This window comes from Megalops cyprinoides, chromosome 3 (genome assembly GCF_013368585.1).
Source record: "Megalops cyprinoides isolate fMegCyp1 chromosome 3, fMegCyp1.pri, whole genome shotgun sequence".
NCBI classification, from domain to species: Eukaryota; Metazoa; Chordata; class Actinopteri; order Elopiformes; family Megalopidae; genus Megalops; species Megalops cyprinoides.
The window spans coordinates 965,660-2,119,092 of record NC_050585.1 but is presented as its reverse complement, the minus strand read 5'-3'; the positions used below and the strand labels follow the sequence as shown (position 1 = coordinate 2,119,092).

At 41.2% G+C, this 1,153,433-nt stretch overlaps 26 protein-coding genes and 1 pseudogene across 43 annotated transcripts in view; 15 read left to right on the top strand and 12 right to left on the bottom strand.

Annotated features, from left to right (window-relative positions):
• Positions 1-2,696, top strand: part of nrgna (neurogranin (protein kinase C substrate, RC3) a) — a 20,864-nt gene extending 18,168 nt beyond the window's left edge. The window contains exon 3 of the mRNA XM_036525648.1: positions 1,926-2,696. Coding sequence (XP_036381541.1) covers positions 1,926-1,946 — 21 coding nt within the window. The 3' untranslated portion in view covers positions 1,947-2,696. The remainder of the gene's footprint in view (positions 1-1,925) is intronic.
• A 16,892-nt stretch (positions 2,697-19,588) lies between these two features.
• On the top strand, positions 19,589-33,202 carry hepacamb (hepatic and glial cell adhesion molecule b). The gene is made up of 7 exons (XM_036525270.1): positions 19,589-19,738; positions 25,217-25,558; positions 25,960-26,241; positions 28,439-28,532; positions 31,475-31,542; positions 31,999-32,069; positions 32,230-33,202. Exons 1-7 carry the CDS (start codon positions 19,651-19,653, stop codon positions 32,569-32,571), a joined length of 1,287 nt encoding a protein of 428 aa, XP_036381163.1. The 5' UTR covers positions 19,589-19,650; the 3' UTR covers positions 32,572-33,202.
• Positions 33,203-35,108: 1,906 nt separating this feature from the next.
• ccdc15 (coiled-coil domain containing 15) lies at positions 35,109-50,425 on the top strand. The gene is made up of 11 exons (XM_036524718.1): positions 35,109-35,310; positions 35,341-35,589; positions 36,037-36,186; positions 36,684-36,887; positions 37,393-37,509; positions 37,631-37,774; positions 38,043-38,162; positions 47,956-48,059; positions 48,410-48,604; positions 49,263-49,411; positions 49,839-50,425. Exons 2-11 carry the CDS (start codon positions 35,374-35,376, stop codon positions 49,955-49,957), a joined length of 1,518 nt encoding a protein of 505 aa, XP_036380611.1. The 5' UTR covers positions 35,109-35,310; positions 35,341-35,373; the 3' UTR covers positions 49,958-50,425.
• An 876-nt stretch (positions 50,426-51,301) lies between these two features.
• slc37a2 (solute carrier family 37 member 2) lies at positions 51,302-68,867 on the top strand. Its single transcript, XM_036525435.1, has 18 exons — positions 51,302-51,986; positions 53,338-53,419; positions 53,653-53,743; positions 54,175-54,253; positions 54,816-54,951; positions 55,772-55,848; positions 56,313-56,479; positions 56,830-56,867; positions 57,023-57,160; positions 57,933-58,023; positions 58,564-58,626; positions 58,740-58,825; positions 59,597-59,645; positions 61,025-61,098; positions 61,491-61,569; positions 62,613-62,710; positions 63,045-63,109; positions 68,350-68,867. The coding sequence occupies exons 1-18, from the start codon at positions 51,928-51,930 to the stop codon at positions 68,363-68,365; spliced, it is 1,488 nt and encodes a 495-aa protein (XP_036381328.1). The 5' UTR covers positions 51,302-51,927; the 3' UTR covers positions 68,366-68,867.
• Positions 68,868-74,409: 5,542 nt separating this feature from the next.
• LOC118774607 (high affinity cGMP-specific 3',5'-cyclic phosphodiesterase 9A) lies at positions 74,410-89,994 on the top strand. Its single transcript, XM_036523976.1, has 17 exons — positions 74,410-74,459; positions 75,705-75,928; positions 80,172-80,242; positions 81,529-81,606; positions 81,938-81,981; positions 82,167-82,221; positions 84,263-84,333; positions 84,460-84,547; positions 86,065-86,146; positions 86,258-86,332; positions 86,631-86,717; positions 86,952-87,056; positions 87,153-87,235; positions 88,156-88,312; positions 88,784-88,897; positions 89,293-89,397; positions 89,500-89,994. Exons 2-17 carry the CDS (start codon positions 75,860-75,862, stop codon positions 89,689-89,691), a joined length of 1,476 nt encoding a protein of 491 aa, XP_036379869.1. The 5' UTR covers positions 74,410-74,459; positions 75,705-75,859; the 3' UTR covers positions 89,692-89,994.
• A 4,597-nt stretch (positions 89,995-94,591) lies between these two features.
• On the bottom strand, positions 94,592-99,899 carry LOC118774069 (annotated as a pseudogene).
• Positions 99,900-136,947: 37,048 nt separating this feature from the next.
• On the top strand, positions 136,948-169,051 carry oafb (OAF homolog b (Drosophila)). The gene is made up of 4 exons (XM_036525549.1): positions 136,948-137,717; positions 166,498-166,632; positions 166,898-167,078; positions 168,569-169,051. Exons 1-4 carry the CDS (start codon positions 137,487-137,489, stop codon positions 168,841-168,843), a joined length of 822 nt encoding a protein of 273 aa, XP_036381442.1. The 5' UTR covers positions 136,948-137,486; the 3' UTR covers positions 168,844-169,051.
• A 9,563-nt stretch (positions 169,052-178,614) lies between these two features.
• On the top strand, positions 178,615-193,135 carry pou2f3 (POU class 2 homeobox 3). Of its 2 annotated transcripts, none has more exons than XM_036524844.1 (13): positions 178,615-178,791; positions 180,573-180,629; positions 184,057-184,091; positions 185,286-185,375; positions 185,727-185,832; positions 186,085-186,173; positions 186,319-186,498; positions 188,292-188,433; positions 190,888-191,021; positions 191,307-191,471; positions 191,933-191,975; positions 192,192-192,300; positions 192,650-193,135. In XM_036524844.1, exons 1-13 carry the CDS (start codon positions 178,764-178,766, stop codon positions 192,690-192,692), a joined length of 1,221 nt encoding a protein of 406 aa, XP_036380737.1. In that variant the 5' UTR covers positions 178,615-178,763; the 3' UTR covers positions 192,693-193,135. The 2 variants fall into 2 exon arrangements, with proteins under 2 accessions (XP_036380737.1, XP_036380738.1); XM_036524845.1 differs by lacking the exon at positions 178,615-178,791 and adding an exon at positions 180,045-180,175.
• Positions 193,136-194,045: 910 nt separating this feature from the next.
• On the top strand, positions 194,046-207,328 carry tlcd5b (TLC domain containing 5b). Its single transcript, XM_036525756.1, has 3 exons — positions 194,046-194,205; positions 204,573-204,775; positions 206,788-207,328. Exons 2-3 carry the CDS (start codon positions 204,580-204,582, stop codon positions 207,318-207,320), a joined length of 729 nt encoding a protein of 242 aa, XP_036381649.1. The 5' UTR covers positions 194,046-194,205; positions 204,573-204,579; the 3' UTR covers positions 207,321-207,328.
• A 9,212-nt stretch (positions 207,329-216,540) lies between these two features.
• Positions 216,541-305,746, top strand: arhgef12b (Rho guanine nucleotide exchange factor (GEF) 12b). The gene is made up of 40 exons (XM_036523423.1): positions 216,541-216,859; positions 268,475-268,495; positions 270,198-270,292; positions 273,801-273,899; positions 275,194-275,243; positions 275,586-275,643; positions 276,583-276,773; positions 277,353-277,430; positions 278,389-278,508; positions 278,804-278,947; positions 279,059-279,193; positions 279,306-279,395; positions 279,555-279,665; positions 280,215-280,313; positions 281,081-281,123; positions 281,666-281,771; positions 282,286-282,423; positions 283,428-283,460; positions 286,085-286,199; positions 286,921-287,026; positions 287,820-288,035; positions 288,629-288,779; positions 289,219-289,254; positions 289,620-289,777; positions 289,940-290,086; positions 290,409-290,494; positions 292,061-292,186; positions 292,894-293,008; positions 293,838-293,938; positions 294,140-294,217; positions 296,526-296,601; positions 297,555-297,722; positions 299,408-299,495; positions 299,588-299,665; positions 299,784-299,872; positions 300,054-300,311; positions 300,767-301,006; positions 301,329-301,558; positions 301,910-301,979; positions 303,624-305,746. The coding sequence occupies exons 1-40, from the start codon at positions 216,828-216,830 to the stop codon at positions 303,632-303,634; spliced, it is 4,386 nt and encodes a 1,461-aa protein (XP_036379316.1). The 5' UTR covers positions 216,541-216,827; the 3' UTR covers positions 303,635-305,746.
• A 12,515-nt stretch (positions 305,747-318,261) lies between these two features.
• On the top strand, positions 318,262-691,861 carry LOC118774310 (glutamate receptor ionotropic, kainate 4-like). 2 transcript variants are annotated; one of them, XM_036523569.1, is made up of 21 exons: positions 318,262-319,031; positions 413,516-413,656; positions 500,845-500,978; positions 564,107-564,271; positions 572,452-572,549; positions 608,131-608,296; positions 616,917-617,095; positions 625,510-625,563; positions 642,373-642,534; positions 647,126-647,278; positions 647,697-647,801; positions 662,543-662,650; positions 668,706-668,909; positions 681,774-681,887; positions 685,328-685,437; positions 685,666-685,839; positions 686,122-686,287; positions 687,377-687,602; positions 688,417-688,545; positions 688,881-688,999; positions 690,912-691,861. In XM_036523569.1, exons 3-21 carry the CDS (start codon positions 500,897-500,899, stop codon positions 691,299-691,301), a joined length of 2,904 nt encoding a protein of 967 aa, XP_036379462.1. In that variant the 5' UTR covers positions 318,262-319,031; positions 413,516-413,656; positions 500,845-500,896; the 3' UTR covers positions 691,302-691,861. The 2 variants fall into 2 exon arrangements, with proteins under 2 accessions (XP_036379462.1, XP_036379463.1); XM_036523570.1 differs by lacking the exons at positions 318,262-319,031; positions 413,516-413,656 and adding an exon at positions 493,828-493,890.
• A 5,065-nt stretch (positions 691,862-696,926) lies between these two features.
• cenatac (centrosomal AT-AC splicing factor) lies at positions 696,927-701,644 on the bottom strand. Of its 2 annotated transcripts, XM_036524726.1 has the most exons (11): positions 701,117-701,644; positions 700,504-700,670; positions 700,156-700,254; positions 699,682-699,748; positions 699,474-699,536; positions 699,188-699,252; positions 698,611-698,725; positions 698,411-698,441; positions 698,201-698,299; positions 697,721-697,853; positions 696,927-697,241 (listed from the first exon to the last, which is right to left on the bottom strand). In XM_036524726.1, the coding sequence occupies exons 1-11, from the start codon at positions 701,231-701,233 to the stop codon at positions 697,142-697,144; spliced, it is 1,056 nt and encodes a 351-aa protein (XP_036380619.1). In that variant the 5' UTR covers positions 701,234-701,644; the 3' UTR covers positions 696,927-697,141. The 2 variants fall into 2 exon arrangements, with proteins under 2 accessions (XP_036380619.1, XP_036380618.1); XM_036524725.1 differs by having other exon boundaries at positions 698,201-698,441.
• A 2,162-nt stretch (positions 701,645-703,806) lies between these two features.
• On the bottom strand, positions 703,807-707,853 carry foxr1 (forkhead box R1). The gene is made up of 6 exons (XM_036523009.1): positions 707,613-707,853; positions 707,421-707,495; positions 706,909-707,162; positions 706,555-706,823; positions 705,867-706,099; positions 703,807-703,847 (listed from the first exon to the last, which is right to left on the bottom strand). The coding sequence occupies exons 1-6, from the start codon at positions 707,731-707,733 to the stop codon at positions 703,819-703,821; spliced, it is 981 nt and encodes a 326-aa protein (XP_036378902.1). The 5' UTR covers positions 707,734-707,853; the 3' UTR covers positions 703,807-703,818.
• A 587-nt stretch (positions 707,854-708,440) lies between these two features.
• Positions 708,441-713,532, bottom strand: zgc:194948 (uncharacterized protein LOC796981 homolog). The gene is made up of 6 exons (XM_036525553.1): positions 713,417-713,532; positions 712,144-712,249; positions 711,624-711,767; positions 710,545-710,686; positions 710,112-710,170; positions 708,441-709,391 (listed from the first exon to the last, which is right to left on the bottom strand). The coding sequence occupies exons 2-6, from the start codon at positions 712,205-712,207 to the stop codon at positions 709,249-709,251; spliced, it is 552 nt and encodes a 183-aa protein (XP_036381446.1). The 5' UTR covers positions 712,208-712,249; positions 713,417-713,532; the 3' UTR covers positions 708,441-709,248.
• Positions 713,533-716,063: 2,531 nt separating this feature from the next.
• LOC118775343 (E3 ubiquitin-protein ligase CBL-like) lies at positions 716,064-761,628 on the top strand. Of its 2 annotated transcripts, XM_036525221.1 has the most exons (16): positions 716,064-716,919; positions 728,788-729,035; positions 748,287-748,433; positions 749,091-749,247; positions 752,113-752,234; positions 752,857-752,994; positions 753,808-753,895; positions 754,142-754,273; positions 755,128-755,352; positions 755,753-755,884; positions 756,140-756,493; positions 756,757-756,851; positions 757,207-757,362; positions 757,557-757,663; positions 757,985-758,185; positions 760,041-761,628. In XM_036525221.1, the coding sequence occupies exons 1-16, from the start codon at positions 716,773-716,775 to the stop codon at positions 760,316-760,318; spliced, it is 2,727 nt and encodes a 908-aa protein (XP_036381114.1). In that variant the 5' UTR covers positions 716,064-716,772; the 3' UTR covers positions 760,319-761,628. The 2 variants fall into 2 exon arrangements, with proteins under 2 accessions (XP_036381114.1, XP_036381115.1); XM_036525222.1 differs by lacking the exons at positions 716,064-716,919; positions 728,788-729,035 and adding an exon at positions 730,396-730,419.
• Positions 761,629-769,880: 8,252 nt separating this feature from the next.
• On the bottom strand, positions 769,881-827,532 carry mcama (melanoma cell adhesion molecule a). Of its 3 annotated transcripts, none has more exons than XM_036525700.1 (16): positions 827,412-827,532; positions 783,126-783,250; positions 781,987-782,221; positions 781,171-781,241; positions 780,970-781,057; positions 780,547-780,726; positions 777,765-777,892; positions 776,613-776,757; positions 776,250-776,365; positions 775,864-776,005; positions 775,654-775,784; positions 775,153-775,294; positions 774,595-774,630; positions 771,379-771,505; positions 771,077-771,191; positions 769,881-770,295 (listed from the first exon to the last, which is right to left on the bottom strand). In XM_036525700.1, exons 1-16 carry the CDS (start codon positions 827,473-827,475, stop codon positions 770,293-770,295), a joined length of 1,848 nt encoding a protein of 615 aa, XP_036381593.1. In that variant the 5' UTR covers positions 827,476-827,532; the 3' UTR covers positions 769,881-770,292. The 3 variants fall into 3 exon arrangements, with proteins under 3 accessions (XP_036381593.1, XP_036381592.1, XP_036381594.1); XM_036525699.1 differs by having other exon boundaries at positions 769,881-770,290; XM_036525701.1 differs by lacking the exons at positions 769,881-770,295; positions 771,077-771,191; positions 771,379-771,505 and adding an exon at positions 772,711-772,948.
• A 17,127-nt stretch (positions 827,533-844,659) lies between these two features.
• Positions 844,660-846,003, top strand: LOC118773968 (E3 ubiquitin-protein ligase RNF26-like). The gene has a single exon (XM_036523020.1). It carries the CDS (start codon positions 844,660-844,662, stop codon positions 846,001-846,003), a length of 1,344 nt encoding a protein of 447 aa, XP_036378913.1.
• Positions 846,004-859,526: 13,523 nt separating this feature from the next.
• LOC118775254 (complement C1q tumor necrosis factor-related protein 5-like) lies at positions 859,527-863,969 on the bottom strand. The gene is made up of 3 exons (XM_036525076.1): positions 863,602-863,969; positions 860,741-860,974; positions 859,527-860,211 (listed from the first exon to the last, which is right to left on the bottom strand). The coding sequence occupies exons 1-3, from the start codon at positions 863,660-863,662 to the stop codon at positions 859,688-859,690; spliced, it is 819 nt and encodes a 272-aa protein (XP_036380969.1). The 5' UTR covers positions 863,663-863,969; the 3' UTR covers positions 859,527-859,687.
• Positions 863,970-869,580: 5,611 nt separating this feature from the next.
• kmt2a (lysine (K)-specific methyltransferase 2A) lies at positions 869,581-912,427 on the bottom strand. Its single transcript, XM_036525802.1, has 35 exons — positions 912,182-912,427; positions 895,948-896,020; positions 892,236-895,666; positions 891,433-891,610; positions 890,851-891,085; positions 890,167-890,231; positions 889,569-890,069; positions 888,815-888,888; positions 888,155-888,394; positions 887,565-887,711; positions 887,342-887,437; positions 887,131-887,251; positions 886,883-886,996; positions 886,558-886,742; positions 885,480-885,653; positions 884,950-885,060; positions 884,766-884,839; positions 883,410-883,612; positions 882,920-883,026; positions 882,556-882,693; positions 882,306-882,464; positions 881,829-881,946; positions 880,466-880,544; positions 880,017-880,177; positions 879,534-879,701; positions 874,393-878,728; positions 873,974-874,042; positions 873,776-873,843; positions 873,398-873,529; positions 873,041-873,115; positions 872,775-872,949; positions 872,529-872,636; positions 872,147-872,230; positions 871,854-871,983; positions 869,581-871,350 (listed from the first exon to the last, which is right to left on the bottom strand). Exons 1-35 carry the CDS (start codon positions 912,425-912,427, stop codon positions 871,075-871,077), a joined length of 12,651 nt encoding a protein of 4,216 aa, XP_036381695.1. The 3' UTR covers positions 869,581-871,074.
• A 6,882-nt stretch (positions 912,428-919,309) lies between these two features.
• On the bottom strand, positions 919,310-920,592 carry atp5l (ATP synthase, H+ transporting, mitochondrial F0 complex, subunit g). Its single transcript, XM_036525469.1, has 3 exons — positions 920,466-920,592; positions 919,704-919,864; positions 919,310-919,510 (listed from the first exon to the last, which is right to left on the bottom strand). Exons 1-3 carry the CDS (start codon positions 920,515-920,517, stop codon positions 919,412-919,414), a joined length of 312 nt encoding a protein of 103 aa, XP_036381362.1. The 5' UTR covers positions 920,518-920,592; the 3' UTR covers positions 919,310-919,411.
• A 1,749-nt stretch (positions 920,593-922,341) lies between these two features.
• On the bottom strand, positions 922,342-941,418 carry pdzd3b (PDZ domain containing 3b). The gene is given in 14 exon segments (XM_036523183.1): positions 922,342-922,347; positions 924,448-924,672; positions 924,928-925,131; positions 925,920-926,116; positions 927,342-927,546; positions 928,629-928,765; positions 929,620-929,824; positions 930,490-930,701; positions 931,470-931,534; positions 932,262-932,289; positions 939,523-939,945; positions 939,948-940,445; positions 940,952-941,112; positions 941,114-941,418. Coding segments are annotated over 14 exon segments (2,871 nt in total).
• A 6,602-nt stretch (positions 941,419-948,020) lies between these two features.
• LOC118775528 (ATP-binding cassette sub-family G member 4-like) lies at positions 948,021-990,359 on the bottom strand. Of its 3 annotated transcripts, none has more exons than XM_036525486.1 (15): positions 990,290-990,359; positions 981,381-981,615; positions 972,795-972,912; positions 972,378-972,510; positions 972,111-972,161; positions 971,790-971,935; positions 971,266-971,389; positions 957,284-957,398; positions 956,533-956,678; positions 955,803-955,901; positions 954,371-954,539; positions 953,730-953,830; positions 951,633-951,791; positions 950,039-950,157; positions 948,021-948,938 (listed from the first exon to the last, which is right to left on the bottom strand). In XM_036525486.1, the coding sequence occupies exons 2-15, from the start codon at positions 981,604-981,606 to the stop codon at positions 948,713-948,715; spliced, it is 1,932 nt and encodes a 643-aa protein (XP_036381379.1). In that variant the 5' UTR covers positions 981,607-981,615; positions 990,290-990,359; the 3' UTR covers positions 948,021-948,712. The 3 variants fall into 3 exon arrangements, 2 of the variants coding, with proteins under 2 accessions (XP_036381379.1, XP_036381378.1); XM_036525485.1 differs by lacking the exon at positions 990,290-990,359 and adding an exon at positions 989,512-990,223; XR_005004842.1 differs by lacking the exon at positions 990,290-990,359 and adding an exon at positions 989,512-990,223 and having other exon boundaries at positions 948,863-948,938; positions 951,633-951,765.
• A 19,732-nt stretch (positions 990,360-1,010,091) lies between these two features.
• On the bottom strand, positions 1,010,092-1,020,768 carry LOC118775739 (histone H4 transcription factor). Of its 5 annotated transcripts, none has more exons than XM_036525796.1 (10): positions 1,020,724-1,020,768; positions 1,019,997-1,020,177; positions 1,019,382-1,019,611; positions 1,019,040-1,019,151; positions 1,018,312-1,018,464; positions 1,018,123-1,018,200; positions 1,017,411-1,017,531; positions 1,016,850-1,016,988; positions 1,011,858-1,011,982; positions 1,010,092-1,011,345 (listed from the first exon to the last, which is right to left on the bottom strand). In XM_036525796.1, exons 2-10 carry the CDS (start codon positions 1,020,157-1,020,159, stop codon positions 1,010,907-1,010,909), a joined length of 1,560 nt encoding a protein of 519 aa, XP_036381689.1. In that variant the 5' UTR covers positions 1,020,160-1,020,177; positions 1,020,724-1,020,768; the 3' UTR covers positions 1,010,092-1,010,906. The 5 variants fall into 5 exon arrangements, with proteins under 5 accessions (XP_036381689.1, XP_036381693.1, XP_036381694.1 ...); XM_036525800.1 differs by having other exon boundaries at positions 1,019,382-1,019,608; XM_036525801.1 differs by having other exon boundaries at positions 1,019,382-1,019,563.
• Positions 1,020,769-1,024,395: 3,627 nt separating this feature from the next.
• Positions 1,024,396-1,031,565, bottom strand: dpagt1 (dolichyl-phosphate (UDP-N-acetylglucosamine) N-acetylglucosaminephosphotransferase 1 (GlcNAc-1-P transferase)). 2 transcript variants are annotated; one of them, XM_036525591.1, is made up of 9 exons: positions 1,030,409-1,031,565; positions 1,030,036-1,030,156; positions 1,029,102-1,029,315; positions 1,027,869-1,028,015; positions 1,027,535-1,027,619; positions 1,027,129-1,027,317; positions 1,026,935-1,027,022; positions 1,025,829-1,025,984; positions 1,024,396-1,025,686 (listed from the first exon to the last, which is right to left on the bottom strand). In XM_036525591.1, exons 1-9 carry the CDS (start codon positions 1,030,561-1,030,563, stop codon positions 1,025,621-1,025,623), a joined length of 1,221 nt encoding a protein of 406 aa, XP_036381484.1. In that variant the 5' UTR covers positions 1,030,564-1,031,565; the 3' UTR covers positions 1,024,396-1,025,620. The 2 variants fall into 2 exon arrangements, with proteins under 2 accessions (XP_036381484.1, XP_036381485.1); XM_036525592.1 differs by having other exon boundaries at positions 1,027,869-1,027,979.
• A 10,679-nt stretch (positions 1,031,566-1,042,244) lies between these two features.
• Positions 1,042,245-1,091,001, top strand: c2cd2l (c2cd2 like). 4 transcript variants are annotated; one of them, XM_036524672.1, is made up of 15 exons: positions 1,042,245-1,042,587; positions 1,043,553-1,043,954; positions 1,068,869-1,068,964; positions 1,075,746-1,075,865; positions 1,076,386-1,076,496; positions 1,076,740-1,076,862; positions 1,077,120-1,077,222; positions 1,077,307-1,077,439; positions 1,077,528-1,077,592; positions 1,077,698-1,077,819; positions 1,085,908-1,086,079; positions 1,086,179-1,086,277; positions 1,087,294-1,087,427; positions 1,087,802-1,088,048; positions 1,090,443-1,091,001. In XM_036524672.1, exons 2-15 carry the CDS (start codon positions 1,043,592-1,043,594, stop codon positions 1,090,667-1,090,669), a joined length of 2,115 nt encoding a protein of 704 aa, XP_036380565.1. In that variant the 5' UTR covers positions 1,042,245-1,042,587; positions 1,043,553-1,043,591; the 3' UTR covers positions 1,090,670-1,091,001. The 4 variants fall into 4 exon arrangements, with proteins under 4 accessions (XP_036380565.1, XP_036380566.1, XP_036380564.1 ...); XM_036524673.1 differs by having other exon boundaries at positions 1,076,737-1,076,862; positions 1,087,297-1,087,427; XM_036524671.1 differs by having other exon boundaries at positions 1,076,737-1,076,862.
• Positions 1,091,002-1,112,559: 21,558 nt separating this feature from the next.
• Positions 1,112,560-1,126,792, top strand: arcn1a (archain 1a). The gene is made up of 10 exons (XM_036525421.1): positions 1,112,560-1,112,755; positions 1,116,247-1,116,510; positions 1,117,109-1,117,288; positions 1,119,500-1,119,705; positions 1,120,306-1,120,470; positions 1,122,297-1,122,462; positions 1,122,646-1,122,793; positions 1,124,244-1,124,352; positions 1,124,494-1,124,698; positions 1,124,904-1,126,792. Exons 1-10 carry the CDS (start codon positions 1,112,753-1,112,755, stop codon positions 1,124,991-1,124,993), a joined length of 1,536 nt encoding a protein of 511 aa, XP_036381314.1. The 5' UTR covers positions 1,112,560-1,112,752; the 3' UTR covers positions 1,124,994-1,126,792.
• Positions 1,126,793-1,127,711: 919 nt separating this feature from the next.
• Positions 1,127,712-1,152,014, top strand: LOC118774328 (dynactin subunit 4). Of its 2 annotated transcripts, XM_036523622.1 has the most exons (14): positions 1,127,712-1,127,985; positions 1,136,226-1,136,296; positions 1,136,492-1,136,670; positions 1,136,863-1,136,906; positions 1,138,266-1,138,373; positions 1,140,908-1,140,928; positions 1,141,285-1,141,358; positions 1,147,492-1,147,604; positions 1,148,366-1,148,475; positions 1,148,810-1,148,883; positions 1,149,028-1,149,082; positions 1,150,703-1,150,810; positions 1,151,060-1,151,157; positions 1,151,472-1,152,014. In XM_036523622.1, the coding sequence occupies exons 1-14, from the start codon at positions 1,127,851-1,127,853 to the stop codon at positions 1,151,683-1,151,685; spliced, it is 1,404 nt and encodes a 467-aa protein (XP_036379515.1). In that variant the 5' UTR covers positions 1,127,712-1,127,850; the 3' UTR covers positions 1,151,686-1,152,014. The 2 variants fall into 2 exon arrangements, with proteins under 2 accessions (XP_036379515.1, XP_036379516.1); XM_036523623.1 differs by lacking the exon at positions 1,140,908-1,140,928.
• Positions 1,152,015-1,153,433: the final 1,419 nt, after the last annotated feature.

The following is a 1,153,433-nucleotide window of genomic DNA, read 5'->3' as shown; positions in this document are numbered from 1 at the left end:
TAATAGCACAGTGTTGCTGGGTTGAGGCTTTCTTTATGACGAATGCAATTCCCATTGACCTGGAGTGCCACACAAATAGGTAGACCCATGGCCATACTCAACAGGTACTGGAAAGAGTGTTTTCCTCAAGGAGTCATTAACTCAGCCGCAGCCCTTAGCGTGCCTTTAATGGTTTCCTAGCAGTGCCTGCTCTAATTACCTGTTGCTAGGCAATAATACAGATGGTATCCAGTAAGTGTCATGAGAGCACAATGTGAAACATCTCAGCTGTATAATTTATGTTGACTAAATACTTGTGGAAGTCCAATGCTTTTACTCCACTATACAGTACAGAAGTTATTGTAATTTATTCAGCTCTTTATGAAAGCACAGAGATGTATGGAAATTATTTTTTCAACTGAATGCATTTTAGCTGTATTCCTGCTTAATACTACAGAATACTCTAACAAATCACTCTTCTGACTGGGCTGGGTCTAATCAGGGAGAAGGTGTGCTACCCTTTCCCAATTAATGCCATGCATCTTCTACACAGGAGTGTTATTTTTACCTCGTAGCGCCTCTGCTAGACCTCTCTGACACGGCACTGTATGACAGGGTATCCCTGTGTGGTTCCCCCCCCAACTATATACATGCACATATATAAAGAGAGAGAATCACATTCAAGTGATATGAACTGATAGGGCAATGAGTAATGTACACATTGAATTTAAGTCATCTTCATTTTCCACTCTTGCTGTAGGATGAGAAATTGTGTGTTACATGTATTTTTATGGGAGTTTTTGTAGTAAAGATACTGTCACTTCATGATTAAGTACATTATATTGATTATGAATATGATATAATACAATATAAATATTTTGTTTCTGTGGATTAAAATGTTGTTTTGTAACACACACACACATACATGCGCGCACACGTGTGCACACACATGCACACACACGCTCACACGCTCACACGCACACACACACCTCATTCTCTGTGACTGGATGTCATTACTTAGCATCACAGCATGCCTAACTAACTGTGGATTGGTGCAGGAAACCATCTGGTGTGGTGTGGACAGCATTTTTACAGCCAGGTTCTGCTTTGCCACTGCATTGAGAGTGTGCTCCCTCAAGAGCAGCCTCTGTAACCCATGCCATTTTAATAAAACAGAAGAGAGTGCATTCTGTATTAATAAAACAAGAGACACAGGCCACTTTACCATGCATGATGGAATTAATCTGCTTCTCTGGCTTTGACGACAAGTGGGCTGAAATACTTTTGTTTTTACTAATGGGTTTTTCTGTGCTTGTGTTGGAAAGGGTTGCTCAATGCATGGCAGAGCAGTAGTTCACATCAACCTCAAAGAAGATCCACTCCTTTTTGTTTCAAATATAAATGTGCACATGTGTTTCATAGGCCCAGATTCAACCAAACAACAAAAAGCTTTGCTTTAAACTCTGAGAATAATGTTGCACAAGACTAAAAAAGAGCAAATTTTACACTCCTTTGCATTACAGTCTGATTTTTTTCTAGGCCAGAACTGATTGCTGATTTATTCCTCAATGAGGGAGGATGCAAGGACTCCAGATGAGCACTGAGATGTTCCTCACAAAACAAAAAGTGAAATGCACTATACCTCCACAGATATCCTTTCATTTTCTCTCTTGGGTCAGTGAGGTCAGGCGGTGGTCAGGACAGTGATGGGAGAGTTTTGTGGAACCCAAAATGGGTGGAGAAAACATGCATTATCCCTGACCCAATTTAAACCAATCATGGTGTTTTGCTGTGGACAGCACAGTCTTTTTGGCTTATTCAAATGTGATTGACAGCATGAAACCTCACCCTTCCATCACTAGTTATGGTGCTGACCTCACTGGTGAGACCAGTCGTGGGTTTGGTCTAAGAAAAACAAGTATGCCATGTGACTTTGTGTGTTGCAGAAGCAGCAGGAACGGAAGTAGCTGAATGAGACAAGGACGCCTTGGTGCCTGAACAGGGAGGTCCCGGGGCCCAGGGGAGAACAGTGTGCCCACTGCAATAACACCATCCTCTTTTACCCTTGGGAGGACATTTTCAGTGTAAAAACATATATAACCTACAAACTAACTGTAGAGCAAGGTTTGGGGTGTGTCTTCTGATCAGTGAGCTCTATCAGACACTTTTCTGTTTCTTGTTGTTTTCAATCAAGGTGGATGTCAGTGACCCAAGCTAGTGTTTTTCACAGCATGCATTTAAAAAACACTTCTTTTGGTGCACTCTGGTGGAAAAATAACCATGTGTAAATGTGAGCAGGTAGATTGTTTCATAAGAGATTGTTTCATACAGAATCAGTTGCAAAGGTATCCATTTCTGTTCACATTACCTGGTTACATTTAGTCTTACATTCTATAAATAGCAGGAGAATTCTGTATTTAAATGACATGACAGATCAATGGCTTTTCTAAGTTATAGTGTGATTTATTGCCTGTTTAATAAAGCTGAATGAAATGCAGTAAATATGACCCTGCTGTTTTGTGTACATCTACAGTATATCACTTGTCATGCCTCCATATAAATTCAAGAATTTGGAAGCTGTCAGTTAGACCTCACATTCTCACAGGAGGCAAACCTAGAGTCAAACTGAACGGGTCCACCATTGGAGAGTGCAGTGTTATGAATTGACAATGGGTGTGGAATGTTTTTTATGTATTATTGTTTCATAAGAAGGACCTTCTGGATTTTCCTGAAGTGATCATGTAGAATTTGCCACTTGTTTCCAACTTTAACACATTCACATTCATTGATTAGTTGTGATTAAATGTTGTAATTTGACTACAGAGACATGTCTACTTAAACCATGTTTTTATGTTTTGACTACAGTAAGTAAGTGCAGTTTTAAACATTAATAAAAAAGGAAAGTCAACTACGTGATTGTAGTCCTTGAATATTGCTATCAATCTTCTATTTGAAATTCTAGGAAAAAGCTATCCACCCAAATAATTACCTCTATGTGTAGCGCTGCCAGCTCCAACATGATATTAGATTATCATGACCTCATATGTATTGTTCATATATTGTGTTTCTGTACAGATACTGCATTACTAACTGTAAACATGGAAAGCAGTGCCTCTTCACTTGGACATCTCAGAGCTCAAAAGGAAAGATGATATTATGCTTTAGTGTACATTTGTGTTGAAACTCTTATGTGGTCAGCGTAACAGTTAAATAGCACAATAAAAGTCTGGTAAAACAGATCAATCTACATACACACACACGCACATCTGTCATAATCATCCATCCATCCATCTACCATTATACACATGCATGCACATACACCACACACACACACACACACACACACACACACACACACACAAAAAGTAAGAGAGAAATAGAGAGAATGAGTACTCATCCACTTCAAGCATATATGCCTGGTAAGCTTGTGTACTGAACCCCAGGAGAGACTTGTGTTTGGCCAATTGTCTTGATAACGCATACCTTGATATCTCATGCACTGGTGACCAATATTGTTAGGGAACTGGTTTGCACCATAGAGTCATTACCATAGAGGTTTACCTACATGGATGTCTCTCACGCGTTATTACACCTGGCCTGGTAGTGAGAAAATAAATGTTAAGGATGTAAGGAGTAATTGAAAATTTTTAAACTAAAAATATTCTACGTAAAAATTTGATGTTCAAACGATATAATGCAAGTAGTTCCTATTATGGCTGTGCAATTCAAATTGCCCTGAATTGGCCCTCCCACTCACCAGACCTGTGAATAAAATGTCCATCTCCTGGCTAAATTATGATTTTTCAAACCCACGTTCAGTGGAATCACTCCATATCCAGTCAAAAACAAGCAACTATGAAGGTCTGCATGTATAAGCTTTTGATATAAGAGATTGTGAAGATTGTGCACTCAGTTTTTTTAATGTGTGCGTTGACCAAATCTATTTACTTAATCAGCAGACGTCAATCATACTCAACAAAGCACATTCGAAAAACCCATTCTCTGCCACTGCTAGACTGCAGAAACAGCTCTCAGGACTGGTTCATTTACACTGTGATCTGCGTAAACTAGCCTGCTACCACTCATGTTTTAATTATAAATCACAATGGATGGGAGAAAGTGGAGCATGTGATAACCACCATTACTAGCCCTTTCTTCTGTTTGTGAGGCATTGACTGGTAAAACATGTGCACCATTTTACTGCAGACGTCAAATGACCTAAGCCTCCTTAGGGAAAAGAGCCGGCTCTGCCCCTTACGGTAGAGGGCATCTGTGTTCAAGGACCAGTCCAGCTTATTGTCCAGATGCACACCTAGGTATTTGTAGGTCTGCACCACCTCAATGTCTCCCCTGCAAATGTTGACTCGCTGAAGAGGAGGCTTAGACCTGCGAAAATCCACCACCATCTCCTTGGTCTTGGAGGTGTTCAGTAGGAGGCAGTTCTTGTCGCTCCAGTCGCTGAAGGCCTTCATCAGGCCCCTGTACTCCCCTTCCTGCTCATTCCTGATACATGTCACAATAGCAGTATCATCAGAGTACTTCTGGACGTGGCTTGACTCAGAGTTGTACTTAAAGTCCCCTGTGTACAATGAGAATGGGAAGGGTGCCAAAACAGTCCCCTGTGGAGCCCCAGTGCTGCTCACTGTCGTCCCAGAGACACAGTTCCCCAGCCTGACAAACTGTGGTCTGCCTGTCAGGTAGTCTGTGATCCAGGAAACATAGGAGGGATGCACCACATCCCTTCGAGCTTGTCTCTAAGTATGGGGGGTTGGATGTTTTAAAATGCTAACTGTGGAGCGCCGTCATCACTCGCTGTCAAACACAAATGTCCTGTTTAGGAATAGCCTTCATTATAGCTACATTTTGTATTAGCATTATTACCGGACATTTTGACCGGCAAGTTTTTAATTTATCAGTTTTTTATAAATTTTACCAGGCAAAACCGGTAATTACCGGGTAGGGTGTGATTGTGATTGATGCCTTCATTCGACTGGTGTGGACAACCCAGAATTAGACAGTGTCCGTGATTTTTTCCTTAATAATAATTGTGACCGGTGGTGAGGCTGGGAATAACACTTATATTTCCCCACTGAGGTGTTCAACTGAATGAACGGACACTGAAGCTGGCGTACAAAATAGGTACACCGTTTATTTTGGTACAAAGATAAAATTGCAATTCATAAAACGATATTCCAGGTTGAAGTTATGTTTAATCTAGCCAGGTATGCATCATATGTCTGAGAGCAAATCCTACAACTGCTTAAACTTAGCCTCTTAGATCAAACACTACTGAATTTAGTAGGGGTTGCAGAGTGACAGAGACTTGAATTTACAACCAAAACCAAACCACTAAACCAAAGAAGACTAAAACTACATAAATGAGACTTGGGGCTGGCAGTACTAAATACAGTCACTAGGGGAGGGGGAGGTGTAGGCCTGAATTACATTGAGGTGCACCCTAAGAGTACGTGCACGGTAAACACCATAAGAATGTCACACTCTCTGGGACACAGCAAAACTGATGATCAACACTCACAATTCACAATTGGACTCAAGTGGTGTCAAAATGATTCACAAAATACATTCAATACACTAACCAGATATCCAATTATAAGTTTAAGGAAAGGGGGAGCACCCCAAAGAATAAGGTTACAGCCACCCAAGGAAAAAGCCTAGAGTAAAAGAGAGGTGGCCAGGCCAACTAAATCACATCAGGGTGCCTCCCCTTCTCCCAAATAAAAAATCCAGACGTTTTCCAGACTTTTTCATAACTGATCATTATTTTTTTAAGACCTCGACTTTATGCAGTTTTGTGCCTGTGTGCATACTTTTTTGTTGAGATTGTAGCTTTTGTGTTTAGTAGAAAAGTTAATTATAATAAAAGCATGAATGAATGAATGCAGAATTCACTGTAAATCATGTTTTACTAGCAAAAATGTTTTTAAAATGTATGAAAAATGAAAATCAAAAAAGTGCATCAATTTTACACGAACATGTTTCACCAAGAGCACAGTCAGAACAATAAAAGTATGAATGAATGAATGAATGGCTGGATGGATGAATGACCACAATATGGTTGCACTGCTGAATCAGATTTAGCTATTTTCACTCAATTGCAGAAACTAGGCACACCTAAACTAATTAATTTTATTGTAATACAATAGTGCTGGAATAAAGTATCATGTTTGGTATGATTTCACTTTTGTTGAAACAATCTGGGACAGAGAGTGATTATTATGGTGGCTAGTCTGTGCCACAGACTGTGGTACTGTTAAATTGTGTTGAATTCAAAATAAAAATATTTCTTATCAAACCAGTCCTCACAAATTGAAATTGGGTGGCAAAAAGAGAGGCTTGTGTCACTCAGCAAGATTGCTGAATGTGTGAGTTTAACAGTATTACTAATGAACTAGCAACTGAAATGTGTGTTACCATAAAGCTAACTGCCGCTAACATCCCAGTCAGTCAGCATGTTCAGCTAGTCTGACATAGTGTTACACCAGAGAGCCATAAACGAGCTCTGTTTACACTTATCTTTGATGACAGTCTACAGTGTAGTAATGTGAATTATTTTTTAAGTAAATGAACTGTATCGTACCTGGACTGTGGAGCAGTTCTTGATTGAAAAAAGCTAGACACCGGCGGTGATCTCAATGCATTGGCAGCCAGACTTGAGTGCTTCTTGCTTTGGAGATGGCTCACCAATGCTGCCTCTCCCATGCTGACAACGTCGATGTTGTGTTGGACTTAGGGTCCGGTGCAATCCAATTTTTAAACTTCGGGTGTTGGAGCCATAAGTTCGAAAACACGCAACGACCCATTTCTGCTGGCAGCACTCGGCTAGCTACGTGTGTCAACTTAGTAACAGCAGGCTGCGGTCCAGACCAACATTGCGAGTTTCATTATTAAAGGAAAGGCTTGCTCGGTGTGAAACACTAACTGCAGGCAAGCGGCATAAGAACAGATGGATTAAAGTTTACTAATTCATATAGCTACGTGGAAGCTAACGTTACCATGCATAGACGTGTCTATGTACAAACTGCTCTAATTACACATCATCGTCATGGGCGTGCAGCCATGGCCTTATTGCATATTTATATGACATGACACTGATAAAGTTAATCTGATTCAAGTTATTTTTTTTCTGCTATTGTTAATTTGCTAAACAGGCCAAGTCCTAGCAGTTGATAATCAGCTTGCTGTAACGTTAGCCATATGATGTAGTTAACGTTACAACTGCAATCTTCACGGTACATTATACAGGTTGTAGTCATTCTATCAGATTGTCATGAGAAACAACAAAAAACATATACCAAATTCTACCTGGACGTCCTCTCACGGAGTGCGTTGTCTGCTTCACAGACAACTTCCTAGTTTCGAACGCCCGTTCAACGAATAACGTGACTGGCCTACTCAAGTTGACAAGGTAACACGAGCTTTGATTGGATATCACTCCAGCACATTTATGTGACCAGCTAGCGAAATCATATCAACTTTTTATTTGCTTTTCTTCATATATTACATATTTTAAAAAGTTCTTGTGCATTTGTGCAGACTCTCAAATTCTACTATGAGCTAAATTTTTTTCCAGACTTTTTCAAGACTTTCACACAAAATTCCAGACTTTTCAAGGTCTGGAAAACAGCGATTCAAAATTCCATACTTTTTAAGACTTTCAAACCTGCGCAAGCACCCTGTGACATACACACTCAAATAATGCAAAACAGAAAATAAAATATAGCAAAAACTCAACAAAAAAGACAGTCCAGTCACACAAAAACACACCCTATGGAGTCAGGGCCTATCAATACAAAATGAAGGGAAAAAGGCTCGCAGCAGTCTAGAGAAGAGCTCAAGTTGTGTCAGGAGTTCTGACAGTTAATTGGCTGGGCTGGATTCCCTGAAGGTAAGTTGGTGAGGCGCGGGGAGCATGCATCCCCCCCAAAAGCGGAGTCGGGAGTCAGGCGCGGGCCAGAGTGGGGACACCTGGAGTGGTTAATAGCATGTGTGGGAGAAGACCCGAGTGGTCCAAGTGGTGTGCTGTGTGGGGGTTGCCCATACCTGCAGGTCGTCTCCGGGCTGGGTGGAGGAGAGCAGGTTGGGGAGGGGAGCGAACCAGGCCAGGGGGGAAACAGTGAGAGTCTTGGCATCCCTGTTCGTGTGCATTGTTTTTAAATTGTTTAAGACTCGCTTCTCTTGATTTACTCTCCTGGTGCCCTTTGTGGTGGGTAGATCCCAAAAGGGTAAAGAACCGGTTGGGGTTCAGGGGTGAGCCAACACCACTCCTGACAGTTGTCCCTACACTATTGGTACTAAGTGGGGAAAAACAGTGGCTACGTGTCCCACAATGACCCAGCGCTGTAGTAATGCAATGATAGATTTAATTAGGGCTTACCTAGTACCTCACTCAACTCATTGGGTAGCCAAGTAATTTGTTCAATCCACATCCCATACCTTGTGTAGAAATACAGCCAGACACTACCAGTGGCTACTGTCGCTCGAAGAACACATATTAATAGCCCACGCTAAAAATCAATTCAAAAAACAGAATCAAAAACACAAAAATACAATTAAAACAAGCGAGTAATGGGCTGTGCAAATACCTATCCATTTGTGTTTTGTGGCATACCAGGCGGGTGGACGTACAGTACAGAAAATATGCTTCTGGAGCACAACTCTAGGACAAATGATTCAAAAGTTATAAGCAAGAATGTAGTCTGAAATTTGGCCTGTTGGTGGCGCTACAGGGAATGATGGACTGAGCCCAACTTTGGTGGCTGGATGTGGGTGGAGGTGGAATCTGGCACCCTCATAGAGCACAGTCCAAGGTACCCAGGCACCAAATTTGGAAACCTCCACATCAGCCATTTTGTGTTTCATCCATCTTTCATTTTGTCAAAAACACATTTAACCACCCCCTCCTAGAGTTATGGCACAATGAGGTTTCGTGTATTACCTCTTTGGACCATTGTCTTTAACAGTTGTTAAAGGATAGTTGCCAGGTTGAACAACGTGGCCGCAGTGTACCCAAAAATTCGCCCGTGAAGTCGCCATAAAGGAATAGTGGCCATATCTCTGCAATGCTTTTGTTCATTGGCATAAAAGTTGATACACATGCTTACAATGGCAATAAAACAAATAATGCACAGAATAATTGACACCAATGCGTAAATAGAGTAAATGATTATGCTCACGAAACAGCGCAGATTGTCTGTAGTTTGTGCGCTATTGCAAAAGGTGCCAATTATTTTGTGAATTATTTGTTTTATTGTTGATCAAGGAAGATAAAGGGGAACAGGCTGAAAGTAATGATAGATTTAAAGGAAATGTTTCAGCCTCCCTTGTTTCCAGCTCACCAGCTGCCACTGATATTCAACTAATATTGTATCTTCTATGCTATTTTTCCCATGATTTTGGAATTTTTCAATTACCCAAAAATTGCACGCCTCCAGTAGAGTTGGCACTTCTTATTGCAATGTCCCAAGAAGCCACACTGCATTTTATGTGGCACTGCTTATATTTAAGCTTGACATATATGTAGTGGGAGGCAGTGCGGTGGTGCAAATGGGTGGCAGTACTGCCTAACATTATGGAGGTTTCAAGTTCAGGGTGCGGCTGCGTTCAGTTTGTACCTTGTCCCTGTGTTCATGTGGCTTTCCTCTGGGTATTCTGCTTTTCTACCACAGTCCAAACACATTCAGGTAATATCAATTGAACATGCTATATTGCCTATAGGCGAGAGTGGAAGAGTGGGTGTCAATGTGTCTGTTGACCCTATGATGGACTGCTGTCTTTTTCAGGGGTTGTTCTGATTAGTTGTCTACCTGGTGACCCTGAGGTGCTTGGCCCCTTCATTACTGCTTGCAGCTATATTTATTATTGTAGTTGTTGCTATGTTGTTGTAGTTATTATTGTCTGTAGTTGTTGCTGTCCAAGTACCTTTATTTTCTTTCTGACTATTCAGGCATAGCTGTTAGTGGCCTCATTAATGATTGGTATAATGTCTGAAATTCCCATTTCAATTTTGTACTTGGAAGCTTCTCTTTTTATGGAATATAACTTCTTCTTACTATGATTCAGATTTTGATGAAATTTGGCACATTGATAGAGCACAGTCCAAAGTATCCAGGCATCAAATTTGGGGATGGATTGACTCCAAATTTGGTGCCTGGATACCTTGGACTGTGCTCTATGAGGGTGCCAGATTCCACCAACATCCACCTAGGGCTTCTATGGCCTTCCATAGAAAACCATTGAAAAAATGATTATACCAAAATGGCCGAAAAACAAAACGGCCGACACACAGGTTTCATGCTTTCCCAGCTAGGATCCTTTACTGTGATGATGCACAAGAAATTTGGTTGAAACATCTGCTTTGGTTCCTGCTTTGGTTGATTTTTTTTCTGTTTTTCTGCTATAGCACCCCCATATGGACAAATTTCATGAAACTTGGTAATAAAGTATACCAAGTTTGGCGTGACTCCAACCAAGCATTGCTGACATATGGCTCACTTCCTGTTTTGGTGTCTTCGTCATGAAAATTCATTGGACGACAGCGGCCACATCGTTTGCCCTAGCAAAATTCTTTGAATATGTTTTGGTCAGAACCCTCTGTAGATGATACTTCCCAAAGTTGGTGGTGATAGGATCAACGGCCTCTGACTAGGTCGCAAAAGTAGGTTTTTTGAAAAATTCTAAATGGTGGAAAATCCAATATGGTGGACTTTAACACCAATGGGTGCATTTGAATCGCCATGACCCAAGGATTCAGGGGAAAAAAAGATCACAACCATAGGACCTCAGGGCAATTGGTTCAAAAGTTATAAGCAAAAATGTACATTGAAGTTTGGCCTGTTGGTGGCGCTACAGAGTTGGATGGATTGACCCCAAATTTGAGGCCTGGATACTTTGGACTGTCCTCTATCAATGTGCCAAATTTCATAAAAATCCACCAAGGGGTTCTATGAGCTGCCATAGACTCTCAGAGGAGAAAATATAATAGTAGTGAAAAATTCTAACAATTACAATAGATGCCTAGCACCTTCAGTGCTTGGCCCCTAATAAGAGTAGAAAAAACAAAGGAATTACCAAGTAGATATTGAAAAACCTCTCATGGGAAATGTTATTGCATACAATCCAGAAATCTGTTGTATTCCATTGTACACAATTAATCACTAATTTATTATCTATTTATTGTTTATTTTACTAGTAAGGCAATGTATGTATTGTGCAGCCTAATATGATGGATTACAGGCTTTTTAAAATATATTCCATTGCTCTGAACAGTGGAAAGAAAGGATGTAACAGGACTACTGGAGTTCCTTCATATCATACAACACAGAAATCCACAGAGCTGACTTTCTCACTAAATTTAGTGAACAAGGACTCTCAAACCTTCACACAGATGGTAAGGGGTTGTTGGAATCTAGTTGTAAAACACCTTTGTGCTCAAAGCAAATTACTCTTGAAAGCCAACAGCAGTTGTTCATATACGCCATGGATTCTGAAGATGAGAGTCTGGCTGAAGTCAAGCACTACCTTAAGTCCATATAATGGCTCCTGTTTAGAGACATGTAATCACAGACTATTAATATTTCTTTAACTCCAGTTTACCTACTTCAAAATGGCAGTTATTTTGTTAATGCTTCCAAATTGTGTGAAAGTGAACAAAAGCCCCTGAGAAATCCTGAGAAACTGACAAAATTCCCAGGGGACTACACTTACACTTATCGTGGGGCCACCTGGGAAAGTAGTCCTGTGTGAATATGGTTTTAAGTGCCCTAAAAATAGTTTAAATGAAGAGCTGCGTTGAGATTACACACATTCCCGAGGAATCTTATGGACCTGCTGGGAAGGAAGGACCTGGGGGAAAAATTCTGTTTCTAAAAATTTGTTTCCTCTTCCTGCTTAATTAGTTCATCAGCTGAACATGCAGTGTCAGCTGTTATTATTATAGACAGCATTATGAATTGTGTTACACAAAAGAAAAAATGTCTCGCAGCTTTGTTTTATGAAGTTGGACTCCGCCTCTGTGTGAAAAATGAGCAGGATTTCAGCTGTTTTTTGGAGAACTTCCGCCCACAGCCCGCCCACGCAGAACTCCCACATGAGCTCAAGCCCTGCATGGAGCAGCTGATGAATCAGGTGGGGGTGGAGGGGGGGTTTTGGACTCCGGCTGCTAAAGTCCAAGTCAGGAGATGACGAATGTTCTGTGGTTTCCAATGGCAACACACACTGCTGGTACTGCTCCCCTACTCTGCTGTCCTTATTGTTTTGAATGCTTGAATCAGTATAATTACCGTTTATACTCTGTGAATATGGCTCATATTTATCAACATTGCATTTAATTCTGAAGATATTGCTGTGTCTTAAACACGGTGGGTGTGTTTGTGAGTATACATTTGCAGCTGATCTACAGTCATTAGCTGAAATTTGGCATGCCCTTATTTTCTAAATTGGAACAAAAGGAATGTAGGTGGAAGTAGGGCTTACAACCAAAAATGTTTCGGGTTTCATTCCTGGGTGGGGTACTTCATTTGAATAAGTAAATATTAAACTCTGTAAGTTGCCTTTATTAGTGTCTGTCAAATGATTAAAGTGGCGCATGGCACATGACACACAAAACCAGTACGCACAAACAGAACAGTGGATATAGAAAGTCTACACACCCTTATGAAATTGCAGGTTTTTGAAATGTAAAGACAGAAATAACAATGTAAATGTCAGACTTTTTCCATCTATAATGTGATCTTCCAACAAACAAAAATCCAGAGAAAAAAACAAATAGTTAATTATTAGGAACATTTTATATAAAAAAACTACAACATCCTGATCTGCACACCCTTTCATAATGGGGGATCTAGCTGTGTTCAAAGTTAACCAATCACATTCAAAATCATGCCTGTAGGTAAATAGCATACACCTGCCATCAATGAAAGTGATTCTGTTTGAACCCAGATTAGCTGTTGCTGTAGGATTTACTTGAATGTTTGGGGTTGCATCCTGCTGGGAGAGCCATGGTCCGCAAAGAGTTGTGAGAGAAAGAAAAGAAACTGTGAGAGCTAATTATTGAAAAGTACTAATCAGGAGAGGGATATAAAATAATATCAAAGGCACTGGATGTACTATGGAGCACTGTCAAAACCATCAGCAATAAGTGGAGAAAATGTGGCACCACAGAGACATTGCAAAGATCAGGATGACCCCCAACGTTGATGAGAGGATGAGGAGAAAACTTATCAGGGAGGCTACCAAGAGGCCAACAGCAACACTGAAGGAGCTACAGGAATTTCTGGCAGGTACCAGTCTGGGCTATGGGGTAGGGTGGCAAGACACTCTTTCTTACAAAAGGGAGCTTCCAAGCCTGTCTAAATTATGCCAAAAGATTCATTCAGTCAGTCCAAACCATGTGGGAAAATGTGCTATGGTCTGACAAGACAAAGGTTGAATTTTTCGGCCTAAATTGTAAAAGATATGTTTGGAGCCAATAAAGCTCATCACCCAAGGAACACTATACCAACTTTGAAGCATGGTGGTGGTAGCATCATGCTTTGGGGCTGCTTCTCTTCAGCTGGGTCAGGGGTTCTTGTCAAGATAGATGGGATAATGAATAGCTCCAAATATCAAGATATTTTGGCACAAAACCTGCTGGCCTCTGTCAGAAAGCTGAAAATGAAGAGGAATTTCACATTCCAACATGACAATGACCCAAAGCACAAATCCAAGTTAACCAAGGCATGGCTTCAGAAAAGGAAAATCATAGTCTTGGAATGGCCCAGTCAGAGCCCAGACCTCAAGCCCATCGAAACCTGTGGAATGACCTAAAGAGAGCTGTACACAGGAGATCCCCTCGCAATTTGAAGGAAGCTGAACTTTTTTGCAAAGAAGAGTGGGAAAAAATTCCAAAGTCTAGATGTGCAAAGACTTTTTCCATCACATTACCGATGGAAAAAGTCTGATATTTACTTTATTTATTGTTATTTCTGTCTTTACATTTCAAAAACCTGCAATTTCAGAAGGGTTTGTAGACTTTTTATATCCACTGTATACAAGCAGGTTGTGTAATGTTATGTCCAATGTTATGGCATGAAGTTGCAAGGAAGGCCAGAATGTAGCCAAATATTGGTGAAATTTGATTCCCCTAAGGCTTTGCACAAACTTTGCACAAACATTCACAGCAATGTCTCAGGAGTTATTTGCTGGATTAGCCTTTCTTGTATAAATGAATAGCCTTCAGGTGGCCTTTGCACGATAGACGGAACTCTCCACCAAAATGAAATCTTCCTGAGAAACTGTTCTCCAGGACAGCAATTAGAGATTGCCATGCACACAGATGAACAGCAGAGGGTACTCTTACAGCAAAACAACAACAGCATGCAAAAGCAGAAACATATAACAAGCTTGTACCTGTGTAACCGGCTCAATTTTTACTCTGCGATGTATTTTAAAGACGGAGACCCACGACGACGTAGCTGCATTCGTATTTATTGTCAGTCATCTGCATAAGAGTGCATGTAACAGAAAAGAAGATGATCCACGACATGGAATGAACGTTTCCACCTCGTTCATCAGAGCGTACAGTAAAAAGGGGGGCCCCGTACAGCGCAACGAGGGGGCAGCGCAGGTGGCTAACACATACACCCACGTGGACCAGATACATAATAATGATACGTATAGCCTAGTGGTTAAACAAAACTATGTGATCGCCATATCTTTACACTTTCCAAAATAAAATATACAGAAACACAATGTTTGTAAAAGTAAAGAAAATCAATGCATACCTGCATAAGAGTGCATGTAACAGAAAAGAAGATGATCCACGACGTGGAATGAATGTTTCCACCTGTCAATAAACCATCGCAGCAATCACTCTCAATAGCCCCGACGACACAACCATCAAACACTCGATTCGGTAATATATTTTTTTTATAATGGAACATCCATGTTACCAAACTCATGTTTGACTTTGACAAGCCAGGAAAACTTAAGCAAGCTAGCTGATCGACAGCCTGCAGCTTGCAGTTAGGTTGTCAATCATTTAGCTTGTCATGTCGGTATACGATCGAATGTATTAAAAATAATAAGTAAAAAGCGAAATTTGCACTCAATACACAGATAATAAAACCATACAGAACCTATGTGAGACAGGGGATTATACATGTTGATTGTGGATGGATATTATTAACTTTTATAAAGAAGTTGTACATGGAGCACATGTCACACTGACCTTGATCTTCAGAGCATACAGTAAAAGGGGAGAAATATGGATGCCACACCCCCTTTTTAAGTGACCTTCCATGAATCACTAAAATCCCAAAATGCCTCAACACAGGAAGAACACCGAAACAATTCAACAAAATAAAAGCAGATAGGCGACCACAAAGAAATGAATAACTAAAAAAATAGCTAATCCCAGCAACATGGATATGAAATACTAGTGAAATAATAATGTCAATATTAATCCTGCTACACTTGCACTGACGTTTTTACATAATGTCTTCTTGATTCAGTGCAAAGTCACTTTGTCATTTACTTTGTCATTTACTCTGATAAATGTGTTTTGCAAATAAAGGGATTTTATTTCTATTTTGTTAATTAAATGATGATCATCATATTAACATCATGCCAAATTAGCAAACAAAACTGTGAAGTTGAATTCAGGTCTAATGCTTGCCTGGGAATCCTGTAGGAAACTGGATATCCAGAAACTGAATTCAGACCTAATGTGACAAGTGGACTGATGATACTGTACACATTCTAGAAATATACATTTTCAAAAAAATAAGGCCTAAATATTGGATCAAGTTAAATATTCATACAACTGTATAAATATTTTTATATTGCAGTACACTCACACATGAAGTACAGCTGTATAACCAGGATGGTACAAATGGGACAGAGATGAAGCAAAGTTATCTACATAACATGCACTGATCGTATAATAACTGATTCAAATTGCTTTGTAGTATTTCTTAGCTCACTGCATGCCTTCTTTATCTGATGAAACATTTCCCTACTCTCCCTTGACAAATGCAAGAGGAAAATAAATTATTTAATGTATCTATCAATGCACCCCCTCGGCAGATATAATAATATTTGACTACCCATTTTATACGTGTTGTGACAGTGCTGCTGGAAGCATCACACATAAAAGAAATGGATGGAGACAAGGCAAAGCTACTAGCAACAGCTGAAAATGACTCCTGCTCTTCAGCCATACTCCTGCGTTTAATGCACCTCTGACTAGACAGGTGGGGCTTGTTAGCCAATGGCTGGTCACAAGACTCAGATACATTTGATGATAGATACATTTAATAAATTTTAATACAACAGATATATTTAAGCAACCATAATAACAAAAAGGATTTTAGCTCTATGAAGCAGTCCATTTCATGGATAGGCACTGTTTAACACAGGTGAAGGATCCTCATTCACATGGGTAATAGCTATCATATAGATGTTTTACATTTCATATGCTTAAAATATGTCTGACAAATGGGATATTACAGATGTATGCACCCACACTGTAATATTCCTAAATTTATTAACAGCACAAACCCCATGGGCTGTTAATAAAATATTCACTTTTACTAGGGGAATTAAGTGACAGCTACAATTTATAATACTTCTATAGTTTATCAGAGTCAACACTGCTTCCTTCTTTAGACACAAAAAATATACCTTCATGTAACTTTCATTTTATGTATATGCATTTCATTAATGAAAAAACCATTATTAAGCAACTTATTCACTTGAAACCTTTTCTAAACAACACAAGGCGCTAGTTGTCAGTGAATTAGCTAGCTAATTGCAGTCACAGAGTCAAAGTACATGCACTGAAGCCATCTTAGCTAGCTTCAGGCCTCTGTCATATGCATATACTGTATATACACAGATAACAAGCAAGGTCTTCTTTGTTAACTGGCAGCAAACTGTAAAGCTAAAGGTTCTTTGAATACTGATACATTTTTTCAAGGCACCACATCAGGCTTCTCCTATCTGAATCAGTTCCCCCTAAATTTCATGGTAGAGTTAGGGTTAGGTAACCCCTTTAAAGACAGTAGAAAGAATGATGTAACTCACATGGGAGAGTGACAGGAACCAACTTTGATGTAACAGTAACAGAACAAAGCTGCAAAGAGAAGTATTATGTACAGCTATATTTTCAGTGATTCTTGCACCAATTCAATGGTTTCCAGGTAATTCAGGGAAACAAGGTAATGGGAGAATAACTTCGAGAGTTAAACACTGTTTGAATTCAAGCTGTTTTGACATACAGTGAGCACTACAAGATTTAAATGACAAAGTAGATGCTGATGAAAGGACACATGTGGTTATATTAAGTTATCCATACCCTACAAGAAAAATATCCAAGACACTCTAATGAAAAAATTTGAGTTGGATACTAAAACGGAAGGGAAGTGTTCTAAAAGAGGCAATAGCACTGTTTTAGCAAGGACAAAATTTAATTTCCACTCCACATTTAAATGCATCTGGGATGGCAATGTTTCCATGCTCTTTATGGATTGGATGTCATATTTTACAAAACATTGACCTGCATTACTTCTTCACAACGGCACTGTGAAAGACAGTGCCGTATTAGTTGCCCTATAGGCTGTAATTGTACAAATCTAATAGTACTGTATCCTCAAACAGACCTTGCTCTCAGCTGAGAACTGTCTCATTGTGGAACTGTACACATCCTGTCCCCGTACTGTCGCTATACTTGCTGTATGCACTTCTGTAAGTCGCTTTGGATAAAAGCGTCTGCTAAATAAATAAATGTAAATGTAAATGTAAAGACATCACTGTGTGAACGGGTTTTATGCATCTGCAGCTTGCAAACAGTGCCCTCTGCTGACTAAACAAACAAAGGCTGCCTTGTCTTGGATCAGCTGACTGCCAAACCTGCCTACTCCTAACTGGGCACTGGTGTTCATCACACGTGTAGAGAGTTAACCAATCTTACTTACTCTTTTCTGTGGGTTTGCTCTTTGTAGATATTTATTTATAATAGAAAGCTATCTGTTTATAACCACGCCCCCTCCCAGCCCCACCAAAAAATGTTATTTAATGATCATTTGTATGTCATGGACTCAATTCAATGTGCTATACAATAATGTCCTACTATTTTGCAATATATATTATGCCTGTGTTACAATATGAGTTGATCTGACATATGGAACTAAAGTCATTTGCAAGTTGTTGATCTTGTTTTTATTTTCAGATTAAAAACATACATTCTGTCTGTCACAGATCAAGCTTTAAAAAAGGTTGAAGTGAAGCATTTCTTACAGTCCCTTTGAGGGTGACAGATAATGGACTTTGCAAGGATATAAAAATGTAAATGAGAACTGCAAAGGGAAATGCCTTCCTTTCAGCTTCTCCGGATCCTCGCTCCCACCACCTCTTTATAAGCAAACCCCCCATCCCTCCCCCACTGAACTCTGTCTCCAGCCATTAATTCTGGGTCCAAATGTTAGACCAAATGGGAATGTCTTACTTTTGTCTAAGCAAGGGCATATATTTTCTCGGTAACAGTTCCCAGGGCTTTTCTCATCTTCTCTGTCCACACTTTAAAGTTTTTTTTTATAACTGGGCGGGGGCAGGGGAGCCCACTCACTCTGTTATGTGCGTTTCCCCTGTCTTTAATGCTCCAACCCCCACTGCTCGTACTCTGTTGCTTGGCTCAGAGACGCGAATGTTGTGTGCAGAGTAAGAACAAGTGGGTGCAGAGGCAAGGGGTCTGAGGGTATGAGAGCCCTCCATAGAATTTCAAGGGCCTCGATGGGCATTGTGCTGTGTAGCCATTTACATTTCATGAGTGTGCATGCACAAGCTTAACCAGAGAACAAAAATTTAAACTTTCATTAGAGGGGAGAACTGAGAATTCAACTCATTCCCTCCCCCCGCCACCTCCGATACACACACTACACACATGCACCCTCCCTCACCCCCACACAAGTCTCACTGAACTTCAAGTCCTATGCTAATTTAGAACCATTTTATTATAAATGCAGGAGCATGCTGCTTGTTTACATGTGTCATTGTCTAAGAACATGTGGACTCTGCAAGATTCTGAGATCTGCTCAGTTTGATATGTTCACAGCAACACACTGCAAGTGCTATTTTGTGATGTTTTTAGCTGTTCTGGATTCCATTACCCTTTTAAAAGCTGTTCTGAGCAGGTTCAGTATACCTGACCTGGTTAAAGGGTCTCAGGTATGTGTTGCGTCACCTGCCATTTCATTGCTATCTACCAATATTTTAATGGTTAGGCTCTGGTTCCTCCATGGCTCATTAATGACTACCTGATATGACATTAAAAATGTTCTTTGTAAATAAATAAAATGAACCAATCAAACTTTACACTCTGAACCCATAATATCTTTAATTGGAAAAAGCACTGAAGGCCTGAAACATGAAACTAGCAGCACATATATGTACACACGGACACACAAAAAGGCACAAATACAAACACACAAACATGCATGCGCGCGTGCGCACACACACACACACACACAGTGCTCCCTCACTGTGAAGCTATGAGCATAGGGACCAGCCTTGGCAGAGTCCAGTGCTCAGGAGCGGTGCTGTGCGTATCCAGGGACGTGCCCTGAGTGGGCAAATCATGCTAATTGTCTGGGAGAGAAACTCAGCGCTAGACCCAAGATGAAGGCAGAGAGGGAGGCTTCCTCGAAAGCGTCGCCCTTTCCTGCAGTTTTGCTCAACTTGTGTCTTCTCATTTTTTCCCAGTCAGGTAGGAAAAAAGCTGTCAAATTCTTCTTTTTCAACATTTTATCTAATTTCACATGGCAAACACAGAGAGCAAGCAGAATGGCATATACACTGTTGGGTAGGACAAAAAGGAGTGAGAGAGAGAGAGAGAGAGAGACAGCGAGAGAGTGTGTGTGTGTGTGTGTGTGTGTGAGACTTTTTTGTCTTTGTTTTTATTCATGTGGTCACAATTCAGGCTGAGAAACTTTAACTACATTACAGTGTGGGTTTTTCATTGCTGAAACTTTGTTTTGAAGGATATTTTCTCCACTGAATGCAACTGCTTCATATTTATGTTCTAGTAGTTCTATCTTCTATGTGCTGGGCAGTGCCTCATCCACTTAGATGAGTAGAAGTCTTGAGCAAACTCTTAAGTAAAAGTAATGACATCATAAATTTATATGAATGTGAGCATGGGAGAAAAAACAAATCAAGATATTGTAACAGTAACAAGCACCATATGATCCTGCTAACGCCTACAGAGAAAATATTTTCACCATTATAGTTTTTGACCACAGAAATCTCATTTGCAGCCATATAATTTATTTGCAAAATATGTGACTGCAAATTGCTAAGTCTACTGCAAATCTTGCAAAAGTATTTTTGTTCTTATTAAATTTCACATTTCTGCAGACGATTTGAAGAATATCTTCAAAAACACAAAAAGGAAAATACAGTGAGATTGTCCGACCAAATGTGTCACTTGTAGCATAGTCACTAATCTTTAAAAGTTTATGAAGTTACCTTGAAAATGAACTCATCAAATGAATCCAGCTAAATGTTCTTACTGTCGATATGAAACCTTCAAACCTTTAGTCAAATGAGGCTATGATTTTTGAGGAGTGTGGAAAATATATCCAGTTGTTTTGTTTTACCATAGAATGAAAAAAATTCATGGAATGAAAATTTTATTTAGTGACACATTGGTTGGAGAACCTGAAGTACCTATTCTGTAGGTTCACATGCTGAATAAATTGACCAGTTAAAATGCACTCTATGTACGCTGCCCCCTGGACCTAAGTTAACGCACATGTTGATATAACACAGTATGGAATCCAACATGGTGGGCACATGCTGTATGTGTAACAATGTAGGCTGATCAAAGCTAGCTAGCAATGTGAGTGCAACGAGGAAATTTCTACACAGGAGATAAAAGGTCAAGTCTGTTTTTTTTTTTTTTTTTTTTAAAGAATGAAACTATTGTTTCTCATTGTCATTATCGTTCTCATTGTCATTTCCTATAGAGGAAAGCTCAAGCCTAATATGGACTACTCGTAGGGACAAACTGTCCCAGTGCTATTTTGGAGCCATTTTGAATAAAGCTTATATGTGGTAAACTGCTAGTCCAAAAGTCAAAAAAATCCTACAACTGACAACCAAATATATATGGCATGACATAACAAGCACTGTAAAGGGATGGTTCAGCCTAACCTCTTAAAAGTTTGGGTTTACCACTCACGCACATGGATTGAATTCTCTTCTAAGTTTCCTGGAAAACGGCTGCCAACCTGCAATCTAAATTGCAGTAACACTCGAAAATCTCAATGTACTCCTGGGAATCCTGGGAAAAGCAGTGATCACGTGGACAATGCAAGAATATCATCCTGCTTTCAAAACTGTGTGCGCAAGAGTTGTTTTTTGGGTCAGAGGAGAAATGACCCCAGGAAGGCGGGGCAGGAACAGCAGCATTCAGCCTAACTTCCCGATTGCCGAGTTGGCCAGAATCATCCATTAATGCATGCAGAGTGATGACGTAATACTACTCCTAGAGGATCACATGGGTGGGCCTGGCCGAGAGGAGGTGGGGCGGGATTTGTGGGGTTTCGCTGTCTGATCCTCAGGTTGCGGGAGGGGGTGAAATGAGCTCGCTGTAGGTGGTAGCAGCATCTCTACTCTGAGTTGGAGGCATGGATGGCAGCTGCATCATTGTCATGTCACTGTGTCTGGAGCTGTCATCAGCAGAATCATTAGAGCCCCTGTGTTTCTGGCTCTCCAGTGACAAAGGCAACGCTTCTCTGAGTGGCTTTTTTCACAGGCTGCCAGAGAGGAAATCGCCCAAACAATCCCAGCCTTTGTGCACCCACCCTGGCAAAGCCCTCTGTCACAAGAAAAAAAAACATGTTACCATAGTGACTGAGCGATGCCTTGCATGCTCTCTAGGGTGACCATGGCCCTGGCAGAGGTGGGTGGATGCCAGCTGACCAATACTCTGCTTAGGACAACCAATGGCCTTCACTGTCAGCAGAAGGGGTAAAGGGAGCTTTCCTAAGAAACACACACACTTCCCCATCTAATTTCTTTAACTTTGCTAACGAAGAAGTACCTTTGATTGTTCATTCAGGAGCATCAGTGGCTATTGCTGTTGGACATTCATGTGACTGATATAATGCCTGCATTGTGGGATGTTTTCCAGACAGTATTGTCTCCTTTTGGATTGCTCATTGGTGTAAATGAGCTGGACTCTGTGCCCATGGGTGCAATGGGTAGCCATAAATAGGTAGATAAGTGGAGGACATAGTGACCACAAAAATCTACACTATTACTCCAGATATCACTTTTCTAATCAATTAGTACAATATTTAAATAGCTGCACTCAGGTCTCTGCTTTCTCTGTTTAAAGACTAAAATACTGTTAGTTACCAAGAAGTGATTTAAGTGCTTATTTTGCTAGATTTTTCAACAGGAAAATCTTATAAAGCAATCAATACATTAATGTAGTACATAAAAACCAGGTCAGGTTGTAAGCCAGGCCTACAAGAAGAAAAAAATACTACAGCAAAACCAGCACTTCAAAAAAATATGAAACAATATAAACATATACTGTAATGTGAGTAAATTACATACATTACATCAGTGTATCAAAAATCAATGTAAATTACTACAACCATTAAAGCCGAAAGATAAAATAACATACCATAAATATGCTGCCACTTCTGGGTAGTTAATATGAACACCCTTGTAATCCCTTTGAACAACCATGTAATGATCACTAGTAGTGAAAAGAGTGTTATTGATAGCCTCATACACAGATGAAGTTATCATAGCATAGTTAGCATAGCAAGTTAGAATTACTGAAAGAAGGCCACAGTAACTTTTTCCCAGGAAAACTAAGCCATGCTCACCTGGCCACCATTTCTGTGTGACGAACAAATATGATTCAAATCAATTCAGTCAGCCCATAATTGAACCTGCCAGTGAGATATTGTCCTTATATACCATTAATTTAAAAAGCATATAGGATTTACTTACAAAGTGTTGTTGAAAAGAAGCAAAAAACCTGTCGTATTATAAATATTATAATATTTTAAATATTGCCCTTTCCCACATGTGTAACTCCCCGAGTTACTTTCCACCAGTGTTGTTAACTTACTTTAACTGCTGTCTCTAGAAGTTGACACACTGCAACACAGCAACCCCACATAAAGATCACCTTAACATCTGCATGTTTTTTTTTCATTGGTAGTCTTGGGCATAGGCGATGGGGGGAGGGAAGTTGCGGGGGGGGGATTTCTGACTCATCTTAACATGGCAAAGGTTTGCACCATGTTTGTACAAAACACATCAGATGAGACTGAGAGGCGGTGATTTCAATTAATTATTCACTTACATGTATATTCACAATCGTACTGTGCATAGTGTTAGGGTAAAATGGTCTCCATGTCAGCTGTTATTGTTGTGTGGTGCTCAATTAGAAAGCCTTGAAGTAATTCCTTTCATATAATGCAAATATTTAATTACAAAATAGCTTAATTTCTTTAAAATAATTACAAACATTAGTTATTAGTTATTTTGTAACTTTTGGCAAAGGCAGTACATTGGTAACTATTTGTTGGGTTACCCACATTCACTGACATCTTTATAGATTTGATTATATTGCCTTAATATTCTTGAATGCAGAATTTATGTCCATAGCATGTAAAAGGAGGTGTGTAAAAAGTGTGGCTCACAGGCCAATTCTGGCAGTCCCAGATATTACATGGAACCCATCATGTGAAGTAACTCACACTGAAAGAAAAGAAGTAAGAAAGAAGTATAGTACTGTAATACCAACACTAAATATACTACTGAACATGTTTTCCTCACAGACTTTCACCTTGGGCATGTTTCAGTGCTTACTTTCCTTGTTGAACAGAATTATTTGTTAGTCAAGATTCATGTCCTTTCACCACTGGCCAGTGAAACTGGTGTGGTCTGAAGAGCAGATAGGTGTGGTGGTGGTAATAATCCATTAAAGCCTGATACCGGATGCCCAAAAAAACACATCATCCTCACAGGCTCCCCCCAAGGTTGTATGTCGTCACATACAATTGTTGGAGTGCAGTTGATATATTTCTGAGCAAAATAGTCAATACTGCAAAGAGTTTAAGAAGCATGTCGGAAAAATATTTACAGAGAAGGAACCCTTCCTACAGCAGATATGCTTTCAAAAGGAAAGCCCCTACCAAAATTAGAAGCATTTTCCTCAGGGAAACACTTCTGGACCCTGATCACTAGGAATAATAAGACAAAAAAACATTAAACATATTTTAGTGAACTGTACACAGTCACACCCTTTTCTCATCTCATACATAGCCGTGTGTTGCATTTGTGTTACATTGCATGTTTGTGTGTATGATCCTGTAAGAATGCAAAATAGCACCGAAACTCACAAATGATTCTGAAGATCAGACTGTGGGACTGGGAATGATGATGAAAGCATTATAAGAAATAGGAATATACTGGTCTGTTAATGTTTTATAAATGTTATGTCTTGTTTGGTGGAATAAAATTGGTTTACTGTACTCTTCCATTATCATCTTATTCCTTTACAGCAGAAGTCTTCATCATTTTGGAGAAAGAGGGTTAAGTTCCTGAAGTCACATGGGACAATGTACCACAAAGGAAACTTTGCCATTCATAAAACATAATTATGTCCAAAGCCATACATTTTTCCTACCTGTACCTTTCTGATAATGACTGATATGAATTCTTTGTTATCCCCATAGGGCAAATTTTCTCACACCACACAAACAGACAGTGCTAGCATATATAAATTACAGTAATATAATATGTGTCTGTGCTCCTTTTCTCTTAAGGGTGTGATTTTCACACTACAATCAGTGGTCCCTGTCACACACACCTGAGAGAATTTGTTTCTGTCAATCCATATTTCTATCTGTCTATCCGTGTTGAAGTGAAGTAGTAACTAAGGATTTACAGCTAAATCCAAAAGGGCAGTATCCTGTTACAGTTGTGATGTTGATTTGTGGTGGTGGGAATAATGAAGGTTCACAAACCGTAAAATGGGGGAAACACTACCTATTATTACCTACTATTAACTTACTGATTTGATCCAATCATAGTATTTTGCTGTCAATAGCTAACTTTTTAATTGGTTTGTGTGAGTCAGTGATTGACAACTCATTATGGGATTTCATGAAACTGATTTGCCCATGTGTTGCCTTGGTGGTCTCGTTCGCAGGTGGGGTTCAGGCGGTAAATATCACCAGCCAAGCCTCTCTGATCAGGGGTACCCTGGGAGGGGAGGCCCTGCTCTCGGTGCGCTACACCAGCACCAGCACCGACCAGCCTGTCATCAAGTGGCAGCTGAAGCGTGATAAGCCTGTCACGGTGGTCCAGTCCATCGGCACCGAGATCATTGGGAACCTGCGGCCCGAGTACCGCGACCGCATCCTGATCTTTGAGAATGGTACCCTGCTGCTCCACAACCTGAAGCTCTCTGACGAGGGTGCATATGAGGTGGAGATCTCCATCACCGATGACACCTTCACTGGGGAGGGAAGTGTTAACCTCACCGTGGACGGTACGCTATGGCTAATTCAGCAGCCGAGGATGGGTCTCCTGTACTGCCTTGCCCAAACAAAAACTCTATCCTACCTACCTGTTCATCTACTTATCCATCCATCTGTTTGTGTGACAGATGCCTTTATCCAAGGTGACATCAGGAGGACACAAACACAAGATACAAATGAAATATCCTAAAACTACACAGTACATGGGTGGATAGTAAGCCATATTGTGCATTTCAGAAAAATGTAAAACTGCGTTGCCAATGCAATTCATAGTCTCCATCCTTTTTTTCTACTTATCTATGTAATGTAAAAAGTACGTCTAGCATTATTACAACTCTTTCAAGGAAGACATGCCGCTCTAAAGATTGTAATGTGTATGTGTGTCTCAGCTTCTTCCTACCTGTTTCAACAGAACCAGTGTCGAGACCCTATGTCCACATGGTGGCCTCCACTGTGCTGGAGCTGAGCGAACACTTCACTCTCAACTGCTCCCATGAGAATGGGACCAAATCCATCTACAGCTGGCTGAAGGGGGGGAAGCCACTGACCAATGACTCACGCCTGCAGCTGTCACCTGATCAAAAGATTCTGACCATCACACGAGTGCTGATGTCTGATGATGATGTGTACAGCTGCACAGTGGAGAACCCAATCAGCAGCATGAGAAGCCCACCCATCAAACTCACCGTCTACAGTAGGTGGAGTCACTCTGGCCTTCCTCCATTTTCAGGAAAAAAACATCCAATCTGAGAGGAAAATTTCTGGTCTTAGTGTCTCTGATTGGTGTTTCCACACAAGTGCTCTGCTTCATGGTAGGTGAAGCATAAAGTAGATGGTCTATTCTTTATAGATTACATTACTGACATCCCCACCTCCAAAACCTGTTCAGCACATGATTGGTTGCATGGTTTCAATATAAGTCCTATTCCTTCCACCCATTGCTTAATACAAGGTGGTATTTGGTGGCATTTTCTAATTCAAACCCATTACTTTTTAGCTCAATATATGGTAAAGTGTTAGTGTGAAAGTGCCAAGAGTCCTATTGCTTTTACAATTTCTTTCCCTAACTCTTTTGAACTTAGAACACCAGGTGAATTAATTGCCCATATAAACAATTAAAAGCTGAGACAGTGGCATCATTTATAAGGACATTTTACTACACTCTCCACTAACTGTTTAATGTAAAAGTAATGGTGATTGAAACGTGCCATCCATGCGAATATTCAAGTGACCGAACACACATTCAAAGGGCCCCTATATGCTTTCTGAATTTGGATTTAGTCCAAAAAACATCAACAAACTTGATCAATAAGATCATTTTGTTATACAGTTTAGGTAATGAAAGCTTTTAAAACTGGCACTGGGACAGTAGCTGTAGATAAGACAAATTTAGTGAGATAACAGGGGGGGCCAGGGACTGCAGCCAAATGTATGACTGAGCAGGGCAGCCAAACCGAAGAAGAGAACAGCCACAAAACAACCTGGACAGTGAAAAGCAAATTTGAGTCTGATACATTTTTAAATTGCTTTACTTTGTGCACATAAAGAATGACCTCTTCTTGTGGACCCCTTTGTGAGGGCTGAGCTGACAGAGAGAGAGGGCAAAGCTAAGCACAGAGCCTTAGAGAGGAGTACAGTACGTAACCTTCCTCCTGCTCCTCTGCAAAACACACTCCATTGCCTCCACAATGGAGACAAAGTCTGCATTGTCCACAGGGCCCACAGTGGAACAGAGAGAGGCTTTCACTTGCTTTCAGACTACAGATCTGAGCTGCAATTAAAAAGCCTCAAATTCTTATCCTCTCTTATGACCATGACGATGATTAAAATAGTAGCAGCAATTATTATTGTTGTTATTTTCATCATTATTATTATTATCATTAGGGACAGGGAAAATATATTTTTTAAGCAGACTGTGATTTATTTTTTATGGTTTAAATCACTGTCATGTTGCATTTTTATTTTGTTTTAATTTGATACAGTCATATTCTGTTGTCTTACTTCAGGGTGATTACCGATAAATCAAATGTAGCTCATTGCAGATTCTCAGTGTTGCCCAGACCATTTGTATACTGCATTCACTGAGAGTCCTACTATAGCTGGCAGCTGGTCCATATTTGCCCAAAGAATAACAAATGTCTTCTGAGTCTTCAAAAAGCCAGCACCTAGCTGCTACACATAATTGAGTGAGGATACTCCCTGCAGTGTCTGAGATGTTTGTGAATAGCTGCAGATAAAAGACAAGGCGGAGAGCTCGGCCTTCCCTCAGCAAACAGTGGATGGGTAGATCACGAAGGGACCCTGTATGTCCTTATACACACACACCATTTCCCTCCACAGAAAGTGCCCCCATTCAGCCCTGTTTGATTTGGCAGTCACTGCAACGATTCGGGTTCGTTCACCAAGACCGCATTGTGTGACTTTTTTTTTAATATTGAGTTGTTTGTGTGGACTTGGTAACAGTCACCCAAAGTTTCGGGGTAATTTTAGGACTTGTCATGGAGAGCTATGTGTCCTTTGTGATACAGTGTAAAAGAGTTAGAGGGGATTCATCTTTGCATTTAACGTAAGAGGCTACAAGGCTGTTCTTTGAATAAAAATATACTACTTCACTTATTTTTCATTTGTCTTCTGGTTCTGAAGGGATCTTGTAATCCTTTTTAAGTGTCCTTGTAAAAGACAAATTAAGCTCAGAGAAAGACTATGATTGGAGACTAAAAGGCAGACTCCAGGTGAAGGCAACTTGCAGTGGTGCTTTATTAAGGTTTTGTGCACATCTGCACCAAAACTCTTCCTTGTATTTCATGATCATTAAGTGCCTTTGAAGAATGGTGTTTGTCCACTTTTCTGTGCATTGACAGTATGACTAACAACAACCTGTCTGTCCACAGGGCGGAGCTCTCTTTATATCATCCTCACCACTGGGGGCATCTTCCTCCTCATCACCTTGGTAACAGTCTGTGCCTGCTGGAAACCCTCCAAAAAGTGAGAGCTCCTTTTGTCTGGTCTCCCTTTCCATCTCAGTGAATTTTCTTTCAGAGGTGCAGGCTAGGAGCACAGCAGGCTGGCCACTGCTAGGTAAGGGAGGGTGAGGCTTCAACTGCAGAATAGGGGGAACAGCAGGTATCAGGAGCCACAAACACCAACATTGGCCCCCGCTACCCAACACAGGTTCTACCAATAGATCCGCCCGCCACAGACGACCAGGACACCAGGAGTACAAGTACTTTATTATATAAAAACAATTCATACAGGGACAGCTCACACTCCGCTGACTTCCCCTCCTACCACACGCCAAGGAGGAGTAGGTCTTCACACATACACGCACACTTATACAGAAAAAGAAAAAAAAAGGGCAGGGCACAACTCAGCCCGCACCTCAATGCCGGGCCTTGCTTGCACCCCAAAATACCCCCCCCCCCCCCAAAAAAAAGGGACAGAGTGCTGCTGTTGTTCCTGCTTTCTGACGCTGATGTTTGCTGCTTGTCCTCCTCACGCAGCTCCAGAGCAGGAACTCTGGCCGCGCTGGGGGAGGGGGGGGGGCGGACACAGCGGCACAAATCACCCTCTACTAGACTGGGCAAACTGGAAAAAAGGGCACACACGCACACGCACACACACTGGCAACACCGTCCCTTACTGCACAAGGGTACCGCCCCGATTCGCCTCCTGCCCAGCCTGGGGCACTGTTCCTCCACCGCTCTCCAGCTTCGCTTCCCCTCTCCTTCCCCAGCCGGCTTCCATTGCCTTGCCTGCCCCGGGCGTCACTCCAGGAAGCAGTCCGGGTCTGCAGTGCTCCGCCGTCACTCACTCCTCACTCTTACTGCAATTAAAAAAGAAATCCCCTCCCGGGATTTCCCACCCCCAAACTTAACCCAAAAAGAAACAAACCGAAACGAAACTCAATAACCAATATTCACAAAAGAAAAAGAAACCTGGCCGAAAAAGACAAACAAAAGCAAAAGTAACCAAAAAACAACAAAAAAATAACCACAAAAACTATTTCCCCAGTAAAACCGTGGGCAGAGCTTTCCCTTTCCAAGCTGTCCGTTCCCCCCGACTTTATTAGAGATGTATTTAATGAATTCATGACAATCATTGATAGTCACCTGTCGGTCTCACTCTGTTCTATCTGAAAGTCATAAAGATTACATTAGTCATTAAGATTACTTAGGCCCTCAGTTACTATGGGATTACAGAAACCACCATGAATTAAAGAAATGTTAGAAAATTAATCTGATCTGAATTTTGAAACATTCCTTCCCTTCCCCTCCCTCTACATATATCAATAAACATTAGGATATGATTGCTCTTGACTACCATACAAGTTTAAGAACATAATAAAAAATAGCAATTATTCAGAGCAATAAACAACAGCAACACGCTATCCTAAAATATGTCAACAAGGCAGGTAACACTATCTGTTCACACTAATCCTCAAATAGTACCGAATTTTACTTAAATATTGTAAATCAATGCATTTATTGACTACTAATTACCAAAAATCGCAGTTCTGTCTCTCTTTACGTATTCAAAATGCCCGCCAAGAACTTCCGGCTACTATCTGAAGTCTACGTGAATCGCGCTACGATCAAGCATTTTGGACTTCCGTTGACGCGACTCACATGGCTCTGGGTTCAGAACCAACGGTTTTCTAAACGGAACATTCCAGAATGCCTGGATGAGATGATGGTATCTGATTTGTCAGGACGTTCCCCCCGCATTGCTCTATTGGATATGTCGTTCGAAAACTTAACATTTTCGGAAAATATTGAAACATTTGATGAGTTCAAATATATCCTCACACCGAACAGGTTAATTCAGGAAATTCCCAGCTCCTGAAATGAATCCGAACTTGAGAAAAGACGGATAGTGTGCGAAGCCCATTGTAATTTCCCATAGGGAATTTACTTCCGACATAGTACTCTGTTGAGGAGCTCAACTATGGCAACTGTCAGTTTACCTCCTGATACAGGAAGAGGGCAAACCCAGAAAGGGTAAAGCTATTTAGTTCCATTTTGTGACTTGCTGCTTGGGGATTGACTTGGTGAATAACGTAATCAGTTATTCCTGTTTTCATTCTCTGTCAGATAAAGCACTAGTTACGAGCACAGACTAAGCGCTACAGCTAAAGAGTTTGAGACTGGGCTGTGCCGTCAGCCCACAACGGCTAGGAGTCCACAGCAGGGGAACACAATTGACTTTGTTTTTATCGGGGGTAGAGTGGGGTTGGCTAGCCAGGGGTCCTTCATCCAATTACTCAACAGCACCCTCTAGTGACTCTCCAGGCACCTGTGAGTGATTTATATGACATGGGTGGAAATACACGTCCTCAGTTTGGCATTTGCTCCACAACGGATGCACTCTTTGACTTGTAGTGTGAGAAATAACCATTGAGTGAGTTCCAGTGTATCAGAGGATTGTATTTGTTTTGCTTCAACACTCCTGCTGCAGAGGATGCTGAGGTGTTGAGTGTGTGCGTGTGCATGTGTTTTAGTTTGAGTATTCCAAAAACTAGGTTTGGAATATATTGAACATGGATTTTAGTATTTTTCCAGGCATGTTTAATACTGTCTCTGAGTCAAACATGATTAGTGGTGTGTTGAGTGCTTACAGTAATGTCTGGCTTCTAATTGGATCAGCATGGAGTTCTTACCCCCCATTACAGACCAAAAAGAACAGCCATAGAGGTGATTCCTTTGAAACTGTGTGAAGATGGTTTTCAGACTGAACAAGAATTAAATTCGAAAGAATAGCCATATTGAAATACTCAAGGTGTGTTCAAGAACAATCCGAATTATGTATCTTAACAAAGCATACCATTAGAAACTCTAGCACAGCTGAAGAAACAGGTTTACACTAATATTTGAATGCAAGAATCCTCCAAAAAACGGGAACTGTAATGGTTTGTCCCTTTGTTGTTTCAGGAAAAAAAGGCAGAGGGACAAACAGAGCACCTCAGAAAGTGCAAGTCAGAATGAGGCCAAGCATGAGGGTGAGTGGTGTACACCAACAGCTGCAACAGTTTAACCATCTCAAAGTTAACAGGTTCAAGTTCATGGAACAAAGACCCTATTTGCAGTGAAACTCTGAAATATTTGCCCCTACTAACATACAATCTCAACACGCATGTTGCTCCTATACAGAAATAAGCCTCTTTATAGATTTTAATAATTTTACATGCATTTGTTTTTACCTGTACAATATACTGTATGCGTTGTTTTTTATTTTTGAATACATTATACAATATATTAATAAAATTGCATATATAAATGGTGATAAATGCATTTGATTATACACTGCACATTTTGACACATGTTCCTTATATTTCAAATATTACATTTCAGCATGTATTGTCTTGTGGTAGTTTTTGATAAGACTCTTCATACCTCATTTTAAAGCCTACTGAAATATTCATAGAGATTGTGCTCTTATTCTTCTATAATTACAGTTGATGTTGTGCCAAAAATGAAGGGGCATGAACGGAGGAACCCAGTGGCCCTATACGTACTCAAGGAACAAGTGAGTTTGTTTTCTTTTTAACTGACATAATCATTGTTTTTGAGCTTCTGCACACATTAGCTAAGCTCTGTGTATGTTGTGATGTACAGTGGGGTTGAGACTGGAGACTGAATATTAATAGCGTGGATGCTGAAGCAGGTTGGTTTCTGTGTTGCTGCAGGACTCCCCCGAAAGGGAGAACGGGTCTCCAGGCAGCTCACGCAGCCCCTCGGAGCCAAGCAATCCCCCCAGCTATGCGAGCTCCCTGCCCCCATCCTCGCGATCCCCTGACCCCCCTGCGCGCTCTTCCCGTCGATATCCCAGAACCCCCGCCAGCTCCCCGCCTTCTCTCCATCACAAGACACATGGGCACCCTGCCGTCTCCCCCCCTCACCCCCGCAGTTCCGGTCGTATGGCCCGCCCAACAGCGGGTATACCTACAGTCCAACTACCAGAGGATCAACCTCCGTCCCCCTTAGAAAATGGTGCCCAGACGCAGACCCAGACCCAGACCCAAACCTAACCGTCTCCTGTCACCACCCTCCTCCTTGGCACTGCAGGGATACATTCTCCCTCATCTTGTTCATCAGTATGCATGTCAGTGCATAAGAAAATAGAATCACCACACTAGGCCGTTCAGACCATTTCAGCTTATCACCTTGCATGTAGTCTAAAATGAAACTATCACTGAGTCAAGTTTAATCCTGAAGGATTTCAGGTTCTCTGACTCCACTATGAATCCATGCAAAGTATTTCTCACATTAATAAATCTCTGTGTTTAAGAAATTCTTCATAGAGTCAGTGCAAAATGTATGTACTGTATGTATATATGTTTTTAAGTTCATCAGCTGCAGAACAGACTCAGATCTCAGTTCTGTAGCAGATGCTTTATGGTCTAAGAGTTAATTGGACCTGTGTCTACACCCTCTCTTTTACACCCACAACTCGGCATAATGGGAACAGTTAGGTCTTAGTGGATAATTTTCTCTTCTGACTGCTCCTGTGAATTTGGGCATGACCCAGAGAGTTACACATATGTTGACATAGAAAGGTGTTGTTTTTTTTTGCTGTATCTTGTATTAGGACGTATTAAAATTGGAAATAGAAGACACGTTTTACTTTATGTCACTCTCCATTGTATCTTTGTAAATAGATCTCAGCTACATCTTCTTTAAAAGTATTTCAGTACCTGTGGTATGAAAGTCTTTTCAAGTGCATGTTTCTGTTCTTGTAATTTTTTGTCATAAAACATGAAATATGCTGTTCAAACCTTCTCTGTTATGTAAGTTAATGCTATTTTGGCTAATGCACCTTTTCCAGGCTAACATATTGCAAAGTAATATTAATATATAGTATCAATGCACAAAAATTTGACAATTAGTGCAAAACTTTCAAATATTACCCATGCACTAGTCCATATTGCATGTCTGCATAACATTTGTATGGAATGTATGCTTATTTTATATTTCATATTTATTATATGTATACAACCCATTTTGGTCAATGTGTTTCACTTCAGTCAAGGAGTAATTTTCCTACTCACTTGGCTTGATGGTAGAGAATAAATACACAAAAAAAAATCCCAAATCAATATTATGCAAATAAGTGGATCAAGTATGCATTATTTTTGCATTACTATAATTTACACCATGAATGCTTTTACATTATGAGCCTTTATTGTCTGGACGATATGTAAAAATATACTGTATATGATCTGTACATAAATAGTATTTGTTATGGGATTTTTTGTGAGTTTATATTTTATTGTCATTGTTTTTGTCCTTTTTAATACAACTAATTTACTGTTCTGTATCTTGAGTGTGTTGATGGAAAAATGATGTAATTATCTCATTTTTTATTATTTTGATGTAAAGAGTTATTTAGAGAACAATTACAAAACATGTAAAGGTTCAAAGAAACTGAATAAAAAGGAGTAAAGTATTGTGATGACTTTAATGCTATGACTTTGATGGAAGTTGTAACACTTGATTTTGGTGCTTTCTTAACATAACAGTGTGGTTATTTACACTGAAGTAAGCCTGTTTCTATAGTAGGTCTAATGCCATCTTCAAACAAGAGAGGTGAGACAAGCTGCTATTTTGTGTGTCAGTCACACAAGTCAGTTCAGTTGCATGACTTGCCTTACAGTGTAAAGTAAACAGATAGTTGAATAAATTACAAACTTAACTCATACTTTACACACTATTTTGAAACAGTGTGCTTGCACTTCAAAACCAAAAAAAAAAAAAAATAAAAAAACCTGAATAATTATAAAGGGAAAAAGAAAACAAGTATTAATGCTTGAACACAACAATCCAGACTTGAAATTTTTCTGGCATAATATTGACCGTGCTTTATATAATAGTGTCCTTGTGTTAATATTGCATTCTTTAGTATTCTCTTTTCCCAGAGGAACAGAATGTCTGATTCATATTAGACAGTTGGGCCTTTGTTCAGTGGCTGCATTTCTTTTTAATGCAAGCTTTGTGAAAGAATCAAGGAATTAGATGGTCAGTGCATGCTTATGCATAGACAAAGCAGTGCACATTTGTATAATCTTCCTGCAGATAACAGACCACGTGTGCTGGTTAATACAGTATTATATTATTTTAACATTAGTCCTCGAAAATGTACACCCAATTTGGCATGTTCTGAGCTCTTTTTGAGCATATTAAAATCATTGTTAAGAGAGTGGAGTTAAGTTATGTTTGCTGTTCATGTTTCTCATGTTTACTAAGCACAAACTTGTGATATGAAACAAAATGTAAAATCGATACTGCCCACCTCTCTGCTTCGCTACCACTGAGATTACCCTGGCCGTACCAGGCTAGTACGTTTTTTTCCGGAAGTAATTATCTCAAGAAAAAGTTTCCCTGAGGAATGTATTTCCAATAACACCATAGGTCGAACAGTTGATTGGCATATTTTATAGCGATTGACAATATACATTTTCAAAGTATAACCAATCAAATTGTAGCAGGCGGGTCCAAGGCGGTTGCGAAGACGCTGGCGTCATTATCAACAAACGTTTGAATTGGCAGTTTGGAAAGACGACCTGTGTGCCTGAAAATGAGAAACGAGTAGTTGACATTTCGTTAATGTTAGCTACCACAAGGGTAAAAAGATGTGTATATTTTGACGGTGGTGTTTTGTCTTTTAAGCCGCCTGTGCTGATGCATTCTGAACATTTTGTTGCAGATTTGACTGCTAGCTGTAATCTCAAACAACAGCGTTATAGGCTAATTACGTCGTCAGGAAGCCAGCTAGCTACTTACAGTAGCTAGCATCCTAGTCTAGCTAGCTAGCCAACGTAGCGTTTACAAAAATGAATCGAAGACAGAGTACATCAAAGAGCACCACCAAAGATATGGCGCAAGTATCAAAGCTGAAGAACAACCCCGTCCCGATCCGACCAGCTAAACCCAAAACTCTGAGACTAATAACGTTAGCTGATCACCGAGTTTTAGCCGAGAGGAATCAGGCAGTGATGCCAGTGGGTGCGTGGGTGGAAAGCGGACAGGAGTGTCAGGAACATCCTGCTGTAAGTAGTCCGTAGCTTATTGTGTAGCTACTCACGCAGTGCACTTGCCTAGCAATTTCGTCTGATCATGTTCTTTCTGTGTCGTGTTCGTGTTATGATCTCTGTATTTAATCATACCAATCAGCCACCTTGCAGAGCGGACTTGTATTGCTAGTTAGCCACATTAAAGCATTAAATGATACAAAACTTAATAATAATACAATAACTTTTCTCGAGCCAGCTAGCTGTCCATGTACAGTAAATGAATATGATTTCGCGAAATGTTAAGATTTCACTTAATATAGGTGGTCACTGTTAGGTTTTACACCAATCGATAAATGTTTTCTTTAGAGGTTCATTTAAAAAGAGGGTTTCATTGAGTAGACGACAGTGTTTTGGTCAGTAGATGAAGTGTACAGTAATCCATACAGATACACAGTCCCTCAACTCCAGCGGTGTTTTATGCAGATCAGAGCGGTGCTGACGGAGGAACAGCAGGGGGCGCTGTACAAGGAGAAGGATGAAAATCTGCGCAGGTTTCAGGACGCGGTGCGGAGACGCGTGGCGCAGCATGCCCGTGATCGAAGAAGGCAGCAACTGCAGCAAACCAGCCAAGCGGTGAGAAAGACACAGCTGTTACAGCAGTCATTTCAGTCACAGCTGACTCTGGCAACAACACTGGTATTACACCAGCTCTATTCCTTATGAGGCAGGTTAGAGCATGGACCTCTGACCTGTTAGGCTTTGTATTAAAGTTCACCACAAGAAATCAGAATAGTATGTGGACTCTATTCTTTTTTAGTAGTAAGGTTGGACCTGACAGGTGTAGCCTTGAGCAAGGTTAGGAATGTGTCTGTTCAACTGACAGTTGTAAAGGATAAGGTTATTTTCTAATTTATTGAATAATAACCAGGTAGTAGGAACAACAGCAAATATAAATCTGTGTCACATTTTCTAACTTACATGCACATCAGTCAGGTGACAGCTAGTCCAGAATGTGTTCCCCTATCAAATTTCAGCAGCCCTTAGAATGTGCCGGGTAGGTGATGTACCGTGGGCAATGTGGGCAGATCTCTGTGAGGGGGAGGTTTGTGATGGTCCGTCTCTTCCTGCAGGTGGAGCTTGAGGGGAGGGTGCTGCAGCAGTCTGGAGGGACATCCCGGCACCACAGCCCCGGGCAGAGCGGGGCCCTCACCCGCCCACAGGGGGAGCTAGCAATCTGCAGTCCGGGGTTCCGTTGGGTGACCACCCAGGGTCTTGAGGCCAGCGATGGGGATGGCGAGAGCTTTGTTGAGACGGGACAGCAGCAGGAGCACCAGGTGGGGAGGCAAGGCTCTGCTCACTGAGACAAATCCTAACCTGTCTGGTGTTTGTGCAGGGACTGAGCTGGCAACCACAAGGTTGTGGGTTTGACTCCCACATGGGGTACTGCTGTTGAACCACAAATTTATTCTGAATTGTTTCAGTAAATATGGGGTTGTATAAATTGTATGATTTATCGAAATAGTTTTAGCAGGTTAAGCTTAAAACTTTCCTTTCATCTTGTGTTTCTCTGTTTTTAGGAGGAGAGATTATTTCTGTGTTTAGCACATATGAGTAAGGGCATGTACATCCGATGACTGTTTGTACATGTTATCCACCCCTACCACTGGATGTTTATTACAACATTTTAGGTTAAATGCCTTGCTCAAGAGTTCAATGGCAGGGCCCCACCTGGAAAGTGTAATTGTGTCATCCCAAACCTGGTTCTTTAACTGCTGCACAACATTGCCATCCTATGTGTGGCCACATTGCTGACTGTTACAAAGCGCCCTCGTTTTTCAGCTCAGCAAAGTGGCCAAACAGGTGCGGCGCAGACTGGCATCCTGTCAGACGATGCCTACCGGGGAGCTGGTATCCGAGCTGCCAGGGGGCATCTGGAAGGTCTCCCCAACAACAGACGTGAGTCTGGCCTTGTGTGAAATGTGCTTTTTCCCAGCATCAGGTTGTGTGTTCTGTGCCTGATAAAGTGGCATACAGTATGCCACGGGGTGACACTCCTCTTCCTCATGTCACTGCACAGAAGCCGGCGTCTTGCCTGCAGCCTTCAGCTGGGGAGGAAGAAGAGGAGGAGATCCCTTTGATTGGTCAGCACGACCGGCCGCTTGGCCTGCAGCATCCCGGGTCCTCGGAGAGTGGCAAGGCGGTGACTTTCCACAGTGGCCCGGTCAGTATGCCACCCGTGTCCACTGAGGACAGTGTGCCCAGCACTGTATTTGTCAGGTGATCTCACAGTCTAATTGGGAGGATTGTGTTTCTGAGATCTGGGAGCACATTACCTGTTTGTTAAGGAAGTTCAGGAGGATGGTCTTGTCATTCTTATCGTGCATTTGGCTCCAGCTAAACTACTATACTTACACTGTGCTCATGGCTCACATACTCCGCCTCCACAGCTCTGATTAACCACTGTGTTTGCTGGTGTGTGTGTGCTCTAGGTGTGTCACAGGCTGCACAGAGAGCCGTACCCCACAGGTCACAGTCCTGCATTCGGTACTGACTACAGAGCTTCCCAGGTACTGTGGCCTGGAGAGGATAAGGAGGAATTGAAGAGACAGGTACACACACACTCACACCTGGGTGTCACATTTCACCTGTTCTCAGTACACCTGTTGTGTAAGTCTGTATTTCTGGGTTCAAATACCCAAGAAAAATCTAGAGACACTCACCACGTATGTCTCTTCATATTGAAATTGTTGTTGCCATGCATTCACAGCATATACTGGATCATTTCAAATATGTCTCGCTCATTAGAGAAATTAATGCAATTATGCTATGTGTTCTGGTTACCAGGAAGTCATCAGTGCATGAGGTGTGGTTCAAACACAGTTAAACACAGTTACTGGAACACAATCATCAATGTTTAGGGATTTCCTTATTACATGTATATATCCAGATGAAAAAAAAAATCAATAAAAGACCTTATCAGTCCCACCACCAATTAAAGTAATAATGCTATAGTAAAAGGGTTCATTGCCAGTTGTTACAGAGGGCCTTTAGGTCTTCTTCAATGCATTTTTATGTCCTCAGAGATAATAATATGTAGGTTATGTTTTTCCTGCATAACACAGACCACACATGCAATAGATGCTTTTCACATTTAATTATACAGGTACTTCTCCCCTTCCCTTATTTTGGGGATTTTCTTTGTTTTGGTGAAAAAAATAATGTGAATCACTGCGCTGCAATGACACAATGAAAGAAAAACTAGTTTTGTGTGCATTTCCTGAGGAAAATTCAATGTGTGGCTGCCTGCTTGCATTATTGACCGTACAGTATGTGCGAAGGGATTAATATCACTAATATCACAAATATTTAGGCTCATAACTCAAAAACTGTTCATCACAGCGCTGAACTGAAGGCAGAATGAGAATCTGCACAATTTTTCCTACATTTTGTATACTATAATTTATGGCGGTAGAGCCAGAATTCAAGGAGATAGCGGCTGTGTAAAAAAACATAGTTCAAAGCCGGGCTTGAAATCCTCCTGCTGTTCGCTTCTATACTTTTGAATGAGGGTAAATTTACAGCAGTTTTTTTTTTTTTTTTTTAAATCTTTCAAATTACAAAAGTACAAGCACATCAGTGATGAACAAGCCGGTTAATTTGGCGTTGATTTGGTGTCTGTAGTGCGAACGGTGTAAGCACAGTTAGAGCTAGAAGAAGAACAAATAACTAGATTTGTGTGCATTTTCTGAAGAAAATGCGAAGTGTGCATTATTGACGGTACGCGCGTGTGTGTCTGTGTTCTCGTGTGTGTCTATGTCTGTTTTTTGTGCATGCATGTCTGTTCGTGCGTGTGTGTGTGTTCGTTCGTGTGTGGTTTTGAAAGAGGAATTGCTCTGTCTCATAATACTACTCCAGGAATACAAGAACATTTGGAATGTTGCCAAGCAACCAAAATGCATCAACCAACTGTCATTTGAGACCATTTTTACTGGGGGTCAAATTAGAGCATTTTTTTAAAATATTGTTAAAACTATAAATTTATAAAAGTACAAGCACACCAATGGTGCACGAACCGGTCGATTTGGCGTTGGTTTGGTGTCCGTAGAGCAAATTATTTAGATGCAGTTACAGCTAGAAGAAGAATAAATAATAAACTAATAATAATAATGGCAATAATAATAACTAGATTAGATCTCTGTCATTTTCTGAAGAAAATGCGAAGTGTGGTTGCCTGTGTGCATTATTCAGCCGATGCGCTATTCAAGTTGCCGTGTGCGGTCTCCCTCCCCTCTGTGTCTGACACAGCTGTGTTTACATGACTTAGAGCAAATATTGAACTGGGCGCCTATTTCGGTTCATAATTCAAAAACCGTTAATCACAGCTTGGTTAGAATGTGCACAAGTGTACATTTATGCGTGTAGGATCAGAATTGGCGGAGATACGGTTGTTTAACAAAAGTATTTTTCAAACGTGGAAGTGAAATACTCTCACTGTTCTCACCTTTAGTTTTGAACGGGGGTAAAATTAGCGATTTTTTTAAGCTGTCATGACTGAAGTGAAGACATGGTTAGAATGTGTACAAGCTCTATTTTGAGGTATAATTTGTGCGTGTAGAGGCAGAATTGATGGACGTACGGCTATATGTGGAAGCGAATTTTGAACCCTGATCTCTCTGCTCAGTCTTACAGCCAGCGTTGTTACCAGTTGAGCTAAAGGCGATTTGACACTAGTTCTATTGGAAACACCGGTATTTAATTAAGTCTCAGGGAATGGCGTAACCGTTGAAAGTGCACAGAGGAGCAAGTTCACAGAACGTCTCTCTGATTAGCTCTGTTGCAACAATTTAAATATCATGTTAATCTGGTTAGAGCAAGGGGATACCAAACATGGAACAAAGGCTCATAATTCAAAAACTTCAGCATTTCTCTGAACTGATGAGTGTGAGAATCTGCACAAGTGTAGCTCTGTTTTGATGTATTTTTATGCATGTAGAGGCAGTATTCACAGAGATACGGCAGTTGAGAAACTGGGCCTTTGGCCCACACTAAATTCCTCTCTTTGTGAATGGGGTAAAAAATGTATTTTTTAAAAAATTGAGGCACACCAATGGTGAACGAACTGGTCGTTTTGGCTTTGGTTTGGTGTTTGTAGAGACGCAGTTAGAGCCAGAATAATAATAATTATAAGGGAAACAAGAGCAGTAGTATGCTTGCCCTTTGGGCAACCACACTAATAATAACTAGATTTGTGTGTATTTCCTAAAGAAAATGCAATGTGTGGTTGCATGTTTGCATTATGTATGTGTGTGCATTACAGCTGCTCTTAACCCTCCTGTTATGTTCAAATTTACTAACATCCGTTATGTTTGGGGTCAATTTGACCCCAGCAATTCAAACCTCCAGAAAATGGTGGAAATTAAAATTGCTACCCAAATTTATGTGTCAGGTACTTTATGTTTCTTTGTTGACTACATAAATAGGCTTTAAATAACCCCCCACCCCCCACCCCCCACCCCTATACATGTAGAATACCTATTATGCAACTATGGAAAAACATGACAATCACCATAAAATCTCACTGATTAACCTAAAATTGAAGAGAAAGATCTTTTTGGTATGTTAAGGCCTTTATATTATTTCTAAGTACAGATTTTTTGTTATTACGAAATGCACTCAGACATTCATCCATAGTCATGTGGGGGCCTGGATTGTAAAGAAGAGGTAATCGCTGAACCCACTTGTCCCATACATCCCGTATTGCTGCGAGTTTGTCACGCTCTCGTCGGCCCTGCCTTGTTTCTCTGTCATCAAAGCGTATGACACGGGAGAAAGGATGAAATTTCTGTAGAGACATAGTTGCTGGAGATATTGCCCTTCCAGTGTCAGCATTCCAAAAGCTTGCTGTTGCTTCGCCTTTTGACTTGTAAGCTCCTGCCAAAATGAGCAACCCAATATAGGCTTGCAAGTGGGTCACATCCAAGTGTTTCCAACTGCCCCTATACACACGCCTCTCCTCCAAGTTTGTCATCTCCAGTATATCCTTTTCAATTGATTATCAAGAGCTCAAATGCTAGTTTTATGTCTTGGGCATGGCTGACAGCGTATCTGGTAGGGCCTGAAACCATCCTGATAACATCAGCAGCACTAAGTCTACCCTGTCATTCAAGTGGGGAAAGGGACCATAATAATTTTCCATTTTTTGAAGGTAACATGCCTTCTGGTGGTTGAGATACAGGAGGGTCAACACTTAGAGTCTCATTCTCATCAGAGGAGGATGCCTCATAATCAGGGTCCTCCTCAACGTTATCCTCTGTCTCATATACAGTCTCCTCTATGTCACTCTCACTGGCAAACAGCTGTGACAAAACCTCATTGGCAGAAAACTTTTGCTTAGAGTTCATTTTCAATAGAGAGAGAGAGCATAAAGAGAGAGCACACAGAGCACCAAGAGGAATGGTTTTGAAGGATGCTGTGCAAGCTTTTATATGCTTGCACCTCCTCTACTATCATGCGCAGACACATGTGTGGGAACCATAGTTCCCCTCCCTCACAGCACGGGATATATCAAAGTTCTCATGGAAATTATGTTTTCCCCTCCCCCATGTCATGTGAACTGTCCGTGGTTCTCGCACTACTACAGGCATTATTATGATAGGTTATGGCCCTAAAACAGAGGGAAGTCTTATATTATATTATAAAATTATATTATAAAATTGCATGTTGCAGTGTCCTCAATATCATCCAAAACAAGTAAAACAAATGTGTGTAAAATGTTGATATTTCTTATATGTTTTATACAGCTAAAACAGCCTGGGGTCAAATTGACCCCAAACAACACCAATGCGTACAACATGAGTACAGGGCATTAAAAACATATCATCATGTTAATTTTGTGTTTACCCAGTTGTCCCTATTAAATTAGGAAAAGTCATTAAATATGAAGCAAAAAAAATGATGTTGAGCATTTATTTAGAGACGTTAAACATTGAATGGGGTCAAATTGACCCCAAACATAACAGGAGGGTTAATATCACTATTGGAGTTGCTGTCTGATTACTGTTCTGAACAAGAACAGTAGTATGCTTGCCCTTTGGGCAACCACACTAATAACTAGATTTGTGTGTATTTCTTAAAGAAAATGCAATGTGTGGTTGCATGTTTGCATTATGTATGTGTGTGCATTACAGGTGCTCTTAATATCACTATTGGAGTTGCTGTCTGCCTTCTTATCTCTCTAACTCTGTATATAATCCCATTCCTCCTTTCTTTGTGTCTGACACTACTGCGCAGCATGAGAAAAAGCAGTGTGGTCACATGATATAGAGAGGTGGTCGCAAGCTTTGCCCAGAATCCTTAGATGGAAAGAGTCAATGGTCCTGTTTAGTATAGGTGGTTAGTATGTGGCAGATGCGTATTGTTGAGTGGAAAACCTGTTGTGGAAAACCACTAGAATATTATGTAGGACAATATGTCCTAGTGATTCCTTCAAACACACAATTAAACATTTGGCAGTTTATATAATACCTCCTCTGACAGTTGTAAGTTGATTTACTGGATCATATGTCTACATTATTCTACTCAATGAGCAGTTTCATATACTAACAAACATGCATAGTAAATTACTGCAAATTCTGGCAGATTGTGATTTTTATTTTAAGTCTTCTTTTTGGCTACATTCCAGCAAGCTCGTCTGACAAATTAGTCAACCTTTTATTATGGGGCAGGGATCTGGAAAATTATTTTTAATTTTAGAGCTGTTGCTAAGATATGCGCGTGCTTTGGCTGTATCTTTGATTCTTGTGGGAAAAATGGTGAGTAACTAGAAACAGAATTGAGTTCTTCTTTTTGTGTTTGCTTTGAGTACTTTTTTTTTGTCAGCTGCTGTTTCTGCTTTTTATTGAGCCTAGAATGTGGAACCCTTTTCCCTGAAACATGTCTTGCATAATGTAAGGTCATTTTTAGCTCGAATTTAGCTGGAAAATCGCAGACATTCTGCCTTAGAGATTCTAAGTGATAGCTTTTTGGAATTTAAACAGTTATTCCTGTTAGTCCCTTTGAATAATCAGTAAGGCTAATTTGTATGAGTATAGCTACAGGTAGTTTCTGGAACAAAAGGGTTGCTAAGTAACCTTGTTATCTGAAAGACAATCATTGGGCTGTATAACGAGGTGCAGTGTTGCCTTCTTAACTCATATTTTTTTCTGTCAGACATGCTAACTTGAATATGTGTACACATATATAGACTTACATCAACTCGCATTCTTCAAAGGACACTGCGCATACACACCTTCAATTGCTTTCAACGCATGTTTTCTCTTTCTTTCATCCTGAGAAAATGGTTGTCTAATTAATGTTGCATTCTGCATCACAGGATGAAAGGCACTGGGCTATACAACAAAGTTCAATACTCTGTCACCTCACAAGACAGAGGGCATCAGCACTCCTTTCACAAAGTGACTAACATGTCTGTGTGCAAAGGTTGCTCATTATAGGGACAAACAAGCATACATCTTCTCGGAAACCAAAGGAGATTCTAGTAAAACATACTCATGAAGCAGCCAGACACTGTAGCTTTGACTGAATGACCTGTTAATTCACAAAGAAGGAGAACCTGGAGGAGAATGCTCACAAGAGTGCCAAAAGCTATCACTTGGATTAAAGCACGTCCGATTAGATAAGCCACTTACCATAAAGCATCACATACACTCATACAGAGAGCCATAAAAGTTAGCCTTGTCAAGAGAATACTCCCTGAAGCAGGAAGACTGCTGACTGTTACAAAGGAAAGGCAGCAATTCCATGTCAACATGTCCATTTATCTTTATTTAAAAGCAAATAAGCACTGCAGTATCCTGAGGGCTGCTGGATCCAGTGGATTTGTTTTGCAACAGTTGCTTTGCAACTTGTACCTCATACAAAGTGTTGCACGCAATGGGCATAAGAAGCAAAAGAGGGAGATATGCATGCAGTGTGGCCCAATGCGTATAGAAAAAAGCTCCCTACACATATCTGTGTGGCAGTAACAGTGCACTTATACAAGCTGGTGGGTGTTCTTCAATAATGGGACACATCAACTTCCCCAAAGTAGTACTCCATGGCCTCTGATCCATCACAGTGAGGGATATTAGTGTTAATATTAGTATAGCAGATCATATAGGGCTGCACAATTATAGCAAAAATCATAATTGTAGATTATTTCCCTTATTGTTGTAATTGCAGTTATTAATTTCGATTAATAGAATTACATGAAATACCTATTTTGCGTAGGGGAACTACATGCTATATTCTCTATATACACAACCAAAACAAAACAGGCTGAGAACTTTAAAGTACTTTATTGCTGTTTGAAACATTACTAGATTATCAACACAAGGCCTAAATGGTCAACTTGGCAGCATCAAAAAACAACTGTTCAACACGTCACAAAATCACAAAGGCCAAGACAGAACAACATATGCAAACATAAAGTATACACTTGCCATAGCAATTATGCATTTAAAAATAGTACAACAGTTCTTTTAACATAATAACAATTGACTTTGCTGTTTAAAGGTTTTTTGACCAGGAACACAAGCCTATCAACACTCTCTGGCTTCAAGGAAGAATGCAAACAAGTTACAATGTTTCTTCCAGTGCTAGTGAAGTCCCTTTCAGAGGGGGAACTTGTGGCAGGTATGCACAAATACTTTTGTGCTAGCTTACAGAGGCTTGGGAATTGCCCTCTGTTCCATCCACCAGGTCAAGGGCAGGAAAGAGTAGATAGACTGAAGCTCAGAAGCCAGGTCTTGGTACAAAGAGAGGGCAGATGATGCTCTGTGGTCATCACCTGCCTCAAGAAGCTGCCCAAGGTTTTCTTGTTCTTCTTTGGTGCTGGTGCATTCTGACCTTGGTAATCTGCTTCCATGTTCACAGTCACAGATTTTTGAGCGGTCTTTTAAAGAAAAGTCACAATTTAAAGTCTATTTCAATACTATATGAAAATGTGTCGATTAATTAAAATTAAGGCCTAAGTAAGTACAAGTAATATTTAAAACCTTCCATCTGTAAATCTAGTTTTCTGTCCAACTTTATGTAATTACCATGACTGTAGATATCTTTGCCATCTCAGTGGTCACTCTGGTCTTGAGAGCCTCAACTCTGTCCTCATTGACATATCTTAACTTTAATCTGGGATCTACAATGGATGCCATGTCAGGCAACTCTTGTGTCTGTGGATCATCATACTTTCATTCAGGTAGCAGATCTTTCTCTTGAGCCATCTTGAGAGGTCTGTCTCTCCCTCTTTCTCTACTGAGATTGTACTGTTGAATAGGCAGAGGACAGGTTTCACAAATGATCCACTGACATAGTACACTCCTGAAAGAGCATCAGTGAATTCAACAAGAGGACAGAGGGAGTTGTTCACTGCCTCAAGGACCACTATATCCTGCCACATAGGGACAAGGTGTTTGACCTTTCTGTCCAAGGAGAGGACATAAGCAATGGCACTCTGCTGCTCCAGCACCCTGTTGATCATTGCTTGCTTTGATCCACACCTTGTGGGGCATTCTGTCTTTAGTTTGTTCTTAGGTATCTTAAGCTCTTTCTGGGCCTCTGAGAGCTCACTCCTTTGTCTCCAGCTATAGGAGAAGCACCCCACCACCTTCTTGCACATATTCAGAGCACGGTCAATCTGTCCATCTTTCAAAGCATTCTCTAAAAACATTAGAAAATGTCAATTTTGTGTCAGGCGCTTAAAATCAAAATAATGGAATAAATCTCAAATGACTTACGTATTATGCTACAAAAAAGTAAGTGCAAACTGATAGTGCTAATGTGTATGTAATAGCATTAAATGTCAATATACAGTAGAATGAAGAGATATTCGAAAAGTTTTTATTGTTTTTTGTAAATGTATTTGTTAATGAATTGTAATTACAATTGAGTATCTGTCTAGTATCACATTGCTGTCAAAACAAAAGCAATGTCTCTTTCCAAATACATTGTGTGCTCATACAGAAGGCTTGTAGTCCACACCTCATCAGACAACTACTCCATGATGTATGCCAATATTGTAAAGGAATAATCAAGCACAATGATTAGTTTCGTATAAATTACATAAAATTAGGGTACTCACCAATTGCTAGGTTCAGCCTGTGCCCAAAGCAGTGGAGCCTGGCCCATTTATAGCTATGGCATTCACCCCGTTGTCTGTGGTGATGCAAACTTGGTGGTCGTCCTACAAGCCCCAGGCGGCCAGTGCCTCTCTCAACCCTTGAGAAATCGCCTCTCTAGTATGATCTTGTGGAAACTACGATGTTTGCAAGCACTTGCTTTTCAGCGTGAATTCCTCAATATAATGAACTGTTATGCTCACATACGGTTTCATAGTCCTACTTGACCACAAATCAGTTGTAGTTACGTAGTGTGCTACTTTTTTCAGATCCATTTCCATTTCTGCTCAAGTTTTGAATACAGTGAAGGTAATGTGACTTGAGAAGAATGATTGCGTGAAGGAATGACATACCTTTTATCAAGGCTGCAGATCATCTTTTTTAAAACCTTCGCTGCAAACGGTGTTAATTGGCGCCATGTCTTTTTGCTATGTAGTATACGATAGCTTCTGTTATTTCTGTTTGCCTTTGAGAGCCTGCTGGATATGGAGATGCACTTAACATTGAGTTAGTGATGGTTGTCTGTGTAACAGGCCTCACGTAACTCCAACTTGGAGCTGCGTCCTTAGCGTTCATGCACTGCTCGTACAACACCCTGTGGTAGAATTTTAGATGGCTGAATAAATTTGTTGTGTTTGACATGGGTGCAGCCACTGTCTTTTTGCATTCTTTGCACAGTATGACTGCCTGTTCCACATCATCGCTAGCGAATCCAAAATAATTCCAAATTACCGTTGATGCTTTCTGTTTCGGTAAATCTTTCCTCTTGACCCTCAATTACACTTTCTTCCGTGCCCATTTTCACTGGCTACCGTGAACAGAAATGAAACTTATTACCCACACATGTGGATCACATTGCTAAAATTTTGCTCATTAGAACCGGTTGTTTTAGTAGTAGGCCTCTGATTTGCCAATGCATTGATGGGCACAACAGACACATCTGTGATCTGTGTTCTGTGTTAATAACACTTAGTAAATACAAAATGTGATCTTTGAAGTAACGGAAGTAGGCCTGCTAACATAAATGTAATGCTATAATCGCGACTTTTCACAATTAGTTGATTGTGACTAATTACGTAATCGTAATCTAGATTAATATTAGATTAATTGTGCAGATCATTTTTTATTGTTTCTTAATGGCATTACACAGAATTTGCAGGTTCACAAACAGTGCAGACTAATAGCTTTTTGTTTTTCTTTTGTTTATTTTAAACAAGTGTATACCAACTGCCTTTGATGTTTTTTCTAGCGGCAGTCTCAGTTCCTGATGTATCGGCGCCTCTTCATGGACATCGAGAGAGAGCAAGTCAAGGAACGTAGCCGTCACAGGAAACATCTGAGGAGAATCTCAAGGTGACTCCAACCTTAACTATGTAGTGGCACTCCTTGCTTTTTTACTGACATCGGTTTTACATTGCCTAATTCTCCACACAGCTGCGTATGCCTTCAAGGGAAGTGAGAGTAGAGTGCATGCATAGGACTAGTTGCCTTAGGATGAAAGAATGAAGCAAAAATATCTGAAAGGAGTCACTGAACTGTTACATGTGTGAACAGGTGCAAAGGCAACTAGAGGAAATACATGGTGACATTGGCAGAACGCTGCCATTGCTTCACTGATTTTACATATGATATGTTGTACTGGATGAAAAAGTTTGAATGTATTAATTTGTGTGACTGTTAGACACATATTGATTTTTTTCCAGGATTAAGGCTGACAAAGAGCAGCAGAGGCTGGAAGAGGAGAGAAGGATGGAGACATTACAAGAGCTGAACAAACAAAGCAAAGAGCTGGCTGAGAGGGAACGGCTGACCGTGGAGAGATTGAGGCAGAAGGAGATGGAGAAGGCACAAGAGCTAGAGAGGAGAGACAGAGCACAGAAAGACAAGGAGGCTAGAAGGTACCCCTGACAGAGTAAACATGGTTTCCAGCTTCCCTGAACCCTTAGTGTCTGTCACCTTGTCCAAGGGGAATGTAACATAGCAAGGTTTATTTAATCTTAATTTACACTTCAAACATGAAAGAAATAGCATGGAAATGTTTCTGTTATCATGTAAGGTCTCAGTTAATATGTGAATTTGATTTTATATCATGTAAATTATTTTATTATTATTTCCCTCCTACATTATTTTATTGTTGACAGTTTCTCCATATTTATTACTTACTATATTACAAGGAGGTGAAAAATCAATAAAAGACTGAGTTAATGAAATTTCAGAGACGTTTGAAAGTCTCTTTGTAAAAGGAGTACAGATAAGATGGTGTTTTCTACCTGACAAAAGTAAATGAGTTACAGTCGACCACTGATAAACACATGTGACTGTTGTTATGTCATGCATTCATCCAGATTGTGCACATAGCAGGTCTGCCTAAAGTGAATGAGATTAAAAAGGAATCCGCTGCATGCTACTCTGCAGAATATGGAGTATGCATTGAGTAGATATATAGTTATAGAGAGTTGACTGTAGGTAAATACACCTTGGCACCCTGCAGCTGAGATGTATAAAATAGGTGATAGTTGGGGGACTGAGGGAATAATACCAGCTGCCACGGCACAGGTTCATCGAGGCTCTGCGCATCAGGATGAAGGAGAGGATGGTGCTGGAGAAGGTGGAGCTTCCCCCTCTCTGTTGCTGTGGAGAGAGCTTCTGGGACTCACACCCAGATACCTGCGCTAACAACTGTGTCTTCTACAACAACCCCAAAGGTACTCAGGCAGCAGACCTCAACGGCAGACATCTGCAGGATTCTATCTTAACTGGCAAACACATCACTCGCACAACTTTTTCCGCCTATGGCTACAATGTGTTTTATAACGTTACATTGTGTTTTTTTTATCCTTTACATTTTCATGTATCCCATCTAAAATACCATGAATTGTAACACACCACCGTTAAAAATGTTCCCTGAAATCCTGATAATAACCTAGCACCAGAAGTAATTCACAGAACGTTGTGAGATCTCCTCAGCCACCTTTTACCAACCATGTGGGAAAAATAACTTTCCTGTTGGTCACAACAAAGGTGTTTGAGGCTATTTGGGCTCCTTTGCACCAGCAGTCGATTTTCGTAACCGTCAGTCTCCCAGCTGATTCCAGATCATCTGAATTGTTTATTTGTGTAATTCTGTTGCAGCCTACGCCCAGGCTCTACAGTCTGTGCTGTTCAACTGTGAGCTGAAGGATGGGAACCTCAGCCACCGGGCCTCTGCCAGGAGGATCGCATCCATGCATGCAGTCTCCCCAAGAAAGTAGACCCCTCTGAGAAACTGGAAACAAAGTCACAGCTTTTTTCTCCCCAATGATTCGCTATTCATACTGATAAGTTGGGAGTGCCAAAGATCACAAGGTGCTAGTAATTTTTTTGTATGAACTGTATATCCTATTTTGCTTAACTTTACAGATACTGCTGCATGTTTTTGTGACACAGTGATACTTTATACACAGTGATACTCTGCACCAGCAGCGTTGATTTGCCTTAATGAGATGTTGGGAAAGACATTAATGCTCAGGGCTGTAGGGAAACTGCTTGTATTCTCATCAGGTTTCGGTAAATTCCGCCTCTCTACATGCACTTCATACTGCTTTAACACTTTGTTTTTTTATGTTTTTAGTATTTTAACAAATGTCCAAACAATCTTCATGAGCTAATAATATGTGTACATCTTTTTGGCTTGTGTATGGAGGGTGAATCGATGCCATTTTACAACAAATGCCACAAAAGCCACATAACAATAAATGTTACAATAATTGCTCCATTTTTCCTCTGTGTGTTTTATTGACCCAAGTCATACTTATCGCTTAAATTAACTTGTGGAAACAATTTATTTAATTAGCCAAAGAGTGCAACAAATGGAAGTGTTCATTTAATCAAGAATTTTCAACTCTCATCAAAGCTTTTCAGGTGACTGTCTTGGAGTGATATGCTTTCGAAAGCAGTCTGTGAGACAGATGCTTGTGTTTTGAGTGTATAAACTTCAAGGAGGCAGTTAGACATGATCCAGTCTAGACCACATGTTGCTTCAGTCTTATGAGTCAACTTATGCTCAACTTAAGTAAAATATTTGCACTATTGTTAATTACAGCATGAGAATATAGTTGTCCTCCAATGGTGGCAGGGGGTAGGGGGGAAAAACCCTTAATAATTATCTGTGGGGCTTATGGCAGTTGCGGGGTTTATTATTCCTGTTGAATATTCAGTTTCCAGAGGAAACATTAAGTCATGTGCTTTTGTTACCACATGCCTGTTTCTGCATCTATAATTAGATTTGTTACTGAATACAGAAGTGTTCGTTTTGGATCTAGATACAGGTTACTCAGTCCATTGTGAGGGTGACTGGACGTATTGTCTTTTTCTTGCCCAACCAGTTGTCACCTCAGATGCATTATATCCGTGTTTTTTATCTTTTGTATTTTTCATGTAGCCCATTATTAATTCCTTAAGCTCAAAACATGCCTGCCATCCCGCGAGGCTTCACGCCTTGGCTATTGCGGGGAGAGGGGGTTCTGCAGCGCTGCCAGTGCTTTACAGTACTTAAAGAGTTAACCATTCTCTCGGTGTCCTGACGTCATGCGGGACAATCACATGCCTCCCGGCTGGGAGCAGCCGGATTTGGAAAACATAAGTTGTGCGGTCTGTAGGCGTTAGGGATGCATTTTATAAGGAAGAGAGAAAAGGTGACAATCATGTGACGTATTAAGAAGGCGAACATATTAATATGAACTGAATTGACAAAACCAAGCAAGAGGCTTCAGGGGTGAAACATGGGACCGATAAATCCATGGAAATTCGACGTGTATTGTACTTAAGAGCGTTTGTGTTTTGTGCAGGACGAAGCTAGCTACATTGCTAGCTAGGAAATGGCATGTGAATCTCCCTTTTTGGAACGTTACGTTTGTTACATATTTTTACTACTGAGTGTGACTGAAACAAAATTTTGGCGTACTGCCGTTAGCGTTTTACTTAGATTTTTTGCGAACGGATCGACAGTAGACCTTTGTTGCTTTTAGATCCCATTTGATTGTGTTTCCGCCGGCTGCTGTATTGATTTTGCTTTTATCGTTACATTTTTGAGAAGTCTACTGTCGAGTAGCTACGAGCAAAACAGGTTTTACCTTTTTCATCGGACTGAAGGGACGTGTTGGGAATCGATCGCTTCGCTTGACGGCGATGTTGAGGAGAAACGTTTCATTTTAAGACAAGTCAAGCGCGATACAAATCCGCGATGCGATCTTCGTTGGCTCCAGGCATTAAATTTGTGACCTCTTTTTCAAGAGACAGCTGGTAAGCAATCCTAGTTTTACAATAAAACGACGTGGTCATTGTTATGCTAACGATGTTTGGGTGTTGTTGGCATGAACGGTGGGGGCAATTTATTGTAATCGATCAAGGAACTTAAAATAAATAAATAAAATTACTCTCCAACAAAATTGAGCCTGTGCATTAGAAAATCCATTTGCAGTAGGTGGGATAAGCAGCTATCTAGGTGTGAGATTTTTAGGCCTATATATCGCTGTATAACATTTCAACAGGGCAGGCTAACTGTTATGATTTTTTTAAAATAATTATGAATAGAATATGCAAATTAAGCTCATATCGTGCATTATAGGGAAATTGTCCACAAGCTAGACCTGGGCTTGAAATAACGTTGATAGTCACTGTGCTGTTTTAATCGTTTTTGTCATGTAGAATGGGCGACTTTCTTAGATCTCGGTCTCTCTCTTTCTCTCTTTGACTCACGAGTCTCATAGGTAAACACCCACATCAGGAAACAGGTCACCATAATGCTGCTCTCTGTGCAGTTACCTTCCTGGAAACCTGCAGATATGCCCGCAGCCTCTCAATGTTAGCCTTGTGCTTATAACCTTTCATAGGTTAGAGTGCAGCAGACTCGGGATTGTACCCACACCATCTTTCTAAACTTAAGTTACCACACGCTTGATTTCTTTGTGAATTGCATACATTTAAGTCATGATTTAATAAAAGAATTTACAGGTGTTTTTTGTCCTCACTCGTACACTCCCTCGTTCATTTGCTTGACATTCCCATGTGATCTTTGAAAAATGTTTCTGTGACAACAATCTTGTCGACTGCATTTCCCTTCGGGGCGCATGGAAAGTGCAGTGTCTTAGTTGATGCTGTCATTGCACCTGAAACGCGTTACCATGAGCTCTTGCAGCGATATTTGCATTTCGTTATAATGTACTTTCTCTGTTATAGAGGTTTGTCAAATATTTTCCTCGCGGGCGTCTTTTATGGTTACGTAGCATATGCATACACATAACCGTTGATAATGTTTTACAGTTCTGCGGCTTTTGTCATTGTTCCAGAAAATTTCACATTTTACCGTAACAGAATATTCGAATGAATTATATCCTTCTAGGTTATGCAGCATTTGGAAGCATGAAATATACCGTGTTATTGCATTATACAATTATTCTGGATTGTACTAAATGCAATTTAGGGACCACACACCACAGTCACATGTCCATGCAGGGTATTTTGTATTTGCATGTTTTATCTTTTCTTTAAATGATTATATTTCTTGTTACAGTTATGGTGGTGATGATCACAACCATAAGTGTTTAATGCTTGTGTAATGCTTAAACTAAAAGAACTTTTCTCCTCTTTTCAGGTACAGAGGTTTCATCCTCATCCTCACCTTCCTCTTTTACACCAGTTATCACCTCTCACGCAAGCCTATCAGCATTGTCAAGGTAAATTAACATTTGAATTTGATGCCATTTCTTATTAATTACTGTTATTTTTCAGGGGAAGTTCTTGTCATGCCTGTCCATTTGTGTCATATTCCAAGAGCTGTGATTGCCCCTGCCAAAATAAAACCAAATGTTCCTCCCTTGGCTTTGTGACTATATACAGTACAGCATTCATTCATGTCAGGGGACTCCATTGTCTCCATGTGTCACTGTCTTTCTCGTCCCCCTTTCAGAGTGAGCTTCACCGAAACTGCTCCACTGTAATTCGGCCAGTCGACTTTAATGTGACCAACAATGACACCTGGTGTGACTGGGCCCCCTTTGGTGAGTCTGGTTCCCTTGGGTTTCAGTCACCCTGAGCTGTCTCATCCTCACAGCAAATTGATGAATAAATCATGAATAACCCACAGAACCTCAAAACCTCAAGCCCAGTTCACATTGCTATTAATTGTAAAGTAATTGGTGCATGCATTTTTTTCCTCTTCAGTGGATATTTGTAGCTAATTGTTCTTTGTTATGCAGTCCTGGTGTCTTAACCATAACTTTATCTTTCTGGTCATCAGTGGTAAAATGGGTCATCTTGCTATGAGTGGATTTGTCCAGCTGTAAACATTCCTGTGCACAGATGACCACAGATGTTAGGGCAGAATTGGATTACCTGAGACTTTTCGCACTGGAACATGATGCTAGTGCTGAGCCTTGCGTTATGTGACAAGTGTCATGGTGTTTGTCTGAAAGTTTTGTCTCCCTCTTAGACCAGGACAACTACCAGAAGCTCTTTGGGGCGTTGGATAACTCCTTCCTGGTGGCCTATGCCATTGGAATGTTTTTCAGGTGGGTAGTGGAGGCTTCTCTGTCTGCTGGTGCGATATCACTTGGACTGTGCCTGTACAGACTGACCGCTGAAAGACCATTGCTAGTAGTGTTAAGCAGGAAGGGACATTAATGTGACCAGCATCCCAAAGAGGGTTTTTTCTTTACAGTGGTTCAGCAGTCCTCTGCCTCTTCAGGGTCTTCTCTTCGCGTGGCTTTCATTTAATATCACTGCCTTGTTTTCCTGAGTGAAGGTGTTGTTGTTATGCTGTATGTAATTAAATGAAGACACTCCTGTAGTCGTTTGATCGTTGTACAACCATATAGTTGGTTTGTGGGAAAAGGTCTGAACTCTTGTAGAAATATGGTCACAAGGTGTTCTGAGGGCAGAATACCAAATCACTGCAGTGCAAAACACCCAGATTTTTGATGGGCAGGAAGTCTGCTTTGTTTAGTCAGAAATAAGCTTGCTTGCAAAGTGTCTTTGCTAAATCTGTATGGTTGTATTTATGTGTGCACGGTTGTGGTTGTGGTCATGTTTGTGTGGTTGCGGTTGTGTGTGCTTGCGTGTTTCACTTGACAGTGGGATATTTGGAGAGCGGCTGCCCCTGCGATACTACCTCACCTGTGGGATGCTCCTCAGTGGCTTCTTCACTGCCCTGTTTGGCCTGGGGTACTACTGGGACATCCACTCCATCTGGTACTATGTCTTCGTCCAGGTGAGCAGCCAGCAGTCAGACCTCACCTACATCGTCCTGGTGATCTAATTATGTGGTTAGCGGATTCTCTTATTCAGGGTTATTTACAGCTTATATTTCTTTACTTGAGGAATTCTGTGTCGGACATAGTCATGCCACATACTCACCCAGTTGCACCTGTAGTAATGGGGTGCATTCATTCCAGGGCTAAAATGTAAGGAATGTAGACACAGCCTTTAAACAGCTGCCCCTCTTCAGGTCTTTTTTATATAGCTGGACTGGCTACATTTAAACAGGTTAAGGACTTTGCTCAAAGGTGCATCAGGAGTGCCTCACTTGGAAACTGAACCTACAACTGTTTGTTGAAAAGTTCACTTCTTCCTTCACCATGCCACAATGCTGCTCATACCTGGATTTGCTCTGTAAACCACTGCACTCAGAAAGGCATGTACAAAGCTGCATGTTTGATGGTTTGGCAGTGGGTTCAGTTAGCCATCAGAGGTTGGAAACATACACAATCACATTGTTGCCATAATCTCTGAAGCTGTAGTTCAGTGCCATTAGTCCAGGTTGAACTGGTATAGGGTAAAAGCAGTGTAAAAATCCACAGAAAATTCAGTGCAGCGGGCAAAATTGCATGTCAGGAGATTTGAGAGGTGTCACATGATTGTGGGGAGTGGGGTGCTTTCACTAGAGGAGTGTCACATGACACAGTTGCATCACATGTCCATGCCAGGGTTTTGCAGGGAGGGAGACACTCTGCTCAGAGCCTCCCTAAGTCCTGCACAGGGGAATTGAGTTCTTCCTTGGAGTAACTGGTGTCCCCTGCTTCCCTCCACAGGCGATGAACGGGCTGGTCCAGACCACAGGCTGGCCGGCGGTGGTGGCGTGCGTTGGGAACTGGTTTGGGAAGGGGAAGTGAGTAGGGCTGACATGATCCAACCATCGCCCGTGCTCAGTGGGAACGAGTAGCGTTGACTGTGCATGGCCAGCACCTGCATTTTCCACAGGCCTCACAATTCCTCTTTAGACACAGGCTGTGATCCTTCCTGTCAGTAAGCGTCATCAGATCAGATAACAGTCATTTCATTTTCCATGAACAGAGTCTATGCATGCGTGGACATACACCTATAAACCAAACTGGAGAGAACAAGACAAGTGATTAAATGTTGCACAGGGTGATTGGTCATAACCTTCTTTACTAAAGAGGGTTAAAAGAAATCATTTTTGCTCCAAGTTATTTTTTGTGCTTTCTGTTCTGAATTTTCCTGTTTTTCAGGAAAGCAGTTTGTTTGCAGTATAGCAGTTGCTGTATGTATAGTAAATTGTGTCTTCCCCTAACTGTGGATTTCTCTCTCTGTCTCTCTGTGTCCCTGCATCAGACGAGGGTTCATCATGGGGGTGTGGAACTCACACACTTCTGTGGGGAACATCCTGGGCTCCCTGATTGCCGGGGTCTTTGTGTCCTCAGCGTGGGGTTTGTCCTTTATCGTTCCTGGGATCATCATCGCTGCCACAGGGGTTCTCTGCTTCTTCTTCCTGGTGGAAAGTTAGTGAAGCAAACAATACAGTCATACAGCCTTCTTCTGCACTCACAGTCACATAGCAGGCCTATCTCTTGCACAAATGGTCATACATCAGGGCCACCTTCTGTACTCACGGTCACATAGCAGGCCTATCTCTTGCACAAATGGTCATACATCAGGGCCGCCTTCTGTACTCACGGTCATGCATTGGGGCCGCCTTCTGCACTCACGGTCATATAGCGGGGCTGTCTCACATGGTCACACATCAGGGCCTTCTGTGGAACATACAGTTACACACATTCAGATGTTTTGCATAATTGGTAGGTGCGTGTGATCAATGAAATAAATGATGCATATTTTGAATTCATTGTAGAGCCTGAAGATGTGAACTGCAGCCTGCCTCAGCACCATGTAAGTATGCTCTGGAACACAAGAAGGTGATTCAGTCAAGGGGAAGAGTGTGTTCTGTATGCCAGCATGTTCTAGAATGGGTGGAAAGTGCTCTGTCCTTGAGCTGTAACTGTATGCTAATTGGCTGTTTGGTTGCATGGGTGTGTCCTTTCCAGGAGAGTGGTGAACAGGAGCCCCTCCTCCAGAACTCTACCAGCACAGAGGAAATCTTCAGCAGCCCTAGGGCAATGACCCAGCAAGCCTCTGGAGAACACACAGAGGCAATCAGCTTCTGCAGTGCTCTCCGAATTCCTGTGAGTTCATGTATCAAGTGCATTCTTTTATAATAGTTATGGGAAGGCTTAATGATTTATATGAATCAATCAAAATGTTCGCACTCCACACCAAGACATTATGATTGGTTCAGAGCAATTTGAGTCATGGATATCACGTGATAGCTCCACTCATTTTAGACTTAATGAAGGCTCACTAATTAGTTTATATCCATGTTGTTGGTAATTTGTGTTGTACTTTGTTGAAGAGTGTTCACTAAAACTGGATCAGGTGATTAACCATAGCACCCTTCACAGTGATATTACCACATAATGCTTTGCAGTGGAAACCACAGAAAACATTGCATTGAACTGCAGAAAACCTTATGAATCCCTTCACTCTTTGGGACTTACAGAGCACCAAGCCAGCCAGCTCCATCTCTCTCCACACAGTGCAGTAGACTCTCATGACATTGCAATATAATGGATACATTTATTTTAGATACTGTATGTTTTACATATGGTTTTTCTTTACCGAATTGTTTCATGCTGAAAAAATGTGGTTGTTTTCTGTGTCAGGAACCAATCTACTTTCAGCGTATGTCCAGTACAGTACAGCGTACGTCCATCAGTACAGTCCAGAATTAACAGAAATGTCCGTAATTAACAGGGTGTATCTGTTGTGAATGGCGAGGGTGTTCTGTGTGGTTATAAGGTGTCATCACAGTGATTATAGTCTAAGGTGCATGGAAGCCAGGGACTTTAACAGTTAATGTATTGTGAGTGTGCCTTTGTCATGGTGTTATACTTTCAGGGTGTGCTGGAGTTCTCCTTCTGTTTGCTGTTTGCCAAGCTGGTTAGCTACACGTTCCTGTACTGGCTTCCCCTTTACATAGCTAATGTCGGTAAGCATCTTTTGGCTGAAATGCTCTTAAAGGGCAGGTGGAGCTTTTCTCTGAAATATTATCATTTGTTTTCTCTCATCTTATCACCTGAGGTGCGTGTTCAACTGAAGTATATGAAAACTCCTGGCAAAGTCCTTTAGCTGATTACACATTGCAGAAATACAACAATTTCAGTAACGGGCTTCATTTTCTCATATAACCATCCTGGGTACCTTTTTAAAGGAAATGAATGCTTACACATTTACATCTGGGAACCAACAACAAGGCACTGCTTCCTAAACTAAAAGATCTGCTGTGTTAGTAAATCACGCTTAGTTAAGGCATAAGCTTACCACATGTCCATTGTCAAAAACATTTACAATTTGACTTTGTCAGCAGTTATTATTCTAAAGCAGTTTATTTTTCACAGTATTATGAACAGACTAAACAAATAGCCTCGGTCTGCTGTCTATCATCTGAATGCTGAGATGGTAGTTGTCCAATCACAGACACCTGTTTTTGTACCTGATTGAGTCCCACTTCTCATCTTTGGCTTTTCAGCCCATTTTGACTCCAAGGGAGCTGGGGACATGTCAACGCTGTTTGACGTTGGAGGCATCGTGGGTAAGCTGTGTAAATAGAGAGGATGTAGTTACATCAAATACATGACATGCCACAGACACGTCAATCCACCCCTGTTTAGGACAGCGTGCTGACCGATTGTGTTGTTCCTGTAGGGGGGATCTTGGCGGGACTAGTGTCAGACTACACTGGGGGTAGAGCCACCACCTGCTGTGTTATGCTGATTGTGGCTGCACCAATGGTGAGTTACCAGTGGGTTCGTTGGGAGCTGGTAGCCCAGGCCATTCCTGTAGTCATGTGGTAGACACACAACTGATTTAGGTTCAAATCCCAAGGGAATGCTGGATGCTGTACCCTTGAGACAACTTCTATACCTTCATCCATTAAGAAAGTAGCCCCCTGTGAAATTCTAGGGGTCTCACAATGTGTACATTACATTACATTACATGTGTACTGTATGTATACAGCTGAAGTCACCCCAGGGTAAGGACTCATGTTGAGGAAATCAATAATGCACCGTGTCAGTGAGAGCCAAGCTCTCGAGCTCAGAGCCTGCAAACATCTGCCGCTGCCGAAGCAGAGCCATTCCTTGTGCCAGGCATGGCCGGTGAGCGTTTCGAGACACGGTGCGAGCATCTTTCGCAGGGGGGTGACAATCCGCTTCCTGCACAGAGTGCCAGGTTAGCACTGGGGTTTGAACTGAGATGCACCTTTAGAGAACAACAGTCTGCCCAAATCACCGCATTGGCAGCCAGTGAAACTTCATATTTTGTTAGGGAAGCAGTAGTGACAATACAAATGTATATGAGCCATGGACACAAGACTGTACACAAGACCAGCTTCTATAGTACATTGCAAGGGAGAAGAGAGAAGGGGAACAGAGAGAGGGGAAATGATAGCTATCCCTTGAAGAAAAGGTAAAGTTGAGTCAATGTTGTAGCATGGGTCTGATAAACTTGTTTTATAAATGGCTGCTAACTTGAATCTCTTTTTTTGCTTGCTTGTTTCTAAGTTGTTCCTGTACAACCACATTGGACAGAATGGCTTGGGCACTACAGTTGGTAAGATTAGCATGTCTGTTGTGTTTTTTTTTTCTTGATTACGGGCAAGCAGTTTTGAGGGAAATAACAGTGCTAGAGAGCACTGTAATAACATTATCTCACAATGGTTGGCTTTTATCTGTGGTTTGCGAAATTATACAGGCCTGGTCACATGACTCTTTCTAACTCATTTGTGTGCCAAAGTCATCTTATTCTGCCTCACATCCAAGACAGATAGAAAAAGGTGAGCAATGATGATGTTCAAAGGTGATGGCTTTATTCTGGTTTTTGTTGTGCAGAACTCATAACTTTTAAAATTCAACAAAATGGCAGCGCACACGTACAGAATCTGATGACAGCCTAACCTTTGTCTGCCTGTTTTCAGAGCAGACAATGGCTGTTGTCAAAGCCATTGATGGGGTGCTGTATTTATAGGGTGCACATAAGTTTAGTGGCAACACAAAAAGAGCACCAACATTTTCATATGAAGACGTTGTGCATGCAATCTGAGTTTGTGACAACAAGACGAATGGCAGCCCAGAAGAACAAATAACCATTTAATCCAACAGCCATTTTGTTCACAGTCACCACCATTAGTGCCACTCAAAATTGCAAGGTTTTTTGACATGTGCTGGTTGACGATTCCTGCTTTGGTAAAGACAAGGAATAACAACTAGATTTGTGAAATTACAGTTGAATTATCCTTAATTTGCAATAAACCTTACTTGCCATCAGAAGCATTTGTTCCACTTTGTGGGTTTGGTTACTTATACATTGTCCAGCCACTATGCTAGCACTGCAACTGTTGAACTCTGTCAACTGCTGTTGTTGTTGGCAGTGAGACTAACCAGTGTATTTCTTCCTTGTTAGAAGAACATCCACTAGCATTACACACAAACCATAGGTTTATGGTGGATTATTATCAATACCATTTTCATTACATTTATGAGTGGTGTACTTCTTCAATACAGTCAGCTTCTTCATTCTGCCTTCAGTGGGTCAGTAACACGTTTAGGCAAAGCTTTTTTTTATTTAATTTTTTTTTTTTACAGTGGCCTGCTTTTTGGTTCGACCAAGTAGCATGACATGATGCTTATTAGTTCTGATATTCAGTTCCACTTTCAGTGCAATCAGAGCTACAGGCTCTATACTTTATACAAATCATAGTCATTTAAATCTTTTTCCCTCTTGGCTTTTTTACAGCCCGTATTTTAACACTTTGTTTTCCTACCACCCTGGATTTCACCAGGTTGACAGTGACCAAATACTGAGTGTTTACAGGAAATGTGGCAACCAAATGCAGTATGTTAGCAGGAAACACAGGTGAACCATCCCTCCACTCAGGATTCTGTTCCTCCATGCTTGTCTGTGGTGGTATAACCTGTTCTGTCATTGGTCAGGTATGCTGCTGCTGTGCGGTGCTTTGGTGAATGGCCCATATGCCCTGATCACTACTGCTGTCTCTGCTGACTTGGTAGGGATCTTTCTTCCACCCCATGGAAAGTTGTATAGATTGTAAAGCATTGTGACTACAGTGCACATATATATCCACATACAAATGAATGTTTGGGGAGATAACCTATGCTGCGTACATTGCCATGGGTACAGCAGCAGCAGGATTGGAATCGGTAGCCTTCTGGTTGCAAACAATGTACTGTAGGTAACTACTGCTCATGGCTCGTGTGTGCCCCACATTCTCCCTGTACACGAAAAATAGGGGATTCAAAAGTCAGTCGTGAGAGATAAGCCTGTGAAGCATTTGGCTTGAACTACGACCTTTTCAGCAGACTATGGACTCTTCTGTGACAAACCCAGTGTTTGTACTAGATTGTGAGCTGCTTTTTAAGAATGAATGTTACCCTGCAGGGAACTCACGAGAGCTTGAGAGGAAACTCCAGAGCACTGTCAACGGTAACTGCCATTATCGATGGGACTGGGTCAGTAGGTAAGTGGAGAGGGTCTAGTTTGGACTTTGAAGGGGGGTTTAAGTTATCCATTATGGAACATGTCCATCTGCAACAGTCACCAAAGTGGCCCCAAAAGGCACCAAAGGCTGCTCTTGTGCTCAGAATGAAACTCTGGGAAAGTGTTTGGTTGGACACCATAAGCACGCATGCCACACTAGTCTATGTTTTACTGCTTAGCTTGTCACTTAGTGGTTTATTTAGTATAATACTGATATATGTCTAGAATTATTCTGAGTTGGTGTTGCTGTTAATTATTCAAAATTTATCCTAATTTTGGTGCTGGGAAGTTCTGAGGAATTACATTCAGTAAATTAAGTAGTCGATGATCAAGAAACCAACCTTATTTAATAAGAATTATTTTCAGTGCTGATAACCAAAGGCATTTTGGGACTGTCTTATCTGAGCTAAAGATTCAAGGCCTAGTGTGTGTAATGGTGATAAGCCCCAGCTTTTTCCACAACCATAACACTAACTGAAGATGTCAGAAACGAGGTTGTTTGTGTGTTGTTCAAATGACAGATGCAACCTAAGGTGGTAGAGAGGGTGTAAATATGTTCTTTAATAGAAGTGAGTGTTGGTTAAAAGGTGTCTGTGTAATGAAAAAGGGGCAATAAAGAGGGAGTTGATATAGAAACTAAATTCTTTTTGTTTGAACTTGGGCATCAAGGACTTGCATGTATTCTTGCTTATTTGGAGCTTTGCTCTTTAAGCCTGTAGGCCGACTTCTTCCTGCTCATGTTACTTATGTAAGCTGCCCTTACTGCCTCCAAGGGCCTCTGATTAGATGAAGAAAGAAAGACAAATCCTGTTGCTGTCTTTTCCATGGATAGATTTCTAGTCATTTAAAACCCCAGGAACCACACAGACAAACCTCTTGTGAGTTTGTAGTCAGGACGTGCTGAGGACTTCCTGGCTCTTCTATTACAGAAGAGCTTAAAGATGTTTTTCCCCTTTAATTTTTTGGGAATGTGCAAATCATCGATTAATTCATCAGATGTGTCATTCTTTGAATGTCCACTAGGTGCTGCCCTTGGTCCTTTGCTGGCTGGTTTGATTTCCCCCACAGGGTGGAAAAACGTCTTCTACATGTTGATCACAGCAGATGTTCTTGCTTGCTTGGTAGGTTACTGACTATAACAGTCGATTGATGGGTTTATTATGGGTTATATAATTACCATTAATAGGTTATTATTATTGTTGCCATTGTTAAATTAAATCTTTTAAAAAATATAAAATATTGGCTCCTTCTTGATGGACAACTGTGTTGATTCTTAGCAGGTTTTGAGAAGCATATAAGACAGATTTGAACTGAAATCTCCTTCATGTCTTCCTCTTCCCTCGCCTTGGTCCATATGTTTCTTTTTCCATCCTTTCCTCTGTATGCTTCTGTCTGTGTATCTGTGATGTCCTATCCTATTTTGTCATTTCTCTTCTGTCCATCCTCCATCTCCAGCTGCTGTCCAGACTGGTGTTTAAGGAAGTCCGAGGCTGGTGTGGACACAGCACAAGGCAGAGAGGGTGAGCATCCTGCTGTAATGCACATAGCCACACACTGTCACCTACTGGGCAGTGAGTCTACACATAACATATTACATTTTCTGTGATGTATAAAGATGGTATTGAAATTTATGCTCGTCTCACTGCAACAACCTCTGTGGCCGCAGGGACCGCCAACACTATCATATCTCACTCTACAAGTCCCCCAGTGCTCCACAGTAAAGTGGGTGCTAATAGGTTTAGAGACACTGATGTCATCCCAGCAACTCCGGGTGTACTCACACTAGGCAATCCGTACCGTGCCCGAGCATGTTTGACCCCCAAAGTCTCGTTCGTTTGACTAGTGTGATCGCTCTGTGCTGTGCTCGGGCCCGCTTGAAGAGGTTAGCACGGACACGGTTCAGTTGTACTTGGGCACTGTACGCATCAGTGTGATTGCTAACCGCACCCGGGCACGGAACTCGAACATAACGTTAATGATGCGACTCTCCCATTTAACAAATATATCCGTTATAGCAACAGTTAGCTGGATATCTGTTAGTTACATGCCCAGTCATAATAAATCCTTTAAACCATCATTTGATTAGCTAGCTGACTTCCTAAACAAGCTGGCTGCCTCCAAAATGATCTTTGATTGGTTAGTTCTGTAGATCTATACCTAAAAATAACTCTGGATCCCACATTAGCTTGATTACTAGCAAGCAAAATAAATAACCATACTTTACGTGGCAATGTAGCTAAGGTAGCGTGTTAGCTAACTAGCTACGTTTGTCAAATCTATTGCTAGATAGCTAACGTTAGCTCCCCAGCCAGTTAGCATCGATTATGCAATGCAGCGATTTTCAGTTAATCGAGCTGCACGTATATGAAGATTTTTACGGAGGCAGCTGACGAGGGAGGAATTTTTACTCGCTGACTACAGTTCACATTCATCAATAAGATGAGAACCAGACCCGTTATTAACCCAAACATTCTCGAATGAATTGAAAAGTGTAGTATCCAAGCAGTAATAGAAGATGCTTGTTGTTGCAATGATGACAGTAGCGCAGACCAAGTAGTAGCCCTAACTGGTTAACATTAGCTAACATTATTGTGATTAGGCTACTGTAATCTGACACAAAATATTGGCCTGTCCCTTAGCATAATGACTGAAACGTCAGCTGCCTCCAAAAAAATCTTCTTATGCGTGCAGCACGATTAAAACTGAAAATCGCTGCGTTGCATAATCGATAAATCTATAAGGCATGTGAGAGGGCCGTGTGTCACCGCACCCAAAACGACGCCAAATAAGCCACGAAGTATAATCACGAACTCCATTGTGCTGTGTTAGAGTGCTTTTCTTCGACACAAAAAGTTTGCATCGTGATGACGTAACCGTGCTCGGGTCCAGAACGTTAAGCACAATGTGAGCGCAGGCCAGCGGGGGAGTGGGGATAATCTTTCTCGGGCATGGTCCAAGGCAACCGGGCCTAGTGTGAGTACACCCTCAAAGATGCTCAAGAGATCCTGTCAGACCTACTCTCTCATATAGCCGAGGAAAAAAGTTGTTTTTTTCCACTGCTGTGGGCACCTTGTCACAGTTGGCAGATGATATGACAGATTTCAGATGCAGGCCGTAGGTCTCAGCCTGCACTATACTAATATAGTGTCTGCTGCTATACAAACTATGCTTTTATGACCTTATTGAGAAGGTCCCTTTGAAGATTCAGTGAAGCTTTGGTAGGCTGTTTGTTTCACGTTAGTGTAGCTATCATGTATGTTGAAAGTCAGTTTCTGTGCATACCTTGTGATACCAAGTAGATTTTTTTAACCAGTATTCCATCTTGAAGACTAGTCAACTTCATCCCCTCAGCACTAACATTAGATTAATGTTTCATGTAGAAAGCAAAGAAATAGTTACATATAGGGGTGTGCAAAAATATTGTTTTTGTCAATTAATCATTTTTTAAAATACGTCCGATTCGATATCGATCTGTAAAATTTGTGGATTGATCTTTTAGGCTAATATGCATTTTTTCCGTTTTTCTAGGTTCATTTCCCAAATGGTTAAACATAGCCAGAGAATTAAATAGCCGGGCTCTGACATAGCCTAACTGTCGTATTAAAGGCAATTACTAGTCCCCCCATTAGATGTCGCTCTCTCGTTTAACTTTTAATGTTTAACGACTTGCGAACGCATAGAGGAATACCTGTTACATCAATTTTTTTTTTTACTGTGATGTGACCTCTCAGTGTTCACCATGGCTAACCCTATGGTCACACGGACGACACAGGAGAGAGACAAAGCGACCGGCTGCCATTCATCTTCAATGAGAGTTGAAGATGAGAGTTGTGATTTACAGCGACAAGAGACAAGTGGCCGTTACAAAGCCAACTAGGTGGGGCAAAAATAGACTAGACTTGAGGTCTGTTTTATGCAAATACTGAGTGATCCGACGCAGTGAAGGCAGCGTGACACATGTTGCTGAAACAAATGATCCAACATTTTGGTTCCAGTCAAACATGGAGGAGAAGCTTATCGTGGCAGTGTAGGGTTTCCCCATACTCTACCGTTTTTCTCTTGATACGTACAGATATACAAATTTTTAAAAATGATGCGTGGAGAAGGTTGTCCGAAGTCGTGGAGATGCCTGGTATACATATTCATATATATGTGCACTGCAGTCACAGCTTTTTAGCTTTAACTTTAATACAGTGCACAACCACTACCTAGCTACCTAACTAGCTAGCTAGCTAAACTGAACAGCAACACTTGCTCACAAATGCAGTGTAATTTAGCGCAATTCAAGAGTAACGTAGTTGTTCATGTTCATTTGCTAGGTAGCTAGCTAGCTAGTTGTTCACAGTTGCAAAGTTGCTACTGGCAGTCAGCTAAGTTTTGTCAGTCATTGTAGCTACCTTACAAACCAGCTTTCCTTGTGCTAACTAATGCAAACGCATTGCTGCTTCGTGTCATTAATAAGTAGGCAATGATACAGGTTGGTTTTGTTTTTAAGGAACTATACCCATGTGTTCCTCAAATAAAAAGATTTTGGTATACAGCCATGCGTCGCTTAACGTCCAAGATACGTTCTGTGAAATAGGACGTTATGTGATTTGGACGTTGTGCCAACACCATAATATATACTTAGCAAACCTATATGGAATAGGCACGAGATTGGATTCTGCTGCTTATGAGTCAAAGCATACACTGTTATACGGTAAACTTTTTAATTGTAAGTATGCAAAGTTCACATTAAAACACCAATAGAAAGTACAGTACAGGACATACATAAGACATTAGCATAGGCGTTTATTATGACTATCAAGACGTATTATATGGCAAACTATGTACTGTACCATTATATGCTTGGCAGCGCAATCGCTTTATTTCCATGAGACATGAGATAGACATGTTGCATGCGGGAAGCGTTGCCTTCACTACGTCCGGTTACGTCCGCTACGTCCTGTTCTGCGATTGCGATTTTTAAATTTTATTATAACCTTATGGGACTACGGACATATATGCGAACGGATGTTATCCAAATGGGCGTTAATTGGCGCATGACTGTACAAACCTTTGGCCTTTTCTTTAGTGATTTTCACAATTTGTTTCCAGTGACTCTGCATTTGTAAATTTGTGTTCCCTTTAGAGCTTTTTAAACATCTCTCCAAATATGGAAAGCTGCTATAGTATTTCATATCTCATTCCTATCGAATCGATATCAAATCGGAATCGAATTGAATCGGATTGGATCAAATCGTTAGCTTGTGAATCGGAATCGAATCAGATCGGGGCATCTCTGCCAATACCCAGCCTTAGTTACATGCCACACATGTGCTAGCTCAGGAGTGATATGGTTAAAATTGAACAGGATTAACAAAGGTGACAGATGTTTATTTTAGTTGAGAAATATCCGCATCAGATTGAATAAATCTTCACTGACTTGCTGTCACAGATTGTGTACATGAAACAACGCACTAAAATAGTAAAGTAATAGAGCAAGTAATGAATGAAGCTGATGTTCTCAGAGAGGACAGCACTCAGTGGGTTCCTCAATGTGTCTCTGCCACTGTTTCGCTTCCTCACTTGCACTTCTGCCTCATTGATGTGACAGTCTGGGTACCTTATACCCACTTTAATAAATTAATATTTATGGCAACCTGAATCTCTAATGTCATAGCCCCATAGGTTACTATTTTATGTTAATGTTTTAAGATGATTTTAAGAAGATTTTTGCCTATAATGTACAAATTGATATGTATTACTTCCAAATAGATAATGACAGCTGCAGTATCTTGACAAAAAAGGGAATGTAATTGCACTGGAACCTGTCCTCGGTCTCTACAGGCCTGAGGATGGTCAGCCTGTCAGCTCCTAAATTTTTCTTGTCCATCGCCCCTGTAACAGCAAATGAAGACTGGGACTGAGTCTTTATGTCTACATGCATTAGTATTACTTATAAAGAAAGAAGCTAGAGTGTGTGGGGAAATGCATGTTGTAAACATTTCCCTAAATAATGCATATTAATGTACAATTTTTGCAGCAACCTTCACCTTTTCAGTTTACCATAAAAATTAAAGAAAGAAGAAAAAGGAAAAGAAATAAGTAGCTCATATTGTTTGTTTAGAGAATTAAACGCAGTTTGTGATTTGAGTCACTGATGTGTCTCCTTTAAACAGTACTGATTGTAATCTGGACCCCTGTGCATTAAAGTGGAGGATCTAATCAAGGATGGAAACGCAGGTCCTTGCTATAAATAGAAATGCTAATTCATCTTTACCTGTTCAGACTGATTCAGACCTAATTACTTTTCATGACAGAATGTGCTGAAGTACCCAGGATATGGAGCTTGCCTAGGGTTTTTACAGAAAATCTGTTGTGCTTTTGGAAATCAGAAAAAATAGGTTATCATCACCCACTCTTGTAGATTGCTCCTTGAGTTGTGTACATTTCCATCAACCTCCTCTGGGACTACTCTGGGAGTTGTGTGCTGTTTCTTACATCCCATTTGTTTCCTTAACTATGTAACTGGAGAAGTTGCTAGAAATGTAAGCAAATGAGAATATGATTCCCAACTCAATGAATCTCTCATTGTTTCTGCATAAAACTAGCAGTTATTTTCGGGAAAAAGAGACTTGTGTGTGTGTGCGTCTTTGATTTTGTCATAGTTCTAGGCATCCGTTTTTTTTTATTCTGTACATCGGTCAAGGTCCACACACAGGAAATCAGTAGCATGTGTTAGGCACTGTTAAAGTCTGCTTCAACCTTCTCTTTTCAGGTTCAAAGAAATCTGATAACCAAAAGAGACCCAAGGAGACACCCCCACCCCATCGCATGTAAAATCAACATGATAATGCAGAAAAAAGGGACCAGCGGCTGGTGTTGGAGTGAATGGCCACAGAGAAAACAGCTGAATAATACCATAGAACCAGACTTTCATCCTTCAAGCCCACCATGAAACAAAACATCAATGATGCGGCACAGAGATAAAAGGAGCCAGAAAGGAGGAGCGTCTCTGATATAACAGGGCGCCTGTGGGCTGAGCGGGCAGGGTGTTGGTCCCCTCCAGATGACCTCAAAGCCCTGTTCATTAACATGCAGTGATTGTTATTATTTTCACAGGCTAATGCCTTTCTTTCTGATTTCCCACTTTGTACCTCTTTTATCATTAAAATTGCGCTCACTTAGTGCATTTCCTGGCATTAATGGTGGCCCCGTTGCTGTGGTTACCAGAACATATTATCCAGGTGGTCTCTTGTTTTGTTTTTCTGGTTGCTTTCGAGCAGGGTAGCTAGAGTTGGGATATTGGGTTGGTCAATTTTTTTTTTACATGTTTTATGTTTGGCAATAATGAGAGTGTTGGTGCCTCTGCACACAGCAACATGAGCATGACACCAAGCCATATCCTGAATGGGTGACACGAGTCATTTTTTTATTCAAAGAGTATTTACAAAATCTACTTTGATATACATAGCCATATTAGTTGAACCTGAGAGGCTACCATGACCCAGGTATCTCACCTGCAAGTGTCTTAATTGTGCCTTGGGGACATGCACATTCTATTTGTGTCTGTTGTACTTGTGCCACTGCTGACTAAAGCTTTGGGAAGTTGTTTTCCCTCCCCCAAGCAATTAATTAAAGTGCTCTGAGAGAGGGATACCAGGAACAGGGCAGGCACACTCTTGTTTCAGAAAGTAAGTGCAGCACGTGAAATGCACCATATGTAGTCTTGCCACATGAGGGGTGCAAAAGCTGCCACTCCTTATGCATGGAGAAGGGCCATCACTAAACAAAGACTACAATTTCACCATGTGACACGGTAGTCAGATTTTTACAAGTGGCATCTGCATCTACTCAGTAAAGAGCTGCAAAATAAGTCATGTAGATGTCTAAGCTGTAGAGGGATTGAGGGAATAAACTCTCTTTTACAAAAAAAAAAAAGTTCAAAAAGGATACTAATCAAGAAGAATGTTCACTCTCTTCAGGGTACGTTTTGACAATACAGCCAAAAAAGACTTATAAACTTGTAGTCGGCTACGTCAGTGTTTTTTTTTTGTGCCACGGCACATTTTTGACATTGAAAAAATCCCACAGCACACCGCCATCCCAAATGTTACAAAATGAAACATAGTGGGCTATCACAGTACGTAATATTATGAGGACTTATACTCACTCAGTGCGAAAGGGAGACCTTTGAATGGAATCTGTATATTATGTCCGTGCTTGTGAGCAGATTTTCGTTTCGGCCTCGCATTTGTGTATTCAGTTCATTCAGATATCCCCCATGTATGTGAGCCTTGCACACCATTCGTCACTTGCAAGCAGCTTTGTATCATCGCACTTCTCGTCAGTTAAAAAGGTTTTCAGTTCCTCCCGCAACTCATACACACGGGCCAGCACTTTTGCGCGAGACAACCATCATACCTCCGTAGGGAGCAATACGGCCTTATGCTCCGCTCCCATCTCTTCACATCAAGTTGCGAAAAGGCAGGTTTTCAGAGGTCTTGTTTTGACAAAGTTTACCATACACACGACACCATCCAACACATCAGCTAGGTCCGCTGGTAAAGTCTTGGCAACAAGTGCCTCACGGTGCAAAGAACAGTGTGTGACCACAACATCTGGGTTTGTCTCTCTCACTCTGCTAATGAAGCTCTTGGTGCACCCGACCTTGGCCTACACTCACGCAATTGTCCCACTGAAGTCCTCCTTGTTGGAGACGCCCTGATGTGACCCTAAAAATTTCCTCCCGTTGTTTTTTTTTTTTGCAATGCAATGCCTTGCAAAAAAGGACATTTTCTCTGATGGTGTCTCCATCCACAAAGCGCACATTGGCCAAGAGTTGAGCGTGCCCACTGATGTCCGTCGACTCATCAAGTTGCAATGCAAGTTTCCCACTGCAACGTACACTATATGGACAAAAGTATTCAGACACCTGACCGTTACACCAACAGGAACTGTAATGACATTGTATTCAAATACATATATTTTAATATGGAGTTGGTCTCCTTTTTGCAGCTATAACAGCTTCCACTCTTCTTGGAAGGCTTTCCACAAGATTTTGGAGTGTTTCTGTGGGAATTTGTGCCCATTCATTCTGTAGAGCATTTATGAGGTCAGGCACTGATGTTGGACGAGAAGTCCTGGCTTGCAATCTCCGTTCCAGTTCATCCCAAAGGTGCTCGATGGAGTTGAGGTCAGGGCTCTGTGCGGGCCAGTCAAGTTCTTCCACACCAAACTCATCAAACCATGTCTTTATAGTCCTTGCTTTGTGCACTGGGGCACAGTCATGTTGGAATAGAAAAGAGCCTTCCCCAAACTGTTGCCACAAAGTTGGAAGCATAGCATTTTTTTGCAAATGGAGACTGCATGGCTAGGTGCTTGATTTTATACACCTGTGGCAACGGGTCTGATTGAAACACCTGATTTCAATAATTAACAGGTGTGGCCAAATACTTTTGTTCATATAGTGTATCGTCTTCAAAACAACACTTTCGATGTCTGCAGACATTTCATCAATGTATCTGGCAATCGTGTTATCCGAGAGGGGAACTTTGGCAATGTCTTTAACGGCATCTGTTCACAATGGCTTTGCAGGCCGATAATATTAATGTCTCTGCCACAGTGTGTGGCTTTTTTGATTTGGCCACGAGTTCAGCTACTAGGTAGCTACCTTCGAGAGCTCTCTCAGACTTTGTGGTCTTCTGCATCAAAGTTGCCTGTTTCTCAGTGTGATCACACAAACGAACAAAATAGTCTGTGTTCTTGTTTTGGAGTGACGGGTGTTTTGTTTGCAGATGGCGTTAAAGCTTGCTAGGGACCATGGCACTGTTGGATAGCTTTTCCCCGCATACTAAGCACAACGGAGTCAGTGCAGCAGGATCCCCTGTGAAAGAAAATCTAAACGACAGATAAGTGTCACTGTATTGCCTTGAGCTCACCGTTTTTGCTTTCTTTTGACCTCCACTTGTAGTGGGCTCTTCATCTGGGTTAGGTCTGGAAGGACTTTGATCAGGATCAAGTCCAGGGTCTGTATTTTTCCTCTTCAAATATTTGTCCATCTTTGTTGTTAGCGTTGTCACTTGTTCTAATGGTCTAACTGCATCTCTAATTCTATTGTCTGAAATCAACAAGGTCATTACTAATCGCGCTACCGCCACCCACAGGCATGGAAGAGTTTAAGTAGACATTGACTTTGCCTACCACCAATAGAGCAACCATAGACGCTCAACGAGAGCTGTATGAAGTCAGTTCTTTGGCGCAATTTAAGATTAATTTTTCTGGACCAATTAAGTGGAATTGGATAATTTCCCATGGCACACCTGACGATCTCTCGCGGCACAATGGTTGAAAAACAAGGGACTAGTTCATCCTAAACTTCACTGAGCAGCAGTCAAAACAACCTTGTCACCATCTATCAGTCATGGTTAATCAGTCACTGTGAGATGTCAGACAAATTTAGTGATCATTGATCGTTGTTTTTGGGACATTAAGCCACGTCAAGCTTTTTCCTTATAATGGGCGTCAATGGAGAGGAAAACACTTAATGTGAGATAAGGACCATACTCCTACGGTTTTGATTGTATGTGTGGTTCCACACAGTGGAACCACAAATGAATTTGTGGTTCCACAGTTTCCATATTATGTAAAAAATAAAAAAGAATGGGTCTTTTGGTCCCTCTTAGGTAAGGAATAACATAAAATTGCAGGTGAATTATCCGTAATTATTCTTAACTACCATCCAAAGCTTTTGTTCTTATTTTGGCATGGATACAACAGATAGGTTCATTCATTTTCCTGCCATTATGGCAGCTAAACACTGCGACTTTGGCCTAGCCTTCAGAAGTAGGGCAAAATTTGAATTGGAATGTGTGCTTTGGAGGGAAAAACCCAGACTCATATTTTGGCCACTGTGGCAAGTCACGTCATCAACATTTTAAAAAGAAGAGTGCAGTTACTGTAACAGATGTCTCCTTTGTAGTGTGCTTGTGATCTTTGTGCATTTTATTTGTGCTGAGCTGAAAAAACTCTCGGTCACTCCATTCATATGTACTGTCCCTGAAGCCTGCAATGCCAAAAGCAATGGCATCTGGTTATGAACTCCTGGGGTGTGTCATTTTGTCTAAATGAAGGCAGTCACTTGTACGTTTTCTGGGACTATAATAGTTAAATTCCTGTGATTCAGAGAGAAAGACTATTTTGGTGTGTCTGCAGAGAAGAGCCCTCCATTCCAGACCCCAGGAACCTCATTCTCCATTTTGATGGGGTGGCATACACAGTATTGAAATAGCTTTCTTTGTCAAAGATTTATCTATGGGGTCCACATATTTTTCTGATCTCAACATTCAAGGGTTTCAGGAAACAGTAATATGTTGATGACAACATAGCCACCTGTAGGCACCTGTTGATTTGTGAAGGAAGTCCTGATCAGGGTTGGAGGAGGGCTGCACCCAAGAGGTGAGTTGGCAGGACAACTTGAAGAACCATGGCCAGTGTAAGCCTGATGGGTAAGGGCCTATCCCTTGCTGTGGACTGCCGTTCACAGTCAATTATGCCTGGGCTATCAGCTGACTAAACCACCCAACTGATCTTTTTTTCAAACTTGCTAAATATGTTATCTCTGAAAAAAGTCCCAATAGATATCGAATTGGCTTTCTTCAAAATCATTCATCTGAAGGTTGGTGAGGTTTTAACTGCTGTTGAGAGGAAAGGTTATTTTTGTTGAATGATATTTACCAGAATAATTAAAAAAAAATACTAACAAAAAATCCTCAGTGAAAATACCTATAAATAGCTTATTCAGTTATTGGTTACCTGTGCTTACTATACAAAACTAGCTCATAAGTTTAACAGGGGATTTGTTAATTCTTCGCACATGCTATGAAAATTAACCTTGTTTGTAATAATTTCACAGAAGTGACATTTGTTGAGTGGACAACTTTCCATTCAGGTAAATAGTTTCTTTTTGGTGAATGCACCAGTAAAGGACACTATCATTTCTGTCCAATAGGAAGCATGCAATGGTCATTTTCCTGAAGGCAAATAATTTATAGGACCTTCGAAGTGGAGAGAGGTAACCAAAAGTGCTGTTCCATGCACATCAGTGAGACACAGTCACAGGGCTGGGCTGACCAGACCATCTGTGGCTATTGTCTCTCAATAAGTCCTGAGTTGTAGGGCACAGGTTGGAGGGGGGCACTAAAGTGTCTGTCCTCATCAGGAGGTCAAGAGGACTGTGTTGACAGGAACCAAAATGACTGACAAAAACTGTTGGACACCTTTTTTCAAGTTGTCTTCAAAGTGGATAAATATTGCCAAATATGCTTCACCCATGTTGCTGTGGAGAAAAGGTACCATTATCCATACCCTATTTCCCAAGCACTCAAAAATCCACTTGTCAGATTTATGCAATGGTCAAATACAATGCAACTGTACCGACTGAGTGTAACATAATAAGTATGGGCCTTTGAAGGAAGGGGGAAACTTTTTTATGCTTATGTTGGTTCTATTTATTTGAATTTATAAAAAGGACTGAAGTAAAAGTTTGATTTATATGACACCTGAAGAAAACTTGGCTGAATAGCAAGTTTCCAAAATGACATACAGTTGCACAATCAGTTGTGAACAGCAAACTGCAAATGAGGCATGTTGCATGACAGGAAAGAATAAGCAGGAAAAGGACAGTTTTGCACTCACTGTCTTATGCAGAAAAGCAAAACATGGAGGGGAGAGGGGCACTGCCTACTTTACCATAGTAACAGTATCTTGGCAACAACAGAGCAGAGAGGAAATTATTTTAAGATGCCTGCTCAGACTCTATCAGTCTGCAACAGCTGCAGTTGAGTTTAGAAGCTCACACACAAGGTAGAAGGGGACATCACTGGCACAGTAAGTCTCATCTTTCTTACTCATTTATTCATATCCATCCAGCCGTCCATTCAGACCTCCATGTCATCTATGGTTTTTGAAAGTTTATTTTATCTGAAAAGAGAACAAATCTTTTTTCCATTAATACACATTATCATCACATGCAGCTGTTATTTTCATCATTAGAGAAACTCAAGAATTTGTGGAAAGATGCTCCAAATCACCCGTCAGATGCTTTGGTTCTATATTTAATCATCATCAAAAATCAGCACATGATACCAAACTTTGCTTGCATGGCTTATTTCTTGAATGCAACCATAGTAATCACAGTCTAATGTCATTTTTATGCTCAGGACTGTTGTGATATTATGTGGTATTACCTAATCATAGTATGCACATAACATGAGACAGTGGGATTAACACAAAACAAGGGGCATGAAATGCAAAGAAAAGGTTTGTGCAATGAGTATACAATATACATACAATAAATGGTAACACTACTATTCTTCAGATAAAAGATTGTCATTCCATCTGTCATGCATTTTGTAGTAATGTTTTCTACTCAAAAAAGTTGTTCTCCATGTGTATATACATTTACAAGTATAGTGGCAGGAATCTTTGCAAAGCTTCTTAAGAATTAACAGCCAATACAGGCAGATGTATTTGACATTTCTGGCCATGAGGAGAGTTTCTCATAATGTGCATTCATGTCTTCACATGGAATAGAAATGCAATTATTGCCACTCAATATAAGTGTTCCTTTAGCTTAGCGCTTGTGGCTGATAATTTAATAGACTGTTAGAGTGGTTTGCTGAATAGTCTCTTATCGTAAGCTGTCCACTTGACATGCTTATGAAATCGCTATTTTCATGCCCTGTTAATTGGATGTCTAGAATGCTTGGCAGCAATTAGTTCATATGAAATGTTTACAGCTAGAGAAACCCAATAACATTCAATGGTTTGCTCATTTAACGACACTGATAACTTACCAGAGGCATACAAGTAAAATTAGACATTAAAAGTAGAAGATTGACAGAAGAGATGACTTATTTGACAACATGCCAATATTTCTTGAAACATTTCTATGTGGGTGTATAGTACATGTGTGTGTTCCTCACAAGATTTCCAATGTCAAACATAAATTGTTATATAATGTATAATTATGATAAGGGATCACAGCCCTGATCAGTCAGCAGTAATGCTTATCTCTGCTTTCTCTCGGAGGGGTGCACTCCATCCCTGTCTTGTCTGACTCTGTTGGCACAGTCTTCTTTCAGGCAGCTGCGTTGGGCCCCAAAACTGCCCAAAGGAAGACAGAGAGAGAGTGGGAGAGAGAGGGGTCATAGGAGGAGGAGCTCAGACTGAAGCACACCTGACTGACAGCGATCTCATTCCTGAGCTGGTGAAGGAGAAGGCTCATCATGGGCTCCAGCTCCTCCTCCTATGCCCCAAAAACCATCTACTTGGATGTAGATGGAAAAGTCCAGAAGGTGAGTCACACAGAACCCTGCAACCATGCATGTAATCAAGCTTCAGTATATGTATGTGTGTGTGTGTGTGTGTGTGTGTGTGTGTGTGTGTGTGTGTGTGTGTGTGTATATATATATATATATATATATATATATACACATATATATATATATACAGTCCCTGACATATAGCCCCTGACAAAACTCTTGTCGCTTATCCAAGTTGTAGGAACAACAAATAATAACTTGACTTGTAGTTGATCAATTGGAATCAGAAATGGCTTATATGAAAGGCAAAGGCCTCTAGATGATGCTCATTATACCAAAATAAAGTCTTGTATCATTCATTGAGTTTTCTCATTTAATGAGGACAGAAAGGTCAGATTTTGCTTGGACAAAAGTCTTGTCGCATACAAAAATAATGTACGGTAGAAATTATAATTTATTTTGAATACACAAACATGCTACAATAACATCAGAACATAAAGTCATGATGCCTTGGGAAAAAGAATTAATATTGTGTATGACTCCCATGAGCTTGGAGGACTGCATCCATACGTCTCGGCAATGACTCAAATAACTTGAAGTCATCTGGAATAGCAAAGAAAGCAGTCCTGCAAGACTCCCAGAGTTCATCAAGATTCTTTGGTTTCATCTTCCAAGCCTCCTTACCCCAGACATGCTCAATAATGTTCATGTCTGGTGACTGGGCTGGCCAATCCTGGAGCGCCATCCTGCTGAAGAATTTGCCCTCTATTGTGGTTTGGAATGTAATGGGCAGCAAGAATTTCTTGATACTTCAGGCTGTTGATGTTGCCATCCACTCTGCAGATCTCTCGCACACCCCCATACTGGATGTAACCCCAAACCATGATTTTTCCTCCACCAAACTTGCCTGTTTTCTGGGTGAATCTTGGGTCCATGCGGGTTCCAACAGGTCGTCTGCAGTATTTGCGGCGATTGGGATGCAGTTCAATGGATGATTCATCAAAAAAATCAATTTTCTGCCACTTTTCCACTGTCCATCCTTTCTCCAAGCTGTGGGCCTTGCCAAATGCAACACGGTTTTTTAGTTGTCTTCTGTTTAATGCTGGTTTGTGAGCACTAATTTGGCCATGGAGACCACTGCGTGAGAGAATTCAACAAACTGTTCTTGTAGATACAGAGGTTTCTGGTGACCAGTTCTCATGTAGCTCTGCTGCAGTTGAAAAAGGGCTGGCCCTGGACTGTCGAAGCAACAAACGGTCCTCTCGAACAGTTGTCTTACAGGGTCTGCCTGACCTGGGCTTGTCATGAACTTCACCAGTTTCTTCAAATCTTTTTCTTATCCTCTCCACTTGACGTTTGGATACATTGAAGATGTCTGCCACCTCAGCAGCAGACTTGGTCTTCAGGCTCTTGATGATCAGCACTTTGGTCTGTGGTTGAATCTTTGGCATGTTGTGAGAGGTCAGGTTGAGCTTCACATGAAGGTCTGGTGTGCTGGGGTTCTTTTTATACACACCTGGGAATGTGTTCATTACAGTATTTGTCACAGGTGAAGCTCTAATCTGTGATTGGTTGAATCATTTAAATACGCGACAAGACTTTTGTCCAAGCAAAATCTGACCTTTCTGTCCTAATTAAATGAGAAAACTCAATGAATGATACAAGACTTTATTTTGGTATAATGAGCATCATCTAGAGGCCTTTGCCTTTCATATAAGCCATCTCTGATTCCAATTGATCAACTACAAGTCAAGTTATTATTTGTTGTTCCTACAACTTGGATAAGCGACAAGACTTTTGTCAGGGACTGTATGTGTGTGTGTGTGTGTGTGTGTGTGAGTAGTATATTCCAGTTATGAGAATCACATGTGAATAATTTGATTCCGTTAGCATTAGATTCTTCTCTCAGTTTTTAATGGATAAAATAAATGTTTAAATTGTTTTTCTTTGAGTGAAAATTGTGTGAAATTATTTCAAGTATTTCATATATATATATTAGACTGTACTTGGCTAACAGGGATGCTATCAATAATCAATGGAGGGAGATGAGGAGATTGTTCAGTGTACCTATGAGAGTAAGTGGGGACAGAGAAGACTGCCACTGACAACCACACTGAACATGATTGTAATCTTACTCTAATATGCACCTGATATGCCCAAGAGCAGGGATGTGGCAGAGTTCCTTTCTGTTCGTCCATCTTTCTGCTGCTTCTCATAGATCTGGCTGGCTATAGTGGAAGGTTTATTCTAGAACATTCTGGAACACTATAGAACACTTGAAAACTAGAGGGGTTGTGGTTTGTAATAAGAGGTTCTAGTGCTGTCTCACTTCCTATGCAAGCAATGAAAGCTCTGTTATAGATTATCTCACTTCAAGAATTCTCATAATAAGCCAGTATATCAGAACACATATAGCTTAACTTTCAATATGAAGCACCCAAATGCTGAATTTCTCTTCATAATTAAGGGAAATTATGTCATAACAGTATTATGGTAATAACTTATGGGAGCCAAAGTCACTCTAGAGTGTTTACTCATTAAATTATTCTTTCCTAATGTTTCTGTTCCTATTTCTTTCCATAGGCAGCTAATTAGCCATACACAATTGAATAAACTATATACAATTAAACAAAGGAAGTACAAACATTAATGCTTGTAATTGTTGGAGTTGTTTTTTGACACCCATGGCCAGACAGGGTTTGTTACTTTGCTAGCTCCAGTTCTCCTGTGTAGGGTATATTTATAACTGTAATGACTATTCAAATCCTCATTTACATTTGATTTATTTAGCTGGCCCAATGGCTCAATAGCTTCCACACAGTGAAGGAATCTTCAAAGCAGTGGCTGCTCGTTCTTTATACAAGCTTAGCCAAGAGTCAGAAATTATCCCATGTCGTGACAGCATAACTTCAACAACTTTCTTGAAAAAGGAACACTAATTTGAATCTTTTTGTTGGTAGGGCAGTGCACAGACATACAGTTCGTACAATCTGGTAAACGCTTTGCTCCAGAGCTCAGCAGCCAAGGTAGCTCATTATAATTTTCCAATTAATTGTGATGAGGTTCATTTGTGGTTTGTGAAATTGCCTTCATTTTGTTTAGTCATCCACTCTGGCTTTTACGAAAAAACATAAATGTTAAAATACAAAATTCAAATATGAAAGTGCAAGGGATATATTTTCTTATATCTCAAAATCAATTGCATGTATTAGAAAAAATATCAATTACCTCCTCTTTCAGAAATGGAATTTTAAAATTTCACATATATTTGACATACAGTATATTGCACAGTGAGAAATCTATCCTATAGCATTGGCATAACATATCATATGTGTAAGTGCCTATACTTTTGTGCCTATGTATACTTTAATCTGACAATATATCCCTTATACTCAAGACGTATGTCTTTTCACCAAGGCCCTCTTTGAAAAGCAGCCGACTGAATGTATGTGCATGACCTGCTTGATGGAGTTGTTCAGATGAAATGAGGGTAGGTCGTATGTCCAGGTGCTTGTGACAGAGGGTTTGCAGCGACAGCTGGAGTGAGCATGTTCATTCTCTGACACCTCTGCCTGTCAGAAGGTGCACCTTTGCACTGCAGAAACCTTTCGTTTCTGCTGCACCATCCGTGCGTGTAAGCATAATTTTTAAATGAATCACATATTAATATCAATATTGCAATATTAACATCATGCATGTGCTTTACTGCTTGTCACCAACCTGATTACATCAGGAGCTGACCAGCGTAAACCAGAGTACATAACCAATGTTTTTTTTTTTTTTAATTGTACTTGAATTGTTATATTTGAATTTTCCAGCCTCACATGCTGTTGTGCCCCTCACATGTTTGTCACATACATATTCGGTCGCTTCACAAAAGGTACATGGGTTGAGCCCAGATACCTGTGGGTAAACAACATGAATATGGATGTGATTGGTTCATTACCTCTGACTCAGCCATATCTCTCACTCATTTGTAAACATGGCGTGTTGTTACTTCACATGTTAGAGCGTGTCCGAGTTAATATTCTCCTTCCCATGATGCCACCACGAAAATGCTGTTGCTTACTTCTCTCTGTAATTTTTACTTACATGTTGCAGCTAACGTTCCAGCAACTTTGTTCTGTTATTAACACAAAATTGAGTTAAACTGACACTACCAAACTCATAATGTTGTGACAAAGTGACAAAAATATTTCACCATTTTTAGACAGCCATTGATTATGAGTCCCTGTGTCTGTTTGGGATGGGGAGATAAATGTTTCTCTGGTTTTAGGTGGTTTTCAGTCGACACTGCAGCCCATGTGATATCCGAGAACTGCTCTGCTCTTCCTCTAGCATCGCCAGGTCAGAGACATTTCACACACTGCTCTCACACACTCACTCACTCATTCATTCATTCACTTTGACACTCTTTCTCACTCACTCTCCTCACTCTTTCACTCTGGTCCCTGTGGTCACTCAATCACTGACTGACAATCAAAATAATGTTCGTTCTCACTGTGCGTTTGCGTACAGAGATATGCAGCGAGCTAAACATTCCTCCAAAAAGTAGCCGAGACAGGAGTTTGCTTCAGCTGTATTTAATGGAGTGACTTTTTGTGAAACTGTAAAACAGTATAAAGGTATAATCAATTTCTTGTAATAACAAAGTTTTTTCCTATCAAATAAAGTACCAAGTAAACCAGACATCCAAGTCTTCAACTAATGTAGTTTCCACTGAATGTAAATAATGCTACACACTCAGAAGTGGATGCTACCTAGTATTAATGCTCAACTTAGGCGCTACCAACAGAAATGCCCAAACATAAACAGACAGTATTGTAATTATTACAGCTGATAAGCACAACAACGCATGAAATACTGTAAATATTGTAAATAACGTAACGTAGTTTGGCTAGCTTTATGTAAACAGCAGCTTCACATAGCATTCTCAACCACAGCAAATGCGTAGCTAAAATGGGAAAACATCTTCCTCAAATAGCAACAACACATGACTAACAACAACTTAAGAAACACACCACTTACAGATTATGATCCTCAAAGGCACAAATGAAGTGGATGCAAGACGATGTAAAATTGCTGCATTCCCTAGGAAATCTTTAACAAAATGTCTGATTGAAACGCAAAAACTATACAAACTTAAACAATACGAATAACGCCAGCAGGGGGCTCCAAAAACAGCACTGCTGGAGGCAGGATAAATGTAATGAATGACACAGACTGGTTGATATTTTTAATAGGAAACATTTGCATCCAATTGGTGCAGTTCTTTAGTAATATCCTTGCACTCAGAGTTGTTTACAAAGCCAAATTGTTTGCAACACAAAAATTGTGTCTTGGCCTGTCCTTTTACAGTCTCTTTGGAATGGGCTGTTAGCTTGCTCTTTTCACATGACATTTGATTTAATTTTACTTGGCTCACAGCTGCAAAAGAATATCTAGTTCTATGTGAGCACTGTGGCCTCCTGATGCAGTCCCTGTGCTGTGTTCATATCTCTGGTATTGGTAATTCTGTGGTTTTATGTCTGTTCTGTGAGCTCCTCTTCCTCTCAGGAAAGCCAGGCGCAGAAGTAATGCTTACAGTACATGAGGGGCTTGGGATCTTAACATGTTTCTGTGCTTGTTTTCAGAAATACTGCCATAATGCTGGTGGACCCAGAGGGAGCCCTGGTCTCTATTGATCCCACCATGCCTGCCAACACTCCCAAGTAACTGACAGCTCTTTTCTCTTTCCTGTTCACATTGCATGGTTATAATCAGTATTGACTCTCATTGCTCTCATTCAGTCTAACCACAAAGGAGTATGTCCTTAACTCTTACTAACACTTACCTACATTTGTTACACAACATGCATTTGGTTGTTCCTGAAATTACACTCACATAATGCAACAGTGCAGTCCTGTGTTCTTTTTTAATACAGTAAAAAAGCAGATGATTATTATAGTGTAAGAAGGGAAATGTCTGATTTGTCTGCTGAGAGGGATTATATCTGTGTAGAGTACATTGATATTTTGGTCTGATTTTCTTTCTATATCACAGCTCCTTGTACAAGGTCATGCCTTTATCCACTGGTCAGCTGGGAGGTAATGTGCAAGACAGTCATCTCTGTCCTCTGTCACTGTTACACTCCTGTTTTACTGCAGGAAAACAGCACTAAGCACTAAGCCACACAAAGAATTTAGCTGAGTTGATTTGTGCATGTGCAAAACACATCCAATATACTAACATGGGACAGCACTGTCACTAGCATGTGTGTCTCTCTTTGCAGAGAAGGAAGACATGTTTCAGAATGTGCTGTCTCAGGTGGCGGAACAGTTTAGCAGGTAATGCATCCCCTGTGCACAGTACATAGTAGGGCACCTCTATTGCCTTGCACTTTATGATCTTTCTAAGAACATAATTGGCCAAAATGTGAAATTGTAAGGAATATTGAATGTAAGTCAAAATGTTTTGCACATATTTCAATTATTGCCACTATATTTTACAAATGTACAAAGATAAAAGCAACAACTGTTGACATGATGAATGTCATATTTTGACATTGGTTTGGATATGTCCGTATAGGGTTTCCAACTTCCTGAAATGGAAGGAACAGGGAGTATGAAATAAGGAACGGGGGGGGGGGTGTTGGACTGAGGAGCTCTGACTACTGTGGACCTATAACAAATATAACAGGTCTTACACCTGCATTACCCTTCAGTAGTAGACTTACTATATCTAAAGATAACATAAAAATGCCAACATACTTGGTTGTGAGAAGTCCTATACATAACGACATCAAGGAAACTGCAATGGCTTCAACCGTTTACCAGACATGTATCTACAGGCCCATGTGTCAAGCAAACACACAAACCTGCATTTGATCAGTTTTGTATTTCTGAGCAATTGGATTGTAAATCCAATTGGATTGCCAAAATATCTCCAAACTACTGAAGTTGAGTGACCTTTATTGTCGGCGATGTCTTCGTCCTTCGAGCTGGTCATGGGCACTGCTTTCTCTTTGATGTCACTCATTTCACTTATTTTGCTTATTCCTCTCCAACCACAAGCCTGTCAGCCACTGTGCCTGTAAACAGTACCACGTGCTGGCCTGAATTTATACCTCTCACCGTGCAACCTAACTTACGCAGTACATACCTCTCTTCCTGCGACATGATTGGCAGTTTGTGATTCATTTCTGTGCATACTATCTAAGCATGGAAAGTAATTATATCGAACATTTGTTATATTTCTATCGAGGAAAACTATATCATGATAATTATTGTTATCATTTTATCTCCTAGCCCTTTTTGAATAAAACAGACCTGGTATTATGAAAGAATTTCAATCACTATAGCTGTCAGGTGTATCGTAGCAACACTGACATTCTCTGTTTGGGTAGTGGAACATAACATGACAGACAGAAGGAAACCCTGCTGCTCTCCCTCAGCCTATATCTTACAAATCGTCCTGTCTTAATAGTCTAACCTGTAATATGCTATTTCTCTCCCATAGATTTGCACTGAATTGATTCTCTAAAATACGGAACAAAGCGCATCCCGTATCAGTTCAATACAGAACACGTCTTTTAGTTTCCAATTACGAGATGATTCCGTATTTATATACGGTTGGCAACCCTATCGTATCGTCTAATTCATTCAGAAAGCAGCACTGACTGTCAGATTCAGACTGACATGAGAGAGAAGGGGAAATCTGTCCCTTCTGTCCTTGTCTCAACATTTCACTGTAACAGTTGAGCAGGAGGAATCCAGACAGAGAGATCACACAAAAACACAGACAGGTTTAAAAGCATGGGCGTAATTTATGGTAGGGACGGTGGGGATATGTCCCTACCACTTTTCTGATTACCAAACAAAAATAGTTAGGCATATTAACGTTATACTAGTAGCGAGTATACTTAGCTAACATTATGTCCCCACCACTTTCCGAATCAAACCTACACCCTTGTTTAAAAGACAAAGAATCTTTACTAGTGACCAGAAACAACCTTAGGGCACAGAAAAGCATACAAGGCAGGGTAGCTCAAAACTGAACATTGAACAAAGAAACAGGCAGGGCTTATATAGAACACAAAACACATTACTAGACTAACTACATACAGGTGAAAAAGTTTTAATTATATTAGGCAAGGTACAGACAGGCAGAAGGGCCCTCTGATGGAAAATTGGGGAAGCAGCAGGCAACCGGACCCCAAAGGCAGTTACGAGGACGCCCGCTGGTTGTTGCGGGGAGAAGTCTCTGAAACCCTGACACTCACATATCGTCCTCCACTCATTGGCCCTCTGTCTGCAGAGATTCACATGAGCATGGCCATTGGTTGGGCCCCAGCAGTAAAGGAATGGGCGCGGTCTCTTTCTGTCACAGGGCTTTCCGAATCAACGAACTGAAGACTGAGGTGACCAACAGACTTGCCATGCTGGAGAAGAGAGTAGAGTGTGAGTGACAGCTCCCTTGCCTTTCGTACCATGGAACCTTTCACACTTTCCACGATGCGTGTGCGGTCAGTTGGCTATGGAGAAACTGCTGTTCTCACATAGGGCTGCTCTGATTGACTGTTTCAGTGGAGGGGCTCAAGGTGGTGGAGATAGAAAACTGCAAGAAGGACCTCAAGAAGCTGCGGGATGAAATGGCCTCCAGAGGAGGGGGAAGGTGAGACCGCTGAGCGGGAGTCATCATAGGGGGTCATCACTGCCACCCAGCCTATGCGTAAACCGCTCTGTTGAATATTTGATTGAATCGGTCTAATCCCCGCTCTTGTTGTGGAGGAAGAGGTGCAATAACTTAAGGAATTTTATTTGTAATCTGTAGGTTGCAGGTTGTTGCATGTGTAAAATGTAAGACAAGTCACCTCAATGAGGGCAGCTTCAAAACCATGCTCAAAAAAAAAAAAAAAAATCTAAGCCAGTGGTTCTCAACCAGTGTGGCAGTGTGCCGTGGAATTTTGAGGAACCCGATGCGTTTTTTTTACAGGTGTGTGTGTGTGCACTTATACTCTGTGAAAAGACTGATGTTTTATATTGTGCTATTAACCCTTTCGCACGTAACTTATTTTCATGTGGGTGTTACCTTACATGGTTCGCATTTGCGATATTTTTTAACGTTAAATCACTGTTTCCTCAAAGCTAAAATTAGCTAGAATTTTTCCAATCTAGTGTTCTAATCGCACCGGTTTTAGCATACGCGCTAAACAGCTAACCACACCGGTGTGACCGTACGTGTGAAAGGGTTAATGCAGTAATATTTTGTATTATTTTATTTATTTTATTTTAGTATGTTGCTGTTCTTGATGCCGCACTATGTCGGACAAGTTCTTGCTCCGATGCACTTCAATGCATTTTTAATAAATTATACTATTACGTGTCTGATTTAACTATCTGTTTGGTAATTAGGCCTATTTGACAGGCTGCTGTAGTGCAATATGGGTCAAATCTCGCTAATGACATTATAGCCTAACATAATGTGTGTGACATTCTTCATAATTGATAATCAACTTTAGGTTGGTGTGCCTTGATGTTCTGGATGACCTTTGATGTGCCTTAGCCCCAAAAAACCTCTAAGCTGTCTGTCTGAATTCACTGTGGCTGGAGTTGAGTTCTAGATCAGTTCTATGTTAGCAGAGTGAACTTGTTCAAACTAACTGTCTCCTTGTCAACTAGGACTAAATATTTAAAGTGACTGTTTAGTATTCCAATAATGTTTTACAATGAAACTGCTGACATTGCTGTTGCTGAACTTAAAGAGATCCAGGATGGCTGGGTGCTCATAAATATTTATTAGCTGTAACACTGTTACTTGCATGACTCTGACTCTAATGCTATAGGTATGCGTAGAATTGTTGTAACAGCCAATTATTCAGAGCCAAAAATCTGTCTGTTCATGAATATTTATAAGAACACCTATAACCAGAACTCTGTGTTGCAAGTGGAACACTATAGTAGTGAATGCAGAGGGTGTGGTCCCACTGTTCACCCTGATGTTCAGTGTATCAGTGCTTCACTCCAAACATGAGTGAAGAGTGACCAATCAGAGAAACAAAGAGCCTTCACTTCATTAGATGATGAAGTGAAGGCTGAGCAAAAGAGGACCTGAAATCCTGGAAGGCAGAAGCCAAAGCGTGAAAACTGTGTGGTTCTTCTTTGCCTCAGTGCCTCTTTTTATTTCATTAGGGTAAACTGCACCTGCAAATACAACTTCTCTGATGATGGGAAGAAACTCTCTCCAAGACGTGATGTTCCAAGCTACCCAAAGGTAAGAGGAGAGAAGTGAGATAATATTGAGATTAATTTCTTTGTTTTTTGGCTATGGTGCACTGAAGCAGTATATCAGAATCTCGGTTTTATTCCTTTCTGATGTCCACAGTACACACTGTCCCAGGAGACTATAGAAGCCCTGAAGAAGCCCACATTTGATGTATGGCACTGGGAACACAATGAAGTTAGTCTCGTTCAGACTGACACGTGACCGTGCTCCTATAAGCATGGCTTTCCTCTTTATTGTATTAATGTGATCAGATGACTCTTTGTTTAGTGTGCTCACATGCTGAGCTGACCATGGTCTTTATTGCTTATACTGCTTACATGCTCAGCTGACAGCAGGTTTATTGTACATGGTTTTGCTCCCGAGTTGACCTGTGGTCTTGTTTTTGTGTGGTCATGATCTCGAGTTAAACATAGCCTTACGTATATAGCTTGTGTTGTTGAGGTCACTGTAATGTTATTGCACATTGTTTCAGATGCTGAGCTGCCTGGAGTATATGTACCATGACTTGGGCTTGGTGAAGGAATTCAACATGAACCCCATTACACTAAAACGTTGGCTGGTAACATTTAAACTGCAACTTTTTATTATCAAGCAAACCTGAAATTGTGCAAAATTACAGAAATCATCAAAGACACTGATGAATAAATAATTTTTGTTAAACCTTGTCACATTTTTTAAACCTTTTCTAGCAGGAAAAATTACATTGTTACATCAAACACTGGACCGTGGACTGCCATCACTTTAATTCAGGTTTTGCATCTTACTGCGGTTGTATCTGCTTTTGCTGATGCAGCTCAGCATTCAGGAAAACTATCGCAACAACCCGTTCCACAACTTCCGCCACTGTTTCTGCGTCAGCCAGATGATGTACGGCATGATCCACCTGTGTAGCCTTCAGGTGAGGGGCAGGCAAGGTAATCTGCAAAAACGGGGGAGGGGGGAGCATAGCAGTTGTGGAATAGGCTGAAAACATGCAGGCTGTTTTCGTCCTCAGGAAAAACTCACCCTGACCGATATGGGCATTCTCATGACAGCCGCAGTGTGTCACGACCTGGACCACCCAGGGTACAACAACACGTGAGTCCCTCAGCTGCCTGTATCTGTTTCCAAGAGCCTCCTCACGTGTTTTGTGCTCTGTGATGTCGTAGTAAGGAAAATGTTGGTGTCTGATAATAGAATTTATACTTACAATATAAATTCCTAGAACTTCTACAGTTGACTGGCCATGCAGTCCGTTGCATTGTCTACCCAGTTGGATTCCCTTGGCTGTCTTTAAAAGAGAACTGAATTCTTCATTTGATCTTTGTTGTTAAATAAAGGACAATTAAATAAAAATCCCTAAATCACTGACCTGAACCATAAATAAATACCACTAATTAATATATTCTAGGGGGAATCCATTTGGGTGGCAAAGACCACAAACTTATTGTTGCTCCTTCAGGCATTATTATTAAATATTTATCTAAAGTAAGACTCTTTTCAGACACCCCTTTTTCAGGAAACTTGGGAAATCAATTAGCCTAAAAATAAAGTAAAAGTTCCAATGAAAAAAACTTAATCAAATGGCAAAAAATAAGAATGTTGTAATGACATCACAAAATAAAACATATTTCCATAGACAACAGACCCCTTTTGGCCTATATTGCAGATGGATTACATTTAAGGTCATTTTCTTGTAAGCAGGACTTTTACACATTGTTTTGTACTACATAGTATGAGCAATTATCGTAACAGGAATGACAGTGAGGTATACAAAAAGATGTGCATAAATTTAAATAATTTCCTTATGATTGTACTCCACTTTGCAAAGCCTAGGAGGAATTTCCAGTTGTTCACAATTTGGCCTCCCAACCTTGCAAAAAATAAAATAAAAAAAATTAACGGTGTTGCAGAATTTGCAGAAAAAAGTGCCTGTGTACAGTATATGTAACCCTACCATGGACATCCCCCAGTCACACATGAAGGCTGCTGCCCTCTTGTCCCTTTCTTCCCACCAGGTACCAAATCAATGCCCGCACTGAGCTGGCAGTACGCTATAATGATATCTCCCCTCTGGAGAACCACCACTGTGCCGTGGCCTTCCAGATCATCTCCCTGCCTGAGTGCAACATCTTTGCCAATGTCGAACCCGAGGCCTTCAAACAGATCCGGCAGGTACGCTTGGAGGCAAAGGGCTTCCCCACCTTTGCCCTCCTTAATGCCAATGTCCAACCAGTACAGCTGCACTCAGGTGACTGTGGGTTAAGTGTGGTGAGTGTGGTGTAGAAGGAATAGGGTTTGTAACTGAAAGGTTGCTGTTTGGATTCCCAGGTGGGCCACTGTTGTTGTTCAATTGAGCAAGATATTCAGTGGCTGTAAATCTGGCTGTACAAATGGGTAACATGAATGTTATAAGTTATGTAGGTTGCAGGGGTAAGAATATCCGCTAAGCAAATGTAATATAATAAAAATTTAGGAGGCTGGCAGATGCCACATTGCTGTGTTTCTTGTCCGTGATGATTGTTGATCTTACATGTAATCAGGGGAAAGGCAACCTTGTTTAGGTTTTTGTAAGCAAACTAATATTGGAAGAAGAGTGTGTATTTGATCTTTGTGAGAATGGCTGTGATATCTGTAATGTTGAAGGCCATCATTACTCTAATCCTGGCAACTGACATGGCGAGGCATGGAGAGATACTGGACTCCTTCAAACAGAAAGTGGACAACTTTGACTTCACAAATGAGGAGCATGTCAGATGTGTACGTATGCCACATGTAGTCATCCCCAATGTCATGTGATGTACTGCAGTAACCCTGGCTCTTCTTTGACTTGTGATAAACATTGTCTTGTTATTTAGTGTAATTCAATTTGCACACAAGAAAGCCATGTTTGTGACTGCCTGCAATGATAATTATATTACTCTCTCTCTCCTCTCACTCTCTCACTGTGTGTGTTGGTATCTGTATGCGCATGGTTACTTGGGTATGTTCTTGCATGTATGTATGTGTGTATGTGTGTGCACATGCATGCATGTGTGCCTTTGTAAATATGTATATGTATGTGGGTGCATGTGCATGTGTATGTAAATGCACGTTTACATGCATGCATGCGTGTGCATGTATGTGTGTGGATGTGCATGTGTGCATGGGTGCAGCTGAAGATGGTTTTGATCAAGTGCTGTGACATCTCTAACGAGGTGAGACCCACAGAGGTGGCTGAGCCATGGGTGGACTGCCTGTTGGAGGAGTACTTCATGCAGGTGAAAAAACTCAATATGTCTGCTGCAAAAATTAAAAACACATCAAAGTGGAGGATAGAATAACAAGGTATTCCTTCTCCTCTCTCACCCACTGTCTTGCAGAGTGACCGAGAGAAGTCTGAGGGGCTCCCCGTGGCTCCCTTCATGGACCGGGACAAAGTGACCAAGCCCACAGCTCAGATCGGCTTCATTAAATTTGTCCTCATCCCCATGTTTGAGACAGTCATGAAGGTGTGTGAGCATGTGATTGAGAGAGAAGGGAAGATGCAACCTCAGTTGAACACACGGCATTAAGTTGTCATTTCCCCTCATTCATTATAATTTTTTTTATTTTATTTATTTGCTTGGCAGACATCTTTACCCCTGGTAATGCGCATAGCTTACAATAGGGGTGGGACAAAATATCGATACGGGAATATATCGTATTACTTCCTCTTGCGATATGTTATCGATATACTGGCGCCAAATATTGATATTTTTATGAAAACATGAAACACTAAACGGATTCCCCCACCAATCTGACTTACCAGAGTCACTATTTCATGACTCCTCGTGGTGGCGCATATCAAATGAATGAGGATAAACTTGCAGTGAAGAAATGCGCACAACTTCTCTTTCTCAGTTCTCCCTGGAAATGAGACCTGTCCAACTCAATTTCGGTAAGTAACGCTGACTAAACGGTTCGGATGGCAGAGACTGTTGTTTTATAAGTAGCTAGCTTCAGTTGAGTAGTTGGCCAACTTAGCTAGGTAGCTCCTTCTGTCTAAATTGACTATTCTGTGTGATTAGGCATTTAAACAAGAGCTTATCTACCTAACATTATCCAAAAAAGAGAAAGTGGTTAAAGCATCACAGTCTCAGCTCGAATTTGTCGTTGGTTCCCCTTAGCAATTACTTAACTAACTGACCACCCTGAACGTAGCTCCAGACCTACACCGAGGTGGTATTAGCTAGCTAACTTGCGAATTTACATCTTTACATTGCATAATTCTTAAACTTGCAGACGTTCATTTTAATAACTCTTTATGGTTAATTTGATGGCCTACTTAGTTACATTATTATCGGACAGCTGACCGCCATAAAGACAACTGTAGGATTAGTTGGCTTAGATAGGGCTGGGTGATATGGCCTATAGTACCAAGGTGGGTATGTCATCACTGGTTCTTGGCTGGTGTCAGAAGTAAATTCCCTATGGGAAATTACAGTGGGCTTCGCACACTATCCATCTTTTCTCAAGTTCGGATTCATTTCAGGAGCTGGGAATTTCCCAAATTAACCTGTTCGGTGTGAGGATATATTTGAACTCATCAAATGTTTCGATATTTTCCGAAAATGTTAAGATTTAAGACTTGTAGTTCGAGTTGTAGTCAATTTTTCAAACGACATATCCAATAGAGCAATGTGGGGGGAACGTCCTGACAAATCAGATACCACCATCTCATCCGGGCATTCTGGCTGGGATGTTACGTTTAGAAAACCATTGGCTCTGAACCCAGCTAGGTTTGCTAGTGGACAACGAAGACAACAGTTGGTAGTTAGCTAGCTAACAGACAACCGTAATCGTTATAAAATGGTTCAGTGCTTTGTCCCGGACTGCAGCCACCGTACATATGTAAACGACTGCAAATTTTTCAGGTTTCCAAAATGCCCCATGGCATAGTTTTACATTATGGAAACCATGAAGGTTACCTCTGTAAGCACACCATCAGAGAGACGTCTATCAAATGTAGCTGACTGAATGTGCATTTTCACTCATGTCGAGTGCCCAAATCCACACGTGTATGAAAAATGATCTTTTTGCTTAAACATCAAGGTGTTTCTGACTGTGTATATATGTCTCAAAGGCTTCCGGCATTCTTCATCATTCAAAATCGTGGGCTAACAATCGGTCCACTTAGCAAGCTCGATGGGTGATGATATGGTAAACTGACTTTGCTAGCTAGCTGGCTGGTTAGCTATGTTACCTAACGTTACACTGGCCTACACTCACCGACACCCTGTGGGTCTTATCCCTCATGCTCGCCCTAACCAAACCGGTGATATGGCCCTCAGAACAACTAAATTCCTCCACATGTCCTGATTTATAATGATTTTTGCCCCTCTGAAAACTTCGGGTCTCATCCTTGAAGAAGAAGAGAATATGGCTAAGCGACACCATTGCTGCTAACGATGAGCTTGCTGATAGCGATGACTGCTAAGGACGAGCCTATAAGTTAGCTGCTACAGCGATAGCTGATAGCGATGATTAGCCACACTCTAGCTAGCAAGGCCGGAGAGCGGGAATGAAAATGCTCCATGGCTTCATGGGGCGTGTAGGTTTTAGCTTGTAGTTGTACTAGCATATTAGATAAAAAATTAAATGACGTAAAATTTAGCTCGAAACAATTACAATAAACAATATCGCAAAAAAGTCTCAAGTTGGGATCACAATATATAATCCGGAAATCGATGGTAAGCTATAAATCACTAGAAGTACTTAAAAAGTGCATTTTAAAAAAAGTCTATGATAAAATGAATGGGGAATTTTACTTCTGACACCAGTGTGACGTAGTCACCTCGGTACTCTATAAGTAATATTGCGATATTTTAGGCTATATTGTGATACATGACATATATCTCGACATTTTGAAATCTCCTCTAAAGCACTTCATAAATGCTCAATTTAACCTTTTGATGCATACAATCACACCAGTATGATGATTCTAGTAGTCCCTGCAACATGTCTGCATTAAAACATTCTTGTTTATATTCATTAGTGGTTTCTATTGGAACAGTTTTAAACTTGCAAAGGGGGAAGTCACAACCAAGTTAAATTTAACAAAACAGTGTATTATTCAAACCAGGCAATGGTTTTGCTTAGTGGTGTAATGGACCGGAGTTGACCCGTGATCTGTACGGATCCCCCCTCACGGTTCGGCACGCATGTGAACCGTAGGTTAATTGCAAAGTTCAAACATAATAGTGTGAAATACAGTTTTACTGCCGCTGTTACTTTTTAAAGTGATAATTCCCTAAATCTCGATGCAGAGTTGAAAGATGAAAAGTGAAAAGATACAAGCGCCATTTTTAAAACCAGCAACCTTACTTAGCAGAAGCGTTGCGAAGACGAAGTGTGAGCGAAATCGCTCACCCGTTCACTCACTTGCTAGTCACAGTCAGCTAGCTAGGTAAGTGACTAGCTAGTTGCAACTGACATTAACCTGCTAGCTAGATAATACCGCTACCTAGCTATCACTAGCTAACTTAATGAAAGAACTAGCATCCATCTTCATCTGTTCAAATCAGTTGAAACTAACGTTAGCTAGCTAGTTGGCAGTTAAGTCCAATGATCAAGTGTAAAATATATATATAATAGGGATGGCACCAATTCGCATCAGTGCACCAGCATAAAAGTTCACCATGCGATTGCCCCGATTAAAAAATTGTGCACCAGATAGTTTGGGATGAACTCGGTATGCATCGTTTCTAACAGCTTTGCATCGGTAAAATCCGATTTATTTATTTATAATTATTAGTAGAGGTCCTACGCCTTTATTATTTAGAAATCTGACCAATAATTATATATTTAGATTGATTCCTCCTCTCCAAACAGTTTCTCAAGCGCGCTCTCTCATCTCCACTCAGTGGCCAATTCTCGTCAAGTCCCTCGACCAAGTCTTACGCGAGTTGGAGGCGTATCCGGGTTAGTCACAGATTATCATAGAGGAGGAAGAGCTACACGTTCCACCAAATCAAATGTTTAGCGACACTTCGGATTTTTCAAGAGAGACGGACAATGAATGAGATTCTTACAGAGTTGCAATACTAGAGAAACAAATATGTGAAGTAAAAATGGCACTTTTTGGTTAATTTGTGATTTGCTGTCTGCTTAAGAAGCACCAAAGAAATAAAATCAAACTGTCTGTGCCATATTGAATTGCATAGCATCATATTCTTTTGTGTTGAATCATAGCATGATATTCTATTGTGTTGAATCAAATTGTGTCAAATCGCACTGCATCGCAATAGGGGTGAATCATATCGTATCGCATTGGTAGTTGCTTCATATGTACTGTATCTTTAATGTAGGCTATCGGACCATTGGCAATGCATCGAGATGTGTATCGCATCAGCCTCAGTGATGGAGATGCACATCCCTAATATATATGCACTATATAGTGAATAGGGAGCAATTTCGGACACAGCGAAGAACTGCAGAACAAGCGCTCATATTGCACTTTAATTTAACGATTGAGTATTGAATATTTTATTTCAAGATTTTATTTAAACATTGGATATCTTGAATGCTGTTTTCATTTAAGACCATGGGCAAAGGTTCCTTGCTTTAAGTGTTCTTTAAGTTCTTTAAGTAATAAAGGGAAAACAAAGTTACATTTGTCTCCTTTTTTTTTGCTGATCCGAAAAATGATCTGATACGTGACTCAAAACCATGAAACGATCCAAACCATAAGTTTTATGATCCGTTGCACCCCTAGTTTTGCTGCATATTTTGCAGATAACCGTTGTTTGTTCAACATCTTCCTTGCGATACCAGGGCTCCAGACTAACTTTTCCACTGGTAGCACTGATGCTACCAACTTTCTCAGTTGGTCGCACCCTTTTTTTTGGTACAGCATGGTATTAATCAATGATCTTGCATGCTGATGAATAGTTGTCTTAATTTGCATACACTAGTTTTGCATCGATGTAAAGATTGACAGTGACTTGAGACTTGGTATTTGCAAATTAAAGTTTCCCTCGTACCGCAACCACAGGTACTGTGTTAGCCATTGTGGTTGAAAGTAGTACTTTTTCTTCTTCACTGACTCAGTCGATCTCTCCCTGCCTGTGCCTGCACTCCTTCTGCAGCCTGCACTCTCATCATCAGTTGTGTCTGAGTCGGGAACTTTCGTTGGCTCTCCCACTCCACCAGCCTCCTCCTCTTTCTCCTCATTTTGTTTTTTAACCCTTTTGTGCATATGGTCACACCGGTGTGATTAGCTGTTTAGCGCATATGCTAAAACCGGTGCAATAAGAACACGAGATTGGAAAAATTCTAGCTAATTCTAGCTTTGAGGAAACACCGATTTAACATAAAAAAATATAGCAAATGCAGCGGTGAAAACTACGAGAAGCTTAATAATGCTAATGCTCGTAACATACATCCTGTGGATGCGCTGGGATGCATCCTCAGTGTTTCGGGTCTTTCAAAACATCATACACCCTCACCCAGGCGACCCAGCCAGGGGTGATCAGTCCCTGGCTTGCACCCCAGCAGCAGTTGACCATGGGGTCTCCCTCTTCAGCCAGAGCCATCTTGTGGCTCTCTCTGTGGCATCGGTAATAGCTTTGATGGCCCTCTTCTTTACCAGCCCCACTATGCCCAGTATTGAGAGGACTCTGCAAAGGGATTGGCCTGCGAAGCCCCGACTTCCCACCTCGATGGGCTCACAGTGGGTTTTCCAGCCCTGCTTCCTGTACTGCTCTGTCAACTCCTGGTACTTGGCACGTTTCCGCTCTTGGGCTTCCATGTGCTTCTCCCAGGGTACAGTAAGCTTTACCCTGATCACCTGTTTGGTGGAATCTGAAAAGATGACCATGTCTGGACGGAGGGTTGTTGAAGCAATGTGATCTGGAAACCGCAACTGCTTGCCAAGATCCACTCTTAGCTGCCAGTCAGCTGCTGAGGCGAGGAGGCTGGTTGGTGATCTGGGCTGTGAGGTGCTTTTCTCTCCAGCCTTAACAAAAGTGATGGTCTTCCTTGGGTGGTGGTGTTTGTTGGTGGTCAAGGCTGAAGCTACTGCCTCTGTGACTGCTCTCAGCGCTTGATCATGCCGCCAGCGGTAGCGGCCTTCTGCCAGGGCCTTTGGGCAACTACTCAGAATGTGCTCGAGAGGTCCTCTACCAGCACAGAGGGCACAGGAAGGTGATTCGCTTTTACCTCAGACGTGGAGTTTCATTGGACTTGGTAGGCCATCATATACAGCCTGGATCAGGAATCTGACTCGATAATAGTCTGTCTGCAGGATGTTATCCCAGGTGATCTTCCGCTGCTCTGCAGATTCCCACCTCATCCATGCTCCCTGCTGTTATAAACCCACCATCCTGCTTGCTCTTTCTTCTTCCATGCCGGCTCGAACTTCCTCCTGGACTAGAAGGCGCCTCTCTTTGTTCTTGACTTTGCGGATCTGCATCCTGGTGAGGGAACCCAGCCCTGCTTGGCCTCTAGCCGCATTCCCCACAAGCTCTCTCTGCCTCAGCCGAGAATCTGCAACCTTGAGCGCCTCGGATGCTCTCCACTTCCTGCTCGTCCTGATCTTGATTCCTGCGCCCGCCACTCTGGGGTCCCTCGAGTTTCTGTACATTGGTGCCTCCCTTATCCGAGACACCATAAACTCCTCTTTCAGACTACTGAAGGGGAGCTGCAGGATGTTACTGCTGCTGTACAGAGTCATGCTGCTGACGCTGCGGGGGAGACCTGGCCACCTGCAAAGGAAGCTGCTAATCCTCCTCTTCATGACATCGGGACCTCGTATATCAGCATCGGCCATAGGACCCTGGGCAAGATGGCATGCTGATAAACCCAGGCCTTGAACCCTCCTGGGTGGCTTGACTTATCAGTCTTAGCGAGCCACGCTTTGAGGTCTTTGATGGTCTTTTGGACAGAAGTGGAGTCCTTGAGGCTGGCGTCAAAGAACTTTCCCAAACTTTTCATCAGCTTCTCAGTGATAGATGGGATGGTGCCTTCAGAAAGTGAGAAGCGGAACGTGTCCACTACTCTCCCCTTGTTTAACACCACTGACCTAGACTTGCTGGGCTTGAAGGTCATCCTAGCCCATGAATGAGCTTCTCTAAGCCTTGGAGAATCCACTTGGTGCCTGGCACTGAAGATGTTGTGATGGTGAGATCATCCATGAAGGCCCAAATCGGAGGTTGTCTCATGCCCGAGTTAGTCTTCGGGCCTCTGCAGTCCACCTCAGCTGACTTAGCTATCATGTTCATGGCCAAGGCAAAAAGGGTAGCAGACATGGTGCAGCCTGTTATTATCCCCTTTTCTAACCGATGCCAGCTGGATGTTACTGACCCAAATGTGACTCTTAGCCTGAAATCATTGTAATAATCCAGGATAAGATTCTTGATGTTAATGGGCACATGGTGTCGTTGCAGGGCAATTCCAACCAAATTATGTGGCATTGACCTGTAGGCATTGGTCAGGTCCAACAACACAACAGTGAGATCTCCCCTTGATTCTCGGGCTTCTCTGTGTTCCAGACTGCCAGGTACTCTGGAAACCACTCCTTTTTTCACTGATGTGTCGACATAACCGTTTAGGAGGAGAAACCACATTAGCCGCCGAGACAAGATGCTAAAGAAGATCTTGCCTTCCACGCTAAGCAGTGAGATGCTACGGAACTGATCGATGTCCTATGAGTTCTCCTACTTAGGGATCCAAACTCCCTCGGCACACCTCCACTTTTCAGTGACTTTCCCTCTTCGCCAGATCACTCTTAAGATCTTTCAAAAGAGCCGGAGAATTCCTGGGCATCTCTTGTAGACGATGTATAGCACACCGCTGGGTCCTGGAGCTGAGGCTGATCTAGCTCCATTCACAACATAACATAACAAACCATATAACGTAACGTGTGCTACATAGCATAAAATAAGTTATGTGCGAAAGGGTTAAAATAATCAGCTATAGATCGCTTCATCTTTGGAACACGGTAACAACTAAATGGATTGTTTCACGCATCTCATTATCAGTGTGCGTGTACAGGCGGGGAGAGTGCAGGTAGGGAGAGACCGACTGAGCCAGTGAAGAAGGAAAATTACTTTCAACCACAATGGCTAACGCAGTACCCGTGCCAGAGGGGTACCAAAACAACCTAATGATCATCATGTACTCACACAAATGCGACCACGTGAAATTTTAACTCGCACGCTCTCAAAAAATGGTCGCAGTCTGGAGCTCTGTATACCCAAACCACTGCAAGACGACGGATCCAGTGCTGTTTCTTTTCGGAACCAATTTGTCCATCTCCATCATCTATTATCGTTTCCGAACTCAGCACGTATGAACTCGCTTTGGCATTTCATTTCTTTCGCTCTCTCCAGGCTCTTTCCCTGTTCCCTCCAGATACAAAAACACACGTCTCACCCATATACGTCACACACACTCGCCCAGGAGAGTGGTCTGGATGGGCGGGTGAGTGTGTGTGACATATGTATGTGAGATTTTTTCTTTTTGTGTCTGTGAGAGGGAGAGAGTAGTGATGGGAATAACGGCTCTTTGAAGGGAGCCGGATCTTATGGCTCTGTTCCGTTCCGAGAACCGTTCAAAAGAATGGCTTCATCTTTCTTTTTTCATTTCTACGGGGGTATATGATCGGGTAAGATTTGGATCAGAAATTACTTGTACATAACCGCCATGAAACAATGGGCGGGATCTCTCTCTCTCACTCTCTCAGCAGGGATCGAACCAGTAACCTTTTGGTTACAAGTCCTGCTCCTTAACTGCTATGCTACACTAAGTGGATTTAGGGCAGGCAGTGAAATTTTGGCGTAACTATAAAATGAAGGGCTCTCAACTACGACTTGCATCTCTTCGTTGATCCCAAAGAGCCGTTCAAAAGACTCAGATCGGCCGCGAACATCTCACTAGGAGAGAGCCATTGGAGAGAGTGAGAGAAGTGAAACGCTAAAGCGAGTCTCATGCCAGCGGCTTAAAAAAAATTATGTGACAATTTGTACTCAATGTTCGCGATATAGTCATTTACTACAGCCCACGTAGAACAAGCCGCAAATACATTGAGTATATTTAATATATCGCCCACCCCTAGTTAGCTAGTTGGCTAGCTATATGGGTTGATGACTAACGTTTCTTAGCTGGCAAAGTAGTGGAAAGAGGAAAAACAGATCTTCACTTACGGCTGTCAAGTCGGCCAACCAGTCCCTCTTCACACTTCTTTTTTCTACCAAAGTTGGTTTAAAAAAAAAATGAGCTAGCGTGCTAGCTAACGTTAACTCCCTCTTACAATGTAATCCAATGTCTTGGTACTGTTTCCCAGAATGAAGCTGAAAATGTATCCACACACACCGGTTGTTGTATATCGTGATTGTCACATTGAATTTTGCTGTAAACTTTTCACTATAGGCTATAAGGATGAGCAGCAATGCTTAGGGCTTTCCATGGTTTGTATCTTCGTTTACAGTTAGCCAACCTCCCAACTCCTCAAAACTAATTTGAACTGCGGCTTGGGCTTGGAAACGCCTCGTCACGTTCAAGATCCTTGCGAGCGTCTTGCAATGTATCGAGTATCGATATGTACTCAGGGAATTCAGGTTTACATTTTTGTCAGTGCTCCGCCTCCTTAGCTGTCGTGTTTTTGTTTTCCTTGCCCATGTGCTTTTGTTTTCCTTGTGTTTTAGTCCTGCCCCGCTCCCTGCTCGGTCTCCGCCCGCCTGATTGCCTGCACACCTGCTTCCCATCCCCTCCTCAGCCCTGCCCTATATCTTCCCTGCTTTTCCCTGTCCTGTTGTTAGTTCGTCACAGTGTGTTTCTCCTGTTTCGTCCCCGCCGTTTGCTTTTTGCTTCTGTCTGTGTGTTCCTCGTTTTCGACCCTGCTCGTACCCTGACCTCATTTTTGCCTGCCGCCTTGCCACGTTCGCCTGATTGCCTGCCTGTCCGGTTCCCGACCCTGCCTGCTCCGGTTTCTGATCCTCGTTCTGTCCACGGACTGCCTTCCGGTTTTCGACCCTGCCCATATCTGATTAGCGATCTGCCTGACGATTTCATTTAAGACGCGTGGAACCCGAAGCTCCCGTGGTCCGCGCCTGAGTCCCTGCCTGAGCCTTGACAATTTTTTTATGATTGCTTAAGCTCATTTTGTCAAAACACTACACACAATTTACATAACCACACACACAAGTAGCAAACCACCTCAGATCTTTTGCAAAATGAAACACTTCATTCAAAACTATATAATAATTTATAAAAACCCAATTTTGTCACCGTATGGCACACACATGGTTCATAAGATCTGATTCTGTTTGAACCAGTTACACACTGCTGTGCTCAATCTAAAACACTTTTAACATTTCTACTTTTCAAATGATATAGTCTGGGTTTGATTTTTTTCAGATATTGTTAGAGTAAAGTACATGAATATATTGACCAAACACAACACACAAGACCAGTACTGCACACTGATGAAAATATTTATTTCTCTCCACATTGTAAAATCAGTCAATACATCCATGCATTTCCAAAGCTTGCAGGTTGAAAATCAGAACAGAATATATTCTAAGTACTTAAACACAGCAAAAACATTTGTGGAGACAAAAAAAAGAAAGCATGAATTTAAAAAAAAACCCTCATCTCTTCACCTAGCTGGATCTGGCCATAGCACTTCATCCACATCACAGGCTATATCCTCTCTCGCAAGACAGCGAGGGAAGAATCTTCTTGAATGGCGAATCCATCCTTGCACAAACCCTGCATCAATTTGGTCGCAGGTCTCCTCCATGGTTTGAATAAGGGGTAACTTGACATAGGCTGGAGATCATAAACCTTCCACCGCCATGTTGAAAAAAACTCCTCAGTGGGGTTAAGGAAGGCAGAGTATGGTGGGAGGTATTGGAGTGAAAATTGTGAATGCTGATGAAACCAGTTTTGGACCAGAGCAGATCGGTGGAAAGGTACATTGTCCCCGATGACAAGGTAGCTCACCTGCTCTACATCCATTTGGTCTTCTACTATGACGATGTGTAGTCTGTCTAAAAATGTGAGTATGTGGGCCATGTTGTAAGGACCTAAGTTGGCATGGCGGTGGAGGACCCCATTCTTTGTGATTGCAGTGCACATTGCGATGTTACCACCATGTTGGCCAGAGACATTCAAAATAGCTCTGTGGCCAATGATGTTTCTCCCTCTTCTTCTTGCTTTTGTCAAGTTAAACCCAGCCTCATCTATGAAGATAAATTCATGTGGGATTGCATCAGCATCCATTTGCAAAATCTCTGAAAAAAAGACAACATTGTGTAGTTCAATATAGGCCTACTATAAATGTAAAAAGGTTCTGTGTGCTGTGCACAATACTGAAGTGTACATTACTTACCTCCACATATTCATGCCACAGCTCTTACTCTCTCAGAATTCCTTTCAAATGGCACTCGGTACAGTTGTTTCATCTGTATGTGATGTTTTTTAAGGATTCGCCCCAGTGTTGATAGAGAGACCTTATGGACATTATTGAAAACTGTGTGGTCATTGAGGATGTTTGAATTTCTCTGAGGCGTATCTCATTATTGGCCAAAACCATGTTTACGATAGCTCTCTCTTGTTCCTCTGAGAATATGGGGCCCCTTCCTCCTTGACGTTCCCGACCCTCAATCCTATGTAGACCAATCAAAATACATGTAAAATGTCACAGGACAGCGTACAAGGCATTATTTCAAACATGGAATGCAGTGAATGGGTACCAAAAAGTACTGATGTAGTGCATATAGTAGGCTACATTGTACAGATTTTACTGTAGACAGTAGAGAAAAGTTGTTTTTCACCTGTGCTCTTGTCGAAATGTCCGAATTACTGTTGCAACAGTATATCTGCTGAGGTTGGGCTGAATTCTCTGTCAACCCATGGTTTACAACATGGTCAACCAATGTTGCTCAAATCCCATCTGATAAATTTGGTCCTCGTCTTCTTTGTCCATGTCCTCCTCCAGGTCTACCTCTTCCTCTTCCTCTTCCTCTCCCTCTCGCTACCTTCCTCCTACGTGGGCTCCTCCTCTCATCCTCACTCTCCCTCTTCCTCTTACACTGCAACGTTGCCTTCCATTTTTGTTGAAGACAGGTAAACTCACCGGTTGCCTTTTTATAGTGCTTATGCCTGATTGGTGAGTTTACAATTAAGCACCTAAGTGTCTGTACACCTGACAGCCTTGTTTGATCAATTGGTTCATAGGTGTGGTATTTCGAAAGGCAGTGCCTTGAAATGGCAAAGAAGTGACATCATGTTAGATTTCTGTGTCTAATGTAGAGAAGTGTGTTTAGTGTTTTGCAAAAAGTGTGAGGCTGAGAATGTGCTTATAGTTGTGCAGATCTGGGCTGAGGTTTTGCTCCTTGAGTGTCAGGTTTCATTAACCGTGTGTTATTTTTAATTTTAGTGTGTAAGCAATTGTAAAAAACTGTAATACATTGATCTGTAGTACAATGGCTTTTCCCCCAGCTGGAATCAAACCTGCAGCCTTCTTGTTCCCCTGCTCCTTAATCACTATGTTGTGCTAATTGAGAGAGAAATATATAAAGCAGGATAGTACTTGTCGGTAAACATTCTGAGAGTGTCTTGCTTCTCTCAGCTCTTCCCTCAGATTGAAGAGATCATGGTGCAGCCTTTAAGGGACTCCCGTGACCACTACGAAGAGCTCAAACAGATTGATGACGCGATGACAGAGGTAATCCTTCCACTTCTCCTTATGTCTTACTGCCCACAGTGTGTGGCCCCACAGCGTGCTCTGTCACATCCAATGTGTATATGTGTGTGTGTGTGTGTGTGAGTGTGTGTGTGTGTGTGTAAGTGTGTGTGTGTGTCTGTGTGTGTGTGTGTGTGTGTGTATATGGGTGTGAGTGTGTGCATGTGTATATGTGTGTGTTTAAGCTACACAGCATAGCTAACAATCTTAGATATTCCTGGTTAGTTGTTTAGATATACAGTAGTGTCGACCCTTGAGGGTTCTATGCCACAGCTGCTGAGTTCTGAAAGCTCCGAGTGCTTTTCGAAAGACCTTGTAGCTTTAGGTCTCTCTGCCTGCTTGCCTGCCTGCTGCTCAGCTAAATGGATGCCCCAGGTTACTGTGAGCTAACATAAAGGTGTGTCTTTTGTTCTACGAGGCACAGAAGAAAAAAACTGAAAACATGTCATTAGGAGGGAAGAAGAAATAGCGAGCTCCGTGGAGCTGCGTAAGTAAGTGGATCCTTGGGTGTAGTGTCAGTTCTGAATGCCCTCTTTGTCCCCTACCTAACAGCATCAATACCCTGGTCACCAGGGAGGCCTAGGACCAATAGGTGCCGTCTTTTAAGTGGTGCCACTGTATTTTCATAATTTTGCAACGTGTGTGCTCCCCTCACAAAGACCATCACATGGCTTCTATATGTGTGTACCTGATGGTTCCTGTGATATCAGCCAGCAATCACGTGGAAGGTGTGTTAGCACTGTCAGTCTGTTCCCTGGTAATCATACAAGCACCATCTGGTTCAAATCATTTCTTGTGGTCCAGCCAATGTCACGATAGTATACTATAGATAGTATTATTACCTTATGGGCCTGTCAATACTCTTGACATACAGTATGTGTTGAGACCAGATGTTTTCTGGCAATTTGAAAGATGAAAATATCACAAGTTATCACATCTAGAAACTCAGCTGATTTTTTTTTTCTTGAAAGGGAAAAAATATGGAGATCTGGAAGACCCTAGCTGAAAACTTGGAGTGTCTGTCTGTATGTTTGTCTGTGTGTCTAATGGTCTGCTTGTCTGTCTGGAAGTCTGTCTGTCAGAATGCCAGCATGACTGTAAGGTCCAGATTCTCTCCTCTTCTCTGAGCTCTGTTGCTTTTGCTGCAGTGAGCCCTCTGTCCAGTGGAGAGAGGGTGCACACCTTAACACCAAATCAGACACTGCACCCATTGCTTATACTCACACTGGCCAAAGTGCACGATGTGTGGTTGAGCATACATTACAATGGGGCACAAGGAGAATCATTTGGATGTGTATGGTAAGCTCTTCTCATGTGCCACAAATAAGTATTTATGACTTTTAAAAGAATGACAAGCAATGGCTCAATTAAAAGCCATTACTGTGCATTAACCATCATATAGACAGTTTATGACCTTCCTTCCACTCACTTTTCAATATTCTGCTTTATTCCTTTGATTTTTTATTATTGCATGCTATTAACTCTGTAATCATTCTTGCTTTTCTTATATAGCTATGTGCTATAGAAGCACACGTTCAAGACTAAATCTGTCCCACCTGGATAACACCTAGTCCCCCCCCTCAGCAAAGCATTGATTACAACAGCATTGTGTTTCCTGCTCTGGTTGTTTCAGTCATGTTGTGCATCAGAGCAAGGCCTCCTCCTCTGGACCACATATGTTTTGCATTGTTTTTAGGGGTCCCATAAGGTGCACCAATTCCGGGGTGTGAAGAAGATGTCCAACTCATGTCCAGGCTGGAGTGAAAGACACCCCTCTCCCTAAGCGTAACACTTGAGTTCCTCTGCTTAACAGAGCTAAAACCTGAGGCTACCTGTGAAGACTCAGCCACCTTCCCAGGCCCACATTCTTCCTCACATTTCCCTGAGCATGACTGCAGGCGCAACAGAAAAGACTGGCCACAATCCACTGAGCTGTATCACTCTGGTCCGTCCAGTGATTTGGCTTCACCGGCACTATTTTCTGCATTTGTCTAACATCATGCCGCAGGCACCAACACTTACAAAGAAATGTTTTCCAACTTCTCGTTCACTTGTTTGGGTGTCATATTATATATTATATTCTTCAATACATGCATTACCCCCACAATTCTGAAAGTAGCAATAACTCATATATGTTGAATATATTCCTCACATTTTGGATTTGGAATTTTAACAGACATTTTCTATTCTTTTGGTTCTGCATGTATGTCAGTAGTTATCGTATACTGTTTACATATGTGAGTTGACAAGCTTCTCACTATAGCTCAATGCAAATGATAAACACAGGAACAGGTCATTTTTACAGGAAGTCAAAACATTTAACTGGCCTGAGGATTAAACTGGCCTGTTTTGTTTGTTTTGGACTAGACCATGAAACACTACTTTACAGTATCATTTAGTATCAAAATTTTGTGATGCCTTAAAGATTTGGCATACAAGTGCTTTTACTGCCTAAGGGCTGATGAACTAGAATCAATCAAAATTCATTGTCTTCACTAAAAAAACATGGCACTGGGACATGTTGGAACCACATCTTATTTTTCCACATGTAAATCATATGAATTTATTTTTACTTGTATTCATCTCATAGTTACAGTAAAGTTCATATTTAGATTATTCAATCAGTGCACACCATCCACATGCATAAAGATATATTTATGTCTTTTGATTAAAAAGCAGTCAACCTATATGTCATACTGTGAAAGCTGAGCCAGGCTTGTGTTGCCTTGATTGTTAAACAGCTGTTTTTAAGGTCATTGTTAGAATATCCCATTGTTATGTACTGAAAAGACATGCCTGTAGGTTTGTCTCAAAAGCCTATGTAATATGTTTTTCACTGTGTACTGGCCACCTCTGTCTCTCTTGTTCTCTGATGCCCTAGGTGTTGCCATCATTAAAAAGACAACTGTAGACTGTAGCACAGTCTTGGTGGGCTGTGTTGAAACATGCTGTGTGTTTGCACGTCCTGTACCATCTGGGGTTGTCGTTAACAACAGTCTCCACCTGCAGATTTAGGGTGGCGGTTTTACCCATGTGTAATGAAGGGGGTTTCTTCCAGACACATGTCTACTTCCATTGTTTTGTTTTGTTTTTTCATTGCCATTTTTATGGCGCCAAGCTGCACACACCTGCCAGTGGTGAATGTCTACCTGTAAGATGGGATTGTTTGCCCAAAGCCTGGGGTTATCTACCTGTACCTTCACTGCTGCTCCGCTCTGGAGATTCACACAGCTCTGAGGAGATTAGGCCTGCTATATAGCCCTCATAAATCTGGAGAAATTAAAGGCTTTAATGCTGTTTAATGTTTGCTGCAGGGCCTTTCAGAGATTTTAATAATAAATCGGCACGATCTTTGAGAGAGAGAGAGAAAGCAGGAGACAGACAACTGGTTACTCTGTAGAAATACTTTATTATCAAATATTTATTAAAATAAGATTTCACTCCATGAGAATTTACTGCTGGGCTTCCTTTATTTCCCCATTAAGCCAATTCATTAAAGAAACATAATCCATATATATATATATATGTATATATATATTTTTTTTTTTTCAGCCACTAATCACATTTTTTTCCTGCCACGTTTATAAATCCATAGGTCAATATCAATGAAAATGTTTGCACAGAGTTCAGAGACAAAACACTAGCCTTCACCAGAAGGCATGTCTGCTGACTGCATGTAAATGACCCACCACACCTACTCCTTTATCTGAGGTATATGTAGTCTTACCTGAGGGCATGTAATAATTAGCAAAGACACAAGTGTTGCCCCCCCCCCAAGTCATTCACAGATAATCTGTTTTTCACATCCCCCCAACTGCGCCCCACCCCCCGCCCCACACACACACACACACACACACACACACACACACACTTCCCAGTAGTACTTTTTGTACATTGATAGAGGAAGCTTTGGGCATGAAAGAAGCAACTTTCATTACGTGAAAGCATTTTCATGGGGTTTCCTTGTAATACAGTTACTGTACTACTGTTGAGAAAAATGTTTTCACCCTTTTTCGTTTTCATTTTCTTTCTGAAATGAAGGCCTCCATCATTTTTTAGTTGTTTTTTATTTCTATCCATATGCTACTCTTCCTAAGTGAAAACAAATACTACCCTAGACTGCTCACTTGATGGCAACATTTAATCAGACTCATCGAAATAACCTTTCATCCTCTCAGTGTGTTTTTCACTTGATCTGCAATACTTACAATTTAAAGGTGAATTTGGGTCTGGGAGAAAGGAACAGAAATTTGTTGTAAAATTGTAGAAAATCTGTGGTATCTGAGGAGGTTCTCAGTAAGAGTCCATCTTAGACAAGTTGCCATTTGTTGATGTCCACTCTCTTCTTTCCCACAAAACTTTTACTAACTTATTCAAGCCAGTGGTGAATCTCTCTTTATCTAACTGGAGAAAAACTGGGATGAAGATGAATTCTGACGTATTATTTGTTGATTTCATTTGAAGATTTGCAAGGATTTCACAGAACAGAGATGGCAAGCTCGTCAGTGTTTGTCCTTATGCACATACTCTGTGCACGGCAGCTGTTATTTCTAAGACAGCCACCCAAATGGAAGTGTTTGATGAGAGATTAAAAAGCAATCTGTCTCCTCCAAGGAACACTGCCTGTATCAAGTGCCAAAATCCATCCCCCTGCCAAATGGATTCATGAATCCTGAGACCACTGCCAAACGGGGTCTCTAACAAATCATTTAACGGAGCTTATCTGAACTTCCTCAATGACAAGGGTTGTGGGAATCTTAAAGTTACATAGCTTTAAGGTTAAGGATTTGAAAGTTACTTGTGCAAACCGAGCAAAGGGAGACTTTGGACAAGGTTACTTTGTCATAGTAGTTTCATGTATAGTGAACTGTAAACCAGTCACTTAATTTCAGAGTCATACCGTAGTCAGTCAACTTTGATTTTTAGTGAGAGCAGAAGCACATGTTAACTGGGGCAACAACTGGTGCAGAATTTCACATTGAAATCTGATCTGTTTTTGTTGCCTGAGAAATAGTCATGAGTTAGTCATGCCAGCCATGATTTAGTTGATTTCACACAAAATTGACCCATCTAGCAATTCTTGAAAGGACTAATTCTCATGTATGAAAATCTGGACCTGTGAAGTGTGAGTTTTTTTTCCATCAATTTTCTGTCTTTTCATGGCACTAAGAATGAAATCAATCCCTTTTCTTTCAAATAAAAATTATAAGTAAAGCAGGTTTCTGTTTGTGATGGATTATCTGAACGCCATTCTGAATGATTCTGAAGACCTTTAATGTAAAAATGGTTCTAAATTCTCCCTTATTTACTCTTTGCCATTATGTCTGTTTGTACCTTGTAGTATGGCACAAACTAGTTGTAGCGAAGGGCAAGAGCAGTCACCCTGCCCGGCCTCGAACCTAGGTCTACAGTGTATCAAACCTGGCAGTCAAAGCGCATACTCAGCCATAGTGACAGCACTCTGTCACAATGGTATTGAAAATAACTTTTGAAATCAACACCATACTGACCTAAACAATCAATTATGGATACCTGGCTTAGTTTTCATGACACATACACGTGAATTTACAGCACAAGCACAACATACTGAAACATTTACCTCTCAAATTGCATACTTAAACATAGAGGTACCATCTAATGAAAGCAAGGGTAGTTTTATGACAGTAAAAAAAATTAACCAGGGCTGTGAAGTGGATCAGTTGGCTTAGCCTTGTGACATAGGTTTAATTCCAACCATGTCAACAGCCAACAGTGACTAGGAGCCCACAGCAGCTAAACAAATTGACTTCATTCGGCCAGATGGGCAGGTCAGTCAGCGTTCCTTTGTCCCACTGCTCTCAGGCAGTGTGTGATTTGATGACATCAGTGGAACAGCGCCTATCCTCCAATTGGTGCCCACTCCACTGCAGCCCACTGTGTTGCTTGCAGTGTGGAAAACAACAGTTAACTCTGTGTGAGTCTATCGGACAATTGCATGTTTGATGATCACTTGGCAATTCCAAACAGGAAAAACTGACCACAGTGCTCTCAAGACATGTCTCCTCATGGTCATTCTTCAATGATACTCATTTTCATGGGTGTTTGCAGATGATGTCACAAAGACACATGCAAGCCTAATGTTTTCCAGTTTGAAGACATTAGGCTTGCATGTTCCATCACTGGATAACAGAGCCTGCTTGCCAGAAGACTGGTGCTAGGGGGAGGGGGGAGGGTCACGTGACACCAGCCCCCAGAAGATCACCAGCGATCACATAACTTACATTTCCAGTCAGTGTGGGACTGGAAAAGATTCACAGCTGTCTCTCCACCCCTTATAATATGCTGTAATGTGAGTGGAACAGGTAGGATTTATCATTAATCTTCAAACATAAACTTTGCTCCCTGAAGTAGACTGACAGCTGCTCCAAGACAACATCACCTCAAATGGCAGTCAGTGTGCAAAAAGGTGTAGATATACAATAAGAGAAGGCCCCTTATAACTTATGGAGATGAACCTATGATGATCTTAAAGTCACTGTTCTGCTACTTTTTATGTATGACATGTACATTTTTTTGCCTGTGAAGGGGTCTTCACATATTACAAACACAGGCTTTGTATTCATGGATGCAGACATTTACATTCAGACAGGCTGAACTATAAACAACATTAACTTAGTTTTTCCTGACAATTTACCTGCCTTTCATCTGTTTAGTCTGTCCATTTCTGGGCAGACTGTCAGACTGACGCTGTGAGGTTTTCCTCCTTTTTTCACACTTGGCATGAAACATCACTGATGGTTACAGACATTTCAGTTCACCCAAAGGTAACTCAGAAAGAAAAGGGTTGTTTTATGTGTGTCTCCTCGCAACAGCCATCTAGAAAAAAAATGAATATAATACAAATGTGAAAAATGGTCCCAGAGTAATCCAAACTCCCGAAAAACTGCTTGCAGTTCCTTATTAAAGTTCATCTGCAGAGGGTCTTTAAGCCATGTGTCAATGAAAAGGGTGTGCATGATAAGTTCTCTGGAATGCCAGATCTAAAGAGTCTTGTATCATGGAGCTGTATAGCAAATAAATATATCTGTATAAAAAAATGAAGTGCTTTAAAAGAATTTTCTTTTCTATTATTCACAATAATATATTATTGTTCTCGTCTGTTTTTAAGCAGAGGGAACATGCACATTGGTTCTATGTCATAAATATCTACCTTTCTGTGCATAGTATACAATGTACAGACTCATTAGTATAGTGTTTTTCTCAGAGGCCTGGCCACTCCCCCTCATACTCATTGGTTTACAAAAGATCAAAGAGTTTGTAGTGGTCCTTATGTGTTCATTCTGTCTTTCTTCATTTTCTCATTTGGCTATTGCTGCAAACCAGGCAATTTCTCTGTCAGTTTTTCACAATGAAGCAGACCTCAGCTTTCATTTGTTAAGAACAATCCCGTCTGAAAATTGATATATGTATGAATGTATAAATATGTTACCTTAATATGGTCAAATATGAAACCCAATATACATGTCAAAACATGCAAATATATTAATAAACACAACAGGAAGAAACACTGGCTTTATTTTTCCCACTGTGGATTGACATTAAAAAGGATATTAAAAAATATTGAGTCGAAATCACCTTGCCTTTAATCAGTGCTGTGATTCCCAGCAAGTGTTCATCTTTGTGATTCTTCTGTTTTCTTTCTTCTCCATTCAATTTTTATTTTAATTTAAAAAATCACATGCAGTCTTTGTCTTTATTATTTCAAGATGAAGAATATGAGAAATTTTAAAAGTTTTTTGATATGGGTAGGGTGCTGACAGCTATTTTGATGCTACTATGAAGAACTTAAATTTTCTTCTTCTATAATTTTATAAAAGCCTTGTATAAACCTATTAAGGTGTGTGGAACACCTCTGAACTTAGAAACCCTGAACCCTTGTCTCACAACATAGCCTTAGTATTTCTATGGACTATATGTAACCCAGGTTTCAAACTGAGCAATAAATAGTCAATCAATAGCAAATTAAATAACAATAAATAAATAAATAATTCACGGTAATAAATAATCTTTCTAAAAACACGTCAAAATGTTACACTGTTGGTTTTGTGGTGGAAAATTTTTGATAAAGTGTATACCCCATATGTAAATTATGAGTATTGCCACTTTCACCCCCCCCCCCCAGAGAAAAGCAGAGTTTGACGTGGTATGATTAGGCTTGTTACATGGTGGAAATAAGTTATTGCCAGCAAACATCATAAGCATCGCCAACAGATGTTAGTTTTTGATTTTAACCGCAGTTATTGACATATTAACTGAAGTTATTGATATATTACATTAGCTATTTATTTTACTCGGTCTGGAAGTGTATAAGGAAACCAGACAATCTAATATGTTAGCCTTAAATAATATGTAATCTATTATACTTTGTATAGTGGAAAATATTGTATGCATTAAGCACTACTACTGAAAAGTAATATGATGTGATTCTATGCCTAAGTAATTCTGGGGGGTTACCCTAGGTCATAAACATTGCATGTAGGCCATTGTAAGACACTGCTAGGGGGGTAATCTTGGGGGCTATTACAGGACAGTGGGTGACCTTGGAGAAGGAACACTGCCTTCAGCATTGGCCCTCCCAGGAAGTCACCCCAGAACCTTCGTGCACTATGTTGCTGTTCTATAGTCATGCCACCTTCTCCTATTGGTTCATGGTCTACACTTATTGTATCTTCTCTCCCTTCACTTCTCCTATTGGTTCGTAGTCTATGCTTATTGTATCTTCTCTCCCTTCATGTCTCCTATTGGTTTATGGTCTACGCTTATTGTATCTTTTTTTCTCTGGTGTCATAGTCATGCCACTTTCTCTTATTGTTTTACAGTCACGCTTATTGTATCTTCTTCCTCTGACTCATAGTCATGCCACCTTCGCTTATTGTATCTTCTCCTCCTGACATGCCCCTACAGCGTGTCAGCATGTTTTTGCCTCCTTTTAACATATGCATCCCATTTTAGTTTTGTATTTTCTTCTAGGAGTCATACAGCTAGAAAATAAGAGCTGATTGCCTGCTTTGGTCTAGCTGACATCTACTGGCAAATGCTTGCAAACTGTATGTGGATTTACTGCAGTTTGTCATAGCTGCCCATCATAGTAGTGCTGAGCCAACGGCCCCCTTCGCGGGGTTTAATTCTTCTTTGTCTTGTTCTCGCGGCCCATCTCCTTTGCCGTGTCCAGACAGGGCCTAGTTCTTACACGAACCCTTTGTTTTAAGGTCTTACTTTGTAGCTTATGGCACATAGATATCTGTGTGCCTTCTTACAGTCTGCAGCACCGCAGTCTGGCTAACTGAGTTACTTAACCTTTTTTATTATTCAAACGTGGGCCTGGAAATAATGGTAATATTCCAGGCATATATGCTTAAAAATAAAACGAACTCTGTATTATTTAATTATGTTTAAAAATCATATAGGTGTGGAGTGGAAATAATGGGAAATTTCAGAAGTGTTATGTTTAAAAATAATATACAATTAATGACTATGGAGTTTCTGGGACTTTCCAGGCGGGGTAAATGTAACAGCTTAAAAATTAAATAATGGTGTATTAAATGGAAAATGGGACGATCTTGAAGGAGGAGCCTGGGAGGAGTTGGAAATTGTGGTCTGGGATAGGAGGGGTGAGAAAAGGCATAAAGGATGGATGTAGGCTGAGGGGAGGGCAGAGTGATTGGGGAGTGTTTGTGAATGTATACACACCGCATATACACCTGTTGCTCCGCGGACCAACCCGGTTTACTGTATGTGATTGATCACCACATGCAATAAACCAAACAACCATGATTACATCAGACTCTGTGAGGACTTACAGTATTATTTTCCGGAAGGCATCAAAATGTGGAGGAAGACCCTCGGCCCAGACCAGGGGGATATCCACCACAGTTTCATGCGAGTTTTAAGTGAGGTTAAATAAGGGCTTGACAATCCCTTTTAATTGAACTTGACCTTTCGTTTAATGTGCCCCCTGGCCTCCCAGCGCAGTTAGTGTAGCTCAGAGAGGAGAGTGAGGCCAGCAACGGCAGAGAGAAGCAGCAGAGCCAGAATATTTTCGCATCTAGCTTGGTGAATTAATGGTTTCTTTAAACAAAACCAGGGTTGGTGATTGTTGAAAGCAGTGGAAAGACTGACCAAGGCGGTTTTGGCCAGGTTGCCCCTCCCCCCGAGAGAGTTTCCCAGGAGGTTGAACGAGGAGTTGGATTTTTCATTGGTGTATGTGTAGCCGTGGGAAACAGCACGCACGCACAGGGCACCAGATGGCGAGCCTCACCCAAGGAATTCTTACCTACAAGGACTGAAACGACATCCCAGTGACTGGATCACCTACATACGATTTGACTTAAATACTGCTTCGTCACTGTTGCGGTAGGGTCGTGGATTTTTCCTCAATCTCAGAGTTGAACTAATTGAAATGAAATATTGAACCGAACTGGAATTAAAAGGAATATCCTGTTTGAGTGTGATATTGCATTTAAGGAGTTAAATTGCCAGTGTTGTACTGTATTGATGTTTGAATAAAACGGTGAATCTTGAGTGTGTTTCTCCTGTAAAGGTTAAATGTAAAAGGTCAATTGACCTGGAAAAGGGGAATTTAAAGGTTACCTACTTGTTCACCTGAAACAAAAAAGAGTTAACTCGAAAGAAAATAGTTAAAATAAATATGTCTAACTTGTTGAATTAAGGTTAATAACCTAGGAAAATACAGACCGGTCTTAACTTAAACAATATCTAGTTGACAAAAATAATTTGAAACCTAAATCTAAAACAACCTATTCTGAATAGGAAAGGGATAAACAAAGAGGGTTAAGTGTGACTTACCTGCCTTCCACCTGCTGTGAATATTCTGTATGTGTACTGTGATTGCATGTTCTGTTGTCAGTAAACTGCCGTTTGTTCATTCAAAAGCTTTAGTCTCTGGTCTACTATTTTATTTAGTTCAACCTCTCCTTCAAACCTAGAACTGGTCCAGTGGCTTATAGCTGCCTGTAATACAGTGACATGAGAGCTACATATAGGAATTTCAAAGCTGAATATCTGAATAGTAAATGTCTTCTTCTCTGGGAGTGTGGGCAGGTCCTGTGAGTAAATCATATTTCCTCTGCTTGTAAACCTGACTAGGAAGTGAGTCTTTTAAGGTGCTTCAGGTACACCCCAGAACACACATTTAACCAGGCTGCTGTTAAGTCATGCATTTTGCATCCACTTCGTATCCCAAGTTTCTGTTTCCATGGAAGCCCTGTGCAAGCAGGAGTCTGCCCATGAAACACAACAGAAGAGAGAGTTAGTCTTGTCTACCCTCCACAACTCTCACACACACACACACACACACACACACACCTGTGTGTTATGCCCTCAACTTGGGCTTCAGGGACATTCTTTTGTAAGTGTAAAACAACAACCTCTTCAACATTTTCCCTTAACTTTTTTACAGTAATAAAACTGGTCGGCGTCTTGTGTGGTCTCTGTTTAGAAATCTGTGGCACACTTTTCAGACAGTTTCCCTCCAGCATTAAATGTATATTTCAAGTTGATTGTTGAAGCACTGAAAATGTTAATCATTGAAGGTAACTAAACCCTTCTGGCTTATTGTGTCAACCTAAGAAAATGAGTGCAAGAGTCTCACCAAGTCATTTTTATATAACTAACTAAAATAGAAGACACATCACCTAGTATCTTATCACTCCAAACCCAGAATGAAATCTGATACAGTGTAATGTTGCTATTAATAAGTGTTACATGGTGCTAGTATGATGCAATGTTGCTTCAAGTTCTTGCTCATATTATTTGGCACTATGTTAGTATTATGACACAAAATAAGGTTGAATCTTGCACATCAATAGTTTAAGGTATGTTGTTAACACAGTTCCTCTTATGTGCTTTTCTTAGCATGGATATTGTGTACAGTAGCCACTTCTCCACTGAGGGCCAAACCTATTGCTTTTAATCAAACTGTAAGTTCCTGTTGTTTCTCCACCTACTGGTCCTGGCCTAAAGGCAGGGTTAACCTGGTAATTCCATTCATGCCAGTTTGTAACATTACTGAAAAACAAAATTATCATTACAGAAAAACAAAATCATTTATTTTCATTTTTTGTTTACTAATGGTGGTAGTTAGGTAGTTAGCTGGTTAGCACTATTACAAAAAGCCAATACATGCTAGCTAGCTACATCATATTGTTTCAAATGAGGCAAGACATGAGGACTTCCATGTATTAATCAAGTGATCAATGCCCCGTACTGATTTTCTCTTTGTAATTCATACTGTAATATAAGGGGCCAGCTACAGCCTCTCCTTACATATGCCTTCACATATTCTTCAACACCCTTTCTCTCTGTAGTGTCAGATTCCAAGATAGCAGGCAGAAATATTTTTTCATGTTTTCCACACTTGCTACACAGCATAGAATAAATAACTGGTGATGAGATCAAAATGTGCAAGGAATTTTGTTAAGACAAAAGCTGTTGATAGTTGCATGTAATAGTTAAGCTGTGCGCAAATACGTTCCCATCTCACATGACAGTCTGCATCGTACCAAAGTTCTAGGAGTTCCTCATTGGGTCAGATGATTAAGGTGCTTGTTTCAAGAGCAGACTGAGCCCTGCTGCTTGGGTATGAACCTGACCATGTCATCTGCTAATGGTGAAGGAGCCCATAGCAGCAAATCAGCTTGGTTCTCTTCCACTGGGGATAGGGTTGGATAAGTCAGCCAGGGTTCCCTGGTTTCTCTGCTATGGTGCTCATAAGGTGCCTGCAAAGCCCCATGGTGACATCATTGGGGATGTGACCATGCTTCAGTTGGCCCCAACTCAGTGTGAAAAATAGTCACTGGCTTGCTTCTGAGCATATCTGAGGATTGCTCTTGCCTTGTTTGGTACTCCTGCATATAAGCATAAGTGTGTGCAAAGAGAAGAGTACAATGTAATGCAATTCGTTACTTCAGTTGAGTGAAAAAGTAGGAGAAAGCATGTAGAATATATTTAAAAATATCTGTACTTCCTGTGACCGGCAGAGTAGCCACCGTAGCTCCTTCCCTTCTTGGCCACGCCCCCCAAGTAGCACTCGGGTGGCTAACCACTAATTAGCCAAGGTCCCTTTTTGTGTATATATATGGCCGATTCGTCAGGTACGGCAGTTCGAGGCCCTTGGTTCACTGCTTTCTGGTGCGTAACGCTATCAGTGCTGAAAGGTATGTGCTCCCTGTTTGGTTTTCAATCACCATTAGATCATTGCTGTGCTCACGCGTGTGTCGAAAATTGAATTGTTTGGTAACAGGTATTCGTGGTTCTACAAACGCGTCCTGTGGTGTGTGTGTGTGTGTGTGTGTGTATATGTGTATGTGCTTCACTGAAGGTATTTGCGTTTTATTCAGTCTGTTGCACCCGTACCTTCATTAAAATCCATGTTGCAAACAAGTGATCATGTATTTTAAATATGCGTGTGTGTAACGGCAATGTTTTAATTTAGGTCTGTGCTGGAGACGCTGAGTAGGCACCAGTCTCGCTCACGTTAACTGGAAGGCACGTAGAGGTAAAATTTCAACTAGGGGCTGCCTCTTCCCGTGTGTGAAGCTCGCGGCAATTGGGGTTAATGTGTGTTGTGTACTCGGTACTGCTATGCGAATGCACAACCATGATGAATATTGTTTTGTTACCTCTTTAGGAAGATTTGCCACTGTTGCTTTGCCTCCTGTAATTTTAGTTTAGCTTTTGCCTTGCGAGGTTTTTAGGTAAGTGGCCTGAGTTGGTGTGTTTGGCCACTTGTGCGTGATTTTTATCGGCAGACGGATTTTAGGCGTACTGGCTCCCCCAGTGTTTTTATTTTATTGCGTTTTTTACTATTTGTGCTCAACATTATTATATCAACTTTGTATTTAGTCCTTAACCAACTGGTTGGGGCTCTAATTGTCTCCCCCCCCATATAGTTATCAGGGAGTGTAGCTGCTGGTCTGCAGGGTGGGTCGCTGGACCTGGGTCCCCTCCTTCATGCACTGCATGCAGTGTCGTAGTGGTAAAGTGCACTTCACTATTTGCTGTGCGTGTGTGTGTTAGCAGGCACCAGGAACAAGGGCACGCGTGGTGTCTGTCTCTCTCCTTCCCAGAAAAGGTAACCTCCTCGGCGATCAGCCTACTCATCCCCTCTCATTTTTCAACAGTTGTCTCTGGTGGCAGCCATTACCCTGTCCCCTGGCAGCATTGTTTGCCCTTATTACCTTCCCACCTGTTTTTAAGAGTTTGTAGCAATAAGGGCAGGTTTATATATTTTTTTTTTACTTAATTTGTTAAATAAACTTTTGTATTCAACTGAAATACTATGTCTCTGTCTTTTCTGCTAGCTTACCTGCATGTGAGAACCCTCTAGTCTCCGTACTATATTTTAGGAATATAAGTCGTAAGCATTTCTTGGGGTGAAAGTCCCCAGGTGGCGTAGTCGAGTGCCCTAGAACCAAGCCCTTTGACTGTTAGTACCACCTGGTCACATTTCACTTTACTCCAAGAGCACCTATGGTTCATAAGTGTATATATAAGATGTAAGTCTTAGTATTTATTCCAGAATACATATATCCAAGTGAGTTCAAGGCAGATGCACATTGGTAACTACAAACCAAAACTGTTATCTCAATTTGCGCAGAGTAAGACTTGCAGTGGCTTTTCCAGCACCACTAGCAGCACACAGAACATGTTCTGAGACAGAATATGTAACCTGTTTCCACAGTTCTGACTGCAAGTGCAACAGCTTGCTGGGGAATTGAGGAGGTCCTTTGTGTGCAGTGCTGTTTTTCACAGTGGTGCAAACCCACAGGCTGGCCCTTCCAGTGACCCCTTGGCTGAGCAGAGCATCCGGCCATGGCTTGGTGGAACTCTGACATGCTATTGGACACCTCAGAAACACACTATCACTCGTTTCAGTGAGAATGTGCAGTTCATTTCAACCACAGAGAGGTAAAGTAGTCTTTTAGACCATCTCTGAGTTAGATCTGTACAGTTTCACCTGCAAACATGTATTATTGGATGGCACTGGACATGATTAAATTGGTGTGATGTCTCAAATGTTTTTCCAGCCTGGTTCAGGAGGTAAACCATATATACTGGTTTTAGATTGAGCTTTTGACTGAATGCTAATCTGGGTCTTACATCTCTTGACTGCTTCTGAAAGACATGTGCAGGTTTAACAAAAAGTTACAATCAAAGGTTTCCTGAAAACCTATTTATGTATGTCACTTGTGGCCTTAAAAATGAGGGGCTTTTCACACCTGCTTTTTGACTTAGGTTAGGTTAGGGTGAAGGCCTCTCAAAGCCCTTGGCTAACCTTTGTTTCACACCTGCTTTTTCAGTGGTGGGACTGTGCTGGCCTTAGCCCAGGGCCAAAATGCCCCTGCTTAGAAGGGTTAGCGCTGTCTCTTTCAGAATTACCCCCAAGAAAAAAATCACCCAAGACATGGTTCAAAGTTCACAGAAATTAAAAGCACTCTCATCAGTGGGACTACTGATATATATATATATATATATATATATATTTTTTTTTTAAACTGATATGCCTGTAACTGGAGAGGAGTCTTGTCTTCCTCACTGACTAACCTGTTATGGCAACATGGGGAACATTTTCTTGGCACACATTAGGCACCTTAATACCAATTGAGCAACTCAGCCTACCTGAGTATTGTTGCTGACCATGGCCATCCCTTTATGACCATCTTCTAATGGCTACTTCCAGCAGGATAATGTGCCATGCCACAAAGACCACGTCATCTCAAACTGGTTCCAGGAGCATGACAATGAGTTCAGTGTACTCCAATGGCCTCCACAGTCACCAGATCTCAATCCAATAGAGCACCTTTGGGATGTGGTGGAACGGTACATTCGGGGACGCCCTTCTACTGCAGATTTGTTGCCTGCATATGAATGTGCAGCCGACAAATCTGCAGCAACTGCATGATGCTATCATGTCAGCACGGAGCAGAATCTCTAAGGAGAGCTGTACTTAATAAAGTGGTCACTGAGTGTACTTTACATGTATATGTAAAGTATGTATATACATATAGCTCATTGAAACCCTTGAATATATGACATTGTGATATGGAGCAGGACTTGAAACCCAAAGGTTACTGGGTGAATTTCAAGGTGGGGCAACACTGTTTTACTGTTGAGCAATGTACTTACCCTGAATTGCTTCAGTAACTATCCAACTGTATACATGAATAATCTACATATGAAGTAGTGGATGAGGCTGTCTGCTAGGAAAATAATTAATGTAATGGAAAATAAGCAATTTCTATGTACTTCACCTGATGGAGATTGATGATTGATTTTCAGGCATCAAAGTTTTTGCCATACATATCATATTACCATCATCTATTAAATGGCTAGCTAATTAAACCACCAGGGGAAGAGATGCTTACATTCTTTATCATGGTTAAGTAGACACATCTATTGTACCTTTATTTTAATCTCCATGTATTAATTGATTGACATGAATTCACCATCACTCTTCAGCCCTATCTTTCTGTCCCACAGTTTGCTAGCTAATCATTACAGAACAGTCAGGTAAAATGGCTAGTTAAATTACTATTACCTCAGTATACTGTGTAAGCAATTAATGAGACAGAAAGTGGTAATGCAATAACACAAATTAGTCATTTTGACCCTTCTGCACACCTTTAGTTGCTTAAAAAAGATCAGCCACTGAGATATGCTGGGTATCTCCTGGCTGTACGGTCTGTGATCAAGAAAAAATTAGTTAAATTTAGAATGGATCTTTTTGGTACTTACAACCACTTACAAGGTAAACATTCTGATGTTAATTGTTCACATGATAATGTGACAGATATGGACAGTTTTGTAGAACTGTATGTTGAAATGAGTGAGTGTTGAAATCACCCCACACCTATAAATTGAACTGTTTCAGGTTGTCTGCAGCCATTGCTAAGTGGCTTCTCAAGTGGGACTGCAGGTCATTCAACATAATGAGGGACTTGATTCTGAAATCCTGTTGGTATACAGGAAATAATTGATTTAATCTGTGTTTCATCTGTCCTGATCAGAGCTGGAGTCAAGTCCCAGACCAACACCTGAACCTCTACGACTCAGACCCAGACCAAGACAAAAAACCAAACGGACGCCTAAGGACTCAGACCAAGACTATGTTTATGTGGTTTTGAGAGGTCTTGAAGCTAGCTACATTTCAGTTGTATCTAGGCTGGCTAATATCTAAGACTGCAAGAGGTTAACAAGCCCAGCATCCAGGAAGTAAGACTGATCAATTTATTTTACAGCTAAAATACCTAGAAAGAAGAGATTGTACCCCCAAAATTTGCATAAGTCTTGCAAACTTTGCAAGTTGCCCTGCATTTGTTGTTTGCTGAGTCTTCAGACTTTGCAAATGCAAACACAATGGTCTGAAACTGAAGCTCTGAAACTGTATCTACTAACATTGGTATTACTGGTAATAATATTGGTATGTTACATCATCAGTAATAAAGCAAAGACCAGAGATAGTTATGTCATATGTCATGATATAATACTTTCATATCAACAAAATTTTGACTATTAGCCTTTTGTGGCATTAGCTATCTTGTTAACTTTGTAGGCAAAATAGTGTTGTACATTAGCCAGCTAGCTGTGAATTATCCATCATGCAGATATTCATGGATGATTCACAATTGTACTCAATTAAATTCTTGGTGTTGCTGGACAATAATTTATGCAATTACCTGCAGTAGAGGGACACATTGGTAAACTCTCATTTCAAGATCAAGACTTTGTGGTCCTGGTCCCAGTCATGACACAAAATCCATTTTTATATGACATGCAAGTGCTAAAGTAAATCTATTCACATAATGTTCTGTTCTAATCATTACCAAATTAATCAATATGAAATTAGTTGTGTAGTAGTATCTTAAAGTTTCTTAAAGTAATGCCTGGACATTTTTGTAGATCAGGGATGTCGTTTCAGATATTGTCCAATCATTTAGTAGTGCACCGGTCACCTAAATAACATTTAATAGATTCCACATCTGTTTTTGTTGATGTTTTGTTTTTTGTCTATTTGTTTTTCTGTCTAATCATAACATACTTTATTATTATGTGGGCACTAAAAGTATGTTGGATAAGCCCCTTCACATGTATCTTCTTTACTATCACAACATGTTTCCAACAATCCATAAGTGCATTGATTCATCAAAAGCATACACCATACATAGTATGCCCCCTTGTAGGACTAAGGTTGAGAAGCATTCTGGTTATTGGACTGTGAATGAAGGCAAAGGGTTCAAATACCAGTTGGAATACTTCTTCTGTGGAGGCCTAAAGCAAGTAGTTTAACATCAAATTTGCAAGCTGAAAACAGCTATGTAACTGTAATATCTAAAATTGTATGCAGTGCCAGGTGTCGTCTATAAATGAAAAAAGAGAAAGAGAGGCATTTACAGTGTTCAGCGACACATGATTTAAAAGAAAAGATAACTGTTGTATAGAAGAGGGATGGCTAATGATTGGAACTACGTTATCCGGTTGGCTTGCTGTACTGCACCAACAGTGGGATAATGATATGGATGGAAAGTTCAGTACATCAAAACGGTGTCTGATGACTCTCTTATCTCAACCTGTATCTGTTAGCTGTCTCTCAAGTTCTTTTATTTGATGGTAAATGGTAAAGATTACCTTTTCATTAATACTACCACCAACCTCTCTCTACACACTGAAACTTTTTTTGCGTGTCAGAATTGAGAAATTGTAATGATTAGAATTTACCTCATTACCAATGGTAGTTTTCGTTTTTGCATCAGCTTTTAACCAATTCACATGATTGGAAACGTTAACCTATGTGTCTTCAACATCTTATCACCAGCTTGCAACCCAAGCCTGAGCCAGTTTGGGCCTATAATAAATAAGTAAAGCACTCTGGTTTAGTTCCAGTGAGGCTCACCGTTTCTGGACGCCAAGTTTTGAAAGCACAGCTTTGTGAAACCTGGGCTAAAATTGCATTATGAATGAATGAAATATGCTGAAAGTATCCTCCAGTTTCCCAGAAAGGACTTTGTTTTGATGAACTTTTGAACTTGGAAGTGATTTTGATTTTATTTCATAATTAGCAGTAAAATTTCTTTTTCATAACATGCTCATATTTGTTCATTTTTGAAATGTTAGATGTGTATCAGAATTAGAGTGTATGGGTTTACAGAACAGACTAATAATTTTTTAGCTCATTTGGTTTGTATTTTAGCTGGTTGCATTGAAGTGCTTGACTCGGGTTTGGTGAACCTCGGGTTTCAGTTTCAGGCCCTCGCAGACCTTTAGTTTGTGGGAACTGGTGACAACATGAGTTGGAGACGATGGTTCAACACTGTTGTTTTTTGCCTTTTTACTGGATGGTTCTGTATGTATTCTTTCCCCAGCAAACATGATATGACCACATAGTCACACTTAAAAAGAGGAGTATCTTTTTAAAAAAGAAATTATCCTCTTGGAATGCAGTGATACTCAGTGGGAGGGTGAGAACAGTGGCCAGACAACCAGTCATGAGTCATGTACCTTTTAATAAACATTTACATACATTCTTATTTTTAAAACTGTTGAAGTAGAAAGCTATACTCTGCTATTCATGCAAACACAAAATAGTTGCTTATCTGTATATTCATGTTTGAACTCAAACCTCACATACTTCCCTATTTAAAAGAATTAGAAGAAGTAATTTATAAGTAAACATTCAGGCAAGAGGTAATGTATTAAATATCCCTCAACAGATTCACTCAGACCACACACTCAGGGTTATAATTATACTGTACATGCATATGGCTATAGAACCAAGTAATTGTAAATTAGTATGAGTAAATAACAAATGAAATGTATTTATGTATTATTGTAATTAAACTTCCAACACCTCGTCCAGGCTTTTGTACTGCCCCACCTGGACTTCTGCAAATTCGTGTTGGCTGTCCTCTCCTCTCTACAATTTGTTCAGAACACAGCTGTATTAGTGTTTAACATCTCTGAATATGCCCATATCCAGGGCATGTCCATGCCTCTCCTTGTCTGTCTCCACTGGTGACCAATTAATATTTAAATCCATGGCACTAGTCTGTTGGGCACTGAAAAGCATAGCTCCTACAGTGCCTCATGAACTCTCCAGGTGACAACTTCTGCTCTCTCATGAGCTCTCCAGTTGACAACTTCTGGTTGTCTAGTAATTCCTAATCGCAGACGGCCGTCCATCTCTAGCTCACCCCTTTTCCTTGCTGATGGTGGTATGAGCTACCTGCAACCATAACAACATCAGAGTTGCCCATTGTCTTCTAATATCAATTGAAAATGCACCTGTTTAATTTATGCTATGGTTCTCAGAACATGGACACATTCTGTATGTAATATTCAATTTTTCTGCTTGACACTTCATCATTGATATATTATTCTATATATGATATATTATTAATTTAAGCATCTTTCCACAAATATTTTTAAGTTGCTCTAGATAAATTTGCATTCCAAGTTTTCTGGCAAAAGTGGCTCAGAGCCAATTTTAATTGTCAATTTGTTTTCTATTGAAATGTTAGAACATAGCTCCGGGCAACTAGTTGTAAAAATTGAACTAAGGAGGTGGAAAGTTTGAATTATTCAGATGGTGAGTGTCTCCTTGGGTTCTGTTTTAGTGTTTTATCTACATTCACCTTGTGAACAGCTCCTGATGGGCCCACGGACAATGGGATGGTAATTTTTTTCTGATGAGAGATAAATACAATTTAGTGGCCTCCTGTCAATTTCCACTGCTAATCCCATGGATTTCTTCATGAGCAAAATCATTCTCTTCCTGTAATGAATGACAAAGAATTGCTTCACCACACCAGTGCTGGGAAGGTCACTGAGTCTGCTGCTCTCTTAAAATATGAAAAACATGCATATGTGAACTTGATAACATGCATATTTTCATATTTGATTTTTTAAAAACATTTATCAAAAATACATTCCTTACATTTTATAATTTAGATTTTAACATGAAACTTTAATTAGTAAGGGTACAAATTTTAATAGTTCAGAATATCCCAACTTTCATAAAATGTGCACTTTGCTAAATTTAAAAACAAATGAATTTTTATAACATCTCATTGCATTTCTGGGAAGATTGAAGCATAGGAATGTTTTATAGATTTGAAAAAAAATGTCTGTTGCCGTAGTATTCACACAATTAACACCAGGGGTTCCTCTCTTTCATGTGATGTTTTGGAAAGTTTTGATGTTATCCCAAGTTCAAGTCTCAAGTGTAAAGTAATCTTGTTTGACCTGATCCTCACCGACAATGGGCCTGGACGAACATCAGCCAAATCTCCGATTTCACTGCTCCCTCTCCATATCAACCTTTTTCCTCTCTCGCTTTTTCCTGCTATACATCTCACTCTTTTCCTCTCACATTCTTTGTCTCCCTCTCTGTGTCTCACTCTCTTACTCATGTGTCTCTCCTTCTCTCAGTATCCCACTGTCTCTTCTTTTTCTCTCCCCATGACAGTCACAGAGGTGCAGAAGTCACCACATGTCCAGTAAAACCTGAGAATGCATTTAGCCTCTGCCCACTGAGTTCTCAGACTCATCTCATGCCAGCACAATAATCACAGCAGCCATGCTTCATATGAAACTCCAACTAGCCTCTGCAGTGTTCCACACTCTCCTGCTATTAAACTCCATCAGATCGATGCAGTGGCAGTGTGCTTCACCTGTGTCAGTGCAAATGGCATAAAAGATGCCGTGATCATGCTGTTTATAGAGAGTGCATAATTATAGGCCACTGGTGAAGGTACTCATTATTGTCAGTTGAAGAAAAGATACTCAAAGAATCGTCACATCTGCGTTGCTGCAGGTGCAGTGGCAGGTTTTGATTTAAAGGGGGAAGATCCATGTGGATGACACAGTCTATGGTAAATGTAAAGGGAAAGGTTGTAATATCCCAGTAGCCCTGGTCACCCTGTAGTCCTGCTTATCCTTTAACCCTGGTCCCCCTGCAGTCCTGCTTACCCTGTAGCCCTGCTCATCCTGTGGTCCTGTTTATCCTACAGTCCTGTTCTCTCTACAGTCCTATTACTCCTGATTTCCCTTTCTCCCTATATCCTTGTTCTCCCTATAGCTCTACCCCTTCTAGAGCCCTGCTTCCCCCATATCTCAGCTCTCCCCATAGTCCTGCTCCTCTGTATCCTTGCTCCTCATGTCATCCCTTTTCTTGCTAGTCCTGCATACTCTGAAGACCTCAGCCACGTCATTAAATCTTTTTTTTTGAGTTCATTCAGCTTTGGGCATGCTGCTCCAAATGCATGCTATTTCCATGGGGTGCAAGTCTTTACTTCCCTGTCCAGCACAAATGAAAAATAATTCCAGGAGGAAAAGGTCTCACAGTTCAGAGAGCAGGGTAATATTCTTTTCAGTAACCTCCTTTACAAAGAAGTACAAAGACTACAATTATGAAACTGTATCAAATTATATTGATCAAAGAGAATCTCAGTTTTTTAATGTCTTCCAGGGTAGCTGTGCAGGAATGTTTGCGTAATTTGTTTAGATTTACCCTCCAGTGAGCCCTTTCAGACAAGGCTTTTAAGCTTTAATAGTAGCCCATCTCTTTTGACTTTTATCGGCTAAATGAAAGGGCAACACAGCATCTAATCTTCATGTTAACAGCAGGTGAGCACAGGTGATATGCCGGCAGAGGACTCCAATTTAGTCATGGGCAACAGATAGTTTATAATAGATTCTTGGCACAGCCTTAACCTGACAACTGAGTACCGTGGCAAATACTTTCCTATAGATAGAACACACAAAATTGATGGGTTCCAACCAAGCATGAGAAGAACATTTGTTCTTTCCATTGCTGTATTTCAGACCTCTAAGCTAGAAAATATGTGTAACTTCAGTGTTGATGGATGTAATTATTTAGCCAATCAGGAGATAAACTCCAGAGTCTGAATTTATACAAGATTTTCAACAGCTATAAGCATAAGTAGTATTACAAAAACAGCTGAAAATATGCTGACAAAGTTATATAGTCGATATAATAAGCAACTGTAATACAAGTTCTTTTACGAAATCAATTGTGTCACTGACAAGCTGTCTAGATCTATACTTTCTGTATCTTTCACTGATGCCTGATACAGAAGGCAAGTCCTCTGGGAATTTTTTTTAAGTCTCCCTCAGGATTCGTTTGAACAGGTTTGTTTATTTTTGTAGTACAAAATCTTTTTTTCTTTGACGCATTTTCCATAGAAGCTAATACGGGAGCTTACAGAACCTGTAGGTTCCCTCCGTGATGGGCCCAGCTGCGTTTTGTCACCACCACAACAAATGTCTCCCTCTCTCCCTGCTCTTCTTACTTTGAACTTCCAGCCCTACATGTGATGGACCAGGCCCATCTGGAAATTGTTAGCAGGGCCTGTGTGTAAACGACATGCAGCCGAGAGGCGGCCACTGCTCATGGTCCCAGTGGTAAATATATGGGCTGTCTTTGAAGGCCTGGCTATACACAATGCGTAGAGCACTTCAGTCTCTGACCACTGTGGGAAAGCTACAGGCAATACATATTCACATCTGGCAACCCTTAGTAATATACAGTCCACTACTGATAATTATGTATACTTGGGACTAGAGAGATATGATGCACTTAACCAGAGTATGTATATATCAGGAGTGGGACAGTGGGATTGAATCAGAGGCCAGTTTGCATACTATGCAAACAGAATATGCAGTTATTGTTTATGAAGTTATTGTTATAGGCAGTGGGTTGTAATTCAATAAATATCAAATATGAGGTTTGAACAAAATATTGTACAGATGTCAAAATATACAACATTATTAATAAATTTAAGGGTACTACCACAGTGGCAGCTCTGTCAGGAAGGGGACCTATCTTGTTATCACAGGCTGTGAAAGGGTTCAGGGTGCAATCATAAAACCAAAGGCAACAGTTGGAGATCTCCTAAAAAAATTTGGCATTTTGGTGTCAAAAACAATCTAAGTGCATAAGTGAATGTTGCACTCAAACGTTGACCATGTTGCAAGGAAGAGTCCATCTGAACAATGTGGGAAGCATGTCCCTTGGTCAGATGAAATGAAAATTGAGCCTAGTGGACATGCTTTATGTTTGGCATAAAACTTGAACCCTATGTTGAGAGGAACACCTGAAGCCCTTATTAAGATACAGGGAGTTATGAACTCCAACGTGTTCCAGGATATTTTGGCCAAAACCGGCTTCGCTCTGCCAATAGAGTTTTGGCTGAAAATTGACATTCCAGAATAACAATTATCCAAAGTCATCGTCCAAATCTACAACAAAATGGTTAACTAAGCACAAAATAAATGTTCTCAACTGATCCTCTCAACCAAATGTCAATCAATTCATGATTCACAAACAAAAAATACAGATCTGAGGGATCTAGAGCAATTCCAGCAGAAATGAACAGAAATCCCACTCAAAAATGCCAGAACCTCACTAACCACTACAGGAAGTGTCTTGTCAGTGTAATCCATGCAACAAGAGGATTTGACAGTTACAGGAATGAGAATAACTGTGAGAAGTAACAAAAACCCTTGTGTTTTCTGGTAGAAAAATCATTATTTGGGAACAAATACATAAGAGTAAAGTATAACATTATACATACATTTGTTATACATGTAATATGCTTTAAATATAAGCAGAAAAAAATCCAATATGTACATGGTATGCATACATTGCTGAATATATATCCCAAACAATTAACAGAACTGTGAACAGGCCTGTATCAAAAATAACCTACATCAGCAATATTTTGCATTTTATGCATTTTAAACAGCTGGATATTTACTGAAATAATTCAAATGACGTGCCCTTCTCAAGCATACAACTGTTGTGCTTAACCTGGGTTTCAAGCCTGCAGCCCTGCAGCAGTGATTATAAAACCCACTTGCCTTAAATGTCTTCAAAACCAGTGTTCACCTGCAACAATTTTTCAGGTTCAATTGTTGCATAGTGTTTCCATGTTCATATTGTGTAGCACACTACCTGATTGTCCAGTCAGCAGATTATCTGTGTGGATTTGAATGTATTTTTATTCTGGTGGAGTAAAAATAACCAAGTGACAGGACAGACACTGAACCATGCTGGGCAATTGCACACAAGGGAAGAAGTCAGCAGGGGTGGTGTAGAGTATAGCATTGACTATAATGTCAAGGAAATTTACTGTTAGCCCAGGACCCATTGGTGTGGAAGGCATGTTACTTCTATATTCCTGAAATGACTCTTGTGACAACTTGTGTATTTACTGCACATGTACCTCATGGATTCTGCATGAGAAACACAGAGGGGAAGATAAAAAAATAAACAGGAGCTGTTAGATGCTATGCAGCATTCTGACCATTCTTTAATACTGGCCTCAGACATCATGCCTACGGCATCACCACATTGCTCATCCTTCAGTATATAGGCACCATGGCTTGTTAATAACATTACCTGAAAGCTATATTGTATGTCAGCAAAGATATATTCACTTGTTTGATGTGGGGATGTAATTTTGTGTCCTTATTGTATTTGTTTTTCATGTTCTTACTTTGTCCAGCAGGAGGTGTTGCTTTGCTGTCACTGTGTATGCTATGGGTGTCATTGGCGTATGTATGTACAGGCAGTCAGATTGGGCTGATATAACAAAACACAAACACAATCTGACCAATGAATCCAAATCAGTGGTTATGAAATGGTCCTGTTCACCACAGCTTGGTCTCCCTGCTCTTCATGTCTTTTTAATTTGCATTTTCTTTTTCACCCAGAAACTTTACTGTGCGTAACTGAAGCTCCATATTCTCCAAACACAACATTATAACATAATTTAACATATAACATATATAACATAATTTTCTTTCCTGATGTCTAATGGATACCTTGATCTTAACAGTGACAGGAATGAATCATCAGTAATGCCCGACAACACAAAGAACCCACTAAATAACATCATGCTGCCCTTTCTTCACAAACTGTTTGTGTGGTTTCCTATTTGGTGAATTCCAACAGATGGTCTTCTTTGTGGACTTGCATTAATATTAAGGTTTTACTTACACATTAAATTCAGCCTTAATTTTTAGGTCAGGTCATGCAGTAACAGGTCTTAATAAACATTATTGAAGTAGTATAAAAATAATCACATTCAACGTACAAATGTAAAGGGTAATTCCTCTAGGAAGGAAAGTGGATTTAGTTATACTTCAGTCCAACAGCACTGTGGTTTGTCCTTAACTTTGAATAGCAAATTTAAGCAAGTGTTCCTTTTTGTAGTTATACCACACTTATTCTTGTCCATGTCAGTAATTGCTGAATTCATAATGCTATGTAAAACAGCATCAAAGGAACACTTGCTTAGATTTGCTATTCAAAGTTAAGGGCAAACCGCAATGCTGCTGAAGGAGATTTAATTCCAGCCTATGTCTGCTGATCCAAAAAGCAGACACACACACATACACTCGCACACATCCTCAATAAAAGCACTAGCAGGCCTAGGGATACACTGCTCTGCCACGTCAGCCAGAGCTCCCTGACAGCAAGCTGAGGATGGAGATCTCCGCCAGTCTTCACCCCACTCCACCCCCACCAGACAAGCCCATGCTCCTGGATGTCAGCTCAGCTGTGCTTTGTGGCCTGCAGCCATACCTCTCCCTCTGCTCCTCCATGCAAGGCTGCAGTCTGCAGCCACACCTCCCCCTCTGTGTCAGAGGGCAGGAGCTCTGTCCATCAGCCTGGAATCAGACGAAGGGATTTACCAACTACTGGAATTCGACCGAATCATAGATCCAACTGGACTGGTTATATAAATAAGACCAAGACTGCGCTACCGCCCCCATCCCTCCTCTCACAGCATCTGTCTGAAATAAAGATTAACCACTGACTTATACCACATTACAGGAGCCAAGTCCTTACTTGTGGGGTTAAGCAGACAACTCCTACCAAATTCACAGTTTTTTTTTATTCTAAGCATTGGTGAAATGTGAAAGCAAAGCATTTCAAGTTTTAATTACAGTCGTACAAAATTTGCTTTCTGCCTGTTCTTTTCATCTTGGAATCACAAAATTCTTGGCAACAGAGGGGTGGATCAGAGGTTGTGGGGGCTTCTTATTGTCAAGGGCAACAGTTCTATCACTTACTGAACACACAGATAAGCAGAGCTGAGCTGTAAATATCTTACCACCTTTTCCTATTTTAGCCAGTACTCCTTAGTAGACTTGGACAGAGAATGAGGAAAAGGCAGTTGAGCTGGATGGATGGGTGCTGCAGCACTGTTTACTGAGACCGCAGCTATGACTTCTTGTCTGTGAGCCATGTGACAGCCCTGTGTGTTCCTGTCATAAACACCTCCTCAGTACATGTCAGGGGATGAGATTTCTTTTTTCCACTGCATGCAGGCTGTGGGCGCTATGCCCATCTTCCCCTCCTCCGCTGACACGTGTCCCCTGCAGCCAAATGGTACATCTGCATGGACTCCAGAGAGTCTAGGAACAAGATATGGGGATGAGGCTCCCAGACACGCAGCGGTCATTAGCAGGTCACGGAAGAATCAGCAACCGAGCAAATCATTAACCAATACCAAAATCTGCTCCCTGAGGTCCCCGCAAACCAACTGCAATGAAAAGCACTCATCTCAAGATCCCAGATCCAAACTGCAGTGAAAAGGACTCATCTCCTGATCCCAAATCATTACATTGCATTTATCCTCGCTGTGATATATTATCAATTTATACAGCTGAGGATTTCATTGATGGTGAAATGTTTCACTTAAGGGTACAGTAGCAGAACTCCAGCCTGGGAGTTCAACTGCCATCCTCTGGTTACAAGCCCAGCTCCTCAACCACTACACCACACTAACTGCAGTGTCACATCCAGACTACTTCTGTCAATGATTTCCATATATGCCTCCTATCCACAAAATGCTAGTCTGTTCCAATGAGGATGTTTTTTCCCCTTGAGGTCCTGGCAAACCCTGAAACATGTGCTTGTCAACACAAGAAAATGTCTTTGTCCTGTCCCTGCTTTAAACACAGGCATGTGACACCAGGGTCTTTTCTCTTTGGCTTAAGTCAAACTCATGCCGAATGAACCTAATGAATCCACAACATTGTCTATGCATTCATAAAATTATCAAAGGTTCTGGCTCTTTTTGACAATGCAATGAAACAAATTTTATATAGTGAATCAAAATTTACAATAAAATTGCCACAGAACAATGTGCAGAGCACATAATTGAAAATATTATTGCAAAATTATGACAGGATTTCATAAAAATAATAGAAAATGAATAAATAGATATAATTTAAATACCTGCAGAGAACTTAATGATGCAAGAATAAGAGCAATACAGAGATAACAATTTATCCAAAATCACAGCTAACAAGCAAGCACCTGTACCTACACTAACAAGCAGTGATGGGACAGAGACACTTCATGAACTCCTATTATTCCTATTTATTACTCCATGAACACTATTTTTGCTGCAGAAAGCAGTCCTTTCACTCATTCAAATGAATAACAGATTGACAGTGCATATCCACCTATCATGGAGTTCATGAAGCCTGACTCTCCTATCTATACTTACAAGATAATGACATTTCAAGGGACTGTTGATATTGTTATGTCACAGCCCAAACTAAAGACAGAAATGAAGGGCTTAGCAAAATTACTCAGGAGCTGGGCAACTCATGGAGTTTCTACAAGTCCCAGTTATGTAAAGAAGTGACCTTCATCTAGGGAGGTAGAGAGGAGGAGTGGGGAGGGGCCGGGGGGGGGGGCGGGGGCGGGGGTGTGACTGTTTGTGGGCCCGTTGATGCTTGTCCTGCTCTGTTACTGTGTCATTTGGCTGTGTGCAGTGACTGTATGTGTTTACCTAAACTGACTTACACAGCTGTGCTCACAGCTCAGGCTCATGAGCAACATAACTTGTGTACCTCCACACAGACTGGCCTTTTGGAGCAGCTGAACAGGCCTAAGAATACTATTTAAAAACCCTGAAACTGCAATCAACAGAAACATTTACTTCTGTAATTCTTCTGATCTCTTGTCTCTTTTCATTTCACAGCCTCAAAAATGAGCCTATGTCCGCATTCTTTATTGTCTGATAAGATGATATGACTCACTAGCTATCATTACATTGTGCTTTGCCTCTTGATAAGAGACTCGGCCAAGCAAGCTGTAATTATGATAGCAAAAAAAGATAAATATACGTGTTTCAGGCCTGTGTGTTGAGCTGATATACCAAGTTTAAGCAGGTCATGGTCTTAAGGAAGCCCCCCTAACACACACCACTTGGGAGGCTGCTGTAAATCAAAGACACAAAGGGTGAGCATGGGGTTTGCGTTCCTCCCCATCCATGCCTCGGAGAGAGAGGCCCTCACCAAGGCACAAGGAGACCTGGCAACCTGCCCCACCCCCAACTGCCCCCAATCAAGGGGAAAACAAACTTTTCTCAACCAGAGAGAGCTTCATCCAGCTGCCTTCTCTGCACAAAGCTGTAAGTTTTTCTTGCCCTGGGAGTATGTCATTGCTTTAGTTATAGACAGTTAGTTATAATTACTTTGAAACAACTGTTATTTACTCATTACAACCTGTACAACTTATTTTTACAATGAATCTTGGAGGTAGGGGGGTGGGGTGGGGGGATAACACAACACTTTAGACATTATTGGGACATTATATAGGGAGTAAGCAAAATGTTTTCTATGATATTGCTCTAGTCCATTTGCTTATCTTTCTTGTTATGATGTGCATTGTTCCATTCATTGTTATGGTTTAATGATTTATTTTCATGCTCTTTGTGTTGAAAGGCAAATAGTCAAGCTGTGCTGAGTGACGCTCCATTTGGACAGAACAGCTCTTGAGTCTGCAGATCCACAGGTCCCCCTGGTAAATATTTGGATAAGGAATACCTCAATCAGACTGTGTGGTTACAAATCTTGCATCTGCAATTCACTCAGGAATTTTATTCTACCATAACTATTGCATATTTTGTTAGGTATAATAAATGTAGTATAATTCACAATCTAACAAGAGACACACCAGTATACAATGTGAATTCTATTCAAAAGACTCACTGTATAAAGAAGTTACAACTGATAAGAATAAAAGCACATACTGAAATCAAGGAGAGCCCTGTATTGGAATTACATGTATATAATGTCATTCTTCTGTGAGGTAGCTGTGTTTTCCTCATTTTCAGTGAACTTGAATCTCTCTTTCTTACATTATAGCAAGAAAATTTAACAATGTGTATATTAATTGTACCCAGAGTAATTGCCAAAGTCTTAACCTTTTCCTGACATTTTGAAGATCAGGCTTTTTTCATTAACAGTGCATTTTCACCACCAACACTGATCATGGTTCCAGGATGCTCATTTATTCTCACTCTTTTCTGTGAATTAGTCATGCCTTAATATATTTGGTCCAAGAACATAGTTCTGCAAAATAAAACACACACAGGCACGCACACATGCACACACACACACTTTGTGCCTTTTCAGGAAAGGCAACCGAAAATAAGCAAAGAGAAAAATGAATGAGAAGTTATGGATGAGAAGAAATATGCAGCTGTTATGACTAAAAAAGCAAATTTTTGCCTCTCCATGACTACAAGTGAAGTAAGGTACCATGGTGTGAATTTCCAGGTCTTGCATAAGGAATGAAAACAATCTGATTACCTCAACACAAAGCAGGGCCTTACCATCTACTGCTATGCCCTTGGTAATATTTGCAACATAAGATTCTCTTAACAAATTTCACTTCTGTTTTTCCAAGAACACATAACCATCACATCATAATGAACATATGATCATAATGATCTCGGAATTATACATGTAATTACCATTACCACACTTTTGTATGTATGGTCATTGTAAGAATGCCAAAATCCTAAATGGGTATGTTTACAGTGTGTGGAAAAAGACAGCCATATACTATAGCTTCTCTGCTCTCACTCCACCTGAACCTCCATTAACATAGCAGTCAGCTTGATTTTTACATACATCCAAGCATGCAATAAAACAAGTGTCACTGAGTGATCAGGACATACATTTTGTGTGACTAATCAGGACATAAATCACTGGGGGAGGTACTCCTTGAACCAACCCTCCAGCTGCTGAGCCAAAGCAGTTATTTCAGCATTCACAGCATTAACAAAAACATCTCTGCGACCAAACAAGCATTTGGGCATAAATTGGGCAGATAACCTCTGCAATAGGGCCCGCTTTGCAGAAGCCTTTGATATCTCCCGTTTATGTTCACTTTTTTTTCAGTTGCAGGTTTCGAGGCACAATATGCAACGCCGTTGTGTAGTTGGGCTAGCTGAACGTTCGTTAAATGCTGCGTGACACAACAAAGGCATGTTGTAAGGGGGCAGGGTGACGAACTGCAGCTTTAAGGGAACGGGAGAGGGGGTGGGATTGCTTTTCCACCGACCTGTTACTTCACAGAACAGCGAACGGCTGGAGCCTGTATTCAGGGCACAGCAGGTGACAGGCTCAAGAGACTTGGTCGCACCGATGTCTATTCAAAGTCAAAGACCCATAGGTTAACGTAACACATTTATGGTGCTGAGAAGTGACTGAAGGTGTTTCGTTGCTCCAGAAATGACAGTGCCCTCCTCCCTGGCGTGTCGATGTGCGTTGGTTTTCAGAAACTGCAGTTTTACTCTTGCATGTGTTCAGTATGGCAGCTTTCGTGATTTGGTTTGGTTAATCATAAACCTTCGCCGCCTGCTCAGTGAATAACCTCTGCATTGACCAGCTAAGCAACTATAAACAAGCTCGACACTGAAAACGCAAGAATGCAGTAAAGTAATTAAAGGAGAAGGAAAGAATGACGCGCACGCTTGCTAAGTCTGCAAAAACCAAGTGGGTAATACAAGCTCGTTCGACTTCAGGCCGCCTAGCAGAAACTAGACCTTTTCTGTTTAATGTTTTGCTTGTTTACCACGTAAGATATCGGTAATGATCACAAATGATTTTCCCGTTAGTTGGTGTATTCCAACCTACCCCCTTACTCTGTTTTAATTGCTGGGGCAGTTCAAGCCACTACACACAAATCATTTAAAGTCATTATCTGTATGGAGCAGATGGTAATTTTTGGTTGTCATTATTAGAATATAAACTTTTGGCAAACAACAATAGATTCAACAAACACACATGCGCATACTGCCACCTGGCTCTGTTGTATGAAAGCTAAACAGTTTATTCAATGATTTTTTTTGAGCTGTCAATACATAAATAATGCAAGTGAGAGATTGTGTGTGCCCTTAAGAACAGTAAGAAGTGGATATTTTTGTGATTTGGCCAGTGTTAGCGTGCCCATCACCTGGAGTTTATCCTCTGCTTGGCCCAGTCCACAGTCCCAGCTGGTGGTGTTTGCTCAGGTTCAAAGCCACTGTTTACTTTCCCCTTCAGAGGAGCAACTGGCCACTTGGCCCCAGAAGTGGGTATGGCCTCTCATTTGGGTTCAGAAACCTGCCAACACCCAGCATGCATTTCATCAGCTGAAGGAGATAAGAAATCAGATGTGCCCTGATTTATAAATGTCACTGTCTTCAAAGGTGATTTGACATCTGTGATAAGGATTTGATTGCTGCAAATAATCTTCAAGCTATCCCTTAAATGTGTGTGTGCGTGTGTGCATGTGTGCATGTATGTATGTATGTGAATGTTTGAAGCCATTGTCATAATAAAATAGAGTGATAAACATGGTCAATGGTGTTGCCCTAACAGACCTTTCATTTTAACCAGCAAAATGTACTCACAAAATTGCATTGACTCAATGTTGTTGTGTCATGCTTGATACCATCTTGATGATGTAACAATAATTGGGCCATGCAAGTCTTAGGTATGGCCACCAGCATATACCTCTGAATTTGTGCTATGAGCATCCTTTCAAATTCTGAATATGCTGTTCACAAAGTAACAAATCTTAATGCTGTAGAACAAGAAAAAAATCTATTATTACAGCAGTAGTTAATGGTTAGTGTTGTCAAATGTGAAGCAAGGGATCTTTTAAAGTGAAAGTTGTACAGTCACAATGCACAAACTGAAAAAAAAAACTAGACTCATGTTTCAATCACCATAAGTGAAGAGTTAGGAATGTCTCATGCATGATTTGGTGCTAGCAGTTTTTTTGTACCTCTGAGAATATGAGGCTTCATGAGCCATATTGTGTGGAGCCATGTTCATGTATCAATCACTGGCTCCTATGACCTAAATAACTATGAACCCAAAAAGCACTATAATAATACACAGTAGCTCTACTCATTTTGGGGTTAATGAATCTTGTCTCCCCTAGGTTTCATGGCCCATGGTAGGTTTCATCTGCCTAGTAGACCTGAATAGAAGTCAAGAAGGGCACAAGATGTGTTTTGATTTATACTCACACTGATCTTCAATACTATACTGGACAGAGGGCTCGTGCTTCAACATATAAGCAGCACCAATGTCACATTCAGATTTGCAACACATATCCTTAGTAGCTGGAAAATAATTGATTGTCATCTTCCCAGCACATTTTTATTTATTTATTTATTTATTTATTGTGGGGGCATGACTATTTACTATTTTCATAAAGGTAACAAGGATGTTGCAAAACATAACAAATAATCCCAATGTTCTGGAAATCGTGAGTCAGCACACTACAATGAAATGTAGAGACGTGCATTTTTTATGCCAGCTTGAAAAATGCCAGCTTGTGGTATCAACCCTACATCAGGTTAATAAATAGAGATCAAGTGGTGATCAAGAGCTTCTATTATATGTCATGTCCTTGCCAAGACACTAACACATTAGATCTCATCAACACTACCCATGGCTAAGTATGGTATCATTCATATGATGCTGACTGATTTAAAATTGTTCCTCTTCTCTCACAAATTGAAATTAAAGACCTGTGTATAAGAGAAGGTACACAGAGTTTAATTGACCACGGTATGCTTTTTACCAAATGCTGTGTCAGTGTGGGAGTTGATGTGATGGTTGTACTCCTTTTTCCTGAGAGATCAAAGATGTTTTGACAAAACTTTGCTCTGTGTGTCTATGTAAATAAATAAAAGGAAAAAACTGGTGTAGTGCCAATTTGTCTTTGTCTGCTCTTACCCCATGTACACCCCACCTTCTCACTGCCACTACAACCAGCCCCTGTGCATAGATTCCAGCCCCAGCCCATCCTATAAGGGTAGTTACACACAAAGAGCTGGCTGTTAAAGCTACTGTTTTCAATTGCTAAACTGATGCCTCACTTATACATAGAACTTTGTCACTCTATGTTAACAGAGTAACTATGCCCCACTAACACTCAGCCGAAGTGATACAGAACACTGTTGAAAATGAATTAATGTTTAATAGTACAAGCACAGATTCAGTCTTATTGCAGTGCCCTTTTCACCTAACTTTCTCACACTTGCCTGACAACAGACACAAAACAAGCCCACCTGAATTCAATGTTGAATCAATGTAACCTTGCTATTTGGGGATGCCCTACCTAATCAAGAATGTTACTACAGGAATCACATAAGTAAACAACGAATAATTATAAAGGAAACTGATTTTCCTTGAAATATTAGGAATAACAGGACAGTAGTTATAGAGAAAATGTCTGCAATCAACAAATTTCATTGTGCATTTATTTATGAAGGCCAAGTTATATTGTGTATTTATTTAAGTAAGTCAAGTTATCACTAATCTCACAGCAATATATTTAGTTATTTTCTAAGTTATTAACAACAAAAGAAACAACCCACCTTAGGATCAATAACGCAGTTAAATTGTCTATCGCATTTTTGCACTTAATACACTCATGATGTAGCCTATGCGTGTCAAAATCACGAATGCAGTATGCAATTGATTTGTACATCAGGTAGAAACACATTTGCTGATAAAAAGAACTAAGGCGGAAATGTTGAATAGAGGCGGTATTAATTTTCATCATTCCTAATATTAGAATATCAGTGTCAGCCTTGTGCAAAAGATCAAAGAGAACGACGGTGGAAGGGAGTGCTTTTTGGAAGGGGGAGTGATATTCCTTTAAGAGTTTTGCTCCCATTCGTAGCGCTGTCCCTGAAACTTGGGGAAGTCTGGCAAGTGGCGTTCACTGTTTGGATCCCGGAGGAAGTGACGGGACTAAATGAGAAAGTCAGCGGGGGTACTAAAACTACCTAAGGAGAAATACAGTAGCTTGCGAACTGGACTTAAAAAGGCAGCGTGAGTTAACGTTGGAAAGTCTTGCGGAGAAGAGAAGGAACTGCGATTTCGTTAGCTAAGACAATTCATCGCTTCCTCGTAAACAAGCGGCGACAGAGTGAAAGACTGAGGTTGCAGTCCTACACAATTACAAGACGCAACTTCAGCCGATGAGACTTATTCGAGTCTTTAACTTTTACAGCATGATGCCCTTTTAGCGTTGCCTTAAAATAATGGGAGCCTGGAAATCACCCGGATATTACATTATCACGGATTTATAGACGTAGCCTGAAAAACTTTGCCAAGCGAACCAAACCCCATGTAGTCTAGCTAGCTATCAGTAGTGTTCTGTAGAGTAGTTTTGGAAGCATTGGCCCTTTCAGACTCGAGTTTATTTCAGGTTTGCGTGCGTTTCTGAGTTTTTTTTCTGGAATGTTTGCGAGGTGGATTTTACCGGTTTCAGTTCGGAGTAATCGAGTTCTCGTGGCACTCATACTTTTAATATCGTTCAGCGTTTGCTCGGAGCTGAAGGTGCGAGTACGTTTATCTGATGGACAGATAGCTGAGGAAACCCTGGAAGCAGACAGCGAAAAAGATTCCATCACAGTGGAGTTTAAGCAAGGGGATGGCACGCTGATCACTTTCGTTGCTGATTTCAAGCGGGTGAGTTGTGTGATCTTGTGTTTGATATTCACGCGACGTGTTCGGACAGTGCATTACCGATGAGGTGTGCTCTGTGAAAGTACTAATGTGATCGTTGTATGCGTGGTAGCTAGTTAACTTCATCGCGCCTTTTGCATTTACTGGTTAGTTTGTAAGAAGTATCGTTTCGTGGTAGTGCTCTATTTGCTTACTTAGTAATTAATTGGCTACCTAGCTAGCTATACGTGTTTGCGGGTGCTGTTGAGTACTCCTGTGTTTTGATCCAAAATTAAATGACTGACAACGCCATTAATGTGAGGCTACAGCTGTGCAGCTCAGTTTCTTGCCATTCTGAAACATAACATTAAAGATCCGAAATGCCAACGTCGACCTAAATCTGACCAAGGAGCTTGCTTTTTAAACTCTTCTGTTCCAAACGTTCAACCGCACAAAATACCTTACATCATATGCATCAAAATTTCATTTAAATGTTGTATCACACTTATGTAGCCGTAAAGCAGGACTGTATCGTAACCTCCTGCTGCTAGGTAGTTACACCACTGTTACCTTCTCTTAGATCTGCGATATTTAAGCGACTTTTCTCTTTTTATGCAAACCCACACTCAAATGATGACAACTACCCACATGCACGTAGTGACTAATGTGCTACTGTACTCAGTGCGGATTGTACTTTGTGCTGGGGAGATGGTGGAACCTGTTGGCCCACAGGGCATTGCTCTGTTACTCACAATCTCTATTGATAATCTCATCGAGAGTGTTACTTAGACAAGGAATGTGCAGCTCCTGCCCAGAGGGTCAAATGGTTTCCTTCCTCGTCTATATGTGTACATAATTGCCTCTGGATTAAAACTGATTTTGACTGGAACAGTTTATCCCATGATATGGGCTTAGAACTACTGAATCCTCCATGACCAATGATCTGCATACTGATCTACAGACCACACTATTGTGCATTGAGTGTCGTTGTCGTGTCAGTTACACAAACAGGCTGGTCTGGAGTTTGTGTGCACGGAAGCACATGCATTTGTGTGTGTGTGTGTGTGTGTGAGAGTGACTAACTATGTGTATGGAGTGTATGGGGTGTGTCTGCTATAGTTGTTAAGTAGTAATGTGGTTTTTAACCTAGATGGCTTGTAGTGTAGGATCTTAATACTGACCTTTGTGGCATGCACCTTTGTGTACAAGTACTCTCCCCAAGCCAGGACGCCAATCTGTCAGAGGGCCTTTATCTCCAGTCCATGTATTTGATTGCTGAATACCAAATCAAGTGGCAGTTGGCAATATCTTTTAGGTCTTTGCGATGATTGGTTGGGGATTGCGCCCCCACCTCTCCAGCCTCTCTGGACACTGAGGCTGCTGAGATCGTCATGCTTTGGCACAATACAGGTCATGCTTTGGCAAATACAATACAGATTTCTGCAGTATGAAAACAGTGGGATGGGTACTGAGAAGAGAGTCTTGACCTGTTTGTGTGTTGCACACAATACCTGGGATCACCTTCATGACCCTGTGGGCTGGGCACTGGTGGACGGTGGCTGCTGCAGGCGCTGCCAGGTGTGGTTGTTACTGGCACGGTAGAGCCACATTTTGCAAGATGCTGCTGCCAGTCCATGCCTCACCTCCGTTTGCCTGTGCACTGCTGTAGGACGCCCGGGACACCAGCCACTTCCAGAGGTATGTGCGGTTCGGCTCAGTGGAAAGGCATGTGTCTGTGATTGCTGTATTCGGAGAAAAGCTGATGGCCAGATGTTGAGAGAATACTCTTCTGCAGCGTGAAATGGATAGCTCTTTGGTCAGCTCTAGACTTGAGCTCAGCACAACTCACCTTCCACACCAAAGGGCCATTTTTTTGGCTTTTATTTTAAAAAAAGCGTCCCCCCCCTAGAGTCACCACACAGTGTACTCCCTCCTGTTGGATCGCTCAGTTTGGGCTGATTTTCTGTCACATTCTCTTCACAATTTCAACCCTGCTAGGATGGAGGTCCATTTTGTTCCATGGACCGGCCCATGCATTCCCTATATGGCTTGACCTATATGGCTTTGGTAGGGGTATACAATGGAACAGTCACAGCTGTCCCAAATGAATGGTGTAACTTTGGTGTTTAGATGCCTTGTAATGCTGCAAGATGGTTGTTTAATTGCTCATGTATATATGGCCTTCCTGTAGTCATCGATTCCTGCTCTCCTACTGTTACTAAGGACTCTAACAATGTTAACATGTTAGGTAAAAGTAATCTGTTAGCAGGTGATCCAAAAAAAATCAGGAATGTCCATCTCATTCTATGTGTTACACAGAATCAAAGTAATGTCACTTGCTTAATATCATTAGCTAACATTATGCAGATTTCAGTCTTGGTAAATGAGCAGTACATATCACATGTTCTCATCCCCATTACGGCTGCCCCTGCCTAAAGATTTTCCTAGTCGACTAGTAGTCGTTAGTTCAAGCCATTAGTCGACTAGTTGTCACACGTTTATGACATTAATTTAATTATTTAAATAGCCTATATATTTTTGGGGGCATCAGAAAATGGTTTGAGTTCCAGGGCTGAGGAAGAATGTCATAAGTAACAGTGTTAACACTGTGTTATGTTACAGAGGAATACAAAACCGTAATAAAGAGCCTTTATATATAAATTTTACAAGCGCACGCACAAAGCGAGCCGCCTGTTAATGACACAATCTTAACAGCAAAAGCGGTAATGATTCTGAATATGTCTGAACAACCAGCAAGGAGACTGAACATTTTGTTAATTTATTTCAACACACAACACATAACATCACACAACTTATGAACTTGTAACACCAACACAATAACTTATAAAACAAATTATAAATAAAAAACAGAACATGAAGTTAAACATGAAGTAAGCGAGGTAATTTAGTTTCCCCAGTCCCCATGAACACTTGGATAAGCCTAATAGCGCATACGACAATTTTTTATTTAGCTGCATATAGCCTTAACTTAGCAATTTGGTAATGTTAATTAGGCCATTAATTATTTAGCATAATGGAATAACCCTTTCGCGCGTACGGTCACACCGATGTGATTAGCCATTTAGCGTGTATGCTAAAACCGGTGCGATTAGAACACTAGATTGGAAAAACTCTTGCTAATTTTAGCTTTGAGGAAACAGTGATTTAACGTTAAAAAATATAGCAAATGTGGCAGTGAAAACTATGAGAAGCTTAATGATGCTAATGAAAACATAACGAACCATGTAATCCAATAGTGCACTACATTGCATAAAAATAAGTTACGTGCGAAAGGGATAATAACGTTAGTCTACTTAGGGGAGAGCCGGGACGAAAGTAAAACTTTTCAGATAAATGTCATTTTAAAAGATAACGTTAAAGACAAAGTAATTTTCGTTGTGATCAACAACTCACGTGTGTGTTCTATCAATACTAGGTGCTATTTTGTACAAATGTGGAACGACTTCGGTATAATAAAATAATAATAGTTGTTATTGTAGAGGGACGAAAGAAACAACTGTTACAATCGTCCCGACAATGACTCCTGACAGTTAAACCTGACTTGCTTCTAAACTGAGAAATTCTGACATGGCAAACTTCAGGATGTGTTAAAGTACTAATTAATCTGTCAAATGATCATGACTATGACACATGAAACAATAGACACAACTTGTCATTCAAAAAAAAAAAAAAAAATACTGCTTGAGTGAATTTTCTTTCTGTGATCGAAAACAGCTTCTCAGGTATAACTCTGTATGATGTATCCACGCACATTTTTGGGGTTCTGGTAAGTGTTACATGCTGTATATGCTGACGCAGTCTGGCATATCAGACTAGTATGGGCTTGGAGAAAATTGCCGTGTTACTTTCGTCCCGGCTCTCCCCTACAGGTTTTGGATGACAAGTCATGTTTGATAAGTCAATGAATGATAAGCGAGTATTTGCATGCAGAGTTTGCATGTCACCATCTTGGGGTCGTCCTTTACATGCTCGAAATGATCCCACACTTTGGAGGATTTCCTGCCCGACATAACTTTTTGACGACAAGACGCAGCTCCCAAATGGAGTTTGAGGGGTTGTTTTTTCTGTGACTAACCGACCAATCAAGACTTGTTCGACGAAGACTCTTCTTATCGACTAACATTTGGTCGACTATTAGGGGGCAGCGCTAGAAAACATTCTAGAAAAGTGGTTCCCAGCAGAGAAGTTGTTCTGATTTTACAATGTCAGTAAACATTTAAGCCTGCCTAGGATGTTGCTGTCATCTAGCTATAAGCTTTAATACAGCAGTAAATACCCAGTGAAATATACTGTAGTTAGCCCCAGCTAACTCACTGAACATGTAGTATATACACTAAACAGGGTGAGCTAGATGGCTACTGATCATTGGTGTAGTTTAGCTAGCTTTATAGCAAGGGAATTGTCCAGCCAGACAGCAGACTTTTGATTGATTCTGCCAACACTTCGAAATTATAAAAGCTTTTTGAATCTTCAACCCATCCAGATCAATCATTGCAGCTCTAGTGACATGAGTGGGCATCGAGAGTTACAGTCCAGGAATATAGAGAGCGCTCTCAGAATATGTGTCACATTCAAAAAACAAGCACAGAAATACCACATTTTTGCACCTATCAACTAATATCTTTCAACAGTGGAGGTTTTTAGGAAGTTTTGAAGCATCCTGAGCCATCAGTGTCAAACTATTGTTGAATCAAGATGGGCCCTAGCTATCTTCATTAGATTTTGATAATAAGAAATAACCTGAATTAGGCTGCATTGGAGGTAGCTTGATGCAAAAATGCTGAAACTCCAATAATGACTCTGAAAAAATGTCAGAGGGTGGAATAAATTGCCCAGGAATGCTTGTGGGAGGCCCTCTGTGTTCAAATTGCCATAGAATGGCAGCTGCTTGTACTCATGCTTAGGAAATGCATTGTTTTGCAGGAACACACTTATCTTTTTTTTTAAACTTGGAGGAAAAGTTAGCATTATATTTTGCTTCCATTTTGCGTCCTCGACTGAAAATTGATTCATAATGTTCAGGGACTCAATAGGTAAGTGCATCTGTGACGTAGGGGTCTTCAGGTATCACTAAAATAACTGGTGGGTATGTGGCTGTAGAAAATATGCTTAATTAGAGGGGAGAAACAAGGAAATTCTGGCCAACCAACTCTCCTCTGTCCCTAGCAGAATATTGCCAATGCAGTGTCCGACATTAAGACAGCCAGCCCTCCAATTGCAGGTTAAAGCTGCAGTCACAAACCACTCTCCCTTTTACTGTAAAAAGTAAAAATGATCATGACTTACAATGTTGTTAAAAGAACCCTTGTAAAATGTAGTTCCTTTTTTTTTAACTGTAAATCAATGGCAGGACACCTAATTTTCCATTGTGAAATCTCCTGTTGGTCATCTCTGTACAATCTGTCCAATCATATGCTACATATGACAGCATGGTGCAGATTCCTGTACTCTGGGAGAATTCAGCTTGATTCAGCAAGTAACTAGCTAGTTCTGGTCTGCACGTAGTTATCCTGTACTGTGTCTGTCATATTGTATATTTTCATACTTGACCCTACTGTCAATATAAAAATATGGAGACACTAACTGGCAGTGACAAATCAGGCAGCAGACAAATCAAGACCATTTACTGAGCTGTATTTGTCATTAGATACAGGGGAGACCCTTCTCTGATATTGAGTGACTGTGTGGGTATCCATCTAGCTGCTGGAACAAAAAGTTCATTTTAGACCCCACCACCTTGAGCTGCCCATTACTGGTGGCAGATGGCACGGCTGGTTGCAGCTCCATGCTTATACAGATTATTCTGCACTTGAGATGAGTGTCTTGCAGCCTGAGCCACTTAGGAGCCCATTGAATCATTCTAGTTTGAAACTTAAACTTGCCTTAATACCTGCAGACAGTTTCAATGTTATTCTGTGTGTTTTAAATGAAATCAGATATGTTCAGAGGGACCCCATTCAAAATGAATGTTTGAAATTATCACTGTCAAAAGTCTTAGGCCTGAGTGTTGAAGGCTAAACTAGGGAGGTAATTGAAGTCTATTAATTAAAGGTACTTTAATGCAGAGTGTTGGAACCTCAGTCAATAACATTATTTACAAGGGGTTTATGAAAAGGTTTTTTTTTTATTTTTATAAATTATCTCCTCCTGTAACTTCATTCAGATTCTGTGAGTGCTTGCAGCTGTAGTGAAACATTTCAAGATGTCTCTCAGGCTGTATTATCTTGTTATAGTCCAGCTGCACAGCATTGAGGCATTGATGGTGCGTGGATTTCATTCAGTCACTCATCTCCTTTCCTGGGTGTGTTTTTCATCCACTCTGTCTGTGTCTCATTGATTTATGGGAAATCTGAATGACTACGAAGGATGCATGGCAGAAGAGAAGTTTCTGCATAGCCTGGCTATCTTGTAGAGGAAATGCTTATAAAGGAGTACCAAGTGAAGGGGATGAAAATCGTGAGCAAGAGATGCCATCTCTCACCAGTAACTGAGTTGTTGCATGCAATTGAATAGTCATGTCTGAGCCAATGAGGAGGCGGCATTGCATTATCTCTGCCAGTCTCTTTTTATACCTGCTGCTGTAATTCAGTGGAATTTTTTAACATTGCCGTTGCTATGTTTAATGTTCCCGAGGGTTTGTTTGTATGATTAAAAGGTGTATAGGGGTCTGTGGACTTGGCAGAGCCGGCCTCTTGTCCACAGCCCTCCGGGACAGATGGAGCCCCGGATATGATCAGCTTCTCTCTTTCAGAGCATCTTGTCTTCGTGGTTTGTCCTTTACCCTGTGCTCGCATGCTCAGCAGTGAATAGGGCCTCCGGTTTGCTAAGAGCTCATTTGCCATATGGCCTAAGCTATGACGTCTGTCATGAATACTACCTTAATGAAAAGGGTCCAGAGCATTCTGTCTCATGTAAAAGGGAAAAGGAGTGATGCCTCCACAGAGCTTTCGTTTATTCAAGACACAACGACTAATGGGCCACAAAAAGTATAACAAGGTTTACTTAACAAATGGCATGTTGGCTTCAGGCGCCTAAATGGTAGAGAGAGACAGGCACACGTATTCTCCATCCCCGTCAGCTCCTCTGGGATGTGTGCTCTAGGAAATGCTGGAATGTGCCATGTTGCAGGCAGATGGCCCTGAACCACACTTTCAGATTTCCAGCCCATTCTGGTAAACATTTGACGTGTACTTTACAAGAAATGCTATGTGGAGTCTGTAGAGCATTCGACTCAGAGTAGCATTTAGTGCTAACTTCTTTTTGTCATTGCTAAATGCTACTCCATAGGACAGAAGGAATACCAATAATGGGTCCTCTGCTGCTGGATAGTAATAGACCCTTGACAGCTTGGCCATGTCTGTCCTGTAGCCAGCAGAGCCAGTAAACTACTATAAGCAGAATATTCTGTCTGCCTTAAAAGAAATTTTGCAATCATGACAGTGTGTGGAAAATGGTTAGTATCGATTCCAAATATAGCATTCAGTTAAATGCCACATGACACATCTTATTGTTTGAGCAGATGGGTTGTTATATGTAACTGCTCACAGCTGCCACCTAATACTCATACTGAATTGATCCCACCAGTGTCCCAGTATTTTTGCGAGGATTGTCTTATTACAGTAGCAATTAATAGCAATAATTTTTATTTTCCCAGCAGACAGCCTTGTCTAGTGTGACTTGAATTAGGTTTTAAAAACTGCATGAATGCAGCTGGATATTTACTGAAGCAATATAGGTGAGGTGTCTCAAGAGTACAGCAGATGTGGGAATTGTACCTGTAGCCTTCTGGTTACAAGTCAGGTTACCTAGCCACAGTGCCACATTTCCACCATTATTGAGTGTTTGTTGTTGTGACCCTTCCCAGCACTTTGTGGGAGGAGCAGATGATTCTGGAAAAACTGGAAGTGTGTAATGTGCCTTGTCTCTGTCTGCCATTTCGTTTTGTCAGAAAAGAGGCATTTATCATGTCACACAATGGTATTGAGGGTAGCTTTGAAAGAGTGAACCTGAGAGCGCTTTTGTTGACAGTGTCTTTGAAACAGCATTGTCTCTCTGTGCTCCGTGAGGCTGCGGCTGATCGACAGCTCTCTTCTCCTTCCAGGGAGGTGGGCACTTCCATGTGTGCCCTAACATTGGAGCCTTGAACCCCACTGGGTTCATTTCATATACCTTCTGGAGCTAAAGAACATTCTGGTTCCCTTCTCTGGGAATCTCCCCATCGGGGTATGCATGACCAGTTTGGCAGTAGGCTGTCATTGTTCCATTCAAAGCAGTCACACATCTGATAATAACCTTGAGCTCATTTATTTCTGGCTGTCCAACAGCTGAAAGGAGGAAATGGTTAACATACTTTTTTGCTTTTTTATGGTGCTTTCACCAACTTGTTAGTATGCAGGATCCATCTACAGCTTTTAGTACAACTGCTTCTGATATTAAAAATGCCCCCTAGAACAGAACCTTGTTTGTACATTGCTAATAGAAGCAGTGACTATATTATTTATTATGAGACATCATTTTACTATGAGATGTGAATATTATTAATTGGTTAAATAATTTATGTAAAGGACATTAAACACCCATCAGACTGAAAATTTGTGATTTACTGCATGTATGCAGTACTCACACTGTTTTCTCTCTAGAGCCCAAGCCAACTGATGGAAGCAATTGTGCTCCTTTTGCACAGACTTGATGCTGTTTTGCAGTAGAGTGTGACGCGGGTGACACAGGGACACCTGAGCACAGGAATTTTGCCCTCTTACCTATGTGATATCATGATGAATCACATGAACGTGGTGTGACCCTGGCTGCATATTTCCACTCTTGGAAGATCTTTGGTGTTTTGCTAGCTTTTATGCCTGCTTTATGGAGGGGGAACAGATTCTGCTGTCAGGAAGCTATGACACATCATGGGAAAATGTTCAGCAGGGTGCTGCATGTGATGAAGCAATCGTATTTTTTGAGGGAGTGCTGTGTGATTCCCATCAGGTGATTTCACCACCACTCGATTTTCTGGAATATCGGTAAAACGTTCTGTACGCCCCCAGACTATGGAACACCTTCTCTGACTCCACTAGGCCTGCCCAGTGCTTTACTTTCTATTTCAAAGCAGTATACAGCTTGTCACTGTTTATAGAAAAAGAAAAAGCTTTTCACAATGTGCCTCGGAACCTTGGCAATCAAGGTACATTTGAACATTTAGTTACTCATTTGTTATAGGTGGGCATGTAGACACGCATGAAATAATCTTAGTAAGGAAATCATGCATGAGAGTTACCATTTTTAAAACATAAAATGCCCTTAAGCTCAACTGAACAGAGTCTTCTGAACTTCTGAACAGAGTCAGACTGGTTTTCCGGTTTAATGTAAGGTTATGGTTTTGTTCTTAATAGTGTTTATTGAGGTAAACTTGACTTGTATTATTATACGAATGCAACAGGAAATGTCAGAGTCCATTTTGCAGATGAATTTTAGCCATGCATGGGAAGTGATTTGACCTTGTGGAATGCATGAACAGTAATATTTCTGGTGGAATAACTGAAGATGTAGTGAAACTGTACATTTGTAAGAAGATGTTTCTTCTTCCACAGTTTGATGCCATCTTCAAAAAAGCACAATTTCATGAAAAGTTTATTTTTGTAATGTAATGCTTTATGTATTTTACTGCAAAATTTACACTTATCTCCAAACCGTAATTGAAAAGGACTGGAAAGCCAGGTCTGGGGTTAGGCCACCTTCAGTTTCTGTGTTTTGTATTGATCTCTCAACCTTTTTTCACATTTTTATGAGGAAATGCAAGCAAAGGATGTGCCCACACCCACATCTTACCACACCATTCACCCAGGGCTGAAGTCCATTTGGCTGCCCACATAGTCAGGTTCTGTTTTTTCATTAACTGCTTCCTCTGGCTGGGAGAGTGTATCTAGCTCTCCGCATGGATCCAGTTGCCTGATTTATATGCAAAAGAGGGCTGTGCCTTCACCTCTAAAATATGATATGTACTGTATATTCTGTTTGCCATTTTTGTACAGTATACCAAAATAATCAATTAAATATTAATCTGACTCTACACATACGGGCTATCGTGTGCAAACATGAAGTTTCAGATGACAAACTGTTATAGTTCACTGTGCTTTGTACACAACAGCTGACGCTGTGTCCCCATGGTCACTGACTGGCTGTTGTCTTTATTTAACACAAACAGGGGAAGATGGTGGGGGGTTTTAACGCAGCTTCTTCCACAAGCTGTGATTTTTTTCCATGTCTCTCTAGACAGGGAAGTACACATCAAACAACGTCCCCATTCCACACAACTCTAACGTCCCTAAAACTGCCTAGACAGTCAACACCTTACAAACCTCCATCATGTTGTGTTCTTCATGGAATCTAATATGTATGAAAATGGATATCCCTGCTCTGCCCTTTGGACAGTATATTGCAATTTTGTTTGCATGCTGTTTATTGATGTCTGCTAATTACAGATACAGTTAGTGTCTTCCTTAAGATTTTGACAATATGAGGTAAGAAACTTTTTATTTATATATTCAACACAAAAATATCACAGGATTTTAATTTACAACAATTTAGATATGATATTGATGTGAGAGCAGGGTGAGAAATACAGGGGGTCTCGGGGGGTCCGAGACCCCTTGATTGACACTTAAGACCACCAGGAAGCCTCAACAGCAAAATTTTGGGGCGTCTCTGGAAAAATCTTTTAAAAACTATTTGTCACTTGCAGTTGTCACTAAAAATGTCTTTTAACCCTTAAAGCCCGACAGACGCAGTCTGCGTCCAAATACACATCCGTTCTTCTCGGTTGAATTGCTCACTAAGTATTCATCGCTAACGATGCTAGTTGCTCGTCTATGCGGCGAAGTGTTGGCGAGAAAAATAATTTTGAACTTACATCAAATTTAATCATAGTTACAATCTGCACACAGCTCTGCATCCATCTCCACACCCTTTTCATTGCAATGATTCAAAAGTTGTGGTCAAAAGACTTGCGCAGGTTTTCATAAAATAAAGCACATCATATGGCAAACTGTATTATGAATAATCGTCATACATGGATCCATAAGTTTTGTATGTTTGTCTGACGTTACTGAAGTTACCAGATCGTCTATGAAACACAATCTACACACACAATCCACACTCTACATACGATTATTTATTTACTATTCACAACCTGAACCCCTGCCCCCCCCCCCCCCCCCCCGAAAAAACCTCCCGTATTTTGAAAACTACGCACCTACCTTCCCAACCTACCTTCGCACACTGTGTGAAAGTGTACATTTAAGGCTGCACATATTTAATGTTACATCACAGCACGAGTATAGGAATTTTCTGTACAACCTACATGAGGATTTTCCTTTTCCTGAACTGTTTAATTACTCAGTTCTATTTCATTGTGCCCTCATGTCAGATGCTTTCATGTGTTGTGCTAACTTAGCTAGCAAACGAAGGCAGTGAGTTGGCTAGTTAACTAGCACAGAGTGTTTATGTATGTGGTACCTGGCTTCTAGTTATCTACCTGGTTAAGTAGATAACTAGCTACAGTATTTTGAAGGATATCCATTATAGGAAATGTAAAACATAAGGTGAATGTACATTTCAGTGCCATTGTGGTGCACTTTAGGCAAAGGCGTCTATTTTAGAGCTCTGTCTCCCAGTTCCCATGTCCATGAAGATAAAATGTATGACCAGCTGGCTTTCTGCAAATATGTTCTATGCATCAAAGTCAAAATTCATCAGTGCCTAGTAAGCATGTCGTGATACCAGAAATTTAGTAGTTTATTAAAACATTTGAACATTACAAAAAACAACAGTGGCATGTAGCCTTCAAGTAATAAATAAAAAGAAACAACTATTAACATTACAAAAAAAGAACAGTGGCATGTAGCCTTAAAGTATTTAAAACATACAATACTGTGCCTAATTACAAACAATCAAATTTTTATGATGGTACAGCATTTCAATTGCAGTAATTGCAAGACATGAAAAAATATGGAAATAAATAGGCCTATATATAATAATAAAAAGTAACAACTATTAACATTACAAAAAAGAACAGTTGCATGGTATTTTCTTTGCCTCTGAAAAGCTTCTGATATGGTTGGATGTGTACGTGATTGCTGACTTTGCTCCTGCCTCTCCTGGTCGACAACCTCCTCTGGCTGATACTGTGAAAGGAAAATTATGAGATTTCAGTTATCAGGCATAGCTCAATGACTGTAAGAAAACGCAACAGGCTGCGTACACAACACGCACACACACACCTGCAAGTGCAAGCAATACTTTAAATTTACTGACATGGTGACAGACCATTAGTCCGGAAATATTTATTTAAAACGCTAACGTTATATTTTGATGACAGATGACACAGACTGAACGGTAGCCTACTATTACAAGCTATGGTTACATTACGTTGGCCTAAATACGGTAGCCTTTAGCCATTGCAAACGTTGTGTGGAACATGGTTGGCTACACAGCAATGCCAGCTGTCTCAAACAAAAATAATGGTAACGTGTATTTCAGGATAGCAAGGACAACACTTTGGATACATTGTTATTGTAACGTTAACATGAATTGAAACTCACTCACCTTGAATTCTTTGAATAAATCTGGATGTCTGTCTTTGAGGTGCTTCGCTAAGTTGGAAGTGTTTCCTCCTTTCGTCTGAAAACTTCGATGGCACCGTTTGCATACTGGTTTTGCGAATTTATTATTAATCCCTGATGATCCGCCTCGAACGCAAACTACTTCCATACACGACTCTTACGGTTTTTCTTTTCGAGGAGTCGAGGCAGAGCTGTCGCTGCAGCTGCACTTGTCGCCATCTTAACGGCAGACTAGAACACTTCAGAATTTAGTTTATTGCCAAGTAGGTTGCCCCAACAAGGAATTTTTTTGTATGATAGTGATGTATTTGTATGGAGCACTAAGTAGAACGAGTAATAAAAGCAACAAGTACTGAAAAACAAACAGGCGTACATGCTGCCCCCGTCAGGTCCAGAAGAATAACATCCCCGATACCTACGGTACTGTAGAAAAACAAGTACCATCACGTTTTCAGAATTTTGGCATCGACTTTTATACCGAAGTATCGGTTCTCGTGACATCCCTAGTGCCTAGTTAGGGAGCCAAGTTTTCACCTATTTCAAGTGCCACACATGCCTCATACTGTAGAGAATTTGTGGAGGGTACCAAGGACCAAATCATTCACAAGAGACGTGCTTGTAGATGTAAACAGTATGTAGTAAATTTTTTCACTGATGAGGTAACATGAAAAAGCAAGGGGGCTGTCTTAAACACTCAGTGCTTTCACCTTCTAATGTCTCATGACATCTCACATAATTGCTAATCCATTGGTGTTTTATAATGGCAAAGGTCTCCTACTTGCGATTTTGTGGCTTAATACCCAGTGCTTCACCATGAATTACGGAGATGCTGAGCAGAGAAGGTAGAAGGTAGAATCAATGTGTGCATAGTATATGCCTTATTTGCCAACAAAGTCACAAGGATTAAAGCCTAAAGAAAAGATCTCACACTAGTACACGCATTGCTTTTAAAAGTTTTTTTTATTTTTAATCGGGAATTTAGATAAAAATATACGGATGGCCAATAATAAAAAATTTGCAAATATCAGCCCCGATTATCTAACGACCAGATAATCGGTCAATCCCTACTACCTTGCTCTATCTATCCTTATTATCCCCTCTACACTACTTTAGCACTTAACTCAGTATCTTACTGATCTCTTGCAATACTTCTCGATAACTACTCTTAGCATAGTGATCTGGTCATCCCCTGGTTTAATTGGCTAAATAAACTCCTCCCCCTCCACCTCTACTGATTTGTGGAGAATGGTCTGGTGCAAAAAGACTTAAGAATATCAGTTGAGTGAGTGATCACATTGGTGGTGAGATGACTCACCTTAAATAAAACAATTGTCATTTAATAATTATTTGATTACTTAATTATTATTTGCCTACAGGGTTGGGAGGTTACTTTTAATATGTATTCCACTACAGATTACTTGCCCTAAAATGTCATTTGTAACGTATTCTCTTAGATTACTCAAAGTAAGTAACGTAATCTAAATACTTTGGATTACTTTCTGAACACTAGCTACGTTTATGTGCACACATTTTTTTTCATTCAGACTTTAATCATTCCAATTGATGATTCCAAACGTACTGTTTACGTGAAAGCAATCGTATAGTTTGTGCTCTTTCATAATGTCACAAGCGTACAATTAGGATAGATACTCTAACTAGCCAACTAATGTTAGTTCTACAGTGGACTGGTGGCTACACTGTACCTACTACTTTGGGTTGCTTTATAGGGAATTGAATAGAAACAGCAATCTCTGACTTTAATCTAAAAAGTAGCCGGCAAATTGAACACAAAAATCTAGCCTACAACCATAATCCAAATGTATGAGTACTTTGTGTGAGGTGGGAGGGAGACGTGACTTAGGCTCCCAGGGATGTTTTCCTCGGAGACAGAACTCTTCGGTGTCATAGGCGAGCTGAGCACAACATCAACACTGTGTTGGGCTGTGGTAGCCAGCAGCCGTTGTCCCATAATTTTCTCTATTATGCCAAAAAATGGAAAGTTGGTAGGGGCTGCACCACTTTTGTTTTGGTCAGATTTTGCCTTATAATACCCACTCTTCAGCCCCTTCCAGTGGTTCTTAATTTGGTCAATAGACCTGTTTACCCCCACTTCATTAAGCTTCTCCCAAATTTGCTTAAACAGCCTGTTGTTGCGGGATTTGTGCCCATCTAGTCACTCGACTATTCTTAATTCCTTGAGAATGTTTAACATAAGCATGGTCTCTGCTGTTGACCAATTTTTCGCACTGGCGGCCATGTTTTTTTTTTTAAACTCTGTCATGCATAGTAAAACGTCAATATGTCATTACTTGGTGTAATCAGGGGTTAAATTGGGCCGGGGCTGTCCAGGGTGGGGTTTCCCTTTTTTCTGTCAATGGGTTTCGTTAACCCTTTCACACGTAACTTATTTTTTATGCTGTGTAGCGCGCACGTTACGTTACATGGTTCATTATGTTTTCATTAGCGTTATTAAGCTTCTCATAGTTTTCAGTTAACATTAAAAAATATAGAAAATGATAAATCGCCATTTCCTCAAAGCTAAAATTAGCTAGAATTTCTCCAGTCTAGTTTTCTAATCACACCGGTTTTAGCAGACTCATTAAACAGCTAATCACACCAGTGTGACTGTACGCGCGAAAAGGTTAAAAGCTACCTGGCAGATCGTCGATCTCAGTCAATTTTCAGTCAGTCAGACAGCACAGATGGCAGAGTGATAGGTGGATGGCAAGGTAGGGAGGAAAATATGTCAGAAACTGACACTTTTAATAACAGAATGTAAATTGCTCTGTAATTCTGCTTAAACAATGTTTCGATTGTACTAAATGACAGTTTAACGTAAGATAGTTTGCATCAGGTTTCCTCCAATCTGGTAGCTAGCTAACTCTCACATTAAACTAGCTGGCAAGCTCTAGTTAGAGTTAAACTGACAGGCAAGCTTGCATGTATTGAAATCTCTCAGCATTGCCAGGACTATCGTGGTTTGAGCAAAATATCAGAGCAACTCAATTTACACCATGGCTAGGTAATACAGGCAAGTTTGACCATTTCCTAGCTATAACATTAATTAATAACTGGTCTTACTGATACTTTTACAGTAAGATGTTGTGCACAAAATTTTTAGAAAGTCATGGAATTTGATTGTGTTTTCTGTGATGGAGTTAACTGTAATATTATCTATCGAAACTATCGTTTCCACTTTGTGTATTGATGTGGAAGTTAAAATTCTTCTATCTAGCTTGGGATAATGTTTGTAGTTCCTTCTCCAATTTTCACTTTTCTATCTATAGATTGTGGTTAGCAAGATTGCGAGGAAATGGTGATTGAAATTTTATGGGACTTTGAAAAGTCATGGAAAGGTTTGGAAATTTGAAAAGGTGTTGGCAGTCTGTGTATATTATAATATTGTAAGATGTAAATTAATTCCAGTTTAATTTAACTATTAAAATGACTGTTCTATTCATATTACTTTGGATTATTATTCTCTCCTTTAGTGGTAACAACACCATTCCTGTATTTGATACAGATACACAGGAGAGCGCACTTACAGAAAGTTTTTATTGTCATCAGTAGTTTGCGCACTGCCAACAGTATCTAGAATGACTTTGATTAGTGTTTTAGTGTTCAGAGCAGAGGGTTGTCTCACTTTGTTATATTTTATTTATAGTTTGTCAAATGACATCAATCAAATTTTGTAGTCTATGCACACACACATGTGCAACCATGACAACTCTGAAACCACAGAGCCCCCCCACATAACAAATCCCAATTTAACCCCTGCACGTAATGAACATGCACAGATAGTTCCAAGTGCAGAAGGCAATCCGGTTGAGCGTCTACATGGCTAATATTTTCCTATCAAACGGATTATCAGAAATCTACCTCTACCTCTTAAAATCTGACTGAATTCTCGATCGGGTTGGGGTATTTCATTCCAATCAAGGTGTTTACCCAAGGCATTTTCATTCCGATTGAGCTTGAATCCGATTATTAACGGAATATTAGGCTCCATGTAAACACACCTACTGTGTTTTTAACTTTTAACATTTTTTTTTAAGAATGTTCATCTGACTAAGGTTATGAGTGGTCATATTCAAAAAGTTCACTTAGCATTGTTGTGGCTAACATTTTGGCACCCCCATGTTCCATGTTAAGTTTATGGGCATCTCATCACAGTTTCTTCAGAATTGTAAATGTTAATTCAAAAACTGTACATTGCACGAAAGCATGTTAGAAAAGGCATGTGCCACCCTAAATGCACTGTGAGTGAGAAAGGAGTTGCTTAACTATTTAATGCATTATATGTGTAGTGTAAAATTTTTGGAGTAATCGCAGTTTTGAACATGTGAAATTTCACTTGTTTTGTCACTGTATCTACTCGTTAGCTAGTTAGCTTTAATACTATACCTACTAGCCTACTAGCTATCTGAATAGCTAATCCAGTGCAGCAAAACTATGTAAGATGGCTAGCTAGCAATCAATATTAGCTTAAATAATGAAAGAGAACTTACTTCAAGATGCCTCTTCAGGTTAGAGGTTGACTCTTTTGAAGCAGATAGAAGTTTGGTTGCTGGCAAACACAGTTTGCATTGCACTGTTATGTTGCGACCTTATGTGCAATTTGAAAGTAAAATGGTCCCAGTATTTCCATGACATAAACGCGTTGTGCTGCTTTCTTGAAGTCAGGCAGGCTGCGTGCTTTTCTTTTTTTCCGTGAGGGGCATGTGGGAGATACATCCCAGAGTTGCCTATCATTGGATAGATTTTCCAACTGAACAAATATTAAATGAAAAAAAAAAGAAATTAAATGAAAAAAAATCCAATGTAATCCCTTCAGTAATCTAAATGTTTTTAAAAAGTAACTGTATGTGATTACCATCAATTTAAATGGTACCTGTAATGGAATACAGTTACTCGTATTTTGTATTTTAAATACATAACACCGTTACATGTATTCCGTTATTCCCCAGCCCTGTTTGCCTATATATTTATGAATGTGACTATTGTGTTTTCTTGAGTAGAATCCATAATTTGTTAACAAGATGACTTTGCTCTGCCATGCTAGTCAGGTCAAGTGTAACATGGTACAAAATGAAGCATGAACTTTAATCCAACATGTAGAATGTGGAGGGCATAGTATATTCTATTCCAGTGGGAGCTCATTGTAAGGAAATGCAAGAAAAGAGCTTGTTCACACCCACACGTTAGCACAGTGTTTCCCAAAGACTGGGTCGCGACCCACAGGTGGGTCACAGGAGATTTTATTTGGGTCGCCAAATAAATTTGCAGAATTTCTTCCATGGCCCACCCATCACACTTTTTCACGCTTATGATCACACTGGTGTGATTAGCCGTTAAGCGTGAATGTTAAAACTGGCGCAATTTGAAAACTAGATTGGAAAAATTCTAGCTAATTTTAGCTTTGAGGAAACAGTGATTTAACATTAAAAAATATAGCAAATGTGGCAGTGAAAACTATGAGAAGCTTAATAACGCTAATGAAAACATAACGAACCACGTAACATAACATGCGCGCTGCATAGCATAAAATAAGTTACATGCAAAAGGCTTAGCCAGGTAAATAGCATATAATGTGCCTAATGAGATTTGACGTGGAATAGACCTGATGTGGTTAACGAATTGATTGTCGACTATTCTAATTTATTGTTTGACTGAATAGCTGCACACTTGTTCTGTTAATAGGCATGAGCATTTGAAAAAAACTTTCACCAAGAAGCATGTTTTTAATAGTACTGAATGTTCGTATTGTTCTGATAATTGTACTTATAACATTGATTCTAGTATGAAAGAAAACATTGTTTCTTTTACTGATGAGAGGAAAAAAATGAGAGCCTGTTAACTCCGCCTAAAAACATTTATTTGGTCTTATTTATAAAGTATTAAAAATGTGTATATTAGTCTTCCCATTAGTTGTCGCTCTCTCATTTATCGTTTAGACAAATCGACCGGCTGCTATTCATTTCCAATGAGAGTTGGCGATTTAGAGCGACAAGAGACAAGTGGCTGTTGCAAAGCCAACTAAGTGGGGCTAAAATAGACTTGACTCAAGGTCTGTTTTATGCAAATACTGAGTGATGCGACATGGCGAAGCCAGCGTGACACACCTTGCTGAAACAAATGATCCAACATTTTGGTTCCAGTCAAACATGGAGGAGTATCTTATCGTGGCAGTGTCAGGTTTCCCCATACTCTACAATTTGTCTCTTGATACGTGCAGAGATATAAATTTTTTAAAAATGATGCGTGGAGAAGGGTGTACGAAATCGTGGAGACTGGTGTACATATTCATATATATGTGCACTGCAGTCACAGCTTTTAGCTTTAACTTTAATACAGTGCCCAACCACTACCTAGCTACCTAACTAGCTAGCTAGCTAAACTGAACAGCAACACTTGCTCACGAATGCAATGTAATTTAGTGCAACTCAAGAGAAACGTAGTTGTTCATGTTCGTTTGCTAGGTAGCTAGCTAGCTAGTTGTTCATATTAGGCTAGTAAGAAAACGTTCATTATTGTAAAGTTGCTACTGGCAGTCAGTTATGTTTTGTCAGTCATTGTAGCTACCTTATGAACCAGCTTTGCCTGAGCTAACTAATTGAAACACATTGCTGCTTCATGTCATTAATAAGTAGGCAATGATACAGGTTGGTTTCGTTTTTAAGGAACTATACCCATGTGTTCCTCAAATAAAAAGATTTTGGTATACAGCCATGCATCGCTTAACGTCCAAGATACGCTCTGTGAAACAGGACGTTATGTGATTTGGACGTTGTGCGAACACCTATATACTTAGCAAACCTATATGGAATAGGCACGAGATTGGATGCTGCTGCATATGGATCGAAGCATACACTGTTATGCAGTAAACTTTTTAATTGTAATTATGCAAAGTTCACATTAAAACTATAGAAACTACAGTGCAGTACATACGTAAGACATTAGCATAGGCGTTTATTATGACTATCAAGACACATGTATTATATGGTATACTATGTACTGTACCATTATATACCTGACAGCGCAATCGCTTTATTTCCATGAGACATGAGATACACGTGTTGTGTGCGGGAAGTGTTGCCTTCACTACGTCCGGTTACGTCCGCTACCTCCCCTTCTGTGATCGCGATTTTTAAACTTTGTTATAACCTTATGGGACTACAGACGTGCGAATGGATGTAGTCCGAATGGACGGTAGGCGGCGCATGATTGTACAAGCCTTTGGCCTTTTCTTTAGTGATTTTCACAATTTGTTTCCAGTGACTCTGCATTTGTAAATTTGTGTTTCCTTTAGAGCTTTTTAAACATCTCTGCAAATATGGAAGGCTGCTGTAGTATTTCATATCTCATTCCTATCGAGTCGAATCGAATCAGATTGAATCGAATCGTTAGCTTGTGAATCAGAATCAAATCGAATCGGGGGATCTGTGCCAATACCCAGCTGTAGAAACTACAGACATGCGAGTTGCAGATATATTTGCCATTGCTTCATTTAGGCAGAGTAAGTTAAACGCTATAGTTTAACCGCTCGTTAACGCTAGCGGTCTTCCACTGATTAACATGGCATTAGTTAGCTTTGTGGGTAGCCTAATTTAGCAGTGGACAGCATTATAAGCTGCTGTAAGCGATGTTGCTTGAGAATTTTTAGACTTGACAAGGGAGAAACGATAGGACATTTGTTTGTTTACTCACTAGACCTGCCACACTGTTTCATAAGTAAACCTGCAATCAAGTCTGTCAACAGCTTAGCCTACACCACTCAATTACCGTAACGTTAAATGTAATTTTGATGTTTGACTGATGGTTAGGGTTGCCACCTGTCCTGGTTTTGCCGGGATTGTCCTTTTTTTTTTTTTTTTTGAGCGACTGTCCCGGAAAATTAATAATCTTTCCCGGGACACGAATTGTCCCGGTTTTTTGCGAAAATGTACTTCTAGTTTATAATTTTATAGTTTCAAATAAAACCTCATTTGGTTTCCTTCTACTGCTATTCTGTTTTCTTCCTGGTTATGTTTATAGATCCAATCCTGTGCCCAAAAACAGGTAAAACACAGTGACGATTGGCCATGTCTATACTTTTATTTGATTGGTAGGGGAAATACGAAAGTTTACCTTCTTGCCTAGCAAGTGCCCGGGCTGTTGGTCTGCCGCGCATATTCACATCCACAACCCCACCCTGAGTTCAGTTGCTAGCTAGAGGTAACATTATTATTATTTTTTAACTTTCTATTTATTTTGTTGGTTTTGTGAAATGGGTGGAGAGACGGATGAGGAGGACAACAAAACAAAATCGGACGAGCCACCAGTGTAAAAGAAAAATTGATTTACAACGTACAACTCAGACTGGTCGAAAAGAGAACTTTTCTGAATGGGTAAGGCCCACCCAAGGAGACCCGTTCTCTGCCGTCTGTGTTTTGTGTCCAGCAAAAATTTCAGTTAAATGTGAAGGAAAATCAGCGCTGGAAATCATGCAGAGATTTGTTTGTTATGCAAATCATTACAAAGAAGTACCAGAATTTTGTATTAAGCAAACGCAAAAAATCTAGTCATTTTAACTTTTATGACAAACTGCCAAAAACGAGCCAACAAGATGCAGCAGCGAAACTTGGTGTTCCTCAGGCTACTTTGTGTAGTCCATTCAAACAATGATAAACGGTTCCGGCTGTTAATGACGGAGACAGAAAATACATGCGTACGGGGAAAGCACCTGGGGTTGAAGCCGCCGTCGTCAAATGAATGAATATTTTACGAAAGTTTGATTTCAAACTCTGCTACCAGTTCAGCATTGATAGCCTACAGTTTATTTTCAGTTCTGTTAAAAAGAAATGCACTGAAACCCCGACCAAGCCGTGGCTTAGCCTGTATTTGCACTACTGACATTACTAAATTTTGTAAGCATAGCTACTAATTTCTCACATCAATGTTACGAACGTCGAGGGGCCCTTTTGGATCATCTCCGAATCTGCAGCTGGGTACTGTTGTCTGAGTCAGACCGCAGATAATCAACACAACATTTAGGCTGCGCAAACTTGATGCAACACAACAGATAAACATCGGCCACTGCCATCGGTGAATGTCTTCTTATTTGCTGATAGGTCAGTGGCAGTCAACAAGGCGAATATCAGCTGATACCGATGTTTGGCCGATATATCGGTGCATCCCTAGAATTTGGGAATTTTAGTAAGGAATTTAGAGGTATTCATGCATGATGTTGTAATTAATGAAACAAGCCTTTCTGTGCAGTATTTTCAAATAAATTAGCCTCATGGTGGTGCATATGGATGAGCAGAAAAAGGCCAAAGCTTTGCATTGTTCTCACTTAGAATGTGGAGATATCCTCAGTAAATTGTCAGTCTTGCCAGGTCTTAGTGTTACAGTATATGGCTGCATTGTTCATTGTCAGTGTGAGTCCTTGCACACATCAGGCTGATGACTGAGAAAGGTGTTAAGTTTCCCAGAGAACCTTGCAGTAAATAACCTCCCATAAATGAGACCTTTTATGTTTATATGAATGGGCTCTTGAGTAATCTGCTGTGTTTTAGGCGTACTCACACTAGGCCTGGTTGCCTTGTACCGTGCCCGAGCACGATTCCCCCCTCCCCATTTCCCCGCTGGCCTACGCTCACATTGCGCTTAACGTTCCGAGCCTGAACGAGCACGCTTACGTCATCACGATGCAACTTTTTGTGTTGAAGAAAGGTGCTCTCGCACAGCATAATGGAGTTCATGATTGTACTTACTTTGTGGCTTATTTGGAGTGACACACGGCCCTCTCACATGCCTTATAGATTTATCGATTATGCAACGCAGCGGTTTTCATTTAATCGTGCTGCACGTATAAGAAGGTTTTTACGGAGGCAGCTGACGTTTCAGTCATTATGCTAAGGGACAGACCAATGTTTTGTGTCAGACTACAGTAGCCTAATCACAATAAGGTTAGCTACTACTTCTACTTGTGTGTGCGCTACTGTCATCATTGACAGTATGACTTCATGTGACAAACATAGCTAGTTAGCTAACAGGCTACCTATCTGAATGATTGTTGAAGACTAGCTACTTAAACAGGTTGGCTGCTTCCTTTGTGATATTCTTGACTACTCCTGACAACAGCAATGCTTACATTGCCACGTAAAGTATGGTTAGTTTTATTTCGCTTGCTAGTAATCAAGCTAATGTGGGGATCCACAGAGTTGTTTTTAGGTATAGATCTACAGAACTAACCAATCGAATTTTGGAGGTAGCCAGCTTGTTATATTTAAGGAAGTCATCTGGCTAATCAAATGATGGTTTAAAGGAATTATTATGACTGGGATAGATATCCAGATATCCACTTAACTGTTGCTATAACGGATATATTTGTTAAATGGGGCAGTCGCATCATTGACGTCTTGTTCGAGTTCCATGCTCAGGCACGGTTAGCGATCACACTGATGCATACCGTGCCCGAGTACAACTGAACCCGGTTCAACGTGAACTCTGGATTGAAATGACTTGCAGAGCTTCTTCAGAAAAGCTGCTCTTCTTGAAGTATAAGGCAGTCCATGCATTATTCACCCTATGGATCTTTGTTACATTCTTAGCATGACCTTTGATGTACACTGATGTACCATACATATGCATAATCCATTATAAGTGAGTGTGTAGTTCTTATAGTTCATCTGCTGCTTAGTTCTTTATACAGCATGAGTTACTTGCTGTTGAAGTATTTGTCTTTTGACTGTAGAATTTTTCCTCTTTCAACAGGCTACTGTCTTCACTGGGGTTTGAAGTAAAATGTCATTATTTCCACATAATTTCTGCATTACTATCGCAGTTGCGGTTGAATATGCTGCTCAGAGAACCCAAGATTAGAACCCGTATCCTCCTGGGCACCCTGAATGCTAACTGTGTGTTGCCTGTGTTACTGCAGTTCACTGGAAAGTAATGCATTCTCCTCCCCGGGAATATGTTGATGTGTGATGTCATGTATGAGAAACAAGCTGGGTGCTGCAGTCACCTGCTTACCCCTCCCCTTCCACACCTGGCCTTATGTGCACCCAGTCATTCATTTGCATATCAGCTAGAGCAAAGGCAACGTGCTTTTCTTGTTTAAAATCTCATTTGTAATGCTTAATAGGTTTAAATTCAGTGCCTTAAAATTCCAGAGAAGGTTGTTTGTGGTGTATTTTTTCCAAACGGTGAAGGTAAGCACTTTCATATGGTTGTGTTCAGAATGGGTGTCAGAAAGGTGGATCAAAATGTGCATATATCCTGCTGCCATGGGGTTGGAGCCAGGTGTCTGCAGCACGGCTGTGAGCAGGCCCGATGCCCGGTCCCCCGGGTGCACAGGAAGCGAGGCCAGCCAGCAGGATGTGTCGGACACACTTCTCACAGTGTTAATAGCCCTGGCTGCAGTACTCCTGCTTCCCAGCAGTTTGTCAGGCCTGCCAACAGATCTGGTGACAGTCGTGCTCTAAACTGAAATAATGCATGCACATCCAAGCAATCAGAAGCAGGGTGGGATGCACCCGCTCAATCAGCGAGCAGTAATTGTTTCAAACTACAAAAGGCAGACATTAGTTAGAAGCAATAAACCCCTGTAGACTAGGGCTAGTGCGTGTATACTGATCTCAGTTAGGGTCACAGTTGTTTCCAGATGGATGTAGTGCTGGTTGGATGAGGCTGGCTTCACACACAACTGATAAGTGAGGGCATGTCTGAAGTGTAAATGAGGGTTGCAGTTTATATGAGCCATCTGTTGCTTTGGCCATTTGTGAGGCTTCCCCTTACATTGACCTAGCCATTAGAGGAATGGAACAAGAAATCAATTGTCTTATTCTTCAGCCAGTAGAATAATTGCTGGTTGACGTGTCTTAAATTGTTTTGGGTGTATTTTCACATTCTGTTCAATATTTTATGTTGGTAATAATCCAGTGTGCACACTGCAGGAAAAGGAACTGTATTGTTTTCTCCAAGGGTTGAAAAATGCAGCCTGCCGTATCAAATTGTGACATATACGAGATAATGAAGCCACGGTCACATCCATCCATCTCTCCCTCCTTCCCTCCAAGATTAGATCTCTCTTCTCTGTCCCTCATCTCATTTCCTCTCCCTTTCTTATCTTTAATGTTGTTATTGATATTCATTGTCCAGTGCTCACAGCAGGATCGGTGAGATTGTGTCCAGATCAGCACTTCTTCCTCCAAAGGAGTACTTTTTTCTTTTCTTCTCTGTGCCTCAGATCCTTTTGAGTAAACCAGCTGAGAGCAGGCCTTTAAAAAATGCAGCATTAACATGGCGCGTCTATGTGTGTGTGTGTGTGTGTGTGTGTGTGTGTGTGTGTTTCTGTGTGTGTTTGTGTGTGTGTCTGTGTGTGTGTGTGTGTGTGTGTGTGTGTGTGTGTGTGTGACATGTAGGCGCTTCAGAGCGGAGAGAATTCGAGAACGAACTCTATCTGGAGTTGTCCAGTAAAAGCAAACAACACATGTTCTTGCTTGCATAATGTGTTTTTCCGAGCACAGGGTCTACTTATGTACAGATGGAGGAGGTACAAATGAATTGCTCACTGCGCCTAAATATAGCTGCTTCATGAATTTAGTTTTAAAAGAAAAGGACACTTCAAAGAGAAATTACAGTGGAAATCGCTTATAGTGATCACGTCTGTCCGGGTGAAATTGCTCACTATAAGTGGATGATCATTACAACCAAATTTTTCTTTTTCTTTATTTCTCATGCAGATTACCATCTAATTAACATTTGTAGATTTATTACATGATTATAAAGTAATGAACAGACAGCATCACTATTTACTGAATTTTATTGACTCTTTCAAAATACAGTACAGCTGTTTCAAATGCTTTCCAAATTACAGTACTGTACCAATGAAATTACTGAACTGTGTCTATAATTCAAATACACCATAATACTGTATGTAATATATAGCTTATTATAGTTCAAATTATAATTAGGCTATAGCCTAAAACATAAAAGTATTGTGTGGTTTACAAAATACAGTAACGTCAGTAGTACAAATACAGGCTAAGCCACAGCTTGGCCGGGGTTTCAGTGCATTTCTTTTTAGCAGAACTGAAAATAAACTGTAGGCTATCAATGCTGAACTGGTAGCAGAGTTTGAAATCAAACTTTCGTAAAATATTCATTCATTTGACGAGGGCGGCTTCAACCACAGGTGCTTTCCCCGTACGCATCATTAACAGCCGGAACCGTTTATCATTGTTTGAATGGACTACACAAAGTAGCCTGAGGAACACCAAGTTTCGCTGCTGCATCTTGTTGGCTCGTTTTTGGCAGTTTGTCATAAGCTTCGATGAGTCTATGTTTGTCATTGAGAGAAAATGACTTTCTTTTTCCCGTCATGATTTCTGTGCACGCAGCATTAGCCTCAGGTAGCTAGCCGGAAGTAGATGGGTTACAGCGAGGCAAAGTAGGCCTATCAAAATAAAGTGTAAAAAAAAAAAAAAAAGAATTACTGTAGTTTTAATTTTTTCCATATGTTGTCATGTATAAAAAGACCCAAAATTAACACTGTAAGCGGACTACTTGATTACTATAAGCAAATTATTTAAACGGTATTTGTATAGGAATGATTCTGTTCCAAGCTTTTTGATCCATATAAGCGGTTGATCACTATAACCATGATCACTATAAGTGGTTTCCACTGTATAACCCAAAGTGAAAGCACCAAATTAGCCTCACGAGATTAATCAAATGCCATGACACGAGGAGATAGGGAGCACTCTATAACATGAATAAAGTTTTACCTAGCTCCAGCTTTAATCTTGAATGTTTCAGTCCAGCCCAGTCAGGGTTTGAGGCCCAGCAGGCGATGTTCCCCCCGAATGAGAGGGGAAATCCCAAACCCAGCTCACAGAGTACAGGTAAGATGAGGTGTGTCTGTCATCGAAGAGCCAAAGCGCGCCTCTGTCTGTCAGCAGGAGGTGTTTACCGGGCCGGCTCATTGCCCATGAAGCGGTCAGGGTGGAGGAATCATGCAGGAGCTGTCAGATCCCCCCCCCCCACCCCCCACCCCCCACCCGCTCTGTTGGGGTACTGTGGTGACGTCTGTTTGACGTGCTGGGACTCGGTCAACTCCCTGCAAATTCTGTTGGATTTGCAGTCGGTGACTATCAAAACAAGGAAGACCGAGCTAGTATTTTGAAACATTTTTTCCTTTAATCACAATGCCTAATCTGTTTCTTGCTGGGGTCGAATTTTGCAAAAAAATATTTTTTAATTGGCTTTTCTAAGTTTTTGGTTCTGGAAGCATGGAAGCGCTAGTTATCTCAGCACTGTTAGGGGCTGACACATACTCAGATGTAGTCAGCTGTGTCCTGTATGTACTTTTTTAGATGCACTGTAAACTACTGTAGGTCTTTGTAAGTCACTCTGGATAAGAGTGTCTGCTAAATGACGAAATGTAGCGTAATGTAGCATTAGCAGAGTGGACTGTTGGAAATGACCGCAGCCCCTTGAGGCTTCTGCGGTTAAGACATATGGTTTTATGGTGTGTTGTGGTGCTGCATGGTGTGGCGTTGTGTGGTGTGGTGTGGTGTGTCTGCCTCCCTGTTGGTGAATGAGTCCTTGCCAGGCTTCCCTGTAATCAGCAGGAGTGTGCCTGGAGCAGTTGGCGAGGCTGCTAGGAATGCCCCTCCCCCCATCCCCCTGAACCATGTGTCTGCAGACTGGGAGGTCCTACCTTTACTGCCTCCCCCGGAGGGGGGAGAAATAACATCTGCCTTTCTTCCTGTCTCTCCTGTCACTCACTCCCCTCACTTCTCTCATGTCTGTGGCTTTTTATGTTTTAATTACTGTGAACTTTATAATGTTCCTCCCCTGCCCAACACATGCAGAAATACACACACATACAAACGCGCACACACACACTGCTGTTCCATGGCAATTGACACATGAGACTGTTGATTAAAGAGAGGAGAGGAGGATCTCTTTCTGTGTCTCCTTCTCTGATAGCTCATCGGAACTCAGTTCCCCAGAAACGTCTGGTGGGGTAAAAGATTCTACATCTGCCCGATTTTCTGACTCCATTACAGCTTTGCTTTTTCGGGGGGTTACGTGGAGGCCCTTGTGTTCTAAGTTGGGGGAGGAAGGAGGGGGAGGTCTGCAGACAGCAGGAAGTCTGTTTTTCTGCCCTGTCTGAAAGTGTCTCCTTCCAGAGAAAGGGAGACGCTAGAGGCCGCTCAGCCAGCTGTTTGTTTTAGAACTGTATGAGGAGCAGAAAAGGTGGAGGAAGGTGTGTGTGTGTGTTTATGGGTTTGGGCAGTGGGGGGTATATGGTTATGTGTATGTGTGTGCTTGTGTGTGTTACCGAAAAACGTATTTGTCATGAATTTACAACAAAGTGCCTTCATATTTATGGCAAATTTCCTTTTCCAGCCCTGTTCTAAAAGCAACTGTGGTTGTTCTGATAAAATGAAACCAAGCCAAAGTGTTTGGCTGTATGTGCACAGTATTTCAGACCTCTGCTTCAGTTTGAGCTTGCTGCAGCAAATCTTTTTTATCTGGGATTTTGTCTTTAAATAGGTCTGCTTATGGTCATTTAGTAGGGTACAGACATATTAATTTTACATTACAGTTATGCATGCTGAATAATGACAGCAAGGTTATTAATTACTACATTTTTCAGCGGACAGTTCATAGTAAAACCTGACTTCAGCTCTTCGGTATATAGATTGCTGTGTCCAAAATGAATGATTCACTGAATAAACTGAAGGGAGTTCTTTTTCTCCTCATAGCACTTGTGGGACTTTCTTTTACTCTAAAAATTGCTCAGTGCAAGATATTTGTCATGTGATCCTGCACCGCTACTCAGACATAGGGATGCGTGGTTATGATTCACTGGCATTTGGCCTGTTTACTGGCACAGCAGCCTCTGACAGCCTGACAAATCTGATTGTGTGGTACAGAGGCAGTGTGCTGTTCCACTTTGGGCCACAGGGGAGGGTGTGTTCACAGTTCAGTGTGGAGGCTTGCTCCAAAGTGCTGAGAGAATGCAGGACACCTTGTTTAGCCAGAGGGTGGAGGTCCTATGAGGAGAGTCTATTGTAACTCTTTCCCCCTCTTTCCCTTGTCATGATCCCTCCCCTCTTCTTCCCCCTCTTTCTCCCTGCTCTTTCCCCCTCTCTTTCTCTCCACAGGATGTGAAGATATTCCGCTCCCTGATCCTGGGGGAGCTGGAGAGGGGGCAGAGCCAATACCAGGCACTGTGCTTCATCACACGCCTCAGTCATAATGAGATCATCCCCAGCGAGTCCATGGCCCGGCTACGACAAGTAAGCCCTATCAGAGCAGCCCTTTTTTGGCGACTTCAGCACCTCCTGCCTCCGCCCACCATCACCCCTCCCCCGTACCTGCCTATCATTATGCAGCCCCTCCCCCTTAAGGCCCCACCCCTTCACGTTTTTGTGACCTCACAGTTCTACTCCTCCAGGGTACTGCCTCCTTACGTTAACGGCCCTGCACTCTCAGGGTCATTTGTATGCCAGTGCCATTTGGAATAGGTGAATCATTTTGTGACACACATTGTGAACCTTCCAGAAAAATCCACATGCAATCCGCTTGGCAGAGGAGAGGCGGGGAGTGGAGCAGCTGACCATGAACATGGCAGTGAACCTAAGCAAGGCGTGGCAGCTCAGCACCCACATCCACAATGTGTGCAGCGAGGCCCAGGAATCCATCTACGCCCGTGAGCAAGATGTCAAGCACTGGCTGGACAGAGGTGAGCATCAGCACCATGCTAATTTTACAAGCTCTTCCCTGCCTCTGACTGCTGAAGTTGGCAGCAAATGTTGATCTGGGATCACTTTTGCTGTTTACCTAATAATGGGTAAGGTTAGAATTGTGGTTCTACAATCTTACCCTACATCAGCACTAATGGGCAACTTTTGCCTCAACCGTCTTCCTTACAACAAGGGCTTCCATTTGGAGGGTTTAAGCAGTAATTCCCAAAAACCCCAATGACTTAACAGAAGCATCTTTTTCAACCAATAAAACATCAGTTTAGAGCAACCAGTTGTACAGCATTTCAAACATTTTCTACACATTAATGCCAAAATATGTAGGCGTTCATGTGTGTATTCTGAATACTGGTTTACTTTCTTTATATGTACACATGCATATAAATATACATTGTATGCTCAGGTATAGATGTAGTGTACTGTAAGGTTTGAGAGACCCCAGACAGAGTTTCTTCCTCTATCCTGCAGACACAGAGGTGCCAACATCCTAGGTACCAACACACTCACACACACACTCACACAGACACACGCTCACACACAAATGCTGCCATAGACCTGGCTAGGCCTCTGGTTGAGGGCTGAGGGTCAGACCTCCTGCGGATCAGCAGGAAGCAGGTAACAGAGGGGATTGTCAGAGTTAAGAATGCCAGACGCAAGAAGAACTCGGAGAAGGTATATAAAGTGCCTCAGTGTGTCCGCGAACCAAAAGAGGCTGTTTTTCTGTGACACTTTGCCGATCATTGTAAAACTTTATCGTTGCAACTGCTCGAACGCCAATAAAACCATACCGACTTCCAAACTACATCATCTGTGAAGGACTAAAGTGGACACAATGGGGCAGAAGGTGAAATCTGTGGTACGATATGGTGCATAGTATATGTTATATACACAGGGATGTGGTATATCCATTGTGTATAGTGCTTTCAAAAACCACTACTAGATTACGGTTTTGAAAAATGTCATAATTAGATGGAATATGCTGGTGTTTTCAGACATTTCTTTTATTTTAAACTTGAAAATGGACACATTGGAATTACTGTATTTTTTAAGCCAAATATAAATAATTTTAGTAATCAATTAACACCTACAGCAAGAGACACAAGTTAAAATTCATAAGCCCTAATAGTGCCCTGAGGTGTTCACAGGCAGCTATTTAGCTTAGTAAACCACAGTAAGGAGAGAAGGTAGGAGGTAGAGAAAAGCAGGTGTAGCATTCATGGAGTAAAGCAAACCCTGGTTAACACGTGCGCTTTTTTATCTAAGGCTGTTAAGGAGAGAGTTGCTGGGCTGAACTTAATGCTTCAGCCATCACCAGCCTCTGTGAAGAGAATACAGACTGCAGCGCTGCAGAGGAAGGCATAAACCCGCACTTCTGTGTGCCTGATAGCGAATTAGGACAGTGAGGGCAATGGGATGAGTCAGTAGACTGTACCATATGGGCCAGCCCCTAACCTGTGCTCCCCCCCCCCAGGTGTAGAGGGCTCCATGTTTGAGATCCTGCCCCCAACGGTGGACACACCAGAGCTGCAGGGCTGCCCCTCCATGCGGGACCTGTGGCAGCCATGTGCCTGCAGTTACAGCCTGCGTCTGGAGTGGTATCCCTGCCTGCTGAAATACTGCCGCAGCCGCGATGCAGCTGGCAGGAGCAGCCCATACAAATGCGGCATCAAGAGCTGCAGCAAGGGCTACCGCTTTGACTACTACGTGCCCCGCAGACAGCTATGCCTGTGGGACGAGGACACCTAGGGAACACCCTGATCCCCACCCACCTGTCTGCCACCCCCTAGCAGGCCAGCTCTTATTTATTTCCTAGTTTTAATGTTTCTGTCAGACAGAGCTGTGGTCACCTCCGGACTGTGCCTAGTGAGACGGGAGGTGAAGTACAGATGCAGCCATACTTTGCTCATGGGACTCTCATGACTCTCACTCTTATCCCCTAAAGCTGGGGGGGGGGGGGGGGGCCGGGATGGTTGCCAGAAAGATAGCTCAGAGCGACATCTGAGTCCGAGCCAGAGAGCCCACCCCTCCCCCGTCAGTCAAGTTCAGAAAAGGATCAAAGGCAAACTGTTTCCTGAGTTACAGTTGCTCTGTTCTCATGGGACTGGGTATCTCCCTCTGGTGTTAAGTTCCAGAAAAGCAGCAAAAGCAGCTTCCCTTTGGCTGATGCATACCACCTTGGTTTCCAATCGAGTGACATTCCTATTTTGATGTTGTTGTTGTTTCTGTTTTTTAAATACAGTAGCTCCCAAAGTTCCAGGAGAGCAAATTTCCAATTAGTTGGTTCTTTGTGAGTTGCAGCAACTCTTTCTCATTGGCTTATTTTTATTCAGTACCTCCAGAAGTTCCAGCAGAGCGGTGTTCTTACTGGCTGGTTTTTACCTCGTCGAGTTCCAGCAGAGAAGCTTCCCCGTACCCTTCTTTTTTGAACCTCGTGTAGTCAGTACCGAAATGTTGCTTCACTATTTTTGTAACCAGGCTGTCCTTTTTACATGGATCATCTTAACACGAGTCTATCAGAAACGGGTGAACTCAGTTCTTGCAAGACATTCCCCACATGAGTCGATGGGCAGAATCCAGCGCACACACGCATACACGCACTTGCGTGAGCAGACACACAAACACATATACACACACTGTGACGTGTCTGAAACTGTCTGTGCTGAACGCTCACCACACACTCGTGTAGAGCTACACTGGCAGAGTGGAGCATGTTACCTGTGCCCTGAGACAGAGGGAGACAACAGAATGGAATTGAAATTCATTTGCTCCTTCCTATCTCTGACGTTTCAGGTTGCACTTCACCTCCCTTGTGCCGCTCCAAGTTGCCTTAACTCTTCTCTAATCCAGGTCTTATTTATTTTTAACAGAATGATTGCAACGTCTGTAAAGAGTACTTTTTTACAATGGAATTTCAAATTGCATTGTTTTGTCTCGTCATTAATGTGATTTCTTAAAGTTCCTTTCTTAATGTATACATTTTCTAACTTTGTGTGTAGATTGTGACCTCATAGCTTACTAAGAGAGCTTCATTAAGCTCAATATTTTCAGTTCCCAAACTCTGGGACAGCTCACTGTGGGCTGCATGTGCAGTCAGTAGCCAGAGCTTGAAGTTCATGCTTTCTGTGCAGGTGGATGGGCCCTTTCCATGTCTCATTCTGCTCTCATTATACTGATGCAGAGACTCCAGTCACCTGCCTGCTTTCCACCTTGGTCAAGGTGAGACATATAAGGAGTTTAGCATATTGATGTGTGTGTGTGTTGTGTTTCTTAAATACTGACTGTATTAGTGCTGTATAAGCATGAGAACACAGATCAGTGTCAGTAGAGTCACAGCTATGGCCTCCTGTGTTAATTCGCCCATGGTATTATTAAATCACGGCATTAAAGATATAACCGATGGTTATTTCCATCAAATTCAGAACAAGTGCCTCTAGTATTGTGAGTGTAGACAGGAGATTGGCATTTTCTGATGCACATGAAGAAGACTTCACATATTAGTATCATTAAACTCAATGCATGGTCTTCTGTAAGAGGCAGATTGAGCACTGTAAGGGGTTCCTGTGCCACCTATCAGTCCGTCCATGTGAAGTGGAACTTATCTCTAGGTTGTACACAAGTTAATACACTTGTGTTTTGTAACCAATTTATGGGTTGACATGCTTCCTACAGCAGTTTTATTAATGGTTGATCCCCTCCCATACCCAGAATGGAGTGAGCAGACTGACCATGTGAAGGCAGATTGGCTATGGAGGCAAGGCAGAGGCATGGGGCAGAAGGCGGCAGAGGGGAGGCTGGTGGGAGCCTTGCTGTGTGTGGAGGACAAGGTCCCAGTCTTCCCTTGTTTATCACCAGGGCTAACGTGGCTGGAATGTGCCACAGCAGTCAGAACTAGTGAGGGAGACACTGCTGTACACTAATTGAGGTGCTCCTGTCACTGTGTGAATTGTGTCACTGAATATATGAGGATGTAAGCTGTAGAGATTGCCATGGAAAAGAGTGTAAAGCAAACAAAGTAAAAAAAATATATAAATTCAAATAATAATGATACTAATAATCAGAAGGGAGACTGGGCTGAGATGACCCTGTAGAGGAGGACATGCACTTCTCTGGCAGCTGATGTGGTTAGGTCCACAGCCTGCAGCCCCCTTCAGTTAGTGCATAGTGTCAATTGAAAGGTCATCCGTTTGTCTGTTTGTTTCATGGATTTAAGTGAAAAAAACAACAGCCTTATGGGTCCATCATGCTTTAGCTATGAACCGAGTCCCCTTTTTTACTCCAGTGAAAGTGCCTCTCTGTTCAGCTTCCCCTTCACTTAAGCCAGGCTGCAGGCAGGCATCTTCCATGGTGTACTCAGTCTCTGTCCTCTGAGCTCTTAGGGACACAGGTCCGTCTGTGGTTCCTCACACGGGAAGCCGTGCTGGAGCAGGGGAAGGGCTCAGCATCCTGTGGGTTTGAGAGTCATCTTTCTATTGGGGGCCAAGACAAACCTGGAACACAAGGTGAGGTTATGTCCCATCAGAGGAATTACTCCAGTGAAGCAGTTGCAGTCCAGGGTAGTAGGAATTCCAAGCACTTGAGAGAGGAATCTGTTCTCCATACATAACATTGTGAGCTCATGTAGGCCACAAATGGACATTGTTGATGTGAATCAGAATCTGGATTATCTGGATCTTAAAAGTGATTCCCAAAATGCTCACAGCCTACAGTGTGTGCACTGTTGGTCTGGCATCAGCCCTCATGTCACAGTAAATAGCATTCCTCCTTCTTCCTGTTGTGGTTCCACCAGCATTAGGTTTCCAAAGGCAAGCAATCAAGAAGATTAATTCAGCAGAAGAGCAATGAAATATATTAATTCTCCTTTGCAAAAGACTGTGTGGATTATATAGGCATTATTCAGTTCACCCATTGTTTGTTTACACTTACTTAATTTGCCTTCCAGGTGGTTCAACCAGTTGGCTGTATCGAAGTGGCTGTACCTTTTGATGATGTAACTTTTTCAGTTATGTGCCTATGTGTTGTAGATGGAGGGTATGTTTATGATGGAGGAAAATATGGAAAAGAATTGGGAGTTAAGAACTGAAAACATTTTTGTTTTTCATGAAGAGATATCATGTATGGTGTACAGTGTAATTCTTACATCCTAGTATATATATGTAATTGTTAATTGTATGTTGTGGAACATTCTAGAAAGAAACCTTTCTCAGGTAGGACCAGTCGTGCATACAAATAGTAACCAAGTACGGAAATAAAGTGATTATTTTAAAATATTAATTTTCACATTGTGATGTGAATAGTTTTATAATTTTACTCATGTTTTCCTAATCGGTCTTTCTGTCCCTTTTTGTGTATACAACGTATGCCTTAATTTTTCTTTCTTGTTTTTTTTTTTTTTGTTTTACGTAACTGTCAAACCAAAAAAGCAGTCTTCGGGGAAAACACACTAACCATTCTCTCTTAATGGGAAGTGCCTTATGCATCAAACCTGTTGAGTATGAATACGTAATGCAAATAAAGTTTCAAGCATATTTTTGTAAAAAATGCTGTGTAAAAAATATATGTGAAGAGTGATTTCAGAGATATGAAGTAATTTCTCAAATATATATAAATGTCTGTTTGTCCTGACCAGACAGAATAAAGGACTCTTTTTGCGCTGCATGTGTGGGCTTTTGTTTTCTCCCTGCAGGAACAAAAAGGCACACAGACATGGGAGCATAAGAGGAGTTTGGCAGGAAAAAGTCTCTTTGTCGTAGGCGCTTCACTGACAGGCCAGCAGAGCACTGGAGGGACAATTCTGTGTTCTGTGTGACAGTGCTCTGTGTCACCTACCACATTTTTCATACAGCTGACTCCCATCCTCCAGGGCACAGCTGCAATGAAAGCATTTATTTTGATTAGTTCTATATCCATCCTGGTAAGGTTAGAGATTTTTTGATAGGTAAGGTTTAGATTTACTGTTTGGAAAACCTGTCATGGAAGAATCTTGCTTTATATGAAACCACACATGACCAATCCAAACAGCACGCTGGTGTGATGGAGTGGAACTGGGCTTGCCACCAGTTGTTTGCTGGTTTGATTCCCAGCGGGGGCACTGTATTGTACCCTTGAGGAACTTACTTGTCCTGAATTTCCACACTAAAATATCCAGCTGTTTGAATGTGTAATATTTAAAAATAAAATCCATGTTGTCCTAGAAAAGGGTGTTTGCCAAGCAAATTGTCCCAGCAGATCCATTCATATGATAAGTAGACATTTACAGTGCCACACTTTATACTTTCCTGCTTGTGTGAGGGTAATTTAAGGAAATTTAGTTCCTGTAAAGACCGCTTCACTACCACCATTTCAGTTTCAGATTAGTGATGAGCATTTTGACTCTTTTTTTTTTCTGACCTGAATCATTTCAGTTGAGTGAGAAGATCCATTCACTGGGCAAGTGATTCATTCTTTAAGGCTATCCTTAAGTGTTAAAATTGAAAAATTCAATAATATTACAGATGTAAAAAAAAAAAAAAATGAAAAGGCAACCATTAACAACAACGGGGTGTCATTGAATGCCCTTCCTTCCTACCAAATATTTAGCCACAACAGTGAAGATCCTGAATGATTGGTAGTTATTAATGGAAGACCAATGCCTTCGTGAATTGATAAGCTGTTCTGAAATGAAATACTGAAATAGGCTAATAAAACACAGATCATACAGTAGATTTTTTCGCCCCTCCCCTTTGAAGTTGCAGAAAGTGCTCAAGTGACATCCCTGAAATATAAACACATAGGCCTACTTACAGGCTCATCATGTAAAAAAACATGATTTCAGCATTCACCAAAAATGGCTAAACTGTCCATACTCAATTTTGGAAACATCTAATATCATTATTTGGTACGTTAATCTATATCTAGACAGTAATGAATAAAAATATCATTGATCATTTCTAGCTATTTGGAACAATTTCGACATACGTTATTTCAGTGCAAGTTCCATCTCCACATATTTTAATTCACTGTTAATTCCATATTAACCTAAACTTAGCAACTAGCTTTGTAAGTAATTATCTTAAAATGACAGTGGAGACTTGTTTGTAATTGCATAGAGCAATTTTGTAGGTTCTGTATTTAAACTGCAACAAACTTAATGAGAGTCATTGAACGTGATGTATTGATAGACTGAACAAACTGGATTAAATGAATCAGTAGTGCCTCCATGAACTGAAGCAGATCCAAACAGTCACAAACTGAAAAAACTAAAGGAACGAGTGAAGTGCAGGCACTGAATGGGAATCATTGCTCTGTGTACTGATCCTGCCCCAGTGGAACTTTTCATCCGCTCACGGTCATTTTTGTTTTCTATTGGCTTATGTAGTTGTCACTCAAAGCAAATTGCAGTGGTTGCCTGACTTGCGAGTCAAATAAATGATCTTTTAGAATAGTGAACCAGTACGTACAGTACACTAAAAAGATTGGTTCTAAAAGATTCATTCATTTGCGAACTGCAAAATATTATTTCAGGAGTACCATGCATATGTTTGGAGAATATAGCCACTCATAATTTTCCATACCCTCACCATAATATATATGGTGCATAAGGCACCTACAACAGAGTTCAGACTCCACCTACAGTGCACATGGAAAACCCTTTGCGTTTGGTGTTATGTTACATTACATTACACTCATGTAGGAGACACTCTTATTCAGAGTGACTTACGTAGGTTAAAAATTTCTCCATTTATACAGCTGGGTATTTACTGAAACAATTCTGAGTTAGGTACCTTGCCCAAGGGTACAACAGCAGTCACTCAGTGGGGAATCAAACCAGCACCCTTTCAGCTATGAGCCCTGCTAATTACCACTTCACCATATTGCTGCCAGTAAAAGATTTGTGCCTGCAAGTATCAGTCCATGTCCCTATGGCACATCTAAAAATTAAACGTTTTACATGTTTATTTCAGCATAAACTATACACTGCATTCTACAATGTAATAAAGGACACATGAAAGTAGCCATGCCTAATATATATTTTAGTGTCAGTCAGATTGTACAAAATACAGTCCACATAGTTTTCTTCAAATTATTATAGATGAGCATTAAGTTTGTTTTTATTTTAGTTATATTGTTACCGAATATATCTTTATTGAACTGCCCTCCTCCTTTACACAAACTGAATTTGTGGATTGAAATCTTTGCAGTTAAAACCTACGGATACTGAACGCAATATTTTTCTCCTCATTGTGAAACGATACTGTATCATACGGGACGCTTGGCAACACTAAATGACACAAGGCTGTGGCATCTGACATGAGTGATTTTCTTTAATGTTAGCTAGCTACAATGCGATTGTGGGTAAAAGCTATGTACATAATTTGATTCTCTAAGCCTAAACACGATTAATGGCGATGACAAAATATATCTGGGTTGAAACAACAAAAACACGGTTACGTTTTAAATGGCAATGTATTACTAAATTATGTGATGTAACCAACTGGCTAATAGGCTATCCGCAATCAACGTAGCCAGCTAATTTAATTATAGCGACCTAGGGAGATTGGCTAGTCGTTTTTTTTGGGGGGGTGGGGGGGGGGGGGGGGGCGCCCCTGCTCCAGGCTGGTGTCCTTCCTTAGTTCGAGCATTATATTTAAATAAATTATTTATTTTCCTTTTTATGGCAACAGGAGTAATAGGCCATCATTCACCTTTCTAAATCGGAACAGCCAACAGTTTGAAATGAATCTGAAGTCTTGGTTTCCAAAATGTGAACATCTTCACGCTGCGCGAAGCATTCGTTTATTTTGTGTTGCTGCCCTCTAGTGTTTGCTTCAGTATAACATTGTTTTCATAATTGAAACAGGAGGGGGCAGCATTCAGATATTCTCTTAAAATTCACATTCTTGCGATTTAAAAGTCCGAGACTGTGCTATGACCATAAATGCTTCTGAACAAAATGTCCGACTCTCATTTTAAACTGATGTAAAAGAGCTGAAAATGTTGATGTAAACAATGTTAATAATGTCCACGATACACTGGTTTCATTTCCTTCCCCAGCACAGCTCTACAAACACTCAAATCTAACTTTGTTTTAAGTGCACCTTTGGACTGCCGTGTTTGAAGTTCACCGTGTCTGAAAATAATCATATTAGAACATTTGGAAGTGGCCGAAAATTAACTCCAGGATAAATGTTAGAAATACTCTAAAGCATGCACCACATTTTGACTGCCCCACAGCATCGATTTATAAATGCTTGGTGCTTCAGAACAAACACTTTTACGGGGTTTGTTTTAATAAAATTTACATGCATAAAATCAGAGTAGAGCAGTAACCACAGCTTCCGTTTTGAATGGAACAAACAGCTTTCTACAAAGTGATTTTATTCCTTCATTTTACAGGGACACTGAACCGCTTACCAGTGTATCAGAATTAGCTAACAAGTTCATTTTCCACTGTGGTCCCTGTTCAAGCAGACCAAAACAGACTTAAATTAGACAAATAGTATGTGTGTCATTAGGCAAATGCTTTCATGTCACACAAAACAACAAATATACACACAGTGCATAAATACAAGTAATATACAAGTCAGTTGTAGTAAAATGAATACTGTATACTGTTAAAAGCTATGATAATTTTCTCATGCCTTGATAAACTTTGCAACACCATCGTATATAGCAATATTTGATCCGCATTTTATTTTTACATACACAAATAAAATTAGTCCTTATTTCCTGTTTCTCATAAGTGGTTTTCAGCCACAGGGGTGTGGGATAGTTATAAATAAACAGATTGACATTAGTGATCTCAGTCTGAGGTGCAAGAAGGAGAATATTATGTACAAAGGAATGTGGCAGTTGGCAACCAGTACTTAATTGTGTGCTAGCCTACTTGTCATACATTAACACCAAATGAGGTCTCAGAGCTGAACATTTCAACTGGCTGTTAAATGAACAGATCCATACAGCATTTGTGTACAGGAACAGGATTTCATGAAACAGCTTCAAAGTAAGCCAACCGAGGATGTTCACTGCTGTATCTTCTGTTGTCTCAGGTTGATGCAACCTTCTCATTTGCATAGAAACGACTGTTTGAACAGAGGCCGCTGCCTGGTGGACTGCTTTGGTCTGTGCCGTGCCCTCGAGGCTTTTACATGGTGAGGTTTTTCTTTAGAATCCTGAACTTCAACAAAACAAGGATGTGAGGCAATCATTTATACATTGACTTTATTCCAGTAACGTGTTTACTTTTTGGAATTCAGTGGACAATCAGATACCATCACAAACAGCCGCAGTCATTAAAGCCCCTTTTAAAATACTTTCCCATTCAAGGCTGCTTGTGCTATTTCCAATAATTGGAAAAAAAAATTAAAAATAAAACAATAGAAACTATTGCCATCTTTGGCAACCAAGTTCTTAAAATGAAAATCCCAGCTAATTATGTTGAAAACAAAAAAGTGAAATAACTCATGATAGATCATGATTATTGGCTGACTTAGTATATGTGAATATCCAAGCCATACACAGCTGAATACTGAGGCAGGTTCAGGTAATTGAGAAATAAATGTGTTGCTAGTTTATATTTTGAAATACAGTGAACAAAATAAGGTAATTGTAATGGCCCATAAATATAACAGATATGCATGAAATGACATAAGGACCCCACCTACAAAGGGCAGTATCCTTCTTTTCAGTCCACTGAAGAAGGCAAGCAAGCTAAACAGAACAGAAACTTGCTGCCCATTCATCAAGGCTCCAGGAAGGATCTGACTGCAAAGAATCTGAAGCAGTCATCTTGTCCAAAGTGATATTCTCTACAAATGTGATGTCCCACCCCAATCACTAACCCTACTCCCAACCCCAGCTGAAATCCTAACTCTTTCCTGAAACACATTTGAAGAAGGATGACACATCCATGGGAATGATGGTTTGGGTGAGGTTGGCTTTCTGGACAGATTTGCCTTTTTCGGCTAGTGCCAAGTGTGTAGTACCTCCTACTAGGCAACGGAGAATATTCTCCTGTCCTCCTTTCTGTTCAGCTCTGTCAGTCACACTCTTCTCAATCTAAATATTGCCAAACTTCTTTTTGGCAGGAGGTTCGTTTTTGAGCACTCAGTGAATGAAAAAAAAAAAATCGAATCTAGCAACTTCTGTGGAAACGTGTCAATTAATTTCCCAGTTCTTGCGCAGAACTTCCGATGAAATTAAAAGTTTTGTCAGTCGTATTCATATATTTAATAGCCTAGTTGTTTCGAATTTCTGTATGGGTTTTTTAAAAATCCAAATATGGAGGGAAAGGTGAGGTATTTCCGGACTCAGAAGGTGTAATTATTCAATCTGGTCAATAAAGATCTGTGTCTGACATGGACCCTCCTGAAACGTATGCAAATACAGCCCCTGTGAGTGCTGTATTCGAGAGTCATTAACCTATTTTGTCACTCTATGTTGCTCACTATGCAAATTGGGCGGATTTGCATGGATCGTGGCAGACGCCCAGGTGCGCTACCCGATACACGACACTGATGTCAACAAAAAGCTGTACGCCAAGAGCACGTTACTGTCGTCAGCTTTCCCACATGATTCCACAGGATTTCGCTGAGTACGATTCACGCGTTGATGCATCATAGATTTGACACAGTCAAATTGATTTAAAATCTTTGGTACGTATGGTCTGAAGATTTAAGTAAACGGGCGCAATGGTAACTTTAGATTCTCCACATACAGGTAAGGAAATAATTAAATATAGTGCGTACCTTTTATTTTTGAATTATTGTAAAGTGTCTGAAATTCTCATTGCTTCTACATACGGTTTCAGCATTATCATTTAATAATTTTTGTTATTTTCACTTCTCCTATTGCATTTATTATTCATTTATTTTCATGTACATTTTTGTACATCAGTGGGTTTATTTATTTGACCGACGCCAAATTCAGTGCGAGTTACGGGATTAATGTTACATAATTTCATACAAATTCTTAAAATTTTTAATTTTGTAATTAATACGTTCATATATATTTACAATGTTGTATATACGAGTAATTTAACATGTTGTTTTTCATTTCGTCCTACCCGCTCTCCAGTGATTAGTTCTGATTACCAAGTTTTTATGGAAATTATATGTTGATAAGTAGATTCTTATTTCATGTTGTGATATATTTGTTTTCGTTTTCGGAGGGAAAGCGAACAGTGAACCTCATGGGACCAGTTATCTAGTCAGAACTTTCAGTATGCTCACACCTCCCCAGCTCCCAAAGTAAAAAAGCTGAAAACAACGTTATGACACTTGTTCCTTTATGACACAATGTTCCTTTACTCTTGCTGGTAAATTAATTATTGCACTTTGAAATTGACATCAGTAATACACTGCATACATCTAATTTCACTTATTTTTCCTGAAGTATGAAGGTATAGTGCGTGGGTACTTTGGTAGTACTCGCGAGTAAGACACTTACTCCGAGTTACTTCAGTCATATGTTTTTTAAATGGATAATGTTTTTTTTTTTTTTTTTTAATGCAAGCTATGTAAGTCACCATGGATGGGGGCATGGATATTACTTAATATTAATTATTATTCAAAACTTGCAACCAGATTCCACATATTTTCCTTATCCAGTATGACAAAAGTCTCAGTCAAGGGGTAATTTTTGTATTCGTAACTCTACCTAGAGGGCATGAGTTGTGCAGATGAGTTATTGAAGCTGCCTCCTTCAAATTGCAACATAAATATATTTGATGATAGGACAAACACTTCTTGGTATTATCTTACCATAAATATACACGCTACATATCTATGCATGCTCATGCACACGCACACAGCCACACAATCCAAGAGTTCTCTAACTAGCCATTGTTGATTTATGCAAAAAGATCAAGACTGGATTGGCTGTTCCAAGCAACTCATGCAAATAAACTTCCCAACACTCTGTGTGGCTTATGAAAACGGTGAATATTACGACATTAGCCACTTAGCTAAATTCTATGGTATCTGGGTGAGTTTGGGGAGAATTTAAATAAAGTAATCCATTCATCAGTAATTGAATGGAGTTTCAATGAATAAAGGGAAGATTCAAATGTGATCAGCCTAACAGCGGAGCAACTGTGATCAAGGTGACGTGTTTCATAAATATTACTTTTCCTGTGGAAAAGTGGAACGTCCATATGTTTATATATGTTGCATATACCTGTAGTGTCGTTATCATGGATGGTTTAAATATAAGGGTTTGAAACGTAAGTATTGCTGTTTTTAAAAGGTAAAATAGGTGCATTAAAGTCAACCAGACAGATAAGGTGTTGAGACAGAGAGCGAGAGCCTGCTTAGTACTGAATGGGGATACCCTGTAACTTATGAATATGATAAGAATGATTGCGTGTGGGAGAAAATTTGAAAGTGGAATGCATTAGAATAACCTCAAGATCATTTTACTGTTAGCGCTGTGAGACGGACTGCTGTGTTACTGCATAAGGTTGTGATCCGTATTAAAATCAGCTGTTTTTATTATTCTAGATATTAAGATGAGTGGCGAGCCGGTGGAGCCGACAGAACCACATGCCGATCAAACAGGTAAGAACATCTAAAGAGTGCTTCAGCGATGTGCATAGAATTGATTGACCTGTAGCGTCTTCTGTCTTGCTATTTAACAGCATGCTGTAGTGGTGTGTGACTCCGCATTCACCACTGTTTTCATTTAGATTTTACTTCTGAATTTCGGCCGTTCATACAATGTGGTATTTCCTGAAACTACGATTACTTAATCACATATTTTATCCCTCATTTATAATTATTTTTCAAATTCGTGAGTCTTTGTATTTATATCATATTATTCTCTGAGTTACCAGAAAACATGTTGATTCTATTCAACATTAATTGAAAATGTGTAAAGGTAAACTACATTCAGATTTACTCTAACAACTTACTTATGTCATTTTACAAATGCTTTAAAAGTGCTGAATAGCCATCTTCTTTGAGGCTTTAGTAAGAATTTCAAGGTATTGTCGTAACTACACCTTTGAATTATTTTTAAAATGAAATGCCTCTGCATTTACATGCAAATCTTTGATTGCTTACATTTACATTTAAATACGCTTTTATCCAAAGCGACTTACATAGGTTACAGTTCTTTACAATGTTATCCATTTATACAGCTGGATATTTACTGAGGCAACTGTGGGTTAAGTACCTTGCCCAAGGGTACAGCAGGGTGCTTGAACTGGGGCAGTAGGATTTATTTATTTATTTAATTTATTGAGCATGCATTCGTTTCCTTGATTCATTAGACTACATAGCTGTTTTGATTAGACAATAGTATGCCGACAAAAACATGCTAGGCCTACATTTTTTCTTTCGAAACCCCACTAAAACACTGCAACCAGAGCGTCCATTTGTGAATATATAGTTATAGCCAAGTTGTAAGGTCTATAGGCTAATGATATTATAAATAATAATACTGAATCATTCTTTTATCGTTCCCAGACAATATTTAAGTAGGGTATTTTATCGATACGTGCCATTATGTAACATTTGTGGTAAACTATGTTTTTTTTAAATAAATGGTTGTTTGGCACAAACGTTGGTGATAAATTGAGGCATTAAACGAGGTACATACTTAGAACTTTGGCATACCACTTTCCATATTTATGGTTGTATGTTATGAGTGAAACGTTTAAGTAGAAGTAACGTGAGGCAAAAGCAGTCATTGAGATGTAGATTGCTTTCGCTGTATCTTTTTACAATAGCTCAGATGCATACAACAGTAAGTCTGAAAAGTTGTATCCTAGCTAGTGATCCCCTTGTTTCTCGTTCATGATAAGCCTGTTAAAGACCTGCTGAATGGTTAGTCTTAAGAAGCAGAGGTTGGAGTTTAGTCGCCAGACTGGCAGTTGGGCCGTTTAACCGGACGTGTTTCAAGTTCTGCTCAATATGCATAGCCTCCAGTTACGACGAAACACGGAACGGTAGGCCAAATCCGGAACAAGCTATAACTGAAATGTGGAACTTGGAAGCGCACGATCATCTTGTATAACTACAAAAAACAAAATTTCACCCAGACGTTCGTAACTCAGCAATTTACGACTGATGGCTAGCAAAATTATTTAAATGATTAAATTATTATACTGGGTATTCGTTTTCTAAGCGTTAGTTGTAAACGTCATAATCACCTATCGATCAGGGTAGTGTTACCATTTGAGAGAAAAGGAAAGAATTACGCTTATTCTGAGATCTTGAAACAACTGTAAAAATATAGCCAGCAAAGTTACACGACATCTCTACAGGGAACAAAAAAGTATGCGCCAGAATTAAAATGTAGGGCCTCATTATCATTAAGTGATTATTTTGTATGCATTGGGTATTTGTTTTGGTAATGGTTGGTGGGAATTTTGATTGTGCCTACTGATTGATGAAACTGTGCAAAAGTTGTTTCTACAAAATAGAAAACATTTAGAAGGAAAGACTACTGCAGATCACTTCCATAATTTTACTGTTTACCTTTGCAAATTTTATAAATGGTGCTGATTTAATTTTTTATAAGGTTTAATTCCCTTAATTTGATCGTGGTTTATATTGTGTACTTGTTGATTTATATAATAGGCTTGTAGGACATGCTTAAAAAAAACAAAAAAAACATCTCATTGGCATCATTACAGTTCTCAGTTAGGGCTGCATCCTGTTACATCCTACATGCATTTACTTGCAAAGTTTTAAATCTCCTTTCAGTCCTCTCAGTGGCCAGACAGGTTGTTTGTATTCAAAAATATCTCAGGAGTCAAGCAGCCCTGATCTGGAGTTAGTGATACATTTAACAATGGTTTATTAAATCATGTGAGATACAAAGAATGACTGGAGAATGATGAGATGGAGTCTCACAGATTACAAGTGCGACTATAGTACCAACCCATGATTTAAGTCCAGATCAAAATTAATTGCAATGCCCCTTGTCCCTGAATTTGAGTGACTAATTCAAGTAAGGGTTTCACTTTTTTCATGGTTACGCATTGTCTGCTCATTTCAGTGGTTGTTGAAGGGATTATATCATGTAAATTCTGAAAAAGAAACAAAAGCAATACAAAAAGTAAGAGAAATTAAAGACAAAGTCACCACAGTTAGATTGAATTTGAGTATTAGTGGAAAGTTCCGAGTATGCTGACATCTTTAAATTCAATGCACCACTGATGTTCCTTTATCAGGCTTACAGTGGTATTTTGGGAAAGATGTTAAACTCAGACTCCAGTCCTTTGAGATCTGTGGGAGTTTGGCCCATTTGACAGACAGAGTGAGCATGAGGGAGATGTTACTCCCACACTCCCTCCCACGCCAAAACATTCTCTCATCTTAGGGCCCATGAGTGGATGAAACACCTGGAGGACTGTGAACATAACAACACAAGGGCCCCGCAGAGGTTGCTGTGGATACGGACCCTAGGCCTATTTGCATGGGCTCCTTATTTCCATACTGGAAGTTTGGCTTCTGAGGAGCAAATTTCCATACCACGGGACAGCAGGCACAGTTGCCTGCCACAGACTCCCAGAGCCTCCATTTGGCTTTCAAATGAAGAGGATCACCTGGCACACGAGACGTTTTTTAACTCCCTCAATATACTCAACTTTTCACTGCAAGCACTGTCTGTCATTGTTAGGGCAGGTGTATGTCTGTAATGGTCCAAATCCCCTTACAGTTTTTAGATCTCAAAATTACACGTCATTGCTAGTTTGAGTAATGTTTCTCAAACTCACTTCACTTGTAATAATGTAATATCGTCTTATATGATAATAACATTATAATGCTCATTGTCTGCTCATGTTACATATAACACAGTACAGCCTATTGTGTGTATGGGTACTTACTAAAAGTGATTGTCTTCATTAAGACTGATAGACTGATTTCCATTTCCAGTAATAAGAACAAAGGCATTGACTGTAATTTGAAGAAACACAATAGTGCATTTCTTTAGAGTTTTTATTAAATTTGACATAATTGTTTCTTCATTCCTCAGACCATGAACAAAATGGACTTGACTTCACAAGACAGGTAAGTGCCTGCAGCTGTTGCTCAATCCAAAGGATCAAGATTAAACACAAGGATGAGAAGAACATATTGTTAACACATCTAATCAGTTTTCCAAGAATTAAAACTGTTAGAATACTTGAATATATTGAAAATGTACTGTATTTATGAAAAGTTATAATCCTAATATAGACATAATATAGACATAGTCACAATATAGACATAAATACATATTTCTTATATTTGAAATTTGATATTTCCCATGCACCATGTATTATATTTTCATAAGGAGAGTGAATTCACCCCAGTGGGACTGTTCTGAGGTCAGGTACCCAACAGTACTGCAGGAACTACCCTCAAGGCAGAGGAGAGACATTTGCATATTGTTTTTGCCAGAGGGAAGGGAGAGAGGGAGGGAGGGGTGCCTTTGCCAAAGTTCCTGTCCAGTTTAACCGGTTCAGAAACACACAAATGCCAGGAACCAGTGACATCAGGAGCACAGTACAACAGCGAAAAGCGAAGTAATTATTTCCATGTGTTCTGATGTTCTAGAATTCATAACTGTTTGCCCTTACTTTCTGACATATGACCATCCCCATTTGAAAAAGAAATATATAGTAATATAGCTTAAAAATACACAAGAAAAATAGATCCAAATGTTTGAAAGGAGTCCTAAAAATACATTTTGTAAAAATATGTACATAAATAGATATATGTGAAATGTATTATGAAACACAGAGCGGCATATACAATATGTTTATAAAGAAAGGAACATGTAGTGTAACATATTTGACATTTAAGGTGTTTGTATTGACATGTATTTTAGTATATTTTTATTATGATTCACTCATGTGGCTGACACCGAGTCTGTCCTGGCAGGATAACATGGTGCACGTCATAAGAGATGCAAAAGCAAGACTTCCTATTAACACAGTGGGAAAGGCATGTACTTATCTTCTATAGTGCTAAAATGATAATAATGAAACCTTTCCTAATCTCATTGCATTGAAAATGGAAAAACGGTGGGAACAATACAAGAGTTGTAAGAATTACAGAAACTTACATTTCACATAGCACCCAGCACCAGTCAATAGTATAACATCTGATTTTGGTCCAGCAAACTGGTCAGGTGCTAGTTTTTGAATACATTCTTGTTCTGGTAACCAAAATGTAGACTTCGCAAAAAATGAAAATAACCCAGATTGTATTATATTTCAGATAAAGACAGAGGACAGTGACTCTCCGCATGCCGTCAAGACATGTCACCTAACACAAGGATCCCCCTTGTCTGGAGCACAGCTAACAGGGGTATGGTCTCACCTACCACCACCACTGACTCAGCAGCAACCCCTAGTGGTCTCTATTTTATTGACAGGCCACAGAGAAAGAGAAGGGTAGCCAGAATAAACCCATCAAAACTGCGGTTAAAAAGTTAATGTTTGCTTTAATCTGGTATAATGTAAAGTGTGTAATGGTGTTGGATGATTATTGTAGTATGTAAGATATATAATAGATAGATAAACCATGGATTATCTTTGGATTGTAAAATAGTGAATTATCCTATACAAACAGTAGAATAAGCCAATGTACTGCAGGAACCTAGTAATAAACTTAGGAAACATTTTTAATAAAACTGTGTATTTGGTCTCTGCTCTACAGGACCTACCCTCCCTGCACCCCCTCCAACAGCTTGTATTGGTCCCTGGATCTCACCTCTCCTCTTCCTCGCCCTTCCTCCTCTCACAAACGCAGACGGGACACCAAGGTGAGCCCTCACCTGCACCCACCTTGTCAATCAGAGAGATGGAAAGAATATTAACAGTAGCTTGCAGCAGAGAACATTTTTCCAGCATTTCTCTGCTGTCAGCAATATAGCAATCACATTTTATATCTATTAGTCATTTGGCTGGCTTGATAATCAAAGACAGCCTATTATTTTGCACGTCTGCTTAAGAGTTTCCATGTTTTGGTGGACATTTTGTAAAGTCATAATGCTGTCTGTTTATCTCTTGTACAGCACTGCTGCAGCAGAACCTATTGTCTTTGCCCACACAATCCCAGCCAGGCCTCCTACAACACCAGTCTGGATTAGCGCTCACTCCCCAGGTATAGGGCTTCCCCTGTGACCACATTAATTAAATTCATAAACTAACATAGCATATGTTTTTGCTTTCCAGTGTACAGTTCCATTTAACATTATTTTTACTTATGTTTGTCTCATTCTCTCTGCTTCTGTTTGAACCCATGACAGGCAATGAGTCGGGCAGGCCTAACAGGGGCCTCTTTGGATGGGCACCTGGAGATGTCCCACCTGCAACACCTGCCCAAGCACATTGCCCCCACACAGCAGGATGAGCCCAGTGACCTGGAGGAACTGGAGCAGTTTGCCAAGGCTTTCAAGCAGAGACGCATCAAACTGGGCTTCACTCAGGTGCTGGTTCAAAAGTCACAGCATTCTCTATTTATACAGCCATCTGTGCAGAGGGGAAAACCTAACCTTATGTGAAATTATCTCATATGTATAAATATTAAAGTTAAAAATATGATGTGTTTTTTTAAGTATATGTCAATCTACACTGTATCCATACCAGTTTTGAAAAATCACTCAAAAATAGCAAAACTACTATTGGCGTGTAAGTACATGTATTTTTGTGTGTAAAATTGTTTGCAAAATCACATATTGTAATATATATATATATGTGTAGGGGGATGTTAGTTATAGTTATATTACTACACGGGGTACCAGTTATGTAGGGGACATGCCTATACACACAAAGGCACCGGCCATTTGGCGAGAATAGTTAACATTCCTTAACGACCATAATAATTAATAAAATGAGCCACAACCAGAGCCGGTTGTGGATTCATAACGGGGCGTACTAGAAAGAGCTTTGCAGCACATCAGTGATCGAGGAGTCTTCCTCTTTCAGAGCTTGCTGATTTCAGAAAAATTAAGTGCATCTGTTTCGGGGGGAAAGGACACGCTCCCCTCCTCCCAGAGCAAGGAGGGGTCCCATTGCAGAGCTAGATGAGGTGTGATGCCATCAGCAACAGGGAGCCAAGGGAGACCCCCTGGGGAGCAAGGGAGACAAGGGACACTGCTTTTACCCCATGTATATAGAGCCACTTCAAACGCTATAGTCCACGTGGGCACACAGTTCGGTCACTGGTAGACAACTCGCGCCTTTAATTGCCGCGCGATCTGATTGGACGAGAGGAGCCCATGCAGATGCTACGTGACAAAGACCTGAGAATCTCCAGTGAACTGTGTGTGATCCCATTGGGCCTCACGTTTCAGGTGTCAGGTATCTCAGAGGTATTGCATGCATGACTGTGCCAGGATGTTTTTGTTTATCTTAAAACAAGAGCAGTGTCATGAAGCCCAACAATAAATGGTTTGGTGTTCTTTTATGGCCTGATAAGGGTGAGGGGTCATGCAGAACCCAATCCTCTTCTTAAGAGATGGCCAGGGCCATATACATTCTGAAGAAGCCAGGAGTAAGCATGGTAAATGACTTGATTTTGGTTGTAGGTATGTGTCCATATCCCCATATATGGTATATATTAAAAGAACAACTTTAAACTATATTTTTATTATACTATTATATTTGAGTGTTATATTTGATCATTTATTGACAAAGTCATTTTAGTTTAGTAATTGAAAGGGGCATGGAATATATGCAATATATGCATAGCAGATAAACCAATGGAATAGCCACTTTCGTAACTGGTTGTTGGTGAAGAACAACCAAAATATGATGCGTGGGGCTGAAATAAATTTAGCAAGAATAAATAATAATATTTATCAAATGATAACAAGAGCCTTTTTTCAATGAGTTCTGTAAGCATTACAAGAGGACTTGGAAAGAACAAGAGGTGGAAATTAGTTAAAGGTAAAGTTCATATTATTATTGTGTAACATTACAATATTGTTCCACTCAGAGTTGATGAATGCATGGAATATCTTACCAGGATTCATAGTGGAAGCAGAGACCCTTAGAGTGTTCAGCACCAGACCTGACACAGTCCTACTGTAGGTATAATCTAGACAAGGTGGAACGAGGAGCCTATTCCCCTACTCACGCTCGTGAGCGTAACTGTCTTCTCATCTTCATATGTACAATGTATCCATGACTATGTGTCGTTGTTCAATTATGTTGTATGTACCAAATTCCTCATGACTGGCAGTAAAGTTGTTCTTGTGTGTGTGTGATTGATTGAAAGGGGGACGTGGGTCTGGCCATGGGGAAGCTGTACGGCAACGATTTCAGCCAGACCACCATCTCACGCTTTGAGGCGCTCAACTTGAGCTTCAAGAACATGTGCAAACTCAAGCCCCTCCTGGAGAAGTGGCTGAGCGATGCAGGTAGATGTCATTAGCTGCCAAAAGCAGGGACACACACACCTGTGGAACAAATGGGTGGTATTGTGTTTCATTGTATATGTGACCCAAACTGTAAGGACATTTCTCCAAAACATTTCTCCAAATATGACACAATGGATTTTGGACGTTTAGGTTGTTTTATTGACACTTTCATATTCATTTATTGATACTCACATTCTGTACATTATTTCATTGATTGTGCAATACGTTTGGTCATGTATTTAACATAATAATTAATACTTTTGAAATACATGGTAAATATTTAGATGTAGATACATTTATATATTTGCTCCTTTTACATATACAGTATATGTATATTATTATATATACACATATGTTTTCTCCTTTTACATGGGTCTTGTAGACAGTCAATCTCTGATTACAAAAATGATTGCAATCACTTCAGATATCCTTTGAAAGCTTTTTCTGTGTTTGTTTCTTTCATGGCTATATAAACAGACCCCTCAGTCAATGATTTTATAGGACATTAGACATCACTACTGTCTCCACCAAATGGAGCATGTTGATGGTGTAAGGCACTGCACCACTTGTTGGAAGACATTGCCAGCCTGCAGCTGTAGGCTGTGAAGAAATTAATTCTGTGTCTGTGTGTATAGTAACACTGATTTTTTTTATTACTATTAGTTGAATCAATCAGTAGATTAATCAGATTTTTAAAGCTAATTGCATTAGTATATGTTACAGTATTTAATTTTTTGTTAAGCATTGACATTTACATTTACATTTATTTATTTAGCAGACGCTTTTATCCAAAGCGACTTACAAAAGTGCATACAGTAAGTATAGCGACAGTACGGGGACAGTATGTGTACAGTTCCACAATGAGAGTTCTCAGCTGAGAGCAAGGTCTGTTTGAGGACACAGTACTATCAGATTTGTTCAACTACAGGGTATAGGGCAACTAATACGATACACCTTCAACAACTTCAAACAGTGCAATGAGTGTCAGGGTAAAGGCGGCGACAAGAAACAATTTAAAAAGCACAGCAATTTACGACAGCACTGATTGAGGGGGGGGGCAGCAATTGTGTGCTGGGTTAGTCCAGGTAGAGTCTGAAGAGGTGCGTCTTCAGGCCCCGTCTGAAGGAATGGGGTGAAGGAGCTGTCCGTAGCACGACAGGGAGTTCATTCAACCACTGGGGAGCGATGTAGGTGAAACCCCGATGTCTGGCAGAACGAGCACCTCCTGCCTTGACCATGCAAGGAGCGAGGCGTCCAGTTGCTGCTGAACGCAGGGGTCGGGCTGGTGTGTAGGGCTGGATGAGTTCTTGGAGGTAGGCAGGGGCTGTCCTGTTGATTGCAGAGAAGGCGAGGGTCAGGGTCTTGAATCTGATCCTGGCAGCGACAGGAAGCCAGTGGAGGGATTTAAGCAGGGGAGTAACATGGGAGAATTTGGGGAGGTTGAAGATCAGTTGGGCAGCTGCATTCTGGATGAGCTGGAGAGGCTGGGTGGTACAGGCTGGGAGGCCTGCGTTGCAGTAGTCCAGTCGAGGGAGAACTGTGGCCTGGATAAGGAGCTGCGTCACATATGTTGTCAGGAACGGACGAATCCTCCTGATGTTGTGGAGGAGGAATCGGCAGGCCCGTGACGTGTGAGCAATGTACTCCTTGAAGTCCAGGTTGCTGTCGAGGATGACGCCCAAGCTCTTTGCTGACTGAGAGGATGGTATTGTGGTGCCATCGACGGTGATGGAGAGGTCATGCCGGGGGGAAGGGCCGGCTGGGATGAAGAGCAGTTCTGTTTTCCTGAGTTTCAGCTTTAGATGGTGGGATGACATCCATTTGGAGATGTCAGCCAGGCATGCAGAGATTCTTTCGTTGACCTGGGAGGTAGATGGAGGGAAAGAGAAAAAGAGTTGGATGTCGTCAGCATAGCAGTGATAGGAGAAGCCATTTGATAACTGAGCCAAGAGAGTTGATGTAAATTGAGAAGAGTAGGGGTCCCAGTACTGAACCCTGTGGAACTCCTGTAGTGAGGGGGGTGGGTGCAGAGGTGGAACCTTTCCAGTAGATCTGGGAGGATCTACCAGTCACATAGGACTTGAACCAGGAGAGGGCGGTTCCAGAGATGCCCATCTCAGACAGCTTTGATATTAGTGTCTGGTGGTTGACTGTGTCGAAAGCAGCGATGAGGTTGAGGAGGATGAGGACAGATGACAATTCGGAGGCTCCAGCAGTGTGGAGAGCCTCTGTCACAGTGCATATGTACATTGACATGTACATATGCACCATTGCCTAATTGCGTGTTGGGAACTTTCACAGTTCAAACTTCACCATCATGTAAAACTAGTTATACAGCTATGTGTAGTTTCTAAAGTATGTCTATATGTATAAAACCAAATATACAAAGGAACAACCGAGATGTATGCTATGGACCTAAAAATAAATGTATTGCAAAAATGCTTCCTCCACCAGAGAACTCCTCCTCAGACTCCATGGCCAGTGCTGCCCCCCTGCCCCCCATCTTGGAAGGATACGGCAGGAAGAGGAAGAAGAGGACAAGTATTGAAACCAACATCAAGCTTACTCTAGAGAAACGTTTTATGGACGTAAGTGAAACTTGACACTTTATCATCTGCGGACAATTCTCTATGGTTTCATCCAAGCAATATATCTCCTGTTTCCTGAACCAGAAGAGACTAATGACAAGCCTTCAGTTTTATGGGAAATAAACCCTAGCTTTGTGCACAGGGGTTTTTGATACTGAAAGCTACATAGATCCAAAGCTACATCCAGGGATAGGAGATGGTTATAGCTGTCTGGTACATTGCCTGTGGGTGTTTCTGTTTCAGCACACCTGGTACACTTGCTATGTGCTGTTTGTTTATTTTCAGAACCCCAAGCCCAACTCAGAGGAGATCACCCTGATCTCAGAGCAGCTGTCCATGGAAAAGGAGGTTGTCAGGGTATGGTTCTGTAACCGCCGCCAGAAGGAAAAGAGGATTTTCTGCCCCATGGCCACACCGCCTGTGAAACCATCCAATTACAGCTCCAGACTGGTGAGGTCACCTGTTTCAGCCACCTGTCAGCTCATACCCTCTTTTCCTCTTAACGCTTCCACATCACACATCCACATCTCATCATTACGGGGAATCTAGTGTTGTTGTCAGAAAACAGTTAATTACACCTCATGTGTATGCAGTTGAAGTTAGATAAAAGTATTGAAAGGGTCAATAATAATTTGAAAATAAATCAGAGGGAAAGTTTTTTTGCTGGCCTTACAAAGCACACACCCACATGAGTCAGTACCCCAAATCAGAGGCAGGCAGATGTATGAATGCTTGGCACATCCAAGCAAATGTTTTCCCTAGGTTGTACTTTTTCAAAGAACAAACCCTAGATGCCTTTTATCCCCCCTGGAATGCCTGACCACTGTTCAACCACCGTGAACTGAACTCATTTTGTTTCCCGTGAAGCATATGATGTGCATGTAGTGCCGTATGTGTGTTTCCTATTTCAGGTTCCCACTTCCAGGTCGTTCAGTCCTCTGGCCGTAAGCGGAGGTGAGCACAGCTGCTACCTCATGATAGCAGGAATACAGACAGAGAGAATATAGGCAGGGAGCAGATGTGGAAGTAATTTCACCAGGATTGTGTTGCTGACCTTTGAGTATTAAAGACACAGAGAGCAATGCCAAAAAAAAGGTAAACTAAAAACACAGTACAGTATGTACCAGATCACCATGCATAGACTATGACAAATTGACTGATGTTTTCCAGTGTCGTCCAGTTCCTCTCCCAGCAGTCCCAGTCGTGGGTCCTCACCCAATGCTCTCTCATCTGGCTCCAGTACGCTGACCTCACAGGCTCAGTCCCTCAACACCCCTGGGTATGTGAGGCCCCAGCACCCACTACCCTCCCCCAACCTCACATGTAAACACAAAACCACTGTTCCTTTTAATGCATAATTGCTTTGGCTCAAAGGACACTGAAATACCGAACTTCAAATTTCAGATGCTGCTGAAGTATCAGCTCTCAGCTAACCAGCAATCATAGGGGGGTTTCTGTCTGATGCAATCTCTGTATATTAGCTGAGTTTAAAAATGATTAATAATCAGTCCTGTGATCATAGAACCTAAGCTTGATCTTTAACTCATTGATTTAATGTCAAACTGTGAGTGCTAGTTCACTGTTGAAGGCAGGTGAAAACAAAGCTTTTGTATGGCTCTAATTTTCAGATCTTGGTATCGAACGTGGAACCACTCATCCTATCTCCACTGAAGGCTCCAAATCCTCCCTTAATGGTGGAAATGTGCTGGAAGAGGCTGGAAAGCTGATTATACTGCATGAAAAGTTCCCTACCATATACTTAAAAGAGAAGGAAAATGGATATAAATAAGTGTCATAGCAACTCAGAAACCTGTAAAAAATGTGGCAAAGCTGTTTCATAGCAATTTCTAGAAAGAAAGGCATTTATACCAACAGCTTTGCTGTAACTTTCACCACATAATGAATAAAAGGATATTAAAACCAAATATTATCATACAACATTGTAACTGGATTTTTTCAGGAGCAGCCAAAGGGGGGCATTTCCACAGGTGTCCTCTTCTGATGATATCATGATTACCAGAGGAGAGTATCTTCTGGCCCTTCTCAGACCTGCATGAATGTTTACAGTGACTTAATCAGGTATCACATGGGCTTTTGCATATAGGGAATTCAAACATATTAAAAACAGTTAGTTAAGGTTGTATATTGTTATCTTTTCAGGTTTTACTCAACAATATTATCAAATTCTGCAGTAAAGGCCATTGAATATTTGCATTTCTATACATATTTTTATTCCAAAATATTCTTGCCTTTTCAACAAGCAACTGTGCTTGTTGGGAATATGGTTTTAAAATGATTGTCTTTTGTGTTTTATATTTTTCTTTAATTGAAGTAAAATATTTTTGCAGTTTTGTATAGTGATTTGTTTTCAGAATGTGTCTAACAGATTAGACAATCAACTAGACCTATGTCTTTTAAAAGAGCATTGAAGAAGTATAATGTCCACATGCTAATATATGACAGGTAGTTCTGCTATGCAATTGAATGTTCAGTTTTGAATTAAACATTGAATAGACATTTGTTTAAAATATATTAAAAATGTAAATATTATTTACAAGTGTTTGCTGTTTTATTTCTCAATCAAAATTTGTTTTGTTTAGTTTTCTTTAGTAATATGTCGGCTGTGTTATGGCTAGGATGAAGGAATTGAACTGTGGGATTTTTTATTTCTTGTGTATTTCAAATTTGTTAAGTAAGGAAAGTAGATAGGAAAATAGATGTTTTAAGATAAAACTGGAGTTGTGGGTGTTTGCAGAGGGAAGAGGGGGAAGTGGCGACATAGCCCCCGGATTAAATTACTGTTTGAGCCCTTGAGTTACAAGGTGCAAGGTTACAAACTGGCATTACATTTCAAATGTCGTTTCGTAAATTTAAACATTGAAGAAATGCATTTAGACCTACAAGTGATGACTATCTTGCGGAAATGCAATGAGATTGCCAATCCAGCAGATGGCGGGTTTGCCTGACACAATGAGCAGCTCATATCCCAAAGGCGAAGAGCTGTCGGATTTCCTAGAGTGTTGTTGCTGGTAACGGATTGCCTTCAATAAGAGCAGTTAGCAGCGCTGCTTATAGCACGACGGTGTGGGGCACGCTGTTACACTGGAATATGCGCAATAACCGAAGAGAAACGTGGACAAAGCAGCCAATAACGGACGTGAAACTGCGCCCATGTGTAATTCAGGTAGCTAGCTAACCTAACGTTAGCTACTCTTTCGTTCATTGTGAAGTCTAACGTTGCCGGTATTGTGAACGTTGTTGCTAGTTTGGATTTTTTTTCCTGAGAGTTACTTCCATAAAAACTAAAATTACCCCTCGTTATAGTTTTTCTTCTAGCTAGCTAATCTGAGATCTTTTGCTGCCTGTATCGGGGGAAAGTGAATTGCTCTTTGTGAATTACTACAGCTGAGCGCACTTTTCCATTTATCGTGCTCTGACACCTTGTCCAATCGAGATTAGTTGTCTGTGTGTAGCGTACTAGCTAGCTGTCATCGTGAGATTAATTGACCCAGTTTGCTAGATAATAAAATGCGTAAGAATGTGGATTTATTTTTAAGTAACGGGTAGACGAATGGGGTTTCTATCTAGATTAGCTACTTGAAGCATTGTAGATTGTAGATACTTTTTGAATCCCATCTGGATAGTTACCCTAGCCTTGGGATGTGGATCAAACAGAACGATATAAAGGCAAAACAGCTCGGACGGACGGCGCTCTACCAGGATTAGCTAGTTAGCCTACTTCAATGCACACAACTCTACGCCCTACGAGAACACTCATGTACAACACGGGGCAAATTACAAACTTAAAAAGTAAATTCTGTTTAGGGACTCCGAGGAAAAACAAGAACACGTAACAAAGTAGACTATAGTCAGTATCTGGATGACATTAAATGAATTACCCCAATTAAATTAAATTAAATTAAATTAGAAATGGGCGAATATCATCTAGCTGGCAATCTTGCGAGTTAGCTACCAGCAGCTGTGATATTTAGCTCGAGAAGTACACACCAGAAGTAGAAATGGAAAAATGTTGCATTTGCTGCATATATTCCAGTGGCAGGAGACTTGCACGAAAGCTTAGGAAATTTGTTTTAAAATGAACAACACTAACTTTAGCCCTTCCCTCCTACACTGTGCTGGTCTTGGATTGAGCCAGTGGTGTCCCTGTTTATTGTTCCCTACAGGTAGCTAGTATGAAGTTTTGAAACTTGGCAGTGTTCAGTGTTAATAGGTATATTTATGACAGGTTACAGAATATATACCTTCATATACATGATGTCTGTAGTCTTGAAGACAGAACGCCAGTGAAATTTGAAATGTGTAAAATGAGTAACTAGAAGATTTAAAAGGCCCCTCAGTAGATATTTTATACTCGACTAGGAATCACTGACCAAGCAACTCCCACGTTCAACAGCTCAGTTCTGGAGCAGAAACGAATATGGGGTCTTTGAATTTAGCAACCAGAAATGACTGTTGAACAAATAACACTGTTTTTTTTTTTTTTCCAATTTACAGTGTACATTGTTTACAGAGTATACTGCTAACACCAATGCAGCACTAATTCAGGCAGTGCAGAGATTCATAGAACAGTCATTTTTCAACGGAAGGTGAAATTCCTGCTAAAATGTTCTGGACAGTACATACCCTGACCTAACACACACACAGAAATATATGGGGAAACTGTTTAGTTTTTGAGCATAAGATCTCGAACTATATATTAGTGCATTCTGGCTCTAAACAAGAGGTTTCATTGGGGTGTTAGGCCTAGGTATTCAAAAGAAGCTAGTTTTGCGCTGTCCATGAAAACATATTACCTAAAGCATGAATATAAAAGTTCACAGACAAAGTAAAATGCAAAATGCTATGATATACACTAGATGGACAAAAGTATTTGGCCACACCTGTTTTTCAGGGTTTGTGCTAGGCCCCTTATCTCCAGTGAAGGACAATCTTAATGCTTCAGCATACCAAGACATTTTGGTATTTTTGCTTCCAACTTTGTGGCAACAGTTTGGGGAAGGCCCTTTTCTATTCCAACATGACTGTGCCGCAGTGCACAAAGCAAGGACTATAAAGACATGGTTTGATGAGTTCGGTGTGGAAGAACTTGACTGGCCCGCACAGAGCCCTGACCTCAACCCCATCGAGCACCTTTGGGATGAACTGGAATGGAGATTGCGAGCCAGGCCTTCTCATCCAACATCAGTGCCTGACCTCATAAATGCTCTACAGAATGAATGGGCACAAATTCCCACAGAAACACCAAGTTCTTGTGGAAAGCCTTCCAAGAAGAGTGGAAGCTGTTACAGCTGTAAAAGGGGGACCAACTCCATATTAAAGTGTATGTATTTGAATACAATGTCATTACAGTTCCTGTTGGAGTAATGGTCAGGTGTCCGAATACTTTTGTTCATATAGTGTATGTTGTAGACCATCACCCAGTCCCTGCTGTCCACATTTGGTGTCTAGAGAAAAGAAGAATGTATACTGACCTGGCCCCATATTATGATTTTTGCTCTGATTTTGCTCTTGGTGATTTTGTTTCACATTTGCCATGGTTCTTGGTGAAAATGGGTGCTTGCATGATGAAGTCATTGAGTACTTCAGCATAACATAAAATTGTGTATCACATCCTGTAAATGGTGATGTTTGCTCTTGCATGTAGCATGGGAGCTAAGTGTGAAATTCACTATCAAAATGTTCTCCAGTTTAAAGGTTCATTTCAAATACAGTGAATACAGTGTCAGGTATTACCAGCAGTAGCCAGTGAAAATGAACCATTCAATAACCTAATGTGCCATCAACAAACAAGTGTTGTATTAAACATGCACGTTATGTATTGCCATTGTGCATTTTTCCTGTAGTTATACCTAATAAAGGTAACCAGCTAGTATTTTAAGTATGAGTAATGCAGAATTTATTGGAATATTTGAATTAGAAATATAACTAAATAAACCACCACATCTCCAATTTTCTCTGCAATTTTCAATCATAAAGCCCTAGTTGTATTTTTCCCTAAAACAAATAATTAAAAAGAGTGAATATCCAGTTTAAAAAATCATTTATTCTATAAAAGAGAAATACTTGTGAAGTAAAGGGTTCTTCCTCAAGTCACATGGTTCTCCGGAAATTACATCATTTTAACTGTGGGGAAACAATGATGCATTGATAGGTATATCTGCAAAGCCTTTTTTGTCTGTCTTCCTGGATAGCTAAAGTGAGCACTCTCATGTCAACTCTTGCTCCAAATTTAAGAAGAATTGATATTTATTTCAAATTGAATTGTTTTTATTTAGTGTATGAGCGTTCTTACTCAATATGATGTGCTTACATCCTCATCATCACGTGGAGATCAATAGCTGCTCACAGACTGTAAGCAGTTATTGTATTGGATGGAATCACAGAAAAAAGTGAGGGATACACATAGCTTCAGAACATGTACAGTGTTTTAGCCCAGATTCCTGTGGTTCTGCAGTAGCTTCCTCATAATGTGAGACATACTGTATGAACTGAATTAGAACTGCATTATGTGTACATGAATTAATAGAGTAATAATAATTGGAATGATAACACCACTAGGGGGCTGAACCCCTAAATGGAAACTAAAAAGTTGCAACTATTATTTGCATACTAGGTTACTCTTGTAGACAATCTCAGGGGGTCAATGACTGCACACAAGAGTGTCCACTGGACAAATACTACACTGAGATGATGGTGACCCATCTATATTTCATCCTCCTTCTTCCTGAGCAGCTCCCAAGGATGACAGGGCTATCTAAGAATCCAAAGTTGTTTGCCAACAGACAATGAAAGCCAAAGGACTTCATGTAAAATAAACAGTATATCATACAGGAAATGAACTATGGAGGCGTCAAAAATATTGCAAAACATCTCATAAAATAATGCAAGCAGTGCAGATCTTTTCACAGGTGAATGTTAGCACACAGAAGTAGGTTATTAAGGGTATGGATGTCATTTACCTTCATTAACCTGGCTTGTCTACCTTGGTGTAAATAACTTAACATAGTCCAGGATTACAGCTAATCGGTGTGTGTTAAACCTCTGCTCTGCCTCCCACTAGCTTCATGACTCTCCTGCTTGTCACACCCCCAAGGGTAAATGACAGGATTATCTTTTCTGCTTTTTGTAATTTCTGGTGTCATTAGCTTTGTTCTGGGCGATGCTGAGTGAGAAGTTGCCACGTGTCACATTTAAAAAAAAAAAACTTAAAAACAGCCACGTGCAGATTGAGAGGGCTCTGATTTTGGCCCTCAGGATTGATCAGTTTTTCTAATACCAGAGTCTGAGAAGGCCTGTCCCACAGGACTGGTCGAAATTCCAGATGTGCCAGGATAAGGTTAGTGCCTATTCTGCTTGAAGTATGTGTGTATGTGAAAGACTAGTTCAGTGTGTAGTGCCACATAACACTTGCATGGACCAGAGCCAGATTATATGAGGAGAAATGAGTATGTAATCTCATTAGAGGCAAAAGCTGCTGAAGATGTTGGGGGAGGAGGGAACGCTGTGGCATTATTGATTTGTGGCAGGCTGTATGTTTCTGTCATGGTAATGCAAACTGGTCTCCGTATCTGATGTGTCAAGTTTCTTATTTTAAGACAAACATTTTATTATGAGGCATGTTTTTAAAAAGGAGGGAGGAGGACAAGACCAGAGGACAAGGTAATACTATGACTATTAAAGAGGGATGGTCAAGTCGTGACAAAATGCTGTGTGAGAACAAAGGTAAAATGCTGTTTCAAGCTCTTGTGCACTGAGGATGAATGATTTTGGTGTGTGTGTTTAAGAGAATGTTCCATTTTAAAGTGTTATCATGAAAGATAGGATCTGCATTTTTATTTTCAACCTAACAACTGGCATCATAGCTGTGACATCATAGCTGATGATTTTAGTTTTGATTGGATTGATGACCACAAGAACAACTACAGGGTGACTAAATCCATATACCTCTGTTGAATAGCTCACTAGTGATCAATGAATGATTTAAAAGCACTATTTTTATTAGTGTGGTTGCCCACAGGGCAGGCACACTACTGTTCTTGTGTTCCTTATTACTAGTGTGGTTGCCCGAAGGGGAAGCACGTTGCTCTTGTGTCCAGTATCATTATTATTAGTAGTAGTAGTAGAAGTATAGCTCTAACTGTGCTTAAACCGTTCGCTTTACAGGCACCAAACCAATCCCAAATGGGCTGGTCCGTTCACCATTGATGTGCTTGAATTTTAAAAAATCATAGTTTTATGGTTGTAACCATATTTAAAAAAAACGGCTCTAATTTTACCCCATTTAAAAGAGAGGATCTTGGAGTGCGGGCCGAAGGCCCAGTTTCTAAACTGCCGTATCCCGGTGAATACTGCATCTACACTCATTAAAATACATAAAAATAGAGCTACAGTTGTGCAGACGTGCGGTGAATTTGCCCCTCTGTGTCAGGCTCCAGCGCGAAAGAAAGAGAGGTTACGTCCCTCCATGACACTCCATTAAATACCGTTGTTTCCAATAGCTTTAGTTGTTCTCAGCTCAGCTGTTAACGGTGCTAGCTGAAAGAGTTTAGTTGACCAGGGAGACAAGGGTTCGAAACTCATTTCCAAATACCGTTTTCTTTAATTATGTATTTTTTCAGTTATATGCCAAAATAGAGGCACACTGCTCTTTGTCAGGCTCCACCGCGAGAGAGAGAGCGCGTTTGCAACGCCCGATTTCACTTCCGCGTTAGATAAACTGGTATTTTAAAAGTGCCGTACTTCCGCGAATTCTGGCTCTGCATGTATTTTGTAGCAGAGCTGAAGCGAGTTGCTCGTGTGACCCCTGTGTAAAGCCAGTAGGATTGCAGCTAGCGGAGCGATTTGAGCAATTACATCGCTCCCTGAGACTTCGTGCCGTTTCCAACATCATAGTGGAGAATCGCCTTCACGTCAACTGGTAACTGGCCGTAAGAGTTTAGCTGAGCAGAGGGACAAGGGTTCAAAACTTGATTCTATATAGTTTAGTGCTGTGATGAACGCTTTTTGAATTATGAACCCAAATCGGCGCCCAGTTCAACCTTTGCTCTAAGTCATGTAAACACATTCAAAGGGAGCTCACAGCGTCACACACATACAGAGGGAAGGCCAACGGCAACTCGAATAGCGCGTCTGCTCAATAATGCACACGGACAACCACACTTTATTTTCTTCAGAAAATACAGAAATCTAGTTATTAGGGGCCAAGCACCTATTGTAATTGTTGGAATTTTTCACTATTATACTTTTTCCTCTGGGAGTCTATGGCAGCCCATAGAACCCTTTGGTGGATTTTTATGAAATTTGGCACATTGATAGAGGACAGTCCAAAGTATCCAGGCCTCAAATTTGGGGTCAATCCATCCATCTCTGTAGCGCCAGGCCAAACTTCAAGGTACATTTTTGCTTATAACTTTTGAACCGTTTGTCCTAGAGTTGTGATCTTTTTTCCCCTGAATCCTTGGGTCATGACGATTCGAATGCACACATTGGCGTTAAAGTCCGCCATATTGGATTTTCTGCCATTTTGAATTTTTCGAAAAACCTACTTTTGCGAACTAGTCCTAGGCCGTTGATCCTATCACCACCAAATTTGGTACGTATCATCTAGAGATGGGTGTGACCAAAAGTTATTCAAAGAATTTTGTTAAGGCAAATGATGTGGCTGCTGTCATCCAATGAATTTCCATGCCGAAGACACCAAAAGAGGAAGTGAGCCATATGTCAGGACTCCTTGGTTGGAGTCACGCCAAAATTGGTATATTTTATTGCCAGGGGGAATATTGGGTACCCACCACGTTTCATGAAATTTGGCCATATGGGGCCGCTATACCAGAAAAACAGAAAAAAATTCAAATGCCTATAGCTTTGGAACCAAAGCAGATGTCTCAACCAAAGTTCTTGTGCATCTTCACAGTGAAGGACCCTAGCTGGGAAAGCATGAAACCTGTGTGTCGGCCATTTTGTTTTTCAGCCATCTTGATATTATCATTTTTTCAATGGTTTTCGATGGCAGACCATAGAAGCCCTAGGTGGATGTTGGTGGAATCTGGCACCCTCATAGAGCACAGTCCAAGGTATCCAGGCACCAAATTTGGGCTCAATCCATCAATCCATGTAGCACCACCAACAGGCCAAATTTCAGAATACATTTTTGCTTATTACTTTTAAACCGTTTGTCCTAGACTTATTTGAATGAATCCCTGGGTCATGATGAATTGAATAGACTCATCCACTGTAATGGATTTTTGAAAAAAAAAAATTATATTTTCAATTTTTGAATAACCTACTTTTGCGAACTAGTCAGAGACCGTTGATCCTATCACCACCAAATTTGGTCCGTATTATCTACAGAGGGTTCTGACCAAAAGTTATTCAAAGAATTTTGCTAGGGCAAACGATACGGCCGCTGTCGTCCAATGAAGCTTTGTTGGAGTGATGCCATACTTGGAACATTGTGTTAGTATTAGGAATACTGGGTATGCATCAAGTTTCATGAAATTTGGCCACTTGGTGGAGCTATACCATTAAAAATCATTAAAATACCCATTACTCTGGCAGAAAAGCAGATATCTCAACTAAATTTCTTGTGCTTCATCAAAGTTAAGGATCCTATCTGGGAACTTAGGAAACCATCAGCCATTTTGTGTTTCATCCATCTTTGATTTTGTCAAAAACGCATTTAACCACCTCCTCCTAGAGTTATGGCACAATGAGGTTTTGTGTATTACCTCTTTGGACCATTGTTTAGTGAAATTGTTTGCACCAGGTTTAGTGAAATTTGGCCACTTTGGGGTGCTATTCTGAAAAACAGGTTTAAATACCCATGTGTCCATGTACTTAGTTTTTAATGACATTTTGTTCTAATGGACATCACAAGGCACAGACCACACAAAGAAAAGCAGATATTGCCACCAATTTTTTGTAGGTCATTACATCATTACATATCAGGTCCTAACTAGAAAATGAACACATAGTTCAGTGTCCAAATGGCATGGCTGCTAAGATACAATCAGTTTGTAGCACTTAAAATAGGCACATCTCCTGCACCTTTTGACCTATTGCCACAACTAATACACTAAATACTGTTGAAGAAACACTTGGACTTTCCATATTGGCCTGAATGTTAGACAGTGGTTTTTTTTCTACTTCAAAAATTACATCTAACAAGTGGGGTTGTCTTACATGGGAGGACTAGACTTTTTAATGTCATTATACATTAAGAACAGCAGATGGCACCATTGATCTGAGATTGTTGAGTGCTATTAGAAATCCCAGTAGACTAGTTTATTTTTACTTTATTTAAATGTCATCTAACAGATGTAGAAAATATATCAGAGTACCTTGTTTTATTCAGTGTATGTTATTAATGTTAGCTGAATATGTTGTTATGTTATGTTGATTTCAGATTGAGATTTCCTTTATTGTCTTTTTATCACGCACTTGCGTACAATCAAGAATGAAATGCGGTTTCTCCTGTATCAACAGTGTATATAAATTAGAAAGAAAATTAAAACAACATATATCCATAAACAATACACTCAGTTTTGTAAACATTTGGAGGGGAATAGCAGCATGACGCTATGGTGGCATGTCTTTATGGTATAGTTGGAGGGGAATAGCAGCATGTACTGTCAATAAATGATTTTTTTGTCTGTACAAAACATGCCAGGTGCAACATGAAATGGATTGCACTAGTGTAGAATAGTGTCTGTCTGGTCCTATGGGGGGATTAATGGTTCAGTGGGGGGGGTTGGATTTTTTTAAATACCCAAAAATTGCACTCCTCCAACAGCGTTGGCACTTCTCATTGCAATGTCCCAAGAAGGCACACTGCATTTTATGGCACTGCTTATGTTTAAGCTTGACATATATGTAGTGGGGGGCAGTGCGGTGGTGCAAATGTCTGGCAGTACTGCCTAAAATTATGGAGGTTTCAAGTTCGGAGTGCAACTGCGATCAGTTTGTACCTTGTCCCTGTGTTCATGTGGCTTTCCTCTGGGTATTCTGGTTTTCTGCCACAGTCCAAACACATTCAGGTAATGTCAATTGAACATGCTATATTGCCCATAGGCGAGAGAGTAAGAGTGGGTGTCACTTTGTCTGTTCAGCCTGTAATGGATTGGTATCTTGGTCAGGGGTTGTTCTCATTAGTTGTCAACCTGGTGGCCCCCTTCATTGCTGCTTGCAGCTATATTTATTTATTCTTCTTCTAGCTCTAACTGCGCCTCAGCCGTTCGCGCTACAAGCTCCAAACCAACGCCAAACGGACTGGTTCGTTCACCGTTGGTGTGCTTGTAGCTACTTCTATAAACGCTGTAATTTTACCCCCATTCAAAAGTATAGAACCGAACAGCGGGAGGATTTCACTTCCACATTTGAAAAATACTTTTTCAACGGTCTTATTTATGTGAATTCTGGCTCTGCAGGCGTAATTATACATTAAAGCAGATGTATAAGATTCTCACAATGTCTTCGGTTCAGCGCTAAACTTTTCGTGATCTCGTCAATACTTTTCGCTTGTGAGAATGCAAGTGGCGTCTAATTGGAAAATACCACGAGGAAATCTGGACGTTTCTAAACTCGCAATGATTTCAAGCGACAATGTAACATACTACAAATGTAATTATTAATGGTCGCATACTGGGTACTACACTGAAAAACAACATGCAGTATACACTATATACTTGTGTAGTACGCAGTACACAGTATGCAGTAGGTGGTTTCGAATACAGCCACTGCGATTTCTGCAGCGTACTTTTTGCGTCATGTCCTGCCTCCTGCACGCTCTACCCAGGCGCCGCCCCTCACCTAAACCGAACCGGAGTATTTCCTGTAGGTGAGAACGCGTCTGTCACGGACAATCTCCTGTTGTGTGCTACATGTATGAAAGGGCAATTCCGGCCAATTTCCGGACCTGATTCTCCGGACTTTGTCCGGAGTTCATATGTGAAAACGGCTTTAGTCACGTGTACACTTTCCTTTGTCTCAGGCAGGCAGCCTGCGTCAGACGGAGGGGGTGGGGGAGGGAGACGGAAACTACAAAGCAGACAAATTCGCGCATACGGTCAATAATGCAAGCAGGCAACCACACATTGCATTTTCATAAGGAAATGCACACAAATCTAGTTTATGTTGTTAAATTGTTGCGATCCATTCTTGGATAACAAGAAGTAAACATTCAGTTCTCTTTCATAACTTTCATTAAATTTTGTGACAACACAGAGTGTGAATAGATGATTCAGTATGTATCAGCATAATCAGCCACAATTACATAATCTTTTAGGCATCAACACAAAAGAAAGCCCATTCTGTAAAACAAGCAAAGTTATTTAAGCATACCTCTAGTTATATAAGCATGCCTCTTTTAGGTTTAGAAAATGCATTGTCCTGTAATGTAATGGTAGTTTTAGCAAATATACTATAGTAGGTTTTACATAATGTGCTGATTATGTTTCCAAAAGCTGTGAATGAAGTCTAGTGATGATTGTATGCTTTTTGTTTTTTTTTTTTTTTTTTTTTTGGTTTGCCCAGTGAAGAGATGACATTGTTGATTGTGGAGGTAACCAGCTGCCTGATTGGGTGGGTAGTGCTATATGCCTCTCTCTGTTACCTGAATAGTCACCGTGGCTACGAATGGAACTGTCGCCTTGTGACACTGTTTCACGGCATCCTCATCGTCTGTGTGACAGCATACATTGGCTTCATTGATGGACCCTGGCCTTTTACACATCCAGGTAAGATACTCAACCGCCTGTGTTATTACTTATCTCTAAAGGGGCAAATGCATGCAGCAACAAAACCTTATGATCTTCTTCTCAAGAACACAGGAAGTTTAATGATGACATCACACCATTCAATCCAACTAGGGCTTGTCATTCTGCCTATAGCCTAGACTGTATCTAGTACTGTGTCAGGCCTGGTCTTGAACGCTCAGGGTCTCTGCTTCTTCTATGAATTCTGGTAAGCCATTTCATGTATTCATAACTCTCGCTGAAAAATATACACAATATAGTAAAATGCCTAGACTTGGATGCAGTGCTCTAAATGTATTCTCACAAAGGCATTGGTTAATATTATTATAACCTTCTTTGATTTGAAATAGATACTTTTTGCTATATTTCCTAACATTCTCTTTTTTTCTGCTTTGGCAGAATATCTTTATCCAGATAGAGTTGGATCAACTATTAAACCCAAGTTTTTCATATTGCACAAGCTGTAATTTGGCAACTCCTGTTAAATGTGCCTTATACTGCTATTGTGCACATGTAGAATTTTATATCTGGTGATGTTCAATTTAATTTAAGTTCAATTTAAGTAGATGTTTTCCAACTTCCAAATTATACTTACATTTTGTAGAATTACAAAATGTGGTTTCCAAACTGTTAGCTTTTCAGCCAACTTTAGTGTCATTGGTGAATTTTACTGTTTTCCTTCCTGTTTTGGTTTATCCTTATCAAGGTTATTTATGGAAATATGGAGTAGCAGAGGTCCCAACACAGATGCCAGAGGGACTCCACTTCCCACAACTCCTTGCTCTGACCTTATCCCCCTTATCATTACTCTTTGTATTCTATGCTGAAGCAAGTTTTAATCCACATTGACATAAATCCATTAATTCCTATTCATTTTAATAATGAGTCACTGATGTGCTACTTTGAAAAACTTTTTGAAAATCCAAATTATATGCCTCATGTTACTCAATACATTTCTTGTCTCCCTGAGATGCTGAGTATCCCATATGATATCATTTTTGCAGGGTGTAATTTATATGTTTTTAAAAAATAATTTTGACCAATCCCTGAGGGTAGAATTCTACAACCAGATTCAGTTTAAACTTGCCTGTTAGTCACACACAAACTTACACAGATCTGCACAGTCACTTTACTTATATAACAGTCTACATCATATCCTGTGGAATCTGTGTTTATATTTATATTTAACTATATATTTATATTTATATTTATATTTATATTTTTATATTTATATTTCTAAACCTACCATGTGCCTTGATGCCCTTGCTGTAAATATTTGTAGCTTGTTTCTGTGAAAATTCTTGTTCTTGTCTCTCAGTGTCACTGTGTTATGTCGAACTGTTGTATTGTCACCGTGGGCCTGAGAGAAACATTATTTCAATCCTCCATATGTCCTGTGCAAATTGGAGAACTGACAATAAAGTTGACTTTGACTTTGACTGTAGTTTGCTGATAAGATCCTGTTTTCGTGTATCTGTACTTTACTGTCTTCTTTCTGGTTGTCTGGAATTTTATCTGTTTGCGACAATTGCAAAAAGATTTTTGTTAATGGTTTATAAACAGTCTTATCAAGTTCTTTCCAAGCGTATATCATTAGGGCATGCTTTGTCTTAATTTTTTGTCATTTTTCCAATACTTCACCTTCACTTATTTCAGTATTACTTAACACTTATTGGGTTTCAGACGTACCTGTGATAACAGTCCTTGTGTACATGTGTTGTACTCTACATATTTGCAATTTATTTGCTTAATTTTTGTAGTGGTATTTTTGCTTTTACACAACAGTGCTAATCTAAAATGAAATTTCCAGTGAAAGAGTAATGTAGCGCTGTGAATGATTTGTGAAAGTGATCATCATATGTGATAATGGGCATGTCGGGGAAAGTGATCATTATGTGTAATATATGTTGTACTGTATATGTCCAGGCCTCTAGCCGGCGTGGTAAGCTGATGTTTGGTGTGATCAGGGCTCTGACATTTCTTGTCATCCACAGGCACGGAAAATACCCCGCTGCAGGTCACAGCCCTGGCGCTCAGCCTGGGCTACTTCATGTTCGACATGGGCTGGTGCGTTTATTTCCGCACGGAGGGCTCCATCATGTTGGCGCACCACACCCTGAGCATCCTGGGGATCGTGCTGGCGCTGGCACTGGGCGAGTCGGGCATCGAGACGTGCGCTGTGCTCTTCGGCAGTGAGATCACCAACCCGCTGCTGCAAGCACGCTGGTTCCTGCGCAAGGTGGGCCGCTACCACAGCCTGGCGGGTGATGTCGTTGACCTGCTCTTCGTGCTGTTGTTTGCCAGTGTGCGCATCGGGGTGGGTGGCAGAATGCTGTACTGCGAGCTTACCTCCCCCCGGCCCTCACTGCTCATGAAGGGTGGCGGGGTTGCCATGTATGGCCTCTCCTGGGTCTTCATGGTGGACATAACCCGCTTTGCCTGCCGCAAGAGCGGCGCCAAGTTCCGCTGCTGGCAGGAGGCCCGCAAAGCCGTTGAGGTGAACGGGAAGTCTGAGAAGGCCAGCTGAAATGCTCACACAGGAACACAGCACTGTGGGATTGTATCTACACTCCTGGGCAAAAAAATGGGCCAAGCCTAAAATCGCAAGCTTTTAATGGTCTTAATAACAACTCATTGGTCAGGAAATTAGCAAGAATCATACAAATACACACACTCCTGAGACCTTCTGTGCCACCATTTGCTCGTTAACTTTTGCGGCAGTGAATTGTTTGGGAGAAAACTGGAAACAAGGAAATTCACTTATATAGTGTTCTTGTACACAAGGTAAAATAATGATAATGATTAAAATGTTTGATATAAAATTCAAACTAACACATGTCTGGATGTACAAAATTTTCTAAAAATATCTTCTGGGATGTTTTTATTCTGAGAAGATAAGTCATTATTTGGTGATCTGCCACACCTAACACAGCCCGTCAAAGGCCTGATAATGAGCTCATAAGTGGAGCCAGGAGTAATAGAGAGATCTACAATATGCAGTATTGTGAGTCCCAAGGAAAATCTGCTCCAAAAAAAGCGAAATATCATGCAGGGGTTGCTGTCAGAAATCGCATATCTGGTCTTCATCAGGCCAGCTGTAGTTATTCTGAAATTTACAAGACCCTAAAGGCAGAGAAAATCCCTATTTCTCTATCAGCTATTAAGAGAATAATAAATAAAGATAAATAAATAAAAATCTTTACTGTCCACCAAGGTGGAAATTTTCCTTTCGCTCACCAATACATATAAGACAGGTCAAAGGCATTTAAAACATACAACATAAAACACAGTCAATAATAAATACACTAAAACACAATCCATAAAAAACACTGTTAATTTCTGTGGCTAGCATGTCTTAAATTCCAGTTGTATTTAGAATATCTACTGCACATGGGACAAACGACTTTTTAAAGACAGCTTTAGTCGCCAGTAGGACTCTATAGCGCTTGCTAGAGTGCAAGAGCTCAAACTGATTAAAAAGAGGATGGGAGCTGTCTGCCACAATACAGTACTCTTGGCTTTATTCAATGTCCTCTCTCTGTACAGTTGGCTCAGTTGTTTTTGAGGTTTGCCAACTATCTTAGTGGCCATTGACACAATTTTGTTCAGTTTGTTCTTTGATCTGCAGGTCAGATGGTTGTACCATGCAGAAAGATGGAATGTTAAAACACTTTCAACAACAGATTTGTAAACAACTTCTAGAATCTGTGGACTGACCCTGAAGCTGCTGAGTTTCCTCAGAAGGTACAGCCGCTGAGAGCATTTTTTGTATATATACTCAGTGTTGCTGTAGAAGTTGAGTTGAGAGTCTAAAATTGTGCCGAGGTATTTAAAGCTACTAACAATTTCAACACTCTGGCCATTGAGTGAAACGGGTTGTATTTTCATATTACTGTTAGAGCATATAATAATTTCTTTGGTTTTGGTCACGTTAATTTGAAGCTGACTGGTGTTACACCAGCTTTGGAGGGCCTTGGTGTGGTCTAAGTAGACCCCCTCAGCTGAAGTATCTGTTTGTTGCAGGAGACCAACCAGAGCCATATCATCAGCATATTTAAACAGTTTAAAATGTGTTTCATTTACCTTGAATTTGTTTGTAAAAAGGCTAAAAAGAACAGGCGACAGAACACATCCCTGTGGGCAGCCTGTGCTCACAGTTACCTACTCTGATGTGTTCCCCCTGACACAGACCCTCTGTGGGTGGCAAGAGAGAAACTGTCTGAACCAGAGGATTAACTCTGTGTTGATGTTGAGGTCAGCAAGTCTCTTCAGGAGAATGTGTGTTTTCATTGAATTAAAAGCTGAACTAAAGTCTAAAAATAAAACCCTAGCATATCCCTTGGGGTGCACAAGATGTTTTGTGACTGTGTTAAGCAGAGTCAGTATTGCGTCATCTGTGCCTCTTTTGTTTTTATAGGCAAACTGGAGCGGGTCTTGCATAGTGGCTACTGTGGAGGTCAGATGCTTGGCCAGAACTCGCTCCATGGTTTTACACAGTATAGATGTTATTGCAATGGGCCTAAAGTCATTAGGCATGCTTGCACCAGATTGTTTTGGCACTGGCCTAATTTTTGAAAACGTCCATGACTTACGCACAGTATGTGTCTAAGAGGAGCTGAAACAGCCTTGTGAAGACTTCTTTTAGTTGGTAAGCACAGTCTTTCAGAAGCCGGGCCTTTAAACCATCTGGGCCTGTGGTCTTATTTGGCCGCAGTTTGAGAAGGTTTGCCAATACCTCATTTCCAGTGATCACAACTGATGTCATAGGGGGAAGATTCTTGCAGATCTCATTGCACTCTGTACTGTCATCTGTAGTGTCAAAGGTAGGTCAACGCTTTGAAACAGGTGATGTTGCCAGAAAGAAAGGATCTGGAAGGCCCAAAGCCACGTCATGCAGGGATGACCACATCCTGAAATTTACAGTTCTCAAAGACAGGGAAAAAACTGTCAGAAGAATTCAAGATCTCAGACAACAAGAATCTTTCGAGAACAAAAATTACCAGAAGGTTGTCTATTGCAGGTTTTGTGTCTAGAAGATGTGTTAAAAAGCCATTGCTATCTGAGAAAAGCATCAAAGACAGAATGAAGTTTTTGGCAGAATATGGAAAGTTTGATTCAGAGTGGTTCAGCAGAGTTGTGTGGAGTGATGAATCATGGATTGAGTTGTATGGTGATGCTCCAGAGAGGTGTCTTCAAAGACCTGGTGATAAATCAGTGTAATGGTGTGGGGAACCTTTTCAACTGCTGGTACTGGTGAGCCGCTTCACTGTGAAAAGTCAATTAATGCTTTGGAGTACAGGAGAAAGACTTGTTTGTTTTCTAAAGAGAAACAATCAGACATTATTTTTCAACAAGACAATGCTCCTCCCCACACTGCAAAGACCACCAAGAAATGGCTTGAGAACAAGTCCATCAGGCTCATGTTTTGGCCTGGCCAGAGTCCAGATTTGAACCCCATAGAGAATATTTGGTCTCACATTAAACACAAACTAGCCAGGAAATGTTTTTCAACTACTCATCAACTCTCTGAAGCCATCAACGCTGAGTGGAACAATATTGACTCTTCCTTCTGTAAAAAGCTGTCTGCAAGTTTACCTTCAAGGCTTCAACATTTAAAGAAATCACAGGGGAAAGCTATCCCATACTAAGTTACTTTATCTATTTGTTTAATTCTTGCTAATTTCCTGAAAAGTTATTTGTTATTAAGAGCATTAAAAGCTTAATTTTTTGCCATTTTGGGCTTGGCCCATTTTTTTTGCCCGGGAGTGTACTTGTCATTGTTGTGGCCCTTCATAAAGATTACAAAAGAGAATTATGCTTTTATTGTATGATCAAATACACAGATATTGAATTTATATCTCCCTTTGAAGCCTCACGTGAAAATCTCATGACTCCTAATACGGCAAGCGTGTTTTGAAATTAAATTAAAGCACACAGTTAAAAAAAAAAACTAGGATAGAGGGCATACCAGGTACATGTTTATAGGCATAACTATTTTATAATGATACATTTGTAGTCTCTATTTTATTATGTGATGTAACAGACTGTGGGTGTGTAGATGTGTGTGGATGTATGCTCATTTGTATGTGTGCTGTATTAATGCCCAGTCCAGTCTTGTGAGAAAACTAAGGATTCCTTGTCTGAGTTTAGAAATGATTTACAATTAATTTTACTGAGGGTATATTTTGTCATAAATAAACTGTGAGCATTGGTATACAGTAATAGTTATTGTATATTGAAATGTAAAATGTTTTGGCCATGTTTGTGTCATGTAGCTGAAAGTGCTGTTTCTAATACCTCCTGATTAATCATTTCCTCTTGTACCTCTTGTTTAATCATCACAGCTCCTGATAAACATTACAGAAAAAAATATTTTTATTGCAGCCAGATATCATATAGAGAATCAGAGTTTATTGAATTAACATAGTCTATTGTGAAGACCTCATGGTGTTCATGAAGCAGTGGGAACTACTGTGGAAAGATGGAAGAAGTTAGAAAAGTGTTGACATGAAATATTGCACATCTGAAGAAAATATGGCATAGGTCATACCTGCTATTTGTTCATAGATACAATTATTTCATAACTGTCCATAGTTATTATGAGATTTAAGTACATAAATTTACATGTGTGTATGTGTGCATGCACATGTGAAAAAAACAAGGCAGTGCTAATTCTTTATCAGTTTAGAATTAATTTGTAATTGATTTATGGATATAGGTTGTTTGAGCAAAAGTCAAAAACTGTGATACTTGTTAAACAGTAATGAGTAGTATAGGTAAAGCTGTGGTGTCAGAGAGAGAGAGAGAGAAAAAAATAATAGTAATATCAACCCTAATTTGTCAAAGCAATGGTATTCTGTTCAATTTCCCCAGTTTGAAAGAATTGAAATATTTTAAATGTATTAGATGTATCTGTAAGTCCATCTTACAGTTGCTTAACAATGGAGAATTAATGTTTTTCTGTATTGCTGAAAACACTAATAATCTCATTGCCAAATTTTAAAAAGCGTGACTTTGAGCTGTAGTGTTCTAGAGCTGTAGCAGAATCACATCAAGTATTGTTTGTTATAAAACAGGAGTCACTGAGCTCAAAATGTTAGTAAATGCAGTCTGCAACAGCTACAGTTGGCATAGTCCCGTACTAAAGTGATACCTCACCAGCACTTAAGTAAGGGTTCAGATTGATAGGCAAGCATCAATCTTGTAAGGAGAACCGTCTTCTTGTGTCCTTGGTATGTCCAGCTCTTCCCTTGGCTGCGCTGAAGGGAAGGTAAAACAAAATTTCAAGCTTCTGTGAAATATGTGAAATATCAACTACATGAAAATATCAACGCATGTAATACACACTGTGTGACTCTATTAATAAACCAGTGGTATTGGTGCTAAAAGGCATAAGGGGTCATTCCTTTAAAATGGAAACCTTATTTGCATGAATGAATTTAAGACTGTTGAATGTTGTTGTCAACTGGTGTACTTATACATGGAAAAGCATAAAATGGTCTACATAATTCTGTTAAAACAATAACAAACTTTTTTTTTTTAATTTTAATACATTTTAAAGGAAAATGGTTTATTTATCATGTATTTATTGGATAAATTAAAGAAAGAAAAACACTCATTAACTGGGAAGAGAAATCATGTGCATCACCTCTTCTTTTCCAGTACTGGTGTTCATGAGTTACACTTCATGTCTGCACAAAATTCCGTTCCAGTGCCATGCAAGAGAGTACAATATTCAGTCTGTCCAGTAGGGGGCACTACATTCCACTATTTGATGCGGCTCGATGACTCTTTCATACAATGATTTCTAATAAAGCCTGTTATTCTTAGTTGCTGTTTGTAGACGATGCCTCAGAACGGTATTGGGTCATATTATATTATATACATACAAAAATATAATATTAATAATACCTAAATTATATATATATATAATATATAGACATATTAGACATGTACATCTTCCAACTGGACAGTCTATCAGCTATATGGTATGAGACATTCAAATGTTATTTGGCTATGTCGCTGTTGTCTTCACTTTGTATAGTGAGAACCACTCCATGTGCCCAAACTCCATGATGGGATGTATATTAGCCATATTGGTCAGTCTTTCTCAAGTTTTGGGACTTTACTATAAATGAAAGTCATGTTTTGAATGAATATTTTAAATTGGCAGATCAGCCAATTTTGGTAGTCTCTTAATAAGAATAATGAGAATAAGAAATACTTTATTAATCCCGAAGGAAATTTGAGTGTCACAACTGCACCGTCGGGCACACATCAAAAACAGCAAAAGAATAAATTGAATAAAATAAATGGAGAGGTATAAAATACAACAAATAGAAAGATGTTTGTGCAATTATGCGTTGTGCAGTACTTCTGTAGTTGTCATATAATAAATGAATGAGAATAGTGACATAGAGTTATCATCCTTGTGCTATGATTATATGCATAGTATATAATGAATTATGAAACAAGAATAAACAAGAGTAAGGTTATTGCTATTATACAGTATGAAAGTGTAGTAGAAAAACAGTTATTGTACAATGTGCATAACAATGATAACTGTATAGTGCAAATCCTGACCAGATAGCTAGAGAACAGTTATTGTCCCATGTGCAAAGATTATGTGTGTATGGGAGGGGGGGGGGACAGCACATGGTATCAGGTGCCAGTCAATCCCATGTTGCAGCAGAGAGGGGAAGAGTTGTATAGTTTGATGGCTGCAGGCAGAAACGACCTTCTGTGCCTCTCAGTGGAACATTTGGGGGAGATCAGCCTACCACTGAAGGTGCTCTTCATCTTCACAAGCCCGTCATGGAGAGGATGGGAGGTGTTGTTTAGGATGCTCACCAGCTTGTTAAGCATCCTCCTCTCCGCCAGCGCCCCTAGTAAGTCCAGCTCAATTCCGCCACCTATGACAGAGCTGCCTTTCCTGACGAACTTGTTCAGTCTGTTTGCATCCCCAGCTTTCAGACCACACCCCCAGCACACCACCGCATAGAAGATGGCACTGGAAACCACAGACTGGTAGAACATCTGCAGCATCTTGTTGCAGACGTTGAAGGATCGTAGTCTCCGCAGGAAGTAAAAGTCTTTACTGGTATTCTAACACTGGTCCCTATTTGTTTAAGGATACTGTAAGAGGAACAGTGCAATCAGGAAATAGAGGACTGTGATAATGACATCGGATCACTTCCAAGAGTCCAAGACACTAGATTCCTGCACACTGGAACCTTTTAGTGTCGGCTGACAGTAGGCCTATCAACATTGCTGTGTTGTAGTGACAGCCGTACGGTCACCAAAGTAGCACCACAGCAGCAATGCTGAAGCAGAACTGAGACTGGCAAATTGGCCATATTAGTAGTATCCTAGAATTTATCCTGTTAGACACATCATTTTAATCGACCCGGTACAATTGCACCAAAATATGTTACTAAATGTTGAATAAATCCATATTGTGATTACCCTAAGGCATTTGTAGCTATGTTATCGCTTGAGTAGAGTGTATGCAGAATAAAGGAATCATCTGCTATCAACTTGCAGAGTGCACTGATTTACCTTCAAAGTTACAGTATCTGTTCATGTCACCAGCAAGAACATATGGGCAAAGATGGGACTCGTGTTTCCATTGCAGAAACAGATTTTATGATGCTATTTTATGAACTCAATGAATTGTTTTGATGAGAATTTCTGGACAGAATCTCAAATGTGTCTATAAAACAATTATTATTAATTAATTAGGATTTAAGTTGAATATAGGAAAGGTTGCTAGACCCTGACCTCAACACTGTGTTGCCGTGTCGTTCTGTGGTATAACTTTTAATGGTTTGGATTAGAAATGATGCGGGTTCTAATTTTCCGCTAAAGATATATCACACGAACGCGACATTTCTGGTGTCTTTAATCTGTTTTCTTTGCCGTAGATTGAATTATTTACATACGATCTCACGGTGCCATGCTGTTTTCACAGTATAGTACATTCCTGGAAGTGTAGCAGACTAGTTAAAAGTGAAACAAATAATGAATTTGGCTACGCGTAAAACGAATTATTCATTGTAATTACCGACTCAAAGGGTAACAGTTATGATGGCAGCATTTTACTGTGTAATTTGACATTGTTTGGCAATGTTATCTTTCGTCATATTAGGCCTATCAGTAGTGCTCGGAGTGTAATACTAGCAGCACAGTAGGCTAATAGTAGTAGATGTACTGGTAGTAGTGATGGCTGTTATTTTAATACAGACAAACCATTATTAATTCCGACGTACTGTGCTTTACCAGCAATAATTCAAGCAGCAGTTTCTTGCACATGAGTTCACCGCCTTCTTCTGCACACGGGATGGGATTATGTTTTTTCGGCGGAAGTATACACCCAGAAATGAGGCAGAGGTTGTGCGCAGCGGATTGATCGAAAGATATTGAAAATTTGCGGAAAGTCATGGAATATTTAGGAAAAATGAATAATTGTACGCCAAGGTACTTACAGTAAGTGTACGAAGTTATCTTATTCGGAATATGTACCGTTAATTGAAAATTATATATTTTATCCAGAGATCGACGGTATCTGCAGGGCCAACGAAATAACAAGTGAGGGAATTCCGCTGAGAAGCAGGACAGCAGAAAAGTAGTGGATTGTGAAAACATGGAGACGCGGAGAGGAGCGATCCGAGACCAGGCTTTAGGGATCTGAGCCTCTGCATTAATAACATCAGGGAAATCCTGAGATTGGCTATAACTGAACATGCATCGGGCTTCCTACGCCTTTCCTTTTGCTTTTTTTGTTCGCAAGGTTTTGGTGAACTGATTTGAGAGAAGTGGACTAAGCGAGCTAGCCAGTTAGCTAGCTGTAGTGGCTAAGATCAAAGAGCAGGAAAGTTTTGTGCCGGATAGCTCTTCAGATCGCTTAAATGAAAAGCATTTTAATGAAAAATAGTACTAACTACTCTCGGATATGTCGATATGAAACGAACCTGAACTAATAAACAAGAAAGGCGACCACGAGTTCCAGAAATCTCGGAGGGGGAGAGAAGAGAGGAAGGTTTTTTCTTTTTTGGGGAAAAAAGTCTTCCCTTTTTCCACCATTAGTATACAGTATCCGTAAAAGCAGGAGGCCTCTTCCGAGACTGTAAATCCCTCACGGAAAAACTAATGACACGCATATCCAGAGGAATACAGTATTGATTCTTAAATACGGGCTGGACGTTGGAGACGGATTATTTTTCTTTGTTATGAAAGCATCGGAAATTCTCAGCCATCCGGAATAGAGTTAGGCATGCAGAGTGGGAACATTTCTGACGGGAAACTGAAGAGAAGCATTCATTGCTTATATCCCAGACGACAGCTCCACAAAACATAGGCTACCGGGGAGAAGATCACACAAAATGTGACGATCACCTCTGTAACTGAAAGACGAAGAATTTTGTAAAGGGCCTAAAACGAAGAGTTTCGAAAACCAGAGAGAGTGCATGGTTATTTTTCGAGGAAACAAATTAACAATAGGTATAGCTAGCTGGCTTGTACTTCTCTGGTGGTATTGACAAAGACAGCAGCTGTTACAGCAGCAGGCAAAGCTGGTGGATCCGGATTTGCAATTTCTCCCGATAAACAGCATTTATAAATCCATTCCCTCATCAAACATTTCCTGATAACACTGAGAGATAAACGTTAGATTGTACCACAGCGAGCATCTTTGCCTTTAAGCAAGCATTCATTCAGTTATTTTTTTCATAATAAGGTTATTTATTTACGCCACACACTGTGATTTGTGATGTTTTTTCCCTTTGTTTTGTTCATTTTTGCAACAAGGGAAACGAATAGCTAACTGTACACTAAACCATACACACGCAAATCACAATCGGTGATTTGGAAAAAAAACAACAGTTGTCAACAGTGCTGTTCGTTTCTAAACGTACATCATCTTGGCGGATATTTAGAAGGAACTTGCTACCTTACAAAAGCACAGAGGGTTTTTTTTTTTTTTTGGTAAAATGCTAATTGGATAAAAAAACGAAGAAAAATTTGAAACGAAAGCCCAATGAGCGGCACACAGTCTACAATCACTGACAGGTACGTAATCATTTAACCATATCAATTAACATATTGACTTAACATTGTTTGCTTTTAACAATTCTTTCCCACAGGTCTTAAGATTTGTCGGTGTGATTACTTCTCCGGCGTTTTTTTGACATTTGAGTTAGCATGATCGTAGACTGGTACATGTCATGTGTGTACACGTTGGTTATCAGAATGTAACAGAATCGTCAAACACGGATGCGTTGACGTGCTTGTTGTTGGAAAGATACATTACCGGTTTGTACATTCTAATGATGTTGTTTTTTGTGAAAAGATGCTAGTGACATTGCGTGTCATGTGGGTATTCCGGCGATATGGGCGCACTGGCATGCCCATCCATTGCACCCCCTCGCACAGTAGGCAGTATTTACTGCAAATCATGCCCCTTGTCCGTGATGTAGGAGTGTAGTAACAATAACAATACGCTTATATACATTTGCTCCGAGCAAATTAAAGTGCAGAGGAAACACGGTTATTTTACTGGTGGGCGTTATTATTATCCTGGAAGTTCCGTCAGTGAAACGATTCGGTATTGCTCTGCATTTTAATGACGCGTTACACCTTTGGTTGCATCATGCAGGTCGTGAGATTATGTCACCTTTCCACCAGTTCACTCATCTGAGGGAAATTAGTGCAGTGTGTAGGTCCTGAATCAGTCTTTCATCTTGGTTTTTATTGTTTTGACATTAGTATGTGTTATTTTGTTATCCATTACACAGCCAACAGAGGAATTTTGATTTATTTGTGAGGAAGTTTAAGGACACCAAATGTCTTTAATAGCAGATTAATTTCTGCAATACTCTTTCTCTTTTGGTGTTTTTCCTTTAATTGTACTGGATGCTGTCCCAGTTGGTGTGTTTTGGACACAGCCTGTCCAAAAGTCAGTTACAAAGCCCAGGAAACAGCTGAAGTGTCCACCCAGAGGGTGGCATGTGACCCCAGTGGTTCATCAGTTTGAGAAGGGACATGAACAGGTGTAAAGGGATTTGGGGAAGGTTGCATGTGTGTGAGCAGTACACTGACCCAAATATCCATTTTAACTCTAGGTGCCACCTGTGATCTGCGAACACATTTATTGTAACCAGGGACTAATGTTTTGATCAGTTTGATGTTTGAATATTCTCTGGCTCCCAAAATCGAATAATGGCATAGGCTAACCTTTTTTCTCAGAAGCAGTTTGAGATTTGATGTGTAAATACTCTGTGATTTGCATTCATTTACACACTACTGCAGGAAAATTAATAACAAAAATCAATCATTGGCAATTTTATGCAGGCACCTTGGGCTCTCCTTCATGCCTAATGATGAGAAATAATCGGACATTTTTGGTTTTGATAATAGGCATCTAAATACTGATCTCGATCCAAGTAATTGATTAGTGAACCCACTGTTGATTTGGACACTGTAGTAGCAATGTTTGCCTTTCCCTGTTCTGTTTTTGGTGATACTACTCAGAAATCTTCACATGCTGATTTTAAGATGACCTCTCAAAGGGGACTCAGGCTTGTAAGAAACAAAGTTGCAGTCCAGCCCAGAAGACTCTGGTTTCCTAATCCTTGTTGTTAATGTCAACATGCAGAGGCTAATATCATGTCGTATTACCAGTATTAATATTAATGTGAACTGGTGTCACTGATATGCAGGGTTTGAAAATAATGCTCTTTCCACACCTTGCAGTGACAAAATGTAGAAGTGCCAGTTGTTGCAGAGCTTCAGCTTCAGAAAGCTTCAGTTTTCATCTGTATGTCCCCCATTACCTTGTTATCTCCAGTCGCTGGGTATATACAGGCAGATGTTTCCATCCATATGTAAGGTTCAAACCTCTTGGTCAGACAGAACAAGGTTGTTTCATTACCCAGAATGCATTTCACTGAAGGCTATTCCAGAACATTTGCAGACACAACAATTTTCTTAGACTACAGTGTACTTTAGTGGTACTTCCAGACCGGAGATAAATTTTGCCCCTCTCTTCTTCCCTGTTGAAAAAGCCTGGGGAATTTTGTTTGGAATGACATTCCTGACGACCAACAGGAGCTTTGGGGTCTTGTGTAGCCATGGGGGAGTAAGAATAATCAGCTGAGCAGAGTGAGAGAGCAGAGCTTGCTTCTGCTCTGCCCAGGGGGGACGTTGTCACCAAGCAGAGAACAGCCTTCAGATCTGAATGAGAATGAGTGATGTTGTTTGCACTCCTGGGAAGGGAAATTTGCATGTTGGCTCCTGGGCATTTTTTTCACTGGGGGTAATGAGTGAAGAATCGTGTGTGGCCACCATGACTTTGCATGACTTTGTAGCACATCAGCTGCAAGGAAAACACAGGGAAGCGACAGCTTCTGACTAGCGCTGGTGTGGTGACTGTGTGCATGTTCATGTGTCAAAAGTCAAATGATGAATGCCAGTGGATTCTCTGGTGGCTTCTGTGTCTGTGACTTTGTGCCTGTATGGTTGTGCATAATATCTATATTCGCTAATAGCTTGTCAGTCTTGTCATTTTGAGACATTTGCTTTAATGCCTTGTGTCTGAGACCTATAAAGAGCCCAGGAAAGCCAAACATTAACCTGTTATTTGTTACTGTAAAACCTCAGTAAAAAGACTAAATAATAACTTATGCATTTATTTCAATAATGAATTTTTGTAGGTTCATTACAGTTTATTACCTATCCATTTTGGCCTTGTTATTTTCTCCATATCAGACAGGGGTTGTGTTATAGCTCAGCCCAGCCTTATAGCTCAGGCCCCAGACTACATTTCCTACCATTTAGGCCAGATTGAGCAGCTTGTTTGCCAGTGCTTCCCTGGTTCTCCACATGTAATAAGCGTGAGGACGAGGCATAGTTGGGTTTGAGTCCTTGTTTTGGTATCCATGTCGTTTCATTTCTTTTATCCACTGGCCGTACTCAATTTTATCCTTGGTTGGATATTGCTGGCATGCCCTTGAGCAATCAACTTAACCTTAATTGCTCTCAGTAGAAATGCCAAGCTGTGTGAACAGGCTCCTGAGTTTTAACAATGCAGATGGAGTACTTGGTGGTTTTTAGGGCTTAGCCGCAACATGCTTTGTCCTTAGGCCTGCAATACGTTTACGAAAGCTCTGCCTTTTCCTGTGACATACAAATATTTTGGGTTTGTTGGTTGCTAAGCTGAATGTTATAAAAAAAACAGGGCAACGGTTCAGTTTGCAAGCTTGTTACTGAATGTTAAGAGCACCATGGGCTGCGGTCAGGCTATGCGGTCAGCTGGAGGTCTGTGTGGGCTAAAACATCACTCTGTTCTGACAGCAGAGGTGTGGGTATGGAAACAGAATTCCAATTCCAGTTTTTGCTTTGCTTTGGTCACTCATTAATGCTTGGCTCAAGTTTGGAGATGACTGAAGTGGTGCCTGCAGTGATGCCCCTGGAGCTTACGAGGTCAGTGAGGTTAGCATCATAAAGTGTCTATGAGGCAGTGCTCCAGGGGATGAGAGCCTGCAGGGCTAAAGGTGGATGGACTGCCGTTGTACTGTTGAGCATGGTACTCAGCCTGAAAGGCCTCAGTGAATAACCTCTTGTATAGCGAGATAAAATACAGGTTTCTGGAAATGGGTATGTCCTTAACATAACAAGTAGGCCTAATAATAATTACAAATAACTGGGTCATAAGGATAAAAGAATCCATTTTCCTTGGTATAACACAGTCGACATTTATTTAGCCCTAGAGGTAAATGTATGGATCTGGCCATGATAATGGGAGTCCAGCTTGTTGGAGCCATTCCATCATAGCAGAACTGTTGAGTAAACAGCTCCTCTCCGGTGGAACAGGCAGCAAATAACACCAGTGTAAAATGGAAGAAAAATCACTGCATCCCTTCTGCTCAACTCAGTCAGCTGCTCAAGATGAATGCCACAGCACTGAACTCCTGCACCATCAGCACTTATAATGCTGATAGCATAGCATTTGCTTTGTCTCAGACTGATGCACTCTGTATGCACTGTACTTTCCTGCCCCTAAAAGTTCTGATCTGACCCGTGAATGAGAGAGAACGGAAGCAGTTATTTAGAAAACAGATTGATTTTCATTTTTAATCTGCTGTTGCCTCCCAAGCCTGCTGGCTGGAGGCTGATCCAGGCCCATGGGCTGCAGCAGATGGTCCTACTGTCCTTGACCCACAGGGCCTGAGTGCTGGTGCCAATGGCTCCTGCCCCCCTGTGGTGCCACGTGGCAGACCCGGGGACGACCCACTGCGGCCCAGCTCTGCTCCTGGCAGGCAGGCTGGGAAGCACCGCAGCTCCTTGTCTCCCCCCTACACCAACAGCAAGGTCACCAAACGGACCAGCAGTTCTGTCCTTCCCCTGTTTGTAGGCTTGTTCAATCTCCATCTCAAAGCCAGTTGACTTTCAGGATTGGTATTGCTAGAGCAGTGCACCCTGGGATATGGAGTGGGACAGGTTGAGCCCAGGACAGTCCTGTCCCTCCAGGAGTGTTCCTCTCTAGCTGTGGGAAAGCAGCTTGTCAGTTGTAACAGATGCTGTTGCAGTGGATGGTACCAACTGCATTCCTTCCCCGGTAATGCAATGCTTATGGATGGCTGCTCACTTTTAGGGCGTACTCACACTAGGCCCGGTTGCCTTGTACTGTGCCTGAGCATGATTGCTCGCGCAGAGCCCTGACCTCAACGTACCATGCGTACTGTGCCCGAGTCCTACTGAACTGTGCCCGAGCCCACCTCTTCAAGCAGGCCCAGGCACTTTTCAGTGTACTGTGCCCGGGCACGGTACGGAGCGATCACACTAGTCAAACGAACTGGACTTTGGGGTCAAACGTGCTAGGGCACGGTACGGATTGCCTAGTGTGAGTACACCCTTAGTGTGCTAATTGTCCTTCAGAAAAACCCAGGGAACAAACACACACACAATATATAGGTACATAAAGACTATAAAGGACTATAAAGAGGACTATAAGGACTATAACGACATGGTTTGATGAGTTTGGTGTGGAAGAACTTGACTGGCCCGCACAGAGCCCTGACCTCAACTCCATCGAGCACCTTTGGGATGAACTTGAACGGAGATTGCAAGCCAGGACTTCTCGTCCAACATCAGTGCCTGACCTCATAAATGCTCTACAGAATGAATGGGCACAAATTCCCACAGAAACACTCCAAAATCTTGTGGAAAGCCTTCCAAGAAGAGTGGAAGCTGTTATAGCTGCAAAAGGGAGACCAACTCCATATTAAAGAATATGTATTTGAATACAATGTCATTACAGTTCCTGTTGGTGTAATGGTCAGGTGTCAGAATACTTTTGTCCATATAGTGTATGTGTGTAATACATATGACTGGAGAAATGAAATGATTTTACCTTTTTTCCTAAATCTGGCTGACCAGACCTTTTCCTCCCCTCTTGAAATATGGGTTGCACAGGTCTCATTAAAAGATCATGCTGTGATTGTCCTGTGATTGTGCTGCTGCTGCTTTTATGAGCAGTAAAGAGACAGTACTGTTTAACGTCAGTGCGGTGGTGCTTGGCATCACAGTGTGAGACAGCGAGGGAGTGAGTCAGTGTTTACTATCGTCTGTCAGGCCACGTGCCCCACCTGCACTCACCGTCATCACCTGGAATCCAAGGTGACTGGTGTCTGACTAGTGGAGACTGCTGCCATCAGCTCTCGCTGCCTTTTCTGTTTACTCACTAAAGGGAGCGTGCTTATCTTGTAACTTGGATCAGCAGACGTGTGATTGGCAAGTGATAGCCAGACAGGATAAACATGGAGCTTGAAGTGTGGTGTAGAGGTAACGAGCAGGGTTCATGACCGAAATGTTGTCATTTCCATTCCCAGGTGGGCCACTGCTGTTGTATATTTGGGCAAGGCAGTGAAACCAAGTCACCTTGGTAAATATCCAGCTGTGGAAATAGATAACATGAAAAAATGGTAAGCTGTGTAGACTAAGTTGCTCTGAATAAGAGCATTTGCTGAGCTGAAGTAATGTAATGCAAACATCTGATCACCCTGTTGATGCAACTCTGTAAGTAAAGGAAACAGCTCAGATTAAACTCTGGACTGATGTTTTCATCAAAGGGTGTGTGATGGACTCGTTTGGCACATTCTGACTGAAGAAAACTGCTGTCACCTCCATGGACAGCTGATGGATGTCCTGATGAAGCAAAGGAAAAGAATGTGTTGATGTTGTAGAGAATGCAGATACCAGTGTATGGTGTATCAGTGGATCACATCTCATTTCCACTCACATGTATCCAGGTGCACTCTAACATGGAGGTGCTGAGAGTCCTTTTACACTCAGAGCCACGTGTAGGTGAGGTGTGCTTTAAAGCAGGTTGTTCTAGATACAGCTGGCTACCTAGTGCTCAGCCTATGATTGTTCAGTCCGTAAGATAGTGACTCTTAGGGTGTACTCACACTAGGTGATCTGTACTGTGCCCAAGCACGTTTGACCGCCAAAGTCCAGTTCGTTTGACTAGTGTGATCGCTCCATACCGTGCCCGGGCTGCCTGGGCCCGCTTGAAGAGGTGGGCTCGGGCACAGTTCAGTAGGACTTGGGCACGGTATGCATCAGTGTGATCGCTGTGCCTGAGCACAAAACTCGAACATGATGTCAATGATGCAACTGTCCCATTTAACAAATATATCCGTTATAGCAACAGTTAGCTGGATGTCTGTTAGTTACACACCCAGTCATAATAAATCCTTTAAACCATCATTTGATTAGCTGGCTGACTTCCTTAAACAAGCTGGCTACCCCCAAAATGATCTTTGATTGGTTAGTTCTGTAGATCTATACCTAAAAATAACTGCGGATCCCCACATTAGTTGATTACTAGCAAGTGGAATAAAACTAACCATACTTATGTGGCGATGTAAGCATTGCTGTTGTCAGGGGCTTAGTCAGAGTATCACAAATGAAGCAGCCAACCTGTTTAAGTAGCTAGTCTTCAACAATTTTTCAGATAGGTAGCCTGTTAGCTAACTAGCTATGTTTGTCAAATTTATCGCTAGATAGCTAACGTTAGCTCCCCAGCCAGTTAGCATCGATTATGCAATGCAGCGATTTTCAGTTAATCATGCTGCACATATATGAAGATTTTACAGAGGCAGCTGACGTTGAGGGATGAATTTGGAGCTTTACTCGCTGACTACAATTCACGTTCATCAATAAGGGGAGAACCAGACCCGTTATTAACCCAAATACTCTCGAATGAATTGAAAAGTGTACTATCCAAGTATTAATAGAAGGTGTTTGTTGTTATAATGATGACAGTAGCGTACACACAAGTAGTAGCCCTAACTGGTTAACATGAACTAACATTATTGTGATTTCGCTACTGTAATCTGACACAGAATATTTGTCTGTCCCTTACCATAATAACTGAAACGTCAGCTGCCTCTGTAAAAATCTTCTTATACGTGCAGCACGATTAAATGAAAATTGCTGCGTTGCATAATTGATAAATCTATAAGGCATGTGAGAGGACCCTGTGTCACCGCACCCAAAATGACTCCAAATAAGCCACAAAGTAAGTACAATCATGAACTCCATTGTGCTGTGCGAGAGCGCTTTTCTTCAACACAAAAAGTCGCATCATGATGACGTAAGCATGCTCGGGCCCGGAACGTTAAGCACAATGTGAGCGCAGGCCAGCGGGGGAGGGGGGACAGCCGTGCTCGGGCACATGTGAGTGTGCGAGCTGTTAGTACGCCCTTAGACTTCTTCATCTCTCATGCAGCTCATGTACCGTACATTTCGTCTTCAGGGTGTGACCAGTGGAAAGCGTCTGGGATCTGTACTACTGTACACTCACTCTTACAGTCAGTGTTTTAACTGAGACAGCTTCAGCCCCACTCTTAGCCTTGAAAAGGATGCAGGTTATTAAGTATATCACAAAAATGCATAATACTTTCAAATACTGCAGACATTTTGTTTCAGACTCTCTCCTGCTTTATTTCAGGGCACATATGAATTACTGCCAGTTTCACCAGGTGTATGGTAAAATAAAGGGGGGCATTGAAATCCACACCAAAATTGTTTGGCTAGCTGGTGAAAAGCTGTACAAAAACAATAAAAACTTACTCTTTTGGATTTTTGAATAAATGGTTACAGTTCAGTATTTATTCAGTAATTGTGACTGCTCAGGTTGATGAAGTTAAAGTGCCAAAGTAGTGCTCACCTAACTATCATTTCTTTGATTACGTATTTTATGGGATGATCTGCTGTTAAAACAATACACTGATGGGAAACGGTCAAAACACTTTCTGTGTACTCTCTCAGGCTAGTATATGGCTTCAAACCAAATTAGAATTTTCTTAATTTATACAAGGGATTGTTGTGGCAGTTCTGGTCTCAAACATTGTAATTCAGTAGGGTAGGACTCCTAACTGTCCTGATTGAGCTGACTGAGACCCACTCCAGTCTGAGTGCTCTGAAACTTAAAGGATTGCATCCCTCCAAGCCCAGAGTTGAACCCCAACCTGCATCTGTGGATGTTTGCATATGGTTTGCTACCAGGGGCCTTTTTATAGGATACCAGGAAGTGCTATGTGAAATGCTTTTTGCCTTAGGTGAGACTAGGTGAAAAGTGATAGAGGTGGCAGGTGTGAGGGAGGGCCTTGTAAAAGTAGGCCTGGTGTGAGCCGGCACGGCAGGCCTGGGTAGTCTGGAGATAGATATAGGCATTCAGACAGGAGCTGTGGGTCCTACTGAAGGAGCGTGGGGAGATGAACAGATCACCTGTCTCTGTCTGCTGGAGGCCTTCAGGTTCAGATGTGCTGATAGCAGCGCTCTTTTCCTGCCATGCAGAAGGCTTTTCTGTGACCTGACACTATGTGCATTCGTGTGTTGTTTGAGTCAGTAGGTATGTAGGTATGTGCATGTATGATTAGTGCAGCATTTGCCTGTGTGCATGAGTGGGGGGGGGGGGGGGGGGGGGGGTTGTTATTCGGTTTAATTAAAGGTGTTCATTTTTAAGGATTCTGTTATTCTACAGTATTGTTGTTTGTACAGTCATGCGCCGCTTAACATCCATTCGGACAACGTCCGTTCGCATATATGTCCGTAGTCCCATAAGGTTATAATAAAGTTTGAAAACCCAATCGCAGAACGGGACATAGCAGATGTAACCGGACGTAGCGAAACCAACGCTTCCGGCACGCAGCACATGTATCTTATTTCTCATGGAAATAAAGCGATTTCACTGCCAGACACATAATGGTACAGTACATAGTTTAGGCCTACCATATACTGTATATAGTATGGTGTTCGCACAACGTCCAAATCACATAATGTCCTATTTCAGAACGTATCGTGGATGTTAAGCGACGCATTGGCTGTATTATTATTTGTTAATAAAAATCATTTTCCAAAAGCTTTGGTGTGTTTTATGCATGTTTGTAATCCCGAGGGGTTTGGTTGAACAATGTCCTATCTATGCACTTTTTGTGACATAACAGCTTGTGACAATTTTTCTTATCATGGATAAATTATAGACCTACATAAATTCTCAAAATAATAGGCTCCGATACAGCCTATACAGACAACAAAGCACGCCTGACAAAGTGCTGTGAAACAGAAGCGCAGAAACAGCATACTAGCTCCAACAAATTTAAGATTTGAGATTTATATTTATAAGATTTATATTTATATATACATTTATATTACATTTACATTTATTTGTTTAGCAGACGCTTTTATCCAAAGCGACTTACAAAAGTGCATACAGCAAGTATAGCGACAGTACGGGGACAGGATGTGTACAGTTCCACAATGAGGCAGTTCTCAGCTGAGAGCAAGGTCTGTTTGAGGACACAGTACTATCAGATTTGTACAATTCCAGCCTATAGGGCAACTAATACGATACACCTTCAAACAGCAAACTTCAACAACTTATATATAATAACAACTTATATATAATTTCTTTATTGTCATTTCTCAGTACTCGCATACACTGAAACAAAATTTGTCCTCTGCATTTAACCCATCCTATACACTCATTTCCGTCACTGCTTACAGAGCCGCAATATTTAAAAATGGTCTCACGTCTCTCCGGAAGCAGAAAGAAGCATGGCGTCACTGCAGCTAGTATCCTCCTAAGGTGACAAACTTAGCTAGGGGTTGGTCGAAACCATTAAGCCCTCTGTTCGAGTCCTAAAGTAGGAACTAGGCGATCACCGGCTACTTTTTATTTCCCATTGCCGTCTCTGCTGACGGAGCTGCGATATTTACAAATGGGCTCACGTCTCTCTGGAAGCAGAAAGAAGCATGGCATCGCTGCAGCTAGTATCCTCCCCGGGTGACAAACTTAGCTAGGGTTCGGTTGAAATCATTACACCCTCTGTTCGAGTCCCAAAGTAGGAACTATGCGATCGCCGGCTACTTTCCCATCACTGTGACGTTCACCTCTGTGAGTGAGAGGGATGTCAGGCGCCCAAGCTGAGACTGTATATATTTCCACATTTTAACAGTGCAATTAAAAAGTATAAATATAGTACAATAATGTGCTGACAAAATGTATTTTGCAGTTCGCCTTTATTGATAGCCTACGTTAAGCAAAAAAACCCAAAAACTAATATCCGAATCACAAAATTGAAAACTGAATACCTTATTATTCTATCCTGTATGGAGAGGTATACCATCTTGAGTATTTTTGGTAAGACTGGTACTTTTAAATCCACAAAAATGTAAAAAAATGTTTTAAATCCTGTAGAAATACATGTGCAATCTCTGAAATTCCATTTAGACTACTCTTACAAACAAGAGAGCTGACCATTTTGATATTTTGTTTGCAGTCAAGTGATTTCGATGATGTGCGAAATCCAGGTGTAGGGCAGGAAGTGGAAAGCAGAATGGACGAGATGGAGGAAAGTAGGGGTCGACCGATTATATGGTCATTAGATAATCAGGGCCGATATTTGCAAATTTTTGATTATCGGTCATCTGTATATTTTTATCTAAATTCCCAATTAATAAAAAAAAAAACTTTTAAAAGCAATGTGTGTACTGTCCCAACGCATCTCCTCTGTCAGAAAAACTGCTATTGGTATGGCTAACATTCCACAAAATTCCCTCATTGGCTGAGACAGACGTTATCTGGCCTTGAAAATCAAATGTTTTCTCAAACCTGCTGCTGGAAACAAGGATGGAAGGTAAGGGCGTAATCACACTAGGCCCGGTTGCCTTGTACCGTGCCCAAGCATGATTGTACCCCCCTCCCCACTCTCCCGCTGGCCTGCGCTCACATTGCGCTTTACGTTCCAGGCTCGAGCACGCTTACGTCATCACGATACAAACTTTTTGTGTTGAAGAACAGCGCTCTCGCACAGGACAGTGGAGTTCATGATTGTACTTTGTGGCTTATTTGGAGTCGTTTTGCGCGCGGTGACACACGGCCCTGGCCACATGCCTTATAGATTTATCGATTATGCCACGCAGCGATTTTCAGTTAATCGTGCTGCACGTATAAGAAGATTTTTACAGAGGCAGCTGACGTTTCAGTCATTATGGTAAGGGACAGACCAATATTTTGTTTCAGATTACAGTAGCCTAATCACAATAATGTTAGCTAATGTTAACCAGTTAGGGCTACTACTTGTGTGTATGCTACTGTCATCATTACAACAGCAAACATCTTCTATTACTACTTGGATAGTATACTTTTCAATTCATTTGAGAATATTTGGGTTAATAACGGGTCTGGTTCTCACCTTATTGGTGAACATGAATTGTAGTCAGCGAGTGAAACTCCGTAAAAAGCGGTCCCGGGCACGGTACGGAGCGATCACACTAGTCAGACGAACTGGACTTTGGGGGTCAAACGTGCTCGGGCACGGTATGGATTGTCTAGTGTGAGTACACCCTAAGTATCCAGTAAAAGGGTTGTTGTGCTCAGACCATGCCGTTAACCAAATTGCACTAGGCTAATTGGACCTTTTCGAAACAGTATAAGTAGTCTATGCTTAAGCTAAAAAATAAGCTTGGATTATAAAAGAAATAAGGACTTGTAATAAGGACTAATTGGTGCACTTATACTATCAGTTGCAACAGTTTGACACTGAACATTTAACAAATAGTAATGTATATTTATTCTTTCAGATGAAACATTCAAAGAAATTTACCTTAAAGCACAGCCCTTCTGAATTGCAGTAGTCATTTAATTCAGTTCAATTCATTTTTATTTATATAGCGCTTTTTACAACACAAATTGTCACAAAGCAGCTTTACATTGTTCCCAGGCCTGAGACCCCCTGAGAGCATGCCTAAGGCAACAGTGGCAAGGAAAAACTCCCTAACAGGAAGAAACATTTTGCAGAACCCGGCTCAGAGGGGGAGCCCATCTGCTTCTGGCCAGCACTGGGCAGACGAGTTAAAGACAAAACTTAAGTTATACAATGTACTTTAAGACATTTAAGATTGGTAGACAGTAGTAATTAACAGCAGAGTGATTATAAAAATGTCTCCTCGGATGTCCGGTTCTTGGAACGCAGTTGGGTTTGATGGGCAGGGCAGTGAGGAAGCCCGGCATTTTGGGAGCGAAGGGCTCTCTGCGGAAGGTATGGGTGACGAAGGTCCTTAAGAGGGAGGGGCAAGCCCATTTAAAGCCTTAAATGTGAGTAAGAGTTTTTTAAAATTGATCCGGTATTTAATAGGTAGCCAATGGAGAGAAGCTAGGACTGGGGTAATGTGCTCAAAGCGTTTAGTTTTAGTTAAAATTCGAGCAGCTGCATTTTGTACCAAATGAAGGGGTTATAGTGAGATGTTTGCACATTCTGACAAGAGGGCATTACAGTAGTCTAATCTGGATGTTACAAAGGTGTGGATTAATTTTTCAGCATTATTAATTGATACGATTTTCCTGATTTTGGCTATATTTCTCAAATGGAAGAAGGCAGTCCTAGAGGTGTTAGTTATGTGAGTTTCAAAAGAGAGCTCAGGATCAATAACAACACCAAGGTCTTTGATGGCTGCACTCGGGGCAAGGGAAACACCATCAAGGTCCAGTGTAAAATGAGTGAATTTGCTCCTGATTGAATTTTGGCCAATGACCAATATTTCGGTTTTGTCTGTGTTAAGGAGGAGAAAATTTCAGGCCATCCAGTTCTTTACATCTGTTAGGCAGGCCTCCATGTTTGATATATTCAGAGGGACATTGGGTTTGACTGATATGTATAACTGAGTATCATCCGCGTAACAGTGGAAACTAATGTCATGTTTACGGATGATATCGCCAAGAGGCAACGTATAACGAGAAGAGCAGAGGCCCAAGTACAGATCCTTGAGGTATACCATATCTTACTCTGGAACGAGCGGAGGATTCGTTGTTAATGGAGACAAACTGATATCGTTCTGATAGATAAGACCTAAACCAAGATAGAGCTTGTCCGCTTATGCCAACCAGGTTTTCGAGGCGGTCGAGAAAAATACGATGATCGATGGTATCAAAGGCTGCACTTCATTTAAGCAACCGTTCACGAAATTAAACTTTAGCTCGCTTGCGGTTGCACTGTATGTCGGAACGTCATGACAAAGCTAAAAATATCCGTTTGCCGCTTTGATGTTCCTTCATTTGGATTCATCATCATCATGGAAATCGAGTTATTAAAATAAAAATTTGCAGCACAGTTTGCACTTCAGAGTGTTTTTGCTAACTTTATCACAGTCCTTCCACACGGTACCCTACTTTTGTATGAGCTGTCCATTTTTCACATAAATGACTTATGAGCAAATGGGCTCCTAGAATCTCCCTGCACCTTCAGAAAAATTTGGACGCACAAGCTAATTTTAAGTTTTGATATTTCATACTTTATGATGAAAATGCAGCCTAAATGATCATATCAATTTGCTTTATTTCTTACGTAATGATTGCTATCGTTCGTCCGATAATTGAATGCTTTTGAAATAGTGATAGGCATCTGCTGTGTAGCCAAAATAAGATAACCATGGAGAAATTTACCCACAACGTCAATATTAGCTCCCTTTTAGAAGGCCCTGTCTCTCTCTCGTACACCATCTCATTCGAATGTGCACACCCTCGCACACGCTGCAGCTCAAATGTGACCCTCACAGATAATCTGTAATGCCAGATGTGGTCATTTTAGTTATCGCAATTTTCAGTTTATTTAGAGAAAGAATTTTCATTTGATCTTTTTGCTCTTTATTTAACTTTATGCCTGAAAACATATGAAGTAAAGAGGGTTTGTAATTAAGTCCATGTTGTCACAGCCTATTTCTTTTCACACCAGAAAAAAAAATTAAAAGCATGAGGACAATTAAAAGGCCTGAAATATCGGTTATTGTATTTTTTTGTCACAGATAATCATTATTATATCGGCCTTGAAAAAACCATATCGGTCGATCCCTAGAGGAAAGCCCGTACCGTGCTAGTTTAGACGATGTTACGAGAGAAAGGTGTAAACAGAATATCACAACATATGTTGGACGTGATCCTTATGTTATGAAGAGGAGCGATTTTTCAAATTCTATGCGTCTTTGTTGATCGTCTCTGGACATCCTCTCCTCTCGTAGACGTGATGCCTCTGACATGGGCTTACCTTCCTGATAACTGAGGTTAACTGTAGGAGCCCAGTCTACAGACTCAATGTCGTTTAAAGCACTAAGGCAGCCTAAAGAGAACAACAAAACCGTAATTGCTTGTAGCAATAAGGCTGCACCCTGCAAAACACTTTGTAGTTAGCGTTAGTTATCATTGCTATGTATTGTTGTTCAATTACAGGGGTACAAACTCCAACAAAGCAAAGCATCACTCCCTGAGACTTGGGCCCTGTGTCAGAAAGCGGGTTTAGTGAAAACTCAGAGTTAGTTGACTCAGAGTTGAAGGAAACTCTGGGTTTTCAGTTTCACAAAGCCAGTACAGCTTAACTCTGAGTTAGTTACTATGGTAACATACTCTGTGAAGCTAACCTGCTTGCTGGCAGGTTTTATTCAACTAACCCTGAGTTTCTCCTCCTCTGTCTGCTGAAGCCTGCAGACTGAAGGAGGTGTCAGACATGGCGTGTCCTTTTCTTGAAGAGCCAGTTGATATTGAAGCACAAATACTCTGCAGAAATCTCCGTCGGGAGAGGGTGATCAGACCCTGCTTGGATGGTTTATCATTCCCTGATGATTATCTGTTTGAGCGTTTCCGTTTTTCTGCATAATCGATCATTTATCTGAACAATATTCTCAGCCCTCATATCGTTCATGTGACACATCGTGGACATGCTCTCAGTTTGGAACAAAATCTTTGTGTTGCACTTCGTTTTTTTTTTTTGGCCAACAGGAGTTTTCTATATAACATCAGTGATGCTGAGCATATTTGCTGTTTAATATACTGTTTAATTAGGCTAAACAACATCACAATTGATTGTAATTAATTTATACCTTATCTGTTTGAACTATGTTTTTATATTTCATCTTCAGTTGCTGCCAAGTAGGTTTTGTGCCTGTTGGGTTGCACCTGCATAAATATTAAATGCGCATGCGCGCACACACATGCATATACACACACATAAAAATTTTGAATTAGTGGAACACTCGAGATAAAACTTTTCTTTTTTTTCAATTACTACTCCCTACTCACGTATTGACTCTGTCAGCAATTTTCTGCTGCTGCTATACTATATAATATACTATATATACTCATATTCTGCATACACATTCATTAATATTTCTAACTCCACTGGGGGGGATGTAGGAGGATCGAGCCCTTTTTTCTCCTGTTGCCATGATGGATCATGTTATCTGCGTTCCATTGATGAGGGCTTTTTATCTCCTCATGCACGTGCTTTATTCAGGGTTAACTTAACTCAGCGTTGATTGAACTACTTGTCATCACCTGTGCTGAAACCATAAACTCGGAGTTTGACAGCTCAGAGTTAGTCAACCCAGAGTTCAGGTTTAAATTTGGTTTAAGTTTGTTAAACCTGCTTTCTGAAACGGGCCCATGGTTAACTACCCAGTAAACAATTTACGTTGTTCCAGCGTTGGCCCACTGTCATTTTCCATTGTTCCACTGTCATTTTCCATTGTTTTTGCTCATTTTGTTTGACGTTGGCCCAACCATGATGGCCCAACGTCGCACTCCTTTGTTTTTATGACAGTGGCCCAGCCGTTTATCTGCACGGATGGCCTAACGTCGGCAGCCAACTATAATCCAAATTATATTCTGCATAGAGCAGTACTTGGTTCTAGAACGTTACGCTAACACCGGTGGTCCAAAGTCGCCAGCCAACTTTTTACTTTTTAGCCTGTACCATTTGGTTTCAATGTCATTTTTTTCTATAGCAAAGAGGTATTTGTTAGTAGACATGGTACTAGCATAAATACAACATTTTGGTCTTCTGAAGTTGATAGAAACAATCATGTGCCCTTTATATCCAACATGTGCAGAAATACGCTGTGCTACACAGAGAAGAAATTTCCATTCAGAATTTAAGGTTGGAGAAGTGTTCATCTGTATCACTTTTAACATTTTGTGTTCCTCATCTTCCTCCCTTCCTCCCTTCGTCTTTACACCCGTTACACACACACACAAGCATTATCCAACTCAACTACTCCCGACCGCAGACGAAGGTTCACAAGCCATTTTTGCTGGCCTTTTTTTGGTCAATTTCTTGTATTTTTCCCCCCTTATGAACAACTACTTTGGGTACTTGATAAAAGCTCCTCTTGCTTTCTTGGTTTGATCGATTTGAGCAACCGTAGACGATGCAAACCATAGGCATTTTGAGAGCTTGTGATAGTGCTTCCTATGTAGAAAATCACTTCCTGCCCTCCATCTGCAATCTGACGTGACGTCATATGCAAACAGGCTATGTGCTGAAAACAAACACTCAGTGTACATTTTTGGCTTTTTTTTTTTTTACCTTGAGCAGGGTAAGAGGCATGAGTTTAGTTTTTATGAACCTGTCCTTATTGCTAATTGGAGGCTCGGATCCCTGAAGGTGCACATCCATAGGTTCATAGTTTGTCCGTAGAAGGCCTTTTATTTTATTTTTTTAATCTTTTGGATAAAGGGATGAATGGCATTTTGCAGGCACAATATTGTCTTTATGCTTAACATTACACATGGAATTGAGCACTGGGCTTCCTTATCAGCACAAGCTGTTTTGCCTTGAGTTTTTTTTTATCTGGTAGATCATGCTTATTGCAGTGCCTCTGCTCTCCTCCAGGCCCATCTTAGGAAGCTTGAGGGGGAATGTACCCCCTGCTGTTCTGAGCATGTGTATTGGTGTGAGTGACGTGTGTTCTCTGTGTGTACTGAATTGAGTGAGGCACATCATAAAACCAGCTGAAAGCCGAAAGGGGCTCATCATGAGTGCATGCATGGGCAATACTGAAAGCCTGCTCTCCTGGACAGAGGGACACAGAGGCTCCAGCTTGCGTTAGGCTTATCTTGGAGCGGAGCAGCTTCCCTTGCCCTTTTCTCTGTATGATCCAGTGTCGTGTACAGGGACATGCCGACGTCTTGCCAAAGTGTTGATCCTCTCTCTTCCATGGCCATGGGTGTGAGGTGTTTGCAATGTGTTCATTTTCCGAAAGCACTTGAAAGTTGTGCTAAATATCTGCGGTTTAGGCTGAGAGCGTCGCGCAAGTCTTGGCAGCAATAACGCAGGCAATGCTGCAGCGTAGAGTCAGAGTGAGGGCACATGTAATGCACATTATTCACAGTTGAGCACGCAGGGTAGTTAATTCACAGTCGAGCACAGTTTAGAAAGTCATGTCAAGCAGATGTACAGAGCCGACTTCTACCTCATACAAAGGCAGCTACTCCACACCTCCAGCTGGAGGTCAGCAGTTTTACACTGGATTTTTAGGACATTTAAAGCAGTGGCCTTAAAGTGAAAAATGTGCAGTTTACCTGGCACTTGTGATTAAAGTGTTTGGAAATGAACCCCGAGAAAGGTGTTTGCACAGTAAGTCATTGCCCCTTATTCCTTCCATAGATGTCCATAGGTGTCACCTAGTCACAGAACTTGCAGATGTACCCTTTAAACAATTGTCTTCTAACCAACCTCTGTATGCTAATGCTAACGTAACCTGTACTGGTGCACTGCGCTACAGGGTAGTTGGCAGATGGATTTTGACTGCTCCTACACAGTCTTTTGTTGTTATAAATTTTTCCTATCAATCCTGAAGTGCCTGCAGTGGTCACTATATCTCATCAGGTGATAATTTGGTTGGTTGATAGTTCTGCTGACATTCAGCAGAACTGGTGAGCTGTTTTTAAGGTAGGGTTTGCTGGTAGCTTGCTAGCGATCCAGTGAATGTCGCATCATGCAGTGCACAATGCAGGCTATATCTACAGAATAATGAAGCAGAATAACTTTCCTAGACTCTGTCACCATGTTGGACAGGGGTATGTCACTTCCAGTTTTGTTCCATTTCTTTTTAGCCTCATACATGTACAAGTCAGCTGTACATATGAAAAAAATAACGATCACTAATAAAACACATATCACCATCTTTAACTGGACCTGAGGTGGCACTGATATCTGAGTGTGCACATTGAAGACAAGATATTTTACTTTTCAGTAGTTTTTCTTCACTCTCTCCCTCTTCCCATTTATAACCCCTCTCACTCTGGCTCACTCACATTCTCTCTTGCTCTTTGTCAGTTCAATTCACTGCTCCTCACAACTTAAACTAGCATCAGCGAAGTGCGTTTGTTTTGCTAGTGCAGATATACAACAGCTTCAACCACACTCATTTTCATTCAAATTCTCATGATCATATTTTGAAAGTCAGGTTACTCTCTGTCTGAAGGATGTGACTGCTTTGAATGAATAGTTTAGCATCCAGTGTGTATTGTGTGATGTGGAGCATGTCCTGACTCGCCATGGAGACATCGTTTTAGCTTTACCCTAAAAAAACCACACCTGCAAAAAACAAGACAGTAGTGTCAAATCAGGTTGCCGGACACCAGGGATGTGCTGTCCTGAAATTACATCAGTGAGCTCATGGCTGCTAAAAATGCTTAGGTCTGGTCTTACACGCGCTTGTAAGGTAATACAACTTTTACACAAGGTATGCACTTCATATGTCAGGGAGCCATGGGCAATAACCTAAAATTTGTGTCAGTCACATATTCATTTTCCATGTGGCAGTAGCAATATGGTGTGGTGGCCAAAGACGTGAGCTTTTAACTTGCGGATTCCAGGTGTGAGTCCCAGGTGACAGACTGTTGGTTTACCCTTAAAGAAAACCCGAATTGCCTCAATAATTATCCAGCATTAAGAATATATAAGAATATATGTGACATATGTGACATAAAAACAAATATTATGTAAGCACCCAGAAATGGTGAGCATAATGGTGTTGACACATACATGTTTTCAATATGTCCATCAATGACAGTTATTTCTTATTTTATGGGAGAGTATTTCTGACCAATCCCATAACTCTCGCATGTTCTCATTTATATCATAAGACTGATGGTGGAAGAATGATGTAGGGTAGTCAAGGTAGCGTCCTGGAAGCACCTGACACTGGCCCTGTACAGCCAGATTTTAAGTAAAAAATGCTAACAGACATACACTTACAGGTTCTGAAATCGACTTCAGCAGTCGAGTGAACACTTCAGTTTGAACTTGTTCATCAGTTTGTCATTAAACAGTAAGCTAAACAAAACCATGTATTTATGACCATGAGGATATATATGAAGTTAGGAGATTGTTGTGGATCAGCTGGCATGACATTTATCTTCATCAATGACCAATGCTTACATGCCTTTCTTTACAAATGCTAGGTTATTCCTTTTTCATTTGAAATCATTGATAATTCACATCTCTCTTCATGTAATAGTTTAGGAAACCAGCAAATGGCCTGACAAGTAGGCAGTCTATAATTCCCAAAGCTTTCTCTAATTAACTAAACTGCAAAAGGCACTGGAAAATAAATTAATCACAAGCAAAATGTTACAGAGTGAATTTTACCTGGTTACATTTTACCTGGATCCTGCAATGAACACATCTGTATGGTAACATTAGCAATATTTTATATTAACTAAAAGAGTCTAACTAGCTACCTAGCTGACAAGATAACAGTACTGTTTCCTACTACTGCTAGCTAGCTAATTCAGAAAAAAATTAGGAAGCTTGAAGTCTGGAATGTGTCTCTACATTTTTACAGTTTTTCCTGATTGCTAAGACACATTTTCTGAAACCATTCACCATTTTCTCAAAACTACAGACACATTCTCAAAACGTCATTCTCATCTGTACAACCAGCTAACTTTCCAGTCAAAATCAAACTTTGCCCTCAGACAACACACACAAGCAATCAAAAGCACATACTACATGACTGCCTCTTAGACACTAGAGGGATTAATTCAAAACACTCTTACCAAAATGTATTTTTCTTTGGAAATCAGTATTTTGATAAGCTGCATTATTTTGAACTTTGTAACATCACTTTACTGACATACAGATTACCCATATAGGAAGACACCATCAAGAGACATTCAAAATAATACTATACAACACCTTTGCAATGTCACACTGACAAACTACTGTATGAAGAGAGCAGAAATTTTCCAACCCTTTATTTCCAGAAAACCATATGGAAGGAACAATGGTACATAGGGTAGGTAGAGTACAATTTTGGAGAAAAAATTGAAAAAAGAAAAAATTGAAAAACAAAAAATATTTATATATACATAAGATAAACAAATCTAATTCTATACTGTAACTCTAATTACAACTGCTCTGCATCATCATCTCCTCTCTTGTCTGGATCTGACCACAAAATTTCATCAACATCACAAAGGATGTTTTCCCTGGCCAGGCAACGCGGGAAATATGCCTTGGTATGTCTAATCCAGCCTTGGGTGGCTTCTATGGACACATTCCCACAGGCCTTCTCCATGGAAATCAAGAGGTTTTCTCTTGTGTAGGGGTTACTGTCATAAACCTTTCACCCCCATGCTGAGAAAAACTCTTGCATTGAGGAACGGGGAATATAAAGGTAAAAAAAGATTTGTGAATGTGGGGTGGTCATTGATCCAGGTGCGAACCAGAGCAGCCCGATGGAAACTAATGTTATCCCAGATGATAGCATACTGAGACTCCTCTGGTTGCCCTGGTTCCCCGTCCTGTTGAAGTCGTTGGTAAAGTTGACGTAGGAATTCAAGCAGATGTGCGGTATTATATGGACCCAAAGTGGCATGGCGGTGGAGGACCACTTGATTACTGATTGCAGCAGACAGAGTCACGTCGCCTCCTCTCTGGCCAGGAACCTCCACAATGGCACGGTGACCAATGATGTTCTGTCCCTATCTTTGCCTTGTTGTGAGATTAAACCCTGCCTGATCAACAAAGATGTACTCAGGGGGCTGAGGCATCGCATCAAGTTCAAAGATTCTCTACAAAAGTAAAACAAAAAAATATGTAAATACAGTGATGTAAATACACATAGGCCTACTACATTGACTAGGCATGGCATGCCATTTCATTGCAGTATAATGTGAAGAACCAAAATGTAGTTTACAGTAGCTAAGCACATGTACTACACAGCACTACTGGTGGAGTGGAGAGTCATAGACCAGTAGACCAGAAGAAATTACCCAAAAAGCTGAACTGTACTTACCTGTACATGCTGGAATCATTGGGCCTTCACTTTGTCGGAGTTCCTGTCAAAAGGCACACGGTACAACTGTTTTGTCCGTAGCCTGTTACGATGAAGGATAGGATCAGTAGTGGATATACTGATGCTACCAACACCCTGAAACACTGCCTGGTCTTCAATTATGCGCCTCTGAATTTTCTGCAACCTAATGGCATTATTAGCAATGACCATATTGACAACTGCAGTTTCTTGCACATCTGTCAGTAGTCGCTGCCTACCCCCAGCAGGTGGCTGCCTTTCAGTTCTGCAAAAAATATATATATCACTAATAGCTAATGGTTATCCATTACTGTGGACCTGTAAAAACCACAGTGAGACCACAAGTTCCAAGTATACAGCCTGTACATGCACTACAACATTCCCGTACATGTATACATGCATTACTGTAACACCAGTGCATAGTACCTGTTTTCTTGCCTGAAAGTGCGGACAATAGATGCAACATTGAAGCAACTCACGTTTGAATGCACCCTCTGTCCAGCTTCTCTCATGGTCATCCCATGTATTAGAACATTATGAACAATAGTTGCACGAATTGCATCAGAAACATATTGTCTTTGTTGTCAACTTGATCTTCCTTGTCCTCGTCCTCTTCCTCTTCCTCTGTGTGCTTGACCTTCATCACCCCTCTGATGTCTTTCAATCTCTGCATGGTTGAGATTCATTGTTCCAAAGCACATACAAACAAATGGCCCTATTTATAGGGATCCTGTGATTCTGATTGGTGTGTCACTAATTTTAGTGGCTTTGTGTTTACACCTGGGGAAAGGTGTGCTCTTTGAGTTCGGATGATAATGACTTGTATTGGTTGCATGTGTTTGCTAAATGAACATATAGTGCAATGAATGATTAATTTGGCCACTTTTGCATAGAGCTTTGCAAAAAGGGTTTTACGCATAGAAACTTGTGTGAAAACATGAATGGTGTTTACAGTTGTGAGAAAAGCGTGTATCTTTTGAGAAATGAGGCAAGGCTATAGGTTTTCTTGCTGAGGGAACCAGTTATAGTGTGTTAGCAATTGGGAAAAACTGTAAATTAATAGAATGACCAGCAATCAAAATATCAGATGTGGTGGACATGGTAAAGGGTAGCTACCTACCTCTCTGGCTAAAACTTGCAGTTAGCTGTGGTAGAAGAATTTACATCACGCTGACATACGCAGCTTGTGATTGAATATCAAGAGGCTGTACAGAGAGATGACCAACACGGGATTTCACAATTCCCAGACAGACAGAGGGGTCCTGCCATTGATGTAGCCCACTGTAAAAATATATAAATGAATAAATAAGGAACCAGACTGAATGGGGCATATGTTTGGGCATTTTACATATTAGAAGGGTTCTTTGGCTACTATAATAGGCTGTGATGATTTTTACACAAAAACGCAGATTGGCAAGTGACCCTGCAGCTTTAACACAACAAAGAGAAAATCTGCTCACCTTGGTAGACTGTTAATTTAGGATCCTGCACATACACAGTTCCACTGCTCTTATCCTTTGCATTTAAGATGTTTGCAGACATCTCAATTGTGACAGGGTGTTTACAAAAGCTCTTTCCAAGATAATGTTGGACGGATGAAAATCATTTATTGCAATGTCCAATTGTTATCTAACTGGTGTCATCACTATCATGTTAATTTAACTTCATATTACATGATATGTAAAGGTATATTACAGCCATGCAAGTCAGACCCTTTTATTAAAGAGTAATGTGGAGTTGCATTTCTCTCACTGCGTCTTTCTGTAGCAGGTTCTCCCATCACCACATTGCACTGTGTAGCCAGGACAGGGAGCTGCAACCAGAGCAAATGAACTGTCTGCAGGGCAGCAATGCGATTCCAGTGCTCAGCACAGCTTTAGCCTAATACACAGTCTGAATGATGGGTGATGCCAAGAAGGATAATGGGGATGTTGGGGGGGAGGGGGATTGCTGTTTCAGTATAGTACAGAATCTGGCAAGATGGCTGTGATAATTAAGAATCATGTTGGTTTCTGCCTGTACCTCAGCAGCTCGTTCTCTACATCCCCTTTGGCTAGTGCAGTTACATATGCATTCCTCTCCTCCATCCACTGTCAAGGCCCTGTTCCAGCCAGGGTGATGTCTCTCTTGCAGCAGTGCCTCATGGTGTACCACATGCCTCCTGTGGACATACTCTGCACATTAAAATTGGTCATCCTCAGCAGGAGTGCAGTCAGATGTGCTAGTACTGCTCCAGTGTGTTGGATTTTTTATTATTATTATTATTATTTTGGGTGTATTTCCGTTACCACGACCTTGAAGCTTTTAGTTTAAATTAAGACAAAAAAGAGTTCATGCTTGAGCACCCATGTGATGAGTTTTTTATATTCTTCCTGTTTTGTTTTGACTTTTCTCTAGAGGCTAGTGCAACTTACAACAGTAATCTGATGATGTGTTTTTGTTTTGTTGGTATTAACATTCCTGAAACCAGCACATTAGAGCTGTGAAATCCCTATGCCACTCCACTAGGTGTAGACCTCAACCAGCAGCTCATGGTACACATGCACATTCAGCTATTGTGCTTCCTCTCTCTCCCCCACAAGAAAGAATTTAAAAATAGCTGGGCCCTCTGCTCTAAGGCGTCACATTTTGTCAGAACATCTGTAATCTGTGCACAGTAGAAGCATAGCTGTTTGCGTTGTGTGAGAAAATATTAGCCTGCTTTATGTGCCACCTTGATGAAAATGACAGCCTCTTCAGTCTAGACATAAAACGAATCAAGTGCTGCTTTTTTACACATATTGTGTTCATTTCTCCTCTACAGGCAGAATTGTCTTGTAATGAACAGAAAAGAGTAACACCTACCTTCATTTTTTAGGCTACTAGAAGTTCAAAGGTAACTTAACATAAAATCTCAAATGTAAACCTTTTACACCTTTCCTTTACTTCAGAATATGTCTCTTGAAACCTCTTTGTCTGGTTTAAGATCACAACCTAACTAGGAAGTATTTTGTGGTTTGTTAACCAGCTTCATTTCCTATATCTGTAACACACAGAATCATTACCCCACCTGTCTTCTATGTAAGAATTTAATTTGAAAATTGTTTTTTTTTTTGGTCATTTAAAAAAATCTTGAGCACTTTGACTATTTGTATTCAGCAGCAAGTAGATATGGTATAGTATTTGAATTCTTGGCATACATTATGGCATATAGTATACCTTACTGTGTAGAATTTGAAGTAACATCAGATTCTTATCAGCTTGCCACCAGACAAAGAGGATGTGACCAGCTTTACAACACATCATGGGAAATGAGGGCAGACAGAAACAAATTGGCTAAATCTTAATTCCCAGCAACATTTTAAGAAATATCATTATTTCTATATAAAGTGAATGGCTTACATAGGCATATGTACATAGCCCTGTGCATGCTTTGAAACCTCATATAGAGCCCTAAACATAAGCTGAGTTATCACTTAATTGTTTATACATGGTTATTGCATTAGAGAGGCAGAATGGTGTGCTGTGGAGTCAGCGAGAGGTTTGTATGGAAGGCAGTCGGTCCCTCGTTTTCACTCGAGCAGCCTGGCAGATCTGGGGTTTGGGTGACTCTGGACCAGCACTTTCAGTGTTCCCACAGGAAGTGAGAAGGAGAGGGAAAGAGTGAGGGGGCGGCCTGGAGCCCAAATCCACAGCGCAGTCCGGCAGAAAGGCCTCGTGCACTGCACACGTGACGGCTCATAACTCCCAGCTACGTCACCATGGAAACTGCCAGTAGTGTGCACTGGCTTTCCTGTCACTAGCCCACCCCCCCTTAACCCCCCACTCTCTCCCCCACAACCCCCGCCTTCCCCTTGAGGAGAGAAGAAAAGCCGTGACTTCCTCAGGATGGGCTGACTCAAGGCTCTCACACTGCAGTAGGACCCCCCAGCTCGCCCCTCTCTCTCATGCTGCCAGTCCTGGGACAGCTGGAAAAATTTAGAACTTCCTATCCCCATCACACTCACGTATCTGCTTTCTTGGAAGACTTTTGGTTTATTCTCATTTTTTGTTTTCTGTGTTTGCCCTCTCTTCTTTGGACCCCCAAGACTGCACATTTGCCCCACCTTGAACCTGGTCTGAAGACTTGCCCCACCATGCCTTCAGGCCATTGTTTGAGAGATGACCTGCCATGTCTGTGCCCAGCTGTCTGCTCTTAATGGCAGGGAATTTAGTGTAACCTCCTTCAGAGACAAGACGGGTGACAATGTCACAGCAGGATATGAGAATGAGAGTTCCATATGAAACATGGAGCAGCGCTCGGTAGACAGAGCACCACGGCAGTGCTTCACAAAGAGCATGATGGGAACTGCTGGCCAGGGCTGAAGCCTTGTGGGGTATGTCATTCAAGAGGCCTTATTAATGAATTGTGGTTGACCTGCACTGATCTGGGGTCACAATCCCTGCTGAGGAAACGGGGTTTGGGCCTGGAAAGGCCTGCAGCTCTGGGGGCCTGAGATGTGTGTTCACCCTGCTGCTAACTGTGAGGTGTTCAGGGTCAGCCATAGACTGTGGCTCTGACAGGACACATTTGCATCCAGGTGTTAAGAAAAGTCAAGACTAGCTCACCATACACCTGTATACACTCAAGTCAGTTATAAAGATAAGCCAAGTTAATTAAGCTGTTTTGGCTTTGTTAAGTGAATATGTACAGTGGCAAACTAAGGAGAAACATGGCAGTGTATTACCTATCTACAATAAAGGTGAACAGATTGATCCAGGAAATTATAGGCCTGTCACCTTAACTTGCATCACATGTAAATTACTGGAATCCATCATTAGGGACAATTTGGAATTATTCCTTGAACAAAATGGTATCTTAAATGATAGCCAGCATGGTTTTCGCAGAGGGAGGTCATGCTTAACAAACCTCCTGGACTTTTTGAGGAAGCTACAGCATGTCTGGACTCAAACCAAGCTTTTGATATTATCTATTTGGACTTTAAAAAGGCATTTGACAAAGTACCGCATGAGAGGCTCATAGTGAAAATGAAATCTGCAGGAATTACAGGAGCTATCATTGAGTGGGGTTGAAGTTGGTTGTTTAATAGAAAGCAGACTGTAACTGTGGGAGGTATTGTATCAGAGCAGGGTCCTGTATGAAGTGGAGTCCCGCAGGGATCAGTGCTGGGGCCTTTGCTATTCCTTATATACATAAATGATCTTGATGCAGAGGTTAGAAGTAAAATAGTAAAATTTGCAGATGATACAAAACTAGGGGTCTAGCCAACAGTATAGAATCAACTAAGGTAATACAGGAAGACTTAAACAGCATCCAAAAGTGGGCAGATACCTGGCAGATGACATTCAATTTAGCTAAATGTAAAGTCTTGCATGTGGGAAATAAGAACCTTAGACAAGGCTACTTCATGGGGGGAAAAAGACTAGAATGTGCTCAATTTGAAAAAGACTTGGGAGTAATAGTTGACCCAAGCATCTAGGCAGTGTGCTATAGCAGTAAAAAAAGGGGGAGTTGGGATATATAGCCAAAAGTATTGATTATAGATCAAAAGAGGTTATGTTGAAATTATACAATGCTTTAGTCAGACCTCACTTGGAATACTGTGTGCTGTTCTGGGCACCGCACTCTAAGAAAGATATTGAGGCTCTTGAAAAAGTTCAAAGAAGGGCAACTAAATTAGTCCCTGGCATGACACATTAAAGCTACGAGGAAAGGCTCAAGTTACTTAATCTATTTAGACTTAGCAAGAGGAGACTTAGGGGTGATCTAATGGAGGTTTTTAAATTTATAAAAGGACTCAATAAGGTTAACCATAATAGATTTTTTAGGGTGAGTTCAGTCTGTCGAACAAGGGGACATAAATGGAAACTAGTGAAGAGTAAGTTCCGCACTGATATAAGGAAGTAATATTTTACACAGAGTTATCAATACATGGAATAGGTTGCCAGGTCATGTAGTTGAGGCAGAGACCCTTGCTGTCTCAAGTTCAGACTTGATGCAGTTTTGGATTCTCTTTAATTGTAATGGAGAGCTTAGTTGGGCCAAATGGCCTGTTCTCGTCATAATATGTTCTTATGTTTAGATGGAACCATGCGTCTGAGGGCCTCTGCACCTGGTACCCGTAGCTCTGCCTGTGTAGTATGGCCAGGGGGTGGGGCCCCGATCCCTATCGCAACTCTCACTGCTGCGCCTCTTTCAGCTGGCCACAGCTGCAGATAACACGGGTGGGGCCGCTGACACGGCACACACATTCATCTCGGTGACAAGGCCCGCTGGCTTCCTGCTCCAGCAGACCGTGAACTGACCAAGTACGGCACGGACAGTCACTGGTACACGCTCGCAACTGCCTCTCTCTGAGTAACACACCAACAGAAGCAGAGAGCAGGACACACAGGACACACAATACGCAGTATGGAGCTTTTTAATAGGAGCACTGGAATAATTTACATTGTAAGAAAAACATGCTATAACAAACAAAAATATTGGAATATTGGAGCGCTGCACAAGTAGTACAGTCATGTGATCAACAAATAATGAATTTTATTCCAACACTGATCACATTTATTCATACTTCTGTAGTTTGTATAAGTCATCCTCTAACGTGAATTATTTTGATAAGATTTAGTTGCCCTAAGTATTTTATCAGGTTCTGAGGGGAGATTTTATCCATTCCTCCAGGCAAAATTCCTCTGGGATCTTTAGACCTTTTGATTTGTAAAATGCTTTCTTGAAGTTGAACCATACAGGTTACATTGAAGGGTTCTGTACTCAACCATTTCGCTGTAGGTTTAGATCAATGCCTTGGATTATTGTCATGTTGGAATATCCATCTTTGGGTCTAAGCTTCTTAACAAGATGCTAAGAAAATGGAGCTAGGTTTTTGCTATAAATGTCCTATGACATGCTGAAGTTCATCATTCTCTCGTAACTAGGGCTGCAGGATCATTAGATGAAAAATGACCCCAGAACATCACAGACCCTTTACTATTTCTTACAGTTGCCTTGTTTTTTTTTTTATTGCAACACAGACTTTACCTGTTTATTCCCTAACACTGCTGAGCATGACTAAAAATGTAAATTCTCATTTCCTCATAATAAGCTTCCAGTGTCGTTTAGATAACGTTTCTGCCAGATTTAAGTCACCTCTCCTTGTGGTTTACATTCAGAAGAGGCTTATTTGAAAACCAGCCATCAATGCCACATTTGCGCAAGCAACTTTGAATGCCACTTTTTGACACTCGGTGTCCTTTAGATGCCAGTTTGTTTTGGAGATAGTAGTTGTCTTCAGATTCATATTTTCCGCTCAAACCATTTGTCTCACAGCTGCGGTGGAAGAATATAGTCGTGTCATCTTCCCAGCAGGGTTGCTACTGTACCACTAGCCCTAAATGTCTTAATAATGGAGGATGCAGTGGAAAGTGGTAGATTCAGTTGTTTGGGAATTCTTCTGTAACCACCTCCCAGCCTGTGGAGATCAGTGACCATTTGTCTGCTGTCTTCAGGGAGCTGCTTGATTTGAGCCACGGTGATGCATCCTGCTCATGAATTTCCTCTGTGTCTTACCTCCCTTTATACACCAAGGAAACAGGAAGCCTTTGGATGCTTCGCTACAGTGTAGACTACAAAAAGCAGAATGTTGTTGTGCAATTGTTTTTTTTTGGCAGATTTTCTATAAATGATTACATTAAAGTGTGAATATTACCCCATGTTTTTTTGGAATAAAATACATCATTTGCAAACAATATGAATTTGTTCTTTACAGTGCTATTAACATTGAGCAGAAAAAATAATCCAATGCATCCATTTTTTCCTGCATCATGTTTTTGTTTCGACTTAAACAGGTGCAAGGATGAATACCAAGGGGTCTGTATGAGGGTCTTACATGGGGCTGTGGGTTTTTGCCCTTGAGGGAGGCAGTCTTCCTCTGTATGGTCGAATTGTGATGTAATCACTGAAAGTGGTGCCTGGATAAGGCATCGGCTGAATGGTAAAGCAGCCGTTCCTCAGAGTGTGACAGAGATGGCGGAGCCTGAAAGAGCGGGCCTGTGTGAGTCGTCTGTGGCCACAGCACCAGAGAGAGCGCATGTCACTCATGTGGTGGGAGCTGGGGGTGGTTGGGGGTGTGCTCTGTGGTTCGCTGTGGAAAGAGGCGGCGAGGAGCATGCAGTCCAGACCACAGGGACATGGCTATGCCATGAGTGCAAGGAAAATCTTAATGAGCAAATTGCAGCTTGCTGATTCTCTCTGCCAGTTATGGGCTGGCAAGTCTTTTTGCCTGTAACGGTTTCAAATATGATGACCTTTTAGAATGCTAAAAGAAAACTAATTTGTTAGCCTAATTAGTTGTCAGTGTTTTTTTTTTTGTTTGTTTGTTTAGGTTAGTGAATCAATTTTAAGCTGTAATGATTTGCTGGCTCGTCATATTATCCATTTTATCTTGTTTTGATGTTTGTCTGTAAGAATTTTCAGTTTATAGTTTTCAGCAGTACAGCTTAAATTTATGGTTAGCAGGCATTTTCACCAAGAGTGCTCCTTAAATGTCAGTGTCTCCAGTGTCTCCACCGATCCGAAACCAGCGTTAAAGTAAGAAACTGTATTCCTCATTGTGACGAAGAGACTGGCAATCATTCTTTTATGTGTAAGGCAACATCAGGCTTGACTTAAACATTGCTTTCCTAACTTTGTAAAATAAAATGTCACACATATATATATATATATGAATGAATTCTAGAGCCGTTTCTGTTATTTTTGCCGCTTTGACACTATCACTGGGAAGTTTCTCGCGTCTTTGCAATGCACCCTGCTTCTTCGAATCGTCACCTTTTTTTGTTTGGTTGAACTCGTTGTGTTCTTTGGCATTTTGCAGTGCTACTGCCACCCCTCGAAACACTGGCTTTGCAGCTATTGCAAGTAGCCGTAGAAATTGTTGGCGTAGCAAGCGTGAAATACTATCTGCGAGGGATATATTCCAAGACCCAGATGCCTGAAACTGCGGATAGTACCGAACCCTATTTACACTACATTGCCTACATACATACCTATGATAAATTTATGAATTAGGTACAATAAGAGATAAGAGAGAACAACGATAACTAATAATAAAAGAGAACAATTATAACAATATATAGTATTGATTTTTTAAAGAAAATATATTTTTTTTTTATTAAAAAAAGGTTTAGCCTACTTGAGCACGAGCACTGCGATACCGCGACAGTCGATCTGGTAACCGAGATGACTACTAACCCTTTCGCACGTAAGGTATTTTTTATGCTAGCGCGCGTGTTACGTTACATGGTTTGTTATGTTTTCATTAGCGTTATTAAGCTTCTCATAGTTTTCAGTTAGCGTTTGATACATTTTTTAACATTAAATTGCTGTTTCCTCAAAGCTAAAATTAGCTAGAATTTTTCCAATCTAGTGTTCTAATCACACCGGTTTTAGCATACGCGCTAAATGGCTAATCACACCGGTGTGACTGTACACGCAAAAGGGCTAAGTGACTAATGAGCGGGTAGCATATACGCTGGACAAAGGGATGATTCACGTCCCAGGGGGACGGCGCGAGATTTCATCATGCTACTCAGAACAGTAAAAACGTAAGAATTGTTTATTTCTGGAATTTTCCATTTAATATTTTCGGACTGCAGTTGACCGTGGGTAACTGAAACCATGGAAAGCGAAACCACGGATAAGGGAGGACTAATATGTTAGTTTTCCTTCTAGCAAAATGTACGGGTTTACCGGCGCACTGCTGACGCATGATGTAGTACGTGCACGCAGACGTAAACCTAGAATAACATAGAATTGAATCGAATAGATCAGCCCCATTGTCACCGATACCCGATCCAGCTATTTGAGTCAGTATCAGACTAATATCCGATATCAGTATCGGATCGGTGCATCCCTAGTCTCTGGGGCTGCCCCCTAATAGTCAACCAAACCATTTGTCGATGAGAAGAGTCTTAGTCGACCAGGTTTTCATTAGTCTGTTAGTTGCAGAAAAAAACCCCTCTAACTCCATTCGGGAGCTGCGCCTTGTCGTTAAAAAGTTATTAGAGTATGTCGGGCAGGAAATTATCCAAAGTGTGAAATCATTTAGAGCGTGTAAAGGATGACCCCAAGTAGGTGACTTGCAAACTCTGCAAATGAATGGCAAAGTTAAGGCTATATGCAGCTAAATAAATATATTGTCATATGCACTATTAGGCTTATCCAAATGTTCATGGGGACTGGGGAAGCTAAATTACCTCGCTCACTGCATGTTTAAAGCCTTTCGCGCATACAGTGACACTGCTGTTTAGCCGTTTAGCGCGTATGCTAAAACCAGTGCGATTAGAACACTAGATTGGAAAAATTCTAGCTAATTTTAGCTTTGAGGAAACAGCGATTTAACGTTAAAAAATATATCAAATTCTAACTGAAAACTATGAGAAACTTAATAACGCTAATGAAAACATAACGAACCATGTAACATAGCATAAAAATAAGTTACGTGTGAAAGGGTTAACTTCATGTGCATTCCTCTCTATAGGCGCATCCACTATACTGTGAACATGACTCCCCAGCCTCAACTTTATCTTCACGGCCAACACTTAACAACTTAACAAAACTTAAACAAAAGGCTGTTTTTTTATTTATCATTTGTTTTATAAGTTATTGTGTTGGTGTTACAAGTTCATCATTACTGCTTTTCCCGTTAGCATTGTCGTTAACAGGCGGCTCACTTTGTGCGTGCGCTTGTAAAATTTATATCTAAAGGCTCTTTATTACGGTTTTGTATTTTTCTGTAATGTAGCACAATGTTACTTATTACTTTCTTTCTCAGCCCTGGAACTGAAACCATTTTCTGATGTCCCATAAATATATATTCAAATAATTAAGTTAATATGATAAATGTGCAACGACTAGTTGACCAGGAAAATCTTTGGTCGGGGACAGCCCTACTGGTCTCTACTGGGCTGTTCAGAGTGCCTGAGGATCAATGAATAGGAGGTGTATTTTTCTGGCTCAACAAGGGACCCCATCAGGATCCTGAACTGCATTGCAACCATCATGATAAGCTGAAGTGTGGTTCAGGAGCTCTCCAATCGACTGGTTTGTCATTCTAGACCTCATCTAAATAGTCTTCCACAATAACCCCAATGGGGTTTATATAGGACTGATTGAATTACATTGCGTGTAGAGATATTTTTTTCCCCCAGCTTCTTTGAAAACCATTTCCTAGGGCTCCCGAATGGCTCACTCAGCTGAATTGCATGTTCCAAGTGGAGGCCGAGTTGTGCAGCCAGGATTCAAGCTCAGCTATGTCATAACCAGTAGCCCACAATGGCAGAGTAAATTGGCACTGTTCCACCAGGCAAACGGGTGGGTGTGTCAGAAGATACCCGTCAGTCTGCAGCAGCACCAGCAGCAGCGGCCCATCCTCCACCTGATGTTTGCCCAGTTGTGGTGCACTGTGGGATTCAGACTGTGAAACATAGCCATTAGCCTGTGTCCAACTGTGTCGGAAGATTGCACTCGTCTCGCACTAGTGTGCCTTTGTGAGCATAGAGGGTGTGCCTAGTATACAGCAGGCAATTCCAAAATGGAGAAAAGCCAATAAAACACAGAACACCCTGACACAAATGGTCACCATTTAGGATAACTAACATACACTATATGGACAAAAGTATTTGGCCACACTTGTTTTTCAGGGTTTGGGCTAGGCCCCTTATCTCCAGTGAAGGGCGATCTTAATGCTTCGGCATACCAAGACATTTTGGACAATGCTTCCAACTTTGTGGCAACAGTTTGGGGAAGGCCCTTTTCTATTCCAACATGACTATGCCGCAGTGCACAAAGCAAGGACTATAAAGACATGGTTTGATGAGTTCGGTGTGGAAGAACTTGACTGGCCCGCACAGAGCCCTGACCTCAACCCCATCGAACACCTTTGGGATGAACTGGAACGGAGATTGCGAGCCAGGCCTTCTCATCCAACATCAGTGCCTGACCTCATAAATGCTCTACTGAATGAATGGGCACAGATTCCCACAGAAACACTCCAAAATCTTGTGGAAAGCCTTCCAAGAAGAGTGGAAGCTGTTATAGCTGCAAAAGGGGGACCAACTCCATATTAAAGTATATGTATTTGAATACAATGTCATTACAGTCCCTGTTGGTGTAATGGTCAGGCGTCTGAATACTTTTGTCCATATAGTGTAGTAATGTGGGGTAAATGTGAGCATTGTTTTTCCTTGTTATCACAGATCTCTGATTATGTCCACAGAATCCACAAAAAAAAAGTTAGAGAAATGGCCAGTTTTGTTCCAACACGGCAGTTTATATGTTTTAGTACAGTAATAATAACACTTTGGTATTATGGAAATGACTGAGAGAACTATCCACAATACTTCAGCTGCAGAAGTGTGGCCGTCACAACAGCAACTCTCTGTTTGCATATGTCAGTGATTTCTTCACACTTTATAATGCAATCGATTGCAAATACAGTTGCCATACATTTGAGCATATTCCCATTTACACAAAATACATGAGACATACATATATGATATATGTACAGACATGCCTGTATGAATGTGTTTCTAATGTTTAGGGGGGGGGGGTCTCTGTTTATGAGGTTTTTGGTGAGAACAGCAGTAATTGCTTGTGTTGTCTTTGTCCCACAGTGGCCATCTTTCAGCCTGACTGTGAAAAGCCCTCTGCAGGCAGGCTGTGCACTGCAGATCTCGAAGGAATTGTCTGGTATTTTTGGCATTTGAGACATGAACGTATTGTTGTTTTTTTTTCTTTTCATAATCCAGTGTCTATAAATAGTGGCGCAGAAGGGACACACCCAGAGCACTGATGGAGGACTCTCTCTCTCTCATCTCTCTCTCTCATAATATTGATAAACAAATCAGTCTGCTCTTCCTCTCTTTCTTTCTCTCACTGTCTGTTTGTCTCGCTCTCTCTCTCCCTTTTTCTTACTCTCCCTCTCAGGCTCACCCCCCCCCTTCTCTCTCCCAGAGCACTGATAAAGGAATCTGTCTCTCTCTGTCTCTCTCTGTCTGTCTCTCTCTCTCTCTCGGAATACTTTCTTCTGTTTGTCAGCACCTCATGCAGAGGAGCTCTGCATCAGAGACTGCATAATGGCTGGGTTTCTTTGGGACCCTGAAATGACCTGCCGGTCCCAAGACGAACACCAATTAGTAGAAAGTGCACAGATGAACATGGACACAGAGGTCCCATGAAAGACCACCTCCTCCAAACACTGCCTTCCTTTACTCATCCTTGGGCTAGAGGTGTAAGGTTGGAGGTCACCCCGTTGTGAGCAGTCAGGTGATCAACCAAAGTCGCAGTGAGTGCCTTGCCCCCCTACCTAAAACACAAGGGGTGTGCGGTGGCCCCAGTGAAGCGTTGACAGACGCGTGTGCCATGGTGTGCCTCTGGACAGACCCCCTCCGCCACTCAGCTGGGGGAAGCGGGAAGGTTAATAACACCACAGTGTCATACGCCCAGCCAAGAGCACTTTATGGCCAAGAGCACTTTATGGCAGGGATTATGTCCCTAGTGCTGTTTACAATAAATCTTCAATTAGCAGGCTTTAAGCTGTCCAGAGCACGGTTAGAGTTTAAAGAGTTGCTCGCTCTGTGTACACTTCCCGTGGCTTGAGTGAGCCTCAAACACTGTGTGCGGGGAGCTGGAGCAGAGATCAGTGGGGCCAAGAGAGCCACGCCTGCAGTCAGGCCCCTCTGCCCTCACCAAACACCAACTTACTGGAGAAGAACAGCAGAGCAGCCTGTTAGTGCTGCCTCCCCAGCTACTAAACACTGAGAACAGTGTAGTCAGAGGAACAGAACAGCACTCAGTTTCTGCCACCTTTGAGTTCTATCCTGCTTTACGAGGGAGTGGTGTGCTCGAAAAGAGGCAGCACTCCCAATCAGCAGTGTCACAAACAGCCCTGCCCTGCTGGTGTTCTGGTGTAGATTCCTCCAGTCACTCAGCAAGTGTTAGGCGTTGCACAGTGTTTTGTTCCCTTTGTGTTTTGCTGTCATGAGGCGCCTATCGTTGCTGTTGTTCTTGGATGTCTGACGTGACAGTGACGTCAGCTGCTGTGTGCTACCAGTGATTCGCTCTTTGGCACATGTTAAGTGGTCCCCCTTGCTTACTGAGCCTTGCCTGTCTGGTTGTCTGCGACAGCAGCACTGTACATGGGTCAGGTGTCATCAGCCTGGAATCAGAGGGTATACTTGTGATTGGTTCCTATCTGTGAAAGCAGTCAGCTGTACCCTGACCCTGACTGTACACTCTGGTGATTGACACAGCTGTCCTGGTTATGCTCACATCTGCGCAGGTCTGTCAGACCCACGGCCAAGACGAGTGCCTTGGACACCGTGGGGAGAAGGAGAGAGGGAGAAAGGAAGAAAGGGAGAGGGGGAAACCTACTATTAGTGTCTCTGTGCAAATTAGGAGGCAAAGCTGCACTGTAGACTTTTATGCATGCGTGTGGCCCAACACTAATCAACAGTGCATAATGAAGGAGCGCACACTGTGATTAAAAGAGCCTCAGCAGAGGAGATTGAGGTGTGTGTGTGTGTGTGTGTGTGTGTGTGTGTGTGTGTGTGTGTGTGTGCGTGTGTGCGTGCGTGTGTGTGTCTGTGTGTGTGTGTGTACGTGCGCGCGTCTGCATCTGTGTGTGTGCATGTGTGTGTGTGTGTGTGTGTGTGTGTGTGTGTGTGTGTGTGTGTGTGTGTGTGTGTGTGTGCGTGTGCGTGTGCGTGTGCGTGTGTGCGTGCGTGTGTGTGTCTGTGTGTGTGTGTGTACGTGCGCGCGTCTGCATCTGTGTGTGTGCATGTGTGTGTGTGTGTGTGTGTGTGTGTGTGTGTGCTTATGTGTTAGGGAGCCTTTGCTGTTGACAGGCTCTCTTTGTAGCTCAGGTGAGTGGGTGGACAGCATAGTGGGTGAATTGTTTATTTGATAGATGTTTGTCTGGTCCTGGATCAGAAAGTATTTTTTCGGCATTCCATAATCCTGTCATTAGCATCTGTATGTCAGCATGTCTGTGGTTTTTCTGGATGGATGGATGGATTTTCGGTTAAAAAAGCCGTTATGTTCAGCTGGTTAGCGGCCTAATTGAACCCCTGTAATTGGAACATGTGGGACACATTGATTTGTGAACTGAAATGGAGAATATTTAGGTGCCCATTAGTCAAGCAGATAGGACTAGATGTTAAAATCCCTGAGTAATCAGCAGTCTTGGGGTGTTGAGTGGGGGATCAGGGGTAAAAATGTCATTGGGGTCATCGGGTGGGCACCCTCTTTCCATGATGTTTCGTTGATGGGCCCACAACTCAGTACAGTAACAGTAACACATCTCCAGAGGGCTCAACGGTGAACCTTGCAGCCACAGGTCACCCCCCTCTGCTTTTACCCTTTTGCCATAGCTATAGCCAGTTGCTGCTTCTCTCTGCAGCTTTGGATAGATGTCTGATGGCCTGTTATGGAGTGCGTCCTTGGGATCCTATTTGCTTCAGGAGCCTGGTGGTGGAAATGGCTACAAACTGCCTGCAGCCCACTTCAACTGGGAACATGTGCGTTTTCCAGCCCTTTTGTCTTGCCTCCTCTGCAAGGTCAGTGTACTTGAGCTTTTTGCGTTCATACACTTCCTCAACTGCATCCTCCCATGACACAGTCATTTCAATGTTATATACGAGCCTGCAAGAGCTGGACCACAGGATCAAGTCTGGTCTGAGCTTGGTGGAGAGGATCTCTGGTGGGAAAATGAGTTTCCGATCCAGATCAACTTGCAGTTTCCAGTCTCGGGCTGGGTGCAGCAGGCTTGACTCCCTTGTTGTTGGTGGGTTGTTGGAACATTGCCCAGCTGATATGAAGGCCACAGTGTGTATTTGGGATGGCTGACGGGGGTACAGCATTGGTGGTCGTCCGCCTTTTTTCCAAACTGGAGGCTAGCTGCCAAAGGACTTGGTTATGTCTCTAAGTGAAGCGCCCTTGCATGAGGCTGGTTGGGTATGCAGTCAGGATGTGCTTAAGTGTTGCTGGAGTTTTGCAAAGGGGGCATGATGGATCTTCTCTCATCCACTGGGTGGGATTCTTGGGAGTGGGAGAACATCATAAGTGGCTCTAATGATGAAACTCAGTCTGTTCCCTTCCATCTCCCAGATATCCCTCCAGGTGAGTTTCCGGTGTTACAGACTCTCCCATCTTGTCCATGCTGACTCCTTATGCTGCCTCACCTCTTTCACCACCAGTTTTCTTCTCTGTTCAGGTGTTCTTCCCAGTTTAGGCAAGCCAAAATGGAGGGACCACAGTTTTAGCTTTCTGGGAAGGAGGGTCTTATCAATGCAGACCAAGCTATTGATGATTTCTTCTCTTAGATGTTCACTCTGCATTCTTGAGGTTTGTGTCGCACCAACGTCCCGGGCTCTTGACGGGAAGCTCTGACACCGTTGGAATCGGTGTACCTTCAATGTGAAATCTCTGGTCAGTGAGCTTTCCTTTGACAGTAGAGATGCTTCTGGATTTGTTGGGTTTGATGTTCATGCATGCCCATGAGATGTTGGCATGGAGTTTGTTTAACAGTCACCTTGTGCAAGGAACAGTTTAGGTCAGGGTAGTCATGTGGTCCATGTAAGCATGGATCGAGGGTAGACGTTGACCAGATCTTAAGCGTTCTCCTCCCACTACCCATTGGGACCCTCTGACCCCCTTTCACCTAAAGCCCCCAGGCTTCTGCAGGTTATGGGTAGCTGAACTGACCAGGAAAATTCACCATGTTTCCAAGTAGCCTACTTAACAAACATTATACAGCGCTCTTTGGTAGCAACTCAAACAGGAATCACTAATAAAGAAAGTTAAACATTGTCACTGCAACCTATACTCTGTAAGAATAGCAGTATCACTGTGAATTTAGGCTACCATGATACAAAAGACATCTTGTTTTGTTCGTTTATGTTTAATCTAATCCAGTAGGCTACATGCCTTCTCTTTATGAAAAAAAAAGATTAAGCTTAGCCTATAGCCTAGGCTAGATATAAATTGTCAAACGAAAATAAATAAAGTGCAAATCTACAGAGCCCCTAAAGGGACATGAGCAAAAAAAAGTTTCTCATGAGCACGAGAAGACTATTTTAATTTTTTTTTTTTCAACCGAAATGGTTTCTCGTGCGCACGTGCAGTTGTGTGGTTGCTTGCCATCCCCTGTGGTTAGCTTGTCAATACCGCGGTAAGACTGAAGGTCTCGCTCCTCACACCTTTGATCGTCTGTATGGGTCTTTTTCAGGTGTTCCTCCAGTTCCTGCTTTGATGTTTTTAGTGATCTATTCTTTTCTTTTGTAAAATGTCCCCTCACAAATCTAACTGGATCCTTGTAGAAAGAAGGTCTTATCCTTTCTATCTTTTTTGTCGGACTATGAGATTTTCCACCCTCCACAGTTTTCCTAGGCATTCTTTTAGGTCTTCTTGGAGGATGTTTATCCTCTGTCTCTCTTCTGATGTTGCCCTCCTCCACTGCTTTCTCAGGTGTCTTTTTCTTTGACAAGCCATTCTATTTCTTTTTGCCGTCTGGACTCTCAGGGTGTAGTTATGTTATTTTTTCTTGGTTGTGTTGTTCCAAACCTTTCCGCCCCATAGGTGTAGATTACATCACCAATTTTTTACATTTTACTCTTAGCTGTCCCATGAAGACCGTCCAGCAACTTGATTAGGTCTGCCTTGACCGATTCCCGCTCATTCTTGCTGCAGGCCTTAGGCCACTTCAACTCTCGTCTATGTCCTTGGCGTTTCTTCTCCTTTGCTGTTTGTGACTTGATGGGCTCGGATTAATATTAGGATTAGGGATTCACAGATGTAATGCTTGAGGTTGTTGCTGGGGTATTTATGCCCTGTGGACTGTGGGGTGTGGTAGATCCATTTTCAGGTTTAAGTGATGGGATGTCTCTCCGACTGAGGGTCATATGTGGTGTGGGAACATGGCAGCTGTGGTGTTAGTTGCAGGATGGTTGTCCCAGGGTGTCTCTGACAGGAGGTGCTTGTACCCCACCCCCAATTCACATGCAATCGCTCACTTCAGTGCCCCCTTCCACCAGTCTCCCAATGAGTGATACAGCACCCTCCTCTCCCTTTACCTGGCCCTCTTTTCTGTAACAGTACTGTAAAAGAGGACGGTGGGTATCAGTGAGTTTCCCCTCAACCTTGGCAGCCTGTGAACTCTGGGTAACTGCTAAAATGGCAGATTGAGATAAGGTGGAGGAGCAGGTGGCATATCTGTCTGCCAGGGCGGCTTGTACAGTAACAGGGTGTCCCCCCTGCCCAAACTCTCCAGAAATCAATCCTCCAGCTGGTGCCCTTTTCCCTCACTGCTTGAAGGACTACTTCTTGGCCTCTCAGTGATGAAACCATGGAACTATCAGCACTGCACTCTCCTGGATGTCATTTTCATAGATGCACAACATTGTTTCCCTCCTTTTAAAAGTGCACCGCTGATTATTCTGAGAAACTATAATGCCTATTTGTCATTACCTTTCTGGCATAAAATTGGGGCTCACAGTAGTGTAATGCCCTCTGTAAAAGGCCAATAAAGCTATCTGTCACTAATAATCGCTTGAAAATCTGACTTTGGGAAACTGTAATACATGCAAAGTGTCATGTCATTACTTATTATCCTTGGAAACTGAAATTCATTCATCTTGCAGATGCTCCAAGCATTAAGCAACCACCATTTTCCAATTTTTCACCAAGACATTCCAGTCTGGCTTCTTTGGTGTGCGTGTGTGCTTGTGTCACGTGCCCGTCTCTGGCCTGCGGCATGGTTTCCAGGTTGAAAGCCAGGAGACGGCAGCAAGCAGGAGTAGATGAGTGAAAGAGGCAGAGGGAGAGCCCTGGGGGTTGGTAGTGAGAGTAGATGAAGTGGGGGGGTTGGGGGGTTGGGCCGGCGCACATGAGGGTTGTGGGTCTGCCTCTGATTTCATGATGCTGATATGAGCAGACACCCTAAAATCTCTCAGATTCACAAATTGAGCTGCATGGTCCAGCATTGCTTTCACTTCACAGAAGAGAGAACATTGCAACAAGGAAAAGAGATTGGAGGGAAAGAAGGTGGGTTCTTGTTAGGGGATGCACATTTCGGAATCATTTTCAGTGTTTTACCAGGATTGAATATTTCAACCGCGCTGTTTATTCCCCCATGCACATCAAGCTGCTCCCTGTTTACATAATGACTCACTGTGAAGGAAAAGCCTATACTCACCCACATTTATAGACCGCAGAAGCAGTTATCAATGAATTATGGGTTATTTTACGCTGAGCTTTTAGGGTCCTCCTCATGAATTTTGAAGAGATGGAATATTTTCTTCTGGTTTTATTCATTAAGAAACATCTTAATAACGATCCAGGTAATTGTTTAGTTTTATTTGAAATATCCCATTAGTGACTGTTTCCTTTTACTTAATTGTGTCAAATGTAGCAGCGTGACCCTAGTGCACTTCCCATTAAAATTATTCTTGGAAGAGACTGAGTTATTTGCAGTCATTCTGATAACAAAGAAGTTGTAGATCTGGTTTTAATGTAAAAGCGGTAGGCATATTTTTCATTCATGTACAAAGTCTGCATTACCATACTACATTCAGTAAAGTGGAAAGGAATCTGTTGCTACTGGATGATCTTTATTTAAATCATGGGAAACCATGGTTAAGCATAATCATCAGTCAGAGGTAAACTGTCTGTCTGCCCCATTTGTGGATCATCTGCCACTGGTATTCTGTTACACATTATCCTCTTGTTCTACAGGTGCCTGTCTGTAGCATTGCTCTCTGTTTAAACATTACTTGCTTCCAGTGTGTGAGACGGGAGGTTTTTTCGGGGGGGGGGGCGGGGGGGGGATAGTAAATAAGATAGTAAATAAGTAAGTAAATAAATAATTGTATGTAGTGTGTGGATTGTGTGTGTAGATTGTGTTTCATAAATGATCTGGCAACTTGGGTAATGTCAGACAAACATACAAAATTTATGGATCCGTGTATGACGATTATTCATAATAAAGTTTGTCATGCAGTGTGCTTTATTTTATGAAAACCTGCGCATGTTTTTTGACCACAACTTTTGAATCATTGCAATGAAAAGCAAATACATTATTTTGTGTTTATTTTTCATACAAAGTGGGATGTAATGTCAGCCCTATGTTGGAGACAATTTGCAGAAAATGCAGAAATTTGCTGTGATCAAAAACGGATTACTGGACAACGCTTTGTCACACAGAGAAACAGAATGAAATGAAACTAGTATTATCAGAAAGGGTAAGTTCTGCTGTTTATTTTGAAATGCGGTAGGTTGTGAAGCGATATGGACTTCATGACTTATTCACACAAGAAGCAGGAGTGTGAAAATGGGTGAAGAAATTAGTAAAGATATTACTTTGCAGAAGTTTGATCTGTCTTCATAACATAATTACTTTGGTATGTACAAATATGGGACTGTCGTTACATAGCTCCAGTTCCGCTCTTTCTTGTGATATGTGTTCCATATCTGTGCAATGGCGAGTTCATGAGAAATTCAAGAGTGATAGGTGTGGAGATAGACGCAGAGCTGTATGCAGATTGTAACTATGATTAAATTTGGTGTAAATTCAAAATTATTTTTCTCGCCAACACTTTGTTGCATAGACAAGCAGCTAGCATCATTAGTGATGAATACTTTGTGAGCAATTCAACCGAGAAGAAGGGATATGAATTTGGACGCAGGCTGTGTCTGTCGGGCTTTAAGGGTTAAAAGACATTTTTAGTGACAATTGCAAGTGACAAATAGTTTTTTAAAGATTTTTCCAGAGATGCCCCAAAACTTTGCTGTTGAGGCTTTCAGGGGGTCTCAAGTGTCAATCAAGGGGTCTAGGACCCCCCCAAGACCCCCAGTATTTCACACTCTACTTGCTTCGGTGTCATCCCACCTTTTATCACTGCAGGCAGTTGCTCTGATTGTTGGAGCACTGATTTTACCTGAAAGGAAACCCTTGCAGTCTAAAATGTTGAAGGTGCAATCGTAGGCAACATTTCATTATATTATCGTCATTTAGCTCTTGTAGTGACTTACACAGGTTATAGTTTTCTCATGTAAGCCAGTTATACAGCTGGATATTTACTGGGGCAGTTGTGGGTTGAGTACCTTGCCCAAGGTTACAGCAGCAGTGCCCCAATGGGGAATGGAAACAGCAACTTTTCAGTTACGAACCCTGCTCCTTTACCACTGTGCTGTGCTGTTGCCCAATTAGTAGCCTGATTTCATTAGGTGAGGGACTTGCAGCACCTGAACACATCAGTCTTAGACAGGAGCTGATCCATCTCAATCCTGTGGCAGCGACCAGAGGGACTGGCTGGAAGGGCCCTCTGGGCCTCCTCTGAGTGCTGCTCTGTCAAGCCCCATTGTAGTCCTCTCCACATCCTCGAGGACCCATCCAGGCGTCTCAGCCGCACTCCAACAGCTTTTGTTATTGTAACAGGACGAAAGTGCCAAATACACGCTGAATCGAAGTGTGTCAGTGCGCATCAGCTGCCTGACGCACAGCCGTGCAGGGGCTGTGGGGGAGGGGAGCCTGGCTTCTTGGCTTACTGCGAGATGAAAGGGCTTGCCGTACGTGGCATCTCTGCTGTGCTTAGACCATTAGAAAACTGCTTAGAAAACTGTCCCTGAAGCGGGAGGTCCGCACTGTGATGCTCTGTAAGCGCTTCCCCGAAGGGAGATAATAGAAAAAACTGTGAGCGGGGTGACTTGTGTCCTGCATAATGCATAGTGCCTTCTTCTTGCAGCATTTGATGTAAATGTCCTGTATTGGTGGTAATGGGGATCCGATGATTTTAGATGCTGTTTTTACTGTCCTCGTCAGGAGTGTATGATCATGTGATGTAATGTTGCCAAACCACACCAATAAGCTTCCTGTCAAAAGACTTTCTATTGTGCAACGGTAAAAGTTAATGAGGGTTTTTGTAGACAAGCCATATTTTTTGAGACACTTCAGAAAATAGAGTCAGGAGTTAGGGTTCAGTTTTTGTGAAGCAGTAGCAGGAGAGGTAAAAAATGACAGTTGGCTAATATGAAATTGCTTGCTGCTGAAACTGGTAAAACTGCCACCATCTGAACAGCAGCTGTAGAGTTTCAGCTCAGTTTATTGAAGCTTAAATGTACTTGGATATTAATTGGCTAGCAGTTTGTGAACAAGTGCTCATTGGTCGATTAGGTTTTATTTAATTGATCAAAGTGTGTCAGGGAGACAAAACCATGGAATTTGTGAATAAGTAATATTCTTAAAATGGTGACAGTTGTTTAAAGGGTAAAATAGCTTCTGAGTGCCATCAAGATGCCTGTTCACAGTGATGTGTGAAGGTCTTCTAGGTGAGACATTAAACCGAGGTCCCCACTCACTGTGGTCAATACTACAAAGAGCAGAGGGCTCCCTGCTGTTCTGGCCAAATTCCCAGTCTGACTCTGTAAAGCTGGTCACCTAATCATCCCCCACTTTAATTGACTAAATAAATCCCTCCCCTCGTCCGTGTGTATGGAGAATTTGGGCTAAAATGGCTGCTGTGTATTTGGCCGTTACGCATTGATGGGGTGAGTCTCCCCCCTGCTTTCACTTCACACTCCTGACATCTTTCAGAAGGATGAAAACATTATACAAATGGAATCCTTCTGTTGATTAATAATGAGTTTTATTCACATTTTGGTTTGTCTGCTTTCAGTTTCTCATGGGTTTTGGCACTTGGTTGTACTTTGTTAGGGGAAAAAATAATTTGTGATCTAATCTGTTTGCTCCACCCGGCTTTTGCAGACTAATCTGTTTCTTTCCGTATCCCCATCTGTCAGAGAAACACAGACTGTACTCTATATTCTATCTTAGATCGGCTACCGTCTCCAGAGGCTGCAGCAGCACCCCTTAGTGGTCCTCCTGTCATGTTGGCTCTCTGTGATGGGGGCCTGTTACACTGGAGTGTATGAATGGGGGAGAAGGGCGGGGGCGACACGGTGTGTCTGCTGAGGTAGATTAGATATGACAGCCAAAATGGAATGTTGACCGCCATTGCTCTCTCCCATTCCTTATGCCCTCCCTCTCCCTTTCTTTACTTGCTCTCTCTCTGTCTTCCCTTCACCCATCTCCTGCACTCACTCTCTCTCCCCCACTGTCTGTGGAACTCTTTTTCCCCATCCCCCCCCATCTTTCCATTTCCCTCCCCCTCTTTATCGCTCTTTCTCTCCTTCGCTCTCTCCTGTTCTCTTAAATCTTTGTTATCTTTCTTTCCCCTCTCTGTCGCCATCTTTCCGCTTCTCTCTCTATTACCATCTCCCCTCTTTGTCACTCCCTGTCTTGCTGCCAAATTCAGACTGTTTTATCAGCAAGGAGTATATCCATAAATATTGCCAAATCCTACAACAGTAAAATCTAAGCGTGATCTTTCTCTTTCCCTCTATTTGCACTGAGTGTCTGCACTGGGGCTAGAGAGAGCTTCAGCCACAGTATGATTGTGTGTGGCTGCATTCAGAAAGCAGGAGAGGCTCATCACTCTGGAGCAAGAGGCTCTCCCAGCGTGAAAACTGCAACATGACCCCGCGCTGACCCTTTTGTTTTTCATTCCGGAAAGCGGCTTCGCTGTAAATCCCGGGCACGTTAGTGCAATGCGGGTGAGCGTGTGTCAGTGAGTCTACCCTGGTGTCCAAGGAGGCTACCTCCCACTCTCAGTGTTGAGACTGGGGAGGACAGCCTCTGTGTGTGTCTGAGTGAAACCCCCTGCCCCTCGGCCCCTCAGGGCCTGGTGCTTTGCCGGTATCGGTGCAGGGGGTGTCCCGCTGACGGGTTCTGCAGGTGTCCTCTCCCTGTCCCCCTCCCCCCATCCCTCCCCACAGTAGTAAAACGTGAACAGACAGCATAGCGTGAAGAAATGTACGTCCTGCAGCCACAGCAGGATGTACACTGATTGAGGTTATTGGGGCAGAAGGAGAGAAAGCCCTCTGGGGCCTTGCTGCTGCTCCCTCCCGCTCCCCCAAGCTGTGACCTCATCATGAGGAGGAAGAGGAAGGAGAGGCCACCACCCGCTGCTTGCACTGGGCGTGCTTATTTAGCCAAGGTTTTAGCATCGCTCCCTGTCCAGCACAGCCCTCCATGCCCCATACAGACACACCCTTCCCTAGCCAATAAGAGCACACTACACTTGTCCTGCTCGTTTCTTGAAATGTCTAATGCCTGTGCAGGAGAGAAGCAGCATATAGAGGCAGGGTGGAGACATGCAGCAGTGTAGAAATGTGCCATAGAGAGGCAGAGTGAAATACAAGAGACAGGGCACCTAAGGCTCTAAGTCTGTACTCAGTAGAGAACACTTGCTGCAGTGTTGTGATGTTCTCAGTGGGGAATACAGAGGGAGATTGTGGACCAATGGAGTAGGCCTTTAAAGCAGGCCAAGGTATCTAGATCGGCACCTGGAGAGTCGGTGTGGGTCTTCATGAATGTGGGTGTCAGTAAATTTGCAGTGATGACATCGTCCCTGCTGAACTGGGATCCATCTCATGCCCAGGTTAGAGTGGCTGGTGCACCTGTGTGTTTGTACTGGTAGATGTGTTTGCATTTTGTACACTATGCTCTGGTAAGTAATATCCAGACTGGATCCCTGTATGTAGCCATTGCATGGAGTGCGGTGTCATTTCAGCCCAGTCAGCACAAACAGGCTTACCTCTGACTGCCAGGAGTACACAAAAATCCAGAATGTACCTTTTTCAGGGTTTATCCTTAATGGGGAGCGTATGAAATCTCTGAGACAAATTTCTAAATGGCCTTTTTTAATACCTATTGTAGAATACGATCTTTTCCATGCAATAACAAAAGTAGCTTATTGGAAGTCCAGGCCTTTGTGGTGCAGGGAAAGGTCTGTGGAGAGTATACCAAGTCCAGGATTGATTGGTGTAGTTTTAAAGTACAGTACATACATAGCAGCTTGTATTGCAAGCTAGTTTATGAGCTAGCTGCCAGCTGCTAGCTCCCTGTTTTACGTTAGCTAGCTGCTAGCTGGGTAATTGTACAAGGTGAAGTATTACATTTGATCTTGCAAAAAACCTCGTCAATATATACCAATTAAAATGAAAATTACTTTCTTCTTGGTTGCAACTCCTTTTTGGAACAAAGGAGTGTGGTGCTGGGGTGGCCAAAGTGCGTGTCACCAGGGCTGTAGAGCATGAGTCTGAATGGGTTTGTGTGACACAGAGGCAGGTAGCCTGTATGCTGAACTCTGCCAGTTCCTCTTTAACCCTTTTGCGCGTACGGTCACACCGGTGTGATTAGCCGTTTAGCGCATATGCTAAAACTGGTGCAATTAGAACACTAGATTGGAGAAATTCTAGCTAATTTTGGCTTTGAGGAAACAGCGATTTAACTCAAAAAATATAGCAAATGCTAACTGAAATCTATAAGAAACTTAACACAAATGAAAACATAACAAACCATATAAGGTAACACGTGCACTACATACCATAACAAATAAGTTACATGTGAAAGGGTTAAAACGAAATTTGCCGTTCAGCACATCCGCGTTTGCCACACCTTTCAGTAATTCAGCCAGGTAAATATCTGTGCTGGAATTACGGAAGGAAGTTGCAGTCAAACTTGATAATATGATTAATTTGCGTTAAAACATTAACGCGTTAAAGTTTCCAGATTAATCACAAACGAGCGTCAACGCATTAACATTGACAGCCCTAATACAAACACAAAAGTTCATCAACCGTCTCTGCTGTGTTGCGTTCTTCGCACGCTTTTATGATGTCACGCTACTTACCTAGCTAACGCAGCAATCGCCATCCAGCATACGCCCCGCCTATTAAGTATGGTACGGTTGGCAGTGGAGACACAAGCCGTACCAGGGTTTACCATACCAAACCGTTACGTAACAAACCGAACTGTACTGTACTGCTTGGTGGAAACACACCATTAGAGAAAGACAGGGTAGAGAATGGAAAGAAGACAGGGCTTGGATTTCAACTGATAGAAAAGAAGAGGACTGGGGGGGCGGGGGTAGAATAGGAGGAGCAAGGAAACACAAAAAAGGAGGGGCACAGCAGAAAGGAGGTGTGGCTCAAACGAGAGTCTGCACTGACCTGCTGCGTGTGATGACATCCACATGCTTCCCTTATGCTGATTTTGAATGCCAGGTGTATGCTTTTCATGTGAAATGGTAAAGCAAGGCCAAGGCATGCCTTTAAAACGAAATTTTCCGTTCAGCACATCTGCGTTTGCCACGCCTTTCAGTAATTCAGGCAGGTAAATATCCGCGCTGGAATTACAGAAGGGAGTTGTGGTCAAACTTGATAATATGATTCATTTGCGTTAAAACATTAACACCTTGAAGTTTCCAGATTAATCGTGAATGAGCGTTAAAGGCGTTAACGTTGACAGCCCTAGTTTGTATTCACGTTGTCGCACGGAAGTGACGACTCTCTGTCGACCAATCAACAGACAGCAGTGGGTGTAGCTCCATCCTTTACAAACCGTACCACCATGCTTGGTACCCCAACAGAAGGGTACCAAAAACCAGTATGGTACGGTACGCTTATTTTCGTACGGTTCACAACTTTTGTTGATGGAAACACAAATAATTGCGTACCGTACTGTACCAAACTGTACTGTACTGCTTGGTGGAAACGCACCATAAGTTCCCTCCCACCCTTTCCACAATCTCCCTTATCCTTTTCTCACTCTGCAGCTTTTCCCTCCTCTCCTTCCATTTCTGACGTTCCTCTTTCATCTTTATTTTCCTCTCCTCCACTTTCTTCCTCCTGAAGAAAGCACACATCTAAATAAGAATCCCTTAAGCAGCTTTCCCAACGTTTCGGGTGGACCTTTCTCAAGGGATGCTGGTAACATGAGGACAGATGTGTGTGTGTATGTGTGTGATTAAAGACGGGCAGTGAGAATATGGTTGGGAATGTAAGTGGGAATGAATCTGGGGTGGAAAAGGGGAAAGGGGAAGGTAGGGGGTATAGGAGAGGGGAAAATGAAAGAAAAGAAAAAAGCAAAAGTACATTGAAGAAAAACTTTATATAAAAAGCCTGGGGTTGGTGGGGTGCTGGATTGATATCAGTAGGGTTGGGTATCGTTTGGGTTTTTTCCAATACTGGTGCTAAACCAATGGTTTAAAATGGTACCGGTGCCAAAACAGTGCCTGAACCGCTACTTAAAAAAAAAAAAAAAAGCACAAAACAATGTCCGACGACATTAAAGAACGGCTTTTGTATTGCTAAGGCAAATTTGAACTTGAAATTGAACAACATTAACTGTTAACAGTTTAACCCTTTCACATGTAACTTATTTTTATCCTATGTAGCGTGCGTGTCACTTTACATGGTTCGTTATGTTTTCATTAGCGTTATTAAGCTTCTCATAATTTTCAGTTAGCATTTGCTATATTTTTTGTATGTTAAATCGCCATTTCCTCAAAGCTAAAATTAGCTAGAATTTTTCCAGTCTAGTGTTCTAATCGCACCAGTTTTAGCATACGCGCTAAACGGCAAATCACACCGGTGTGACTGTACACACGAAACGGTTAAAGTATACTTAAATATATGAATATAAATAAATACAAAACACTTAGCAAATTTACATAACAAATTCACATATAAATAAAACCTAACCCAACTACAATAATTTAACACTAAATAACAGTTACAGTACTGTACTGTCCATTTTGGAGCACCAGAGGGCAAATATTTCAATCGACAGCTGACTCAGGCATTTAAGTGGCACCGAAATGAGGGACAGAAATCCGCGTTGAGTCCGGTAGATACCGGTCGTACAGGAACTGGTGCCATATTGGCACCTGGTTTCGGTACCCAACGCTAGTGTGTAAATTTTGAGAAAGTAAAGAAGTTGTCTATGTGCACCCTCCTTTCCTAATTTCACACCGTCTCTCGGCAGACCTTTTTTGGGTAAGCACCGCAGCTTATTTTTCCTCTTTTTCTGCCTGGTGCGGAGTTTTTTGCTTTAATGAATCTCCGCCGTCTCATGTGTCTGTTTCTAAGTCAGCCTGTCTCTCACACTGCCTTTGATGAAGGGATGGGTCACTGGCTTTGTTCAGGAAGTGGGAGACATGAGGATTCCAATCAGGAAGGATGTGATGATTTCATGGCAGCAGCTGATTTGTAGGACTCCGGCGGGCGGAAATAAGCCATGCTAATGGGTAATGGATTTCAGAAGAAGATGTGGAAGACGCCGCCATGGTGAAGTGGTGTAGAGTGCATCCCACTTTTTGCCATGTGGCAAGTGGGAAATTAAATTACAGCTGAGGTGCTTCACAGAGGCTTTGTTTTTACACAGAGATAAGCGTGTGACTCCCCATAAAGCTGCTCTCAACAGGGTTCTGCATCACTGCAGTGTGAGCATGGGACATTACTGTAAGTAGCTCTCTATAGAAGACTAGGACTCCAGTGCTGATGAAGAAGACCCCCCCAAGACAAACAGGACCATCAATTATGTCCGCTGTTCACATTTTCATTTATAGGTCATGCTTTTGCTTTGTGTCCATTTATGTACATTATATCTTACATTTACATTTTAATCATTTAGCAGATGCCCATCCATTAAATTAAAAAAAAAAAATTGTCTCATCACATACACACACACATGCAGCATCACACAGGGAGAATTGCACAAAGCCAACTTACACAAATACACCAGCAGAGATGGTCACCTTCACTTGTACATACTTTTTAAAGTCACTCATTACTGTTGAGTTGAACAACTTAATCCTACAGCTGTCATCTAATTTCTGCATCCAGAGCTTGAAACTGAGTTCTCTGTGTTTGGTGTAATACAAATTGGTGGCCTTTGCCAGGCTGATAAACATGTTTGGTAACATCTAGCCCAACTCTTCCTGGGTTTGGTTGCTCCTCAGTGATCCTTGGCTGGGTGGGAATGTCTGTTGTAAGACTGCATCTGCATCAGATTTAACGTATCTACTGTCGGCATCAGTTTGAGGATAAAATTAAAACCCGAGTCCCTCACAGCAGCACAGCATCATTCTGCTCGTGTCCAGAGACCTCAGTGGCCCCAAGGCTTTGGGGGGGGGGGTGTTCTGTGGGGTGGGGGAACTTTGGCATAGCATTTGTTGACTGTTGAAGCAGGCTTTAAAACAAGTATGTTGGGGATGAGTGAGAGATTTGCCAAATCCTGCCCCAACAGCCCCTCCCCACGGCTCCATCTCCCTCTCCCTCTCCCCCTCTCCCTTTCACACACTCAGGAAACGGGACCCCAGCCAGGAGCGCTCGCTGTTTCCGGGAGAACATCCCATAATGCTGCGTCGCAGTCGGACAGCTTGACGTGAACGCCATTGTTCTCGGCGCAGGGCCATTGTTTGAAGGAAGGAATGGCAACAAAAACAAAAACCACCCGCAGAATTAGGGGAAAAAAGTCCCCGACTATTTATAAAGAGAGAACCTCCCAGCTGAAGCTGGGGTAGGACACTCCGTTTAAAACACAGATCACTCAAGGGGCCTCTGCTACTGCAGATTTAGTAACAACATAGCCCATTTCATATCCGCACTACACGAGGTACCTGATGGCAGTTTGTATGTTACATACAATTACAGTATGTATGTAATTTTGGCATGAAGGATAGGGCACATGACTTGTAACTAGAACCTTCAGAGTTGGGGGCCTTGCTCTTTTACCCTAGGGTAAGGTACTGAATGGCACCAGTAAGCATCTAGCAGTATGAAGGGGAAATATGGTGAAGGTGAGCCACATCACTTGGGATAAGAGAATGTGGTGAACATTTAAAGACTTATGTGAATTGATGTCTTGGTATGAAGTGTCTAGTTGGGTAGGCTGTCTTGTAAATTAATTTTGCACAAATTTGTACAGTCTAATTGTAGAAGCAACTGCAAGACACCTTACACAACTTGTTGCAAGAAATTCATGAAATCTGTTGATAATAGTCTGTTAATTGGTCCATCTGTTCACTGGTCCTTCTTTAATCCTGTTATGAATTTGTAAGCCTTTCAACTAAACTCATATCTTCTTTAATTTACAGGTTTCCCAAAAAAGCGACCAGGTGAGGAAAACTCTTTTAACTCACTTAAAATTTTGGTCAGTGCTGTGAAACAGAAGTGTAGCATCAGTACATAAGGCATAGAGCTAAGACATAGAGCTAATCACACAGTGGGATGGAATCACACCAACCCTGATGGGAAATGAAGTACAGAGATTGAGGCTGTAGAATATGTTCTGCCAGTAGTGGGCTTAATTTCCCATCAGCCCTTTGTTGAAATCTTTGGAGGCACAGCGCCCTGTGAACACCGCTCAGATGCCTTGGGCTCACAATGAATGATTCCATCACACTGATTAGTCACCGTCTTGGCACCTTCCACAGGAAGACATTGGCAAACGCAGCTGAAATTGTTGAATATAGAACAAGGCAAACAAAAGGCCTGTAAAATGAATTTTTGGTTAATTAGACATGCCACCTTGTTGCTTCCAGCTATAATTTTAATGTATCTCTATTTCAGGGGTAACAATATGAATTAAGACAAAGCTCATTTTAGAGGGTTTTTTTGTCTCATGTGAAATGTCCTGCTGTGCGTGATATGTATGCAGCCAATTGATCCGATTATACACTGCCTAAATCTGGAGAGGGCAGGACGCTTCTCCGCCACAAGGCTTCTCCTCTAGCTCACACTAATCCAGGGTCCAATGTGACACACGAGCCATGAAGCCATGCAAGTGCCCACACTATCAGCACTTTACCTTGCAGTTACTGTTTTACATAAAATTCATATTCAGTTCAGTTTAGGTAGACATACCAAGCACACACCCGTAGAGCATAAACATAAACATAGCAGGCATGGGTGCCTGTGATGAATGACAGGTGTCGCCAGACCATTTGATTTTAAGCAGTTCTCCTCGCTCTAAAGGGATCCCTGACTAGTCACTGTTGACTCAACAATCTACAACACACTGAGCAGAGGGTGCCTTAGTAAACTGGTTGCAGTAGCGAGTTTTGCGCAGTGTGTAAACAGTATTACTTTAGATGTGCTTGTCCAGGATGGTTGGCATGTCTTACATCTTACATATTGTCCCTCTTTGTAGCCATTCGTGTGTCCGGCCTTACAACATCTCTGGTTACAACCATGCTGTAAATTGAGATAATGCACGAAGGCAGAGCAATCAAAAGAAACAGATGATTCACCCACTTCATCAGTATACCATAGTTAGTTCTCTTTGCAAAAGAGAACCCCCCTGCAATTTGGGGCAGTGCATGCATACCAGTGTTTCCTCTCCGGTAGCCTTAATGGGGTGCAGTGCCCACCAAAACCCCTAACACAACTGGGACCTAGCCCACACCCCGAAACCCCATCCATGTGTGCTGAGAAATTACATTCAGTGTGTTTCTTTTGACGTCTTTTAAAAACGTCAACATTCAGGAGTTACGAGAAAGCCATGGAGTCTTCTCCACCCTCAAAAAAAAATTAAATGCACAGATATTACTTACACAATGTACAAGGAGCATTTAAAAATTTCCCAAAATAGTCTATTCACTCAAACCTTTATGAACTTTTGTTCTGAACTGTTGGTTGCCACCAAACTGATGGAGGTATGAGTGGCAACCCAAAGGGGTTGAGGGCAAGAGTAGTGCTCCACCCACAATTCAAACCTGTAGCCTGTAACATTTTCACAGGTCACACTGGTGCCCAGTGTGGATTTAGCCTTGTGCCTTTTGGGGAGCAGATGTGATGTGCCTGTGTGTCTGTCCACAGGGCAGGTAGCATTCTCAGCAAGGACCACCCCCCTGACAAGAAGCCCAAGAGTGACAAGCAGGCCGCACCACCATCGCATGAGTTTGACCCCACAGGTAACCTTAATGCATAGATACACAGTCACATACACATGTATGCGCACTCACACTCTCTCACGTGTACAGACAAACATCACTCGCACACGTACGCTTGTGTACCCACTGTCACACTCACAGATGCAAATGCGAATGCATAACCTCATACACACATGCTCACATGTAAGGGACAAGAGACTGAATGCTATAAAAACAACTTTTCTGAGAATGCATGGATACAGCTGCAGTAGGGGAGGAATTACATTAGTGCCATATTGTTTCATTAGTTCCTCAGTGTGTATGCTATACTTGCATGTGCTGTATCCCAGTTGATCATATAAAATGAACAGTCTGATGAAGCTTCCTCTGTGCTTCCATGCTGCTGTGCGCATGCACACGAGACTCTGGAATAATTCTGTTGCCATCCTTCGGTGGGGGAAAAAGCATGATTTTCTGTGTGATGGACACAGTGAACACAGTGGAACATGAATTACGCCATTAATGAATGGCTGAGAGCAGAATGACGACAGGACATATCCGGGCGCCGTCACCAGAGCACGACTCTGGGAATTCCCCCCCTTCTCTCTCTCTCTCCCCCCTCTCTCTGTCACTCTCCGTTTGGCAGAACCAGGGTGAAACATAAGAAGACCCCTCTGAGGTGGGGTCAGCAGACAGCACTGGGTCGACAACACTTTAGAAGAGCCACAGTAGCAGCGGACACTAAAGGCGAGACTAGGAGGAAGAAAGGCTGCTAAATGGCTTCACCGAGTGCTGTCATGTGATTAGGCTGGCGCTCCTTAGCGCCTGCAGAAACAGTGGCCAAATCACATTTCCCCAGTTCTCTTCCAACATCAGGCCTCATTGGAGGCACTTCAGTAAAACACACACAGGCGTTGCTTTGCTCTCCAAACTTTTCACCAAATTTTAAGAATGGAGGGCTTGTGTATACTTAAGTGTGGTTCCTATGTTGTACTGTCTGTACTATCGCAAGGCAGATGTTAAGGCAGTAAGTGGGAAAGACACAGGCTTCAGGTGAGTGCATTTTGTGCACCTAGTTCACCTAGTGTGCAATTCAGTAACAGGTAAGAGCTGAAACAATAGTGACATTGAGTTCATAGAAATTGGTGGGTTTTATCATCAAAAGAGCATCTGTGTTGGGTTTCAATTTGAAGGCATAAAGTGGTGGATGGTCTCTGTCAGCATGTGCTTCTGTACTGAAGTTTCCCCTCTACCCTCCCTGAAATGCACCTTCTTCTGCATGTTGGGCAGATTTTGGGAGCCATGCAGTTTGATTTCTCCACACTGCGACTCTTGTGTCTGGTGATCAGATGTCAGTTGTGCTGAGCCAGTGGCACAAAAACAGATGTTTGAGTATTGATTGGTCTTTTCAATGACAAAAATAATCAGACAGTTGTATCCTTTAATTTCTGTATAGTAATGTTTTTATCATATGCCAAGTGACATACAAGTAGTAGTTCCCTTAAGACTCTTTAAGTAGTTCCCAGGAATCACAATCATGGCTGCAGACCATTCACAATGACCCTCACCTTGCAAAAATTATTAAGGGGAGACAGTGAATGAACAGCAAGAAACAAGTGACTGTCTAAGGCCACAGTGGAGGCAAATTCATGAGTGTTTCTATTTTTTGATTGTATGTAGTAAAGATTTGTTTGTGGTGAATGTTGTGGAGTGAAAAGCACAGTGACAGTGGATGGATTTTGAGAGTCCAGCACACAGTAGCAGTACTTAGTCCCCCCCATGGAGTACGGACTGGATCAGAACAGGGCTGCTCCTGCTCTCTTCCCCCCTGTTACTTATTTGACTTTGGTGTCCGTGTCCCTCCCTGTCCCTTGTCCTTGTTCCGTGTGCTGGTGTCACTCTGTCGCCCTCCCCCCAAGTAGAACTGCTGGCACAGAAGAGCAGGCGGGTAGTAGCCGAGGGGAAAGCGGAGCCCTGCGGTAAGACATGCTCGCTGTTCCTCACGCTTCTGCTCGTTTGGTCACATGACTCCCCCCACGTGCGCGCACACACACGCATCCTGTCCTGTTTCGACTCTCCCTCAGCCATCATGCTCTCAGCCCTGGAAAGGGGACTCTTCGCCTCCAGCCCAGATACCCCCCTGCAGGATTCCCTCTGAAGGCTTGTTCAAAACCACTGGCAGCACGCGGTTAAAAAAAAAAGCAGAATTCGAATTTGGATGGCACAAAGGGCCTTGAAAGTGGGGAATAAATACAAGGTTTTATCTGTCAGAGGAGTCCTTGGTGTCGCTGATTGAGTTGGCGCAAGCGTGCGGAACACCCGGGGAACAGCGGGCTCTTGTGTTTGCGGCGGAGAGCTGACTGGGCTCCAGGCTTTTACAGTGGAAAAGTGGCTCCCTTCCACGCCGCAGCCTGTGAGGCTCTCTTTCAAGGCGCACAGCTTGGTGACTGCCCATCAGGGGAAGGGGTGGGGTGTTGGGTGCTGGCTGTGTCCCCTCCCTGCCCCGTCGGTAACACAGTGTACCAGCTGAGCATGCCTGATTTATCGTTTCACTGTTAAGACTTTTATCTTCCACAGAGCACCACAATGGCTCCTCTTTCTGGAGGGGTGGCTTGAAATGCATTTTCAGTGTGACCTTTGACCCCAAGACCATCTGGGTGCTATTCATTTTAATGCAGTAAACGGAGCTTTTTCCGCTGGTGAATATAAGGCTCTGTATGTGAACACACTGTTGCATGGTCTGTAGACTGGTGGCACTTTAGACCCCTGACTGTCATGTTGATTCAGACTGTTGCACAACATGCAGATAAAGGAAGCACCTCTTGAGGAACTGAGAGACATTTTAGGTTCAGTGTGGCAGGTGGAGAACAGCTCCAAGCAACCATGTCACCATGTTGATGACATGGCCCACTTGTGTGGAAGATGGAAGCCTAGCCTCCTTCCCCATTATCAGTACTGTTCCTTATGAGCTCTGCCTCCATGGAGCAATCCGGGCTTGGGTGGATCGATCCAATCACCTAGTGCTTTCCATCGTCCTATCGGGCTCTGTATGTTGGCTTTGGACGTGACCTGCTGTGGCAAATTACATGTGCGGTGCTGTGACACCACAGCTTTTTCTGTTTTGGGCGGGGGGTGTTCAGTCTAATGACTTTGTCCTTTGGCTTACAAATTCAAGCAAGCGCCACATTTGTTTTCTAATTACACAAACTTTGACATTGCTTTTAGGTGTTCCTAAAGTCATGATCATGCATCAGACTAAAAAGAAAGCGTTGAATTGCTCAACCTGAAGGACAAGGTGTAGTAGAAAATTGAATGTCCCCTGTAGACTCTCCTGTGTACTGGTAATCAGGTAGTACCAGATGAGTGTTCCCTTGGAGATGCGTTTGGGCTGCATCCTGCCTGCAGCAGGGACACACTACTCCAGCCACACGGCTCTCGCTCCCACTGTTTCTATGAGGGCGACTCCGCTGCCCCCTGCAGCGTGTGACCCTGTTGTTTCTCTCCCTCTCTTTATCTGTCTGCACATGCGTGTATTCACATGCATTCTCAGGGCTCGTCCAGCGATGCGTGATCATTCAGAAAGATGAGAATGGCTTTGGGCTGACCGTGAGTGGAGACAACCCTGTGTTTGTGCAGCTGGTCAAGGAAGGTAAGTGTGTATGGAGGCCTGCTGCCACCTGGGACAGGGATTTTGGGGATGCATCCTGTGTGGGGTCCTCCTTGTATGTGCTCTCCAATCCCTAAATTTCAGCATGCTTGGCGTACACCCCCATCCAGCAATGTTCTAGAAAACGTATACATACAGTGTGTGTTTCTGCATTTGTATGTGAATTTGTGAGTCTGTGTGTGTCCCGCCAGGCCCAGCTGGCTGCACGCAGTGGTAAGATAATCATACTGAAAAGTGTTACACAATTGCCACTTAATGGTCTTGTGTTTGCTGATTGTTTCCCTAAGTAGTCATTCCTAAGGGATTTTATGTCAGTGGTGGGGGTTCCAAGGAAAAAGATCACTATTTCAGCAGTTATTCTGGTTTTGCTGTCATTATAGCCCTGTATGTAGACTTCATACATGATGTATGCATGATTCATTTCCATTTTTATCAGTTATTTTGACGAGCTGGCTAAAACGTGATGAGTGTGCTTACATTGTCTCTGTTGGTGTGCATGGAAAAAAATAGATATAACCTTTTTTACCCTGAGGCATGTGCATGAAACAGCTGCAGACAAAACAGTCTTAAGTGTTATTTATGGTTTCCGTGAATTGGGAGTATAGCGCCTGTCTGCCCATCACTGGTGTTTATGGTGGGATGATACGTTGCCTCTTGGCTGCCTTATCCCATAATGAACCCTGTCTTATTCCTAGACTACCCTGATTGGGGACCAGCCCTGAGGAGTCCTGTGTTTAAGCTACTGGAGGCATGTGGTGCTGTTTACTGTACCATGCAGGGAGCCTCTGTGTTCTTTAAGTTAACTTTTTTATACATCTGGCACTGTACTTAAAATGGATCTGCTCAGATCAGATAGGAGGCCCTGCATTTGAGAGAAAGGAAAACAGCATTTATTCAGCCTCGTAGGTAATTATCGAGTGCTGTTTTCACATTTTGAATTATATTCTTATCTGTCAACTAACCTGTGATTCAGACTAAGCAAGTTCAGGGAATGGCATTCAGTGAATATGGTACCACACAAGTTCTAGTTCATCTCATCACATCGCCTTCATTAACAATGGTAATCCTCTGCACAGAAACTCCTCTGAGCTCGGGTAGATTTATGTGTTGTTGGCGGTCACTCAGTGTCAGGTTTAATCAGCCTGGCGCTTCATTTTCATTTGAGGAATCAGCAGTTCCCTCCTGATTCATGGTCGGGCCCTGTCTATGCATGTAAATGTAGAAGCGGATATCAATGCCTGTCTGTGTCTCCTTTCTCTCTCACTCCCTCCTGTAGATGGCGCTGCGATGCGGGCCGGCGTGCAGACTGGTGACAGGATCATTAAGGTAAAGCTGCAGGAAATGCCGCTGACTGCCCCACAGAATACTGCAGGGAGCCTGCAGATTCCCTGACTGGGCCCTGTGTCACATGCCACACAGCACTGTCAGACTGCTCCTCTCTGCCACCTGCTGGTTCAATCTGTAACTGTGACAGAGCAGCCAAACCTAATCACACTGCACTGGTAATGAGGTGGGGCCGTGAGTCACTTATACAGTGGCTTATATATGTAGAGTCTTACTGTTCTTGTAGGTCTAACGTAGTATAAAGTATTATCAGAAGAACTGCGTTATTCATGAAGTGCATTTACAGTAGGAGATCTGAGTTGTTATTGGTATTTTTTGTTATAGGTGAACGGGACCTTAGTAACACATTCAAACCATGTAGAAGTTGTGAAGCTGATCAAATGTAAGTACCTCTTGATAAAGAATGTTAGTGTCATGAATCATGAGAATATAACACATAGGAAAACCATTTGGCTGCTTGTACCTCTTTGATTTACTCTCTGTTCACCATGACCAGCTAAACAGAACCTGGAGTTCATCCTTAAACAGCTATTGACAGTTACATGATACAGTGTTAAATGATAATTACTAGGCAAAGTTCTGATCTGTCAGAGACCAGCCTCCACAGTCTTATCTACTGTAGGTGTGAAAAAACAGCAGGAGAGGTTTGTATGGTTTCACAGTTTAAATGTTATCCATTTGTTGCCCTTGAGATACGGTTCCAAATTTGCAAATTCATATGAACTGATAATTCATATGAACTTCAGTTTGATTGAGTTTTTTTTCCTACTGACATTGGCCAAAACTCAAAAATAAAGGAAACAGACAGAGCATAGATTATGGTTTTTGCATGCTTCTTTCACGAGTGCTGGCCAGTGTAATGTTGTGGGACACTGTTAAATGTGGGAAATGTATAAGCAGGCTATTAGTGTGCCTTTAGAATATTCATTATCTTGAGTATCCTTGAGTAGTGTAAGCATTATCCCATATACATTAAAAAAAAGCATTATCCCATATACATTCTTCTAACTGTAGCACAGTGGGATGAGTGAAGAATGTGGACTACAGAATAAGGTTACTACAGTATTCTTGAGCCAGTCCATCCCTCTTGCAGGGCACTGCATCTCAAAGGTGGACCACCTTGCTAGTTCCTTATTTCTATGTCAATTGACACACTGTACCATGTCACAGACTTTGAACCTTCTCAGACATAGCATAACTTATACATTAATAAAGGCTACTTCTTGTTTTCTTGAACTGGCAAAACTATAAGCCTTTATCAAGGTGAGGTTGTGTGCCTCCTAACCTCCTGCACCTCTCTCCTTGCCTCCGTCTCCTTTAGCGGGCTCCTATGTGGCCCTCACAGTTTTGGGGCGCCCTCCAGGGCTGCCCCAGATACCGTTGTCAGAAAACGAGGGGGACACGGGGGTGCCCTCCGTCACCTCCCCCCACTCACCCGGCCCCACGACAGGGGAGCGCACCTCCAGCTCCTCCAGTCCCTCAGAGCGGATCACAGCCCCTCTGCCTGTCTGGGTAAGATCCCACACTCCTTTCTCCTCGCCTCTTCGCCTGCCTCTCCCTCTCCATGTCCCTGAAGGCACAGCTCTTCTGAGCTCACCTGATCACCTAAAACACTACCACCTAAAGCAATTTCTTATGTCTCAAACTTTGTTTTCCTTCAAAAAATTCATGCACTCACATCTCTACCAGCTAGCATGTACCTTGTGTGGCCAACTGTTGGAACTTGGTCATGCAGCACTTCTAATATTGTTGACTCCTTATATGGCTTTTGCTTGTGTTGTACTCTGCCTCACGTTGTATAAAAGCATCTGCCAAATGAATGAATGTAAATGTGAATGTCCCTTCACTCTGTCACTCTCTCTCTCCCTCCCTCTCTCCCTCCCACACCTCCTCTCTCTGTCCCTACCTTACTCTCCTTTTTTCTCTCTTCACTCCCCCTGCCTCGATTTGCTCTCACTCATTTCCTCCCTCCCTCTCTATCTGTATGTTCTCTCTGTTCTGCTCCTCCCTCCATCCCTCCTTCTCCCCTCCCCCTTCCTGTATTCAGTCCAATCCACTCACTGCTTTGTGTGCTGTTGTTCTGTCCCGTAGGAGGAGAACAACATTGTCCACAGCCAGAAGGTGGACATCTTACAGAAGATGCTGTCCAAGGAGCAGCAGGATCTACAGGCAAGCTCTGCATTTTAATCAATAAGTGATAATGTGTGGAAATCTCATAAATAGAGAAGAACTATTATCAGCCAATTATTTTAGCTGATGCTTGGCATGTAATAGTACCATTTTGTGTACACAAGTTCCTTATTCAGCACTAGACATTGTCTTATGGAAATCCAAGGGACAACCAAAACTGACGTTGGCCTACCCCAAAGTTTGGAACTGCTGGATTTAGCAGCCTGTGTCCGCCAAGCACTTGATAACGACTTCCTGTGTGGACCATGTTTAGAGAAGTGTTGAGTTCCACTCAAAAGCATTGGTAGATCTTTGACTTCATTTCCCCTTTGTGTCATCGGCTTGCTGTCTTTTTCACTCCATTCTTATGAAGGCTGATCTCAGCGCTATGCCCATGCTGGCCGAGTTTTGACTGTGCACACTAGGGACTGGGGCTCTATCTGTCAGATGCAGACCTCAGCAGCTGGGTCAGGCTGAGCTCTGCGAAAGGGGGGGGGGGGGCTTCCTGATACAAAGAAGGCAGTGGTATAGAGAGGTAGTCCACATAACTTCCCTAACCCCCTCAGTAAGAGTTGACTAGAGGCTGGTTGCCATAGCAACTAGTGCAATACCAGAGAGCGCCATGAGAGAGAGAGGCTGGACGCCTATGTGATTCCTGTGACCAGTAGGGTCCTGCTGTAACCTCTCTCCCTTGAGTGGATCTCGCTTCTCCTCAATGTTGTCTGCACAGCAGCACTCTTAGGCTTAGGTACACTATTCTCTCCTTTTCTCTCTCCATCCCTCCTTCTCTCTCTGTCTTCCTTCCCTTCACTCTCTTCTTTACACTCCTCTTTTGTGTGTTTTTTTCTGTTCTCTGTCTCACCTCATCCTTCTCTCTCTGTGATTGTCAGTATGGTCTTGTGAGGCAGTATGTGATGATGCAAGTTGATCTGCGCTGTCTCTGCCCACTGTGATGCAGGCAATGAAGGAGGAGTACAGCAGGAACCCCACACCCAAACTACTGAAGGACATCCAGGAAGCCAAGAAGCACATTCCACAGCTGCAGGGACAGCTGAGCAAGGCCACAGGGGGCATGCAGGTATGCGCATGCTAATGCTGAAAGCATGAAGCCTAAAGCCTCAAGCCCTAAGCCTGGCAGAGTGGTCAGTCTCAGTCAGTTGTGTGTGGCAGTGTGTGATGTGAGTTTTTTTTCCAGTATGTCTGTGCCTGTGCCTGTGCCTATGCGTGTGTCTGCGTGTCTGCGTGTCTGTGTGTGTGTGTGTGTGTGTGTGTGTGTGTGTGTGTGTGTGTGTGCGCGTATGTGTGTGTCTGTGTGGTAGTGTGGCAGTAAATATGCAGCATGAGTACATGCTGTAACAGTGTCCTGCTTTTAGGATAGCCTTCCGTCCCCTCGGCCTGGGGATGTCCCACAGCTCAGCGAGGGGGAGGATGGCAGCACAGGTGACGCAGAGCAAACACTGTCCTCACGGAGCGACAGCGGCACAGAGGGGTCCTGGGGCAACAGCGCGGCAGCCCCTGTCAGTATTCCTCCGTGCTTCCTTTCACTTGCTCATTTACATTAGTGTGTCATCGCTATATGTGTGTGTGTGCAGCTTAACATTCTGCATCTCCGGTGGTTCTGTGCTTAGGTCACTCCCAGCCTCCCTTCAGCCCTCCCAGAGAGCCCGTGCCAAAGAGAAACCCCCTGTCACAGCCCAAAGACCACACCCAGGGGCAGCCTCAACTCCTACCCCTCCCCTGAGACAGAGGACACCGCCGACCCGGTGAGATACTGAGCTGTCGAGGGTGGTGGGACATTCTCCACAGGGACACAATGGAAAGGTTCAAGTGTGGGCGGAGTCACTGTGCACTAATATTTGCCCCTCACCTCTCCAGGACTCCCACTCCCAGTCCAGCCCCTCCCCCCACCTCGCCTCACAGATAATTGGAGCGGAGGATGACTACTTTGATACAGAGCAGGAGCAGGTAACTCCTCAGCCTGCACTACCCCTTTCCCTCTGAAGGTGTCACCTGGCTACTGTCCTGCCTGCTCATCCAGAGTTCCAGTGTCCCAGGCGTTGTTCTCTCTCTCACGCCATCTCTTCTCCATTCTGTTACCCGCTCTGTGTCTCTCCCACTCTCTAGATAAACGGCCAGTGTAGCTGTTTCCAGAATATCGAGCTGCTCAAATCTCGCCCTGCCCACCTGGCTGCCTTCCTCCATCATGTGGTCTCGCAGTTTGACCCTGCGCCGCTGGTAAGAGCCCCTTCACGTCTCCTAAGTGTACCCCCTGCCTGTCCTAATCAAGCCCCTGGCCTTTAGGCACAGTAGGAAAGAGAGTCCCTGCATCTGCTGCCATTCAGCTCTTTCTGCTGGCTAAACCTGGCATCTGAACATACCCATACGTTCGTTTGATAGCAAGCGCGTTTCCTGCATAAGGCAGGTTAGTTTCTCGGGTATGAATCTGAAGAGTTGGTCTTCAGTCACTGCTATCCTGTTGTGCTCCACCTGCAGCTGTATCCTGCAGGCTTCCAGATCCCCTAAGACTGTAACACACTGCAGGCCAGCTCAGGGGTTACTTAGCTGGAAGTGTGACAGGACAGCAGTGCCCAGGTCACTGGAGAAAAGAACTTGTAACCAGAAGGCTGTTGGTTTAAATCCACAGCACAGTACAGCTTCAGTACCTGTAAACAAGGTAGCACCTTCTGCTGAACTGCTGCAGTAAATGTCAAGTCAGTTCTGCGCATGGTATTTGTAGTCCATGGAGCGGCATTGTAAACTCTGTTTCTCTGCTCTTCCCTGCAGCTCTGCTACCTCTACGCTGACCTGTACAAACAGACCAATTCCAAAGAGACCCGTCGTGTCTTCATGGACTTCCACACGTTCTTTATGGACCGAGCTGCGGTGAGCCCGGGCTCTCTGCTCTTCTATAGCATGGGCTGTATGATCAAAGCAGGACCACTAACTCACCAAAAGACCACGATATCAGCACAGGGTCAAAACAGTCAATATCAAACTGAAACTGGAAGTAGTACAAGGGGTGGCAGTGTAGCATAGTGGTAAGGAGCAGGGCTCAGGTTGCTGGCTCGATTCCCTGCTGGGATGGGGACTCTGCTGCTGTACTGTTGGGCAAGATACTTAACCCACAATTGCCTCAGTAAACACTCAGCTGTATAAATGGATAACATGTAAAATTGTAACCTATGTAAGCCACTCAGGGTAAGAGCATCTGCTAGATGCTAGTAATGTAATGTGTTTCTCAAAGCTGGGGTATTGGGCATTGGGGGGAGGTTTCGGAAATTGGTGTTCTTTTGACAGTAATGCTGCATGTTCATCACAACCTCAGAATGGTTGCTTCGCACCTTCATGTGATCAGCTGAGACCCTGTGGGTGTGGAACAGCTGCAGTAGGGCTGAACTGAATGTGTCATCACTGTAGCCTCAACTGATGACGATGACCTTAGACAAACAGTAGCGAAAATATCATGGTCACAGAAGGATTTAGCTGTGTTTGCAGATGACATTTTGGATAACTGTGTTTGCCTCGGTTTGGAAATGTTTAATTTGTGCCCAACTTTGGTGGCTGTTCAATGTCATAGTGCATTTGTCACCATGTGGAGGGGCTCCTGCTTTGTCACAGATCTGAATGTCTCCTCTTTACCTGTCTTACAGAACCTGAAAGTAGCTGTGCCTGAGTCCATTGCCTCAGAACTGGGTAAGGTTCTTTTTGATCCCTGCATAAGCTCTGAGGGTTTTATGTATGTTCCAGTTTTTCAGTCGATATAAATCCACTGTTATTTGATCACTGTGTAATCAACCTGTAATCACTTGTTTTGTCCCTTTCGATTTTCATGTTTTGAGGTGTCACAGCTTGTTTTCAACAGTTACTCTCACAAGACGAGACAGTTCAGTCAGAGAATGATTTTGCTCTTGGTTTGGCTGTGCCTTTTTGTTTTGATACAAAAGTGCATTTCATTTTAAATACAAACACTGTAACCAAGGAGACTGACCTAACCAAGGCCACAGACATTAAAACCAGGGTGCCTCTGTGCTCTAAGAAAAAGAATACAGCTTGGTCAAAAAATCTGCAGTCTGAAAAAGTTTGGAAAAATGTCACCTGTAATGTCAAGTACACAAAGGCTCTTTACATCACTGTGTGTCTGTGTGTGTGCGCATGTGTCTGTGTGTTTGTGTGTGTGCGTGTGCGTGCATGTATGCATCTGTGTGTGCACGTGTGTGTGTGTGGTGTCTTCTCAGAGCGGAGGAGGCCAGAACTGATCCCTGAGGAACTCCACAGGCAGTACGTTCAGGTGCTGCAGGACAGTCTGATCACAGACATCCAGAGAAATCTGGAGGACTTCAGGTAAGAAAGAGCATGTTGTATACGGCTGTGTCAGGTTGAGTGCAAACATCACAAAGGGTTGTTTAACGTTGTGTTTATGGATGTTGAGTTTAGTGTTTGGTGTGTGTTTGTGTGTGAGAGTGTGTGTTTGTGTGTGAGTGAGAGTGTGTATGCCTTGTGTAGTTAATTATGTAGTGCCTGTGTTATGGTGTGCCTGCTGGCAGAAACCCAGTATAGGTTTTACCGCTATGTGTGAGAGTGTGTGAGAGTGTGTGAGAGTGTGTGAGAGTGTGTGTGCGTGTGTGTGCGTGTGTGTGTGTGTGTGTGAGAGAGAGAGTGTGAGTGTGTGTGTATAAGAGAGTATGTGTTTGTGTGTGTGTGTGTGTGTGTGTGTGTGTGTGTGTGTGTGTGTGTGAGAGAGAGAGTGTATGTGTGTGTGAGAGAGAGTGTGTGTGCATGTGCGTGCGTGCATATGTGTGTGCGTGCACGCACATGCAGTGTGTGACGCAGTGTCTGTGCTATGGTGTGTCTGTAGACAGAAGCGCAGTATGGGTCTGACTCTGGCAGAGGCGGAGCTGGCCAGGCTGGACACCGAGCGGGTCAGAGATCGCGTGGCACTAGAGAGAGAGCGCTCCTGCGCTGAGCACATCATCTCCAAGATCGAGGACGTGCTGTAAGCCCCACACGCAACACACCAACACTTCCTCGCTCACTCGGTGCTCAGATGTGCACTTTCTCATTCACGTGCTCACTTATCGGCCACACAAACTGTATCACATGCACGCACACAGGGGCTTTACAAAGACACTCTCTCAGACACACACACACTCTATTCCACACAGACACACACATAATTGGGCACCCTCTCAAAAACATACGCACATTTACGTACTCTCACACTTACACAAACATATGCAGTCTCACATACAGACATACACACAGACAGTCACTCCCACACACACACACACAGTTACACACAGTCACACAGAAATATATATGTTTTATCAGCTCAGCAGAATTATCAGGGTGATTGAAACAGAAAGGCAGTTGTGCAATTCAAATACCACAGCGCAAAGCTTCAGAGCACAGTTAACCAGGTCCTTTAGAAGTGACTCTGTGAAACAAGAGAAAACACATTTAGTGAGAGAAAAATACACTTACACACACACACCTGTAAATGAATGCAATACACACAACCTCATACACATTCTCTCTTTCATGTACGTACACACGCACACACATACAAACGCACCCAGTGCACCACAGTGTACCGCCTTCTCTCTGGGCTTTTTCCAAGACACTGAGCTGCTTGCGTGCCAAGACCATGGAGGAAAGCGGACAAACGGGCTAGATTACTGGGATTAAGATGGTTTGATCTTCCCAGACGTTTGCTCCTTCAGTTTCTGATATCATCTGAACCTCATCCCAGACAGGCTGTTGAGTGGCATTTTTGTTGTCGTGCCTTTGTTGTGGCCTTGTAGCTTGTAATACATGTTGTTTGAAGTGTTCCAGTCTAGGGTGGACTGTGGAAGACAAGAGCAGAGTTAAGACACTCTGTGTATGAGTTTTTGTAAATAAGACCAAGTGATACCCTCCAAGGAATCATACTGCATGCTGTATGAGAACTGAAAGTGTGCGTGAGGTTAAAATAACTGGGTCCCTCTCATTTTGTTTCAGGTTGACGTCACAGCCCACTGAGGAGGAGAAGTGGTAAGGGTTTCTCCTGTAAACACTGCTCCACAAACACGAGCAAACACCAAAGCAGCACTTTCAGGGGGCTGCCTCTGCTCTGGCCATTCCCCTTTATCAGTGCCGTCTAGTGTTAAAACAAAGGGTATTGCCCTTACTTTGGGGGAGCGACTCACACAGTCACTCAGTGAGTGAGGGAGGGACAGACATTAGCATTCCTAGGGCTGCTTAGTCACAGCCCAAACATCAGGCAGGAACACCAAGCAAAGGAATTTTTTGGCTTGAGGTGAAGCGTGGAGGCACACTCTTAAATGTTAATTGTACCATGCAGTCACTGCTGCCTGGTTCCTGTGGGTTACAGGAGGCCACAGCTCTGGAGGACTCAGAAAGGAACCTGAACAGCATATTGTCCACTGTTTCCTCTGTAGAAAGTTCATACGTTTGGTCTTTGGCATATATATATTACATATACATATGTATGTTTATCTACAGTTGTTCTCCTTTCTGTGGAAGACAGAAATAACATTTGCAGACGTACTGTTCCAGATTCCCCCATGTGCTGCTCGATTGTGGGAAGCAGCCTTTTTAACACTCCTGTCCTGAACAGAATCTCGATTTGTGTCTCTCCCTCTGTTGTTTGAGCAGCATCCTTCAGTGCCACCGTTCAAGCATATTTATTCATGCATGATTAATGAGCCATATGATTCTGGTGTATTCCATATGGTTGTGGGCTGTTTGGAGCATTGCAGCCGTATGTAGTAGCGGTGCCTTGTGGCAGATGGCTGGGTGCAGGTGGGGGCCAGAGTTTGCCGTAATAGAAAGCTGTGTGGGCTATTTCTGGAGCCATGTATGCTGTCATAGAGCATTGCATGTATTCACATGCTATTAGTATTCTATGGGACAGCACACATTGGAGTAACAGAAAAGCTGCATTCCTGATCCAGAGAAGTCTGCTGTCATGGAATTATAGTTATGCACCATCCACTAAATACTGGTCTGGTATTATAAGAGCTAAAGTTTGCCCATTGGAAAAAATGATGTCCCCATTACTGTTAGTTGTTTCTCTTGTTCTTTACCCATTTTTATTTGCTCCTCCAATATCCTTATCAGCGATTTCTAGTTGAAAAAAGGAAAGCAATTTCAGTTTCAACTAGTGGCCAGAAAAAAAAAAAAAAAGATGAAGGAACTGATAAGAGCACACAAGATGCAGTGCAGCAATACAAATGTATATGCAAGGGTGACATCCAGTGGACACATGAAGAATAGCAGAGGAGCAGGCTTGTTTTGAATGAATTTGGCAACAGGTTCATGGGCTGTCAGGGAAAGAGATATCTGTGATCTCAGCTTACCTCACCTGCATTGTTTACAATTTACATGTGCTCATGCTCAGATAACAATGACATTCTGTATGCAAACAAGTGATATTTTTTGGTGGCACTCTTCAGAGGTCTTTAACCTAATACGGCACACATGGCACTCTAGAGTTGACTAGGAGACAACATGCAGGAGTATGAGAAATGTTGATGGTTTTGCATTTGAGTAGGACAGGGATGTCATGGTGGTATTCCTCTCCGTGTGTTGCGTCTTGATGTTACTCCTGCTGTCTCCCATGGTACATTGTGTCTTGACACGGAATAACAACTGGTGTGCTGGTCTCTAGGTGTCTGTGGAAACAGCCTCCAGGTTTTTGCTTGATATATTGGGAGGTTGAATCACAGTCCTCCTTTGAAAATGGAAGCTCTGTTTGAACTGTATTGAAGTGGATGAATTAATAGTCACTGAAGTACATTACATTACATTCATTTAGCAGATGCTCTGATCCAGAGTGACTTCCAACACAAGGCAACAGAAGTTTATCCATTTGAGTTAAATGAGCAACAGTGTCAGACCAGGCTAAACACACTCCCAGACTAGTGAGTGTGAGTACAACACCATTTAAGCACTACCGCACGTTAGCAATATCATGTTGGTGTTAATAAAGGATTTTTCATTTTTCACTCACTAAAAAGTGTGCATTGGACTTTGTGACTGTTTTGGCCTTTCTTTTTTAAATGGTACACAGGTTTTTATCCTTTCCCCATTTTTACACACTCTTGTAGAATCTCCAACTGCATATTAGCACTTACATATTAGCATATTATTTTTCACACTAACAGCTTCAAAGTGCACCACAGTGACGCAAACTCCCATTGGAGGATAGGGGCATGTCCTCTTACATCTGAAAAGTTCATAGGCACATGATGAGCTACTGGATGCCTGAGAGCCATGAGACAAGATAAACCTGACAACAAATAAACTCCTACCCCTGCCGAACAAAGCCAATATGTTCCACTGCTGTGGTGGCTCAGGTAACTGTTGGCTGATGACCCTCGTCTGGACCTTAACATGGGCTGTAGATTTAGAACAAGAAATTTACCTGACTGAGCCAAATGTCACAGCTTTTGAACCCTTGAATAGGTCTTGAACAGAAAAGCACTCGCACAGATGCATATCTGATTTCAAATTACTTTATTATTAAAGAAAGTAAACCTTTTTTCGTTTTCTTATCTCTTCTCTCTCCATCCCACTGCGTCCCCTCTCTGTCTTTACCTCATTCTCTTTCCTCCCCTCTTTGTTTCTCTCGGTCTCCCCCTCCTCCCTCTCAGCACCACCATGCAGTATGTGATCCTCACCTACATGAAGCAGCTGGGTGTGAGGGTGAAGGAGCCACGGAGCCTGGAACCCAAACGTGTCCGAATCAACTTCCTGCCCAAGATCAAGGTACTGCGGCGCATCTTGCTCGCTCACTCACTTGCACTCTAATACTCTGCCCTCACTCACTCACTCATCCGCTCGCTCACACTCGGCCCTCACTTACTCGCTCCCTCACACTCTGCACTCACTCAGTACTCAGTCATCCACTCGCTCACACTCAGCCCTCACTCACTCAGTCACTTACTCACTCGCTCACACACACTCTGCCCTCACTCGCTCACTCATTTGCACTCTCACACTCTGCGCTCACTCGCTCACTCACTCACCCGCTCCCTCACACTCTTCCCTCACTGACACACTCAATCACACTCGGCACTCGCTTACTCACTCACCCGCTCCCTCACACTCTTCCCTCACTCACTCACTCACTCATACTCGGCATTCACTCACTCACTCACTCACTCACTCACTCACTCACTCACACAAACTCTGCCCTTGCCCGCTCACTCATTTGCACTCTCACACTCCTCCCTCACTCACTCACTCACTCACACACAAACACTCTGCCCACACTCATTCACTCATTCGCTTGATCTCTCACACTCTGCCCTTACTCACTCACTCACATTCTGCCCTCACTCACTCATTCACTCACTCACTCATACTTTCATCACCCAGTCCTCATTTAGTGAGTCACACTCACTCATTCACACACTTACAGCCTCTCTCATATAGAGGTCTATTGTAGGAAATGGACAGTGACTCATATCTTTCCTCTTTTGAGCAGAAGAGCATAAAGCCTGAAAAGGAGGGGGAGGAGAAAGTGAAGAAGCCCAGATTTCCCAGCATTCTCGGCCCTCCCAGGCGGCCCAGTCGGAATGATGTTACCTCCAGTAAGTGTCAACCTGCCCTCCTTTCAGGGGCTCATCTACTTTTTCAAAGGTGTGAGTGATGGATTTGTCCCATAAATTGCACTCCAACTCTAGACAAGCTGCCATACACATAATCAAATGGGGCGGGACTCGTGACCAAAAGGTTGCCGGTTCAATTCCCCACTGGGGCACTGCTTTTGTACCCTTGGGCAAGGTACTTAACCCCCCAATTGCCTCAGTAAATATCCAGCTGTATAAATGGATATCATTGTAACTGATGTAAGTTGCTCTGGGTAAAAGCATCTGCTAAATGCCAATAATGGAATAATGGAATGTAATCAAGCATGCAGGCAGAATGTTTGCTCTGTCAAACAAGGGGTTGGTTATGCTGTACATAAAGCAGATGTATGCTGTGCTCACAAAACACAGACATACTGTGCAGTACTGAGAATGCCAAATGGTAGAGCCTGCTGTCACTTTCTGAACATGGACACAGATTGTAGATCTAGATTTAGGATGTCTGTTGTAGTTTATGCTGGTACCATATAAGCAGGTAGCCTCTCGAGGCTCTATAGTACAGGGACTACTGCTTTTGAGCTTTCAGGAGAGAGGGCATCAGATTGAGGGAGGAGTCTCTCCAGCTTTGTCCTGCAATGCACCGTTCCTCCACTGTGTGTCTCACTCCAGCCAGGCCTCCCCCCTCCCCCCTGCATCATAGTAGCTCCATCCTATCCTCTGAGACCACACCTTGGGGGGCTGCTATGATCATGTGATGTTACCAACTGTGCATGTTTCTGTGTGTGTGCGCATGCAGTAGGCAAGGCCATGGAGATGTACAAGCCACGGCCACAGAAGCAGCTCTCCCAGCCGGCCATGAACATCCCTGAGCACCCGGACCCTGGCCGCACTCGGGGGAGTCAGTCCAGCGAGGGTTTGGATCCTACACACACCCCAGCGCTGGCCACCTCACCCTCCTACAGTGCCACTGTCAGCCAGAGCTCCGAGGGAGGGGGCCGAGACTCTGACACCAGTGAGACACACTTGTCCTCTTTCTGTCTGTCCTCTGTCTCACTCTCTCTCACACTCACTCTGTCGCTTTTTGTGCTCATTTACTTCTGTCTCTGTGTCTTCCTCTTTTTCACTCTGACTCTCTCTTCCTCTCTCCATCTCCTCTTCTCTCCCTCCTTCTTCCTCTTTGTCTCCCTCTCCATTTGTTTTCCTCCCTCAGTCTCTCTGTTCCAGCATGTCTTCTGCTTCTGTCTGCTTTGTCAGTGCCATTAGGAGTCACGGCACTGCAGCTATTGCAGAGCTCCATTTTAAAAATAATTGCTTTTTCTTCTGATTTGTATGCTCCTAATACGTTGCTGTCTAAACTAAGTTGAAGAGTCCTTTGTGTTTTTTTTCTGGGTAATAATGCATTTAGTGCAGTATAATGAATATACATTCCATTTTTGATCATTGTATAATAGTATGGTCTTTTGTCCTGTAACTGCTGTATTGACAGTATTTAAACTCAAGTTGAATTAAAGTCAAAATAAAAAATTTAAAAGGGCGTAGTTCATACAGCAGCAGACAGGCATTTCAGTAGAACAGCTAAGTTAACCCTACCCTCTCACCCCCCAGGCCTCACGCCTTCCTCCGCCCTCCCCAGGCTGGGTGAGGGGCTGCACTCAGCTGACTCCCAGGACGGGACGCCCCACACCCCCAGCACACACTTCGACTTCAGCCCCTGCAGCCTGGAGCAGAGACAGGAGGAGGAGCGGGATAGTGACAGGTGAGCTAACCTGGGCTTTGCGTTATAATTCACTGACAGAACGATTGAGAACAGTGGGTGTTACTTTATCATTACTTAACAGGACAGGTGAGGTCAGCTGGTCAGGGAACTGAAGCAACAACCTTTTGGTTATGAGCGGTGCCCCTTACCACTACACCACAGTGCTGTCCTTTTTTGTTTGTTTGTTAATAAATATTTGATTTTATTGCAATGTAATATTCATGCTGCACAAAACACTCCTTCTCCCTGAGCAAACGTAAAAAATTGTCTGTTCCAAAGCCTGACCCCGCTGTCATTAGGGATGGCACAAAGTTAGCCACTCCTAGTGACAGTGAGGGGCAGTGACATTACAACACTTGACAGCGCCAGCTCTGGGCACAGGCCATGATTGTAGGTCCTGTTGCTGGCAGTGCAGTGAAGAGGCTGTCTTGTTTTCCAGGACTCTGGAGGGAGGCACACCTAAGCCAGTCAGGAGGTGAGTGGCCCTTAGGTGCTCTCCAGCTAGCTGCTGACATTGTATGTATGTGTATGTGATCATGTTGTAATTATGGATGTGATCATGAAACATGACAGGTAAGGCATATTTGGCTATTCTGAAGGATGTCAATACATGTACACCGTGCTTGGGTGTGTATGCACACATGTATGCGGGGTGTGTATTTGAATATGTGGTGACAATGATGGTAAAAAATGTATGTGATGTCATTGTATAAGCCACTGGTAGTAGTGATTGTGGACCTATGATGTATGATGTGTGTCAGGACCTTTCTGTCAATCTCTCACTCCCTCTCTCTCTCTCTTTCTCTTCTGTTCTCATCCTGTCTCCCTTTCCTCTCCCAGGATGGATACGCTGAGCAGCACAGAGGTCCAGAGTGAGGATGACCAGGGGAATGAGACAGAGTGGGAGCAGGACCCTCCAAACTGGCAGCAGCTGGTGAGCCGGGAGGTGCTGGCCAGCCTCACACCTCATGAGATCAAAAGACAGGAGGTCATCAACGGTGAGCCACCCCCCGGCTGCCATAATCTCGATCTCCTGACCATTAGTTATTAATCTTCTGTTGGAAGATGAACCACAGTATGGCATTGTTTTCAGGGCAACAGTGAGGTCATAGTAAGGAGTGTGCTAATTTGAGAGGTGGGCGGGGGGTGTTCGTTTGCAGAGCTCTTCTACACTGAGCGCGCTCACCTCCGCAAGCTGCGAGTGCTGGACAGCGTCTTCTGTCAGAGGCTTTCAAAAGAGTCTATTCTGCCACCTGCAGACATCAAGAACATTTTCACCAACCTGGAGGACATCGTCCAGCTGCACGGTACTCATCGCTGAACGCTGACCACGCCCTGACCATCCGTGACCACACAGATACACGCTGACTGCGTGCTGATGCTGACTGTCCACACACACAGACAGACTGAAGGAATGCAGTTACATTCAGACCATACATTGTTACATACTGGCAGACACACAGTCCTATTCAGACCCCGCACTGACCCATTAATGGTACGGTACTGTAACGGTGCTGTAACTACTCTGATCACACAGCCGCTATACAACAACAGAATTGTCTATGTGCTTTTCCGTTCGTCCATTCACCCATCTGTCTGCCTAACATCGCTGCCTGTTGTTCACTGCAGCCTCTATAACTGAGCAGATGAATGTGATCCGGAAGAAGACTGAAACGGCTGTCATAGATCAGATAGGAGATGAGCTGCTGTCCTGGGTAAGAGCCCTATGGGTCTGCCATCAAGAATGGGGCCTGCAGTGATAATGCTGTACTTTATGGGATAGGCATCTTTTTGTGCAGTGATAATACTATGTTTTAAGGCATACTCTTCATAAAGTGATAATGCTATGTTTTAAGGGATATTCTTCATGCAGTGCTATGCTGCGTTTTAAGGGATACTCTTCATACAATGAAAATGTTTTGTTTTAAGGGATACTCGTCTATGAATACAGTGATAATACTACGCTTTGTGGATACCCATCTTTTGATGCAGTATGTAACAATCTGCACTAAATAATAGTGTTTTAGTTACCAATCGCTACGGGTATTATCTGAATATACTTTTCAATTAACCGCAAGCACAAAAACACACAATGCATAAACTTAGCTCGTAAGCACAAATACACACAGTACACGCACACAGCTCAGTTGATCACACATATATTTACAAATTATCCCTCTCCCAATGCATAAATGCGCCTCCCCAAATCACCATAAAGTCCAATAAAGTCCCACAAGTCTCACAAACACGCAATCGCGAACCCCGACGTTTCTTCAGTGTCACCCGATAATCCCAAAACAGTCCGACACGCGTCTTCAGTGAACACTCAATAATTCCTCGCAATACAAGAAAACAAATCAGTCTCACAGCTTCCGTTGAGTCTCGGCCGAGATATTCCTTGTCGCTGAGGCGTTGTGGGCAGAGCTAGAACCACCTTGACAGAGAGTTTCTTTGTAATCCAAACGCGCGCCGCTTCCACATTTCAAAAGCTCCCTCTTCACTCTTCCGTGTTCCCATCAACCTCTCACGTCAATCAGCTGACTCGTTCCCCTACTACGTCAGCCCCCCGCTGATTTCACACTGGATAATCTTCACATATTCAGGCATACATACAGGTAAACACACATTTTTAAAGGCTTATTATAAAACGGAGCTACCCTAGTTCATACAAAGGAAAATATTGTTAGCCTCGTCACTCTTCTTATTTTCTACGACTGGCCAACAAGAAAATGCTTATGTGGCAGTGTCACAAGTAGTAATGCTGTTTTTTATATGATACTCATCTGTTTCATGCAGTGCGCCATGCTTTTTCAGTACTTTTAATGCAAAGAAGTTTTCTATAATTGACTATCTGCACTTCTGAAGCATGGAGTACTTTTCGGGCAGGGCTAAGGGGTTGGACACGCAAAACCGCTAAAATTTAAGTGCAATATCTCAAAGCTAGCTTCATGTCCAGACACAGAAAGATAGTGCTAGCTAACAGCTGCATTACTGCTGCAAGCCAGATGGAGAGTAAATCCAAGACGATATGCCAGCTGATAAAATTAGCATGATGAGTATCTCTGTCAGAACTCCTGCAATGACTCAGTCAGCACTCCTGTTGTGACTCAGTCAGAACTTGTGCAATGACTCAGTCAGCACTCCTGTTGTGACTCAGTCAGGACTCCTGTATCGACTCAGTCAGAACTCAACCAGTGATTCAGTCAGATCTTCTCCAGTGGCTGGAGCCAGTCAGGGCCATCTCAGTGCCTGACCCTGATGTGTCACGTTGGGTTTTCCAGTTCAGTGGTGGTGAGGAGGAGAAGATAAAGCGAGCAGTTGGCACATTCTGTAGCAACCAGCCCTTCGCTCTGGAGCTCATCAAGACCCGGCAGAAGAAGGATGCACGCTTCACCTCCTTCATGCAGGTAAAGGCAGCCAGAGGCATGCTGGGAAGGGTGCACAGAAGGGCAGCCCAGTTGTCGACAGAGCTTGAAGGCAGAAGATTCAATGCTCAGTGCCAGCTCTTCAGGTTCTCAGGGGATGCTGCAGGCTTGGTTACATAATGAAGAGGCAGCAGTGTGGTGTAGTGGTAAGGAGCAGGGCTTGCAACCCAAAAGTTGCTGGTTTTACTGTTGTTGGTCTTGGTAGTGTGCCCTTGAGCAAGGGAGAAGACCAAGATTGCTTCAGTAAAATGTGCAGCTGTAAATGTGGAGCATGTGTTAACTGTAAGTTCTTGGATAAGAGCATCTACTAAAAAATAATGTAATATCAATATCAGTATAGACACAGTGCAAATATGAAATGAGCATTGAGCGTAAATTTCCACTGCCCTGAGGTTATAGCAAAAAAGTGATGAAACACTTTTTTGTTGTAATTTGTAATTCAAATTAAACATCGGTACACAAGAAGGTTCCTTTTAAATATTTAACAAACATCCTAGTAAAAAGTTCCAGTGTACTTGCAGAGGTGTGTTTTCAGTAGCTTGGAGACAAAGACGGAAAGAACGAAAGCACAGAGACGGCTCTCCTGAAAGTGCTCTGTGTACTGGGTCCTGACCCGTGCTGTGGTACCATAAAACCCAGCGCGGATTCTGACCTCACAGCGTCATGTTTCTTTCACATGGTTATTTCAGGAGGCGGAGAGCAACCGTCTGTGTCGCAGACTCCAGCTGAAGGACATCATTCCAGCAGAGATGCAGAGGCTGACCAAGTACCCTCTCCTCCTGGAAAACATTGCCAAGTACACAGGTGCAGTACAGGTTGCCTACCTCTGGGGGTGCCACAGAGTGGTAACCTCACAATTAGCTTCAGTCAAGGTGTCCTCACTACAACTCAACTTTTTGTAGAAAATCTTACATGAACAGTGAAAATATTTCTCAGTATAATTTCTTTTATTTGTTTTTTTGTTTTAAATATAGCCTTTTCAGTATGCACTTATGTCATGTCCTGATGGCTGCTGTTTGTTTCATTCATTATTCATCATAATTCATCGTGGACAGGATTTTCAAATTCACAAAAATGTGTGATCATTCAGTATTTCTTATTCATTTGGATCACAGTGCATTATATTATGCTGTACTCTGCCATGCTCAAAGTACAAGAGAAATTGTCTTCATCATACTGCATTACAACCTGGTGTGGCTATACAGATTTGATTAACAGAGGTTTGGACTCTGGTTGTCGACACGGAGCCTTGTGACAGTTGTGTGCACCCCAGTGTGGAATCTCAGGAAGGCTCCAGTGGGTGTGTTTTAGAAGTGGGCTCAGTGAACTGAAACGGACCTGCACAGATATTTTGAATCAGTGTGTTTAATTGAGATCTCCTCAAAACCCTGGCTCAGGGACAGCCAACAGTGAAGCACGGCTCTGCTCTGTCAGACCGATGTTGTTATTTAAACATCTCTTTAAGGGGAGACTTAGTGCATACTGTCAGGATCAGGGGCCTCTCAGCCCCGGCTACATTTGCTTCAGCACGTATCGACTAAACGTGACGTCTGACTGCTGCTGAATTAAGGACAGGAAGCATGTGCTTATCACAGAACAAATGGTGATGATTTCCCCTGTGTGTGCTCTGCAGAGGACGCCAAGGAAAAAGAGAAGGTAAAGAGAGCAGGAGAATGTTGTCGGAAGATCCTCAACTATGTCAACCAGGCTGTGAAGGAGGCTGAGAACAAGCAGGTGATTTTTGGGGGGGCCAGGCAAAGGTGGATTGAACTGTCTGTGATTTACACACCACAGTACAGAATATACTCTCTCACTTTTCCCTCCATCTTGTAGGCCACACACAGACAAGCTTAGACATACACTCACACACACTCGCACAGTCAAACACACTGTAGATTGCTATTTCTTCCATGTTAATGTCTCTTTGTCCCACAGAGATTGGAGGACTACCAGAGACGGCTAGACCTGTCCTCACTGAAACAGAGTGAGAACCCCATGATCTCAGAGCTCAAGGTGAGTCACCATCCAGTCACAGAACAGGCCTGGGCTAACTCTTCTGATGAAGGTATAAATATGAATGTGCCACTGTATATGGAATACTAACGTGAGAACATAAGAAGTTTGGTGAAGAGAACATTCAGCACAGCCAGACTCGTCATTATATCGATAGTCTAGAAGGTATTTAATTCATGTGTCTGCTTCCACTGTAAATCTTAACAAGCCATTCCATGCATTGATAACTCTCTGAGAGGAAAAATACTTTGTAGTATTAGTATGAAATTTACCTTTGACTAACTTCTGCCCATGTCCTCTTGTTCTGCTGACAGAGCTAATCATGAAATAACTTCTGTGGTACTCTTTATTTAACCCTTTTAAAAATGCAGACACCTCAGCTAAATCTCCCCTGTTCTTTTGTCTAGACTAAAAAGATATTTCTTTGGTCTTGTTGTTTGGTTTTGTTAACTTATTTGTTAAATATATCAAACCAGTCTTGTTTCCCTTCTCTGTTCTTCTTCAAGAGCCTCTTTGACATTCCTTTAATATAGCACCCATAATTGGACATAGTACTCCAAGGTAGTGGGGCAAAGGCATTGTATAAAAATTGATACAATCTCCTTTGATTTGTACTTTTTCTGTGTATCCTAGCATCCTATTTGCATTTTTACTTTACAGTTAGACTTGCATCAGCTATTACTGCTCATTTTCACACACTCTAGATTTGCACTGTTGATAAAATAATTCAGCCTTACATTGTAATTTCCTGCAAGTATAATTATTATGTATTACATTTGACAATGTTAAACTTCATTTTCCACGACTCTGCCCACTTCAGTATTCTGATTAAATCTTGAGTCACTTAGGTAGCTTCCAAACCGCTAGTTTCATCTCCAGGTTAAGTGTCATCAGCAAATTGAACTGTTATCCTTCTAATGTCCTTAAAAAGTTGTTAATATAAATAAGGGATAGCAGTGGTCCCAACACCAATCCCTTCAGGACTCCAGATTTGTTAAGCATGATCTCCCTGTGCTAAGACTATGCTGACTATCATTTATGATTGTATTTTTTCAAGAAATACTTCTAATCTATCTATTATGATGGATTACAGAAATTTACACAATGTACAAGTTAAGTTAACCAACCTGTAGTCCCTTGGATCAGTGCAATCCCCTTTCTTAGTATTCCACAAGCTTGTTTCCAGTCATAAATAATGTCACTTCTAGGCCAAGGTACCATCATGTTAAATGCTGTGCATTTGTAAATTATTTGCCTCACAGTGGATTGATGGAGCTCAGATCTTCTTGAGATGATTTTATAGCCTTGCCCAGAGTCATGTGCTCTCACTACCCTCTTCCTGGTGTCCTGTGAGATCTCCTTTCCTCTTGGCATGATGTGTGTGCATTCACCTGTATGGGTAACACCAAACTGGCCAGGTTTCTTATCAGAGTCCTGCCCAAACTCCCTCCTTTGATTGGTTAATTTGGTACCTAATTATTTACCCACCTGAGTCTGCTTACCTACTTGTTTTAACCAATGCAACTTGGGAGTCACTTATTTTTGCACCTGCACTAATTCCTTTTTAATTTTGATTTTCAACCACACACATGATTTCCTCTAAACTAACATTTGGAATTGGTAACTATAAACATGTCAGGCAGCACTGTACATTTAGTATCTTCCCTGGTGAAACTGTCCACAAAGTAACAGCTCATTGCATCTTCTGTACAGTATCTTTAATGTTAGAAAGCAAGTCATCTGTATTATTTTACAGTATATTTTATAATATATTTTACTGAAGAATATTGGGAGGTCACATCATTGTTTCAAAAATAGGTTAATATTTTTTTGCATTAAAAGGTGATGCACTGTTTATAAGTGCCTGAGGGTTACTGTGCAGCTTCATTGTACTCAATGAAATGAAAGTATCTTGAACTGATAAACACGATAAAAAAAGCCTCAGAGCCACCATAGAATGAAGCACACTGGACAAAGAGGTGGATTATCATCATCTATACAGACCAATACATTTGTTATATTTGTAAGTTACTGCTAGTAAAATGTGCCATTCTTTGCATACATTGTGTTGCATGTTTCATTGTATAGGTTTATGTATATCATTTTGCTCTGTGTACTGGGTCCTGGAGACCCAGTACACAGTACATTTAACTTATGAATGAAAGTAGGTATGTTGAAGTAGCAGTAACTTATTTTAACATATACAGCATTCTTCTAATATTTTGGATGACATTTCTGTGTGGTAGATGGCCTGAGTTTGAGTGAGAAAACCTGCTCACAGCTGTGCTCTTTGTCCCATGTCCCACAGAATCTGGACCTGACCAAGAGGAAGATGGTGCATGAGGGACCTCTCTCCTGGAAAGTCAACAAAGACAAGACAATCGGTACTGATGTCAAGGGATAACATATGTATGATAACCTTGAAAAAGAAAGATAAATAAAACCTGCTCAGGTTCACTGCATGTGTTCAACAGCATTATTTACAGTTACTGTACCTTTTAAAATAGACAGCTATAAACCACTGTTCTGCATTGAACACAAAATATGTGTTTTCCTGTTTGCGATCACAGCTTAACCTGTAGGGGGGAAACTGATTTTCTGTTTTGACCATCAAGAACATAAACCATTATGTAGACTTAATAAATCAATGTTTGGAGCATAGATTTTAGCCAAAGTATTTATGTGACTAATAGATTTCTTGCTGAACACATGCTCTTTTTGCTGTTCAGCATCAGATGGAACAATTGATTTTTAACAAGAAAATGTAGTAATTGCCAAGGGCCTAAGGCACAGAGACCATCTTTATTTGTGGCAATATATCAAATAGCACAGTAGTGATTGAAAAGGCAGTGGCCATGATTAAAAACCATAATGAAAAACTTTCATTCCTCCTAATGGAGGCTCCAAGAGGCTTCTTGCTTTACCAGGTTATTTCAGCCTTGCAAGTGACAGTCATTGTCTCTTAAGGAGATGCTTTGTTTGGTAAGACCACTATAGTCAGCTGTGAAAAGTGGTTTTCAAAAAGCAATATGTAAGTTTACTGCATCACATTATAGAGAAAATAGGTATAGGTTTAAGGAACTTAATACCATTTTGTCTGGATTAAATTATCCTACATAAAAGTTTAGGGTAGCAATAAGTGCCTTAGATAGTAGGCTACCAATAGGCCCTGTTTGGCCAGAGTAGGCAACAGTGTGATGCATTTGACCAGAGTAGGATGGATTAGGCCATTTAGATTAGGCGGTCAGATTAGACTTGATTTGACTAGATTTGGCAAAAGAACACAACAGTTAGAGAGGCCTGAAGCCACTCCCCTTCTCTCTCTTTCTCCTCCCAGAACTGTACACTCTGCTCCTGGAGGACATCCTGGTATTGCTACAGAAGCAGGATGAACGACTCGTTCTCAAGTGCCACAGCAAGAACCTGGCGGGCACAGCCGACACCAAACACATTTTCAGTCCCATCATCAAGCTCAACACCGTGCTGGTGCGCTCTGTGGCCACAGGTGAGACCAGCACTGGGTTAGTTCAGTGTAGCCAAACTAAATTCCAAAAAAATGTCTGGTGTAGCAGTCTGCCTCAGGCAATCACGAATTGAGAGGCACTGATTCGGTTTGTTCTTGGCTTGGTTCATCTATACACTTTCCCAATCGTTTACTGTTAAATTTTTATTCCAGATGCAACCTCTTAACTGAAATCAAGTTCCATTTAAATATAATGAAAAATAATTAACTTCTTAATTCAGATTAATGACTAAAACCTTTTCAGAGAATAATCCATTATGTCCAAAACATCTTGAGCCATGTAATGTGTGGAGGTGTCACATGCTGTCAATCAAATTATCTGAGGCCCTGTTCACACCTGGTGTTAACATGCGTCTTGGGTGATCCGATCATAAGTGGACAGCTCTAAGAACATCTGTTCACACCTGGCATTAAAATGTATCTCCACATGCCTCTCGAGTGACCACTTGTGATCGGATTTCACTTCCCCGCTCGATATGCAGATAAACACATACGTCATTTCCGTCTGCAAATGTAAGTTTACGCATCATTTAAAGGTCTGCTTGAACAAATCTTGTTATGACTGTCACTATGAAATAATGCGAGTTGTATCTGTAAATGAAAACCTAATTGACTAGCAAGGTATTCTGTGCATCACTGCAATTAAATACCCTTAACTCAGCTGCAGCTGATCTTTTGTTAAATTCTGTTTATCGTTGGAAAAGGCAGAAACGCTAGAACGTGTTGAACTTCACCGTATTTGTTTGGCACCTTGCCACTATCTTTGAATTAATAGGCTAAGCAAGATATTATGTTTCTAAAGTTTCTTACGTTATTCACTGCAATGACAATGTTTCATGATGTAGTTTAATATCAAAGGGTGTTTGCTGGTTTGCTAGTATTGTGAATACATTTATGAATCACTTTTCTAAAACCGAAGCGCGCTTGTTATGGAAGAAGGGACATTCTAAAACGCTTAATGTTCCAAAACAGTGATCAATGATCACAAAATTTCTCTCGGACATCTCTTGTCATAAGCACTTCTACCTGTCAAAATGTACTCTAGTTGTTGTTGCCTGTTGTCGCACTTTTAAACCCTTTCGCACTTATTTTTAGCCCGCGTGAGGCTGCATTACATGAGTCGTTATGTTTTTGTTAGCGTTATTAAGCTTCTCATAGTTTTCAGTTAGCATTTGCTGTATTTTTAACGTTAAATCGCTGTTTCCTCAAAGCTAAAATTTTTCCAATCTCGTGTTCTAATAGCACCGGTTTTAGCATACGCGTTAAACAGGTAATCACACTGAACTGAACGCCGTTGGCATGCGAATGAGTGCATACTTTCGCTTACACAGAGGACGTCAGTTGAGTAGGTGGTCCTTCAGTGTGGCCCAGGACACTTCGCGTTCACACTGCTAAAAGAATGTGACCATATGCGGCCCAGACCACCTCCGCATGTGGTCTGAGCGATCGGATCTCAATGCGTCCTCAATGCATCATGGGTGCGTTCACACCTGTACTTAGCGCTGTACACTTGTGATTGGATCACCCAAGACGCATGTTAAGGCCAGGTGTGAACAGGGCCTGAGCCAGTCATAAGCCCTGATTTGCTCACATAGTGAGCCTTTGGAAGAACACGGTTGTGACACCCATTCAAGTGTGGGTTGACCGGCTTCTTCCTCTCTCTCCAGACAATAGGTCCTTCTTTGTGCTATCCATGTCTGAAAACGGGGCACAGATCTACGAGCTGATGGCGCAGACTGTTTCCGAACAGAGATTGTGAGTTTCTGTGCTGCACTTTTCCCAGAAACACATGCAGATCTTCAGCGTTTTTGACCTGTTCACCATGTCTCTCATCCTCCACCCACCAGGTGGCAGTGTCTGATCACACAGAGGGCTGACTACATGAAAACAAAACCGCACAATATCATACCTTTACCTCAAACAGAGTGAGTTTTGCATCCTTACAGTGTTTAGATGGGTGTTTTTTGTTTTACATATTTGTTATGTTTGATTGTTTTAGAGGAAATGTAAAGTTAAGTAACATTTTGCGTGGTCTTTTTTTAGTGGGGAGCGAGATGCTGTGGAGATGATCGGCGCTGGTGTGAAATTGAAGGACCCTGACCGCAGCTCCACTGGAAGCATCCAGTCCCCAGGTGTATAAAATGCAAATCATACCTGACCTGCTGATCAGAGGCAAACATGTCCCACATACTTCAAAGCACTGTCTCCAGCTGGCAGTGTTCATTGATTTTAGTGGTTTCTGCTGCTGAATCTGCATGCTTTAATGGATTCAGTGCATATGAGTAACATGCTGCTGTTATGTTGCGTACACAGAGAAGGACGTGGGCACTTCTTCGACAGAGTTGGTGCATCCTTCCACCCCAGGCTCCAACCCATTTGAGGAGATCAAAACTGAGGAGGAAGAGGAGGAGCTAGATCGAGAGGGGGAGGAGGGGCCATTCTTGGAATCGGACCTTGCTGATAGGCTGCCCTTTTTGCCACAGAGGTCACGGCAGGGTGTTGCCATTGACAGTGATGAAGGAGACCCGTTCATCTTGCCTCCCTCTAGAGCAGAGGAGGCCCTGAGGACCTGTGAGTGAATGAATGACAGAGAGAGAGGGCTGCCCCACCCTATACTCTTACATCATAGCTACACTGTTACATCATCATTACAGTATCTCTTTCATCATCAGAACAGTGTGTTATTTTACTACCACACAAACATCATGTCACATCATCACTGCCATCACTGTATGTGCGATATCGGCACTACACCTTGTTTCATCATCACTTGACTGACTGTTGCATAATTAGTGCATTCACAATCTGCCACAGTATCACTACATTGTTTGACTGGAACACCATCAGTTCACTATAGGCCGCAGCATCACTACATATTCTGTGATGTCATTATGTCATTGAGCTACGCCATTACTATGCTGAGTGCTACAGCTATACTTCATTATCTATTAGGTGTGTGTGTGTGTGTGTGTGTGTGAGACGTGCTCTCTGTCTGACAATCTGTCTCTCTCCCTCTGCTCTCGCAGTGGCTGAGCTCAGGCAGGTCCTGGTCAGCCAGATGATGACACAGGAGGAGGGCAAGAGGGGCGGGCGGGCCGGAGGTGGGCGGCTCCTGAGGACCACCTCCCTGCGGGGACCCATGGAGAGCTCAGGGTCCCGGGCTGTGGCGCCCCTGCGGTCCCCGGAGAATGGTGCCGGGAGGGAGGAGGCAGCCAGGGCACTGGCCTCAGGGGATACAGGCTTCTTCGAGACTTCCGAGGATTGTGGTGAGCACATTGTGACTCCCAGAGGACATGGTCCGGCACCCCCCCCCCCCCAACCCAATCTTATTGTCATGATTTCAGAATATGCACATTTTTGAAAATACAGGGAATGAGGAAATACAAGGAATGAGAAAATATGTGGTGCAGCAGATAAAGAGAATACTGACCTCTTACACACACACAGTGCTTTGTGAAGGGAGAAGGGATATCTCCCTTCTGTGTCTATTTTCTCCACTTTACTCCTGAAGTATGATTTCAGTGTAGTCAGATGTTAATTGAGTTGGCTGGTCTTGAGAGTTCTGGAAGTTTCTGTTTCTCTCAACAGGTAGCTACATGGTCCTGGAGGGCTATGGGGGGTCAGGGGAGAGCAGCACTGACGACGACCTCCAGGGCAGCGATAAGGAACCAGGAGCCCGGTGGGTCTCGGCGGCAGACTCCGGGATAGATCTGAAGAAGCTGCTCTCCTCATCCTCACAGCCAGGGGGCGTCCCTAACCTCAGCCGGCAGGTCATGACACACCTCCGCGTGTTGCAGGCCAGCCTGCAGCACCTGAAGGTAAGGTCTCATGATCACAGGCTGCCTGACCGACTAATCTAAAAATGGGGCGGCGGCATCTGACTCATCCTGTTCATGGGTGCTGTGTACCTCCAGCTTCTCTCCACAACTGCAGTGGGAGTTTGGGGTTGGTTTACAACTAGGGTTAAGGGCACAACCATGAACAGAATATCTTGGGGTGAAACTTCCCTTTTGGACAGATCTGCTTGTCTGCAGATAGACCCTTCACTCCTGACATGAAGAACACCTGGTTCTGGAGGCACACACAATGTCCATCCTTATGCTTCTCCACCTATCTTGTCGTCTGTCTAGTCTCCTCCACAGTTGCTCAGTTTATCCATTCTCTTTCAGGATGTGGAGACCAGATATAATCAGCTACGCCAAAGCCTGGCAGCAGCTACTGACACAGATGAAAACAAAGGTACCACTCTCTCTCATCTCTGTCTCTACTCAGTAGGCACTATACTGTTGTAGGCGACAACTGATAACTAGCAGCGGATAACTGACGATTGAGCACTGTGAGTGATAGTGAAGAGTGATAACAAAGGGCTCATAACCAGACAGTCCATTATTGTCAGTGATGTTTCCACACTGCCCCTGCTGTCACCACACTACTTTCTCCCTAAAACTCGATTGCCCAGTTTGCTTTAACTTTAACTGTTATAGCTCTTCTGTTGGGATCAGTATTCATTGGACAACCTGTAGGACCGCCCTTAAATTGCTTGCTCTCTCTGATTCTGATATGGGCATGCAAGGTGCAGATCTATGCTATGCTCTACCCCAGGGGTCTCCAACCTTTTTTCATCTGAGAGCTACTTTGAAAAAATGAAAGTGGCGGAGAGCTACTCATGTCTTATGTTACTCATACTTATTCACATAACGTATCAAAACACTCACATTAACCAGCTGAATTAAGCTACTTTTTGTATATACATGTTTCAAATGTCAATATCCAAAGCTCACATTTTGGATCAAAAGCATCTTAAATTCACATCAAAAGCATGTCAAATGTATGTGTCAATGTGTCAAGCCCTCTTTAGCAGCCACCCCACCCAGCTTCGAACCCAGATCTATGGGTTACCAAACTGCAGCTTTGACCGCAATGCCAAAGAGCCAGGCTCATTGGTATGACAGTCAGAGCACGTAAACATCTTAAATTCACATCAAAGTCATAGAAAATATAGTAAACATTACTGCGTGTTTATGACGTGAGATGTCAGACAAATTTGGTGATCATTGGATGCTATTTTGGAACATTAAGCTATGTTAAGCCTTCTCCTTATAATGGGTGTCAATGGAGAGGAAAACACTTAATGTAAGATAATGTCCATACTCATAGGATTTCGGTTTTGATTTTTTGACAGGTGAAAGTGTTTATGACAAGACATGTCCGAGAGAAATTTGGTGATCATTGATCGCTGTTTTGCCATGTTAAGCCACATTAAGCCTTTTCACGTTAAGAGCTTTAGAATGTCCCTGAAGTGGCGCTGAACGTTGCATCTTTTACCAACTGAAACGCTGGTACCGCAGATGAGGCACACACACTTGTCCTTCACATTCATGGAAAGAACAAAAACTTGCGTTTCCATTCCTCATGGAAATAGCATGTTTTTTTGGCCTGGCCACTTTCTTTGTTCATCATAAATCTGGCTATTTTATGAGCTAAACTGGCTTGCTAACACCACCAAACTCCTTGCTTTAGCTCGGTAGCTAACCTACAGGGTAACTGATGTGACGACGTGTTGGCAAACTTGACAGTCGCGTAACTTATTTGATTGGCAGCTGATATCATTTTGTGTTGGAGGGGGTGGGACATCTGTGTATTTGATTGGATTGAAATGGGAAGAGGTTTCCAGGGTGCATTTATTTGTTGTCGGATTTTTTTGTACATAATCTTTGAACCTTTTGGCGAGCTACTCAAAAATAGGCAGCGAGCTACTGGTAGTTCACGAGCAACCTGTTGGAGACCCATGCTCTACCCTATCCTTTGTACCCTGTTGAGCACACCTGTGGAACAGTGACAGTTAACCAGTCTCTCCTTCCTTCTTTGCCTGCTTTACTCTAGACAAGAGTTAGTGTTGGTGGAGCCGCCCAGCCCCTGCATCCATTCAGGAGGGAAGAGATGGGGATGGAGGGAGGAGGCAGCCTCTTGTTTCTTTCCTTTGGAATGTCCTATCACAGCCTGCCCCCCTTCACAGCTGAGCCCCTCCCATCACTGAAACCGAAGAGATCTGTATGAGAGAGGGAAGGTGGAGGGGCTGCCAAGATGTTCCTCCCATCTGACAGCACAAGGCAATCAGGGAAGATGGACTGCCCCCAGATGCATTCTCTGGCTCCGCCTTTGCCTCCATAAGTCTGCCTACCAGCTTTGGGTCATAAAGCTCCTCTCTGAACAAGAACAAACAATACCAAAATGTACAAAGCTGTTCGTTTGGGATATATTGAACATGGAAACAAGAAGACATAAGGAAATTTTTAAGTAATGTATTTGGATTTTTTTGTTTGTTTTGTTGTTATTTTTACCCCATATGTATTTATTTCATTTTGTCCTTGTCATTGTCATGGATGTTGTTGTGATTGGTGGCCCCTGTGTTGCTTCCATGCAGTTTTGTTGCCCTTTGGAAGCTTCATGCCTGCTCTGTTCGAGAGACCTTTGTGACCACATCCTCCCACCCTGAATGTCAGGGGGAAAAGGAGGGAACAGACCTGTGCTCCTGTGGCGTCCCTAGAATGACGTTTTACCACCAGAGCTATTAACGAGTTCCAGTCTTTCACTACAGTCTTTCGTTTCCACACTTGACATGGTTCATCCTGTATCACTGCACTGTGGCATGTTCTTTCCTCTGCAGCTGTTGTTCTTCCTTCACCTGAGCACTCGTTAGATGTTTTACGCCAGAAGCATTCAGAAATGCCTTGTGCAAGGCATTTCTGAATGTGTGGTCAGTGACACAGAAAATGAAGCTTACCTGATTCATCGTCAGGTTATAAACTAAAGGTGTTACGAACTGAAAAGTGGTCCAATAAAGCCTGACGAAGCGGCAAAGCTAAGTGCTAGGAAAGCAGTGGCACATTTCTGCTCAGAGAAATGTTTGTGTTGGATTCCCAGAGCCTTGCTGTTTTGTTGTTCACCCTTACCTGGCCGTGGCTAAGTGTGGTCTCTGTTCAAAAGCACCTCGGAGTTTTCCCCTGTCAGTCAGGGCGTTCAGGACGGTTGCACTGTAAGCTGCCCCTTTGGATAGGAATGCAAAAACTCTACTCCTGCTGGACCATCTGGTATTGTGGTAATGAGCGTGTTTAAAAAAAAAAAAAAAAAAAAAAACTCAGATGCTATTTCCAGTGAAAGCAGCTGTGAGTATAGCGACTTTGAAAGATATGGTAGTGGGCCTTAGGATGTGTCTCAGGAATATAGAGTGCATATATGACTACTCGGGTAGGGGGTTTCAAACCAGACCAGTCTGTGTTGATTCCACTTACAAGACACTCACGCACTAGTATTATTCCCAGTTTAAATATGGGGACTGAATCTTAATGTTAATTTTTGTAATGAAAACTTTTCCTGTCAGGAGCTGGAGAAGGAAAAAATAGGAATATTTCAAAAAAACAACTTCACCGATAGCTAATGGAGAGACACTGTAAAGACAGCCCACATTTCCAGGTATTTCTAACCCTCGGTATTCTACAGTTTGCATTAGTGGTACTTTATTATGAATTCCCCACACGGAGCCACGCAGCCAGGAACCCAGACAGAAGACTGTCTTTTATTTACATCATTAACCTCCCCAAAATAATGTTGTATTTATCTTTTTCCTCCTCCTAACGACTGTACAACATGAAATTTTACATTTGCCCTCAGCACTGGGCTGAACTTGCTGTGTATTTTCTTTTTCATTTTTGAACACAGTGTGTGCGTGTGTGTGTTTTTTTTTACCATGTTACTGTACAATGTTCTTTAGAAACAAGCTACTGAATACCTTTTTGCTCTGAAAACAAGGTCATGGGGTGTGGATCCCAGGGTCGGACTCACGACACTGCAGCGTCACACAGTGGCACAGCGCCATATGTCCGCTCCGTTCTTCCTTCCGCAGTCAAGCTATGGGACTCTCACCAGGCATTACCTGGACACTCGGGCTTAACTTCCTTTTTTGTTGTGTTTTTTTTTTTTTTAAACTAAAAAATAAAGCTAAACATGAGAATGCAGAAACATTAAAAAGGAACTTTGTGGATACATTTTAATGTAAAAAAACTGTACAATTATGACCAACATTGCATCTCTTAAGCAGAGAAATAATTTTCATTTCTTTTTTGTTTTGTTTCATGGTTTTCTCTTGCATTCTACATCATACATTTATTCTTTTAACAGAAGCTACTAAAAAAGAGGAAGAAAGAAAAAAGACTGCAAAGTATCCCTAAAAATATTAATGCAACCTGTATTTTTATTGGTCATTTTGTCTAGACGTTCATGAGGTATATTTTTATTATATTATTATGGATATTATTATTAATATGGTCTTTGGTTTCTTGTTCAAAACATGAATTATAGCTCTGTTAGTTAAGAGATTCTATTAAATTTGAACAAAGTGGTATATTGTTCAAGACAAAAGACAAGATGAAAAATTGTGTATTTTTATTTTATTTTACTTTTGTGTGGGGGGTGGGAATGAGAACTGGGATGGAGATTCTTGGCCAAAAAAAAAATTTAAAAACAAACAAAAAATGTTTAAATATCATTAAACATGCTTGGTGAAAACAGTCATGAAATGGTATCATTATTCAAAAACCAAACATTGGAGGGGAATTGTTTTCAAATTGTTTAAGAAAAGGTATTACCACAGTGTAAAGACCTACATCTCTTCCCTGCCCTGTACCACTTACCTCATAGACCTCTCTACCCCATATGACACCATACCCAGTACCACATGGATTTACTGACACAACTTGTTCTTATTTGAGTAGCAGGCCAGGACTCTTGCATTAAATGTGAATACTTGAACACGTTCAGTAGGACTGTTCATTCTGTCTACCTTTTTCTACGTGGTTTGATTTTGAGTAATAAAATCTATTCTTCTGTTCCCCTGTAGGGGGCAGATGATCATCATTTTTGAGGTGTGGACAGGCAACCGCACCCTGAAGCATAACAAGATGTGAGTGGAAGTCTCTCTCTCCTGCATATCTGTGTAGGCTCGCTGAATCATTCAGGAAGAGGTTTTGTGCAGGACAGAACAGAACACAAGACCCTTTTAATCAAGTGTTAACCTGTAATCAAAGCAGGCATTCCAGGAATTTATCTTCAATACATTTCTTGGGTCAAAGATACATCTCATTTTTTGACATCTACATTCAGGAAATTGACAGGAAGCAGAGAGGCCAGGTTGAATTTATTTCAATCTGGCATAAATTAGGCAATAAAAGTAGCTGCTAACCTCTGTCTGGAAAATCCAAAATGCCACCTTGTGTATGAGGACAGTCTATACAGTATATACAAGCTTATTTACAACTGATTCTGTGTCAGGACAGCTAACGTTGGCACCATTAGCCAGAGAAGCACACTGTTAAATGTCATCGTAGTGCAAATGGGAAAGAAAGCAAAAAAAAACAAAAAAAGCTCAAAATGGAGAAGAGTTTTGCCACATGTTAATAAAGAAGCAGACAGACTGGTTAGTTGGCGCTAAACAGTGCCTCGATCCCTTTATCAGATGGGGGCAGGAACTCGGTGGTGGTGGTGACTGCGAGATGACCTCACAGCAGGCAGATGAGGCTCCTCCTTTCCTCGATCTCCTCCTGCACCGTGTCACCGGAGGTGGCGATCTTGGCCTGGGCGGTGAAGACGGCACAGACGAAGGTGAGCACTGTCCTGCTGATGGCCATGTAAAAGGCCCAGCCCAGCAAGCACAGGCCCACCTTGTAGGCAAGGCGTCCAGTCTGCAGTAGGCCAGGACCTTGTCCAAACCCCAGCCGGCTGGGTACAGCATGAGGCCCGTGATCAGAAACAGCAGCAGCAGGCCGATATTCTTGATAAGAATATAACCTGGGCACCTAGCAGGTGGTTGCCACGGCAATGTGCCTGCAGTAGAAGTCATTTCCAGTTTATGGAGAAGTCTGGTTATATTTTAGGGCACTGAATTTAGGCAGGATTTGCACAAAACTAAGCATGGCCTGATGCTCTAAACATAACCTTTGTGTCTGCAGAAAAGCTGTGTATCTTTGGAATACCAATTGTTAAATTGAGAGGTGTATGGGTAGAAGTTGATAACCCTCAAATTAGTTTTTTAAGGTGACTGCATTTTGACACTACAGGACAGTGACAGTCCCTGTGGTGAGAATCTGTTGTTGCTAAAAGCAAAATTTGCAATAGGGGAGGAAATGCTGTCCATGAGGAATCCAGTTACAAATCCACCATTATCCTACAATTAAGCATGAGTGAGCCGTGGCATTTCTCCTGGACAGCTTCCAGTTTGTGAACCATAAAGGCACTCCTGTGGCTACTCTTAGAAATGCAGTTTTATATGTGTGTGTCTTTCTTTCTGTGTCTATTAGCATTTTTCTTTTTCTCTTTGTGTCCATGTCTCACTGTGCCCGCATCTGTCTCTCTCTCACAGGATGCAATGTTCAGTGACCTGATCTGTCTCGCATGGAACGGTGATCAAGTGGAAGCCTTTACAAAGAGAACAGGCCATTCAACATGCTGGTACTTCTCAGGTGCAGCTGTCAGATGGCTAACTGCAGTGATATAGAGAGAGCGAGAGAGAGGAAGGGCCAGCTCTGGCGTAAGGGGTGTGTGCTCAGAGTCGTTTCCTTTAAGGCACTGCTGATTTCAACACAGCCCCTGACCACTGTTCCTGCACCAACACTGGGGAAATGGATTAAGCACATGGAAACCAGAAACATCTTTGGGTGAGCGGTGCACCGGCTCGCTGGAATCTGCGAATATCTGAAAGGGCCATTGCTTAGTGAAATTGAAATGCATTCATTATCATCCCTGCCACGTATCCTGCAGCAGGAATGGACCCAGTGGTTACCATAGAATTAAACTGCCTCTCTTTAACTGTGCCAGAATGTTCAAGCACGTCTACACTACAGCACTACTTATTATTTTCATTAAATGACTAGTATAGGGTGCTCAGACAGCCATATTTTCGTAAAGCAGTCTGATGCTATAAACAACCTTTGTGTCTACAGAAGACTGTCTCTGAAAGACTGTCTTTGGAATTTCATTTTTACATTAAGAGGTGTGCTGGAAGTTGAAATTTAAAAATTATTTAAAAATTACATTTCAATCTAAATATATTTTGACACCACAGGACAATGATAATCACTGCCATTTTAGTTAAAGCAAGAGGGTGTGCGTCATTGAAATTATTGGCACCTTGGTAATTGCGATCCGTAGGTATGAGACAAAGCCCTGTATCATCGACATCACTGAGCACCAATAATAGCAATAATGCACACCCTCGAGTGTATTACTGGTTTTATAAAATGGAACCACATGCTAATTTTGTCATCAAATACTTACATTTTATAAATGTAGAGGCAGAATTTAGTAAAAGGTTTACTGAATAAATAACGTGTTCGTTATGCCCAAGAAATTAGTCTGCCACATTATCAGTTACATTACAACACTACCTTACTACTTAATACCAAGAAAGTATGTTGATTGTTGAGATGTTGATTGAAAGATGTTGTTTCCATCCTTGTCTATTCTACTGTTAACAATTCGTAAAGGCTGGATATGTTAACACGAAAATAGCTGGCTAACAAGCTAATGTTTGTTATCAACTCACTTTGATTGCATTGCTGGGTCATCGCGACAGACCTCCTAGTTGGTTGATAGCAGCTAGCTAATGGCACGGCTAACCTAGCCAGCTAGATTACTTTGCATTTTTATACAAACTGGTTTACGCACTGACATCAAAGGTACAGTCTCTGAAATACAAGTCTGGGACTTTGTCATGTTGCAATCCTCAAGCCACACAACGTGATTTGTTGATCCTCACACCACCATGAAGCCAAAGCGATCTTGGCAGTAATGGCCTACGCTAAACCTTTAAATGTCATTTCCAAGCACTCAGAGAGGGCAAAGTGTATAGCCTGCAAATTTAGGTAAAAGTATTTACAGTGAATGCTAACTGTAGTTAATGAGGCAGCTAACTGTGATGGTAACTGGGGAGAATTGCTCTGTTTCAGCTTCAGCTAGCTGACTGTAACAGCCATCATTACTTTGTATCCCAGTGAGTTATCACAAATTAATTTATGATTGAGCAGTTTCAGTAACACACGGCTGGGACATTAGTTGACCAATCATATTGTGAGGTCGGTACTATCCATTTTTATAAAAACTGATCAGTATAGGTTTCTCAGATGGCCATGATTTCTTAAAGCTCTGTGTTTTACCTTAGGTTTGGCAGACATCCTGAAATGAGCTGTAGCTTGTGGCTTAAATTGTCCATCTGCAACCATGTTGTTAAACAGATGGGAACAGGGTCAAAATTAATCACAGTGTTAACTGGCTGTCACCGCTGTGCATTACTTTCCCATATACTGTGAGGGCTGGTGAGCAGTTTGACACTGCAGTGATTGCACATGCTTAATGCACAGCCACTAAATACCGACAGGCTCATCTCATCTCTTCCCAAAAATGAGCATATCCTGATCCTTTTATTTGCACAGTATATTACAAGGTGAATCTGTTTGTCAGACTGCTTCTAGCCTACAATGAAGTTTATTTCGAAAATGAAATGATAGTTATTGCAAAATAATAAACTATTCCACAAGTGCATGAAAGCTGCCATTTATCTTGCACCATTAATGTGAGAGCAACTGCAGATGGAACAGTTTTGTCATTAACGAACCCACAGGCATCACTCACTGCAGTATATGACTGATCACTATCCTGTGAATATCCACTGCAATGAAGCAGACCCCATTAAGACGCTTGTTACATGTTATTGCATGGATTCAGTTACTGCCAATATCAGTTTAATCCAAATTCCTCCCCAACAAGTGCTTCTTCATTTGTTAATATCATTACTGCCATTCATCTGCTTGGCAGACAGCTCTATCCAGGGCGACCTATTGTATCAGTTTATATTTAACCTATGATCCATTTATACAGAGGCATATTTATCAGAGCAATTCCAGTGAAGCACCTTCTACCTTCTACCAAATCCTCTACCCACTCACTATTTCTTGCCTCTTCATTTTAATAGGTAGGCATGTCAGAAGTCATGTCAGAAGATGGAGATATGTGTAATTCATACCTAGAGGCTCCTGATGTGTCCACACTGCTCCAAAACCTCTTTCTGCTCCTGTCCACATGGTGTTACTAAAAGGGACTCCCCATCTGGGGAAAGCTTTCCTCAATTGCGTTCTCCATCAAATGAAACACTACTCTAGAAGATCAATGAAAATTCAATCCACCATTTTCTTTTTTCTTTTAACATACAAATTCAGTCTTTGCCCATGAATGAAAAGGCTGCTGTCCTGTTAAGAGTTTGGGGATGAAAGTGGTTTTGTGTCCTCATTCTAGGGTATTCTGACTTTGGGAATCTAAATGTGTGCTCTTTCAACATTGCAATGATGGCACCTGTTATTACTAGCACCCACACCACAGGTTTATATCTTAATATGCTTAATTACCCATCTGTGCTTTCCTATTGAAGAACATGCAAAAGACCAAAAAGCTGCTAGATAGATTTTGATTACTGCTCCCAAAACTGGACATTGTGCCCTGATTGAAGGATGTGCCACCCCAGGCCCAAGGGCCTGTGGACCCATGTTTTTTTTTTTTTTTTTTTGTGAACCTCAGATCTTAATCATTGAAGTCATCATATCAATTAAAAGTAACAACTAGTGTAAAACTGATTGTGGCATAAACTGCTTCTAATTCAAAATGTACTCCTCCCATTTGTGGCTTGGATTGGTCTACTTAACCCAGAGTGTTCAGATTGTACTGCAAGCTATGTTGATACACCATAAATGCAAACATTTTGTCCAGGTTTGGTCCCACTTGCTGTTCAACATGTTTAGTGTGTGTTACAAACCAAGAATAGAATGGAAAGAGGAAAACAGAAACCTGTTCTTTTTTATTCAAGAACAACTGCATGAACATTTGCCTTTGGCATGTACAAACCCCCTGAATTAAAAACCACATACAAAGTTTATCTGTGACTAGGGGCTGCAATTTTAAAACAGTCATCAAAATGAATCACACCTGGAAGAATTTTTAACAGCTGACCTCCAACATAATGAGTCATTATGACTTTTATGTATGTATTTGTTTATTCTGCAAATAGAACCGAATTCCTTAATTTGACTGCCTTGAACCCTGATCTTTGATCTTACTTGCTCAAATGTGGCTATTCATTTTCCAGATGCTATTGTGTGACTTTTTCAGAATGAATTGAACCTGAAAAACAGATTTAAACAATTGCACCATAACAAAAGCAGCTGTTTTTAATGAGCTTTCTGAAATATGAGTGTGCTTATCAGCTGAATTCTTTTTTATTATTTGGTAGTTGTTTGTGGGCAAAAGTAATGTCATTTTCTACATAAAAAATCTTCAAAATACAAATGTGAACATTAAAATGTGTTAGTGTGTTGCCTTTGAACAGTTGTATCAAGCTGCCCTTTATATTGTAGCTGTTATTTGTTATTAGTTTAACTAGTTTTTCCCTGCTAGTGATTATTCAAATTATAGAATATTGCCTTAGCTGTGAATAATGGATGCTATTTGTAATTTTGCAACAGTTTGCACACACAAAGACAAAATGGAAAACTGTTGGCCGTTGCATTTTCAGTGATTAGTAAATTCAAAATTGCATGAAGTTTTCTTCACATTTGTTATGTTATTAAATGTTACATTTGTCATCTAGGCATAATTCTTCTGAATATGACAGAACAGAATGAGCTGGTGGTATACAGATTAATTGTGTGAATAAACATAACTCAAGCATACCCACTAATGAATACTTACATAGCTTGCAGTCCAGTCCTAAACATTGCCACATAAAAGTAATATATGCTGAAATACAAAATTAAACTTATCATTTCACTGATTATGAAAATCAACAGTAAATTGGAGAAAGAGAAATAACTGTTTTTTTACATTATGGATCAGGAAAAAGGGGGTAATAATGTCATAAAATAGGCTAATATTACCTATTGTAAAATATGCTAATATTACCTATCGTAAATTGTATTGTAAGTTGCAATTACACAAACATCCTCCTGAGTGATTGGCACATTACATAGAAACAGAAAACAAAGTAACAACTACCCTAACATTAAGTGGTGGTTAATATTCAATACAAACATATCAATTATTACTACTTTCATACATGCAGTATTATGTCTATAGAGTCACATCACATTCACATCACAGAAGTGTGACTCTCCACTTACAGTTGTCAGATTATTCATGAGACTTTAGCATATTCATTGGACTTTTGCAGTCATTGTGGCCAGTTGGAAGGATGAGAAATTTAGCTGGTCATATGGACATGGTCATGTGACCAGATCCTTGCCACAAGCACCTGTGTTGTCTCAGAATGGTCCTTCATAAACCTGACCCATCTCATAAGAGAGAGGTGATGTTTTCCTATGTCCCCAGTACCAGCAGTCATTTGACCGGGGTGTGTGTTGGACGATGGGGTACAAAGAAAATGATTGCAGTGTAGCTGTAGAGATTGTTCATGTATGACAGCTAATTTCCTCTCAGGAGAGGCAGTGGAAGGCTCAGCACAGGAGCTGCTGGAGGCATCACTGTAGATTAGCTATAATGTTCCAGCCACTCTTTAAGATGCACACTTTCCTCTCACAATGCCCAAAGGAAGTACAATATGAGCTTTAAAAACTTGTGGAACAGGTTACCTCACCGTTTATCGCAATTCGCCTTGTGATGTTTGCATCCTTTCATCCTAGACACTCTGCTGTGAATCAGTTTGAAGGTTCAAACACAACTGTGTCTTGCAGATGGTGTGAATGGCTCCAGTCCACTAGCATAAGCAAGCCTTGTGTGTCTGTGTGTGTGTGTGTGTGTACATGTGTGCATCAATCAGAGTGTGTCCAGTTAGCAGCTGTTCACCTTTCGGCACATGTTGTAAAGGGTTGCTCCAATGATTTTGCCACAGTAAGGGCTTTTTGTACTACACACTATAGTTTACTTTGAAAGATGCTGCAACCATGTTGATTTCAGAATAGGCCATCAGGCAAAAAGATTGGCTATGTGAGATCAGTGATAAAGTTAATTCTCTTTTATATGACTTTGTTTTATTTCAGCAACATGGCATGCACTGGTACATTCAAAGATAAAAGGAGTATGTTCTCAATATAAGAGAAAATTCACTGCAAATGGTAAAAAATTATTTTCCCACATTTAAAGATGTATTGTCTACATTATGGAACTTGTACAAAGTATTATTTCATAGGCAGTGTTTTTCCTACTCATATTAGATGCACAAATCAAAATGTTGACTGTTATGCCTCAATGCCCCGGTCAACTTATTGACTGTATAAAAGCTTATCATATTTAGGTAACAATTCATCCAGAATGGTGTTTTATCTCACATTTCTTATCGAATAAGAAATACATCAATAGCCCTCTGCCTAGAGACCTAGATGCAGTTCTCTGATTTAGATATTCTCACTGAGGAAAAAAGAGAGCTCCTTGTTCTCTTTAACCCTTGCTGGACAGTCAGTGTGACTGACAACCACTCGCACACACAGACATGCAGTGGATTCAAGAGACATACTTTATACTGCAGGACACAGCTGCTAAACTGCACTGCAAACTGTCACCATTTGGTATATGCAAATATATAATAAATGACTTAACTGCTCAAGTTTTTGGGTATATTGCTCTTTTTCTTTGACATGAAATTAATTTGTTCAGCTGATTTACTGAAGTAGAGTAGATTCAGTTTGCTCATGGAAACATTGTGTTTAAAGCCTCCAACAATTCAATTTAGTTCCCTGCTGCACCATAATTCCTAACTGCTACACTACAATTTGTTCAACAACACGTGCCTACATTGTGCAATGTAAAGAGGCTAAATGTATATGTTTCCAATATATGATGCATTATAACCTGCATCAAATATTCCCTTTTTCCTTTACATTACCTTTTAAATAAAATATTTTGGTCCAGTCCAGTGCTAGGCTCCCCAGTAAATTTCTGATGCCATTTTGATTCCTGCAGCCTTCCAGATTTGCAGGAGAGCAGAGCAAAGCCAGATTAATCATTGTATAAAAAAAGGAATGCAGCCACCTAGAGACAGCACCACGTCCCGAACTGTGCCTTTGTTTTGAGCCTCGGCGCATTTCGTTTGTGGCCCTGACATCAGAGCTGCAAGAGCAACATAGAAGCTCTTGATCCACTGCTCTGTGCTATAGTTCCCTCTCATCTCTTGCCTCTGAGACCAGGCCAGAACCATTAACCAGCTGTCATTCTGGAGAGGAAGTCCCACAATCCATACTGTTAACTGATGCTGCACACAAAATACTATAGCACAGCATTTGTACTGCAGAGAGAAGCGGGTGGGTGTGCATTCAGACCTGGCTCTAATGAATATTTACTGGCAGTCATATCAGGGCCCACTCACACTCAGGGTGAGTGCTAAGGGTAGGGACCCGGTTACAGCTTGGTGTTGTAAATCACACTGCTTCTGGACTAGGGAGAGCCCAAAACATGGGGCCTTGCCTCTCTTCATGACAATGGCCTGCTTTATATATTCAAATTGTTGGGGTGCCCAGTTGGACCACCTTGAAATAGTGGCTTTCACTTGTGAGCAGATCTGCACATGCCAAGAGGGTTCTGCAGACCACGTGTGGCCCCTGCCCTCTGCAGGAGCTTCAGGTAACAGCGTCCTTTCCACAGGCAGTGTCAGGCACTTCCTCACCCGCCCCAGCAGCTACCAACCAGGAGCTCAGAGCTTTATTGTCAGGTTGACGTTCTCTCTTGAGAAAATACTGTTTATGAGCAGTGTCAGCATCAGTAGATAACCAGCTAATGGAAACATTCAGGCACCACACTTCTGCGACATATTGTTGAAGATTGGCTGTCTGTGTTGCTGGCTCATGTATTTTGCAGTACATATGCAGTGTTTTCATGTAAGAAGCATGTCACACTGGCAGGGAACATGCTTTGGAACCAGACCTCAGTTCTGAATCCCATTTGGGTCACTGCTGTTATCCCCCTTGAGAGAAATAGAGAATATAAAATGCTTCAGTGAATAACCTGCACAATAACCTGTACAGATGGATAACGTATATTGGACGTTGGCCTACATAAGGCTGTCTGTCACACAAATTGAACTGAAGTCGGAGTTTATGTAACTCTTTTGTGATAGCAGACTCTCTGGAGTGCCTGCCGTGGCCACGTTGATGAAAATGACAGCAGCTGGGGCCACTGTCAACAGCAGCCTCCAAAAGAGGGCTAACACAGCTGGCATTCCTCCAAGATGCCTACCAGCGCTTCTGTGTCTAAGTGCTCCTTTCCTTTTCCACCTCTTTCCTTCCACACATCACTGTGAAGTTCCCAGTCCTCTGAAGTACATGTGACACTCTGGTGTGCTTGTTTAGGTACTCTTGTTTCTCATATGATCCTTGATGATACCATCTTCTCTCTGCTCCACACCCTCCACACACACTGGCAGCAGAGGAGGAATCCATTACAAAATGAGCAGACTGTCACCATCCCCTGTTGCCCCCTTTGAATCTTTCATGCCTTTAAAAAGACGTACTGAATGTGGCGCTGACATAGTCTAATTTGGGCAATAGGTCCACAGTGTGAACTTGCATCAGCTATCCTGCATTCTGCCCAACACAAAACCCTAAAGAGTGCACCATTATCCCTTAGTCCTTTTCCTTCAACCAGGCTGCTAAATCGATTTCTTTTTAACACAAATTAATGAATTCAAGCACATGTTTTATACACTTTTATTGTCATGAGTCTGGTAGGTGGTAAGTGGGTTCTAATTTGCATACATACTTACCTGTTAAAGAGAAAGTGCAGTGAGATTAAAGCATAAAAATTCTCCAATCCCCCAAACGTCATTCTGTCACACAGCAACAGGTACTGATTCTCCTTTTTGAAGACATTTACTGTACATAAAGCTTTCAGTGGTCTTTACTGATTCTTTGTTGTGACAAACAGGTCACAGTGCTGAAGAGATCGTGGAGGCAAACATTTATTCTCAGATTATGTGGTTGTGTAAACTGACTGACAAGTGGCAAATGTCAACATCACACAGATGAGATCTTAGACATGCATATCTGGTTCTGTCACTTGTGGCACCGCTAAAATATTATATTTACTGTAACAGCTGGAGTCGATGACTGTATGGTGCCAGCACATTTTAAATGCTTCACAGCACACATACTAATTGCTGGGGGGCTCTTTGCTCATTTAAACTGCATTGCCATTTAATACTGATAAACTGTTTTGTTTATTACTTTTAAAGTATCCCTGTTTTCACTGCCACCAAACCTTCAAAAATCTGTTTACTTATACACTTGTGTAGACACATATGTAGGTTAAACATTTCAAGTGTCAGGATTTATTGGAGTGGGACCAGCCTGTTGCCATGTTAAACAGGGTAAACAGTGCATATTGGCATGGATAAAATATTTCGATAAAACATTTTGCAGAGATAAGAAATGAAACGTGCTCAGTGGGGTGAGAGGTGTGTATTAATTCTTCAAAGGTATTCAAGCACAATGTCACTTGCCACTGCCGCACAGAGACTGCAGATTTCACAGAACTTTGAGCTGGTTGAAGTAAGAGCACGATCAGCATTGAAAGATCTGGGTGGTTCTTTATAGAAGGAGTTCTATAAAAAAGTTACCCTTCCTCAGTTGTTCCCAAACAATTTTAAATTACACAGGCATACTTGCTTGCATGATGCCTTGGTATCTGCTTGATGCATATTGTTTTGAAGACAGGCTCTTGCTAGTCAGTTTCAGCTACAGGCTGTTCTTCTAATATGTGGCCTACATGAGCCGGGCAACCTAATTTCGCAGAGACAACTTTGATTTCATATAAGTATGATGATTACTATCCTTATTTTGTATTTTGATATTAATACTAACTTCATCAGATGATAATGGGACCTCTTATAAGGTTGACATGCCGTATTTTAAACACAGAAAACCCAGAAAATAATTTAATTTACTTTGTAAACATTATGACAAGTACCGAGTATTTATGTACACATGCACCGGCACAGGACCAGGACCAAAGAGCCAGAATCTGAATGTCCATTGACCCATGTTTGCCAAAACATGCAACATTTCCAATTTGCTGTATCATATTGTTGGGATGTCCTGTCGGTCATTAGCCTATCTGCCTCGTACACAGAGCCTCATACCCCCGAACGATTGTGTGCGTTTCCGAGTTTTTGTTTTTTTTTCAGTGTGGTATTCACTATTCTCATCAATGCATTAAGTATTTTAATTAAAGCATTTTGAGGAAGGGCAGTAGGTAAGTGAGATTTACCTGAGTTCACGTGATCTGCACCAATGTCAGTTGTATTTACAACGGTTATGGTACTTTGTAACTTATTATGACCATTTAGAATAAACGTAGGCATGAAAAATGCATCAAGAACACAAGGTTATACACTGTCATGTATGATATGATAACAAGGACCCACTCTATCGGTGTGTAGGTTATCTGCGTGAATTGAATTGATGCAGGTTAGGGATCTTGACGCTGTTCGATGCTTGTACCACCACGCCGCACGGAGCAATCGCAGTACAAAAGTGAGACTGACCGGTTGCGTTTCATGGATTCACCTCTTTCTCTCCCCTCCTTTTTTTGATTCACTGTGCCGAATAACCGTGCCATTTTTATACTTTCAAAATCATTTGAATGCTATTGTCGTGGGACAGATCGCGGTCACTACAGCAGGGACAGATTTGTGTGTGGAAAATAATTTGCTCCGTGGTCTGTTCCCTGTTGCTGCGCTAAGCATTTTCAACTACAAGGGCGAGTGGAAGCGGAACCCAACAGACAGCTACATCTACATATGTTCAAACCAACATTTTTCATTAAAAAAGACAATGAAAAAGCTTCTGAACCGTCAGTAAGCTTCGGACTAAACCGCTGCATCCTTCATCTGATTTCAAAAAAGGATTCTTTGAACATCACATCCAACTGTTTCGCTGAAGGCATTTAGTAAAAGCGCGCTTTTCTGTTGTCAGGGCATTCAGTCTATACAACATTCTATTCTGTACACCTAGCTACATTCAAGATTTCTTTTTTTAAAAAAAGACACGTATTTAAAAACGCAAATGAAGAGGGAATGGTGTAGGCTGTATCCGTAACGTTTTATCATATGCATGTATTTTTTTCCCTGAGACTTAAAGAACTCATCTTTTCAAAACAAAAATACAACAAAAAAAAATTAAAATACACTACCAGACCGGCGAAAGCAGGCAACCAAAGCGGGGAAACAGAGGCTCATGTTAAAAAAAACAGGTAAGATGAACTGGTCCCAGTATGGAGCTGTTGTAGTGGGCTGAGTTTTATTACCACTGTTTGGATGCTGCAACTAAAATATTCGCTAATGCTATAAACAGCGGATATGTGTTGAAATCTTTTTGTGATATTGGTAGCATGGTAGTTCTTTGTCTTTGTCAGTGTATTCATGGATTAATCAGGAGAGTCAATTGCACCAAGAACGAACAGTAAATGCAGCAGCGGTGATAGATTAGCTTTCTTCACGATGCGACTTTGCGGTTGTGTACGGCGAAATGAACGACTGTTGAGAGTTTCTTGTATTTTAAAACGGTTTGTTGGAGGAAGTCGGTGCAATTACGCCTCTCTTCCTGGTTCTCGTTCCAGTTTCACAGTCTGGGGGCGTCTAAATGTTTGCATGAAATAGCCTTTCGATAAACTGAATGTGGAAACAATTTTTGTTGAACCATTTGTTTTATGCAGTCTGGAGACTTACGTGTTAGCCCCACAGGTACTGTGCTACCGCAGTTTATCATAGGCCTTTTCACTAACACGCAGTGAATCAATCACAGTTCGATGCGTTCTGACTATCGTGGTTGCCAATTAACGCACTGAAGTCTGGTTAAAACAAAAGCCACTTAGAACAAGGCGTTTGTTAAACTAAACTTATTATTATTATTATTATTAAATTTTTATTTATTTATTTATTTTATTATTATATATATATTTTTACAAAATCTTACAAAACTTACAGTTCTTTTACCAAAATTATGTTTATAATTTCATCATTATTTTATTAATTCATTTTTCACATTATTCCCTATTATTTGAGTTGACAATACGTTCATTGTAACATTTTCGTATTCCTCAAGTTCTCTTTTACTAGTCCTCTAATTCTTTTCATTTGATTTTTATTCATTTGTTTTTTTTTTTGTTCTGTGCCACTGTTCTCAGCAATGTTGGTTTTCTGAGGAGCTCAATTGAAAATGACCATTGTAGCTTATCTAAGAAGCTGAGAAAAAGGTTTAAAGGGAGAGCTGCAGAGAAAAAGAGGTTCAGAGAGAGATGGAGAGAGACAGATAAGGAGAGAAAATCATGAACGGTGTAGATATGCATTTGGTGTGTTCAAGCCTGGGCTCGTGGTGTTGAAGGACCATTCTTGCCCTCGGACTCTTTCACTGCGCCAAAAGAGACTTAAGCTGTTTTCACATATGAACTCCGGACAAGGTCTAGAGAATCAGGTCCAGAACTTGGCTGGAATTGCCCTTTCACACATGTAGCACACAACATGGAGATGACAGACGCGTTCTCACCTACTGGAAATACTTGGGTTTGGTTTAGGTGAGGGGCGGCGCTTGGGTAGAGCGTGCAGGAGGCAGGACATGACGCAAAAAGTATGCTGCAGAAATCGCAGTGGCCTTATTCGAAACCGCTTACTGCATACTGTGTACTGCTTACTACACAAGTATATACTGTATACTGCATGCTATTTTTCAGTGTAGTACCCAGTATGTGACTATTAATAATTACATTTGCAGTATGTTACATTGTCACTTGAAATCATTGCAAGTTTAGAAACGTCCAGATTTCCTTGTGGTATTTTCCAGTTAGACACCACTTGCATTCTCATGAGTGAAAAGTATTGACGAGTTCACGAAAAGCATTCGCGAGTTGAAGTGTTTTCAGGTGTTTTCTTTTCAATGTCTTACCTTTCGATGGTACAGGCACATAAGGTGGCACGGAGGAGAAGGCGAACATAGCTATTGTACTTAAAAGCCTATAAAAAAATCACACATACCCGTCCAAATGGTGCTACTGGTACACATAATTTACATTTACATTACATTTACATTTAGGTCATTTGGCAGAAGCTTTTATCCAAAGGGACTTACAAGTGAGGAACAGCAAGCAAGCTACAGTATTGTAGGAGACCTTTGAGTAAGTGCAACCTAAACAACTAAGTTCAGCTAAATAAGTCAAGAAAAGTAGAAAACAAAGGTAAACAAGGTGAAAACACAAGGATAGACAGGCAGAGGAGACAAACAAGTAGTGACAGGAGAAAGAAGTGCGAGGCAGAAAGAACACAGAGATGGAATTGTGTTAGAGTTGTTAGAAGTGTTAGGAGAGTAGGTGCTCGCCGAAGAGCTGGGTCTTCAGGAGGTTCTTGAAGATAGAGAGGGATGTTCCTGCTCTGATAGCATAAGGTAGCTTGTTCCACCAGCGGGGAACTACATATGAGAATAGTCTGGACTGAGATTGCCTTGTGTGTAGGGATGGCAATGCCCGACGACGTTCCTGGGAGGAACGTAACGGCCAAGAAGGAGAGTAAGCGTGTATGATTGAGCTCAAGTATGTCGGAGCAGACCCAGAGGTCACTGTGTAGGCAAGCATGAGACTTGAATTTGATACGGGCAGCCACGGGTAGCCAATGGAGCTCAATGAGCAATGGGGTGACATGGGTCCTTTTGGGCTGATCGAAAACCAGATGTGCCGCCGCATTCTGAACCATTTGTAGTGGTTTCACCACACATGCTGGGAGGCCAGCTAGGAGGGCATTGCAGTAGTCGAGGCGGGAGATAACCATAGCCTGTATGAGAAGCTGGGTAGCATATTGAGTCAGGTAGGGCCGGATTTTGCGGATATTGTATAGTGCAAAGCGGCACAACCGAGACACTGAGGCAACATGGTCCGAGAAGGACAATTGGTCATTAGTCATGACACCCAGGTTTCTTGCAACCTTAGAAGGTTTGAGAGTATTTGAGGCAAGCTTTAAATTGATGCTGTGATGCATGGATGGATTGGCTGGGATGACCAAGAGTTCCCTCTTAGAGAGGTTTAGCTGAAGGTGGCGTGCCTTCATCCATAAGGATATGTCTGTAAGACAATCTGTGATCTGCGCCGAGACTGTGAGGTCATCAGGCAGGAACGACAGATATAGATGGGTATCGTCTGCGTAGCAGTGATACAAGAAGCCATGCGAGTGGATAACCGGGCCCAGAGAGGTAGTATAGATTGAAAAGAGGAGGGGCCCCAGCACCGAGCCTTGGGGTACCCCTGTAGAGAGGTGATGGGATGAGGACGTCTGTCCTTGCCATGACACGTTAAATGAGCACCCAGTGAGGTAGGATTCAAACCAAGACAATGCCTTGCCCGAGATGCCCATTTCTGACAGTACCGATGGCAGGATGTTGTGGTTAACCGTATCAAAGGCAGCTGAGAGGTCAAGTAGGATGAGGACCGAGGACTGAGCCGCAGCTCTAGCTGCTCTTAGAGCTTCTGTCACAGTCAACAGAGCTGTTTCAGTGGAGTGTCCACTTTTGAAACCGGATTGGTTTGAGTCAAGGAGGTCATTCCTAGAGAGGAATTCTGAGACCTGTTTAAATACCGCCCCTTTCAATAACCTTGGATAGGAAGGGAAGTAAGACCGGCCGATAATTCTCAACATGAGCAGGGTTGAGAGAAGGCTTTTTGAGTAGAGGTGTTACTCTAGCCTGTTTGAAAAGAGTTGGGAACACTCCGGAGGCAAATGAAGCATTTATCACATAAGTAATTATACATTTATTATAACAGGAAGGTAAGTTTTTGTTGTTAGCTATGTAATGTTAGGTCACCAGTTCACCTATCTCACTATACCTATCACTATTACTTAGCTACAGCTTAGCTAACTACTAACCAGATAATAAACTACTAACCAACGTTATTAATCATCATAAGAGACAAGTTTTGGCAGTATAGCTATAGCTAACTATCTTTAACAATCATTGTACTCAAAATAGCATGCATTTGCATGTATCCGCAATGTCAACGAAGCAGTGGAAAGCAATTTACAGGCATGCAGAAAAGAGTAGGAGGCAGATGTTTGTATTCTTCTGGTTTTGCGCCAGTCACATGATAGAAAGATAGAAACATCATCAACACGCCCACTCGCTCGCAGGGAACGTGACCTGCTGTATTCACACATGGGCTCACTCCGACATGAGACTGACTTTGTACTAGGGAGCTTTCAGAACGAAGTCCGTCACATGTCCGGTCCGACTGATTCGGACATTTGCGTTCTCACATACAGCTCCTTCGGGTAAGGGCTGTATACGTTTCGGAAATAAAGTTTAAAAAAATATCATACCATCTTAAACTACGCAGTAAACTGATAGTGACCTAGAGTAAATGCTGCTGTTGAATGCATCTAATACTATGTGACTTTCTGCAACGAGGACTTGCAACTTTGAGATTTCACACTACACGTTGGAAAGAGAAGCTAGATAAGTTTGTTTGGATACCAAGCCATGTTAGATACTTGTTCAGCTCACGTTTATTTACGTGTCCCCTCTGGTTTAACCCTTTTGCATGTAACTTATTTTTTATGCTATGTAGCGCATGGTTCATTATGTTTTCATTAGTGTAATTAAGCTTCTCATAGTTTTCAGTTAGCATTTGCTATATTTTTTAACGTTAAATCGCTGTTTCCTCAAAGCTAAAATTAGCTAGAATTTCTCCAATCTAGTGTTCTAATTGCACCAGGTTTAGCATTTTAGCAACGGCTAATCAGACCGGTGTGACTGGATGTGCGAAAGGGTTAATAATTTCCATTGCACCGACTGTAACTACAGACATGCGAGCCGCAGATATATTTACCATTGCTTCATTTAGGCAGAATAAGCTAAACACTATAGTTTAACTACTCGTTAACGTTAGCGGTCTTACACTTATAGCATTAGCTAGCTTTGTGGGTAACCTAAATTAGCAAGGGACAGCATATAAGCTGCTGTAAGCGATGTTGCCAGAGAATTTTTAGAAGTGACGAGGGAGAAATGATAGGACTGTTGTTTGTTTACTCGTTAGAACTGCAACACTGTTTCATGAATAAACCTACAATCAAGTTTGTCAACAGCTTAGCCTACACCACTCAACTACCGTAACGTTAAATGTAATTTTGTTGTTTGACTGACGGTACCGGCTTTTATGTTACTGCAGCAAAACCAGGCATGGCTGACATAAACGTTCTCAGGCTTATTTAGGCTAAGAGGAGAAGTGATGGGGGATATTTATTATTATTTAAGTAATGTATTTCATGTGACAATTATCAATTACCATGAACACAGATGATCTCTGTTGCTGGCTACTCTGCTTGGGTCAGCTGATTGTTGTGATTTGTGGAGTTCCAAACACGTGTGTTGCCAACAGTGGAGTTGCAGTGTGCCCTCTGGTGGACAAACTATGCAACGACAACACTCATAACATGGTTGAAGGATGCATCGACCGTCTCTCCATTTCTTTTTTTATTGTCATTTATTGGCCGTTATTAACACCAATATGGATTTGTCTGCAATTAGCTCATATCGGCCGATAATATCGGCACGCCGATTTATCGGCCGGGCTCTATTCACATAACTCTCCCTTTCATCACTCTAATGGGAGACTCAAGCAGGTTCATATGGCAACAGTGACTTTAACTTGGGGAACAGGTGAGGACCCTTGGACACCTAAGACTGTATGTGCCTGAGATGAAATCAGTATCATGTGATCCACCATGACTGAATCTCCTGTGATCTCTGGCTTTCTTTTTCTAACTTACAGAAGTACTAGGCCCCCTCTAGGCTCTAATCAGCACCAGGCCTGGGTTCTGATGGTCTATTTGATATCCTCTTACACCCAATACAGTGCCATACACTCAAAGGAAGCAAGGGGGTCATTTATGAAATCTCTGAAAAAATGTACTGCACCAAGCATTTGTAAATAACTCCTGTAAAAAGGCCATCTATCTGTTTTTTTACTTTGGATTTACATTTAATCCAAAAACTTATCTTGCACACTGTGTCATTTTTGTGATATTTATTCAGTAATTGCAGTTTTGAGTTTTGAAATCATTCAGTGCTCCTACATACATATACATGCAAATAGCTAATTTTTTTCCCTTCTAGAAATACTCATAGTGAACTTTAAGTGAGTGTTTTTACCATGATTGTGTCACACACTAGTTCCTCCCTCTCACTGACTGATAGTACGTTGTATACAGCAAATTGTCTTTAATTTTTTGTGTTAGAAACTCCTAAAAAGGTGACATTCTACAAGCTGAAATGACTATGAGCTTGCTTTACATTTAGTAGCACAGTCAGCAGGATTTCACACATCCACAGTAATAAGAGAAAGTATTCCCATGTGGAAGCAGAAAAATGTACGATTTTACATACGCAACATACACCATCTGTCTGGAAACCATGAGGTTCTGGCTCTGACATGAGCGAATAGAGCAGTGGCCTGACTTCTTAAAATTAACAGTGTTACTGTTTCCAATGAAACTGAGTGAGGCACTGATTTTGCCATTTATCTAACAAGATCCTAAAACAGAAATCCATTTAAAACTGCTGTCCATTTGATTGAGCTAGGTTCATTTATGCTCTATGTTTATTCATGGCACAGACTCTGATGCTTTTGCTGGGGTGTGTCTTAGAAAAACAAACAAACAACAAGTAGAACTGCTGGAAACCACAAGGCTATCAAGCCCAATGACTGGAGACCTAGGTCTATTGTCAAGATGCTGGCACACAATATACAAAAACTCTCTTTATGGATTGTTAGTTGTTTAGCTGTTTGTAAACCATGTATTAGATCAATGCATTAAAAGTATTTTATGCACATTAAAACACTACAACAAACAACCGCTTCTATATTGGGTGTGTCTGGGTGTAGCCAGGGGCCCAAAGCTACTGTATGAGGACATGTGCATTGATCAAAAGACCATGCCTTATAACTGTGGGAAATATGAGCTGATCCAGCAAATGTTGTCAAAGGTTATTGGCAGAAATGTCATTGTATGAAAAAGCATATTTGGTGGTTATTATGGGTGTGATTCATGCCCTAATATGATTAAAGACTATTTTGCGCACATCTAACTATTATGCATGTAAACGTGCCATATCTGAGCATGATCAAATAATGCTGTGCAAACAAAAATGTATGTTTTATTAACATTTTCAGTCGCAATCATAACCCAAAAATCAAAAGCAATTTTTTGCATATGTGCAATCCATGCCTGTAAATGAGTAAATGTTGTGAAAACCGATTAAAGTGTGAAAAAACCATCTATAAAATCTAACAGCCATATTGGGCATGATATTGGCCCTAGTGCAACAGAAAGCATTTTACAATTGGCAGCAGAATGTGAAAGTGTGAGGAAATATGAGCAAAGCTGGGCAATGCCATCAAAAGATAATTTTAGGAAAAGCAACAGGAAAAAAGACATAGTAAAGACTGAATAACACACAGGTTCTTCCCTGTTCCTGTAATTTTGCCACTTATCTCTTTCAGCACTTTGTATAACACCCACTATCTATGAAAGCAATCACCTCCAGGCTAATTCCCCCACCATCTACCCTCCCAAAAATGAGCCTGTACTACTAATAGAATTCAAATATTAGGGATGAAGCTGTATGTTTGATCACACAGATCTTCCACCATGGGAGCGCTGAGGTTTTTTCCCTAAGATCATGATGCAAAATGTGAAATGTGATGAGACATGATGAGTTAAGTTTTCATTCCATCAATATCCCTGTAGGAGAGCTTCAGAACCCTGCTTAAAATAACTGTCATTTTATTCTGTTTATTTCTGTTTTGTACATTTATTTCCATTTCCCAAAGTGTGAATGAATGCAAATCTCACTGCAAGGAGCCTGTATCTACATGGAACTTTTTTCAAAGAAAATGTATGTGTGTATGCCCTGAAGAATCCCAAAAAAAAAAACGGAATGTCTAATTCGTGTATAATATGTGAATCTAGTGTTGACTGTGAGATTTGCAGACTGGGATAAGTCTGAAAATCATTTCACTGGTCAAAACATTTTTTTTTCTCTTGGTCATGTACCATTATCAAATCATTTTATATCTTAAAATCTCAAAATATAGAAGGCCTGCATTTCTTACATATGTACATATATACATACGTGTATTGACATTTTTTTGTAGTAATTTGTAATAAATGCCTTATATGTTGATACACAAGTTTCTGCACATATTTTGAATTTCATATCATACCATAATGTGATATATTAGATTTCATAATACAAATGCATTAGATTTTATAAGACTGTCCTGTTTATATTTTCATACAGCATACAGAGTATCCATATACTGTACAATTGCCAGCTACTGTCTGATTTCCCAGGCATTACATTACACTCAGATGTGTAAATTATGAGGTGTTTGTGTTGGGCTCAACAAAAAAAATGAACCCAGTATGCACACTTTTTTCTTTATGTAAGTTTTTTCACTGGTAAAAATGAGTCAAGCTTGAAGCCAGATAGTGACACAGGAAACAGAGAGGAATATTGCTCTTTTTGGCTAATGGACTGATTATTAATCACTGGCAGGTCAAATATGTGCCATATGAGTGAGAACCTGCTACCTTTGATAGACAATCAGGTCAATCTGTTTCAACATCACCAGCCGCTTGAGGTACAGATCCAGTAGGCTGATACAGTTAACCTTGGAACATTCAATGCTGTGCTGTTCATCTGTGACAGTGTAGATAAATATCATTTTAAATGTGGTGCAAAGTATATCTCATAGATATTTAAATACATCATATATGTCATTCACCACTGTCATGTCTTCAACATTATACACGTTGTGTCGAATCTATTTAATATCCACAGTGAACTGCCCATAATTAATTAAATATTAATATTATTAGAATTGATATTAGTTAACTAGAAAATGAATATTAGACAGAAAATTGCATACTCTGTTTTATTGCACAGTATGTAACTCATTCACTGTTAATTCTACTGACTTACTCTAGGTAACAACATGTCATAACATTCTGAAGCACATGTCATTGTCAGGATTCTGCCATAATTATACAATATATCTATAAAAACATATCACTTTGCTCAAATCTGTGAAGGTTTACATATTTAAAAATATATATTTGAACTTTATATGTAAGCGTATGCTGCTTTGCAAACAGTATCAAGATAATGATGACCCCATAGGTATAATGATTACCACACTTACCTTCAAAATCCACTTTCAGGACATTTTGCCAATCCTACAAATATACCTATGGGGACAAATAATACTGGAGACCCCTTTTAAAGCCATTTCTAGCACCTGGATGTGTCATTATATCATCGGGTAATATAACTAAATGGGATAAAGCTTTCTGTTTTCATCTAACTGGTTATACTGGGACACCATCATATTTGTCTTGCACTTTTTGTATTGTAATGTTTGTGTGTGTGTGTGAGTGTTTAAAACCAGACCAAATCACAACTGTCTAAAAGGGCTTGTACCTCTAACCATAAGCCTTTTTTGATATGAAACCGTACATGTGATATTGATAGACCAGTCACCCCTCCCCTAGCAGTGACAACAGAAAGCATTTATTCACTCATTTATTAATGCGTGGAATACATTGTCTGTATTTGCAATAGTCAGAGACTCTAGACTCATTCATGAGCAAACAGAGTGATTGTTCCTTTCAAGTAGCACTACCATTTTAATTTATTATTTATCTTATGGTTTAGTTTATTTTCACTTTAAATGTGATTTTATTGTTTATGGTAGACCTGATTACATTTATTATTTATTTAATTATTTACATGTATTTACTGTATTTGGTACTGTTATTGTTGCACTTGTTAATGTTTTCAGTGATAAGTACTATCAATACAATCTCCTGGATTGCTGCCATTTATCATTGCCATTATAAATTATCCTGACAATAATCTGCAGTCAATCATAGTTATACGTGACTACAGGCATAATGCTGAAAAAGTCATTATTCTGTTTTAATCAGTGTTTTAGTTGCTCAGTGCAGTCATTCTTGTGTCCATGCAGATACCTGTGATGATGTCAGACTTAAGACACAGTTGGCTTTTTTGCTTTATCGTAAAGCAGATGCACTGATCTTTAAATCCCCTGGGTGGCTCACCCTAGTCACAGAACTCACTGTGTCACTTTTTCTACACACTGTACTCTAAAAATCAGTGAATCCACAGCATGTGCACAGTACTAATCAAACCCTACATTTCCTCATTGTGAACCCCTCACCAGATCAGCATTTTCAAGGTCTCAATGGAATAGTATTGAATGCATCAAAGTAGATGGTCCTGGTCCCATCCACCCACACAGAAAGCACAGGAGAGCACAGGTTGGCTGCATTTCCCACAGGGAGTGTCAGGTTTCACACGCTGGTCTCAGGGACTGAGGGACTGCGTGCACATCCACCTGGCCACATTATTTTCAACCGCCAGCTGCGTAACTAATCCATCAAATTGCTTACATGCTGGTTGCTTAAAAAAATCAGGAATGCAGTGCTGGCAGATACTCCACCTTAAAACCTGATACTGTATCTGAATAAAGAGAATTCTGTTCTGTCCTTTTTCAGATTCTTTTTTTTTTCCAAGAGCACATTTTTTGCCCTGCACCATAAAATTGAAGGGTTTCTATGGCAGCTGAAATTGATGTGAATTTTACAAGGAAAAGAGGATGACCCAGGAGATGAACAGTGTTTGCACTGCTTTTATAATGGCTGTCAAACAAACCAAATGAAAATATAAAACATTACTCTCTCTACACAAACTTGTAAATTTAGATCTTTTCCCCCCACGTTTCAGAGACTGCAGAGACCTTCGCTTGCGGTCTCGTTGGTCTTGCATGGTGAGCCCAGAAGATAAACACAATATCCACAAAGTAATTCTTTAAAAAAACTCCAGAAAGATGCTTTTGTGCACCGTGATCATTCGTCCGCATCTGCAGTCCCACACAATGGGATGAGTCATTGAGGTGTAGGGGGAGGGGCTGCTGTAACTTACTGTTTTTCTCACTGGTTAGTGTCCTTTTTACTGTGTGACAAATTGAATTAAACAGAATGCATGCTATACATCCTTTTTTATGTCTGTGTGTGCTTTCATCATGTGTTGCACTTTACTAGATACACCGCCTGGCCAAAAAAAAGTCGCCGTTTGGATTTAAATAAGCAAATGATCTGGGGTTGCTTCAATTGGTCAGGTCTAGGCTCAACAATGTTATGTGGGAATAAAATGAAGTCAGCTGAGTACCTGAATGTACTAAATGACCAGGTTATCCCATCAATGGATTTTTTCTTCCCTGATGGCATGGGCATATTCCAGGACAACAATGCCAAGTTCATCGGGCTCAAATTGTGATTCATCAGGCTCAAGAGTGGTTCAGGGAGCATGAGGAATCATTTTCACACATGAATTGGCCAACACAAAAAGTCCTAACCTTAACCCCATTGAACGTCTTTGGGATGTGTTGGAGAAGACTTTACAGATTGGTTTGACTCTCCTGTCATCAATGCAAGATCTCGGCCAAAAATTAATGCAACTCTGGAAATAAATGTTGTGATGTTGCATAAGGTTGTTGAAACAATGCCACCAAACCAAAGCTAAAGGCGGTCCAACAAAATATTAGAATGTATGACTTTTTTGGCTAGGCAGTGCATTTAGTAACATTATTAACAACTTTGTAAGTACTACATCGAATAAAGGTTAATAAACCTTTAATGAGAAATCATAATAGCTTGTAAGAACTATGTTATGACAGATGCTACTCTTAGCACTATTACTCCAGTGAAATAACAAACTATGACAAATATTGATTGCCACTAATAACCTCTGCAGTTTTTCCTCTCATCTCACATGTACTGTGTCCTTCCTTGTGGCCTTCTTGGAATTATACCTGTGTCATAAACTATGGTCTATATAGGACGCTGATTTGAGGGCACTCGTTTGTGTTGTCCTATTAGGATCTGGCAGTGCAGGTGCAAGGAAGCCGGGCTTCTAACCACAGGACTGCAGGTGGGAGTCTCAGTTTTTAGTGCTGCTCTTGGTGCTAACGTATTCATTACCTTTGAATACATTAGCGCTGAAATGTGTTACTCTGCTGCAGAGAGGGATAATGTGTAACATTAATATTACTCAGGGATCACAAACCTCTTAATCCTTTTTCAAAACCACTTGGCACTCCCTGTTTGTGTCCATGTTAAATGCACTCTTTCATATCACCAAAAAACCTGTTTATTTTTTACCTTTAGAGAAACCCCTCATGGCTTTTTTACACTTAGGTGTATACTTTTTAAATAAATTATTTAACCAATAATACCTTAATAGCCAAAGAAAGTCAGTGGGGTGGCATTTTAAGGGAAGATTATCAGATAAACTAACAGTGCTTAGCAACAGAGGCGTTGTTAGGATCTTGAAACATTGGGGGCTTAGCCCTCAGATAACTCTTCCTCCACCTCCTCTAGCCTCACCTGCGCCTTGTTGCCTTCATCCTTTTCTTTTTGAAAAAGCTTCTTGTATCCATAGCCTGCAAAGCTTGCCTTTGTGCAGGGGTCAGCAACCTTTTTGACATGAAGTGCCAGTCTGAAATGTTCTTGTTAATTACTGTGCTATATCAACATTAAGTTTAACATTAGGCCTGCACGATATGACGGACAATCTGTGATGTGCGATAATACTGTTCAATATTGCGATGACGATATGCAGTTCCTATGTCTTTCTGCTTTAATAGGTACACTGCTAACGTAGACCCCAAACATTGAATAGCCTATGCCCACTGAATAAAGAAATGAAATAAATTATTTCGAACATGCTTTTATTGAAAAAATTGCACATGAATGCCCAACCAATTAAACAGAACATTAATTTAAATAAGACATTATAACTATAAGAAATTAAAGTTTAATTTCCCCTGCTCCCTTTAAAATATTTTCTTCTAAACCGGAGGTGCCCAAATTCTTTCTTATGAAGGGCCAAAAATTAATCTGAATGGAGGGCCGCAGGCCAAAATTAAGTGTTGATGTTATGTGAAATTACATTAAAATGTAATACATTTTATAGAAAATTAGCATTCTAAATCTAAAATAAAATTTCAAAATAATAAAAACACTACTCTTTAATCTGCTTAACAGTAATTTTATTAATTTGCAGCAATGATTGTCAAAAACATAAAACATCCATATGCTTTTTGGGAGCATGAACATATTTAAAAGGAAAGACAGAAAGTGCATGCAACTCAAGGTGCTTTAGAAAATTAAATTGAAAACAGCTGTATTGTCCACCTTTGTCATCAAGAGTGGAAATTTGACTTCAGCTTGAAAAATTGACAAAAATATAAAGTTAAACATCATAGTGACAGCACTGAATACCAAATCAATATTGGATATTAAGTTCTACACTGAGCAACGTTTAAGTTACACATCATCACAAAATGTTCCCATATGGTAGCTAATGAGCCACAATATGTCAGAGCTCCGCCCCCTTAAGCCGCGGTGTTTTTGTTTTCCCTGTCCTTGTGCTTTTGTTTTCCTTGTGTTCCAGCCCCGCCCCGCTCCCCGCCTGGTCCACGCCCACCTGATTTCCTCATTGCCTGCACCTGCCTGCCTGCTCACCTGCTTCCCTTCATCTCGTTACCCCAGCCCTATATCTTCCCTGCGTGTCTCTGTCTTGTTGCTAGTTTGTTTCAGTGTGTTTCACCTGTCTTGTCCCCGCGGTTTGTTTTTTTTTTCGTGAGTTTTTGCTACATTGCCGATCCTGCCTGTTTCCTGACCACGATTCCTGCCTGCCGTTTGGATCTGATCGCTGCCACTCACCTGCCTGGTTCCTGACCCTGTTCTCCCTGACTCCCGATTTTGGATTTGCCCCCGGACTGCTTCTGTGTTTCGAACCCTGCCTGTCTCTGGATTTACGAACTGCCTGTCCCTTTCAATAAATCGCCTGGAACCGGAAAATCCTGTGGTCCGCATTTGTGTCCCGATCACCGGCGCTAACACAATATCAAAACGTATTAACGAGAATTAGCTTCTCGTTCACAGGGTCACTCGGAACGATTTGGTTATTTCATTTTATAGCATTTTATAGCAACTTTGGCTATAACACCAACAACAGCTTATTGGTCGGAAACGCAACAGAATCCGCTACCCGGGCTGCCAGGTTTGACATAATTATTTTTGCCTAATTGGTAGTGATTTCGCACTGACTTGTGTGACTGAAATGGCAATAGTTTGGTTTCCTTACTGAGATCGGGTCAAACTAAACAAAATAAAACATGCATTTTAGCCATCAATTTCAACACTCATTCCTGCACAGAAATGGCCACGGTTTGTTTCCACGGTTAGCAGTTTATTGTAAGTAAACACTTGGTGTTGTTTAGTGCTTTTTCCAAAGCGAAGCTTGTTGGGAATCGGTTTTGATAGTGTTTAACACGATTTAAGCTTTTTGTGACGTCACTTGAAATCAGAACCATGTAACACACGCGCCACATAGCATGAAAAAGTTACGTGCAAAACGTTTTTTTTTTTTTTTAAATATTAATTAAAAATCTCCGCTTATCGCCAGCGTGCCTAAGGTTGCCGACCCCTGCCTTAGTGAATTAGCTACAACCAGATACCAACAATGACAAGCCCTGTAACCGGTGCACTCTCTCGTGCTCACACAAAATGCGTGCGTGCCAAGTAGTGTGAAGTAGATTTGCTGCTTGAATGACACACAGAGGACCCAAAATGTACTTGCGTTTTTGATCAAAGATACCATATTATTTTCGAGGGCTTTAATGCATGATCGGAATGACAGATGAATAGATCCAGGGCTATTTTATGTTTGTAAAAAAATATTTTTTGAGATCCGGGGCTATTCATAAAACATTCGGGGCTGTAGCCTCGGATGCCCGGCCCAGGCCTAACAACGCCACTGCTTAGGCAGACTGTTATAATGCTAAAAGTATTTGCACACCCTCAAGTCAAAGCAGTCAACAATACACACCTTAAAGCCAAAATGCAGCTAAATGTTCACTTTTGATTGATACTGAACTCAGGTAGTGTTGGCTGTCTAAATTCCCACCACTTACTGATGTGATATTACTTACATTACTAGCTTGCTTAGGCTGTCTTATCCTCCTGTCTGCATCACTGCTACATTTCCATTAAGAGTTCTAGAGTCCAGTCACAGTGCTTATAAGACAGTGTGACAAACCTAACAGAAACGGATGTTGTTGGATTTGGCTTAGAGAATTTATGTTTCCAATTTCAGCTCCTGTGCATTTGCATGTCTGTACCCAGCAATTTCTGTCAGCTGTTTGCTTTTACATTTTTTTAATCAGGTTCACAAATTTTGCTGGCTGTTAGCTTTGTTCTTTAGCATAGCCAAAATAGTGTCTGTTAGGTACCTTTACAATGAAAACTAACATTCTTATACACTTTTCATTAATTTATTCTTGTAGCTTGCTAGATTCAGAAAAAAATAACATTTCATATATTTCATATTGCCTACATGGCAGTGTCACATCTAATAATAATGATTTGTAATATGAATGCAATGTAATGTAATGCAGTGTAATACTAATAATACTTTGCTGAAATCACACACTGCTTAGTGTTACATACAGTATATATTAAGTGGGGCACACTATGTATTATGCAGTTTTTGTGTTTACTGCGGACTCTTATATGACTAACTAATTCTACAATCTTAGTAATTGTTATTATTGCATGTGTGATCAAAACCCTTGTAGTCAGTGAGCACAGCACACAAATTAAATTATATTGATGTTGTTCAGAGCCAGGAGGCAATTGATTGTGTTTATCATTATGAAGCCATAATATGGAAATACTTGTCAAGATGACACAATAATACTAGGCAACTTGTGGCAAATATACAGACACATATTCAGAAGTATCACAACTGAAACAGAAAATGCTAATGTTTTCCTTATTTATAATGAACTTCTTCATTAAATCATTTTGATCTAGCAGAGTATGTCAATCAGCTGTAGGTGTGTTGCTTTTCTGTAGTTAGATGGGTAAGATGGTTTGATTTTCTTCACAAAAGATGCTGTTTCAGTAGAATTAATTAGCTGGCAGGCTACCCAGATACACACACACACGTACAGTATATATAGGTGAAGTAGACTTCACCAACAATAGATACTCACTTGATAACATCTGTAACATTGGATTTTCACCAGTGTTAATTTATAATACTAATATAATTATTGATATTGATATAAAATGATGATTGGCATAATTATTGATATTATAATTAATGTTAATTATATATTAATAATAATGATAAAAAATAACAGAAGTTACCACAAAAGTAAAATGATACAGCCAGGACACAATTAATCCAAGAGAAAAAAGCAGAAATAAAGTAGGTCAGTGGTTCAATGGCTACAAGTGTTTTTGCACTAGAGCTGCCACTCTCTTGACCTGTACATCAAGTTTGCCTGGCTGGAGAATGGAATATTTAACCTAGATTAAAATGTGGAGGGCAAAAAAAGTCCATTCAGGAGTAGCGTTAGGAGACAAGGTATGGCTGTTGATCATGGCCTGACAACAGTGACGATGAGATATGGTAGTTTACATTGTTTACAAGATGCATGTGTTGTTCCACTTCTTACTAGCACATTCATCTTATAGTAGAGACATCACCTCTTTGTCCATCTATTGCCATATCGGTCTGCCACTCACTGTTGGGTCCAGTGGTCCGAAAGCCTGCACCACCTACAGAAGGAAACCCCCAGCTGGGGAGTTTCACAGCAGTGTGATGGGGTTCTTTCTCTAAAAGAAGACTGACAGGTCACTTCATGGGGAAAATCCCTGAGTGAGTTGTAACTGTACAGAGACTTGAAAGCCATTGCTTTCTCGTGGACAGATTGCTTTCCTCCAGTGAATTATGTAAAGGATTTGTTATGAGCTTGTTATGCAAGACAAACTATATAGATTCACCCCAGACATTGGACTTCACGTTGATATTTCAAGATTCGTGCAACTAAAGGTTTGTGGGATACACCATTGTTCGACCTGGTTCTAGAGGGCTGCAGCACAGTCTCCAGCTGGCTATATACCTGCTAAGTGCTGGAGAGAGAAAGTAAAATGGGTATAATCTGCACAGTTAGTACTTGAATCAGGTGGTTAAGTGCCTAGCAGCAACAACATCCAGTGGACATTGCAACCCTCCACAAATTGGTTGAGCAGCCCTGGTCCTGCCGATTAGACTTCCTGTTGAGCTGTAGAGCTGGAGTAGAGGGTGGTTTGCGTGGCTGGGCCCACACAAGGCCACTGTAGTGTTGCAAGGGCAGCTCAGATCCTCAGCAGGGACCTGAAGGAGACATAGCTGACCTCATAGGATCGCAAGGCACAGCCATTGATGAGAACCCACATTAGAAATGTACACACAATAATTGGTCTCAGATCCGCATCATAACCTTGACCAAAGCAAGAGCATGTGTCGAGCTAGGAAGTATGGTTTCCTGCTGTCACCTCCCCACATCTGCCGATGTGAGACAGGGAATTCTGTCAGGGTTCTGAGATGGGTAAGGAGTGGCACTGCACTGGGCCCCAGAGCCGAGAAATGTTAACCAAATCGAAACTTGTTAGTCTCATTATATGAGACGGATGAATGGAAAATCCTACAGCACTGCGAGAAGTTCCCTCACCTCCAGTATTATTTTCCATTCCATTCATATGAAAGGGATTCACAGGTCTCATAAGTTAGTCAGAGAAGGAATCTTCCCTCAGATATAGAGAACTCAGAAAATTGGTCATGCTAACCAAATGAGAAATAAAAAAATAATAAATAATTGGGCTCTTTGGTAGTGAGGTTTATAGCTACGGTATGCCGAAACAAACCAGCATCCATGTTAAAATGTCATTTTCTGTTAGCGCCGGTGATCGGGACACAAACGCGGACCGCAGGATGTTCCGGTTCCAGGCGATTTATTGAAAGGGACAGGCAGTTCGTAAATCCAGAGACAGGCAGGGTTCGAAACACAGAGAAGCAGTCCGGGGGCAAATCCAAAATCGGAGGTCAGGGAGAACAGGGTCAGGAACCAGGCAGGTGAGTGGCAGCGATCAGATCCAAACGGCAGGCAGGAATCATGGTCAGGAAACAGGCAGGATCGGCAATGTAGCAAAAACTCACGAAAAACAAACCACAGGGACGAGACAGGTGAAACACACTGAAACAAACTAGCAACAAGACAGAGACACGCAGGGAAGATATAGGGCTGGGGTAACGAGGAGATGGGATGCAGGTGAGCAGGCAGGCAGGTGCAGGCAATGAGGAAATCAGGTGGGCGGGGACCAGGCGGGGAGCGGGGCGGGGCTGGAACACAAGGAAAACAAAAACACTGCGGCTTAAGGGGGCGGAGCCCTGACATTTTCCTTACTGTAGACTTTTCTTGTGCCATTGTAATTGCAAATATAAAAGCAGCTAAGGTCAAGACATATGGAAAATGTGAAATACAAAATATAGGAAATACATTTTAGTATGCTTGGAAATGGGTTACATTATAGTTAGGGATACCGGTATTGTTTACTGGGATGTAAAGACAATAATAAGGGTGTATTCAGAAACTGGGGTGTGTATAACATACAATCACCATGAGAACAGAATTTCAAGGGTAAGTCAGGAAGTGGCCTGTACTGCTATATTCCACTCTGTAAAATGCATAATACCTTTATTTTTGAATTCCATGTGAAATTTGTATCCACACAGCTGTGTTCACAATGTTGGCAGTTTCCGTCTGCACTTTCTGTGCCATGTCATACAGCAAGAAACGAATGGAGGTAGCCATCTAATATGATAACCCCTGTGATCTGTCCCAATGTTACGGCAGGGAGCGCTGGCATGGTCCCGTCTTTTTTCAATCAGCTTATGTGAAGCCAATTTGTCCTCTACCTAACAAGGCTTGCCACTGAGAGTACAGCAGGGCACTTAAGTGCAAGGGAGGAACATTAAGGCGACGCATCTACGCTGTGCTTGGTGTGTATGCAGCTAGCCACACTTGGGCTGGGCAGTGGGCCGGAGCTGGAGCCTGGGGTTGGACCTTCATGTGCAGCAACCTGTGGCATTAGATTGCCCACAAACAGAATTCTTTGTGCTCCATTCTCCAGCCAGGCAAACCTGATGCATGGGTCAGGAGAGCGGCAGCTCCAGCGTGAACATGCCTGTGGCTATTGACCCACCCAACCACTTTATTTTCACTCTCTGAAAATGGCCCGCATTGTTTCACTTTTGTCAGTGTGAATATCTATACTGGAAAACCAGAGACTTCATCTGACCAAGGCTATTTGATTGAACGTATGTGTGTACGTTTAATTCCAGACTGGCTGAGCCTCTCCATTGATCACTAATTAAAAAAGAACTGGTAAGCAAAGTTTGCTAGCTGAAAATGATTCAATAAAAAGGTTACTCACAGATAAAATAAAACATTGGCAGAACCCCATCACCCTGCTGTGAAAATCCCCAGCTGGGGGTTACATTCTGTAAGTGGTGATGGCTGTTGAACTAGGTAAACCCATCTACATGATACTGATACAGCTGGTGTATATTGTTGCATAGGATGGGACGGAGGAAATGAGTAATGTGAAATATTTGGGGGTGGGGGGCCTTCCAGGGTCTCTCTGCCCTTCCACACAGTATCTGCAGCATAGGGACAGGCAAATTAGTTCATTCTGATCCCCCACACTAAGGGCCTGTGCAAAGGGCACCTTGGATCGTTTAACTTAAAGTTGTCATTAAATTTTTATGTCTAACTGAAGATTGAATTTAAATGTATTATATCTGGAAAAAGTATCTCCAGGGAAATAATCTAGCTGGATGTGAACATCCTACGTGCACATTGAGCTAGTTGCTCTTCAAAGGTTGATGCCTGCATGCTGCGTGCTGCACAGCCAAGTGCTTTCCCTGAGTTTTGTTTCCTCACAGGACTGGCCCTAGGAGCCTTTTCTAAAAGTGGCATTTATCTGCTGGCTCCAATGGGATTCTGTAGGTCAGCAGGGAGGTGGGTTGCGGGGCACAGAGTCTGTTATGCTTCTCGTACTGATGCCCAGCCATATGCACAGGGAACGGGATGGCAAGGAAGGTTTTGATGGACTGGCTATAATCAGCATATGGAACTACAGCTCCCTCTAATCTCTCAGCCTGCGAGCCGGTACAGCTCACGTAATGCACACACCCTGGCCTCCACGCAGTGGGGACGAAAAGCCTTCAAAGCAAATGGTTCCCTTTCTGTTTCAGTGTGAGTCTCTCTCGCCTGAGTCACCTCAGCTAAAGCTAATCTTTGTATTCCTGAGAGCTGTGTGCAAGCTGTTCTCCAAATGCCTACAGTGCATAAATGACTCCCAGCAGCTCTGCGTTCATCACTGTTCTGTATTTGTGGTTTACTTCGCTCTGCATTGCATGGCCTTTGTGCGGTGAACCATATTCATTCTCGAAATGAAAAGATTGATCAGTATAAGGTAGTTTAGAAAGAAAAGGGTTCTGCTTTTGAGTGGGCTTGTCTGATACCAGTATTTTTTCACAGAGTACAGCAGGTCAAATAAGCTGTTGCCATTGTTCTAGAATGTGGGCATGTTTTCTTCTGCATACTCTTATAAAAAAGTAATATCTTTCAGTACATCAAAACATAAAATTATGTGCAGTGTTACAGAAATACACTGGTAATGTATTTTAAAATGTATTGTTTATATTTAGGTGTAAGGATATTATTCATTTTATTAATGTTGTTGAATTAATAATATAATAATAATATAATTGTCACTATTATTGATTATTATTGTTTTATTAATGTTTCTTTCAAGGTTGGTTAATAATGCATCTTTCAAGGAGTTCCCTCAACACCCTCCTTTGCGCCATGTGTCTTTAAATCAGAGGAGTAGGAGAGAAGGCTCAAGCAATCTATCCCCATCAGACCAGTGAACGCCTCTGCTTTTCATTACAATCTTAATTAGCCTAACGAGCTGAATGAGAGGCGACATTAAGGGCACAGGGTTTGCGTGTTGAGCAATTACATGGCCATTTCTGGAAATGGCTTAATCTGTGAGGGGTGGAGATTGGTATCTGCCGCTGCGGTATCTCCTTTCGATCACAGTGTGAGGGCAGCTGCAGACGATGATTACTCGGGCCCCCATCTCCTGGACTCCTGGGCCTGTCTCTCCACCCCTGACATCCCTCATCAGGAGTAACGCGCTTACACATCCTGGGCGTGGCTGCGATAAAGGCAGGTTTGATGGTGGGCCCATTAGTCTGGCCGGAAAGGGTACGTCACACCTTGATGCTCTTGGAGGCCAAGGCTGAGGCAGATCGAAACATCCACCTGTCAGCTTATCGTAAATTACAGGCCTGCCACAGGTGGTGTTTATTTCTGACCTTTCTTGCGATGAAGCCACCCATCAGGAAATGTAGAGTGGGTTCCAGTTTTGGATTTTAAGTTCCTGTACAGTATTTTTATTTTTGCAATAATGTAGTGTGAACTGTCTTTCTGTCTCAATTTGCCAGGGATGGGCTGAGAAATAATTCTGAAAAATACTCACACCTTCTGCTAGTCTGAAGATACTTGAGGCAGATACATCAAACGACCTTATTTGTTCATTTTATAATGCTGAGTGGCATGTGGGTGTGTCCAAAGAAACCTTTGATCAAAGGTTTTTTTCCGTAAATTTAGGCCTTTGTTCAGACCGCTGGGTTGAGAATCATAGTGGTTAATATACTCTTTAGACTCTTCAACCTGAGCTGTTTTAGAGTATTAGTATTCTCATGCAGAGGAGCTGAGGTCTCAAACATCTCTGAACATTAAACAAGAAAAGGCTACAGGGAGATAGGTGCTTGGCCACATCAGTTTTGAACTCCCCCAGATGAACTCCCCCAGAACAGATCTCTCTTCTTTTTCTTTCACCTTGAACATATTTTGTTTTCGTATTGTTATATCTGTATTGAGCACCCAAAGTTATCATTGCTTCCAGTGTTGGAGTCAGTATGAGCTTTATTCCAGTGGCCATCCATCTCCTGAGCAAAAATGCCCACTTATTGCTGTACCTCCTTGATAAGAGTCACTTTTTATGCATTGCTCTCTTTTGTGGGTATGTACAGTTTTGGTCATTGTTTCAGAGCCTGTATTTTTTGTTTTTATCTGTAAGTAACATTTATTGATCTGGAGAATTAATTTACCATCGGAAGAACAATTTTAATCTTACTGTAAATCTTTCTGATACCATTACCTGCTCATGGCAGTCCTCAGCTAAACAGTGGAACACAACACAGGTCTGCATTGACTCGTTATTACTGTAATGACATTCTGGTTAAAACAAGCGATTGAAGAGTGAGACTTAATAAGTGGGTGGAGCTACCATGTTTTATCAATCTCTGATGTGCTTGAATCAGTATCACGTCGAATCACTTTGTTCTCCATAGCAAACCAGTATGATTAGTTCAAATCAGTGAGTCATTAAAAAAGCATAGTAGCCCTACCTATTTTTGAATCGATGAATTCTCACCACTGAAAACAGACTCGTTCTGTGAGTTGCACACATCAGATCAGTTCAAACACTGTAATGAAAAAAGCCCAAGTGTCCATCCCTGAACAGGCTGTCAGGATGGCTGATGCTGCTGTTTGATCTCACTGATGGAAACTAGAATGTTTTGTATCAAACCGTGCTTTAATGTTAAGCTGTGCTGCACTAGGGAAAAGCCCCCCGTGAAGAGCCTTTGCCTTGATATTAGAATTGTACTAAATGATAGCAATACATTAAATAATAATGGAGAAAAAATCAAAAAATCATACAAGTATATTGATGATGAAAATATTTCTCATGATCTTTGCTCGCAGAGTGTCTGAAGCACAGTGAGCCTGTGTAACTCTGGAGCACATAGCCTTACTAATGAGAAAGACCTGGACATTGAAGAGGAAAGGAGAGAAGGCAGGACACCCAGGGGGCCCTCATACTGAAAATAGCACATTTGGAGGTGAATAGGCCGACACAGCACAATGGAGCTGTTGAGAAGTGAAGTCCACAGTTAGAGCTTGTGGCGTACTTTTACACCAGCAGTTTACATTAGACTTCATTTCCCATCAGCACTGCTGTGATGAGCCACATAGTGGCCTTCTGATTGAACTCAACTCATTGACAAATATTTTTCTGTTTCAACTTCATCAGCTTTCTTCTGAATATTGTAATCCACCTGCTCCAGAAATGGGCTCACATGCACAATGCAATGATTATTTTAGTAGGATCAATGGAGAAGCAATTACATGAAACAAAACTGTTCTTCAGTGTTTAAACCACATTTTGCACATCTGATTATATGTCCAAGCATATAAGCACACATCAAAACCTGGAGAGGCTGAGTCTGGCTAAATTTAGCTCCCTTGTGGTATGTACCAGTCATGCATAATACATGGTACATCGATGAGACTGCTAAAGCACTCTCAAGTTTGTAAAAAAACACTCTGAGCAGTCTTCAATCATTCTTGTATGCTTTCATGTCCTTGTTGTCATTTTTGTTGCGTCCTTCTCCTTCTTACTAAATGACAAACAGGGGATAAAGAGGGAGAGCTTATGTGACCTGGATATAGTACTCAAGACCTGAGGCCAGACAAGGGTGTCTGCAACCTGACTAATGCACCTTTTCATTGTTCTTTGAATAATGAATTTTAACATGTTTGTGCTCTTTTCCTGATACAACTGTTGGACTTCCTTAGATGTTAACATGAACAACATTGTGTAAGTGTGAGATGAAAAGTTACACAGGGGCTGCCTTAAATTAGAAATTCAAAATGTTGGAGTAAGCTGTAAAGAGAGCCACTCTGCCTGGTTTCCTGGTAATTCCCAATCTGTCCATTTAATCATCCATCACTTTAATTGCCTAAATAAATCCCCGTCTCTCCATCTCAGCTGATGTGTGGTCTGACACAAACAGGTGCAGTGTATCCCACATTTGGGGAGTGCAGATTGGTGGTGTGAGATGAATTGTTCTCCTCACTGTAAAGTGCTCTTAATTTCATGGAATGTGCTACTTAAATGCAATCCTTATTATTATTATTATTATTAGGGACCAAGCACCGAAGATGCTAGGCACCTATTGTAATTGTTGGAATTTTTCACTATTATACTTTCTCCTCTGGGAGTCTATGGCAGCCCATAGAACCCCTTGGTGGATTTTTATGAAATCTGGCACATTGATAGAGGACAGTCCAAAGTATCCAGGCCTCAAATTTGTGGTCAATCTATCCATCTCTGTAGCACCACCAACAGGCCAAACTTCAATGTACATTTTTGCTTATAACTTTTCAACTGTTTGTCCTAGAGTTGTGATCTTTTTCCCCCTGAATCCTTGGGTCATGACGATTCTAATGCAATACATTAAAGTCCGCCATATTGGATTTTCCACCATTTTGAATTTTTTGAAAAACCTACTTTTGTGAACTAGTCCTAGGCCGTTGATCCTATCAAACCTGGTATGTATCATCTACAGATGGGTGTGACCAAAAATTTATCAAAGAATTTTGCTAGGGCAAATGATGTGGCCGCTGTTGTGCAATGAATTTCCAAGACACCAAAACAGGAAGTGAGCCATATGTCAGCAATGCTTTGTTGTGAGTCACACCAAAATTGGTATACTTTATTGCCAGGGGGAATATTGGGTACCCACTGTTTCATGAAATTTGGCCATATGGGGGTGCTATACCAGAAAAACAGAGAAAAAAAATTCAAATGTCGATAGCTTTGGAACCAAAGCAGATGTTTCAACCAAATTTCTTGTGCATCATCACAGTGAAGGACCCTAGCTGGGAAAGCAAGGCTGCATCCGAATACTCAGTATGCACTAACTTCGATTAAGAACATACTACACGACCGTTACTGGAGTACGTACTATTGAGTATGCGAGCGAATAGTAAGGACACAATTCAGACGTTCTCTGCCGCCATCTTACTTGTCCTTTAACCCGGATGTTTAAATGTTTACACGTTGTAAAAATCAGTCTGCTTTACTTATCTGACTGTCAACCTGAGGTAAAACAAAAAGCTAACGTTACGTAACAAGCCAGTTGATTTGTTAGCTTAACCAAGTTGACTACACCGCCATGTTCTTTATCTTTTTTCCCAGGGAATTCTTCTTCTTCAGTTATTTGCGCTCCAGCTGACTTATGGGATAGCGTAGTGTAGTACGTTTGCATACTTTGGATGTAGTAGGTCATCCGGGTACTGTTAAACTACTATTAAATGCCTACTAAGTATTTGGACACCCTATGGATTGTGACGTACTGCTTTTTGCGTACTATATAGTATGGAAGTATGAGTATTCGGATACAGCCCATGAAACCTGTGTGTCGGCCCTTTTGTTTTTCTGCCATCTTGGTATTATCATTTTTTCAACGGTTTTCTATGGCAGGCCATAGAGGCCCTAGGTGAATGTTGGTGGAATCTGGCACCCTCATAGAGCACAGTCCAAGGTATCCAGGCACCAAATTTGGAGCCAATCCATCAATCCCTGTAGCGCCAGCAACAGGCCAAATTTCAGAATACATTTTTGCTTATTACTTTTGAACCGTTTGTCCTACAGTTGTGATTCTTATTTGAATGAATCCCTGGGTCATGATGAATTGAATAGACTCATCCACTGTAATGGATTTTTGGAAAAAAAAATCATATTTGACCTATTGCCACAACTAACACACTAAATACTGTTGAAGAAACACTTGGACTTTCCATATTGGCCTGAATGTTAGACAGCAACAATTATATTACTGAAGGTCTCAATAATGAAAAGCAAGCATTAAATACAGTTGGACTTTATGACTGGTATGCACAGTACTTGATTTTCAAGTGATTAAATACTCATTTAATCCTGTGCACAGATCTGGTCCCTAAGGACCTAAACCTACCAATTTCTAGATCTCTTTAAGTAACTCATAACATTATAACTTTGATAAGGAGCCAGGTTAATCCCATGGTTACATGCCATGTGGAAAATGACCATGTTACAGCTGTTTGCATTGAAATTCACAGCAAAACAATTGTGCAGCTGCTTCCATAGCCCAAGAAGCTTTGGCACAACACGTAACCTCACAAATAAGTTTAGTTGTTACCTGACATGAGCTACAAAATCAAAGTGTAAGCTAGATATAAGTTTGAAACTTTAAGAATAGAAATTTTTGGAACCTGAATTCAAAGGTGAACAAAATGTAGATTAGCTGTCTTCTACTTGCAAACTAAACTACTTTATATAGCTCATGTCCTCATTATTGATCCTGTCATTTTTTTTCTTTTAGCAGATACACAGATTTAGTGCCCCTGCATTTATTCATACCACTGGATAAATAGGAAAGGACATATGCATGTATTGGATAATTCTTTCGGCTGAACATTTTTTTATAAATCTCATACTTTAATCTCAAAAGAATTGCACAAAGCAAAGTCATAATGTTCAGAAATGATGTTTTTTTTTTATTAGAAAACACAGACACATTAATTGACACATCTGTTGTTAATATTTTGTAAAGCCTCCTCAGTCATGGTATGGATTACACAATGTGCTTACACAAGTTCTGGTACTTATCAGGATTTGTGATCATTCCCCCAGCAGACTGGGTCTAGCCCTTCAGATTTTTTTTATTATTGTTTGCTGCTTTAGTAGTTTAGTAGTTCAAATCACATACAATGGATTGGGTTGAGGTCTGGAAATTGACATGGCCAGTTGTGAAAATTGATTCTGCACCCAGTTAACTATTTCTTTTTGAGATTTGAATCTTCGTGTTAGAATTTTTGTCGTAAAGAATCATGTTTTTGGCCAAAAAACCCTGGTTCATGCATTCATCTGTTGAAACAAAGACTCTCAGATGTACAGTATACTTGTGTAGTTATACTGAACTGCCTGAAAGGTTTTATTTTACAGGGCATGCCCATGATGCTTTTTGTCAAGTGTATCTCCAGCTCATTCCAGACATGTTTACAGGGACTGGCAGTGACTAGTTTGAAACCACTTGCTAAATAGATGCTTGCTAAATTAGTCAAGGTTTCTGACTAAGGCTGCATGCTGTGAGAATTTACTGGCTTGAACTGATAGCGACCCTTGAATTGCTGAAGTGTTAATATGATCTCATCCTCCAGGTGTAGTAATGAATCTCCCTGGGCAGTACTAACTGCATGCTGAAAGAGTAAGAGCATTGTATAAAATCGCCTGTGGTACAAAAGAATATATATACAGTACATGCTGATGATGGAGAACTGTAACCACCATGATGTGTGATGCATTCTCTTCCCTTAGTTACTTGGAGGGCTGGCATCATTTGTAATGCTTATTTAATGTGCTTTATTTGTAGTTTTCTGCAGTTCCTTTCTCCTGTTTTCACTCCTGTGAGTGATGCTGTGCCTCTGAGGGGCATGAAGAAAGGGGGCAGAGAAATTTAAGGGGGAGGCAAGAGAGGTGGTATAGGTTATGGGAAAAGGAGGAGAACAGGAGAGGGGGAGGTGCATGGGAGAGATGGAATGATGAGCATGGGGGAATTGGAGCGCTTGCATGGTGATGACCTGCTAGAGTGCCTGAGGCTGTGCCTGGAGAGCAGACCAGATCCGGGCCCCACAGCACGTTCCAAGCACCACTGTGTTGTGACTAATACTCCGCTCACCTCAACTAAAGATCAGAGCTTTTCTCTGGAATGAAAATGGGGAATGGTTTCATGCTGTTGGCATTCTACTGGCTGCACCAGGGTAGAGGCCATGACAGCTTGAATAAGTTCTTAGTTGATCATTTCAATCATTTATAAACTCACCTTTGTGCAAGAGGTGTTGTGGGTTATGATATACACCGAAAGTTTTCAAAGTCACAGTGTTGCACAGAAACTCTCGACTGGACATATTTTTCAAAACAGTTACTATAGCTGTTGCTCTTGGAGAATTAGTGTTTGCACTTTATATTAAAAAGGAGAAGGGAAAAAAACAGCTGGGAGATACAATAGTTAAAACGAATGTTATATCAGGAGAGCAAAACTGGAACTATGCACAGCTGAAAAAAGAAGCCTCTTTGATTTTAGTTACTGCCTTTCACTATCAATAGTGGGTCTCACTGGAGATCCACAAGATCATAATTCCATTTTAGAATGAGGGAGAGCTGTGCTTATGTTACTCAGAACTTAGGATGAAGAGGTAATAATGTGATAAAATGTACTGTTACGTCCTCTGGAGTAAATGGCTTGTTAAACAGAAACAACAAAGTGGCACACAATGGTGTCAGAGCTGGAATGCAAAGGGTTGTTACTGTGTTGCTTGAGCTTTCTTTTGGGTATGATCCCACATTGGGTATATTCATTGGGTATATTCACCCCAAAGAATTGGGATCTCTTCTGTACTAATATTGTCTTTCACCAAGTCACAAGTGAAAAGTAGCCTGCATCTTATACCAACACTGTGAATACAAGCAACACTGTCTTAATCCACAATACACTGTGTTGGAATTGACTCTGGTATACAGCTAATCTCTGAGCAGTCCTCCTCTCCTTCCTTTTCCCACACTTTCTCTTGCTCTTGTTCAATCTAATATGAGCTGCTTACCTCTCCTCCCCTACCACCTCCCTTTCTGTTTTTTTTCTCTTCAATACCTCCATTGAGGAATGAAGATGTATCTGGTCAGCTCAAATGTCATTTTTCTCCATTTAAAGGCTTGACTCAGAGAATGAAAGCAGAGATACCTCAAGTGGTGTGATTATGTGGTCAGAGACTTTCAGGCAAATAGAGAAAAACAAGTTGTTCATATCTCAGTCAGTGAACCAAAGTGTGATTAGCTGTAATGCGTAGTGTGCTAATGATCCTGTGACATCATCTTCAGGGCTACAAGCCTGTGCTCAAGCTAAACACGCTTAGTTTTTCCAGCACACATTGAATGACATCATATTCATCCATATACACCATAGATTGTATGAAGCTTCATTTTGACCATAGTTCCCCTTTGTCCAACATTGGGCTAATAATCCCTGCCGTGTTGGCTGACAGTTGCCTGTGGGGTTGGATGATAACAACACATAGATGACCCTATAGGAACAACGAGATGAGGAGCAGAAGTAGGAGTCTTATGTTGGCTCCTACTATGCTAAAGGTAAATCTTATTATATTAATATATATTATTATATTAAGAATCACTTAGTAAAGCTATACCTTTATTTGCGACTACTTTAATGTTTGAGCTGTACAATTTTTTGCTAAAACTGTTGAGGATCCCTCCTACTGCATAACTGCATGACTATATGCCCCATTGCACATCAGTACAAACACCTCAACTCAGAGTATTGATATTAATATGACACCAACTTATATGTTTCCTATATACTAAAAAAATAGTTATTTCCTTGACCATTATGCATTTCATTGGCTATTTTGCTCAACATTTACAACTTTGTGGAAAGAATACCATATTTTAAAATAATAAATCTGAGGGCACAGATACTGGATGGAATGGAAGAAACATTGTGCCTGGTTGCATAATGAAAGTGTTATTAAAAGAGATTGATATTAGCGGAGTTGTTTTTAAGACCTGGGTCCTGACCATGTAAAGTATCCAGGTGTATCCCTCACATAGGGGTGCCACATTTTTTTAATAAGTTAATATGTAAGAGTAAGAGCATGAAGCATTGCTTTTGGGATCATTGTTTCATTGACCTAATAGCATTCCCGGTGATGTGGATATGCTCTAGGCACTAGAAATGGCACACAGGCTCTGGTATTAACCAGTGGGAACCTGGCATCCTGTATGACTTACAAGCTTTTCACAGCTTACTGTGACATAACTGCTGTCTTGTAAGCATGTAATGAATACAATTGGAGTCATTGCTAGCCTTTGTGACTGAACATTGGTGAAACAAAGATTGATGATAGCTGTACTCTCTGAAAGAGGTTTGATTACCCTGTCCACTCAGCGAAAAAGGCAGCATTAGTCACTGATCCAATTTGGTCCGCACTCTTCCACTCACTGTCCTCAGTGAGGGCAATTTCAGTTTTCACATCTTAAGGTGCAGTACGCTACTGCTTAATGCAGATAAGCTAATTGCTTGTGAAATGCCCTCTTTTATTTAGATGGTTCATGTGTCTGGAAATTAATCTCTGTGAAGTCACATCTTTGATTGGCAGTGTTGGCATGTACCCTTGGAGGGGAGGGTGGAAGTAGATGAGGATTCCATAACCTTCTCTGTGTAGGAAAAGAGCACAAGATTGAAATGATTAAAGCACAACCTGTGAATTATTGTAATGAAGAAAAAACACAAGTGGTTACAAGTGGTTTCCAAATGGCAGCCCTACCATAAATATCAGGTATGTATAGCTCATTACATGCTGTTTTTTTAGACTAGGTCATGGAGGTGTAGATTCAGCTCTGTGGTAATTTTTGAGCCCATTGTTTTGTGGTTGTTAGCAACTATAATGTTAAGTGTCCATCTGTCCCTGCCTGTGAGCTTTGAATTGCAACCACTGTTCCTATTTCCTCTTTGCAGCTTTTCCTTTCTTTGTGTTTGCTTTATTTTTGACACTGTTCCCTTTGATACATTAAATAATTTTGCTGTTTCTGTGACTAATGCATTTGCAATTCATTTGACCTTTTTCAAAACCTATTAGATCTATTATTGTAATGGATTATTTTGAAATGAGCGATGGAGCTAGTTCAGGCAGGGCTGAATCGCTGCAGGTGTGTCCAGCAAGAACACAGACAACAATATCCAGAACGGCTTTTAATGGTGGGGTGTGTGTGGTTCTGCAAATACAAATACAAAAACAAACATAAATCTCTTATTCCAGTTACATATATAAATAATTCCTATTATACATTGAGGTACAAAGGTATATAAGTAAAGTAGTTCCATTTGCATATTTAACAGATAACTGTACAATAGAAAATAATCCTACTTATTTAACAAGTAACCACATCATTAACTTAGCATGTACAAGCGAAATTTGCGTTATTCTACATCAACTGGAGCTACATATTATAGCCAGAGGTAGTAGAGACGGTTAAATACAATTCACTAGTAATCGGCTACATCGAACATACATGATCAACTACGAATGAATACTCAACATTCTTAACAGGTGTTCTGTGAGCCGGGCAGTGCGACAGCCCACTAAGTTATATCAAACTGAATGATAAGTTTTACGGTCGGAACGAAAGATATACGTATACTAAGCAGCTAACGCTCAGCACGAACTATGCAAACATATTAATACTACATTCCTTCACATAACAGGGAAACATTGTCTATAACTGGTCCTAAAACATAAACGTTACAGTACTTACATTTAGTATGCACTCACACAAACCGTAGCAGGGAAAGAAATACGACCGAACGAAAAGGAACTAGCATCCCCGCTATACGCGATGTTACTGCTAAAGTTTTCTCAGTCTCTCTGGCGTTCCCTCAATCGGGATTAGGCACGATCACGCGATAGCTGCCCAGGTTACAAGGACCGCACACTGGTAGAACGACCGAAACGCTACTACATTCCACATGGGCTTCGCAACAATTATGTTGTTTTAAAAACTCACATATTAAAGTCTTGATTTGCATACATCTTTTATAGCAGAAACATATTGATAATTAGTATTAAAATTAATATGAAGCACATGTGTAGAATCATTTTTAATTCCTATGTATTGCTATGCATTTTGTGCTTCCATTAGTTTCTCTACCCCCTGTATGGATACACACACACCCAAAAAAGTTTATTTTTTCCTATTAAACTTTCACCACCATTGTGAGAAGTAGGTCACGCTTTCTGAAATGGTGCATGAGTGTGAATGAAAAAAAGAAAAAGACAAAAAAAACAAAAAAAAAAACAGAACGGAACAGAATCCAACAAGCCTCAAGGCACATTGTCTTTCCTGAGGCAGTGGGTTGCCGGAGCCACTATAGGTAAACAATCTGTTCAAGTCAAGCTAGCGGTTTAATTATGCTGCCAGTAGGAACTTTCACTACAAGGTCTCAACAAGAGTAAGCCCCTTTCCAAAAAATACATTGTTTATTTTCTGGTGAGGCACCCTTATACAGGATAGTGTGCATAGTTTCCATTTTATACATTTAGAGGTATTTACTGAATCAGTAAAGGTTTCAGGTTTCAGTGTGCTCAGATTTGTACAGTGGGGTGTTTACAATGCAAGTTAAGTACAGTGTCTTGCTCAAGGGTGTAACAGCATTGTTAAGCAGTGTTAAGATTTGAAACTGCAACCTTTCTGTTACAAGTCCAGTTCCTATACTGCTGCTTCTGTAATGTGTAGAAGCACTTTGAAAGGCAGTCTAAACATAAAGCCCCCACAAACGTCAAACTGGCAAACTGTCTTTCCTGTTCATTTTACCCCGGAGCCACTTGGCAAAACATTCACAATCATCCCGACAGAAAGTGGAGTGTGCTGTCTCAGTGGCGCACCTGATGAGCCAGAGATATTCCCAGCTGTCAAAAACGGCTCACACAAGGAGATATCAAAACACAGCCAGGAGTAAAACCAGAAACAAGAAGGGTAGAAGGAGACTTTATAGTGCTGGAGCATATGGTGGTTTAACAACGTGAATGATTTTAATTACATTATTCATTACATAATTTACATCATTTATTTTTTATTCTGCTGGTGTTAAATCAGTTGCTGCCATGTTCCCTGTTTACCTCCAATCCGGAAGCAAGGAGGGATGCTTTGGCCTCTGCTTCCTTATGCTGGTCCTGAACCGATTCCTGTAGGCTGCACATTCACCTGTGCTTTGTATTATTTTTTGTGCTGCCCTGCACTGTCCAAAGTTTTAGCAGAGGTCTTTACAATCAGTGTCCTTTCAAGGTGGTTACGCTGGTAGACAGTGTCTCTTCACACGCTCCTCTTCTTTCTGCCCTCTTGCCTATCCTCTTCTGTGCCCCGCCCTCACTGTCTCACCCCCTCTGCCCCCTACCCAGCTCTTTCTCTTTCATCCCTCTGGGTCCTTTCCCCACATTCCTCTCTGTTCACCCCCCCGGCACAGTCTCTTAGCTGAGACTTTCGGAGGAACCAGCAGAATTTCAATTGGCCCAAGGAGATGTGTTTAGAATTCACACTCAGTCTCTCAGATAAGCTCATAAATGTAATTAGGTGTCCTTTCAGAGCTGTTCTTTCATTTGATGGAAAGAGTAAGTCTTCTCCCCTCAGTTTGGATCATTTGACATTCTGCAGCTCCAAGTGTGACACAACGGGTCCCTCCTGGGACTGGACCCCAGACTGCGAGACAGCATGTGCCTGTGTGCCCACCTGCCACTGCTGTAAACAACACCACAAGAACCAAAACCAGCATGTTAATGGCAACACAAAGTAATTGCAGCCTTCACAGCCCAGCTTTGCTTTACACCTGTTAACGCACACTCTGGTGAGGAACATTAAAATGCAGAGCATTTTAATCAGAATTTGATTAGGATAAAAAGCAGAGAATTACTGAAGATTATTGACAGTTTTTCCTCATCTCATGTCTCATGTCATGTTCCAGCAGTGTGCAGCAAATCCCTGAGCTGTGGCTGCTAATCTAAGCATATTAACATAAGAACACAGCCATTTCCTTTCTGTTCTGCCTTTATTATTCTTGTAAATAGATGCTGCTGAGGATCTGAAGGGGATTACAGTTCTTGAAAAGCTTCCCTCTGTCACCAAATCAAAGAGGTGTATTAAAATAACAATGTCTGACACAGAGGTCATGTCATGTAACAGGAGCAGAGCCACAGTAGAGTGTTCCCACATTATCTGTTCCCTTTGAACTGCTTGAGTCGCACTGTATATGTTCCATTCTAATTCAAGCTAATATGGCAGTCTCAATTTCAGCAGATGAAGACTCAAGTGCCTTGCCAAGATGGCGTCACGCTAGGTTGCAGCGGCCACTCCGCGTCCCAAACATGGTGCTTTTTTGTAAGCATTTACTGATTTCTGTAAAACTACCTCACTCTGTGAGTGTACCAGAACTTCTGGTAGACATGTATACAACCTTCAGACCTTAACCAACATCGGCAATCAACACCGAATTCAACCAGATGGAGTCACATCGGGCCAACTGTGCTGCTTCGGCATGCTCCTGACACTGGACCGCAAGACCATGGCATTGCCGGACAACGGCAACTGCCCGGAAGGACGCCAAAATTGGTAAGTGAGCCGGCATTCATGCTAGGCTAAAGGCTAAAGTTTGCCTACTGCTCCAACCAGACAACTGATGGTGCCGTCACTACTGCCCTCTACCTCACCCTCTCCCACCTAGACAGAAAGGACAGTTATGCCAGAATGCTGTTCATAGACTTTAGTTCAGCATACAACACAATCATTCCGCAGAGGCTGGTAGGGAAGTTGAGCCCACTGGGCATGAACACCTCTGTCTGTAATTGGATCCTGGACTTCCTGACTGACAGGTCTCAGTCTGTCAGTATAGGAAAGAACACCTCCAGGGTCATTAAGCTGAGCACCGGTACCCCCCAGGGCTGTGTGCTGAGCCCACTGTTGTTCACCCTGCTGACACATGACTGCACCACCCAGCACAGCTCTAATCACATCATCAAGTTTGCAGATGACACGACAGTGGTGGGGCTTATTAGTAACAATGATGAGTCCACATACAGAGCAGAGGTCAGTCGGCTTGTGGACTGGTGTCGAGACAACAATCTGTCTCTTAACGTTGAGAAAACTAAAGAGATGGTTGTTGACTTCAGGAAGAGCCCTGCTATTTACACTCTTTTGAACATCAATGGCTCTGCCATGGAGGCAGTCAACAGCTTCAGGTTCCTGGGAGTGCACATAGCGAAGGACCTCACCTGGACTCTCAACACCACCACCATAACCAAAAAGGCCCAGCAACGTCTCCACTTCCTACGGAGGCTAAAGAAAGGCAGCCTCCCTCCTCCCATCCTCACCACCTTCTACCGAGGGACCGTAGAGAGCATCCTCTGCAGCTGCATCACTGTCTGATTTGGGAATTGCAACGTCGCTGACCGCAAGTCCCTACAGCGGATAGGGAGGACAGCTGAGAGGATCATCGGGGGCCCTCTCCTAACCATGGATGAACTCTTCCACAAACACTGCATCCGGCGTGCAACCTGAATTTTCACAGACCCCTCCTACCCCTCCCATGGTCTGTTCACCCTCCTGCTGCCTGGCAGAAGGTACCGGAGCATCCATCCCATCACTGTCAGACACTGCAACAGCTTTTTCCCTCAGGCAGTCAGGCTTCTCAACTACGTGCTGCCCGCTCCTCCCCTCTTGCGCCTGCACAAGAATGGACTCACACGCCTGGAGCACAGCATACCCCTTCCCACTCCCCTAGACTGAGCACCCCAAAATTTAAAATGCACACAGCCATTTTAAAAGGTGTAATCTGTTTACAAATATACAGAATATATTTACATTTTACCTCCCTTTAGCACCACACATAATCAAGTTTGTAAATAAATGAGCAAGGTCACTTGCCATACTTATGTGTTTGCTCTCAAGTTTAATATGGAGGAAGAAATCCTAATGTTTGTAGTTCCTGCTTTGGAGAGAACAAAAACAAAAAATATGAATGATGATGATCATATTTTCATCCATAACATAGTTTAGGATCACATCTTACAGAAGTAAGATCTGTGCTTATTTTCTAGCATGGATTGTCAGCGTTACCTGAAAAAGGCCATGCCTCTTGCCACACATAAGCATAGAAGAAGACTGGCTATGGCATTTTACACAGGATCAATATGCAGTTCCATTTGACTTCCCTTGGCTTCAGCATGGTCAACATGCTGTCTTCCCTGGTCAGCTTAGTGTGGATCCATCTCTTGGTTGCCTTGGGTAAAGCTGACCTATGTTTAAGTTGGGTCAGTGGGAAGTGACTACGGAGCTGTGCAGGGGGAGTATTGGCAGCATGTCTGCTGACCAGGCCGGCAAGGAGGAATTATGGGATGTTCAGTGCAGGCGGGTGCGGGGGTGGGGTGGGTTAGGGGGAATGGTAGAACTGAGTGAAATGACCATCACCAAGCAGTTCTATGAGACATCATAGACAAACAGAAAATAACTTGGAGCTGTTTCACACCAATGGATTGTTGATTTACAAAAATATGATTTGTTAGCTCTGAGCAAACCTTGTTCTGTTTGTGCAAAGAAAACAAAGTACACCAGAATACCTTCTAGGATGGACCTTCCAATCTCACGCAAAGTCTTTGGTAAAGAAGAGGAGGAAGGTTTCAATAACTCATGCTTTTAAGATGATGTGCTGCCATACAAATAAAATGCATAACACGAGAGAAGGTGCCATATATTCATCACATTCTACTTGTTGATGGTTGCAGAGACATCCAGGCTCGGCACCAGGAGAAAATACAGAGGGGTGCAACTGCAATCCACAGCGGGGCACAAAATGTCATATCTTTAAAAAACGTAATCAATACTATGTAGACAGTGGGATATAAGGAGACAACTGGGGGACAATTGGCCCCTGGAGACATCTGAATATAAATTAATAAGTTTTATGCCTAATACACCTGCTAGTAGGCTATTGAGTGATTCTTAAAATGACTTGCTAAGTAGTTATTAACATATGTGATGATGAGGCTAACATCAGCTAACCATATCCAATATCACAAGCTACTAGCTACATCCAGCCAGTCATATACCGCAAGCAATGTAGATTGTGGTTAGCTGATGCCAGGCTCAGCTTCATACATATTAGCTGCTATTTAACAAGTCTAACTGACTTGCTAGTGTGTGTGCGTAGCAACTGTTCAAATGTGTAGTGAACATATGTAGTGATACCATTGCCAGGATATGTAATACATTTTCAAATGGAAATTTACTTTTTGGAATACTACTTTGGTATGTAGCTGAGCTAAGTTGTATTAAATGTATGTTACCAGTGGTCATACAGGCATGAATCTACAAGGAGCAACTTAATAACCTGTTAACTAACTTAAAAATGCTTCATCTGCATGAATTAGTCAGTGAATATTACTGCAATAGCTACCTGTACCCCCTTGTATGCAAAATCCACTTACAGTGTCTGTGTGTCTGTATTCAAATCATTGTCCCAAAACATTGGGGCCCATCCAGTACTTTTCCTTACACACTTGATGATTTCACTGGTCATCGACCAGGACTCCAGTCTACTCACTGTACCTTGTGCCAGTGGTGGCAGTGTTGTGTACCAGTGTAGGTACTTGTCTCTGAAAGGTTGAATTTCCACTGCTGTTGCACCCTTGAGCAGGAAGAGACAGTGGTGAGAGAGACTTCCCCACACTTCGACAGACTTTAGTTCTGGTTGCAACACGGGATTCGGGAGAGAGGAGTCGCGCCTGCGGTTACATCCTGAAACTTGCGAGTGAGTTGCTCTTTTTCTTTCTGCTCAGTAGAGTGAAGGAGCCGTCCCCGTTTTTGGCTACAAGGTACGCAAGCTACGCAACAGGCCTGTATTGAAGTGTATTGAACTTAAAGGGTATTTCGTTTTGATGTAAGCCTTTTGTGTTTCAGACAATGTAAAAGAGGACAGATTTTTGGTTTGTTTACACAATTACGAGGGGAAACATGGAAATAATTGCTGTTTGTATTGCTGCATTTGGAATTAAGTTCATTTAACTTTAAAATCACTTTATTGAATGTTTATTCACATTTAAGCTTTACAATATTAATATGGCTCTTTGGGAGGGGGGGGGGGGGTAAGAGTTCAGTCCATTATATGGTGAGTCACATACATATGCTGGGGAATCTAACACATTAAGAGGAGATGATAATATTTTGTCTGATAAAAGAACTCAGGGTAGCTCCCTCATTTTAATGCCAGTACAGCAAGGGGGCGCTACACTACTCTAACCTAACTTGTATCCCACAGAATCACCTCTATTCCAGCTCTGCGCAAGTTCAGCAGACTGAGACTGTACTAATTCAGTTCTGAGGGTGGGGATAGGTTGATTTTGGCTGTGCTAGTGAAGCTGCAAAAATCTGTAGGCTGATTGAGCTCATTCCCTCTGATCCAGAATCAGTGACTTTTGTGTTTTTTTATTAGTGTGTCATGGTATGAAGAGCCAAAAGACAAAAAAGAATCATTTATGGAGCTTTGAGGGGTTTGGCAGCAGCTGGTGCCTGCTGTTTGGATTACAGCAATCAAGCACTGTAGTGTATGCACGGTGAGGCAGGGAGTAAGGCTCAAAATGAAAAAGAATGGCTACAGCTGAATTTAATTAACATTCTGTTCCGGTTGAGGCTTACCGTGACCCAAAAGGAATAATTAAAACTGATGGAGTATAGGCAAATGGAATTAAAGTGGCGCTGCATGAAGAGACACAGTATGGATTTATGTATCTGGCTCGTGACACTTTGTTGTCGCCAGATATAACCTTGATGTGTGTCTGTATATTGCTGAATGATGAACACAAACACAAAGTGAGGGACATGTCCAGATTTTTTTATTGAGGCCATAGGCACGTCTGGCTGTCCTGCAGATCAACCAGGAGATTAATGGTGGATATTTCATTCCACAACCTCCCCCTTCTGACTTACATAAGTTACAGTTGTACATGTTATCCATTTATACAGCTAAATGTTATACTGCAGCAGTTCAAGTTAAGTGCTTTGGTCAAGTGGATGAGAGCAGTACTAAAACCCAGGTGGTTAAACCTGCAACCTCTGTGTAGCAATAAGTCCATGTCCTTATCCACTATGCCTTAATTATAATGCTCTTAATTATAGAAACTGTCAGGTGCCTCGAATGGAAGTGGCATCCCGGCCTGCTTAATGAATGTTAAACAGCACACTATGTCATGCTTACAGATGGATTGTGTGAAAGGGTGAAGCGTATGGGAAAAACGTGCCATGTAGATGTGGTTGTAACACTACATGAGGAAATTCCCACCACTTTAGCTTTCTTCTTACAGATGTCATTTTTACAGGTCTAACATTTATACCATCAAAATCTGATTCTTCTATTGTGATGCATTGTAATATTGTAATGCATGCTGGCCACTTGTACAGACCTTAATAATAGTAATCATGTGTTCATTTTCAGTTTAGCAATCAATGGAGAGGGTAAATGGTCTCCTATGTTCAGTATGTTTTGTCAGCCTGGCACTGAGTTGAACACCTGGTTTTCTTTGTTCAGTGCCACAACTCTTACACTTAGAATGGACATGAGTACAAAAACAAAAATAAAAAAACTGAATGACCTCTGGGAAGGTTTTAGTTTTGTTTACTATTTCTGTCTGATTGGGCAACATGAGTCCATGTCAAATTCAGATTCAAAAATTCGATCAGTTTCAAAATAAGGCATTTCTGTGAACAAAAGAGAAATCAGTCAAGTCCCATCTCTGACTTAGAATTGTAGTGTTTCATCCCCAGGCTGTCATACTCTGTCAATTACCTTCTCTTAACCTGCATGTATTTCATTTCACATCATCACATTCCCTCTATGACAACTGCACGCATATGATTTGCAGTTACCCTGTGGCTGTGCGTAGATATGTAGGAACAAAACTTCATGAATACCAAAAAAGATGAGTTAGCACATCCTACTAATAGCTCTCAGATTTGAAGCAGTCATAGTGTTTTGCCCCACAGATCAAAGATTTGTGATTGGTTCTTATGGGTGAGTGATAGCCCATGGGTCCATACGGGTTGACACGTGTTGGCTCCACACAGTCCCAGTGTGGGCCTTACTCTCCCACGCTGTTACGGCAGTGAGTGAATAGGAAAAACAGGGCAGATTCTTCTGAAAACTGTATTATGGTAAAAGTATTAATTCTACCTTGTGTTAATTCTTGTGTTAAGTTAGAAACATGTAAGAAAGAAAAAGAGAGAAAATGAAAGGTCAGATAAATTTTGCCACTATTCTAATCTGCTCCTTCTGGTTCTGCCAATCACAGGTGGTAGTTTATAGTACTTGTTGCAAATTTAGTAGGAGTGACAGTGTTCTCTCAGGGAAAACAATGAGGAACTTGATTAATCCCTGTGGTGCATGTGGTTTGTTCTTGTTGAAACTGCAGACCAGGAAACAGACTGGTGGTGAGGGATGGGGGTTGGGGGTGGAGATGGAGGTGCGGATAGGGTGGGAGGGTTCATAATAAGGGTGGCAGGATGGCTTACTGGTAAGGAGTAGTGCTTGTAAACAAAGGGTGGCTGGTTCAATCCCCCACAAGGGCACTGCTGCTGTACCCCTGGGCATGGTACTTAACCCAGAATTGCCTCAGTAAACATCCAGCTGTATAAATGGATAACATAAAAATTGTAACCAATGTAGGTTGCTCTGGACCCAGTGTTTAAATGACAATGAATTGTGAGTGTTTTAGTCCTACTACCTTTTGCTTTCTGAGGGCCTGTCACTTCTCATAAGAACATTAGGTAGTATTGTATGTGTCCTGTGCAGTATATGGATTTATATGAACTACCCATAAGCATAATGCTTTTTGGAGCAGACATGTTCAAGTTGCTGCAAAAATACAGCAAGCATAATGTATCTGCACATGTAGAAAGTATAATCTTAAATTTACCTTGCAATTCATACTTGCCTGAAACAGTTCCTACAGTTTCATGATTTTAATTTCATTTGTAATTGTCTCCAGTGAAAAGGCAGCGCATTTTAAACGTAACCTTTTCCAGTGAAAAGGAGACATTAGTCCAGGTAAAATCAGGCTGTATCTACTGATGGAATCTGTGTAACAAATGCTGCTGTGTCTCACCAAGCCTCCACAAAGCAATTACTGCAGTATCTTCATGACGTGATCAGAGAAAAGGTTCCTCTTCTGGCTGCTGGCACATTCTTAAGTCAGACAGGTAATAGTTAGGCAGTGAAAGAATCATGTTAGATATAAATAAGTAAATAAATATGTGTTTATTATAGTAACATACCAAAATGTCACAAGTAGATGCAAGCAGGATTAGCTGTGTGGTGCATGTGAAACCCTGTAGAGAAATTTCATATGCCCCATAGCCTGGGAAACAGTGCAGTCTTTTAATGAAGAGCATCATCAGTGGTACTCTAAAATACATACACAAACACATACACACAGTTATATTATGTACAAATTTTTTTGCCCATAATGTGATGATATTAGAGTGTGTCTTTCTTTTCCTGTTTGTGAGGCAAACTGTACTAACGTGGCTTAAGTTAAGCAATTTGAGCCAGTAACTGCAAAACGTGCAAAGCCCATAAGCGAATTAGCAAAATGTGGCTATGGACATGGACAATGCTGGACTGTTGATGAAGCAGGGAAAAGCACCGCTGTGCTAATCAGCTGCATTAGTAGCTCCTTGTGATAATTGCTGTGAGATTCATTTCAACGTTGTATCTCCATCCTCTCCAGTACACACTTCTCAAAGACACGGTGGAACTGAGAACTGCTTAGAAGTGACTGTGCGTCAATAGTCATTACCATTGTGAGCACCACATGGGACACAGCCACACATGTTGGGGGGCAAGGGTGTTATGTCACACTGTAAAGGAGTTAAACAAATAAACAATGGATGAACAAGGAACTATGGCTGGTTGAAAGGACGCGCTGTACTCTGGGGAAAGGCAGGAGCTAAATGCGGCATGAGATACTAACCAGCTCAGAGGGACAAGCTGCCATTTTCCCAGCATGTGCTGGAGGTGGTCTCGTCTGCATGGGTCCAGAGAGGCCACTTACCAGACCTCTCTGCTGTCTCACTAATCATACTCCTCCTGGAATGCGTCCTCACTGAACTGATGCAGGATGCTTAGCTCTGGCCTTTCCTTTATTTATATATTAAACATTGTTTAAGCAGGAAGGTCGTCTAAGGACTCATTTCTCCAATTGCAGCTGGGGGGATGGAGGCAGGTGGAGAATTCAATGCAGTGTTAAGCCAGTCAGTAGTCTGTAGTAGGAAAAATCAGGTGGTCTGACTGAGAGATGCAGCATGCGAATTTGGCCAGAGCACCTTGGTAATCACCCCTGCCCCTGCAACAAGTGAAAGGGGATCTTTAATCACCACACTAACATAGCACTTCCAGTTCAATAGCTCATCCAAATGATGGCATCTCCTACAGTACAGTGTTTCTGTCCTCTGTACTTGGGCGGTTGCTTTCTACTTTTTCCAGGATGACTGCCTCCTATTCCTCCTCTTTCAGCTTCCTCTTCCATATATACACATAACTTCACAGTTAACTAACTGAATTAGTTTGCTTTTTTGAATGCTTTCTGCATGTGTTGTGTGGCCCACCTCAACCCTTCCAGTGTGATCCACCAGTGGGTCCTGATCTACAGCTCACCTACAGTACCTTACATTATTGACATTTTGCAGACACTCTTATCTAGAATGACTTACATAGGTTACAATTTTATATATGTTCTGTATTTATACAGCTAGATATTTACTGAGGCAATTTTGGGTTAATTAACTTGCCCAAGGGTAAAACAACAGTGTCCCAGTGGGGAATTCAACCCGCTATAATGGTGTAGTATAGCAAGTAAAGGCCTTGTGTGCCTAATTTATATGAGGAGTTAAGTGTTAGTGCCTCACTGCAAAGAGACTCGCTAGCAGCAATCACAACATAACTTGTAACAAAAAGATTGTAGAATTGCTTCTAAGATGTGGCAGTGCCATTATACTTTGAGCAAGCCACTCTCTTCTTCAGTAAACAGTCAGGTCTGCCATGTATTATATGCCAAAGCAGCTAAGGGCGGAAGCTTTCAATAATGCAGTCCTGTCTTTCGCAGCTCTGTATAGGCAGGGTTGGGGAGTAAAAGAATACATGTAACGACATTACGTATTTATAATACAAAATAACTGTATTCCGTTACAGTTACCATTTAAATTGATGGTAATCAAATTACAGTTACATTTAAAAAATATTTAGATTACTGAAGGGATTACATTGGATGTGTTTCATTTAATTTCATTTATTTTTTTCATTTAATGTTTATTCAGTTGGAGAATCTATCCAATGATGGGCAACTCTGGGGTGTATCTCCCATATGCCCTTCAGGAAAAAAAAGAAGAAAAAAGTGCGCACCCTGCCTGACTCACAAGACAGTAGAATGGAGAGTGAGACAGAAAGCAACCAGCGCAACACGTTTATGTCATGGAAATACTGGGACCATTTTACTTTCAAATTTGGCAAAGATAGCAACATAAACAGTACAATGCAAGCTGTGTTTGCCAGCAACCAAACTGCTATCCACTTCAAAAGAGCCAACCTCTAACCTGAAGAAGCATCTTGAAGTAAATTCTTTTTTTCATTATTTAAGCTAATATTGATTGCTAGCTACCTATCTTACATAGTTTGCCTGCACTGGATTAGCTATTCAGCTAGCTAGTAGGTATAGTATTAAAGTTAACTAGCTAACGAGTAGATACAGTGACTAAAGTGAAATTTCACATGTTCAAAACTGCGATTAGGCTACTCCAACAATTTTACACTATGCATATTATACATTAAATGTTAAGCTACTCCTTTGTCACCCACAATGTATTTAGGGAGGCTGGGACCTTTACTAACTCATGTTTTCGTGTAATGTATAGTTTTTGAATTAACATTTACTTTTCTGAAGAAACCGCAATGAAATGCCTATAGACTTAACAAGGGGGTGCCAAAATGTTAGCCACAACAATGCTAAGTGAAGATTATTAAAATAAGAACCTTAGTTGGATGAACATTCCTTAAAAAACCGTTGAGAACGGTTTCAATTGACAAAGAAATACTTTGAAAAAATGGTACTTCAGATGGCTTTTGTATTTTGGCAATGAGAGAAATTTTATTTAAAAAGTATATTAAAATATTTTGAAAACTACTTTTAATGTTCTGTTGTGATCATTTCATGCAACTGTTTGTCTAAATGTGAAAAGTTCAGTAAAATAGACCTTTTAATTAGTCTTTTTCCTTCATCATAAAACATAGTGGTAATGAGAATTATACTGGTGCATGTCCTTATAAAACTTTCATACAATGCTTTATATGTTTTTTTTCATGTGAAATGTTATCATAATTAAAAAATGTAGACTATTTTATGTATTGCAGTAAAAAAAATCAGTCAAGTTTAGCTATTTAGATTTTGACATCACTTTTGAGTTTGAAGTTTGTGAGAATCACCCAACCAGTATATGCCACATTCACACTTTTACTTAAATACTTTTAAAAATTAAAAACACAGTGTTCAGAAATTAATCCAAAGTATTTAGATTACGTTACTTACCTTGAGTATTCAGAATACGTTACAAATTACATTTTAGGGCAAGTATTCTGTAATTTGTAGTGGAATACATATTAAAAGTAACCCTCCCAACCTTGTGTATAGGTGCCAGTCAGCTCCTGTTTGTGGCGCTGTTTTCTCGGAGCCATTCCATTCCAGTGGCAGATTCAGGCTGTTTGAAGGGCAGGGGCGAAAAAATAAAAAGGGCACCTAGTGCACGACATCAGTGCGCAAAAAGCTATGATGCATTATGTATGATGAAATAGTCTTCATCCTTGATTAAGATTAACATTATGTTATTAGGCGATCCAGATTAAAGGTATAACCATACCTCTATGATAAAAACACACAGGGAACTATAAACCTTTAAAATGCTTATTTCACAAACACCTCCGAAGTAAAACACAGAGGGAACTATTAACATTTGTTTCACAAACACACACACACACACACACACAGATGTGATCAATGAGAAAGCTATGATTTGGGAGCTTAGTAGTCAGGGAAGGGTGGGTGGTGGCAGAATTCTTGTTTTGGCCATGTGTTTATATACACTATATGGCCAAAAGTGTGTGGACACCTGACTCTCACACCTATATGAGCTTATAGGACATCTCATTCCAAAACCATAGGCATTTATATGGAGTCCCCCCCCCCCACCCTTTGCAGCTATAACAGCCTCCACTCTTCTGGGAAGACTTTCCACAAAATTTTGGAGTGTGTCTGTGGGAATTTGTGCCCATTCAGCCAAAAGAGCATTTGTGAGGTCAGGCGCTGATGTTGGACGAGAAGGCCTGGCTTGCAATTGGCATTCTAATTCATCCCAAAGGTGCTCGATGGGGTTGAGGTCAGGGCTCTGTGCGGGCCATTGGAGTTCATCCACACCAAACTCGTCAAACCATGTCTTTATGGATGTTGCTTTGTGCACTGGGGCACAGTCATGCTTGAACAGGAAAGCTTCCCCAAACTGTTGGTACAAAGTTGGAAGCATACAGTTGTCTAAAATGTGTTTGTATGCTGTAGCATTAATGTTACCCTTCACTGGAACTAAGGGGCCTAGCCCAGACCCTGAAAAACAGCCCCAGACCATTATCCCTCCTCCACTAAACTTTAAAGTAGGCACTGTGCATTCCGGTAGGTAGCTCCTGGCATTCGCCAAACCCAGATTTGTCCATCAGACTGCCAGATAGTGAAGCGTGATTCATCACTCCAGAGAACGCGTTTCCATTGCTCCAGAGTCCAGTGGCGGTTTGCACCACTCCAGCCATCGCTTAGTATTGCGCATAGTGATGTTGGGCTTGTGTGCAGCTGCTCGGCCATGGAAACCCATTTCATGAAGCTCCCGATACACAGTTCTTGTGCTGATGTTGCAGCCAGAGACAGTTTGGAACTCTATAGTGAGTGATTCAACAGAGGATGGGCGGTTTTTACGTGCTACGCGCTTCAGCACTCGGCAGCCCCTCGTGGCCTACTGCTTCGTGGCTGAGCTGTTGTTGCTCCTAGACATTTCCACTTGACAATAATAGCACTTATAGTTGCCCGGGGAAGATCTAATAGGGCAGAAATTTCGTGAACTGATTTGTGGCAAAGATGGCATCCAATGAAAGTGCCACATTTAAAGTCATGAGCTCTCCAGTGCAATCCGTTCTACTTCCAAGGTTTGTCTATAGAGATTGCATGGCTATGTGCTTGATTTTATGCACCTATTAACAATCGGTGTGGCTGAAACACCTGAACTCAATAATTAGGAGGTATGTCCACATACTTTTGGCCATATAGTGTATGTCAATGACCTCTTAATGTCAACTGGGATATCCCTCTTAATTGACAGCAGCAGAAGATCGGAGGGCCTTCTTTCCCCACATCAGTTTCTGAGCTGGATTTTGATCAGCTTCAGTTTAGAGAATGATCACTCAACTGAAGTAGTTCTCACTGGGATTGTAGCATATGTTTTGAGGAGCATAGTCACATTAGGGAAAACTGATTCCACATCATTGTCTTTAAGGCACCTTAGCACAGCTTTGACGCAGAAAAGATTTGTTAGCGGCCATACAATGTGTTTTGAATGTAAGCAGGGTTTGAGAGGTAAATTCAAAATCTTATCAAAGTATTTGGCGGCACCCCTAGACTGTTATCACAGCACCCACTTTGGGAAAGCCTGCCCTAGAGAGCACGTTGTAGGGGAGACTGTAGGGCACTGCATCTCATTTTCTTCACTGAGATTTTTTTCTCTCCATTGCAAGGGCACTTCATTGTGTTTTCTCAGTTGGAAGGGCATCTAAGAGGGCACTTCATGAGTTTTTTCATCAGAAGGCACCTGTAGGGAACCTCAAGTTTATCCCGTAGTAAGGGAACCTATCACACCTATCACTTATCACCACATCACATTTTCTCCACTGGAAGGGCATCTATTAGGAAACTTCCCCACATTCTCACGGATGTAGGGACACCCTTTACAGCACTGCATCACATTTTATCCAATGGAGGGGCACTTCTCCATTAGAGAGTACCTAATTGGGCACTTCCTCATGTTCCCACCTGTGGGAGTACTCAATACAGCACTGCATCCCATTTTCTCTACTGGAAAGGGACATAGAGGGCACTTCATAATGGGGTGGCATAGAGGGCACTTCATAATGGCACCCTTTTCCATTGGAAGGGCACCAATAGGGAACATCAAGTTTAGACCATTGTAAGGGCACCTTATAGGGCACTGCATTACCTTTTCTCCGCTAGAAAGGCACTCATTAAGACACGTTATTGAATTTTCTTGCTCTAACCTGCACATCATCATAATTTATTGCATGAAGGGGATCAATCATTTTTTCCCATGCGAAGGGCAGCCAATAGGGCTCTTCCTCTCGTTTTCGCCACTCTAGAGGGCACTATAGTGACGCGTTTTCAAACATGGGGGCACCAGGGGGGACGGTTGCCCCCCCTGAGTCCACCAAGTTCATCTGTCATCTGATAACACTGATACTCACAGGTGTGATACTCACAGGTGTGTCAGAGCACATTCACTACATTCACTAGTGGCCCCACGGCCATGGGTTCGAGGATTCCCCAGGTCCGTGGAAGCCCTCCGGCAGAGCCTCCCATCTGAGGCTTGACCTTCAGTCCCATTCCTAAAGAGACCATGGGGTCAGGCCTTTTCAGAATATGTCTACAGTCTTCTTTCCTTTATTTTTTTCTAACCATATGGAGGGGAAGCATGTGCTCTGAGCCTGTCTGATGGTGCACTTTTACTGCAGCGTCCTCGTAATCCTGTGAAAGACCGATCCTTTAGATCTCTGACAGTATGCCTGCGCGACTGATGTTACTGTAAACACGGAGGAGCTGCACCGCGCCCACATTAGAGACTCAGGCAGAATGCTGGAGTGGTGTATAATGGTGGCAAAATAATGACTTTCCTACAGGCACAACAACTACAGCAAAGTTTCAAACCTGCAACTCCCCTGTTTATCATCCTGACTGCAGCCAGACCACAGAGAACTGCTATCTATATGTACCTCAAGACCCTCATGATGTACCTCTTACATAATAATACAATGTACAATTTAGCATTTGGCAGACGCTTTTAAACCGCTTTTAAAGCGACTTACAATTAGTGCATCAAACAGGTTTAGCTGACTTCCTCATAGGCAAAATATCACAGTAGGAATGCAAATTAATCATTTACACTACCATGCTCCTGTATGTCCTGCAACAATAAAACAGAAATCTGCAAACAAAACCTGCAACATAGAGACAGGGTTAGTACAGAAGGTTTTTTTTTTAATAGAAACCTAACAGAAAAGTTACACAATAGGGGACAGGTGGATCCTGAAAAGATGGGTTTTCAGGCTCCTGTGGAAGATGGTGAGTGATTTCGCAGTTCTGATTGGGTGAGGAAGGTCATTCTACCACTGCGGAACGAGGACAGAAAAAAGACGTGGCCAAGAGGAGCGGCTGCCAGGTTCTCGAAGTGAGGGGACTGCCAGCTGCCCAGAGGAGGTTGAGCGGAGAGATCTAGTTGGAGTGTATGGAGTGATCATAAATTGAAGGTAGGATGGGGCAGAGCCTCTTGTGGCCTGATAAGCCAGTACCAGTGCCTTTAGCTGGATGTGGGCTGCTACGGGAAGCCAGTGAAGTGCAGTGGGTAGCAGGCCAGTAAGCCAGCCAGTAACGCGTTGTAGTAGTCAAGGTGGGAGATGACTAGTGCTTGAACTAGGAGCTGGGTTGCTTGTTGGGTAAGGAAAGGGCGGATCCTCCTGATGTTGTAGGGGGAGAATCTGCAGTACTGGGTGACCGCCACGATGTGGCTTGCAAAGGTAAACTGGTTGTTCAGGGTCACACTCAGATTTTTGGCTGACCTGGAGGGGGCCACCACAGAACCCTCAATGGTGATTGGAGCGTCGATCGTTGGGGAGTTCTTTGATGAAAAAGAGAAGCTCAGTCTTCTCCAGAGTGAGCTTAAGATGGTTAGCAGACATCCAGGAGGCGATGTCGGCTAGGCAGGCTGCAGTGCTTGCTGGACCTGAGAGTTGGAAGGGGAGAAAGAGAAGAACAACTGTGACATCTGCGTAGCAGTGGTAGGAAAGACCGTGGGCAGAGATTACCTGTCCAAGTGATTTAGTGTAAAGGGAGAAGAGGAGTGGGCCAAGTACGGAACCTTGTGGGACCCCGGTCCGGAAAGGGCGGGGGCAGGAGACTGATTCCCTACAAGATACCTGATAGGAGCGGTCAGAAAGATAGGATTCCAACCATGTCAGCGCAGATCCTGAGAAGCCCATCCCAGCAAGGGATGAGAGAAGAATCTGGTGGTTCACAGTGTTGAATGCTGCGGAGAGGTCAAGTAATATGAGGACAGAGCTGAGTGACTTCGCTCTGGCCAAGTACAGTGCTTCTGTGACTGCGAGGAGGGCAGTCTCAGTGGAGTGGCTGACTTTGGATCCCGACTGGTTCGGATCCAGGAGGTTATTCTGGAGGAGATAGGGAGAAAATTAGTTATAGACTGCGCATTCTAGGGTTTTGGAGAGAAATGGTAGAAGAGATACTGGATGGTAGCTTCTGACATCAGCTGGATTTAAAGTGGATTTCTTCAGAGCAGAGGGAACTACACCAGTAGACAGGGAGCTGTTGATTAAGGAAGAAATAAAGGGAAGAATGTCCTCAGATGGAGTGAAAGAGAGAAGAAGGGATAGGATCAAGAGGACAGGTAGTGGGATGGTGGGATTTTTTTAGATGTAGAACACCAGAGTCAGTTAGGGGGGAGAAGGAGGAGAAGGTAGTGGGAGTGACAGCGGGTGCAGGATCTGAAATGGGAGGAGACAAGGGGAAGAGTAGCAGATGGAGAAGGAGGAGGAGGAGGAGGGGGAAAGAGGAGGGAGGAGAATGTAGAGAAAAGTTTGTGAGGATTAGAGGAGGCAGAGTGGATCCTGGAGTGAAAGAAGGCAGACTTAGCAGAGGATAGGGTAGATGAGAAGGAAATGAGAAGAGAGTGGAAATGGGATAGGTCATCTGGAGATTTTGATTTCCACCATCTCCTTTCAGCCGCACGAAGTTACGGGACTAACGGGGTTGGAGCAGAGGATTTAGGGGAGGATATGAGTGGAAGGGAGAAGGACAGGAAGTAGTGATCAGAGGTGTGGAGAGATGTGACTGTGAGATCAGGAGCAGGGCAGCTTCTTGTGAAGATAAGGTCCAGCTGGTTGCCAGCGTTGTGTGTTGGTGGGGACTCCACTAGGGTGAAGTCAAAGGACTGGAGGAGGGGGAGGAGACCAGCAGACTGAGTGGAGTTCAGTGGAAGATTGAAGTCCCCAAGCAGCAGGATGGGAGTGCCGTCCTCAGGGAAGGAGCTGAGGAGGGTGTCCAGCTCATCTAGAAATGACTGCAGAGGGCCTGGTGGACGATAGAGAACAGTCATGTTCAGTTTACAAATAATAATAATAATAATAATTTTATTATCTTTGTCGCTACTACTGTACTGCTGTGTCTCTTTGTATATGCTAGTGCCCAGGATAACTGACAGTGCACAGTATTACAGTAATGCACCAAGATACAAAAAAATCACAGAGTGGTCCTTGTACGACAGGTGAGGAACAGACAGAGGTTTCACTATTCCTCCCTAATAGTGAAAAATGGTCTAAAATAAGTAAAAGTTTCTACTAGCAAATCCAATTCCTCATGAGGAGAAAATTCCAGCACTGACTTCACAGTTTCTTTTGGCAAGTCATTAGAACATAAACAAGGACCACAGCAGGGACGTGCACACCTTTGTGCTATTGTTGCCCGGGCAATGGCCCATTTGCCCTCTTTTGGCCAAGCTGCCCCTCTGAAGGATTTTGATAGCTGGGATTAGCCGTTAGTAGCACTAGTACATCATTGCTCAAGTAAGACCAAATTAAATCGCCATATTATTTTAGTTAAAGCTATTAGTTATGCACACACAGGACCAGCGGTACATACGCATGGGTTTCATCATAGTTGTTGTCGACAAGAGTGATATATTAGTAAGACAGTTCCTGATTGGTTAGGAGGAATTCCGTGGCTCATGTGCATTATGTTGCCTACTTAGTTCAGTGTATCAGCAGTAGGCTACATGGCAGCCACACTTCTCACCGTCTCATCATTGTCATCTGTGGGGAAAATCATACATGGTAAGATAATTAGCCTGTAGCGCAGTGTGTTCTGCATTCTACTTGTTTGGTTGTATGGGGGGGGGGGGGGGGTGCCCCACTTAGAGCCACTGCCCCTCTGGACGTCTGTGCACATCACTGGACCACAGCCTGGAACTGTTCATGTCTATGTAAATGTATTAGCATTTGTCCTGCTATGGAAGTGTGTTTTACATTTGTTGAGCTATTGTTGCTTTGGCAATCCTATACTATGTATGGTTATGACAATTGGAATGGAACTATGGACCCTAGAGTTGAAATGATCTTTTGGATGAAAGGTGAATATGCACAATTTAAATCCCTCAGTATACTCAGCAGCTTTGCTGCAACAGTAAATAGGTGGGTGTTTGTAGGTTGTTTTACTTGTTTTCAGCTGTTAGCAATCTGTCACACTTCCCAAAATACCCATTTCCAAGAATATGATCTTTACGCACCATTTACTTTCTCTGAAAAAATTAAGGGTAGCAGAAATAACAGTAAATAGGCCTCCGATCCTGCTATTGGTAGTGGTCACTTAGTGGAAGTGCATGTTGCTTGTTCAATTTCCTCTCTTTATCTCTCTTTGCCTGCCACTCGACTATTCAAATTTTTCAGATCGTTCAGTTACGACAGAGTTCTCCCCATAGCACTTGCTTGTAGCCGATTTCTGTCAACATTGATCCATTTCCCCTTTTCCGTCATTACATTGTTGTCATTATGACAAAACGTTAATTTCCCAAATGTACTTGCTTGTATGAATCTGAGAGAGGATATTAGTATTGACTGTTTTTTCTTGAATTCTTCAATAAACACAATCACCCCAGACATTATTTTCTGAGCTAAAAGTTCCCCTTTTTCAGAACAGACAAATATCGCTTCCTGGTGTGGTGCTGTGGTAATGAAATGTTCAGCAAGGACGTCTTTTTAGTTCAGTCTTTTCAATCAATTTTGGCATCCGGCCATCTCCAAATTACCATGAGTGGTGAGTGTTGCTGTGTAGTGTGAATCCCCTATGTTAATCACATCCACAAAAAGACTATGGATATATGTATGTTGATTGTGCTCCCTTGCTTGCCAGATCAGCCAAGCGAGCCCGATCGATGAAGCAAAGCTGAGTCCACTATTTATGTTTACATACATAACAAACAACAAAAAAAAATCAAGCAGGGCCAGCAATGTAGTGAATATTTACATACAGCAGATGCCAGCACCCTTATCATCTGTTATTTTAATTGTGACTCCTGTAAGTTGGGCACAGAGGACTCCCTTTGGGATGGTTTTCGTGTGTTCATGTGATTGCGATTTGGACATGGTGACTGGAGTGAGCTGTGCTTTGTCAGGTGCAGGTGGTGCAGTCTGAAATGGATGAAGATGCCCACTTTGGGGAGAGATGTGAATGCTGGTGGCTGTGTTTACAGTGAGCTTGGTGAGTTCAATTTCCCTGGGGAGGTTTTTCTTCTGAGCTCCAGCAGTGTGCTGATCCAGGCTACAGATTCCTCTGTGTCAACCTCTGGCACAGAGAATGTTCCATTTATGATCCAAGAGACGAAAGAGGCATATCTCCCATCTCTTATTTTGCTGGGGAAAAAAAATCAATATTTGTGCTGTTTCAGATGTAGAGTATAAACACCTTGTGAGTCCTGTTGGGAATACATCGGACTGAACATTACCCTCTCTGACTCCCTTCTGCAGAGGCAGGCCTGACTGACTGACGCACTGTGAGTGTGTGTGTGTGTGTGTGTGTGTGTGTGTGTGTGTGTGTGTGTGTATGATCTCATTCCTGTGTAGTGAATGAGAGTTCTCAAGTGTAAGGTTTTAGTCTCAGCCAAGTTGGTTCATTTTGAGCAGGATTCAGAATGTGGAGATTTAGGATTACATGTCAGATTAATCGTCAGTTGTATGTATGTTCTTGATAAGTCATTTGCCCCTATTTCTCTGTCATAGAGGACACAAAGTCCAGAGTCACAGCCTATCAGGAGACTCCATGAGTACTGTCAAACTTTGACAAATTAGAAGCGCTGCCCAAAACAAAACAGCAGACTGCATGATTGACAGGGGCCCCATTATGATCAATTTTTTTCCCTTACCTTCAGTGTTATCAGTCTTTACAAGCTATAAATGAATTGCAATTTCATTTAACGGACAGGGGCACAGCTGAGTTGTCAGAGTGGTGTGAGGTAATGCTCTGAGTCCATTACACAGACAAGACACAGAACAACTTCAAATCTGTGTCACCAATGATGGGTCATATTACTGCTCTGATTATTGTTAAAAATCTGTTTTCAAACTATTATACCCTCTACTGGGGTAGCTGGCAGCTCTGTAATACTGAAACGCTATTGGTCAGTAATATAACAACCACAGAACAATGGGCCCTGTACTGTAATCACAGTTACAGAACGTGTTACATTCTAATTCTGTCAGGTTTTCCTTTTTATTATCTTCTGCTTGTTATATGCTGCTTCTGTCCTGTGTTTTGTTATGTTTCGGAGCAGTAATTTTTGATTTTAATTATTATTGTTACTGCTTGAAATTCTGACACATTTACAGAAATATTGATTAATCTGCACTATCCCTGTCAAATAAACCCAATAAATAGATAAATAAATAAATACTAATAAGCCACTGAACATGCTACTGCTGTAGTGCAGAGTTACTGAATGCTCTGCCGTCCAGCTTTATAAGTGTATTATTATTAGGCTACTAATTCTATGATTAAGTATTTCCAGGGTCCAGTTCTGGTAAATGCTAATGACTGTGATAAAAATGCAGTGAACACCATACAGCACTCATCAGTAAGGTCATTCACATTTTCCTGTGTAAACAAACCATTTGCCTACAGATTGCTCTGTGTTGACTGTAGATGTATAATAGCCTTGTTGCCTTTGACAGTGAGTGTCGTGGAATGACCAAGAGGCGATAATGAAAAACTGATGAGGTCAAAAGGTTTGATGAGGTGATGGTGGTTTATTTCACCCAAGCCGTGACCAGTGAAAGTAACAACAAATAATAATAAATTAACAATGAAGAAAAAGAAAAAAAACAAAGAATAACACAAACTAACAAAATGCCACCAATAATTGCCTAAGCAGGCAAAAAGAGAACACATCAATTATACTGTGATTCTCAATTCCACTACCCTCTTTGCCAGTTTCCCCCTACTGACTGAGTTGCTCTTATAAAGGCAATCAACCATCTTGGACTAAACTAAACACAACATAAATCAATTAACTCAACAACAGCCATAATCCAATAAATACTGGCATACAAATATCACTCTATCACATCTAAAATGTTTCATGGGTATTTGGCTCTTTACAACCTAGTACCATTCAATTATAAAAGATTAACTAGCAACCATCGGAAACTCCCCCACAGTCACCTCCCGTGTTGGTCAGCCCCATTTGTCCAATGGGTTCTTTGGCTGATGGAGTCCGTCCTGCTGGTGCCCTTGGATGCACAGGTAGGCCCTGTTCTCCCCCAAACCACAATTATTTCTTTAATTGTAAAAAGAGGTGCACTTGACAAAAAAATTGTCCAAGATTAGAAATGCTTAATCATTCAGTTGACCACCCTGCATGTTAAGACTGTTAGGAGACAGTTTTGTGGAATGGCATGGCGTTTGTTCCGGAGACACGCGATGTGTATTCGAATACAAACGCTGGAGACAAGCGATGTGTATTTGAATACAAAGCGATGTGGCTACATCCAACCGGAGCCAAATGGCGCCTCTTGTGAACCCTATGGAGCCAATTAGGTTACAGGGCTCAGGAAATACCCAATTAGAGAGGGAGCTGTTTAGCTATGCACAGCTCCGCAAGACCAATCAGAAACAGCACCCCTGCTGGTTATCATAGCTCATATGCAAATGTGACTGCTATTAACTGTATAAAAAATGAACTGAATTCTATACCTGTTGAACTTCTGCTCAATGCTGATGTTCCCGCGGCCGGCTGTGCTAATAAACTTCCTGTCTTTTGCTACGAACATCGAATCTGCTTCTTGTCGTAACGAAACACTTTTTGGTGTTCCGGACTTTCACTAACAAGACATTCCACCTGTGCTTGTTGATTTGTGGAGTCAGTGGTTTGGGTGTGTTTGGGAGGAGGCATACAAAGGAGCCAGTAAAATAAAATGCAGATGGTACCATGGTATTTTTGCCCCGGATCTTTCTGCTTAGTTAACCTAGGTCCATGTAACAGACATGCACTCCGTTACAGTGAAATATGTGCCACTAGCAGTATTTTGCTTGTAATAATGTGGTGAAAAAGGCATGATATCATATAATGCTTGAAAGTTGTTTCTTCTTCTAGAGAATTGCTTCACGCCATCACATATACAAAAACATATAAGGGAAGAAAGCAATACCATAGGCTGACACTGGCAATGACAGTAGCAATCCACCTCCCTCAATCAGAGACAATCTCCACAGCGGAGTTCAATTTTCAACTCAAAAGATTCACCAGAGAGTGCCACGTCCAGTACTGGTGATTCATTCATCTTTCAGAGTCTGCAGCTATTGTAGGTGGATGCAGCAAATGTGGCCAAGCTTCATATGGTCAGGTGACAGGTGTGAGAAACAAAGGGTGTTGTTCCATCTTTGGAAAAACAAAAAGCTTTGCAGTGGGGTGAGTGCTGGCAAGGTGTCTTTGGTGTGATATCTGTGCGTGATTTCTCTGTTCTTGTGATTGCTGAGCACTGCTCCTTAAGAGAAACAGAAGAGCCCCATCTGGTAACTCATTGTCAACAACTGGCCTTTCAAGATAAAAGGCTGCTGAAAAAAACAAGCACAGGAAAATGATTTTTTTTTTTATCATGATGGCATCTCGTTATCCACTAAATCCCTGCAGATTAATTATAATGACACTGACAGATGTGTCGTTACTGGATATTGAAGGCTGGCATTTAGATTAATTTTTAAATAGTTTTTTGCTCCTTGGAAAATGTAAAGTTACTGAATTGTTGCAGCTGTGAATATTTATATATATATATATATATATATATATATATATATATTACATATAATATATATATATATATATATATATATATATATATATATATATATATTACATATAATATATATACAATAATATATACACTATATGGACAAAAGTATTTGGCCACACCTGTTTTTCAGGGTTTGGGCTAGGCCCCTTATCTCCAGTGAAGGACAATCTTAATGCTTCAGCATACCAAGACATTTTGGACAATGCTATGCTTCCAGCTTTGTGGCAACAGTTTGGGGAAGGCCCTATTCTATTCCAACTGTGCCCCAGTGCACAAAGCAAGGACTATAAAGATATGGTTTGATGAGTTTGGTATGGAAGAACTTGACTGGCCCGCGCAGAGCCCTGACCTCAACCCCATCGAGCACCTTTGGGATGAACTGGAACGGAGATTGCGAGCCAGGCCTTCTTGTCCAACATCGGTGCCTGACCTCATAAATGCTCTACAGAATGAATGGGCACAAATTCCCACAGAAACACTTCAAAATCTTGTGGAAAGCCTTCCAAGAAGAGTGGAAGCTGTTATAGCTGCAAAAGGGGGACCAACTCCATATTAAAGTATATGTATTTGAATACAGTGTCATTACAGTCCCTGTTGGTGTAATGGTCAGGCTAATACTTTTGTCCATATAGTATATATATATATATATATATATATATATATATATATATATATATACATATATGCGCGTGTGTGTAATATATACATACACAGTGCATTCAGAAAGTATTCAGACCCCTTCAACTAAGTACTAATTTCAGGGTCTGAATACTTATGTTAATGTTATATTTCAGTGTTTTATTTTTAATAAATTTGCAAATTTTTCTAAAATCCTGTTTTCACTTTGTCATTATGGGGTACTTAGTGTAGATTGATGAGGAAAAAAATAATTTAAATGATTTTAGCACAAGGCTGCAACATACCAAAATGTGAAAAAAGTGAAGGGGTCTGAATACTATCTGAATGCACTGTATATAATGTATATGTAAATATGTATGTATTTATGTATGCTATATATTATACTGTATATTGCATGAATATATATGTATAGTCAGGTCCAGAATTATTGGCAACCTCGATAAAAATTAAGAAAAAAAAATGCTGCATATAACAACAGAGATAATAATCTATATGTTATGTTCAAACATATGAGAAAACTATATACTTATATTTCAGTACATTTATTCTCATGTTTCATTGTTTTTTTTAAGTAATCTCTTTTTCTGAAAATCAGAGGTGCCAAAATTATTGGCACCACTAACAATTATTGTAAATAAAATGGTTGCATCTTGTCACCACATCTCAAAAACAACCATAAAATGCCACTTTCATAAAACAAGCTCTTTGGAAGTGTTGCACAAAGAATGTCCTTACTGAGCAAAAGAAACAAACCCAAGTGTCTAATGCTTGCCAAACGTCATTGGAATTGTGACTGGAAGAGAATGCTATGTTCAGATGAGACCATAATTGAACTTTTTGGCAATACACACCATCAGCATGTTTGGTGGCAAAAGAGGAATGAATAAAAGGAGAAGCACCTCATACTGTCAAATATGGAGGTGGGTCATTGATGTTTTGGGGATGTTTTGCTGCCAGTGGTCCAGGGGTACTAGTTAAGGCCAATGGAATAATTAATTCCACAAAGTACTAGGAAATTTTGGTGGAAAATCTGGTTGTCTCTGCTAGGAGGCTGAGATTTGGTTGTAGGTGGATTTTCCAGCAGGACAATGGCACCAGACATACATCAAAATCCATACAGCAATGGTTAAGTAGAAATAAAATGTATGTTTGTTCCAAATCCCATTGAAAACCTGTGGTCTGAACTGAAGAGGGCAGTCCATAAGCCCAATTCATGGACCCAAGGCTGACATGTTTGCCAGGGGTGGTTGTACAAAATTTTAAGCCATATAGAACCCACTTGGCCTAATTGGGGATCAATCAGATAGCCTGATTATAAGAGGGGATCCTCCTGATGTGTTGTGATTGCACAGTCTGTCTGCAGAAGACTCCTGGAAACAGCAAACATGGCGTGTGGTTTCAGCTGAAATCACAAAACCAAACACATAGTCCTTCACACCTTCCCTGGTCAAGATAACAGCACACGTCATTGCCATTGATCAGTTGACAGAAATGTGGAGGCACTGTGGAGGAATGACACAGCCCTGTTTTTTTCTGACTCAGGCATGCTGTGTTTATGCACTGCACCAGGCCCAGTTTTGGTTTTATTATTTAATTTTTAAATTTTTTTATCTGCTTTTATTTTAAGCAGCCTTGTCCAAGTGAATCATAACCGCAAACTTTGAACAACAGTCCAACTCCAAACGAGAGGTTTGAAAATGAGGTCACCATGCAGAAGACACAGGCCTCTCATACAGGGGACCGCCAAAACCTTTAGTGTTAACTGCACATTTCCATTCATTTGTGGTGAACTATTTCTATTTCTCAAATGTGAAAATATGAAGCTTTTTCCAGGCTTTGAAATATCAAGTGAAAGGCAGGTTGCATATTTCAGTGTATGTCTGTGTGTCATTCAAGATTTTCCCCTTTGCTCATCTCCAGCTCTACCTGGGGTTAAACTCAACCAGGAAAGCACACAATGAACCTGACAAACACATAATGACTGAAATAAGCTGTGTGGGCATGTGGAGGCTGTTTGCAAGTCACACTTGATGCATGATGTTTCTTCTGGTGCTTGCACTTGGGCTGAACTTCCCGTCCTCCCATCTGTTGTGTGGATGGCAGAATAGCTTAGAGGCCTTGAGACATGAAGCAATCCTTATGGATGAGACGAAAAGAGTATGCACCAGCTGCACACCTTCAGTGCAGTCCCACCATAATCTAGCTACTCTAGAACACAAGTTTGTTTTCTCTAAGAGTTACTATAATTACTCTGCTCTTAATACTGCTTGTGTCTTAGAATAATTATTTGGAAGGACATGTTATCCAATAAGTAATCCTTCATACTGCAAGGAGGTTTGAGTGGTACATGGAAACAATCTGTGGAAAGACTTTGCTCTGTTGTCTGGGAGAGCGAAAGCAATGTAATATCATAGAACGACTGCGTCCTGCATGGCCCGTTGCTTTCTTGACTTTGAAAATGAAAAATGTGTTCATCTCTGTAATTTAAGAGAGAGATCAAGGATATTTGGTTGGTGACTGAGAAAGAGAAACAGACATATTTATCCATAATTACTTTCAAAGCTTTTACCACCTGCTTTGCTGTAATCTGTGTGTCCATCTGCTATTGATGTAGAACTGAACAGCTTAATGAAAGAATTCATTTACTTTTATCATTTCTGACAGTGGGGGGTAATCATTTAGTGGGAATTTCAGCAACAAAGTCATGTAGAGGATACCTCTTTTAATACTGCCAGTGATAAAAGATCTGTAAATGAATTGATGAAACGCTGAACAGGACGTGCTGTCTTTCATCATGTTCATTTCAGCATACGCACATTCGCAGACACACAAGTCTTTTTCAGTTTCATCAATTTGCAGGCTAAGCTTAAAAATTAAGCTTTCTTCTTCAGTGTCTTGCTCCAATGGACTTCAAATAAGAGCGATTAAACTCTTATGAATTCGGTGAGAGAAAAAAACGACCTTGATGAAGGTGATTCGTTTTGAGGATGCCATTTCAATTTAGTTCACCTTTCTGTCCTCTGGCACAAATTTTGCCAGCAGATGCTATACAGAGGATGAAACGGGAGGCAGGATATCTGTCAGGGGGTTGGTGAGAGGCTACAGGAGAGCAGATATTAACTGTGTTTATCTCCACAAATTGCGGAGGTTCCTTTTCAGAACTGCCTGCTAGTCACCTCTCAAAAAGCATGATGGGAATATTTCCTCTCCCATTCAGGTCAGCATTTGTTTATACCTTAATTCTGGGTGTTATCTTCTAGAGTGATGAAAAGAGTTGTTTGTTCCTTGTGTGTAGTTATAGTGTGAAATTGAGAGACTTTCCTACTGTCTTGAGCTGGAACATACCTGAAAAGCATACGCGGAGTTTGCGGGGAGGCAGGGGGGGCATTGCCTAACTGCCCCTAACCGGCTGAAATATGCCACTACATTGAGGTTATATATATATATATATATATATATATATATATATATATATATATATGCCCCTTGTGTTATGGAAAATAACATGTAACAATAAATAATATGTAACAACACATCTTCCCCCTTTTGAGAAGAAATTACATCTCTCTGCAACCCAACACAAACATGACATATTTCACATCATATGAGTTTCACATTTTCTTACTCTAATGCTCATATTAACACTTAAACTCACAATATCTCATAACAAACTTTTTTTTAAAATTTCAACACATCAATAGTCAACACATTTACAGTCTCTAGTGTTCAGCAGCTTTCAATGAGTCTCTTAGGAGGCTGAATGTTACATTTTGGTCTGCCAGGTGTTTTTGCAGGTGAGTTATCCACGTTTGACACTTCAGAATCTGCAGTTTGTTTCTGAGAAGCCTGGTCAGCCAGATCACTTGTGGTGTCTTCAATTTGATGTGTACTTTTAGGCTGTTCCACACCAGTCTGGCTTGACACTTGTGGCTTGAGATCAACACGATTTCTTCTCAAAGATGCTCCCTGCTCTGTCTGGATTTCATATGAACATGGTGCCACTTCTCTCTGTACTAATCCTTGCATGTTCCAGATGCCAGTCACGTGATCTCTAATTCTGACATGTTCTCCTGGCTTAAAGTCACGTAAGTGCTTTGCTCTTTTTTCATGTTGTTGTTTTTGTTTCTGTTTTTCTTTTTTTTGCCATTTTGACTTTGTATGCTTCTTTGGGTGTCAACAGGTCTTCCTGTATTGGCAGATTGGTGCGTATGGGTCGTCCCATCAGCATTTGAGCTGGCGATAGGCCGTTCCGCAGTGGTGCACTACGATAGATCATTAGACTGAAAGTCTTACCATCTTGTGCCTTCTTCATGAGACCTTTGACTACCTTCACTGAGCTTTCTGGAAGGCCATTTGATCTAGGATAATGTGGGCTGGATGTTATGTGCTGGAACCCCCATTCTTTGGCAAAGTCAGCAAACTCACAACTTGTGAACTGTGGACCACTGTCGGATACAAGTTCACATGGAACACCATGCCTTGTAAAGACTGTTTTCAAGAATGCAATGACTGCTTTGCTAGATATTTGCAGGTTACAACCAGAGGTGGAAAACCCCGGCTTCAGAAAGTAAAAGTCCCGCCACGTATTTGTTCCACCCATGCACTATACCACCTGAATTTAATTAGCACAACTCCTCAGCCAGGTAGAGGAGCTAATTAGTGAAATCACCTTGTTTAGTGAATGGCTAGAACAAATACGTGGTAGGACTTTTACTTTCTGAAGCCGGGGTTTTCCACCTCTGGTTACAACTTCTGGGTAATTGGGGAAGTAATCAGTCACAACTGTATGGCTCTTTCCATTGCAGTCGAACAGATCTGCTCCCAGTCTGTAAAATGGTCTATCTGGCACAGGGTATGTCATGAGTGGCTCTGCTTACCGCTTCAGTCGATAACTCAAGCATATTTCGCAAGAAGCTGTGATGTGGCCAATGTCTTGATTCATTCTTGGCCAGTACATGACTTCACGAGCCCTGCGTTTACATTTTTCTTCACCCAAGTGCCCTTCATGTATCTTTTGTAGCATGTCTTTGCGCATTGAAGATGGAATTACAAATTTGTTGCCTTTGAACACAATGTCATCAACAACTGACAGCTCCATTCTGCTTGTCCAGTAGTCCTGTACTTGTCCTGGACACTCACTTTTGTGTTCAGGCCAACCTCTTGCAATCATCTTCTTGAGCTCTTTCATTGTCTCATCCTTTTCAGTTTCTTGTCTTATCTGTTCAGTTCGTTCACTTGACACAGGTAGTGATGTCACAATCATTTCAACATATGCCTGTATGTCAGCACATTTTTGTCAAGTCTCTCATGTTTGTCAACTGCTCTTGAGAGGGCATTGGCAGCGTACATGTTTTTCCTGGTGTATATGTCATCTTCACATCGTATTTTTGTAGCCGTATCAACATACGCTGTATCCTCATTGGACAGTCAATCAATGGCTTGGACATGATGGCGACCAATGGTTTATGGTCAGTTTCAACTTCGACAGTCTGTCCATATATGTACTGATGGAAACGTTCACATGTGTATGTGCTGGCCAGCAGTTCCTTCTCTATTTGTGCATAGTTGACCTCTGCACTTGTGAGAGCTCTAGACACATAGGCCACTGGTTGTCATGTCTCGTCATGCAACTGTAGAAGGACAGCTCCTAAGCCATTCTGAGAGGCATCTGCTGAAATTCTAGTGTTCCTCTTAGGGTCATAGAACTTAAGGACCAGCTCTGAGGTAAGTATCTTTTTCAAGGTCTGGAAGCAATTCTCTTGCTCCTGTAGCCACATCCACTCATTATTCTGCTCCAGAAGCATTCTAAGTGGTGCTGTTATGGTAGACAACCTGGGGATGAACTTCGCCAGGTACATCACCATCCCCAAGAAATGCCTCACATCCTCTTTGTTTTGGGGTTTTTCCATATTTGCGATGGCGGATGTTCCCTTTGGATCAGGACTCACCCCTTCCTCAGACACAACATCTCCTACAAAGGTCAGTGACTTGACGGCAAACTCGCTTTTGTCTTTGTTCAGTTTCAGGTTGACACTTCATGTCAGATCAAGCACCTGTCTCAGCCGTGTGTCATATTCTGCTTTCGTAGACCCCCAGACAATGATATCATCCATCATGGTTGTGGTCCAGGTATATGCTCGAATATGGTGTGAATCATTTTATGATAGACTTCTGGTGCTGACAAGATACCGTATGGAAGACGGAGAAAGCGATATCTCCATTCAGGCGTATTGAAAGTGCAGAGTCTGGAGCTAGTTTCATCAAGTTTCATTTGCCAGAAGCCTGAAGATGCGTCAAGTTTGCTAAACCACTTAGCATCCGCAAACTGGGACATTATCTCTTCGCGTGTTGGCATCTTGAAATGCTCCCTCTTGACTGCTTTATTAAGATCCCTGGGATCCAAGCGTATCCGCAATGCACCATTTTTCTTTTGCACTATTACCAGCGAGCTCACCCAATCCACAGGTTCATCAGTTTTCTTTATGACATTTAGCTTCTCCATGTGTGCTAACTCATCTTTTAGTCTTTCTCTCAGTGCAAACGGAACTCTCCTGCATGCGTGTACCACTGGTGTAACAGTCTTGTCTATGTGTATTTTGTGTTCTCCAGGTAAGCAACCCAGTCCCTCAAACACATCCTTGTACTCAGTCATGAGCGATTCTTGATCATTGTTGGGCTGTGAAGCAACCACGAACACTCTCTTCACCAGATTGAGCTTTTCACATACAGTTAGACCCATTAACTTTACTGGATGAATTTTACTCTTTACTCTGAGTGTTCTGTAATGCTCGAAAGACAATAGGTACGCCTGTGCTCCCGTATCCAATTTAAATGGAATAACAGTCTCATTCACAGTCACTGGTACTTTCCATTCCTCTTTTTCAGCACTGGATGCCTGCACTACATCTACAAAAATGTCTTCTGGTTCCTCATCTACAGTATGCACCTTTCTCTTTGTGTCGCCAGCTGTGCAGAATCTCACATAATGATTCTTTTTGCCACAATTATTACAGGTCTTTCCATAGGCAGGACAGGTTCTTGGAGCATGACTGCCTCCACATTTCTTGCAATTACTTTCTGTCCCTCTTTGTTTAGTTGGTCTAGCCTGAGATTTCTTGTGCCGCTCATTTGCTTTTACAGCATGCACCGCCATTTCTGTTTTACTTAGCTCTTTCACTTGCGCGCGTGAGCTCTGCGTAGCCCTGCACAAATCAACAGTCCTGTCCAAAGTCAAGTCTTTCTCTCGCAGCAATCTTTCTCTTCATCCATTGTCTGCGATTCCACAAACGATGCGATCCCTTATAAGCGAATCTCTGAGGTCTTGAAACTGGCATGATTTGCTCAAAGTGTATAGCTCAGCCAAGTACTGATCGAAAGTATTGCCGGGCTTTTGGTCACAGGAGAAGAACTTGTAACTCTCAAACATTATATTTTGGTAGGGACAAAGTATGCTTCAAATTTCTGCATCGCTGTATCCAGTTTGAGATTCTCTGGCTCAATTTGAAAGCTATTATAAATGTCCAGTGCATCTTCCCCAATTACATGGAGAAAGATCTGTGCTCGCACTTTCTCATCTCCCCCTCCTGCTTCACTAGCAGCTAGATAAATTTCAAATCTCTGCTTGAAACATTTCCAGTTATCAGCGAGATTGCCACTAAACTGCATGGGTGAGGGTGGACTTAGCTAATCCATGACTGTGACTCTTTGTGCAGCCTGTCCTCTCAAGGAAGTCGGCAGCGTTGGTAATTGTTGCACGTCTCTCCATTAACTGTCACTGAATTCTCCCACGCTTTCGCTGCTAGCACCTGCCACTAACACCAACTAGCTTGCTTGTAGCTTTGGTAGTCTACTCCTTTGTACTGCTCCAACTTGCTCACAAGTCTCTTAGCAGCACATAGTCCTCTTTTGTCTCGCAGGTTTCACCATCTGACACCATGTTATGCCGTGTAGTGCATAAATAAGACACTCTCACAGGTCTGCGTGGGTTTTTGTGTGAACCTTTGCTCAAACTCTTTGTCTGCATACATTCCTGTGTGTCCTGTCCATATGCCCCTTGCATTATGGGAAATTCAGTCCTTTTAATCTGTATATAACAACACCATATATATATATATATATATATATATATATATATATATATGTTTGGTTTTGTAATAAATTCATTTTTGAGCACTCATGTCATGTGACATGGCACGTTGTGACCAGGGCTGGCAGAAGTGCTGGGCACACTGGGCAATTAATTGCCCAGGGCGCCAGACCACTAGGGGGTGCCACACCATGACGAGCTTTGCAAAAAATTAAGAGCATGATAATTGAATAATCAATGGCTTTGCCAAGAGCAGGGAATTTTATGAACATTTTCATACTCTGAGCAGTGGTACCGGTCATCACAATGAGACGTTCAAAGCCTAGTGCTGCTGAATATAGAAGGCATGCACAGGCAAAGTGGAAAAGCTTGGAAAGATGTCCATCTTTTTCCCGAAAGGTTCCGATACTGCTCAAGAAGCTAACCTTAGTCTAGCTAGTTCTAGGGCAGCAGTGACTAGCCTAGCTTCAGAACATAAAGAGCAGAGGTATGGAAAGACGAAGGCCGACGAGGAGGGTATTGATCTGCAACAGGAAATTGGGGGCATTGATGCAGATGACCTGAGCTTCAAGATAAAAACAGCTGACAAGAGCTATCCCAGCCATGTATGCGATTCACCCATTGACATGCTTACGTACATCTACCGGGAAAATGTTTTGGATCTGTACCCAAATCTTAGCGTTGCCCTGCGCTGGTAACTGTGGCATCAGGAGAGAGGAGTTTTTTGCATCTCAAACTTGTAAAGAACTATCTGCAATTGACAATGTCACAAGATCGTTTGAGTGGATTGGCCAAAATTACAATTGAGCACCAAATCTGTCGCAAATTGGATTACTCCCTATGTAAGCCTATGTGTGATATAGTACAGAGTGGTCAGAAACAGATTTGATGCGCTGTGTTGTTTGGCTTTATGGCAAGCTTGGCACTATTGTCCTCTGTTACTGTATGTGTAAGTATAACATGCCACGCAATAGTTGGACTGTGTACTGATGTCAGTTAAAAAATGTTTGCCCCCCTAGTGCAAATGTCAAGCTCTGCCTATGCTGAAAGGGACTTCTTGGGAATCTGTCTCTGTCCTTGGATTCAGTCTTGTGAAGGCCATCTCAGACACCACCTTACCTTACACCTTACGGTCAACCTATTTTTGTGATAGTAATAGGGACACAGATGATGTATGTGCAACAAATAAACGGTTAACTAGTGCTGTTGGAACAGTCAATGGACGTTCCTTGAAGTGAGTAAGCAGCGCATTTCAACCTCAAAAGTTGCTGAGTCATACAGCAGCACCAGCATGAGAGAGCAAACCATTGTCAAGTAAGTAATTAGAAATCAATAGGTGATATGCAAGCAGATGTACAGGTAAAGCTAAAAAAATGACAGGGGGTTAGTTCTGCTGGGTGGGTGGGGGAGGGCTGGTCTCACATGTGTGGGTGTCTCAGCAAACACAGCAGGCCCCAGCATGTTAACTGCATTCCATTAACCATGGCTCCAACACAAGCTTCAAATCCATCCCTTTACACTGGACCAGTTTTGAGAGAATGATCCTTCCATAAATAAGTTGGGTGAGGGCTACACCCCCCACTGTCCTTCAGACTTCCCAGTCATTTTCTTGTCTCAAGGAAGTCAGAAAGCAGACTGGAGGGCTGATTTGTGTTATTGTCTTGTTAATAGGCATCAGTAAGTAGGCATAGGTGATTTGTCCAAGGTGGACGGGTGGGTGGGGTTACTCCCAGTGCCACATGCACATCCATTTATAGGCACAGGTGCAAGACAGAGAAAATATGCATGAACAGAAAGGAGAATTAAATTCCCCCAACTTGTTGGAATGCTCCCCAAATGTGTTGTGTAATGAAAACATGGTGCAGACAATGTCCTGACTCAGTCAGCCTTTGTTGAAGGCCTATTCTCTGCATCATGCTGTAATTAAAAGACACATTAGGGAGCATTCTAACAGGGTGCAGGCATTCTCTGTCAAGGTCTGACTAATAACAGAACGGCCCCAGTGGGATGCCTAGCACTGGGGTCAGGAAATGGGACTGAAGAGCTTAGATGATTCTCTGGACAGAAAAACAAATTTGAATGGTGACTCATGAATGCAGCAAGGGAAATTACGCAGATGTATTCAAAGTCAAAAACCAAATAACAGGAACAGGAGAATCCTGTCTTCAAGGTCAGAGGGGTTGTTTATGGTCTGTACCCTGATTGTTTAAACTTAAGTCATTGTTAAAAGTTAAAGAAACTGGTATTGTGCAAGTGAGCCAGTTTAGAATTAAACCAATCACTTAATAAAACAGTCCAATCAACTATTGATTTAATCAATTAGTAAAACTAATACCCCTTTCTCCTTTCTGATTGGTTTACATCCATTTCTGTTGCCCATATTTTACTTACTTACCCTTTATTTCTATGTTCATTTACCATTCAAAAAATTCATTTTGTTCACATAAAATCAAACACCTAATGCTTTAGGCCATTTCAGCCTTGGCACATTTGCTTACCTAAAAGCAATGCATTTGTAGTAGAACAACATAGACATGATAATAACCAGAGAAATTGTGGGTGGATGTGAAGGTAATGCTGATAGCTGGAAATTCACCTGACAGCAGAACAACTGAAGCAATGAAATGCATGAATAATGCCCTGCTGTGGAACATTACTAAACATGATGTCTCTTACAATCCAGCCCAAAAAGAATAACTCTTTGTGGATTGAAAGACTAAGCAACACAACTCCATGTGTTATTTCCAGTTATATCATGCTGTGTAAATACCAATATTAAGAAATTGTCTTATTAAATTCTTCATGTTACAGCATTGATGATCCAATCATATCCACATGGCAGGGACCCTCATGTCAAGGTTGATTAATTCCGAACGGAGGCAACCTGCCATTCTGCATTCACCTTATGGAGGGACCTTTCAGGAACACTGAAGTGAGACAAATTCAATCCACCAATATGCACTTTCATGCTCCTCCCATACACATGCATTCAGCTAACAACTTTTTTTCACACTGCAAGCCGAAGCACAGGGTGCATGAAAAGGCTGAGACCACACATTGTTTTATTGATTATTATCAATAACTCAGTTTCTATTGATAAGAAAAATGACAGCACTTTTTTTTCTAATTTGGCAGCAGAAAGTTTCATGTCATGTTGAAGAAATCAACATGTTGAATGCAACACTACAGCTAACTCACCAGCTAGGCATTTGTGCCTACTCACAGCAGTGAAAATGCTGTCTGACTTATGGCTACATTTTGTAAAGTTAAAGTGACATAAATTTGTCAAATTACATTATTACATTATTGGCATTTAGCAGATGCTCTTATCTAGAGCGGCTTACAACGACAGATTTTTACAAACAGGCTTTTAAAAACCAAAGATGTGTGATGAGTTAGCTAGCTAGCTTTTCATGGACATTTTAATCTGACATTTTTTCCCTAGTGAACAAACCACATTTAAGAAAGCTGTTTTCATGTATCGAGAGAGTTTTTCTGTTTGTTTGTTTATGACTAGTTAGCTAAGCAAACTGTCAGGAGATGAGTTATTTGTAACCCTTTAATGTTTTAATAAAACATATTTAATAAAGTCTGTTTTTTGTGTCAGCAGTGAGTTCTATCAAATTTTGATCCCAGATCAGTTTTACATAGCTAGTGGGCAACAGCATTTTTGCGACAGAATCATTCCATATCCGAACATTGTTTTGCAAGGATTTCTGTTAGTTTTACGATTAATGTGTTTAGTAATGCCTCATGATTTGTCACCCACTAGCGAAAATGAGAACCTCAGATGTGAACTTAGACATTTTGGAAAGTGATGCTGCTATAAAAACACAACAATAATAAAGGAAAATTCTTCAGAATGGCTTACACACACACACACACACAGACCCTACTGCAATCAGTCATCTCTTGGGTGTCACTGTGTCCACCAGCGACCCATTATCCTGTGCTCACAAGGACTAGTGAAGAAGGAATCTTTGTCTCAAAGTGGGGATGTGGCTTTAATGTTCCCACATAGTGGCTGTCACCTCACCTACATGTGGAATGAGAAACATAGTCATTGAGACAGGTGTGTGTGTGTGTGTGTGCATGTATTCGTGCACGTGCGGATATATGACAGCAGGAGTTTGTTTCACTTTACAGAATTTTTTTCTATTTTTGGGAAAGAAGAAAGAATGTGGAGAATTATTCATGATATCCTGTACCAATACAGGTACTTGTACCCAAATCTCCACGACACTTTTCTGTTGATTGTATGTTTTGTTTGTTTTTTGTTAGTGGCCCATTTACTCACTTGCTCACAGCCATGCAGAGTTGAACTGTGACCAGTTTATTCACTCATTCAGTCAGCCATTCACTCGCTCACTTACTCACTCACACGCTGACACACTCACTAACCCTGGCCCTGCAGGGATCTATCAGAAGACAGAGACTTGACTCAGCCTGCACTTCATATACTGATCCGTATATTGATTCATGGGCTAAAACATTACAAGGGGCAGGACTGCTCCAGAAAAATCCACCATAGTGCACGTCTTAATGGATAAAACTGGGATGTGTCTTACGCTACATCCCGCTATATATTCTGCAAATGCTGACATCAGAACATCTGTATTTTCTGGTGTACAAAATTATTATTAGCATGGTAAGTGGGACATCAAGTCATTTTGGGCTTGTGTCAGATATTAGCTGTATAAGCTCCAAAGAAGAAGACAAGCAGAAATTGAACACACAATGTCATTGTATGTGTGTTATTATAAAATGCTGTCTTTGCATTGGCATGAGGAATGGGAATCACAGAGTAATTTAGGGCTGCCCCCGACTAAAAATTTTCCTAGTCGACTAGTGGTCGTTAGCTCAAGCCATTAGTCGACTAGTTGTGGCACGTTTATGATATTAATTGAATTATTTAAATAGCCTATATATTGATTATTTTGGGGGGCATCAGAAAATGGTTTGAGTTCCAGGGCTGAGAAAGAATGTTATAAGTAACATTGTTAACAGTGTGCTACGTTACAGAGAAATACAAAACCGTAATAATGAGCCTTTAAAATATAAATTTTACAGGCGCACGCACGAAGCCGCCTGTAATGCTAACGGCAATGCTAACGGGAAAAGCGGTAATGATTCTGAATGTGTCGGAACAACCAACAGGGAGACTGAACATTTTGTTAATTTATTTCAACACAGTAGCCTATAACATAACACAACTTATGAACTTGTAACACCAACACAATAACTTATAAAACAAATGATAAAGAAAAAAACAGAACATGAAGTTAAACATGCAGTAAGCGAGGTAATTTGCTTCCCCAGCCCCCACGAAAACTTGGATAAGCCAAATAGCGCATATGACAATATATTTATTTAGCTGCTTATAGCCTTAACTTTGCAATTCCTTAATGTTAGTTAGCCCATTAATAATTTAGCATAATGGAATAACCCTTTTGCACGTACGGTCACACCGGTGTGATTAGCCGTTTAGCACGTATGCCAAAACCGGTGCGATTAGAACACCAGATTGGAAAAAATCTAGCTAATTTTAGCTTTGAGGAAACAGTGATTTAACATTAAAAATATAGCAAATGCTAACTGAAAACTACGAGAAGCTTAATAACGCTAATGAAAAAGATAACGTTACAGACAGAAACTAATTTTCGTTGTGATCAACAACTCACATGTGTGTCCTATCAATACCAAGTGCTATTTTGTACAAATGTGGAAAGACAATAATATCATAGCCTAATAAGTATCGTTGTTACTGTAGAGGGACGAAAGAAACAACTGTTATAATCGTCCCGACAATGACTTCTGACAGTTAAACCTGACTTGCTTCTAAACTGAAAAACTCTGACATGGCAAACGTGACACAACTTGTCGTTAAAAAAAAATTACCGCTTGAGTGAATGTACTTTCCGTGATCGAAAACAGCTTCTCTGGTATAACTCCGCGAAAGTATGATGTATACACGCGATTTTTCAGGGTTCTGGTAAGTGTTGCATGCTGTTCAATCTGATACAGTCAGGTATCAGACTTTTATGGAGAAAATCACTGTGTTACTTTCGTACCGGCCCTCCCCTACGTGTTTCAGATGGTAAGTCATGTTTGAGGTAGACAAATGATTACATTTAGATGTATTCATTTGGCAGACGATTTTATCCAAAGCGATTTACATTATACAATGTTATCCATTTATACAGCTGGATATTTGCTGAGGCAATTGTGGGTTAAGTACCTTGCCCAAGGGTACAGCAGTAGTGTCCCAGCGGGGATCTAACGAGTCCTGCTCCTTAACCACTATGCTACACTGCCGCCACAATGAATGATAGGTGAATGCAGAGTTTGCATGTCACCTTTTTGGGGTCGTCCTTTACACACTGGAAATGATCTCACACTTGGATGATTTCCTGCCTGACATAGTCTGATAACTTTTTAACGACAAGGTGCAGCTCTCGAATGGAGTTTGAGGGTTTTTTTTTCTGTGACTAACCGACCAATGAAAACCTAGTCGACTAAGACTCTTCTCATCGACTAACATTTAGTCGACTATTAGGGGGCAGCCCTAGAGTAACTCACGATACGATACTATCACGATACGTTGCTGACGATAACAATGGTATCATGATATAGCGATTCTGCGACACTCGATACATTGCAAGACTATGATACATCACAATATCTGTGTAACTGAAGAAGAAAAAATACCCCTAAGATGGCAAAAAGCAGGAATTATGTATTTATTCACTGCATTTTGGTGTCAGTTTCACAGAATTTGACAATTAATGTCAAAGTGTACTTTATTGTCATTTCAACCATACAAGTAGTGTACAGCAGAACGAAATTGCGTTTCTCCGAGCCCAACGCTCAATGTGCAAGATAAGTACAGGCACAAGTAAGACAACAACATAAAGTTGGTACGAGCAGTACAACAACAGGTGGACGTAATATACACCATAGACAGACAAGATAATATATCGGCATGTAAGACAATCTAAAATAAATACAAAAACTATACAAGAACTATACAAAAAAAATTGCACATAGTTTTCACAATTGCACATAGTGGGTGTATTGCACATTGTTTACACTGTGAGTGTATTGCTCAATGTAGCATTGATGTAAACAGGTACCAGTGGATGGTGAAAGAGTGCTCAGTGGTGAAGGCACTGAATTGTTGCTCAACAATGGCAGCATAGGGAATAAGGGCATATGTGATTCAGTCAGTCTGTGCGCATGTATCGGCAGTCCAACAGCCAGCAGGTCTGTGTATTGTTAATGTGAGTTGAGTATTCTGATGGCCTGTGGGAAGAAGCTATTTCTGAGTCTGGCAGTCTTGCACCACATGCTACGGTAGCGTTTGCCAGAGGGCAGAAGGGTGAACAGTCCATGGGCGGGGTGGGTGGAGTCTCTGATTATTTTGGTGGCTCTGCTAAGGCAGTGTGACAGATGTAGTTCCTGTATAGAGGGGAGGGAGGTCCTGATGATTTTCTCTGCTGTCCTCACCACTCTCTGGAGGGACTTCTGGTCTGTGGCCGTGCAGCTGCTGCACCAGACTGAGAGGCTACTGGTCAGAATGCTCTCTATTGTGCCTCTGTAGAAAGTTGCGAGGACAGGAGGGGGAAGGTTTGCTCTCCTCATCCGCTTTAGGAATTGCAGACGCTGCTGAGCCCTCTTGACCAGGGAGGTGGTATTAGTGGTCCATGACAAGTCCTCAGTGATGTGCACCCCCAGGAACTTGGTGCTTCTCACTGACTCCACAGTGCTGCCATGGATTATGAGTGGGTTATGAACCGTATGCTTCTTCCTGAAGTCAACAGTGATCTCTTTAGTCTTGCTGACATTCAGTGACAGGTTGTTGTTGTCACACCAGACGACGAGCTGGTTAACTTCCTCTCTGTAGGCCAATACAGCGATTGTAGACTAGTCTTGTGTTTGATTGTGTCGGAATAGACAGTACATTTAATGCCATCATTGTAATCATTGTAATTGTAATTAATTATCTAAATTATCTGAACCTCGCAAATAAAACTCCGGAAGGTGTTGGAAAATGCAGCTGTTGTGTTATGTATTTTGCGGCAATTAAAGTCATTCAATTCAAGTCATGAGTTCATTCTATATTTTACATTAGATGTTTTCTGTATGGCCTCCATGTGTATTGAAATACAGTGGTTAGGCTAGGTGACAAGCTAGATCATGTATTTCCCATTATCAGCTGGCTCCGTTATTTCTTGTAGAGACACATTGAAGCTCCTATGTGTCATGAATTACCTGGATTGGCTTGTAATGGTTACATCGTTCAGTCTAGTTTCCGTATTAGAGCGCGACACAACCCCACACCATCAGTACAAAACTGTTTTTACTGAATACACCCTTTCTCTGTTCTCCACTGATGTGGTGATGGTGTGTGTGGATGATCGTGAGTGTGAAGAGGTGTTTCCGAGGCCAAGCCACAGTTCAAATTAGTTTTGAGGAGTTGGGAGGTTGGCTAACCGTAAGGGAAGACAAAAACCACGGAAAGCCCTAAGCATTGCTGCTCATCCTTATATAGTGAAAAGTTAACAGCAAAATTCAACATGACAATCATCGTATACAACAACCGATGTGTGTGGATACATTTTCAACTTCATTCTTCTATGCTAGCTGATGTTTTTTTTTTCACCGTAAGTGAAGATATATTTTTCTTTAAATTGCATAACGTTACTACTTTGCCAGCTGAGAAACGTTAGCTAACTTATCTCAGTTAAGTCAATGCCCTGTTTTCATCAACCCATGACATTATTGATTGATTGATTCTACAGTTGTTACATCTTTATGGCAGTCACTTGTCCGATAATAACATAACTAAGTAGGTCATCAAATTAATAAAGCAAGTTATTAAAATGAACGTCTGAAAGTTTAAGGATTATGCAATGTAGCGGTGTAAATTTGTGAGCTAGCCGTTAGCTAGCTAGTACCACCATGGTGTAGGTCTGGATCTACATTCAGGGTGGTCAGTAATGTTAGTTAAGCAATTGCTAATGGGAACCAATGATGAATTCGAGCTGAGACTGTGATGCTTTAACCACTTTCTGTTTTTTGAATAATGTTAGGTAGATAAGCTTTTGTTTAAATGCCTAATCATGCAAGATATTAGCAATATAATTGTAAAGTTCCTTTCAATTTAGACAATTTTGTAAGTAGGAGCTACCTAGCTGAATTGGCTAACTACTCAACTGAAGCTAGCTACTTATATAAAACAACAGTCTCTGCCATCCAAAGGGTTTACTCAGCGTTACTTACCGAAATTGAGTTGGACAGGTCTCATTTCCAGGGAAGACTGAGAAGTTGCACGTATTTCTTCACTGCAAGTTTACCCTCTTTCATTTGATATGCGCCACCACAAGGAGTCATGAAATGGTGACTCTGGTAAGTCAAATTGGCGGGGGAATCCATTTAGAGCACCTGCATGTTTTAAAAAAAATATTGATATTTGGTGCCAGTGTATCAATAACGTATTGCAAGAGGAAGTAATATGATATATTGTATCGATATTTTGTTCCACCCCTAATTGGCATTGTTTGTTTAAATCTCACTTGTCTTTCTGTCCCCCCAAAAAATCTCACTCACTCTCAAAAATCTTTAATTGGTATTTGAACTGTGATACTGGGTGTGATTTGTCGTGCACCAACACAAAGTGAATATGTTTGTCCACAGCTGGATAACACACTAGTTTTCACACCTGCCTTGTTTGCCAGTCTTGTGTGTGGCTTCCCTCTGCCGTCACCATACATCTGAGGACTTTCAGGACTACAGGCATGTGATGCATTGTGAATAACTGTTTAATAATTTTGTCATTTTATATTTTCATGCCAGTAAACTAGTCTTTGTGAAATGGGAGAGTAATAATCGACAACAGAGCCAAGCCAATCCTTTTCTAGGGGTTTTGTTGATAGAGAGGTCTGGTTGTTAACCTCTGTAGACAGAAATTGATCTAAGGAACTATAGCTGCTTGCAAAGTAATTGCTCTGTGAGGGAGATTCAGCGGAAAGCCGGAGGAATCCTTGAGCTGGGCCTTTTTGCAGAAGACAGTCCAGACCCTCCTGATTTAGGCAATTTTAGTGTCTGACTGTTTCTCAAATAGCTCTCTTATTTTGGCAGATATTTTTCATCTCAAATAAAGGAAACTGATTGTATCACAGTGTGCTATGAATCCACATCTCAACATTTTCACAAATTCATGCACATAAAACCTCTGACTGCTGCTTTTTGTAGACCATTTCAGGGAACCAAGCAAAGAGGAGAAACCCTTTGTGTGTGTGCTTGGACTCATATGACACATAAACATAGGGGTAGAAATCAAAATAAAATCAGCCAAACTCTTTTTTCATTACTCATATACAACTATCTGCTGTTACTAGCCTTATCATGCAGGGTTTGAATGTTGGCTTCATTAAAATGAAATGAAATGAAAGAATAATGTTTTCATCATAAACTGAGACTATAGTCTCTACAAGGTGTAGCCTAATACTACAAGTTTAAAGATTATGTCAAAATCTCAGGCATGTTGCATTCCACATGCATGTGTTAAAATGCTTGTTAAAAATCATTTTAGTCTATGGAATTGTCATCTTGTCAGCTGTCAAAGCCTGGAATTCAAAGTCCACGCTCTGTAAATTATCATAAACACACAAAATTAGCTACAAGAGAGTGTCTTTACCTGCTGATTGACCAAGGACAGTCAATTCAACATGCATCAAAATCAATCATATTTAATGTGGACAAGACAGTTTTTGTAACACACTGATCACTCATGCATTGCTAAGCTAATTAATGTATTGTGTTTTCAGCCATTGTTTGCCCTACAGATTACTGTGTTTGTCATTGGGACTATGGGGTCAACTGACACAGAAGCCTGACTTTTCTCTCTGCCCCCAGACTGCAACTCATACACATGTGCTCGCAAACACACATGTGGCCGCACACGCGTGCACACACACACACAGAGAGGGGGGGGGGGGGGGTCGACCAGTGTTTAATGCTAAACAGGAAACAGCATAAAATGGATCCTATTTAGATACAGCTCTGGAGACAATTTCTCACATTGCCTTTTGTGAGAGCAGGCAGAATCTCCAGGACTATGAGACAAATGATCATTCTGTAAGTCACTTGCACCAAATGTAAGAGACATTACTCAGTCTTCTCTTCTGTTGGGAAGTGCGTCCTTCCTGGTCTGATTTTTAGATAACAATACCCATCAGGTTGGGGAAAATGGTTTATGGAAATGTAGAAAAATGAAAAAGTGAAAGATCTGTCATGGAAATTTTTTGATGTGTCAAAGAGACCGTTTATTTCAAAGGACAAGTGAAGGAGATCTTTGGAAGGAGGGCTTTGAAATGCTGCAGAGCTTAGAACAGTTTCGACATTTCTTATAACTCAGGGGAGAGATAGACATTTCACACTGCAAACTAAAGAAATAATAACGCTGACCCAATGTCAAGGACAAAGGCAGTGTCTTTCCTTCCATACACAATAAATAAAATTTTACATTGTGTTCTTTGTGTATTCTGCCTACGTACTTGCATGTTTCTCTGGCTCCACTACCTACCCCCATTGGCACTCCCACATCTCTAACATCCAACAAACCGCTTCCCAACACAGAAAGTGTCATATTTCACCTCAACCCACAACTCCCCCCCCACCACTGCTCATATTGAATAGGCCTTGTAATGAAGCTAATACAAACCAAATGGATTACCAAATATTCATATAGTCTTTAAAAACCCTGGGGCAGACCAGTAACTGGATCCCTGGATCCTTGGAATCAGTTATGCCCCAATGCCATTAAGGGTGTACTCACACTAGGCAATCCGTACCGTGCCCGAGCACGTTTGACCTAGGGTGACCACCGCCATGACACTGAAAATGAGGACACTTGTGCCAAAAAGTTAGGACAAAAACCATTTCCATAGAAGGCAACTATTTATTATAATAACATAGTAACATTACTTTTGTGTGTGTGTGTGTGTGTGTTTTCACATTAGTCAACAAGCCCACCTTTATGACCCAGTAACTTTTTAGTCACTTAAGACCAGGGCACATACATTGCAAAATAACACAATGACAGTGAAAAAACCATGCTGTTCTTACGGAACTTGGAGTAGAGAACAGCAATCTGTGATTTAAAGATCATTAAGATATAAAAAGGAGATAGGCCCACAGAAAACAAACAGTAACAGTCTAGAAAAGAATGTCCATTTAGGCCTATCCACAGGCACTTGGATTGGGGCTGTCAGGACTGCAGCTCCTTAGCCGGGTTTGTTTTTGTTTTCCCTGTCCATGTGCTTTTGTTTTTCCCTGTGTTCCAGCCCTGCCCTGCTCTCCGCCCTGTCTCCGCCCACCTGGTCACCTGACTGGCTCCACCCGCCTACCTGCACACCTGAACCCCATCTTGTCATCTGCCTTGCCCTATTTATTCCCCGTTTGTTTCATGTCTCGTTGCTAGTTCGTCTCAGTTCGTCTGTTGTGCTTCAAGCTGTTTATCCTGTTTTGCCTGCCCGTTCTTGTTGAATTTTTGCCTGTTTCTCTGACCTTGTTTTTGGATCTGTTTTTTGGTTTTGTTCACCGTGATTTCCTGGTTTTTTGACTTTGCCTGTTCTGACCTTGTTTTCGGATTTCGTTTGGGATTCATTAAACTCGCCTTGTTCATTGTACCTTCCTGTCTGCGCCTGAGTCCCTGCCTGAGCTCCCCTGACAGGGGCACTGAAGTCTTTGCCATGGCAGACACCACTTTGATCCTCTTACAGTGATCCCTCTGCCAATTTATCTGGGCAAAAGCCAAGATATAATTTTGGTTGAGATTCTGAATTACAGTCTTTAATTACCATTGTAATAATTTTATAAGATGCTAATGGCATGGGGATAACTACTCACCAGAGATATTCTACTTTTTGTATTTCAAACCTTTCCTTGCTGCCTCCAAGAGAGCCTTTTTGGCCAGGAACTTGGGGTACATTTCTGTGCATTCCTGTGAAAGGTTAATGCAGACCTGGGGCTAAAACATTGGAGCACAATGCTTGTGCTTCTGTCCTGCCGAGTGTAAGTGCTTTGGCGACCATAGAGTCTTCATAGACCTGCCTATCGAGCTTAGCGCAACAGTCCAGGCTCCTGTAGGAATGGTGATGTTTCACCGTGTGAAATAGCTTAGTTAGCTCTGCAGCTGTGGTTTTATCATCCAGTATAGTTACTGCTGGAGCAAAAAACGCTGCCACAGAGGATTGCCTGGCAGATCTGGCTTTCTCCTTGTGCCTGTCTGTGAGAGCGTGCCTTTCTAAGGCACCCTTACCTCTGGAGCTGACATCAATGTCTGTTTGGCACAGTTTACAAAATGCATGGTATGCATCTGTCCTGCTTTTGGTAGCAAACTGGTGTTGAGAACACTACGCAGAGTTGAAAGACATCTTTCGTTTCAGCATATGCAACTTATACACTCAACTAGTGCAGCAACGGCATTCATTCAATCACAAGGGGGGTTATCGACTACTTCACGAAAAGGAAATGGGTGAAATTTTGTGATGTTCCGTGCTACGGTGGTGGCGGAGGGTCAGAAATGATGACACGTAACAGCAGTAAGTACAGAGGCCTTGAAATGAGGTGTTTGTGCTCAAGAAATGCAGATAGATGTCCACTCATGCCAAAAATCCAGACAAATGTCCAAAAAGGAGGACACACTCTCTCTGTCCAGACAGAGGGCTCAAAAACAGGACTGTCCGGATGAAATCCGGACGGATGGTCACCCTAGTTTGACCCCCCAAAGTCCAGTTCGTTTGACTAGTGTGATCGCTCCGTACAGTGCCCGGGCGCGGTACCCTGAACCGTGCCCGCATCAGTGTGATCGCTAACCGTACCCAAGCACGGAACTCAAACAAGATGTCAATGATACAACTGCCCCATTTAACAAATATATCCGTTATAGCAACAGTTAGCTGGATATCTGTTAGTTACACGCCCAGTCATAATAATTCCTTTAAACCATCATTTGATTAGCCAGCTGTTACGTACTCGCTAACTCCCGTGGCTCATTTTGTGTGAGAAGTACGAGCGTAACCTGGCATGTGCAAATGTAGAGGAAAAGGAAACAAACAAAATGAAATGGCACCAGACGGACCTCGAAAAGGACGGGGTCTACCTGCTGCCTGGGTCTCCTTGGTGCTTGTTGGGCCAGCCCATCCTCGCCTGCCTCGGCAGCCAGCTTTTTGTATTTTTCTTAAAATATCCCGTGCGTGACACCCGTGTAAGTCCCTCTTCCCGTGGATGGCGTCGGCGACCAACCCTTCTTTTTCTGGTTAGCGTTAGGTAAATGGTTCTGCTGAATTTATTCTAAACTTATATGCGCATACCTCAACTACTTTTCACCATTAGCTTTTCCCTTTGCTTGCTGTAGCCAGAACCCACGAGGTGATCAGTCTCGCATCATCCTTTCTCTGTGGAGGCAACCAAACGCTCAACTCCTGGTGGCTGTTGCTGTCAGCATTACCCGCCATTTACCGCCAGTTTTCCACCACCTCCATTTGATCACCTGGAGCTCTGTATAGCAATCAAATGACAGGCAGCCCCAACCTTCCGAGGAACCGTCAGCTGCGTGATGACGTCAGCAGGAGGTACCAAAAGAAAATAAATAAATAAACCCAAAACACTGTGTGTTTGTGTGTGAATGGTGGTCAACCCACTCGTAACACAGCTAACTACCTTAAATATAACAACCTGGCTACCTCCAAAATTTGATTGGTTAGTTCTGTAGATCTATACCTAAAAACAACTCTGTGGATCCCCACATTAGCTTGATTACTAGCAAGCGAAATAAAACTATCCATACTTCACGTGGCGATGTAAGCATTGCTGTTGTCAGGGGCTTAGTCAGAGTATTACAAAGGACGCAGCCAACTAATGTTAGCTCCCCAGCCAGTTAGCTTCGATTATGCAATGCAGCGATTTTAAGTTAATCGTGTTGCATGTATAAGAAGATTTTTACGGAGGCAGCTGACATTGAGGGAGGAATTTGGAGCTGCTTTACTCGCAGACTACAGTTCACGCTCATCAATCAGGTGAGAACCAGATCCGTTATTAACCCAAATATTCTCGAATGAATTGAAAAATGTACTATCCAAGCAGTAATAGAAGATGCTTGTTGTTGTAATGATGACAGTAGCGCACACACAAGTAGTAGCCCTAACTGGTTAACATTAGGTAACATTATTATGATTAGGCTACTGTAGTCTTACACAAAATATTGGTCTGTCCCTTAGCATAATGAATGAAACGTCAGCTGCCTCCGTAAAAATCTTCTTATACGTGCAGTACGATTAAATGAAAATTGCTGCGTTGCATAATCGATAAATCTATAAGGCATGTGAGAGGGCCGTGCGTCACTCCAAATATGCCACAAAGTAAGTACAATCATGAACTCCATTGCGCTGTGCGAGAGCGCTTTTCTTCAACACAAAAAGTTGCATCGTGATGACGTAAGCGTGCTCGGGCTCGGAATGTTAAGCGCAATGTGAGCGCAGGCCAGCGGGGGAGTGGGGTGGGGGGACAATCATGCTTGAGCACAGGGTACAAGGGTCAAGTGTGAGTACGCCCTAAGTTGTTGCCTTTATTCTAAACAACACTGTGGTTGTGCTGTGAATGCACACATTTTTCCCACTAATGCTGAGTGACTCAAAAGCTGAAGTAAATGGTAAGAGGAGGATATAAACACTCATTTAGAATTGTGGTCAGTGAACCCCCTGATGCACAGTGTTTTGAGGACTTCTTTCCACAGATCTGTGACATTCTTTAGTCTGAGGATGCGTTTGCACTTAGAATCAGTTTGCCAAGGTCTAACTTCTGTTCTAGTTACTCTGCTAACTCACACTGCATGTTTTTGCAGGAAAGTATGAGAAATATATGTGACCAATATGGTTAAAGGTATATTGGGCAAGGAGTCTTAACCAAAAGGGATTTGGTTATCACATCCATCAACAATAGAACCTTCTCACCTATTCAACCAACAGGACATAAGGCTGCTGGTGGACTGGGTAGACACAGAGCCCTGTGTTCTTGGAGTTTATTTTATATTAATAGAAAAGTATTCCATTGATGATTCTATATAGTTTGTGCTTTTGCTGAATGGCCATGAAATCCAAGTCATTTGTGTGTTTTTCCTCCAGATACATATAATTGTTGTTTAATCATACTTTGGCAAGAATGTGTGTGAAAACCTAGCCATCACATTATGAACTGCTGCCACCTTTGCACCCGGTGTATGCTAGAAAAATTATAAGAACACTGTGAGCTGTGTGTAGTGGTCCTGGCCTCTGTAATGAATGTCGGGGAAGTGAGACTTTAATAAAAATTAAATGGTCTGAACACAGTGGTCTTAGAAATTAACGTCCTTGTTTATCGTCCGGCACTCTGAATACCGAACACAAATGACACCAGTTACTAAAACTCCTCACTTAACCTATATGTAAAATAATTAAAAGAATTGATTTAATTTAGTAATTATTATTAAAGATATTGATTATCAATTAAATCGTCGAATTCGTTGATAGGAAATGAGCAGTTTGGTGGATCAACCTTTGTCAGAATTATACAAACACAACTGGAATAAATTAAAAAGGTTTATTGAGAAGTTACACTAAGACAAAGACAAAATTCTGTCTGGGCTACAGACCTGGTCCACTACCTTAACAGACATTAAATTACATAAAGACATTAACAAAACAAGAACATGGATGGATCACAGAATGGATGAATGAATGTGTGAAAAGAAAATTACCCAAGCCAATTTTTTACCTCTCCCAAAGAAGAACACAGGAACCACTCACAATAGCAGCAAAACTCCAAAAGGAAAAATCTGCAAAGTTGCAGGAGGAACTGAGCCACGGACTGAATGACTGAGCGTCTATCTGAGCATAAGGCTGAACGTCAAGGCTGAGCGTAGGCAAAAACTGAGCTGGCAAAACTGAGCGGCAAAACTGAGCATAAACAGAAACTGCGCCGCAAAACTGAGCAAAGAGGCCTGTTCTAGGCCTGACGAAGAAGCTCTCTCCACCTCCCTGACCCACACATAATTAATTTTATGGTGGGGGAGTGCCTGGAAGTTTCTTCAGGACTTAATTTTGTGCTTCAGATCCCAACATCTGGAAATACAAGATATATTTTTTAGATTATCATTTTTGCATTCAGCTTTTCATGAGCATCACCATGACACCAAACATTAATAGGCATGGGTTAAGAGGAGATAGTTGGCTGAGAAGAATTGGTAAAATGGTGGTTTCGCTGCTATATTGAGAAATACATGTTATCACACAGCATTGGGTTTTCCAACATTTTTCCCATAATATGAGGGTACAATTAACTGTGGGGTATAAAAGGGTAAGTGATCCGAACATGTAGATACAAACAAACACACACATACACACACACGCACACACACTGATTGTGCTCAGGAAGGGGAGAATGGGGAGAAGGCAACCCTCTGCAGTTGTGGTCTAACTGGATGTTACTGTTTTAAGAAGTAACTCTAAGATTGGCCAAAAGACAGTGTTCTTTAAGATTAAATTAGAAGTATTTGGTACCTGAACCTCTTTCAGATTAAACCAAACATGACTGCGGCCACCATTTAGCCAAGGATTCTACATCTGAGGGGCAGATTAATGTTTACCAATACACAGAGCGGGCGTACCACGCCCTACTTCCGCTTTTATCTGGCAAGATCAAATGTAAATCCAAACTGGTAATCATTAGTTTGAGATTTTTAAAGTATCTGATTGGGTTCTATGTAACTTCTTGCAATTCTTAAAGCAACGGCTGCTTAAGTGGGTATGTGACCTGAGGTCACTGATTTAGAGGTATTTATGGTGGTAGGCCATTCGCCCTCTTGCCTGCTATGTGTGTGTATTTGTTGACTGATCTTATCTGCTTTTGGTCTGGTCCTGAGAGGGGAAAGGAATCATAAACCCAGACCAGGCAAAGAACCATAAAATGCCTGGTACTCTCCCAACATGAACAATCTGACAATCTGACCATGTTTGAGTTCACAGATTCCCTTTTTCAACTATTGTGCGGGGGGGCATCTTTCTTTCTTTCGAAATGCTGTTTAAATTCTGGTCACTGATACAACAGCACTATGGTTAAAATAGAGGGCATGTGGGGAAGGGTTGTCTGTGTAGGAAAAGACAGTGCTGAGTAAGAGGTACTCCCTTTTATGTCCTTGCCTTTAATCAGGAGATCAGTGCAGCGAAGAGTCCAGCTAGTCGAGTTCGCAGCTGTGTGCCACCATCCAGCTGGTCCAAGGTTCAAATAACTCACTGTCCTGCTGAATCACTACTTTGCCTCTAGCGCCATAGAGGAAGATGTCTGGAGGCTGTCATGTATCTACTTCAGCGGGTGAATGCAAATCTCCTACTAGCTTGGCTCAGACTGACCTCCTCGGGCCCCTGATTTGTCTCTGACATTTCAGAGATTGTTAGATGGGATTTCGTTCACTGTTCAGTTGTGACGGGCCTCTCTTGGTTTGACTCCCTCAGGACCCCAAATCCCAGATAATGAATATGATGATGAATATGAGGCCAGATAATCTCCTTTGTTTCAAAAACCTGCAGCCTATTATTTTTAATGGCTTTATCAATTTTCATTTTGGAATATAAGGGCATTGTTTTTAATCCACACTGCTTCTGAGTGAATTCACAGATTTTTTTGAGCCAAAATAGAATCTGTACATTTTTTACTAGAAGACAGATGCTCAATAAACGTTACTGTTCATTGTGACTATGTTGCCCTTATGCAGTTTCTCTTGTATTCTCAGATCATGATATTGTATAATATAATAGTTTATTTTTAATTATTATGAATTGTAGCAGGCTACATCAAATGAAATTTGTTTATATAATTTACCATTGCATGTGTCCTTTTAGACAGCTAGATTTGTCCTGGAGCAAATCAGGCAAAGTATCTAGTGCAAGGGTTGGTTCAGCGTAAGGAGAGTACATTATGGCGTGCAGTGTTTGAACCTGAAACCCCTGTTTGCAAGCTCAGTTCCCAGCCATCATGATGCACTGCCATCCCTGTCTGTCATCACCTTGTGCGTGCTGTGTCCCTCAGACAGCAAGCAGGTTGTAAGGTCAGCGCTGATAGAGGGTCCTGCCACTCAGCCATGCGGCATCTTATAAATCATACACGCTTTGGTGTACTGTCACACTGAACTCCTCGCCATCCTACATTCCTGGATTGGGAAGCTGTCCTCACAGATGCAGAGACAAAGAGGAATTGGTCTGGTCTGGCGACATGCCGGGGGGTAGGTGCCCAATAGATCTATTGTTTTTCCAGCCTTCCAGTAATAACATGGAACACCATGATCAAAGAGCTGTTTGATTGACAACTGAATTTAAACTGAATTTAAATTGTATGACATTTACATACTGATTCTTTCATGATTGATTTCAGTTATAGGTAAAAATACTTCATATAACTACATAATATATCCCACCACAAAGCACTTGTAGCTGAGTGCATAGTAATTTCAGAATGTATGTAGGAGTGATAATATCTTTTAGCATATTTTACCTTTTTTATCATTCTAATAACTATAAAGGTCACTTATTTTAACTGTAGCCTGAATATAAAGTGCTTTCTTAATATTATTAAAGTAAGTTCCCTAGAAAAGATGAACATTACAAGTAACAGCTGTAGTTTTTACTAAGATGAAGCGCTTTTGTGAAATACTAAGCCAAAACCTGATATGTTGACAGATTTCGATTTACATTTGAGGACTTTGTGATTATGATTATGACTTTGCTCTTTTTACCACAGGACTGAACAATACACATCATTACTGTTTTAGACATGTCATTTATTTTGGCATAACATTACTGAAACCCAGACCCTGAAATGGAACATTTTCTGTCATGTTTATGTTTTCTAAAACTTAAAATTTCCAATGTATTATTGATTCTTGAGTTATAAACGGCAGAATTAGAACAAATTATAATAGTTTATGGGTCTCTCTGTTAAAGTTCTACGATGGCTTTGCTTTGTAGATTGGTTGTGTTGAATATATTTGAAGAGTTCAGACAGGATGGGGGTTTTACCATAATTTTTCCGTTATCATTTTGATTGACATTTTCATTAATTATTCTCTCCTTCTCAGCTTGTTATGCAATGTCATTTTAGCTGGCTGGAGGCCTGAGTTTGCTGGCTGCTAAACCACAACAATCCTCCATAGACTTGAACAAAATGAGCAGTTAATTGATATTGAGTGAAGGAAAGAATGAAAACATGGATGATCAAATTAGCCAATACATCAAACAATCAATGAATGAGTAGCTACAGTGCATTCAGAAAGAAGTATTCAGACCCCTTCACTTTTTTCACATTTTGTTATGTTGCAGCCTTATGCTAAAATAATTGAAATAAATTTTTTCTCTTATCAATTTACACTCAATATCCTATAATGACAAAGCGAAAACAGGATTTTCGATTTTTTTTTTTGCAAATTTATGAAAAATAATCAATGAATTCTGAATGCACGGTATGTATAGTGTTTCACTGACTTTTATTTTCATTTGTTATTCTTCAGCAGGCAGCATGGCACTAACCTGGCCCATGAACAGCCCAAACTTTGCAGAGAAATACATTATACAAGGTTTTTGTCTAACAGACGTTTCCCTTATTTTATAAAAGACGGATCTCTTTGCTGTTTAGCTATGAAAGATGAATTTTCAGTTGTGTGAGTGTGTGTATGCATGTTCCTCCATGTGTGTAAATTGTTTTCTGTCACATCTTGGTAGGACAATATCCTGTATATACAGTATGCATATCTATTTCTTGCATGTACATGTATGTGTGTAAAGGTGCTTTTACTGTGTGCCCATGAAGCCCATGGCTTCACTCTCTTTCATTCCTTCATGATCAGTACATATGGTGGCTGGGATGTGATTCCATTAACTACATTCCTGTCAACAGAAATCTATTACAGGCGAATGATGCACCAGTGAGACGTTCAGATCAGTAAGTGGTGCAGACATCTGACAGCCATTGTCACCTGCCCTCCCCATGTGAATAAGATCTGTATCTGTGGAATCTAAATATAGACATGACTCCTCACATCGGGGACAGCCCCCTGGGAGAGAGCACAATTGGGGGGGTTCGTGAGCCTGCCTACAGGAGATGGCAGTTGGGGGGTGGGGGAGGGGAGGGTGGGGGTCTTTCAGGAAGAGCCATGGAATCCCACATGGGATGTAGGCAGTAACGTTATTTCTCATTGTTGCGAAGTCTGGAGGCAGCCACATATGTTTCACAGGGATCTCAGTTTTGCTTTCGCACGGACGTGTGCTGGGACACAGCAGTCGAAGCACTTGTTGGAGAATAAAGGAAAATGAAAAAAAGAAGAAAGGAAGCATAGAGGAGGGGAGTGCGTGGGGAAATTACACTGATATAATAATGTGGAACAATATTTATTTAATTCACAATGTTTTTTTGAAGTGGGGCATGCCAAATTGACTTCTAATTAAGACACCCATTTACATATTGTAATGCGCTTAAGAATGCCAGTCTCTTTGTTTGAAAGCTTTTGAGTAAAAGCTTTGCAGTTGAATAGAGGCACAAGTTTTCTGGGGGTATATCTCAATTTTTTGCTGTCACCATTTTGAACCTCCTACATACTGTTTCTCAATGTTGAATTTCTAATCAAACCAAACTGAGGACAGAGTAGCACCACTGTACAATGCATTAGTGACCCTGGAAAGTGAAAGGCCTCTGCTTTTGTCCAGGAGTCTGAGGGTTTCATACATAGGCCATGAATAACAGTCATGTTCAAACACAGAAAACAAGGAATATATATGAAATATGTGCCAAAACAAATGTGTGCCAGAATGTTCCAGATTTATTTGTCAATTTATATATATAAAAAAAACTCATTAACAAAGAACTAGTGGATGCAGCAGTGTGCAGTGTAATGGATTTATGTACTGTGCAAAATATAAGACTGCATATAAGTACACACAGGTATGTAAATTACTGATACCAAACTTCTTCACCCAGTCACAGTTCCTTAAGTGAATATTTGTTTCATTCAAACTCTCCAAAGAGTCTCCAAAGAGCATGATAAATCACTTCAAAACTCACACCATGGGTGTTTTTACTATCCTTATGCTGACTTGAATTTCCTCCTAGGTGGATAGTGTTATTTTTAAGTGCCATGTTGACCAAGATAGTCCCCTGTCTATATGAGCTATGGACACAGGGTGAGGCTTACTAGTCCAAGGTCTCCTTTCAACCTGAAAATAGATTTGACATGCTCTACAGCATTGACAAATGCACCATACGGTGAATGTAATACACAGTTCACAAGGATGTAAAGTCCACTCCAGCAGTGGTTACACTCCCTCCCTCCTAAAATGTGTATGATTGAAATAGCCATTGATTTGCCGGGATCTGGCTGCACCTGCTGCCCAGTCTCCCTCATGGCCACTGTAGCGGAGCTCTGTGATGTAATGTGACTTGGATGACACAAACTGAAGCTTATCAGATGGCTGAAGCTGCGGTGGAAGTTTAGAGGGGGAGAGTGTAGCAGTTTGAAAGTGTGAATATAGTATCAACCACAAAGAGTGATGTAACCTCTTCAAGTTGGATTAGTTCTTGAGGTGTATTGTATCGTATCCATATAATATCTTATCTCTTTGTGTGTCATGCTGTGTCTGCTCACATGCATGTCATAATGGCATTCCATAATTAGCAGACTTGCAAAGGTTACAATTTTTTCATGTCACCTATTTATACAACTGGATATTTACTGAGGTAATTCTGGGTTATATACCTGGCCCAAGGGTACAACAATGGTGCCCCAGCAGGGAATTGAACCAGCAACCTTTTGGTTACGAGCCCTGCTCCTTACCGTTACACTACATTTGAGTAACGGCTGGGTAATGCTTTCCATTAACTTTATCTTTAGTAGTGTAGCAGTATTGTTTATTCCTTCTGAAACACATGCTGAAAATAGTGGACAAAAGCAATGGTGTCCTGAGTGGCTCAGTTGGAAAGCCATTCCTTTTGAAGGGAGGCTGAACCCAATGGACTGGGTTCAGAATTTTTCCCACTGTTTGCCGACAATGACCAGTACACCTGCAGAACAAATTAGCTTGATACTCTGTGGATAAAGGTGGGGAGGTCAACCAGAGTTTCCTCTGAGACCCCTTAATTATCAGATGCCTGTATATATGACATCAGTGGAGTAGCACCTACTTTACAATGAGTGCCTGCTCCACTGCCGTGAGCTGTACGAGTTGAAGTTCCAAAAAAAGCTGTTGGCTCCATGCTAGCGTGTCAGAGGATTGTATTTGTCTCACTTCAGAGCATCTGCATGGATGTTAGGGTTGTTGTGGTGTGACAAGCCTGATGTGCAGTTGCCGATTCAAAACGAAAAAGAAGGAAAAACAGGATTGCAAAGGGGAAAAACATAACACTGCAATGAAATGAATGTTGCATTCAGTGGTGAAATGTATGAAAGTTTTTAATCACAGTGCCTGTGGTTTTGATGTTTTTGACTGCAGTCTGATAACAGCTCCCAAGGAAGTCTGTAATAACAGATATGGTTTAGCAGGGAAAGGTGACAATTGTATTTTATTTTCCACAATCTACCACTATATCAAATGTATTTCTATTTTAAACAAAATATGATTTGCTCCGTATGTATCATGTATTTTGATATTGTGTTTCTTGGAAATGTTCTTTGAGAAAAAAAAAAACAGAAATGTGCATTGGCTTTTAAGAAAACGAACTTTTGACCTGTCTTTACTCTGAGCAACACCAGTGGTAATGATGCTGATTGTGAGGACATTACTTGATCATTATTGTTATGCCCAGGCATTAGTGAGCAGGGCATAATAACTCCTAATGCTTGTTATTAATAAAATGTTTAAATAAACTAGCACTCATTTAGTGGCATGGCAGCTGTGCTTCCGGAATGGTGGCTGGTGTGGACATTGGGGTCGACGCCTTGTGTCTTGATTGGGCGCCAGTCGGTCGTGAGGGAGGGCTTTTCTTTTTAAAAAAGCCAAAATGGAGGGAAAATGGGGTGTGATGGTGCACCTGGGACCTGCCTGTCCTCCAGAGAAAGCGCACCTACCCCTTTCTTCGCCCAGGCTTTTTTTGTTTTCATGTAAGACTGCCGTGCTTTCAGAAAAACTATCACATACAACTGAACTAAGCTCGACAACTAAAAACACGGAGCTCTTCGCCGGCGGAGCGGCGGTTTGGACTGGCCCGGAGAACTTACGAAGCGACCTGATGAGGGTAAGTTCCGGTTTCCTTCCAGTTTCGCCATTCCGGGCCAGCTGCCTTTTTGTGTAAACGAAGATCATACCCCTAGCCTAGACCAACCGTGCCCACCACATTATAAAGTCCTTTTTAAGTGGCTCTCCAAACAAGCTTGTTATTGTTTAATTTGCATTGACATTTCCAACTATACTGTAAATATACTGTGTATATATGACTGTGTATATTTGTTTTTAATACAGTGCAACCTGACATACTGTACATATAACATATATAACATATGCAATATTAATAGGGATGCGATTTTAACAGCCTTTTAATACTATCCATAACATTGTGATGTGGGAGAATGAAAAAAGGGTATTTTTGAACATGTGAATTCTTTATTTTACTGTAAAATAATTAATAAACCTTTATTGTCACATTGTCATTGTCATCCTTGCAGTATTACATTGCAATTTACTGCCTACTTCCAATGTACTTAATAATCAGTGAGCTAGAACACAATGTCATCTTCCTTTATGGCGGTCTACAGCAAAATCAGTCTACAATTACAGCATGTCAGCTGCTATACAGTATTCCTCAATCTAATAAGGGCAAAAGGATCAAGAAAACAAACAATGTATACAACACTACTGTATTTGTAAGGGTAATAAGAACCAGTCCATTACTACATTATTATGATAGAAAATTTATTGGCTACATTGATTTCATTTTAAATATTCAGAAGAAAAGCTTAAAAAAGCATACTCCGCATTATAACAACCACATCCAAACAGGACAGTTTGATTCTAAGAAGCAGTCAATTCTTAACCACAAAATTACAAATGATGGGGCAAAATATACACGTGTTGTGTTTTCTACAACATTTTTCTATTATTTAACTGAGAAATACCTTTAACTAAATTCTTCAAACTTCAAACTAAGTTCTTAATAGAATAAATCATATTTGTTCTGTGTATTTTTGCAATCTTTAAAAATAAATTTATTTTTTGAATTTCACATGCAAATTTCTGCCGCTATGTGAGCTACGATAATGCAGTGCACTCAGTGTCCTTAACCAAATGAAAACCTACAATAATAATTCAATGGAAGGTTTTTTTAGGGTATTGATGATAATCGGCACTGTGGTGCCTTGCCGGTTTGCATTCATTTTCATGATGTGATGCCTCCTTTTTAATAGAATCTCCAACTTCTATGCTGCATTTTTCATTGGCCTTAAGATTATCAAAAACCTGAAGAAGGCAGTGTTTTCATTGTTAAAAAGCATGATTCTTCTTCCTGCCATGTTGACTGACATCCAGACAATTAGCTACGTGTCATTACACTCATTACAGTACACTGGGTACTATACATGTTTTAAATAAGGCTTAAGTGGATTACTGAGTTTTAAAACAGCGGTAGTGTAAGAATGATTCTGTTGCATTTTGTGATCACTATATTCCTTGGAATGTACAACAATATTAGCTGATCTGGAATATCACTTCACAACACCAATTTTGATTGGCTGTTCACATTGCTTCTGCTGCTAAATAAGATTTTATTGATTAAATCTGTTACTTTAGAACCACATATCTAAGAGTGAAGTTATAATTGACTACTCTGAAGGGGATAGTAAAGGAGTTTTCAGTGATAGTAAGAGTCCATTTAATCATAAGTAGCAGCTGGTTTTGAAAACAGACCTGGAAGGAAAGAAAAAAAGACAAAAAACCCCATGTTTTTCACAAAAACATGATTTTAAGATGGTTGTAATATTAAGTAAGGTTAAAAGTAGGCAAAAGCTACAATGTGGGATTATTATTCATAATAATTTTGCTTCGTTCCATATATCACTTAAAGTCATCTTAACATTTCATAAGGGACCCTTCACAGTGAATGACACTTTATTTCTTAATGTTGTAACATTTGCAACTGTACATCTTTTACTGAGACACCTGATGCAGTTTACTTATGAAGTAGTGTTCATTGAAACAGCTCGCGTGTGTGCATGGAACTTCTCTAGTGTCTGTGCGATGAGGATTTTCTTTTTTAATATTATTATAGGCTTAAGGCTCTTCTAGTGGTATGAAATGCATATACATGTATGTGTATATTTACTGGGTGATCCAGTGCTGGTGTGCTAGGCACTTCATTATGACTGCTTCCTGCCCCATCCCCAAACAGTGATAAATGACTCTACTTTATTGTATTCCCAACACCCTTGAGTTCTTTGGCTCCAGGGTTGTAGAATGTCATTTCCTGAGGCATTTACTTTTCTCTCTCTAAATTTCTTGGTGTGTGTTATTACCTTTTATTGCGGTTCCTCTACAAGTCTGTATCTTCATTTCCACATACAGTGCAAGTTAAAATTGTGATGTAATAACACCCCTACACTGAATCCTGGTGTTGAGATCTCTGTTGTTCATATCCAACACTCAGACCTCAAGATGATGACATAATCCACTCCTCATGTTGTCCATTCCTCATGTTGATGACGTCATCCTCTTTACCCAGTCCTCATGTTCATTACATCAGCCTCTCAGTCCTGTCCTTGTGTTGGTGACTTCATGTTCTCAGTCCAGACCTGTTTGGTCACATCCCCCCCCTGTTTTTGAGGGGAGCACTTCACATGAGCTGGTATTTCAGACAGATGCTTTCACCTGAGGAGAGGAGAATATATCAGTGGTGAAATGAGCTCTGAATTCTAATGACTTTATCGGTCCCCTCCAGCTCGGTTTGAATTTTCGGTCTCTGTTTTATCTCTCTTGTGGGTTGCATTTAATATGCCTCTTCAATTGGGGTCAGGGCTCCAAGTGAATGTAAGCTGGATCCCTGCATGACCTGAGGGGGAACCATCTGACGGGAGTCTTGGGTGCAGTAGCATTGGTTGACAGTCCCATCAAGTTGCTGGTGACTGGATGAAACTTCTATATGTTCCAGTGAAAGATGGCACACAGTAGCAGCACACCATCAGGCAAACAGCCACCCTGCTATGTCTGTGCAGACAGCAGACAGCGATATTTTTAGAATCAAATATAATCTTCCCCTGGAGTTGACATCCTGTTTTATGTTCTGTCATTAAGACCTAAAGCTATGGTGAGATATGCATCATTCACACCTGCATGCAGTGAAGAAAAAAACAGATTACATGAGCCCTCATCTATTTCCTGAGCTTGCCCTGGTGAATGTGTGTGAGGAAACGCCCGGGAGGCTTCAGCAAATGGGAAGCTATGGCTAGTGCAAAAAGCAGGGCTCAAAGAAAACAAGAGCAGGAATATGAATAGTCTCACCTGTCACAATTAAAACAAGAACTTAACAGACACTGCCTCTGTGGCTGTTTTGCTGGCCTTTTCACCTGCTAGTGTTACTGCACGCACTGCCCAGTCAGTCAGTCCGTGAGGGACACCAGCATCCCTGGGGTTGCTTCTTCCGGTCACTGCCAAAAAAAAGCATTTCTAAACTCAGTGGGAATTTTCTCATTTGCTCATCTCATCTCTGGGTGAGAAATGGTGTGAAAGATGAAAGACTGCACTCCAGTTGGCTTTCTTTCCAAGATTAGAGCAAACATGTCCTTTAAAAACACCAATTATTCAGCCTACTGAATCAGTCAGCTCCCACAGATGGGGGAAACAGGAAGATCACCCACTGCATGTTCAGTCAGCAAATGAGTCTGGCATAGAGTGGCATTACTCAGAGGTCAGAGAGCTTCAGAGCAGCATCAAGGATTACTGCAGCAGTTTCAATAATGTGCCACTGAGATACACAAAGCAATTCTTTTGTCATTAGGAAATTGTTTAAGGAGTAGCCATCACAACATCAAAACATCAGTTATTAATTGCAGAATTTCACATTCTGTTAAAGTGGCAGTCACTGTAAATATGATTTCTTTCTAAATATGAGTTTCTCTGCCAGTTATCTTAAGTAAGAGTTTTGTACTGCAGATAAAGTCAAAGAAAAGACGTGCAAGTTTTTCCTGAACCTAAAAAAGAAATTGTATCCTCAATATGGTTTCATTTCCTGTTATTTATTATTTGTTAATCATACCGATAATAAAGTTTACACGACTTTTGGTCCTAAGAGGATCAATGAGGTAGTCAGGTAGTTCTGCATTGACTGAAGAGTACATGTACTTTCAGGCTATTGGATCAATGCTCTGTTTTGAGTTTAATGACATTTCAGTTGTCTAACAGATATATGCTAAAACAGGACGCAGCAGTTGGAGTATAGCGTATTAAGGATGCCTAAACACATGGCTTCTAAGCAGCTATGTTAAACACATGGTAGTAAGGTGTCCTGCTGGCGCACAGATTGATGCTTCCTTAATAAACCAATGGAAGCAATTAGCTGAATAAAGCTGCGGTTCATTCTCAACAAACAAACAACAAATCACTCTGCTCATCCATGAATAAACATAATTAGATACACAGCATTTACATGTTAGTGGGAATTTCCTTCCTTTTTTACATTTGATGAAGTTTAGGGGTGATTCAGTTCCTTCATTTCCCATATTAAGGAAATATACAAAGGAGTGAATGATGCAGAGATACTAGCTTTTATGCTGACCTCTCCCTGACAGCTCTCCAAGCTTTTGATGCAGAAAATGTGTTGTACACTGTTAAGACATGCATTTTTACTCACTGTATTATGATGCTCACATTATTCATATGATCTATTTTTCCATGTTGGTACAGTCTGTTGATAGATGCATACATTCAATATTTTGATTCATGGATTCTTACACTAAAGCTGATTGATTTTGATGATTATTTGCAAGACAGAGCCATTACCCCTTGGACCAAGCTATACTTGTACTTCTGAGACATTCTCAGAAATGGACAGCACCTTTGGCTGTTGAATTCTGTTGTAAATGGAAATGGATTGTCAGATGGTACAAATTATGTGCACTTTCCTGTGACGTTATTTAAGCAATTTGAAATAAAATGCATTTTTCAGATTGTTTTTCCCAACTTTTCTTCTTTTGACAGTGTCCTTTAGTGCCATGCTTCTAAAAGCTTATGTAACTGCCTGTGTTTATCTCTTCTGCACATACTTTGATGTTCTGATGAAGAAAAAAAATACATTTAGATTCACTGAAAGTGTAATTGCTCTGTACAAGCTAGGAAGTTGTCAATAATGTTTGATACTCTTAGTGCTATGCCATGCACTGTGATGTGTTATATCATGCAGTGTATGGTGTATCAGGAGCTCCATTGTGTTATATCACAATAGTATATCAGTATATCAGTATATCAATGCTCTACTTCGTTATATTAAGTGATAATGCCTTTATTTAGTCTTACTCTTTTGAAATAGTATCTGTGTGTGTGTGTGTGTGTGTGTGTGTGTGTGTGTGTGTGTGTGCGTGTATGCATGCATGCGTGTGTGTGTGCGCACGTATGTGCGTGTGTATGAAACAGATTTGAAAGTGCTTCACCATCAAGACCACAGGTCTGTAAGGCCTTTGTCTCTGTTGTCTGATTCAAAAAATGATCCCCATCACCAACTGCAGTAAGGACTATCCTTCCTGGTCTTTTAGAAGTGGTCAGCAAGGCATCTGTCTGTTTTCAGTGACAGTTCATCAGTCATTGTGACCACAGATAATTGGGTGAAGTCACTACTTATCAGAGTTAACAGGTCATTGTACCAGTCAAATGTGTTCTGCATAGAAACAAAGATTAGAGGTGTATGACAGGAGAAATGCCTTTATAATGTTTTAAAGTGTTTGTTTTTCTAACAGACTGCCCTAAAATGAAATCTATTTAGATGTTATATTCACCCAGGTGTACCTGAGGCCTTAAAAGGCTGAGAACCTCTGCCTCAGGTAATAATTGCCATGGCCATGGGCAGTTTTCATCATAATAAAGAGGTTCCTCTCTTATTGGGTCTGAGACACAGATCCTTTCTCACTGGGTGTGCTGTCTTTTCCCCAACAGATGGCCTGTTCTGAGGCCCAGCCCACAGAACAAAGGCAGGCATTGTGATGTGGACAGCTGTGCTTCATCTGATTGGCCAGATACTAGAGTGCTTCCTGTGCTCCACTATGGATTAGTGACCTGAACCTCTGGAGGTCAAAGGTATGTGTATGTATGGGATTCACTTTCCTCTGGCTTTGTGCCTGTTCGCTACAGAAGCCACGGACTAGAGTGACTAGTCCCAGCATTACATTCTAATGCAAACATTACGATTGACCTAGGAACATGCATATGCAGAATCCCACGATTTGTGTACGGAGGTTTTTCGTCAGAAGTATCAAACACCACGTATGCCTAATTGTCTCCGTAAATCAGAGTGTAAATCAAATCATCGTGAGATTATGTGCACATGAACGCGCTTTATGTCCACTCCCACGATTGTTCTTATATGGACCGAGACACGCCTTTAATTAGTCGAATTAGCATATAAAGATCCCAGGTAAATCTGAATGAAATGCAGAGATTGATGTTGAGGATCAATGGTATGTAAGGATGTAAAAAAAGAAATTGTTTTGGATACAAGGATAGAGGTGATGGTTGATGAGGTGGAGAGGAGAAAAAAATGTCCTTTTTGGAGGCCAGACTAGTGGCATTTCAAATCGATGAAAAAATGCAGAGTGGCTCAAAGTGGTGACTGCTATGAATGCAGTTTCACCAGAGGTGCGTACAGTGGAGGGGGTGAAGAAGAAGTGGTCAAATTTTAAAAGAGAGGCCAAAAAACAAATAAGTGCACACAGGACCAGTGTGTCCACACCCGGCACCACGAGGGGGCAAGAGGGGGCTTTGCCCCCTCAGTTGTATTTTCTGCGCCCCCCCGTTATGTACCCTATAGAAAAATAGCAAAAACAACAAAAATATTGGAAACATTGGAATACTCTTTGGAAACGACACAGAAGTGAAGTTTTGGTCAACGAGAGAGAGGGAGAGAGAGAGTGAGAGAGCTGCATGGCATGAGCAGAAAGACAGACCAAACGATCTGATCATCTTTTTTTGTACTTAATGACCCTGACACTGTTGGCTATTGTTTTGTTGATTTTAGCAGTCATCTCTCAGTGGTTAGAATTCTTCATAAATTCTATTATTTTGCATCTTGTAGGCCTACGTTCCGAGAGATCTGATTCCCTAAATTGTGCAAGGACACTCAGGTTTAATACTGGCTTCACCACTACTGTGAAATAAATGTATTATTTGATTTTGAAACAGTAGTTTTATATTGTTGTTATTTAGCCTTTCAGAGGCTATTGCATGGTTAAATCAATGAATTTCATTAAACCTACCACCAGACCAATTTTAGGTGGTGACTTGGCAATCTGCCCCAAATATTCCTATTTCATATTGTGGCCATGACGCACAAACACATGGAAAAGGTAACGTAGGGAATTGTTCGCATCTAGTCAAAATGCCACTGTATTGCCACCCGCAGGATGAAAAAAATGCAGAAATAGGCATAGCAGGATGATAACCTACTTACTTATACTCTTACTATATAAAAAGATTTGCCCCCTCGCCATTTTTTACTGCCCCCTCAGTCACTTCATCCTGGCGCCGGGACCTGGCGCGATAACACTCATCAATGATTGATACAAGACCCGTTTACTTGCATCACCATTAGTTCCTCTTGATGTCACCAATCTGCAAATTACAAATTATATGCGTATGCCACCTCGAGACCATGCGCAAAGTACGCATGTTTTCCTGGGAAGTATCTTTTCATAAATACCGTTTTATGTGTAGAAAAGTGCTCAGCACGATTTTAGTGCATATGCACTGTTGATACATGTGGCCCCATATGTCATGTTGCAAGCGCAGAGCAGTCACCAGAGACAGCGCTGACTTGCATAGAGAGATAGCACCATCAATGAACAGCATCTCTGTTGCAGTGGTCTTTTTATGAGCAAGCTGTAACACAGAAAGAGTGTGAGTTTCATAAAACAACAACAACAAAATCTCCAGGGACCCTGTGGAAGATTTTCCTAAAATATCACTGCTGCCTTTTTGTGGTAAAGAGGAAGCAACCGCATTCAGAGGGGGGCTTAGCGTGACACAAAGGCAATCAGAATTTTCCCCAACCTGCAGATTTTCTCCAAATGACATGAGATAAGGTCCCCATGGAGCCCTGATGCTGTGGGTAGTGGGTTTTGAGTGGGTGTTCTCAGAGTCACTCCTCTGCCTGTCTGCAGGTTTTTTCAGCCAGCCCTCCAAAAGATAATTTTAGCTCTGAGAGAGTTTTCCGGGCATTGATGGGAGCATTCAGTTAAACCTAAAGTTGTGCTTTTTACTTACTTTAATTTAAGATACAATTAAAATAGATTGAAAAGGTAACTATTCTACTCTTACAAAAAAATTATGTTAATTTAAATCTGATTGACCACTAACGTCAAGACGATGTGTATGAATACATTAAATGCTTGCTTAAAACTGTTGCACTAACTGCACCATCATAGTTGACCTGCCCTTAGAAAGCAACTTGTGATATCAGTGGGCAGGGTGGTTTGAGAGTGTACATTGTACTCACAAAACAAAGCTCCATTTATATAGGTGGATATTTGCATGAGCATTCCAGGTTAAGTACCTCACTCAAGAGAGCACCAACAGTTTTACAGGGAGAATAATGGCTCCTCATGCCATCGTTTAGAGCTTTCAGTAGAGGCAAGCCATTGTCATTAGTAGTGGACACTGGGTCCCAACAATCGGATCAGGAAAAGGTGGTCAACAAACTAGTCTCATTCCCTGAAATTCCTCAATGCTGTCAACAAAATGTTCCACAACTTACTGTCAGTTTCGTTGTGTGGCATCATACAGCATTATTATTAAATTATATAGTATGTTTAGAAAAAACAATGTCTTAACCCAGGCTTTGTTCATGGGTAGAACATTTCTGTTTCACCCAGGACTTCATCTGGTCACTTCCAGTCACTCACCCAGTGTACTGGCCAATAATCCACACTACCACCCCTCGCGGTGTGTCTGTCCCTTGAGAAAAGTCACCTTGACCCAGAAGTTCATTTTTGCATTTATTCAAATGTTCAGTTTAATTGCTTGAGGTGAGATGATACTGCACTAACGGTATAATAATTGGGTAGGCAGTCTCAGACCAAGCTATAAAAGGCTTCTCACACTACATATACACAACTAGACAACCACACACACACACACACGTGCATGCATGCACACACGCATGCATGCACACACACACATGCACACACAGATATATACACACACAACCACACACACAGTCAGAATAAATGAGGCAGGATACACCTCGCTGTTTATGTGCTCTCCCTTACAATTGTCCAGATGGCCCAGTCCAGTCAGCTTGAGTTGTTAGAAGTCTGGGGGGACTTGTCCATGATGCGCCACCCTAATTGACATGGCAGCTTTGATATGCTGCATCTCGCTCTGGGTTATCTCCACTCCAGGTGTACAGTGGAAGATCTCAGGCATCTGCAGAACGCGCTGAGCTGAGCTCAAGGTTCATTTTCCATTTGGGGATTTATTGCCTTTATCCCCCAGCCCCTGGGAGCTGCAGATAAGCTTCATTGATTCTCGTCTGGCCTGTAACAGACTTGGAGGCTGCGTAGCCATCGGTGCACAGGGCGAGCAGGGTGAGACACAAAAAGAATGAAAGGCGTGAGCATTTTGGGACATGGCCCTTCGGATTGCACCCGATTTTGTCTCTGCTCACGAAAAGGTCAAAAGATTACATCGGGAAGATGGGCTCTGGATCCATCAGGCTTCTCATCTGATTGCTGCACTCACACAGTGAGTCAATTCCCACAGTGGTGTAGTGGTGTAGTTCATTGTGGTCATCTTTAGCTGCTATCAGTCAATCAATCAATGAATCAACTCTGACTGTGCTGTATACTAGTATACAGCTAGTGTTGCAAAGTGATGTTCCTCTTATGGATCATTATTTTGCAACCAGGTGGACACTTTGATTTAAGATGAAGTTGCTTTTATAGATGATAGTTCTATTTATAGTTGAGTGTGACATTTTTACTCCAAAAGATCATATTCATGCATGGTTATATGTTTGTTTTTACTTTTATCTGTTATTATTTTAGCTCTTTTTCATAGTTCTTTGGTTTTATAGTGATATATGTATACCATTATTCCACATGTTACGTCTCTATTGTTCTTGTTTCTCCTGTGATGTGTATAGTATGTATCATTCCATATTAGCATTGTGAGTTGCTAAACTAGCCTAAACTATCCTAAAGTACTGTATGTAATGGCCTCTCAGATAGCCCTCAGGGTTGGCCTTTGCAAATGGACCCTTACTGCGTGAAGTCATACCTCCCATCACCAATCTACGACATGTGATTCTCTGTAGCCAAGGCTGCTTTTACATCCACCACATTCCCTCTGTGTTTCTTTTGATCCTGCTTACATGCATAATTATACTCTCATTATATTACTTATTATATGGCCATTGAAAACAAACCATTTTCTTTACCTTTCTTTACCCAGAGCTGCACTGCTGTTATTGCTAATGGTGCTTTCAAGGTTCACTGCCATGTTGCTCATTGAAATTCTGTTTGATTTGAGCACTTAAGCTTGATCAGTACTCTGTAAATGGTGGTTACAACATCTGTAGATAAAGTGTCCATCTGGTTGCATGTAAATGGAATATGAAATATTCATTTTTTCCCCATGTGCAAAGATTGCAAGCTCTGGATAGTAAACTGAATAGGTACTTTGAAGTCTTACTTAACCAACATGCAGGAGTGTCTTCTGAAAAGAAAGTCAAATTAAATTGAACATTGTGACTGCAGTGAGTCATTTTATTAGTAGTTCCAACTAGACTGTGAAGGCCCATACACTTGAAAAATGGGAAGCTGAAAAATTACTATTAACTGCTGCTGTTATGAAGCTGTTTCTGATAGTTTTGTGCGAATAACATGTGTCCATTTAAATAAGAGCCATCAGCAGCTAATTCTCTTATTATGCAACTTTGGCAATATTCTACTTGTTGTGTCTCTTATGTGTTTTTACCCTCATTATAATGGTAACCTAACTGAAATGTTGTAAAAAACAAAGATTTGAAAACAAACTTTCTTTCTGTCTGATGGAATCCTATTAACAGATGAAGAAAGAAATGTGTGAAATATCTCTTGTTACATTCTTACTGCAAATGATTTGTGATTTGCCCTGAGTAGTATTGCCAAACAACACAGCTTTATTGGCAGTAACAATATCAACCCTACAAGAATAGCAAAGGCTCTTGGCAACATTGTTGTTGTCCCATCTCTTTGTTTTAATTCTCCTGGGGCAGTGGATATGAAGCTGGGCTTGTAATAGGTTGCAGGTTTGTTGTGCCCTTCAGCAAGGTGCTGTTCCAACTAGTGTTCAGCTGGAATGTATAATGTTTTTCCTTGATTTTTACATTTCAGATGAATCTCCAACTGTTTAAATTGATATTTAGCTGTTGGATATTCATCATCAAATTCTAGCTGCATCAGTCTCTCTGGAACAGGGTAACAGCTAAGTGGGTTAATAAAGGAATTCAGTTCTATAACAGCAAAAATTGGGATGAGCAGTATGGGTGAGGTGGTGATGGAGTGAGCGTGTTGATGTAGTGTGTGGGTGAGGTGGTGATGGGGTGAATGTGTTAGTGTAGTGTGTGGGTGAGGTGGTGAGGTATTGAGCATCTGTGTGAGGTGTTTATGGGGTGAGCGTGTTGATGTAGTATGTGGGTGAGGTGGTGATGTAGTATGTAAGTGAGGTGGTGATGGAGTGAGTGTCTGTGTGAGGTGGTGAACGTGTGGGTGAGGTGGTGATGGCATGAGTGTGTTGGTGTAGTGTGTGGGTGAGGTGCCGATGGAGTGAGTGTGTTGATGTACTATGTGGGTGAGGTGGTGATGTAGTCTCTCTGGAACAGGGTAACAGCTAAGTGGGTTAATAAAGGAATTCAGTTCTATAACAGCAAAAATTGGGATGAGCAGTATGGGTGAGGTGGTGATGGGGTGAGCGTGTTGATGTAGTGTGTGGGTAAGGTTGTGATGGGGTGACTATGTTGGTGTAGTGTGTGGGTGAGGTGGTGATGGGGTGAATGTGTTGTTGTAGTGTGTGGGTGAGGTGGTGATGGGGTTGGTGTTTGGGTGAGGTGGTGAGGTATTGAGCATCTGTGTGAGGTGTTTATGGGGTGAGCGTGTTGATGCAGTATGTGGGGGAGGTGGTGATGTAGTATGTAAGTGAGGTGGTGATGGAGTGAGTGTCTGTGTGAGGTGGTGAACGTGTGGGTGAGGTGGTGATGGCATGAGTGTGTTGGTGTAGTGTGTGGGTGAGGTGCCGATGGAGTGAGTGTGTTGATGTACTATGTGGGTGAGGTGGTGATGTAGTCTCTCTGGAACAGGGTAACAGCTAAGTGGGTTAATAAAGGAATTCAGTTCTATAACAGCAAAAATTGGGATGAGCAGTATGGGTGAGGTGGTGATGGGGTGAGCGTGTTGATGTAGTGTGTGGGTAAGGTTGTGATGGGGTGACTATGTTGGTGTAGTGTGTGGGTGAGGTGGTGATGGGGTGAATGTGTTAGTGTAGTGTGTGGGTGAGGTGGTGATGGGGTTGGTGTTTGGGTGAGGTGGTGAGGTATTGAGCATCTGTGTGAGGTGTTTATGGGGTGAGCGTGTTGATGCAGTATGTGGGGGAGGTGGTGATGTAGTATGTAAGTGAGGTGGTGATGGAGTGAGTGTCTGTGTGAGGTGGTGAACGTGTGGGTGAGGTGGTGATGGCATGAGTGTGTTGGTGTAGTGTGTGGGAGTGGTAGTTTGAAGCCATGAGCAGCATAGTAATAAACCAGTACAGCAGGAAAACAACACAAAAAGAAGCAGCCCCCTCCAGCCATGCAAGGGGTAGCATTGCCTCCATTTTGTAAATACCCTTTTCACTGGTGAGGACCTGTGGAGGTCAGATTACCCCAGCCACCAAGAGACTCCACTTGATTGATTCCATCATTTTGCGGGATGGCTTTTTTTTTTTTATTATCGCAGTGTGATGACATGGGGGGCAGAGGGGAGGAAGGGGAAGCGAAGCTGAAAGCAAGTCATCTGTCACAAAGTGCTTCTCCTTGCTCGAGTGGCTTTTGGGGAGTAATTTGATATTTCCGAATGTTTAACCTGCCTGTGCTCTCAGAAACACACTGCAACACTGCACTGTTTCCATACAGTCTCACATGGAAAAACACAGAACCCTTACCAGATTGCCTAGGAGGGAGAAGGATTCTGATGCTCACATTTGTATCGATCAGTAATTTGGGTTGCAAAGTTTCAATAGAATACTGGGTAAAAATGAATTTGCAAGTTATGTATTTTCAGTTCAGATTCTGTTGGTTAATTCAGCTCTTTGGAATAACTTTCAAAGATTAAGTGTCCCGAGTTGCTCTGTCAGAAAGGACTTCAGCCCGGGTTTGAAACTTACAGTGTCATTTGCCGACAGTGACCAGGATCCCATGGAATTGGAACAAATTGGCCTTTTTCTGCTGGGGACAAAGGTTGGCCAGGGTGTTCTTGGCCCGCTACTCTCAGGCACTCTGTGATTTGTCAAACAAGTTGCTTGGATGGAGCACCGACTATCTTCCAATGAGATACCACTGTGCACTGTGTGACTTCTACGAGAAAAATTACCCTTGGGTGCATAGTAGAGAAAACATAAAAAAAATCTTTAAAAATTGAACGCAGCTGATTGCTCAAACAAAAAAACAGACTACATAAAAATATATAAAGAAGGAAAGATAAAACAGAACAGAATAAAAAAACCTATTGATTAGCAGCCCATCTAGCAATGTGCTGTACTGGACTGTGAACCTGTCCTGTGAAAGTGTAGTGGAATCATGAAGGATTTGGTTTTCAGTAACCCTTTGTATCTGAGCCCAGAATGACAGCTCTTATCATGTGTGAGGCTTCCTGATCAAAGCAGAAAGAGGGTCATCATGAATTAAAGGACAGCTAATTAAAATATATTTGTTATAAGACAACCACACTTCATTTATCTCCTCACTGAATAAAAGGGCTGTGGAATAAAAAGCAGGCCTTCAACAGCCAGACGGCATCAGATATCCAGGACGGTTTCCTCTTTGTTCACAAAACAGGAAGGCAATTTAATTTAAGGGAACCTATGGCTCCTTTCTTTCAAAACTCAGTTTATCAATTAGCATACATGTGTAATTAGAGTTTGAATTCATGGTGAGATTTCTGGAAAAAGGGCAACTGTTTGAAAATGAACACCAAGTAATGTGTTTAATTTGTAGAACGAAGCCTACCCTAAGAGTTACAAGAAATAAAAATGCTTGGTATGTAGTATGTCTAGTGAAATACTGTGAGATACTTTCCTAAGGCTTTTATAGACCAACCTCTCATGTCTTGTGACCTGATTTTGCTCAATCATGTGCTTTACTTGCAATCTTGCTGGCTGGTTATCAAGAATGGGGCTGGAGAGGGGCAGGGGTGATACTGCTGTGTTCTGGAGCAGTGAGGGGTATGTGAAATATAATCACATCTGTGTGTTTGGTCAGCGCCTGTTCTCCAGGGGCTTGTGTTTGGTTGCACCACAATAAACTATGCACTGTGTTCAACTACATACATGTCCCCATATTTCTGCACTTCTTAAATTTTTTCTTCCGTAAGTTGGCACATGCTTGTCATTGTTTCTGTGCTTGTTTTCTTTAAATAGGTGATAACAGATTGTTAGAAAGATGATAAAGTGAAATCTGGACCTGCTTTTTTCTCAGACATGACCCAGACCCCATCCAGAAGTGATTTCTGACAGTGGTCTTAGAAGGAAGAAGTGCAGAGAGGATTTAATCTCGCAAGAAAAACAGCTCAGAAAAGCACATACCAAAGACTTGTACAATGGTGGGGTCATGGATTTGGATAGATGCAGTAAAACACAGCTTTGGCCGAGGAAATGACTGCTGCAGATTGACAGGTGCCATCTCTGGTCAAAAAGGCCACAGAATCTGGCTGTGAGGCTTGAACAGAGACGAGACTTTCTCTGTAACCCCTTATGACCTGTGAATGTAATGTTTTTTTTTTTTATTAAAAATGCCATTGTCAACCTCAGTGACAAAATCAATCTGCCAAATCCTTCCTGATCTCCATGAGCTATACCCAGCCCGCTTCAGTTACCCTTCTCAGGAAGGACAGCTCAGGAAACCGATTACAAATCACACCGGTTTAGATGTCTGAGCTTCTTTCATTTCCTCAAACAAACAAAAATGGGAGGGGATGGCTTGCGTATATCTGCTTAGTATACGATGCAGAATGGGAAAACAAATGCTTTCTCTGATAGTGGTGTTGCTAAAGCGCTGTATACTAATCTGTTGCTCTCTGCTCTCTTTTGATCAGAAGGGGATATGTGTGTTAGGAGCAGGTCTGCGCTGAGACTGCTCTCTGCATGGTAAAGGATAGAGCAGCTCCTTTCATCATCTACTCTTCTTCACCTTAAGAAGAAGTGTAAGTTTAGATCCATTCAACATAAAACATTTCCCATTGTTGTCGTGAAACCATTTGCAGGCTACAAGCTAAAGTGGTTTCAAACTGCTCACCCTCAGCTGAGCTATATAGCTATTTTCAATAGGATTCAAACATGGTTTTAGTGAAAAGCATTACGAATTTAACCCCATGTTACAAAATGCAAAACTCACTTATCATAACACCCCAAACTCCCTGTGCGCTTACTTGCATATATTGCCACCACAATTGCTTTACTGTGCCTTCATTTTTTCTGTAATGAGACTAAACAAACTTTTTCATGGTGATGTGCAAGAATTGTGAAATTGTGGCTATGGTGATTGATTCTGTTCCATGGAACCTGTCCTCATCATCAGTGAGTGATGAATCACCCTGAGGCAAATGTTGTTTTTGACTCAGACCAATTCTACTAGTGTCATCTCCTGCACATCACCATCCTCCCATTGCAGCCTTTCCTTTCCATCTTGAATGCAGGATACTAAATTTCATATGTAAATACTTACAAAGCAGCATTAGTCTGAGCAGTTTATCAGCCAATACTGTAATACTTACTTTAAGTGTGTGGTGTCATGCTGATGACAAGCTCTGGTTTGTAACATGGTTAGTCATTGTTACTCTGAATTTTTCATATCGACAAAGTCTTTCATTATTACTATACTGCATGTTGCTATATATGAAAAAGTGCATTTCACAAAACAAGGAGAGACAGAAAATTACTGTCATGGTGTAACCTTTGTGTTCGCTACCACAAAACACTGAATACCTTTGGCTTTAATCATCATTTTCATCAATGTGAAGTTTCATCAGTTTGGTACAGTCTTGCTGGTATGTGAACATCTTTGGCGTAATCCCTTGGACCACTTATTTAACTTCTATGTCTATCACTAATGAAATTTCCTATGTAGAGAGACTTCCTAAAACTAAAACTAAATTCTCCTTGGTCCTTGGTTGTAGGCTGTATGTTCATTAATATTACCAAAGTATAGCCCATCCTTAGGAATCATAAACCTTCCATTTACATGCTAATAACTCCTCAGTGGGATGAAAGAATGGTGAAGATGGTGGATATACCATTGAAAATCAAGCATGCACTTGAAAGCATTCTTAGACAAGTGTACTGATGGAAAGGAAGAGTCTGTTAGATGTTTCTATTTTATCCACAATATTCATTGGTTCAAAGGCTAGCTTAGTTGCTGCAAGTAAATCAGCAGTAAATGCTTTATGACAAACACGACACTGAGACATAGCTATGTATATTGCAATACTACCTCGTCGTTGACCATGCACTTGAACAGTGGCTCAGTGGCCCATCACATTTCTTCTTTGTCTGCTTTTGGGAAGAATAATTCACAAAGATAATACTGGGTTACAGTAATGGCAACAAGATCCAAAATTCTTTTGAGAGATGTGAACTGTACATAAAATCTAATATTACTACAGCATCATAGTCATATTACAAATACACAGTTGTACAGGTAAGAATACAATACATACAATGATCACTATTATACAACAGCTAAATTAAGAGTTCATTAAGTGTCAAAAGATTCAATTAAAATGAATTAGCTTTTTATGATACACAATACTATAATGAGAACAAAACACACTGATTTGAAATGTTTTACTGTTTGTTTCCATTGCTTTGATGCATATTTCAAATGATTGAAGCAAAGTACAAAAAAATCAACAGAAAAGCCCAGACTGAGTTGTAAAACTTTGACACATTATCTTATCTATATATGCAAAAACAGAAACTATTAAACTATTATAAACATCTATATCCATCCAAACCTTCCAGAATCCCCTTTTTCAAATCTTAATTTCTATTTTGGAAAAGTGCTGAATTATTACACTGTGTGCTTATATGTCATTCACACAATTGTCCTTCTTCATATGAGAGCATAACCAAGAAAACTGATTACTGTCATTACATTACAACATAAACTGTCATTACATTACAACATAAAAACCTGTTTGAAAACAGCATCACATACAATATGGAGCAGGAAGCAGAAGGTGATGATGGTGGTTGTGGCCGACAACCAAGAATGTATCATGGTCTTAGATGCTATCACAGTACCAGTAATTGATTAAGAGCTTCCAAAAAGTATTGGTGTTACCCTTGAAACCGAGGATTCGAAGCTTGTGTCAAATACATGAAGCACATTGCGTCGGAGCTCCATATCGAGGCTTGTATTGTTTTGGCGAAATGACGTCACCAGTGACGTTCGAAGCCTCGTTTAACCGCTGCTTCAAGAAAAGTTTCAATTTTGGCACAACGTTTCGACTATTTCTTTCGAATGCATGGATTGTTGTCAGTTTTGAGGTACTTGGAGATTTGGAGTTGCGTTCTTTTGATAATAGTATATTGATTGAGATGGAGCCAGCAACACGTATGCAACTGATTTGATTTCTCCAGCTTGTAGGCTATGATTTCTATGAAATATAATTAATTATTATGTTGTTATTTCGTGTTGTCATGGATCATTTTGCAATCTTTTTCACTCTGTCCACTTTAAAGAACCTTCAATGTCAGAATGCCTTACACTATCCAGATAAACACTCACTGATCAGATGATTTATATTATATTATATAGGCTATAGGCAGGCATTGCCAAAGTCCTTACAAGTCATTACAAAATAACCCTGACCATAAATACTTAAAATGAACTATTTCTTTCTTTGACATGACTTTCGTGTGTAGGCCTATGCATGCATCAGGCCTTTGCTAACCCATAGCCTAGCGCACATGACTGTGCTGAGAATTTTTCTCGTATTGTATTTCCATTGACCAGCAGGTGTCCCTAGAGTGCATTCGAAGCCTCGAGAAATGAACCACTTTTCGACACATCTGGCTGGAAAGCTTCAAGGCTTCATGAAGCTTCATCTTGCCGTCACTACCAAAAAGAGTTGTGCATCTCTGTGACTACTACACAGATTCAGACATGGGCCACTCAGATTCCCATGAGGAAGATGTGCATTTGGGGCAGAGCTTGCCCAAAATGAGCTTGTTTTGCTCCAGGTTCTATTTAAGAAATTAATTTAAGAAATTAAAAAAGACTTAAATATTCACCCCATTGGATAACCCTGCACAATTGTCAATAAAATGTTGCATGTTTACTTTCCTTAAACATGAAATAGCCTCTCTGAGATCTGGAACATAGATACAGATGGCTGATGAAATGCATTGTGATACTGCATTGATTAATGAACATTCAATAATTCATTAACTTTACCAGTGTCATTAATTTAGCTACCCTATCATGCTCATTGGTCACACATACATGTATATACTGTATGTACAGTACATAAATACTATCCTGTCATATGATGCTTTGTGAGATCAAATCACATCAAATCATGTGTCCTGTACATGTTTTAATGTTCCTAGGGGAAAGTGACTCCATGTTAAGATCTCAGGTTTTCTCTGAGAATTTTCAAAACTTCATCTTAAAATGGTAAAAAAAAGTTAAACATATCACTTCATCCATGTTTTAAGATGAATCATAGTTTCATTCACAGTAACTTGGCATACAGGAAAACAAAGATTTTCCTATATAAAAGATAAAACATAAAATATGTATACATAAAAGATTTTTATAACCAAAATGATTACAATTCATCAACTAATAGTGTATAAAAGCTGTAAATTGATGAACAACCTACTAGCTTCGGCACCTGTTAACAATTTGACCACATGACTGGCATTCATTCAAAATGATGTATTTCTTCTTTGGATAGAGTGATGAAGGCATGAGCTGAAACTCTGGTTAATTGAAAAGCTGCTAAAAGTAATTTTGCTACAGCAAAAGTTGCTGTGCAGACTTCTCTTTTTCCTCATGTCTTAGTTGTTGTTATTGGTACAAACAGATGCTGTTTTTACAGGGTTTCATGTCATGATGTAGTAATTATCTATTATGTTGCTCTCCATTCTCCCATGGAGAAGGCCATTTGCAAGAATGACCTGTTACCACACAATGTAATTAAGTATTTTGCCAGGGTAGAAATTAGCATTTGAAAAGGGCCTTGTGAAAGGCAATGGCATTTAAAGAATTGAGCTGGGGATTACAGTTTTTCAGATGCTTACACACATTTCTTGCAACATTATTTGCTTTCTCAAAATACAACCCTCAGACTGTAACATGTTATGCAAAATGGCACATTTCCTGTGATGCACAAAGACTACAAATATACATGGTATAAAATGACATTAAAAAGTACATTAAAAACAATGTTTAAATAATGAGAAGTTCTCCTTATCAGTTCGTTTCATAATGGCAAACTAACACTAACATATCAATGTGACATGGCCAACCCAGAGTGCATGTTTCCAGGGTTCACTGGCATCCTAAAGCTCATGACTGTAAGTGAAAATGTTACCACAGCAAGAGCTTCATTCATTTTCACTCAGTTGACTTCACCAAAGACCCTATTTGATGCTATGCCAAAAAGAGGTTTATTCATTTAGGGCCTGATCTAATAAAGGCTTGCTGGCATTTTAATATGCACAGTAGTATCACCACAGCAAATCACCAAGGTGTATCTACTAATTTGGTGCACTGAGATTTGCATGTCTTTAATGTGGATAATGCATGAACCATGGCTTCATGAACAACTATTTAATGGTAGGCATTCCTATGGGAAATAGTGGGAGGGGAAAATGATAATATATGGCTGTGCAATAACTAATGCAATTTACCAAAACTCAAAGTAATTGGAGGAAAGGTAATTACCTATATATTACGGTAATACATGGGGGAGGCAGGTGTTAACCTGAGCACTGATGTAGGTAGGCTATTGTAATGGCTTCTGTCATTGTAACGAGAATGTGCCACAGGTGTAATCAAAGAGCATGACTTTGCGTGAGAAGAGTCACTTGAACTGAAATTTGTTTGTTTCAGATGTCCAAGGCAAAAATAATACAGACCTATCACTTATCTAGTCAGGCAATGTTATAGGAAATCAGAGGGTGCGGCTGCCCCGGACCCATGGTTCTTCCAGTTACAAAGGGGCCCACCTTGGGCCCAATCTGCCTGACTGAACATAAATTTTTGTTGTTTAGTTTGATATTTTGAATAAAGTTTGTTTGTGTGTCTTGATTGCCGCAAAAAAAAAAAAGTCAGACTGAGGGCATAATGATTTCGACCGACCCCTAGCTAAGTTTCTCACTGCAATATTTATTTTGAATGAGCAGAGACAGGAATAAAGTTACAGGAAACTTTATTTGCTGTCCAGTATCCTTGTGTAAGTGTACAAACAGAAAAATTATGCCCAAAGTAGGAACTAGGCGATCGCTGGCTGTCTTCTTTTATTCCCATCCAAGGGTGTAACTTTGGGTTGAACATTGGGCGGGTTGAGGTCTCCATGAATATAATTATTTGGGGGGTTGTATTGGCTGGTTTTGATTATTAGGGGGGTTACAACCCCCCATCCCCCCCGTAATTTACGCCCATGCTTCCATCGCCGTCACTGCTGACGGAGCCGCGATATTTAGCTATTTTGAATGAGCAGAGACACTATAGTTACAGAAAACTTTATTCGCTGTCCAGTATCCTTGTGTAAGTGTACAAACAGAAAAATTACGCCGTCTGTTCGAGTCCCAAAGTAGGAACTAGGCTGTCTTGTTTTATTTCCCATTACCGTCACTGCTGACGGAGCTGGGGTATTTAAAAATGGACTCACGCAATGAGGTGTGTGCTGAAATAGCATATCTCATTGTAATCCTCATTTCTCTCCGTTCCGCACTTCCTACTCCTTAAGTTTCCGCTTGGATCTGTCTTGCATCTCCATGCAGCCTATAATAGGTTGTATAAGGGCCCACTACAGGTCCTCGCCCCCTCTGCAATGAGCCATCGGCTCTGCCCCTGACACACACTCATAGAATGCGCAGGTTGTATGTCACACCAAAGGTTTCATAAACAGTGTTGTAGTAAAATACCCTAGATTAGTGTGCAACTTTTTCATATTTAGAAACAACGCTCTTTTTGAGAACATGAGAGATAGAGAATATAGGGATGGTTGGCTTTTAGTGAGATACCCAAACAAAGCACAGCAACTATTCCTATTGCTTTGTGCACTGCACAACTTAGTTTTAAACCTGTGAATGTTGTGTAGCATTTATAGAGTTCATTATAGCATTATGTATGTATGCCTTGCTCCTCATTTTAAGGTGATAGTGCATACCCATTACACTCGTTGATTCTGACTCCCATTCAGACACCCACTACATCAAAGGATAACTGATGCTGGGGGTTATACCTCAGATCTAGCCATGCTGTTTTTATTTAATGAACAGTTCTTTTTGTTTTCCCATGGCATTTATCTTATTGCAGATACTTGTCCTTATCATATTGCTTTTTGCTATACTGGTATTTTGCAGATGCAGCTCTGTGACGTGTTGGTTTGCCTCCTCTACCTACAGTTTAAATTGTGGGTCAAATTTAATTTAACCAGTTACATGTATCCTCTGAGCTGGTGTTTAAATCTGTCATGTTCAAAAATCAAATCACTTCACAACATGCAAAAAATAGTTTTTCAAAGCAATGGCCCATATATAAATCAGATTTCTGTGTCACCTGCAGAAAAGAAGAACATGTACCAATGTTCAGCCCTTATTGGTGATAGTAAATCTGGTCCTTCTTGTATAAAAGGGAAACAAATTTCTACAGAAAGTGGACATAAATCAAGTGACCTGAAGACACAGAAGCCATATAACATAACACCATTTACTTTCCCTTGGAGTGCGGGGAAATAACATCTTGCATGATGGAGCCATCATGGACAGTCTATACAACTGTGGTTGCCAGAGAGCTTGTATGAGCATTCATGGCTTCAAACAAGAACATGGGGTTGGTTGACATGTACCTACCATCACCAGGTTGTGAAGAACTCTGCAGTGTGGTTCAGAAGTGGGGAGTATATTGGGAGATATTCCACTGACATCTATAGGTGTGCTGCAAACCACTCTAACAAGAGCCAAGGGTGGAAGCTGACATTGTCCTATATAACAACAAAGCAAGTAGGACCCCAGAAGCACTCTCTCTTCAAGGGATATAAGTCACAAGTAATAGTAAGTATAGTGGGAGATATCCCATTGATATCCTTAGGTGCACTTGGAACCACTGCTCTGTGGTGGAACCTCACACTCTCCCATATTATGATGAAGTTTGGCAACTGTAGCCCCTCCATCACCTTTCTCAGCATCAATCTACTACACCATCCTACACCATCTCACCCTACCCTACCTCCCACAGCTGATTCTTCCACTCCCTCTGCTTCCATCTTTGACATAGGTGAACAACCTTGCATGTCGCTTTATGTGTGACTTCTGTTATGCATGGACTCTAAGAAAATGATCAGGCATGCTAAATTGAACGAACCAGTGGTGTGGTGCTGTGGGAAGCAACATCAGTCGCAATTGCAGTTACAGCACATACTGTGATATCCCTGCCCTGTTGACCTGGCATGTCAGCTGGTTCTCGATGACCAGTGAAGTTCCTCCCACGCCTCTTTACTCTAGCTAAACTGAAGTCTGCTTTGTCTACCTGTGCCAGAAAGAGGTTTATTCATTTAAGGCCTGATTTAATAAAGGGTTTCTGGCATTTTAATACACATAATAGTGTCACCACAGTAAATCACCAATCTGCTAATCTGAATGAACCGTGGCTTTATGCTGGTTTACATGAGAGAGTATTTAATGGTAGGCATTCCTATGGGAAAGTGCAAAAGAGTGGGAGGAAAAATGCTAATAGAAGACTGTGCAGTAACTAATGTGATTTACCAAAGCTCAAAGCAATTTGGGGAAAGGTAATTGCCCACATATATTACAGTAATACACAGGGGAGGCGTTTGTTAAACTGAGCACTGACATAGGCTGTTGTAATGGCTTCCCTTAATGGCTTCTACTGGCACAGTTAAAACAATGGGGGACTGTTGACTATTTTTCCAGCCAGCTACCAAGACTAGCTAAATGGAGATGCAGATATTGAAGCTAGAGATCATGTCTGTGGTGATGGTATAGGTAGCAGAAATGAGAACCAGCTTGCAGATGGTGCGAGTGAGGTGCAAATAGGGCCTAGGCCTTGATTAGATGATACAGGACTGACAGAATTTATCCAGCATTTAGGACTGGACCAAGTGGTGATTTATGCTTCTCTTTGAAGACCTGGATGATCAATAAATCCACACTACAATCCCTATTATGCTTGAGACCACCAATGCTTATGGCCCTGGCCATGTAGTAATTTCAGTCAGTGTCAAGGTAGGTCATGGCATTTCACAATCAAAAGTCATTCTCCCCAACAGTAGTGGGCTGATGGTAAAATTTTGTGTAGCTAGCAAACTTCCTGGACTCTACCTGGACTGACACCCTTGCCATTTTGATTTTGTAGATCTAAGATTCTTGGCATGTATTTGTAGCGCTATCTCTTACCTTGTATTTGTAGCACATTTTTGCCTAGGTAGCATAGTGGTACTTTATTGTCCCAATGATTGTATTTGATATATGTACCCCTAGATCAGATTAGCTCTGTCTCACTACACTGACCTTGTGCTCAGCTTCAGCACCATCTGCTTTGTATGACATGTACATCTTGACCTTGGGCCTGTGCCTGTTTGCCCACTATATGCACTTTTGTACGTTGCTTTGGATAAAAGGGTCTGCTAAATGAATAAATGTAAATGTAAACTTCCTTATCTACCAAAGTATTAGTTGTCTTGTTATAGTGTATGAGCTATGCCATGCTCTGCAACCATTTAATGTTTTGCACCTTTTTAAAAAATTGTCATTATATGCTCCTAGTAGTCTATATGACATAGCTGGGAAGGGAGGGTAGAATTTTTTTTTTTTTTACAATACGTTACTGCTGTTGTGTTTGAAAGGAGCAAGCAACACATCGATTCAGTCACACTTAGTTAGCTTACTTGCTAGTTAGGCTACATTGATATTATGCATGCACACCACATCATAACAGGAACATTGTAAAAATACTTTAAAAGGTGAAATGAAAAAAAGACAGAAAAACAGACATGGCGACAGAGCCATGAACGGCAGTCATAATTCCTTGGGTGTCTGAAAGCCACAAGGGCCACAAGCTAGCTAAGCAAACTGATGATAACTGGTGATCCAAACCACTAATGTTACACTTTTTCTTGATTGTGCAGATGCATTATTAGAAACATTAGTGCTGATTTCAAGAATAGGTGTTACAAACCAAAAGTTACAGTTTGCAAAACAGCAAATGCATGCTGTAAATTGTATTTTGTCATAAAAACTTGTCATACTATCAAAAAAATTATAGAATGGTATCAAAAAAGAAAATTCATGAATAAAAAGCCCTCTTCACTAAAGATGGCAAAAAGAAAAACAACCTTCTTTTTCAAAACAGTACATCAAAAAGTTTATACCTCCAGTCATTTTTTCATGATACAAAAAAACTGACAACAAAATTAACAAAATATTAAAGACTGCCTACAGTACATAAATAGTTACTTAACATTTTGCTGCCTGTCATTTGCATTAGACCATAGATTTTCCACACCTAATACTCTCCCTGGCCAGACACCTGGATAAAACGATTTATGTGGCAAAATGAACCTTGGCATGGTCTCATTGAGTGGGATCTGAGCATGAGGTCATAATCTTTCCATCATCATGATGAAAAAAAATCCTCAGATACATGGTGAGCATGGTGGGAGATTCAACACTGATATCCTTAGCTGGGCTTGGAACCATTGAACAGCTGCGCTGGAGTGGAACCTCAGATTGTCCCAAATGATGGCGTTTTTCAGCTGTTGCCAGGTTTGGTAGGTTTATTAAGTGTTGCTGCTCCATCAACTGTATTTTGTTCTCATTTGACACCTTGATCAACACACAAACCTACCCTAACTCTCACAGATGGTTCTCCTACTCCCTAGCATGGAAACTAGCATGTCCCTTTATGTGTGACTTCAGACTGATTATTTATTAAAAGCTTCTTCCTTCTGCATTTTCATGCACAGTGACAGAACCAACACGGCTGCAATGTATTTCTTTAAATTGGGAAACAGCTTGAGAATATTGTGAGAAAAAGACTCTAAGGTGGAAATTGTACTCAGACTGCATTTGTGTTAAATGTTTTGCAAAATGTGTTTTCAGTATGATGCTTGTATGAAGAGTGAGGAGAATTGTATGAAGAGAACCATAAATCATTAAAAGTTTAGACCACATTTGTGCATCCAAACAATTGAAAAAAAAAAAAAAAAAACAGTTACTAGTTAGCTCAGATCATGGACAACTTCCTTTTCATCATTGTCCATTGGTTGCTTCAGCTAGGTCTTGTGTGGGATGCAATGGCACACAGATGACATCATAAAATTCCTCCCAAATCAGTTTTAAACTGATCATATTATATACAGAATTCAACAGTACTAAATACTGTAGTTCATATGGCTGCTATGCATATAAATCATTTCCATATTTTCTGTTGCTTTTGCTGTATTGTTTATCTTCCCGATGACTAATGAGGATTTTGAACCAAGTATGTTTTTTCTTTTTCAGATGATTTCAAATATTTCATACTGATATTTTAACTGCTTACGCTGTTTTTATACCATGTTATGCACAAATATTTGAAAAGGCTCATCTGGATTTCAGAAGTGTTTATTTATTTATTTATTTATTTATTATTTTCAGAAAATCTGCTCAGCTTTCATAATTAAAGTGTGTTCTGCAAAAGTAAATCCATAGTTTACCAGGCTCTGAGCAGGAAGGTGTGATTTTCTAAGACAATTTATATTTATTCACACCTAACAACTTTCTACCACCCATTTTAAGAGGGTTCATACATTACATCAGAATCCTGAAAACTGAATAACATGTAAGTGAGGCTCCTCCTTTAAAATGCACAGTGTCCCTATGTCTGAATTGGCTTCTTAGTCAATACAATAAAATTGTTACGACCCCGTCTAGGGTGAGGTGCAACATAAAATAAAATGTGTGGACACCCGCTTTCTTGCCTCCAGTCCAGAACACAGACAAATAAAGCCAGGGTTCTTTTATTAACGCAAAACTTCGGGGGTGGGCAAGGCCAAAATAATAAACATAACACAACTTGCTGAGGAGAAAGGGAATAAATGACCTAGCCAAAGAAAATAAGAAAACAAAATACAATCTCTTTCCCGACTCCCTAACTATCCGAAAACAGGAGAAAAGGGAAAAAAAAAATCAACAACAGAAAACGGCACCCACCCCCTACTACCCGCTGGCTAAACCACAAAACGGTAACACAAAGTATTTACATTATATTACAAATATACACAAAAACAGAGCGCGCGCACACAAAAGCGCATCATCTATCCGAGGGGAAGATTACGTCCCAGGACGTAACAAAATACTAAAAAAGCAAATAATAGCAAAACTACTCTCACAAATATATTGTATTACATTGAAGACATTACAATCAGTCTCTTACCTATTCAGATTCCTGAAGATTATAATGATGCCACGGTAGATGTCCTGAGATTAGGTTGTACCCTCTGTCCAGCTTCTCCCACAGCTAGGTCATGATTGATTCCATCAGATGTATTTTCTCTATGCCTACTCATTTTCAGTATTCTATTACCTCTAAAACAACTAATTGGTGATATTTTCATGTATTATTTATATACTGTGTTTATGTATTGAGGACTCTTTGTTGTACAATTGAGCAAAATAGGTTTGCACATATGATGTATAGTTGGTTTTTGCATCAGCTGTAGAGGTTTGTGTTTACTGTCTATTAAAATATGTTTTACAATTGCATTTTGTGTGAAAGCAACTGTAAATGAAATACTGTTTTCTGCTTGTTTCTGTTTTGGTGTTGATGTTGTCAACCACATTAATATGGTTTATGAAATCAAGAAAAACTGTAAGAATTCTGCTTTGAATATATAAATAATACCTCTATGCACATGAGAAAATGTGTGAAAAGGTGAACATTTTTCAGATCGGTTTGGACTCTGGTTTGAGGAGTTTTTCACAGTGTTTTGAGTAATGTATGACATTGGAAAAAATGTAATACCAAATTTACCATTCTTACCCTTGTATTATACGTTGAAATATTGTACGTTCCATTTATAAGAATTACAGCTTCTTAACCATAAATCACATATATCACACACACCTTTTTGAGCCTTAACAATGGTCTTAAGACTATCCAAAGACAAACTCAGAAGATGGGCATATCAACATATTAACTATGTAAGAGTTATAGGGAGAACATCATGAAGAATGAAGTGAGTGAACGTCATCAGTAAAATGCATACAATGTAGCACCCCCCTCCATCAGGGCTGGTCGAGTAACAGATAAAGTTACCATCTTTGGGCCAGGTTTGTTGTGGGTAATAAAGTGGATGGGTCTACATTGGGTTTCCCTTTCAGGCCATTTAAGCTAGTGCTGCATGTGAGGCCATTGGAGGCTAAATGGTGCCAGTAATTCTCACATTGGCATTCATATATTTAAAATCAGTCTCTTTATTATTTTAATTTCATTTAATTATTTTTATTTAATAATTTGAAGAGAATAAAATGACTGTACTGTATATTCAAATGTGTTTGCAGAACACAGCATAAGCATCCATTTTATCCATCCCTTTGTGAATCTGATTTTTAAAATCAACCACTTATAAACAGACTCACAGATTTTAGAAAAATAGAGCACTGTATCTACCAGAAACATTTTCTAGTGGAGCTATTTGCAAAAATATGCCCAAATGCCATTTTTACAAATGATTACAGGCAAACAGTGTAGACAGCCTCTGTCAGGCTGATCCTGTAATTACGTCAAATTAAATCGATTTTTTATTAGTGCAGCACTTAACCCTTGACAGGAAAATTATCAGTAAATGAGAGAATATGTAGCTGTTAATTTCAGATGCAACATGAAAATAGAGAAGTCTTTTGTCAATATATTAGGCTGGATATGTGACTATTATTATTATCAGCAACAGTTTCCAAACCACAGAATCGTGTCTTAAAGTCTCTTCAGAATGTACTGGTTTCTCATCAGTGTGTCCAGGCTTATGCTCGGGGTGAAATGACCTGGTTACTGGTCTATAACCAATTCACACTTGCAAATTGAGCACTGAACAGTATGCTGTGAGACAGCTGGACCAAAATCAAAAGTAATTAACAACATATGGCTCTCTCGAGTATCTTTCTCTGCTGGCTTCTTTTAGAACAGCTGGAACAGGTTGACTCTTCTGGTTCCTAATGGCCTCATGAAAGACATGAGTGAACCAGAAAAGGAATACATCCTTCTCTGGATGTATCAATGTTTGTTTAGTTTCTCATTGTGGAACAATGTAATGAATAATGTAGATGACAAAGATGACAATAACAAATGTTCCCACAGCCCCTGATTGCGCTGACCTTTTGTCATGTATTATACTGTACACTGATCTTATTGTTGTTAAGATCAGTGATGTCAGGCAAGTAGTTAGCTAGCTAGTTAACAACCATGTCAAAGTTGGGGCAAATGAACATGCGCACATGAGAAAGTATGTAATTTACAGACATGTGGAAATTAAAGAACTTTATTGAGATGAGATACTTTATCATTCAAGGACATTTGGTAGTGAGCTGGCTTTACCTGGATAGTGTAATGATATTATGAAAGAAAAAAATCCAGATAAATAAAGAGCAATTACTGCTCTTTATTTGTTTGTTACACTGATTAGTGTGTTTATAAGGGCTGGTTTGTGGTCAAAATATGTTGATTTTTTATGTAATTTTGAGCCGGTTTATGTTTGCATACACTATAGGACAGCCAGGCCCAGGGTTTTATGCTCATCGTTTGGAGTATGTGAAAGACTAAACTTGATGGAGCTGCTAATATCACTTTCAGATTGATACTGTTATGGAGGCTGTTGTTATCATCTTTAAAGCTCCTTAAAGGCTGATTACCTGCCACCTGCTCCTGGAAGACATAAATCTGGGTGTTGAGGTTTTGAGGGTTTTGACTTGGTTCCAGTCCTGGGGAGGGAGGTGCAGTGAGGAGCATAAGGCAGGTGTAAGAGCTCAAACTGGACAGGCTGCAATGATTAAGTGATTAAAGTAGGATCCCTATTGCTTGAAGAGCTCAGAGTAGTAATACTGTGAATCAGTAGACCCTTATTATTATGGCTTTTTCAGACCTACTAAAAATGACAAAGGAAACACTGCCCTGTCAGAGTGCTTTTTCTTTCTATTTATAGATGAGGGGAGAGGAGTGCTGTAGTGGAAGCAATATGTTTGGCTATATATATATATATATATATATATATATCTCACAGCCACTGGAGCACCTCTTCCTTTTCAGCTTTAAATAGTATGAAAAGGCACTCCAGCAGGGCAATAACTCCTCTCCGCTCACCAACAATATCCACCTCATCTTACATAATGATTTCATTATGTAAATATTGAAACATTTGAGAGCAGTAAATATCAATGTCAGTTTTAGCTTACATTTACTGTGCAGTCGTTCTTATATTTATTTTAAAATGTATGGTAAAAATCCTGTACAATGCCTTTTTCCTTTTGAAACTGTTAAGCTTTCCTTTTTTGTGCCGTGGGCTCATTTCTGATGAGGTAGCGATCAGAGCTCAGCAGGAAGTCTGTTGTAGGCTGGAAGGGAGGAAGTTAGTAAGGGGCTATGCAAGGGTGAAGCTTTACATTTACATTACGTCATGCTTTACAATTTTAGACACATCAGCCATTGAAGTAAACAGTAATCACAGAACATGACATCCCTTTATGGTTATTATAAGTCTCTTCATTTGTATCATTATCAGCCTGGCTGTGCACTACACCTCCTCTTTGTGATTTGTGGGACAGAGTGGGACGTAAGCACTCAGTACAGCTAGTGCTGCATGTGAAGACTCTCATGTTATTCTCACTTTCAGACCCACAGTCCATTCCATTACATTGTGACTGCTGCTGCCAGCTGGTCCTTTGTCAAGCAGTGCCATGGCCTGTTAACATCACAGAAAAGACTGGGCTGAAATGATGTTCTGTGGCATGGGGTGAGGTCATTTGCTGACTCTTTAATTGCAATGTGGTTTCATGCCTGGAGTGGTCAACAGGACCTTTGCAGTTCATCTGGCTCCAGAATACATTGTTTTGCCTCATCAGATGAGAAGGGTTTTGTGCTGGAAAGCCTTCTGATGGCTTCTCTGTGAAGTCAACTCTGTGTCAATGGAACCAGGGGCTGCCAAATCTCCACAGCAGGAAATAGGTTGCCACCTGTACCACACTGTCTCTTTTTTTACTCTGTAATGGTTTATTTTTCCTACATGGTCAGTGTGTTGCGGGTTATTCATTCTCACTATACCTCCCCCTTCCTTTGTGGGCACTGAAACAGAAGGTGTGAATTAGAGAGATGCTGTTCAAGTGGACAGGGGTTACTTTCTAGCTGATAATGACTTTGAAGGACTCTGAGAGAAAGAGTGTTATTCTTTATTGTAGCATTGTGGTCCTGTGGGACCAAGCATGCCTGTGCAGAATTCTCCAGAGAGAGAAAGGGAGTGAGGGGGAAAGAGAGAGAGAGACAGAGAGGATGGGAGAGAGAGGCTAAAGGGAAGATACTTTTGGCATTAGATGACATTACATGGTTACAACATTACATGGTTTACACATTTCCCACAAATACAGCCAATCCCCAAAAGAAAGAGAATGCAGGACAGTGAGAGAAAATAAGAGACAGGGAGAGTGAATGATAGAGTGACCATGAGAAAGTGTAAGAGACACAGACAGAGAAAGGGAATATGAGACAGAGAGAGAAAATAAGAGAAAAAATAATAGAAGATGTAACAAGAAACAAAGAGGGATAGATACAGAGAACCTTCACCCCACTCGCCCAAGCTTTACTGTTTAAACATGCTGGCTGTTTCATTGTCAGCCCCAGTGACCAACAGTCCAATATTTTACCCATGTAGTATTTATTAGTAAAAGGCTTTTTAATTTGGCCTTATGTATATATGTGTCAAACATCCTAAGTGGAATTTTGCCTGGGACATAACCATTAAGAATCTGCAATGATTCAATTAAATTCAATTCAGTTTATTTATATAGTGCTTTTTTTACAACATGAGGTTGCCACAAAGCAGCTTTATATTGGCATTCCAGGCCTGATACCCCCTCAGAACAAGCCAAAGGTGACAGTGGCAAGGAAAAATTCCCTTACTAATAGGAAGAAACCTTGAGCAGAACCCGGGTCAGAGGGGGAGCCCATCTGCTTCTGGCTGGCACTGGGTGGACAAATAGAGTAGGAAAGAATTTCCTAAGTAGTTCTTAACAGTACGTAAGAATGGTGAAATGTAGGTAGTAAGACACATCAATATAAGGTGCATAAAACATAATGAGTCTTGTGAATCTTAAATCTTAAAAGCCATATAGCAGAATACGCATGGGTATCCTCGAGGGTCCAGTTCTAGGGCTCCACAGAAATGACGGCAAGGAAGCTGAGCTGGGGGTCCCGAAGTGGTGCTTGAGTTACAACTCCAGGCAGGAGCCTAGAGCCGGGTGAGAAAAACAAAATTGAAAAACATTGATTAGTGGATGATAAGAATGGCAGGAATGTACAGCAGAGAGGCAGGAGAGGAGGGGCAGGGAAAACGATGCCAGTGTGCAACAAGGGAAAAACCCCATCAGACTAACATTATGGCAGCATAACCAGGGGACGGGAGGCAAGGAACCAGCTAGAGGGATTTTAGTGAGACATTTGAACATCCTGATAAGAGGGCATTACAGTAGTCCAATCTGAATGTTACAAAGGTGTGGATTAGCTTTTCAGCGTCATTAATTGATACAATTTTCCTGATTTTGGCTATATTTCTCAAATGAAAGAAGGCTGTCCTAGAGGTGTTAGTTATATGTGTTTCAAAAGAGAGCTCAGGATCAATAACGACATCAAGGTCTTTGATAGCTGCACTTGAGGCAAGGGAGACACCATCAAGGCCTAATGTAAAATGAGTGAATTTGCTCCTGATTGAATTTTGGCCAATGACCAATATTTCAGTTTTGTCAGGGTTAAGGAGGAGAAAATTTCAGGTCATTCAATTCTATACATCTGTTAGGCAGGCCTCCATGTTTGATATATTCAGAGGGACATCAGGTTTGACTGATATGTATAACTAAGTGTCATCCACATAACAGCGGAAACTAATGCCATGTTTAGGGATGATATCGCCAAGAGGCAACAGGTATAAAGAGAAGAACAGAGGCCCAAGCACGGATCCTTGTGGTATACCATATCTTACTCTGGTACAAGCAGAAGATTCATTGTTAATGGAGACAAACTGATATAATTCTGATAGATAGGACCTAAACCAAGATAGAGCTTGTCCACCAATGCCAGCCAGGTTTTCGAGGCGGTCAAGGAGGATATGATGATTGATGGTATGAAAGGCTGCACTTAAGTCTAGTAGCATGAGAAGAGAGATACAGCCATTGTCACAGGAGAGTAGAAGATCGTTGAGCACTTTCAGAAGAATGTTTTCCGTACTATGATGAGGTCTAAACCCAGACTAAAAGACTTCCAAATTGTTAGAGTGTAAAAATGCACAGAGTTGCTTTGCTACTGCTTTTCCAGGATTTTTGAGAGGAATGGAAGATTCGAGATGGGCCTGTAGTTTGACAGGCCATTGGGATCTAGATTCGGATTCTTTAGAATAGGCAATGAAATGCAATATCACATTGGTCAATAAAGAGTAGGGGAACATCATGTGAGTTCAGAGGCACATTTCTCTACTGACTTTATTTCAGCTCCCCTCAGAATGCTCCCAGGTCTCCCACAATTATCAGTTTTATTGATGGTGCATGACCCACTTGTTCTCAACCCACCGTGCAATAGTGCTTTTCTTCACTACATGGGAATACGGGCTATCTCTCTTGCATCTTGTGGAGCCTGATGAGCTACAAAAAGGAGAGGCAAAGAGCTTACCTTTATTACATAATCACCCTGACCTATTTTTAATTGTTTTGCACAGTTAACAGACATGCCAGTTTGAATGAGGAACACCTATAAGCCATTATTTCCTTTTTTGTTAAAGTTAAAACTGATCCTCAACCCCATCATTAAATAAAATGATTTAGTGTAACCCAATCTCTGTTGTAATTGAAAGATGATTTCATGTGACATACATAGAAGAATAGTAAAGCTACAACTAGACTAATTAATATGAAAATGAATAAGTTGGTGAGTGATCCTCACTTAAATTGATGGGTTTGTTAATCAAGAAAACAATCCAAAATTATTTTGATTTGTTTAAAGAGAATATCCGCTGATCTGAACCCCACCTTGTCCTGCCAGGTCTGTGAAAGTAAATGATAGTGATGAGTTAGGGGCATCTCCCAGAAGACGAGGTGGACTGGTGGATGACGGTGATTGATGTCTGTGTTCCACCACAGCCACAGTGATTATGACCCATTTAACACCTCTGTATAGCTTTGGTTACATTTTCAAATCCAATACCTCAATCTCAGGAGCTGTCCCGGAAAGCAGTGAGGTGGTACCTGAGTGTGATTACTGAACTGTGGGGCACTGGAGAAAAGATAATTCTGTACCCCTCATTTGCGGAATTTCCACAGGTTGAAGCAATGCTTCTCTCAAGGACTTCCTCCAGTATGTACATGCATAATTCCTCGCATTCTGCAAAAGAACATGGGCAATGTGCCCTTGAGGGCCAGGCATTTATTCAAAGCAGAGGCAAATATGTCTCAGTTATTACAAAGGAAAATGTGTCATTTTTTTAAAGGAGTCCATTTTCCTTGGCAGGCTGCTCTCTCAGGGTAGAGATCTCTTTTAAAGTAATTTGTCAGGGAGTAGGTGCAACATCGTGATAAAGACGGGTGCTTCCTGCATTGTCTATAAACATAGGTATTAGATTTTTATGCTCATTAAAAAGAATAGAGGGAAGATGCCTCATCTTAGATAATTTTTTAAGATAAAAGATCAATAAAATAACTTTAAATACAGTGATATTAGTTACATGTGTGTATGTAGTTGTAATTTCACATATTTAGCTAACCGTGTGCAGCCCCATGGGACTTGTCTGCTTGAGTGCCTTACACCCTTTTCCATGGTTTCGCAGAGCATCTGTGGCAGGCCCATTGGTGTCATGTATACACCCCAAGGGCTGTGCAGATGAAGGGAGGTATGCTGTGGAAGAAGGCTGCTGCTGCTTCAGATCAGATGTCTGTCTTGGTCTGCCTCTGTCTCTCTGCCTCTTTCGCACATCTAAAGATAATGTTTTTGAAAAAAAAAGGCTTAACATGTGAAGCCTGACGTTTAATTTACTGAATCAGTAATTTACAGCCTCTTAGGCTATCTGTTCAAGTGTGATTGAAGTGGTTCAGTGGAATAAAGATAATTGGAAACATCATTTGTTTGCTCTGTGTGTGTGTGTGTGTGTGTGTGTGTATGTATGTGTGTTTGTGTGCAGGTGCATATTTGTGTGTGTGCATGTGTGATCGCATGCATGTGTGTGTGTGTGTGTGTGTGTGTGTGTGTGTGTGTGTGTGTGTGTGTGTATGTATGTGTGTTTGTGTGCAGGTGCATATTTGTGTGTGTGCATGTGTGATCGCATGCGTGTGTGTGTGTGTGTGTGTGTGTGTGTGTGTGTGTGCAGGTGCATATTTGTGTGCATCTGTGTGTGATGGCTTTCAGCCTTTTTACAGTAATTTTCTAATGCTTAATTTTCTGTATGTTGGCTGTGGAGACTGATTAACATAAGCAGACAATTGATTACTTGCCTCTATCTCAATTGTTCAATGAAACATTTGGTATTTTAGGGCCACCATTATGTGAGAGGGCTCTCTGTTATTCCTTCCTAAATTGGGCTTCTTGTGATTTCTCTAGGGGATATTCAGTGTACTTTTTATCATATTGTTCTGTTCAAACTTTGAAGACTGCACTCACTCCCACATGTTAATTACAAACCTAACAGTAAGACCACATATGTGGCATAAATTATACCCCTTGAATGTTTGTATAGGTATATTGGTATTCAGTACAGGGTCAAACTATAGGGGATTTATTATGAGTTTAATACTCTGCTTCCATCTTATCCTTCTGATGTACATACCAACTTGAACCACTACCTTCCGCCCACAAGAACTTCATGGCATTCCCCTGTTTGCACAGAGAGCAGTGTGGTATTGCCTGTACAATAAAACAGTGGTTTTGAACCTAGGTGTACATTTATAGGCAACCTTCACTGAAAAGACTTAATATCAGATTCAGTGCAATACACATAACTTTGAGTAAGCATAAGCAGATTACATTTTTTCATATTTCTTTGATACTATTATCAGTCAGTGTCAGATGACCCGTGAAACAAACAAAAAAGATAACAGATTCTTGTAACTCAATTTTAACAAAAAAAAAGCAGTACAAAGCAATAGCCATAACAAATGACTGTTTTATCATTTTATAAGACCTGTAGAAGGGCTCCTGCATGGCTCAGTTGCAAGTCATTTGCTCTCAGGGCAGGTTTGGCCCTGTGGTCCAGGTTCCAACTGGCCATGTCATCTGCTGACATTGGTCAGGAGTTCAAAGAACAGTTTGCTTCATTCTGTGGGGATAGGAGTGGGTTAGCCAGCCACCATTTCCCAAACACACTGCTTTGTTGGAATCCTGAGACTTTTCAGGCATCTGTGAGTTCTCCAGATGGCATCATTGGAGTAGCACCCATGGTGCAAAATACTGGGGGTCTCGGGGAGTCTGAGACCCCTTGATTGACACTTGAGACCCCCTGAAAGCCTCAACAGCAAAATTTTGGGGGAGTCTCTGGAAAAAATCTTTAAAAAATTATTTGTCACTTACAATTGTCACTAAAAATGTCTTTTAACCCTTAAAGCCAGACAGACGCAACCTGTGTCCAAAGTAACATCCCTTCTCGGTTGAATTGCTCACGAAGTATTCATTGCTAACGATGCTAGCTGCTTGTCTATGCGATGAAGTGTTGGCGAGAAAAATCATTTTGAATTTACTTCAAATTTAATCATAGTTACAATCTGCATACAGGTGTGCATCCATCTCCACACCCATTACTCTTGTTTGAATTACTCATGAACTCGTCATTGCATAGATGTGGAATATCACAAGAAAGAGCAGAACCGGAGCTTTGTAATGATGCTTGTCACATATTTGTACATACCGAAGTAATCACGTTATGAAGACAGATCAAATTTCTGCAAAGTAATATCTGTACTAATTTCTTCACCCATTTCCATGCTCCTGCTTCTCGGTTGAATAAGTCACGAAGTCCTTATCCCTAACATACCGCATATAAAAAAAAACAGCAGACTTACCCTTTCTACCTACCTTCTACCCTGATACTAGTTGTTTCTCTGTGCGACAAAGTGTTGTTGAGTAATCCAGTTTTGAAATCACAGCAAATTTCTGTAGTCTCCAACATAGGGCTTTCACACATCCCACTTTGTGTGAAAAATAAACACAAAATAATGTATTTGCTTTTCATTGCAATGAAGTTTTGTATGTTTGCCTGACATTACCCAAGTTGCCAGATCGTCTATGAAACACAATCTACACACACAATCCACACGCTAGATACAATTATTTCTTTACTTATTTATTTACTATCCACAACCCCCACCCATAAAATCTTCCCGTATTTTATATAAACCTAAATGTTGGCAGGTATTTGTAGGGGGGACCCCCCGATTGCGGGTATTTCGCACACTGGTAGCACCTATCCTCCGATGAGCACCCAACTCACTATAGAGCACTGCAGAGCTATCATGCAAAATAGCCTTGCTGGTTGTGGATGTATCAGAGGATTGCATTTGCCTTGCCTCCCACATGAGTATAGAGTTTATGACAATTAGACAAGTTTAACTAGTACAATAACTGAAGTTGGGTGAAAAAGGGGGGGAATAAAAAAGATAGCAGTAATCAGCCTACATATCTCAAAAACAGCTTTCTAGTTTTACGACTAGGTTATTCACTAGTATATAAAGAAAATTTGACACCCCTCAACTGTGCTTGGCAGGTTCATCTGATATGGGTAAAAATAACCTCAAATTAAAACTGACAGTCTCCACTTTAACCCCACAGTCAACATATCATTCTGTCAAATCCAAAGCACTGGATTACAGAGTGAAAACAAAAATGTGTCACTGTCCAAAAACTTTTGGAGTTTACTGTAGGTTCAAATAATTGTGGCATCCATTTTGAGGTTCTTGAGACCTCATGTTCAGCATTCCTTGTGGACAATGGGACAGTGAGTTCTGTAACTGCTAGGCCTTCTGATTTTTACCAATAGGTTATTCACAATCTTGTTAAAGAAATTTTCTACTTCTCATTCTCACCTAATTGGCCTTGCCAGGTGGGTGAGCAGGAGGGGCTTGGAAGTTTGTTACCCCTGGATGCTCATGTGTTTGGCTCTGGACTTGGGTGCCTCCAGTTCTCTATGGAAAATAAGTTTTTTTTTTATGTAATACCACAGTGACCCTCATCAGTGGGAACCCAACCTAAAGCCTCCTGTTGCACAAAATGCATCCTACAGAACATCTTCTATTTGTATTTCAGCACAGTTATTTAAGAAAACAAAGCCACTCCATTTTGGAAAAAGGGGAGTCATTCACATTATGTTGGAGTTTAGAAAAAGAGCAACAATACAATAATAATTGCTCAGTCCAGTTTTCCATTAGTTTAATGGAAAACCAGCCCCTTTGAACCCATCTGGAAAGTTTATTCACTTGCCATTCTGCAACAGTGCTGCTGTAAACATGACTGTGCTAACTACAATTTGATTGGCTGATTCTCTGAAAATGTCTGCAATACCTTATACAATAATTTATAATAACCTTGTGTGTATATATGGATGCCAGCTTTCAGACTCGGCTGTAGGATTTGCTATTATGTGAATTTACTGTGAATATATTTCACTCGGACTGAGAGGGTCTACAGCCAGCTAATACATTTTGTATGTTGTGTACTCTGCAACCTTCATATCCGATTGGCAATGTTGCACAATGTTTTCAACTTTTGCACTTTCACATTCTATGATTTCTTATGAAGAATGTTGTTCAACGCTTGTTTTCTAATTACACCCATGTGTATGTGTCGACCATGTATAACTGGTGTTATCTGGACCATTGAAAAACTGTTGCACTCATTGCACAAAGTGATTGTTTGACATATGTATGTATTTGCGTGTGTGTGTATGCATGTGTCTGAATGTGTGTGTGTGCCTGTCTACATGTATATTCATACTGTGAGCTCAAACTAAATTTAAATGTCATCAGCAGATTGTCATAACTTACTTCCATTATAATGAATGGAAATACAATGAATTCATAATAAAGCTTGCAGCGTGTATACACATCATGGTTGGAGCCTTCAGACTATAGCACTAAATGTTCTCTGTAGAGTGTGATTGGGAAGCTATCAATATCACTTCCCATGCACTGTTTGCTTTGCTGGGAGACATGATGTTTGAGCTGACAGATGGAGATCCAGGATCTAGTCCCCATCCTCACCCAGGCCGATTATTTCAGAGGGAGGAGGGAGACAGGACAAACTGCTGCCTCTCTGCCATCCATCTTTTTTCCCCGTTAATTGTGCCCGCTGCTTGCCGCATGTGAAGCGGATTTATTGCGGCTGTAAGTCCTGCCGAAGCAACGGCGCCGAGGTCTGCCCCGCGCCTGCTTCATCTGTCTCCCAGCTACTTAAACCACACCCGCTGCAGGGTGGCTGTCACAGCACTGCAATCAATGTGTGATTGGGAGGAAGCATGCGCATCCATCAAAGCCGAGGCAGCAGAGTCATCCCTGAGCACAGCTAAGGTGAGCGCTGAGAGGGACCTGGGGGAAAATGCTGGAGATGAGATGATGGAAACTTGATCAGATGGGAACCATCAGCTCAGGTTTGGATGTGCAGGGAGCCTCCTCGATGGGTGTACGCTTGGCACTTAGTACGTTTAGACAGAGCAGAGGAGGCTGTTTTGCAAATACAACATAAGCAAACAGGCCTTCTGTATCTGTGGAAACTGCAGATGACTTCTTCCTCTGATGAGAGACTGCACAAGGTTTAGGAATGGTGGAAACCATCTTTGATTTTTTTAGTATCATTAAAAGGGGTGTGGCACCACTATTTAAATAAACAAATAAACAAACATACTGAACAAGGAGGTAGTAGTGTCCTCTATTGTCTATGTATGGTCTTCATTTCTGTTGAAGATCCTAGTCAGATTCTGATCCTAATCTGCCTCTGCCCTCATTGATGCCCCATTAGAATGTTGTGTCAGTCAAGGCCTGCTATAGCATGGATTGGCAAAGAAATGCAATAAATAAAATCCAATTTAGTGTGATTTAGGTTTTATAGGTCACACTGTTAAAATGTGGAACATAATTGCCCAAGTGAAATTAGAGAAAAGCCTCAGTGTTTGTATTTGTCCTTAGCAAAACTTTTGCTCAGTGAAATTCAGTGTCCCTTTTTATGATGATATAAAGGCCCCTCTTGCTCCTCTATAAAATGAAAGGACATCACTGCAGCTGTCATGGCATCATTTTACTGTGTTACCTCCTCTGTCCTCTGGTCTTGTATGAGCAGTATTCTACATGATCAGCACTTTTCTGAATTCTGCAAACATAAAAGGCAACAACTGTATTTCTGCATTGGGTGATTTTATGTGCATTATATATACAGTATATACCTTCTGACTATGTTTTATATTACCATAATGTAAACTTTGAAAATATTGTTGAAAGCTATTCAAATATCCCCCACATCAATTCCAAAGCCAAGGCTGGCAGAACACCAGGTTGTTCTTGTCAGACCCTGCTGTAACGTAATAAGCATCTCATCTGTGTTCAGGGTCAATGTGACTCTATAGTGATCATTTTGAACTACTGTTATTATTTACAATTTAATGACTTCTTGCATAATTGTAAAGCAATTTAATTGTTTTTATGACTGTATAATATATCATCTTATGTATTTATTTTTGGTAATGTATTTTTGTTGTTACTATTTAAGTGGACAAAAGATTAAAATGTATGATAAACTCCATATAAATGCATTGTATTTTATAAATAGCAAAATAAACCAGAACTGGCTGAATGGCCTATGCCTGTGATTACAATGTTCTGATGAATAAGCTGGTGATCATTTTTCTTCATTATTTATTTGCCATTTTTCTATCAATACACATGCAGTAATTCAGACTGCCTTACAGTAGTGTTTGGGTTGTGATGAAGCAGCCCTGTAGAGTATCACCAGTAGAGACAGGTCACTGGTGATGCTGTACACGCGATACACAACATGGAACTGTGGAACGCTCCTCTGTGTGTGAGAGAATGCCCTTTGAGTGCTACAGTGCCATGTTGAGGATGCATAGCCTGTGGTTGACCTTCCTTTTCGACTAAAGCTTGGCTCTGAAGCTGTGTGCACAGCAGCTCAATGTCAGAATGGCTGATAAATCATGACACTCCTGTACTGGGCTGCACTGAAAGATTTTGACATTAGTGGTTTCCTTAACATCAGGTATAATTGTGTGGATACAGACTTCTCAAATGGGATTTTCCCTTTTAGTATGTGAACAAGAGCAACAGTGTCACAAAAGGTAAACTGTTATTTACAGGATTTGCAAGAGCTGTAGCCTTCACTTACATTTACAAAATATGTCCTATCTATATGTCTGTATCAGTCTGTATATACAGTGCTGTGCAAAAGTTTTAGGCACTTGTGAAAAAGTGATGTAAATGCAGAAAGCTTTGAAAATAATGAAATTAATAGTTTTTAATGTATGTATTGACAACATACAAAGTGCACGAAACAGAAAAATCAATAGTTGAATCAATATTTGGTATGACTACCCCTGGCTTTCATCACCGATTCGCTTAGGTCAGGGGTGTCCAAAGTATGGCCCGTGGGCCAAATGCGGCCCGGGGGCAGATTTTAAGTGGCCCGTGGCCTCTCTCCCAAAATATACTGTGAGTGGCCCGCCATGGTGCCAGCGCTACAGTATAGTATTAGGCTATGTGGTGAAGACGTGAAATGTGCTATTCAAGTGGCCCACCACACGATGGCAGCACTAGCAGTTTGTAGACCTGCAAAATAATGAAGAAGAAATTGAACTTGTCCCTTAATAACAAACTGATTGGTTATTCAGTCAGTAGCCTACCACTCATTCGGTATGACTGCAAAGAAGCGCAAAGTTGATAGCAAAGTGCACTAAACCTTTGCTGAGAGCAAGTTTGTGAAACACTGTGTAATGAAGATGGTGGATGCCATTTATCCTAAGAAAAAGCAGGAGTTTTCCAATGTTTCCCTGGCTCGAAATACCATGGCATGGAGAATAGAAGAATTATCTACTACAGACATCAAGAGACAAGTGAGTGAGAGGGGGGCACGGTTTGACTTTTTTCACTAGCCTGCAATGAGAGCACTGACCAAAACAATACAACTCAGCTACTTATTTTTTGAGGGGAGTTGATGATGACATGAACATTACTGAAGAATTACTTGACCTTCAGAGTCTGAAGGGCCATACTAGGGGGGAGGATTTGTTTCAGTCCGTGTCTAAAGCTGTCAATGACATAAAACTGCCATGGGCGAAAATGAGCGAAACTGCTACTGATGGTGCGCCTTCTATGCTAGGTGAAAGGAGTGGATTAGCCGCGCTGATACAGAACAGAGTAAGTGAGCATGGGGGCGATGCCATTAAAATTCACTGCATCACTCATCAACAAGTGCTGTGCGCAAAATTTCTGAAATATGAGCATGTTGTGTAGCCAGTGATTAAAACAATTAACCTAATTCATGCAAAAGCTTATTAAACACCTGTGTGTAGCAAAAATAGGCCTAGCCAGCAAATACATCTACAGTTGATGAATCATCCAAGAGAATCTGGCTGCAGGCTCCACTGGTGGGACATGTCCTACCAGTGGAGGTGGCAGTCAGTGGAGGTGAAAGTGACGTAACATGACGTGTTTTTTTCCATGTTTTTCATTGGTCAGTCGTGTTCTGAGGCTTGAGACTCTCGGTTTGCCTTGTAATAGCTGATATTTTCAATGTTTTTAATCTGAGATGAAGAGTAATTGTGCTTAATTTCTATTGATAGCCTGACTAGCCACGTCATGTCTCATGTAGTTGCTGGCTAGACATGAAGGATAGTCTCCAATGTTTTTATCGGTTAATTTGGGGAAAAGGAGCATAGTCGCTAGCCTAGCAATGGCTATCGGTAGCCTATCAATGTTGCTTGCCTTATGCATTTGTAAGGTTGTGTTGTTGCATTATTATTGTCATCGCTATTGTGCTTACAACACCTTTCATTTTAAAACATCATCAGCTAACAAGCTGACTAACTGCGTGCTTTTGTTAAAGTGACGCTTTGTATAGGGTGTCCTCCCCCAATTGTATTACTGAATATAATACAATATAAATAAAATGTGTTGTTTTCATTGCTATCTAATCTTACTGTTTCATTAAAAACTTCACAGTGCATTTTGAATTTTACTAAGAAGTCAGTGTAAGAAGATGTGCAGGCAAGGCTTGCTATGTTATTGATTACAGCCCATTTAATTGTTGATTTATTATTACACGGAAAATAAAAGCTTTTAGAATGCATATGTAAAATTAAAAACAAGGAGCTGGCCCTCGGGTATTTTCACAAGATCTAATCTGGCCCCCGTTGAGTATACCTATACCCCTGGCTTAGGTATACTTGTGCACAGGTTTGTAAGGTACTCGGCAGGTAGGTTTTTCCAAGCATTTTGGAGAACTTGCCACAGTTCTTCTATGGATTTTGGCTGTTTCAATTCTTTCTGTCTCTTCATGTAATCCCAGACTGACTCAATGATGTTGAGATCAGGGCTTTGTGGGGGCCACACCATCTGTTGCAGGACTCCTTGTTCCTCTTTTTGGTGAAGATAGTTTTTTTTATCACTTTGGCTGTATGTTTGGGGTCATTGTCATGCTGCAGAATGAATTTAGGACCAATCAGACGCCTCCCTGATGGTATTGCATGATGGATAATAATCTGCTTGTATTTCTCAGCATTGAGGAGGCCACTAATTCTGACAAAATCCCCAACTACATTTGCAGCAATGCAGCCCCAAACCTGCAAGGAACCTCCACCATGCTTTAATGTTGCCTGCAGACACTCATCCTTGTAGCGCCCTCTAGCCCTTCGACAACTGCCCTCTTCTAGAGCCAAATATTTCAAATTTGGACTCATCAGTCCAGAGCACCTGCTGCCATTGTGCTGCATCCCAGGTATTGTGTTTTCATGCATAGATGCGTGGTTTGGCTGTGTTTCCACATCTGAGGAATGGCTTTTTGGCTGCAAGTCTTCCCTTGAGACCACTTCTGACCAGACTTCTCCGGACTGTCGATAGGTGTACCTGTGGTTGCTGCCAGCTCTGAGCTGATGGCACTGCTTGACAGCTTCCGATTGCAGAGGGACGTCAACTTGATGTGTCTTTCATCTGCTGATCTAAGTTTCCTTGGCCGACCACTGCATTTCTGGTCCTCAGCCTTGCCCGTTTCTGCGTGCTTCTTCAGAAGAGCTTGGATAGCACATCTGAAAACACCTGTCTGCCTCAAAATTTCTGCCTGTGATAGACCTTGCTGATGCAGGATGACCACCTTGTGTCGTGTCTCTATGCTCACCCTTGTCATGGTGTAAGATTAGCACTCTGTTTGCAACCTCACCTTTTCAGTATGTCTGATCCTCACCCAGTTTTATTCCCTCTACACAGGTGTTTCTGTTTCAGTTAATAATTGTGGTTAAACTTGCTGATGTTGCTAATGATTACCACCTGTTTTGTTTAGTTGTTTGGTATAGTTGTTTTATCATGCATTGGAGTATATGCCTACAAAAAAGTTTTTGTGTTAAAAAGGTTTTGTGTTAGTTTGCCACTTTCTTTATTTAGTCTTAGTGGTACATTTCACTATTTTCAAAAGAAATGTTCGGAAATCTAAAATATGAAATTTGTTATTGACACAGTAATGGAGAAGATAGAATAGAACTGTTTAAAGACAAATGTTTTGTGAAAAATCTTAAGTGCCTAAGACTTTTGCACAGTACTGTATCTGTAAGCAATGGTTGTAAAAATTGCAGGGATTGACTATTTTTTTAACTGAAATGCATGAGGAAACTAGAACTGTGCATATTTGGTCTATTGGTATTGTTCCCCCTTCGTAGCAGACGTGTCTGTGTGCAAAAATATCTTTTAAGTCCTGAATTTGAGAGTGAATTTACTGCTGTGGAGGAATGGATGACACTTGAGCCCTGTGTCAGTTTTTTTTTTTTTTGTCAGTTCAGCACTTGGCTTCTTTTTATTCCTTTAGTGTATTATCTTCATGTATTGCCCATCCTTCTCTTTGTGTCTTTCATTCCTGGATATATCAATTACGGTAGATGAGTCTCTGTACATATTGTTTGTGCTTCAGATACCACACCTTGAAAATCAAGTGATACAGGCTGTAGTGCATTCAATTTGTAAGAATCATAGACATACAAATCAATTTCATAATCAACTCAGGGACTTGTACTATTTCCTGTACAAGCACTGTTTAAATATTCTGCTGGTAAGAATCAATCAATCCACTTCTTAATAATGACTTTGGGCTCATTCACAACATATGATACTGAAAAAAATGCAATGGCACATAAATGAAAAGGACATTTTAATTCAGTGAATCAGATCTTGATTTACCTTAGCGTGTGAAATGTTTTGATCTACCAATGAGATACATCTCAGTCCACAGTCCTCTGGCATGAATTTATGCTGACAAGATTTTTCTGTAGTGTTTTATGAAATTATAAACTTCTTGGGTAATATATTTGCTCTAGAATTGCTCTGCTCTTTCCATTGTCGAAGGTCACTCAACTTCAGTAGTTTGGAGATATTTTGACTATTTACAATCTGACAAAAAACAGAGCAGTGTGCACTGCAAACTGTGCCGAATACACGTGCCATCAAAGACAGGCAACACCACAAACCTGTTTCATCATTTGAAACAATATCACCCGTTAGAACACGCAGAAAGTAAGAAATTACAGTCCCAAATGAGTGTTGTTAGTGGACCCTCGACAAGCACCAGGCCAGTACCCAGTGCAACTACCCAGCAGCAAACGATCGTATCAGCATTTTCCAGCACAGAAAAATGAAAAGACACAAAGACATCACAAATGCAACTGCATATCTCATTGGAAAAGACATGCTTCCCATTAGCACTGACGAAAATGAGGGATTCAAGAAGCTTATCAGAGTCCATCAAATGTAGTTTTTATATATATTGTTTTTCTTAAAATACAGTTCTGTTTTATTCTAAAGAATGAGAAAATAATATATGTTAAACTGTTGTTTTGCACAGCCCAAGTTAAATTCTTGAATGATAATCTGTTAGACACGTATTCCTATCGCTCAAAAATACAAAACTGATCAAATTCAGGTTTGTGTTTTTGCCTGTCTTAATACATGGGCTTATAGATACATGTCTGGTAAATGGTTGAAGTTTCCTTGATGTGATTATGTATGGTATGGATAGGACTTCTCACAACCAAGTATGTGGGCATTTTTATGTTATCTTTAGATACAGTAAGTCTACTACTGAAGGGTAATGCAGGTTTAAGACCCGTTATAGGTCCAAAGTAGTCAGATCTCCTCAGTCCAACACCCCCCCCCCCCCCCCCCCACGCCCTTATTTCTATTTCATGAAGCTGGCAACCCTACCTTACATACACCTCTGTCAGGATTGTTAACGTCTCTCAATCAAATAAAATATCTTCCTTTTTCCCTTTTAGCAACATCAGCCCTATATGGGATTTTCGGGGAGTTTACTTATGCTAATCACAGATAACACGCATGAGCACGTAATTTAAGAACAGTTGAGATTCATCATCATATGAGCGGCAGTACAAACAAAGCTGAGTATTTCTGAACATTTCATGAATATGACGTGAATTTTTCGTACGCACATTCTTCTTAAATACGATTGTTTCGATTCACTTTGATGAATGAAGGCCAATGACTCTATCTTATCAAAGTATCCTGGATAAGCAAATGCAAAATAAACGTAAAACACAACATCCCCCTCACAATATTTCAAAATAATCATGAGTTTTCCCACAACTTGTATTTCATCTTTCCCACTAAATTTGATTTTTACAAACATATCCAAGAGCTTCAATATATTTCTTTCATTAGTCAAGATGTAATTTACAAATTCACTTTGAATTTTTTGTGTTTGACCTTTATTGCAGACATTCAATTATACTTTTTTCTATCCTGAAGTTGACAGTTAGTTTTTCCAACATTTGCCTTTAGATTTGTTGCCTTCAAAACCACTTCTCTCACATCATATGATGGTAAGATGTTGTGTTGTGTTCTTTTGTTTTCTTATCTTATCTTTGTTTTCTTATTATTCTTTTTTTTGTTGAATTAATGCCTTTAATAATTTAGTTTTTTACAGACATCTCCAATCTTGTGGAGATTAATTACCATTTACCTGCAGCCTTCAGAGAACTCTCTGACCTTAACCATAAACGATGGATGCTCCTATTGAATTGTATCTGTGTGTTACCTCATTTTATCCCTCAGGGAAACAAAAAACATGTACCCCTCTATATAGTTCCTGATGTTCCCCTGATGTTTTTGTTTAATTATATTTCTTTGTTTTCTGGAAAAAATATATATAGATCTAAATGTATGCAAAAATGTCTAAATGTATGTCTAATCGGCCCAAACTTTTTACTGGTACTATATATATCTGCAATTACATTGCATAGAGCCTTGTAACATAAAAGAAAGATTTTTTCATTGATGTCTGTCACTGTATGTGTGGGAACAACAAAATTAAGCAACACTCACAGTATTAAATATGGAACCCAAAGGAGTTAATGCTCTGATTCTGTTGGTCTGCACAGGAGGGCCTTTTCCCCCACACTCCCATTAAAGAGATGGCAAAATTGTTTTTAAATGTAATCATTTATTTATTTTTCAGTGCTGTTCGGACATTAACAGTCATTGAAGGAGAATCTGATATAAACTCTGAAAGGCTGCATGGGGCTGGTTGAATGCATGTTCATTTATAATTCTGTGGCTGCACTGCAATTGGTATGCTCTTTACTGTGCGTACAATAGATGTTTGGATGTTTTTAGTTGTCCTTAAACTCACTGTTTCTTGTTATTACAGTAGTGCACATGATTGGTCAGTCTTCAGCTGAGAGAGACATTAAAAGAGCAGCCAGGGCCACTCTTTACTTTTATAGAAAAAATGAAAAATATTTGGAAAATGACCCCCAGGGAAAGTATTAAACTGGATGTGACCATGTACACACTTAGTAAATGTTCTTTATGACCCTGAATAGGAAATACTTGGTACCTACTGCCAAACTCTGGGTTTATTTTCATCACTCTAGGTACCTGTCACTGTAAATCAAATCTGGGGCTGAAAAAGCTTTTTTGCTGGTAAGAGTGCTGTAAATTCTCTCTAAGGCAACAGATGACATCCAACAAATGAGTTTGATGGCATTGTTAAGACTGCCCTTAATCAAAGTAAGGGTAATGAGCATCACCTTTGGTCCTTCCGACATATGTTTTCTATTTGAAAATGTGACATTTATTTTTGTCGCTTTTCTTTATGTGTTCTTTCACCCATGAACTATTTGTGCCCAGCAAATGGAATACAATTTCTCTTGTCTTCATTCCACCAGAACAAAGGGACTGTAAACAAGTACTGAAGTCTGATTTAAGTTCGCCTGAGTGATTGTGACTGAATTTTTGCATTTCACTATCGACTGATCCACTATCCTATCTTTTTGCAGCCATGCAGGCTCCCAGAAGTGGAATGAACTTTACAAACATCATTTGTAATATGATCAATGACAATCAATAATGCCTGGTGTGCACACAATCTCACATAAATACACGCACAGTCTCAACATATATGCTTTTATTAATAATTTAATAAAAGGTCTTATGCTAAGAGGTGGCCCTTTTTCATGCAGTCATTCTACAATCAGGTGCTTTTTCAGAACAAGCATAATGGGGTGTCAGCAGTCAAGTTAGACTAGAAGTGAAGATGATTTTTTTTCCTGACCACCCTTGGATCTATACATCTTCCAGCATCAAAAGCTAGCGCATTCAGAACATCAACAGCAGACAGAGAGCAAGTGAAGAAGGCCCTGGTCTCCATGCATGTGTGTGTATGTGTGTTAATGTGTTTTACTGAAACAGTCAGCAGCTGTTAAGTTTAGAAACAGTAACTATAAGCAGGGCTGTCCCAGCTGAGAAGGGCAGCTGTGTTCCATCTCTACCTCTAAGTAGTCACGGCGAAGGTAAGGACTGTTTTAGGCCAGGTGTCTCAGATATTTACCAAGGCTATTATAAAACCACTGTAGATGGTTGTTTATAAAGGTGAACAATGTCAGCAGTTCAGTCAGGAGGACTGAATTTGAAAAGCACAACTGGAAGGGCCAATTTAAATGAAACCTGCTTGCAGTGTAGAATTTAATATTTTGCCCTTGACATTGACATTCAGAGTTTCCAGAAATACCCAGAAATAAATACACATAAACACACACAGGGAATATCACAGTAAACATAATGTATTTCTCTACCAACTGAGTTAGTTAGAACAGACCACTGTATGTACCCAATAGAAAGTTTAAATACTTCACTCTAGTTTTCATGTGTCAGCAATCAGTGATGACAGTGAAGGCATTCATAAAAACCTAGAAACTAAGTGTGTTCTCTTCCTGAAGTAGTTTCATTGCATTAACAATGTCCCATGATAGGTTTTGTCACCGTGCTATCTGGATGGATGTTCAATGTCATCAGAGCCAGAAAAATACATAAAGCTGTGTATGGCCTGCTGGTGCACATGTGCAAAGAGCACTTCCAAACCCATCCTATGAAAATGTATCAAATTAAATTCCACACTCCACTCACCACAAACTGCCTTGTTTGTAGAGAGCTGAGTCTAACATTGCTAATCACCACATGCTGAAGTGAATTATTCAGAGAATAATGGTAGGTTATGCAAGGATCCTTTAGTCCAAATGTATTGCATGTGATCTACTGTACAGAGTTGTTATGGTTTCTCTGCAGTTTTTGTGAGATGTGGTTCCACTTGAAATGCAACCTAAGTGGATCTGTGAGAAAAGAAAACCTAGTAAGTGCATTTATACCAGCGTGTATAGCCATCATAAACAGCATTTATGAATCAGATTTTAAGAGCTGTAAAGTAAGTCTGTTCTCAGTATATACAGTGGTTTCCTGAAGCCTTATGTGGTTTTCCTATCGCACTCGGTCTCCACTACATCTGCCTATCCAAGAGTATGAAACTCAGAAAAATGTACCCCATTTATACACAGCTTTTATAAATATTGTTTATTATTTTTAACAGCTGAGAATTTGGTATGTGACCACTTTTCTTTTCTTTTCAAACTCTTACTGTCCATTTTTTTTTTTTTCAGAAAACCTGAAACTAATTTCAAATTTTAATTAGATATATATGCTAAATTATTGTTTCTCTTGATGACATTCTTGATTGCTTTTATTATGGATTTGTGTTATGTTGGCTAGTTCACTACAGCACTTGTGTGTTAAAATTTGTTATGTATACTACTATTTATTCAGCCTTTTATATATAAATATATATATAAGCATCTGCTATGCAAATGTGTTTTAATGTACTGTTACAGCCTCTCATACAATTTAAATTGGTTAATTAATTGACTTATACATTTATTTTTATCATATTAAATTCAAACATGTGGTCAGCAGTGGGCGAAGTTGAAATGAGACTCAACATGTGTTAAAGCTCCTAATGACTTTGGTGTCTGGGCACTTAACACCTGCCCTGTGCAGATTGCCTGGCTGTGAAATATTGGGTTGATTGCGCAATTCTGCTTCTTGCTGATGAGGCCATGAATGTATTTAGCACCTGATTACCTAAACAGCCAACCAACAGTGGAGCTCGCTGAATTATACTGCTCAGGGTGCTATTATTTATAGAATTCTAACTTTTGCTTGAATCCACTATGTTCTTTCTACAATAAGATATTTTAATTTGTTTTTAAGCAAATGGCTCCACTTGTCAGGTAGTGCTCCCCAAAACAATGTGCTGGTAATACTGCTTACACCCAGTCAAAGCTGCATATAAATACAGTAGGGCACAGTGCTGACACAGTAAGCTGTAGGTATTGTATTGTAAATTGCCTGCTAAGGGTATCTGCTAAGCAAATTACATTATGATAAATTGTAGTTCTTGAGGTGAATCACCCCCCCTGTTCATTGTGGAGTGCTTTGAGCTTCCTGAAATTGATAAAAGGTGCTGTATAAATTCAATGTATTATTATTACATATTGATCATTGTTATTGGAATTAATGTATAGTGTACATTGTTTTTATTGTGATTGTTCTTCTTTTACTGTATGGAGCTGAAAGTTAATGTATGCGGCATCAGTACTGTGATGGATAGGCGGGTTTTATTTGGAAATCTGGAATTACAGGTTAACAGGGCAACACCAAAAAATCCATACTCCATGATTATTTTGAGGAGAGAGGTGTTTGGGTTGAGCCCAGTGGAGCTCACAGCAATCACAGAACCCTTGATTATGCAATGTCTGAGTTAATCATGAGTAATTCAAGCAGAAATCAGTGTGGAGGGAGATAACAGTGGTTGGGGGATGAGTGAGTCAGAGTACAGGAGACACAATGGGGTGTCAATCCTTGATATCCAATCCAAAGACTCTTCACAGAATAAATTTAAATCATAAAATTGTTTTTTGTTTTGTTTTACAGTTGTCATATGTAGCATACGGTGTTCCACCCATTCTTGGGTTCATTAATCCCTCATCACTAGAATACAATCTTCAATTTAATACTGCTTTTAGAATCCACATTTATGGGATCTGCAGGTGATTCACACTTTGGAAAACAGAAGACATCTTCTAAATATGAAAAAGCAATGTATGCTAATATAAATTAATAAGTCAAAAAAGTATGCATTCGGCAATATATCGAAAATTATATATTCTGTATGCAGGTGACAATTCAGTAGAAAAGGCATGATGTCTGCGCTTGATGTGGCTAAAACATAATGCTGTTTGACGTGGAATCTGAATGGATGACTGCTGGACATGGGCCAAGGTTGTTGACCCCCCAAAAGGAGCCCCGACCCAGAGCTACATGTCCTGCACTAATTCAGCCTGGCTCTTCTGTCGGTGGAGAGGGGTGCAATATTGCATTTAACAAACATGACAAATATTTAGAATTGGGACATTAGTCTGAACTGCAAATCAAATAAATTGCAAAACTGCTCTGGGATTGGGAACAACCTGAGTAAGGAAAAACACCAAACCACAGAAATACGATGAAGCCAATCAACCGCAAATGGGCCAACAGGAGACGCCCATGGGCAGAACAACTAGGTAGAGGTTCTGGGGCCTGTGTAGCAGTAGTGCAAACACTGGGGACAGGGGTGGAGGATATTAGCTCCTGTCAGCACAGCCAGAGGGAAGGGGCCATGGATGAATGTGGCACAGACAGCTGGTAGGAGGATGGGGTGGCTGTGGAGCCAGGTGTCGAGTGGACCAGGGAACCCGTCCGCATGACTGTGCTCTGTGGAAGGAGGAGGAAGACAGAGTCAGGATCCATGAGTCTAGCTGAGGAGGGTGTTATCAGGAGCATGGAGCTGGAGATCTATCCTCGAGGAAGGAGCAATTAGGAAGTGAGCAGACAGTTAGCTATGAATGCAGTGAACAGTTAACGTGGAAAGGAAGTGTTAAGTGGGATATTTATAGTTATAAATGGACCGATTTGTGTAGGTTTGGTCAATTGCATAGGGATTGTCGGTAAATTCTTCTTCCAAATCTTCATTCAAAGCTTCAGTAATTCATAGACTTGTACTGTGATATGTTTTACATATACAGTGTTCAAAATCATGTTATAAATATGGTATATTTTATTTGATCACTTCGAATACATGAATGCATTTTCATAAAGACTTCCCTGTCTAAATAACACTTTATAAATTCTGGCCCTGTCTTGAGAAACCATGTATTTAGGAATTGACATGCTTACTTATTGCAGTAGCACATCCTCCCCCTACTATCAAAAAGCCCCCCCAAACACATGCACACATGAATACACACACACACAGACACAGACACACACACACACACACACACACACACACACACACACACACACACACACACACTTAACCATTTCCTCTGAGGTTTAAGGTCTAAGGCACACTGGTAATGAAGCTTACCACCAAACCACAGCGCAGCCTATTTAATATGTCTCCACAGATAATGACTATTTAAGCACTGTGGCTTTCCACTGACAGCTCCTTTGATTTGATTTGTGGTCCGGATCAATGTTTATAAGAATCTGTCAGCATTCTGGACGCTTTTGAGGATGACCCTACTAGGGAAGAAAAGAGAAATATTGATGTCATTTTAATTTTGCTATCCTTATTTGATTCTTTATAGTTGATAATGGCACTCTTGTTAGTATTCATATTTACATAATTACAGTACAACAATCATATGACACAAGCAGGAACAGTGGGGATTCACCAAATAACAAACCATTTTGACAGTTTGGCAGCCATCCTGCACCAGCGGGGTTCACCAAGTGACAAACCAGCTGAAAGACCCTGCTGAAAAAGATATGTAGCCTATAATATTACTGTTATTTCCAGGAAAACATGCAATCAAAATTACTGGGCATATTTTGGGAGAGGTTGATTTCTATCACAGGCCAATATTTTTTCACTTTAGACATAAGTTGAGGCGTTTTTTTCTACTAAAAAAAAACATGTTAAAATGTGTTGCCAATTGTTGTAAATACATAACTATATTAAGTTGCTTTTATTAAAAGAGCTGATTGCTGTCTTTTTCTCAATTTCTTACATTTTGGGTTTATTAAGTGGCCTCTATACTGCATTCTATTTTGTGGTTGTAAAAAATAAGCTCTCCACATAGGGCTGTTATTGCATAAAAAAGATCATTCTTTTTCTTTCCTAACAGATAATTAATTAGATTGATTGGATTTTTGTTTTTATGCTAGCATATTATACAATCCAAAAGATCTATATACAATATTTTGTCAGTTATACTTGCTGGCTAGATAGTAGAATATTATTCATTTTTGCAGTAATGGTCAGTTATTTTTTACATGCAAATGTGTTGTTACTGAAAGTGTTTTGTTTTGCTGTTTATTTATATCCTGGATTCATTTCTGCATCAGTTCTGCAGCTTGCGTTGCTCTTTGGATGTTTCTGTGTTGGGTGCAGCAGACACAAGCAGCCTAGCTAGGCCGGATGCTCACAACTAGGGCACAAAACATTAAGTATTTAATTTGTCTATTAAATAAGATTAATTTTGATTAAATAAATGCCAACTAAAGATTTAGGTCATTAATTGGTCTGACAGAATATACACATACACACACATCTATCTATCTATAAACAGAATATGCCTATATATTCTGGGCAGGGTATTAAAAGAAAAAGGGCTTTTTGCTGATTTCATAGGAGATCCAAATCTAGCAAACCATTGTTCAGAAATATATGTGAATATGTTAACTTAACATATGGAGACCTAAAAAGCAGAAGAGGTAAAATTTACTTCTTCCCTTCTTCACACTTCCACCAGAAATGCTCTACTGTGAGATAAATTTACTCAGAGGTGATAAAGCTTGGTCGTTTCCAGCAGGATAAATGTTAAAATAATGTGCTTCAAGTTGTTGACCCATGTCTTCACTTCAGGGGCCTCCATGATTAAGTCAGTACCTTAACCCGCTCTCAATTAAAATGTGGAGGGTTTAATCAGACACAATGAGTAATGTCTGTTTTTTACGTGCTGATCAGGGATGCTGATATATAGAGAAGACTGAATCAACTATCACGACTCTCCATTAGATGTGGTACTTGCAGTGATCATCACGCCTCCTGGTCGTTTGACTCTAAGATACGATCAATGAAGAGCTGGTGATCTAATAGGAGTTTAAACATTACCATGCTGCATGCTGTATCTCCTTTCCTGTTGGAACTTGCTGCCTCATCTCTTTGTTTTACTGAGGTGTAAATTGGCTGGTGGACAATGAGATAAGGGATTATTTATTCAGTTTTACAATTATTAATCCCATTTAAAAATCTAGGTGAAAACAGTTTAGCATCCTGTAAGACTAATGAACTACACAGGGACAGTGTGGTCTATAATAAGATATTGTAGTGAACTTTATTTTGTACATGGGTACAGGTGATTACATCATCACTGTAATGCTCTGGATAGCTTTGGTTTTTTTGATCATAAAGAGTTCCTTCCTAATTCACTAGTTACAGTAAGCTCCCCTTTAACCTAGTAACAGCTCATAGGGGAAAAAAGGTTGACAGGTTATGTTGTTTAGAATGATCCCGTGGTGTCCAATCCAACTCAATCTCCCATTTCTAAATTCAGTTCCCTTACCACATCTCCACACTGCAGTCACATTATTTTACACTAGTAGACCACAGAAATTGAAAATGGAATTGTCATTACCAAAATGAGAATTACAGAAACAATGAAGTTTCATCTGTGTGGTAGGTAACCTTGTATCTGTATCAAGATTATAGCTATTTTTTTTTTGTTTTAATTTTTAGATCATATAAAGTCTTCATTATTACCACCCAATTGGCATTTCTTGCACAATATCTTATAACTAATGTGGATGTGCCCCTGGATTTCTGTAAAGTGCAAGTTTGTTTCAAGACCCATTGTCAACAGTCTGCAAGAGTTTGCAGTCATCAAAAGTATTCTAGTCCAACTTGTGGATGTGTGGGGTTATCACTGAGCATTGTAAAGTTATGGTATGAAAATAACACTTTTATTTTGTGATGATCCTAAAACTGTATCATAGAAATACTTGGTTATAGTCCAGATTTCATAACTGTTTACTTAATATGATGCTGTGGAATTCAGGCAATAGCCTCAGTCAATTAAAGTCTGACTGTAGGCCCCTGAGTAGGAGTTGAGCCCTTCCTGCTAAACAAAGTTGTAACCCAAAGAGTATGGAAAAGTGGTAACCATATTAGTATCATATATGTACTATTCAACAACATGGTTGTATGCTTTCCAGAAATCCTGATTTATGTCACATTGAATTGTTTTAATCTATCCAACAAATGTGTTTGATTTCCTCAACATTTGGTCATGCAGGTATAAAACAAACAAACTTATATGAACTGCTGAATGCTTTATTCTCCCGTTTCCGCACACTTCAAACATAGCAGCTTCTTTTATGAGGAGAAGCTGTTTTTATGGCTTCAGGAGTTGCTTAGCAACATGTCTTCTGTTTGCTAATTCCTTTGATTATAAAATGCAAATAGTTCTAATTTCTGTAATGACTGAGAGTGTGTCTTCTCTATATTTCTGAAAAAAAAAGTGGAAATCTACTGACCATGTTAAATTCATTTCCTGCGGGGCAACAACTGAAGACTTCAGCTTTGTTTGGTCTTTTTTATAATAGAAAGTGATTTTGGAAAATATTGCAATGCAGAGATTCATCTCTGTAATATTTATGAGGACAAACATTATGTGGGCACCACAGGAGATGCATCTAATAAGGCACCACCAGATTTAAAAGAAATTTTTTGAAAATCACAAATACCCCCTTCATCCACAGGATGCTATGCATATATAAAAACCTATGAATTGATTTGAAATTCTATTTGGTAAAGTTGAGTGCTTAAATGAGAGCATTCTGTGGACTTTCCCCCTTCAGTGAACTTCCCTTAGCGCATTACTTTACATTATTTATTTGCTTATCAGACGACCTTATCCAGAGTGACTACCATCCTGAGATTTTTATATCTTACCCAGTTATACAGCTGGATGTTTACAGAAGCAGTTGAGGTTAAGTGCCATTTCAAGAGTACGTTGGCAGTGCCTCATCATGGAATCGAACCTGCATGTCCCTTAATCATTTAGCCTTGTGCAGTGCCATATTGTCACTGTGAATGGTGGTCAGGCATTCAGTAGCTCATATAAATGGCGCTATAGATACATCATGGTCTTTTGTCTTTTGTCCTTAAATGTAACTTGACAGAAAGGTCATTAATCATCTGGACCTCCTCAATTTACCTGTGACAGAATTAATAACCTGCATTACACCATCACTCATCCTTGCGCAAATATCAGGTTCTGGTGAACAGACATTAACAAGATGAAAAAAACCTAATCAAGGAGGCCCTTATCTGAATTTGAAAATGGAAAGTGGTTCGGCTGTGCCCCAAACCTGTGTCTGCATGTACTCCCACATGAATTGAAGGCTGTGACTGCAGAGTCTGTTTGATCTAAAGACAGAAATAGAGAAAGACGAGAGGCTGCAGGAACTGTATGACTGACAGAGACAATGACATTCACATTCAAGTAAGATCTTTAAGGCGTGGCAAGTTTGTTTATTTTTTATTCTCAAATATGCAAGATAAATCTACAGTGCCACTGAAGATTTGAATACTTGTGAAGTACAGAATAAATATTTTATCTTTGCAGGATTGGAAAGCTAAATTGCAGAATTGTTGCCTAGGCAAGGTTATGAGTTCAGGTTCATTCAAGTATCAGGATGAGTAAAAAGGAACGCAATATCTTGTGCTAATTCTGATCAAGAATCTGAATCTGATGACTTTTCAGAGCTCAGACCTCCAATGATAAACTATTCGAGTCTTACATCATGAGACTGAAGCAGACAACAGCAATAAGAATGACACTGCATGGTGAGGTGTTCAGGTAAGCATGTGTGCTGGTATCTTGAGGTACAGCCCAGTGAATTAGGTGCATTTTTGTGGCCGGGTGTGGTGTTGTAAGCTGGGAATAGTCTCAGAGTCTTCTTCCTGCCATCAGTGGAGAAGCTCTGTGATCGATCAGCTATGAAACTGGAGTTTCGGGTGGAGAAAAGCACATTTTTAGCCAGTCAGAGTTCAAAGAATATCCTTTATTGAGTAGTTGCCATAGAAACATAACACAAGAAAGGCGAATTCCAAATTGAACAACTAGAGGGAGTTTACAGGGGCTTTGGTTCAGACAGATAAGTGTGGATGCAGGGAGTAGTGTGAGCATGATGTCAGTGGGGAAAGCAGAATGCCTTCCTGCAGTGGCTTTCATCTTTTCCTTTCTACAGTGAAGCCCAGGAAATTGTACAGCTTTCAGTTATCAGGTGGATGACATTACAGAGCCTTGCTATTGGGGCTGAGCTGCATTCACTTCTCCAGGCCTATTCTCAATCAGAGGGAAAACCCATTGTTTGGGTACTGCTGAGCAGGGATGATTTTTTATACCCCTCGATTTGAAATGGAGTGCTGCGGGACCATTTTTGATCCTGACCACTCCTGCAACATGTCCTACTAAATTTACTGCCACTCCCACCCATTCCCACATAGCCTCATCTTGCTCCTGCAGTGTTTAGAGCCACTTGCAGTGTTTACAAAATGTCCTGCCCTTGACAAAAACAATAGATCCCCAATCTTGCAAACTGAAAAATCCTTTTTTCCTATTTCCATATATATAAAGGCAATGCAATATCGATAGGACTGGCAAGCAACACTTGGGTGATCTAGCAATATCAAGTGGTTCTGCTTGTAAATTCAAAACCAAAAGGAATCATGATGGTTTATGTTATCTAAGGAACTCCACTTTAATTAACATTGAGAATACAGATTAATTCATGCAGGTTTCTCCCTTCTATGCAAGGATATTGAGTTAAAACAGTGCGTTACAGCACTTATTAGCTAGCTAATTATTGGACTGAATAAGCATTTTGAATGATGTTATTTGACTCATTTACTGTGAAGGGAACATCCCTTGGTCAAAAACTAAATGTTGAATCTGCACCTTGTAAAAATGATAAAAGCCCAAAATATTGTGTCACTTCAGCTGTTTGCCAAGTTCGTTTTGATGGCTATAAGCATGCAATGTGTCTCAGCTATGTTTTCAACAGAACTGATTCATAATTTTCATAAGCATCTTTGCTGACAGTTTACTAGGCTGCATTAGGTAAACATTATTCAAACAATTAAAGATAGGCATTGCAAGGTAGTTGTGTTTCCTTTCCTTGTCAAACGGTCTAAGGCTAGTGCTGATTTCACTCCATTCAGTCTGCATGGGCTGGGTGTAAATCACTCAGGTGGAATGGAGTACAGGGATCACCTGTTTCCTGTGTTGCAGATTTCTGTAGACAGTAGAGTTGTGTAATACTACTGGCAGTGGCTCTAATATGTCTCTTATAACTTATGCATCCTATTTAATCAAACAAATATTAAATCGAAACCCTGCCACAAGTTTACATGCTGATGAAACTGGAGATGAGGTAAAAAGCAATCAAAGGAATTTTGAGGAAAGTTATATCCATAATAAGTATAATAGCTGCAGCTGGGATAGGTGTGATGATGTGTTTCTTTCTCACTCTGTCTGTGTGCGTGTTTAGATCCAATTCCAATTTTTACACATTATCCATTTATACAACTGGATATTTACCTGAATATTTACCACTCATGAAATTTAAAATTTAAAATGTATAATCAAAACATTTGCATAAATCTCTTGTGAAGTCACAGCAGAAATGGGTATGTTCATTTCTTATGTTGATATGAGAATATATGGTGCAATACTTCTAGATGCTCTGAGTTTTTCCCTATTGCTGTGTTGGATCACATCCCATATGAGGATATGTATAGTTTCAATTAAACGACCAAACACTCAATGCCAATTTTGCAGCAAACATTATACATCTGAATGCTGTGGTGTTTGTCGTTAAGATTGCAATGAGTGCATTGACATTGTGTTTTTGAAATGGAGGCCATTGAAATCTGGAGAGCAGAATTACTGCATCCTTAAGGATTTACAGTACTCTCCTCCTGGGTGTGTGTTATGTGACTTGTTGCTCTTGCATTCATGAAAATTGTGGCTTTAGGCCTCAGAATTTGCATTCTGTCAGCTTTGCAGTGATCACCTGAAGGAATAATGGCAGTCTGTGTAACCATATGATGTCTCCAAAGGGGGATAGTGAATGGTTTTGAAATCCACAGTGCCAAGCATGCATGCATATAGTAGACATTGGACTACCAGTCTGCAGGATACAAGATACATTTTTGAAAAAGGTAATAAGGTTCATTCATGCTTCATTTAACCCATCCAAACAACTGCAATTGAGTATGCAACACATTCACTAAGTAATTCTACATGACACCGGTATGATGGACTTGAAAGGGAATGAAGACATTAGGAAGTGTGTACTTGCTCAGAAACTCTTCTTAGTTTCCTGTTGTGTGGCAAAAAGAAATGTAATGTACCCAAGAGCATTCCTGACCAACGCTGACATACATTAGCATAGCAGAACGTAGAACTGACAGTCATTTGGGACATGCCAGTGATCAACTCCAAGGTGTGCTGAAATGTACGTTTGTGATTGAGTTTTTGCTACTTTGCCAGAATTTGCTACCTGTACCAAAATCTGAGAAGTAAAAGAAACTAATTTTACTACTCTGCCAGAATTTTCTACCTTTCCAATATTTGGACAACATTTTTAAAAAATGTCATATTTTTGTCCCTCAGATTCAGATTTTGCATATTGCATCAACTCATTTGCCCCACGATTGGCATTATACCCATCCTGATTATGCACATTTTATTGTGTACATTGTGATGGCCATCAGCAGTGTTCCTTTCATCAAGATGAAGCTGTGCACCTTATAATTATCCTGTTTATAGCTTGTTTCATGTCTTGGCTTTTTTTTAGGGAGGGGGGGGGGGGGGGGGGGGGGCTTGAATGTTAGAAAAGTGACTCTTTACAGCTCTTTGCTCTTTGAATTCACCCCTAAACAGATGTTTGATTCTGCAACATTTTATGTTGGTGTCCTCTATTTTAAGAGAAACAGTTGGCTGCAGACCGGTATAGTGGTAAGGGCTTGTAACTCTGAGGTTGCTGGTTCAATTCTCAGCTGAGCTGCTTGTCAGAATCAGAATCAGAATAGACTTTATTGTCATTGCACGGTGGGGGTACAACGAAATTGTGGGTGGTCTGCAACAACAGCGCACTGTGGAACATTTATATAAACACAATACAAATAAGGCACATGACATTGGGTATAGAAATAATATACAATACAATGGAATTGTGTTGTAGCTTTGGGGTGGGTACTTAATTGCCTCAGTAAACATCTAGCTATATCAATGGATAAAGTGTAAAAAATTTTAAGCTGTGTAAGTCACTCCTGACATGAGTGTCTGCTATGCAACTCAAATTAATTTAAATCATACATTCGCCAATATATTTTATCCATAAATGCAAATGGAATATTTACACAGAAAGCAAATATATAAATTAATGTTAGTATCTGTGTGGAAGCCTCCTCAAAACAATGTTTTTTTTTTTTAATTTCCAACTGCACATTCAGCTCGTCTCACCATGACAACCTCTTCATTTATGCAGGAGGGCTGAAGTGAGATGAATGAAGTCCTCTGAAACACTTGCAACACAGCCAATGGTCATTTTCACACTACCCAGTCCCACAGTGCACTTCAATGAAGTGGGCACTAATTGGAGGAGAAGTGCTTCTCCACTGATGTCATCTGAGTAAGTCATGCGTGCACAAGGAGTTGCAGCGTGCCATGGGGGGGTGCTACAGCTGACTAGGTTACTTCTGTCTCCATTGGAACTGAGCCAGTTTGTTTTGCTGCAATGGACTCTCAGTCATTATCAGCAGATGACATTGCCAGTTTAATCCATGGTTGTCAACATTCAACATTCAATAAATGTTAATTTAAGTGCCCCCTGTCAAGTGTTCTGATTTCATCACTACCCTACACTTTGCAATTTTCATTTTCAGTGAAAGTACCTTTCACCTGACAGATTTTAGGACTATTTAAACACTACTGCACTCATTGCAGGCACTACGGAAAGCAAGAGGGAAAATGGAAAGCTACATAATACCAGAAGTGTCATGGTTGCAGGAGGAGTTATGGTCTCACAGGTTTTAATCCATTATGAGCCATGTGCTCCAACCTGAAGAGCAGACAGCCCTGGGTTTGAGGTACTGCAGGGCAGTTGACACTTACTCTACCACCACCACTAGAGAGACCTCTGCAAGGAGCTTAACAAATCTGTTCACACATACTGTACACTTAGATTTAGAATGGCAAAGACTCTCCATTCCAGTCATTGATGCTGCCATGACCAAACCCATGATGATGAATTAAGTGTGTTTGCAATGTGTGGCATAGTGGTGTGGGAATGAGATCTGTAACCAGGAGGGTTTAGATCAGAACCCTGTGTGGGGTGCTTACTTTGCACCCCTGAGGAAAGCACTTCACCTGAATAATAAAATCCAAACTAAGCAAGCTTCTCTGAATAATAAAATAGGTAATGTGATCCCATAAACATGAATGAGCAGCACAGTGACTGCACACACTGTGCACCCATGTGAGCGTGTCTCTTTCTGATACATTTATATTATCTTTCGGAATGGGGGTGGGAGGGGGGTGCAGTTCCACAGGTAAAGAAAAGACCACCCATGGTCTGACACACCCCTCCCTGACCACCATGACCACCACCACCACCAGCAACAGCTGCTAAATGGAGGAGCTTGTCACTTTGCTTCAGATAGTTCAGATAAATACCATAGCATCTACAGGATTTATGTAATTCTGCTGACCTTAGAGGGGACATTTTTGCATATCGCAAGCAGTAAATAAAATGGCTGCTTTTAAGCCTTGTTGACTGCAGTATACGTGTGACATGAAAAAGCAATTATAGTGGACATGAAACACTAGATGTAGTTAGCATAATTTACAAGATGGATTCCCACACTAAAAATCCTCATAGGTTTAACACTGTCAGTGAAACTGGATTAAAAATAATAAGTAATGTAATTTACATTTTTGAAACAAGTGTAGTGCCATCTTGTTTTAGTGTAGAATGCAACGTCATGAGGTTGGTTGTCTTGGACATTCTACAGTAGTTCATATTAGCTAACTAGTAACAGCACTGACAATCACTGACTCAATGGAAAATAAGAAAAGCCAAACTAAAAAGCGATGCAAGGGGGGTCACTTTTGTATTGCCCCTGGATGCAAAAATGAATTTTATAGAGCCAAAAATCAAAGAAATATTGTCCACTTTCATACTTTGTCTCTTAAGCGGCAAGCAATTCTTTATCACTGGCTAGCTGCACTAAAACGAAAGAATCCCCCAGTTAGCCGTGATGCTAGGGTTTGTAGTGAGCACTTTGTAAACGAGAACGATGTGGACGAGAGTCAGGCGTACTGGTGAACAAGCTGAAGTCCGAGGCCACTCCCTCTGTGTTTGACTTTTCCTCTTATAAGATTGTGTGTACAGACCGTCCAATACAGTCTAATAGCAAAGAAGTAGCTGTGCGCCGTAAGGAAAGGGCCCAACGGCACGCCCATCTGGCAGAGCAGAGAGAGGTACGACCAGGATTATGTTACGTCTTTTCTCATCAAAGCACAGCCATCTAGTTTACAAGATAATGATTAGATAATATATAAGGGATAATGTACAGTGAGCCGGTCATTATTGCGAAATAAACCCCGACGGCTACTTACTAAAGAAATCAATAATTTGACACAAAATATTGATTTAAAAATGATTTTATTGATTTTCATCACTTTTCTCTCAAGCCACAAGCAAGTTTTTCTGGAAATTCTATGTACCACTGCCACAACTGCTGTCTTCCTTGGTTGACTTTCCAACTACCCAACCTCATGACGTAGTCAGTGACGCAACGGCAATATGGCGGCGAGCCAGAGCGAAAGCATAAGTTAGTACCAAACATAAATCTATTATAATTTAACGTGTAATCATTTTATATCTAAAATTTTCTCAAAATAAATTCCAACACACTTAATTCTGTACAAAACTCGTCAAAATTAGGCTGTTTCATGTCCACTTTAAGGACCCTAATCCTGTTGCAGTGACAACAAACTACAGAACTCATATGTTAAATATTAAAAATGGATTGAGACCCAAAACAGATTGGCACTCAGAGGCAGGGTTGGGAGGTTTACGTTTACTATGTATTCCACTACAGATTACAGAATACTTGCCCTAAAATGTAATTTGTAACATATTCTGTTAGATTACTCAAAGTAAGTAACGTAATCTAAATACTTTGGATTACTTTCTGAACACTAGCTACGTTTATGTGCACACATTTTTTGCACACATTCCGATTGATGATTCCGAACGTACTGTTTACGTGAAAGCAATCGGATAGTTTGTGCGCTTTTAGATGTCACAAGCGTACAATCAGAATAGATACTCTAGCTAGCCAACTAACGTTAGTTCTACAGTGGACTGGTGGCTACACTATACCTACTACTTTGGGTTGCTTTATAGGATATTGAATACAAACAGTAACCTCTGACTTTAGCCTGAAAAGTAGCTGGCAAATTGAACAATAAAATCTAGCCTACAACCATAATCCAAATGTACGAGTACTGTGTGTGAGGTGGGAGGGAGACGTGACTTAGGCTCCCAGGGATGTTTTCCTCGGAGACAGAACTCTCCAGTGTCTTAGGCGAGCTGAGCACAACATCAACACCGTGTTGGGCTGCGGTAGCCAGTGGCCGTTGTCCCATAATTTCTCCATTATGCCAAAAAATGGAAACTTGGTTGGGGCTGCACCACTTTTGTTTTGGCCAGATTTTTTCCAGCGGTTCTTAATTTGGTCAATAGACCTGTTTACCTTCATTAAGCTTCTCCCAAGCTTGATTTGCGCCCATCTAGTCGCTTGAGTGTTCTTAATTGTTTGAGAGTGTTTAAAATAAGCGTGGTCTCCGTCGTTGACCAATTTTTCCATGTTTTTTACTCTGTCATGCATAGTAAAATATCAATACGTCATTACTTCGCATAATGAACATGCACAGAAAGATCCAAGTGCAGAAGGCAATCCGATTGAACATCTACGTGGCTAATATTTTCCTATCAAACGGATTATCAGAAATCTACACCACCTCTTTAAATCCGATTGAATTCTCAATCGGATTGGGGGTATGTCATTCCGATCAAGGTGTTTACACAAGGCATTTTCATTCCGATTGAGAATCTGATTATCAAGGGAATATTAGGCTCCATGTAAACGCACCTATTGTGTTTTTAATTTTTAAGTTTTTTAAAGAATGTTCATCCGATTAAGGTTCTGAATGGTTATTTTTAGAAAGTTCACTTAGCATTGTTGTGACTAACATTTTGGCACCCCCATGTTCCATGTTAAGTCTATGGGCATCTCATCACAGTTTCTTCAGAATTGTAAATGTTAATTCAAAAACTGTACATTACACGAAAACATAGTTAGAAAAGGCACGTGCCACTCTAAATACATTGTGAATGAGAAAGGAGTAGCTTAACTATTTAATGTATTATATGCGTAGTGTAAAATTGTTGGCATAATCACAATTTTGAATGTGAAATTTCACTTGTTTTGTCACTGTATCTACACATTAGCTAGTTAGCATTAATACTATACCTACTAGCCTACTAGGTAGCTGAATAGCCAATCCAGTGCAGCCAATCTATGTAAGACAGCTAACTAGCGATCAAATATTAGCTTAAATAATGAAAAAGAGAACTTACTTCAAGATGCTTCTTCAGGTTAGAGGTCGACTCTTTTGAAGCCGATAGCAGTTTGGGTTGCTGACAAACACAGCTTGCATTGTACTGTTATGTTTCAACCTTATTTGAAATTTGAAAGTAAAATGGTCCCGGTATTTCTATGACATTAACGCGTTGCGCTGGTTGCTTTCTGTTTTAGGCTGGGGCCACACCAGTTGTGTCGCGTGTGCGTGATGGTCGCGGAACATCTTGATCTTCATTTTGGCGCCCATGTTAATGGGTTAGAGCAGCCACACGGCCTGCGTGTGACGCAAGTCTCAGGCGCGGCTCAAGCCTCGCTGCAGCGGTGCCTCATAAAGAGATTCGGCGTGTCACCTATTTTTTCTGTGTGACACGTGCGGTTCTCAGCAAAAATAGACAGTGAAGACGATCTGTTGATAGTCATATTGATATCATACCAGCAACATTACATAACTGACACCTTTCACTGTAGTATCAATGTCTAGGCTACATGTCAAAGTCATGGAAAATATACAAATATTATTTTTTAACCATTTTAGCAATTGCATTTTATTAAAGGGGAAAGTGGAGGCTACATGTGTACTATATAGGGTAGGCTAGTCAAGGAAAGAAGATGATCCATTTGCTAGGTGCTCATTCTGAAATACTTCAAGTGTTTGTCCTTATCAAGATGCAGTTCAGCAGCAAGATGGTGAAAAGCTCCAAGTTGCCTCCTTCTGTGGTTTATTGGGTGAACCCACATTCTTCACCGATTTCTACTCCGGAGCATTCGGAGCAAAAGATAAAGCACAATAGCTTTCCTTCTGTCGATAACTTGCACTAAAAATCTATGAAAAAATGAATTAACCACATTAATATTACTTAGGAAATATGAAGGTAGCCTAATAAATCTAAAGTAACATTACATATAAAAAGGAAGAAAATAAATAGATAATAACAAGTTGTCCTAGGCAATCTATTTTCTTCATGATCAACATGCTGTTTTACAAAATATTTTCAATTAAACAAATAACAGAGGAGCCTACTTTCCCATTTGTAAGGAGAAAAAAATGTTGAACTTGAAGCAAGATATAGTGGCAAGACAAACGCACAGCACTTCTGATTCAACAGAGGCTGAACCCAGAACATCTGCTAATACAGGTTTAGATTTGGTTTGGAGCCTATAATGTAAATTAAGGTCCCACAATACTTCTCCATAAGCCCACCCCTGGAAACCTGTAGAACACAAACCCGAAAGCCATGGAGCATGGAAATGACTTTTAAACTGAGCCAGGTCAAGTGAAGAGGGATTGCTGTATATTATTTATTTATTTAATTATTATTATTATTATTATTTTACAATTGAGCACACACTTCTTTAACCTTTTGTCTGTCTAAACTAAATATAATTCAATTTATGAATTAAATCAAACATTCTATTATTGATGGCCATTATCAAAGGCAAACTCAATGTAGAAAGAGAGGGCCGGCAGTAGCAGCGCCGCAGCAGCAAGGCTGGCGGTGTGGATAAACACACACATGCGAGCTGCAGCAGTTCAGCGACGTAGCCATCACGCACACGCAACGCAACTGGTGTGGCCCCGGCCTTACTCTCCATTCTACTGTCTTGGTACAGGCTGCGCACTTTTTTCTTCTTTTTTTTCATGAGGGGCATATGTGAGATACACCCCAGTGTTGCCTATCATTGGATAGATTTTCCAACTGAATAAATATTAAATGAACATAGAAGAAATTAAATGAAAAAAAAATACAATGTAATCCCTTCAGTAATCTAAATATTTTTAAAATGTAACTGTAATTTGATTACCATCAATTTAAATGGTAACTGTAACGGAATACAGTTACTCATATTTTGTATTTTAAATACGTAACGCCGTTACACATATTCTGTTATTCCCCAACCCTGCTCAGAGGACCCTTTGAGTCTGAAGCTGTACTGTGTTACACATATTGCCAAAACTACAGAAGCCTTAAATCAAGCATACATTTATCATGACTGATTTAATTAATACACAATCTAGTTATAGTCAAAAATAATATTATCAAGTCTGTAAGCCGTAATGCTGTTAGAAGAGTGTGTACCAAGTTTGAATTTGACTTTAAGGGTAAAGAGACTCTCAGCTACTCACAGCTGTTGTACACAGGCGTGCACATGGGTTTCCACCAGCACTCTGGGAATTCTACCAATGGAACCTTCAGGAGTGGAATTTTCTGAAACCAACATTCTGTCAACACATCCAGGTCCCTAGCCAGTACACAGCACCACACCAAATCAAATGTAACCAAACAGGGGTCTTAATGTTGGAATAGTTCCATTCAGTGCTGGGAATATGGAAAGTAATTTATCCTGTACACAACCACCACAGAAATTAAATGCAGATTTGTTTTTCATGCCAGTAGTGTGCCTCATACATCAGGATTGGGACCCACTGCATAACAACATTACAACAAGAAAACAAGTCAAGAGTCAGCATCCTTAATCGCCATGTTCTTCCTCCCAAAGGATACAATGGCTCAATTAGCATGTCGCTTGTCCATCATTTTAGAACACCTGCACACAATACCTGTGAAATGTAATTTTGCTGCAAGCGGGACGGGCTCACACTTTCCATTCTGGAGAGCATTCATTCTCTGTCTTGGCTGTGCACAGGGAATTGGTGATAATTGCCTTACCAAGCATGTTTTGGCTCAGCTTTCTGGAATATGACTTTGTTTGCCTGCGAACCAAAGCTCTGTTTGCGAGCAATCACGAGTAAGCTGGCCCAAACCACAGGCCACAGTCACCTGGCGCGGCCCGGGGTTTAATTGAAAAGCTTGCATCCTGCTGGGTTCCACTGCAGGATTGTGGTTGAGGAACAGAGCCCATACTAGACCCACAAAACACTGACACATCAATGATGATTCATACAGTCCAAGGAAAGCACAAATTATTAATACTGGAACTGTCCACTAACCCTCAGCTACCATATATGGTAGAAGAAATGATGATAGTAGAATTCACAATAATACTCTCACATGCATTGATGTTTCAACTCTCGAAACTGAATGCAATTTTAATCTTTTGTTTTTAACAACAACAAGACTGTTACAAGAACATGCACAGTATGATAGTAACATTACAGAATTGGATGCCATTATAAATGTTTTAAGAAGAACAATACCCATACTGTCCATCATTCAAAAATACATTTCTGATATTTACCTGACATGTATAAATGTTTGTCACAGGGTGCTCTCTTTACAAGAAATACTGATGTAAAAATCAATTAAATATAGTGATTAAAAAAAACACTGTTGTACTAGTAGAATCTATATATAAGACTCATTTTGGGCTCACTAACAGCATGCAACAAAATACTCCGTGCCCATAATGATGTGCTTAATGAGTAAAAAAAGACAAAAATTAATGTTTGAATACATTCATATTTTGAATTGTGCTTGAAATTTTCAAGTATGTGGCATATGAAACATTTTGAGGAAAAAGTTCTGCAGCTATGTTGTGTTCAGCTAACTACCTGCATGCCAGGACATGGCAAGAAGCAGGGAAACGCTTTCTACAGATCAAAAGATCTTCCTTCCTGAGTTGTGTGAAAGAGATGCGTATTGCCATAAGGTTGGCCATTCCATCATTTATTTTATCTAAGGTAATAACAGACCATCACAAGCATCTTGAGCAACAATGTAGATGGCACATCATGAAAAGATGTGAACCTGTGAGTCACCTTTGTAACCTGCAGAGTGACCGTTGTCATGGAGGCACTCCAGATTATTATTATTATTATTACTCAAACATAATTAGGTTAAGTCAAATTATTGTTTTATGTTTGAATACAGTTAAGGGCAGTGAGTGCAGATTGGTGTTGCTGCACATGCAGCCCAGCAGTTCATCTAGTGACACTCAAATAATTAACAAGTAATGTTAATTAAGTGTCTCTAATGACTTACAGAAAGTTTGTCTGTGTGAATAACTTGCTGTTTTATATGGTGAAGGCATTTTTTGTGTTGATATAATTTATGTGGGTGCTATATATCATGGGTTATGAACTGAGGTTATATAATAGACAGTGGTGGTATCATTTTTCAGTGTGGATGTTGAGATTATATTGCTATTATCATTATTATCATTGCTATTATCATTTGTTATGTCCCAGATGGGTTATGGCGTCCAGGGGTATGTATGCGAGACGCAGCACAAAAGGAAACAACCAGCCCCTGCTGACTTGGACAGTGCAGGGACCAAAGAAAACACAGACGCAGGAGCAATGTATGGGAGTAAAGGAGTATTAATCTTTTGGATAGAAGCTTAGTTACCCAGCATACATGCACAAAGTGGAAAAAGTCCAAGTTTGTTATTTTAAATTAAGACACTGATGTTTGTAAGGAGTCAGATATCAGGTTCATTGTAGTTACTTATGAAGGGTACCTCAAAAAGGGCCTAAATTGTGGTGCTGTATAGGTATGGAGTATTCCCACAACAGCATGTAAATATCTGTCATCTCAGTTTTGTGTTACACAAGAGATGGATGTACAGCATTCTAAATTGTTATTGTATGACACAATTGACTACATTTTGCTTTGCTACTTCTGAAGAAAATTGTTTGCTTTTTCTATTTTTGCTGTACATTGCAATCTTAAATAATATTGTCAAATGAATCTCAAAATAATCTCATTAGTGTGCATGAAAGGACTGATTGTGTTGAATAACAGGCCAGATATGTTAACAAGTAGCGGATTACAGCAATTCCTTTTATCCTAAAGTGTGCGTTTTTTTTTTTTTTTTTTACCTGGATCTTGTTGTTCAGACCTATGAAATTACCTATCTGATGTGTCATCTCTTGGAAATATTCATCCACTTTCTTGCAAATATGTTTTAAGGTGAAAGTCTTGATGCGCAGTGACTCACACCAGAGGATCTATCTGCTTCAGAGAGCCATGAGGAGATGGGGCTTTCTGTATGGAGTTTGTATTCCTCTGTTAGTGGGATGTATATGCTTCCTCTAAAGCACTGCATGTTTCTTTATTACAATGGCAAAAGTGTCCATCAATGATTGCAGTGTTGAGATTTCCCCCTTGTCTCACTGTGGTTTGGAGGGGATGGCCATTGCACTGATGCTCCTGTCCAAATTCTGAATCTGGGGCCTTCAGTCTGGCCTAATCTTATAATATCCCTCTATTTAATTGATTAAATTGAAATCCCCCTCTTCATCTGAGCTGCAAAAGGAAAGCCATTCATTACCCAGGTAAGTGTTATGTATAGGTTTAGGAAAGTCTCTCCCCCACCTCCCACCCCATTCACTTTAAACCATTTTGGTAATGTGAAAGATGATGCATACATTCTAACCATTATTATTGTTGCTCTTATTCTTATTATTATTGAGCTTATCCTGACTCTATATCAGCCTCTCCAGCTTTGCACCCATGCCAAAATCAAGACTGCAGACGGTCATTTTAAGAACTTCAGAGTTCCCTAATTTCTATGAATGCCCCTGGACATTCTGACATGGGAGATATATTATAGCACTTCTGATGAGGAATCTGCTATTGCACAATAAGCAGTGCTGAAGAATGCTGCTTTCTTACAAAGAATCCATTTGATCATGTATCATTATAGCTGTTGACTTTGAGTGTTTGTTATTATAGGAACATTTCCGGGATTTGGCACAGGGAGGATGAGCACAGGACCCAGTGTACATCAGCTCTAGTACGGCTGTAGCACTCAAATTTATGAGGTAGCACCTGAGAGATATTAACAACCACCATAAAATCTCTTAAAAACCTTTCAGGGCACTCTCCGTAAATAGGTGTCTGGAGTAATAACTATATTAATATTAGCTGTGGAGTACTGTCGAGTATATGTTCCCCAGAATCTTCTGAAGGATGTTAATTGCTTAGTGAAACAGCGCTTTCTCAATCTGATTACATTAATGCAGCGGTATATTATTATGCTTATATTTATCTGTATGTGCATATACACATATACTTCATTAGTATACTTCACAATTGTTTGTTTTACTTGCAGGTCTTGATGTGAAATTCATCTTCTTCATCTACAAAACTTTGATGGACTCTTCTGTCTTTTAAACAATATTGTACATTGTTTATTGTTTATTGTGTTTAAACAATAAGTGTATTGGGGGTAAAAAAAAGAAGAATTCCCTGTGTGGTTCTCTTCCAATCTGGATGTCTTGTCATGCCCCAGTTCAGTTGGCTATGTACTGTAAATCCCTATATGAATCAGCATATTTCAATAGGATAGGGTGTTGGCCAGCTGCCGCTTGAAACAGCAGAGTTGAGGAGAGTGCTTTTATGGTTGGGCCATTCAACTAAGAATAAAAGTGTTTTTGTTTGACTGTTGCAGATTGGTCTTTGCAGTTCTGGCAATCATGGTATTATTTATAGCAGATTTCACCAAAATATTTCTATTTGTCAAAAAAAAATTCCCCATTTTATCAGTTATTATGGAACAGTGAGGGGAAGGGGTGACTTGAGAAAACCCCAGGAAAGAAGTTTGATGTGGAAGATTGGTACTTTCTCACATGGCCGAATTGCCAGTTCACACACAAGCCATCTGCTGCTGCCAACATGCGTAAATTCTCTCACAGTTTTCACACACAGCGACACTAAATAACACTTCTAAACTGAATTAAGCATGCACTCGACTCAGAGGAGAAGTTCTCAACCACTGATTTTTTTATCTAGTTGTGTTTAGCTTTAAATTTTATTTTTAGCTCTAAAACAATTACCGAGGTCCAGACCTCGGTGATGTCATGCCTGGTTACTGGCATGCTTTCTAATGTCTAATGTCACAGATGTAGACCAAGTGAACTGGCTGGTGAGTCACAGGGGCACCTGTATGGCTTGAGAAAACATAATGTTACCACTGTTGTTTGAGTCTTGTTTATATGGGTCCAAATTGCAACAGACAATCGATTTAATGAAAATGTCAGCTTTCACAAGCAACATTTGCAGCGTTGCCACCTGATGGAGTTTTCCATGGCTTTGTTTATGTGCTTGTGTTTTGCACCATTAACAATGAAGTTACCCCTGTCTCCCACTGGCTCATAGGCATGTCAGACAGCGTGGTCTATCATAGTCTCATAGTTGCAGCTCTCTTCACCACATTGATTCATATAGACAATTAACCCTCAATCCAGGCTCTGCAACTGATAAAGGTGTCACTCCTGGTAATGATGCCAAACCACTTTCACAACACTGGCTGGAATCTTTTTTCACAGCCAGTGACAATCACCTGCATAAATGCTCACAAGAAGGAGTTTCTTTAGTAGCATGTCTTGGGTGGGAGAGAAAACAATAATATAAAAGTATATTGCATGTTCTGGGTGTTGCACAAGGCTGCTGCTCTACTCATTTTCTGTATAATGTGCCATAGTGCACATGCTTCTCAGAATAAGACTGTTCAAATTTTGGACTTATTATCTTGATTTGGCTCAACATGCTACAGTAGTAGTGAAATTTCACAGTGCGTGACAAATGATTCCATTATTCGAGGACCTGCTTTGCATGAGCTCCTCATTAGTGGCCTATTCATCAATTGATTAATTGATTAGGCTAATTGATCGCTTGTGGAGTGTTTTCTCGTTTCTGGACTGGGGGACGCAGTGTACCTTGGGGAGCGGTAAAAGGTTTAAGGGCCAGCCGTGCACCACTGCACACTCCCACCCTGTCCTTGGCGCTGCTGTTAAATTAATGTGAGCGATCTGGAATGCATCAGGGGACTGTGCCGAGTGAAGGCTGTTGTTTTTTAAATATCTGCTTTGTGCTGAGCGCAAACAAACACACCTGCGCCTCCAAGTACTACACATGATTGCAGTGTCAGGAGCTTATCAGACCAGCAGCATGTAAAGCCCACCATAGGGACAGTAGTGGGTGCAGGAGAGAGGGGAGAGCTACACAAGTCTGTATACATTAATGATTAATTAATTAATTTTTTAAATAAATAAATAATTAATTAATTAATACACATGATATGTGTAATATGCAATATGTCACCCCAAAATAAGGCAAAATATGAAAGCCAAAAATGCAGACAATCACAGTGCCATCCAAAAGTATTTCTTTTATTTTTTATGCTAGTAATGTTACATTTTCAAACCATTTCAAAAGGTGTATTATTATTGGGGGTCCAAGCACCTAGACCGTTGATCCTATCACCACCAAATTTGGTACGTATCATCTACAGAGGGGTCTGACCAAAAGCTATTCAAAGAATTTTGCTAGGGCAAACAATATGGCCGCTGTCGTCCAATGAAATTGCATGGCGAAGACACCAAAACAGGAAGTGAGCCGTATGTCAGTAATGCTTGGTTGGAGTCACGCCAAAATTGGTATACTTTATTGGCAGGGGGAACATTGGGTATCCACCAAGTTTCATGAAATTTGGCCACATGGGGGTGCTATACCAGAAAAACAGAGAGAAAAAAATTCAAATGCCTATCACTTTGGAACCAAAGCAGATGTTTCAACCAAATTTCTTGTGCATCATCACAGGAAGGATCTTAACTGGGAAAGCATGAAACCTGTGTGTCGGCCCTTTTGTTTTTCAGCCATCTTGGTATTATCTTTTTTTCAATGGTTTTCTATGGCAGGCCATAGAAGCCCTAGGTGGATGTTGGTGGAATCTGGTACCCTCATAGAGCACAGTCCAAAGTATCCAAGCACTAAATTTGGAGTCAATGCATCAATCCCTGTAGCGCCACCAACAGGCCAAATTTCAGAATACATTTTTGCTTATAACTTTTGAACCATTTGTCCTAGAGTTGTGATCCTTATTTTTCCTGAATCCCTGGATCATGATGAATTGAATTAACTCATCCACTGTCAATTTTGGGAAAAAAATCACATTTTCAATTTTTTGAAAAACTTACTTTTGCGAATTAGTCCTAGATCGTGGATCCTATCACCACCAAATTTGGTCTGTATCATCTAGAGAGGGTTCTGACCAAAAGTTATTCAAAGAATTTTGCTAGGGCAAACGATACGGCTGCTGTCGTCCAATGAAATTCCATGGTGAAGACACCAAAACAGGAAGTGAGTCATATCTCAGCAGTGCTTTGTTGGAGTGATACCAAACTTGGTACACTTTGTTGGTATTAGCAATACTAGGTATGCACCAAGTTTCATGAAATGTGGCAACTTGGGGGTGCTATACCATCAAAAAATCTTTAAAATACCCATTACTCTGGCAGAAAAAGAGATAATTCAAATAAATTTCTTGTGCTTCATCAAAGTTAAGGATCCTATCTGGGAACTTATGAAACCTCCACCAGCCACTTTGTGTTTCATCCATCTTTGATTTTGTCAAAAACACATTAAAACACCTCCTCCTAGAGTTATGGCACAATGAGCTTTTGTGTATTACCTCTTCGGACAATTGTCTTTAAGAATTGTTAAAGGATAGTTGCCATGTTGAACAATGTGGCTGCAGTGTACCCACAAATTCGCCCGTGAAGTCACCAGAAAGGAAGAGTGGCCATATCTCTGCAATGCTTTTGTTCATTGGCATAAAACTCGTTTACACATGCTTACCATGAGGCCTGGGTGGAACACACCAAGTTTAGTGATATTTGGCCACTTTGGGGTACTATACTGAAAAACAGGTTTAAACACCCATGTGTCCATGTACTTAGATTTTAATGACATTTTGTTCTAATGGACATGAAAAGGCACAGACCACACAACAAAAAGCAGATATTGCAACCAATTGTTTTGTAAATGACTACATAACTATGTGTTCATTTGTAAATGAACACATAGGTCAATGTCCAAATGGCATGGCTGCTAAGATGCAATCAATTTGTAGCACTTAAAATAGGCAGCAATCCCCAGCACCTTTTGACCTATTGCCACAATTAATACACTAAATAGTGTTGAAGAAACACTTGGACTTTCCATATTGGCCTGAATGTAAGACGGGGTTTTTTTTCCTTCTTCTGAAATTACATCTGATATGTGGGGTTGCCTTACTTGGGAAGACTAGACTATTAAATGTCATTAATCATTAAGAACAGCATGATGCCATTTATCTGCAATTGTTGAGTGGTATTAGAAATCCCAGTAGACTAGTTTATTTTTATTTTTATTTAAATGTGGCAATTTCATCTAAAAAATGTAGAAAATACATCAGAGTACCTTGTTTTAGTCAGTGTGTTTTATTAAATTGATTTCAGATTACTGTCATTTTATCATGCACTTGCGTACAATCAAGAATGAAATGCGGTTTCTTCTATATCAACAGTGTACATAAATTAGAAAGAGAATTAAAACAACATATATCCATAAACAATACACTCAGTTTTGTAAACATTTGGAGGGGAATAGCAGCATGACTCTATAGCGGCATGTCTTTATGGTATAGTTGGAGGGGAATAGCAGCATTTACTGTCAATAAATGATCTTTTTTGTCAGTACAAAAAGTGCCAGGTGCAGCAAGAAATGGATTGCACTAGTGGAGAATAGTGTCTGTCTGGTCCTATGGGGGGATTAATGCTTCAGTGGGGGGGGGGGAGAGCAAGAGTGTTCATGATCTTCACAGCCTGGGCTATGCAGCTATTTAGACGCCTGGTGGTATCAAATGAAATGATTTCTTTAAATAAATAAGATTTGATCTTCAAAAAGACGTTGGCCAAAAAAGGTATTGAAAAATGAGCGGTCCTTTTCTAATCAGGGACATTTTATTATATTCAGCTAATATGATATCTTCTCTGCCATTTTTCCCATGATTTTGGAATTATTCAATTACCCAAAAATTGCACTCCTCCACTTCTTATTGCAATGTCCCAAGAAGGCACACTGCATTTTATGGCACTGCTTATGTTTAAGCTTGACATATATGTAGTCGGGGGGGTGGGGGGGGTCAGTGTGGTGGTGCAAATAGGTAGCAGTATTGCCTAACATTGTGGAGGTTTCAAGTTTGGGGTGCGTCTGCGTTCAGTTTGTACCTTGTCCTTGTGTTCATGTGGCTTTCCTCTGGGTATTCTGCTTTTCTACCACAGTCCAAACACATTCAGGTAATGTCAGCTGGACATGCTATATTGCCCATAGGTGTGAGTGTAAGAGTGGTTGTCAATGTGTCTGTTCACTCTGTGATGGACTGGTGTCTTGTTCAGGGGCTGTTCTGAGTAGTTGTCTACCTGGTGGCCCTGAGGTGCTTGGGTCCTTCATTGCTACTTGCAGCTATGTTTGTCATTGAAATTGTTATCTATTGCAGCAGAGTGTGAGAACAAACAGTTCCAAAAGCAAATAAGCAAATGCTGTGCAATCCATAAATACTTCAGGAAGGCAACACACAGGTGAGATTGTAGTGATTGTTACTGATGTGAGTAAAAGCTGTTAATAATGATTTCAGTGTTATGGGTTTAGCTGATCAAACCATGTGACAATTGCAATGGAGATGGTGTTATGTGTGTTAGTGTCTCTTTTAAAGTGTAATAAATTAAAACTGTCAAGTACAGCATATTTTAAATGAACACTACGATAAAGAAGATTACACAATATTTGTGCTCCCTTTTCATGACGTTTGGGCTGAGCTGTGTAACTGTGAAGTGCCTGATCTTTAGATTCTTTGAGTGGCAAAGAAGAAATATTGCACTAATCACTAAAAACCTAAAAACTCTGCATCTGTGCACTGCACTGTGATCAATGCTGTTTTTTCTGAGATAATGAAAATGAAAGCAAAAATAGTTTGGACAACTGAATGTCACTAAGCACTCAGAGAGTTGACTCCTCATTCACATTGCAAATGCAAGCTGGCAAGCATACATTTACAACTCTCCTCCTGCTATCAATATAAAATATACATTTAAATAATTTCCAGCTATGTTCTCTCATTCAGCTGACAGAACGAATCTTAAATAGATTATGTAGTTCAGTGGGTAAGGCATTTGCATTGAATGCAAACTAAGCTCTATGGCCTGGATTTGATCACAACTGTGTCTTCTGCTGGCCAGAAGCCCACAATGGTGGAACAAATTGGTTTCATTCTACTGGGGATAGGGATGGGTCAGTCAGCCGGGGTTTTCCTTGTCTTGCTGCTCTCAACCACCCTTCCTGGGTGTCTGCAGCTTGCTCAGATATCATCAGTGGAGTAGTTCCTGTCCTCCAGCTGGCACCCACTCCATTACAGTGCACTGTGTGACTTGTAGTACAAAATACAGCTGGCTGTGTAGAGTTGGTTGTGTACAAGTATTTTGGATTGCATTCATTTCAGTCTCACTAGTGCTAATTCAGTAGTTCTTGCTGTGAGACAAGCCTAATATACAACTGGCAGTTCCAAAATTGGGTTGCCTAAAGGGGGAAAAAAGGCAAAAAAGTTCCTCTGGTCCACTTTATGTATCCCTTAAAAATTTAAAAACCCCAATCTAACCTCCCCTGACTCTCCTTTTGTCTAAAAAGATTAAGTGACTGGAGTCTCTCTTGAATGTTTGATACCTGGATCCTTTTTGTCCTTCTCTGTACCTTTTCAAGAGCTTCTATGTCCTTTGAATACTGTGGTACCCAGATAGGGTTGCCAACCATCCCGTAAAATACAGAATCATCCTGTAATTGGAAACTAAAAGACGTATTCCATATTGAACTGATATGGGACGCTCTTTGTTCCGTATTTTTGAGAATCAATTCAGTGCAAATCTATGGGGAATATTACAGGTTAGACTATTAAGACAGGGCGATTTGTATGAGATAGAAGGAAACCCTGCTGCTCTCCCTCAGCCTGTCTGTCATGTTATGCTCCACTACCCAAACAGAGAATGTGCTTCTCATTGGTTGTGAGTCACAACTACTGAGAAGTATTGCGGCAATACACCTGACAGCGGCCTGAGATTTAAAAAATGGCAACCTCTGAGCATAGTCTGCTGGCAAAAAAGAAAAGATTACAAAAATACAGAAGGGAATGGGAAAATAACTACCAATGGCTGGAATGTGTGACAGAGAATGTGTACAAGACCAACTGCACCATCTGCCACCGGGTTTCTCTGTTAGTCACAGCAGAATTTGTGACATCAAACAGCACGCATCAGGAGAAAATCCTAGGAGGAGCGAGAGGCTGCAGAGGAGACAGGGAGAGGGAGCACTCTCAAAGTTACTTGTCTGCCATGCGTCTCCAGAGGCTTGAATGATAATCTGTTACACACATATTCCTATCGCTCAAAGATACAAAACTGATCAAATTCAGGTGTGTGTGTTTGCTTGTCTTGATACATGGGTCTATAGATGGTTGAAGCCATTGCAGGTTCCTTGATGTGATTATGTATGGTATGGATAGGACTTCTCACAACCAAGTATGCGGGCATTTTGATATTATATCTTTAGATTCAGTATGTTTACTACTGGTAACGCAGGTGTAAAACCCGTTATAATTGTTATAGGTCCACAGTAGTCGGAGACCCCCTCCCCGCTGCTGCCCCCTGCATTCCTTATTTCCATTTCAGGAGGCTGGCAACCCTATACTCAGAACTGGACACAGCACACCAAAGTGGTCTAAAAATGGTATTGTATGACACTAATGTATCCTCCGTTGATTTGTAATCAATGCTGCACGCTCTACATTAGATTCAACTTTATTGTAATTGTGCAGAGTACAGGTACATCCCAGCGTTTCTGTTACTACTCTGTTACACTCCAGTCTTTTTCATATTGCATGCCCTCTGGTTTTGTACCAGCCATAAAATAATTCTGTCTTATGTTATTTTTGTCTGCATGTAGAATTTTACATCTGGCAATGTTAAACTTTATTTGCCAGATGTCTGCCTACTTCCAGATTATTTTAAATCTTCTTGAAACACTTTGGAACTATATAACTATTTTGCTTCCAATATTCTTATCAAGGTCATTTATGTGAATAAAGAACAGCAGAGGTCCTGAAACTGATCAATGCAGGAATTCACTTCATAGAACTCCTTGCTTAGATGAAATGCCACTTTAGCACAACACCTTGAATTCCTACTGATTTTAGCTTGATAAGAAGTCCTTCACCCAGTATGTCATATGTTTTGGGAAGTCGAGATACATAATATTATAAGCATAATTTGAGCCAACATTTTAACATTTCTTTGCAAAACCTATGTTGATTATTACATTACATTACATTTACATTACATTTATGCATTTGGCAGTGCTTTTATCCAAAGTGACTTACAAGTGAGGCAGAGTACAACACAAGCAAAAACCCATAAGGAGTCAACAATATTAGAAGCACTGCATGACCAGCTTTCTTTCTTTCTTTTTTTTACAATAGGGAAACAGTTTTGAGACATGAGAAATTTCTTTAGGCGGTAGTATTTCAGATGTTCAGGTGAGAGCAGAAGCTTGTGTCTTCAGATGTTGCTTGAAGACAGAGAGGGACTCAGCAGAACGGATGGAAGTGGAACTTATTCTACCATCAGGAGACAATCTTCGGAGAAAGTTCTGGATAGTGATTTTGATGCAATGGGACCACCAGACACCGTTTGGCAGCAGAGTGTAGTAGTCAGGAGGGAACATGGGCTTGTAGTAGTGGGTTCAGGTAGGTAGGTGCAGTTTTGTTGGTCGTCCTATAATATCATTATCTCTCTGTAGCGAAGGGCGAGAGCAGTCACCCCACCCAGCCTTGAACCTGGGTCTACGAGGGACCAAACATGCGAATTTGATCGCGACACCAAAGAGCCAGGCTGGTTGGTATGGCAGTCAGAGCGCATACTCAACCAGCACTCCGTCACACTGCCCTCCCCTTCGGGAAGTGCGCCCATGCACTTCACGCACCACGGTGTCCCTCGCGCATTCCCCACTGTATCCATCCCAGGGTGTCCCACTCACTGGTGCTTCACCTATCTCTGGGGTCCCTCACACCGTGCTTCACCCATCTCTGGGTCTCTTCACCCATCACTCTCATAATATTATATTTTTTCAGGAACAATTCCAACCTATCCATTATGATGAATTCCAAAATTTTAGGGATTCTTGTTGATGTTGTATAAATAATGTCTCTTAGTTCCTTTAGTACTTTTTGGTATGTACTTTCAGGGCCTGACCTTGTTGCACTGATTTAAAGATTTATTCGTGTTTTGGCTTTGGCAATTTCTCCAGTATTCCAGTTCACAGCCAATAATATCTAATTTTTCTGTATTAGACAGAACTGTAGGCATCCATGTAGGATCCTCCTTGGTGAAGCTGGTGTAACTTTCCTGTTTCTGCAATATTGAAAGAAGTTCTTAGGATTACTTTTTGCATCATTCATAACTTGCTTTTCATTAGACTTTTTGGACTTACTTATCTCTTAAGATCAGCGTGTATTATCCAGTGTTACTAGGTACTTATTGATGGGACTGCCTTTTTAAGTATAATCACTTCATCAGCTCCTACTAATTACCACAAAGTACCACATACAACATCAAACAATTGCAAAGGACTTTTCACAATTTTTTTTTACCAAGTTATGGCAGTTATTCAACCTCATAATAATCATTTTAAAAGCATTTGTCCAGTAGACGGTGCTATAGAAAGCCAGTTATGTTACCATTATTGTCAAACACATTAAGATAAGTTTGCTAGACTGTCCTCATCATATTGTTTTGGTATTATGCTATGAGAATCCAGTTATAGCTTTTACACTCTGTGCACTCTGAGAATGTACACATTCATTAACACACACATAACCTTACTCTGTAATTGATATGTAAGGAATTCATTTAACAGTTGACCCAATCATTCCATCTATTAAATCTTCTTGAGTACTAGTATACCTGATTTAACCTGTGAAATAATAATCAAGACCTTTAATAATTTAAAAAGGTTTTATGCTTTTATGGCTGAATACATCAAATACACAGCTGAGAGTCCCTGACCCTGAGGGCAGAATATTGACAATAGCGAAGCTGGGTTTTGGTTGGTTTAGCAATTGAAGATATATGATGGGAATATTATCTTCGTGCATTTGTGAGTGTTCAATGAAGGGTTAAAGTCTGTAATGATGCAACAAAAAAATTTAAAAGATTAAAAAAATTTAAAAGATTAAAATGTGGCTTTAAAAGATGTGACTAAAACTAGACTAAATGTCCAGAGTTTTCTAAACTAAAACTACGAAGGGAGAAATGACTAAAATGAGACTAAGACTAATATGTATTTTAGACAAAAGAATAAGACTAACACAAAATCTAAAAAAGCTGCCAAAATTAACATTAGGAGTAAGGTGGATAGATTGTCTTGTTTGTTGTCTTGAAGCTTGTTTATGGTGTGAGTGTATGTGTCACGATTCAGGCAAGGACTCAGTCGCAGACCACAGGAGCGTCGAATTCTGGGCGGTTTAATAAACGCAGGCAGGATCGTAAAACGAGAAACAAGCAGGGTCAAAACCAGAGAGGCAGTCCGAGGGCAATCCAGGGTCAGGGAAACAGGAGCAGGCAGGGTCGAACACCGGGCAGGCAGAACAATCGGGCGATAAGGGCAAAACGGCAGGCAGGAATCAGGTCAAGCAACAAACAGGTCAGGAAATTAAATAAACGCACAGACGAAATACGGCGGGGATGAAACAGGTGAAATACACGCTGTTACGAACTAGCAACAGGACAGGGACACATGGGGAAGATATAGAGCAGGGCTAACAAGGGACTAACAAGGGAATGGGAAGCAGGTGTGCAGGCAATCAGGCGGTGGGAGATCAGGCGGGGAGCAGGGCAGGGCTAGAACACAAGGAAAACAAAAGCACATGGACAGGAAAAACAAAAACACCACAGCTAAGGGGGCGGAGCACTGACAGTATGTGATGTATGTACCCAAAATATGATTGATTAAATGATGTGAGATGTACAGATGTTATTGTTTGCAATGAGTCACACCACAGGGCCATTGTAGTTATCACTGTATGAAAACTCCCAAAAGCTCCCTGTGCTGTATATGTATGGAGTATGCCCCTGTTATCTCAATCTATCTATCGCAGTCTCAGCAGATCCATTTTGTTATCCAGTGAGCGAACATTGGCCAGAAAGAGCAATGAAATAGCTGGCCTGTTCGCCGTAGCTTTTAACTTGGCTAACAGGCCGGCCCGCTTGCCCCTCTTCTGCTTCCGTGCACACCGCTTTCTCTTGCCACTGAGCCGCTGTAGTCTGCTACGCCAGTCCACTGCCGCAGGGCATTGTGTACTCAGGAGCTGCGGTCTGCCGAGCGCCGCTATGAGCTCCGGTGGAAGTGAAGCGGGTGAGTTGATGTTAATGTACAGAAGTTCGGTTGGACTATACCTCTTTGGCCTAGTTGCACTGGTCTTGTTGTTTGCCCACTTACTCACGTTAAAAGAGAAGTCACTAACACCGGGAGCTGGAGAAGCCGCTGCACTGCTGCGTGCCGCCATCTTGAAAAGAACCAGAAACCCTGAATGCAGAGATCCGCTCTCTGCTGAAAGCCCGCGACTCCGCGTTCAGGTCTGGTGATGCATCCGCACTCATAGCAGCAAGGAGAAACCTCACTGCAGACATAAAGAGGGCCAAAGCTACATATGCTCTCAAAATCCAGGGTCCCTTCTCCACCAACGACCCCCAGAGCATGTGGAGGGGCATCAAGGGCATCATAGACTACACCAGAAGAGACGCAGAATGCCCCAGGGACCCGTCACTTCCTGATGCCCTTAACACCTTTTATGCCCGTTTTGAGGATTCCAACACCTCTCCTGGCTCCAGGCTTACCCTCCCACCAGGTGAGCTGCTCCTCATCGTGACTGCAGCAGATGTGAGGAGGTCCCTGCAGAGAGTCAACCCCCGCAAAGCTGCAGGCCCAGACAACATCCCAGGCCGGGTCCTCAGGGACTACGCACACCAGCTTTCAGAGGTGCTGATGGACATCTTTAACACTTCACTTTCCCAGGCGATTGTCCCAACGTGCCTCAAGACCGCTACCATTATCCCTGTCCAAAGAGCTCATCAGTGTAATGCCTGAATGACTACCGCCCTGTTGCACTCACCCCAATAATCGTGAAGTCCTTCAAACGGCTGGTCATGGCACACATGAAGAAGACCATTGACGTCACAGCTGACCCCCACCAGTACACATACAGACAGAACCATTCCACCACAGATGCCATCTCATCTGTGGTTCATCTGGCCCTCACTTACTTAGAGAGTAAGGACTCATATGTCAGACTACTCTTCCTGGACTTCAGTTCAACACCATCATCCCACAAACCCTGACTGATAAACTGGCACTACTCGGACTGAGCCCATCCTTGTGCAACTGGGTTCTGGACTTTTTAACAAATAGGCCCCAGACCATCAGAATCCACAACGTTTGATCCTCCCCCATCATCCTCAACACCAGCTCCCCCCAGGGATGTGTCCTGAGCCCTCTCCTGTACACACTTCTGACCTATGACTGCTCAGCCAAGCATCCGAGCAATCATATTGTGAAGTTTGCTGACGACACAACAGTGGTGGGACTCATCACTCACAGCGATGAGTCCAAGTACAGGATGGAAGTAGAAAAACTGGAGGCCTGGTGCAAAGTTAACAACCTCTCCATCAATGTTAAGTAAACGAAGGAGATGATTGTGGACTTCAGAAAGACCAGCACCACTCCCCCTCCCCTCCACATCGGGGGAGCAGCTGTTGAGGTGGTATCCTGCTTCAAATACCTGGGGGTGCACATAACTGACAATCTCACCTGCAGCACCAATTCAACCAGCATAGTGAAGAAGGCCCAAAAACGCCTCTACTTCTTGAGGAGGCTGAAACGCACGGGCCTTGGCACCTCAGTCCTCATCTCATTCTACAGGTGTGTGGTGGAGAGCATCCTCACTTCCTGCATCTCTGTGTGGTACGGTAACTGCTCTGGTAAAGACTGCACAGAAGATCATCGGCAGCAGCCTACCCACCACCGGTGATATTTATAGCAGCAGGTGCAGGAAAAGGCCTCCTGCATCATGAGGGACTCTACACACCCAGCCAACGGACTGTTTGCCCCCCTCCCTTCAGGCAGGAGGCTACGCAGCATCAAGGCCAGAACCACCAGGCTGAGGAACAGCTTCTTCCCAGACGCTGTGAGACTGACAAACTCTGGGACTCACTGAACAATTCATCACTCCACATCTGGGCATCTTTACCCACCAGGGCATTGCTGCGATCTCTTAGACTGAAACCTTGCACTTTGCACTTTAAGTCTGGATCTCACAGAGAACTGCTGCTATAATTGAACATTTTCTTTTTGCTGCTATACTGACTACTCTGCTCACTTGCACTCATATTTATATATTTATTTACCTATTTAATCTTTATTAGTGTGCTATTTTGTGCTTCCTCTTTTTATTGTTCTTCCTGATATTGTTATCATAATTATTCCAAAGCGGGACCTGAGTACCTCATTTCGTTCCCTGTCATGCACAACATGTCGAGGAATGACAATAAAACATCCTTATCCTTATCCTTATCCTTATCCTATGCTGTCAGGGTGCTTGGTTAGATGTGCAGGTAGTGTTGTGTCATCAGAGGTACTCAATTTCTTATCAGTTGTTTTCCTTTGGCAGGGGATGGGATTTGTCCAACTCAGGCCACACATCACCTGCTAAAAAATGTTATAATTGTATGGGAACATTACTTTGCACTTCAATGGCTTTCATCAGCTGGAGGTGGGGGGCAGTTCCATTTAATTTAACCTGAACAATAGGGAGACATGAACAGAAAAGGTAGGGATTTGAAAGAATGATTCCAATAGATTTCTGAGGCAGCTGTAAAAATTCATTTGATATTTTATTCAACCTTTGTCTTGCCAGTTCTCATTTTCAGTGTCTCATGCTTTTATTTGCAAGCACTGAGAAAAAGACTGTCAAAGAACTCACCTATGCTCACCTATAGCAGCAGTTGGAGGCAGGAACAAATGAAGAAATTATGGAGATTGTGAGCACATTTTCTTCACCTCATTATAACATTGACCATGTTCTTATTACTGGCAAAGCCTTACATCTTTTTCTATAATGAGTTGAAGAACACTCTTGATAATGTGTAATTTAGCTCTGATCTTCAGTCGAATGTAGAAGTTAGCTACAAACTGCTTCAAACTTTTATAAGAAACAAGTGATTCGATTAATTAGGATCAATGGCATGCTGGATTTAATTTATTTACACGTACTAATACATTTTCAATGCAGAATAAGTCTGGGGCATATGCTGTGTGTGAGCACAGTTTCTGTAGGCTGATTTATGTGGTTGAGCCATTATTGTGAAGGGAGCATCATGTCGCACTTTAAACTAATCATTATAGGAGCGTTGTGTTTGGCTTTATTGCTTAGCCTAATTGAAGATTATTCTTGCATTTACAAATAATTACATTGGAGTGCTTTATTACTTCATGGTTTTCACACAATATTCATTTGACTTTAATTATATACACAAGTGTAAAGTGATTTTGGAAGATTTTGTTGCATTTAGTGGCAGCAGGAAGGTATAGGGAGGCATGCAGGGCTACAGTATATATGCACCCTTATGTATGGAACACTCTCTGGGTCTTTAGTGTGATACTAGTGGTGTCAAGTGTTTTTTTTCTTATATTGAGATTTTGAAACCCCCAGTATCTCAGCCTATGTTTTACATAGTGTTCAAATGCTTTTTTTCAAATGCATAGTCTTCATACCAGTAATATTCTCAATCCATTAAACCAACATTTCTCAAACCTCTCCTGGGAGTACCACTTGTCCTGCATGTTTTAGATCTCTCCCTGCTCCAACACAGCTGATTCAAATGATCAGTTTGTTATTAGGCAGCTTCATGAGTTCATAACGAGTTGATCATTTGAATCAGCTGTGTTGGAGCAGGGAGAGATCTAAAACATGCAGGACAAGTGGTACTCCAGGAGAGGTTTGAGAAACGCTGCATTAAACCATTAAAGGGCAAATTATAAAATTTACATTTAAAATTATGTGTACAGTGGGGTATGTAACCTAAACAATTCCAATGAATACCTTGCTCAAGGACTCTGGACAACAGCAGTGAACCACAGTGAATTGAAACCAGCACTCTATTGGCTCCAAGACCAGTTTTTAAACCACTATACCAACATATTAAACACCCATATATTGTGTTTTAGTTGGATGCAGCTAGTTTGTCCACTGATGCTGTAGAAGGAGGCTTCAGTACTTGTCTTGACTGCCTGGTGGTGTGAGAGCAGAGCGGTGCTAAAGCATCTCTCTCTCTCTCTCTCTCTCTCTTTCTTTCTGGTCAGCGTGTGCAGGGAGCAGATATCGATTACCCATTTGTTTCCCGGTGCTGCCTCTAGCAGGGTCCTGACAGCAGGTAATGGCAAAGCGATGGGGAAGATCAGTGGGCTCCGCACTCTTGAACCAAGACTATCACACTTGTTCCACATTGTTTTCTCACTCATGCTTCCAAAGTCACTTGCTCCCCCTGCCCTTCTGATAAAGTAGATAAACGCCTGTGTCAATATGTGGAACGATATGTAATTAAGATCATATATATTCAAATATATTCCAATGTTAAAGCATGTTTCAGAAATGTTAGTTGTTGCTTCTTTCATGTGTTTAGTTCTTTCATGCAGTTTTTCTTAAGGCATGAGTGTGTTTTTGAGTGTGTGCATGTGTGCATGTATGTATGCGAACTTAACCGACACTTAATTCATTCAGTTCTACACAGGGTATCTCCATCCTTGGTCTGTAAAGCTTGTGCCTATAAACAGTGACTCGATTGCAGCAAACTCAACCAATAATGGATTGTCTTTGGGACTAATGGCTCAGGCTTTGAGAGCACACAATGCACCTGACACAGATAAGAGCTCACTGACTGGCTATCAGTTGCTGCTTATCACTCCACAGTCTTCCTCTTCAGTGCACAATCGCATCTCCTCTCAGAAATACGCTTACTTGACCTGAATCCTAAGTGACATGGGCTGATATTGTATTTCTCTGGATCACCTCTCTTTTGTCACCCTGTCTAATGGTCTGCTGATTGCTGTATGGCTTCTGTGCTTAAAAAAAAAAATAAATAAAAATAAAAAACGTGCTGAAACAGTGTCTGGTATTTCAGAAGTTCACTCACAAGGATTTCAAATAAACCAATCCTCTGAGAGTCTCTGGAATGCCCCTCTGACCAGGGTTACCAAGGAAACACAATTTTCACAGGGAGTGTGGAAGGGAAAGGTATAAGCTACTTCACCACCTGCTAAAAGGGCAGAATTGTTTTACATAGTTATGAAAATGATGTGCCACATTCAGCAGCATGGCTGTTGCCATGCTGTGCTTTCATCCCCCATGATTATGCCTCATAATTTTTGACATGGATTGCCTCTCTGCTTGAGCTGATGTAAAAGTAGGTGGCTGTCGACACCAATAAGTCGTGGCTGAGAGAGGCTGGACACTTGGAGGAGTGTTGAATCAGATGCAGTTGTCAGAGCAGTATGAATACATGCTAATAAATGAAAAAGACTGTTGATGGTTTTATTTCTTTTGGTTTGGCTGGAAATTTTAATGGCTGTGGGGGAGAAGATTCCAAAAGTGTTTGATGGCTGCTGGATTGTGAGCAACAGCTCTGATAATTCCACAGAGCAGTGTGGTCCTCTAGCAAGTATTGCAAAGGCAAATGTTAGAAGAGAGAAAACAGTGAATGAACCAACATTGCTCTGTAATTTCATCCAGTTCTCTGCAAGACTGCAAGACTTCTCATACCTTCAGGGGGTATATTTAATGACATAGTGGTGGCTAAATTACCACATGGAAAATCTAAAGATATGCAGTTTTTTCCCCCATATTCACCAAAATGTAATAGCATAGAAGCACCAGACAGAAAGAAATCTGCTGTTGTAATACTTAAACGAAGCATGTCCTAGTTTTCTGAAGCTGACTACTAAATTTTGTAGCGTATTGTCTGAATTCAATAATGCAAAAATGGTAATTACATAAAAGTTGTATCCTCTGGAACAATAATGTTACCCTGTTTTCTTCCCCTATTTATAATCATTTGGTCACCCTCTAAAGGCATGACAACCATAACACAGTGAAAGTTTCCACTATTTATTTATGTTTTATTTCCAATCAAACCACTGTATATCTTGCAAGTAGCTACAATGCACAGATCTTGCTGTAGGCTGATATATAATAAAGCTTAGGCTCTGTAGGCAGGTGAAGTATCAGGGTACTGGAGGATTTGTTATGATATATTACACAGGAAAATTGATGTGGAGAAGACAGGAAAAACCTTTGGTGCTTAGTAGGTTTATGATATGCCCCACTAGCAGATGGCATACCTATCAACCATTTGATCAATTATTGATTAATTTTACAGATTTGCTCTTATCTACGGTGAGTTACTCAGCTTACTACAGTACACTCATATGTATGGCTAGATATTTTTATGGCTGTGACATATCTGGATCTGTAAGGCAGCTAAAAATGACAGGTGCATGTAGTGATGCTTGTTCAACAATACGGTTAAAATTGCAATATATGGTATGTCAGTGTGAAAAAATTGAATGTGAATCACTTCTAAAAATTGGCCAGAAAGTTATTTAACACTAAATAGCTATAAGAATATTTTAATAAACACAGCACCTTTGTTTTATAGAGTACTGTGGACTGATTTCCCAGATTCTTCTTTTACTTTCAAGTGTTAGTGGAATTTTTGTTTATGCATTCTATACTCTGGTGTAATACAGATGTAATACAACACAAGTCAGTACAAGTCAGCCACTGCAAAGATAGATAATGAGATGGCTTGAGACATGCAGCATGGTATCAGAAATATTCACCCTGAACACATCAGGATGCATCACATTTTATTAAATCCCTCATGCATATGAGAGGCCTCATTTCCATATTACCCAGCAACCTGTTCAGTAGCTTCTCTCGATGTGATTTAAATGCATTACGATTTAAAAGAACTATGATGCAGTAAGTGGCTTGCACCATGCATTAACCCAAACACATATTATAGGAAATCACATCGAAGCCCTTGATGTTTTTCTTGAAACTGTTCATGTAGTACAGTTCATCTTTTTTCTGTGGCATATTACTGAGTTTCTTGCTTAAACTGTGGTTCAGCCATTTGGAGCGTGTAGCCTCTAAGAGAAGATTCAATCAACTCTCTTCACCCTGTTATGCCATCTAGCACCTTTCATAGATGTGAACATAATACACGGCTTCTCCTACCTTTCCACATCTGTTGCTATTTGTCATCCATTGCTGTGCTCACATAGCATGGTCTCCCCAGAAATAAAATGCAGCCAATATATCAGGCAGGCATAGCAACAGCTACATTTGCAAATATGTCTTCTTGGAACAGTCTTTTCATAAAATGCCACACAATTCTGTACTTTTTATTTAACCAACACCACTGTCCTACTTGCATCCATGGACACATGGATGTGTCCATGCATTGAACAACCTAATTTAAAAAATCAACAATATGTGCAATTTTGCAAAAAAAAAAAATTAAAAATGGCCTTTTAATGACAAATGACAAATGGATAATAAATATGGATAGTACAATGACAGCAAGAGTTTTCAGTTAAGCTCATCACCTACCTGGAACCTTATTAATGGTATGAGTATTTTCTAGTTCGATTTTTCATACTTAGGATTCTATTTAATGAAGAACATCAATAAATTCTGAGGACACTGTGTACTGTACATCCACTTGATCATTCTCCTCCTGGCAGCATCCAGTTAAGTCACTTTATTGTGCTAAAGGTTGTCTGAAAAGATTAACATATTATAGCAGCCACAGTTCAGGGCTTGACAGGTCTGTTTTAAGTTCAGTATATGTAGTATATTACTGAGCTCCTGTGGGTGGATGACTGACTGAGCTCCACTGTCTCTAACACAGGAACTCCCCCAGGGACTGCTTAGTCTCTTTCTGTTCACCTTGAACGCTGCAGATTTAATTTCGAAAGGAAACTAAGGTCATTCTTTGTGTGCAGCAGGACACATGTTCTATCAGAGTGTAGTGGTCAGATTTTTTTCTATGCCTATGTGTTCCGAGGCAGGAAGCTAAAACAAAAGGAACACTAATGAAATGAATAAATCAGTCAAGGTGGCAGGCTCCAGTACTGAAACGACTCTTGATACTCTTGAGGTTTTGTAGGTTATAGGTTAGAAAAGAAAACAATGTCCATTATTCAGAACAGGTGGCACCTCATTATTGCATACTGTACTAATGCTGCTGCAGAGCAATTTGAGCAGACATCACACTGCAGTTAAGTGGTCTACTGAAAGATTTAGGTGGTCATTTCTTTCTACAGCTATTAGGATATTTCATTATTTTCATAAGCTTAATATTCACGGTTTAGTCATGTTTAAAGTAGTCCTTCCCAGAATGCAGGCAACCAAGGCATAACATACAGACAGTCATTAAACATTTTGGATGATACTCTTAAGCAGTGCTTACAGCAATATATGTATCTGTCTGTATGCATGCATTCAGGTACAGTACAATAATTACATTTCATTTTATTACTACCACTGATAGGATTTTTTGTTTTATTTTTTCTCTCTGTGCATTTCATATATTTTTTCCTATGTGCACTGCTGTTGGCAAACAGGTTACCCCTTGGGGATTCATAAAGGAGATACCTATCTACCTACTCACCTATACAGTTGAGTGACAGAGCTTCTGCACTGAGTAGATGGACATCCCACTCAGTATTCAGTGATGGAGGCAGCTGTGCACAGGCCATGCAAAGCATTCTATGTTGATTCCCTGTAAATGCATTGGACAGACTTGATTTAGCTTTCTGCGTGTTTTTCTAATTGTCATTTTCCTGCTGTGGTAAGTGAATTACTGGTATGTTAATGGCAGCCTGTCCTATAATGAACTCTGTGGTAAGTGTGAGGCCCTAGTCTCTGGCTGATATTGACACTGCTTGGTCTTTAAACTAAACATTAGAGCATGCTAAACAGTAAATAGAAGGGCTGCATGAAACAAAATGTGTTAGCACATCACTTGAATCAACAAGACTTGAAAAAAGGTCACAAAAAAGGTTACATTTTGTTTTTCCCTTTGCTAAAGTCTCTGCTAAAGTGATGCCCTGGTGAAAGATCTTTTATTCCTACGCTGAACACACAATTCAGTGAAAGAAAAAGTGAACATTGCCTTACTGAAACCTTCAATATGAGATTGATTGTGAGGCTGTTTTTCATTCAAACAAACATGACAGGAAGTAAATATAAATTCCTACAATGGAAATCTGGCTAAGGTCCACCCCCTGAAGCCACTTGGCTTGGACATGGTTTTTTTTAATTTTCAGTAATACAAAACCTCACAACTGTCAAAACCTAGTTTGACAGTTAATTGTCATTTTACCAAACAAATACAAGTAGCAAATGATGAAATGCCAGTCATGCATCATTCGTTTTAACATCTAAAGAAAAGAAAATAACTGCACCGTACCTTAATCACATAAACAAACCCTTAATTTGTTATTTTTAATTTTTTGTAATTTTTTTGTAAATATTTTATATATGCTATGATTTAATCAGAAAGAGTGTATATTTAATTGTATTGGCTACTGTAATTAAATTCCAGCAAGAGAAAACTAATTTCTGAACTCTATCTTTCCAGGGTTTTAAGTCTAGCCACAGGTTTTGGCAAACATACTGTAGACAGGGACACTCACAAATGCAATGAACTTCAGAAAAGAACCTCATATGATGAATCTGTGATTGACATTGTTTTGTGCAATGTCAATGCACGCAAGATCAATTGCTTGGAGTATGTAATCATAAACTTTAGGCAGAGAATAACTCCTTGATGGAATGTAATGAAGGAAACTGTGGTGGCAGGGAAATTGCTCTTTTGATGCGCTTCAATCCATCATGCATCAGTGGTGCATGGTGGAAACCAATGTTGTCCCATAGTATGACATGTATGACTTCCACACTAGTTTGGCCAAGGTCAGGATGCTACTGATCCAGGGAAATGAGAGGTGTAGATGAGTGGAGATGTGGAACCCAGATTATGTTGCTCCAAGGTTTATTTATGACGTATGTTACCACACTTGGGTCTTCATCAGAACTAAGTAATGCATTTCTCACATACATACCCTCTAGTCTCAGGAAAGGTGCATATTTCCTCTACCTTTAAAGTGGCAGCAGCAGCAGCACTGAATCATTCACCAACATACACTTATTATCATTACAGGAAACCATTACTCTTCAGTACATAATGTTTTGAAAGAACAGTGCTCTGTGGTAGAAATATGATATACTGAACACAATTCCTTTTCTAATGGGTAGATCCTCTGCCCCAGAGTACAGTTCTCAACAGCGACACATCCCTGTATTTCAGTAGCAGATTGTATTTCTCTCCCCTTGGCTTTTCTGAGATCACAGCCATGTCTATCAGCGGGTATCTTTACCCTCAATGCAGAGCACAGTGCTGTAAAGGAAACTATTGATATGTTGGATGGTAATATGCTGTGCAATGTGCAATGTGCACATTGTATGAAATTTCTTTAGTGCATTTGCTGGTTCTCTGCATGGAATGGCATTTTTACACTGAGTTGAGAACAAGCAACCCAGCTGCTCTCATTCTTAAATCTATTTATAACATGGTTGACTGTTATTGGCCTTATTTAAGTGCCTCTTGAACTGACTATGTAATTGACTTTAAATTGACCCCTGCCATGACCACGACCTTGTCTTCAAAACAACCATGATGACCATAGCCAGCCCCATTCCAAAAGTGACCATGCCACTGACAAGCATCCTGTTTCATTGCTGCATGCTTTGACACATTGAAAGCAGTTCTCATAGCTATTTAAGTAGTGCTGAGATAATTATCATGTAATTCTCACTGCATTTTCATGGAAAAAGGTTTCATCAATCATGAGGTGTGTTTTGAAGAAATATAAGAGTCAGGCCTTTTGCTAAAAAAGCAGCAAATGAAATATGCTCTAAAGGAAACTCTGCCATTTTCTGCCATCAGCCGAAAGATGATGTAAAAGTGTGTTTATAGTTTTCAATGTGTGAAAGTATGTTTGCAGTTTTAAATGTGTTAAGACTTTTGCAAAATGGATTTTTCAGTCATATGTTGTCACTATTTTGTGTATACCTCTTTTCCAAATTTGCAGCTATGGTGAGGCACACTGTAGAGTAGAAGAGAAGCACACCCAATGCAATCTCTTCTGAAAAATGAAAGCAGAGACATTCACGAGTTTGGAATGTTTTCAGCCCCTCATGCAAAGATGGACATGACACTATTTCCATTCAGTGCTAACATACGGTGTGTGTTTCCATTCAGGTGGCTGTGACAGGGGGACCCCCAGGGCAGGACCCATGAGGAGTCATAGAAGATGCTCGCAGCCTTGGCGCCTCTGCTCCTCATAGCCATGTGTGTGAGAGGAACCTCCAGCAGCCCACTTTCCCTGAGAATTGGTGAGTCATGCCCTACACCCTACACAATACAAATGGTCCCTCCAGAAAGAAAGGAGGTATCTCATGGTATACTGTGTTCCTAATGGTCTTGAAAATCCTTTAAAATAGTTTCATCTGGGAAAGTCATGGAAAATTGCCCAGATCTAAAAAGGAAAATAAAACTCATTCTTACAAAACTTTTTATTTTCAAACAGACATGTCTGCTATTGTTGATCACTAACTTGGTGCCATCTACTATAAAGCCTGGAAAAGACAAATTGGTAATATTGCAAACAGAGTAGCTGCTTTGTGCGTCGCACCTGCTACCAAAAGTCAGTGTAGACAGGTACACACTGCCAAGAGCAAGAGCTAGTGTGTCTTTTTGCATTAACAAAATATTTTGAAAGTGCATCCAAAAATATTTCCCTCTTCAAATCACCTAAATTCTTGGGAAATCAAATATTACAGCAATACCAAAATAACCCTTGAAATTTTAAGCTTGACCTTAAAATATCATGAAAGGTCATGGAAAATATTCATCTGTTTTGAAAGTGAATCCTGTATGTACCTCCAATGTATTGTGGGTATATATGGGTGCAGCATAGAGCTGATATGTTATCTGTCCCTGGTACCCCAACTAGATGTTTGTGAATAAGCATCACTGCAATGTGCCAGCTGAGCAAATATTTTCAAAATAGTGAGACTGCTGCACCTGAAAGTATAATGGTACATGGGTTGTCTACAAGTCATTTACTGCTTTTTTTAATTGTTTGATTACCTGTATTTACTTTCATACTTGTACACCAGTTATATGCTTACATTCCCAGAGGACTCAATTTCGTGGTAATAATTTATTAATATGAAGAAGAATCAGAACAATTACCTGTACAACAGTATAGCAGTGCTTAACACAAATACCCAGGGAACCCAGAGCAATATAAGTATCAAAGCTGGTCATTATATTCCACTTACAGTCAATTAGAAACACAAGCAGAAAACAGGCTGAAATGGTACCTCCGCTCTGCTTTCATATGGAGGTGTAAATGAGGTAGATTAGCCTCAGACAGTGAGTGGCTCAGGTGGTAAAAGCACTTGTTGCAAACGCAGGCTGAGCAGTAATAGCTTGGATTCAAAAATTGCTGTGTCATTTGTAGACAGGGACTGGGAGTGCACAGATTTGGGTGTGCAGGTGAACCACGGAAATTCCAAAAAATTAAAAAATGCAAAATCAGATGTTCTGGCTATATGGCATGTATACTGGGATAGGAGGCAATTAGTGTACCCCACATCTCCAAATGGCTCAGGAATACCTATTGAGTATTCAGGATTCTACATTGTATCTTGCTAACAAAGTTCCTGTCATCTCTTCAATTCCATTTGACTTACTATTGTCCACTGACCAGGTCTCAATGATCGTGCTGTCAGGACTCATCAGTTGATGCATCACATGTGCAATACACCCTTTACTGTGACCAGCCTTTACAGGAAAAGAGGAATGTTAACCTCAGCAACTCCTTTGCTTCGATCACATTCTATTTCTACATGCTGAGGCTTATACACCAAAACACATTTCATTTCCAAGCGGAGATCACATGAGGCCTTAGGGTTTGATCTGACTAAAACATGGTGCTGCTTTCCCCAATCAATTATTCAGCAGTGAAAATGCTGCAGTATGTGTACAGTTTACTTAGACTTTTATTGTGATCATGCAGAAAACAAACATCTCTGCTCTTTGATTTCATTCTGTTAATATGGGAGGGCTGTCTCCTGCCTCTTGTATTTTTCTTTTTTTTCTGCTTTTTTCCCACTCTTTCATCTTGTATCAGTATGAAAAGGCCTGAAAAGGTTTAATGGTATCTTGTTTTAGCTGACTCTTAATCAGCCAGTTTGATTCTGTTTTTCCTCTTTGATATGGGATCCAGTGGTGTCAAAGCCAAACTGATGATCAGAGTGATTTCCTGATATTATTATTATAAACTTTATTTGTGCTGTGCTTCTTGCTCAAAGTGCTTTCCAAAGGAGGCAGCTGAAACACATACACAGATGAAAGAGGTTCTAAGGAAACAGACAGTATACTGTATGAGCCAATTCATGGGCTCGTTGTGCTCATTTGGTGATGATATTGACACCCCTTCCACCTTCCCTGGAGTCTTTCCACTGTGACAAAATCCAACATTTAAGTAGTGGATTGTCTGATATACAATACTGTACTAAAACAATATACTTGTGGATTTTTTTTTTCAAATGTTTAAAAATGACTGGTTATTGAACTTAGCGTCACACTGTGACAGTATTTCTGTGTGAAATGTGCAAATGATCATTTCCACTGATTTTTTTTAGCTTTATGTTCAACCCTATGAGGACAGTAGTGGTCAATAATTTTTCTTATTCTTTGCACTAATGCATTTGAATTTGGATTGTTGCAGAAAGAAACATACTGTTATTAAATTTCACTTGAAGCAGGAACTGAGGCTGAAGAATTAATCTCATCTCAGATCTGTGAGGCTGCATTATAATTCTCCAGTTTGGAACTTGGATTGAAAAAAGACACAAAAGAAAAAAACAGCAAAATGCTAAAAGGGTCTTTGCCACGTTGTACCTAGCATATCAGAGCTCATTATACATTCACCTTTGGAGAGCAAGAATAAAAAAAGAAATTTGTTCATTCAGTGTAAGTAATAGCTCTCTGCTGCTTTTCCTCAGAGCAAGGTTACAGTGGACCAGTGAGTCTGGTCAACATAGACTGGACACTGTTAGTGAGACTTTTCAATACACATTAGATGCTGTTACTGAGCCTACTCAACATGAGGAATGGACAGTGTTAGTAAGATTGATGAGTGTAAGGAATAGGCACTATTAGCATCTTTGCCAAAAAATGTATAAAAATGTTATACTTCCATCGTAATAGCACTGCAATATCGCAATATCACCTTATACAGTAATCCTTTTTACCTCAGAAAACATATGCATTCTCACCTTCAGGCAATCCTTTAAGTAAAATCCAACCTTGAGAAACCTACAACAACATCCTGCTTTTTACATGTTTGCTAACCATTTAGCAGCATTCTGGGGTATAAAAAGAGGTAACACACACAAATAAATTATTAGTAGCAGGTAATGTCATGGTTAAGGTCAGAGAGAAATGCCATTTAACCAGAAAATGCATCAGATTCATCTCCTCCACAAAGACATGTTTCCCCTGTTGGACATTATCCAAAAGTTCTCCTTCAAGGGATCCGTTTTCCTACTTATATACTCTTAGTTGAAAAGCTGCACAAAATAAGCTTGTCCTATATGACACAGATCCAAACAACAAGTCAATTAAGGGGTTTGAAGGGGTAATGGATCCATAAATGGTCTCATTTTGCCAAACCTGCATTTGAAATATTCTGAGTGTACAATAGAAACATTAGAAAACAAATAGATGTGCACCTGCTAAAGCACACTCAAAATACACTGTCTCTAGCCTCCTGTAATAAAAACAGTAACATTTTTGATTGGCACGCTGATTTTATGTTGTATGTCTTTCAACATAAAATTTTAAAAATGTCTAAATAAGTGTAAATAAGTACATCAACCTGCTGAGAGTTTAACTTCAAGGTAGTGCCCTATGACATGACTTTGTTGGGGAACCAAATCTAATGCAGCAATAGGAGCCGCCATTTTCCTGTATAGGCTACTCGGACCAATGTTTCCAAAATAACCTCCCACTGACAGATGACAAACAAGTTTACAAAATGTGCCAATTTTTACAAAAAAAACGTGGCAGATATAAAAATGACAATTTCTTTAAATGGGTCATTACAGCTTCAAAGCACACATGGAAATCATAAATTCATAGCCCTTATGAATCTTGTTGCATACGCATAAACAATGAATAGTTACAATTCACAGAGCAAGGGGTTTAAGGTCCTGAAAGGCCAATACTCAATCTAACACTAAGGTAACACCAATGATTCATCTGTATGAGGTCAGATTTAACAACAATATACAACATTTTACATCTACCTTTAATGTACATCCTCAGTTGCATCATCCTCTCTCCCCTGGTCATCCTTGTAAGATGCCATTGTTCCAACTTTTTAGATCACTTCACATGGAAGATTGCAGCTCCAGCAGCTTTTGCCTCCAACCTGTAGGCCATATATGATATGCATAATGGAACATATCTTGCCCTTGTCCCTGTCCCTGTTTTTTACAATATTCAGTTGACTTAAAACCCACTCCATATTGGTAATGCTGTGAGAGGGGGACAGCATCCTAAGAGCTAAGTCACATAGCTCATTAAAAGGCCTCTTTAAAAGGCCTCTAGCTGCATCTGTGAACATGACTGCTTCAGCCCATAGTTTCTCTGTATTGTAAACATGTTGCCTTCTCAAGATAAATTTTGTTTTTCATTTTTACTTATGTCCTCCAGCAAAGCTCAGCTTACTCCACAACAGAATTCCTCAAGTGACTAAGTGGCTTGTTGGCAGACAGTTAGGAGAGTGTGTGTAGGTGCTGTTTTAATTGCTCTAAAAGCATTAATGTGAATTCGGTGGCCTTGGCTGTCTTGGGCACAGCATCCCTCTGATAGCCATCTCAACCTCATATACATTTACATATACCAATGGTACATGGTGGTCCAGGTACAGGCAAATTAACTCAAAAAATCAGTGTGTGAAAGTGCTGCACTTCTGTCTAGTGTGAAAGTGATTATTGAGTTCAAGACCCTCTGTTTGGTTCACTGAGTTTCTCTGGAATGTTTTGTTAAGTACTTGATACTCAGAATGTGTTCTAGACAAACAGCAGAAATGGTGTGCTTTGTGGATTTGAGTACAGGTAGTATAATTACACTGCCATAAAACAGCGCTCTCCCTCCTGTGCCACACCAAAGTGTGTTTTCAGTTCAAGTCAGTGATTTAGTATCTTCTGAACTATTGAATGCTCATAAATACAGGAGACAGATAGGACTAAGCTGTGACACACACATCTCACCAAAACCAAGTGAGGAATCTCATCTTTCAATTTGGTATGAAGTCCATTGTTGACTCCTGTCAGTACACAGGCATTGTCCGTGCCAATCCCACTCAGTTGAGAATGTTTGCACCGTAGAGTGCACCTGGCCACCTAAAATGACCTTGTATTCCTTGGCTGTAATTCTACCATGTAGAACAATAATCTGACCCAGTGAGTTATATGAGACCCATCACCATGTTTACCTATTGGGGACAGGCAATGTGGATTTAAGGGTTCATTTGGCTTTCCCTACACATAAACCTGTCCAGATTTAATATGTAAGAGTAAAAGGTAAAAGACTCATCAGACCATATTACTGTCTTCTATTGTTCACAATTCCAGGTTTTGAGCTCATTACGCCACACTGTGCATGATTGCACATTAGATTTGGTTGCAAAAGGTTTTCAAATTGCAGCCCTACCATAAACAGCAGCTTTGTGAAGCTCACACCATCCAGTTTTTGTTGAGACTGTCACAGAGGTGTAGATTCAGGTCTGTGGTAATTTTTTTGAGGCTGTCATTTTGTGGATTTCAGCAGCTTTCCTGGCAAGGGTCCATCTGTCCAGATTGGTGACCGCTATTGCATTACCTCTGTCCTGATGTGTTTTTCCTTGTTCTCTGCATGTTGTCATGATTTTAGATACTGCTCCCTTTGATATGTATAGTGTAGTACTTTTCAATAACTACTCTGAGCATTGTGATGCACTTATTAGGAAGTCACTCTGCGTAAAAACATCTACTAAATGGCATAATGTAATGTAATGTGATGAGATAACTGCCACTCATGTGTCATCTATATATACACCCCTCGTATATATACATGACATCATCGTAACAAATTTTTATTCCCTTTATGGTGTGCCTGCAAACAATTGTCAAGTGTGTGATTTTACATTAGGCAGAGTGACAAAAAATTGTATACAGACAAAACAATGTTAAGTACAAGATGCATGGGGGTAAATCCATTGGGATTAGGTGTGCAGAAACATAAAAACATGTCCTTTTTCTTCACATTGCATAACAACTCCATATGTGTACCTACTCATGGGGTGTACATCACAGCAGACACTGGGGGTGAGAGCACAATCCCATTGAAATTTCTGATGCGTTTTATCAGGAGCAAAAACTTGCTGCATACAAATGTTTTATGTGTTGCTTGTAGGGAAGAGCAGACACATACATTACATGTAATGTGATACTTGACGTGACACTTGATAATCCAATTTTCTGATGTGCTAGCACCGGCAGATGACTGTGGAGATTTCCACCTGCTGTCAAAGGTTACAGGTTGGAGAGACAGGGAAGGCATGACAGGGAGAGAAAAAGAGAGATTCTGAGTGAACAACACAGTGTCGCCAGAATACATACATTTAACACAATGCTCTTGGAGGCTTCTTTCGTGTAATCTGACCACAAATGCCATATTCATGCAGGCAATATTGAATGGCACTTCCTGGCAGGGTTGCCATTATACCAGTAGCCTTAAATTGCTTTATGTGAATTTTTTTTGTAGCCATCTCCCAAAATACGAAGGATAATTACCATATGGAGGTTAAATTTTCCTACAAGCGAGCTAACTAGATACTTGGCTCACAGCACCGTTTGTTGCACCTTAACTTTCAAACAATGTTGTACTATTAATGTCCAGTCAGCTAGATGCCTAAAAACTGGCTAACTGTTTTATAGACTTTACTCTTGTGACACACACAAATATATGCATTGATGTATATGGGCAAAAGTAAATTAAAAAATACACATTGACATTAATAAATAAAAATGAATAAAAAAAAATAAATGTGCATTTTCTGAGTTACATTCATTTTTGCTTCTAGTGTCATAAAGACCTCTGCCAATCAGCGCCCCAAGAGTCATCCTTACTGGTGAAGTGCAATCACCTGAAGAACACTTTTCATTCATTCATACCACTTATGCCAGAATATAAACTCTAACAGGAAACAAGGAGTTTATACACTTGATTAGGAAATGGAATATCTAATACTTGAATTTGATTGACACACATTAAGTTAAAATAAAAGGAAAATAAAAAGATACAAATATACACTGAATGAACATGTAGATCTACAAAATATAGATAAAATGAATTTTAAAATAAACATGGAAAAAAATACATGTGATGGAAATAAAATAAAAAAAACAATAGTGCTTGATTTTATGTGAACATTTATTCAGTTATGTATTTATGTTTGTCGACATAGATTTACTTATTGTTACATTTATTTACAGGGGCAGGGTGCAAGTTGATGTTTATACAAGAACACAACTCCCAGAGTATAACTCTGGCCAGTGGACATTGATTATCCCCACTATGGGGTCAAAGAAAAACATGAACAGAATGCTTGGTCAGCTAAGTATCAGCACAAAACACCTTCACTGAGGTGGGTGAATGGTGCTGCATATTAGCTGTGCAGTTCTACCTTCTTCAGAGGGTTTTCAGCACAGAGAAACCAAGACCCACCAGGCAGCATCCAGGACTTCTCTCTCCAGAGGCATCACTGGCTGTGCCTTTATAACTAGCCTAACAAAGACAACCAGCAACACCTGAGCTGATTCGCAATCAGCCTCATTTGTGCAGGTGCCTATATGTGAGGCCACTGTTCCAGGTGCCAAAGGATCTAAGGAGACAGGAGGAGACAGCAAAAGGGAACCAAAATAAATCACAGGAGAAGCCTTCGGCACTCCTGCCCCACCCTGTCCGGGGTCACACAGATACATTGAATTTAAATATTGTTCATGTCCACAGATTGAATGCTCCACATAATTCAGCACCAGTGCCACTACATACACACAGTTCCTCCGGGGAGATGAATAGCTGACTACATGTCAAGTAGTGTGATATGTTGTTATTGGCAGTGTTAGATCACTGAGTCATTTAAAATGACTGCAAAGAGCAGCCTGTCTGGCAACATTCATTCAGTACACACTGTTTTGCAGAGTGACTTACACATTAGAGCACATTTAGTGTATATAACAAGTGCAAAAATCAACATTAAAACAGGAATTTCTGAACAATTCTACAACGAATTGCATGATTATATAGCTGGCATTGCAATAAAGAATTCTGGCTTGTGAAAATCTGACCAAGGGCTACTTTAGAAGTGCAAATATTATTTGAAATATATATATATTATATACAAATACAAATACAAATATTATATTATATATATACACAAGTTGGAGAGCTCAGACAGTAATAAGATTGAATACGGTAATATGCAAGCTCAAGTTAAGAAAAAAATAAGGGAAGCTAAAAGGCGGTTTGAAAGGCAGATTGAACTAGATGCAAAGAGCAACTCTAAACGCTTTTTTCAATACTACAGTCGTAAAAGGATAGTTAAGGATGAGATAAGAGGTATACAAATAAGGATGGAGTTATGGTTTATGATAACAAAGCTATTGCTGATACCCTAAATAGTTACTTTGTGGAGAGTTTCACTAGTGAAGTTTTTTCACATATGCCATCAGGAGCATTCAATTCTCAGAGTCTTATGGAGAAAACTGATTTAAATGATTCAGAAGTACTAGATAAACTCCAAAAACTTAAAACAAATAAGGCAGCAGGCCCCTATGGAATATATCCAAGAGTTTTCAGGGAACTAGCGGAAGTGGTTTACAAGCGTCTGACAGTTATTTTTAAACAATCTCTCAAAACTGGGGAAATACCAGATGACTGGAAACATGGCAGTGTAGTACCTATCTACAAGAAAGGTGACCAGACTGATCCAGGAAATTATAGGCCAGTCAGCTTAACTTGTATCACATGTAAATTACTGGAATCCATCATTAGGGACAAATTGGAATTATTCCTTGAACAAAATGGTATCTTAAATGATAGCGAGCATAGTTTTCACAGAGGGAGGTCATGCTTAACAAACCTCCTGGACTTCTTTGAGGAAGCTACAGTGTGTTTAGACTCAAGCCAAGCTTTTGATATTATCTATTTGGACTTTCAAAAGACATTTGACAAAGTACCGCATGAGAGGCTCATAGTGAAAATGAAATCTGCAGGAATTACAGGAGCTATCACTGAGTGGGTTCGAAGTTGGTTGTCTAATAGAAAGCAGACTGTAACTGTGGGAGGAACTGAATCAGAGCAGGGAGTCCTGCAGGGATCGGTGTTGGGGCCTTTGCTATTCTGTATATACATAAATGATCTGGAGGCAGAGGTTAGTAGTAAAGTAGTAAAATTTGTGGATGATATAAAACTAGGGGTCTAGCCAACAGTAAAGAGTACCAAGGTGGGTACGTCATCACTGGTTCTTTGCTGGTGTCAGAAGTAAATTCCCTATGGAAAATTACAATGGGCTTCGCACACTATCCAGCTTTACTCAAGTTTGGATTCATTTCAGGAGCTGGGAATTTCCTTAATTAATCTGTTCGGTGTAAGGATATATTTGGACTCATCAAATGTTTCAATGTTTTCTGAAAACGTTAAGATTTAAGACTTGTAGTTCTGTTTGTAGTCCACTTTTCGAGTTACATATCCAATAGAGCAATGCGGGGGGAACGTCCTGACAAATCAGATACCACCTTCTCATCCGAGCATTCTGGCATCTTTGGTTTAGAAAACCATTGGCTCTGAACCCAGATAGGTTTGTTAGTGGAAGACACAGTAGCAAATACGACGACAGTTGGTAGTTAGCTAGCTAACAAACAACTGTAATCATTATAAAACGGTTCAGTACTTTGTCCCAGACTGCAGCCACCGTACATATGTGAACGACTGCAAATTTTTCAGGTTTCCAAAATGCCCCGCGGCATAGTTTTAAGGTGAAAGTGCATTTTCACTCGAGTGCCCGAATCTACACATGTAAGCAGAATTATCTTTTTGCTTAAACATCGTGTCAGGGCTTCGCCCCCTTAAGCCGCGGTGTTTTTGTTTTCCCTGTCCTTGTGCTTTTGTTTTCCTTGTGTTCCAGCCCCGCCCCGCTCCCCGCCTGGTCCCCGCCCACCTGATTCCCTCATTGCCTGCACCTGCCTGCCTGCTCACCTGCTTCCCATCTCCTCGTTACCCCAGCCCTATATCTTCCCTGCGTGTCTCTGTCTTGTTGCTAGTTCGTTTCAGTGTGTTTCACCTGTCTCGTCCCCGCGCTTTGTTTTTGTGATTCTCTACTTCATTGCCGATCCTGCCTGTTTCCTGACCACGATTCCTGCCTGCCGTTTGATCTGATCGCTGCCACTCACCTGCCTGATTCCTGACCCTGTTCTCCCTGACTCCCGACTTTGGATTTTCCCCCGGATTGCCTCTGTGTGTTGAACCCTGCCTGTCCCTTTCTAATAATCGCCTGGAACCGGAACATCCCGCGGTCCGCGCTTGTGTCCCGATCACCGGCGATAACACATCGAGGTGTTTCTGACTCTGTAGATACGTCTCAAAGGCTTCGAGCGTTTTTCATCATTCAAAATCGTGGGCTAACAACCAGTCCACTAGGGCTGGACCCGAATATTCGACCAGTCGGATATTTGTTTGTTGGGTAGGTATTCGGTTTTCAATTTTGAGATTCAGATATTTGGGTGTTTTTTGCTAAATGTAGGCTATCAATAAAGGCAAACTGCAAAATACATTTTGTCAGCACATTCTTGTACTATATTTATACTTTTTAATTGCACTGTTAAAATGTGGAAATGTATTCAATCTCAGCTTGGGTGCCTGACATCCCTCTCACTCACAGCAGTGAACGTAGCCGGCAATCGCCAAGTGCGTGCTTTGGGACTCGATGGAGGGTCTAATTGTTTTGACCGATCCCTAGCTAAGTTAGTCACTCCAACACTGATTCTCAATCCTGCTCCTGGGGCCCCCCTGCTCCGCACATTTTCCATCTTTCCCTGCTCCTCCTACCTGACCAAACTCATCAGTGGCACTTCTGATTAGCCGAACACACCTGATTTAATAAAGAGCATGTTAATTATTTCAATCAGGTGTGTTTGGAGCAAGGATGGACTGAAGATATGCAGGACAGGAGGGCTCCAGAAGTAGGATTGAGAAACACTGGGAGGATGCCTCTGTCTGCTTCCAGTGGGGTGTGAGGCCATTTTTAAATACCGCGGCTCCGTAAGCAGTGACAGCGATGAGTGTATAGGATGGGTTAAATGCAGAGGACAAATTATTTCAGTATATGCGAGTAGGCTACTGAGAAATGACAAAGGAAATTATAAATAAGTATAAATCTCAAATCTTAAATTTGTTGGAGCTAGTATGCCGTTTCTGGGCTTCTGTTTCACAGGGCTTTGTCAGGCGTTGTCTCTGTTTCAGAGCCTATTATGAGAATTTATGTAGGTCTATAATTTATCCATGATAAGAAAAATTGTTACAAGCTGTTATGTCACAAAAAGATAGGACCTTGTTCAACTAAACCCCTCGGGATTACAAACATGCATAAAACACACCAAAGCTTTTGGAAAATGTTTTTTATTAACAAATAACAATACAGCCATATGTCACTTAACGTCCACGATATGTTCTGTGAAATAGGACATTATTTGATTTGGATGTTGTGTGAACACCGTACTATATATACAGTATATGGTAGGCCTATACTATGTACTGTACCATTATACGCCTGACAGCGAAATCACTTCATTTCCATGAGACATGAGATACACGTTGCGTGTGGGAAGCATTGCCTTCACTATGTCCAGTTACGTCCACTACGTCCCATTCTGCGATCGGGTTTTTAAACTGTACCTTATGGGACTACGGACGTATATGCGAATTGATGTTGTCGGTCCCAATGGACATTAAGCAACGCCTTCTGAGTCCTTCCTGAATCATGCTCAGCACCCCCCCGGCCGAAGCTTCAAATATTCGCTGTTGACTACTACCGAAGCTCCGGAGCCCCAAGAATGGTATTCGGGACAGCCCTACAGTCCACTTAGCAAGCTCGATGGGTGATGATGTGGTAGCCTGACTTTGCTAGCTAGCTAGCTGGTTAGCTATGCTACCTAACATTCCACAGCCTGTAGGTCTATCCCTCATGCTTGCCCTGACCAAACCGGTGATATGGCCCTCCAAACAACTGAATTCCTCCACATGCCCCGATTTATAATGATTTTTGCACTGCTGAAAACTTCGGGTCTTATCTTTAAAGAAGAGGAGAATATGGCTAAGCGACACCATTGCTGCTAACCATGAGCTTGCTATTGCTGATAGCGATGACTACCAAAGACAAACTTGCAAGTTAGCTGCTATAGCGATAGCTGATAGTGATGATTAGCCACACTTGAGCTAAGGCCAGAGAGCAGGAATGAGAAAGCTCCGTGGTTTCATGGGACGTGTACTTTTTAGCCTGTGGTTGTACTAGCAACTGAGATAAAAATTAAATTACGTAAAATTTAGCTCAAAACAATTAAAATAAACAATATAAATCACAAGTTGGGATTACAATATATAATCCAGAAATCAATGGTAAGCCATAAATCACTAGAAGTACTTTAAAAGTGCGTTTTAAAAAATGTCTATGACTAAAATGAATGGGGAATTTTACTTCCAACATCAGTGTGACGTAACCACCTCGATACTCTATAGAATCAACTAAGGCAGTGTTTTCCAATAGTGGTATTCAAAACGATTCTTTTTAGTGATTCGGTTCCTTTTGTTCAGTTCAATAAAATAATTTGTATCTTTGACTCACTGATTCGTTCATTTTCATATCCGGTTGGGCGGCATACACAAATCTGTAAATAGTTTTATTGCATTTTAAAAGTTACTCTACATTGTTCCAAACATCATGTCCCTTAAAACTGGAGAAATACCAGATGACTGGAAACATGGCAGTGTAGTACCTATCTACAAGAAAGGAGACCGGACTGAACCAGGAAATTATAGGCCTGTCATCTTAACTTGTATTGCATGCAAAATACTGGAATCCATCATTGGGGATAATTTGGAATTATTCCTGGAACGAAATGGTGTTCTAAATGATAGCCAACACGGTTTTCGCAGAGGGAGGTCGTGCTTAACAAACCTCCTGGACTTCTTTGAGGAAGCTACAGCATGTCTGGACTCAAACCAAGCTTATGATATTATCTATTTGGACTTTCAAAAGGCATTTGACAAAGTTCCGCACGAGAGACTCATATTGAAAATGACATCTGCGGGAATTACAGGAGCTATCACCGAGTGGGTTCGAAGTTGGTTGTCTAATAGAAAGCAGACTGTAACTGTGGGAGGAATTGTATCAGAGCAGGGTCCTGTATGAAGTGGAGTCCCGCAGGGATCGGTGTTGGGGCCTTTGCTATTTCTTATATACATAAATGATCTTGATTAGATTAGGTTAGAAGTAAAATAGTAAAATTTGCAGATGACACAAAACTAGGGGGTCTAGCCAATAGTACAGAAGCAACTAAGGTAATACAGGAAGACCTAAACATCCAAGCATCCAAAAGTGGGCAGATACCTGGCAGATGACTTTCAATTTAGATAAATGTAAAGTCTTGCATGTAGGAAATAAGAACCTTAGACAAGACTACTATGGGTGGAAAAAAACTAGAATGTGCTCAATTTGAAAAGGACATGGGAGTAATGGTTGACCCAAGCTTAACAGGATCTAGGCAGTGTGCTGTAGCAGTAAAAAAGGCCAACAGGATGCTGGGATATATAGCCAAAAGTATTGAGTATAAATCTAAAGAGGTTATATTGAAATTATACAATGCCTTAGTCAGACCGCACCTGGAATACTGTGTGCAGTTCTGGGCACCGCACTATAAAAAAGATACCGAAGCTCTAGAAAAGGTTCAAAGAAGGGCAACTAAATTAGTTCCTGGCATGAAATATAAATGCTATGAGGAAAGACTCAAGTTACTCAACCTATTTAGACTAAGCAAGAGGATGCTTAGGGGAGATTTAATTGAGGTACTTAAATTTATAAAAGGAATCAATAAGGTTAACTATAATAGATTCTTTAGGGTGAGTTCAGTCTGTAAAACAAGAGAACATAAATGGAAACTAGTTAAGAGCAAGTTCCGCACTGATATAAGGAAATATTATTTTACACAAAGAGTTATCAATGCATGGAATAGGTTGCCAGGTCATGTAGTTGAGGAAGAGACCCTTGCTGTGTTCAAGTCTAGACTTGATGCAGTTTTGGATACTCTTTAATTAAGAAATGGCGAGCTTAGTTGGGCCAAATGGCCTGTTCTCGTCATCATATGTTCTTATGTTCTTATGTCCATTATTAGCCTGCTCTGCGGCAAAACGGCACGTGTGAAACCAAATGTCAATGAAATTAATAATAATTAAATCGTAATATTCATTACGTGAAACTGCACCATGCTATTCAAACAATCATGCAGCCGCAAAGTATACTTCGTCTTTAGGGAGATCATAGAACACACACATTTTAACACGTCACCTATAATAGCCTAAGTACATGTCATTTGCTAAAACTAAAAAAAGAGCCACGCTTATATCCAAAGCAAATAACTTCGTTTTGCAAGTTTTGAACTAACCGAGCCCAAACATTTTAATATACTTGTAGGCCTAGTCAGTGATGTCGTATTTTTATTTGTTGTTAATGTAGACATAGTACACTACAAATGTGATGCATAGGCTTATGCATCACATTTCTGTTTTGTTTTGTAGTCTACTATGTTGATTTGTCAGTATTTATTAATAACGACTTTATTCACGTTAAAAGGAAATGTTTAAATAATATTTTATGTCATTATTTTTAATCTTAACTGACTCTTCATAATTTTAACAAAAAACTGCATATTTGCACTTTCATCCATCTTGATACGCTTGATACATCCATCTTTAATTACGCATGCTGCGGACAGCTATACGATCGTTTATCAAGTGTATCATTACCCCAACACACACACACACACACACACAGAAACAGATCAACAAACCCCAGGAAACACGTACCATCCACACACTATCGCATTATAGCGCCTCTCTGAGCTTGATTTCAACAGAGTTATTGAAAGTCTTTTCTGTGGCAGAAAAGACTTCTTCTGAAGTTTTTTCTCGCTTCTACGAATTGAGAGGAATTGCAACACTTTCTAACCACGGAAAAGACAAACTACGCACAGTTGTTTACTGATGGAGAATGGTCCGCAAAACTGGTGTACATGGCCGACGTTTTCCAACATGTGAATGAGTTAAACATGCGCATGCAGGGTCGAAATGAAAACATCCTAACGAGCCCTGACCAACTCTGGGGATTCCATTATAAACTCAGCGTGTGACAAGAGCATGTTGCAAAGGGGACAGTGGAAATGTTTCACACAGGACATGCTATTAGTGGGCCACCGACCCGTGACCCATTCAAAGAATCCACCACAAGAAGCTTATCATTGCAAATGCAAGAACAGCTCATCAAAATGAGGGAGGACCGTAGTATGAAAATGCTCTTCAAAGACAGCCCTTTGGATAGTTTTTGGTTAAGCGCAGCCAAGGAGTATCCAATCATCGCAGACAGAGCAGTTGCAATATTGCTCCCCTTTTCTACAATGCACTTGTGCGAGCTCAGCTTTTCAAGCCTTTTGCTCATCAAAAGCAAAAAGAGAGAGACTGAGAGCCTTGGATGAGGAGCTCCGTGTTTGCCTCTCATCAGTACCAGCCCGAATCCCTGCATTATGTGCAACCAAACAAGTTTCACATTAAAAGTAAGTAGCCTACCAATAGGCCTATGCCCAATAAACAGCAAAAAACCTGCTATTTTGTGACTTGTGTATGTTTAATGTCATAGTGGTGTGCTGTGAGATTTTTTCGTAGTAAACAGTGTGCCGCGAGAGAAAAAAGTTTGTGAAACACTGAACTAAGGTAATACAGGAAGACCTAAACAGCATCCAAAAGTGGGCAGATACCTGGCAGATGACATTCAGTTTAGCTAAATGTAAAGTCTTGCATGTGGGAAATAAGAACCTTAGACAAGACTACTTCATGGGGGGAAAAAAACTAGAATGTGCAAGCGTAACAGGATCTAGGCAGTGTGCTGCAGCAGTAAAAAAGGCTATTGGGATATATAACCAAAAGTATTAATTATAAATCTAAAGAGGTTATATTGAAATTATGCAATACTGGAATACTGTGTGCAGTTCTGGGCACCGCACTATAAGAAAGATATTGAGGCTCTTGAAAAAGTTCAAAGAAGGGCAACTGAATTACTTCTTGGCATGAAATATAAAAGCTACAAGGAAAGACTCCAGTTACTTAATCTATTTAGACTTAGCAAGAGGAGACCTAGGGGTGATCTTATAGAGGTTTTTAAATTTATAAAAGGACTCAATAAGGTTAACTATAATAGATTTTTTAGGGTGAGTTCAGTCTGTAGAACAAGGGGACATAAATGGAAACTAGTGAGGAGTAAGTTCCACACTGATGTAAGAAAGTACATCAGTATTTTACACAAAGAGTTATCAATACATGGAATAGGTTGCCAAGTGATGTAGTTGACACAGAGACCCTTGCTGTGTTCATGTCCAGACTGCAGTTTTGGATTCTCTTTAATTGTAATGGAGAGCTTAGTTGGGCCGAACAGCCTGTTCTCGTCATAATATGTTTTTATGTTCTTACAAAATCGACTTCGACAACATCAAGACGAAGAGACATTAAGCATGACAGAGTCAAGATTTCATTCAAGACCTCAAGATCCCCTGTGTCCGATGAGGAGTCAGTACAGTCGCGAAGGTCTTCATGAATTTGGGTGTCTTTCTGGGATTCCAGCATAATCCCTGTAAAATGAGAGTGTTACACGATGAGGAGATACACCTGTTTTCAACAGTGGCGGCGGATGAGCTGGAAACAGAGGAAGCCTGAACACTACCTTTAAATCTATAATTTCTTTCCACCTGTTCCCCTTTATCCTCCTTGATTAACAATAATCCAAATAATTCACAGAATAATCGACACCAATCGCGTAATTAGAATAAATGATTATGCTCATAAAACACCACAGATTGTCTGAAATTTGTGTGCTATTGCAAAAGCTACAGCATGAGATTGTTTAATTAACAATTAACAAATGGCAATTTGAATAATTAAGTGACAAGGAATCCCAAAGCTTTCTCTTAAATGTTTCATATTATAGCTTTCTTGTGTTACAAAATTCAAATTACAAAACAGGTTAGGTTAGGTTGAGTGCAATGAACAATAACGAACATAGACCTCACAAAAGCTGTGATGTGTCATGAGCATTTAACGTAATTTAAATCGATAAATGCCATCCTTGTCAATTAAACAATCTCATGCTGTAGCTTTCGCAAGCACACAAACTACAGACAATCTTTGGTGTTTCGCGAAAATAATCATTTATTCTAATTATGCAACTGGTGTCAATCATTCTGTGAATTATTTGTTTTATTGTTAATCAGTGAGGATAAAGGGGAACAGGTTGAAAGTAATGATAGATTTAAAGGTAGCGTTCGGGCTTCCCCTGTTTCCAGATCACCCCCCCCCCCCAACCCCCAATGGTTTTCGACACCACAGGAAGCCGAAAAGTTCTACAATGACATCAAACGACGTGAATAGAGTTATCACGGATCACATACAGACACCACATAGCGGGAACCCACCCTCACAACTAAAACGAATTTGGGGACTCTACCGGAAAACAAACAATTAACCAGGTACAGTAATTACTGTAGCAGAGACCCAGATTATGACAGCAAGTTGCCTGAACATAATTGGTATAATTTAGATTTGGAATGAAAGTTTGTAACTTGGATTTGGAACAACTCTTATTTGTTGTTATTTGGTTAATTTCCATATGGAACATTATTGGAATAGTTCTTTCAAATGCATTCTATTGGCTGTAACGATACCAACACATCACAAATCGCTGCTCCTCAAAAGAATTGTGGATCAGCATCCTCCACGTTATCATAACAATCGGGGAAAGGGTGTGTTAAGAGTGCATTTCAGTCGGGAAAATGCTGGGGGGGGGGGGGCGGATGTGTAAGCTTATGTGTTAGAACATTTATTTTTGGCAGATCTATAACTTTCTCTCCTCTCACTATACAAAGCAACATAATCCATGGATAAAACAAAACAAGTGAAAGATTTTGATATTAAGATTACTAGTTGTAATGTACGGGGACTAAGAAAATTGGCAAAAGTAAAAAGTTATTAATAGAATAAAATATCTCAAATCTAAAATAGTGTTTTTACAGGAGGCCCACTTGATTGCAACCGATATAAAGTGCTTGGAAGAAAGATAGCCAGGACAAGGAATTAACACCTCTTATAATAATCATGCCAGAGGGGTGGTCATCCTTATACAAAGGTCAATACCATTTCAAATCACAAAAAATATCAAAAAAATCACAAAAAATCTAGACCCATATGGTAGATATATTATTGTTCAGGGTGACATATTACATAAAGTGAACTTGGTCAACATTTATTGCCCTAATGAAATTAACCCAACATTTTTTGGCAAGCTTCTGATTTAGGTGTCCAGCTTGGAGAGTCATTATATTATATTTAATATATTTAACTATTTGGGTGTCACTGTGACAAACAGGTACAAAGATCTATTTATCAATAATTTTAAGCCATTGTTAGACAAGACTAAATGTGATCTATCTCGCTGGTTAGCCCTATCTTTATCGCTAGCGGGACAAATCATTTCTGTCAAAATGATTATTCTGCCCAAATTTCTGTTTTTATTGCAAACATTACCCGTGTTTATTCCCAAAGATTACTTTAAAGATCTGGATCAGTCCCACGAATTAGGAAAGGGTTTCTGCAGAGACAAAAGAAAGATGGAGGCCTGGGTTTGCCAAACTCTATGAATTATTACTGGGCTGCCAATGCACATAAGATTCTATTCTGGATGTCCCTTTAGGAACACCAGCCTTCATGGTCATTAATGGAACGAGATGCAAGCTCCCCAGTCAACTTAGCTGTGTTGGTGTGTGCCTCGTTACCTCTTAGTAAGAAACACTTAACTAATAATCCAATTGTGAGTGCCACGTTTAAAATATGGTCCCAGTTTAGGATGCATTTTAAGCATAGAGTTACTTTGCTGTCCTGCACAATAGCAGTAAATCCATTATTCCCACCATCAATGGTAGATCCAGCGTTCAAGACATGGGCGAGGAGGGGTCTCATACATATTAAGGACTTTTTTGAAAATGGAATTTTTATATCTTTTCAGCTGATGGTAAAAGATCACTCAGTTCCACAGTCACATTTCTTTAGATACCTACAGGTTAGAGATGTTATCAAAAAAACTTTCTTCCTTCCCTGCTCTGTCATATAATGACTGGATTGATGAGTGTCTCGATTGCAATCCATTTGTTAGAGGGTCAGTTTCTAGATTATATCATATGATCCAAACAATGACTGCACCTTCCCTCAACCATATAAAGGAGCAGTGGCAGGAAGAGTTTGGAGGCGTTATCCTGGATGTGAATTGGCAGCGCTCCATTGAAAGGATTCACTCCTCCTCCATATGTATCAGGCATGGTGTACTGCAGTTTAAGGTTTGCCATAGACTCCATTTCTCCAGATCAAGACTCGCTAAAAAATATCAAGATACAGATCCAAAATGCCTTAAGTGCCATCGGACGGAACCGTTGTACACTTGTACTGACAGCAAAATTGCTTCTGGCCAGTGGGGGCATTTACAGTCTTCTAGAAACAAATATGGTCATATAGTTTGAAAAGTATTTCAAACGGTAACATTAGAAGAAAAAAAAAACAGCATTACATATTTGGAGTTTTCATTTGTTTGTTCATTTATTTAATAACAGATAAATGTAAAGAAATATCAGTGACAATCAGAATAACAAAAATAAACAAATCAACAGTCAAATACAACAATAACTTGTGCAGACAGTCAGTAGACAATACAATGTTTTGAAAATAACAAATATATATCAAAATACAAGATCAAATTGACCAGCTTCAAGTGGCATTAAACCCAACAGCTGGAGTTAAACTGGCAAAATTGTTTATTAACTAAAAGATAAATCCAAGAAAATGTAACATAAATAAATAAATAATAAGTAAATAAATTTGTTAAATAATCAGCAGATGTGCAACAAATGTAAACTGAGGAAACTACACACAAACATTATTAAAAAAATATATCAAAATATAAGATCAAGATAAAAAATTGTGACTATTTTACCAGACGATTGAAGATTGCCTTCTCAAGTTAGGATTGCATTTAGGAATGCCAGCTGATGCACTTTGGCACTGGTGATCCTGTTCCTTCTTTCTGTGAGGATCTGTCCCATCTTGGAAAAGATTAATTCTGAAGTTTTTGACACAACAGCTTCCTGTTCTGCCACCACACTAGGGGATCCGAGCTCCTGTGCAGCAGTGGCTCTTTCAGATATGCATGCACTTCCATGACTGCATCTGATGCGGTGGACTGAGCTGAGACAAGCCCAGCCGTTCATTCATCAAAATCCTTCCAAATGATAGATGAGCTGGTTGTCTTTTCCTGCTCTTCCTCTGTCACCTGGGGCTCCTCCTGATGCACCACTCTGCCTGTTGCAGAGGTGATGCTTCGGATGGCATCATCAGCAGCTCTGCTATCTGTGAAAGCTTGTTGCTTAAATCTAGGGTCTAGAAGTGCTGCCTCTGCAAGCAATTGCTGCCTTTCAATTTGGTGGTAGCGCTTTGCCATCTCTGTGCTCATGGCCTTCACCATATGCTTGACTGGGTCCTGGAACTTGGCTGTCCTCTGCATCGAGGTTGTGATTATTTGGAGGCCTCTGGCTAATATAATCACTTTGGATGCAGTCACAAATCTGAAATAGAAACAGTATTACTGATCACAGAATATGTATAGCAGAAATCTCTAATACAATGATACTATTATGACATTGGGATATGAAAAGACAACACAAGGTAATTCAGGTAATTCCATCTTTTTACACAGGACTAATACTATTATATTACATACATACCTTTCTGCACTCATTTCCACAGAAACCTCCTCAAAAGGCTGGAGAACCTTGCAAGCTTCAGCAATGATATCCCAGTCCCAAGGGTGACACAGTGTTATAATGGCATCTTTACACTCATGAAATCTTTTCAACATGTAAAATGACGAGTTCCACCTTGTAATGACATCCTGTTTCAGCCGTAGTTCTGGCAATCCCATCTGTCTTTGGATGGACCTCAGCTGTTCTGAAGCAATGGTACTTCTGTGCACATACTCCACAATTGCTTTAACTTTGTCCAACATTGGCTTAATGGACTTTATGCCCTCCCTGACAACAAGGTTAAGTGTGTGGGCAAAACAAGGAAGGTGACTCCAGCCTGTGCGATGCACAGCAGCTGTGATGTTTGCGGCATTATCACTAATGCATGCCACAACCTTACCATGGAGACCCCATTCTTGAATGATACCCTGAAGCTCCCCTGCCAGGTTCTCAGCATTGTGCCTTACTGTGAGCTCAAAACAGTCCAGCACATGTGATGTCATCTTATAGTCAATCAAAAATGACATGTAACAGCCATGTAGCTAGATGTGTTAATTGAGGTCCAGCAGTCAGTGGTAATGCAGACGTGTGAAGCCTGATTCACCCTCTTCTGGATATCTGCACTTGTTTTTTCAAAAAACTGTGGAATGAGTGTCCTGAAGAATGTTGTTCTGGTTGGTAGAACATAGGTTGGACACAGTGCCTTGGTGTACCCCCTGAAGCCTTTGTCCTCAACAATTGAAAATGGCTGAAAATCTAGAGCAACCATTTTTGCCAGTTCTTCGTCCATTTTATCTTGTTTTAGTGGACCAACTGGCCAACTTACAGCAAAACTTGACACGGATTGCTGAGTATACACTTTACGCCTTACAGCAGGATCAGGTGTAGTAACTGAAGTTACTGAAATGCTAGGTGTTGTGGCAGAAGTGCCAGCACTGCTCTCAGAAACATCTGCATCAGGACCACTTACCTCTGTTGACTCCTCTGTTGTCCTCATAGTTGCTTGCTGAATGGCTCCTGGGTGCTTGTTTTTTTAGGTGCCTGTGTAAATTAGTTGTGGACCCACCCTTGGTGGAAATCAAATTCTTGCAAATTGAACATTTTGCTGAATCTGTGGAAACTTTGGAAAAAAACGTCAAATTGCACTTTGTTGTCTTTTGTCACTCATGGTGCCCGACTTTCTTTAACTGCCAGCTTGTATTGACCAAAAAAGGAGGACACGCAGGAGACACGCAGGCGCCTCAGGTCATGCACTCTATGCATATACAGCAGATGCTGACCAATCAGGAGCACCCTCCGAGAGCAAGTGCCGTGCAGAAATTTGGTGATTGGTTGGTTGGACATATTGCCGAAAAAGGAAATAAAGACCCGAAAGTTAGTGCTTGTAAAGCCACTCCTTTTTATGATTAAATGAATAGCCCTCGGTTCAGAAACCAAACATCCAAGGAAAAAACCTATCTGTGAATTTTTGTATTTCAATCATTTTTTAAAATGATTTAATGTTGTGTCGTATTTTTATTTGTTGTTAATGTAGACATAGTATGCTACAAATGTGATGCATAGGCTTATGCATCACATTTCCATTTTGTTTTGTAGTCTACTATGTTGATTTGTCAGTATTTATTAATAACGACTTTATTCACGTTAAAAGGAAATGTGATGTCAACATTAGATAAATCGTAGCCTACGTAAAATTGCAGTTGTGATTAACAAGAACTGTGATACATTGTGCGCACCTAAAATATGCTACTGCTAAAAATATAAATATAAAATAATATTACAGATAGATGAGCGAAATAATATTTAATATTGTTTTTAATTTCTATAATAATGTCACGGAAGCACTCTGATTCCTTTTGCATCGTCACAGTCAATGGCGGATGTAGCCAAAGCCTGCTATACTGAGAACTAGCGATTCTGGCAACACGTAGTCACCAGGTCTTCATAGTCAGTGAATCTTTGAAGTTTGAAGGAACTGGTGAACTGAAGAACTTGTCAGCATAGTCACCAGTTCCTTTGAGTCCGAACGAACTGGTGAACTGAGGAACTTGTCAGCAGTTCATCAGGTCAGTAGGTGGAGGTTAGAGTCTTCATAGTCACCTGATCTTTTGCATTGTCCCACATCGTCAGATGTGCCGAGATGGCCAGTGGGAGGTGCTTCGAGAGTTTTAGCATTTCAGCCATTAGCTACTTGTTGTCATGAAGGTACTGCTGATACACTTTTGTGATAGGCTGCTTCGTGGACAGACCGCATATCTGATATCCACTGGAGGGAGAGTTATAGCTGCTATGCCAGCTAATAAGCGCGCATGTTTGCAAAGTGGAAGGAACGAATCTTTTAGACTAGGGATTCAGTACACTCAGTTCACCTCAAAGATTCATTCAAAAAGATTCGTTCCTTCACGAACTGCACATCACTAGTACAACAGTTCCTTCTGATTCGAAAGATTTTCTGACTATGCTGACGATGTGGGACAATGCAAAAGATCTGGTGACTACCAAGACTCTAAACTCCCCTACTGACCTGATGTACTGTTGACAAGTTCTCAGTACAACAGTTCCGTTCCCCTCAAAAGAGTCACTGACTATGAAGATCTGGTGACTACATGTTGCCAGAATCGCTAGTTCTCAGCAGAGCCATGTAGAGAGAGTCGCGTCAACTCCGTTTGCTCCAATGGACCGTTTTTTGTTGTTGTTGTTGTTTTTGTTTTTACAGCAATGGCGGATCGTGGAGCCTCTCAATAGTTCCCGGAAGTTAGCAGCAAATACTAGCAGCGCAGTAGAGTTGCAGCAGAATAGACCAATTGTGATGCACTTTTAAAGGGTAAGACATTTAAAGAATCAGATTGTATATTATCAGCACATCCGAATCAAATTAACATGTGCAGTGTTCGAATTATACCGTGGGTTTCGGGGGAGCCCTATTTTTTGGTGTGTACCACGACTTCCCAAGTCACGTGCACGCGCATACGTAAGTGCACGTGTATAGGGTTACTTACTGTTAAAGACACTCTATTATGACTACTGCAGACAGTTAACAGCTCGTCAGTAACATTTCATAATAGGCACAATAACGACAACAGAATCACGCAAGAGGTTTAATAGCCTAATCTGAGCAAATAACAAAGAAAATCACAAAGTGGATGGACACAATTAACATGTTCCTGCGGCTCGCAGCTCCCTCTCTCTCTCTGTCCCTATCTTGCACTCTTCTGGTTGTCCCTTCACGTCTGTGAACTGCAACAAAATGAACATAGCCTAACTGATTTGGGGCCAAAGCTTCAGTGTACAACCAAAAAGCAGAACCGAACTAAGGGGCAGATGTACAGCGCAGAAAACATAGGCCTACATTTTGCCTTGGCATAATACGTGGAATTTACATTCACTTCATCAGGTAAACAGCGCTCGTCACCGCCCTCTAACATAGGCCTAATTTGCGGTGCCCACAACTGACATTAAGTCACGAGCGCAGTTGAATGGAGTCAGCTGACGACAACATTAAAAGGTGTCAATGTTTAGTGATTAAGAAATAATAGGCTACAATACATGATGCCGATAAAATGTCAATAAACAGCAAGATAATGCAGCGCAGTAATTCTAGGGTTTCATGAGTAAGAAGAGTGCAGCTTGCCATACAGCACTACTGTGCAGAAAGTGCTGTCATTCATATGCGGAATATATTCATATTTCCGCAGTGCTGAAACAATAGCTCAAAACAACAGCATCTTGCATCTTAGTTCGGAAACAGACTCACATCACATCACATGGTCTGTTTTGGAGTTTAAAGTCCTGGAACTCCTCGACGGCCTCTTGGGCAGGTTCCCCCAGAGTTTTTGCCAATGCCCACACCTCAGCTTCACCATACAGGATCAGAGCACTGTGTTGCTGTGGCCAAAAGCATTTCTCCAGCGGCTTCAGTATCTGGACAAGGTCTGGTTCAAAGAGCTGCTTCTTCAAGCTGTCAGTTGAACTGGAGACGGTCTATCTTTGGCCTGCTCTCTGACAGTTCAACATCTTTGAACAGGCCAGCTGATATGCGCTGCTCTACTTTTTGCGTAGATTTTCCTCCACTGGCTTTCATTGCCGTCAAGATGTCAATGGTCAGATTAATGTGGCAGCTTGCATCTACTAAAGATGTTTCTTTCCGTTGCAGTTTGAGCGAAAGGCTTTGTAGTTCTCTAAGAATATCCTTCATACAAGCTAAATTGGCCAAAAACACCATACTTGTTAGAAGTTTGTGCAGGCACCTGAATTTCTGCCTCTCTGTGTCACAGCAAGAGGTGTCTTCCATTGCTGTTCTGAAATGGCGTGCTAATGCAGGATAATCTTTCCATACCACTTTCACAGTGTTGAAACTACTAGCTACCCAGCGGATGGTAAAGATTTGGCCTATTTTAAGGATTTGCATGTTTAGATCTGCAGCTGCTTCTTGGAGTAAGCGGACATTTTTCGATGACTGGTTATAGAGGGCATACAATTTTGAGATAAAAACTCAAATGGGTTACCCCAACTACGTCCTTAAGTGAGTCTTTAACAGCTAAATCAAGTCGGTGTGCTAGGTAGTGTATAGACTGTACTTTGGGGAAGTCTTTCTTGAGCCTGGTGATGAGTCCGCCGTGTCTGCCAGAGAGTATCGCTGCTCCATCCGTTGCTATGCAGATGAGATTTTTTTCTTAGAAACTCATCGTCCAGTCCCGCTTGTCTCAAGCTGTTCCTCAGACTTCTGTATGTTGACTCGGCATCCGTACCTTCTGAAAGCTCAACAATATCCAAAAAAACACTGTCCACTTCCCCCTGTGCTGTCACGTCACATCTCATGTAAATTATCAGGTATGCCAGCCCATGAACTGTGCTCTCATCAATAGTAATACTGATTCGTGACCCCAGTTCTTTTAACTTTGGTAACAAACTTAGCTCTCATTTCATTGGCAATGTGTCCAATAATGTCAGCACAAGCATGGTCCGATTTGTGAACATTTCCCACATTTGCACCATTAAGCGTTTGTAGGGACATTACAGCAGGCAACTTTCTGTAGGCCATTTTTTTCTTTTGCCACCATATAGGCAGATCTAAAAGACGTAACTATTTCCTGCATTAACTGGGCATTTACTTCCAATACGTTGTTTGGTAGCACATGCTTTCCCCTCATCTCCAAAATTTCAACTGCTCTTTTTCCGCAAGTTTTTCTGTGTCTCGCTGCTGACGTCGCCATTTATCCATTCTTCTGATAGATGTGCTCCTGTTGGCTTTTCAGCCGGCAGCAGAGTTTTTGCCTTCATACATACTGTACACCCTAGCTTTTGATTGTTGGTGAAGAGCCATGTGTTCCTGGTTTTCCACTCACTCCATTGCTTCCTTGTCCATTTGAAAGGCAATGCTGTATCACCAGGTTCGCTGCTGCAGGTGGCCATGGTTTTGTCTGGCGCCAAGCCTCCCTCTGTGGAGCTGTCACTGCTAGCAACAGGTGTTGTAGCTGTAGGGCTAGTTAGTGCACTGTCATCACTGGATGTTATCTTAATCTTGAATCCAAATTGCTCAAGGACATATGGTTTTTTTCATTTTGACATGCTATATCTTATCTGTAAACCGACATGCAATACTGAAAAAAACACTGTTTTGTTCTTTAACTAACGACCTACACATTCAAATCACGCTCGCACTCTATGAGTTCCGGTGGGTGCGTAATCAGGTGCAGCACCGCCACGCATGGATGGCCACAGCAGGAATAAACTTAATTAGCCTAGAGGAGATTAGTGTTCAGAAAATGCCATGTAATGAGCAAATAAACACATTTACGTACTGTATTTATACTACTTTTTATTTTAGAAACATTAATGTATGTAAAATAAAATAATTTATAACACAAACATGAACACTTTTAGAGTTCCCCCTAAAAATCACAGGGGAGGCTTTCAGGGGAGCTCATGCCCTTTTCAGGGGGAGCTGAGCTCCCCCTGGCTCCCCCATAATTCGAACCATGAACATGTGCATTAAAGCATGTTAGTGGATTATCCCCCACTAAATTAGTAGATTTAGGGAACGTTAGATAACAGATTAGGCTACACGAAGTTAACAACACATAATATTAACCACGAACAGCCTTAATATGATTACCTCACATGTTTTTTGTTGTTGTAATCTTTAGTTGTAGTAAGATTGCTCCTGCTGACCTGAGCCAACCATTTTTTTCTCTTCTCCGTGTCAGTGGGAAACCGTACATTCGTACTCCCTTCTCTGAGCAATTGGAGCATCCCCATGCAGCACAGCAAACCATGGTGGAGACTATATGCAAGGATAACACGGAGGAAAGGGCACAGTCAAACTGCTTGACATGCTATTCATGTTTCTGAGTTTATGAGAGATGTATTTAATGAATTCATGACAATCATTGATAGTCACCTGTCGGTCTCATTCTGTCCTATCTGAAAGTTATAAAGATTACATTAGTCATTAAGATTACTTAGGCCCTCAGTTACTATGGGATTACAGAAACCACCATGAATTAAAGAAATGTTAGAAAATTAATCTGATCTGAATTTTGAAACATTCCTTCCCTTCCCCTCCCTCTAAATGTATCAATAAAAATTAGGATGTGATTGCTCTTGACTACCATACAAGTTTAAGAACATAATGAAAAGAAAAAAAAATCAAAGCAATAAACTACAGCAACAGGCTCTTTAACCAAGGTAACGTAAGCCTAAAATATGTCAACAAGGCAGGTAACGCTATCTGTTCACACTAATCCTCAAATAGTACCAAATTTTACTTGATGTATATTGATGTAACTACATACACATGTCAGTGTGCTATATAAATATTGTAAATCAATGCATTTATAAACTACTAATTACCAAAAAAATCGCAGTTCTGTCTCTCTGTATATACGCATTCAAACTGCCCGCCAAGAACTTCCTGGAACTATCTGGAGTCTACGTGAATGACATGTCGATCAAGCATTTTGGACTTCCGTTGACACGACTCTGTCTACATGGCTCTGGTCAGTACAGCAGGTTTGGGCTACATCCGCCATTCACTGTGACGATGCAAAAGCAATCAGTGCGCTTCCGTGACATTATTATAGGAATTAAAAATATTATTAAATATTACTTTGCTCATCTACCTGGAATATTATTTTATATTTACATTTTTAACAGTAGCATATGTATCCCAGTTCTTGTTAATCACAACTGCAATTTGACGTACGATTTACTTAATATTGACATCACATTTCCTTTTAACGTGAATAAAGTCTTCCTGCTGTGGAAAATATCAAATTCATAGGAAACAGTTTTTCAAATACTTGCAACTAAGGAGCTTAATATTATTGGAGTACAAAAAGATAATACTCCTACCACCATTGTCGATTATTGAAAAAATTGTACTTGAAAATGTAGACAATCGTGGCCATATATCAAGATTTTATAATTTGTTGATGGACAAATTCTGAGGAATCATCATAAGACAAACTAAATGCTGAAGAACAGATATACATGAAAAAATGACATTGCATATTGGGAAGTGGCCTGTTTGAAAGCACAGAAACAAACTATAAATACAGGTCTTAAATTATTGAGAATGAGTACATAACCCCTGTTAAACTCCTAACATCCCAGATTCTTGGGTGAAAGAGAAGAAGGGAACTCTATCACACTGTGTTTGGGAATACTCACAGATTCAATTATTTTGGAAAAAAATCATGCAGTGTCTTTCACAGATTGTCAGTAAGAATTTCCCATACTGTGCCAAACTTTGTTTACTTGGAATTCACCCAGAAGATCTTTCCGTAACAAGTAAACAAAGACTGTGAATTGACTTTGGACTTCTTCAGGCCAGAAAAGTGATTGTATTATGCTGGAAGAGTACAACTCCTCCATCGTTAAATAGATGGATGAAAGAACTGTCAACTTGTCTTGGTCTGGAGAAACTGACATATATTACTAAAGGGAAACTTTGCTCATATTTGAACCCCGTTCATGGACTTTTTGGAAAATGCAAATACAAACACTACCTGAAGTGGAGGATGATAATGAAGGGGGATATGTACCATACATCACTGTATGGTGTAAATACTTCCAAATGTAAACTCTGCCTTTTTTTATGTCTACTTTTATTTTCTTTTATTTATTTATTTCTGTGGGTAGTTGTGTCAATGTAAATCTTTAGTTATTAAATGTATGTTCATTCTATACTGTTAAGACCTCAATAAATATACTGGAGAAAAAAAAACGTCTGTTCTTTATTATTCTTTAATAAATTCATGTGGTAGCATCCCAAAAGATGTGCTCCTCTTTTAAACATAAGTATTTGCTTAAAAAAACAGAAATCCTTGCAGCAAGTTTACAAAATTAAATGCTGAATGTTTTTGCAGTGCTGAATCCTAATATCTCATCAGAGATAAGTACATAGAGGAAATCTGTCAGAAGTACCACCACTTCTTTGAAGCAGGCTTTGCTGAAACATTGGGTAGCATGCTGTATTTTGGAATTCTGTGATGAATTCAAGCATTATAAAATTCTCTGTGTTTATTTTTTCGTATGTGCTTCGAGCAGACTCTTTCTTTGCTCAAAATATTTTTAAAGCCTCACAAGACAAAAATATATGAGTACAGTAAGCTCTTACTACCCTGCAATTTCTCCAACATTCAGAAGTGAAACCTGTATTATATGGTTCATGAAATACCACATTTGTTTTTTTCCCCAGTAATATTCTTGCCAATATGAGAAATTAGTTCTCTTAAATATATTAATGATTTTTTTCCAGTTCTCCTTTGTAATACAAATGATTAATTCTCCATCCTATTCAGTTTTTGTCCTGGTGATTTCCTCTCAGTGATAACTATGAAGAGTTTTATATATCCTTTATTGTATGTTTTACTTTAACACAACTATCCGCTTTAATTATGTACAAGAAAAGGTGGGTATCCTGTAGTGCTTTATTCTTAATTGAGGTTTATTTGGGTAACTTATAATTTGCAGATATACAGTACATTAAACTGAAAGCTTGGAATACCATAACCTTTGGACATATTTTCACAGGAATCCATCCCCCTTACATTGAACACTTGATAAAATCTAATTAAACCTTTCTTTGCCAAGCTCTTAAAAACACCATCTGTTGTTTTACATTTGAAGTCTGGATCCCAGGTCATTTTCATTAAAAGTATTAATTCATCTTTGATATGTTTAGTTTTCTGAATTCTTTCCTATATTTTCATTCCAGTGAATCATCATTATTAATACAATAAGTATTTATGTATTTTGAGTCAATATTTGTTTTCCCAGTAAAAAGGAAAGTATGTAGGGGTCCTTGAGTGGTTCAGTTACCCAGGTGCTTGTCTTGAGTACAGGCTGACCCCTACTTCAGGATTTGAAAATGATTATGTCATTTACCAACAAGGACTGTGAGCCCACATCAGCAGAAGGTAGGGGTGGGAAGGTTGGGGAGGGTTTCTCAATCTTTCCGCTCTCAGGCACCCTGTAAGTTGCTTGTATGATGTCAGTCATCTACTACGCTCCAGCTGGCACCCACTTTACTGTGGTGCACTGTGTGACTAGCAGTGCAATAATAGTCATTGGCCAGTGTTCAAGTGTATTCACAAACTGCTGATCCTGAATGAGGTTATCATGGTGAAAATGAGCCCCATATGTAATTGGTGATAACAAAAAGAGGTATATAACTGGAAAAAACTACAGATTTTATTTACTCATTGATTTTTGATTCTGTTTGGGTAATTTTCATCTTTGTACAGTCTGCCATTTTTTTTTTCATTCATCCATATCAAAATGGATTTTATCTGGGTTGCAGAGTGATAATTAATGGAATCAGGAATGGCTAGACATTTCTTGCCATTTCTTCTGGACCTTTTCATTTAAGTTTCACTCATTTTTACTCATCCCAAGTGAATTTATCCCATTCTTTAAAATTTGTTGCTGTAAACTGGTAATGAGGACATTAATCTTCATAGTTTCAACTTTCCTTGTTAATGATAAAAGTAATAATCTCCATCACTAAAATCTTGCCTCAACTATTCTTAAAGTTGGTTATACAAAATATCCATCCTTTTTGGATTTAGCAGCTGCAGTTCAGATAGTTGGAGAGGCAGCATGTTTATCAAACTGAAACCCAATGCAAAACTACAAGCCAATACACAATACGCATTTTATATGTTTTAAAATAATGTATAAAGTGTTCTAGCATTTTATTCCCCTTTTAAAGGGTCTAGCCAAATGAGTAATGAAGCCAGCTATACCTATCAAGAAAATGTGATCAAACTTGGTTTGAGACAAGATCCAGTCCTAATAAAATGCCTTATATGTGTAATTTTAAGATACCATATTAATGATTTGCTCTTCAAAGAGCAATCTGGGACAAGTCCATTGAGGCAGTTTCCCAGGGGGAAAGAGAGAGCATGTGTCCATTTGGAATGGTAAATGAAAAATCTCTTCTTGGCTGCATGACTAGACTTGGAGAGGAAATTCATTCTTCACCACTGTGAGGCATAGATTGCTTTTACATTTAAGTTGACAGGAGCAGCACCTCTGACAGCAAAACCAGTATCATTGAATTGGTGCCTGTGATGGAGTGCTGTCACTACGATTGAGTATGCGCTCTGACTGCCCTACCAACGAGCCTGGCTCTTTGGCGTCGTGGTCAAAGTCACACGTTTGGTACCCTGTAGACCTGGGTTCAAGGTCAGGTGGGGTGACTGCTCTCACCCTTTGCTACAAATTGTGCTTGTCCCCAAAAAGGATGGAACCATTTGGTTCTGTGTAGGCCTTCGTCACGTGAATGCCCTGTCAAAATTTGACCCCTATCCCATGCCCCGCATTGATGACTTGGTGGAAAGGCCAAATTTATTTCCACCCTGGACTTGAGTAAGGGCTACTGGCAGGTACCACTGGCTGAAGAAACAAAGGAACTCACTGCTTTTAGAACACCCATGGGTTTATTTCATTTTACCGTAATGCCGTTTGGCCTCCAGGGGGCACCAGCTACCCTCCAGAGACTTATGGATAAGGTGCTGCAGGACACCAGGGGACTTTTCAGTTGCATACCTGGACGGTGTGGTGATCTTCAGTGAGACATGGGAGGACCATCTGGACCACTTGCGTCAGGTACTGCAACGCATCAAGTCCGCAGGGCTCACCATCAACCCCCAGGAGGGGTTAGGAGGGAGGTCCAGTACCTGGGGTTTGTCACTGGAAATGGAGTGCTCCGTACACAACTGGAGAAGGTGGAGGCGATCCAGTCCTGTAGTCCTCCAACCACCAAGAAGAAGGTGAAAGCATTCCTGGGTTTGGTGGGCAGGTACAGGAAGTTCATTCCTAACTTTTCTGCTAGAGCAGCTGTTTTAACAGACCTCACCAGGAATAGCGCCCCTAGCAGAGTGGTCTGGACTGAGGATTGTGACTGGGCCTTCCAGGACCTGAAGGATGCTCTGTGTGCTGACACAGTGCTGCAGAGCCCGGACTTTAACAAGCCCTTCATTCTACAGGCAGATGCCTCAGGTGTGTGGCTAGGTGCTGTCTTATTGCAGGGTGAAGAGGGAGAAACCTGTGGCTTTCCTGAGCAGGAAGATGTTCCCTAGGGAGACTCTACAGTGGAGAAAGAGTGTCTCGCAATAAAGTGGGCACTGGACTCTCTCCGCTACTACCTCCTACCTCCAAAGTGTTGGGGACGACACTTTGTGCTGGAGATGGACCATCGGGCCTTACAGTGGCTACATCGGATGCGGGACTCAAATGTACGCATCTCTAGGTGGTATCTGTCTATCCTTTTAACTTTACTGTTCGCTATAGGACAGGGTCCTCCAACCAAGTGGCAGACTTTCTGTCCCACATGCCAGAGGACTGTTGAGCTGTCGTGATGTCCAGGGTCCCTCATTATCCGGAGCGGGCCTGATGGCTTGCCCGCAGGCCACTTTCTCCGGCTGCAGAAGGGGGAGGAAATGTAACGGAGCTGCTAGCCCGTTGCAGAATGTTTCTGTAATTGGAATGATAAAGAAATAATGCCGTACATGACTCTAACTTACCCGTTTTATTATGCAAAAACAGGCGTGTCAGGCGACACTGTTGTTGTTAGGGTGGCCAACTAACGGCAGTGAAGCTACACGCTATCAAAAAAAAACATAGCTAAACAGTTTTACCTTTGTTTTAAATGTTTTATGGTACTGTGTGAGTGTGCTCGCATGCAAACGTCTTACCGCGTATCTGTCTGTGTTTCAGTCCGCATCCACTGTTTCCAGGTCATCGGGGAGCAAAAGGGTGGTACATTGCGCTGGGAGTGTATTTATAATTTAATATACTTCGGGTGGCATGGTCTAACTAACACCAGTTTTCATATGTGTTTATTTTTTGAACCTGGTAAATCAGAAACTGTGTGTTAATTATTTTCTTGATTTATTACAATATTAACAGTCTGGGATGGAAAAGCATTAAAATTGTTTTGGATCATCCCAGCTAGCTTGGAGGGTATATAAGGCAGTCTTTGCCCTCATTTTGGGTTGGTAGGTTGAATGGAGGAAGACTGGTCAGAGTCTGTGTGTGTGTGTGTGTACAGTTAGTGGGGAATTATTGGAAACCCCTGTAAATAGTTTTGTTTAGCTATTGTTTTTTTTTTCTTTTGTTGCTTAAGTTCTGTTTTTGTTTATTTTGATACTTTATTGCCACCTGCACCTGTTCATAGCTGTCACCTTTACCTGCACGCCTGGGACCCAACAAACACCCTTGCCACTTCATTTGTTGGTCAACTCCATTTCGAAATCTTTTTGCCTGGCTGCTGCAGTCATCCCACCACAGTGCCGCTTCTCAGTCTTGTCATCCCTCTTCCTTATTCTCACACAGCACTACCCCCTTCTTTTTAACCTTGCATGTCCCTCATGCCAAAATTTTTGACATTTATTTTGCTAGCTGTGACTGTTGCCATAGCTCAGGTGATTACAAGGCAGGTTAATAAGTACTAAAACACTGAGCAACATGACAAACACCGTGGTGCGCAAATTCAGGCCTCTTGTATCAACAGAGGGGCAGTATGAAAAATACTTTTGACTATAATGGAATGTATCTTTACGTGAAAACCCAGTGAAAAATCAGCCTTTGGCATGGAAGGCATGTCACTCGAAGTTACAGATAGCAAAGAGAATATCACTGCCTACCAGTGCTCTCTTATGGAGCCCTTCTGACGCTTTGCTTGGTCATGACTGAAGCCAGTCTGTTTCAGCAGACTGCCCAGCACCTATCTACAGCATCCAAAGCCATCCAAATACAAAAGTCAATAAATAACAAAAACAAGAATACAACTGAAAGAATACAACAGGATTTAGCTGTTCCAATTCAACATGGTCAGTTAATCAATTAGCAGTCCAGGTGGGCACCAGCAAAGTTATAAGGGAGTACTTTTCGGTTTGAGTTTTGCTTGTTGCTAGACTGGTACAAATGTGAGTCAGTGAGCATTTTGCAAAGCCTGCAGATATTTGCTTTTTTTGCTTTTTATGTTTGTATGAAGTAAAGCCAATATGCCGCTTTATCTCAGTGCCCACAATCCCACAGCGTAGAACAAACACACAAAGACATTCACTTGACTTTTGCGAGATCTCAATTTCCCCTGACAGTCAGTCACTAAGGAAAGCCTCCCTGTCTTGGCTAAACTCAAATCAGATGAACTGCTGCATGACTAAAGAGGTCTAATGGGTTTCTGGACTCGTGACCTGATTTACAGAGATTTTTCAAGATGAAACTGAACATTGAAGGATATAGTACAGTAAAAAACGTGATTTACCAAGTTTTATGATAATAACAGCAAATGAAATAAATAATGTGAACAATGATAATAAAACTGCAGAGCTTCAAATCATACACAAAAGAAAAAAGTTTCCTACCATTATCACATCAACAGTGACACTGCAATTGATATTCAAACTGGATGGGAAGAAATAATTTCTGCAAACATAACCTGTATATTTCTACTGTTTGTGGTAGTGTCATTTATTCTCTGCGCTTAAAGGCAAAAATGAAATATTCAATTTTATCATCTTAAATCTTATTTAAAAGGGAAATTTATTCTTTTCTTCTTCTTAAATATATTATTGCTTTTTTACCTTTATAAATTAGGTATAATGTGTCGGTAAAGATATTTGCTTTGTAGGGACAATTCTGCATATCTGACCATATCACATCTATTTCATCAGAAGAAGAATACCATGTTGGCTGCATGGTTTTGAAGATAAATTGTGGTGTCTTAAACTCAAATGAGCTACTAGCAGAAGCAAGCAAGCAAGCTAGCTTGGAAGTGTGCCCATAGTTTGCTTCCAGAAGAGAAAGGCGGCAGGGATATATTTAGTGTATTGGCCACACTAATATTTATTGTGACAAGGCGAACTCATTTTATTAAGCTTGCTAACCTGGTTTTATTTCTAGCTAAGTGGCTGGCAGCTTATATTCAACTTGACTGAGGCAGTAGATTTTTTTTTTGTTATCAAAATGCATGCATATTCGTGATGTTGTTTAGGCTATAATCAAACAGGCTAACATTGTTGACAGGGAAATCAATACATGCAGGTTGTTTTCTACTGATGTAGGCTAATCTCTAAGAAATAGTCTATTAATCCAGCACTTCCATTGTTAAGGTTATAGGTAATTGTGACCTTGTGACCTTTTATATTGTAAAGAAGAGATTTGAACTTGAGGAGAGAAATCTACAAGCCTGCAGTTTTCTTCCTGAAACAGTCTCAAGACAATTGCATGTTATTTTATAGCTTCTAAACTGTTAATAGCCGAAAGAGAAGAACCCATGCTCAGGCACACTTATATTGCAATAAAAAGGACAATAATAAATTGTGGTTGAACTTTGCCATCTTGCTGAAACACATTCAGGCCTGCACTCTTTTGTCAGCAATTTACCTACAGTGCATTCAGAAAGTATTCAGACCCCTTCACATTTTTCACACTTTGTTATGTTGCCTTAAGCTAAAATCATTTAAATGATCATTTAAATTCATGTTTCCCTCATCAATCTACACTCAGTACCACATAATGACAAAGCAAAAACAGGATTTTACACATTTTTGCAAGTTTATTAAAAATAAAAAATTGAAATATCACTTTGACATTAGTATTCAGACCCTTTGCTATGACATTTGAAATTTAGCTAAGGTGCATCCCATTTCTCTTGATCATCTTTGAGATGTATCTACACCTTGATTGGAGTCTACCTGTGGTACATTCCATTGATTGGACAAGATTTGGAAAGGCACACACCTGTCTATATAAGGTCTCTCAGCTGACAATGCATATCAGAGCAAAAGCCAAGCCATGAGGTCAAAGGAACTGCCTGCAGAGCTCAAAGACAGGATTGTGTCGAGGCACAGATCTGGGGAAGGCTACAAAAAATTCTGCTGCATTGAAGGTTCCCAAGAGCACAGTGGCCTCCATAATTCTTAAATGGAAGAAGTTTGGAACAATTAGAACTCTTCCTAGAGCTGGCCGCCTGGCCAAACTGAGTGATCGGGGAGAAGGGCCTTGGTAAGAGAGGTGACCAAGAACCCGATGGTCACTCTGGCTGATGTCCAAAGATCCTGTGTGGAGATGGGAGAAACTTCCAGAAGGACAACCATCACTGCAACACTCCAACGATCTGGGCTTAATGCAGAGTGGCCAGACGGAAGCCCCTCCTCCATAAAAGACACACAAAAGCTCGCTTGGAGCAAAAAAGCACCTAAAGGACTCTCAGACTGTGAGAAACAAGATTCTCTGGTCTCTTGGCCTCAATTCTAAGCATAATGTGTGGAGGAAACCAGGTACTGCTCATCCCCAGCGCAATACCAACTCTGCGGTGAAGCATGGTGGTGGCAGCATCATGCTATGGTAGTATTTTTCAGCAGCAGGGACTGGGAGACTGGTCAAGGTTGAGGGAAAGCTGAATGGAGCAAAGTACAGAGATATCCTTAATGAAGACCTGCTCCAGAGCACTCAGAACCTCAGACTGGGCTGAAGGTGGACCTTCGAACAGGACAATGACCCTAAGCACACAGCCAAGACAATGCAGGAGTGGCTTAGGGACAACTCTGTGAATGTCCTTGAGTGGCCCAGCCAGAGCATGGACTTGAACCCAATTGAACATCTCTGGAGAGACCTGAAAATGGCTGTCCACTGATGGTCCCCATAAAACCTGACAGAGCTTGAGAGGATCTGCAAAGAAGAATGGCAGAAAATTCCCAACTCCAGGTGTGTAAAGCTTGTCGCATCATATCCAAGAAGACTCGCGGCTGTAATCACTGCCAAATGTGCTTCAGCTAAGTACTGATTAATTAAGGGTCTGAATACTTATGTCAATATGATATTTCAGTTTTTTATTTTTTATAAATATTTGTCTTCATGGGGTATTGAGTGTAGATTGATGAGGGGAAAAAAAGAAGTTAAACAATTTTAGTATAAGACTGCAACATAACAAAATGTGAAAAAAGTGAAGGGGTCTGAATACTTTCTGAATGCACTGTATGCAAGGGTCTCATATTGTTCTTTTGAGAAACCAAAAACTGATGATTACATCAAGCCCTGCTTATATTTGCTAATTAATGTGAATGAATGTCACATATTTGGTATTGGTAACTGCTGCCTTGCTGTCATACACACTGCGTCCTGTACTCACTTTCTAACAAGATTCTACCACCTACCTTTGTGTAGGTGCAAACAATCTATTCTACCTGTTCCAGACATAGTAAATTATAACTAAATCTGACATTAATAAAAATCTTCATCCAAGCCAACTGATTAAAGAGAACAAATCATTCAGAGGTTTCACAATGACTTAGCAGTCCTGTGGTGGACAGCAATGTACCCTGGGAAAAGGCTCTCAGTGGCCGTCATTACTTGTCACTCAGGCTTCCTCTGCATGATGCCAAGGCTGGCAAACCTGTGCTCATACATTCCTCCAGATATCATTAGCACAGGGAGCGGAAGGAAAAGTCACTAATGGCAGGTGAGAGAAATCTATTACCTGTAAAATGGAGAGATCAAAGAGGTTGGGGAAATCATTCCAAGTGGAAATAAGACAAAAACTGGTTATGTGAAAACCAAGTTCTTTCATTCACTGGGATGCAGTATTGAAAGCAGTAGCCAGTAGTTGCTGTGTCTTTTTACAATATACATTAATTTCTCCCTTTTTTGACATTGTTCCATTCCAGGATGAGCAAGTAATATTTTACAATATGTGGAGGCCATGTGTAGTATGTGAGCTAATAGAGGGTGGTGGCTTTGATGGTTCACGCAGAAGCGTAGAAATTTCCTTGCTTTGACTTGAAATGTGATATCAAGTTGATCTTCTCTGGAGATAGGTAGTCAGAAAGATTCTTACAGTCAGACTTTGTTTGCAGTTCAGAAAATCCTTTGATCTGATGTTAGATACAGCCACATTCAAACTGCTGTTGGCATTAACCTGAGGTTCAGGAAAGCTCTATTTAATAATCTGTGAGAAGAGGGCATGGCAGAGAATCTGGCTTCTGTCTTCAGTCAAGAACACAGTGGACTTCATTCATAAAAATGTTCATAAAAGCAGTTCTATTTTGCTCTTGGGAAATGTTCATAATATGTTTGTGCATGCTAACTATAATCAACATAAGTAATGTGAGACTGTACCACACGCTACATGAATGAATGAATCTGGCCTTGTATGAATTTTGAAAATCTTAAGCATGTGCACTATGAATGTAACAGTAAGCTAATGCACAATTGTTTGAGGAAAGACTGATATACCATAGTCATAGTTTGCGTCACCATTTTAGAATGCAGTTATGATTGTTACTATGATGACTTCTATGCTTACTATTTTTCAGAATGGATGTTGCCTTGATACTTATATCTTATTGCCATTGTGTCTTTCTCCTTTCATGGCTCTGTTTCTGCTTCTTACAGCGAACAGCTGCTGAAAAATTACATTGTTATGTGGTTATTGCTCATTGGCTTTTTGCAGCCTGGCTTGTGAAACCCGACACTGATACAAATCTAGAGAAAACAGTGGGACCTGCCAGAAACTGATTTGTATGATGTTTGATTTCAGTGTGCAAATACTGGATCTGAACAGTGACTGTAGTAAAAAGCAATTATTATCAGTTCCAGATTGATACTCATCATATTGTCTGATTTTGGCTTTACACAGCTGTGAAGATGATCAGATCATCCATGCTATGTCCTCGTTTGGAAACATGGGCATCCAGCTGATTCAACATTTTGCTGCATGGTCACCTTTTCAGTGGGTACCCTAGGCTCTAATTTACATGATTATAAATCACTCAAAACTATTTGGGATTACTGACTGTTGTGGATCCTGAAAAAAACTGTGGGACACAGAAAGCAGCCAAAGAGAAAGAGTCATCCAGGGACACCTCTCAAAGGCCAAATCTCCATAGAATCTCCACCCACTAAACAGAGCTCTCTGGATACAGGGGAAAATAGATTCTTTTGCCCCTACACAGTATATTGGGAAATACATTAAATTGCCAACACTAATGTATTGTTGGAAATATGACAACCTTTTAAGCACTGTGTTTCAAAGAAGATTGACAGTCATGCAGAACTGACAATTGATCTGGCAAGAACTTAATGTCAGACTGTGAGGCAGTACACATTAAAAGTTAAAGACATCATTTTCCAAGTGTCCATCTCTTTCATTTGGTGAAGGTTTTGTGAGATCTGTCTTTTGTTTGGCTATTTGTCAATGCGAGGGCTGTAGGACAGGCTAAACTGGTACACATGATTAAGTGCCAGTCATTCTTAACTTTCAGTTTCTTTGCCATGTGTGCTCTGATGTATTCACAGCTCCATGGCTCAGGGATGTTATTTGCCTGATGGAGAGGAGCAGGGACCTTGACATGGAGGCACTCATCCCTCAAATCAATATCCCACAGCCACAGTGAAAGAGAGGGATCACTCATTAAATATTAACTTTGCATTGCAGTTGGCAGGCTATCTCTATATTTTCCACAAAGACACACATATTCATTCACTGAGCCAATGTGTGCAGGTACTGAATCAAAGACTCTCAAACAGAAATTGTGTTGTATTCTAATCAGAAGGAATTTTATGCTCATTGACTTGAACACAACACCATATATCTTAATCTTAAAGATTTCATCATAAGCTGCATTGAAATGTCAAAGCAGAATGCAAGTTTTAGTAAGTGACAGGTTTGATAACTAGGTTAATTGATTAAGGGATGCGGAAGTAGCAGAAAGGGACACATGTACCAGTCACTTGCATTGTGGGATTTGATATCTACTACCCGCAAGAGCATAATTGTCAGGGCTCAGGCAAGGACTCAAGCGCGGACACAAGAGCTTCAGGTTCAAAGAGCTTTAATAAACACGTCAGGCAAAGTAGCAAAACCAGAATAGGCAGTGTTCGTAACAGGCAGGCAGTCCGTGGGAAAAGCAAGGTCAAAACAGGAACAGACAGTCGGTAACCAATTCTGCCCTTTATCACACAACCAGCAGAAAGAGAGTGTACTGTAAAGGACCTCTTTGAGCTAACTAGACAATGAAATTGCAAGATCTGACTTCAATGTGTCAAGAATAACATTATGCCAATTGCTACAGTAAAAGGCAATGAAGTTCCCAACATAGCCATTTAGTCAACTGTTTTGAAAATAAATGTTCCTGTAAAAGAGAATCAGGCAAACAGAGCAAGACGGCAAGCAGAATCAAGGTCGAGGTACAGGCAGGATCAACAACAGCAAGACTTGCAGGCAAGCCAAAAAAAAAAACAAAAAAAAAACCACAGCGGGAACAAAACAGGCAATAAACACTGCAACAAACTGGCAACAAGACAGAGACAAGCAGGGTTGATATAGGGCTGGGCTGATGAGATGATGGGAAGCAGGTGTGCAGGCAGGCAGGTGGAGATGATCAGGTAGGCGGAGACAGGGCGGACAGCGGGGCTTACCTACCTTACCTTACTTACTTACCTTATTGACTTGAATTTATTCTTAACTTTTTTTGCAGGTATTTAAAACTGTTTTTTACTTTGTTCAGTTTAGCTTAATGCCTTCAATAATTCTTTGTGGTGAAATACAAATTCAGTACTTTTTAGAACTAGCAGTGCAGTGGTGTCACAGTGTAGCAATGGGAGAGTTAAGGTATCCACGTGCTGGAGATGGCCAGAGCTTCATTTATAAAACTTTATATTTAATAAATAAGCATTCCTTTACCAGAAGTAGGTAGTGTGGGCACCACTGTCAAACTCAGATTTGATCATTTTTATGTCTCTTTTTCTCACTGCCTGTCTCACAAGTCTAACCAAAATCAGCGTTGTTGACTTTCATTGTATCTGTTTGGTGTTATGAAAAAATACCATTTTTTAATGCATAAAGCTTGCTCAAGTTACAGAAACATTTATTTTCAAAACAGTTGACTAAATGGCTATGTTGGGAACTTCATTGCCTTTTACTGTAGCAATTGGCATAATGTTATTCTTGACACATTGAAGTCAGATCTTGCAATTTCATTGTCTAGTTAGCTGAAAGAGGTCCTTTACAGTACACTCCCTTTCTGTTGGTTGTGTGATAAAGGGCAGAATTAAGTGATTGTACCTCAAGTAAAATTTGGGCAACAGTAATCCAGGCAGTAATGTATAGCTGATAACACATAAATGACCAGATAACCTTTTCTGTGTAGCATAGATTGTAATCTTAGGTATTTCTGGTTATGTTCAGGGACCTGTTTTTGTAGGTTTTTACAGAAAAAGTAATCCTTTATGTCTCAGGCTCAGCAACCATTTATATTCAGCACTTGCTGCTAGGGATGCCCCAAAGCCTCTGTCTGGAATTAAAAACTGCGTATCTACAATTAGAAATGTCTACAGTGTGCAACACTGACCAACAGGTTGTCAAAATTGCAAGGATATGGAGCACAACGAGTATATCATCTTATAACAGCCTTGCACTATTCTGTCGAAGAGTCTGTGATAGATTCAGTACATTAAACTTCGCATAGCAGGGATAATTTGTTAAGGAGACTGCTATCATGCGCAACAGCAAAAATGATATAATTTCATCTGTCATTATAGACTTTCCAAATTAGCATTTCTTTTTAATGTCTCATTAATACACATTGCAAAATTCAATGAATATTACAGTCATAGCCTAACTGAAATATTTATTGGAGAGCATGTCAATTTAGCAAAATTGCCAAGGATTTGTAAAATATATCTGTATTGTGATGCATTTCTGGTGATGTCCGATTTGATAGTAATGAAATGATGAATTGCTTACTTATGAAATTGAATTCACGTGCCAAATCACGTGCATTTGTAAACCTGCGTGTAACAGGTGGTGGAATGATTCAATCCCTCAATCAACTTTGACAGAATTATCTTCCGTGGACAGCAGACTTGCATAAAAACAAATTAGACTAACTCATCAAAACATCTGACAGTGTATCTATACTCACAATTGTGTCAACAGATGGGGAAAAACCATTGTGATTTATATATTTTATTTGTTCTGCAAGGGAAATCCATCACTCACAATTTGAAAGTCATTCTTGTTGACACGGTGTGCCTTACTGCCGTGAATTACCGCTCGGCTACAGGTGGCATCAAGAAATGTTTACAAGATTTACAGTAAGGGTTCATTTTAATAATGTGACTGCATTTGTGTCCAAGAATGCCACCTATATGTCAAATTTGTATGACATCCTCTGAGGATTGTTGCCAACATGACACTGCACAACACTTCCTGCATTATCCGTTATCCATGGTTCTAAATAGTCTGACTGAATTAAACACAGGGCAGAATCAGATCTAAACATTGCTATCATTTCTGTTTAACTGTTGGTAATGAATTGATCAACTTAGATGACTGGGGAAGTGCAATCGAATAACTGTTTGACAGATGGCTTAAAGAAAGCCGACCTAATGTTGTCAGAAGACTTGATAATGAATGATAAAAACTGAGGGCAGTAGTTATATTACTGGACGTAACAGGGACATTAGAATACATTTGACAGTAATGCCATTTACCCAAAGCTGTCAGGGACATTATAAAGCACATGGAGACTGTATCTCAGCAAATATCAAATAATGTCACCTCAGTTCCATTGTTTTATTCTCACTTTCATTTTATATTGGCCCAAACTAACATCAGCAGCCATTTACCATTGTACATGCAGGTATGTCATTTTATGAGTCTCATTTTAGGATTTGATTGGAACCTTTTGCTCACAACATGTGCATGTGGAACTTAAAATTTTGTAATGGCACAAGCTGTATTTCCTCACACAGTTACTAATGCGTGGAGTGTCTTGCCGGGATCTGTAGTAGCTTCAGAGACTCAGGGCTCCCTCTGGACAGATTTCTTCTAGATTACCTGCAAATGACAAGCTAAAATGGGCTAAGACACTTCCTCACTTCCTGACACTCTTGTGTTGTGATTTGTTATCATAGGAAGGTAGTGAGAGACACATTTCATTACAGGTTTGGGGTGCACAAAAATCATAAGGCTGTGTATCATAACTGGGACTAGATAAAGCCTGCAGGCTCTGCTTATTGCTTGAAACACAATGTGCCCTGAAGCCGTGAAGGATCATTGGTGACCAGATCTTCTGCGCTCCCTATTTTTCTACACATAAACACTACTGTAAATGTACCCAGATTATACAAAAAGATAAGCATATGAAGTGATTCCCTGATTCCTCCAACTTAGCCTGCACATATGTACAGGGAGGCTTGCAAATTCCCACACTGGGCTCCTCCCCTGAAAACCTCCAGCCCTGTGCACCTCCTCTCCATGATTACCTGCCCTAGAGTCCACCCCCACACAGCTGGGCTGGAGTACAACATCTGCACTCACCTGACATCAGTGACTCCACCTCCACATTAGTGAATCCACTACCCCAATGCACCCCAATGTGGATATGTATACTCAAATTGTTTGTTCAGTTCAGTTGATTGATTTTAATATATTTTACAAGTGTTGCATAAAACAAGGCTGAATTCACCCATTTTTGCTTTCTGTGCATTTGCAATTAACTGATTTGAACAAGCACTTGCCTTCAAACTGTGTTTGATATGATATGAGAGAGACAGAGAAATAGCTTTGTGGCACCTAAATTGGAATGGAGTAGCAGTGGCTCCTCTCTCATTCTCAAGGACTGAAGGGAGAATTGGGAGTTGAAGTGAGATGTCTCAGTCTTATCTGTTTCACACCCCTAAGCCTCTGACAGGTTGCAGAGTGGCCTGGAGTAGGGATCAGCAGCAGACACTTAGCTGAAGGACACTTCAGGACAAAGTTGAGTCTTTCAGAGCATCAGGCACATGGGCAGCAGAGTGGTGTTGTGGTTAGGGACTTGGGTTTATAACCAGAATGTTAAAAGTTCAAATCCTTAGAGGCTCATTGCACTGATGTTATGTCAATAACCACAGTAACTAGTTTGAACTAACAGCAAGTATAAGCTTGCAGCAGCAGCAAAATCACAGTGGAAAACATGGTGATGCAAGCTTGGTGGCTGCTAATTGGTAGTAGTATATGTTTGTGTGCACTTCTCTTTGCGGTAGTGTTTCCCACAGTAGCACCATGGTATGGCCAGGATGGCAGTGTAATGGCACTGTGTGTGCAACTACTTCCCTAACCTATTAAATGCACTTTTTATGAAATAAAAGGATCAGGGTTATACATAAATGTAAATATGATTCAGCAAATGATTCTGGTCAAATTCCCCAAACGTTACCCCAGGTCATCACTGTAAACAAGAAATTGGCACTCAGTTGATCTTCCAGATTAAATGAATTGGAAACAGTTAAAATCCAAGAAATAGTAAGTAGCGCTGAATAGGATATATAGTTGTACTGTGAGATGTCACAGCAGAAAATGCTCTTCCACAGATTCATTAGTGATGCCAGTGTTTCAGGTCTGCTGATAGTGTTTATAAAAGTATAAAAAGAAATCTAAAATATAAACTGAAATGGCATTTCTTTTTACTAAACACCTCTGTTACCTTTTCACACAAATCATAGCAAGAGCTTTACAGTGTAAAATGTATTTATAGAACACAGAAATACAAGTGTAAAAAAAATAATCCCCTTCAACTCTTCCGGCTTGTTTTGAAGACAGAAAACTATGAATCTTAAATAACCCTGGCAGCCATGTTAAAATGTCTTCTTCACTATCACTATAGTAGCTTTTTGTAGCACCTGGCTGACTTTGCCTTGGAAAGACAATGAAAGGACAACAGCAATTTACCACTCTGCCAAGACAAGAAGCTGTCCACTGGTGGCAGGGCCTATGTGTGGCTATATAGCAGAGCTGTTTGGAAGTTAATTTTGTTAATGTAGTGTAATTTGTGTATTTGCTGATCCAAGCAGATTGTCCTGGGCTTATATTAGCCACCTCCTTGGCCAGCACCACTGGTGAGCCTCCCAGTTCTCTCATCACAGTCCCTGAGAACCATTTCATCCCTGAGAAATTAATCACACCAGTAATTAATCATTAATTACTTGTCCCTCAACAAGCTCCTGTGTGTGTGTGTGTGTGTGTGTGTTTGAATGAGTAAGTTGATTGTTTGTGGTCTTGCTTAATAATTTAGGGTGAGGAAGCGGAAGATGTGTATCTTAATTGAAGCCTGGCCATTTTTAAGAAACATCACTACCATTAGGCTCCATAATTGTAAGCACATTAATGTGAGGTACATGGAAAAGTAATGGCATAAATGGCCATTAGGTCTCATCCAGTCAAGCGTAAATAACACCCTCTCAATTTGACTGACATCTGCTTCTTGTTGAACACATTTGTTTTTCTTTATTTTATATTGCCGTCTACAGGCTGTAATAGAGCAACCCCCCACAATTAGCTCTTGCAAGCACGTTGCATCTGTGTGATGGAAAACTGTTTCACTATTTGAACAGGATGATAGACACCCCCTCCATCCTGTCCAAAGCAAACTGAGCAACCAAAATCACTGTTGTGTCCATAAAAAGAAAAGTTTTTTGTAGAGGTTCTGAATTCGTGCTCTCCATGATTTATGGCTTTTGGTGTCAGGGTATGCCGAATTGCTAAACTATGAGGGTTTGGAATGTAAATGAGAAATAGCATGAGACAGCCAATATCCCTCCAACTGCCTGGCAGCTCTCCAAAAAAAGGCTTACTTTATAAACCGAATGGCAAGATCCCACTTAGGGAGACAAATGAGGGCAAATAAGCCTGGAGCTGAGTAAACTCTTGGTGATGAGGCTGGGATTATAGTAGGGCTCTGCTGTTTGTACTATGAATGTGTGTGACTACAGGGGGCTGATATTCCCTAGGGCACAGGAAGTACCAGACAGGTGCGCAGTGGGAGGTGCTGCTGAGGATGTTCCACAGAAGTCTGTACTTGCGTCCCTGATACTCAGAGGTGCTGTGCAAGCAATATTAGATGGTTCTCGGTGCATGCATTAAGTCATCACTTGGCTATTCTCCTTGAGTTACTGTTCCATTCAGCAATGAGTGGTATGAATAATATAGGCCCATACTTAACAATCAGCATACAGCACTGGTATGAAAAAAAGAAACCCACTGGCTTGCAATTTGTTGTCCTGTTTTCCAGATTGAAAAAGGAGAAATTTTGTAATTACTTTCTATCTAAACTGACCACCATACTAATCTAATGCAATATCTCATGGACCTTGAGGCTTTCTGAAAAAGTAACAGGAAAATGTTCCAAGAGAAAAAACTTCATGCAAATCTGAAGAACGTGTATGAAAGAGATATTAAATGTTCAAACCCTTGTCATTATCACTGGTTCCCTAATGGCATTACATACACATGCACACACATGTCTCATTACAAAATTACATCTGGCGTCTGTGGTGAAATATTGTTCCAAAATCTTAACTTTGCACACAGCTTGTTTATTGGGAACATAAACATGTGTATCTGAGAGCCATAAGGTCTCCCAAGTGAAAATTTTCCTTCTTAATATTAAGCAGCAAGTGCCTTTGCCGCCACATCAGTCAAAAAGGCTTGCTTTTTGATCTAGCTAACCATCATATTCCCCCACTGGAAAATCTATTCCAGGGGTGCTATTTCTGATTCAGCTGTTGAAGTTGCTGGATACAAACCAAATATCTGTCTATCCAATCACAATCTAATAGAAAGGAAGAGTAACCAGAGTAAGTGAAGGGTGCCTAATTTGCTCTCTCCCTTTCACATAGGAACACCATGATGGACCATAGCATTGCCCAGCAGAAAGGGACATTAGCATCTTTTCCTGATTAGTCTTTTGATTCATTTGTCAGATGTTTTGGTAGGAAGCCAGGCACCAGTGGAACAATGTGCCATTATTACTTTTGATCACTGTCACTTTTTTTTCTTTTATCATCATTTTTTCTTTGTCAGCCTCAGGAAATAGTTATGTTAGTCATTGAGTGGCTTTGAACACTGGGTAGCTTTTGTTCTCAGCAGGAATTCGTGCCATACATATCACAGCTCCTTGGGCACTGTCATACATCTGTCATGTTTTTGTTCTTAGTTGATCAGGAGTATGAATAAATATGGAGAACACTATATGCCGGTGCATTGCATCTGTTTTACTGTAAAAGTCTGATTGACTAGTATGCAATTATGACAGTGTTAGTTTACATACTTGTAACACTTTTACTATTCCTGTTTTAATCTCTGACAGACCTTCATTTTGTAATAGAAATGTTTCAGATAAGATCCATGCTCCTTTACAGGCTGCCTCCCATAATATCAATCATATTACTACCCCATGTGTTTCTCCCCCCTCCCTCTGATTGGTCATCAGACTGAGGTGACTTCAATTTGTCTAAATAGTCCATATTCTTTTAAGGACAGAAAAGGTTTGGGGCTACTTCACTTGAATATCAGAAGCTTGCTGCAGCCTCAGAAGTTAGATCATTGAATATTTTTTACTCACACCATTGCTCTTGATAAGCTGGCAGAGCTGTTTTCTTTATATGTTAACTCTGAATTGGTGATCTTGGGTGATTTTAACCTGGATTGGTTAACGAATGTTTCTGATTATTTTAAGGAGATCTGTAGCGATCTTAATTTAATTCAGCTGATTACTGCCCCAACCAGACCAAATCTAAAAAACCTAACTAAGTCTACTCTAATAGACTTAATTTTATCTAATAGATCAGATAAAATTGTTGCTTCTGGTGTTTTTGATCTTGGAATAAGTGACCATTGTCCCATAGCCTGTATTAGAGATACGCATCTGAAAAGAACCCAATCTCAAATTGTCATTAAAAGAAATTTTAGAAATTTTAATGAACAAGCTTTTTAAATCATCTATATCATAGTGATATTCATGACACATCTAAAATATTGGATGTAGAACTGGCATTGGACCATTTCACAAATTCATTCCTCTCAGTTGTCAATAAACATGCACCGTTCAAGAAGTTCAGAGTAAAAGATAGATCCAGTCCGTGGTTTACATCTGAACTATCACATATTTTTAAATCAAAGAAGAAAGCCTGGGCTCTCACTAGATGTACTAGGGACCCATCTCACTGGCTTAATTATAAGCAACTTAGAAATAAGTGCACATTCTGTGTGAGGAAAGCTAAATTTGATTATTATTTAAGTTTAATTTCTATTTCTTACACAAACCCAGCAAAATTTTGGAAGGCACTGAATATTGCTACAAACATAAATACTACTTCCCTACCTATGCATATTAAATCAGACAACAGTTTGCTATCTGAAATTAAGGAGATTTGCTCAGTTTTCTACAAATATTTTGCTGCAGCTGGCCACCTTTTCAAGAATGAGCATAAAGGGCCCACTCATATTAATGATGACCATATGCATTCTGAGTTTCATGCTCCTCAGTTTACCCTACATCCCTTTTCTGCTGGCGTAGTTTCTGATGCACTCCAAAAAATTGATCCCAGGAAATCAAGTGGCGAGGATAAATTAGATCCTTTCTTTCTTCGACTGTCCTCTCCATCAATCACAGAGCAAATAACATATATTTTTAACCTTTCTGTTTTTTTCTGATATAATTCCTAGCGTATGGAAATCTGCTCATGTTTTTCCATTGTATAAGGGAGAAGATAGAAGTAATGTCAACAATTATCGACCTATCTCCAAACTGAGTTGTCTGGCCAAAATCCTAGAATCTTTGGTAAATAACCAATTAAAGGAATTTCTTTCTAGGTACGCAGATCTAAACCTGTACCAATCTGGCTTCAGGGCTGAGCATAGCACCATCACAGCTTTGGTTGTGAACAATATTGTGTCTGGCATAGACAGGAGAAAACACTGTGCTGCTATTTTCGTTGATCTGTCGAAGGCATTCGATACAGTCAATCACTCACTATTATTACAAAGATTACATAGTATTGGTTTTGACGCTAAAACTTGTGGATGGTTTCAGAATTATTTATCTGGGAGACATCAATGTGTAAAAACGGGGAATGTCCAATCTGAGTTTTTGCCAATAACGAAAGTTGTGCCACAAGGATCCGTATTGGGTCCAATTTTATTTTCTATCTATATTAATGATATTGCCTCATCATTAACTGGCTGTCATGTCCACCTTTATGCGGATGGTACTATTGTGTATTGTCTTGCAAACTCTGTTCAAGCAGCTGTTACAAACCTGCAAATTTTCTTTAATGCTCTGCAAGATGTGCTTATGGATCTAAAATTTGTTTTGAATGCACATAAAACAAAGTTTATGTTGTTTTCTAGAGCCAGTAATATAGATAATGTATTTCCACTGTAGATGGTTCCAGAATTGAGAGTCACAGAATATAAATATCTTGGCATCTGGCTAGATGAAAAGCTTACATTTAAATATCATCTAGACAATCTTGTGACTAAACTACGACAGAAGATTGGGTTCCTGCATAGAAATAGAGCCAACTTCCCTCTGTTTTGTAAAAAAAAGGATTATTGAAACAGTATTCATGGCAGTTTTAGATTATGGGGATGTGATTTATGGGCATGCAGCTTCTTCTATCCTCAAACCTCTGAATTCAGTTTATCATTCTGCCCTCTGCTTTATTACTAGTGATGTTTATGGCACACATCATTGCATTCTGTATGAGAAGGTTGGCTGGTCCTATCTTTCAGAGACGTGATAGGCACTGCTATTTATTTATTTACAAAGCCCTTATTGGCAAATTACCGTCTCATATTACATCTCTTCTGGACAGATCAGTAGGGACTTACCAAACTCGGGCACATTATTGGTTCACACTCCATGTAGGCTACCTAAAGTGAATTCTGAACTTGGAAAGACATTTAGATTTTACGCTCCATATACATGGAATAAGCTACAGAGCACTTTAAAAATGGATAGTCTCATAAGTTATCAACAATTTAGAAGCAAGATTTTAAACCTTCCCAACACAGAATGCAATTGTTTTAAACTGTTCTAAATCGTTTTAATTGATGAGGTTTATGTCTTCATTTTCATTAGGTAAAGAAGATAAGAACTGGACATTATAGGATAGATTTTTATAATACTCTGTTGTTAATTACTGCTGTCTATCAAACTCAAATGTCTTAAAGTACATTGTACAACTTAAGTCTCTCTCTAATTCTATCTGCTAGCCAGAAGCAGATGGGCTCCCCCTCTGAGTTTTCCTTGCCACTGTTGCCTTAGGCTTGCTCACAGGGGATCTCAGGCCTGGAACAATGTAAAGCTGCTTTGTGACAACTTGTGTTACATGTAAAATTGAAATGAATTGAATAGATAAATGGCTGGTGCTTTTAGTTTGGCATTTTACGTGTTTTAAATTTCCTTTATGTGTCATTTCATCACAATATTGCATTTTCATTTGTTAACTAATTCATTCTGTAAATTCTTTTGAGATTATTTGTTCATGAATGTTTTTATTTTGTGTTATTTTTATTTTATGTACATCAGGTCTCTCTTGAAAATGAGATCTCTATCTCAATGGGATTCACCTGAATAAATAAAGGCTAAATAAAATAAATAAATATGATGAGTATTGGGAATGACACATAATATATTAAACTGTTATATCAGAGTCAATTTCCAAAGCCATACAGCCAAAGAAATGAATCTGCAAATTGCCAAATCTAAGCTCAAAGTTGAATGATACAGCCTATAATTTCATACAAAATTATGAGAGTAGTTTAAATGTATATTCAGCATTGAACATTATTGTTAACTTTGAAAACACGTCTCAATTTACCAATAGAACCATGCTGTATTTAATGAGGGCTAAAGCATATCCAAGGGTCTTCTAACAAGGGAAAAGAACACTGTCAGAAAAACACCAATACCATACCTGTAATAGTGAATGGCTTAAACCCTAAAAAACCTTATTTTTGATACATTATATTGTGAAAATCAATAAAGGTAATTCCACTGTTCTTGTTGCCAAACTTCAGAGACATATATTACATGCACACTCTTTTATTCCATTGTAGCATTACAGGATAGCTAGTCAGATTACCATCACATAGACAAAAAGAAAAAAAAAAAACGGATGGAAAAACAATTAAAATATTATGCATTATGACAGATTGTGATTAATTCAATCAGTATATTATGAAATCATAAATTGTGATATGTGAATGAACACATGTATAAAATGTAGAATAACAGCTACATCCCATAATAATGAACTTGTGTCTTGTTCAGGAGAAAACATGGCAACACGTTTCTGAAAGCATTCTTCATGCCCCTTTCATCTGTAAATAATGGTTAAAACCTTTATAAGCATACATATAAACATACAGTACCAGTCAAGTATGGACACATTTTTCTTTATTTTGACTATTTTTCACATTTTAGAATAATAGTAAAAACATCAAAACTATGCAATAACACAAATGCAATTATGCAGTGACCAAAAAAGTGTTCAATCAAATCTATCTTATATTTTAGATTCTTCAAAATACCCAATCAATGCTTTTTTTAATTTTTTGAAAGAAATTCATACATAGGCATCAACTTCACTATTTATATTTGTCTAAAAAGCAAATTTCAAGCAATTACACATAATGCTTTCGATCAAAATGTCTTTGAGTGATCTGAATAAAAAGATGTCTCAACTTTTGACTGGTACTGCACATGTTAAAAAATGATAAAAAAAAAAAACTCCCTGAACATACTATATCACCTTATTGTCAGAATCAGTCCCTTTATAATCAGAAGCACCATATACTTGGGCCATTGCAGTATATTGGAAATATAATGTATGTAAGGATCAGCATGTAATGATTAGCATTATAATACTTGTGACATAACATCATGTGTCACATTATCCTATAAAAACACATCCAATAAAACAGTTATGTATACATTTGATATATGTTTTATACATGCTCATTTCAGTGGCTATGATGCATCATATGATTAAATTATTTCCCTTTTCCAAAGCTTACTTCTTTTTGTCACCAGTTTAATGTACTTATTTTACTTTCCTTTTCCTGCATAGAAATAACTCGAGGCCTGTGCAACCTTTGGAGACCAACATGGTCACTACTTTATTTACTGTTGTTTAGATGTCTGTCTTTGCAGTCAGAGGATAATGGAGGACTGCTGTCAATCTCTGACCCCTATGAAATAATCAAAAGGCATTGCTCTCCACAGCAGAACACTATCATTGGATCAGATCAGTGATAGCACATGAAAGCTCCAAATTTTGGGGGTAGTTTCACTCCCTTCTCCTCACTTCTCTGCTGCTCTAAAATAGTTGTTCTGTTATGCATTGTCACAATATGTCAATGCAGCTTTAAAATCGACACTTTGTTATAAACAGATGATCCTTATGAAGATCTTGACATATTCACACGACATGATTCACTGTAACAAAATCAAACATCGACAGACATCCAAATTTAATCAAGACTAATTATGATCCGTTTGCAACTACAGCCCAGTTGCTTTGAGGTTAGGGGTTGATGAGTGAATGTTGTTCCTTACATCATTCCAAAAGGCAAGGTGTGCAAAGCTATGTTACTATATTTAATCACAGATCAGCTAAAATGAGCTAAATATTTATCTAGAACAAAAACTATGAAACTGACCCTGTGATGCCAGGAGTGGTGCTGCAGGCCTGCTAGTGATGTGTCTAGATTGACTAGGTAGCCAACAAGCAAGGTAGCTATTAAATTACCTAGTGGGCCAACTAGCAATGTAGCTATCTGACTAGTGGGTTAGCTTGTGAGCCCACTTGCTGAAAATAGAATTAAGTGGATAGGTGACTTCCTGGCTAGCTGGCTTGAGAAAAGCAAAATTTAGACTGGGATTTGTAAGATCTACCTTCTGTCAGGAGCCACAAATGTAAACATTGGCCTCCAGCACCCAACTCAGGTTCCCCCAATAGATCCGCCCGCCACACATGACCAGGACACAGGTACAAAAGCTAAAGGCAATTCATGCAGGGATGGTTCACGCTCTGCTGACCTCCTGTAGCGAAGGGCGAGAGCAGTCACCCCACCCAGGCTTGAACCCAGGTTTACGGGGTACAAACCGTGCGACTTTGACTGTGACGCCAAAGAGCCAGGCTCGTTGGTATGGCAGTCAGAGTGCATACTCAACCGTAGTGATGGCACTCCGTCACACCTCCTCTCCTGCTATCCTTACTCCCCTCTCCCTCTCCCTACGGTGGCCCTTCCCTCGTACCGCTCTCCCCCCACATGGCCCGGCGCCCAGATTGAGATTTCCCTCCCCACACACAGCACAGCAATTTTAGACACAGCTCTAACCCCGTGCGTGCGTGCACGCGCACACACACTCACACACACACAGTGACCCCACAGACTCACCTCCAGTGCCGGCCCTGGTGACAGAACAAGACCCCTCTCGGCCGCCCAAGGGGGGGTACCAACTGCCAGGGAGGAGTGGGTCCTCATACACACGCACACCAACAAAAGGAAAAAGGGCGGGACGCAACTCGGTCCGCGCCGCTATGTCGGGCCTCGCTTGCGTCCCAAAATAAAACAAAACCCAAAGAAAACAGACGGAGTGCTGCTGATGCCCTCGGTCCAGACCGCTCCCTCCCGACGCTGATGTTCGCTGCTCGCCCTTCTCACGCAGCTCGGAAAACACAGCGGCACGAATCACCCACTCTGCTGGGCTGGGCGGACTGCAACAGGGCGCCCACACACACAAGGCAACACTGCCAGTCACGTCCCTTAGTGCACAGGGGCACCGCCCCAATTCGCCTCCTGCCCAGCCTAGGGCGCCGCCGCTCCGCGGTGCGTGCCTCGCTTCGCTTCTCCTTCCCCCGCCGACTTCCGCTGCTCTGCCTGCCCTGGGCGCCACTCCTTGAAGCGGTCCGCATGCAGCGCCCCGCCGTCACTCGATCCTCACTCCCGCACGGTTAAAAGAGATCCCCTCCCTGGATCTCCCCCAATACAACAAAAGAAACGAAACCGAAACTTAATCGAAATATTCCCAAAACAAAGAAAAACCCGGCCGAAAACGTCAACCAAACTCAAAACCGCAAATAACCGAAGCAACTAAACTAAACCTGCACTCCGCTAATCAAGACAATCCAGAACAGCCGTGGATCCCACCAGTTCGGCGGCGGCAACCATTCATCAACCCCGGCTCAAACACGCACCCGTGGTTCCAATTAATTCCCCCGATTGCGGCGCTCAACACGGCGGCAGCTGTCGGCTTACCTCCCGACTTAACCTTTTTAACTCTGAGCATTATTATGTGCATGCGGACACTGGTGATTGTACTGCCACATGCAAAGCAAACTAACATTGGTTTCAGCTCATAGCTTGTCAGGTCATAGGAGTTTCCGACACAAAAGAAGAAGGAATGTGCAACTTACAGTGCATAGGGGAAACACAATGACTATAGAAACAGTATGTAACACTATTTATTGTCAGGAAGCACCATCTTGAAGCTGAATACAAAATCTATAAATCTAAATACCGTGCTACATGTGGGGAGACAATGACCTGTCATGAGCTGACATACAAAGTGATAAGTTGGAAATGATGGGAATGTATTTAAATGCTTTTTCTGTCTTTTGAACTGATATTGGAATGTTAGTAAATATTAATCTATAAATTATGTAGTGTATTTAAGCTATATCAATGTTTTGCCTATAAGCACGCTAGCGTTCATGCGCAAACAAGATGGTGGTCGTCTATTTACTATAAGGGAGGAACGTGACCTGCATTTGGCTATAATGTAGTTATGAGGAGAGGCCAATGGTGTGAAATATGAATTGAGTACCGGAGCATTTTCAATTATGTAATGTGCCAAGAAAATTAAAATGGAGGAAAAAAGGCAATAAAAAGATAAGGAAGAAAATTACAAAGTATCAACACTAGGAAAGTTTCAACACCGTGCTGTATAGGTACAGCGTATGCGATACCAGGGTATATCCTGGCCAATCATTCCATGGGCAGACAGCTCATTTCAGCATTAATCCAACTTCCTTTTACAATTCCACATGACTAGCCCTAGATCTGATTGTCCAGGACACACAGGACACCAAATATATAAGGAACATACCTTCACAGGTATGTTCCTTATATAACGGACGGTACGGTACAAATACGTGTACTTCCAGGTAGCCAGCCAAACTGGGAAGTGTCGGCGCACTTGGCTGTGTTCTGCCAGCAGCTCAACTAAAGTGAGTCGGCTCTGGCACAGTAATGGTTGTCAGATTGGCTAGGTTTTCGGTGTGTGGACTTAGGCCGATTTTGGCACATTTGGCTGCATTTGGACCAAATGGCCATAAAGACCTGGACCAGTTTAGGTTGAGTGTTGGGGGTGGAGAGGTGGGGCATAGGGGAAGGTGGAGCAGCCTTTTCAAGGTGGGTCAACTCTGGACTATGCCTAATCAGAATTAGTCAGAAAATGATGCAGGAAATTACCCCTAAACTTATGGGCCTATGACTGCATGTTAGTGATGTTCAAAACGATTCTTTTTAGCGAGTCGGTTCTTTTCGTTCAGTTCAATAAAATGATTCGAATCTTTGACTCACTGATTCGTTCATTTTCATATCCAGTCGGGCGGCATACACGAATCTGTAAATAGTTGTGTGAAACCAAATGTCAATGAAATTAATAATAATTAAATCGTAATATTCATTACGTGAAACTGCACCATGCTATTCAAACAATCATGCAGCAAGTATACTTCGTCTTTAGGGAGGTAATAGAACCCCACATTTTAACGCGTATAATAGCCTAAGTACATGTCATTTGCTAAAACTAAAAAAAAAAAGCACAGAGGAAAATATATCCGAATGCTTATATCCGAAGCTAATAACTTTGTTTTACAAGTTTTGAACTAACCCAGCCCAAACATTTTAAGATACTTGTAGGCCTAGTCAGTGATGTCGTATTTTTATTTGTTGTTAATGTAGACATAGTACGCTACAAATGTGATGCATAGGCTTATGCATCACATTTCTGTTTTGTTTTGTAGCCTACTGTGTTGATTTGTCAGTATTTATTAATAAGGACTTTATTCACGTTAAAAGGAAATGTGATGTCAACATTAGTAAATACATCGTAGCCTACGTAAAATTTCAGTTGATAAACAAGAACTGCGATACATTGTGGGCACCTAAAATATGCTACTGCTAAAAATATAAATATAAAATAATATTCCAGGTAGATGAGCAAAATAATATTTAATATTGTTTTTAATTCCTATAATAATGTCACGGAAGCGCTCAGATTCCTTTTGCATCGCCACAGTCAATGGCGGATGTAGCCTAAGCCTGCTATACTGACAACTAGCGATTCTGGCAACACGTAGTCACCAGGTCTTCATAGTCAGTGAATCTTTGGAGTTCGAACGAACTGATGAACTGAAGAACTTGTCAGCATAGTCACCAGTTCCTTTGAGTCCGAACGAACTGGTGAACTGAGGAACTTGTCAACAGTTCATCAGGTCAGTTGGTGGAGTTTAGAGTCTTCGTAGTCACCTGATCTTTTGCATTGTCCCACATCGTCAGCTGTGCCGAGATGGCCAGTGGGAGGTACTTCGAGAGTTTTAGCATTTCAGCCATTGGCTACTTGTCATGAATGTACTGCTGATACACTTTTTTTATAGGCTGCTTCGTGGACAGACCGCATATCTAATATCCACTGGAGGGAGAGTTATAGCTGCTATGCCAGCTAATTGGCGCGCATGTTTGCAAAGAGGAAGGAGCGAATCTTTTAGACTAGGGATTCAGTACACTCAGTTCACCTCAAAGATTCGTTCAAAAGGATTCGTTCGTTCACGAACTGTACGTCACAACTGCGTGTCATATCTTTAAAAATAAGACACACACACAATTAGTTAATTAATTAGGCCTATAGGACGAATTACTAAATTATTAATAATTACTAACAGTGACACATAATAAATCATGAAATGTTTAATATCATTTCATTATGAAGCCTGGAATGTGCCACTGGAATAATTATAGACTTTTACAGTAATAATTGTATTTCCTTTCTCTGTTTTTAAAAGATTAATTAGTATTAATCAATTAATATTTAATTGAATAGTTGATATTAATTTTAAAAATGAAAAAAATACTATTTATTTAAATTAGTAAATTGTTCATATTTTCAAGACTTAAAAAGGAAACATTTTATTATTGATAATAAAAATAATAATAATTTATTTTTTGTTAGGACTTTTTTTCCCCCCTCAAAAGTATTACTGAGCAGAGTCCTGCACGGGTTCGGGTACCCGCGGGCACCCGACGGGTGACCCGCAAATTTTGATGAAACGGGTGAAAAATAATCTACTGTCTCGGATACGGGTGCGGATCAGGTCGGACGCGGGAGAGCGTGGGTCGGGTCTTGCGATTGGCATTTTCAAGGCGTCGTGTGCAAACAGAAATATATGCACATTATTAGTGACACATCTACAAAAATATGCCTGCATTTCAAGATGATAAGCATTTAAAATTCATATTAGCTTATTAGCTCATATTAGCTCGCACCCTCCCAGAACTCCCCACGCTAGCTTACTTTTATTTTTTTTTAAAAAAATTGCATCCGCGATCTACCGGCAGTCGATAAAATGGATCCTAAGGAGTTGAAAAAAAGGCTAGCGAGTGGAGATTTTAAAGTTGTCGACAATACCTCAACTAAAATGTCCGATGTGTTGGAGAAATGTGGACTTATCTCAGATAACGAAAATAACATTGTTAAAGGCTTCACAGCGTGTAAAACCTCTCTTAAAGTTCTAGTGTATGGTAGCCGCAAATATGGCACTTCATTGCTGAAGAAGCATGCAGAGGACTGTGGTATCAAACCACCAGGAGCGGAGGAGTCAACTGAAACCGTCAACAGCGGATGATGTGCTTTTTTTTTACACAGCAATCTAAAGCACCATACCAAACACCAGATAGTCTAATGTCCCCCGCGTAGGCCAAAATTGCCCCCATTCAATCAAAGAAGAGTGGACAGTGCCACGTCTTAGGCCATTAGTCTAATTATATAAAGTTTAATAGCCTGATGCGTAGTCCGGTAATGCAGGCTACATTGTTAGTGTACTTTATAGGCAATTGAATGGATAGGGTACTATCGCCTAAAGGGTTCATTTTCATACGACCGGGCCATTCCTCCATTTAATGTAGGTTACCTGGACACTGTTTATTTTAGTTAACACTGTTAATTGAAGGCCTGTTAATTTTATTTTTGTGCATGGCGGTGATTGAAGCCTAAATGGTTTAATAGTAGCCTAGAGGCTATTTTGTGGCGATAGCCTATTTATTTGTGTTGCAGCCATGTCTGGATTATGGTTTCTGGATCTGTTTGCTGACTATTAAAATATTACCGCAGAGTAATGCCTATATATTATAAGTTTTCATCATTCAGGCTGTGCCTTTTCAACCTCAGCTGAAGTTAAACTTGCCGTGTTACTATGACGTGGCAATAAACTTTTTCTTAAATGTATACTATCTGATGTGACTAATTTTCATTCGGGTGCGGAATTTAATTTGCACTACTGTCGGAAAACGGGTCAGATTCGGTTTTAAGTATGGCGGGCGCGGGTTTACAAAATAAGACCCGTGCAGGACTCTGTATACTGAGTGATTTCATAATGACCTATGGACCTGGTTTGTTCTGTTCTTTCTTTCAATAAAAATTGAAAAATTAAATGTTTTTATTTAATTTATTTATTTTACTTAATCAATGATAGATTTAAAGGTAGTGTTCGGGCTTCCCCTGTTTCTAGCTCACCAGCCGCCACTGCTATCTTTCTGTCAGTTTATCTGTCTGCCTTTCTAAATATCTATCTGACTGTGTGAACTTCACAATAATTTTGGTAGTTTGAAATTTAAAAATTGTTTTTCATGTTCAATAAAATCAATAATTTATGTTCACCCTAAATATCAAAAGCAAATCATTATAACTACAGTTTCAGTGTTATGCTGAACACAAAAAATGTTTTAAATTCTGTGTGACGTTACGTATGCTCAATTTAACAAATAAGCTAATATTGCATTGGAAAAGGGAAGGGCCCTTATTGTTTTTATGAAATATATGTGGTTTGGTATTACTAATCAAACATTTCCTAGTTCTGGCAATATACAAGGTCAGTCATAGGCAGATATTGGGGTAGCTCTGTCAACTGGCTTACATATGGGCCAGTTCTGGCAAAGCCGGCATCCGGAGTTGGGCCAATTTGTATGGGCCAGTTCTGGCAGGTTTGTTGGGGTGATTGCAGCCCAATGCTGGCAGTATTGGTTAGGTTTTGGCATCCAGACTCGGACCATTATAGGCTAGGTCTGCCATTTTTGTTGGGGTGATTGCAGCCCTATGCTGGCAATGCTGGTTCAGTTTCAGCAGCCGGACCGGGTCCAATGTATTTGGGCTGATTCTGGGGCGTCATTTAAACCGGGTTTGGCAAGAGTCTGGCAACCGTACTCGGGCCAATTTATTTCTTCTGGCCTGCCGGATTTGGGCCATTATGGGACCAAACCATTTCGGTTACCTGGGCTGTTACACCCCTATTAAATAGAATAATAATTTTGTGATTTACGTGTGCTAATATATATGTTTCTTAGTGTAGCATTAAATTGCATTTTCCTTAATTGCAGGAACCTTAGTCATGTTATAATGTTGTTAACTTTCATTAATTGCTCTGCCACAGTCATGTACTTTCAGACTGACTCCTATAATTGTATCTCCTGATATAGTAGCATCAAGAAAAATAGCTATACCCCAGGCAACCTTCTGTTACTGCCAGTGGATCTTTATTAAAATGCTGTAATTAAGCAATCCTCATTACTCAGAGAAGTAACAGCACTGAAGAGATGTTCGGAAGTTTCTTTGACCAGAGCTCAGTCCTAGCTGTTTGTGAGTGGATGCAGACGGAATGATCCTGTACTCGTTTGATTTGTATGTGTGAGTGTTATAGGATTACTATATTTATTATACAAGCTTTTGATCTCTGTATGCTGTCTCCCTATCTTTCATGTTACCTGTTGAGTCATAGATGTATTTTCTATCAGTGGTGCCACCTGTGTAGGGATGGTAAGATTCACCAATTCGCACTGGTGCACCGGCATAAAAGTTCATGATGCGATTGCCCCGATTAAAAAAGTGTGCTCCGGATACAACTTGGGATGAACTCGGGATGCATCGTTTGTAAATCCAATTTATTTATATGTAATTATTAGTAGAGGCCGTATGCCTTTATTATTTAGAAATGTGACCAATGATTTTATATTTAGATTGATTCCTCCTCTCTAAACTGTTTCTCAAGCGCGCTCTCTCATCTCCACTGCTGTCAGTGACCAATTCTCGTCAAGCCTCTTGGGCAACTCTTGCATGAATTGGAGGTGTGTCCAGGCGAGTCACAGATGGAGGAGGAAGAGCTACATGTTCCACCAAATTGCTACAAATCAAATGTTTGGCGACACTTTGGATTTTTCAAGAGAGACGGACAATTTGACAAGCCGTATGCAATTTGCAAAATATGCCGTGCCGTCAAAAATAAACAGCATAAATGAGATGCTTACTGAGTTGCAGTACCAGAGAAACAAATATGTGAAGTAAAAATGGCACTTTTTTAGTTAATGATTTACTGTCTGCTTAATAAGAACCAAAGAAATAAAATCAGACTATCTGTACCATATTGATTTGCTCAGCATCATATTCTTTTGATTTGCATTGTATCGCGTTGAATCACATTGTGTTGAATGAAATCGTGTCGAATCGCACTGCATCGCAACAGGGGTGAATTGTATCGTATCGCATTAGTAGGTGCTTCATATGTATCTTTAATGTATCAGATCGTTGGCAATGCATCGAGATGTGTATCGCATCGGCCTCAGTGATGGAGGTGCACATCCCTACGCCTGTGACACAATGTGCATGCCTCGGTCCTGTGGTCTGTGGAAGGGGAGACTTAGAGGATGTATCCTGACTAACCTCTATTGTTTTCGAATTCCTGGTTCAGGATAAACAAAATATTAAGAGTAAGACAAGGCTCCCTATTGGATCAGTGTTCATCAGCTGACAATGACCGGGAGCCTAAATTGGCAGAAAAAATTGTCAACAGGCTTTTTCTCTTCTCCCAGTCTCATGCACCCTGTGACTTGCTGCTTCAGTTTACTGAGATGATGTCATCCTCCAGTTAGTGCTTATTTCATTGTAGGGTGCTGAGCCATTTGCAGTGTAAAAAATAGTCACTGTTGTTGTGTGATTGTATTAGAGTCTTGCATTCGCTACACCCAGCGCTTCTGAGCATGTGCTTGGGTTGTCACAGTGGGTAGGTCTAGTGTGCATCCATTCCAGATTGTGTTGATAAAAGGGGAAAATACATTACGTGCAAGTATTTCAAAAACAAGAAAGAGAACACACATCATTCTGAGTACCTAAGAGAGAACCATGATGAAAGGAGTAGAGTGGGACCATCATAGGAGTGAAAAAAGGTTTTATGCAGTTTAATCTGGCCATGAAGCTGATGAGATTTAGAATAATTCTGTTGCATACAGTAATTCTTATTGACCTGGCCTTTTTTATGCGAGACTGGGGCAAAAGAATCTTAGCTTTCTCTAGGAATTGGAGAGGAACATTTCTCCATTGTATAAAGGTCTTGAAAGGTCTTGCTATAGGTGGATTGTTTGATTGTTTTGATTTAACTTGTCTGTCTCCTCGGTAAGATACTTTTCTCTCCTTGAGACAAGTCATTGAGTGCCCCCCTTGAAGGAGGTACATATTACAATATGATATGACCATTAAGATAAATTGGTCTAGAAGCAACTGCCTCTAGGGAACTCTTCAGCTGCCAAGTATATTGCACTGAGAGCATGATCAGACCACATACACACAGCATTTGTGGTCTTGGAACTCTTGGGAGAAAGTGTGAAAGATACAGGAAGCAGTATATATGGCTGGCTTGGTTCTGCCACATGTACTTGGCCACATGTTCTTCACACAAAATGATTGCATTTCTTTTAGCATTGTAGTAATAACAAAAACTGGTTTCAAATTCAAATAGGTTGCTGTTCTCTTTGTTGTAAAGGAATGTATTTAATGTAACCATATATATTTGTTATACTAATAATAATCACATCAGTACAGTAATTCTACATCTGGGATAAACAAGTACTGTGTATCGACTGCCATGGTGGTTGATCTTTCCTGTGGTAGCTTGGTAACTTTATGGAAAATAATGGATAAGAATCCGGTATAGGTTCAACGTAGTAAACAGTTTAAAGGGAAATTCTGTGCCTCCCATCCCTCTTGCTCATAAGCCACCACTTATCCTGACAATACCGTGCATACTCAGCTCTGTGGTGCACAGAAGCCATGACTGATTTGTGGACCATTTGTTGGTCTAGTTAAAGGGTCATTAATAAAAAGTAATGTTTCAAGCAAATGTTATATATTTATTTATTTATATATTATTGAGGAATGTTATTTTTCCTGAAATGTGAAGGCATCTCCACAGCGGGTTGACCTGGAAAACACTAATCAATTGACTGGACATTTGCAAATCACAACGATGAGAGTTAAATAAACAATCCTTTATGCTGAAGGACTACCATAACTTAAAACATAAAATCCAATTAACCAAGGAATGCACAATATTCATTTTCAGTAATTTTTAAAATTCATTATTCTACATATAAAAAACAGAAATATTTAGAAAAATATACAGTTTAATATAAGGTTTAAAGGTCTGACATATTAAATATTTTGTATTTTATATGTTTGCTACATCTCAATACTGTTTTATCCAATTTTGTGATTAATATTGGTTGCAGCTGCTGGACAGCCCTTTGCAGCAGAGAGCTGACCGGTGACCCCTGACCCCTCCCGTGTCTTTCTCAGCCGCTATTCTAGATGACCCTATGGAGTGCAGCCGAGGGGAGCGCCTGGCCATCACTCTGGCCAAGGAGGGCATCAACAGGTCCAGCAATCGCTCCACAACAGGCAAGCTGGAGGTGGACATCTTTGAGCTGCTGAGGGACAGCGAGTATGAGACAGGGGAGACCAGTAAGTGCAGGGGATGGGCAGGAGGAGGGGAAAAGGTGGAAGTGTGTATTTCTGTCACAGTATTAAGGTACTTGAAGGAGCAAGTGTTCCAGTGTAGTAGATGTTTGTTACAAGAGTAAAGTTGATAATGTTGTGTTATAGGGAACATCATTATTACTATGTGCGTAGTTGTAATTTTAATATGTAGTTGTATTTTAATATATATATAACACTTGCTCCTACAGGATGTAGCTGATGCTCCATCACTGCCATATGACCTATACATTTTTTTTCTTTCTGTTGTGAGTTTTGCACATTTTGTTTTGTGTTTTATAGTATATTTTCCTTAAATTATTTCTTGAAATTATATATTTTTTTCTATTGTGAGTTTTGCACAGTCTGCCCTGCTGCCGACCATCATTTCACTGCTTACTGTGCATTGTACCTTGGCATGTGACAAATAATAAACTCTGAAATTTGAACTTTGAACACTGGCATTAAGAAAAGAAGAGGGAACTCATGACTAGGGTTTGGTACCGAAACCCGGTGCCATATATGACCGGTATTTACTGGACTGAATCACAACATAGATTTCGGTACCTCATTTCGGTGCTACTTAACCCGTTCACGCATACGGTCACACCGGTGTGCTTAGGCGTTTAGCGCGTATGCTAAAACTGGTGTGATTAGAACACTAGATTGGAGAAATTCTAGCTAATTTTAGCTTTGAGGAAACAGCGATGTAATGTTAAAAATATAGCAAATGCTAACTGAAAACTGTGAGAAGCTTAATAGCGCTAATGAAAACACAACAAACCATGTAATGTAACACGGGCGCTACATAGCATAAAAAAGTAAGTTACGTGCGAAAGGGTTGTTAAGGTGCTAGGTTTCTTCCCGTATTTTTTTCACTTTAGTCATACCTGATGCGGGAGCACACCTGCAGTTTTCCAAGGCCATGTGAAATGCTTCCAGGAGAAAAACACTACTGGTATCTTTTCGATGTTGATATCACAGTAACAGCACTATGCTGCTTCCATGAAACACATGGCTACAAAAGATAAAGAGTGAAAACATATGCTAATAATGCAAACATTTGTTAAGTGTTTTGTATTCATTTATATTTATATATTTAAGTATACTTTAAACTGTTAACAGCTAATATAATGTTCAATTTCAAGTTCAAAGTTGCCTTATAAAAAAGCTGTTCTTTAATGTCGTCGACCATCATTTTGTGCTTTTTTTAAAGTATCGGTTCAGGCACCATTTAGGCACTGGTACTGTTTTAAAAGTATCACTTTAGCACCGGTATCAGAAAAAACCCAAACGATACCTAACCCTACTCATAACTCATAGAGCAATATACTTCTAGTCTGTAATGAAACATGAAAATAATTTACTCAGTTCTTCAGTAAAGATTCATTTGTGATAGTTAACCATCTCTTTGATTGTATTTCGTAGTCAATTTGTTGTGAAGAAGGATTATGAGTCAAAGGGGCTGCATTTTTTGAGTATTAGAGTGCCTCTACAGTATTGGCTGTGCCACTGACACTGAAAAGGTTCCCAGACTGTGACTGGCCCTTTACAATTCCATTTATGATGGCAGAGTCTATACCAGATGCACACAACTCAAGCAACTTCTGGGTGGGTCCATGGGTTTGGTCATGGGTGTCAAATGGATGACATTACAGCTTCATGACAGCAATGAACCCAAGTCAAGCAAATGCATTGAGAAAGCCATATGATGGCAATGGCGGGAAACTATAATGGAATTTCTTTTTAGATAAACCCAGGGAAAATTGCCCCTTGATGTAGAATGCATATTAATCATAAGGGCTTTTTCTGTGTGCATCCCTGCCGTTGATGATGATAAGGAGTTGCTTGTTGAGTGCAGCAGATTGTTCCTGTTTGAAAGGGTATCATCAAAATTAGATGCACGTGCACCTCAGTAGGGTCTGAGGCAAAAAAAAAATTCCACCCGAAACTGTGCAAGATGGATTCTGAGGTGTGACCCTGTTACCACACCCTTGAGTTAAGGTACTTACATTTACATTTTACATTCATTCATTTAGCAGGCGCTTTTATCCAAAGCGACGCACAAAAGTGCATATAGTGGGCAAACAGGCACAAGGGCAAGATGTGTACAGGTCATACAAAGTAGATAGTGCTGAAGCTGAGCACAAGGTCAGTGTAGCGAGACAGAACTAATCTGATCTAAGGTTACATATATCAAATACAGTCACTGGGACAATAAAGTACTGCTGTACTACCTAGGCAAAAAACATGCTACAAATACAAGGTAAGAGATAGCGCTACAAGTACAAGCCAATAATCTTGGATTTACAAGGTCAAAATGCCAAGGGTGTCAGTCCAGGTAGAGTCTGAAGAGGTGTATCTTCAGTCCACATCTGAAGGGTTGGATTGAAGGGGCTGTTCTCAGGGGGGTGGGGAGTTCATTCCACCATTGGGGGGCGATGATGGAAAAGTGACATTGTGAGGAGCGTGGGCCTTTCGTTCTGATGGTGGGAGGAGCCAGCCGTCTGGATGTAGCGGATCAAAGTTGTCGAGCGGGTGTGTAAGGTTGGATGAGGTCCTGGAGGTAGGTCGGGGCAGTCTTTTTTGCAGCAGAAAAGGTGAGAGTGAAGGTTTTGAAGTGGATCCTGGCTGCGATCGGTAGCCAGTGGAGGAATCTCAGCAAGGGGGTGATGTGGGAGAACTTGGGAGATTGTAGATCAGCCTAGCAGCTGTGTTTTGGATGAGGTGCAGGGGCTGAATGGTGCAGGCTGGGAGGCCTGCGAGGAGGGCATTGCAATAGTCCAAGCGGGAGAGCACGGTGGCCTGGACGAGCAGCTGGGTGGAGTAGGTGGTCAAAAAAGGGCGAATCCTCCTGATGTTGAAGAGGAGGAATCGACAGGAGCATGTTGTCTGCGAGATGTAGTCGGTGAAGTCCGGCCTGTTTTCGAGGGTGACACCCAGGCTCTTCACAGAAGTGGAATAAGTTACTGTGGTGCTGTCGACAGTAACTGAGAGCTCTTGAAGATGAGAGGGTTTGGCCGGGATGAACAGCAGATCAGTCTTGTCCAGGTTAAGCTTGAGGTGGTTAGAGGCCATCCATCTGGAGATGTCAGTCAGGCAGGCAAAGATCTTTTCATTGACCTGGGGGGTGGAAGGAGGAAAAGAGAAGATTAGTTGAGTGTCATCAGCATAGCAGTGATAGGAGAAACCATGTGAGTTAATGACTTAATGACGTAACCTGAATTGTTCCAGAGAAATATCAAACTGCATAAATGAACAATAACCCCAGATACACAAGTTGCCCTGGATCAGTGCATCTACTAAGCAAATAAATAATGCAACAAATAATGTGCAAATAAATGCTTTTTTGTACACACAGTAGACTAGATGTATTAATAAGATACTGTGGTTCTGATACTAATGGGTGTATCTCTCCTCCTCTGGGCAGCCTCTGAAGGACAAGATGAAGATTTCAAAATGGGTGAAAGAAGCAATGAGAAGATTTAGCATGACAGTAGATGTTGAGAGGATGAAGATCTCGAGATGAGAGCAATGAAATGAAGGCTAGAAGAGCAGAATGATTAAATGAGGATGACACACATATATGTGTGATCATTGTACACATGGAACAGGGACACAAATTCTGAAGAAAATTGTCTGTTTTTACATTTTTAATGGATATTCATGAAATAGCTGCATAAATATGAATACATAAGACATTATACCTTGTGACAGTGAAATGAGCAAATGAAGAATAAAGGGAACAGACAGGGATGGAGATCCCATTAACAGAAATAATGTTCCTTAAAAATGATGTCTCTCCCACCCCTTTAGAAAGGCCCTGAGCAGGTCTGGAAATAAGGCACGTGAAATTACTGACACTCCCCACATCTCTACAGCAGTCAGAGTTCACTGGATCCTATCAATTAGTGCTATCAGAAAAGGCACATGAAGCATGGGGCTCCATTTCTGAGGGTAGCAGTGCACTGTATGGAAATAAGACTGAAGGAGGTTTGGAGGAGGTACAGCCTGTGTCCCCCAGGTAGCAGCTGGAGAAAGTCTCCAAATGTGACGGTCTCTTAAATGAACAAAGGACCTGTCTTTATCATGGAATGTGGAAGAAACTGCCAACGGGAATCAGGGCAATTCGGTCGATCAGCAAGCGTAGGGAAGCATGCCGTTCTGTTGAGTGAGAGATGAGGGTTTGCCTGGACTCCTTGCTTCGTTACCTCTTTCTCAAACCTCAAACTTTCAAAAACATTGCATAAAACGACTTTTGGTTCATGTTGTTTTCAGTTGAATGCATTATTTGCCTTTTAGAGCAGTAACAAATTATTTTGATTATACTTTGTGGAAAAGAACTTAAGAGAGCCCCATGGTTTCCTGAGGTATTTTGATAGTGTCTTGAGTTTTGACATGAACTTCTAGTGCAAAGGTAGAGTAACTCACACCCCTGAAAGCAATACTCGGGAATAGATTGTATGAAAATAATTTACAAAGGCCTCAGCTAAAACCATTAGAAACTATTTTGTTCAATTGTAATGAACACTTGTAGAAGTAGGTATTAGGTGCAAAATAGGCAATGTGGCACCAGCACAAGTTCATCTCCTACTATGTGCAAAATGAATTCCCACTGAACTAAAACATGAGCAGATCAAAGATTAGCTGACTCACAACTAACCCCATTCATTTTCCCTACTCCAAGTCTGAAAATTAATTTGCTGTGTGCCCGGATTATTTTTATATGGAGAGATATCCATCAGCTAAAATTACTAATCAAGAATATCTACATTCATGCATTTTCGATGGCATGCTGGGAATTGTATTTGTCTTATCATGTAAACTCTTTACAAGACATGGTGTAGGTCAGTCTCATATTGTAGTGTTCTACAGAGGGCACTGGCATTTAATGAATATTCAATTTAATGCTGAAGTGAGGGCAGACTCATGTGCTTTGTTTTTTACAAAGTGTATTTGTACAGTGGGTAACTCAATATATAACTAAATACCACACATGTTGATCTGAAGATGATCCTCTTCAAATTTTCTATACAGGGTTTACACAAGGTGTAGCTGAGTAAATATTATAAATAAATATGTTGAGAAGGTAGGTCACATATGTTCATTATATCAAGTATATTTCCACACCAAAAATAAAAAATTAAAAAATAAACAAATACCCACAATAATAAGATTTGTGGGATATTGAGCAACAAGTTCAGTGATCCAGTGTGATATCAAGTGCCCTGGAATAAAAATGCTAACTGTTTTTATCCCTCTAGAGCCTTCCCAAAGGCACATAATGTTTGTTCACTGTGCCGGGTAGACAGGCCCAGGCAGTGGGTAGTAAAATTCATTGGGTCAGAGGGGAAGCAAGACAGCAAGGTTGGAGCTGAAGACGTGTTGGGGGAGGATTCCATCCCAGAAAAACATGTTCACCTACTGATAAAAAATTATATATGTGTGGGTGAAACAAATATAGAAAAACTAGATTTTGGGGAAAAAAGCAGTTTCTTAATGTGCATTTATATTATTTAATTGTTAACGAGTACTACAAAGAGTGCATTATCTACAGGGAATTAATTATATTTAAAAAAAAAAAGCAAAAACAAAGCCAGTCTGGAAAAAATCGAAAGTCATTCCCTGACCTGAGGAAAATAATCACTCGATACAAACTTCTGAAAGGAACATAAAAAGAGTAGAAACAAATCAATGTTGCAGTAGAACAAATCCAACATCCAGATATATTCTGACTAATTAGTAACCTTGTTTATTTTTTCCATTAGGAGTACTTTATCCAGTGCACAACATATACACCGTCCAGTCCAGCCGCATAACTAGTGTTCCACAGTGCTACACCATTTTTACACATTGTGTTTTCTGTAAAATCATTAGTAATTGCAGAAACCTCTGGAAAGGACTTCATATTAACAAATCACAATGGTGATTCATGCACAGGCCCAACAAGCTCTCACTCACAAGGTAAAAACAAATTTTTGGAATTTTAGGAGGGGGTAAAGTCCTATGCTGAAACCACATGAAGCAAATCTGACATTTTTCATACAGTAGTCATATAATCATACAGTCATACTGTCGTACAAAGGCATAGCATGTCTGTACCAAAGCAGGATAATGGGCAGGCCCTATTGTCTATTACCTTGATCTAGGAAACCAAATAAAAGAATGTAGAAAAATAATTCCAGAAGACACCAAGATCCAGGTCAATTGCTATATGAGCCAGCCTACACAGCTGAAACATGTTTGGCTATCTGTCATGCTGAGCCTGCAGGTTTGTGCCTGTTTGTCTAGCATTTTGGCTGAGACTAGTATGGGCTGTTTGGTCCCAATCCTGCCAGCAGTGCAGGACATCTTTAAATGGCAGTTCAAACCCTTGTATCTGCACTAATCTCCGTATTCCTTAGTATTACTGGCAGTGTGAACAGAAAAATGGAAATGGGTTTTAATTCGTGGAGTGCCTTCTGCAGGCACTCAGCAGGTGATTTGGGAATTATTTATTAATCAGTTGATTATCTGAAACTGTAATTTCCTATCATATAGTAGTGCTCCCCTTGACTCCTGCTCATAGATATCTCTTCCTCTGCTCTCTGCAACCCTCATCACCCCCCTTCTGCCCCCCAGTGTATAAATGTAAACAGGAATATGCAGGAGTGCCACCTTTTCCCAGTGCTGGAATGGTCATTTGCTCAAAGCTGTATATGTACATATAAAATCAAGTTTCTTTTTGGTCCATGTAATACTTCAACAAAATAATAAATATTTAATAAGATAAGATAGATTATAGCTGATTGGGTTTCTTTCTGGCAGTGTTCGTTTTGTGTTATTCCTGTAATTCTAAACTCTGTTTGGGACCAGTGCTGCTGTGTAACAGATTTGGCTCACAAAGAACAATGGTGATGTTTTGAAGAACAGTGTGTATGAATGAATGAACACATTGGATGAATCTCTATATCACTAGTTATTTCATTGCTTGTTATGACTCTAGTCAACCTTCCCCAAGACATGGGGAACTTTTGTCCACAATTGCAATACATTGAGTTAATTGAATGTTTATTTGCCTGGTCAGAAGAGAGATACTTGATTAGATACTTGTATTTTAGATACTATGATTGTTGTGGCCCAGCTAGCTTTTCAGACAGAGTCTTGACAAAGACATATAGAAGTGATTACATATAACATTTAAAAGGAAGTAGAATTGTGAGCGAGTTCAAAATTGTTCTTGTAAGCAGATTCTTAGAAGTAGAGTATTTAAACAATGTTAGTACAGGAACAGTTCTGTCTCACTGATTTTGATCATTACTTGTGGTGGAATCTTAAATCAGTAGTCTTGTAAACAGACTACTGTATGACTACCTTGTATTTCCAAATACAAGGTAGTCATAAAGTGCCAATCAAAAATGTGGTTAAAATTTTAGCATTCTTTTAAAATTACATGTAAGTGTGAATACTCCAGTTATTTCACTTTTGGGTGTAACTCAAGATGCTGACCATTCAGGAGAGAATGAAACTGGTGAGTATGAATTGGCAGAGACAATCTTATGATGAAACTCTCCAAGATCTCCAGATTTAACTGCCTTAGACTTTTTTGCATGTGGGGTACATTAAGTTGAAAGATTACAGAACAAAGGTTGTATTAATATTGTACTAATGCTGCTATTAAAAATATCACTGCTGATATCTGCATAATGTTTTCAGGGAAACAAGCAATTATTCTTTGATATGGAAGGTGACCATGTGGCATGGACAGGGTTTCCCAAAGAACTTGTGCCACTTTAACCATCTTATTGATTCTTGACTGTTTTATGACAGTGTTTAAAACATTCATAAAAATACAAAAATTGACAAATAGGATGTTTGTGTTTGTACATTTTACCTTCACACCACTGTGTCTGAGAAATTCTCCCTTTTACTTTCTTATTGACGGGACCCTGTATTTTAGAATTTTCTATTTTTAATTGTTAATTTCCTTAATGGAGATGGTTTGCGTTTGTGGTTTGTCATTTGTGTGTAGTATATATTTATTTCATGGAGCTGTTTTATTTATGTGTGATTCTTACTGCACACCAAATTGTCCATTGGGACAGTAAGGATGGATGGGTGGTGGATAAATTGATTGATTGATTGATTGATTGACATGTTGATCTTGCTCTGCTTCTTTTGTTTAACAGTGTGCCAGATATTATCCAAGGGGGTGGTGGCAGTCCTAGGCCCCTCTGCCAGCCCTGCATCCAACTCCATCATCAGTAATATTTGTGGAGAAAAAGAGGTGAGTGTCTGGATTTGCACTTCATTCATTGCAATTTAGCAAACTGTGCACAGCACTCAGGTGGTTTGAGAATAACAATGATACAGTGCAGTCATTGTGTGCTATTACAGGGTGCCTACGTTTGACTGCCCTTTCTCACATCATACCATATATTATCATGCATTCATTCTTTTTCCATTTTAAAATGAAGGATGATAGTAATGCCTCCCAATTCACGCAATTCTAACAGCCCATGTAGCAGCCAATTTCATGTAGACTTTAATCAGCAGCAGGGCTTAGTTAAGTGTCTATGAAGACGGTTATAGCACAATTTAGTCTCTCTAGGTGCAGACTTTGCCAGAAAAGTTAACCCTATAGATGAGTTCAACAAACACTGAGAAGTGATGAAAGCAGCTTAGCTGCAACACGTTGGTCACTAGTAGTTTTTAAATTGTTCTAGCCCAAAGCAACTAGAGAAATATTTTGCAACTGGGACAATGGCAGGAAAAGTCCAGGCTGGAGGTTGTGGAACATTTCTACAACAGCTCTGAACTGGACTTCACTTCTTATTACAACTCTGTAAAACGCCCATTGTTTTTGCCTCTTGAACTTGTAACATTTTAAAGGCTTACATTGGTGTTGAGAAGGACCAAGGCCATGTATGTGAGTAGGAACCCAGTACTGGGTGTTGGTGCAACCACCGCCCGTTTATCAACAAGTACCATTAGCTGAGCTGAGCCATGGTTTCATGACTCTATCCCTGCTGTGCTTGAAGAGAAACTTAGCCAGGTTTACAAGTCTGCCATGCTGTTCTGCCTCTTATTCTGATGATTCGTGTGTCTCTGAACTCTGAGTACAGCAAAGCAAAAACTTCACATCTTACAGTGTTAGAAGAAAACACAGTGGACTGTGAGATATTCTCATCTGTAATGTTTACACGACCTCATTCTCATTTTAGGCCACTGTTTTCAAGATCTTTTCTCATAAAGGTTGTAGGGTGGTTAAGCCAAAGTAAAATGAGAAACTTTCAATATTTAAAGCCTTTTTCAAAATGTTATTGTACCTCTCAGATCAATCCAATTCTCATGCATTGACGTCCTGTCTGACATGTGGCCTTCTGATGATTCAGCAGATTCAGCAGCTACCAACACAAAGATGCCAACAGGAATCTTCTTCTATTGAAATAGATTCAATACAGTCAACATATACAGAAACAAAAATAAAATGTGTAGCTGGCAGGGACTTTTGTTTGCTTGATTACAAAGCTGAGAGCTGTGAGTTCTCGCTGAAATGTGTTTGTGAGGTGTGTAAGCAGTTACAAAACGAATTTTTGCACATGGGATTCATACCATCTTAGGAATGTAAGATAAAAATGAAAATACATATTGTGAAATTTTACATTAGAGAAGATAATTATTGTCAGGTTTTCTGCAATGGTAACAGATAATATTGTAAAGGCATGCCACCACTGCAAGGCAATGAGAGGGGAATGTCTGTTTTTTTGGTGCCATGATGGGCATCAAATCAACAGGAAAGTCTTACCGAAACCTCTTCAGTAAAATTTCATTGTTTGGGGCAATGGGGCAACTTTTAATGTCGAGCCCTCAAGTGGTTAGAGCAGGGGACCTGTAGAGGTTCAAATTTCAAATGCTTAATTGATGTTGTTACCTTTAGCACGGGTAAGCAATGAAGATGTGAGCATGAATTGCTCAAGCAAACACCCTGCTGACAAATAAGGTAAAAGGTGAGTGACTCAGATGATGCACACTCTAGGTTTTCTAGAAGTAGTTATTGTTTGAAAATGAATCTCAGAGAAAGTGCTTTTTTGGATGTACTGAGTACATAGCTCTCACAAGGAACATGACGCTTAGCACAGCACATCAAACCAAGCACTTTCCAATGTTTTCTACTCTTACTGATCCACTTCAGTCTGAGTGTGAGTCTCCTCACATCTGTGTTAATTATTAACTTACAGCTTTAGCCCCAACCAGGTTTATCCCCTTAATAAACCAGTTCATTAAAACATAAATACTGATTTAACCCCATTTGGAAGGTATGTTATGCACCACTGTTGCCACATACCTGCCTGTTTCAGAACTGCTCCAACCTTTATTTCTTACCTGGAACTATCTGCTTTGAGTACCCCATCAACATACAATCAAAAGCAATGTCTATGCTTAGAAGTGGACCATTTTTCACACTGTCTTAGCAAAAGGCCTTGATCTTGATTCAGCCTTGCACAGAGCCATATCTGATGAAAATTGTCCTCTTGGAATTCAGCACTGCAAGTGGAGCTGATAGAATCCTTCCTACCTTGACAGTCTCATGTCTCTTGTACTCACTCTCTGGCTGATGCAATGATTTGAAAAACTGAAATGACATTATTTTTACACCTCTACAGAAACAAACCCGTCCAAGAAGAAGGAATAGTATTTTTTTTCTTCCGAAATAGTCATCAGTCCTATTTTAGCTTTTCATATGAGTTCCAAAAGCAGGCCAGCTGCACAGACAAAAACTGTTATCATGGATTCCAAATCAGGGAAGAACATTCAAGGGCAGAGAGTACCAGTGTCTTATGATTGTTTTGTTTTTGTGTTTGTTTTCATAGAATGGCCAAAGATTCATGAAAAAGAAGCTTTTTTTCACTGTCTGCTGATATAACAGTTTCTAAAAAGTCCTTTCATCCCATTTCAGGCAGTCATTCAAGTTGGCCAGAAGAGTAAGATAATTCATCTTGTTCCCAATAAACATCTGCCTCATTGAACAAGGATTGTTACTGTCAGTGAGGAATTGATATTCTTCTTGAAAATAATTGTGTTAAAACAGCATATTATTTTGTAATATAAATAGCACTTTTTATTACATTATTGTGGCAGTGTGGTGAAGTGGTAGGGAGCATAGGTTTGTGGGTTCAATTCCCTAATCAGGCACACCCTTGGGCAAGGTGCTTAACTCAGAATTAAAGTAAATAAGTAATAAAGTAGTGGTAAAGTAAATAAGAAGTAAATAACTGTGTACACTGGGTTGATAATGTAAAAAAGTAACCTCTGTAAGTTGCTTGGGTTAAGTGTGTCTGATAAGCAGCACATACACCAGTGTAGTTAACTAATTTGATTAGAAGAGTGTAATTGCAGCCCATAACACATTGACTGCAGTGCAGTTGCTATGTATAAGATTCACAAAGCTAGTTCTGTACTGTAAATAATTATATTCGCGGGGTCTGTGTCAATACGCAATAACAATTACACTGGTATTGTGAAACTTTAAGTGTATCCATAATTTCAAATACTGTCGCTAACTAGACTAACTTGACTAGCTAGCTTAATAAGATCAACAGCTAGGCTTAGACTGAAAACGCTTTCAATGTAGCATTTCATAACAATAATCACAATAAGCTACATGTATCTGGAAGGCTACTGTGTCCAAAGGAAAAAATTCATGTTGTGGTCAAACACCACTACTCACTGTGCCTCTGAGGTGTCCTGCTTCCCTTCACATGTTGTACTGTGAAATGGAACTAAACTGCGAATGAAATTAATTAGCTATTTTGTCATTATAGAGCAGTAGACATAATATTCAAACAGGATATTTTTTAATTCACCCATGTAGTATGTGCCCTACTATGCAGACATTTAATATAACACAATATCTGTATATTTCTTGTTATACAGAAAATATAAAATATACATTCATTCATTTCTCATTCTTTATGCAGATGATCATCAACTGTGCATTCATAAGCTCATGATGATAAAAAAAGATCATTGGCATTGATGGGCATTATTCACATATTCAGTATAGTGTGTACATATAATGTGGGAGTATGAGCTTCATAGATAGAGCTTGAGAATACATTTGTATGAATCTACTGTTCCACTGAAGTAAAAGCTGATTCCTGGGTTAATAAAGCAAAACAAGTTAAGTGTTTTACATTTGTTCAGTATTTTCAATGGCCACATTGTAGCTATTTTAGATTGCTTTATATACTGTCTCCAACACTCATAATGTAGCATTCTGTGCAGCTTTTATGTGTCCTTGAATTTTAATGGATGGTATCTTGAAAAAACTTTAAAACTCATTGAATTTGTTTTATAGGGCCTACAAACTCAAAGTCAAATTCACATATTTTTATGAAACTACATAAAACTCGCATCAAATAGATTTCCCAAAAGAAAGAAAATCCACCTCTTTTTGTGTCAGAATAGTCTTTATCACGCTGACAAGTTTGCCTTAGATACTGGATTTATGTACAATGAATAACTGATTCTGCTGTGGGGTGAAAACAGATGCATTCAGCTGAAATGTGTAAATGCTCACTATTCCCTTGGTGAGATATATGAATTAAATATAAAGTGAAATATGATCAAACTGTGCCACAAAGTAGCTTTAGGTAACAGCACTCCCCTAGGTCAGCCCTGAAGTGCGAATCAATTGGTGAAGTTGGTCAGGCATGAGGAATGAGACACAAACAGCGTACAAATGGAAGACCAATGCGATTGCGAATGAAAGTGAAAGCCATTTACCTGCAAGATAAATTGTCTCTTACGGCGTTTATGCATGCCTGTAACCAGCTATGGGGTCACAGAGGTCCGGACCTTGGTAATTTTTTAGAGCTAAAAATAAAATTTGAAGCTAAATACAACTGAATAAAAATCAGTGGTTGAGAGCTTCTCCTCCTAGACTAGTGCATGCTTAATTCAGTTTAGAATTGTTATTTAGTGACCACTGTGTGTGAGAGTTGTGAGAGAGGGCGTGAGCGCAGCCCCTTGCATCTTCAGCACATCCACTGACCGCAGCAATTTATGCATGTTGGCAGCACCAGGTGGCTTGTGTGTGAACTGGCAGCATACCATTCGGTAAGACAAAGCAATGATTGTTATGCCATTATCTGTAAGAAACATTCAAAACAGTAACCTGGTACAGCGTCTGGAGGCAATTGTATGAAGGCAATTGTATGAAACATGTTAAATATGCATACTCTGGCCATGATGAAGGCTAGGCTATTTCTTTCATATTAGTAGGCTAGCTAACGTTTCACACAACGCCATTGATTAAAACACAGCTTATGTAGGCGATGGTATCGATAATAGTAGGCCTACGAAACATTTCAAAGCCAAATTTGGAAATGAATAAAAGTGTATAATGACGTTAGCTTGTAATGGTGTTACTTTCAAGCATTTGTCTTTTATTTTTATAGCTAGCTAAGGTTACAAATAACCTTAGCTTGATTATCATGCTTCATACCGTAGACCTATGTGTTTTGATGCACTAGATAATGTTCTTATGATTTATTATTCATTCAGCAACACATATTAATGTGAAAGCTCCACACATAAGAACATAAGAACATATGATGATGAGAACAGGCCATTCTGCCCAACTAAGCTCGCCATTTCTTAATTAAAGAGTATCCAAAACTGCATCAAGTCTAGACATGAACACAGCAAGGGTCTCTGCCTCAACTAACTGACCTGGCAACCTATTCCATGTATTGATAACTCTTTGTGTAAAGTAATATTTCCTTATATCAGTGCGGAACTTACTCTTAACTAGTTTCCATTTATGTCCTCTTGTTTTACAGACTGAACTCACCCTAAAGAATCTATTATAGTTAACCTTATGGATTCCTTTTATAAATTTAAATACCTCAATTAAATCTCCCCTAAGCGTCGTCTTGCTTAGTCTAAATAGGTTGAGTAACTTGAGTCTTTCCTCGTAGCTTTTATATTTCATGCCAGGAACTAATTTAGTTGCCCTTCTTTGAACCTTTTCTAGAGCTTTGATCTTTTTTATAGTACGGTGCCCAGAACTGCACACAGTATTCCAGGTGCGGTCTGACTAAGGCATTGTATAATTTCAATATAACCTCTTTAGATTTATACTCAATACTTTTGGCTATATATCTCAGCATCCTGTTGGCCTTTTTTACTGCTACAGCACACTGCCTAGATCCTGTTAAGCTTGGGTCAACCATTACTCCCAAGTCCTTTTCAAATTGAGCACATTCTAGTTTTTTTCCACCCATGAAGTAGTCTTGTCTAAGGTTCTTATTTCCCACATGCAAGACTTTACATTTATCTAAATTGAATGTCATCTGCCAGGTATCTGCCCACTTTTGGATGCTGTTTAGGTCTTCCTGTATTACCTTAGTTAATTCTATACTGTTGGCTAGACCCCCTAGTTTGTGTCGTCTGCAAATTTTACTAATTTACTACTAACCTCTGCATCAAGATCATTTATGTATATAAGAAATAGCAAAGGCCCCAACACCGATCCCTGCGGGACTCCACTTCGTACAGGACCCTGCTCTGATACAATTCCTCCAACAGTTAGTCTGCTTTCTCTTAGACAACCAACTTCGAACCCACTCAGTGATAGCTCCTGTAATTCCTGCAGATTTCATTTTCAATATGAGTCTCTCGTGTGGAACTTTGTCAAATGCCTTTTGAAAGTCCAAATAGATAATATAGCTTGGTTTTAGTCCAGACATGCTGTAACATCCTCAAAGAAGTCCAGGAGGTTTGTTAAGCACGACCTCCCTCTGCGAAAACCGTGTTGGCTATCATTTAGAACACCATTTCGTTCCAGGAATAATTCCAAATTATCCCTAATGATGGATTCCAGTATTTTGCATGCGATACAAGTTAAGCTGACAGGCCTATAATTTCCTGGTTCAGTCCGGTCTCCTTTCTTGTAGATAGGTACTACACTGCCATGTTTCCAGTCATCTGGCATTTCTCCATTTTAAGGGATTGCTTAAAAATAACTGTCAGAGGCTTGTAAACCACCTCTGCTAGTTCTCTGAGAACTCTTGGATATATTCCATCAGGGCCTGCTGCCTTATTTGTTTTAAGTTTTTGAAGTTTATCTAGTACTTCTGCATCATTTAAATCAATTTCCTCTATAAATCTCTGAGAACTGACTGCACCTGAAGGCATATGCGAAAACACTTAACCAGTGAAACTCTCCACAAAGTAACTGTTTAGTGTATCAGCGATAGTTTTGTTATCGTAAACCATAACCCCATCCTTTTATACCTCTTATTTCATCCTTAACTATCCTTTTACGACTGTAGTATTGAAAAAACGTTTAGAGTTGCTCTTTGCATCTAGTGCAGTCTGTCTTTCAAAACACCTTATCTTATTACTATCTGAGCTCTCCAACTTGTATTTTCTAAATAATTAACTTTTTTGTTTCAAACTGTTCCATAGCGACTTATTCATCCACTGTGGATGCTTCTTTTTCAGCTTTCCTTTTCTCACTTGTGGAATGAATTTACACTGTACATCCAGAATAATCGTTTTAAATATGCACCACATTTCTTTGACAGTTTTACCACCTAGAGGAGGTACCCAGTTTATATTCCTTGTATAATCATGCATCTTAATAAAGTCATCTTGCCTAAAGTTGAATACTCTAGCATTGGAGAATGCAGACTTAACTTGCCAAAAAACGTCAAATGTAATTGAACTATGGTCACTTGTACCGAGTGGTTCCCCTACCTCAATACTGCCGATTCTATCAGGATTATTACACAGAACCAGATCTAGGATTGTGTTCTCTCTCGTGGGTTGAGTAACAGACTATATCAAAAAACAGTCATTTATAACATCCAAAAACTCTTCCTCACATTTACCTTGACCTGACACAGCTTCCCAATTAATTGAAGGGTAATTGAAGTCCCCCATTACTATTGTCTCACCCTCCTGACATGCTAGTTTAATGTTATCAAAGAGCATACTACTGACATTGCTGTCTGAGGCTGGTGGCCTATAGCATACTCCAACATTCAGACCTTTTTCATTTTCCCCCAATATCTTAATCCATATGTCTTCACTAACACCAAGGGGCTCCATTCCTGGTATTTCCTGAATATTAAGATTATCCTTTACATAGAGAGCTACGCCTCCTCCTCTTCTATTGATTCTGTCTTTTCTTTTTTTTTTTTTTTTAATTAATGTTTTTTATACATTTGACAGGCGAAGATACATACAATAAGAAGTAAGGGCTTTTTCTTTTTCTCAAACACAACAACCACTTATTCCCTCCCACTCCCTAACCTCCCCCCCATCCTACATGATTCGTTAGAGATCAACAATAACACACATCCTTCTTTCTTACCATAAGCAAATAAACAAACATATATAGGTGCACAGAAAGTTAAAAGAGAAAAGAGAGAGCGACAAAAAACAAAACAAAAAAAAAAAAAACAAGCAGAGAAATATTATTTCTTATGAAATGAAATGAGGCAAAAGTCAATTGTCAGAGACAAACCCTTCATTTGTCCTGTAGTGTCTTTAATTTAGCTATGTAACTCCGGATGCGGCCCCAAACCAAATCAAATCTTCCGGGTGTCCCCCTCAAATTATATTTAATTTTCTCCAGATCTAGGTACAGCATGAGGTCCTTCAGCCACAGGGAAGCTTTGGGAGCAAATGGCGACTTCCATTCCAACAGAATTCTCCTACGTGCTTACAAAGAAGCAAAGGCGATACTTTCCTTAACCCGTTTCCTAATTGTTTGACGGTCTGGTAATACCCCAAAAATGGCCAATTCTGCACATGGCACCAAATTCATATTTAGTGATTCAGCAAGATGTCTAAAAATAGCTGTCCAGTAAACCTGCAGACGAGGGCAAGACCAGAACATGTGTGTCATGTTTGCTGGTGTCATGTGACACCTATTGCACGTGACAGAGACATTGGAGTAAATTCTGGAAAGTTTGGAATTGGTGAAATAGATACGATGGACAACTTTAAATTGTATCAGATTAAGCCTGGAGCAAGATGTACTGTTATTTATTTGAATTAATGCTGAATCCCAGTCACTGTCATCAATAGCCCTGCCAAATTCCAGTTCCCAGTCTTTCCTGATTTTATCAAGAGATGTCTCTCTGAGATGGGATATTAAGGTGTAAACTTTTGAGATAAGACCTTTTTGATTTGTGGGAATGTCTAAGACTGAGTCAATTACTGTCTTAGGGGGGGTATTGGGGAAACAGGTACTATTTGATTTAACAAAATTACGGATCTGAAAGTATCTGAACAGGTGAGACTTTGGAAGGTTAAATTTTGCAGATAGTTCACTGAAGCTAGCGAAGACATTATTAGTATAGAGATCACTTAGTTTGACAAGGCCTGAACTCTGCCATAAAGAGAAGGCACCATCATTGCTGGGAGGGAGAAAGAGATGATTGTTATGTATAGGGCCACAGTTAGACAATCCTTGGAGACCATAAGTACGTCTAAATTGGTGCCAAATTTTAAGGGTGGAAATGACAATTGGATTATTTGAATATTGGGATGTTGAAGAGGCAATTTTGATGTAAGCAGAGCAAGGAGTGAAGTAGAACAGGATTTAGCTTCCAGTTTACACCAAATTAATTCAGGTTCGCGAATCCACAACATTTTGTTTATGTTAGCTGCCCAATAATAGAGTCTTAAATCAGGGAGTGACAGACCACCAATGGACTTGTGCCTTTGTAAGAATTCTTTCCTTATCCTGGCGGTCTTGCCTTTCCATAAAAAAGACGAAATTAGCTTATTTATAGCACGAAAAAAGGAATTGGGTAAAAAGATTGGCAAGCATTGGAAAAGATACAAAAAACATGGAAGCACGTTCATTTTGATGCAATTTACCCTGCCTGCTATAGTTATATGCAAACTACACCATCTTTCAAGATCTGCTTTAAGTTTGTCGATTAGGGGTGGAAAGTTGTTCTTGTAGAGATCTGACATCTTACGGCAGATATGCACTCCTAGATATTTAAAGCTGCTTTTAGACACTTTGAACGAGAGAGACGTATCGGGGATCCTAAGGGCCGAGTTATTTACAGAAAAGCATTCACTCTTTGAGAAATTTAATTTATAACCGGAAAATGCTCCAAAGCTGTTTAGCAATTCAATTGTCTTAGGAATGGTGGATACTGGATCAGAAATAAACAGTAATAAATCATCTGCATATAAGGAGAGTGTATTTACCAAACCACACCTGTGGATTCCCTTGATAAAACTGGCCGATTTAAGTGCGATAGATAAGGGTTCAATTGCCACAGCGAACAACAGTGGGCTCAGAGGGCACCCTTGATGGGTTCCTCTGCTAAGTGTGAAATATTGGGATTTCATCCCATTAGTGCTTACCGATGCTTTAGGGGACGAGTATAAAAGTGCGATCCAAGATATATACTTAGACCCGATGCAGAACCTCTTTAAGACCTCCAACAGATAACTCCACTCCAGCCTATCGAAAGCTTTCTCCGCATCAAGGGAGACCACCACTTCTGGTGTCCCCCCGGATGGTGACGAAAAGAGAATGTCGAGGAGGCGGCGGACATTGGAGAAAGAGTGTCGGTTTTTCATAAACCCGGTTTGGTCGGGCGAAATGATGCTTGGCATAATCGATTCGAGTCGTAAGGCCAGTGCTTTAGCTAAAATCTTGTAGTCAGCATTTAAAAGCGAGATGGGACGGTAAGAACTACAATCAGTATCTTCTTTACCCGGCTTAAGTAGTAAGGTTATTGATGCCTCAGTTAGAGGCAGGGCTCCCCGGTCCAGAGAATCATTGAACATGTCCAAAAGGAGAGGGATCAACTTATCAGCAAATTTTTTGAAAAACTCTATAGGGTAGCCGTCTGGGCCAGGGGCCTTGCCGCTTTGCATTAGTTTAATTGAGTTTGCTATTTCACGAATTTCTAAGGGTCGATCCATCTCACTCTTCTGCAAAGAAGATATGAGCGGAAAATTCAGGTTATCTAGGAAACTCATCATGTTTGTTTTGTCAGTCGGGGATTGTGAAGTGTATAAGTCAGAGTAAAATGTTTTAAAGGTTTCATTTATGACAGATGGTATTACTGTAAGTTCACCTGAAGGAATTCTAATCTGTTTAATTTGTTGGGATACTGACTTGTTTTTAATTTGGCGTGACAGATGGCGTCCTGCCTTCTCACCATGCTCATAAAGAAATCCACGTGATCGTAAGAGTAATTTTTCGGTTTCTTGTGTAGACAGCAAGTTATATTCCATTTGAAGGCCTTGTCTCTCCTTTTCTAGTTCAGGGGATGGAGATATTGATAATTTTCTGTCCAGCTCTGTTATACTTTCCATGAGTTGTTCCTGATTTTGTTTTTTCAATTTGTTTAGTCTTGCCGAATAAGATATAATCTCTCCTCGAACTACCACCTTTAATGTCTCCCACAATAGAGATGGCGATGTGAGATTAGACTTATTGGTAATAAGAAAATCATCGATTACTTTGGAGATTGTTTGACAAAAGTCAACATCGTTTAATAGTGTGCAATTCAACCTCCAAGGAGGGCGTGCCTTTTGTAAAAGTGAAAACGAGAGGTCGAGTAGCAATGGAGCTGTCAGGGCTCCGCCCCCTTAGCCGCGGTGTTCTCGTTTGTTTCCCCTGTGTTTCAGCCCCGCCCCGCTGCCTGTCTGCTCACCTGCACCCCATCACCTCGTCACCCCTGCCCTATATCTCCTCTGCGTGTCCCTGTCTGTTTGCTTGTTCGTTGCAGTGAGTTTTTCCTGTCTCGTCCCCGCTCTAGCTAACCTGACGTTTGATCGCTGTTCGTGGATTTCTGCCTGTTTCTCGACTTCGTCCTTCGCTTGCCGTTTTGGTTCCGTCTGCCTGTTCCTGATCACCTGGTTACCGACTCTGCCTGCCCCGACTCCTGATCCTGGATCTGCCCCCGGACTGCCTTCCCGTGTCTCTGAATTCTGCCTGCCCCTGTACTACGAACTGCCTGACGATTTTCATTAAAACGCTTGGTTCCGCTTACCCGGTGGTCCGCGCTTGTGTCCCGATCCCCGTTCCTGACAGAACGAACAAGCCTGCATGGACCCAGCGGACCTACCGCAGCTGAGGACGGCCCTGGAGCTCCAGGGAGCGCTGCTGGGGGGACACCAGAACCAGCTGGATTCCATCGGCCGGTCCCTGGAGGGTTTCGCCACCAGCCTCGCCGAGGTCTCGGCGCGGCTGCAGCAACTGCAGCTCAACCAGGAGAGCCGACCCTTTCCTCCAGCGGCTGTCTACCCACCGGCTCCGCCAGCCCCTCCCAGCCGGGAGCCCCGGCTGCCACCCCCCGAGTCATACGCGGGGGATCCAGGAACCTGCCGCTCGTTTCTCTCCCAGTGTTCCCTGGTGTTCGAGCTGCAACCCTCCACGTTCCCCACAGACCGGGCGAGGATCGCCTACGTCATCACCTTGCTGACAGGCCGCGCGAGGGAGTGGGGTACCGCGGTCTGGGACGCCGGCGCTCCCTTCTGCCACTCGTATGCCGGATTCGCCGACGAGATGAGAAGGGTGTTTGACCGTTCCAGGCAGGGCCGCGAGGCAGCGAGAGAGATGCTGCAGGCTCGCCAGGGGCGTCGGTCGGTGTCAGACTTCGCGATTGACTTCCGCACCCTGGCCGCCACCAGCGGATGGAACGCGGAGGCCCAGTTCGACGCCTTCCTCCACGGTCTCGCGGAGCCCATTAAGGACGAGCTGGCCACTCGGGAGCTGCCGGCCAGCTTCGAGGCTCTGGTGGACCTGGCGATCCGCGTGGATCAGCGCCTCTCGCAAAGACGCAGGGAGAGAGCGTCCAGCAGCCTGCCCGGTCTCGTCCGTGAGCAACCCCTCCCGATGGCGGTCAGGGGTCCTGCACCACCATCCCCGGGAACCTCCGAGCCCATGCAGGTCGACCGCACCCGCCTGTCTCCCGCGGAGCGCCAACGGAGACTCAGCACCCAGTCCTGCCTATACTGCGGGCAGTCTGGCCACTTTGTGGCGAACTGCCCGGCCAAGGGCCAGCGGTCACCCGCAGCAGGGGGATTACAGGTGAGTGTAACCCCACTGCGTCACTTTCCCCAGACCCGTCCCCTGTTCTCTGCCACCCTGCTCGTCGGAGGGCAGAGCCACGCCGTGTCCGTCCTGATTGACTCTGGGGCAGATGGCAGCTTTATCGACGCCGACTTGGCAGCCCGTCTGCGCCTGCCCCGCGTCCCCCTGCGCTCGCCGTTGGAGGCCCACGCGATCACCGGGGCCCCCCTGGTTCGCGTGACCCACGCCACTCCCCCGGTGAACTTCCTCGTTTCGGGCAACCACCGCGAGGAGATCGTCCTCAACATTATCCGTTCCCCACAGGCCGCCGTGGTCTTGGGCCGCCCCTGGTTAGCTCGCCACAACCCCCACATCGACTGGGAGGGCAACCGGATCCTGGGCTGGAGCCCCTTTTGCCACTCCCACTGCCTTCGGGCAGCCGTCACCCCTGGATCGCCGATCGCTTCCACTACCGAGGACTTCCCGGACCTGTCGGCACTGCCGCCCGAGTACATGGACCTGAAACCGGTGTTTAGCAAGTCCCGCGCAACATCGTTGCCTCCTCACCGCCCGTATGATTGCGCCATCGACCTGCTGCCCGGCTCGTCCCCCCCTCGGGGGCGACTGTTTTCTTTGTCGCCACCAGAAACCGAGTCCATGAACAAATACATCCGGGAGTCTCTCGCGGCCGGTCTCATTCGCCCCTCCTCCTCTCCTGCGGGGGCCGGATTCTTCTTCGTAGGGAAGAAGGACGGCTCCCTCCGTCCCTGCATTGATTACCGGGGTCTCAACGCCATTACCATCAAAAACCGCTACCCCCTGCCCCTTCTGTCGTCCGCCTTCGAGTCGCTGCAGGGCGCTACCGTCTTCACGAGACTCGATCTCCGTAATGCCTACCACCTGGTCAGGATCCGCGAGGGGGACGAGTGGAAGACGGCGTTTAACACCCCCTCGGGGCACTATGAATATCTGGTCATGCCGTTCGGTCTGACGAATTCCCCGGCCGTGTTCCAGTCCCTGGTGAACGACGTCCTCCGAGACATGCTCAACCAGTTCGTATTCGTGTACCTCGACGACATCCTGATCTTCTCTCGCTCCCTGCCCGAGCATGTACAGCACGTCCGACCGCGTTCTGCAGCGCCTGCTCGAAAACCACCTGTACGTGAAAGCGGAGAAGTGTGCCTTCCATCAGCACACTACTTCCTTCCTGGGCTTCGTGATCACGGCAGGTAGCATCCGTATGGACCGGCAGAAGGTCCGCGCAGTTGAGGAGTGGCCGCGCCCCACCTCCCGCAGGGAGCTGCAGCGATTCCTAGGGTTCGCGAATTTCTACCGTCGCTTCATACGCAACTACGGCACGGTAGCGGCTCCCCTCACCGCCCTGACATCGGTCAACAAGGCGTTTACCTGGGCTTCGGCTGCCGAGGAGGCTTTCCGCGACCTGAAGGCTCGATTCACCTCGGCGCCTGTCCTTACCCAGCCCGATCCCGCTCGTCAGTACGTGGTGGAGGTGGATGCTTCGGATGTGGGAGTGGGGGCGGTCCTGTCTCAGCGCTCGTCCGCCGACAACAAGCTCCACCCCTGCGCCTACTTTTCTCACCGCCTTACGCCCACCGAGCGTAACTATGACATCGGCGACCGGGAACTGCTAGCCATCAAGCTGGCGCTCGAGGAGTGAAGGCACTGGCTGGAGGGGGCGAGTGCTCCGTTTTTGGTTTGGACTGATCACAAGAATCTCGAGTACGTCCGATCAGCCAAACGCCTTAACCCCCGACAAGCCCGCTGGTCTCTCTTTTTCTCCCGTTTTGATTTCACCCTGTCATATCGACCCGGCTCTAAGAACGGTAAACCTGACGCCCTCTCGCGCCAGCACGCCCCTGCCGGGGACTCCCAGGAACCCAGCACAATCCTGCCAGCCCGATGCGTTGTCGCAGCGGCACTGTGGGACGTCGAAGCCGCCGTCCGCACCGCCCTCCAGAACGAACCGGGTCCCAGCTCCTGTCCCCCTAACCGCCTGTTTGTTCCCCAACCTGTCCGTTCGCAGGTTCTGCAGTGGGGGCATTCATCCAGGCTCGCTGGCCACCCTGGAGCCCGGCGCACAGCAGCATTCATTAGCCAGCGATTTTGGTGGCCCACTTTGGCGGAGGATATCCGGAGCTTCACCGCCGCCTGCTCCGTCTGCGCCCAGAGCAAGACCTCCACCCGACCCCCCGCCGGTCTGCTACAACCCCTGCCTGTCCCCAGACGACCCTGGTCCCATATCGCCCTGGACTTCGTCACTGGCCTGCCACCATCTGACGGTAACACCGCTATCCTCACCGTCGTGGATCGGTTCTCTAAAGCCGTGCACTTCATCCCCTTACCCAAACTGCCCTCCGCCAGGGAAACCGCTCGGCTGCTCATTAGCCAAGTATTCCGACTGCACGGCCTGCCCTCCGATGTGGTGTCCGACCGTGGGCCCCAGTTTACGTCTAACTTTTGGAGGGCATTTTGCAAACTACTGGGGGCCACCGTCAGTCTGTCCTCGGGTTTTCACCCCCAGTCCAACGGCCAGACCGAGCGGGCCAATCAGCAACTAGAGACGGTGTTACGGTGCCTGACATCTCGGGAGCCGTCGGCGTGGAGCCAGCACCTCCCCTGGGTCGAGTACGCCGTCAACTCCCTTCCCTCTGCTTCCACGGGGCTGTCGCCCTTCCAGTGCTGTGTAGGCTATCAACCTCCCCTATTCCCGGCCCAGGAGGAGGAGGTGGGGGTCCCCTCGGCAACGGCGTTTGTGCAGCGCTGCCATCGCACCTGGAGACGCGCGCGCACCGCACTGCTCCGCTCCTCGGCTCGGGCTAAGCGGTTTGCTGACCGCCACCGCTCAAGGGCACCCCGTTATCGCCAGGGCCAGCGGGTGTGGCTCTCCACCCGGGACCTTCCCCTCAAGGTGGACTCCCGCAAGCTGGCTCCCCGCTTCATCGGCCCCTTTCCCATCGCCAGAGTGATCAGCCCCACGGCGGTCCGGCTGAAGCTCCCGCTCTCCCTTCGCCGTGTCCACCCCACCTTCCACGTCTCTAAGATTAAGCCCGTTGTCCGCAGTCCTCTCTGCCCTGCTCCCCGGGCTCCTCCGCCGCCCCGCCTGATCGACGGTGCGGTGGCTCACACCGTGCACCGCCTGCTCAGGGTTCGGCGTCGGGGGCGCGGTCTGCAATACCTGGTGGACTGGGAGGGGTATGGTCCCGAGGAGAGGAGCTGGGTGCCTGCAAGGGACATCCTGGACCCGGCCCTGATCCGGGATTTCCACCGCCGGCACCCTGGCGAACCCGCTGTGACGCCCGGTGGCGTCCGTAGGGGGGGGGGTACTGTCAGGGCTCCGCCCCCTTAGCCGCGGTGTTCTCGTTTGTTTCCCCTGTGTTTCAGCCCCGCCCCGCTGCCTGTCTGCTCACCTGCACCCCATCACCTCGTCACCCCTGCCCTATATCTCCTCTGCGTGTCCCTGTCTGTTTGCTTGTTCGTTGCAGTGAGTTTTTCCTGTCTCGTCCCCGCTCTAGCTAACCTGACGTTTGATCGCTGTTCGTGGATTTCTGCCTGTTTCTCGACTTCGTCCTTCGCCTGCCGTTTTGGTTCCGTCTGCCTGTTCCTGATCACCTGGTTACCGACTCTGCCTGCCCCGACTCCTGATCCTGGATCTGCCCCCGGACTGCCTTCCCGTGTCTCTGAATTCTGCCTGCCCCTGTACTACGAACTGCCTGACGATTTTCATTAAAACGCTTGGTTCCGCTTACCCGGTGGTCCGCGCTTGTGTCCCGATCCCCGTTCCTGACAGGAGCATGATCGGATATCACTATCGTTGAATATTCTATATTGTCGACAGCAGGAAGAAAATAGTTATCAATGTAAAAGTAATCAATTCTTGAAAATGTTTTATGGACCTGAGAGTAAAAAGAAAATTGTTTTTTGTCAGGATGGAGAAAGCGCCATGGATCCACCCCTCCTATTTGATCCATAAATGATGAAATTGCTTTAGCCATTTTAGAAAGAGAGTCCTGCCTTGTGCAGGATTTATCTAACAGAGGGTTCATTGTACAATTAAGGTCGCCTCCTAAAATTAAATGGTGGGAAGTTAAATCTGGTAAGAGAGATATTACTTTCCTAATAAATGCCTCATCATCCCAATTGGGTGCATAGAGATTAACAAGAACAACAGGTACGTTAACAAGAGAGCCTGAGACTATAACAAACCGGCCTTGGTGGTCAGCTATAACGTTTGTAGGGCAAAACTGTATTTTTTTATGTATCAAAATTGCTGTACCCCTTGCTTTGCTGCTAAAATTGGAATGGAAACTTTGGCCAACCCATGAAGCCTTTAACCTATGGTGATCCTTAGCGATCAAATGCGTCTCCTGTAAGAAAGCAATTTCTTACATAAGATGTTTCAAGTGGGAAAGTACTCTTCCCCTTTTTACGGGGCCGTTGATCCCTTTAACATTCCAAGAGACAAATCTCAGACAGGATACCCCTTTTTTTGTAGTATTAGCCATAATCAAACTTGTAATACAGTAGGAAGAAACACTGTTTTGTAGAAGGATGTAGTGCTAAAAACAAACAGACAACAATAAAAACAAAAGCAAATCTGTAGGATCTACCTCCCCAGTTCCCCAAAACAAAAACCCTTAGAACGGGCAACAAATAAACATGCCTAACCCTCCCTAAGCTTGTCCTGAGAACAAGAACTAGCAGTGGGACTCCATAGACTCTGTTACTTCCGTGCGGCATAAATCTGTAAACTAAACACTCACCGAGCAGGTAGGGCTCCTGTATTTGCACATATGTCTACAATGCACAATAGGCGTAAAATAAGAAAATATAGCTGGGGACAGCTGTACACCCATATCAGCATTCAAGTTATAAATAATAGCATGGGTATACATTAATGTACAATGTCTTTCTGGCGCTTCTGTTCCGCAGCTGATTGTTTATAAACGACCAACTTTTACCGTGCACTGGGTCCGGATGTAGCCACTGTCCTCAATAGTTTACTCTCCGGTGCGGGCGATGCGCTCGTTGTAAAAATCCTGGGCTTTTTGTGGGGAGTCAAAGTATAAGTTCTCATTTCGAAAGGAGACCTGAAGACGCGCAGGATGCAGTAGGCGGAATTTTATTCCTTTCAGATAAAGAGAGTTCTTGATGGGGTTGAATGCAGCCCGTTTTTTAGCCAGAGTAGCGCTGATGTCTGGATACACTCTCAGCTCGGAGCCGCGGAAATCCATCTTGTGTTGTCTGGCCCATCTGAGGACTTTTTCTTTCTCTTGGAAGCGAAGGAATTTGACAATGAAAGCTCTCGGTTTCCCCGCACCGGCGTCGCCTGGTCTAGGTCCGAGGGAGCGGTGGGCTCTCTCTATCTCGGGAGGGCTGCTGAAAACATCGGGGCCCGTCACTGCCATCAGGAGGTTGGAAATAAACTTCGTCGGGTCTTGGTCTTTCTCACTCCCTTCAGGTACATTGATAATCCGCAAATTAGACCGCCTGGACCGATTCTCCAGGTCGTCTACCCATTCCAGGAGCACCGTGGCTTCCATCTCAGTGATTTTCTCGAAGTTTTCACCCACCAAAACTTAAGTTTTATTGAGACGGTTGTTAAATGATGTCACCTGTTGGCCTAGTGAATCAACGGACTGTTTCAGGGATTCAGTTGATTGTTGAATCAGGATAGCCATGTCAGCTTTGAAGCTATCACGTTGTTTGCTGAATAGGGCTTCAAGGTCGGTCTTGGTGACAGAGTCGAAGTGACCTCCGCTGGCGGCGCCTCTGCCCCCCGGCCCTGGGTCTGGAAGCTCCGAAACGGCTGCGGCCTTGCCAGCTAGCTTAGCTGAAATGCTAGCTGCTCGAGTTGTTACTGACGGTTGAGGATTAGAATTTGCGGTGTTCATCACGTCGTAGTACTCCTTCACACATAAAAAACGAGTAATGCGCGAGTTAACCTAAGGTGCAGCACTGTTAAATTGGTAGTCTTGAAAAGAAAATGAAAAGTTCAGCAGGAGCCCCCCGCTCGCACGTCTGCTCACTACCTCATCAAACCGGAAGTCCCTTGATTCTGTCTTTTCTTAGCAGCTTGTATCCCTCTACGTTGTACTCATCCCCATCCCCTGCACCAAGCCACGTCTCTGTAATCCCAACAACGTCAAAGTTACTATTACTCATAACGGTTTCCAGATCGAGAATTTTATTTTTTATGCTTCTAGCATTTAAACAGAGGAATTTCAGGGTACCACGTGTGCCTCTCCTGCCCTTCACCCCCGCCCCCAATTGCTCAGAACCACCTCTATTACAGTGCTGCTCTGACTGATTTACAAGCATCATTTCCTCTCTACTAATAAAATATTTAGCCATGGTGTGTTCTATTCTGGCAGTCTGTCTATCCCTACCCATCTCACTGTATAACCTCCCTGCCCCCCCAGACCCTAGTTTAAATAACCCTCTGCTACCCTAAGCATACGCTGGCCCAATGCAGCAGTACCCCTCCGGTTCAGGTGCAACCCGTCCCGCTTGTACAGGTCACCCCTGTTCCAAAAGGAGTCCCAGTGCCCCATAAACCTGTACCCCTCTTTCCTGCACCAGGTTTATAGCCACATGTTAAACCTCCATATAAAGGCTTGCTTCCCTTTGCTTGCACGTGGTACTGGTAGAATTCCAGAGAAGACTACCGTGGAGGTTCTGCTCCTAATCTTCCCCGCTAGCTCAATAAATTTTTCTTGCAGAACCCCGAACCTACCCTTTCCTATGTCATTGGCTCCAACATGGACCATGACCACTGGATCCTCCCCCGCTCTGGCCAGGAGCTTGTCCGCGCTCTCCAGGAGGTCTCCAACCTGGGCACCAGGCAGGCAACAGACTATGCGAGACTCCTTGTCGCGCGAACACACTATGCTATCTACCCCTCTAATGACTGAATCCCCCACTATCACCAACTCCCTTTTCTTGGAGGATGAGGCCATCTGGGTACCCTGGGGCTCTTCAGTCCTCCCACTCTCAGGATCGTGGGCCAACTCGTCCTGCAGTGGCACAAAACGGTTGGTCACCGCGATCTCTGGAGATGCCGCCCCTCTTGGAATTTTGTGCCCCTTTCTACGCCTATGCCCTACTGTAACCCAGCTCTCTCGCCCTATCTGGTCTGTATCTTCGCCCCTACCCGGCTTGGGTGAGCACACTATCTCTCTATAGGGCGTACTAATCAGTTCCTGGAACGCTAACAATTCAGGATTACTGTGGAGTCCAGCTAGTTGGGCCTCGAGATCAAGAATCTTGTTCTCCAAGTGCTCAACAAGTCGGCAACGGTCGCAGATGAACTCATCCTGGAGTTCTCCCTCCAGAAATCCGATCATCCGGCAACTCTCGCACAGTTTTGGCCACATTTTTTCCCCTAACTGAAACGCTTTCCCTAAATAAGGATTTACTGCCGAGACAGAATTACCAGCTAAAAAAGTGCTAAAAGCACCAAGGTGGCTCAGAACAGTCAAAGGCAGAAATCAAGCGCAAGAAATGCCACTTAGCCTAAATACAATAAAACTACGTTTACAGTTCAGTAGACGCGCAGACGCGCTAACACAACCAGAATCAGAATATCCTAAAATCTGACGCTGAAAAATAGTAGAAAAAAGTAAACAAGCGAACCGGCTAGCTAGCTAAACTACCCGGCTAGCTAGCTAAAGTGTGCTGCTTAATTATTTAAAGATTTGCTCCTGAGAGGGCGAAAAACCACAAAAAACCTCTCGTCGGCTAGAGCCAAATTAGCTGCGACAGAGGAAAAAAAGTGGAAAATTCCCTCTCTGTCCCCTAATGGCAACAAAAGATTCAACTTTAGGAGCAGATCAGACCTACCTTATGTAATAGCTAGGTAAATAGCACCAATTTTATTTTTTTCATATTGAATGTAATAGCACAGAGACCACTCCACAAACAAACACAGCACAAACACAGCAGGAACTCGTCCAAGCAATCGAGCATGAGAGGTTATTCAGTACAATCCAGTTCAGATGGTGTACCTTACAATTAAAGCACAATTAATAAAAATTATTTCTTGTAAATAGCAACAGGTCTCTTTCTACATAATGTACGCAAAAACATTGTCAAAACCTAAACACCAACTTTGGGGTGTATGAATACAAATCAATGGTAATCAAAAAGAAGCATCTCCATCAGGCTTGGCGCCAGGGGTAACTACAGAGGGGTGCAATTGTAATCCATGTAGGTGCACACAAAAGTCATAAATGTTATGCAGACATTGGGATATAAGGAGACAACTTAGGGTGCACTGAGGTCCGTCTGGGGGACGCAGCACCGGGCATATGGACACTAGCATTTTATTAACCATGCCAATAATTTCAATGAGAGTATTTTTGCAAAAAATTCAGTGACAAATCTACATAAAATGCGATCAACCAGATAAAATAACATAGGTTTGGGGGCTCTGAGTGGCTCAGTTGAGCAGTAATCCTTAAATGAGCGCCATTTCCCCTATAGTGCACTGTGTCTTGCAGTGTGAAAAACTGCTGTTGGTTGTGTGCAAGCATATCAGAGCGTTCTCTTTGCTGAGCACTTCTGTGTGAGTGCAGACGTCACAGTGAGTTGAGCCTAATGTACAGTTTCCGGTTGCATGGGAAAAAAGCATGAAAAACATGAAATGATCTGTTTTGTGTGGCTTTATGTGTGGCATTGCAATTAATTGCATCTTCTGCATGAATGATCAAGATAGCAAATCAATAAGCAAGCTATCAAATAGTCTTCATTGCCAGCCTTATACAATATAAATATGGCTTGTGTAGACCTACCTTACAGCCATAATGAGAGATACAGAGGCAGAAAATGGAAGATTCAAAGCTAAACCAAGCCTGCCTGTGATAAACAAATAAGTAAGAATCAAGTGAAGAAATGGCAAGTATAAGAAATGGCAAAAGAGCAAACAATTAATTTAGTAATATTTCCTTCATCTAGCCATGCATTGCTTTTATTGGTAATGGTGTAAGCATGGCCTCTTTGGCAGACAGCGCCACCTTTCTAGGACACCACCAGGTCATTCCAGTCCATTAGATTACATTTTTTAAATAATTTTATTTTATAGTTTAGTAGGAGACCATATTGAGACATGAGAAGTTCCTTTAGCGAGTAGTGTTTCAGGTGCTCAGGTGAGAGTGGAAGAGCTGTGTCTTCAGATGTTTCTTGAAGACACAGAGGGGCTCAGCAGTATGGATGAAGTGTGGAAGTTCATTCCACCATTTGGGGACAACAGTGGAAAAGGTCCTGGCTAATGATTTTACACCATGATGCGATGGGACCACCAGATGCTGTTCCCTAGCAGAGCGTAGTGGTCAGGAGGGAACATACAGTTGTTGTAGTGATTTCATGTAGGTAGGTACAGTTTGCTGGTCGCCCTGTACGTAAACATCAAGGCCTTGAACATGATGCAGGTAGCTACAGGGAGCCTGTGGAACGAGAGCAAGAGAGGTGTAATGTGAGCCATTTTTCGTTGTTTGACAACCAGACGTGCAGCTGCATTCTGTATCAACTGCAGAGGCTTAATAGTGCATGCAGGTAGGGCAGCCAAGAGAGCATTGCAGTACTCCAGTCTTGAGATGACCAGTGCCTGGACAAGGAGCTGCGCAGCATACTCAGTGCCTGATTTTCCTGATGTTATGCAGTACAAATCTGCATGATCTGGCAGTCGTCGCAATCTGGTTGGTAAATTTTAGCTTGTCATCAATCACTACCCCCAGGTTCCTTGCAGACCTGGATGGAGCTAGTGTCGTTGAGCCAAGCTGTACAGTGATGTCATGCTGGATTGACGGGCTGGCTGGGATGACTAGGAGCTCGGTTTTGGATGTTTTGAGTTGAAGGTGGCACTCCTTCGTCTAGGTTAGGATGTCTGAGAGACAGGCAGAGATCCGTGCTGAAACCGTGGAGTCATCAGGTTGGAATGAGAGGTGGTGCCGGGTGTCATTGGCATAGTAGTGGTAGGAGAAGCCATGTGCCTAAATGATTGGGCCCAGTGTGATTGTGTATAGTGAGAAGAGGAGGGGGCCATGCACCAATCCCTGAGGTGCTTGGCCCCCTTAGAGACTCCTAGACATAACACAGTGGTAGAAATAACACACTAGACAATAGGCAAATTGAGGAGTCTCAGCCTAGATGGGCTGAATGGCCTGTTCTTGTAATTAAGCTTAAAGGTGTGTGTGTCTGTGTGTGTGTGTGTGTGTGTGTGTGTATGTGTGTGTTGGGCTTTCTTGGTCACACTCTCTTGCTCCAAAGCTCACCATAAATGTATGTTGGTGGAAGATTTGTTCTGCTAATTGACAAGAACATAAATAAGACAATGTCAACTTAAAAGGTTTTATTATTTGTCTGCACACAGACGTGAGAATCATTCCTCAGTTTTGCGACAGAAGTGTACATGCTTATAACATTACAGTTTTTCCAAAAACAGGGCAGCAGTGTCTACTCTCTTTAGTTGTGGTATACAAGAGATGAGGGACAGGAAAGCAAAGATGATTAAGTGTGTAACCTCAGAGAAAGAACACAATGAAATATCTACTGGATTTATGGCAGAACAAGCTATATCCTAGTGAACCAATCTGTAATCACAAATTATAGGCCTAATACTAATAAATCTCCCATGCAGTTATTAGTTCAAGTTTGTTTTATTCTGACTGCCTCTTTTGTGAATATTTTCAGGCAAAGGAAGAAAAAAGATCTGTGTATTAAAGTCTGTATAGGTTCTGAGTAGGGATGCACCGATACCGATACTGTGTTCTTATACTCGTACTCGTAAAAATTTGCCAATACCATACATCTATACCACATTACGCTACATGAAACTGAAGGCCGCCGTGGTCAGAGGGTGTCTTGTCATTTTTTGTTGTCCTATCAGATTTAAATGTCTAGGGGGAGATAGCGAGCCGGAAACAATTGGTTAGAAGAAAGTGGCAGCAAGTGCATGCAAAAAATAGGCAACCATGTCAGCAGTTTGGGAATATTTTAAGATAAGGGACGACGACAAAAGTAAGGCAGATTGTAAGCTCTATGCTGCTACGGTGTTGGGGGGGGGGGGGGAAATACGTCATTTAATACCAGCAACTTGATAAAACATCTCAAGACGCCTCATAGTGCTAAATATACGGCGTTCGGTAATGCTAGTGCAAGACCACAGCAGCCAACCTTAACTCAGGTTTTGCAAAAGTGAGAGAAAATGTCCAGAGACAGCCCACGGGCCATAAAAATAAGCTCTTACTCACTATATTGATATATATCGATGACGAGCCATTTTCGGTTGTTGATAATGTTGGATTTCGCTATCTTCTCGGCATACTGGGGCCGAGATATGAGATTCCCAGTCGCCACTGCATCACAGATGCTGTGTTACCAAAGGTGTATGATGGAGTGAAAAAGCACATTAGGTCCCTGTTGCATGACGTTTCAGCACTCAGCTTCACGACTGATATATGGAGTAGTAGTGTCTGCCCAATGTCTCTGCTCAGTTTAACGGCACAGTGGATAGATGAGGCATTTACTCACGTACCAAGTCACGTTACAAGCTAAGCCATTTCGGGGCTCTCACACCAGCCAAGCCATAGCAGACGTGTTCGAAGATACGCTACAGATCTGGGGCATTCCTGAAACTTCTGTCCATGTAGTGCTCCGAGACAACGCAAAAAATATGATAAAGGCCTTGAGTGATGCTGGACTCCCCAGCCTGCCTTGTGTCGCTCACACTCTCCAGCTGGTGGTTCACGAGGGCCTTCTGTCACAGAGAAGTGTTGCTGATGCGGTGGCAATCGGTCACAGAATAGTTAGCCATTTTAAACATTCTGCTTTAGCCTACTCCTGCCTCAAAGACATCTAGTTACAGATCAATCAGCCCACAAAACAACTCCAGCAAGACGTACAAACTCGCTGGAATAGCACATTTTACATGATACAGTCCCTGGTCGAGCAGAAACGGGCTCTGGGGATATATGCGTCCGAATATGACCTCCCTGATAATTTCACGGCCCACCAGTGGACATTGCTGGAAAAGACGGCAACTGTTCTGGGTCTGTTAGAAAAGTTGACGCAAAAAGTTAGCCCTTCAGATGCTATGCCAGCAGACGTGATTCCTGCGATCAATGTGCTACAGAGATTTCTATCTCGAGAGACCGATGAGGACCTCGGCATCAAAACTATGGAGGGAACCTTAGCTGCAACTGTCAGGAAGCGATTTGCTGATGTGGAAGAAAACCCTCTCTACAGCCTCGCAACTTTACTCGATCCCAGGTAGGCCTAAGTGTGTGTGTGTGGTGTGTGTGTGTGTGTGTGAGAGAGAGAGAGAGAGAGAGATGAAAACTAAACAGGATGCCATGTCTTCCTGAAAAGAGTTTAATGAATTACTTATGTGGGAATTTTAGTTTAATTCCCAAATGACCACATACTCAAACATACCTACTGTCAGCTAAATGTTTTCTCTGTTTTAGGTATAAAACTTGTTTTTTCTCCAAAACCAGCAATGCTGCAAATGCCAAAGAGATGCTGCTGTTTGAGCTGCAGAGGTTGACTGGAGAAGGGGACAAGCAGGAGGATCATGACCTGCATGAACCATCTACCAGAAAATCACGCAAGGACCAGGCCAGCAGCAGTCTAGACAGTATATTTGATGAAATCACAAACAAGCAAGATTCAACAGCACTGAGCCCAACTGCAGTAGGTTTTGCTGCACAATTAGAGACATACCTTGGAGAAACCCCAATGCCCATTACAATACTGGGAGGTTAACAGAGTGCGGTTCCCTACTCAAGCCAAAATGGCACGCAGATACCTCTCAGCACCATGCAGTAGTGTTGACAGCGAAAGACTGTTTAGCTCAGTGTCACATATTGTGAATGAAACCAGAAACAGGCTAACACCTGATCATGCAGAGATGATTCTGTTCATCAAAAAAAATCTGCCTCTCACTTTCCCAAAAAATGCTTAGTTCAAAGACTGCAACATTGTATGTTGAATGAAATAGTCATTTGTTTAACTGAAACATGGAGATGGAGATGGTGCCACATAATTTAACTGATACTTTGATTACTTGAAAGCTGGAGACAGTGTTTAGTTGATATTTTGTTTAATTGAAATGTGGTTAGTTATAGTAATATAGTAATATAGCAATAGTAATGTAGTAATATAGTAATAGTTTCACTCACTTTTTGTTAAGTTGGCTATGTTAACTGTGCAGCAAGTTTCATTGTTTCATTTATCAAATTTCATTGATATTCTGTCTAATGTGCAGACAGTGCCAGTGTAAAGGCTTTTTGTTTATACAGAAAGTTTTGTTTATTTTTGGCTTGAAATAGCCTGCTGTTAGTAATTTGATATTTATTTTTAGGCTTATTATAATGAGCAGAGAAGCAAATAAAACCTGCCTTCCAATTCATTGCATTTTCATGGAAGCCTAATTTCTGTAAGGAGTATTGGTATCGGTATCGGTACTCGGTATCGGCAAGTACACAAACGTAAATACTCATACTCATACTCGGTCTGAAAAAAATGGTATCGGTGCATCCCTACTTCTGAGTTTTTAGAAGGTTATGGGCTGTTTAAGGAGCTGTTTCAGGTGATCATTAATGTATGCCAAGCTGATGTCGCTACTGTTTTGTGTAGGATTGAAACAGCAGAGTGTAGAAATGATATGATTCACAGCCTTATGGTACTGAGTTATTCCACTAAATTGAGTGTGTGTGTGTGTGTAAATATGTGTGTGAGCTTGCCTTGAGGGTTGCCATTGGATATGCATAAATCCTGATTTCCATTGTTGTCAAACGTTTTTTCTATTTGATCAAAAGAAAACAGAATTAATGTCATAATGCTGCTAGTGGCTAGTGGCTCTTGTGCTAGGTACTTGAACATTCACCTCTGGTGTCTGCTATTACAGCTACAAATGAGCGGTGTTTCATATGTCCTCTTTTACAGCAATGTCCCTTTGTTACTGCTCTCATTTGACCCCTGCCACACAAGAACATATGTACGTACCCACTGTTTATCCTGAACATCTTAAGCTCCTGATGTTCCCACAGCTTACAACCAAACTACTTCACAAGGATAGTGAAAGAATATTAAGTGTAAAACTGTGATATTACAAACTAGAAAATGGCAGTGTTGAGGAGCTTCCACATCATGGAGAGTGAAACATCAATATATTAAGTGAAATGTTTGTTTATTTGTTCTTGAGAAACTTGATCATCCATTCTTTTGTATACACGGCACAAGGTATAAATTCAAGATATGTTTGTTTTTGTGGAACCTTTGTGGACTAGTGGATTTTGTGAATTTGTTATCCTTTTATTATTGTTTTAATCTCCAAGTCTGTGAAATAAAGTTATAACCACTACCCCAAATGAGTAATGGTGTTCAGCAACAGTGTGTTATATCTACTGTGAAGCACATATTAACTGCACCTGCAGTCCCTTTTATGATGTTACGCAACCTGCATACTCAGAACTCCTAATTTTTTTACCAAAGGTAGGTCCTTGGGTTTTGAGTTATGATTAACTATTCAGAAACAAATTCTACCATAGACTCTACACAATGCAATGAGGAAAGGAATGCAGTAAAACGGGGACAAACCTACCACAGACGGAGATAAAATTAGCTTGCATAGCTACAGATCAAGACCCAGCCAAAGGAAATAACCATTGTCTTGTTCTTGCTCTTGGGGGTGATGTCCCCTTCCAGAGAGGATGCCACTTGTCCTTTACCAAGCTTCTGAGCTCTGTTATACCTGCTGTCAGGTACATCATTTGGGATAGAATGAGCAAACACCAACCCTCCTTGAAATCTGCAGTTCCATGCAGTATAATACTACCTCCAACCTGACAGTCACTATCACTTATTTGGTCCTTTCATGACCTTTGGTCCTTTGTGGCATAATAAATGTCAGTTCAACCACATATGTTCTATTAACTGACTAGAAATTCATCATTCATGTGAGTTAAAACAGAAATCCATATGTCAAAAGTCAAATTATACTGCATTCATAAAGGGTATGATTTCCACTTTCACACCCACACCCACACATACACACACGCATACACTGGGGTCCAAAATTATTGGGACACTCACTTTTTTTTCTGAAAACCCACAATATTTTTGCTGCATATTCCATCAGACATTGGGAAAGTCACATTTATGTCAATGTCAATTTCAGCTTCATCTTCTGTGACCATGTTCCAACCTTGTTAGGTTTATATAGGCTTGAGTGTGAGTGTTCAATTAGGGGGCAGGGCAACGTTCAATCAGGCCTAATTGAAGTTATGGTCATTTTTGTTCACTTGTCTGCACTCAATAAGTATGTAGGTACCTTTTAAAATTAAGTTAATGTCATGGAATTGTCAGTTTATATGGCAGAATTAATGTCATACATATTATTAAAATGTTGGAAATAAGGGTAGTCATCGGGCAATCGTGTGCCAACCACATAAAGAGATGTTTTGAAAATGTTAATAGTTACCAAAACATGTAACTGTTTTTGCCACACCATAAATTAGGTTCGAGTGATAAAACTAATAGCTGCATGGACACATCCACACTTAACCACAAAATGCCCAGGTGTCCCAATAATTTTGGACCTTAGTGTACATATATACACTATATGGTCAAAAGTATTTCGCCACACCTGTTTTCCAGGGTTTGGGCTAGGCCCCTTATCTCCAGTGAAGGAGATACCAAGACATTTTGGACAATGCTATGCTTCCAACTTTGTGGCAACAGTTTGGGGAAGGCCCTTTTCTATTCCAACATGACTGTGCCCTAGTGCACAAAGCAAGGACTATAAAGACATGGTTTGATGAGTTCGGTGTGGAAGAACTTAACTGGTCTGCACAGAGCCCTGACCTCAACCCCATCGAGCACCTTTGGGATGAACTGGAACAGAGATTGCGAGCCAGGCCTTCTTGTCCAACATCAGTGCCTGACCTCATAAATGCTCTACAGAATGAATGGGCACAAATTCCCAGAAGAAATTCCCAGAAGAATTCCCACAGAAACACTCCAAAATCTTGTGGAAAGCCTTCCAAGAAGAGTGGATGCTGTTATAGCTGCAAAAGGGGGACCAACTCCGTATTAAAGTATATATATTTGAATACAATGTCATTACAATGTAATGGTCAGGTGTCCGAATACTTTTGTCCATATAGTGTATATATACAGGGTTGGGAGGGTTACTTTTAATATGTATTCCACTACAGATTACAGAATACTTGCCCTAAAATGTAATTTGTAACGTATTCTGTCAAATTAATCAAGGTACGTAACATAATCTAAATACTTCGGATTACTTTCTGAAGACTGTTTTTAATTTTTGAAAGTATGTAAGTAAAAGTGTGAATGTGGCATAACTGGTTGGGTCATTCTCACGAATTATGTCCAAGTGATGTCAAAATATAAATAGCTAAACTTGAGATTTTTTACTGCAATTCATAAAATACAGTCTATATTTTTTAATTATAACATTTCACATGACAAAAAAATATTTAAAGCATTTTATGAAAGTTTTATGAGGACATGCACCAGTATAATTCATCTGACTAAGGTTCTGAACGGTTATTTTTAGAATGTTCGCTTAGCATTGTTGTGGCTAACATTTTGGCACCCCCATGTTAAGTCTATGGACACTTCATTGAAGTTTCTTCAGAATTGTAAATGTTAATTCAAGAACTGTACATTACACGAAAACAGGAGTTAGAAAAGGCACAAGCCACCCTAAATACATTGTGAGTGAGAAAGGAGTAGCTTAGCAATGTATAATATGCGTAGTGTAAAATTGTTGGGTAATCACAGTTTTGAACGTGAAATTTGACTTGTTTTGTCACTGTATCTACTCGTTAGCTAGTTAGCTTTAATACTATACCTACTAGCTAGCTGAATAGCTAATCCAGTGCAGCCAAACTATGTAAGATAGCTAACTAGCGATCAAATATTAGCTTAAATAATGAAAAAGAGAACTTACTTCAAGATGCTTCTTCAGGTTAGAGGTCTACTCTTTTGAAGCCGATAGCAGTTTGATTGCTGGCAAACAGCTTGCACTGTACTGTTATGTTGCGACCTTATTTGAAATTTGAAAGTAAAATGGTCCCAGTATTTCCATGACATAAACGCGGGTGCGCTGGTTGCTTTCTGTCTCACTCTCCATTCTACTGTCTTTTGAGTCAGGCAGGGTGCGCATTTTTTTGTTTTTTTTTTCGTGAGGGGCATATGGGAGATACACCCGGGAGTTGCCTATCATTGGATAGATTTCCCAACTGAATAAACATTAAATGAAATAAATAAATGAAATTAAATGAAACACATCCAATGTAATCCCTTCAGTAATCTAAATGTTTTTAGAATGTAACTGTAATTTGATTACCGTCGGAATACAGTTACTCATATTTTGTATTTTAAATATGTAACGCTGTTACATGTATTCCGTTACTCCCCAACTCTATGTGTATATATATACAGATATATAGACATATAGAGCCACATATACATATACAGCCACACCGATTCCACAAACCTTGGAAGTAGAATGGGTCATACTGGAGAGCTGAATGAGCTGGGCGTACTCACACTAGGCCCGGTTGCCTTGTACCGTGCCCGAGCACAATTGTCCCTCCTCCCCACTCCCCGGCTGGCCTGCATTCACATTGCGCTTAACGTTGCGAGCCTGAGCATGCTTACGTCATCACGATGCAACGTTTTGTGTTGAAGAAAAGTGCTCTCGCACAGCGCGATGGAGTTCATGATTGTACTTATTTGTGGCTCATTTGGAGTGACACACGGCCCTCTCACATGCCTTATAGATTTATTTATTATGCAACACAGCGATTTTCATTTAATCGTGCTGCATGTATAAGAAGATTTTTATGGAGGCAGCTGACGTTTCAGTCATTATGCTAAGGAACAGACCAATATCTTGTGTCAGACTACAGTAGCCTCATCACAATAATGTTAGCTAATGTTAACCAGTTAGGGCTACTACTTGTGTGTGCGCTAGGGGGCTGTTTTCCAGAGTTTGGGCTAGGCCCCTTGGTTCCAGTGACGTGTAATATTAATGCTACAGCATACAAAGACATTTTAGACAACTGTATGCTTCCAACTTTGTGGCAACAGTTTGGGGAGGGCCCTTTCCTGTTCCAGCATGACTGTGCCCCTTTGCACAAAACAACATCCATAAAGACATGGTTTGACAAGTTGGTGTGGAGGAACACCAGTGGCCTGCACAGAGCCCTGACCTCAAGCCCTTTGGGATGCATTAGAACGTCGATTGCGAGCCAGGCCTTCTCGTACAACATCAGTGCCTACCCTCACAAATGCTCTTTTGGCTGAATGGGCACAAATTCCCACAGACACACTCCTTAATTTTGTGGAAAGCCTTACCAGAAGAGTGGTTCTGTTATAGCTGCAAAGGGGGGGGTGCAACATATTAATCCATATTAATGCCCATGGTTTTGGAATGGGATGTCCAATGAGCTCATATAGGTGGCATGGTCAGGTGTCCACATACTTTTGGCCATATAGCGTGTGTATGTATATATATGTACACATATATATATATATATATATATATATATATATATATATATATATATATATATATACACACACTATATATGTGTGTTTGAATACTATTTTAAAATACAGTTTAAAAAAAAAAATACATGTTTTACTGGGCAATATATCCCGAGCAGGTCTGGCCAACCAAGCTCAGCGTTACTTCCTTTTTATTGCAAGAGGACAGCTTTCATTAAAGATTGTGAAAGCCCAATTTTATTCCCAACAAATGGCCTATCAGCAGTGCTTGACACCATGTGCCCCTGTGAAGGATGTCTGATGTTTTATTAAACAGGAGCTTTGTCCTGCTGGCATGCAGGGGAATGAGGGAACAGATGCGTGATCTCATTATAATCTGGTCTACCGTATGGCATCACATTTACATTGAGCCCCTGGGACCCCCCTCCCTAGAATGTGGGCTAGAAGCACATTTTCACAGCTTACCGGATAAACTGTTTTCAACCTCTCCAACACCTCCAAAAGTGGCTAGTGTAGTTATCGACTAGTTCAGACCAGCTGCAACAGTTGTTCATATTTACAGCGCAACAGCACTGTGCTACTTTACATTTACATTTACATTTACATTTATTTATTTAGCAGATGCTTTTATCCAAAGCGACTTACAAAAGCGTATACAGCAAGTATAGCGACAGTACGGGGACAGGATGTGTACAGTTCCACAATGAGACAGTTCTCAGCTGAGAGCAAGGTCTGTTTGAGGACACAGTACTATTAGATTTGTACAATTACAGCCTATAGGGCAACTAATACGATACACGTATTAGTGTATAGATACACATATTTCAAACGGCGGACTTCAACAACTTCAACTTCCCATCTGAAAGAATGGGGTGAAGAAGCTGTCCGTAGCGAGACAGGGAGTTCGTTCCACCACTGGGGAGCGATGTAGGTGAAACGCCGATGTCTGGCACAACGAGCACCTCCTGCCTTGACCATGCAAGGAGCGAGGCGTCCAGTTACTGCTGAGCGCAGGGGTCAGGCTGGTGTGTAGGGCTGGATGAGTTCTTGGAGGTAGGCAGGGGCTGTCCTGTTGATTGCAGATATCAGATAGCAGACTTCAGATATAAATAATGGTCGTTATGATGCTGAAGAAGAATGTAATGTTTCTTGTAATGGTTAACCAGGTCATACAACAAGGCAAACAATAAACACACATTCTGAAAAGCACACTCCAGAGGCTTAGCTCCATGTCAAAAAAAAAAAAAAATTCACATCTGGCAGATACAACACTGATATGCAGCCAGGACCAGCAATAAAAACAGGGGCACTATAAACTACTATCCTGGCTTGTGTATTTTCAATCTGAATCTTAAACTGTTTGCTTAATCTGTTGTTTTATATGCTTCATCATCACAAACATCAGCTTGATTCCTTTTATTTGCCTTCCCCTGACCCTGTGATGAAGGGTGTCTTCTGCTGACATCTTTTGGGGCGGGGGGGGGGAGGGGTGTAGAGAAGGGGTATGAAGGCCCAGGTGAGTCCCAAGGATTTTTGCCTCCTCTTCGCTGGATGCATCTGGCCTGATCTGGGCTGTCTCATTAATCTCCTGTCAGTTGGCTGTCTGCTCCTCTGACAGGCGCCAACTCACACGACGGGGGCACTTGGGCTGGAACGAACAGGAAACTGACCCTTTTAAAGACAGTTTTCCCAGAGGTCTGCCTCCTCCAAATACAATACGTGGACATGCCGAGCCTGCAGAAAGGCTTAAGGGGCCAGGCAGATGTGAACAGATATGAAGACCTTAAGGTGGGAGCTTTCGTTTTGATAGGACATGATTCAAGCTATGTTGAATGACAATCAGATTATCCATTTATTACCTAATTTAATGCACGATAGTTGTTCTGTCAAGGCCAGTTTACAGTCTGTAATCTATTCTAACCTGATTTTCCTCTGATAACCAACATGGAGAGACAGCTCCTGTGAAAAGGGTAAATTCACAATATATCCTACAATACATGTATACAATTACACTACATGATGAAATTGTACATATCATTATGACAGTAATCTATAGTAATTCAGTATATTTTTACATACATGTAATTAATATTTTCTGCCATGTTTGATATATATAATTTTCAATATAGCCTGTAATGAATGCATACAATTACATACAGCCCATGCATTTAAAATCAATTACTTGACTTTGAAGAGATATTTGGAGTTTGTATATGTGGAGTTTACCACAGTTCACCAGAGTAGATGTGTGCTCAGCCTTCTGCACAGTGAGGGATTAAACATGTCACATTTCTGAAACAGCAAGCAATAGCACTGTAGCAATAATCACTTGTCATCAGAGCACAATCTTTCAAGATTTCAGTGAGCTAACTGTCTGGAGTTGCACATAATACAAGGAGGTTAATAAACAATACAACCCATACCATGTACATAACCTGTGTAACATATAACAAATCTTGGCTTTTCCTTTAACGGCTAAGTACTGTACCTTTTATTGTGGCTATTGTGGCCACTGCATATTCCCAGCATGTTAAAGGTAGGCAGATTTTCATATGGCCAGGGATGACACTGTGTGAGGGTCCTCACTGGGTTTTGAAGAAAATGGAATACTGTAAACGAGGCTTACTATAGTTCAGTTAAAATTTTGTTTTTGATTCATTTCATGCACTTCTTTTTGTTCTGTTCTTACAAAAAATATCTCCAAATGCCACTTCCTCTAATGCCATTGCTTTTATAAGATAAAACCTCAAAGTGCTGTGATTGTCATGGAGTGCAGTCCAGTGATTGGTCAGAAACAGAGTGCAATCCATCCTTCCCTGCTCCCCATGACTCATGGGCCATGAGTCAATTAGGGGAGATGGACTTGCAATCGGGTGGGAATCACACAGGCCCAATGCCTAGCGAGAGGGAATTCATGCAATGAGGTAGGGAAAAAAGGCTTCTTCCCTTGTGTGAAAGTGTCCTGCTGGTTTCTTTTCACATGGCCTTCACCAGCGCTCAGCTGGGCAGCGAGGACCCTCACACACACTCACCCACACGTGGGTGCAGTTTCTAAATGAGAGATGACAGAATAATTGCCTCTGGAAGAGGGGGAAGTTTGTTCTCCCTGAAAGTTGTCCAACTTCTGTCCTCTGTCCCTGTGATGAGGGATGAGGTTGGCAGCGAGAGTTTGTTATTAAATTTAACATCTCTGATGAGATGGTTCAGGAAGACAGCGCTTCTTGTTTCCATGGAGACAGCCCACGAGGTGACTGCCTGATGCAGCTCTTTCCCAGTAGACAACCTGGAAAGCTCCATCTGATTCAAAAACAAAAGCCTAAAAAGGCTAAATCTAAAATTCCCCTACTTGCCCCCCCCCCCCACAAAAAAAAGGAAAGACACTATATGGCCAAAAGTATGTGGATACTCCTAATTATTGAGTTCAGTTATTTCAGCCACACCGATTATTAACAGGTGCATAAAATCAAGCACATAGCCATGCAATCTCTATAGACAAACCTTGGAAGTAGAATGGGTCATACTGGAGAGATGAGTGACTTTAAATGTGGTACTGTCATAGGATGCCATCTTTGCCACAAGTCAGTTCGTGTCTCAGCTGTTTACAATTCCTTTATTAATATCAGAAATTCAAGTGTGTGTTTTTCCTGCTTTAAAAGTGCACTAAATAAAAATTAATAAGATATGTATTCAATTTTTAATCAAAATGTTTAATTTAATTTTGTAAAAATAAAATGTAGCACAATATTAAATATTTTATCTGTGCTGTAGGGCTTTCTGTTTAGCTGGTTTGCTGGTCTGTTATTCACACAGCAACCTCCTTTGGTATACAGTCGCTTTGAATGAACCTTGTTCTTCTTCTCCACACATATAGTGGAGGATGGGTTTTTTCAGTCTAGTGAATGTTGTGTAGCATTGTTTCTGGTATTTTTAGAGCTGCTGTTATGTTTGTGTTGTTATGGTTTTCTGCACATTTTAATATGTTTTCAATTCAGTTAGGTGAAATGGGCATGGTGAGATTATTTCTTTTTTCACTTGTGATTACTTAAGTCACTTGTGTGCTTATTGTGTATGTCTTTTTTTAAGCACATGCATATATCCTGTATGTGCATGCCTGTGCTATATGGCATACTGTATATATGGCTTTTTGAGATCAGTTTTTGCAGTTTTAGGTGTAGTGTTTTTGCAGTGTGTTGGTGATGATGATGTTAGAGGTGATCTTTTTCATGTTACTGTCTAGGTGCCCTATGTGAAGGTGGCCCCTGAGGACATCCTGAAGGCACAATTCCCTCGTTTCACAACCCTTGACCTGCGCCCCACCAATACAGACATCAGCCTGGCTGTGGCTGGCCTCCTCACCTTCTTCAACAGCACCTCAGCCTGCCTTGTCTGCGCGTCAGCTGACTGTGAGTACCTGTCTGCATCAGGCTTCTCTCCACCCCAAAATGTGCTTGCATTTCTCAATGTGACCATATTCCCACTCATGCATCGACACTAGGCTAACAAGAAAACCTGACACCCCAGACATCCATTTAGTCTCTTCACTTTTTTCTTGTCTCAATTCTTGTCTGACCCCTCTTTATGAGGGCCAACCCTCACACACAGTGACTGCCTTCTCAGAAGGATATTCAAGAAATCCATGGAAAAGAATGAAACTGGTCAGACCATAGAAGGCAAGGAAAAGGGCATGAAAACTGAAACCTGAAGGATGGCCTTTAGAGAAATCTTTTGCAAGTTGGACAGGACTTTAATTTTCAGTTTCTTTTCCCACTCCCCTCAGTGCAGAAGCCATTCATTACTAGTACCCCCTACAAAGTCACATTGACCCTCCTTCTCTAACACCAGTCAACATTCTATGTAATCAGCTTTGTGCTCTGGAGTGCAGGATTTCAGCCAGCCTTGCAGAAAGTTAACCTGGCCCCTCTGGGAAAATGCAGAAAGGCATTGCATTTGCATTCAGAAACATAAATGTCATACGTTTGCAAAGCTTTCTGGTTTGATTCCCCTCTGGGGCACTGTTGTTGTACCCTTGGGCAAGGTATTTAATCCACAATTGCCTCAATAAATATCCAGCTGTCTAAATGGATAACATTGTAAAAAAAAAAAACTTTTACCAATGTAAGTTGCTTTGGAGAAGAGCATCTGCTAAATGGCAAATATTGAGTTGTTGTAGATGGTGACACTATTAGCAAAGTCAGTGTAGAGAAGGGCGAGAGCAGTCACCCCACCCGGCCTCGAACTCTTTGCTACATATGGTGCCAGAAGTGGGATGGCTTGCCGTGAGGCCATCGGAGGCGTGCCCAGTAGGGCTGTGCAATATGACCAAAATCTCATATCCCGATATAGGTCATTTCATATCCCGATAACGATACATATCACGATGTAACATTTTCTGTAAATTCAATGAATAAATAGTTTATATAAAATGACCAAATGGAATGGCCTATTTCGTATTACATTTTGAATTATATACGCGACAAATAAAAGGTACTTACTCATATTTGATTATTTTTCTCCTTTTATTTAGAACCTTTGTGCAAATTTTCAATTAACCCCTTTGCGTGTACGGTCACACCGGAGTGATTAGCCGTTTAGCACATATACTAAAACCGGTGCGATTAAAACACTAGATTGGAAAAATTCTAGCTAATTTTAGCTTTGAGGAAACAGCGATTTAATGTTATAAAAATATACCAAATGCTAACTGAAAACTGAGAAGCTTAATAATGCTAATGAAAACATAACAAATCATGTAAAGTAACATGTGCACGTGCAAAAGGGTTAAGCATGTAACAAAATATAACATATTAATGTAGAAAATATAAAAAGGTAAATAGAACATTTTTCAACTATAGTTCTGTGGCACGTTCACTTTCGTCCATGTTTGTGTTGCCTTCATGCATATTTTCTGCCTGCATCCGTGCCGTGTGGAAGAATGCAAAGCGTTGTCCAAATGACAAAAAAATATTACAGTAAAGTGTGTGATTTGCGACATAACGAAATAAACGATAGAGCATAACGTGAAATGATAGACGTTTTTCTATCGTCACACGATATACAGTATATTATCATATCGCACAGCCCTAGTGCCCAGTGTGTGAGCCGTATGAGGGACCCCTAGGTTAGTTTGACCCCAGTGTGAGGGACCCCAGAGATTAGTGAAGCGCCAGTGAATGGGGTACCCTGGGATGGGAGAAGTATGGTGGGGGAATGAGCGAGGGACACCGTGGTGCATGAAGCACGTGGGCACGCTTCCCGAAGGGGAGGGCTGTATGACAGAGTGCTGTCACTACGGTTGAGTATGTGCTCTGACTGCCATACCAGTGAGCCTGGCTCTTTGGCGTTGCGGTCACGCTGCAGGTTTGGCACCCCATAGACCCGGGTTCGAGGCTGGGTGGGATGACTGCTCTTGCCCTTTGCTACAGTCAGGCTATAGGGATAACTTATGCTGAGACTTGTAACAGGAAGTCCACTTCTTTGACTTGGAAATTTGGATTGAGTATTATGCTGTTCAAGGGTACATGTGTAGGAGGGTGGTGGCAGGCCCTCGAATGTCAGGATATGACAGAGTGTAACTGGCCAGCAGAGTGATTGCCTCGCTCAGGACAGAACTGGTAGAGCAAGTCTGTTGGCTCCTTATGCTAGTACAGCTTTGGCAGAAGCTTGCTGGGCTCTCCCAGCTCATTAATCACCTGCATGTATGATAGTCTAATCGACTGTAGCCTGTTCACGAATATCTCTCTACCCAGGCAGCAGAGGTGGGGGGTGGACAGCGAAAGAGAGGGAGATAGACAGAGAAAGAGACAGATGGGCTGATGACACATTCCAGGATGAGAAGCACTTTCTTTGGCTTACTGTATGAACTTGTGCTTGAAAGCACAGGTCCAGCCCTATTAAAATAATGGGAATGACAAGCTTATCACTTTCACCCCTTTTTAATATTACTTACTGTCACACAGGATTATATCATTTGTGTCTGTGTGTCTAAATGTGTTTGAAAATGGGAAATAAACAACCACTGATAATAGTTCCTGTGGCCACAAATTACATAGCATTCAATATTTGGTGTAGTTGGGTACATACAACTGTTTTGTGAATGATTTTTCTATCAAATTAGACCGAGACAAGACTATCCTCCAGTCTAATGAAGTAGTTAAAATTACACAGCACAATATCATTCATCAAAACAAGGAGTGGTTAGCAGTGGTCTCACACTTCAATGATATGCGGAGTTGTCAAAATCAGTTGTCAATGGCACTCACGCATAACTAAGAGTTTTTTAGCAAAATTAAAAAAAAAACATATACAGTATGTCTTGGGTTTTCACCTCAGTGGCTGTTTACTCAAAGATCAGAAGTTATGGGAAATGGTCTCCATATATTGAAGACTGAATCGAACATCTGAATCCCACCTCCTATCAAACTTACATCATGCTTACAGCTCAGCATACTGTGCTGAACAGAACATTTTATACCCCACAATTAATTTCGTTCACTGAGAAATCTTAGATTTTCTCTCTTAGATTTAGAAAGAGCTTGTTTTCCTGGTTGCATGGGGAGAAACACCAGTTTCCTTTTTGTTTTGCTGGGTGTGTTGTCATTGTTGGCTGCTATGTCTCAAAAGCCACCAACCATTGTGATTTCATAAAACAGGCTACCTTATTACATCAGGTTTCAGACTAATGGGTACAGGTGTGTGATCAAGATTCTCGGTGTATGAGGTTAAATGGCCTGTTCTCATCATTGCACTTTCTTGGTTTTATAAGTTTCAGCATTAAGAGCAGCCTCTGAAAATATGTAGGCTTTGGCACCAAGAACAGGGTTGTGCAGCCTTGCTGTAACAGAGCCTAATGAGTAACCGGATGTGAAATTTTGATTGTGAGGGTTAGGCTTCTGATGCACTGAAGCTACAAATCACCCTTCAAGACTCCTTCAAGACTCAACTAGACACAGTGTTGGCTTCAGTGTAGATTGTAGGCAAGTGACAAGCCAAGATGGGCTGAATGGCTTGCTCTGTTAGCCACCCCCAGAGGTACAGTGGTAAGGCTGCCATGAAGGCAGTAGGTGTTTTTCATGTAGCCTGTTGGATTTAAAGCTCTCCTTGGCAGTCTTGCATTGGCATTTTGAACATCCCGGCCTGAGCAGCATCCTCCCTCTGCTCTTCGGATCCCCATCAGTACAGTACAAGTCTTGTGGCTTTTCCTGGAACAGATCAATTACAGGCACTCATTTATTCAATTCTGTGCCATGCATGTAAATGTCACCAGCAATCTCTAATTAAAGCTTAAGAAGAGAAAAAGAAAGTAGTCTGTTTTTATTCAGTGGAAGGACTGAAAGAATTTGTCAGGATGTACACTACACGGATTGATACCTTTTTCCTTTTCTTTGGTACATTAGCTATGCATTTTACAGGCAAAGCAAGTAGAAGACAGAAAGATAGAAGAGGATCTAGCAGCACATTGATGCGAAGGACCCAAGGGGAGATGCGATGAATACATAATGCAAAATAATGGTTTAAATAAAGGAGCTGCCTCATTATCTCTACCAAGATGTGCAGTTGACAGCTTTAAAGAGCTTTGTGAAAAGGTCTGGTTAAAAGCAGGCTGTTACAAAAAGGCAGTCAACCGAGGGGGTAACATGTTTAAATGCACAACGATGACCCTTGTTGCATTAATCTCATGCAGTTTAAAAATCTCTTATTGTCAGGACCATTTCCTTGCTCAAATAAAATGTCAAAAATGGTGTGGGTGTGTGTATGTGGGTGTGTGTATGTGTGTCTGGGGGTGTAAATGAGTTCTTTTAGATCTGAAGAATATCCTATTGCGTTGACAGAAATATGAGCCAGAATATTACAGGTTGTAGCATGCTGTATCTGCCCAGGAATGTCACCTCTCCTTTTCAGTGGCGATGGGTGAGCTAGAAACAGGGGAAGCCCAAACACTACCTTTGAATCTATCATTACTTTCAACCTGTTCCCATTTATCCTCCTTGATTAACAATGAAACAAATAATTCACAGAATAATCAACACCAATCAGATTAGAATAAAGTAATTAGAATAAATGATTATGCTCGCGACACGCTGTTGTCTGTAGTTTGTCTGTAGTTTGTGTGCTTGCGAAAGCTACAATGTGAGATTACAATGTGTGTTTAATTAACAAGGTAGCATTTGGGCTTCCCGTGTTTCCAGCTCACCCGCCGCTACTGCTCCTTTTGAATGTACATTTTGTCTCTAGGGATTTGATTCAGGGCAGACTGTGACCAATAGACCTGCTGTGGCTTACTGTGTACTTTTTTCATACATTTTGTGAGGAAGACATCCAAATCCTTACACATAGTTATATTAAAAGTGGGAGAAAAACATGGACTATATCTAAAACTAGGTTTATTGAAAATGTGCAGATAAAATATGCCTTTTCACAGAACAATAGTAAGTAAAAACACATAGGTGACAATTTCTGCTTGTTCTCCCATTACATTAATTAGCACTGGACTCCCGCATGCACATAAGCTTGCATCAGAGCTTGCTTCAGAGCTGCCTAGCAACCAACATATAAGTAAGTTAAGCAATGAACATCTGATACCAGTAAATTATCATATTGCATCAAGGTGTTACTTATGATGTAATTTATTAGTCAGACCTATGAAAACAGAAATTTTGAAATGATAATGATAAGTAATAAAGAATTGAATACATACCCCAAATGCATGATAACTTCAATAACATGTGATGTCTGTTCCTTTCTGGCTGCAGCCTGTTGGTGATAATTTCATTTGTGGTATGATTCAGCTGTATGCATACCAGTGGAGACCACACCTTCACGTTTTGCACACAGCAAGTCAAAGCACAGGGCTTTGTGAATACCCAGAAGTAGGATTAAACAGAAACAAGCTCTGTGTTCCTTTCTGGTTTGGCTAAGGAGTTCTGGGGTTTTTAGTTGCTGAGGAGTTAATGACTTCCCTTACTAAGGCAGTAGAATTATAATTTTCAATCTAAGGCATATTACACCAATAATACATGAGGGGGTGTGTATTATTGCAATTATTGGCATGACAGTGATGCAGTGGCTAGATATGAGGTGAAATCAAGTACCATCAGCATCACCAAGTGCCAATAACAGCAATAATACACACCTTCTTAAATGGATTCACAATATAATTTTAAATTGTCATCAAATGCTGAAATTTCATATAAAATAAGAAACAGAATTCACTGTAAAGGAAGATTAATTAAAATATCTTCATCACACCAAAGAAATTAGTTTGCCATATTACCAATTCCATTATATTGCTACCTGTCTATTTAAAATGAGCCAAAAAAAAAACAAGGTTAAGTTTAAACATAATTCCCAGCACTATCTATTCTATTGTGAGCAACTCATGAAGACTAGACATGTCAGCATTGGGCTACCAAACTAGCTAGCTAGTCGGTTTTCTAGTGGTGCAGCTAGGCCAGATATGTAGGTTAGCTCCCATTTTTATACTAACATTAAAGGTAGGCCTACAGATTTTCAGCTAGTCAGTTTCAGGGTCATGTACTCCACTGTTTTTTGTTCTTTAGGGATGACTTCCAGTAATTATGAAGGGAGCTCTCAGCATTGTGGCCCTTCCGTGACATTATCTCCCTGATTTGTAATCCAACAACAGAGAGCACTTCCAGGCTTTAAAGTATCAATGTCCCCTCTTCTTTACATGTAGTGGTCTTAACTGACATTTATAAAACATTCAAACAATAACATACATAGCTAGGTAATGGTGACACATTAGCAGGCCCAAACGATTAACTTTTGAATCTCTGGTTGTGGTTATAATCTATGGTTATGCACCCATTGCTCCTACAATTATCAGGCCAGACAAGGTCATTTATTGGTCCACACACCAGCGTGAAGCAAAAGCAAGCTTGACAGTAATTGTCAGTAGCGACACAAAGGCTATTATGTTCATTTCCAAGCACTAATTCTTTAAATTCAGAAAAGTAGTTATCTGTGGAAAAGCTAGCTAAGAGCAGCACATGTTCAGTATTAAAGTGAATGCTAACTGCAGTTAGTGCAGTAATTTTGATATTTTTAAATATGTAGAATTTGTGCTCTGTTTCAGATGTTGCTAGGTAACTACACCAGGTACCATTACTTTGTATCTCAATGAATGACAGTTTGTTACTGATTGCAGATTAATGCGATACAGTGATAATTTTCAGTAACACACATTGTATCATATATAACAGCGTGTCTGGAATTGCATACTACCTTTTTATAGAGTTTTATAACGTTTCGCTATGGAGAGCCTTTGGTGGAAAAACTGTAAATGAAGCTAGTGGACATTCTTTGTTGTATGAGGCAGGGCCTGGCTTTTATTTGTTATATGACAAATTATGGAGCCCATTCCAACTGAATAGGAATTCAACCATCTTTTTATGGTGCCTTGATCTAGAAACATGAAAAACATTTGGTCAAGTTCATAAAAGTGTAAGAGTTGGGCATACCAGCCAAACATAAAAGAAATGGCCTTTACATGAGTATTTTAATCAAACCACTTTCCCTCAATTTTATTTCTTCATAGAATGACAGTAGGTGTTGTCTAAGAAACAGCAGATGATAATGACAGCACAGCCAGCAAAATGAGAGGAAAACTGTTGGAACAGGAAGTCACAATTTACTTTTTCCCTGGAAAGCAAGCTTTCACTGCATTTCAGGTTCCTCAGTGAATGAAATGAATTGTCAGATATAAAACGTTCTGTGCTTTTGGAAGTATAGTGTACTCCTTTAAAATGTGAAATGGAGTTTGACTGGAAGTAAGGAGACCAGCAAAGACTGCATGTACTGTAGGTGCTCCTATGAGAGGGATGACTGTCAGTACTGCTGTCCTGCAGTAGTGAAATCCATCACAATTCAATGTCTCAGAACACAAAGTGTGTCAGGGCTCAGGCACGGACTCAGACGTGGACCACGACTGCTCAGATTCCAGGCGTTTATTAACAGGATAGGCAAACAAGCAGGCAGTTGAAATCAGGCAGGGTCAAATTACCAGGCAGGCAGTCCAAGGGCAGAACAAGGATCAAAACCAGAACAGGCAGGGTCAAACCGTGAAGGCAGGCAGATTGGGCAATCAGGGCAGAACGGCAGGCAAAGACGGTGTCAAGGAGCAGGCAAGGCAAAACCAGAAAATCCAAAACAAGAAAACACAGGCGGGACCAAGACAGGCAGAAACACTGTAACAATCTGGCAAACAAGATAGAGACAAGCAGGGTTGATATAGGGCTGGGCTGATGAGGTGATGGGAAGCAGGTGTGCAGGCAGGTAGGTGGAGATGATCAGGTGGGCGGAGACAGGGCGGAGAGCGGGGCAGGGCTAGAACACAAGGAAAACAAAAGCACATGGACATGGGAAAACAAAAATACAACAGCTAGGGGGCGGGAGCACTGACAAAGTGCTGAAGAACAGCTGCTTGTATTAGTGTCTGCCTCAGTGTCAATATTCTTCAGGGACTTTTTTCCACTCCCATTGTTTTATCGACTGTGTTATTAAGGATTATTGTTTATGAGGGTATATTTCAACAATCATCTCTTTATTTGTTCTGGCATGCTTATCCTATCAAATATTGTTGTTTTATTTTTGTGTTTTTAACATTTTTTCTATGTTGTTTGGAGTCAGATAACAATTTTCCAAAATCATTATTGGGAAGTAGGCCGCTGTGAGAATATTTTCCTTAAACAGTGCAACGTTTTAAATATATTTTAATACATGTTACAACATGCTTGCATCTTCTGAATTAGTCCACATTACAAATAAAATGTAGCTGTTTTCAGCTTTTGAAATGAAACTTTGGTTTCATTTCAAAAGCTGAAATTTCAATGGTTTTTTTATCTTTTAAACCAGGTTACAGCTTTACTGTAGTTTCCTTTTCCCCCAGAATAACTTGCCGTGCAACAATGTAATATTTGGGCATTGGACAATCTTGAGGTGACATCCAATACACCAATCAGTCAAAGGCCTCAAAATGTGCCTCTTCTGTGTCCCTTTGCATCACAGGCCTAATGAACCTGGAGCGACTGCTCCGTCAGTTTCTCATCTCCAAGGAAACGCTCTCAGTGCGCATGTTGGATGACAGCCAGGACCCTACACCACTCCTCAAGGAGATACGTGATGACAAGACTGGCACCATCATCGTGGATGCCAATGTCACCATGTCCCACATTATACTGGAGAGGGTGAGTCTGTCCCCACAATGTCATCACATTCCACATCATTGTGGAGAGGATGAGTCTGTCCTCTCTATGGAATCACGTCCCATCACTTATGATCCTGCAGGGAGTGAATCTATTCTCACAACATTCTATGAGTCTGGCCTGAGAATTCCATGGTATCTCATATCATGAGAGATAGAAAAGTGAGATGGCTTCTGAGTTATCAGCAATCTCAAGGCAATCCAAAGTAGACTTCTTGTCGGACACACGCTCTGACTTCTACAGTTGACACAATATTGTGCAAAGCGGTAAGTTTGTGACATCATATTTCCTTGAGAATTTTACAAATCGTTGTACTGAGTCATTATGTTTCAGATCTTTTAAAGATGTAGAGGTCTTTCTTTGATCAACAAGAGTTTGTATTCATCAGCTGAAGATAGCTTATATTTCCATAAAAATCATCATGTATAAAACATTGCTCCTAAGAGAAAATGTGTAGAGCAAACCTACATTTTGCATCAATTACACTCTTATTCACTCTTCACTCTTACACTATTTTTCTGTATGGTTATATTTTTTAATGCAGTGGTTAATAAATAGTCTTTATACCAGTGTTTTACACAACAAACCATCCATTCACTCAAATAAACCCAAGCTATATTTGCTTTAATGTATCCTGCTATTGGTTGTTACTTTCACAAAGGCAAGGTAAATTAAGGAGGGATGGTTGCTATTCTCATAGTCATTTAACATTGATGGTGTTCACATACACATCATGCACAATGAGGAATTACACTGTGACAATAATGATTTTGTTGAAATTGTTTCACTTGAACTTGTTTAAGAACTCGCTGTAAACAATATTCAATTTTAATAAATCCTGGAAAATACTCTAAATACAAACCCTGGAGCAATAAACAAAAGAGTAAAAACACCACAGACATAAACAGTCATTGAAGAATGACCATCACTGAAGGTTGGATGTGGTGTGTGAATAAACATATCTAATCTACTGAGAATAAAATGGCAGAAGGGCTGCCAAGTGAAATTGAATATGAGCCTTATAATGAGCATCACTGCTTCTTAATGTCCCTACTCCTAAATCAAATATAATGGAAAATTCAGTGCATTTCTTGCTCCAACAAGCATCACATTGAGACTAGAAACATACCAGGGTGTCAGTGTAATTGTTGTGTGACATTTATACTGTGTGTAAGAGGATGCCATATTCAACCCTCTTCTAAAAAGCATAGATTAAATCTACGCTTGTTATGCTCATAGAAATAGCACATAGCACCGAATGATTATCACCTCACTCCGGCAGGAACAGATTAATGTGTATAGGCTACTGTAGAGAGACAAACTGAAAGGAATTAAAGAGGAGATGACTTAAAGTTCAAGTTCAGTTTTTGTTTGTCACATGCCAAGGTACAATGTACAGTGCAGTGAGATGATGGCCCAAGGTTTACGATTCCATTCCATTTGTCCTATGGCAAGTGAACAGGTTAAAGGGAAATTGCACTCCAAAGCAGGTATGGAAATCTTAAAAGATGGGGATCTTAAAAGACCACCTTGGTTTAAGGTCATATTCAACAGACAGGTGAGAGATGAGGGCTAATTATCCTGCCATTGTGTAATGTTGAACAGTTATCAATAAATAAAACAACAAGTGGCTTCACAAATAGCGTTTAATTCCGAACGAGGGCGTTGTAACAGGTGACAGCCATCTTGAGCACTGCTCCATGTACCCTATCAGATGTCATTACCTGGACACCAACTGCAGAACAGTGCCTCCTGGAGAGATTAGGCAGTGTATGAATTGAAAGGAGACAACATCTCCTCCCTCTGTAAAGATTACACCCTGGAATAATGAATAAATGGCAATTCCAGTAATGAAAAGAACATTATTACAAGTAAGCACATTCAACAGCATGTTGTCAATAAAGCAATACTTTGAGATTTCTCTAGCAAGTTAACAAACAAAAGACATAAGTACATTAATCAACAAGGAAGTGTGTAGTAATATTTATCACCAAATGTAGTAAATAAGCTATTGCTACTTAAGGTACATTGAAGTTGCAACAGTGAAAATAAAAATTTTTAATTAAAAATTCTTCCTCTTCACTTCAGTTGTGACGTATGTCTAATGTATGATCACTAACAAATTAAAGGACACAGTCAAAACAGTCACAATAGTCACAACATTTCTCTAACACTGTAACAATCATGTCACAACAATCAACTTGGCTTAAACACAACAATCCTGTTCATTTCATCACATAGTCCTTGTGCCACTGAGGTTTGCATCTGGCATGCAGCTGTCTCAGGGGAATATGTGTAATGGCATGTGAGCATGGTGGTATATGGTTGGTATGTCCATGCTTAGCAACAGAGGGAAAGTGGGCCAGATGTGATGCGTTCCAGATTCTCCCATCTCCCATTCGGTCCAACTCTCTTTCTCACAGTCACTGGGGCAGTAAATCTGGGGTGAGCTTTGGGGACATGATGAGGGATCCTTATTCTCACTTTTCCCCCCACTCGAAAGCGAGGTGCATGTGCGGCACCGTTTAGAGTCTGTATAGCGCTTCATTTTTTCTTGTTTTCTCTGGACTGTATCACGCACAGAAGCAGCATGAGATGTCACAGCCAGGGGCAGGGGCAGAATGTCAAGTTTAGTGCGCATTTTCCTGCTGTAAAGCGGTACGTGTGGTGACGTGGAGGTGGTAGAATCAGGGGTGGCGTGGTAGGCTTGAAGACAGTCCATCACAGCCTCTTTCCATGGCCATGGCTGTTGTATTGCCATCTGGATGCAGCTTCTCAATGCACGATGGAACCGTTCGATGGCTCCATTGGCTGCTGGGTAGTAGATTGCCATCCGGTAGTGATGTACATTCCAGTAGTGATGTGCGTTCCTTTCTGACAGTTTGTTACTGAAGCACATTCTGAAGCAATGAGAAGCGCATTCTCTGTTTGGGTAGTGGAACATAACATGACAGACAGGCTGAGGGAGAGCAGCAGGGTTTCCTTCTATCTCATACAAATCGCCCTGTTTTAATAGTCTAACCTGTAATATGCTATGTCTTTCCCATAGATTTGCACTGAATTGATTCTCCAAAATACGGAACAAAGCGTGTCCCATATCAGTCTTTTAGTTTCCAATTACGGGATGATTCTGTATTTTACGTGACGGTTGGCAACCCTATACCAGCCTGACCAACACCCTTTGTGGTAAGTAGTGTTGTGAGGGCTTGGTGGTCGGTTTGAAGGGTAAAATGACGTTCCCACAAGTATGTCCACCATTTTTCTGCAGCCCACATACACGCAAGCACCTCATTCTCAACAGTAGAGTATTTGCGCTCCATTGCAGTTAGTGTGCAAGACGCAAAAGCCACCGGTTTTTCTGTGCCATCTGACTGTACTTGAGTAAAAACAGCACCAAAGCCATAATCACTAGTATTTGTAGAGGTCACTGAGCAGAGAGAAGGGTCAAACAGTGCGAGTGCAGTGCTATCCACAAGAAGCTGTTTGACTTCATCAAAACTGCTTTGTGCAGCAGCAGTCCATGTAAATGTGTCTTTGTCAGTGATGCACTCACGCATGGAGGCCACAGCTGTTGCAAAGTTGGGGAGGAACTTTGAGTACTAGGACACCAGACCCAGAAAGGATCTAAGAGTAGCAGCATGAGATGGAGGTGGGGCTTTCAGGATGGCGTCAAAGTGCTCTTGGTCTGGATGGATGCCATCTGCAGTGGTGACATGACCCAGGAAGCACAGGGAAGGCTTTCTGAAGTGGCATTTGTTGTTGTTGAGCACCAGGCCAGACTCTTTTAGTTTCTGTAGTACAGTGCTAAGGTTCTGGCCGTGTGAAGCAGCAGTGGCACCATAGACTATCAGGTGGTCTAAGTAGTTTTGGACACCTGGCAGGCCCTGTAGGATGGAAACCCTCATGTGTAATGAATGCTGTAAGGTCACCATTATCTTCATGCAGTGGCACTTGGTCGTATGCGTTTGCTAGATTGATAGTAGAGAACATCTTTGCTCGCTGTAGGTTAGAGAACAATTCATCTACATGTGGTAGTGGGTAGCAGTCCGTGACTGAGAGGTCTGAGCACATCTGTATTCCACCCGTTTTCTTTCCTGTGACTACTATAGGGGAAACCCAGGGAGAGGCATAGATTTTCTCAATGACACCCACCTTCAGCAACTGGTCTAGTTCAGCAGAGACAGCAGCTCTGACAGCAAAAGGCAAGCGACAGAGTTTCTGGCGCACAGGTTTGACAGTAGGGTCAATTTTCACCCTATGCACAAAGTTCTTTACACAGCCATTAGGGATGCAAGAAGTAGTGGTGTCTGTAGTCATCACAGGAGCAGGACAGGCAGTGCATGAAGGCAGGATAGTATTTCCACTGATGCAGATGTGTAGGGCAGTCATCAAGTCCTTTCCAAGTAGTGGGGTCCCTTTCTCCACTACAAAGAATGTAGCAGGCACAGAAACATTGTCTCTACTCACTTGGGCTTCTAGGCATCCCAGCACTGGAATACAATCGTGTGTGTGTGTAGGTCACTAGCCGAACTGTAGGTGCAGACAGTGGAGTATCAGTGAAGTACTTGTCATATACATGGCGTTGCAGTATGGACACTGCAGAGGCCATATCCACAGCTAGTTCAAGTTCACAGACAAGAGAAGTTGGGGTATTGATGCAACACTGCATAGCAGCTTCTTCGGGGCACAATCAGGGTTCTCCAAGTACAGCATCATTAGCTCAGGTAGCTGTATCTCATGTACATCGCGAGTCTTAGCTGAGCAACATACGCGGGCAAAATGTCCAATTTTGTGGCACAATTTACAAGTTGCTTTGGCTGCTGGGCACTGTGGAGAGTGAGCCACGTGTTCTTCTGAGTCACATCTGAAGCTGGTGCGAGAGGAAGCAGAGGAGGTAGCAGCAGAGGGCTTAGCTGGACGAGAATGTTGCCTATTTTTCTTTTTGAAACTGTGAACTGGGCTGTACAGCATGTACTGGGGCATTCCCATCTGCTGTCATTGTTTTAGCTTGTTCTGCAGCAGATTCAATTTGTGTTACAATTGTAATGGCTTTATCCAGCGTTAAATCTGGCTCAAGCAATAGTCTCTGTCTAATGCTAGGGCTAGCCAAGTGTTCGATCAACTGGTCACGAATCATGTTGTCTTTTATCTTCAAACCCGCATTTCGCAGCAAGATGGCAGAGGGCAGCAACATACTGTAAAATAGTTTCACAGGGCTCCTGTGTTCGTTTTCTGAATGCATGACGTTCTACAATAACATTCACTTTTGGTGTAAGTGTGCTTCTAACGCAGCAACAGCAGCAGAAAATGTATCACCTGTACTTGGTAGTGTATAGAAGATCCGTTGCCCCACAGCACCTAAACAGCGAAATAAAGCCGTTTTTGCTGATTCCTTGACAATGATTCGTTGACCCTGATTTATGACAGTAGTGTTCTAAGATGCTGAGTCATCCTGAGGACAACACATGGCCAGAAGTACTCTTGTCCTTTTGTGCCATCACTCTTTCAGCTCATATCTCTCTTCTCTTACATTTATCCCTCTTTCTCTGAATTATGTGCTCACACCGTTACTTGCTTTCTTGCTACTATATCTCTGTCTCTTCTCTGTCTCTTGTTGTTTGCTGTGCTCTATGCTTGGCATGCAGATTTGAAGGCCAGAGACCAATGATGTGGCCTCCACTGCCAGTGAATTTAAAATTCTTTGCAGAGGCCTGTACTAAAATAGCATAATCCTGCCGCAAACTGACTCCCCAACTGGGTTACCCCTGTGATGGCTGTGTATTAACTTTCACCTTCTTTCTTCTGTTTGCGTCTCTTTTCTCTGCAGTGGCAGAGCGGGTATAAGAAAGGAGCCAAGTAGAGTTGGCATCTGTCTGGCTGGGATATGTGGATGTTGGCCCAGCTCGTTAAAGCTGTTTGCCAATATTCAGACAGCTGCGCCCATGCCCCAGCTGGAGTCACAGTATTCAATTACATGCTCAATTGCAGTACGAAAATTTTTAAAACCTTCCATCACTGCCAATGCAACACCTACCGCAGCCACCAAATTAGCTCATATTATAATTAAATCACAGTGGCCACTTTTGAATTCCTTATTTCGCAGTCAACAACTCGTTTTGTTCTATTCTGTTTATTTTCAGGCTTGCATTGATCTCTGCTCTCCCGAACAGAGGGGAATAAGTAAGGCACCATGCCATCTGTGATGCTGAGCTTGGGGACCAGGGCTACACCCAGAATCACATTTACACCTCATCTCAGCCTTCATCAAAGACTACACTAGTGGGCACAGTCACAGTCCTATCTTCCCTATCCTAGGCTCTGCCTACAATAGTGGCTGTCCTTAGGGATGATTGATAAAAATCCAGGTAACCTATTAGTAATTGGGTACTGGTCGACATCCAGGCTGACACCCCTGTTCACCTGCACCAAATATGCAACACACAACAAAAATTCAATAATGTTGCTTTGATACTAAGCCATTAATTACTATTTTCTGTTATCTGAGACATTATTCACTGGATAAACTGAATGCTGAAACAGGGCAATGCAATGTACAGTCTAAAGAGCTGTTTTGTAATGTCTGTACCAAGAACTTTAACGGGAATGGTATCTCAGTTCTGTGGATGACATGATACCACAGCACTGTGCCTTGGTACAAAATACAGAGCAACATGCCAGACTCCTGCATTAGAAAAGAACAGACAGGAGTGTGACTATAGCATGTAATGTATCATTGACATGCACTCCCATTCAGTTAATGGGAGACTGAAGTGGACAGGGAATGACCACAGCACCAGTGCAGTCATAATTTAAAATCAGAGAGGGGCTCTCATTCTGTGCTTTTCATTTCGATGTAGCATTTTTCTGGTCCTTCTCATTGAAAGTTTATGTCAGCATCGATCAGCAGTAACATTTAAACTTCTTATGAATAAATAAGGCTTTGATTAAATCCAATGGATGTAGGTATTGATTGAAATTTTCAAGGTCACATTATTTATGAATGAGTTGCATAAGTAGAGCCCATTTATGAAAAATGAAATGGAGCATCACTGCGTAGGGTAATGATATTGCCTTGAATCTTCACCTTTCTGTATCTTTTTAGGTTAAATGAGAGAGTCAAGTGTTGGGTAGCAGGGGTTAAGTTTGAACTGTAGTATTTAACTCTCTTGTAGTCAGAGAGTGAGACACACACAGAAAATTCACACATTCACACATACATGGATAAACACACAGGTGTGCACACATACAGTGCATTCAGAAAGTATTCAGACCCCTTCACTTTTTTTCACATTTTCTTATGTTGCAGCCTTGTGCTAAAATTGTTTACATTATTTTTTCCCTCATCAATCTACAGTCAATACCCCAAAATAAAGTGAAAACAGGATTTTAGAAATTTTTGCAAATTTATCAAAAATAAAAATGGAATCTGAATACTTTCTGAATGCACTGTATGCATACACATATATAGATATGCACACACACACACACACACACACACACAGGTAAAATTTCTAATGAGCAGATTTAGATGGAATGTGAATATTGTCCTCTGTCTGGCTCTGGTTTCCTTGGAGACAAAGTCAAGCGGCAGTGAATAGAACTCTTTCTCATGAGAATCGTATCTGTCATCCACTGTCTCCCTTCTCCATGATTTATATTGTACCTGCATAGTTCATTTGATGCCATTTGTGATTAGATTATTTGTGGTCTATGATTTTATTAGCCTGTGTAAATGGGCCACTATTTTCAAGGGAGATTTCAAAACAAAGCATTTCTGTATTAAACCCATTAATCTTAGAACTATTTGTAATAACATCTGGCTGACGTGTCCTGTAATGAGGATACTATATCCTATAATGAGTATGTGTGCCATTGACTTCGGTGGCCTGTTGTATTTATATAGTTAGGTTTAGGTCAGGCTTGCAGTCTGCCCAGTGCAAAAATGTCTAAATTATTTCATTCTTATAATATCTTCAAAAACTAAGACAGTCTGTGACTATAATTAAATCAAGACCACATGCCATCTTAGAATCACCAAAGACAAGGAAATAGGACCACTGAAATGTTTACTGTTCATTTTTTCTGTCTGTTTGTTCTTTCGTATGCTTAGCCAACTGTTTGAACCATTACTGCATGATGTAGATTAATGGAAATTTGATAAGACATGGGAAATTAATTATTTTAATTAGTAGTTAAGAGTAGTTGATAAATATATTGTATATATTATATTGGTGGTTAATGCTGTTTTTTAATGCAGTATTAATATTATTAGTATTATTAGTATTAATATTATTATTAGTATTAGTACTGTATAGTTGTGACATAGTTTCAGTGGATGGCTTGTTCTGTTCATTGAGTCCAACATAACTGTGCCCCACCCTTTTTTCCTCTCTCAGGCCTCAGAGCTGGGGATGCTCTCAGTCTACTATACCTACATCTTCACCTCGCTGGTAAGGAGGCATGGCCTGTTGCTCCCTAATAGATATTAATGACACTGGCTGCGTTTCACATTAATGGTCCTGCTGGAATTATTCATATGGGTGTGATTAATGACTCACTGATACATGTATTCACATCGCCCCCTGGAGGATAAAGCCAACCCCCCATCCCCTTCATTCTCTATACTCCTACCCTTACAAAACAGTGTATTCTGTTAAGTATTATGGTAATATGTCAAACTGTCATAATTATTTAACAGATTTCCCCCATTTCCACGCATGCTTCATTTTATGCATGTACTTTTTAAATTCATGAACCATAGTACTTTGTTCATATTAATAAAATTGCAGATACTTGCATTAAAGCTACATCAGCATAAGCATGTTTGAAATTGTTGTTTCCTGTGTTGACAGACATTTGAAACTATGCCTAATTATTTGCTTTTCAGACTTTCACCTTTATTGACATGTGTGACACATTCATAGCTATATGTTCAGAATCGGTTATTATTTTACCAGAATGCTGCTAGAGTCAGGGAGATGATTCTACTTCCGCATTGTTTCCTAGAATGATTTAGTGGTATGGCTCTCTGGTGGTTGTTAATCGGCTCTTTATTTAACTGCCAAAGGTAGCATTGATCCAAATCTTGATATGCTGTGCTATATTTTGGTGTTACATCTCATCCTCTGCAAGTTTGATGCAACAGTTTGAGGTGTGTTAAAGTGTATATTTGCTCAGAGGTCTCCAAGCCCCATGTAGCTCAGTTTCTCATTTGTGCCATGACACTTGTGTATTCTTCATTTACCATCAATCTGAATCAAGCTCATTTTATTTAGCAATTTAATTGTTGCAGGGCACTTCACAGCAGGTGTTTTGTAGAGGGAATCAAAAACTGAAGAAAAATGTGGACTAATGTGGCTAATGTGGACTGAAAATGATTCCTCAACCCCTTCCTGAAAATGGGATTTGATGGAATTCCTGGAAAAAAGTGGAATATTACAAATTTAAAATTTGTGAGCAGATTCACACATTGAAACACCTGAACATCAAAGAGGATGAAGTAATATTTCTACAATAATAATAACAATCATCATCATCATCATCATGTTAACAAATACGTTGACGAACTACGTACATCAATATATTAAATCCATTTCAGAAATGCCTTTTTTGATTGTTTCCGCTCATCAGTAAGTTAAAACAAATATATTGCCCCCGCATACACCCTCACAAGGTGAGCTCACAGTATAAAAGTTGACATTCTGTCAGAGAAGATGCAAGTTCTTTAATTTAAAATCAAAACCCACACAGTGAGTCACAGTGTCACACCATCCACGTCAAGGGGAGTGATGCTGTCCGTCCAGCAGGTACAGAATGTTTCCGGACAGTTACTGTAAGAGATGCCTCACAGAAACAGTACTTATTGTGCTGAGCTAACTGCATTTCAGCTCCATTCCATTAATTGCCTGCAGTCATCTTATCTCACCATTACATTTTGCTTTGGCTATTACAAAATTACTGTATTATTATTATAAGTCGGGGCACATGTTCTTAGAGTGTTTGTAACTGCATGGCCCTCTGATGTTGTGCATTTGGGTAAATATGTTCTGCCTCCAGATATCTATCATAAGTGTGGAAGACTTGGAGAAAAGTCCACTCACTGATAGCGCAGCCTAACTGGCAGTCCCACTGGTGGAGCAGGCTGTCAGAATTAGTGAAAAAAACATTCCCACAATCAGCTGAAAAAGTCTTTTTGACAAAATCTCTGTCATTTCAAATCTTCCAAGATCAGTCTGCAAAATTGTTACAGTTTTGCAGTATTCAAGTTATCTTGTGGTTTTTGTCCACGTGCAGTACTGATATAAGTTAAAGTTATCTTGTAAAAATGCTTGAGGCACATTTGAAATTCACACTGATATATATATATATATATATATATATATATATACTTTTCATTTTGCTTTTTGCAGATTACCATGCATCATTTATTATAACATAATAACACAATGATTTAGACTTTAGACATTAGTTTCACTAGATACATATTGCTCTCATACGTAATTGCCCTGCACACAGTAGCACAGCAGAAAACAGTGTATCTAGATTGTGAATAGCAGCCTGACAAAAAATCACCTTTCAATTGATTCCAGCATTCACATCTGAAGAACTTTGTTTCACATTCCGGTCCTTTTCTGAAAGCTCAAATACTGGTATGAAAGCCAACTGAGCATCTGAATCAGCAACACAATTTGCAGATTTCCCCAAGCTTTCATGAAATGAATCCAGTGGACTAATTAAAAAAAGAGAAAAGAGAGTGTCATTTATTTTTTCTAATTAGTGAGTTGCGCTCTATCAGTGTGATTAATGTCTACATGAGCCATGAAAAGATAAAAATGGCTATTTTTGTTCTCTGATTGTGATTCTTGGTTTTATGTGGACAAGGGTGCAAGACTCAATGCAAGCTCAATGATTTTTTTCCTTGGCTTAATGCAACTAGGTTAAGTAATGCTACTTTTTTGTATATACACATATCATAAATTCAAGTCTTTGAAATAACAAAAAAAAATGTGTAAGAAGCTGAATGAAAACACACATCTACAATAAATCTCTTCCTGTAAGGTAAGGACAAATCCCACTGCACTTACGTTGAATATGGGTCAAGATCTTGGTAGAGAAGCACTGCTGCTCTGAGAAAAAATATGTCTGTCTGTTTAATATTGACAGCATATGTTATAAATCACTACTTTGCATTCAATCACCATGGAAACACTACCAAGTCCAAGGTACTTGTTTAGTATGACAGTACAGCACTAATAATGGTTTTATAGTAATGTCTGCTAGCAGGAAAGCACAGATCATTTTTAGACTTGGATTGAGGTGCATCATTTAATAAGGTCAGGAAACTACTGCTGTAAAACAAAAAGAAATAATTACAATAAAACAAAGTGAGTGTGGTTACTCTGCAGCTCATTTTCAATGGAACAATAACCTTCAGCTGTTTTTATTAACAGTTTCATTGCATTTGATTTATTTCTCTTCCCCAACTCCCCACCCCCACCCCCTCTGCATACACACCTAAAAAAGAGAAATGGTAACTACAATCAAGAAATGAACCCGCCCCAGATGCTGTAGTAACCCACTGGCGAGTCTATGTTGTGTTTCACTGAGGAGTGTAAATAGCAAGCTAAAATCAAAAGTGATGGCCTGAAAGTCACACAGTGTTCCCACTGGAACAATCACACTCCCACTGTTTCTCTGGGTGCCGGGGTCTCTCTCCCTTCCCACTGATCTCAGAGCGCCGTTGATGAATAGCCTGCCACACATTTGCATGCGGAAGTGTGGTATATTCAGATTATTAGAAAATACAGGCATCTAAGTGGCACTGTGAGAATAATTGTAATGCATTAAAGAGCTTGGAGAAGAACCCGTAGGCAGTAAATTGGTTGCTTGAGTGCCTGCTATATTAAAAACGTGGAAACTATGACTTGCTTGCTTTTCAATTGAAATACACAATAGTAGGTTGTTTTCTGAAATGATGTCTGTAGTCTGCGGTCAAAGGAACACCGCATAAATGACAAGCAGGTTTGATTTTTGTGCCTGCCTTTTTAATTCTTTGCTTATCTGTTTTTATAGTTTGATATTTCAGGAAAGGGCAGCCTGCTATTGATTCAGTGGTGTAAAGAGAGAAAATGGCTGCCATACCTCTGGAATAATTAGCTCAGTGAGAATTAGGAGGAACCAAAGCCTGATATCTCACTTGGCAACCGACAATGATGTAAACTGACTTTGAAAATTTTGGTTTTTATAAATTCCCAGAACTTGTTTTTGTGAAAACAAATATAGACCTGTTTCCTGGAAGTGAGGCAGTCTCAGCACTGAAGAGAAACACTGGTACAAGTGCCCTGCCTCGTATTTCCTGTCTGCTCCACTGATTTTGCTTTGCGCCTTGTGGTTTGGTTGTTGTTTTTTAAATTCCCATTGCTGTAGGGACCATGTGGCATTAAAGAGTGATTTACATCACTGGCTGCGTGTGACCATGTGGGATCACTCAACGGTCCACCTGGTGAGATTGGTCTCCACAGACCCCACAGCAGACCCACAGGACGGCAGCAGTGGGCTTTGGTGACACAGCAGCAGAAGTTTAACCTCACATCAACAGAGAGCAGCAGGGAATGAAATGTGACTGAGAGGTAAAGAGGAGGCTCATGGGTAAAGTTTCATGGGAAAAGGGTCTGGACCCACTTGTGAGATGGAAGAGCAGTCTTCATATATGGTACTTCGCTCCAGACCCCGGCATCACCAACAGACTATGAACAAGCAGTAGCAGAGAACAGAATTTTAATATACCTACCCTACATTACCCAAATAATTGTCCCAAATCTGTGTAGATAGACAGTAGATTAATTAAATTCAGTGACTAGAAACAATAGCCTGTAATTTATGTTGCAATCTGCTACATGGTGCTGTAGCCAGCTGACTGGGATTACATTTACATTTATTCATTTAACGATTTTAACCAAAGCGACGTACAAAAGTGCATATAGTGGGCAAACAGGCACAAGGGCAAGATGTGTACATGTCATACAATGCAAATAGTGTTGAAGCTGAGCACAAGGTCGGTGTAGTGAGCCAGAACTAATCTGATCTAGGTTACATATATCGAATACAATCACTGGGACAATGAAGTATCGCTATACTACCTAGGCAAAAAACATACTACAAATACAAGGTAAGAGATAGAGCTACAAGTACAAGCCAAGAATCTTAGATCTACAAGGTCAAAATGCCAAGGGTGTCAGTCCAGGTAGAGTCTGAAGAGGTGTGTCTTCAGACCACGTCTGAAGGGTTGGAGTGAAGGAGTTGTTCTTAGGGGGGTGGGGAGTTCATTCCACCATTGGGGGGCAATGATGGAAAAGCAACGTTGTGAGGAGAGTGGGCCTTTCGTTCTGTTGGTGGGAGGAGCGAGGCATCTGGATTTAGCAGAGCAAAGTTGTCGAGCGAGTGTGTAAGGTTGGATGAGGTCCTGGAGGTAGGTCGGGGCGGTCTTTTTTGCAGCAGAAAAGGTGAGAGTCAAGGTTTTGAAGCGGATCCTGGCTGCGACCGGGAGCCAGTGGAGGGATCTCAGTAAGGGGGTGACGCGGGATAACTTTGGGAGATTGTAGATCAGCCTAGCAGCTGCGTTATGGATGAGCTGCAGTGGCTGAATGATGCAGGCTGGGAGGCCTGCAAGGAGGGCATTGCAGTAGTCCAAGCGGGAGAGCACGGTGGCCTGGACGAGCAGCTGGGTGGAGTAGGTGGTCAAAAAAGGGCGAATCCTCCTGATGTTGAAGAGGAGGAATCGACAGGAGCGTGTTGTCTGCAAGATGTAGTCGGTGAAGTCCAGCCTGTTGTTGAGGTTGACACCCAGGCTCTTCACAGAAGTGGAAGAAGTTACTGTGGTGCCGTCGACAGTAACTGAGAGCTCTTGAAGATGAGAGGTCTTGGCCGAGATGAACAGCAGATCGGTCTTGTCCAGGTTAAGCTTGAGGTGGTTGGAGGCCATCCATCTGGAGATGTCGGTCAGGCATGCAGAGATCTTTGCGTTGACCTGGGGGGGTGGAGGGAGGAAAAGAAAAGATTAGTTGAGTGTCATCAGCATAGCAGTGATAGGAGAAACCATGTGAGTTAATGACTGAACCAAGTGAGTTGGTGTAGATGGAGAAGAGGAGGGGTCCCAATACAGAGCCCTGGGGGTCACCTGTAGTGAGGGGAGTGGGTGTGGAGGATTAAACGTTGAATAATTAAATAAAGTGGACCAATCATACTCATACGTAGTTTGTTGAAACTCAACACAGTATTGCATTACTGATTACTCTACCTGAAGTAACTATGTCCTAAAACCTGTTGAACAAATGTGTGCAGCACCATCAGTATTCACTCATTTCACACAGATTAGTGTAACCTGTTTTGGACAAACATGTAAATTGTCCTTGGATCATGTTTGAAAAGATCATATAGATATTTTATATTAAAACAACACAAAACACAAGCCTGTGTTCGGCAGTTATGGAACTTGTTATTTCAACTTGCAATAGAACAAGATCAAATTGTGACCACACTGTGATACTTCACGTTACAGATGCATTTGCTGATGCATTTTCTTGGAAAAACTTGATCATACTTTCTTTCAACACCACAATAACACTAATACTAACATTAACACTAAATAATAATAATAATTGTGAAAGGAGCATGAACCTAAAACAGCTGATTTAGAAACAAGAAACCATATTTTGTTTTCTTTTTTTCCAGATCATAACTTTCATGAAGTACAGTGCATTCCATTTATAAGAAGTACTGATATAACAACCGCATATAGTCAAAAACACTGAGACAATCATTCCTATGCTAGTGCTGTTTAAATACTTCACTCGTAAGAATCAAGCAGTCTCACTCACTTGAGTTCAAAGGCATTTTAAAAGACACTTTGAATCTGCATAAATTCGTATTTTGAATTTGTCCTGGAAGTAACATAAGTTGGAAGTAAACATAACATGTAATGGATGTGTTTCACCAAGTTCCTGAATACCATTCATTATATCAAAGCAAAGACAGTTGTGCACTGTACAGATCATCAACATTTCCTTCTTTAGTAGTATGACTCAAATTAGTCTTACCAAAGAGGTGTTGTTAAATTGCATGTTTCACACTCTGCATTTATATTCTAGAAAACCTATCCATTGTGGTATCAAAGAACCCAACCACAGCACTTGCAGCCACAATGTGTTTGACTGACCTTTTTTATTAGCATTTCACACACTCTCTCTCCATCCCTCTCTCTGACACTGAGTGCTGAGGCCTCAGTTGCTGTACCAGTGACAATGACAGGATAGCTGAGGATCATGATCAGAGTGGGAGAAAAGCACTGCTCTTAGCTCAAAGAATACATCTTCCCTGGTGTCCCTTTGTCCCTTTTATGACTGCTTCAGTGCACAGACTCACTTTGTCATCACCAAATACTGTGGTTATAGTGTCATGGCTGCGGAGGTTAAACAACTGTAGATCACCTGGGTTTGATAAAATTTTTTAAATCATATCAAAATCATATCAAAATCATATCAAATCATATCAAAATTTGATTTAAAATCATATTTTAAATCAAATTTTAAAACATAACTAAAATTAAAAGCCAATGTCATTTCAAGGCTGGTTGAGGTAAGAAATCTGCTGTGCATTTCTTTCTATGTGAGTTGTAATGCAAATGGTCAATGTTTCCTCAATATGCATTCTGCATTTATCTTCACACCTGTTATTCAATGATTTTTTTTCATCAAATGTATTTCAATTAATATGCCATAATTGATTTGCCACATATTTTACCCATATGGCTTATTTGATATGTACTTGGTCCATCTACTGTATCTCGACATGTCCTCTTGGGTTAATTTTCAGACATTTATTGGCTTTTTCTAGAAAAAAAAAGAAATCAATGTCTACTTATATGTCTACTTAAATGTTAAATGATGATTATTCTGTAAACAATTTAAAGAGAACTCCACGGGCAGCCCATTTACCACCATTAAAAATCTGTCTGTTAAGCTGTTGTACATGACCATGGTCATGGATGATTACACTGATTACATGTGACATGTGAGACATCACAACCATTATGATACTTTCATTTGAATATGCTGGGAAGAAAGTACAAAAGTGTGTTTTTTAAATATATTATTAAAACTGACAAAGTAGATCTGACACATGAAGAGGAAGCATTGAACCACAGAGCAATCTTTTCCAGCTGAAAAATGTGTTGCATACCTGTCATGTGTTTCAATCAGATCAGATCAATTGTCCCACATATCTCTAAACTAATTCATTTGTGCACTTTTTACACAAAGGTACTGGTGAATAACAATGTTGATTTGATGCCTTCTGCATCAAGCAGTGATTATGAAAAAAAAGTCAAATTACTACATTTACTACATACACTTGCTCAGCTGGCCGTGGGAACATCAGCATGGAGCAGAAGTTCGACAAGTATAGGATTTAGTTATTTTTTATACAGGTACAATAGGTACATTTACATATGGGTTACAATGACCAGAGGGGGTGCTGTTTTGGATTGGTTTTGTGGAGCTATGCATTGCTAAACAGCTCCCTCTCTAATTGGGTCTCTCCTAAACCTCGTAACCTAATTGGCTCCGTAGGGTTCAAACTTCGGAAGTGAGGTCCATATATGGTCATGGGGAACACCGTGTTCTGTGACTGTTACCATCAAGAGGCGCCTTTTGGCTCCGGTCGGATGTAGCAGCATTGCTTTGTATTCTAATACACATCACTTGTCTCCAGATCAGACGCTGTGCCGTTCCACAGAACTGTCTCCTAACAATGTCAAACCTTTATTTCCAAGGTGCAATATACACTATATGGACTGTGATAGGATGCCACCTTTGCAATAAGATGGTTTGTGAAATTTCATCCCTGCTGGATATTCCACGGTCAACTGTAAGTGATATTAGAAAGTGGAAGCGTTTAGGAACAACAGCAACTCAGCCACGAAGCGGAAGACCACGTAAAATCACAGAGTGGGGTCAACGACTGCTAAGGCATGGTGCAAAAAAGTCGCCAACACTCTGCTGATTCCATAGCTGAAGAGTTCCGAACTTCCACTGGCATTAATGTAAGCACAAAAACTGTGCGGCGAGAGCTTCATGGAATGGGTTTCCATGGCCGAGCAGCTCACATCACCAAGTCCAATGCCAAGCGTCGGATGGAGTGGTGTAAAGCACACCGACACTTGACTGTGGAGCAGTGGAAACGTGTTCTGTGGAGTGACGAATCACGCGTCTCTGTTTGGCAATCAGATGGGCGAGTCTGGGTTTGGCAGATGCTGGGAGAACGTTACCTGCCTGACTGCATTGTGCCAACTGTGAAGTTTGGTGGAGGAGGGATAATGGTATGGGGCTGTTTTTCACGGTTTGGGCTAGGCCCCTTATCTCCAGTGAAGGGCAATCTTAATGCTTCAGTATACCAAGACATTTTGGACAATGCTATGCTTCCAACTTTGTGGCAACAGTTTGGGGAAGGCCAACATGACTGTGCCCCAGTGCACAAAGCAAGGACTATAAAGACATGGTTTGATGAGTTTGGTGTGGAAGAACTTGACTCGCCCACACAGAGCCCTGACCTCAACCCCATCGAGCACCTTTGGTATGAACTGGAACAAAGATTGCGAGCCAAGCCTTCTTGTCCAACATCAGTGCCTGACCTCATAAATGCTCTACAGAATGAACGGGCAAAAATTCCCACAGAAACACTCCAAAATCTTGTGGAAAGCCTTCCAAGAAGAGTGGAAGCTGTTATAGCTGCAAAAGGGGGACCAACTCCATATTAGAGTATATGTATTTGAATACAATGTCATTACATTCCCTGTTGGTGTAATGGTCTGAAGGCCTTTTAGCATAAATGGCTGAAAAGCAATCCAGCTCTCCCTACTTCTCAGACTCCTCTGTGTGGATATCATCTGCTGCAATCTTGCTATCCAAAACAGCTTGCTAATCAGTAGTTAGCAGAGAGGCTGTCACTGCTCTGTGTAAGTATACTCTGAAGGCATTTACATGCCTTCCTTGACAGCTAGCTCATTACTTACCTTTATTCTAGTTTGAGCCTTTTGCAGCAGACCTCAAGGAAGTCTTCCCTGAGCCAAGAGCAACTCACTTACTTTCTCTATCTCACTGACCTTTGTTTTTGTAGTTAATAAAGTATCAGTGTTTACACTTTAATTCTCTGCTAGTTTTAGTTCAGTTTGCCTAGATCATACTGATATATGATGTCTTTGATTAATTTGGTGAGCACTAATCCCAGCTAATGCATATATTTGTCTGAGTGATTTTCATTATTATTTGTTACATCTACTGCCAGCTCTATATCCCATTCATCTATCTGAGCACTGACAGATCTACTTGCATTTAGTGTGTCTTACATTTTAAATCGCTACCACAGTCTATCCACAATACATCAAGATCAAATATTCACTGGAAACTAGGCCTTTATCTGTCAGTTCATTATGAGTTTGACAGTCTTTGAAACTGAGAAGCAGACAACAACAACAGCTAAACAAAAACAGCATCTTAAATTTGGGGATAACACTTTATTAATTAAGGTCCTATAACCATTACCTATAACCATTAATAAAATGCTACCATTCTTTAATGTCAACATTTATTTACATTTACATTTACATTTATTTATTTAGCAGACGCTTTTATCCAAAGCGACTTACAAAAAATGTATCCATTATTTCATAGTGTCTGTCTTAATGAAGACTCTACTTAACCCATAGTTAACACTACGAAGCATTAGATAACAGAAGTGATTTGTTGGAGATGAGTCAGGGTGAATTTCTACCACAGAATTATCACATTCTCCACTTCACCTCCCTTACCAAGGTAAACATTTTTTGACTCATTAAAAACAAATCCATCCAGCCACAGTGTGCCAGGGAATGCCAAAAATGACACTGATACACTGATAAATGAGATTCTTCCACCAGTGGTTGGTGGAAGAAGGCAGGGGATGGCTCCACCAGTGTTCATAGAATAGCATGAGTTTGTTGCCTAAATCTCAGAGCAGCATTAAAGCCATGACATCTGTGCTAAGTAACTACCTGCTATGACTTCCTGAGTCCTTGTACCAGTCTCTGTATAACCTTTACGCAATGGCTTTATATTAATTATTTGCTTAGTAGACACCCTTATCATGGCTGATTTACATGGGGTTAAGTTGTATTTATTGACTGAAGTAATTAAGTTTAAGTAACATGCTCAGGAGTAGAACAGCAGTGCACCATCTGGAAACTGAATCTGCAAAGCTCTGCTTACAGTCCATACTGCTGAATAAGGCTGGGTTCATTTTAGTACCGTAGAAATCAAAATGCATTTTTTTCCCAAAACTGAATACAATAATAATACTATTTTAAAGTTAGTCTGTTTTTGTAAATACTAATTCACTTCTTTTATTAGACTGGATTTATTGTGATAATGAAGTTAATCATAAAGAACATTAGTATTCATGAGGAGAACCATTAAAACAAGCTGACGCGCATTTGATGAAATAATATTACACAATAATGCTCTAAAGTGAAAACTTTCCTACACACAGAAAGGTGTAACACTAATTATGTTTTGTAAATGATGACGTGATATGAGTTCTGCACTGTATACCTAGTGTAAATCAAATACAGTAGAAGCATACAGTACAGTTGTTGCTTTTTGTTGGAATATTTAAAAAAAAAACTGTAAACAAGACAAACATTCAATATTTCTGAGTCCAGAAAACTACCTAATTACTTAATTTCATATTTGAATATGCTGCTGGTAGCAATAATAATGCAATGGCAATAAAAATTGAATAGTGGAAATGGAATGAGGGAAAAGAGATTTGATCCTTATTTTTGAGTGATGGGGGAGCAAGTAGCAATAAATACATAAAATGTTTCCTTGTCTCCTTTTTCGTGGTCTCTGTACAGTGTAACGGTTAACATCTCATGTCCAAATCCAACCCCAACTGTCTTAAAGGAACTTGATGGCAGAGACAAGAGGTCAACATACATATTTCATCATTCTGTCCCCTTGAAATAACTTGTCTTTATTCAAAGCCCCTACCTCGGTGCTTTCTGATTCAAAGAGGCCATCACTGAGTGCTTCTGCACTGAGTGAGGTAAAAAATTGTCCACAGTGAATAATTGTAAATTACTCTCAAGAACAATGGTGCCCTGCTCTAGAACTCTAAGCCAATAGATTTTCTCATGGCATCATTGCTGAGCACATACGCAAGATGCTTGAAACTAAATATGAAGGCTGAACAGATAACTTAAGTTGATGCATTTGCTAAGATAAAAAATGACAGAACAATGTCAAATTCCATCACATGTGCCCTGTGAACATCCATTAGAATATGGATGCCCTTTGTTAGGATGAGGTTTGGAAATATCAATTGCAAAACATGAGTAGATGTTGATCTTAAAAGGAGCCTCACGACAGGAGTTACTTTCATTGCCAATCCACATGCATGCATTGCAGTTCTTGTGTTGCTGAAAATCAACAAGACGGACTGATCTTATTATATAAAATGGCCTGACCGGCAACAGAGACCGCTAGAAGCAATGGAGGCATTTTAAATAACATTTTAGAGAGAATTAGCCATGAGATGGATGGTTCACCAACTAGTATTGTTCTGTGGATCTTCAGAATATGTCCTGGCATATGAGTTTGTGTGAGGAAAAGATTTGGAGTGAGGTATTTTATGTGTGGTGTGTTTTCAAATGGGCAGATGCTGTTGGCTCAAACAAAGACAATTTGATGATGCAAATATAATAATTTCTCTGTATAACAGTGTGCAGATATGCTGGGAGAGGCAATGACATTTAGCAAGACTCTTATTTGCAGTTTTCAGCAAAAAAAAAAAAAAGATAATCAGTAAGCAGCAAGAAGCTTTTGCCCTGAAATTAAATTTACATGGCAATTGATCTGAGCATGAAATGACTTATTGCCTACACTGGGGGAACATTCAAACTGTGACAGTAATCACTCTGTCATAAAACTCCAATTGCATTGTTGCACAGATTCTGCAAGTGTGGCTTGTTGGCTAAATGCAATTCTTCAATTGTGAATAATGTTTTTTTGATGCAAAAGTAAGAGCCCTTTATAATTTAATACTAATATCCCTAACAGTGATCTGGAGTTCTGAATATCAATTGAATAAAACATCACATAGTATTTTTTAATTCCCCAAGAAATATGATGCATTGTGTCTTCAAGAATTTGAATCTGCAACCCCCTAGTTATGTTAAAGTTTCCTAAACAGTTAGTTATGCTCCTAGCTGTAATAATTAATAGCTCAAAGAGGAGAAACAAAGGATGAGGTGGAAGAGGGCTAGCTGTCTGTCTGTCTTGTTATTGGCTTCTCTTGCTCTGCTATATATGCTTGGTCATAGTACACAGTTTATAGCTGTTATCCCTGTTTTCACTATTATAATAGCTGTTACTGCGATTCCCAGATAAACTGCTACATGCATGCTGAAATCATGCGTCATCTCAACACCTTACATCATGTAGCATATCAGGTGCTTACAAGAAAGGTTAACTGTGAGTGGCCTTGAGCAGTGTGTCAAGACTCACATGTGAAAAAACTTTCACTAAATCACATTCAGTTTTAGGGACCTTGCCATAAAAGACAGTTAATACTGACTAGGGCCATGTCCCATTAATTTGTTTTTCTTTTAGAACTCTATAAACCAAGATATTTAACATTAGCAGCCTGTATTGCAGGTCAATATGTCTACATGTGCACAGCACACTCCTTCAGGTGTTAAATGAAGCCATTAGGTACATCTGTTGTTAAAATCCTCTGGCATGCAATCTAGAGCAAGAGAATTCATTTTAAAGATGGTTTATTATGTGCTGTACGTGAATTAGTGACTGTCTCCAGTTTCTGTTTGGTTAGTAAAATCAATACAAAAATTGGATAATGACTGTAAATCCATTTTTGTATGTGATATCTGAAGGTTGGAAAAAAGAAAAAGTGTGGTTTCACTGACTCAAAAGAATCAGCTGTTTCCTGTAGAAAAGGAGAAAGCAGAGAAAACAGAAGCATGGAAAAAAAAACACAATGGCAAAAGACTTGAGCAACAAAAGGGCACATGAAGAACTTACCTTCTGCAGAGCATATTTTTGTCATATATTTACTGTACATCAATGGACATCTACTAAAAGAAGTGACAAACAATAGATGGATTGCTGTCAGTTTGTGTATTTGGGTGTTATATTCTGTTATGTAACTTTATTATAGACTACTGACAAGTGGGTGGCACCACGCAGCTTAGAAATAGTTTCCAAGTCCTGAGGTGGTGACACCTACTGTAACACTAATCACTGATTTAAAAATTGGTTCTGTGAGTCAGCCCTGACACCACTGAAGCACCAGTTTTGCTACTGCCCACTCAGTATATTTGCTTGCCGTTTTCAAAAGTCTTATTGTGCATGCTAGGCTTTGGAGAAACAACTGATCTCTGTTTTGAAGTTGGTGGGTTCAAACCCTGTTAGATTTCAGGCTGGCATCTCACTTCCCTTATCACTTTTTGTACAGATTGTCTGCACAGTCTTGCAAGTGGTAAAACCAGCTGCAATCCAAGCATCCTCTTTAGGAAGGGTTCTGCTGACCACATGATAAAGTCAAAGTCAAATGAGTTCATTGATGCTATAAGCTTCCCTCATCATTTAAAGCTGTGCACTAAAAATACAAAATACCTGATGTCATGTTCCACTCCCTAAAAAGAATTTCAGAAAGTTGTAACCATCTGCCATGAGATATAAGAAGATTAAACTATCTTGGGGCGTGAGGCTCTACAATTCTGTGGGCTTATGTAAATGGTGATGAAGCCACATCTACAAAGCCCAAAGGGAATGGTTGGCCTTTTAGAGAAGGTCTGCTCATCCATAAATTGCCATTTCAAATGAAAAGCATAGGACTTCCAACAAGCTTTTGCAAGTATTGTGTTTTAGCATTGTGCAGAGTGTATGCAAGCCTGCTCTGTTAACTTCTGTTGCTGTAAAAATAATCTCTAAACAGGATGCCCAAAAGTGGGGGCCCACATTGCAGCGTTTGCATATTGTAAAGGGGAAGGGGAGAAATACGGGTGGAAAGGGGTCAAGGGAGACTGCAATGTGAGTGTGGCTTTTGGGAGCTCATTATTCCAGGAGGGTGACAAGGAGTCATACGTCACTGGAATGGCCAGCACACATGGGCCCTCCCTCTCCCTACCATTCTCCACTATCCCTCTCTCTCTGTCTCTCTGTATGTGTGTTTGTGTGTGTACGAATTTGATCCCACACAATCATGTTTGTTTGTTCAGTGGGACAACCTTAAGGGGATACCACTTAGTGACCCTTAACATTTATATCCTGAGTCACGTCAATGCAGTTAACAGACTGGGTATGGAGCAGTCTTAGTTGTGACTATACAGGTGTGTATGGGACAAAAATAGGAGTGGAGGTGATGCTAAGCTGTCAAAAAAATTCATGGTGCTACACGTATTTAAACAGACTTTATCAAGACTCAAAACAGTATCTGTGAAATTACTATTCATGAAATCCATCTTATAAACTTTAATATGACCATCACAATGCTAAGCATACATTTCAAATGTAAGTGTTTATACAACTCACACAGAATTGATGGTTTGCATTTTTGTTGTTTCATGCATGACAAAACTAATGCATTACTTTAGGATTTTAATTTTGTTGAGGTTTTTGCACTTGCCACTTCAGTTGCCAATATATGTATCATCTTTTCAAGCATCACTACTCCTTCTTAGACAGCCGTATCAGCCTTCCAGTCCTGGGTTTGTCAATTTCATGTTTACAGATTATGTTCCCTGTATCTGTTGATTATGCTCGACATTACCTTTTACGTGTGTTATAACTGAACTTTACATTTAATTATAGTAGGTTGATACTCAGCCCCCATCAACTCAACTTCGGTTTGTGCTGGGAGAGGTTCAGTCATAGTTCATTACGTATTATAACACACGTAGAATATAAGAACATAACTCAAGTTTAATGGAAAGTCCATTCAGCCTATCACATGGCCTACGTGAAGGACATCATTGGCATGAGTGGCTGCTGTGAGAACTGCAGCAGACCTATTTGTTTCACTTCTAATTGAGAGTGAATCTATCATAGTGTCATGTTCGACCTTGAGAGATCCCAAACTCTCTGACTCCTCTGCAAGTCCTGAAAAGTTATTGCATGCAGTATGAACTCTCTGAGTGCAGTCATACTTTGTTCAAGGGTGCTTATGTCAGAGCGAGATTTACCAGGGACAGCTACAGTAATACACAGTAATGATGAATCTGACACCTGAGGGTCACCACAGTGATTGCCCAGTCAGTCCCCAGGTGCAGTGTGTGCTGCAGAGGATGGCTTACAAAGGCTACTGTCTCCACAGCAACACCTTTTTAGCAGTGGATTTTCCAAACAAACACTGCAGTGTGGGACTAGTTACAGCTGTCACCATGCCCAGCTTGACAGTGGGTCACATTGTCATTACCTTCAACATCAAGTGAATTAAAACCACTTTTATTATACAATTTATTACTCATGACCTTTTGTTAACCCATGATCATATGTGGAATTTTCACAGTTTTGACTTTCTCCTTAACAATAGGTCCACTAGGATGTATGTTTAAACATCAGCAATGTAATATGCAATATATGCATGGTAATGCAATATAAATTATGCATGGTGACATTATTAATGTTTTATTAATTTATCAATAATTGCATCACACTCTGATGTGTTACTAAAAGTTTTATGTGAAACAATAGAAATTTAAAATACAGTTTTAATACTCTTCCTAACAATTTCTGGAGGAGAATTATCTGATTCTTGTCATGGGAGATTTAAGCTTCTTGAACCCCAAAATGTTATATGCTGTCCTATTTAAATGAATCAGAATACCTTGGTCTCCATGGTAAGTCAGTGTGGTTAATTCAAATCATTGAATCACGGACAACCAGAGTGAATTGAAAAAGAACGGAAATGAACTGAAATTCAATTCATCTATCGAAAAAGAAATCTTCATAGAAAAATGGAGGTCAATTTTACTTTGGTTAAGTGAACTTCAGTTAATTCCCTGAATTGATTCAATTGAAATGGAATTGATTTCAACTCTGCAGATGACATTTGACAGTTTTACCCTGTTTGCTACTTGCCAAGACTCATGCTGGTTGGAGCAAGACTACGGACAACTATTTGTGATCACCTGACTTCTCCTTTCACAGGAATTTTCCCTGCTGCAGCTGGACACTGTGGCTGACCAGCGCGTCAATATTGTGGGCTTCTCTGTCTTTGACCAGAGCCACCCCTTTTTCCAGGACTTCCTCCTCAGCCTTAACCGGTCCTGGCAGGAGAACTGCGACCATGCCCCCTTCGCTGGGGCACCGGTGAGCTGTGGGGCCATGCCCATGTCTGTATATTCACACTGAGGCTGTGTACTAGCATGTCACCCACAAGGCTCACAATACAACTTACGAATGCGGCTAGTTTTGCGCACAATCCAAGCTAAAAGACGGTCACAAAATACAATGATATTTGTAATACAGTAAAATATACTTTTACTAAAAGATTAAAATACTTTGGTTTCCATTGGGAGAGCTTCAGTCATAGTTCATTAAATATCATAAAACGTAATGGAAAGTCCGTTCACCCCATCGTATGAAGGACCTCGGTGACATGACTGAGCATGAGAGAGTCTGGTACAGAGGGTGACATCACCCTCCCCGCTTTAGAGCCAAAACAAAAGTACAATTAGTTCATTTTGCTTTGCCCTTTGGCTCAGTATAACTGGTCTTGGCAGTTTTGTTGGTGACTGAATAGAGAAGTATCCACTACAGAACATGATGCTGCACCCTAGCATCAGACCTTGGTCTTTGGCTCAGTGCACTGCTGTGTCACATGGCAGGCTTTGTGGATAGGGGAGGATGCAGTTCAAGAGTTAGGTACATGTAAGGTACGAATTATGAATTATTACTGATAAAAACAAGGTCATTTCATATGACCTTGTAATGAAAATGAGTGTAAACACGAATGAAGTCATAAACATGCACAAGCATTGTGCAAATTCAAGTAAAAATGACTAACCAATTCTATGTTGAATAGCAGAAGGCTTCCTTTGTGGAGGTTTCATTTTTATCTCAACTTTCAGTCAAAACAACAGCCTTGTTTTTTATTTTTTACACTAAACAACTTCGGCTATATTTAAATGCATTCCACTGAAAATACTGACGCATGGAACTCAAGAGGTCACCAGGCATGCTAAAGAGGATTCTGTGGAAGCACTAAAAGAGGTCAAAACACTGGAGATGAAATGTTCTGAGTCAGATATTGCTATTTTGTCATCCACTCCTGCAGTGTGAGGCATGATGCAGAGGAGGGTTAATCTGTGTCTCAGAGGAAGAGGGATGCTGAAAAATCAACACTGCTGTCTTTAGAAACCAGACATTGCTCCAGTTGCCATTTCCTCTTAATTAGCTCTTATCTGTAATTAATCAGGCAATCATATTTTGGAGCCTGTCAGATATTCCCCCATAAAAGAGGACTAATTACAAATTCATCCGCAAGAGAAGCTCAGGTTCTAGTTCTTTTTTTTTGCAATTCTCTTTTTATTATGATTTTACATGGTTACATTTATAAAATTCATAATTGAGAATTTAACTCCATAGAACAATAATACTGGGGTGTATATCTGCGATTCTAAAAACAAAACCACCGATACAAAAGGGTTGACAGGAAATAAAATAAAAAGGGTGGGGAATGGATATAAATCCAAACCTTAAACAAATGATGGTCGAACCTGTTTAACATATCTAATCCATTTTTCCCATCTTCTCAAAAATAGATCCCGCTGCAATCTTATAGCAAAAGTAATTCTTTCCATCTTAAAAATGTCATAAATTATATCAAACCATTCGTCCACTCCTGGTTTTTCTAGTTTAAGCCACTTCCTTGTTATGGCTTTTCTAGAAGCAGCACTCAAAATCTGAAATAAGTATTTGTCATTAACGGAGACATTTTCTGATGGTATAACTCCTAAATATAATGTCACAAACTCAAAAGGAATGTTTGTCTGGAATACTTTTTGCAGAATGTTGTAGACCTCCTGCCAGAAAGGGAACAATATTGAACAACACCAGAATATGTGAAAATGATTTGCCTCGAGGCTTCCACACTGTCTCCAACATTTAGATGAATTAGTGTAATGTCTTTTTTGAGCTGGAGTGATAAAAAATCTGATAAGGTTTTTCCAACAAAACTCTCTCCATAGTGTTGAATTTGAGGTTTTCCATTGTATCTCACATAAATGTTCCCAATCTTCTTCATTTAGGACTAGATTTCCTTCCCTCTCCCATTTCTGTTTCACTTGCAGCGGACTATCTTTCATTTTTTGTAATCCCCTATAGAGTCTTGAGATGGTTTTTTGGCCTGAGCCTGAACCATATGCATCCATAAAAACTTTTAACAAAATATTATCCCCTTGCTCTTGTTTGATCTCTTTCCTTATTTTCTCAATATAATGACGAATCTGTAGGAATCTATAGAAGTCATCATTATTTAGCCCAAATTGTCTCTTTAGATTTTGAAAACTGTTCACTGACCCTTTACACAAGAGAGTACAATATGCTGTTAATCCATGAGTTTTCCAACCCTTAAATCTTGCATCCAAATTTTTGGGCATGAAATCTGGATCATATGCACACCATCTCAAAACTTTTATCGCCTCTTTCAAATGATTTTTATCTATTATCCTATTCCACAACTTAACTGGTAAAGCAATCCAGGGGTTTCCCAGATCAGTTAGCTTATTCATCAACCCCTTATCCCCTATTGCCGCTTGTATTGGGAACTCTGCTGATATAGCCCCTTCTAACTCCCTCCATCTGGCATTATATTCTGGATTGCACCAGCACACTAACAGTCTCAGTTGAGCTGCAATATAATAGTCTTTTAAACACGGGAGCGCAACCCCCCCCCCCCCCCCCCTTATTCTTTGCTAACTGTAAACTCTGGTATTTGATTCTTGGTCGACGCCCCTGCCAAATGTACCGCGAGATGAGTTTATCCCACTCCTTGAACTGTTGATCTGATATATCTAGTGGAAGCGATTGAAAGAGATACAATAATCTCGGCAGAATAACCATTTTGACAGATTCAATACGAGAACCGAAATTAAGAAATGGTATTAAATCCCTTCTCCTTATGTCTTCCCTAATTTTATCAGGTTCTAGTTCTTAACTGAACAATATCTGGAGAAAGAAGATGCGTTTTTCTTTTTTTTTTCTTTTTGTTGCCTACAGGGCATGCATGTAAGTGTGGGTCGTCTTGTTAAACGTCAGTGGTAGAGACCCGACTGGATGAGAGCCAATGGTGCTCACCAGCACCAGCACCACCAGTCTGTCTGCCTGCACTCGACACTGCACCCTCTTGGGGCCAGCTGTGAAAAAGCCTGATTCTGGATAGATCACACTGAGGCTAAATTCAGCCACCCCAACAATCCAGGAATGCAACAGACAAATTTACAACCCACAGTAGGGTCACTGAAGAAATGTAGTAATACTGTATCTTGTGTGAAATGCGGTCTTCCAGCTGGCCTTCTGAGCTGAGTGGAAGATGTAGCTGGAGTGTCCTCAGCCCTGAGCTGTTCTGATGGTGGGAGATAGGGAAGGATTGGAGGACTTACAAATATCAGATCCAGTGTTGCCAAACACTAAGGTCACACACTTGTGATCATCTGATGATTCTCCACCACTCACTGTACACACATGTTCCTACACCTTCTTTCCTCTCTCTCTCTCTCTCTCTCTCTCTCTCTCTCTCTCTCTCTGTGTTAGGCTTTATGTTGTACATTTTACCAGTAAAACTAGTTCACAGATTTATCTTTTTTGTATCAAACATTCTTAATCATGTTAGTGTAAAAAACTATAGAAAAAGGATTTATTTTAGAAGCCTGCAGTTTTCCAAAAGTGGTGTATGAGCAAGGCTGTTTTTTGAAAACTAACTTAATAATAATAAAATATATATTTATTTCATAAACATATCATTAATCAACATCCAGTAATGCTCTCATTTCATCAGAGCTGAAATTGTAACTGCCACCACCTGTCTGTCACAGGTATGCTGCACTGAAGTCTTCCCCTTTCATGCTTGATTTACAATGGGTTTCAAACCTAAATTAACTCACCACTTCAGTTTCCATTTCTTCCAACTCTACCTTCATTTTGATCTGTACTTTAGGATGTACAGAATTTGATTTACGTTTCTTTGGTGAAGAATGGCCACCCTCAGTTAGAGGGCTCTTTGGACGCTTCACTGCCGTTCATGAGAAACAACAAAGAGAGAAGTGAGGCAGGGACTGTTGATTTAAAAGGTTTATTTAGAAGGCAAACCACCCAACCTGTGCACTGTAGAATTTTGATCATTTAAACAAACAACATCCATTTATTCTCATAAAGCATTTGAATTTAATTTTGAAGGAGTTTCATTCTTTAGAGGCATCTCAAAGCAAGCTTCTCTGTGCCTCTGCTTGCATTACTGCATACATATTAATCACTTCTTTGTTGTGTTGGTATATTTTAAATGTTACATGTTATTATACATGCATAAAGTGGTACACATTAAATGCTTAGTGTGTGTCAGGAACAATTCTCCTTTGTGCAGAAGTCAAATATCTGTACAATACAATGTTTGTGGATTTCCCCATTCTCCATTCAGGGATTTCAAGATTATATCCCCCACAAATGCTGAGACTCTCCTACACTGACCCCTAGCCTCTCTTAGTGAAGCTTTGTTCACCCCTTACTCACTATGTAGTTGTCAGTCTCTCTAAGTTGTATGCACACTTAAATTGGTTAGCACTATAAGGTGATAGCGCCCTGCTATAAGGATATAAGTTGACCAGGGACTAGAGTCCTTGTGTTTTGGTTGTGAGTGCCAGTGTATGACGGCTTCCCACACCCCACACCCTGCCCTCCCACCCAGCTTTCCTCAGCGCTGATGTACGACGCAGTCCACACAGTTGTGGCGGCCGTCCAAGAGCTGAACCGCAGCCAGAACGTGGGGGCGACGCAGCTGTCCTGCAAGTCCTCCAAGATCTGGGAGCATGGCACCAGCCTGATGAACTATCTGAGGATGGTAAGGCGGTCTATCTACGGGGGCAGGGCCTGGCTGTCACTGTCTGGAAATAGAGCTGTCAATCATCCTGTCACTGGTTGGAGGGTGCTGTGCCTCATCTGTCCGTCAGCGAGAAATGTGATGGACAGATGTGGGCTGTGTCCCAGCTGTCACTGGAACTCAGAAATGTTTATGTAGCTACTATTTAGTTTATTTAGCCTACATACTACCTAGAACACACAGAAATGTATCATTTATCATTTATTAATGTATCGATTTTCATTTGTGTAATTTTACTAACATATTGTAGAATGCATTGAAAAATATATGCCAATACATATGTAGAAAATCTCAGATATCAAAGCAGTAGTGGTTGGTATTCTTTGAAGAGTATACTTTATATTTGGATATATGTGCTTTGTGTCTATCTCTTGCATAGGTAGAATTGGAAGGCCTAACTGGTCACATCGAGTTCAACAGCAAAGGCCAACGCTCTAACTACATGCTGAGGATCATGCGGAACACCAGAGAAGGGCTAAGGCAGGTAAAGTGATGCACCCTTCATTGAGGTAAAACAGAACTTGCCGTGAGAGGGGCTGTCTTGCACTTATGTCCCTGGGCCTGGCTGCTGCTGGTGCACGCTGCTATGTGAAATGAGGTCTTCCCTGCAACACTGAGTGGCATGTGCAATTCAGCAGAAATCTAATAAAACTAATCCTCTTTCACCCTGCTGCATTGGCAAGCATCATCCCAGCGGTATTGAACATTATAAATCCCAAATTCACATTCAAGATAGGCCAGGGGCACAGAATGATAAGAGGTTGCAGAATTACCTTAGGGAAAGCAAGGGTGAATAAAAAAAGAAAAGGAACTGAATCCAAGTGTATTTGAACATTAATACTCACGTATGTTGATAAGCTTTTCCCCAGGACAGCTAACAGTCTGTCTTTAAAAAAATAATCCATGGAGGGCATGTAGGGCCAAGGTCAGAAGAACCTTGGGGACAGGTGATCTTTTATGCATGTGGAACCTCAGGAAGCTTGCATAAACTGGCCCTCACGGGACTGGATGGACACAACAGAAGAGTGCAAAGGAATATAAGAGCACAGGACATGGTCTCTGATAATTTATTAGAGGGGGACATGGTGCTGCCCTCCTCTCACGCAAGCCTCCCTGTTATGGAGAGTAGCACCAAAGATTCGTTCTCTGTGATGATAAGATACCCATCTCCATATATTACGTCCAAAACGTCTGTCCAGGCCGCTGCAGCTCCTAAACTACATAGCTTTGTGTATGTGGTGACCAGGAATTCTTCAGCCCAGCCAAGAAGGAACATGGATTGCCCAGGGTCCTGGTTAACTGTCTGTGGTAGAATGGCTATGCAAGCCTTTGGCTTTTTTATGACCATGACATCACAGCATTAATGCTATTGCCTGACTAATGCTGTCAGTTAGCCTGCAAGAAAGTCAGTGTTTTTGTCATGTGTGTTGTCTTGCCTATGAGAAGGGTACTTACAGACTGCTCCAATCCTTGTTATTAAAGGAGCAACACTACTGACACAGCCCCCATCTCCACAGAACCACTATCTCACAAGCCCACTCTGCAAGATCTGTTTCGACTGGACATTGTGGTACTGTGGAAACTATTCTGCTATTGACAGGAACTAGGGGTCAAAGGACAATTTGCATTTACATTTGCATTTAGTCAGTTGTCTGACTGTATTATCCATAACAGCTTACAAAGGAAAGATAAACAAGTGGTACACCAACCTGTATGCCACTTGCTTGGCTTTTACTGCAATAAGGCTTCAGGAATTCACCCAGCTGGTTGCATGGCTACATGAATCCTGAGTGTATCTTGCTTTCTGTGCTATTTACATGACTGCACTATATTAGATCTGTATAAAATCCACACTAAAAATACTACCTGAATAGGATCTGTACTGTTAGCCACTCATGCAGTAATGTCACAACACATAATTAGCTGGATTATGATTATTATCATAGATGGAGTTTACTTTGCTAATAAAACAAGAATAGCATCGAAAAGTAGTGGTATGTCACTGCCAAGTTCATTTGAACATGTAGGGAACACATTATTGTTGAGTTTTCTCTCTGCCTTCTGGTACAGAATTTTACTGCTAATTAAAATGGTTGCCATGGTGTTTCATGATGTCCATAGACATGCACACTGCACATACTTGGTTATATTTCATGATTACTGCAGTGGGGTGGGGAGGTCTAGCCATCATTCAATATATGAAGCACATTTTCACTGTCAGTCCACAGTATGTTACCTGGGGCTGTCTTTCTGCTCGCATTCTTGATGCATTTTATAATTGTCACTCTATGGAGAGGTATAATCAAGAGTCTGCCATATTAATCAGAGTGCACTGGGGCAATGGAGGACCTGGGAAATTACACTAGATATTAGAGGTTAAAAGAGGAAAAATGGCAAGGAAGAAGAACACTGAACAAAAGCTTGTTAGCCTTTAATGCCTTTTTTGTCACTTCTTAACTCATGTCACATCATTTGGGAGCAGAAATTGAGAGGTTCAGCTTTGGGAGCATTTTGTTTGCATTCCTGTGAATATGTTGTGTAAAATGACTGTACCCAGCCCTGCTGCCTCACCTCATCACCAGTGATAATTACATCACCCTGGATGGAATGAATAAATAAGGCAAAATGGTAAAGGTTAGGTGCACTGGAGGATGTCCTCTGTCTAGGTCTCTGTAACACAAAAGATGTGTGTGATTGCATTTCTCCTGATGCACATAACTTGGGAGTATACATTTTAAAGTTATTTTGCATTGCACAGTATCTCAGCATCTCCTTACCCCAGAATCTCCAAAGAGAGATATAAAGCATACAGATTGATCAAAATGGGGATTTGGTAAACAAGGCAGGTTTAATTGAGAGAGGTGCTCGTTGGGATTTGTTTGCGGGGGAAAAGGAGGGATAAATCTTTGTCACCCATTCATCTGTCCATCAGCCTGTGTTGCGCTCCATTTGCCAATCTGTCCCTGGAAGCCCCACTATGGGAGACATCCAGAAGTGTAACAAATCAATGATGCTGCCAAGCTGATGTCTGCAGCATAGTGTAAGCAAATTAACAGTTTTCAGAATGCCGTGCTGACTACATCTGCCAGGGCATTTGAGGTAGCTGAACAGTGTGTGCACTTCCTCCTTGCAGGAAGGGTCCCATTTCAACACACTGCCATCACAGTCCAGCAGCCCTCAACCTGGCAACCCTGTGATGGTGGTTCTTTTTGTGGTGGTGACAACTTCAGTATGTTTAACAGACTGCAGCAACCTTTTTTTTTTTGGGGGGGGGGGGGGGGGGGGGGGGGGGGGGGGTTATTGTATAATTGCCATTGGGAAGAGGGGAGAGGCACTTGTTTGTTTGCCTCTCTCCTCCCGAGTGTCAGTCAGCTCCAGGGTTGGAGCCAGAAGCACTCCACTCCTGGAAAGAGGCGATGTCACTAATTAAGTCTTGTAATGGAGGCAGTTAATCAAAGCTTTGGATTACAGCAGCTGCAGTGGAATCACCAGGAGGAAGCTGAGACTTTGTGTGTGTGTGTGTGTGTGTGTGTGTGTGTGTGTGTGTGTGTGTGTGTGTGTGTGCGTGTGTTTGTGTAGAAAGTTGGGAAAGGTCCAGATTCCAGTGAAAGAAACTTGCTCGGTGCAGTCATCCTACGGAGAGAGGTGCTGCACTCACCCCAGGACTCCTCAGAAGACTGGGCTCTTTGTTTAGACTGTGCAGCCTAATTTGCATCGTAATTAATCACAGATTAGCTCTGTTAGCGCCATGCTCAAGGCTGGGGACTTTGCTATGCTGTTCATAAGGATGGATTCTGTGCAGGACCAGCACACATTCACTGATCTCAATAATATCTAGATAGGGTGAGAGCGAACACTGAGCATGAGTCAAGCCATCCATACAAAGATCAGTTAAAGCATGCAAGCTTGGCACAGGATTGATTCTCATTTGTGATGGCTGTTGAGCTACTAATAAGGAAGGCAGGAAACTTATCTACCTTTGATCATTATCCTAAATTTCATTTTGATTGTGTTGTACGAAGAATCATGTCACTGTAAGGTATTACAGGTCACTGTAAATAAAGATCACCAGTGAGTAGCTGATTCATGTTACTTGGCTCCATTTAATGTATTTCTGCCTTTGTGCACTTCACAAATAATTTAATTTAATGTAGCATTATTTGGTTTAGTTGTAATTTAGTCTAGTCAGAAAAAGGTTTTAAGCAGAAACCAGACGTCTGATCTCTTTGTTACAAATAGTATGAATGCAAAGGGCACAAAGGTAACTCATATGTGCAATTGCAATTAAGAAACAGAATCAACTAATGATGAGTCATATTTGCATACCTGTTAATCATTTACTGAAAATTCACACCAAATTCACTTGCAAGTGATCCATATTCACTGCACATTCAAGTAGACTTTAGTTTTTCAATTTCCGTTCACTACGTGTCAGACCCGGTAGACTAACTTGAATTCATTAACAAATAAATTCAATTTTGTTTCTTGATGCCCATTTGCCACTTAAAGCTCCTCCTTATCTCATCTGGGTCAGACAGCCATACTGTGCAGCTGTCCACACAGCTCGGTACGGTGGGGGGATGCACAAGGGACACCTTGGTGTGTGAAGCGCATGGATGCGCTTCCCGAAGGGGAGGGCAGCGTGGCAGAGTGCTGTCACTACGGTTGAGTATGCGCTCTGACTGCCATACCAACGAGCCTGGCTCTTTGGCATTGCGGTCAAGCTGCTACATTTGTACTCCGTAGACCCGGGTTCGAGGCCGGGTGGGGTGACTGCTCTTGCCCTTCGCTACACTGTCACAGAATAGAAGTATTATGAATTATAACAGTGCTATTAGGTGAACCTCCTTTGCCCCATTGCTCTGAGAAAGGCTGAAAAGCACATTAAAAGGTCTAATATGATTTGTATTTAGATTTCTGATAGCACAATAATGTTAACACAATGTCTTAAGATATTGTGCCTGCAGGTATGCACAATACTATGCAATAATGCATCATCTCATAATAGCCTTTTCATCTTTTGGTCTTTGGTGAAGAAGTGTGACAGTCAAATTTCCCTTAAATCTGAGACAGCTTATTTCATAGTCGGTACTCAGAGGCTCTGACACTTCTGCTATAAGGACTTTTAGAACTTACAAGGTAGTCAGCTTTTGAGTGGAATTCTCTGGTCTCAATCAAATTGCATTGCATAGTCCATTCTGTACCATGTTTTGGTTCATTTAGAGGGGCTCATACTAAAGGTAAACTCATATTCCCCTATGCTGGACCTGTTGTATTTCAGGCTGTAGTATCCTTCCTTCAAAGGTAGCCAGTTGGTTCCCCATTTCTGTCACAATGTTTGAGAATTCTATTAACAGCAGTGTTCTATGCAGTTCCTCCCTGTCCCCACTCTCACCCCCACCCCCACCCCATACCAAAAGCACTTCATGCTGACAGTATACACTGACACATTGCTCTCCCTGGAAGACATTATCACACAAACACAGAGCAGCTTGGCAGGGCACATCTGAAATGAGCATTATTTGAGCAGGACTAACAGACACAGTAATCTCCTTGACTGCCCAGAAGCAGAGGAAACTGGGTCTGGCTGCTGTGTCGCACAGCCCTGCTGCACAGATTAGAGTATCTTGTCCTTGTGATGTTCTCATTTGATAGGACTCCTTTGCTGTGGATCTAGTCACATGTTTGTGTCACTGTCTCTTTTCAGTTTCATTGTCTGTTTCTTGCACATCTATCAATACTTAGCGTTCATGTACCTTTTTAGCTTTACAAATTCATATGCAGCAAAATCTTTCCTAGAAATTTTGTTTGTTTGCAGCATCCTGGTAGGTCAGCTAGAGTGACTGTCACAGTGGTATACAGAATTGTGACTGTAGACAGTATGGCATTAGCTTGATGTGCGCTGTAAGGGGAGAAGTGATGCTCACTGTACAACCATTCAGCAAGCAAAGGAGAGCAAATCTTCACCAGCTTCACCAACTTGCCATTTTTTCCCTGAGAATGATTCACTTTTTGGGAAATTTGGGATCTTCTGAGTTTGTGATATTCAGTCGGACACACTGAGATGCAGTTTTACCCACTCTGACCCATCAGGTTTGTTCACCTGAGCCTTAGGGGCACACTGCTCCTACTGTGTGTGGCACTAGCCTGGTGGTGACGTCCCAGTAAGTGAGAATAAGGCCCTGGCAATTTGCACGGCTGACATCACTGCAGCTGCCAGCTTCCAGAATTTCCATGGAAACCTGTGTGGGTCTCAGGGCACAAACGATTGCAAATGCCCTCTATTTTTATTCCCTGTCATCTAACCTTTGACCCCAATTAGAGGAAATTACCCAGGGACTTTATCATCTACAGAGGTCTTTACAGAGCTAATGAGGTGTCTTCAGCTGCTCTAGATCATCATACTAGCAGATTAAATACTGCCATCATCAAAGATCATTTAGAAAGGACCCAATTAGATTCAACAGTCAGCATATGCTCCCAGACAATAGGACAGCTTAAATTGTCCATCAGCCACTGTGTTTTCTTTCTTTTGTGGTCTTTGTCTTAAGATGTCAGTTGGAATTTGGAACTGCATATTTCACTGTGTGGTTTTTCATTTTGTGGAACAAGGGATTTAAGTTTTTTGGGCTGCTTTTTATCTGTACACTCTGTACAGTGTGGACTCAGAAAATAGTATTTTTCCGATAAATTCTCAAATTACAGTAAAGAGTTTCATTTTCTTTTTTTTCAGTCCCTCCTTCTCTTTTATCCAAAATTTGCCAGCAGAGTGGTTGAGCGCTCCTTGGGAGATCTCCCTTGGTCCCTCCAGCTGAATAGATTTGTCACTGTTATCTGTGGTAGAACAAACAATATTGTGGGACAAGCCCATGTGTCCAACCAGACCAGACAGCACGCAGCATAAACATCACCATTGCCATTTCCAAGGCACAGGGCCTTTAACATTCACAATAGGAATAAAGTTGTAGCTAGGCTGACCCTGTTAGATCATCGTGGGAGGCCATTCTTCAATGGCAACACACAAGATCACAGGAAACCTGGTCACTAGATGGTTTAAGACTTCTTGTAGCTAAATAGTTCTAGGTATGATGGTCTCACAGATGCTGCCGAGTCCTGCTCAGACTGAAAGGGTAAAGGAAATCAACTTCACCTATTTCATAGTTAATGTGCAGTATACTACATCATAGCACTATTTAACAGCCTGGTCTCATGGGATATATGTACCTCTGAACACTTTTTTTCAGAGCCACAAATATTCTTTCAGGTACATTTTGCCACAGTTTTGAAAAACAAATGTCCACTGGGGGGTTCTAAAGAGAAGCTCAGACTTTAATGTAACATTACGATCATTTTGCCATTGAAATGGACTGTAGTTGACTTTATCATTTTAAAAGCTACATTGTCTTGAAGCTGTCAATTGTCAGAATTGTAGCTGCAGGTACGTTATGTAGCTAGGTGGCTAGTGAGCTGTCAGCTTCTGTGTTAGCTAGATTTGTATTTTCAGTGTACTTTAATTTACGTACCCAGTAGTACATAGCTATGTATCGCAAGAATGCTGTTCGTTCTCTTAGTTCTCTTGCTAGCTAGCTAGATAATAGTGATGGTATGTTCGCGACCGATCCAAATCTTTCGAACGGCTCTTTGGTACAAATGAAGGGATCCGAGTTGTACTTGAGAGCCAATCATTTTATCCTTGCACCCAAATTTGACTACATGCCCTAAGTTCAGTCAGTGTAGCCTAGTGGTTATGGAGCAGGAATCGTAACTAAAGGGTTGCTGGTTCAATCCCCGCTAAGAGAGAGACAGACAGACAGAGAGAGATTATAGATAAATAATTTTTTCCCCCTCCCCGATTGTTTCATGGCGGTTACGCTGTAAAGCACAAATACACAATGACATTAGGTCTGGTAATATGAGTGTCATTATTATATGATTATTTCGCAGAGAAACCTAGGAAGCCCCGCCCCCTAAAAGAACAATGAGCTCGGACAGAAAAGGAGCCATAAGATCCAGCTCCCTTCAAAGAGCCGTTATTCCCATCACTACTATATAAATAGAGCAGTTGGTGTGTTTCTGTTGGTTGTCACGATGTGCTGGCTACAAAGCTCAAGTTGTCGTGGCCTTTGTGCGGGAAAGAAGATAGCTGATCGGTCTGCATTCGCTGCCATCACAGCCTATAGCACATGTGTAAGCTGAGCTAATATACTAATGATAGCTGGATAGTGTACTGGCTAGGAAAGTAGCTAATGTTATATATTCGCAAAAACACATTTAACATGTCAGGGCTCAGGCAAGGACTCAGGCGCGGACCACGGGAGCTTCGAGTTCCAAGCGTCTTTATTGAAATTGTCAGGCAAATCGCAAATCAGAAACGGGCAGGGTCGAAAACCGGAAGGCAGTCCGTGGACAGAATGAGGGTCGGGAACCGGAACAGGCAGGGTCAGAAACCAGACAGGCAGGCAGTCAGTCAATCGTGGCAAGGCGGCAGGCAAAAACGAGGTCTGGATATGGGCAGAGTCGAGAACGGGGAAAACACGCAGACAGAAGCAACGGCGGGGACGAAACAGGAGAAACGCACTGTGACGAAATAGCAACAGGACAGGGACACGCAAGGAAGATATAGGGCAGGGCTGAGGAGGGGATGGGAAGCAGGTGTGCAGGCAATCAGGCGGGCGGAGACTGGGCAGGGAGCGGGGCAGGGCTAGAACACAAGGAAAACAAAAGCACATGGACAAGGAAAACAAAAACACACCAGCTAAGGAGGCAGAGCACTGACATAACAAATCACCAATTATGAGCGCATCCATATGTGCAAACAAATGTGAAATATATTGCATTGCTTTCTATGTATTTTTACTAGGGGAGTAACATTCACCGATATGAATCTGTGAATCTATCATCATGAGAAGTTAGGCATGTTGAGTGCTTCCATGTGATTCCATTACATTTATCATAGTAATAATAAAAAAAACAAGTGACATCTATTTCACAGAGCGTACGTATTTGTGACTCTGCAAAAATGTGTTCAGAGGTACGTATATCCCATGAGACCAGGTAGCAATTTAATGATATCCCTTGTGGCATATGTTGAGCGTATCATTGGTAAGTGCTTATTGACTCAAGAGAACCTTGACAGGATGTGTGGATATAAAGTCTGAGACACAACCATTGTGGGTGTGTCTCTTCTTGCAGAGGTGAGCTTTAGCAGCCAGCATTCTTGCAGTATGATAGTCCCAACAGCATGGTCATCACACAGACAAGTGCACATGCTCCAGGGGAGGGGGGGACAGTGGCCTGTGGGTAGATATGTGTGATACAGCTTTCATCACAGCATACCTTTTAGAAAACCTGAGCACATCATATCCACCTGCTGTCTGCTTCTCAGCCAGGAAGAGAAAGCATATTGGAAAAACACTTTTATAAACACAAAGGAGCACAAAGGGTGATTTTAAACCATAGGCAAGTTGAAATACATGGAAATTATCGCATAAATATACAAATGCATTTCTCATAAATGTCAAAATGTCTGATATTGTGCAAGTGTCAGTAATTTTGTTTTTATAATATGTATGGAATGGAACGGTAAACATATTTGTACATTATATATAAATATACCAGGAATTATGAAGATTATAGTGACTACTTACATTTGTATACATTTGTAGCAAATTACACATACTATAACATTCTTGTTTAAAATATGCTAATGCAAATGACTTCTTCAGATGTCGTGTGAGTACATGTGTTTGTAAGTGCATTTAGATGTCAGTATATGGCAAATTAGGAAATCCAAAACTGGTAATTACAAGTGGACATTTTACAATGCATTCTGAATGCAATATAATGCGAAAATGATGATATATGAAGGTGACAAAATATATGTAAGGTGTAAAAATGTTTATAAAACAATTTTAATTCTACATTGTGCCATTATTTTTACTTTTGCTAACAATGGGGCTTCTCTTCTGTGTTTGACCTGCATTATGTGGCACTGTTTGTTAAATGAGAGAAAACTTTCTGGAGATAGATGATGACTAATGTGGAAAAAACACAAATGAGAACAATGCTTTTTTATGGCACTTTGGAGATACTGCTTCAATGGAAGTGAAAGGTCACCTATTGTAAGGAAACAAACCAACCTGACCTTTTTTTAACTGCTGCCCTTTCCCTGGCTCATTTCAGAAACCACGGATAACAAGAATAATATCGGCACTCAATGTGCTTCCCCTAGATGGGAGTTTTTCATTCATGTGCTATTATTATTTATTTACTTGGCAGATGACCTTCTAGATAGTTTATGTTTTACACAGTACTCATTTATACTAATGACTATTCGCTTCACCAGTGTGGATTAAGTAGCTTGCTCAAGGAGTGCCCTGCATGAGAACTGAACATACAAACTTCTTGCTGTAAGCCTAGTTCCTTAACCACTAATTACACTACTGCTCAATAAAAAAACAAACCATGAGTTGTAGTTGCACTTGTATGCCATACTTCTTAATACTCTACTAGCAACAATAATAGTACTTACGAAAATGGAGAAAGTAATTAATGGACCCCATAAGTCTAGACTCAGCCTGATTCAATCCTACAACATTGCCCTTAGTCCTTAACAGTAATTGAAGGATTTGGGCAAGTGTTAAGTTTTGTCACTAAATGAACATAATGAATTTAGTGGAAGCTGAAATGAATTTAAAAAGCGTGGAAAAACTCAGAGGACCCATTAGTTTTCTTGAGTAATGAATTCCACAAAACGTCGCTGTTGGGTGGAAACGTCGCATCTCCATATTTGGTCATTTTTATTTTTTTTCGTAAATCAATGCTATTGGTCACCCTTTATGTCTGTCTGTGGGTTTTACAAATATTTAACCAATGAAAAGTATTAAAAAGAGCTTGTGACTAAATCTGGTAACTCCATTGGATCCTCAAACTGTCAGCAAAACCTCATAGCTCCACCCCGCCTCCATCTTGAATGAAGTGCAAGTGCTGCACACAGCAGAGCTGAAAGTAAACAGTGATGAGGCGATTTCATCTGAGGCTAACAGCTCAATAAAATGCTTTCAAATTAGCCCTAGGTTGCAAGCTCAGTTAAAACAATGCAGTGTACCTGTTTATCAAATTTAGCTCTAAAGTTGACATTGGGATTATAAGTGGAAGTGTTTACTGAGGAGATATATATATATAAGGTTATATATACATATAAGGTATATATACATATAAGGTTTCCGTCCGACAGCGACGAAAAGCATGTTACACCTTTAGATGCTATTAAAGGGTAGTAACAGTTTGCTATAACCCCAAGGAGTCAGATTCTGCCACAGATGATCCTCAGAAAGCTACTCCATTTCTACTGGGCTGTTAAAAAGCCAGACCACCACACAACAGTTAGCACAGTGGTCTATGGGAGCTTAAGTCTAGAGCAAGAGTTGTGAAGTGTGTTCAATGAGCATATTGTGCAAAAACAAGTATACGCCGATTGAGCACTATCAAGATTTCTGAACACCCACTTGTTCATTTGCAGGCAGCTTTTTAGGTGCTTTTCACTGAATCACTGCCATGCCTAGACACACCCACTTCACCACACTTCCTTTGCAGCTGCATTCATATCATACTCAGGCACAAAAGAGAGCATTCAACTTTCATTCATGACCAAGTCTTTTTCCTCTCATAGAAACACTCACATACATTGCTGCTCTTATGTTTTTGTTTTTTTTTTTTGGAACATTTATGTTGTGGATTTATGACTATGATGTATGATGTGGAAGAAAAATCTGATGTTTACCTTGTTGATTGATTATTGGTTTGATAAACCATTTGAGAAGTGGTCACCAGTTCATGGCTGTAACAAGTCATTACTGATGTGCAAAAGCCTGTTTTCTGTGTATGGAAATCACTTCTATGCAGAGAAAGACATGCAAAGTGATATGTATAATTAAGAGTGAGGACTGCAAGAAATCATTTGAAGAGTTAAAGAAAATTCACAGACACAGGTGTGGGATTAGGATACGGTGAGGGCTGCCTTGTGCTGTACATATCCACACATCCTGTCAAGGTTCTCTTGAGTCAATAAGCACTTACCAATGATACGCTCAACATATGCCACAAGGGATATCATTAAATTGCTACCTGGTCTCATGGGATATACGTACCTCTGAACACATTTTTGCAGAGTCACAAATACGTACGCTCTGTGAAATAGACGTCACTTGTTTTTTTTATTATTACTATGATAAACACACTCTGCTGAAACGGAGATTTTTCGTTTCAAATTCCAGCCCACACAATATCTGAAGCCATAGTGACGGGTTATAAACAGTGCATTGGCCTGTGGGGTAAAAATAATTATAAGAAAAAGAACAGAGAATTGACATTGATATAAAAATATGAACGTCCTTAAGGATTAATGAAGAACATCAGTTGTTTCTTATTAATCATTATTGTCTGTAATTAAGTGGCTATGGCTGCAGTTTAGCCCTGCTCACTGTTGATTATATTAATTAATTACTGAAATTTCTGCTTGAAAAAGGCCCTTAAAAAGCCTGTAGAACATTAAAGCCAGTACATTTTAATACACTGCGTTGAAAGGAAAGGTTTAGTTAGATGCTTATAAATTATATTTCGGTCACACTTTAAACGAAGTGTTGCTTATAAAGGCTTTATAAAGCATACGTAAAGCCTTCATAAACATGGCATAATAAAACATTTAGCCTTTAGCCAGGTGATATTTTTGGTTATGTCACATTTGGTATAACGTGTTGCATAACAAAGTATTATGTCTCCCTTTATGAAGTATGACATTTGCTTGTGTATGGTTTATGAAGGCATTATGTCATGTTTATGAAGACTTTACTTATGGTTCATAAAGCCTGTTATGTCCCAGATGGGTAATGGCGTCCAGGGGTATGTACGTCTGTGTGTGTGTGTGTGTGTGTGTGTGTGTGTGTGTGTGGTTTGGGGGGTGGGGGGGGAGTGGTTGGCGGGGTTGTTGGGCATTTTAAATATTTGTTTGCCCCCTAAAGCGCCCAAAGGCATAACAGTAAAGTTTGTTTTCAGAGAGAGGCAGCACAGGAGTACGACAGAAGAAGCAGAGTGTTAGATGTTTTGATGGTACTCTCAGAGGAGCTGTTTGACTGTGATGTCCTTTTTTGAGTGTATCAAGAAGGTGTTCTCAGAAGGAAGGTAACTGACTTTCAAACGCAGCCCATGATTAATTACACCATGTTCCTTAAGGCCTTGTGTTATTCACACTGGAAACAAATAATATGGCACACTTAAAGGCAGAATAAGCTCTAATGGTCTTTTTATTCTTCTAAAAAAGATACAAAAGCCATCTTTAACAGCATTCTATTGCTCAGACCTCCAGGGATCCAAGGCAAGGAAACAGAATTCAAAGACATATGAATGCAAGCAAGTATATGTGAAATCTTGTTACAGAATATATTTTATTCTGTGGTTGAGTATGGCTTCATGAACTCATAAATGGATAGTTATTCTGTGTTATGAATTACCCATTAACTTGAAGTGATAGTAGTGTTTTAGTGTGGACTGCAGAGCCTTCCAGTTCATTGATTATTAACTACATATGTTAAAGTGATTAATAAAAACAAATCATTCAGTATCAGGCAGCATAAAAGCCTTGCTGTAGATAGTGTTCAATATCTGAATCGGTGTGAAATTGCACTTTCATCAAAAGTTTTGTGAGTGTTTTTAATTTCTGCTTATACTGCTTCAAAACAGGAAGCCTTTTCATTGTTTTATCAGTTTATAATGAAGTGCGGATTGACTAATTATGTATAGCACAAGATTCCAGATGCTGTTTATAGCATATTTCAGTTTGAAACATCCAGCCAAATGAACCCAAAGGCAAATGCTGTATACCGTAGCCAATGTGTCCCCATTGGTATTATGAAATGAATCATACTTAATCTCAAATATCCACTTTTCCATTCAGACAAAAGACATAGGAGAATAAAATCACAGTATCCAGACAGGCTGTTGCAAACACCTCATGTGCTGGGACCATACATCATACTCTCACACTCATACCTGGTAATCTTTTGAAGATGGATTTTCAAAGTCTTCTGAGAAAGTCAAATGATTAAAAGAGACAACAGTTTAATCTGGATGATGAACGTAGTTAAACCCACCTTCCCACACCTCGTGCTAATTCTGCTAATCCATGCACCCAAACATCGAGACATGGAAACTGGTGCATCAACATGAACATAACATTGGGACTTCTGCTACTGATCCATCAAGTTAATGTAGAAGAGGATGCCAAAAGGGAAAATTGAGGAGTTGAAGAACATTGTAGAACATGGATCTCAGAAACGGACTCAGAGATGAGTCAGGGCAGGGGTTTCCCCCCCAAACACATCTTACTGATCTTTTGATGGCCCTTCAACACTTTACACCAAGAGCACTTTCACACAAATTCACTTGCAAGTAATTTCAAGCATTTTTTTATCTTAGGTTTGTTTTGCCTCAAATCAGGAAAATTCGACATTAACTTCTTTGGAACATGTAGTGAACATCTAGCCAAAGCAAATTTGAGACATCACTTGCAAAGAGTGGTTCCCTTTTCTGTTGACCCTGAATACATTTACATTCATATAACAAATTTGTTATGGGCAAAAATGACAAATGTATCAAATTCTGTTCCTGAACAGTGTGAGGCCTCTCCTTGCTTTTGGCTGTAATTTGATTGTTTTAATTTTCCCTTTTACATAGTAATTACATCTCTGTCAGATGTTTCACTTATAGTTTCAAACAAAAAACCTGAACCTCTGTTGGCAGCAGTAAAAAAAAATGTACCGTAGGTGTGAAACCTGTTTGAGAGTACTTTCACTTGCTTGTGAAGGTGTGACATGATGCATGAAGCCATGATGCATGGCTAAAGCTTGTATTAGCAAGTGTTCTTTTGTGTCTCTGAATGAGACTGAGTGTTTTCAAGATACTTGCTAGTGGTTACAGTATCAAGCAGAACGGAAGGTTGATGGACATATTACATATACAGTATATACCCATAGTGTTCTAACAGGTACTCCAGGTAAGTCCACACAAAGTTAATGCTGTACTAGAGATTTTATTAATTAGGTCATAGCTGTTTATTAATATTATATATTTGTATGAGTTTGGATATTATTGATTAACAAAATGTTAGCTAATGTTTATGTATACTGGTGCAAAATTGCCTCTCACTCTGTACCTGTTTTCTCTGCACAGATTGGCCAGTGGCATTCAGAGCAGGGCCTGTACATGGAGAAGAGGCTGCATTCTCCAAATGTGACAGATACACTCTTCAATGCCACCCTCACCATCACCACCATCCTTGTGAGTAATGGCCTTCCCAGAAAGCAGTAAGGCAGTGGTTCTCAACTGGTGTGCCGTGAGGCAAAGTGAAGTGTATCATGGAATTTTGAGGAACCCGATGCGTTTTTATATAGGTGTGTGTGTGTGCACCTATACTCTGCGAAAAGACTGATGTTTTATATTGTGCTATTAACCCTTTCACACGTAACTTATTTTTATGCTATGTAGCATGTGTTACGTTACATGGTTAGTTATGTTTTCATTAGCGTTATTAAGCTATTCATAATTTTCAGTTAGCATTTGCTATATTTTTAACGTTACATCTTTGTTTCCTCAAAACTAAAATTAGCTAGAATTTTTCCAATCTAGTGTTCTAATCACGCCACACTAAACGGCAAATCACACTGGTGTGACCGTACGTGCAAAATGGTTAATGGAGTAATGTTTTGTTTATTTAGTATGTTGCTGTTCATGATGCTGCACCATGTCAGACAAGTTCTTGCTCCAATGCACTTCAGTGCATTTTTAATAAATTATACGATTGCCTGTCTGATTTAACTATCTGTTTGATAATTATTTGACAGTCTGCTGTAGCGAAATATGGGTCAAATCTCGCTAATGACATTACAGCCTATCATAATGTGTGTGACATTCTTCAAAATCAATAACCGACTTTAAGTTGGTGTGCCTTGACGTTCTGGTTTGACCTTTGATATGCCTTAGCCCCAAAAAGGTCGAAAACCTCAGCAATATGTATCTGGCTGTGCGCAGATCTGTCAAAAAATGCAATCTCATCCAAAGCCACCTTGTTTCTGCATGTGATATTTCAAGACCTAACTCTAAACTTCATCCCAATCTCAAACCCTATCCAAATGTTAAGACAAAGACTAACTGAATTTGTGTCATGTTAGTGTTGGAAAACTAAACAAAAAAATTAATCAGGAGCAACTGTTACTTAATCTGTCTGAATTTGTGGAGACTGTCTAAAAGAGCATCATGGACAGAATGACTTGGACAATGTTGCCTTCTTGGACAGGTATGGGTCTGATAGCTGCATTTGGTACCTATTACCCTCTGCCCATTCTCCTCTCTTATCCACACACACTGCACTCCATGTACACTCGAAAAGGTAAAACTGTGCATGCCCCAGCAGAAGAGCAATTTAATATTACTTTAGGAGAGTGAACCTTTAGTAATCTCTGATTTCAGCCAGTCATTGCGTCCCTATGGAGAATACGTTTTTCGTGTGGAAGCAGCATGGTAGCTCCACCCTTCATTAAGTTTCACGTTTCTAGTGTTGGTTTAAGGATCCAGGTTTTCACATCATATTTACTTTACCTGTAACATGCTCCATCCTTAGCTTTGAGTAAAGCATTTTTGTCAAGTGTTAGTTTTCATGTAATTACTTGTGTAATTACAGTAATCAAAACAAACACAGAAATAAACGTGGAAATAAGAAATAAATAAATGTGTAACACTTTCTCATTCCTTATTCAAGGTTAAGTACAAAGCGCATTTCAGAGAGACTGAACATCCCTGTTGTCCATCTCTTGCAGCATCCTTACCACTGTGAAACTGAAGCGTGGAATGTTTAGATTTTGCTTGTCATCACACTTGAGAGTGTAGCTCATGTGTTGCTGAATCTCTACCACAATACCAATGTTTCTTGGTGCTTATGTTCTTTTCCATTTTCTCAGGCTCAGGATGAGCTTTATAACAGGAATAAGAAACTTTCATGTTGAAAAGAGCCACAAAATCGTTCAAAATTGTTCAAAATTCTTTCAGCCTGTGCTACTCCAGCCGTGCTCTATCAATGCATGAATAAAGGGTTTGTCTTTGTGAGAGGGAATGTGTAGAGGTCAGAAATTACAGTGTTTCTAGAGTTGTTAGTATGTGATTCAGTCATCTCTTACTTATCCCTTGGGAAGAGGAAGGAGGTGGCAGGTGTGACCACAACATGTGGGTAATGAAATGTCTATGCCACTGAAAAAGACAGTGGTATTGACTAGGCAAGACTGGGTATTTCTCCAGGACCATGCTTTGCCTTTAGTTGTTCTTTAGATATTTGGGTTGGATGTAATGTTTGAGGGAAGATGCCACTGCAGCAGATGCATCTGTGTCCTCAGAGAGCATCACCCTTCTATGGGTCTGCAGAATGAGCACTCCACTGTGCTGAGTCCCAGCTAAACTTTGAAGTATGCTGCTTCTGACCTCTGTTTCTTCATCTGTTCTCAAAATCTTCTGTTCTTTCCTTTGATGTATGTGTCAACACTCCCTTAGCCCTTTAATCTTTCCCCCTAAATATGTAGTTTTGACTGTGCACCATTCCTGTCACCTCCACACACAGGCACAGATAGACACACACACTGTCTTCCCATTTTTTCTGCAGTAATGGGAACCTGCTTTTAAACCGGATTCACTAGAGACAGGCCAAACTGTTTTTAGATTCCTGTGCATAATTGATTTGAAAATCTGTAATTGTGTTTTACTATTCATTTCTGACCTGATATACAAAAATTATAAATCATAATTATATATTTTTATAATTCTATATGAAATATTATTTCATATTTCATATAAAATAAAAGAGAAGGGGGATAGAAGGTGAGGCCTACTCCAGCCCTGCCCCATTTTCCACATCTGCCTATTCTCCAGTAACCCACTTCTCCAGACAGGTCTATGGAGTGGCAGCAGGCTGGAGAGTTTGGGATTGGGAGAGGCTGCACTAACAGGTGCACACTTTAATCCCAGGTAGCCAACCAAAGACACCAGTCTTCCAGTCTAAGATGTCAGTGAAAGCAGCCCATTGCCATCAAACCTCGATAGTAAAGCCTTAACAACAGGGAGGGAACTGGGTCTGATTCCTGACTGCCTGACCAGCAGAGAGACACAGTTCTTTCAGAGCCATATTAGGGGATTATCAAGAACCTGTTAATCTTCTTTTGCTGGGTCAGACAGAGTTCTTGTCTAGCAGGCTGGAGGTCTGAATGTAGACTGGCCTCCTAAGAGCAAGCCCGCCAAATTCAATTAGACAGGCGAGCTGTCCAGTTCCCCACCACAAAATTGTACACAAGACCATGGGACCACAACCCACTATGTTCCCTTTCATTCAGTCTCCTGGGGTGTTCATGTCTGGCAAGGATGAATTGTAGGAGTTATAAAACTGGACACAAATGATCATGAGTTCACATTCTGCGGGATACTGCTGCTGTAAGGAAGAGTGAGGGACATTACCTGAGTTGCTTCAGTTAAACTCAGTACAGTAAGTTTCAATAGGTTACAGAATGACACAATGTAAAACTGTAAACAGTGTATGGATAAGGATGTAGAAAACATATATATAAAACATATATCCCCAGTATCACAGACACAGTGTAACAGTAGCTGCCTTTGGCTCCCAGGGAAGTTCCACCAGTACCTTCCACGCTGCCACCTGCCCAGGAAAGGGTCTGTCCTGTTATCTGTGCTAGCAGACCACGTCCCTGTCAGAGGGGGAAGGGGGTGTGTGAAGCCCAGCAGTTAGTAGAGGTTCTCCTGATCCTAACCCCCCCCCCCCCCCCCCCCCCTCTTAAAAATGCCACCTTTGAAGCCCAAAGAATATCAGACTTGTCTTCATTCAGAGGGTTACAGCTGAAAGCTTCAGTGCAGAATTTGAAAAGACTCATTTTTAGGTCACCAGGAGTTTGTGGCAATTAATGACAATGCAGGGTGTGTTTGCTGTGTATTTGGTACCATGCCATGCCAAAAATGTATGTGAGGGTTACATGCAGAGAAAGCATTTAAATGCAGTGTAAATATTCAACAAAGGCAGTATCAATGAGCTTTAATGTAGGAAAGCCTTTTTTTGTTTTTATTTATTATTTATTTATTTATCCTTTATTCTGCTTCCTGGTACTCTCAAGCTTCATATTTGAAGATCTGCATGGTTACTTGTATGTAATATTTTGCCTTTGAGGTGATTGGTTAGCGTGATAACAGTATAACTTCATTAATGTCAGATTTGTATTTTTATGACTGGTCAATGCAATGTCTGTTCTTTTTTTTTGTTGTGTTGTTTGTAGTATGTTTATCTTTGAAGAAATTGACCATCAAACAGGAATAAGTAAATAATATATTTTCTTAAATAAATAAAATCAAATCAGCCTCCCTCTACAATCATCAATCAACAGTCTGGGTGGTCAGCACTGTAGTCAGCAATATGAAAAAATACAGGAGCATTCTGATGACCTGTTGGATGTTTGACATCCAACACTTATTAAATAAAGAAGAACTTATAAAATAAATCAAGAAGAAGTGTTTATTAGTTTCTCTTGAAACCCTGAAACCTAAAGTTTAGTGAGTAACTGGCCCACCCATGGTGTCTGTGTAATAAACTCAATTTGAGGGCAGCATCCAGCTGCAATGCTTGATCAGTTAAGGTACTCTTGCAAGCAACAGAATTTGCATTTATATTGTGCCTTTCGTGCAGTACCACATAGGCAGGGATGAAGCATCTGTTTGGGGCAGAGAGGTACCATGTATGAATGATTTAGAGTTGATGAACAAACTGAACAGCTTTGCATTTATAGAGTGTTGTACAACAACTTGAGGACTAAAATATGTTTTTTTTTCTTTACTATTTTTAAATTTTTGTTTTGCAGTTCATGTGCTAATACTTAGCATAGGCATTTGCAGCCATCTGATTGCACTGAAATGTAGTGTTAAACCTCTGGTTGGGATGCTGAACAATTTCCTGTAGCAGGACTACAGTGGTTGAAAACTCTGTAGCTTTATTGGATGTGGATCAATATATACTTAGCTCAGGGGGGCTTTTCAGGGAGTTTCTTCTCAAAAGTTAGACAGCGGTGGAATTCGAACTCCAGAAAGGTAAAAGAAACACAACACACAGATACACAGAGAATGCAAACTGCTGTTCTGACACACACATAATGTAGCCATTTTGATGAGAGAGCGGAGCTTTTAATCTTTGTAATTTATCAATTTTACTGGACTTCAACAGGAAGTCCAGAAGTGTTCATGCAGACAGGACTAAGAAATCACAATACACGCCTTTTCTCCTGTCATGTAAAAATGAATGGAAGGAGTTTTTCTTAAGCTCACAATCATTGCAAAAGCTTTTTAAAATGTCTTTCAAGGTTGACTTCACACAATAAATTTCAATTCGTCACAAAGTTTAAAAAGTTCTACATTTAAGAAAACGCTATTAATCCATTCCTGCATGCAAACTCAAAGGCAGACTATTTTTTTGAGAATGAAATGGGTCACTTTGTGACTGGTTGTCTGAAAATGGGTTTTCTTTATCATGGGATTACTCTGTTACACACAGCTTCAGTCAGAATGGTTCTCCTGCCTTAGATGATGATAAACCCTGAATAAAGACATTCACCCATTTGGATACAGGACCTGTAAATGTGTGACAGTGAGGGACTAGGGCGAGGAGTGCCTCCAGCTGTGAGGATTATGTCTCAAGTGATCTTCTATAAAAACAAGAAGTGAACAGGCACTGCTCACATCAGTTATGACTCCTCTCCTGCTTCTTATTGCTCTCTAGTGTCTCCAGTGGTAAAACATTGTTACTGTAGTTGCCATTGAGGGCAAGCAATGTCTTCCATCCACTGCCAAAAAGTAATACAAGACAATATGTGGTAGCATAAACATTCCAAAATATCAGGCGGGTGCTCAAGTTATATTATCTGTATGAAAAATAGGACATACATTTCAATATATCAATATATATATTGATTCTTGCAACTTTCTCATGGATGTTATTAAATACTATGTTTGTTCTACTATATGTGTATAATGTACATAGGTGATGCAGTGTAAACTGTGGCTAAGGTGCAGGGCAAAAAGAAATCATCCCCAGATTTTTTCTCTCAAGGCAACATGGAAGGCAGCCTTGAACTGCACATGAAAACACTAATGAGTTCATATTTTGCAATTTGTTCTCTGAAAGCGGCCATCATTTATGTGTGATATAAATATACATATGTATGCCTTACATGTTTGGGTTTTATTTTGTAACAAATATTACTTATAATCTGAAAAGTGCTAACACAGTCCAGTGTCCTTGCAGGAGAACCCATATGTGATGCTGCGTCAGAACCACCAGGAGCTGGAGGGAAATGAGAGATATGAGGGCTTCTGCGTGGACATGCTGCAGGAGCTGGCCGATATCCTCAAATTCAACTACCGCATCAAGCTGGTGGCCGATGGGCTGTACGGAGTGCCGGGGGCCAACGGCACCTGGACCGGCATGGTGGGCGAACTCATCTCCCGGGTGAGAACACTTAATCTGTGTTAACAGGAGCTGTCTGAATGACATCACATTACACTACATTGCATTACGTTATCTGGAGCGACTTAACATAGGTTATAATTTTACATACTATCCATTTATACACCTGGATATATACTGAGGCATTGTGGGTTAAGTACCTTGCCCAAGGATACAGCAGCAGTGCCCCAGCAGGTGATCGAATCAGCAGTCTTTTGGTAGACCTGCTCCTGATCATTATGCCACACTGCTGCCCATATCAAATGAAATATGTTAAATGAAAAATACAGTACACAGGCTTGCCAGGGCCCCTCATTTCAACCAGTACTTCAGTGCTGACTGTGTGAATGCATTTTTAGTGGATTTTCATACAGAAAAGTGCAAAAACATGTAAAGCTCATACAGCAATGTTGGACAGTGTAGTCAACCAGACAAAATAGTGGGCCGTCTTTACTGTAATATACAGAAAGCCACATCTGCATTTGACTGTCATGTGACCCGTAAAAGCTGTATACAGCGTAATGTAATCAGCCAAAAAGGAGACATTACCCAAAGGATGACTGTCACCCCGCAGGTTTTTGTAGCGGCAGACTATCCTCTGTCCTCTGAAATTTGATGCTTTAATCAATTAGGTTGTAATTGTTGGAGTACATATATCATCAAATACGTTGTGAAGCTTCAGATAATTTATCTATGCCACAACGCATGCCAATAGCCTGAGCACTTGAGGCGTGTTTTCACTTACACTTGTGCAGGGGGACTTGAAGATAGCCACACTAAAAGGACCACTTAGGGTCAAAATTGAATAGCTCCAGGTACAATTGGCCCTTGTAGTACCTGATGAGGCCAGCCCAAGACTTAACCAGGACTGTTTTTCCAGTTAGCTAATAATTGCCCAGGTGCTAGCTTTTTTGTGGGGGTGGTGTTTCCAGTACCTCATTGCAGAGCATTGTGACAAGCAGGCAAATATTTTCCCCAACCGTTCTACTTGTTCTTCATTCTTCATGCACATAAACATGTAACATTTGTCAGTGATAATCAGACAGGACCATATTTCAAAGGATTTTTGGTTTCACACCCAATCTGTGCTCTACTATCTACTGCACAGGGAATGAAGTCAGTGATTTCAATGAGGAAAAAAATGGCAGCAGGTGGCCAGGCAGACTGCTCTGGACTTTCTGTGACACACAATGCAGAAAAATACAGAGGAAGGACTTTATCACAGTACCTTAAGAATGTGCATGTTCTGGAGTTGGGAATGTCAGTAATCACAAAGTAAATGGCAGTTGACCCTACCATGAAGCAGAGCACTAGCACAAACACACTGTAGACTGTGTACACACTGACAAGTGGCCCCTGAAACTGTCGTCAAGTGCTGTTCAAAGGTTTAGAGCTATTCCTTCTAGTTTATCAGACTGTAGAGTGAAAAAATATATTATATAAATATAGATATTTATTTCTATAAATAAATTATAAATTGGGTATTTTAATTGTTTTAATAATTTATTATGCTCAAAAGTTGTAATTTATTTGAAATGCTGTTAAAAGATTTAGAATTATATCTAATTCCATTGTAGTTTTTTAGAATGCAGATTGAATGAATCATTTAAAACTTTTACATCCAGACATTTTAAGATAAGGCTTCGGAAAGGTAATTGATGAGGTCATTGAATTTAAATGACATTTTTCAATGACACCTGCCAGTAGAGGAACATAGAATGTTTTTTTGAGCAAACCATCAGGAACCATTGATCACTCTTCACCTTTACTCATATTTTTTACGCATATTTACGCATATTTCCTGGATACACTGTTTAATCTCTCAGATGCAGACTCATAGCTCTCATATCCTTGAATTTTTTCCCTTTCTCATAACCCATGGCCATTATTGAAATTGGTTGGCTATCAGCTCTCCTCTTTACAAAGCTCTAGCTGTATCTGCGCAGGGTCTCAGCCCAGAGAGAGTGAGGGGAGAGGTGGGCACATTGCAGATGAGTACTGTTGAAGGCCTTTGTGGAAACTGTATGTGAACCCTGACACCTGGCTGCCTTACTTCCACCACTGCAGATATCACTCTAACCAGATTAAACGGTGCAGCAGCTTCATTCAGCCAGAGAACCCTTGCTAATGAATTTCATTTTGTTCCCTTTCCTGAACAGTCACACATATCTGTCATAAAGGCCTGAGCATGCCATTAAGCATATTAATCCCATTTAGAACAGAATTTTTGCTATGTAATTCTTTCCTATGTCTGCTAATGTAATAACATGTTGTATGTCTTATGTAATAAAAAAAAGGGGTTCTTAGCTCCTTACCAAGGATATGAAATGTGATTGTTGGCATTCATATTTTTCTTAGTTATCCAAGGTAATGGAGGGCAAAATAATTAAAGACATATAGCAAGGGATACCTCCTTTTATCATCACATTGATTTCTTTCTCCTAAAGGTTCCTCTCACTCATTCAGCCAGTGACCTTTGGGCCCTCTCACAAACATTGACAATGACATGGTGTAAGGGATGTGGAGCCACCTCTGACCTTGCGCCCAGTAGAATGAAGTGGACACACATTACACCACTCTACACCACATAAGATCAAATGATAAAGAATGATACCTATAATAATGAGTAGACAATAAAATACTTTTGTTTTGGCAGGTTTGATTACAATGTTTCTCTAGTCATTGGTATGTATGATTCATTATAGTTTTGAACTATTTTTGAACAATGTATTTACACAGTAGCGGAGCGAGGGGGGGGGGGTTGGGCCCACAGTTCTACCCAGTAACAAAGGGGCCCACCTTGGGCCCAATCTGCCTGACTGAACATGCATTTTTGTTGTTTAGTTTAATGTTTTGAAAAAAAGTTTGTGTTTTGATTGCAGCAAAAAAATAAAAAGTCAGACTGAGGGCGTAATGGTTTCGACCGACCTCTAGCTACATTTCTCGCCGCGATATTTATTTTGAATGAGCAGAGACACAATAATTACAGAAAACTTTATTCGCTGTCTAGTATCCTTGTGTAAGTGTACAAACAGAAAAATTACGACCTCTGTTCGAGTCCCAAAGTAGGAACTAGGTGATCGCTGGCTGTCTTGTTTTATTCCCATCGCCGTCACTGCTGACGTAGCCGCGATATTTAGCTATTTTGAATCAGCAGAGACACAATAGATACAGAAAACTTTATTCGCTGTCCAGTTTCCTTGTGTAAGTGTACAAACAGAAAAAATACGACCTCTGTTCGAGTCCCAAAGTAGGAACTAGGTGATCGCTGGCTGTCTTGTTTTATTCACATCGCCGTCACTGCTGACGTAGCCGCGATATTTAGCTATTTTGAATCAGCAGAGACACAATAGATACAGAAAACTTTATTCGCTGTCTAGTATCCTTGTGTAGGTGTACAAACAGAAAAATTACGACCTCTGTTCGAGTCCCAAAGTAGGAACTAGGTGATCGCTGGCTGTCTTGTTTTATTCCCATCGCCGTCACTGCTGACGTAGCCGCGATATTTAGCTATTTTGAATCAGCAGAGACACAATAGATACAGAAAACTTTATTCGCTGTCCAGTTTCCTTGTGTAAGTGTACAAACAGAAAAAATACGCCCTCTGTTCGAGTCCCAAAGTATGAACTAGGCCAGGGGTCGGCAACCTGCGGCTCTTTAGCCCCTCTCTAGTGGCTCCGGAGCTTTGTCAAAAAAAAATATGGAAGTGAATAACATTTTTTTTACATTTTGCTATCATTGTTGAAGCCTTAAAGTCATCCTTGCATTATCCAATGTTCAAAATTTATTGGGTGATATTCGTTTCGAGAATGATAAAATAACGCATGAACACACGAACACACACAACGGTAAACAAAGAACAACAACCTTACGCTTTTGGTGTTTCCTGAAGTCTCACACAATAGACCAATACTTCCGTGTCGTCACACGGGGGGCTGGTGGCAGAAAGTGGCTTTGGCTCCCATAGACTTACATGCAAAATTCAAGACTTTCTCAATGTTATTAAATAACTTTACCATGTTTATATAATGTCGGTATAATTACTTAACTTAATGTCCCAAAACAGCGATCAATGATCACCAAATTTATCTGACATCTCACATGTCATAAACACTATCTCCTCTCAAAAAAGCTAAACGCTCCATTGACGCCCATTATAAGGAAAACGCTTAACTTAATTTTCCAAACAGCGGTCAACTAACAAAAAAGCAAAACTGAGAGGACAGCGCTTAACGTAACATCAGCCTAACTACCATATTCCTTGGATTTTAGTTTTGCTTTTTTGATAGGAGATGGTGTTTATGACATACGATATGTCAGACAAATTTGGTGATCATTGGACGCTATTTTGGAACATTAAGCCACGTTAAGCCTTTTCCTTACAATGGGCGTCAATGGAGAAGAAATCGCTTAATGTAAGATAATGTCCATACTCATAGGATTTCGGTTTTGATTTTTTGACAGGTTGAAGTGTTTATGACAAGAGATGCCTGAGAGAAATTTGGTGGTCATTGATCGCTGTTTTGGAACATTAAGCCGTTTCATGTTAAGCGTTTTAGATTGTCCGCAAAAGCTTGGTTGTACTTCAAGGCGAGAGTTGTTGGTGAAATTAAGGTGACGAGGACACTAATGGATATTCTGGTTGTATGTGGACAGGTTTGTACAAATATTTTTATTTTATTACAACTTTTAGATTTGGAAAGCTGTAAACCCGTGTTTCCCAACCCTGCTCCTGGAGGCACACTGTCCTGCATATCTTCTATGTATCCCTCCTGCTTGACTAAATCAGGTGTGCTCAGCTAATCAAAAGTGCCACTGATGAGTTCAGTCAGGTAGGTAGAGCAGGGATAGATAGAAGATATGCAGGACGGTGTGCCTTCAGGAGCAGGGTTGGGAAACGCTGCTGTAAACTACACGTTTTGGTGCCTGGATTCCAGTTGTTTCTGCGAATTGCAGCGATCCATTTGCTTCTCTTTTCTTTAGCTTTCGACAGTCTGTAAAAAGTTAGCTCCGATTTCTTGTTGAATCTATTTGTACAGTCAATCGCGCAACAGCTCTTTCCCATTTTAGATGTGTTTTTTGTGTTTTCGCGACATTCAAGCTGAACGCTAACGTTGTCACTCATTTCCGCCACTCAGTGGGTTTAATCCGCAGTGACTCCGCCTACTGTGACGCCACGTGGATAACCTCTATTGGCTGTATAAGGGCCCACTATAGGTCCTCGTCCCCTCTGCAATGAGCCATCGGCTCTGCCCCTGTACTTACAGTAAGATCCTCTATTTCAGAGTAGACAAATACAATTATCACAATTATCTAATTACCAAAATGTGTTACTAGGAAACATTATGTATTGCATTAACCTTTGTCTGTTCAAAATTGTGTCAGTTCATTTCCTCATTGTGAGCTAACAAAGATCCAAGTGGCCATTGTCTCTAATTGTCTACTCACCATTAAATCTTTATATCAGTGTACATGATCCATTCTTTACTGCATTATATTGTTTTTGCCAAACACTTGAATTAACAATTGATGTGAATATGCTTTTCTGAACTTCAGATCAACAGACAGTACCTTTCAAAGTGAGCAATGAGCATTAGAGCAAAAACCGACGTTGTTACAGGTTGTGCCATGCAGAGAATCTCATCAGACGCATTATTCAGCAGCAATAGGAACGATGTTGACTATTTTGGTTTTTCTCGGCCACTCTCTCACAAAGGCAGGCACATGGCAGAATTAAAAACTTTTCAGAAAGTAGTAACTCTTCAGTAAGGGTATAGTTATTAGGTATGTAGCCATGGTCTGCTTGTGTTACCATGCTATCACAACCTGCAACTTGTCAGGTGTCTGTGAGTTGCTCAGCTGAGGCAAGGGTTAAGCACCTGGTGTATGTGGGATTTGTAGTGTGAAAATTAGCCACTGGAACTGCAGTGTGCATGCTGCAGGAGGACAGAGTTGCCATTGCAAAGGTGAGCCGAATGTGTGTAAATTGATGAAAAACCAAAACCAAAAACAGGCAAATAGAATGACTGATTGATGTCTGGGTTAGTCTAAAGGAGGATTCAATTTACAGGTACATGTCACAGAGGCACAGGGAATCTCTTAAATTAGAGAGATGGACAGAATACAGGCAATGGGGTTAAAAAGTCAAGACAATGGGTTCAAATAAATGAAATGTTGCTGTACAAGTGTTACAGTTTTTCTCAGTGGGTTTGGGTGCACTCTGCACAGAGCCATGTAACACCACATTATCTCACCTGTTGATTTGCAACATGCTGACAACTGTTGGTATTTGTTATTACTAACCCACATAGTATCCCACACGATAAAAAAAATATTACTCAAGTCCCATTATTTCAACAGACAGTGTGCATGACCATAACATCATTACTTATTTACGTATAGCACAGTACTTTAAGAATATGTCAGCTGTTACACAGAATGTCTCAGAATTACTATTCTCAATCTGGAAAGCCTAAGGATGAAATAAGTGCTGCACATAGCTACTGCACAGTCACTGAAAGGGTAGCTAATGAGAAATATAGTAGTTTCCTTAAAAGTGAGAGACGCACGATGTCTATGCTGTTTGTAATTTTATTGTAAAAGGCAGAAGACAGAAAATAACAAGGCTAAAAGCAATTAATAAAGTGATTTTTAATTTTTAAGCTGATTAAAATATTGAAACATTTTAACTGGCTATCACTAACTGGTGTGTTTGCACAACTAATCCTACATGAGTGATCTCAACAAGCCTTAGGCTAGTTCAGCTGATGTCCCTTCACAATACCATCCATGCCACTGGCTTTCACTGGCTGTTCACCATGTTTCTGTAGCTAAGGCTGGTGTTTTTGGTTGAATCAATTACTGTAAGCTTACACAACGAAAGGGCAAAACACAACAAATGGGTACTTTGCAGGTGTCAATAATAGTTCTCAAGTTGATATTAAATCCATTAGTCTGTTTAACATTGAAACTGACAAAACCAAAAAGTTGTGGCATTAAAATAGTTTTCATATGTAGATTGTAACCTGATTCATCTATGTTATTGGCTTAGCAGACTAATATCTGAGGGCATCTTACATTTCATACATATTTAATTTTTGATGCTGGATATTTAATGAAGCAGTTTACTATAGGTACCTTGCTCAAAGATATACATGCCCTAGCTGCGAGCCTGCAAACTTTGAGAACCATGCCTGGCTCCTTAGCGAGCAGGATCCAGCTGCATGGAAAAAAACCTATTTTCAGTGAAAAATAGTGTCAGTGATGAATTTTCTCTTTCACTGTGGTGGGATCACCTGAGGTAGTGTGCATCTATGGCAAAGTATATCGCAGCTGTAATCTCCAGGGTGTCCTCTCCAGACAAAAGAAATGGTTGTGGGCATGGATCTGGATGGTTTCAGTTTGTGTACCTCTTTTGCCTTTGGATCTTGACAGAGGCACATGATGAACCTGCTTTAACACAGGGCCTCCCACTGCCACCATGGGAATATATAAGAATAAGAATAAGAAATACTTTATTAATCCTGAGGGAAATTTGAGTGTCACAACAGCACCGTCCAGCACACATCAAAAACAACAATAGAATGAAATAAATAGAGAGGTATAAAATACAACAAATAGAAAGATGTTTGTGCAATTATGCATTGTGCAGTAATTATATAACATATAATAAATAAAATGAGAATAGTGAGGTAGAGAAGTTATTGTCCATTGTGCTATGATTATATACATAATATATAATGAAATATGAAACGAATAAACAAGAGTAAAGTTATTACTATTTTACAGTGTGAAATGTGCAATAGAAAAACAGTTATTGTTGTACACTGTGCATAACAATGGTAACTGTATAGTGCAATTCTTGACCAGATAGCTAGAAAACAGTTATTGTCCAATGAGGAAAGATTATGTGTGAGGGGGAACAGCACAGGGCATCAGGTGTCAGTCAATCCCATGTTGCAGCATAGAGGGGAAAAGTTGTAGAGTTTGATGGCTGCAGGCAGAAAAGACCTTCTGTGTCTCTCAGTGGAACATTTGGGGGAGATCAGCCTGCCACTGAAGGTGCTCTTCAGCTTCACAAGCCCGTCATGGAGGGGATGGGAGGTGTTGTTCAGAATGCTCACCAGCTTGTTAAGCATCCTCCTCTCTGCCATCGCCCCTAGTCAATCCAGCTCAATTCCACCTCCTATGACAGAGCTGCCTTTCCTGACGAGCTTGTTCAGTCTGTTTGTGTCCCCAGCTTTCAGACCACACCCCCAGCACACCACTGCGTAGAAGATGGCACCGGAAACCACAGACTGATAGAACATCTGCAGCATCTTGTTGCAGACCTTGAAGGATCGAAGTCTCCGCAGGAAGTAGAGCTGACTCTGGCCCTTCTTGTTGTCTAGGTGCACTCCAAGGTATTTGTAGGAGTGGACTACTTCGACATCTTCTCCAATGATGGAGACAGAGGTCAGAATAGGTTTATACCTGCGGAAGTCCCTGCAGTTGCCACTTGATACACCCCACGATAGCAGAGTTATCAGAGAACTTCTGAAGGTGGCATGACTCTGACTTGTACCTGAAGTCGGAGGTGTACAGGGTGAACAGGAATGGAGAGAGGACAGTCCCCTGGGGCCCCTGTGCTGCTCAATCACTGCTCCCTAGTCTCACATACTGTGGTCTATTGGTCAGGTAGTCTGTTATCTAGGTCACAAGCAGAGTGTCCACCCGCATGCGCCTGAGCTTGTCTCCCAGCAATAAAGGCTGTATGGTGTTGAAGGCACTGGAGAAGTCAAAGAACATGACTCTCACAGTGGCCCCAGCCTCGTCAAGATGGGAGTAGGCCCGGTGCAGCAGGTACATGATGGCATCCTCTACTCCGATGCGTTCCAGGTAAGCAAACTGCAGGGGGTACAATGCTGGACTGGCCAGGGGACTAAGGTGTGAGAGGACCAGCCTCTCCAGGGTCTTCATTGCATGTGATGTTAACGCCACTGGCCTGTAGTCATTTCAGGCCTTGGGGTGCCCCTTAGCCACAGGGACCAGGCATGACGTTTTCCAGAGTGTGGGAACCCTTCGAAGTTTCAGGCTCAGACTGAAGATGTTTTGGAGGACTCCACAAAGCTGTTCGGCACATCTCTTAAGCACCTCCGTCCTCACACCGTCCGGGGCCTGCAGCTTTGCCTGAGTGGAGTCCTTCCAGTTGCCTCTTCACCTGGTCAGTTGTGATGGTTGGGGGGAGTAGCGAGGGGGTAGAGGCAGTTCCAGATACAGGGACCTGAGAAGGGCTGGAGGGGGGCTGTATGGTGATTTGGGAGGTGTGAATGGTTGAGGGGCTGGGGGTGGGTGGACAAGGGCTCCAGTGTCAAACCTATTGAAAAACAGGTTTACCTCATTGGCCCTGGCCATGCTGTCCTCTCTCACATGGCTGCTGGTCTGATTGTAGCTGGTGATTCTCCTCATGCCGTTCCACACTGCCCTTGTGTTGTTCTGTTGCAGCCTGTATTCCATCTTCCTCCTATAGGTGTCCTTGCCCTCCTTGATCTTAATATTCAGTGTCTTCTGGACCTTCTTAATCTCCTCCTTGTCCCCAGCTCTGAAGGCCCTCTTTTTGTCATTAAGGAGGGCCTTTATGTCTGTAGTAATCCAGGGTTTGTTATTCGGAAAACACTGTACTGTGCGGGTGGGGATGACATTGTCAACATGGAAGTTAATGTAACCCGTAATGCATTGTGTTAGCTCGTCTATGTCCTCACCGTGTGGCTCGGTCAGAACCTCCCAGTCAGTAGCCTCAAAACAACCCCTCAGAGCCTCCATTGCATCATGTGACCACCTCCTGAATGTCTTGGTGGTTGCAGGTTGCCGCTGGACTAGAGGCTTATACTAGTGTGAGAGTTGGACCAAGTTGTGATCCGATCTGCCAAGTGGGGGGAGGGCTGTGGAGCTGTATGCGTCCTTAGTGTTGGTATACAGTAAATCCACTGTTTTATTGTCTCTGGTTGGACAGTTAACAAACTGGGTGAAGTTTGTCATGGTGGATGAGAGAGTCACGTGGTTGAAGTCTGCAGATATTGCGATGAAAGCGCTGGGGTGCTGTGACTGGAGCTCCGCCGTCACCAAGTGGATGACGTCACATGCTGTGTTCGCATCAGCTGATGGTGGAACATAAACTGCGATCATTATCGCATTTGAGAATTCTCTCTGCAAATAATAATGACGTAGACCGACCACTAAAAGTTCAATGTCCAGGCTGCAAACTTGACAGTAATTTCCCCCGGATTGCGCCGTCTGTTGTTAATGAGGACGGCAATCCCCCCTCCTTTCTTCTCACCGCTCTTCCTTCGGTCTCTGTATGCCCGTATTACATTTACATTTATTCATTTGGCAGACGCTTTTATCCAAAGCGACTTACATAGGTTACAGTTCTTTACAATGTTATCCATTTATACAGCCGGATATTTACTGAGGCAACTGCGGGTTAAGTACCTTGCCCAAGGGTACAGCAGCAGTGTCCCAGCAGGGATCGAACCGGCAACCTTTCGGTTACGAGTCCTGCTCCTTAACCACTATGCTACACTGCCGCCGTATTGTCTCGAAGCCAGTGACGGTGGAGTTGTAGTCTGGGATATCTTCATGGAGACAAGTCTCCGTAAAACACATGATACTGCACTCCCGAAATTCCCTCTGACTCCTCACCAGTGCCATTAGTTAGTCTGTCTTATTCGCCAGCGTCCTCACATTTCCCATAATGATGGAAAGGAGATACGGCTTGTATCTCCTTCTTCATTCGCTGTTTAATCCCAGTTCTGCAGCCACGGTATTTCATGGTATTTCCTCTTTATTTCACCCGGAATATGTTGTTGGTATTCCACAGGGGCAGTCGCCGATCGCCATGATAGGAGTTCCTCCCTAGCGTAAACAAAGGGAGCCTGCTCCCCCCAACATGTGCTCGCATATCGTTTGGGTGAAAAAAGTGTCCCGATGAGCAGGAAAGCACGAAAAACTTCAATAAAGTGTGCGGAGTGCATTAGTAAAGACTAAAATAAGAAAAAATGCTAGAAAAAGATGCTAAAATAGATAGACCAAACAATACAAATAGATCGGAGCGGTTGCGACAGGCAGCCACCTGTAGCAGCACCAGAAGTGAATATAGACATATAATATAGACATATAGAAGTATAAAATACTGCACACTGAAGCTGCATGGAGAGGGGCCACAGAAGGGAACACCAGCACAGATGGATCTCACCAATAGATTTTAATATTACAGACCTGCCATTATATACATCACTTGCATTTTACATTATCCACTTACACAGCTGGATATTTTTTTAGTGAACAAAGTAAAATAAACCAGCTTCATATGTTTTTATATTTAGGCCCCCGCTCTCAGATTCACAATTAAAATCCTAACCTGACCTCTTTCAAGTCATAGTGCAAGGTACTGGTGCAATTAAGTGATGATGGTTCCAGTGAAGTTGTTCAGACCCTGGACAGGGACACATCAGGTGATTATTAGCAGACAGGCTCCAGGCGTGCTCACCTCAATTCAGACATGCACATCAGAGCTGTGGATAACTTTGGGCTCTCTGTCCTACCCTGCAATCAGGGCTCTATCCTAAAGGAGTCCTGTCCTCTGGATTATCTCCACAGAAGACACTGCCGCATTTGCTCATTGTTCAAATTGCAGTGTGCTGTATTTGCCCTCCATGGGGAGTGGGGCTGGAATTAACTGGTGAGTTTTAAAGGACAAATTCCAAGACAAGGCAGCATGTTTTCTCTTTGGTAGAGAAAAAGTGACTAGCAGAAGCACCTTATATAGCTGTTACATTTGCGCTGCACACACTACTATAAGCGTGTTATGTGGACAGTGACCAGCTCTTGGTTACATGGTTAGAACCCTTAAGCTGTTAGAACCATGGTGTTCTTTGTCTCTCCTATCTGTCATTGGGATGGTGATTCTACTCAATGTGTCTATGGTAAAGGCCACCAAAGTATAGGTATACAGTAAAATATGAATAATTTACTGTATACCTGTCAATTTACACCTATAGAAAAAAATCCAAATGAACCTATGAGAAAGCCATATTAAGCAATGGGATATTTGTAAGCTTGCTACATCCAGCCAAACACTCTCCCAGGATGTTTTTATTGCCATATAAGAGTCCTTGGTGCCCTTTGCTTGTTTTTTTTTTTTTACACAAATTGCTACCAGTGCAGAATAACTGAGTTTATGTGCGCATAAGGATTCAGGATTATGATTTTATACTAAATGTTATATCTGGGTCTTAGTGAAAGACAAATACATAAACTTTGTGATTAATAATGGATGAAATGGACCCTATTCTCAGTCCAGTTATATTTTCCTCAGCCAAGCTGTGCTACTCACCATAACTGTGTAGGTTCCTGTACGCAAGCTGTTGTTTGTTTTTGTCCCTTGTGCGCACTTCACTTTCTCATACTCAGCATAAACTGATTTTCATTTCCCCAAAAAATATGAGTCAAACTGGTAATAATCTGCATCCCTTGGATTGTAGTGTCGATTGTATTGTTCGGGGAAAAAAAAACAGCGGTTCATCTTTCTGTTCTTATTTTATTTCTGTGTTTTGGTGGAAGTTTGAAATTTTGTTTACGTGAAATTAAGTTTTAAAGTTCCCTGAGGCAATTCAGGTAGAAAATGAAACCCAGAGAAAATGTTCTGTTGGATGTACCAAGCACGTATCAAGCACGTATGTAAAACACTGAATTGTAAATGCCTAGCACGTTCAACCAAACTGTTTCACTGGGTTTGCTTTTTTTTTTAAAAAAAAAGAAAAAAAATCTGTGATCTATGGTGCAGCTCTAAGGCTGGCCCCTGACCCTCTGCCTGTATGCTTATTTCAGAAAGCTGACCTGGCCGTCGCTGGACTCACCATCACTGCGGAGAGAGAGAAGGTCATCGACTTCTCCAAGCCCTTCATGACCCTGGGGATCAGTATCCTGTACAGAGTGCACCTGGTGAGGTACCCCTGCAGGACACAGGGGCAGCAGCAGGAAACCATGGTTATGTTACTATAATAGGCACTGTCAGCCGGACTCTGTCATCTCTGCTCCCTTTAATGGGAGATACAGCAGATAAATGCAATGCTTTCTTTCCAAATCCTGGCTTCCATCTAACGCCAACCTGTACCTAATTCACACCAATAACACCCAGGACATGAGGACCAGAGGACTTGCTCGAAATCCAATAGCTCTTTATTCTTTAAGGTCAGTGACTCATTAATCAAAGTCCTTCCTCCCAAAGCAGAGGCGATGCATCGATCTCTCTATCAGCCAATGGCTCAAGAGAATGGGTTAGCGTGTGCGTACATTAATGTGTTGCCTCAGTGGAGAATTTACTCATCTCCCCCAACACACACACACACCACTTGCTAACAAACCCCCATCTACTGAGAGTAGCACTAATAGATATGGCTGCGCACAGCTCTGAGCAGCTGGGAGGATCGATAGCAGCAGGTGTGGCTCTGTATCACCTCTGCAGCTGCTGCTGCTGAAGCACGTTCTGAGCTGTGATCCTGCGAGTCTTCACAGGGCAACAGGAATCTACACACCATGCCGCACTGCACTATAGAGTGTGCACAGCACATCCTAGCCTCCCCCTCCCCCACCCCCAAGACACACACACACACACACGCATCTGCCAGCTAGAGACAACACACACAACCACATCACATCCACATCAAACTCTTTGCACATCTGTGAATGGGAGACAATACACACAACTCACAGCCCCCACATCCAAATTCCAGATCCTGCAAACTGGATACACAAGTCCCTCTTGCCTGAAACCAGATCTGACAATTAGTTTGTGAAGCTTTTGTGATTGCACTTTTTTTGGCACAGTGTGCTTTTTACAGCCATTTCTGCAGCACAATGTATATCAGGCTCCAAACGAAACCCACCACACCCCTCCAGCCAAGTCCCATTGGGATGAAGTTGAGGGGCAACTGGCTTAATGGTCAGTGTTGCAAAAGTATGACAGTGTGGCTTCTCCACCTCCCTGGCATCAGACAGCCTGTGGGCACAGTGTATACCTGGGGAAGTATGTGTCTGCCTCAGACTGGGAAGGCTGTATAGCTACAGGCCATGCCCAGAGCGCAGCCCAGCCGGGCTCCTCGCACATAGCCTCGGTCTCTCTCACACCGCTTACCCCCAGGGCACAGTCCAAAGCAGCCTCCTTCACCACAAGCACACCAGCTTACAGCATCCAGCAACGGCCTTCGCCACCTTCACTGGGAGACAATTACTCTGTAGATTCAGACGAAATGTTTGATTGGTGTGGTGTTATCATTTTGGAAAGCTCTGTCAAGCAAGCGGTGGGAGATGAACAGTTACATCTCACAGTTACAGAATGTGAATTAACCTCAAGATTGACTCAGCATTAAATGAGACAATTACAACACAATTAAATATTACCATGAAAAAAACACATTGAACAGGAATTGTGATACATGTCTTAAATATGACTTGCATTTTTGTTTTGAAACATGCCATATGTTGATCATATACTTTGACTTGACTTTTTGTTGTAGGCTCCTCTGCTGCTAAGGATAAGCCATGATATCTTTTCATTAGTTAAATTATCTAGCTCACACATGATCATAGAGTTCTCTTTAATTGTAAAATAGATATTCTTTGTAAAGATATATATTGTTTTAAGTGGATATAGACAGCAATAGGAGATCAGGTGCTTATTCCAATGAAATCAAAGAAAACATTGGAATTTGCCATGTGTTTGATGCAGGGCTCATTGCAGACTGCTGTTCCTGTATCTAATTTACATGGAAAAGCTAAGCAACTGCAGTGTAAATGGGTACTGATGGTAGAGGGCACAGAGAGGGCTCAGGAACCCCATATTGTGTGAAACTACTATCACCATCGCAAATTAACCAAACATTTTTTCTCTCCATAGTAACACTATAATATGAATAATTAGCAGCATGTGAGACCTCTACCCATTTCTGTCTTCATGCCTCTGTCTCAGTTGAAGGATATGTATTTTTTCTTTTCTTGGCACTTTTTTCGTCACTGAAGGGTAAGAGGGTTGTTTTCTCATTTTTGTCCCGTGAAGAGCAAATTAGTTTTTAATTGGTTGTAGCATTACAGCAGCCTTTACACATCTCAGTAGCATTATAGCAACCTTTATGTATCTCAATAGCATTATAACAGTCTTCACATCTCAGTATGTAATTTCTGTGTATTCCTTTGAGATATATGTGAGGCAAGTGCTCTAAAACAGATATAGTGTTATAAGCATGACAATAAATGTAATTTGATTCATTGGCTGATATAAAACTCATAAAGATATGAATGGTAGTGAAATGACATGAAGAGGGCTGTATATCTGGACTGTGTCTCATCTTCCTGTGTCTCACTGTGCCTCATATTGCAGTCCACCTTAACTGGCTGTGACTACAGTACTGCCTAGCTTAATGCACAAACCTGCACAGTGAGCTGTAAGCTCAGGAAGGTTTACAGAGACTGGTGGACCCTGTACAGGAAGGTATAGAATATAGTCAGCTGCAGCCTTTATTGTGGACCAATTAATCATTTCTCTGAATTACAGACTGCTATTGAGCGATAAACTTCCTATACTGCATGATTTCTGTAAAAATTTGAAAATCTGAAATTTCTGTATATTTTGGTCAGCCACCAGCACTAGTGTGTTTATAGCCATTATCTAATGAAAGACGGTTAAAGGTTCATTCCCTGAAAATGAAGACCTTTTTCAGGTAGCGTTTCTGAGGCTTGGAGCTAAATTTCAGTTCTCAGAGGAAAGTCACTACATGTATGTAAAATAAACCCATTGAAAGTGTTTGGATGTGTAATCAGAGGAAATGTCTCTTATAATGCTGTGGAAATGAAAGTAATGATTATGACAGTAATTTCCATAATGATAACTGGTGATTTTGCTTTTTAAGCCAATTAGTGAATAGGAAGAGATGTTTTCACTGCAGTGAGAGTTTTCAGTGAGGTGTGTAAGGCAGCCATAAAGGTATGTTCAGGTAGGTGTGGGGTCCTGATTTGGTCTTTTGAGTACAGTAGGGTAATTGTTTCTGTGGTGGCTAGAATCACTCTTATTCTGCTGTTTCCCAGTTGGTTTAAAGTTTAAATTGTTTTGTTTACCTCCTGGACAAGGGACAGGCTCACGCCTTCAATCACTTCAGACACTTCATCATAACTCTTCCTGTAACTGTGGTCTCATGATGTATTCATTACTCTCTTGAATTCACTTGTTACTGATAATACTGATTCTCGACAGTCATGTATCAGTCCCATTTAGTCAGCACAGAGATTATCGGATTATTCAGATAATTTTTGTAAAGAAAAGCTTTAGCCTTATTGTGTGTGTGTGTGTGTGTGTGTGTGTGTGTGTGTGCGTGCGCACATGTTTTTAGGCCCGTAGACCTGGGTACTTCTCCTTCCTGGACCCCTTCTCCCCTGGTGTCTGGCTCTTCATGCTGCTGGCATACCTGGCAGTCAGTTGTGTGCTCTTCCTGGTGGCCAGGTGAGTCTGCAGCTCCACACTGCCATCTGCATTCATTGCTCTGGAATTGCAGTGACATTCATCCATTCAGTATATGAAACTGCTGGCGTTACTGAAGATAAGTAAATGATTTAACTCCATATTAACATGTTATTTTTCATTCCGTAAATGCGCAGACAGGAAGTAGCCCTATAGAGTATGACTTTCTTAACCTTTTTCTCCCATTTGTAACCTGGTCTCTGTTCACAGACTGACCCCCTATGAGTGGTATAATCCTCACCCCTGCCTGAGGGGGCGCTGTAACTTGGTCATCAACCAGTACTCTCTGGGAAATAGTTTCTGGTTCCCCGTGGGGGGATTCATGCAGCAGGGCTCCGCCATCGCCCCCCGCGCTTTGTCCACACGTTGTATTAGTGGCGTCTGGTGAGTACACACACACATTCATGCACATGTGCACACACAAGTGCACACACACGTACACACACACATACACACCTGCACACGCACAGGCACACAAACACACACACAGAAACACCCGGTCACAGAAACACAAGTGCACATACCCACATGCACAAACACACATATTCACACACACCTGTACCCATATGGGCATGCGCTCACATACATACACTCAAACACATATTTGTCCACACATTGGTTGTATGTGTCCTGATGTCCATCTCCACGGGGATGTCATGGCTGCAGGTGGGCCTTCACCCTCATCATCATCTCGTCCTACACGGCCAACCTCGCAGCCTTCCTCACTGTGCAGAGGATGGAGGTGCCCATTGAATCAGTGGACGACCTGGCCGACCAGACGGCCATCGAGTATGGCACCATGCACGGGGGCTCCACTATGACCTTCTTCCAGGTGAATTGTCTTTCCAGATCAAACTCCCAACGATTTTTACTTCCATATTCGTTTTTCCATGGGTCAGTACCTTCCCTGACTAAATCAGTGAATGAACAAATACCCCAATTACCGTGTCCTGCATAAACAAAACCCAGCCCATATGGGCTTACAAGACACATTAATTGTAAACGTAATTCAGTTGCTTTATAAAAAATCAAAACAGTGCAGTCCACACTGGATATAAGAAACATAAGGTCATCTTGACCTGTCAAGTTAAACTACTTTTTGCTTTTTCATCTTTCTCCAGCAATATTTTCTTCTGATTCCTCTGATCATTCTGCTCCTACCATTCCCACATGCATTATCGCAACTTCAGTGCACTTCCCAACGTATCAGCTTGTCAGACTCGGAGCACTGTAAGACATGGTGCTGCTTGTCCCATGCTTCCTGCTTAACCCAAGTTTCTCAAAGGCTGTGGTGAAGAACCCCAAAACAAACTGGCATCGCCAGGATGCAAAATGTCCAAAAACTCCATTTAGTGTCATCTGCAAGGTGGCCCTCATAGTTACGTTGCAAGGAAGAAGCCTCTTCTGAAATTAAACTACAAGTAGAGGCAGCTTGAATTTACCAAACTAAATCTGACTTTCAGTTAGTAGCATTTCTTCTGGTCTGATGAAAATGAATATGCTCACCAGCCTTATATTTGGTGTAATAAAGGAGAACCTTTTGTTGAGACCCATTTACTAAATTTTACTACTTATACTTTATAAATTTATAAAATTAATAAATTACTAAATTAAAATAAAATTACTAAATTAAAATATAGTTCCATAATGATTTTTATTACTGTTTAATCAGGGATATGATGAACAGTACATGAAAGATATTAAACAGCATGTAAATTAGAGAATACATTCTTTGTAATTCAGATCTGATATTTTATCACATATTAACATTGACTCCATGCATTATTTTTGAGGGATAAGTTGCCAGGTTAGGAAAGCAATGCCTGTAGAGCACTGCCTAAAATCATGTTTTTACATAAGCTGCCTTTCGCCAGGCACACGCTTTTTAATTTCTTTTCTGGTTTCTCTCACGCTGGGGCAGAATTCACGGTACCAGACATACCAGCGCATGTGGAACTTCATGCACTCCAAGCAGCCCAGCGTGTTCGTGAAGAGCACAGAGGAAGGCATCGCCCGGGTGCTCAACTCCAACTACGCCTACCTGCTGGAGAGCACCATGAACGAGTACTACCGCCAGCGCAACTGCAACCTCACCCAGATCGGCGGCCTGCTGGACACCAAGGGCTACGGCATTGGCATGCCGCTGGGTAAGCCTCTGACGCCCTCCCAGTCCTGCTCACCGGCCACGTGGCAGACCTGCCTACATCATCCAGCTACACACAGCAGGAACCACCCCGAAATGCAGGGAAGTGAACCATTTGTTGCCCATTGCTTATTGTCCCTTACATAATGAGAAATGCCTATTGTGGACTGATCGAGAGGGATAAATCATGTACTGCCTTTGAACGCTTGACCTATCTCCATTATCTCACTTTACAGCATGGTTTCCAACAGACGTGTCTTCATGCCTGACACTTTGCTCAAAGGTTAAGTGAAGCTCGGGCCACCCCAGGGTTTCAGAAACAAAACCTTGGTCAAGCCCCAAGTAGAATAGTAGGTTAGTTTGCATTTTAAGGCAATTTGGACTTGATCCAAAACAGAGAAAATTAGGTTCTGATGTTTTGAGATGTCAGGATGAGATGAGGAAGGGCTACAGTGGTTTAATCTTCCACTCACCACATGCGTTTGATCTGTTCTCATCCATATGCCTTTGCAGTATATGTGTGGAATTTTATGTGCAATCTCACCACCCTCATAACACAACCAACCCCCTCCCCCACCACCCACAGTGCTGCAGCCCTCCTCAGCTGTCAACCTTCGTCCTCAGGTGGACCCTCAGCTTGTTAATAAACTGTTTGATGTTAAATAGAATTTACTTATATTGAAACAACTCAGACACTACCATCCTTTTTGTGTTTACAGTTTGACTGGGCAAACTGAGCACTGAAACAGACTTGAATTCTCAAAACAAACACATCATCAGATGAAGGTTTTCAGGTTGTGATGTGTATGGGTTCCCAGGGTCAGTGTACCGTGATGAGTTTGACCTGGCCATCCTCAAACTGCAGGAAGACAACCGCCTGGAGATCCTGAAAAGGAAATGGTGGGAGGGGGGCAAATGCCCCAAAGAAGAGGACCATCGCGCAAAAGGTACAGGTGCCAGCCCACCCCAACCTGCCCACCCCACCAAGCCCCTATACCATAAGCACTGATGTAACACTGGATCAGTTACATTATACTGGAAATAATCCAGAACTGTACTCTCAAACACTCCTAATAATTTAACAAGTTATCCATGAACATGTTTAGCAAATCGGAGTTTGAAGTTAGTTTGAAGTTTTTTGGAGAAAAGTTTTTTTGGAAAAAGGCCCATAGATAGCTGTATTAATAACTGGTTTGACTTGCCCACCTGCCTTTCCTCATTATGACATGTTAGGGCTCTGGGAAAAGTGAAGAGTCATGTGGGAACATTGTGTCTTCCACAGGTCTGGGGATGGAGAACATTGGTGGGATCTTTGTGGTTCTGGTTTGTGGCCTGCTGGTCGCCATCTTCATGGCAGTGCTGGAGTTTGCGTGGATGCTGCGGCAGACACCTGGAACAGAGGTGAGAGAGGGCTGTATTACCTGCATCTGCTTAATTTCCTTCTCCCCACCCTGATGCTCTCTCAGCCTAGGAGGAACAGTTCCCCTTTATCCCCGTTGCCCCCCTCCAATGGCTTGTACTGCTCCACCACTACATTGGTGGGCTGACAGAAAGCTGTCATCCGCCTGCTAATGTGCCTCAATGTGCCTGGTCCCTACAGCACAACAGCCAAAGAGATCACTCCTGTACATAGCTACATGCTCCCCCTCTGAGGTAACTTTACAGCCGGGGTTAACAATGCATGTTATGAAGACCAACCACATGACTTAATGTCATGCTGGGAAAAACATACAGACAGATACTAATATTGTGCAGTGTGAACTTCCAGAGGAGTCAAATTAAGACATTCTTATTGAATTGCCTTGTTTCGTTAGTAATATTAATTTGTAAGAGGTACAGAAAAGACAAAACCTCAGATATAACTTGCCTTACATAAAACAGACTTATTCTTTGCACTGTTGTTCTGTGCAGCTTCTGAAAATTGGCCCACCCTTAACAAAACTCTGGTAACCCCTGCTGTAGAAAATCTGGGAGCACATTTGACACAAACAAGAGTGAGAAGCTTTGGCAGCCATCCCCTCAGAATGTAGGCATGAAAATAATCACTCAAAGGGAGATTGAGTTATTCCCATTATAATTTTCTTATCAGACACTAATCCTGACACATTTAAAAAAAATTGATATTTTCTTCAGACTTAAAATTGTTTCTGATATTTTCTTTCTTTAAAATAGTGAATTTATGGATATTTTTTCATTTTTTCCTGCTGTCGTTTTTTTTTACACATAATTTAATGTTTACTATTGGGCGGTCCTGTTACCTATAATGCAGCACTGTGACTTGTTAAATAAACCTTTAACAACTCAGTAAATTCCCATGCCACGTGATTTATTTCAGGGGGGAAACAAACTCATTAGGAATGTCAATTTACCTGCATGTACTTTTGGGAAATACATAATACATAATAGCACGTAATGCCTTTGTACACCGGCTCATTCCTATTACACGCTATAGAGGAAAAGAGCTTGCACATTTATTGAGGGCAAATTAATGCTCAGTCTGCCTCATGTTTTGACATAGACCTCGCTGTCACTGTGATTTCCCTCTGTAAACAGATGCTACCCTGTCAGAGTAGGGGCGCTGCAAACAAACGCATAACAAAAATATCAACTTAGCCTCGCTGATTTGCTAGCATGTGATTATTTATATGTTTAATGTGGCTACAAATTGCTTTACTGGCTGAGGCTTAACAAGTTATTCTCAGATATCTAAAGCTTTCATCAGTCTGTGTTTACTTACGCTCCAGATTTCATCCCTACAAATTTATTCTTGCTGTTTTCTGCAGCATGTTAACACACCCAAGAGCAAGCTTTGCAGGAGGAGAAACACAATAACTGTAAACAGTACCACACAGTAACAATTTCATAATTATCTCACACAGCAAGATTTAGTGCACACATGAGTCAGGTATCTTTGATATCTATGTGCAAACAGTCCAACCTCTGTGTCATTGGTCAGTTCCCTGCAGTTTTGATCAAACCTCTTTAATATCAGTGAGCCCTCTTTAGTGTTAGTCCATTCCCTGTGGTACTAGTCAAACCTTTCTGCTATCCAGTCTGTCCTCTGTAACATCAGTCAGTCCTTTGTGGTGTCAGTCTCTCATCTGTGTGAGTAACTACATGTTACGCAGCTCCAGGCTGGCTCTTGACGTTGCTGTGGAGGTGAGGGTGAGGGTGGGGAGTGGGGTCGGTCGGCGGCAGCGGCGGGAGCGTGCTGGGAGGTAGCTTGCTGTCTGCGAGACTTCCCGGCCTCTCTCTTTCTCTCTCTCCCTGTCTCTCTGTCCCTCTGTCTGTTTCTCTTACTCTGTCTCCCCAGCAGTCAGTCTGTGAGGAGATGCTGCAGGAGCTGCGGGGGATCCTGCTGTGCCGGGACAGCCTGCAGCTGCGGCGCAGGAGAGGGGTGGGACTCCTACGGGCACGGCCCCTCCTGCTGGAGGACCGGCGGGCCCGCGCCGCCGCCGCCGCCGTCAGCCTCAGCAATGGCATGGTGTGCGGGGGCGGGGCCCTCCCGGAGCCTCTGTCACACAGACTGGCCCAAGAGGCCACCCTAGTGGCCCAGGGCTGCGCCCACGTCCGCATCTGCCCCGAGTGCCGGCGCTTCCAAGGCTTGAGGGCGCAGCCACAGGGGGCCAGCGGAGCATCGCCTATCCACAGCGAGGGGAGCATAGAGTGGGAGAAGACCACCAACAGCAGTGAACCCGAATAAGCTCCACCCACCCCACCCACCCCTCTACCCACCTATCATTTCCTCTGTGGGTGCAGGGCCACTGTGAGGTTTAATCAGAACCAGAAAAAGCGCTTCAGGCCCTGTGCTGGGTTTAGGAGGAGGGTCAGGTGACTCTCTGGCAGCATCAATGGCATCTGGGTTGGTGGGCACCTGTGGGTATTGAAACTCCTGAGGAAGTTGTGGACATGCTGGCCTGACTGTGACAGGAGAAGCTCAGTGCTGAGACAGCTCCCTCCCAGAGTCTCCCACACTACACTGGATTTGGGGCTGATCAGCAAAGGGGCAGAGTACTATGCAGAGTTTTCTTGCTTTGTCAATTTCTTTTTCTAAATTATTTTCATCCTTTTTTGTTATCGTCATCATTGTTGCTCCCATACAAGTCACTTTCATAAATGTTCTCATTTTGAATGTAGTTCTGTGGGTAGTATTTCCTTTTCACAGTGGTAGAAAGTGAATAGAGAGGATCCCAAATCAAGTCTATAAATCCATACATTGGAAAGGATGCTGAAACTGTGCAAAAACAAACAGAACATGAACACATGCACAATAATTTTTTGTTTTCTTTTTAATAAAAGTGATATTCTGTGTCAAAAAAGTCTAAAAGCTATTTCTGTAAAGCAGCTTTGTTGTATGTCAAAAGTCATGGTGACTGGTGTCAGGAAATTTAATGGTTCTCCTGTTGCCCAGCAACAAAGATTCCTTTGTCCAATCAGAAGCGTTGCACTGCCCATGCTGGCAGCTTTTTTGTATCTGTGTTCTGAAATCCTGCATACCATACCATAATTCCTCCCTGGATATGTATGTCGCATCCAGAATAGGTTTCAGTTGCTCAGTTTAAAATGCATCACAGTGTTATATCCAGAATGGTGTGATGAAGACACTAGGTACCTGACATCTATAATCCTGGCAACTCCTGGTAGATGTAGAAATGCATCAGAATTTCAAACAAAAGATCCAGGTTTAAATTAATATGATTAAATTAATTGGTGTTTTAAATGAATTAAGTACCAATTTCCTTAGGTGCTGCTGGCACTTTTTCTCTGTTGTAATTTCTGTTGTGGACAGATTGGTTTTGTAGAGTGATGGCCACTATTATTAATTTAAATATCTGAAATTTCAAAATGCAGTGAAGAAGTTTGATTTCTGAATGCTGTTGATTATAGTGCAAGACTCAGTGAAGCACAGACCTATCTACAGCATTTGGATTGGGGAGACTGTGCTCAATTTGCATAGGAAGTGACTAGACTAGGGCTAGTCTAGGAGTGAAGGTCTAGATTTGTTTTACATCACATTATTAGTAGTAGCATCTTACAGTTTTTTTTCACATATCCATTTATACAGCAGGATATGTACAATAAGGCAATTCATAATTCCTAATACCTTGCTCAAAGGCACAACAGCAGTGTTCCGTCCAAGGGTTGAATCCTCAACCTTGTGGTTTCAAGCCCATTTCTCTTACCAATGCACCATTCCCCTTTTAATTTGATAATTCATAACATGAACATGGTTTGACAAGTGAAAGGTCATCTAAAACGGTGCTGTGATAATTCACATACTTTGATTTTGATGGCTTCAAAATGAATAGTTTTGCTCTTTCTTAAATTGAATTCTAAATTCTAAAGAAAAATGTCGAGAAATCCACATAGAAAGAGACAAATCCCATGCACAGTGATTCTGCTACTGACATCCTGATACCACCATGCAGTAATCTTGGTATAGAAAAAGGTGTTTTCAAAGTGAGCTTCCCACCTTTTGTTGTTGGACGGGTGCGGTTGACAATGTCAAAAACAAAAATCACCGAGTTTATTTTGTCTTTCAGAGAATTAAACAGAACCTAACTGGTTTTGCTTGGTTACCCCCTCTGTGCCTTATTCACGCTGCAATCAATGCCTCAGGTGGAGAGCCATAGATTTCCCACGGCCCAGCATGACTGTGGAAGCCGTTGGCCTGCAGGAGGATTCCCTCTGCTCCTGGAATGAGCAGCCCAGCAGGCACCAGGGCGGGGGGGGGGCATTTCACCATATCAGGGGACAGACCCAGTTTCTCTGTCACCAACAGGCTACCGTCAGAGCCTTGTGGGTGTGACAACAGAGAGCAAGAGTGTGAATGAGGTGGCTGGGCTACGGCAGCACATTCATCCATGATCAATTGCCAGAAAGCCAAAGTCACATAAGTAACTTTCCAAGTACTGTGTTTGGACCAGGGGTACAGATAATTTTTTTTCCACTGAGATCACAAGCAGGCATATATTTTATTTTCACATGTTACATTGACGTATATTATCCAGTGTTATCAATACATTAGAGTGTCTTTATATGGCGCCACTAAGAGGAGCATGGTAAAACACAGAGTGGAGTACAACTGATAAAAGGAGAGCTGCCTACTACTAAAAACCTGACCAAGCACATACAGGTACCTCACAGGACAGCACCCATACAAAAAACAAACATGTACTGGTGCAAGGATCAGCTCTGGTGTTTGGAGAGTGTTTTAGCCATGAAGAGCTATGTTCTTTATCAGAGCGGCTGAAAACTCACATTTAAACTGCTAGGTATTCTGAAACTGTTTAGGATGACTGGAATATGTTTATATTTGAATAAGGATCACCCATCTACAACAAGTTTGCTTTTCACTCAGTTGTGTCTGATGTGATGAAGTAGCACATTAACCGCATAGCAATTTAAACTGTTACAGAGATGGAAATAAATAATTTTGTAAGACAGTGTTATAACATGGGGACAGGTCTCCAGTGCTGTTACATTTAAAATTTTGCACAAATATGTAATTCCACCAAATTAGTGAAATGAAATTACATAAAATGGAATCAGATGATGTGTAATCCTTATTAAAATTGGTCCACTTCATCATTTAAAATAATTAGAAAAAACCTCAGGAAATTAGCACTTTAAAGGTAAGTTTTTAGCCTGCCCTATTTCAAGCTCAGAACCCTCCACTGGTGTTTAATTACAGACAAATTACTCAATCTGTTCAAATAAGCCAGATCCTCAAAGCAAGTGCTTACTATCATAAGAAAGTGAAATTAATTTCAAGAACTAGAAATCATATGTCAGGTATTTGAAATAGTTAAACTCAATTCCCAGAAATTCATTTTGACACAGGGTAATTATTACTTGGCTTCTATGTTAAAATGCCACAAGTGGCTTCTTTGTGTAGAAAGTTTGTGGCCACTTGTTTTGTTCATGCCTTTCTCTGTAATAAAAACAGAAAAAAAACTGGCTGAACTCTGGTGTCACTATGAACCTCTTGCCATGATTATTTTCAGGGTTACTGACACACAGTCACTTTTCTCATGGCTTTTTCACTATCTGTCATGAATGAGAGTGAGACTTCACCATCCCCTTGATGGTCAGAGCTGCCATGCACTGTGATGTTACTACTGTTATCATCACTAACTTATTTGAATTTCAGTTCATTGTTCATTTCTTCCAGCCTTTTGGGCTTCTCAAGGCCTCGCTCTCCTGATGTCACAGTTGTGCTCTGTGCTACTGAGGGTATATGTTTGATTTGAGCATGGTTCCATGTTGCGGTGCTATATGTTGTCTGATCATTAGATCATTTTTTTTTTCAATTGCTTTGATACATATATCCTAAGATGCAAAACTCAACACCAAAGCTCATATTGTCCAATCCAGCAACAAAGGCTTCTAATGTGTACAAAACCCAAAACAAGTTTTAAAGTCAGATTTGAAAAAAGGAAAAGCCAAAGCAAGACTCTTAAACACAATATTTCAGATACTATAAAGTATTACAGATTTGATCATTCAAGTAATATCACATACATACAACTTTGACAAACATCAAATTAATGAAAAATTTTCAAAAATAAGATCTGTTCCAATTGAACAGCTGAAGCATTTTCACTGTAAATAGGAATATAGTCAACTTAATAAAATCCAGGAATAAGAAAATTATTACCAGTAATGCCAGTCAGCTATTACTGTTATACCCCTAAGTACACTTAAAGTATTTGAACATATTGATGTCATGCCTTTCACACTGTCCCTATTTCTCTGGATGGATCTGTTCATGGTGATGTGGCGCCTTTTCAAAATCTGCACGTTTTGGGCTGTGGTTATTGAATCAATCATTTCATTGAAGCACATCATGATGACTAATATTGCTGCTGTGAATCTAGCAAATGATTTCAAACAGCATTTCAGCAACTACCTCCACTACTAATACATCATATAAGCACATGCAATGGCACCCATCTATCTAGTTCCATCTATCCAATACTGTGTACACTTTATTTGCTGGTTCTTGCTTGGATGATTGAGGTGACCTCTTTACAATAAATTGGGTCTAACAATACAAGCTGCACAGGTGCTGACAAAACAAGTCTTGGTTTATACCATGGTTGATTCCTGTTGCTGTGATCGCATCACATTCTAGAGTTTGCTGCAAGTAATTGGAAGTCAGATACTATTGTTCAGGCAATGCTGATGTAAAACCCTTCCCGTACAAAATGCCGCTTTAATTATTACCAATATTGTGGGATCAACAAAAGAGGGCGAGTTGTCATTTTTATTACTATATCCTTTCCATTTTGCTTCGGACAAAAAGTGAAATTTTAACTGGACATTTTTAGGAGAGTAGAAGGGATGTGTGAAGGTGACAATGATAAAGAACCATTTTGATCTTTATGTCAAGAACAAACAAAATCAAGCAAACTAGCAGACCTTGCCAGTTTCAGTGAGAAACACAAACCTGTCACACTGTCATGTCTTCTGGACAGATATCACTTCTGAGGAAGAAGGGTGACAGCAAGTCCCTCAAAAGCTAATGAGGAATTCACCCTCTGCCAAGAGCTTGCCAATCTGCTTTAGCAATTGAGTGTGTAGCTAATTTGCAGTAGGAAACATGCCAAGCATTCTTCATGACTACAACCCTTTCTCCATGCTGTCTACACCCAATGCATTGTATTAAATGAAGATATCTGCATGTGAGCTACACATATGTCATTCTGTCATAGATAATACATTTTTTCTACCATTCCTTAGATGCACAAATAATCCTTAACATGTTAATCCTTGTTGCATGTTCTTAAGGCTCATGGCCCAAAGGGTGTTGGTTTAATCCCCCAATGGAACCTTTGGTCTACCCTTGAGAAAGGTACTTGGCCCAAATTGCTTCAGCTGTATAATGTGTATAAACTACAGAAGAGCAAATGAATCTGGATAAGAGCATCTGCTAAGTAAATGTAACAATTTAAATTTCAGACGCATCTATTCCATGATGACTTTCATTGTAAACCGTTTACAAAGAGTCTGTTTACACCAAAGGATTAGAGATTAGAGAGATTAAGAACCTTGCTCAAGGTTGCAACAGCACTGCCCTTCCTGTGAATGGCCCATCCACACTTTGAATGTTACATTTCAGTGTTTTAAGTTTGAATGTTCACTTTGACAGGGCAGTTTCGAAATTCTGAAGTTCAAAACTGTTCTCACTGAATGTGAGATGGGGCCAACTTGAGTGTGTGGACAGCAGCCATACCAAGCTGCTTTGAAGAATATTGAAAAATACATGACAAGGAATTAAAAAGTTACATTAAGTTCTCTTTATTTTTATAGATCCTACCTGGTATATTACATATGGAATTTGTATGAAAAATAAAATGTCAATACTTGAGTCCTTGATTCAAATTGTCCTTGGTATGGAGATGTCAGTCTGAAAAAAAGTCACTTTGACTTTGACTTGCTGACTAAGCAGGGCCATGCATTTGTGACATCTGTGAGGCAATCATATTTACAGCCATGCTCTCTGCACTACACTCTTGGTGACTCTCCCAGTGAATACATTCAAGGCTGGTCCTGTAGGCGTGGTTTCTTCTCCCCTCCCTGGTGCTCCCTTTTCCTTTTCTGTCGGCTTGTCTGTCCTTCCTCCTCTCTAAACTGGTGCCTGTCAGAATGAGGAGGAAGGAAAGGAGTACAAGTAAAACGTTTTACAATGCAATTTATCTGCCTGCATACAAGTGGCTGTAACTAGTGATGGGAGAACTAGGCTTCATGACCTCCTACAACTGAAGTCATCATCATGACTATCAATGACTCTGATTTGAACCAATCACTGTTTTTTCTCTTCCTGTGGAGAGCAATGCCTTTTGATTAGTTCCTACCCATCCATAATCACCAACTTCACCAATTGTGGGGTTCATGAAACCTCTCCTGTCACTTCTTGAAACAGTTTTGAGTCTTTCCCAGCAAATGCAAGTTTGGCCCCCTGACACTGCACACAACGTTTCTGTGTGTACCTTGGATGGCTGAAAATATGACAATTCAAAATTCTGTGGCATAGCCATTTTTCATAATTGTGACAGTAAAATGAACCACACAAAATTGTCACTTTCAACTGACGATAACAAGGAAAGATGGCTTCACCTGGACTGCCAACGCCTGCCACTGTTCCAGACCCGGCCAAAGGAGGGCAGCCAGTTGGCATCTGTCTGGGAGCTGTGGTCGAAGTTGGCCCCTACACGGTTCACTGGCAGCCTCCTCAGTCTCTCCTGTTCCTCTGCGGAAAGGATTACAGAGGGCGAGGTTGGACCAGTGATCAAAGAGCCCCATGCACAACTCACAGAACCGTCTGCCACTACTCAAATGGATTCTCTGTGCCAACTGCAACAACCCTGGCCAGAAATTTAAGACAAACAGTAGACCACTGCATTTTATCATAACTGGACTGGCTCTTTTTAATCTCGCACTTACAAAGTAATTTTAACAGGTTATTTCTAATATCAGGAATTTCTAGCCTTCATGCTCTAACAAACCCATTGCAGTAGGCACACGGTATCCAGCTGACACTTTCAAAGCTGTCAGCACATGAAGACAGGTGGATCAAAGCGAAGCTGAGTAATTTACTCTGTTTCAGGAAGTCCTGGTGAGTCGGCCCAATCTCTCGTTGGGCACTTTCAGAGCCCCCCTCCAGCGGGTCGTCCTGTAACCATGGCGGGACAGCACCTGGGTCCACATTCAATACAATGGGATTGGTCCCAAAAGATACAGGGTACAGGCAAATATAGACATGGTGTACAGTATGTAAATATCTGGATGGATCTGAAGCCGTGTTACCAGTATGCACATTTCCACCATCAGAGGAGTCCTGTTTAGCAGAAAACAGAGGAAAAAAGCAGTTACTCAGAATGAATGAAAGCAGTCATTATCATCAGTTGTTAAGGGTCCTGTTTTGACAACTACAAATAGTAAGTTATCTGACAACAGTACAAATTTCTAATATTAAAACAATCTCTCATTAGACATGACCCCACTACCTGGTATCCAATGAAGGTTAAGCTGTTGCCAGGGCCTGGCCCCCGACTCTCCTCCATTGGGTCAATCCAGCTGGGACCAGCTTGTTGCTGTGGTTCCTGAGGCCTGCAATGAGAGCTGCTCCCAGATGTGACACCATGTTATACAGACATTTCCATCTGAGACAATTCCAACTGAACCAGTCAGTATTATAGTTTCATCAACTGAGCAGCAATCAATCAATTTATCTGTCCATTTACTGAGGAGTTAAAAAGTATTTAATGAGAGTTATTAAGCTTACACCAGTGACCCCCACCAGTCCACTCTACGTCAGTGCCATAGCAAAGAGGCACACTGGTTGTAATAAGCCTACCAAGAAAGAAAAAATGCGGCATCCAACCTCACTCATTTACACTTGCAAGATGGTCATAGCAGAAAAACTGAACTGTAATAATGTTCTGTGCTTAAGTTGCATTTGAGCAGAGGGTGACTCCTCAGTGTCTGAAATGCTAACTGCTGTGTTGGGGCACATTAGAGGAACACACACACTGCTAAAGCACATCAGAAGAGCACAGGCTTGAGCCTGATGGCATGTCTTACCTGGTTTCAGTCACATCTGATGCATGCTGGCCTTGTCCACTGGGAAGATCCTGCTCTGGCTCAGGCTGGGTTTGATTCAGGAAAAGTCAACACTGGCTGCAATGTTTTTTTTTTAACTCCCTCCCACTTAAACTTAGTCATCTTACATCACCAAAAACCCCATAAAACCTCAGCATACCATCCAGTACAAGAGGCAAACACACAAAATATTGATCACAATTCAATGCATGGGGGGAGAACCTTCACCAATGTGGATACTGCTCAGGTGTGTCCTGGGAAAACCAACCTCTAAAAAGGACTGTAGGACTTCCAGTCTGTGTTGCTCCTGAGCTCGAATATGGGCAGCTTGCTTGAAGGAATCAAAAAGCAGATTAACCTGAGTGTAACGCAACTTTCAAAAGTCATGAAGACTCTCCGCTCTTCCTCACAGTTCTGAACAACTGAAATAAAGCCTGGTGCAAGAAAATGGTGTAAAATCAGGTCTTTCCGCGTACCTGTTTTATGAGCATGTCTTCACTCTCTTCAAAGCCATCAAGAGCTTTAGCCACCTCAACTTTAAACCTGAACCAGAAACAGAAACACTATGAAAAACACCTACTAAAGAATTGTCCTAAAACAGTGCCTCAATTATCTTTTAAGAACTGCCAAATAGGGAACTGCAACTATTGTGCATGAACTATCCTTCTTTCAGTATCAGTGGTTCATTTACCTTACTGATCTATTGCTAGAAGAAACAAAACTGCAAAAGGTTCTTTGATCCTGTTCCACCATCAAAGTTGTCATTTCAGACTTTTCAAATGATATATCTGGAATTGAACGAAATGACTGAATAGTAAATAACGTGACTGTAGTAAAATAATAATAATAACAAAAGTAATAACTCAGTGATGACAGAGGTGCACATAATGGAACTTTGTTTTCTTCTAAACATCAAAGTTACAACATTTTCTAAGAGTACAGGAAAATACCTTTCAGTTTCCTCAGCAGTAATCAAAAACTTCTCTTTCAGTTTAGGGTCTGCCTTATTCTCCCACCAGAACTGGTTCATCATCTTCCTGTGCTCTGGGCTGGAATGACATTGAGATGAAATCATAATAAACATTCCTTGATCACTGGAATTCCCAATCAACACCCTAGAAGGATTCGTTTTACAGAATTACGTTCATACTACGTAATTCTGTAATAGCACGGGAATGAAACTTAAAACGTACAGAAATTCGGAAGTCCCTTCTTAAATGGCAATATGCGGGCAATCAGGCAGGAATATTTATGTTTGCAAAGGCCATGATTATCATGGTGACGGCGGACTGCCTTACGTGGCCATGTGCTCAAGCAGGCCTCCGAACATCACTGTGAAGTTGCCACTGGAAACGTGTTTCTGCACTTCTTGCCCGCAGCAATAACACCAGAAGTTGCGGTCGTGTTCGATGCAGCTGAATTTCACCACTTGCGGGCTTCTGATCGTCCGGCGCGCTTCTTTCACCTGGAGATGACGCAAATAACACTCGAAAACGAATCTGAGCCACTTAACTGGTTTGAATAACTCCTTCTTGGCCATCTGTCTACACTTCAAAATAAGTCAGATGGATAGTAATGTGAGCACAACACTATCTGCTTTATTCTTACTGTATGCACTTTTGTAAGTCGCTTTGGATAAAAGCGTCTGTTAAATAAATAAATGTAAATGTATTCTAATACACAGCACATATTAAAATGCATCATCGTGGCAGATTTTTAGCTGACCACAATTAATTTTGTTAACTGTGCCCCCTAGTAGGTATCATAATCATCCTACATAAATGCAGTCCTGCTACTGCACCTATTAGCTGGCGTTTATGCGTTTCCGATCTTACTAGGTAGGGAATATTTAGGTATATTAATTAATGAAAGCTACATAATTCGCGGCAGGTTAATCATGAGTGAACTTACCTTCTCCAGAAATTTGACGAGAATGACTTTAAGTTTACTCTGGTGACTTTTCCCATAGATGTGTTTTTTTCCGGAAAAAAACGTTTGCCGGCACACCGAGCAGTAAAAAGCACCCATCCCTGCACATAACCCCTCGGTTTTTCAGATAATTTGCAAATTAAAGAAATAGCTAACTCTAAAACCAATCACTCTTACCCCGACTGATAAAAACATATAGCTAGCTAACATGAGCAACCTTGGATGAGAGAGGATACCAACAGAATAACATTAGATCTTGCCATATAAACCGATACTATTACCGGTTAGCTAGCCAGCTAATTTACAGGCGAGCTACTGTAGTTAGCTGACTTGCTTTTAGGATTAATTTTAAAAATGCCTCGAGATTTTCTGCAGACAAGACTATAGTTTACGCATATTCACGTCTGGGAGATAAGTGTGACTTGTTTGCCGCTGGCTTCCTAGTTTTCATCGCGATTTACATGTGTATTGTTCCAGGGCTAAAGCAAATAGGGTTAGCTACAAATGCTTCTTCGGTGGAATTAATAGCATGTTTTGACCAACGTAAAGGTCTATACCGCCACCTACTGTGCTGGAGTGTGGATTTAAAAAAAGCCCTTTCTCCACCGCTTTATTTCCCACCAACAATATTGACTTTTGGTCCATTAACCACAAGCATTATAAAATTCCATACAAGGAAATAAAACAGGTTTAAATCTAAAAAAATATGAGCTGATGTCTGGCTTCCATTGCCCCTTTGTACATTTCAGAAAACCACCAACACATCACCTGGATGTTTGTGCTGCTGGCAACTCACACACAGGACTGAGTTCCTAAAAGACATCCCTACTTCATGTATATTGCTCTCTATGAAAGTCCACCTCTCTGCTTCCAGAACAGAAGCATCACCCTGAGACAAGAAAAGTGTCCCATGACTACTCCCATGTTTTAGCTCTCACTTGGGTGAAGCCTAAGAGCCACCTCAGAGCTCTTAATCCTTGTGGAATCAGACAAGCAATACTGGGCTAACAGGCAGAGCACCCCCACTCACCATGCTAGTATCCACCAGACCAGTAACAGGGGAAATGAATCTCTGAGCAACTGTGAAAGGTGGCCCCTACATCATCCCACACTCCCTCCACCTCTTTTTCTTTGATTTCTTTTGTGGCAGTTTGGAATGTTTGTGTATGTTGAAATTCACCAGCACTATTGTCATCACTGTCTCCAAAGGCAGGCAATGGATAAGTTTTTCCTATGTCAGCAGACTCAGATATTGCAGTCTTACTTGGCTGACTTTCCTCTTTAACCTGCATACTTTGTATGTGTGCTTATTTCTCACATCATAGGGCAGCCATGTTTAAGATGCCCCAGTTCCCCAGACATGGAATATATTAAGATTTATTTCATAGTAAATAGTTGTTTGACCCCATATCAAGGTCTGAACTGACCATCAGCCATATTGTGACTTTTGTTAAAACTGAAAATTTCACCTTGTACTTACAGCACTGTCTTTCCACACCACCACCACTCACCCTCCCACAACCCACAAGAGAAAATATGCTCCACTGTTTAATGTATATCAGGCACACCCCTGATCAGATGCTCACTGGTTTCTCGCATGACAGTAAAGCCACTTCCAATGGCCACTTAGCTCACTGGTGCACTGGGAGATTTGCAGTAGAAAAATTGGCCATTAGCCTCATGTAGGTGTACTGGAGGATTACTCATCTCACTTCAACTCTACAGGAGTAAAGCATTTACCAAAATAAAGGGGAGGGGGGCTGATCACACAGACTACTGCCAGGAAAAAATCCAAGCATGACTACTACCAAGTCAAGCCTGATCACATCAGCTAATGACAGTGCCAACATAACGGGCATCTATTCATCAGAATTTCCCTCAGAATTTCCTCAGTCATTTATGCAGGGATTGTATGTAAACAGCAGACCCTACATTATTCAGTTCAGTGCTTAGGGCCCTTGCTAATCGTACAATAATAATAAAAATGAAAAAAACTGATGCAAGGAATCTAAAATATGCCATTACAGATCAGGTTTGTTCTAGGAGCTTCTAGTCAGATGGGAACAAACAGGTATAATAGGAAATCTATACTCCAAGCTCCAAACCTATAACCAATGCCCTTTATTTTAGCCTTCCAGTCAAACCCAGAAATAAACTGACCTTCACATCCAGTCAGAACAGAGCTGAGCAAATCAACATGACCCAACAAATTCCATGTCAGAGCTGAGCCACCTACCTTTTATTACTGAAATGTATACGGGAAGTAAATGTGCATGTGTATTTAAAAAAAAAAAAAAACTGCCCTTAATTACCCATCCTCTGCACTTACTCACTTTGCATTTTTGATCCTCAAGTGGCACACTGATTACACCAATACTGTACAGCACAATTCTAATGCATTTAAAATTTCTTTAAAAACCCCAGTTTTCCAGGGGAAATGAATACCACCTTCATAAATGCATTTCTTTAATTACATGCAAATTACAGGGTAGGTCCAGTAATTCTCTAGCTAGACAACTGGAAAAGTAAACAGCTTACAGATTCAAACATGAGAATATCACAGGTTACACATTGACAATGCCAACTTGGTTACCAGCCAACAGAAGAAAAAGGTGGGCTGTTATTCACTCGGGTATGGGTTTAAGCCTTTCACAGGTGTAATCTGCCAAGTGACTTCTGGTCAGTCACAGCTCAAACAGAGCACGGATCATATCTGCAGAGGGGATCAAAAGCAAAATCAGAACATTAAGGTCAAAATTAATTTTGGCATGCTAGAATACCTGTGCAGCACACCTTTATGACGACACCCAAGTTTAGAGCTGACCTGACCACAGAAAGGTGACCATGTTGAGATCTGGTCATGTTAATCCCTGCTAATTCTAAAAGCAAACTCACTTTTGCATTCCTTACTCTAAACACTATTAACTTAAACACCATCAATCTTAGCCTTCTTAGTTCATACCTAATGCGAGTTGATTTCTCTCCCACCTCACTGCATAAGTAGCAAGAACATGACAAGTGGCCAGATTTCCATTAACTGTGCGAGAGAGGACTTACTTGCAGGAAAGTGGCAAGCTAACAACTCCGTGATTTGTTGATCGTATGGGCATTTGTGCCTTTATGCCATTAGGAAACAGTCAATTCAGTGCAGCGTGAGAAATGTAGTGATGGAAGACAACTTTATGCAACCCCAACAAATGAGGCAGATCCTCCCCTCCTTTCATTTTCAAACAAGTCCCTGGTTGGTAGCACTTTAGCACCACCAATTCATTGGATAAATGGGGTTCACAAAGCCTCACTCACTGAGATGTTACATTGTCATTTAGCAAATGCCCTTATCCAGAGCAGCTTACAATTTTACATACACTATATGGACAAAAGTATTCGGACGCCTGACCATTACACCAACAGGGACTGTAAGGCATTGTATTCAAATGCATATACTTTAATATGGAGTTGGTCCCCCTTTTGCAGCTATAACAGCTTCCACTCTTCTTGGAAGGCTTTCCACAAGATTTGAGTGTTTCTGTGGGAATGTGTGCCCATTCATTCTGTAGAGCATTTATGAGATCAGGCACTGATGTTGGACGAGAAGGCCTGGCTAGCAATCCGTTCCAGTTCATCCCAAAGGTGCTCGATAGGGTTGAGGTGAGGGCTCTGTGCGAATACCGAACTCATCAAACCATGTCTTTACAGTCCTTGCTTTGTGCACTGGGGCACAGTCATGTTGGAATAGAAAAGGGCCTTCCCCAAACTGTTGCCACAAAGTTGGAAGCATAGCATTGTCCAAAATGTCTTGGTATCCTGAAGCATTAAGATTACCCTTCACTGGAGATAAGGGGCCTAGCCAAAACCGTGAAAAACAGCCCCATACCATTATCCCTCCTCCACCAAACTTCACAGTTGGCACAATGCAGTCAGGCAGGTAATGTTCTCCTGGCATCCGCCAAACCCAGACTCGCCCATCTGACTGCCAAACAGAAGCGTGATTCGTCACTCCACAGAACACATTTCCACTGCTCCACAGTTCAGTTTCGGTGTGCTTTACACCACTCCATCTGACACTTGGCGATGTGAGGCTTGCATGCAGCTGCTCGACCATGGAAACCCATTCCATGAAGCTCTCGCCGCACAGTTTTTGTGCTTACATTAATGCCAGTGGAAGTTCGGAACTCTTCAGCTATGGAATTCAGCAGAGCGTTGGCGACTTTGACGCAACATGCGCCTTAGCAGTCGTTGACCCCGCTCTGTGATTTTACGTGGTCTTCCACTTCATGGTTGAGTTGCTGTTGTTCCTAAACGCTTCCACTTTCTAATAATATCACTTACAGTTGACCGTGGAATATCCAGCAGGGATGAAATTTGACGAACCGTCTTATTGCAAAGGTGGCATCCTACCACAGTACCACGCTTGAAGTCACTGCTCTTCAGAACGACCCATTTTGTATCACAAATGTTTGCAAATGGAGACTGCATGGCTAGGTGCCTGATTTTATACACCTGCGGCAACGGGTCTGATTGAAACACCTGAATTCAATAATTAACAGGTGGCCAAATACTTTTGTCCATATAGTGTATTTATACAGCTGGATATTTACTGAGGCAGTTGTGGGTAATAAGTACCTTGCCCAACAGTACAACAGCAGTGGCCCAGGGGGGAACCAGCAACCTTTCAGTTTGAGCCCTGCTCCTTACCACACACTGCTGCCCAAGTGAAAGAATATGATCTTACCAGGGCTGTTCATGCTCCTCCTGAGCACTCTGAAAGACTCCCCAGTAAGTGTGTGTATTTCATTCCGCAGTCTGCGGCGACCATCCACTGTCAGGTGCCAGAGGCAGGACTTGCGCTTTCCCTCGCTGGATACCTGCTGTGGAGTCTTCCGGAAGCTATTGCTGAAACACAGGTTATGCCTTATAGTGTTCTTCCAGCCATCAGGAGCTGTCTGAAAGAATGGGAAGTGCTCTCTGAAAAGCAAGAAAAAAAAAAAATCTAGAGTAGAAAGCTGTTGGTGAAAAACACCAGGTCAAGTGAAGTAATGTCAGAGCACACTCTTACATCTAGATACAACACCGGGAAACTAGGGTGACTATACGTCCTTTTTCCCAAATATGTCCTCTTTTTGGGACACATTTTTTAGGTCCCAAAAAGAGGACATGTCCAGGAAAAAAGGACATATGTTCACCCTAGGGGAACACATTTTGACTTACCCAGAAAAAGCATTTTTTCCAGAAAATGGACTTGTCAGGATTTGGACCCCTTTTACCATTGGCTAAATTCATAAATTTTTAAGATTTATCCAAACTGTCCTAGCTAATGGTTGCTGGAAACTAAAAGCTTGCACCATTGCCATCTTAAGGCAATCACACCCACCCCATCCTGAACCCGACAGGAACTAAGCCAATACTGGTTTTACCATCACCTAGTGAAGTTATAGATCTGCTGCACATTAAGGCTTCCGGTGCGGCTGCTGTTTAGCGCCATAGCGATGAGAATGCAGTAGTTCACGGGAGGCCGAGGCCACACCCCGCTCTTGAGGTTGTTGCTCTCCTGGAGAACACGCTGCAGTCGCTTGTTCTGGGCCAGACTTAGTTTCCGTATGCGGTCCTGCGTCGACTGCACTTTGCGACCGTTCTTCACTTTTCGGCAAACTGGAACATCCGCCGAGGATGCGTCGTCCTCATCTGTAAGCTAATAAACATGTTAAACGGTGAGCCATTTATGGACAGAAAACCACCCCTACATGTCTGGTAGTAAAAACATTGGGTGGTCATACACCCACTTGTTCACTGGATGAGGAGGCGTCGTGTAGCGATTCGTCAAGACAGGGTTCATCGTCAGGTGACAGAGATGGAGGGGTGCTTTGGACGGCGGCTAGGCACGAAGGCATGGGGGTAGGCAGTACGGGAGAACGTAGCTCCTGAGTGGCACATGCCGGTGTCACAGTCCCGACTGCCTGCTTGGGATACTTGATTGAACAAGCCAGGGTGGGGTTCACCATCAACCACAGACTGGGTTGCATCTGAGTGTCTGCAGGATAAGGGGTTTTTTTTTTTTTTTTTGTTTACTACATAGTCCACATTAATCAAGTCATTTCACTTCTAGGCTATATGACTGATGTTGGCCTACTAAACGTGGGCATAATGCAAATAAATACACTAAAGCTGATATTTGAGTATTTGTATTGATCATCAAGCTGAATGTCTTGATTATACCGGTATGAAATGGCAATTAAAACTTCACATTTCATCCCACCTTGTAATTCGACACGGGACTGATTGGGCGAACCATCCTTCTCCGAAGATTGTCTCGAGATCCGCGCATAGTGCCATTGCACCAAATATTGGTCATTCCGCTTTTCGTCTGATGCATGTGAAGGATGAGGTATTTAGGAGTGTTGATGTGTGTACACAGTAAACAAAGCAGGTATTCTTAGAACTCGTATGGTGTTTGTGTCATGGTTTTACTTGGTTCCCTTACCTTGATAAAACTGATCAGTGGTGGTCGTTAGCTTGATTTCTTCATTCATGTCCCAGTCGTTTAGGCAGGTGGTTAAATGGAGGTCGGCGAATCTACTTTGATTTTGTACCTGGAGAAACATATCCAAGTATTCAGTGCCTAAAACTTAGGCTAATGTGTTACTTTAACGGATTTCCTATCCTTCTTCTGTAAAGCCACGCTGCTTCACCTCTTATGTTCTGCTGTTTGTGAAGGTAGCCTATTAAAATCCTTTGAAACCTCGGCAGGTGTGAATGATTAGCTGGATTCAGAGACAGCAGCTACAGGACTTGTTGATTGGAGTGAATTGCAACGTTTTAAAATTATGTAAACGTTTTAATTATATAAAAATCAAATCAGCATTGGGGAGTTATTTGGAATGTCGAATGCAATTATTATACGTGATTAACCACCACACTGCACAACTGATAGTTTTAAACGCCAGCAGATACTTAGCCTATTTAGAATTGTCAGGCGAACCCTTGCATTATCCGTGTCTAACAAGCAGAATGGCAATCCCAACGTAGCCTTTAAAGTTCGTTTATTTTGGTTGAAGCAGTTGTATTTATGTTTGGACACACTGTGATGTTACTTTTTACAATCAGGCGAGATTTCAGCATCTCCCATCTCTGATGCGACTTCAGTTCACCCTCTTCATTTTGATGGGCAACTGGGAATTTCCACTCTTACTGCCTAAACATCTGTGCAAGGTAGACAAAGGAACAGAATGTAATTAATACAAAGATTTACTTTATTAAAATTCATTAATGTATACATGTGAAATTAACTTTGCTTAAATTTGGATGCAGGTTTACATTAATTCATTTATAGTATTGGCTGTCAAACACATGGCACTGTTACCTTGCAGACAGTGTTGCATGGCCATTTACACCACTTACACTTTACATATATTCTATGCAGGCACTGAGATAGATGCTAAAGCAATTTACATGAAATATCTTGCTCACTGATACAACAGCAGTGCACCACACAGAAATCAACCTGCAACTGTGACAGTTAGCCAGATAGCCCTCGCTACCACCCTGGTAATGGCAGTGAGGTTCAGAGGTTCAGGAGAATGTGCAACTCCACTAGCTTGTAGTGGCAGTACACCTCTGGGTTTAATAAAGAAATTGGTAAGATTACAAATAACGGCCAACTTGGATGTTTTTGTCATGGTTTTTGGTCGACGTGGGGATAAAAGAACAGGCAACATCCCAAAGAAAAGAGGTTCAACTTCCCAACATTCCATGCACATTTGCATCACTATTGTAACGTACAGCAACATTACAAGATTTCCTAAAGATGCAGGGCCAAATAAAAGGCAAACTGTCACACAACCATCTCTGTTATTTTCTGTTATTAGTGATTTTTAAAATGAGCCCCCTGATTCATACCACACAGCTAATTCAAATATGTAAATGTCTGTTGTAAATGGATGTGCATTTGCTTATTTTGTGGTTCTTTTTAGAATATACACTATACATCTGAACTCAAAATGCTAGGACCACAGAATAATATAGACCTCATAATAATATACAACAGGAAAAAATGCAATTCTTAGAAATGTTATGGTATGTACATTTTTAACCAACAAGCAATAATGCTGTGGTACAGTTCAGTCATCAGAGTTGCTAAGGAACAGGGTGACGATGAGGCCCAGGACCAGGAGAAACATGGCCACTGAAAGCAGGACGGTGATCACCACCATGGCGCCACTGTGTGCTGGCAGCCCTTCATCAAGCTGCGCATAATCAGAAGCTAAAAAGGGACACAAACAGCAGTTATTGGCTGTGGGGTAAATCATTAAGAACAATGCAGTGGTGATGGAGAGTAGAAATTGGCATATCTACTATGTGCTACCAACCACTGACCCATTTGAATGAATCTCAAGAGTTTTCTCTGCTCAGTACAAAACTATGTACAGACAATGGCTCCAGAAAATAGGAGAGTCCACAACTCTATTCACTCGACTCCACACTACAATTACTACACTAATGCTTCCTGATGAAGATCCCTAAAACTCCAAACCTTGTCTGTGTTGTTTGTATGTGCAAATAAAACCACTTGGGCGCATCAGAGTACTGGGTATACTGTGTGTTCAGGCTATATTTTAATCCTGCACCTACCGCACCTTGAGGGATATGCTTGTGGTTATTTGTTGTGTCAAATGATGGCTCCACCCATTCAGCACTTTTGTTTTGTTAAAAAGACCCCCCCCCGCCCCCCCCCCCCCCCCCCCACACACACACACACACACACACACATACTTACCAAAATCATGTAGCCTTTACAGTCAAATATTGAAAAAAAAATATGAGGACATTATGAAAAATCAATGAATGTCCCCTGCACTTCTTGTGTGCATTTATTCCTTTGTTCTACAGGTCAACAAATGCTTGGAGCTCATAATTACATATATGAAGAATTATGAGTAATTACTGAAATGCTCTGAAATATATGAATTATATTTCAAATTACCTGTTTTTGTGGTTGCTTCTAAAACATTGCTCCTCTCTGCTCCCACAATATATTGAAAGCTAACAAGAAGGAAATACAGTATTTATACCTGTTAATTAACAAAGCACCAGCAAGTTTCAGTTAAATAAATATTGTATTATGTACCCATCACTCTTGCAGGTTTTCTACTCAAGCAAAAAAGGCAATATTGTTGTATCAGCTTGGTTTCAACACACCCATGGAATCTGACAGATATTTTTTCTCCAGTGATATATATGTATACAAATTGTCATAATGAGCTTGAACACCTGACACAGAGAAACAGCTGTAATAGGCATTCACTGAATGAGTGAAACACATACAGTAATAACAAACAAGACCAGTTTAACCCCATGATGTGTGCATTCACACCAACAGCATGCCCATGAGCCACAATTCTTGTCACTTTGCTGACCTGTATTGTGTTCCATTGGTGAGGTCTTTCACTTGGTACCCTAGCTCTTTGGTGATAGTGAAGTGGCCATTAGTCTCAGTGACCACAGCAAGAGCCCTCCTGAACCGACACAGTGGAACCTTGAATATATCACGCAGAGTCTCTGTTTGACAAACACACCAAATCAAACCCCTGGAATTTATAGTGCTTTAGTGTATCCCGGAATCAGATAAACACTGGGACACTTTAGGGAAATTAAGTGACCATTGCATAGTGCCAGAGGTGGAAAACCCCGGCTTCAGAGAGTAAAAGTCCTACCATGTATTTGTTCTAGCCATTCACTAAACAAGGTGATTTCACTAATTAGCTCCTCTACCTGGCCGAAGAGGTGTGCTAATTAAATTCAGGTGGTGTAGTGCATGGGTGGAACAAATACGTGGCAGGACTTTTACTTTCTGAAGCTGGAGTTTTCCACCTCTGCATAGTGCATAAGACAATTGCACTTTTTTATTTATTTAATCTGCTGTGGACGATTGGTTAATCATATTTCAAATATATCTTCCATGACTATAAATATAGATGTTTTTAATAGATCCTGGTGGTTAGTATTCTTATTCCTGACTCTTCATATAATAATGTCTTCATAATCTATGAACATGTATGGTCGGAATGCATCCATGACTTTTTCTTTACCCTCTCAGCATATTAAGGATGTGCATTTTCAAATAATTTGATTGAAATTGAGTCAAATATTCCGTGAACCCTGCTTTTTTCTCCCACGAAAACTATATGAAACTCCATAAATAATGATTCGCTGCAAAGAGATCTGCATTCACTTATATTTTCTGGCAGTTAAATAACATCAATAAATTATGTTTTATGCAGGGTTCTTTGGGTTTCCCTCCAGAATACTGATGAGAGAGAACACAGAGGGATTTTTTTCTTCATGTGTTGGTAACTAAGCAGATCGCTTAATAATAAGCCAATTAACTGATCAGTGATCCCCTGTTTGAATATTTAAATGAGTGAATATTTGGTCTTCTCCTTGCAATATACCACTAACTGTTCATTAGTATAATGTGCATTGCCCCATTACTTACTGATCTCTTTTGTGGCTGTGTTGTTATACTGAAGATTAACACTCTGTCCCGCAAGAGAACATGGTGGTAGGCTGAGGAACACTGAGTCTGTGAATGTGCTGGTTACCACTCCGTCGGAACCCATTAGAAGGCTAACTGTGAATTCTAAAATGAAGTTAAGATGTTTAAAAACATTCCTTCATAACTGATGTCAGAAATCAGCAAAATGTGAATCATAACTTTCAAAAGCTATGAAGAATAGTTTCGAACAAGGTCTAAACACTTTTAGACATATTTATATATTCAGTCTTACTTGAAATTATATGCAATCTTTTTAACACCTGCTTGGAGTTGCTGGATTAATTTTTTCTTTTTTTATTGTATACATATTCTAAAGTAATTCCAGTTATCCAATTTGAAGCACATATAGCTCATACATATGAAGAAAAATGTGAACATATCTTCATAATCTTTAGAATATATTTACAAATCATTTAACAAGCATAATAAGAACAATTGTTCTGATTGTCATTAGTATTACCTGCATATGCAAAGTGGAGAAATGCTCCAAAGATGGCCAGAATGATGATCTTCATGGTCTGCATTTGGAGGTAGTCCAAAGTCTAGCTCTGTCAAGTGTCTCAAACCTGTGTGAACAGCACTGCACTGTGGAAAATGAACAGGTGAAACCAGAGAAACCTGATTCTATGTGCTCATCAGCCAATCAGAGCACAGGGGGTGTCTAGGATTATTGGTCAGAAACCTGTTTGACCAGAAAGTGTTTTGTTCACCTGAGTGTTATTTATACCCCTACCCATGCTACATGACACACTGAGGGGTGAATCTAGGTCTCATGTTCAATTCTCAAATTTTCTACATATGTCATACTACCACTTACACATTTATTTTACTCACTTTGAATGTTCATTATATTTTTTCCAGAATATTCTTCCAGAATGCTCATTCACAGTATTCTGACTTCTTGGCTTACCTAGATAAACCTGGATAAAACCCTAAATGTGTGATTTACAGAGAATGCTGTCTGTGTTGTACGGCCCCTTAAAACGGTTGAATATTGGTCCTTCATTCATCAGTTTATTATGTCACAGCAGCCATTTGTCTCTGAACAGCCCAGCACTAGGGATGCTTCCAAGTTTGTCTGAAGTCAAGGACTACATATCTACAGTTAACAAAGGCAACCTAATCATGTTTTGAACATGCCATAAAACAGACCAAGAGGTTACAAAAACTGCAGAGGGATGTAGGACAGCAACTTTACCAACTCACAACAGCCTTGCGTAAGTCTGGCAAGTTGCCTATGATATGATTCCAGTTCAATACATTAAATGAAGTGGAGCAGGGAACATTTTTTCAAATGACTGCCAGATGCACAACAGCACAAATTCTTATTTCTTTGCCTTTTCTAATGCCCCGCCAATATTATACATAAGTATATTTAAGTATTACAAGTATAAATATAATGAAGTTCAAAATGTTCAAGAAGTTCGAAATGAATTTAAAGCTTTGACACAAATAAATTTGAATAGCATGAATAGATTTATTTAGTGTTTTATAGGGCTTGTATTTCAGATCCGTGCTGTGGTGTATGCTTTATTTCGAGGAACTCATTGCGAAATTCAAATGTTTTGGCATTACCCGAACGAAATATTGATTTGCATGTCGGTTTTGCAGAATTGCCAAGGTCCAAGGATCTGTAAAATCTAATTGCGTCGCATTGTTTTTATTAGCGATTCTTTATCCAATACTAATGGAATACTAATGAATGAACACTAATAAAACGACGGATTGCTTACCTATGAAAATGATGATGGATAAAGATTCGTTAAGACGGAAATTTTTCATCCCCGCCTGTCATTGTTACGGTTGACAATTCATCTTTTTGGAATGTTCGATTCCTCCTGAAAAAGTGGATAGTCTCTAATTGCGTGTAATATTTAAAAAGCATATGATAAACAGCTGGGAAAATCCCATCAGTCAATCAACTTCTTCGACAGAATTATCTTAAGCAGACAGTAAATTTAAGAACAAATTAAAAGAACTAATCAAAACAGGAGACGTATATCTGGTACTGGACGAATCAACAGATGGGAAAGACCATTATGTTTATGCATTTTAGGTCTTCCACAAGGAAATATAATAGAGTAAAGCCAGGACATCCTCTGAGGCTCCGGCATTTCACTCATGACCACATTGTGCGTAGCTTGTAATAGACTGACTCAAACGTGTGACGGTGTCCGACCTAAAATTGCTGTCACTTGTGCTATTTTAGTGGCAAATATTTTATCAGCTGACATGATTGGGGAGGTGCAATCGGATAATTGATTAACAAGTGCCTGAGGAAAACAATATTGACGTCTTGGTGCCTCAGGACTGAAATACTTGGAAGAAAACAAGTCGAGAAAAACTGAGGGCTCATCGGAAATTCTGTTTAAAATCAACCCCGAAACAACAGCTTTACTCTTCTTTTTTAAGCTGTACTGATTTACACCAAGTTTTTTGTTCCCCTTTCATGCTGCACTTTTTAACAGACCGCTGACGCAGGACTTCACATGCAGATTTGCGACCTCTAGTGGCACCCTGAGATACTCGAAAAAGACCACTAATTTTTAAATGGCGATTTTTTTTTTTTAAATGGCGAACTTAGTATCAAAATCAGAATCAGAATCAGATTTATTGGCCAAGTATGTTATCACACACGAGGAATTTGTTTCCGGTCGTTGGTGTCTCTCAAGCGATACAGACAATATAAATATTATTTAAAGACAATACACAATATACAAGCAATATACAGAATATATGAAAGACAAACAATATACATAAAGTGCAAGTGTGTGTGGTAGTGCAAGCAACAATAATGTGCATCACGTATGGGAATGAAATTGTGATGTATGAGTATTTGAACAATATAGTATTTGTAGATGTGCAGCAGGGTGATAGAAACAAGAGTAGCTACGGCATAGCAGATGATACTGGTCAGCTATTTATGATGGTGATAGCATAAGGAAAGAAACTGCTCCTGTGTCTGGTAGTTTTGGTATACAGGGATCTGTAACACCTGCCAGGGGGGAGGAGTTGAAAAAGGTTGTGTCCAGGGTGTGAGGAATCTAATAGTTCAGGTTGTAAACCTCTGATGAATGAGACATATTTGTTCCATATGCCTGAGAAATAATAAAATGTAACATTTGCTTGGACATCTAACTGTTTATTTCAATATTTGTCTAACAAGAACTGTTCACTTAACCTTAACCTATGGGAGCAGTGAACTTTAAAGGACCTCTTGGAATGAAAAGTTCTTTAATACCATCATTAGTTTTTTCGTGCCTTTGCCATACAAGATTGACAGTAAAAATGTATCTTCTTCCTTAAATGCACACTTCAAGACCCTATAGTATGTCAAAATAATGGAGTGCCAGTGGTTCTTTATCCAAGGAGCTGACACAAAATAGATTCACTTGAAAGAGTAGCCTACTAGGTGACATACCTTTCTAGACAAATCTCACTCAGAAGGTTTGAGTAAAAGAATAACTATTTTGTGACTGAGGTATAATTACACAGTATTTCTCCATAAAATTGTACAAGGAGGTGAGTCAATATACAATAATGTACCTATTCTGCTGCATGGACACTTAAACATAAAGGCCTGCAGTACACCAAAACAGTAATCATGGCAGAATATAGTTCAGTTTGGCTTTGAAAAGTTTCAGTACCAAAACAATATCAGACATTATGACCATAGTTTATAATCTGGTATTGGGATCAGATTGAGGATTTCAATGTTACACCTCATGGATGATGCCATGGCCAGCATTTTACATATTTACCATTTACCATTACAGTCTGGTTGCCAGTCCAATTTCATAACTGCTCCGCATCAACTTGCGCTTTACAATTATTCAACACACTGTGCTCTGCAGGGTACTGTTTACTCCTTGGTCCTGGTGGCGTGAATGGAGAGTTTATTTATAGCAGCGACCCCATTCATAACATTGTACTCGGCAATTGTGACGCCGAACGTGGACCGTTTCCAAGCAACGGAGCAACTGAGGAAAGCTAAGTAAATTACACAAAAGACTCTCAATGTGCATTTCGAAAACATATCGATGCTTTTTGAAAGATTAATTTTTAATCATTTGATTCATGAATTATTTCGACTACAGCACTCATAATGAAAATGGAACAGTCAACGGTGGAAATTAAGTTATTATAGTAGTAGTTATTTGCAGGTGATCTTTCATGTAAACACCGTCTAACAATAAGCTCGTCTGCATCTTTAAAGCCCTATTTTTCTTAGCAAGCATCTGAGGATCGCGCATAGTGAATGTTGTGGGAGCGCGCCTGACGGGGGTGTGTTTCTGGGCGGGGGCCGAGGCGGTGCTCTGTTAGCGGAAGGATGTCCGCGAAACGTTAGCAAGGGCCGTCTTCTCAAGGGAGGGGGAAGTAGAGGGCTGTGCTTAATTGCTTACAATGTTAATTATCTATTAAATGTACTAACTGGTTCGTTCATTTTATCCTCCTCTGTTCTAATGCAATGTAGTTTAAGTGATCTGTGCACGTTTTCTGGCAATGGTATCCATGGGATTCCGCTTTCCAGTAAGCTAGCACCTCCTATATTATACTCTTCCCCTCACAGCGGAGACGAGGGAAGAGTGTGACAGAGGAAGAGCTGACTAGAGAAAGGGGAACGACATAGCTATATCCAGGCAGCTAAACTGCAAGCAGAAGGTTGTCGATGGGAACGCAGTCTTTCACGAACGAAGGAACAGGACAATAATTGCAGTAACGTACAAAATATCTAAGGTGAAATTTGTTGCTGCATTCGAGTATACTACGTAGTGTGGCATTAACTAGCTGACGCTATGTTAGCTAGCTAGCAACTATTTGCCTCCACTGCTAGCAACTGTCTCGCAGCCTACAATGCATTGCTGCAGCTTGCGTCGGTGACAGCGTTTGATCCAGGAATTTGCGGGGTTTTAATGAGACCTTCATTGCGCTAAGACCTCCATCTCACCACTCCCTACGGGCCCCTGCTGGAGTCTGACACGGGTGCTGTCCGCCTCAGGGTGTCCGGCCGAGCTACCACTCAGCCTGGGAAGGAGGGCGGTCTCCCGGCCCCGGGGGTCTCCCCGGCCGGCTGCAGCAGAGTTTTAGCATGGCAGGGAATCTGAAGAAAGGCGGCGGACTGATCGGTATGATGAAGGACGCTTTCCAGCCTCATCATCACCATCTCCATTCCCACAACCAGCCGGGGACCGTGGACAAAAAGACAGTGGAGAAATGTTGGAAACTTATGGACAAGGTTAGTAACCCGATGTAGTGCCACAGATATCGTAGCCACCGCTTGATAGCTAATTGATTATATTTAGCTAGCTAGCTAGTGTTATTTAACTAGCCACAATCCAAGGACAACGTGTAAACGAAGCTTGTAAGCTAAGTTAATTAGCCGTCGAAAATCAAACTAGCGTGCTAACGTTAATTACCCAAGTGTAATATTTTGGTGGTTGGTTAACTGCCTTCTCCGGCCTTGCTAATTCTCGCTTTCAGCTTGCAAGATATAACAAACGTAAATAATGTTAGTAAGTCTTGTAAGCTGCATGATTGTTGATAGTGCGGTTGAGTTTGCAAGATGATACCAAGCCAAACTGCGGTAGCTGGCTGGCTAACTTTGCTGCCTAAATCGGCGAGTTGGCCAATTATTGTCTGGTGCTAAAGCGAGTTTACTGGCTAACCGGGTTCTACTCCATCTTGTTTACTGATAGTGTTTGTTAACGTTAACATAGGCAAGCTATAACTCTGCTTTTTCCATTGCTGGGCATGCATGAATGTGACCAATGTGGCGCTTTACAGGTTGTTGTCTGGTTTTATGTTTTGGATTAGCTGTTTCGTTTAATTACGGTACCCTAGCAGTCGAGACGATCGCTCTCTATTGTCAGGTAGTTGTATTCAGTTACTACACATACTCTTCAAATTGGAAATGGTCAGGATTTGGGCTGTTTGTATCGCTATGTAAGACTTAGATCACACAGATCCTGTTCAGACTGTGACACCGTAGTGGCGCAATTAAATTCTCTGACATTTTAATTCGGAAACCACCACTGTTAACGGCGGTGAATCAACATCTGAGCAGGTTTCATCCGCCAATGACACCGCTGCATTTACATACATGGAGAAGGCACGCAACATACTGACACTCAATACAAATCATGTTTTTGGACCTGCATTATATATATATATATATATTCCATTCCATTGATACTGCCACTCATCTTTCGAAGTGAAGTGATTCTACTAAATCGTCGTGTCCGTGGGTTGCTACTATGAATCAAACTGACAAATGATATCATGCAGGAGCAGTTAATTATCCTCAAGTATTTAGAAATAAGTGACTCATCTAAAAAACAAAAATAAAAAAAATGCTACATTATGACTGCCTTGGAAACAATACATAAAGACATAAAGATCAAATAATATCATTGGTCATAGCTGTGTTTGTCCCTCACCTATGCAAACACGATGGTGATAAAAAGGCATATATTTATATCTGTAAATGTACCACAACTATGAGGGCAAAGATCCTTTCTAGTTTGCCTGTATTTACCTGTCGTGATAGGATAGTTAAGTTTATAACTTGGTTAATTTTTCCATTTTTTTAGATCCATTTTTAGATCAAGAAAACTATGCACAGGAAATACTTTAAACCTTTTTGTAAATACATTTTCTTACGTTTTTATTGCTGCATTTAAACAATACTTTACTAGTCGTCTGCCTACTGCTGTTGACGTCTAAGACGTGCCTTTCGCCGCAATAGACATTTTACTTCACATTTTGAGTGTTAAGCAAATGTTAAGCAAAGTTGGCTACAAATTGCAGAAGCACAGCCATGAAACCCACTTGAAATGAAGGAGTGGCTTAAATGATGAAAGTAGGTCTACTTCTTATTTTTAGTGTCCTGACGGAAAACAGAGCTGCTGTGCAGTAGCAGTAAATGTTCTTAAAGAAGTGTGTATGCTGAAGTGAGCTCACTCTTCCTGTCGGTTTTTTTTTTTTTGGGGGGGGGGGATCCTCCCACAACCAAGCAGTATATTGTGCAGAGTGTGCCTTGTTATGAAGGTCAGCTTCTGTCAGTTAGTTATATCTGCATTCAAAAGATACATGGCTAGTGTGCAGGTGACCAGGGCATCAGCTTCCTCTTGCAGGAAGAGGAAATGAATATGGGACAGAGCAGCTTTAGGAATCCTGCATCACCTGAGTGCAGGTCTCCAAGATATCTCACTCTCCTGTGGGCTGGATGCTGACTGGAATTGTCGTGATCAGGCATCCTTACCAGTTATTGTGATTGGTTGATTGGTACCTTGCGCAACCATATACATTGCAGGCTAAAAATGACCATTATGCTTTGACCACTCACGGGAACAACAGGAGGGGTACAGGAATTTCATTTACTGATTTCTCAAATATTGTCCTTTTTCATTGGCTGGGAGTATTCTCCAGCTCTGTGGCTTGACATTTATTGTTTAAGTGCAGGAATGAGAAAAGACTTGTCAAAGGTATCATGATTAAAGAATATTTGCCAATAGAAGGACAAGAACAAACAAAAGTTATACTGGATGGGATCTCACAATACTCTCACAATACAATATGCAATCTCTGAGTAATAATGACATGAAAATAGACAATGTCAGATATACTACAGCTCCTTTCTTCTCTTATTTCCATACCAAAGTAGATGTAGTCCATTATCATTATCAAAATCAATTCAAGAGTAAGTTCTTGCTTTGTGTTCTAAAAATGGTTGTGACAGTCCTTGGTATGAAGCAATTATCTTGTGCTATTTTAATGAACGCATCTTGCACACCAAAAACTGGAAGCTGTAATGTAGTAGGAACCAGTGTTGTGCAAGTTCACACTTCACAAGAGCTAGCTCAAAGTTCAGTTCACACAGATTAAAATGAACAAGTTCACATTCATAGTTCACAATTTTGAATTTTGAAAGTTCACAGTCCCAGTTCATTTCTTCCATTTTTTTTTTAAATGAGCTGCTCTGAGCTTATCTTTTTCAGTAGAATCTCCTCCTATCCATCCCCAGCCTTCAATCACCCAGCCCTCAGCCCTTCTCACTGTTTGTGTAGATGTGTACATTCATAATTTATATATTTTACTGGTGGAAGTGCAAAAGCAAATAAAGTAATAAAAAGTTCAAATCACAAAGTAAATTCCTTTGTTACTTGCCACCACTTGCACTAGCCATTGTGCAAAAATTGTTTAAGATAGGGTATTGTCCAGGGACGATTTTATGTGTACATCTACATGCGCATTGATTGTTACACGGGATATGTGCAGTTGGTTGCAAGCTGTCGAGCTGTCTAGCTGATGAGTTGCACTCATAAAAACATCTTAAGTATGGAATAACGTCGTCCGTATTCATTCATCAAGAAGTAACTTTAACACACCCAAGGATTCTGAATCTCGTGCAAACGAGTTCAAGTTCACGTTCTTTAGTTGCAAACGGATGCGTTCAAGTTTACCGTTCACCGAAAAAATGAGCATGTTCAATGGAACCTATCTACAAGTAGGTGTGTGAAAAACCAACAGATTTTCCTGGATTCCTTATTGAAAATTGATGACCCACAATCATGTATAACGTTATTCATTCACATCTTCTGTAATGTTAGAGGAAACCAGGGAATTTCAGTAAAATCAGCAGCATACCTATGGGACTATAGTGAGCTGTCTCTTTAATGAAGCCTGTGAGTTCTCACTCAGTCTTCAGAACAAACAGTTCACATGGTATATTATGATGCAGAGGTTTAAATAGCACTCCAGATACATGACAGCTTGAGCCATTCCAGGCTTCTCTTGAAGCAGTTTAGTGTGTGGTGGTGGAATGCATGTTGGTGACCTCTGCTCAGCATACTATTGTATGTTCATCTTGTAAAATCTGAAATTGTTGAGTCTGCTAGCTTTGGGAGACCGTCTCTGTGATGTGTTTTTTACTTGGTGGTTTCTTCTCTTTGGTGGCATGCAACCAGGGTGGAAGTCCTGCTTTTAGATTAATGTTCTATGGTTTACTTTCTGACCAGTTTATTGTGGAGTTTGATGTTTGTTATGGAGCACAGCTGTGAAGCTGTCACTGCACAATGTTTCACTACAAGGTGAGAGGCAGGAAGTGGCTCATTGAGAGGTGGGGGCTGGCGATTTCCTCTCTGGTAGAAATTTGTATGGAAATCCACATTGCAAAAGCCAGTTCACAGGATTTCACAGGGTCAGGTACAGTAAAGACCATAGTCACATTTCATATCTTGATCCTGAACATAGAGAATATAATCTTTAAAAATATGTCTGTGCATTTCAGTACAGAATGTCACACACAAATAAATGGGATCCTATAGTATGGGTCATTTAAGTACAGTATGGCTATTGGTAGACTGTTTTTCTTCTGTTTTTGGTGAGTTTAATTTTCATGTTTGATATCTGCCTACTTTCACTGTGCCAAATGTTTCTCTTTTTATGAGCTATTTATAAAAGAACTTGGAAGTTTGAAGTATATATCATTCAAATGTTTATGAAGATATGAAGATATGATGTTCATAGATTGTATTCCCCTATTTGTTGGATGTATGTGGTTTGCACATGGTTTACACATCTGCCAGGTTGGGGAATGGAAATTCTGCAGGGACAGTGTTTGTGGATTGCTGAAGAATCAAACTTCCTGAAATGGTAGAATCAGCATGTGTGATTTGACAAACAGGCTACCGAATATTGGTGTTGGACAAGAAAATCACATTTCCTGGAAAAATACCTAAATCTGATTAAACTGATTGAATATAAAAATGAATCCCAGTGGAAGTGTTAAACGAAGCACACACATATCAGTGTCCCCTAAAGAGTTGATTTATAAATGCATTGGACATTCAAACACTTTCTCTGGGGTACTGCTTTTGAAAGTGTGCCCTGTGCAAGAAAACCTAGATAATCAACTAGTACCAATATCTGAGAGGCAGCACAGTCCTATTCCGGTTATATGTACTTGTGCATCCTGATTGTTCCAAGTTGCCCTCTGGTTGTAGACATAGCTACTCTGATGGACGTAAACAGAATGTGTAGAGTCTTCCTCATTGTGTGGCCTGTGATCTCTGTATGATGTGGCAACACTCTCTAATCCCCAATCACAGCCAGACCTGCTCAACACAGATATGCTATGCCACTCTCTGGCCTGAGAGCTGCACATTGCGCACAGTCATACAGAATCCTCCAAGAAGCTACAAATTATCTGAATGAAGAGATTCAGAATCCTCTGAAATTTATATTGAAATTCAGTCCTTGCAGTCTTAGTCAAGCTTAAGAGTTTGATGAAAGCAGGTGTTTTTTATGTTAATTTGGCAGCAAAGCTGTAAGAGTACTTGTTTAAATTACGTTGCTAATCCCTTTGGATGTATGTAGAACTGTAGTAAGTCAAACACATCTAGTTATTAGTGGAACCCTCAACGATACTGTTGTGACTGTGACCTTGAAGTAGAGATCGGCCAATAATTTTAATTTCTTACTGACCTGTGGCAGTACTAGTGCTTTAGAGAGCAGGTTAGCTGATGTTACTCTCTGATAAAATACTGCAATATCTGGTTGCCGCTCATTGCCTTTTTATTCAGCTGTCCCTAAGAAATGAAAAATAAAAAATACATATGGAAGATATGTACTGCTGTACTACATATAAAAGTATTAAACGACACAGATACTGTGCAGTGTAGCTTTCGTAATCCCAAAAACAATGCTTGTTATTGGAATTTAAATTAAAAAGTTAATTTTTTTTATACAAAAAGTCAATGTTAGCAATGTGGCTTTTACTTAACTGAATTTGCCCAAGGCCTAGTTTGAGAATTTGCTTGATAAAAGTTGACAGATGTTACTGTGTTTTCTAAGTAAAGAGAAATGTGAAATTACCTTTTCTGAGTTGCTTAACTGCAATCAGCAAATTACACAGGCCTCTTAGGCTTTAATTTGCAATGGTTTTGGAAATTTTATAAACCTAGCTGGACGTATAAGTGTGTCTGTTAGCCATGCATGAGGGAGATGCTGCTTTTTTACATTGACACTTCACACATACAGAACCATGTTATAATCACATCATGTTTTTCCAAATTTGTTTCAAAGATGCAAAATGGGAGGAATTAAATCACATAGCAAGGCAGATGTTTTTTTTTTTTTTTTTTTTTTTTTTTCAAACCCAAGCATACATAGGGCTCATGAGTTGCTCAGTGGTAAAGATATTCACATTCTGAGCTGTTTGGCTCAGACTCGATCCCAGCAGTGTCATCGGAAAATAACTGGGAGCACTCGGCAGCAGAATAAGTTGGCTTTGTTCCCCTGCGGATAGAGGTGCGTTTTCGACAGGGTTTTTTCGTCTTGCTGCTGTCAGGCACCCTGTAACTTATTGTGCACCTGTGGGTTGCCTTGATGATGTCAGTGAAGCCAGGTCTATCCTCTAATTGGTTCTTAGCTCACTGTGGTGCACTGGGTAACCTGCATTGTGGCAGTTTGCATGGGAGTGTATCAGGACTGCATTTGCTACAGCCCACACTCCACACTCCACAACTACTGTGGTTGTTGCAATGAGACGAACATAACACATCCAATTGGCAATTCCAGAATTGGGCTGCTGAAAGGGGAAAAACATAAAAGCAGGTGTAAATATATGCTGACTGTCCTGGGATCAAACATACTCTGGGAAAAGAGCTAGATGGTCAGAGATGGCTTTGTTTTACTCAGCAATTGTCCTTCATAAAAGAAATTCTTCATTACATTTTACTACTGATGCCATGATCGAAAGTGGTGGTCAAATAACATTATTATTGTTTCACTGCAGAATGTTAAAGCTAAGTGCAGATTTAGATGGAAAAAAAAACTCTGAACACAACCATGTTGTTATTAATGAAATACAGCAAATATTTCATCAATGTCACAGTATTGTTCAGGCATGAACATGTATATTCAGCCTTTAATTAATGTGTGTGTGTGTGTGTGTGTGTGTGTGTGTGTGTGTGTGTGTGTGCGCGTGCTTGTATGCAAGACAATGAAATTCATCTTAACTTCTGAATAGAACAGTTAAGTACATTCTAATAATAGGAGCAAGACTACAACTATTGTAACATTATAATAAGGTTTTAAAACTATATGACAAGATCTTATCAACAGGACACACACCTGTCTTAGCTTCAGATGCACAAGCAAGTTTTACACTCTTTTGTTTTAAGAGGGGAAACTGGTATTTTTGCTTATTGAACTCTTCAGTAATTTCAGAAACTGATCAGTAATTTTTTGCCAAAAGTTGTTTCTTTGCCCATTGTAATGCATGAGTATATTTGTTTACTTCCTCATTTGCTTCCTAATATTTCCTACTAATTGCTGTATGGGGTGGTGATGGGTGTTTGCAGTTTGTTGCCTTTAAATGCCCATAGTATAAAATAATTGGCATATGCAGGCACAACCGCAATTCAGTAATGTACACCTTTGTCATTAAATAGGACCATTAATATGTTCAAACTGTTCAATTACAGGTCACTGGCTAGTAGGGGTGGGAATCACAGAGTAACTTACGATACGATAGTATCACGATACAGCAATTCTGCGATACTCGATACATTGTAAGATCCAGGTACGATAGGATACATCACGATATCTGTGTCACTGAAGAAGAAAAAATACAACTAAAAAGGCAAAAAGCAGGAATTATGTATTTATTCACTGAATTGTGGTGTCAGTTTCACAGAATTTAACAATTAATTATCTAAACTTCGCAAATGAAACTCCAGAATGCGTCAGAAAATGCAGCTGTTGTGTTACATATTTTGCAGCAATTAAAGTCATTCAATTCAGGTCATGAGTTCATTCTATATTTTACATTAGATGTTTTCTGTATGGCCTCCATGTGTATTGAAATACAGTGTTTAGGCTCGGTGACAAACTAGATCATGTATTTCCCATCAGTTGGCTCCGTTATTTCTTGTAGGGACACGTCAATGACAAGCTCCTATGTGTCATGAATTACCTGGATTAGCTTGTAATGGTTACATCGTTCAATCTAGTTTCTGTATTAGGGCGCTACACAACCCCACACCATCAATACAAAATTGTTTTTACTGAATACACCCTTTCTCTGGTCTCCACTGATGTGGTGATGGTGTATGTGGACGATCGTGAGCGTGAAGAGGCGTTTCCAAGGCCAAACCACAGTTCAAATTAATTTTTGAGTTGGGAGGTTGGCTAAATGTAAGGGAATACACAAACCCCGGAAAGCCCTAAGCATTGCTGCTCATCCTTACATAGTGAAAAGTTAACAGCAAAATTTAACATGATCAGTCGTCCGATAATAACATAACTAAGTAGGTTATCAAATTAACCGTAAAGCAAGTTATTAAAATGAACGTCTGCACGTTTAAGGATTATGCAACGTAATGGTGTAAATTCGCGAGCTAGCCGTTAGCTAACTAGTACCACCGGGGTATAGGTCTGGAGCTACGTTCAGGGTGGTCAGGGAAAAGACTAGGTGACGTTAGTTTAGTAATTGGTAACAGGAACCAACGATGAATTCGAGCTGAGACTGTGATGCTTTAACCACTTTTTGTTTTTTGGATAATGTTAGGTAGATAAGCTTTTGTTTAAATGCCTAATCACGCAGAATACTAGCGATATAATATTAAAGTACCTTTCAATTTAGACAATCTTGTAGGAGTAGGAGCTACCTAGCTAAGCTAACTACTCAACTGAAGCTAGCTACTTATATAAAAGTCTCTGCCATCCAAACTGTTTAGTCAGCGTTACTTACTGAAATTGAGTTGGACAGGTCTCATTTCCAGGGAGGACTGAGAAAGAGAAGTTGTGTGCATTTCTTCACTGCAAGTTCATTTGATAAGTGTCACCACGAGGAGTCATGAAGTAGTGACTCTGGTAAGTCAAATTGGCGGAGGAATCCGTTTGGAGCGCCTGCATGTTTTAATAAAAATATCAATATTTGGCGCCAGTGTATCGATAACGTATCGCAAGAGGAAGCAATATACAATATATTCCCGTATCGATATTTTGTCCCACCCCTACTGGCTAGTATTGTAGTAAGCCTCAAAGCACCACAACTGGTGCTAGTTCAGCAGCAAGTCAGGAAGAAAAGTAAGGACACCCATAAGGGGCTGATTAATCTGCCAGTGCAGGTAATGGAGGAAATGCATATTATCGGGCAGTAAGATTGGCCAAACACTAGTGTTAAGCACATACAGGAAGGAACACAGAGTGTAGGGTCTCATCAATGACTAAGGATCTCTGTGAGGATAGTGGTCTATGTATTGTAGAAAGACCCATTTCCTCCATTTCCTAATGTGCCATTAATCACATGATTATATATCAGAGCACTGTGTGGGCTGGGGACAGACTGGGAAGTCCATTGTGCCTGTCTGTTTACACAAACCAAACCTGCTTCACTGCTAGTGCGTGTGTCAGGAAGGATGTGTTTGTTGTCAAATGGGAGTTCCCCTTCTGATGAGAGTGAAATTTAGCATGATTGGAAGCTTTCCTGGATTTATAATTCACTTGGTTAACAGCAGGGGAAGTAAGGAGGTGGCTGATGTGGGGATTTAGACCCCAGCTGGGAGACATGACTTGCTGTTTAGATTTTTTTTCCAGTGGTAATGAATTTTCAGACAAACCCTATATACCAATATACACAGTAACAACCACACCCCACCTGAACTACAGCACCCATCATTTCTGAAGTAATGACACATGCAAATGCCAAAAATATCACACACTATAGAGACATGAGAAGCCTGTGGGAACCAAGGGGGCGCAGACTGTGGTGAAAGCAGTGTTACTGACAGGAAGCAACCATGAGTCCACTTCCTTTTATTCGCAGGCAGCTCCTTACAAGGCAATTTTCCTGTCTCGTTTGCAGAATCGCATTTGCTGCTGATATGGCTGAGCAAACGCACCAGTGGACAAGGCAGGATAAACAATACCAAAATCTCTCTTGAAAAGCCACATTTTTTACACCTGATTAACGCATCACAGTTTCTTGCGGTTGTGTATTTAAAGAGGATGTTTCTGCTCAGCAGCAGCTAAACAGTATTTACATATGTGTAATATGTGACATATATTACATACTTACAAATCCAGTCAATGATCACGTAAAGAATGTACAATGGAGCCTCCTCTCCCCAGTTTCCAGTTAAGACATGTAAATCTGCTCAGACTGATTGCATAACAGATGCACAGACCCTTTCTCTCTGTTTCTCTACCTTTACTACCACATCTTTCTTTTGTGTTCCTCTTAGCTGCCATGCTGACCATCTCATGGTGTGCAAATGGGCTCAGATTACCATCGCTATCATGTGCCGTGCTATTAATGTGAATTGTTAGTATTTCTAAATCCATCTTGCTGCTGTTTTCCATACTGACCTTTTGTAATGCTGGACATTTGCTTGAAGTGAGTGGGGTTAAGTGGCCTTCCCATAGGCACACCACCATTACCCCACCCAGAGCGATGGTTAGCCAGCTAAGGCTGTACCCAAGGAAAAAATATTTAGTAAAAGCTTTTTGTTGGTTTGGTTCAGGATTTCATATATTTCTGTCCCAAAGCATATGACTGTGTAAGATTTCAGTCAGCCTACAAACCACAGGTGTTATGCTTGGAGGTCTTGATCTGGTAATTGCATGCTTGTTTAATGCAATGACAGACTGCTCATCTTCTGTCTGCTCTGAAACAGCAGTTATGCTAAGGGTATTGCTTCTCTTCAAGGTGATTCATATCGTTTCGGAATGCAAGCTTGCAAATGTCATGAATATATCATGCTTGTCAAATATCAGGCAACTTGAGTAAGAAACACATTCTGTTGTTCCATGTTACTATTCAAAGCAAGTTTAATAAAATGGGGTATTGGTGGAAGAAAGAGGTATCAAGTTTCTTCAGGGCTCTCTCTCTCTTAATCTTCATCTGCTACCTCCCATGGATTGTGGGACGCTACTTTCGCAGTCAACCTAGGGCTGCAACTAACAACTATTTTGATAGATTATTTGACTATCAGTTATTGAAACGAATAATCAACTATTCGGATTATGAATCACATAATTACTCAATGGCTCTTATTTATCTGTTGGATTTTAAATTTTGCTTGAGGTTGTTTTAGGCATATGCTAACTAACAAAAAAGACAATAAAGATGAGAACTTCATTCAAAAATACGTCTTTTAATGAATGGTTACTAGGACTAATTCAGTGAGGGCAGTTGCTTGCTGGGGAGTACAAGTCTACTTCCTTTGAAGAAAGCCATCCATGGTAGCATTACGAGATCCAGCAAACCCATAGCTCGTTCAAATTCATTTGAATGCAAGCCACACTGGGCACGCACATATAGACATGAGTTGTAGAAATCTTTCGCGATCTAGAAAGTATCAGATTTTCCGGTGTTCTCTAAACTTGTGCACTCGGCGGCAACACTATCTCCAGCCATAAACGTCGCCATGACAATGATGCAACGTTTAAGCAGAGAATTTCTAAATAGCAGACGGGCTCTGGTTTAACATTGTAAAGTTAGGACACATTTGGAATGTGAACATGATCGTTGTCAATGATAGGTTATTATTTGCTACAATGTATGTTCAACGTCATTAATAATTTATTGATCAAAAGAAAATTTATTTCAAAATAGAAAAACGTTACAGCTCATAACATAAAGAAACATGGCATTTAACATTAACATTAGCTATGCTAGCTAGCTAACTAACTTAACCAGACGAGTCTTCATCATCCAGAGAGCCAACGTGCCACCTCTTCAGTTTCTCGAGCATAATTGATGTGCTCCCATGCCAGGCAAGGTCAGGTTTGCAAATGTTGCCGTTCACCGGCAGAGTTGACCCTTTCGCGCATATGGTCATAATTAAATTCGTCGGCAACTAATTTGGTCATCAGTTTTAGTCGTCTGTCGATTATTCCTTACACCCCTAAGTCAACCCATATTTAGTGGTAATAAATCTGTATTACACCAACAGCTGTCAGTTCCCAGCAAACACAGCTGAGTGAAAAATGTGGGGTTTTCTTAGGTTGTGTGCATCTTCTGTTTCTGACCCTTCATCAGGTCCCACTCACCAAAACCCTCTCCCTCTCATGTCCTCCTTCTCCTTTTCCCCAGGTGGTCAGACTTTGCCAGAACCCCAAGCTGGCCCTGAAGAACAGCCCCCCCTACATCCTGGACCTGCTCCCAGACACCTACCAGCACCTGCGCACCATCCTGTCCCGCTACGAGGGCAAGATGGAGACGCTAGGCGAAAACGAGTACTTCCGTGTCTTCATGGAAAACCTGACCAAGAAGACCAAGCAGACCATCAGCCTGTTCAAGGAGGGAAGGGAGAGAATGTATGAGGAGAACACCCAGCCCAGGTAAAGATGGGAGCTCACACCTCTCCGCTTATATCATGAAGTGGCATGCTTTGTAAAGTATTTTCTGTATTACTCTTGTCATTTACATGAAAATGGCAACAACTTGCCTATTTTGAAATGTATGTTGTATGTATGTGGACATGAACAGAAATGTTTGTGACATATATTTCAGATTTTATATGTCACCAGGCATCAATGTAAGTGAATGCTTTTCATTGGTGCAGGCCAGCTACTCTCAGAGAAAAGCATGGTCCAGAAATGTAACTGGAGGTCAGGGGGTACTGTGTGAGTCTGAAAGTGAAACCCCTGTGAAATTTGAGTGTGTGAATGCTCCCTCTATGGCTTTATAGCCATATAATTCTGCACATGTTTGTCACCAGTCTGTAATTGACTACTAATTCAGATTTGTATTTTATTTTCTAGTTGCTTGTTAGAAAGTAGGAGCCCCCCTCTTAGCGGCATTTATTAGGACAGAAAAGTTTCCATGTTCAAGCCATCAGTGATACAAATATGGGGGAGCTCTGCTAACGCAGCTTCATTAGCATAAAGCAATGTGGCCCTCAGTGTTGTCTGTGCCATTACTTCACGAGATTAATTTTGTTATGAAAAGCTGTCAGCTTAAACCAGCACATATTGTTGACTTTTAAAGGATCACAAAGCAGTTCAGTTTCAAGCTGATGCAAGGCAGCCACATCAGCTGATGTGGAGAGGGAGGGATTTATTTAGCCAATCAATTTAGTGATTGCTGCAGGAAGTTCAGCTGAGCTTGGATACAGGGCTCCCATCATGCAGCAGTTGGAGGGCATTTGTGGGTGTCAGCACCATGTTAACAATTCAGCACCTCCTCCTCCCTTGCTTACATGTGTTAGTCTGTGTGTGAAACTGAGTCTGAGTTCAGTTGTTCCATTACCTGTTTTGCATTCTCTTCCTCTGTGCTGTGTCAATGCAAATGGGCCCAGCCTCCCAGGCACACTCCTCTAAGAGGGAGGGAAAATGCCTCAGCGAACATCTGCGTCTCCTCTGCGCCGCCCCACAAAAACATGGACAGACAGACACACACACACACACACACCCCCCCCCCCCCCCCCCAGAACAGGAACACCCCCCACGAGATCATGCTGCGCTATCAGCCGATGGATCTCCAGGTGCCTGTGCGCATGCGAGCGCAGCACACCGCTGGGTTTTTCTCAGAAGAAGCCACGCTCCCCTCCTGCCCCTCTGTGCCACAGTCGAGCACAGTAGCTCCAGTCCATATGCCACGCTCTTCCAGTTCCCTTTTTAGTTCCATGGTAAAATGAAAACAAAGAAACTTGAGGGTCCTTGCTTGGTTTTATTACATGTCTTGAGGTGACTGGCATATCCCCCATATGGAAATATAATATTTGTAAGTGAAAATATAAAATTCTAAATATTAGGAGTATGTTTTCAGGTTAAAATACAATGCATATAATACATAATGTTGTTTTACTGATGATCCAGATTTTGTGTATTTAATTCTATGCTTAACCCCAGGAATATAGAACAAAATGACACATGCTGCATATTGTTTTCTGTTGCAGATACATAGCAGATGCAGTTATGTATTTTGAGGTACTTGCAAGTTATTTCACATATCAGGAAATGTTTCTTACAATTTAGATATTGCCTTTTTTTGGCCTCTCTACTTCTGGTGAAACACAAAATGGTTGCACTTGTAGAAATGTATTTGTCAGCACATCCTTCTGATATGATGTAACCACCATGGCCGTTTGGCAGCTCCTCTGTTTCGTTGTCTGTTGGACATGAAAACTGAAATAAAAACGTGGGAGGTGTAAAGTTGAAGGGGTGTGGTGTTGTCTGGCCACTAGAGAGAGAAGGGAGAGGCCTAGCATTAACAGTGAGACAGGGCTGTGTGTATCACCAGCAGACTTCTTTCTGTTTCACCCAGTCTCTGTTTGAGGTGGCCTTGATAGAACACTGCTTCCCTTTGTATATGTTTTCCCTGTGTGATTCTCAGTGTGCCTCAGTGCCTTATTTATTTGTTTACTAAATATTAAACTTTTTGAAATGCACTGCATAGTATATTACTGGGTATGAACAGAAGGTTTGGCTGTTGCGCTGTGAAACATTTGGAAGACGTTTGCTTCTCTCACCTCCCACACCCCTGCTAAATCCTCCTGTTGTTAAGAGCTCCCCTGGAGTGATGCTCATGCTGTAATTCACCACACTGAAGAGAAAATGGAAAACAAGGCATGGACATGAATGTCCTGCTGATTTTAGCTGAACATAGTATTTAAACCCTCACTGTATGCTTTGACAGCTCAAGGGTTCTTCCTGTCGAGCATATGTTTCAGTTTGACTGTTGTGATCATACCAGTCCAGCATAAGTTCTAGTTTAAAGGGCACTTCAGGTCATTCTCTGCAGAAAAAAAAGATCAGCAAGTTACTGTAAGCTGTGTTCTGTGTGGATATTTTGTAAGCTTTGCTTTGCACTGAAGGTCATTGATTTCCAGGGGCAGCTTTGTGTTGTTGATTGAAGTGTCTGTCATATTTAAACATGTTCTCAGTTTGATTTGACAGACTGGAAAATGGGCATTTTTGAGCCTTCTCACTATGTTTCATAAGCACTGGGCATAGAGGAGGACATTTTTATTAGATAAATCTTTTTTTATTAGCTTTTATTAGATTTTACCTCAGTACCACTTTGATTTTCTGATACACTCACAGAGAGCCTTTTTCACACTAAAAGTCACACAGTGTACCACAGCATATCAGGCACTAACTTTTTAACACCATTCAGGCAAGTGAGGATGCACAAGGTGCCTGGAAGAAGTGAAGTGAGGAAGCCCTGGCCAGCCTGTCCCCAGTGGAATGAAGCCAGTGTGTTCTGCTTGTATGGGCTCCAGGTCTTCGTCAGAAGATGACACAGTCAGTGTCGTACCTGGCCCATAGGGCTCAGCCTGCTCTCAAAGCAAGTGCCTTGCAGACTGAGCCACTTGGGAGCCCCTCTGTGGTCTTCATTTTACTACACCATTCAAGTAGGTCAAGTGGGTGTGCAGTAAGCCAGTTTTGAGCAAGTGGTGCTGGGTCAGAATTTTACATTAAGGTTACACTGAGGTTAGAACTGGGTGGTCGACAAACTGAACTCAGGTCTGTTTTTTACAGGGAGGTACCTCACGCTGTCAGGTACTTGGGGAGGGCAGGGCACTAGCGCTCACTCAGTATGGCTCCCTATTTCTTCTGAATATGCAAGCTTCGACTCAGACAAAGACAGCCATTTTTATCTGATGAAACAGTAGTTAGGTTTGACTATCATTTCCTCTCATCTTCTGCATGTAAAATTCTCATTCAGTCCATCTGCCACAGCAGCAGGGAAATTCTTTGTCAACACATCAGATTTGATGTAAAAAATTGTTTGACAGCTGTGCAACACGTTCCCAATCTTCTGAGCTGTTTCTCATATGTTGGAGGTTTATCAGATTGTGACTGCTTCACTTAGGTTCAGATAATTGAGTGCATTCATAAAGCATTACTGTCATTGCTTTTTCCCGAATGAAAAGAAACCACCTGATAAATAAACATTTACTGATTCCCAGCTTCCCCAGTAAACCTATGTAACGGGTTCTTTGGAAAGGTGTGTGGATTGAAAGGCCTTGCAGACATGACGTTAATGCTGCCTAGTCTTTCACACTCCAACTTCCTGTCAGCAATTGAGTCCTGCAGACTCCTTGTAGGAAGCAGTCACAGACACTGCAGTGGGGAATAAATTTTGCCTTATCTCAATTTTACTATTACAGATTACTATTGCACACATGCATATGACACAAGTTAGGTAATGTAGTGTCAGAGGAACAGACAAAATGCACAAAATGCTTATTTTAAAAACAAAATACATGAAATTAACACAAACAGTGGTATATGAGGTTGGAAAAGGTAAATGATTTTTAAGGTATGGGTATTTTTTTTTCCTGTTTTGCCCACAGCCTGTTGTTTAAGCGTTTGCATGAAAAAACACTTTATCTGTAACATTTACACAAGAAACCCAATGAATTTGTTTCAGAGAGCAAGCCCACCTTTTTTTTTTTTTTATTTAAAACTGCACATCATCATTAACTAGTCCTTGTCATAAGAGTGTTTGCATTAAGGAGACAGAAGAGGTGACGGAAGAGGCTAGCATTTGGATTCTGGGGATACTCTGTCTTCTGGATAGCATGTCATTAGCCTCTGAAGCTCCTTCCTCTAGAATTTTGTTTTCATTCAGAAGGGCAGAATAGGCAGGTTGTCATTCTTTATGGTCCATGTGATCTTTTTGTCATGCTTCTTGTGCTGTGCATGAAATCTTCAGAATTGTGGCATTAAAATTGCAGCAGGTAGAAAAATGAAGCTCTGTGATGTAATTCCACTGGCTGGTGGTCTGTGGGCAGGGTTTTGGATGAGAGCTCTGCTGAGAGCTGCATCTTCAGAGGCCTCCTACAAATGCCTGCTTAGCCCTTCACATGCATCACCCATGTCGTTCCAGAGATTTGGCAGACACACACACACCCACGCATGCATGCACACACATACACATACTTATGCATGCGCAATTACACCCGCACACTCCATGCACAATCTTACAGAGAGAGGCATGCACAGACAGACGTGTAGATGCAGATACAGATACAGACAGGCACACACACACCTGTTTCCTGTGTGCTGAGGCTGCAGCACAATGGGGGTGGGTTGAAATTGAACAGACCAGAGGGGAGGAATGAAAAGCTGCTCTTGGCTTGAGTACAGCGTTTCAGCTCAACTCAGACCGTTACCAGGAGGATTGCTGGAATGCAAACCAGGGGTTTCACTGTACCATCCACACTTTAATAGAAGTCACAGTGCTGAAATAGCAGGTACATGGCTCTGAACGCCCCCTAGCCTTTCCCCTGCCCTGAAGATAGTTGGGACATGTGCTGTCCAGGGCCAGTTCAAAAGGGCCACCCCTCCCTGCTGAGGTTTCATCAGGCACAGAATTGGCTGCCTCCTAAGGAGAGGAGGAGGAGGATTGGAGTGGGTGGGTTTGGCTGCAGCGTAGCATTGTTCAGGGGAGACATGGGGGATGAAAAAGTGTCCTCTCTGGGGTTAGACCTGGCCATGGCTGATGTGGGAAAGCAGTGGTGTGGGAGCCCCAAGAGGCAGCTGTAAGAGTCTACTGCGGAGTGGGACAAGGGGGTGACAGAGAGACAATAGCGGTCCACAGAAAATGCCCCACGAAAGAAAACGACCTGGTAATCAAGACTAAAAAAGAACAGGTGGGAATTACCTTGTTTCTGTATACAGTCGACATTTACATGGTTAAGCACATGAGCTGTAAACCCTGGTTGCTTGGCTCCCTCTGCTTTGTCTTGGCTGCTGCCAGCATGTCAGCAAACATGCCTTCTGTGGGAGGTAGCTGTCAGGGAAGTTTAAAGTTGATCAGTCATTTACAACAGGTGTGTGTCCTGGAGAAATAGTGACTTGCTGTGTTCTTCAAAGGGAATGGATCTTTATTCTACCACTGGACCTTGTATCAAATTTTCAGCTTCCATATGAGGTTGAAAACAAAGGGAAGAAATATATATATAAATATATTTAAAAATATTTAAAAGGAGAAATATATGAAACATCTGAATAATAGTAATTAATAATTATAATAATTTTATTATCATCAAATTGAACTTGGAGTTTGAAGCCATGTGTAATGATGTGTAGACATAGAAAGTGGGAGTGGTGGGAGTGATGGGAGTCCAAGGATATTAACTGGTGGAAAAGGATGTGTGTAATACATTGATTTGAAAATATATTTAACATTTGAGACTTACATGACTTACTGTGTATGACTTTACATTACATTACAAATACACAATCCATTGTGTGACTGTAGCTTCAGAGACAGTTTAGCTTCAGTACCTTTCTCATGGGAACCACAAGGTCTTGCAATCTGCAGCCTTGCGGTGACTTGAGAGTTAGTGCTTCAGTGGTCACAGATACAGTCTCATCAACTCACAAACTCCATCTTTTCAGAGCAATTGCACCAATTGAACACTTCTATAGCTGCACCTATAATTGCAGTTATTGTAGTATTTTGAATAGAGTTCTTTTAAGGTCTTGCCATTTATTTGGCTACATGGCTGAATGGGATTTGATATGTTGTGTTAGAGCAAGTCCCATTCAGCCATACAGTCATTTGTAGAGCTTTACATTTGGATGAAAGAGGACTGATACTGTGTAGTTCATATAGGCCTAGTTATTCAGTGCCATTTGTGCCTGACTCAGATGGGATATGGCTCATGATTGTGGGGTTTGTGTTTTCACAGTTCTTTTTCTCCTCCCACCCTAGACAGTGCAGTTTGTCACCATTCTTATTTGCGTAATTAAAATAGGCCCTCCTTTCCTTTCAAAACAAACTTGTGGTCAGCTTCTGTTGCACTAATGGACACTGATCAGTCCAGTGTGGAGTCATAGATTGGGGAAATAGATCTGTCTCTTCTGTGCAGCCGGTTCTAATCTAGGGTGGAGACTGTGGGTGTACGCTTGAAAAAGGCCCTTAAACTTAAGTGCTTTGTTAAATTCACAAATCATAAAAATGGATAGGCCTAATTTGTACACAGGGGAGTCTTGTAAGATGCTAATGAATAAATTACACAAATCTTTGCAGATCATGTTGAATCCCATTGAACCCCAATTAGGTAAATGAAATTAGTGGTAATCAAGCAAATCTTTGAGTCAACCCTAAAATGAATGTATGAAGTGGCCTTCAACTCAGAGTCACTCTCATGAGGACATTCAACCTGATCCATTGAGACTTAAAAAAAAAACACAAAGAAAAAAAACATTGCTGATCAGATTGTGAGGACTTTATGGTGTGTTTCTGTTTCTGTTTGTCTTTGTCTTTGCTGTCCGCCAGATGAGTATATTTGCATCTTGATAGTATGTTCCAAAATTAGTTGTTCATTAAAAGGGACTGAAAAGAAGAGTTTTATGTGTGAGAAGGGCACTCAACAGGGTATTTGAAGTTGTGACACTGTATGACTTCCTCTGTGCTGTGGCTTAGCAATTTCTTGTTTACTGTGAAGCAGTTTTTGTACACAATTACTCTACTACAGCTATTGTTATAAGCATCAAAGCAGTATTTTCAAATTTGTTTTTCAACAGTGAAATCTGACACACGTAAATGCACAGTAGGCTATTAATTTGTTGCTGAATTGCAAAGGCTGTATTGTGCTTTGCATATTTGATGTTCAATGTACATGTTCACCTTAATGTGAAGGTGTTGGTACATACAAAATGGTAGTCGTAGACTAGTGATCATATTTTTCATTAGCAGTACAACTTTCATAACATTGTGCGTGCGTGTGTGTGTGTGTTGGGCCTCTATAAAAATGAAGAAAATATATCCCTCCTGCTTACACACATACCTGTTCCCAGTTGATATCGTATATACGATACATGATTGACATCCTGTTTTTATGAGTGGCCTGCAACACGTTTTTGCTGATTTTTTTTTTATTTTTTTTTTTTTGTCCTTTCCATTTCATGCAAGCAGATTTATATTAGTTTCGATATGGGCTCACTGTGCACCATTCCATTTATTTTGAGAGCACAGTTAGGTTGCATCCTTTGTACCGAGAACATTTACAGTGATTTGGATTGAGATGCCTGTTGGTTTGGAACACCAAAAAAGAAGTTGTAGTTGTTAGCTAATTGGCTCATATCTGGCTGTAGCGCAATCATAATTTTAGTAGCAGTGGTGCTTGTTGGATATTGCATGTCGGGGTGGTGCCGCTAAGAAAAGCTTCGTAGCAGTGCATGCCAGTGTCCCTGAGAGGCGTGGACATTTTACATTTACATTTACATTTATTCATTTAGCAGATGCTTTTAACCAAAGTGATGTACAAAAGTACATATAGTGGGCAAACAGGCACAAGGGCAAGATGTGTACAGGTCATACAATGCAGATAGTGCTGAAGCTGAGCACAAGGTCGGTGTAGCGAGCCAGAACTAATCTGATCTAAGATTACGTATATCGAATACAATCACTGGGACAGTAAAGCACTACCTAGGCAAAAATGTGCTACAAATACAAGGTAAGAGATAGAGCTACAAGTACAAGCCAAGAATCTTGGATTTACAAGGTCAAAATGCCAAGGGTGTCAGTCCAGGTAGACATTCTGCAGCTGACTTTGGTTCCATGTTCTTCCAAGAAAACTCCTCACCTCTTTGGAAAACTGCAAAGTAGAAAGTCAGGCAACATATTAGCCAGTCTTTTTTTAGAAGTGTATGACTTGTAATGTATCCTCATATATTATGGCAGTGATACTGGTGAATATCTCTCTCATGATATGAGCACTGAGTTTTAACGTGCAGAAGGCTGAGGTTTTGGAGTGTGCCACATCTCCCATTTGTCCAGAGGTTTTAGCAAAAGACCGACATGACATGGGTACCTCTGGACTCTGACATTCCCCACATTGGCTCTCTCCCAGCAGGCTGTTATTCATATGCCTGCTAGTGCTTATTAATGTAGGTAAACGCAAGCTGGAAATGTGCTTAATGGGAGGTGCCCACATGTTTTCTCTGCGGGGAGGAAACCACGCTGTATTTAAAAAGAAACTGTTTACTAGTACCGAAAAGTGTCTCTCATGGTTTTTGAGAGTATCTATCTTTGTCTGGATTGGTCAAGCGTGGCTATCTTTGAGAAGGCAAATCTCACACAGAGAACTAGCACAGAGAATACATCTTGCTTCTGTGTTGCACTTCCTGAAAAGAATAGCAAGCTGACACACTGAATTTCAGAAGAGGTCTGTCTTAGAGCGTGTGTGTGGCTTTGGTTGTGTGTGTGTGTTGCCGTTTCCTGGTAGAGACAGTGTGTGGTGACAGATCCAGTGTGTTAAACTTGCGCTTACACTAATGTGAATAGTGTTATTAAAAGAGGAAGAGTGTTTACATTATGGGTTGCAGGTTCTTCTTTGCTGCTTTTATTTACTCATTTTGAAATCTGTTGCTGCTTTTGCTACAACACTCCTTTGTATAGCTAAGGGGGTCACGATCACCAATGCCCTGACTCACCATGCCACTCTCCTTCAGCAATCCCAGGCCAGCTACCCCTAGGTCTGAGAAGGACAGAAGTGAGAAAAGTTGCTCTTCTACAATGAGATGTTCACATTTTAGAGGGTGTTAACTGGCATAAAGTGTGTTTGATAGTTTGCTAGCACTGCATTCATAGCTTAAAACTTGTCTCATAAAGGTTATCAGGGTGGTTGTTCGGGGAACAGAATTAGTTCTTTAATAATTGATAGAATGGTGGGTGTGTTTCTGTGAGGAGGTTGATTTGTGGAGATGTCAGAATTTTGTTTTGGAGAAAAGTTTCCTCCTGATGACGAGAGATGACCCTGCCCGCTGCGAATATTCACAAAATGCCACTGCTCATATGATATAGCAGTGCACAATAGCAGCACATTTATGTCAGCCCCCTTATTTAGAAGACGCAAAAAGCCAGTGCAGTTTAAACAGCCTAACACGAAACCCAGTTCTCAGTATTGCCATTTTGGGACTGTGCAAAAATGACAGCTGTACTGAAGTTGCTATTTTCCATCTTGCTTTTCTTAGTGTGTGCACTGACTTTGTGCAACAGGGCTGTGGCTCAGCACAAATGCTCATCACAGCACCATTTAAACAGCCCTAAACCCCAGCACATAAAGGCACTTTAAGCAGACGTATTTGCAAAGTGCAGGCTAAAAGTGATACCAGAACAGTATATTTATTGAATAGGAGGGGCTTTCACACAGAGATAGGTAATATTGTTACTATTGTACTGTTTCCAATATTTTAATTAACTCTTTCACTCTGTACCACTCACTGTTAAATGATTCATTTGTGGTTATGGATAAAACAGTGTCACAACGTCAATTTGAAATGAGGGACACAAACAAGATTGAAAGTTGAAAAAAATCAAACTTCTGGTATGTCGTTACTTAACTCTATGCCCTTCCCTCAGAGTTTAATTAGCCAATCACATCAATGTAGCCATTCTGTCACAATGCTTGCACATTGTATATCACTAGATCAACACAGTATCACAGCTCCACAGTTCAAGTGACTCCTGGGGTAGCAGGTCAGACTGGTGGTCTCTGTATTTTGGGATACAGCATTGGGTGTTCTAAGGCCCTCTAATGCGCTCATGTTTTTGGCTCGTTCTCTGGGCGTTTGTTCTATTATTTAGCATAAATGGGCAGTCATTTTTAAAAGCTATAACACATACCTTTATGTGGGGAATGTTGTTTTTCAGTGCTGTTAAAATGTATACATTTCTAAAAGTTTATCTTCCATTTGCCTGTATTATAGCTCTGAGCCATTAAATGTGTAAATAACGCACCCTGGCACTGGGGCAAAAGCTGTTTTGAAGATACCATTGCAACTAAACTGATTGCCCAGTGTGCAGACACACCTCTTTCAGGTAGGGTCAGCCCATACATGTACTGCGATGCTGTCTGCAGTGATTAATGCCTTAACTGATGCTGGTGATGTGCTTCCGTCACTTAAAAAGGGTCAGTGTGTGTTTGTGCCTGTGATGGTCATGGGTCACGTGCCGAGCACAGCCCCTCTCCCCCCCGCCTGCACTGCGCTTTTATCAGAGAAAACAGGAAACGAGAGAGGAGCAGCCAGCTGCAGGTGAAAGGTCAGACCAAGAGAGAGGAAGATTACTTCTTTCACATGCAAGCGTAAAACTAACACTAAAATTGTTACAAACATTTGTGCACACACACCCATGCTTGCATGCATACTCAAAAATAGTTTGTAGTCATGGATGCAAGTTGTGTTGTTGTTCTTGATGGACAGTAACTGGCAGGCTTATACTTATACATGATTTCCTATTTGCAAGTGTTGTGCCTGTCTGTCTGCTTTACATGTGGGTTTGGGGAGACCAGGGGAAATATAATGGGGGTGTGAGGGTGAGACTTTCATATTGACCCTCTGTATGCACAGTGTACCATTCCACTGCATGTCAGTTTGGCAGGATATGTCTAAGTACAGTGTGTCTCATATAATGCTGAAGTGCAGATGACCCACTTGCATCATAACAGTTTAACTTTCCTTTTTCCACCTACACCCCTGTACCCTCCGTGTTTCTTTATATAAATGATCAAGGAAAACCACCTGATGCCTGTGCTTTTTTTCCCACTCCAACATATCTAAATCTTCAGATTACTTATCAGTGGTCTGATAGGATGCCGATCAGCAATCTGTTGCTTTATTTCAGAAGAGAGTCACCAGCAGCAGGGCACATTCATAATGTTTAGGTCTTTATACATGTTTGTATGGCTGTCCCTGTTTTTGTATGTTGGATTATCTACATTGCAGAGTCTCCTTGTGTTCTCTGCAGAAGCAGCCAGATCTGTACATGTGTCAGGGCTGACTTCCTGTGGCTGTTGTAGCAGAGCTATGCATGCAGAGAGGATATAGAGGGTCCTTTGTAATGCCTAGCCACTGATGAGTGGAGATGGCAACGCCTGCACACACACACACCACCCACACAATCTCTCTCACACACACAAACACACTCACATTCTTATCCACATAAGCATAGACTCACACCCTTTGTGTGAGCGCACACACACACACACACACACACACACACACACACAATTTCCTCCCTCACACGCACCATCCACGCAATCTCTCTCTCACACACACACACACACACACACACACACACTCCCTAACATACACCTTCCATCCACAAAATCACAAAAGCTGATGTCAACACAAGCATACACTTATACCCTACACACACTCTCTACAAATAATCTCATATTCACAGTCTTCACAAACATTTTAGCACGCTTTCACATATGCATCAGGGCTTTTGATTAAAGAAGGGTAAAGTGGCACAGCTGTAAAGTCCAAACGGCATAGAGCTTCTCCTGAGCACCCCTGACTCTCTCTCCCCTCGCCTCTCCCTCACCCCTCTTCCAGTCTCTTCCTTCTGTGTTCCTCTGTTTCTGTACTTCACCCTGTTGCTGCCTCTGGCGTACACTTCTGGATGCTAACTCTCCAGCCCAATAGCTGGTGTTCATATTGATATTATCTCCCATGTCTCAACAGATATAACATTGCAAACATGGAGGCTCCGGTGTAGAAGGGAGACCGGTGTTCATTGAACGCGCTCATTTTTTCAGTGAACGGTGAACTCGAACGTATCCATTTTCAACTGTTAGTAAATGTCCCAAATACCAAAACGTGTTTCATTCCAACAAAGAGGCAGATCCGATGTTCGTAGAAAAGAGAGGAAGGTTTATTTGCACAGCCGGCCGTGGGAAAACCAGCATATAGCAGAAGTTCAACACGTATAAGGTTTAGTTATTTTTTATATCGTTACAGTAGGTGCATTTACATGAGTTACAATGACCAGAGGGGGTGCAGTTTTTGATTGGATTTGGGGAGCTGTGATTTGCTAAACAGCTCCCTCTCTAATTGGGTCTCTCCTGATCCCCGTTGCCTAATTGGCTCCGTCGGGTTCAAACTTCGGAAGTGAAGCCCATATATGGTCATGAGGGACCCTGTGTTCCGCAGACTGTTACCATCAAGAGGCGCCATTTGGCTCCGGTCGGATGTACCGGCATCGCTTTGTATTCGAATACATATCACTTGTGTCCAGCGTTTATATTCTAATACACATCGCTGTCTCCGGAACAAACACCGTGCCGTTCCCCAGAACTGTCTCCTAACACAACTAAAGAACGTTAACTTGAGCTCGTTCAGGTTTGCGCGAGATTCGGAATCCTGGAGCGTGTTACAGTTACTGCTTGATGAATAAACACGGATGGCATTATTCCATACTTGAATGTACTCATATAAACGTACTCCATACGTTTTTATGAGTGCAACTCATCAGCTAGACAGCTCGACAGCTCGCAACCAACTGCCCATACCCCACGTAACATATACATAAAATTGTCCCTGGACAATACCCTTATATGACAGGGTACATGGTGCACTGTAAACACTGGCTAGCTTAAACAATTTTTGCAAAATGGCTAGTGCAAGTCATTGATGTACATATGCATGCAAATGAGAAAACAAAGGAATTTACTTTGTGATTTGAACTTTTTATTACTTTATTTGCTTTTGCACTTCCACTAGTAAAATAAATAACTTATGAATGTACAAGTATACACAACCAGTGGGAAGTGGCAATGATTGGGGGCTGGGGATGGATGGGTAGGAGGAGGTTCTACTGGGAAAAAAAAAAAAAAAAGCTCAGAGCAGCTCATTTAACAAAAAAAAAAAAGGAAGAAGTGAAATGGGACTGTGATCTTGTTCAAAATTGTGAACTATGAATGTGAACTTGTTTATTTTAATCTGTGTGAACTGAACTTTAAGCTAGCTCTTGTGAAGTGTGAACTTGCACAACACTGCATTCAGAGACCATAAACAGTAAATACTGTTCTGCCATAAACAACCATATTGTTTTAACAGTGGTACAGTTCCAAATGGGTGAAAGTGACAAGGAAAGAACCCTATCTAATGTAGTACATTTAATAGGTTGCATGTGGAAAATAACTAAAATCATTGAAATGTTGTGAGAAATGAACAGTGTATATAATTTCTATAATTTTTCATTTGCTTATTTGCCCAAAATGCATTTACAATGGATGCTTATTTGTATCCTGTTAAGGACATTGAGACTCTGAACTGGCAGGGCTGCTGCGTAGCTCAGTGGGGAAGGTGTTCACCCTGACCACAAGCTGAGCTCTGTGGCCGGGGCTGCCCCCAGCCGCATCATCAGCTGATGGGGATGGTTATGTGGGAGGGGACAGACCTGGTCCTGGTCTGACTGTTCTCAGGCACCCTGTGATTTGTAAGGCGCTTGCACGTTACTCTGGTGATGCCAGTACAGTAGGGCCTATCCTCCAATGAGCTCTCACTGTGTGACTCGTACTGTGAAAAACAGCCATAGGTGCCATACGACTGAATGGAAAGCATAGGTAGAACAGAGGTTCTGATGAAGTGTGGGGACTGTTATAGCAGTGGCGAACCGTGCCTATCAGAACTGGGCCTGCTGTACCTACCAAAAAAAAAAATCACTAACGAAAAATACGGGGCGTCCATTGCCATATAATTTTACTGCTCCCTCTTCGAAAATTGCGTTGTTCTAGTTACGCACACACACTATCGGACGTCACGGAGGCAGTCACTTCATGTGTGATCTGATTTAGGCAACACTGCCAAGATTGTTGTATTTCCAAGTTCACCACTAGTTGGCAAAGCACACTGTCCATGTAGTAAAGTAACAGCACAACACAGCACCACCACACACAGGCTTTTGATGCACTCACACAGGTAGCTCGCTACATCGTTACACACAATAATTACTCCACGCACTACGAAAATGATGTTACATAGACAAATGGCTGCCACACAACCACACCGTTGTAACAATTTCGAATGCAACGAAAGACCAAGTGAAGACTCACAAATTAAATGCACACCAATGCTTATCAAATTCAAGACAGACATTCAACAATCATTCAACAAGTGTGTGGAAACAAAATGCAACCAGTTCAACGAGATGCAACACTGTAGCAAAACCAGCAATAAAAATTCAGTTTCACTGAATGACATTCACTTGAAGACGAATCCATCTTCCTGTCCTTTTGGCTGAATTTTTCAATAACCCGGTCATAAAGCTGATCGTTGCCTTAACCCTTTCGAGCGTAGATCACACCGGTGTGATTTGCCGTTTAGCGTGTGTGCTAAAACCGGTGCGATTAGATCACGAGATTAGAAAAATTCTAGCTAATTTTAGTTTTGAGGAAACAGCGATTTAACATAAAAATATAGCTAATGCGGCGGTGAAAACTATGAGATGCTTAATAACGCTAAAGAAAACCTAATGAACCGTGTAATGCGCGCTACATAGCATAAAATAAGTTGCCTGCGAAAGGGTTAAGATGACCTGCTGTGCTTTGGTGTTTTTGTGCAGCCTTAGGGCGTACTCTCACTAGGCCCGGTAACCTTGTACCGTGCCCGAGCACGATTGTCCCCCCACCCCACTCCCCCGCTGGCCTGCGCTCACATTGCGCTTAACGTCCCGAGCACAAGCTACGGAGAGATGGCTAACGTTAGATCAAGCCACCTAGCAGGTTGTAAATACACATCAATAAAGCTGTGTAATGAAATTATCTAATGGTTCATTGTCATAACATATGTCATGGTAGTTTAATATTCATTCATGTTTCTTACGTGCATGTTCTCTTTGGTATAGTGTCCGACGTAGAAGACGGTAGCACGGTACTACAGGTCACTTAAAAAGAATGAGGAGCCACACAAACTGGAGGTGTAGTGAAGATAACACTGTTAAGGGGCAAAAGGAACAAGAGCGCTGAGTAAATTATTGTTTGCATCGGTCTGTTGAAGGAGACGCTTTGGCTAGCAACGCTAGCAACATCAACGTTTTCTCGACCACAGCAAGGTTTGACTCGACGAACATCAAACCCCAGTCTTTGTTGATCTGTCATAAACTTGACTTCCTGGCTGGGGTTCTGTCAAAGACCCATGGAAAAACACAAGGCATCGCATCCTTTTAATTCTGTTTAGACCAGTAGTTGTTGTAAACAGGTCGTCGCTGCGAAAGTGCACGATACAAACAACTGTGTCATCACAGACGTTAAACAGCTCTTCATGGCTTGAATCCATTCTCTTGCCAGTGGAGTACTGGCCATCGGGCATACCGGGACAAATCTCGGTGGGCCGGTGGACCGTCAAAAAATCCAATAAGTTTTTTTTTTTTTTTTTTTTTTTTTTTTTACTGGCCCTCTCTGTGTGCCTATCATCTGATGAAATGGTTCAGTTGGGAGGACTGAGAAATGAATGTTTATTTCAGTAACAACGTACCATAATTTCACGAATGCATTCACTGTTAAGGCATGTTGCACAGCAGTTTTCAATGACACGTATGTAATCATTTACTTTGACACTGGCAAAGTCACGTCACGATTAGTTCAAACAGGATAGATGACCGCGTTGTTGGTAAGCTTACGCAACTAAGCTCTAAGTAAAATATTGCATTGTCACCGCTGTTTCTTTCTTTTTTTTTGATTAATGCTAAATAAAACAACAAATGTTTCCAATGTTAGCTGTGTGCCGTTATCAAGGCAAGCAAGCTAGCTAGCTGGCTACCAAGCGGGTTAAAGGGAACTTCAGGACCGCTGGTGTAGTTGTACCTAGCTAGCTAGCTAAACGTGATAATATAAAACTTGCTACGTGACGTATAATCAGAATAATATAATCGTTTGTAAAGTCCATGTACATTAGTTAAGAGGTAGTCTCAGTTGTAGACAGAACTTCAGAGTCGTAGCCAAATTTATACTGTAGTCCATAGCAACCTCCGGATGGCTAACCGGAAGTAAAGATACCCCCTGTTGACTCAGACCGGAACGTCCGCCATGTTTACGTGAAAAAGGCCCATGGAGTTCATGATTGTACTTACTTTGTGGCTTATTTGGAGTCGTTTTGGGCGCGGTGACACACGGCCCTCTCACATGCCTTATGGATTTATCGATTATGCAACGCAGTGATTTTCAGTTAATCATGCTGCACGTATAAGACTTTTTTACGGAGGCAGCTGACGTTTCAGTAATTATGCTAAGGGACAGATCAATATTTTTTGTAAGACTTGTGTCAGATTACAGTAGCCTCATCACAATAATGTTAGCTAATGTTAACCAGTTAGGGCTGCTACTTGTGTGTGCGCTACTGCCATCATTACAACAACAAACATCTTCTATAGCTAGTTAGCTAACAGGCTGCCTATCTGAACGATAGTTGAAGACTAGCTACTTAAACAGGTTGGCGGCTTCATTTGTGATACCTTGACTAAACCCCTGACAACAGCAATGCTTACATCGCCACGTAAAATGTGGTTAGTTTTATTTCGCTTGCTAGTAATCAAGCTAATGTGGAGATCCACGGAGTTATTTTTAGGTATAGATTTACAGAACCAACCAATCAAAGATCATTTTGGAGGTAGCCCGCTTGTAATATTTAAGGAAGTCAGCTAGCTAATCAAATGATGATTTAAAGGATTTATTATGACTGGGCGTGTAACTAACAGATATCCAGCTAACTGTTGCTATAACAGATATATTTGTTAAATGGATCAGTCGCATCATTGATATTATGTTCGGTGCTCGGGCACGGTTAGCGATCACACTGATGCGGGCATGGTTCAGCGTACTGTGCCCGGGCATGGTACGGAGCGATCACACTAGTCAAACGAACTGGACTTTGGGGGTCGAACGTGCCCGAGCACGGTACGGATCCCCTAGTGTGACTACACCCTAAGATTCTCGTAGCCTTACCAATTCCACGCACCCTTGTCGGTCCCAAACAAGCACTCCCAGCAGTAGAGCCACTTTTGTCGATCTGAGCCTGTAAGCCAGGTGTGTCGTTCCCAGTTGCTAGCCTGAAAATGATGAACATGGACTGCTTTTGCAGGTTGGGTGGCCTTTTTAAACAATGTCCATCTTTTCATTGAACGGTCGTCTTGAAAAGGGCACTGATAATAAATCCGCGACAATATCATCTCCACCTTTTGCCATTTTCGACGTCGACTATCAATCACTAGTTAGCACTAAGCTTGGTCTTATGTCTGAGCAAGTGAGCGGGTCTTCTAGAACCGTGTTTCCCAACCCTGCTCCTGGAGGCACACTGTCCTGCATATCTTCTATGTATCCTTCCTGCTTGACTAAATCAGGTGTGCTCAGCTAATCAAAAGTGCCACTGATGAGTTCAGTCAGGTAGGTAGAGCAGGGATAGATAGAAGATATGCAGGACGGTGTGCCTTCAGGAGCAGGGTTGGGAAACGCTGTTCTAGAACAGTGTTTCTCAACCCTCTCCTGGAGGACCCCCTGCCCTGCATGTTTTAGATCTCTCCCTGCTCCAACACAGCTGATTCAAATGATCAACTCGTTATGAACTCCTGAAGCTGCTTAATAACAAACTGATCATTTGAATCAGCTGTGTTGGAGCAGGGAGAGATCTAAAACATGCAGGGCAGGGGGTCCTCCAGGAGAGGGTTGAGAAACACTGTTCTAGAATACCCTGGAGCTATGGGAAAATCTGAAAAAATACGCTACAAATCCAAATATGATTGGTTGATCAAATAGTCGATCCAAATATACGCTCTCATTCAGTTTAATGGTCAGGGCATTCTGTCAAGATTATTGAATACCCTGGAAGGATATTCCCCCCAGAGACTCCGTAGAAAAATATCTGATTGGTTGCATTTTTTCCAACACAAAACCACTCAAATGCGCAGTGCATGGACAGAAAACAGGAATAAGTCGGCGTAACACTGGAATATTACAGATAAGCAACACAGAGTCGAATAATTTTTATTTATTTTATTTATTCATTTTATTTAAATTTTATTTTATTTATAGAATTAATCAGATACATTTTTTATTTTTTCATCTGAGGATTCCAGGGCCTCTCTGAATACCTTGAAGGCCCTGACGGTTTGCCACTGTATTATAGGTGCATGAGTAGAACAGTGGCACTGACATAGCATATACAGAGATACTTTCCAGGTCTTCTTAAAATAGGGGTTATTAGTGAAATATCATATTATGTAACAAAGAACATCAAATGCACCTTAAACTTGAAAAATACATCATCACATAAATGTATCTGAACTTGTATTATGATAATGGACAAGAATATCACATTTCGGTGTGAAATCACATTTTAATGCACTTTGAGTTGTAATTGTTCCACTCTTCCTGTGATCTCTGGAGATTTGAAAATGAATGTGACATTTTAATAGTAAAAGAAATAATGTTAGCTTCTTTATAACAGAGCTTCATTCTCAGAGGCATCATTAATGGATAAACCTTAATGGTATACCTGTATTGCCTTATGTAGATTCATGTTAATCACATGTTTATTGTTTAATGTCATTACATTATTTTTTGTCTGATCAAAAATATATGATCTGTACAGTATTGCCAGATTTCCTCATTCTTGGGGATCTCAAGAACATACCCTCTGCTAATGATAAGTCTCTCTTATAAAGTGGCACCATCACTTCCCAGATGGGGTTGCCATTGTACTTGAGCAAAGCCTTTCACCTGAAGTGCTTTAGTAAGTATCCAGCTGCATAAGCTGATACATGACCCTGAAAAAGGGTATCTGGGCAAAACAAAGAAATAATGTGATGCTAAAGTGTTCTCTCGGTCTTCTCTCTTCCTCTCCTCTTAGGCGTAACCTGACCAAGCTGTCGCTGATATTCAGCCACATGCTGGCTGAGCTTAAAGCCATCTTCCCCAATGGCCTGTTTCAGGGTGACAACTTCAGGATCACCAAGGCTGATGCTGCTGAGTTCTGGAGGAGGTCCTTCACAGACAAGTGAGTTTCTCACCAAACCAGGGAACCAGCTGTCCTTAGCCATGCTTTATACCAGCAACACTGTTAAGCCTGGGTCAACAATGATGCCTCTTATAGTATGAGCACCTGACTAGTATAGGGATGAGGGATATTCACATGTAGTATTTTAGTTCCCCTTTTCAACTCCAGCACTAGAAACAAAGCTGATTCACCTTGCCCAACACAATCTTCCATTGTATTACTCTCAGTCAGACATGTGACATTTGAGATTGTACGGAAGTAGCACGAGAAAGGTGCCTGTTTTGTACAAGGATGATTGACCTCCATATTAAAAGATGGATTTATCCCCTCTGCACAAACACTACCTCTGCATATCAGGAATATTTTTTTATTTGATGGATGTCACATGGACTGAGGCATTATGATATTTGGCCTGCATTTGAAGTGTCAAGCTGTCGATTAAGAACTATGAAACCAACTGTCAACTGTAATCAATTCTGGGCTTAGGTTTTCAATGTAGTCTTTACACGGTTTTCTGTAAGCAAGGGAATGGAAGGAAATTAGAGTATTGAAGATGTGATCACTTCCTGAGTTCACGATGTGCTACACCCTCTCCTATTACATCAGGTCTTTTATTCCACAGCTGACTGATGGTCCTCCTGGTATTTATTTGTGCAGGACAATTGTGCCATGGAAAATGTTCCGCCAGGCCCTGCATGAATTCCACCCAATCAGCTCCGGCTTAGAGGCCATGGCCCTCAAGTCCACCATTGACTTGACCTGCAATGACTACATCTCTGTATTCGAATTTGACATCTTCACCAGGCTCTTCCAGGTACAGATAAAAGCCCCTGCTACATTCCTTGACCCTTGACCTCCAACCCCAGCACCTTTACTATTTCATTGCCTGTCCCCCCTCCCATACAGAAATTATTATACATGTTATAATATAAAATCCAAAGTACTACAAATATGTTTGACATTTGTAAAAATATACCACATGTCAGCTCAGTGGTTACGGCTCTCACATTGAGTGCAAACTGAGCTCAACAACCAAGGTTCAAACCCAGGCTGATAATGACCGGGAGCCCACATCAGCAGAACAAATTGGTTTTGATCCACCAGGGATAGTGGTGGGCAGGTTGACCAGGGTCCCCTCAGCCCGTCACTTTTTGTCGACCTGTAATTTGCCAAATGCCTATGAGTTGCTTGGGTGTCAGTGGAGTAGCTCCTGTCCTCCAGTCAGCACCGACTCCACTGTAGTATGGTGTGTTACTTGTGTGAAAAATAGCTGTTGGCTGTGTGCAAGTATATTAGAAGATTGCACACATTTTGCCTCAGGGTTTATGTGCAAGAACAGAGGTTGTCATAGTGATTCCAAAAATAATAAGGTTGCATGAAAAGGGGAAAAGCTTACACCACAGATCCATGTATTAGGAAATCAGTCATCAGATATTGCTACTTTATATTCAGACATTTACAGACACTAATTTACAACATATTGTGATATTACATATGTGTGTGATGTAATCTGTACATTGAATTAAATTAAAATTAAATTCAACACATTTTCAAACATACTATAAATTCTATTTATATAAATATATATGGGTTTGTGTGTGTGTGTGTGTGTGTTTATAACAGACTGTATTGTACTTTGTTTTCTTCATATAGTCTGTATGCTTTGGAATTCATATTACCTGTATGACTTTCTCATGAGGAAAAAATGCTCTGTCACTCGTGTGTTTGGGATTCGCTGAGAGGTGTGAAAGGTCAGCCTGTGGTTTGTGTTTTATTTCTCTGAGGAGGAAGTGGGGTTCTTCCTGCTTTGCTCACGCACAGTTTTTGTTCTGCTTTTGTGCCGTCTCTCCTGGAAGAGAAGGGGTGTGTTCACAGTGCTAGGGAGAGAAAAGCCGCACTGTAGAGCTTGCTGTCTGCACACTGTCTCACGCTTCACAGTGCATCACAGTGAATGCCATGCAGTTGAGAGAGGGCTCTGCTCACTGCTGAGAAGAGGAAGTGCGTGCAAGCTTCTGTTGCAGCGTTTAAAGTGAGCATGTGCACATCCTCTGGTTACTCGGTCGGTTAACTGATGTTCTTTTTTTGGCTGATTTGTAAACGTGATGACAGCAGTTCAAGAGTAAGCTGATTAAAGAGAGGTGCATGGTCAGTGAGTTTTTGCTGAAGCATTTGAAGTTTAAATTCCATCTTTGGCTATTCACAGAAGAATTCATTTGTAGTCCGCTGTGGCATTAACATTTGTATATCTGACTGGAATCAGTTAAATCAGTTAAAAGTTTTTTGGAAAGGGGCAAAGAGCATTTCAGAATGAACCCTGGAGTTCAATCTGACCTCACAAGCACAAATCCAGTCACAGGCCCTTACAAGGTGTATATGTTAGGCTGTTTATTTTGTCATATGTGGAAAACTTTCTCAAACGGCATTTTACAATATCATCAGTCCCATTGACTGATATGAGATAATTGTGAACTTGTGTAATGTAAGTGACACCAAATGTAATGGGAGCTTTATTATCACTCTTGTAAACAGCTTATTTATTTTTACAGTAAGCTAATGGCTTATCTTGGATCGATTAAAAATATAGAAAATGTTAGAATGTTAAAATAACTCTAAATCCATTTTCATTAGACAGTAAAATCGCATGGTCTAACAGTGCAACATGCATCTGTTACACAGGGTTCTGCTTGAGTTGAAGGTAGCATTCATTTTCATGTTGCTAGTGAGACTTTGTCTAATTTAGCTGGGTAGTTTTCTCAATGTTTAGTGACGTATTAAATACTATATGGCTGAAGGATCCAAGTGGCCAAAGTTAGTTATTCCTCACGCAGAGTCCTATGGCCTGAGACACATAGAGTTACTGTATGTCGGTTCCAGGTTCCCCTCATTGCTGCCTCTCATTAGTACCCTCTACTGATCAGTGAGGGTAGTTGCAAAGTTGGAGATGCTGTTGGAGAGGCAAGTGCAGTATACAGCTGGCAACTCCAAATAAGGGTGAGGAGGAAAGCATAAAGAAAAAAATCATAAGTTACCTATTCAATGAATGTGACCTTGTTAATGCGTTCGTTCTGTTTTGTTGAAATAAAATGGTGAAACATTTCAGATGTTTCATGGTGTTATCTGGCACTCTCGCGAGCTTGGCAAAAGACACTGATGTTTACCTTAAAATGGGGTCAGTGGTACACACTATTTCTATCTCTAGCGGGTCCTGAGGTAGCTGCATGCTGAACTAGTGAAAAAGGCCAGCTGTCTCTGTGTGTACAGCCTGGAGTGCTGTCACTGGCTGCTGAAGCATTGCATCACTGTGGATAAACGGACCATGCACTGTCACTCACCTTAGAGGGGAGACGGTTTCCATGGTGACAGCCTCCAGAGGCAGGCCTGTGTCCTGATGGTACCTCAGTACCTCAGATTCTCTTAGGACAGACCTGTGCAGCTCGTACATTGCAGGAAGCACTGCTTCTCAGTGGGGAATTGAAGTATGGAGTATGAAATGTGATTTTTTTCTGGAAAATATAGCAAACAATATATATTTTAAAATGAATCCCTTGGAAGATGTTTAGTTGGATGTGCTGTACTGAGCAGGGCCCTTATCAGGCTAATGCAGTGTGTCCCTGTGACCCTTAGTGGTCAGTAGTGGAGAGCAATAGCTTTGGATGTGAAGTCTCTGTCTCTTTTGCAGCCATGGTCATCTCTGCTGCGCAACTGGAACAGCCTGGCAGTCACACACCCTGGGTACATGGCCTTCCTCACCTACGATGAGGTGAAGGCCCGTCTGCACAAATTCATCCACAAGCCGGGCAGGTGGGAAGTGGTCCAGCACAGTGTGTGTGTGTGTGTGTGTGTGTGTGTGTGTGTGTCTCTCACTCTCTCTCTCTCTGCCTCTCATTCTCTTTCTCTCTCATTCTGTCTCACTCCCTCTCTCTCTGTTTCTCAGTTCAATTCATTTCAAACCGCTTTATTGACATGACAAGTTCTTGTATTACCAAGGCATGTACAAAACCAAAAAAAACAAGTTCACCAAAAGAACAAAAGGTAGAGTAACATACCATGAACACAGTAACATGAATGTATATGTGCATGAATGTGTATGGGGCATTGTGCATGTGTGTGTTTGTGTGTGTATGAGACATCTTGTGCATATGTCAGTATACTGTCACTTTTTTTCCCCTCTTTCTCTCGTTCTCTCTCTCTCTCTTACACACGCACACACACTGCCTTATACACGTGCAGACTGCTGGCTACTCACGCACAGTGTCTTTTTTTTTTTATCACACACCTACGCGCACACGCTCACACACACACACACACACACACACACACACACACACACACACACACACACACACACACACATATTTGCATCTGCACGATGTTTGTGTGAGCGTTTCGGAGGACCCTAAGTGTACCGCATTCTCTTCTGCAGCTACATCTTCAGGCTGAGCTGCACGCGATTGGGCCAGTGGGCCATTGGCTATGTGACTGCTGATGGGAACATCCTGCAGACCATCCCCCACAACAAGCCTCTCTTCCAGGCACTCATTGACGGCTTCCGGGAGGGATTGTGAGTTTTACCCTCCACAAGCTCTGACGCCCACCTAGAGCCCAACCCCACTCCATACTCCCCACATGACCTTAGTCTACAGCACCCCCGTTATAGCTAGAGATAGAGACCGAACCTTTAAATAGAGGTGCTGCTGGCTTATATAGCATCATTTTTTCATTGGTAATGCCAGTTAGGTGACTGCAGTGTTTGTCAGACCGCAGAATGTGTCCATTTGTTGGGAGACACAGACAAGCCACAAATAGTCACCCTGGATAAGAGTGTCCTTAGCAAATTAATGCTACTACCAGCTGTTGTTCTGCCAAACTGTAGAGGAATGATTTTTGCCCTGGAAGGAGCTCTGTTCTGTTTTGATTATTTTAAATGTTTATTGTTTGATTATGAGAGCTGAATTAAGTGGTTCAGGCACATAATATGATATGTGTAATTTGACAGAAGGTATTATATTTACTCAGTTAGAGACTGATTGTAATGGCCCTATGCAAAAAAATGCAGAGGTTGAATGTATGCAAATGTTCGGTGGTCTTGTGGGGTGGAGACCAACCTTAGTGGCTGTCCAGATTTAAATGGAATTCTTTATTTCCAATAAAAACTCCTTTGCTTCTGAAGTAGCTTTATATAGCTGTTCCCTGTGTATATATACATTATGGCATTTAGGATATCATACAATAGTCTTTTTTTTTTTTTAGTTTTTTTTAGTTTTAGTTTTTATTGGTGCTCTTTTAATGGAACTTTGGGGCAGTCTATCGACTGTACTGTTTGGTGGATTGCTTAGCAACTACTCTTCCTTTCTCTTGCTCCTCCTCTCTGCAGTTACCTGTTCCCAGACGGTCGTACCCAGAACCCGGACCTTACAGGGCTGTGTGAGCCCTCCCCACAGGATCATATCAAGGTCACGCAGGTGAGGTCATACAAGCACACTGCAGCACTCAGAAGGTCAACATCAAACAAGATCATCAAAGCACACACAATCACTATAGCATGCAAGCATTTGCTGCTGATCACATGATCACTGGTTATCAGAGAGATATCTGCAGATCACAGAAGGTCCTGGAAGACTGCGTAAGATCACTCCACACAGGATCACTGTGGATCAAGTTTCTCAGGTCTCTGCTCTCCTCATCCATCTGCCTCTCCCTCTCCACAGGAGCAGTATGAGCTGTACTGTGAGATGGGCTCCACCTTCCAACTGTGTAAGATTTGCGCCGAGAATGACAAGGACGTGAAGATCGAGCCATGCGGCCACCTCATGTGCACCTCCTGCCTCACTGCTTGGCAGGTGAGACAGTGACCCCTTCCCTCTCCTTCCTCCCAGCGCCGCGTTGGTTAGCCTGCCTTAGCGTCCAGCTCACCTCCTCTCTCCCTCTCCTTCCTCCCAGCGCCGCGTTGGTTAGCCTGCCTTAGCGTCCAAGCTCATCTCCTCTCTCTCTCCCTCCTCCCAGCGCCGCGTTGGTTAGCCTGCCTTAGCGTCCAGCTCACCTCCTCTTTCCCTCTCTCTCCTCCCAGCGCCGCGTTGGTTAGCCTGCCTTAGCGTCCAGCTCACCTCCTCTCTCTCTCCCTCCTCCCAGCGCCGCGTTGGTTAGCCTGCCTTAGCGTCCAGCTCACCTCCTCTCTCCCTCTCCTTCCTCCCAGCACCGTGTTGGTTAGCCTGCCTTAGCGTCCAGCTCACCTCCTCTCCCTCTCCTTCCTCCCAGCGCCGCGTTGGTTAGCCTGCCTTAGCGTCCAGCTCACCTCCTCTCTCCCTCTCCTTCCTCCCAGCGCCGTGTTGGTTAGCCTGCCTTAGCGTCCAGCTCTCCTCCTCTCCCTCTCCTTCCTCCCAGCGCCGCGTTGGTTAGCCTGCCTTAGCGTCCAGCTCACCTCCTCTCTCTCTCCCTCCTCCCAGCGCCACGTTGGTTAGCCTGCCTTAGCGTCCAAGCTCATCTCCTCTCTCTCTCCCTCCTCCCAGCGCCGCGTTGGTTAGCCTGCCTTAGCGTCCAGCTCACGTCTTCTTTCTCTCTCTCTCCTCCCAGCGCCGCGTTGGTTAGCCTGCCTTAGCGTCCAGCTCACCTCTTCTTTCCCTCTCTCTCCTCCCAGCGCCGCGTTGGTTAGCCTGCCTTAGCGTCCAGCTCACCTCCTCTCTCGCTTCTCCCTCAGGAATCCGAGGGTCAGGGCTGCCCATTCTGTCGCTGTGAGATCAAGGGGACAGAGCCCATCGTTGTGGACCCCTTCAATCCAAAAGACACCAGTGGTGGGGGCTCATCCGGGGGTGGCCCGGGGTCGTATGGATCAGAGGGCACCCCGTCACCTAGCTACGATGACGACGACGATGACCGCCTGGAGGACCCCCACCTGATGATGAGCAAGCTGGCTAGTGCTAAGGTGAGGGCCACTTCCCCAACACCCGCCACACGGACTCACCCAAAAAATCACCCTTAGAGCTCCTCTTCTTCACTTAAACTGCTGGTCCTGAAGAATCAGTCTGATTCATCTTTTGCTTTCAAGGCCCATGTTGCTTGTGTGGAAGGCATTTTGAAGTCCGCGACCTGCTCAGGGCTCCAGCTGCAATGCCACAGCTTTTCATCTGCCTTTTATCTGTGGCTTTCTCTGCACAGAGCCCTGCTCTCAGGGGATAACTTCATAAATAATCCGGTTGATCACTTTGTCATTCTCAGAGAAAGACATCACCCTACTTTTCTCAGTTGTTTAAGATGAAAAATATTTCTTAAAGAGTTTCAGACTTACTAGGGTAAAGTTGGCTAACATAGCTGTTGTGTTGCAGATAGAGCGGCCTCCATCACCCATGTCCACCGCACCCCAGGCCTCCCTACCCCCTGTTCCCCCCCGCTTGGACTTGTTGCAGCAGAGACCCCCAAACCCCCCAGGAGCCTCCAGCCCAGGGGGCACATCTAAGGCAAGCTCTGTCTGACATCTGTAGAGAGTCCAGTACATTCATCTGTTCATGATGGACATGGTAGAGTGGCTTGAACTGGAATGATCCAATACACAGAGATCACAAAGCCATCTTCCCAGGCACATCCTATTCTTCCATCAGAATCCTGATATTGTGTGAAAGAGATCATGATAACATGACTGTATGTTAGCGTGTGTGTGTGTGTGTGTGTCCATGTATATCTGTGCGTCAACATTTCCTTTGCATTAAACACAGGCCTCTTCGCACCACAAAGACAAGCCACTGCCCCTCCCCCCTGGGTTGCGGGACCTGCCGCCTCCTCCCCCTCCTGACCGGCCCAGCCCAGCGGGCTCAGAGACCCGGCCACCGAGACGACCTCTCCCCAGCACCCCAGGCGAGCCGCCCCGGGACAAACTGCCCCCTGCTCCCCCTAACCGCAGCCAGGCAGACTGGAGTTCCCGGCCCGTGCCGAAGGCCCCGGCGGCAGACGCGCGTGGCTCCCGCGAGCTGTCCAACCGCCACTCCCTCCCTCTGGCCCTGCCCTCTCCACTGGAGGGGAGGACAGACGCCGTCAGGCCCAACAGCTGCCATACTCTGGATCATCAGCTGGTGAGAATGCGCTCATGGCACAGTCTAGCTCAACCGGCCACAGCCTGATAAAGCCAGCCAGGTTAACAGAGAGCCAAAGGATCATTAGCAGAGTTAAATGGTAGTAATCTATCTCATGTATTCTGGAATCCATGTTTACCCCTACTGAGGGATATTGTTTCCACTGAGGAGTAGTAAAGGGAATTGAAACCCATACCCTGCGCGGCACCATAATTTATGTGAAGTGTCTGATTGCTGTATGCTGGCTTTTTCTGCTTCCCCAGAGCTTTGGAGGCACTTCCTTGGGAAGCCAAGAGTTTGACAGCCCCAAGGTAAAGCCCTCGGCCTCGGCCAATGCCATCTACGCCCTGGCTTCCAGGTACAGTCCGTGTGATCCACTGTGCATGTTATGGTGTTACTTTGTCCTGTATATTTTTAAATACATGTTTGTGGCTGTCATTGTGCTTAAGGCTCTTTAATGTGTGTGTGTGTGTGTGTGTGTGTGTGTGTGTGTGTGTTTGTTTGTGTGTGTGCGCGTACTCATTAAGCTGGTCACACTGCACCATCCTCTGCTCTCGCCCAGGAGTGTGTGTGTGTGTGTGTGTGTGTGTGTGTGTACGCGCGCATGCTTTTCATGCATTTTTGCAACAGTGTGTGTTTGTGTTGGGAGGGGTAGTTATGAGTGGGTGTTTTTTGCTTGTCACTTTTGGTGACCCTCACCTCTGCGTTTGCAGACCTGTCCCGGGTCCGATGCAGCCAACAGGGGAGGAGGCTCTGGAGAGTGATGAGGAGTACATGAGCCCCTCCTCTCGCCCTGTCCACCTCCCCCTGGGGGCCAGCATGCGGGATGTGCCCCCCAGACCCCCCCAGCCCAGTGCTCTCAGCTCACGGTGAGAGCCCCTCCCCACTTCCCAGCATCCTCTACTCTGTCTGCCCCTAGCTGCTTGCCTGTGTGATTTCTGTAACAATCTGAAAGAGTGACTCTGCAAATTGAGACCCCTCAGATTTTTGTGGGTCATCAAAGGTTTGACAGTCTGACTGACACCTCTCTCTCTCTCTCTCTCTCTCTCTCTTTCTCTCTCAGAGTCATTCTGAGTGATATGGACACTGAAGGACCACAGATGTATGAGGCCATGTACAACATCCAAGCCCAGGCCCTCACAGTTGTATCCCCCCAAGCCAGAGACTCAGGTGCTGAGATGCTCCCCATCCGCCTCTTTGGTATCAAAGTGGGACTGTTCACGCTACCAAGCACATACAGTGTGCACAGCCAGAAAGGTGTTTTATGTATTAGCGGAGCAGCTGTCACCTACAGCCGGGTTAAAGGTTATTCCACAGAGCTGCTTCGGGGTTGAGGACTTGCACAGAGCTGAGATGAACTGTGTGTGATTTGTGTGTGTGTAGGTAAAGTGTGCTTGTGTATCTTGTGTGCGTGTGTGTGTGCGCGCGTGTGTGTATGTGCATGTGTGCGCGTGTGATTGAGCCCCTGTCTGTTCTGTTCCCTCTGCACAGATTACTCTGATCTCCCTCCTGGGGCCAGCACCAATGGGCCGCGGGAACCGACCAGCGAGGATGAGGATGATGACAATGGCTACGATTTTCCCAAACCGCCACTGCCCATCACCCCAGCTCGGCGCACCTTATCCGACATCAGTGGAGCCTCCGCCACCTTCAACCGTCTCTCCATTGATAATGATTTCAGTGCAGGAGCCTGTATGTACCCCTCTTCTCTCATCACTAATTACTAGGAGTGTCCTTGACTAAGAATTTACATAGTCGAATCTGATTGGTCAAGTCTTGCCTATCGTCGACTGATCGTCGAATAATGTTTTTTTTTTTTTTTTGCTCATTGATCCATATTCTTATTTGTGACATTGGCTTCCATTTTTTCCACACCAAACAAAAGAGCTGAAACACCAAATTAAACAGTTTGCCTTCTTGACTTGGCATAAGAATTTATTTTATAATAGGACATGTTCCATCCTTTTTCTCACTCATTATTTGAAAAGTCTGCATTATGGTGACCTTTTAGCGATAATAAATATGCCCATTTAGAATATGGAAGGGCCATAGCTTACAGTAAAAAGAAACCAGAGTAGGTAGGTACAAAACTTTTTTTTTCGCACACAGAAACAACTTGATAATGAAACGACCAAAACTGAAACGAGGCCACTGTCATGTGTCGGCATATCAAACATCAAACAAAGTGGCATATAAAAAATGACCATAACAAAATATAGGTCTAAATAACAAACAGGCTAACACATGCCTTGGATTTTTATCTTTTTAAGTTAAGGTGAATCCCTAGACGCTATAAATTAAAGGCAACATGGAATAAACATTATCCGTTAAACGATTCCTTTAACATTAACATAAAATGAACATTTTAAGTGCAGAACAACGTCGGCGCAAAGTAGAATAATATGTGCAACAACATTTCGGATTAAATAGAATGGGATAAACCTAATACATAACAAATAAATAACTTCAGAGAGACCTAATGGCCTCTTAGCACTGCAGATTGGCTAAATAATTTGTCAGCAAATCAAATTAAATCGGCTAAAATCACCTGTGTTTTGATTATTTTCAAATTGTGTTCGAGCATGCCGTAAAGTGCAGAGCAACACCCAGGCAAAAAAACAAGCAAAAATACAGAATTAAATTAGAATAGAATATGCCTGCCTAAATAAATCAAAAATAAATACAATAACAAAATAAGTCAGAATCAAGTAGGTCATCAGAAGGTGCATAACAAATACTTTTTACACTGCAAAGACCAGGCTCTAAGCACTGCAGCGGGTAGCCTATCCAACTTTAGGCTAAACAAGTTCACAATGTCCAAAAATCAAATTAGAACCGGCTAAAAGGTTTTGAAATCTCTTTAACCTACCTGATCAAACAAAAAATCGCAAGTCTTTCACTGTGGCTGTGGCCGTTTGATTCTTTTCAAACTGTGCGTGAGGAAAACCAACTTCATGTTGCCCAGAAGTGCGCAATAAAACCTGACTTGGAGAATATCCTCTCTGATGGTGTGGAGGTGGATGGGATGCTGTGGATTTACTTGTTCAAAATGCTCCCGCTATATATCATAGCCTATTTTGATATATATAATTTATTGGGAGAAAGCAAGCAATTCTGTGTAAAATCAGACATTCAGCACCCCCATATAGCCGGAATGGAATGATCCTTGTTTCATAACCGCATTTTGCAATGTTTCGACTGTGAGATTGGTAGTCAAATCAGGCCCCTTAGATCGAATCGTCGAATAGTTGACTATTCGGGGTCACCCCTACTAATTACCCTGTGCCACAGCCTTGGCTAAACACTTCAAACAACTGATTGTACGTCTTATTTTTTATACATTCTCTCCAGTCTCTTTTGTGCAACAATCACTTTATTTTCCATTTTTCTGTGTTTTCAAGATGTCCCATTGGCACTTTGAGAGATACCATTAGAGCAAATGTGGAAATCCCTGTATTTCATTGTCTACAGAGGCACACTTGCAGTCCTTTGAGGAGGTGTTTATCTCTCTCTGTGTTTCGTCTTTTCTACACTTTTCTCCAAACAGACTTTTCAGAGTCGGGCCAAGCTCCTGAGCGGCCCCCAAAGCCCCTGCCTCGGCGAATCAACTCCGACCGCCGGCCAAGCCCCGTGCCTCCTGGGGCCGGGGCTGAAGGAGGAGGGGGCCCCCAGATCAGCGGCGAGATCGAGCACCTGATGAGCCAGGGCTACTCGTACCAGGACATCCAGAAGGCGCTGATGATCGCACAGAACAACGTGGAGATGGCCAAGAACATCCTGCGCGAATTCGTCTCCATTCCCTCCGCGGCGCACATCCTCACATAGCCACCCTCACAGCCCTGCCAGGCCAGCTCTCAACACCCTTTTGGCTTTTGTGAGGGCTCGCTCCTTCATCCCCTGTCCCCCTCTCCTGCATTAGCTTGTAAGACTGCTTATCGCTGCCATCTTGCTTATAACCAGCAGAGCCTTTTATTATCCACACAGATTAAACATAAAGGCTTCTTCAGGGAGTGTCCTCATGACATCACATGCCCACTTACACACATACACACACCCCGGATGGGATTAGTACTCAGTTCTAATTGGCTGAAGTCCTTGCTTTATCATAATTGAAGGTATATGTATATGTGGATATGCATATGAATATGAAGTGTCCATATGATATATTGTAGTGATTCACAGGAGCTGTTTGTGGGTTGATATGAGAAGGTCCTGTGACTCCTCTCTATGGGTGTAAGTCTGTTGGACAGTTGTGGACAGGAAGGGGTGAAGGGTCAGTGACTGTGGGGATCTGTGAAGTATGGTATCTGCCCTCCTCCTCCCACAGGCTCAGACAGGCAGTCTCAGTACAGACTCTGGATTTCAGAGCTAAACTCCAGAGTCTGTGTTGGGTAAAACTAAATCCTCATGGCCCAAATCTTGCTTTTGTTTGTGTTTCTTCTGCCGCTGATTTTAGGGGGTTGTTTTCTGCAGTGTTACATCATGCAAGAGCTTTGAGTGAGGCTGCCGCTGGCTTTACAGGAGGCCGTCTAATTGTGTGTTCACACTGGTGCCATTGGTTTTTCATCACCCCCTTATCTGTAACTATGGCTGCGGGAATGACCTGAAAACTACGTCTTGTCCATGATTGGATCGTAAGAACTATTCAGAACTGTAGGCGGTAACAGTGTTGTCATTATTCTCTTAAGTGGGAGGGGTTCGGAATAATACAAAATAACAGCCAATAAGAGTCTGCGGTTTCAAGTAGAGTGCAAGTGAAACCCCTCACTTTCCTAATCGGGAGGTGGGACCCTCCCCTCTCTGTCTCAGTCATTCCCAGGTCTGCTCCACCGGGGACCAGGGGTGGGAGGAGGATAGCCAGAGCTGGCTCATGGAGAGGAGGGTGTGGCTAACTTCCCATGATTCTATGATTCGCCCCTTGACTTACCATTTTGTTGTAATGAATGTGTACTTAAAAATGCCCCAAAAGTACAGCTGGAGAGAAAATTGAATGGCAAGTATAAAATAGTTACTATATTAACAGCAGTCTATTTATAATACCATTGTCCAGCCATAACTAGGGTCTGACAACAGTGCAGCTGTGTGAGTGGTTCTGGATGCAATTGTTCAGCAGTGTGTAAATTGTCATTGAACTCTTTTATAATGTTTTATTATTGCTATTATATTAATAAATCAGAAGTGCTTTACTGCTGCTACTATGGTTAGTGCTAAACAATTAAGCCTTAAATGTACATTGTATAGTGTGTGGTTTAACCCTTGTTTTTTTAAAGTGACAGTATCTTTTTCATTTTTGAAATTTGCATAGCATACTTGAAAATGTGTTGAGTGTTTGAATCTGTGTGTTCCATACCTGAGCATGTTTTCTACCTGTGCATTTATGCGTATGAGGTAAGTGCTGTTGTGTGAAAGGTTAAGATATGTAATGATGACAACCACAAAAAAACGTGTCTGGAATCAATGATGAAATTCAGACACGCATTGCAGAAATTTGGGAAAAGGCAAAGCAAGAATTGGCACTACCTCATAAATCGCTTGACTTGTTTTGCTGCCGAACTTTGTGAAGGGAGCACAAGCACTGATGTGACTTTCAGTCAGGTTTCCCTTTATCTTTCATTGCAACCTTGAAGTACCTTGTTTTTGTTTTTTGGTTCAGTTTTTTTCCCTTCATTATATATTTATTTGAAAGTGGTGTGTGACCATTCTGAGACTGGTCAGTGAAATCATCTGCCTGAAATCTGATTCAAGTAGTTACAGATGGTCTTTGCTTAAAGACTTACAGGCTCTGTTTTGAAAGGGTATGAGGTCAAATTGAAGTGTCCTTTGACAGTAGCACAATATTCCTAAATACCAGTGATAAACCATTGTACTCCTATGAAAATATATAATATGTCAACTTATGGTAAACATGTATATTTTTAAATGTCATTTGTGGGATGTTTCCTAAAATAAGTTTCAAATAAGTAATATGCTCTTCATTTTTTTAAATTATTTGTAGTTATTCCTCTATTTTTTTCCGTATAGGTGGTTCTGTCACAGTCAGCTTGTATTGTTAAGTGGAAATCGGCAGTAATTGTGCTAGACTCCAATTGTAATTCATTCACCTGTTGTAGAATAGCCTGGTTTTCATATTTGAATGGAATACACTTAAATTTAGTTGCACAAGGGTAGTGATAATACTGGTTACCAGGAACATAATTATAGTTCAGGTTTGTTGAGACATACCTACTTTATTGTAGGGTATAAAATATTTAATAATTATAGTACTACTGCCTTTTGTCTGTTTACTTTTTCCTCACAACCCCCTGAATTTTAAAGCAATTTTCCTCAGGAAAATTTTGGTCTATAAATATCAGTGTAAGTGGGCAAGCCAGTCTGTGCTTTTCAGGTTCCTTGATATTTGAATTATCCACAGTTTTGCCATATATCCCGTCTCTTGCCTGAAGAGAATTTGAAAACTTTAACTACACAGTGTGACTTAAGGTGTGGTCTCAGAGGTGAACAGATTGTCATGCTGTTAATACTTGTAAATACATCAGTTACATTGCATATGCATGCATGTATATTAATTTGCATTTTTTGCAGTGTATCAAAATGTGCAAAGATACTGTCACTTTAAAACCAAATGGGTATACTTGCTGATATGTGAAATAATATGTAGAAATTATTTCATTTTTGCTTTTCCTGTATGTTTCTTTTTCAATATTTGTTTTCAAAGTTTTTGTTTACTTATCTAAATAATACTGTGAGAAGTGCCATAATCCATAATTTGTTTGCAAGTATTAAAGTAAGTCCCTCCTGAAATGGCATTTTGAATATGACAATGCTTTTGACCCTGAAAGTCAGTGATACCTTTAATTCAAATGTTGTAACCATACATATGTTATGTTTGCTTGTTTAGGCTCTGCACTGCAAGTGCCTTAGAGAGCTGGTTTCTGCTGACCCTCGGGAGCTGTATGAATGGTGTCCTAATGTAGCACAGCACAGAGCTTTGCATTCCAGCTGCAGTGCTGCTCTCACAACAAAACACATACATGAGTGAGCCTGTTCACCAGTTTTATGCCATAGCTCGCTAGCTACTGGCATATAGTCCAGATGGCATTAATACTTCATACTAGAAAATACATGAAGTATTGAGTTATATTCCAGACATCTGTATAATCAGTATCATTTGCAGTAATTTTTGCTGTCATTCACAAAAAGGACAAGCTGTAGTATTTCACGCACTTCCATGTGACTCACATCTGTCGTACCTGCTGTTGGCCAGCATGCATTCGGCCAGGGCTGATATGCTATGGAAACACTTGTGGCTCACCTCAAGTATAGCTGATCTACAGATGCTAGGGGTCAGTGGAAACATGGCTAGAGAAAGCACTCTGCTGAATAATGTGATGTGGTAACCACAGGAGGGGTTCTTGCCTAGTATTGCAATAATGTAGCGTGAATAGCAGCAGCATTATCTCTATGCCTCAATTCACAAGGTGAAGATAAGAGAAATAATAATATCAAGACTTCTCATGCCAGTCTGAAAATACAGGCTTCAATTGGCTTCAGGTTCTGTTACTCAGCTCCTCATTAATTTCACATCCCTCATTAATTGTGGTATGGAAGTATGTCCAACATACTGATTTGTCTCCTGGTACAATTAAGTATAGTCCTGCATAGGAACCAATATAAAAAAGGTGTGTTTTGGTCACAGTTTTTGGCTACTTTATTGGCCCCTGCCTGCACAGTCCTTTTGACTGTCTGTTAGGTGATCATCACAAAAGCACTGCTCCTAGGTGAGAATTAAGAAAGTAACATCTTAGTCAAACATCACTGGTCAAGCAGGAAGCTTAAGTCGTGAATATATCTTATAAACATAGCATTAACTGAAAAATGTTTGAAGAAATGCATGGTTATTATTATCCATTCCTCTGTTAAGTAACAAATATGGCAAGTTGAAGCAGTTTTTGACATAAAACATTTGAGACAGTTCAACAGCTTTGTATTGATTTTAAAGCCCGTGTCAAACTAGAGGTATGTTGCAAATGCAATTAAACAATCGCAAATGTGAATCAGTGCTGGCACGTAGTGTATGAATGTAGAGATACTTATTTATTGTGGGTGGAATGCAGTCATCATTGTTTGCCCTTTGGTCTTATTGTTCTAATAACAAACATTAGGAAGTTTAACTTTTTCCTCTACCAGTAATTTCAGTTTATTTCAAGCTTAAGTGAACAGAAACTGTTAATAATGAAAAAGTACACTGTAAGAGAAATCTTAAAGAATCTTACGTCTAACTGTACAAGGTGCCTGATTAGTAAGAGTGAAGATGTTAACTGAACCTATACAGTATCTTAGTATACAGGTAGTATGTATCCCCTTAATATAAATGCAGATAACTGTTACATGCATGTGATTTTGTAATGATATCATGTTCCAGTAGCTATATCTTTAAGTTCACATTTGTCCAGCACCCTCAGTAATGGCAGTTGGAAGGTAGGAGTAGTTCTCAGGCGAACGGTACACAGAGTGGACCGGTATCACTACCTATAAGACACAATCCCACTCATACTTTCAAATAGTGCCATGGGGGAAATTCCTCCCTTATGCCTCAGTTTTTAACTTGATTTTAACCATGACTGCCATTGTCATGTAGTGACATGTTTTTCTTGTATTTATTTGGGGGGGATATACATTTTTTTTTTTTTTAGTATATATGTAAGACCCTTCATTCAACAGGCAAAGCACCACAACATGTGCCACACGGAGGCTGATGGGGAGTGAAGTCCAAAGCTTGTTAAATATGCTCCCACACCTCACGCTGTGGACTGCACCCACCACTATGCCCTATGACAGCTGTTAAATGGCAGCCTGACTCTTGAATGCTTCCTTGGTGTTTCTGTCAGTGTGGCCCAGAGGGGTGTGGTGTAGGCTCTGAGTCACCTGGGGGGTGTGGCCTTTGCCTTCTTGACCAAGTTCAGGTATTTCCCAGGTACAGTCAACAGTGTCAGACTCATGTCTGTTTATGTCTGTTTGTACAGTGTTTTTGTACATTTTGATTTCCTTATGAAGCAGATGTGATGAGTTGGTTTGGCAGCTTTATGTGTACATTGAGACTTATGGGTGTGAAGCTGGCAACTTGACTAAATTGGTAACGGTTCATAGAATTGTGGTAGCCAGGCAGACTGCAGGGATGACTTTGACTCAAGGACAGGATGGGAGCTTTTTTAAAATGTAGGAAATTTGGTTTGCAGTTATCATAATTATAACTATAATTATTGTGCTTAAGGTGAAATGAATTAATATCAGTTCTTATATCAGTGTTATAATCTTTGGGTATTTATCCATGTCCTTTAATATAAAATAAAATGTGTGAAGTGTTCAACAAATGTGGAAACTTTAACTATTTTTTCTTTCTGCTGCCTGTACAGAGCAGTGGTAAAACTGAAATATAACATATATAAACAATTTCCCTGATCTTTTCATAAAGAATAGCACAATTTATTTTTATTACATATTTTTCATTGATTTGTGTCTAAAAATAACTAATGTTATTTATTAATTGTTTTGATGCTCTATGCCAATCTGAAATAATTAATGTTGGTTTTGTTTCTGCAATTTACGCACCTGTCATTAAAGCATTTTGAATACATATATTTTGCTTCTTTTTTGTTGCTCACATTCTTTTTGAAAACATTTGCCATTACATTTTTCCCTTTAGGTGTGATTAAAAGAAATTTCATAATATCATAGTGCTAATATAATGGGAATGTAGCTGGTTAAAATGTACTTATGGGGTCCCCCTGTCCTGCACTGCTGGCTAACACAGTGTCCAGAATTTCATTGTATTCAAGTGTCCACTAGGGGGTGCTCAAAAGTTTGCTCAAAAATCCTGCTTATGCATTTCGTTTGCCTTTCAGTATCCAGTGGGTGGATACTCATACAGTGCATAGACTATAATAAATATAGTTTAATACACTGCATATTCTAACTTCCTTTGGCCTCCCCCTCATGTTTGTACTGAACCCACGTGTATTTAACCCAACTGGAGAAGTGTGACTGTGATAGTTTGCGTTACTCTATCTCAACCGGAGCAATGTTCCGGCAATCTACATTTTTTTTACACAGTAGTCACACCTCAGATTTTTATCTCCCAGTGGTGGGTAGAATGTCGTCTGAACTGCCTTGACTGCTTACTGCTGCTGAGTGAGACCATGACAGACACTTTTTTGAGAGAAAAAAATACCAAGGCCAGATTTGAGTTCTGACACAGAACACCTTGGTCCATGCTTCTTAAGCAGGTTTTGCAAAATGTAACGCAACAGTTTGCCAATTGAACACTTGGTCACTATACAGTGACTATATTTGACGAACAGCAGGGAATCTTAAGCAATAACAATTTTCTCTCACAGAAGCTGTTGGAATGTAGAATCACATTCAGAAACCAGTACTGAACTGAAAACTGTGTAACATGAACTTTCCATCAGTTCCTTTCTTTGGTGGTCCATTCTGTTAAAGTTGCATGAATCTCTTTATCCTTATCACATATGAATGATTCCTATTTGATAATAAATTGATTTTATAAAATTGGTAACCACAGTTTCAATGTATTTTTTTTTATTATTTGGCATTGTTTTCTTTCAAAGAACTGTAAAAAATGGCAAGCATAATATAAATTACATACATTTGCAAAACAAAACATTACAAAACAATTGTTTTGTTTCTCAACATATATGAACATTGCTACATACAAGTTCCTTAAGTCAAATCTGGTCCAAAAAATAAACTCAAAAGTCTTGTATTAAGCTTTATAATGTTATAAACAGTTGCAAAAACAAGAATGTGCAGTTTCTTCTCTCACCAGCTGTCCCTACAGTCATTGTTTTTTTTTTTTTTCTTTTTTCAATTGATTGTTTGATTACATTATATCAATGTTTGATTTTAAAGTCTTAAAAACTCCCTTTCAAACACTCTTAAACATTCTTTTCCTGCAGAAGCCAATTTAATTCCAATCTTTCCTAAATGATAACTGTGACAACAACTCTAACTGCCTTATCAGAATGGCTTATCTTTCTCTGTCTTTGTTATTATATATTGGTAACAAAAACATGGAAAGTCTCATGAAGCCCCACTCAAAGTACCTCACCGCCTCAGTAGGGCCTCCCCATTGTCATATAAGAGAATTTTTCTTTCAGACTGTGTGTTTAGTCTAAACGCTTGAATTGGGTCACTTTATATTATGTGACTTAAAAAAAACATATTACCTCAATGGGCAGTGTGTGACCACTTTAGAAAGCAGTTATAAGCAAATACTCTCCTTGGCTGACAGTCATCTTCTCACACGCATGGTTTCAGCTTTTATATAACATGCTATGTCAGTATGCTAGCCATAAAAGTCTGCACTAACTCATGAGTGCTTCACAAAGTAATAATTCTGTGCTCATGAAAGCTTTAGTGTATGTTTTTTTTATTTTTTTTTTTTAATTAAGACACGTTTCAAGAAAAAACAAGAGGACAAAAAAGGCAAACACATTGCTTTGAATTTTTGTAGTTCCACAGCATTGTCCAAGGTTTGTGTTCTTTATTTACAACAACTACAGATAGACTTCATGGGCATCATCACATCCTGTACAGAATGTAAGGAAATGTAAGTCAGATTTTGTAAGATTTTACATGTTCTTCAAAGGTGACATCATTAGCTCTACTCCAAATGAAGTTCCCAGTTGGGTTTGCTGTAAGGGATCAGTGTGTCTGTTTCAGGGAGAGGTTTGAGGATTCTCAATATCAGACAATAACAGCAAAATCCTAAGAGGAAATGTGTGTCTAACTGTGTGTGTATAAAACGATTAGAAAATTTGGAAATAACTGTTGGGCCATTTGTGAGAGAGAAGCCACTCAAACAGTGAGATTAGAAGAGCATGTGGCTTCTAAGGCTGGACACAGCACTCAATCGTGTAACCCTAATTCAAAAACACTTCCTTGTGTGAACAAGGAAATTGACAGTTCTTGAGACCAATATATGCTTTTCTGTTAAGATACACAATTCTAGATCTCCTGCTGAACATGCACACATTTAAATATTCATTTACAGTGAATCGTTCTCTGATGCAATGCATATCTAATCAACCCATCCTGCATTAATAACAGTATTGGAATGCATCCCAGCACCAAGCCTTTCTCAAACACAAACAACAATTACACTTTATGAGACAAACAACTAAACCCTTTAGTGTGGCTCTGCCCCCCCCCCCAAAAAAAAAAAAAATTGCCCTGGTAGATCCTTCAACAGGTAACAACAAAATCAAAATCAGAGGAATCACATCTACAAATAAAGACCAAGGCTACATTTTGGTTTATCTTACAGTAATACAACTCACAAACAGTAGGAAAGTTTGACAGTAGTTCACAAAAAACAGCCTTGGTTATTACTGCTGTTTGGATCCAGTGGTGAACCACCATTGGATATTCACTGCAGCCCTCATTCATAGGAATGTCTCCTACCCAAACCATTACTTGTCCACTCCCCTTCATAACTACTTATTTGAGAGGTAGGACTTTATGTCTCCCAAGTTTTGTGTTCTGTCTGAGGGACATAGAGTCACCTGAAAAGGATGACAGATAGATAACCATAAGGATAACCATACCAACACTTTTACAGCTTTGCATTTGACAGGCAAGAGCATTGCTCCACAACATAGAGCAGTTTCCTTCAAGTCCTCCATGATCGCTATGGCCTTCAAACCTCATTCTCTATCTACTAAAAATGAGCTCATTGAAGATTTATCTATATGTCGGTAATGTAGGATGTAGGATATTTGGATAGATTGAACTCGATTGACAGGGTGCACCTCTCTTATGAGAGCCCAACACAGATGCAGTTACCGAAAAGACATGACTGAAGGTTAAAAGGAAAATTGTACATTTTAGTGTTCATCAGCAGCAGATCTACGCAGAAGATCCCTACATCCTGTAAACCTATTGCCCCAGCTGAAAAAAATATGTATTCATGTTTGTGTTTTTTTCAGGGGGTGGAAGTGGGTGTGTTGGAAGTGATGTAGGTAAGCTTTGGTATGTATGTTAACTGTACTGATAACTCAACATGAGTTGGGGGTGGGGGGGGGGGTATATATCACATATCTTTTCCACTTCCCAGTGTAGTATCTTTTCACAGGACTAAGTATGGAACAGATAACATGAGAGAGGGGTAACAGCAAATGTGGTTTCAGGTAAAAGCTGCAGGTTCTTTTTCCCATCTACAATCTCTGCTTCCACAATTAAACAACAACATGACAGTCCAAACTACTGGATGGAAAACCAAAAAAAAAAAAAAAACATCTGTATATCAACTCAAACACCAGCCATAACCAAAGCATTTCTGGATTTGGAAAGGGTTTCTGTAAGGTTCATTTTAAATAACTAAATATATATAATATATACACTTTAGAGGGACAGTAGTAAATGCCTGAATTATCTTACACTTAGGATGACAATTAAGACTGTAGAATACAATTTGGGGAACACATACAAAAAAATCAATTACAAAAAAAAAAATCCCCAAAAGAGTCAGAAAAAGACCTCACACCTGAGATGCTATCAATGCAATTTTGCCATGTTCTTGAATACTGCCACACACCTCAGAAAAAAAACAAAAAGTGAGTCAGTCTCTCCTTGGGAATGGATGGCAACTGTACAGGACATCCGAAAGATTCCTGTGAGCGCTGGGGGGAGCAAAGTAGAGCCGCATGGTCTATGGATGGCTTATTTAAAGCTTGACCCTCCACCCTCTCAGTCTCGAATGTCAATGTACTTGTCACACTTTACTCCAGGGAAAAAGTGCAGGGGGGACAAAGTGGCGGAGACAACAGAAAACAAATGTAAATGCAGTGTACAGGTAAGTGATGATTTCTAGACACTAAGAGTGATCTCCTACTCTGAACACAATCTGTAATCTCTCCGGATGTTCAGATTTACATTTTACCGTCATAATTAGACACTAAACAAGCAAATGTACTAAAGTTGTACCTAGCTTTAGTTATGATCTCAATTCTGGGCTCAATTCTGGCAACATTTCTTGGCAGAAAACTCTCTCTTTCACTGTTCATCTTTTAGCATCTGTGAACTACGAGTGAATGGATACTTGTTTACTGATTCCCTGCAACAAGTCAGTATTTTTTATTCCCAATATGGGCCTATAAAGCATGTTCAAATAGGCAGTTGGGCCATTTCTATGTTTAAGTGGCATTTCAGACGAAGATGACTGATCCCTTCAACACTGCTCCTCTTTGCCACTAGACCCCAGCATGCACGGTGAGTTCAATCCAAAGAGAGAGAAGAAATGAACCACAGGGTTTGTATGATACAGTAATTACTGTGGAACTGGAATTGTTATGGAACCACTAAAGAATTTCTAATTAGCTAGTTTGATGATAAAAATTTAATAAAATATCTTCCATATGTACTGTTGTTAAGGCAAATGCATTTATGCATTTGTTGTTGACTTTTACTTAAAAAATGGAGGGAGGAGCTAATAGTAACAGTATAAAAATGCAACATCCCTGCTATAACTCTAACAACTTGTCAATAACCAGTATCCATAGCTACCTGGTCATTATGGGCCTTCTTGTCACCATTGACTCCCTTTAGAAGGACCGCCTCCTCAGTCTTGTCTGACTTCATCTCCACAACAATGTCACCCTTACTGGCCTTTTCCTTAGTGCTGTACATAGAAAAATAGATGTCATAACACTCAAATAAAAATCTCATGAAAGCAATCACTCACTTTTTTACCCCATACAAGATCTTTAGCAACAAATCATGAAAAATGGATTTTACATCCTAAGAAGTGATTACTTTTCATGCAATACATTTTTAACGAATGATAAATAAATGTTTCACACACTCACATCTCCTGTTTGCCAGATCGTCCACAGGGAATTTTTCCCTTCTTGTAGAGGAAGTACAGCACACTGCCCAGGATGGCCAGCAGGAGGATGCAGACAATGATTATGATGATGATCACACCACTGCTGTCTGGTGGAGGAAGGGTGAAGGTGCAGCTATATGTCAGTGTCAGCCTTAGTAGCTAAACTGTACATGCATACATTTTATGAGTTTAAAGTGTATCCTTGAAGCATCCAGCAAAGTGTGGTAATATTCTAAGAGTCTAAGAAGCATGTAAGGGGAACATGCTACATCCTCTTACATTTGTGAAGCTTGGAAAGAGAAAGGTGTGGTCAGTCTGGCATGTGGAAAGGTTTTTGGAACTTTTAAAGAGAGCTGGGCATTCTTCTTCACACCAGTATATTCCACTTACATCCTACAAATGACCAAACAGCTATTGAGCTGAATATTTTAGAATGTAACCATCATTTCTTAGAGCAGGGGTGACAAATTCGTTTCCTGGAGGGTCATGGGTATGCTGGTTTTTGGCCCAAACATTTCTTTCAACTTCAGTGGACCAATTCAATGATTAGCCATACACTATACATATACTATGCATTTCCCAAAAGCACTTAAAACATGTACTGAGTAGTAGACGCAAGTAAACAGGAAGCATTACTTATGAAAAAATAGACCAAAGTATACACTTAACTACAAAAGAAGGAATAATGCTTGAGTTAAGTATACAACTGAGAGGAGACATTTGTGCAACAATAAGCAAAAGACCCTACAAAGACCAATTCTGACAGTCCTCTCTTAGAGGGCCTACCAGTTCAGACTACACAAAAGAATGAGGGGTGACCTACACAGACTGAAATTTGAAAATGGGAAAAGCTATTCCTACCCCTATGTGTCTCTCTTTTGATAGACAGCTCCTTCCCAGCCTAGCACATAACGCTCTCCCAAAATTCCCATAACGTCCCAATACAATGGCAACCAGTGCTGTGAGGAGGTGCTCTGTTTGCTCTGTGTGTGTACTCATTAAGATATTACAGACCAGGACTCCAGGGTGGTGGGTCCATGCAGGCACACCTCCAACAAGACAGATGACACTGCTGGAGAGGCACCTCCATATCAGCGTCATCCCATCTGCACCAAAACCCAAGTCCCGAGGGCAGAATTTTTGTATTCAAATACAGCTGAGGGTTATGTGGATTTTCTGTTGGTCTTTTTGAATTAATTCATGATTGTGCTTACATTTCAAGTGTTATTTTATTTGTTAATTATTTTTAATTAATAGGAAGCATATTGTTTCCAATGAGTCTTAGAATCAGTGGATCTATCCTCAAATCTAAACTCACCAGAGCTATAGGTTTTATATAATTTGTGAAACAGTCAAATGAAAATATTAGTGCCCTCATGAATTTTAAATGCAAAAAGCCACCCATGTAGAGAATCCCTCAGAGCAGTGAAGAAGGAAGGCCACAGTTGGGAGGTGTGCACCCTCACATGCTTGGGACAGGACAGAAAGGGTAGGGTTCCAGAAGTACACACCTTTTTTGACAGTCCTCGGAGGCGTCACTCTTACTGTGACTAAGACAAACCAAAGGCACACAATTATCTGGACTGAATCTGACCCCGGCCTGGGCCAAAGCTACGGACCCACTTTGTGACACCTCACCACGGAAAGCCCTTTTGCATCTAGAAGTCTTACCTACTGCCTTCTGACATACTGTAGAGGAATCCAGTGATAAATGTCTGGAACTATAGAATGGTGTGTACAACAGTCCTTGTAACTTTTTTTCATGATCAAATGTTTATCAAAACATTTGTAGTAGTACGTTAGGAAAAATTCTAGCAGTTTTGTTCTGACACAACTTTTTTCAGGCAACATGTGGGGATTTGGGGAAATACTTCAATAAAGTGAAGAGGCAGTGGACTACTTCCACCTAGCAAATACACCTTTTCGGAAGAGGTCTAGAAATCCTTATGTCCTTCTTGTTTCACATTCAGCCTAGTGCTGGGAAAAAAAGTTGCATATTCCAATGTTGTGGGCGTGTCTGAAAAGGCCATTTCACATAGTGGGAGTGATGGAGGCCCAAGGTGACCATCCCCCACTCTCTATCACACAGGGAGTCCACAGATCCACAGCATAACGGTGCTCTAAATAGCTCTGCCTGGGGTTCTCACTCTCTCCACTATGTGCAATGTTTCACAGCCCTGGTCTGTGACCACACCAAAACAAATTATTAATCATGATAACCATCAGTATGAGGGGGAACTTCCACATTACTTTTAGGAATTGCTAGAATTGGTCTATTTCATTTTTTGTGGTAAAAAATTAATAAATAATTATAACTATATCAATATATAACTATATAACTTATAGACATATAGACTATATAACTTATCAGCCATCAGACTGAAATTCTTTGGCAGAACAGTAGAAAGCACCCAGTGGTAATGAGGATCAGGAGATGGCCTGAAAAGACAAACTATGATGGGATATTCATCAGCATTTGCCTCGCCATGAGCTGAATGCGTCAACCGTGTGTTAACATTCCTTTAATTTCATTACTTTTCAAAATGGAACACTGTGGGCATTCCTGATTGAGCACACTGGGAGATGGCAGTCTGCTTATCTTCGTCTTTTTGACAGACTGTTCTCACAGACTCCAAATGTTCTACAGGACGGAAACAACTATTAATCTCTTTTCATATCTATTCATTGGCACCAAACCGGCACCTGTAAAAGGAAGAACAATAGTCTGGGAATTCATTTATGAGAAAACTGAACAAAATTGCCTCAATAAAATGTTTGGACGCAGAAACAACCTTCTCCAGTGCAAGTTTGCGCTATTACGTATAACAACTGTGTGATTTGGTCTTCTGGACACAACTTTGTATAAATTTGTTATTTCAGTTAGGGAAAACTATTGATATCTGAACCTAGTATTTTCCTAAATATGATCTGGACAATGTGCACGTTTCAATAAATATGTCCACAGCCATTCAGAAAATCTGCTCACCCAGCCAATACTTCAGTTTCACCGCTGCTCTTTCTTTAGCAGGACCCTAGCAGGACCCTAGCAGGCCACCACAGCCTTGAAATATCCTTTAACCAATCCAAAATAAAGCGAATGCAGACTAGAAATAGGAGGAGATGAGCAGTTAGAACCTTGAACAAAAGCTTCCATCCAGCTTCCATCCATCTAAATATCTGTGAGGGAATATCTTACCTGCAGTGTTTGCAGCAGTTGAGGCAATTAAAGGAACTGTGGAACAGAGAAGAAGGCAAATGAATCAGGTGACCCATATACAGGGGTATACATGTTCAGACATATTCTGTGTATCAGCAATAATACCTTTAGAATGTGTAAATAGAATATTTACATATTCTAAAGGTATTATTGAACATGTAGTTAGAATATGTTAAACTATTTATGATCATAACAAATGTATTATACAGATAAGTATACAAAAATGCGTTCGCTTTTCACAAAGTTCACATTCTGCCTAAAAAATAATACAGATGATTTATTCCCACATGTTCCAAAGAAGCAATTCAAAAACACTTGCATAGTGAGAACATAAATTTTTGCAAGAGTAAGTTGCCCAATATTGTACAGTGAGTTGGTTTTGGTATGTTATGGCCAAACAGGCAAGATGATGCCTAAGTCTCTTTGTCACAGACTACATGTGTCAGAGACAGAGATGTAGATGCTCTGGCCTGTGTGAAGTTAAACTACATTGGGTCAGCTATGTAGCCTGGGGGAGCTGAAAGGAGCAGGACATACTGGCTTTGATGCTGTAGGACTTCGTCACTGTGCCCATGTTATTGGTGGCGTTGCAAGAGGCTGTTATGTCAGAGGTCACCTGGACAGTCACCGTGCTGTGAACGGTGTTCTCAGTCACTTTATTTGATGCTTCATGCCAGTTCTGGAACATAGACACCATTTATAAAATCATAAGTGTCTGCAACATGAGAGAGAAACATCCCTCCCTAAGGGTCATCTCCTTACTGTGATTCATGCTGGTTTACCACCTCTGGCATGCAGCATGAACACACCAAGAATAAACAGGAAGTATAAAACAAGTGCACTCAGACACCCATGCCTTAAAACAAATCAAAAATAGACACCCATAAAAAGAATGGCATGGATAATATATGTAACAGATAATATTAGGTAATATCCAAAACTTTCTTCAGGTAAGTCCTGACTAACTGACCACTCCACTTCACTGGTCGCCCGTCCCCTCTGTGTCCTCTCTTGCATCCTGTCTGCCAGAACTCTTACCTGAGTTCCTGTGAGGCTCCAGTTTATGGAGGGCTTGGGATGTCCTTGAGCTTCGCAGGAAAGGTTCACCCATTTCTCCATGTTCTCCTCCATCTCTGCGTGGCTCCCTGAGCCCTTCATTTCAGGAGCACCTAGGGGAGAGGTGCAAAGCGTCAGATACAGCACATGAGCTGCCGTTCTTCATTCCTCCTGCAGCCCACAGGAACTCACCCTGGACAATGATTAGCACCGAGCCGCTGGTCTGCAGCCCGGCCAGAGAGGGCGCTGTCACCTCACAGACATACTCCCCGGCAGCATCAAATGAGACGTTGTGCAGCAACAGTTCATGACCCTCTCCAACCTGCTTTCCATCCTAGGTATACCCACAGACAGACAGTTGAAAGAAGACAGGAGAATCCTTCAAGCCTTTATTCCAAGGCCTTTCTACACTGAAGGTGTGGCCTTCAAAATCACTTTGAGATACTGTAGGATTCAGGGTTTCACTGAATGGGTTAGGAGTTGCACTGTGGCTGCATGGTTGGTGGTTTTGATGGGAAAATACTGTGAACTAGGGAAATATATGTACAGGGCTTAGTGCCACCCATGGATTGTGCTACCTTGAGCCAGATGGTTGAGGTTTCCACGGAGCAAAGCGCATTGCAGGTGGCTGTCAGGCTCTCCCCCTTTAACATGATCTCGGAGTCTTTAGGAACCACAACAGCAGGGTCCAGATCTGCGCAAGCATCAGTCACATATCTTTAGTCACACCACCACTAGGTGGCAGTGAAGCATACTGGTAAGGATTATAAGCAGATGGTTGCAGGTTTGATTCCCAGGTGAGGTCACAGCTGTTAGAGCTGTTGCAAGGAAGGTAATGTGTCGAGGTACTTTAGCTGTACAAATTGTTGCTATTTCTTACTTGATCTGATAAGCAAATAAACACTAAGACTGTTATAGTGGGTGACAGACGTTTCACTCACAGTGAATGACCAGCTTCAGATCCCCCACAGCCTCCGCATAGGTGTCCAGGTCCAGGGAGCGGCACTGGTAGATGCCACTGTCTGCCCGTGTCACATCCTCCAGGACCAGCAGGTCCAGACTCGAGTCCAGCTCCACATCTGGTTGCTGCAGGAGACAGCCATTGCATTAATATTCATGCACAAATACAGTATGCTCCTCTTATACAAGCTCCACTGCTACAAGAATCAACCGTATATAGAGATCAAAAGATCTGGGACAGCATCATTCCTTAAACTCAGTTTAAATACTTTGCTTGAAAGAATCAAGCAATCTGCTCTGAAGAATCATTTTGGGATTTCTCAAGACATGTAATATGATCCTCAATAGATTGCCATGCTGCATACTAAATGAAAACCCATTCTCAACTGAATTTTGACAAAATGTGTGCATTTTAGCTAAATGCTTGGATGCTAGTTGACTTGGCAGGAAAGCAATTTAAAATTCTACAGATGCAAAACACTGCTTATTTGACTTTTCCAACCAAGTTGGTCAAAGAAGGATCAATGAAATGCAGGTGAGACACAGGGCTTTCCACTGTTCACACTTTCTAAGATTCTACAAGACCATGAGCTTCATGAAGAATGAAGTTGTCACACCATGAAAACAAATGCAATACAGGCAAGGCACCTGCAGAGTGTCAGTTATTTTTGGGAGACACTAAAATAATTAGAATGAGTAATACTGCCATTTCATGTTTGAATGTAGTTAAAGGCACTCTGTGCATTACAGTGTTGTAGCACATGCAGCCCAGCAATTCAGTTTGGAATTCAAATAAATGATGTGCATCATATTGTTATGTTAATGTATGTAAAAGGACATCGCCAACTAAAAAACAAATTAAATAAAACCTTCACTTTAAAAATTAGCCCCTTATAAGTATCAGATTGTCCTAGATGTGTGTGCACTGTATATTTAAATCTTAAATACATATTACCACATAAAATGGCATCTCTTTGTTCTGCTAGGGTTGGTGGCATATTTTGCCCAGTGCATATGTCTCCATCCCATGCTTTTCCTCCAGTTTTATTGGCCTTCTGCGCTGGATGGGGGGACAAAAGGGAGAAGGGAGAGGCAGGATTTGGAGTTGGGGGGGTGGGGGGGGTCTTTCTTACTTGTTTTCTATTGAAAGTGAAAGGTGGTGGGGGGTTCCCATCACCCCGGCAACGGATCTCCACTGTGTCCCCTTCTTTCACCAGCCCCTCCGGTGACTGCTTCCAGACCTCCACAACTGTTGTTGGGTCTGTGTGACAGACAGACAGCCAATCACCATGTCACACAGGGAGACTGAGTCGAGCTTTATTCATTCACTTTCATACACATATGAACAGGATGCACAGTTTCGCCAGTTTAAAGGACTATCTGACAAAATTGAGATGGTGGGTTTGAAATATGCAGACACTGTGCTTGTGGGCAGGGTAAGTCTAAAATTAAATATATGAAATGAGGTTTCTACTCTCCAGCAAGAAGACAAAGCTTGATGAATGTTTAAATATGCATGCGTGTTTTTATTGCTCACAGAATGTTTCTATTAATGCAAATACAGCCTTGGCAAAACAATACAAAAACAGAATTCCCACCTGGATCTGTCATTTACTATCAGTGTGTATCGTGTGTGTATCATGTGTTCCTCTGTAAGGAACTGGCCTCCATGAAAAAGTGACACACGAACATGTGGGACTGTAATCCATAATGTAAAGAATATATAAATTACATAAATTATGTATAAAGTACAAAACACATAATGCGCATTTCAAAACATCACTCATTGCTATATTGAAGAGCACAACTATGAAATACATTCAATTTACAAAGAGGAATACATGTCATTTTTAAACTGACATGGCAAGTATGGGGCATACCCCACACCAATACAGCACTTAGATGTTTTTGGGGTTTTCTACTGACAAAGCTACAATGACCCTGGGGTCTCACTCATTACAAACATTAAACCTCATTTTATCACAAGGAATTAGTATACAATCTCACATGCGTACGGTATGGCCTGTGTCTTCACTGCTACAGCCCTGGTACGGCCTGTGTCTCCACTGCTAACCGCACCCTACTTAATAGGTGGGGCGTATGCTGGATGGCGATTGCTGCATCAGCTAGGTAAGTAGCGTGACATCATAAAAGCGCGCGAAGAACGCAACACAGCAGAGACGGTTGATGAACTTTTGTGTTTGTATTTGGGCTGTCAACGTTAACGTTCGTTCGCGATTAATCTGGAAACTTTAACGCGTTAATGTTTTAACGCAAATTAATCATATTGTCAAGTTTGACCGCAACTTCTTTCCGTAATTCCAGCGCGGATATTTACCTGGCTGAATTACTGAAAGGCATGGCAAATGCAAATGTGCTGAACGGCAAATTTCGTTTTAACCCTTTCACATGTAACTTATTTGTTATGGTATGTAGTGCGCGTGTTACCTTATATGGTTCGTTATGTTTTCATTTGCGTTATTAAGTTTCTTATAGATTTAAGTGAGCATTTGCTATACTTTTAGAGTTAAATCGCTGTTTCCTCAAAGCCAAAATTAGCTAGAATTTTTCCAATCTAGTGTTCTAATGCGCTAAACGGCTAATCACACCGATGTGACCGTACGCGTGAAAGGGTTAAAACGAAATTTGCCGTTCAGCACATCTTAGTGTTCAGTAATTCAGCCAGGTAAATATCCGCGCTGGAATTACGGAAGGGAGTTGTGGTCAAACTTGATAATATGATTAATTTGCGTTAAAACATTAACGCGTTAAAGTTTCCAGATTAATCGCGAACGAGCGTTAACGTTGACAGCCCTTTGTATTCACGTTGTCGCACGGAAGTGACGACTCTCTGTCGCCCAATCAACGGACGGCAGTGGGTGTAGCTCCATCCTTTACAAACCGTACCGTACAACAGAAGGGTACCAAAAACCGGTACGGTACGGTACCCTTATTTTGGTACGGTTCGCAACTTTTGATGATGGAAACACAAATAATTGCGTACCGTACTGTACCGAACTGTACTGTACTGCTTGGTGGAAACGCACCATATGTAGGCAGGTCATACCATGTTGTTTAATGTTTTAAATTATAAATTAAATGGTACTTGTCACCCATAGTATGCTTTAGTAGCCAAAACATATGGAAACAGGAGTTTTCATGCTGTGCATTTATTTCAAATGCTTGTCCTCTGGACAGACAATTTTGTGAGACTGGATGGTTTGTCAGCAGTTGCATCTTTCTCCAACTTAACAATGCAAGGAATTCTAGCTTAACATTGGTTTGAAAGGCTGTTGGTAGTCACTGAGTCACACTGCAGGAAGATAAAATGTAAGGAAGATAAAAGGTCCATCTCCAACTGTATGATGAGTTTGTGTCATGAGTCATGTCCTTCACCTTCAGGAACAATGTTATTGTTCTCATGAATACATGTTGTGAATACATGCTAGTTTATTCAACAACAATGACTGCGTGCTCTTGTTCATATGACAAAATGCAAGGCTAAGTTATATGAACGGATTTAAGGGTATTGGGTAAGGATTTGGTAGTACTGCTTTGGAATAGTGCTTAGAGCTTAGTTTGTGTGAGGTAATGCTGCCGACAGTGGTTGTAACTTGGACATCATTTCAACATCAATGATGGCAGTCCTAGTTTTGTTCTTGTGAGTAACTTGGTATTTTGCATGCTGTGTTTTTGTGGAGATAAATAATAATGTACAATTAATGTACTGATAATGTACTGAAATTACATCTGAAATTACTTTCACATCTTGACAAAAGTGGCTAAGTGGTACAATATATTTTCAGCCATGAAAATATTTTGTCTCATACCCACCATGTATTCCGGATTAAACAGGTAGTCACTTTACAGATGTTATTATCAGTATTCCATGAGGATAAAGAGTGAGGGACTCACAGTGCACGGTAATGTTGATGCGCTTTGACTCAGCTGTCCCCACAGCTCCAGGGACAGCATAGCTGACCTCGCAGTAGAAGACCGCATCTTTGTCATCCTTGGTCACCTTGTAGTGCAGCTCACTCTGAATGGTGTAGAGGCCACTGGACTCCCGGGTCTGCAAGGTCACTACATTCATCTCTGAGACATACACATACATGCACACATACACATGCAAGCAAACAAAAACACAGACAGGTTTACCATGATGAGAAAAAACAAAGTCAAAAAGTCAAATCAGTCAAATGTATGCATATGTGTACTGGAACCTGTTTTAACACTTAATAACATAAACAAATGCAGCTTAGTCTATCAGGTGTTGTAAAGGTCCAGAGCTACTGAACAGATTTACTGGACTTGCTCCTGGTTCAAACCAATACTCACTGCCATTGATGGGGACTAGTGGAGTCTGATTGCGATACCAAGTGATGTTAGCCCTGGGGTAGCCATTCCTGGCCTCACAGGATGCAATCTGCAATACAGAGGTGGGTGGTGGCCTAATGTAATTTTAGGTTAACTTACTGGGCTCACATTGCAGCACAATAGGAGTTAAACAGCCAAGACAGATGCAAGAAAGGTCGCAACCTTTGATGGGTGTGGTGTGGACACAGAGATTCCATGGTGGACACCCTCAATCACTGGGGCTTCTGGGGGATCTGAAGGATGACCGAGGAATAACAACACAAGAGAGCAGCCTCACATGACTGATGGCATTGTTTAAAAACATGGTTGATGTATGAGAGAACTGAATGGCATCACAGCACAAACAGTCACAGCTGTCTGCATGAAGAAGAGAAGTAAACTGTCAGTGCGATGTTCTGTAGGTAAGACTCATATTCACACTCACTATTCTGGGAGTAGCCTAGTCTGATATTGTTAACCTGGTCTGATATTGTTGTTCATTTAACTTGAATGGCTATACATTGTGCTGGAAGTCACTCTGGATAAGAGCATCAGCTAAATGAATGTAATGTAACACAATGTAAGTCTCAAGACCAAAGAAGAAGGAGCATAAATCAAAAATCATAACAAAGCACTGCACTGCTCTCTAAAGTCATAGTATTTTTTGGCAGTGACATGAGAGAGAGGCTTCATGAGCAGCCTAATATGTGGAGATATCATTTGTTTTCAGTCACTTACTTGTATTAACTAGTCAAAGCACATTGCCCTACATTGCAAAGCATGAAAACTTGTTTTAGGGTTTTGGGGTGTAAGAGGCCTACTATGCCCATCTCTATATTCCAGTCCATCCCATATACACAGATTGCCTGTATAGGGGAATAATTTTAACGGTATCATGCTGAAACATCATAAAATGCTTCAATGTGCCCCACAATGCACCTGTCCCACAGGTGTTATGCTGCCGGTGCGCCCCCAGGAGAGTAGAACTTTCACTCATACCGAAAACCTTGAGCAGGGTCTTGCCCTCCCCATTTCCGGCGGACATCCCATTCACTTGGCAGATGAACTCGCGCTCGTCTCCCAGCTGAACGTCGTGGATGGTCAGCACCACCTCACCATGGTCATCAACAGAGCTGACCATGATCCGGTCTGTGAAGTCTGTGCCATTGTCTGCAATCTGCATCGTGTCATCACTGTAGAAGATCCGTTCCCTTTGACTGCTGGTCCCGCCCTTCTACAGAGCAGAACAACAGGGCACATGCATGTTTACATTATCATATACACACATGAATGCACAAACAAAAGCTCACACAAATACACACACAAATGCACAAACATACACATGTACAGAAAACGTGCATGACATTTTAACTTCACAGAAAAAGACTGCATGTGTGCAATTTTTCTGTCCTCTACATTACTCAGTATTTCATACTGTTACACAACATTACTTAATCATGTGCCTAATCATTTTAAACTGTTGTGCTTTTGTCAATTTATTATACATTTTCTTATGTTCTTTGAGTTTCGTCATTTTCCGCGAGGTCTTAATTCACACTGAACTGAATAAGAGAGCTTCACACATCACACAATGGGTAAATTTAGCAACTATTTCACATGCAAATAACTTGTATGTAGACAAATTTAAATGGCCAATTAAGATGAGACAATAGCCTTGTTGTCCTCTGACAGTTTTTGCAGTACTCTCACTGACCTGTCTGAGTGCCCATAAGTTATTGACTGAAAGAATAAAAATTAGTTTGTCTTCAACATGTTGTCGCCCAAAGATAATTAGTTACTGTTGCTATGATCATTGTACTTGCCATGTAAATAGCAAATGTCCTATTCTCTTCCATCACAAACTCCTAAAAACATGACATGCTATAAGCTCAGACCATTATGTGTTTGCTTTGCATGTGGTAGTACAATTCTGTTAAAAAAAGTACTGTTAAGAAAGTATTTCACAGTATTTCACAGCAGAAAAAGCAGGACGCAGAAGAATACACATGATTTTACATAGATGTTCTACGAATTCTCAGACAGACTAGTGTACAACATAAATTATCTATAGGGAGACAGTGGTATGTTCTTCGATGTTCTGAAGTTGAATGGGACTTGTAGGAAGTTCACATACTCACCACAAACCACTGTATCATCATCGTGCTTGGCTGCTCTGACATGGAAAACACACAGGGGATCTCCACCGTGCCTCCAACATGCACCTCCACACTTTCCTCCATGGTAACTTCCACCTTCGCCCATGCTGGAAATGCACACAAGCAAGCATTGTTCCAGGGTCTACACAGGCCAATCTGCCATGGTGCGTCCAGCTAGGAGAGCAATGACTCCGACTCGGCTGGCACATGGTTTCATTGAAGAGGGAATCAGTTCACTAGTCAACTGAATACAAGTCGCATTTTCATCATTACGTCTGTTTACATTTACCCAGAGGCTCTGCACTGATTGTCATATATGAGTTCTCATACAAGATTTCACATATAGTATAGTATATAGTACAAACACAATGGTTCCACTTGGCTCCAGTATTGTTACACTTGTTTGTAAACTTCACAGAAAAACCAATAGGGACAATACTCTTTTTGCATGCTGTTTAGAACACTAACTTGCAAGGGAAAAGAACATCACAATGAATGAGCGTGTGACTTTTCCTGCTACAGTCTCTATACACAGTTCTTCTTGTCTGGGCCACACCAGATGCTCATAATAGACTGGCACAAGAACTGCAGGGAAGAGGCTGAAAACAGCCAAAAGGAGCACACTGTGAAGGATTCTTTGAACCCACCCCAGTCTGCACTAGCAAGGGGGCCATGCTGCATTCCGGTATGTCACCCACAATATGGAAGAAAGGCCTGCTTCACAGTGGGCATAATTACCCACTGTTATCAACCCCATCACAGAATGAGCCTGCTTGTCCTTAAAGTTTCTCATAGCATGCTGGGAAGCAATCACAGCTACCAGCAAGAGCCAATCAGATACATTATACAGTTATAGATAAGATATACAGAGATCACGATTTTCAAAACTGTCCCTCTGGGTCACACAAAACTTTTACACTGACCAGACTAGACATCACTTTTTTCTTTTTTCTACCTGTAGGGTACAGTATGTACTTTCAAACAGTATTCCTTGGCCCTCTTTTTACCAGCCTCTCTCAGACAGGCACATGTGCATAAAAGATACGTAATAATAGAAATACAGACTGAAAAAAAAACACAAGTACAGCAGGTTCCCACAGGTACTATCTATACACAACAACTGGAGGTGGATTATCCTCTGGCAGAGGGGATGAATTGAGCATGGCTGGAAGAATGTATAGTATAGGTTTGACAGCATAAAATCAGCTATTAAATACCATGTACAGTATACAATAATAACACCTGTTCCCCATCCCTCCTGTGTTTCTCCCTGTCCTACAGAAAGAGCAGTTAATTGAGAAGGAAGCATCACTTCCCATTACAGAAGTTCAATAACATTTTCAAAACAAAGGTATTTCCTGTGCATTAGCGCTGTCAGGACAGAGGGTGACTCCAGACAGAACATGAGCTCGTCTTCCTTCAGCAGATGGGAAGGTACACACAGCGAACTCTCCTTCTATCACTTTGCCCAAACTACTATCCAAGCTGGGGTTCAGAGAACCTTAAACAGAAGCAGCTCATTTTAGTAAGTAAACACTTATTTTCACCTATCATTTTATATGCAGCTGAATCTAGCACCGGAATACAAGCCCTCAAAGTCCTGGTGCTTTTGCTTAAAACAGGCTGCAAAATAATGAATGGCTTTGCAACATGCAGGTGAGCCAATACGTCAAGCATGAGGGGTTATTTAAAGGCTCTTCAGGTGTAAAAGCAAAGGTCATGCTCCCCTCTCTCATGGGTCTTCAACTGGCCTTGTCAGGGGATTAACTCAGCATTACTCTGAGCTGCCAGACGCTCCTCACGCTCCTGAAAGACCACGGCTCACGCTGTGGAGTTCCCACTTTACTGCGGTCATACTAGCCCTCTCAGAAGGGTCCACACTGATCTTGCTTGCACTGCTGCCGTGGAAACAGTCCACATTGGCCATGGAGGCACACAGCATTTTCTTTGTTACAGACAGTGCAGGCAGCACAGGCCAGAGAGACTAAATAAGCTCTTTTTTGTCTGTGTGCAGAGTGAGGAAGCTGTCCACCCGCTCTAACAGCCTGAACCAGAGTACGAATCAGAGTGATAGTTTTGTGTGTGTGTGTGTGTATGTGTGTGTGAGTGTGTGCATTTACTATGTGTCCATGTGCGACAGAAGTCTACATCTAACTCTGTCTGGCTCTACACAATGCAGATTTAACAGAACACAAACCGAATAAAGCCCTCTATTCATGGCACAGATACCCTCAGTGCCAAAACACTCCAGCAGAGCAGAGTGACTTTTAAAATGTGACCCCCCCTTTCCTCCCATTCCCTCTGCCCCACAACCCTCTATTGGTTTAAATAAAGAGGCTGTTTTTTTTCTCCTCCCCCTCGATCCATTCCCTGTGCAGTTCCCTTCTCTCTCTCTTTCGCTGCCTTGCTCTCCTCTGTCCTTTCCACAGTGGGAGAAAAGGAGTGAGCTGAAAGGCTTCCTTTTTAATTGGGAACATCTGGAGAGTGTGGGGCTCGGCCAGTGGGGTGGGTTTCCATGTGGTCGGCAAGGAAGCCATGTGGATGCGAGGGACAGCAGGGGTGCAGCGAACGGGTGGGTGTGCGGGTTGGTGGGTGGGTAGAGTGGCCTCTCCATCATTCTCCCCTCCCCCCCTGAAAAATGGAGGTTCTAACAATGAGCTCCTGCAGGGAGGGCTGTGTTTGACAGAGGGGACTAGATGGGTGTGGTACTCTGTGCATATGAGACAAGGCAAGGGACTGTTTGAAAATCTTGGGATTTCATTCAGAAAAATCAGAGAAAATTCACTGTATGTGTAATTAGTGTGTACCTTCTATTTAGCTTTTTCCATGACCATTCTACACAACTCCCTTTGCAGATATTCACTTGAATATCAAATTATACAGTCCTCACACAAGGACAATAAAGTGAGGTAATTAATATGCACTGACATGGACATGTGTATCTGAACACACATATACACATGCACACAAATACCCAAACAGCCCCTGTCACATCACATTAGCCGTACTGACTCTACACGCTCACCTAGACAGTTTTTACCACCAGTCTCTGTGTCCTGGTTCCTAGTAGGGCTGAGCAGTATAGCCATCACAATATATCTAATTATTTTAAGCGCAATAACAGCTATCACCGGCATGTGGCGTTAGGTTTCTTCCCGTATTTTTTTCCCTTTAGTCATACCTGATGTGGGAGCACGCCTCCAAAGTTCAGTGAAATGCTTTCGGGGCAGAAAAATATCACTTGTATCTATATGTTGGTTAACTTACCTATTAGTTTTGAAAAACACATAGCATATGTTTTCAATCTTTATCTTTGTAGCCATGTGTTTCTATCTACCACATGGAAGCAGCATAGTGCTGTTGCTGTGATATCAACATTGAATAGATACGAGTGGCGTTTTTTAACCCCAGAAGTATTTCACATGGCCTTGGAAAACTGGAGGTGCGCTCCCGCATCAGGTATGACTAAAAGGAAAAAATACGGGAAGAAACCTAATGCCACACGCCTGGGATAACTGTTATTGCGCTAAAAATAGCTATTCGATGTATCGCGATGGCTGTACCGCCCAGCTCTAGTTCCTAGGCCTGTTTACACTGAGCTCCTAGAGAGGCCACAGACCCTGCTAAGCCATGCGTGGCTGGACCCTCCCATGAAGACTCATACCATTGTTCAGACACCTGGGAGGAACTTACCCCGAAACATCATCCTGTGCAGAGTGCATGCCTCATTCAAAACAAACCAAATATGCCCTTATATCACAAAGGGCTGATTAAAAGTTCAAGCAAGAGCCAAAGTTGCCATCTGCTCTTATCTCACCCCGAAGGGAGGAATGGAAAAAATGTTGCTGAAATGTCGTGTTTTTAATATTTTTAGTAAATCCGTATATGTTTTGAACACATGTCAGTGAATTCGATTAGCCTTCTGTCTCTACTTTGCATCATAGGATTAAGCAAGGTGAGAGTCTTAGCTAAGAAAAAAAGAAAAAAAAAAACAGAACAAAAACCATGTTATTTTTCTGTTCCTTATCCCTTTACAAACCTCAGAGGCAACTAAAGCCTGATTCCTGCAGTCGCCTGGTCAAACCGCCACAATGCGCTGTTCTTAGTGTTTCTCGGTGCATCCTCTCGCTGTCCAGAAGTCTGATGGGCACCACTGGGTATTGGAACGTGTTGACAAGGACTGCAACAGGTGGAATGAGGCCTGGAGCTTTTTCGCTCTGAGCTGTGAGGGCTGAGAGAGGCATCCAGCAGTGGACCACTGACTCACGAGTGATAACTCACAGTGGATCAGGAGCAACCCTTCACAGAGACCAGCACTGCCTACACGGTGGAGACCTCCTGTAGACAAGGTGATTTGGCTCCAGCACTCCAATAGGAGCTTGCATACAGAAGGCCATTATACACTCACGGCATGTACCCTTGATCAGTGTAGACACAACAGACTATTGATGCTGAGACAAATGAATGCAGCCTTGATCACATTCCCAGAAGGGCTCTGTCAAAGCCCCAGCTGCTCTTTATTCCTGTCACCCCTATGGAACAGCCCACCTCACCCACAGCACAAGAAACATTCATAAAGCACACAAGGTAGATGAGATATCAGCTTTTTGATGCAGGAGGCTTTTCAGAGGGTGGAATGCTGGGGATGTGTTTTTTGGCACAAGACAGTGGTAATCTCTGCTGCACAGACTGTGACCTGTCTCCCAGTCCCCATCCCCCTTCACCTTTCCCCTGAGCACACCAAGATAACAGCTGCTAAAGAAGACCACAGCAGGTGTGGTGTGGTTATGCATGCTGCTGAGCTCAGACCAAGCCTCATCCCTCACCCCTTCCCCCTCCCTGTCTCCTGTAATCTCAGCCTGTCTCACACCTTGTGCCCACACTCCTACTCACCATGAAAAAGCAATGCATGTCAACATTGAGAGAATATGCAGTCTGACATACAGGGTATATATTCTCTTATGTTTGTCAGAATTTATGGAATATGAAAATTAACTTTTACAATTCTATTCCTGAGTACATTTTATCCACATGATCTTCTAGCATATGCACATAAAAACACATATATGGAAATAGCAATGACTGCAATTCATTTTGACATATCCGGTAAATATTTTGATTGATAGTGAATGCAAACTTCACCTCAATAGCCCATTTCCACAGAATCTGGGGTGGGAAACATCCTTCCCGTCATCTCTGACCATCTCTGTCATCACACATTGATTAGATGTTTTCTTTTCTTCTGATTCCACCAATGACTAACCTCAACTGTTAGTCTTGCAACTCTTGCAGTCACCGGTTGGTATGCATCTTTCACCTTGTTCCATTGTTATCTGGGTCAAAGATGTTCCCTGAGTTTCAAAGAGGCAGCTTTGGGTTTGATGAAAGACTGCTTGGGTTCTGGTGCTTTCTGAGGCGGAGGTAAGGGCCTGTCTCCTGCCACAGGCTGAAGAGGCCTACACAAGACACCATGTAACCTCCTCTGACAGGGATGCTACGCTCTCTCGCATCTCATGAACACACCCTGATCCCCAGCAACACCTTAACCACTGCTTCTTACACTACCACCTGCGATCAAAGCTCTCGCAAACACACACCACTGCCCACACCTCCTCATATGGAGCATGGCAGCTTTGGCCTGCTTCAGCCAGCTTTGGGCTATGAACTGGCACAAATCCCTCTGGGGGTGGAGCCTACTTGTGACATTGTGTCTAAAGGAGGAAAACAAGGGGTGTATTTGCTACAACGGATGACACTAAGCATGCAAATCCCTCAAAGTGACTGCTTTTAAACTTGCACTAGAAATCTAGTTTCCTGATTCCACTGAGTAAGCATGCAAGAGCAGAAGTGCACATATACTTAAATGAATGCATGAGTACACACACGCATGAACACACCTCTAATAAACTCTAATAAGTACTCACTATGTTTGTTTCCAGTACTGTAATATAACTTCAGTTCTGACTGTCTGTCTTCAGTAGTGACTACCAGTAAAAACTTTTAATATGTAAATGTTGCATTTTGTATTGAGTGATGGCATCAGTTTTTTTTATTGTCCTTTCAGCAGTTGCTGTGTTCAGTAACTATTAATTGGTGTTGCATAGATTTCACTGAGTCCGCACTTGCTGGGCTGAGGTGCTACATACAGCTAAACAGTGTGCAATATATAAAAACCTGTGCATGTATCAGTCTTTTTTTGTAGTTTTGTATTCATATCTCTGCTCCTCTAGATACTCTGGAAAGGAACTCCCTCACAGGCTCAAATACTGCAGGGTCAGCAATATTTTTAAAAATCCACCTCCCCAGTTCAGTAATCTTACACTTCTCCATTCAGTTTTAAACAGCAACTCCTCAGTTTTTCCCCTTAGAGAAATAATTAATATTTCATTTCAATAATAAGATCTAAGGCCTTCTGTAAATTTGGAAAAAAAAATTGTATCCCAGGGGGCTGAAGAGATAAGCCCCTGGGAATCCTGGTTTCTTTGAAATGAAGCAAGACAACAAAGGGAGTCACACCACAGTGCAAACTGATTAGATATGTATTGACTGAATGAGGCTTGTAGACACCTCTAATTTATTTTGGACTGCCCCTGAACCCTGATTCAATTGATCAGGACCAATAACGAACGGGCACTTCCTCCCTGTCCACAAGAGAAACACATCAGTGGAGGCTGAACTGCAGTAAGAATGGGTAAGCTACATGATCAAGGCAGACTGTGCACCGTAACTAGGGATAGGGTGAGATTCTATGGCCAACATTCCACCCACCTAAAACATGGACCACAGCATGCACAGCAGTGGTTAGAGGACCGATTTATGCCCAGAAAAAGTAAGCTCATGGTATGAATCCCTGGTGGGTTTCAACTGTCATGCCCTCCAGCAAAAGTACTTGACCCAGATCACTTTAATCAATACTGAGCTGTATAAACTGTGTAGAAAATGTTCACAAACAGTCCCAAAACAGCCATTAACAAACAGTGAATGTTAACTGATTCGGTGGTGCATGGTTCTTCTCAGAGAAGAGCTCCAGGAGATGAACACAAGCCCATTTGACATTCAGATGAAAAGGTCACGTGTGGCAGCAGACAGAGGGTGTATCAGAACTTTTGGTTCAATGTTATTCCAGCGCTATATATAGCATCTCTGCTTCACGTCAGCTCTCATGACATTGGAACAAAGGGTAGCCTTGTCTGAGGGTTTCTACTTCTCGTAGCAGTGGGGCAGTTTGTAGGGCCCGGGCACCAGGTGGACCACTTTCTACAGAATGTTTATCAGGGTCAAATCCCAGTAAGAGATCCTGGTCAGTCTTATCAACCTTATGAAACTGCTCCTCCATTGCCATGGTTACTCTGCCCTCCCTCTGCACCAATTATTAGGCTCCACAATCCATCTCTCTGGCAGGCCTCCAAGTTACTTTTCTGAGACATGCTGTGTGCGGGTAAATCAACTGCTCTCTACTCCACTGCCCTGAGGCACTTTTATCTCTTTTTTTTTTACAGTCAACAAAGCACAAAATCTACATAAAAGTGATCTTTCATCATTTTCATCAGATGTCAAAAACCCGTTATAAGACTCTGGATGAGACTCTGGCACTAAATGTATATATACAATACAGTGGGAGCACATGCATCGTTACAGCCTCTGAGCATGAACTCATTCAATGCCCCCCCCCAAATCACCATCAAAGCTCCCTCAAAGAGAATAGTGAAGTGAGCACTGGTGTGCTTTTCGGTAATGAGTTGGGACCCAGTCCCAGGTGAAAGTCTGACCGTCTGCTAATGAAGACCCTGGCTGCTGTGAATGTTAATCTTTCTCCCAGTGCAAGCTCAGGGCTCTTGACTGATTTGGTTTCTGTGTAACAATGTACAGCATACCATACAGGCGCACTGTTCTGAAGGAGAGGAGGGAGGGAGTGCCCTCAGCTGCCAGCCTGAGAGGTCAGCTCGTCCTCGGATTTACAAATACAGACGTTCATCTTGGTATTGTGGTATTGTGGCTTTAGTGCTGTAAAGTTTTGTTCATAAACAGCTAAACCTTGAATTTATCTTTTCAGCACACCCTCACCCCTGTGGTTTTGAGACAGCTTTATGCACTGGAAGGGCGGGGTGTGAAACAGGTGTCGGTGCACTATAACAGATTAACATACTGAAGTGACTCTTTCAACCATACCTACACCCCCGTTTTCCCTTGAAGTCCCCCTCAGGCTCTGTTTACACAGTATTAAGCAGCACTGCTTGGCACCCATTGCCCAAAAACAGGAGCACAAATCTGCACTGTTTTCACACCAAACAGCATGTGTTTCCCTTTAAAACAAAATCCATTCCTCAGAAGAAAAAAAACAGCTCCAAATGCTCAAAACAAATTGGCAGCCAGTTCAGCAAAGTCAAGCTCAATGACAGAAGACCTCAGTATCGGCTTCCCTTCTTGTTGCTGACGCCATCATTTTTTAATAATGTTGAGCCATTTCTCTTTCTGTTCCAAGTCTAAACTTTGGGAGTCAGTAAATGGTCTGGAAGCAACAATATCAACAGTGAGGGTTTCCTTTTTCTCCCCCTCCGTACTGCAGATTCCCCACCCCCAGCTCCATTCCCATGTGCTGTCTGTCACTCTCCAGGGGGCAGGAACTGGGGAGTCTCTGTGTCAGGTGGGGTTTATGAGAATTGTCTTGGGGATGGGGGGCTGGGGTCATTCACACACAGGCAGCTGCTACAATGATAACGTCTCTCAAGCTTCTGTGTGAAGAGGCAGGGGCAGCTAGGGGTAAGAGCTAAGATCCTTTCACCTCTCTGGCCCAGACCTGTCCCCATGCCATTTGTCGTGTGATTTGTGTGAGCTGCAGGGGTCAGACAGCCGGCGGAGACAGAGGAGAGGATAGAGAGAGCCATGTGTACTGGCCGACAAAGCATTTCCCTCATTTACCCAGTTTGATTTCTTCCCCCCGACTTCTTAAGACACCTGTTCCAGAAACACCTCCTGCTCTCTGCAGGGTAGTTCCGCTTGCCTAACAACGCATCCTGGCCCCTGTTCCCTCAGGAATCAACACTGAGGAAGAGTCATGAAATCCAACTTTCCCAGCCCCAGTGGGGGCAGAGAGCGGGTGTCAAGTCTGCTCCGATGGCCTTGTCATAAAACAAAAACTTTCACATTCAGTTCCATGTCCATGTAATTTGTGCAGTCATAGTCCCTGTTCCCCAGCATGATAAAATTACCTTACCATACCTTTTCACATAGAATAATATGTTTTTGCCATTCCAAGTCCCTCTTTTCTGCATTCAAGGAAAAGTGAGTAGATAATAGTAGGAGCACAGCAGTAGCAGGAGGAAAGTAGGAGAATAATTTTAGACAGATAAACTGTTTTTGGTGAAAAGAACCTCATAGCCCTGTACCCACTCCCAACCCCACCCCTGGGTGGGTGGTATGTATGTGCCAGACAATCCACACTCACACCATGGAACACTTTGATTTAAGGTCTTTTAAAAGCATTTAATATCTATGGGTAAAAAAAATCCCATCTTCATACATTAAGCATCTCTTTATCCCCCCCTCTCTTTGAAATGTTTAGTTCAAAGATAAGACTGAGTCACCTTGATCTCTGAGCCAAGACAACCTAAAGTAAAGTTCAGACAGTTCTTTTTTTGTCAACCCCTTCTTGGTTGGGGCAGGGGAAGTGGAGGTCTAGAGGTATGACATTTATTTATTCACAATAATAACAATTATAACTGGCTTACCATTAAGTTAAAAGCTAGCAAATACCCAGATGTGTTCTTTGAAGTTTTGCATGCTCTGACTACATTAAAGAGCATTTTCATCTCTAGAGCTTTCTGAGATGCATTCTTCTCTAATCATGGTAGAATTAAGTCATACTATTAGAAGGATCCGCGTGCATTTGTTTGGCAGGGTAACTCTATTACGCAAAATGATCGGTCCAGATTCTCAGGGAGCAATTACAGCCTCATCCTGATCACATCTACAATGACTATAGAGATTAACTTTTGACAAAAACGATTTTGTGAGATGCTGTTTGCCATTGTGGTGCTTACCAAAGCCAGTGTCCAGCTGAACTGGAAAGCAAGTTTGAAAATCATCATAGTGACACAAGTGATTAAGTTAAGAACAACTTACTGAGTAACTCATCTGCTTGTGTCCACGTGACTGAACTACAGCTACAACGAATATTGAAATGCACTGAGTGTACCTGAGCATGGACACAAGTTATGTACATCCTGAAATAAGTGAAGTAAAGCTCCATGCCTTTAATTTCATTTAGCAAGATGGTACAGGTTAACCCCTCTTCTTGTTTATTCTCCTGTCTCATACGTGGCTACCAGGGTGTGTCTTTGCCTGTCAATACTACGTCTATGATGGGAACAAATGCTCGTCAGCCAGAAGGGTTTCTGAGCCTGCTGTGTCTTCTCCCTCCAACCCTGTAGGAGGCATCACTGAATCACAGGTTAGCCCTGCCAGCAAGCAGTGGCTGAACCTGCTTGTGGATTCTAACTTCCTCAGGTCTGTCGATTGTTTTCCACCCCTTCTGCTTATTCAGTTACATCACCTGTTAACCATTTCAACTCAAGGCTTTAAAATGGGCATTTCCTTGCACTTTAATTTCATGGAGCTGAAGATAAAAGGACTCCAACTGGTAGCTCCAATCACAGGACCAATTTCAATGAGCACTGATGAACAGAGTGAAGCAGAAAGAGAAGAGAGATAATGACACATTGTGTTGAAGGCAACAAAAAGAGAGAAAAAAAGAAAAAATCTAGAGTGAATCTAAAATCTAAAACTCTAAAAGTGAATTTCTTCATTTCATCCAGTGATCAGTGATCAGTGACCTTCATGAACCCTGAACAAACAGGAACATAAACCTATACCACTCAATGGCAGTGCTTGTAGCCTGGAAGGGCTCATGGTGGCTGGCTGCAAGGGTTGCATTAGACTCCTAATGTCAAAGGGGATTAGCAGAGAACCTAGTGTTGCTTCAGGAAACAACATCAATTATTCAAATAATACAGAGGTGTATAATGAGGGAAGCTGGAAATACACAGCTTTTCAAAAAGGGGGTCTAACGCCACCCCTTTACAATCAACATGAGCTCCCACAGGGACACTCCATTTTCTACTCTGAAACTAAAAGCTATGTGACTATGTCCAAAGCCATGCAGATTGCCTCTAGCTCAGAAACAGGCAAGAATTAGTGAAAAAAGGCAGCTTACATGATGTACATATCTGCTCCCCTACAACAAGCAGGTGCCAAGCCTGAACAACAAAACCATTATGGTTTTATACAATTCCCCAAAGCAAGCAGAGATCCAGGATCAGTACACCAACCCTCAATCATAACCAATGTCAGAAATTCTTGAAGGCCTCCTGGCCAGTTGATTATGTAAATAAACATGCTGTTTGTATTAACCTGCAATGAAGAATGTTTCTCAAGAGAAATACAGGCCCTAATTGTTTAGCAGAAAGAAAACAATGTAAAGCAAGGAAACTTTGGGGACATGGAATTGTAGGAGATTAATGGGTGTTATAGTAATGACTCCCTCCTCAATTTCCCTAATTTTCACCTCACAGCAAACCAAGGTCAAAGCAGCTCCTTTTCTGTTTCAAGTCATGAAATTCTTCTTTCATAATTAAGGAGGATGATAAAAAATACTCCCAGGCCTCAAACAAGGAAGGCCCTGGTCTTGAGTGACACTATCAGTCAACCAATCAAAAGAATTATCACTGAACACATCACAGACTGAATACCAACTAAAAAAAACAGGAATAGTTCTCATAAGGAATGAGGAATAAATTTCCCCTCAGTCCCCTAGGGACAATAAAGTTAACACTTTTGTAGCATCTGTGTTTTATGATAATGTATAAATTGATGAAAATAAGTTGTGACAGAGGCACAAATAAGTATTATCTGCAAATTCACTGCTGTTGTGTGCAGATATAACATAATCCAAGTCAGCACTGACTCTATTGTTTAAGAAATCTGAATAAACACTGAAATAAAGCTTCTAGCAAAGGGTTTGCTTATATACACTAGAATACTATTCTTAGACTATTGCTTTCCTATATAGTGCCTTGGCACAATATAGCATATTCTCCAAAAACTGACACACTCAGTTGCAAAACAGCCGTGCTGGAGGGCTGTAACTGTTCCCCAAATAAGAAACTCTGGCTTTGGAACACAAGTCTGCTGAAAACATTGACGCAAGAGGCAAGCAAATCACATGTGGCTTTGCTGTATCACTGTGACTTTTGTGCCAGTACAAGTAATTAAGTGGAATGTAAGTTGCAAAGAATTGCCTTCAGCAGTGAAAAGATCTGAGAGGCAGTAATTAACTTTCAGAGGGAGGGAGAGAGAGAAAGAAAGAGAGGTAGACAGAGAGGGTCTTTATTCTGAATAAAATTATTGATGGGCGGCATGTGGGTGAATCCCCTCCACACAGAGGAACAATGGCCCAACAGCACTTCACCATGCAAAAAGGGCCCTCCAGGGAGAAGAGGACACCTGAGACAAGCACGCTGCATTCGTAGTTACCATCAGCGATGACTAACAGGGAAAACCATCTGGTTGTGGTTTTTGGAGCCAATGTGGCAAGTAGCAATCAGGACTTGAACTTCTAAAAAACACTTCTGCTCAGGTGCAAGCCCCTCACCTTAGTGTACACTTAAACACACTGTACATTCAATACAACTGCACCATTATCATCATCATCATTGGCAAAAACCCTGTCATCAATAACTCAACAATAAATATCTGGAATTGTTCAATCTGTCTATTCTAGCCTTTGTGCTGATGAGTAAAAGACAATGAAGAGTGCATAAATATAGTATATGAGTATGTTTAACCAGGGGTGCAAATGAGTTACTTCAGGATTTAATATGCCAAAGGAAAAGGGTTGCAGCTGGTGAGTGGTCACATCTGGATGTTTAGAGAGATTCTGTGAGATTTACACTCAAATTCTGTGCCTGGTCTGCGTCGTTGGCCGTATTCCAGAGCGGGCTAACAGAAGCCCATTACAGACATACCGGCACAGGATATGATGAGGGAGTGCAGAAGCAGTTACAGAAAGAGAGACCTCTGAGGAATGCCTGGTTTCCCTGCCCAACATGGCAGCCATGAGGACAACATTACCATTTTGGAGGGGCTCCACTCCACCCTTAACATGGGCCTCCTATTTGACTTGACTGTGACGCATGAGAGGCCCGGTCCACAGCAATTAGCCACGCTGGCTATGTGAGCACATGCTAAAGGCCTACTGTGGGTGTGTGTCTGGGGAAGTTGAATGTCATACTCAGGTGATTAATCCTTCTTACAGGGAACAGACAAAGGCCCGTGTGTTTTTGAACTGGGAGCAAAAAGGCAGAAAGGGTCACAATACTATAAATCAGGCAAAAATATAATAACCATGTGCACAACATGAGCAGATGTCCCAGTTGTTGGAGTGATATATTAAGAGCAAAGCACAGGAGATTAACCATATAAATCATTCTACTGCATAAAATGCCAACAACAGGATTTTTTTCTTCGTTTAGGTGAATTAATTGTTTTTAAAACTGTACAACTGCAGTTAATACCAGATTGAATGAGTGAGCAAAAGAATGAGCTACATTTACATCTTTCAAAGATATTAGAGACAGCAAAGGGGGGACTCGCCTCAATCATCAACAATGTGTAGCATCCACATGAGCAATGCACAGCAACCACTTTGTGACAGAACGCATCAGTGACACATATTCTATACAAGGATGTCAATTCATCTATTTTGAAAGGATATTACAAAAAATTTTTAAAAATTATCTGAGTGGGTCTAAGAAAAAGGGTTTGAACACATCATGTCTGTAACAGAATACAAAGGCCTCACACACATTCAAGAAGAGTGTGACAGTGTGCTAACAAGTTCAACATATAGAGCACATGCCACATGCTTTTTAAAAAAATCCATGTATTTGTTTTTGAGTTTTCACGTGTGCATCTGATGGCTTACTCATTTGACATGTAGGACTTGAGGATATTTACAAGGGCCCCCTCACACAAAGTCACAGGAAATCCATGAAACAGCTGTGAGACATATTGATGCATACTGCTATGAATCTGAAACAAATCTCTCTCAAGAGACAAAAGTCATTCTAAAATTTATCAGTGACTGCTTGATTCAATCAAAACTCCAAGTCATTTTTCAGGAAAAATGAACAAATGAATAATACATGAATGGATGCCAATGTTGATAGAATTCAGGGCTGAATGTCACTTGGCTTGCAGTCCTTTTTCATGTGGACACTGGTTTTCTATACCAGCAGCATCTGCATCAGGCCCTGCTAATAGGCCACACCAAACCATACCACCAGCTGTGTATATCTAGCCAGCCATGCTGTTAATAGAGCGGTCACTGTCATCTCTCAAAGCATCCTTCTCTCATTGGCTATGGTATTTTTCTGCTTCGCTTCACAGAATGATTCTTGCAGCCTGACCATAATGTCCAGGAATTAGAGTAATGAGAAACCATGTGTTGGACAGCCCCCACAAAACCACAGAGACACACAGGGCTCTTTACTTTCTCTTCCCACCTGCAGTGCAGCCTGATACTGGTGTGATGCAAGTGTACTCACTGGGCATGAGTTAACACATGTGAGTTTGCACATGCATTGACCCTGTCAGGTCTTACCACTGTAGGTCAGGTTCTTGTAGGTGTACGTCACTGTAGGTGAGAGCTTACACTGCGGCCTAGAACAAATATATATATAACTTTTTATGGGATAGTATTCCCCTATGATTTCTTTAAATGTTGAACCCTTGAGGGTAAACTTGCAGACTGCTTTTTACAGAAGGAAGAGTGAATATTGTTCCACTCAGCGTTGATGGCTTCAAACAGTTGATGAGTAGTTGAAAAACTAGTTTGTGGTTAATGTGAGACCAAATATTCTCTATAGGGTTCAAGTCCAGACTCTGGCCAGGCCAAAACATGAGCCTGATGGACTTGTTCTCAAGCCACTTCTTGGTGGTGTTTACAGTGTGGGCAAGAGCATTGTCTTGTTGAAAAATAATGTCTGAAACAAGCAAGCCTTTCTGCAATATTCTCCTGTACTCCAAAGCATTAATTGACTTTTCACAGTGAAGCAGCTCACCAGTACCAGCAGCTGAAAAGGTTCCCCACACCATTACACTATGGTAGAGATACATATATTGTATTTCTCACCTCTCTGGAGCATCACCATACAACATACATACATACATCAAACCGTGATTCATCACTCCACACAACTCTGCTGAACCACTTTGAATCAAACTTTCCATATTCTGCCAAAAACTTCATTCTGTTCATCATGTTTTTCTCAGACAGCAATGGCTTTTTAACACATCTTCTAGACACAAAACCTGCATTAGACGACCTTCTGGTAATTGTTGTTCTCAAAAGAGTCTTGTTGTCTGAGGTCTTGAATTTCTCTGACAGTTTTTGTAGGCTTTTTTCCCTGTCTTTGAGAACTGTAAATTTCAGCAGGTGGTCATCCCTGCATGACGTGGCTTTGGTCCTTCCAGATCCTTTCTTTCTGGTAACATCACCAGTTGTTTCAAAGCGTTGACCTATTCTCTTAATAGCTGATAGAGAAATAGGGATTTTCTCTGCCTTTAGGGTCTTGTAAATTTCAGAATAACTACCGTTGGCCTGGTGAACACCAGCTATGCGATTTCTGACAGCAACCCCTGCATTATATTTTGCTTTTTTGGAGCAGATTTTCCTTGGGACTCACAACACTGCATATTGTAGAGCTCTCTATCACTCCTGGCTCCACTTATGAGCTCATTATCAAGCCTTTGATGGGCTGCATTAGGTGTAGCAGGTCAACAAATAATGACTTATCTTTTCAGAAAAAAAAAACCATCCCAGAAGATATTTTTAGAAAATTTTGTACATTCAAACATGTGTTAGTTTGAATTTTATATCAAACATTTTAATCATTATCATTAGTTTTACCTTGTGTACAAGAACACTATATAAGTGAATTTCCCTGTTTCCAGCTTTCTCCCAGACAATTCACTGCCGCAAAAGTTAACGAGCAAATGGTGGCACAGAAGGTCTCAGGAGTGTGTGTATTTGTATGATTCTTGCTAATTTCCTGACCAATGAGTTGTTATTAAGACCATTAAAAGCTTAATGATTTGCAATTTTGGGCTTGGCCCATTTTTTTATCCCGGGAGTGTTTATGTATATCAATTGGCCTATTTGACTTGATTTTCTTTTTTAGTGCTTTCTTTATGCTTTTTCCTTTATGTAATCACCGATCACCAATCAAACACGGTGCAATCACCGAATCTGGGTTTTAACACTGCCTGAACCATTCAGGAGCCCTCAATTTGGCTTGATGTCTGTAGATTCTTAAAAGGATTGTGAATGTGGAATGAAATGAGACCTACATGACCCTTGTATATTCAGTCATTAACCTTTTAGAGACAGTTATAACTTTGACTTTGAACTGTGGCAGTGGGACTCTGCGCTTTTGGTGCATTTGCTTTAACTGTGGTCTGTAAAAAGGCCAGTCATCAGGAGTGCAGCTTGAGTGAACTGTCTCCAATGCATGCCTAGACTGGGTGACATTCTGTGCCAGGTAATATTTGGGTCGGCTGCCGTTCAACTGAAGTGTTTATATATCCCATCTTGGTTTATTATTTCAAGGAATACTTCATCTGAGACTTGGTAATTGAAAGTGCAAGTGAACTCTGCATGCATATAGTGCTCAGAAAGTCTCACACTCCTTACATAGTTGTCTAAACATGAACTGAGCCTTTTTTTTCCATTCTGCACTATTAGCTGATGCACTGACAAAATATGTGGCAGCACCTATGAAGTCCTATACATGGTAACTCAAACTCAGCATCTCTTCAAAGTCTCTGTGTAGCTCACTGTAGGTGTTACAGAGTCCAGCTAGCTATCTGAACTATACAGAATGTGTTGGCAGAGAGATATCAGAATAAACAAGCAATGCTCCTACTTCTATTAATCTCTCTGTTTTTTGTTCGTTTTATGGCCATGTGATGATCACTGCCTCACACTTTGCACAGGTTTTCCTGTTGTCTGTCTGTCTCTCTCTCTCTCTCTCTCTCTCTCTCTCTGACATGTCTCAAAGATCTAAGACAAACTTGCATTTTCAACTGTTCAAACACAGGTTAAAATTCCGCTTTGTTACTTAACACTGTGTTGTACACATGTGTTATACTATTGAAGTCATACCCAAACCAGCTCAAGCAGGGGCAAATGAACCGGGGGGACATGTCCCCCCAATATTTGTGTGGGCTATTTTTGTCATCCCCACCAACTAGTTCCCCAATAAATTAATTTCTCTAAATGTGTAAAAACATTATTTGTATTCGTGTCACAACAACTGGCAAATTTACAATAGAAGTTTAATTTGGAAACGGAATATCATTCTCCCTGATCACGTTTTTTGAGTGCACCACTTTTACTGACTGGATCATTATCAAAAAAAAAAAAAAAAAACTAAGTATGGAGTAAAGACTAAGTATGGTGGATGATAGTGATAGGCGTATGTGGATTTATTTAACGACCAGTTTCAAATTAGTCATCTTTTGAATAATTTGGCAACAGCGATTGAAGTCTAGCCTATTAGCTAGCTAGTTTCTGTACTGTTGAAACTACTGTACGTTAAATAAAATTTGACTTCAGGATACGTTGAATTTATGTTAAACAACGACCGCAGGTTTTTATTTTCAAAGATAACTCAGGGCTCCCACTCGTTGACACAGCAGATTAACTGGGACGACACAGCTAGCTACAACAGTCGTTTAAAAAGCACTGGGCTATAAATTCACGAGGTAACCGCCTTTGCAAATCAAGGAGGTAGGAAATATTCTGGGCTACTCGCCGCATGCTGTTTTCGGTATCAAATTCTCTATAGCCTACTACTGAACAGTATTCTGTTTGAGTATGTCGTAAAATTTTCATATATAACGTTAGCTTGTTACTTATTTCGCTGATCGCAGGGTTAATTAACAAGCTAACGTTAGCTAGCCAGCTGTTTTGTCACTGACATAGGCCTATTGCTGAGGTAAAGTTAGTATCAGCTAGCTAGCTAGTAGTACCGGTGGGAGAATTATGTGAGCAACATTGTGAAGAAAACTTTCAGAAAGCATTCAGTCGACATTTTAAGTTTCAGAAAGCATTCAGTCGACATTTTAAGTTTTAGAAACTGCAGACGAATAAATGTTTTAATTAAGTTAAACAAAAAACGTACACACAGTATGTACTGTACTTCCGTGCTTTCCTGTTGTTCAAGGCTACAGATTTTCATCAACCTTGCACCTGTTTTCCTTGGCTATATAGTGAGGGAAAACCTGTCTGCTGTGTGTAGTCCATATTTGGCAGTCTTCTGCTGTGACTGCATTCATTACATCAAAGTGTGACATTTCGTTAGCGTCATACGCTTCCATCTCCACAAGGAAAATAACTTTTCTCATGTATATATATATATATATATATATATATATATATATATATATATATATATATATATATAGGCCTAATGAGACACATCCTAATATTGGGTGACACACCTTCGTGTTGGGCAAACTCCTATGTTCAGATGTGTATCTCCTATGTCCAGATGAGCTTAGCAGTAACAGAGGTGTGCAGCTCCTCTTGAAAGTACTTAAGCGGTATTTACACATGCATACCTTCTTCTTTCAATCAAGATATATGCTCCTTTAAGGACTGGGATTACGTATACAGACATAAAGTTCATAGCAAGTTGTGTCCCCCCCAATATCTAACTCTCTCTTATGCCCTTGAGCTCAAGTTACTCCTGCACAAAGCAGTTACTGAATACAGCTGTCTGTGGGGCTTCGATTTTTAACCATACTTAGGTGCAAATGTGTATGAGTACAGTGGTAGGTTATATCTGTAAGTGCAAACTGGGAGACTACATATGGATTTCACATAAATGAATGCTGTACCTCAATTAAATGTGGCTTTACTGAAGTGGTTATTTCAAGAAGTGACAACAGTGTAGGTGGTCAGTGTGTTGAATTGAAATGTTTCATCTATAGAATTTCACAGTCCTATAGCTTTTGTGATGACTGTTTTCTCGGGTCATTACAGTATTCATTATTACTTCAGACAGGTAGTGAACTCCCACTGACACATTCTAGCTTGTGCCAACACAGAAAATAAGCAAATACAACTAAATTGCTACAGTATTCGACCCAAACATGCATGTAACCTAAAGGCTGCATTTTAAGAAGGCAATTTCACACTACCCATCAGAGAAGAAGGGTACTGCCCACCCAAAGTTTGTACAAGAGGAGTATCACTCACATCATCATGCTCACATCCACTTCCTATCTTTTATTGCATATGGCCCTTTTGTGTTCCCACCATTCGCAGCATGTGTACCCTATCCCTCTTGCTTTCATCTTGTGACCACTCACATGAAAGACTGATGCTCCTTCAAGGGCACATATCCACTTGATATACAAATAAATACTGTAAGGTCCCTAGGGTTCTCCTAAAGACAAAAAACACTGAATCAGTTTGGCTCCTGCCATCACTGTCATACACAAACTGCAGATTGGCATGTGTCTGGGTGTGTGTGTCTGTGCGCATGTGTGTAAATTGTTTTAATATGAGACAGCCACTAGACCACTAGACAGCTATGTTTTTCCTTTAGCTACTGTCTGTAAATGAGGACCAATGCTGATGGCCAACAATGTTTCCTGACACAAACCACTATTTATACCACTGTACTTTATGTCAAAAATAATATCTCCCTTGCAGACCTCATTTTTAATTTTTTTCTACTGTGATGTTCCAAAAACTTATGTGCAGGCCAAACTCTGTAAACACTTTAGCAACAAATCCTTTGCACTGGCGAGGTTACTATGCCTACCATTGTTTTCTTACTTTCTCATGACATTGAGGCTTAAGAAGCCCTGCTCTGTCAAATGAAATGGACCAATGAATGCAGGTTTTGTATTGCATTGTTACAGCATTACAAACACACACCTGCTAAGCTACATCAGCTGCTGAGTGTCCTGACGCTGAATTAGTAAAAGGCTCAAAACTCTCAAATTTCAAATTTCAATTTCCTTCGGGATTAATAAAGTATCTCTTATTCTTATTCTTATTCTTAATAGATACGGGGCTGACATATTGGTCTGATGACAACTGTTGGCCTGGCCCTTGGTATGCATTGGGTTTAATACATTCTTTGCTAACAATAGGGTAAATACTGTGCAATGTTCACTCTTTAGTTTCTTTTATTATTTAACTGGGGATACAAAAACACAAGGGTAAATGTTCTGCACCAATTGTGCATAAACTTTTCAATGCATAAACAATTTCAATAAAACAAGCCACACTGTATATAATGAAATGCTCTTAACAAAGAAACTATGACAGAGCACTGTACTGTTTCTGTAAGAAAAAACGGACAGATGTCACAGATAAAATATAAAAATAAAAGATGAAAGAAGTGGACAGCAAGATAGGAGCAAGTGAACAGAGCAAAAAGAGAGAAAATCACTTACGTGACATTATTTTAAGTAAACTTACATTCAAGCTATTCTGGCTTGTGAACAGAGATATCCCGACGCAACACCCTGCAGTTATGTATAGTACATTGAGATATCCCATTTAAGAGTGGGTCACTGACTTCCATAGCACTCCCTGTGCTGTGCTCTGTGTCAGCTGAGTTAGACTTACCAGGATATTCAGGTGATTAGACTGTGGGCCAGGTGCCTGTGAACAGGCTGGTGAGACCTGATAGCCATAGGCCTGTAGGCACCAAGCCAGGGGCACTTCCTCTGGGGGCCGTGTCTCCTCACCTCAGCACTGCCCTGAACAAGCTTGCCATTGAGACCCGCTTTACAAAGTTCAGCTTCACAAGTGTCACTTTTGTGAAGTGAAGCAATGTTTCACAGCACTCAGAACCACAGAGCCAGTATTCTGGCCCTCCAGAACCCCTGCCTTCCAAAGCCAGTTAAATGTGTTAAAATAACAGGAGATGAAAGTTAACATCGTGCAACACAACAGCCAAACACTAAGAAATATACTTTTAGTATAGGTCAGAATATATCATGTAGACATTTATATGTATGATACACATTTATATATGTGATAAATGAATACAGAGAGGTTCCTGCTACTGTTGTATTTGTAATTTTGATGTAGGTGTTATAAAATATATTGTAAAACTGCACATGTTGAAAAATTACATTTAACAATATAACATATGCAGAGAATGAGATACATTAAAGTGACAATAAGTGGTATATTTTAAAATACACTATATGGACAAAAGTATTCAGACGCCTGACCATTACGCCAACAGGGACTGTAATGACATTGTATTCAAATACATATACTTTAATATGGAGTTGGTCCCCCTTTTGCAGCTATAACAGCTTCCACTCTTCTTGGAAGGCTTTCCACAAGATTTTGGAGTGTTTCTGTGGGAATTTGTGCCCATTAATTCTGTAGAGCATTTATGAGGTCAGGCACTGATGTTGGACGAGAAGGCCTGGCTCGCAATCTCCGTTCCAGTTCATCCCAAATGTGCCTGATGGGGTTGAGGTCAGAGCTCTGTGCAGGCCAGTCAAGTTCTTCCGCACTCATCAAACCATGTCTTTATAGTCCTTGCTTTGTGCACTGGGGCACAGTCATGTTGGAATGGAAAAGGGCCTTCCCCAAACTGTTGCCACAAAGTTGGAAGCATAGCATTGTCCAAAATGTCTTGGTATGCTGAAGCATTAAGATTGCCCTTTCACTGGAGATAAGGGGCCTAGCCCAAACCCTGAAAAACAGGTGTACTTTTGTCCATATAGTGTATATATGCTATACCTCTGACATTAATGATAAAATAACATATTTAAGATTGTATATGGTAATGTACATTGCCATATATCTCATTTCAGATGGACAGGTGTTCCAAAATGAGTCATAACTCCAGCTGGACCGGACTTTGACTCGGAGGATGCAAATGTCTACAGAACAGCTAGAGAGCTGGGATGCTTGCAGCATCACTACAGTCTGTTTGCTTCGCAGGAGGAAGACAAACAAAAGCTACTGTGGGAATCAATGGGGTGCTGGATGTCAGTTTCCCCCTGTGCTGGTGTTCAGCTTTGTACTACTCTCTTCATCTTTCATCTTCTCCCCAGAAAACCTTGTCCTAGGTGACTAGATACTACTTACAAATACCTCCCATATTCAGATTCAAAACACACACTGCACACACATTGTGCAACTGAAATAAAGCAATGTGCTTAAGACAGAAACACAAGTGCCATACTGCAGTTCAGAGCCATTGTTGCTGAGGCATGAGAGTCCCTTTCTGGAACTACTGTGCTAACTGCTACTTTTGCCTCTAAGAATATCGACTGTGTGACCATTTCATAACAGAAGACACCACAGTCAATGCCTCTTATTCAACACCATCCCCCCGAAACTCTCCATTAAAAAGAAAAATCAAGACATTCCTCCTATACTCTTGGAGGATCATTTGTAAAGAGCCAGTGAATATGATCGTCAACTGAAAGGTGAACGTAAGACCCAATGAGCTGGCCCCTTCCCCAGGGTAACCCCAAGAACAAAACAAAGGTCAGGAATTTGGCTTGTTTCTGATGGGGTAAGATACCTGAGGAGAGCATGTTTGGAGAGACTGAGCTCAAGGGCTTGGGCAGACACTTTGTTCTCTGATACTGTCGTATTTGTGCCAGTGGGCTTCAGGCTGGGGATGAAAATGGATGCCTGTCACACGACGCATTCCACTTATCAAATTTCACAAGCCGTGAAATGTATCCTTGGTGTCGTGATGGGGGACATGATGCACTCTGATCATGTGTGTTAAGAAATATGATGATATGGATATATTTTTATGCATGCAATTTTTGTCTGAATCAATGATAACCCTTACAACAATTCTGATACCAATGGGCCAATATATTACACTAACGGCAGTACTGCCTCTCTTTCTCCTGAAGAACAGAAGACTGGACCTTCTGCTGGGAGAATAATCAAAGGAACTGTACAGTAGTGATCTACTCAAATTCTATACAGTAAACATGGACAAATATGTAGTAGTGAATATGTAGGACATAAGGGGCAATCACCAGCTCCACCCAGTTAAAGCTACCTGCACATCAACGTCATGCTGCCTCTTGAAGCACTGAAACATTCACCATGCTGCTTTTAATGGCAGATCAGCAACCAGGTCTCTCAGTGTGGGCTTAGTCTTGACTTTCAGTGGTTTAGAGTTATCAAAACACCTGACTGGTGTGTTTATCATGACCGTGTGTATTGTACACCTTCACAAAGCACCAGAAGTAAAATGCAGCACAGAGGCTGGCTTCGATCTGAGTCACCACTCCATTCACACATGGGAATCCTTGTGAAAGGTGGGGGGCTTGCCAGAAGAACTAAACAATAACCAATTAGTATTCATTGAAAGTCTCTGATTCATTATTTATTTATATATACAAGGGTGTGCTGAAACAAGTGGAAATTAAAAGCAAGTCATTTTGGAACTGAGAACATGCAAACGTCTGATGATTTTCCATTTGAAAAGTTATCATTGGTCTGCACCTTGCCACTCTGTGTTTTCATTTTTTTTCATTCATCAGCCTGACAACCCCCAGATGGTTTACATTTACATTTATTTATTTAGCAGACGCTTTTATCCAAAGCGACGTACAAAAGTGCATACAGTAAGTATAGCGACAGTACGGGGACAGGATGTGTACAGTTCCACAACCAGACAGTACTTCTCAGCTGAGAGCAAGGTCTACCTAAGCTAAGGTTTACCTAAGCCTATTTCTGTGTCAGTGGATGAGAGGAGTCTGAGAGTGCAAGGCCCACAGCCAGCTTTCCTCCAAATGAGAATGAGAGGTCTGAGTGGATGCTGTGTCAGCTCTGTGGTTACACATGTCAGTCAGGCTGCAGCCACTCACCAGTGACCACTTCCTGCATAGCAAAGCATTGTGGGTCCTTGCAAAAGATCAACATTTTGCCATAGAAGGAGAAGGAGCTAAATTTCTTTTGTTTCTTTTGTTTCACAGCAATATCACAGAGCACTGCCACTATCGACATTTACGGGTTACGGGTTAGTCCGTGTGGAAATAAAACCCCAGGAAAATCTTCTGTTGGACAAATCAAGTATTTATATGTATGTGTCACCTCTGACTAAACATTTCTTCTAGGTTGTGTTCAAATACATTTTTCAAGAAAACACAAAATTAACATAAGCCAGGAAATATTAACTTAATTTTAATCTCCAGAGATGTACACCTTAAATTGCAACACTAACATGCCTTCTGTACCTTTCACACCACAGTCACTTTTGCATGTTTTTTTTTTATTACAGTTACATTGCAATATAATCAATGCTGTCTTTCAAACCATCCTCATTGTTTCAATGCAGCCTTTTACCTTCTGCATGGTCACCCAGTCTGGAGTGATAGAAATTAATCTACGTACTTGCAGACATGCAGACCCTTACTGCAGCCTCTGGAAAAAAAAAACTGGTCTTGTTGAGCTCAGGATCCTCAGGATCCCTGAGCCACTTGCATATCCAACTTAATTACTCAACAAAGCAGTCTACCAGTACTTATTGTAGATGCTTTTAGATTTTAAGATTTTAGATTTTAGATTTTAGATTTTAACCAACAGACTTTGGCATGGACATCACTGCATGAAAAGTGGTGTATCCAGGAGAATCTTGACAAAGGACACGTCCACCAAACCTGTTGTTTGGCGGGGGTATTAAGATACCCACTGAACTTTGTTATACGGACCTGCAACGACCCACAGATGTCTGAATACAGCTGTTAGATGGGGGTTTTCAGGAACCTGTTAGACTAAAGTTGTTAGTTGATGGCTTGGCCTTTCAAATGATGATAACAGTCAATGGTCTGGGTGGGGCAGGGTACTGTACTATCTTGAATCAGTAGAATTGTCTAAAAACAGTCTCACATGAAGCAGTTTTACAGATAATGTATGTTGTTGGAAAGAAGTCAAGTAAAAGGGAATTTGAATGGCCCAGCAATGAAAGCCTGATAGCAGAGACATCTGGGTGTTCTCTGGCTTTTTTTTATAACAAAGCAGAAGCACTAATTAATATGAAAGGTTTATTATAAAATAAATTGAAAAGATATGAAATCTACAAAAACAAACACAGTAAAACAAATGCAAATAAAAGTTTATAGGCTAGGCTACAGGCCCCGTTTTCAAACCACCAAGCCAGAGCCTAAGGTTGAGTCCTGTCCAATCAGTTTTGTGTTCGTCTATGGCGTGGTGTGAAAGTGACCAATAGCATTTTGTGCAACTGCAGCGCGGAAATATGCTTTGGGGAACAGGTTACCTGTTACCGGTGTATAGCCTACCGGTATGTTCGAGAAAGAACTCACTTACTGAAGGATCACTGAAATTTAGAGAAGATTTCAGAAGTTGTTCATCGTATCCTGTTGAAAACGCGCGTTTTGAAGATGGCTTGCAAAAGAGCACTTCAGTTTTCTAACGGACAGCGGAGTAGGGAGGTTACTCCTGTGCGTCGGGAAAATCCAATTCCCGAGTCCGAATGAAAACAAACAACTGGTGTCCATGCTACATGGATTTTTTAAAAAGAAGATGTCTGAACAGCAGGACACGCTCATGGAAATTCAACGTTCAGTTGTTCAGCGGTTGGACACGATTGAGTCAGACATCACAGAACTCAAAGAGGCGAATAAAATAATCTGCGCAAAAAAAGGATAAAAGGAGCGGGAAATAACTGTTTCGGTAAGTTTCTTTTTGCATGACTGTCGCACACATTCTGATGTGTTCGCATTTCTTTGTCCGCTTCATGCCGTCATTTGAATTTAACCGTTATACTATTTTTGCTTTTTACAGGAAGCTGTGCGGAGAATGCATAATGCTGAAAACAACGCGCACAGATAGGATCCACAGACAAAGTAAGCTAACGTGTTTTGTTGTGTACCATCGCTATTGTTTTATAACAGTGTACCTGGAATTCTAAATGAACTTTTAATCAATCTTCCTTTCCTGTCCGTGGCTTTTCCAGATGTGGATCCTGACGTTGTAAAAGGCGAGTCGCCATGTCTAGGTAGTTAGGCCTATCATTGTTAGGCAGTATGTCTAATGCCCTAAACTACCCTAAAACAATAGGCTATACAATGTACTATTCTACTGTATAGGCTGCACTTAGTAATAAATGAAACTTTTTCTGTCTCTCTAGCATCCTGCAAGACCTATTATGAAACTATTCCAAGGAGTTACAGGATATTATATACAGTGCTGGCCAAAAGTATTGGCACCCCTGCAATTCTGTCAGATAATGCTCAATTTCTCCCAGAAAATGATTGCAATTACAAATGTTTTGGTAGTAATATCTTCATTTATTTTGCTTGCAATGAAAAAACACAAAAGACAATGAAAAAAAAATTAAATCAATTATCATTTTACACAAAACTCCAAAAATGGACCGGACAAAAGTATTGGCACCCTCAGCCTAATACTTGGTAGCACAACCTTTGGACAAAATAACTGCGAACAACCGCTTCCGGTATCCATCAATGAGTTTCTTACAATGCTCTGCTGGAATTTTAGACCATTCTTCTTTGGCAAACTGCTCCAGCTCCCTGAGATTTGAAGGGTGCCTTCTCCAAACTGCCATTTTCAGATCTCTCCACAAGTGTTCTATGGGATTCAGGTCTGGACTCATTGCTGGCCACTTTAGAAGTCTCCAGTGCTTTCCCTCAAACCATTTTCTAGTGCTTTTTGAAGTGTGCTTTCGGTCATTGTCCTGCTGGAAGACCCATGACCTCTGAGGGAGACCCAGCTTTCTCACACTGGGCCCTACATTACGCTGCAAAATTTGTTGGTAGTCTTCAGACTTCATAATGCCATGCACACGGTCAAGCAGTCCAGTGCCAGAGGCAGCAAAGCAACCCCAAAACATCAGGGAACCTCCATGTTTGACTGTGGGGACCGTGTTCTTTTCTTTGAAGGCCTCGTTTTTTTTCCTGTAAACTCTATGTTGATGCCTTTTCCCAAAAAGCTCTACTTTTGTCTCATCTGACCAGAGAACATTCTTCCAAAATGTTTTTGGCTTTCTCAGGTAAGTTTTAGCAAACTCCAGCCTGGCTTTTTTATGTCTCTGGGTCAGAAGTGGAGTCTTCCTGGGTATCCTACCATAGAGTCCCTTTTCATTCAGACACCGACGGATAGTACGGGTTGACACTGTTGTACCCTCGGACTGCAGGACAGCTTAAACTTGTCTGGATGTTAGTCGAGGTTCTTTATCCACCATCCGCACAAGCTTTCGTTGAAATCTCTCGTCAATTTTTCTTTTCCGTCCACATCTAGGGAGGTTAGCCACAGTGCCATGGGCTTTAAACCTATTGATGACACTGCGCACGGTAGACACAGGAACATTCAGGTCTTTGGAGATGGACTTGTAGCCTTGAGATTGCCCATGCTTCCTCACAATTTTGCTTCTCAAGTCCTCAGACAGTTCTTTGGTCTTCTTTCTTTTCTCCATACTCAATGTGGTACACACAAGGACACAGGACAGAGGTTGAGTCAACTTTAATCCATTTTAACTGGCTGCAAGTGTGATTTAGTGATTGCCACCACCTGTTATGTGTCACAGGTAAGTAACAGGTGCTGTTAATTACACAAATTAGAGAAGCATCACATGATTTTTCAAAGGGTGCCAATACTTTTGTCCGGCCCATTTTTGGAGTTTTGTGTAAATTGATACTTGATTTGACTTTTTTTTCTTTCTCTTTTGTGTTTTTTTATTGCAAGCAAAATAAATGAAGATATTACTACCAAAACATTTGTAATTGCAATCATTTTCTGGGAGAAATTGAGCATTATCTGACAGAATTGCAGGGGTGCCAATACTTTTGGCCAGCACTGTATCCTGTAACTCCTTGGAACTCCTATCCTTATATTTCTTACACTTTTCCCTCATTTAATGTTTTCAGTGGTCTAATTTCTGTTTTTCTGTGTTTCGCAGCTGCACAAGACCAGAGCTAGTGTTCTTCAAACTGAGGAAGAGGCTGCCATATGGAAGACCACAACAGAAGACATGATGTCTAAAGAGGAAGACGCCATCTTGGATGGAAGGCCAGTGTGGGTCGTCCGGCCTCCAGCCCGTAGTGCAGAGCTGTCTGCACTGTGTGGGGTGCCACAGAATAGATTGGACGCAGACCAAAAATATGGTGTGAATCACCATGCATGAGTTGGTGCAAACAGATTCACAATGGAGACCACAGAAGCGCCTTGGGAATGCTCAACAATTAGTGTGTTCTTTATGTTCTCAAAAAGAATTTACATTATATTCTATTATATTCAGTTCTACTTGTTCTATGTTCTAATATATGTACATTGATATATAATATACAATTTATATGCCTAATAATTTCTTATACTGTATTTCATTTACTGATAATAAAAGTATTTATGTAACTCATTTTTGTTTGTCAGACTATCTATATAATCTATAAATGCAAAACAACATCAATAATAACAATATAATAACAATAATAATAATAATAAACCATATGAAATCATGTCTGAGGGCACACATTGGACAAACAGGGAGGGGTTTTAGAGGAGGGGCAAGACATTGTGCCACCAATCCAAGGTAAGACTTTTGACCAATTGAGGAATACTTGGCCCAAGGTGTGAAATGCAAATGTTCCCTTGCAAGCGCCCCCCAGGGGATTATTCACCATGGCAACTAATGGCTCTAGGCAGGCCCCCTAACCTGGTACATATCCAGGGGTATCCGGGACTGTGTAACAGGACCGCATACTCCTGGATACACACGGTTATCTGTGGAGTGTCTGGGAGAACACAGGAGTGTGCAGTTCCGGATACACCTCTTTTCACGCAGTGCATTTAATACAATTTTGTTTTAGGTAAAATAACTGTCAGTTGGTTTACAGACAATAAAGGAGGGGCTCCCAAGGACAATACATAGGCACATATGTGCAATGACTGAAATCACCCTGTATGCAGATTCCATTAACAAACCCACATAAACAAACAATGGCCCCAGCAGGATTTATGCAACTATCATTTGCCTTTAGCTACACTGACAGGACTGAATGGGCTCACCTTTCCATGTTTCAGTTATGGTAAATAGGCAGGAAATGTCAAAGAACAAAGTCAGGGAATGAAAACTCATTAAGTTCAATTAAATGAGAGAGAGAGGGGGACCACCAAGATTTTTTTTTTTAAATTAAGCTATTTCAGCATGGAATGTAGAGTAATTTTTCATCTTAAATGAGATCCTGTGCCTTGTCTTCATCGACCGCTCCCAACCCCCCCCCGCCCCACAAAGACAGACACACCGATAGATAGATCTGTTCTGGCTGTGCTGCACATAATCGATCCGCTTCTGTTACTGAAGCTGCAATCAGGAATGTTTACTGGGGTTCCAAACACATATCAGCCCTGGGGCTCCCTCAACACTTGATCCCATCCAAACAAAGAGCAGTGAGAATGGAGCCTTCACAGTGTGGGGGGCAGGGTCAGACAGGCACAGGGGAAGCATGAGAGAGATTCGGGAGGCAGTTTTTGGGATTGAGGCAAGGAAAGGGTGCGGGCTGAGTGAGGGCGGGGTGCATTGTGGTATAAGATTTCTGTAACCTGAGATTTCCCTCTGCTGCCTGTGATAAGCTGGGCACCAGGTGTGTGCAGCTGTTTGCGAAGGAGTACTGGAGGAAGAAAGCAGATTTGGGTAAAGTGGGGGAAGGGCAGTGGGTGAGGAGATGGGGAATGGTGAGGGGGGTTGTAGGATTTTCAGAGAAGGCAGCAACTGAGGCGATTCTGACCCATCTCTCCTTTGCTGGGACGTCTGCCAGCCCCTGCCAGCTGGGAACCCCACCCCAGAAAGTGGCATGTGTCCCACAGATGGAGCAGCTTGAAGGTGATTGGACAATTTTAGTTTGGCACCAGTATTACAGCGTTGTATTGAAAATCTGGTACAGATTTGTCTGGTGGGGCATTATAATTTAACAGCAGGCAGAATACCAGAAATGATGTAACCCACTGACCAATAAAAGATTTTGACTGATACTTCATATTCATATGTAGCTTGTTTCCCTGAGTTAACACTAGCTGAAAGAGAAGCATTTAGCCATTCATCACTATCCTGTGCAGAACTCTTTGCTGTACATGATTTGCACTGCATACTCTTTTTAAAGGTCAATTAACACACTACCCACATTTAAAAACAGAAAAAAACAAATACCAGTCATTCTTGTTGCAACTGTTTACTTTTACTAGAGAATTTATGACACGTGGAAAGCCAGTCACAAGGACAATAAATACAAACACATAAACAGCACAGCATTCTTGTGACTGGCTTCTACAGATGTGTGTGTATGTGCATGTGAGCATGTGTGTGCTATGGCTGTCTGTTCTTATGTATGCAGACACCCTACTGTACTCCTGTAGGCTTCTCCTTTATCAACAATGAATAGAGGAAATGGATGTCACTGTAAAACCTCTACACATTCTCTGGGGGTACTCAACTATTTCAGTCAAAGGTTATTGTGCAAATATCCCCCCACACCTTCTGGCATAAACCCTGATTCTCCTACACTGCACTAGGATGACTGTCACTCACTGACTGTGAACTTGCTGTAGTCTCAGTGTTCAATCCAAACAGTTCCATTCCTTCTGAGAGAAGTCTGGCAGACATTAAACAAATAAACAAATAATGTGTTTCAGCTACTGACACAATAGCGATGGGGAAATTCCCTTTTCAAGAACAAGGGGACGAATGAAGTCAAATCATTAACAGCAGAAACTCAATTTAAATTCCTGTTATCAGATATGAATCCCACACACTGCACTGAGGTCTATCTGCCAAAAATAGCTCCTCCTGGTCCCACACAGCAGATGGGGGGGGGGGGGGGGGTCTGTCTTATTTCTCCTTGTGTTCAGAGTTTATCTGCTGCCAATCATGATGTGCAGACCCTTCCTGAATACAACAAAAGCCTTGCTTTTTATTCAGCAGACTTGCAGAAGATTCACAGAAGGTGGTATATGTATTCCTAATGAATAGGTCATTTTTTATCATCAATCATGAATATGTGACACAGAGAGAGAGAGAGAGAATCTAATGGGAACTCAGAGCAATGAGATGAGGTTTTGGACACTATCTCAAAAGCGATAGCGCCCAGCGGTAGGAGATATTCCTCAGAGTGCCGTGCTCTAATCAAGCACCCCCTTGACTGACTACAAATCCGTACTGAACCCTGGTTATTGTGTTCTCTCAGCCTTTGATGGGGCCCTCTCAAGAACAAGCTGAGCGGCCACCGCCCTTGTGCCCAGGGCTGCTGTCTCAACCCATCACCACTCAAAGGGCTGAGCACAGCAAGGTCCAGGCCTGAGTGGCGTCACCCTTTTGCTGTGATCAACCGGGCCTCTGAATGAGTAGTGTCAGGGCCCGTCTAGCTCCACTGCCTTTATTTGCAGGGAAGTGGGCCAACAGAAGCTTAAACCAAATCAATGCATGCTGTGCTAATCTCCAGGGATGAAATCAGGACTAGTCAATTCCTATGTTTCATTCTTTCTAGCGGTTATTTTTAGTGGTTGCTACATGGTAGATTTTGTTTTGTATGTGAGACTTCTGTGTGTACTAATTGGATTAAAAATGAAAATGCCATTACCCTTTGAGCAGCTCCTCATAGGTAGATAGTAAAGCTCGACCCGAACATTCGACTATTCATTCATTGGATAGGTATTCGGTTTTCAATTTTGGGATTCAGATATTCAATTTTTTTTTTTAATGTAGGCTATCAGTAACGGTGAACTGCAAAATACATTTTCTCAGCACATTCTTGTACTATATTTATACTTTTTAATTGCACTGTTAAAATGTGGAAATATGTACCAGCTCAGCTGAGGCCTGACATCCCTCTCACTCACAGCAGTGAACGTCTCGGTGATGTAGGGCTGGGCGATATGATCTATAAATAATATCGCGATACACAATATATATCTCAATATTTTGAAATCTCCTCTAAAGCACTTCATAAATGCTTGATTTAACCCTTTGATGCATACAATCACAGCAGTATGACAATTCTAGTAGTCCCTGCAACATATACTATATGGACAAAAGTATTTGGACGCCTGACCATTACATTGTAATGACATTGTATTCAAATACATATACTTTAATATGGAGTTGGTCCCCCTTTTGCAGCTATAACAGCTTCCACTCTTCCTGGAAGGCTTTCCACAAGATTTGTTTCTGTGGGAATTTGTGCCCATTCATTCTGTAGAGTATTTATGAGGTCAGGCACTGATGTTGGACGAGAAGGCCTGGCTCCCAATCTCCGTTCCAGTTCTCATTGGAAAGGCACCTGGAGAAGAGGCGCTTACGGAGCTGTGACATGTCACATGTCATCATCACATGTTCCCTCAATGACCTGAAAAAGTGCAGAAGTGCCTGCATTAGGATGGCAGTCATAGGCCTTCCACCTACAGGTCAGGAAGAACTCCTTGGTTGGGTCCAGGGATAGGAAGTAAGGTGGCAAGAATACTGTCATGAAAGCTGGATGTGCAGCAAACCAGTTTAGAATCACTGAAGCGCAATAGTTTACATTGTCCCACACAACTAAAAATGTGGACATGACATTTGGATGAATGAGGACATTCGGATGTTTCCACCATGCTGCCATGGAACATTGATAGTTTCATGCAGACCGCAATGTTCCAGCCATGCCAATGCTGTTTGGCAAGACTGAAATCTGCCTGATCAATGTGCATGAGCACGTTTCTTTGCTCATGTCAGTTTGTATTAGCTGTTCAAAGGGGCTTGAATAGGATATGAGCATTTTTCTCCTGTGCAGCTAGCTAAGGCAAGCTACTAATCTTATAAACTACAATCATCATAATCTGAATCATAATTAAGTCATTACTACCTCTGGAACCCTGCCCTGACTCTGATACTACGTATCACTTAGTAAGTAATGTGAACGTAGTTTCCTACTCTAATTTTTCACATTTTCAGGTTATTGCCCTAGACAGCCTAAAGGAGTACATAATGGATAATGGCGGTCATAGTACACTATATGGACAAAAGTATTCGGATGCCTGACCATTACATTGTAATGATGTTGTATTCAAATACATATACTTTAATCTGGAGTTGGTCCCCCTTTTGCAGCTATAACAGCTTCCACTCTTCTTGGAAGGCTTTCCCCAAGATTTTGGAGTGTTTCTGTGGAAATTTGTGCCCATTCATTCTGTAGAGCATTTATGAGGTCAGGCACTGATGTTGGACGAGAAGGCCTGGCTCGCAATCTCCGTTCCAGTTCATCCCAAAGGTACTAGATGGGGTTGAGCTCAGGGCTCTGTGCGAACACCGAACTCATCAAACCATGTCTTTATAGTCCTTGCTTTGTGCACTGGGGCACAGTCATGTTGGAATAGAAAAGGACCTTTCCCAAACTGTTGCCACAAAGTTGGAAGCATAGCATTGTCCAAAATGTCTTGGTATGCTGAAGCATTAAGATTGCCCTTCACTGGAGATAAGGGGCCTAGCCTAAACCCTGAAAATCAGGTGTGGCCAAATACCTATGTCTGCATTAAAACATCAGGGCTCCAGACTAACTTTTCCACTGGTAGCACTGGTCCTACCAACTTTCTCAATTGGTCGCACCAGCACATGATTTGGTCGCACCTTTTTTTTGGTACAGCATGGTATTAATCAATGACCTTGCATGCTGATGAATACTTGTCTTAATTTGCATATCCTAGTTTTGCATTGATGTAAAGATTGACAGTGACTCGAGACTTGATATTTGCAAAATATTTTAATCTGAACATTAAGTTCCCTCGTACCGCAGCCACGCGTACTGTGTTGAAAGTAGTACTTTTTCTTCTTCACTGGCTCAGTCGGTCTCTCCCTGTCTGCACCTGCACTCTCATCATCAGTTGTGTCTGAGTCGGGACCTCTCATTGGCTCTCCCTCTCTATCAGCCTCATCCTCTCTCTCCTCATTTTGTTTTTTAACCCTTTCACGTGTACGGCCTGATTAGCCATACTGTGTGTGCTAAAACCGGTGCGATTAGAACACAAAATTGGAAAAATTCTAGCTAATTCTGACTTTGAGGAAACAGTGATTTAACATTTAAAAATATAGCAATTGTGGTGGTGAAAACTATGAGAAGCTTAATAACACTAATAAAAACATAATGAACCATGTAAGGTAACGCACGCTACATAGCATAAAATGTTACATGTGAAAGGGTTAAAATAATCAAGACCACTTCATCTTTGGAACACAGTAACAGCTAAATGGATTGTTTCGTGCACTTCATCATCAGTGTGCGTGTACAGGCAGAGAGTGTGCAGGTAGGCAGAGACCGACTGAGCCAGTGAAGAAGTAGCACTACTTTCAACCACAATGGCTAACGCAGTACCCATGCCGGAGGGGCACCAAAACAGCCTAATGACCATCATGCACTCGCACAAATGTGACCACATGAAATTTTAACTAGCACACTCTCAAAAAATGGTGGCATATGCGGGTATATTTGCAAGTCGCACTGGTGTGCCTAGTTGTAAATTTAGTTGCACTGTCTCCAAAAATGGTCGCAGTCTGGAGCCCTGAAACATTATTGTTTATATTCATTAGTGGTTTCTATTGGAAAAATTTTAAACTTGCATACAAAATGGGGGAAAATCACAACCAAGTTAAATTAAACAAAATGGTATTTATTTAAACCAGGCAATGGTCTTGCTGCATATTTTGCAGATAACTGTTGTTTGTTCAACATCTTCCTTGCAGTACCCAAACCACTGCCAGACGATGGATCCAGTGCTGTTTCTTTTCGGAACCAATTCGTCCGCCTCCATCTTCTATTACCGTTTCCGAACTCAGCACATATAAACTCGCTTTGGGGCTTCACTTCTTTCGCTTTTGCCAGACTCTTTCCCTGTTCCCTCCAGATACACACGTGTCACCTACATACTAATACACACTCGCCCAGGAGAGTGGTCTGGATGGGCGAGCGAGTGTGTGTGACGTATGTATGTGAGTTTTTTCTTTTTGTGTCTGTGAGAGGGAGAGAGCCATAGGAGACAGCGAAAGAAGCAAAACGCCAAAGCGAGTCTCATGCCGGCAGCTTAAAAAAATTAACGACAATTTGTACTTGATGTTCGCAATATAGACATTAATTACATCCCACGTAGAACAAGCTGCGATGCATCGAGTATATTCGATATATCGCCCACCCTTACGGTGATGGGAAATAAAAAGTAGCTGGCGATCGCCAAGCTCGTGCTTTGGGACTCGAACGGAGGGTCTAATTGTTTTGACTGATCCCTAGCTAAGTTTGTCACCCTGATTTGGTTTGACCACCAAATTTCTTTTCAATGTATGTGACTACTGAGAAATGACAGTAAAGAAGTTATAAATAATTATAAATCTTATAAATATAAATATCAAATCTTAAATTTGTTGGCGCTAGTATGCTGTTTCTGCGCTTTTGTTTCACAGCGCTTTGTCAGGTGTTGTCTCGGATTTGGAGTCTATTATTATGAGCATGTATGTAGGTCTATAATTTATCCATGATAAGAAAAATTGTCACAACCTGTTATTATGTCACAAAAAGTGCATAGATAGGACATTGTTCAACCAAACCCCTCGGGATTACAAACATGCACAAAACACACCAAACCTTTTGGAAAATGTTTTTTTTATTAACAAATAACAATAGGGCTGTGCGATATGACCAAAATCTCATACCCAGATAATGATACATATCACGATATAGCACATTTTCTGTAAATTGAATGAATAAATAGTTTATATAAAATGACCACATGGAAAGGCCTAGTTCTTATTACATTTTGAATTATATACTCGACAAATAAGTGGTACTTACTCATATTTGATTATTTTTCTCCTTTTATTTAGAACCTTTGTGCAAATTTTCAATTAACCCTTTTGCGCGTACGGTCACACCGGTGTGATTAGCCATTTAGCGCATACCTGTGCAATTTAAACACTAGATTGGAAAAATTCTAGCTAATTTTAGCTTTGGGGAAACAGCGATTTAATGTTAAAAAATAGCAAACGCTAACTGAAAACTATGAGAAGCTTAATAACGCTAATGAAAAAATAACGAACCATGTAACGTAACACACAGCATAGAAATAAGTTACGTGCGAAAGGGTTAAGCATGTAACAAAATATATATTAATGTATAAAATATAAAGAGGTAAATAGAAAACACTTTTCAACTAGCCTATAGTTCTGTGTCACGCTCACTCTCCTCTATGTTTGTTTGTGTTGGCTGTCATTACCCGATCTGTGCCTGCACCGATCCGTTCTGCACATGCAAACTGGTTTCCTGCCTGCATCCGTGCCATGTGGAAGAATAAATGATAGAGCGTGATATGAAAAGATAGACGTTTTTCAATCGTCACACGATATGTATCGTCATATCACACAGCCCTAAATAATAATACAAATGACAGTACTGTAGAATAACAGAATCCTTAAAAATTAATGCCTTTAATTAAATGTGATACAGCGTTATGCCGTCTATCTCAGCCGGAGAACGGAGAAATGTCTGGCTGAGTCCTTCCCGAGTCATGCCCAGCAACCCCCCCCCAGCGAAGCTTCGAATATTCGCTGTTGATTACTACTGAAGCTCCAGAGCCCAAAAAATTGTATCCGGGACAGCCCTAGTAGATAGTCTTCCACATTTCTTTCTTGTCTGCATCATTAACTAACACCTGCAGGGCAGGTTGTGGACTCCATAATCAAACCATAAACAATGCTACATTAATCCAAGTGCAGTTAAACCTTAGCTTTTATTTTTTAAGATACAGTTGTTCTGCAGGATTCACCACCACCATAAGCTCCTGTTGTTCTCAAATGGGCTCACTAGTAATAAACACGTGTGGAGCATGCATCAAGTCTTTTAATCAGGCATACAGTAAAAGCTGGGAAAGGAAAACATGGCTGCGGCTTCTCCTTTCTCTGCTGGTCTCACAGAGCCCCCTTAACTCCATGAGCAAACTCTATCATTGACTCAATAAATACCTTGCAGTCATTTAAACAGAACGTTACCTTTAAAACAGCTGATATTCTTATCTCCCTTTATTCTTTATCTTGTCTCAAACTGACCCCTAGATTAAGTCAAACCCACCAAAACGGAAAGTACAATTTAATAAATAATCCTTGCCCAATCACGTAATCACTATATTGATTGTAATGGTAATAATGGTCATGATATGGTTACCCCTGATTTAAATCAGAACTTCCAAAATCTTAGGTGAAAATGTCATACCCCTTTTCCACCAACGCGAACTACATGCTAGTTCTGGGCTGGTGCTAGTGCCAGATCGGAGTTGCTTCAACTTGCAAAACTAAGAACGGGTTTGCTTTCCTACGGGCTAGAGAGCCACCATAAAGCCAAATCATTATGTCACTGTATACGTTTGTATACGTCTCCGCTTTCCCACTAGCGCCAAGCTAGCAGTGGTGGCTGGTGAGCTGGAAACAGGGGAAGCCCAAACACTACTTTTAAATCTATCATTACTTCCAACCTGTTCCCCTTTATCCTCCTTGATTAACAATAAAACACAAATAATTCACAGAATAGTCGACACCAATCATGTAAATAGAGTAAATGATTATGCTCGCGAAACACCGCAGATTTTGTAGTATGTGTAGTCTGTAGTTTGTGTGCTTGCGAAAGCTACAATGTGAGATTAATTAACAAGGATGGCATTTATCGATTTAAAATAGGCCTACGTTAAATGCTCATGACACATCACAGCTTTTGTGAGGTCTGTGTTCTAAATGTTATTGTTCATTGCACTCAACCTAACATAAAAGTTTATTTTCAGTAATTTAAATCGATTTAACTAACTGTTCTGTAATTTGAATTTTGTAACACAAGAAAGCTATAATGTGACACATTTAAAGCTTTTATTAGTTTCCATTTAATTATTCAAATTGCCATCCTTGTTAATTAAACAATCTCATGCTGTAGCTTTCGCAATAGCACACAAATTTCAGACAATCTGCGGTGTTTTGCGAGTGGGCTACATTTCCAAAAACTTAACTTCCAAAAACTACATTTCTAAAGAGCGTCTCTACCGTCAGAGGACGCAAAAAATTATGGGCGGGCACTTGTTACTGTCAGCTGTACCGTTTGTGCATGCCTACGCATGCGCACTACCTGCTGGTGGCACGTTCTGATGAGTCGCAAAAAATGAAAGAACACCGGCTCTCGGCCAGGAAAACTGGCTTGAGAGCGGCACCAACACTTTGCTGGTCTAGAACAAAGAACCGCTACGTCAAGGACTGGGGGCCGTATTATCATGACCAACTAAAACTTAGTGACCGCCATTTTTAAAAAACCAGAGCTAGTGTAGCGTCTAATCTGCCTAAAAATAAGAAGAAGAAAAACCAGAGTTTTATTTTTCAAAAGTTTCGCCATTTTGCCAGCCAGCTGTGTATTTCTTAGCTGTTTAGCTATGCTTGCTTGGGTAATGTTAGCTGACCAACAGCTAGCTAGCTGATGTTTTTACTTACACAATTTAGTTATCTTACACTGACTTTACTAACGTTTGACTTATCAAAATGTGCTTCCTATTGCTAAAGTTACTGTTTCTATAACATGTCAAAATCATGTGAAAGTTGCTGCCTTCTGGTAGCATTTTTAATGAGGCAGCAATAGTTCATATACTACGCTATAAATTCCTGCGACCAGTAGCAAAATCTGATAAGGACGCAAAAAATGGCAGAACACCAGTTCTTTGGCTGTCAAAACGAGAAAGACCTGGTTCAAGATTAGGCACCGGCTCCGAACCGGCCCTCAAACTGCCTTGGTGAAAAAGGGGCAACACCGGCATAGTATGGCACTAGACCAACCTGAGAAGGTTCTGCTTGTTATATGGTTGAATAGCATCCCTTAAAATTGCAGTTTTGATTGAACCCAAGAGTCTGTGTTCCACGATGAGCTACTTTCTTAGTTTGCTTCTGTCACCAAAAGGCAATGCTGTACAAAATTACCAAGATGGTTCATGTCTTTTCAATCAAATCTGATCTGGAATAACACTTTTACCAAATGAGTGTGAAGACATTTCATATAAACAATTCAGGTCACATCTGATGACCAAAGCACAAATTAACTTTACCTACTGTACATTCCCCGATCTCAGTTCTTCAAGATCTAATAAACATGGCCAGAGATAAGAAATACCCTTCAGTCATGAATTCCGTGAGTTCCACTTTTTTCATTCGCAGTCATGATTCAGAAAACAAAAGATGTCAAAATGCAATACTGTGCACTACAACTCATGGACTACTAATTATAAATGAAATAGTACACAATTCATTAAAATCTTGGAATCCTGTTACTTTAAACAACACATAGATGTGTGAATGTGTAAATGTACCTTAATTTACATGATTCCACAAATTTATATGTTTTCAACAAAGCACATCTTAGCCCTAGAAACACCCATCCTTACAGAGGTGAAACCCAATAGCTGGCTGTTTTTGCGTCTGTTGGAGATGTCTGTTGCTTAGTTTATAATACAATAATGCACCGACACACTGCTGAGCTCAGAACAGCTGCCCTCCCTATACTGTGACAAGGAAAATCCCCCTTTCCACGCCTGTCAGTTGCTACGCTGTCTTGAGATGATATCTAGCCACAGAAGGTTTCTTTTTTACAACAAAAACTGAGGGAAAAGTCTCAACACTGAAATTATCAGCATAACTTATCAGCAATGTTCTCCTTAATTATGCTGAAAACAACACCATGCCATCGCAATGTGGTCAGGCTGGCTGCCTTTCTGATGACTGCCTTACTTCTGGAAAGGATTTTCCACAAGGATGGATGTGGTCTTTATCATCTCTGACTGTCTTCATTTTCCAGCACTCACTAGAGAGCAACCAAACTGCAAAGATAAGCGTTACTGAGCCTATATTTTGCATTTCTTGTGTTGGTTAGAAAACAATTGCATTTATGATATATTTAAGATATGAACTGTGTTCAAAGTTGTGTATGATCTCTGAGTGCTGTAGTTAAAGAGTAAAACATGTTTATCTTCAAAACATGTATTATACCTTTTTATATATTTGAATGTTCTTAGCCTAATTGCTGCCCCCTGTTGGAAGCTCATGACATTGTACCATGTGTAGTAAGGCGGCTGATTAATGCCCAAGTACATTACTGTGGAAAAAAACCTTGCCAAGCTTCACCATCCACAAATGATAGCACCACATTTTAACTGGGGGCTACAGCTAATAAGATTTTTCCGCTGTCTTTTCACAGGGGTCTGGGATCCTTCTGGAAAACATTAACAGTGGTGAATTATCCCTGTGTGAATTTATACAGCTTTGATTGATGGTGTGTTACAAGGCTGTATTTCAATACTGTTTGGGGATGCCTTCTTTGTTCTGTAATGCGGGAGTGTACTAAGGGAGGCTGCACAGAAGTGCACAGCATGTAGTTGTCAGGGAGTGATGGTGTTGCTCCTGAAGGCTGAAGATAAGGAGATTGCATGGTTGCTATATTCAGCTCACAACATGAACAAGCAGAGAACCCTGCTTTGGTGAAATGACTGGACATTAGAGGAGGTTAGCCACTATGCCTCATTTAAAAGACACTCAAGTTGGGTCTTATACCCCCTACCCCGGCAGCGTTTCACAGACCACTCACAACGATAGGAAAAGAGAAGTGTTGGGAAAAGGAAAACATGGGACTTGTACATGTCTATTTCTCTCTTTCTATGTTCCTCTCCAATTGAAACTGTGCTTTAATGCCATTATTGGTGCCTTTGTTGAATTTACAATGTACTGTATTACCAAAGCTAAGATACAAATGCCTTGCATTATCTTGAGGTGCAGTTAGCTTCAGAAAAACTCTCTGCCCATAGGGTCACAAGAGAGGTGACCTCCACCTGCAATTAATGTCTCAATCAGGCTGAAAATCTTCAACAAATATGTTAATATTGCCTACAGATATCATAGCAAAAATAATTCTCTTTGCTGGAGATGGCAGTATTTACTGTCAATCATTGTGCCAAGTTACTTCTTCCTTTCTTCATATGATTAGTTTCTATAAGCAAGCCTAATTCTACCAAACATATTTTAATCACACCCTGGCGACATTGGTGGGGAACCTGGAACCACCTGCTTTCAACTAGAATGGAGAAGGTATTCAATGGTACCTTGACACTCATGGGAGGGATCAACTCCTAAGCGAAGGAAGATCACCCAACACTGTCAGTCTTCCCCCACATCAGTCTAGAAGGTCTGGTACAAATGTGGAGCACTGAACTGCTTGTCCTGCCAGTACAGTGAGCTCATGGCCCTCTTTTTTACTTCTGCTTTTTTTACTGTCCCAACCAGCAGTTTATTATTCTCAGGCGGTAAAGCTGGGCATGCACAACCCCCTTGTTGCTGGGCAGTGTAATTCACACAGGGTCCGCTCAGCATTGAAAACAGCATCTCATTATGTTGCTATTGGTGGGGGTCACAGGCTGCTCTCTAGGACAGGAAGCGTGGGGTAAGGGGTCTTTGTCAGCCCAGGGTGCTTTGACGGTAGCTTGAACTTTAAGTGACAGAGGGACGGCAAACATCTGCTCTATACTGCAGCACTGACAGAGGAAGCCCATTCTCTGTGTCTCTCTTACAAAATCTTACACACACAATCTTACAAGGTACAGGGGTGGTACACACAAGTAATTTCAGTGCTGAGAAGAGCCTTCCATGTCTCCAATGTTTAATTCAGATTTATTCAGGGAACCCTATTATGTGGGTGCTGTACAACATCACTCTGTTCACATTGTGTTCTACCTGATAATCAAAAACTTTGCAGTAAAAACTACTCCTACTGGAAGCCAGAATAAAAAGGCATGGGTCAGTGACAGCACTACCTTTGTGCCTCTGTGTAGCAGATTATCCCAAGTACATTGGTTTGGATTTACAGAGCTGTAGAATGATTTGTTGTGTTGACAGATGAGGGGAGACTGGTGTCATGTTGTGGCTTGGTGGCTCCGGTAACGCAATTTTGCTATTGTTCTTTATATACATCCTCCAGTCTACTGATAAGAGCCGAGAGCGTTTTTTTTGTTTGTTTGTTTGTTTGTTTGTTTTTTTTAGTTTGCTTTGTTTTTGTAGTAAACACAGGGTTTTGCATCTTGATACAGTGGATTTAGAACGCACAGCCAAGGAGTTGTTCTGACAAGGACAATCATGCAGATGATGGAATGGAATGTGTTTGTTTTCAAGGCTTGCTTGGGTAGCATCCAGCTGCAGGTAGGTACCCTTGGTTTTTGATATTATCATGCCTTCCATTTTGTATTTGTGAAACAAACATTATTTCAGCATTGCTTTTTCACTGAACTGTGGCTATGTCACTACCAGCTACACTGATTGAAAATTCGATTGGTTAGGACTTATGTTATTCATACATTTACCCCTGTCTATGAAGAACAATACCACTAAATTACATTACATTATTGGCATTTAGCAGTAATGCCGATAATTGCTATAAAAGTGGATAAGTAAGGAATAAGTGCTTTGCATTATCTCGAGTTAGCTTCATAAAGTGGGAAGGAAGAAGTGAAGAAAAAAATGTAGAGGGATAGGCAGGAATTGAGAAGAAGCACAAGAGAGAGCGCAAGGAAGAGAGAGGTGGAGCACGAGTGCACAGACAGAGAAGAGTTAACTGACAGCGACGCACATTTGGGAGAGGGCGGGTGGTCTCAAAAGTAACGCTGCTCAGGGACAGTGCACGCGTGGAAGAGCATCCCCACACTACATTGTTCAGAACACGACGGTTAGTGAAATACTCCCTTACACCCAACCCCCCTCCAAACTACTTTCTGACACTGGTACTCCTTGTGGCGCTGCATCGTCCGTAGCAGCTGCCCGTGTTGATTAATTGGAGCATACCTTCATTAAGATCCATTATTGATTCAAAGTTGTACATCTATTCTAATGGGTTAAGCACTCCTCATATTCGCAGTATTTTCGCTAAAGCTTACATTTTATTGCGCCTCGTAATTCTCTGTCCCAGACTTTATCAAAGCAAGCAGTACCCCTAAGTCACAGGTGATATTTATCCATAGTCTCGTGGTCGATGAGATAAAACACAGATATGTTTATTCAGGGCACTAGTAAAACAGTTCTGCATAAAAACGAAATAACGAATTGAAATCCCCGAGGCAAGTCATTTAGCACGGAGACTTCAGGCGTTCAACAAACAAAAGCGAGAGAGAAAACCCAGATCTTACAACTCCCAAAAATGTCCTATAACCAAAAAGTATTTTACCTAAAATAACATATCACAGGTCATCGTACACAATAAATCTCTTACGCTACAACACAAATGTAGGAGCTTATGTCTGATACAATAATTTTGCTAAAGTTAGTCTGTTCTAAACCACATTAATACCAACGACAATCTAACAAAGATAATTCGGTTTAACCGCTGAACTCTTGGCAATGAGGACAGGGCAACATATATACATTTCTATTACTATCATGTTTTCATTTATTTTGAACGAGCATTAAAACAATACTCCCGAGCTAATCAAAACAGTGACGTTACGTTCAAGTTGCCCATGCTCCCAGGTACGTTGTTTTTTAAGTATGGCACAACAGAAAAATATATTGAAACTAACTGACTGGCATCAGTTTGAACAAACAGAACTTCCACGAAATTCCTCAACCAACAACCATTACTGCCTGACAGATATCACAATAAAATCAACCAGGCTACCTGTAAGGTAACTTTGCGTTCGGTCCAAAATTTGCATGTTGTTGTGAATGAGATGTTGTACGGCATTTTGTGTTATAAATTTCTTTATGTAAAACAAAAGGGATTGACCGGCAACGTGCATATCTGCTCCACCTTAATTATGTGCTCTGTTAACCAAATGTGCATTTAATGTGCTTTAATACATTCTTAACATACAGCGCCTACCATTGTGGCAAACGTATGTTATAATCTATACAATGATGAAATGTATTTGTTAAACGCATACTATAAAAAAGTAAATGCTAAATAGGCCTACTATAGTTATATTAAATACTTACTTGTGCTTGCAATACTTGTACATTCTGACAATGATTTTAAGTCGGAGCATCTTACTTCTACAAGCCTTGTAGTCGTTCATTCAAATAGCAAAAGTGTTCTCAAAAGTTGCTCAGCTACATTCATAAACAAAACCGTCAAAAACACATTTCTTGCACTTACCTTGACAAGTCAGGAGAAAAATGTGTAGTGCAACAGCGATAGAAGCGCGACGCAGGAAAGCCATGTCTGTCTTCCTTTATCCCGTCTTTTCGAGTGAAACGAGGTTGATCCTCTCGCAGAACGAACGTGATAAAGTCTGAAGCAGCGCGAACAAGGAGAGGTAGAGAGGAGCGGGAAAGGGGAGGAGAGAGGGAGGAGAGTGCCCACTGTACGATTATAGCTGCATTCTCTTTAATTGGGTCGCTAAAAACACTAATTTGGGAGAGTAAAGAGATAATAGAAGAGCAGTCATTCACTAAATTACTGCCTGAATGGAACCCAAGAGGTAAATAATTGAATTAATATTTTGATGATTAGTTGGCTTGTATGGTAAAACAGGGATTAGATTATATTCACTTAAATTACACCAGTTTGTGTATTTGTATTGTGAAATTTGTGAAAGACACATGTAGGCACACAAGGGCCTTCAAATGTTGTCAAACCCTTGGTAACTAATATGTACAATATAGTTTAACAAACAAAATGTACAATTAGTAGTCAGGATTTTAAGTGAAGCAGTTCAGGTTAAATGATATGTTCAGTGGTAGAACAGTAGCTGCCTATCTGAAAATTGAACCCGTCATTTTCAGGTGAAAAAAATAGTGCTTTCATACATACACATGCACACACGCACGCGCGCACACACACACACACACACACACACACACACACACACACAGGGCAGGCAGGTCATTTACAGCCTCAGTGGTGTTTCCTGCATTCTGCTGCCACCTTCACTAACAGCTGCAAAGGGAAGTGGGACTCTAATGTGTCTGCCATTACAGCTGTCCCAGCGGTTCACCCGAAACTTGTGTGCCCCACACACATGAACCCTCACCCCACCCCCCCTCTATGGGGTAGTCTTCAGTGCTTGTAGACTATCACATTTAGATTACCTTTGTGGTGAAAGTGTGGCTATGACTGCTGTAGGTGTTTTCTGAGACAAAAAGAGGTGTTCGTCTATTTTGTTTGTTCATTGTTTTCAATGATCCAGCTCAGCATACACATGCTCATTTAAAAATAAATAAATAAATAAACACGACAACATTTTTGATTAACACAATGAAATGCAGAATCTAGTTCTCTATCACATGAACACTTTAGCCTGCACTGTCTGTCAAATAGCATTCTCACTGCTTGAGAGGCAAGCTGTGCCCATGTATTCCTAAACACAATAAATGAAAAAGGATATGAATCTGAATTGCATGCATACACTACAAAAGTGGCTAGGTTTGATGCATGAAATAGCATACATGCAGACATGTTCATGTGAGGTATGAATAGGTCCTTCAGGGCAACCCATTAAAATGTAATTCTGACATGGACAAGTGCTCTTCGGAGATCAGCTGTACATGTAGGCTGTGATGGACGGGTGCAATATAGCAGTCACAGATGAGGTCTTCACAGTAAATACGTAGTCAGCACACTGAAGGTCTCAACAGTAAACACACAGTCAGCACATTGAACACTTGCACACCTGGGGGAGAACACTTATACTTCCCCAGTGCTGACCAGTAATCAGACAGGATCTGTGAGAGCTCAGTTCTTTGTAAGTATTCCCACTACAGCGTGGGAATCACAAGTGACTGGAAAGGGGAATTACTTTGATATCCACACAGAAGCCTGATCTCCTGGGAACTTCCTCTGATTCTGGATCAAAGTAGCCAATCACAAGCTTAGATTTTGTTCCCAATTTGAAATCAGTGGACTACCCCCCCCCCCCCCTTTCTTCCACAGATATACTGTATCTGAGCTGCCATCTGTCTACTTCAAACAGAAGGCAGGGGGAAGGGGGGGTAGAGTGTCACTAAGATTTAAGGCACAAACACCATTTACACACATATAAATAGTCTTATGAGAGGCAGGTGGACATGCCAGGTGGGATGTTTTTAAATTTTTTAAATAAATGGAGGCAAGATTTCAATATTCTAAATTCCTCTAGAAAAAAAGAATCAAATTGCATGCGTTTTTATGAAATTTAGGAAATTTGATTGTCACGGGAGTGACCGGGACACAAACGCGGACCACGCGATCTTCAGGTTCAGGGCGTTTATTTGAACAGCAGACAGTAGAGCGGTCAGAGACAGGCAGGGTTTCAAAGCACAGAGAAGCAGTCCGGGGGCAAATCCAAAGTCAGGGAATCGGGGCAGACAGGGTCAGGTACCAGGCAGGTGAGAAATCAGGCAATCGAATCCAGGCGGCAGGCAGAATCGTAGTCAGGATGCAGGCAGGAAAAGCGATAACGGCAGAACACAGAGACAAAACTACAGCAGGGACAAAACAGGTTGGAAACACTGAAACGAACTAGCAACAAGACAGAGACACGCAGGGAAGATATAGGGCTGGGGTGACGAGGAGATGGGATGCAGGTGAGCAGGCAGGCAGGTGAAGGCAATGAGGAAATCGGGTGGGCGGGGACCAGGCGGGGAGCGGGGCGGGGCTGGAACACAAGGAAAACAAGAGCACATGGACAGGGGAAAACAAAACACCACAGCTAAGGGGGCGGAGCCCTGACATTGATCTTCTTGTATGTAGAGTGGTTAGCAAGGAATCATGTCAACAGCTAAAACACCTGTGAGTGACCAATGTCAAACTAGGACACATTGGGCTCCACCCTCTTCTGTATTTTGTGAGTAAAATTTTGCTTGTGTAACAAGCCCCTTGTAAACAAGAGTATTAAACCAATATTTACCTAAACTTTGAGAAGCACCATTAGTAACTCGAGCCCTAAATCTTCCTTGGAGACTCTACTGATATTGGCATCATCCTTGTTGTTGCTATTGTTGCTTTTGTCATTATGCCAATTTATGTATTGGATTTTCATCTTCAACACAGCATTTGTGGGAAGTGTCAGCTAAACCTTACGATGACTTGACATGATCTTGCTATTCTTCTAACAAAATCTCATGGAACATTCACATGCATTTGGCTGTTGATAGAGTCAAACATGCTGTATGGCGACTCAGCCTTACTTCTACAGTTGGTTTAAGCACAAGCTGACAGTGACCAGGAGCTCACAAGCGGAACACGTTGGCTTCGTTCTGCCGGGGATAGGGGTGGGTACGCCGGCAGGGGTTTCGGTCCCATTAGCAACAGCAACTACTGCTGGTCGATCAGACGCCTGTGATCCACGTGCCAAAGCTGCATACGAAATGTCTTTCTCCGACTCATGTCTGTGCTAGCTTAGCTTCTGGACTGCAGTGAGAAAAGAAGCAGCAGCTGACAGGCATGTGAGGAGGGCACGTGCTTGACCACGATCTCCCGGATTGACAGTAGGGGTTGTGAAATGGGACTGAACATCGATGATGAGAAATTGGACATTCCAGAAGTCGGGAATTGGCCATTCCAAATTGGGGAGAAAATGGGGAAAAAAAATTAAAATGTGTGGCAAAAAGAGTAATGCATCCTCAATGGCTTCAATTAGTCAGCCATTAACTTGAAATAAAATGTCCATTGGAAAAAAAAATTTCTACAGTTGGTTTTCTTGCATTCCCTGTCCAGTTAAAACACGCACTGCTTTTGAACTGGTCTGCTGGGAGTCACTGGCTTGTTTTTGCTGTTTACCATACTTTTGGACCTTCTTCAGATTGTGGTTGAAAACATTGTATTTGTTAATTAGGTGACTGTAAGGACAAAAATCCATGCAACATATTTTTAAACACAACTCACAAAGCTAGCCAAAACTAACCAGAGGAAGGCATGAATTGAAATACATTGTTTCATGGCATGACCTGAAAACTGCAGAGGTCGATCAACATACCCTTCCAAGTTTGAGACCATATATAATTGTTGGTGTTGTCACCCAACCTGGCAATCAACCAACAGTGAACTGCATGTCTGATTCATTCAGTGTTTGCAAGAAAATGTTCTATCTGATGATTCAATGATTAGAGGGTCAAGAAAGGAACCCATGAAACAGTAAGGTATATTTAGAATTATTTTGTTGATGTTAACTTAGCATGAACCTGTCTTTATAAAATCATAATGCCTCTTACTCTTCTGTGATGTCACAAGTCTGTCATTCAATTGAAAAAAGTCTTATTCCAACTTCGAGCATTTCTGTTTCTGTCCTGTGTGTTTCTCTGGATGATTAAATGTACCACATCCCAATTCTAGAGAGGTGGTTGGAGGCATGTTTGAACATTGCCATGACCACCCGCAGTCAGGAGATGAACCAGAGTGCCCTTTTGAGCAAATATATAACAGTTGGTATGATGTGAGTAATTTTAAATTGTTGAGCAAAACTGACTCTCAGGAAAAAGTGGACATTCATAGACAGTCCTGAGTGGCTCAGTCAGTAAGGCAATCACTTTGAGGGCAGGCTGAGTCTTACAGTTTTGGTTAAAAACAAGTTATGTCATTTGCTGACAATAACTGAAAACTCGTCATTGTGGAACCAATTGGCTTTATTCTGTTGGGGATAGAGTAGGTTGGACAGGGTTTCTTCATATCCCCACACTTAGGTATCCTGCAATTCATAAGGTATCTGCAAGTTGCTTGGGTGACATCAGTAGAGTTGCACCTTTCTTTCAATGAGTGCTCATGTAGCAGAGATGAAATTAGGAGCTGTAAATCCATGCATAGCAGGTAGCACAGTGGTTTAGTCACACCCCATAGCCCTGGATAGCTAGCGCTGTTGCCAGTGGAGCTAAGGGCAAATTGCCTTTAGCTCAACTGGTAACAAAGTTGGCAATTAGAATTGAGCTAAGCCTTCAAGAATCTTGGTTTGAATCTTGCTTGCACAGACCTAGATTGCCTTTTTTACACCCACTACTCTGTAGTGCACTGTGTGACTTGTGCATAAAAATAGCCATTGGCTGCATACAAGTGTATTGTGTGGAGGAGGTGTGCAGGAGGCAGGCATCCTCCAGTATCCCCATGATGATGGTTTACAGATGGACTGTGGTGGTTAAGAAACTGATAACTAGTAAAGTTGCTTGTTCAATTCTGATGTAGGATGCTGATGTTGTACCCCTGAGCAAAGTGCTAAACAAGTATTACTTCTGTAAATATCTTGCTCTGTAAATGGCAACACTGTAGAATGTCATTGTTCTGAACAAAGGTGACTGCCAAGATAATAATTAATGGCAATTGATGTTTAAGATATTCTTTTTTTACACTTCAGAACATGGTCATTGCATAGCCTCCTTTTGAATTTCTTTTTTCTTTATGTAAAAGGAAGCAAGGCAAAAACAAATGTGAGAAAGAGTCTGTGATATCTGCAGCAGACCTATCTGCAGACATATGTGCTATCAGTAAGTAGCTGAAATTCCTAGGATGCATTTTTGCAAGATTGCAGAGGTTGACTAGACAAATGTGATTTTACAGCTCTGTATGCTAAAATTACTTTGTTAAAACTGAATCCCTCTACTGGTTAGCTTAAATCTGAACTTATTTACTACTGTTCATTGGGATATGAAGGCAGAATTTTCTTTTTTTACAATATTTGCACTTGGTCATATTTGCCCTTGCCAGTTATTGAAATAATTGTATCTTGCAATTTCATTTTCTAAAGTTCTATATGTTGAATGGCTCTGAATATGGTCATGGATAAAGGCATATATCAACAAAATAAGTGAGAAAAAAGGAAGAAACCAATCATTCATTGAATCAGAGTAATGCATTTTCATGACATGCAGCCAGCAGCTAGACGGTGCTCTTGAATCATCTGGGAGTGAGAAAGCATGCATGGATTAGCCAAGGCCTCCCTTTTTCTCTTCTTTAAGGAATGTTTATCCCTATCTTCAAAAACCCAGACAGAGAGATTTTGACACTTCTTGAGAAATTCCTCTTATAAACAAAAACCCCCACTGTTCTCCCCCACTTCCTTTTTGGCCTTAGAAGACTCCTCCTCACAAACACCCCTGAGTCACACCATTATGTTTCTTAAACAACCTGAAATATAACTCCACTGCAGACAAATGGCTTCAGGCCCCAAAACTCCAAGGTCAGTTGTGGGAAGAAAGAATGAGAGAAAAACAGGCAGTGCTCTTGTTACAACCCGAGACCCAAGGGCAGAAAATACACAGGACTAGATAGGCTCTTAATAACCTGCACTACATTGGTCTAGGGGATACGGTAATTACCCTGCCTGAGCTTCGTTTGTAATCTAAGCTAATGTGTGCTTTAACGTGGTCGTCAGTATGTATGAATCTAATGTTGAGGGTGTAGCACTGAGGGAAAAGGGTGAGCTTACCTACACCTGGGCAAACACCGGGCCCGCTCCTCGGGGTGACAGCAGAGTCGGCCAACCCTTGCTCGTTGTTGTAGTTTGTTCAGATTTTTATTTTTATTAAAAAGGGCTAAAGTCATTTAGATGATAGGTTTTATTAATGTGACAAAACAAAAAAACAAATGGGTCAAACATCTGGGAAGTTCTTCGCGCGAGCATTTTGTCTCAGCTTCTCCTCGGAACTCCACCCCCCTGCCCTTTGACACCACTGCCACTCCTTTTATCTATTTTCCTAGGAGGCAAGCTCCACCCTGCCCCCCAGTGCATGAGGTGTGGTACTGGAAGTGTGGTGTCTAAGCTAAGGTGCATCCCTATCTGTAAATATTCAGATTTACAGAGGAAGCACTGATAGCACTGCCCACAGTGCCACATAATAGAACAGTATTAAGAAGGTACTATATGTTTTCCCAGGTCTCTGCACCACATACACTAAAGACGAAACCCTCAGACAGAGATGTGGGCAGCACACCAGCACTGCCCAGTGTCCTAGGGGTCCAGCCAATAATGACAGACACCATGCATCAGGTGTGCAGTAGCTGTGGTAGACAGGTACCATCCAATCGAATGGCCTGTTTTTGGCAGTGCATAGGGAGGGCTGGTGGCAGTGAGGTGGCAGGTGCTGGCACTTTCCAAAACACTTGACAGCCAGTCATGGGGAGGTAATGCGATTAGCCAGGGTGCTCCCTCCCTGTGTGCCCCTGAGCGGGAGTAGGACTGAGAGCTAGGTCTAGCAGATTGGTTTACGCTGACTAAGTGAAGATGAGGCTCACACTATGGGTGACAGACACCTCACCATGAAATGCAATAGTCCACCCGCAGCACAATACAATAAGCAAACAACTTTTGCCCCTAAGTTCAAATCTTAAGACTATTTCTTACAGCTAGCGTTATTTGTATTTCCTAAACTGATATCATTCATTTATATGCTCTGGTCCTCCAAAACTAGGATAGGAAGGATACCTTAATATGTTAATGCAATTTTAGTTAACAATATGACAGAAACTTTGCAAAGAAAATGAAATGCTGACTTTTTGTTCACTTTTGACATCTCTGATAAATAATGTCATTTCATACAGAAAGGACTGACCTTTCTTAAATGCCTGGAGTTAAAGGTCATGGGATTAAAGTTTCTTGACCCTCTTCTTCATACCCTTTCTTGACCATTCTCAGCTCCACCTCCAGGTGTTTTCCAGTTTCTGTAGAAAACTACACCGACTCTGCAGGGTTTTTGACTGTAGCTGTCAGGAGAAAACTGCACCACCTGTTGACAAATAAATGTACCAGCAGCCCCAGCACCGCTGATAAGATTTCAGATACCAAGGGTATTGGGACATCCACTTAAATGCAAAATCCCTTTAATCATACAAATCATGGGTCTAGTGCTAGGGTCTGCCCTTCAGTTGAATACATGGGATTGCCAGCATAGGTTAGGGAAGTTGAAATGACATGAGGGAGATGCATCTGATGGACACATGTCCTAGTGTAGGGAGGGTGTAAGGGTGCCTGGCTCCACTCAAAACTAGGATGCATGACTTCTAAGGAAAGAAAGGTACATACTGTTGGTAGCATAAACAAGAAAAAGAGAGGAATATCTGCAAACCCACTTAATGAAGACCATATCGGTCAAAATGTTTACTTTTTTAATATTTTAAAACATGTGTGATGCATGGTAAAAATATCAAGATACCTAGACTGAATCATTGTCACTTGACACATACACATTGGAACATATCTGTTTTATTTCATATTTTCTGACCAAGTGATGTATGTTACATTTTTATAGGGGCAGCAGCACACACATCCATATACACTTATTTCAAGTGGTGTTAATGCCATCTTGCAAAGAGAAGTAGTGTCCTAGAGCCAGACGGTTAGATAAATCTACCACCCACCGCCCACCCCCCCCCCCCACCACCACCCCATCCCCCTCTTGCCTGTAGGGTTTCAGAAGCTGGCTGTGCTGGGTGTTTCATGTTCTCCCATCACATCAGTAGTTTGCTTTAACATCTGACACGAAGAGTGGAGCATTTAATTAGATTTTTATGTTTGTTTGTTTTTTTTTTTTTAAGTTTGGATAAAATAATAAGGCAGGTACATTGGTTAATCTGTGAAAAATCAGAGAGGTGTCATGACTGGGTTCCCCATGCATGTGTTTATTTTCTCATCCACACTCACTGGCATGGGGAAGCTTCCCAGGCCTGTCCTGCGAGGCCATTGTGTTGATGGTGTCTGTGAGTTGGGCCATTGTTCATAGTACACTGGGGTGGGAGTGTCTGAGTGTGTGTGTGTGTGTGCATGTCAGACCTAGAGGGTATGCTTGGGGTCTGATTGGGGGGAGGGACAGCTGGAGCCAGTTCCTAAAAACTCTGTCATAATGACAAGGGGGACCGCTGTGGGGACTCTCTGATGGCATGAGTAGACCCCTAGGAGCAGCCGTTTCCATGGTGATCCCTGGTGAGTACTATAATTGACTAATGAATCATCAAAAAAAAACCTCAGTCTCAACAACCCTGTCTTGTTAGATGGGAGGAAGAGGGGCACGGCTAGGCTATCCCAGACACAATGGCATGTGAGGAGACAATCAGGGTGGGGCATAAGGTGAACCCAGGTGGCCACCAGGAAAGCTAAAGCCACAATAAGAAATACAATTTCTGTGGCTGCTAATCTTCATTTGGTGGCAGATCACTCCACATTAATTTCATTCTTCTCTGATTGAACAAGTTTGTTTGTGGTTTGCTGCTTTTCACAGTGCTTTCTGAGAGATTCAGTTAAACAAGAATGAGCCCTGGCTGTTCTTGTTTTATGGAATTGCAACTCTTCTCACCCTCCACTATGGTGTGACTATTCTATATCTAGGCAGGGCACAATGTGATCTGAGTGCAGCAAAATTCAGAATCTCTAATAGTAAAAGTATAATATATGAAATTGATGGGGAAAATTAGTGCATCCTAACATAGCCAGCTTACCTCCTCACAATAGAGCACATAATAACTTATCCTCAGAGTACTACTAGGATGATTAAATTATTGTCATTTGTCATTTATCAGATGCTCTTATCCAGAGTGACTCACATTGGATAAAAGTGTGCTATATGTAATAAATGACAATAATGATCATGGTATACCCAGTGATAGGTTTTGTCCCAACAGCTGTGTACATTTCCATCATGATGTACACAAATGTTTACATGCTATAGTGTAGGTTTTTGAGGAGGACAAACCTAGCCTGCTCCAATTTGTGATCCAGGTCACTCCTGCATAGTCATGGTCTTCCATTTACGTGTTACCTCAAGAACTCAGCATGGCAAATTTCCTCATGAAACATGAATCATCAGAATCAACAGAATCATCAAACATGTTTGTCACAGTTTCTCAGCATGGTGCAAGTGTTCAAAACCAAAATGACGAAATCTTAATATGACATGGTAAATGATAGTGCTCATTCACTCACTGAGAGAGGAAGATGAAACGCAATTTCACACATTAGCATTGTATGTTGTGTCTCCCTTTCAGAGGGCTGCTGTGTTTTGGTTCTTCTGAAACAAGGCGAGTAGGCTGTGAGGCAAAGCATGGATCTGATATTTGTTCTCTGCTGAATTATTCAGTACTCTGTATGCTGAGTACTCTGACACTCAGAGCTTCTGGATTTTTACCACAGTTATTCCTCAGTGTGTGTTGCTTCCGACACTAAACCAATCAATGAATAACAAGACTGTCTGTAGTAATAGCAGGGGGTGCACATGCTTTAAGTTGGTTTTGCAGATTGTAATTTTGGTCGGACATTCTGGGGGGTTAAATAAAAACTATTGACCTCAGAAACCCACAATGATGTGACCTTCAGCTTTCGGTGTTACCCAGGGTGCATGTGGGCCGTGGGTTTGACAGATTCAAGGAGAAAAAATGCAGTACAGCTGTTCCTGAAAAGGAGGATTTCAACAGATCAGGAGTATTAGTGCCAGACTGCTGGCACTTTTGACAGGGTACAAACCAATATTATCTTTTTGTGCATGAATTTGTGGGATGGTGAAGCATCCAAGGGCTTTACTGATTTCAGGGAATCAGTTAGTAAGTAACCAGAACCTCCTGGTCCACTGATTTCCTATCACTTTGTTTCTCATTTTGTGAGCATTCAAACCTATGTCTCCCTGTTATACTGGCAGGCTCCCAAATACAACAAAGCTCCAGATGGAAGCCCCAACAAGACGTCCAAAAACAAACAGAAATCCTGCCATCTGAATTAATGGTTGAACGAGATCATCCAAATGATGCCCCACATATCAGTATGTAGTGTCACTGCTGTTTTGAAGGTCAGAGAAAAGCAGAAAAATATGTTTTTTTATTTCATGGGGAAACACTGTTAAATAGTGTTTTATTTATTGATAATAGTGTATACATGGCCTTCTCTAAAAGCAATTCTTTTTCAATTAATTGGAAATTAGCATGTAATTTCATAGAATTGTGCCCCATGTGACCTAATGAAGTAAAGGTACAGCATGCGTTCATACAAAGCAAAATCTTTTAATGATCATTGTAATTGTTCTGTATTGAATTTTAAATTTCATTCACAGTTGTCTGTGTCCATGGGACCTCACCCTCCATTCCCACTCAGGCCTACCCTTCAAAGCTAACCTCTTGTTAATAACAAGCTGGTCACTGAATGGAAGCCTGGGAGGATAGGGAAAAAAGGGATAAGTTTTATATATGTACACATGTATGTGGATGTTATACATGGCAAAAAATCAAGGCAGTCACACAACTAGGTCCAATGGGGAACATATTGAAAGAAAAATCACCATCCAAATTAAGAAGTGCAATCTGAGCTCTCTTATTCACAAGTTCAGTAATGACAGGTCATATTATTTGTACTTGCAAGTGTGGGTGGGGAGGTATTTGAGTGCAAAAATGCTAATGATACAATTGTGTAAAGAATATTTTAAATACAGCGCCAAACTGCACCTGGATTCAACCAATTCAAATCAAATCTGCCCGCTTCTGGCTGCCCTTCTACTTCGGTTCAGAGACACTAACATCTTCAGAATAATAGTGACCCAAAGGCATTACCTCACATTACCTATAATTAGGAGAGAGACTATTTACTGTACTTAGTACCAAAGAGGCAAAAGTCACTAGATTTTTTCCTCACTGTGCATAACCATTCACATTAACAAACAACTACATAGATACTGTATCTCCATGACCACGTATCAATGATTACTATGGCTGAGCACAAAGAAATCTACTGAATTGACTGAACTGGCAACTGCATTAGTTTGACTTAAAATGTCCTTCAGGTAAACGTTGTGGCCTTTGCATTCCAACTTGCTGTCCAGTAACACTTTGGATGAGCAAATTAAAGCCAAAAACTAGTTGTCAGCACACTAAGACCAGAACTTCTGTGTATGGAGTGGAATGATTGTGGAGTGTTTAATGGTGAGAACATAGAGAAGAGAGACTGGCAGGAGTGGACAGAATTCAAGTCTGTTTTTATGTGCACACAGGAGTCAGCTTCCACCGTCAGCTGATGGAGGACAACAGCTGCGATGGGAACAACAAGATGAGAGAGAGAAAGTGTGGGAGAAAGGGAGACAGGGAAATGAGGGAAGAGAAAGGGAGAGTGGTAGAGACAGACAGAGATCCAACATATACATTTGCCAGACACTTTTATCCAAAGCAACTTACATAGGTTACAGTTCTTTACAATGTTATCCATTTATACAGCTGGATATTTACTGAGGTAATTCTGGGTTAAGTACCTTGCCTAAGGGGACAGCAGCAGTGTCCCAGCAGGGATCGAACCAGCAACCTTTCGGTTACAAGTCCTGCTCCTTAACCACTATGATACACTGTTGCCCATATGTCACCATTTCTGTGATTATAGTATCAGATGTATTTCCCATCTGCTTTAGAACTACTGCATATTATATAGTCACACCAATAAAGCATACTTGCAATGTGAATAAGAGGATTTTGCCATTCCAAAAAAAAGCTGAACTGAACTGGAAGGGAGAGACAAAGTGACAGAGAGGGAGGGCCAAAGTAACACAGGCAAATGGTGCAACACCTAAAAAAGAAACCTGAGAGAATAATCTGTGATTTTTTTCAGTTCTTTGCCCTGTGTATAGAAATTGGTTGTCTTTCTGTCAGATCTCTAAATTTCTGTGTATTGAGACCACAAACAGATGATTTCCCTTATTTAATACAAAATATTACTTTAAGCCAGAGAAGTCTTAGACTATCTGAATGCTGGGATCCATTTTCAGTCAGTTTAAATGAACATGAAAGGTATGCGATTCCCTACTTTGAAGAAAAAGCAATTATGTTTTGAAACTATTCAGTAAGAGAAAATATTTCAGGAAAAAAAGCCTTGGCCAGATATTCTGTTACAGCCTACTCAGCCTAAGGGTTCAACCATACTGTCCCTATGAGCTCACCTTCCAAAGGAGAAATGTTCAGAGAAGGATACAGCTTCCCAACTGAGACTTTGTGAGAGCAATACTCTGTGCTGATCTGAGGATGGGAGCAGCTGCAAACCACTTGGACTGTGAAAGGACTGCATAGCTAACAGACACTAATAGGCTATGCACCATGTCACATTAGGATTCCATTGTCTTGAAACAGGAGAGAAAAACATCATCCTTTACTTGCAAACTGCTGCCACAGACACAACTGTCAAAAGCATTATGTTTTTTTCCTCACTGAGTGACAGCCACACATTCAACCCCAGTGATATATGATAGAGGGCCACTGTTGTCTGAGACTACTTCAGAAATGACACAGTCAGGGTAGGTGTGTGTTCAAAGTCAAGTTTTCAGGCACTTATGTTACAGACACCCTCTGGGCAAGATCACCTTTCAAGACAACATACAGATTACTCACTTTTTGGCTGAAGGATTTATTAAGTTATAATAAGAGACTAGTTTGCATAAACTTTTTTTTTTAATGCCATAACCAATAAAACAGTTTCCATGGTGATGTTCCAGGTGAAAAACAAACCTGTTGAAATGACCAAAAGTACTTAATAATGTCAAACCTGTTTAGCCCTTGTCTAGATACTGTCTCTGTGTACAGAATGTGCTGTCTTGTGTGTATCTATGCTATGCTATACCTAACAATTAAACAGCTTTCAGTGTTTGAGATGTGCTTGGCAAGGTATGTGTTGATGTGTTTTGGCATCACTCGGATGATTGTCAGTGCCATATCCAACAGTATTGAAGTTACATCTTAAAACCCACCATAATGAAGATTACATCTGCCTGTGATGTATTTGTTTAATCCTGTATTCATGTAAATGTATGTATCTGAGCAGTATGCATTCATATATGTTCTCATGTACATGCAACTGGTTTGCAAATGAGATGCCGGATCATCAGCAGGCATATTAGGCTAATTCTGTCTATGTGGTTATCCTTAAGTTGTACCCATTACAGTACAGAGCAATAGGAAGCCCAGATAATGTTCTCACATGCTGCTTAATCTGAAATCCATAGGAGAGGAGGAGACAAAAGATTGAAAAGAAACATACAGCAAAATAAATCTGACAAAAGGAGAAGAGCCATGTAATGAACTCGCCTTGACTGAATTTGATATACATGAAAAATAGAAAATATTAATGAAGGAATGTCTTTTTACATTGTTGTAGGCATAGTGAATACTTTTCCATGTAGTTTTGTAAATGCTTTCTCTTTGCACATGCTGTTTGCAGATATGTGATCCTAAGGATGGAGAGAATGTATGATATACAGTGTAATTGTTACTATCTCTGCATGAAAAATGCTGTTGCAGGTGAATGCAGGGCTATTAAATTATTTCATTTTCATGGACACTTTGGATCAGAAATGATGATGTCAGCTTGCAATCCCTTCCTGTTTTGATTGAACATGAGGCGACCTACAATGTGGCAAGCCCAGGCTGGAAAAACAAGAGAGGTACAGGCGGGTGAGGCAGAAACCTGCTGGCCACTTATAGTGTACAGACATCTAACCCTGATAACCCTGTCCGGTCGGGGCAGAGCCGATGGCTCATTGCAGAGGGGGCGAGGACCTGTAGTGGACCCTTATACAGCCAATAGAGGTTATGCATGTGATGTCACGGTGGGCGGAGTTACTGCGGGTTACACCCACTGAGTGGGGGGAAAACTTAGGCCTACTGAGTGGCAGCGTTAGCGTTCAGCTTGAGTGCCGCGAAAACACAATACACGCATCTAAAATGGGAGAGAGCTGTTGCGCGATTGACTGTAGGCTACAAATAGATTCAACAAGAAATCGGAGCCATCTTTTTACAGACTGTCGAAAGCTAAAGAAAAGAGAAGCAAATGGATCGCTTCAATTCGCAGAAACAACTGGAATCCAGGCACCGAAACATGTAGCTTACAGCTTTCCAAATAAAAGTTGCAATAAAATAAAAATATTTGTACAAACCTGTCCACATACAACCAGAATATCCATTAATGTCCTCGTCACTGTAATTTCGCCAACAAATCCCGCCTTGAAGTACGACCAAGCTTTTGCGGACATTCTAAAACGCTTAAGGTGAAACGGCTTAACATGGCATAATGTTCCAAAACAGCGATCAATGATCACCAAATTCCTCTCGGACATCTCTTGTCAGAAACACTTCCATCTGTCAAAAAAAAACAAAACTGAAATCCTATGAGTATGGATGTTATGTTACATTAAGCATTTTCCTCTCCATTGACGCTCACTATAAGGAAAAGGCTTAACGTGGCTTAATGTTCCAAAATAGCGTCCAATGATCACCAAATTTGTCTGATATCTCACATGTCATAGGATACAATGAATGGGAAGTATGTTGCATAATACACCACATTTGCCATATTTGCCTATGTCAAGGTTGGACATCATAAATTTAATGAATACAACAATATTTGATGCTCATGTCAGACAGTCCAAATGATGTCTGTTTTATGCATTTTAACAAACAGATGAACCTGAGTCAGACAGGGAAAGTGCCTAACACACAGAATACAAATTAACAGATTGTGTGTGTGTGTGTTTTTTTTTAATTAATGATTCGTTGATCGACAAACATATTGTGTCAGTTCAAATTTGGTGTATCAAATTGGGGCTGCTTGACAGCAAACTCCCGAGCTGCTTTTTGTTGCCAGTCCGCCCCTGCCCAGAGGAAATGATGCAAGACGGCCTGACAACTGTAATCACATTGGCACAGCACCGACTGACTGCTCCTTGCAAACAGTCAGGTCAACAGAAATGAGGATTTAATAATGTAGTCAATCACTGGGTGAAGAATGAAATACTGCAGAGCATTTAGGTGACTTAATAACTTAGTCATAAAAACAAATATTTTTATACAGGATACAAATATTTTGTACATTATATTATAGAGTTTGAAGTAAAACAGGCATATAATACAGAATATTAACCTGAGTCTCAGAAGGGTTATATTTGATTTCATAAAAGTATGTAAGAATAACTATGTATCTTGACTGTGTTGCATTTTTGTATATACAACATACAACATATGCTGTATGTCATGAAAATAGCTAGTTATAAAAGGCTATGACCACGATGATAGTGATGATGATGATGATGATAATTCACATGGTGTAACTTGATGCTACTGATCAACACCAAATGTAAAGAGACACATCACAATATACAGGACTCTCTGGATTCAACAAAACTGAGAAAAAGATTTAACTACTCATTCACCCCCTCCTGGGATATTGCTTTACCAACAAAAATCATCTAGTCAAAACTAATCACCAAAAAATCCACTTATTTCTCACCACCTGCTCTACCCAGGCACTAATAAACATCAAAATTCTCTCCTGTATGGACAAGTACAGCTGCATCAAAGTGTGGAACCCTACCAGTAAAGGTGTCAAGGTCTAATGTAAATCTGTTCTCAGTATGTTCACTTCTCCTTTCTCTGCTGTTCCTGCCTGTCACTATCTCCTTGCCTCCCTACACAAACGTCCAGCTTCAGCTGACAGCTAGCATAATATCACCCCAACACAGCAACCCAGTTCCAAACAGCACCCACAGATACACGTTTTCATTTCTTAGTTGTACTACCTGTAGTAGTGAAACTTTACCCTTTATATAGTATCTTTACATATAGAAAGTAGACATCATGAATGCTGCAGAGCGAATAATTACTCTACATGAAAATATAAAATATATAATAATATATCAACAACACTGCGATAGTTGTTGTTTCTGGATATTTTTTTATGCTTGATTACATTCCCCTGACTGCAGTTCGATAACTCGAGCATCGACGGTGAAGGCTGTTTAAATGGAACCGAAAGAACATGGCAGTGGGCAGGGAGCTTGACTGGCAAGACAGCGCAGGGCTTGGAAGCAGAAACCAGAAAATTGAGTTTGTTAGTCAGATTAATGTTAGTTCCGATCTCAGTCTTTACAGTGGATAACGTCGGGTAATTTAACTAGTTACACTACTGTTAGAAAGGGCATTGCTAGCTTGCTAATGTTAATTTAAGTGCACGTTACAGGGATACTTGATTTCTGTGGCTAAATGGAAGTAGCCATTACTTGCTAGGTGTTATACTGTAATAGACTGGCGGAAAGACTCACTTTCTACTGAGTCTGCTATTACTAACAAGACTCAAGATTGCTGGTTGGCTATTTCAGTGTACATGCCTGCCAGCTATGTTCCTCTTTTCATATCTGAGGGACCTGTGACGTTAGCAAGCAGCAGTGTATTTTAGGATGCGCTTTTTAAATGTTACGTACGAATTCTAAACTGCCAAACGTGTTGTTAATGTTGTAGAGCCTAAGTTAATTTAGCCAGCTAGTGGCATAACGTGCTGGTGTCTAGATAATTGGTGTACAAATAGGTCTCTGATCATAGCTGCGTTCACAATAGTTATTCAGTAAGCTGAATTAGTAACATGGCAAATAAACTGTCAAAACCTACAAGCGTTTAGGGGCCACTTGCTTGTTAATCTCCCATAGCGACAAAACATCCAGAAAACATGGGTGTTGTATACTTTGTCTTTTACGCACTCGGGAAATGCTTGGATGTTTTATGTTTTGTGCTTGATTTGAACTTCTGGATTGCCAGCTCGCTGGTTCGGCTATTGAGCAGCGTGGTCTCCTTTCTGAACAGCATGCCCTCCCTGCTGTCCAGCTCTGCAGCGGAGTGCTGGAACCTCGCTCTTGTCTGCATGCTTGCGGCCGCTGGGGGGCTCATGAGTGTAGCACAGAGCTCTCTCCATGCTCTGGGAGGCTGGCTGCAGGCACTGGGTGGGGTGCCGGAGAGTTTCAAGATGGCAGGCCACCTTTCCTCGCACGTGCTCCTGCGTGCCAGGGAGCTGCTGCAGCGTGGTCTGCTGTCTGCCCACTCCGTGCTGCGGCAGGCATGTGAGGGCTGCAGCATTGCCTTCAGCCTGGCACTCTACCTCGTCAACACCGTTGTCAACATGCTGCTCATCGGCACACAGAACTGCTTGGCAGCAGTGGCCAGCATGTGGGAGGTGGTGTCCAGCCCGCTGCAGAAAGCCCTCGAGCTTGCCCTCACGGTCCTCACCTTCCTGTACAGCAGTCTGGTGGCCGTCTCTGTTCTCCTGTGGACCCCCTGCCAGCTTGCCCTCGACTTCCTGGGCTCGCTGGGCCATGTTTTTGTGACTGTGTTTCTGCTCAACCTGTACGGTCTGTTTCTCACAGCGGCTGTAGTCCTCGCTATCACCGCCATCTACCTGAACCCCCAGCTGCTTCAGCGTGGAGCACAGGGTGCCCTCCACTGCATCACCACTGTCCCTGCCTTGCACCGCCTGCAGAGGGTGCTTTACCGGCTTTACCTGCTAGCACTGGAGCGAGCGCAGACTGCCCTGGAAATGGGGGTTTGGCAGAGGGCAGCGCTGCCAGGCAGTCAGACAGGGCAGGACAGAGGTAGGGGGACAGCAGAGGACGGCGAGGGTGACGGTAATAGGGTCGGCCCACAGCCAGAAGGTGCCCTGGAGCAGAGACCTGCAGGTAGTCCAGGCACGCGCACCCAGCTGGCCCCAGAGCACACAGGACAGGAACGGGGTGGCACCGACCCTCCAAGGCAGCCTCCGGCCACCCTCTGCTCCGGTGCAGACACACCTCTGCAGAAACTCCCCCCCACCGACAGCCTGCTGACGCTGCTCAAGGAGCACGAGGAGAGGAAGAAGTGTGTCATCTGCCAGGATTCCTTGAAAACTGTGCTGCTGCTGCCCTGCCGCCACCTGTGCCTGTGCCGGGACTGTGCAGACATCCTGAAGCGCCAGCCCCCCCACCAGCACAGCTGCCCCTTATGCCGGCAGGCCATTGCCCACACCATGGACGTCTACCTCTGAGGGGGGCAGGGGGGGGATTGCCAAGGAGAAAACGCAAATCTCAGGTTACAGGGCTTCCAGACCAGTGAGGGGATTCTGTCTGCCTCTGAAAAAAAGGATGTAGCACTTCATAATAGTCAGTGGTGTTTTCAACAGCACTTTGTCTTGATGTCACTGTGCATTGTTCAACCTGCTCTGTGCTTTTCATGGATCACCTTAACCCACATCTTTGCCCTGACTGCAGCAGCTTCTCCAGTCCATTCCACATCTACATCCTCAGTAATCCCAACACTGCACATGGCACAAGTCTTTGCTTTGTAGTTTAAAAAGAGATCAGTTGTGGAAGGCTGGCCAGCATGCTGAGTTGAGTACAGTTGCACTGCCATTGCTCTCTATGTCAGAGTGCTGTGACCTAGCTATATTTTTTATTCTGTATTGAGAAGCTTGTCTGCAAGTTTTGTACATGGACCAAAGTACTTTTTTACTTATTATTACTTTTTTTGCCCAGTTCTGTTTTGTCCCAAAAACATAGAAGAGCTTAGAACAGCCTATCTAAAAACATACCCTTTCACTATTGTATGGGCTTGTATGTAAACAAAAAGCAACAAAAAAAGAAAATTAGAGCACGGTCATATCACCTTCATAAATGACAGGTAACAAAACAGATGGTATTGGTTCTAATGAGGACATCAGAGAATTGAGAACTCTCATGAGAATCAGAGAAGTCTGTCTGGACCACATTAAATTTGTGACTGTTTCCTTTTGCGCTGTTGGAATACGCAAATAAATGGAATACCTAGTTCTCTGTCCCCCTGAAATCTTTACCATTTTGGGAATGTGACCTTTTAATTTGCTTCCTGAAGAAAACAAAGGAGCTGACCATTCATAGTATTAATGTAAATTCAAGCATTTCTGTGTTGAGTATTTCTACAGCTCTCTTTTTGCCATTTACCTATTAATTTTTTCAGTGTTTGTTCCTGTATTTTCCCAGCTGATGGGTTGTATGATGGACATCTGTGTTGCTTCAAGATGTAGAGCTTTCTCTATAGTGGTGGATTTATAGAAAATATCTTGCTAAACTCATTTCTAGGGTTTTTCTCTTGGTTATGGGTGCAGTCTTGGCTTTTTTCATACATAAATGCTCATTCCAAGAGATGATTTCATTGTTTATCTTGGTCATTGACCAAAATCCCCATTACTTTTGTATTAGCCTTTTTTGAGTGTGCGTTCCACTCAAAGTATGCTGATGCAAGCTGTGTTAAACTTGTTTTACTTGAGAAATGGTGACATTATTTCAGGCCTAGTAACTGAATGCAATTATGGTTGTATGAGAATTACTGTCTGAAGTTATGAAGAAAGCCCATGCCCACACAGTAGTCCAGGACAAGGCAGTTTTGGCTGAGTTATGGGAATAACATTCTGGTTTAGGGGGATCTCCTTAAAGCAATTGATGCTCAGATTGATTTGAAACAAACCCAAATGCATTAGGTTACTGTGAGGTTTTATCCCCTGTCTTCCATTTCTTTGAAGAGTTTTTTTTTTTGTTTGTTTTTGTCTTCATCTGTCTGAATGTTTAAGTTTCTTTTTACTAAATGCATTCACATCTTTAGGCTTATAGGTACTTGAGGTGTACAAGCCTTGCCAGTCAGTATGAAGGATCATTGAACTTTTAACCCAGTATCAGTCAATTTTTTGTTTTGGATGTCTTACAGTTTAGTCTGCTCTTGCTAAAACATTCTCTAACAATCCAAAGGCATATATTAAGTTACATTTGAAGAACATGTTGAGGTTTTGTAGAGGAATTAAAATCAATATGTTGATAACAGTAATTTAAAGTCCGTTTCCTCTCCACTCCAGGCAGTTTTTGGTTGTGCCTCAGGGTCTTGAGACTGAAGGAAGACAGGGTCAGTGTGTCCCTCACCTGTATGTGCAAGATGGTACCTGCCTCTCTTTTCCTACAGTGTGAGTGGTATCATCAGCACTCTACCAGCCAGATGAACCGTGAGAGCAACCTCCCCAATTGTTGCGCATCAGTTAAAAACTGATAACCTTCTCAAGAAGTCTTAGCAAATGTTCAGATGAAGTATGAATCGGTATGCCTAACTACAAATGCTCAGAGACTGTGTGTTTGTGTGTTTTGCTGAAGGGTTGTGACCTTGTTATTTTTTCAGAATTATTTTCTTTGTGTTTTGTATGTACTTACTCACTCTGTGAAGTTGTGATACAACGTGTGGTAGGTAAAGTATAACTACTGCAACTATACTGTGATGTGGAGAATCTCAGTAGTTTGGTGCATCTTGTCATCATAGACCTTTTTGTCAGTGTTATTTTTTTTTCTTTTGATCTGTTGTACCCAGTTGCACTACAGCATTGAGTCTTGATTTAGACTTGATCTTGGATCTTCAGATTCCAATTTTTGAATTTCCAGATTTTTGCCACTTTAATCTACCACATGTAGTATGTAACACTGGTTGGCAAGCACCTTGTTATACAGTACATCAAATGCATCATATTGCACAGCAGTTGATACTGTGTGGTCAGTACAAAACAGATTACAACAGCTTGCTGTTCTACTTCTGCATGAGTCCATTCCCTTGGTGTTACATGATCTGCCCATTTGCTTTTAACTGACAGTGAAACATACTGTACCTACAAATTCATAGGCATCCTTAGCTACGACTTGTGAAAGTTTGACAGACACAAGTGCAATTTGTTAAGTAATACTCACAGAATGCCCTCAATTTGTATTGAATTTGATATTGCCCTTACTGCTATACCACAGGTAGAAGCATTCCATGTATGTTTTAATCATTGCCAGGAATCAGAGCTTTGAGTATTGAGGGACTTTGACAGCAAGACAGTATTTTGCAACCATGCAATAAATGTGCTAACTTAAAATTAAATTGTTCCTGTCTCTCATTAAGTTTGTACATTTGTGGATGTGACTGGATAGAGCCCAGTGCCCAAAATTATTGGCACGGATAACATAGTTTTACTTGTAGTTTTAACATTTCTTCAGCTTCTGTCAGCTTTGCTCCCGAACTGCTGCCACTGCAACATGGTGCCCAAGTAGGACTTTCTTGGGAAAACTGCAGGCATCTGTGATTTTACTAATTGTAAAGGAATAGCATTTAGAAAATGAATGGCAGTCTGGTTAAAATAGTCACAAAATCACAATACAATTTCTCATTTTATTGCTGAATAAGATAGAAAGGTACTTCAATGTGGATTTTGCACCAACTACATCAAGGTAAGAAACATACACATTTATTAGATTGTGGCTGAGTTTAAAAAAAACTGCCTGTGTTGTGTGTACTGTATCTACAATATTATTTCCTGCCAAATAATAATTCAAAAAGACAGGCTCATCAACACATTTTGTGAGTTTATACTCTTAAATCAAACCCCATTGCTGTTTGTTAATAATATGCTTCTTTATTCACAGTGAAAGGACTGACTAGCTGACACTGCCTTTGATTTGATAAGGCTTCAGGTATTCTTGATGAAGTCCACAATGCCACAAGCTAGTATTGATTCCCACAGCATGGTCACTGTCTGAGAAAGCAATCTGGGCCTCAGTCTTCTTTTTAATAAGATCCAGCAGGGGAGGGGTGTTTTTTTTTTTGGGGGGGGGGGGGGGGGGGGGTCCCTGAATGGTGGGAGGGCATGGACACACTCAGCTCCATGGTCCCTTAGCTGGGACAAAATCAGCATGGCTTCAATTAAAAACCTTTTTCATGTCCCAGGAAGATAATTGGGCTACAGGAGGCTCCTCTAGTCTGTCTCTTACATGAGACAACAAGCATTGGCAGTGACAGCTGTAAGAGAAAGACCCACTAACATCCACCAGACGCATGTCTGTCATAATGATGTCTGTGATTTTTTTTGTTGTTATGTAAATTAGTTTTGCTCCAGTTGGGAAGGCTACATTCTTGGAAGCAATGTTTGATTCTACGTATGATTCCATTCTAAAATGACATAATGTTGTATCTGGCACATTGTATATTGAGTATCCGCATATGGGTTGGTGGAGGTGGGGGCAGACAGTGGCCTGTCTGGATGACGTGGTGAAGGGAGCGCACAGGTGAAGAAGATTAGCCCCATGGTGAGAGAGCTTTGTCTACTGGACTTACTGTGTTTGCCAGGGAATTGACCTCTCTCTGACTCTAAGGGTCTGCCAAGGAGGATGGCACAATCTGTCCCTGGCTGTCCCTTATAACATGCTGTGCCAAGGCCATGCCTCATTCTGTGCTGTTGTCCTATTGTGTCACCTACCACCTACACCACTAAAGTCACCCTTACCTCTCTTCTCATCCATTAAGGACTGTAACCTCTGTGCTGTTGTTTTAAATAAAATCAAATAAACATCAACATCAAACAAAACATTGATGCAGCTCTGGTGGCTGTTGGAGCTCAGAAGACCATACGTGTTTGAGCAGAAATCCCAGGAGCTGGTGCCTTCACCTTAGCTTTTCCAGTATAAGCCTTCTTCATCATGCCATGTTTGGGTTTATTCATTTGTTTTTGTGTGTTCTTCCCCTCACACACAGCAATCGCTTATGCTAGCTATTTTTCCCTATTAGCCAGGTGTTTGGATTGTTATTTCAAGCCATGGAGATAGCTGCAAACAGTTGTTTTAAATATTTTAGCAAGATTGCTTCCAAAATTTGCAGTTGCTTGCTAGCTTATTATAGTAAGACTGATGGTTGTACTTTTGTTATTTATTTATTGGGAAGACCATAAAAATATGACAAAAACATCACAGTAAATGGCCCAGGAAGTAAAATTTAGTCTTACAGTGTGTATAGATGATGTGTGTATTTGATCAGGCTAACTATCAAGGAGTGCTGTAAGCGCTGAAACAGCATTTTTAGCCTAGGCACTGACTTCCGACTGACTTGTCTGGGCTGAAGGCCAACCTATTATCATATCTGGAGTTCACCAGCATAGTGTTGGCTTGGGTGAATTTACTGGTATAGCAGGTCGAGAGCTATGGTGCGTTATTGGAAAGAAGGCTTTACTGTAAATGCATATGTCCATGGCCATGTCATGAATGAACCGAGTCATCTCTGTAAACTGTTCAACAAATAGTGAACACAACGGTTTCAGCAGACATCCATCTGTATAAATGGATGAGCAGAAGTCCGGGACTAAAGTCTGCTCAGCAGGTCATACTAATATGAATGATAAATATTTAATAAGAGCGCTAATATTAATTCTAATAATTTTAACACTCCTTCTAAGAATATAGAAATTGAGGTCAGCTCTCTAAAAAGTTAGTTTGGATTTTAATTATAGTTGACATTCAACCTCTGCCAAATCCAAAACAAAAACATACCTAGAAATTTTGCATAAGTCTTATTTCAGCTTTATACTGCTAAAGATGTAATGCTTGAAACAGAGTTCCAAGTAAACTTGCCATTATTGATTAAAGAAAAATCTCTCATGAAACAAGTCTGTTCATTTTGTGCCCCAAATTGAGCTGTGCATGTTATAAAACCAGAGCACAAAAATAGAAGGAGAAATATATTCCTTTGGTCTTTCCTGAAAGTGGTCTCAGCTGTCAGGAATTATGGAGCATTTTATCCAGCAATCACTGCTGCCAAATATTTCTTTTTGCCAACTACTTCTGGCAAGAGGGTTTTTGTTTTTACCTAAATAGGAAAATTGTACCTTTGTCATTCTGCACTCTGTTCAGCATATTAACATAATTGGAAAATCACCGGAGGGGGGAATCCATCATTTTTCTTTACTTTATTTTCATATTTTCATATTAACTCCTGACTAAATAAGGTCAGTGACTCCGTTTGCATACATTTTCACCCTGACTGCAACATTCACTTCTATCCCAGGATTTATTGTTATTTATTTACAGTCAGTGTGAAAGAGTAAAACATGGCGGATGATTTGTTCACATTGCAAATAGTAAAAAAAAAAAAAAAAACGTGGAACAGAAATGGCTGAAAATACACACAAAGGCCTTGTGTATTCCATAGGTGCATTCGTGCCATTGAATGAAGCTCTTCAGATGTCATGTCATTCACAGGTCATGAGATAAATAGGATTTGAGGATCCATTTCAAGCTTACATGTGGAAAATATACAGGGAGGTTGAGGCCCAGCTGTAGTGAATGTGAGGCGATGCATTTCTCATTTGTCATTCAATGGCAGGACATTGGCCTGTTCAGAACCCTGGACAGCACCCATGGTCACCTGGTCCAGATCCACAGAATATTGCCAAACCTGAGGACTGCTTGGTGAAAGCATTCAAATCAATTTAATGAAGAGTGAAGGTCAGAGGAATGGCATTCAACTGACAACTACTCTTATTGGTCTAATAAACTGCATGATAAAGGTCCAAAAAAGAAAGACTGCAGATATCCCTGGAAATTATTATATAGCTGCAATATCAAGAATGAAGCACCAGTAAGATACATATGAATTTCAGAATGGTATTCCATTGAAGTGTATGACTACACTCACTATTGTATCTACAGCTGGTGTTGAGGATCATTTTTGAGAGTGATTTTTTCTTTTCATTTTGGAATTTCCTCTCACATTTCTGACTGCATCAGTTACACAAACACATACTGTACATTCCAGACAAGCATTGAAATGTGGAAGGAATCCTACAAAGATTCATTTTTAGATTGACCTAAAAATATATACATATTTGCTTTAGTTTTAAATAAATGGCTGGCAACCATTATTATGAGTTATATATTAATTTAAATGTAGCAAAGGAGTAGACGGCTGATTGCCTTATACCCTGACATAATTAAATGTAGTTCATCATCCCCATTTGGTCGCAGTCAATTTAAGAGGCCATATGTTGGAGATTTGCTGTATGGACAATTTGTGTGAGTTTAAACAGCAGAAGGGAGGGGCTCCTGCAGTCCCTAGAGAGCATCCTGAACTGGCAGTGTGACAAAAGCCTTTGTTTTTTGATCAATAGGGTGTCTGATTCTCCAGTCGGCCCAAAACTAGCCCAAAACCTGACCCTAACGAGTGTCCTCTTCTTCCTGCGCACTCAATGTGGTGCTTATGATTGACAGGCTGGTTAACATGTCCTTTCAGGACTGACCATTCTGGCCTCATGTCCAGGTCACAGTTTCTCTGATTGTCTCATTGTCAACATTGAGAATCAAAATCCAAATCCAGGATGCTCTTAAGGCAGTGGCAATGAATAAGCATGCTTTTCCCACATTTTCCATCTGTGTTCCAGCACTGTAACCTGAGAACCTGAGAAGGACTTATAATGAGAAAAAAATTAAACAAACCTGTTAAAATAAATGGATACCAAAGTTCCACAAGTCAGAAAAACTCTTTAAGACACAGTATGATATTGTTGGTTGTCCCTGGTATGTGCATATTGAATGCCCATTGCTAGGGCCCATATCTGTCATAGTTTCTACTGTTCGGGCATAAAATTTTGCTTTATGAGCTCTAATACATCCAAGAATGTCTACTGCTTTATGTCCCTGAACACACATCACGTAATACAAACAGATGGTAGACCTGGCTCAAGATGACATAGCATCTGTCAACTAGAGCAGAGGCACTGGATGAATTTATTTGCCACTAGCAGATCACTCAAGGTCATTACAAGATGTCTGAATCTGATGGGTGTCTGAGAGTCAGTGAAATTGCAAGTGGGTGGGATGACTCACTCCATCATTATTCTATTAGACTTCATACCACTGGTCAAGGAAACCGCAGAGATATTTTAACACGTTTACAGAAATCTCTCTAAATCTGTATTATGTTCCTTGTTTTCAGGTCTTTCCAACTGGCTGTGATAAAGGAATTGAATCTTTTTACAGCCCACTCTGTGGTGCCATAATGTCATTTTTCACCTTATGTCTCAGAAACGGTTACTTCTGAGTCGCGGGCTTCAGTATTTCATCTGTGACCCATCAATAATGTGGCTCTGTGATGAGGAGGATACCCTGGGCTGGAGGAAGACAGTTTTTATGAATCCCCCTCTCCCTTCCCGTCTTTCCATCATGCTGCTCTGTTGTGCTGCTCTGTCCTCACAGGCCCCCCGCTGGTTTGGGCTTCATATTTAATGAGGGAGATGAAAGGGATAAAGCTGGGCTGGGTTACTAATCAGTGCCTCTACTGGACCCCTCGCTGTGCCCTCCTCATTCCCTTCTCTCCTCTCTGAGCTCTGTTGCCTAATACAGGCCCTGCATCGCCCCCTGCTGTCAGTCAAGGGTGAACACCACACAGGAAAAGATTTGGAGACTATGTATGTGTAGGACCACAGAATTACAGTATACTCATAGCATATTATTTACTGGTTGATGATGGCAGTGTTTATAGTACAAAGAGATGGACATCAATAAGTATTCAAGAAAATTTTTGACATTTGACTAGTTTTAGGACGTTTCTAAGGCTATTTGGGATGGGTATTTGATCATATATTAAGCAGGGTTTCCGTTATCTGGTAATTACTGGTTTTGCCTGGAAAAATTTATTAAAAAACCAATAAATTAAAAACTTGCTGGTCAAAATGTCCGGTAATAATGCTCATACAAAACATAGCTATAATGAAGGCTATTTATTTATTTAGCTATAACGATTGCTTATTTATGAGTTCAGCAAGCGTACCCTGACTGGGCTACACTGGCTAAAATTGCCTGTGTTCTGCCCGTGTCAAGCATGCCAGGAGAGAGGGGCTTCTCTCTGCAGAATCGAATTAAGACGGCGCTGCGAAGTTGTCTGGAGTAAGAGAGTGTGACGCGGCTTATGCACATTGCAAGCTGCAAAGACACGTTGGACACGTTTGATTTCAAGTCGGCAGCAGGACTTTTGCTGCAATTTTAAAAAGGAAATAAAATAAAAAATAAAATGTTACGTGGTAGCCTATAGGCTACATTTGATGCCATGTAGGCCTAGCCTTTTTTTTTTAAACAGGCTACAGGTTACAGATGTTTCGTAATAGCCTACATTTTAGCGGCTAATGTTTAGGTTTTGCTCAGTCGTTACTGTTTGTTTTGCTTAATCATTACTGTTAATTAAACAGTCAAACTGATTTGAGGTCGTTGTCAGGTTATTTTGTGAACCTAGGTGTACATTGTATTTGCGTTTGTAACATAGACTGTTACTGCAATGTGAAGGGTAAGTTTCAAATTTGTCCGGTAAAATAAATTCTTTCTGCACACTGGACTGACAAGAAAAAATCCTAGCGGAAACCCTGATATTAAGGTCAGTGTCAAAAAAAAACATGAGAAAGAATTTCATAACAAACATTAAAAATACAATTTATGTCAGAATACCTGTAATTACTGTAACAATCTACAGTACTGTACTGTACCTAGCCTACATTGAATCGAGACATACCTAATATCATACCTAATATCATAGCCTAGCCTACCTTAATAATAATAATAAAAAAAATTGTTGTATGGGTACTTACCATTAACGTACACGGTTGAAATAGGCCTAACTCTGCTATTGAAGACTTTTCTGTACAGTAATCTTGAATTAAAATTAATATTAATTTTAGCTCAAGGTATTAAATGATAAAATAAATTAATATTAGACATATATTTTATGCATTTATGACTTACATAAACTTTTTTACGGTTTCTTTACTTTTCGTCTGCTACACACATCATCTGTGGTACTACGTTTGTTTTGTTTGTTTGTTTGTTTCCCGCACAAAGCCACAAAGCTTAAGTTGCACCCCTTTGTGAAGAGGTATCTCTTTTTTGAGCTACACATCTATTTCTGACAGTTTTCCTCAAATGACTCAATGCATCCCACCAAAATTCTATAGACAAATAGATAGTAGGATAGATTATAAAATATGTATCTACATAAAATGGCTTCTCCTGTGGGACTGAAAGTGACAACACACAAAGTATCTACCTCTCATCTGATTTTCCCCAAGGGAACCTGCAAATGCCAGCTGATTAACAGCAGAGAGAGTTCAGCTGAATCACAGGAAGGTAGCTCAGCATCCCTGTGACCAATTTGTTGAATCTGCAATTACTTTTGAAAGGAATGGGGAAAAAAAACACCAAGGATCTGATTCCTTGCAAACATGATTTTGCAGACAAGGATCACAGATAATGATATGATACTTTTGTTAGTGCTACTTCTGGATGAGCTGCTGACACAGAGTAAGCCATTTCCTGGTGGCTGCTGCTGCTGCTGCTGCTGGATTTGGGACACAGTTCAGCTAGACGCCCCGCTCCAACCCCATGGAGCTTTTCGAACAGGTGAGATCCTGCTGGGTTTGCACATCCTCAGCACTCATCTTCCACACAGGGCTCCACACAGCTGCTGTAGCTTGAAGGAGGCCTGCTCTCCTTAGTCATACTCCTGCCAACCACAGCTGTGCTCAGTATTCTGGAACTGGAATGTGCTCAACAGCATTCTACCCCCCAACAAAACTCACTGCATCCCAGACACCAGATACAGTACATCACTGAACCATGCTGCAATCCAAGCTGTATATCAAATATTGATGTTATTTTGACTTTATTGCAAGCTTACAGTGCTCAATAATATTACTTTAAGTGGGTAATCTCAGAGCTCAGAGATGTATTTCAAGGTGTGGAGCTATACATATAATTGAGCATTTTCATGTTGAATACTATTTGATCATGCACAGACAAACCTTCTTTACCTGAATATGTACCTAGTCAACCTGCAGTCATTCAAATCAGACCTTCCCTCATCTATGAGCAGAACAAAGATCTGAAGCATTTCTGCCTATATCATTTTAGTTTTATCTCTGTCAACCAACACATTATTATAATTGGATGAAATGGTCCTTTGTTTCATTTCAAACTGTATGTAATTGCTTTGATCCCATTTGTATTCAGCAGTGTAATTTCTGTTGTAACAAATTTAAATGTCCATATCAATAAAATACAATAAAATAAAGTACCTCTAAGACAAAAAAAATCTTTGAAAGCTCAGATTTTTGTTTATGAATTGAGGGAATTACATTCCAAGCATTAGCACGCAATGCGTAGAATGTGCTTGGAAAAACATGTTTAAAGGCATAAATACAAAGCATGTCATGATTATTTTTGCTGTGGTCCTGAAATATTAACTGTTTTAGTAATTATTTGATGGACTGGCCTGTTCTTTATAGAGTATTTACAATAAATGAGAAAAAATAGATAATTACATTTTATTCTGAATGTGAATAAGATATGTATACTTTAAGATTGTGTCTCCATCACATGTACACATATACCTCATAGTACTCATTCTCTCATTTTTTATCAATAGGAAATGATAAATGTTTGGTCCATCTGGACAAAATCTGCCCATCACTGACAAAATGTTGACTCCTGATTTACTAGAAAATTAAAATAACTAGTGAATAAGTAAGAACTGCTGCCACCTATTGGACAAATTAGGAACACCTAAACACACAGATGTTTAGGTTTCAACCTGGAGAAATAGTAGCAACAGTTGGAAACAAATATAACGCTGGTCATCTCCCCTTTCCAGAGTACTTGATAAACTACAAACTCATCTTCAAAGTCTGACTAAGTCAATGTGGAAAGTATGTTCATCACTTGAATAGTCTATACCTGAGCTGCATTTATTTCAGGTTCATCTGAGCCTTGAATTTCCATGCTTTCTCAAAGGATGGAGAGTGGGTGGAGATTATGGCAGACCATTACTTCACTCTCAAATTATTCCACAAGTACAGCAGAAAATAACAACAGGCTATGAATTATTGGAATACATTGTACAAAAAGTCATCTTCCCTGTAATTTTACCACAATAAATAGCTAAGAATGAGTATGAGTAAAGGGCTGCCAAATACTTCAGAGCTGAAAGTGAAAATAAGATCTTCCTTGACTCAAACCAAAGATATCCATTAGTTATCAGCCAAAGGGAATAGCTGAAACAACATGTATAATGACATGTTAAAAATTCACAGGAGTTTGTGAAGCCTGATGGTAAATGTGTCCAAAAAATCAGACAACACCTATGAACCAGAAAACAATGACCAAAAAATGCTCTATGTGGAAATACAATCATGACAGGTGTGTTTTTGAGTGGAACAAATTTATGTCCACCATCCAGCTAAAAAATCATATCTCATGCAACATTTCATCCTGTAGAATGAGTGGTCCGGGCTCCACGACCCCAGCCCCATTACAACCTTATGTTCTGTTCAGGTTTGAATGAACTGGTTACACCAACTCTGTAAATATTGCATGAAAAAGGAAGTAGACTTCACTCAAACTTTCCCCCAGTGGATACATTTGATACGCACATGTGTGCACCCTTTATTGAGAGAAAAGCCTTAATAAGTTCACCTGTATGCCTCTCAGCCAGCCGAGTCAGGTTTGTTCCTCAGAGTAGATATCAAACTGACAAAGATCACTGCGCTACACAGATTACATTGTGCATTGTCTCCTTGAACACATAAAATTACAATTATCTGATGTTATGAATAAAAGACTGCATGTAGGTAGGGTATTAGAAACAAGTGATTAACATTTAGCACACACTTTATGGTCTCTGTATCAAATATAACTTTGAACAGCTCTCAAATAGCACATATAATACCTTCATGAGCATGACTGTTGTACTTTATGAAGACTCACAGAGTAATACACATTTTCAAGTGTATTGTTTATTTTTTTCATGTAACGTACTACACAGGTCAAGCCCTCATAAATCACCCCAGCTGTTTATGAATTCTTTATGAATTGTGTTATGTTTGTAAAAATGTTTTCTATTTATGTAGGTCTTATTAAGTTAAAAGTCATAGACAAAGATGACCCATCTTCTCATACCAAAATGTTTCAGCGTCTGTGTACCCATTTTCCAAATGCCCAGATTCAAAAAGTATATGCTGCAGTTCACATCAGATCCTCCCGTTACACAAAGGAGAGAGCGAGGCTGATGCCTTTTCCATCTGCTTATGATGTCACAATTGGATCTTCCACATGGGAAGGTTGACAGATGACATCATGTCTTCACAATACTGCTGAAATGGCCATGGGTTGTAGGGCTAGTACCACAGAGTTGTTTAGAACCTATTTGTTCTCCGTGTCTGTTACAATGTTATCTAACTGAATTTTTAGCGAAAGTTGGTACAACAAATATGATCAGCGCAGTGCGAGTCACAGGCAGTGGATTTGTACTGTATTGCATTATACCAGATCAAGATGTGTAGACTGGATGATACAGACAAATAAGCAGATGGAGCACCCACATCATCCTGTTTTTAGACACATGTTGTGGTTTCCTTAATTAACCAATTAAGGAAACCACAACATGTGTCTAAAAACATGTGTCTAAAAACAGTATTGATTACAGACAGCGGCCAACTCCCCCAGTGGCTATGACCTGACTTATGTGAGATAGATGGATATTTATATGTGACATGCGCTTACAGCGTACAGTTAAAGTATTACTTTAACATTACATTATTTATTTGCTTAGCAGATGCTTTTTGCAGAGCAAAAAAGGAAGAAAAAAATGTTAATAATTATATATATATATATATATATATATATATATATATATATATATTTTTTTTTTTTTTTTCTTCTTTTTTCCCTGGAGTCATTCAGGCTAAGGACCTTGTTCAAACATGTGGTACCAAAGCAGTGTCAAAACTTGGATTCCAACCTTTCAAACCATCTGTCTACAAGACAAAATCCACAACCAGGCCACCTCTCCATGGCACGCGCATTTGAGATTATATACAGCACCTATGCAAAAACAGCAGAGTTCTTCCAGTCTGAGTACACCAGGAAGCCACTGAAGGTGCTGTCTGTCTTGGTGCTGGAGTAGAAGCCGCTGTACTCGCCTAGCGCTATCTGCACCCATACCTGGTCCCCTGGCACCAGGTGCAACAGGGACCCCCCCGAGAGAGAGGCTGGCTTGGGCCAGTTTCCGTAGAACTGGAAGTAGGAGGCCACCACGTGACCATTCTTCACTAGGTCGAACTGGAGGCTGGCGCGGTAGACGGTGGCATGCACGGCGAAGTAGTAGACACCCGGCACCCTGCAGGTGAAGCGGCCAGTCTCCGGACTGTAGTCACCCTGCTCGTTCAGCAGCACAGTGCCAAAGGGCACTGCGCTGTCCACCACCACCAGGGGAGTGCTGCGGTTGTCCATCAGCTTGGCACTGAAGGCGGACTTGGGGGCCACAGCACACTCCCCTGGCGGGCCCCGCTCTCCCTTCTCCCCAGGCATCCCTCTGTCCCCACTGTAGCCCCGCTCCCCTGGTACTCCTGCAGCAGGTGAGGGCAAAGTGGTGAAAACATCAGCACTCAAACCCACTTTGGATGATGTAATATTCATGTTATACAAGAATGAAATGCAAAGTATTTAAATATTTCATTCAAAATAGACATATTCGTGAGTATGGTTTCATTGAACGAGGGATGTGTTCTAAATCCATCTTTTCTCTAAGTGGAGGAAACAAGGGTACAAAGAGGATTTATTCATAGGAGAGTATCTAATCTAAACTGCATACAGGCTTTGTGAGTGGAGGACCATTATTGCAGCACTGCCAAAAGTCCTCTGAAGGACTCCCAGGAAAACAGGAAATAATTCATTGGCATCATAGGAGAGGCATGTTATAGAGGAGACAACTCTTTCAAAGTTTAAGATTCTGACTGACCCTTTGGACATCTGGGTCTCATATTTACACATTAACATCATTCAGTGGGTGGTGCTATCTGGCTGGGGTTATGTCTCAGCCTTTTCTTTGAGGTCTGATACATCTATTCAGATTGATGGATGTAACTGTCACTCTACCTGGTTCTCCCCTCAACCCCTTTTCACCCTTCTCTGCAGGCATGGCATCTCTCCCATCTCTCCCATCCCTCCCTGGCTGGCCAGGACTACCATGTGCCCCAGGGGCTCCCGGGATACCGGGCTGCCCAGAACACAGGCTGGGGATCTTGTTGTCTTCCAGCTGATTGGACAGGCTAATCAGCAGGAAGAGGGAGAAACAGAAAGTCCACAGCAGGAATGATGTCATCGCAGAGTCTGTGCAAGATACGGAGGTGCAGCATCATTAACAAATAAAATCATCATACCAACAACAGTCATAGATTTTAACAGAACTAACAGGAATAATGGGACATGATTGAGCTCATGTATAAAAACAGTATGAGTGGGGATTTAAAATGATGTTTAAAACATGGAGTGTTACATAACAGCTTGACTATAAGGCACTAAGCCAAACATCAACTTCCTGTCAGATGGCTGGGGAAATTCCATGAACTCAGACTAGTCACACCAACAGTTTGCAAACTTTTAAATCTACAGCAGCTATTAGAGGGCAAGCAAAAATGAAACACAAATAACAAGAACAGTTACTTACCTTCCAATAGGCATGTGTGTTTAGATTTAGTGAAGAAATGTAACATTCAAAGAACAGGTTTAGCTTCTGACTACAACAGATGGCTCAGGAAGAAATGATAGTATCTCACAGAGCTCTTACTGGAACTACTGCTGTTTCATCAGTAACATGTGTGCCAGAAATCAATTAACTCCATAAAAGCCACCCTTGTTCACAGCAGGAGACAGGGTAACACAGAGGCTGGCCCAGACAGCACCAGGACTCTGTGAGGAGGAGCCTTTCATATGTAACACTGGGGACCAGACCTCTATACAAACAAGACCTCACAGGGGTAAAACTCATAACATCTGGTCAGTACACAGACAGCTAAGCATACTGTAATAACACACCACTCTGGACCCCAACTGTGAACTGAGTACACTGGAGAGCAGGGAGCTAAAGAGCATGCTAGTGCGCACACACACACACACACACACACACACACACACACACACACACACACACACACACCTTATTTGGGCAGAACATCAAAGACACTTTAACAAAGAGAGTGAAAGATCGGCCAGCAGACCCCATGGTCAGTGAGAGAGGTGTGCCTTTAAGTTGAGTGGTTGGAGGGACACACCTCTGGACATCAGAAAAAAAGGGCCAGACTATCACACCCATTGGACAGTGGTTAGGGTACACATTCAGCCAGACATTTCCCATGATCGTGCCTCAGACTGTGTGTTTCCTGCAGTTTCCTGATCAGGCCATGAGTCAGCTGCTTTCTCCTGCTCTAGCCATTTAAAATAAAAGAGCTGTCTGGTTCAGACCAGCAGAAACCACTGAATACTCATAATGGCAGAAATATGTGGACCACCACAGTCTTTCTATAACAATTAAGAGTGAAGACTGTGGGACAAAGACCACCCCCACCAACACCACCATAAAGTATTCTAACTCTTTCATTTTCTCATTCTCAAAAAGTATGTCCTCTCCTGCTCTTTATGCTTTGCCTGTCTGCCTTTCTGGTCTTAAACTGCAGATGGCATGGGTCCCTTTTGAGAAGGGAATTATTTGTCAGAACATACCTGTCCATATTTCAAAATATATCTACCATAATATAGGTTCTTTGAAATTGAATATTGTGTTACAGATTGTTTAATGGGAGTATTTTGCAATATATTCTGCAATATATGTAAGAACAATTCTTACATAAAATGAGCAGGTGGTGTTAGTGGGTCAATAAGGGGTAGTCTTCCCTCTGGACCTGAGAGGAGACAAATGCCCCAGGGCAGTGATGCTGTACTGTAGGAAATCTTCTGGATGAGATGTTAAACTAAGGTCCTGACTCGAGATCCCATGGCACTCAAAAAAAGCAAGGGGGTTCACCAGGGCCCTGGCTAAATTCCCACTCAGATTCTTTTAGTCTGGTCTTCTAATAATCCTCTAATGTAATTGCAAAATAACTCCCTCCCTCCTCTCCACCTCAGCTGATGAGTGGTGAACATGCCGGTGGTGGCTGCCGTACATCACTCAGATGCTATTTGTGCTATTTGAGGAGAGTGCACCTCTTCCCTTTAAAGTGCTTGAAGAATCTGTACAGACTCAAAGGTGCTATATAAATGTAATTTATTTATTTATCTGTTTTATAAAATAGGAAATACACATAGCTACAATAAATTCCTTCCATTACTGGAGTTTTCTACCATTTGTGATGACAATCGCGAGAATAAGAGAAGCACTAACAAACTGTCCATCAGAGACACCATGCCATTTCTGGACACCCTTTGTGGTGCAAATCAAACATCACACACAACCTAAATACATTTCAAAATACAGTTGACAGTTGACTTTTAACTCTTGGTAATCCATATCTGATCTGTGGCATTACCAGACCATAAAGTACACATACTGTACCCCACTCTGCTTTGCTTCTGCAGAGTTCAACATTCTGTATACTTTCTATGATTCTGCTGAGGGCTATCTTTGCAGGTACACAGTTTTTATAATGTAGCAAACACTGGGGTGTGACTTGCCTGCTAGTAATACTGCCAAGCAAAATCAATGGCATGCTAAAAATGCATGGATGTCAGCAATAATACCACAACCGTTATAATGAGGGTAAGGGTAACAATACATCATACAGCATTACAGCATATCTAAAGATGTCTTTATGATTGCAGTTTTATTTTTACTTGTTTTTGTTTATTTTTGACTAATTCACCGGCAGTAATGACAGTATATACAACAAGCTGGGTCATTCACCTCAGCATGGCATGCAGATTCCTCATTGCTTGTGGGGGGCTTTGTGGTCTTCTGTACTCACCGTGGAAATGAAGTCTGCTCTGGAGGTGTTCTTTCAGCACTCCTATTAATGAGGCTTTCATCAAAAATATACCAGCAGTAGTAGGAGACTTGAGTCTGGTGAATAAGATCGGTCTTTCCTCTGGGAAAAAAAAAGCTGTGGTCACGCTAACTGGTCAAAACGGAGTCCTCCCGGGAGACTGTAGCTGGAGTGTTTATTCTCCAGACACTGCAGTGAAAGAAGGTAGTACCATTTATCCACAATCTTATTGGTAAGAAACCCTGCATACAAATCACAATGGCTGTTCTTAACTCTGGTGCAATAGTATTGAAAAACAACAGCTGAAAAGTCTCTTTCCCTGCCTCTTTAGACAGAGGAAAAAAGGAAAAACTCCCTGCCTAGGAAACAGAAGGAAACAGAACTGAAAGCCAATTAGAGGCAGGGAGGGGTAGACAGAGGGGAGAGGGGAGGGAGAGAAGGAATGAGGGAGGGAGAGGCAGAAAAAGAGCAGTTAACACGCAAGTTTGAAAGTCAAATCAATAAACTCTTGACCTCCAAAATAGGTAAAACAAACAACTGAAGGCACAAAGCTGGGGGGCATCATTTGAAAATCAAAAGCTGTTAAAGGGAGGGGGAAGACTGAAAAAGTGCTGAGATGAGTTGAGAAAAAAAAAAGGCAGAAAATAGAGGCGTCGAGCAACCTACATTCTCATCCTGGTGGTGAAAAACAGAGGACTGTGGTCAAAAACAACATAAACCATCAGTCACTGGGATCACTGGTACTGTCATCTCCCCACTTAAGGGAACGCCAAACCCCCCCCTCGCATCACAGGTAGAGCGCCAAGGGAAACAGTCGTTCTCCCTACATGAAGCATTGCCACATATCATCTTCCCTCTCTCTCTCCCCCTCACTCACAGGATATTTAACTCTCTTGACAATAGCAAGGCTATGGCCTTGTGAAAAAGGCTTGAGGAATGTACTATTTGGAGAGTTCAAATGAGTTTCTTCCCAGCAGACAAACAGCAAATTATTATAGTAAAATAAATTCCAGCAGTTACACTTGAGCTGAAATATAAATATCCCTGTTCCTTCAGACTCTCACTGTTATTGCACTGGAGGTACATTAGACAGTCGTGCAGAATGAAATCTTACCATAAATCTTACCTTGTGCAAACACTGCCGTTGTCATACATTTCCACTAATCTGAATTTTAACCTCTTTAATACACAGTGTAGAATATAAAAAGTAGATTATAGCAATAGATCAGTATCTCAAAGGTTAAGGCACTCACCATTAGCTTAGGGTGAGTTATGCAGCCAGAGTTTGATTAGATCAGTGATGGAAAAAAACTGGCATGGGGCAGGGTGGGCATGTCAGCAGGGGGTGCTCATCCTGCAGCTCACAGGCACCCCGTGACTCATTAGGTGCCTGCAGGTTGCTGATGAGTCAACACTGATGGGGCTCTTACTCATACAATATTGGGTGCGACTATTGTCCAGGAATGGCGATATATGACTGGACACAGAGACTGCAAAAGTACAGCAATTAGCATCCACAGAATAGTGTTCCACTCTTTAAGATGTGTGCACAGTTAAGCGTATGTCCCTCCCATATTCAGGTTCATTTGGACTTTTTCTCGGTAAGGTACTTTATGCAGCTACCATTTTTGTAGATGTGAGGACACTGAAGCACTTGCTTCCAGTTCCTGTCTGGTAATAATGCCATTTGATGTTTGTGTCCACAAAGAAAATTTTCACCTGCTTTTAGGACATTAATGTAAACCGTGTCATCAGTTATCATGTGACAGATTTGATGCGCTGTGTAGAGATCAGAGTGCATAAAGAACATGTGATGCATATTGCTTATTAATTAAAAAAAAACATGTTCAGAGATATCCAAATATTATATATATGTATATTGGCCCCGTTTGATGGCATCAAAACTGTACCAAGTAATGGACTAAGCAAGGGTAATATTGGGCTACACAACCTAATAGTGTATGACTGGTTTATGTGGATTAAAGCAAGTGAAGCTATTTATGAGTGCTTATTGATATAACAATTTGCTTGTTCAGCCCACCTAGCTGCACTGTAAAGTAAACTTTATAGTAGCTTTGTTGTAGTTTAGAAGTATGATTATGGGACATACCTTAATATTTAGCCTGCATTGTAGCATATTCTGGTTCTGCTGTTTCAACATGCAGCAACATTGCTAAACAAGTGCCATTTGCCCATCAAATTGATCAATACAGTGTTAGCATAATGCAGTCACTATTACTTAATAATGGTTTATAACAGAGTGAGATACCACCATGTGCTACCCTACATTGGTAATGAAATTCCTGTCAAAAATAATGTGTCATATGAGCATTGGCATTAATTCTTATTATCTGAAGCGAATTTACACTGTCACTGAAGAAGTGTCCAGTTTTCAAAAATCTTTTTTATCATACAAATGCATCCTAATAGACACACTGGCACACACTCTCTCTCTCTCACACACACACATGCATGCACGCACACACACGCGGACAAACACATACAACGTGCACTCACACGCACACTCACCGCAATGAACGTGCACATGCACAGGCGGTTGCACAAATTCCCATGGACACACAGGCTCAGCTGAACCCTTCATGGGGGAGTGATGAGGATCACAACAACAAAAAAAACCACTGGGCTCAAAGTAACCTGGATATGTTTATTATTTAAACTATCACTTAAATAAAAAAAGTGCATAGAAAATAAACATGATTAGAAACTTTCCTTTTTACAACTATTTACAAGGTTTTTTTTTTTCATTATTTTACATTCAGTCTTAAGTAGTTATAGTATGTTTTCAAATCATTATTTGTTGTTATGACGGTCTTTCCTTCATTTTTGCAATACGAGCTAACACTGAGGAGACCCATAAGGACAAATTGTCATCATCATCATCATCAATAGTCTATTCATATACTTAGTCATGGAGTTCAAGCGTTGAAGAAGAGTCCACATGAAAAACACCAAAACAAGGGAGTGTTCAATTCAAGGCCAGAGGAGAAAAGCGCCCTTTTCTGAATTCCCCTGCTCCTTCCACTCAAGGCCCAAACCTCTTCAATGCTCATTGATAACACCGCTGGTCTACAAATGACAAATCATTAAAAGCAACACCACCCCCCCTCCCGACACACACGCACACACACACACGCACACACACTTCAAGCAGGTTACAGAAGACATCTATTTAACTCTTGACAACTAATTGAAATTAGGGTAAAATAAATATTACTAGCATAAAACAAGATTAAAATTAATACTATCATCACCATGGTCATAATCATTATTCTTACAAAAAGATACCACACCAGTAAAAGTAAAACTTCCTTGTGGGAATGGGTAAAAGGGAGAAACACAGGCACATAGAACATTTAGTGGGAGGTTTTGTGGGAGGGGAAGCTTCTTTCTCTGGCCTTCATAGATTAAACAGAATTATACCACATCAAGTAAGCAGTCTAAAGTCCCTGTAAAAAATGTACAAAGAAAAAAAAAAAAAAAACATTCACTACCACATTAAAAACACAATCAAAATGGCTGACCTCAAGAAGTTCACAACCACATTATACAGATACATTTTTCATACTATAAATACCGTTCCTTTTAGAAAAATAATGAGAAACTGCAGCACTTCCACGGAAGAGGCGCTCACAGGCACAGGAAAACTGGTACTGGGGACCAATACACAAGCTGCTGCACAATGGCAGTCTTAATCTAAGTTGATACTGTAACACAAAACCATTATAGTGTACACTGAAAGATGCAATTAACCTTAGTAAAGCTGTTGTTTGCTACTGTTAACTATGTTTGTCCATTCCGTATATTACAGTATTACTGTATGTTGATACTGAAGTACAAGTTGCTATTTATATGTATGTGTATATATAGAGAGAAAGATAGATGAAGAGTTACTACAGATGCAGGGATACCATAAGGATCACAATGTAAGATGACATACTACAATGGAGTATCTGACAGAGTGAATCTGCCACTCATACACCCAGAGCTAACAGGACCGTCCCCACATGAAGGAGGAACAGGCCTCGTGGTATTGCATTAGAACGGACCCAGTAAGCATTTAACCCCCCCCCTCCCCCCCCCAGCCCTTCCAAAATCAGCAGCATCGCTGCTATTATTCTTTTTATTTCCATTTGCCTTATATTCAGTTTCTCATAACCCGCTAATGACAGCTGTTTGTGCGCAGTCTATTTCTTCCCCACAATGCAAACACTCTGAAGTTCAGTTCCATTCCTTTACAACTTTCACATCTGAAACCAATGCTGTTTGCATGTCAATGTTTTTTTTTTTTTTTAATTACATTCAACAGAGTAAGCTGCAGAACTCAGCAGAGCCCCTGTTCCAGCAGAAAGGAAAGACTGACAGACTGAAAACCAGGTGACTCTTTATCCCTGAATCAAGAGCTAATTCCAGGCTGTAAGGAGAATCGTGGAGGACTGCTGCTGGCCTTCAACCAAAAACCACTACCTCCCAACATCCTTCTCCAACATCTCTGCTTGAGTCCATGCTCTGCTGGCAGCTCCTGTCTTCTGAACAATAACCCCCATCCCTTTGAATGCACAGCACTGGCATTTTTCTTGAGCAGGAGAGGTGTCTGCCGCACACTCTGGTGTTATCTGTTGGGCTAACACAGACCAACAGCAGAGGCTAACTGGAGCTCTGGGTTGTTCTGCAGCCCTTTACAGATCACAGAATTATAAATGTGGCTGCAAAGAAAACCAAGATGAGACATGGCCTGGAGTGGGCTGGCTCTTGTGCCATAAGGAGGAGTCACACACACTGACAACATCACAAGCTCTGTTCACAGGAGCTCACCTCTTCCATCCTCCCTGCTCGCATTCCAACGTCATCGTTTACACCACCACTGGGTATGCTATCCCGAGGTTGCCACCATGGAGCAAATGCGATTTTACGCCTACCAGCACAAGTCCCCACAAGATACCGCCAACGGAAGAACTGAAAGGCACCACACTTGTACCAAGAAGAGCCAGCATGGCGATATCTTAATATGAACAGGTTTCTTTTGGTTCATCTGCATGTTTACCATTCCCTTTCAATTTCTCTCCAGGCTTTAATGATGTAATAAGCAGGCAAAGTCTGAAACCGAGCACATTGGAGAAGACTGTCCTGATCCTGCCAGTACAGCACACGGAGCTTAGGAGAAGACCGATAATCTGTGAGGGGAGAAAGTCCAGCTCACTGGGAACAGAACTCTCCCACCCTCCATTTGCAGTAGTGCATTCTTGCGAGTGAATTATTATGGTTTCCATAATAACCCATCTTGGAATATTAAAAAAATACATTATCAACCTTAAAACTGGCCCGATAAACACAAAAACTCCCGTTTGCTTGCTGTGCTCTCTGAAAAAAACAGCACTTCCTCATGCCTCAAAATGAGCTCCAAGCTGTTACATACCAAACAGAAGTCTAAAAAATTTAAAGGCTTATAAGCATGTTGACCATTTTCCTGTTCGACCTTAAGGCTGCAACAAATCAGCACATGGAATTAGAATGGGTTTTCCTCACCTACAGTTACAAATGTCCTGAACAATTTCCTGTTGTATATGGAAATCCAACATTACAATTATGAAATAATGAGCACGAGACACTGGTGGACTTCAGGCTTTGGGGACAAACAACTAAAGTCTTTGGAACTGAGAAAGACATTCAGGCTGCAAAAAGATGCAAGAACATTTTTTAAATAAATAAGGCAGCACTACATAAAATAAGCCTTGACTGAGCTACAGCCTTTGTAAACAGTTCACTTTCCTAAAAAACAGGATCCAGTAAAATAAATACAACTTATTTTATTAAAAAAATAAATACCATCATTAAGTGCTTTTCCACCAGCAAGTGCGTTTTTTTCACTTTTGTTTGACATATAGAAAAATATACATATTATTTACATCTTAAAAAAAGAAAGTATTATTTTTCATTCCCATGTTTTGAACAGTTGAAATCAGGGATCAAATCTCAATGACTCATATTTGACAAATATAAAATATGGAGAGTTTGTCTTTGCATATGGTGCACTGTGAAAGGAAACACCAGTAACAAATTTTTCTGGTACCAAGTTGGTTTTCCTTGCTGCAGGTACAACAGGGTAAAATTCTTAACTCTGGTTTCAGACAAACAGACAGACAGACTTTCTAATATGTGTATTTAAGAGTATGTGTCCTGCTGTCTGCTCTCTGTCTGCACAGCAGATACAAAGAATTAAGAGACAGATGTGAGTCCACTGGCTTTGTTACCATGTTTGTTCTTATGTCAAATTAAGAGTTCATAAAGCGACAACCACTGAAAAAAAAGATAAATAAATAACAGCCCTGTCCCAAAGCTGTCAATTCCACCAGTATCTCCTGTCATCAAGGGCCAGCCATTATAGCACATGCAAGGCAGTTTATCACCATCAACAACAGTATGACATTTTAGGCGAACGTAGACCACTTCTTTAAGTAAGGCTGCAGCTTGGACTGACACTCCCTCTAGTGTCAAAAAATGCATACTGCTCCAGACTTGTCTGTCAGTCACACTAGGACACATATTTACAGAGTATTTGATACACGGTTATGGAAGTTTATGAAAACAGACCCGGCATGGCTCTTTTTCTGTAGGCCTCGATGTACATTCAAACACAGAGGTGCTTCGGAAGGGTCGAGGTTGACAGGGAAGCAAAGGCTCTGATTGGTCAAACCAAATAGGTCTTACTTTTATGTACCCACTCTTTTGCCCTAAAATAAGATTTCTCATATTTCCCTTCTACAAATTGCACTTTGGTGTAAAAACTGTAAAGAAAAAAGATTTTCACTTCAGATATTGAAACACAGGCATGTTTTGTGTTTGCTTAATAACTGTTCCAAAAAGCATTTGGAACAGATGACTGATCTTGGTATACCTTTCTTGTTCAGTAGTCAAGGAATCATGTGTACACCACATTATTAACTGGAACGCTAAAATCCTCTTTTGAAAAGGGGTTTGACTTTTGCTCATTTTATTTAACAACCAGACTGGAAAATAAAACCCCAAAGCATCACAGAAGAGGATTTTAAAAGGCCAGTTTGACTGGGATACAAACTTTTCATGTTGTTGTAAGTTCTTTTTTTGGACTTCTTTCAACCCAACATAATTTTAGCTATCTGGATAGACAGAAAAAAAAAACATGAGGCACAATAATAAAATTTGCTTCCTTTCTCACACACCCTTTGTGAAACCAGAGACCTTCTCCTAGTGCAAACACCTTGGACCCTCCTACCTCTATGCCTTCCAACTAAAGCCACCCCTTGTGGTAATGATTTCCACCACACTCAATCATAGGAGCATGTCCCAGGACAGCATCACAATAACCATTTCCTTTGACAAAACTCTAGTGAGAAGGTCATGAGGGCATATCAGGTGAACGTCAGAGGACCACGTGGGGGAGGCGTGGGAGGGGAGGCGCTAGTTGAGGAACTTGCGGCACTTTTTGGTTCCACAGTTGCAGGGGAGCTTGTTGCTCTGAGCCTCGATGGGGAACTTGTAGTCGTAGGTGAGCTCCTCCCCCCTGTAGATCTTGCGCATGGCGAAGATGACGATGTGCTTCTGGCCCTCCACATTGATGACGCGTGAGTAGCAGTTGGGCTCGCACGAGTGGTTGATGAAGCGTGCCGCATTGCCATGCATCGTGGCATCCACTACCTCGTAGTCATCAATGCGGAACATGTAGCAGCCGATACCCTGCAGGGGGGAGCCAGAGAGGCACTCAGACTGCAGCTGTGTGGAACAGCAGCTGAAGGACTGAACTAGAATCCAGTTTTTACCAGCCAAATCCCTGGAGGGACACCTCTGCTGCATGCCTGAGCAAGGTACTTAACCTGAATTCTTTCAGTAAATATTTAGCTGGATACTATGGAAAGGTCAGCTTGATGAGGGCATAGAAAACACAATATGGTAATATAATACAACTTAATACCTGGAGGCCAACAAAAAAGGCTTGTCGAACTGAAGCCCTGGAGGATGGAGCATAGGCTGGTGTTTGCTCAACTTCTGCTCTTAACCTTAGCCTTCTGGCGATGAACAGCAGAGCACCAAATCTACACCCTACACCAAATAACGTTTTCCTCCGGCAGCTTTTGGGATATGCACAGGGTCAGATCTACCCAGGTACTCTACCCAGGTACTGGCTGTAGGGATGCTCTGAGCACACCCGTGTTCTCTCCCCTCCCTCCTCCTTCACTGACCTTGCCATCGTAGTACTTCTCCCGCTTGTCGGTGAGGATGGAGCGGATGACGTTGCCGGAGTACTCAATCACCATTTCCCCTGCGTCGATGTTCCTCTTACAGAACAGACCGCGCCCGTGGATGGCCGACCTGTCGGAGCGAGAGTGCGCCGTCACACAAAGAGTACGCTCAGGTACGGCTCCAGCGCCCGGTCTGCTGTACCGGGCCACAACTACAGCACAGCAGCCACATGTTAGCGAGCGCTAGCTGAAATGAGTTTTCCTGGGGCTACAAGAGCAGACTATCCTCCTACCTGTACACCCCCACTGCCTCCTTGGAAGCCTTTTTCAGGTGTCTAAAGCGCATAGGCATAGGCAGATCCATGCTGGTGGCACGCCTAAAAACCAAGAGCAAAAATTCTGGAAATCAGAGTGGGAACATCTGACAGAGAAGAAAGGTAACAGCAGAAGAGGACTGTCTGTTACACTCCTCCTCTTTTGTATCTGTTACAGAGGGGGTTAGGGAAAAAAGAGAGGGGGAGGAGAACAAACACAGAGGAGGAAGGGGAACACACAGAAGAGGATGAGAAAACACAGAGGCGGGGGGGAACAGACAGAAAAGGTGGGGTGTGGGGGAACAGACTTAGAGGGGGAGTGAGTAACAGACCCACATGTCGGGGTAAGCGAGTGACTCACCGTGCAGACTTCAGCTGTACCTCTTCCTCCTCCTCATCGTGAGGGTTGTATTCAGGAGGCTGTCTGTGTTTGGACGCCAGGAAGTTGAACATATCAAACACTGATCGCCTAACAGGATAGAGGGTTAGAGCATGAGTGCACACACACACACACACACACACACACATATAGATACAGACACAGTCACAGATGCGCAGACCCTGTGAGATCAGTAGAAACCCCTGCCCAGCAGAGGCAGAGACACACCTGTGGTGCAGCTCAGCGCGGGCGGCGCCATGAGGGTTGATGGGCGGCTCCTCGGCCTGCTCGGGCTTGTGGAAGCGGAAGCGGTAGTTTGGGCAGTGCCGCGCACCATGCAACTGCTCCAGGAGAAAGACCACGGCGTCATGGATCACACCGAGCATCCGTAGCCCGCTGACTCCTGAGAGGTGAAGGGCAGAGGGCTACGCTCAGATGAGGGAATGCAAAAATCAGTGGCTAATAGCACAAAAAAATGCAGCCTCGCAACTGACCTTCGAAGGAAAGCTCCTTGAGCCTGGCGTTGGAGCGTGCTTCCTGGACCTTATCCGTCAGAGACTTCCAGGCTTCTGTGGGGAGGAGAGAGAACTTAGCTGAGATACAGCCAGCATTACATTACATTTTTGTCCGGTAGCAGATACTCTTATCCAGAGCAACTTATATAATTACACTTTTTACATGTCATCCATTTATACAGTTGGATATTTCCTGCCCTGTTCCTTACCACTATGCTACACCGGAGACAGATGAGACACTAAGAGACAGCCATGGAGCACTCAGAATTGGGCCCGTGGATATTAGCGCAGCACAGAGAATGAGGGGTGTTTTAGGGAGGGGCACGGGGGTCGCACCTTCAATGCTCTCACTGCGAATCTGGAAGCCATCATCGCTGCAGATCTCAAACACCAGCCCCCGCTTGGGCTCTCTGTCCAGAGAGGGGCCCTTCCTGGGGTCCACTGGTCCTGCCTCGCCGACCGCAGCCCCTGCAGAATGTGTGAAGTGGACTTCCATTATATAGCGGAAACCCCTATGGCTCCTTAGGTCCAGCATTCAAACAAACTGATCTGCATTCACTTGTGGGGAGGATAACATGGATAAGGCGAGAAAGAAAGTCTCATGATTTTTCTTTACTTTTTGGTTAATTAACAAGCATCTGAATAAGGATTCAAGCAATCAAGTGGTGCTTTGATGGTTGAATATTTAGCACTCCTAACCTGCACCAGGCTCACCTGAGGCTTTGGGTTTGGACTCTGTGCCCACTGAGGTCAGAGGAGGGGGCTCAGCTCCAGGGGTCATGCTGTGTATGAACGGGACGACATGGACAGGAAACAATTCCTTAAATATCTTCGCGCGTGCGCACACTTGCACGCACACTCGCACACCCACTCACACACCCATCTACCCACAAGGAATCACAACAAACTCACCCCGTCCTCTGCTCCCTCTCGCTCCGCTGCTCCATATCCATGAGCTCGGGAGACACCACTTCCTTGACCCTGCGGGCACGAATTCATTCCATTTGTAGTGTTTGGCTAACCATTTTCCATACAAGTGGACTGCACTCTTGTTTTGAAAGTATGGATCTTTTCTTATTAATATGCCTCTCTAAAGTTATGGTTTACAACAGGAACAAAATCCATTCATACTAATTTATATTAAAAATGAGTTAAGAGCTCTTAACTTGCATAAAGGCTGTCAGTAATTTCCTTAGAGATTTTTGAAAACCTACTGGCTGAAGAGTCTGAACTAACACATTAAATTGTAAATGTACGGTAAAGTAGCAGAAATGAATTTCCAGAGGACTGGGATCAGATGCATGCTATGGTAGACTGCCACTGTGTCTTACCCAGGGGAAGAGCACGTTCGGGCACAGACGAGAGGCTCTCCCTGCTTGTCCCGAGTATCCTGGGGGCTGTGTGAATGCCGGACCTTGTGTTTCTTCCCACTGGTCTTGTCTGGGCTATGCTGAGTCCGCTTAGCCTTCCCCCTGACTGGGACTGAGGCCAGGTCACCAGCTCTAGCCACTGGCTGCAGGTCCAAACCCCAGGAAACAGGCTTACTGTGAGAGCTTTGGGCCAGGATGCCCACCGGGTGCGACCTGCTCCTGTCCTGTCCTGCAGAACCCGGAGCGAGGACCACTGGGCTGGGGGTGTCGGTGGCGTGGTCCGGGGTTTGGGCTTTGTCCGCGGGTGCCTGAGTGGCCTGCCGCTGCTGGAGCTGGCTGACTGACATGCTGATGGTCTGGCCCGGGGGTAGCACACAGATACCGCTGGTGTTGGGGGCGGCATGGGCAGGGACGCTCAGCTGCGAAATGATGGGAGCCCCAGCCTGCAGGAGCACCTGCTGCTCGGGCAGGGCCAGGCTCTGCTGGCCGGCCTTGAGGAGCAGGCCGCTGATCGAACTCGCAATGTCAGCAGGGCCCAGAAGGCCTGCTGGGGAGCCCAGGGACACCGCCCCCGCCCCCAGGAGACCGCTGGGCCCCCCTGCAGGCACGGGGACCACGTTCAGCAGCGACTGGCTGGGGTTGAGCCCCGCCACGGTGCATGGAACCAGGTGCTTGGGTGACTCCTGGCCCAGGACGCCCGCTTGCACAGACGGGGCTGACCGCGCCTGGATGGGGGCGGGATCAAAGTACACCACGCCTGGTTTGGGCCGTTTGATGATGTTGGGGACCTTCCTCTGAGGTGCAGTGCTTGCAGAGGCCAAGGCTCCCAACTCAACCAGGCCAGACTGTGCTGGGATGCTTGCATGGATCTGGGATGGCGAGAAGTTAATGAGGGTCATGTTGGACGCCACCTCCGTGGGGGTCAGCGCAGGCTGGCCCCCAGACCGGGCCAGCTTCTTGGCCTTGCGCGGCTGTAGCCGAGAGATGGGCCGCTTCTTCCCCTGCCCAGGGGCAGGAGCAGTTGGGGAGGGGAGAGCAGATGAGGCGCTGGAAACAACAGCGGCACTGGGCGCCAGCTCGGGACGGTGGCCAGCTTCGGACACCACGATTGGGGAGTCCTGGGAGTGTACACCGATGAGGAGTCCGGAGGTAGTGCTGGGAATGCCAGACTGGAAACCGGGCTGCGTGGCTCCAGAAAACGCATGGATCTGAGGGTGGTGAGACATGGCAACCAGGCCTTTGCCACCAGGAGGGAAAATGGCCTGGGAGGCTGGTACCCCAGTGCTGAGGCCTGTGGCCAGCCCCATAGAGCTGCTGTCCATGGCGCCAGTGGCAGTGACCGAGGGACCGATCTGGATCTTCTGAGTGACACCATTGGGGAGGGTCTGCAGCACGTACAGGGGCTGCATGTGCTGGTTCACAACGATGAGCTTCTCGGTGCCCGGTTTCAGATGGGTGGTGGTGGTCTGGACCGCAGTGCTGGCCACCTGGGCTTGGCCCGAGTTCTCTGCAGACACGGCCAGGTACTTCTGCCCCTGGAGAGGGACCGACGGGGATCCCGGCAGCCCTGGCGTCCCAGAGGTTCGAGCCAAATCTTGGCCGCCTGGTTCCACTGCCTGACCAATGGGAGGGCTGGTCATATGGTCGGCCTCCATATGGCCTGGCATGAAATGCTCCGGTGTTATGTGACCTTCCGTCACCTGGGAGTCTCCGCCCCTCGTCGCTCCCTGTTGGGTCTCTGTGGAAATACCAGCCCCACCCCTCTGCTTCTCCACTCCTTTCTCCACAGTGGAGTCACTGGGGGGCAGGGATAGGATGGGGCGTTCCGGAGGATCGGGAATAAGAGCGCTATGGTTCTGACTGGTCACCGAAGGGCTGCGGGTGGTAAGCACAGACAGGTCAGAGGGCAGCTCCAGAGGGAGGCCATACGACTCCTCCCCTGAGATAGACGCGTTCACGCTGCTCTCCACCGGCTCTGTGCTTGGCAAAGGCTGGGAGAAATCTTCAAAGAGGCTAATGTCCTTCCCACGGTTTGCGTCCAGCCCAAAGCCCTCCTCCAGGGACAGGAGCTCAGATGAGGAGGCCTCCGGCTGTTGCCCGAGGGCCTGCATGGAGGGCGTGTTGAGGACAAACTCCATGATGTCGGACGGGAGAATGTTGCCACAATCGTCACTGTTGGTGTTGTCAGAGTCAGACTTGAGGAGGTCAGTGTTGAGGGACAGCTGGGCCTCCAAGGGGTCCTGTCCTTGCGTTTTCACCCCACCCAAAGGCAGGCTGTTCTCCTTCTGGCCTTTTCTGCCTTCACGGCTGTTGCTGCCCCCGCCCCCACCACTGTTGGTCTCGGAGTCCTTTCCCGAGTCCAGGTCCAGCTTGTCCGCGCGTGCCTCCCTGGCCTTCCTCTTGCCGGCGCTCTTGTTGGGGGTGGAGGTGGATGTGGAGGTGGAGGTGGTGGTGGCAGCGCTGACGCTGGTGTCACTCTCAGAGTCATCATCCACCCCGTCCAGCTGCCCGATCCTCGGCCGCCCCAAGCCCCGCTGGGCGGCCCCTACTCCATCTCTGGCTGCCCTGTCCTCATCTCTCCTCTCCTCTTTCAAGAATCTGTGCAGCTGGGAGCCTCTTCCCATGATGCACCTCTGCATCCCTCCCACAGGCGAGACCCCGCTGCTCTGGCTGACAATGGTGCGGGTGAAATTGTAGTAGTACGTGTCCTCATTGCGCTGGCCGACCCCGCCCTCCTCATCCTCACCACTCTCCCCCGAGGAGGAGGTGCTGACATCATCTGCTCCATCCACCTGACCCTGGGCGGAGCGCTTGCCGGCCCCACCCCCTGTCCGCCTCTTCCCTGAGCCCTCCCCTGTGGTGCAGAAGGGCAGGTCCTCCTCCCCGTAGGAACGCACGCCATAGAAGGGTGTCAGGCCGAAGAACATGTTGGACCGGGCCCGGGCACTGCGCCGAGGGTACCGCCGCTTGGCTGACCCTGCGCTGTCACTGTCATCTTCATGGTGCTTTTCTGTGCTGCTGTCTTCCTCCAGAGGGCGATCCTCTCCCTCGCCAGCTCCATCCGCCACTTCTCCAGCAGAATGATGGACAAATAGGCGCTTCTCTGGATTCTCCAGGTTGAGTTGTGAGTCAGACTCAGAACTGTCCCAAATCCCACAGGGGGGGAAAATCAGGGAGTGGGAGGGTCTCTTCTGGGAGCCCTGGCTGGCAGAGGATAGTGAGGTCGTTGTGACCGTGCCAGAGGAAGTGCTGGTTGTTTTTGTCCCATTTGATTCCATTTTTAGGGGTGTTAAGGTCACTTTGACAGTGCGCTTCTTGTCCCTTGGTGATGCATCTTTCCTTGTCATTTCAGTGGAGCCCTGTAATGACCGCTGACTTCTCACAGAGCCAAGCCTGGAATGCATCCCCTCTGGCACGCCACTGTTTTTCCTCTCAGGGCTGGAGAATCTCTCCCTGGCTTTCAGAGGTGTGTCCCTGGCCTGGCCACACTCCACCAGCTCAAGTGTTCCACGAGTTTTATGGTCGTCGTCGAGTGTGCCTGAGTGTGTGACGCTGTTTTGAGAGGTCTCCCCCCTCTCTTTCATGGTTTCCCTGCTGCCCACCATTCGGACTTTGGAGCGTGTCTCTTTGATGGCCTGAGAGCCAGGCTTTGCGCCATCCCCAGACGCCCACTGGGCCCTGCTGGCCGTAGGAGTGGCCTGTTTGGAGAGGTTATCATGGGCCTTCCTCCCTGCACTTTTGTGTGGTGGTGGCTGAGGGGATCCTGGCTTTGCCGTGTCTTTGGAGGCAGGCACCAGGCTTGGATCAAGCTCCTTCCTTGGCTCGGTGCTGCCTGCATCTTTGGAAAGGGTGGACATGGAATGCCGTGATGCCAGGCCGAGGCCTACAGAGAGCTCCTTGGCGCTTGTCTTCCCCTTCTCTGCTTTCACTGCACTGCTGCTCCTCTGGTGCCCAAACAGGACTGCTGTGCCCAGCGGTGGGGACATCTGACTCCCTGCAGACTGCACTGACGAGGGCTCTATGCTCCCCGATGCGGACCTCTCTGCCCGTCTCTCCGTAGGATCACCCTGGTTTTTGTGTTGGGTGAGGGGGTTCGGCTTTGCTTCCCCTCCCCTGGCTCCAGTGTCCCATGCAGCCAGGTCACGGGAGGCAGGGGAAAAAGCCCCTGAGCGGCCCCTAGGTGGGGGAGGAGAGAGTGACGAGGTGCTGTGCCGTCGGGACCCAATGCTTCTCAGGCCAGGGGTCAGCAGTGGGTCACCCACAGTCACAATCTCATGAGGTGAGCTGGAAGGCCCTCCTGTACAGAACACACAAAACTCTCCACATCAAAAACGTTGAGAGAAAACGTATGTCATTCAAACAGGGAAAAATGACTCAAATTGGAAGCCGTACTTCACTTAAACAATACTAAAATTCTCCTACATGCTGAAGTTATGACAGAGAGGAGGTGACACTCAAAATAAGGAATTAATTCAAGGTACATGTAAAGAAGCCTTCACTTTTCCTCCAAAACTTGTCAACTGTTAAATTGTTAGATGTTTGCAAAGACAAGAATTCTTGTCTTAACTCCCGTCTTTTCAATATTTGTGATCATGTCAATCAGTATGATCTGAACAGGCTACTTAGGGTTTCACTGTAATTGTCTTTGCATGAAGCCACCCATTGGTTAATTAGCCTCACATGCCAACCGAAGCCTATGAATTAGGTGTGTGGCTGCAGAGCAGAGGGCCTTGTTTGAGTTGGGTTTTGGCTGTGTGCTTAAGGCTAGTTCCTTTCATTTGGTGGTTTTTTAAAATAATTTGTTTCTGAAGTTTTGCTCTGGTGTCAGCCAGCTTCTTCACTGTACAGCTAACTGCAAAGTTAAAAAATGAAAATCTTTACCTTTCTTCTATTGAAAGACAAAACCAAAAGTAACTCAAGGTAAAACACAAATGTTCTATGAGTTTACAATGAATGTAAGCAAGATTTTAGACAATATTTCAACACTTTGCTTCCATGTGACCATACAGGCACCCATAAGGAAGCGTAGAAGGGCAAAAAAATCTATGGGTATTCTAATAAGCCACATTCTCTTTGATGGTTCACATGAGCATTGCAGCTACCTGTAGAAGGGAGGGGTCTGGAACCAGGTGACCTCTGGCATGGGGGATAGCTGGGGTGCCTGCTCCGTATAACTGCCTTTGGCTTCGGCATGGTAGGGGAGGGCTGGCTGTCCAAGGGCCTCACTGGAGGGGATTCCAATGACCCAGGAGGTGACAACATTTCAATTTCTGCAAGAGGGGAAAAAAGTCTCACTCAACAAAGTCCCAAAAAGACAAAACAACTTCAATGACTGAAATGTCTTGATGGGATCATGAAGCTTTGTGAACTCCAAAATGGATGGGATCAACAACTCCCTGCTTTTAATCAATCACAGGGTTACTTGATGAAGAGAGAAGCTTTTTGGTTGGTTCGTATGAGTCGGTGATTGACGGCACAAGGCAGTTCTGACCTTATGGGGTTCAAGAAGCCTCACTCCTTACTGAAATGCAGAGGTGTCTGAGATCAGTGTGTCAGAAAGACGTAACAGGCCAGCGCGGTCCCACCTGAAGATGAGGGGGGGCTATGGGCGATGGTGCGGTTGTCCTCGTGCTCCACTGTGCTGTTCATGTCCATCTCCACTACCGGAGGGCAACACATAAGGATCTTGCAGGTGTACACACAACGCTTGCGGGCATCCAGCGTGCTCCAGTAGACTCTTGAGCACCTGGGCACAACACAAGATAGGACATCAAAGGAACATCAAAGTCCAAGACTAAATCAGTTAAGGTACACTTTATGTGAAACATGAACACAAATCCCATTAGAATGGTCTGCAGTTAGAAACAGTTGGTGCGTGTATGGATATATAATTTTATTAATTATACACCATTATCAGCCTTAACCATGATAATGTTATTTCAATGTCGAAAGGATAAAAAAATAAATATAATTATTTCTTAGTAACAGACAAGGCAACAGATCTGGGAGCATAAGGGATATTACAGCTACTCACTGGTATCCTATTGGGAACAGTTTGCGTTCACAGTCCGACAGCTCTGTCAAGATTCCAAGGCAGTCAACAGTCATGGAACCTGTATTGACACACAGAGGTCACAAAAGTCATTCAGTCTCCAACTGGGATCAATAAAGAGTGCTTACAGTAAAGGCATTTATGTGTACTAATGCACTGTTTTTCAAAAATGTTTTCCCTCGAGACCCATCTCTCTTATCCACATTCCTTACAATGTACTGCCTAACAAAATACATTGTAGAAGTAATACTGTGGCTGTCCAGACAATAGAGGACATGTTTGCAGGTGACTCTGGAGGAACAGAACATATTTAATGGACTCGGTCAGTCACACTCAATTACAGGGCACTTCTGTCTCACTTGGTAATTTGTATGTTATGTACACCTGGAAAAATTAGTCGTACTATGCAAATCATTCAAAAAGAAAAAACACACTGCTTAGAACTGTACACTTTCAGAACTTTGGCAGAAATTCAAGATGGCTGCAGCTTGGACATCAAAAGTCCACTGCTTCACAGTATTGGACAAAATAACTAACACAAAACACATGCTGCATACTGTTTAAAACATATACATTTGGGAAGAACGCAACCTGTACACCACATACAAAGAAAACATGAGCACATATTAACCTGGTCAGCCTGCTTGCTATAAGCTATCCAGCTAGTTAGTTATATAAACTGTTCACTTTTTTTGTAGTTATCTAGTAAAATAATCTCAAGCTCAAGTTGTGCATCTAGCTCAAATTGTGCATAATCGACTTGAATTACTGGAATAATATTGCTCTGCATTATATAGGCAAACTGACAGTCTCTGGCTGAAGTTAAGACAACTGCTGGAAACTGCATTTGTGGATTAAAACAAGTAAATGCAGCTGCCTTGATGTGGAAGGAAACAAATAAATTAAATGTACTTCCCATGTACTACAACAGTGAAATTTTGACTAATGATATTAAAAAGTGAGGTTGTGAATCAGTATGATAGCTACTCAGAACTCTTTTACATCACTCACACAAGGACATAAAACTTCACGATCAGTGGCAGGCTTTGTGTTGGATGTGGGCATTTTTCACCAGCTTCTTCAAGAGAAGCCAAAGATCATTCCATTTTTTAGCATGAATTTTTCAGCTGCACACGTTTACAATAAAACGTAAATGAAAAATTGATGAGGGACTGTATGAAAGAAAAAAAAAAAAAACTTTTCCAAATATTTATTTAAAATCTTTTATGTTGATTCTTTAAATATTTAAAGGAATATTCAACAATATCAGACTAAAATACAAATTTGGGAGAAGTTCAAAAGGCAGACTGAGGAGCACATTGCACAGCAGGAGTGGCACACATACCAATCATCATGTGGACATTCTCAGGCTCCAGGCCATTAAGAAACTTCCTCCGCAGACTGATCCCTTCAAAGTCCACCAGGATCCTCCTCGTCACTTCGAACCCTGACTCTGACACCACCTGTGCAGTGCACGAGAAGGACATGTTGCAAATTCAGACAACAAACTGCCTATGTCTTCAGCATGCCTGACTCACTATGCCTCTGCATGGCACCTCACACACTGAGCCATCAGTAACAGGTGACAGAACTGTTTTAACACAGGTGTGGATTTTCACACGTAGCACAAACGGCCATGAGGATGACGAGAGCAGATCAAAAGACAATCTGCATGGGAAAGAACACGATGGGGAGACTTCAGACTCTGTGACGGGGTTGATGGCATTACTGGTCATTAAAAGCTACATGGAGTGGCGAGGGCAGCGTTAGGGCAGCGTTGGGGGGGGGGGGGGGGGGGGGATGTCTGGGGGTCTCTCCTCACCTCCCCCTTGATGAGGTCCCGGTGGCGTTGGCAGTACACCTTCTTGTCCTCCAGAAAGACACAGTGGCGCATGCGGGCACACATGAAGTGGTAATTGCTGGTGCAGGTGGAGAGGCAGCAGCCCACGGTGGCCCCTGGTCTCTGACAGTGCTCACAGCGCTAGGGGAAATGCACACAGTGAGGCTCCATCTGAGGCAATGTTGACAGACCATGAGGGTGTAGGGAGTAACATCTTAGAGCCCCTCCTTACCAGCTGTCTCCCACGGATCACAGCCATGTGGACATTCTTCAGGGCACCGTCATCGTCCTCAAATACTTCTGCCGACCACAACGCGCAATTCACATGAGTCCACTCATTCTGGCCAATGTAAAGGAGCCTCCCGCCATCCTAAGACAGACAGACACATACAAACACAAAACCATATGCACATCAATAACTTGCCTCCTTAGAACTGTACTTTGACACAATGCGTTCTGAAAGTTACTTTTGAGACTATTAGAATGCACCAATATGAAAATAAGTTGTTGCGATCTGAACTTGCACCTTTGTGCATAGCGGACAAACTGGGTAGGCAAAGAGAATAAGAATAAGACTGGGCAGTGAAGGAACTCACGTTGGTGTTGTCGTCACCGTACTTCAGGCACAGGGCACACTGTCGGTTGTCACTCACATCCGGTGGAGGCAAGAGCTCGGGGCTGTCTTCCCGAGCGAGGTCTGGCCCTGCGGGTTGAGGGACTGTACTGTCAGTGCTAGTCTGGGACAGCTCTTCCCCTGCCCCCTCTCTTGTAGAGGAAGAACCCCAGACCAGTGGCTCCATATGGTCAGGCCACTTTTATATTACAATGACAACAGAAATTAAACTTGTGTACATGTGTGTATTTACATACACAGATGCACGCATGCATGCGCACACGCAAAAATGCACACACGAGTGGTCATTCAAAAGAAACACCACAATGGACAACTATTTAATCAGATCAAATTTATACAGGCACTTCCACAATGCTGAGGACACATCACAACAGCTCTGCTAGGAAAACCGTGAGCCGCCATCACAACAGCTCTGCTAGGAAAACCATGAGCCGCATCTCACTGCATCTCACCGTCTATATGTGCAGGGGGTGGGGGTGGCGGAGGTGAGGTGGAGGGGGAGTCTGGCTCCCCGGGGGCCTTGGGGCAGGGTGCTGGGATAATCTTCTTCGTCAGGGGCGGCTGCTCAGTGCGGGCCATCTCGTCCCTCTCCTGCCACTGGGCATAGTTGTGGTCCAGGGAGGGGGGTAACACTGCATTGGGAAGGAGCCCACTACTGCACGTTGAGACAAAGAGGAAGAACGCTTTGTTAGGATTCTCACAGCTCTTACACTCTAATCTGCTCTGTTAAAGTAATACTAAAGGCAAGCTGCTTCTCACCTTACTCAACAGAACTCAGTGACTACGTCATTCAACTGAAAAGAAAGGATGCTTTCCTTTCAAAGGATGCTCTCCTATGAGCCAGAGTCAGACAACTTTCTCTCCTGTTTTAATTTGCTGATATGACTGTTACACTCCCGCTCTCCAGTGAATTACTACTGAACAGATACTGGATTTCAGACCCCTCGAAATATGTGTATTTTACATCTCTATATGAGCCCTCAAAGCATGGTCAGATGGCAAGTTAAGCCATTTATATTTAAGGACTTTCAACTGAAACCTGAAAGCAAACAGCAGCCAACACTGACTCCCTCTGCCACCAGTCCCCAGAGTAGAGTGAGGCTATGCAATCCAGAAAGGAAGAGATCACTAAATGCACTCTGGACTTCTTTAAATGAGACTTTGATATACGTGGAGTAAAGAAAATTTCATGAGCTCATTTTGCTGGGAAAAAAACAAGGCCACCTTGACGTGGAGTTATAGTTTAGTTGAAGAGCAGGAACAACATACATATTTATAAAACTAAAGTAAAATTATACTATAAGCAACGTGAACAAAATCATTCCCCTTTCCTGTTTACTGGAATAGCTTTTTTCTTGTGTGACAAACAACCTCTTGTTTGTGAGGGAACAGACAGATTCAGACAATAGGCTTTACAAAAAGACCACACAGTCATACACCTCACTACGAGTTTAAACGTAACATATTCAAAGCCTTTGTGCGGCAGTTGCTGAAACATGACCCTCTCGAGCAACCAGTCATTTTAAATTATCCTTTTTGTTCCGTGGGCAAGGAAGACACTTTATGAAGTGTGACAAAAACCCCCGGATGACGTGCCAGACCGTGATGCCTCATCTTCTTTTACGCCGCCCGCTCCCCTGTGTAAGCAGACACTGTGGGCTACGTTCAGAGCAGAGATGTCCTGCGTTTGGCTGGTTTTCAGCCACGCGGATGGGTGTGTGGCTACAGGGGCCCTGTCTGGGGGTCAGGTTCAGCAGGCAGCGGCCTCTCACTGTGGCTCTGAGCAGTACCCTGCTACCCCCACTCACTTGGAAGAGACTTTGTGTGGCTCCCAGAACCTGGACTCTTTCACCTTAAACCAAGGAAACACACGCTCCATTTGCTGAAAGAGACAGAGGAAAAGGAGCGGGACTCCCATCAGTGAGCTTTATTGGAAGAGGGTTAATTAGGACCCAAGGTACAGTGCCCAAAGTCTAGCCGTCATGTACTCACCCGGATGAAGAAGGACTTCACCATGCTGTTGGCCTTCTTGTTTTCTGGCTGTCCTCCATCAGAGTTGATGGCGTTCTGGATGATTTTCACAATGTCATCGCTAAACTCCAGCTGCAGAGAGTTGACCATGATGACACAAAGTCCATCATCACACCGCCCCCAATTTCCCCCCCATGAACCGTGTCTGAAACCAGGCCAGGAATGTCCCAGACTGCAATGGTTCATGGCCCTGCATCCAAGTATTTGAAGTAGTGTCTGACTTCACAATGTTCCAGAGTTGTAACAGAGACTGGCATTTATACAATCACATCAGGAAAACAAAGCCTGTGTGTCTGTGTCTGCCTGTATGTATCTGTGTGTCCACGTCCATGTGTGCTGGTGTGTCTGTGTCTATGCACCGGTGTGTGTGTCTTTGTATCTGTATGTATTTATGCATGTGCACCTTTGTATCTGTATGTACGCGTATGTCTCTGTGTGTGAGATGCAGGATAAACTCTGTGCTATGACAGCCTTGCTTAGGACTGACTCACCACTGCCTTGTATCGACCCATGTCCATCTTCCTCTTCACAGACTCGAGATCCAGGGGAGAGTCGTTGGCTGGGGGAACCTCAGTGAGCACTGGGGGGTCAGGCCCCTCAGGGGAGCGTCGGGAGGGCAGGCTCTCCTCTGGCTCTGGATTCAGCTCCGGGGGCTTCATCACAGGCTGGTGGATAGAGGCAGAGTCTCAGTCACACATCTGTAATGCAGCAGGTGTGTGGGGGTAGATTACCTCTCTGTAACTGTACGTTCACACCGGGAGTGGCGAGAGCGTCAAAGTGAAGGGAAGTCATTCATTTTCTATGTGAACCAGCGTCTCTCAGCGGCGAGCAGCGGCATGACCGTTGGCGGCGCGTCTTGGGCGGTGTGGGCATCAGAATAAAGTTATAAAGTCCGGACAACTTTATGGTAATGAGCTATGACGCGGTTCGGCAGCAACCAATCAGAATTGGTTGTGCTCCGCTCTAGAGAATTCTACAGAACACACCCGTGTAAACTTTTGTTCCCACCAGACATTAGTTCCCAAGCACAATGGAGGAGAGGCTGATAATTGCCATGGCGGGTCTTCCCATTATTTACTTTAACACAGATTACACACAAAACGTTAATGTTAATTAAAGAATTAAAGGCAAGTAAACGTGTCCTATACACTGCATGTTGAAATTTGACTTTGCACTTAGCATCAACACAAAAGTCACACCGCACAAATCGCTTTTAATTATTATTATAATTGAAGTTTATTTCGTTACCAAATGTAATTATAATTGTTAATTTCTTTCCTTCATCGATCAATTTTTTACCTTCACATTTAAAAGATTTAATGAGGTTAACTTATACCCCACTTGTGGTCATTCGGCACAAAGATACTGGTCGACACGTTTGTTTGCTTTGCAGCCCCTTTAAATACCGTTTGCAAGGTCAAGCGTTCCGAACGAACTTGTAGCCATCTATGTCAGAGCATCCACTTCTTCGACAGCGTTGTTGGCAGGGCAGCCAGAGCGAATTTTGACGCTCTCGCCGCTCCCGGTGTGAACGCACGGTAATGCAGCAGATGTGTGGACATGGCTTACCTGTCTGTAGCGCAGCAGGTGTGTTGAGGTGCGGGAGTTGAGCAGAGCAGTGAGGACCCGTCGCACAGAGCTCTGCAGCTCCTTCTCCAGAGCAGTCCTCCACTCTGCAGGGGGGCGGTCCGTACAGTTGGTGCAGGTGTAGGCCACACTCTCCGGCAGGTTGGACAGGATCTCATACATCTCATCTGGAAACGACACGACTCTCCAGCTCTTAATCACACTTCCACATATCAAAACCTGTGTGCCAACTGTATAACAAAGTCAGCTCTGATTGATTAACTAACAGTCGCCCCAGGGGCTTCCTTGGCAGATCAAAGTTGCTCACCTGTCAGGTGCTCGCATTTCGCGTGGACCCAACGGTCGCACTTCCCGCACTGCATCATCTTGCTCTCGTAGTCGTCATCATCGTAGCACTTGTCACACAGTGGGCAGAAATTACCTGAGAAAAAAAACTCACACTGCTACTGCATTTCATCACCAGGAGGAAAACGGAGAAACAAAGCGCACGTGTAAACCCCAGATGCACAGCACATGTCGCTACCCTCCAAATGTTACTGCCCCATCCCCTCTCACCTTTAGCAAAGAGTTTGGCACAGTCGTGACACAGGGAGAAGTCATGTGACCACTGGGCGTTCCAGGCCTTCCCCGGGGTGGTGGCACCGCAGCTCTTGCAGCGCACGCACTTGGTGCAGATCTAGAGGTGTAAAAGGAGGCGTATGACCCATGGTGTAGACAGGGCAGACCGTTCTGTAAAACTGCAGCAATGCCCACCCTGAGCACCTACCCAGACTCTCTTCTTCTTGGTGGGTCTGGTGGGGTGGTTGGGTCCCAGGCACTCGGGGTGATAACTGTTTCGGCACTTGTCACATTCCAGCAGTTGCTGGGCAGAGGATTGGCAGGAGGTTAAAAACATACAAACACACAACACACTACAGTAGCGCCTACAGCATGCTCTGTGCATCTATAAATGTAACCCACCCGAGCTTAAGCCGCGGTGCTGATCTTACCTTGGTGTTCTGGTGCTGACGGCCACACACATGGCAGTACCGGCAGCGCCGACAGCACCAATTCTCCCACTGTTCCTGCAGGGGACGCTCTGTTTCCTCCAGGCAGAAAAGATGGAAGGGCTCACAGCACACCTGGCAGAACACAAACTGCAGAGGGAGAATCAAGGGTCAACGGTCAAGCATGAAGCCTGCTGATAATATACAAAACGAGTACAAACACACAAGGAACTGATAAGTTCAATGATGAGAACAGGCCACTCAGCTTAGCTAGGCTCATCATTATGCCTGTGGTCTAGAGTGTCTCAGATTGGGTTAAGTCTTGTTTTCAATACTCTGAGGGTCTCTGTTTCCAGGGCAAATCCTGACAAGCCATTCCATGCATTCTTAACTCTCTGACTGAAAACCTTAGTATTTAACGTTTCTCAAAACAGAATGAAAAGCATATTAGGGCTTTGACATGAGTACACCTCTTTCACTTACAGGTTTCTATACATACACTTATTGTGTCACATGGTGGGGATTTGCAACATCAAGAACTAAAGGCATTGAGTGAACAGGACGAGAAACATGCAAGACATGACAATGCCCACCTCGACCTGCCCACTGCTGGCACACAGGAAGCAGATCACCCGGGGGGCGATTGGCACAGAGGTCAGGACACTGAGCCCGCCCATCTCCCACACATTCTGTATGTCATGGTCTTCTTTGAAGTCCACTCTGATACGATGCACTCCATCACAGGGCACCTTCTGTTTGCCGTTACCTCCACTAGAGGGAGTGCTGAGCAAGTTTAAAGAACTGCTCTCTGTTCTGGAAGGGACTGACTTCTCCTGAGAGGGTGGAGAGAGAGAAGGGAGCAGAGGATGACAAAAGGAGAATGATGGAGATGGAAAACAGTAAGAGATGGAGAGACAGAGGAGGAGGACACCATAGATTAGAAAGAAGAATGAGCACAAGGAAAACGAAAGAAAAGAAAATGCGTAAAAACAAAAAGTAAAAAAGGTAAGGACGAGAAAAGGGGAAGGAGAGAGGAGGCATGAGAAGCAAGACACAGACAAATACAGGTGAATGACCAAGAGAGAAAAAAGTCAAAAGTGTGTGTGTGTGTGTGTGTGTGTGTGTGTGTGTGTGTGTGTGTGTGTGTGTGGGAAACAACAAGGCAGACACACATACCTGACAAGCCAGTTTCTTACATTCCCCCTGACCAGTGTGAGCAGGAGGGAAGGGCACTGGTATTATGGGGCTCTTACCTTTTCTTTCTGTTTCTGTTTTGGAGCCAATGCACATCGAGTAGGAAGCTTCTTCATCTGTTTGCCTTCCACAGCTAAAAGACCAAACCCACAAATTCTACTATCACTGATAGCTCTGATTGCAGGACACAAGGCATTTACAACTCCTGGTGATCACAGAAAAGCTTATTCCATTCACCACTGAGAGCCAAGCACTCACACACACACACATACACACACACACACACACACACCCACCCACACCCTGCTGCTTCCTTGCTGTTCCTGAGTTGAATTTGGCGCTTTTTAACAGCAGTAGACAACTTTCCTTCAGGAAACCATTCTAGTGCCCATTTAAGGCTCAGCTGAATCTGGACCATTTGCATTCGTACCGCTAACGTTTTTGTTGAACCAAAATCACTGGAGCACCCAGTGATGCCTGACACCACCTCTCTGTAGTGAAGTGTGGGTGTCACTGTTTCAGGGGCATCCTGGTGCAATTTAATCAAGGTATGTGTTCACTACAAACAAACTAAACTGTACTTCTTTTTGAATCTAAAAGTCAAATTAACTCAAATTAAGTGTGAAAGCACCCTTGAATCCCTGAATAAGGTACTCTTACAAAGTGACTTGGCCACATGAGAACATATTCTATGCATTGCAAATGTGACAGTTTAAAGAGAGCATTTAACACAGGCTTTAAATATATTATTGAGCTGCTGAGCTACAGGACTGAGTCAAGGGGTACTCATATGAGTGCAATGAGGGCTCTGACCCGTCTCAGTCACAGGTGTGACCATGCTCTTCTGTTGGGGCTTCTTCTTGGACTCGCCGGAGGGCGGGTTTGCGACCCCCTCCTTTTTTGCAGGTGCCTGACTCTGCTGGGCCTGCTGTTGCTGTGAGAGCTGCTGTGGCTGGGAGGGAGTGGCTTGGGGCGAGGATGACGGAGGGGTGGGCTGCTGCTGCTGCTGCAGTTTGCGCTCCTTGCGAGAAGCAGCACTAGGGGGTGCCGAGGGCTGCTTGGAGTCTTGCCCTGGAGCTAGGCAAGTCTGAGGAGTGTCCTTTGGGGTAGGGCTGGGTGTCAAGGGAGGGTGCTGCTGCTGTTTTTGTTTCTCCTCGTTGTGCTTCGGGGGTGGGGTTTCACTCTTCTTGCGAGCAGGCTCCTCCCTCTGAGGGGGTGTGGCTGGTTTTGGTTCATTTTCAGAGGGCTGGCTCTTAATGGAATGATGTGCCTCCTTTTTTTCACCAATCCTATTTTTCTTCTTGTCTTTCTTAGCTGTTAATATTGAGAGAAGAAAAGCATGCAACAACAGTTAGGCCCCAATCTTCATCCAGACGCATGGATTAATGTGTGGGTTGTCAGGAACACTGACCTTTTGCTTGTTTTTGGAGAAATGCCTTTGAGGGCATCCACTGCAAGTTCTGACACTTCCTCACCCTGCAAGACAAAAGCACAACACACCACCATTCCTAATGTGTTTCACCAGAAACTGCTAACGGTCCTGGTTCACTAGGGTTGGACTGAGTTGATATCATGCATTTTACTGGAACATGCCGTTTGGACAGGTGCTAGGAAGATTTCAAATAAAGGCAGGTTAGCATTCCTATAGTTTATGAAAGTGAATAGAACAGGCATTTTAAGTGTAGATTTCACAGGACAGCTGAAATTCCAAGATATTTAGTGTCAGAAAAACAGCGGCGCATCAACATTCATCCCAAGTTGACAGAGGGCAGCCACCTGAGGTGCGGGCACAGTGCCTGTTTGGGTTGTATGTAAACAGGGCAAATGTGGCAAATTGCTGCTGTCGGCAAATGACCGCTGTGATCACTACTTAACGTCATGCCTTCTCTCAGCCAAAAAACACACCACCCTTGGCCACTTGGAGATCTCCCACTGTGTATGTAGGCACATTTTAGTGCTTCTTTATAAGCCTTCTTTTATCTGACTTTGCTCTGAACTTCAGTTTGAAGATTCAGTGGTGCTTATCAGTTTTATTAAGAGACTGGGGTAAGGGGAGGGATGCTTAAAGCAGGAAACTTGGAGGCCTCTGACTTACTTGCAGCACTGCTTCTTGATGTTGCGCCCCCCAAATTTGGGCTTGTCCAGGCAGTTGGTGCAGACGCCACAGTCATCTGGCACCTGGCAGCCTGGACACTGCCCACAGCGGCGCGACCGCCGCCCCTTTCTCGCCTGGGGTTCCTGTAGCGTCCGGTGTCGCGTGATTGGCTTGATGGGCTTGATGGGTGGGGCGGTGGGCTCCGCCTCCTCTGAGCCCGCCACAGATGACTTATCTGCAGGAAAAGCCAGAGAGCTTAGTAAGAGTTCCAAGACCTCTTCTAAAACTGTGTTCATTTTGAGTGGTTGGTTCAGTAAACTGAAAAAAAACAACATACGATAGGTTACAAGTTTATCCATTTATGCAACTGGAAATTCACTGAGGCAACTGTGGGTTAAGTACAGCAAGGGTAGAGGAGCAGCGCCCTGCTTTGGTTACAAGCCCTACACAGCAAAATGACCTCCTGTTCACACAAAAGGAAACTGATTTGTTATACTTTTTAACTTCTAACTTTTTTATATGTCAGCTGCACACGTTTGAAGGTGATGGGGGGACTGAAACATGAAGGTAACATCCTCTCACCATCATTCCCCATGGAAGACAGGATCTTCTCTCTCTCCTCCCATGGCAAGGCACTGAGGGTGGGCATGTCATCAGGGAACACCGCCCGGTTGCGGCCCAGTGCCACTGCAGCTCGGCGGCACACGTGCTTAATGCGAGGGCCTCTGGCCGCTGCCTCCGAGCCACTGCTCTCCTGCCCCTATTCCCAAAAACATCCCCCCCCAAAAAGGCAACATTCAACACATGCACAAGTCACAAACTCAGCATTGATCCAGTAAACCTTTCAAATCTCAGCCCCTTCCTTAACCTTAACCCCTTTAAGTTATGAAATGAAAAGCAACCAAATGGGATGGTGGCATATCTCAAAGCACAAAAGAGGTGTGACTGCATTTTTTTTTTCCTCAAAAGACCGATTCAATCAGCAACTGTAAAACAGCTCATTCCAGAACTGTTCTACTTTAGTTTCAGAGAGCTCAGTCTGGTGTTTCAGTCCTGTTTTTAGCCAGCGACCTTCTCCAAATGACTGTGCGACACGCAGAGCAGAAAAGGCATAGGACAGAGCTAACAGCCTGATCACTTGCTCAAAAGAAATTAGCTTTCTGCATTCTGGAAACAACCCCATAAAGGACTGAAGCAGACAGATTTCCAGCCTTCTGTCACTATTGGTATAAATTACAGTATTTGTTATCCTTGTATAGCTTACAGTATAATCTATTCACATAGCTGTGTATTTACAGTAGCAGCTCAGGCTGTGTGCCTTGCCTATGGGTGTAACAGTTGGGTCCGAATCAGACCTGTAGGAGGAGCAGGAGGGCTGGACTGACCTGTGCTTTGGCCTGCTCCGTTGTCTTCAGGGACTTGCTCTTCTCGATCTTGAAAAGCTGGGCTTTGGCCTTCTTCAGAAGCCCAGCCACCCGCTTGTCAGCCACCTGCTGTTTCTCAGCCTGGGCCAGCATCGACCCCAGCGAGGCCACGGGGGGCTGCTTTCGGGGCGGCCCGGGCTGGACAATCTGCTGGGCCTGGCCGCTGGCTCTCTCCTTCTCGCTCTCTCCTGCCTCTGTGTCCTGGGCCCTGTCCGCAGGCCGACCTTTTTTCGACAGACGGCCCTTGGGCCCGGCAGGGAGGGTGGCGGAGGACTGGAGGGTGCCCCTGTCCACAGACCCCGCAACCAAATTTACCTCTGCCCCAAGGTTGGCAGCTATGGATTTTTTCCGGCCCAGAGGCTTTTTTGGAGCGAGGGAAATGGAAGAATCTTCAGGTTCTTTCCCATCCACAGCAAAGAAGCCGGGCGACGTCCCAGAGGCACCCTCCATGGCCTCGCCTTTCCCTCTCCTGTCTTGCTCTTTGCGCCCATCCTTCTTGTTCTCCTTCTCCTTCTCGCGCTCTCTGGGCCTCTCCGGCTCCCTGTCCTTCTCCCTGGAGACGGTGTCCCGTGAGGCTGACATGGACCTCTCTCTCCCTCCTCTCCCTACGGCCCCTGCCCCACCAGTGGCCTGGGGGCCAGGGGTAAAGAGGGGGAAGAGCGGTGAGGAGGAGGGGGAGTCCCCTCCCGCAACCATTCCCCCTGCAGCTCTGCGACCTGCAGGCTGGTAGGACTCGGCGGGGCCCTCCGGCGGGAAGCCCAGCGAGCCCGGCGGGAAGGTGCCAAACGGGGTAGGGGTTAAGGCACTGGCGGCGAGGGGGCTGACTGCCACCCCCGGCAGCGGGCTGGAGCCGGCGGAGGCGTGGCCCGACAGCGGGGAGAGCTCGGAGGCACCCTTGCCCGCCTGGCTGCTGCGAGTGGTCATGGAGTGGGAGGGTGAGCGGGGCTGGCCACGCAAGGGCCCAAAGACACGCCTCCTCCTACCACTGCGCCGCGCCGTCCGGCCACCCGCCGATGCCGAGTGCAGCGAGGACACCGAGCCTGAGCTGCTCCCCGGGGACGACGCCAGGGTGACTGATTCAAAGATTCGGGAGTGCGCCTCACTGGGGGTGAACTGGGGGGCACGGAGCAGGGGGCTGCGCTTGTGCAGCGGCGACTCGAAGCGGGACGAGGGCAGTCTGTGCGGGTGGGGGTGTGGGTGGGGGGAATGGTGCAGTGGAGAGAAGAGCCTGCCGCCTGCCCCCACACCCACGCCCGGGCTGGGAAAGGCGGCTGGGGTGCCCCCACCAGCACCCCCGGCGCCCGCGCTGGGGGGCAGCAGGCCCACATCCTCAGCGGTAAGCGGAGGGGGGCGGAAGTTGTCAAAAACAGGCTTCCTGATGAGGCCCTCCTTGGCGTACTTGGCGGAGGAGAAGTAGCGGTGCTCGGAGCGGGACGCAGATGTCCAGCGGAAGGTGGGCTCCCTCAGGATGGAGTGGCGCTTCTCCTGCAGAGGCGACAGCACGGGGCCAGGGATGAACGGGGCGATGGGGTGGGGGGGCATGATCCATGACGAGTGGGGGTGGTGCTCACTGATGGCCGAGGCAGAGGAGGGGGCAGGCTGCGGGGGGGTGAGGAGCGGGGGCGGGGGCGGAGAGGAAGATGAGGAGGCAGTGGAGGAGGCCTGCTGTGAGCCGGCCCGAGAGGAAGACGACAGCAGTGCTCCCGTGGCCGGGCTGATGATAGACTTCTTCCGCCCGTCAGCCAGACCGGCAGTCGGCGCGGCCCTGCCTGCTGCTTGGCCACGTCGGCCCCTCCTGCCCCTCTCCGACAGCACGACTTGCTCTGGCTCTGAGGGGGGTGATGGTGGACGCGATGGGTGGAGCAGGCCCGCCTCCCGCCCGCCCTGGGACGAAGGTGAAGCATCTGGCTCGTCTGACGGGACCGGCGTGCCCTCTGAGGCCTGGGAGTCGCAGGACGAGTCCAGGCTGGGGCTGCTGGAGCGGGATGAGTCCCCCGAGGACAGCTGAGAGGAGTGCTGGGACAGGGCGCTGGAGCCGCAAGAGGCCGCACTACTGCTGAAGCGCCCGTTGCTGGTGCTGTTGTTGCAGCTGCTGCTGTGGAGCAGGCCAGCGGCGGCCACGGCTGCAGTGCCCGGGGCCGAGGGGGGCGGAGCGGGGGGCACGCTAGCAGGGACACCTGCCACTGCCGATGCTGCTGAAGGAATGGGTGTGACCAGGGACGAGGAAGAGGCAGTGGAGGGCTGGGAGGCCGGGGCCGAGGGCACCGCATCCAGCCGGGCCATTTTGAGGTGCGGGGGTGGAGCTCCAAAGCTGGCCTCGTCCTCGATGAAGCGCTTGGGGGTTTTGATAATGCGCAGGGAGACAGTGCTCACCACTGGCATGATGAACTGCCGGATGTTCTTCAGCTGGGTCCGCCTCCTCCGACGGCTGCCCGCTTCCCCGCCGGCACTGGCCACACCCCCGGCCCCCCCTGCGCCGGCCACCTCCTTCTCCAGCAGCTTTTTCTTCTGCGCCCCCTTCTTGGCACGCTGCAGCAGCTGCTTGGCGATGGTAGCGTCGGTGCGCTTGGAGGGCGGCACCACACGCACTGGCTTGATGCGTCGCGGGCTCTGCCGCACAGCTACCGGCCGCCCAGGCCTGGGGGGCGGGGCTGACAGCGGGGCAGGCAGTGAGCCGCAGGGAGCCGGGGCAGGGACGGCATCTGCGACGTGGGAGGCCCTGAGAGGGAGGGGCTGAGCAGCAATGGGGGCGGGGTCTCTGTCCCGCCGTAGACGAAAGGCCTTCTGTTTGGCCTCCGGAAGGGGCGTTTGGAGTATGGAGGGAGTGGAGCTCTGGGTGGCAGCGGCTGCAGCCGCCTCCGCTTTGAGTCGTTCAACCGAAGGTGGCCGTCCACGCCTCCGCCTCGGCCCAACTGGGCCTGGGATCCCCTTCCTCCCAGCCACCTTGAGCCTGGACTTCAGTGGGGCCAGCTTCACCGCTCGCAGGCGCTTCACTTTGGTGATCTTGGAGACTCGGCCCGCTCTAGGCCCCCTGGGTAGCTTGGCTATGCCCTGCTGCACCGATCCCAGGGGCACCCGCCTAACCGCCTTCCTTCGCTTCTCCTCTTCGGCCGCTGCCAGGCCGAGCTGCTGTGCCACCTCCCGACTGTCCTCAGGCCCACCATGGCTCCTGTGGCTGCCCGAGGCTGGGGGGCGGCCTCTCCTCTTTTCCCCGGACCCTGGTGGCCTCCCGGGAGGTCGTTTGGCCTTTTCTGGGGGCCCGCCGCCTCCCTCAGGCTTGCCATAGGTGGAAGTGGCTGGAGGTGTGGAGAGGTGGACACCCGCTGGTGATCTCTGTGTCGTCAGAGCCCTGGGGGGGCGACCTCTGGGTTTCTTTTCCTGCACAGAGTTGGCTACAAAAAGAAACATTCTGATGAATCCTTATGTTCTTCAGAAAGCCACAAGCAATCAAATATCAAATCAGATGAAATGCTACGTAAAACCTCGTTTTTATATGAACAGCATGTACAAACAGCAGCAAATACATGACTTTATAAGCAGATGGGACACACTATAAATCAAAATGACGACTAGTCCTGTGGATTTTCATTTCATAAATACTGAAATTGTATTATCATGGGAGTTGAGAGGCTGCATTTGACTGGGATTCACAAATACTTCAGGAGAGCCCCACCTGCTGAGGTCCTAGCTGAGCTCTGTGTTCTTCTGTTCTCACTGTGCGTTCTGAATCCACAAAACGGCTCCTCCTACAGAGAGCAAAGAATGGTCGGAAATCCAAGATGTAAATCAATGACAAAAATCAACACATCTACACACACAAACACAAAATCTACAAGTTGAAGAACTAAGAAAAAAAAAGGAAAACGTGACCACAAACATTCCAAGCCTGGTCAAGAACTTTTTTCCAGGAAATAGTGGTGCAGCAGTGTTCAGTTGGTTGAGTCTGTGCCTGACTCATCGGCTGACACTCCACTGAGGGAGCAGGGAACCAAATACCCCTTCCATGGTTTGCAAGAGACCAATCTCTCCCTTCCCTGCTGACTCACTCATATCTTTTCATGAAATTTTCCCCAAAGTTCAAGACGAGATGTCTGAGACTGAGAAAGACAGAAAGACTTGTTATAAACACTGTCCGTTGTCCAAGCAGCCAGAAGCGCGGGAACCCGCAGTCAAGCAGGCTTTTGTTCAACCCTTCAGGCAAAAACCCACAGTAATCTCTTCTCAAGATTTAAACCACAGTGGAGCAGCCCAGTATGAACCGAGACAAAACTCCATCAGCCCTACATGAAAATCTCCCCACTCAAGCTGTGACAAACCTTCAGGAAAGCACCTAAGACGGACAAACCCTGGTATTTCCGGGGGTGGGGGTTCCCAGACAGACTCAAAAGTTATCTGAGATAAAAAGGTTACTAAAAACAGGACCAGCTCTTTCTGGCACTCCCATCACCCATCGGTGTTAAAAGGGAAAGGGTGCCCTTTTAGTCAATCTCATAGTCATCTCAGAAAGCATCTGTCCCACAAATCAGAGGAAACAGAAGCCCAGAGTGTCACTTCAAATAGCCCTGAGAGAAATTCACTGAGGAGGTAGAAGTGTATCTTGCATTTTGGATGTCAACAACATTGAAATTATTACAGCATACATGGATTGTTCCTACACCATCATATAGAAACACAGCTGAACCTGGTTCATAGCACCATACTCAATATCCCCAACCCTCTTGTTTTGTTTTGCTCCCTAAAAGCGCTTGCCACTCACTACTGGTTTCAATATTAAATGAACGATTTTATATCACCAGGAAACCCCTTTACTATCATCCTAAGAGTAGCCACTGATACAGTTTAAAAATTACAGATTTAACCAGTAATGCCATACCATGCTGTTGGAATAACTGTCAACAGTAAGTCAATAAGTTCTGCATCGAAAATGTCACACACATGTTCACTCAACTCAAAGCAACTGACCTTCTATAAAGGTGTGCATTGTCGAACTTCAGCTAATGTTCACTTATTATTCTGAGCTTTGTCATGACATCTCAAGCAGGACCAGCTGTTTAAACTACAATCAGCTAGTGACTGCTGTTGCTAACATTACTAGCACGCGATGTCAAGGACTAGGTTTCCATCGGCAATCCAGAGGTGAAGTTGCAAGAGCGGATATGGAATGACTGTGACAGCCTGAATAAAAAACACGTGTAGTTACAATTTTAGACAGAGAGCTTCAACTTCCTACATTCAACTCCACAAGAAAGGTTACAAATTCAATGTGAACTTGCATGCAGATCTGTTTATTTCACCAACCTTTACCAAGCTGTTTTAAGCGACCAGAAAAGTAAGGAAAATAATCAGCTACCTTTTTATTAGCTTTGTAATCTTGGACAGCATCATGAGGAGTCTTGGACATTGATTGGTTTACAGCATTAAAGTTGAAAACATTTATTTTGTGCGCAGCTAACCAGTTCTTGTTGATTTGTATGATTTGTGTGGGGGTGCAACTTTCACTATTTTTTATTTGTATAAATGTGTATCCATTCGTATTGACAAAATTTCCAAAAGGAACTTTAACATCACTAGTTTCACCTTGATTGGTTAACAAGCCTGAGAGTGTGTGCGAAAGAAGGTGAGGGATTGGATAACTTTTTTAACTTTTTTAACTCACTAGTTAATAAACGAGGTGGGTTGCGAGGAAAGATTAACAGAAGCAATGAGTGAACTAAGGAGGATTCTTACTCCTTAGTTTAAGACATTTTAGTCATTAGTTTAACTGTTTTTTTCCCTTTTGCAACTGTATTTGTACAAGAAGTACTGGCCAGCTTATTCACAGGTTTGGGTCAGTGTCATCACTAGGGGTGTGCAAAAAAATTGTTTTTTCGATTAATCGTTTTTAAAAATTCGTCCAATTCGATATCGGTCTGTAAAATTTATGGATCGATCTTTTAGGCTAATATGACTTTTTTCCGGTTTTCTAGGTTTTCTTCTTTCATCTTCCGGTTTTCTTCTTCATTTCCGAAATGGTTAAACATAGCCAAAGAATTAAATAGATGGGGTCTGACATAGCCTAAGTGTCGTATTAAAGGCAATTACTAGTCCCCCCTCATTAGATGTTGCTCTCTCGTTTAACTTTTAACGTTTAACGACCTGCGAACGCATAGAGGAAAACCTGTTATATCAGTTTTTTTAAACTGTGGTGCAATCTCTCAGTGTTCACCATGGCTAACCGTACGGTCACACAGATGACACAGGAGAGAGACAAAGCAACCGGCTGCCATTCATTTTCAATGAGAGTTGGCGATTTACAGCGACAAGACACAAGTGGCCTTTGGCTTTGCAACTAGGTGGGGCTAAAATAGACTAGACTCGAGTTCTGTTTTATGCAAATACTGAGCAATGCGACACGGTGAAAGCAGCATGACACACGTTGCTGAAACAAATGATCCAACATTTTGGTTCCAGTCAAACATGGAGGAGAAGCTTATCGTGGCAGTGTCGGGTTTCTACAATTGGTCTCTTGATAGGTACAGAGATATAAATAAAAAAAGGATGCGTGGAGAAGGGTGTCGTGGAGATACCTGTTATGCATATTCATATATATATTTGCACTGCAGTCACAGCTTTTTAGCTTTAACTTTAATACAGTGCACAACCACTGCCTGGCTACCTAGCTAAACTGAACAGCAGCACTTGCTCACAAATGCAATGCAATTTAGCACAACTCAAGAGAAACGTAGTTGTTCATGTTCGTTTGCTAGCTAGCTACACGGTAATTATACGCTAAACCTTTTAATTGTAAGAATGCAAAGTTCACATTAAAACAACGACAGAAAGTACAGTAGGCTAGCCTACAGTACATACATGAGACATTAGCATAGACATTTATTTTAACTATCAAGACATATGTATTATATGGTATACTCCGTACTGTACCATTATATGCCTAGCAGTGCAATCGCTTTATTTCCATGAGACATGAGATACACGTGTTGTGTGCGGGAAGCGCTGCCTTCACTACGTCCGGTTACGTCCCCTAAGTCCCGTTCTGCGATCGGGATTTTTAAACTTTATTATAACCTTATGGGACTACGGCTGTATATACGAACGGACGTTGTCCGAATGGACGTTAAGCGGCACATGACTGTACAAGCCTTTGGCCTTTTCTTTAGTGATTTTCACAATTTGTTTTCAGTGACTCTGCATTTGTAAATTTGTGTTCCCTTTACATTTTACATTTACATTTATTTATTTAGCAGACGCTTTTATCCAAAGCGACGTACAAAAGATATTGAACGGAATCGGATTGAATCAAATCGTTACCTTGTGAATTGGAATCTAACTGAATCGGGGCATCTGTGCCAATACCCAGTCCTAGTCATCACTGTCAATATCCATTTTAGTTTGCTAAAAGCTTGGTCTTCTTTGCAGAGGGAAACAGGTTTTTGGCCAATATGTCCAGTTACATTTTGGGGCTCCAGGAGTCTCTTAACAAATGACTCATATGAGTAAGAACACATCTTTGATATGCTCAGGCCTTTTTTCTGACTACAGAATTGTCCCAAATTAGTCATAGTTGAAAAAATCATCCAAAGTTGTACCAATATGCCTATTTTAAGCGCTAGTTGGCACACCGCTAGTAACCAGATTATCCTGCAGAGAGCCCGCAGGGAGCCAGAGCCAGATCAAAACCCAGCAGGTACAGGGCTGGACCATGGCCTTTATCAACAAGCACTCAAGTTCCTGAAATATGGACAGTGCTCAAGTACTAAAAAGGCTAAATTATTCTAAATTATGGTAAGTAGCTATTGAAAGGAAAAAATATTACAGATTTCACCTGAGGTATCCATTAAGGAAGATGCTTGCTTTCAACAGTGTCACTCAAGGATACACATTACTCAACCTTAATATGAGCACTTTTGAACCTCTTACACTTTGCAAGCAACATAAAGTGAACCAGTTGGATCAGTTTCAAAAGGTCTAAGGCACAAGGCAACAGCAACATACTCATTTACACAGTCTGCCCTTTTTATTCAAAGAGCATCATCAGATTGTTATGTAGCTATGACGATTTTGTTTAGTTTTACTGTACTGGCCCAACAACAGGAGCATTACAGCCTCATATCCTGTAAAGCCACAGTAATTTGCTGGTGCATATTCACAAGTACGCATTATGTCTTGTCTACATGAAGAGCTAGTGAATTTCAAAGTGTAAGCAATGAAGAAGCCTTCCTGCTGGGGAAGTCACTGAAACATTACAAAAACCTTTTGTGTTACATTTTGATGGAATAGGCAAAAATAGTTGCAATAAGTAAGACAGGCAATATCATATAAAGCTGAAAACCCACAGCATGCATGAATGATGCGAATCATGGAAGCCAGCAATGAACAGTGGAAAGCAAAGGTCTCCCGAAATTCACAAGTATTCCCATGCATTAATTCAACCCAGCTCAAACTGAGAAAAGCAAGCTGAAATTATTTCTAAGGATATGCTGCCACTGAGTTTCAATCATTAAGAGGGTTTTGCCATGTCATGCTGTTTGGCCCGGTTCAATCTAAACAGTAATGACATAATGGATATGTATCAGTGTGGACTTCTCTCCAAGGTTATGGTTAGGGTTAGGGTCAGCTAATGTCTGACTTCTGTTCAAACACCCTGATCTGGCTGTCTTTGACTTCATTTTCATTAACGTATGCAAGAGGTCAACCTATCATATACATATGCAGCTTTGGGAGATCTAAACTAAGTTAGTAGAACTGATATTTTCAAATGAAAAACAAATATATGCCACCAACCTAACAAATGTACCAGGCTTAAGATATCGGGTCTAACTGAAATCTAACCTGAAAGAACTTTTAAGATGTAAGACACAGGAGATAATTGAGATATAACGGTTTTAATTTCCTGTGCATGTCTGACCAAAATGAGCAACAACAGCAAAACAAGATATGACCTTCTACAGCTGAAAGAGATCACATGGCAACTGAAGAAATACAAAATTCAAGAATGTAGTATTGGCAATTTGGATTCCCTTTCAAAATATGTTCTTGCAGGAACTCTTCAGGCCCTGGGAGAACAGATGCTCAGAATGTGACATCATCACTGATGTCATACAGCCTAGCAACAGCTGGTGCTGCTAATATGGATAGATCAGAGGGAGGGGGTGTTTTCCTCCTTGGGAGATCCACTTACCCACCGGAAACACATCAAAATTCATTGTAAAAAAGGAAGACTGTAAGCAACTCTGCTAAAATCCCACAGTAAAGATCAAAGAGAACTCATCCGCATGTGTCCACCAGCTCCACTCCATTAGGGCAAACAAGACTTCTATCACACACAGACCCAGAGAGTCACTCAGAGCCCCACCTTCTTCAATCAGCAAGACATTTACAGATCTACAGGCAGCCTTCTGGTAGTGTCTTCTGTGGCTTGGAGGAATTTAGCTTAGCCTAGCCTGTACAAAAAAGCACACAGAAGAATCATTTAAAGTTCTATGTGGAAACCTGAGTCTTAGAACATTTCATTTCAGGTGAGGGGGGAGGCTGAGCAGTGTGAAAGGAGGACGTGTTGCTGAAAAGGATGATAAACTGGCAATGTGTGGCACAGACTCCTTATGGACGAACTGAAAATGTGAGAATTAAAGAAACACTCAGAAGCCCTACAAGTCTCGCTCATCACCACAACTGCCAGCTACCTAAGCAAGGCTTTGTTTTCTCCCGAGCAAGCAGATGTTCCTGCACAACTGGGTCACCCAGCATATCGTCCCACAACTCCCCTAGTTGTCTGATTACACTTGACAGGTCTCGAAGCAACATGGTCCACCGCTCTTCTCAAATGTTTTTCCTCCGTTTGCATGTATCAATTTGGAATACCACGTCACGGTGTAACAGACAGGGAAGGGAAACAGTGAGTAGAACAAAGATCTTTTCCACAAACCACCTCTTCCCGGGACTGTACCTCTGAAGCGCTGTGCGTCTCTCCAGGTCAGGCCCTGCTGAGCTGGTGTACGGCTCACGAGTCCAAGCTGCCCTGCCTTCACTGGCAATTTGATTAGTTCACTACAGCTTTTTTATTCTGCCAGATATTTCAACTGCTGGTGCTTTAGGTGTTCGCGCTAAATTCAGTTTGTCATGGTACTAAAAATAGCAGCATCAGCATCAAAAAAGGTTTGCTCATCTTCTTTGGGACTGTTTTAATTAAATAACATGAAAGTATCGTCGTCTTTCCATTCTTATTCTCTCTGCCTCCCACTGGAAAAAGCTGGATGGCCTACAATGGGAGGTGCAAAGGGCAGACCTCACTGTCACACTGTTCTCCGTCTATGGTTGTCTAAAAAAATCAGGTTTCCATTGACTGAAATCCATAATGATTCTATCCGGTTGATGTTTATACAAAAATTACAATTCTTCTCTCACAGCAAAGCAGAAGCAATACTTTGCCAACTAAACGGAACAGTACTACGTTAGTTTGGTTCATTTGTTTGACATAAGGTGTCCACATCTCTGCAATCTCAAAGCAACACACCAGAGAGGCTTCCTCATAATATGTGATGAAATTCACCCGATAAAGTAACTTGCAGAGTAGTTATCACAACTTACCATTACACACTCCCTTCAAAGGCATTTTGAAGGGAGTGTGTGTACCCCTTAGGGGCAATGATCTTAGATCAGCCATTGGCCCAGCACACAACATGTTCTTCCACTGAGCACTGATCACAGATCAGCACTGCACAGGCAAGTGTGGAAGGAGGGGGAGCAATCTGGAATTTGTCATCTGTGTGTCTGCTTTTCCCAGGGGGCTCCACAATGCAGAAGCTGAACTGACTGCTACTATAACCCCAAGTGCTTATCCACATTCATATGGCAGAACTTGTCATTAAAACACTCTGCTCTTCTGACTGCATACACCACACATGCTGATTTACACTAGCAGTGAACCACAACCAGAATTTTTCTTGGGAAAAGCCGCCACAGTTGCATAACGTGTCAGGCTTAGTTGAAAGTCTTCTGGGTGGCTGTCGTCAGCTCACTGCTGTTGATCAGCAGAATGCTTTTTATTCCCATTTCCCATTAAACACTGGAGTGCCAGCTGGAAACTGCCCAACCTCTTCACCTTCACAGTACAGACTTTTTGGCAGGGCAGTGAAACAGAGTTCTGCATTTGTCTTTATGCTGCAGTTTTAAATCTGCTAATGTGGGCAGGGGGTTACATGAACGGCATCGGAGGGTTGCTTCCAAAGAACACAACGCAGACCCAACATACAACCGACAGAAACAACTGCTGTAGCAAAAAATACAGCAAGTCAAGTAAAAATGACAAGCATTCACGCAGGCACACGCAGGGTTCACAGCACATGCTGCACTCTGGTTTCCCACAACAGTTGCTCTACATTCCAGCTGGCTGCCACAGTGTGGAGGGGAGCTGAGCGTTCCGCTTGTGGGATTCAGCTGGAGATAACTGAAGCCACTCTGGTCCTCTTGAGCAGGGCATTCAGATGGAGTGTGGCAGAGCAGCACAGAAACAACTTCTCTCATTATTTTCAATGGCAAGACAATAGTACAATGCTTAACACCTACATCCTACTGCAGGGCTTAAAGCTCTTATGCCACAAGGTGTAAGGACTGAAGTAGGGCTGTGCGATATGACCAAAATCTCATATCCCGATATAGGTCATTTCATATCCCGATAACGTTACACATCACGATATAGCACATTTTCTGTAAATTCAATGAATAAATAGTTTATATAAAATGACCACACGGAAAGGCCTAGTTCTTATTACATTTTGAATTATATACTCGACAAATAAAAGGTACTTACTCATAGGCCATTTGATTATTTTCCTCCTTTTATTTAGAACCTTTGCGCACATTTCCAATTAACCCTTTCGTGCGTACGGTCACACCAGTGTGATTAGCCATTTAGCAGGTATTCTAAAACCGGTGTGATTAAAACACTAGATTGGAAAAATTCTGGCTAATTTTAGCTTTGAGGAAACAGCAAGTTAACGTTAAAAAAATATGGCAAATGCTAACTGAAAACTATGAGAAACTTAATAACGCTAATGAAAAGATAACAAACCATGTAACATACGAAAGGGTTAAGCATGTAACAAAATATAAAATATTAATGTAGATAATATAAAAAGGTAAATGGAAAACACTTTTCAACTATAATTCTGTGTCACATTCACTGTCATCCATGTTTGTGTTGCCTTCATGCACATTTTCTGCCTGTATCCGTGCCATGTGGAAGAACGCAAAACGTTGTCCAAATGACGAAAAATATTACTGTAAAGCGTGTGATTTGTGACACAACAAAATAAAGAGCATAATATGAAACGATAGACGTTTTTCTATCGTCACACGAAATATATCGTCATATCACACAGCCCTAGACTGATGAATACCAATTTTCAACTTTTATAACTTTCAACTTTTTCCAACTTCAGTTTCAATCCTCCTACTTTTATTTCATCTATCCAATCAGAGGAAGTTAGTAGGGTTTACTTCTCAAAACAAAATGAAGGAAAGGCTTACTGTCCAGAATCATATAACCAATTTCTAAAAGAACAAAATGACAGCAGCAGGACAACTTTTGCCTGGAGAAGTGTCAATGCTTCACAAAAGCTTTATATGGTGTTTGTAAAAACAACGAGGAGAATTTCGCTCGCAAGTTATTGATTCATTTTCAGGTACTGAACTAGCTAGCTTTTCACCTAATAGCACAGTCTTGTGTTGGCAATATAAATGAATGTCTGTAAAGCCAATACAGCACATTAGAATGTATTGAAACTGAAGCTCTAAGTAACGCTAGATAGTGAAACAGCACCAAAAGCCGTATTCAATCTGTTGTGCATTGTGGTCTTTTGAATGAGACACATCCCATGCAATTCTCACTCTATGGAACTTAAAAGTAAGTGACAGAGGGAGGGATCACCCCCCCCCCATGTCCTCCCTTTCAAAATAGACTGCCCTCTGCTAAAACTCCAAAATCACAACCTCAACCTCCCCTCCCCTCAAACCAAGGCAATTAAGGACAAAACAAAACACAAAAGGAGAAGTGCTTGTGCTCCTTTATTTATCTGATATGACAATCAGCCACAGCCAGTCAATTAGTCCTCCATGTGTCACAGCTGGGGCAAGATCCAGGTGGAAGAGACAGATACAAGGATACAGGAGTCTCCCTGCCCTCAAACATCTCTTGTTCCTCTGTTGGAGGTAGGATGTTTATGCTCACATCATATCATGATGGTACCGCACTCCTCGCACAACAGTGATTCTGTTATTTCCTACAGATTAAAGAGAGGAGAGGAAACAGAGGGGGAGAGACAGACAGAGAGAGTGTGTGTGTGTGTGAGTGTGTGTGAGTGTGTGAGTGTGTGAGTGTGTGAGTGTGTGAGTGTGTGAGTGTGTGAGTGTGTGAGTGTGTGTGAGTGTGTGTGAGTGTGTGTGAGTGTGTGTGAGTGTGAGTGTGAGTGTGAGTGTGAGTGTGTGTGTGTGAGTGTGTGTGTGTGAGTGTGTGTGAGTGTGTGTGAGTGTGCGTGAGACTGGCAGCTTGTCCTATTATTCTCTGCTCAGTTACTTCATGATTTATTTATAGAGCCTCCAGCAGCATCCCAAATCTAGTACAGGTATGACAGATCTACTTTATACTGTATAGGGCACAACACACACACGTCTAAACTGAACTGAACCAACACAGAGACACATACACAGAGACACACACCTGGGATGAAACCATCCTAGGATACAATATGGGATGTCCAGTGTTTTTACTAACAAAACCTCCTTAAAGAAAGTCAAAGACAGAGCTCCCATTGTTGTAACTCCCACAATGTTACTGTTACTGTGGATATTAAGCTGCTTCATTTGGCCAATATCATCATCTAGCGGAAAAACTGTAAAACAACAATGCTTCTCTTTGGGTATGAGCATAGGCTACCTTTGTCTTCTTCCCAATATAACACAAGCTATTTCTCATCTGCTAGAAGTAAGAGGTTACAGAGCATCTTCTCTGTGAGCAGAATAGGATCTAAACACTAAGACAGATGTAGCAATTCTACATCTGTGTGAATGGAAATTCAAATACTGATATGTACTAGAAGTATTATTAATGTCTTACCACAGAACAATACTCTCTCTTTGGGTCCAGAGAGGGACATGCATCAAGTCTGTCACAAACTTGTTCTCTAGGGGCAGCAGTGGTGAGTGAGTTTGTGGCACATGAGGAATGATTTCACCTAGGGCTAGAGACCAGTGTTCAGCTGAGATTCTCTATGGCAAACAGAATTTGTGGTAACTTCTTTCAGTTCACAGCCACACACTGAGCATGGGATCAACCTGTGTTACTCCACGACCTTAGCTTCATTTAAATTAGACAAACATGTCATACACAGGTTCGGTTACTGTAGTGGGGGAAGTCTCAAGGTGACTGGAGCTGGGGGAAATTAAGATAGGAGGAAATCTCAAGCTAAAACATGCACAGACGTGTAAGTAATAATGTACTTTTTCCATTAGAAACTTTGAATACAAAGGTTCAAGCACATACCTACTTCTTAAAATAGAGTTCTCTAAATGTGTTGAGAGTTCCAGTTAGGCTCTCAGTTGTTGCAGAGAATTCTGAATATTACAAAAAACATTCCATATCACTAACTCTTTGCAAAGAAAAAAAAATTCTCAGAGACACAACACCAAAAAGGGAAAGCCAGATTTTTGTTATGACTCATCTATCTTTGCACCAAAATCAAATTTGCAGGGGGAATTCCAGTATCTGATGCTTTTGAATGAGCAGAAAAATTACACTCAAGGCAATTCTATTCTACACACAATTCTATTCTACACGCTCAACTACACAGTTCCATTAAAGGGCAGCTGTTTTATGACTGCCTTTCTTGCAAGGCCATCTGATCAAAAATATGCACTATTTAAATGACTGTCCTAAAAACTAACCAGCAATATCCTGTGCTTGAGTCTCCCTCCCCTTAAAAAAATGCCTCCTCTACCTCTCTGCTTCTGAGGATCCTCTGATCTCTGCAAAGTGTGAATCAACATGCAAAACTCAAAAAGGTGACAATAAAGCTGGCACACAACAATAAACCCTGGCACTGGCGGCCTGAGGAAAGATAATCCCGCAGGCATGATGCAGCAGACGAGGGGCTAAACCCTGCCCATCTCATTACCCCTCCTGGTGGAAACCATTATCCAGAGCAGGCCAGAGGAGACTGCCACCCACCACTTTGGTTATCCAGTCGCATGGAAACGTGCCTCTTGATTTACGATAACACCATGCGGGACGATCCTTCCCGGAATTTCAATCAGGGATGAGGTCATTCATACCAGGGACTGATGTCACCGTCACTCAAACACAGGGCCATCTGATAGGAGGAAATGCCTGTCATCTGGATCACAGGGAAGAACAAGCGCCAGCCCCCCGCCCGCCTGCAGGAGGATTCCACTGCCGACATGCCATGTCAAGTGTGTTACTATGGTGATCTCACTCGCTCACACACTCACTAGGTGCCAAAATGTTCAACCACTACAGCCAAAAGGCAGATGTGACCTCTGGGAGTGTGCAGTGTCAATTGCCTAGGGGTTCCATACATTGTCTCACACCACTGAGGGCTGACAGCATCACGCTGACACAGATCCCTGTACATGCTGTTTTCCATCTCCGTTACATGGATAAATCTTCCCATCTCCTATCTGTATTGTTAATATATTCTCTTAAAGTGCAGCCCACTTCATTTGAAAACCCATGGTCATAACATGAAAGGAGGGTAGCAAACAATGCAAACATGAACTTAAACCATTTTTGTTAAAGGCAAAGTAGTTCTTCATGCACAATTAAGCTTTGAGACTTGCTTGACAATCTTCTTGAAAACAAGGAGGTGTCAGACTTTAAGAGCATGTTGGCCCTCTCCTCTCCCCACAGTCAAGGTGTGTGGACTGCCACCACCTAATACAATACCACACCTACATTCATGATAGGACCAATCAACATACAGCTCCCAAAATCTAATCTGGAATCTACCAGCTGATGATCACTTCGCCATTGAAACTATGAGGACAGACCCCGCAGTTATCAAGGCACTGGTGAAAATCTGCCCAAGGGAGAAGGGGAGCAGAACTGGACTGGTGGGGGTCTACGTGAGAGAGAGAGGGAGCGAGAAAGAGAGGAAGAGAGCGAGAGAGAGAGAGCACCGCATAATGCTGGGACGGGCGGGCCTGTGACTAATTCTCTTCTCAGCGACGACCCCCAGGGGAGCAAGGTCCCCTCCTCACCCTTTGATATCCACGCCTGTGTGCTTTCAGACACCCGTTCTTCCTGAAAGCGGGAATAAAAGCAGACACAAAGCTTCCCACTAAGATCCACATGCTGTCTGGGGGGAGGGGGATTGGGGGGTTTAGTTTGGAAGGGATTGGGGCTCCCCCTCTGCATAAATAAATCTAGCACCTGCTGGACCCCTTCCCTCTTATTTACCATAGCATTTAAGGGAAAAAAATCAGTGTGGCAAACCGTTAATTCTTATGCCATTTGTTCAACTGTCAATAGACTGGGCCCCTTTCCACTTGAGCAGGTGGGGGTATTTTCCTCCTATAAAAAGGGAAACACAGTTGCTTTCCTCAAACACAATGATCCTGTCTGCCCCACTGCTCTAACTTTTTCAATCATGAGCTGGAACAGATATGGGCTACTCACATCATCTAATTAAACCTACAAATATAATCTTCTGTGCCATGTCTTCTTAGGGAGACCAAGTGCTGTTTGAACCATGGCTGTAATCTTGCAAAAAAAAAAAAAAAAAAAAAGGTTTTCAGGACGCGCAGACGACTAATCAAAGTCTGAACAGCACTGATTACCATTCCCTGAAAGCTTATCTCCCTTTAAAACAATCTGTGATAACTCTTCAAAGCACACTTCACTCTTCAAAAAAAAAGCCAACTGCCAATAAAATCAGGCCTGCCTGCCATTCCTTACCAAACTGCTACCTCTTATCCCTCTTTGTCAAGCATCCATAATAAAACCTTAAAACCTACCTACAGAATAAGAAACTGACTTCAAAATTGCTGGTGCCAGATCAAAAATGTGCTTTGTAGAGGCCAGCACAGGCTTTGTGACACACTGAATCGTTCACTCAAACCTTTAACCGATTCCCTTCTGTTGCTAAATTATCACAGTCAAAAACAATAAATGAAGTAGCCACAAGTAGCGCCACTGCTCAGAGAAAGCTTGGTTCTGACTGGATCAGATCTGGTCCACTCAAGGGTCCTGTGTCCATGTGGCTGCAGCTACCCTGCGAGCTAACCAGGTCATGATGAGCCAAAATGATCCCGTCCTGGCACAGCATCACCTCCAAATGACATCACAGTGCTGCGTCCGCAACTTCCACCGGCTGTAGCCTACACTCGGGAATTTGGACACTGCCTCTGTGTGTGGACCATGTGCGTTGTGGTTGTGTTTTTTTCACGATTATGGTGTTTCTTCAAAGGATGACTGGACAGATGGGAGTAAAGCACTTCTGCTGAGCCTCCTCCCTCGCCCTTGGGAGTGGAGTAATGACACGCTACCACACAGACACTCTATGCTTCCACTGTCATTCATCTGGCTGCAAACTGCACATGTCACCCAGCCCATCTGCCTTGCTCAAAGGATGTGTTAGTGTCTCAGCAGTGCGACCTGGTGGCTGATGTGAGGCATTACACTTTCAAATCAAATCTTGTATCATAAGTAAATGTACTCCAAAATATTTTGGAACCATGCTCATCATCATTAACATTTTTGATGAGGCAAAAAAAAATCACACTTCTATAGAAAATCTAAGTACATTTCCAATACACAACATTTTCCAATTTTGACACGTTTAAAGTACGTGTTCCCAAGGCAATGCCCAAATTAGTGATGAAATCAGTGCCTGTGATTTTCTGGATAAATATTTCCATCGGTGTCTCAGTTACTTAATCTGTCACAATACCTGTGTTATAAACACGGATTCAGCTACGTCCTGTTAGCACACCTTCTTCCTTTAGCATATCTGGTTCGTACACTATAGTATGGATGCTACTGCATACCTCTTAATCTCATTACTATGATGTATATTATTTCTGAACTGCAAATGCGAGACTAATACTCCCTATCAAATATAGCTGTTACATATTCACAGTTCTGTACGGAATCGGAAAGTAAACGTGCACGTTTTTCCTTTAACGTATAAACGTGGATTCTTAAAATACTATACCATATTCGATCAAATATGCATTGATGCACGAACAACCTTCTTCAACTAAAGGCATGGGTTTGTCCGTTTAGTGACGCCCATACTCTATAAGAGGCGAAATCAGTTCTCAGGTTTGCGATCTCCTCTGCCTTGGAGGCGTGCGTAAGAACAGTAGCTACAGTATTATGAAATGGAGAGAAGAATGCGCCCTCCCCGCCCCCTTCACAGCCTGTCATAAGATGCGCTCTTATTCTACCAAAACGGCCTTATTATTTACCACTAACAGCGCATTTTACATCGCTTGAGCATAAACCGTTTGTTGCAACTAAAATCCTTACGCATACGCTTCGATGTAACCACGCCATCGAATTAATTTTGGAACTACGCACTATGTTACGAAGGAAAAAATGTCCCCCTTAAATTGGCCATGCGTTAGTACGATGCTAGCTACGCAGCTAGCCAGTTCGCCGAGCAGAGGGAAGTAGGCGTGCTGCGCTAAAAACAGGGAGTGGAACAAGGGGCACACGAGTCGCCCTGCTACCCAGGGAAAATACTGTTATTCTCAACAGTAAACTACATCGCTATGTTACATTCCGCAAAATGAAAATGTATTAAGGCGAGGAGAACGGAGAATATAAACCCTAAGCTTTTTCACACAGCGCAGCTGAACAGCCCGTGGATGTATCATCCCTTTCGCCAATAGTATATTTTAGCTAGCTATAACGAAGTACAAAGCATTTGTATTAGCTAGCTAGCTAGCTAAGCTAGCTAAATTGCTGCCTGCGTAGCTCCAAGCTTGCTGTATGGCTAACTCGCTAGCTAGCTACTTAGCAAGTAGCCACAATAAAATTATTCTGACACACTCAATTCCCAGTCCCCATTTCAAGAATAAAGTGGCTAATTCATTGTAAAACATTATTGCTATTGTTGTGTGTTGTTTTACTGAGTCCTGTAACTGGCAGTGGGCTGCAATTGTTGCAGGACTCCGCTGATGGTTTGTTTTCAGTTCCCATGCTACTGCTGAGAGGGAGCTCACTGCGAAACTGGCAACACGCAGTTACAAATAGGAAACAGCAACATCATTACGAGCTCACACTGCAAACCTCAATCGCGCTAACTTTCAGTACGACCGATAGTGGCTTTTGCTACAGTTTCATGCGAATCGACGGAATGTTAGTTTGCCAGTTTGCGTAATTAACGCTATAGCTACGGTTACTGCGAAATGTGGAGCGGTGATGCACCCCAGCAGTCGGTAGTTAGCGCGCTACATCTCAATAAGCTATCAAACTAGCCAGATAGCGAGCCACCTTGCTCAATCACTGAATAAACTTCTGCTCTGCTCCACATCTTAGCCCCATCAAAACAACGCAGTACTACATGTCTTAATTCTTTATCCAAGGAGCCTTACAGCTGAACTTATTCACGTCTACATACGAATATTTTCATCAAAGAGCAGACATAACAGTTAGCCCGTCCCAGCATGAAACAAGCTGAAAAACACTAATAGTAGCTAACTAGCTAGCTAACGTTAGTAAGCGAACGGAGTAAGTAGTTACTGCTAGAAACTGTAACTGGCTGTGTATGGCTAGCCACAACTAAAGTTAGCTAGCTACAATAATTGCTGGTTATAGTGTGTTTACAGTGAAAGTCCGTTGCGCCAGCGATCACCCGCCCTCATAGCACTGTCTCTAGTGGCGATCTTACCTCCCCGCTGCTGGAGCCACTTTCCTCCCCAAAAACATCCCGAAATTTCTGCAGGTTGTTGCCGATGGCAGCGGAGACTTGCAGCGCAGCATCAAACCCCGGCCCGAGACCGTACGCGTTCGAGTGAGACCCGGTGCCAGTTCGGAGAGAAGCAGTGACCCGTATCCGGCCCGCTCTCCTCCCGCTGCCCGCGTTGTTGATCCCACCGGGCCGAGCGGGGAACCGCCACCGACAGCTGTGCGCCATTTTACACTGTGCCTGCTTGCCCTGAGATCAGAGTGCTGAGGGGGCGCGGCCCCAAACCTGGATTTCCAACAAACAACAATTAGACACTCAAGGCTAAATTATGATCTATTCATGTTTCTGGGCAGGAACACACAGAACCCGGATACAGCATTTTGTACTATATCATCATCCAGATCGTATGAGTTATTCGTAAGGCAGAGTCCGGGGCTGCGCCCGGGAATAACGCAAAGCGAGCAGCTACAGCATAACATTTGAAACAACATTCCACATTTGCGATCGGGGGTAGTATGGAGGGCTCAACATTTTTACTATAGCGGCCGACATTTATCTCATTTATCATACATATAAAAGCTTTATGAGTTCTTATCTGAGAAGCATTTGTTTGCTAGCAAGGAAAGCAGAAATGAATTTAAAATAGATAGCCATTAAAATCGTATTCAACGGTAGGGCGCCACTTTTAGGATACCTGCATAAACCAGCTAAATTAGCTACGTAGCCACCTAGTTAGCTTTCACCGGTGATAATGACCTCCCAAATGTGATAGGTTGTAAAGTACCCATTTGCTTTTATTTTCATCTTTATGACTTTCATTCTGTGTTGCGGGTTGATTAGCTGCCGTTATGTACGAATGCGGTCAGCTGGCTGAAATTAATTTAAATATTTTAATATCCAGAATTGTCTCGTCTCTGCTATGAACGTCGAAACCCCCGGCCCCCCTCCCAAGAACTGTCACTACCATTAACTTAATTGTTGGGAATAATGTCCTTAACGTTTCCATTTATTCGTTTGGCATATACTCTTATCCAGAGTGATTTACAAAGCAAAGGCTATATAGGTGCATGTTATAAGGCCACATGGACAGAAACATGTATGTCAGACCACTACGTTGTACAGCCAAAACATAAATCCTCATAAACATAAGCCAACCCAGGAAACTGGCTACATTTTTGCTGATTGTAGGCTTAGCCAACTGTGTACCACTGTTACCTTTTCAAGGTGTGCCTTCTTCATCCCTCTTTGCAGCCATGGACATTGTCATGTCCTCTTTATGTTCTGGCTCCAACTGTGGTGCACTGAGCTTCTCATAGTGGTGAAGATGGCAGAGCTGCTGGCTATCTACCATTGTGGACTGACAACCCACCTTCAGACTGCATCTTGTCTCCCCTACCTACTTTTACCTGACTTGTGTCACTCTGTAGGGTATGCTGTATTGCTATATTGCGCTTAGCTATAGCACTTGAGTATATATTAAAGCACATACAGTACATACTAGTTGTTACAGCACTGTGTAAGCAGCTGTCATGTTCTGATATAGTCAGTTGTTACATTATATTATTAGCATTTAGCAGACTTTCTTATTCAGATCGAATTACATAGGTTACAATTTTTTTTTTTTTGTTTTTTTTTTTTTACAATTTACGTTACCCATTTATACAGCTGGATATCTACTGAGGCAATTTTGGGTTAAGTACCTTGCCCAAGAGTACAACAGCAGTGCCCCAGCAGCAACCTTTCGGTTATGAGTCCTGCTCCTTACCATTATGCTACACAGCCACCACACACAGTTATGTCCTACATACAGTGACCAGACTTCCAGGTTTGACAGAAACAGTAACAGTGTGCTGTTGTCCTAATAAATTTGTCTCAATGGAGATTAGCTAAATTCTCCATTAATTGTTTTATGTTTTCCCATCTTAAAATGATATCAGCAATGACTCCCACACCCTCTGGCCCCTCATAACATCAATCTATTAATTAAAACAAAATACAGATACCTTCTGAACTTCTTGTAGCCTCAATCCAATCATGAGACAAACTACAGCACCCCCACCCGGGGATACACATCATTGACTTGTTTCTAATGTTGTAGGCATATGAACTTTAGCAACCATAGAACATTGTTATAGCAATCTGTAGTGATAACTACCACTCAGCTCTGACCCTTCATATTGTGCATTTCATTCACAATATCGTAGAGAAAATCAACAAACTTTAACAAGCCGATACATTTTAGCTAGCTAGCAAGTTATGTCAACCACGTAGCTATAATGTTGACAATGACTTTCAGCGAAAAAAGATTAACTGAATTGGATTTATGTACAACCATTCCTATGAGGTACTTAATGCAGTTTCCAATGTCCTACAACTATGAAGTTGAGCAGTTGCTCAGCAGCGGCAAGGGACATCTAGCTTGATCAAAAAGGTCTTCTGTAGTATTTCAGCTTTTTCTTGTTAGATAATTAAAGTGCATAAATATAAATTATGATTGCATGCTCTTGAGGGTGTCTTTTTATCTTGAAATAGAAAAATCCCCTCTTGTTCAAATGAAGTAAATTCAAGTCCAACACAGGCAGAAATGTGGACTGGGATGAAGCCTATGATGAGAATTTAGCCTCGCCCGGAAGCCTGCCTTCATGTCTATAGCTGCGTCTCGATCCGCTTTCTTGCATTTGCCCTTAGCACTTACCTTCAGAATGTGGCTGAGTCACTTCTCACTAAGTCAAACATTGGATCCAATGATTGAAGTGTGTTTTAAGAAGTTAAGACAAACATCTTTGCATTTAGATTTATTCATTTGCTAGATGGTCTTATCCAGAGCAATTTACAAAATGTAGACTCAAACTAATCTGAATCACTGTAATATGTATCTGGCAATCAGTCGGTGACTGTCAAACACCAAACTGTTTCATACCAATCATGAACGTTTCTTTGAAAACAAGCCAGATGTCCTGCACTACAGAGTAGCTACTAGATAACCCACTGAGCTCAGTTATAAACAGTGTAAAATGTTTGGCCTACATTGCTAGTCTAAACCTGGAAATGTAATGGGACCAGTGAAGTTACGTTTAAGTCTTGTTTTGCATATTTTCCATGTTGATCTTTCACATCTAAGGTTGGTTATCGTGGATTTATTTAATTGTACCTCTGGTACTGTCCCTAAATTTCCAAACTGTGCTTGTAAGTAATGGGGTAATTCAGTGCAGAGGGGAACTCAAATTTTCACAATTGTGTATTGTTAAACCCCAATTTCAGATTAGTAATGTTTTTCCAAATTGTCAGCTAAGATTCAGAAGTGATTCCCAAATCCACGAAATGAATTTACACTTGCTCTCAGTCCCTCCCTTTAAACAAGTGTATGTTGGTGTTTTCACATTTACATGGACAGAACTCATCCTGCAGAGGTGTTAACACAGGGCCTTATGATGACCAGTTGATCTTGCCTAAGTTCAGCCACCATAAAGACAACCAGTCACAGCTTTTGATGAATAGTACATCCATCACTTAACTTACAGGGAGGAGTAACATGGAGTGAGTCACAGTAATAACCCAGCATGCTGGAGTACTGATTTTGCATTTTGAATCTTAAATTGTGTTTTCCAGTATGTCAACAAAATACCCATAATAATCTAATTGGCTCCATTTTGCTATAGTGCTAGTGGCTCCAAAGCTATCACTGCTCCTTTTTTGCATGATAGATCAAACTACAGACATTACCTATCATGGCCAGCTCTCTATTATCCTACATTATGTAGATGTTAGGGGAATCATAAAAAGTGTTTCTGTTTTTTGATGTTTTGGATGGCTGTGATATTTAAACGATGTACTTTTGTGGATGCATCAATTGTTTTATTTGTTTTCATTGGCTGCAAGCAATGGGGAGTGAGAGGACAGCACTTTATCCAGGAGAGACACAATAATAGGAGCATGGAACAATTACTGCATGTCCAGGACAGGACAAAAGGAACTCCTGAAAGTTGCACTGTCCTCAAATGGCAAACATTTTGAATGCTTACCAAATTCTCAGATTGCAATGAAGAAGGAGTATAAGGGATTTTGAGTTAAAATGAAGGGTTGAATCTTGTGTAACTGTTCACTTTTGTCCTTGGTGTAAGGATGTTTTTCATTGTTGTTCACTGTCACCCTGGCCTTGCCTGTGTGGGTGTTAAGACTGCATTACATTTGGTTTGAACTGTAAGCAATGTACTGTATGTGCTGCCAAAATGATTGTAGAATTACATAATGTTCTTCCCTCAGAGTCAGCAAGACTAACCATTTTAGAGTGATTTGGGCAAAGATTTTATTCAAGACACCCAATGCCCCATCCTCCTACCCCCACCTCCTCAGGTATACAGGACACTCACCTCTGCTGGTGTCTGAGGCAATACCTGTCTAGCTAGCCAATGTAACCTCCATCACTACTGTTAGCTACATGCCAGTAAATTGGTTCACTGCTTACAAGGTAACATAGTCTACTTGGCCATGTTACTTCAGCTAACTAGCTGTCAAGCTAGGTTGCTAACCAGCCCTAGCTACAGTAGCCGTGTTTTCTCTCAGAAAAGAGAGTACCATGTTTACATTTCTCTCCCCTGCTGAAGCAGTGCAATCCAGGCATGTCAGGGAGATCAGGCAATGTATAGCTAACCTCATTTGGCTCCAGTTCAGAGCAAGACATCCCCTCACTCACATCTCATAAAAGCAGCACTGCTTGTCACCCAGTATAAACTAAGCAACCAATTCAAGCTTGAGTTAAATTAATGTAGCAAGCCAAATCATAATACAGCAAGAAAATGTGTTAATTTGGGAGAGGTCACTGAGGTACCAGTATGTATTTTCCATGGATCTGGGGGTCAGAATCATTATTACAGGAGATGTAGTGACAATGACACAAGCGTCAAAACATTATAATTAAAATGAAATAAAAATGCATGTATATTGTGCACCTTGTGCAGTCAGTTGTGCTATTACAGGGCTGATGATAACCAGTAGAGAGAAATCAGGAGTGAAGGGTGAAAACTGGGAGTCTTTGGGGAGGTTGTAGATCACCCTTCCCTGAATGAGCTGCAGGGGCCTGATCACACGGGCAGGAACACCACTGACGAGTGAGTTGCAATAGTTCAGTCATTTTTTTGTACACAAAATTTGAGTATGTAATAATCGAAATTGAAATTAAAATGACTGTAGGCAAGTTATCCGTCTCAGGTTTTTACAGTAAGCCTAACTGATTGAAGCACCTGCAATCAAGACCCTACCAACAAGGCCTAGGAAAAAGTGGTAAGAAAGAGAGGCTTAATGATCCTCACCATGGGTTGACCTTTCATACGTTATCAGTAACTCATTGATTTGAACTAATCATACCTTTTTGCTGTAAAAGGCAAAGTCTATTGACAGATTAACACAAGACAACACTTTTGCAGCACATGGTAACCCCACCCATTAAGAGTCATTAACTCTATCTTCATGACCAGGTTGCTATTTTGCAGAAGTCCTGACAGGTCTGAGTGTGTACCCTTGCTTTACCTTGTATGTTTGAGGCATCATATGTTGTATGATAGAATATGACTTGTATTAATATATTTTATAATCTGTAATTCACACATTTCTCTCCCTACATTTATACTTTGTCACTTAATAGATGTACTCTTGCTTTCGATAGAGGTGCATCTAATAAAGAACAGTACATACAGAACACAACAGACTACATCTGACCATGTGCAAATCCATCACACTTTGTAATAATCAGTGCCATCAGGAATACAGAAGTGCTATAATACATTTCCCACACTGCCAGTAATTAAATGATAGAGACTGATGAACCTTAATCATAATACCATCGAAAGGCCTGTGTTTTTTGTCTGTAACTGTAACTGGTCTGTAACTGTAACAATGTGTTAGGGCTTCAGCTGTGAAGTCTGTAACATTAACAGAATACCACAACAGCCATCATCTGTTTCTGCATTTCTTTACACATTTTTAGCCAATACCGGGATTCCTTGGGATTTAGACTAAAGCAATTCAGGTGATAATCTTGCTCAAGGACACAGTACAACAGCACTGCTCCACCTGGGAACTGAACCATCCACCACTGGGTTACAAGTCCCACTCCTTCACCACAAGATCAACAGGTCAGCAGTACATCAGCACTGCCATCTGGGTTAACATTTCTTTATCAAAGGAAAGTGGATAAACACAGCCTGCCTGAAAGATATTCAGAATGGCATGTGAATTAGAAATCATTTCTGAACTTTTTCACAGTAGGAGCAGCACGAAGGCTGGGAAGACAGATGAATCATCTGCTAAAAATCTTGGCCTCTTCTTAATTAACAACCATTGTGCAATGAGAACAATGCAAAAAATACCACACCTCAGATGGTCATGAAGAAATACTCTCAGTAGTAATGAGAAGATGACACTTTTTGAACCCAGAATAATTGGGACTTTCATGTGTTATTGGTGACTCACTCATCTGAAACAAATGTGCTTGAAAATTGCCATAGAAAACCCATTACCCATGCATTAACAGTAAGAAAAAATGTTAATGAGAATGAGAGTTATGAATTAGTAAAGTCAAATACTGTATATGGACAGTGCACTCTTGAACTTCTGGCTTTCCTCACAAGTCTGAAAGAAAGCTGACTTTTTGTATTGCCACGAAGTGCATTCATTCTACAAAAAAAGATTACAAAAATGCAATACTCATTGTGCAACAAAAGCTTCTGCTTTTCAATATTCTGTTTAATATGGATGAGCTACTGAATGCTTGCTTCACCACTATGTGTAACTTATTTTGAATTCTATAACTGGTGAAACTCAGTACATTAAAACATACAAAAATCTTAAATGCCCAATGTCGGAGTACTAAAGTAGGGGGAAAAAGGCTGCAAAAAACTGAATGAACTGAACAAACTTTTTTTGTGAAAATCAATTGAAAAAACACTGGGCCCTGCAGATGAAGCATTACCAAAATATGTGAATATCACAGTATTCATAATGTACAAGCTCAATTTGTAACAAAATGTGTCTACAAACCAACAGTACATGTAGCCCTAGTGCAACTGAATGAAAATTCCTAAATACTGTCAATTTAAAACATCACATAGTAGTACTCTTAAACAATATATTTATTGGATCACCAAAGATGCTTGGAACATGAAGTAAAGAGGAGCTCAAAGGGAGAAAAATGACCATCACAAGACAGTCCACAATTTACACATTGTATCCAACAATGCTTCCTTTTCCGATGATCTCTCCAATGTAGAACCACATCAGAACCTCTGTGGCCACCAGGCCATTCCTCAAAGCTTCCTGGGAACACAATATATGATTAAGTGCATGTTATGAAAGCACCCAATACATTTTAATTTAGACTTGAAAAACGTAGCTGAAAGTGCTTAGAGTCAACAGTCCAAACGATGAAAACAGCTGCTGTCAACACTTCTAATGTGCAACTGAGTAATTATCACACCTCCTCACGTCATGTCTTTCAGCCTATACCCACCTTGACAGTTGTCTGACCAAGACGGCCCGACTGGAATCCTTTGAGGATGCCCATGGCACCATCGATGGCCTTGGGAATCTCTGCTGGAGTTGGAGGGACCAGCTCCACCCGAGCATAACGCCAAAACGTGGCTAGCCGGGGTTTGGAGTATGAGACGGCAGCTGCAACACAGGACAAACGGAAATAATTGTACGTACAACTAGACTCTTACCCAAACTTATATTTCACCTTAAGATCTAACCACCACTATTCACCATAACGTTATGTTTAGCAACCGTTCGGTGGCCTAGCTTCTCCAGGTTCGACAAAATTTAGTGGAGACGGATTATTATTTTATTCCACTACTGCAGCTAGAGAGGTGGGGAAGTAGTAACTGTTGTACCTATCATAGGTGACTGTCATAGTTGTAATTTCATAAACGGAGTGCGGGGGGGAGAGGGGGGAGTTCCACCTCTTTCAGTCTCGCATGCACAGTGACATTGTAGCTAAATAACTCGGCATGCTACCTGTTTAAATAAATGCAATGCAACGGTTCGCAGGAACGTAAAATCGAGCAACTCACATATTTAATGCAAAATAGCTGGCAAAGATTATGTAACAATCGTTTCACCTGATAAATCCACCGAAGCTCGTTCGTCTGCACTTCAAACCCAACACGGCCTTGCTAGTCTATCGCTACATCGATAACTGCTGAAATTCAACCACAAAAGCCATGTGTCCCCCTAACAAGCTAATGGTATTCGTGAAACCTTTAAACCTTACCGCCAACCAACTGTGGTGCCTTGGCCACTAGTTTCTGCACCGCCTGTGCCATGCTTTTTCGGTTTTCGGTCAGCTACACTCGCCTTCACCGGTCAGCCTCGACTGAATGTCACCTCCGCTCGCTGAGAAGGACCTTACAGTGTGCTGCCTAACGAGCTGCCTGAGTGAAAATAAACCACCACCCTAAACATTTCATATTGCTCTGATGATCATTAACTCCATGTCTCAATTTTGCCATTTATCTGTTTTAAATATTTTTTTGTTTTAATATGTAATATTATGATGCAAAGACCATCAATGGATGAGAGCATTCGCCAAGGCATTATCATAGTCGACGACTGCTTGAGAACGTCACTGCGCACCGGGCAAGTATGTAGTTATAATAGTGCGATTTTTGTTGTAAAGAAATCCGTGGCTCACATGTTTCCTATGGAGCCATAATGGATTGGGCGTGAAATGGAATCTAGTGTCCCAGATTTCAGCCTGCTCCTAGGTTGAAGGTTCTTCTTACACCCTCAGGGTTGTGGAGGTCCCATAAACTTCACTAGTTTTTAATAGCTCTTTTCGAGCTAATACGATAAACTACATCTGCCACCATGAAATGTGACGGTTCAGTTTTTCATTTTGTAGCCTACTTGTTCATCGTGGATCACCTGCACCTAAGTAAGTCCGTAATTATGTGAACAGTTTCTGTGAACAACATCTGAGGTTCTGACATTTCAACAGTTTGTAAATATATCTGTGGCCATGTCCAGAAATTGCCTCATACCTCCTAAAGAGTATTTGATATGGGTCATTCAACTGTCAGTCAGTGGAGGATATGGAGTTGGGGAAGTGAGAGGTAACCAAACTACACTCTCAATGAGTCTAAAACACTGGACCTAACTGTTGAATGTAATGCAAAGACATGCCGCTTTGCCAGTGGCGGAACAACTTTACAAAGGGCCCTGGGGCAGAAATTGGTCAAGGGCCCCCCGGCCCCAACCCCGCCTATGCCAGTGACAAGAGTGGAGTGCAAAACCATAGGCCAATATTAAACAGTTAATCATCTATTCTCATTATAGTTTAGGCTATAATTCCTAATGCCAACCCTCCCCATTAATCCGGGCTTGGGACCGGCACCTAGTTGAGCTGGCTTGCTCCCTAAGAGGCTGGGTTAGGCTAAACTATATACATTACAAAATTTTGAGCCCCACCCTGATGAAGTAGTATACCTGGCAAGAGCTATATAAATAGCGGATCACCGCTTATTGATTTGTCAGTGGGAGAAGAAAGAGCACTGATCGTAAGGACGCAGCCTGGAATGTGCATTAAAGGGGGCCCACATCGGGGCCATGAAGGGCCCCCCGCAACTCAGGAGGGGCCCGGGCCCAGGGGCAACTGCCCCGCCTATAGCTCCGCCCCTGCGCTTTGCCCCTTCCACCCCACCCACAAGAGGTTGTGTAGACTGTGTACAAACAAAAACCATGACATATCTCCAAACTTGAAAATACAGCCAGTAATCATAATGACTTTCAAACAAAAGGATGTCATTGTAAGGTAATTCATTTTTGTTTTAATTTTTGTATGGCTGTAATTTTTAATAGGACAAAGACATTTTTGTTAATTTGAGCCTCTCAAAAATAGTGACAAAACTGGTGTTCAATTAATTTAAATACAAATATTTGGTTCCTATAACAGTTTTTAGCACATAGAACAACTCATTGAAAAATGAAGCTTCATTTGCCCCTATTTTTTTAAAGGAGCGAACATTATCAGATATATATTGAACATACCATTTACCTTTACTAGTACAGGCACATCTTTAACTTTTAGTCAAACAAGACTTGTAGTGGATTAACTGTCAAACTGAGATCAGTATGGAGAAACAGTATATTCAAACCTAAAAGACAAAACACTTGAAAAAAAAGTCTGAAAACACAGTGTACAGTAAGAGCCAGGGCTGATAAACATTGCATTATTCAGTTATTACATTTAAGTATCTTCACCAGTCTACATATTTGGAAAATCCACATAAATACTGTATAAAAAGCAGTTTCAGGTTCAGAGTGAAGATCTCTGATAACTGACCATAAATATAACAAGGATTCCTACAATTGTCACAGTGTTCTAATAATTTTCTAACATTGTAATGAATGTATTCATTTGATATTGTTTATTTATGCCTTCATTTACAGACAAGAAGCCATGTCTGAGGTACTACACCCTTGAACAACGCTCTAGTCTTTCACATGGCCCTTAGCCCCAGTCCATCTCTTTCAATTCTGAATGTCAGATAAAGAGGCAGTGGACAGTATTTTTACAATCTTCAGTGTAAAAACCAGGACATTTAGAAATGTCATTAAACAATGAAATAAAATTATTAAAATATTTTAGTTGAAAAAGGCAAACAATAATTCAGTAAGTATTTTTATTTAAATGTTACATATTTATACAGTGTGTCTTAATTAAGATATCGTTACTTTCATTTACAGAAACATTACGGATAAATACACAGGCAGAGAAGACATTCAGCTGGATGTTGCATAACTGCTTATTTCTCACTTATAATTAACCCCAGACATTTTTTAAAGTTAAAAATAATTTAAAATTATATTTTTCTCACACTTCTGCAAAGCTCTTTTGTTTAACTTTAACTTTCTGGCAGACATGGACTATAGCAGGATTTCTGTTGATGCACGCGTCAAAAGAATCAGCCTTTCTCAATTTATTGTTGGAAGGTATGGGTTGTCAGGCCATAGCAGAGGGCAAAAAAGTAAGAGGAGTGGCAGTAATGAATGATTTTTTTGAGGTGTGCAGCAGTACAACACACATGCATGCTTGCATATACCACCCATTCACTGAGATTTTAAATTTGCAATTGCAGGGTTGTCTGGAATCAGACAGCTTTCATGAAAAGAATCATACAGCTCAAAACCTCTCCCTTCCACTCTTTCAGAATGGACCTCTTAAAATTTCTGCAGGACTGACCCTGTAGGCCTACAGGACTATCATTGCTACTGGAGTATTTGTGTTCTGTAGCATAAGATAGACTTAGGTTTCCCCTTCTCAGCAACAAATAAATAAATTTAAGTTAATCACTTAAATTTTTAAAATAATTATGGTCATTATGAAATCTCAGATGTTCTTTCACAGGAGGGAATTGTCTGGAGTTTCTGCAGCCTAAAAAAGAAAAGAGCAAGTATATATATAAAATTAATCAGCATATCAGTCAATCGAATGATCCATTTATTGATTAATGGTCAAATTATGCAATGGTTTTTCAACTGATAGACATAGGCTCTGCCTCATGATCATGTACATTAACCATATGTTAAGAATAAAACATATAAATAACATGTTTGTGCTATAGACAATTTTTGTATTTTGTTATCTCTGTGTATCATAACAGCATGTACTGTACTTGTGATTGTAAGTACAAGGGTAAGTGTGTGCTTGATGTTTATGTGTGTTCTTTACGTTACGTGGGTGTGTACAATAAGTGCATGTGGTTTTATCTTTACATGAGTTTGTGTGTTGTGTCTTCTGCCTGTGCAAAACATTTACATTTACATTTATTCATTTGGCAGACGCTTTTATCAAAAGCGACTTACATAGGTTACAGTTCTTTACAATGTTATCCATTTATACAGCTGGATATTTACTGAGGCAACTGTGGGTTAAGTACCTTGCCCAAGGGTACAGCAGCAGTGCCCCAGTGGGGATCGAACCGGCAACCTTTTTTTTTTGGTTACGAGTCCTGCTCCTTAACCACTATGCTACACTGCTGCCCCATTCAGGAGGTGTCTGTGTGAGTGTATGTGTGCATGCATGTGTGTGTGTGGGTGGGTGGGTGTGCAGGTTTGCATGCATATGCATGCTTTCATACGGATATGTATGTTTCTCTGTGTGTGAGAGTGCATACATGTTTGTATGAGTGTGCATGTAATTTTTGTGTATGTGTGGGCATGCTGATGTAGGTGTGTGTGTGCATTGCTGTTACCTGAGAGCTATGAAGAATGAGACTTGGTGTAATGGGTGTCCCACTTTGTTTGAGCTTCTCGTACTCAGGCCTCTCCACCACCAACATACGGAGGAAACATCCCCCCTCTTTCACCAGCATGACCACATCTTCCAGATATTCCTCCTCCACATTCTGTCCATTCACTTCTATCACCACATCACCCTCAAAGAGTCCAGCCTTCTTTCCTGACCCACCTTCTGCTACCTACAGGATGAAAGACTTAACTGCATCACAGTGGCACACACCATTCACTTTACAGTGTGCTGCAAAGATTAATCTATTGGCTGTATTTTGTGTTTGCAAATTTAAAATTGACTACTGCTCAGCATATGTATTGTGTCACTCAGGACAAGCAGTATCTGGCCTGGTGTTTCATATTTGCAAATTGTTGCAGATGCTTTTGTGCGCATGCACTGAGGCAGTTAATGTCGTTTTTGAACATGTACAGGCAAGTAGTACCTGGCCTATGAAGGTTCCTGGTTTTTGCGGCACGCAGCCCAAATGAAAGCCAAAGCCAGCTGGCCCTCTCTCAAGGACACATAGTCGTGTACAGGGAGGGTAAGTCTGTACTTCCTTGGGGGGATCAGTAGAGCGCAGTGTTGTCCTTTTTTGTTCCCTTTCATGAGGGCAATCCTCACAGAAAAGCAGAGGAGATAGCCCTAGCTTCAGATGGAGAGAAATGGGAATGAATGATACATTAGGCCACATCATTAATATTTGGGCCAAATTTGCCCATTGTTTTGGACAACTTCTCTGTTATTTTATACCTAATAATGTTTCCATTTTGCTGTAGAAGGTATCTAGTCTGAAAAATGTCTCAGCTGTTTTCATTGCAAAGCATACTAGCAGAAACCTTTTATGGTTGTTCTAAGCCTCTTATAGAGCCTATCTAGGGAACATTAGTGTACCTTTCATTATTGCACATGTTCCATATTTTAATGTAGATCTAAAATAAAAACGAATGGCTGAAATATTATGTAATGATTAGGGGGAATTGCGGGGAATTTTAATTTAATTTTGAATATTACTCATGCATTGGAGAGAGGCAGTGTTCACAATGATGAAAAGGCATGAAAATGCTGTGGAAGAAAATGGAGATTTTTCCACTATAAAAGCAGTCCCATGCTTTTTAGTATGCACACCTACAAAGCTGCACGGTAAGGAACAATGTAGATTTTTGCATAAGTTACCCTTTAAAGGGTTATTTTTGTAATATAATGTCTGTAATATAACTTTCAAACATTAGAATCCCCAAGATATTTAAAGCTTCAAGGCAGGAAACATAAATAATTGCTGTGTCAAAACCATGGTATTACAAAAGATACACCTTTTCCCCTTCTGCTTTCCCATAAAGACTACAGAACTTTCACAATTGCCCCTGTCAAACCGGGTGGCATTGTTAGGTAGAGCCTCGTAGAAATACTTTGCAGCCTCACTGAGTTCAGCCCCACCTGAGTGTAGAAGTCCCCCCCCTGGGCATGGATGGTAGTGAGGGTGACTTGCTGCCCGCTTTGCCGCACTCTGTGGACGATGTCCTCATGCTCCAGGTGCTCTACTGCTTCTCCGTTCACAGCCAGTAGCATGTCCCCATCATCCATCCCAGCCTTCTCCGCCGGGCTGCCAGCATCCACCTCACGCAGCCGGTGAGCTGCACAAGCGCGCACGCGCACACACACACGCACACACACACACACACACACACACACACACACACACACACACACACACACACACACAGAGAAGGCAGATAGTCCTGGGATCTCTATATTTCAGCTCTGTTTTAACAGAGAGCTTAAAAGAGCTGAAATGAAGCACATAAGGCTGAAGTCAGTGTGAGGCTTGAGACTAATGTGTATGTGTACACTAGTGCTTTCCATGTAAAAGAACATTTATTATTTATGTGTATATGTGTGTGTGTGAGTGTGTGTGTGCATGTCTCATGCTCATGCTTGTTCATATCCCTTCTCTACCCTTGTTCCCAAGAGGTGAAATGAGTTCCCCACAACTGGCAGAACAGCACAATGACTGTCCATTTTCTGGTGTAGACTCAAAATCTCCTTATTCAGATTATACCTGGGCTGTCTGAACTGTGATGCACCCCCCTCCTAACACTAGTAAAGCTGGTATCTGCAAAATTTAATTAAGCATTAAAGATTAAAGCCTGGGGGCACTGCAGTGGTATAAGCCCTGTGGTAAATGCATTGTCACAATACAAACATATGGTAGTAATAACTTATGGTTGTATGGTAGTATTTACTCCCACTGTAGCAATGTATTCCACAGTGTCACTACATTTCAAGGATGGCACTTATGATTGAGTATCTGCCCAGGTAATTGCCCAATCCTATCGAGTGCACTTTTGTAAGATATTCTGGATAAGAGCCAAAATATGCATATACACTATATGGCCAAAAGTATTCGGACGCCTGACCATTACACCAACAGGGACTGTAATGACATTGTATTCAAATACATATACTCTAAAATGGAGTTGGTCCCCCTTTTGCAGCTATAACAGCTTCCACTCTTCTTGGAAGCCTTTGCACAAGATTTTGGAGTGTTTCTGTGTAGGCTTTTGTGTGTGGATATGTCTGACTGGGGGTACATGCATGCCTGTGGGTGTTCATATCTATGTGTGTGCATATAAATGTAAATGTGTATGCATGAAAATGTCAACATTTCTTTACATGGGTGTGTGAGCATGTGAGTGTGTGAGCATGTGAGTGTGTGAGTGCGTGTGCGTGTGCGTGTGCGTGTATGTATGCATGCTTAGTGAACATGTGAAAGTGTGCGCACATGAATGTGTGTGCAGGCATGACCTTCTGTCTGCGTGTCCATGTGTCCGTGTGTGTGTGTACGTTAGTGTTCCTCACAGATGCGCCCTGATGCCATCTTCTCCTGCCTCAGCAGAAAGCCGTATCCCTCAGGTCCCTGTTGCAGGTGGAGTTTGCGGGGGCGATGGGGCAGGTTGTGAGTACCTGCCATAGTGGGAAGGATGGGCATGCGACACCGGATGTAGCTCCTCTCACTCTCACTGTCAATCACCAGAACACTCACGTGGTCCCCACATTTCCTCACCTGAGAGGCACATATTCTGATGGATGAGATGATGCTAAAAGAGCAAAAACACTTAAAGAACTGGTCTTTTTGAACCAAAGGCTTGCACGTATAACTGGGTAGCTGTCATCTTGTATCAAAATTGCTAAAATTGTCTGTGCTTGCTAAAATTTGGGAAAAATTTATACACTCAAAATTGAAAGCTTTTCTTTGTAATAATATCCTAAGTGAATAAACATCACTGTGTTTCTCTATTTCAAGACTTATCAAAGGCTTTCAGCACTGTTGACAATGCCCTGCTATTGCACAGACTGGCACAAGAGGTATGAAATCTGAGTTCCATATGATCATGAAGGGGGTCCCCTAGAGTTCAGTTTTAGGTCCTGTTCTTTTTCCATTGTACGTCAATGACATAAATATATGTGAGGTCTGCCAAACTCCACTTATATGCTGATGACACTATAGTTTATTCAAGTGCCCAAATGATTGAGAAGACCTTTCAGGGTTTTTTACTAGCATCTGATGAAATTCAAAATCAAAATCAGCTTTTTCATCTGAAACTGCTAAATCCAAGGAAGACTCCATTCATGGTCACAGACTAATGGAAGCATTGAAGGGGGGGTTTTACCTTTAATCTTGTGTTGACCTACAAGTATTTGGACATTTGGTTAGATGAAATGCATGGAAACAACATGATTTATTCTTGAAATAAAAACCCAATTGTCTATGGCACTAAAACTCAAATTGGTTAAATAAAAGTTAATAATAGCTTAGTAGGTACTTTACCAGACTTGCTTCAGTAGATAATATGTACAGTATATGTGGATAGCACATAAAACTATAATCTCTGTAGTCCAATGTGGACAGTGCCACCTGCTAAGAAAATAAAAGCAACTGCAACATTATTATTATTATTATTATTATTATTATTATTAGTTGTAGTAGTAGTAGTCTTAGTAGTGTTTTCTTGGTAGGTGTACCTATCCATGCCTGTCTCCACTCAATCAATCAATCAGGAACTATAATAATATCAATCATAACACTGTTGTGGAGTGAGGCTGAGTATGGTTAAACAAATAGGAGTCCTGGAAGTGTCAGCCTACCATCTTGTTGAGAGCAGAGAGTGTGAGATCTGACACCATGGCTCCATTGATCCATATAAGACGGTCTCCCCTCCGCACGCCTGCCCTTTCTGCGGGTCCATCAGTCACTGTGTTCAGAGAGTACCGGCCCTTCTCTCCTGCAGACCCAACCCACACAATGCTGTCACATGCCTGTCTCCAGTCATTAAATCAGCCTATTACATTTTATTTAATATGGTGCTCTCAACAATGGAATTTTCGGAGTGCCTGACAGAAAATGTGCAAGTTAGAGCTGTTATGGCATGAAAAGAAGAGAAAAGGTACATCAAAGAAATCACCAAGGCTGTACTAGAGGCAATGTGATATGGTCAAATTCTGAAGCCCTGTGGACAGAGATATATCTTAGTGGAGCACCTTACTATTACATATAGGGAGGTATTGTTTATACAACTTGCTCTTGGGAAGATTGAAACCAACAAAACGTCCACAGATGGTAGAGAGTGAAAAGGATAATCTTCCCTTTGGGATCCAGAGTTAAAACAGAGTTAAGAATAAATCACCACACCACAGGAGTAGTCTATAGTCTGCATTGTACATCATGACCTCAGAGAACGTCTCTGTTCTAAATGTGAAAATAAGACTTATGCATACTTTTTTATTGTTCTGATGTCTATTCACACATACATACATACATGTATTTGCACATTGTTTGTGAATAATATGTGGATATTTTTGTGCTGACCTTGATCACTTTTTCTGGCCCCCATGATACATGAAGTAATATGAAGAACTGTGTTATATTAAAATATATCCTATGATACAAACTCTTCACTTGCCTTTGACATTTAATATATATGCAGTTACAGAGACACATGGCCACTGAAATATAAATTGTGATTTTGACAATATGTCCACACATGGCATACTTGTATATGCAGCTACCTTCATGTTGTTTTTGTATAAAGACGCAGTTATGCATTCATGTTAGTACTTCTGGTTTCTTTTGGCTTACCCTCAACTGGGATGATACTGATGCCCAGGCCTGAGTTGGGGTCCCTAGCAATGTAACAGAGTCTTGGCTGGGCACAGTCCTGTCCACGATGAGTGCTGGTGAGGGCTTGAAGGTCACAACCTTCTGATACAGCCTGGTTGTACTCCTCTCCCCCAAGTACCAGGAGACACAGCTGTTGCCCGCTTACTTGAATTCTTTGAGCTACCTGAGATACATAGTCAGGAAACATCAGTGTACACTATGCATAGAATAAGCCAACATTGCACTCAGGCCCCTGAGTGGCTCAGATGTTAAAGGGACATCTCAGTTGCAGACTGAGCCCTATGGCTTGGATTTGAAATCAGCAGTGTCATGTGCTGGAGCTAATCAGCTTCATGCTGCCTGGGATAAAGGTGGATAGGTTGGCCAGAACTTCCTCATCACGCCACTCTTGGGCATCCTGTCATCTGTCAGGCACCTGCAGTTGATCAAATGACAGTGGAGTAGCTATCCTGTCTTCCAAGTGGCACCTACTTCACTGTGGTGCACTGTGGAACTTGTAGTGTATAAAATAGCCATTGGCTTATATGTATTGCATTCTGATTGTGTTCTTCTCACTTCAGCACTGCTGTGAGGCTGCAGAGATTGAGATGAGCCTGATGTGCACCTAGTGGTTCCAAAAAGGGTTGTATAAAGGTAAAAAGTATAAACAAAGAAACATCAGCACACACTGAGCTCAGGGTCAGACACAGGAAACTATGGCATACAGTGAGCACAAAGACAGGCACAAGGCACAGAGATGGACTGGAAGGGGGACATAAATTATTGATAGAGCTCTGGATGAAGTCAGAGCTGGAGAGGGATGATACGGGGTGATGGAAGATCATTCACCTCAAGGTGTCCAAGATCATCCACAAAGTGCCTGTTGACCTCCAGCAGTCGGTCCCCATCCCTCAGCCCGCTGCGCTCAGCCACGCCCCATGGCTCCACCTGCCTGATCACGTGGCCATGGCAGCCTCTCTCTATGCGCAGATGGAACCCAAAACTCTCACCTTCCTCACGCCGTAGCAGACACAGCCGTGGCTCAAGCCCATGGACAGACACTGCAGCGGGACAAAGGCATACCACCATCTTAAACAGGGGACAGAACCACAGATATGGGAGCAGACAGACAGACTTTGGGATAGACATGTGGATGTTGAGGCAGTGGGTAAACTGCCTCAATTTATTAGACAAAAACAAAGTCAGTGTTTACTTTGAATCCTGAATGGCTCTGCAAAAAATGTTGGACTTCATTTTCACACCATTATTCAGTTAATCTTTGAAAAAGTAGTTTTATTAGTAATATTTTCATAAGACCATTTCCACCACCCCCAACAGTGTGCAGAAACATAGTAGCCTGTCGCTTGTTGAAAAAAAATTCAACCTCTTTCATGTCAGATATGGAGGGACAAAGATGTATGTGTGCAATGCTGATAGCTGCATGAAGTTACTACAGTGCACAAGGGGAGCAGCTACATTTGCTTCACTGTCTTACTAAAACTCATGGGACATAGGTAGCTATGAATAAAACACGTTTTTATTCCAACAAATTGTATGCATGTTGGCTTGCCTTTGCTTGTAATGACCATGGTCTTCTGTAGAAGCATCAGAAAGCTTCACTAATGAAGAGGACTGTCTAGGCCTTGCTATAATTCTGCTTTCCAATTAATTTCAAAGACTTCCTATCAGGTTGAGTTTGGGATTCCATGCTGGCCACTGCAATGTTCTGGTGTTATTCTCTTCAAACCATGCATAGTCAGAACTGTAGTCAGGTTCATTTTTCTGCAGTTAGTTGGGGTGTTCCTTGTCTTTTGGTAAAATTGTGTTACCTGAGTCATCTGAGATGATCAGAGCTGGATTGTCAATCCCAATTTTAGGATTGAAAGTAAACTTCCTGTAGTGAGAAAAAAAAGTTAGGACCATGGTTATGGACATTGTTGGGTTTCTCTAACCACAACCAAACTAACCCATAAAACTCTTCCTACTCTGTTAAATCTGAATTGGACATGTTAGTTTTACATATCAAAAAGTCAGCATAAAATATTCAGTCATAATCCAAAAGAATGTTTTTTGCTTTATATGTGAAAATATATTGAATATTGCAGGCAATAAGTAATTATTTTTACTTCCATGTGTGCAAATTTAGCATGTGTTATCAAAAATATTGCACCTTTCCTGTTTGCATTGAACAATATTGTTATATTTGTAAGGATATATCTACCACAGATGTTATTATAAATGAGCACTTGTTAATCCATGTGACATTTTAGCAATTCACTGCAAAACAGAGCACAAAATCATGAAGTTCAGTGTTAGCATCAGTCACCATTTTCACTGTCCACTGCTTCAGAACCATAGCAAACTCTATATCCCAGGTATGCTGTAGAAGCAAAGGCCAAATCCCATTTTTAAACAACTCAAGACATCCTGGCACAGGATTGCCTCAAATGTAAAGTCCTGTCACAAAGATTCCATTTATCAGGTGGGTGTGTAACTGAAGCAATGGCACAAAGGTACAAACTTGAACATAACTGAACCTGCAAGATTTTGTCTATAGGATCAGGTCATTAATTACATCACCCTGTCCTCCCAGTGAAATAACAAAAAACATGATGACTTACTCTGTTAGGTCTGTGACATCCCCCAGTCCTGCAATAACAAAAGTAAATGGTGAGATAACAGGTTAAACAAATTTAGGACCCAGTAAGAAAAGTCAAGGCAGCTCTCAAATGCACATACACATGTTATTTTCCACCCTGATTTTCCTGCTATGAATGTGTATTTTTCACCTCATAATTTTTTCTGTTTTCCTTGTTCCAAAATACAATATTGCACAATGTGTCCTGCATTAGGTGTCTTTGTGGGCTTTTGATGTTCTTTAAACACAGCAGAGTTAACTCTGGAACCATTTGTGGCCTCTAACTGTGTGCACCAGATAAAATTGAAGCTCTACCAGCTCATTCATTTTTAACTCTCTCAGACACATTTACACAGTTAAGAACAGAACCTTAATCCCAGCCTGGAAAATGTGGCAGGCTGGTGGCAATCATTAACAAATAATTGCCATGGTATCCTCTCCTTCCATCAGTGTGTCAAAGTCTATAGCTTCACACTTTCCTGCCGCCAAAAGTTTTTATTTTTATTTTCGTATTAAATGTAAAAACTGCCATCCACTGCTAGCAGAATCAATTCTTTCTATATGTCTATTTTGCAGGGGCTGTCCAACAGTGTTAGCAGATGAATGATGGATATGTCAGATACATCACAATTGCATCAAAATTGCATACAAATTAAGGTTCACACTTCATATTAAGGTCACAATAATTAGCCAATAGAAAATTATTAATTTTTATTTCTTTTGTCAGCATTCTTAATTTTGCAGTGGCTTATTTTAATTTTTTTGTTAACATCTGAAGTGACTGTCCCAGCACTTTGCCAAAGATTTTCTGTGGACTTTGTTCCCGGAGTAATGCAAGTTTCATATTTCACTCATATTTTGAATGGCTGAAACACACACCAGAGCAATCTTGCAGAAAAATAAAAGCTGTATTATAGGAGCTATATTTAAAAAAGTTAATTGTATTTGTTTCATTACTGATCATTTTCTATCATGTACTGAAAACCCAGAGCCCAGCCAGCCTACTTTTGTTTCATTGTTTCAAAGATTAATGAGAAGCCAGACAACTAAAGTGGTGCTGAAACAAAACTAGAGAAGACTTTCAAGGATTATGTAAATGACATGTGGCTCCTTGAGAAAGCAAGAGTTGTTTTTCACTCAGGTTGCAAATGCTGAAACTTTGATGCCTAGTTTTGCACAAACTGCACATTGATACATTCACAGAAAGATTCTTCACCTGGTTTTTGGTGTTTGTAAGTGATAAGAAAGAGATGTCTATTGAAAAGCAACTTGTTTTCATCAGGGTTTTGACTTTCTCTACGGATCATCCTAGGCTATGGCTGATAGTATGGCCAGCCAAGTTCGAGGCTTACAGGACAAAGTTCAGAATACTTCATGTAAATAACCCGCTAAATGGTTTATTATTTTTAGGAAACGGAAGCGGAATTCAGTAAGGTTACAGCTTTCGTAAAAGAAAGTTTCGTGTGCGTTAAGTTTAACAGTTTATGGACACGTAATGAGGCACGAGCTCTTACGGTGGTGTTTTACCATGTTTATTCAAGATGTACTGTGTTAAAGGAAGAAAATAAACGGTAACTTCACCAGTAGCCAAGACTCAAAGCCACTACATATTACGGGGATCCGTACACTTCAGATTCAGATACTGTTCATATCATAAATCTCTTCAAATTAATTTCAGTAGCTCCCCTCTAAACATAGAGCATATGGAAATTGTAAGTCTGATGTCTGACTTTTTCTTATGTCTGATGTTTAAAGTTTCAAACTGAAATATCCCATATTAAATAAAAAGCTCAGATGAAATCAGTGGTAGAATAACCATTTAATGAAACAACAATTTTGTAAATTGTTAAAGGGAAGGCAAGGAGATAAATGTTCCAAATTGTTGTGCATGCTAACTTGCTCTATCTATAGTGTTCTATGTACATTGTTTCATGAGGGCATTTCATGATAAATAATTATGGTGTTGATCTGCATTCTTGGATTCTGTGCAACCACAGAATACATTCGCAAAACGCGCAATACATTCAGTGATAGTGACATCATGCTCTCATATATGCATCAAGAAATTTTAAGTAAATGTGTTGGTCAACAAGGTTTTAATTAAAAACGTTGTACAAACGGCCATTTACTTACCTATGTTATAAATGTTAAAAACCGACAGGAGATAATTTAGGCACAATCACAAAGCCAATATCACAGCACTCTGACTGCCTGCTGTGCTTAGAAACGGTGGTACTCTGCAAACAACACCAGAGTTGCCTTCAGCTTCGGCAAGCGTTGCCCAGCCCTGGTTATGTGGAGCAGAATGTTTTTTTAATCCAGCTGCGCTCTTAATTAATTAGGCTTGCTTGAGCTGTTATTTAAATATTTAATTTATTTGACTTTATTTGACTATATTTTATGTGTAATGAATTCTTTTTGAAAGGAATGTGCTTCACATGTTATTGCCTGCCACTTCAGTCTAAAACGAATAAAAAAACTTAGAGAGGCACTTATTATTACATGTTTCCTTAGAAAAGTGTTCATGTACATCTTAGAAAAAAACTCTTTATGTGTTTGTACAGTGGTATCACACTCTGATTCATTTTCATTTAACAATTAAATCAAAGTAACTGAGAGCTCAGCTGGAATCAAAATCATCATATGGTGCATGGTGGTTCCCCAGGACTAGGTCTGAGAAACTCTGAACTAAACAAACATTTGTGATCATTCACAAGCCCAGAGTTTTTTGGGATAGTATGTTGATTGACACTTTCAGTACATTTTCAGCTAACATCTAATGTCTAATGTGTGTGACAAAGAAAAAGGATGGACACAGTGTCTATGTTTAGTTAAACATATTTTATTTGTCTGAAGCCTGGGAAAGCCTGGAAAACCTCATTCTTCACTGTTAGTCATAGATACTGTAGGAGTTCTTAGCATTTCATAAAAAAACAGTGTGCATTACAGCAGTATTTTGTTATTTTAGGCATTTATTGAGTAACCACAGCCAACTAGGAATGCAGCTGTCTATCTGTTTCCCTACTGTTTACATGAAATGTCCATCATTACTTTTCTTCCTCATAGTTACTGTGGCTAAAGATGTGTGTTTGAGTCCAATTAAAATCTCATTTTCTCATTTGCAACCTAACTGCATTTGTTGCTGTAAGTAATATTCTACACTATTAATTATGTTCTTTACACACTTAATATGATGCTCATTAAATGGTTCAGTGACCAGTGACTGTATTTAAAGACAACATAGTTTGTGCAGCCAAGCATTTATATAGCAGAAACACAGACAGTCTATCTACTGAAATGATATTTAAAGTGCAAAATGTAAATCTTACCTAGATTAGAGAATTATGATTTTTGTTTATTTGAAATAATTGGCTCCTAGCTATGTAGTTGGCTATGAATCTGTGCCGCAGTAGCTAGTTGTGGTTGATCTAAATGTTTTTGTTTATTTGTTTTTTGGTTATTTTTGTCTCTGTCTCTTCTCTACATTGCAAAGACAGTTCTAAAGAGCAGCACTATTGTACACAGTGGCCCTGCTCTACAGTGCACCACTGTTCTAAAGAGCAGCACTATTGTACACAGTGGCCCTGCTCTACATTGCACCACTGTTCTAAAGAGCAGCACTATTGTACACAGTGGCCCTGCTCTACAGTGCATCACTATGCAGTGTACCACTGTGTACAAGGAGAGCACTACTCTTCCTCTGAAGTACTATTCTATGAAGCATTACTATCTAGAAGAACTGAAGACTAGAAGAGTAACACTATAATAGAGAGAATACTCCTGATTATTATTATTATTATTATTATTATTATTAGGAATGCCTAATGCTTTTTTCCTAATTTTGAAAATTTGAAATACCTCATTATGTCATTAGACAAAATCATTGTCGCTCATTGTCTTTCCAGGAGGGCTCATAAGCTAAAACACATCATTCAAGTACTGCTTGTTTTCATATCACAGTCCATGTTATGCTAGCACACACATGACTAGGAGGAAGGCTCTTCATGTGCAACTGTATACAGACAGTGGGTGGCCAATTGACCAGCAGAGGATGCTAGTACAAAAACCCCTGCCAACATCCCCACCCCTATTCCTAGTGGAATGAGGCCAATTTATTTCTCTGCTGTGGGCTCCTCATCATTGGCTGATGACAGGGCTGGGATTGAATCCAGGATGTAAAGCTTAGCTTGCTTTCAAAGTGAATGCCTTGACCACTGAGCTACTGGAGAGCTCAGTTTTGATGTATATTTGATAAATATATTCCTTCCATTTTGAATGTCATGGTTAAACACACACTGACCTACAATATACATATTTTCACAGAAAGAGCTGCTTGTCCCAGTATGCTTATGAGAAATAAAAAAGAATAAATGTTTCAAGGCAGTGAGGCATGGTGACATGCAGAGATTTAAAGAAAAGGAGGTTACCTGTGTTCTGTTTCATGGTATCGTCTGGTCCCAGGGGCAAAGGTGCAAGGTAGTGTTGAGGTGTATGACGCAGTGCAGAATGAAGTAGGAGAGATAGTTAACATGTGTTTTTATCTGCCTTCCATGACTCCTCCCTCCCTCTTATACAAGGAAGATTTGGGTTTAATGTTTAATCTGAAGTGTGAGACAATATGTCCTTGCCAGGGATACCAAACTGCCCTCTTGTAAAATTTTACAGCTGCACATAATTGCATTAGATAATACAATTGCGTAGCAGAATAATGAAGGTAGAGCTTTACTCACACAACACATACAAGTATGCACACATAAACTCATAGAATGCACACACTCATATTCTCACATAAATTGTTACAAATGCACATACTGGCACAAACTTGCATGTGCACACAAACACACTGTCACACACTCACATAACCCACACAAACTCTTTTTGTCTTTCTGTCACAAACACACACACACACACACTCACACACACACACACACACACACACACATGCTCACACGCTCAAACAGAGACATGCACGTGCACATGCACGTGCACCCATGCACATATCCATGGGTTAAATTGGGATTTGTTATGTGGGGGGGCTCTGTGGTTTCAGGGTTGCCATGGTTGCACATGTGTGTGCGCACAGACTACAAAATCTGATTGATGTCATTTGACAAACTGTAAATAAAATATAACAAGGTGAAACAACCCTCTGCTCTGAACACTAAAACGCTAATCAACGTCATTCTAGATACTGTTGGCAGTGTGCAAAACTACAGCTGATGATGACACAATCTTTCTGTAAGTGCACTCTCCTGTGTATCTGTATCAAATATAGGAATGGAGTTGTTACCACTAAAGGAGAGAATAATAATACAAAGTAATATGAATAGAACAGTCTTTTTAATAGTTACATTAAACTGGAATTAATTTACATCTTACAATATTACAATATACACAGACTGCCAACACCTTTTCAAATTTCCAAACCTTTCCATGACTTTTCAGAGTCCCATAAAATTTCAATCACCATTTCCTCGCAATCTTTCTAACCAAAATCTATAGATAGAAAAGTGAAAATATGGAGAAGCAACTACATGTGTACTCACTGAAGACACATTATCCCAAGTAGCTAGATAGAAGAATTTTAACTTCCACATCAATACACACAGTGGAAACGATAGGCTAATATTACATTTAATTCCATCACAGAGAACACAGTCAAATTCCACGACTTTCAAAAATTTTTGTGCACAATATCTTACTGTAAAATGATCAGTAACACCAGTTATTAATTAATGTTATAGTTAGGAAATGATAAAACTAGCCTGCATTACCTAGCCATGGTGTAATTTGAGTTACTCTGATATTCTGCTCAAACCACGATTGTCCTGACAATGCTGAGAGTTTTCAATACGTGCTAGCTTGCTTGTCAATTGAACTCTAACTAGAGCTTGCCATCTAGCTTAATGTGACAGTTAGCTAGCTACCAGATTGGAGGCAATCTGCCGCAAACTATCTTACGTTAAACTATCATTTAGTAAAATCAAAACACTGTTTAAGCAGAATAACAGAGCAATTTACATTGCTATTAAATGTGTCAGTTTCTGACATATTTTTCTCCCTATCTTGCCATCCACCTATCACTCTGCCATCTGTGCTGTCTGACTGACTGACAAGTAGTGATGTGTAGTTCCTGAATGAACGAATCCTTTTGAACGAATCTTTGAGGTGAACTGAATGTACTGAATCTCTAGTCTAAAAGATTTGTTCCTTCCTCTTTGCAAAGATGTGCGCTGATTAGCTGGCATAGCAGCTATAACTCTCCCTCCAGTGGATATTAGATATGCGGTCTGTCCACGAAGCAGCCTATCACAAAAGTGTATCAGCAGTACATACATGACGACAACTAGCCAATGGCTGGAATGCTAAAACTCTTGAAGCACCTCCCACTGGCCATCTCGGCACAGCTGACGATGTGGGACAATGCAAAAGATCCGGCTACTCTAAACCCCCCATATTGACCTGATGAACTGTTGACAAGTTCCTCAGTTCACCGGTTCCTTCAGACTGAAAGGAATCGGTGACTACGAAGACTCTAAACTCCCCCTACTGACCTGCTGAACTGTTGACAAGCTCCTCACTTCACCAGTTCCTTCGGACTCCAAAGATTCACTGACTATGAAGACCTGGTGACTACTCGCTAGTTCTCAGTGTAGCAGGCTTGGGCTACATCCGCCATTGACTGTGCCAATGCAAAAGGAATCAGAGCGCTTCCGTGACATTATTATAGGAATTAAAATTATTATTAAATATTATTTTGCTCATCTACCTGGAATATTATTTTATATTTATATTTTTAGCAGTAGCACATTTTAGGTGCGCACAATGTATCGCAGTTCTTGTTTATCAAAACTGCAATTTTATGTAGGCTACGATGTATTTAATGTTGACATCACATTTCCTTTTAACGTGAATAAAATCCTTATTAATAAATACTGCCAAATCAACATAGTAGGCTATAAGTATGCATAAGCCTATGCATCACATTTGTAGAGTACTATGTCTACATTAACAACAAATAAAAATACAACATCACTGACTAGGCTTACAGGTATATTAAAATGTTTGGGCTCGGTTAGTTCAAAACTTGTAAAACTAAGTTTTTCACTTCGGATATAAACGTGCTTTTTTTTAGTTTTAGCAAATGACATGTACTTAGGCTATTATACGCGTTAAAATGTGGGGTTCTATTACCTTCCTAAAGACAAAGTATACTCTCCTGATGGCTTTATTTCTGCAGGCACCAGTTATGCCCAGGAGAGAGTAGACCTTACACAGAGATTTCCCTGCAAAGCCCCTCCCTCCCACTTCTATGGGCATACACCGTGCTCACCACCCCCTCTTGTGGCATTCCTCCATGAGCTCAGCGTATTTCCCCCTCTTTCTCTCACTGGCCTCCTCCATCCTCTCCTCCCATGGAACCGTGAGTTCCAGCAAGACTACTTGCTTTGTTGTTCCTGAGCTCAGGACGATGTCTGGTCTCAACGACGTCTCCATGATGTACTCGGGGAATTTAAGTTGCTTCCCAAGATCCACCCTCATCTGCCAGTCCTGAGCTGTACTTAGGAGGCCTGCTTGGACTTTAGGTCAAGGAATGGGAGGGTCGCCTGCTCAAATAAATGTGATTACACGTCTTGCTGGTTGGAGCCGTTTGACCTGGTCATTGACCTATAGCGTCCCTCCGCAAGCGCTTTTGGACAGCTGCTGAAGATGGGTTCCAAGCTCTCTTTTGCTGGGCACAGGGGGCATGATGGTGATTCCACCCTGCCCCAGCAGAAGAGGTTAGCTGGGCTGGGCAAAACGTCATAGACAGACTGAATGAGGAATTTCACACAGGAGGACTCTGCCTTCCATAATTCTGACCAAGAGATCTTACGGTCCATCACCTCTTCCCATCTAGTCCATACCCCTTGTTGCCGCAGGCCCACAGACTTGCTCATGCGCAGCTCCTCGACCGTAGCTCTTACTTCTTGCTGGACCAGGTCTTGCCTTTCTTTGCCCTGGGCTTTGGCGTAGTTAGGAGTTGGTATCATGCCTAGCCCAGCACGGCCTGTTGCCACAGGCCCCACCACCACTCTGTGCCCCACCACCACTCTGTGGTATATCTAGGCCTTAAACTTTCCTGGCAAACCCGATTTGTCCACGGCTGTCAACCACCCTTCTAGCTCTTTAATTGCTGTTGAAATGGCAGTGTCGGGGCTCAGGCAGGGACTCAGGCGCGGACCACGGGAGCTTCGGGTTCCAAGCGTCTTTAACGGAATCGTCAGGCAGATCGCTAATCCGAAAACAAGCAGGGTCGAAAACCGGGAGACAGTCCGTGGACAGAGCGAGGATCGGGAAATCGGAGCAGGCAAGGTCGGGGAACCGGACAGGCAGGCAATCAAGCGAACGAGGCAAGGAGGCAGGCAAAAACGAGGTCAGGGTACAAGCAGGGTCGAAAAACGGGAAACAGGCAGACAGAAGCATAAAGCGAACGCCGGGGACGAAACAGGAGAAAAACACTGACGAACTAGCAACAGGACAGGGAAAAGCAGGGAACATATAGGGCAAGGCTGACGAGGGGATGGAAAGCAGGTGTGCAGGCAATCAGGCGGGCGGAGACCGGGCGGGGAGCGGGGCAGGAAAAACACAAGGAAAACAAAAGCACGACAGCTAAGGAGGCGGAGCACTGACAGGCAGTGGTGTCTCTCAGGGTGGAGTCAAAATATTTCCCAAGGCTCTTCTCAGGTTTTTCTGTGACTGATGGAATGCAGGTACCTCCAAGTGTGAAGCGGAACCGATCTGACACTTTGCCTTTCCTCAACACCAGAGACCTGGACTTTGCTGGTTTAACACATCCGAGCCCATGTGATCAGTCTCTCCAAGCCTTGGAGGATCCATCTAGTTCCTGGAACTGACGAAGTTGTTATAGTAAGATTATCCATGAAGGCTCGAATAGGGGGCTGCCGCACTCCAGATTTGGTTCTTGGGCCTCTGCACTCCACTTCTGCCGACTTGGCTAGCATGTTCATAGCTAGGGAAAAGAGAATCACGGAGATGGTGCACCCTGTAATGATTCCCTTCTCGAGTCTGTGCCACTCAGATGTTACAGTCCCAGAAGAGAACCTCACCCGGAAGAAACATAGCAAACCATGCAACATAACACTCACGCTACATAGCATAAAAAATAGGTTACGTGCAAAAGGGTTAAGGAAATCCATTGACAGAAAAAAGGGAAACCCCATGAAAGTTCTGATGTTTTGCAAGTTCTTACACCACCTCATTTATGTTCTCTGCAGCTACGAAAGAAACATGTTTTAGTCATTGCTTGAATTATTAAGAACTAGAAAAGTGTAAAAATATATACATTGTTGAAGATGTGTGAGGCTGAGCGTCCCCTGATGACATAAAAGCGCGTAGGCCCATATGCCAGGGCTGAGCCCTGGACAGCCCCGGCCCAATTTAACCCCTGCATATACCCATATGCAAAGGACTTTGACACAAACACATATAGCCTATGTAAATATACATATAAATACACCTATACATACACTTACTTAATATACACTTTGGTAATTGTGGTAAAAGTTGAGAGTAGGATTCGTTGAGAGGATCAGTAGTCAATGGTGTGTACATGATCTGTATCCAATCAAAAAAAAACAGGATCAATATAAAAGAAGATGGGATATTCCACCCAAAAATCTAAATCCCATGATCCACCTCTCCCACTGAGTGCTGTCAATCCATCCAGAAGGTTGCGTCACCAGCATTCCCCCTCCGCCTTCCAGTGCAATCCATGAGCATCCAAATATAAACCACAACAGAAACCAATAATAGCTAAACCATTCACATAAGCAGATGGCAAAATCACCACCACATGGCAAAATATCCTTGGTACTGTCGGGGCTCAGGCAGGGACTCAGGCGCGGACCACGGGAGCGTCGGGTTCCGAGCGTCTTTAACGGAATCGTCAGGCAGATCGCTAATCCGAAAACAAGCAGGGTCGAAAACCGGGAGACAGTCCGTGGACAGAGCGAGGATCGGGAAATCGGAGCAGGCAAGGTCGGGGAACCGGACAGGCAGGCAATCAAGCGAACGAGGCAAGGAGGCAGGCAAAAACGAGGTCAGGGTACAAACGGGGTCGAAAAACGGGAAACAGGCAGACAGAAGCATAAAGCAAACGCGGGGACGAAACAGGCGAAAAACACTGTGACGAACTAGCAACAGGACAGGGAAAAGCAGGGAACATATAGGGCAGGGCAGACGAGGGGATGGAAAGCAGGTGTGCAGGCAATCAGGCGGGCGGAGACCGGGCGGGGAGCGGGGCAGGAAAAACACAAGGAAAACAAAAGCACGACAGCTAAGGAGGCGGAGCACTGACAGGTTCACCTCATCCCTGGAAGCTGTAAAGGTCCAAGAAAGCCAGTCAAAGAAATAACAACATTCTAGCTCATCTATTCATGTATGAGAGTTCACCATCCTCAGCCTGCATCATTGGCACCCCAAGGCCCATAGCCCACACTGGAAGGTGAGGAAACAAAATGCCCACAACAAATCCAACTGGATGGGTAGAGAGCAGCTAATGCAGGAAGAAGACCACAAAGTCCCAACCCCCTGGGTGAAGCAGCCACTGTAAAAGCAGCAGTCCTATAGATCTTCAATTTTTGACAAATTTTCCAAATATATGGACTTGGTTTCTGTTTCTTATTGTTATTTTTTCTATTGTATAGATTCCCTTTACTTAGTGTCTCCATTGGCTATTAGTTAGGTCATTTAGCCATTTCCTTAATAGTCTAAACAAGTAGTGATATGTGTCTCCAACTTCCTCAGGTATTTTCCCTCGTAAATCTGGTTAGTTTTTATTGAAGTTTGTATTAAATATTGCTGATATTTCCTTGGTGACATTCTCCCAGAAGCATTTGATTGTTTTGCCTAACCAAAATACATGACTGTGTGACAAAATACTTGTATATTTTCACCACGTTTTCTCCAACAATTTGAGAACATCACATATTTTTTGCTAATGACATACTTCCTTCCTTACTATATCAATTACCCATCATTTTTTCAAGCTTTTAGGGTATGCTTTCACCTTGTTTGTTTTTATCTTTAAACAAGCATGAACATTAATATGGTGCAGAAAACTGATATTGGGTTCTTGATTTGCTCACCACAAAGATTGTACAATGTGTCTCCAAGGCCCTTCCAGGTGATGGCACTTTATGGCGCTGCTCCTATTCAGCTCATAACTCAACATATTGTATGAGCAGATTCCTCTTATTCTTACTACTCCTCTACCACTCTCTCTTTATTTTTCTTCTTTTAATCTGTCATTGGGTAAGAAGCCCAGTCCATTTTTGCATAGGAAAATGCCTAACACCTATGATTAATCCATGCCTAACCCATACCTAAAATCCGTGCCTAACATTATTGGATGGGAGACCCACCCATAGCCTGCTAGAGTCCACTAATATCCATGGCCCTAGACATATAAATGCACTATAATGCAAAAAAAAGACTGATAGAATCAACCCACTGCTTGACATTGTGTCAGACACAACCACAGATGCTGTACCTTTCTTTGTTGTTATTCAGCCAGTTAAGCAGTATCTCATGTGAAATATTACTCTAACCCTGTCCCTAGTCCCCGTTTCTGGAGTGTTTATTACCATTGAAGGTAAAAATCACATCTGTATTTTGAGTACTCAAATAACATCCTCCTGATGTTGTCCAAAGTATAATTTCACTGCAGTAGTTCCAAGCATAGAGAGAACACTGATAACATAAAGGGTTAATTAAGTACTTTTTATTGTGATAAATGAAGGCCACTCTGTCCTTACATTTGTGAGGCAGCGATACAGCTGGAATGGAGGTGAAGATGGTGCTCCACAAAAAGTGGTATCTTTCATCAGGACCATTTCCATTCCATTAAAAATCCTTTCCATTTATGAAGTAATCTCAGCCTGTCAGATTAACATGTCATTTGCAACTACTCCATATTGCACTGGTCAAATTTTTAGACCACTTAACAACAGTCAATAGTAGTGTGAGGCTGTTCCATTTCCAAACACTCATACTCATGCAAATGCTTTATAAAAATGTTCTTGCATTGACTTTGTTTACACAGATTCTTTAAGAAAAAGAAAAATTCTGATGGCTAGAGGGAGAAAACACATTTTACTGAAACACACACTACCTTAGGGTGTAACTCTTCAAATGAAGTACTTCTCACACCCATGTAATTGTAGTGAAATTGCCGGTCTGCTGGTAGGTAAATGCACATTGTTACAGCCACAAAAAAGTTGTGGTTTGGGGTAAGGTTGTGTGTGTATACATAATTAAATATGGAAATATTTACACAGTCATTTTTAATATATTTAAAATATTTGACTTAATCCTATATTTCTCAGGACCTATTTTGTGAAACATTCTGAATGTAATTTGTGTTCAGGAACTTATCTTCTCTTAATAGCATCATATCAATGCAGAAAGAGGATTCAATTCCCAAAAATCTGGTTCACAATGGGGTTTCCAGGAGTGTAAAAGCATCATGAAAACAGCAACTCCGTATGTTAGCATTTCTGCATACTGTTTCCCATGACACAGGTCTCTTTAGTAGTACTTTCTTTCTGTCCATACTACTACTACATTATACCATGTTCTCTATCCATACTAATTAACCACATTCAGCCAAGCAGAAAGCATGGAGTCACTCATATTCTGTGCATGTGATACCTGATCATGTTAATTCTTGGTAAAACACAAATAAATGTGACATAATGGAAACAGATTATTCCATGATGCGTTACAGCCTACTTCTATTTTATGTATCTATAGACACAGGAACAGAAAAAATAATTTACCAAAACTATTTAAATAAGTGCATATGTCAAACCATTGCAGTATGCCATGTAAAAGGAAATTAAGAGTTTGGATTAATTAGTGCTCCTAAGCCTTGGCAGAATGTGCTAATAATGATGCTATAATAGGGATTTTGTGGAATACCCCCTAACAGTGTGATAACAGACACTATAGATCTGGTTCTCAGGCGACACTTCTTCTAAAATAATTCATTTAATGAAATTTATTTGATAATGATGAATAATTAATTACTGTAAATTAATTACATTTCATTAACTGTGAATGTGAATTTCAGTTTATTCTGTGTAAATTAATTGTGAATGAAATACACTATTTGTTTTGTGTCTGTGCTGTTAAAACGTTGGTTTCTTAGTGTCCGTCCCTTAAGTGACATAAAATCCAGGTAACTAATAACTTCTTAATTAAACTGAATTATGTGAGATGTCAGCTGGAATGAAAATTCATGCACACAGTGGAAGCACGATTGTGACACACTTCTGCAATCTTCTTTGACAGTGACAAATGTTTCACTTTCTCCATGTTGAGTGAAATGACAATAGCTCAGATGTTGAGTGTGTTGTCAAAATTTGAGATTTGAATATACAATGTCAGTAGTATGTAGTAATGAATTGCAGCAGGTTGCATATGCAGTAGCAACAGTTGCATTCTAGATTTATTATTGCACAAGGAATGGATGATTTTGTGCGGATAACAAACTCAGATCATTCTCAGAAGCAAACTAAATAAAATCAAACTACCCCTGCTTACTTCACTGTGAAAACAGAAAAAGAGGTCAGATTCAAATTCCTGTAGTAAATCCTCTGATTCTTACATAAAGGAAGAAAAATATTTTGAACTGTGAAAGCAGTATCAAAATGCTCTTGTCATCAACAACAATGAGGGAAGATGTGGTCTTTCATATTGTGCCAAATGTGTATCCTTAGGCTTTTTAGACAGCAGGAAAAATATTTATGTAAAACAAATGGCTGTGACACAAACTGCAAACCATTCTTACTATGTGCTGAAAGCACATTTTCTTTCATGTTGAGACATTACAGCATGCTAACCTTTGTAAGCAGTGCAATCAATTTTTGAATTTAATTAAAGAAAAAAAAAACAACCACAAGACACATACATCAATCAACAGTGCCTATATACATTTTTACAGCATAACACAATCACTGTACAATTATTTATTAAGATTATTGTTTTAATTATAATAAGGAATAGTAAATAGCATAGTTTGAATCATTTTTCATAGCAATAATGTTTACTGGAAATGAAGATCTGCTGAGTACACTGTAATATAGAAGAGTATAGCAAAGGGTTAGCAGTGCAAGGGGATTGGGTTTGGATGCAGGTCCAGAATTTCTAGAGTCTCATTCAAACCACATCAGCAGAGTGCCAAACTCTTTAACTTATTTGTTTCTGGCAACATTTGTTCTTCACATATGTACATCTGTCAGTGTTTACCATGATGCAGAATTGCACAAAGAATAAAAACATTGGAATACAAGCTTACTTTCATTACCTTCTAGGAGTCAACAGTCATTGTTTACCTGTCTAAATACACAAATACAGGTTGGACTCAAGACTTCAGGGTTCTGCTTCCACAGTGATTTGTACACAGCACACCCATTTCTACCACATCTGAATCTCTAATTTGACACAATCTGCAAATAGGTGCACCTGTCAACCACATATTTTTATTTGACAAGAGCAAGTCTACTTCTAGGAATCATCCATCACAATAACAGTGACTACTAATGGCTGTTTTTTAAGCACATGATAGTTCGAGTTTATATCGTCGGTTTTAGCAAATATTGATGACAGTCCAACTGAGTCTTCCTGGTATGCAAGTGGTGTCCTCGTATAAACAGAAGCTGCAAATGACCAAATTACCAATATCTGGATGCACATTTTCAAGGCCACAGAAAACCAGCTTTGAAAAACAATGGCCCTTGTCTCTTGTCTCTCACATTTCTGAATTATCTGTGTAGGTCTCAAGACAAGAGTTTCAAGAATCTTCAAAAATTGACCCAAATTGTCAAACAATGGACAAGAGGAAGAGGAATCAGTTTCAGAAAAGATGCTGTCCCAGCACAGTTAAGCAGAGATTGGATTGCTGCAGGGAAAGGATTCACCTATCAGCCAACCTTCCAGCTGACCCTCAGTAGGAACTTAAAGATTAGGAAAGGAATCCAAGATGGCAGAATGGTCCCCAGAATGAGGCCAAAACAATCTGTTCTTGCTGAGACAGGAATGGCACTAAATGTCTCCTTTCCTTTCTTCTTGGTTTTCATTTGGTGAATGTTTAGTAACAACAGTGTCTATAATGACAGTTATTCTCTTCAACAAAAGCTGACATAGCAACACAACAGTTTGCATTAAAGTAACATGGACATCAAACAGACCAGAGGGTTTTAAAGTACCAGAAATCTTCTGCAGACTGCCATAGCCTGTATCAGGTTGAGAACACTTTAATCTTCAAAGGTAGATACCAGTTCAATAGTGACCTATTCATATACATTCTGCTCTGGATTGTTTTCATGGCAGGTCTGTGATTAGAAAGCGAAAGATTGTGACAGAACTGGGGCATGGGACACATGTCTGCTCTATACCATAGTTCAGCTGGTCTGTCAAATACCCCAACAATTTGGGTTGTCTCTTTGGGAACACTTGTGTGACATATTTACTGTATGTAAGAACATCAATACAATATCATTGGACTGTGCAAGCTGCAAAAACAAAAATAAAAATAATATATAATATAAAACATATAAAAATTCAATACTATAGAATTTCATTGAAATTCAAATGGAGCAATAAAGTTAACTATATTTGGAAAATAGTCATTTTTCCTTGTGAGAAAAAAATGATTAAATACATAATAGTGGCTCTAGTAACACATACACCACGTAAATCTGGAGGTAAAATTTGAAGTTCAAGTATGTTTTCTTTCCATCCAACCAATTAAGAGACTAGAAATGAATGTACAGAATTAACAGGGAGGTATTTGTAAAACAGAGCCTAAAGCTTTGAAGGAAAATTCATGATAGCTAAATTCAATGTCCAGTCATAGCCAATTTTTCTTTCTGATTTTTTTTTCGAAGAGACATGTGACACTCTAAATATAAGACTGTCTATGGTTTGTCTTTTTCTATAATCATAAACATTTTATGTAAACATTCCATTTGATTTCAACATTCAATGTAAACATTCTCTTATTATTCTCTCAATGTTCCCCGCCTTTTTGCAAGTTACTTCCATTGCATTGCAGCCCCTTTTGTGCACCCAGGTTGCAGTGGTACTAGGAGTCATGACAGCTGAGAATTGAGAGGCCATTTGTGAGAATATGATCCATTTCTATTGCTACATGCTGAACAATGCTCTGGACTGCCCATGCCAATGTCTGACAGTATGAAATGAAACCACAGAAATGCCCTTGAGATGTCTCCTCTGTTGGTAATTTATAGATATGAAATACCATTGGGAATGGGAACCTATGAGTGCCTATGGGATTTTCTTTGCGCAGGTCTGATATATCAGGGGCGGGGTGACAAGAAGGTGGGGGATGGGACGGGTACTGAGAGCCTATCGCTCTGACTTAACCTTGTAGCGGAGGACCAGGTAAGTGGCCAGTCGCAGGATGAGAAAAAAGATGCCCAGTACGATGAAGTCCATGTAGAGCTTTGCATCCTCCACATCCAGCAGCTGCAGAACCTCCTCTGGCTTCTGGAATTTGCAGACTTTCCCTGGACACTCCAGTTCTGAGCGATTCATCCCATAAATTGATAGGATCACACCCTCAAACCCATATCTGGAGGAAAGAGACAGAGAGCTTGTTGTTGGTGTTATGTTGAGAGCACTGGATTCTTGACTCTGAAAGTAAAGGGTTTGAATCTATGAGCATGGTACTCGATCCCCTTTGTAAAAAAAAAACAAAAAAAAACAAAAAATATAAAGAGCAAGAAAAATTGACGTTCATAAAAAGGTTACATCTAAGCATTTCAAGCTGTCCTGTACGTGTCACCAAATCAAACAACTGATGATAAATATAAGGGAAAATGTCTTTCCTCAATTCTAGAAAGAGCTGATCACTGATCATAATCACTGTGTTTACCTGTGCCAATACAGTTTTTGAAACATCACCCCAAATTAATGGCCAGAAGAAATTACTGCTGCTTCATGTGACCCAACAGTTAATGCCTTTCCTCTGTTTTGTTGATGAGATGTGATAAATATAAATGAGTGCACTAGATGCTTGTCTCTCCCTCACAGCATGTGGGGTCATGTTTTTGAGGAACTAAAAAAGGATGACAACAAGTTATGGTAAAATTATCTGTTAAATACATAATTGTGACAGAGTGCTGTCACTACGGTTGAGTATGCGCTCTGATTGCCATACCAAAGAGCCTGGCTCTTTGGCATTGTGGTCAAGCTGCAGGTTTGGCACACCATAGACCTGGGTTTGAGGCCAGGTCTGGTGACTACTCTCACCCTTTACTACAATAATATATAAAATGTATTCAATATATTAAATGAAACACCCCCAGTGTTGAATTCTACCTGCTTTTACAGCCATGTTTACAAAAAACCTGACCTGAGCAGAAGCCATGCAGATCTGTGAATGGTGAGGGTCTCTGTTGTCATCATACTAATGTACAGTGAACTCCTGTCATAAGAGGGGACTCTAAGAGAGTCATCCACAGGAAAAAACTCACAAGATTTGTTTACCATCAAAGCAGCTCATTCCAAAATACGTTTGTCAGTAGCTGAACAAAATACTGTCAGTCTAGCAGAGGGGCATCAACCCAACAGTCAGTCAGAGGAAAAATAAGCTGCAATCACAACAATGGTGCATTATTTATATGCCAAAATAAATGCCTAGCCAGTTCTCACAATGACAGTGAGACCCACCTGACATAGGACACATAGGAGCTCCACTGCAGGTACTTGGGAATGGTGTCGAAGTTAACGAAAAAGCCAGAGAAGAGAAGAACTGGGATGGCAGTGACAGGGCCCACGAAGGTGGCCACCTGAGCACAGGTGAATGAGGAGATCAAAATGAAAAGGTTACCTTTGTCAATAGCAATAAAATATATTCACAATAATACAGATATCAAAAGAGGAATCCGTTCTCTCCACACTGAAACGTATTAATCAAAAGAAGGGGTTCCAGGGGGTTTTGAGTAGGGAACATAAGGCCAAAAACATTGCATGCATTCATTCTTATTTGAGGTGCCTGGTTCATATGCATTCCCTGCATTTTAGGTCTTTGACCAATGAAATCTGTTATTCCATACCCAGATTGCTTTCTATCTCAGATTCAATATCTGATAAGAATATCATATTGAAAACTTCTGTTGCCACTACAGAGCAAGGTGTACTTACCTTTTGTACACATGACTGATGTTAGGATAATATCACATTTTTTTATTAAGTGCTGTGAGCCAAATTTGATCCATGTGTCACAATGCATGGTTCCCTTGAACTACACAATTAATTATCATTGGACAATAAGACATAGAAAGAAATCATTGAAGAAAGCAAACAAGGACCAGATGGCCTTAAATTTACAGGAAAACTAGAAATGATTGTGAATGTCTTGAGAGATATTTCCAGCACTCTTGAAAGATGGCAAAAGCCATTTTATGTAAACATTCCATTTGATTTCAACATTCAATGTAAACATTCTCTTATTATTCTCTCATTCGCCGCCTTTTTGCAAGTTACTTCCATTGCATTGCAGCCCCTTTTGTGCACCCAGGTTGCAGTGGTACTAGGAGTCATGACAGCTGAGAATTGAGAGGCCATTTGTGAGAATATGATCCATTTCTATTGCTACATGCTGGACAATGCTCTGGACTGCCCATGCCAATGTCTGACAATGTGAAATGAAACCACAGAAATGGCTTTGAGATGTTTCCTCTGTTGGTATTTTATAGATATGAAATACCATTGGGAATGGGAATTACTAATGTACTGTAATACTGTTGTAATAGGCACCATAGTAGCATTAGTGGGGTAATGCCTTTGCAATAGTATGCACACATTATTTTGCCAATGCTGTTGTAATGGGATGCAGACAAATAACACAAATGTTGCTGTTTTACTGATACTGGTATTTGTGCTTACGAGCTAAGTTTATGCATTGTGTGTTTTTGTGCTTGCGGTCAATTGAAAAGTATATTCAGATAATACCCGTAGCGATTGGTAACTAAAACGCTATTATTTAGTGCAGATTGTTACAATAGCGGGAAACACCATAGTATGCATCCATTATCATTGCAATGCTGTTGTAATGAGGCAACATGGAAAGTATACACATTCTGTTATAATGCTGTTTAATGGGCATAGTATGGTAATGCACATATTGATATGGTAATAGACAAGATGTTATCAAACATATTACATTTTTAATAAGAAGTGTTATTTTAATGGAGCACAGTATTGTAAACCACATACTCCTGTTGTAATGTTGTTGTAACGGGAGTTTGTCAGGGGTGTGTACCTGGAGGGAGGTGGACGCTGCTCCAATCAGGAGGCCCAGGGACTGAGCCACAAGGGCAGTGGAGGTGGACAGTGCCATGAAGAGCAGGTAGCGCCCTGCCTCGGGCGGCTGTTCCGTCATCCAGTACACAATGCTGCAGTACATGATGGGACAGATCACCTGTGAGAGAGCATTGAGGCATGTGTCACCAGAGGGCACTGTAGACCTCAAATATTGGCCTGTGTCAGTTATGCCTATTTTTAAACCTACTTTTTTAAACCTCCATAGCATTATGAAATTTTCAGCAGCTGAAATGCATTTAAAAATTGTTGTGAGCTCCCGAGTGGCTCAGCTGGCAAGGCGCTCATCTTGAGTGTAGGCCAAGCCCTACAGCCTGGGGTCAAAACTGTCTGTCATCTGCCAATAATGCCTGGGGTCATTGGTGGGGTCTGCCCCAGCAAGGCAGAACAAATTGGCCTTGTTCCATTGGGGATAGAGGTGAGTAGGTCGATTAGGGAGTTGTCGCAGTGAGGTGAGCCTGCAGTAGTATAACTGGCAGGGCTGGGGAGTAACGGAATACATGTAACGGCGTTATGTATTTAAAATACAAAATCTGAGTAACTGTATTCCGTTACAGTTACCATTTAAGTTGATGGTAATCAAATTACAGTTACATTTTAAAAATATTTAGATTACTGAAGGGATTACATTGGATTTTTTTCCATTTAATTTCATTTATTTTTTTCATTTAATGTTTATTCAGTTGGAAAATCAATGATAGGCAACTCCCGGGTGTATCTCCCATATGCCCCTCACGAAAAAAAAAAGAAGAAAAAAGCGCGCACCCTGCCTGACTCACAAGACAGTAGAATGGAGAGTGAGACAGAAAGCAACCAGCGCAACGCGTTTATGTCTAGAATTCTATTGCAGATAACCAGAATGTTCATTCCGGATAGCAAGAATGACGTTGTGGATATCTGAAACTGAAAGCCCAATACACATGAATGGCAAAAGTGATGTCATTTGTCCTAGGAAGAATGACGTTGCGGATATCTGAAATGACAATTGTGGATAGGAAGAATGCCATTGTGGATATCTGAAATGTTCATTTTGACTAGGAAGAATTGAATTACGGGTATTTGCAATACATATACAGTCTAGCTATTAAATGTTAAAACGGCTTGCCATAATTTTGCTCATAAAACGCTTTAGGCTGTGTTCACACGTAGCGTGTTTTTCGAAGCTGTCAGCATCTGTTTTACATAATAATCCTGTGGAGTAGACCGTGTCTTCAAAAATGTCCTGAGTGTTTTTTTTAACACCGTTGCTGGTGTTTTTTTCTGAAGCTCAGGACGTTTTTGTTTCAGTTGAAAAAAGTTCAACTTTTCAGAAAAAAATGCCCTATGTCAAGTGCTTTTTTGACAGCTGACCAATCACAAGCGGAGTAATGGAGTAACGGAGTAAAGTCGTTTCCCATAACAAACACCAAAAATGGAGAAGGTAGTGGTGGAGAAGTTAATTGATAGCATCTTAGCAAAACTAGCCTGTTTGCTAACGTTAGCTATTTGGATTTTGACATCACTTGGACATAGTTCGTGAAAATCACCCAACCAGTATATGCCACATTCACACTTTTACTTACATACTTTTAAAAATAAAAAACACAATGTTCAACAAGTAATCCAAAGTATTTAGATTACGTTACTTACCATGAGTAATCTAACAGAATACGTTACAAATTACATTTTAGGGTATTCTGTAAGTATTGTGTATTGTGTAATCTGTAGTAGAATACATATTAAAAGTAACCCTCCCAACCCTGATAACTGGTGAATACAAAGAGTCAAATGAAAATGGGGAAAATGCAGAAAAAGACTATTGAGATTGAGGTTAAATTTGTTACTCAAGAGTTCAGGGCAAAGAACAATGTGGTAGGTTTGTGTACAGGCCTTACATATGTTAAAATGTGCATTCATATGGCTCCTGATCCAGTAACATGCATGATCACTTTTAGCACACAGCTGTCTCTGCCCCTTTAACACATCTCACACATTTATAGCAGCTTGCTTGTTTAGCATCAGTCATCTTATTCTGTCATATTCACCTACTCCCACCCACCTGGAAGGGAATGTCCGCCATTGTTTTGGCTAGGTAGTATGCCTTCAGGCTGTACCAGTAGTTCAGGTGTTCCCTCAGAAATACAGACATCTCCAGAGGGACTTTGTGACAATAAGAAACACACAAAAGTAACTAATCAGCAACCTGCAACACTTATAGTTTCAATAGACACTGTACTTCAATTTCCCTACATTTAAGAAGGAAAAGCTATTTTCTTTTTAATATAAAACAAAATAGGATATCCAAAATCTAAGGAATTTTACAAAATATATGATGAATTTGAGCTATATATTATAATAAAATATGTGAGGCATAAATATACACATATGAAACTGACAATCGCTCATGTAATACACTGTACACAGCCACATACATTACACATTGTTTTCAAACCCCTGTGGGATTTCTTCTGCACTTTACCATGTATTACCTCATGAAGGAGCTAAATTGATGGTTGTTGTGAAGTGCAATACCCTCTTCCAGGTATAATTCCAAAATACTACCCATATTATCAATCCACACTGTGAGATATTTCACTGAAGTGCCTGAATCAGATCCTTACCTACTACCCGCAACCCCACAACAAACACACACACACACCCAAACACACTGGAGGGCTCAATCTGACCCTCCCTCCTTACAGGTGAGAACGGTGGGCATCAGGGCAGCAAACATGAGAAAGAGCATGGAGAAGAAGAGGAAGCCAGTGTTGTTGAAGACCTTGCTGGCATCATTGCCGATGTTGAGGTACAGCAGGCCAATCAGAACCCCAATACAGATGTGTGACATCACTCGAAGATGCGTCAACACCTGCAGCCAAAAAGGTCATTAATTTCTTTCATTCATTCATCAGTTATTTCGCTCATTTAAGCAAACATTCATTCATTCATTGACAGATCATGAATGAGAGTTGGAGCAAATTCAAAGAAATTATTCTTTACATGCAGTATATGTTTATTCCAAGATTTCAAAAGAAAAATAAGCGGCGTAAGATACCATCTATATGGCGGTTTAATAAATCCTTGCAGAAGAGTTTAATACAGGGGAAGAGACTCCATCAAATGTTTGAAAAAGACAGTTTGGAGAGCAGTACTTTAGCCTACTGAAAACACTTGGTAATGTCAACAAAGAAATGCAGGTAGCCAAAAGGCATTTTAAGATGTAAACCCAGAAGAAGCAAAAAGGAATCCGCTTTTTCCAATAATTTATTAGAAAAAGGAAGAAGTTGGATGAAAAACAGAGAGGAGACATTGCAAAGTAACAGTCAAAAAGTAACAACAGTTTTGTGTATGATTTTGGACTCCATCATAAGTGGTTAGTTAGAATTATCCCTAGAGAGCAATAATTTCTGGAGGGACAGTCAACACAGTTTTCTCAAAAGATGAGTGCACTTATATATTTGTACTCTCAAAAGGCATACAACAAAGTGCCACAAGACAGTCATTCAATGAAAACTAACTGGGTTAAATGAATGTAAAATTGGTTTATTTGGCAATCTTTTCTGAGCAAGCAGTTGTGGGAACTGGAGTCCCTCAGTAATTTGCCTTGGCCTTGCTCCTTATTTACATCCATGTATATATCAGAATTATTTTTTCTTCTTAAAAAATATGATTTTTTAAAACATTTTGTATCATATTGTTCTAATATCTACTTATGTTCTACGTGTAAGTATAATAATGACACTAGAAAGTACTTTTCTCAGAAAGAGTTACAAATACATGGAACACCTTATGAGAATTTTTAGAGGGAACAAACACCCTTACAGTGTTCAAGACGAGGCTTGACAGTGCTATGTACAATACAGACTATAATGACAAGCCTAGTTGGGTTGAATGGCCCGTTTTCACCAGTTATACTTGTTATGTTCTTATGAATGGGATGAAGGGGATGTTGATGAAATTCATTATGGTTCATGAACATGCTCTAAACAAGCTTGGCTTGGTTTCTCTGAATTCCAGCATCTTTACTGGATGGCTGTTGCTGGACCAGGCTATACTTCTCACTATGCAAATCCACAATGAAGTCTTCATTTTTAAACAAGGAATACAACTTTTTATAGCTTGACTGGCATACCATGTCCCTGCATATAGTGATGAATGTTCTCTTGAAGAGAATGCAGAACTGGGTCAAGGTGCTGGTGGCAAAGGTATGTCTCTCAATATGTCCACAGTCCTGTACAGGCAGACAAACAAGTTGAAACATATTAAAAGTAAAATGAAGTACAATTCTTCAGTGCCTAAGCTCCATTATTTAATTATATACATTATGTAATTATGGTTGCGCAAATGTAATCCTGATGTCATTCCAAAATAAATAAATAAAATTTTGAATTTTGAATTTTTTTAACACAGGACAGCGCTATACTTCAGAATCAGAAATAAAATATTATAGTAATTTGATTTCATTTTGCCTAAAATGTCAAGAATTGCTTTGATCCGAATCAAAACAAACATTTTGCTGAGTTTGACGTCACCTTTCATGTTTTCACTAACATGACACTAGAGGACAATATTTCCCCCTCTATTTTTACTGAGTTCAAAGCTTCCATCATACAATTTGTACTTCATCTCTATTTTATGGCACAAGAAAGATTAGGAGGCCATTAAAAATGCAGTATGTGAGCAGTGAGAGTCTATGCTTTCCTTCAGTGTGTCAGCATGTGCATGCATTTTACATTTACATTTATTCATTTGGCAGACCCTTTTATCCACAGTGACTACAAAGTAAGAGATTTTGTGAGTAGGGATTGTCATGGTTAGCGATTGAATGTAACTTAGGGTCAGCGCATCAAAGCAACACTCACACTTTGGCGTTGTGATGGACAGGAGGAGGCTTGGTCATTTTTGTCACTTGAGTTCTTCTTGCCCTCCAGGGCACACATTCCCCCCTGCACTGCCTCAAATAGGACAGGGTTCAGGTCTCCGTACTCACCTGACGCCACCTCAATGACTGGGCAGGAGGAAAAGAGAGATGCTCAGTATGTCAGTAAGCAGTTGATGTGTCAGACTGTAAGTCCTGGCAAAGATGTTTGCTTAAAAGAAATCTACAGAACAGAAATAAAAAAGATAAAGCCCAGAGTGTTTTAGCTGGACTTAACAAATACTTAACTATCTAGACTTGTTTTGTGGATCAATGCTGAGTACACTTAATGAACTTTAATTCACTTGGATAGCTGATCCGATTGACTGAGGCCATTACATCAGGTCATCCATACAAGGTAATGGTCAGTGGATCTGCAAAAGTATGTAATCCTTAAAAACTAGCCCTCAGCATTGTAAGAGCCATTTACTTAGAGTGTGCCTGGTATATCCAACTAAATGTGGTCTTTCCCCACAAAATACAGAAACAATTTCAAGCTTAAATTAGATGTGTTATATCGATCAAATGAAGCCTGATGTAAACTATCAATCGGAGAGACTGCCATACCTTAGCTGTTCCTTCATAGAAGGAAAAGATCGCACACACACACACACACACACACACACACACACACACACGGTAGGAGCATTTCCTCAGAAACTGGTAGTTTTCTGTGCTTGCTTGGTCAGACTTACTGAAATCTGCAGGGTTGTGATAGGTGGGACAGTGCAGACCCAGACTTTTCAGATAGGGGATGAGGTATGGAACAGTTCCTTTGTAGATGCACTGACCCTGGCTGAGGATATAGAGCTGGTGGGGGCAAAAACAGGTGGGTTGAGAGAGAGAGTGAGAGAAGCTGAGAGACATACATCTACCATGCAGTAAGACCCACTCAATAGCAATGTGTCTGGCCTGACAACACAATAATAACCTTGATCTAAATTGAGATAACATGTTCGAAGGCTGAGCAATCAAAAGTAGCTATAGTAGTTAGTAATTAAAATATATTGGCAAGTAGATATTGCTGATTTGTTTCAATTACTATTTTTTAATTAGCACTCCCTGTAGTGTCACTGTTGTTTCTTTCTGCAGATGAGATGACTCAGATTATGTAATCATTGCCTGACCACAGCTCTGAAGCTCTACCAAGCAACCTGCTTGCAAACAGCTGTGACTGTAGCTAGCTACTGAAAGTTCATTCATCCTCACCATATTCAGTGTTTGCTACAGTAGGTAGCTACATCACATGCCACCATTCAAAATGACATAATGTCATGAATGCACTTCCATCCTTGATTCTGCCAAATATTACAATATCACATATTACAACAGTGAAGATCCTGAATGATGGAAATTATTAAGGCAAGGGTGACGCCGCCATTAATAAATACATTAGTAACCTGAACCCAGGGCGGCGCTATGGGGGTGCAAAGGTATTCTGCCCTGCATGTTCTGTTTTTTTTAATCGTTTGTAGAACATGTAATACCACAACCGACGCTTACCAGATTAGATTCATTTAAGTCTAATTGTGGTCATTTCTTCTTTTTTCTTCTTTCTTTTTTGGCTGGCTGTTTACGTTCAACACTAGAGACAGTCAAACACATAGAAAGAACAGTACAATAGGGGTGAATTGCACCCCCAGACGGACCTCAGTGTACCCCCAGTTGTCTCCTTATACCCGATGTCTACATAGTATTTATGTCCCATGTGGATTTTAATTGAAGCCCACTGTATTTTCTCCTAGCGCTGGGTCTGACCTGCACTTCTTCAATGTGAAATACTGAAGATAAAAAAAACAAAAGTCATACAGTAGATTTTTTTGAACCCCGCCTTTCAAAGCTGCAGAAAGTGCTCAGTGAAAGATAGAGGTAGGCATACTGACAGGCTTATCAATAAAAATATAAAAAATAAATATATATATATGGTTTCAGCATTCAGGAAAAATAGCAAAACTGTAGTAGGTTTAGGAAAACCTACATATAAAGTTTATATAGGTTGCCAGTCATTTACTGATGTCATATTAGCCATATTACTGATGTCATATTTAAAATGGGATTAACTAAAATGAGTTTACAGCTCTACTTTGCAGCAGTTAAGATATTCAGTATTTCAGAGAATTGCAGTCAATACAGTAGTAAAATAGTAATAGTAATATTTTTCAATATATTTTCTCATGGAAACATCACTGTCGTTAACAATTACCATAATTCAAGATTTTCACTGTTGCAGCTAAGTATAAACCATCCACCGACCCATCCGACGTTACAAACTACCGACCGGTATCTCTTCTCTCATTTCTATCTAAAACCTTGGAATGTGCAGTACTTAACCAACTCTCCCCTTTTCTTCTCAGGAACAACCTCTTGGACCCCCATCAGTCAGGTTTCAGAGCTGGACACTCAACAGAAACTGCACTCCTGGCCGTGACAGAGGCTCTCCACACTGCTAGAGCCTCCGGCTTGTCATCTGTCCTCATCCTCCTCGACCTCTCTGCTGCTTTCGACACAGTCAACCACCAGACACTATTATCAAAGCTGTCAGAGATGGGCATCTCTGGAACTGCCCTCTCCTGGTTCACGTCCTACCTGACTGGTAGATCCTCCCAGATCTACTGGAAAGGCTCCACCTCTGCACCCACCCCCCTCACTACAGGAGTTCCACAGGGTTCAGTACTGGGACCCCTACTCTTCTCAATTTATATTAACTCTCTTGGCTCAAATCACATGGCTTCTCCTATCACTGCTATGCTGACGACATCCAACTCTTTTTCTCTTTCCCTCCCTCTACCCCCCAGGTCAACGAAAGAATCTCTGCATGCCTGGCTGACATCTCCAAATGGATGACATCCCACCACCTGAAGCTGAACCTCAGTAAAACGGAACTGCTCTTCATCCCAGCCGGCCCTTCCCCCCTGCATGACCTCTCCATAACCGTCGATGGCACCACAATACCATCCTCTCAGTCAGCAAAGAGCTTGGGCATCATCCTCGACAGTAACCTGGACTTCAAGGAATACATCACTCGCACGTCACGGGCCTGCCGATTCCTCCTCCACAACATCAGGAGGATTCGTCCGTTCCTGACAACATACGCGACGCAGCTCCTTATCCAGGCCACAGTTCTCCCTCAACTGGACTACTGCAACGCTCTCCTCGCAGGCCTCCCAGCATGCAACACCCAGCCTCTCCAGCTCATCCAGAATGCAGCTGCCCGACTGATCTTCAACCTCCCCAAATTCTCCCATGTTACTCCCCTGCTTAAATCCCTCCACTGGCTTCCTGTCGCTGCCAGGATCAGATTCAAGACCCTGACCCTCGCCTTCTCTGCAATCAACAGGACAGCCCCTGCCTATCTCCAAGAACTCATCCAGCCCTACACACCAGCCCGACCCCTGCGCTCAGCAGCAACTGGACGCCTTGCTCCCTGCATGGTCAAGGCAGGAGGTGCTCGTTCTGCCAAACATCGGCGTTTCACCTACATCGCTCCCCAGTGGTGGAACGAACTCCCGGTCTCGCTACGGACAGCTCCTTCACCCCATTCCTTCAGACGGGGCCTGAAGACGCACCTCTTCAGACTCTACCTGGACTGACGCAGCACACAATTGCTGCCCCCCCGCCCATCAGTGCTGTCGTAAATTGCTGTGCTTTTTAAATTGTGCTTTTAAATTCTCTTGTTGCCGCCTTTACCCTGACGCTCATCGCGCCGGTTGAAGTTGTCGAAGTCCGTCGTTTGAAAGTGTATCGTATTAGTTGCCCTATAGGCTGTAATTGTACAAATCTAATAGTACTGTGTCCTCAAACAGACGCTGCTCTCAGCTGAGAACTGTCTCATTGTGGAACTGTACACATCCTGTCCCCGTACTGTCGCTATACTTGCTGTATGCACTTTTGTAAGTCGCTTTGGATAAAAGCGTCTGCTAAATAAATAAATGTAAATGTAAATGTATTTGACAGAACTAAGAAATGAAAGGTATTCGATGGCATTGTATTGTTTTAAATGGCTGCATTTTCTATTTTTACATCTGCGTGTCCAGTTGAATTGAAATTTAATGTCATCTTAATGACAGTTTGTCATTTATGTGTGCAGCATCTTAAGTTGTACGACAGAGTATCATCAAGTTGTCATCATATTGTCAGAGAAGGAAATGCACTGAACGAACTGAGCGCCTTTCACTGAACGTGATACAGTGAAAGAAGTGAGCTAACTGGAGGAAATTAATGAATCAGTGACCTTCGTAATTACTTTCTGAAAGAACTGGAATAGTGTTATTCAAACCCTGGGGGGAAGTGCATGTGGGTCGTGGTGTTTAATGTATAACACAGACAACTTCATTAACATTCCGCATGAATTTTTTAAAAAATAAGATATAAAGAAATAATGTCATGATATGTTTCCTGGATAACATTCCACCCTCAATGTATTTTTTGATCCACTAAGGATCTTTTTTTTTGATTTCTACAGGCTGATACAGTTGTTGCTCAAAGCATACTTCGGTGCTTGCTTGACTGATGTTGTGTCACAGAGTAATTAACACTGTTATTAAACAGAATAAGACAGGCTAGGTAGCAAGCAAGCAATCATGTGCCGGTTGTAACTGTAACTGTAGAGACACCTTTTCTACTTCCCACTGCAAAACTAGGGTCAATTACACCTGTTACATCTTAACTCCTATTCACCCATCGCTCCACCTAGCGACTAGGAGTGAAACACCACATATCCCCCTTAATAAGAAAACACATACAGAACTAAGTAGTATCTTTCAACTCTTCAACTTAAAGGCACTATTGTTTTTTAGGAGCATATATACAAGGCAGGGGCGGAGCCGATGGCTCATTGCAGAGGGGGCGAGGACCTGTAGCAGGCCCTTATACAGCCTATTATAGGCTGTATAGAGATGCAAGACAGATCCAAGGGGAAACTTACGGAGACGGAAGGGCGGAACAGAGAGAAACGCGGATTACAATGAGGTGTGCTATTTCAGCACAGCTCATTGCGTGAGACCATTTTTAAATACCCCAGCTCCGTTAGCAGTGACGGCGATGGGAAATAAAACAAGACAGCTGGCAATCGCCTAGTTCCTATACTTTGGGACTCGAACAGAGGGCGTAATTTTTCTGTTTGTACACTTACACAAGGATACTGGACAGTGAATAAAGTTTTCTGTAGCTCTATTGTGGCTCTTCTCATTCAAAATAAATATCGCGGAGAGAAATTTAGCTAGGGGTCGGTCGAAACTATTACGCCCTCAGTCTAACTTTTTATTTTTTTGCCGCAATCAAGACACACAAACAAACTTTATTCAACATATTCAACTAAACAACAAAAATGCGGTGAGTTGGTGATGGAGAAGGACGTACTGAGAGAGGCTCCTGCCTGACTTTCTTTAAATCACTGTTTCGTTGCGCATTGTTCCCACATTTGAGGTGAAATCTGTTCTTTAATACATGTACGAATATTTCAGAGCAAGTTTGAGCTGTATCTGTTGCGTCGATGGCCGCCAGGAGTGTTGCACTTGGAAAAAGACATTATGGTCGATCGCTCGCATAGAGGTCTCGCCCAATGGAAAACCACGGGTTATCGTCGCCAAACTCCATTATTACCATGACTGTGTTGATGTGCTGCGCCGAGCCCGAGAGAATGGCCAGCTTCAATACAAGGGAGAACCGATTGCCATCTATCCGGATTATACCGCGAGCGTTGCCAAAGCCCGCGCTGCGTTCAACGACGTCAGAAGCCTCCTCCAAGGCCGACGTGACATTCACTATGGTATATTACTCCCTGCTCGACTCCACATCTCATTCAACGGGGATACCAAGGAATTCCTGGACCCGGAAAAAGAAATGGCCTACGTGAAAAATACCATCACAATAGCAGACGCCGTACACTGACTTCATAATTTGATTCATTTTGTTCTTTTTGTCTTTATCATTCGGGCAGCTCATGTTTGCTCCATTGGCATCATTGAATGTTAATATGTTTTGATGCGCTTTTTCTAATTTCTAATTGAAGGGGGTTTGGCGGGGGCTGGTTTGTTGGACGCCAGATTGTACCCCACTACTTACACACAATGTGTGGATTTTTTCTGCGAGGGGTGTTAACATAACATAACATTGTAAAACAACTGTCACCTATGTAAGTCACTTTGGATAAAAGCGTCTGCCAAATGAATAAATGTAAATGTAGTAAGAATGTACCATTTTTAATGTCAAGTATAGAATCTGACTCCACGGGGCGCTATGTCATTGTAGTAGGTCGATTATACGGATTCCTGATTATTTTGGCCGACATTTATGCGCCAAACCTTGACGACAATGCTTTTTTCATTAATTTTTTCTCCCGACTGCCAAGTATGGAGACACATCACCTTATATTAGGTGGGGACACAAACTGTGTGCTTTCTCCAAATTTGGACCGTAGCTCCCCTATGGCAACAGCCATGTCAAAATCAGCACAATCAATCAATTTTTTTCTTAAGACATACGGCGTATCAGACGTATGGCAATTCCGCAATCCTACCTCTAGAGGTTATTCTTTCTTTTCCTCTGTCCATAAGACGTTTTCACGAATAGATTAGGCTTCTCTCTATGATAACTGATTGTGAATACCAACCCATAGTTATTTCGGACCATAGCCCCTTGACAATGAGAGTGCGCATCCCTAGTGCAGTGCCCAACTATCGCTCATGGAGACTTAATCCTTTACTTCTTTCTGAAGAACCTTTCGTAAATTTCATAAAATCCAAAATTGTATTTTTTCCTCGCCCATAATCAGACCCCGGGAATGTCGCCTTCAACAGTTTGGGAGTCGATGAAAGCATACTTAAGGGGCCAGATTATTTCGTACTCTGCAATACGTAGGAAAGCAGACACTGAACGCCTTAGGTAGTTGACAGATGATATTTTGAAGTTAGATGCAGTGTACAGCCATTCACCCACGGATGATGTGCTTAAACATTTACATTTATTCATTTAGCAGATGCTTTTATCCAAAGCGACTTACATAGGTTACAGTTCTTTACAATGCTACCCATTTATACAGCTGGATATTTACTGAGGCAATTGTGGGTTAAGTACCTTGCCCAAGGGTACAGCAACAGTGTCCCAGCGGAGATCGAACCGGCAACCTTTCGGTTACGAGTCCTGCTCCTTAACCACTATGCTACACTCGATCTTCTCTCGAACGCGCCAAGCGAAGAATTTAATTTTAAAATTTAGGCACAGCCTCTATGAGCATGGGGAGAAGGCTGGAAAAGTTTTAGCGCACCAGATACGTCAGAGGACTGCTAAGCAATACATATCTGAAATAAGTGATGGACAAGGTTTAAAGCACACTGATCACTTAAAAATAAATTCATGTTTTCAGCATTATTATTCTTCCCTCTACACATCAGAGCCACCAGACGACGAGTCTGCCTTAAATAATTTTTTTCATAATCTTGATATCCCCAGTGTAGATCCGAAACTAGCCGCGGAGCTGGAGGACCATATTTCCATCGCAGAGATTTTAGAGTCGATTAGAAGTATGCAAAGCGGCAAATCTCCAGGACCGGATGGCTATCCGTCCGAATTCTTTAAAACATTTTCAGAACAGCTTGCCCCCCTTCTCCTTTCTGTATTTCAGGAATCGCTTTCCTCTCAATCCCTCCCCCCAACTATGCGCGAGGCAACCATTTCACTTATTCTAAAGAGAGATAAAGATCCCCTTCAATGTGGTTCATATCGTCCAATTTCACTTTTGAATACAGATGTAAAGATCCTTGCAAAGGTTTTAGCCCTTCGTTTTGAAGTGTCCCTTCCCTCAATTATTTCTACAGCCCAAACAGGTTTTATGAAGAACAGGTACTCATTTTTTAACATAAGGCGCCTTTTAAATATCCTTTATAATCCCTCTCCATCCGTCATTCCAGAGATTTTACTATCACTTGATGCTGAAAAAGCTTTTGATCAGGTGGAGTGGGATTATCTCTTTTACACTCTTGAAAAATTTGGTTTTGGCCCAAAATTTATATCTTATATTAGGACTCTATATTCTTCCCCAATGGCTGCTGTGCGTACGAACAATAATTTATCCACTTACTTTAAATTGCAACGAGGCACGAGACAGGGTTGCCCTATGTCTCCTCTCCTGTTTGCCGTCGCTATTGAACCACTAGCACTAGCCCTGCGACAGGATATTCATATTAAAGGAAATGGTCGTGGAGGTCGGGAATATAAATTATCGCTTTATGCGGATGATCTACTGCTGTACATATCGGACCCTCTGTCGAGCCTTCCTAGATTGTTTGACTTATTAAGTAAATTTGGCAAACTATCTGGCTACAAAATAAATCTCTCTAAAAGTGAGTTGATGCCAATTAATGCAACTGCCAAAAGTGCCTCCTTTAGTTCAACTCCTTTTAAAATTAGTGCAGAGAAGTTTAAGTATCTGGGAGTCTGGATTACACATAACTACAAAGACCTTTATAAGACCAATTTTCTGCCCTTGGTATCTTGTCTGAAACAGGACATCAAACGTTGGGATTTGCTGCCCCTTTCTCTAGGTGGAAGGATCAATATAATTAAGATGAATGTGTTACCTAGATTTTTATACCTGTTTCAAAGTCTTCCTATTTTTTTGACCAAATTTTTTTTTTAGGTCCATAGATACACTTATATCAACTTTCATCTGGAATAAAAAACCCCCGCGTATACGGAAATGCATACTGCAGAAGCCTCGTCCTCGGGGTGGTATGGCACTCCCAAATTTTCAGTATTACTATTGGGCAGCTAACATTAGGGCGTTGATGTATTGGCTGAAGGACGTAGATGGTACTGATGCCCCCAAATGGTTAATCTAAGAGTTCATCTTGCAGCCCTACCTCCTTACCAGCATTACTGTGCTCCAAACTCCCATTGGAAAAGCCCATCTCTTATTATACCAACAACCCCATTGTTGTACAGTCAGTAAAAGTTTGGAATCAGTTTAGGCGGTCATTTGCACTTCACAATTCCTCACTATTCGCTCCGATAGTTAAAAACCACATGTTTACCCCTTCGACATCAGATGGAGCATTCAATATTTGGTCTAGGAGTGGGATCTCATCATTTCATGACCTCTATATAGATAATAATTTTGCATCCTTTGAACAACTGGTGAATAAATTTAGTATTCCTAGATCACATTTTTTCAGATATCTACAGCTGCGGAGCTTTGTAGCCTCACATTTTGATTGTTTTTCTTTATATCCCCCCACGTCACTGTTAGACTCTATTTTCAAACTCAGGATAGACCTCAAGCAGATTATAGGTAGGATATACGACCTTCTCAATCTACACAATTTGGTAATTTTAGATGATCTTAAGAGCAGGTGGGAAGAGGACTTAGATGAACAAATTTCAGAAGAAATCTGGCAGAGAATTATTCGAAGAATTTACTCATCATCCATCTGTCAAAGGCATGTTGTTATACAGTTCAAAGTAGTACATCGACTTCATTGGTGCAAGGTTAGACTGTCTAGAATTAGACCAAATTTGGACCCTACATGCGATAGGTGTAAACAAGCCCCTGCAGGCTTATTACATATGTTTTGGACGTGTCCAGGACTACATTATTTCTGGCAATCTATTTTTGATACTTTCTCCTAAATCGTAGAGGAGCCAATAGACCCCTCCCCCTATATTGCATTATTTGGTGTTGTACCGCCGGATGTCCAATTAAATAACCACAAATGCAATATGCTGGCTTTTTGTACTCTGTTGGCCAGGCGACTAATATTGTTTAGGTGGAAAGATCCTCTTCCCCCTACTTACTCTCAATGGATTAAAGAGGTTATGCAATATCTCAAACTAGAGAAGATAAGATATTCTCTCCAAGGGTCCGTACTGAGATTTTATATGATCTGGCAGCCCTTCTTGACATTTGTGGAAAATATGGAACCAGAGAATCTAAACCTATAGTATGCCTCCACTCCCCCCCTTTTATTTATTTATTTATTTATTCATTCATTCATTCTTTTTCCTCTTCCCTTATTATTGGTATTATTATGCATTTCTGCTTTTCATGTAATTTTGGAATATGACTAGTTCTATTTCATTGGTACAGGTCTGAGGGGTGGGTGGTATGGGTGGGTTTAGGGGTTTAGTACTGTTTGTAGTTGTATACTGTGAAAATCTTTAATAAAAAGACCTTGATTAAAAAACAACAAAAATGCATGTTCAGTCAGGCAGATTGGGCCCAAGGTGGGCCTCTTTGTAACTGGAAGAACTGTGGGCCCGGGGCAGCTGCACCCTCTGCCCCCCCTCTTGCTCCGCTACAGGTACAAGGGCATGAAGAACATGAACTTACCTTCTTTTATTTTTCAGAAAGAGCTCAAGTAACGCACTATGTCAACCTGTGTAAATTATCAGTAGGTGTTAAACCTTAGGAGGATTTCACAAAAAAAAAAAATGAACAATGAGTTAACAAGTTCAACACCAACATCTACCTATTCACTGAGATCAATTACATCAAGAGTCTTCAGTCCCTGCAAGAGGTTACTCACAAACTCACTAGACAAAGTCCTTAGTCCATTCAGGTGCTCTCCTAAACCTGACCTGTCTGGCATGTGGTGTGGATACATCTGTTTGTGGTGCAGGTGATGTGTGTGGTGTAGCTGGTGTAGTTTCAAAGTCCAGAGACGACAGCTCATGGTCACCCCTCCTTTCCTGAAGAGAGATCAGTGCAAGGTAAGATGCGTTCCAGCAGCGTCCATCCGACAGCAGGTAGGTGTACTGTCCTTTCTTTCCCACCACTCTGAGTGGTCTGGAAAACTTGCCTTGGGTCTTAGGGAGAATGCCAGGTTTCCCCATCCGGACATACGACCCACACTGGAAGGACACACCTTTAGCCCCTCGCTCATAGTCTGTGTACGCCTTGCTCTTTTTTTGTTTCCCTCCCACTCTGGAGGCAACCTGCCTAGGTGACAGTGGTTTGGTCTGCGGGTGTGGACGTCTTGCCACATGAAGTTTGGTGCGCATAGGTCTGCCATGCAACAGTTCTGCTGGTGAACACTGAGTCGTGGAGTGGGGCGTTGCACGGTAGACATGTAGGAAAGCCCTTGTAAACTATTTCCATTGCTTCCCTTCCAGCAAGACAGTCTGTAAACTGTCCTTCAGGCTGCGATTGAAACGTTCAATCTCACCATTCACCCTTGGATAGTAGACAGACGACTTCCTATGCACAATGTCCCTGTCTTGGAGAAATGTTTCAAACTCCTGTGACACAAATTGAGAGCCGTGGCCCGAGACCAGCTCCCTGGGGTCACCTTATCTGCTGAAGACTGTAGATAAGAACTGTATGGCAGTCTGTGAGGTGACCCGTGACACAAAGGCGATCTCAGGCCACTTGCTGTGATAATCAGCAATGGTGACTGCATAGCGGCAGTCTATGGGTGCCGTGTCAAAGGGCCCACCACATCAATTGCCAATTTTTCCCATGCCCCTTCGGGGTACGGCACAGGCTGTAGTGGAGGAGTGTGTGTGACTGCAGACTTGTCATGTGACTGGCATGTGATGCACGCTTTGATGGCTGCCTCGACCTGAGCATCCATGCCAGGCCACTAATATACTTCTCTGAGTCTGTTTTGTTCGCACTATTCCCTGGTGTGTGTCATGAGCCAAGGAGATCAACTTTGGCTGGAGACTGTCCAGCACCAGGAGTTGGTGCATGCCACGTACCACACAGTCACCTTGTAGAGAGAGCTCATGCCGAACTCTGAAGAATGGCTGTAAGGGTGGAGCCAGGCTTTTTGCTGATGTAGGCTATCTTGAGGTGAGAAGCTCACGCAGTTTAGTCTGCACAGGACAGGAAATGCATGCAGCCTCAAACTCAGCAGCAGTAACAGCTGACAGTGCAGAGGTAAGTGCTACTTCTATGTAGTCCTCCAAGCTAGGCTCTGAGCTTGGCTATGGGAGTCGAGACAAGCAGTCCGAAGTTACATTGTCTCAACCTGGCTTGTGCTGGATGTCATAACTGAATGATAGCAGTCTAGCCGACCACCTGGCTATCTGCATACCTGCTCTACCCTGGCCTTTTGAAGAAAGCAGTGTGGTCAGAGGGCTGTGATCCGTACCTAACGTGAACTGTCTCCCCCATAAGTAGGTTCTCCACTTTTCTGTCGCCCACATGCACCCCAAGGCCTCCTTTTCTATGGTAGAGTGGTTTCCGCCTGGGAGAGCGTGCGCGATGCAAATGCTACAGTTCTCTCTGAGCCGTCGGGATGTATCTGAGTGAGGACCGCGCCCAGACCACAATCTGACGTGTCCGCTGTGACAACAGTGGGCAGTTCTGGGTTTAACAGGGAGAGTGCAGGGCTATTTACTATGAGTCCTTTTACAGTCTCAAAGCTCCTCTGAGCCTCAGGCGTCCATGTGAATGTATCAGACCCATGGAGAAGTGCTCGCAGGGGTTCGACAACAGCAGCATAGTCTGGTATGAATTTCGAATACCATGACATAAGCCCCAGGAATGACCTCAATTTGGGCAGGTCTGTAGGTGGAGGTGCTTGAGAGACGGCAGTCACATGTGAGGCGTCAGGTTGAAGTCCCTTTTCTGATACTGTATGCCCTAGGAAAGACACTTCTGTTTGTCTAAAGTTGCATTTTGAGAGGTTCAGCTTGAGTCCCGCATTTTCAATGCGCCGAAGCACAGCCGTCAGCTTTTCGTCATGGTCCTCAGCTGTCACGCCTGAAACAATGATGTCATCAAGGTAACATTGGACCCCCGACAGACCTTTGAGAATGAATGACATCATCCGCTGGAAGCAGCTGGGCCCAAGTGCCAATCCATACGGCACCCTCTTGAAGCAGAACAGACCATCATGAGCGATGAATGTAGTTAAGCAGCAGCTGTCCTTGTGGAGTGGAACCTGATGATAAGCGTTCTGGAGGTCTAATGTAGAAAATAGTGTTGCACCTCTCAACTCTGTAAACATTTCCTCCATGTGAGGCAGTGGGAAGCCGTCAACTACGAGTGCCTTGTTAGGCTCTCTCAGGTCCACACAGAGCCATATCCCTCGTCCCCCTTTCTTTGAGGTAACTACTATAGGCGAGATCCATTCTGATGAATCTACAGGCTCAATAACATCCTGCTCTACCAGTTTTCTCAACTCTTCAGACAAAGCTTCTCTAACTGAGAAAGGTAACTTGCGCAGTTTCTGTTGTACTGGTGTAACATCTGGACATACATGGTGAGTACTAGGTGAGTAAATCCCTTAGCACATCCTAGTTTTTCCACTGCCCCATTCTCAACAGTACAGTTAAACTGGATATACGGAGCTGAAGTGACCTGACCATCTATTATTTGCATCCGAATCCGAATCAGAAATCTCCAGTAAATAGTTCTCAAACATATGGTTCCCCGACATTTTGTAGGAAAGGTGTGGGCTGGCTCAGATTCAGAGTCGCCAAGTAATTAACACTGTCTTGACGTTCTTTACGTACTTTAATAAACAAAATAAAACAGGCTAGGTAGCAAGCAAGCAAACATGTACCGGGTGTAACTGTCAGACACTTTTCCTACTCCCCACTGCAAAACTAGGGTTACTACTCCCCACTGCAAAACTAGGGTTACTAGTACACAATCTGTTACACCTTACCTTAACTCCTATTATTCATCGCACCACCTAGCAACTAGGAGTGAAACACCACAACTGATAAGTTAAATGAATGAATCTTTTAGAATAGTGAGCCAGTACATACAGTTACGCTGAAAAGTTTTGTTAAAAAAATTTGTACATTCACGAACTGCGCAATAGCTAGAATGACACAGGAGTGTAGTGAGTAGATTAGCTACTGTATGTTAGGTCTTTAGACCTTCATCAGAGCCGGCTGTTCTTTAATTAATAAAATTGCTCATGTGAGACGTGGTGTCACCCATATTTTTTTTAAAAAACTCACACTCAAACAAACCAAGTGACAGAAATCGTAGCAATGTGACAGACAACGAACTAGTAAAGTCACTTAATTAAGTCTCTCCGAAATTTATGCAGATGGTTGCAACAAGTCCTGTCGTTTGGTTTGTTTTATTATTATGTCCAGCTGCTGTCGACACCGCGAGTCTTGCAAAGTGCGATTTCATAAATAGACGAATGTAAAACCGTTTAAGACCGAAACATCTAGTAAAAGTCTACGGATATGCTTTAACATAGCACGAGTGAATGCATAGCGTTTGTGAAGTTTGCTGTGTGATTAGGCCTACCCAGATTTTAAACATAATTGATACATCAGTTTTAATATTAAATTTTAACTTCCAGATTAGTGGAACACAAAATAACTGTAAATGTTCTGTATTATGAAAACTTGGATTATTATTTTGTTTTCATTATATTTAATGAAATATAATGAATTTTAAAGTATTTCAGCCTTCCTGCCATCTAAAGTATCTGTATCTACCTTGAAAAATCCGTATCAGTCAACCACTAGTGCTTTGCGTAGCTCACAGTAGATGTTGTAGATGCTTAGATGTTGATTGAAGTGATGCAGGTTAAGTAACATCAGTACTATGCTCAAAAGTTACAACAGCAGTTACAAACCTGCAACCCCCAAGTAACAATATCAATACTACTACTACACCACACTGCAGGTCTTTTGCTGCCTGGCTAGTGACTGACTGCTCTGAGGTCACACTGTCACTCAGACTGAGGAGGATGAGAACCCTCACCTTGTCAAACATCTCAAAGAGCTTGGCGCTGGGCTGGTGGATGGTGCAGATGATGGTCCTCCCACCCTGGGCTAGAGACTTCATGAGGGAGACCACCTGGAAACAGGAGGCGCTGTCCAGACCACTGCCGTAGTTCAAGACACAGAAGGACAAAAGAAATGTTCAGTATGTTCATTTTATCACTGCAGCTTTTCATGAGAAGTGATTTTTGCATATGAACACAAGTTTGTATCCCCACCGTACAGCAAGCAGATAAAGTAGATTGCACTGTGCAGGGGTCACTAAATTAATTATGACAGCTTTACCAACTCCACACGACAAGACCTTGGCTAATGTAATTTGTATTCTTTTTGTTTTTAGACAATTATCTTATGGGTTTTTTAACGTATACACACCAGATGAAGGGGCCTCAGTGCAGCCACCACTTTTTATGTGTGGACCCAAGAGCCTGCCCCATGTCTCCCACTACCTCTCCCCCCAAATCCCTTTGTTCATGTACCCTCTCATGAGGGCAGTTTTCTGACCTTGTGGGCTCATCAAAAAACATGACGGGGGGGTTGTTGACCAGCTCCTGGGCAATTGCAAGGCGCTTGCACTGGCCCCCCGACAGGGAAAGGGTTCGAGTGTGAGCACACTCCAGGAGTCCCAGTGCTGTGAGGATCTCATTCACCTGGACCACACACACAAACACATACACACACACACACACATTGACATTATGTGAGGAATGCCTGGTGAGACATTCCTTTGTTTATAATTTCTGAAGATGGATGCAGTCTGACTGAATCTATACTTTTGCAGCATTTCTACATCTGTACTGACTGGTGTCACGAGTGTAAACTCACCAGCTCCTTTTTCACATCCATATTCTCGCTCAGCTTCAAGTTCGCAGAAACCTGAATAAAAAGAAGATATACCACGATTAACCACTATCTGTGAGATCCACTAAGCTCAGAGACTCAGTGATTTGTACTCATCATTGTGTTTGCTAAAGACAGTAAGTTTTTTGACTGGGTCATTACAGCCAATAATTGACAGCACATGGCAGCACTTGTTATAGGGTTTGTGAAGGCTCATTATTGCCTCCCTCCTGTCTGTGACCTTCATATTACCATCATGGCCTCCCGTGCAGTCAGGTGTGGCAGCAGCATGTCGTCCTGCATGATGTAGCAGGACATTTTCCGAAAAGTACGGAGGTCCCGGGGCTTCCCATTTACTAGGATCTGTCCCTTCATTCCCGTTTCCCTGTACCAGGGGGAGAGAATTCCAACCCTCAGCAACTCTGCCTTGTACTGCTAGTACTCACACAGTGGTGACCTTCACTGGTTAAATTATTTTGTGGTTTTTCATACAAAAGTACCAAGAACACAGAAATGGATACCCTCCCATTCCACCTTTTATTTCCCCCAAAATTCAATTTCAAAAAGATCTGACAGCCAGAATAAAGAGAGGTCATAATTTAGAGCTGTCAGTTTTACAGCACAATGAGGATTCAGCAGGATAAAACAGTCATAAAATCTCCCTCTCACCTGTAGCCTGCTAGAATGTTCATCAGTGTGGATTTGCCAGCTCCAGAGGGCCCCATGATGCCGATCAGCTCCCGGCTACAGAATTTCCCAGACAGACACTTCAGCAAGGCCTTATAGCCTGTGAAGGGGCAGAGCATCCACACAAACTGATAAAATGTATTCTTCCAACACACACATAAAAATAAAAATACTCCCAACACATAAACACATACTCACACAGCCATACACACTGACATTCAATACTCACTTAATCCACATACATAATAATAAGCAATATTCCCCCAGCACATACGAATACATAATACTCTCTCAATACACACAAATACACACAGAAATACCAGGTTCCTTGACTCAAAAGGGAGTGCTACATCCTTAGGTTTGACAAACACCTTTTCTTCCACTGCAATATGCATATCACTCAAAATTTTCTTGTTTCATCTGTCATAATGAAAAAAGCTTGCCCTGCCTCATAGACTGTGTAGGAGAGGAGTACTTACATACTCTGATATAATACAGTCTTTCAACACAGATGCAGAACACTGTCCTAAAACACACACACACACTCTCCAAACCCACACAGAAATACAAAATACTCAACACATACACACATGCACATATAGACACATAGTAATCTCCCAGTCCAAACAAACCAAGTACAAAAAAATTCTCTCATGTTGATAGTTTATTAGTTTGAGGTGGAAGCAGTTGCAGTGGCGCCTGGCTGTGGGCTGAGATTATTGACCCTTTGTTAATACATCGTAACCAGAGAAAAGAAAGGGAGGAGATGGGGCGCAGGAGGTATTCCATAAACAGCTGATGTGGAATTTTGATTGTCATGGATAGGACTGGTTTGCCTTGTTAGTTGCACAGGAATTGTCTGAAAATTCTCCTCCTCTCATCTTCATTTGGAACTTCAAAAATTGTAAGCTATGTACAGTAAGTCACTCTTTGTAAAAGCATCTACTAAGCAAATGGATGTCGGAGTAAGGCTCCTACCATGCAAAGCATATATCTTTATTGCTTTTGTTAACTGATCTTTGGAACTGCTAATTGTAGGCTTGTCACAATCAAACATGCTCTTTGATCACACAGTAGTCCTGAAGCACAATCAACGCAGTTCTCCAACACGCTCACGTTCTGCCAATAGTGCACCACAGCAGGGTAAACAGCATAGATATTGGGTGATTGAATTGACATCATCCAAGTGACTTTGCAGGCACGTAATAACTAGAGGGACACTAAAGGGTCATAATAAGCAGTGGAATAAGGGGCCCTTGGCTGACATAACCCACCCTAGCACTAGGAAGAAAGCCACTTCTGTTAACTGTTGGCTAATGACACAGCCCAGATTCAAACTGCAATGTCTGAAGCAGAGTCAGCTTAAATTCAGAATGAGTGCATTTACATACTGAGCCATTTAGGAGCTAGCCATTTAGGAGCAAGCCAGTGTTTTTATTTTATGCACTTAGCAAGTCATTACCAATCAGTAGCTCCAAATTACTAAACACATATTGCATTAATCAACAGCACCAGCATGCAGAACACATAAAAATACTGGCTTAAAGTCAATACAGTGTTTGCCAAGTTTTAAGAGTTAAATACACAATGGGGTTCTTGATAATATGTAAAGCACTGATGTGCAAATAGTATTACATGCAATTCAACTATGTAAGATAATGTAAGATAATACTCAGTGAAGGATCTACCATAGCCAGACTCCACACTTGACTCATTGAAATCTCACCACAATATCAAGACTTCTTTCTGTATGGTTGTTCTCTGTGTTCATTTGCTTTGTTTGGCCATTTGTTTGTTTTATTCTATCCATTAATGGAGTGAAGGAAAAAGGAAGGTGGTGGGGGAAGAAGAGATCAATATAGAGAGACAAACACAACGCTGAAATCTCCAGAGCTCTTTGAAAGGAGGCTAACCAGTTGAACATTAAACAGCATTAGGCGCGTCTGTCTATGAACCTTCCCCTACACTGCCTACACAGCTTTTTGCACAGGCCATCATTAAGGCTGCTGAGCACTGCAAACGTTCATGCAGTTCATGCAGTTCATGCAGTCCATCTATGAAGGTGTCCCTTTCATAACATATATTACTGACCAAACATATATGTGTAAAAATGGTTTTGTCTTGGAAGATGGACCCGAGCATGTGGTCCCATGATAGCCAACAAGATTTCAGAAAGTCATCTGAGATTCCCCTCCCTATCTGTGCTCACTGTGTACATAGAATCCAATGGATGTGCACTGCATACATCAAGATAGGATGTAGCACTGGTAGTCCTCAGGTTGAGGAACTCACCTCCCCTAATTACAGTAGGTGCTTCTTCAGTTCTCCCTGTCAGCTTGCCAGCTCCTCATTGCAAAGCTATGGTGTTCTTGATGACTCCCTCCCTCCTATTATACCCATTACAGTGTGCAATGAGACAGGAACTCTGCCTCATCTGCATATCAACCTTCCTGTGTGCAACTTGCCCTCACATGCAGGGTCATCTCCAGTACATGCTCCCTGCCTGTGTGATGTTGTTGGATGCCTTTGCACTAGGATCGGGACTTTTTTGCAAGTTCAAAAACCTAAGATAGCCAAGTTGCATTAAATGAAGTTGTATTCTATGCAAATAAATGTCAGTCCTTTGCATACGATGAGTATCTATTTTAATAATCATTAATGAATTGATTTGCATTTGAATTGTTATGGTATTCAGGCTTTTGTTCTTGGGGTTTCACAAAATGGTTCTGTATAAAGTTACCATGTGACACAGTAGCATGCTGACACACTCCCTGTGCCCCCACCTCTGTCTGTGGACTACTTGCATTCATATGTGTCATCAAAGTGCTGCATGGTGATGTCAACAATATACCATGCCAGAGATTTATTGATACACAATAGCATACTAACACCAACTGATCTAATGTTGCAAACAATCACAGCAAGGCCATAACTGTATTCATGCAGACAATCATGCTGCTGCAACAAGATCCACCTGGAGAGAAATGCCTCACCACCCAGCCCAAAAATCACCATGGAGGCAACATAGTTTACATTTTTTCCAGTTTCAGTGGAGTACTGACCTTTACTGAAGATGTTTAAGAATAAAGTTGTGCCAGTGATGGAAAGTTCAGTGAGAGGCATGGTGTAAGTGCAGGAGTCAATACTTCACAGTATATCACTTCAGTTCAGTGCATACACACCAACAGAAGAAAGGGTTTATTTGGAAGTGCATGTGGGACATACTGTAATATCTGTACACCCGAGAAAATCAGACAAAAGGCATTCAGGGATATTATACCAACCTGCAAACCTGTCATTTGGCATCAGAGAGAATGCATTAAGTCAATGTGTGAAAACACAGCCTGGAACACAGATACAGTTGGTGAACGTGGGTACTTTGGTGGGATGTCATACCCACGCCCACTAAGCAAATTCATCATTGAAACCATAGTTTTTTTTTTTTTGTTTTTGTTTTTTTTTTTTTTAACTATTTTTTAAACTGTTTACTGCTTGGTTTTCTTCAAACTTGGCCTTATTGTCTGTGCAGTTATGTCAACAAGCTGTTACTCTATATGACCATGTGCACCACCAACCAACTAAATATCAAATTCTACATGGTACCAGATGTGTCAATAGTTTTTATCCAAGCTTCCACTCCCCTTTCCTGGTTACAACAATCATATTTTTCCACCTCTGAGAACTTGTAATCTTGCAAAGGAATTTTATGAGCCAAAATGTGTATAAAGCACTATGCCAAAGATATTCTACCCATGCTCTTAATTGTTTAATGTTTAGACAATATTGTATGGTGCTTTAGAATGAGAGCAATGTCCATTTGGGAAAGAAACTGTTCTCCCAAGAATTAGTGACAGGAATTATTTGGCCTGAAGGACCAGAGTCTTGCCATTTTCAGGCTCTCTTTAATTAGTGTCTAATTTACACATGGTTCACCTTAAACTACAGGTGGCAGATGTGCACTACAGTAAATTATGCCCTGAAAATGTTAGCAACAGACATCAAAATATCAAGACATTTGATCAAGACTTGCTTCATACTGTATTTCTGTTGTAACATGCCAATGCAAACAGTGTTTTTAGAGTTTGCTAGAAAATTATGCAAGCTACATGTTTTCTCCCTGGTTTAGGTTATCTGGATTTGGTCTAGCTTGCTGTAGCTAAATATATCCATTTTGAGGCCAATCCATCAGTTAGCTTTAAAGGCTAGGTAAATTGTAATATAATATAGCAACATATTAATCTTCCTACAAAATCCAAACTTGACAAACAATATTCGATTGAGTCTTTACTCGATAAGCTTTGAAATTAGAATATTGATGTTTCCATTATGTTTTTCTTATATTCGTTAATTCACTTCACAGTTGACCCAATCAAGACCATAATTAGTTTATAATGGTTTGCTGGTGGTCACAGAATACATCAAATCCACAGCTGGGAGTCCCTGATCCCTTGAAAGGAATATGACAATAGCACTATGGTAACATTTTTAAATGCCATGTAGATGGAGAAACTTACTGTTAGTAAAATTCTAATAAACCTATACACACGTGTGTGTGTCATTCTAAAAGCTTTTTTCTGTACTGAAAAATCATGAGAGGCTTAGATCTTCCGGTATTGATATCCTTCATTCCCACAACACCGTGTCAATATATAAAAAAATCTATCACACACCCATACCTTAAACCACTGCTCCAATTAGGACAAGTCTGCTCCAACAGAATGAATACCAGGGCATCCTAAAATATTCCCCATGACTGCAGGTGCACGTTCCTGATATAGGGACCATCTTTCACACTGACATTTGAAGGATGACTCATTACCAATGTAGAGACATCACTCAAGTGATGCTCAACACCCATTCTGCATCAGAATATTCACCATCCATTAGCTGAGGTAGAGGGATTTATTCAGCCACTCAAACAGGGGTATGATCAGATGTGAAATTTTGTAAGGACACAGGGGAACCCTTTGTTGCTGGTATGAAAGTAAAATTGTAAAAACAGTGGAATGCAAACATATTAGTTAATCCCCTTTGCATTCAGTGTCCAGAACATTCTGAAGTATCCTAAATGTCTTGGCTCAGATAAATCTGAGAGCACATTTCTGTATGCACATATATTTTTGCTCATGAAATAATAGGACATGTGGCTACAGCAGGCCACCCCATACTCAGCAGGCAGATCCTCCCATCCATTAAGCTCCCCTTCCGGTAGGATTCGTTTTATCTGCTCCATTATTGATGATCTCATCTGTCTCCTCCTCACATTTCCTGGCAGTCCGCAGACTACATTGGCCTTGAGAGTCTCCAGGCCCTGACTTCCTCGTCACCAGCTCAAGGCCAGGTCATTCCATGCACTATGGCATGTATTGTCCATCACCACCTACTGTATGCAAATTAAGGTGCATGCCTTTACCTACATTATGCAGCATATGAAAGCCCAGTGGTGTAAAAGTGAACTACGCACCACTCTGCACTAGACCCTTCTGTTCCATCAGGCAACATCACCAAGCTGTACAGTCACACTGTACACTGTCTAATGGAGAGTATAATGTATAATGTATAATAGGCAGTATCCTGCCTTTATTCCAGCTTTACTGCACCTCTTACAAACACCAGTCCACAACAGCAGGTTCAGTATAAGCTTGTGATCTGCTAACAATGGAAGAGCAAGAGGAGTGACAGGAGGCTTCTTGATACTACAGTGACAGTGGGATAAAAGTTACAACATAGAAACAGAAAATGGGAAATTTAAGGAGTGTATTGCTAACACATGAACATTCATATGCATATACCTGAGTGCACAAATTTAATTATTTCCATTTTGAAATGTATATATATATACAATAATGAACAAAATTTAATAAATTGATTAATGGATTATTTTTGTATAACACCATTTACAATCAGGCTGTCACACAGCACTTCACAACAGACATTTCCAGAGGGAATTAAAAAGAAACAGAGGCTGTTGCAGCCTTCAGCAAGATGCTTTGCCACAATGGCAGCAGTAATAGAAGTATAAACAGAAATGGGTTATGGAGCATGTAAAAGTGGAAATGTTGTGCTGTCACCCTGCACAGAGGAAAAATACCATGCAAGTATAAAATAATCTCTTTAGAGAACTTTTTGTATCTTAGTCTTTTTTTTAAAACAAATCACCACCCATTAGTAACATTCAGCATCCCCTGAAACATGAAAAACACTCTGCCCCTTTATAAATAGAAAATTCACGAGTTGCTGGAACATTTTAGAGGAGGTCCAACTGCTCTGTGCAGACCTGTGCTGGCAAAAAAGACTTACACCACTTCCTGTAGTCCACTGTCTGTGGTCCCAGAGGGTTTACAGTGAGGACATGAGGACATGTGGCACTGAGCTGTCAGGGTGACCCTGAGAGGCAGAGACAGACGAGGCTCTGCCCACATGCAGACTTCCAGCATCAGTGATGTGGTTTCCCCTCATGGAGGGAAAACACAAATTTCCAATGATGGGAAATTGGGAGGACAGGAAAGAGAGATTGAAGGAGATGGCTGCAGCAGCAGAGACAGGACAGTCAGCCGGATACCCCCTTTGATTCTGTTTTGATTTAAAAGAGAAGAGGAAATATTTTTCTGTTTACAGATGAAAGGAAGCTGAGCTCTGAGCAATCCTCCCACAGATAACTACAGTCTGTGCATCAACATGACATTTTACTGGAACATAAGGCAGGGTTGAGGAGCTCTTGAGAGAGTTGTCATGAAACATGATCTTGTGATCACTGAAATCTCCAGGAAGAACATAGTCCAGTCTTTCCCTTCCTTCTGTATAAATGGTGTTGACTCAATGTGAGGGCAGTAACCATGACATAATGATGACCTGGAACCTACTTACTGGTGCAGCTCAATGATATGATCTTACAAAGACACCAGATGTACTAAAATAATGGGCCTGCAGGGCATTACTGCAGATCAGAGGAACAAGTGAGGAGTAATAACAAATTGTTAATTTATAAAATAATTGCTAATCTAATAATTGTTAATCTATTACATACTGCGACTGTTGGATCATTATTGCCACTGTCACGTGTAACTTTATTAATATATTATAATGTATTGTAATTATTGATATATACATATATACATATATATACAGTTTGAGCGTGAAAGTAACAGTAGTTACTGGATTTTTTTAGTTTTTTTTTTTACCACAAACTGACAAGCTTCAAATTTTGAAACCTTGTTGTTGTAGTGATAGTAAAATGAAAACTCAAAAAGAAGTTTAGAGTCTAGCTGGGGTCTCCTACTGGGAACTGTCTTGAAACTACATTTGGTCTGATGGAAAAATGTGGTCATTGGAAAAGATGGCATGGATTCAGCACTTTCCACCAAACCGACCTCTGATTGGTTTAGGTTGTACCTTTTGTTGGTAGTCATGATTTATACCTTTATTTGCACTGCTGACACACAGTAACAAAGTGAAAGGGGGGGGAAGAGAAGAACCTACAGTCCAAATGTCGATGATAGAAAGGGAAAAACCATGAGAGAAAGAGAGATTGAATTCCCTGTTTAATTAAGGCGATGAGCTTTGAATGGCATGTGTATTTCATAAAGGGCCCCAGCAAATAATCACAAGGCCTGTGTCTGCTATGTCCAAAGACTGTTCTGTTCCTAAGACTTGGCAGGGCTGAAGAACAGGGCTGCTTGTAAATTATTTATGGTGGCTGCAGTCTGCAGAGTGTAGCAGAGGTGGGGATATAATGGGGGTGAACCTGAGGCCAGTGTTGCAGATTTGGCAATTTTATTTTCACATTTGATGATTGTCCCATCAATGATTTCACAAAAAGTTGCTAGATTTCATTTTTTCTTTCCGATTAATTATAAAAAGCATACAGTGTATGTGATTATCCCAAAAATCAGGAGAACATACAGAAGACTAAAGCAGTGTTAGATAGGCATGCCCTCACCACCCCGAAGAGTTGTTGTATCAGACCTAATATCAAAGCATGTCTCTCCTGTCCCAAGAAAGGGGTTTCAACCAAATCCATCATTAACCTTTCTAGTTATGATGTTCATAGGCAGACTGTGTGCCTGCGTGTGTCTGTGTGTGTGTGCGTGTGTATAACAATAGCTTCCAAATAAGAAAAAAAAATGTTTTTGAGTCTTCACGAAACTTCTCACTTGGACTAAAGTTTAATCAAGCTCTAATTCAAAGATGCTCAAGAGAAATGCTACACTATTGGTAGCATTTCATGCTGGAGTGATGGGGAAGTGGATGTAGTAAAAGGAAAGCGAGAGAAAAGGCTGAGTGAAAATAGAGTGAGAAAGAGGTCAAACAAGAAGCATTTCGACTCTGAAATTTCGACTCTGAAAACTTTGTTTCCATGACGCATAGATAGCAGCAGCGGCGTTCCTCAAGGTTGAAAAGCTTATGATGGATAGAGGTTTATAAGCTCTGCACTGCACAATGAATCATTCTGTGAGCTGCTGCTGCTGCTGCTGCTGCTATTAGGAGCTCTTTTACATAGCTCAGGCATCACCACTGCTCTCAGCAAGAAATGCTGGGTGGGGCTGGGGCATCTGCAGGGTGTCCTACCTCTTCTCCGCCAGCAGGGACCCTCACGTATGGTGTATGAGAGCTCTGTGAATTCCAGGTCCACAGCGGAGCGCCGGGGGAGATGGGAGAAGCGCTGTGCCTCTGTAATGTGGTTCTCAACCTTCTTCAGGTGTGTCAGCAAAGGCGGCTCCTGTGCGCCACCATTGCGAATGGTTTCCTCCATGGCAATACAGACAGATCCAGGTTCCAGGGACTTTTCGGCCATGACAACGTCCTAAAAAAGAGGGACCACTCATTACCTTTTTCTCAGATACTTGTACAATTGAAAAATGTTGGTGCACTTCTGGTGTCATCTTGATTTGATAAATTTAATTTTAAATAAAAAAGGCACTCTGGTATACAGGTACATTGGTACAAGGTATCCAGCACCAAAGCCCAGATTCAGTCTAACCACAAAACTCTTTGTCTTTAACTGTGAGTGACAAGTTTATGCAAATGTTACATGTTTTTATTCTTTTTAAGCACTTTTTGCAATTAATCAATATTGTCAATATTGCTACATTGTGCATGTTTACAAGGAATCTGTCATAGTGCACTTCACAATAAAAAAGAACAAATATAGCAGATTATCAAATAGTCTATCAGTGACCATGACAACAAATGACAGGACAGATCCAGGAATTCTATCAGCCTATTAGAGCAGCACTTATATAATGATCTACCAATAAAATGGAACAATCTAAAAGCCCCCACAAAGCAAGACAGTGGCAAGAAACATGCCCCTCAGCAGAGAAACAAACTAAGTGGAAGAGCCCAATCTTTCAAGGGATACTATTTATTAATATAATATTGCACAAATACAGAAATATTACTTGCTTTTTTTTTTTTAGGCAAAGTGCAATGAAGTTGGGTTGAACTTGGGTCCAGGTTTTAGTCCTCCTGTGCCCATTGAGCTGGTTAAATAGATGATTCCCTGACTGAATTAAAATACAAACATACATGTGTTATATGCTTCCCCTGAAATGGGTCCTGAAATAGCATTCATAACACCTTAATAAGTACTTATTAGTATCTTAGTGTGACGGAGTGCCGTCACTACAGTATGCGCTTTGACTGCCATACCAACAAGCCTGGCTCTTTAGCGTCACGGTCAAAGTCGCATGTTTGGTACCCCTTAGACCCAGGTTCAAGGCTGGGCGGGGTGACTGCTCTTGCCCTTCGCTACACTTAGTTGTTGTTATAACCGTACGTACATTTAACAACTGGTTTTCATAGGCTATGTAGCATACAATCTTAGTTAGTAGTGCCATTATTCCTATCATTATATGCTTCATAACCTTATGTCAGTTGCTATAAGCTGGTTGTAATCTATATGTATGCTTATAAGGGATAGAATCATTATTTAAAGCTGACAAAGGCATTATGAATGCTTCAAAGGGTCCATTTCAAGTAAATTGTTACTTTGTTATCTTGGTGTGGACTCTGCAGAAAGAGTCTCACCTGTTCATTTGGATTAGGTTTTCAGCCTTCCCCTCCATCACCCTCACCCCTTACCCCAGAGAAGTGCAGAAAGGAAAGGTGAAGATTTCACCCTTTTTCTGGTGGACATAACCCATTTATTCAGACTACACCTGGGCTCTCCAAACTCTGACCCCTCCTGCTCATATCGAATCACTAGAAATAAAATATCACAAGTAATAAAAGATACTGGGTTGCAATCATGATTTAAGCACAGAAGATAAAAGCCCCAACTTTTACAGAAGCATAAGCTGGTAAATGCATTGCAGCACTACAAAATTGGTAAAAATCTGGTTGCTGTAAATGGCTGGAGGTGGTTTTATAGTTTATGGTTGAATGCCCAAAGACAGCACTTATCCCCACATTACATTTCAAGGACGGTGCTAATGATTCAGTATCTGTGCAGCAAATTCCTAAACCTATTGATTGAACTTCTTGTAAGTCACTCTGGATACGAGCATCTGCTAAATGAATAACTGTAAATGCAATGTCGATGGGAAGGAGAAAGGCCAGAAACAGCCAGCCATCCTCCCAAATCTTCATTTCAAATGTAATTCAATATTCTTTCAACAAGGAGTGTAACCACAGCTCACCTAGCACTACTATTGCTCCTGTGGGCCTACTACTGTGATCACAGAGACAGCACACTCACTATTTCCCTTTGAATTTCCCATCAGAAACAAAGTTGAGGTCTCTCCAAATATATTTACACAAACCAAGAATATATAATCTCCTCTTTCCATGCCACATAGCATGAACAATATGTAATGCCTTGAACCCTTGATTCGTTAAAGGTTGGGCCCTGCATTCGAATCTCTTAATAAATCCTTTAGCTCTAACTCCAAGAATGACCACAATTAGATTTTTTCTTTTTAACCAATCTCCTTTACTGGCCCCATAAAGTAAACATAAAATACACCAATACAATGAAATCAACCTTATTTGAATAAATTTCAACTCAAATTTGCTTCACTGTTTATCAGGGTCTCCCACAACACGTACCCCCTATTCCCTTTCCTCAGTACTGGATGGACTTATCCCCAACAACAACAAACAAATAAAAATAAATTTTAAAAAACACAAAACAAACCCCTAATCACACAGATTGGCCGGTAATACAAAACTAAAGTGTCAATGATACAGTAATATCGCGAATACAGAGTGTACCTCCAATTTAATTTCACAAACACAGAAGGTACACCAAGGAATTTTGCGATATACGTGCACGTGCAGTGCCCTGTCCTGCTACAATTAGCCAGTGGTAAGGAGAATAGCAAAACAAAAAGGGGAAAAACAGTTCACCCTCTCAGTGCAACACACAGCAAGCAATTTTGCTTAACGCTAATCATATGCCGGCAAATTATCTAAACTAACTTTAAACCAAAAAGAACCATTGCAGGCCTGTTTGACGTGGGCGCGCTTGGAAATTATAACCCATGGTATAATTTCTCATTTTACAATGAAATATTTCAGAGACATTAAACCAAATATTTTACCGCAATTGTGAGCATATGAATGTAAACAAATAAAATATTAAATAACATAAAAGTAACACTGTATACCCATGGGGTTACAAATACAACACTGGGTCCCATATGACGCATCTATGTGAATTGTTCACTGGTCAGAAAGTCTGGAAAAAAGAGGCCTTACATATAAGCTTGGGGTAGAACTAATCTTGGTGGCACTATTGTTTTAACAATGATGTTAATTCTTCTTCTTCTTCTTCTTCTTCTTCTTATTATTATTATTATTATTATTATTAGTAGTGGTAGTAGTAGTAGTAGTAGTAGTAGTGATATTACTAGTATGATTAGTATTATTCATATTATTAGTATTATTACTACTAGTAAATGGTAGTATACATTCTTTGCTTAATAGGACAGTTACAGAAAATCATGCTGGCTTGGTTGACCACTTTTTGTCATTTAGCAGACACTCTTACCCAGAGCGACTTCCAAATAAGTGCATCACTATGCTATTCTATCTATTCTATCCTATTTTTTTTTTAAATAGGGATAGATAGGATAGATAGAGATAGGCAGAGGAAGGTAGACTAGAGATACAGTCTAAACAGATGAGTTTTTAGCTTTCTCTTGAAGGCACCCAGGGAGTCTGTTGTATGAATCTCAGCAGGAAGCTCATTCTACCAGTGTGGAGCCAGTACTGAGAAGAGGCGGGTCCAAGAGATGTAAATGCAACAAATACTTTTTTGCTTGTCAGTCCATCACCAGCCATTAAAGCCTGCATTTTACTGGCCCATTTAAGCTGTTACAATACCAAGAAATTTTAGGTCCTTTTAAAATTACCTTACTGTGAAAAAATGTGCCAATAGTCACTATGTTTGTTTTCTTACTGTACTATGCCTGCTTCAGTTGACTGGACCACCTTTAGAGAAATTAACAAGGAAGTAGCTATATCATGCGCCACTTTGCCTTCCCTAGTAACACTGGGCTGAAGCTTAAATTGCTACATATGATGATATATTATATAATATAAATACAAAAAATACAAAGCTATAATTAGGATGACAGGGCTATTAACATTAATCTATTTCTGGAATTAACTTGGATTTACAGTTCTGTGCAAGTATGTCTTTATTTGACTTCTTGTATGGTTTAATTCATTTCAATGTCCAGCCAAATGCTTACACCAGGTATAGTATCAAATATAAATGTGATAACCCTCCAAGGTTCTGAAACTAGTGCAACACTCACCTGGGTAACACTTTAAAAATACCTTTTATTTAATTTCAATTAGATTAGTAAGGGCAAACTGCTCAAAGAGCAAAGTACTCTCCTTTCTCATCATTACCCTTGGAAACACAGTACACAACAGTATCAGCAGTCAACATTTAATAATAAACTAACATTCTTGGATAACACAGCATTGGGCGATAGAGTATGGCCTATAGATTCTTTTTCTACATCTGAAGAAGACACCCCTTCCTCTCTACCCTTTCAACCTAGCTCCTGGTCTTCTCCTACCTGGACTACTGAGATGCCCTCCTTGCTGGTCTCCCTGCATGTGTGATCAAACCCCTGCACCCTATCCAGAAAGATGCTCGGCTGGTCCATGTTCTCCATTGTCTCAACCCTCCTAATCTCTCTCTACTGGATACTGGTAATGGCTCACATCCATTCCTCTAACTGTTGGCAATTAGATGAACATCTCTTTCACATCTTCAAACTATCATCACACCCCACCAGTCAGGTTGCTCTGCTCTGTAACTCCAGGGCACCTGTCTGTCCCTGCCCTATGTAGTCATACATCCTGGTCACATCCTCTGTCTGTTCTAGCCCCAATGTGGTGGAATGTGCTTCCCACAGCAGAGGCATTGACCATCTTCCATTGCAGACTAGCTCACATCTTCAGACGTCTACTTGGATATCCTACCCACTTTTAACTTGTCTTCCCTTTCTTGGTTGCATAGATCACTGCACCACACCCGTGCATTGTTAACCAAGAGTATCTTTGCATCAGTCCACTCTGAGTTGTGATATTCTCTTATTACTAAGCATTTCACAGCATATGCAATGAAATCACCATCATCCTCATCTGTTACCTGGCTTACTCATCAGAAGAGGAGGCACTGCATTATCTGTGGTAGTGCTATTATCCCTGGGCTTCACTGCACAGGCAGGATCCTGTTTCATTCAAGATACATCATTGTGCTGAATCAGAGAAATGTCCCGATAACAGAGAATCCCCCAGAGCCAGAGAGAAGGAAACCACACAGGTTACTGCAGGAGGAGGGAACATGTGCAAGCAGCAAGATGTATACTCAACCAGGGAAGCCATCCTGTTTCTCTCTATCCATGATTGCATGACTACCAAATCCCTCTTCTTATCTGGCCCATGCTGTCCTGTAGGAACATTTCTGTAAGTTCACTGTTGCCATCATATCACTGTTTATATTTCATGAGTTTTAGCAAATTAGCTCAGCGCATATCACATATGTAAAAAATATGGGTTATAGTGTAAATTAAAGAAATATTAATGATGATATTGATAGATTAGCAGCAGAACATAAAACAAATTGACTAATGGAAAAAGAACTAGTGACATGTTATCACTCCTATTCTTGAAACAGAGTCTTAATGGAACACATTATAGTCATATATAGTCAAGTCTAACATACATGATTTAATCCTCAGGCTGAAAAAATACAAAAAAGGAAAAACACAAAAGGGGAAAGAGGGTGAAGATCCTCTAGTAACAACCAAAGATATATTTTAAGAGCAGATATACCTGATGCATTTTCATATATGATAGAACTGATCTGGCTGGAGAGCAAGCTAAACAGAAGCAGATGCACTAACTGCTGGTGTTGTGGTCCAGACCTGGCAAGAATAAAGATGAGCTGGATGTGCATGCAAGTTTATGTGTAGCACACTGCAGGGGCCTCATTTACAACATGGTCTTAAGAACAGATATGATCTTAAAATGTGCACATGTTCAACTCTACTTCATAGTAATGATTTATAAACCTTGAAACTGACTTGGAAAAGCACTTTGCACTATGCACATCCTGACCTGGCATACAAAACATTCCTAGTGGCCAAGCCACTGTATTACAGGCTTGAATTAATGGTGAAAAGTGCAAGCCTGTAACTGTGTGTGTAATTGTGAACATGCACCTCCCAAAATTCAAAATTGAATGGGCATGAAGAATTAAAAATTTCAGTATTGTCTCAAAGCTTTTGTGCATTAGTAGAATTATAAGTCGCTATAAGTGGTTCCAGTATCTGTGCTAATTGACATTTGATCATGGCTAAACTAGCTTTGTTAGAGGAATTTACTACGCTTTATTCATGTATATGATTGCTTCTATACATATTCCCAATGGACTTCTTGAAGAAAATTCATACAATTAAATACAGGGTGGACGATTCACCATTAAAGGACACCTCTTCGAGGCAAGATGGAATATAACATGCCACACAGACTACATCTGGGTCTTCAGTAACACAATGTCACTGCAGCTTGAACAACAAACAAAACAAATTTAAAACAAATCAATTCCAAAGAAGATTAAAAAATCACATATGCACATCTTTATTAATCTAGTTCCTGAACTTGAACACATCCTCAATGAATTAGTCCATTTCTTTTACATGTTTTTAAAATGTTACTGATTGTCTTAACAGGCCGGCATTACCAGCTGACACTTTCAGAATGTTACAGCTAGACAGATACTTTCATGTCATCCCTGACACTCTTGCAGTTACATCCCATTGACACTGTTCCATGCTACTATAAAATAATCTTAGGAACTCAACATTTATCTTCCTCTGGAATTAACTTCACCAAGCAACAATGACTTGGCTTAGAGAGTGTTCACATTTTGTACCCATAACTAAATGGTTTCCCTAAATGGTGTAAGCATACCACTGTGTCTGAAAGCAATATAACCTCCACCTCTTATATGCATTCAGGAAACAAGCCCTGCAGACTGAGGGCAGCTGAATCTATGTGAGAGTCACACTGCCTAAAGTGAATTCCAACAGAGAATGACTGGTCACTAGTAAGCACTACATTACAGCCACCACAGAGAAGAAGACTGCCCAGTTTCCCACTGCATGCAACATTTGAACTGTGAGTGCCTCAGCTCAGGGATATCCACTGCAAGGCAAAAAAAAAACCCACAAGGATCAGTCTTCACAGAAGGGTAATCACTTTACATCTGGCCACTAGAAAGAGCCATGACATCACTTCTATGTCACGCTGTTTCAAATTCATAATTATAAAACTACATAAAAACTGCATGGTGATTGCATTTGTTGTTTCACAAATTTCATTGTATATTTTCCTGCTGAACCATTTTAGCAACCAAATCAGTGGAGGGTGATATCTAGAGGGCTAAAGAAATAACTGAAAATACCCCAAAAATCAAGATGCACAGGATTTTGTGGAGTGGTGTTGTAATCATGGCAATGACATCAACATTGTCATGAGTAATCTAGTCTGTGTCAATTTTTTACATCAGTAACAATTAACCAACTACCTATGTGCTGAGATAGCATATATCCACATAAATTAACATTTTCACATCTGTTAAGGCATTAAACCACTCCTGTGTTAGGAGCAGTAAGCATTTAAAGAAATGACAATGTAAAGGTCAGGATTACATGTAGATAAGATTTGAACAATAAATACTAAAAGCCAGAAGGGAGGGGATCAAGGTTGAGACTGCTCCATTACAGCAAGTACTGCATGCAAACTGAATGTCTATGTGTTTATTGCACGCAACAGGAATGGTCAGGAGATAAATCAGGACCTAACACTAAGTGTCTAATCTATACCCAATGGTACAAAAGACTTGAAAATAATATTGTTTCTTAAAATTATGACAACCTATTATAGAAAAGCTGTGTCATTTGTTGGATTTTATGTAAATGTAGCGTGGTTGATTCATAATCAGTTACAGCAATTCTTCAGCATGCACCTCGTATTTTCTATAGGTGTATAATGTGTAATATCAGTATCAATTAGCAATGTTACACGTTGCCCATACTTCACCATAAGAGTACACATTTAGAAACCGTCCACTTAAAATGTACACTTCGTGTGTTTGAGAAATCTCGATTTACATCTCGATCACATCTATCCAGATCATAACGGCAAAAATGTAAAAAAAAGACAAACATACTTCTGATAATACTGTGATGCGCAACAGAGATACCCCGTCGGCCGTCAGCTCCGTGCCCCGTTTACAGCCAAGTCCGATTCATTCCTCTGCACATGACAGGACGATGCAGTAGATTACAATGAAGACATGCAAAACCCGTATATACACAGGACTTGTATGAGCCCGAGGTGTTCACCGCTAGCGGAGATGTATGTATACGAGACTCTGAGCGAGGGTGATGGGGAAAGAGGTCTGCTCTTCCTCTTGTGTGTCTTCGTACACGAGGTACATGTCCGTATCCACTGACAAAACAGCGACCTTCTTGAAAATTAAAATCCCATAAATCTGTTGCAATTAATAATTCAGCAAATGCAGCATTTTGATAAACTCAGAGTTCAATCCATGGCAAACCTGGACACCCCAAACCGAAAATGCACGTTCATTTATTTTAACCAAATCCAGCCTAATAAAGAGTCCTTTCATTCACGTCTTCAGCAACACAGTATGGGTCTTTCAGTCTTTTCTCTCTCCGATTAGACATTATTAGCACTGTCAGGTATCTGGGCGGCTCGCAGTAATATTTACCGCACCAACTCGTCTCCGGCACAGGGCGTTACTGGTCTTTCTTTTTGTAAGATGTCTGCAGGAGGCACATTCTGAATATGCGCGTTAAAGAGCCCGTGGTTATTTTTATCAACTGTCTGTCTGCAGTCCGGAACAACTAATAATTTTGAATTCAATTAATAAATGGAACATTAAAAAACACTCTGTTAGATTAAATTAAAATTAAACCACTTACACAAAATACGCGAACACCTTTTCACTCCTGACAAGTCGATCCTTAAACAGTCCCGTACCACGCATGCCAGACTGCGCAACGACACTGGGGGAGACAGGACTGAAAATGTTAATCTACTTCCACTTCATACATGTTAATACAAACAGGGAGGCATTGCGGGAGTTGTTGAAACCCATGCTATTGTTTACGTTATGTATGAGGTCATTTGTCATTTCGGTACGTCAAAAAATAAATACGAAGAAATTGTGGCTTGGCGTAAAAGATGTTCAGTTCTGGGAACAGCTGAAAGGACAACTAAGGGTTAATGAGGGTCTCTCTCTTGCACAGCCTAGCAAGCGTGGGATATAAATTGTGAAGCGAGCATACTGTGGCCCATCCTACAACGCTAAAAGTGCAGAATGCCGCTATTAAAGAGTCTGTCAGAAAATCAGACTTGGAGATCAATACAGTGAGTAAAAGATAAGTCTTTGTGGGGCGTATCAAAGATTGTCGCAAAATAAACTGCTCTGCAAACACGTGCGCGCGCGCCGCACGCACACTGCCGGACACGCATTTTTGTAGGACGGGATGTGAGGGTGACACCACTACCTTGTGTTGGCGAGGAGCACAAGAAAGCTCATGAACAGTGACATCGCCCGTTGGTTTTATCAGGAATGACATTCTGCCAATGAATAAATGTCTCGCCATAACCCTCCCCACTCTGGAGAGAAGGATGACAAAACGCTACATGAAGAGAGATGTCAGAACACTTAATGTTTCTATAACTCTGCTAACACTTAAACCACTACCTCTTACGACTGTATAAGAATACCCTATGTGCAAGGATACAGGCAGCGCTGATAAACGCATAGCTAAGCCCACAAATGACATCACGAAATCTGTGAAGTCCTTTATAGCTATAGAGAGAAAACATAACACGGAAGAAAAATCAACATGCCTTTTTTTACTTTAACAGAGCGTCGTGCTTAGTCTCGGATTTCCTCACAGGAGAGCGCGTTTTGGGTAGTGCGGTCACTTTAAGACCTGCACCTCTGTCGCGCGCTCCTCCGCTGGTGCTGATGCTGCAGTGGCAGGGTTATTTTCGGTGAAATGTTCGGGGTTACTCGCGTTCAAGCAACGCCCTGCATCACTTGTAAGCAGAACCCCAAACATTTTTGTACAACAAAACCCGTTCAGAGTTAAAATGGTGATTCTCTGAGAAGGAATTTTAAACAATATCGGCAAATCTGCATATGTAGTGTTAGTGATGTCGCAGAAAAAGAAGTGTACAAGAGCTCCGATGTCCTGTTAGGAAGCTCTGCGAGAGTTAGTAATAGTACCTTGTACTACTGTAATTTGGTCAAAGAAATCATACCTGATCCAGGATCCAGCTGGTAAACAGTACACTATCCTTAAAACCGAATGATAGGAAAGAGTGCCAAATCCATGCACAGAGTTGGCCAGACTTCTGTGAATTATTTGTTTTATTGTTAATCAAGGAAGATAAAGGGGAACAGGTTGAAAGTAATGATAGATTTAAAGGTAATGTTTCAACTTCCCCTGTTTCCAGCTCACCAGCCGCCACTGCTTAAAGGACCCAAGCATACCGGTCGACACATTTGTTTGCTTTGCGGCCCCTTTAAATAACGTTTGCAAGACCAAGTATTCCCAACGAACTTGTAGCTGCCTATTTCATCTACATAAGAACGTCCACTTCTTCGACAACGTTGTTGGCAAGGCAGCCAGAGCGAATTTTGACGGTGTGGCTGCTTCTGGTGTGAACACTAAGTCAGTCAATTAAGAACGCTTTTGCTCGTGAAATTAGCCTACTGCAGGGAGCTACAGTGACTAACACAAAATCCGTCCGTAAGTATACTTTGGTCTTTGGTGTCAAAACTTGCAGTGTGATCCAATGGTAGGAGAAGGGTTAGGTTTCTACTGTCACTGACCAGTAAATTGTCATTAGTAGCCTAACTTTCATGTTAATTGTTTCAGTAGGCGACTATGACCTTTGTAGAAGCCAGACTGATTGAAATGACTGTCAAGCTAGAGACCCAGTAAACATGCGGGCCAACGTTGGCTCATGGTCATTATGGTTGGCGCCCATCGCCGTCTGCTGCCAACGTTGGCACACTGTACTCTGCGCTAGCTGCCTACTGCTTTACCAAACAGCCGCCGCTAGCTGTCAAAGTTTGCTTAAGGTAAACCTAGGTTAGTTTCATACGGCCCAGATCTGGCAAAACATAGCTCAGTTAAGTGAATGTATAAGGGCTGTTTTGGCTACAGTTCGGCATGTCGCGAAAACACAGTAACTACACTGTTAAAATAGTGTTTAGAAACCCTTAAGCGGGGTTGCTGGGATAAACTGACACAACATTGAGTCATTATTTTGTTTTTGTCTTTAAGGAGCTGTGCGGGCAAACGTCAAAAATTTGTTAAAGTTAAAGTTTGTTTTAGCTATTTATTTCATTTTAAAATCCTGTTAATGTTTTATTAAAATGATTTTAATAAATCAGTTTTCTTAATTATATTTTTTGTCATTTGTTCATGTTAAGTTAATCTAATATAGGCTGCAGTTGCGTATGATAAACAATAGCTTGCTAGCAAGCCTACCGTATATCTAGCCTGTCCATGTATGCTAAAAAGTAGCTCGCTAGCCTGTAGTGGGGTATGATTAAAGGTGGCTTGCTTGCCTACTGTATAGCTAGCCTTTACGTGTATGATAAAAAGTACCTGGTGTGCCTGCTGTCGGGTATGAAAGAAAGTAGCTACCTAGCCTTTTCGTGTATGATAAAAAGCAGGTAGCTAGCTAGCTAACTAACCTGCAGTCAAGAAACTGTTTAGGCTAGGTGTAAATGTAATCCTGAAGGAACTATTTTTGTCGGCGGAGCCGAATAAACAAAATAATAATAATAATAATAATAATTTGTTGTCTCAAATTATCGTTAGGCTACTTGATAAACAGCCTTGTTTGTAGAACTGTTGTATAAAAGTCACACTAGAGGTAGTGCTGTTATACTGTAGGCTATATCAGCACGGCAATCACAGCCTGTAGGCCTGCTTAATTAATTTACACCTTTAATTACATTGATCACAATTATTCAAACTTTATCTGTTGTATTTATGACTTCCCTACACAAAGAAATGTGCTTAAAATAATGGCAGAAATAAAATAATTAGATAAGGTACATGTCCCAACAAGCCCAACGCGCACAAACACGCACACTGGCACCACAGAATAAGCCCAGATTCTAGCCTAAACATTTTCTCAAACACTTATTCAATGGAAATAAGGTTGCAGGCAGACGACTTTATGGCTTTAATAATGAGTATATCTAGCAGCTACAAGGACAAACGATATTAAAAAGCTCTCCCTACTAATAGCATTTTAATAAACATGAATAGACAACACCGGTGGTTTTCCTTTTCTGGAGGTCCATCATGCAGAATAGCGCCTGTGTGTTTTCTCTTCAGGTGCTCGTGCATAGCGCTAGTGCTGCTGTGGTATGCCATTGAAACTTTGCACAGTGTACAAACCACCTTTTGTTTTGTGATCATTTGAAGTACTCCCATACTTTCGAAGCCTTGGGTCTTTGGAAACTTTTACACTGAACCTCTGTTACGTCCCAGATGTGTAATGGCGTCCAGGGGGATGGGTGAGGGACGCAGCTGCACAAACAGAAAACCCAGCACCAATACCGGCTGCAGAGACGAAAAACACAGACACAGGAGCAATGTACAAAGAGGTGCGCAATATATTTACCATATTTACAATAACAAATATACATGGGAAAAAGGGAGAGGACAACAGACGGTGCCAACGAAAAGAATGTAGGCTAACAAAACAGAAGCAACCCTAAATACCTTCACCCAGAACATACAACTGACTACAAAACAAAAGGGTAGCATAGCCAAACAAAACGTAACTACACTAACTACCTTAAAACAAACATACAAAAGTGGCACCCGCCTCTAACCTAACCCTATACAAAGCGAACACTAACACGGGAATCCCCCACCTTACCTGCCCTCCTCCCACGACAACCGAATGCAGCAAAACTGAGACACAATCCAGAATCAAAGTCAGAAAACGATGCAATGTCAAACACTACAGGCAAGTTTGTAAATAGTAATCACGAAAAGCGCAAATGATCCCAACAACAATCCACTCTTTAATTTGGCATCTTTAAATTGGGGCGCTCCGTCTCTGGTTGGCCGGCCCGGAACGAGGAGGTGGGATGCAGTGCAGTGGGATACCTGCGTCAGGAGAGTAGCGAGAGAGGAGAGAGGGAGGAAAACCAAGACGCAGCGGCCCAGACCTCACAAATGCACAGTGTGCCGCACGTAACAACCTCTTTCGCAACTGAGTCGGACTGTGCTGCAGCCGCCATGATTTTTTTAAACAGTAGCGTTGACTGGAGCCGACCAATGACTGAAGCCAAAAACAACTGACGTCATGCACGCAGCAATTACGTAGTGTTATTGAAGAAAAACATTTGTTCTAATGAATTGAAGCGTTTTACACATCAAAAAGGTAAATTCATAAAAATAAAAGAAACAATGCGTCGGTTTAAAATATTGATGTCGACGCATTTTCAGCGTTGACGTCATCGATTACGTTGACTAATCGCGGCAGCCATAAAACCTACCCAAGGAAAGAATGATTTGAAAGTGAGAAAGTGAGTTTTTTAAGTGGACAGACAGCTGAAATTGTAAATCCATTGCAATTCTTATAAAAAGAGCACTGCAAAGGTTTCATACAGCAGAAATTTGTACTGACTATGAAACGTCCATCAAGGGGCTGCCTCCCAGCTTGGAACCATTTGGGCTGTTGACTCCCTCTGGTGGCTTCATCGCACACACATACTCCAAGCACTTCAGTGGCAGGAAGTCTGCTAACAAGGCAGCCACCTACAAAAGGTTGCTGGGTAGCAACAAAGGGTGGCTAGCTTGGGGCTGTCTGTTTTGTTACAGCCTAATACATGGTGCAGAGTGCCCTTGATTAGGGCTGGGCGATATGGAAAAAAAAAAAAAATCTCAATCTCAAAAATCTCACGAACGATTCTCAATTACAATTTCAATTTTTTAGTTCTTATACTGAAAAAGAAAAATTTTCTTCAGATAAAGTATTTTTAATTATAATGTGCAAAAACAATGACAACCCGCAACATCCTATGATATAAGGTTATAACATAAACAGTCAACAACACCTGTGACACATCCTGACTGTCAAAAATAGTCCTTTTAATTCAAGCAGGAGCAGCTTTGAAATGCAGACACACCAAGAAAAGTGCAACAACAGCAGCAGTTTTTACAGGTTTCTTGCAAGAAACACAAGCCTGTCTACAGTTTCAGGATGGAGGAATGCCGTCTGGCAGGTCACAGTGTTTCCAGCTGGACTGAAAACCCGCTCGGAGGGAGCACTGGTTGCAGGAATACAAAGGTATTTCCTCGACAGGCAGCTGAGCTTGGGGAAGTTAGACACGCTGCTTCCACCAATGAAGTGGGTCTGTATCAGGGTCTGTTTGAGGTAACATCAGACAGGCAGACAGCTCTTCTTTGATTATGTCCTCTTCTGACAGGGCAGTAGATGGGTGTGGCACAGTCTTCCTAAAAAAGCTGGCTAGTGATGTCTTTTTCTTTGGCACGGCTTCAGCTTTATCTTGTTGGTTGCATGGTGGGCTACTTGCTGCTTGCATCAGAACAGTTTTGTCAGGCTGATCTGTGTTTTTCTCACCTGGTAGAGACATCAACTCTATAATAGCTTGTTCTTTGATTCCATCTACTTTGTCATGTTCTATGTTCTTTGCCATGTCCAAGAAGGAGGGAAATGGACAGGAGTTTGTCTGGGGCAGGATCACTGTATTTGCTATAGAGGTACTTAAGTGTGGTGTGTTTGATGTGTTTTGTAAGCTGTGTCTCATCCTCCTTTGACTGTAGATTGTTGTTGTTAAACAGATGAAGCACTGGTTTGAGGTAGGACACACTAACATACTCTTCGCCTGATAATGCATCAGAGAATTCTTGCAGTGGACTTACAGCTTTGTTCACTGACTCACAAACCTCTCTGGTCTCCAGTGAAACCATAGCCAATCTTACAGTTGCCATTCATTATCATGGCCTCTAGTGAAAAAATGCTCTCACTGGGTGGAAATTTCGCCATTAGTTTGTCTTTAAAGCAGAACGGGAACAACATCACAGTACAGTGCAAGTTATGCCTTACAGCTGTGAAAATGCTATCATCATCCAAGGACTCGACATCTAATTTAAAGAAACATATATAGGTAAGACCAACGGCTAACGTTAACTACACAGAAATCCAGTTAGCTAAAGTTAACGTTACTACTACTACTACAACTGAAAAATATTTTGGGACTGTAGGTGGTGATGCTGGTGACAGGATGGTGTGTGGGTAAAAACACAAGACCCAGACTGGAAAAATCTTGAAGTCAATATCTTGGCTTGCAGTACGAATGTTAAAATTAACTAGGGTATTTGTTCAGAAGAGACATGATGAAGCTGTATTGGTTTGGTTTAAACCGCGTGAAAGCCAAATTAGCCAGCTAGCTACTTGCACATTCAACTGAAAAATACAAATACCACCTTACAAAGACAAACAAAACAATAAATGTAACTAGCTAGCTACTATCACATTCTGCTGACAAATACAAATATCACCTTACAAACAAACACATAGCTAGCTAGCTACAAAAAAAAAAAAAAAACGTAGAAAGCTAGCTTGCCAGCTAATTTGGCTTTCACGCACTTTTCTCAACTGCAAGCAACCTGTTCTGACAACTTTAGTACTATTACCTAGCTAGCTAGCTAGCTACCAACCAAATTAACATTATACTTAGTAAATTCGCACAGTTACCACTACTAATCAACAATAACAAAGGAAGGAATACATAAAACATTATATTCAGCTAAACAATTTCCCCAGCACATCCAATCCAATCCAAAAGTAACGGTAAGTAATCAAGTTACGTTACTTTAATATTGTGATACTTGGATTAGGTTACTGATTACAATTTTTAACGGGTAATTAGTAATTGTATCGGAATACATTTTTAAAGTAACCCTCCCAACCCTGGTGGCTAATAAACAGATTATGATAAACATTTTTTACACCTGTGAAATTAAATATTAAAAAACTACAATAATAAATGAATGAATTCGATATAACTTACCAACTGCATTGTGGAGTCTGTGTCCAAAGCACTGGAGATGGTTCCACTCATTCAGCTTGCCTTGATCATGTTACTGCTACTGTCAGTAGTCAGGCAGACTTGTCTGTCTTCCCTGAGTTTCCAAGAAGCTTAAATGTCTTTAAGCCCTGGCTTATTACTTCGCCTGTGGTCTTCAGGAAAATAGCATGTCTGGAGACAAACACTTTGCAGTTTCCATTCTTCATCGATGAAGTGTACCGTTAAACTCATGTAGGCCTAGGGCTGCATGGTACGACTGCTCCAAAGGTCTGTCATGGTAGCATAAAACAATGCTTTTTCCAACTTCTCCGCTATTCGTTCGCGTGTAGTATACAGACGGGTACTACATCTGCAAAATGCTTTCGGCTAGTCAGTTCATACTTGGGATCGATTGTTTGCAGCAATTCAGGCCTAATGAACCCTTCTTTCTCTACAGTGGAAATGGGAATCATGTCTTTGGCGACATGAAATGCCACCGCATCCGTAACTTCTTTCCACCGGTAGCTCGCCTTGTCGTAGCCAATGGACCAGCACCAGAAAATGACGCAACTAATGTTAGCTGTCTTTCAACGGGAGGTTTGGAGGTCGGGACGCAGCTTTTATTTTTTCATCCCGTTGTTTTACGCAGTTCTCACATTCTACAGGGTGTCTCTACCATAAATGCTTTAACATATTATGGGTCATACTAGCACTTTTCGTTACAACTGACTTTCGACATACCGTACACTTTACATTGCTTTGTTCCACATCCGACTCTTCAAATCCATACCAGTTCCATATTACCAAAGTAATATTTACACCTTTCTTTGCGACCAGCTGTGACCTGCTACCTGCCTCCATCTTGCTGTGTTGTAGGCTATTCACGACTCAAGACGTAGTGTAACTGACAGACGAGTAGAACACTGCCTCCCACCTCAAGTATTAGCCAATAAATGAATCGCGGAATGAAATAAAAACAGGTTATCATGTTTCTGCTTATTTATAGGACGTTCATCAAGTTCAGTTTTTTTAATCTATTTGAACGATTTTCCTGTTTTGGCTTTAAAAAATAAAGCGCATTAATCGAGAAAACCAGGAAAATTGCCCAGCTCTACCCTTGATGTAATTTTTTGACACGCCCTGCCAAGGCCAGTTGCTCCCACTATGGCCTCACATTATTTACTTTATTATTTACCTTTCTCATGCTTCTTTCCATTCATGCAGTCCTATTTTGGAACTGCCAAATGGTTATATTTCTCTCACTGTGTCAACCACTGCAGGAGTGCTGGAGTGTACCAAATGGCACCCTCCAATAGACTCACACACCCACCCGCCCCTATTTTTCACATTGCAAGTTCCCCAGCACACTACAGTAAGCTAGGTGCCAAATGGAGGAAGGGCACAGCTTCACCAATATCATCCAAGCTAGGTGACTGATGAGTCACAGGGTAAGAACCGCTCGACAAGCAACCCTCGATGCTTCAGCATACCAAGACATTTTGGACAATGCTATGCTTCCAACTTTGTGGCAACAGTTTGGGGAAGGTCCTTTTCTATTCCAACATGACTGTGCCCCAGTGCACAAAGCAAGGACTATAAAGACATGGTTTGATGAGTTCGATGTGGAAGAACTTGACTCGCCCACACAGAGCCCTGACCTCAACCCCATCGAGCACCTTTGGGATGAACTGGAACAGAGATTGCGAGCCAGGCCTTCTCGTCCAACATCAGTGCCTGACCTCATAAATGCTATACAGAATGAATGGGCAGATTTCCACAGAAACACTCCAAAATCTTGGGGAAAGCCTTCCAAGAAGAGTGGAAGCTGTTATAGCTGCAAAAGAGGGACCAACTCCATATTAAAGTATATGTATTTGAATACAACGTCATTACAATGTAATGGTCAGGCATCCGAATACTTTTGTCCATATAGTGTACTATGACCACCATTATCCATTATGTACTCCTTTAGGCTGTCTGGGGCAATAACCTGAAAATGTGAAAAATTAGGAAACTACGTTCACATTACTTACTAAGTGATATGTAGTACCAGAATCAGGGCAGGGTTCCAGAGGTAGTATTGACTTAATTATGATTCAGATTATGATGATTGTAGTTTATAAGATTAGTAGCTTGCCTTAGCTAGCTGCACAGGAGAAAAATGCTCATATCCTATTCAAACCCATTTCAACAACTAATACAAACTGACATGAGCAAAGAAACGTGCTCATGCACATTGATCAGGCAGACTTCAGTCTTGCCAAACAGCATTGGCATGGCTGGAACATTGCGGTCTGCATGAAACTATCAATGTTCCATGGCAGCATGGTGGAAACATCCCAATGTCCTCATTCATCCAAATGTCATGTCCACATTTTTAGTTGTGTGGGACAATGTAAACTATTGCGCTTCAGTGATTCTAAACTGGTTTGCTGCACATCCAGCTTTCATGACAGTATTCTTGCCACCTTACTTCCTATCCCTGGACCCAACCGAGGAGTTCTTCCTGACCTGTAGGTGGAAGGCCTATGACTGCCATCCTAATGCAGGCACTTCTGCACTTTCTCAGGTCATTGAGGGAACATGTGATGATGACATGTGACATGTCACAGCTCCGTAAGTGCTTCTTCTCCAGGTGCCTTTCCAATGAGCACATCCACTACGATGTTGATGAAAGTTTGTAGACAAATACAGAACACCTGGAGGAGCCTCAAAAATGTATTTTGAGCATTACTGTTTCTTGAATTTTTAAGATTCAAAATAAAAATCTTTATGTCAGTTCTCTTTCCATTTAATTTGAAATTAGGGTGTTTGTGATTCAAATGTACATATTCATCATTTTGTGAAACAGTTGTTGACAGACCTTTTATGTCATTATGCTCCAGAGATTGCAGTGATCATTACCAACAATGTAATGTTTTTTGTTGAGCTTGTCTTTGGCACATTGACTGTCGCATTTGACTCACAGAAATTCATTTTACAAAGTGCTGAGGACTTGCAACAGAGTTTGGAAAAATGAGTCAAAACAGTTAAAAAACTGTTTTCTATAATAAACTGAAAATATCTAATACATGGACACGAGTCTAATTTCTACCCTCTGCAAACTAGAGTGTGTAGCCTGAATTAAGCCACATATGTGCACATAGACATAGACCCAAGATTTTTTTTTTCTTTCATGAAATATCTCAAATTTCTCAAGATAGTTACACACTGAGTAAACCACATGTTTCTTATGATTTCAATATCAAATTCACCAACCCTAGAGGCAGAGGTGGTGTTAAAGACCATGTCAAGAAGTCTATCATGTTCATATCAGGAAGTCATACCAATATTACTGCCATTTGTGCACATTTACATTGAAAATGACTTGTATTTGCATTTCTGTGAAAAGATAAATATTGTGGTTACACATTAAAAGACAGAAGAACGGATTGCTATACAGCCCAGATTAGTGTGGGTCAGTAGTAAATGTCCAAACAGTGGAATCACTGAAATCACGCTTTAATTCTGTCCCTCTCTCTTAAAAATATATCTTTGTTGAAAGAGTACCAGGGCTCATGCGGTTAGTGTTCATAAAGTCTTTGACACACCAGAATCATAAAACCAGCCTGCATTACTGAGGCTGATTAACTTACAGTGGACAGTGACTATATTGTACCATATATTGTACTGTGCTCTGGGGTGCTTGGTACCCTTTTACTGGACAAATCTGAAACTTACCGGTCACGTTTCAATAACAGTCTGTGTTACAAACGCAAATATAATGTACATCTAGGTTAACGAAAGAATGACAACGACTGACGTCATATCAGTTTGACTATTTAATGAACAGTATCAATTAAGCAAAACAAACAGTAACGATTGAGCGAAACCTCAACATTAGCCACTAAAATGTAGGCTATTATGAAACATCTGTAACCTGTAACATCTGTAGCTTGTTTAAAAAAAAGGCTAGGTCTACATGGCATAAAATGTATCAAATGTGTCCAATGTGTCTTTGCAGCTTGCAAAGCTGTGTCACTCTCTCCTCCTCCAGATGACTTCGCAGTGCCGTCTTAATTCGATTCTACAGAGAGAAGCCCCTCTCTGCTGGCATGCTTGACACGGGCAGAACACAGGCACTTTTAGCCAGTGTAGCCCAGTCAGGGTACAGCTCGCTGAACTCATAAATAAACACTTGTACTGTAGGCTGTTATTAGGCAGTCTTGCTGTCAAAACACACATGTCCTGTTTAGGGATAACCTTCGTTATAGCTACGTTTTGTATGAGCATTATTGCCGGACATTTTGACTGTCAAGTTTTTCATTTATCGGTTTTTTATAAATTTTACCAGGCATAAACCGGTAATTACCTGATAATGGAAACCCTGCCCTGCAGTTGTAAGGTTTTACAGGTTTCACAGTAGTTGGGTGCTATATCCCTGAAGCAAATGATGTTGATACCTTGTACCAATGATAACTGATCTTCACATTTAAAGAGTAATGATGACTGATGATCATTTTTGAACTAACAAATAAATTCAAATAAAAACAGGAAAAAGTGAAAAAAGTGATCTTATAGCACAGTACAGAATACAAAAGCATTTTTATATGCCCAGTGTTGTCTCTGTGTTGACTACTTTTCATGTAATTTCCAGAATCAATATATACCCACAACCCTTTAATATATACATTTATTATTAAATTTCCCCTTCTCTGCAAATCACTTTATTAAATTAGTATGCATTAGAAAATGAAGGATGTTGGAATTTGTTGGAAGAAATCATGTTTATCAGCTGGTCACGTTCTTTCAAATTTATTTCTGAGTGACAAAAGAGGAGACTTTTTGAAACTGGTAAATGATCAGTAATGACTGAAAAAACACAAAAATGTAAATCTAAACTGTATGCTCACATAACACTGAATCTGACACAACATTCCAAAAAAGTATTTGCAAAAGAATATCTTTGGTACTACAAAAACCTGTTTAATGCATTCGAATTGGACTTATTATGATTATTATTCCTACAATAATAATAATAAAAAAACATACGCAACATTTTAATGGAGGAAAATCATTTTTATTAAAAAAGAAAACTGAATGAAAAATAGAAAACAGGAAAAATCCAACCTGGATAAGTATTCACTCCCCTGAGTTATTTTGCAGTTAGTACTTAGTTGCTCCCCCTTTTGCAACAATTACAGCCTTAAGAATTTCATGGTAAGTTTTTCCCCACTCTTCCATTCAAAACTGCTCTAGATGGTGCACATTACATGGGGACCAGCAGAATACAGCAATCTTCAGCCCCTGCCACATATTTTCTATTAGGTTTAACTCTGGACTGTGATAGGCAGTGCCTTTCTTTTGCCAGGCAGTTAGCATTAAGGCCAAACAATTCAATTTTTATCTCATCAGACAAAAAATATTCTTCTACATTGTCTGAGAAGCGTCCACATGTCTGACATTTTTAAAATTATGGCTTCCTCCTCACCACCCTAACATAAAGCCCAGATCTGTAGAGTACCTGATCAATTGTTCTCTCATTCACAGTTTCTCCCATCTCAGTCAGGAAACATTGTAGGTCTTTCAGTGTTGTCCTTGGCCTCTTGGTTGCAGCTCTGACCAATGCTATTCCTCCTTGGCTGCTTAGTTTTAAAAGATGACCTGGTCAAAAAAGATTCTGGGAAGTTTTGTGTTCTTTTCACTTCCTGACAACTGATTTCACAGTGCTTTGAGGAATACTCAAAGCTTTGGCAATCTTTCTGTCCGTCCCCTGACTTGTGCCTGTCCACAATTCTTTCCTAGAATTGTTAGTTGTCGGGAAAGGTCCTTTGACTTCACATTTTCTTGTATGGAATGCCCAATGGTGGGACCTTACACAGCCAGGTGTATTTACCCTTACAAAGACAAGTGTGTTCAGTCTAAACTGGTAACAAGTTCAGTTACACAGAGGTAGATACCATCCAACAAATTGTGTGAATTACGAGGGCAGCTGGCTGAGCCAGAGCTTATTTAGGGGAGTTATTGCTAAGGGGGTGAATATTTTTCCAATTAACATTTTAAGGAGTTCTGTTTTTAATTAATTTGTTCTTTTAGCCTCCATATTTAGCACATTGAAAATATACAGCAGGTTGTGTAGATCAGAAGAAAACAAACCCACCTACATTGAGCAAAGTTTCAGGCTGTAAAACAACAAAACAAAACAAAAGTTCAGGGGGTGAGTACTTTCTCCAGCCACTGTATTTTCCAATACATACAACATGTGTTGACCCATTAAAAATGTCTACATTATGGGTTAATTATTACCTTTCTCTGAGGGCCCTGCCCAGCCTAATGGCAGCATTATAATAGATTCACAGTTTCAGGGTAGGGAGTTTCATTGAGTCCTGTCATGTTCTTACACCCCTCTCTTTGTCAGTAAGCAGATTTAAGGTTTTAGTTGCATTCCTGGCTTATCCAATATAAATGGATGGAACAGGTGGACTGGACGTTAAGGTTTAATCCTTTACCCTCTCCCTCTCATGACTCAGATGCTCGAAACTCTTTTAAAAGACAATGAAGCATGCTTTCCAGCAGGATTTTGAATATTCAGGGGTGATTGCATAATTGTACTTCCTTTCACAATCCAGTCTTCCTGGGTTACACTTGCTGCATACTATTAGCCTGACAAGCATGAAAGAAAAAGGAGAGGACGAGAGGAGGAGGGGAAATGAATAACCATGATAATGCATGTCACTGATGAACCTCTTCTGCATGTGACTTCAGCTTATACCCCAGGAAAACAGGAAGGCTTTGGATGTCTCTATATATTTTTAGAAAATTCAACTAAACCTACACAATGCATAATGTTTCTTTATCCAGAAAATTTGAGTGGCCACGTCATCCCAAAGGGCTTGAGATCATAGACACTGTGACAGGATTGTCCTACACCTCTGCTAACACCCTAATAATGGGGTCAGGTGAGATGGTGAACAATTATAGAATGGGAGCGGGATTATAGAGTGGGCAATCAAGAACCTTCTGTAAGAAATTACAGCATTGTCCTCTTCCCCCCTTCCTGTGTATGTTTGTCATTGTATATAGTTTTGTAAATACTGTAAATATATCACGCACCCTTATACATTGCGCCCGTGTCTGTGCTTCTTTTGGTCCTTGCACCGTCCAAGCGAGCAGGGGCTGGTTGTTTCTTTTGTGTTACGTTCCTCATACATACCCCTGGACGCCATTACCCATCTGGGATGTAACACTGCCCCAGAATGTGTATTCCACCAGGATTGATCTAATTTGAATAGCCATGGCATCCCAAAGGGCTTGAGATCATAGAGACCCCGACAGGATGGTCCACACCTCTGCCGACACCTTAACAGTTTGGTCAAGCGAGGTGGCAAACAATTATAGAATGGGACCAGGAGTGGGCAATCGGGAGCCTTCTCAGACAAAGGGGTATCTGGGCTTATTCAAACAATGGAATCCTGGCTTACTCCAAACCAGCACTCTGACTTCATTATCATACAGGTGACAGGTTCAGTCCACTCACATCAAGAGCGTAACCTAAAAAAACATGTCATTCCGATTTCATTATCACACAGGTGACAGGTCCAGTTCATTTACATTAAGAACAACCTAAACTACATATGGGAATTAGTCTGAACAATGGGGGCTCATTTTGACTCAGCTGAACCCAGAGTGCGTTGGATGTATTTCTGACAACTGCCGTTCCTTTAAATAAAGAAGTCTTTTCCACGGAGATCGGAATTGTGCCTTGTTTTTCCCTTACACTTCTCAAACAAGTGATATCCTGACTAGCTCAAATAAATGGTTTCCTGACTTACTCAAACATGGCATTCTGATTTCGTTATCATACAGGTGATGGTTCATTTACATCAAGAGTGCAACCTAAGCTGTATGTACTGTAATTGGTTTGAACAATCAGGGTTTACTTCGACACCGCTGAACTCAAAGTCAGTGCTTATCACTTGCTTTGATACTGTTTTCTACTGAATTAAAGACTTTCACATAAACACACATTCTTCTTCTCCGTGCTCTTTTTTTCTTATAATGCCGTATAATGTTATACACATTTTTCACACAATATGCGGTATATTTTTATAGGTGCTGGGAGCTGTATCATACCTGGACTGTCACCACAGGGAACATAGCAGTCACACTGGTAGTGTTAACAATGTGAAAACCAGCACTTCCAGCCAATCTGTTTGGTCAGGCAGTTGTTGATCCAGATGCAGCCATGGTTTGGGGAGCTGACGTAGGTCTTTTCTGGGCTGATGCGATGCCTTGGCAATCTCCAGACAACCTTGCAGACACACCCCTAATAGATGAAGAAAGAGAGAGATAAATTAAAATGAATAGCATTCTCAGCAGATGCTTCAAGACTAATATTAATGCCTGTACCATGTTGAAAAGTAAGCATTTCATATGACTTTGGGAAATTCAGAGTCAAACTGCTTCAGAGCCCCATGACCCCCCTACTTGCAGACCTGGGCTGATTTTGCCACCTGAACAACTGACGAGAACACAACCATTTTCATTATCTGAAGGGTTTCAGTAAATATCCAGGTGTATATATAAATCCACATTGTATATTGTGTAGTCTCCTTTAGATGTTCAACTATGGCCATCCACACATTGCAATAATAAATACAATTATCTTGCTGAGCTAAATACCCAAGACAAAGAATTCAAACACAATCCTGGATGAATTGACTGCGAAGCAAACAATAATTATAACATGGCCTGAATGTAAAGTGTCTGACTGATATTGAATTCATAGTGATCCAACCTTCACAGACACAGCTGGGTTTGGGGGTCCACTTGCCGGACAGACAAGCTATGGTGGGGACCCCGACAAGCAGGAAGCCTGGGTGACAGACTTACCTCACCACCGATCCAACCCACCAGTCATTCCCAAAGACGATACCATTAAAGTGGGCCTCTGGCTTCCCACAGTTCGCTGTGATGCAACACAGAAGACATGCTTCAAGTCTGATGAAAACCTCCTCCAAACTCAAACAATATATGTGAAAAGATAGACCAACTATATGATCTGTGGGTGATTCACCTGTTCAATCAACCCACAGTATCAACATGCAAGATTGTCACTAGACCCATACAGCACACTTCACACACACGTTGGATGTGTGGGCTGATGTGATGGTAAAATGTGAAATTCACAATCTGAGGCATATTTCTTTAATGTTCAGCATGTGGCTCAATTCAAAATATATGTATATATGCCACAATGATATGTGCAACTTATGCATATATTCCTGACTGATTCCTCAAGTCACGTGATGTCAACAAAGCATCTTGACAGCAACCAGTCAACTAGCACAATGGAATTCATCTCAATACAAAAAAGTAACTAAGATAAATTACCTAAGCGGATTAACAATCAAAACAGCTTATAATACTGACTCAAAGTGAGGAGAAATGTTACAACCACAATACAACACAACAGACAGCAAATAGGGATGCTAGAATTATTTCTGAGCATCTTCTCTGTTGAGATCTAAAGACAGTAGTGCTTTATCCAAGGGGAAACCTAAGAGGTGTTGATGGTAATGCTAAGTCACAAAGACTGTTACACTTTTAAATCCAATCTGAAAATCTTTTTACACCAAGAGATGTTTACAGAGAGAGAGTTGAGACAGGTGTACACACAGAAAAATGCACTCTGCACCTTGGAAGCTGTCAAAATAAATCTAGACACCTTTAGAATTTATACCCTACTTCCTTTGAAGTATGTTTCAGCAATACAAACAAACAAACACAAAAGCAAGAACAGGTACTTGGGTATCTAATGCTAAAATTAAGGTACTGTTGTTTCTTATAGGAATCAATTCACTCACTGGACTGGTGATGAATACCATTTCAAGGATGGTTTAGTCACAATTTAAAATACAAAAAAAAAAAAAATCAAGGCTTGCAAAAAATATGTTTTGCACTCTACACCTTACACACCATTTACTGTGTAGATAGACATATTTATTTTTACATCAACCCCATCTTAAACTTGCTACACAGATTCTCTTCCTCACAAGAAACAATCTTACCTCAAGCACCTATGAAGTCCGCCACAAGTAAATTTTACACCATTTTTATTTTTTGTAAAATTAAATTACATATCTTCATAGACCATAAACGTTTTGACATGAAACTTTCAATTATCTGTTTTTTTTTGGACACTTTTCTTTTCACAGTTATTCAGCATCCCACACAATAGTGGCCAATAAGCCAAGGACATTGTGGCATTTACACATATCATACCTTGTAGGTCTAGAATCAAAACTGCTGCATTATTGTAATGAAATTTCATGAACACATGGTGCACCAGACATGTAAATATAGAAACATTTCATGTCAAATTTATTAAAAGTGCCATGATCCTTTGAATGTAGAAATTTTGGAAATCAGTTAATGTTCTATGTAGCACTCCCCTGAACAGTTGGCTGTAGTAATCTGGTATTTGGTAAACTCCCTCTTTGTCAAGCCTTTTTAGACATTCATTCAAACTTTGTATATTAAACAGCATAACCAACATATGCCAGTAATAATTTGGCTGAATATAGCTGGAAAATTATGGCTGAAATGACTCAAACCTTTACAAAATTATAGAGCCCAGAAGTGTCATCACACCAGTTTTGGTGTTGGCCAAATGGTACAGTAGCAATAGAGATTTGTGGAATTTCTTCAAAAATGTGTAAATCTACTGAAGTACTCTAGTGAAGTACTGCCATGTAGTAAGAGCTCCTTGTACTGCAAGAAATATTCTCATAATTTACACTTGCACCATTTTCCAAAGCCAAATAATTTGTGATGTTCACACTTAATACATACTCTAGATGTGATATTAAATGATAACCAATTAGCATGACACATGTGAACTTTACTCCACACATTACATTTATTCATTTGGCAGATACACTATATGGACAAAAGTATTCGGATGCCTGACCATTACATTGTTGTTGTACACATTGTATTCAAATACATATACTTTAATATGGAGTTGGTCCCCCTTTTGCAGCTATAACAGCTTCCACTCTTCTTGGAAGGCTTTCCACAAGATTTTGGAGTGTTTCTGTGGGAATTTGTGCCCATTCATTCTGTAGAGCATTTATGACATCAGGCACTGATGTTGGATGAGAAGGCCTGGCTCGCAATCTCTGTTCCAGTTCATCCCAAAGGTGCTCGATGGGGTTGAGGTCAGGGCTCTGTGAGGGCCAGTCAAGTTCTTCCACATCAAACTCATCAAACCATGTCTTTACAGTGCTTGCTTTGTGCACTGGGGCACAGTCATGTTGGAATAGAAAAGGACCTTCCCCTAACTGTTGCCACAAAGTTGGAAGCATAGCATTGTCCAAAATGTCTTGGTATGCTGAAGCATTAAGATTGCCCTTCACTGGAGATAAAGGGCCTAGCCCAAACCCTGAAAAACAGGTGTGGCCAAATACTTTTGTCCATATAATGTACATCTAAATCATATGTCACCAAACTTTATCATGATACTGTCATATCATGAGCCACTGAATTTTACCCACTTTAGTGATGTTATGGGTCAGCAGTGTGGTGGTGGTGATGGTAATGAGTTGAGCTCATAATCAAAAGATTGCCAGTTTGATTCTCTGCTGGGGCACAGCTGTTGTACCCTTGCGCAAGATATTTAAAATAAAACTGCCTTAGTAAATATCCAGATGCATAACTGGATAATGTGTAAAAATTGTAACCCGTGTAAGTGGATCTGGGCAAGAGTATCAGCTAAATGACATTAATGTAATATAACGTTATGAGCAGCACTTAAATGAGACCATTCAACATACTGACGTATAGCTTTCACTAAACTGTTATATGGACACTCATCTGTAATCATGATCAGAATATTGTATCTGTATTGAACATAAATGGATATCACATTCAATTCAGAGGCATACTGAAATCACAGGGTCACAAACCAGTTTTGCTACAAATCTTGATTGGTTGGACAGTTAAATGGAAATCTTTGAAACATGCAGACACGCAAAGATGTATTAGACGGATCTTGAAAATAAAAATGCCATGACAAGGTCATATGGTTTGGCCACCAGTTTTTAGGTGTATTTTTTCATTTTCTAGTAACCGTAGTGTAAAAGCTGTAAACGGAAAGGATGTCAAAAATAATTTTTCCATTCCTCATAACACACCAAATCAAAGCCAATAGCAAATTTTGCAAATGTGCGCATAATTAAAAACAAAGCTACTACTGAACTAAACTATATTGACTCTACAAGAAAAAGCAGTAATGGACATTTATAGACATTACCCTGATATTACTTAGTTATATAATTTATATACACTAAATTCTTGAACTGTAACTCTTAAACAGCTCTAGATGCTGTTACACTATAACAATTACAGCTGAAGTGGAAAACACACTTCACAACGTAACTAGTTCAAATCTGGATTTGATTCTAAAAGTTCTTTAGTGTTGCATTAAGCAATCTGACTGACACTGCATGGAGTTAGAGAAATACATCTGCAACATTTTTGCATACATACATATTCTCTTTTGTCGAGCTTGGCCCTGGTAATATTCCAGTTAAGTTTTCTTCTGGAGAAACAATTAGACATAAGATATAACAGCACTCCATTTCAGAGCTTCAGTGCCAAATATACACACTTGTAAGAATGCACATCAAAGTCCATTTTATTGGGAAAAAAATCATCAAAATAAACATCTGCTTTATTTATAAATGAGCACACAATTAGTCATTTAACAGTCTCCACACTCTTAACATACTGCAATGTGTAATGACCCAACAGTCTCTCAACATGATACCAACCTGAATGTTAGACAATGTTAGTCAATGCTTGTCAAGTAGATTTTCTGTGAATACTATCAGTCAGGCCCAAAATGGGCTGCATTCATTGCAGATGAAGGTGTTTCGTAGCTTGTCCTACACGGTGACATGTGACGTGGTGTGAACACAGGTAGTGAAGTTGAGGCATCTAAGCATGTTGTTTGAGACAGGGTCACATACGCAATGTGCCAGCACTTTGTGGATTCTCAAAACAACCAGCCACCAAGCACCAAAGAGTGCACAGTGCTTTCTCCCATAAACACACCCTTAGGTCAAGGCCAAATTTGACATGGAAACTTGATGGACCATAAATTAAGCTGGTAATTTGATTCTCAGATATACTTTTGCACCAACATCATTTGGATTTGTGTTACATTCCATTTCCACTCTTGGTGAATTTACAGTCCTGGAATGCCTTCAGCTAAGCCTAGCCCTAAATTGGGCTTAACAAAAGGAATACACATAAAGAGTAAGAGGGCTGATGCTTCAGAGGGACATTCCCTTGCCTCACAGCTGATATGAGAACACAAGAATGATGGAAAGCCAGAGTGGACATCTGCCCATTTCTCCTTTCTCCTGTGTGTGTGTGTGTGTGTGCATGCCCGTGCATAGGGGGATCTACACCACCTCCATGCCCAGCTGCTGGGCTGTGTCCTGTAACTGCATCATCACGTTTTCCCCCGTGCCCTCAGAGAGGACTACAGCTTGGGACGGACTGGTGCTGGTCAAAACAAAGAAGACACTTTCCCCCTGCTCATTGGTCCCACTCTCCACGTGAATGATGGAGCCGAGACAGTCCCCCTCACCATCTGTCACATCAGCCTGTCCACCATCAAGCACAATCCCTCTCAATTCGGTCGCGCCCATTTCATCTGACAATCCCGTACCTGCTCCCTCCCCCTCTGCTGTAGTGCAGTCACTCTGGGCAGCTTCGCCGGCTCCACCCCCTCCCCTGTCCCTGCCCTCCTGCCTCTCCTTCATTAGCTGCTCTGTCAGTTCCACACTTTCATAACGAATCAGCTGCAGACGCATGAACCCATCTTCATGTTCCTTGTACCTGAAGAAGAGAGAGGTAATGATGGGAAACTAAGGCCTCATAAACTCCAACACAGAGCCAAATGTCAGCATATGGCAGCTACAGCTGTTACACCACTGTTTTTCCTTGTTATATGTTATCCAGCTGTATAAATAGATGACGTGTTAGAATTATAACTTATGTAATTTGCTTTGCATAAGAGCATCTGCTAAGCAACTAAATGTAAATGTTAATATATTCCCATCATGTTTATTACAGAGACTCAACTATTTTTACCAACTGCTCATTATTTAAAGACTCATTTTATTAAAACTATTCATTTTTAATACACTGCTCCATAGGCTACTTGACTACAACTCAAAGACCAAGGGTGATCTACAGACAACAGTTCCAGAAACACTGAATTAGGCTTTTCTACCAATGAAACTGCAGCTGACATTTATCAAATGTCCTCCACCAAAAGTGAGCATTACAAAACACATATAATACTCAGAGGTCAAGGGTCTTGTTGTGGAGCAAGACATGAAGCTTACCTGAATCTGGGGTGACCTGAGGGCCATTTAAAGTGATGCTTCTTACGAAGGTGGGAGGTGAGGTTGTTGCCCCTGGTGAAGCACTGGTCACATACATGGCACTTGTAGCGGGGAATGAAATCTCCCTGGGAGAAACATTTTAAATAGTAAGTAAGAATCTGGACACTGTGGCATATTAAAACTATAATAGTATCCATTCCAACCTCATCTGTGAAAAATTCACACATACTCATACTCATATAGGGCCTTGTGTTATCCATAACCAGGTTTTGTAGAAATCTGCTACTTGCCAATGTGCCATCTGCCTGCAGCAGACATTCCCTACACAATCTACAGGTGTGATGCACAATACAGACTACCTATCAAAAACATGTAAGGCGAGGGTACTGTTCATATCCTCAGGACTCTGACAGGACAATGTGAAGAAAGGTGATAGATCAGAGTACTTTAGGGCAGGTCTGAGTTTAGGTCCCTCTGTGGTTTGTAATTGTTAACCAGGTGTGATCCCAGGTGCTCTGCACAAATATGGCCTCGCTGCGCCATGTCAGATTACAAACAAATCATGAGCAATACATGAGATAGCAATACAAGAGATGAGGCAAAGGCAAAAATCACTACCATAGTTTAGTACCCTTTTTGAGAAGATGGTTTCCATTAAACTAGAATGGGTTTGCTTTCATGCTGCCCACCTTTATAGTGGACCAATATCACAAAGTTCAGTTTCAGTTGTCTCTTGTTTTAATTTGTGTCAAACTTTCACATATAGCTCTAAATAAACCAAACTAAACTACACTTGGAAATTTAAATTTGAATCACTCAAAATAAACAAAGTGTGAAGGTGCCCCTTCAAGACTACATGGAAACAACAGTAATTATTATGATCTCAGTAACTGCAAAACAAAAATTCATTGAATTTCACAAGAATTCATTCCCAAGCACAAAAGACCAAGGCACATTTGTCAGTTGTCACAAATTAAGTAGATTCACATTTGTCACAAATTAAGTAGATTCTGAAAACATGTGTTTCTTCATAGTTTTCAAAGCACATCCTCAGCCCATGACAGAAGACCATATTAATCAAATGATGTTGCCATTAACCAATTATAACACAAATGTTCCCTTTTATAACAAGTGAGTGATGCTTGCTCCCCTCCAACAAACTTTTATTCTATTCTAACTATTATTTTACTTGTATTATTTTCTTTTTTCTCCTTACATTGTAACAGAGGAACAAACAGTACTACATTTTTCCAAGAAAATATTATTCTACGCTTATTTAATAAGATATAATATTTATAATAATATTATAATGGGTATTTGAAAAATACATTTATTATTCACACGTATTTATGAATATTGCTGAATAAGGCTGATATATGTGTGTCAATAGCCATGAATATTACTCCATAAATCATTGTATACTTGCACCAGCGCATACAAAATCAGTAATCATTCAGAGACTACTTGAGAATTGCCAACTGAGATCCAATGACTGTAAACATCTACTCAAAGAGGTGGCTTCATGAGGAACCTTAGCACAGAACTACAATCTATACAACATGGTCACCAAAAATGCAGGTTCCTACTTAAACATCCTCACACTTACTTACAGTGTTACATAATTGACTAAAGGCTAGTCTAGTCTCCATTACTATAAATCCCAAGGATTTGGATGGAAATACCAAGTGCTCATAAACCTGCTGTGTAACACCCCATTAATGGGGTACGTTTGGCTTGTACTGCCTTTCCTTCATAACAAAGTCAAATTAGATCCTGGAATGGCAAATTTTCCATCCTGCAAGTTAGGGGTTTGTGAGGAATACCCCATAATTACACAGCACCAAGAGTTAGGCCCTTTTAGGGTGTCCTACAGAAATGACCAAAACAGCCCTGAGGCCTGAGTCATAACAGACATTTTATTCTATATCAGGGATCTCTAACACGTCGCTCGCAAGCTACCGGTAGCTCGCTGCCTGTTTTTGAATAGCTCGCCAAAAGGTTCAAAGATTATGTACAAAAAAATCCGACAACAAATAAATGCACCCTGGAAACCTCTTCTCGTTTCAGTCCAATCAAATACACAGATGTTCCACCCCCCTCCAACACAAAATGATATCAGCTGTCAATCAAATAATTTACGCTACTGTCAAGTTTGTCAATACGTCGTCACGTCAGTTACGCTGTAGGCTAGCTACTGAGGTAGCTACTGAGCTAAAGCAAGGAGTTCGGTGGTGTTAGCAAGCCAGTTAAAGCTTATAAAATAGCCAGATTTATGATGAACAAAGAAAGTGGCCAGGCCAAAAAAAAGCAGAAAACATACATATTTCCATGAGTAATGGGAACGCAAGTTTTTTTTTTTCCCCACAAATGTGAAGGACAAGTATGTGTGCCTCATCTGCGGTACCAGCATTCCGGTCGGTAAAAGATGCAACGTTCGGCGGCACTTCAGGAACATTCTAAAACCCTTAACATGAAAAGGCTTAACGTGACCTAATGTTCCAAAACAGCGATCAATGATCACCAAATTTCTCTCGGACATGCCTTGCCATAAACACTTCTGTCAAAAAATCAAAACCAAAATCCTATGAGTATGGACGTTATCTTACATTAAGCGTTTTCCTCTCTATTGATGCCCATTATAAGGAAAAGGCTTAACGTGGCTTAATGTTCCAAAATAGCTTCCAGTGATCACCAAATTTGCCTGACATCTCACGTCATAACGTAGTAATGTTTTCTATGTTTTCTATGACTTGAATTTAAGATGTTTTGATATATTATGTGAGCTTGACACATTAAAATTTGAAACATGGATACAGAACATACATTTGACATGCTATTGATGTGAATTTAAGATGTTCTTGATCCAAAATGTGAGCTTTGGATATTGACATTTGATACATGTATATTCAAAAAGTAGCTAAATTCAGCTGGTTAACGTGAGTGTTTTGATACGTTATGTGAATAAGCATGAGTAACATAAGACATGAGTAGCTCTCCGCTACTTTCATTTTTTCAAAGTAGCTCTCAGATGAAAAAAGGTTGGAGACCCCTGTTCTATACCAACTAATTTAATTTAAATAAACTGAATTTAGATACAACCTCACATGGCAACAAAATAAACAGAATTTGGGCAATGTGAACTTCAACCCTTATCTTCTTCTCCATCTTATTATTCCAGCTAAATTACATCATCATAAATGTTCCAGAACCTAAATTTAGGTTCCTCACAATCAGTCCCTCCTCATATTCAGCCAACAGCAACATCTGGTCATTGTAGCCAGCTGAACTCACTATCTGACCTAGGCAGAAAAAACATGTGGCTTTGCAGAAAAGTTAGCTAAGGGCCTTACAAGTGCTTAAACACAAGAGTAATCTTAATGCAGATATTTTTACAGCAGTACTATAATTTTTGATTTACAAACATTACCATCTATGTTGAAAAACAACAGGTAACGAGGTTCAAAGGTCTTCACATCCCCAATCTAGATTTTCTATTCGCGGCCAGCTGCACACTACTGTCTCCTGATTAAAAGACAGCCAGCCAGCAAGCAAGCTTTTTAGCCAACTGGAGAATCACCTAGATTGCTAGCTACCTACATAACCATTTGTTTTAAATTAGTGGGTTCTCTATATAACTCAGCTACATAGCTAGCATTTCAGCCATGTGGCTCACCTCCAAGCTTACTGATTGGCTAAATGCTAAGCCATGTGATGTTCAGCCAGGTTTCTCATTAGCTAACTAGCATGGTAGTTAATGAATTATGCAGCTAGCACAGTAGCAAACTTCTATTTTCAGCCAGTTAGCTTGCTAGTGAACTGACTGCAATGGAAGTAAGTTCTACCCTGTTATAAAAAAATCCATTCTGGTTGGTTTAAAAATTGTTTTATTCAAAATATTCATAGATTTCAATAACCAATCAATAAAAATACTGGGGTGAGTCCTGGCTGTTTTATCCTTGAAGTGTCACACAGAGCTTCAGCTGTTATTTCAGCTTTGCTTTAAGTGGGAAAATGAAGGATGGACTGCATAAAGTTACCACAGTCCCTATGAATAAGATAAAGGTCCTTCTGTTGTGTCCCACTCTAAATTCACTGTGGTGATTCTGACTAAACATAGAGAGGAAAGTAATTTGACAGTATTGTATTTCAAAAGCCAGAGAATTAGTTAACTTATTTTTTCAGCCACCGAGTTACCACCTTAGCAAACTAGCAATGTAATTTCTTAGTTTGCTGGGTTTCCTAGTCAGTCAGCAAAGAAATAGGGTGGACAATAACTTACTCTTGCTTGTTAGCGATCTTATTTTATTTTCAGCCAGCTAGCTAAATGGCTAACTAGCAAGTTAGCTTGATAATGACATGCAAAAATATTTTGTATCCCTGTCCTGATATGCAGATTCACTACTGCTACACTATGAAGACATGACTAAACACCTTCATTGACAAACAATATTACCACCATTCGCTTCTCATACACTACTTCTGTTTATAAGAATAGTACGATAGCCCATAATATATAGTATAGTGCCAACACAAATAAAACCAACACAAAAAACAATTTCAGCATACAAAAATGGCAAGTTACTCATATACAAAATACTTCCTCTCCATAGTCAGAAAACACTAGCAAAAAAGTAAATGAACTGCCAAGGTACTCTAAACTACCCCTGCCACATCACCTCACTCAAACCGAGTAAGCATTATTCCAAAGCAAACCTACCCAATGTTCCCTAAATTCTTTTGTGATGATTAGATGTTTATGGAAAATAGAAGTAGAGTGAACTACTCTTAATTTTTCATACAACCCTACAATATGTGTCTGTACATAAAAAAGTATAAATTTAACTTAACGTATAATAAATAACTGCAGAATCAGTACAATATTTCAGAGAATAGTCTTATAAATGGCTATTCACCAACTCCAGTGTTGATCTGAAACGTTATAAACTGAACTCATATTTCATTAACACAAATGAGTTTTGAGTGGTCTGCCACCTCATGCACTTTCTTGTAATGAGTCTTGATGGAGTGAAGAGATCGGGTGGAGTAGTCACAGTCAGAGACGTCACAGCGGTAGGCAGGCTCACTGCTGTGGGTGTCCAGATGTTTGCGCAGGTCGATCAGGTTTTTACAACTGAAAGATAAGGGAACCACAGACACCAAGAATTAAACACTGTGACCTGGGATCCATGCACAACAACTAGATGACTTTTCCAGCTGATGTTCCCATACACTTGTGTTACCTTGAGGGCAGCATTTGAAAGACAAGATTGTCATCTCTGCTGTCTGCACACTCCTGAAGAAAAATTGCTACTATTGAGTGTCCCGCCCAGCAACTGCACTATCTGTACTCATACTACAATTACGGCCTACCTGTATTCATAGTCATACTGATACCCCATATATGCCCTCCTTGTATTTTTAGAATTCAAAGTGGCAAGAATGCCCCCGCAGGTGCTCTACATATACTCCCAATACTCACAGCCATCCTAAAACCATATATAAGTTGCCATACACGTACATGCAGAACTCAAAGTTGCCCTATGGCTACCCTACCTGTACTCGCAGTATTCACAGCTGTATGGCTTCTCATTGCTGTGGCGAAACTTGATGTGATTGCGCAGGGAGGAGGGAGATGGACATGTCATGTCACACAGTGGGCATTTGTAATGGTTCACTGCCATTGTAGAAGAGACAGAAAGAGGAGTAAGTAGCCTGGAAGATAATCATTTGGTTTTTCAAGTGTTCTAATTTCAGATCCATGTGATCCTTTAATGTGAATATCAAGTCATCACCTTGAAGGTATGTTTGAAAATTTTCACCTGGTTCAAATAAAACATGTTCCAAAAAAAGTACCATACTGATGATGGATGTGGTTATAAATAAAGTTATCTTGCTGTAGGTGTGCAATACACAGATGTTTTAATGGGCTCAGTTGACATGTAAAAATTATTTCAGACAGAGTTATTGGTCAGGATAAAGCCGTGTCTGAAAATCCCCTTTCACCTACCAAAAAAACAGTTCCACAGCACAGAGCTTTTGTAGGAGTTGAGTCAACAGTAACCCTACCATGAGTGGACTTCCTCAGGTTGCTAAGCAACCAAATGGCAATTGTTGAAAATGATACTGAATGTGCAAGTTCTGTGCTGCTGTCACCAGACAGCTTTGAGATCTGCTGAAAAACAAGGATGTCTGGTTTTGCCCTGCTATTTTTTGTTGCTGACCTGTGGTGTAAGGACTATAAAGAGAGGAAAGTGAGGGAGCTGACCATGGTTCCTCATGTGGTCCCGCAAGAGCCGCTCAGTGGCAAAGCGCTTGGAGCAGTGAGAGCACTGGAACCGCTGGCCTGACACAAACGCACAGGGAAGTGAATAACTGACACAGACAAAAAAAAAAAAAAAAAAGCATTCATGACAGCCTTTCATGCACCCCCCACTCATCTCTGCCCCTCTCTCACCCTCAATGGTGGTCTGCCGGCGGATGTGGTCGAAGAACTTGGTGTTGTTGGCAAACATGCCGCCACAGGTGGGACAGGCTACCACCTTCTCCTGGGTGTGGCTGCGCAGGTGCTCACGTAACTTAAACCGCGCCTTAAAGGTTGCCTCACAATCTGGGTGACACATCAACACATGCACACACGCTGTTACTTTCACCATCTAATCAAATAATACTTTACATATAGGTGACCCTTCATTCCTTTATCCTTTTTATTTTTAATGTCTAGGATGATAAATCAGGAGTTTTGCCAATCTCGTTCTAATTCTACAATTCTAATTCTGCAGATTTAAAATTGAGTGATGGCTGAGGTTTCAATTTTTTAACGGTTTTCCAGCAGGGACATGATTTCTCAAGGAATAACACTAGTGTCCTACTTACATCTAATCAATATGAGAGTAGGTGACCTCAATTAAAAAGATTTCTTTCTTTCACCTCATGTCTTCCCAATTCCCCTCGCAACTTAACCCCACACCCACCCACCCAGCCCCTGGAACCACCCACCTTCCTTCAAACCACCCTTAAACCATATGGATACAGTGAACCACACAGATATGGTTCACTTGCTGCCTTTACTCTTTGTGTTAAAGCGCACTACAGTATGGCCCCCTCCCCTCCTTTCAAAATACAGCACACAACATTCTATTCCCCCAGAAATGTAATACACAACATTCTCTCCCCATTCCTTACCCTTCCAGCCGCAATGCACCACGCTCTCCTCCTTCCCATTGGACTTCATTTCCATGCACATGCCATGCATCTCCACATGTCGGTAAAACCACTCCGGGTTATCCAGTGATGCCTTCAACGCAAATGGAGGAAATGCCCACAGAAGTGTCACTAACACCACTGAAATGATTAAGGCATATCAGGTTTCACTGAGATGCTAAAATCACTCAACAGTCTTACCAGATAAAGCATAGTCTGACAATCCACCCTGGTGTTAATCAAAAACATAGGATAATTCTTCAAACTGAGTCATAGTGTCATCAGACAGCGTGACCAAAAGGTCATCTCAGAGGGCTCACACACCTCACAGTGTTCCCATTGGCAAACAAAGTTGTCAGTGATGTCTGGGACGATGTTGCGGTTCTGGAGGCCGAGGGCACAGGTGCCCAGGTCGGGCTGGCTCTGCAGGACATGGTGCCCCCACTGCTTCAGTTTCGTGTGGTAGCAGTGGAAGTAGACGTGCCGCCACAGCTCCCCAGGACCCTCTACTGAGCAAAATCCACATTCCCGCCATAAACAGCTGCGCACCTCTGCTGCAAGACCACACATACCACAGGTCTCAACATATACAGGAGTTAAGCAAACCAAAAACCTTTCTTGACCATTCAAATAACCCAAATATATAAGGACTAACAGAGTATTTTGTTTAGAGTACTTTATTAGTGTATAAATTCTATACATTATGTCAATTGGCTACACCTCGGTAAATACTTAACAAATTAACTCTCCTCGAAAACTAAATTGGTCAGTTTGACTCATGTACCACTTACCGGAAATGGTCAACCACAAGGTTATTATCAAGCCAAGCGACACGTAACGATGGGAAACTTACAAGGATCAATGACGGCTAATGGTGAACTTTTGTATTTGAGGTCGAACTGATGATAAAGGAGAGCAAACCCCCCTCTCCACTCTCACCCAGTGTCTCAGGCCCCTCGTCCTCCAGTTGCAAGGCTTGAAGATGCTTTTCCACATGTTCGCAGATGTCCTGCATTCTGCTGAACGAATTCTGACATGTTCCCCACTCGCATGCGAGCTCCACCGTGACATCTTCTCTACGTGACCGTTTGCTTGGTGGCATCGCTACATCTCACGAGTACTGCGAATCACAGAAAGGGTTTGGAGATAGGATACAACAATATGCTAGCTACAGAAAACCAAAAGAAAATGTCAGTGCTACTTTGAGACAGGAAGTCAGTCTAGCTCTTGCATGACGCTAGCTAGCAAACTAGGATTCCGGAACGGCGATATAACTTCCATCGCACACGAAGATGCATTTTTCTCGTTGGCTGGTTATCTAGGTAATAAGCTCTGTGTTAATCTTAGTACAGGCGTTAATGGTGGGTCCGTCCGACTAACTATGCAAGCTCCAGTCAACTTTTCGCTAGCTAAGTAAATTAGCTGGCTAACAAAGCGTTCTAATTACCAACATAGCTCGGCTACAGACAGGCAGTGGTTTGGGCCGTCATATGTTGTGATGCTCACAGGCACTTACGCAGCCTAAAACGGCTCAGGAGATCCACTGTAAATATTAAAATATATCATAACGCAGCGGTTTGTAGTTTGAGTCACTGTCAACTGAACAGTTACTTTCACAGCGGTTAATTATGGCTATATGTCGCCAGATATCCCTAAACTCTCCCACCTGCTGCTTCCCCGACATATCCTTCTACGTCATTGAACTGGCAAGGTAACGGCCCAACTGGCGCTTTGTTTCGGATCGTTATCCAATGAAAGTCCAAAGTTTTTTTCAGTGGCACAAACTGTAACCAATAGACAACTCGCATGTGTAAGAATATTGCACGTCTAATAAACTGGTCCCCCGTAACACAACACACTATAATTTGTTCCTATATTCAATCAATCAATCTTAAAAAAAAGAAAAGTTAGTTTACTTTTTATTTAACGTAGAATATGTATACATCCAATAAGGCACATTTGAACAATGTTGTGCATTTTTACAGAAAATCATGAAAAACACAGCATATATATTATTAGGGGTCCTCTAAGATTTCATTCTTGTTGCGTAAATTAAAGACATCTTGCGTTTCTCCTTTAATGTTTCAGTGAAACAAAGAAAGTGGACGGTTCCTTGCAAAAGGAAAAAAGATGGGGGTGAGTTTTAATTCATTTGGCTTTGTGAATTAAAAAACTGTAAGTAAAACATTCATAACAAATTATGTTGATCTGTCCTCCCTGGCCATACCAAAAATACTTTTCTCCTTGGAAAAACTGGCAAGCTGAAACGTCTTTTTTTTTTTTAACCAATCATGCACGTTGGTCCCCAACAATCTTTAGTATACATGCACAAATGGCCTCTTGTTTCTTTATCACGATAACAAAATCAGTGTCAGAATCACCGTAATTTGCCAAATACATTAAATACACAAGGGCTTTGTCTAGGTGTAATGATGTCAGCAGTCAGAATATCACGTACTGCACACGGTGCTTCTTGACACACTCATACGAAGACTTAGTCCATCATACATAGTGCAATAAAATGTTAGTGCAAATAGAATCAGACAGTGCCAAGCACAGTGAGACAATGGACTGTACTCTCTATCAACATATATACACTTAAGTACAAATTGCAATCAATTTCCAGTGTTGTGCAATTAATGCAGCAAATGGAAAAAAATTCTAGTTATTGAGATAAAAGTTAGAGACCCTCTAGACAGATGGATATTATTGAGGATTTTAAAATGGCTTGCTTGTCGCCTGGGGGTTTACGAGAATCCCCCATTCTGGAAGGCTTTTACCAATGCATGAATGTTATGTACTTTCTTAAACAAACACAAAAAAGTAACTGATTGATGGATTGCATGTAAACAGCCAAGAATTATTTGCTCAGAGTATCTCACCCATGCTTCATGGTCTTTGCAGTGACCTGGTCATATGTAATTCTTATGTACTAAAGTCAAAAGCTAGCTAAAAAGCCAATGCTTAAAATAGTGGATAACACCCACTCCCCAGAAATGAAACAGTCAATTGTAGAAAAAAAAACATTTAAAATGGATATATCTTTGCTAGTTTGTAAGTTGCTCTTAAATAAAGAAGCAACCACATTGTCTCACCTGTTACAATAACCATATGTTGTACCTGTATCACATGTCAAGAAGAAAAAATGAAAACAAAGACATCAATGTCATTAAAACAGCAGTGTCTGACTCCCAAGCACAACTAAAAACATACTAAAATGTAGTGACAAGTGGTAGACAAAATAATGTACACACACAATCATGTATGAGTATTTATTAAGTAATAAGGAGTTCAGGTGCCCTCTGCCTTCAAGAACAGCTTCCATCCTCCTTGTAACACTGTTATACAAGTTTCTAACCGTTTCTAGTAGGATTTTGGACCATTCTTCAAAAGCCTCCAGTTCTTTGAGAGATGCAGGATGTGGAAAGCTACTCTACACTCTGTTCTAGGTTCAATAATGTTTAGATCTGGTGATTGGTGAAGCTATGGAAGGTGTTTGACTTTATGCTAGTGTTTATGAAACCTTAAATCTGTTTAATAGCGTGTGTGGGGGCATTATTGTCTTTGAATATGGGAACATCTTCAGGACACAGTGTTTGCCCCCTAGGGTGCATTTGGTCACCTAAAATAACTTTGTATTCCTTGCCCATAATTATACTTTTAATATAATTATATAAATGACAAGATGGCTGCCCATACCATATGTGATCCATCACCATGTATAACAGGCAAAGTGGGCTGAAGGCTTCCTTTGGCTTACTCCAAACCTAAACCTATCATAATGTAGCTGTACATGTACTTTCTTCCACTGCTCATTAGTCCAGGTCATGTCCTGTTGTATATTGGCCTTGGTTATAAAATTTACAGATGGCATAAATATCAGCTTTGTGACACTCACAACACAGTTTTTGTTGAGAGTGCTTTAATTTTTGGTCGTTTTTTGTTTAGTAAGTGTCCACCTATCCCAGTCATAGAGCTTCAACTGATTTTTTTCGTTTTTCATAGTTTGGCATGATTTCCAACACTATCCCCTTTGACTGATCAATAATTGTCTATGACTGACACGCCTCCAATTTAAGTGCTAATTATTTTTCAAAATTTGTTAGATCTCCCATGTTGATTTTAAAGACTCACATATTACAATGTTGATTTTGTAATATCTTTCATAGCAAAACATTTTGGTAATTATTATTGACATTAATACAATGCCTTTCAGTTTCAATGTTGTTACTTCAAAAGACTTCAAAAAGGCCTTTCATTTGCTGTGTTCATTATTTCATTTACCCCCTTGTAATATATGGCATTCTTGTTCTTTTTCTTGTTAATCTTTTCATGATTTCTAACAGTGACCAATGAAAAGGTAGCACCTGGTGAACTAATGCAATTAAAACTCTGCAAACTATACATAGCAATAACACTGATAATGTATGATGGGAACACTGCCTAGCTGGTAAGACACAACACTACTATTACTTTAAATTTTACCAACTCAACTGTGTGACCCAAGGGCCATCATTTGGCCAATCAAAAACTGTCTAGTAGTTACACATGTATATGTACAGTCTGCTTCATTGTACCTATGCAGAATCAAACATGCTTTCTGTTACCACTTTTAAAAATTCAGTTTCATAACATGACCCGAGTGGCCTGATGCATAGCCATAACTAAAGTGGCCTGAGTGAATCAATCTACGAAAGCACTTGCTGTCACCAGCACAAGGTTGAGCACTACGGCCCAGGTTCAATCCCAACCATGCCATGAGCTGACGATGACTGGGAGTCCAAATTGGCCTTGTTCCCCCAGGGGATACAGGGAAGGGTGCATGCTAGCAACCCCTGCCTGCAATTTGCCCCCTGCCAGGGGCCTGCAATTTTCCTGCATAAGCTACATGTGAAGTTTCCTCCTCTGACTCCAGTCTGAGCAAGCTTAGCATGGGAGCTGCATTATGTAAAGAAGCAGCAGGTTTTGGAGACAAATACGTATTTGTCCGCACCCTCCCACATCGACAGTAGGGGTTGTGGCAATGTCTTAGGACATAATTGGGCATAATTAGGACATAATTTCAAATTTGGAGAAAAGTGGGGTGGGGGGGCATTGAACTTTCCAAAAAAAGAAAAAACACACAAGGCACTGGAACGGATGAATCTAGAGCACCCAAATTCATACTTTTTGTCTTATAATGCATAAGCACTGTTTTCTGTATTAACAGTAAAAAACAGTAAAGAAAAATAATGCCCCCTGATTAACAGATGTAACATTAGGCAGAATATGATGAAACAACCTGTCAAAAGATAATGGACCAATGGTGAGAAGCATCACTGGGACACCAAAGGCAGGAAATTTTATTTATTTTCTGTGTGGCAGGAAAATTAATACAGAGAAGAAGACAAAGACAAGGAACAAGTGCAAAATAATTCAAGTTTTGCCATTTATTGGCCATATAAAGTTGTATAATGTATTCTATATGTTCAAATGAAATTAGATTGCACAGAGGTAAAGGGTTGTAATGAGTCATACCTCAGGTCAGTGTGGTTATTTCTGTGGGGTACAACAATGAAAGCCCGACTCTCAGTGCTGTATGGTTATGGGGTTTTTCCATATCAACCCGTAACTTTGTAGATGGCATACCTGCCATTCCAACTTTTGTCAATAAATATTCTGCACATTTTTCATATAAATTTAAATACTGAATTTTAAAGATCATTTGTATACCATTTATAGAAAGTTTTTTTGATCTTTATTCACTGCTTTAGCAAATGTGATTTAGCAAGCTGGCCTGCTACTATAAGCTAAAGAAATACATGTCCTGATTATCATTTCATTTTGAATATGCTGTATGCAATTTGTGTGTAACATATTCTTTGGTTTTTACATTTGTATGTTGCTGTTGTCACAAAATACTCCTGCCCCACGTTTTAAAAAAAGATGTTGAAAAATTTTCAGGGACTTGAACATCTAAATTAACTTGCACATATAGTTTCATGACAATGTTTTATTTCCTTCTAACACATCCTCAAAAACCAGACCTTCTAAACACCAGACAATGTTATGAATATACTGATGCCTCTATTGGAGTAAGTACCTCTTTCTACCCCTTTAACTGTCTCTGTGGGTCAACACTACATAAAAAATGCTGCAGAAATTTTCATTTCTCACCACCCCAGCAGTCCAACTACAACCTGCCAGAACAGATGCTCTCACTGACACGCTGTATACCACGGCCAATGCCACTGCCATACTAGCACTGTTGCCTTTAGCATCTGTCAGCCACTGCTGTTAATTATATCCAGATATTATGTTATACAATGTCCTCATTTTAATTATAACCAGCTAGAGCTTTCCATGCATAATTGTCAGTGCCCCTTATAAAAAAGGGGGGCTAATTTACTCATCTGATAATGATGAAAAAAGTAATGTCAAGAGTATTCTTTAAGGTTTGTGTGGGATACACAAGATAAAGTAACATTAAAGATTCAAAATTTCACAGTTCATCAGTAGAATTTTAAAAAATTCCAGAATGGGTGTTCCTGCAGTCTCTTCGGCATCGTTTCCTCTGGTGATATCTAGACATCATAGAATAGGCGTACCAGATGATAGCGGATACCAAATGCCACAGCGCTCCCCAAAATCTACACAAGAGTCAAAATGTCAAAGAGGTGGTTATCAGGGGGATGGACGGCAGGGAAAATATTCAAATGTATGACATTACTATTCATCAAATCAAGAGTTGATCAGCAGCCACATCTGCATTTCACCAAATTCACACTGCACCTGTATTAGCAGCATGATAGCAGTGAGGTTTCGCTCATGTGTGGGTCCCAGAATCTTTATCACAAAATTGATGAGTGTCATGTTGTTGCACTCCATAAATTCATCATCTCCTTCCTGGCCTCTTCGCACCTGCACTAGCCACAACATCTCTGCCACCTGCAGGACACACAACAGACAATGTCGCAAACTGCACAAATCAAAAGAAATTGTACAATCCAGTCCCTAAAGCCAACAATCTGAAGTATGTCCCAACCAAAGTTCTCCGGTATTGGGTCAGAAGGCACCTGGGGTTTGTCTATGCTTTACCTGCAATTGATCACATGCATGTATAATTGGGGACAAGGGGTGTAACCAAATATCATTAAATGATATATTGTGAAACAAAAATATAATGATATACACTGTGGAGCAGAAAAATAGTTTTGATATCAGCTGCAATAAATTTCTTCAAATTATGCTACCAATCTCTGCCGAAATGCATTTTCTTCATTTTAATTACATTACCTGAACAGCAGACGGTGAAAAATAAATAAATAAATAAACTTTACTGCACCCTAAGGACAGCCTAAATGTGTGCATCTGCTTTTTTTGTCTGTTTTTTGTCATTTATTTTAGAAATATTTATAACAAGGAATTCCATAATTTGCACTTAGCCCAATACAATTTGTTTACAAATTGTTTACAATTTGTTTTTATATACTAATAAAATAGGAATAAACAAGAAATCTTATTCAGTAAAAATTTGTTCCCATTCAGAGTTTGTTCAAAATAGCCTTACAGTATTGAATTGTGAACTGTATTGTGTATTGAACCGAACCATGAGCCGACTGTATCGTGATACCCCTACTGGAGACTGAAATTAAATTTAACATTTTTTTAGGAAAAAGGCCCAGGTAAAGTGTTTACTTGAACATACCAAACCATTTATATATATGGGCCTTAAAAAAAACTTGAAAATGTCTTTTTCAACAGATTTTACTTCCTCAGTAAAGTAGGTACCTTTCAAAATAAAGAAATCTCAACTGAGCAACAGGAGTGGACAGATGGGAAGGGACAAGAGGAAAAAAAAATAATTATGAGAGTTAGCTGACAAGCATGCAATTTACCTTTAAAATGAGGCATCCCAATTTGGAGAGGTCCTTGCTTTTGAACTTTGAGTAGCTCATTTCCAATCTTCCTGTATCAGCATTCAGTCTTAATGCATAAGTCAAAAGAAGAGTCAGGATGAATGATGCTTACCTTTACATTAAAAGGTCATTTGAAAAGAACAAATGAACAAAAATGATATCTTTAATATTACCTGGGCAACCTGTGTCGTGGGCAGGGTACCACATGAAAAAGCTGTGGGAGCGAGTACAGGAAGTTGAGAACCTGAGGGATGAAGAAGAGCAGCATGGTCTTGCTGAAGTGGCCCAGAATCCCTACCACAGCAAACGTCATCCCCGCAAAATAGCAGAACGTATCGCCCACAAACACCGCAGAAGGGTACCTGGGGTGGGCAGCAAAACATGCAAATGATGCCACACATTGTCATCGATTCAAAACACAACATCTATCATAAAAAATTTGTGTCACTGAGTCCAAAGGCAGGCCCACACTATTAATTTCTTGGAATACAGAGTTTTATTCATATCCCATGACTTTTGGTAGAATACTAATATACACATACAGTATATACATTCATGTATGTATAGATATATACTTACCAGTTGTGATAGAAAAGGGCCAATGTGGTGAAGAAGAAAGGGATCATGAAGTACAGGGAAAAAACATGATCGTCTCTGAAGTCTCCTGCGACAATCAATATGTGGAATGATAATCTTTTCATGAACAAAATCCACTCCACATGAAGAAACAGGGAATGACTAGGCAGACACACACATACATCCCTAGTAAATAACCTAAACTTACATCATCGTCTACAGACTCACAAGGTTTATCTCTGTCTGTCAGAATGCCTGAACCAAGAGCACTGATTCTGAGTGACTGATTCTGTGAGACCACTGACTGTTGGGACAGAGAGATGACAACTCCACTCACCATTCAGCTCCAGCAGGTTGAAGATGATGATGGAGCCAGAAATGAAAAAGGCTTGTCCGGACTCAATACCATTGATGCCCGCCAAGATATTGATGGCATTGGTGCAAAACACTGCCAGCATACCCATGTAAACATAGTAGAGAATTCCTATTGAAAGAGAGAGTTAAGCCACTTTGCAATGTTGTTCAGATGGCGTACGTACCTGCAAATTCTTTATCTGCACTAAAGGGAGCCCTAAACAAAGTCAATGCTGAAAACATGACCCGTTATAATTTTTAAAAGGAGTTGAATGAATTAATACTCAATACATTCTAAATCCAGACAACATTTTAATATTAAGTGTGTGTGTGTGTGGACACAGTGAACTATACAACATGACAGCTAAACTGTATCATAACATTCATCATAAAGAGGCCACTTGGAGTCAAATTGTATGGATCCTAGGAGTTTCTGGAAAGTGTTTGTGTTTAATGCTTGAAGTTGTCATTAGTAAAATTAGCCTGTTAGCTAATGTTAGCTCTGCAACAATGTATAGCCAGCTAGACCATCGCTAACAATGTACATGCTACTGTTATGGCAACAAAAGATGCTCTCAACTGCTTTTTGGAACAAAAGCTGCCAGCGTTTTTTTACTTGAAAAATTCTCTGGCCAGCGTTTTTCATCAAAAAACACGCTACGTGTGAACACAGCAACTGAATTAGCATATGTTCAGTAGTGTAATGTCCTACCGTAGCAAAATCGATAGTTCATATCATTGTTCAACTGAAATCGGGAATGTTGCTGGCAGTACGTTGAACATGATTACTAATTTGAGACGGCATCATCCAAATGTGAATATCACCGGTACAAGGAAAAAAACAGAGTGGAGTGCAAACACTGCTCCCCGTGGCATTTAACTAAGCAACATGTTAATTTATATCGGGCAAAAGCAATAACAAACGCCATAGGTGTTTGCCTTTATGTGCATTCCTTATGTGTTATTATGAAATTATGGCCAGTTTGCCACTGTTTACAAGTTTGCACATTTACAAATTAAATGCATAGTAAATGAGAAGAAATTTCATGTTCTGCATGTCTTTTTTCACCGTACCGAAAACGTACCGAACCGTGACTTCAAAACCAAGGTACGTATTGAACCGTGACGTTTGCGTACCGTTACACCCCTAATATATAGACAACAAAGCTTTTCAATCTGAGTGAGGGAAGGCGATCTCTTGTCATGGAAAACTCACCTAAGTCAAGGTGCATTCCGAGCAAGGCACGGAAAGGCTTGGGTACCACAATGACAGTGTTGCCAAAGTTGGTGAAGTAGACCATCAGCAGGGGCAACGAAGCCACAGTGGGAAGGAGAAGCTTGTGACGCCAGCGCAAGTTCAGCACATCATCCGCAAAGCCCAGGAAAATCATGCAGCATATGGCCAGCAGGGCACCGATGAGCTGCACAAACTGCCAGAGGGCAATTACAACAGAACCAGAGAAGCCACTCACAAGTCAGGACAACATAAGAGCCAGATAAGCGAATCCCATGTAACTGGAGTTTACTCATTCACTTTGGGGATTCGTGCCATGGGAAAATCCTGCATAGGTCCATTCATCTTTATCTGTTCTGCTGCCACTATCTGTAATACTAGAACATGTCACTGACATTATGTGATTGTCTGTGATGATTTGTGCTGCTTTTATCTTTCCCACCAATATTGCTGGTGTTTTAAGTGACCTATTTTTATTTTGCTATTTTGAAACAATACACATTTGTCTGTTGTGTGCTACTGTTCTGTTTTCTATCAAGGGATACCCAATGAAAATTAGTATTTTAACTAAATTTGACACTCTTCTACAGAGGCATATGTAGAAACACTGATTAGTGTGCATTGTCCTTAGCAAATAAATAATAAATAATATGATAATGGCACATTAATACAAGCACTAATATGCACTGTAAGGCCAACCAGACCACTAGGGGGTCTTTGCAACATCTGCTCTCAACAGATGCCTTTTCACTGTGTGCTGTCTGTCTGTAACACTGTCTCAGACTGATGATGACAACAGTGGTCAGAGCTCTGGAAATTCCAGTGGAGAAGAGGGGGAGTACCATGTAGAAAGTAACAATGAGGGAGTCAAACACCTTTCAATGTTGCTGCATATGAACAGACCCCATCTTTTTACCTCATCATGTGGGAAGCCCTTGCACTGCTCTCCTACAAAGCAGCTAAGGAAGGGCACAGGGATGAAGCAGAAGAGGATGATGAGGAAAACAGTGCCACAGATCACACCCTGAGACTCTGGGCTGGAGATTAGGACAAGAAGAGCATAACGTTTTATTCTCTGTTAGGCATGTGTCATACACTGTACAAACCACACTACATAAGTCACAACGCATTAGAGATGAGCCATAGTTCATGTAACTGCACAACATAACTGCTTTTGAGGGGTGCACCTTGTAGGCAACATTCACTTAACACAGTACTAGAGTAGCACATGGCAACATCATAACCACAACAATCTCTACCAAGAAAACAAACAAAAAAATCATACTCACATCTCTTTCTTCGTGGTTTTATTCAGATCCATGCCATACAGCCTTGCTGAAATGAAATGTTCTTTGAAGGCTGGAATGAGTTTCAGCGTGGCCGCACATCCCAGAGCAGACATGCAAAAGTTGATCAGTAGCGGGAGGGTTGGGACGGGCGACATTTCTTCCTTTAAATCAGACGTGTACTACTACTTTGCGGCAAATAGCGGATGAATGGTACAATAAACTGAATGAAGACGATTATAAATGACCGACCTCCAATATATTAGCTAGCTAGGTGTCAAGAAAATTAAATAGCTACCTACAAGAACCTGTTTGTAATTAGCTAACTAACTTAGTTACAGCTAGTTTGTAAATGATACAGCAACTACATCCATCATTGAAAAGCCATGAATGCGCCACACAGCAATAGCCTCCCGAAAATTAACGCCGCTCCAACGTGTGACAACCAAACGCGCAAGTTAGCTCTACCTGGAAAACTAAATTTTTGATTCTATCAAGACAGCGAGCGACTTAACTTAGTTGTCTTACGTTAGCTAAGTTACCGTTATTTACATTATGCTTAAAATACCGATAGCTCGACAACTGATAACACTTTTGCTGCTCATTTCAGTCGTTTGTCAGGTTTACAACACCTTTCACATGTTTTGGTACAACTGTCAATGTAGTATTCGCAAGTTAAGCTAGCTACAGTAACACGTTAGTTAGCTGGGGAAAAAAAATCACAGCTAAATCTAATAGTGAGTTAGTTCATTGTAAAACATTGGTAAGTAAGCTAGCTGGTTAGCTATAAAACAAATCGTTGTTTTTGACAATTAGCTCACACATTCTCGGTTTCTCAACAGATGGCTAGCTCTGTCTCTTGCATATTTTCGGGTATGTGGGTAGTCCACTTCTAGACACTCGGAAAGAAATTTGCCCTTGTTGCTAGCCGAACCGTAGGACAAGTTCCCGAGTTCCACGTAGACTTCCGTCCGTAACAGTAGCCAGCTGGTTCACTTTTCGTTGGAAGACTGATACTACCCCGATAATACGAAACACTTCTACGCTTACTTCATTATGTAATCTAGTGTTGGAAGTAGTATGCAGCAATTTAATCTAGCCACGTTATTAACGTTCCTGGAATTGGTTTTAAGAAGCCGGAAGTCTTGCAGTAGACGGACTTTAACGGAAGTTGTCATCCTCAATGGTTCGAGGCCAGAGCAAGGGTCTCAGAACCTTCTAAGCACTTGCATTTTCATTGGTCGCAAGGGAATCAGACGTAGTCATTTCCTCGGTTGCATGGCCACTCAGTAATGTGGACTGTCAAGTGAGATTAGTTTAAGACAAGTTATTTGGCATGTTTGTATATTAAAATAATGATATTTGTCATAATGACTGTTGTACCCTTGGGCAACGTATTTAATCCACAATTGCCTCGGTAAATATCCAGCTGTATAAATGGATAACGTAAGAAAGTGTAACCGATGTAAGTCGCTCTGGATAAGAGTGTCTGTTAAATGCCAAGCATGGAAAGAAAAAAAAACACTATAAAAACTTGCCCATTTGCCCATGGGTACAACAGCAGTGCACCAGCGCTGAATTGAACCAGCAACCTTTCGGTTACTAGCTACACTGTGAAGACCACTTTATATTGACATAGGATTGGATTTGTTTGGATCATGTTATTCACTGGATATGAGTGAACTACTTCAGTTTAGCAACGCATGTCAAAATGTATGATACTTGATTTGAGCGTAGGGTCCCTATATAAGATCTTGTTTTTAACGGTTTTACATCTAATGTGGTAAAGTTAGAATACAAATACTGAGGAATATTCTGTCCACAGATATAGACCATTTAGTAAGCAATTAATATGATTTGCGATGTTTCACACATCTGTATTAGTTAACACATTCTCTGATTTGATTTAATTGAATTTATATGACAAGACATCGACATATTTGATCTTTTACAGGCTCGTGTTTACTGTGCCCTGTAAAAGACACTCAAGCTGCGGTCTTCAGTGTTGTTTCACGAGTCTGACATTTATATGTAAAGAACCTCTAAGCCGCAGTCGAACCGTCATGTTATAGCACTAGCATACATTTTCAGCCCGTCATGATTTCATCGACTCCAGTTAAAGCTCTTAGGGGAAGAACACAGGTATTAAGCTAACACTCCCGCTCCGATGTATATAAGCAATGTGATGTTCCAGCGTTTTCCTCTCAATATTCTAATCGTGCATAGGTTTAACTAGAAGAACGCTCTTGCCAGATCATCCGAAACATCAACAACAATTATTATCAGTCCATTTTTAAGTGTTTTTACATTTCAGTGTGCCATGAAATGCACTTTATTCAATAATTAGATTGAAAAGGTATACTAGCTGTAACAAACTAATCATATTGCAGTATCCATCGTATTTTGAAGTTACCAGGCAGTTCCTAGCATTGTGGTGATATCTCACTGAGTCAGAGTGGCTTAGTTAAGCATCTATCTTTCTTTCATTCTCCTTATTTCTTGTTGATTGCAGTTTTACAATTTGAAGATGTTGCTGTATGTAACATTCTCCAGAAGAGATATCAGAAAAGTCTGATAAGTCCTTGGTAGCCAGCCAAGAAACAATAGAGAATCTTCAGTCAACATTGAGAAGCAAGCTCAATACACAACGAGTGTTTATCCATCATTATGAAGATCCAGACTTTGGCAATGAGTTGTTCAAACTCACCTCCATCCATGACCTACTGGTTAAGAGAGCAACACTTAAGGTAATTTTCTACTGACTCAACTGTATCAGACTGTACTGTTGATATTGCAAGTTTATCATCATCTGACTCAACAGTACCAAGTAGCCACTTGCAGCATTGGCCTGTTCCCTTTGTCATCCCAAGCTTCCCATAAGATTTTGAGTTGAAGTTCAAACATGGGAATGAGAGCAATGTAAAAGATGGCTCTTTACTGATTATATGCAAGGATGTTAAAACAGATAGACTGGACAACCAGCACAAGTCATATATTCTTACAAGGCTTATCTGTCCAACAAGGACCTTGAGAGTGTTTCCATGGCTGTTACAGAGAAAAATCAATGTCATCAATTCAAAATAGGATGAATTAGAGAAAGCCAGACTGGGCAATGATAAGTGCAGCTACAGCTACCATTTTCTCACTCAGATGAAAAGAGATTGTTGAATATGAGCCCTTGTCTCAGAGGTAATAAACAGATGGTCTGCACTGTTTACTCCTAAAAAGGTATGCACTCTATTTTCTGAGACTGTTTACTGCTTAAGTCAGTTGTCAGGTGTGCATGTATTGTCTACAGGCAAAAAATTAAATTAGCCATAACAATGACATGACTACAAAGACAAGTCTGTAATTTTAAATGCTCTTTATGTATTTAGTGACTCTCAACTTGTCTACAACAGGTGGCTCTTAAAACTTGTGTCCATCAACTTACTGAAAGCCTTCAATGAAGGCCTGGATCAACATCTTCTAAATCTTCTCAGGTTTTATAGCACAAAGAGAAGTGCAGGTATACCAGAGCTGAAGAGCTTTATGCAGTGCCCTCCCTGATAAAATTTACTATGCTGTAGTTGGTACTAGAACAGACTAATGTATGTCTGTCAACACCAGTCATTTCAAATACCATAGTCATTCTAACCCCAGTACATGGTCAGTGGTGGATAAAAAGACTCAAAAGGCCTGGTTTAAGAATTTTGTACCGGCAAAACTGTTCTGCTGGAGCATATAGTATTAGTTGAGGTAGTAATGATGTTTATATATGTTTAGTAATGTCAATAAATTAAGATTTTTTTGCCTTTCTTGACTGAGATATAATGAAGGTAAGAGGGAAGCTGTGCTCCAGGCCTACCTTATTAAGTGAGAAAGGATCCAGCAGATTTTTTCAAGACATGTGAACTGCAGAACAATGAATATTGCAGCTCAGTTTCTACCCGTTTAAACCTCATTACAGTATGTTGCCTTCATTCAATCATTATTATCCTCATTTGCAGGTAGCTAACATATCTTTCACTCTCACCCACTCTCCATCTCTCTCTCCCTCTAAAGCCAACTGATGAGGAAAAAGTTATTCTCTGTGGAGTCAAGATCCTTATCATCACAGAGGGTACCAGACCAGCAGTCATCTCAGCTGATGTGATTGATGTAGCTGTGGTAATCAAGAGGTGGATTGTCATACAATCTCCCCCTCCCCTTCTCTTCTTTCTGCAGAAGACTTCAATGTTTACTTCGAGAGGAAGGTGTCCTGCATGCAGGACTCCTTCACTCTTCCAGCAATGACGTCAACCACCAGAAAGGCACCCAGTCACCACCTGTCCTCCTTCTCTACAATCAATGATTCTGATGTTCTTCTATTCATCACAGCCCACCAAGCTACAACCTGCCCTCTTGACCCCATTCCTTCCACCCTTCTCCAATCTGTATCCCGTGAGATTGCTCCATATCTCTCCTCCATCATCAACTCATCTCTAACTACTGGCCTTGTTCCCACAGATCTTAAAAATGCTCTGGTTACTCCACTGCTAAAAAACCTACCCTGACCCATCTGACATGAACAATTACTGTCCAGTATCCCTCCTGCCATTTGTATCCAGATCCCTTGAACGTGCTGTACTTAACCAACTGTCTCCCTTTCTCCATCAGCACAACCTCCTGGATCCCCACCAGTCCAGGTTCAGACCCGAGCACTCGACTGAAACGGCAATTGTAATGGTGACAGAGGCCCTCCACACAGCTAGAGCCTCCAACCTGTCTTCGGTCCTAATCCTCCTCGACCTCTCTGCTGCGTTTGATACCGTCAGTCACCAGCTGCTCATCGCCAAGCTCTCGGAGATTGGCATCTCTGGGACCGCCCTTTCTTGGTTCAGGTCCTACCTGACCGGTAGATCTTCCCAGGTCTACTGGAAAGGCTCCACCTCCACACCCACTTCCCTCACTACAGGCGTCCCCCAGGGCTCTGTATTGAGACCCCTCCTCTTCTCTATCTACATCAACTCGCTTGGTTCAGTTGTTAACTCACATGGTTTTTCCTACCACTACTATGCTGATGACATTCAACTAATCTTTTCTTTTCCTCCCTCCACCCCCCCATGTCAATGAAAAGATCTCTGCATGCCTGGCTGACATCTCCAAATGGATGGCCTCCAACCACCTGAAGCTTAGCCTGGACAAGACCAATCTACTAGTCATCCCGGCCAAGCTCTCCCCTCTTCAAGAGCTCACAGTTACTGTCGACAGCACCACAGCAACTTCCTCTACATCAGTGAAGAGCCTGGGCGTCACCCTCGATAACAGGCTGGACTTCAAGGATTACATTTCACAGACAACATGCTTCTGTCGATTCCTTCTCTTCAACATCAGGAGGATTTGCCCTTTTCTGACCACCTACTCCACCCAGCTGCTTGGCCAGGCCACTGTGCTCTCCCCCCTGGACTATTGCAATGCCCTACTTGCATGCCTCCCAGCCTGCACCATTCAGCCGCTCATCCAAAACGCAGCTGCTAGGCTGATCTACAACCTCCCAAAGTTCTCCCGTGTCACCCCTTTACTAAAATCCCTCCACTGGCTCCCAGTCACAGGCAGGATCCGCTTCAAAACCTTGACCCTCACCTTCTCTGCTGCAAGAAAGACTGCCCTGACCTACCTCCAGGACCTCATCCTACCCTACGTACCAGTGCGACAACTTCACTCTGCTAAATCCGGACGCCTCACTCCTCCCACCAACAGAACGAAAGGCCCACACTCCACTCAATGTCGTTTTTCCATCATCGCCCCCCCAGTGGTGGAATGAACTCCCCACCCCCCTGAGAACAACTCCTTCTCTCCAACCCTTCAGACATGGGCTGAAGACACACTTCTTCAGACTTTACCTGGTCTGACACCCTTGCCATTTGACTTTGTAAACCCTACATTCTTGGCTAATACTTGTAGCACTATCTCTTATGTTGTATTTGTAGCATGTTTTTGGCCTAGGTAGTATAGCAGCACTTTATTGTCCCAGTGACTGTATTTGGTATATGTAACCTTATGTAACCCTAGATCAGATTAGTTCTGTCTTGCTACACTGACCTTGTGCTCAGCTTCAGCACTATCTGCTTTGTATGACATGTACACATCTTGCCCTTGTGCCTGCTGTTTGCCCACTATATGCACTTTTGTACATCGCTTTGAATAAGAGCGTCTGTTAAATGAATGAATGTAAATGTAAATGTAATACAAAAACTACATGATGTACCATATACTGTACCTTTGCTATTTCGATTGAGCTCCAGTATGCACTCAATATTGATCACGTGAAAGGACTAAGGTATATCTTTGAGGTAATTCAGCTAATATTCATGAAGGTTATTGGGGAGAACTGCACTGCAAGAGTACATGGACTCAAAAACACAATGTTGTACATGAAGTGACAGAGACATGAGTGAATGCATGCCAGTTTTGAGGTCACGCCAAGTGATAGAGCTCTGAGAATAGAGGCTCTCATTGTGAATAGACTACAATAGAATATTTTCAGCTCATAAGGACAAAGGGGTTTGATGAAGGATAGAATATGTATTCCAGAAGGGGGTGGTTGGTTAAAGCGTAGGGGTGTATTCACATACAAGAAATTGAAGATTTGAGATTTAGCCTACATTAACAAGCACATCGTACAGAACGCTACATTTGTTTTATATGCTGTAGACCTTCCTAATCTCTATGTTAATGGACTTCCTGAATTTTGGTTTAGATCAAGGTGTAGTCTAGTGATATTTCTGCAAATGTGCACAAAGCGTCTAATACAGGTGTTAATACAAACTTGTATGACAGCGTAAGCCTGTATGCGATTTATTTTTCATGTACAATGCTTAGTTCAATAAATGCTGTCAACATTCAATGTTTCTGTGCGTTCTTTGAATTTTGTCAAAACTCAAAAAACCCACTGGACAAATATGACTACTTATTCTCAGTTTAAAAAGCAAATAAATTTTTACAACATGCCTAGCCATGCCAATATCCATTGTATAGGACAGTTCTCATCCTATATTTCTTTCAGTACATTACTTGACATTCATATAGTAGATGCTCTTACCCAGATCGACTTCCAGCAGAAGAGAACAGAAGTGTATTGTAATAAATGTTAACTGGCCAGCCTAACCGCTGCCACCACCTTTAATAACCCGGTCTGGTCCGGAGCTGGAGGCTTCGAGCAATCACAAACACAAATATTGTACAATAAAAACAATCTTTATTTGTACATCATAATTCATACATAGGTCAGGGCAAAACAGTTGGCATCTTAGGAGTAGTTAGTACCAGATCACAATAATTAGCCCTTCCCCCCCCCAAAACTTCAGCAACTTCCTCTACATCAGTGAAGAGCCTGGGCGTCACCCTCGATAACAGGCTGGACTTCAAGGACTACATTTCACAGACAACATGCTTCTGTTGATTCCTTCTCTTCAACATCAGGAGGATTTGCCCTTTTCTGACCACCTACTCCACCCAGCTGCTTGGCCAGGCCACTGTGCTCTCCCCCCTGGACCCCCCACCCCCCCCAATATCCCTACATGCAAAAGGGATAGATTTCAAAGACTAGCATTATAAGCCGTTATAAGGCACACCACTACAGTCATCACAAGGCCCATTAGCACGTCCACACTAGAGACCCAATAGACTATAAAGTGTTGCTCATCACTCCTCACCGCAATACACAGCAGAGCACACATTAAAGTGTCCCAGAAACGGGGGGCCAACCCTGGATGCGCGCACCCCAGAACTAAGATCCACCTCCAGCCTCCTACCTAATCCCCTCCCCGAGCCAAGCTTGTCATCAGAATACCAAAAGCAACAGAAAGAAAAAACAAAACACACAAAGTTAAAGGAAAAGAATTAAAACTTAACTCACCCGGCTAACAAGACCCTCCCCCGGGGTCTGCACTAGTGGCGCTGTCTGACTCCCCAGCAAGACAAGTTTTGCCGGTGTAATGCAAAATATTCATTCCTTAAAGGAACCGTCTCGCCGGCTCGGTGTAGTTGCCTGAAACAATTTGTAGAGAGGTGACCGTCCTTATCCCCTGGCCCTATCTAGCTAAAGGAGGCAATCTTCCCTCCCCTCCTACCACTGGAACGTCTGCCCCCTGCTATCTAGCTTAATCGCTGGTAGCTCTAACAGCTACGAACGAACAACCAGCCCCCCCCCTCCCCCCCCCCCCACCGATGCTGACAAACATGCAGCCACTGTCTCACCCCAGGCGAAAAGAGACCCACCAAACACACAGTTCTCATTTTTATTCCCTTCCCAGGCTGCATGCATCACAAGCTAATCACCTGCACCTCATCAATCCATCAATCCCAGGTACAACCATTAACCACTTACCCACTCCCAAAGAGGCAGGTTAACCTGCTGTCGCATTATCAATTCAAGTTAATGATAAACAGTGTCAGACCAGGCTAACAACACTCCCAGACCAGTGAGTGTATGCACAACACCATTCAGGCATTATTACAAGTTAATTTGTGTTAATCTGAAACCAGACAGCATAGAAAACTATGAAAATCATTAAGTACACACACTACCATATATCTAAATGTCTCTAAATCACAATATACATAACACATAGCGATACTACAAGTACATAAGTGAGAAGTAACACTAGTAAAAGTAGCAGGTGCTACTTAATAAAACTAGAGCCATGGGACATTCATACTGTGAAGATGTCAATATGATATTTTTTAACGTACATCTTCCTCCTTATCCCTCTTCCTCATTCCTTTCTACTTTCCTTTTTCAGGTGTGTCAGACGCAGGAGCAGGCAAGCAGAGTATAGTGAATTCAAGGTAAGTTCTCATAACTTGGGGGAAGAATGGTTCACAGTCCATCGAATAGCTCGTCAGTATGCTAAAAGCTTCCTTCGTCTTGTGTGTCAGCAAAATTTCTTGTTAGAAAAAAGATGAAAACAAAGACAGTACCAATGTCTAACTTGACTGTAGGGTAGAGGACACATATGGATTTAGGAAGGCTATTGACAAATTAGGGAGTAAAACAGCAGGAACAAGTGAAGCTAAAATACAAATAATCAAAATTTCATATTTTTTGGTATACCGGCATCATAGTTGTCCTACAATTGTCATGGAAATTGTAGTACTGAATCCATGGCTTTTTTGCCCCTACCTGACTGAAGCACATGTATATTTTCACCACATAATTTATGAATTTAATATATAATCCTTGTGTGTGTAAGTGTGTAAGTGCAGTACAAAAATGCCACATGTCCCAGAGTACAACACATGCTGAAATTGCATGGTACGCCATCAGATGGTTTAATCTGGCACCTCACCATGGAGGCAGCCACAGACCACACAACGAGACTGCAGATGTTGATCAAAAAGACTCAATCAAGATTGTCACAGCTGAACTACTGTTCCACTTGAATGTTTGTGAACCCCTTTGAGACTGTATTTTCAGTCTGGATCTTTATTTATTTAATTGTTCACTGTTTCTTATTTGTTGGGGGAAGAATACCTAATTGGTTCTTATAAGAAATAATGGTTATGTTTCTGTTTACCATTTATTGGGGGATGAGGAACACCTAATTGGTTTTTATAATTAATGTTTGTGATTGACTGATGTGTTATGTAGATATATAGACCTGAATGCTTATATTTTTAAAATGTTTCAATTGATGTCTTTCACCAGAAATTACTCCAAGATTTGTGTTTGTTGGCCATATCACACAAAATTTAAAAACTATATTTAAAAAGTTTAAAATGTCTTTCAGTAGTGTTTGAGTCGGTATTTACTTGAGATGTAAACTCATTTAAAAAGAATACATATAATAAGACCTGTTATGCTAGCATACTGTTTTAGTATATGGTCTGGAGTGAAATAAACAAATAAATCTAAATTTGTCATGTGCTAACACCATATCTGTAAGAGATGATGCCTACAGTTTTATCCTGGACTTCATATGGATATAATATATGTCCTCAGAAATGACCCAGAGGTAAACTAGGGATGGACCAGAAACTGATAAGGGAACCATTGTGGAGCGAACAGCCATATTTGTGCCAGATTGAAAAAGCAGTTTGCTAAAGCTGGGCCTGTTCAGGTACGTTTCTGGTTCAGATCTGGAATCCAGATCTGGTTTGGTGCTGGCCCATTGTGCATTTGGACTCTGTTATGGGAACCAGACCAGATGTAATGGATCTGGGCCGGGTCTGGGCCAGATCCATCTTGCCCAGATCCAAATCCACACAACAGTCATCTTGAGGTATGACTGCTGTGTGGATATGCCACCCAGTAGCTGAATCTGCACTGGAGTCAACTGCTATCTGGGGATGTGGAGACCGATAAATCATCAAACACTGGCTCTAGCTAGATGGTGACCGTGATGGAAGAAGGCCACAGAGACTTGGTGGAGGAGAAACAGACATTTAAATTAAGCTTGTCATAGATTTGTTATTGTCATGTTATTTTTCTTGTTGCATAATTTTGATTTGATTTACTATTTGAGCTAAGTGCATTCAAGTCTCTCTAGCCTCTTTAAAAATCAGTCACAGTGCTTATGTTGTTCCTGCTACTTATTATATTAATTATGTAAATATCTTTTATCTATTTGAAAATACGTCTATGTGACTAAAGCAAAGATAAAGTGGATCGTATAACTGCAATATTGTTTGTCTCTTTGTTGGCATCGTTAACAAATTTTGGTTAGCAAAGGAACAGTCACCAGCGACAGAAAGTGCAGGTAACCAATTAATAATGTTGGCTGTCTTAACTAACGTTGACTGACTATAAGTTTAATATTTACATCCGATCTCAGTGATGACGCTAGCGAGCTACTTAACATTGTTAGTAATAAGGTATATAGGCCTATTCGTTTTCACTAAAACGATTGCTGCCCATCTAGCTAGCTAGCTGAACCGGCAGACTCCATTAACGCTATCATTAGCTAAGGGAATTGAGTTGAACTAAGCTTCCTGGCTATGTCTAAAAAGGTGAAAAATAAAACAATTTCGCCCAACGTTCACAGACTATTTTAGATCCCCATTCCAGTGACAGTGCAAAACAAAAATAGAACATTTCCTTGAAAAACGAAACGTGTTCTCTTAGATGTTCACCGTTAAATTCACTGCTCGCGTGTCCCTAATATCGAGTCCGAGTCCAGCCTGAACTCACATGAGGAAAAATCGGTGCACAGTGGCAAGTCAGTTTATATGCGACTCGAGTGCGAGTGGCAAACTCGAGTCGCCACCTCTGGGTTGAGCAGTCGTTGTTGTGATGATAAAAAGCTTAAATGCATAAATGGCGCCTGTTAAGGTTAAAGGTTTTATGAAAACGTGGAAATTGAAAAATCCTTGCTGCATAGCTCCAATGGCGTAGGCCTATATATGAATCAGGTGGTTCGCGCCTGCTGGCGAATCTATATGGTGACATATGTACTGTCCACTGTAGTGTACTGTCCACTGTACTGTCCCCATATATTCATTCATATGTATATTTTACCGATCAGTTTGTTAGATTAGTACCCTATAGCAAAAAGCAGCATAACACGCAGGAGGGCCACTGCCCTAGAACGTCAATCATCTGCCTGACATTCATTTGCTGTGTTGCTAGTTACTTATCTGACAAAATGTATTTGTGTTTGACATGTCATTCTCTATAGCCTGTTATTTAACTGTATAGTATGGATTGGCAGCACACGCACATAGTCACTACGAGGGGGTGTGTGAGGCCTGTTACTTGTCTTTGAATCCAACGGAGAAACCCCTGGTAAAAAGTACCTTGCGTCTTTAACTGTGTGTAATTTGCAGGCTGTTGTGTAGTTTGACAGCTCGTCCGCTTGCGCATTACCGACTATGGCGCTGTTGGTAGAGCAGGGAGGAGGAGCGCAGGCGCTATTCAGGGACTAACAACCGATGATAGACAGGTGTTCCTTACGAGTGGGGTAAAAAAAAACAAAACGAAAGCGTTTCACAGAAAATACAGCCATCAGGCCCTAATTAACAGTACTGTGGAAGCATCTGGTGGAAACGAAGAAGAAAAAACAAAAGGACATATCGGATCTCGGATACAATGTAGCTAGCCAGCTAGCTAGCTATTGATGGCTAGCTGCATTTTTAGTTAGCGAGCAATAGACTTGACTTGATGTCGATTCTAAAATTATCCCAAATCTGTGGTAGCAGGGCGGATCTTTCAAGAACAGTTGGTAATGTTTTATTTCATTTCAATTGTTAGCTTTCGATATAAACATGAATACACCATCGTTGTTGGAGATGTGGAGGTTCAGGCAGTAACCCAGCAACGTCTGTTAAGCAGTGAATTATGTTACCATCGCCTTGTCAAAAATATTAGTCTTAGTTTACAAGCTTGTTAAATGAATGCATATTACCTATATTGACAGACCATAACAAAGTGCAACTATGTCAGTTATTTAGAAAAAATATAAGTGTAGGGCACTCGCGATCCAATATTGGAAAGTAGCGTGTTAAACTGGAGCAATTCATTCTAAACGAAGTAACCCAGACGGAATCGTCTGCTAACGTTAGTTACATAACCCTCGGTGAAGCCCTGGGATGGTCTTAATTTCGGACAACGCTGATAGACAAGGAGAGATCATGAATACACACAAGGGGGTCTTTTTTCCTGTTTCGTTTCTGTTTTGGTTTTGTGGTATGATGAACTGTCGTGCACTTATACCACCCACCATGTATGCATCATTAGGCGTTAAGATGCCATTTCTAGGTAAATGCGTTACATTTAGTGCTGATAACCGTATTTTTTTAGGTAGAGGAGAGAAGTGAACAAGGTGCCACGCTCAAAATGTGCAGATTTCATTATCTTGCTAACTTGCTAATTGTCTCACTAGATAGCTAACCATGTAGTCACAGAGGCACGCAGCTAGTATGAAAGTCGTGGAAAATCATGTATCTAGCTCGTTGTGTACTGAAAATTTTACAATCTTAGTTAGCTGGCCCTCGAAACGCTTGTAAATTACTCAGTTCATCTGAGTTGGATTATGCGGGAGATCTAGCTAGGTAATTACAGTAATTCACAAGGTGTGTATCAATGTGTGCTTTGCAAGTAGCTGGCACTTAGCTAGTGAAGTGTAACATGCACCTTGTTGTATTAAGCACACTGAAGCTTGCTTTCTTCTTAAACATGTCATCACAGATCATCCAGGAGGATTGTTGGATGTGTGGATGAAATCAGATGGCGGTGATGACGCTACAAGACATGAGCTGGCTGCTTCTGGTCGCCCTCTTTCTCGCCTCCCTGCTCATTGTGCTGGCCTGGCTGGTGCAGTATTCACGGGCCATATTGTATTCCCAAAGCCGTAAAACGAGCAGTGAGAAAACTACGCGGTCGCTGCCTGAGAACTTGTCCCACCAGAGCCAGGCTGGTGGTATATGGGGCACCTTGCTGAGGCTAAGATTCAACCGCGATGGGAGCGGAGGTGACACCGAGGCTGGAGTGAAAGGACTGTTGTCATCCCTGTTCTCCTTCCGGTCATTCAGGGAGAACTGGATTCGGGCATGGGTTCGAGCTCTCAACGAGCAAGCTTTCAGAGATGGGGTGAGTGTTTTTTTTTTTTATCGAGCTCGTAAATGTGTTTTATAATAAAACCCATTTAATTGAAAACGAGCACACACAGGGTAGACCTATCTGAATGTTTTCTTATTGGCTATATCTCAGATGGATAATTGGCAAACTTTTCCGAGTAATTTGAGAGAGAATCTTAATGGCTATACATTACAAGTCCTGCTTACACGTTATACGTTGACAACATTACAATGTATACAGTGGCGGAACAACTTTACAAAGGGCCCTGGGGCAGAAATTGGTCAAGGGCCCCCCCTCTCTGTCTGTCTGAACTAAATGGCTAGCCTACGTCAGATGATCTTCGAAAATCAGAGATATACCCATCATGCACTGCAGTTGTCGGCAAATGAGAGAAACGTGAGTTTATTTGATTAAATAAAAACAATATAGATTATAAAATAATGTTTTTGAATCGAAATAAGTAATGGAATATATTTAGGATTGGGTTAGACAAATATATTTTATATTTTCAAAATTTTGAGCCCCACCCTGATGAAGTAGTATACCTGGCAAGAGCTATATAAATAGCGGATCACCGCTTATTGATTTGTCAGTGGGAGAAGAAAGAGCACTGATCGTAAGGACGCAGCCTGGAATGTGCATTAAAGAGGGCCCCCCGCAACTCAGGAGGGGCCCGGGCCCAGGGGCAACTGACCTGCCTGCCCCGCCTATAACTCCGCCCCTGAATGTATACAAGAATACTTTGTATGTTACATAATGGATTGGTTTGCATCTTTTGTTGCTTTACCTACCCTATGCAAAATGCTGTCAAGTGTTTTAGTTGAACAGCCTACTCCATGTTGTTGGCTGGTTTTGCAGGATTACATGTAGTCCATCAATGCGTGTATGTACATGTGTTTGGGCACAGGAACTGAGGCTAAAGCCGTTGTCGCACATGAACTCCGGACAAATGTCTGGAGAATCGGGTCCAGAAATTGGCCGGAATTGCCCTTTCACACATGTAGCACACAACAGGACATTGTCCGTGACAGACACGTTCTCACATGTTGGAAAATTCTCAGGGGCGGCGCCTGAGTAGAGCGTGCAGGAGACAGGACATGACGCAAAAAGTACGCTGCAGAAATCGCAGTGGCCTTATTCGAAACCGCCTACTGCAGACTATGTACTGCGTACTACACAAGTATACTGTGTACACCTGCGTGAAGTTGGCACCCCAAGTATTTAAAAAGTTCGAAATGGTATTACTGTTAGTTTGTGCCGCTATGGTTTTTTAGATATAACAAATTATATTGTATGTGCTGTGACGTCACCCAGCACCCCCAAGCTTCTCCGAATTGCTCCAAAATGGTCTCGTTCGTTTGTGCTACGTTTGTGCCGTCTTTTCGTTTGTTTTTTGGTACCATTTCGAACTTTTTAAATACTTGGGGTGCCAACTTCACGCAGGTACTGTATACTGCATGCTATTTTCAGTGTAGTACCCAGTATACGATGATTAATGATTACATTTGTAGTATGTTACATTGTTGCGTGAAATCATTGCAAATTTAGAAACGTCCAGATTTAAATTTATTCGTGGTGGTATTTTCCAGTTAGACGCCACTTGCATTCTCACTAGTGAAAAGTATTGACGAGTTCATGAAAAGTATTCTAGAGTTGAAGTATTTTCACGTTTTTTTCTTTTCAGTGTCTTAGCTTTCGGTGGTACGGGCACATAATGTGGCACAGGAGGAGAAGGCGAACATAGCTAATTTACTTGTGGGTAGCCTATAAAAAATATCACACATAGCCATCCAAATGGTGCTACCGGTACACATAATTTATTATTAATTATTGGAGGTGCAGCGGATCACAAAACTCACGGTTCGGATCGTATCATGGTTTCTGAGTCACGGATTGGATCATTTTTTCGGATCAGCGAAAAAAGGAGACAAATTTAACTTTGCTTTCCATTTATTACTTACAGAACGCTTAAAGCAAGGAACTTTTGCCCGCTTGTTCTGCTGTTCTTAGGCTGTGTCCGAAATCGCTCAATATTCACTATATAGTGCATATATATACATTTTACACTTGATCGTTGGACTTAACTGCCTGCTAGATAGCTAACGTTAGTTTCAACTAATTTGGACAGACGAAGCTGGGTGCTAGTTCTTTATGTTAGAGAGTGATGGATATAGGTAGCAGTATTATCTAGCTAGCAGGTTAATATAAGTTGCAACTAGCTAGTCACTTAACTAGCTAGCTGGCACAGCTAGACACAAAGATGTTCATACAAATGTTCGAATAAACTTACAAACAAACTATATCCAGAAAATTATTAATTTATTGTAAGACTGTTAGTGAGTGAACAAGTGAGCGATTTCGGTAGCAGCCTTTGTCTTCGCAATGCTTCTGCTAAGGTTGCTGGGTTTTTTTGGCGCTTGTATCTTTTCACTGCAACTCTGCATCGAGATTTAGGGAATTATTACTTTAAAAAGTAACAGCGGCAGTAAAACTGTATTTCACACTGTTATGGTTAAACTTTGCAATTAATCCGCTGTTCACATGCGTGCGGAACCGGGGGGTCCGATGGATCACGGATCAACTACGGTCCGTTACACCACTTTTAATTATACATTTATTTTAACAGGAAGGTAAGTTTTTGTTGTTCGCTATGTAATGTTAGGTCACCAGTTCACCTATCTCACTATACCTATCACTATTAGCTACAGTTTAGCTAGCTACTAACCAGATAATAAATTACTAACCAACGTTATTAATCATCGTAAGAGACAAGTTTTTGCAGTATAGTTATAGCTAACTATCTCTTTAACAATCGTTGGACTCAAAATAATATGTATTTCGACGTATCCGTATATCAACAAAAGAGTGGAAAGAAATATACAGGCAAGCAGAAAAGAGTATGAAGCAGATGTTTGTATTCTTCCGGTTTCACGCCAGTCGCATGATAGAAACGTCACCAACACTCCCACTCGCTCGCTGTGAACTCTCCGGCAAATTACCTGCTCTATTCACACATGGGCTCAATCCGACATAAAACCGATTTTGTACTAGGGAGCTGGGAGAGTGAAGTCCGTCTCATGTCTAGTCCGACTGATTCGGACGTTTGCGTGCTCATCATACAGCTCCTCCGGCTAATGGCTACATAAGTTCCGGCTTTTCGGTACGTGTCTGAAAGGGGCTTATGACACTTTACAGTGGACATGTGGTAGCTGTAGTAGCAACAGTGCTGAAACGAGTTTCAAAGTGTGGATGCAGAACCAAGCCAAATCCGGGGGTCCAGGGGTTTCTCCCCCAGGAAAATTTTTTACGTTCTGGCAGCTAAATGCGCCATTTTCACGCAGTGTGAGACTAAAAGATTAGCCTAAAGACAGACAAGAAGGGTCCGTCGATTAAACATGTGAACCAGACATAGCCTACCACCAACCACACACCAAAAAACTGTGCAATTTGCTTGGTTAGAGCTGATTCCACTGTTGTTAAGCCTCCTGTTATTGTTGTTGTCAACAGTTGATTATTATGGTTGGATCTTACGACATGTAAGTAGATTCAATTAAACTTTGCAACAGTTAGACCTATACTTATAATAAGAGAAACTAGACTTCGCGGAAAACATTTGAAAACATTATAGCTATAACTATAGATCTATAGCTATAACCATAGATCAATAGCTAACATAACTTTAATCAACTGCAGTTTCCCAAAGAAAATCATCCGACGGTCATTGACCAGGCAAAACTGTCGGAACACGGAGCCAAGATCCAGACCATCGGTCAGCTCTTGTGGATGTGGAGGAACATTACGTGGTTGAGCCGTTTCTTTGTCATGGTGGACCGAAGAAATGTTTTAATGCGACGGAGACAGGAAAAGCTTCTCTCAGCTGTGGCATTGGTGAGGGGGATCGTCAGATAAATTTGAACGAGTTTGTGAACCTCCGATAAGGCAATGCGCAAATTCAGAATCAGAATAGACTTTATGTGGGTGGTCTGCAACCACAGCGCACTGTGGAACATTTATATAAACACAATACAAATAAGGCACACGACATAGAAAAAAATATACAATAAATACAATAAAATACAAATTTAAAAAGACACATTGTAAATAAAAAAATACAAAGAAAAACTTGTGCAATAATATGGCCTTTTAAAAACTACTTAACTACTTAAAAACTACTAGTGCACAGTGGAATTGCACAGTTGTATGGAGGTGGGGGGGGGGTCAGTGTTTGTTAGCAGTTCGTATGGCCCAGGAGAAGAAGCTATTGGTTAGTCTGGTGGTGTGGGACTTGATTGACCTGAAGCGCCGTCTGGAGGGCAACAGGTCAAACAGGTGATAGGCAGGATGTAAGGGGTCTCCTGTGATGGCCTTAATTTTACTGAGGCAGCGGGATCTGGATATGTCGTCCAGGGAGGGCAGAGGGCAGCCGATAATTTTTTGGGCGATGTTAATAACCCTCCGCACAGCCTTCCTGTCCTCAGCTGTGGAGCCTGCGTACCACACCCCCAGAGAGTATGTTAATATGCTCTCCACAGAGGAGTGATAGAAGTCCAGCAGCAGCTTCTTGGCTTCTTGTCCAGGTTGTTCTTCCTGAGGACACGCAGGAAGTGCAGCCACTGCTGAGCATTCAGCCTTGGTGTTGGATGTCCAGGAGAGATCTGCAGAGATGTGGGTGCCCAGAGACCTGAAGGTGGTGACAGTTTCCACACATTCTCCGTTGATGAGGAGGGGGGCGTGGACTTGTCTGTGTTTCCTGAAGTCCATGATAAGTTCTTTTGTTTTAAGGATGTTCAGTGACAGGTTATTTTCTGAGCACCACACAGACAGTTTCTCTATCTCAGCCCTGTATGCCGTCTCATCCCCATCGGAGATGAGCCCAACCACGGTGGTGTCGTCCGCAAACTTGATGATGGCGTTGGTTGGGTGGGACGGAGCGCAGTCATAAGTGTACAGGGCGTACAGCTCGGGTGTTTGTTTAGATTGTGGACCACCGTGGACAGTTGTGTCACCTTCTTTTTTTCGACCATTATAGCAAGAGGCAATCACGATAGAAATGTCATCAATCGCAACTAGCTTAGTGTGGGCTAGCTTATTTGTTGTTGCTAACTCATAGAGTGAGGGGTTATTATAGGCTACACTACAGTAGTGGAAAAAATGCACACACACTGATATTACCATAACCATTTATTACGATGCGTAAAAGGAAATTCACACAGTTTGTGAATGTAATTCCAGTTGTGCTGTAACAACGTCCACCTTAACCTCTTGGTTTGTGTTTGCATTTCAATTTGTCAAAGTAACGTTAGTAGCCTTGGTGCTAACTTGTGGAGTTTAGCCATTAGAGATGGAATGTGATTGATGTAACCTCTAGGTTTCTACCCCTGTGAATAAAGAAATGTTAGCCTACCTACAGAACAAATAAATAGGTTAAAAAAAACCCTGACTGCTATATTGAGTAAGTGCGGTAGCAGATAACGATTTCCCAAATGAACGAAACATTGCACAGCTCGCATGTGTCCTTCATGTACTGTTGCCTACCTTGCGATTTAGAGATACAGTATGATTGGTTGATGGTAGAAGTGACGTAATGACCAGAAGGCAGGCATGAATTATAAAACGATGTGGATTGGCCTAGCTATGCCTATGCACTCGTTTTGTGAGGAAGAACGTCGTTCAGCTTCTTCTCGACCCTTCCACTGTGTGTAAGGATTAGCTAAAGAAAATCAGGTGACACCCCCACCCGCTAAAGCCAAACAACAATGCTGTTCATTCATGCTCATTGCCGCTGCTGTCGCTGCGATGCCTAACCTCTCCGTTTTTGTCATAACAGAGAAAAGTGGGAAAAAAATATAGAGCCAAAAAAAGTGGGGATGCAAATGCATCCCTGCATCCCCGGTTCCGGCACTACTGATAATAAGAAAGACTGAGACAGGTCCTTGTGGATCCACTAAACCAGTTGGCCATCATTGTGAGTCAGCTGGTCTCAGGAGCATCTGCAAACATCATAGCCTTTCTGCGTTGCCTAATGCATGAGAGAACACAACTTTAGCATACTACTTCACACCTTTGACCGATGAACTGATGAAAGGGTCACCCTCTAAAGTGTGATTAAAATGTGAAAAAGACTGCCAGATGTACTTCATTCATGCTTTCTCATAACAGAGTTGACAAAAAAGCTATTTTAGTTGGATGCAATGCAGTTATTAACACAGATCTGTTGTTCAGCATCTGAGACTTGAATGTGTAGTTGTGGTCTTACATAATCTTTGATCTGTATTGCTGGCTCTTGATCCATAATTGTAACATACAGTAAACATGCTGTGTGTTAATTAGTTTAGTGTGACATTTTTACATTACTGAGCAATGCTGAAAATGACTGTTATGCTTACATGTCAGAAAAAGTTGTCAATGATAGTGTACCTTTTTTCTCTTGTCATAACTCTTTTTTGAGAACTGACGTCTAACTCATTTTGTCAGAGAGGAAAGTGTACAAAAGGCTCGACTTCAACATATGTATAATCATTGCACAGTGCAAAGTCGTATTATTCCCAAGCAATACTTTTTACATTTTAAACATTATTCATGCACTGTGGGTAGCATTTTATAAATCCATCTCTTGCAGAGAGTATGATTCCTTTAGTTTTATGAGCTTCTACCACTTGCGATGGGGGTAGGCATGCTCATTAGCAATGATTGCTCACACTCCTCTTATGACCTGCAGAAGACTTCAGGGGAGTGGATTTGGAGGTGAAGCCATGGTGCTGTGTGTGTGTGTGTGTGTGTGTGTGTGTGTTACATGGTGATGTCTTGCTATGTTACACTAAAAACAAGTTACCGAAAAGCGAGTCAGATACATGCAATTTTTTCTGTGTATGTGACCTACATAAAATCTAGTGACAGGAGCACTCCCTTTCTATTTCTCACACTCTCCAACCAATTGTGCCAGTTCAGCAATCAAGAAAAGATCTAGTTTAGGAATAATGTCATTTGTTGCTTAAGCTGCATGGTAAGCTTATGCATTAAGAAGAATGAGGCAAAAATAAAAATTGGCTGTCTTAGCTACTAACTGGTGTGACATTAAATTTGTGACATGGTTCACTGCCAGATATACACAGCACATGAAATACACACATACTCACACACAGTCAATAATTTCATCTGTCCACTACCAGTGTACTTGACAAGTTTAGTCACAATTACAAAAACATTTTTTCAGAGTAAATTCTCCTATACAAGTTAGTATTTGGAATATTGATGCATTACATACCATAGGTCAGTGGTTCTCAACCGGTGTGCCGTGAGGCAAAGTGAAGCGTGCCGTGGAATTTTGAGGAACCTGATGCGCTTTTATATAGGTGCATACGTGCACACTCTGTGAAAAGACTGATGTTTTATATTGTGCTATTAACCCTTTTGCATGTAACTTATTTTTATGCCATGTAGTGCGCGTGTTACGTTACATGGTTCGTTATGTTTTCATTAGCATTATTAAGCTTCTCATAGTTTTCAGTTCGCATTTGCTATATTTTTTTATGTTAAACTGCTGTTTCCTCAAAGCTAAATTTAGTCATAATTTTTCCAATCTAGCGTTCTAATTGCACCAGTTTTAGCGTACGCGCTAAGCAGCAAATCACACCAGTGTGACTGTACGTGCGAAAGGGTTAATGGAGTAATGTTTTATTTTAGTATGTTGCTGTTCATGATGCTGCACTATGTTGGACAACTTCTTGCTCTGATGCACTTCATTGCATTTTTAATCATACAATTGCCTGTCTGTTTGATAATTATTTGACAGTCTGCTGTAATGCAATATGGGTCAAATCTCGCTAATGACATTATATCATAATGTGTGTGACATTCTTCATAATCGATAACCAATTTTAAGTTGGTGTGCACTGTGCCTTGATGTTCTGGTTTGACCTTTGTTGTGCCTTAGCCCCAAAAAGATTTCAGGATTTCAGGAATCACCTGTTGTACTCTTTAGTAAATACAGATTTCACACAAGCATGCTGGAGAGTGTCCTATATGCAACATTTGGATTGATTAAACCATATGCAAGCTCTCTTTCCTGTTTACACCTCTCTCTGTGGGTCAGTGCTCTGTGTCACAAAGAAGGAATGATTTCTCTGTTCTGAGTTTGATGACACACACTCGCATGCGTCTCTGTCATATATGTCTGATTTGGAAAACCTGCCAATGTGTCTAGAGGGCTGTTTATTAACTGAAAGATGGTTCTCTCCAATGCTCTTGCTGCATCACCTGTTCATAATGTAGTAATGACCACATCAGCAAATCAGACAGGCAGCAGCATTTGCCTCTCAGTTTCTCTGTTAGCCACCTGTCTCACCACTTATATTTGTCTCAGTTTCATCTGCTTTCCCATCTACATAGCAAAAACTATTCAGAGTTGAAATAAACAGGTAGGCTGAACTAATAAGTGAATTGTGTCCTCACAAGGATAGAATTAACCCAGTATGGCTTTTGACCTTTACCATTTTTTCCTTAGTCAGGATGACATTGTTATGTAATACTGTATGTTTACAGATCTCTGGCAGGTATCTTCTGCCCATCTTTCTCTGTCTATCTGTCTCTGTATTTGGCTTTCCTCTCTATTTCAAAATTCACCCACCATCTCCCATGATCTTGACATTTTACACAGCCTAGCACTACCATGTATCGGCATGAATCACTGAACACACTGTAGGTCCAACACAATAACACGTACAGAGCTAGCAAATGCCTTGAAGCCAGGCACAATAACATTTGATGTGTGTTATATCTGCAAGTGTCAGATTTCCTGCCTTGAACTGCAGGATTGAGGCCCAGAAATAGAAGATAGTATAGCATGAGAATCTCTGCTCTCCCCTGTAAGATGTAAAAATAAAGTTCTTTCAATGTGTGTTGGTCTCTGCAAAATTATATGGTGCACCTTTTAATCAGATTTCACTTGGAATGATTGACTTGAGCTTACTTTCATAAATATTTTACAGTGATAAATTCCATCTAAATTTGAGGCAGGAAAGTCTTGACTGAAGAGGATGAGGGGTTCTAGGGAGGTCAGTTCTCTTCCTAGAGCCTTTAATTGCTGTCATTATCCTCATCAATATGGTCATAGACTGTGTGGGGGTGCGTGCTGCAGCTGTGGTCTCCACACCCAGTCAGTTAGCAACCCAGCCTCTGCACACTAGTGGTGGCTGCTAGGCCGTTAAGAAGATTTCCGTTTCTGTAATCCAGGGACTTGGCCGAAGGCAGCAGTGCAGCTATGTTATGGATGGCGATGTCAAAAGAAGGACGCCTTTACCACATGCAGAACCAGTTGCCCATGCGCACACACTGAATAAACCACTCAGATGCATGCACGCTGACTCATATGATTCACTGACACACCCACTGTCTGATCCACCACGATAGCAGGATTTAAAGTTATCTAAACAGTGATTTGGGCCCATAGTAGTTCTGTTCACCCACATGTGCTGCCCATGTAGTGATTACAGAAAGTAGCCCTACAAATGGCTCCTTCACCTGCCCATCATGTATCAGGCCTGCCTCATTCTGCCAGTCTTGTGTGTGCTGTGTGTAGTGACTTAAGGATGAACCGATATCCCTTAATTCTCACTTATACCATGCGTAATGTGAAAAGCCTACCCTGACTGAGAGGGTGAATCACTGGCTGATTTTGCTCTGCTTTTGTGAGCACATATCTCAGTTTCAAGTATGGTTGTCACAAGACCTGTTGGGACCTATCTAGTTGGGGAAAAAGATGAAGCAGTGACAAAATGCAGGTGGTGCAATATTGGGTTTTCAGGATGGCATGTATGGTGAAAAACGACATTTGCACTAGAGTAGGGGTTATTTTGGGGTATGAGTTGGCATTAATATAAAATACAGTAGCTTTTAATTTGTCCAAAATTAACCTGTAGGTCCACCAGATGAAAGATACTTTTAATATAAAAGTGTTTGTGTATGGGAGGAGACGTCAATGCACGAGTCTCTGTATCTGTACTAATAACACTGTATACAAATCTGTCAAAGGAACATGAAAAATATATAAATTTGTTCTACAGTTGTTTTATTTGCAACTGCGGATGAAGCCATATTGCAAATAATATTACTTGAAACGGTACGCAGTCAATACAGCTTGATTGGTATTAACACATCTGTTATGTCAGAACTCGACAGAGACTGAATGTAGGAATAAGCTTTATCTCCCTTAACAAGTCTTTATGGACATAATGTTGAATTCCCCATTTGACATGGGGAGCAGGTTTTAACATTTTGTGTTCTGGACCACTTGTTAATCAGTTAGTAATTAATTGGTTAGTGTTTCAGATCCCTTGCTAGGTAGCTAGTGGATCTACAATATTCAACCATTCCAGGGCAGCTCTGTCTGTTGTTTTTTTTATTGTGCTGTGCCCTGTCTATTTTGTAGAATGGTCCTATAGTGATCCCAAGTAAATATATTCACTGTAGCCTATCAGTTAGTTGCCTATTTTTAAAGCTAAATGAATTATGGAATTAACATTTTGCTCTTACTTTTGAAAGCACAGCAGCTTCAAAATGTAATGTCAAATAAAAAAGTCACCAGAGTGACTAGCTGTTTCACATAATGGTAAATCCAAAAGTTCATTTATCTGCTGTATGTCATATAGCACTATAACAGGAAGATTGTCTAAAATGTCCAAATGAGAAATGTTATTGCCTGCAGACCACAGAGGAGAGTCACAGCACTGTGAGACAGCTGACATACCACACCACTCAGAATGCATGATGGACAGTAGAGACACATGATGTCAAAGATTAGCAGTTGCAAATGAGTATTGTTATTATGCCAGTAGAATGTGACATGAGGCTCAGTGCAGCTGAAAGAAATGATCCTGTTGAAGCTAGCTAATCTAGCTATTAGTAAATGAACTGTATAGTGAACCATATGGAATATAAAAGTTTTAAAATCTGTACAATTGTACCTGGTCCTCAGTAATGTCAAGAAAATAGTACTGTACTATCACTGTACTACTAAGTACTGTGATATAAGCATTAAATTGTCTTTGAGTTTCTACACAAAGTCTAGGTTTTGTACATGAGAACAGTTTAGGTCATCATTAATCATTAAATAAATGAGGAAACCTTTCACAAACCAAAAAACTAGTCACAGCCTCTGAGTACTGGTTAGGCAGCTGACAAACACAAAGTGACACCATTAGTGTCCTCTAGTATATGTTGTCAGTGTTCTGCCCCCTTAGCTGTGGTGTTTTTGTTTTTCCTGTCCATGTGCTTTTGTTTTCCTTGTGTTCTAGCCCTGCCCTGCTCCCCGCCCGATCTCCCACCACCTGATTGCCTGCACACCTGCTTCCCATTCCCTATCCCTGCTCTATATCTTCCCCGTGTGTCCCTGTCCTGTTGCTAGTTCGTAGCAGCATGTATTTCACCTGTTTCGTCCCCGCCGTTTTTCTTCTGTGCGCTATTCTTGTTTTCTGACCTGTTTGTTATTCGACCTGATTCCTGCATGCCGCTCTGCCCTGATCGCCCGATTGTTCTGCCTGCCCGGTGTTTGACCCTGCCTGCTCCTGTTTCCCTGACCCTGGATTGCCCCAGACTGCCTCTCTGGTTTTGACTCTGCTTGTTTTTCGGTTACGATCCTGCCTATGATTAAATAAACCGCCTGGAATTCGACGTTCCTGTGGTCTGTGATTGAGTCTTTGCCTGAACCGTGACATATGTTGTCTCATCTGCCCCCTCCTGATAACCCTTGCACAGGGAGTGACTTATAAGGACAGCCCTTGTCAATGCAAAGACAGCATCATAGGTGCACACTGACTGCACATCCTTATTAATATCAGGCTTTTGTTATACCCTTATGAATACTCAAGGAGTGGCAGCTATTATACTGTAATAAGGCAGGTTTTGAATTATAATTCATATGCTTGGTAAGTGCCCTCATCCTGGTTGGCATTATGTTTTTTTTTGACCTGTTATCCATTTATACACTGTAGACATTTCTGAAAAAAATTAGATTAAGTACCTTGCTTCAATGGCACTGCCACACCTGAACCCCAGTAAATGCCAGGTTTTGGATGCACTGCTGTCTAAGATGTGGGCCAAAATCATGTTTTGAATAAATGACATATACACAAAGAGAAGTACTGTTTTTAAAGCAACTGAATATATCAAGTTTGAATGGAGGATTTATTTTATTTACTTACTTATTTAGACAGGGAAAACTTATTTTTGCTTATGTTCCCTCTGTCTTCCCAGAAAACACTGTTTTTGTTGTTGTTAAGCTGTTTTCTTTTTTGTTTGATTGTTTACTTGTAGAGACTGTAGTCACTTGGTAGTGCACTGTTTTCCCAGCAATTGTGTTACTTTATTGAGCTGCAGAACATTACATTCAGGGATTTATTTTTACCAACCTTTATTCACTGTGTACTTTGTTTTACTGAAAAGGATAGATTTTTGCCAGATAATTTTGATGTTTGTGAGCTGCTGAAAGTGATTTAGATTTTTTTGTTTTCTGTTATCAGTAAAATTTGTTGTCTCATAACTAGGGCCCTCCGTTTTTCTCAACCATGTGATTGGCAGGGATTTAAGCCTGTATTTCAATCATTATCCTCCTTGTGTCGCTGTAAAAACTCAATTATCAATAGTTTTAATCAAGCGGCAATCAATGTGACATTCTTAATAAACATTTGGCCTGCATGGAGCAGTAAAGTGATGAATGAACAAATGAAGACATGAGGAAAAGAGCATATCTTTGAGTGAAAGAATGTAACAGTATCTACTGGTTTTCACTCTACAGACTGTAAAACAACTAACTGATTAAAATGAATCACAAAATTTAGAGCCCTAGGTTTTCATTTGAATTGTGTACATGACATTCACATTTCCATGTCATTCAGGCCCTACCATATCCCTTCTGTTTTTTTTTGTTTTTTTACTATTTTTATAGTATAGACAAGATATGACTGCACTCATTTTTTGCATAATGCTCCCCATTGCTATTCAGACAACGAAACCTAACGCACCCCTGCACAGCAGTCACACACAGCTGAATTGTTTGTAGTCCTGAATAGTCAGACTGAACTCAACATGTGACAGTGTCAGGTCTAATTCATCAACTCGGATGATTTGAGAGTTGCAATCAGAAAATTGTTTAACAAGAGGCTTGAAAAAAGGCTGTATCAGAGGATTGAACTACATGCAAGAAAACAACCCAAAAAAACAGGGCTTCACTCGTAATGTGCTCATATTTTTGTTTTGTTTAAGTGATAGATGCATACCACAATTGAAGTCTATGAGCTTACAGAACATGAAGATAATTTTTAACTGGTTTGGTAATTAATCCTTTTTATGTGAGCCTCCCCACCCCACCCCATGCTGGTCGGGTTTGGCTCGGGTTTCAGTTTGAGGCCCGTGTAGCCCTTCACTTCAGACAAGGGGTGCAACGAATAATCGTCGTAGTCGACTAAAATTGATGACCAAATTATTTGCCAAAGAATTTAATTGTCAATTAGTTGGTGATGTCATCGCATGTGTTTTTCCTGCTGACTCGGAATGCTCAGACATGTAGACTAAAAAGCTACGTTACTTTACTGGAGTGAACAATAGAAGTGGCAACACCTTCACGACCAAAGACCTCAAAAGTGTGGCAGCATTTCACTCCTAACTCACACATAACTTGTTTTTTATGCTATGTAGTGCGCGTTACATTACATGGTTCATTATGTTTTCATTAGCGTTATTAAGCTTCTCATGGTTTTCAGTTAGCATTTGCTATATTTTTAATGTTAAATTACTGTTTTTCCAATTTTTTCCAATCTAGTTTTCTAATCGCACCGGTTTTAGCACACCGGTGTGACCATACACTTGAAAGGGTTAAAACTGCCAAGAAGGTTGTGAACTGCAACATTTGCAGACCTGACCTTGCCTGGCATGGGAGCACATCAGTTATGCTCGAGCATCTGAAGAGGTGGCACGTTGGCTGTCTGGATGATGAAGACTCGTCTGGTTAAGTTAGTTAGCTAGCTAGCATAGCTAATGTTAATGTTTAACGTTAACGTTATGAGCTGTAACGTTTTCTATTTTGAAATACATTTTCTCTTGATCAATAAATTATTAATGGCGTTGAACATACAGTGTAGCAAATAATAACATATTATTCACAACGATCATGTTCACACTCCAGATGTGCCCTAAGTTTACAATGCTAAACCAGAGCCTGTCTGCGATTTAGACATTCCCTGCTTAAACGTTGCATCGTTGTCATGGTGACGTTTATGGCTGGAGATAGTGTTGCTGCCGAGTGCACAAGTTGAGAAAACACCGGAGAATTTGATACTTTCTAAAAGTCACGAAAGATTTCTACAACTCTATGTCTATGCGTGCGTGCCCAATGTGGATTGCATTCGAATTAATTCGAATGAGTTATGGGTTTGTTGGATCTTGTAATGCTACCATGGATGACTTTCTTCAAAGGAAGCAGACATGTACTCCCCAGCAAGCAACTGCCCTCACTGAATTAGTCCTAGTAACCATTCATTAAAAGACGTATTTTTGAATGAAGTTCTCATCTTTATTGTCTTTTTTGTTAGTTAGCATATGCCTCTGTGTAGTGAATCTATATATTTATCTTTTTTAAACCGTTGAACTCTTACTGGAGCAGAGGTTATCTTTTAGATTTGTCCATTTGCCTTTGTTTCTTGTGACAAAGCCTTTGTGCTGTGTGAATGCCACAGGATCTTCCCCCTAGTTTTTGTAGATCCTCTTAAGGTGGTGGTCTGGTTTTCCTCCTCACCCTCTGCCCTGTTGGGTCAGGGGGAAATCCGTTCACACTGAGAAATGAGAAGCATATGCTGTGACAATGGGATTAGAGTACCCCAGAGATTAGGACCTGATCCAGTTAAACCCCCAGTGAAACTGAAAAACTAATCCACTGACCCTGGTAGAGTGAAATGACAGGGTGGATGTCTAACAAGAAGGGCTGTCATCCAATAGTTGCAGGCAGTTCTTTCCTGAGCTCCTTCCTTTCAGAGATATCCATACCAGACATTCCATACCAGGAAGATAGAATAGTGTGGGCTGTAGTGGTTGGGAAAGAGACTTGTAACCAGAAGGCTGTAGATTCAAATCATGCAATAACCACTGCTATTGTACACTTCAGCAAATTATGACCAAAATTGTAAAGTAAATTTCCAGCTCTCTATATGGATAACATTAGAAAAATGTAAGGTAATTCCTTTGTATGTTATGTTATGTATATATGTTAAAATAAATTACAATAATCATCATCTAAGACATATTTTTGTATCATTCCATGTTTATAAATGGAAAGCAAATTTATTGGTATTCTATGATAGAAGTGGGGTTTAGTGTCATGTTTGACTGAGGAAATGTTTTGCAACTGGAACGCGTCGGAGTAAATGAGGACGACTTGAATGATCTCTCCACTCGGGTCAAACAACTGGAAAAAGATAACTCTTACCTAATGGATAAAGTTGAGGACCTGGAGAACCGGAGTAGGTCTGTAAATCTCCACTTTGTCAGAGTACCCGAATTTTATGGTCTGTCTGATTCCACAGCTTCTGGGTCATGACAACTTCCCCACTCTGCCTGCTATCGAGAGGGCTCATCACACTCGTACTGTCCGGCGGAACGACAGATCCAATCGAAGGCCTATCCTGATAAAGCTATTACACTTTCAGGATAAGTTAAAGATTCTTTGACTTGCTTGTGAAAAAAAACAGCTGATCTACAATGGTATACATATACCTGGACTACAGCGCTGATCTGATAAAGAGATGTCGGTCCTTGCTGGAAAAAAAAAAATAAAAATTTTTTATATATATATATATATATATATATATATATATATATATTCATGAAAATTGTTAGCCAATGGAGAAAAGTATAATCTGCCTCAAAAAGCCGGAAAAAAATTCCTCATAGTGGGCGGATTAATAAGCCTTTTGCTTATTAATCACTAATCTAGTTTTTTGAGCTATATTTATTTTCTTCATTGAAACAGACAAAGCTCAGAGTGGAAGTGGTTTTGGCTTACTCACCAGAATCCTTGGGTATATGGGGTCTTTAGTGTGTACAAAGATGGCACTGTTTGTCAGAGTACGTAATCTTAATCTTTCTTATATTTAGCCAGGACAACTTTGCTGCATGTTGCGCAATGGTCAAATTACATGTACTGAATACACTCATGAGTCTTGTAGCTACCAACGCAGCATAGTTGCCGCTTTCTTTCATAGAATTCGAAGCTACTACCAAAATCAGAGAACAAGTAAGCTGCTTATACATGACTAGCGTTGGGGCGTCAACGCAACACTCGTCATAGGCTTGACATGCCGCTCAGTCCTCCACGTGACAAGTGTCCTAGATATGTAATCGGCGCTATGTTAAAAAGTACAGAGCAGGAGAAATAAGGCAAAGACAGAACCTCAAGTACTTACTATCTCAACAACTTTGCTGAACTGTATTTCAGCAAACAGAAAAAGCCCTGGCAAATGCTCTGATTGTTCACCAAAGGAGGAATAGAGCCCATAGAATGTGGGTTCACGAAACGTTGCTATCTTGGGATCTTTAATGTTTAAAATGTTTTGGATGTTTTACTTTTATGCGTAAGCGAGGTCATGGTACCACTTCAAAGTGGTGTCATACAACTCTGAAAAGCCTGACACACATAGTGTAAGCTCCTCCAGTTTGTCCTCCATTTTTTTTTTTTTTTGCCCACCACCACCCCCCCTCATTGGAGGACCTCTTTATTAAGCTCAAGAAGAAAGGCAACAGGATCAATAATATTACTGAATTACTGCAAGTAGATGAAAGTGAAGACACACAAAAGAGAAAAAAGGATAACAGAATAAAATAAAGAAAAAGAAAACAGGAAAAAAAAAAATAAATAAAAATACATACAATATTTATCAATAGTCTTTTGTCTCACCACTAGCAAGTGAATGTCCTCCACCTATCCTCCACCCAAAACCAATGGTCAGTATTCCAACCTCTTCTCTAGTTATATATAACTAGGGATATATTTATAGTTATAGTTATATATAACTGTAAATATATATCTATATGTATATTTTCAAAACAAAACAAAACATACATTTAAGGACAAAGAAATTAAAAAAGTAAAGAAATACATTAATCATTACTTTTTTGATTTCCTTCTTTCATTATGCCCTAGTCCCCTCCTCTTCACTTCACAGACCATCATTATCCAACTCCCTTACAGGGACAACTCAACCATATTTCCTGTAGCTGTTCACTTCTTTGCTACTTGACATATTTGGTTATCTATGCGATCCACTCATGACGCCTTTTCCATTTTGTGCTAAGAATTTACACATTTCTTTCTATTATATATATTTTTTTCTTTCTTACAGTAAGTACATTTATTCAAATCACACATCAATATTCACACATGTCTACATATGTTATTCTTTATTCCCAGCCTACTGCCACTCTCAGTGCCTTCCAGCTGTCCTTATATACAATTAGCCTACTGTTTTCTTGTGCCATGTAACCCTCAATTGTGCTGTGATGTTTTATAAAGAGTCTGAATCTCTGTGTCCTCAAAGCCTCCACAGATTTTGACTTAAAAATAAATATTTTCCCCAAAAGTATTGTAACGTTAACTATTATTTGGGTGCCATTTCTTAGATCACCCAACAGCACGGTGGGCAAGTCTAGTGAAAACTGACTACAGTATGGAGACAACCACCGCTGAACCCCTGTCCAGAACTGTGCCACAAAGGGGCAGTACCAAAATAAATGATCCACCGACTCAACCTCTTCTTGACAGAATCTACACAAGGGTGACTCTTCAATTCCCCAAGTATGAAGCATCTTTTTATTGGCCAGAAATTTATATATTAGTTTAAACTGAAAGAATCTTATAGATGAGTCAATTGTTGATTTGTAAATTAAATTAAACACCTGATTCCATGGAATCGGATAGTCTAGCATATACTCCTGAGTGTAAAATATTATATGGAGCAGCTATTAGATTTTTTGATTTTGGATGAAACTGATATAATCTATTTTTGCTCGTCCTTTTAGTCCAATTAAAATTTTTCATATGTGGTCGGCAGACTAGATCCTGGCCACTTCCTTTACCAATGCTTCTTTTCCATTTTTGTGGTATGGCTGCAATCAGTTGATTAAATTTTTGTAAAGGGCAAACCTTACCATAAATATTGGTGAACTCTATAAAAGACATTAGTTTACCTTACTTATTTACTATATCATTTATAAAAATAATGCCAGTATCAAACAAGTTTTTCCAAAAGATAAACTTTCTCCCTATCAGGATATTGGAATTCAGCCATATGATTTGTTGTGAGATTTATTCTGTGTTTTCTGGAGGGTGCAGTTGGAATTGCAGCCAGCTTTGTATGGTTTCTTTCAAAAAGGGGGATATGTTGCAGAGAATATCATCATTAAGCTGTGAGAACTGGGGGTGTTTTATCTGTAGAAAGGCAAGCAGTCCCTTTCTGAACATTGGGTGGACATTCTCTAATAGTCTTCTGGAGAACCATTTTGGGTTTAAAAAAATTTTTGGAATCAAGGACGCTTTACGTGAGAGGTTGAAGGCCCTTAGATTTAACAATTTTAGGCCACCTGATCCATATTCATTGTATAGATACATAGGTTTAACTTTATCCGGTTTACCATTCCATATAAATTTGAAGATTTTTTTTGCTCATATAGTTTGAAGAATGATTCACTTGGTGTAGGTAATGTCATAAACAAATACAGAAATTGAGATACGACTAAGGAATTAATCAAGGTGATCTTGCCATAAATTGTCAAATATTTCCCTCTCCTTGGCTGCAGAATTTTGTCTATTTTAATGAGTTTGTTATTGAAATTAACTTCTGAGAGATTACCCGTATTTTCAGGAATGTGAATACCAAGAATATCAACGGATGCATCCTTCCATTTTATGGGTAAATTACATGGTACGGTGAATGCTGTATTTTTCAGAGACCCAATCCTAAGTATTGTACATTTGTCATAATTTGGATTCTGACAAATTGGAGAATTAATCAAGGTCTTGTGTTAGACTTTGCAAGGAAGAACACTGGGGGGACAACAGGAAACTGGTATCATCAGCATACATTGAAACCTTTGTATGTAGACCCAGGAATTCTAAACCTATGATTTTATTATTTGATCTTATCTTTAATGCAAGTATTTCAATTGCCATTATAAACAGATATGGCGATAAAGGACAACCTTGTTTTACCCCTCTTGATAATGAAATATGACCATTATTTATAATTTTACATTTGAGGTTGTTATACATAACTTTCACCCATTTCATTAGAGATTTGCCAAAGTTGAAATAATCTAAGCATTTATAAATAAAATCTAGATGAACTTTATCAAAGGCCTTTTCAAAGTCCGCTATAAAAATTAAACCAGCCTTTTTTGATATTTTGTAATTCTCTATAATTTCCAGTAACTGCCTAATATTGACTGCAATATTTCGACCGTGTAAAAACCCAGACTGGTCGTAGTGGACAATATCTGACAAGACACTTTTAAGCGATGGGCTGTACATTTTGCTAATATTTTAGCATCGCAACACTGAAGTGTAAGTGGTCTCCAGTTTTTTAGGTAGACTGGAACTTTATATTGGCCGCTGGTCTCTTGTTTTAGTAATAGAGAAATTAAACCAACTTGTTGGGTCTCAGACAGTACACCCTTATTGTATGAATAATTGAAACATGTAAGTAATGGTTCTTTAATTTGATCATAAAAAGTCTGATACACCTCAATTGGGATGCCGTCAAGGCCAGGTGTTTAAGCCAGACTTTATTGCCTGTCTGAGCTCATCTTCTGTAATTAGGCCTTCACAGGATTCTTTTTGTTTATTTGAAAGCTTTACATGATTTTTGGGGAAAAAGTCTTTGCAATGAGCCTCATTCAGTGGTAGTGGTGGAGACTGAAACGAAAACATTTCTGTAAAATATTTTTCTTCTTCTTTTAATATGTCAGCTGGGCCCACAAAAGTTTCACCATTAGCTGTGATTAGTTTCTGTATATTCTTTTTATATTCTGTATATTCTTTCTTTATATTCTTTTTTGCTTTATTTTTAAAATATACCTTACTACTATCTTTCATGATTAAGTTCTTCAAGTTCATTCTGTTTTTCATCTAACTTATCTAACACATCTATTGATATATTATCAGTGCTATCAATAATTAGTGTAAGCTTTTCAATCTCTTTTGTTAGTTTTTTCTCTTTTGACCTCAACTGCTTTTGTTTAAAAGAAGAGTATTGGATTGTGTGGCCTCTGAAGGTACATTTAAATGTATCCCACACAATGAGAGGATCTGCTGAACCTATATTATTAGAAAATAAATCTGTAATAAAAACTTTTGTTTTGGCTAAAAAGGTATTGTCCATTAAAAGATTCTGATTAAATTTCCAGTATCCTTGGCGTCTAGGGAAATCGGTAAGTACTAGGTGGAGCGCTATGAGCTGCAGATCGGATTTCATTTTGTCTTCAATTAATGCCTTTTTAACTTTTGGTACCAGAGAGAATGAAATTAGGAAGTAGTCGATACAACTAGCTTGATTCCGTCTCCTCCAAGTATATCTGGGTAGATCTGGATTTCTGAGTCTCCATATATCTACAAGGTCCATGGCATCCATAATACTTGAGATTCCTTTAAAGGCTTGGGGGTGATAATTTGTACAATGGTTTCCTTGCCGATCTATAGCAGGGTTTAAAACAGTATTGTAGTCTCCTACCATGATGAGGTAATCGGTTGTAGCTTGTAAGGCTGATACATTATTACAAATAATCTCAAAGAAGTTAATGTCATCATTATTTGGACCATATAAGTTAATAATACTTATATGTTTACTATCTATTAATGTGGTCAGGATGATCCACCTTCCCTGTGGGTCAGTTTGAAAAAATGTTACTTTAATATCCAGGTTGTTTTGAAAAAGTGTCATAACACCTTTTGAGTTTTTTGTACCATGAGAAAAATGAATTGGTCCCCCCCATTCCTTCTCCCAAACTGTTTCATCCGCAGCTATGGAATGTGTCTCTTGTTAACAGAAAATATTGTATCCTTTATCTTTCAGCCAGGTGAAAATCGCTTGTCTTTTTTTATGGTCTGCTAAACCATTGCAGTTATAGCTGGCTATTCTCAGTTCTCCTATAACCATATATAGATATTAAGGTTTGAGTCTGAGTTTTCAACCCAATGGATCAAACAAGTCAGTGTAGTTATGTCATTCATAAAATGAAGATGGTTGAGTTTTACATAAATTGTGCATTGTTCCCCCACCTCCCTCCCCCCTCCCCTCTCCCAGTGTTGTCCCTTTCTCAACGCACTGTTTGTCCTCCATTTTGACTTGATTGATTGGATCTATAAATTTAATGTTTATATTTCGCATTGGTGTCGCGCCGCCCATGTTCCAGTGCGTCACACTGTAAAATCATTGGTTACACTCTGAAAGGTCAGTGGAGAGCGGTAGAAAATAATCAATTGCGGATGGCATCGTTCTCTTGTGCGGATAAGATAAGATAAGATAAGAAATTCTGAAATGGGTTGCCAAATATACTTTGGCGGCCATTAATATACCTGGGCGGCCCACCCAAGTAAAGTCTATGTGTGGGAAACACTGCTTTGCTTTACGGTGTTTGGTCAGTGATAGTATCCCTATAAACTTTAAGTGTTAAACTGGATGGTGTTAAAGGAATAAAAATAGTTAATTTGAATATCAGCCTTCTACCAAAAATTTATTTATTTCGGGCATGGGTTGAACAGTACAAACCTAATGTTATTACCTTATCAGAAACTTGGCTCACTAACAGAATATCTAACAATGAAAATAAACTTACCAACTATGTCTTATACAGAGTCGACAGAGGCACTAGGGATGGTGGCGTAGCCACATATGCGTCTATTCTGGTTTCTGAGTTAATTATCCCTGATGTTGAGCCTTTACATTTTCAGTGTATTTTTGTAAAGGTAACTCTGCATGAGAATAAGTACATATTTATTGGAAACATTTATAGACCTCCCTCTGCACCTGCTGAATCCTTTAACTGTATGATTTCAACTATAAATTGTATTACTTGTAGAAATTAAATTATTATATTTGGTGACTTCAATAAGAATTTGATTGATAAATCTTCTAGTAAAGAAAAAACATTTTTGGAGGTTTGAAACTACCTCAGTTAATTAGTGAGCCCACTCTTGTTACACTTACAAGTCAATCTCTGCTTGACTGGATACTGGTCTCACACGATGTGTATGTCCGACTATCTCAGTGATCATGAAATTGTGTACTGTATCTGGAAAATTAAACTACCCAAATTGCCAGATTAATTAGAATCAGGCACTATAAGAAAATGAATATAGATCGATTTAATAATGATTTAATTCCAATTAATTGGGACAGGTATCAACTAATACCAAATGTTCATGATGCTTGGGACTTTTTTATATTCTGAATTCACTTTAATAGTTTAGTTATAGATAAACATGCTCCCTGGAAAACTACCAAAGTTAAAGGAAGGCATCTTCCCTGGATAACTTCTGATCTTATAACTATTTTTAGGCAGAGAGATAATGCATGGACCAGGATTCTGCTGATTTGGAAAAGTACAGACAGTTGAGAAATACGAGCAAAACTATGACCAGAAATGCCAAATCCAATTATTTTAAAGAATCTCTTGCTCATGACTTTAAAAATCATAACAATTTTGGAATAAAATCAAAACTATAATTAATGTACCTGATAAAACTTCACCTAATCAGTTAAGAGTTAATAATGTTATACTGCATGATCCACTCTTAGTCGCTTGAGCATTTAATCAGCATTTCTCCTCGGTTTGCTCTGCCATAATGCCCAATCTTTCTACTGGTGGTGATTTTAACAATGTACTGTTTAGTCACAGCTCCTGCTCTTTCAGGAGAATAACACCTGTCGAGGTACAGGATGCCATTAATGATCTAAAAGTGAATAGTGGTTAGATGGCATTGAAACCAAATTTCTTAAATTATCGTCCCACATTCTCATGTGCGCTCTTTGTGATCTTTTCAAAATGTCTTTATCTACTTGTGAAATACCTGCCATAGGGAAATGTTCAGGCATCACTCCTTTGCACAAAGGGGGCGATGTACTTGAACCCAATAACTACAGACCAATTTCAATCATCTGTTCTACTGCAAAAGTATTTGAAAAATTATTTTTTTTTTTAGCAATTGTCATATTATCTTAATAAGTACAATATCTTATCACCTTTTCAATCTGGCTTTTGAGCTAATTATTCCACAACTAATGCCTTGTTAAAACTTACAAATGATATTTTCTCTGCATCAAACGATAGTAAATTAACAGGTGCAATTTTCATTGACTTGACCAAAGCTTTTGATCTGGTTGATCACTACCTTCTTTTAGATAAACTTCACTCGGTTGGTCTGTCATGTAATGCCTTACTTACTCAACTCCTATCTTCATAACAGAAAACAATGTGTTGTTATACAAGGAAGCAAATCTGACAATTTACAGCAACGAGGTGTGCCCCAAGGCTCAACTCTTGGTCCACTTCTTTTTTCCATTTTTATTAATGACCTACTCTTGATCTGTACTAATTGTTGTGTTCAACTTTATGCAAACAATACGGTAATACACACATCTAAACATAAGTTAATACAGATTGAATCGGCTCTGCAGTCTGATTATAATACCCTACAACACTGGCTTGCAGCTAATAAATTATTTCTCAATAAAACTAAATCTCACACTATGATTTTTGGAACTCACCAAAACATTAAATCCAAATCTAAAGCTTATTCATGTGTTATTGCCTGTCTTGATGGTCTGCCACTGCAAAGAGTTGAACACATCAAATACCTGGGCCTATTACTTGACTCTGAACCTTGATTTAAATGCTGTATTGATTATATTGTGAAGAAAATGAACCTTGGTATTGGTGTTCTTTATCGCTCCAGAAAGTGCTTTTCATTTACAGTTAAAGAGAAGCTTGCATTACCACTCATTTTACCAATATTGGATTATTCTGATGTTGTATATCAGACTGCATCTAAAACGTATCTTCTTCCACTCAATATAGTTTAGAATAGACTATGCAGATTTGTTCTTGGCTGTCCTTTCACAACGCATCATTGTACATTATATGAAACTCTTAATTTGCCCTCTCCCATCATATGAAGACAGTAACATTAGCTCCAGTTTATTTTCAAATGTATACACTTCAATTACCCTCAATATTTAAAACAGTTTATGGTACCTTTTTCCTCTGATTATCAACTGAGACACTCTATACAGCCCTTTTTTCTGTACCAATAGTCAATAGCCAAGAAAGACTTTATGTTTAAAGCTCCCTCTGATGGATATATTCGGTCTATATCATCTTTCAACTTGTTCAAAAATGCCCTGTCTTATGATAGGATCAGTTGTACGTGTCCATAATAACACCTTTATTATCTATAATTTAGATATAATTGTGGATTATAACTTTATTAAAATGCTATCACTAACATTAATACCGTTCTATAATCTATGAATGAATGATCCATTTTTATGCTCTGCCTGGAATATGATCTCCTGACTTTGTATGTCTTATTTATTGTTTTTTGTTTATTTGTTTTTTGTCACAATTGTTTAATTATCTTAATTATTTTGTTGTTTTTTTGTTAAATGTTTTGTCAAATATTGTGTCTATATTATTGTTATTGAGGACCCCCTTAAAAACGAGATTGTACATCTCAGGGGGGTTATTCCTAATAAAGAATTTCCAAATACATTATCAATACTGTTTGCTGAAGAGGGTGGTCTTTGTGAAATAAGTTAAAATGAATCTGTTCTCCAGCATGTCTGTTACTTGTTTGTGTATAATCACTCACTGCCTTTGCAATTTCTCTTCAGAGCTCAATCCAGATCACCTTTGAGGACAGCCTGCAGCTCCTGTCATCTGCCTCAATCAGTCATGTGAGCTGCACAGACCAATCGGCAAACAGCATGGTGAGTATAGGTGACATGGTGACAAATGTTTCTGAATGAATCTTGGGGACCCATTATGCACTCTGGTTTTTGTCATATACGGTGCCTTGAAAAAGTACTCAGCCCCCAACCCTTTTTTCACAACCTGAGATTTTGACTAATTAGACTAGATTTTTTTATTTATGAATCACTGAACTCTCCAACAGCGCAGCCCAAAAAAGAAATAAAATTGTAAACCATTAAAGAATAAAAAATCAAAAACTGAAATGTCAACAGTTAATAAGTATTCATCCCCCTTCTTGATTACTTGGTTGAACCACCTTTCACAGATATTACAGGCAGGGCAGGATTACTGACTGGGCAAGTGGGGCACTTGCCCCGGGGCCCTGGGCTACCAGGGGCCCCCAAGTGTTGAGCCCCCCCAATTGTAATAAAGGTTCTTTGATTGTTTCATCTATCTACATTTAATGGAGGGCCCCATCCTCCTAACCCAATCACCCCTCTGGAACAGCACACAGGCCCCTGAACTTTCACACATTGGTTGTTTCATTTATATACATCTAATGGAGGACCACATCCTCCCACCCCTCTGGAATAGCACAGGGGCCCCTGAGCTGAGCATCCATTGTTTGGTCGTTTCACAGTCATGTCTCTACATATAATGGAGCTCAAAATGTAACAGAGGGGCCCATCCTCCCACCTCAACCACCCCTTTGGAACAGCGCAGGGACCCCTCAGCATCCACTTTTTGGTTGTTTCACAGTCATAACTACATCTAATAGAACTCAAATGTAACAGGGAGCCCCATCCTCCCACCCTAACTACCCCTCGGGAACAGCACAGGGGCCACTGAACTTTCACTCTTTGGTTATTTCACACTCATCTGTCTACATATAACCATCTAACATGCCTTACCAGTCAAAAGCAAGTGACTTTTAAGTTAGCGCTGCCACCTGTTTCGTATGATGGTGCAGCCTATGGTGCCAAATCACATTTGGACCTCACAATGAATATGGGCAACTGGATCTGATGTCATACCCCAGGGCTTATTTTTCTCCTGGCTTTTGAATTAACATTAGCTAGCATCATGGATTAGCGGGCTTAGTATTGGCATAGGATAATGTTTCTGTGAAAATCAGGGCTGCTTGAATTGACACTGAGATGTAGGGCTAGGTGTTGGCACAGATGCCCCGATTCGATTCGATTCCGATTCACAAGCTAACAATTCAATTAAATCCAATTTGATTTGATTCAGATACGATAAGAATGAGATATGAAATACTATATATCAGCTTTCCATATTTGGAGGGATGTTTAAAAAGCTCTAAAGGGAACACAACTTTACAAATGCAGAGTCACTGGAAATTGTGAAAATCACTAAAGAAAAGGCCAAAGGCTTGTACAGTCATGTGCCGCTTAACGTCCATTCGGACAACGTCCGTTCGTATATACAGCCGTAGTCCCATAAGGTTATAATAAAGTTTAAAAATCCTGATCGCAGAATGGGACGTAGCAGACATAACCGGATGTAGTGAAGGCAACGCTTCCCGCACACAACACGTCTGTCTCATGTCTCATGGAAATAAAGCGATTGCACTGCTAGGCATATAATGGTACAGTACATAGTATACCGTATAATACATATGTCTTGATAGTCATAATAAACGCCTATGCTAATGTCTTATGTAGCCTATGTGCTGTACTTTATATCGTTGTTTTAATGTGAACTTTGCATACTTACAATTAAAAAGTTTACCGTATAACATTGTATGCTTCGACTTGTAAGCAGCAGCATCCAATCTCGTGCCTATTCCATATAGGTTTGCTAAGTAGGCTATATAGTATGGTGTTCACACAACGTCCAAATCACATAACGTCCTGTTTCACAGAGCGTATCGTGGACGTTAAGCGATGCATGGCTGTATACCAAAGTCTTTTTATTTGAGGAACACATGGATATAGTTCCTTAAAAACAAAACCAACCTGTATCATTGCCTACTTGTTAAGGACATGAAGCAGCAATGTGTTTGTATCAGTTAGCTCAGGGAAAGCTGGTTTGTAAGGTAGCTATAATGACTGGCAAAACATAGCTGACTGCCAGTAGCAACTTTGCAATTGTGAATGTTTTCTTGCTAGCCTAATATGAACAACTAGCAGTTTAGTGGTTCAGTTTAGCTAGCTAGCTAGTTAGGTAGCTAGGTAGTGGTTGGGCACTGTATTAAAGTTAAAAAGCTGTGACTGCAATGCACATAGGCTATATATGAATATGTATACCAGGCATCTCCACGATTTCGGACACCCTTCTCCATGCATGTTTTTTATTTAGGCTATATCTCTGTACGTATCAAGAGACAAATTGTAGAGTACGGGGAAACCCGATACTGCCACGATAAGCTTCTCCTCCATGTTTGACTGGAACCAAAATGTTGGATCATTTGTTTCAGCAATGTGTGTCACGCTGCCTTCACCATGTCACATCGCTCAGTATTTGCATAAACCAGACCTCGAGTCTAGTCTGTTTTAGCCCCACCTAGTTGGTTTTACAGCGGCCACTTGTCTCTTGTCGCTGTAAATAATCAACTCTCATTGAAAATGAATGGCAGCCGGTCACTTTGTCTTTCTCCTGTCTCGTCCGTGTGACCGTAAGGTTAACCACGGTGAACACTGAGAGGTCGCCTCACAGTAAAAAATTGATGTAACAGGTTTTCCTCTATGTGTTCACAGGTCAAAAGTTAAACGAAAGAGTGACATGTAAGGGGGACGACGACTAGTAATTGCCTTTATTACGACAGTTAGGCTGTGTCAGAGCCTGTCTATTTAATTCTTTGGCTATGTTTAACCATTTTGGAAATGAACCTAGAAAACCGGAAAAAATGCATATTAGCCTAAAAGGTTGATCCATAAATTTTACAGATCAATATTGAATCGGACGAATTTCAAAAAACGATTAATCGAAAGAACAATATTTTTGCACACCCCTACTGAGATGTAACTAGCAAGTAGTTATTTGCAAAAAAAAAAAAAAAAAAAAAAGAGAATTTGTCAGTATACTGATAGCTAGCAGTCTTGATGTATTTGTTATAAAACAATCAGTGTTGGCAATGTTATGATAAATTATTTTTCTCACAATTTATACATTTAACATTCGTTCTGAACAAATTGTGATGAAATTAACATTAGCTGTTCTCTGTTAGTAGCAAAGCGGACAGAACACCTTCCAAATTGCTGACAATAATAATTAACAATGGCCTCCAATGTTCCCCAATGTCTTCGTCACTCTCAGGCTTTTCCTCACCCTACCCGTGACAAACTGTGAGTAAAAATGCTCCTTTTCACAGATAGCACACATCAAGGGTGACCTTCGGACCACCATGGGGCAGCATCGACTTAGCTCTCTTTCTTTGATGGCCATAGACTCTGAGCTTGTCAGGGAGCTGGATTTTAAGGATGTAATCAATGAGGAGGAAATTGAGAAAGAAACTTTCAGCTTAAATAGCCGATATTAATTTACAGCGTGGTTCTCTTTTAATGCTGTGACGGAGCGACATTCTTACTGTCACTAAAAATAGCGCTCATGTGTGCGATGGACATTAATGGGAGCGCTACTTTAAAATAATGGACTGTTTACTTTTTACTTTCGCTTTCTAATGAATGTTTGGTGTCGGGAATGTTGCGGAAATATTGTCTGGGTTGTTTGTAAATGTGCCGCGGTATGGACTGTTTAAAATAACGCGGAAACAACTGGAGAGAGTGAGATAAATCTTTTAATGGACTTTACGAGTTGAGTGGAAGAGATCATGGGTGTAATGGCATGATGCGCGTCGTGCCATCAGCCCAGGTCTTCACACACAATGAGGACGGTTCCTACACTTACTCTAATACAGAATTAAATCATGGAGCTTACCTGCTGTGTTACTGACGCCTGCCAAAGCAGAGCGCATCTATCAACACTTATTCGCGCAGGAGCGCCAAACAATGGACGGTTCTAACAGAGAGGGGTGTTTTTCTCTTGTAATGCCTATTGACTATTGTTCTAGTTGTATTAAGTGTCTATGATCAATTTGGGTACATGGATGTGTAAACATGTAAGACTGTATGCATTATATATTTTTTGAGGTAAAAATGTGTATTTGGTGTATTAATTGATTTATGTAAGTTGGTTGACTCCTGGTGGGAGGGGTTACCAGTGTTATTACCTGCATCCAGGTAATGGTGATTCAGTCTTCTCCAGGCCTCTGAGGTGAGAGGTTACCTGTACCATGTAGCTATAGCCAGTCTGCCTGTAGTAGCTTCCCTGCATTTAAATGTTATCTGTAGTCCGTTTTGTTTCGTCTTGTCTGTCCACCTGCCGGCAGCTTAAAATAAATAACTATTTTTGCACTGGGAACATCTCGTCATGGTGACTACCTCTGCTGCTCAACACACTACCCTCACAAATGCACAAGCATTTCATGTTTGTAAACAGGAGCTGTTGTAGCCTATGCCTGTGTTTTATACGCCAGCACACATTTTTCCCCATCCCACGGAAGCACACATTGAAACATATGTAATGTAATAAATATCGTTTAATCTGGAGGATGTCACCTTTTTGATATGATGTTCCTCATCTGCATTACTCTGAGACGTGAAAGTGAAAGTGTTTAACAACAAATTAGGCTACCAGTAGCCTACTGTCCAATACACTCTTTCCAATATTTTATGGAATCATTAACACCTTGATGTTATGTTAAATTCAGTCTGCTGCTTTGAAATTAGGAAGGAATATCTGCACACTCAGTTGTGCAGCGATTAGGTCTTCAGTATTCTCAGAGTCTATCCTATGATAATTCTAGTAATATGTCTGTCAGACATGGTGGTCTATAAGCTCATTTGAAAAGGAAGACCTACAGCAGAACCATAGACGTAGAATATTCCATTTATATAGGCAGAACACTCTTCTTCCTTGCGTTTCATGCACAGTACTGTCACTTTCTTTGTCACGTTTTTCATGGAGAGGTGACTCAGCAATAGGTGTAAATAAGACCTCATGGGCTCATCATGTTTGTGCCCCAGGGCCCCATGGTCCTCTGATCCGGCCCTGATTACAGACATCAGTCTTTTTGGATAATTTTGCACAATGTGATGGAGCAATATTAGCCCATTCCTCCTTGCAAAATTGCTGAAGCTGTACCAGGTTAGGTGAACAGCAATTTTGAGATCTTTCCACAGATGTTTGATTGGGTTAAGGTCAGGACTCTGATTGGGTCATTCAAAGACATCAGTTTTCTTCATTTTAGGCCAATGCAGTGTTGCTCTGGCTGTGTACTTTGGGTCGTTGTCCTGCTGAAACACAAACTTCCTCCCTAGTTTACACTTTCTGGCAGAGGGGAGTAGGTTTTTATCCAGAGTCTCCATGTATTGTGCAGTATTCATTTTCCCATCAGTCTTGACCAGATTTCCAGTCCCTGCTGCTGAAAAGCACCCCCATACCACCAGCGTATTTCCCTGTGGGAATGGTGTGTTAGCTTTACACCACGCATACTGCTTACTGTTTGAGCTGAAAAATTTCACTTTAGTCTCATCAGACCACAAGGCCTTCTGCCATATCTTTGTAGTATCTTCCAAGTGATGTTTTGCAAACTCATTACAGACAAGCATGTACTCTTTTTTCAGCAAGGTCTTCTCCCTTACCACACTTCCATAAAGGCCTTTTTAGTGTTATAGCTTGCAGATTGTTGACCCACGGACATCTTTTTCAGTTGCAACCACTGACATCTGTAGCTCATTTAGAGTGACAGTTGGCATCACAGTAGCCTCTCTAACAAGTGCCATTCTTGTTCCGCGGTTAAGTTTAGGGGGGCAGCCTGCCCTGGGCAGTGTGGCTGTAGTTTCATATTTCTTCTGTATGATGGACTGCACTAAGCTCCGAGGTGTGTTCAGTGCCTTTGAACTGTTCTTGTATCCTTCCCCAGATTTGTGCTTCTCCACAGTTGTATTCCTCACTTGTTTTGAATGCTCTTTTCACTTGTTCAATGGAAAATCCAACCATACTGTTTGACCTTATAGAGAGGGAAGGTATTTATGCTCATGAAGAAATTCAAAACAGGTGATCCACGAATTTCCTACACAGGTGGAGACCTTCAACAAATTGGATGAGTTTATAAATTCTAAATTTTTGAAAGGTTTTGGTCATTTCTTTTGATTTGTCATGATGTACAATCTGGTGCAGACCAGCTGGAAAAAAATCTTACTTTAATATATTTTAAATTTGGAATCTGAGACAATAAATTGTGAAAACATTATTGGGGGCTGAATACTTTTTCAAGGCGCTGTATGTATGCTGACAAGTATTGAGGTTACAGATCTTGTTCATTGAACAACTGATGACTGTTAATCAATAAAGTTGAATACCCAAATGTATTGCTCAAATCAATACAAATAATGTTTAGAAGCTTTAATTGTATCTTGCTGATAAAACAAACATATCTCTAATAACCCATATCTTTTACAAAGAATAAATGTACAATGCTTCCTAAATAATTTCAATTTCATATCAATAATCAGTTAACAGTTCAGTCATATCTAATGCATTGAGAGCTTAGTTTGAATGAAAACCAGCATAAACAATGAGGCTCTGGGACCAGTTTTAAAACTGCCTTGAATGCAACATGGATGTAATAGTTTTGATTAAAAAACAGTAATGTTAACATCGTTAACAAATTCGTAAGGTTGGTGTTGTTTTTGCATGCAAGTTTTTCATTATGCCATTTTTGTGCCTGAGTAATGTTGCTATTACATATTTTCTATGTATCTCCCTCTCCAGGTTTTGCAGTGCAGTTGTGAGGTGGATATAGTAACATTCCCAGTGACTGTCACTCAGCAATCACCTGCAGCAGTTTCCATTGACACATACCAAGTCACCGCTGCACCAGTACAGGTCCAGGTAAAACAAAGGCGATTTGCATTTGAGAATTTGCATCTGAGTGACACCAATGAAACAATGGGACACCTAAGCTTTAGTTCTTTTTGAAGAACTGGTTGAATTTTAGTGAACTGCAACAAATACACTACTGTCCATTGAAGCACCTGTGAGAGCTAAGACCAGATTTTGACAGCCCCTCAGTGTCCCTTGAATTTCTTTTTCTGCCTTTTATAAGGCCTCAGATACAAAGTAATTTATATGAAGATTTCACAGCAATCCCATAAAAATCTTCAGTTATAAATTTGCTTCTTGATTATATTTAAAATTACTCTTTGAAGACAACAGTGTAAATAATGGCATACAAAATTCAATATCATCTCACAGAGTAAGATTAAAACAAAGATTCAAGGTTGGGAAGCCAGGAGGGACCAGTGTAAGGTACACAAAGCTGAGATATAAAAATGATGAACTGGAAAGAGGCATATTAATGAAGAGCATAGACAATCATTTGAACTGACTTTTGCCCTCTTGCCCTCTTGAGTTGGTTGTATGTCTGGAGGAGGTGGAGGAAGAGGGTCTTCTGGTGTCCTGGACTTTTTCCCAGCAACCCCAGTTTGATCTGACTGTGTCACCCCGCAGAGTCCAGAGGGAGGTGAGGGACAGACCAAGACCTGGCACAGTACTGGGTTGGGATGAAATATGGATAAACAACACAATCATTCATTGTCGTGGTGGTGTGGTTGTTGTTGCTAGAGAGTTGAAGGTTTTTGTCTTGTACCAGCATACTTGGGTCTTAGGCTTGTGTCAGTCCCCAGCAATTCAATAATTACAGACAATGACTTACTTTCCGTTCCTCTGATGAGCCTGACTTTCTTTTATCTGATGTGTCCAGCAGGTGACTGAGGGGAGCGACGACCAGGTTGACATGAACATGATTGCAGAGCTAGTGGAGGATACGTTGTTCAGCACACAGCCTACCATGATCATCAATCTCAAGTCATGCATGTCCAGCATTGGGGTGAGAGACAAACTAAATCAATCAAATATATTCATTGAAGAAAAATGGTCAAAAGTGCCCTTACATGTTAAATTACATATTAGCAGTCACCTATGGGAACACTGTACATATAGTAAATCTTATAGAAATGATGTTATATAAATAATATAACCAATTTGTTCCTGAGGAAATGAAAAGCCCTCAAATATTGGTGATACACAACCACTGCGTACAGGGCAACACGGTGTACCCCAGTCTCTAACTGTGTCCCAACCAAGGGCTCTGGAGAGAGGCTGATTTTGGGTGTGAGTCCCCCATCCCAGGGTATCCCCATGCTGAGGCTGGTGGTACGTCAGCTCAGAGCAGCCGTCGTTAGAGGAGGTAAGGGTTTGGCATGGACCACCTCTGTATTTAGTCCTGTGAAGCATGCACAGGGACTGAGATGCTGATGGTACATCCCTGCAGGTTCCCTGGCAGGGTGGGCAGAGTTGTGCTGCGCCCTGGACCTGACCCCCCCTATACTGGAGAGGAGGACTCGCTTCCTGCCTTTGTCCTCCGGCTCAGGAATGGAGTTTGAATGGAGCGAGGACATTACACTGTAAGAGACCTTCCCCCTGGCTGCATGTAATTGGCTGACAGTGGTGGAAGGATCCAGGTCTGTTTAACTAGTGCTTTATGTTTTGCAGGGATCTGGGCCATGACACCAAAGAGCTTAAAATTCGACTAGTGGAGCGCAACAGCAAAGGAGAACGTAAGGCACTTCTCATAATACTTCAAAGTCATTGGCTGTTTAGGTAGAACATCTCATCATTGCTTCATTTAGACTTTGTACATTTGCTTTCCTTTTTGACCACAGGGTTCCTTCCTGGTCATGCCTCCTTACTCCTGGATGTCCCTCGAAAGAGTCCTGTTGGGCGACATGTGTTGTCAGTCAGTCCAGGGCATGGACTACCATCCACTGGCAATGTAACCTTTGAGGTGAGTTAAAGAAGGAAGAGGCAAATTCACCTTAGGTGCAGTAAATTGCCTCTTCAAGCACATTTTATGAGCTTTCAGACATCTGGATAGGCCCTTGCCAAACCTTTACACAAGGTGGAAGTGTGGCATAGGAAATTGCAGGTTCAACTCTTGAGTAGTGAGCTGCTGTTGTATCCTTGAGTAAGGTATTTAACCTGAACTTCCTCCATGGAACATCTATGGACAGTGGATCTAGAAAGTCTACACACCCTTGCAAAATGTCTGTTTTTTTTCTGCCTTGAGGCGTGGAATGAAAACCCATTAAATCAGATTTTTTTTCTCAAGTCTAACCATTCACCATCTATACCAAGCCCAAAACTGACTTCACCTGTGAACAATTGAAGTGATTCTGATTACTTCAGGATAAAATCAGCTGCTCCTGGTGGCTCTCTCAGCAGCTTTCCTTGTTTCTTAGAGAATCAGAATCAGACTTTATTGGCCAAGCATGCTTTTACACGTACAAGGAATTTGACTCCAGTTGCAACGTCTCTCGTAGTGTGTTCATACAATGGTGACAACAACAAATATCATCCACTAGTAGTGGTACAACAAACAACAGGAGTAGTGCAGGACACATACATGGAATTGCATAAGGATAGAGTGAATGAGGTATGGGTAATTCCAGGTCAAATCAACATATTTTAGAAAATTTCCCCAGGTGATTGTTTTTTCTTCTGTTCCTTGTGTCTCTGTCTGCTTTGTGTTTACCTGTTCCTCGTTGTGTTTAACCATTGATGTTTGCCCTGTTTGGTTCTCCTTGTGTGACCAGGCTAATAAACAGAATAAGGTGAGGGGTAGAGACAGAGACACAAGGAACAGAAGCACATGGCTGCGTCAACAAAACATCACATGGCAACCAAAGAAAAAAACAGTCCCCAAAACCGTGAAGACCATGTCTGATACCTTAATTAATATAGTTTGGTTCAAGGTACCAACTTCATATTTTGTGAATTTACTAATTAGAACATGCTCTTTCCAGTGGTATGATTGTTTTTATGGTAGACTTTGTCATACATGGGCAATATGCACTTGAAATGTAGGTGTAGGAAATGATTTTTTCCATTTTTAATGCCTTATAAATCAGAAATTTTGATTTCTTTCTGACATGCACCTAGTTGCTAAGAAAGTACTATAACATGAGTATTATATATCAAAATTTAAAAGATCTGATGTGGTTCAGTGTAAACATATAGTGCTCCAAAGTAAGAAAGAATTTTTTAATACAATTTTCAGCAAGCCATAACTTGGCAAATATGCAACTGTGGATCAACTATTTTACATCTACCATGAATAGTTCAAAAGTAATGACTTATGGAACTTTGTGACATGTCAGCAACACTGATTTTTTTGCACTCCACTACCCCTTTTTAAAGCCTCCATATCTCAGAAACGAAAGAAGATACAAGCCGAAAATTTTGCACACTAGTTGTTGGATACAATGACATTATTTACATAAAGTATGAAGCAAATCCAAGATGGTCAGTCGAGAGGCCTCTGTTGATTTCACATGGAATGACCCGTATATACAAAAAGTATGTGAACAGATACTGTACAATAAGTTAACAGCTACTGCACAATAAGTTAAAGTGTACAGGAGTGCAGGCTGTGGGTCTGTACAATAAATTGTTATGGACAGGTATCAGAATCAGAATCAGAATCAGAATCAGAATCAGAATAGACTTTATTGTCATTGCACGGTGGTGGTACAACGAAATTGTGGGTGGTCTGTAACAACAGCGCACTGTGGAACATTTATGTAAACACAATACAAATAAGGCACACGACATATACAAAATATACAATAAAATACAATAAATACAATAAAATACAAATATAAAAAGAAGACACATTGTAAATAAAAAAGAAATATAAAGAAAAACTTGTGCAATAATATGGCCTTTTAAAAACTACTTAAAGTGCACAGTCGAATTGCACAGTTGTACTGAGGTAGAGGGTTGGGGGGGGGGGGGGGGGGGTCAGTGTTTGTTAGCAGTCCGTATGGCCCAGGGGAAGAAGCTATTGGTTAGATGTGTGGTGTGGGACTTGATTGACCTGAAGCGCTGTCCGGAGGGCAACAGGTCAAACAGGTGATAGGCGGGATGTGAGGGGTCTTCTGTGATAGCCTTAATTTTACTGAGGCAGCGGGATCTGGATATGTCGTCCAGGGAGGGCAGAGGGCAGTCGATAATTTTTTGGGCGATGTTAATAACCCTCCACACAGCCTTCCTGTCCTCAGCTGTGGAGCCTGCGTACCACACCCCCAGGGAGTATGTTAATATGCTCTCCACAGAGGAGTGATAGAAGGCCAGCAGCAGCTTCTTGTCCAGGTTGTTCTTCGACAAGTAGCTGCTGCTGGCCTTCTCTTGCACTGTGTTTGAGTTTGGAGAAAAGTTTGGAGTGGAGTAGTTCTGGTTTGATGGTGTTGAACACTGAGCTGAAGTCCACAGACAAGATCCCTGGGCAGTCAAGGTGTTTGAGAATGTGGTGTAAACATATGTTGACTGTGTAATCTACGGACCTGTTAGCCCGGTACACAAATTGTAGGGGGTCCAGCAGGGGGTCTGTGATCTCCTTCAAGTGGGCCAGCACCAACCTCTCAAAGGACTTCATGACTACAGAGGTGATGCAAGAGGTCTATAGTCGTTAAGTCCTGTGATACAAGGTTTTTTGGGGACTGGTATAATTATGGAGCATTTGAAGCAGGAGGGAACTTCACATAGCTCCAGTGACCTGTTGAGGATCTTTGTGAAGACAGGAGCCAGTAGATCAGCACAGACTTTCAGACATGAGGATGAAACTCCATCTGGGCCTGGTGCTTTCACCTTTTGTTGTTGAAAGAGTCTGGGAACGTCCTTTTCACAGATTCTCAGTGTAGTCTTGGGGGGGGGGGGGGGGTATTGTTATATGGGCAAGGTGAGAATTGGTGCAGGTGGGGGCTGGTGGGGGCATAATCGTTGGTGCCAGGTGTGAATTGGAGTGGGTGAGGGGTGAGGCCATTGTCTCCTCAAACCAGCAGTAGAACACATTTAGTTCTTCAGCCAGCTGACGATTCTCCATGGTGTGGAGTAGGGATGTAACGATACCAAAAACTCAGGGTACAATAATACCACGATAAAAAGTCTGCAATACGTTATTTATTGTGATGTTAAAAAACGAATAAAAATGATGACTTCAAAAAATGACCTTTATTAAATAAATCAGCATTTTTATTCGTATAAAATTTGTTTTTCCTTTTAACTTAAAGTGCTTCTGCTTTCCTTCTTTAATAAAATAAAATAATAGTAGCCAGCCATGAGCTAGCATGTGAAAAAATTGACATGAATTGTCTTTGGCAATGAATGATTGAACTCTGTATGTATAATTCAGTGGCGGCTCCTGCCAAATCTCTCAGGGGGGGCAATTGTTGCGATGATGGCTAAGGTGACCTGTTCAATGGGTAAATGAACAGCTAGCTAACTAGACATTGTCACATTGCATTGTGCAAAATAGTAAGCTAGCTAACTTGACATTGTCACATTGCAAACAAAGTGTTAACTACTTTGCAGCCTGCTAGCCACATTTTCCACTCATACCAGCTCTGTGAAAATCCCAGGTTATACGACCCCCCCCCCCCCTTTGTAGATACTTGCTTGATGTTTAAATTTGGTCTGGGTGGTCCTAATTCTTTAGTTGCCAATTTATCCTGATTACTACAATGACCGAATGGTATTTCTCTTAATGACACGATCAAGTGGCTCTGAGTTGAGTAACATTAGCCATGTTGACCGTGAATGTGACAAGATCGCTGGCTGCCACAGTGATCCCTACACCAGGTTACGTATGACGAAAGCACTTTAGTGGAAGCCCACCCCGAACCCATATAGATTGCATTGCAGTGCCTGCAGTTCGAAAAAAATTGCCTTAACATGAGAGTCTATCAGAGCAATCTGGGCAATTTTCAACCAGACTGAAATCGCCCGAAAGGGGCGTGTGTACTCCACGGAACACAACTTAACACTGATTGGACTATGATATTCAGAGGCAGGACAAACTGTCGAGAACAGTCACAGCTAGCATAACACTGTGGTAGAATGTGATACAAAAATTCTCTCCCTTTCCCCCTTTGGTGGTGCATCGCCCAACCACCCTAAGGAACAAACCGTCCCTGGTACAATTGCAAAAAAAAAAAAAATTTGACAAGGAGAGATAGTAGAATGCAGCTATACTAGCGAAATAACCATGTAATATCCTGGTAGATTTTGTCACGGTCCCACAAGAGTAGGGAGAAATTTTTTATCACGATATTGCGAAATTTGATATATATCGTTACATCCCTAGTGTGGAGGGATGAGTTCCTGTAGCTGGTGATGTCCTGCAGGGCTGCATTGACTGAAAACCTGTTTTCTAGCTTTTCAGAGTAGACCCTTTTGGCTGTCCTGATTTCCTTCGTCATTGTGTTCTTTGCCTGGTCCTGTCCCCACTCCTGTAGGCCTTCTCTTTGGACCGACAGAGCTGTTTGAGTTTGGTGGTGAACCAAGATTTGTCACTGTTGTATCTGATGCAAGTCCTTTTGGGGATGCAGATGTCCTCACCGAAACTGATGTACAGTGTCACATTGTCTGTAAGATCATCCAGATCAGTGGCTGCTAGTTCAAAGATGCTCCAATCAGTGCAGTCAAAGCAGGCCTGTAGGGTGTTCTTGGCTTTGTTGATCCAGTTTTTTCCCGTGTGCACTACAGGCTTGTCAGATTTTAGTTTCTGTCTGTAGGTCAGGATAAGATAAACCAGGCAGTGATCAGAGAGTCCCAGAGCTGCGTGCGGGACAGAGCGATATGCATCCTTTAATATCGTGTAACAGTAGTCCAGTGTGTTGCTGTCCCTGCTTGGACACTTAATGTGTTGCCTGTATTTCAGCATTTCTTGACTGAGATTTGCTGTATTAAAATCCCCCAAAACAATAAGAACAGAGTCTGGGTGTTTTTGTTCCACACGATTATCTGGTCAGCTAATCGCTGTTGCAACTCACTCATGCAGGCTTGTGGTGGAATGTAAACACTGACCAGGTGGAGGTGACGGAAAAAAAGCCCACCCTCCTTGCAGACAGTAACCATGACAGAATCAGTCCCATCCCCAGCTGTAAGTTCAAGCATTAGCCTATGATGTGTGAATGTGATGGGCAGCCCTTGACATACATTGACACTGGAAGTGCTATTTTTTGGCACCTGCAGCCAGCCCACAAAGGAAAGGGAGAAACCTTGGCTGGTCTAATATCCAGTTCACATTGCAGTGTTGAAACTGGAGCGATTAGGAAGATCACTCTTTGCTGATGTCAGTGTGAAGTGCTGAGACAGGAAGCATAGTTTGCAGTCTGAAACAGCTGTTCAGCAAGTTGAACTGATAGTTTACAGTGGATTCAAAGGTGAGGATGCTTATTCTGAATGCAGGCTAAACCCTACAGCCGAAGACATGGCAAGCTGTGTGGGTTGAATGATTAGATGAAAATGACTGGGAGTCCACAGTGGCAGAATCAAATTGGCTTCGTTCCACTGGAGTTGCATTGGTAATGTCTGCTCGAGTCTGCTTGTCAATAGCACTCCATAGCTGCTAGTGAAGTGCTTATGAGCTCTTAAGATGATATCCCTGGGGGTTCTACCTATGCTATGTTTGGTATTTGTCCTCCTGTGGTGCAGTGGGGAATTCCTAGTGGAAAAAGTAGCTACTAGCTGTGAGTGAGTGCTTTGGAAGGTTGCATTCATTTTTCTTCAGTGCTCCTACATGAGGGCAGAGGATGTTACCTGGTGACCCAAGCTCAATGTGTATAGCTGACCATTCCAAAGTTGGGATGGAAAAAGGAAAAAGTCTATCTCAAAAAAAAATCTTTCTCACAAAACTTGTACTTGCTCTGTTAATGACTGCATTAACATGACTTTAGTACTGTGACATTGGTACACCAACCTTCATTATTCAGCCACCTCTTGATTTCCCAAAAGCTCTGTGACACAATCTGCTCTGTATATGTATAACCCAGGTAGACGTATTTCACAGTCTGGGATAGATTCACTGAGCCAGGTTTCTGTGAAGCACAGGGCAGCAGAGCGAGAGAAATCCTTGTTGGATCTGTTGAGGAGCAACAGCTCTTCCATCTTGTTAGACAGGGAGCAGAGATTCACCAGGTGGATGCAAGGAAGCGGAGTCCTGAAGCCCCGCTGTTGGAGCCTGACCAGCGCTCCAACCCGCTTACCCCTACGTCTCCTGTATTTTGTGTAGGCAGCCGCTGTTCCGCTTGCTAGAATGTCCAAATAATCCACTGAATGTGAAAAGTCCGATGTTAGTGCAGGTGGTGTGGACAACCTAATGTTCTGCAGTTCGTCCCTACTGTAAGTGATCCTAAAATTTCCACTTAGCACGGGACAGACAAACATGAACAAATGAACAAACAAATGAAGTATGAGAGAGTGCTGCACTGTGGCAGCTGACCATGATGCCATCTTAACCAAAACCTTAACCAAAAGTATGCCAGTATAAGGAAACAATTATGGGCAACAAGGAGCTACCAAAACAGATCAAGAGATGGTTATAAAAGATATCAGAGGCCTTAAATATATAATGGAACACAGTAAAAACCATAATCCAGAAATGTATTAAATATGGCACTACCAGGAAATTGCCTAGATCAGGTGGTCCCTCCAAGACAGATGACCATGCAAGGAGGAAACTCGTCAGGGAGGCCACCAAGAGGCCAACCGCAATATTAAAAGAGCTGTTGGACTTCAAGGCAAGGACTGGCCAACATATGCACATAGCAACAATTTTGTGTATTCTCCACAATTCTGAGCTGTGGAGTAGGGTGGCAAGGCAGAAGCCACTTCTCACAAAGAAGACATCCAGTCTCCCTTCAATTATGCAACAAGACACTCTAGATCTCCTGTTGCCATGTGGAAAAAGGTATTGTGATCTGATGAGACTAAGGTAGAACATTTTGGCCTAAATTTCAAACGATATGTTTGGTGCACACCCAACACAGCCCATAAGCCTAAGAACACATTCCCTAGTTTTGAGCATAGTGGTAGCATTATTATATGGCTGTTTCTCTTCAGCAGGGATAGGGGCTCTGGTGAGGATAGGAGGGAAAACGAAAAGTGCTAAATATCAAAAGATTTTAGAGGAAAACCTGCTGCTGAAGCTGAAGATGAAGAGGGAGGAAGAATTTTACCTTTCAGTATGACAGTGACCCAAAGCACACAGCCAAATCCACAGTAGAATCACTGAAAAAAGGATAATCAATGTTCTGAAATGGCCCAATCAGAGCCCTGACTTCAACCCCATTGAAAATCTTCAGACTGACTGGAAGAGTGCTCTTCAGAAGTGGTCCACTTACAGTTTAAATGAACTTGAACTCTACTGCACTAATCTAGATGTGAGAAGTTGGTAGAGACCTCTCCAAACAGACTCACTGCAGTTATCAAAGCTTCAAAAGGTGCCTCCACCAAGTATTACTTTAAGGGTGTGCAACCTAGATATTTTTCAGTTTTAATTTTTAGTACTTTTTTGTCTGTCTTCACTTGTCTTGATTTCAACCTTTAAGACACCAAAAAGAATTTTTGAAAGGTGATGTAGACTTTCTAGATCCACTGTAAGATACAACATTCTGTATGAGATACAATAACAATCAAGATACAACCACACCAACACCTGTTTCCTGCTCTTACCATAAAATACCATTAATGCAATAGTGTTTTATCTTATCAAGATTCCCACTAAAATTGCATTTAATCGGTAGGTCCTAAAACCTCTTTTGATAACTTTTTAGCGATTTTTGTCCTATTGCTGAAATAGTTACATTTAAAAAAACTGGACTGCTTTGGATGGGAAGATGTACTTTTAGAGACACCTGACTTAATAGTAAATCACACTATGCGCTTGAGTCAGCCAGAAAGTTAGTTACTCACTGAGATACTACAGTCATTTTATACAGCAGCTGCTGTTATATCTACTGAAAAGGAAGTGGCTGAATTCCCTGGATTCTGTTGTTGTCCGAGGAAGGATAAAAGGCTGTCTTTTCACATGCAGCTGCTGTTCCTGGAGCCAGGTGACCCCTGTGGCAGTCAGGGTGGCACTGCCCTCCGTTCCTTAATCACCCCTACCAAAAAGGTGGAGATGGACCGCACAATCATGCCAGATGGCACCATTGTCACCACAGTGACAACCATTCAGTCACGCCCCAAGCTGGACCGCAAACTAGGTCAGAACCATTTGGGAAGAATTCATAGGTTTCTCTGGTAGGTAAAGTCCAACGTTGTGAATTTGTTGTTCCATACCCTTGTTATGTATTCCCTTGCAGAGTCCCCATCTTGCTCCCCATCGAAGGTGGAGGTGACGGAAAAAAAGCCCACCCTCCTTGCAGACAGTAACCATGACAGAATCAGTCCCATCCCCAGCTGTAAGTTCAAGCATTAGCCTATGATGTGTGAATGTGATGGGCAGCCCTTGACATACATTGACACTGGAAGTGCTATTTTTTGGCACCTGCAGCCAGCCCACAAAGGAAAGGGAGAAACCTTGGCTGGTCTAATATCCAGTTCACATTGCAGTGTTGAAACTGGAGCGATTAGGAAAATCACTCTTTGCTGATGTCAGTGTGAAGTGCTGAGACAGGAAGCAGAGTTTGCAGTCTGAAACAGCTGTTCAGCAAGTTGAACTGATAGTTTACAGTGGATTCAAAGGTTAGGATGCTTATTCTGAATGCGGGCTAAACCCTACAGCCGAAGACATGGCAAGCTGTGTGGGTTGAATGATTAGATGAAAATGACTGGGAGTCCACAGTGGCAGAATCTAATTGGCTTCGTTCCACTGGAGTTGCATTGGTAATGTCTGCTCGAGTCTGCTTGTCAATAGCACTCCATAGCTGCTAGTGAAGTGCTTATGAGCTCTTAAGATGATATCCCTGGGGGTTCTACCTATGCTATGTTTGGTATTTGTCCTCCTGTGGTGCAGTGGGGAATTCCTAGTGGAAAAAGTAGCTACTAGCTGTGAGTGAGTGCTTTGGAAGGTTGCATTCATTTTTCTTCAGTGCTCCTACATGAGGGCAGAGGATGTTACCTGGTGACCCAAGCTCAATGTGTATAGCTGACCATTCCAAAGTTGGGATGGAAAAAGGAAAAAGTCTATCTCAAAAAAAATCTTTCTCAAAAAACTTGCACTTGCTCTGTTAATGACTGCATGGTCTTGAACTGCTGGTGTTAACAACGTCATGTGATGTGAAAGTTTATTTATATTCAGGGTGCTTTGGGCTGTTGGGGTAAGTGTGAAAACTAGGAGCCTGTTTTCCCATGAGCGGTTTTATTGTGTTATATCTTAAAATATTCCTTAGGGACAAAGGGTCTCCATTGTTAACTGTGAGAAAGGCACAGTCCTGTGCATTTTCAGTGGGTGTCATGTGCCTCTCTGTTCTTGCAGCAGACACCCATCTTTCTAATGGCTTGGACCCTGTAGCTGAAACAGCCATTAGACAGCTAACAGAGTCTGCCAGCAAGGTTGCAAAGAAGACGCCCACCAAGAGGAGCACGCTTATCATCTCTGGGGTGTCAAAGGTCAGTTGTTTCCGTTTTCAGTGTGCTTGTATTAAGCACACAGTTATGCAGTGGTTACTATTGCCTTGCTACAGTTGTAACGGTGTTTATAGGAATTACTTGACTCACTTTTGCTTGTCATGAAACATAATATATCAACATAATTCACAAACATCCCAGTTCTTTATTTGCAATAACAAACAGAAATGATCTTACAAGGGAAATGTAAGTGGTGTGCAATAATTGCAGTTTAAAAAAATTGACTGTAGTAATAGCCATGCAGTGGCAGTCATTGGCCAAGCCAATCAGTGCGCAGTTGCAGTTGGAAAATTTGGGTCAGTAGAAGGAACTGCAGGGTATTTTAACAGCTGAACAATGTTTCATCCCTCTCTTAGGTTCCCATTGCAGAAGATGATGCAGCGTTATCAATTGGTTATGCTGCAGCTATGGATGCAGCCTTGCAGGGGGAGCAGTCCTCTGGAGCCCTCAACCACTACACAGCCAGCTTCCCTGGTGCATTGCAACATGACCCAGATGAGACCACACCCTCTGACATCTCAGAGAGACCCTCTGTGGATGATGTGGAATCTGAGACGGGCTCTACAGGTGCTCTGGAGACCCGCAGCCTCAAAGACCACAAAGGTGCCTCTAACTTGATGGTTTTACCCTGACTGTGGCATTAAACTCCATGTACAGTCTCAGGTTTTCATTTAGCATTGCATGTATTAGAGAGCAGACATTGATAATGGCAAGAAAAGAACTTACATACCTTGTGACAGGAAGAGCCAACAACCTCCAAAAAAATGAAACCCATGCTTAGGTTGTCATAAAAGTATCCAAGCAAATTAAGGAAGTATCCAAAGCTGAGAGTTCATTGAATACTGACAGGTGAATGTTAAAGGATCTACCAATAAAAAAAACACTATCACCAATCTGTGTTTTAAAAGGTCATGTTTTCTTAAGCTGAAGAGTGAGTAACAGATGAGTTATGGGTTCTGAAATTCTTTTGTCAAAAGAAAACAGAACTGTAGCTTAACACTACCTGTATTTGAAAAGCTGCTTAGAAACATTACAGTTAAAGTCAGCTGAATTGTCACTGTCTTTGTGGACAGAATTTCCTCAATAAACAACATTTTCCTGGATGTTAGATGTTAGCTAGTTATCAAGCTTCTCTGTGGGAAAACGTGTTTTTTTTTTTCCAAGCAAACGCTAGCTGACTTGTTAGCTAGAGAAACAGATGGGTATCTGTCAGTAGCATGAAGGATTTTAGCTAGCAATTTAGCTAGCAAAATAATGAAGAAGAGAATAAATCACATTGAGTTACGTAGTTAGCGTCCATAGGTAATAAGAGAGCCCACCAGCTCAGCATAAATTCATTTCAGTGGTGAAACTGAACTTTCTTGCTAACTATATACTCATCTATATATACTTAATGTATAGTTTGTTGCTTGAATTTCACTAAAGCTTTCCCACCAGTCCCTCAAGCAAAAAAAATCTCATTGTAATGCTTGGGTTTAGCAAACAACAGTGATAAACTGGGGGAAACCCTTCAGACATTCACTTTTTCAAGTGTTCATAATATATTCTTATTGACTTCATTCAGCTTCACAACATATAAACGTACTCTTGTTCCTACTCAGAAAAAAGGAAATACATCCACAATCCATTGCCCAAGGATATTTGTAGAGGTAGCAGAAAATACAAAAAGAATAAAACCCCAATAAAAACTGCATTTAGTCCAAAACGCAAAAGAGCAGAAGGGTGAAACAACAGGAATAGGACTCTGGAAAGGCTTGTTCGGCAAAATGCATACAATTTATTAAAATTTCAAAGGACTGTAGTAGACTATTATTAGAGATACAGACCTAATATTTGGGATTTCTCCATAAGTTTGGTATACGACCACCTGTGATTTTTTCAGGGGAATCTGAGAGGGTGACCTGGAAAATATTTCTCAAACTGGGTGATTTGATATGGAATCATTCATTGGAGGGTTTGTGTTGTTGTTAGGAACTCATTCTTCAACATACAGTATGTCCAGTTGTCTTTTCTGACAGAAGACAGTTAAGCAACCTGCAGAATTCTCAGGAGCATTTTCAGCTGTCCCATTGCCTTTCGAGTGGACTTTTGAGGAAACAGTACAGGATGGTTGGAACTAGTGTTGTAGCAAATATGCATAGGTATGAGTATGTTGCTGCCAATGAATAAGGTGCTCTGGACAGTGCTGATGAACCAACACTGTTGTTTCAGGTTTCCAAGCACTTGATTAGCCAGACGTTGAAACGTTGCATGTGTGCTCTTAAGGCAAAATGCCAAAACCTTGAAATTGATGGCCAAAAGATGCTACAGCAACAGTCTTCTGAATACTGTCTATATGCATGGCCACCTGCTGGTAATGGGACCTCAGCTCAAGGACACACCCTTGAAGTGATTCCAATATTTCATGTACCCTGGGTGTGGGGTGTGCCTCTAAGTTCATCTTGCTGTTGAGTTGACAACAGTCCACTCAAAACCTATATTCTTCTTTAGTAGGACTGCAGGTCAAGCCCAAGGAGACATGGATGGCTTGATGACCCCATCTTTCATCATCTGTTCAAGTTGTTGCTTAATTATTGCTCTATTTGTAGGGGGACTGACTTCTCAGGGTGATGTCATTGAAAGTGTGAATTAAATGCTGGGTGACTGCAATCTCTTTCTCTCTCTCTCTTGCTCTGCTGTGAAAACTGAGAGGCACTTCTCACAGACATTGCACCTGTACTTGCAGCCTGGATATTGGTTGTAGTTATGCCTTGTGATTCCTGGAAGTTTTCAGGGCCCTGCCATTACTACTGGTCATTCATCCAAAAAGGTGTCCATACTACTTTCATTTTACAACCATGCAAAAGTGCACCAGTGTGCAGTGTTTGTTGTGTACTATGTACATACATTAATCACTATTTGAATTCTCTTCTTTGTTGCTGTTTATGTCTGTTTCATGACTCATTTGAAGCTGAAGTATCAATTATCTGTATCCATTTATTTCCCCCTGCCCATCAGTGGGCTTTCTCCGCAGTGGCACCAAGTTGCTTTTTCGGCGGAGACACGGGCAAAAAGACCCCAGCCTCAGCCAGTCCCACGAGGATGTCTCCAACCTGGGCAATGGCTCTGCCATGCGTAAGAAGTCTGGCAGCTTCTCCAGGCGCCTCATCAAGCGATTCTCTTTCCGCTCTAAGTCCAAGGGGAAAGTGAGTGCCAATGGAGGGACGGGTATGGCTGAGAACTGAAAATGGAGTGAAGTGACTGGCATGTGGGTGGGGAAGTGGAGCAGAGTACGATGCGTGTCTGTGCCCTACTGGTGCATGATTCTGTGCCTTGAGCCTGTGGAGCACACAGATCTTGGTATTGCAATGGAAAAGCTTCAGACCACGCATGTGAGCCGTAGGATTCTCTGCACAAGGCTGTGTTCATATGGGTGGGGTTATGGTTCTTGTGGTTGAATTATAACAATGTGCCACCTCACTCACCTGCAGCAACGCCTGTTCCTTCAGTTACCACAGGAAGACAACTAAAGCCCTGTTCACATCAAACCAGCTTCTAGCAAAGTGAAAATGCCATCCTTTCCACCATTGTGCTTCTATTGATTTTATGTGAATGGTAGCTGAAATCGAATTCTGTCATTTTTTTTCGTTGTTTTTGCAAGTGTTTTAACGGTTGTGCTAACAGCTATGAGAGGTGTCTATACCATTTGCTAAACTTTTTATTTGCTAGATGATTTGCAACGGCATTACTTGAACACTTTGCTGGTATAGCATAGTTGCATGTTTTAATCATTTTCAGCAGTGCTGTCTTAAGAAGGATTCTGTTACTGTATAATAGGCAGCTTGCTAGTTCTGCTGTTTCTGTTTGTCAGTACAAGCCAGCGTACTTTCAAGTTATATAAAAATAAAGCAGATCAATTATACATTACCAGTATTCATTTATCTTAAAACCTAACATAAGGCAAATTGCACAATATTTGCTAAATTTGTATTTCTTTCTAAGCTCCTCAAATTGTACTGAATTCTCACTGAAAACTAATGAAAACAAAATTCCTTCTTGATTTATTACTATATAATGCACATTACCACAAGCACTATTACTGTGGAACACAAGGGGACAGTGTATGAAGCATAACACACACTTTATGGCAGTTCTAAGGCTTTTTGCTGGTGTGATGTGAATTTATGAATAGCGCCTATTTCCTAGAAATTTTGCAGCGATGGTCTCTAGTGAAAATTAAGGTCATAGGGCAATGTTGACATTTTTGATATTAGGGAGAATAGGAGCAGATTTATGCAGTTGCACTAAAGTGAGCATGGAAGGGGAATGGGGTCCAACAAAGAAACAAAGCACTTTTAAATCCACAGGATGCTGTAAATTTCTTCTGCAGTGTAGTTCAGACAACACAGGAGCCCCGTAAATCATGGTGGGGTGGGGTAATATGCTTTAAAAAGGTTGCTCTGAAAAGACAGGAAACCGTTGTCCTTCACAAGTTTGTGCTTTTCTCCTCATACACTCCACAGTCCTCAGACAGCCTTATTTCAACACAGATGAGTTCTATTTTTTGCTGTCTTGCAGCAATTTGAGTGTCAGATGGTACAATGTACTGTCAGTGCATGGCCATTGGTAGCCATGGTCTGAAACCCAGGGTCAGACAGAACATGGCTACCAGTGGGTGGACAACACTACCTTCCTACACAGGTTTTTGCAATGGCAGTTACAAACCATTTGTTTATGAAAGATAAATAATGCCTTCCAGGAACACACTCATTAATGGGGCAAATTGAGGAACTGGAGATGCACATTGAGTATGAGTTGCTATGTGAATGGCTGAGCACTAGGGGGCAGTGATGGGACTTTTCAGGCCCTTTCAGAAATACCCGTTTGTATTGTGATTTGTTTTTGTTTTTGTTTTTTTTGTTTTGGAGGCTGCACCTTGAAACTTTTTTTTTGCATTGTTTACAGTTCTGGAAATAGTACTTTTGGAAATATGCTTACTTTGACGTATGGTCTGTTCAACAATTTCATCCCTGACCTCAACATGGTCTTTACTTGCATTCTTTGGCCTGTTTTACTCAGATATTGCAGCATTGATGGGATTGCTTACTTTCATAATGTTGTATGTATATATATATATATATATATATATATATACATATAAGATTTTTATTTTAAACTTTCATTTGTTTAATGTGAAAACATCCATATCAAAACCTCAGCATAAATTGCACATCAAAACAAAAAACCCAGTCCACCCTTGGTTGTAGTTTCTTAGTTATCAACCTGCCTGTAAGTATATTTTACCCATTTACAGATTTTCCATTCCGTAACCAGTGGACTTGTATGCGTTTTTCTTAAAGGTGTCATTAGAATATCAAATTCAGCTGTGCTGAATTCAAAATCAAAATTGAAGCCCATGTTTACTGTTTGTATGGCAAACAAACCGTAGATTCACAATAGCTTGTCAGTTCTGATGAAGTCACTGTACACATAAATGTATAAAAAAGTAGGCTAGATACATACACATACAACATATGTACATATAATGTATTATTAAAATTTTTGTTTGCTTTTTCTTGAATGTTTTGTTTCCTCTGTATGTTTTGACTGATGGTGATTGTGCACCCCCCATCCTCCAAACTGTGTGTATATGTAAAATAAATCTGATGTCATTTTGTGCATAAAGGGAAATATGACCATTGTATTTGCAGCAGTGCTAGTGTGGTGGGAAAAGGTGATGCTGATGGGGGAGGGGGGCACACTCAGATTTAGGTTTGCTGTGTAAGATAACCAAGTTGAAAAGTTCTGTCACAAATTATTCTTACTGACTGTATCACTGATGTAACGATAAGAGAGTTCAGTAGTGCTCCTCTCTGTATGTGGATTTGAATTCCAGAGTTTCTCCTTACCTTTCATCCCCAACAAAATGAATTCTCAAACATTCTGTCTTTTCTTTTTTGGCTTTGGGAAAGGGGAGCCGGTTTTTCACCCTCTCTCTGGTGCTTGCCTGTGAAAGATTTCTGAAGAACATTTTACAGTTCTGGTCCACATAGACCAGTTCCCTGATTTGGACCCCTCTGTTCTGCTTTGGGCCACTTTTAACCAGGAAACGCAGAGACCCTTTCCTTTAACTAGTATAGTCCATATCATGGTTGTTTTAGGGAATCCTGAGTGAAATGAATAACCTTGGAAGAAATGTATGCTTATTTAAGGACTACAATTGTAAAACAAAAAGTTGCTCTTGTTTCCAGATGTTTGGAATCCGCTTTATATTATTAGATGATGGATTTTCTTGTTAATTTATTCTAAATAAATTGTTTTTCAAAAGCCACTGCCATTATGCCGATTTGTTTGGTCTCTTCAATGCAGCAGCTGTGTTACATCCTTTTGTTTGCAGCATCTCAGTGCTTTTAACTATCCTATCCCAACTCGATCAGATGAAAGACAGATATTGCTTAAAGACAGAATAATTCTCAGACAACCAGAGACTTCGGTCGGGATCAAGCTTTACTGCATGATATCATGGAGAGAAGTGCAGAGCGCTGCGGTTCTCCGACTCAGGCATAGACAAGGTCGAATATATATTTTGTCCTAGAGTTGAAAAAATAAAAAGACTGTGAGTAAAGTAATGGTTACCGGATACATATGGTGGGAACATTTTCACAAAAGAAGACAAACTAGATACAATCACAAGGTAACGGTGCCTCATACATAAGCTAGAAACATAGCGCACACGGTGTCATCCTTGACGGCAAAGTTGATTAACTATTAAGGGGAGTGAGCAGAAGCCATATTAGCCACGTATGCGTAAAACAAGAGAAGGCTAGCCTATATCAGATTGAACATAATGAGTCTACAGGAATTTCTTCCACAGATATACTTCTTGCTAACTCTGTAGTGATATTACACTGTGGGTTTGAATGATTTATTTGAACACACCGTAAAACTGACCGTGTGTTCCAACTGTTACTTACTGTTACTGTGACTATTCTTAAGTGACTCTCATGTGTGGTGGTTTGTGACACAGTAAGCAATTTTAGCATCCTTACCCATGTATTTGGGATACTTAGATGGATGATAAGATGTGTTGTGAATGATTGTTTCAAACAATAAAAATAATGGCCAACAGGTTGCCAGTTTGCTTATTTTTATGTCAAATGTGACATTTGGGGAAATTTTCAATGACTGGTTGGCTTTGACAAAAGCTTTGTTATTTTAGCATATTTTTGGCTTTTTTATGATTCCAGGTATCAATATTATGATGCCAAGATTGTTATAAAACCACAAACTAGTCTTAAGCATGGGAATTGTGTTGCTTTAAAAATGAAAAGTTGAAAGGAATACATGCAAAATTCATGAAAACCAATGCATGGTAACATGGAGTTTTCTTTTTAAAATTAGCCAATGTTAACAAATTATATGTTACATTATACTTTACTACTGTTGTCTTTACAAGCTGAGAAAGTAGGAATTTGATTTGGCATTTCAAGATGTATTTGTCATACATCCTTCCTGGAGACCTGGCAATGCTGTGCACCATTCTGTTGACTGAACTGAATTTTGCTCAGTTCAGTATGTAGATGCATTCACTGCGTCACTGATTCATTCCATAACCCCCCCCCCCCCCCATGATGAGGTTCTGAAATCAAAGAATGCAATAAATAATTTTTTTAGGCGTCAAAGCTATTAAACATTACGTTATTAGTGTATTAACAATAAATTCAAAATGTAAAAATAAAAAAGTAAAAAATGTACTGTGGTCATACTGTGGATGTTTTTTGTCCCCACTGTATTAACTTTGTTCTCTCCAGCCTGAATATTCAGGTCACTAACAAAGTCAGTTAAGGGAGAAAAAGGCCAGCTCAGTAAACATGATGCTCTCTGGTGATCAGCTGATGACCATGCAATGCCAAAGTTCACGCACTGGCTATGTGACTAAACAAGTTAAATAGCCTAATTAAAGAATTAGCTTCACTGCTACAAAGGAGTGCTGTAATCCCATTGTAGATAAATAGTATCTTACTTAGTAAAGTAGGCTATTAATTCTATGATAGCCTAATCTAATTACCTTAAAATGACAGTGCAGACTTGTTTTTATTGCATGCTGCAATCTCAAGCATACTATTTTTCCATAATAGATGTAGTGTACTGCACAGTATGTCCACTGATGGAGTCACCCTGTGGTTGGAGAAGGAGACACACCGAACTAACTGAACGAGATGTATGGGGAAAAACTGGATGATATTCACTGAACGAGATGTATTGAAAGACTGAACGAATCAGTAGTGACTTTGTGAACTACAGCAGACCCAGCCAGTCATGAACTGAAAGAAGTGGATCAATGACCTGAAGGCACTGAAAGAGAATCATTGTACTGTGTACTGATTCCTTCAGTGATTGGGGCATTTACATTCAATGACTCTACTAGCCGTTATACACTGCCTGGAAAGCAGCCTACCTTGATATAACTTGTCCTCCACTCACAGGCATTTTTGTTTTTTTAGGTTTTTGTAGGCTGATGTATTTGTCAATCAAAGCATAATGAAGAGGTTGCCTGATTAATGGGTCAAATAAATGAATCTTTTGGACTAGCAAACCAGTACATACAGTACACTGAAAAGATTTGTTGAAAAGGATTTGTTCATTTGCGAACTGCTCAACAGTTATACTGACTTGCATAATTTAAGTTGCTTTTAATGTTTATGAAGTACATGATTGGATTCCTCATGCTGATCACTTGCTTGAGTTTATCTGTGTTCTGTTATCTCTGGCCAAATAACCAGGGTTGGAGAGTAACGGAATACATGTAACAGTGTTACATATTTAAAATACAAAATATGAGTAACTGTATTGCGTTACAGTTACCATTTAAATTGATGGTATTGACGGTATCAAATTACAGTTACTTTTTAAAAATATTTAGATTACTTAAGGGAGTACATTGGATTTTTTTCATTTAATTTCATGTTCATTTAATATTTATTCAGTTGGAAAATCTATCCAATGATAGGCAACACCGGGGTGTATCTCACATATGCACCTCATGAAAAAAAAGAAGAAAAAAGCGCGCAGCCTGTACCAAGACAGTAGAATGGAGAGTAAGACAGAAAGCAACCAGCACAACGCATTTATGTCATGGAAATACTGGGACCATTTTACTTTCAAATTTCAAATAAGGTCGCAACATAACAGTACAGTGCAAGCTGTGTTTGCCAGCAACCAAACTGCTATCCGCTTCAAAAGAGTCAACCTCTAACCTGAAGAAGCATCTTGAAGTAAGTTCTCTTTTTCACTATTTAAGCTAATATTGATCGCTAGCTAGCTAGCTATCTTACATAGTTTGGCTGCACTGGATTAGCTATTCAGCTAGCTAGTAGGCTAGTAGGTAGGCTATAGTATTAAAGCTAACTTGCTAACAAGCAGATAGTGACAAAACAAGTGAAATTTCACATGTTCAAAACTGTGATTACTCCAACAATTTTACACTACACATATCATACATGAAATTGTAAAGCTACCCTTTCTCACTCGCAATGTATTTAGGGTGGTTCGTGCCTTTTCTAACTCTTGTTTTCGTGTAATGTACAGCTTTTGAATTAATATTTATAATTCTGAAGAAACTGATGAAATGCTCATTGACTTAACATGGGGGTGCCAAAATGTTAATCACAAGAATGCTAAGTGATCGAACATTCTAAAAATAACCATTCAGAACCTTACTTGAACATTAAAAAAAAACGTAAAGAACATTAAGAAAGTAATCCAAAGTATTTAGAATACGTTACTTACCCTGAGTAATTTAACAGAATATGTTACAAATTACATTTTAGGGCAAGTATTCTGTAATCTGTAGTGAAATACATATTAAAAGTAACCCTTCCAACTCTGCAAATAACTGACTATGAACACATGCGTCCGGCTACTTTGACTTCACTAACTTCCAGAGAAAAAACAAATAGGTAATTATTAGGAACATTTTAAATGAAAAAAAACTACAACACCCTGGTTGCATAGGTCTGCACACCCTTTCATAATGGGGGCTCTAGTTGCGTTTAAAGTTAACCAATTTAAAGTTAACCAAACCACTTTCAAAATCATGCCTGTCGGTAAATAGCACACACCTGCCATAAATGAAATGGATTCTGATTAAACCCAGATTAAAGTCAGCTGTTGCTGTAGGATTTGCTTGAATGTTTGGGGTTGCGTCCTACTGGGAGAGCCATGGTCCGCAAAGAGTTGCCAAAGGAACTGTGAGAGCTAATTGTTGAAAAGTACCAATCAGGAGAGGGATATAAAAGAATATCGAAGGCACTGGACATACCATGGAGCACTGCTAATGGAGCACCATCATCTGCTAATGGAGCACCATCATCAATAAGTTGGGAAAATGTGGAACCACAGAGACATTGCAAAGATCAGGATGACCCTCCAAAGTTGTTGAGAGGACGAGGAGGAAACTTATCATCAAGAGGCCAACAGCAACACTGAAGGCGCTACAGGAATTTCTGGCAGGTACCGGTCACTCCTTGCATGTGACCACCATCTCTCGTGCACGTTTGGGCTATGGGGTAGGGTGGCAAGACGGAAACCCTTTCTTACAAAAAGGAACACCCAAGCCTGTCTAAATTATGCCAAAAGATTCATTCAGTCAGCCCAAACCATGTGGGAAAATGTGCTATGATCTGGTCTAAGGTTGAACTTTTCTCCCTAAATTGTAAAAGATATATTTGGCGCAAAGCCAGTAAAGCTCACCATACTGAACACCATACCGACTTGCAACACATGCACAGACACATACGCAGGAAACCTCCCCAAGTTTCTTAATCTGTATGTTGAAGTTACTCTTAACTCTGTAAGGAAAATGAAGGGCGCAATTCTGATCTTCATGGAAAAGGTGTTTTGTACAGTAATATATTGTCGTACCATTAACTGCTCATTAAATTTGGAGAATGGACCCTCCGTAATCATCTCATTGTTTTGCTTTAATTTCATGACTTTGCATATAAGTGGATCACTCTGTTGGGCATTTTTCAAATCAACTAGCTCAGGATGTGATATTGCTGAAGTGGGATCATGACAACATGATTCAGGCACTGGCTGCCCTTCTAGTGCACCTTTCTTAGCTAATCTGTCCTGGGGTATCAGGGAGGCAAAGAGGAAGTATGGGCAGAATCTCAACAGCCACTTCACAGACAATAAGGACTCACGCTGCTTGTGGCAGGGTTTCTGGACCATAACAGACTACAAGCCAGCCCCTCAAACATGCCACAGTGAACCCTCCCTTCCAGACAGACTCAATAACTTTTACACGCGTTTCGAGGCCTCTAATAACACCACAGCACATAAATTGACACCAGCACCCAGCAAACAGGTATTACATCTGTCTCCAGCCAGGGTGAAGAGAGCCTTCTCTAATGTTAACTCCCGAAAGGCTGCTGGTCCAGATAACATACCTGAATGTGTTCTCAAGGACTGTGCAGAACAGCTGAAGGATGTCTTCACAGACATCTTTAACATCTCCCTCAGCCAAGCAGTAGTGCCCACCTGCCTCAAGAGCGCAACCGTCGCACCTATGCCAGTCTGCATGAATGACTTCCGTCCCATGGCTCTCACTCCAATAGCGATGAAGTGTTTTGAGCAACTGGTCTTACAGCACATTAAGGCCCGCCTCCCCACAAATCTGGACCCACTACAGTTTGCTTATCGGACCAACTGGTCCACAGATGATGCACTATCTACCACCCTCCACCTCACCCTGTCCCATCTGGAAAACCGAGAAGCCTTCGCCAGACTCCTCTTCATCAACTTCAGCTCAGCCTTCAACACCATCATACCACAACAACTGGTGGAAAAGCTGAGGTCGCTGGAGGTGGATACTGGCACCTGTAATTGGATCTTGGACTTCCTGACACAAAGGCAGCGGTCAGTCAGAGTCGGCAGCCACACATCATGCACCATCTCAGTGAGCACAGGCTCACCCCAGGGCTGCGTCCTGAGCCTCCTGCTGTTCACCCTGCTGACCCACGACTGTACTGCCCGATTCAGCAACAACCACATCATCAAGTTCGCTGATGATACTACAGTTGTGGGTCTCATCAGCAAAGGTGATGAGTCAGCATACAGGATGGAGGTGGAGCAGCTGACAGCATGGTGCAACAGACACAACCTCTCCCTGAATGTTGATAAGACCAAGGAAATGGTCATCGACTTCAGGAAGGCTTGCACAGTGCACCACCCCCTGCTGACCATAGATGGCGTGGCCGTGGAGAGGGTCAGTAGCATTAAGTTCCTGTGAGTGCATCTGGCGGACAATCTGTCCTCAACCACCACTTTTTGCTGCTAGAAAACTCAATTTACAGTATACTACTGGCTTGTACAGTGTGTAATGTATATAGATATATGTTGTGGTTATTGTCTTCCTTAATTTATGTACACTGTTGGTATGGGAGAAACATTATTTCATTCTTGATTGTACGCAAGTGCATGATAAAATGACAATAAAGGAAATCTGAATAATCCATCCACTACTAAGTTAGCATCTCCATGCACACAAATACCTTTCTTTTGGTGAGCTTTTACCTTTAGCAACGCAAGACTGTTTTTGTGAGATTTGGCTGCATTGTACAATGCTTGGTTTGGGCCTACATTAGAGGCTGTCTGTCAGCACTTGTGAATCCACGCTTATGCCAAATTGGTAAATATTCTGTCAAAGAGTTAACCACAAATGCAGAATCTGAGTAGATGTTCAAAGCCAAGTCTGGGAAGAGATTCAGTGTTTCCAAAACAGACATAATTTCAGCCCTTCGAGCAGAGAAGCGAGGAGGACATTGATATAACAAATCACCCTTGCATGAGAAAATTGCAGACCCAGTTCTGTATTGGCCATCATGCCAGTAACGGGAGCCATCCACATACACATTCATCACGCCCTCAATTGGCAGAACTTTGAACACTCCATCTGGAGTCGGGACCACCTCTGTTTCACAATTGTGTGGAACACCTTCATAGAGAAGTATCCGTGGTAACATGGTATTTGGCTTGTACACAGTTTTAAGATTCTTGGCCCCCAAGTCTAATGGTGTGTTTCCACCAAGCAGAACAGTACAGTTTGATACAGTATGGTACGCAATTATTTGTGTTTCCATCATCAAAAGTTGCGAATCGTACCAAAATAAGCGTACCGTACCATACTGGTTTTTGGTACCCTTCTGTTGGGGTACCAAGCACGGTGGTACGGTTTGTAAAGGATGGAGCTACACCCACTGCCGTCTGTTGATTGGTTGACAGAGAGTCGTCACTTCCGTGCGACAACGTGAATACAAAAGGCTGTCAACGTTAACATGCTAATGCTCGTTGGCGATTAATCTGGAAACTTTAATGCGTTAATGTTTTAACACACCCTTTCGCGCGTTCGGTCACACCGGTGCGATTAGCCATTTAGCGCATATGCTAAAACTGGTGCGATTAGAACACTAGATTGGAGAAATTCTAGCTAATTTTGGCTTTGAGGAAACAGTGATTTAACTCTAAAAATATAGCAAATGCTAACTGAAATCTATAAGAAACTTAATAACGCTAATGAAAACATAACGAACCATATAAGGTAACACGCACGCTACATACCATAACAAATAAATTACATGCAAAAGGGTTAAAACGAAATTTGCCGTTCAGCACATCTGCGTTTGCCACGCCTTTCAGTAATTCAGCCAGGTAAATATCCGCGCTGGAATTGCGAAAGGAAGTTGCGGTCAAACTTGATAATATGATTAATTTGCGTTAAAACATTAACGCTTCCAGAGTTTAGAGTAAAGTTTCCAGATTAATCACGAACGAGCATTAACGCGTTTCCAAAACAAAAGTTCATCAACCGTCTCTGCTGTGTTGCGCTCTTCTCGCGCTTTTATGATGTCATGCTACTTACCTATCTGACGCAGCAATCGCCATTCAGCATATGCCCCACCTATTAAGTAGGGTATGGTTGGCAGTGGAGACACAGGCCGTACCAGGGTTTACTGTACCAAACCGTTATGTAATGAACTGAACTGTACTGTACTGCTTAGTGGAAACGCTCCATAAGATCCACCTGGTGGGACATGCATTTGAAATGCCTTTGACCTTGCCATTTAGCAACAACTGCAGTGGGGTGTGAGGTGTGTGGGGTACAACTTCATTTAACCCATAAATATACTCAAAATGTGACACTGCCCAATGGACAGACAAAAGGTGTCAGATGCAAGAGTCAAAGGCCTTCTCAGCAGGGGACAACACACGTGATGCATAAGCAATGGGCCCCTGCAGGTTCCCCTGCACCTCCTGCAGCAGAACGGCTGACAAAACTTCTTCAGTGGTTGCTGTTTGCAAAACAAAAGGCTGTGACCAGTCAGGATTATGCAGGGCTGGTGCAATAAGGCCCGTTTCAATTGCTCAAATGCTGTTTGATGTTCAGGTCCCCGATCTAGTTTGTCTTTTTTTTTCTTGTTACCTGAGAGTAAATTGTTCAGTGGTCTTGCAATGTCAGCAAATCCCTCAATAAAGTCTCTATAAAACCCCACTAAGCCAAGAAAGGATCTCAAAGCAGTGACAGACACGGGTACAGGAAGTCTTTCCACTTTATGTGGATCTGGTGTGTGCCCCCCTTTGCTAATTTTGATACCTAGATAAGTGACCTCTGATTTTAAAAGCTGAGCCTTTTTCGGATTCAACTTCAAACCTGCACTTTTCAAAAGCTGCAGTAACTCTAACAATGTCATGTGTTCCTCTTTGGTTTCTGTCTGCAGTAACAAATCACCGACGTACAAAATAAGGCACTGAGGTTTTGAGAAGCCTCTTATCATCTCTGCCAGACAATAAAAAGAAATAAGGTTAGAATAAAGTTGGAATAAAGTTGGGGAGTTAGCGAACCCTTGTGGCAAGACATTCCACGTGTACTGGGTGTTTTTGAACTTGTATTGGCAGACTTGTATTGGTAATCCGAATGTTGTGGGATAGCACAGAAACCATTAGACACATCAAGAGCAGAGTAGTATTTTGCTTCAGACAGTAAGGATGCAAGTACATCAGGAGTGGAAGCTACAACTGGGGCACAGGTAGGAGTACATTTGTTAAGCTCTCTGTAATCAATGCATAATTTCCAAGAACCATCAGGTTTACGCACTGGCAAAATTGGCGCCATAGTTGAAGAAAGACACGGCCCAATGACGTCCTGTTCAAGAAGCGAGTCAATTGTTTTCTGTATGTAGGGGTGGCCTCCTTTGGGTAATTATACTGACGTTGGGGTGGTGGATCACGTCCCTGCACATTTACCTCCATTACACTTGGGTCAACTCATCCACAATCATGTTTACTTGTAGCAAAAGCTTTTTTGTGTTTTGCCAAGATCTGTGTTAATTCAACATCATCTTGCTTCAACAAAACATCCAAATCATACTCCTCACCTTCTTAATGGCATGCACCGCATGTACATCTGAAATCTCAACACAGTCATTGTCATTGTCAGTCATGCACCAAATACAGTTATTGCCATAATCAGTAATGTAGTGTTACAGCCCTGTCTAGGGTCAGACCGTAACAGGGAAAAAGGGGGGGACCACAGTCACGAACATTGGGAAAAGTGTAACAGAATTTATTACATAAACATTAAAGACAAAAAAACATATAACATAAATAAAGTGGGTGACAGGGAACACAAACTCAGGAGTCGACAAGCCAAAATAACAAACAAAACACACTCTAACTAACGAGAGAGGGAAACTAACTGACCTAACAAAATAAATCTCAAAACAAAGGATACAGTGAAACTTCCCTTTCTCCCTTCCTAACGAAACCAATGTGAAAAAAGAGATGGAAAAGAAAATGGCATCGACTCCCTACTTCCCACACCCAATCATAGTGTCACGAAGACCAAAAGCAATACTCACAAATACACATGGACGAGGACTTAAGCATACGCACAACAATGTACAACTAGCAATCACAAATACATAAACGAATCGGATAGCGAACGTCGGGGAGCGACAAGTGGTCTCTTCCCTTGCGCGGACTGAGTCTCTTTGAAGGGAGCGGGCCGGCCAGGAAATGATGGAAGGCTCCAATCACGGGCGAGGGGAGGAGACACCCAACGAAGGACACACCTCGGGGAAGGGATCAGACGGACCTGGGGAATAAGTAAAACGACGCAACGCACGCAGCCGGAGCGAAAACACATACATCGGGAAAACGAATGACGACACAAACACAAACGACCATGGTCGTAAAAGTAGCCTCGTTTCTTCATTATATCTGAGCCCAAAATGTCACGACCATCACCAGTACAACTTAGCCAAGCTCTTTCCTGAAAACTGTCATGACAATTATAAAATTTAACACATTTGACTGACAAGCCAGAGACATACAGTAGTTCCATCAAAACCTTCCAATGTAATAATGTTTTCGTTTTTCTTAAGGAGTGAGTCAGAATGAACAATGGAAAAGGAAGCACCAGTATCAACTAACCAATCTTTGCATCGGGCCCCAACAGCAACTTTAACAATTGGTCTACCCCACCTGTCATGGGTCAATGGTGCTACATGAGACACAGGGTCCTGTGATCCCTATGCAGAATTTGTTGATAGTTGCCTGCAGTTCACCATTCTCAAAAGTCAGCTTATCTAAATCCATTTGCATGTCGTGGACCTGTTCCTCATTGCAAGAGTAACATATTACTGCCCACCCTCCATTGAGAGGTGGAGGCTTTCCCCCCCTAAGCTGTCTGACATCATCTGGAACATATCCCTCATTTTTCAAGGGGACATTTTTATGTCCCCTTGAGTTTCTAGCCGGCTTCCCTCCAATTGATGCTACTGGCTGTTTTTTCTTGACAGGGTTGTTTTGAGTGACATTAAAGAATTGGGTCAATTTAACCATGATGTCCTTGAAGGGTGTGTTTGAGTTAATGTGCAAGGCCAGGGCATTACGTGTATTGGGATCACACTGTGAAATTAAGGTGCATGGGGTCTTGCTGAGTCAGATCTGGTATGCCACTGTATGAAGTTAATGTTTCCCACAACCACGCTGCATGAGGCTGGGTGTTCTCCTGGTTGCATAGTTACTTCCCTAATCCTTTCCCAGTTAATTTTCAGTCCCCAAAATCTCAAGCAAAGCTGCCTTCCTTTCCTGTCTGTTTGCTATTTTCTGGTGGAGTTTATGAGGAAGTGCATGGGCTATGCCATGTTACAGACGTGTAATCAACATCACACAAGCATCAGCATCACTCAGTGCATGCAACTCTACAGCTCTGTCAATGGTAGCGAGAAAATCAAGCGGGTCCCGTTTAGACAGTTCAAAAGTACCAATGCTCTTCACTAATGATTGTACTTCACTCAGAGTGAGTGGTTTCACAGTAGTCGTAGTGACCACATGATCAGTAGATACATCCCCATTAGGAGATTGAGCTGAGGTAGTAATATGCACAGGAGCCTCTGGAAACCTCACAGTATGATCTGAACGTCTGTCCCAATCGTCACAACTCTGTGCGCTGATGTTATGTGCCGATTTGTCCCAACTCTCTACCACAGTCCTTCGAGCCGATTCAGTTACTTTAGAATCTTTAGAATTGTATTTAGGGAATTACAACTCAGGCACTTAGTTTCAGTTATGCTAGAAACTTGACAATTCCGAAACAACTCTACTACCACAGTACTTCGGGCTGATTCAGTTATTAGTATCTTTTTAGAATTGTAAGGAATTAGTGTACGACTCCTCCAGCTCATGTAAGATGAAAACCAACAATTGTCCCTGTCCTTAAAACTCTTTTCTAGGTATATTTAAACGAGGGGACTCCCTGAAATAAAACCAGCAACATAAAAGAAGAAACCACGTTTTTTTACCTCAGTCCCCGTTTTTTTTTTTTTTTTTGAATCCCTCGCTGGGTGGCTCGCCAGTTGTAAGGAAAAAAAGGGTGCAATTCCAATCTTCATGCAAAAGATGATTTTATTTAAGGAACGGCAGTTGTCAGAAAAACGTCAAACGCACTCTGGGTTCAGCGGAGTCAATATGAACCAAGAGTTGTTGATTAAGACTCATTTTATACAGTAAGTGTTGTCGGATTGTTGCTTTGAATGCAAATGGAAGAGGAAACTGATGAAACAGCTCACTCCCGGCCCTCAGACCTTAGCCTATTTGATTTGCTTGTGGTCTCCTGGTAATTACCGTCTCCCAGCCACTTTACCATTTTAAAAGGAGAATGGCTGGAAGACCCCCGACTGTCATCAGATATCAATAATTTAGTGTTTTCTTGATTAGGTGTAAATGGTTGAACAGGTGGTTGAGACAAAGGGTGGATTTACAGACTGTTATCTTGGTTGCTTCACAACCTTACACCTCACAATGTAAAGTATATAGATAATCAGACTAGTGAGTATGCTGTGTAGTAACTCATCGCTGCAGTTACACCTGATAGTACCATTTTTTAATTTCATAAGTTTACATGAAAGCCTAAACAAGGGCTTCCAAAACCTGAATGAATGTGTCATGGGAACTGGTACCCAAGTCCATGAAAGGTAATGGAGAGACAGCTGTGCTTGAAATGATGCAATTAACTTTCAAATGAGGATTCCTTTTATTCAGCTAAGCGGCCTGGTAGAGGGAACTGGTGCCAATCACACTGCAGAGCTATAAAGGATCGGTCTGAAAACTGCACTTGTGACCAGTTCCCAGTTAATTTGTGTGCAGTGTGCATCTAGTTGGTGTTGCGGCTTCTTTGCGTAGGACACGGTTAAGTGTATCGCTTTCATAATTGTTGTTAATTGTCAGCTGTAGTTGTAATTAACTTTGTGTTTGCAGTGACCAGTTTCATTCCATTGTGGTGTTAATCATCGATTAGTATCACCTGTGTTCAGCTGTAACCAGCTGTTTGTACTTTGTTCATTTGATCAAGCTAATTAGTATCACAGGTATTTAGTTAACACAGAGGCTGCCGGTACGGTACCACTCTTCCTCTCATTCCAGGAGATACAACTTCTGTAAATGCAACCTGACTTATCCCCCTCTGTTCTCCTCCAAGGTGTTGTGTGGACTATGGAACTGCCAGTCATCGCTTCAAAAGGCTGAATTCATCACAGCCTGTCAACATGTCACTCCAATTCCTGGCACTCACCGAGACCTGGATTTCCCCGGACAACACCGCCACCCCTGCTGCCCTGTCCTTCTCATACTCCTTCACTCACACTCCACGGGCCTCAGGCAGAGGAGGTGGCACAGGGCTGCTTATCTCCCCATCCTGGAGATACTCCCCTCTGCCCCCCTACTGATCCCCCCCACCTTCACTTTAAGAAGAAACTTCCACACACTCTCCCACTCTGCATTCTCCTCCACTGTTCTCTCTACCCTCCCTCCCCTTCCTTCCTTCTCCATCATGCCTGCTGAGTCTGCTACATCAGTCCTTAACACATGTCTCTCAATCTTTAGATGCTCTCTGCCCTACTGTCTTCAGGCCATCACGACCATCACCCTCCTGTCCATGGCTGACTGACTCCCTCCGCTCTGACAGGACTGCACTGCGAGCTGCTGAGAGGAAGTGGAGGAAATCCAGATCCTCCGTGGACCTGGCTACCTATCACGCTCTGCTAACAGCATTTACAACCGCAACAACATCAGCTAAGTCCTCTTTCTTCCAATCCAAAATTAATGCTAACATAACTAACCCACGAAAACTTTTCTCCACCCTCCTCTCCCCCCTCCTCCTCCCTCCCCCCTCTCCTCTCTGCCAATGATTTCAGGGTTTACTTTGAGGAAAAGGTGACCAGCATCCGGGACTCCTTCACTCCTTCAACATCACCCTTGACCACCACGACCAACTGCATCAACCAGCTGTCCTCCTTCATGCTGCTCAAAGACTTGGAAGTGCTTCAACTCATCACAGACCACCATGCCACAACCTGCACTCTGGACCCCATCCCCTCTACTCTGCTCCAATCTATATCTGGTGAGATCACCCCATTTCCTTCCTCATTTATCAATGCCTTACTAATCTCTGGTACTGTCCCCACAGACTTCAAGAAAGCTCTGGTCACACCACTCCTGAAGAAACCATCCACAGACCCATCAGATGTTACAAACTACCCTGGAAAACCCTGGAACGTGCAGTACTTAACCAACTATCCCCCTTTCTTCTCAGGAACAACCTTCTGGACCCACATCAGTCAGGTTTCAGAGCTGGCCACTCAACGGAAACCGCACTCCTGGCCGTGACAGAGGCTCTCCACACTGCTAGAGCCTCCGACTTGTCATCTGTCCTCATCCTCCTCGACCTCTCCGCTGCTTTCGACACAGTCAACCACCAGACACTAATATCAAAGCTGTCTGAGATGGGCATCACTGGAACTGCCCTCTCCTGGTTCAAGTCCTACCTGACTGGTAGATCCTCCCAGATCTACTGGAAAGGCTCCACCTCTGGACCCACCCCCCTCACTACAGGAGTTCCACAGGGTTCAGTACTGGGACCCCTACTCTTCTCAATTTATATCAACTCTCTTGGCTCAGTTATCAAATCACATGGCTTCTCCTATCACTCTCCTCTCACTATCTCCTGACCCTCGCCTTCTCTGCAATCAACAGGACAGCCCCTGCCTACCTCCAAGAACTCATCCAGCCCTACACACCAGCCCGACCCCTGCGTTCAGCAGCAACTGGATGCCTCGCTCCTTGCATGGTCAAGGCAGGAGGTGCTCGTTCTGCCAGACATCGGGGTTTCACCTACATCGCTCCCCAGTGGTTGAATGAACTCCCTGTCGTGCTACAGACAGCTCCTTCACCCCATTCCTTCAGACGGGGCCTGAAGACGCACCTCTTCAGACTCTACCTGGACTAACCCAGCACACAATTGCTGCCCCCCCCTCAATCAGTGCTGTCATAAATTGCTGTGCTTTTTAAATTGTTTCTTGTCGCCGCCTTTACCCTGACACTCATTGCACTGTTTGAAGTTGTTGAAGTTTGCTGTTTGAAGGTGTATCGTATTAGTTGCCCTATACCCTGTAGTTGAACAAATCTGATAGTACTGTGTCCTCAAACAGACCTTGCTCTCAGCTGAGAACTGTCTCATTGTGGAACTGTACACATACTGTCCCCGTACTGTCGCTATACTTACTGTATGCACTTTTGTACGTCACTTTGGATAAAAGCGTCTGCTAACTAAATAAATGTAAACTTGAATAGTCTGTTACATTACAATATTGGCATTTAGCAGATACTCTTATCAGGAGAGATTTATGTAGGTAATAATTTTTTTTACATGTTATCCATTTATGCAGCTGGATATTTGAGGTACCTGGCCCGAGGGAACAGCAGCAGTGTGGAATCAAACCAGTAACCATTCAATTATGAACCCTGCTCCTTACTATTATGCTACACTGATGAGATCATTAAATAGAGTGCCAAATAGGAAACAAACTCAGGAATAAAAAGAATCAAATGTATAAAATTTTTGTTGTGATGAAATCAGACTTTGGGAGGCTGGAGTTATAATTAAAATGGCTTTATAAGTATAGCATATCCACATGGAAAGTTCACGGAATGCATAAACCAGCAAGGTGACATAAACTTGTGTTAGTTATCTAAGGCTTCATCACAGAATGAGGAACTATTCACAAAACCAGAAGAGAATACCATCAATTCATTCACTTTCTTGTACATATTTGTTTAGTTTCTCCTAAACACATGTAGTTGAAACCACTTGAAAAAAATCAATAATTCAAAAGCCCAGCATACACAACATACATTTCAGACCATCACCTCTGACCTTTAGATGTGATCTACTGGACTACTTTTGTACACCCCTACAATCCAGTTAAACGGACATAAACATGATAAATATTGCCAAATGCAATAGCATGTGCCATGGTAATTGCACACCTTTCCTTAAACACACAGTAAGCTCATGAAAAAATAGTTTTCAGATTTCTCAAATTGAATAATTCTGTAAAGTTACAAGGAAGTCTAAAAACACCCAATGATACAATCACCATCAGAACTGTCTGACATGGGGTGTTTTTTAGGCCTCCTCGTAACTGGTAACTGGTCGTAACCACTCTTACACTCACACTTATGGGCAATATAGCATGTCCAATTGACATTACCTGAATGTGTATGGACTGTGGTAGAAAACCAGAACACCCAGAGGAAAGCCACATGAACACAGGGACAAGGTACAAACTGAATGCAGACGCACCCCGAACTTGAAACCTCCATATTGTTAGGCAGTAGTGCTACCCATTTGCACTGCCGTACTGCCCCCCACTACATATAGGTCAAGCTTAAACATAAGCAGTGCCATAAACTGCAGTGTGCCTTCTTGGGACATTGCAATGAGAAGTGCCAATGCTGTTGGAAGTGTGCAATTTTTGGGTATTTGAAAAAATTCAACACATCAACCCTATTTAGCGTATTAGTTGTGGCAGTAGGTCAAAAGGGGTAGGAGATGTGCCTATTTTAAGTGCTACAAACTGATTGTATCTTAGCAGCCATGCCATTTGGACATTGAACTATGTGTTCATTTCCCAGTTAGGACCTGACATGTAATGATGTAATGATCTACAAAAAATTGGTCACAACATCTGCTTTTCTTTGTGTGATCTGTGCCTTGTGATGTCCATCGGAACAAATTGTCATTAAAATCTAAGTACATGGACACATGGGTGTTTAAACCTGTTTTTCATGAAACTTGGTGCATGCCCAGTATTCCTAATACCAACAAAGTGTACCAAGTTTGGCATCACTCCAACAAAGCACTGCTGAGATATGACTCACTTCCTGTTTTAGTGTCTTGTACCATCAAATTTCATTTGATGACTGTGGCTATATCAGCTGACCCATCACAATTCTTTTGACAATTTTTGGTCAGAACCCTCTCTTGATGATTCATGCCAAATTTGATGGTCATACGATCAACGGTCTAGGACTAGTTTGCAAAAGTAGGTTTTTCGAAAAATTCAAAATATGATTTGTTTCCTGAAAAACACTAAAATAGACTTATCCAATACAGTGGATGAGTCTATTCAATTCATCGTGACCCAGGGATTCAGGGGAAATAAGGATCACAACTCTAGGACAAACAGTTCATAAGTTATAAGCAAAAATGTACTCTGAAAATTTGGCCTGTTGGTGGCGCTACAGGGAATGATGGATTGACCCCAAATTTGGTGCCTGGACACCTTGGACTGTGCTCTATGAGGGTGCCAGATTCCACCAAAATCCACCTAGGGCTTCTATGGCCTGCCATAGAAAACCATTGAAAAAAGGATAATACCAAGATGGCCGAAAAACAAAATGGCTGACACAGAGGCTTCATAATTTCCCAGCTAGGGTCCTTTACTGTGATGATGCACAATAAATTTGGTTGAAACGTCTGCTTTGGTTCCAAAGTGATCGGCATTTATTTTTTTCTGTTTTCTGGTATAGCACCCCCATGTGGCCACATTTTATGAAACTTGGTGGGTATTCAATATTCCCCCTGGCAATAAAGTATACCAAGTTTGGTGTGACTCCAACAAAGCATTGCTGACATATGGCTCACTTCCTGTTTTGGTGTCTTCACCATGGAATTTCAGTGGCCACATCGTTTGCCCTAGCAAAATTCTTTGAATAAATTTTGGTCAGAACCCTCTGTAGATGATATGTACCAAATTTGGTGGTGATAGGATCAAGGATCTAGGACTGGTTCACAAAAGTAGGTTTTTCAAAAAAATCAAAATGGCGGAAAGTCCAATATGGCGGACTTTAACGGCAATGGGTGCATTCGAATCAAGATGACCCAAGGATTCAGGGGGAAAAAGATCACAACCCTAGGACAAACGGTTCAAAATTTATAAGCAATATACCTTGAAATTTGGCCTGTTGGTGGTGCTACAAAGATGGATGGATTGGCCCCAAATTTTAGGCCTGGATACTTTGGACTGTCCTCTATCAATATTCCAAATTTCATCAAAATCCACCATGGGGTTCTATGGGCTGCCACAGACTCACATGGCAGAAAGTATAATAATAGTGAAAAATTCTAACAATTACAATAGGTGCCTTTCACCTTTGGTGATTAGCCCCTAATAATCCAAATGTTACAAATAAGTACCTCAAACTTGGCCCTGGCTGACTAACTCACCCCTATCCCCAGTGGAACAAAGCCAAATGGGGCCTTTGCCACTGAGCTACTTGGGAGCCCAATCAATATAGTATTTTAAAAAATATTACAATATTGTACAGGCTTTTTGACTGTTACACTGAATGAGGTGACTTTGGTCCAAATGCTACCAGAGAGCAAAAATGTGAAATCATCAAATAATTACTAGATATTTACTACCAGTGATGCTGAGGCAGGGGTCCTTTTCAATCTTCTTGTGTTGTGTCACACAATCTCCTAGGACCGTTATCATGTGATTTGGTCCAAAATGGCTTTTTATGTTTGTTATACTGAATGACATTTGATGAAATCCATTGTTGTGGACAAAGGTTCTTCAAATGAAGCAATGTCATTAAATATAATATCTTTAGTGTGTGTGTAGCCTATATATTGTTACAAACTGTGTAATTATGCAAAAAAGTTGTAGTTTTATTAAAAATTTGAGCATTTTCTTGTTAACATATTGCTGTAGACAGTTATATCAAACAACATGTTTAAACTGTAGAACTATATAACTCCCAATATTTGTTTTTATTTGCCATAAACTCTTTAATTGGTCAAAAGAGGAATAATAAAATATTGTGAATTTAATTGCAGTAGGACACACAAATTGCCACTTTGCCTTTGACCCATATTTCATACTTGATGAGAACTATATCAAGTATTTCTTATGTATAAATCAAAGCCAAGACAGATGTCCAACACACTTGGCTGGTTCATTGATTTTTAACACAAGAAGCTAGTAAGATTTATTGGAAGATTGGTAAAGTGTAAAGAAGTAAAGAAGATGAGTAAAATGTCATTTTTAATTGATGGAACACATAAACCAATGAACGGTTAGATTGTATTAGCAGCGGACGTTATTGAGAGGACTTGTTTATCAGTCACTGGAAGTGAAGCCTGTCGTTCTTGCCCTCTGACTCGCTGAGGTGTACCGGAGAGATGAACGGCATCTGCGTTAAACGCTCTCCATGCTAAGCCCATCGTTCCTGCCCTTTGACTCGCTGAGGCGCCGCTTCCGCTTGGAGACGTGGCTGTGCGCTGCTGCCATATTGGAGCTGCGCTCAAGAAGGCGCTGTGTAGACGCGACATATTGAAAAACACTGAATAAGACGACGGGTACTGAACAGGATCATTACTGACCGAAATTTAAGCACTTTATCGTCCACACAGACCGAAAATGGTAAGCGCTGGCACATCTGCATGGCTGTGTATGTCGTCCAGAAAGACCGAGCCAGTTATGTTTTTCCGGTTCCATCGGTGTATGTTCTGGCGAGGCCAAATAAATACAAATCTTCCTTGGCTTCGCAGGTCTTTGTTTGTGCTGAGGAACAGCTATTTACAACTGGATCAACTAATTGAGCTCATATGATATATTTTTCTTTGTTTGTTTGTTTTTATTACGAATGTCTTGTCTTTTTACATGGTGTTCGCGTGAAGGTTTGTGTTGTGAAGATAGCTAAGCTAGCTACCTGTGACGTTTGTAAGACAGTCTACTCGCTAGCTAGCCACAGGCCCTGCTGGAAAAGTATCAAATTTAAAGTAAATCGCGATAGATCGGTATATCTTACCAATTATACTGGCTACATTGTAGATTGTAACTGGTAGATTAAGTGAAACACGGGCCATTTAATTAACCAAATCTGAATAAAATGATTTCGAGATCGCAAGACGCGTCCCTCACCCGGCGTGATTAGCTAATGTTAGCTAGTAAATTTGTGCTACTCGGCAAGTTTGCGAAATTGAGCTATTCCGATATTAAACAACAAGCCTAAGTAGCCCCCTTGCTTTTTGGCTGGCGAGCTCATCAGAAAGCACGAACAAAACTAAGGGATGATGGTAAACTAACACTCTAATCGGGTGGTTCATCTGTTTCATTTTTGTGTGTAGCTAGACTAACTAACGATAGCAAACTTGAGACGATCAAGATAGATTGCTTGCTATACGTGCTAGTGAATTTAGTGATCATGATCAAGCAAAAAATGCATAAAAGCATAAAAACACTGAGCTGTTTGCGTAAGCATGTTGCTGTTCTATTTGCACATATGTTTGGGTATTCTACGCTGACTGAGTCTGACAGCACGATTTGATTGAATCCTATACAGTGATGTGTTTTTAAAACTTGACTAAGTAATCAACGGACAGCCTCTCACCTGTAATATGGTTCTCGTCAGCGGCTGATTTTTTTCAGCCTGGTTGGTTATGTATTTGCCTGCTGTTTCTATCTCTGTTGCGTCTCTGTCCATCTCTGTTTGGAGTCTGAGCAATTTTATCTGTGAGGAAGTTAATGACGAAGGTAATTCTGAGTGTTGGGAAATGAAGTTGCTGTTAAGTGCATAACTTGCATTTCACATTATTTCTCTGTCTAGTATGATTTCATTAAATCCCCTTAATTTGAAAGAGAATGTTCTTGCACACACATACTGTGAAACCCAGTGCTGCTGACACAAGGAGAAACCTGAACACAAGGGCGTAGGTTTGGTCTCAACATTTGTAGGGACACAACAACCGAGGGCGCATCGGAATTATCTAATATGACTTCACTCCAAAGATAATACCAACAAGTTCGCACAAATATTGGTAGGGACAATTCTGTCCTCCCAAAATATTGGTAGGGACATGTCCCTACCATCCATATGCAAACCTAAGCCCTTGCCTGAACATGATTATATTTATTAAATAGATATTGTAAAACCACTGTTTTGAAATTTGCAGTCACTTGCAAAAGAAATGAAACGGCATTGAATCTGTATTATTAGATTATAGCAGATATCCAAATTCAATTGATGTTTGGTTCACAGTAGAAATAAACAATGTGGCAACATGGGAAAAATTTCCAGACTGGTTCAACAAATCGGTTAGGCTCCAGACTAACTTTTTCCACTAGTAGCACTGGTGCTCCTTACTGAAAATTTTAGGAGCGCCTGCACAAAATTTAGGTGCACCACTTAAATCGACATGCAACACAACACATTCATATTTTTCCATCTTAATTGTATTACTGATAAATGCTTTGGTAATAACTAGACAGTTTACAGAAATAACAATGTGCTGTTTTATTTTAAAGGAAAAAGTCACAAAGTGAAGTAGTGCTTTAAGAGAAAAAAATCATTAAGTTAAATGGTCTTTAAACATAAAAACCAAATAATAAATTTACAGATGTTAATTTAGTTGTAGATGGCATTCTGTAAGAGCAGTTTCAACAGGATTTAGCAAGTACTAACCTACCAAGTAATCAAAAAGAACTGTAAGCTTATATGAATCCATACCAATTTTCCTCCAATGTTTGTAACCTTAAGCCAAAAAAGTGTATATAACATAGGCTCACAGTCACAGCCATCATGTGCAGAGTATAGTATGCACTATGTAGTCTGTGCCATGCAGCAAAGGTTGCAGACCCACTTTGACCCTTTAGTGCTGCTTGTCTAAAAATGTGAAGCTTTTTTTTGGTTGTTTGGTACAAGTCAGAGCACACACAATTTTATCATAGAAATACACAGACAAACGTAGCCAACAACATAGGTGTACATTGTTTCTGAGGTTAACGTTGGTCTTGCAGATATATTTGTGATCACATAATGCTGAAATCATCAGAAATTCAGGCCATACAAATTGGACCAAGCACTGAAATAACACATTGATTGACAAAGACTGAATTTAAGTCATGTACCAGTTGTTTAGTTGTGATATCCTTGGTCTGCTATTCTAGACCTATAAGTAGTCATCGAGGACTATAAGAAGAGGAGGAGGACGACATGAAGTAATGTGTTTAAATATTACTTAATTAGGACACTCTGCTGCAAATGGAATTCCTTTCTAATCAGCCATTTTCTGTAAATGATGCTTTCCACCATAGTATGGAGTGTAGTTATCTCTAAATGTCTGCTCTGTAGCAGGGTGTTCACTGAATGTGCCTCACAGGCATTGCAGTACCAGACAGATCCATTCAGTGTGAGACACCATTTCAGTTGTGAGCCTCTAAAGGGATGTAATAGGAGTACATATGATGTTTCTCACATGCCCGTGCTCAGCACAATGGACTGGCACAGATTTCAAATAGTAGAAGGTGGTAATTGCATTGGCATGAGTTCAGTGGCTCAGTTACAGGCAGGTCCAATGCATTCAACATTCCTGAAACATGAAAAATTCTAGTGTTGAAAACAGCCTGACATAAACACATTTTTGATAAATGCGTTGCAATATTAAATATCTAACAAAATTTAAAGTTAGGGAATTAAACTTATTCCTTGTGGGATTATGTGGAATCATTGAGGGAGAAACCTCAAATCTCCCTAGTGAGTATGCCAGACATTACTACGGAGGAAGAAGTCTCAGTACCAAGTGCTGCGGGGATTCTCATCCTTGTGAGTTAGTAGCTGGTCCTGATTGTGTCCATCACTGTGGTGACTGGTACTGGTTTGGATGAAGTCCTTGTGAGACAGAGGAGAGACAGTTTGACTAAACAGCATGTCATTGCTGGAGAGACAGAGGAGTTCCCTTAGATGGAAAAGTGAAAATATATATCAAACTTTCATTTACGATGTGATGGTAGGACTGTTGCGTAAAATTGTGAAACATAAAGGGCTACAGGACTGCAGATTTCTTTTCTTGGTATGTTTGCAGTTGTCTTGATGTGGGACATGGTGCTGACGTTCCTTACCCCCTACTCTCCAGGTGCTGTTGGCAGCAGCCGTGTGCACCAAGTCAGGCAAAGCCATTGTGTCACGGCAGTTTGTGGAGATGACCCGGACGCGCATTGAGGGGCTCCTTGCTGCCTTCCCCAAGCTGATGAACACAGGCAAGCAGCACACTTTCGTTGAGACAGAGAGCGTACGATACGTCTACCAGCCCCTGGAGAAGCTATACATGGTACTGATCACCACCAAGAACAGCAATATCCTGGAGGATCTGGAAACCCTGAGGCTCTTCTCCCGTGTGGTATGACTTTGGCAGGGGTGGGGCATGATAATACATCCATTCTAACTGTTACACTGCCTATAGAAGTGATGCAAATGTAATGTCCACAGCAACACTTAATTGACTGTGTGGTTTTATTACCTTACAGAAATTAATTTAATGTTCTATTGAATTTCCCTCCTCAGCAAAGATTTATGTCAAGTTCACTGGTGAACTTTGCTTGCACTTCTAGAATTTGGACGTTTTGATATAGCATCTCTAGGCTGCACAATCTGTGACCTTTCTGTGTTCAGTTATGGGTTTGCAAAATTTATCCAGCTGTAGTGTATAGAGTCATTCTTTGGAAGTGTTCCAGATTGACCAGTATTGCCCCCTGTACTATTTCAGTATGTTTATTAAATTGTCATATATATATATATATATATATATATAAAAGTCAGATATGCACACCCCTAGCTTTGTCTGTTGCTGCACCATTTTGCACAAATGTTTGGATTATATGCATCATTCTACAAAATAAGGGACACAGCTGATATTTTGTTACAGGTTGCTCATTCAGAAGTGTAAGATGGAAACTACTGTAGTTCTGTACAATAACAGAATGACTTTTCTTGCGTAGATCCCTGAATATTGCCGCATGCTGGAGGAGAGTGAGATCTCAGAGCACTGCTTTGACCTCATCTTTGCCTTTGATGAGATCGTGGCTTTGGGCTACAGAGAGAACGTCAACTTGGCCCAGATCCGTACATTCACAGAGATGGACTCCCATGAGGAGAAGGTCTTCCGTGCCGTCAGAGAGGTGGGGGCCCAGGGTACTTTCAAGATCACATCTAGTCACCCCATACACTGTTAATTACTTTGGAGTTTATGACCTTAACATCAGAATGATAAACAGTGAGAAGTAGGACAAATATGTAAAATAAGGATGTTCTCTTGATGTATTTTTTTGGGGGGGAATATAGTCAGGCAAAAACAAGTGCTTGATCAATTGGTAGGGCATGCCCCATACCAAAACAGAATAGAGAGTTTTAAGTACTTCTTACAGAAATAAACACAATTATCCTGAGGTTGAAATTATCATAGACTCCTCACTCACTCCTGTACCATCTAACCTTGTTAAACTCAGAATTTAGTCACAATATTATATGGCCAGACTAGGGCTGGGTGGTATATTGACTTTTTATGGTATATCGATATATTTTTAAATGAGATATAGGATGAGACAATACCGTTTATATTGATATAGTTTCGTGTTGCGTTACATAACCTGTTTCTTCCGTAAAGCCATGCCAGTGTTTGCATCTCTCTCACACTCTCCGCGTAACCCCGCTCCCACTCTCCCTCTGCATCCGCGGGCAAACCTGGTGTTCTGTCGATTTGTCCTACCTTATCGAAATGTCCTACCGTAGCATAGATTGATAGTCATATATATCGATCTTTGCTACCCTATTGGGAAATTCTACTGCAAGTAGGTTGTGCTACCTTAAAAGGTCAGTAATTCTTTTTCACCTTATCAGAAAATGGTTCTAAGGTAATTACATTATTGTTTTCATTAATTCATCCAACAGCAATTTCGAAAATGCTGTCAAGTAAATTTTAAACATAGGCATGACTCACTTACAATTTATCCATCACATAAACTGTATGTATTTTTACAGTCTAGTTTACATGCTGACATGTAAATTTGTAGTCTAGTTTGTTCATCAACACACACTAATCAATACCAACAAAAAATTTTAAGTAGCATATTTGGATATTCTAACCTTATCAGAAAAGACCAGGATATAACTATAGAATGTTCTGATAGTTTGAATTACCTTATCAGAAAGTGCTACCAACATAAACCTACAGGTAGCGTATTTCGATAGTCTGAAATACCTTATCAGTAAGTGCTACCACCATAAACCTATTTTTATTTAATGTAGGCTATTTATTTTATATATTTTTTCATTTCAGTTGATATATTGTGCAGCTGTATATTTTCAAACAGGGTAGGCCTGTTACATTTGTCTGTTTACATTTTATTGATATTTGCACAGCTGTGTGTTTTGTTATGCAGGAGAGGAAAACCTGTAATTGTACTCTATTTTAATCAGTCTGTTATTGTTGTTGAAAACAACTGAAGGAGTATTCTCAGAGATAGGCCTATATTTATTTAATATAGGCTATTTATTTTATATAATTTTTCATTTACATGTTTTGCAGCTGTATATTTTCAAACAGGGAAGGAAACCCTGTCTTTGCATTTTATTTTGATCACAGTCTGTTTTCATAAAAGTGCTTGTGACATCTCACATGTGGCTTTGACTTACAACTGAACATTTAGCCCGCTTTGTAGAAAATACCAAAATATATATCGTGTATCGCCATTCAGCCTAAAAATACCAAGATATGATTTTTGGTCCATATCGCCCAGCCCTAGGCCAGGCGAAAAATAACAAAACTCACTTTTTTCCTTATCTCTGTCTGCTAATTCTTCCTGCTCTGTTTCACCTTATTAATTTTCATGTCACATTACAACATTGTAAGTGCTCTGCAGGAAAGTGCCCCTTTTTGTACTTCTCAGCAGTGGTTTTTTCTCATGTTCAGGCAATAGTTATCTGTTGAGTGTTGCCAATTACAAGACATTTTCTACTGTTTTTTAGGAAACAGATGATGATCATCTTGTTTGTCCATGAAAGCATCTAGCTAAATAAGCTCCTAAACAAAAGATTGAGTGCTTTCTAGAATACATTTCTGTAATACATAACCCATTTATCCACAGCAAGGAATGGCAGTCAGATGTTTTCTGTGTGGAAGCATGAAGACAGCTCACATGTAGATGTGATCACTAGATATAGATGTTCTTTATTGATGTTTTTGTTTTATATATACCTTAACAATCCAATAGTACAACAAACAAATACAAATTTATACTTAATTCAATTGGGCTAGTAGAAACTTTAGTTGGCCAGTAGAAATAGTGTAACCCCCAATAAACTGTAATTGTATAACCCCCACCCCTCATCAGACCCAAGAGCGTGAAGCAAAAGCAGAGATGAGGCGGAAGGCAAAAGAACTGCAGCAGGCACGCCGAGATGCAGAACGTTCTGGAAAGAAGACACCTGGTTTCGGGGGATTCGGCAGCTCTGGCATGGCCAGCAGTAACTCGGCCACCATCATTACAGATGCTCTCATCGAGCCAGAGAAGCCTAAGGTGGCACCTGCTCCTGCCAGGTACACTGCGTTTCTTGGGTCTGTAAAAGCAGGCCCAAAATGCAGAAAATGCACCCAGATTAATGTACAACTGCAGAGAAAACGGGGTCCGGAAAATTCTTGATTCTGTCCATAGAAAATTGCCCAAAGCTTTTTTGAAGAAAGCAGGATGAATTCCAGTATAGGTATCTACTGCAGAGAACATGTACAAGTGTGTGCCTGGGCAGAAATAAAATACTTTTAAAGTAACTTGTCTCAGAAAGTGAACATGTACTTTTCTGTCGTCAGTTCCTGCAGTTTTATGGGGATTTCATTATTGCACAAAAAATAGTTTAAAATCTTACTTTGGACTTTGAACATCATTGAAAATTCATGGAAAATACAAAATTATTTGAGTAGGAACCCAGAAAGAGGGTAATACTGCTGGATTCATTCCACATTATATCTGTGTTAATCTTCTTTTTTTTTTTTCTCAATGTTTACACTCATTGATGGCACTCATCATGATAAATATCTCTCTGTGATGTTTTGACTATGATACAGTGTTTGCAAATGTACTTCCTTTGGTCTCCAGAAAGTTGATGATCTCATCATACATTTCACACGGTATTTTCTCTTCAGGCCTAGTGGTTCCAGTAAGGCTCTAAAACTGGTTGCCAAAGGAAAAGAAGTGGATGACTTTGTGGATAAGCTGAAATTGGAAGGAGAAAATATCATCTTTCCCAGCACAGGGAAGAGGCCCTCGGAGGCCTCCAAAGTCTTACCTCCCCCTGTCAACACAGAAAGGTACATAAGCCTGTTTTTGTACAAAAAAAATTGTACAAAACTTGATGGTGAAGAAAAAAAATCTTTCACGACATTTGTAACAAAACCTGCTGGTGGCCTTAAATTTTTAGCATTGTGGTATTGTCATTATTGTATTACTAATATTTGGTTTGTTACTGGTGTTTGCCAGGGCTAGTGGTGTAACGGACCAGAGTTGAACCGTGATCCGTACGGATCCCCACTCACGATTCGGCACACATGTGAACCACGGATTAATTGCAAAGTTCAAACATAATAGTGTGAAATACAGTTTTACTGCCGCTGTTACTTTTCAAAGTAATAATTCCCTAAATCTCAATGCAGAGTTGCAAAGATGAAAAGTAAAAACATACAAGCGCCATTTTAAAAACCAGCAACCTTACTTAGTAGAAGACGAAGGCTGCGTCCGAAATTGCTCACTTGTTCACCCACTCACTATTCAGTCACAGTCAGCTAGTTAGCTAAGTGACTAGCTAGTTGCAACTGACATTAACCTGCTAGCTAGATAATACCGCTACCTATCTAGCTATCACTAGCTAACTTAATGAAAGAGCTAGCATCCAGCTTCATCTGTTCAAATTAGTGGAAACTAACGTTAGCTAGCAATCTGGCAGTTGTGCCCAACAATCAAGTGTAAAATGTATATACAGTATAATAGGGATGGTAAGATTCACCGATTCACATCGGTGCACCAGCATAAAAGTTCACGATGCGATTGCCCCAATTAAAAAATTGTGCACCGGATACAATTTGGGATGAACTTGGGATGCATCATTTCTGACATCTTTGCATCAGTAAAATCCGATTTATTTATATATAATTATTAGGAGAGTCCCTATGTCTTTATTATTTAGAAATCTGACCAATAATTTTATATTTAGATTGATTCCTCCTCTCTAAACTGTTTCTCAAGCGCGCTCTCTCATCTCCACTGCTGTCAGTGGCCAATTCTCGTCAAGTCTCCCGGCCAAGTCTCGCGTGAGTTGGAGGTGTGTCTCTGGGTGAGTCACAGGTTATCATGGAGGAGGAAGAGCTACATGCTCCACCAAATCAAATGTTTAGCAACACTTCGGATTTTTCAAGAGAGACGGACAATAAATGAGATGCTTACTGAGTTGCAATACTAGAGAAGCAAATAATAACAAATGTGAAGTAAAAATGGCACTTTTTTTAGTTGATTTGTGATTTGCTTTCTGCTTAAGAAGCACCAAAGAAGTAAAATCAAACTGTCTGTACCATATTGAATTGCATAGCATCATATTCTTTTGTGTTGAATCATAGCATCATATTCTATTGTGTTGAATCAAATTGTGTCAAATCGAAATAGGGGTGAATCATCGTATCACATTGTAATTGCTTTATATGTATCTTTAACGTAGGCTATCGGATCGTTGGCAATGCATCGAGATGTGTATCGCATCGGCCTCAGTGATGGAGATGCACATTCCTAATATATATGCACTATATAGTGAATAGGGAGCGATTTCGGACGCAGCCAAAGAACAGCAGAACAAGTGCTCTATTGCACTTTAATTTAACAACTGAGTATTGAATATTTTATTTTAAGATTTTATTTAAACATGAGACATCTTGAATGTTGTTTTCATTTAAGACCATGGGCAAAAGTTCCTTGCTTTAAGTGTTCTTTAAGTAATAAATGGTAAACGGTTATATTTGTCTCCCCTTCTTTTTTTGCTAATCCGATCCGTGACTCAAAACCGTGAAACGATCCGAACCGTGAGTTTTGTGATCCGTTGCACCCCTAGCCAGGGTGGAGCTGAATTTGTCCCTATGCTCCTCTCTCTCAGTGTGCACATGCGGATCGAGGAGAAGATCTCTCTCACCTGTGGGCGTGATGGGGGCCTGCAGAATATGGAAGTTCTAGGCATGATCACCCTCAGGGTGTCTGACGAGAATAACGGCCGAATCCGCCTCCAAGTCAGCAACAACGACAAGAGGGGTGTTCAGCTGCAGGTGAGAGTGGAACACATGTTGGGGACACACTAGATGGTGAACGGCACAAATTTTTCTGTCTGGCCTGTGGTGTTATAACAAGCCAGTGAGGTTTGTGGTTGGGTGATGTTCTGGATCTTAGACATTTGTTTTCCTTCTGTTGGTTGGTTCTGTGTCATTGCCCCCTGTCCCTGATCTGAACAGACACACCCCAATGTGGATAAGAAGCTCTTCACAGCTGAGTCTCTGATTGGACTGAAGAATCCAGACAAGTCATTCCCCTTAAATAATGATGTAGGCGTCCTCAAGTGGAGACTGCAAAGCACGGATGAGTCTTTCATACCACTCACAAGTGAGTATCCCACGCGTGTGTGTGTGTGTGTGTGCATGCGTGGGCATTTCTGTATGCATCCACATGTGTGCATGTGTATGCTTTCATGTGTGAGTGTCCATGGAAAGCACACTCTTAGTGTAAGGCTATGTGTAGGTGTGGGTTTGTACTGCGTTGGAATGTATTACACCTGATTTTCAATAACAGAAGACCGTATTATTAGACGCACACCCGAAGGCTTCAAATCTTGCCTTTGCTTATCCCTTTTGTATCAGGAATGTGTTTTTCTTGGAGCTACCTGCAGTTTTTACTTGTTTTTTAAGACAGGCTGTTAATATTTTATGTTATGTCCCCTTTTTGTAAATGGGATGGGGTTTATCAACAAATGGTGGTGCATCTTGTGATGGTTCAGGTCAGTCAGCTTCTTCTGCTAATTGCAGCATTTTGCACAGGAAAGACTACAGACCTGCATACCCAATAGCATTCAATTGACAGTTTCGCTGCAGTCGACTGTACACAAGTACATCCTTACACTCATTTTGGCCCTGAGTGATCAGTAGCCTGGATATTGGTTATCAAAGATGATGAGGGGGGTGGAAACATGTCCTTTAGCACTTTGTGGAGGCTAGCTCTGCATGAGCAAGACAAGATAGCATACACTTCATTTACCATGGCATTTCATCACAGTTCATAAAGGTGTACATAATTTAAATTATCCCAGGTTCTCTTAATTTTTCAGAAATGAAGATTGCAGATCATTAGTTGTACAATTCAATGTGTTGCACATGTTATTTTATCTATAAGTGTGCAGGGTTCTGCTGATGACAGAAATTGAACTGTGAACTAGAGTAATTGGTGTGAAGGAAATGATATATTTATTTTAATGTAACCCAATACAACATTCTAATTGCATATTAGACTACAGTTAGATATTAGTTAGAAACGAAATATATTACTTAGATATTCTAGTTTAATATTGGATACATTGCAGGATTCTGAATGATCTAGTCAGCTTGCTAATAAAGCCTATGCTAGTGAAATGTTAGGTGTGCTAGTACTAGCTATTTGGGTTTTAGCCTCACTGTAATAGGTAGTTGTTTACAACCAATTTGATTATGTGATTGACTGAAAGAGTAATTTGAGTATGAGTAAACCAGCCAGGTAGCTAGCTAACATAAGTGCCCCATACTCTATCCTCTACAATTTGACACTATTGTTATGTGTTAATTGGTAGTACAGAACTTGCTGAAACTGACAATTATGTATTCTTTAGTTTGCCTTGTTATCTCCACACAATTAACACAGTGGTAGTCCTTGTAGAGAGAGCAATAATTTGAGCTGGTTTGATGGTGATGATGATCATGTACCTTACTCAGGGTCTCAGGACAGTTTTATCTGCAACATCATCTGGTATTGCTTGTGTTTTCAGTGTCTACTCTCCCTTAGTCAAGGCTTTTGCTCTTCTCTGTAGTAAACTGCTGGCCCTCTGAGAGCAGCAATGGCTGTGATGTGAATATAGAATATGAGCTTCAGGAGGATGCGCTGGAGCTCAATGATGTTGTCATTTCCATCCCTATTCCGTGAGTATAAGGAACTAAGTGACATCACAGTAGGATATTTTATAAAGTCACAGCTTTCATGAAGGACACCTGGCCTCTGGTGCATCCCTCAGGCCTGTGTGTGTCCTAGGACTACCATGTTTGTTTTCTCACCCTATGCAGGTCAGGAGTCGGAGCACCAGTGATTGGGGATCTGGATGGAGAGTACCGCCATGACAGCCGACGGAACGTTCTGGAATGGTGCCTGCCTGTTATTGATGTCAAGAACAAGACAGGCAGCCTGGAGTTTAATGTGGCTGGCCAGCCCAATGACTTTTTCCCTGTTAATGTTTCCTTTGTCTCCAAGGGTAACTACTGCGACATACAGGTAGGTTTCTCCAGACTGGGTGACAGAGGTGTAGAACAGAAAGCCATGCTCCTGCATAATTGAGAGCATTCTTCACACTTTGGTCCAATTTGGCTGCATTTATAGTTGATGGGTATTTTCCACCCCTATAAAATATTGTAAATCACTATTTTTTTTTCCCCTTTTGTATCTTTTCCTGTTTTCTTCTCTTTTCTGTTTTTCACAGGTCACCAAAGTGTCTCAGGTGGATGGGAACAGCCCCGTGAGATTCTCAACAGAGACATCATTTGTCGTTGACAAATATGAGATACTGTAAATGAAAACCAAAAAAACAACGGCCCTGAAAAATTAAACCGACAGATTTAAAATGAAGAAAAAAAAAATGCTACTAGCCTGTCCGCCTGTTCTGATAGAATATATGAATGGGACTCTGCCCATCAAAAGCCCTCATCACCATGGCGTGCAGTATTTGGTGTATTTATACCTTTATATGAGTAAAGAAAATATAAATATAAATGTATAGAGAATGAAATGAAACAGGATGTAAGGAAATGTGCTGCATCAACAAAGGGGAATCGCACAGCAAAACAAAGAAGAGTAATCTAGGGTTGGAGGCGGGACTGCGACGAGGCTAAAGGGGATCAGGGCACAGAGTTGCAACATCAGTCTATGTATTGTCTTCCCCAGAAAGAAGAATCCTACAGAAAACAACCATATCAGAGGTTACAGGCTGACCTTGTTAAAATGCGTTGCGATCATGTTGACACGCAAAATGCAAACGGGTTGGCAAACAAGGCTTTCATGCCACTGGTTTGGCAGAACGATTCATTTATATAATGCTACTTTATATTCTGATGTCCAACTGCACTAAAATTCTGAACAGCTCTACTTTCATGATTACTCATGGGCTAAGAATGATACTTAGCTGTGCTGGTATTTGCTTGGCAACTTGGCCTAACTGTTTTCTTGACATCTTTGTGAGCAGTGAGTTGATATGTACTGGTGACTATACAGGTGCTATATGCGATTGCAATCTGCAGTAGATGTCAGCAGTGGTACAAAGGTTTCCTGCCTGAACATGGTCATTTACACACAACTTGGGTTGTTTAGAAGACTGTTGAATGACTTATTGCATACACTCATCATAGAAGCTATGATAGCATCCTACGTAACATGAGATGTTTAGCTACATCTGTGCTCTCAAACTCCTTTATATACTGTCAGATGTGCTTCGCAGGAAAACCATTTTTTCTTACAAGGTCCCAGAGTTGGACAATAATATCTTTGTTCCAGAGATTCCAGAGTCTGATGAGCCAGTTTAACTGAGTGCACACCATGTATGTGAACATGCAAGTGCAATGTAGTGGAATTCCTACAAACACACAAAACCTGGTTAGTCTTACATGTTAGGGCTGCTGTTGACTGGTTGGTCTGTACAACAGCTGGTGTGGTTTGCTTAGTTAAAAAGTGGATACTATCAGCTAACTCGTGTTATGAAGGATTAGCTGCTGTCTTAATGTGTAGAAGTGGTCAGTGTCCTCTTGGAGCGAAGATTAACTGCCACGTGAAGCTTACTAAGGACATAGACTGTATAAGAACATGAAAAGAAATGGGAAATTGAGGATGTGCCACACAGAAAATATAAATCTGCTCTCCATTTTTAGGATAATAAATTCTCATTCCCTGACCTTAGTTGGAGACCTCAGTTGATATTACTGTGGATCTTTTATTTCTACATGTGAGAGAGACAGTAATTTGCATCTCCATTGAATTTGGCACCCTTCCCTCACAAGCTTGACAAGTATACTCCAGAAATTGGAATAGTATGCTCATCAAAGGAAATTCAACAAATGTACCTAGGAGCAATTAAATCAGGGGTTCTTATTGAATAAAATTCTTGTGGCTTTCCTGTAGCTCTCCCACTCCTCAGAGAATGTCAGTTGTCATTGGGGCAGACTCATTTGGTCATTGTGAGTAGAAATTACTTTAGACCTGAATGTCAGTCTAGATTGAAGAAAGAAAAAAGAATGACTTTTCTGTTTGTAAAAAAATTTTGTTAGGATTGTGGGTAGGGGAGAGGAGGGAAGGTGGGAAGTAAATTTGAAACTTTTTTAGCCCTCTACAAAAATACACAAATGAGTGATTACAGATAACATTCCAATGTAAACCTTAATTGATTAAAGTGCATTGTAAAATTTCATCAAGTTAAGGTGCATTTTGTATTATCCTTATCACTGATGTGCTGCTTTCTTTTCCTCAGAAAACGCTGTATTTGCTACATTAATTTCACTTACTGAATACTGTCTTTGAATACTGCACTTACCTGTTCAGCAAAGACCCTCATTCAGTACAGCCTGCCTGGCGTACACTTTCTGTATCCTTTTGTATGTATGAATATATACAAGAGCAGTACAGTTATGTACATTGCTGTAGGACAGAACATCAGTGTCCCACTTGGGATTCCAATATGGCATCCTCTGTGAGGAAAATCCAGTACCCAACAGCAGTGTTTCCCAACTATTTGACTTAACGTTACTTCTATATTTTTTTTCTGAGTCCCTTAAACAATTATATAATTGAGGATTCAGCTGGAATGAAAACCAGCATACATGCCCCCCCCCCAAGGACCAGGACTGGAAAACTGCCCCACAGTACAGCTTTTACATTTACCAGTATAACCCATGAAAGGTCCTGAAACCTTAACCATACTCTGAAACATCCATCCGCTCAAATGAAAGCAGTTTGAATCCGTTTGGAGGCTGGCAGCATTGACTGAATATCAACGTTTTACTGAAGATAAGTTTTCACAAAATGGGCATGTTCACAAAATGGGATCCAAAGTGGCAAGCATACGGCACAAAATAACCATTGCCCTTTATGCACGGGCTTTGGGGTTTTGCAGGTCTTCTATGAAGCAGCACTGCGAGAGATGTTACGTCCTTAGCGATGATTTAAGTTCGCGAGCAAGTCGCGCATGCGCATACGTAATATTATTGTTGTGGAAAATGTGTATGTGAGGTAAGCATGAGAACTTGACGGGCAGAGCCGAGGGTAGGTGCTTTTTGTGGATCGGGATACCCTCCACACTTAACTCGGCGCCATTTTGAAGGGAAGTGCTGAGGGCAAGTAAGCACTTAAGGTTTAGGACGCAGCCGTTTAGTTTATTCTAAAAAATGGCGGCCCTTCTTCAGCCAGACAGAGTGCTGTATCTGGTCTGCGGTGAAAAGAAAATCTACGCTCCGCTATCTCATCTTTACTTCTGCCGATACTGCAGTGAACTGCGCTCTCTGGAATGCGTTTCTCATGAGGTAGGACGAATTATGCGGATACCCAAGTGTCTATGGAACAGGACCTACAATCAGTAGAGCATCATTTGCTAGCTCATACGATCCATGCTGACAGCGAGCTATCTAGCTAGCTTGCTACCTCCATGTGGACGTCAAGCTAGCCAGCCAGCCAGAAATCCACAGCAAAATTAGCAGGCTAGCTAGTTCACCCAGCTACGCACAGCACGATAAGTAATGTTAGCCACATGTGCAATGTGAGATTACCAAATCACATCGCATTTGCTCAGAAGATAGCGTACTAGCTAGACGACAATGACCTATCTTGTGAAGACTGCTGATGTTAGATTAGATTTCACACTCGTGAAGTGTTCCTCATAGTTGGTACTATTTTGTTTTATTTATTTTCTCCTTTTTCTTCTTCCTATGCAGTGTAAATAGCTGGGTCTTAAGCTCCCCTGCTCCCAATTTCCAGTTTAACCTTTTGGCTCCGCTGCATGCTAGATGAAGCCAACCGAGTTGAGAATAGACCATTTTTATGGTGTCAAACACATTTGATATGAATATTAAAATCCCCTACAATCAAAACATTATCAGCCATGGCAGCTAGATTTAATGTAAGAACAGGGAATTCCAATAGGTCATCTGCATAAGGTCTAGGTGGTTTATAAACATTTAAAATATGGCAGCAATTTTCTAGATATTCCGTATATAATAGATTGTATAATTATATCCTTAGACGGGCACATCAAGTTAACTGGTTAACATGACATTGACAATCTACCTGAATGTTGATGCAGTGGGGAGCAGAGGGTGCCCAGTTACCTTGGGCCCAATCTGCCTGACTGAACATGTATTTTTGTTTAGTTGAATATTTTGGATAAAGTTTGTTTGTGTGTCTTTATTGCTGCAAAAAATAAAAAGTCAGACTGAGGGCGTAATAGTTTCGACCGACCCCTAGCTAAGTTTCTCTCCGCAATATTTATTTTGAATGAGCAGAGACACAGTAGAGTTACAGAAAACTTTATTCGCTGTCCAGTGTCCTTGTGTAAGTGTACAAACAGAAAAATTACGCCCTCTGTTCGAGTCCCAAAGTATAGGAACTAGGCGATCGCCGGCTGTCTTGTTTTATTTCCCATCGCGTCACTGCTGATGGAGCCACAGTATTTAAAAATGGTCTCGCGCAATGAGCTGTGCTGAAATAGCACACCTCATTGTAATCCGCGTTTCTCTCCGTTCCGCCCTTCCGTCTCCGTAAGTTTCCCCTTGGATCTGTCTTGCATCTCCATACAGCCTATGATGGGCTGTTTAAGGGCCCACTACAGGTCCTCGCCCCCTCTGCAATGAGCCATTGGCTCTGCCCCTGGCCAAATTGTTATGGCCAGACGACTGGGTCAGAGCATCTCTGAAACGGCAAGGCTTGTGGGGGCAACGAAGGCTGTCTCGTCTGGTCCGAACCGACAGAAGGTCTACTGTGGCACAAGTCACAGAAAATTTTAATGATGGTGGCGAAAGGAATGTATCACAACACATAGTGCATCGCACCCTGCTGCATACGGGGCTGTGTAGCCGCTGACTGGTCAGAATGCCCATGATGACCCCTGTCCACCGTCAAAAGTGTCTACAATGGGCATGTGAGCATTGGAACAGGACCTTGGAGCAGTGGAAGAAGGTCTTCTGGTCCAATGAGTCCCATTTTCTTTTAGATCATGTGGATGACCATGTACGTGTGCACCGTTTACCTGGGGAACTGATGGCACCAGGATGCACTGTGGGAAGATGACAAGCTGGGGGAGGGAGTGTGATGCTCTGGGCAATGTTCTGCTGGGAAACCCCGGGTCCGGCCATTCATGTGGACGTCAATATGACACGTGCCACCTACCTAAACATCATTGCAGACAAGGTACACCCCTTCATGGCAATGGTGTTCCCTGATGGCAGTGACCTCTTTCAGCAGGATAATGTGCCCTGCCACACTGCACACATTGTTTGGGAATGGTTTGAGGAACATGATGAAGTGTTCAAGGTGTTGCCCTGGCCTCCAAATTCTCCAGATCTCAATCCGGAGCGGGGGAGGATCCAGTGGTCATGGTCCATGTTGGAGCCAATGACATAGGAAGGGGTAGGTTCTGTGTTCTGGGAAACAAGGCTTTATATGGAGGTTTAACACGTGGCTACAAACCTGGTGTAGGAAAGAGGGGTACAGGTTTATGGGGCACTGGGACTCCTTTTGGAACAGGGGTGACCTGTACAAGTGGGATGGGATACACCTGAACCGGAGCGGTACAGCTGCATTGGGCCAGCGTATACATAGGGTAGCAGAGGGTTGTTTAAACTAGGGCCTGGGGGGGCAGGGAGATTATACAGTGAGCTGGGTAGGGATTGACAGACTGCCGGAATAGAACACACCATGGCTAAATATTTTATTAGTAATGAGGGAACCATGATTGCAAATCAGTCAGAGGTGGTTTTGAGCAGCTGGGAGTGGAAAGGAAAAACAGGAAATATACATGCAATACTCTGAAATTTCTCTGTGTAAATGCAAAAAGAAGCATAAAAAATAAAATTTTGGATCTAGAAACTGTTATGAGTAATAGTAATTATGATGTTGTTGGGATCACAGAGACGTGGCTTGGTGCAGGGGATGGGGATGAGTATAATGTAGAGGGAGACAAGCTGCTAAGAAAAGATAGAACCAATAGAAGAGGAGGCGGCATTGCTTTCTATGTAAAGGATAATCTTAATATTCAGGAAATTTCAGGAATGGAGCCCCTTGGTGTTAGTGAAGACATATGGATTAAAATATCGGGGGATTCAGGGTCTGAATGTTGGAGTATGTTATAGGCCACCAGCCTCAGACAGCAGTGTTAACAGTATGCTGTTTGATAACATTAAGCTAGCATGTCAGGAGGGTGAGACAATAGTAATGGGGGACTTCAGTTACGCTTCAATTAATTGGGAAACTGTGTCAGGTCAAGGTAAATGTGAGGAAGAGTTTTTGGATGTTGTAAATGACTGCTTTTTGATACAGTCTGTTACTCAACCTACAAGAGAGAACACAATCCTAGATCTGGTTCTGTGTAGTAATCCTGATAGAATGTGCAGTCCTGAGGTAGGGGAACCACTCGGAAAAAGTGACCATAGTCCAGTTACTTTTGAAGTTTTTGGCAAGTTAAGTCTGCATTCTCCAATGCTAGAGTATTCAACTTTAGACGAGCTGACTTTATTAAGATGCGTGATTATACAAGGAATATAAACTGGGTACCTCTTCTAGATGGTAAAACTGTGAAAGAAATGTGGTGCATATTTAAAACGATTATTCTGGATGTAAAGCGTAAATTCATTCCACAAGTGAGAAAAGGGAGGCTGAAAAAGAAGCATCCACAGTGGATGAAACAAAAAAGGACATTATTTAAAAAATACAAGTTGGACAGCTCAGAGAGTAATAAGATTGAATACAGTAATATGCAAGGTCAAGTTAAGAAAAAAAAAAAAAGGGAAGCTAAAAGGCGTTTTGAAAGACAGATTGCACTAGATGCAAAGAGCATCTCTAAACGCTTTTTTCAATATTACAGTCGAAAAAGGATAGTTAAGGATAAGAGATAAGGGGTATAAAAAATAAGGATGGACTTATGGTTTATGATAACAAAGCTATTGCTGATACCCTAAATAGTTATTTTGTAGAGAGTTTCACTAGTGAAGTGTTTTCACATATGCCTTCAGGTCCATTCAGTTCTCAGAGACTTATGGAGGAAATTGAATTAAATGATGCAGAAGTACTAGATCAGGGGTGGCCAACCAGTCAGAGACTAAGAGCCAAAAAGTTTCCTGTGGTAGTGCAAAGAGCCACATCAAGCACCGACCACCCCCCATACAGACACACAGAATGAAACCTTAACAATTAACCATGACACACACACACTCCTTTGCTCAGTTACATGTCACACACCCCGCACTATGCAACAGGAGTTTGACAGAAATGGACTTGAGTTCATCCCAAGGCTAGAGGCCAGTCATTGTCAACACACACACCCTCACACGCTGCTCAGCCAGATTCATGTCAAACTGCAAGTCCTACCTACCAAGACTGGAGGCCAGTTATTGTGCACACTCTCTCTCTCTCTGTCTCTCTGTCTCTCTCTCTCTCTCTCAAACATACACTGCTAAGCCAGATATAAATTATCAGACAGGACTTGGGCAAGTCCACATGAAAATACAAAAATGTACATCATACATAACATCTGTTTTTTCTTACTGGGGCAAGTTTTTTTTCTTACCTTGTTGGATTGGATTCAGTGGGACTTCTGACATTTCTTGTTTTCAGTAATCCTCTGCAAATCTGGCTTGTATTCTGTTGTGGCCGCTCGGAGCAGTTCTTTCACATGTGTGTCATTCAGAATGGATCGATGCTTTGATTTCACGAGTTTCAGGGTGTAAAACAAGGACTCACAGACGTATGTTGACCTGAACATTGAGAGGAACTTGACTGCAGCTCGTTTGACACTGGGGTATTTTTCCATTTGCACAGTTTTCCAAAACACAAGGTGCCCTTCCTTCAGTACAGATTTCAGTCTGTCATCCTCGAGGAGTTCATTCATCTCCAGCTCCGTCGCTGCTTCATCAGTGACAAGCGGGGCTTTTAAGCAGTCTGTATTCGCATTAAAGGGGTCAACGAGAAATGTGATCTGTGGCGTTTTCTGCTGTAGGTCCTCAGATCGGGCCATAAAGCTCCCGTGAAGTTGCTCAAGCAATGTCGCTTACCGGGCTGTTGCCATTTTTACGGCGGGGGCTTGTCCGCCTGCTTTGCGCAGAGTAGGAAAATGCGCTAATTCTCCGCCTTGAAGAGCTTCAGTTTGTTCATAAACACAAATACACTTTGTACCAGGTCAGGCAGCATTTTTAATTTCCCCTGCAGGTCCAGGTTCAGTTTATCCAAACGCCAAATCCATAAGCCACCTGGGGTCTGAAAGCAGAGGATAATCTTTGTTCTTCTCCGCCATGAACATTTTCACAGCTTCCAAAAGCTCAAAGAAACAAGAAAGCACTTTGCCTTTAGAAAGCCATCTCACAGTACAGTGCAGTGGCAGGTCACCTGGCATCTCCTCGTCAAGTTCAGCGGTGAGATTCTTGAATTACCTGTGATTAAGAGCATGTGTGCGGATATAGTTGACGATTTCCATCACAGGCTTCATGACGTGTTCTAAATTCAGTGTTTTAGACACTAGTTGCTCCCGATGGATGAGTGGAAATTCCAAAACTCAGGAAATATGTTGTCAGCCTTGCATAGCCCCACAAGGCCATTCACAGATCCGATCATAGATGGAGCTCCATCCGTAGCTATTGCTGTAATGACAGATTGGCTTTTTTAAAGACATCAGTCATTGTTTCTTTCACATAGATGCCACAGGTTCTGTCCTTTAATGGCATGATGTCAAGGAGTTCTTCTTTAACCACACAGTCTTCTGAAACCAACCGTGCAAATATAGCCAACGGCGGCTTGTCCTGTATGTCACAAGACTCATCTAATGCCACACTGAAATATGCGCATTTTTGAAGATCGGAGTGTAACTCAGATTCGGTGGCAGTGTTTATGTCCGAAATTCTGTGTTCAGCAGTGTGGCGTGACAGTTGGAGGTCTGTTATTGAATCTTTCAGGTTTTTTTTTTCTGGAGCCAAGGTTTCAATCACGTCAGTAAGGCACTGTTTAACAAACTTTTCCTCCTCGTATGGCTTTTTAATACGGGCAATGTTCCATGCCACTTTATATGATGCAAGCATCACTGTCTCTGCATGCTTGGTATATTGCTGGAACATCTGAGTCTGCTTTTTTGCCTGACTTTTTAAGGTGTTTAATTTGTGCTTGCAAAGTTCAGTACCTTTCGGGAATTCCTTGTCAATGTTAGCATGGAGTGTGCTAAAATGACGCTGAAGATTTGAAGCCTTGAAATGTGCTATTGATGTGTTGCATATCAGGCAGAGTGGCTTGCCATTACGTTCAATAAAAAAGTAAGCATCCTCCCAGTCTTCCAAAAACGTCCTGTGTTCATCTTCATATTTTTGTTTAGCCTTGCATTTTGCCATTTTGACAATGGATGACAGCTAAGCTAACTTGTCCTGTGACTAACTTGTAAGGAGCAGGTTGTTTCCCACCACCTCCCGCAACCAATCCCCCCAAGATGATTGGTTCCCTTGGCGGATCGGAAGCAGTGGTAACAATGTACACAACCATAACAAGTGTAAATTTTATCACTTTTTTATTTTATTTTTTATTAATTTTGATCTATCAAATTTTGTGTGTTTTACCAGGTAAGAAGAGAGAAAAAACAAAAAAATGTGAGTTGAAAAGCTGCATTACTATTGGCCAAGAGCCTCATGCGGCTCATGAGCCGTGGGTTGGCCACCCCGATACTAGATAAACTCCAAAAACTTAAACAAATAAGGCAGCAGGCCCCTATGGACTATATCCAAGAGTTCTCAGAGAACTAGCGGAAGTGGTTTACAAGCCTCTCAGTTATTTTTAAACAATCTCTCAAAACTGGAGAAATACCAGATGAAACATGGCAGTGTAGTACCTATCTACAAGAAAGGTGACCGGACTGATCCAGGAAATCTATTTGGACTTTCAAAAGGCAGTTGACAAAGTACTGCATGAGAGGCTCATAGTGAAAATGAAATCTGCAGGAATTACAGGAGCTATCACTGAGTGGGTTTGAAGTTGGTTGTCTAATAGAAAGCAGATTGTAACTGTGGGAGGTATTGTATCAGAGCAGGGTCCTGTATGAAGTGGAGTCCCGCAGGGATCGGTGTTGGGACCTTTGCTATTCCTTATGTACATAAATGATCTTGATGCAGAGGTTAGTAGTGAAGTAGTAAAATTTGCGGATGATACAAAACTAGGGGGTCTAGCCAACAGTATAGAATCAACTAAGGTAATACAGGAAGACCTAAACAGCATCCAAACGTGGGCAGATACCTGGCAGATGACATTCAATTTAGATAAATGTAAAGTCTTGCATGTGGGAAATAAGAACCTTAGACAAGACTGCTTCATGGGGGGGAAAAACTAGAATGTGCTCAATTTGAAAAAGACTTGGGAGTAATAGTTGACCCCTTAACAGGATCTAGGTAGTGTGCTGTAGCAGTAAAAAAGGCCAACAGGATGTTGGGATATATAGCCAAAAGTATTGATTATAAATTTAAAGAGGTTATATTGAAATTATACAATGCTTTAGTCAGACCTCACTTGGAATATTGTGTGCAATTCTGGGCACCGCACTATAAGAAAGATATTGAGGCACTTGAAAAAGTTCAAAGAAGGGCAACTAAATTAGTTCCTGGCATAAAATATAAAAGCTACGAGGAAAAACTCAAGTTACTTAACCTATTTAGACTTAGCGAGAGGAGACTTAGGGGTGATCTAATATAAGTTTTATAAAAGGACTCAATAAGGTTAACTATAATAGATTTATTAGGGTAAGTTCAGTCTGTAGAACTAGGGGACATAAATGGAAACTAGTTAAGAGTAAGTTCTGCACAGATGTAAGGAAGTACTATTTTACACAGAGTTATGAATACATGGAATAGGTTGCCAGTTCATGCAGTTGACACAGAGACCCTTGCTGTGTTCAAGTCCAGACTTGATGCAGTTTTTAATTCTCTTTAATTGTAATCGCAGGCTTAGTTGGGCCGAATGGCCTGTTCTCGTCATGATATGTTCTTATGTGTCTGTGGGATGTGCTGGACCGACAAGTCCGATCCACAGTGGCTCCACCTCGCAACTTACAGGACTTGAAGGATCTGCTGCTAATGTTTTGGTGGCAGATACCACACAACACCTTCAGGGGTCTTGTAGAGTCCATGCCTCGGTGGGTCCACGTTGTTTTGGTGGCACACAGAAGACCAACAGCATATTTGGCAGGTGGTCATAAGGTTTTGGCTCATCGGTGTGTGTGTGTGTGTGTGTGTGTGTGTATATAATATATTCTTAAATTTACTTCTTGTATGTAGGCTGTTTTAGTCACTCTGGATAAAACCACCTGCAGAATAAAAGATGTAAACCTAAATGAAAAAATGTCAGATAGTACTAATATTAAATCAAACTGTTAAATCACACAGAAAATCACAAAGTTGAAATACAGCTTGTTATACACAAAGTTATACTGATAGCTTTACTTGTCCACAGTAATATTAAAAATGTGAAGTGGTGTTCAGCTGAGGTCACTTTGATAGGATTTGAAATATGCTTGCTTTTACATTGATTTCAGGTGGATTCTCACTATTGTCCAAGCTGTTTGGAAAATATGCCCTCAGCTGAGGCCAAGCTTAAAAAGAACAGGTGAGAAAACATTTAACATTTTGATTCAAGCAGATTGGACAGTCTTACCCAAAATAGAATGGAAATGTGTAAGCATATTGAGATGTCTAATCTTTTGCTTTGTTGATAAAATAAATAATTTTGAATATTTTGTTTAATGTATTCTAGAATAAGTTAAAGGTCATAATTGTGTTGAATGTGACTTCTCTGCCCCAGGTGTGCCAACTGCTTTGATTGCCCATGTTGCATGCACACTTTATCCACTCGTGCCACCAACGTTCCCGCCCCTCTGCCTGATGATCCTGCTAAGACCACCCTGAAAAAGGCCTACTACCTTGCCTGTGGCTTCTGCCGCTGGACGTCGCGTGATGTGGGCATGGCCGACAAGTCTGTTGGTGTGTGCCTAAGCCAGCTCTAGGTCTTCTCTGTGCAAAGGGATGATAAAAAGAGCAGTCAAAATGGCTTCTGCAGGCCCATTCTTTGCAGTGCCTTTTAATCTGTCCGTGTCTGTTATGTTATACTGTTTTTAAATGAATCATCAAACAAGCAGCAAACTGTTTAAATGTGTCTGTCTTCTGTTATTCCAGCCAGTGGAGGATGGCAGGAGCCAGAGAGTCCACACACTCCACGGGTAGGTACAGCTTTACATTACATTACATTATTGGCTCTTATCCAGAGCAACTTACATCAATTACAGATTTTTACAGTGTTATCCATTTATACAGCAGGATTTACTAAATCAATTGTGGGTTATGTACCTTCCCAAGAGTATAGCAGTAGTGCCCCTGTGGGGAATCTAACTGGCAACCTTTTGGTTATGAGTCTTGCTCCTTAACCACTATGCTACACTGCTGCCTACAGCTAATTGTTTTACTTAAGACAGCGGAAAATTCATTAAAATTTATAAAAACAATCATCTTAGGTCAGGGGTCGGCAACCCAAATGACAGGAAGAGCCTTTTTGTTTTGAGTTTTTTTTTTTTCCCAAAATTTCACAATAACACAATGTTCTTCACAATGTTTGCCTTTTCAGAAACTGAAAAAAGGAGACTGGGATGCTATTTGTTTTGAACACAAAATCAAAAGTTTTATCATTTAAAATTTGAAACAAAATTACACCGTTGTGAAAAGACGGATTTTTTTCAAATGCTCATGTCCAGGTCTGTTCTGCTTTCTTAGAAAAAAAAAAGTTAAATTACAACGACTCACAAAATCACAAAGCATGGGCCGAGCCCTGAATGTGTTTAAATCCTAGCAGCACCCCTGACTGACAGCAACTACAGTCCTTTGGGCAACCTTTTACCTGTAGGATGGAAAAGCTGGCATGCACATGCTGAAAAACTAAATTGTCACTGACATAGTTTTCTCACTGACATAATAGTTTTCCTAACTACTTTAGGTGTTCGTGTGAGTTAATGGCTTATTTAAAAACTCTGTTAATGGATAATGGGAAATGATGTAGGACTGCTGATTGCTCATATTAATAGATCACTTCAGAGTTGCAGGCAGGCAATCAAAGAGCCACATGCACCTCCAGAGCCACAAGCTGCTAATCCCCATCTTAGGTGTATTCCTTCCTTTGGTAAATTTCCCTAGATGCTGTTTGTGAAAATAAAATTAAAGGTAATGGGCCTGTGTCAAGTGAATATGTTTGAGATAAGGATGTTGTGCACATCAGGAATGAGCATAACTTTGAAAGACAGGCTTCCCTCATCATTCAGCTGTTTATACAGTACTTTGTACAATAGCATACCCGAAATAGACTATCATGCATTAAATATTGTTTCAGAAAATTTAAACACAATCACATCAATAGTTTTGCATACAAACTGTGGAATCTCAAAAACTGAAATTAAGTGACAGCTGTTGTCTCAATGGAGAAACATGTGCATCTAGTTTCATGGATATCAACAAAGGGGAAGTGTTTTATCTTGTGAATTTATTTCTTGTGGAGATATCTAACATTATTGGCTGGCATTTTTGTGTTCTAGATCAACAAGCTGATAGAGTATTATCAACAGCTGGCCCAACGTGAGAAGCTGGAACGGGACCGAAAGAAACTGGCCCGACGTCGTCCCTACATGCCACTGGCCTTCTCGGTACACAGTTCCCTCCCAGAACCATGATCACAGTTCAAGCTCAGTTTAAGAAACCTCTATAAACCACATGGGAGTTATAAACCAAAACTGGGAGAAATATGACGAAAACACTGTCAAGCAGACAGTAAGAAGAAGAAAGTTCTTACAGATTTAACTGCTCTCATAACAATCATATTTAGACCTGTGATGAACAAAGGATGTATACATGTACCTTCTAGTGTGATCATATTCATTGCAAGAGGTTACATAAACATAACATTTTAAAGACTGCTTTATTTCTTTATGAAATTGCACTGCATGGAGTACAATTGCAAGTATCATGTCATTGATTCAAATACAAGTACAAATACAAGTATTAGCACACTTACTTGTCTGTATATATGCATGTGTGTATGTCTGTGTGCATACATTGCTCTCCATGCTCATTTATGCCCCAGATGAAATGAAAACAAATACACCTGGAGCAAAATTCATTCTTTGTAAACAATATGAATTTGTGGGTTTCAGAGAATTACAGATACAAGAATAAAGTGCATGTAGTCATCAAAAACACTAAGAATTATCTAAATATTCTGCTTGTAAGAAAAAAGCAATCCACTTAAGAATAATTTTGGGCTCACTCAGTTAATATAATATTCAATCACATGCAGTGATGCATAAGAAGCTGAAAACTGTTAAGAATTAGAAATTTGAATAAAAAAGTTGTACTTGACATTACAGACCATAGCACTTAGTATAAACTTTTTGAGAAAACATTTGCACAGTTTAGCCAAGTGCTTGGACACCACTGAGATGTGATGGAAAAAAATAAAATGCATCCTGCTTCCAATGAAAAAAGGCATCTTGCACTGTTAAAGGGATAGCATGAAGAATGATGGGAGTGAAATTTAAGGCAACTAATGACCGAAGCAGGGCTGGATACAGTAGATTTACATTTTGTAATTGAACAGTGACTGCACTACAGCATTGTGGAGTATACTGTGACCGAAATATTGTGACATTCAAAAATAATTGAATATTTAGTCAAGACTTTTATAACATGTTTCAAAATGTTGTAGGAAACAAACATCTATGCAATGCAATATTCCTCTTCAGTCAGGGCTATGCATGAATGTGGAAGGTACTATAATCAATTGGTAGGTTTGTTTTAGGCACAGACTGAGGTGTATGACTCTGGTCTGAAACAGACCGTTGTCATTTGCCATCATTTAACTGGAGTCCCACATCAGCGGAATAAATTGACTTTGTAAGGGTGGGCAGGTGAGCCAGGGATTCCACATCTCGCTGCTCCTGACCCTACGATTTGTCAGGCGCGTGGAGATGCTTAGATGATGTCAGTTAAGCCTAGTCCCCGTATTGTGCTGTGAGACTTGGACTTCATTTCACTTAAGCACTTTTGCACAGTGGTTACTGTGTTGACACAAGCGTTATGTGCTGATTTAGTAGCAGCAAAAACATGCTATGAAAGACGCACATATTGGATAATACTTCTACCCAAAAAATTAAAAAGTTATGCATTAATCTCATAAACCACTATAAGATTATTCGTCCTGTCTGTGTAATCCATGCCAGAAGAGGATTAATGAAATGCTAATTACAGGGATGTGAAAAAAGTGACCTTCATGTTTCCTAGATTAAAAAAATGACTATTTGTGAATTCTCACTTTACTCTGTGTAATGTTATTAAGAAGTATTACATTTAAAATGAATGGTAAAATTAAAAAAATTAAAGTTAAATAGTAAAATACAAAAATTCAAAAGTAAATTAAAAAAGCAGAAAACGTGATCTTATAATAATAATATGTATATGATAATTTGTATAATATGTATGTGTACATGTATGTATCTGTGCATCTATACAATATGTAAGTTTTTCATTTATAGCATGTTTTTTGTTCGTCTTTGGCCAGGAGTATGATCAAATATCAGAGATACTACACTTGAACGCACTGTAATGACCCAAAGGGAGAGAAGGGCCAACTCCTCCAGCCTCCTGTAGTGGCTTTTTGGCTCTTCTGTAGTATAATGAAAGACATGTATTAAATATGAATGTGAGCCATTAGCATATCAGACAATTGGAAGGTGGGAGATTGCTTTATATTCTGGACTGCCTTGCATTCAGAATAATACAGCATATTACTGATAGTCCTGCAAGACAGTGTCATCGAATGCAGTGAAGACAGTGATGGTGTTTCCCCTGATGTTTAGCCTTCTTGCATATGGCATGCATGCTGCATCTTTGCACTGCGCTTTGGAGGAGTTGTAGAGGGCCGTATTCATTATTAAAATATAAATGACCTGTGATAGCAACTGCAAGTCATATTTAATATTTCTTATTAATTCATCTTACTTCTTATACCTTTGGACTTTGCCTTTGCAACTGCATCCTTAATTTGTAAGAGCCCATTTACGTTGCTGCCCTGCTTCACAAATGGCTACTAAATGTTTACTTCATCACTTTTGGCCCACCTTAGTAATTCTCTTTCCTTTCTTTCCTTTGCTAATGCATGCTGGTTTTGGTTTTGCATCCCCAGCAACACACTATTCACGTTGTGGTGAGTTATTTTTACAATCTTAATGAGAGTACATTTTTCCAGAATATTTACTCACTTTCTACTGTATGTACGAGTGAATTATCTTGAAATACGTTATCAACAGACTGACTTTAGTATATGTGCTTTACATTGCTATCATTTCTTTTTTTCAAGAAATTGGAGAGGTCTGCGTTGTTGAATCTTAAGCTTGAACATTTATAGCATGCTACTATTTACATGCAGGTGGCACACATATATTTTCAATAAGACTGTTGCATTGCTGTTTTGGAAATGTTTCTTTTTTTATGGCGTTCTTCTGAGATACACTGTATTCTTAATGCATTGCTCATTAAATGGTTTGCTTTTATTTGTGAAAGGAAAAGTATGGCCTTGGTACCAGGCTTCAGCGGCAGAGGTCTGGAGCACCAATCACTAGTCTGGCAGGACTTTCGTAAGTAACGCCTATGGTCTACCCTCCTACGCACAGGGGAGTTTATTCAGGATTATGTGTTGATTATGATTCCAGTTGTCAGTTGTTGCCTGTTTTTTAGAGGATCCTTTTTCTTTGAGGTTGATTCAGAAATGTGTATTCAGGTGATATGGCAAAATTGAGGTGCTGCAAAACATGTCCTGTGATGTGAATATTAATTATAAAACTCTTACGTAACTCTTAACTGGAGTAAGTTATATTTTAACCAAAAATACTTTTGAAAATTTCTGACAATTTGTACACACATGTAAATGTGATTTTATTCAAAAGGCATAAAGGTTCACTGTGTACTGTTAATGGCTACCTCCTTTTGATTTTCATCCAGTACTTGAGCAATACAGTTGTAAGTGTGTGGACTGGGAAAATATCTGCAAGCTAGTGTGACAGGTTGGCCAGGTTTTATCCAATGGACTGTGATTCCCATGAAACTTTTACTAGTGGACAAGATGTCAGTTGTGGTACAAACAGTGTTGCCTGAAAGTTTGTGAACTCCTGATGTTATTGTAGAAATTTCAGATTTTTAGTATGAAATCCTTGTTTAAAAAACAGTCTCAACCAGTCTCAAATAAAATGGTTTATATTCACAAATTGCATGTCTTTTGGAGAAATGGATGCATACAGTTGAATGAAGGTATGTAAATAAGAATCAGTGCATTTTCAAAAATAAGTGAACTCCAAGTTGCATTAGCTCTATTAAGGAGGTAATTGTAATCAGCTGCGTAAATAATTCAGCACCAAGTTAACAAATCCAAGAGTAGATTTCTGATCAGATCTCAGATCTCTCTGCTTTGTTACATAAATAATCAAAATATAACTTATTTTTAAGGTTATTTGTCTAAAATGCATGAAAATAAAGACCACCCCATGCAGGATCCACATTCTTTAAAGCAGTGCTATATATGTTGCACACTTGTTTCTTTCAGCTTATTTACAGTTCCTTTGAAGCAAAATCATCATCAGTTCTAGCTGCTAGATGGCTTGCTTTCTTTTAGTCAGTTGGCTTCCTTAATAGTGGTCTAGCTACCTAGTGGTGAGGTTGGTCAGTTAGCATTAAGACATCTTTAACCAAAAACTAAATAGCAACACCTATTTATCTGGCTACAAAAAATGGCAACATATGCATAGCATAAGTATGGGAGCAAACGTACTGTCAAATGTTAACAACATGCTGCATCTCTTATAATAGCTTTGGTTTTGAAATCTAAATTGTAGCAAAACAGTGGTATCTTGCTAGCTATATCTCCCACCTTGATAGATTCACACCCTTGCTTGCAACCACTGAACTGTATTAGTGTGCAACACAGGGTGCCAACCCTCCAGTCAGTGTTTTTAGGATGGACTGATTTCTCTGAGGAGAATTTCAGGTTCAAAAGTGACAAGCTGGTGAATGAATCAAACCTAATCACTGGGTTACAAAGCACAAGGAGATGAACCTATGGGGTGTGCAGATGAAGCAGAGGGAGGGGAGGTTAATATTTTGGTGCATCCAAACTCATGGGAACACAACCAGAGATCGGGGAGGAGTTTAACAAGGAAGAGGTAAGAAAGATGAGCAGGTGCATATGCTTGAGGTAGGGTAGAGGGGGTGAGGTCTAGAGGACGCGTAGATAGGCTGTTGCTGTTAGAAGCTGTAGAAAATCAGCATTGGGAACAGAAGAGAATGCAGAGTCAGCAGATTGAAACATAATCAATTTCAACATGACTGGGGGTCCCCGCTGGCCTTCGGAGGGAGTTGTGGATGTCCTCTCAGTTTAGTCTCAAAATAGGTCATGAGGTAGTCATGTCATGAGGTAGAATGAGGTATAGTTGGCGGTGAGGGTTCAGTTAACAGGAAAAGGTAGAGAATAGCTTCCATGGGTTATTGGAAGCATCTAAAGTTTTAGCAGAGGAGAAAGGGGAAAATACTGACAAAAGGTGTTGATATTCAGCCAACTCTGTTGGCACATTTTATTTTTTCCATTTCTGTTCGTGTGTCCTCAGATAACCATGGGTGTTGAGAGGATGGCTTTCGAGGCTTTGCGTGTTTTGAGATGACACCTATTTTGATGTTACAGTGTCCACAGGTAGTTGAGAGAATGTTAACGCGGTTGAGAGGGAGGAAATCACCTTGTATTCTGCTTGTGAACAGCTACAGAACTACAAGCTAGCAAGCTTAATCTACCTTTAGATTAACCTGGCTAGGTACATGTGTACACTTGCACAAAAGCTGCTGATATTTGAGGAGTGCGTCTTGAGAGTTTGGAGAACCTGAGGTTTCAACATACATTAAATGATACAGTTATTTCCTTGTGAAAATGTATAACTAGCTTGTCAGCTAGTTAACTAATATGCTATAATTCCCAAGTGGCTCAGTCAACAAGGTGTTCACTTTGAGAACAGTTAGAGCATTATGGCCCAAAACCATCTATGCCATTTTCTTGCTATGGTCAGGATCCTGCAGCAGAAAATATTTCATTCCACCTGGGATAGGGGTAGGTCGGCCTGGGTTTTCTTGGCTCACCACTCTTAATCACCTTGCGGTTTGTTGGCTGCCTGAGAGTTGCTTGGATGATGACAGTAGACATTTATCCCCCAGCAAGTGCTCCCATTCCACTATATTGGTCTGTGTGACCTGTAATGCCAAAAGTAGCTGTTGGCCACTTGAAAAATGTATTGAAGCATGACAAGCTTCAGCACCTCTGCACAAGTACAGAGGTTGCGAGTATTGGGTGTAGCAGTATAGGTTCAAGGTTCAATATTGTCACAATATTTTAAACAAAATTTGAATGAAAACACGTTATAACTGAACAAGATTTCTTGATTATTCCTGAGGTATAATATGTGCAAAAATGATTCTAGGGGGCTGGTGGGTTGTTCTAGGGTCATTCTGTTCCCCTGTACACAAGGGCATGTTGGAAGTATTTTCTTTATATTGTGAACCTAGCGGCAGTCCACTGCTTTTACATTTTACCCACTACTTCAATGCAATTTGGTAAAAATCTTAGAGAACATTTTCTTAGAGAACATTTTTGAATGAAAACATGGTCATGGCAGTAAGCTAATTTCAACTCAGGGTTCAACATTAACGATTTCCCAATTTCCCGGGGCAAGGAAAAACATGTCTGGCAAGTAAAACCGGTCAATAAGTTAGTGCTGACATCAGTTTCAGCTATGCAGCAGTGTAATTACAATATTTAAAATCTCTAGCAATATGTGCCTGAAACAGTAACAGATGTGGTGTTATTATAGATCCATCTGGAGCCATATATCAAGTGTAGTTCTCTTTTAATAAACAACAAACAGATAACACACAGTAACACAGTCGGCTGACAGAGATGACCTGTTTGCAAGTTTTTTGGATTAGATGAGGACTGATGGACAACGTAACATATACTTGCACTATGATAAAATGGTCTCATTACAGTACAGTTCTCTAGCTGCCTTGACTGTGAATGCTGTTTGTCCAAAAGCTGAATTGTACCATACAATCACCTCTAACTGAAGTGCTTGTCTTCCTCGCATTTTCCTTTAAGCATTTTTTTAGTGGAGGAGGTGCCAGATCATGAAAATGATGGCCGAGAACATTTTCAAAGATGCATGATTAGAATGCTGCAATTGAAAGGGTCAAAATACCATTAATTTTGTGGTAAATGTGGTAAATTTTGTGGTAAATTGTGGTAAATGTTGTGGTAAATGTAGCAGCTTGTACATTTGGCTCCTTGCATTCCCTGCAACGCATGGTAGGACATGTAATTGGGATGGCAAGTTCACCAGCTACAAAGCCACTGGTTGGGGGGGCATATCTATACAACAGAGTAAGGCTGTTTTTGGGGTTTTCTATACAAATAACTACAATGGCCATAAGGTCTAACCTAACGTGTATGAAAATTAACTAGTCAACTAAATTCCTAAGCAATATATTAATAACACTAATATAACAATATAAACAGGGCTATAAACATTCCCAGTCATTTCTCATTTAAGAACATCGCCAATTGGTACCAATTGGTTTAAAGGTAGGCGTCAACATCTTTTGCTGTCTGACATTATAAGTTGGCAGTGTAGCATAGTTGTTAAGGAGCAGGACTCGTAACCGAAAAGTTGCCGGTTTGATCCCCGCTGGGACACTGCTGCTGTACCCTTGGGCAAGGTACTTAACCCACAACTGCCTCAGTAAATATCCAGCTGTATAAATGGATAACATTGTAAAACAACTGTAACCTATGTAAGTCACTTTGGATAAAAGCGTCTGCCAAATGAATAAATGTAAATTATAAAAGTTGTTAACTCAATAGTGTTAATAATGTTATTTTCATCACGTTTGCTCAATAGCTAGTTAGCCAGCTTGCCAACTTGTAACCCTCCTAGATTGGTAGCTAGATAGCCAGTGTCATTTTCAGCCAGCTGTCTTGCTAGTTAGAAAGCTGACTCATTGGCTAAGTGCCGTGGCTGAAATCTGGTGCGATTGTGATACACATAGTGGCGCTGGATATATACAGAAGAGTTTTGGAGACAAGTTAGGAATTTTTTGGCATGTGTTTTGGGAATGAATTGAAAATTTATGAGAATAAAGCTGAAAGACTGAAACACTGAGATTTTTTATAGCGCAATCCCTTATCCAGCACCTGCATTCATCTCCATATGCATACCAATGGCAACAACTAGAGTGCATCCCAAACACATACTCACATATTCAGTATATCCATGGAATGATAATTTTTTCAATTTTTTTGTGTAGCATTTTTACAAAGAGAATTTGTCACAAAATAGCTTTGCAGAAATCTCAGGCCTGAATCCCCCAGGGAAAGCTAAGAGTGGCTTGGAATAGCTCCCTTAATAAAAGGAAGAAACCCTGAGCAAAATCTGACTCAAAGGCAGAACCTGTCTATCTCTGAGCAGCACCGAATAGTTGAATTAGAAGAACAGAAGGAAGGAAAAGTCTGAGGATGAGGGAATGGCCTGGTTGGTGGGACGACTGGCTGGCTGGACCAGGTGACTAGGCACAGTCAGGCAGGAGAGCAAATGAGGCACCTGGAGCTGGGCCTGGGGACCTGGGGTGGGCTGCTCCATCATTACTTGTATCTGAAGCTCTGGCGGGTTCTCCAGAGTGGGAAGAGGAGAGGAGAAAAGCCATTATTGTGAAGATTTCCATCCATGAATTGAAATTTCTGTATCATAAGTCAGCTTATAGTTTTTGAGGAAGGCTTAAAATGTCATGTCACCACTTTATTCAGAGAAAAAAAATCAACAAAATGTAGGCAATTGTTGGTAAAGTACAAATAAAATACAGTATAAATATATATTTGTACTGAGATTTGTTACTGTACTCCTCCAGCTGTTGAACACGTTTTTGTATTCTTGTTGTGACTGTTTATGCTATCGCAATAATAATAATAGTGTATGGAAGGTGGCACGTTTTGGGACATGCTGCACAGATCCTAGAAAACATCTTCCTCAGGTTACATTAAACCTCTTCTGAAGCAGTCAATGAAGCACTTCCTTCCTTCATATGTCTCCTACAGAATTGGACTAGGCCTTAAGTTATGAAATTCTGTGTCATGGAGGATGCAAGAATGTAGGAATTGAGGAGAGGAGGGACTTTGGAATCCAGTCCTTTCTCCCCCATGTGAGAACATAGATACCTTCTCCATGTGCAGCCAGAGAGCTCCTTTTGTACCTGATGAAAATAACATTAGCTCCTTTTGCTGGTCGACTGGCCACAGATTCTTATCAAGACAAAGCTGGAAAGGTTAATGATTAAAATTTTAATTAACTTAGCTATCTGGTATTTGTGTCGCAAAATTGAGCGTTACACATTTTCAATGAGCCAGTGAAATAACATATAAATACATATACTGTGAACTTTACATTTTGATTACCCTCAGCCCCTCACAAATGGCTTGCTATCTGATGGTGGTGGCATAACCATTTATCCTTTTTGATTGACATTTTTTTCAAGGGGTATATTCACGTATTCAGTATTTGTATTCTGAGTGGCAATCAATTGCTGTGATTTTATGTGGGTGCTACTTTAAGTATCTTTCATAATCTTTTCTTTTTATTGATATAAACCACAAGTGGTAAACTGAAAGGTGACAGTGATCTTCTCTGGCAGACTAAAGGAAGGGGAGGACCAGAAAGAGATCAAGATTGAGCCAGCACAGGCATTGGATGAGGTGGAGCCCCTTCCTGACGATTTCTACATTTGGCCTGTTAGCCTTCCTGAAGGTATAACCTAGTCTGATCTACTGGTGTTTTTGTAAAGAGGAGGCTCAAAATCCCATAGACAGGCCACCCAGGCAGGAAACATTACTGTTATATTGCTGTGATGTTGCAGGAGCATAGAATTGCCACAGTGGTGGTAAAAAGTTGATCTTGAATGTTAATGCCTTAGTTGAATAAGTCGAGTGAAGAGAGATTTTATTGTCAGCCCATCCATATACGGTATAGAGTAGGGTTGAAATAACGTTTCTCTGGGCCCCATTGTGCTATATTCAGTCAGTGAATACATGCACAAGACAATAAATAGACAAAATATCAAGCCATTAAATGGAAAAGGTGGCAGGCAGAAGTGTGCAAGTAAATTGTAAACAAAGTTACAACTTCCATGAAGTGGCTCTGTGCATTTAGGTGGAATTTCGGAAATACTGTCTTGAAATTTGTGTTGTTGAAGTCCCCCGGTGATGATGAAGACGACGTTGAGATGAGCTGTCTGTAGCTTGCTGATTTTCCTGTAGTGTTCACCCAGGGCCCCGCTAGCATTAGCATTAGTGCTAGCACTAGGGGGGATGTAAACAGCAATGATGATCACTGTTGTGAGCTTTCTTGGGAGGTAGAAAGGTCTACATCTGACTGCCAGGAACTCTACGAGTGCTGAGCAATGCACAGAGACGATTGCCACATTCTTTCGAATAATGCTTGTGGACAGGTTGTAGAGTGGTAGACGAATGATAAGAAATGACTAACAAAGAGCTTGTTGTGTTGGGCAGTGACTACCTTGCGCCAGCGCTTACTGCAGCCAGACTTCCAGCCAGCTGGAGCCTCACAGCTGCACCCAAAACACAAACATCTCCTGATCAAGCGTTCACTCCGCTGCAGGGTCTGTATCCAGTGCTGTTTGCAGAACTACAGCAAAAAAAAAACCCTAATTGTGACAAGAGGCAGCACGTTCAGGGGAAAATAATTTTAACAAGACCACCACTGATACGTTAAAGGATTCATAGAATTGTGTAGCATCTGTGTAATTGATTGTCTGATTCATGATTTGCAGAATATGTACATGTGCAGTATACAGACAGGCGATTTAGCTCTAACCTTGTTTGTTGAACTCTTAAATGTTAGAAGTTGAAATAGTTAATTGGGTGTACACAGTAAAGCAGTGGCTGCTCAAGCAGACTAGATGAATGCACTTCTGATCACTTCTGTCTTTTTAGAAATGTGAGCACAACTTGAGTAAGCCGGAATTCAACCCAACATCAATAAAATTCAAAATCCAACTGGTGGCAGTGTGAGTATTAACTTTATTGACTAAATTTATGGTTGCAATGAGTTTTATTTTCATTTAAGCTTGAACAACTTCATTATTTGCTTCTTTTACAGAACCTCATGTGTGAAATTATTTAATCATGGAAATGATATTTTTCTCTCAAAGGAATTACATCCCTGAAGTAAGAATTATGTCCATTCCAAACCTACGATTCATGAAGGCAGGTTCTTTTCATTCTTTATTTGGGTTGTGATTTGCCTGTGTCCCAGTCTGCATTTCTGCACATACTCTAAGAACCTTTCCTCAAAAGGGGGGGATCACATTGTTAGGTACCCTAATCTGAAAAAGGAAATTTTACTTGCCTTCAACTGCTCCCTTTAAGCGAGTGTGCAAGTTTATTCTGTTCACATTTGATGTGGAAGCTCAGATCCCTTTCATTTGGCATCTCAGAGTGCGACTTTTTGCTCATTTTTTGCGACAGCTCACTTCAATTTCAGTGATGCCCAAAACTTAATTAGAATTTTAGTCTATGAATGAACATTTCTCACAAACAGCCACAAAATAGTGGTAACATTGGACCAAATGATTCCAGTGTGTTTTAATTAGAAGTGAACAGAGTTTGCAGCTGGATTTCAAGTTTGCAGCTGATAAGTATCTGGTTATCAAGCAGCAATATTCAATAATTAGGAAACCATGACATTTTATACTGATCATCGTGTAAGTTGTTTTGGATAAAAGTCTGCCAAATGAATAAATGAAAATGTAAATGTAATCGCTATCCCGGTACAGTGGATTTACAGGTGAATGCCCTTCATTACAATGCAGCTCCCTAAAATCAATTAGAAACCATGTCTAGTAACATTTATATTGTCACATTGCTTATCTAAAACTGGAAGATTAATGAGACTCATGTGTTAAAGTAATTAGTTGCATATTTGTCCATATCTACATTTCACATGTAATGCTACTTCCTGCAGATTTAAGTTTAATTAATCTCTGTACTGTCTCTGTTTCCAAACGATGCTTGTTAATGATGTGAGAAATCAGTGCAGGAGATAATACAATGAAACCTGTGTAATATTAAAACCCACTTTCAGATTAGTAATGGTTTTCAACATTGTTAGCGAAAATGCCAATGTGATTTTTGCTTCTGCTTGTTCCATGGTGTCCTGTAATTCACAAGCCACGGCACTGGAATGATGCCAGCAGTGTGTGTCAGTTTGATCTAATATGCCCTTTTTACTCAAGTGTGTGCTTGTGTGATGTCATGTATGAAGTATGGACTCACTCGCTCACTTCCCTTGCTCACATGCAGACTGGACACAGCCTTCATCTTACTGTAACCCTGTTAGTCAAAATGTCAATATTAAGTACACAGTAATAATACTCACTGTCCTAAACAGTTTATTCTGCATCACAGCCATAGTAATACATTTTTTAAAAAATAGGTCAATCTGAATTGCATAGAACAAAATTAATTTACTCAAGGTCAGATTTTTACAAATGCATATTTGGATTACATCCACCTGAGTTTGACATGAGTTCGTTTCACCTGTGCTTGTTTTTACAAGCTTTACAAATTCCTAGTAACACTAAATTATATCCAGAAAAAATGACAAGGAAGAAAAATTACAAGCCTTATTGAACCAATCTTGGGCATGTATCTCAGTTATTTAAATCAGACTAATATGCAGCACTGACACAAATGCTCTGTATTAGTGTGGTACTGGTATGTTTACCATGGGTTGAGCTCGGGTACAGTAGCTTTTCTTTGCCTGTCTTATGAAGAAATATTTTTAATGTTAGTTGCTTGGGTGGATAAATTGTATTCTGCTGACAGGAGAGCCAGGTGCTGCTGACTCTTACCAATCCAGTGGAGAGTGTCACCCATGTCACCCTGGTGGGCTGCGAAGAGGGTGATCAGGAGGACATTAACAGCACTGCCAAGGTATCATAGCACTCTCCCTTGAAACACATAGTTCAGAAATATTTCAAAACAATACCTTAGCATGGATTCCTAGACTATCAAACCAGAGGTTGTTACTGGATGAGAGTGTCTCAGCAGACTTATTTAGCCTTTATGTAACCATTAGAAACCATTCATTTTAGATTATCCCCATTGCAAGCACTGCCAGACATAATCCTACACATTGCCATTCTTCCTTGACCCAGAGTTGCATGCTTGGCTGTGTTGTAGGTTGTGTTACCCTCCAAAGAGCTGGTGCTGGCAGGGAAGGATGCGGCAGCAGAGTATGATGAGCTGGCCGAACCACAGGACTTCCAGGATAATCCAGAGTAAGGGCTTTCATGTTTACTGCAGCTAATGTGCATATCAGGGAAGTTCCTCTCTCCATCTGTTGGACTTAACAGAGGCCAAAATTTATTATTTTGTATCCACATGCCCAGTTTTTGCAATAGATAGTACAAAGACCTTAATGATGATTTTTCACCCAGCACATCCCCTAACACAAGCATACTCAGGGGGGGAAAGGCAACTTGATGGTCAAAGTGCTGAGAAGCGAAAACAAAAGGACACAATATGTACATAAACATTAATTTGCTTTATTTGCATCACATAGTAGTTGTGAACTTGTGTCACTCTTCTCCAGTGTGGTGGCTTTCAGGAAGTCCAACAAGATTGGCTTCTTCATCAAGGTGATTCCACAGCGTGAGGAGGGTGAGGTGACTGTGTCATTCAAGATACACCATGACTTCCGCAACCTGGCCACCACTGGCCGACCTAGTGAGGAAGGAGAGATGCCCAATGAGACCACCTGGCTAACCCACCATGTGGAACTGAGCTTAGGTCCATTGGCACCCTGAGATGCTACTATCATTGCCCAACCCTTACGTACACAAAGCACAATCACCCCACCACCAAGGACTTCCATATTCACCTTTCTCTGAACCAATGGATCAGCATCCACTCAGAGCAACTGTTAAGTATGTTTTTCTGCACACCTTGGACCGCCCTCCAACTACATATGTTTTTTTTTTTTTTTGGTGAAAAGGAACTTTTTGTCATTTGCAGAAGTAGTGGAATATAGGATTTATATACAAATGTGGGCAAATTTGTTGGTACCCTTCCACGAAAAAAGAAGAATGCACAATTTTCTCTGAAATAACTTGAAACTGACAAAAGTAATTGGCATCAATCATTGTTTATTCCATATTTAATAAAAATCAGACTTTGCTTTTGATTTTTGATTCAACAATATTTTAAATAATAAAACAAATGAAAATGGCATGGACAAAAATGATGGGACCCTTAACCTAATATTTTGTTGCACAACATTTAGAGGCAATCACTGCAAACAAGTGATTTCTGTAGCTCTTAATGAGACTTCTGCACCTGTCCACAGGTAGTTTGGCCCGCTCTTCCTGAGCAAACTGCTCTAGCTGTCTCAGGTTTCAAGGGTTTCTTCTCCAGACTGCATATTTCAGCACTTTCCATACGTGTTCGATAGGATTCAGATCAGGGCTCACAGAAGGCCACTTCAGAATAGTCCAATATTTTGTTCTTAGCCATTCTTGGGTGCTTTTAGCTGCGTGTTTTGGGTCATTATCCTGTTGGAGGACCCATGACCTGTGACTGAGACAGAGCTTTCTGACACTGGGCAGTGCATTTTGCTCCAGAATGCCTTGATAGTCTTGAGATTTCATTGTGCCCTGCACAGACTCAAGGCACCCCGTGCCAGATGCAGCAAAGCAGCCCCAAAACATAACCGAGCCTCCTTCACGTTTCACAGTAGGTATGGCGTTCTTTTCTTTGAAAGCTTAATTTTTTCATCTGTGAACGTAGAGCTGATGTGACTTGCCAAAAGGCTCCAGTTTTGTCTCATCTGTCCAAAGGACATTCTCCCAGAAGCATTGTGGCTTGTCAATATGCATTTTAGCAAATTCCAGTCTGGCTTTTTTAAGTTTTTCTTTCAACAGTGGAGTCCTCCTGGGTCTTTGTTCAATCTGGGGTCGATTTTCCTCTCATGGCTGTGTCCAGGGAGGTTGGCTACAGTCCCATGGACCTTAAACTTCTTAATAGTATTTGCAACTGTAGTCACAGGAACATCAAGCTGCTTGGAGATGGTCTTATAGCCTTTACCTTTAACATGCTTGTCTATAATTTTCTTTCTGATCTCCTCAGACAACTCTCTCCTTTGCTTTCTCTGGTCCATGTTCAGTGTGGTGCACACAATGATACCAAACAGCAGAGAGACTACTTTTTTCCATTTAAATAGGCTGAATGACTGATTGAAGACATGTGTGACACACATAAAGAAAACAGTTAGTTTGAAATATCACTAATCCAATTATTTATAATCTTTTCTATGGATACCAACAAATCTTTCCAGGCCATTTTAGAATATCTTTGTAGAATAAGCAATAAGTTCTCTTTTCACACTTTTTGCTATACTCTATGATATACCAAAGGCATGCAGGTATATATGAGACAATTGCTTTTAATTTCATCACTTTTCAGGAGGAATGAAGCTTTGTTTCAATGAGTTGTAAGGGTACCAACAGATTTGACCACATCTGTAGATAATTTCACTGTTGACTTTGTTCATATGTGT

Coding starts and splice junctions, on each gene's coding strand:
- hepacamb (XM_036525270.1), top strand. CDS start 19,651: ATGAAGGCAGAGAGGGAGGCTTCCTCGAAAGCGTCGCCCTTTCCTGCA. Junction 28,533..31,474: donor TGCTGGAAACCCTCCAAAAA/GTGAGAGCTCCT, acceptor TTGTTGTTTCAG/GAAAAAAAGGCAGAGGGACA. Junction 32,070..32,229: donor TATACGTACTCAAGGAACAA/GTGAGTTTGTTT, acceptor GTGTTGCTGCAG/GACTCCCCCGAAAGGGAGAA.
- ccdc15 (XM_036524718.1), top strand. CDS start 35,374: ATGAATCGAAGACAGAGTACATCAAAGAGCACCACCAAAGATATGGCG. Junction 48,605..49,262: donor AAAGACAAGGAGGCTAGAAG/GTACCCCTGACA, acceptor GCCACGGCACAG/GTTCATCGAGGCTCTGCGCA. Junction 49,412..49,838: donor CTTCTACAACAACCCCAAAG/GTACTCAGGCAG, acceptor ATTCTGTTGCAG/CCTACGCCCAGGCTCTACAG.
- slc37a2 (XM_036525435.1), top strand. CDS start 51,928: ATGCGATCTTCGTTGGCTCCAGGCATTAAATTTGTGACCTCTTTTTCA. Junction 53,420..53,652: donor AGCCTATCAGCATTGTCAAG/GTAAATTAACAT, acceptor TCCCCCTTTCAG/AGTGAGCTTCACCGAAACTG. Junction 58,627..58,739: donor TGACGTTGGAGGCATCGTGG/GTAAGCTGTGTA, acceptor TTGTTCCTGTAG/GGGGGATCTTGGCGGGACTA.
- LOC118774607 (XM_036523976.1), top strand. CDS start 75,860: ATGGGCTCCAGCTCCTCCTCCTATGCCCCAAAAACCATCTACTTGGAT. Junction 81,607..81,937: donor ATGCCTGCCAACACTCCCAA/GTAACTGACAGC, acceptor TCTATATCACAG/CTCCTTGTACAAGGTCATGC. Junction 84,548..86,064: donor GCCTCCAGAGGAGGGGGAAG/GTGAGACCGCTG, acceptor TTATTTCATTAG/GGTAAACTGCACCTGCAAAT.
- oafb (XM_036525549.1), top strand. CDS start 137,487: ATGTTTGCGAGGTGGATTTTACCGGTTTCAGTTCGGAGTAATCGAGTT. Junction 166,633..166,897: donor CCATGGCCCGGCTACGACAA/GTAAGCCCTATC, acceptor TGAACCTTCCAG/AAAAATCCACATGCAATCCG. Junction 167,079..168,568: donor CAAGCACTGGCTGGACAGAG/GTGAGCATCAGC, acceptor CCCCCCCCCCAG/GTGTAGAGGGCTCCATGTTT.
- pou2f3 (XM_036524844.1), top strand. CDS start 178,764: ATGGTAACTTTAGATTCTCCACATACAG. Junction 186,499..188,291: donor TCAAACTGGGCTTCACTCAG/GTGCTGGTTCAA, acceptor ATTGATTGAAAG/GGGGACGTGGGTCTGGCCAT. Junction 191,022..191,306: donor TAGAGAAACGTTTTATGGAC/GTAAGTGAAACT, acceptor GTTTATTTTCAG/AACCCCAAGCCCAACTCAGA.
- tlcd5b (XM_036525756.1), top strand. CDS start 204,580: ATGACATTGTTGATTGTGGAGGTAACCAGCTGCCTGATTGGGTGGGTA. Junction 204,776..206,787: donor CTGGCCTTTTACACATCCAG/GTAAGATACTCA, acceptor TGTCATCCACAG/GCACGGAAAATACCCCGCTG.
- arhgef12b (XM_036523423.1), top strand. CDS start 216,828: ATGAGCGGCACACAGTCTACAATCACTGACAG. Junction 282,424..283,427: donor TCCAAGATCGAGGACGTGCT/GTAAGCCCCACA, acceptor ATTTTGTTTCAG/GTTGACGTCACAGCCCACTG. Junction 293,939..294,139: donor AGGAGGCTGAGAACAAGCAG/GTGATTTTTGGG, acceptor TTTGTCCCACAG/AGATTGGAGGACTACCAGAG.
- LOC118774310 (XM_036523569.1), top strand. CDS start 500,897: ATGCTCGCAGCCTTGGCGCCTCTGCTCCTCATAGCCATGTGTGTGAGA. Junction 564,272..572,451: donor GTATGAGACAGGGGAGACCA/GTAAGTGCAGGG, acceptor TTTGTTTAACAG/TGTGCCAGATATTATCCAAG. Junction 688,546..688,880: donor AGAGGACCATCGCGCAAAAG/GTACAGGTGCCA, acceptor TGTCTTCCACAG/GTCTGGGGATGGAGAACATT.
- cenatac (XM_036524725.1), bottom strand. CDS start 701,233: ATGGGTGCTTTTTACTGCTCGGTGTGCCGGCAAACGTTTTTTTCCGGA. Junction 700,671..701,116: donor TCGTCAAATTTCTGGAGAAG/GTAAGTTCACTC, acceptor CGTCATCTCCAG/GTGAAAGAAGCGCGCCGGAC. Junction 698,442..698,610: donor TAACCTTCATTGGATACCAG/GTAGTGGGGTCA, acceptor TCTGCTAAACAG/GACTCCTCTGATGGTGGAAA.
- foxr1 (XM_036523009.1), bottom strand. CDS start 707,733: ATGTTTCTCCAGGTACAAAATCAAAGTAGATTCGCCGACCTCCATTTA. Junction 707,496..707,612: donor CACTGATCAGTTTTATCAAG/GTAAGGGAACCA, acceptor CACATGCATCAG/ACGAAAAGCGGAATGACCAA. Junction 707,163..707,420: donor ACAATCTTCGGAGAAGGATG/GTTCGCCCAATC, acceptor CTTATCCTGCAG/ACACTCAGATGCAACCCAGT.
- zgc:194948 (XM_036525553.1), bottom strand. CDS start 712,207: ATGCAGACCATGAAGATCATCATTCTGGCCATCTTTGGAGCATTTCTC. Junction 710,687..711,623: donor CACAGCCACAAAAGAGATCA/GTAAGTAATGGG, acceptor TTTGTCAAACAG/AGACTCTGCGTGATATATTC. Junction 710,171..710,544: donor ACCAATGGAACACAATACAG/GTCAGCAAAGTG, acceptor CCTTCTTGTTAG/CTTTCAATATATTGTGGGAG.
- LOC118775343 (XM_036525221.1), top strand. CDS start 716,773: ATGGCAGGGAATCTGAAGAAAGGCGGCGGACTGATCGGTATGATGAAG. Junction 755,885..756,139: donor GCCCAGGGGGCACATCTAAG/GCAAGCTCTGTC, acceptor CATTAAACACAG/GCCTCTTCGCACCACAAAGA. Junction 756,494..756,756: donor ATACTCTGGATCATCAGCTG/GTGAGAATGCGC, acceptor CTGCTTCCCCAG/AGCTTTGGAGGCACTTCCTT.
- mcama (XM_036525699.1), bottom strand. CDS start 827,475: ATGGCTTTCCTGCGTCGCGCTTCTATCGCTGTTGCACTACACATTTTT. Junction 783,251..827,411: donor TTTTCTCCTGACTTGTCAAG/GTAAGTGCAAGA, acceptor GTGCATTTCCAG/CATGGGCGAAGGTGGAAGTT. Junction 782,222..783,125: donor TGATGATACAGTGGTTTGTG/GTGAGTATGTGA, acceptor TCTGCTCTGTAG/AAGGGCGGGACCAGCAGTCA.
- LOC118773968 (XM_036523020.1), top strand. CDS start 844,660: ATGGGTGTTGTATACTTTGTCTTTTACGCACTCGGGAAATGCTTGGAT.
- LOC118775254 (XM_036525076.1), bottom strand. CDS start 863,662: ATGAAAGCCTCATTAATAGGAGTGCTGAAAGAACACCTCCAGAGCAGA. Junction 860,975..863,601: donor GAGCAGACTTCATTTCCACG/GTGAGTACAGAA, acceptor TATCTTGCACAG/ACTCTGCGATGACATCATTC. Junction 860,212..860,740: donor GGGGTTGAGGGGAGAACCAG/GTAGAGTGACAG, acceptor CACCTGCTGCAG/GAGTACCAGGGGAGCGGGGC.
- kmt2a (XM_036525802.1), bottom strand. CDS start 912,427: ATGGCGCACAGCTGTCGGTGGCGGTTCCCCGCTCGGCCCGGTGGGATC. Junction 883,027..883,409: donor ACCCCCTGCACATATAGACG/GTGAGATGCAGT, acceptor CTCAACCCGCAG/GGCCAGACCTCGCTCGGGAA. Junction 873,844..873,973: donor GAGAGGGAGCAGAGGACGGG/GTGAGTTTGTTG, acceptor GTTCATACACAG/CATGACCCCTGGAGCTGAGC.
- atp5l (XM_036525469.1), bottom strand. CDS start 920,517: ATGGCACAGGCGGTGCAGAAACTAGTGGCCAAGGCACCACAGTTGGTT. Junction 919,865..920,465: donor GGCACCACAGTTGGTTGGCG/GTAAGGTTTAAA, acceptor CCTGTGTTGCAG/CTGCCGTCTCATACTCCAAA. Junction 919,511..919,703: donor TTGGTCAGACAACTGTCAAG/GTGGGTATAGGC, acceptor TTGTGTTCCCAG/GAAGCTTTGAGGAATGGCCT.
- LOC118775528 (XM_036525486.1), bottom strand. CDS start 981,606: ATGGCCGAAAAGTCCCTGGAACCTGGATCTGTCTGTATTGCCATGGAG. Junction 971,936..972,110: donor TGGATGTGAAAAAGGAGCTG/GTGAGTTTACAC, acceptor TGTGTGGTCCAG/GTGAATGAGATCCTCACAGC. Junction 954,540..955,802: donor TCACTATATGCAGGGACATG/GTATGCCAGTCA, acceptor TTTTGGCTGCAG/GTGTTGACGCATCTTCGAGT.
- LOC118775739 (XM_036525796.1), bottom strand. CDS start 1,020,159: ATGCCACCAAGCAAACGGTCACGTAGAGAAGATGTCACGGTGGAGCTC. Junction 1,018,201..1,018,311: donor CCGGCAGACCACCATTGAGG/GTGAGAGAGGGG, acceptor CGTTTGTGTCAG/GCCAGCGGTTCCAGTGCTCT. Junction 1,011,983..1,016,849: donor ATTACAAGAAAGTGCATGAG/GTGGCAGACCAC, acceptor TGTTTCTCCCAG/GGAGATTTCATTCCCCGCTA.
- dpagt1 (XM_036525591.1), bottom strand. CDS start 1,030,563: ATGTCGCCCGTCCCAACCCTCCCGCTACTGATCAACTTTTGCATGTCT. Junction 1,027,023..1,027,128: donor CCACGACACAGGTTGCCCAG/GTAATATTAAAG, acceptor TTATGCATTAAG/ACTGAATGCTGATACAGGAA. Junction 1,025,985..1,026,934: donor TGGGATGCCTCATTTTAAAG/GTAAATTGCATG, acceptor TGTGTCCTGCAG/GTGGCAGAGATGTTGTGGCT.
- c2cd2l (XM_036524671.1), top strand. CDS start 1,043,592: ATGGCGGTGATGACGCTACAAGACATGAGCTGGCTGCTTCTGGTCGCC. Junction 1,086,278..1,087,293: donor AATCAGTCCCATCCCCAGCT/GTAAGTTCAAGC, acceptor CTGTTCTTGCAG/CAGACACCCATCTTTCTAAT. Junction 1,088,049..1,090,442: donor CAGCCTCAAAGACCACAAAG/GTGCCTCTAACT, acceptor CCTGCCCATCAG/TGGGCTTTCTCCGCAGTGGC.
- arcn1a (XM_036525421.1), top strand. Junction 1,116,511..1,117,108: donor TGAGGCTCTTCTCCCGTGTG/GTATGACTTTGG, acceptor TTTCTTGCGTAG/ATCCCTGAATATTGCCGCAT. Junction 1,122,794..1,124,243: donor GTCTTTCATACCACTCACAA/GTGAGTATCCCA, acceptor TCTTCTCTGTAG/TAAACTGCTGGCCCTCTGAG.
- LOC118774328 (XM_036523622.1), top strand. CDS start 1,127,851: ATGGCGGCCCTTCTTCAGCCAGACAGAGTGCTGTATCTGGTCTGCGGT. Junction 1,150,811..1,151,059: donor ACATTAACAGCACTGCCAAG/GTATCATAGCAC, acceptor GCTGTGTTGTAG/GTTGTGTTACCCTCCAAAGA. Junction 1,151,158..1,151,471: donor GACTTCCAGGATAATCCAGA/GTAAGGGCTTTC, acceptor ACTCTTCTCCAG/TGTGGTGGCTTTCAGGAAGT.